General features: G+C 42.4%; 4 protein-coding genes and 1 long non-coding RNA gene across 5 annotated transcripts; 2 read left to right on the top strand and 3 right to left on the bottom strand.

Annotated features, from left to right (window-relative positions):
* Positions 1 to 1443: 1443 nt before the first annotated feature.
* On the bottom strand, positions 1444 to 60697 carry LOC137344426 (adenosine receptor A1-like). Its single transcript, XM_068007387.1, has 2 exons — positions 59293 to 60697; positions 1444 to 3366 (listed from the first exon to the last, which is right to left on the bottom strand). The coding sequence occupies exons 1-2, from the start codon at positions 59652 to 59654 to the stop codon at positions 2706 to 2708; spliced, it is 1023 nt and encodes a 340-aa protein (XP_067863488.1). The 5' UTR covers positions 59655 to 60697; the 3' UTR covers positions 1444 to 2705.
* A 369940-nt stretch (positions 60698 to 430637) lies between these two features.
* myog (myogenin) lies at positions 430638 to 435096 on the top strand. The gene is made up of 3 exons (XM_068007386.1): positions 430638 to 431235; positions 432294 to 432393; positions 434735 to 435096. Exons 1-3 carry the CDS (start codon positions 430720 to 430722, stop codon positions 434863 to 434865), a joined length of 747 nt encoding a protein of 248 aa, XP_067863487.1. The 5' UTR covers positions 430638 to 430719; the 3' UTR covers positions 434866 to 435096.
* Positions 435097 to 481257: 46161 nt separating this feature from the next.
* Positions 481258 to 1041391, bottom strand: ppfia4 (PTPRF interacting protein alpha 4). Its single transcript, XM_068007385.1, has 29 exons — positions 1040936 to 1041391; positions 641391 to 641492; positions 635713 to 635877; positions 630408 to 630482; positions 581183 to 581299; positions 562977 to 563198; positions 560837 to 560983; positions 558439 to 558573; positions 552147 to 552230; positions 548497 to 548628; positions 542917 to 542979; positions 540601 to 540692; positions 538053 to 538194; positions 530764 to 530990; positions 530184 to 530424; positions 528486 to 528515; positions 524517 to 524656; positions 521924 to 522096; positions 516658 to 516751; positions 511113 to 511194; positions 507823 to 508023; positions 505000 to 505062; positions 501657 to 501683; positions 499827 to 500002; positions 497765 to 497862; positions 495072 to 495247; positions 494896 to 494964; positions 488003 to 488177; positions 481258 to 481521 (listed from the first exon to the last, which is right to left on the bottom strand). The coding sequence occupies exons 1-29, from the start codon at positions 1041173 to 1041175 to the stop codon at positions 481472 to 481474; spliced, it is 3738 nt and encodes a 1245-aa protein (XP_067863486.1). The 5' UTR covers positions 1041176 to 1041391; the 3' UTR covers positions 481258 to 481471.
* A 19881-nt stretch (positions 1041392 to 1061272) lies between these two features.
* Positions 1061273 to 1082481, top strand: tmem183a (transmembrane protein 183A). The gene is made up of 8 exons (XM_068007383.1): positions 1061273 to 1061457; positions 1064995 to 1065084; positions 1067329 to 1067496; positions 1068247 to 1068403; positions 1071456 to 1071636; positions 1074816 to 1074896; positions 1075987 to 1076142; positions 1077778 to 1082481. Exons 1-8 carry the CDS (start codon positions 1061397 to 1061399, stop codon positions 1077961 to 1077963), a joined length of 1080 nt encoding a protein of 359 aa, XP_067863484.1. The 5' UTR covers positions 1061273 to 1061396; the 3' UTR covers positions 1077964 to 1082481.
* LOC137344423 (uncharacterized) lies at positions 1067285 to 1117409 on the bottom strand. Its single transcript, XR_010968353.1, has 4 exons — positions 1117258 to 1117409; positions 1093374 to 1093501; positions 1091676 to 1091740; positions 1067285 to 1067466 (listed from the first exon to the last, which is right to left on the bottom strand). It is a non-coding gene; the product is annotated as an uncharacterized lncRNA (long non-coding RNA).
* Between the last annotated feature and the right edge of the window lie 2126 nt (positions 1117410 to 1119535).

Raw genomic sequence — 1119535 nt, 5'->3', positions numbered from 1 at the left:
AGTATCCATTCCAATCCAATAGTAATAAAGTGCATTTAGAAAGTATATTGACACATAAAGTAGATTTGCCATCTTGCCTGGAAGGCATGTCATGGCAATGATTCTATTCCTAACCTGTACAGACTAATTGGTTTATCAATTAAAAAATGATAAAATTACTAGAATGTTTATTTTTTTTATTGAACTGTTAAAGATTACTTAAAATAAGTAATTCCTCACTAGAATACTCCCTGAAGCACCTTGACCTCTAAATGTGTATTCCTAATGATTTCGTTTGTAACAGTAAACTCCAAGCCCAGTGTTGCTCTCACCCAGCATCCACACATGCCCCCAGCCCAGCTCGAGTCACTGGATAATAACCAGATGTAGAAATTATGGCTGATTCTTCCTTTCTTTAACAGTGAAGTGCTGAAGCCAATTGTAGCACCCTTTCTGAGATCAGTTGAGATCAGCCAATGCAGCGCAGTCTCAGGATCACAACTGAAACTTTCTGGTCCGGATGGCTTACTTCTGGTTTCACTGGATTATCAGGGAGCTGTGTTTGTCTGTTAATGAATGCTTCAAAATGAATGTTATCCAGTGTTTAGTATCATCTATAACAAGGTCAAGATTAAAGCCAAATATTTAATGAGATAAAGAAAAAAAATAAACTAAACATAGTTCTCAGAAACTGATAGGGGATAAAAATAAATACCTAATGCATTAGGGAGTCAAGGAACTTTCATTCAGTTCTAAAACCGCCATTATGTCAAATAGAAGTGCTCTGATATGTGAAGAAAGTTTAAAATCACTCGATCAGCAGGAAAGTGTAATCTACCCTGGTTAATGTTATGAATAAATCAGGGGAAAGATACAATCACATAATGCATGAGAGCTTTGCTGTTAATCATAGTCTGTCTGCTGAAGTAACTGTTGCATTACAATAAAACTATTTATATCGACTCCACCATTACTGTCATTTGTTAACATTGGACGAGTATTACAATAATTAGTATGCAGTAGATGCCACTGAATGCAACACCTCCATTTGGTAGGTAAAACATTCCTTTATTGAACTGTTCCAGTTAATTGTAAACAATTTTACAACACCAAGTTATAGTCCAGCAATTTTATTTTAAATTCACAAGCTTTCGGAGGCTACCTCCTTCCTCAGGTGAACGATGTGGAAATTTCCACATTGTTGTAAAATTGTTTACAATTGTCAACCCCAGTCCATCACCGGCATCTCCACATCATGTTCCAGTTAAAGAAGGTAACTCCTGGGTGAGGGGTAACACTGATAACTACTTACCTATAGAACGCCTGCTGGTATCAACACTGAAAGCAACATATTCAGAGCTCCTACCAAATGCTCCTACTGGTGGGCATCGCTCCAGTATCTCCACTCTAGATGCAATGCCTGAGATGGAGCTCTATCATAAAGATTACACAAAGAACTGAAACTAAAAGAAAATGATTTAATGCCAAGGAGAAACTCAAGGTAAGTACGAGTTGGTGATGATACTAGGAGGAGCTCTACATATCACCGATAGTATCAGGATAAACAATATTGATAAGTAATATCAGAGATGACATTGGGAACAACTCTTGTGCATAAATATGAATCATTGATGGTATCGGGATGAACTGTGTGATGAAGTTATACATGGAAATGATTCAATTGTACCATTGGCTTACTGCATTTGAATGCAGTTAGAAGTTCAGATTAAATACAAAAGAACATCGCATACACCTTGCTTTTTACAAACTCTGTATTAAGCTGCATGAAATAAATTTATAGGCGATCAACACAGCTAATGTTCACCAATGTCTTAGTGCAAATTTTAGATGAATAATGATGATTTCTGTCTTCTAATTATCTGCTAAAGATTAAAATGTCCATTAAAAATACCACATCAATGGTTTTGATCATTTTCAACTAAATGTAAGGCCTGATGGCTATATCTTACAGAGTAATACAGCACAGTGAACCACTGTATCAGCAAAAGTACACTCATGATTTTATAAAATCCATTTGCTGGTAAAGCATATTGTCAGGCCCACGTTCCTTAAAATGATACACAGCAATGGTGTTAAGCAGCAATTATATTTTGTCTATTAAAATACATCAGTGTCTTGATTTGAATTGATTCCAGTCTGTTAAAATGATTGAATCCTTTAGGGGAAGTTCACTGTACACATGGAATAGACCATCTTGGCACTTTAGCAGTGATGTAGCTAAGGCAAGGATTCATACATTTGGGAGCAGTAACTCTGCTGGAAATTGTTTCCTTTTTGATATGATTGATGAAAAATGGGACCGGAAACCAAAGCCTCTCCCCACTGTGTATCACCTGCGGTCTTCCTTATCCTCTTCATTCAATCATTCAGGTATCTCAGTCTGCACTCACCCTGATGTTGATTCAATGTCTTTTTTTAAATCTGAGAATGTGTAAACATGACAAGGAGAGACAAAAAAGAGCAAACAGAGGATAAATAAAGAGCTTTAAAGGCTTTGCCAGATATGGTACAAATCCTGAAAAAACATTCTTTGCTAGGAGATCAGATGACAGCTGAGGATTTTTGTTTTGTCCATTTACCATTGCGACACACAATAGTTTAATCGTTACTCAACGAGTTCGATGGTAATGTAATAAAATCAGCACTGATAATAATCTTGCACTTGATTATACAGGCCAATTGCTTCGGGTTAAGAAGTAAATAAGTTACATAGTACTTTTCTGTTCTCTTATAGCTCTTAACTGTTCTCTGCTTAAATTATTTGAGTTGTGATTTTTATTACACCAAATGAACTGGCTCCAGATCTGGAGAAAAGTCACTCTGAACTTGTTTATCCTGAAGGCATACACTATGGGGTTTACAGCAGAGTTTGCATGCGTTAGAAAGATGGCGATGTAGATTCCTATAATTGGTTTGTTGCATGAAGGACAAAACAATGTGATGCAGTTGATGATATGCAGAGGAAGCCAACATATTGCAAATAAGAGCAACACTAGAGCCAGTGATTTGGCAAGTTTCAACTCCTTCCCAAAGTACCTGCTTGGATCTGCATTGTTGATTGACATCGCCTTTTGGTTCAGATGCTTCCGAATAAGATTAAATATTTCCACATAGATCACAAAGATTAGCACGAGAGGTGGTAGCACCCACCCAAAAAAGTTGAAGTAGACCATGTAGTTCATGCTGATTACAGTCTCAAACTGGCACACAATGATGTTGTCCACTTGACTCGAATTCACCCCATCTTGAGTCGCTGTATTGTAATTGTTCCATCCAAACATAGGGATCATGCCAACGATTATAGATATAACCCAGCACAGAATAACTGCAGTCCCAGCTCGCTTCTGCGTCACAATAGTCTTATAACTGTTGGAAAGAGTAGAAATGAAGCAAGAACACCAAGTTAGATCAACAACTCCATATTTAAGCTCACTGTAACAATTTTCCTTCTAAAATGATTTTACTATGATATCTAAGATGGCTCACAACGCCCGAGCTCCAATGTACAAGACCATGGACTGATAGGGCATAGCCCCACCATTCCTAGCCATCTCTTCATGAGGAGGTGCCAATCAGAAGCAAGTGCTTCCCCTCAGTAAGTGAGGGAAAACTGAAGGTCCAGTCACCTTTGGCTAATGTCAAACATCTTCTGGGAAGTCTCTGGCAAAGGGACTAGTGGAGAGGAACTATCGTGGGAAATAATTACAAGCATAAACCTTCATTTTGATCCAGAAATTACCAAAACTTCATTTGCCTTGCATGAACAGTAGCTATGCTATAGTTTTTAGCCTTTGAGATTCAAATCACTTTAAAATGGAGACCAAAGCAGCTCAATCAAACCCATGAGGTGGAGCAGAAGAAAAGCTCAGTTGATTGATAGAAAGTGATTAGTTTCGAAAAGCAGCTTGCCAATATACTTCTACCTTCACACAGCAGGAACAGGCTGTAGAGTATTTGTTCTGGATTCTAAATTGTTGTATCTATGAGAAACATGCATTTAAATAATAAACACTTAATTGATTGTTTAGGGTGCAAAATACAGAAATACTGTTAATATTATTGCTATGGAACACTGACATTTCAGTTTAACAGTGTTTTACGTGCTATAATGCTTGCTGTTACAAGTTCCTGGAAGTGGAATGTGTGGTATTGTAAGATTTCACAGCAGACTGGATATTTAGCTCAGGCAAGGCTACCACTCAGTAATAACAGAAAACATTGTTCACTGAATCAGACAGCATTGTTAACTGCAGTTGGCTGAATTCCAGACACTGTACAACACACATCATCTTGAAACACTTTATGAAATCTATTTGCCTTCAGCAACTCTCACTAATTTACATCCGTACGATAGCATCCACTCAGTACCACCCATTTATCAGCCTGGACAGAAGTCCAACAGTCCAGATTCCTCTGTGATGATGATGTCCAAGCTATGCCAATTTGCTATAGCCATTAGGGAGGTAAAAATTAGTTTGGGCAAGGAACACCTTTGTCCATTGTCTCAGAAACACAATACATGAGATGCAGACAGCATGGTGGTGGATACTGCTGTTGTATTATTTACCAGTTCACAAACAACACTTCAATGCTATAAAAGTATTGAATAAGGACTGTACCTGTCATGATTGTAGTTCTTTCATGGAATACAACTTAAGTGTATATATTTTAAAATGTCTTCATCCATTTGCATTTATTATTTAAATATGATAAGAAGCCCACAGATTTGAATTACATTTGCGGAATTTAAATGGCTTACAAGGATAACTCAATAGGGTCTGATATCCGTAAACTTTTCATTTTGGATACCTGACACTATCCAGTACTGGGATTGCTGCCAGACTCTGGATACCAGGCATCCCTCACAAGGTCAGACAGTCCAACTGAGAATAGCAAGCTGCACAACCCGCTATTGTTAGCAGGCTTGAGCATCAGCCAGCACTGGGTCTCAAACACATAACCACAGATGTTAAATGAACTATGCCACAGTAATGATGCCATTTTAATCTTAATACAAATGACTCATGACATCAGAAAAAAATCTCACCAACTTTCTCCGCTTCCCATCTCTCCTGAAGACATTGATTTATTTCCCTGATACAGTTCTACAGGCACCAGGTACTTGTCAATACTTCGCTCAAATGATCATTATTCTTGACAGTGAGTATGCCACAAAGTATACTATATAATAATGCTTCCTCAGCAATGTGCTCACCTTCTAATTGGTTAAAATGCCAGTAGTGCTTTGACGATAGCTCAGTGAGTAGCTAAGTCCTGCAGACCAGAGAGGTCCTGAGATTGAGTTATTGAGGTTGATCTGTTGAGTTAGCAGATCTCACCGGGGCTGGTGAAATAATTGGCCTGAAAACTCCTGGAAATCAGTCAGTAGTTTCCATTCCTGATCATTACCCAGTTACCCCCACTGAAAGTGCATGTATGTGGATGTTGTCTAAGGATTGGATTGTATCCTATGCAGCCTGTTCAGTGCTCATTGACATGGTGTAGTCTGCAGCCCATTCAATGCTTATTAACATGGTATGGTCTACAGCCTACTCAGTGCTCATTGACATGATGTAGTCTACAGCCCATTCAGTGCTCATTGACAGGCTGTAGTCTACAGCCCATTCAGTGCTCATTGACTTGGTGTAGTCTACAGTCCATTCAGTGCTCATTGACAGGCTGTAGTCTACAGCCCATTCAGTGCTCATTGACAGGCTGTAGTCTACAGCCCATTCAGTGCTCATTGACAGGCTGTAGTCTACAGCCCATTCAGTGCTCATTGACTTGGTGTAGTCTACAGCCCATTCAGTACTCATTGACTTGGTGTAGTCTACAGCCTATTCAGTGCCCATTGACTTGGTGCAGTCTACAGCCCATTCAGTGCTCATTGACATGGTGTAGTCTACAGCCCATTCAGTGCTCATTGACAGGCTGTAGCTTACAGCCCATTCAGTATCTCAGCATCTACCCTGTCAAGACCTCTAAGAATGAGACTGTTTCCCATGAGAGTCTAGAAATAGGGGGCATAGTCTCAGGATAAGGGCACTTAGGACTGAGATGAGGACAAATTTCTTCACTCAGAGGGTGGTGAATCTGTGGAATTCTCTACCCCAGAGGGCTGTGGCTGCTCAGTCGTTGAGTATATTCAAGGCTGAAATTGATAGATTTTTGGACTCTAGGGGAATCAAAGGATATGAGGATCGGGCGGGAAAGTGGCGTTGAGGCTGAAGATCAGCCATGATCTTATTGAATGTGGAACAGGCTCGAGGGGCCGTATGGCCTATTCCTGCTCCTATTTTTTATGTTCTTATAATTGAAGGGACCGAGTTTGCCAACAATACAAAGCTAGGTGGGAAAGTAAGCTGTGAGAAGGAACACAAAAAGACTGCAAATGGATATAGACAGGTTAAGTGAGTGGGCAAGAAGATGGCAGATGGAATATAATGTAAGGAAATGCGAGGTTATTCACGTTAGTAGGAAGAATAGAAAAACAGAATATTTTTTAAATGGTGAGAAACTATTAAATGTTGGTGTTCAGAGAGATTTGGGTGTCCTTGTACACGAAACACAGAAAGTTAACTTGCAGGTACAGCAAGCAAATGGTATGTTGGCTTTTATTACAATGGGATTGGAGTACAAGAGTAAGGAAGTCTTGCTACAATTGTACAGGACTTTGGTGAGACCACACCTGGGGTACTGTATATAGTTTTCATCTCCTTACCTGAGGAAGGATATACTTGCCTGAGAGGCGGTGCAGCGAAGGTTCACTAGATTGATTCCTGGGGTGAGAGGGTTGTCCTTTGAGGAGAGATTGAGTAGAATGGGCCTATACTCTCTGGAGTTTAGAAGAATGAAAGGTGATCTCATTGAAACGAATAAAATTCTTAGACGAACATTTGGGATTATCAGCAGAGCAGTGGATAACGTATACCAATTCTTTGGGCGCAACCATGGCCATTGGCTGGTATATTCTAATGTAGCAAGCAGAGATGGACAGGTTATTCCTCGTATGGAGAGGGCAGGTAAGGTGAACGGCAATGCAGCAGGTACTATCCTAGTTAGTGCATCATAGACAAGCAGTACATGAAGAGTCCCAGGCTCACCAGGGAGGCTAGAGTAAGATGTGCAGTCAATTTGAATGTTCCGTTACAGAATAGAGCAGAAGGGTGTGAGCAAGGAGGCCAGGGCAACCTGGAGCTAGAAGGCAGCGAGAAGGGAGAATAGGGGCTAGGGGGAGAGTGAGTAGGAAAGCTGGGGCTCACTGGGGTTAGTAAGCAATGTTGAATGAAGTGCCAGAAGCCAACTAAGAGCAGGATCTGGGGCTAGGGATTAGTGACAACAGAGGCAAGGAGAAGGGGCCTGGAATTATGGGGAGCAGTTGCAGCAAGCCTGAAGCTGGAGTGTGGGGCTGCACAGAGGTTTAGTGGGGCAAGCTGCTGAGGAATGGGACCAAAAGGAGGAAGGAATGGGGAACTATCATGACGTTTGAACGCCCCAGAATATTTTTTAGCAAATGAAACCAACCAATTCGAATCTTACTTGTCCCTGGTTCCATGGTTCTGAGGTTGATCGGTTGAAGAGCCAGGCTCAAAGGACATTGATTTCTGGGGACTGAGTCGTCAAGGTTCTGGAACCTGATTGGTTAAAAAGGCAGCGGTCTCTGGTTTTGGGATTTGATTGGTCTCAAGGAGTCTACAATCATTTACTTTTACATTCTTAAAGACACAACTTTTTAATAATACAGATAGATTAAATACATAAAATGAAGAAACTCTAAAAAGGATGCTGTGCTTGTCTATAAAATGTAATGTTACACTTTACATCTGATAGAACAAATACATAACTATTTGCAGGGGGGATTTTGACTATCGTGTCTGTTAAAAATGGGAAATGGAAACGGTTGTAATATCCATTGTTTTTATTGCAATATCTCATGCAAATAACTGAAATATATTCTTGATGCAATACTGTATCTTGACATAAACTGCATTATCATATCAAAAAAATAGCTTAAATAAAGTCCGTTTCTACATTACGAACAAATTTTTCTGTGGATGAAATAGTTGCTTCAATCAGCACTGTAGCATTTTATAAATCTGTGTTAAAGGAAAAAAAGTGCCAGGTACACGTCATTAAACAACATCGAGGACCAGCACAAATCAACAGTGACCTTAACTCCACACATCTCACCCACACCGGCACTCTCACTCAGGATCTCTAAAATTCTGTACAGCTGCAGTCTATTCCCACTTCCTTACACATCTGAGCTCCAATAACAATTAATTTGATGCACAATTATACCAACACAAACAAATGAACATTGGGGCTATTACTGCTGTTAATTTAACATTACCTGAGTAGCTAATGTTATTACGGGGTGATTGATGCAGAACTGAAATGTTACTAATTAATTTATATCTGAAAGAAATGTCTCAGACCGAGAATATTTTGTATAACCTACGCTCAGGGTTAATTCCAAGTTAATTCCTTATTCATTTTAGAAGCAATTCAAGACTGTTACAGACACAAATGTACACAGGAAAAAACAGCAGGGATCAGACTCACTCAGAAAATAAATCTCATGTTAATTTCTATGAATTTCTGGCAATTTATGCTCTGAATATTTCGATCCAGGTACACTCCAAATGCATAGAGGCTAGATATAATAGAAGTGTTAGTGTATTCCATAAATGTTCAATGGCCAACTTGACTACAAAGCCATGGTGAAATGTTTGCTCTTGGGTTCTGTCAACAGGTCCCAAGTTGAGCTTTTAGGCAATCGATAGCTTCCTGCTGCACATTCTGTTTGTACCAGGAAAGTATTGACAAACCTGAGCAGTTGTCTGTAATTTATCAGGGAGCGTTCCTTTTTGCAGTGTTGTGTGCAACCTAGTGAATTGATCAGGTTTACTGAGTTTCCATGGCAAGTTGTTAGGTTGGCTCTAGACCTGCACATTTAAGTTACTTCAATGGGTTTCGGGGCCATTTTCATTACATATATTGATATTGAAATTAAACTATATTTAAGCATCTGCAGTGGGTTCAGCATTTGAATTGAATTTACAAAAGTGCTTTGCAGTTTAATAAAGGGGTTATCAGTCCCAAATTTTAGAACTTGGAGACTGTAGTTGTCTTGCGAAATTATTTTTCACGTGTGCGCAGCTCTGTGTACATCAGTGATGGGGAACTTTTGACACCAGTATGAGCGTCACAGACTTCCCAGTGAGATGTGGCAAAGGCTGGATGTAGGGTAGAGCATTGTTAACATTTCGGGTTTTGCCTGCTGTATTCTTTTGGGTGCAGCAGTGCTAGACACTCCTGTAAGTGGTCTGAATGTTTTACATTTTAAAGCGTGCCTGTCCAATATCTAACTATACAATAAGTGTAACAATAGTATCCCCTTGTAATCTGAACTGGATATTCATGTCTCTCGCACATGTGTATCTTCAATGTCTTTGAAATCAGACCAAGCAAACACTTGGTGAGCAGAGGCCAGATACGAATGATCAAAATGCTTTATTTCACAGCACGTTAACATATGGAACAATAGTTATGATCGGATGAAAATGCTCTGCTTCCCCACATCAGTGAGTCATTTTACTTGACTTAAATAAAATAACTTCTAACTACCCACTTCTAAGTTTCTTGCAGGTGTCTGTTTCAAATACCTGACTGACTGTGTCTCTGTCTCTGTTTGTGCATCTCCCTCTGTTCACAGCCAGAAAGGAATCAGAGACTTTCCAACGCAAAGGGTGTGAGGTGGACAATTTGAGGGCGGCTATGGATGGGCCACCATGCTGCATGACTTCCTGACAGAGCTGAGGTTGGGCACTGCTGAGCTCATTTACAATGGAGCACTCCATGGTTGAGGTTCTAAGCTCAGGCATCAATTTTCTCAGGAGTGCTTGAAAACATTAAACTCCAATCTACAGAAGACTGTATCCTTTGAATTAACCAGGTTGGGTAACCAGCACCAGGGGAATGGCAGGAATTGGCATGATAATACAATATCCTCTCAGGCTAATGGTGCATTCCTAGCTCCCTACCACCCCACTCAAATAACTACAAGAGAGTTTTCCAATGTGCAGGTCCTGGCAGCCATTGCATCTGTAGATCTTTAATTGCAGGGTCATCTTTAGCCCCAGCAGGAGGAGAGACTCGACCACCTCCATCCCTTGCAGCAAACAATGAAACCCATTAGTTATCCACCACACTTCCTCCTCCCTCTAGGAGATCACTTAGAAGGAGCACAAGGTTATGAAGTAGACATGGTGTAGCTATATACACCATTAACCACCCTCCCCCCCTCCACAGCTCCCCTGCTCCCAGTCCAGTCATAAAATTTCCTGGGAGAGGCCTCCAGAACTTGTCCATTTGAAGGATTGTGTGGAATCAACACCAGCTGCCTTTCCTCTCCTAGTTGATGTTTCATTAGTGTCCTTTACAGGGGAAAATTGTGAAGGACGCAACGCCCAACAATATTCTTAGTGCTCTGGATTGGCCTACACTGTGAAACTTCTCTGATCGGTCTAAGCAGCTGAATCACTGCTTGAAGGTGCCAAAGGTGTGTTTCATTATGAGTTTGGTGGATATGTGTGTAGCATGATACATCTTCTGCTCTCTTCTCATTGGATATTGCAGGGGTGTTTTGATCCATGCTGCACAGTGTATCTCTAATCCCCCAAAAGCCATCATTGGGCTCTTCCTGGTCATTCAATTAAGGTTGGCATGGTTGACTACTGCAGAATGAATGAATCGTGGGAACTAGCTGGGAAATGTGGACAGATCTACATGATTCTGTTCCTGTGGTCACAGACAACCTGTACAGTGATGGAATGGTAGCATTTTCTAATCATGAGTGGCATTGCGTTTGATCTGGGGGCATGTATGGCTACAATTTGGCTACAAAACCTGGAAGGGTAATAAACAGTGAGGAGGATAGTGATAGATTTCAAGAGGATATACACAGGCTGGCGGCATGGGCGGACACGTGGGAGATGAAATCTAACGCAGAAAAATGCAAAGTGATACATTTCGGTCGGAAGAATGAAGAGAGGCAATATAAACTAGAGGGCACAAATCCATAAGGGGTACAGGAACAGAGAGATATAGGGGTATATGTGCACAAATCGTTAAAGGTGGCAGGGCAGGTTGAGAAAGTGGTTAAAAAAGCAAATGGGATCCTGGGCTTTATAAATAGAGGCATAGAGTACAAAGTATGGAAGTCATGATGAATCTTTATAAATCACTGGTTCGACCACAACCTGGAGTATTGTGTCCAGTTCTGGGCATCGCACTTTGGGAAAAATGTGAAGGCCTTAGAGAGGGTGCAGAAGAGATTTACTAGAATGATTCCAGGGACGAGTAGCTTTAGTTACGTGGATAGACTGGAGAAGCTGGGTTGTTCTCCTTGGAACAGAGACGGTTGCAAGGAGATTTGATAGAGGTATTCAAAATCATGAAGGGTTTAGACAGACTCTCTCTAGATAGAGAGAAACTGTTCTCATTGGCGGAAGGGTCAAGAACCAGAGGACACTGATTTAAGGTGACTGGCAAAAGAACCAAAGGTGACATGAAGAAAAACTTTTTTACACAGCAAGTGGTTAGGATCTGGAATGCACTGCCCAAGGGGGTGGTGGAGGTAGATTCAATCATGGCCTTCAAAAGGGAACTGGATAAGCCTCAGAGCTCAGTGTGCAGCCATGATGCACACCCTCTGCTTGGAACCTGAGCACATGAAAGGAAAAAATTTGTAGGGCTACGGGGATAGGGCGGGGAGTGGGACTAGCTGGATTGCTCTTGCATAGAGCCAGCGCAGACTCGATGGGCTGAATGGCCTCCTTCCATGCTGTAACCTTTCTATGATTCTACTTGCAGTCAATGATGGCCTCTTCATGTGGGCATCCTGCCAGACAGTAGAAATGGAAGCAGCTTTCTTGCTGTTGGCTGCTGACATATAGCAGGATGACATCTCTGGCCTTAGGAAACAATGGGGGCAATTTTAAACTAAGCTACCCCTCGGGAAATTGATGGGATCGGGTGCAACACTGGCTTTACACCCCGCCCGATTTAACTCTCCATTAAAGACAATAGAAAGTAATATTGGGTGGGGGGTAAAACCTGCCTCCCACCCGATCCTGTGGGTTTCCCGCCTGGCAAGTTAGGTTAAAATGACCCCCATTGTTTCAGTTATCTGCTTGAGACAATTGTGAACTGAAGGTTGGGAGATGTGACTGAGATCTCCCATACTTGGCTGGAAGGAACCTGTCACATTAATTTACCTGTAACATAGATGGCCACTTACAGAACCGCTCCTGTGCTGGAACTGACTGCAGGAGTCTGCAGAGTTGAGTGATAGCTTTCTTCAGGAATCAAAGTCTGCATTGCCAAGTCTGTTCAGATATGTTAATATATAAGACTCTGTCCATGCATAAATGAGTGTCAGCAGGGACTGTGTAAGATACAATCTCACTTATCTTTCATGTCTTCTCTAAACTTATGACCTCCTCCTTCATAAAATGCAATTAGTAAGGTATGCCCACAGGAATACCCATACCTGAAAGGTAGACATCGTCTAACAGCTATGGATTTGGGAAGGTATCAGGAGATGTACAACTAATTCCAGTAACTTCTGTTGTGCTACAAGATGAAAATTGTGCAGGAACAGCTGAAACACCATGCTCCTTTGAAAACAAGGACCCAACCCAGCACAGCATAACTGAAATCAGCACTCAGCCCATGAGGCACTGCTCCTGCCTCCCAAGCACATTATTGAGAAGCCCCTCATTTAATGGAAATTGCTGGATGCAGTGAGCATTGTGCACATTCAGTGCTCAGGTTCCAAGCAGAGGGTGTGCATCATGGCTGCACACTGAGCTCTGCGGCAGGCACGGGGCTCCATTCCCAATGTTAAGGTCCCCGCACCCAATGCGCATTGGCACCCAACATCCTGTTAGTGGCCCTACTCTATCAATGCTAAACAGATACACATAAAATTGTCTCCTTAATTTCCTGTGATTATTTTCCGCCAATCGTTTCTATACCTCTGAATCCTTGAGCCGATTCACTTGTGCACAGAGGTGCTCATTACAGCAAAATTCATAATAAATCCAGGTTGGAATAAAAGATTGTGAAGTAATTTAATTAGGCATGACTATCAGGGATAAAGGTTTGGTTAAATTTGACTAAAGGTAAACTCTCTTAAATTGACAAATCTTCTTTTCACAGTGAACTATGATCACTTTAAATTGGCCACGTCTTTAGCCTACATTTTCCAATTAGTGTTATCTCAGTAACCCATTAATTTTAAATCGGTTACTGCTTGTGTTAAAATAATGTCAATGTGTTTTTGTCTCTAATGCAGTGATACTTATATATAAACAATTGATTTCATGAAAGGAATGTGGGTGGGAAGATGTACATAATCCAATACCTGGGATTAATCAATGTGCCATACTCGACAGCTCGTCAACATCTTCCTGTATAATTGTAAACAATTTTACAACACCAAGTTATAGTCCAGCAATTTTATTTTAAATTCACAAGCTTTCGGAGATTTTCTCCTTCCTCAGGCAAATGTTTCAAGATCTCCTTGAAGCCTACGCATTTATACATATTGAACAATAATACATGGTGTTTACAGACTGCCCCTGCAACTGCCCGTTGCCAAGGCAATCACCGTGTTCAGACAGAGAGGTGTTACCTGCAGAACCTCCGAATACACATTCAACAAAAAAACAAACAGGGAAAAAAAAACAGAGAAAAAAAAAAACACAGAGAGAGGCAGAAACATCCGGAAGGCAGAGAGAGCCAGCAAATGACCCATTATATTAAAAACAGATAACATTTGTTCGCTGGTGGGGTAACGTGTAGCGTGACATGAACCCAAGATCCCGGTTGAGGCCGTCCTCATGGGTGCGGAACTTGGCTATCAATTTCTGCTCGACGATTTTGCGTTGTCGTGTGTCTCGAAGGCCGCCTTGGAGTACGCTTACCCGAAGGTCGGTGGATGAATGTCCATGACTGCTGAAGTGTTCCCCGACTGGGAGGGAACCCTCCTGTTTGGCGATTGTTGCGCGGTGTCCGTTCATCCGTTGTCGCAGCGTCTGCATGGTCTCGCCAATGTACCATGCTCTGGGGCATCCTTTCCTGCAACGTATGAGGTAGACAACGTTGGCTGAGTCACAGGAGTATGAACCATGCACCTGGTGGGTGGTGTCATCTCGTGTGATGGTGGTATCTGTGTCGATGATCTGGCATGTCTTGCAGAGGTTACCGTGGCAGGGTTGTGTGGCGTCGTGGACGCTGTTCTCTTGAAAGCTAGGTAGTTTGCTGCGAACGATGGTCTGTTTGAGGTTGGGTGGCTGTTTAAAGGCGAGTAGTGGAGGTGTGGGGATGGCCATAGCGAGGTGTTTGTCCTCATTGATGACATGTTGAAGGCTGCGGAGAACATGGCGTAGTTTCTCCGCTCCGGGGAAGTACTGGACGACAAAGGGTACTCTGTTGGTTGCGTCCCGTGTTAGTCTCCTGAGGAGGTCTATGCGATTTTTTGCTGTGGCCCGTCGGAACTGTCGATCGATGAGTCGAGCGTCATATCCCGTTCTTACTAGGGCGTCTTTCAGCGTCTGTAGGTGTCCATCGCGTTCCTCCTCGTTCCACCGCGATGGACACCTACAGACGCTGAAAGACGCCCTAGTAAGAACGGGATATGACGCTCGACTCATCGATCGACAGTTCCGACGGGCCACAGCAAAAAATCGCATAGACCTCCTCAGGAGACTAACACGGGACGCAACCAACAGAGTACCCTTTGTCGTCCAGTACTTCCCCGGAGCGGAGAAACTACGCCATGTTCTCCGCAGCCTTCAACATGTCATCAATGAGGACAAACACCTCGCTATGGCCATCCCCACACCTCCACTACTCGCCTTTAAACAGCCACCCAACCTCAAACAGACCATCGTTCGCAGCAAACTACCTAGCTTTCAAGAGAACAGCGTCCACGACGCCACACAACCCTGCCACGGTAACCTCTGCAAGACATGCCAGATCATCGACACAGATACCACCATCACACGAGATGACACCACCCACCAGGTGCATGGTTCATACTCCTGTGACTCAGCCAACGTTGTCTACCTCATACGTTGCAGGAAAGGATGCCCCAGAGCATGGTACATTGGCGAGACCATGCAGACGCTGCGACAACGGATGAACGGACACCGCGCAACAATCGCCAAACAGGAGGGTTCCCTCCCAGTCGGGGAACACTTCAGCAGTCATGGACATTCATCCACCGACCTTCGGGTAAGCGTACTCCAAGGCGGCCTTCGAGACACACGACAACGCAAAATCGTCGAGCAGAAATTGATAGCCAAGTTCCGCACCCATGAGGACGGCCTCAACCGGGATCTTGGGTTCATGTCACGCTACACGTTACCCCACCAGCGAACAAATGTTATCTGTTTTTAATATAATGGGTCATTTGCTGGCTCTCTCTGCCTTCCGGATGTTTCTGCCTCTCTCTGTGTTTTTTTTTTTCTCTGTTTTTTTTTCCCTGTTTGTTTTTTTGTTGAATGTGTATTCGGAGGTTCTGCAGGTAACACCTCTCTGTCTGAACACGGTGATTGCCTTGGCAACGGGCAGTTGCAGGGGCAGTCTGTAAACACCATGTATTATTGTTCAATATGTATAAATGCGTAGGCTTCAAGGAGATCTTGAAACATTTGCCTGAGGAAGGAGAAAATCTCCGAAAGCTTGTGAATTTAAAATAAAATTGCTGGACTATAACTTGGTGTTGTAAAATTGTTTACAATTGTCAACCCCAGTCCATCACCGGCATCTCCACATCACATCTTCCTGTATAGTACAGCACTTTAGTCAATGGTCTGATGGAGAAGAATTCTGACACTGCCTGGTAATATGCACTTAAATCCTCAGCAAAATCAGAGTACTGGTGTAGCCTGGTACAGATGCAATCAGGGAATATGACTGCCTGATTAATAATCCAGTGAGCTGTTGTGCTATCGGGAAGTTGGTCAAGTTCCAGAATGGGACCCAACAAGTGGAAAATTTCCAGTTACTCATATTGTATATTTACTTATTCCAATGGCTGCTGAAGATTTAATTTTAACTAGGGGCACGGACAAACTTTCATTCTCTTGAAGCTTTAGTGACAGGAATTTTAAAGAATGCTGATCCTTTAATCGTCTTATTATAACATCAGAACATTAGTTCCATATTTATTCATCCCAGTTTGCAGTATTTTAGCTCTACCCGCTGATAATCCTTGTTCTATGAACAGCCAGATGCTGATTCAACACAGTAAGGTTCACTTTACATAAATTAACCTAACTTGCGATCCCTGAATTTTAATTTTTTTTAAAAACATATATAAAGAAAAAAAGCTATATTACAACACTGTCCACACACATTCTCCATTTTCACCTTCTTTACTATTGCTCAGGGATATTGACTCATCATAAATTTGCCTGATTTGGTTAAATTGATTCATTTTATTTAAATAATTTATAGATAATTGCTGGCAGCTACGTTTTGAATTTTTCAAAGTTTACTGTGATTCGGTTATAATATTTGGGATGCCGTACATGACAAGCTTTAGAAAGCCTGCTACGAATCATCCAATTGCATCTTTAATTTATTTTAGAACATGTACAATAAAAATTTCAGCCACCATTTCTGGTATCGTGGCCCTCTGCATTGATGTATCATATCAATTAAAGTCAAAATCAAATTACATTACACACCACTAAGCATCTCATCCAATGCACTCAATGCTCTGGTGAGGTAACATGAGCAATCGCCCAGCAATGAGACCACAGATCTTCAGGCTATATTATCCATGGAAGCCATGCATGCTGGTCGCCTTCTACATGAACAATGCTTGGTTTAATACTTCTTTGACCCTGTATTTTTGACTCACATTTGTTAAAATATCCATGTGAGTGTGGCAACATTGATTACAAATACAGGAAGGAAACACAAAGCCAGGAGACGGCATTCATAATCTGATCCAATCCCCTAATTGAATATTGTATGTATAGAGAAAAGGCAAATAGCAAACGAAAGCTACTTTTATATTGGTCTTTGATCACCAGCTCCCATGACCCGGGTCTCACAAAGCCAGTGTAAAAATAAACCTACTGGATTTTTAAGACCTGCAGGCAAGAAGACTGATTTTCTTTCCGGGTTTTCCTGACTGCTGAGGATCTTTCTGCTCTGGTGACAGCGGTGCGCTTTGGTGGTGATGTCACGAAATGTCATACCGTGGCCACGCCCCTCTGCTGCTGTTCTCTCTGGACTGACGTCGTCATGCACGATCATGACATCACTACGCCGCGCACGCACACTGGCCAGAATGTCTCGAGCAGTCAGCACCTGTGTGGAATGTGGTCCCCTTACAGTGCAGCCGACTGATAGGAACATCAGCTGCATATTACAAAGATAAATGCAGGAGAGTGTTACAGTTGGCTCACTCTGTCAAAACCTGGACTGCAATAAAAATGCAGCTTAAATTTACAAGAATAGGGATGGGGAATAGAGCAGTGGAGGAGTATTTTCTTCAGGTAAGCCTACATAGTGATTGATACAAAGCAATAAACAATGTTTTGTTGTATAATTGTTTGAGATTCACTATGTACAATGTATAATGTATTTATTCAAACCCCAGTAAAATTTGAATTCACAAGAGTACAAGATTTTCTTTCCTAAATTGGCCTGGGTTTTTATCTGGTTTTTCGCCTCTCCCAGGAGAGGGTGGGGTACGGATGTATTTATGATGTGATGGTGGATGGACAAGAGGGTCTTTTCCTGTCCGTCATTGTTCATATGTTCGTATATAAGTAAAGATGAGGGAAGCTATTCAATCTGTCCAGGAAAAGAATCCCCATTATGTTAAGCTTGACATGAGGAAGAGAAAGTGGTCGATAAATATAGGATTATTTTTAGATGAAACACGGCTAGGACAAGTGATTTGGCACAACACAAAATCTCATGACAATCCCTCAAATTTCTGCATTCACTGCTTGAGAGGCAATTTTCTGCCCAAGTACCACAATTTTCCATAAAAAATCCCAGAGGCTGGTAAAATTATGGCTTGAGAATGAATCTGAGCAATAACAAGTCACTTACACTGAACAATATGTCTTTGCCTTTTTGACTGCCAGAGCTCAAAGTTCTCCAATTAAACCCATTTAAAAGATGTAAGGCTGATGAGAGAGAAGTAAAAGGAGTGAAGGATTTGCCTGAATGAAAAAAAACAGGCTTGGACCCTACCCTTCTTTTTAACAACCTTTTTTATTTATGGTGCTGCTCGTTTCATTGCAGCTTGATCTCATTACTGTTGCACCGAAGCCCATCAGAACCATTTAGAAACTCACCCAGGTATTAGATTGTGTTATCACCAACTGAACTATAAAATTCTGACTAATGTGCACAATGTAAGGAAACAGCAACTCAAGCAAAGAACAATATATTCCCTTCACTCTAACTGTTGATCTATAACTTATCCTTATTTGTATTATAACCTAGTTCTCATTAAATGGAAAACAGGCACAAACACAGCTTCTGCTAAGATCTTTATTTTGTCCCTGTTAAGGTGAGATATATTAGTGTTGGGATGCAGATCATTTCAGACACTCATCAGCAGCACTGCCAGGTCAGGTATACAAAGAACCTCCTATCGCACCAATTTACCATTACTGTTTGTATTGTTGGCCTATACCCGTCACTACTGGACTGAGACTGCCTAAACTCCTTACACCCAACAGGCAGAAAGACATTCTTCCCATCAGCCTGGGATGGATTACAATCCCTGGCCCTGAGGTGAAATTCCAGTATCGAACCCAACGCACCATCTTTTTCACTTAATTATTTAAGTGCTGCATCTCCTAGGAATACTAATACTATAATTTGTTAAAACATAGGCAGCAGGATAAGGAAGCAGCTCTTTGACGTGCCAAAGAGTTGTGCCACAGGCTGGTAACATGTAGGATTACAACTATAATTCCTTAAGTAGCAGATTATTCCATAAATTAATAATTCAAACCAGTTACACCTAAAGGCTGGCATCAGGCTGGCTGAGGGAGATGTCGAGCTGGGGCAAAGTGTTTCTCCAAAGGGAGTGAGGAAAAATCTGATAAATAATGTTATAATGTGCCTAACATGGGCTACTTACAGAATATAGCATTTGGTAGAGGCTTGGGTGCAGGTAATCTGTTTGGCCTACTGTGAAACACAGACTACGATAAAACAGGGATGAACAAAATAAAGACTTGTAGCTCTAAACACAGAATTTTTTCTTATTTAAGTCCTGGCACTAACTCTAATGAGGAACACAAGGGTCATAAGTGAGTACAGCCAATGTTATACTGTTGACTTCTGATATTTCTGCACTGTTAAAAGAAAAAACAAACTTGCATTTATATAGCGCCTTTCATGACTTCAGGACATCCCAGAGCACTTCATAGCCAATGAATTACTTTTGAAGTGTAGCCTACATTTTGTTGTAATGTAGGAACCGCGGCAGCCAATGTGGACATCTTACTGGGATCCAGTTTGTCTATTCCCTTGAAGATCTTAAATACCTCAATAAAGGTCACCTCCCAGCTGCTTTTTTGTCTAAATATTCCCAGTAACTTTAGTCTTTACCCATAGCTCAGGTGCACAATCCCCTTTATCAATTTTTATTCTCCCACTACTTCCATTCTCTAGCTTCATGGCTTTGCATTTATCCATATTAAATAACATCTCCCACTTTTTGGCCCTGATCTGTCGCGATCCCTCTGCAATTGGCCTGCTTATTACCTTTTATTTACATTCCCTCCAAATTTGGTATCAGCAGCAAACTTAGAAAACTTTGTTACTGTCCCTTCCTCCAAATCATTAATATGCATTGGAAACACAATGGGGCCAGAAATAATCCCTGCTATATCCTGCTAGTCACCTCTTTTCAGTTAGAGAATGGTTGCTTTTGAACTCCCCTGACTCAACCGGTTTGTTGCCATTTCAAAAGCTTTGATCCTACTCCGTGTCTTCTACTTTGTAAAAGGATTGATCTTGCGTGGAGCCAGTGCAGACTCGATGGGCCGAATGGCCTCCTTCCATGCTATAACCTTTCTTTGATTCTATGATTCTAAAGTAATTTTCTATGTGGTGCTTTATCAAGGCTTTAGGTATACTAAATGATTTTATGATTCTATAATAAATCTATTGCGTTCCACTTGTCCACTACGATATGTCCTCAGGCAAAATATACCACCTGTAAAACCAAGTTGACGACTGTTTCTTACTTTATGTTTTTCAAGATGCTTCACTAGCAGGCAAACACACTGCCTGATGTATTATTTAGCTACACAGACCAAAAAAACCCCATTTGATTCCTGGCTGCAGAGGTCACAATTCAACTCAGAATCCATTGACTAGGGAGGGGAACAATCAGCCAGGGCTCCTGTCCCTGATAGCTATTCAGTGATAGCTGCTGCAAAGTGCAGATGGGAGGCACAAATAAAAGTAGTATTTAAAATTATTTTTTGAAGAGAAAAGGCATAGAATAGAGAAATTAAGTTACAATGTTAAAAATAGAAAGAAGAACAGGGAAAGGGAACGAGATAGAGAGAAAAGGGAAAGTTCGTCCAAGCAGAAAGTGTTAAGGCTTTAACATTTTTATTTAAAATATTTCTAGTGTTTAGCTTAGTTACATAGCAGTATTATTACAACAGTAAAGCCTGCCCTGACACCTGAGGAGCTTTATTACTGTAATATCAATGTAACGCAATAACCTGTTTGAGTCATGGCAGTAAGTTTGTGTCTCAGAGGCCAACACTATCCCCTTTCCCAACTGTTTGTTCAAACTGAACCTGATTGTATGCAGTCTCGGTGTCCTATTTAACCCTGAGTTGAGCTACAAACCCCACCTCTGCTCCATCACGAAGAGTGGCTCTTTCCACCTCTACATCATTGCCCATCTATGTTCCAACTCACCCCATCGTTCCTAAAATTCTCATCAATGCCTTTGTCACCTCACAGTGTGATTTCCTCTTTGTGCTCCTGAGCTCAACCCTACACATCCTTTAACTCATCCAAAGCTTGTATCTTAACCTGTACTATCTCCTGTACATCTGCCATGCCTATCCTCATGGACCTCTAACCCCCTTCCGCCCTGGATTATATAGTTTAAAATCTTCATTCGCATTTTCCCGCATGACTTTGCTCCACCCGACCTCTGCAATCTCCTCCAGATCAATATCCAGCACCCACCCTCTATTCTCCACAGCATGTGTCCTCCTCAGTCCCCTCCACTGTCAGGGGGGTATGGTTCCACAGGTATTGGCCACTCCCTGGTATTTCTTCTGAGTGAGCCTTGAGTGTTAATCCATTGCGGGGGGCATCACAGCTAAACTCAATTCTGTCCTAACTTGATGTTTACAATGATCGCTGGATAGTGATGTGGAGTGCGAACCCTACGTGATTTCTCTGCTCTCTGACCCTGACTCGCTGAAGCTAATTGGAGCACCTGTACTGCTGCCCCAACCAAGGGCAGCTGATTCAGCAAAGTCCAGGGATTGAACATGGGGCCTTCCTGATCTATATGGCCCATCTACTCCCTTTTAACTGGCTGAACAGTCACTGAAACCCTTTGACAAGACCCTTAGAATATAAGAATTGCTAGATGAGAAAAGACCAAGGTCCATCTAGTTCGCCTCCTACCATCCTAAAAGTTGCATGATACAATGATAATGGAATTGTTGACTAATCATAGCAATCAATCATTATCATTTAGTCTACAACAAACCCAGAAATGACAGGAGGGAAACCGCTAGTGGTGGAAAGCTTTGGAAACCATGGGCTCGATTTTCAAACGCCCGAGCCGGCGGGTTCATGGCGGGGAGGCTCCGAAAATCAGGGATTCCCGGGGCGGCTCCAACCCGCCCACTTCCGGGTTCCCCAGTGACGCGCTTACATGCGGGCGCATCCCCCGCATGCGGGACTCCCGCCGGCAAATAAAGCCGGCGGGATGCCACTTAAGGTAATTATTTTGATACTTCAGGTTGTTAGCAGACCTGATTGACATGATATTTTAGGAGGGGTGGGATTTTCATCTCAAATGGGACTCTTTTCCGTTCTGGGGGAAACACTCCCGGTTGAAATGGACATGTTGCAGCCATCAGCCTGTGGCAGCTGCAAAGGTCCATTTGACAGGTGGGGGGGAGACTCTCACTCATTGCAGGAGGCCACTCTGTCACTTTGGACGAAGTTTGGCCTCCACCACACTCCTCCTAACAATAAAATTCACAAACTTGCACACTTACCCCGGTGTCCAGACACATGTACCTAGCTTGCGGACCCCGTTAAACGTACATCTTCCGGATGGGAGCCGCCTTAGCTGCAGTCATGACCTCCTCGGAGGACGAACAACATCACCAGCCTCGCCAGCCAATGCCGTCCACCTCTGACACATGGAGCTCCACAACACAGTACTGTGACACATCCACCTGCATAGCAGGAGGGAGGGCAACCGCAGAGAGAGATGAGCCACAGGGTCTACAGACCGAGGCTCAGATTCCTGGACCTCTTTGAGCAGCAGTACATACGGAGGCTCAGAGTCACTCAACATGTAGTCGTGGACATCTGCAGCCTCCTTCATGCCAAGCTGCTCCCGGCTGGCCCGAGCACCATCTTCTTACCTGTCGCTGTCAAAGTCACCACTGCCCTCAACAACTTCTCCTCCGCATCCCTCCAGGGTGCCACTGGGGACATCGCCGACGTCTCTCAGTCGTCTGCACAAAAGAGCCCTGCAAATACACCTACACCCACTCTGCAGTGACACAATGGGTGGCATCAGTTGTGGGTCTTCATAGTGATCCTCAGGAAAGGGCATTATTGAACAAACCAGACAAGATTCGCAAAGACGTGGCAGTAGTGGTGACAATATAATATGTAATGTGAGTTGATCAGAAATCAAATATAAGTAAAAACCAATACAAACCCTCAAACACCCTTGTGCATCCCCTTCATGCTCACGACACGTTTGCCTTACGCTTCCTACTACACATATGTGATGCATGCCCTGTGGCTGCAGCACAGGTAGTGGCAGGTTGAGTGAGGCTGACCGTGAAAGAGATGCATGAGAGGATGAGTATGAGATAGAGCCATGAGATTGTATGAGGATTGGGTTGAGTGGTAGTGGTGGGATGAGTACTGGCGAGGTGAGTAAGTGCATGTAAGATGAGGATGAGCTTTGAGTGGGTGTGAGGAGTGATGTGATAGAGTAGTGTTGGCAGTGCAGAAGGAGATGTGGGGTGGGGGCAGTGATGTGGCAGACGGAGTGTAGGGGAATGAGTAAGTGCACTCACTTCGGCTGACCTACTTAGATCATTGAAGCGCCTCCTGCACTGTATGCAGGTGCGCGATATGTTGGTGGTGCTGGTGACCTCCTCTGCCACCACGAGCCAGGCCTTCTTGGTGGCAGAGGCAGGCCACTTTCTCCAGCCCGCCGGGGAGAAGATCTCTGTCCTCCCCCTCCTCCTCACCCCATCCAATAAGACCTGGAGTGAGGCATCATTAAACCTGGGAGCAGCCTTCCCCCTGGGCTGCTCCATGCTGTAATTTTGGCTCCTTTCTGCAGCATCAGTCAGTGGAGGACTGCCCCTTTAAATAGGGCTCCTCCAGCTGACAGCCTTTGAAGTGCCTGTGCAGTGCGAAACCCGGAAGCAAAGGTAAGTACCTTCAATCAAGCTGCGATTGCATGCGGAGCACCCCGACTTCACCGGGCGCGACCCCCCGCTGCCAACCCACCTCCCTCCTAATATCGGGCCCCATATGTCTAAGTCACCTGATCCTCCCAAGCATGCTACACTTACCACGTCATGTCTCAAATTGTTTACTATACTATATACCAAAATATACCAAAATATTATTTTCTGAAAGAAATCTAACTAATTTGCATTTGAATGAATCAATACTAATTGCTTCCACCATCTCCCTAGCGAGTCTGTTCCACAGATTGACTTAAGGGAATTGTAGGAAAGAAAGATACACTACAGGGTAAATTTTCTGGTTTTGCACTTCCAGCACAGACAATCGCATGTTAGGAACACATATCGGAATATTGGGTGTGGAGAATTGTGAATCCGTTAAAGAACCTGCCTGATTTTATCCAATGGATGAGAAATTGGGCAGGCTACATAACGGACACACAATTCTCGGTGCCCAATATTCGGATAAGTGCTCCTGGTGGGCAATGCTGTGATCTGGGAATGCAAAAGCAGAAAATTTATCCTTTACTGTACTTGTTAAAAATTTCTCAAGTTATTATAAACCTCCAAAATCTGAATTTATAAATAACTCTGAATTTCGCAGCAGTTGGCTGTTTGCTCCAAGGCTGTAGTATACCATAGGTTCAAACTGCATGACTTGTGAGGTCAGCTGAGCTTTTCAGTATTTGACCTGACAGAATGAGGACCCAGTGTTACTTGCAGTACGCAAGGCACGTACACACAGCTTGACATAACCAACTGAAAATGATTGGTGGTCTAAATGCCGATGCCAAGCATTGTGTGCTAGACTTATGGGTGTGTAGGGAGGCTAACATATTCTGTGATTGTTAATGGATCAGGTCTTATTGTCAGCAGGTAATAATATTTTACTGCCATCTGTGTATCTGCCTACATAACGCTTGTTATAGATTAGACTATGCAAATTAGCAATAAGCAGTGTTTTGACGGTGTTTATTCCACAAAACACCGCCACTGCCAGTGGGGAGCCTGACTGAGCAAATAAGTAGGGGCTTTGTTCCAACAACAACTTGCATTTATATAACGTCTTTAGTTCCTATGAGTTCCTATGTCTTTAACGCAGCAAAACATCCCAAGGTGCTTCAGAGGAGCATAATCAGACACAATCAGACTCTGAGCCAAAGCAGGAGATATTAGGACAGGTGACCAAAAGCTTGGTCAAAAAGGTAGGTTTTAAGGAGTGTCTTAAAGGAGCGTGGTGGAGAGGCAGAGAGGTTTAGGGGGGAATACCAGAGGTTAGAGCCTCGAGAGCTGAATGCACAGCTGCCAATGGTATGGTGAATGAAGTTGGGCATGCACAAGAGGCCAGAATTGGAAGAACTCAGAGTTCTCGGAGAGTTGTAGGGCTGGAGGAAGTTACAGAGATAGGGAGTGGCGAGGCCATGGAGGGATTTGATGAGGATGAGCACAACAAGGGAGATTTTTTGTTGGAACTGCTCTCAAATCCAGCTACAATATGTGGCCTTTCCCCCAGGGACAAGTTTCCAGTTGTAACCGAGAGTTGACCAGCTTTTTAAACTGTATGGAAATAATGTCAATCTTTAGATGATCTTACATCCCTTGGGTTTTAAAAACTATAAATTTGGGAAGACAATCTGTCCCATTAATTCACCCTGGTTAGCCCATTCTACTCTTTGGCAATAAACAATTGTCAAGAGCAGTGGTGTCACCAAATAAATCACACCAGCTGGTGACCACCATTATCTCCATTAAAATTCAGTCTAAACTCAGGAGTATCCAGGGAAATATTCATTTGGATAAAGTAAAACACTGGAACATTTATTCCACTATAGAAATGTTACTGTATTATTTGAGGAGTTAAGTTCTGGCAGGGTGACTGGCTGCACAGTGTAATGGCAGTCAGATATTTCACAGAGCACAGTACAATGGAGAGACTGTTGTTACTTTTATTACTACTGGATCAAAGGTTTGGATTGACTGGGGACTTCAAAGGCCTGAGTTAGAGTTAGAAGATCTTCTCAGTTGCAAGGCTTGCTCAGTGGTAATTGTAGGTTCTGCCTCAGCGTTACTTATACTTCTTTGGAGCTGCAGGATTTCTTGGAAGCTCGCTGCTGTAATAATGGTGGAAGAAGGAATAAGCATTCCTCTCATTTTGTTGATTTAATCATGCTATCCATGTTTATACATGTTACACACAGATATGATCTAACAAGAGAAAATTTGTTAAGGAACATTCATTTGAACAACTGTTACAGCAACTTACATTTATATAGCACCTTTAACATAGAAAAATGTCTCACTGTGCTTCACAGAGGCAAAATCAAAAAAATGGACGCAGAGTTAAAGAAGGAGATATTAGGAGAGGTGATGAAAAGCCTGGTCACAGGGGCAAGTTATAAGGAAGACCTAAAAGGAGGAGAAGGAAACGGAGAGGCCGAGGGGTTTTGGGAGGGAATTCTAGATTGTGGGTCTTAGGCAGTGAATGCACGACCACCAATGGTGGGATGAAGGGAACAAAAATACAAATGCGCATTGTGAAGAGGTAAGTACTAAAATTAAGCAGCTACATGGAATTGCAGTTATCATATTTGTCCTATTGCCCTGCACATCAACTTCAACGTTATTGCCTTTGTTTCCGAACAACCCCAGCATTTCCGATTTATCCACGTAACTGAAGTCCTTCATCCCTGGAACCAGTCTAGTAAAACTCTTCTGCACCCTCTCTAAGGCCTTACATCCTTCCTGAAGTGCAGTGCCCAGAATTGGACACAATGCTCTAGTTTGGCCGAACCAGTGTTATATAAAGGTTCATCATGACTTCCTTGCTTTTGTACTCTATGCCTCTATTTATAAAGCCCAGGATCCTGTATGCTTTTTCAACTGCTTTCTCAGCCTGCCCTGCCATCTTCAACGATTTGTGCACATATACCCCCAGATCTCTCTGTTCCTATACCCCTTTTAGTTTATATTGCCTCTCTTCGTTCTATCAAAATGTATCACTTCGCACTTTTCTGCGTTAAATTTCATCTGCCACGTGTCCGCCCAATCCACCAGCCTGTCTATGTCCTCTTGAGGTCTATCACTATTCTCCTCACTGTTCACTACAGTTCCAAGTTTTGTGTCATCTGCAAATTTAGAAATTGTGCTCTATACACACAAGTCCAGGTCATTAATACATATAAAAAAAAGCAGTGGCTCTATTACTTACCCCTGGGGAACACCACTGTACACCTCCCTCCAGTCTGAAAAACTACAGTTCACCACTACTGTCTGTTTCCTGTCACTTAGCCAATTTTGTATCCATGCTGCCACTGCCCCTTTTATTCCAAGGGCTTCAACTTTGATGACAAGCCTATTATGTGGCATTTTATCAAACGCCTTTTGGAAGTCCATATACACCACATCAACCGTATTGTCCTCATCAAAAAACTCAATCTGTATTTGTAGCTGCCTCCCTTCAGCCCACCACTGGCGCTCATGCCTTCACTGCCTTGGCCCCACACTCTGGAATTCTGTCACTAAACCCCTCTGCCTGTTCACTTCCTTCTTTTAACCCACCTCTTTGACCAAACTTTTTTTTATCACCCTTCCTAATATCTCCTCCTTGGGCTCGGTGTGCACTTTTTGGATTATGCCTTTGTGAAGCGCCTTGGGATATTTCTCTACATTAAAGGCACTATATAAAGGCAAGTTGTTTTTGTTATTACTTTGGTGGGCCAGATCCTATTGCACTATTTAAAGAACTGAAAGTTCTTCCAGTGTCCTGGCCAACATTTATCTCTTAACTAAAACCATCAAAAACATCATATTATTGCTGTTTGTGAGATCTTGCTATGCACAAAACAGCTACCATATTTGCCATAATAGTGACATGCTATAAAGTGATGTAATGTATATGAGGTGCTTTGACATGTTTCTGAGGTATGGGAATGTAAATTATGCAGGTCTTTCACGCCCTCCCCCCACCCCATTCTTTCATCATCCAACATCAATGTGAAATGGAAATCTAGTTAATCTGCTAATCTGACCTCATTCCAAATAAAATCAAAGTTTGTACAGGTTTACAAACTGGAAGCTTTTGACCTGCTGGCTCTGGGATGATGGTGTGTTCCAAGAATCTGTAAGATAATGCTGGAGGATGTTGTGATTTAAATTAGGTTTAAAAGGATCTTAAACCTACCTGGAATTAATTTAAATGGGCCGGATTTTGCTGCAAGCAGCGAACGAATGGAGCCCACCGTTCATTAGACTTGCACTTTCCCGTCGACTGTCGATGAGCTTTTGCCCGGCAATTTCCTCTAAATTAGGGATCCAAAAAGCACGGCACCCTCTACAGGGCATCTGGACCTGTGTGAATGGGGCAAGCAGCTGTGTATCTCCTTAACCAATCAGACTGAAGCACCGTTAATAAACCCTGCAGAGTCTGAACCAGGAAGTGTAAGTTAGAATAGTGAATTCAGTGTCAAATCAGGTGCAGAAAGCAAAATAAAGATAGATTGAATTAAGCGACAGAGATAAAAGAGAAAGAAAAAGTAAAAAAATAAAAATTTATTAACTTTTTTTTAAAATGTCCAACAACAATTAAAATCTGAAGGAATGAGACTCCACACTTGTTAAAGTTAATTTTCAGTACCAGAGAGGTTGTTTGGCAGTCATTAAGGCTTACCATGCAGTTAAAAGGGTACTTACATCAGAATGGACAAGACTTTTGCTGGCGGGATTAGTCCGTATCTACAACATCAGTGCAGGAACTTCATGCTGTTCCATTCATTTGAATGGGGAGCCAGACAGCGAGATGCCATTTTCGCAGAGCTTACGGAGGAGGATAACATCTCGTACAGCAACTTCCAGATTTCCACGTTTAACTGCGCATGTGCGCTTGCCGGAATTTGCTGTACGATTTGCACAGAAATAAGGGTGACCGCTGTTAGCCTCATCGTTATTCTTACAGCAAAATTCGACCCATTGTTTACAGAATGCAGGCACTTTCACCAACATTCTTAAAATATTTAAAATCTAACCACAAATGTGTAGAGCTGAATCCTGGGCAGCAGGATTGTTATTCCAGCCAGGCAGTATAAGGAAGGCACTACCTGCCTGGAGTCCAATACTGCAGCTGCAATGTACATGCAGCTTTATACAGGCAGACAAGGGAGTACAAAGTTTCAAATGTTGATGGCCATTTCAATTACATTTTGTCCGTCCATGCCTTCAGCTGCCTAGGCCTAAATTCTGGAACTCCCTCCCTAAACCTGTTTCGGTTTGAACTCTGCACCTGAAACAAATGGTGGAATATGGGATTAGAGTAGACAGGGCTGATGGCCGGCGCGGACACGATGGGCCGAAGGGCCTCTATCCGTGCTGTATAACTCTATGACTCTGTGACTCTATGACTCTAAACTGATAAATATTGGACCACCAGCAGACTGGGACCGGTAGCATTGTGATCATTTGAGTGTCTAGAGATTATGGTAAAGAACTACTATGAAACTATGGGAGAACTAGCCTAAGGAATGTGACAGTCTCTTACATTATTTACTTACCTTACAATAGACGGTGTTGGCTAGTTTGGGACAAGACTTCTACTTGTATGCAATAGCCTGGCACAATTTATACTGATCTATCTGTAATGTATAATGGGAGCGGCGAATATGCTTAATTTTTTTCACTAACACGAAGCTCCTAAGCCTTGCAAAACACTGGTCTGCGAGTGAAAGATCTCCCTGTTTGCCACTTCTTTGTGAGCTATTGTTTACATTGGATGTTCATTTTCGTGACAAACTACTTAAGCATTTCATTTTGTCTGATTCACTTGCATCAATAGGCAACACATACATATATGGATATTTCACAGAGATTGAATTATCCCCTGCCCACTGGAAAACTTTTATCACAAGCGTAGAACGTGGAGTTTAGATGGGCCGATAAACATTGAGAACTAGACAGAAAGGCAGCCAAATAGTCCTATATGAGCACGATATGTTTGAGAAATTGCTGTTGACTATTCTGTAGTATTTACATTCATAGTGAATTGCACAGGACAGAACTTGCTGACCTTGCTATGAACTGGCAGCGTGTTCCTGCTTTAAGACTGAGGAAGACAACCTGCCATCTTTGCCTGGTCTGGCCTATATGTGACTCCAGTCCCACACCATTGTGGTTGACTCTTAACTGTCGTCTGAAGTGGCCCAGCAAACCACTCAGTTGTATCAAAACCGGCAACTACGGATTAATAATAAATGCCGACCTTGCCAGCGACGCCCACATCCCATGAATGGATAAAAACCACCCATGCTCCAAGAACAGTATCTTATCTTTCTGCTGGGCATTCTACAGCCCTCTGGTCTGAACAGTGGCCATGAATTTCCGCAGGGCGTTGTCCCAATTTCCTGTGGCAAGTTTGGCGGAAGATCGGCAGAACTCTGAGAGAAACATTTATACCATTCAACCAGGGGTTCTACTGATCTTCCACTAAAATTATAGTAGCAGATCGGGAAAACCCCTGCAGAAATTTAACACCATTAACTTTAGAAACTTCAGACCTCAGCTATATCCTCCATTATTTTTACAGCAGGGGTGCTTGTGATGTGAGATGGTTTTGTTGGGTGTCCGCGGGCAGGTTGAAATCTGGAGTGGAGACCCTTCGTCAGAACTCAGCACTTGCTGGTGGAGAGGGGGGGTTGGAGTCGTTTTTTTCTTCCTTTTCATAAGACTGGCGGACCCACTGCGTTTTGCCATCATTTTCTGTTTAATTTCAGATCTGCTGAATTTCCGGCTTGCTTTCTTCTTGCTTCCTCCATTGCCACATCTTTATGTTCTCACCTTTTATTTGTGAGGGCCTTTCTTGTATATTTACACCCTGCACTATTTTCACATTCTGTCATCCTTTGTCTGCCCATTACCTCACTGATGGTCTTTTATTATCATCTAAAACTTTTCTATTAAGCAGTTCGAAGTTCATTAAACTCATTAATGCCTGCGTGATTCATGTATCTGTTCATTCTCCTCCTCCCACTTTTCTCTCTATTTTTTCCAACATTACTATAATGCCTGCTTATCTTTTCCTAATCCTCAGTTCTGATGAAGGGTACATTGCTGAAGTGTCACTTCCCTGTCATTTCTCTTTATAGACACTCATTAACTTGCTGTTTATTTCCAGCATTTTCAGACACTGTTAAGCCAGACCTTGTCTCTGTAGGACATCCAGCACAATGAAACAGTAACAGAAGTTTCCGATTGGAATTCAAATCCTTCTGAGAACTGTACAAGCACCATCAACTTAAAATATCCTGCAATTGAAGGTTACTGAGTTAGCACATGGAAAGTAATCATATGTTTTAACAGGCGAGCTCTAGGATTTATTTGTAACAATACTTGCAAGATGGCAAATATTTAATAAAATAAAGAGGATATTATTCGCAGTCCTAATCTGTAACTGTGGGGCAAAAACAAATTCTGGAAATAACATTTACACATTTTTCCAATTAAAAAAAATTAATTAGTTTGAGGGTGCAGTTTCACATTAAGTTAAGATGGCAATGCAACTCATGAGAATACTGAGTGCATTAAATCTTCCCTTAAAGTGCAGTATAAATCCAGCCTGGCCTATATATTTTTTTTTCTGAAAGGTTAGTGATTAAAGGATGATGCATATCTGCACCGTCTCCTCTGTAATTACCATTATCATTGATATTTCTCATTCTAGACCATAAGAGTAAACATTGAATAGTTACTGTATGGTGACTTTATTTATAAATATACAGGAAATTTAATTGTATTGCAGTTCTGTACTTCTCAAAATTTTACTCTGAAAATAAAATTTGATTCGGCTATGTCCTCAATCCAAGATTAATCTTTCTTCAGATGAAATATCAACACCAGCAGAAGGTCACTGTATTAAGCAAAGGAGATTATTACATCAGACCTCTGAGCATGAATACTGTCATTAATAGATGCCCACTTGAATCCACATTAATACTGTGCACCATCACACTTGAGGATGTCTATTGGACGGTACAGGAAAATCATTTCATCTTTCAGCTACTTTTCTTCCAGGGGCAAAAGAGAAAGAAGCAACTGGAGAGATATACTTCTAAATTTGAAGAAGAGCACAGGGAATGTCTGTTAGATCCCCTGTTACCAGCTTACCATAAGGAGTACAGAGTCTGATGTGATCTGTAGCCCAAAGTGACAGCCTCGGCCCACATACCATGATTAATGGGATTACTGTTATACAAAATGGATACACGTGGCAGAAGGAATAGTGAAGACTGAACCAATAGTATGTCGTGGACAAATTGTATTTTCTGGATGCAACTGAATTCCCTTGGCTACCAAGTTGATACCTTATCCCATTTCCTTTTAGTTTGACATGTAAAAATGCACAGGAGGTTGACGTAGTCAGAGCAATAAAGTGACTAGGTTATTTTGTTTTTTTTGCAAAGTTGTACCCATCTCTAAAATAGGCAGTAGAACCAAGGAGACGCGGAAAGAAATTAACTAAAATGTAAAGTTTTTCTTTTTAAAGAGAAAAAAGGGATGAGGGAATATTAGCCATGAGGATCTTGAAATTTTTGGTTAAACCTCTCTGTTAAAATAGCAAATGAACTTCATACAAACTTCACAGTAAACAGTGGCACACTAATATCACACAGCACGGTTTCAAGTGAAGTTAAAATAACTGGAGAAGAGAGAATGGGACTAAAGAGAGCGGTATATTTTACTAATCCTTTACTAAATAGGATAGGTTAATGACAGTGTAGTAAATGATTCTTCAAAACTACATGTTGAGCAAATATACAGGGTGAGAAGAAGTAAATGTGTCAGCCATGGCTCAGTGGTAGCACACTTGTTGCTGAGTCAGAAGATTGTGGGTTCAAGCCCCACTCCAGAGACTTGAGCACATAATCTAGGCTGACACCCCAGTGCAATGCTTAGGTAGAGCTGTACTGTCGGAGGTGCCGTCTTTCAGATGAACTGCTAAACCGTGACCCTGTCTGCCCTCTCAGGTGTATGTAAAAGATCCAATGGCAATATTCGAAGAAGAGCAGAGGAGTTCACCCCAGTGTCCTGGCCAATATTTATCCCTCAACTAACGTTAATGGAACAGATTATCTGGTCAACATAGAATCATAGAAAATTTATGGCACAGAAGGAGGCCGTACGGCCCATCGTGTCTGTGCCGGCCGAGAATGAGCCACCCAGCCTAATCCCACTTTCCATTACTTAGTCTGTAGTCTTGTAGGTCATGGCACTTCAGGTGCACATCCAGGTACTTTTTAAATGAGTTGAGGGTTTCTGCCTCTACCACCCTTTCAAGCAGTGAGTTCCAGGCCCCTACCACCCTCTGGGGAAAATATTTTTCCTCAGCTCCCCTCTAATCCTTCTACCACTCACTTTAAATCTATGCCCCCTGGTTTTGGACCTCTCTGCTAAGGGAAATAGGTCCTTCTTATCTACTCTATCTAGGCCCCTCATAATTTTGTACACCACAATTAAATCACCCCTCAGCCTCCACTGTTCCAAAGAGAACAAACTCAGCCTATCCAATCTTTCCTCATAACTAAAATTCTCCAGTCCTGGCAACATCCTCATAAATCTCCTCTGTACCCTCTCTAGTGCAATTACATCCTTCCTGTAATGTGGTGACCAGAACAGTACGCAGTACTCAAGCTGTGGCCTAACCAGTGTTTTATACAGTTCCAGCATAACCTCCCTGCTCTTATATTCTATGCCTCAGCTAATAAAGGAAAGTATTCCATACGCCTTCATAACCACCTTATCTACCTGTCCTGCTACTTTCAGGGATCTGTGGACATGCACTTCCTCTACACCTCTCAGTATCCTCCCATTTATTGTGTATTCCCTTGCCTTGTTTGCCCTCTCCAAATGCATTACCTCACATTTCTCCGGATTGAATTCCATTGGGCACATTTCTCCCCACCTGACCAGTCCATCGATATCTTCCTGCAGTCTACAGCTTTCTTCCTCACTATCAACCACACGGCCAATTTTTGTATCATCTGCAAACTTCTTAATCATGCCCCCTACATTTAAGTCTAAATCATTAATATATATCACAAAAAGCAAGGGACCTAGTACTGAGCCCTGCGGAACTCCACTGGAAACAGCCTTCCAGTCTGAAAAACACCATTACCCTTGCTTCCTGCCACTGAGCCAATTTTGGATCCAACTTGCCTCTCTCCCTTGGATCCCATGGGCTTGTACATTTGTGACCAGTCTGCCATGCTGGGCCTAGTCAAGAACCTTGCTAAAATCCATGTAGACTACATCAAATGCATTACCCTCATCAGCGCTCTTGTTACTTCCTCAAAAAACTCAATCAAGTTAGTCAGACATGACCTTCCCTTAACAAATCCATGCTGACTGTCCTTGATTACTCCGTGCTTTTCTAAGTGACGATTTATCCTGTCCCTCAGAATTGATTCCAATAATTTGCCCACCACCAAGGTTAGACTGACTGGCCTGTAATTACTCGGTCTATCCCTTGCTCCCTTTTTAAACAATGGTACAACGTTAGCAGTCCTCCAATCCTCCAGCACCATGCCTGTATCCAGTGATCGGAAAATAATGATCATAGCCTCACTATTTCCTCCCTTGCTTCTTTTAACAGCCTGGGATACATTTCATCCGGCCCTGGTGATTTACCTACTTTCAAAGATGCTAAACCCCTTAATACTTCCTCTCTCACTAAATTTATCCCATCCAATATTTCACACTCCTCCTCCTTAACTACAATATCTGTATTGTCCCTCTCTTTTGTGAAGATAGACGCAAAGTATTCATTAAGAGCCATACCAACATCTTCCGCCTCCACACAAAGGTTATATTTTTGGTCTCTAATAGGCCCTACTCTTTCCTTAGTTATCCTCTTGTTCTTAATATATTTGTGAAACATCTTTGGGTTTACCTTGATTTTACTTGCCAATATTTTTTCATGCCCTCTCTTTGCTTTCCTAATTTCCTTTTTAATTTCACCCCTGCACTTTCCATACTCCTCTAGGTTTTCTGTAGTATTTCGTTCTCGGTGTCTGAAAACAAGCTTTCCTTTTCTGCCTGTATGCTCCTTGACATCCAGGGGGCTCTAGATTTGGCAGCCCCACCCTTTTTTTTGTGGGAACATGTTTACTCTGAACCCCTTGAATCTCCCCCTTGAATGCCTCCCACTGCTCTGACATTGATTTACCTTCAAGTAACTGTTTCCAGTCCACTTTTACTAAATCATTTCTTAGCTTAGTAAAATTGGCCTTTCCCCAATTGAGAACTTTAACTCCTGTTCTATCTTTGTCCTTTTCCATAACTATGTTAAAAATAACTGAATTATGATCACTACCACCAAAATGCTCTCCCACTGATATTCCATCCACCTGTCCAGCCTCATTTCCGAAAACTAAATCCAGAACTGCCCCCTCTCTTGTTGGGCTTGCTACATACTGGCTAAAATAGTTCTCCTGAATGCAATTTTAAGAATTTTGCACCCTCTATACCCTTCACACTGTTTGTGTCCCAGTTAATATTAGGTTAGTTGAAATCCCCTACCATTACTGCCCTACTGTTTTTGCACATCTCAGAAATTTGCCCACATATTTGCTCTTCTATCTCCATCTGACTGTTTGGGGGTCTATAGTACACTCCCAGTAGTGTGACTGCCCCTTTTTTGTTCCTTAGCTCAACCCATGTGGCCTCATTTGATGATCCTTCTAACATATCATCCCTCCTCACAACTATAATTGTTTCTTTAACCAAAATTGCCACCCCCCCTCCTTTTTTATCCCCTCTCTTTCTCGACTGAAAACCCCGTAACCAGGAATGTTGAGCTGCCATTCCTGCCCCTGTTTAAGCCATGTTTCTGTAATAGCTAAGCTATCGTACTGCCACATGTCTATCTGTGCCCTCAGCTCATCTGCTTTATTCACTATACTTCTTGCATTGAGGTATATATCATCAAGCACTGCCAAACTCTCTTGCTGTTTATTTCGAACCTTAGTTTCCTCTGCCTTCCTAAGTCACTTACTAATTTTCTGCCTTCTATCTCCAGTTCTGATTCTGTCCCATCTGAATCTACACTCAGGTTCCCATCCCCCTGCCAAGCTAGTTTAAATCCCCCCCAACAGCACTAGCAAACCTCCTCGCTAGGATATTGGTCCTGGCCTTGTTGAGGTGCAACCCATCAGGCTTGTACAGGTCCCACCTCCCCCAGAACCAGTCCCAATGCCCCAGGAATCTAAAGCCCTCCCTCCTGCACCATCTCCCCAGCCACACATTCATCTGCTCTATCCTCCTATTTCTATACTCACTAGCACATGGCACTGGGAGTAATCTGGAGATGACTATCTTTGGGGTCTGGCTTCTTAATCTCTTTCCTAACTCCTTAAAATCTTCCTGCAGGACCTCATCCCTCTTTCTACCTATGTCATTGGTACTGATATGGACCATGACCTCTGGCTGCTCCCCCTCCCCTTCCAAAATGTTCTGCAGCCGCTCAGTGACATCCTTGACCCTGGCACCAGGGAGGCAACATATGTGCGGCATTATCTGGGGCACCTATCATTATCTCATTGCAGTTTGTGGGAATTTGCTGTGTGCAAATTTGCTGCTGCGTTTCCTACATTACAACAGTGATGAACACTTCAAAAGTACTTCATTGCCGTTAAAGCGGTTTGGGACTTCCTGAGGCTGTGAAAGGTGCTATATAAATGCAGGTTCTTTCTTTCTTTCCCTGGCTCAGAAAGAACATGGCTTATTACTGGAGGCTGATACATCAACAGAAATTAGATTTACCAGCCTTCAGATCATATCATAGAGCCTTACAGCACAGAAGGAGGCCATCCAGCCCATCATGCCTGTGCAGGGTCTTTGAAAGAGCTATCCAATTAGTCCCACTCCCCTGCTCTTTCCCCATAGCCCTGCAATTTTCTCCCTTTCAAGGATTTATCCAATTTCCTTTTGAAAGTTACTGTTGAATCTGCTTCCAACTACCCTTTCAGGGTACTCCAGATCATAATAACTTGTTGCGTTAAAGAATGTCTCCTCATGTCACCCCAGGCTCTTTTGCCAATTAGCTTAAATCTGTGTCCTCTAGTTCCCGACCGTTCTGCCAATCGAAACAGTTTCTCATTATTTACTCTATCAAAATCCTTCATGATTTTGAACACCTCTATCAAATCTCCCCTTAATCTTCTCTGTCCTAAGGAGAACAACCCCAGCTTCTCTAGCCTCTCCACATAACTGAAGTCCCTCATTCCTGGCACCATTCTAGTAAATCTCCTCAGCAACCTCTCAAAGTCCTTGACATCCTTCCTCGAGAATGGTGCTCAGAATTGAAAATAATACTCCAGCTGAGGCCTAATCAGTGATTTATAAAGGTTTAGCATAACTTCCTTGCTTTTGTACTTATGCCTCTATTTATAAAGCCAAGGATCCCGTATGCTTTTTTAACAGCCTTTTCAACTCGTCCTGCCACCTTCAAAGATTTCTGTATGCAAACCCCCAGGTGTCTCTGCACCCCCTTTAAAATTGTCCCATTTAGTAGATATCACCTCTCCTCACGTCGCACTTCTCTGCATTAAATTTCATCTGCCGTTTGTCTTCCCAATGAGTGCAAGTGGTTGGTTATTTTTCTTTAAAATTAGGATTTGCCCCCTTACATGAGGGCAGAGGAGAAGCTTGACAGGGGTCTTTAGGAGGGTGTCTAGGTACCCCTTGTCCCCTCGACAGCAAGCAGTCACCAAATTTTCCTGCTGCATGGTGCAAACCGGTACTGGAGATGTACCCAGAATGACAAGGCCACCACCAACCCCCTGCAAGTGAGATCCCAGCACTCTGACTGGTTGAGCACTGGAGGACACCAGCCGGTGCGATCCCCGCAGTTACACTGGGATTGCAACCCATGGATTCTCAGGGACGGTTATTTTTTAATTATAATGTTAACTACAGATTTCCTGTTCACAAGGGAAAGGACAGCATTAAGATAAAAAAAACTAGAGATACAAAAACTGTTAAAATAGTCTAGATATGAGAAATAGGAAAATTGCACATGTCACTCCGCTTTTTAAGAAAGGAGAGAGAGGGAAACCGGGGAATTATAGACCAGTTAGCCTAACATCTGTTGTGGGGAAAATGCTGGAGTCTATAATTAAGGATAGGGTGACTGAACACCTCGAGAATTTTCAGTTAATCAGAGAGAGCCGGCATGGATTTGTAAAAGTTAGGTCGTGCCTGACAAACCTGATTGAATTTTTTGAAGCGGTGACTAAAGTAGTGGACAGGGGAATGTCAATGGATGTTATTTATATGGACTTCCAGAAGGCATTTGATAAGGTCCCACATAAGAGACTGTTAGCTAAGATAGAAGCCCATGGAATCGAGGGAAAAGTACGGACTTGGTTAGGAAGTTGGCTGAGCGAAAGGCAACAGAGAGTAGGGATAATGGGTAGGTACTCACATTGGCAGGATGTGACTAGTGGAGTCCCACAGGGATCTGTCTTGGGGCCTCAATTATTCACAATATTTATTAACGACTTAGATGAAGGCATGGAAAGTCTCATATCTAAGCTTGCCGATGACACAAAGATTGGTGGCATTGTAAGCAGTGTAGATGAAAACATAAAATTACAAAGCGATATTAATAGATTAGGTGAATGGGCAAAACTGTGGCAAATGAAATTCAATGTGGACAAATGTGAGGTCATCCACTTTGGACCAAAAAAGGATAGAACAGGGTACTTTCTAAATGGTAAAAAGTTAAAAACAGTGGATGTCCAAAGGGACTTAGGGGTTCAGATACATAGATCATTGAAGTGTCATGAAGAGGTGCAGAAAATAATCAAGAAGGCAAATGGAATGCTGGCCTTTATATCTAGAGGACCAGAGTACAAGGGGGCAGAAGTTATGCTGCAGCTATACAATACCCTGGTTAGACCGCACCTGGAGCAGTTCTGGGCACCGCACCTTCGGAAGGACATAATGGCCTTGGAGGGAGTGCAGCGTAGGTTTACTAGAATGATCCCCGGACTTCAAGGGTTAAGTTACGAGGAGAGATTACACAAATTGGGGTTGTATTCTCTGGAGTTTTTAAGGTTAAGGGGTGATCTGATCGAAGTTTATAAGATATTAAGGGGAACAGATAGGATGGATAGAGAGAAACTATTTCTGCTGGTTGAGGATTTTAGGAGTAGGGGGCACAGTCTAAAAGTTAGAGCCAGACCTTTCAGGAGCGAGATTAGAAAACATTTCTACACACAAAGGGTGGTAGAAGTTTGGAACTCTCTTCCGCAAACGGCAATTGATACTAGCTCAATTGCTAATTTTAAATCTGAGATAGATAGCTTTTTGGCAACCAAAGGTATTAAGGGATATGGGCCAAAGGCAGGTATATGGAGTTAGATCACAGATCAGCCATGATCTTATCAAATGGCGGAGCAGGCACGAGGGGCTGAATGGCCGACTCCTGTTCCTATGTTCCTATCAGAATAGATTACATTTTCTTCCACCTTCACTAAGCTGTAACTAGTTTATAATGACAATTCAATACAAGTGAGTAAATTTTAACCCCACGAATGGGTGGGTTGGGAGCGGATGGGAAGGTAAAAATTGTAAAAATGTAAAACCCGACCCCAACCCGCCCACTTCCGATTTTAATGGAGGCGGGTCGAGGGGGCGGGCAACCAACCCGTTCTCAGGAGGCGGGTCTGTCAGTGAAATCTTTTAGGGAGGCTTCCATTTTGACAGGTCTTTTTTTAACTCCTGGGGGCCGGGATTTCCGGACCTTCTGCTTTATGCCATGTAAGAGGAGGTGAAAAGGCCCAGCTCAGCAGGTAAGTGCCTTTATTGCACATCTTGTGGGTCAGGAGGAGCAGGAGTGTTTCCTCCAGGCCCAGCAAGCCTACCGGCCGCGATCCCACACACACAATCGGCCAACCTCCATCCCCCTCCCACGATCTCCGCCCCCTCCCATGTCCGACCCCCACCACAATCCTCCAGCCCCCCCACGATCTCCGAACCCTTCCATGATCTCCAAATTCCTCTACAATCTCTGAACCCCCCTCACGATGACCGCCCCCCCACGATCTCCGACACCCCACAATGATGACTGCCCCTCACCACGGTTTCCGACACCCCGAAACAATCTCCGACACCCCCTCACGATCTCTGATCCCCCTACGAACTCTGAACCCTCCTGATGACTTACACCCCCCCACGATCTCTGACCCCCCATGACTGAGCTCCTGATGACCCCCCCAATGACCGCTGACCCCGATGGTTCCCTCCAATGACCGACCCCTCGATGACCCCCGAACCCACCCCCCCCCCCGATGACTGAACCCCTGATGATTGACCCCCCCATCGATGACCCCCGACCCCCTCCCCATCTAAGACTTACCTGCTGGCATCCACTCCCTGGCTGTTCTCTCGTCCGACTGACAGCCAGCCTATCAATCTGGCTGGCCTGTCGGGCGGGAAACCTACAGAAAAAAAATGAACGACGTCCTTACGTCAAAATTGTATGGACGTCCGGGAAACCCATACTTCCAGGTCTCCCGTCAGGAATTTCCCCCCACCCCGCCCTCTTCCCGGCTCCCTGTTAAAATTTACCCCAAGGAGTTTTAACACAGGGAAATTTACGCCACTGTTTCACCGTTTTAAAGTTAATGAAATGACTATGAAGTTTCTGAATAAGGAGACTTTAGGACTATCTTAAAAGCTTCATTCTTTATCTAAAGCCTTGTATATTACAAATGGACTTTCAAAGCTTCCATCTCTAATCTTTAGCTGGTCACTTTGCTACAGAGAATCTGTATCTTGCAGACTAGATAACAGCATTATAAAAATAGATCACAGCACATACAGTGTGCATTTGTTTGTGGTTACTACTGTGATGTATGGTTAGTGATACCAGAGATAGTGGAGGTCAGATTGAGGACACTGCAGTTTTACAATTATCCATTTGATGGGAGTTACTAATAGTATGGAGGGAGAATTTACTTGGAGTTCTCCCACTCTTCTTGCCTAACTCTAGCAGAAACCTGGAGATACTATATCATATCCTCTGTAGTTACTAATGCTTCTAGCTCCCAAGTTTTGTTTTGAATGCATTGTGCATTCACATACATATCACGCAATCCTGACTCTAGTGTTAACCTTTATTCTTTTTCTTGGTTATCTCATTTAAGTTTTTTTACATTCCTCGTCCCTTCTACAACAGTGTTTCTTTTTATCTCTCATTACCTCATAGCCAGTATCTTTCCCTTTCTCCTCTGAGAGTATTTTCTCATTATTTCAGCTAATGATCAGCAAGAGTGACACAGATTGCAAACCAGTTTAAACATGTGGAGATGTATTTATTTTTACGGAGTGACTATTGACACCAGTGTGTCAGCCATTGAGTTTGAGGTGTGGCGGGTTTTGAGAATCTCCGAACTCATGACCGAAACTGCAGCATGCAGATTCTCCCGTGTACAGCAGGATTATTTCTCTTAACTCCGAAAATTAAAAGTCCAGCTCTCAGCACTGCTCATTATTCAAATGCCAGCCTTGTTTCAACAGTTTCTGTTGCCTAGAATATTAATCGCTGTCCTGTAATCTCATGACCGAAACTACAGCAAAGTCTCCCGAGTACGGCAGGATTACTTCTTCAGCAAAATACAGTGAGTGAGGATAGTTACATAATACAAATTATGTGCATAAAATTAATCCCAGTCACTTACAGCAGTGCGGTCTCCAGGTGTGATTGATGGGGGAGTTACCCAATCATCTCCACTCTGGCCAGGACTTGTGGTGTCACTATATACAGCCATGATTGAATCTGCCTCCACCACCCCCTCAGACAGTGCATTCCAGATCATGACCACTCGCTGTGTAAAACGGTTTTTCCTCATGTCACCTTTGGTGCCTTTGCCAATCACCTTAAATCTATGTCCTCTAGTTCTTGATGCCAATGGGAACAGTTTCTCTCTGTCTACTCTATATAGACTCTTCATGATTTTGAATACCTCTATCAAATCTCCTCGCAACCGTCTCTGTTCCAAGGAGAACAACCACAGCTTCTCCAGTCTATCCACGTAACTAAAGTCCCTCATCCCTGGAATCATTCCAGTAAATCTCTTTTGCACCCTCTCTAAGGCCTTCACATCTTTCCTAAAGTGCGGTGCCCAGAACTGGACGCAATACTCCAGTTGTGGCCAAATCAGTGTTTTATCATGACTTCCATACTTTTGTACTCTATGCCACTATTTATAATGCTCAGGATCCCGGATGCTTTTTTAACTGCTTTCTCAACCTGCCCTGCCACCTTCAATGATTTGTGCACATATACCCCCAGATCTCTCTGTTCCTCTACTCCTTTTAGAATTGTGCCCTCTAGTTTACATTGCCTCTCCTCGTTCTTCCTACCGAAATGTATCACTTCGCATTTCTCCGCGTTAAATTTAATCTGCCACCAGCCTGTCTATATCCTCTTGAAGTCCATCACTATCCTCTTCACTGTTCACTACCCTTCCAAGTTTTATGTCATCTGCAAATTTTGAAATTCTGTCCTGTACACCCAAGTCCAAGTCATTAATATATATCATGAAAAGCAGTGGTCCCAGCACCAACCCCACCAACCATTGATTCTCCAATCAATCCACACTCGTCCAAGTGGCTGTTAATTCTAGCCCGGATTATCGTTTCTAAAAGTTTTCCCACCACCGAGGTTAAACTGACTAGCCTATAGTTGCTGGGTTAATCCTTACACCCTTTTTTGAACAAGGGTGTAACATTTGCAATTTAAACAATGATAAAAAACCCAATTTAGCAACCAAAAATACCTCAGTTCCCCTTTTAAGATGTCAGTTCCTGGAAGGCAACAACATTTCTGACCTTTTATGGGTGGGCTATGCGCACTAGGAGATCCCCTTGCAAACAACAGAATTTATGCATTTAAATATAATTAAAATAAGAGTAGCTGTTTCAGACACAATTGACTCTTGATTAATATGTGGAGATGCCGGTGATGGACTGGGGTTGACAATTGTAAACAATTTTACAACACCAAGTTATAGTCCAGCAATTTTATTTTAAATTCACAAGCTTTCGGAGATTTTCTCCTTCCTCAGGCAAATGTTTCAAGATCTCCTTGAAGCCTACGCATTTATACATGTATAAATGCGTAGGCTTCAAGGAGATCTTGAAACATTTGCCTGAGGAAGGAGAAAATCTCCGAAAGCTTGTGAATTTAAAATAAAATTGCTGGACTATAACTTGGTGTTGTAAAATTGTTTACACTTGATTAATATGTGTTACAACGAAGCTTTCGAATGCCTAAAAAGCCAGCTGGAAATTAGCGCACTGCTCAAGTCATGCAGGGATGTGGCAAAATGAATCCCCACCCAATTTCCTAGCCCAACATGCCTGCTCATTATCGGAACAGAAATTCTACCCAGTAGGAAATAGGTGATGACTGGGAGTGTGTTAAAAGCTTGTGGTAGCCTTGTGGGCTTCAGATGAATTCCAATTCAATGAGTAAGGCCACTCTGTTCAGGTTAACTCACCCAGCTTGAAAAACTCCATCACACCTTCCAACTGTCTCTTAAATGACTCCACTGTTTTTGCTTCCCCTTCCCTATTCGGAAATCTATTCCAGAGTGGTTATGATCTGGAATGCACTGCCTGAGGGGGTGGTGGAAGCAGATTCAATCATAGACTTCAAAAGGGAACTGGATAAGTACTTGAAAGGAAAACATTTGCAGGGCTACGGGGGAGTGGGACTAGCTGGATTGCTCTTGCATTGAGCCAACACGAATTTGATGGGCCGTGCTGTAACCTTTCTTTGATTCTATTAGTGCTGATAATACTTTCCACCAAGGATTTCCTGACAACAGTCCTAAATTTGCCTTTCACCAGTTAATGGTCCTAATGTCAATATTTACCTTGAAGTAGTGTCTCAAATGTACTGGCCAATATTTTAACATTGAAAGCAAATCATTTTCAGATCTAAATTTTCACCCACTTTTAACGTGTTTAAACAACTTAAATAAATTTAGTCAGCATCCAGCACAACTACTTTGGATAATTTTAATATAGCTCATGAATGTGATTAATTTCCTGTGAATACAAATGAACCTTTTGGTGTTTAAACGTGGACAGTTAATATTAGGAACCTTTTACAGAAATCAGCCAATTCAAAGAGGATCAACTTTAACAGCCCTTGTGTTCTTTATCTGTCATTCCATTAGATTTTTTAAAAAAAATTATTGTTTAAATGGTGAGTGCTGAAGATATCATGAAAGTGGATGGCTTGGGGGATCGATTGGACTTCGTGACATAACGGAACTAAATGGATATACACATAGCTGAAGCTGAAAGAAATAAGAGAGCGATATTACTGAATGATGTTTATTCAGCTCCTTTGTGCTGTCAAAATTAGTAAATCTTCTAAGTCAGTATCTCAATGATTTTGCTCAAAGAAAATCAGAGGAAATTGAGAATGATCAAGCAGGAATTTGAAGCCAGTTATGATTCTTTGTAACCAACTGGTTTTAAAATGGATCCTGATGCTAAAACTCCCTCTTCAAATCGTTAAAAATCACTTTCTGAGCTAATTTATTTTGACGTTAGCATAACTCACTGTCACTGATGGGATATCTGCTCTGTATTTCTGGTTGATCGTCAAAGGCCATTAATGTGAAAGAAAACTCGCTGGATGCCACTTACAATCCTGGGAGCTTTCAATTTATGTTCAGGTCAGTAAAATGTCTGGTGTCAGAAGTTGGAGGACAGGTCCCTCGCCTAAAAAGGCAGGTGCCATTTTGTGACTTCCATCTGGGTTTTTTTTTTGCTGGGCCAAATGGCCTAGTCATGTTCTATGTTGCTATTACTTTTTCTCCTTGGTTTGAGGTGAACCAATCCCAAGAATTTGAAGTGCATGCCACAAGGAGTGTTGCAATGGAACTTTGAGAATATTACCCGCACAAAATATTTGTAAAATGTCACCATTCATACCAACTGACAAAACTCGGAAAAGCTGGCCAACAGCTTAAAAAAAAACTGACATAGCCCAAAAAGCAAATCAGCCCCGAATAAAGTGGTATGACAAAGGCCACCAGTTCAAGGCTAAATTCCATTTTATTACAATGGATTTCAGGATTTTTATTAGTGTGTTGGGATCATATTCCACAGTTCCACTTGTTTTTCTGTAAAAACTGAAATCCAATGGCCTCATGTCGGACTTACAAAAAATAGGCGATACAATGAGAGTGCGGAGGGATGTGAACTTATCATGACTTAAGTTGCAGCTATCCCAATGTTCCATCAGTCTTTTTGTAGAGAATAAAAAACTGAAGTGCACAAAATTGTAATTTTTGCAGTGGTGGATTTAAAAACTTTGGAAGAGGGAAGTGAATTCTGCTGGAACAGAATTTATTTCCTGGGGGTCTGGAGCACATCACCCCAGGAAAGTTTTATTTTTGACACTTTTGTGTTGCATTTTCCAGAATTATGAGGTGTATTGTAATTCAGCATTTGAAGCCAATAATTATTTATTATGGAATGCTTATATTTTATTAAAATAAGAGTAGCTGTTTCATGTCACAGTTGACTCTTGCTCACCAAACTACGTAATTGAGATTATTAAATAAAGCTAAATATGGCAGTATTTTTTAATCTTTACTTACAAAGCCAGACTGACACAATATTCAATATTTAGCTTTGATAGTGGTTGGTAAATGCTATATTACAGAATAGAGGTGTTCATTTGTTTATTGTTTCAGAAACTTAAAGAAAATGCCAACCAAATCTGTCGATATCAATGCTTGCAACAGTCCAACTAGCAAATTATACAAACCTGCCTTTCAGTGCCTTTTCTCAGATCACATCAAATGAAGAGGTGCTATAGTAGCCTATTAGGGTGGGCTTTAAATGGACAACACACCAGCATTATTGAGACAGGTTCGATAATCTATAATCTAATCATTCATAAAAAAGGACACAATAATGCCTCATATTTCTGCTGTAAAACCCACTACTTCAGTTAACCTTCTTTTATCTCTCCCAATTAAAGACTGTTCAAAATCTTTTAATGAACAAAATTTTTGAAAAAAAATGGTTGCTATAACCAATGAGTACATTCTTTCAATCAAAATCATGCAATGTAATTTCACTGAGTGCACTGTCATTAGGCAAAATATTCGTATTATTTTGTAAACAAATAGCAGTTAGTTCTTGATGAGAAAATATGACTGTATCACTAGTACGCAATATAAATTGACATCCCTCTCTGATTTGACATTCCTCTTAAAGGCCCTGAATTTCCTCTTTGGGCGCAATCAGCAATTGGGCGCAAATTGCACTGGTTGTGTTTTATTGCGAGTTTCCGTTAAAATGCATTAACATAATCACAATCGTAAAATCTTCCATGAATCAGTGCAATCTGGCAGCTTAACAGAGCGCAATCATTTTTTTTGCAATCAAAAATATTCATGAGAATGGTGACCTGGTGCAGTTTTATTAATATAGCTAAAAATGGGTATATCACAAACAGCAAGCATTTTAATAAGAGTGTCCAGTCCTCCACCTGTGAGTAACCTGATTTTAAATCACTGAAAATGTCTTAAAAAAACTATACATTTACTACTTTCATTGATGTACACTAGCCAATTTCTTAGTATATAAAATATTATTAATATTTAAAAATGTTTAAAACGTGCCTAATAGTGCCTGTGCCCCTAAGAAAACTAGCTTAATTTTAATATCCTCCTCGAACGGCCACAGGCGGGCACAATCATTGGAAACTCGCCATCCTCTGTGTTTCGATCGGGGCCGGCTTCAGCGCAATTTCTTTTGAGCCAGCGCAAAACACAGCGGAAACTCAAATTACATTGCAGTAAATCCAAATGTTTTGTGATGTTTTTCGCTGATTCAGCCGGATTGCATTGAAAAAGCCAGCGCAATCTAGTGGCAACTCAGGGCCAAAGTGTTTATTTGACATTAATATGCCATGCATTATTGATTATACTGCATGCTGATCGGGCCGTTGCAAGAGTTCCTCATTCTGATTGTGTGCTAATACTTTGAATATGTTGGGTTTTTGCTTGAGTATTTGTATTTCCCAACAGGAGAATTGAAACCTTGTCTTCCAGAGGTAGCAAAGAAAATTCACGTGTAGTTGAATATCTGTGGAGTTAAATGTATACATGAAGATATTGTTTCATCTTTGGTTTCCAAATGCTGTGCAATTCTGGACAGATTCGATTGCAACTACAAAGAGAGCAAACAATCTATGAAAGAGTGATCTATAAGTGCTGTAATGTCACAAGGAAAATTTCAAGAGATCAAACTAAGACTTATTTCCACTCTGTTTGAACTTTGTTACAGAATAAATAAATATATGGGCTGTCTATTCATCTTGTTCTTGTCCCAGAATCAAAGTGAATTCTGGAAAATAGCTGGAATTTCCCTTATCCTTTTTATTTGGCTCTGTGGAAAGTTAAAAGAAACTTGAACTCATTCCATGTGAACTTGATTATTCGTTATTGAGAGTGCACCATTCCTATATTTTAAAATGTGAATATTTTCAGTGACTCCTGATCTCTTTGGAGATAAAAGAAATTTCCTCATTTCAATGTTGAACCACACTATCTGCCATGTGCAATCATTGTTGCTCTTGGAAATGCTAAGAGACCACTGACAGTGATGATAATCTGCTGTGATTTTAGGTATTGTTTTGTTTTTAAATATGGCCCGTTAGACCTGCGTTGTAATTTTTTTAAAACGAGATACTGATAGTAACTGTAAATGATAATTACATGACTTTTAGTTTTAGACTTGCTGGAGTAAATACAGGATTATCCCCTTTTTTTAATTCGTTCATTGGATGTGGGCGTCGCTGGCGAGGCCGGCATTTATTGCCCATCCCTAATTGCCCTTGAGAAGGTGGTGGTGAGCCGCCTTCTTGAACCGCTGCAGTCCGTGTGGCGATGGTTCTCCCACAGTGCTGTTAGGGAGTTCCAGGATTTTGACCCAGCGACGATGAAGGAATGGTGATATATTTCCAAGTCGGGATGGTGTGTGACTTGGAGGGGAACGTGCAGGTGGTGTTGTTCCCATGTACCTGCTGCTCTTGTCCTTCTAAGTGGTAGAGGTTTTGGAGGTGCTGTCGAAGAAGCCTTGGTGAGTTGCTGCAGTGCATCCTGTGGATGGTACACACCGCAGCCACTGAGCCCCGGCGGTGAAGGGAGTGAATGTTTAGGGTGGTGGATGGGGTGCCAATCAAGCAGGCTGCTTTGTCCTGGATGGTGTCGAGCTTCTTGAGAGTTGTTGGAGCTACACTCATCCAAGCAAGTGGAGAGTATTCCATCACACTCTTGACTTGTGCCTTGTAGATGGTGGAAAGGCTTTGGGGAGTCAGGAGGTGATATGTAAATGTATTATTGGGTAATTAGATGCTCATGTTGTGCAGCATTAGCCAGTGGGTACGTTTAACAGAGATACTAGTTGGCAGCACTGCCTATAGTGGCCAGGTAAATTTGTGTTGAGTGGGGGAAGGAGGAGGTTAGTGCACACACTCCTAAACACATGGATACAATCACTAGTAAACACTTATGTTGCATGCTGAGCATAATTTCATTAGACAGAACAAAAGATATTGGTGGATAAAATTGGTCTTTGCCAATGTCTGGTGAGGCCACACCTGGAGTACTGTGCACAGCTTTGGTCTCCTTATCTAAGGAAGGATTTACTTGCCTTAGTGGGGGTGCAACAAAGGTTCACTAGATTGATTCCTGGAATGAAAGGATTGTCCTATGAGGAGAGATTCAGTAGAATGAGCCTATATTAGCACTGTGGGAGAACCTTCACCACAAGGACTGCAGCGGTTCAAGAAGGCAGCTCACCACCACCTTCTCAAGGGCAATTAGGGATGGGCAATAAATGCCGGCCTCGCCAGCGACACCCACATCCCATGAGCGAATAAAAAAAAATATTCTCTGGAGTTTAAGAGAATGAGAGGAGATCTCATTGAAATGTTAGAGGGTTCGACAGGGTAGATGCTGAGTGGCTTTTTCCCCTGGCTGGAGAGTCTAGAACTAGGGGCATAGTCTCAAGATAAGGGGGTGGCCATTTAGGACCGAGATGAGGAAAAATGTCTTCACTCAGAAGGTTGTGAATCTTTGGAATTCTCTACCCTAGAGGGCTGTGGATGTTCAGTCATTGAGCATATTTAAGATTGAGATCGATGGGTATTTGGACTCTAACGGAATTAAGAGATATGGGAATAGGGCAGGGAAGTGGAGTTGAGATGGAAGATCAGCCATGATCTTATTGAATGGCAGAGCAGGCTCGGGGTGGAGGGGTCGGGGGGGGGGGGGGGTGGGTGGCGGGCATATGGCCTACTCCTGCTCCTAGTTCTTATGTTCTTATGTCAATGGAAAAGAAAATCGAGCACAGTGTAAGACAGGCTGGTGATTCACTATGAGCTCATTTTGTGCTACTGGTGAAGACCAATTTCACTTCCATTATCTTTAAAGCAGAAACTGTACCTCGGCCACATATAGTGGAAAAGTGCTGAACTGGAAGGAGAGATGATCAGAGATGCACTCCAACCAGTTACATATCTCCCAGCAATCGATTTTCAATAGGTGGCCTAGAGGCTGGTTGCATGCCTCTACTTTCAGAAGGTTTGCAGTATGATAGGCCCAGTTAGGGAAATAAGGGAGACCTAAAACTTGAAAGAATTCTTACAATTTCTGTTTTCACAGGACTAATTTCAATCATCAGATCTGGCTCTGCAAGATCAGACTTAACTGGTACCATCACACTCCTCTATTCAAATTTAATAAAAAGGCAAAAACTAAAACCACACACCATAACAACAAAATAGCCTCTGGATTGCCCATACCCTGACTACCGCTATACTGTCTGAATCACGACAGGCAACTATGCAACACTACACATACAATCAAGTTATATCCTCCATTGCTTTCATTTTTCTGCCTTTACATCAGAATTTTTGAAATTTTAAGTTTATTCTAACTGGTCTCTGTTCCGTCCTAAAGCCTCTGCTCTGTTCCCATTCCTGCTCCTGCACCTCCTACTCCTGGACCTGAGGGCAGGGCCACCCAGTCACCAATCTCAGCACTGCATCTGTTGTGCTTCAGAGCCCAGCCCACTACTCCTCTACCTCAGCATCTGGCCTTCCATTCCCCCACCTCAGCATCATCTTGCTTACCACCCTCTGGCCACATGCTCCCCAGATGCAGCAGTGTACCTGCTTCTCCTCTCACCTGATTCTTCTATACTCCCAGCAACTCTTTGTAAAACACTGCTTGTGAGACATCAAGTTGCACATTACTTCAGAGACCTCAGTGAGGAGACAGTTGTAAATCAAACAACTAATGGGCATGAACTAAAATCCCACAATTTTTATTTTTACAACCACAAGATAAACTCAGGGAGTCCATTCAATCAGCTTAGCTCATTCATCCAAGCCAAAAAACTTACAGTCCCTCAATCCAGTTGAGTCTTAAATTAAGCTAAGATTTTTGCCTCTACTACCCTTCCCCAGGAAACCATTCTAGGTGTTTATCACTTCTTTGTATAAGAGAAGTTTTCCCTGATATTAGTCCTTTCATCTACTGTCCTGAATTACCTGGAACTAGTACTCTAGGTTTATCTTTTCTATACCATGTAATTTTTATATATAGACTATTAAATAACCCTCTGCATAAAAAACCCTCCCAACCTCTCCCTTTGTTCTTTTGATGATTATCTTAAATGTATGCCCTTTGTGTATTGACTTATCAATCAGTGAAAACAGTTTTTCTGATTTACCTTATCAAAGCCCCTCATTATATGGAACAGCCATGATCTTGTTGAATGGCGGAGCAGGTTCGAGGGGCTGGATGGCCTACTCCTACTCCTATTTTTTATGTTCTTATATACTTAAAACCTCCATTAGAACTCCTCTTAAGCTTCTTTGCTCTAATGAAATGAGCTCAAGTTTCTCTCATCTCTCCTTATAACTAAAGCCTCCCACCCCTCGTATAAATTAATGAATCTCTTCTGTACGCTCTCCATGACCTTGAAGATCATTAAACACAACTTTCTATTGTCTATCCTTTAACCAACTTCCTATCCACAATCCCACATTCCCTTTAATACTGCGTGCCTTAATTTCATATGCATTTTATCGAACGCCTTTTAAAAATCCATACACAACATCCATACATTTTCTTTATCAATTCAATATTGTAATTCATTACATTTTCAGAAAGTGAAGTCAAGTTTATACATTGCAAAGTAGAAAAACAGGTCTCTATATTACATATACCATAGCGGCAATATAAAAAGGTCCCACCATGCTTGGCAGCATTACTCGCGGTATACTTCATGATCTTTCATCCACACATGGAAGTTGTGGTTTCTGCACAGGGAGTACCTGGGGCGGGGTTGGGGGGGGAAGGGGAGGGGGTGGGGATGGGGTGCGGTGCGAGTTAAGGAAACATTACTCCTGCCCTGGCTCCTTGCTTTATGTTCGACCTACATAGCAAGGCTGGAATGGGAAGGGGCCATGGATCAGACCCTGGGAAGTCAGGAGGAAGATAAGGCTGCAAGCTGGGGGATAGGTCAGGCTAAGGCCAGGTGACAGGAATTCAGGGGCTATGGGAAAGATGCAGGTATGATGGGACTAGGGTTGGAAGCATGCAGGGTTGAGACTGTGGGCAGATGGGAGCAGAGAAACTGGGTTTAGGGGCTGTATTAAATGGGAGAGAAGGGGTGGGAAGTCTATTGGTAGTGATGTGGACCTCCTCTGCATAGGGAGCCTCAGTTGACGACAAACTGTGGAGTAGAAGGGTGCTCTCTGTTAGCATGGAGGTTTACCCAGGATCCAGGCTGCCAATGAGGCCCTGTTATAGTGACTGTATCTTGGAAAGTATTTTTTTTTGCTGCAGTGTGATTGGATAGAATGTTTGACAGAAACAAATACATGAGCCAAGCAGAAGGCATAGTACTGAGAAAATTTCACCCAGGAAAAGGTCAGTGCATGGATGAAGTTGAGCGAGTCCTAGGAGCCTTAGTATGCTCGACACTTGACATGTTCAACCAAAGCAGAGCAGCAACCAACAATGCCAATAGAATGTTGAACTATATAGCAAAATTAATAGACTCTAAGTCAGAGGAAGTGGTGATCAAACTGCACACTTGTCTGCTCAAACGGTATCTTGAATCCAGTTCTAGTCACCAAGACAAAAGGAAGACTGAGGATGATTCCTAGCATTCGAGGGCTTGAGATGAGGAGAGACTGGAGAAACTTGAAGTTTTCAGCCTAGACAGGAGGCATCTGAGAGCTGATCTTAGAGAAGTATATAAGAGATAAATGGTGTGGAAAAGGTAGTCTGGAGTATTACTTTAAAATAAATTTCCAGAGGAGGCCAAGGGACTTAGGTTCAAACTAGTAAAAAGCAAATTTAGGATTGATATCAGGAAGTTCTTCTTTACACAAAGGGTAATCAACACATGAATAGATTCCCAGATACGGTAGTGGAGGCAAAAATCCTGGAATTATTTAAGAAACAATTAGATGCTGGAATGGAGGGTCTTTAGGATCGTTCTGGATGGATGAACTTAGATGGGCTGAATGGCCTCGCTCATTGTAATTATCTTGTGATTTGTTATCTCATAGTAACTGTAGCTCACAAACAATATTGCTGCTCACCAGCAAATTTACTAACTTGGTTTTAAAAAAAACTGAGGATTTAACTGTGCAAACTACTGCTGTTATAGCTCCAAAAAAAACTTTTATAAAGTGAAGCAAAAAATACTGGAAAATATGAATGTGAAAGTCAGGCTGACATTTATATCTCTGACTTCCAGGAATTACAGTTTTTTATTATTCTTTATCTCTACATGTTATATTTATGTTTGTTCATTATGCTTCAGCATCTCTTAAATAATTAGCTTGTTATAAAGAATAACTTTGTCATTAAATCACTGCACAATATTGTTGACCTGACAACCCTTCTCATGAACCAGAGTCTACTCCATCACATCTATTTATTCTAATGATATCATCCTACCGGAATTAAATGATAAGGCAAAGATAAGACAGGAAGAGTATGGCCAAAGTGAACATGTGGCTATTTTCGTTGGGAAGTGGTGTCCGTAGTCTGGGAACAAAACATGGTAGAAATCAAAGTGTCCACAATTAAAAGCCAGACAGTGGTGTACATTAAGGTGGGTAACCGCTCATAGTGACTGCAAATAACTGTAACAGAAAGGAAGTGGACAGTCGAAGCATAGGCCGCACTGGCATGTGCCTACCTGCCTGTCTCCAGTTATACCCCCTTGGGCTGAATGTGTAATGACAAATGTACGTAACGCAATGTGATGTATCTGAAAGCTGTAATGACTGCAATGAGGCACCTTAGGGTGTCATGAACTGTATGTACAATGTATGGTGCATAACTGTATTGATTGTACTGTATGTACTGTTGCAAATTGTATGACCTGTATTGTATTGTTTGAAGTGTGACTTGAATTGTATTGTATCTACCTTTATAAATTTTATGAAACCTGCCTGTCTCCAGTTAAAGTCTTAGTGTGTCAATTGTCCACGTAACTTTTCATGAGAGGTTCAGTTCAAAAGTTGTTGAAATGGACTTCTAAAGATTCAGCAATCCTTATTGTTTTGAAACAGTTTATATAGCACATCGAGTATTGTATTGCGAGTTTCCCTTTATGTGTTTCACTTCTACGTAATAAATCTGCTGGTAACTACATTCAACTATTGGTTTGGCTTGAACACAACAGTCTGACAATGTGATAATTTTCCACCTTTCAAAGTGGAAAAAATCATGGTAGGCAGCCCACATGATCTCTGGTGCACATCCCATAGGAAAAGGGAATTTCTTAGTCCTGTGGCTTTTTATCCCATTCACATCACACGTAAGGTGCAAGTTTCAGTTAATAGGATGTGCAGGATGACTAATGAAAACTGCTTTTTTGCTGGGAGAAAGCAACAGCTACGTTAAAACAGATTTTTTTGCCTTTGCTTTTTCCAAATCAAAGCGACACAAGAATCTCAGGCTGAGTGTATAAAATACCGTGCTATTTTTGCATTCAAATACTGCTGGCGTCACTATCATGACATTAATATCATTGATTACTGTCATAAAATTCAGCCCACAATCCTCCTAATTGAAAACTGTTTTAGATTTGTAACATGACTCTTAGGTCCACTGGCATTCCGCTATTAAATATGAAGGATCTCTGATCAACGTGTAGTGTCTGGCAGTATGACAATTTACTTTTCTCAAGTGCTAAATAAACACTTGGGTCACATCCATCAGGTAATTGTTCTGACTAAATAAACAAGGAAAACACGTTCTAAAATTTCAGGAAACATCATAGCTTATGACTTATTTGATGACAGGAAAGAATATACTGGCCAGTCAAGAACCAACTGCACTTCTATCATTGATTTTATAAAGGGGGTAGTTTTCTCAGTACACGCTGAAATCAAGGCTAGCCCGCCCATGATTTTTTGATATGTGGTGGCAACATGTGAGGTTCCTTGCCACGAATGCGTACTCATAACATTCAGAATATAAACTGCATTTATCAATACATTTTTTGGGGGATCATTTATTCTTCATAAACTTGGCTACAGTGGTCATTATCTGGCCATTGACTGTTTAATTCAACACAATAGCGGGGAAAGAGCTTCAGATTCCACTACGCTTGCTTCTTTTTTTGGATATTTTGTGGTTTCATTAAGGTTTGACTGGGAGGCCATTGTAACAGCAGATGACTCCTGAATGTGACCCTGTTGGTTGATGGGAGCACAGAAAACCTTTCTATGAATAGCACGTTAATGGAGAAGAAACTAATGGTGACATTGTTAATTAATTAGTACATCTTCCCCTACAGTAATCAAGAACTTGTTTTTGGTGAATGGAATTTTCTATTGCTAAACCACAGGTAAATACCTCTAGTGCTACATGGCGTCATTACCTTTGGGACATTGGTCTACTGGGAATAGTTCACATTGATTAGACCGGACTTACATTAAGCAGATATGAATAAAAAGAACATCTTATTATTGACTGCATCACACAAAATGTTCATTTATTTGCAAAGGTACAGTTTCTCCAAATTGGTTAAAATGCCTTGTGCCCTTTGTAGCAAAGAGTTTCAGCACCCCATTATAAATGTTGAAACTTGGCATCATCTTTATGCTGATATAAAGTGACTAACGTGTCTAGGTACTATAATTGCAGTGCTCACGTACTTTCACCTGTAATCCTCACCATATCTATATTATTTCTTTCTGCTACTGTGCTTACTTTTGTGGAGGCAGATGTGTGAATTTACATTCACAAAATGAACACAAACCTTTTTACCACCATCTATGTTATTTAAACTAAACTCTCATCCTCGTATTCAAATCCCTCCATGGCCTCGCCCCTCCCTATCTCTGTAACCTACTCCAGCCCTACAACCCTATGAGAACTCTGCGTTCCTCCAGTTCTGCCCTCTTGTTCATTCCCCACTTCCTTCACCCCACCATTGTCAGCCATGCCTTCAGCTGTATAAGCCCTAAGCTCTGGAATTCCCTCCCTAAATCTCTCCGCTTCACTTTCCTCCTTTAAGATCCTGCTTAAAACCTACATCTTTCACCTGTCCTAATGTCTCTTTCTTTGGATCAGTGTTTATTTTTGACTGATTATGCTCCTGTGAAGTGCCTTGGGATGTTTTATTACATTAAAGGCATTATATAAATGCAAGTTGTTGTTGTAAATCTTTGAGTTGTACCACATTAAAAAAATACTTTATTATTTGCTCATCATGGTGAAAGATGTTATTGCTGAAGATTGGAACATTTTTCACCCACTTGCCTGCATGAGTGCAGCTCCAACAACACTCAAGAAGCTCGACACCATCCAGGACAAAGCAGCCCGCTTGATTGGCACCCCATCCACTACCCTAAACATTCACTCCCTTCACCACCGGCGCACAGTGGCTGCAGTGTGTACCATTCACAGGATGCACTGCAGCAACTCGCCAAGGCTTCTTCGACAGCACCTCCCAAACCCGCGGCCTCTACCACCTAGAAGGACAAGAGCAGCAGGCACATGGGAACAACACCACCTGCACGTTCCCCTCCAAGTCACACACCATCCCGACTTGGAAATATATCACCGTTCCTTCATCGTCGCTGGGTCAAAATCCTGGAACTCCCTTCCTAACAGCACTGTGGGAGAACCTTCACCACATGGACTGCAGCGGTTCAAGAAGGCAGCTCACCACCACCTTCTCAAGGGCAATTAGGGATGGGCAATAAATGCCGGCCTTGCTAGCGACGCCCACATACCATGAACGAATAAAAAAAAAGTTGCACCCAGTGTCATTATCAGGGACTCCAGTTTAGCTATGACATGGATTAGATCCAGCTTAAAACATCCTTTGTACTGCTCTTCAATGTGCTTCATCTCTAACCCCAAGAGACCACCCATACCGCACCGGTGAACAATTCTATCTGTAGTGCAAGCCACCTTTATGATCTCTGCGTGCAACTAGTTTAGTACCAATTAGTATAAAATCATGGGCATCTTGTGTTGTGAGCTCACAACCACTATGAGTTGAATCAGAACTGTCAGAATTGATTTCAATTATGACTTTAACAGCTGCCAGGAAAAATAAAACTTTCAATACATCAACCTTGGATTGATATCAGACATGAAAGAATGATGTTCAATCCTATTGGAACAGCTACTCCCCTATCTTTTAAAAATTCATTAAAAAAACTCCGAAGAGATCACTTTGATTCAGGTCATGTGTCAAGATCAAACCGAAGCACGAAGAAAAAGATAGCATGTATACATCACATTTCTGTCCATCACACTGAATACATTGTAAATAAATAGAGATGATGTACCTTATCTATCTATATATTGCATATTAAGAATTCTACACCTGTATGTACTTGCAGTCAGTTTTTTCCATCATGAATTTTTATGTCCACATCTATAATCGAAACTGTCAATGTAAACTTGAAGAGCTCTCAGTATATCCTCTCCCCACTGGAGGTAGCGCCAATTGTGGTAGGAGGATATAATTACAACCTAACAGATTTACATAGGCAGTTTCCATTATAAAGAGGATGAAGGGAGTTTATCACAGAAATATTAAAAGAACAGAATATATGGGTATAAAATTGGGATTGAATTATGCCTGTGCACCCTGGTTCAATTATCCCATGGCTCTAACCCTATTTTACCTGAAGATTGCACTTGGTTTTGACTTACCATGTGTAATGCCAAAGGAGATTTACTAGTATAATACATTAAAAATCTTACATCTGCACGTACTTCCTGTTTCAACTTTTACCATTATAAATTCCTATGTCCACATTTATAATGGAAACTGCCTATGTAAACTTATCACGTTGTAATTATACTCTGATACAGTATTCATCCAACGGTTGCACCCGACCACATACCACACGAGTAGCAAAGCTACAAGAGCTTTATATGGAATTGAGATAGAGGATCAGCCATGATCATATTGAATGGTGGAGCAGGCTCAAAGGGCCAAATGGACCACTCCTGCTCCTATTTTCTATTTTTCTATCTTTCTATAGTTTTGCTTGTGTGTGTGGGAGGAAGGGGTGTGTGTGTCCCATGGATGTTCCACTTGTATCACAGGCAAATACATCACACGTTAACTGTTGTTAAAGTTTGGAATAGCCTGGAAAATAGAAATAAATGTGATATATAATATTTGAAGAAATGATCTTCTGTAAATTACTAGTGATAACTATAGTGTAGTATAAAGTACAGTTAGATACATAGAACCATAATAACTAATGCCATATAAATTAATATCTCCAAGAGGAATGCATATGGAAAGATTTTGACAACCACTTCTTGCTTGCAAACAATGAGATGTGATGATAAATTAATATTTAAACCATCTCTGTGGTTAATGCAAGAATGTTTGACTATTCTCATTCTCTGGGCATAAAGACTTTTGGAAAAGGCATACATTGATCATTCCAAGAATGGACATTTTCAAAAGTAGCTCACTGTCTGATGAAAGGAAATAATTTCTAAAGCTTGGTTATAACCCAATAAATCCTTTTAAGTTACTAAGGGGACAATCACTTTTTATGATTATTTACACTTCTGTTATGTAGTTCACAGATTGACCACTTTCAAGAGAAGCCAAGCGTGCAATGAAGGGCTTGGTTGAGAATCAAATATTTCACATTTACTTAGATGACAGATTGCTGTATAGAACAGACTGTGGATGACCACAGGGTCAGTTCCACTAGCAGGCCCCTTGGAGAAAAAACACTGCAGATTTAGTGGAAAATCAACATCTTTAAACAATGCCTCATTCTAAATGTTTTCCTTATCGCTGTCTCCAAATTACACGCTCACATTTGAATCTTTCCCAGCTCCATGCTATTCTCAATCTTTTCGGGCAGTGAGGCTTCTGTCAATGTTACAATGTGCGGCAAGGCAGGAAGAAAACATTCTGGAGCAAGATGGGTACTGCTGGCAAAACCCAGCCACCCCCACAGAAACGTGGTGCATTGTTTCAGCAATTGTAACAAGCTGATCTGAGAGCCGTTACAACTCACCCATTGGGAACAACTGAGATTTGGATGTTAACTCAGGCTGAGATTTAACCCCAAGGTTTTAGCATCGCAATCCAGTCGCGCACTCTATAGGAACTACCGGGATGTCTTAGTGAAGTGCTCTGAAGTCACCTTTCAGTGTTCACAAACATAAGAAAATATGGAATGAGAAGAGGCCAGCCGCCCCACAATGACCACGTACAGTTTACCGCATAACGGACTCGCAAAATTTCTCCCCCGACCCTGAAAGGTAATGGAATTAAACCGGCTCGTTATCTAATCCAATAATCGGCATTATACAACTTTGTTTCCCTACTCTTTTGACAGAACGGATCTCCACAGTCCAGTGGTGTTCCCTGGGGTATCTCATACATTTGTGTGTCTAACAGAATCTGCATTTAAAATAGATTGAAGTGTGAGATTTATTAGTAGGTTAAAATGAGTACCCGGGACATACACTTTCATAGAATAAATACTATTTATGAGAAGTGACTAAAAATGAACAGAGACACAGTACAAACAATATCCCACCATGGCGATAAGGCAATACTGGCGATTTTTCACTATTGCAGGACTGTGCTGCACATTTATGACTGAGTGTCGGTAACACGGTCACCAGCACCACGGCACGTTTAAGATTGCTTCCCAAAGGAAACCTACCGCGAGTGTTAAAAAGGCCGAGTCCAGCCCTATTTGGGTTCTGCCAGGTTAAGATGCCCTTGCAGTAAACGGGTGAATGGCACATCTCAGTCCGGCGGGTATGTAATTCTATCTTACCTACCGGTCGATGGCTCCCAGTTGTACACGAGCAGTTTACACAGGCTCCTTCACTCAGTTCTTTTTTTAAGAAAAAAAGAAATGTCACAGGAAGGTGAACGTTACCTGGTCGGGATCCTGACTCGAAGGTACCGATCTATAGCGATGGCCAGAAGCGCAAGGATAGAGCTTTGGGTCAGAACCAAGACGGTGCAGGAGAAGAGCAGGCAGCTGTAGAAATGGGTCTGGAGCCCAATGCTGATGGTGATGGCCAAGGGGATGACCAGAGAGCCCACGGCGATGTCAGCCAGGGCCAGGGAGACGATGAAGCAGAAGGTCGTGTCCCGGAGAGCCCGGTTGATCTTGACTGCCCAGCAGACCAGCACATTGCCCAGGACAGAAGCCACCGCGATCAGCATCTCAACCCCGATGTAGATCGCCAGGGAGGGGGAGATGGTCCCAGCCCCATCCTCCCGAGGAGCCGTCATCCTGAATCTGTCCCCAGTCCTGCGCTGGATGAAGAGGCACCAAGCTCTAAATGTCTTTGGCCAAGTGTCACTGGAGGAGGTGGTTCTGCGCTGTCAGCACTGAGTTCCCCCTGGGGCACAGCTCGGCTTTAAGGAACCCAGTTACCGTCCGGTCTCCTGCATCCTCCTCTGGTCACCGGCGGAGGATGGATCACCCGCACACTCTGCCTCTGCCTTGCGGAGCGAAGAATGGCACTGACACCTCGCACTATAAGCGGGTCCTGTTAACTGGCCAGATCTCAGCTCCCAGCTCCACACTGACGAGATCTAAGGAAGACTCCCACCCATCTCTCACCAGCCAGCCGCAGCGGGTCTTTTCTGAAATTTCTCAGCCTTTTCACAAAAGATTTTTTTAGCCAACATCTTCCATTTTATCGCACGTTTACGATTCAAAATCTTTACTGCAGGAAAACCATTCTCCTGCAACCACTGCCCGCAGAGAGCGATTCCTTCCCAGTCTGTTCAGTTTAGCTCAAGCCGGTGTGCATGTGTGTGTGTTTGGCTTTGTGTGTGTGAGCGTCTGTTTCTCTGTGTCTTTGGTTTTGTGAGTGTGTGCTCGTGTGTCTGTGGTTTTATGAGTGTGTTTGTGTGTGTCTGTGTCTTAATGTGTGTGTCTGGTTTTGTGTGTGTGTGTGTGTGTAAGTCTTTGGTTTTGAGAATGTGTGTTTGATTTTGTGTGTCTTTGGTTTTGAGAGTGTATGTTTGGTTTGTGAGTATGTATTTGGTTTTGAGAGTGTGTGTTTGTGTGTTTGGTTTGTGAGTATGTATTTGGTTTTGTGAGTGTGTGTTTGTGTGTTTGGTTTGTGAGTATGTATTTGGTTTTGTGTTTGTGTGTTTGGTTTGTGAGTATGTATTTGGTTTTGTGAGTGTGTGTTTGGGTTTGTGTGTTTGTGTGGCGATTTAAAGGCAGCAATGCTCACACTTCAATCCCAGAGAAACCAGCCAAGCGAAGGTGGCACCGAGGTGGACGCTGTCCTGTCAGGAAACTCAAGGTTAGAGGAGTGCTCGGCACTTGTCCAGATCCAAATGCCTGAGGCGCTGATTGGTCTTTATTGCAGTAGCTACAATCTACAATCTAGAACTAACCCGTACCAGTGCTGTAACCACTCATTCCTCGAAACGATGGGAAATAGAAATCCAGCATGAGAGTACGAAGAAAGGGTTTGTTTAACTGGCAATGGGTTTACGTAGTTACATATTTTGAATAGTGTGTGTGGAGATGTAAAATTATAGCGATACACTGTCGAAACTTAGGTTTAACCCTTATTCACTATATTTGCATGTTTTAAAACGTAACTTTCCCTTCTATTTATTCATAATGATAATTATAAATACAATTAAAGACATTATAGAACGCAATAATGTCATTGAAAAGTTATAAATTCTGAATAAACTAATAATAGTTGGACACGGATATAATAGAATGACTACTCCTTACTCCTCATTCGGGCATTAGTCGGGATAATTAGTTACTGTATGATAATATATTACAAAAGGAAACGAAACGTGAAACTGCTTTATAAGTCAGAACTTTAATCTAATATTTTACAGTAAAAAGAAATGGGGACATGGTGCAATGGGTTAGAAGAGCTTAGATTGATGGGATGAAAAGTTCCATCTGTCCATTAGTTGTACGGCTTCATTGTAAACTGAATCTCAATCAGATATTAACGAGCATAAAGCGATATAGCACAAAAAAAACTTCCGACAAATGAGCAACCTCATTTAAATTGTCCATTAATAGTTGATTGATGGGTGCTCCGGGAAACAGGAATTTCACAAATGCAACATTGGTGCAGCAGATGGAGCTATTCTGTTGAAGGCAGAGGTTGGAGCTCTCACCTTCATCTGACCCATGCTGCTGTACTTGATCCTGACACTGAATACGATAAGTGGAACTGGTACTACAGACAAGCAGAAAAAATACTCTCCCCATCTCCCCCTCTCCCCACCACTTAGAGAAACAAGAAATTCATATGTCATCAAACTGTTTAATCTAAAATATTGTTGCCGTGCAGCATCTTCCCACTTTTCGTAGCCAACCAAACACATGGTTTACTCTCCTGATAACAGATGGTGGTTTTTATTTAATGTTTCCTTGTGCCAGCCTATGACACAGCACAAAAACAGACAAATAGACTTAAAACGATCCAAGGAGCTAAACATTTAAATTATTCTACAACAACTGATACAAATATCATATTGCACACCAGTTAAAGGGGGTGGGGAATTTCCATTACCAGGAAAGCTTGCAGGCAGTCTGGGACAGGGCACCATTATACCTTCCACGGATGTGTCATCGAAATCATCTTCTCCTTAGTGCAGTTGAGGGAAGTGTACAATTCACACATTTCCCTGTACTGAATCTCTAGCCCTTTCTCTTTTTTTTATTCATTCATGTGGGCGTCGCTGGCAAGGCCAGCATTTATTGCCCATCTCTTCCCCCCTCTCCAAAAAAATTAAATCTTGGAAATGGACGACACCAGGTTTCCACAGTGAAGTTGTTTTAGTCTATGTGACTATGAGGCATTGCAACAGTTTGAATTTCTTTTAAAATTGATAGATAATGTGTTTTTTTCTGCTATGTTTTCCCTTGGTGTCCTTTGGGATTGCACTAAAGAATTTATTGTTTTAATTTTTTCAGACTGGAATTTTTAAGATAAGATTGTTTTCCATTTAACCAAATCAGTGGTGGAGGGAGGGTACAATTTTGCTTATCTGTCTGTGGATGCCCTTGCTGGGACTAGAACATTTTCCACTTTTTGTGTACAGTGTCATTATATATGTAAATTCAGTCAAAATGAAGGGCAATTATAGCTGCAGTTTTACTGCCACTTTTGTGTTGATCCAAACTTGATTTAGGTGCACAGTGACACAATCGTGTCTGTACAACTCAAGGGTGTTGTCCAGATCTGACGCTGGAGTTTATAGGAAGATGTGAACAGGAGTAGGTTGTTCAGCCTGTTCCGCCATTCAATTAGATCATGGCTGATCTTTACCTCGACTTTATTTACCTGCCTTTGCTGCATATCTCTTGATACCCTTATCTAACAAAAATCTATCACTCTCAGTCTGGAAAGCTTCAATTGACCCAGCATCCACAGCCTTTTGGGGAAGAGATTTGCAGATTTCTACTACATTTTGTGTGAAGAAGTGTTTCATGACTTTTGGCTTTACAAAGCCAAACATTGTGTGACCCTCTTCAGGAGGTTAATCACGTCATTTGGACTTTGCACTGGATGTAGTGTAACTCAAGTCTGATGTGAAACCAGATTTTAAAAAGTGCTCGGGTTAGTGCGTTGGATCTCCTGGGTATTTTATATACTCAGTCTTGAGTCCTTTTAATGAGAGTTCGGTGCTGCCTCTCCACTATGCTAACATTAAAAATGGCTACCAGGAGAGGGGGGATCTGCACATGCAGGCAAGTTGTCCTCTGGTGGGCAGAGTGCAAATCACAACCTACCATAGCTCAGGTGAGTTGTGTAGTATAACTGCAGTAAACCTCTCCACCTACCTCTCCTCCTTTAAGCTCCTTAAAAGCTACCTCTTTGACCAAGCTTTTGATCACCTGTCATAATGTCCCCTTCTTTGGCTTGGTGTCAATTTTCATCTGATTATGTTCCCTTGAAATGCCTTGGGACATTTTACTACATTAAAGGCACTATATAAATGCCAGTTGTCATTGCTCATGAGGTAGATTTTAAGAATTACTGGTCCCAATGCAGAGCTTCACGCAACATGACTGCATACTTGGAATTCAAGCATGAAATTCTGTGCAGCCCGTATGTTTTTCCAGTTGAACTCAATATCAGAATTCCTGATATGCATTCCTATAATCTGACACTCTATGCCAGGAGCATTCATGTTTGAAATCTACCCTAAGTCTAAGTAAAGACGATACAACAAATCTGAATTTCTATTTCAGTATAAGTTTGTGGTGCTGCCGTTCTGCTGTCCTAATGTTAGCAACGCAAAGCGGCAGCACTTGCTCTCGTAACATTAAAAGGACTCAATACTGTACAGACCTGGAGTTTCCTCCACATTTGCGTCCAGACACACACGTAATTTAGACGCAAAACTTATACAAGGCTTAAAAGATCGTGGAATTTTGGGCATAAGTGAGTTACTAAAATACGCCCAGTTCTCCTTGATCCTTCAAACCTTCCGACTGAACGAATCTCCGCCCACAAAAATTGGCCACGCCCCCAAGTCTCAAATGTGAGTCTCCTCCAATTGTACTTGCTTGGGGGGTCTCTCAATATTACGGGCAAATTTTCAAGCACTGCAGGAAATAAAGTCATTTTTCCGGTCATTTAATTGCAATTTTTTGAGAGTTTTAAAAAATATATCCTCACTGAGACCTGCTCTGTATTTTCTGTTTCTTATAATGGATTTTTATGGCAAAGTATAAGTCACATTAAAAATTGAAAAGTTTCCCCGACTGCAGGTCATTAAACATGCTGTGCCTGATCTTCATGAATAATTATTAAATGAGTTGATACTTAAATTCTAAGATTCAAAGAAGAAATATACTGGTGTGGGATTGATGTTTCCTTGGGCCTTGATTGTTTCCGCTGATCTCCGCTGATTTCTGCCCATGTACTCCCATTTTAAGTATGGGCCTATTCTAATGAGATCGGGAGGATACTTGGGCGTAATTTGACATCGGCAACATGGGCGCAGCTTTGAGCGGAATTTTGGGTTGCGCCCATGGAGGAAACTTCAGGCCCAACTACATAAAATACCCAAGATATCTGACAAACTAATCCAAGCACTTTTTAATCCTGGTTTCACATTGGACTTGAGTTACACTACATTCAGTGCAGAGTCCAAATGATGTGAGATAAGCTCCTGGAGAGGATCACACAATGTTTGAATTTCTATCTAAGTATAAGTTCACCTTGTACCATTTGCCATGCATTAAGGGAGCATTGCTGTTACACTAGGGGTACTTGGCTGACAGACGGGAATAACCTGTTCTGAAATGCTGAGGCTGGTGCTGTAGCTGCTGCAGCAAAATGTTGCTTTTCTTTCAGATTGCTTTTGATTAAAGTTCTAACATTTCTAGTAGCAGACATTATCAGAAATGGGATAGTATTAATAAATCATTGGCTATGTCATTGGTCACTCACTTCTTTACAAACCCTATAAAGTGCCTTCTAAGGTGCTTTATAGTTTTATTTCCCCCTTTCTCTCCTCTTCTGGGGGTGCTGACTCATGTTGGGGTATTTTACAATGGGGCAAGCAGCCCACTGGTACCGCTCCCAAGTACCGATTCTTCATTTGTGAGCCTAAATAGTGAGTGGCAGCAGGCTATTTGGCTATAGGGTGCATCACAGCCAGGCCTGAGCCTATTCTTCACTCGACGTTCGCATATGTACTTTCCAGCAGGGTTCTCTGCTCAGCAATCAGAAGCTGGAAACCTGGATGCTTTTCCTTTCCCCAATGTGAGAGCATTTGGAGGCCAATTAGAGACTGAGACCAATTGGAGCATTCTTTGTGGCACCTGCTGAGATCAGTTAACTCTGTACCAGGCTGATGATCAAACCTGGGGCTTTACTGGATGGTGCCCCTTTAATAAATCACTTAAACACCACTCAATGGGTAACATGGTCAAATCACATTCAATGCTGACTACTCATGCATTACATCTATTGACTTATAGAAAGAAAGAAAGACTTGCATTTATATAGCACATTTCATAACTTCAGGACATCCCAAAGCGCTTTACAGCCAATGAAGTACTTTTTGAAGTACTTTTGAAGTCACTGTTATACTGTAGGAAACACGGCAGCCAATTTGGGCACAGCAAGCTCCCACAAACAGCAATGCTATAATGACCAGATAATCTGTTTTTGTGGTTTTAGTTGGGGGATAAATGTTGGCCAAGACACCAGAGAACTCCCCTGCTCTTCGTCAAATAGTGCCATGGCCTCATTTATATCTACCTGAGAGGGCAGATGGAGCCTCAGTTTAATGTCTCATTTGAAAGATGGCACCTCCAACAGTGTAGCAGTCCCTCAGTACTGCACAGAAATATCAGCATGAATTATGTGCTGAAGACTCTGAAGTAGGGCTTGAACCCATGACTTTCTAACTCAGAGGTGAGAGTGCTACCACTGAGCCATGACTAACACCTCAAATAAACCCTTACTAGTATTTGAACATTTATTAACAATATAAACATACCTCAGGGAAAGTGAGGTTTAACTTTTTCCCCTCATGTATTACTTGGTGTGAATACAGTGCTTAAGAATGTGAAAGTAATGTATAAATTATCAAGTTATGCTGCCTTTTGATAAGTTTTAGTTGACGTAACAACACTTAGCAAAAAACATTGTTTAAATCAAAATGCAGATTCAGCTGGTGTGGTGTTTAAACCGGTGACGACAATGTAACAGAAATAACATTTTGAGCTTCAAGGCCCTACAGTGCTGTTATCAGAGAACTCAGAAGATTTGAAGGTCTGCTCAGTCTTTTGAATCGAAATTGATGGAAAATGTATGAGCATAACTTAAGCAAGCACAGTAAGTACAGAGCAGTGAGATTAGAGCTGGGGGCAGAGACCAGAGCCAGGACCGCTTCTGTCCAATGGGTGTGCAAGTAGACTGGGTTTGGCTTCAAAGGCAAACTTTAACCTTTGAGGTGTAACATAACTCATGAAGGGCTCCTCTGATGAATCATTGAGTATTTGGTTTGATACTGAGCTGTATAAATCAGGAAGATCCCAGATCTGATCCTTAATTAGTTGGTTTCAGCCAGAACAGCAATTGGGGCACTACAATTGGCCTGGGTTAAGGAAAGGGAGTGAGGGAAAGCAGCTAAAGTGTAGCAGTCAGGTGTGCACTAATATTACATATTGGGGCCAATAATATGATGAAAGACAGTCCGTGTCATTGGGCACAAGAGGCACGAGGCCTATAATATGCCCAATGTGCCTAGCAATCCATAATGTAGCCCATCAGTATGTAACATGTTAGGAGCTGTGCACAAATTGTCAACAAGGCTCATTAAGACCCCCAAAATTGTGCAAGTTGGGGGCATCCCCATAATGTGGCTGAAATTATTGGAACAGGTGATCTGGGTTGGCCGATGTGGAGTTACATTTTTTTTGATCCTGTCTGGTCCTCTTCTTGACATAGAGTCGCCCTTCCTTATTACCTCAGGATTCCTGGCCTTCTCCAGCCAATCCTGTAAGGGAACTTAAATCCCCAGTGGCTGGAATTGCAAGTAAATGGCAACAATGAACAGGCAGCCAGCAGCCCTTCCTTTTCAGCCTCTGATCCCCATGACGCTCCCAGTCTTTCATGTGCTTTGGCCAGAAGCATCACTGAAGTATTTAAATTAACCAATGCCGCACTATCATGCAAGATCAGTTTACTTCGGCACACTGAACGCTTCAGGTACAGCGATCCCAGTGTCACTGCACCAGGCCTGCATTATCACCACCATTAACTCTCAATTAACCAAAGGGGAGATGTGTCCTCCTACCCTAAAGTGTTTTCTGAACTGATAAGAAAGTTATTCTACTCATGTAGATTGTCAACCAGCTGCTCTTTCATTACCTGTTGATGGCGACCTACAGCATCTTGACATAGGATCAGTCAGCCCACTGTACACATCACATTGTTGTCATTTTCACATTTCAATGGAAATGGTTAATGTACGGGATTGCTAAGATTGCCCATGTGTGGAGGGGGCTCCGAGCCAGTGAAAAGCAAAGGGCTTTCTGTTACATGATAACAGCACTCAAAACGTTATTTCTGTTACATTGTCGTCACCGGTTTAAACACCACACCAGCTGAATCTGTATTTTGATTTAAACAATGTTTTTTGCTAAGTGTTGTTACGTCAACTAAAACTTATCAAAAGGCAGCATAACTTGATAATTTATACATTACTTTCACATTCTTAAGCACTGTATTCATACCAAGTAATACATGAGGGGAAAAAGTTAAACCTCACTTTCCCTGAGGTATATTTATATTGTTAATAAATGTTCAAATACTAGTAAGGGTTTATTTGAGGTGTCAGCCATGGCTCAGTGGTAGCACTCTCACCTCTGAGTCAGAAAGTCATGGGTTCAAGCCCTACTTCAGAGTCTTCAATTCACATGTTGCAGTGTGAAGTAATCCAACGGTGGAATTGCTGGTACCAAATGCATACTGCTTTAGTGCTCACCTTCGTAGCTGGGTACCCTGGTTGGCATCAGGGGATTCAGGCTGGACACTCCCACGAGGGCAGGCCCTGCAGAATAAACTTGTTTAGCCATGACGTACATGGCTTATGCCTGATGACATCCTTGAAAGGAGCCAGGGTTGCGGTTCTGGTCACTCTTCAATGACCACTGCTGGAAAGTACACATGTTGGCATCAAAAGAGGACAGGATCAGACTTGTGCTTGGCCCCTTTTGAGGAATAGCTTGCTGACACTCATGTGCACACATAAAGAACCACACCCTAACATGAGTTGATACAGTCAGGACAGGCAAGAAAATTAGCAAGTAAAAAAATCAATAACCGATGAAGGCATAGATATAACTTTAACCAAAACACATTTTGACTGGTTTGTCGTGTACATAATATATTGTTTCATTTAGTTTTTCATTGAATAGAGAATTCAAACTAAATTTACAACATATGTCTTAATCTTCAAACTATGAAGGTAAAATATCTATCAAATTTAGTTGGAGCGATGCAGTGATTACAAGAGGAGCTTGACTCAAATAAACCTGTCAGTGAACCAATTAGTTTAATAAAGAGTGCTTTCTAAGATCTCATAGTAAAATCAAAGGAATTGTGCAACAGGACAAAAAGAGCATTATATAACATGATTAAAATGCTTGGGGGAAAGAATAAGTGTTATTAGTATCATTCAAAAGGAATTCACTCATAATTCCTGAGAAGGACAAACAAGATCATCATGTGTTGATATAATGTACAATGGGTGCACTAGCCATCTTTGGAATGTTTGTAGGTTGAAAGTTTGCCAACATATCAAGCTGATGCAATTTGCAATTAAGTGCAATGGTTTTATATATTTAAATAGCCTTAGATAAATAAATACTATAGTTACAATAGGAAAAAAATAAAATTCTAAGATTATAGCAGGCAATATTTAGAATTAAATTAAATTAATTCAATTTCCAAACAATCAAATTCACAATAGGCATATTGAATGACAAAAATTGAGGTGGTATGGTTCAAAAATGGAAAGCTAAATAAATGTGAATTCTATAATTATGTAAAAGAAGTATTTCAGTGACTTAATCACCGTATCCCAACATTAAGTATGTGAAATCCAGCTTATCTGATTCAATAGCTCAAATCAGGAAATTAAATCAAACAGTCGGCACCATGTTTTCGACAAGTGCTATGTAATGAATATTGATTTGGGCCCCAATATTCCTCTTTGTGGTGCCTGGGAAGTGCTTAGTTCCCAGACACAAAGGAAAGGAAAAAAAGAGGGAGACCCATATCACCAGTCTCTTCCCTCTTTATGTAGAGCCCTGGGATTTTCAAAGCTTCCCCAGTTAGGCAGGCCTGAGCCTACACCGAGAACAGGCAAAGGATGCAGTGAGGCCAAGGAAGACTGAGAAGGTAAAGCCTACCTTCTACCTGGCATTAGAGAACAGCTGCTAAGTCCCCAAGGTCGGGGGCAGTCCCGCAGCTACAGGCTTCTCACTTCATGTTGGTGCACTGTGCTTGTCCGGTTATCCAGGCAAAGGAGGAAAGGAGGAATATTGGGGCCTTTATTTCTTTTTAAACCAGTTTTGATTTTTTCAGATCAACAACTCAAATCATGTTATTGAAGTTGATCTAAACAGAAAACTCCATAACACTCCTGCACATAACTGTCCAGAAATGCTGGCTAATTGCTGACCTTCATGGCACAAGTGTTGAAGCATCATTTACCATTTTTCACATCTTAATTTACCACCAACAATAAGTTAAGCATTTCAATGGAATTTTAGCTGTAATCATGCAAAATATAGGGTAAATTATACACCGACCATTGTGGACAGTGGGACCTCGCACACAGACATCGCGAGGCAGAAGATTTGGCTCCCGACCTCACATGATCAATTCCTGGGGTGGCCTGATTTTCTGACAGGTGATTTGGAACAAAAAATAATGAGGCTGCAATACTAGCATGCATGGCTTCATTTCTAAATTTTAAGGTCCCTTTTTAAAATTGGGGCATCAAGTTTAGGTCTTTGGGTGAGTCTCCACCCATAGCAACAGCCTTGCTCATAAAAGCTGGACCTTTTATAGGCAGAAGGTAGATTTAAAAAAAAAATCCTTGCATTTCTCTTCATTATTTGCTGCATTTTGCTCCGTGCATTACCTGATTTTGCTGGGTAGGCCTCCACTTTTGCTAATACTTTTCTTCATTATTCTAGATTGCTGCTGGCTTTGATGCTGTACCTTACAAAGGGGTGAGGGTGGGGATTCCAAACATGCTACATAATTGAGATGAGGAAGGGGGCTTCATGAAGGATTAACAATTGCAAGTGCAGTGACCCCTAGGCATTTTAGCCACACCCATCACTACCCAGTTCAGGTGGCATCTGACTAAAGAGACTTCATTATGCACATCAGTGCATGTTATTGATGAAGCAGCCATGGTGCCTCCGCTGTGCAGCATTTCATGAGGCCCACATTATTTTGAAGGGGAAGAATCACTGGGTGAATGGGTCATTGGAGAACTGGGCTATCCTCTGCAACCATGGTTGACACGCCCATTATGAAACCCCCTAACAGACCTTTGCCCTGGAGGCCTCTGCGCCTATTTGCTGTTCTTTGGCTGCTCCCTCCGCCTTCAAGAAAAATGTGTCATGAAGCTTAGGGTCAATGAAACAGTGGTTTGCAAAAGGGAAATGGCTGTATATAATGCTTGATATGGTACCTCCCAGAGAAGGAGGCAGTTCCCAACTGAGGTTTATGCAATGGTCGATGGGTGCCACAAGACATGTGCACAAAACTGAGAAGCACATTCATCTTCACCTTGCCCCTGATACCAATACACTTGGTCCTCATTTGCACCAAGGAAGCGGGAGATGGTTGACTGCATTGATTTGGTTTGCAGTCTCCCTCCTTGGAGCTGACAACTATGCTTTTACTATTCTGTGGCCTTCATCTCCAAATAGGTCCACCTTACCTATAGTGCACCTTTTGCAGTATGACCTTCAGCATCAAAGGGTACAGTGTTGCCTACATTTCTTCACTGTGACATTGGGAACAATTAGTCCACTTTTCTGCCATCATCCAACCTCCTTTTTGTTGTGAGTTCAAGAGCTTTTGCCTTTCCAGGTTTTATGCTCCTCAGCCAAGTGTGCTACAGACGAAGCTCTCTGGCCATACTTGGCCTGTGCCTGTAGCCTATTGAAATTAAAGGTTGGCCCCAGACTGCAATATTTGTCTATAATATATTAAAAATCTTGCAGCTGCACAACTTGACTTCCTGTTGTCATACTTTAGTTTCAAGTTTTTCCCATTATAAATTCCTATATGCAACATTGAAATGCTTATCAAAGTCACAAATGATATCCTATGTGACTTGACCATGATAAACTATCCCTCCTCGCCCTTGTCAACCTGTCTGCAGCCTTTGACATTGTTGACACACCATCTTCCTCCTCTGACGCTATATAAATGCATGTTGTTGTTATTATAATGGGTGTTGCCTATGTAAATTTATCACCCTGCAACTGCACAATCTGACCACCAGATTCCCACAAATTGTGTCACTTGTGTTTTGTTGACAGTTGGAAAAGGCCAATGGTAATTGTTGACTCCTATGAGACAGACGTTCCAATTTCTAACACCCATGAGACAGAGAGAGAAAGAGACAAAGAGAAAGGCATAAATGGAATGAAAGACGGACAGACAGTTTATTTCCTCAATCTAATTTGATTTAAAAAAACAAGTAGAATTTGAAATTCCCTCTGAGGGAAACAGATAGGAAGGGAAGATATGAGGGAAACAGATCGATGGTGAGGGAGCCTCTGGCCACTTGCCACATGCCCTTGGGAGATTCAGTGGGGGTGAATGAAGGGTGAGATGAGTGACAGCAGAGCGAGGGGTGGGGGGGGGGGGATCTGTAGGGGTTGATGGGAAGTTCAAAGCGGAAGAGATGGGAGTTGTGAATGCAATGAGGGGGTGGTAGGTAGGAAGGGGAAGGGATAGTGGGAAGATGAATGAGCTGGGGACATGATGGGAATAAGGGATTGGGGGAAAGGACGAGCAATTGCGGGAGGAGATGGGAAGGGTGCTGCTGAAGACCATATTACCTGCAGCCCCCACCCCAAAAGCAGCCTGCTGGACCTGGTGGCTCCTTCCTCCAAGATGCCACCTACTGCCTTCCACCCAAAAAGGAAATAAGAAAAAAAAAGGAGAGAAACAAAAAAAGAAAAGTCAAGGGGAGAGATTTTTACTATTCAGATACCAGTAACTAGCTAACCATTACAAGACCATAAAGGTAATTTTTCCAAGTACGAGCCAGTGATGAGGAAATTTGTCCTTGGAAAATTACCTTGAATAATTCTACAAGGAAGCACAAGTGCTTTGACAACTGTATACTTATGGGATTATATACTATAAATATGAATTGCCCTTGTGCCAGGTTAAAGCAAATTGTTCTCTTTTTATAGAGCTTCATGGTTGTTCATTCAACAGAACACATTGTAACAAAGATTCATCCTTTAAAAATAAAAGCTCATTATCTCCAAAGAGGTGAGTACAGCAGATGGTTGTGAATGTTGAAGATACTGCCAGCAGTGAGATGGCCAGGTGGAAACCACTGGCAGCAGATAAGTGAGAGTTTAATTTTAATTGCAAACTGAGAATGGAGGAAGTACATTGCAGAAACCCCATGGGTGAAGCAACTCACAAAATCTTGTTACGCTGCTCCTTAAGCATTGCTCAGATCCACAGTGAAGGGTTTGTTGTAATTGTTTGATATACTGAGCAGAATCAGACTATGGAACACTACATTGCAAAGTCCTTTGACATTTATGTCAGGAAAGAAATAAAAGGTTAGGAAGACAATGAGATCCTCTACCATTGCCTTTCATTGATTTTGCAGCACTCCCCTTAAATGTCCTGTACAATGTATATGTGACCACAACTCACTAAGTACAGACTGGCTCAGTGGTAGCACACTTGTTTGAATCAGAAGAGTGTGGGTTCAAGCCCCACTCCAGAAATTTACACACGTGATCTAGGCAGACACTTCAGTGCAGTACTGAGGGAATGCTGCACTATTGGATGGTGCTGTCTTTCAGATGAAACTTTAAACCAAAATCCCATCTGCCTTCTCAGGTGGATCCCATGGCACTATTTGAAGGACAGCTGGGGGGAGTATTGCCTATGTCCTGGCCAACACTTATTCCACAACCAACATCACTAAAATAGATAAACTGATCACTTATTTCATTGCTGTTTGTGGGTCTTGCTGTGTGCAAATTGGCCGCTACATTAAAACAGTGACTTCCATTCAAAAGTACTTCAGTGGCTGTGAAGTGCATTTGGGAAGTCCTGAGGAGGTTAAAGTCCCTATATAAATGCAAATTCTTTCTTTAACATTTTAGATTATGCATTGCTGGAGACTGATATTTGTACTTAGTCATATCTTTACCTTGTTCTGGCTTTTTAAAAATCCTGTTCTTCAAACTCTTCAGAACTCTGTCATGGTCTCATTTAGTATTGTCTACTGTCCCTCATTCAGTCACGCACCTGACATCTTTCCCTCCTTTTCTGTCCTAACATCTAGGTTTGTCTCTTATGTCCTTCTGCTATTAGCCAGTCTCCGTCCTTGACTCTCTATGCAGCTTCCGAGCATAAGCTGTCAAATAAAAATTGATGGTTTATCTAACTCAAGGCTCATCTTCAGTGAGGGCATGACCCCTTCCACTTCATAGCTTGTCCAAAACCACAACAATCATTGCTACACGTCATCTGTAACCGAGAGAGTAGGAAACCTACTAATCTATAGAGTTCTGCAGTGCTGTTTCTTCCTGTCTGTTGTTTACTCAGATGATATGGACCTTTCCCCAAAGTGTTCGAAAAGAGTGGAAACCCATTATGATACCCTCAGGGTGTAATGGGTTTCCATTATTTTCCAACACCAGCACCTTGAAGTAGTGCCACTTATTCAGCAACAGGAAATGGTTCTTTATCTTTACTTCAGTTTATCCTGTTTTCTTTTATTCATTCATGGGATGTGGGCATCGCTGGCAAGGCCAGCATTTATTGCCCATCCCTGATTGCCCTTGAGATGGTGCTGGTGAGCGGCCTTCTTGAACTGCTGCAGTCCGTGTGGTGAAGGTTCTCCACAGTGCTGTTAGGAAGGGAGTTCCAGGATTTTGACCCAGCGACGATGAAGGAACGGCGATATATTTCCAAGTCAGGATGGTGTGTGACTTGGAGGAGAACGTGCAGGTAGTGGTGTTCCCATGTGCCTGCTGCCCTTGTCCTTCTAGGTGGTAGAGGTTGTGGGTTTGCAAGGTGCTGTCAAAGAAGCCATGGTGAGTTGATGCAGTGCATCTTGTAGATGGTACACACTGCAGCCACAGTGCGCCGTTGGTGGAGGGAGTGAATGTTTAAGGTGGTGGATGGGGTGCCAATTAAGCGAGCTTCTTGAGTGGCATTGGAGGTGCACTCATCCAGGCAAGTGGAGAGTATTCCATCACACTCCTGACTTGTGCCTTGTAAATGGTGGAAAGGCTTTGGGGAGTCAGGAGGTGAGTCACTCACCACAGAATACCCAGCTTCTGACCTGCTTTTGTAGCCACAGTATTTATGTGGCTGGTCCAGTTAAGTTTCTGGTCAATGCTGACCCACAGCATGTTGATGGTGGGGGATTTGGCGATAGTAATGCCGTTGAATGTCAAACGGAGGTGGATAGACTCTCTCTTGTTGGAGATGGTCATTGCCTGGCACTTGTCTGGCGCTAATGTTATTTGCCACTTATCAGCCCAAGCCTGGATGTTGTTCAGGTCTTGATGCATGCGGGCGTGGACTGCTTCATTATCTGAGGGGTTGCGAATGGAACTGAACATTGTGCAAACATCAGCGAAATCCCCACTTCTGACCTTATGATGGAGGGAAGGTCATTGCTGAAGATGTTTGGGCTTAGTACACTGCCCTGAGGAACTCCTGCAGCGATGTCCTGGGGCTGAAATGATTGGCCTCCAACAACCATGGCCATCTTCCTTTGTGCTAGGTATGACTCCAGCCACTGGAGAGTTTTCCCCCTGATTCCAATTGGCTCCTTGATGCCACACTCGGTCAAAAGCTGCCTTGATGTCAAGGGCAGTCACTCTCACCTCACCTCTGAAATTTAGCTCTTTTGTCCATGTTTGGACCAAGGTTTTAATGAGGACTGGAGCCAAGTGGTCCTGGTGGAACCCACTCAGTTTCAAGCTACGTGGAAGGGTAAAATTCATGTTAGACCTTGGCCGCAAATCCAGTTTGAGGTCATCAAAGTGATCCCTTGTTTTCCTAAGCTCCAGGGATATATTGCAGAAAATCTTCATTTAGATCCTTGATATGAATGTCTGGAACACAGAACTACTTACGTCGTGCGAGTGGTGTCGAAGTGATCTTTCAGTTTTTCACTAACAGCAATTCTGTGGACAATTCCAATGTGAGAGTTATGGGCTATTTCAGGAAATGACATTTGATGTGCCTGAGCATACTGAACTCTCTTAAGAGCGCAACCCAGACAGTTACAGTCTGACTTGCTCTTTGAGGATTTCAGAGATGGTAATAATGTGAAGGATTCACCTTGACATCGGAATAGGAGTAGGCCATTTAGCCCCTCGAGCACGTTCCACCTTTCAATAAGATTATGGCTGATTTATGACCTAACTCCATATACCCACCTTAGCTCCATATCCCGTAATATCTTTCGTTAACAAAAATCTATTAAACTCAGATTTAAAATTAACATTGAGCTAGCATCAACTGCCGTTTGCGGAAGAGAATTCCAAACTTCCACCATCCTTTGCGTGTGGAAGCGTTTCATAACTTCATTTCTGAAAGTCCTGGCTCTAATTTTTAGGCTATGTCCCCGAGTCCTACACTCCCCAACCAGCGGAAATAGTTTCTCTCTATCTACCCTATCAGTTCCTCTTAATATCTTGAATACTTCAATCAAATCACCCCATAATCTTCTAAATTCCAGGGAATACAACCCTAGTTATGGACTCTCTCTTCGTATTTTAACCCTTGGAGTCCAGGTATCAATCGAGTAAATCTATGCTGCAATCCCGCCCAGTCCAATATATCCTTCCTAAGGTGCGGTGCCCAGAACTGAACACAGTACTCCAGGTCTGGTCTAATCAGGGCTTTGTATAGCTGTGACATAACTTCTACCCCCTTGTAATCTAGTCCTCTAGATATACAGGCCAGCATTCCATTAGCCTTTTTGATTATTTTCTGTACCTGTCCATTATAATTTCAATGATTTATGTACATGGACCCCTAAGTCTCTTTCAACCTCCACTGTTTTGAGCTTTTCACCATTTAGATAGCACTCTGACCTATCCGTTTTAGGTCCAAAGTGGATGATCTCACGTTTGCCTACATTGAAATGTATTTGCCACAGTTCCATCCATTCACTTAACCGATTAATATCTCTCTGTAATTTTATGCTTCCAGCTACACTGCTTACAACGCTGCTTATCTTTGTGTCATCGGCAAACTTGGATATGTGGCTCTCTATCCCATCACCTAAGTCGTTAATAAATACAGTGAATAATTAAGGCCCCAACACAGATCCCTGACATTCTGCCAATTTGAGTACTTGCCCATTATCCCTACCCTCTGTCTCCTACCACTCAGCCAATTTCCTAACCAGGTCAATAATTTGCCCTCAATTCCATGAGCTTCAACTTCAGCTATCAGTCTCCTATGAGGAACTTTATCGAATTCCTTCTGGAAGTCTATATAAACAACATCCATAGACATTCCCCTGTCCACTACTTTATCACCTCTTCAAAAAATCCAATCAGGTTTGTCAGACATGATCTACCCTTTACACATGCATGCTGGCTCTTTCTGTTCAGCTGAAAATTTTCAAGGTGTTCAGTCACTCTATCCTTAATTCTAGTCTAGTAATTTCCCAACATGTTTGGCGAACTGGTCTACAATTCTCTGGTTTCCCGCTCTCATCTTTCTTAAATAGCAGAGTGACATGTTCAATTTTCCAATTCAAAGGAACTTTGGAAGATTATAGAAAGGCTCCTGAAATGTTCTCACCTACTTCCCTTAAAACCCTGGGATGGAAACCATCTGGTCCTGTGGATTTGTCACTCTTTAGTGCCATTATTTTCTTCATTGACATTTTTGGAAAACCACCTTTATATTATCATTTCACATCCACTGATTGTAGAATTATATACAAATGGGCTGTGAATTTTGTCTGGGTTATAATGTAATTGATGCTCTCATACCACATAGCTGGAACTGGAAAATTAAATGTGCAATTGGACTCCAAAAAACGGAGTACACAGAGCCTGTGGAAAAAGGTGGCAAAAACTCTTCTGAAAGACAGTAGATGGGCCAGGAATTCTTCTCTGGAAAGTTGTCAGATTACTAGCTTTACCTTGTGCACAACCCATCTCTAGCTGTGGTGGGAGATTTCACGTTGTCACTGGTTGCAAAAATTGGGGGAAAAAATCCGTCCCTCAATATGACATCATTCATCGTGATCAACACATAGATACTAAATGACTTTATTCTCCCTATACTTAACTACTGCAGAGCTGATTTCGTTCTGATATGAAAATTGCTTTACTATACTAGCATTTTCTGAAGTTGGAGTTAACAGCTTAAATCACCATGGCCACAAGGAGACACATGTGTTTGTGTAGCATGACGACAGCATTTTATTCAACCACTCCTGTCTAAGATATTTACGAGTACACTTATGAGTACCCTTGCATTGACTGGTTTAGTTACACATTAACTAAAGGTAGAAAGTGTATCAACAGAATAAATAAGTCCCATGAAAAGTTGTTTCTTTCTATATGATCCCTTAATAAAAAATAGTTACAAAGCAACTTGCTCCAAGTAAAAAGACATACTGACAACTGTTGCATAAGGGTACGGTAGCATAGTGGTTATGTTACTGGCCTAGTAATCCAGAGACCTGGACTAATAATCCAGAGTCATGAGTTAAAATCCTGCCATGGCAGCTGGGGAATTTAAATTCAATTAATTAAATAAAGTCTGGAATTAAAATACTAGTATCAGTAATGGTGGTCCATGAAACTACCGGATTTGTCGTAAAAACCCACCTGGTTCACTAATGTCCTTTAGGGAAGGAAACCTGCTGTCCTTACCCGGTCTGGCCTATATGTGACTCCAGACCCACAGCAATGTGGTTGATTCTTAATGGCCTATTAGCAAGCCACTCAGTTGCAAAATCTTGCTCAAAAAACTGGACGGACCACTAGGCACCGGACACGACAAAGGCAAACCAAGCCCAGTCGACCCTGCAAAGTCCTCCTCACTAACATCTGGGGACTTGTGCCAAAATTGAGATAGCTGTCCCACAGACAAGTCAAGCAACAGTCTGACATAGCCATACTCTCAGAATCTTACCTTTCAGCCAACGTCCCAGACTCTTCCATCACCATCCCTGGGTATGTTCTGTCCCACCGGCAGGACAGACCCACCAGAGGTGGCGGTACAGTGATATATATAGCCAGGAGGGAGTGGCCCTGGGAGTCCCCAACATTGACTCTGGACCCCATGAAATCTCATGGCATCAGGTCAAACATGGGCAAGGAAACCACCTATCACCCTCCCTCAGCTGATGAATCAGTCCTCCTCCATGTTGAACACCACTTGGAGGAAGCACTGATGGTAGCAAGGGCACAGAATGTACTCTGGGTGGGGGACTTCAATGTCCGTCACCAAGAGTGGCTCGCTAGCACCACTGCTGGCCTGCTAGACTGGGCCTGCGGCAGGTGGTGAGCGAACCAACACGAGGGAAAAACTTACTTGACCTCGTCCTCACCAATCTACCTGTCGCAGATGCATCTGTCCATGACAGCATTTGTAGGAGTGATCACCGCACAGTCCTCGTGGAGACCAAGTCCTGTCTTCGCACTGAGGACACCATCCAACGTGTTGTGTGGCACTACCACTGTGCTAAATGGGATAGATTCAGAACAGATCTAGCAGCTCAAAACTGGGCATCCATGAGGCGCCGTGGGCCATCAGCAGCAGCAGAATTGTATTCCAAACAACAATCTGTAACCTCATGGCCCGGCATATTCCTCACTCTACCTTTACCAACAAGCCAGGGGATCAACCCTGGTTCAATGAGGAGTGTAGAAGAGCATGCCAGGAGCAGCACCAGGCGTACCTAAAAATGAGGTGCCAACCTGGTGAAGCTACAACTCAGGACTACATGCATGCTAAACAGCGGAAGCAACATGCCATAGACACAGCTAAGCAATTCCACAACCAACGGAACAGATCAAAGCTCTGCAGTCCTGCCACATCCAGTCGTGAATGGTGGTGGACAATTAAACAACTAATGGGAGGAGGAGGCTCTGTAAACATCCCCATCCTCAACGATGGCAGAGTCCAGCATGTGAGTGCAAAAGACAAGGCTGAAGCGTTTGCAACCATCTTCAGCCAGAAGTGCCCAGTGGATGATCCATCTCGGGCTCCTCCCGATATCCGCACCCATCACAGAAGCCAGTCTTCGGAAAATTTGATTCCTCCACCTGTTATCAAGAAATGGCTCAGTGCACTGGATACAGTAAAGGCTATGGGCCCCGACAACATCCCGGCTGTAGTGCTGAAGACTTAACACTCAAGAAGCTCGACACCATCCTGGACATAGCAGCCTGCTTGATTGGCACCCCATCTACCACCCTAAACATTCACTCCCTCCACCACCAGCGCACAGTGGCTACAGTGTGTACCATCCAAAGGATGCACTGCAGCAACTCGCCAAGGCTTCTTCAACAGCACCTCCCAAACCCCTCTACCACCTAGAAGGACAAGGGCACCAGGCATATGGGAACAACACCACCTGCACGTTCCCCTCCAAGTCACACACCATCCCAACTTGGAAATATATCGCCATTCCTTCATCGTCGCTGGATTAAAATCCTGGAACTCCCTTCCTAACAGCACTGTGGGAGAACCTTCACCACACGGACTGCAGCGGTTCAAGAGGGCGGCTCATCATCACCTTCTCAAGGACAATTAGGGATAGTCATTAAATGCTGGCCTTGCCAGCAATGCCCACATCCCATGAACAAATAAAAAAAAGTACTGGCTACTTTAATACTGCAAATGCAGCCACTTGCATTGTCTTTTTAGGGAAAATGGACTGAAAAGCATTTTATTGAGCTGAGGCATGACTTTAAACCAACAAACTGGTTAGTTTGCATGCAATACATGAATGAATAGAATACAGTTTTCACAGCGAGAATTGATAATTTTGTATGCTCCTCAGATGATGAAAAAATGCAACCTTACTGACTCCCGAGGTGTAGAACCACTTCAAGCAAAACTATTCCAAAGTTAGCTGGTCAGGGATTTCTATTACTGACTGCTAAGGTTCTTTCATCCACTTTGTTTCTGAGATAAAGAGGAAGAAAGAGGGAAACTTCTCTATTGCCTGTGCTGGGATCTACATGGTTGGCAGTTCAACCCACGAGCTGTCAATCACCAAGGGATACATATTGAGTTCATCTTTAGAACTGTGGGCAAACAACACATCTCTCATTCTTTAATTAACTTGCAATAGCTAGCTGTCAACATTTATTGAAAACAATCTTTGCTGATAACCTAAGAAGCTTTTCCATGTCTAGTTATTTCAACTGATTAATTTCCTGGGGTCTTTTCATTATTTAAAATCCCCAGAAACTTACATAAGTGAACAGCATTGATGCTGACATATCTCAGCTGTAATTCCTTCTTTGGGAGACTAATTAACACTTCAACTTACCATTGCAACCTACCTAGTTTTATTCCCTTCCGGCTTTACGTTGAGCTGAATTTCACATTACAAAACTATTATAAATTTAATAGTCTAGTTTCAAGACCAAATTGCTACATGGTGCAGGGAATTCCTTATTTTGTGTGATTCTTGGACGCTGGACGAATAGTCAAGCAAAGAAAGTCACCCTCACTCACGATAGTTTCATTAATCAAAAGTAATTATTTAATGATGTTATCATTCATATGAGCATTCATGAAGCAAAATCAAACCATACATATGACTTTCCTCTATAAAATCCCATTATACACTTAATAATTTGCAACATTATTATGCAATGACTTAACAATTCATACACACATCAGGCAAATCATTAATACATATATAATCTTTAAACCAAGGATTTTGCTCATTGGGTCTGAAGGTTAATCAACTCTTCAGTAACCGAGGTACTCTTCTTCTTGTGCGATGTTCAACTGCAGTGTGTGTTCCTTGTGACTGCTGGGTGGTGAAGAGAAGAGACTTCTTCTCTCAAAGTCTTTTTATGTTGTTTTTTTACCAATAGGACGTAGGATTGGGGAGGGTCATTCTTTTTTCCAATCGTTCCCTGTTGCTATGTCTCAATCATTAACATACTTCAATGATAGACAGTTTAGGGTTTGAACATGTGACTGGAGACCCTTTGATATAGAAAAGACCATGTACTCGAACAATGGGTTCGAAAAGACGCCTTTACTGTCTGTTTATGGCCTTTCATGTAGAGATAGCCCTTTACATTTTTATGCCCAGGCATTCCTAATGGTCCTTACGTCTCCAATTTTGATTGCTTCATTGGCTTCAAATCTATCCTTATACCATTTGACCATATGCTGGATGCAATACTATTTGAACAGATTACCAGATAAGAATGAGAGGCCCATGCTTTTTTGTACACCTATCATTACTTTCCTGATCCAAAGTCTTTGATGTATGCCCTTGTTGCCTTTTCTTACATTACCCGCTTGCTGCGTTGAAAAGCTTGTGCTTCCAAAACCCTCTGTGTTTTGAAAGCCTGACAATGCTTTAAGCTCAATATTATCCATCTAGTTTATTTATTTTATAATCTAGATATCTATCCGCAGTACAATGTCTTCGATCCCGAAACTCATATTTCTCCAATGCCATCAGCGTCAGTGAGGGATAAACAGGATTTGCGAGGACACAGTTTACCACATTACTGTGTTTACTGTGTTTAAAAGGGGCAGAGTTAACCCTCTCCTTCAAATGTCTTTTGTTAAAGGGGTTTTGAACCCCACAAGGGATAATGGGAAAGTGAAAAGCAATGTAGCAGTGAGCTGAGAGACCAGTTTGGATGCCGTTAGAAAAAAACATTTCTGCGATAGAGCAACTGTACAGAAATTCTCCCTGGAAATGTTGACATTCCACATTAGTAGCTTTACCCTGTACCGAACTGAATCGGGAATATTTAATGCTGATACCAAGTGCCAAAATTAGGGAAGAAAAAATCCATCTTAGTCTTATGACAACTAAAAAAAAAGGACAAGTTGGGGGTAATTTTAACCCCCAAGAACGGGTGGATTGGGGGCTGGTGGGAGGTTAATGTAACAGCTTTTTGGAGCTGGACCACCTCCCAGCTCCAACGCGCCTACTTCCAGGTTTAATCCAGGCGTGTTAGAAATGCAGCGTGTGCAACAGATACCCAGAATTCCTGCCAGCACTTAAAGCCAGTGGGCCGATATTTAAAGGGCCAATTCAGGTACTTGAAAGACTTAAGGTAATTAACTTTTTGTGGATTCTGCAACAGAATGGAATTTAACTTCTCCTGAACGTGTCTCCTGTGTCTTCTGAAACATGCTGTAGAAATGGAGGTGAGTTGCAGCCGAAGCTCATTTGGCCCTTTAAAGCAGTGATTGACACTCCTCGATAAAAGGTCAGGTATTGCAACTGGGCTCTCAGTTCCCTCAGACAAACCTTTAGCTGAGAGTTCTTTGTGGTTAGACTGAGATTTTTTCGTTGAGACTGAGAATTCTTGTGTTCACACAAATTTACCTACATTTTGGAGCCCCTCAAACTGACAACATCGGGATGGGGGGGTGCAATAGATCTATTCCACAGTACATCTGAGGAGGAGGCACATAACCATTCCCAGCAGGCACGTCGTGCAGTTCTGGGATCTGCAGGTGCACAAGACAAAGGTGCGCAACAAGGACCTGGAGAAGAGCAAAGAGGGAACCAACGGAGGGGCCGAGGTCGCAGGAGGCACTACCCACGTGAGAGGGTCTCCAGGTAGAGGCTAAGCTTCCTGGACTTCTCTGAGAAGTAGTGCCTACAAAGAGTACGATTGAGTTGGCAGGTGGTTGCAGACATCTGCACACTCCTTCATGAAGAGCTGCTCAGGGTTGGGCCTGGTGACCACGTATTGCCCGTTGGCAGTTAAAGTCACCACTGCCCTCAATTTCTTTGTCTCCTTCGAGGGCACCACCGGTGACATCTCCAGGGTGTCTCAGTCGTTTGCACACAAGCGTATATGACAGGTCACGGGTGGCTTGTTTGCCAGAGCACCCGACTAAGTCAACTTCTCCCTCGACGACATCAGCCAGACTGAGAGGGCAGTAGGTTTCAACTCTCTGGCTGGCTTCCCATGGGTGCAGGGTGCAATTGATTGCACACATGTATCAATTTGAGGACTTCCACATGAGCCAGGACTGTTCATAAACCGGAAAGGACATCATTCCATCAATGCACAGCTGGTGTGCGGCCACCGAAGGAGATTTCTGCAGATGTGTGCCAGACTCCCTGGCAGCTGCCATGGTTCTTACATTTTGCGCGAGTCCAACATCCCGGACCTCTTCCACACAAGACAGAATTAAGGGCTGGCTCCTCGGAGACAAGGCTCGTAACACCTATGAGAAATCCCACGAAGCACAGCAGCGATACAATCAGAACTACATCACCACCAGGTCTGTCATTGAGCAAGCCATAGGAATGCTGAAGATGCGCTTCAGGTGCCTGGATGAATCTGGGGGTGCCCTTCAGCACTCGCCAGCTAGGGTGTGCAGAATAATCATCGTGTCTTGCTACCTGCACAACATCGCTCAGCAGAGAGGGTTACAGATGGAGGAGGTCGAATGCACTCATGAAGCATCCTCAACATTGAAGAGGATGAGGAGGAGGAAAATGAAGATGGAGAACCCATCGCCAGAGTAGCGGCACACATAGCTGCCCATGATGCCAGGGATTCCCTCATCTCTAACAGGTTCTCATAATGAGATCTGCAAATTGAAGACTTTGAAATACCCAGGCCGCCTGGATCAATCACCACCACCACCACCACCACCAGCAACACCCCCACCCATCCTTCGTCTGCACAAACCTGTCCGTCAACCAATGCTCCATCTGCACCTGTGCAGGGGCAAACTTGGCCGTCGAGAGAGAAGGCAGCATTGTGGGTACTTGTTGGGGGAGGGCAACAGATGTGAGGTGGTAGTGCTTTGAGTGGAGTCCCCATTTCCATGTCCCTTTTGCCATCATCCCTCTCCCGGGCTAGCGCAATATCGCTCCCACCACTCTGCTGGCCAGGGGAATGTGCGGGTGGTGGTGTTCCCAAGCGCCTGCTACCCTTGTCCTCCTAGGTGGTGGAGGTCACAAGTTTGGGAAGTGTCTCCTCTGCATCTGTCAAGGAGTCTATTTGTGGTGGCCCGCCTCCTGTTCTACTCCTCTGCATTCTCCTCTACAAGGGGAGAAAGAACAGATCTGTGAGTGACTGAAGGTGAAGCCTTCACCCAGTAGATGCATTACTTTGGGTGAGGCTGACAATGAAACTGATGCATCAGATGATGACTATCAGACAGATGCATCACACTGCAACAGGATTGGGGTGAGTGGCAGTGGTGGGTTCATGAATGGGGAGGTGAGGAAGTGCATAGAAAGTGAAGGTAAGTTGATATGAAACTTAAGTGGGTGTGAGGAGTGATGTATTGGAGTAGGCTTGGCAAGACCAAGTGAGAGAGGTTGGTGGGGGGGCTCTTTTCACAGGATGTGGGTGAATCAGCAAATGTAGTCACATTTCCAGACCTAGTTAGGTCATTAAACCGCCTCCTGCATTGAACCCAGGACCTGGGCACTGTGCTGCTGCTGCTCAGTTCTTCTGTCACCTCCAGCCACGCCGCTTTAGTGGCAGAAGCAGGTCTCTTCCTCCTGTCAGCTGGGTACAGGACGTCCCTCCTGCTTCTCACACCAGCCAGTAGCACCTAATGGGAAGCGTCGCTGAACCTGGGTGCTGCCTTTGCTCTGCGTTATTCCATTTTCCTTGTTCCTCCTTTCTCCTTCAAAATCCATTTTAGCATTGGCCTTTTAAATGCTCCAGTTCACAGCACGTCCTGCCCGCTGCGCAGCTTGGAGACGCGAAACCCGGAAGTAAAATTAAATGCCTTCGATTGAGTTGCGATCACTCAATCCGATGCACTAAAATTATTTCCGAGTTTTGCACACGACTATTTACCCACCCGCTGAGTTCCCGCCGCCATGCTAAAATCATGCCTGATGTATCAGAAAAAATGACAAGTGCCTAACAACTTTGACAGATATGTTGCCTAAGTCTCTATGGCCTTTGGGATGCAGACAGGTATTATTGGCAGTTGATTGAAAATGGAGAGCAAAGAAGAATAGTAACCAAGTCAAAAAGAAGCACAAATGTGAAGGAGACCAAATAGTAAGGCATGTGTGAAATGCACAGGGGGAAACGAGGGCGAGAGAAAGAAAGCAATGAGAAATGAAAGAGAACCAATCTAGAAGCCAGAGTTGAGAGAGAGCAAAGATGAGCAGAAATAAAAGAAAAACATTTTTTGTTGGCTTGTACTATATTTTCCTGTATTTTTAATGGTAGTCACTCTAGGCTTGGTTCAGTGTTTTGTATCCTTGATTTATTCTAATATGGTCTGTATCTGAAGGACCCTGTCAGTAATCTTGTGCCACATTTGTAGTATAAAAATAGTCTCATGAATATGTATCAGACTCCTGAAGAGATTATAACTACTAGATACACCTTACTGCATTTAGAAGTGATTTCAAGGAGTGCTCATGTTAGCATCAACCTATCATTTTTGAAAATCCCTATTGTTAAATGTCCATTAGCTATGTTTTTTTTCCAATATATGTGGAAACATAAAACATTATTTCAGCTCGTGTATTCAAACTAAGCTGAAAGACTGTGGTTAAGTTATATTTTTTAACTTGTTGGGTGAAAAACTCCTATGGTCTTGATGATGGTTGGCAGAAGTCATTGATATGGTCTTCTGTGGCATAGAAGTAAGGTACTACTCTTCTTTGGTTCATTTGAAAGTCCTATAATTGCATTTGTCCAGATGGCCCAACACATTGATGCACCAACATGCTTGGCCAAAGTGCCAAAACATGTGTTTCCACCCACAATATTCACTCTGTCAGTTCTCAATGTCAGCTGAGCCATCAGTGAGAGAAAGGGGAAGGTAAGGCACTTCCCACAAGCTGGGAAATAAATCATCGGATTACCTTGAGGAATCTTTGTATATTTTCCTTTGGCAAGTTATAGTCTCCATTAGCTAAAGCCTGGGATCTGGTTGCTGACAGTTCCTATGCTGAAGAATGGCCATGAGTGAAATCTGAAGAGGATAAAACTAATAACAGCCAAAGTAGGAAAAGAATGAGCAATGGAAGATCTCAATTTTTATCTGCTTAACTAATCCAGTTAAATATTTACTCAGCCACTATTAATGTGCATTGGTGCCACTCTGTAATCTTAGTACTTTGATATTGTGACTAAGGTACTTCACGGACAGTGTAATTGCTGTACAATAATATAGAGACTTGGAATTACAGCCCAGTGTAATCCTTCCTGCCTCTCTTACTTGGACAATGTTTTCACAAAAATGAATCAAAATGTAACTATGAAAGGAAGATGAAGGGATTTTAAAAAGTGTTTCCGTCATTTTGTCTCCCTACAAATTAAAACTTCAGAAATCTTTGGTGAAGTGCAGTAAAATTGCCAAAGGTTGTCAAATGCCGTGATGTAATTAGTTCAGGCAATGCAAATGTTTGGATGCTATGTTAATTCGTTGAATCAGTCAGAAGAAATTGTTTCAATTTGTTGCCTTGGTCATCTATTGAATTGATTAATGACAAAACAACTGACTTTCTACAAAAAGCAGCCTTGAAAAACTTAACACACTGAGATCAGATGGTGAAAATATGTCAAATTTGCTTTAGCACCAATCAGTCTCCCCCAGTCACCTGGTGGGTAAAAGTATCACCCAGCATGCTACCGAGCAACACTGATCATTACCAAGTTCTGTCCTCAGACTTTGCTGAGTCCGCTGGTGTTAGTTGGGGCAGCAGTTAGGAATTGAACTCAAGGGCCTCATTTTAGCATCTGCTATCGGGTGCGTTCCTGGCGGGGGGGGGGCTCCAAAAATCGGGAAATCCCGGAGCGGGTTCGGAGCCTGGCTCCAACCCGCCCACTTCCGGGTTCCCCACTGACGCGCTGGCGCGCGTGCGCAGCCCCCGCAGGTGGGAATCCCGCAGGCAATTAAAGCCAGCAGGATGCCACTTGAAAGTATTTATGTTGCTTGTTCAGGTCATTTACAGACCTGATTGAGCTGTTTTATTAGGAGGGGTGGGATTTTACACTGAACTGAGACTGTTTCCCATACTGGGGGAAACACTCCCAGTTCAAACGGAGGTGTTGCAGCCAGCAGCCTGTGGCAGCTGCAAAGGTGCATTCGACAGGTGGCCACTCCATCACATTGGACAAAGTTTGGCCTCCACCACCCTCCTCCTAACAAGAAAATTCACCGACCTGGAACCGCAACCCCGGTGTGAGGACACACTTACCTACCTTGCAGACCCCCTCAGATGCACATCTTCCGGATGGGGGCCGCCGTAGCTGCTGTCATGACCTCCTCGGAGGGCGAACAGCATCACCAGCCTCGCCGTCCACGCTGTCCACCTCTGACATGTGGAGCTCCACAACACAGTGCTGTGACACATCCACCTGTACAGCAGGAGGGAGGGCAACCGCAGAGAGAGATGCATCGCAGAGGGCACTACCCTCGCCACAGGGTCCACAGACCAAGGCTCAGCTTCCTGGACCTCTCTGAGCTCATGCTCACGACACGTTTGCCTTACGCTGCCTACTGCACATATATGATGCATGCCCTGTGGCTGCAGCACAGGTAGTGGCAGGTTGAGTGAGGCTGACTGTGAAAGAGATGCACGAGAGGGTGAGAATGAGATAGAGCCATGAGATTATATGAGGATTGGGTTGAGTGGTAGTGGCGGGATGAGTACTGGCGAGGTGAGTAAGTGCAGGTAAGATGAGGATGAGGTTTGAGTGGGTATGAGGGGTGATGTGACAGAGTAGTGTTGGCAGTGCAGAAGGAGATGTGGGGTGGGGGCGGTGATGTGGCAGATGGAGTGTAGGGGAATGAGTAAGTGTACTCACTTTGGCTGACCTACTGAGGTCATTGGAGCGCCTCCTGCACTGTATGCAGGTGGGCGATATGTTGGTGGTGCTGGTGACCTCCTCTGCCACCTCGAGCCAGGCCTTCCTGGTGGCAGAGGCAGGCCGCTTCCTCCCGCCCGCCAGGGGGAAGATCTCTGTCCTCCCCCTCCTCCTCACCCCATCTAATGATACCTGGAGTGAGGCATCATTAAACCTGGGAGCAGCCTTCCCCCTGGGCTGCTCCATGCTGTAATTTTTTCTATTTGTTGCAGCATCTGTCAGTGGAGGACTGCCCCTTTAAATAGAGCTCCTCCAGCTGACAGAGCTTACTGCGCATGCGCAGCCCGCCCGACGCGCAGATCAGCATTGGGGAACCCGGAAGACCAGGTAAGTGGATCCAATTGGGCTACGATCGCGCGGGGGGCAGACTAATTTCAGCAGGCGCGTTACCCACGCGCCCAATAGCTCCCCCGCCGCGAACCCGCAGCCCTGGTAACATCGAGCCCCATGTCTCTGGGCTAGGGAGGGGTTTCCTGCTCCTGATTGTAATTCAGTGATCTCTACATAAAAATGAGCATATATGGATGTCAGGTAAGGAATGCTCGGCTGTGATGACTTCCATGGTAGAGTAGCCTGCTGGCACTTAACCATCTTAGACCAAACATGAAGAATGGGCATTTGGTCATGGCCCTGGAGGACTGTCTGCACCAGTGAAGCTGTCAGGAGAGGAGAACAAAAAGGGAAACATTTGGAAAAAAAATAAGTGAGCCAGCATAGATAGGTAAGGGACAACTGGACAAGGTATGATTTCAATTGAGATAAAAACAGAATATGCTGGAAACACTCAGCCGTTCTGTGGAGGGAACAGGCAAGTTGATATTTTAAATATTGTTCATCCATAATATCTTACAATCTTGACAACGGGTCCGCACGTCCAAAATATCAACTTGCCTGTTCCCTCCACAGATGCTGCCTGAACGGCTGAGTGTTTCCAGCATATTCTGTTTTTATCTCAATTGAAATCATACCTTGTCCAGTTCTCCCTTACCTATCTATGTCTTCAAACAATGTCCTAACTGGCTTCTCTAGAACAAAACTCCTTTGATGGTTCAACGACAAAGGCATTGAATTTAGTCTACTTGCCCCAGTCTGTAGACTCACATGTATTAGCATTTCAAAGAGAGACAGCCACCATGCAAACTTTGGCCTAATTAGTTTCTGTGTCCTTGCAGCGATACTAACAAAGCAATGTAGCTGCCTCTCATTAAAATTGTGGGTGTATCTGGACAGTTTTTCGTATTGGCTGTTCACATCTCACAGAGCCAAAGGACTCTTATTCAGCTGCAGTTAGCTGAAGCCAATTTGAAATCATATTCACCATGTTTGCCTGAAGTCACATGAAGATATAATTCAAAAAGTTCTCCATTTAATGCAGGATGGAAACTGCTTTTGTCACAGAGAGGGGGAGGGGAAATTCAGATCTAAATGTATTATCTCATTATTTTACTTTGTCTATCAGGTATCATTTTTAGATTATTTTATGCTAAACGACCTCAAGTTATGTGGCTTAATTCTCCTATGTAAATAATCTCCAGGGATCAACGTGTGATCCTCAAATATCTAACACAACAGTGGCTAGCACTTTTCTGCACTTAAGTTCTTTAGAAACAATGGGCTCGATTTTACCGGCGGGTTTCCTGTGCGTTTCCAGCGGGGGGGCCCCGAAAATCCCGATATCCAGGCACGTGACAGGATCGCGCCACGATCCCGCCCACTTCCGGGTTCCCCGATGACGTGCGGGGGTGCGTGCGTAGCCCCCGCTGGTGGGAATCCCGCAGGCAATTAAAGCCAGTGGGATGCCACTTGAGTGTATTTATTTTGCTTGTTCAGGTCATTAATTGACCTGATTAAGGGACTGTGTGTGATTTTGGAGAAACATGGGACTGTTTCACACACTGGGGGAAACAGTCCTAGTTGAACTGGACGTGTTGCAGCCGTCAGCCTGTGGCAGCTGCAAAGGTCCATTTGACAGGTGGGGGGGGGAGGAGACCCTCAGCCATTGCAGGAGGCCGCTCTGTCACTTGGGACAAAGTATGGCCTCCACCACCCCCCTCCTGACGGTCAAAGTCACCAACCTGCACACTCACCCCGGGTTCCGGAGACATGTGCCTACCTTGCGGACCCCCTCAGATGTACATATTGCGGATGGGGGCCGCCGTAGCTGCAGTCATGACCTCCTCGGAGGGCGAACAGCATCACCAGCCTCACCATCCACGCCGTCCACCTCTGACACGTGGAGCTCCACAACAGAGTGCTGTGACACATCCACCTGTACAGCAGGAGGGAGGGCTACCGCAAAGAGAGACGCAGCGCAGAGGGCACTACCCTCGCCACAGGGTCCACAGACCAAGGCGCAGCTCCCCGGACCTCTCCGAGCAGCAGTGCACACGGAGGCGCAGATTCACTCGACATGTAGTCGTGGACATCTGCAGCCTCTTTCATGCCGAGCTGCTCCTGGCTGGCCCCAGCACCATCTGCTTACCTGTCGCTGCCAAAGTCACCACTGCCCTCCACAACTTCTCCACCGCATCCTTCCAGGGTGCAGCCGGGTACACCGCCGATGTCTCTCAGTCGTCTGCGCGGAAGAGCCCTGCAAATACACCTGCACCTACTCTGCAGTAACACAATGGGTGGCATCAGTGGTGGGTCCTCATAGTGATACCCAGGAGCGGGCATTATTGCACAAAACAGACGGGATTCGCGGAGACATGGCAGTGGTGGTGCCAATATAATGTGTGATGTGAGTTGTTCTGAAATTCAATATAGGTAACACCCATGACAAATCCTCAAACACCCTTGTGCACCCCCTTCATGCTCACGACACGTTTGCCTTACGCTGCCTACTGCACATATGTGATGCATGCCCTGTGGCTGCAGCACAGGTGGTGGCAGGTTGAGTGAGGCTGGCTGTGAGGGAGATGCACGAGAGGGTGAGTATGGGATAGAGCCATGAGATTAGATGAGGATTGGGTTGCGTGTTAGTGGCGGGGTGAGTACTGGCGAGGTGAGTAGGTGCGGTAAGATGAGGATGGGGTTTGAGTGGGTGTGAGGGATGATGTGACAGAGTAGTGTTGGCGGTGCCGAAGGAGATGTGGGGTGGGGGCAGTGTTGTGGCAGACGGAGTGTAGGGGAAAGACTACGTGTTCTCACTGTGGCTGACCTACTGCGGTCATTGGAGCGCCTCCTGTACTGTATGCAGGTGGGTGATATGTTGGTGGTGCAGGTGACCTCCTCTGCCACCTCGAGCCAGGCCTTCCTGGTGGCAGAGGCAGGCCGCTTCCTCCCGCCCGCCGGGTGGAAGAGCTCTGTCCTCCCTCCCTCCTCACCCATCTGATGATACCCGGGGTGAGGCATCATTAAACTGGGAGCAGCCTTCCCCCTATTGGTTGCAGCATCTGTCAGTGGAGGACTGCCCCTTTAACGAGAGAGCCTCCAGCTGACAGATCGTACTGCGCATGCGCAGCCTGCCCGACGCGCAGACCAGCAGCGCGGAGCCCGGAAGAGCAGGTAAATGGATCTAATTAGTGGTTTGCCTGCTACGATCGCGCGGGCAACCCACTAATTTCACTGAGCATGTTGACCACGCTCCCGAAACCCAACCCGCCGGAAACCCGCAGGCCTGGTAAAATCGAGCCCAATGCATCAACGTGCAGATTGTAAATGTGTAATCTGTGCTTTTGGCTATTCAGAGAGAACACGTTCTAAACTATACAGATGTAAAGAATCTTACAACACCAGGTTATAATCCAACAATTTTAATGGACTATAACCTGGTGTTGTAAGATTCTTTACATTTGTCAACCCCAGTCCATCACCGGCATCTCCACATCATAAAATATACAGAACATTGCTTTAAAAATCTGATAATATACAACCTTTATTAGTATAATATTCACACCTGCAAATCAGTCAAATTGTGCCCATAGCCCTGCAACCCTCCGAGATATCTGAGCTCCTCCAATTCTGGCCTCGTGCGCATCCCCGATTTGTATCGCTCCACCATTGGCAGTCGTGGCTTCAGATGCCTCGGCCCTAAGCTCTGAAATTCTCTCCCTAAACCTCTCCACCTCTCTACATCTCTGTCCTCCTCCAAAAATCTTCTATAGACATATAAATAGTAAACGGGTAGTAAGAGGAGAGGTGGGGCCGATTACGGACCAAAAAGGAGATCGACGCATGGAGGCAGAGGGCATGGCTGAGTACTTTACATCTGTCTTTACCAAGGAAGAAGATGCTGCCAAAGTCACAGTAAAAGAGGAGGTAGTTGAGATATTGGATGGGCTAAAAATTGATAAAGAGGAGGTACTAGAAAGGCAGGCTGTACTTAAAATAGATAAGTCATAAGATGGGATGCATCCTAGGTTGCTGAGGGAAGTAAGAGTGGAAATTGCAGAGGTGCTGGCCATAATCTTCCAATCCTCCTTAGATATGGGGATGGTGCCAGAGGACTGGAGAATTGCAAATGTTACAGCCTTGTTCAAAAAAGGGTATAAAGATAAATCTGGCAACAAAGGCCAGTGAGTTTAACCTCAGTAGTGGAGAAGCTTTTAGAAACGATAATCTAGGACAAAATTAACAGTCACTTAGACAAGTGTGGATTAATAAAGGAAAGCCAGCATGGATTTGTCAAGGCAAACCGTGTTTAACTAACTTGATGTTTTTTTTGATAAGGTAACAGAGAGGGTTGATAAGGGCAATGCGGTTGATGTGTATATGGACTTTCAAAAGGCGTTTGATGAAATGCCACATAATAGGCTTGTCAGCAAAATTGAAGCCCATGGAATAAAAGGGGCAGTGGCAGCATGGATACGAAATTGGCTAAGTGACAGGAAACAGAGAGTAGTGGTGAACAGTTATTTTTCGGACTGGAGGAAGGTGTACAGTGGTGTTCCCCAGGGGTCGGTACTAGGACCACCACTTTTTTTGATATATAATCATGACTTGGACTTAGGTGTACAGGGCACAATTTCAAAATTTGCAGATGACACAAAACCTGGAAGTGTAGTTAACAGTGAGGACGATAGTAATAGACTTCAAGAGGACATAGACAGGCTGGTGGAATGGGTGGACACATGGCAGATAAAATTTAACGCAGAGAAGTGTGAAGTAATACATTTTGGCAGGAAGAATGAGGAGAGGCAATATAAAATAAATGGTACAATTCTAAAGTGGGTGCAGGAACAGAGAGATCTGGGGGTATATGTGCACAAATCTTTGAAGGTGGCAGGACAGGTTGAGAAAGCGGTTAAAAAAGCATACAGAATCCTGGGCTTTATAAATAGAGGCATAGAATACAAAAGCAAGGAAGTTATGTTGAACCTTTATAAAACACTGGTTCAGCCACAGCTGGAGTATTGTGTCCAATTCTGGGCACCGCACTTTAGGAAGGATGTGAAGGCCTTAGAGGCGGTACAGAAGAGATTTACAAGAATGGTTCCAGGGATGAGGGATTTCAGTTACGTGGATAGACTGGAGAAGCTGGGGTTGTTCTTCTTAGAGCAGAGAAGGTTAAGAGGAGATTTGATAGAAATGTTCAAAATCATGAAGGGATTAGATAAAGTAAATAAAGAGAAACTGTTCCCATTGGCAGAAGAGTTGAGAACCAGAGGGCACAGATTTAAGGTGATTGGCAAAAGAAACAAAGGCGACATGAGGAAAAACTTTTTTACACAGCGAGATCTGGAATGTGCTGCCTGAAAGGGTGGTGGAAGCAGATTCAATCGTGGCTTTCAAAAAGGAATTGGATAAATAATAATTGGATAAAGGGAAAAAATATGCAGGACTATGGGGAAAGAGTGGGGGAATGGAACAAACTGGATTGCTCTTAAAAAAGCCTGCACGGGCTCAATGGGCCGAATGATCTCCTTCTGTCCTGTAACCATTCTATGTTTCTAAGATGCTCCTTAAAACCTACCTCCCTGACCTCACCTGTCCTAATATCTCCTTATGTGGCTTGGTGTCAAATTTTGTCTGATAACGCTCCTGTGAAGCACCTTGGGACATTTTACCACATTAAAGGCGCTTTATAAATGCAAGTTGTTGTTATATTGTGTTTACAGAATGCTGATAGATTCTAAATATACACATCATTGCAAAATCACAGTTTCTTTCAAGAAACAGGTTCATTACTTCAGCATAGGAGTTCATTTAAGGTTTAATAAAACCCTGTCTCACAGATTCCATCTGTTTCTTCAATGGTTCCAAGGTGTTTGCCTCCATTACTGTATCCAAATGTCCAAGTGTAGTCTGTCCATATGCGGACCATGATGAAGTTTGACCAAAGCATGATAGTCACGTGTTTGACACTTTGATTGTGTTGGTAAAACTGTTAGCAAGCGAATCACAATATGTAGCAATTTTCTGTGAACAGATCCTGATTAAAATGAACTGCTCCTTTAAATCAACCTGAGATTTTCCTCAACCTGTCATTTGCACACTGGAAAACAAATGTCTACAAAAGTAAAATAACATTTTATTAAAACAAGAACATATGAAAATGATGGACAGGAAAAGACCCACTGGTCCATCCAGCCTATCCCACACAATTGTGATGCCTACAGTATCACAATATATGGACTCCCCACCCCACCCGGAAGCCATGTGATCTCCTGGGAGGGGCAAAAAGACAGAAAAAAAACCAAGGCCAATTAAAAAAAAAACTGGAGTATTCTTCACCGACCTCCTTAGGTGATTGAATCGAGTCCAGGAGATCCCATTGGCCCTGATTTACGATACAGGATACCAACCTCTTGTACAAGGTGATCTTCGCTCCAGTCAAAAATAGGCATAAGACCCAATTTGCATCAATTCATGAGGCTCCCGTCTGAGTCAGGTGGACACCTCAGCCGCCCAAGATAACACTGGAGTGAATATGGGGGCAATAAGTCCAACACTATGAGTTTACCATCACTGATTTTCACATTAGTCTACACTTATATTGTCCCATGCAGCTTTGTGACAATTATATCATCGTGCTCAATCATTGGTAATTTGTTATTCTCCTTGTTGAGCAAAGGTGCAAAAAATATTGGAAAAGATGCACACCTAACAATAAAATGACAAAAAGAACTTCCATAAATGGAAATGTGAAACAAGAAGAGAAAATGCTGGAAATACACAGCATCTGTAAAGGGAAAAGACAGGTTATGAAGTTTCAGGTGTGTACTGTTCATCAGAATATTCTGATGAAGGGTATACACCCAAAATATCATAACTTGCCTTCTCCTTACAGATGCTGGCTAAGCACGAGTCTAGGCTAGGCACATGTCAGGAGTGTGATGGAATACTCTCCACTTGCTTGGATGAGTGCAGCTCCAACAACACTCAAGAAGCTCGACACCATCCAGGACAAAGCAGCCTGCTTGATTGGCACCCCATCCACAACCCTAAACATTCACTCCCTTCACCACCCGCGCACAGTAGCTGCAGTGTGTACCATCCACAGGATGCACTGCAGCAACTCGCCAAGGCTTCTTCGACAGCACCTCCCAAACCGACAACCTCTACCACCTAGAAGGACAAGGGCAGCAGGCACATGGGAACACCACTACCTGCATATTCCCCTCCAAGTCACACACCATCCCGACTTGGAAATATATCGCCGTTCCTTCATCGTCGCTGGGTCAAAATCCTGGAACTCCCTTCCTAACAGCACTGTGGGAGAACCTTCATCACACAGACTGCAGTGGTTCAAGAAGGCAGCTCATCACCACCTTCTCAAGGGCAATTAGGGATGGGCAATAAATGCTGGCCTTGCCAGCGACGCCCACATCCCATGAACGAATTTTAAAAAACCTGGTTTGTATTTCCAACATTTTCTGCAAATAAAATGATGTGAACTAATTTAATAGCTCCTTTTCCTTGTTAGTAATGTGTTTTTTTGGGGGTAGGGAATGTAGAAAATGAAAGCTTTTATTCCTCCCCTGGAATTTTATCCCCCTCAACTCCTGAGGCACCGTGACCAAAATTCCTGGGGACTCACTGTGCTGCTGGAGGTGCAGTGGAGGATTTCTGCCTGCTGGTCTGGCCTGGCCCTCACCCCATCCCTAGTCTAGGGGTCATGGTCATTTACACAGAGGGGACAACGCCCTTGCCATTCCTAGCATAGGGGTCCGCCTGTGGTGGGTGGGGGGAGGGGGGCCGGACTTTCTCTGTGGCATCTTGCTGCTCTGTTGTGGGTGGGGGTGGGGGGCCATTTTGGTCAAAGCAGGAATTGAAAACAAATTAAAGTTGCAGCTTTCCTAACAGCAGTCAATTGCAGAACGAGCACACCACTATGTCAATCACACACGGTACATTGTAATACAAACACACTTGGCGGTCTTGCAACCAATATTATAACATCTGTTCCTCCTCTGTTTTTGCAGGCCTAGAAAAGCAGCCTGCCCGGCAACATCCATACCAATTATTGCATTCAACAACACAGCTACACCCGTCCTGGGAGCTGTAGATAATGAGCAAGAAGAGGAATCTCTTACATACTAAACTGCAACAGAAATTCTCTTCTGCCTGTCAAATTTTGGATACCCCATTAATGTTTAAACTCTGGCTAATTAAACTATGGTGATTTTATTTGTAGATTTCTGTCAGAAAAATATCAAAGACTCCAAACTCACAGAGGTGGTAGTTACCTTTAATTGTTGAGCTGTCGAAAATAAGCTTTGTTTTACATAAATTCATTGAGGCAGTTTTTGTTTCCAGTGCGTATCGGGCGCGTAAAGGCTGGGATGTCTGCTCCGTCCGCCTGATGCAGTCGGTGGGACACCCAGACAATTTTCATGGTCGGGCCTCATTTAGATTAAGCTGCCAGCACTAATCACGCTCCTTATAGGCAGCTCGCCGATTGGGAGGATGGGAAATCTGGCATTGGGGGGTTGTAATTAAAGGCAGCCTGCAGCCCTTTAAAGGGGAAGTTTTCAATGGTAGTCACTGGAGAGCGAGTTATTGAATCATCAGGCAGCATGACTTCAACCAGGGCCCCTTGATTCTCCGACGCAGCCCTGGAGATGCTGTTAGAGTAGATGAACGACAGGAAGAAGGTCCTTTTCCCCTCCAATGGGCGAAGGGCGCCCCGTCAAATTAACCAGCAGCAATGGAGAGAGGCGGCTGAGTAGGTCAATGCCAGCAACGTTGTTACAAGGACCTGGCTGCAGTGCAGGAAGAAATTTATCATGTTGTCATCTCTCAGGATGACAGTGTACCTAGACACTGCCACCCCACAAGCAATACCTGCCCTGGTGCCAAAAAGCCTGCTGTGCCACACTGCCCCTGTAGAGGGCAAGTTTCTAGAGTCTGCAACTGGGCCCTCTCAGGCCTGAGCTCCTAAAAGTCACCGACCACAAGCATCTCAAGAGCCCTTGACTGAACCACAGCAGCTTTACACCTCCAATGCTGAAGCCACTGGGGGAGCAACTCATAGGAGTATTCAAGTAGGTAAGAGAGCACTTAAGACAGCCGCTAGGGGCTCACACCAGTGTGATAGTTAGTGTGTAACCATTTGTGTAAGCCAGGAAAATTATCAACATTTTTGAAATCTTTGCGTGCAGAGAGTGCTCCTGTCGCTGCTGGTGACAATGTTAGTTGACATGAATATCATATAGGTCTTCAGATGCATGCAGTTTATTCAAAGGATGGAAGGACTGAGAGAGACATTTGACATGAATTAATGCAGGGGAGCAGAAAATGTTCAGCTGAAGCCCTCTTCAATGAGCTGCTGTTGAAGAGCTCTGGCTACAGACAACTGTTGGCTGCCTCCCACTTCCTCAACATTCTCTGTGTCATCAGTGCCGTCTCCCTCATCTTGCTGAAGACCTTTGTCCAATGGTGGCTCCATGTTTCGGCTCCGTTGCACAGCTAAGTTACGCAGCATACAGCAAAACCAACTCTTTGTGAGCTGTATTGCAGGAAGCCACCAGACCTGTCCAGGCAGCGGAATTGTTGCTTAATGGTCTGCTTGATGAGAGCTCTAATTGACCCACGGATCTGATTATAGCATTGTTCGGCTATTGAGCGTGGGTTCCTGAAAAGGGTCATAAGCCAAGTGAGCAGAGGATAGCCCCTGTTACTAATCAGCCATCCACTCATTTGCTGTGCAGGGATAAACAGTGGGGGGATGGAGGATTGCTGCAATATAATAGCATCATGGCAGCTGCCGGGCATGGTTCACTGCTGGTTCACACCAGTTGGAGTCTCTTGGCCAATATTTATCCCTCAACCAACACCACTAAAACAGTTTATCTGGGCATTATCACATTGCTGTTTGTGGGACCTTGCTTTGTGCAAATTGGCTGCTGTGTTTCCTACATTTCAACAGTGACTACACTTCATAAGTACTTTATTGGCTGTAAAGCGCTTTGGGTGGTCCTGAGGTCATGAAAGGTGCTATATAAATGCAAATCTTTCTTTTCTTTTTATACTTCACTTCTCTTTTTTCTGACCTCTAACCTTTCTTGCTTAGTAACCAAACCAAGTAGTTTGAAGAGTAAACCCATTGTTCACTGAGCTAAGTGCAAGGACCTGAACAGTTTTCTATTGCCCTGTTACCACTCAAGAAGGAACTATCATCTGCTGAGCATTTTGAAATGAAATTGCTTGATGCTAGAAACACATTCTGAAATTTATGAATTTAGACAGGAGATGAGCTTGACCTCCAGGGTTCCTTAGCTGAGAGCATGGATGTGACTTTGAATGTTTGCAGGAAGTTAAAGTACAATAACATCTTCTTGAGCAAGAATTGGAATGGCAGCTAAATTTACCCATTGAGAGGAATGATTGAAAAAAAGGTTTTAGAGAGGGTCCAGTAGAGATTTACTAGAATGATTCCAGGGATGAGGGACTTTATTTACTTGGATAGACTGGAGAAGTTGGGGTTGTTCTCCTTGGAACAGAGAAAGGACGGGGGAGTGGGACTTGCTGGATTGCTCTTGCATAGAGCCGGTGCGGACTTGATGGGCTGAATGGCCTCCTTCCGTGCTGTAACCTTTCCATGATTCTATGATTAAGAGAGTTACTGCTTATGACCACAGAAAAATTTGCTCTTAGACACAGCATATATTTGAATCGTGATGAGAAAATTTAAATTAGCAACAGCTCTGGAATTAACAGCAGATCTAAATCACTTCAGTGTCATTCTGAGTAGGTTCCTTTGTGAGCTATGATTGAACAAATAGTGCTTTGCAAATTCAACTATTCAATTTGTCTGATTGGAATACATGTGTGCCAACTGAGAAAACAAGTAAAAACTTACCAACACCTTCGAAAACATTAATAACTCAAACAGTCCTGGATATAGGCATTTGACACTGAGACCTAGAAATTGCATCACTCAGTGCGGCACTGCGCAGACACCTAAGGGCCCAAAATGGCGGTCAGGAAACGCACACACACTCCCAGCCAGAAGTGCATCAACCGCTATATCGGGTAAGGACAAACAAGAGGCGTCCTTTACCCACACCTGAAGGTGCTAGGCCCTTTGCATACACAAATATGAGGCCTAACGCATGCTTGAAGTCCCTTCTCAAAGATTGGTTTGCCCTGAGGCAGCCAGTACCATCAGCTACACTCAGGGAAACCAGCCATAGAGATCGTCTGCAACAAAGAAGGTACATAACGTACATGAACATGGAGCTGGGAGGAGCATGAGTGTTCCCCCTCACTCCCCCCCCCGCCAACACCTCCCGACTCCACATTTAATCACCACCGCTCCTGACCCACGATCCTCATCCCCATCCGCCATCCTCCCTCAACCTCCTATCATGGACCCCCACCCCTGGCCTCCTATCCCAACCCCCGATCGCAGACCCCCCCCCCCACCCCAGCCTCCTGTCCCGATCCCCAATCGCGGAACCCCCGGCCTCCTCTCCCAATCCGCGATCTCCTATGCTCCGTCCCCCGGCCCCCACAACTCCCCCGACACTGCCCGCAGCACTGACCCCTGCATTGTTTTGCCACCTCATCCCCGACCTGGCCCTCCCCAGACCCACATATGAGGGCTGCTGTGACTCTAGCAGCACGCCCTCCCCCCTCCCCACCGCCGATTGTTCTCCAGCAGGATGTTTTTCAGCCTCACTCGCTCTATTACAATAAGGTTCCATTTCCTTGCCCGAGGGTTTGTTGGACATCAAATCCACAGCATGACCAGGCAAAATGTTAGTGGATGGTATGGCTTGGGCAGACATCCATGTGTGAGGGCGTTTAAAAGCCCCACAGATTTAAAAGATAAATGTTTCTTTTGGCTGTATGTGGGTCATCTGATTCTTTTTTGCACCAGTTTATTGTTAAATTATTTACTTTCACCTTGTTCCATTTCCTGGAACCAATGGGTTTGCCAGTGGGAAACCTCTGAGCTGATATCTTTTGGAAAAAGAGGACGACCTATGGAAAGGTGTCAGGCGGGTCAGACTGCCTGAGGTGTTCTATGCCCTCCTGCCAGCACCCGCAGAGATGAAGTTACCACTGAGAAAGCTGATGGTGTCCGAACATATGGAAATATCTAACATTCATTATGATGGATTATTCGTCAAAAGCCATTCCATCTTTCATTTCTTCCTTCCTGGGTATTTTGCTCCCTCCCTCCAATCCATGCCGCAACCCACTATTACTTCTCTTCCTTTCTACTCTCCTACTACCATTTGAGGTTTGAGTCCCCCTTGAATAGGCCCTCAGCTCCCCTCTGTGCCTCTCTTGGCATTCTCCTGAAGGCCCCATTGAGGATCCTGTCGCTCCCTCCTTACGAGTAGCAACCCCCAACTGCTCCATCCTCCTCTTTTGCCAATCTTCCTGGCTAGCATACCCGCTGAGGGCCAACCTCCTTCCTATCCTGCTAATGCCCTCTTGGTTTGGGCTGTTGTGCCTAAGGCATTTTGTTAAATACAAAGAGGAGAAGCTTCCCAGCTAAAAAAAAGTCATCAGCAGGAACCTCTTCTCTTCAGTGTCCACTCTCTGCTTTCAATCCTCTCTCTCTCTCTTACCTGTGTAGTTGTATCAAGTATTTTCTGCATATGATGGCACTAGGTCTGAGGATGTGCAATATATTTATTTGACCGAATAACAAACATGTCCTGCAGTCTGTCTGAATTAATTTGGGAGGAGAGGATTATGGTCAGAATTTAACAAGGCCTGCCCTGTGTGTATTGAGAGTGTGTCTGTGTCACACATAAACTGTGGCAAATAGAAAATCAGATTAGAAAAGAAGAGCATTCAGCATATTGATTTCACCCACTTCAAGCCATCGAGTTAAAGATACAGCTTGGTGACCATTATCAGTTTAAAGTGAAATGCCCCTATAACTGGGATAAAGAGCATAATGCAACTGATTGTCTCACATAATTGACTGGTGCGTTTGTGGTCGAAGTCCTGTGTGGATAGAATGGATCCTCATCCTTTATGCTGCTGTCAGTGAACCAGTAACGAGACCACTGTAAACAGTTGCCTCTCCCCAGGTACTGTCCCCCACCCTCCACATCAGCAGCAATGAACAGAGGGTTTAAGTGTTACATCACTCCATCATTAGCCCACAGACTCTGTTCCCTGCCTCCAATTTGTGTTGTCATCTATTGATTTTTGCCAGCCCTTTTTTTTGTCCTTACAGCCTTTAGAAACAGTGTAATATCCCTTACAGCCTCTAGAAAGGCAGGAAACTATTTTTATCCCCACATGTGGCCAGTTGCCTTTCAGTGGCTCCCAATGGAAAGCCAATCCAAGCTGAGAGCTTGACTTGAACAATAAAACTTCGATAACCTGAAAGATGCAATGAGTTTGGCTGTTTCCAATGTCTGTAAGTTGTCTCTAACTAGGTTTGTATAATCTATTATATTTAATTTAAAAGGCATTTTCCACATGTTATGATGCATTGGAATCTTCCCATGTGCAATAAAACATTGAGATTAGCAGCCACTACAGTATCCCTGGTGTTGTCTCATCAGCTTCAACTGAACACATTGCCTAATTTAGCTTTATATTCCACGGTCACTGGTTCAAAATTATATTATCATGAGGGAAGTTAATATCTCAGTTTTCACTAAAAGTCACATTACCAAGAAACCTTCATCTTCAGAATGCATACTAGGTACAACCTGTAGTTATTTTGATTAGAAATGAAAGCTTATTGAGCACAAATTCATTTCTCTGATACAACAAATATATCTGATAAAGTAATCTAATCACTCTCCACAGAGACATTATGCAATAGAACCATGAGAAGGTGTTTCTCTTTGACAACAGAATAGGCCATTTTGAGGTGTTTTATTAAGCACTCACTGGCACTGTAAGGGACCAATGTTTCTCTTTTTTGAACACTGGCCAATGATAGATTTGTCAAATTTTTATTTTGCGTTTGTATGAAGTCAGAGAGTTAAATATTTACACAGGCTTTTTGACTCAACGGTGAAACAATTGATATTTGTTTCTCAAACAGTCCTTTGTTTTTCATTTAACTTCCCATTTAGGAGATTTCAAGCCGACATTGAGAGAGAGGCTGGAATTAGCTGACATGCACAATACTGAGCATTAAACTGGCCTTCATACTTGTGATAAATTGTTTTAAAAAATCTGAATTATATTCAGATCAATTATCTTGGGTATAAACAGGGAACATAGGGCAGAAGAAAAGCAGAATGTCAGATTGTTAGTACTTGGGTTCACCCTCACGCTACCATTTGGATAAGTTCTTAGATGAGCCAAATGAGAATAGATACATTGTGCAGGTCCCACAAACAGAAATGTGATAATGATAACAGATAATCTGTTTTAGTGATGTTAGTTGAGGGATAAATATTGGCCAGGACACTGGGTTGATCTCCGCTGCTCTTCTTCAAAATGGGATAGAAACATAGAAACGTAGAAAATAGGAGTAAGGGTGGGCCATTTGGCCCTTCTGGCCTGCTCCACCATTCAAAATAATCATGGCTGAACGTTTAACTCATTACCATGTTCCCGCTTTTTCCCCATATCCCTTCAGCATTAAGAAATATATCTATCTCCTTCTTGAATATATCTAATGACTTGGCTTCCACTGCCTTCTGTGGTAGAGAATTCCACAGATTCACCACCCTGTGAGTGAAGAAATTTCTTCTCATCTCGGTTCTAAATGGTGTTGACCGGAAGTCACCGGTTACGATTATTGGCTAAGCACACAGGGAAGAGTCAATTCTCTCTTAATTCTCAATTCACTTTATTAACGTTATTAGATCATGTACATACCGTTTATACGTCTGGTTAGATATAGGCATGCAGTTTACAGCAGGTTATACAGTTCTATACTCAAACTAGGATTTTAAACGCACACCCACTAGGTTTCTCTGACTAACACTCCCTGAGTGGTCACAGAATAGAAAGGATATTATATTACCCGGAAAGGAGAGCTGACGCTGGCCAGGCGTTTGGTTCTCTCTCTCTTGACGTAGTCTCTACGTCCCTGACATAGGGTCCCCACTTCCGCGATGGTTAGTCTCCGGAGTCTTCGCACACAAACTGGCACCAAGCCTGCAATTCTTCAGTTTTAACTTCAAGCCTGTCTTTTCGAATGATGCTGTCTTCTCCGGTTGGCTAAAAGTTCCTCGAGTGGTCAGTGTCATCCCCTGATTGGCTCTGTTCCAAGGGGCTAGGTAGCATCACCTCATTACTCCTTTTCTAAATAAGGACTGGTGTCTCATCAGAGTTCCTTTGTCCCTTAGAAGCGGAACTAATTCAAACCGGTTTCAGCCAGCTCAGACCAGTGACTGAACTCCAGGTCACTTCAGTTCAAAAGTTAGTGTCTTTGTTAGCAATTCGAATAAAACTCAGTAGTTTTCTGCAGCCCCTGGCCAACAATGGTATATCCCGTATCCTGAGACTATGACCCCTGGTTCTGGACTCCCCAGCCATCGGGAACATCCTCCCTGCATCGAGTCTGTCTAGTCCTGTAAGAATTTTATATGTTTCGATGAGATCACCTCTCATTCTTCTAAACTCGAGTGAATATAGGCCTAGTCGACCCAATCTCTCCTCATACGTCAGTCCTGCCATCCCAGGAATCAGTCTGGTAAACCTTTGTTGCACTCCCTCCATGGCAAGGACATCCTTCCTCAGATAAGGAGACCAAAACTGCACACAATACTCCAGAAGTGGTCTCACCAAGGCACTGTACAACTGCAGTAAAACATCCCTGTTCCTGTACTCAAATCCTCTTGCAATGAAGGCCAACATACCATTTGCCTTCCTAACTGCTTGCTGTACCTGTATGCTAGCTTTCAGCGACTGGTGTACAAGGACACCCAGGTCTCGTTGCACCTCCCCTTTTCCCAATCTGTCACCATTCAGATAAGAACGACTTTCTGTTTTTACAACCAAAGTCGATAACCTCACATTTCTCCACGTTATACTGCATCTGCCATGTTCTTGCCCGCTCACCCAACCTGTCTAAATCAAATTGGAGCCTCTTTGCATCCTCCTCACAGCTCACATTCCACCCCAACTTTGCGTCATCTGCAAACTTCGAAATGTTACATTCCGTTCCCTCATCCAAATCATTGATATATATTGTGAATAGCTGGGGCCCAAGCACTGACCCCTGTGGTACCCCACTAGTCACTGCCTGCCACCCGGAAAAAGACTCGTTTATTCCTACTCTCCGTTTCATGTCTGTCAAACAATTCTCAATCCATGCCAGTATATTCCCCCCAATCCCATGTGCTTTAATTTTGCACACTAACCTCTTGTGTGGGACCTTATCAAAAGCCTTCTGAAAATCCAAGTACAGCACATCCACTGGTTCTCCCCTATCTATTCTACTAGTTACCTCCTTAAAAAAATTCCAGTAGATTTGTTAAGCATGATTTCCCTTTCATAAATCCATGCTGACTTTGTCCAATCCTGTTAATGCCTTCCAAGTGTTCTGTCATCATATCTTTTATAATAGACTCAAGCATTTTCCCCACTACTGATGTTAGGCTAACTGGTCTGTAATTCCTTGTTTTTTCTCTCCCTCCTTTTTAAAATAGTGGGGTTATATTTGCCACCCTCCAATCTGTTCCAGAGTCTATACAATTTTGAAAGATGATCACCAATGCATCCACTATTTCCAGGGCCACTTCCTTTATTACTCTGGGATGTAGATTATCAGGCCCTGGAGATTTGTCAGCCTTTAGCCCCATTAATTTCCCAAGCACTATTTTTTTACTAATACTGATTTCCTTCAGTTCCTCCCTTTCACTAGACCCTTGGTTCCCTAACATTTCCGGGAGATTATTTGTGTCCTCCTTTGTGAAGACAGAATCAAAGTATGTGTTTAATTGTTCTATTTCTTTGTTCCCCATTATAATTTCCCCCATTTCTCATTGTAAGGGACCTACATTTGTCTTCACTGATCTTTTTCTCTTGACATATTTACAGAAGCTTTTACAGTCAATTTTTATGTTCCCGACTGGTTTACTCTCATACTCTATTTTTCCCCTCTTAATCAATCTCTTTGTTCCCCTTTGCTGAATTCTAAACTGCTCCCAATCCTCAGGCTTGCTGCTTTTTCTGGCAATTTTATATGTCTCCTCTTTGGATCTAATTCTATCCCTAATTTCTTTTGTAAGCCACAGTTGAGCCACCTTTTCTCTTTTATTTTTGCACCAGACAGGAATGAATAATTGTTGTAATTCCTGCACACATTCTTTAAATATTGGCCATTGCCTATCCACCGTCATCCCTTTTAGTAAAGTTCCCCAATCTATCATAGCCAACTCGCACCTCATACTTTTGTAATTTCCTTTATTGACATTCAGGACCCTAGTTTCAGATTCAACTACTTCACTCTCCATCTTAATGAGGAATTCTATCATGTTATGGTCGCTCATCCCTAAGGGACCCCACACAACAAGATTGTTAATTAATCCTTTCTCATTGCACAATACCCAGTCTAGGATTGCCTGTTCTCTAGTTGGTTCCTCAACGTATTGGTCTAGAAAACCATCACGTGCACACTCGAGGAATTCCTTCCCCACAGTATTATTGCTAATTTGGTTTGACCAATCGATATGTAAATTAAAGTCTCCCACGATTATAGTTGTACCCTTCTTGCATGCGTCTTTAATTTCCTGTTTAATGCCCTCCTCTACATCTCCACTACTGTTTGGGGACCTATAGACAACCCCCACCAACGTTTTCTACCCCTTGTGTTTCTTAGCTCCACCCATACAGATTCCACAGTGATTTTCCGAGCCAATATCCTTCCTCACTATTGCATTGATTTCCTCCTTTACTAGCAACGCTACCCCACCTCCTTTCACTTTTTGCCTGTCCTTCCTAATTATTGAATACCCCTGGATATTCAGTTCCCATCCTTGGTCACCCTGCAGTCATGTCTCCGTCATCGCAACTATATCATACCTGTTAATATCTATCTGCGCTGTTAATTCATCTAGCTTATTGCGAATGCTCCACGCATTAAGACACAATGCCTTTAGACTTGTCCTTTTAAGATTACTAGTCATCTTAGTTTTATTTTGCACTATGGCCCTATTTGTTTTTCACCCTTGTTCTCTCTGCCTTCCACTATTGCTTCTTCCCTTTCTGTCTTTTGTTTCTATTCTTGTTTCCCCCTCCTCTGTCTCCCTGCTCAGGTTCCCATCCCCCTGCCATTATAGTTTAAACCTTCCCCAAGAGCACTAGCAAACACCCCCACGTGGACATTGGTCCCGGTCCTGTTCAGGTGTAACCCATCCCGCTTGTACAAGTCCCACCTTCCCCAGAACTGGTCCCAATGTCCCAGGAATCTAAATCCCTCCCTGCTACACCATCCCTGCAGCCACGCATTCATCTGGTCTATTCTCCTGTTCCTATACTTACTAGCATGTGGCACTGGTAGTAATCCTGAGATCACTACCTCTGAGGTTCTGCTTTTTAATTTATCTCCTAATTCCTTAAATTCACCTTGCAGGACCTCATCCCTTTTTTTATCGATGTCATTGGTACCGATATGGACCATGACTACTGGCTGTTCACCCTCCCCCTCCAGAATGCCCTGCAGCCACTCTGTGACATCCTTGACCCTAGCACCAGGGAGGCAACATACCATCCTGGAGTCACTTCCAAGTCCACCTCAGTTTAATGTCTGATCGGAAAGACAGCATCTCTGACAGTGCAATGCTCCCTCAGTACTGCATTGCAGGGTCAGCCTAGATTTTGTGCAATGAGCAGTGCAATGGTTCAATGAAGAGTGTAGAAGAGCATGCCAGGAGCAGCACCAGGCATACCTAAAAATGAGGTGCCAACCTGGTGAAGCTACAACTCAGGACTACATGCATGCTGAACAGCGGAAGCAACAAGCCATAGACAGAGCGAAGTGATTCCACAACCAACGGATCAGATCAAAGCTCTGCATTCCTGCCACATCCAGTCGTGAATGGTGGTGGACAATTAAACAACTAACTGGAGGAGGAGGCTCTGTAAACATCCCCATCCTCAATGATGGTGGAGTCCAGCACGTAAGTGCAAAAGACAAGGCTGAAGTGTTTGCAACAGTCTTTAGCCAGAAGTGCCAAGTGGATGATCCCTCTCGGCCTCCACCATCACAGAAGCCAGTCTTCAGCCAATTCGATTCACTCCACGTGATATCAAGAAACGGCTGAGTGCACTGGATACAGCAAAGGCTATTGGCCCCGACAACATCCCAGCTGTAGTGCTGAAGACTTGTGCTCCAGAACTAGCTGCGCCTCTAGCCAAGCTGTTCCAGTACAGCTACAACACTGGCATCTACCCGACAATGTGGAAAATTGCCCTGGTATGTCCTGTCCACAAAAAGCAGGACAAATCCAATCCGGCCAATTACCGCCCCATCAGTCTACTCTCAATCATCAGCAAAGTGATGGAAGGTGTTGTCGACAGTGCTATCAAACGACACTTATTCACCAATAACCTGCTCACCGATGCTCAGTTTGGGTTCCGCCAGGACCACTCGGCTCCAGACCTCATTACAGCCTTGGTCCAAACATGGACAAAAGAACTGAATTCCAGAGGTGAGGTGAGAGTGACTGCCCTTGACATCAAGGCAGCATTTGACCGAGTGTGGCACCAAGGAGCCCTAGTAAAATTGAAGTCAATGGGAATCAGGGGGAAAACTCTCCAGTGGCTGGAGTCATACCTAGCACAAAGGAAGTTAGTAATGGTTGTTGGTGGCCAATCATCTCAACCACAGGACATTCATGCAGGAGTTCCTCAGGGCAATGTCCTAGGCCCAACCATCTTCAGCTGCTTCATCAATGACCTTCCCTCCATCATAAGGTCAGAAATGGGGATGTTCGCTGATGATTGCACAGTGTTCAGTTGCATTCGCAACCCCTTAAATAATGAAGCAGTCCGAGCCCGCATGCAGCAAGACCTGGATAACATCCAGGCTTGGGCTTATAAGTGGCAAGTAACATTCGCTCCAGACAAGTGCCAGGCAATGACTATCTCCAACAAGAGAGAGTCTAACCACCTCCCCTTGACATTCAACAGCATTACCATCGCCGAATCCCCCACCATCAAAATCCTGGGGGTCACCATTGACCAGAAACTTAACTGGACCAGCCATATAAATACTGTGGCTTCGAGAGCAGGTCAGAGGCTGGGTATTCTGCGGCGAGTGACTCACCTCCTGACTCCCCAAAGACTTTCCACCATCTACAAGGCAAAAGTCAGGAGTGTGATGGAATACTCTCCACTTGCCTGGATGAGTGCAGCTCCAACAACACTCAAGAAGCTCGACACCATCTAGGACAAAGCAGCCCGTTTGATTGGCACCCCTTCCACCACCCTAAACATTCACTCCCTTCACCACCGGCGCACTGTGGCTGCAGTGTGCACCATCCACAGGATGCACTGCAGCAACTCGCCAAGGCTTCTTCGACAGCACCTCCCAAACCCGCGACCTCTACCACCTTGAAGGACAAGAGCAGCAGGCACATGGGAACAACACCACCTGCACGTTCCCCTCCAAGTCACACACCATCGTCGCTGGGTCAAAATCCTGGAACTCCCTTCCTAACAGCACTGTGGGAGAACCTTTAGCACACGGACTGCAGTGGTTCAAGAAGGCGGCTCACCACCACCTTCTCAAGGGCAATTAGGGATGGGCAATAAATGCTGGCCTTGCCAGCGACGCCCACATCCCATGAACGAATAAAAAAAAACTCTCTGGAGTGGGGCTTGAACCCACAACCTTTTGTCACAGAGGAACGAATGCTACCAACTGAGCCTTGCTGGCACCTCTGCTCCTTTTACATCAGTCACAGGACAAGAGAGTTTCAAAATTGTTGGATCAGTTTATTTAGTTGTGTCCAAGAAACATTGAAGGGTGGAACCAAGCAGCATTCAAACATAATCATACCGTGTGACTTGGTCAGTTATGTATATGAAGAGCAATTCCTTTTGAATTGAGCTGATGGTTTTTTAAATCCAATAAGCTCCGGTGACTCTTGGATGAAAATTTAAAATAGTTTGAATTATTCCAAGCATTGAGCCAATTGGAACCTTCGGAGAGATAGATCAGGCCAGTTCGCTCCTGCACTTGGAAAAATTACAAGAAAAGACAAAGTTAACTGCAAAATAATAGCCTAGCATATAGATTATGACCATCTATTATTTTAGTTTGAAGAAATGATTCATATAACAACTATTGTAAATGTATATTATTGTCATATATTCAATTGTTCATCTTTTGTTTAATAAATTTGCTTGTTCGCTAAAGTCTAAAAAACAAGGTTTATATTGTAATGCCATCGCCCTTTTTGAAGGCACAGGACAGATCTCGTAACTAAACGAATTTACGGAATGGTTGTCTGGTTTTTATCTTGGGCTGACTATCAGAAACAAACTGCATATCAGGGCCAGTGAAGATACGCGAGACCATAGAGAACTAAGACTCACCTATGAGAGTAATCCAAAATACAGAAGCTGATACATCTGGAGATGTGAAGGGGCATAAAAGAGTCAAAAAGATAACAACTTTGTAGCATAGAACAGATGAAAGGGGATGAACCAAGCAGAGCTGAGACACTTTGGGCTCGATTTTCGCACCCCCGATTGGGTGCGTTCGTGGCGGGGGGGCTGCGAAAATCGAGGATTCCCGGGGCCGGTCTGGAGCCCGGCTCCAACCCGCCCACTTCCGGGTTCCCCAGTGACGCGCTGACATGCGCGCGCAGCCCCCGCATGTGGGACTCCCGCCGGCAATTAAAGCTGGCGGGGTGCCACTTAAAGTACTCATTAAGGTATTTCAGGTCATTTAGAGACCTGATTAACATGATATTTTAGGAGGGGTGGGATTTTCCAAACAACTGGGACTGTTTCCCGTACTGGGGGAAACACTCCCAGTTCAAATGGACGTGTTGCAGCCGTCAGCCTGTGGCAGCTGCAAAGGTCCATTTGACAGGTGGGTGGGGGAGACCCTCACTCATTGCAGAAGGCCACTCTGTCACTTTGGACAAAGTTTGGCCTTCACCACCCTCCTCCTAACAATAAAATTCACCAACTTGCACACTTACCCCGGTGTCCAGAGACATGTACCTACCTTGCGGACCCCCTCAGATGTACATCTTCCAGATGGGGGCCGCCGTAGATACAGTTATGACCTCCTCGGAGGACGAACAGCATCACTAACGTCGCCGGCCACGCCGTCCACCTCTGACACATGGAGCCCCACAACATAGTGCTGTGACACATCCACCTGCACAGCAGGAGGGAGGGCAATAGCAGAGAGAGATGCGTCACAGAAGGCACTACCCTCGCCACAGGGTCCACAGACCGAGGCTTAGCTTCCTGGACCTCTCTGAGCAGCAGTGCACACGGAGGCTCAGAGTCACTCGACATGTATTCGTGGACATCTGCAGCCTCCTTCATGCCAAGCTGCTCCCGGCTGGCCCGAGCACCATCTTCTTACCTGTCGCTGTCAAAGTCACCACTGCCCTCAACAACTTCTCCTCTGCATCCTTCCAGGGTGCCACCGGAGATATCGCAGACGTCTGCACAAAAGAGCCCTGCAAATACACCTACACCCACTCTGCAGTGACACAATGGGTGTCATCAGTTGTGGGTCTTCATAGTGATCCTCAGGAAAGGGCATTATTGCACAAACCAGACAAGATTCGCAAAGATGTGGCAGTAGCGGTGACAATATAATATGTTATGTGAGTTGATCAGAAATTAAATATAAGTAAAAACCATGACAAACACCCTTTTGCATCCCCTTAATGCTCACAACACGTTTGCCTTATGCTTCCAACTGCACATATGTGATGCATGCCCTGTGGCTGCAGCACAGGTAGTGGCAGGTTGAGTGAGGCTGACTGTGAAAGAGATGCACGAGAGGGTGAGTATGAGATAGAGCCATGAGATTGTATGAGGATTGGGTTGAGTGGTAGTGGCGGGATGAGCACTGGCGAGGTGAGTAAGTGCAGGTAAGATGAGGATGAGGTTTGAGTGGGTGTGAGGGGTGATGTGACAGAGTAGTGTTGGCAGTGCAGAAGGAGATGTGGGGTGGGGATGGTGATGTGGCAGATGGAGTGTAGGGGAATGAGTGAGTGTACTCACTTTGGCTGACCCACTTAGGTCATTGCAGCGCCTCCTGCACTGTATGCAGGTGCGCGATATGTTGGTGGTGCAGGTGACCTCCTCTGCCACCTCGAGCCAGGCCTTCTTGGTGGCAGAGGCAGGCCGCTTCCTCCCACCCGCCGGGGGGGAGATCTCTGTCCTCCCCTTCCTCCTCACCCCATCCCGTAGGACCTGGAGTGAGGCATCATTAAACCTGGGAGCAGCCTTCGCCCTGGGCTGCTCCATGCTGTAATTTTTCCTATTTTCTGCAGCATCAGTCAGTGGAGGACTGTCCCTTTAAATAGGGCTCCTCCAGCTGACAGCCTATGCTGCGCATGCGCAGTCTGCCCGCTGTGCAGCTTTCCAGCGGGAAACCCGGAAGCAAAGGTAAGTGGTTCCAATTAGCCTGCGATTCCGTGCGGAGCACCCCGATTTCACCCCCCGCTGGGAACCCGCCGCCCTGCTAATATCGGGCCCTTCATCAGGGAAGGAGAATTCGACAGAGAAACTGTGGGCTAAACTCACATACCTATAGAAGATGACTAGAAACAAGATTCACCAAAGGCCATGCAGTTGTTTGGCAGCTTTTTGGATTACCAATGAAGTATGGGAATCTAAGGAAGGATAACATAAAATTCTGGTGCAGAAATATTTTACTTTTAATGCAAATTCTTCCACCCACGTAATTTTGAAGAAAATAGAGTTGAGATGACAACTGCACAAAGGAAACATAACCCACTGATCTAGGGGTAAAAACAGACAGTGCTTTATGTCTCAACATAACTGAATTGGATGCCATAACATTAAGGTTATGCTGGTCCAGCTTTCTCACTCCTTGTTGCACCCCAACAAGGAAAAGAAGATTTAATCCAGATGAAATCAATCATGGTCATTTTCCTCCTGCTTGTTTACTGACCTATCAGTGGTTTTGAATATTAGCATAACCCCATACCATTTGAAAATAAGAACACGGTATGGAATATAACCTCCAGGTTAGTTAATTCAAATGTCATTACAGAATATACACAGGAGATCAAATACCAAGGACATCATATCCATTCAGGTGGCCAAGAAAATTGCCTGTCTTTATTGTTGGCATCAGCACTCAGTCATTGTTTTTACTTGCTTGCCCAGCTGAAGAATTACAATGAATTGGGGAACCCTGCTGCACAAAGGTTCCTGCAGCTATTTTTATTGACTGTATTGCATGTGGAGCAATATTTGATGGTGTTGCCAAAGTCTGTTAGATTTTGAAGCCTTACGCTATGGTTTGTAACCTGGATGTGATGAAGGTTCATCACAAATAAGGTGAGTGATTTGTCACAGGAAAGCTCAACAATGAGTTAATATCTACAGGAGGGGATATTAGTGGGCATCATGGGAAAACAAACAAATGACATTCACCATGAAGAATAGTGGAATTTATTTTGTTGAGGGAGAGGTTCCCTGTCTTTAAAATGTTTTTTCTGTTTTTCTCCTTTCTTGGTTCTTCCTACATCACACAAATATCCTTGCCCAAAAAAGCAAGCATATAATCGACTCCCAGGATTCTACTAAATGCTCACCTGAGAATGTCTACTCGGGGGTATATAATATTAGCCTGAATGACTCTCCCTTTGATTGTCCCTTCCCAAGAAAACATGGTTGAGATCCAGAACTCCACTGTGGTAAATACCATGTATGAAAATATATGGAAATGCATTTTTTTGGTTATTCATTTTTTAAACTACATGTTCATCAAGAAACATTCTTGTAAAATTTTAATCGTCCTACATTTATTTGCAAAACAGCAAATGAAAAACTGTGGCCAAGGGTGTACAGAGTTGGATATTCTAGTTAATGGTCAATTATTAACTCAACTCTTAGAGTGAGGCTGCAGTTACCGACCAACTGCATTTCCGAGAGAATGTTTATTTCAGTCAGAATGAATTGTATGAGAAATTGCATTACTTGACCACTGAAAATGTAATTTCTCCCCAATAAAGGATCATTGCCTTCGAAAGGGCCATTTTACTGTCTCAATTGAATTTTATAATGATTCATTTTGACCTTTTTTAATTAAATGGGAGATATTCAATGCTGTAACATGCTGCTAGGGTCCTTGGCCATTCCAGACCTACACATCTTGATCAATGGCAGCTTCCATATCCAATTACATCAGAAGATATATTTATACCAGATTTCCCTATATTTCATCTCAGTCCCTCCACTGCAGTAAAGTCCCACATTAAAGTGCTATTTTTTCAGTCGTCTCATTGCACAGCACATTCCACTCAGTTACAGGGTGGTAAGGCACGAGTCCACTGCTATGTTCAGCCACGATTATTCACAGCATACAACCAGGTGAACATGGGAAATGTAAAGTAGGAATGAGCTACTTCCAAATGGCAGGAATGGGAAATTAGATAGAGTGAACCTGGGCAGTCCACACAGCTCCCAATGGATGAATCAAGAATGCCCTTATCAAAGCCTGAGAGCTGGTTGCTTTTCCAGATGAATGTGAATACAAGGGGACAATAATACAATTGTCGTGTGGAAATTGGACCTATTCTGCAAAGCTAAGCTATGGGAGAGCAGTTGTGAATTGGTGGAGCACACACTGAACCCAATTCCTACTGGGATGCAATTTTGCAGGCTATTGTATTTTGTGTGCTTGTATGTACTACATGCCTTAGCCTGATTAAGGCCCCAGATCTGAGACAATATTTAAATGAATGCCTGGCACAATTATGTGGGATTGGGCCCATTTGCTCTTTGATCCTTCAGCGTACATTTGGAATGGAAGCACAAGAAGCATTATGGGTGGATGAAGCTCCTAGAGGTTCAAATATGTTTTTTTTTAAATGTTTACATATATCTTTTTATTAATGTGTTGTTTCAATAGAGAATTTTTTCATATTTCTGAAATTCTTCATTTTTTGGGTAACATTTTTTGTGGCCTTTTTTAAGTTCTTAAGGTAACTTTGCTTTTAAAGTGCCTCAAATACAGTATTTCATGGTTGAGGTGATACAAGATGGAAGGAAGCATCCCAGAGAGATCAGCAGGCACCAGGCCATATCTGTACACCTTCTGACAAAGGCAGAAGACAACTGCTCAGCTTCCTTAGGGTTAGCAGGGAGTCGGTTGTAAAGCTTTACCATATGCAGCAAGGACGCCTGCAATCAAGTTGCGACATAGGAAAGGAATTGCTAGTGGTTGATAAGGTCATCATTGCCCTCAATTGTTATGCCTGGAGCTCATTCCCAGTTAGTACCGCAAAATCAGCTAATGGGTAAAGTTATAATTAAAAGAAAATGGTGCTGATTCTGGAGTCCAGGAGCAGTAACAGTGGGACTGTTTTTCCTCGCATGCTACTAGTGCAGAGCTCACACATGATTCAGACAAGTGACTTACACATCAGTCAGCAAGGTCAGCACTTTCAGATCCTTTCCCACTAAATAATATAACATGGCTGCCCAATGTTACTGCACTGTCATCGTACTCAAAACACAGGAGATGATTGAACGCTGCCATATGCCCAAAGTGAAGCCCATCCTGTCACCATGTTTGTGTTACAATGGTTTGATATGTGAAACCCTTGGAAGATACGAGTACAACAAGGATTTCAGTCGTAGCTTGAATGTGTGCCCGACTGAGTTATGAGTTTCCCTGAGATGCAATAAAAGATCTGTAAGGTTGTAGTTTAGGTGAACAATAAATGTAAATTGGTTGACAGGAAACATTTTCATGACAGCAATAAATGTAGAATCGGTTGACAGGAAACATTTTCATGACAGCAATTTTGGCCAACTATGCAGTACTTAATATATTGGGTAGTCTTACCTTGCCAGGTTCATTAAAGTATCTGTTCCTGCAGTTCGTATACACAGCATTGAGACTGGCTGCCATCTCTGGCTGAGTATGGTGGATGACCAGCTTGTGAAGAGGATACATTGGAGTGCCAATCAGGTCAAATTCTCCTTAGCACCCATTTATTTGGCAGAACATCCAGTACACCAACCATCACACAGGACTGGGGGCTGTGCGACTGTGCCACTGCCTCCATTTAATGTTTGTAAACAATTTTACAACACCAAGTTATAGTCCAGCAATTTTATTTTAAATTCACAAGCTTTCTGAGGCTACCTCCTTCCTCAGGTGAACGATGTGGAATGTGTTGACATTAGGTTTGCCTTCCCTTGCCTTTTGCCTAACATTTCCTTCCCCTCCATACAGCCTTTGGAAAGGCCAAAAACATTTACAGATTATTTTCAACCTTTCTAAAGGCTGAAGGAATTGTTGCCTCCCTTACCCATGTGGCCACTTGCCTTTCAGTGGTTATATCCTTTCAAATTTTCCAGATTTCCCACTACCTCCAACACCGTGCTCCATTTGCCTGGGCCAGTGTGTGCAGGGAGTCTATTTATAATTTAAATTATATGGCCTTGCTAACTCGGGTGAGGTCCAGTCAGTGCACTAGTATCAAGTGGGGAAGAGCAGTCTCACCTCTACTCTAGACTCTGACTCAGGGATCAGCACCATTTTCTTTTAATTATAAATTTATCCATCATGTAATCTTGGGGAAAAACAGAGCTGTGATCCCATTGGCACAAAATAAACTATCAAACATAACGAATTGACCTAAGGATAAAAACATACAGAGTTTTATGTTTCAACATAACAGAATTCGGTGCTATAACGTTATGCTGGTCCAACTCGATCACACCGTGTCACAAAGCAAAATGGAAAAAAATAGATTAAATGCAGAAGGAATCAATCATAGTTCAATAAACAATCAGGAGGAAAATGACTATCAGTGGCCTTGAACAATAGCGTAGCCCCTAACCACTTGAAAATAATAGCAAAGCGAGGAATTTAATCTCCGGGTTAGTTCATCCAAATATCATTATAGACTATACGCAGGAGATCAAATACCAAAGACATCATATCCATTCAAGTGGCCAAGAAAATTGCCTGTCTTTATTGCTGGCATCAGGACTCAGCCATTGTTTTTACTTGCTTGCCCAGCTGAAGAATTACAATGAATCAGTGGGGAACCTTGCTGCATAAAGGTTCTTGCAGCTATTTTTATTGACTGTATTGCATGTGGAGCACTATTTGATGGTGTTGCCAAAGCCTGTTAGATACTGAAACGTTCCCTTATGGTTTGTAACCTGGATGAGATGAAGGTTCATCACAAATAAGGCCAGTAATTTGTCACCAGAAATTCACCAAAAAACAATCGGACCATTGAGTTTAAAATAGGGAAAAAAAACTAGCACAAAAGAAACTACAAACATAACCCATTGACCTAAGGATAAAAACATATCGTGCTTTATGTCTCAACATAACAGAATTCAGTGCTATGAGATTAAGGTTATGCTGGTCCAGTTCAACCAAAAATAGAAACAAAAATTTAACCCAGAAAGAACAGCTGTAGCACATTGGTAAGACTGAATTATATCAGTTCTAGCATATCGGTAATACTGTATTGATAGCAGGGACCTGATCAGCTGTAGCACCAACAGTGCTGTACTGTATCAGCTGTACCACACTGATAGCAGCATCCTGTATCAGTTGTAGCCCGAAGGTGGTAATGTGCTGTATCAGCTGTCGCATACCAATACTACTGTACAATAGCTGCTGTAGCACTGTACTGTATCAGCCGTAGCACCATCAGTGCCAAACTGTATTGGCTGTAGAACACCATAGCCAGGTCCTGTATCACAGCAAGTTGAATTTATAAAGCACCTTTAATGTAGAAAACATATCTGAAGGTGTTTCACAGAGGTGTAAGGAAATATTAGACACTGAGCCAAAGAAGGAGATATGAGGAGTGACCAAAAGCTTGGTCAATAAGTTGGGTCAGCGAGGACAGGGTTGATAGGTGAGCAGGACATGGTGCGGGATAGGACATGGGTAGCAGAGTTCTGGATGAGCTGAAGTCTACGGAGGGTGGAAGGTGGGAGGCCAGGAGAGCATTGGACTAGTTGAGTCAGGAGGTGACAAAGGCACAGAGACGGTTTCAGCAGCAGATGCCCTGACACAAGGGCGGAGGCAGGTGATGTTATGAAGGTGGAAATAGGTAGTCAATGTGATGGAGAGGACGTGGGGTTGGAAACTCAGCTAAGGGTTGAATAGAATGCTGAGGTTGCAAACAGTCTGGTTCAGCCTGAGATAGTGGGCCGGGCAGGGGAATGGAACCGATTGCAACGATAAAGAGTTTGTGGAGGGGGCTGAAGACGATGCTTTCGGTCTTCCCAATGTTTAGCTAGGAAAAGCTGTGGCGCATCCAAGACTGGATTTCGATCAGCAGTCTGACAACATAGAGGCAATGTAGGGGTGGTGAGAGATGGTGGAGAAGTAGAGCTGGATGTCTGCAACAAAAATGTATATCTGCAGATAATGTCATCAAGGGACAGTATGTAGATAAAGAAAAGATCCTTGGGGGACTCCAGAGATAACAAGTCATTGCTGGAGATGCTCTGGCGACAATCGGATGGATAAAAGTGGGACCAAGCGAGGACAGTCCCCTCAGCTGGACAAGAGGAGAGAGGTTAGAGGAGGAAGGTGTGGTTAGCTGTGTCAAGAACTGCTTAGAGGTGAAGGAGGATGAGAAGGGATAATGCAGCATGGTCACGGTCACAGAGGATGACTTTGGTTAGGGCTTAATTGGTGCTGTGGCCGGGCTGAAACCTGATTGGAAAGATTCAAAAAGGGAATTGTAGGAAAGGTGGGCATAGAATTGGAAGGCAACACATGTTCAAGAACTTTGGAGAGGATAAGGAGATTGGCAATGGGGTGGGGATTTGCGTGGACAGAGGATGGGTTTTTTGAGGAGGGAGGTGCCAACAGCAGTTTTGAAAGGGAGGGGGACAGTACCTGAGGATAGGGAACCGTTTACTATGTCAGCCAGCAAGAGGTCAGGAAAGGAAATTGGGAGGTCAGCATATTAGTGGGAACGGGGTCAAGGGAGCAGGTAGTGGGACTGATGGAAAAGATGAGCTGGAAGAGAGCATGAGGGGAGATGGAAGAGAAACATGAAAGAGCTGTGGGTTCAGTGTTAGGGTAGGGGGGATCTTGTTTGGAGAGGATTGGCTGTGTGAGCAAAGAGAATGGGGGGATAGCAGAGACAGCTGAATGGATATTCACAACGTTAGTGACAAAGAAGTCCATGAGCTCCTCGCACTTGTTGAAAATTAGATGGTGGATGAGAGGAGGGGGGGGACTTGTGGCGGGGGATGGGGGGGGGAAGATAGTTAGGGGCTGTTTCGTTGTGGAGAAAAGAAGCCATGGGGTTACGTTCTCCAGAATGATCCTGGAGTCTTGGATGGTATTAGCAGAGGAGAGTGAGGCCCGATAGGAGTCCAGTCTGCACCCCTTGGACTTGAGGGAGCAAAGATGGGGAACATACCAGGGGAAACAACTAGGATGGGACAGAGATTTTTTTCCAGGGGTGTTTGCAGAATGAAGAGGGGCTATAAGGGGATAGGGGATGTGGAAGGTGAGGGATACAAGGAAATGATTGGAGATGACCTTGTCATTGATTGAGACCATAGAAGTAGAGAGGTCGCAGGAGATGGCAAGATTGTCCAATTGGCATTCCTTTAATGCCAGTGTTAACCCTTTTAAAATAAATGGGCAAACATCGGCACTAAAATAACGTTGATTGGAAAATCCAGGCTGATAGCTTCTGAGTAATACTGGTGTAACTGTAATGCCCAGTGCAGTATCCAGTTGTTCAGTATTATGCAAGACAAGCCTGAGTAAAAATTTCACTTACTATATACACAGATGTTTACCAAAGTGTGAAGGTTTGGGGTGTATACAATTCTGAACAATGAAACTGCATCCCCACAATGTTTGTCTTGAAATCCATTTCATTTACCAAAATAATTATCAGAAGAAACGTCAGCTCACAATGGTCTTCAATTGAGATGACCTTATCTGAAATCCAAATTAGTTTATTAGGTTCAATTGCTGGCAGTTATCTTTACAGCTATCAGTGATATAGCCATACATTCTTTGGTACATAATGATCTTACGGTTTAAACACACTGATGAACAGAACTATATTTATGTTCTTTTCATGAATGGGCATAGTGTGTATGCATGGAAGGAAAGAGGTTGCAGTTCAGAGAAAGGGGAACCTAAACGTGCATGACATACATTCAAAGGTAAATTTACCAAGTCCCCCCATGCCACAAATATGCAATGGCAGCAGGCCTGTGATTTTCTGATGCAGGGCGCTGCATTCGAGGTACCTCATCATGGGCAAGGACTGAGAAAATTTGCACTTTAATGATAAAATCCAGTCTGCATGTCGAACAAGATTATGTTGGTTCACTATTTTGTCTGTATGACTGCCAACTTTCAGCAGATGGGAAGGGCTGGATGGCTGAGTGGATTCGAACTTTTAACCTTTATCCCCTGGGTTCGTGATAGCTCATACAGATGACATCAACATCTCCTCTACTGTAAGAGGAAATTCCCACTGTGTGTAGATCTGTGGCACAAAACTGCTTATAATTCAACTAAATTGTCAATTTCACAAAGTTTCCACATGGATGGCTTTTGAATAATATGAGAATGGAAGGAACCTGTGCAGTAGGGGGTACTCCCCTCAGCCTCAGCATAAGGCAGAATTGTTGGAGCAAGGAGACAGATTTACTGCGTCTCTAACTTGTATATTAAACTCAGACCTGTGAATTCTCGATATTGACAGATGGTGCAAAGAATGGAAAATGTTTCTGTTCCTCAGTACAGACGTTCCTCATCTTGATGAACACACACACAAAAAAAAAATCAATTTGTATTTTATACACAGAAGGGACGGAGTGATTGAAATCACGGACACTATTATAAATGTGCACTTCCAATATGGAGCCTCACCCAGTAGGAGTCCATATTGGAAACCGTGAATGTGCTCCCCCACGATTTTCCATATAAAAAACTTTAGGGAACACACCCATCATTTCTCCATCTATCTCACCGGCGGGCACCAGCAGTGCGATATTATGGAATATTAACTTCTTTATCTTCGGGCGCTGATCTGACTCCAGAACGTGTGTGAGAAGTCCCCAGGATTCACTTCATGAACCAGAATTCCAGTGCAGTGTCAAATTGGGTTTACAAAATCCTCATATACTCAATATTGGAACAGAAGCACTAGTTCTTTTTTTGAAGAGATTGAGAGTGAAACACAAAATGTAGCAGCGTAGTTAATAGCTGACTGGGGGCCATCTGACAGGTTCACTCACACTAACCATTGCTTTTGTGGAGCTGGAAGTCTCACACGTAGCTGGTATTGATATTCTCATTAGTGACTGACGCGAAGACAGGCTCTAGTTAGTTTTCATGGTTACAGGATCAAGAGCACGATGGCTTCCTTGTGCTCATATGCATTACATAGAGTCCATGTGGATTTTAACAGTTTCACATTGAAATTACAGTTTAAGGGTAGAATATGAAAGCCTTTCAGTATTGTACCATTATTAACACCATGGCTGTACAAGGCCTTGGTACAGCTGCACTTGGAGTATTGCATCCAATTTTGGTTCATAAACATGGCATGGATATCGAGGTCCTGAGGAAGTACAGAGCAGAGCAAACAAAATAATATTCAGTCTTTGGTCTCTTAGATATTGGGATAGGCTGGATAACTTGGGATTATTTTCATTGGAGAAATGTAGGCTAAGAGGAAGTATGATTGAGGTTTTTAGACTGATGAAGGAAATAGATTCTGTCCAGTTCGATGGTTTGGAATGGGAGAATGAGGGGGCATGCATATGAAATACATAGACAATGGGCTCAATATTAACCCCTCCACAATGGGCGGGTGGAGGTCGCAGTGGTGGGGTGGGGGGGGGCGGTTAAACCCTAAAAAATGCGAATCACGACCCCAACCCAATGTGTACACGTCTGCCGCCATTATTACAGTGGCGGATTGCGAGGCGTGCAAGTGTCCTGTCTTGAAGAGGTGGGACACTTCATTAACATATTTAAATCAGGCTCCCACAGTGCAGTTGGGAGCCTGATTTAAATTTAACTGCTGCCGGCCGGATTTACCAAGGCTCGGGAAACCCAGCGGCGGAATGGAGGTGGGAACTGCCAGCTCCAGAAGGTAAGTGCTTTTTATAGCACCTGTCGTGGGCCAGGAGGAGCTGGAGTGCTTCCCCCTGGCCCTTCAAGGAAGCCTTCGGTCTCCGTTCTGCCAATCGTGGCCTCACTCTAACCCATGCCCCGATCATGACTGACCCCCCCAACCCCCCAGCAAGCCCCGATCTTCAGCCTGCCCACCTCCCAACTGCCAGGGACCGTTTCTTCCAGCACGAAGAAACAACACAATCAGTGACTGTTCGACAAATCACCTAATGGTTAAAGACAAAAGAACAGTTACCCCAACACCCGGCATTTGTGCAGGACGGGTCCCAGCTGCTGGAATCCTTCACACTGAATGTAGCGGTTCTGTAAATTGAGGTGTTTTATTGCATCAGAGTCCAATGGCGTAAGACAGCACCGCACAGTCAATCGTGTCAGCCGCAAATCCTGAAAATGAAGCGCTCCCACAGATCCCACTGTGGCCCGAGCCAGTCCTTTATTCTAAGGTAGTGCAATGTGTTCAGGAGGTCCCTTCTACCAGTTTCACTCTCCGTGTTTCCAATCTGGCCTCCAACCTTCTCCTTCACCCAGTCAATCACTCGGCAGGGGGCAGGTTTTTCCATCCAGCAGCTGGCCAGCTTATCAATTTGGCCGGCTGCCAGGCGGGAAACAGAAGAAAAAAGTTATAATGAGGCCCCGCCGTTAAATTTGGCAGGACCTCCGCGTCCCTGGCCTTGCCAAGTTCTTCGGTCGCTTTCGGCCTCCCACGTTCCCTCCCCGCCAATATTGGGGCCAATGCGTTAGGTGAGATGTTAGGAAGTATTTCGGTTCACAGAGAGCATTGCCTGCAGGACAGATTACCAAAGTTCATGGTGAGGATGGATTTCCTGCAGTCCTTCAAAAGTTGTAAAGGATAAATTGCAAGGGTATCTATGAGTAGAAGGATTTATGAGTTACTGCTTTCTTGGTTATCTTAATGGGTCGAAGACAAATTTCCCTGAGTTATTTACTAAATTGGCCTGAGGCGATTGCCTCTCCCAGGAGATTACAAGACCGAAGGGTGAGTAAATGGTGTGTGTGGCTGCACCATGTCTGGATGGGGAAAGCCTGATGGACCAGATGGTCATTTCTGGCCCTATTCATGTGCGTGTTTGTATGATATTGACTGAGAAGGGTGTTAGTACGATAGAGTGTACCTTTTCTAACTGAAAGATATAAGGGATGCACAGTCAGTTTTAAATTCTTGGTTATAAAATGTTGTGATTTTCATAACAGCAAAATATGGCAGCTGGGATTTTCTGCCTCAACATCCTGACGTACTCTGGAGCGCATATATGGAAATTACACGTACCCGACCCAAGATTTTCTGACCATTAGAATTAACAGTCAGAAATTCACTGAGAGAACATGTGAAATTTCCTGACATCTGCTTCCAGCATGCACCAGGAGGACTGAGGTGGAACGTTCCAGCTGGGATTTTCCTTGTTTCGGTACTTTTTTTCTTAAAGAGGGAGCCTTGCTGGACCGATTACTGTAATATCACACAGTTAGAAGGAATCATGATTACATTCAGACTCTTTTTAAGTGAATTTTTTTCTTTAGATTGTGTGTTCTAATAACAGTACCTGGGGAACTGGCTTGGTGGAGTTACCGAGCCCCAACAGTGTGAGTGAATTGATTTAACGGCAGTCAAATACAGCTATTAATCTTGGGTATCTCAGCGCTCATGCTATTTCAACTCAGCATGTCAATTATGGCTGCAGCTATTGTTTCCAGACTGGTGTCTTTGAGGTATGATATGCAGCCAGCAGATAGGGGTTGTACTGCGCATCTGTCCAGGTTGCAGTAAGGACAGTTAAGCTCTGTTCATGTGTGTTTAGACACCTGTAGACAGCTCTACTCCCCAGGCTACTATTTCTTAATGTTAACAGTGCACAGGTAAGAGTCCTGTTCTCTCGTAACAATAAAAAGATTCGATACAAAGTTTTATATATTCACAGGAGATTGCTCAGGCACTAAAGTGCGAACACGCAGCTTTGCAACAGGCTGGAATTATACTGCAATAGCTGTAAAGCCAAACTGAGACAGGTTCCTGACAGTGGAGAGGGCAGTTCTTACACGCCATGAGTTCAGGCATCAGATCAGGATCTGATACCTGAGTTATACTGCCAGTTTTGCACTGAGGCGCACCTGAAACCACTCACAACAACACAAAGGTGACAGTATAACTGCAGTCTTAGCTTCCTTGTTCTCCAGCTCAATAAATCATCCAAATCAGGCCTTTGAATGATAATAACATTTACTGCTAAAACAATAGAACAAAAAGCAGCAGAGATAAGCAGAAAAGGATGTCACAATCCATTGTAATCCTTTGTTTCATTTTTAATGGAACATTGAAGCAGAGACAAAAGCAGAAAATTCTTTAAATTCATAGCAGATACTTTCTTCAGTCCTGACCTAGGAACGTTAACTGCTCCTTTTTCTTTACAAATGCTGATGGGCCTGTTGTGTACTTCCAGCATTTTTTGTTTGCATTTCAGTTTTTCAGCATTTGCCATTTTTTTCAACTCTACTGATGCTGAGCGTCATTAATGTCCTCTTAATGGCATTTTTAATTTACTATTAATTTTTCTCACTTTTATTTTCTTTCTTATGACGGTAGATTTTTTTTTTGTAAGTAGCTTAATTCAGTTCAGTCTTAGCAGTTCAAACACAATGTTGGTACACTGTACTTGGAAAAAGGAATTAAAAAATAAATGAGGTTTGCTATAAAATAAAAAAGACTTACATCAGGTACAAACTTGAATCAAAACACTGCAGGGAGTGGAGGTACCGGTCGATAAACACCATGAAAACAGTCAAGCTGAGCAATGAACAATACAGTAAGAAAGGTTGGTCAAGAAACTAAACAGATATGATAGTGATTTAAGTGCAGCTGTCTTCCAAATTTTAGGAACTAAAGCCCTCAGCGACTGGTCTCTGGTGAATGGCTTCGCTCTAATTTTAAGATTGTGCCTCCTTGATCTGGATTCCCCCATCAGAGGAAATATCTCCTCTGTATCTACCCTATCGAATTTTTTTGTCATTTTAAACACCTTGTTTAGATCACCCCTCAACCTTCTAAACTCAAGGGAATACAAGCCAAGTTTATGCAACCTGGCCTCATAATTTAGCCCTTTAAGCCCCAGTATCGTTCAGGTGAACCTGCGTTGCACCCCCTCCAAGGCCAATATATCCTTCCTGAGGTGTGGTGCCCAGAACTGAATGCAGTACTCCAGATAGAGTCTGACCAAGGCTCTGTACAACTGAAGCATCACTTCCTCCCCTTTGTATTCCAGCTCCCTTGACATAAAGGCTAAAACTCCATCAACCTTTTTGATTACTTTATGCACCTGTCCACTAACTTTTAGTAATCTGTGGACTTGGGCATGCAAATCTCTTTGCTCCTCCACAGTTCCAAGTTTCTCACCATTAAGAAAATATTCTGATTTGTCTTTCTAGGATACAAGGTAGATGACCTCACACTTCCGCGTGTTGCAATCCATCAGGCACAGTTTTACCCACTCACTTAATCTGTTTATGTTCCTTCATAACTTCCTGCTTCCATCCACACAACTTACTTTGCCTTATAATTTAGTGTAATTGAGTGTCACATAAAAACTCTATAGACTCTGGAACAGTTCCTACAGATTGGAGGGTGGCAAATGTAACCCCACTATTTAAAAAAGGGAGAGAAAAAACAGGGAATTACAGACCAGTTAGCCTAACATCAGTAGTGGGGAAAATGCTTGAGTCTATTATAAAAGATGTGATAACAGGACACTTGGAAGGCATTAATGGGATTGGACAAAGTCAGCAAGGGTTTATGAAAGGGAAATCGTGCTTAACAAATCTACTGGAGTTTTTTGAGGATGTAACTAGTAGAATAGATAGGGGAGAACCAATGGATGTGGTGTATTTGGATTTTCAGGAGGCTTTTGATAAGGTCCCACACAAGAAGTTAGCTTGCAAAATTAAAGCACATGGGATTTGGGGGAATATGCTGGCATGGATTGAGAATTGGTTGACAGACAGGAAACAGAGAGTAGGAATAAACGGGTCTTTTTCCAGGTAGCAGGCAGTGACTAGTGGGGTACCGCAGGGATCAGTGCTTGGGCCCCAGCTATTCACAATATATATCAATGATTTGGATGAGGGAACTAAATGTAACATTTCCAAGTTTGCAGACGACACAAAGCTGGGGTGGAATGTGAGCTGTGAGGAGGATGCAAAGAGGCTCCAATGTGATTTAGACAAGTTGAGTGAGTGGGCAAAAACATGGCAGATGCAGTATAACGTGGATAAATGTGAGGTTATCCACTTTGATTGTAAAAACAGAAAGACAGATTATTATCTGAATGGTGATAGATTGGGAAAAGGGGAGGTGCAACGAGACCTGGGTATCCTTGTACACCAGTCGCTGAAAGTGAGCATTCAGGTGCAGCAAGCAGTTAGGAAGGCGAATGGTATGTTGGCCTTCATTGCAAGAGGATTCGAGTACAGGAACAGGGATGTCTTACTGCAGTTGTACAGGGCCTTGGTGAGACCATATCTGGAGTATTGTGTGCAGTTTTGGTCTCCTTATCTGAGGAAGGATGTCCTTGCCACGGAGGGAGTGCAACGAAGGTTTACCAGATTGATTCCTGGGATGGCAGGACTGATGTATGAGGAGAGATTGGGTCGACTAGGCCTATATTCACTAGAGTTTAGAAGAATGAGAGGTGATCTCATCGAAAAATATAAAATTCTAACAGGACTAGACAGACTAGATGCACGGAGAATATTCCCGATGGCTGGGGAGTCCAGAAGCAGGGGTCACAGTCTCAGGATACGGGGTATGCCATTTAGAACTGAGATGAGGAGAAATTTCTTCGCTCAGAGGGTCGTGAACCTGTGGAATTCTCTACCACAAAAGGCAGTGGAGGCCAAGTCATTAGATATACTCAAGAAGGAGATAGATATATTTCTTAATGCTAAAGGGATCAAGAGATATGGGGAAAAAGCGGGAACAGGGTACTGAGTTAGACGATCAGCCATGATCATTTTGAATGGTGGAGCAGGCCCAAACGGCAGAATGGCCTACTCTTGCTCCTATTTTCTATGTTTCTATGTTTTCTATGTTTCTATCTGCAAATTTAGATGGACAACTCTCCATTCTTTCATCCAAGCCATTGAAATATGTGGTGAAAAGCTGAGGCCTCAATAAAGATTTCTGGGGAACACTACTTTTCACTTCCAGCCAATCAGAGAACATTCCTTTTATCCCTACTCCATCTCCTATCTCCCAATCAATTAGAAACCCACGTCACAAGGTTACTTTGCAATTCCATAAGGTTTTACTTTGCTAATAATTTGCGGAACTTTATCAAACGCCTTCTGAAAGTGCATATAGACCATATCCAGACACTTCCCTGTGCACCATGCTAGTGACCTCCTTAAAAAAATTCAACATGGCCTACCCTTCACAAATCGATTCTGACTCTCTTTGATCAGCTCATACTTGTTTAACTGCTCAGTAACTCTGTCCCTGATGATAGTTTCAGCAACTTTCCCAAAACTGACATTAAACTGACAGATCTGTAGTTACCAGGCTCCTCCCTCCCTTCTTAAATAATGGAGTGACATTTGCAATTTTCAAATCCAAAGGCACAATTCCTTGAATCTAAAGAGCTGTGGAAAATTATGACTAACGCATCTGCAATTTCCTCAGCTATTTTCAAAAAGCATTTGATAAAGTCCAGCATTGTAGGCTTATCATCAAGATTGCGGCTCATGGAATAAAGGGAGCACTAGTAACATGGATACAGAATTGGCTAATTGACAAGAAACAGAGAGTAGTGGTGAACGGTTGTTTTTTGGACTGGAGGGAGGCGTACAGTGGTGTTCCCCAGGGGTCGGTGCTGGGACCACTGCTTTTCTTGATATATATTAATGATTTGGACTTTGGTGTACAGAGCACAATTTCCAAATTTGAAGATGACACAAAACCTGGAAGGGTAGTAAACAGTGAGGAGGATCGTGATAGAGTTCAAGAGGATATAGACAGGCTGGTGGCATGGGCAGACACGTGGCCGATGAAATTTAACGCAGAAAAATGCAAAGTGATACATTTCGGTAGGAAGAACGAGGAGAGACAATAGAAACTAGAGGGCACAGCTCTTAAAAGGGGTACAGGAACAGAGAGGTCTGGGGATATATGTGCACAAATCTTTGAAGGTGGCAGGGCAGGTTGAGAAAGTGGTTAAAAAAGCATTTGGGATCCTGAGCTTTATTAATAGAGGCATAGAGTACAAAAGTATGGAAGTCATGATGAACTTTTATAAAACACTGGTTTGGCCACAACTGGAGTATTGCGTCCCGTTCTGGGCACTGCACTTTAGGAAAGATGTGAAGGCCTTAGAGAGGGTGCAGAAGAGATTTACTAGAATGATTCCAGGGATGAGGGACTTCAGTTACGGGGATAGACTGGAGAAGCTGGAGTTATTCTCCTTGGAACAGAGACGGTTGCGAGGAGATTTGATAGAGGTATTCAAAATCATGAAGGGTCTAGACAGAGTAGATGGAGAGAAACTGTTCCCATTGATGGAAGGGTCAAGAACCAGTGGACATAGATTTAAGGTGATTAGTAAAGGAACCAAAGGTGACATGAGGAAAATCTTTTTGACATAGCGAGTGGTTGGGATCTGGAATGCACTGCCTAAGGGGGTGGTGGAGGCAGATTCAATCATGGCCTTGAAAAGGAAACTGGATAAGTACTTGAAAGGAAAAAATTTGCAGGGCTACGGAGATAGGGTGGGGGAGTGGGACTAGCTGGATTGCTCTTGCATAGAGCCGGCGCGGACTCGATGGGCCAAATGGCCTCCTTCCGTGCTGTAACCTATGATTCTATTCTATTTCTTTTAATGCTCTGTAGTGGAAGCCATCAGCTCCCAGAGGTATTAGCTCCCAGAGATTTGTTTATCTTAGGCCCCATTATTTTCTGCGTTACCAACTCAAGTACTGGCATGAGATGCAAAAGCTGGAATTATCAATCCAATAAAAACACAATGGGGTAGAGTTTCCGCTTTTGGCGCAATCGGGAAATTGCGCCCAAAATGCGCTGAAATTGTGCTGGTTAGGTTACAGTTCAAGTTTCCGATAAAATTCATTTTCATAATCACAAACGTAAAATCTTCAATGAACCAGCGCCATCGGTCAACGTAATAGAACATAATCATTCTTTTTCCTTTCCATTAAAAAGTATTCCTTGTTGTATTTAAAAGTAATGACCTGGTGCAGTTTTATTAATACAGCTGAAAACAGGTTTATCAATAAAAATAAGCATTTTTCATAAGTGTCCAGTCTACCACCTGTGAGTAATTTGATTTAACATCACTGAAAACGACTTTAAAAAAACTATACTGAACCATTCAATAGTTTCATTGGTGTACACTAGTTTCTTAATAAATTGGATATTTTTTGATATGAAAAAGCTTTTAAAACATGCTTACAAGTGTCTATGTGGGTAAAAAAATGAGCGAAATTTGAAGAGCCTTCCTGAACCAGCACAATCAGTGGAATCTCGCAATCTTGACTTGGGGGCGTGGCCAGTATTGTGGGCGGGGCCTGATCCGGGCAAATTGAATCTTAAACCAGTGTAAAAAATCATGGAAAACACAAGTGGCTTTGGGCATAACTCACTACATTTAAAATTCCCCAATCTTTTGCACTGGTCCGGCCGATTTCGCCCAGATTATGATGATATTACTAGCGGAAACAAATGTAAACTCTACCACTATTTATTGAAATTGTAAATATAAAAAGTTAATATTCCCATTTCGTGTTGTTTCTTGGCTGTAGTTAATAAATCTTGAGAAAAAAATAAATCTAATCCAACCTGCTGTAAGTAAAAACACAATGCCATATGGTTCATGTCAATCTTGCCAAGTTTGGAATCCGTACAACTTTAAAATCCAGAAACTAAACAGGTCTGCTTTTCCAGTGCTCTGTCATTGTAACATTTAAACACAGTCAAATCCACAGATATGTAAAACTAAATTAAGGATATTTTCCACATGTTCGTCTAATTTTCTCCTGATTTAGTAGCGGAATTATAAAGACTCCTGTTACACAGAAGTCAGAATACATATAATTTGCTATCTGCCCCAATGCATTGCAAATTCCACTGTGTATACAAGTCTGGTTATACTAACAAGTCTGGTTTAATGGTCTTTAATTATTTTCTATTTTAGTTTGACTGTGATGTGTGGATAGGATGAGATGAAGTAAGGTGGGAGGAGGCGCTTGTGGAGAATAAACGGCATAGACCTGTGGAGCCGAATGGCCTGTTTCCGTGATTCCGGGCCGGAAATTGCTCCGAGTGGCGAACGAGCAGTGGTCACCGCTCATTAGATTTAAATTCACCCACTAAGTCACCACGTTCTTTTTGGCAGCAACTTCCTTGAACTGCGAGTTCAAATAACATCAGCGTTTTTTCCCGGGCTGTGTGAGTGGCGATAGGATCGCTAAGGCCCCTCAACCAATCAGCTTGAAGCAAGCCACGTTGTGAGAACCAGGAAGTTCATTCACAAACAGGGCAGTCTAAAAACCCAGATGTGCCCGATAAGGTATTATAAAATGACAGAGAAATTTAAATAAAGAGAGGATAAGATTAAAAGACTCAGATAAAAGAGACAGAAGGAAAAAGTAAAAAATAATTTTTTTAATTGTTTAATTAATTTTTTTTTAAGTGTCCAAAAACTATTAAAATCAGAAGTAATGAGACTTCGCATTTTTAAAAGTTAATTTTCAGTGGCAGAGAGGTTGTTTGGCAGTCATTAAGACTTACCACGCTGTTAAAACTTAGTTTAGACCTGAAATAACTGAGTGTACTTGTTTTGTGGTGAGATTAGTTAATTTCCAGTTGGGTAGGAGAGCAAGTTGGCGCTGGTCCATTGATTCCATTGATTGCAGCCGGTGAGGTCCCTTTAAGGCGAAGCTGTCACATCACCAGTGAACCAGGAAGAGCAAGTTCCGGATTTCCACGTTTAACTGCGCATGTTCAATGGCCGGAACTTGCTTTTCGATTTCGCCCTTAATAATGGTAAGTGCTGTTAGGCTCACATTTATTTTAAAAGCAATTTCCAGCCCTATGTAATACTGGGACAGAAATTACTCACGTGAACACTGTTCCTCAATGGTGTCCTCAGTCTCTGCTGGCGAATCGAAAGAGCAACTTCACGCATTTGCACATGCGCACTAAAACCCGGAAATCGTGAACTTGCTCCTATTGGTTCACCAGTGATTTGACAGCTGTGAGTTAAAGGGGAATCCCACGCTATAATAATTGAAATCACTGAAAAATCATAAACTTGCCCATCTGCCCAGCTGGAACGTATCTACTTACACCATCAAAAGGTACGCTGAAAAATACCAGGTCTACACTGCTTTTTAAAAGCGTAATGATTCTTAATGACTGCCAAACAACTAAAAATTACATTTAAAAAATGTGGGGTCTCATATTACTCCTCATTATAATATTTTTTGGTCATTAAAATTTTTTTAATTTTTTTTTAAAAAGTTACATTTTTAATTTATTTTTCTCTTCAGTCCCTTTAATTAAATTACTTCTTTGGCTTTTTATTAAAAATACTTAACAGTTTTATTTACAATTGCTTGCAGAATATTACTTTAAATGAATGAACTTTGCTTGCCTGCTTGTGGGCGTGACTTCCCTTCATGACAGATTTTGTGGGCGTGTCTTCCGTTCTCACAGATATTTCCCATGCAAATCAACTCACGCTGTTCAGAGGCTGGGGTTGATGTTGCACATTTTTTGAAAACTTCCAAATCACGCAAGTCTACGCCACAGAGCTCGCAGTGAGTAAATTGGTACATTTAATTCGCAGGACTGCTGCGAACATTGCCATGCTGCTCTGAGCAAGTTCCAGCTCACTATGTAATACTAGTTAATAGTTAACACACTGTAACGAGTCCAGTGACTAGGTGACTACTGGTAGTGGTTAGAAATGATCCAAACTATCTCCAAGCTACCTCAGGCTGTTTTTTTAGATGCAATTGCCATTGTGACACTTCATCAAACACATATTTGAACTTTATAGTCAACTGGCCACTTTCAATAAAGACACTTACGTGCAACATGTTAGATTTTTAGAAATTGCCTTACATATGATCATTCTTCGAAGCACAAATCTTCTATATGCTGTGGTAAAGGCACAAAATCCCAGCAGTTTTCTTTGTAAATTTATGGAGTGCTTCTCTGTATTTTGCTGGACAATAGGGGGGTAAAATTCAACTCGGCGGGGGCACAAAACGGGCGTTAACAAATCGGCCACCCATTATACACGGGCTTCAAAGGAAAGGAAAATCGGTTGAGATTCTTCATATTTTCCAAGCGGAATCATTCTAACAAGTATGCATGTTTCTTTCGGCACTGATCCAATGCATTTAGGTCTCTTGGGAAAATATTTTGCCAATAGCTTGTTCTGCAGGGAGAAACAAGCCACTTCATTTTGGTAATGTTGCACTTAGATTGACGTTAGACTTGTTTGATTAGGACTCTAGTAGGAATGCATGCTGGTGGCTTAAATTTTTGAATCATAAAAGCTGTAGTTTCCCACGAAAGAAAATAAATGATTAATTTCTGGAAAAACTATGTGTTAAAATTGAAGCCAAGTATATACACATTAATCATTCGCTGGTCAGTATTTCGTGGGTGTTACAGTTATTCTTTTTGGTCCAAGAAAATAATGGACCAATGTATTCCAATCTTTTTGCAATGATTCTGTTGTGTTTGTGTGTGACAACCCACTATAATTATTTTATATTCTTTATGAAGCCTTTGGGCAATGACAACATTGTAATTACTGTATTTGGATGATGTCAAAGACTATTTGTAGCTATGTTTTTAGAATACTTTGTTTATTTTATTCATATAATCTTGTGCTTGACTGGCACAGAGAGATTGTCCCCATCACTTGCCCACTATTCGTCTACAGAAGTTTCCTATGGCTGCAAAAAAAAGGAAATATACAGAAAGACCATACACAAATGGTTCACATACACAAATCTTCGAAAGTGGCAGGGCAAATTAATAAACCTGTTAAAAAAGCATATGGGATCCTTGGATTTATAAATAGTGGCATTGAGTACAAAAGCAAGGAAGTTATGCTAAACCTTTATAAATCACTGGTTATCCCTCAGCTACAGTATTCTGTCCAATTTTGGGCACCATACTTTAGAAAGGACGTCAAGGCCTTGGAAAGGGTGCCAGAGGAGATTTACTAGAATAGTACCAGGGATGAGGGGTTTCGGTTATCTGGAGAAACAAGAAAATCTGGGACTGTTCTCCTTGGAGCAGAGAAGGTTAAGGGAGGATTTAATAGAGGTATTCAAAATTATGAGAGGTTTTGATAGACTAGATACGGAGAAACTGTTTCCACCGGCAAGAGGATTGGTTACCAGAGGACACAGATTTAAAATAACTGGCAGAAAAGCCAAGGGGTGAGATGAGGAGGATTTTTTTCTAAACTCAGCAAGTTTTTATAATCTGGAATGCACTGCCTGAAAAGGTGGTGGAAGCAGATTCAATAGTAACTTTCAAAAGGGAATTGGATCTCTAATTAAAAAGGAAAACATTGCAGGGCTATGAGGAAAGAGCAAGGGATTGAGGCTAATTGGATAGCTCTTTCAGAAAGCCAGCATAGGTATGATGGGCTGAATGGGCTTCATCTGTACTGTATGATTCTATGACTATATACACTCAATATAGTGCTGCAGACAATTGGATCTGTCCTATGTTATTCTACATGTCTACAGCGATGAGCCTCAGGATAAAAATATACAAAGAATATTGGATGCATTTTCTTCTTATTGATCATGTTGAAACAAACTTGGCAGATGCCTTTCTACTACCTAATATTCTTAAAAATGGAAAATCAATATGTTAGTTACCAGAGGCTATACTATTTCTTGTGAAGTTGATCCATGACCTGCCATCAAACAACTGATGAAACAAAATAATTATTTGAGCATTATGCTTTTAATCACTGAATTTGTGACAGTTCTAACGTAACTCAATTTCTGTACTGATTTTATGCTAAACATCTAGTTATTAAAAGCTACGGTAATAGAAGATAAACTTAGAACTTTACCACAAGAGTAATTTCAGGGGCATTACGGTTATTACCAGCCTTTGGATCACGACTGAGTTCAGTAAAGTGAAGAATGATATGAGACCTTGTAGAGTTCGGAATAGCCTAGTAAATGACAAAATTACATTATTACTATTATCATCATCAATTTCAGAGCTGGATTGCAATTTCTACTGCTCTGTTAGTGCCCTGCTATTTTGGGTAGAGCCTTCACATGTGTACTGTGTCAGCGCCCTTGGAACACATTGCTGGCTGTTGTCCACACAACTCGGCTTTGTCTTCACCATTTAGTTGATTTATCCCTTAACTTTAACAATGGATCACCTGCTGTCAACGATGTGTTAGATTATCATTGCTAAATTAATGTGTCTATGGTTAAATTAATTATTAGCTCTGAACAGTCACATTAATGGCTTGGCCAAGACATTTTTCAGCCACATGATTTTTTTTTAAACACTGGATAATGCGTGAGTAACAGCAAGGATAGGAATATATCAGAAAACTGTCAGGGGTTAAAGGAGGACCATTGCTTTTTCATTTTCACTTCAATGATTACTTTGTTGCTGCATCTCCAGCACAATTTTGCAAGTTAATGCTTGGGATGTGGAGCTTTGCTTCTTGCAAGTGCAGGTTGAGAAATCTGCCGCATAGACGAGCCTGATGCGGTGGGCTGCATTTTGCGACAAAGAAATGTTTTGGCATTTTGGAGGCAGGCTTTATTAAGGCTCCAATTTTGATCCAAATCAGGCCTCCTCAGGATTCTGTGGCTTTCTCACTGCCTCCTCACCAGCAGAGTTGCTCAGCCATTTGAAATGGGTTTAGTAGTGTTTGGATGGCCTGAACTGTGGGAGTAAGCTTCTTAAAGGCGAGTATCCCTTTTTTGGATGCCAAATTGTTTTTTTTAAAATGCATTATATTGCTCTAGCTGCATTTTTACCACTGCAATAAGTTTTGTTGCTGTTTAGGTCAGTTTATTATTTTACATAGTAAGTATTTTATTTCTAAATCTCTTTCTTATCACAATCTTGCTTACAGCTCCTACTTCACTTACAGCAATTGAAGTAACCAGGATGGGAATTCCTTTGAGGTTCAAATAACACTCTAGATTTGGAGAAGGAAGAGTTTCTGAGAGGACAAGACATGTGCAACTGTACCTCATAGACACCAGTCCTCACCCCAGATTCATATATACTGGCCCAGATAAATCCTTCCTGGACCTGTGTTTAGCACTCCACTTCACAAAGGACACTGCCACATAGCTATGCCATCTTTCAGAGGTTGACCTGCTGACCACTTGTGTCACAAGGATGGCTCTTCCCATGGACATGACTTAACTTTAGTGCCACCACATTCTTCTAAGCCATTATTGGTGGCTTATTCCAAAACAGTCAATCAGCTATTCATAGATGCATCAAGTAAGAGACAGAGGCATTACGTTCATCATTTCCCCTATGGAACACGGATATCAGCTCAACGTGGTGCAGGACATTTCTTGGTTCCCACGAGTACAGTCACTCATGCAATATAAACTGTTGAGCCTGGCTGCAACCTCTTGACAAGGCATAGTGCACTGCTATCATCTGGGTGTGTAAATTATGGCAATCCTCCTTGCACCCATCTCATGCCGCCTGCTCACTTTCCTTGCTATCAACTGCAGGTTGGTGCTGTGCCTTTCAAGCATTTACCCACAGGTTCTGTTTCCTGCCTCCACATTGGGTTTGTCTTCACTTGATTTTTGCCTGATGCTTCATCCACTCCCCCTCCTTAAGTCTTTAAATGTCCACTTCCCTTTAAATTTGACCAGATTTTGCATATCCCCAATAAGCTAACTGCTAAGGCAAAGCCAAACTAATTGCATCGCCCTCGTTAGGTGCTTTTTTTTTTATTATTCAGTCATGCAGTTATGACAGTGTCGAGAGTCGCTGGTGTAGAGTAACAGAAATTGTATATAGAAACATAGAAAATAGGAGCAGGAGTAGGCCATTCGGCCCTTCAAGCCTGCTCCGCCATTCAATATCATCATGGCTGATCCCCTATCTCAATACCATATTCCCGCTCTCTCCCCATACCCCTTGATGCCTTTTGAGTCTAGAAATCTATCTAGTTCCTTCTTAAATATATTCAGTGATTTGGCCTCCACAGCCTTCTGTGGTAGAGAATTCCACAGGTTCACCACCCTCTAAGTGAAGAAATTTCTCCTCATCTCAGTCCTAAATGTCCTAACCCATATCCTGAGACTGTGACCCCTCGTTCTGGACCCCCTACCAGGGGAAACATCCTCCCTGCATTCAGTCTGTCTCGCCCTGTCAGAACTTTATACGTTTCAAAGAGATCCCCTCTCATTCTTCTAAACTCGAGTGAATACAGGACGAGTCAACCCAATCTCTCCTCATACGACACTCCTGCCATCCCAGGAATCAGTCTGGTGAACCTTCGCTGCACTCCCTCTATGACAAGTATATCCATTCTTAGGTAAGGAGTCCCAGGTGCTAGGATCAAGGATGTCACGGAGTGGCTGCAGGGCATTCTGGAGGGGGAGGGCAAACAGCCAGTAGTCGTGGTCCATATAGGTAAAAAAAAAAGGGATGAAGTCCTGCAAGGTGAATTTAAGGAATTAGGAGATAAATTAAAAAGCAGGACCTCAAAGGTAGTGATCTCAGGATTACTACCAGTGCCACGTGTTAGTGAGTATAGGAACAGGAGAATAGACCAGATGAATGCGTGGCTGCAGGGATGATGTAGGAGGGAGGGATTTAGATTCCTGGGACATTGGGACCGGTTCTGGGGAAGGTGGGACATGTACAAGTGGGACGGGTTACACCCAAGCAGGACCGGGACCGATGTCCTCGCGGGGGTGTTTGCTAGTGCTGTTGGGGAAGGTTTAAACTAGAATGGCAGGGGGATGGGAACCTGAGCAGGGAGACAGAGGAGGGGGAAACAAGAATAGAAACAAAAGACAGAAAGGGAAGAAGCAATAGTAGAAGGCAGAGAAAACAAGGGCGAAAAACAAATAGGGCCATAATGCAAAATAAAACTAAGATGACTAGCAATCTGAAAAAGACAAGTCTAAAGGCATTGTGTCTTAATGCGCGGAGCATTCGCAATAAGCTAGATGAATTAACAGCGCAGATAGATATTAACGGTCACGATATAGTTGCGATTACTGAGACATGACTGCAGGGTGACCAAGGATGGGAACTGAACATCCGGGGGTATTCAATAATTAGGAAGGACAGGCAAAAAGGGAAAGGAGGTGGGGTAGCGTTGCTAGTAAAGGAGGAAATCAATGCAATAGTGAGGAAGGAAATTGACTCAGAAAATCACAAAATGGAATATGAATGGGTGGAGCTAAGAAACACCAAGGGGCAGAAAACATTGGTGGGGGTTGTCTATAGGCCCCCAAACAGCATTGGAGATGTAAGGGAGGGCATTAAACAGGAAATTAGAGATGCATGCAAGAAGGGTACAACTTCATGGGTGACTTCAATCTACTTATAAATTGGTCAAACCAAATTAGCAATAATACTATGTGGGAGGAATTCCTGGAGTGTGTGCGTGATGGTTTTCTAGACCAATACGTTGAGGAACCAACTGGAGAACAGGCGATCCTAGACTGGGTATTGTGCAATGAGAAAGGATTAATTAACAATCTTGTTGTGTGGGGTCCTTCAGGGAAGAGCGACCATAACATGATAGAATTTCTCATTAAGATGGAGAGTGAAGTAGTTGAATCTGAAACTAGGGTCCTGAATCTAAATAAAGTAAATTACAAAAGTATGAGGTGCGAGTTGACTAGGATAGATTGGGGAACTTTACTAAAATGGATGACGGTGGATAGGCAATGGCTAATATTTAAAGAACGTGTGCAGGAATTACAACAATTATTCATTCCTGTCTGGCACAAAAATAAAACAGGAAAGGTGGCTCAACCGTGGCTTACAAAAGAAATTAGGGATGGTATTAGATCCAAAGAGGAGACATATAAAATTGCCAGAAAAAGCGGCAAGCCTGAGGATTGGGAGCAGTTCAGAATTAGGGGGGATAGAATATAAAAACAGGGAGGTATTGCTGCAGCTATATAAGGTATTGATGAGACCGCACCTAGAATACTGCATACAGTTTTGGTCTCCATACTTAAGAAAAGACATACTTGCTCTCGAGGCAGTACAAAGAAGGTTCACTCAGTTAATCCCGGGGATGAGGGGGTGGACATATGAGGAGAGGTTGAGTAGATTGGGACTCTACTTATTGGAGTTCAGAAGAATGAGAGGCGATCTTATTGAAACATATAAGATTGTGAAGGGGCTTGATCGGGTGGATGCGGTAAGGATGTTCCCAAGGATGGGTGAAACTAGAACTAGGGGGCATAATCTTAGAATAAGGGGCTGCTCTTTCAAAACTGAGATGAGGAGAAACTTCTTCACTCAGAGGGTAGTCGGTCTGTGGAATTTGCTGCCCCAGGAATCTACATCATTAAATAAATTTAAAACAGAAATAGACAGTTTCCTAGAAGCAAAGGGAATTAGGGGTTACGGGGAGCGGGCAGGAAATTGGACATGAATTTAGATTTGAGGTTAGGATCAGATCAGCCATGATCTTATTGAATGGCGGAGCAGGCTCGAGGGGCCGATTGGCCTACTCCTGCTCCTATTTCTTATGTTCTTATGTAATTCAGCAAAGGAAGACAAAGAGATTGATTAAGAGGGGAAAAATAGAGTAAGAGAGTAAACCAGCAGGGAACATAAAAACTGACTGTAAAATCTTCTGTAAATATGTCAAGAGAAAAAGATCAGTGAAGACAAATGTAGGTCCCTTACATTCAGAAATGGGGGAAATTATAATGGGGAACAAAGAAATGGCAGAACAATTAAACACATACTTTGTTTCTGACTTCACAAAGGAGGACACAAATAACCTCCCAGAAATGTTAGGGAACCAAGGGTCTAGTGAGAGGGAGGAACTGAAGGAAACCAGTATTAGTAAAAAAAATAGTGCTAGGGAAATTAATGGGGCTAAAGGCTCACAAATCTCCAGTGCCTGATAATCTACACCCCAGAGTACTAAAGGACGTGGCCCAGGAAATAGTGGATGCATTGGTGATCGTCTTCCAAAATTCTATAGATTATGGAACAGTTCCTACAGATTGGAGGGTGGCAAATGTAACCCCACTATTTAAAAAAGGAGGGAGAGAAAAAGCAGGGAATTACAGACATGTTAGCCTTACATCAATAGTGGAGAAAATGTTAGAGTCTATTATAAAAGATGTGATAACAGAACACTTGGAAGGCATTAACGGGATTGGACAAAGTCAGCATGAGTTTATGAAAGGGAAATCATGCTTAACAAATCTACTGGAGTTTTTTGAGGATGTAACTAGTAGAATAGATAGGGGAGAACCAGTGGATGTGGTGTATTTGGATTTTCAGAAGGCTTTTGATAAGGTCCCACACAAGAGGTTAGTGTGCAAAATGAAAGCACATGGGATTGGGGGGAATATATTGGCATGGATTGAGAATTGGTTGACAGACATGAAACAGAGAGTGGAATAAACGGGTTTTTTTCCAGGTGGCAGGCAGTGACTAGTGGGGTACCGCAGGGATCAGTGCTTGGGCCCCAGCTATTCACAGTATATAACAATGATTTGGATGAGGGAACTAAATGTAACATTTCAAAGTTTGCAGATGACACAAAGCTGGGGTGGAATGTGAGCTGTGAGAAGGATGCAAAGAGGCTCCAATGTGATTTAGACAAGTTGGGTGAGTGGGCAAGAACATGGCAGATGCAGTATAACGTGGATAAATGTGAGGTTATCCACTTTGATTGTAAAAACAGAAAGGCAGATTATTACCTGAAAGGTGATAGATTGGGAAAAGGGGAGGTGCAATGAGACCTGGGTATCCTTGTACACCAGTCGCTGAAAGTGAGCATTCAGGTGCAGCAAGCAGTTAGGAAGGCGAATGGTATGTTGGCCTTCTTTGCAAGAGGATTTGAGTACAGGAGCAGGAATGTCTTACTGCAGTTATACAGGGCCTTGGTGAGACCATATCTGGAGTATTGTGTGAGTTTTTGTCTCCTTATCTGAGGAAGGATGTCCTTGCCATGCAGGGAATGCAACAAAGGTTTACCAGACTGATTCCTGGGGTGGCAGGACTGACGTATGAGGAGAGATTGGGTCGACTAGGCCTATATTCACTAGAATTTAGAAGAATGAGAGGTGATCTCACTGAAACATATAAAATGTTAATAGGACTAGACAGACTAGATGCAGGGAGGATGTTCTCAATGGCTGGGGAGTCCAGAACCAGGGGTCACAGTCTCAGGATACGGGGTATGCCATTTAGAACTGAGATGAGGAGAAATTTCTTCACTCAGAGGGTGGTGAACCTGTGGAATTCTCCACCACAGAAGGCAGTGGAGGCCAAGTCATTGGATGTATTCAAGAAGGAGATAGATATATTTCTTAATGCTAAAGGGATCAAGGGATATGGGGAAAAAGCGGGAATAGGGTACTGAGTTAGACGATCAGCCATGATCATTTTGAATAGCGGAGCAGGACCGAAGGGCCGAATGGCCTACTCTTGCTCCTATTTTCTATGTTTCTATGTTTCAAAACTGCACATAATACCCCAGGTGTGGTCTGACCAAGGCCCTGTATAACTGCAATAAGAGATCCTTGCTCCTGTACTCAAATCCTCTTGCAATGAAGGCCAACATACCACTTGCCTTCCGAACTGCTGGCTGCACATGCATGTTTGCTTTCAGTGACTGGTGTACAAGGACACCCAGGTTCCCTTTGTACATCAATATTTCCCAATCTATCACCATTTAAATAATACATTGCCTTTCTGTTTTCCCTTCTGAAGTGGATAACTTCACATTTATCCACATTATACTGCATCTGCCATGTATTTGCCCACTCACTCAACTTGTCTAAATCACCCTGAAGCCTCTTTGCATCCTCACAACTCACAATCCCATCTAGTTTTGTGTCATCAGTAAACTTGGAAATATTACATTTGGTTCCCTCATCCAAATCATTGATATATATTGTGAATAGCTGGGGCCCAAGCACTGATCCCTGAGGTACCCCACTAGACACTGCCTGCCGCCCCGAAAGAGAGCCATTTACTCCTACTCTCTGTTTCCTGTCTGTTAACCAATTTTCAATCCATGCCAGTATATTACCGCCAATCCCATGTGTTTTAATTTTGCACACTAACCTCTTACGTGGGACTTTATCAAAGGCTTTCTGAAAATTCAAATAAACCACATCCACTGGTTCTCCCTTATCTATTCCACCAGTTACATCCTCAAAACACTCCAGTAGGTTTGTCAAACATGATTTCCCTTTTATAAATCCATGTTGACTTTGTCTAATCCTGTTGATATTTTCTAAGTGTCCTGTTATCACATCCTTTATAATAGATCTAGCATTTTCCCTACTATTGATGTTAGGCTAACTGGTCCGTAGTTCCCTGTTTTCTCTCTCCCTCCTTTTTTTAAATAGTGGGGTTACATTTACAACCCTCCAATATGCAGGAATTGTTCCATAATCTATAGAATTTTGAAAGATGACAACTAATGCATCCACTATTTCCATGGCTACCTCTTTTCGTACTCTGGGATGCAGATTATCAGGCCCTGGGGATTTATTGGCTTTCAGTCCCATTAATTTCTCCAGCACTATTTTTTTACTAATACTAATTTCCTTTAATTCCTCCTTCTTACTAGTCCCTTGGTTCCCTAGCATTTCTGGAAGGTATTTGTGTCCTCTTCCGTGAAGACAGAAGCAAAATATTTGTTTAATTGCTCTGCCATTTCCTTGTCCCCCATTTCTATCTATATCTGGGGGGAGGGGGTTGCTGGACCCTAGCTTTAAACTAATATCTGAATGTGACTTTTTCTGCATATAATTCGCATCGTTCATCCTATGCATTGTGAATGAGGTCGTTAGTGATCACAGTGTGCCCATTTGCACCTTACTACAATCCAATTAGCAAATCAGAAACAGCACAGGGATTACAGACGACTTGAGCAATTGAAGACTGAAAGCCTCTGGTTTCCATGTTGTTCGTACAACTTCAATGGGAAGGGGGGTCTGGGGTGATTGTTCAATCTAAAGAAAGAAAGAAAGATTTGCACTCATATAGCACCTTTCACATCCTCAAGATGTCTCAAAGTGCTTTACAGCCAATGAAGTACTTTTGATGTGTAGTCACTGTTGCAGTATAGGAAATGTAGCAGTCAATTTGCACACAGCAAGCTCCCACAAACAGCAATGTAATAATGACCAGATAATCTGTTTTTGTGATGTTGGTCGAGGGATAAATATTGGCCAGGACACCGGGTAGAACTCCCCTGCTTTTATTTAAACAGTGTCATGGGATCTTTTACATCCACCTGAGAGGGCAGGGGGCCTCGGTTTAATATCCCATCTAGGAGATGGCACCTCTGACAGTGCAGCATTGCCTCAGTACTGCACTGGAGTGTCAGCCTAGATTATGTACTTAAGTCTCTGGAGTGGGATGTGAACCCATAAGCTTCTGACTCATAGGTGAGAGTGCTACCACTGAACCATGGCTGACCATCAGATCAATCTTTAAATATTATTTCAAGCACTTCAGAGCCTGAGTAGCATCACATCGCAGTGAGTTTTAACTTTGGCCGTTGGCCATGCCTCTCCTGATTAGTTGCCATGCTCGCTGCGCTTACTCTAATCAGTTCTCCATCAAATTTTGGCATAAATTCATCACTGGATGATTGGGGTGCACAACGGTCTAACTTATGGCGTTCATCACCAATATCGACATCACAGCTAGTTCAGGGCAATTGTGTTTACAAAGTCTTTTACATAAAGATAGTAAATCCAGTGTGACTTCTACTGGAATGATCACAGATTCTATTGATTAAATACATGATGAAAATGAAGGTGGAGGAACAGTGCATCTTTCTGTGCTTATACACATGAACTTTTAATTAAAAAGGCCACCAAAAAAACAAAATGATCTACATTAAGTAAAATTTAAGAAATTAGAAATTGTTCAATTTGGGTCACTTCTGGCTTTGCTGTGGTTGAGATATGAAGGGATCAGTTCTGATCAGTCAAGCTCATGTACAAGTGCCTAACATGCTTGGATTATAGTCCTGTGTATGCTATTTATTGCAGATGTAAACCTGTTTATAGTGTATGGGTTTACACCTGTGTAAAAATTGCACACACAGAAATATTGTACAAGGGCATTAAATGTTCATACTGATCAGAATTTCAACCTTGGTATGTCTGCAGAATCCTATAGCAATCTGTATTATGGGGCTAAAGAAGAGATGACCTATTCGTGTAACATAAAAAGATAAGCAGGAATTAATAAAATGACAATGATGTTTTCAGTGCAATGGTTGTATTTAGTTCACTAGTACAGGAAGGAAAGCTTAGCTTTTCAGCCTGTTTTGCAAATGCTTTTAAAGATATGGCAGATCAGATGGATTTGAGTATTGAGTATAAGGGATAATGCAGATTCGAGAATGTTACCAGACATTAACACATCATCATACACAAAAAGATTGAAGTGAGCTACATACTGAGAGACATTTGAAAGCGGAACAGACTGACTGGCTGTGCCTTTAAACTGAGCATGGGGGAAAAGAAGAGAAAGGCAAAGGAAGAAGAAAAAGAAGATGAGGAGGAGATAGAAGAACCATACGTTTGACCAGGACAATCAGTAGCTCATTATCCCACATGTCAGTGTAATTATTCAGACACTCTCCAGAAATATTTTCTCACGTCAGTGCAAAGGACCGCTTCCATAGGCAAGTACATGCTTTCTGCCACTCAAAACGTGACCTTATGCAGAAAGTAATTTGGGAGGTAGCATATCTGACTCCTGCAAGAGCAGTCATTTCCTGCTCCATAGACTCGAGCTCATCCAGAACTTTATTGCTTGTATCCTAACTCGCACCAAGTCTTGTTCACCCATCACCCCTGTGCTCGCTGACCTACATTGGCTCCCGGTCCAGCAACGCCTCGATTTTAAAATTCTCATCCTTGTCTTCAAATTCCTCTATGGCCTCGCCCCTCCCTATCTCAGTAACCTCCTCCAGCCCTACAACCCTCTGAGATCTCTGTGCTCCACCATTTTGGCCACTTGTGCATCCCCAATTTTCATTGCTCCACCATTGGTGGCCGTGCCTTCAGCTGGCTAGGCTCTAAGCTCTGGAAATTCCTCCCTAAACCTCTCCGCCTCTCTACCTCTCTGTCCTCCTTTAAGTCACTCCTTAAAACCTACCTCTTTGACCTAGCTTTTAGTCACCTGTTCTAATATTTATTTATGTGGCTGTGTCAAATTTTGCCCGATATTGCTAACGTGAAGTGCCTTGGGACATTTTACTATATTAAACGCGCTATATAAATGTAAGTTGTTGTTGTATTCACAATATTCCTTTAGTTACAAAACATTTAACTATGTAATTGTAATTGTGAAAATATATTCGATAATGTGGAGTATCTGGGGACTGTTCCGAGAGGGTTCATCAAAGATATTGGCCAAGATTTTGCTGAAAAAATATCGGCGTGTGAACGAGGCGCACCGTTATTAATGCACAAATCTACCAGCAACTTGTGGCAAGGAAGAGATGCCCCTTGAATTGCGAATCACCACAAGTTGCTGGCCGATTTGCGCAGCTCCACCGTTATCTTTGCGAAAATTGCATCTCGCCTTTAACCTCATCGTGAGTTTCATGAAGTTACTGCATTTGCACATTAATTGCCCATTAAACTCGCCACAGAAAGTTAAGTGTAGTAATTAACATTGTAAGTATCCTTTTAACGACGTGATAATTGTTAATGACTGCCAATCAACCTCTCTTGCCCAGAAAGTGAACAATTATACGTGTGGAGTCTCATTCCTTCAGGTTGTGAATTGCTGTGGGAGATTTTAAAAATGTCAGCATTTTAATTCTTACATTTTTTTTCTTACTTTTGCTATCTGTTTCATTTTTCTCTCTCTCTCTTAATCCAATCTTTCTTTCCTTCTCTTTATTTCTCTTTCTGTCCCTGATTTGACTTTGAATTCATCCACTCGAATTTGCCCTCCTTCTCAGTCCTTCCTCTGTTTATTTCTCAATCCATTAATCTCATTGGTTAAGGAGATACACTGTTTGTCCCATTGTTCACCAAGGTCCCAGATGCCCTATTGTCTTTGCTGTGATGTTATCAGCTCGCACTTCCAGCAACTTTGAGGGCAAAAATTTTTAAAACCTAAACGTGCACGAACAAGTTTAACTAAAAGGGCACACAGCGAGATGCCCCACTCCAGCAAAATCTGGACCATTAACAATATTGGACATGGGGCATTGAGTTGACCTCATTTGACAATGCATTGTATCAGAGTCAGAGCATTTGAGTTTCAGCAACATGCAGCGTTGTGTTAACCTTTGTAAGCACCACCATTTCCTGCAGTAAATCCTGAAATGAGACAAGTTACTAGGAAGTGTCTTCACTCATTCTCGGTCTATTGAAAACCTTACAGTGAATGAAAAGCTTCAGTCAGTTAATCCGTGACAACATAAAAGGGGATTATGTTAGACATGAGAAAATTCAGCATTATGCAAGAATATTAAGCAAAACTTTAAGTCATGTGTGTCACCAGAATTGGCTCATTGAGGAAATTTGTGTGATGCTATCTCCTAGTTGGATCTTGTGATAGGTAAGGAGAAATTGGCTCCCCAACAGACTGGAAATCCAGACATCCGGCCAGCTAGTGACAATGACAAATCCAAATTTCTTCCATATTAACTAGCATTTCTGCCTATTCTCTGGAAAGTCACTTGGCTTTCACAACTTGTTTCCTGTAAGTGGGTGTGCTCGAAGAGCAGTGCTGATCACTCCAGGCAATCCTCAATGGAGATTAATTTGAGTTCTCACAGCACTGGCTTCACCATCTTGAGATATCTTTATATACCGGTGTAAAAATATAAAAGCTTGTGGACAGTTTGCGTGTGTTGGCTTTACCACCTGAATAATATGATTGACAAGAAGAAGAAATATTTCCCCAAAAAGAAACACATACCATTTGAATTGTATCTATTTGTCTTAGATGATCTCTATCAGGAGTGCCTAACATGTGCTTTCTTTCAGCCTGCTCTCACTTCTCATCTTAAACACACAAAGCCAATTTCAACTGAGTCTCTGTCGCAGCCTTTTAAATTCCCCAGGCCTGGAGGACCAGAAGAAACTATCCTCTGATTGGTGACATTTAGATCAATCGGGAAACAACCTCTTTGAACCAATCGACTCTCCAGCCCAGGAGTTAAAGGAGCTGAAGCTGCAGGTTCCCAGTTTGAAGCTGGGGGTAGGGATGAGATGGATGGGAGTGAGGACAATTGGAAGATGGAGAGGTGGTGAATTTCTTGTGTATGTGGTCTTGGAATTTTTATGGTCTTGCTCATTTTTCACATGGGGGTCTGGTATTTTTGTGTATGGGGGTCACAATTCTTTGCCGTGGGGTCTGCCTCTTTAAGTGCATGGGCTTTTTACTTTTTTGTGTTGGGGGTCCATTTCCTCTACGTGCGGTGGTCTCAATTTGTGTGTGTGACTGGTGCCGCTTTTTTTGTGTATGGTTGGTCTCGCTTCCTTTTATTGTCAATGGGGTCTTGCAATTTTTGCGTCGGGGGGGGGAGGGTGTTTGAATTTTCTATTTATTGGGGCTCATATTTCTGTATTAAAGTGAGCTCAGACTATCTGAGATGTCGTCTCTACTTTGCAAACTGTGTGTGCCGATCATAAGTTTAAACGACTAAAAAAATCCAAAGAGTTGTAATATTTAAAAGATGCGCATTATCTCCATAAGCACATCACAAGTCTTGGGTCTGTTGTGATTCAATCTCGTTTAATATGGTGAGTTGGTATAAAGCAAAATGACACCGTCAGGAAATAACTATTGCTGATCTATTTTTCATGAGAGCAGCAGTAACTATCCCAAAAGTACAGTGTTATAGTCCTAATGAGGTTTGAACCAGCATTTATGAAAGTATTGATTTGGTTTGCTACAGTTAGTTGTAGCTTCATTAGTAATTTAGACATTGGTATATATTTAGGTTCCAGTAATTATTGTGTAGATGGTCTTGATGTCATTAAAGTGAAGACAAAAATAATGATGCAGATGCAAGGTAAGAGGAAAGAAGATTTATGAAGGTTATTAAAAAGCGATGAGGAAGGATTCAGTGGGAAAAAGCATTTGAAAATTAAACAGAAGCAAAATGGAATATTTTTCCTGTAAGGAAGAGAAGTAATGTAGCAAGACCTGGACTACGGTGACTCAATAAAGAGGTTAAGAGTAAAAATATATAAAAATTTTAAAAAGAATTATTTAACATTCTAATGGATTTCTGGTATTGTTTGGGATCCCAGGGAGAATTGCAATGGGTAGCATGGTCTGCTTCTGAGTTGGGGAACCTCACACAATGGGATCAGGTATAACGAGTAGCGCATAGTGGGGACACTGGGAATAGTGCACGGTGGGGAGGAAGGAGCACAGCACAGTGCAGCAGAGAAAGCACAGTGAAGGAGGAAGTCTTGTTTGTTGGGAAGGGGAGAGCAGAGCGGGGAGTTGGAATGCAGAGTGGAGCACAGCAGGGATTAAGTCATAGAGTCATAGAGTTATACAGCACGGATAGAGGCCCTTCGGCCCATCGTGTCCACGCCGGCCATCAAGCCCTGTCTACTCTAATCCCATATTCCAGCATTTGGTCCGTAGCCTTGTATGCTATGGCATTTCAAGTGCTCATCCAAATGCTTCTTGAATGTTGTGAGGGTTCCTGCCTCCACAACCCTTTCAGGCAGTGAGTTCCAGACTCCAACCACCCTCTGGGTGAAAAAGTTCTTTCTTAAATCCCCTCTAAACCTCCCGCCTTTTACCTTGAATCTATGTCCCCTTGTTATAGAACCCTCAACGAAGGGAAAAAGCTCCTTAGTATCCATCCTATCTGTGCCCCTCATAATTTTGTACACCTCAATCATGTCCCCCCTCAGCCTCCTCTGCTCCAAGGAAAACAAACCCAATCTTCCCAGTCTCTCTTCATAGCTGAAGCGCTCCAGCCCTGGTAACATCTGGTGAATCTCCTCTGCACCCTCTCCAAAGCGATCACATCCTTCCTGTAGTGTGGCGACCAGAACTGCACACAGTACTCCAGCTGTGGCCTAACCAGTGTTTTATACAGCTCCATCATAACCTCCTTGCTCTTATATTCTATGCCTTGGCTAATAAAGGCAAGTATCCCATATGCCTTCTTTACCACCTTATCTACCTGTTCCGCCGCCTTCAGGGATCTGTGAACTTGCACACCAAGATCCCTCTGACCCTCTGTCTTGCCTAGGGTCCTCCCATTCATTGTGTATTCCCTTGCCTTGTTAGTCCCTCCAAAGTGCATCACCTCGCACTTTTCCGGGTTAAATTCCATTTGCCACTGTTCCGCCCATCTGACCAACCCATCTATATCGTCCTGCAGACTGAGGCTATCCTCCTCGCTATTTACCACCCTACCAATTTTTGTATCATCAGCGAACTTACTGATCATACCTTTTACATTCATATCCAAGTCATTAATGTAGACCACAAACAGCAAGGGACCCAGCACCGATCCCTGTGGTACCCCACTGGCCACAGGCTTCCAGTCACAAAAACAACCTTCGACCATCACCCTCTGCCTTCTGCCACTAAGCCAGTTTTGTATCCAAAGTGCCAAGGCACCCTGGATTCCATGGGCTCGTACCTTCTTGACCAGTCTCCTGTGGGGGACTTTATCGAAGGCCTTACTGAAATCCATGTATACCACATCCACTGCGTTACCCTCATCCACACGCCCAGTCACCCCCTCAAAAAATTCAATCAAATTAGTCAGACATGATCTTCCTTTGACAAAGCCATGTTGACTATCCCTGATTAATCCTTGCTTCTCCAAGTGGAGACTAATTTTGTCCTTCAGAATTTTTTCCAATAATTTTTCTACCACTGATGTTAGGCTCACTGGCCTGTAGTTCCCCGGTTTTTCCCTACTCCCCTTCTTGAATAATGGTATTACATTAGCGGTTCTCCAGTCCCCTGGCACATCCCCTGTGGCCAGAGAGGTTCTGAATATATGTGTTAGAGCCCCCGCAATCCCCTCCTTTGCCTCACACAGTAGCCTGGGATACATTTCGTCCGGGCCTGGGGATTTATCCATTTTTAGGCCTGCTAAAACCGCCAATACCTCCTCCCGCTCGATGTTAATATGTTCGAGTATATCACAGTCCCCCTGCCGTATTTCTATGTCTACATCGTCCTTCTCCATAGTGAAAACAGATGCAAAAAATTCATTTAGAACCCCTCCTACACCTGCCAGCTCCACACACAGATTGCCATTTTTGTCCCTAATGGGCCCTATTTTTTCCCTAGTCATCCTCTTACCCTTAATATACTTATAACACATCTTAGGATTTTCCTTTATTTTGCTCGCCAGTGTTATTTCATGGCCCCTCCTTGATCTCCTAATTTCTTTTTTAAGTATCCCCCTGCACTTTTTGTACTCCTCTAGGGCTTCCTCCGTCTTTAGCCTTTTGTATCTGCCAAAAGCCCTCCTTTTTTTCCTAATCCATTCTCGTATATCCCCTTCAGGGATTAAACAGAATCACACAGAGTGAGAGGGGGGCTGCGAAGTAGAGCACAAGAGGGAGGGGAGGGAGCAGAGTACAGGATGAGTGAGTAAGTACCACACAGTGGAAGGGGAGAGGGAACATAGCACAGTGGAGGGGAGTGATGGTGAACAGAGCACAGCAAATGGAGAAATGGGGAGTAGAACACAACAGAGTGAGTGGTCATCCGGAAAGTAGAGCTCAGTGAAAGAGGGGCTGTAGAGTAGAGCGCAGTAATGGCAGAGACAGGGAGTAGAACACAGTGGGAAGGGGTGAGAAGCAGAGCACAGCAGAGGGAGGGGTAGCCAGGGAGCAGAGTATATTGGATTGAGGCAGAGAGAGCAGCACAGCAGGGGGAACCAGTTTTTCAGTAAAAATATGTAACAAATCTCCTGTAGAGTTGCTGAAAGTTGCAGCATGAGTCAGAAAGCAATCCTGGAACCAAACAACAGGAGTTGGTCAGTTTTCTGGGCAAGCAAACATTTTTTTTTGCAAATTATTTACATTTTCCAGATTTGTGATGTTATAAATTGTACTTGTTACCCTTGTGTAATTTTCTGCCTGAAGAAACCCAAAGACCATTCTAGTTATATGCATATATCTGCAATTATGCTGCCAATAAACCCAAAGCAATGAATGGTAAGGGGGGCAGCTGAATTAGAACAAGGCAAATGCAAGAGTCTAATTCATGATTTGAAGAGCTCCAACAAAATCTGGAGTTGTACCTGCAAAATACATAGGGAATCATGATATGTTAAAAAGAGTGAGAAAATATTCTGGATCAACATTCATCTAAGAGAAAGGGTACGTAAGAAGTCAGTGTTGTTTAACAAACAATGGTTCATGCCTCACAAATCTACTGGAATCCTTTCAGGAGGCAACTAAATTAGTGGATGTCAGTGGATCCATGCTCCCAATGGAGAACTGCATTCGAAGGGAGCATGGGTCGGAGAATTGGCACCACAGTGTTAAGGTCCTATCTCCGACCTTTGAATGTGGCTACCCGTGTAGGGTTGGTGAATTTATCCTATAACGTACCTGGATTTTCAGAAGGCAGTTGAAAAGTTCCAGTTGTTCCAGACCAGTGTAATTGTGAGACTGAACAAAGCCCAACCCCAAAGGAATACATGTATTGATGCCACTTAAAGCAGGAGCATCGCTAAAGGTTCTGGGAGGAATGGGCCTATCCAATCTGATACTAACAAAACCAAACACACCAACAAAAATTATCAAATGAAACGGTTGGAGCAAATCAAAACAAAGGTTCCTTGAGATGGAAGGCAGCCAGTGACTTTGCATGTTATGGGATTGATAGATGTCTGTTGACAAGGGTGGAAAGATAAAATGAGATGGCTGTGATTGCCAATCATTCATTTAAAGCATCCAGTTAATGTGAGATTTTTATTAATAAGACTGATTGAGACCCTTGGTTCATGTCAAGGACATTTGAAATTGAAAAACTTTGCAACTCATTGTAGGATCATGATCGGAATATTGTATGGTACTTTAGTTATATATCTTCAAAAGGACATTGGAGATGGTTCAGTTCTGAGGAAGGCTCTTACAGCCAACACATTAATCTGGCATTTCCCTTTACAGATTCTGATTGATCTGCTGTTTCAAATTTACCATTTAATAACATGCCAGAGCACAAATCCAAATAAACCAGCACCAGGGAACATGATGTAAATGTACAAACCAACAATGATTCACAAATAACCTTTGGACTCATAGAATCATAGAATCATAGAAGTTACAACATGGAAACAGGCCCTTCGGCCCAACATGTCCATGTCGCCCAGTTTATACCACTAAGCTAGTCCCAATTTTCTGCACTTGGCCCATGTGCCTCTATACCCATCTTACCCATGTAACTGTCCAAATGCTTTTTAAAAGACAAAATTGTACCCACCTCCAATACTGCCTCTGGCAGCTCGTTCCAGACACTCACCACCCTTTGAGTGAAAAAATTGCCCCTCTGGACCCTTTTGTATCTCTCCCCTCTCACCTTAAATCTATGCCCCCCTCGTTATAGACTCCCCTACCTTTGGGAAAAGATTTTGACTATCGACCTTATCTATGCCCCTCATTATTTTATAGACTTCTATAAGATCACCACTTAACCTCCTACTCTCCAGGGAAAAAAGTCCCAGTCTGTCTAACCTCTCCCTATAAGTCAAACCATCAAGTCCCGGTAGCATCCTAGTAAATCTTTTCTGCACTCTTTCTAGTTTAATAATATCCTTTCTATAATAGGGTGACCAGAACTGTACACAGTACTCCAAGTGTGGCCTCACCAATGCCCTGTACAACTTCAACAAGACATCCCAACTCCTGCATTCAATGTTCTGACCAATGAAACCAAGCATGCCGAATGCCGCCTTCACCACCCTATCCACCTGTGACTCCACTTTCAAGGAGCTATGAATCTGTACTCCTAGATCTCATTGTTCTATAACTCTCCCCAACACCCTACCATTAACGGAGTAGGTCCTGGCCCAATTCGATCTACCAAAATGCATCACCTCACATTTATCTAAATTAAACTCCATCTGCCATTCATGGGCCCACTGGCCCAATTTATCAAGATCCTGTTGCAATCCTAGATAACCTTCTTCACTGTCCACAATGCCACCAATCTTGGTGTCATCTGCAAACTTACTAACCATGCCTCCTAAATTCTCATCCAAATCATTAATATAAATAACAAATAACAGCGGACCCAGCACCGATCCCTGAGGCACACCGCTGGACACAGGCATCCAGTTTGAAAAACAACCCTCTACAACCACCCTCTGTCTTCTGTCGTCAAGCCAATTTTGTATCCAATTGGCTACCTCACCTTGGATCCCATGAGATTTAACTTTATGTAACAACCTACCATGCGGTACCTTGTCAAAGGCTTTGCTGAAGTCCATGTGGACCATGTCTACTGCACAGCCCTCATCTATCTGCTTGGTTACCCCTTCAAAAAACTCAATCAAATTCGTGAGACATGATTTTCCTCTCACAAAGCCAAGCTGACTGTTCCTAATTAGTCCCTGCCTCTCCAAATGCCTGTAGATCCTGTCCCTCAGAATACCCTCTAACAACTTACCCACTACAGATGTCAGGCTCACCGGTCTGTAGTTCCCAGGCTTTTCCCTGCCGCCTTTCTTAAACAAAGGCACAACATTTGCTACCCTCCAATCTTCAGGCACCTCACCTGTAGCGGTGGATGATTCAAATATCTCTGCTAGGGGACCCGCAATTTCCTCCCTAACCTCCCATAACGTCCTGGGATACATTACATCAGGTCCCGGAGATTTATCTACCTTGATACGCGTTAAGACTTCCAGCACCTCCCTCTCTGTAATATGTACACTCCTCAAGACATCACTATTTATTCCCCAAGTTCCCTAACATCCATGCCTTTCTCAACCTTAAATACCGATGTGAAATATTCATTCAGGATCTCACCCATCTCTTGTGGTTCCGCACATAGATGACCTTGTTGGCCCTACTCTCTCCCTAGTTACTCTTTTGCCCTTTATGTATTTGTAGAAGCTCTTTGGATTCTCCTTTGCCTTATCTGCCAAAGCAATCTCATGTCCCCTTTTTGCCCTCCTGATTTCTCTCTTAACTCTACTCCGGCAATCTCTATACTCTTCAAGGGATCCACTTGATCCCAGCTGCCTATGCATGTCATATGCCTCCTTCTTCTTTTTGACTAGGGCCTCAATCTCCCGAGTCATCCAAGGTTCCCTACTTCTACCAGCCTTGCCCTTCACTTTATAAGGAATGTACTTACCCTGAACCCTGGTTAACACACTTTTGAAAGCCTCCCACTTACCAGACGTCCCTTTGCCTGCCAACAGACTCTCCCAATCAACTTCTGAAAGTTCCTGTCTAATACCATCAAAATTGGCCTTTCCCCAATTTAGAATTTTAACTTTTGGGCCAAACCTATCCTTCCCCATAGCTATCTTAAAACTAATGGAATTATGATCACTGGTCCCAAAGTGATCCCTCACTAACACTTCTGTCACCTGCCCTTCCTTATTTCCCAAGAGGAGGTCAAGTTTTGCCCCCTCTCTAGTCGGGCCATCCACATACTGAATGAGAAATTCCTCCTGAATACACTCAACAAATTTCTCTCCATCCAAGCCCCTAATGCTATGGCTGTCCCAGTCAATGTTGGGAAAGTTAAAGTCCCCTACTATTACCACCCTATTTTTCTTCCAGCTGTCTGTAATCTCCTTACATATTTGCTCCTCAATTTCCCGTTGACTATTTGGGGGTCTGTAGTACAATCCTATCAAAGTGATCTCTCCCTTCTTATTTTTCAGTTCTACCCATATAGACTCAGTGGGCGAACCCTCGGATATATCCCCTCTCACTACTGCCGTGATGTTCTCCCTAGTCAAGAACGCAACTCCCCCTCCTCTCTTACCTCCTGCTCTATCTTTCCTATAGCATCTGTACCCTGGAACATTGAGCTGCCAGTCCTGCCCCTCCCTTAGCCATGTTTCAGTAATAGCTATAACATCCCAGTCCCATGTACCCATCCATGCCCTGAGTTCATCTGCCTTGCCCATCAGACTTCTTGCATTGAAATAAATGCAGTTTAATCTAGACTTCCCTTGGTCTTTGCCCTGCTTTCTCAGACCATCTGTCCGGTCATGTTCTGTACACTCTCCCTTACTGCCTTTTGTTTCTGTCACCACTTTATTTCCCACTGACTTCCTGCACCGGTTCCCATCCCCCTGCCACATTAGTTTAAACCCTCCCCAACAGCACTAGCAAACACTCCCCCTAGGACATTGGTTCCAGTCCTGCCCAGATGCAGACCGTCCAATTTGTACTGGTCCCACCTCCCCCAGAACCAGTTCCAATGGCCCAGGAATTTGAATCCCTCCCTCTTGCACCATCTCTCAAGCCACATATTCATCCCAGCTATCCTGTCATTCCTACTCTGACTAACCCGTGGCACTGGTAGAAATCCTGAGATTACTACCTTTGAGGTCCTACTCTTTAGTTTAACTCCTAACTCCCTAAATTCAGCTTGTAGGACCTCATCCTGTTTTTTACCTATGTCATTGGTGCCTATATGCACCACGACAACTGGCTGTTCACCCTCCCCCTCCAGAATGTCCTGCAGCCGCTCCGAGACATTCTTGAACCTTGCACCAGGGAGGCAACATACCATCCTGGAGTCTCGGTTGCGTCCGCAGAAACGCCTGTCTATTCCCCTTACAATCGAGTCCCCTATCACGATAGCTCTGCCACTCTTTTTCCTGCCCTCCTGTGCAGCAGAGCCAGCCACGGTGCCATGAACCTGGCCACTGCCACCTTCCCCTGGTGAGCCATCTCCCCCAACAGTATCCAAAACGGTATACCTGTTTTGGAGGGAGATGACCGCAGGGGACCCCTGCGCTGCCTTCCTACTCTTCCTCTGTCTGTTGGTCACCCATTCACTATCTCCCTCAGTAATTTTTATCTGCGGTGTGACCAACTCACTGAACGTGCTATCCACGACTTTCTCAGCATCGCGGATTTTTTTTTTTTATTCGTTCACGGGATGTGGGCGTCGCTGGCGAGGCCAGCATTTATTGCCCATCCCTAATTGCCCTCGAGAAGGTGGTGGTGAGCCGCCTTCTTGAACCGCTGCAGTCCGTGTGGTGACGGTTCTCCCACAGTGCTTTTAGGAAGGGAGTTCCAGGATTTTGACCCAGCGACAATGAAGGAACGGCGATATATTTCCAAGTCGGGATGGTGTGTGACTTGGAGGGGAACGTGCAGGTGGTGTTGTTCCCATGTGCCTGCTGCTCTTGTCCTTCTAGGTGGTAGAGGTCGCGGGTTTGGGAGGTGCTGTCGAAGAAGCCTTGGCGAGTTGCTGCAGTGCATCCTGTGGATGGTACACACTGCAGCCACAGTGCGCCGGTGGTGAAGGGAGTGAATGTTTAGTGTGGTGGATGGGGTGCCAATCAAGTGGGCTGCTTTATCTTGGATGGTGTCGAGCTTCTTGAGTGTTGTTGGAGCTGCACTCATCCAATCAAGTGGAGAGTATTCCATCACACTCCGGACTTGTGCCTTGTAGGTGGTGGAAAGGCTTTGGGGAGTCAGGAGGTGAGTCACTCGCCGCAGAATACCCAGCCTCTGACCTGCTCTCGTAGCCACAGTATTTATATGGCTGGTCCAGTTAAGTTTCTGGTCAATGGTGACCCCCAGGATGTTGATGGTGGGGGATTCAGTGATGGTAATGCCGTTGAATGTCAGGGGGAGGTGGTTAGACTCTCGCTTGTTGGAGATGGTCATTGCCTGGCACTTATCTGGCGCGAATGTTACTTGCCACTTATGAGCCCAAGCCTGGATGTTGTCCAGGTCTTGCTGCATGCGGGCTCGGACTGCTTCATTATCTGAGGGGTTGCGAATGGAACTGAACACTGTGCAGTCATCAGCGAAGATCCCCATTTCTGACCTTATGATGGAGGGAAGGTCATTGATGAAGCAGCTGAAGATGGTTGGGCCTAGGACACTGCCCTGAGGAACTCCTGCAGCAATGTCCTGGGGCTGAGATGATTGGCCTCCAACAACCACTGCCATCTTCCTTTGTGCTAGGTATGACTCCAGCCACTGGAGAGTTTTCCCCCTGATTCTCATTGACTTCAATTTTACTAGGGCTCCTTGGTGCCACACTCGGTCAAATGCTGCCTTGATGTCAAGGGCAGTCACTCTCACCTCACCTCTGGAATTCAGCTCTTTTGTCCATGTTTGGACCAACGCTGTAATGAGGTCTGGAGCCGAGTGGTCCTGGCGGAACCCAAACTGAGCATCGGTGAGCAGGTTATTGGTGAGTAAGTGCCGCTTGATAGCATTGTCGATGACACCTTCCATCACTTTGCTGATGATTGAGAGTAGACTGATGGGACGGTAATTGGCCGGATTGGATTTGTCCTGCTTTTTGTGGACAGGAAATACCTGGGCAATTTTCCACATTGTCGGGTAGATGCCAGTGTTGTAGCTGTACTGGAACAGCTTCGCTAGAGGCGCGGCTAGTTCTGGAGCACAAGTCTTCAGCACTACAGCTGGGATGTTGTCGGGGCCCATAGCCTTTGCTGTATCCAGTGCACTCAGCCGTTTCTTGATATCACGTGGAGTGAATCGAATTGGCCGAAGACTGGCTTCTGTGATGGTGGGGATATCGGGAGGAGGCCGAGATGGATCATCCACTCGGCACTTCTGGCTGAAGATGCTCCAAAGTGAGTCCATCCGCAGCTCCAGAGCCGTCAAGCGGTCAAACAGTAGCTGCAGCTGGACACACTTCCCGCAGGTGAAGGAATCAGGGATACAGGAAGGATCCCTGAATTCCCACATCCCACAAGAGGAACATGACACGGCTGGGGGATCTCCTGCCAAGACTTAACCCTTAAGTTAGCTTAACAACAACCACAATGTCAAGAGAAAAAAAAGGAAAGAAAAACTACTTACCACTCCCTTTAAGGAGTTTACTCCTTTAAATTGTTCTTAATTTAGAGAATGTTAATTGTAAACAATTTTACAACACCAAGTTATAGTCCAGCAATTTTATTTTAAATTCACAAGCTTTCGGAGGCTTCCTCCTTCGTCAGGTAAATGTTTACCTGACGAAGGAGGAAGCCTCCGAAAGCTTGTGAATTTAAAATAAAATTGCTGGACTATAACTTGGTGTTGTAAAATTGTTTACAATTGTCAACCCCAGTCCATCACCGGCATCTCCACATAGAGAATGTTAACTACACAAGGGACCTTGATTTTCTAAAAAAAAACGCTACTTGCTATAAGACCTGCAGACCTTCCCTTTCTTTTTACTTTAGTTACTGTAGATAAGTAGAAATACTCACCTGAACCTCCTCACCAATCAGGTGCCTCCCCTGTGTCGCGTACCGATCTGATTCCTGATGTCACTTCGAACTCGGTCGCAGCTCCCTCTGCTCCGATCCGCTCCTCTCAGCTGTTCTCAGCGCTCTGAAATCCCACCTTTTATCGGACGCTCCCTCCACTCGGCTCGGCTCCTCTCAGCTGTTCTCAGCGCTCTGAAATCCCGCCTTTTATCGGACGCTCCCTCCGCTCGGCTCGGCTCCTCACAGTAATCATATCTTAGCACAGAGTCACTATTCATTGTATCATATATAAGGGGTGATGAGAGTATGCCCATTGTATGCCCTTATAAGGGGGTTGAAATATCCTCAGGAATTATTTCAAGTTCAGGGATCTGGTAGGCCCCACTTCCACCAACCAGCAGGCTGTACATCTGCTTTCTCTTGACATACAGGCTCCAGGCTGGGGGTGAGGAAATTGCCAACCCAGATTTTGGAAATTAACCCTTCTATCAGACCCCTGCTCTTCACTCTCAGTTCCCTGTCTGTGGTTAATGAACTGCATATTTCTCAAACTGACTTTTAAAACAAAGGAGTAAAATTTTCCGCATGGATTCTCTGAATCTAGCACCGTGACTTCAACTGCGGATTGGCCGAAACCCTGGAGAAACGGCAGAAACAGTTGTGTCTCTTGGGTTTCTACCAATCTTCTGCCAAAGTTACTTTTGGAGATCAGGAGAAGCTCCATGGAAATTTTCCCCAAACTTTTGAATATCCCGTCAATAAATGGTTGTTGAACAATTTATTCATAACTTGTAGGCTTCTTTAGTTGTAGATATGTTCCTTCCAACTGCATTAAAGTGCTAAGAAAAGGAACACGGTTTCCCTTCTCAAACCCAGAGTCAGCACTGAGTACTGATATAATGATACAGCACAGAAGGAGGCCAGTCAGCCCATCGTACCTGTGCTGGCTTTTTGAAAGAGCTATCCAATCAGTCCCACTCCCCTGCTCTTTCCCCATAGCCCTGCAAATTTCTCCTTTTCAAGTATATATCCAATTACCTTTTGAAAGTTACTATTGAATCTGCTTCCACCACCTTTTCAGGCTGTGTATTCCAGATTGTAACAACTCGCTTTGCAAAATTCTCCTGATTTCCCCTAGATTTTTTTGCCAATTATCTTAAATCTGTGTCCTCTGGTTACCGACCCTCCTGCCAGTGGAAACAATTTCTCCCTATCTACTCCATCAAAACCCCTCATAATTCAAAAAGGGATCTGCGATAGCACAGCAAAATGGAGAGGGAAGCCTTCTCTATTCTCCTGCAGCACTTTTTAATCCCAACCTCAGAAGTACAACCCCTGTTACATGTTCAATTTTTCAAACCAGCCATCATTATAGTACCTCCAAGCAAGATTGCTAATTTATGGCAAAAGTGTGCCAAACTGTGGGTAGTTTTGTACTACTTGGTATAAATAAGATGGACAGACTAATCAGGTTCAAAACAAATAAATCCCTACAGATAGATAGCATATAACCCAGAGCGCTGAAAGAGACTAGGGAAGAGATTTGTGAGGCACTGATCAGCATAATGAGGGTGTCAATAGACACTGGGGATGCACCAGAAGATTGGAAACAGGCTAATGTGGTGCCAGTATTCAAAAAGGGTGACAAAACAGACACAGACAACTACAGACCCATTAGTCTTATGTCCATTCCGTGTGAAAGAATTAATGGGACTGATTGTAGGAGTAAACTTGAGTATAACCTGTACAATAATAAACTAGTTCGCAGCAGTCAGCATGGATTCAGAAAATGAAGATCCCTTCTGACCAACCTCCTCAACTTCTTTAAGGAAGTGACATCCCACGACAACGGTGGCAAGCCCTGTAACAAGGTGGATCTCGACTTCTAAAAGCCTTTTGACAAAGTTCCATGTGAAAGGCTGTAGGAATTCAGGGTAATACCTGGGAATGGATAAGAAACTGGTTGAATGTTCGGAAACAATTGGGGGGTTAAATTGGATAAGGCCAATTATTGGGCGTAGATAGCGCGATCCGCTATTAACCCGCACTCGATGGCCCCTGTGCAGGCAGGACAAGATATTTGCCCTGCCTGTGGACTTACCTTCAAGCGGCATTGAAAACTGGGCCTTACACGACGATTCAAGTAAATGCGCAGTTTCCGCCAGCAGGGGGATCCCCAATCTCTTAAATGGAGATGTCCCTTATAATCTCTTAAAGGTAGCTGGTACCTGTTATTTACTAAAAATAACAGTCTGCTGTTTGCATGGAGCCTGAACGGAGATCAGTCATCATACACGTATAACACAGATGCAGGTCCTGTCCCTATGTTTACACACTGATGAGTTATGTTAAAACATTGAATAAAGGTTGTGCACTACTAAATCCCACATCCTCTAATCTGCATACCAGATCTCACCAATCTGCTGATCTGAGTTTGTACCAGGCCTGCAACAGTGCGTGCACCAAGGTTCTCTGCTGATGCACTAGAGGCCTTGGTGCAAGAGGTGGACAGAAGGAGGGTCATCCTATATCTAAGGGGGGGAGCAAGAGGCCCTCCAGACATATGTCCAAAAGACAGTAGGAAACAGTGGGGGACGATGCCACTGCCAGGCGCAAGCATCATGAACATGGATGCAGTGCAGGAGAAAGTTTAATGCTTTGACACAAGTGGTAAAGGTGAGTGAGGTCAACTGTCAAATGGCGTCGCCTATCAACTGCACCATGCTCGACATCCCCCATCATCCACATACCAACAAACTCTTTCCATCAGTACTCAACTCTTCCAATCAGATGCTTCCTCTCACCCCTACACATTACCACTGTTGCAAGCCGCCCACCCACAACTCACAGGCCATATACACGAGCAGCTATTCAACCATGACAGACACATCACCCAAACACACGTCCTGCTTTCTTGCGGGAGAAGGTGGCACATAACAGGAGGCAGCAAGTGGCAGAGGAATTTAGCCCCTCGATCCTGTTCCGCCATTCATTGAGATCATGGTGGACCTGTGACCTAACTCCATATACCCGCCTTAACCCCATATCCCTTAACACCCTTGGTTCACAGAAATCTATCAATCTCAGATTTAGAATTCACAATTGAACTCGCATCAGCTGCTGTTTGCAGAAGAGTGTTCCAAACTTCTCCCACCCTTTGTGTGTAGAAGCGTTTCCTAACTTCACTCCCGCATGTCCTGGATCTAAATGTTAGGCTATGTCCCCGTGACCTAGTATTCAAGTATAGGAGACCTCCAAAAACAGTTACCAATGCATCAGAAGCCAGAAGCAATAATCCAGTCACTAACCTGTAAATCCAGCATGGTCCCTTTAAATAGCGCGAGTGGGGGTTCCTCCAGGCACTCTAAAACATGTTCAGATGGGTGTGGTTAAGATTGTGCATTGAGTTGAGCGTTAAGTCCCAAAATGGTGTCTATCAATTTAAATCAGCATTGCACCGAGATTGTATCCATTTTCTCCTTACTTTACTTGCTGCCGGCGTTAGGTATTTGCGCATGCACCACTACCTATACCAAGATGGCGTCCGACACATGTCACGCTAGAAACATGCGTGCGCAGCCAAGATGCCATCTTGGCACTTCAAGAGGTTGTGTAGCGCCAAAACAACAGGTGCTACTTGGCCCAATTTCAAGCCCAATAAGTACTCGTTAGAGTAGGGGGGAAATACTGACTGGGGTCCCTCAGGGCTCAGTTCTGGGCCAACTATTGTTTCCAATTTACATAAATGATCTGGATTCAGAAACATAATGCAAAGGTCAATCCCCAATCCAGTCATGTTAGGAACATAGGAACAGGAATAGGCCATTCGGCCCCTCGAGCCTGCTCCGCCATTTGATAAGATCATGGCTGATCTGTGATCTAACTCCATATACCTGCCTTTGGCCCATATCCCTTAATAATTTTGGTTGCCAAAAAGCTATCTATCTCAGATTTAAATTTAGCAATTTAGCTAGTATCAATTGCCGTTTGCGGAAGAGAGTTCCAAACTTCTACAACCCTTTGTGTGGAGAAATGTTTTCTAATCTCGCTCCTGAAAGGTCTGGTTCTAATTTTTAGACTGTGCCCCCTACTCCTAAAATCCCCAACCAGCAGAAATAGTTTCTATCCACCCCATCTGTTCCCCTTAATATCTTATAAACTTCGATCAGATCACCCCTTAACCTTCGAAACTCTAGAGAATACAACCCCAATTTGTGTAATCTCTCCTCGTAACTTAACCCTTGAAGTCCGGGTATCATTCTAGTAAACCTACACTGCACTCCCTCCAAGGCCAATATGTCCTTCCGAAGGTGCGGTGCCCAGAACTGCTCACAGTACTCCAGGTGCGGTCTAACCAGGGTTTTGTATAGCTGCAGCATAACTTCTGCCCCCTTGTACTCTGGTCCTCTAGATATAAAGGCCAACATTCCATTTGCCTTCTTGATTATTTTCTTCACCTGTTCATAACACTTCAATTATCTATGTACCTGAACCCCTAAGTCCCTTTGGACATCCACTGTTTTTAACTTTTTACCATTTAGAAAGTACCCTGTTCTATCCTTTTTTGATCCAAAGTGGATGACCTCACATTTGTCTACATTGAATTTCATTTGCCACAGTTTTGCCCATTCACCTAATCTATCAATATCGCTTTGTAATTTTATGTTTTCATCTACACTGCTTACAATGCCACCAATCTTTGTAAGGAATCTTACAACACCAGGTTATAGTCCAACAGTTTTATTTGAAAATCACAAGCTTTCGGAGATTATCTCCTTCGTCAGGTGAGTGAGTGAAAGGTTCTCAAATCGCATATCTTATATTAGGCTGGGACACGATCACACCAATCAAAGGTGTCGTTGGTGTTCAGACAGGTTACCTTTGATTGGTGTGATCGTGTCCCAGCCTAATATAAGATATGCGATTTGAGAACCTTTCACTCACTCACCTGACGAAGGAGATAATCTCCGAAAGCTTGTGATTTTCAAATAAAACTGTTGGACTATAACCTGGTGTTGTAAGATTCCTTACATTTGTCCACCCCAGTCCATCACCGGCATCTCCACATCATGACCAATCTTTGTGTCATCGGCAAATTTAGATATGAGACTTTCTATGCCTTCATCTCAGTCGTTAATAAATATTGTGAATAATTGAGGCACCAAGACAGATCCCTGCGGGACTCCACTAGTCACATCCTGCCAATGTGAGTACCTACCCATTATCCCTACTCTCTGTCGCCTTTCTCTCAGCCAACTTCCTAACCAAGTCCGTACTTTTCCCTCGATTCCATGGGCTTCTATCTTAGCTAACAGTCTCTTATGGAGACCTTATCAAATGCCTTCTGGAAGTCCATATAAATAACATCCATTGACATTCCCCTGTCCACTTTAGTCACCTCTTCAAAAAATTCAATCAGGTTTGTCAGGCACGACCTACCTTTCACAAATCCATGCTGGCTCTCTCTGATTAACTGAAAATTCTCGAGGTGTTCAGTCACCCTATCCTTAATTATAGACTCCAGCATTTTCCCCACAAGCATTCCCATTATAACATCGTGGAGTGTCATTTCCAGGCTTAAAAAAAAAACCATATCACCCTCAACCACTCCCTCAGTCACATCTTAAAAAAGATCCAATAAATCTGTTGGGCATGACCAGCTTTTCGTGAATCAATATTGAATTTGATTTATTTGATGTAAATTGTCTCAAATATTCTTGAATTGTTCCCTTTATGATAGATTGCAGTAACTTTCCCACAGTCAATCATTTCCTGCATCACGCACCTGACCTTTGTTTCCCCCAAAGACTGCAATTATGTGAGCTATTATTCAATACACGGGTACGGTAGCAGAGTGGTTATGTTACTGGACTAGTAACCCAGAGGCGTGGACTAATAATCCGAGAGTCATGAGTTCAAATCCTGCCACAGCAGCTGGGGAATTTAAATTCATTTAATTAAATAAAAATTTAGAATTAAAAACACCAGTATTAGTAATGGTGGCCATGAAACTACCAGATTGTCATAAAAACCCATCTGGTTCACTAATGCTCTTTAGGAAAGGAAACCTCCCGTCCTTACCCGGTCTGGCCGATATGTGACTCCAGACCCACAGCAATGTGGTTGATTCTCAATTGCCCTCTGAAATGGCCTAGCAAGCCACGCAGTTGCAAAATCTCACTAAAAAAGTCATAATAAGAATAAAACCGGACGGACCACCCGGCATCAGACCACTAGGCACCGGACACGACAAAGCAAACCAAGCCCAGTCGACCCTGCAAAGTCCTCCTTACTAACATCTGGGGACTTGTGCCAAAATTGGGAGAGCTGTCCCACAGACAAGTCAAGCAACAGCCCGACGTAGTCATACTCAGAATCATACCTTTCAGCCAACGTACCAGACTCCTCCATCACCATCCCTGGGTATGTCCTGTCCCATCGGCAGGACAGACCCACCAGAGGTGGCGGTACAGTGGTATACAGTCAGGAGGGAGTGGCCCTGGGAGTCCTCAACATTGACTCTGGACCCCTTGAAATCTCATGGCATCAGCCCAAACATGGGCAAGGAAACCTCCTGCTGATTACCACCTACCGCCCTCCCTCAGCTAATGAATCAGTCCCCCTCCATGTTTTTGAGCACCACTTGGAGGAAGCACTGAGGGTAGCAAGGGCACAGAATGTACTCTGGGTGGGGGACTTCAATGCCCATCACCAAGAGTGGCTCAGTAGCACCACAGCTGGCCGAGTCCTGAAAGACATAGCTGCCAAGACTGGGCCTGCGGCTGGTGGTGAGCGAACCAACACGAGGGAAAAACTTACTTGACCTCGTCCTCACCAATCTACCTGTCGCAGATGTGTCTGTCCATGACAGTATTGGTTGGAGTGACCACCGCACAGTCCTTGTGGAGACGACGTCCCGTCTTCGCACTGAGGATACCATCCAACGTGTTGTGTGGCAGCTCAAAACTGGACATCCATGAGGCACTGTGGGCCATCAGCAGCAGCAGAATTGTATTCCAGCGCAATCTGTAACCTCATGGCCCGCCATATTCCTCACTCTACCATTACCAACAAGCCAGGGGACCAACCCTGGTTCAATGAGGAGTGTAGAAGAGCATGCCAGGAGCAGCACCAGGCGTACCTAAAAATGAGGTGCCAACCTGGTGAAGCTACAACTCAGGACTGCATGCATGCTGAACAGCGGAAGCAACATGCTCTAGACAGAGCTAAGCGATTCCACAACCAATGGATCGGATCAAAGCTCTGCAGTCCTGCCACATCCAGTCGTGAATGGTGGTGGACAAGTAAACAACTAACAGGAGGAGGAGGCTCTGCAAACATCCCCATCCTCAATGATGGCGGAGTTCAGCACGTGAGTGCAAAAGACAAGGCTGAAGCGTTTGCAACCATCTTCAGCCAGAAGTGCCGAGTGGATGATCCATCTCGGCCTCCTCCCGATATCCCCACCATCACAGAAGCCAGTCTTCAGCCAATTCGATTCACTCCACGTGAAATCAAGAAACGGCTGAGTGCACTGGCTATAACAAAGGCTATGGGCCCCGAAAACATCCCGGCTGTGGTGCTGAAGCCTTGTGCTCCAGAACTAGCCGCGCCTCTAGCCAAGCTGTTCCAGTACAGCTACAACACTGGCATCTACTCGACAATGCGGAAAATTGCCCAGCTATGTCCTGTCCACAAAAAGCAGGACAAATCCAATCCGGCCAATTACCGACCCATCAGTCTACTCTCAATCATCAGCAAAGTGATGGAAGGTGTCGTCGACAGTGCTATCGAGCGGCACTTAATCACCAATAACCTGCTCACCGATGCTCAGTTTGGGTTCCGCCAGGACCACTCGGCTCCAGACCTCATTACAGCCTAGGTCCAAACATGGACAAAAGAGCTGAATTCCAGAGGTGAGGTGAGTGTGACTGCCCTTGACATCAAGGCAGCATTTGACCGAGTGTGGCACCAAGGAGCCCTAGTAAAATTGAAGTAAATGGGAATCAGGGGGAAAACTCTCCAGTGGCTGGAGTCATACCTAGCACAAAGGAAGATGGTAGTGGTTGTTGGAGGCCAATCATCTCAGCCCCAGGACATTGCTGCAGGAGTTCCTCAGGGCAGTGTCCTAGGCCCAACCATCTTCAGCTGCTTCATCAATGACCTTCCCTCCATCATAAGGTCAGAAATGGGGATGTTCGCATTGTGTTCAGTTCCATTCGCAACCCCTCAAATAATGAAGCAGTCCGTGCCCTCATGCAGCAACACTGTACAACATCCAGGCTTGGGCTTATAAGTGGCAAGTAACATTCGCACCAGACAAGTGCCAGGCAATGACCATCTCCAACAAGAGAGAATCTAACCATCTCCCCTTGACATTCAATGGTATTACCATCACCGAATCCCCCACCATCAACATCCTGCGGGTCACCATTGACCAGAAACTTAACTGGACCAGCCATATAAATACTGTGGCTACGAGAGCAGGTCAGAGGCTGGGTATTCTGTGGCGAGTGACTCACCTCCTGACTCCCCAAAGCCTTTCCACCATCTACAAGGCACAAGTCAGGAGTGTGATGGAATACTCTCCACGTGCCTGGATGAGTGCAGCTCCAACAACACTCAAGAAGCTCGACACCATCCAGGACAAAGCAACCCGCTTGATTGGCACCCCTTCCACCACCCTAAACATTCACTCCCTTCATCACCGGCGCACTGTGGCTGCAGTGTGTACCATCCATAGGATGCACTGCAGCAACTCGCCAAGGCTTCTTCGACAGCACCTCCCAAACCTGCGACCTCTACCACCTAGAAGGACAAAAGCAGCAGGCACATGGGAACAACAACACCTGAATGTTCCCTCCAAGTCACACACCATCCCGACTTGCAAATATATCGCTGTTCCTTCATCGTCGCTGGGTCAAAATCCTGGAACTCCCTTCCTAACAGCACTGTGGGAGAACCGTCACCACACGGACTGCAGCAGTTCCACAAGGCGGCTCACCACCACCTTCTCAAGGGCAATTAGTGATGGGCAATAAATGCTGGCTTCTCCAACGACGCCCACATCCCATGAACAAATAAAAAAAAAAATTTTCAGTTACCACTTATGGTTCATAACATTTACACAAAAGTTAATTCTGGGGCATCCTGTAGGGAGCTTCGTTCAGAAGCAGCACAGAATGGAGAATTGGCGCTACAGTATTGTAGCCCTCTATTTGACCCATGCTCCCCTCAAGCTTGGGTCCCCATTGGGAGCACTGAATTTACCCTCGTACCACTTCTTCCACTGTCATTTCTTTCAGTACATTCAACAAGGGATGAGGTCCAAAAGAAAAAGAAAGAAAAGAAAGAAAAGCTTGCATTTATATTGCACCTTTCACCACCTCTGGACGTCCCAAAGTGTTTACAGCTATTGAAGTACTTTTGAAGTGTCGTCCCTGACGTAATATAGAAAACACGACAGCAAGGTCCCACAAACAGCAATGTGATAATGACCAGATAATCATTATCACATTCGTTGAGGGACAAACATTAGCCAGGACACCGGGGAGAACGCCTCTGCTCTTCTTCAAATAATGCAGTGGGATCTTTTGTGTCCACCTGAAAGGGCAGACGGGGGCCTTGGTTTAACGCCTCATTCAAAAGATGGCACCTCTGACAGTACAATACTCCCTCAGTTCTGCAGTAAATTGTCAGCCTAGATTTTGTGCGCAAGTCTCTGGGGTGGGAACTGAACACACAATGGCTACCATGGCTTTTTGAATTGAAAAGGAATTTCAAACTCAAAAGGAGCCAAGTTCATGCTGCCGGAATTTGTAAATGCCCAAATTCTGCATAATTCAAATCATTTTGGTGGCATAAAAGCGAAGATGCACAAAGAAGCCTTCTACATGCTACCATTTTCCCTAACCCACTGTAAATATCCCTGCTGCCCTGACTAGTAATGACTCAGAAAACTTATCTGTGGTAGCCACATGTTTTACATTACAACTTTCTTTCTATTACTATTTCTCCTCTTACCTTCACTCTCCTGAAAGTGGCCACTCATATTGGTTCCACATGCACATACTGTCCTGCATGCTCAGTATCACACCATTGCAAATAGCCTCAGGGCTGTTACTGCTGAGTTAAATGTATACAGGCAGAAAAGATATATATAAAAAAAAATCCCTACTGCACAGATGGTTAGCGCCCAGGAACCCACCATGAGTTTCTCGGTGAGGAGGAGAGAAAATTGGGGCGAGGGAAAAAGAAAAGATGTAAAATGAGACTAATTACAGTTAGGAAAAATGTATACTCAAGACATAAAAGTCAAATCTTTCACGTATCATTTTGGTAGATTAAAAATCACCATTAGTATCTAGGTAATGCGTGAATTTGTTTCAAATGCTGCAATTTGTAACCTAATGTGAATTCCATCCTGTGATTGAGCACCTGTGAATCAAGCTTGATAAAATCTCCCACTTCAGACGTATTTGCTGTGTCATGGAAAATCACAATTTAGGTTTGAGGCGTTGCAGAAATGTTGTGCAAAAAATGTTGTGCACAGGTCAGTTATTTCCTTGTAAAGAATAATTAACTCTTTCAATTACTTTTCACATTTGGAAAAACTATTTAAGTTGCTCTATCAATTCTGATAGGAATCCTCAGTGAATTGCATTACCCTTTGAGTCAGAGTTTCTCTTGTATTTTCAAAACACACCCATTTTTTGACACATGGGTGTATTTTCCTAATGCTGCCCTGCAATCTTGCTGCAATCTTCCACTGAACTAGTGATAGGAAGTTGGGTATACCCGTAGCTTAAATTATTACATGCCTGTGCCTCACTGCACTCTCAGTGTAACTACATTTCATAAGCCTACAATTCAGAGCCACTTTTTTGAGTTGCCAGCTTTTCTGAAGCTGTTGGTCAGGTTTTGCAAGTTCTCTGCACTGACCTGGAAACACTGATGCAAACAATAGGTGCAAAAATTAAATGTGCCCTCACCTACAGTGAATTTCCTGCTTTGGTGAGTACAAATTCACTGAAAACACTTTTAACAAAATGCAATGTTAAGCCACAGTAGCTGCTCCAGAATTCTGAAGCAACTCCAGCATCTAGTATAAAATTTAGGTTCTCTCAGGAGATTTTGAGGCACAGACAGGCAGTAGCTCAATCGGTAAGCATATTCCTCATTTAAATTCAGCAAATGTGTCCCAAAGGGAAATCAGACTTCAATGAAGATCATTAGGGACCAAAAGTAACCAACAGATGGCTGATTTGCTTTTAGATCACTGAGATATGTAAAAGAGATACATTGAGGGGACTTTAATCATATTTTTAAACTACCACTTAGGATGGCTTTTTTCATTTTGATTTTGTTTTTGTAATTTTAAAAGCATTAGGAAACAAAGTCATGTCTGCCACTTTTGGGGTCATTTAAGGTAATTTGAGGTTAAAATATCAACAGACTCACTGGCCCCGACATTAATGCGAAGACGGGATCTGAGTGGGAGGAGGGCGATAGCGGTCGACAAATGCGCAAGATCGTAGGACACGTGAAAATGTCCATTTTCAACAGGGATGCCTCATTATCATTTCACTTCTGGGTTTCGCGTCCCCACTGTGGGCCCACATGACGCAATTTCATCTCGACTATTTAAAGGCCCACTTCATAGGTGCAATTTGGAGGAGTTGTGTGGATTGTATTAAGTGAAATGCTTGTTGCAATATGGAATCAGGGAGGGCAAAGGCTGTGCCCCGATTTAATGAAGCATCCCTGGAAATACTGCGGGTTGCAATAAGGGCTAGGAAGGAGATGCTCTTCCCTAGCAATGGCAAAAAAAAAATCCACTGCCACAACAAAGGCTGCTGGAGGTGGCCCAAGAGGTGAGCAGCAGGAGTGTGGACATGAGGATGTGGATCCAGTGGAGGAAGTGTTTCAATGACCTAACCAGGTGAGCAAAGTTGCAGGTTCACCTACATCATGTAGTGCACCCCCTCTCACACTGTCTTGTCAATCGTACTTTATTCACATCATTCCGCACATCCATTTAAGTTTCAGCGGCACCCATCGTTGCGTTTCAATACACTTCCTCACCTCCCCCTTCCTCCATCCACCACTACCACTCATCCCAATCCATTTTTAACGTGATCCCACCTCAAGTCAACTCTCCCAATTCTCAACACACATCCTCAAATGCATGCCAGTGACACTCGTGATGCATCTGCCGGATAGTCACCCTCACCAAATGCACTGCATCCATCGGATGCACACGTGGTCTGTCGTGCCCCCTTGCAGAGGAAAAGAGCACACAATGCAAGGGAGAGGGTGAGGACCGGAGGCGAACCCCCAAAGATCGTGGAGCTTACAAATGCCGAGCAGGAGGCTTTGGAGATAAGCGGCATGTCAGCCTCGCTGAGCATCGGAGATGGCGAGACTCAGACTTCTTTGCTGAAGACTGAAAGAATTAATCTCTCCGACCCACATCTCCTGCAAGACTAAGTCACCTTGACTTGAATTCAGCGCTGAATGAAATTTGATCACTTCAATCATGCGCATTTCAACAGTTGTACATTCCCATGACTAAATCATATCCGTCTCTTCTCTGCTCTAGGGCCATCACGTGAAGAACAGCAGCCCCCTGCCCTTCGCAGACGATGATTCCTCAGAGGAGCTGATTCCTCCTGAGGGCGCACCGTCACAGGACACGTGCTTACCAGGCACCAGCGCAGATACGGGCACTTCGGTGGGTCCAGATGTCAGTTGGTTAATCACACGGCACAAGTGAGCACGAGCAGAGAGTGGTGGTGGGGACAGCAGTGGAGAGACCGCAGTGGAGGGCGCACTCCTCTCCAAGCTCTGCTCAGCTGGACAGAGATGCTGAACCCCAGGGACCATCAAGGAAAAGGAGAATGATGGAGGGTCTGCAGCAACTGTGCGAGGTATCGGCAGATCTGCCAGACACACTTTCCACAATAGGATGGAGGAGTCCAGCTCAAACATTTGTGGATTGATGTTGCAGGCCTTACGAGGACGTCTTCCATTGTGGCCTCCTCCGTGGAACTTGAATCGCAGCTCACCAATCAGTCCCTGCAGGCCCCGACGGCGGCCCTGAAAACTATGGATGCCAACATTTCTGCTGCTTTTAACAGGGCGACAGATTCAATAGCCTTGGACTTGCAAGGCGTCACTGATCTGCTCCAAGTTGCTCCCCCACAGAGTGGTGGGAGTGATGTGCCATCAGGAGAGGGATGATGGTGACAGAGGAGATGAAACTGGAAACTCCTCTCAAAGCGTTTCCATGTCTCACCCGTTGTTCCCCCTCAACCAGTACCCGTCATGCTGCCTCCTCTCCCGCTGGCCGAGTCTGGTGCAGGTGCAGGTGGAGCAGTCTTTGACGGGACACTCACGGGCTCCAAGACCCAGAGGTCGTCAGCCGCAAGCATCTCAGAGGTCAGAGCAGAGATCTGAGCAGCCTGTTATTACCTCTGCTGAAGCCATAGGGATTGTACCACGTAGTAGTGCTAGGGAACGAAAAATAAAAGCTTTGTAGTTTACCGAGGGTGTGCACATGGGTGTATTTGAAAATGTTTTCTTACTATTTTTAATTTACTAACTCACATATATTACTCAAATTTATTAATTTTTACCACTTTCCTGTGTCACCAATTCTTACATGGTCATTGCCAACTCAGGTTTTCAGTTGTTTGATGCTGAATGCAAAGATATGAATTGACTGAGACCAATTGGTGCATGTGAAACTAATGGATGGTTGGTTTTTGGACTGCTTGTATAAGTGGTGGGGGGAGGGGAGGCAGGGGATGTGATAGTTACTTTGGTCCGGTGTGAGTGACTAATTGAACCTTCGCGCTATTGGGGCATCCCTGGCATCCCGAGCAGCAATGTGTTCGGCAGGTTGGGGGCCCCATCTTCATCTTCCTCCTCCTCATTCTATTTTCCATCAGGTGAGGAGTGCTGAGCGGCTTGTTCCCCCTGCACCTCTAGTCCTCGCTGCTGCGCTATGTTGTGCAAAATGCAGCTCACATCGATTATCCTGGAGACCCTCGCTGGTGAGCACTGAAGGGCACCTCCAGACCTGTCCAGGCACCTGAAGCGCATCTTGAGCATGCCGATGGCTTGCCTGATAACACGTCTGGTTGTCATATGGCTTGCGTTGTAGCACTCCTGGTGTTCATCGGTGGGGTACCTCAGAGGTGTTATCAGCCAGGTTTGAAGGGGGTATCCGTTGTTGCCTAGCAACCACCCCTTAAGGATAGGTCCAGGTCTGAATAGGTCGGGGATGTTAGACTGTCGCAGTACGAAAGCATCATGGCAGCTCCCAGGGAATCTGGTGCAGACCTGCAAGAACCTTTTCTTATGGTTTCACACCAGCTGAACTTTGATGGAATGAAATCCTTTGCGGTTGACGAATGCTCCTGGTTGATCTGGTGTTCCTCAGATTGCCATGTGTGCAGTCAATCGCACCCTGTACCTGTGGGAAGCCAGCAAGTGACGCGAATCTGAGTGCCCACTCATACTGACTATCATCATCACAGGGGAAGTTTACATACCTCCCAGCCCTGGCAAATGATCCATCCATCACCTGCCTTATGCATTTATTTGCAGCCGACTGTGAGACCCTCGCTATGTCTCCGGTGGCACCCTGGAAGGAACCAGTGGTAAAGAAATTGAGGACAGTGGTGACTTTCACAGCCACTGGTAATGCGTGTCCACCAGGTCCATCAAGCAACAGGTCTTCTTCTAGAAGGCCGCAGATGCCTGCGACCACCTGATGTGACAATCTCAGCCTTTATAAACACTGCTCTTCCGAGAGGTCATGAACGCTGAGCCTCTGTCTGTAGACCCTGTTAGGTGGGTAATGCCTCCTGCGACCTCGACCCCTCTGTTGCTCCCTTCTCTGTTGTCCACCTGCAGTTCCCTCCTCAGCACGACCTTGCAGCTAATGATGATGCTGATTGGACTTCAGATGAGGAAGACAATCAAAAAGCAGCCATGGCGCTGTGTGAACACCTCCAAACTCTACAAACGCATCTCTCACAACAAGTACATTCACCAAACCGTTTCCCAGAGGGTACTGAGAAAGTAGCTGTGAGCACTGAACCTTTATTCAGATCAAGCCTCGTGACCTTTAACCATCCCAATAAAGTGCCGCTCAATCTTGTTTCACTGTCGAATTTCCCGAACCCCGGGAAACCCATGCAGGAGGAGTTAATTTCAAATCGCTAGCAAAATCACATGACAGGAGCCTCATTTTAATATGCTAATGACAGACCCGCCTCTCCAGAGCAGGGTGCAGACGCCCCGATATCCGCTGTGGTAAAACGGAAACAGGTGTTTGCGCAGTGGGTTAGGGTCGCATTTCGCGAATTTAACGATTTAACAACCCCCCCTCCCCTATCCCTTTCCCGCCCATCATTGTGGGGGGGGGGGGGTTAATATCGAGGCCACTGACGTTATTTGATCACTCAACATTTATAAAGAGAACATACAATTTAACATTTTGGGTGTATACCCTTCATCAAAATTGAAGATCAGTCTTACACCTGCAACATTAACCTGTCCTTTCCTTATGTTGGCTGACCTGCTGTCTATTTCCACCATCTCCTGTTTTCATTTCAGATTTCTGGCATTCAGAGTTTTTTTTTTCTTTTTTGCATTTAACACAAGTCACATGTTACTGAGCTGTCTAGGAGACACTGCAGGAGGTGAAAGAGCACACCTGTACTCCAGGATTGATAAACAAGATATTGGGCCTGGCACATCGAAAAAGAGAATTATTTCTTTTGGTTTACAAGTAAAAAGGTAATTCGATTTTCTTTTATAGTTTTTGTTTATCTCTATAATTCGACATTGCTTCTACCACTAATAGGTGTGCTCAAAAGGATTCAACCTTTAGGTTTGTTCCTGCATCTAAAACGTTTTGTGTGCAGTTGACTGTCACCTTCACATTGACATGCAATGGCTTCGACTGTGCATCTATGCAAAAGTGGAAGAGTAACTTCAGAGTTAGATCCCGGGCCCTGGGTTGTCTGCACACCAAACAGTTAATAAACAGATGTTGCTCAAAATTGGCTTGCTAAAGGCAACTTGAAAGGCATTTGAACTATGGTTCGCATGTCAAATAATGAAGCGGGCAACAAACACAGAGCAAGATTTGGTTACAAATGCCCCCTAAAGGTTGACAGGCACTATTTAAAAGGACTCTGCAATATTAATGATTCTTTTGAGAAATTATCAGAATAAAGTCAGTGCTAAACATGTGTCCTAATTGAATATGCATAAGGATTAACTTGTCTTTGTTAAATCCTGTGTCATCCTATTTAGGAATATAGAGGATTGAAAACACAATTGCAGTCTCTCTGACCAACCCCAGAGCTCAAAATCAAAATATACATTTCACTAATATTTCTCAATTAATATTTGCACCAAGTGCCATTCCAAAGCTCTCTTAAAATTGATGATGTTGTCAGCCTCTGTGAGCAGTTAATTCCAAACATTCAGCACCATCTGTGTGAAATCGCTTTATCTGATGAGTCCATTCACCTTCCCTCTTTCAATGTTAATTGAACAGTCTACAACATACAAGGGTACTACCAATAGTAACCTATCTTTTCAACTTTATAACCGTCTCACATGATGAAAAGCATCAAACCAAGAGAAGAATGACATTCAGGGCTAGGGATGGCAGATTCTGTATATATTATTTTTCTTTGTTTGCAGCAGTTTCAGATGAATAAATTACAGATAAGAATCTCCAAGAATCAACCAGTGAAGCAAGTTATAACAACATAAGAAATCGGAGCAGGACTAGGCCAATCGGCCCCTCGAGCCTGCTCCGCCATTCAATAAGATCATGGCTGATCTGATCCTAACCTCAAATCTAAATTCATGTCCAATTTCCTGCCCGCTCCCCGTAACCCCTAACCCCTATATCTCAGAGTTACTCCAAATTAATTGCTGCACTGACTATTGTCAACAGTAATATATTCCTGATAAAATAAATTATAAATCGGGACAGATAGGTCCTCATGGTGGAAAATTTATTCTAATAATTTACTTCATTTTCTAATTAATATATTACTTTGAGTGTGTGTGCCCTCCTTTAATCCCCAAACTCACTGGTTATCTCTGGGTCATTCACCTTCTATCTTTAACTGGCAAGATGACCAACTGTTTCTCAACCCATCCCTCCAATGGCTGTCTTGGCTTGGTGCCAACATGGTCTGGTAAAGACGTTTCCACTGATTTTTCCCTCAGTTTGCAGGAAGATGTTTTACTGGTATCTGTACAGCCCAGCTGCAATTGGGAATATGGTGAAATGAATCATCAAACTTCCGCTCCCCCATTCCATGGGCACAATTTTAAAACGGAGCCGGGAAGGGGGCTTTTATTTTTTCTTGTCAGTTTCCTGTCCGACTGACCGGCTGGTCTCAGTCGGACGGGAGACCAGCCAGGGAGAGGATGTCTTCAGGTAAGTCTGCAGGTAAGTTTTTGTTTGCATGGATGGCGGTGGGGGGGGGGGGGGGAGGGCATGGGTGGGCACAGGCAGGCACAGGTGGGCATAGGTTGGCGGGTCATGAGGGATCGGGGGTCGGCGATCATTGAGGGGGAGGGCCAGGGGTCAGAGGTTCGGAGTTGGGGGGGAGGTTCGGGATCAGGGGTGGAAGGATCGGAGTGGGGAGGGAGGATCGGGATCGGGATCTGGAGTCGGGGTCGGGGTGTCCACAATCGGAGGTCGGGGGTCCGCGACCAGGGGTCAGGGGTCCACGATCGGGGAGGATCGGGGGGGTCAAGGGTCCACGATCGCGGTTGAGGGGTCCACGATCGGGGGACAGGGGTCTGCGATTGTTGAGGGGTCAGTGCAGGTAGGCTTGTTGGGCCTGATGAAGCACTCCTGCTCCTCCGGGCCCACAAGCTGTGCCTTTCTAGGCACTTACCTGTTAGCATAGGGCCTTCTTGCCTCCTTTCACGAGGCATAAAACAGAAGGCCCAGGAATCCTAGCCCCCCGGGTTGAAATCAGCAATTGGAGAAAAATGGAGGCCTGAAGCCTCCTTGAAAGGTTTTAAGGCCCGACACTCCTCCTGGGACCGGGTTGGTCGCCTGCCCCTCGTCCCGCCCCAGTGAACCGTAAATGGACGGGTTGGAATCGGGTTGAGGACGGGTGTGAAACGGTGGCAATTTTCAATGCCCCCTCCCCAACCCACCCGCTTTTTACTCTGAAAATTGAGCCCAATGTGTCTGTTATGTGTCCAGTTTAAATTGACGTAAAATATTGTTATAAATCATAACTTATTATTGTAACACATTCAGTGGAGTTACAGAGCTGGTAGCTGCGTGTTTTAAAGCTGCGATTGTTGTCGCATCCTAATTAAACCATCGTGTTTTTAGTGGTAGAGGGTCAAAGAGTATTGTGACATTTGAAATGATATATTAAGCAGTGATTGATGACTGGAAACAAAGAAGGTTATTGACAGAAATCTATTACGTTGTCATGCTCTGACCTTTTCTATTTAGCTGCAATTTATAGCTGTAATTTGACCCATGAGGAAAGATTGATTAGAATGGGCCCATATTCTCTGGAGTTTAGTAGAATGAGAGGCGATCTCATTGAAACATATAAAATTCTTAGAGAGCTTGACAGGATAGATGCTGAGAGGCTGTTTCCCCTGGCTGAAGAGTCTAGAACTAGGGGGTCATAGTCTCAAGATAAAGAGTCGGCCATTTAGGACCGAGATAAGGAAAAATTTCTTCACTCAGAGGGTTGCGAATCTTTGGAATTCTATACCCCAGAGGGCTGTGGGTGCTCAGTCGTTGAGCATTTCAAGACTGAGATCGATAGTTTTTGGACACTAAGGGAATCAAGGGATATGGGGATGGGAATCAAGGGCTGGAAAGTGGAGTTGAGGCAGAAGATCAGCCATGATCTTATTGAGTGGCGGAGCAGGCTCGAGGGGCCATAAGGCCCACTCCTGCTCCTATTTCTTATGTTCTTACTCGATCCTGGAGCCAAGAGCTCCTGCTGAAAACAGCTGGGACCTTTATGAATATATGAAAACTGGGGTCAAATTACATAGTTACGACCTTCGATGCCATTTTCCTCTCTACCCACTATATTATTACTCCTGCCCATGAAACATGGTTTGTAGAAGTTTGGATGCAGCCATTTTGAGCATACATTAAAGGGATCCTTAGCTGTAGTCAGGGAAAACTGGAAGCAGGTTTAGCACTATTTTTTTTAATTGCAGGTGCTTGCAGATTTTGAGCCTTAAATACTTCCATTTTTAACTTCTTTGCTGCTGTAGGTGCTTCAGAAATTTTGCTTGCTGCTCAAAACTGTCATTTCCTTTCATTCCCAACACTTCTACCCCTGCCCTTTAAGGTACTGCTATAGGCCCTTCAAAATCGTCTGCCCTGCCAGATTTCCCACCCCTAGTTCGGTGAGCTACCTCGAAGGACTGTGTTTTGCAATGGCAATTTGCCGAATTAATGTAAATGAGTCTCGGCCATGAAAATGGCACGGGCCCCTAACCAACTCTTTCAGACGGGCCTCCTACTTATATTCTAGTGAATCAAGATTTAAAATACACATCACTGTTGTTGTATTGAGTTCAGTTTATAAATGACCACTGGCTTAAGGAAGAAAGTAAAAACATTTTTAAAGATCTTAGATTTCTCATGGTTCTCTGCTGTAGCTATTGTACAGAGCGGCATGTCAATAAAGTAAACTCCAATGTATAACAGCAGTCCTTAACTTTTTAGCCCATGAGCGAAGCTGAGCTTGATACAAATGTAACTCGTACTAATGGAATTAAACTAGTTAGGAGGACCATGTCACAGCAAATTATTAGCAACAAATTGTATATTAAAGTGAGATAAATACAAAATCAACTATCACTCTGTGCTTCCCAAAAGAAATCCTTGACATATGTCTTTATGTCGGGACAATCGATTTTTTTATAACTTCTTGTCTTCTTGTGAACAAGGGTTTCTTGTCAGAAGGTCGACAATAAATCACATCAAATGTTTCAAGAATCTCCATTTTGAAATGTAATTAACAAAATCAATATTATCTGGTCTGTGTGATAGTGCTTGTTTCAGCATCACAACCTGTGAGCTTAAAATTCCATGGACTTGATCGCAGTCTGTGGTGAAAATAACGACAAAGCGGGAATAATGAGGCATTAATGTTCAATGTAGCTTCTGACTGTTCTTAATTGAAATGGCAGTGAACATCAAATTAGTGAGCACCTATTTTTAATATAGGTCCTGTATTACCACTACAGATGCTGGAAAATCATTCCTCCATAACGTTCTCTTGCTTTCTTTTCCATTCCAGGAGCAATTGTCACAAATCCTACAGTTAGGCAGCCTGAGAAGTGAGAAGAAAACAAAGACAGAAAGAGGAAAGAAAAAGCACAAAAGAAGAGAAAGACATGGTAGAGAGAAGAGAATTATTTCACTGACCATCCCTACAGCCACTTTGATGGATGCAGCTTGCAATGTTGATCCATGGCTGGGAATTTCCTTGGAGCTGCTTCTGTTCTGCTGCCGTAACTTTGCTGGAAGTGCAGCGGAAACCAACGGTGGCTGGTGACCTTTTTAAACAGATGAGGCAGAAGCTATACATGGCCACAAAAATTAAGATGACAAAATTGGATCTTCAGCCACTTGCTAATCTGCCACCTATGATGTACCCAACCGGTATATTCACTGAATGATACATTTTCAGTTGCAGCAAATTATTCTGTTCCCTGAAGGTACTCACAAGGCATTAATAGAGCAGAACTGAGCAGAAAATCTGTCCTACTACCTGGAAGCACTGAGTTACTGCAGCCCTTTTGAGGTGCTTTCCCGATGTAACAATTGACTCTGTTCAGTTCTTAAAAAGCCAGTTGGACTTAGATCCTGAGGACTGATGTAGGAACTAAAGACTGTTTCTAAAGTACTTTAGACCTGACGGTTGGTCATAGCTGTCCTCAGTTAATGCTGGCTTGGAAAATCTTACCTCACTGACTGTAAGAAGCAATGGGTAGCACCAACCTTTTCTTGTTCGATATTCTAGTGTGTCCAAACAGAGAGCTGAATACTTTTGCACATAAAATTATTTAAATATATTTTTTTTGCACTAGGATTGGGTTCTTCACTGAATATACTACTGAAAGGAAGGCTCTCCCATAATGAAGGGAAGAAGATTTGAGATTGATGCAACAGGAGTAGCCTTGAAACAGTTGCATTGGTTAGTTAGAAAGTTTGTGATTTGTCCTCATTATTTGTTTCTCAAAGTGTGGAGAGAGGAGGATTTGTTGGTTTGAGCTAATTTCTTCTTTTATTTTCTTCATCTGTCACTGCTAAAATATGTGATGAGAACCTTTTCTATTTTGCTCTCTTCTGGAAGCAGTGCCAAAGTAAGCTCTCACACCAACCAAAGCAGCCTCGTCCTCTCGAACCACTATGTTGACTTAATGGACTTTGGACCGATCAGAGATGCTTCGCTGTTGCACCAGACGTGGCTCAGATAGGTCCAACATCCGCTTATAACACCTGGCGGGGATTCAAAAATCCAGCACTGTGCTGAGATCGCCCTATAATACACATCCTCTGACTATGCAAGGTTGCATCGGTGCCTCTTGTACTTGTTTAGGCAGTTGCAGGCACCAGTGTCTTTTGACAATATTATAGCAGTTTGTACCAGTGCAGCCAGATCTTTGCCTGAATTGATATCTGCACTGATCTGCCATTTGAAATTAAAGAGTTTCGAACCCCACCACCACCACCCCGCCCCAATTGCTGGGTGGAGGTGAGTGGGCCAGGAATTGGGGGCATGGGACATGAATCTCCGAAGGGAGGGCTATAAGACCATAAGAGATAAGAGCAGGAGTAGGCCATTCGGCCCCTCGAGCCTGCTTCGCCATTCAATGAGATCATGGCTGATCTGATTTTTACCTCAACTCCACTTTCCCGTCTTTTCCCCATGTCTTTTGACTCCCTTGCTGATCAAAAATTTGTCTAACTCAGCCTTGAATGTATTCAATGACTCAGCCTCCACAACTTTTTGGGGTAAAGAATTCCAAAGATTCACGGCCCTTTGGGAGAAGAAATTCCTCCTCATTTCCATCTTAAATGGGTGACCCCTTAGTCTGAGACTATGCCCCCTAGTTTTAGATTCCCCCATGAGGGATAACATCCTCTCAGCGTCTACCCTACCGAGTCCCCTCAGAATCTTGTATGTTTCAATAAGATCTCCTCTCATTCTTCTAAACTCCAATGAGTATAGACCCAACCTGTTCAATCTTTCCTCATAAGACAACCCTTCCATACCTGGAATCAACCTAGTGAACCTTCTCTGAACTGCCTCCAATGCAAGTATGTCCTTCCTTAAATAAGGGCACCAGAACTGTACACATTACTCTAGGTGTGGTCTCACCAGCACCCTGTACAGTTGTAGCATAACTTCCCTGCTTTTATACTCCATCTCCCTGAAATTAAGGCCAATATTCCATTTGCCTTCCGGATTACCTGCTGCACCTGTACGTGTACGCTGTACTTTTTGTGTTTCATGTACGAGGACACCCAGATCCCTCTGTACTGCAGCATTTTGTGGCATTTCTCCATTCAAATAATATTTTGCTTTTTTATTTTTCCTCCCAAAGTGGATGACTTCACATTTTCCCACATTATATTCCATCTGCCAAATTTTTGCCCATTCACTTAACCTGTCAATATCCCTTTGCAGACACTTTGTGTCCTCATCGCAACTTGCTTTTCCACCTATCTTTGTATCATCAGCAAATTTGGTCACAAGACACTCTGTTCCTTCATCCAAGTCATTGATATATATTGTAAATAGTTGAGGCCCCAGCACTGAGCCCTGAGACACCCCACTAATTACAGATTGCCATTTTGAAAATGACCCTTTTATCCCGACTCTTGTTTTCTGTTAGTTAGCCAATCCTCTATCCATGCCTGTATATTACCCCCAACACCATGAGCTCTTATCTTGTGCAGTAATCTTTTATGTGGCACCTTATCGAATGCCGTTTGGAAATCCAAATATACTGTATCCGTTGGTTCCCCTTTATCCACCCTGCACGTTACTTCCTCAAAGAACTCTAATAAATTTGTCAGACACGATTTCCCCTTCATAAAACCATGTTGACTCTCCTTGATTGTATTATGAGTCTCCAAATGTCCTGCTACCACTTCCTTAATAATGGATTCTAGCATTTTCCCAATGACAGATGTTAGGCTGACTGGTCTATAGTTACCTGCTTTCTGTCTCACTCCCTTCTTGAACAGGGGTGTTACGTTTGCGGTTTTCCAATCCGCTGGGACCTTTCCAGAATCTAGTGAATTCTGGAAGATTACAACCAATGCATCCACTATCTCTGTAGCCATTTCCTTTAAGACCCTCGGATGAAAGCCATCAGGTCCAGGGGACTTGTCAGCCTTTAGACCCATTAGTTTACCTAATACTTTTTCTCTGGTGACAGTGATTGTTTTTAGTTCCTCCCTCCCCTTTGCCCCTTGATTTTCTACTATTATTGATATATTAATAGTGTCTTCTACTGTAAAGACAGATACAAAATATCTGTTCAATTCCTCTGCCATTTCCTTGTTTTCCATAATTATTTCCCCAGTCTCATCCTCTAAGGGACCAATGTTTACTTTAGCTATCCTTTTCCTTTTTATATACTTGTAGAAGCTTTTACTGTCAGTTTTTATATTTCTTGCTAGTTTACTCTCATAATTTATCTTCTCCCTCTTTATTATTCTTTTAGTCATCCTTTGCTGGTTTTTAAAGTTTTCCCAATCTTCAGGCTTACCAGTAATCTTTGCCATGATACCATCCTGGACTTCCTTAGTTAGCCATGGCTGGTTCACCCTTTTTGTGGAGTCTTTCCTCCTCCCAGGGATATATTTTAGTTGCGAGTCATAAAATATCTTTTTAAATGTTTGCCACTGCTTATCCACCATCATACCATCTAATCTGTTAACTAGTCCACTTTAGCCAATTCCGCACTCATTCCTTTATAATTGCCCTTATTTAAGTTTAATACAATAGTTTCAGACCCAAGATCCTTGCTCTCAAACTGGATGTGAAATTCTATCATGTTATGATCACTGCTTCCCAAGGGATCCTTTACTTTGAGATCATTAATTAATCCTGTTTCGTTACCCATTACCAGATCCAAAATGGCCTGTTCCCTGGTTGGTTCCCCGACGTATTGGTCAAAGAAATAATCCCTAATACACTCTATGAACTTCTCCTCAGGGCTATTTTTGCCAATTTGATTTGTCCAATCTATGTGAAAGTTAAAATCGCCCATGATTATTGCATTACCTTTTTTAAAAAAAAACCTTATTTCCTGATTAATATTTTGCCCTACAGCGTAGCTACTGTTGGGGGGCCTATATACTACTCCCACCAGTGATTTCTTTCCCTTGCTATTTCTTACCTCCACCCAAATTGATTTGACATCTTGATCTTCTGAGCCAAGATCATTTCTCACTATTATACCAATATCATCTTTTATTAACAGAGCTACCCCACCACCTTTACCTTTTTTCCTATCCTTCCAAAATGTTAAATAACCCTGAATATTTAGCTCCCAACCTTGGTCACCTTGCAACCACGTCTCTGTAATGGCCACAAGATCATACCCATTTGTTTCTATTTGTGCCGTCAATTCATCTTTCTTATTACGAATGCTGCGCACATTCAGATAAATAACCTTTAATTTTCTACAAATAAAAGTTTGGGAACCTCTTTTCTAGACCAACATAAATTGAAACCATTTATAATGTTGGCTGCAAGAATCACCTTTGAACTGTGCATGCTTTGCCATATCTTGGGTGGTCTTGAATCCGAATGCATGCCAGTGAGTGAGCTGGGTGATAAGACACAAGAGCAGGATGGCACTCGCCTGCGTTCGAGGGAGGCCTCTGTCTTCACCCTCCCCCACTTCTTCTGTGCTTTCATAGCTAATCAGGTTGAATAATCAGGCTTCTTCAGGTTAGTAAATGTTTGAAATTTCTGGACCCTCCTCCAGTTCAGGTCAGTCCCCTTTTATAATGTGCCATCTTTTCTTCCAAGCAGAGAGATAATCGTGAGATGTTGCAAGTTTAAAGAGCACACATAAAGTTGCACAAATGCCCTTCATGCAGCCCATCATTAGTGACAGTAAATGAACATGAATCATGCCACTTCCTTGGCAAAATATCTGTCCTGTTAGCACCCTCAGCTTCTGTCTCCCTTGTGCAGACACCATAGTCTCCCTCTGCTGTAGGCTGGGCTTTCTTTCTTTGGAAACAAATATACATACCAAAACACCCAAGGAGTTCTAAAAAAAATGTTTCTCTGACAATGGAACAGACACAAATGATAACAACAGGAGAAAAATGACTGTGGATCCCTACTGTATCTCTTACACAGTATAATAAGGAAATCATCTCTTAAAGGGACAGGCACTTCTGCCCTCTCTTCCTCCCCCCTGACATACAACTAACTCATGGTGGATGGAATGCTCAATAAGAACAGAATATAATTCTTACACAGTTCTGAAACACAGCTTGGAAAATACCGTATTTTCAAGACTGAAAGTATGTCGCAGTAACAAATTAATTATTTCTTACAGAAACATCCTAAATGCCTGTCACCAGCGTACCTGCAAGAGTTTCAATTTGAAATGACGTGCTGTGCTTGCAGGTATGCTTTAACTGAAGTAACAAATTACTTTATAGACACTATGAATGGCACAAATTGCTTGATTTTCAACTCAAGACAAAATCTACAGTGTAGGTCACTTTTGACAATGGCTTCTATTGAGAGAAGATGTTTGCTATATTTTTCATATTTCCAGATGGCTGCCTTTTTCAAAATGTAAGGCCTATGTTATCTTGTGAGCCAATACTTTCTCATGAATGTTAATTAAATACCCTCATTGACAATATTAATTTGGTTATGCTGCTTAATCAAGCACAATTGCTTACACAGCTGAGTTGAAGTAAACTATGTTATTCATTTTAATGAGACGCAATTTGTTAAATCAGAATGATCTGTCAGTGTCCAACCAAACTAACAAATAGTTTTACAATAGCTGTAGTTTGCAAATTATCTGATAAATGTTGCAATTTTATTTATAATTAAAAATTTTTAAAAGTGAATAGCCCGATGAGTTTTAACATAATCAACAGAACTATATCTCTTGGGATCTTAAGCAGTGTGTAGCTGACAGTCTTTCTGTTGAAATATTGCAGCAATACTACCCAGAATTAAAAGACTGTTAGCAAAACAGTACATTGTTTTACGTGTTAAAATCAGACATTTGCCCCCATGTCTAAAACTATTGGGGTAATTTTAACTTCAATGAAAAGTAAAATCAAGCAAGGTGTAAAACAGGCAGCCGACCCGATCTCGTCAGTTTGCCGCCGGGTGGGTTTGGCTAAAATAGTTCCCTATATTTTTCCCTCTTGAAAATGGTTTGTCCCTTTGTACACTCTTCAACAAGATGGATGCAAGATAAAAACACCAAAGGCTAGAAATACACAACAGGTCCATCAGCATCTGAAAAGAGAAAGACAGGTTTAATTTTCAGATAGACATCCTTCAACAGGTCTGGAAAAGGAAGGCAGGAGACCTCCTTTATAGGACAAGAATGAGAACTTGCATTTTCATAGAACCCTCAATGTAATAAAATGTCCCAAGACAGTTCGCTTAGCAAAGAACGAACCAAGAAGTAGTAGAAGAATTGGGAGAGTTAACCAAATGTACAGCTAGAAGGAAAAGCATTGATAAGTTTTCGAAGGCTGTGAGAGAAGTAGTAAGGTGAAGAGATGTAGGAACAGAGTTCCAGAAGCATTAGGACTGCAAGCTCTGCCACTGAGTGAGGACCACCCCCTCCCACAACTTACCTTGCTGGCGCTGTTGAGACCATGGTCTCAAAATTACGGGGGCCTCTTCACTGTCGGAAGGTGCAGCCGACCGGCACGCTATGCCTATCGGTCTCCCAAAAGTCAAAATCAAGCCTCAGGTCTCTGATATGCCCGAATATTTAGCCCTGGAGACATGCCATTTATCTCACACTGATATTCTTAGAGATTATACAGATTGCAAGTGCTTTCTGCTGCCTGGGCCCTAAGCTCTGGAATTCCCTCCCAAAACCACTCCGCCTCTCTACCTCTCTCTTCTCCTTTAAGTCACTCCTTAAAGCCTACCTCTTTGACGAAACATTTGGTCACCTGCCCTAATATTTTTTTTTATTCGTTCATGGGATGTGGGCGTCGCTGGCGAGGCCGGCATTTATTGCCCATCCCTAATTGCCTTTGAGAGGGTGGTGTTGAGCCACCTTCTTGAACCGCTGCAGTCCGTGTGGTGAAGGTTCTCTCACATTCCTTTTAGGAAGGGAGTTCCAGGATTTTGACCCAGTGACGATGAAGGAATGGCGATATATTTCCAAGTCGGGATGGTGTGTGACTTGGAGGGGAACGTGCAGGTGGTGTTGTTCCCATGTATCTGCTCCTCTTGTCCTTCTAGATGGTAGAGGTCGCAGGTTTGGGAGGTGCTGTCGAAGAAGCCTTGGTGAGTTGCTGCAGTGCATCCTGTGGATGGTACACACTGCAGCCACTGTGTGCCGGTGGTGAAGGGAGTGAATGTTTAGGGTGGTGTCTGGGGTGCCAATCAAGCGGGCTGCTTTGTCCTGGATGGTGTCAAGCTTCTTGAGTGTTGTTGGAGTTGCACTCCAGGCAAGTGGAGAGTATTCCATCACACTCCTGACTTGTGCCTTGTAGATGGTGGAAAGGCTTTGGGGAGTCAAGAGGTGAGTCACTCACCACAGAATACCCAGCCTCTGACCTGCTCTTATAGCCACAGTATTTATATGGCTGGTCGAGTTAAGTTTCTGGTCAATGGTGACCCCCAGGATGTTGATGGTAGGGGATTCGGCGATGGTAATGCCATTGAATGTCAAGGGGAGGTGGTTAGACTCTCTCTTGTTGGAGATGGTTATTGCCTGGCACTTGTCTGGCACGAATGTTACTTGCCACTTATGAGCCCAAGCCTGGATATTGTCCAAGTCTTGCTGCATGCGGGCTCAGACTGCTTCATTATTTGAGGGGTTGCGAATGGAACTGAACACTGTGCAATCATTAGCGAACATCCCCATTTCTGACCTTATGATGGAGGGAAGGTCATTGATGAAGCAGCTGAAGATGGTTGGGCCTAGGACACTGCCCTGAGGAACTCCTGCAGCAATGCCCTGGGGCTGAGATATTGGCCTCCAACAACCACTACCATCTTTATTTGTGCTAGGTATGACTCCAGCCACTGGAGAGTTTTCCCCGATTCCCAATGACTTCAATTTTACGAGGGCTCCTTGGTGCCACACTCAGTCAAATGTTGCCTTGATGTCAAGGGCAGTCACTCTCACCTCACCTCTGGAATTCAGCTCTTTTGTCCATGTTTGGACCAAGGCTGTAATGAGGTCTGGAGCCGAGTGGTCTCCTTAAAAGCACTATATAAATGCAAGTTGATGTTCTGGTATGTGAGCTGATGCTTCTAAAAACTGTATTAACTTCACTAAAGTTCGGAGTAATTTTGTATCCCGATTTCATTGCAAACTAGAATTTTGGGAAGTTCTTCTGTAACTGTATGTTCTTCCTCAAGTGAATGTTGATTAGTCTTTTCTTGGTGAATGCTAAAAACAATCTATTTCACGTGGAGGGGACATGTTTCAGGTCTTTAAAATAATGGGAGTCGTGGATACTATTGACGCAAGCAGTTAATTTAACTTAGATTGTGATCACGTAACTAGAGAAAATGAGTGGAAAATTAAGAATTGCAAACAAGTCTAAGGTATACAAAATATTTTTTTTCCACATAATAATGGATATGTAGAATAGAGTCTTAGCAAAAGCACTTAATGTTATGTCAACTGGAAAAAGAAACTGGATAAATATCTGGATGAGAATAGTTTTGTAGAGTATAGTAAGTACAAAGTGAGATGTTCAAATCGATGACAGAATATAACAGTCTCTGTGGTGCTGGGGCTATGGATATTTCACTTGTGGAAAGCAGTGTGTCAGAGTTGAACAGTATGAGTTCTGCTGTTGTATTAATATGTGGGTTGGGCCAATATTTTGCAGTGATTTATTTCTGTAGAGTTATACCTGTCTTTGGTTTTCTGTTTCAGGAGATTGAGTGGGTTGAGTCGAGTCCATGACAGGGAAATTTTAGATGGTTTGTGAAATTGGCCACCTCCGTTCGATACTTTTTATTAATGTAATGCCCACAGTGAGGCCGTACTAACCACAAAAGTACGGCCCACAGAAAGAGGAAGAATTGCTTCAGGTTGGTCCACATGCTTATTCCTCAGCATGTGGACCAACCTGTCACAAAGGGGTTGATTTAAGAGCTGGATCATTTGGAACTAATTCCAACATAAAATCTGGCCTTGGCAGAGAAGTTGTGCTTGTGATTCCTATCACTTTCAGGCCTGAAGCCTTATATGTGATCATTGCAAAAGGAAATATTGATATATTTCAGTTGAATATTCTTCAGTAGATCACGGTCTTAATGCAATCTTGTTCTGAAGGGTTTGTTTTCTTGCTTCCATAAATCATTCAAAGACAAATACATACTAGATGATGACCATTATAACAGAGATGCATCTCACAGGTCCAGAAAATCTTATTTGCCAGGACTTGCATTTGAACTCCCTACATACTCACTCTTAGTAGACTGCTGCTCTAGATACCAAAGTTTAAAGGAGTCCTCAAACAGATTTGTCTGAAATTGCATTGCTTTATTGTGAGGAAAGAGTTAGAGCGTAGCTATGTCTCGTAACTGCATGTTGCAGCGTTTACCTGTTTACTGTATGTTGTCTTCATCAACAATCTGAGTGCTGTTGTTCTATTTATTGATAGCATCACTCCCTACAGAGTGGTCAATTTTGCACCATGTAGACAGGGTTAAAAAGATGAAACTGAACAATGGGCGGATTAATGGTGTGATTTTATTCAGTAACGACAAATTCTAAAATTGACTTTGATGTTGCCCACCCAGTCATTTCCTTTAGGGTAAAATTTATGACGGAAATGTTCCTTGCACAGAGCTTTACACATCAGGAATGCAAATCAGAAATTCATGCGTGGAGGTCAGCCTGCCCGATTTGCATCTCACACGATCTTCTGCATATTGTAGTTAAGGAAGTTCTACATCTGGAATACTAAAACATTAATTTGCCCCTATAATGTACCAAACCCTAACATTCAGTTCTTGGCTTGGTAATCGTCTCCAAACAACCTGATATTTTGGCCTACAGCGCTACAGAAAAAGAGAGGCATTGCCAAAAATCAAATCAAAACAGCAAGTGCTCATTAATTATGAAATAGAAGAGCCGTTCTTTGTGCCCTGAGTAGACGAATAATGAAAATATTTAATTCTCCAGCTTAATCACATCACACACTAAGGTTTTTGATAAATAATTGTTTGTGCTGATAGAATGGCTAATAATTTTTTTAAAACCTAAATCTGCAAAATATTGCACTGCCTTAATTTATGGAATAATTCCTTAGGATGATTTTTCAAATATAGATATCTTTGCACATGTTTAAAGGCTCTTACAATTTCTTTGTAACTTGCATAGAAATTAAACCAGATGTGGCTGTAGTTCAAATTACACAGTATAAAAGTTCTGCCGTTGATTCAGTCAATGAAGCCTGACACCCATCATTGTACGCTGTGACACGATGCAAAAGAAATCTCAATTCATGACGGACTACAGTTTTATAAAGAGTTAAGAGTTGCTGAGGGGAGAAAAAGTGCTTGGGACAAAAGGGGAGATCAAGCCTTAGCAATATGGGAAATGCGGGAGTTCCATTTGAGACTGCAATTGAAGAAAGAAAGACTTGCATTTCTATAACGCTTTTCACAAGCTCAGGATGTCCCAAAGCGCTTTACAGCCAATTAAATACTTTTTGAAGTGTAGTCACTGTTGTAATGTAGGACACGCGGCAGCCAATTTGCGCACAGCAAGCTCCCACAAACAGCAATGGGATTATCTGTTTGAGATGTTGGTTGAGGGATAAATATTGGCCAGGACAGCAGAGAGATCTCCCCTGCTGTTTTCAAAATAGTGCCATGGAATCTTTTACGTCTGCCTGAGGGGGCAGACTCAATTTAACGTCTCATCCATTAATTGCAGGTATATGTCCACACAGGTTTGTAAGACATCTGCAAAGTAGCTAGGTGGAGCAAGGAACATAGGAATTGCTAGGTGTAAAAAGAAAAAGACCAAGGTCCATCTAGTTTGCCTTCCACCATCCTGATAGTCACATGATTCAATGATGAATGGATTTGTTGACTAATCATAATAATCAATCTCTAACAATTAGCCTACAACAGGCTCAGACAGGATGCAAGGAAAACCCCAGAGGTGGAGAGCTTTGGAAACCATAGGTCCAAAGTCACCTCTTTCTCCCAAGTGAAGGATTTTTAAAAGAAGTGTTAAACTGACGGTTCAAGAAGGCATGTAGGAAGGTTTATAGAATCATAGAAACTTATGGCACAGAAGGAGGCCATTTGGCCCATCGTGTCTGTGCCGGCTCAAAAAGAGCTATCCAGCCTAATCCCACTTTCCAGCTCTTGGTCCGTAGCCTCGTAGTTTACGGCAGTTCAAGTGCATATCCAAGTACTTTTAAAATGCTATGACGGTTTCTGCCTCTACCACCCTTTCAGACAGTGAGTTCCAACTCCCCTCTAATCCTCCTACCAATTACTTTAAATCTATGCCCCCTCATTATTGACCTCTCTGCTAAGGGAAATAGGTCCTTCCTATCCATTCTATCTAGGCCCCTCATCATTTTATATACCTCAATTAAATCTCCCCTCAGCCTCCTCTGTTCCAAAGAAAACAACCCCAGTCTATCCAATTTATCTTCATAGCTAAAATTCTCCAGTCCTGGCAATATCCTCGTAAATCTCCTCTGTACCTTCTCTAGTGCAATCAGATCTTTCCTGTAATATGGTGACCAGAACTGTACGCAGTACTCTATCTGTGGCCTAACTAGTGTTTCTTTACAGTTCTAGCATAACCTCCCTGCTCTTATATTCTATGCCTCGGTTACGAAAGGAGAGTATCCTGTATGCCTTCTTAAACACCTTTTCTACCTGTCCTGCTACCTTCAGGGATCTGTGGACATGCACTCCAAGATCCCTCTGTACTTCTACACTTCTCAGAATCCTACCATTTATCGTGTATTCCCTTACTTCAATGAATTGAATTCCATTTGCCACTTTTCTGTCCACCTGACCAGTCCATTGATAACTTCCTGCAGTCTACAGCTTTCTTCCTCACTATTAACCTAACGGACAATTTTTGTATCATCTGCAAACTTCTTAATCATGCCCCCTACATTTAAGTCTAAATCATTGATATATATCACAAAAAACAAGGGACCTAGTACTGAGCCCTGTGGAACCCCACTGGTAACAATCTACCAAACACCCGTCGACCATTACTCTTTGCTTCCTGCCACTGAGTCAATTCTGGATTCAATTTGCCACTTTCCTTTGGATCCCATAGGCTTTTACTTTTCTGACCAGTCTGCCATGTGGGACCTTGTCAAAAGCCTTGCTAAAATCCATGTAGACTACATCAAATGTGCTACCCTCATCGACCCTCCATGTTACGTCCTCAAAAAATTCAATCCAGTTAGTCAGACACAACCTTTCCTTAACAAATCCATGCCTTTCTAAATGACGATTAGTACTGTCCCTCATAATTGTTTCCAATAATTTGCCCACTACCCAAGGTTAGGCTGACTGGCCTGTAATTACTCGGACTATCCCTTTCTCCCTTTTTAAACAACGGTACAATGTTAGCAGTCCTCCAAATTCACCAAATTGACTAAATCCTCCAAGTTGGCCAAATTCAAAAAGTGTTATGCAGACTGTCTGGAAGGCTACAGATAAGGAGGCCTTGAGAGACTGTGGGAAACTATTGTAAACACCAGGTGCTGTTTGGTAGCACAGTCTGTGTAACCATATACTATATCCCAAAATATACTTTTTCGAAAGAAAGAAAGTAAAGCAACACCTTTACTTGACATTTGATCTTGCTGTGAGCAATGGTTTGCAATTTGTCAGGCCATACCCATTTTTCAAGATGTACCTACAAATTACCTGGGCAATTGAAATGTGGTATGTGAAATATAATAATTACAAAGCAAATAACTTACCTGTCATAGTCATTGTTCTTCAAATAAAAGTGTATGCCACGATATATACTCTGACCCTGTTACCCAGCTTTATGAGACTCCTGTTAGGATGGCAGATCCAGTGTGGTTCTTTACCTTTTCCTTTGTGAACAAAAAAGGGCCCTTTGGTTAGATTATATGTTAAACATTTAATTTCCCTGAAATAATTCCCTTTCTAGGTAAGAAGATATTAATTTCCTTGTGGTCACTTGCTAACCGCATATACAGCCTCCAGTCATTGAAAATAATAGGTAGTCACCAAGTGGTAATCTTATAAAGTGCAGGGAAGGGAGATTCATATAGGTTGTGTTTGCAAGGTTAATATAAGCTGTGTTTGGGAAGTTCATAACGGCTGTGTTTGCCATCCATTCACAGTGAAGAGACAGAAAACATAAGCCTGTTCTATGCTTACATCTAAAAACTATCATACAGGGATTAGAGTCATTCTCACTTGAACAACTGACTCTCAGGACATGGAGTACAGCTTCACTGTAGGACTGACAACTACTGCACCTCAAGGAGAGTGAACCAACTTTTTCAAACCTCAGGAAACATTTTGTTACAAGTTCCCCGCCTCCAAACTGTCACCTCCTGCGCCCCCCTCCCCAAGGTCCTATCCTTGGCTCCTCCTCTTACTCTTCCACATGCTTCCCCTCGGCAAAACAGAGAGTAGGAGTTAAAGGTAGTTACTCAGGCAGGTGGACAGCTCCATCATCTGTACCAGCTCCTGTCGTTCCCCTGTTAATGTGTCCCGGCATGGCTGAAGATCTGTATGAGAAGAGTCCACAGCAATGTTGAAGCCTTGTGTGATGGCTGTGTCAAGCTAATTAATGAACATGGCGATTCACTGAATGGGCCATTCTGCCTCCAATTACTTTTCCCAGCAAGCTAAAGCAGATCTTCAAGGGCAGCCAGCAGCCCTTTAAGAGCTGCTGGTGCAGGACATACCACCCCTAACCTTAGCGTGGCCCCAGCAAGTTATACACTAAATTCCGGGAGTGCCACTAAAATATTCCGATTAGCCGAGTTCACCTAATCGAGCATGGTCGGCCTCTTGTCCCCAATGTACACAGAGCAAGAAATATGCAGTGATTCTAGTGCCAATGTGGTGGGCTGGGCCACACTATCAGCCCCTATGATGTTAGCAAACATTATACCACTGGATTGAAATCATTTATTTGGCCTCCTACATATTAGAAAGTTAATCTATAACTAGAAATATAGAAAAAGTTGCCAACTTTTCGATAACAATCCCTCCATAGAATTACAGTATCAGGGATAGGAATGGACAGCTTGTGTTCCTAATGAGATGTCATCAGGTGGCTGTCAATGCTGGCTGTGTTAGCATACATCTGCATTAAGCAGAAATAGAACATGTTATTATCAAGTCCTAACCATCAGTTTCCATACCCATCTCTGGAGCAAAGGTGTTATTACTCCATAACAAACTTGAAAGTTATCTATGGCAATTAAAATGTGATTTAATCAAATATATGTGTAACATCTGTTACATTTACAGCATGTTGATTTATTAATCATATTAACATTAAACATAATAGAATCAGTGGCAGAGGTTCAATTAATCAGCTCTTTATTTTTTCGATACAATATACAGTTCACAGTAAAAAGAGAGTTTCTATTAAATCCAAATGCTTAAGTGCCTTTGCAGGACAGTTTCAGAGAGATATGTATTTTCTGCACTTACAAAGGCCACGGAGGCATAATTTTAGATGTTTCATGGGTAATTTTATCACAGGGCAGAGTGCTGTATCGATGTTCATGTCCAACAATATAGACTAGTGGTTTCAGATTTTTTAATATAGAAACATTTATATAGCACCTTTAATGTAGTAAATCATCCCAAGGGACTTTACAGGAGCGTTATCAGACAAAATCTGACACCAAGCCACATAAGGAGATATTAGGACAGGTGACCAAAAGCTTGGTCAACATTGTAGGTTTCAATGAGCATCTTAAAGGAGGAGAGAGAGGTAGAGAGGTGGAAAAGTTAGGCTGCTGAAGGCACGACCGCCAATGGTAGAGCAATGAAAATCAGGGTTGCGCAAGAGGCCAGAATTGAAGGAGCGCAGAGATCTCGAAGGGTTGTAGGGCTGAAGGAGGTTACAGAGATAGGGAAGGGTGAGTCCATTGAGGGATTTGAAAACATGATGAGAATTTTAAAATTGAGGGGTTATGGGACCGGGAGCCAATGAGGATCAGCGAGCACAGGGGTGATGGGTGGACGGGTCTTGGTGTGAGTTAGGATACGGGTAGCAGAGTTTTGGATGAGCTCAAGATTATGGAGGGTGCAAGTTGGGAGACTGGCCAGGAGAGCATTGGAATACAAAAGCGAAATAATGAGGATAGGAACATAGTAACATAGGAACAGGAGTAGGCCATTCAGCCCCTTGAGCCCGCTCCGCCATTTGATAAGATCATGGCTCATCTGTGATCTAACTCCATATACCTGCCTTTGGCCCATATCCCTTAATACCTTTGGTTGCCAAAAAGCTATCTATCTCAGATTTAAAATTAGCAATTGAGCTAGTATCAATTGCCGTTTGCGGAAGAGATTTCCAAACTTGTACCACCCTTTGTGTGTAGAAGTGTTTTCTAATCTCACTCCTGAAAGGTCTGGCTCTAATTTTTAGACTGTGCCCCCTAGTCCTAGAATCCCCAACCAGCGAAAATAGTTTCTCTCTATCCACCCTATCCGTTCCCCTTAATATCTTATAAACTTCGATCAGATCACCCCTTAACCTTCGAAACTCCAGAGAATACAACCCCAATTTGTGTAATCTCTCCTCGTAACTTAACCCTTGAAGTCCGGGTATCATTCTAGTAAACCTACGCTGCACTCCCTCCAAGGCCAATATGTCCTTCCGAAGGTGCGGTGCCCTGAACTGCTCACAGTACTCCAGGTGCAGTCTAACCAGGGTTTTGTATAGCTGCAGCATAACTTCTACCCCCTTGTACTCTAATCCTCTAGATATAAAGGCCAGCATTCCATTAGCCTTACTGATTATTTTCTGCACCTGTTCATGACACTTCAGGGATGCTGGAAATCTGAAATAAATACAGAAAATGCTGGAAATACTCAGTAGGTCAGGCAGCATCTGTGGAGAGAGAAACAGGGTTCATGTTTCAGGTCGGTGACCTTTCGTCAGAACTGGAAGAAGTTAGAGATTTAATAGTTTGTAAGCAAATACAGAACTAGGGAAAGAAGTGGAGGCAGGGTGGGGATGTTAGGAGAGGAAAGAACAAAAAGGAAGGTCTGTGATATGGTGGAGGGCAGGACTCATTAAATGGCAAAAGGGATGATGGTGCAAGGCAAGCAGGGTGGTAATGGGACACGTAAAGAAACAAAAGATGGGTCTAAAGTGTTCTAAAAGGCAACAGCAGAACCATTACTAGCACCTGCTATCCGAAAAAATGGGGACGGTGCTTATGATCTGAAGTTGCTGAATCCGGAAGGCTGTAAAGTATCAAATTGAAAGGTGAGGTGCTGTTCCTCGAGCTTACGTTGAGCTTCATTGGAACAGTGTAAGAGGCTAAGGATAGAGACGTCAGAATGGGATTGGGACAGAGAATTAAAATGACAAGCGACCAGAAGCTTAGGGTCACGCTTGCAGACTGAATGGAAGTATTCAGCAAAGCGATCATCCAATCTGCATTTGGTCTCCCCAGTGTAGAGGAGACCGCATTGTGAGCAGCGAATACAGTGTACTAAATTGAAAGTAAATCGCTGTTTCCCCGGAAGGAGTGTTTGGGGCCCTGGACAGTGGGAAGGGAGGAGGTGAAAGGGAAGGTGTTGCATCTCCCGGGGTTGCATGGGAAGGTGACTTGGGGAGGAGAGCGGGTGTTGGGGATGATGAAAGTGTGGACCAGGGTGTCGCGAAGGGAACGGTCCCTTCAGAATGCTGAATGGGGGGAGGAGGGGAAGATGTGTTTGGTGGTGGGATCACACTGGAGGTGGCAAAAATGGTGGAGGATGATCTATTGAATGCAGAGGCAGGTGGGGTGGAAGGTGAGGACAAGGGGGACCCTACCATGGTTCTGGGAGAGAGGGGAAGGTGTGAGGGCAGAAGCGCAGGAAATGGGACGGACATGGTCAAGGGCCCTGTCAACCACAGTGGAGGGGAGTCCTCGGCTGAGGAAAAAGGAAGATATATCAGAAGCAACAGTGTGGAAGGTGGGATTGTCAGAACAGATGCAACAGAGGCGGAGAAATTGCGAGAATGGAATATAGTTCTTACAGCAAGTGGAGTGGGAGGAAGTATAATCAATTTGGCTGTGGGATTCGGTGGGCTTATCGTAGATATTGGTGGACAGCCCAATGCCAGAAATTGAGATAGAGAAGTCAAGGAAGAGAAGTGAAGAGTCAGAGATGGACCATGTGAAGCGAGGGAGGGGTGGAAATTGAAAGCAAAGTTGATTAAATTTTCCAGTTAGGGACAAGAGCAGGAAACGGCACTGATACAGCCACAATGTACCGGAAAAAGAGGTGAGAGGGGACCTGTGTAGGACTGGAACAAAGAATATTTCACATACCCCACAAAAAGGCAGGCATAGCTAGGACCCATACATGTTCCCATAACAACACCTTTTATTTGGAAGAAGTGGGTAGAGTCAAAGGGAAAGCTGTTCAATGTAAGTACAAGTTCAGCCAGGCGAAGGAGAGTGGTACTGGATGGGGACTGGTTGGACCTCTGTTCAAGGAAGAAGTGGAGGACTGGCAGGCCGTCCTGGTGGGGGATGGAGTTGTAGAGGGACTGGGCGTCCATGGTGAAAAGTAGATGGCTAAGGCCATCGTAGAGATGGTTAGAGCATTGGAATAGTCGAGTCTCGAGGTAACAAAGGCATGGATAAGGGTTTCAGCAGCAGATGGGCTGAGTCAAGGGCGGAAGTAGGCGATGTTGCGGAGAAACTATCACGGTAATAACGTGTAATTAACTGAATTAATCTAAAGACCTTAGCCATCAGTTCGGTTCCGATTATTTTCGCAAAGGAAACCAAAGGTATCTCCTGCTGAGCCACAGGTCAAAGCCCCCCAAAAGTTTTCCCTGAGTAGATACTAAAACTTGTAAACCAATGGACAGCAGTCGCATCATGTGAACCATCTAAAGTCAAATTTCTGAGGTGCAATAAACAGGAAGTCATATTTTACTTTGATAAGTGTCTGCAAGAGTTTTTACAAATTACTTTTCAGCATCCTCTTTGTGCAATGATAAATTTAAACAATGGTAAATAGTCTGCTGAAATTGTCATTGGAACCAGAGGAGAGATGAGGTGAATTTTTTTATGAGTTTTTATGATCGGGAATGCACTGCCTGAAAGGGTGGTGGAAGCAGATCCAATAATAACTTTCAAAAGGGAATTGGATATATAGTTGAAAAGTAATAATTTGCAAGGCTGTTGGAAACGATCCGGATAGTGGGACTAATTGGACAGCTCTTTCAAAGAGCCGGCATAGGCACGATGGGCCAAATGGTCTCCTTCTATACTGTAAGATTCTATGAATTGCAATTTTTGTATAAACTAGCCCAGTTGGATTAATTTAAAGTAGAAGGGTTTCAATCTTTGCCTCCGGTATCTTTGCTATAGTTTTTAAATCACTGCTTAACAATTGCGAACGTGTGAGCAATGACGGACAGGAAAAGACTCTCTGGTCCATCCACACAATTGTGATACCTTGTGTATCTCTCACTTGAAGGAATTCAGCGAATCGGCATCCACTGCACAAGCCAGCAGCCTGTTCCAGAGGTCCACTATTCCTTGGGAAAAGAACCACCTCCTGACATCTAACCTAACTTAAAATTGTGACCTGTGGTCCTCCCTAACCTATTAAATTGGAACAATCGGTCAACTCAAGCACAATCTATTCCCTTCATCTTATAAACCTCAATCAGATCATCCCTCAGTCTATGTTTCCCTAAAGTGTAGAATCCCAGAACTTAGCCTGTCTTGACAACTAAGATGCTTCAAACTGGGAATTAATCTAGTGGCCCTCCTCTGCACCCTTTCCAAAACCTCAATATTACTCACCATGGGAGGAGATCAAACTGGACACAGTATTCCAACTGAGGCCTGACTAAAGTCTTATACAAAGACAAAATAGTATGCTTTGTCTTATAGTCAATTGTCCTATAAATGTGCCCCAATACCCTATTTGCTCTAGCTATCGCTTCACGACATTGCTCATGAACCTTTAGAGACCAATGCACTAGAATGCCCAGATCTCTTTCTTTCTCCACCTGCTTCAATGCTTTTCTCTGAAGGGTGTATGTATGTTCAGCATTCACCCTGCCCACGTGCATAACACTGCACTTTTCCAAGTTAAATATCATTTGCCAGTCACAAGCCCAATCCCCCAACACATCAAGATCCACCTGAAGCAGTCGATCACAGTGCAGCTAATGTTAAAGATTCCTCAAGCCACATGTGTGAGGTTCCCATGCAAGGCACTGACACTCTGCAGTCTGCCTTGGACACTCGCACAAATCTTAGTATCATCTGCAAACTTGAGTCTTGAGAGCAGCGGATTTTATCCAATTTGCATAAAACTCCACATTAAATTAATCTAAATTTGGAATTGTTCCCTTTGAATCTAGAAACTACCATCTTGTGAATGAGCAAGCTTAACTTCAACCATCTGCTCATAGAAATTGAATTGAAAGCAGACAGTCATCTATTAATGTATCAAAATAAATTGACTAATGCACACATAATAGCACAAATCATAAAATGGGTAATTAAGATTCCCCCGGGTTGTTTAGCCACTGGGTGGCTGAGTCATACAGACCAGAATGGCCCCAACTCAATTCCCCAAGGTCATCTCGCACTTATCTGCAGCTGAAGATGACTGGATTCCTGATCTCCAGGGCCCAGCATTTAAAAGAAAGATGTTTTTAGAGCATGACAAATTGTTGAGTGTCATTGAGGGACATGGCTAGCTACGTCCATCGCATGGCATCCTATTAAAGATTCCTCAACCCACATGTGTTAGGCTCTCATGCAAGGCATTGACACTTCGCAGTCTGCCTTGGTGCGTATGGCACCTCCAGGGATATTTGCAGTGCAGCTCCTCACAGTATAAACTGTTATGCCAGTCTTTGCTTCTCTCATGACTGCTCAGACTGCTGCCATACAGATCGAGGGTTGCAACATCACCTCCTCCTTGGGCAAGTCAACTTGGCCAAATGGAAAGAGCCATTGATAGGGACTTCACCAATGTTATTGGTACCATGGGGCCTGCTCACCTACAGATTAGCAGGCACGGAGGACAGGGGCAGGATAACATTAAAACAACAAATCAACGTCATTCTGCCACATCCCTCCAGTGACTTCCCACGTGCCAGAAAGTGACCTTAGCCAGGCTGCCGCTGTGGCTGCTGAAGTGCAATAGCCTGAAGCAGAACGATCTATGGGCCATGTTCACAGAGATTGACAGCCACCTCAATCTCAGCAGTCACTTACTGGCACTCAGCTGCCAACCTCCTCACAGGCTCCAGCAACAGGGACTGCACTGAGAAGATTACATTCTGCAGTACAACACACAAACTATTGGGAGGGGAGGCACTGTGGTAGCAAGGCCTAGATTCAGATACAACACAAATGTTGGGAAATAAAATGCATTGCCACTTGAGTTGCAGATCTACAGACAGTTTCATTTTTGTGGCTGGCAAAACATGTACAGCATCTGGCTGGCAAATGAGTGCATTGACAATGTGAATGCTGAAGATTGTAATTTATTGAAGGGCATGGGGAAGATGCAGGGAGGACTGGCTGTGGGAAGCATTGAAAGGGTGGTTATGAGATAAAGGTCTGGAGACTGGCTCTAGCAGCTGCCAAACGGACTTATGCTGTTGCATCCTTTGCTTCCTCAGGATTCTCAGTAACATCTTCCATCTGCTTATTAGTGAGACCTTGCATCAGAAGAGACATGCGCCATGGTAGCAGTGGGTGTCCTTGGTCTTCCAAGTCTTATCTGTTTTTTCTGGCTCTCCTAGATCACATGGTTTCATAGAAACATAGAAACATAGAAAATAGGAGCAGGAGTAGGCCATTCAGCCCTTCGAGCCTGCTCCGCCATTCAATATGATCATGGCTGATCCTCTATCTCAATACCATATGCCCGCTCTCTCCCCATACCCCTTGATGCCTTTTGTGTCTTTGGCCTCCACAGCCTTCTGTGGTAGAGAATTCCACAGGTTCACCACCCTCTGAGTAAAGAAATTTCTCCTCATCTCAGTCCTAAATGTCCTACCCATATCCTGAGACTGTGACCCCTCATTCTGACCCCCAAGCCAGGGGAAACATCCCCCCTGCATCCAGTCTGTCTAGCCCTGTCAGAATTTCATATGTTTCAATCAGTTCCCCTCTCATTCTTCTAAACTCGAGCGAATACAGGCCGAGTCGAACCAATCTCTCCTCGTATGACTGTCCTGCCATCCCAGGGATCAGTCTGGTGAACCTTCGCTGCACTCCCTTTATAGCAAGTATATCCTTTCTTAGTAAGGAGACTAAAACTGCACACAATACTCCAGGTGTGGTCCCACCAAGGCCCTGCACAACCGCAGCAAGACATTCAAGTGAGGTGTGGAGTCTATATATTGTGATGCACAAGGCATCGCAATTGTGTGTGACTGGCTGGATGGACCAGAGAGTCTTTCCCTGTCCATCATTGTTCGTATGTTCGTAGGATGTAGCCCTTGACTTATTGCATGTCAGCAAATGATGGGGATTACTGTAAGAATGAATGTATCAGAACTGCTGCTGATGAAGTACGCTTTCACCTGCAGTATCCTGTGCAGGTGAACACACATAAGCTGCACACTGATGGAGGAAAAGATCTTCCACTTCATGTATGGAACAAAAGAACAAAGGAAAAGGAGTAGGCCATTCAACCCCTCGAGTCTGTTCCACCATTCAATTAGATCACGGCTGATCTGTTTCTTAACTCCATCAACCTGCCTTGGTTCCGTGACCCTTAATACCGTTTCTCAACAAAAAACTATCAATGGGACTTGCTCATTTCAATCCTGCAACTGAACCTCACATGTAAAGGGGTTGGAGACCCAGCTTTAAAAATCCTCTGTCTAACCCACCAGAGTTACCTACAGACGCTGAAAGACACCCTAGTAAGAACGGGATATGACGCTCGACTCATCGATCGACAGTTCCAACGGGCCACAGCAAAAAATCGCATAGACCTCCTCAGGAGACTAACACGGGACGCAACCAACAGAGTACCCTTTGTCGTCCAGTACTTCCCCGGAGCGGAGAAACTACGCCATGTTCTCCGCAGCCTTCAACATGTCATCAATGACGACGAACACCTCGCTATGGCCATCCCCACACCTCCACTACTCGCCTTTAAACAGCCACCCAACCTCAAACAGACCATCGTTCGCAGCAAATTACCTAGCTTTCAAGAGAACAGCGTCCACGACACCACACAACCCTGCCACGGTAACCTCTGCAAGACATGCCAGATCATCGACACAGATACCCCCATCACACGAGAGGACACCACCCACCAGGTGCATGGTTCATACTCCTGTGACTCGGCCAACGTTGTCTACCTCATACGTTGCAGGAAAGGATGCCCCAGAGCATGGTACATTGGCGAGACCATGCAGACGCTGCGACAACGGATGAACGGACACCACGCAACAATCGCCAAACAGGAGGGTTCCCTCCCAGTCGGGGAACACTTCAGCAGTCATGGACATTCATCCACCGACCTTCGGGTAAGCGTACTCCAAGGCGGCCTTCGAGACACACGACAACGCAAAATCGTTGAGCAGAAATTGATAGCCAAGTTCCGCACCCATGAGGACGGCCTCAACCAGGATCTTGGGTTCATGTCACGCTACACGTTACCCCACCAGCGAACAAATGTTATCTGTTTTTAATATAATGGGTCAGTTGCTGTCTTTTCTATGTTTCTACCTCTCTATCTCTGTTTTTTTTTTGGTGATTTGTATATTCTGAGACCTTGCAGGTAACACCTGTCTGTCTGCACACTGATTGCCTTGGCAACGGGCAGTTGAAAAAACTGTCTGTAATCACCAAGCATTGTTCTGTGAATTATAAATGCGATTTCATTTCGAGGATTTCATTTCCACATCGTTCACCTGAGGAAGGAGGAAGCCTCCGAAAGCTTGTGAATTTAAAATAAAATTGCTGGACTATAACTTGGTGTTGTAAAATTGTTTACAATAGTCAACCCCAGTCCATCACCGGCATCTCCACATCATAACCCACCAGAAACTTTTGTATATGAGGCAATAGGCTAAGAAAAATCAGCCCATTATCTCTAGACGGTTTTACATTTTGGCAATCCTCTGAACCGAGACTAATTCTCTTTTAAAGATACAACAAAACCAATTTTTAATTCACGTTACTCTGTGTATCTAAAATCATATAAAAGGGATATAATCCAGAAATTCTCCAGATTGAGGCATAACCAAACTCTGTCTCCATTACAACCACAACTTATCTCCTGGGGCACTCTGCTGCCCAGCACACCTCCCCACCCTCCATCTCTCCACTTGGCTCGGGAAGGTGTGTGTGAGACTTCAGGAAAGAAAATAAAGGGAAAATAGTTCAATCATTTTAATTTTATAAAAACTATAGAAAATAAACATTACAAACAATAAACATGTCAAAACAAAAATAGGAACTGAATTAGATTTGGGGACATAGGACTTTACAAAAAGTTGCCCTCAATGTTTAAATCCTTTTATTTTCTAGTTACAAACCTCAAGTTAATTAAATATAGTTAGAGGTGATCATGATCACATGGTGACCAAATCAACATTAGACATTGAGTTTGCATACATACACCAGTTGTCCCATATTGGTGAGTAATACTGGTAACCTCATTCATCTGAAGTCGAGATAACTGGCACGACATACCATTGTTTTCATTATCTTCATTTGCATGACCCGACTTGATGTACAGGGTAGGGAAGATAAGAGCTGGTAGTAGTTCTCTATAGCATTGCAGACACAGCATCAAATAAAAAATGTCTTTGTAAGTTCTGAAACACTATTGGCAGCACGAGATATGGTCTTTGAAGTAAATTGGCAACTGCGGATGTTTAGCATGGGTTTCTCAAGCAAACAACATTCACTCTAAAAGACTGACATAAATAAACACCATACTTGACAACTGGTGCGTCAGGACACCTCATCTTGTCTCAACAATGGACTGTTATGAATATCTTTTTTTAAACTTTTACCATCCAATTTTCTTGCCTGCCCTCTTGAAGGTGTTGGCTCCTTGCTGGTTCCATGCGCACTGGCGGCCCTCCACTTCAACCAAGTGTCTGATTTTCATGTGTGAGCCTGTACAGTGAGTGTCAAAAAGCAATAAAACTGCAGGAGACATCACCTTTGAGTCTGATCCTGTCTTCACCTGATCACACACGTGCACTTTCCAGAAGGGGTCACTGGACAGTACTCAAGAGCTGGTATCCTGGCTGATGTTTTCCATTTCCCTAACCCAGGGGTGCTATGGTCAATGGTTATGCTCCATCTGCAGCTCTGGTTGAGATCAGCTATCTTGAGACAGGGAATTGAACCTGGGACATCCTTGTCTGTCTGGCTCAGTAGCACACTGGGACTGCACTGAATCACTAGACTCAGTGAAGATAACACAAGGCAAAGTTTGCATTGTTGCATCTGCCAAACCATAAGTTAGCAGAACAGCCACAAAAGTGGATCTTAAGCTGCAGGTTTACGTTCACAAGGCCTATTCCTGGCTGCTTGAAGAACTGAGTCAGTGGTGAACAGTCTCCAATATGACAATTCCCCATAAAATGAGCTTTACTCCCACGAGTGTGATCTGAGGTACGATTTCACAGGTCAACAAAAAACAGCAAACGTACCAACTGGCTCGCTTACCATTCTGCTCGTGTGAAAATGTTTACATAGAAGCAAAATGACATGTCGTGCAGTGCGTCATTTGTTTAATGTGCTGTGAGAATGTTAGCTTGTTTGAACAGGCATTTCAGTATTTGTGTGCTAAACGGATTTGGTTTTAGAACAAGAATCTAGGGCTAAAGGAGCTTTACTTAAAAATAAATAAAAATATATGTACCATAAAAATGTGAATCTTAGCTTATCTGTATTTGTGTACCCTATGGATGTCAAATAAACAGCATATTTACAAGTTGCCTACAGACTACCTTCATTTCAGAGGTGATAATCCTATGAAATTTGATTTTTTTTTCCACAAGAAGGATATAAAATAAATCTTTAATATGGTGACCTCCATTCTATTGATACAATCCACATATTCCCCTGTGTCTGATGTTAATTCTTCCTTCACTGGCAACAGAAATAGGAGTGTAGGCTACTAAATAATACCTGCACCAACACCATGTAACCTAGAGTCTTGTTAGTTTGCATGGTCCTGCTGTGGCTCAAGGGTTATAGCCTAAAGAACAATATATTATTCCATAAACATGAACAATAAGCAACAGTGTCTTTGTACAAGGTAAGAAGATAAGAACATAAAAAACAGGAGTAGGAGTAGGCCATATGGTCCCTCGAGCCTGCTCTGCCATTCAATAAGATCATGGCTGATCTTCAACCTCAATTCCACTTTCCCGCCCGATCCCCATATCCCTTGTTTCCTCTAGAGTCCAAATATCTATCCATCTCAGCCTTGAATATATTCAATGATTTAGCATCCACAGCCCTCTGGGATAGAGAATTCCAAAGATTCACAACCCTTTGCATGAAGAAATTCCTCCTCATCTCGGCCTTGAATAGCCGACACCATATCCTGCGATTATACCTAGTTCTAGTCTCTCTAGCCAGGGGAAACAGCCTCTCAGCATCTACCCTGCCAAGCCCCTTCATAATCTTATATGTTTCAATGAAATCACCTCTCATTCTTCTAAACTCCCGGGAGTACAGGCCCATTCTACTCAATTGTACTTAAAAAAAAGTAAAAATATATGTACCATAAAAATGTGAATCTTAGCTTATCTGTATTTGTGTACTATATGGATGTCAAATAAACAGCATATTCATAAGTTGCCTGTAGACTGCCTTCATTTCAGAGGTGCCAAGTAAAATATGTCCAGTTGCTGAATTATTCTAACTTCATATTTCTGTTCAGTATAGAGCTTTTTGCTTATACTATACCGCCTCGTCCATTCCACCCCCTCTCCCCATTAAATCCCTATTGTTTCCATCCAGTCCCATCTTCCCTCTTTCAGGCAGAAAGGTGCAGCACACTGACATCAATATGGCCACAGTCAATGCTATCCCATTATGAACTGATGGATCAGGTCTTTTTCACCTCATTGAGTTGCATCTGCTGTGCTGAAGTACCTGATCCAGCTCTGGTGAAATGTGTCAATCAAAAGTTTCAATGATATTTGAAGCTGGCATTTGAACTTTGTCCCAGAGCAGAAGTCTATCATTTGCATGCAAGAGCAAAGTTTTTGTACTGCAGCTGGCATATTGCAGTCCACATTTTGTTGCAGCTGGCATATTCCAGTCCACATTTTGGAAACTTCGGTATGTTTCAATTGATTGTTGTGACAGATGCAGTCGGGGAGGTGATTAATACAAGAAGTCTTCAGAAAGACTGCGAGCTAAGAGCAAATGGCTAAGGTTGGTTGGAACAAACATGAACTGGAATCAAACCCTGAATTACAGATATAACAGTAAAAAAGCCTTACATTTATATACGTCATTACCATGTTTGTTGAACACCTAAAATTAATTATCTTGGAGTGTAGCAACTGTTGTTATGCAGACAAATACAAAGATCACAAAGTAGATTGAGCCCAACTAGTTCATCTTTCCATAGAAAATTAGGTTCCACCAAGATAGCATTACATTGTCTCTTGAATAATTCCATTTTTTTTGCCTCCAGTACCTTACCCAAAAACAATTCCAGGCTTCCTGACATCAGTGTTGTATGGATACACACCAGAAATGGGGGGTGGGGGCGGGATCGCAGGGAGGGCAGGGGAGAGGGGGAAGTTTTGCTCCAATCTCACTTCATGCTCCAATTACATTCTACTGATGCTTGTGTCACATTGGTAGTGAAAGGGGCTGTTTATAATAGGTTGAGTAATAGTATTCAGACCCTTAAAAGAGAATTTGACATTTCCAATTACAGGGGCTAAATTGCTGGTTAGTTGAGATTATGACGTGTCATGGGCAACAAGTCTCCTGGAGCTTACTTGATTGCCTTTGAGAGTCTGAGAGGAATTTCCTAAAGTTCATCCTGAATTGGCTGAAGGCTGTTTCTCTGGGTTTTTTTTGCTTTTTCCAGGAGACAGCGTTGCTAGGGAGTGGGATGGTGCTTGAGTTTCTACGGTTAACTGGATGTGGCAGGCTTGATGGCCTATTCTCGCCCCTCTTTTTGTGTGTTAATGTGAGGGAACTACAAAGATACCAGAAAAGAAGGAGAAAGAAATAATATGCATTTATATAATGTCTTTCATGACCTCAGGATGTCCAAAAGTGCTTCATGGCTAATTAAGAATTTTTGAAGTGCAGTCACTGCTGTTTTGTCGCAAAAACAGCTACCACTTTGCTTACAGCAAGAACCCACAAACAATAAGATAAGTGACCAGTTAACTTGTTTTGGAGGTGTTGGTTGATGGATGAATGTTGGCCAGGATACCATGAAAGCTCCTCTGCTCTTCTTTGAAAAAGTGCACTAGGATCTTTGATGTCCACTTAAACATAGTCCTCAGCTGCCTGTTTAACATCTCTGGAGGACAGCATCTCCAACAATGCTGCACTCACTTAGTACTGCATTTAAGTGCCAGCCTAGATTACAAAGGAACAGGAGTAGGTTATTCAGACCCTTGAGCCTGTTCCGCTGTTCAATTTTATCTTGGCCGGTCTGTATCATAACTCCATTTACCTGCCTGTTCCATATCCCTTAATACCTTTGCCTAACAAAAATCTATCAATCTCAGTTTTGAAATTTTCAGTTGACCTAGCCTCAATAGCCTTTGGAGGGAGAGATTACGTCCTCAAGTTCTAGATGAACCCACAACCACCCGACTCAGGGGCAAGAACCTATCACTGAGCCAAGCTGAGTGAAGGTTATATGGGACTATTCAGGATCAGAAAAGGCTATTACAGTCCATGAGGCTGATCCCAGAGGGTTAAGTCCATACCACTTTGACTTAGGCTTGATATTCATTTTGTAAGTGAGTTTATACATTACTCTGAGCGGCATGCAAATATATCTTCTGTCGAGCAAAATTACTGTGGCAGACAACAAGACCGTAACTGCCCTGGTATTTCAAAATTTGGCTGTTCCACAGAACGACCATCTCCAAAACCTCCTAATACTTACCAATGTCCCTATAAATAATGTTCTAACAGCAAACTGGGATTTCAGATCAAAGACAGTAATGGTTATGTTTCCAGTCAGTGTACTGTGTCTGACACAGTGATGCATGGACATAAATGGAATAGCTCATGTAATGGAAGAACAAAGTAGCTTGAAGAAATTCCCCTTGAGTATACATTTTTGCGAGACTGGTTACAACAACTACAGCAATTGCTTCGTACTGAGTAAACATGATGATAAATGTGTATCTAACCAGCAGTTCTGAACAGAGCCCGTAAGCATGTGACTTTTAAGTGCTAGGGAGAGGTGGACGTGAGCTGGTCGTGAGCTGGTCTTCTAGTGATTGCGTGCAGTGTATGGCTTTAATTTAACAGCTAGGAAAGCAAGGTGTGTAATTTGTTTTGTGCTTACCAGCTCAGCTCTTTTTGCAGCTGCAGAGGAAACATTAAGTTAAAGGGAATATGTTGCACTTAAAAGCACTCTGAATCCTCACTTGTCCCATTAACCAGTTGCAACTGAAATGCTCCTGGTGTTTCACAAGTCCCAAACTGCTTAATTATCATTAGAATTCCTAAATCATATTCTCTTCCATTTAAAAGGGTGCTACTATTATCACTGTTAAATGGTCTTCAGTCACTTTACTGTGTTCGTCAGCAGACAGGTTAATTTCAACAACAACTTGCATTTATATAGCGGCTTTAATGTAGTAAAACGTCCCAAGGCGCTTCACGGAAGCATTACCAAACAAAATTTGACACTGAGCTACATAAGGAAATATTAGGACAGATGGGTCACCGAGGTAGGTTTTAAGGAGCATCTTAAAGGAGGAGAGAGATGGAGAGTTTTATGGAAGGAATTCCAGAGCTTTGGGCCAAAGTAGCTGAAGGCACGGCCGCCAATGGTGGAGTGATGAAAATTGGGGATGCGCCAGATGCCAGAATTGGAGGAGCGCAGAGATCTCAGAGGGCTGTCGGGCTGGAGGAGGTTACAAAGATAGATAGGAGCAGGGCCATGGAGGGATATGAAAACAAGGATGAGAATTTTAAAATCGAGACGTTGCCGGATCAGGAGCCAGTGAATACTCTGTGACATTAATACGCCTTTACACATTTTTCTGCCCCTTCTTCCAATCGTATCTCCTCCTCTGGTGCCTGTGCCCAAGTGGTCATTATTCATATGCAAGTCCGGAGAATGACTGTCAGCAGATTATTAGCCAAGCCCATTTCTTTCCTCACCTGATATCCGTGCATGCAGTGATTGGACAGCAATCAACCCAATGTTTCCCCTTGATCATCCAGAGCTGCTGAAGTCAATTGTACCATTCCTAGTGCTGCCTTGGCTGAAATCACCAAATTCAGCACAGGCCAGAGTCTGAACCTCACACCTTTCCAGTGTACATGGTTCAATTCCAGGCCTGGCAGTGCTTTTACTAACTGAACTATTCGAACAGCTTTTTCTTTTTTATTTATGAAGGTGTGTACCCTTCTGTATTTTAAAGTCTCTCAGGTCATCAAATTCAATTTGATTTGCTTTCGATTTTAAGAGCAAATTGAGCTAAATGAGTTTTTATTTGCAGTTGTAAAACCCAAGGGGAAAACCTTGAATTGAATCAGGTCGAATGTTCCTGCCACTCTCCACAATTATATTAGCTTTAAAGCTCAGGTTGCTCCTGACTGGTCCAGGAACCTGGGTTGGCCTGAGAAATTCTTACTAAGGTAAAACTTCATGAAAGGGCATAGAAATCAGCACAATTTCAATAGGGACTGTTTGTTTCAATAGGCACCATCAGTAAGTTTTAAGAACCAACTTTTGGAGCTAAAATCCACCAGAAAGCATCAGCAGCTTCTTCAGATATATATAGATTTATTGTTATAAGAGCTTAATGTTAGCGTCTGTTCTGTCTGGTTTGTTTTAACCTTGAAAGACTGTTTCCTCAGTATCTAATTGGTAAAATAACACGAGGTAAAAATGAGCATATTAATAGGAAGAAAATTGGTGCCCTTAACACCTGCCATTTGTCTCTGTTGTCAATACCTCCAGAAGGAAAGCAACTATAACAATACAATGGCACATTTAATACATTATAAATTTTAAATAATTTCAGTACAAAATTAATCACTGTAGGGCAGCCTATTACATATCACATATTTATTTCTTGATGAAGAAAATTGTAAAAAGCTTCTCCCACAAGAGCCCCCCCCCCCCCAAAAGATAAACTAGTTACCTCAGCGAGCATGGTAAAAGATGCATAGTGTGAGTGCCACAGAAACAATTACTGTAGAATCAGAGAATCTTATTTTTAAATTGCCCGGCCTCCCTAGACATAGAGGGCATGATTTTAGCACCCGCGATCGGGTGCATTCCTGGCGGGGGGGGCTCTGAAAATCAGGGATTCCCGGGGCGGGTCGGGAGCCCGGCTCCAACCCGCCCATTTCCGGATTTCCCACAGACGCGCTGACATGCGCGCGCAGCCCCCGCATGTGGGACTCCCGCCGGCAATTAAAGCTGACGGGGTGCCACTTAAGCTATTTATCTAGGTATTTCAGGTCATTTACAGACCTGATTAACGAGATATTTTAGGAGGGTTGGGATTCTACAAACAACTGAGACTGTTTCCCGTACTGGGGGAAACACTCCCAGTTCAAATGAACGTGTTGCAGCTATCAGCCTGTGGCAGCTGCAAAGGTCCATTTGACAGGTGGGGGAGGGGGTAGACCCTCACTCATTGCAGGAGGCCAGTCTGTCACTTTGGACAAAGTTTGGCCTCCACCACCCTCCTCCTAACAACAAAATTCACCAACTTGCACACTTACCCCGGGGTCCAGACACATGTACCTACCTTGCGGACCCCCTCAGATGTACATCTTCCAGATGGGGGCCGCCATAGCTGCAGTCATGACCTCCTCGGAGGGCGAACAGCATCACCAGCCTCGCCAGCCACGCCGTCCACCTCTGACACATGGAGCTCCACAACACAGTGCTGTGACACATCCACCTGTACAGCAGGAGGGAGGGCAACGGCAGAGAGAGATGCGTCGCAGAGGGCACTACCCTCGCCACAGGGTCCACAGACCGAGGCTCAGCTTCCTGGACCTCTCTGAGCAGCAGTGCACACGGAGGCTCAGAGTCACTCGACATGTAGTCGTGGACATCTGCAGCCTCCTTCATGCCGAGCTGCTCCCGGCTGGCCCGAGCACCATCTTCTTACCTGTCGCTGTCAAAGTCACCACTGCCCTCAACAACTTCTCCTCCGCATCCTTCCAGGGTGCCACCAGGGACATCGCCGATGTCTCTCAGTCGTCTGCACAAAAGAGCTCTGCAAATACACCTACACCCACTCTGCAGTGACACAATGGGTGGCATCAGTTGTGGGTCTTCATTGTGATCCTCAGGAAAGGGCATTATTGCACAAACCAGACAAGATTCGCAAAGACGTGGCAGTAGTGGTGACAATATAATGTGATGTGAGTTGCTCAGAAATTAAATATAAGTAAAAACCCATGACAAACCCTCGAACACCCTTGTGCATCCCCTTCATGCTCACAACACGTTTGCCTTACGCTGCCTACTGCACATATGTGATGCATGCCCTATGGCTGCAGCACAGGTAGTAGCAGGTTGAGTGAGGCTGACCGTGAAAGAGATGCATGAGAGGGTGAGTATGAGATAGAGCCATGAGATTGTATGAGGATTGGGTTGAGTGGTAGTGGCGGGATGAGTACTGGCGAGGTGAGTAAGTGCAGGTAAGATGAGGATGAGGTTTGAGTGGGTGTGAGGGGTGATGTGACAGAGTAGTGTTGGCAGAAGGAGAAGTGGGGTGGGGGCGGTGATGTGGCAGACTCACTTTGGCTGACCTACTTAGGTCATTGCAGTGCCTCCTGCACTGTATGCAGGTGGCGATATGTTGGTGGTGCAGGCCTACCTCTGCCACCCCGAGCCAGGCCTTCTTGGTGGCAGAGGCAGGCCGCCACCTCCCACCCATCGGGGGGGAAGATCTCTGTCCTCCACCTCCTCCTCACCCCATCCAATGATACCTGGAGTGAGGCATCATTAACCTGGGAGCAGCCTTCCCTCTGGGCTGTTCCATGCTGTAATTTTTCCTATTTTTTGCAGCATCAGTCAGTGGAAGACTGCCCCTTTAAATAGAGCTCCTCCAGCTGACAGACCTTACTGCGCATGCGCAGTCCACCCGACGCGCAGCTCAGCAGCGGGGAACCCGGAACAAGAGGTAAGTGGATCCAATTAGCCTGCGATTGCGCGCGGGGCAGACTGATTTCCCCGGGCACGTTACCCACGTGCCCAATCGCTCCCCCGCCGCGAACCCGCCGCCCTGGTAATATCGGGCCCAGAATGATATCTTAGAATGTTACACCACCAAAACAAGCTGTTCATCCCACCAAGTCTGTGCCAGTATTTTCCTCCACATAAGCCATTGAGTCTAAACCCACTCTTTTGCTTGCTCCCCATATCCTTTAATATTCCTCTTTTTCAAGTAATGATCGACTTTCCCTTTTAAAAGTAAGTATGGACTCTGTAGCAAAGAGTTCCACATGCTATTCTCATACTCTCTCGGCCCTTCTTATTCCGTTTTGTTGGATCTCCTCTGTACTTTCTGTATTCAGCCTGGTTTTCTACTGTATTATGAACCTTACGTTTGTCATAAGCCTCCTTTTTCTGTTTCATTTTAATCTCAAATCTTTAGTCATCCAGGGAGCTCTAGCTTTGAATGCCCTTCCTTTCCCCCTCGTAGGATGTGTCTACTCTACGTGAATCAACTCCTACTTGAAGGCCTCCCATTGTTCAATTACTGTTTTGCCTACCAATTTTTGATTCCAATCCACCTGGGCAAGATCCTTTTTTTAATTCACTGAAATTTGCCCTCCTCCAGTTAAGCATTTTCACATTTGATTGTTCCTTGTCCTTTTCCATAAGTATTCTAAACTTAATGATATTATGATCACTGTTCCCCAAATGCTCCCTCACTGAAACATGCTCCACCTGCTCCACTTCATTTCCCAGAACTAGATCTAGCACTGTTTTCTTCCTGGTTGGGCTGGAAACACATTGTTCCAGAAAGTTCTCTTGAACACATTTCAGGAATTCCTCCCCCTCTTTGCCCTTTACATTATTACTATCCCAGTCTATATTGGGATAATTGAAGTCCCCCAGTATCACTACTCTATAGTTCTTGCATCTTTCTGTAATTTGTCTGCAAATGTTATCCTCTATCTCTTTCCCACTATTTGGTGGCCTATAGTATACACCCAGTAACGTAATAGCTCCTCTATTGTTCCTTAATTCTAACCAAATGGATCTGTCTTTGACCCCTCAACTACATCTTCCCTTTCCAGTGCTATAATAGTTTCTCTGATCAATACTGCCACCAACCCCCTCCTTTCTTTCCTTCTTTATCTTTCCTGAATACCTTGTATTCAGGAATATTAAGTACCCAACCCCCTTGTCTCAGGCGGGAGGCCACTTGTAATATGCAAATTGGGATCCCATGGTATACATAGGGCCCTGATTGCAATTTTGAGGTACAAATGGGAGGATCATGTAACACGCACACTTGACCCATTTGTACCGGTGTTGAGTGGCCTTAAAAGGTCTTAAAGGGACCGCTGGAGGCCGCTCAGAAAATGGCTGAAGTTTCATTTTAACTCTTTTGTTTTTTGGAACCAGGGACTATTGGTCCGCTCGAGACACCCCCCAGGCTCTGACTGTTGGCCGACTCAGTGTGGCAGCCAGCCGATCTCCCGCACGCCCCAACTGGCGAGTTGCCGCGGAATGCTGGTTTGGTGCCCACAGCTCGCCGGCTGCAGGTAAATGAAGCCCGGGCTTCAAAATGGCACCGGCTTCACCGCGATAGCAACAGGCAGGCCACGGGCAGGCGCCTCAAGTTAAAGTCACCCCCAGTGGAACTGTAGTTCTTAATTCTATTTGTTCATATGAGCGTTTTCTTGAGCAGCTTTTGTCTATTGCCTAAATCAGAAAAGTATCTTGGGACCACTTCAGGTAGATTTATCAAAGAGGAGGTACAGAGATCTCGGAGTGCAATATTATAGTTCCAGCACTGGGTTACTGGAAACATAGCTCATCACTATCAGTGATCACAAGTCTTGTTTTTTTTTAAACAATTCGGGTTGCTTCTCTCAACTAAAACATTGTTTTAATCTATGTGTTCCCACCCAAATGTAAAGTTGTCCACTATAAATAGCTCAATAGTTAATCATCCCAAAGGTGATCACAGCTGATGCTAATAAGCTCCCACAGTCTATGTGAACCCACAACGACAATCTGACTGGGAGAAAAGCAGACGGACAAGAAAAAAACTTACACAAACAAATTTAGAAATTAAGATTTTTAAAAAGCTCAGAATAACATCAAGAGCAAAATGTGCCTGCAAAAATTCCTTTGGTCACCATATGTAGCAACACCATAAATAAACTTGTGAAGATTTCCTCTATTCATTATTTCTGTCACATTCCATGAGGAATAGTAAATAGATGAAATCTTCACAACCCTATTTATATATCACTACAATAAGCAACCAGAGGAATTCTTACACCATGACTTAAATCACTGTCAAATTGTGGGTTCAAAATCTCAAAACACAATTCAGTCTAAGGGTAAATTGACACTATCACTGTAGCATCAGTTGTAGTGTAAATCCAGAGTCAAGGCCCAATCCGAATCTGCAGCAAAGTGGAGTGAGACTCCATCAATGGCACAGTGTAAATGCAGCCGAAACATGATCTGAGTTGCTCTCACAGTAAGCAATTCCTATCCAGGCTCACTGTATCTCTTTTGCTATCATTAACAGTGTTCTGTTATTTATTATTTTGTATACATTCTCTTCTTTTTAGAGGACACCAGCCACACAGTGAGGGAAAGTAAAGATATAAGGTTATTATAATCGACTGAGAATAAATAAACAGTCAAATTAACCATGTGCATTTCTAGTTGATCATTTCTTTATTTCATTCTCATCTTATTGTATATTATGCTTGCTTTTGAAAACACTCGAATGGTTCAACTCGATCTATCTCTCCCCCTATATAATTATTAGTTTTGTGTCTGTAGGAATGTTTGATTTCCAAGTCTTTTTAATCAAGTGAACCCACCAGAACCAGAAATTACTATATTATCAACCAATCAGCTCTCAGAACCAGAAATCAATCTTAATCAACCCGAAATGAGACTACAGGTATGGTGCTGAGATCTCACATAAAAGCTTCAATAACGTTCTACCAAAAAGATTTTCTGTGACAGTCCCCCCAAACTCTGCCCGGCCCCATCCATGCCTCCAAGCCCCGATGCCGCAACCCCGTCACTCTAAGCTCAACTGCTACTCAGCTAACTTCTTGCAGGGTACCAATGCCTGGCTACAGGCTGTGCACTTTATCATTCTCTGCAACTCTCTGCTCCACTCCCTGTCGCTCTCTGTGACACTAAGCCCTGCTTTCCCCACTTCCTGCCTCCAAAGCTCACTCTCTGCTGCTCTCTATGACACTAGGCTCTGCTTCTCCCACTTCTTGCCTCCAAAGCTCTGTCCTTACACCTCTCTGCAGCTTCAGGCCTCTATACCCATCTTCAGGCCCCACGTCTTGTCCCAGACTTCCCTACCTCTGCACATAAGGTGCATGGGATCCACTTATGGGAGCAACTGATGTTATTGAACCCGAGAAGGTCAGACCCACATTTGTAACAGATAGACTATCTGCAATATTTTCTTCATTAAAACAACTGGATAAAAGTAACATTTTGTTGTGCTTATTAAAAGTTTTGATATGTGTCAGTCACACTTCAAACATTGCAATTTGCATAAATCAACAACTCATAACCAAATATACTTTTTAAAAAACCTGTAAAAAGGAGAAACAAATCCAGTTAGTAAACTCTAACTGAATTCAGGAGCTGAATATTTTCTTCAATCAGAGCTGGTAACTTTACACAGACAGACCAGCTAAACATAACACTACAGCAGAAAATAATACCCTCAGTATTACACTCACGTCTTTTTTAAATAGTACGTCCTCTGATTTACCATGAGCAATGCCAGTGGAGATCTGCTAATTACCATAGAACAAGGAAAGGCAGGAAGCAGGTTATTATTGCTGAACAATCCCCGACCTGACTTGCTCACCACTTCTCTGAGAAAGTTGGTAATTTCCCACCATCAGTGGTGGGGGAGTAACCACTCCTGTCAGACTCATGTATTAACAGCCGCATCACTGCCATAAACTGAAATTACTGCTGGTCACAATGATCTCTTATCCCAAACGCTTTAGTGCACACATCTACTTCCTGATCATATACCACTGTCACATTGCCAAGACAAAAGACAATTTCATTTGGAGCCTGCTGCAACTCTTATCTCCAGTCAGTTCAGTATTGAATGTGGTTGTGAAGCAATCTGCAGTGCCAGACCAGACAGAGTACTTGCCTCAAAACTTTGGGTTTAGTCCAATACACTCAGAGGTTCATTAATTTCTTACAGATATGCAAGCATTTGGTGTGCTATAACAAAGTGCAATGAATGTCCAAACACTTAGTATAAAATGTAACATAATAAGTACCAAGCTTCACAAGGTTTACAACAGTGCCAGAAGCCTTAAAGTATGCTGCTGTTCGCACTGTGTGATAAGCCCTATAAATGCACTGCATTCATGCTGTAGGAGCTGAAGTCATCTAGTATTCGTGATGTTGGATTAGAAGGTATATTGAACTGGTTTGTAGATTTACTTACAGAATGAATTCATAGACAATCCCGTTTTCTAGCATACTTTCACTTCAGCTACTTTGAGTTCTTTCTTTCTTCTGACTGAACTGAGTGCTGGAGAGAGGAGCAAGTTATTCTGCAACAAAGAAACACTGGGCAAAATAAAACACTGTCAAGACAGGAGTGCAGTCACTGAATCCCCGATTCACATTCTGATGGAAGTTCACAGCAAACAGGAACGTCCCATCTTACGAAATCAGAATTCCAAATTCTTCTCCGTTATCTCTTCCAACCTATAAATAGTTACGCATTTAACCCCTTCATAACAAGTTCTGAACCCTAGTTTACACTGGTATATTAAGTTTATTGTATGTTCATTAAATCCCGTGCTACATTCATGCGCTCTGCACACTGTTAAGGGTCGATTTCAACATTCACATTTTTTAAGTGTTGTTAGGGCACAGTTGTTACCATGAGTGAGATCTGGCTTCAAGAGGGATAATTCTGCTTTTCTCCAGTTTTTCATATTTAAAAATGCTCTTTGTCAGAATTTCAATGGGGCTCAATGGCCAGAATCCTGAATGAGTACAGACAAAAATCTAATTTTAATTGTGGAACTACCTGGTACAATCTCCAATGTTTATCTTTGACCTGAGCTCCCCAGCCAACTCCCTTCTGCCCAGAGTTTACCTTTCTCAAAGCCAACAGGTTTAACACAAGGGATGGATTTATCTCTTTGTGTATTTGTATCATTGAAATTTTCAATTACCAAAACCTACTGGCCTTCTGTGGATTGAACTCCAAACAGATATTACCCTCGAGCAGTTTGGGACTGAAAATCAGAATGTGCACAGACAAGTTGCGGCTGCCTCTGTGCAGAATCATAGACATGCCGACATACATTCCCATATAATGAAAAATAGAATGTTAGCTATTTGTTTTTTGATTGCAAGCAATAAAATATAGAACAAGTGAAAAGAAAGAATTTGCATTTATAGACCCTCTTATCACTTCTCTTAGAAATATTGACTACAACGCATTACTTGGAGAGACAGTGACTACTAATGTAATAGCTGTGGGATTAGTTACAGCAAACAAAAGATGGGACAGGGCAAATTTCCTGCAATTGAACAACAGGTGCTTTCTAGTTCTGAGAGCTCTATCAGTGATACTCTGACTGATTAATAAAAAATGCACATGAACAGGGTTTGCTGATCCTTTTTTTCGCCTTGTGTAGAAGTAGATGCTGTTCTCTGTTCAGTAACAAACCATCAAAGCATGGTTGAGATCAGAGAATTTCAGCTTGAGGGGAATCGTAATAGTGAGACCATGTCATCCTACTCAGTACTGCAACTCTGATGGGCTGCACCATCGTGCTACTCTTCAATAAACACAATTATACAGAGACTCACCAACAGGAGCTTTGGCTGGCTTGATCTAAACCCCCACAATCCAGCCTATTGTAAAAGTTAGGTGAACTCAATCTGCTCAGTAATATTTTTATTATTGCCAAGTCTGGACTGATTCCACATGGGCCCTACTCCGTAACAGATGGATTCACACAGAACACAAATTACTGGCACAACAGCACTTTATAAATCTAGCAGAGAAGGGTCTCAATCCCTTAGATGACTATTTCTCATTTCCACCATATCAAAACACTTCTTGTAGCAGGTGTGAGAATATAATTAAATTGCACCACATTTGCTATTCCCATTCAGCAATGTAATTGCTTCACTTTTCCAAATAAACCCCTCTGTCATTTGAAGCATCCCATATTTATAGGGGGAAATATATTCTCTTCAACACCACCCAGTCCCAATGTTATAAAGCAAAATACATAGGGAGATAACTCTCATATCTAGGATACAGGAAATATATGATGATGTTCTGTATTGTCAGCTTACCTGCATTATAATTGAATGGCATGTTATATTGGACAGTCATTTCATGAGACCGAGTTATAATCATTATTGATTTTCTCACAGCAACCTACAAGTGGAATTCTGCTGGAATCTTTGATAGGACTATTATTTTCCACCTCTTTGTTTTACAACATGCTGCCAAACAGTTTCTCACAACCCATGCTTAAACAATAAACCCATTTACCAGCAGGAGGAACAGTCTCGTAACACTTTAAAAAGAGTTAAGGCAGTGGTTACTACGTGCTTGTCAAATAACCTCATTGGCCACTCTCTGCCCATTTGAGAGTGAAACCCCTTTCCTTTTATGTTGCCCAATTACTGCAAGCACTTTGGATCTGAAGTTGTGGAGGTTTCAAGAATGGATCTCACCAATAATACCCTGAATAAACTTTAAGTAGCTAAAAGGATTATGAGCCATTGCCCCTTTCTGCCTACTTTCCTACATCTTGAAATTAATGCTGGATGCTGTGGTGCCCCTAAGATCAGTTCAGGAATTATATATACTAACTGTGTTGTACAATACACTATGTTGTATTGAACTCTATTGTGTAATTACTGGAAGTTACATAATTAATAATTCAACACAGTACAAATTTTAAAACATTCTAATCATCTGCTTCATTTTCAATTAATTTCACAACTGACATTTATACAACACCTTTAACAAAGTAAAATTTCCCATGCTTCACAAAGGAGAAATGGACAGTAAGCAGCAATATTACAGTTAACAGAAGTGGCCAAAAGTGCAATCAAAATGATAGGTTTTGAGGAGGCTTTTAAAGAAAGAGAGAGAAGTGAAACATTGGAGGGGTTTAGGGAGGAAATTCTGGAGAGTAAGGCTGAAGTGGTTGAAGGTCCTGCCATCAATGGTAGAGTGAAGAAATGGTGGGACACACACGCAGGCAGAGTCAGAGGACTAAAGGGTGTGGGCTGGAACACAGGGCTGAAAGAGGTTACAAAGCTAGGAAGGGACTTGGCAACGGAGAGATTTATAAATAACAATGAGGATTTTGAATTTAGTAAATTGAGGGATAGAAAGCCAATTGAGTTTAGCAACGTAAGGGGTGGTGGGTGAGTAGGATTTGGTACCAGACAAGAGGGGACAGAATTTGAAACAGTTGGAGTTTGTGTATGATGGAGCTTGGGAGGCCTTTGGGCATTGGAAAAATTGGGAAGATTTTCCTGTTTCTGCATATGGGTGCAGTGGGCAGCACATAAGAGGAAAATCAAGCAAGAAGGATCACACATCCAAAAGGGAGCTCACCCAATTTTCCAGCTACTTAAACGAATGGATAGGAAATCAGGGGAGGGGGTTCCTTATGGGCATGTGCTACTCTCAGCCCATTTTCCTTGTGCAGGCAATCTAATACACCCAGAGACAGGAAAGTCTGCCTAATTGAGTCTGGAGGTAATGAAAGTATGGATACGGGTCTTAAGCACCTGTGGGGATAAGGAAAGGATGAATCAAACAATGCTAAGGAGGAGCAAGTGGATAGTCTTACTGATGGATAGGATCTGGAATTTGAAGCTCAGTTCACAGTAGAATAGGATGCAGAGGTTACAAACTACATTATTCAGCTGGAAAGGGAGCAGGCAGGGAAAGAGTGAGATTGGTGAGGGGGTGGATGGGGGGAGGTGGAATCAGGAGCAAGGATACATAGTTTTTGGCAGGAGCTGAAAAGAATGACATTGATCTTCCCAGTGTTTAATTTGAGGAAGTCCTTGCTTATTCAGCATTTGATGCAGGACAAGCAATATGACAACATCGAGATGGTTGGGGAGCACTCTGAGACAATAGCATAAAAGTGAAATCAGAGAAGCAATCCGTATGGGGCTTTGGAGGGTGTTCGACCATGATCACTTTAAAGGACAGGCTGTCATGGTGAAAGAGGATGAGATGCTCAAACAAGCAGAAGGTGCCAGAGACGTAGGGGAAAGAGAATTAGATGAGGCCTAATATTTGGAGAGGTTAGGTGGCGGATGTGTTAGAACATGTAACCATGTGGATTGTCTTTAGTGAGAATGGGGTCACCATCGATGTGCCAGGTTTTAGTAAGGCCCAGGAAGTCAACTGACTCATCCAGCTGTGAGGCTATGTACGGAGAGGATCTTGTTCACAAGGGAATGAACATTCTGGAGGGTGCAAGAAGTGGAGGGAAATTGAAGAAGTGCATATACAAAAAAAACATGAATATCCAGTCCAGAACTCAAAGGGATGCTACTGTTACATTTCTGGATTATGTTGCTGTACAAGTAAATACTGGGCAGTGTGAGTCAACTCCCATAAAAGTAAGATGCTCAGAATGCTTGTGGGAGTGACTGATGCCACTAATCCCACGAAAGTGCCTATAGCAGACCTGAATTTGTAACACTGAGCTTAGGTCCAGAATGACAGCATGCAAGAGCACACAGCGATAGAAACTTATATGATTATAAATACAAAATACAGAAGAAATTAAGCCAGGTTGTGGGAGACGTTAATGGGGGCTTGGAAAATGTGGCAGTTGGGAATCCAGGGCTGGTGGAGTGTCCAGGGCTTCCTAAGGTTAGGTCAGTGTGGCAATGATAGACCACAACCTGGATTTCTGATTACATATGGTAGGCCTGATCACAGTAGTGGTCCTGGGTCTGACCAGTGGATGGTGATCAATGGGAGATCCGAGGCTGCCCACTGGTCCAAGGCTGGCAGAAAGTCAATGTTTAAGGCAGTCCACTGGGGATGATCCATGACAATCTGTGAGTGATAAGCACTTGTCATATCTGGCAAGCAGTGATATGGGCCTTTTTCTATCTTCACTCCCACCATCAGTTGAACCTTTAGTGCTAAACTCTTAGAAGGAGATTTGCAAGCTTTAATCATTGAACATGGCCCAAAGGCTAATCGGCTGTCCAGAAGTTGCCTGTTGATCAGGGGCCACGGCATCGCAACCACTTCTTGCCCATCTCATACAGCTTCCTCAGTAAACCGAACAAGCTGCAGGTCTCCTCCAAGACCTCTGCCAATACTCCTTTATAGCCAGTCGTTGGGAGAGGTGCATAAGAGGTTGCCAGGGCAACTGGCCCACCAAGTTCTGTTCCTTTTCTGTTGAAGTACACAGCTTCAGATAACTGCCTTCTCATAGGGCCATGCTTAAAATTGGGAAACTAGCAGAGGGGAGAAGTGGTTGGGGTGTGGGGAGCGGGAACTTGCGTCTTGAGCTGTCTCCCACCACTTAGCGGCATGACACATTGGAATCCAATGTGCTCTACCGACCTATGGGAAGTCAAAAAATGGTGTTGCACTCTAACAATGTTTTGAGGCATTTAGCCTCATTCGTTTCCTCGTTGACTGGCACTCAGCCGCAAATTGATTATAACTGTTCAAACAGTGGCACTTCATTTTTCATGGGGTAGAGAAGACCGTTGCTAAAGGCTTCTGGAAGGTAAAGTCAACAGATCATAAGTAGATCTACTTTTATGTAATAATAAAGCTCATAGTATCCATTAGTCATTTTATTAGTCTAAAGAGTAGCTTGACTCAAGCAAATAGTTTAGAAAATATAAATACCGAGTCTATCAAAATTTCAGTTCGATAGCGATATCCTCAGGGAATTGCAATCAGCTCAGCTGCAAATTAAATGTATTGAAAAAATAATTTTGTGCACTGAGATGTATTGCAGTAGACTTAATTTGATTTTCCATCTTCTGTTGTTCTCTACTTGCCACATGTGTTGTTATACAAATGAAGCATTACAGTGATATAAAAGATTATTTTGAGGGCTATTTTTAGAACATCTAGAGCCTTTTTTTTCAAGGTCATGTTTTCCTTTTCCCTCTTCTTCTGACCCCTATATCAGGCATCATTTCAAACAGAAGAACCAATTTCCTGCTCCCAGGTCACTGTCCCAAAGACACCTAGGGCTGTGGTTGGATGCATTCCAGGAGGTTTCATCACATGTCCTCCCGCCTCCATCCGCCCTCCCCAGTCAAACAGCCTTTTTTCCCCATCTCCAATCCTTTTATAACGAATATACAAAAATCATAGAATTATAGAAAGGTTACAGCATGGAAGGAGGCCATTCAGTCCATCGAGTCCGTGCTGGCTCTATGCAAGAGAAATCGAGGTAGTCCCACTCCCCCGCCCTATCCCCGTAGCCCTGCAAATTTTTTCCTTTCAAGTACTTATCCAGTTCCCTTTTGAAAACCATGATTGAATCTGCCTCCACCACCCCCTCGGGCAGTGCATTCCAGATCCTAACCACTCACTGTGTAAAAAAGTTTTTCCTCATATAACCTTTGGTTCTTTTGCCAATCACCTTAAATCTATGCCCTCTAGCTCTTGACCCTTCCATCAATGGGAACAGTTACTCTCCATCTACTCTGTCTGGACCCTTCATGATTTTGAATATCTCTATCAAATCTCCTCTCAACCTTCTCTGCTCCAAGGAGAACAACCCCAGCTTCTCCAGTCTATCCACGTAACTAAAGTCCATCATCCCTGGAATCATTCTAGTAAATCTCTTCTGCATTCTCTCTAAGGCCTTCACATCTTTCCTAAAGTGCGGTACCCAGAACTGGACACAATACTCCGGTCGTGACCAAACCAGTATTTTATAAACTTCCTTATTTTTGTACTCTATGCCTCTATGTATAAAACACAGAATCCTGTATGCTTTTTTAACCACTTTCTCAACCTGCCCTACATACATATACCCCAGAACTCTCTGTTCCTGTATCCTTGTTTAGAATTGTGCCCTTTAGTTTATATTACCTCTCCTCATTCTTCCTACTGAAATGTATCACCTCGCATTTTTCTGCGTTAAATTTCATCTGCCACATGTCCACCCATGCCACCAGCCTGTCTATATCCTCTTGAAGTTTATCACTATCCTCCTCACTGATCACTACACTTCCAAGTTTTGTGTCATCTGCTAATTTGGAAATTGTGCCCTGTACACCCAAGTCCAAGTCATTAATATATATCAAGAAAAGCAGTGGTCCTAGTACTGACCCCTGGGGAACACCACTGTACACCTCCCTCCAGTCCGAAAAACAACCGTTTACTGTTACTCTCTGTTTCCTGTCACTGAGCCAATTCTGTACCCATGCTGCTACTGCTCCCTTTATTCCATGGGTTCAATCTTGATGACAAGCCTATTTTGCGGCACTTTATCAAACGCCTTTTGAAAGTCCATTTACACCACACAATTGCATTGCCCTCATCTACCCTCTCTGTTACCTCATCAAACACTCTATCAAGTTAGTTAAACACAATTTGCCTTTAACAAATCTTTGCTGACTTTCCCTAATCAATCCACTCTTGCCCAAGTGACTGCTAATTCTATCCCGGATTATCATTTCTAAAAGTTTCCCCACCACCGAGGTTAAACTGACTGGCCTATAGTTGCAGGGTTTATCCTTATACCCTTTTTTGAACAAGGGTGCAACATTTGCAATTCTCCAGTCCTCTGGCACCACCCCCGTATCTAAGGATGTTTGGAAGATTATGGCCAGTACCTCCGCAATTTCCACCCTTACTTCCCTCAGTAACCTAGGATGCATCCCATCCAAACCGGGTGACTTATCTACTTTAGAAAGACGCCCTAGTAAGAACGGGATATGACGCTCGACTCATCGATCGACAGTTCCGACGGGCCACAGCGAAAAATCGCATAGACCTCCTCAGAAGACTAACACGGGACGCAACCAACAGAGTACCCTACGTCGTCCAGTACTTCCCCGGAGCGGAGAAACTACGCCATGTTCTCCGCAACCTTCAACATATCATCAATGACGACGAACACCTCGCTATGGCCATCCCCACACCTCCACCACTCGCCTTTAAACAGCCACCCAACCTCAAACAGACCATCGTTCGCAGCAAATTACCCAGCTTTCAGGAGAACAGCGTCCACGACACCACACAACCCTGCCACGGCAACCTCTGCAAGACATGCCAGATCATCGACACATATACCACCATCACACGAGAGGACACCACCCACCAGGTGCATGGTTCATACTCCTGTGATTCGGCCAACGTTGTCTACCTCATACGTTGCAGGAAAGGATGCCCCAGAGCATGGTACATTGGCGAGACCATGCAGACGTTGCGACAACGGATGAACGGACACCGCGCAACAATCGCCAGACAGGAGGGTTCCCTCCCAGTCGGGGAACACTTCAGCAGTCAAGGACATTCAGCCACCGACCTTCAGGTAAGCGTACTCCAAGGCGGCCTTCGAGACACACGACAACGCAAAATCGTCGAGCAGAAATTGATAGCCAAGTTCCGCACCTATGAGGACGGCCTCAACCGGGATCTTGGGTTCATGTCACGCTACACGTAACCCCACCAGCGAACAAATGTTATCTGTTTTCAATATAACGGGTTATTTGCTGTCTTTTCTATGTTCCTGCCTCTCTCTCTGTTTTTTTTTTGGTGGTTTGTATATTCGGTGGCCTTTTAGGTAACACCTCTCTGTCTGCACACTGTGATTGCCTTGGCAACGGGCAGTTGGAAAGACTACTATCTGTAATCACCAGGTATTGTTCTGTGATTTATAAATGCGAAGGCTTCGAGGATTTCATTTCCACATTCACCTGAGGAAGGAGGAAGCCTCCGAAAGCTTGTGAATTTCAAATAAAATTGTTGGACTATAACTTGGTGTTGTAAAATTGTGTACAATTATCTACTTTAAGTTCAGCTAGCCTTTCTAGTACCTCTTCTTTATTCATTTTTAGCTCATCCAGTATCCAGTTCAAACAAAATAAAAAAACATATTTTTTAATGCTCCTATGCTTATTCTCCCGGGTTACTCGCAGGAGATGAATCTTTAATTGCTGGAGACTCCAGGGCAATCCTGGAGGGTTGGCAACCCTAAGGACACAGCCACGACAAAGAACTGCACATTTGAATCTAGTTGTAATGTTCAGGTTTAATCACACTGTATTGTCATGCAGAACAACTGCAGATAATTTTGAAAGGTAGAAGTTCTCTGTGATGAGAATGCATTGACAACAAAAATAGAAAACAGATAACTGAATGTACTGGAATTAAAACTTCCAGTCACCTACATGCATTAAGTTCTCTGGCAGATCCATAACAGCTAAATAGATATTCAAGCTGAGCTTCAACATCCATCCACTACAAAGATTTTGAGCCAATTGATAAAACACTGAAGCAAGCTAGCTGGGCTGTCCAACTTAAACCACTTTTACATTAGGTATTGCTATTTAAAGTTACTTAAAAAAGGAATCTGTTTATATCGATTCCTCATGACTGTACTCTTAAAAATGTACGTGATTTAGTTTTTCTCTATTTTAGGTTTTATGGATCGAATAAGTGGCCCAACTGCTCTTGCCTCTTTTCCTGATTGAGCTGCAGTGAGAGATTGCATGTTTGAGCTGATCATGTCTCTCACTGTAATGCAACCTGCCTGGCGAACGGGGTCATGCTGCTGGTGCAGTGACAATGTGCAGCTGTAGACTGCTCAGTGCAATTGTCTTCAAACGGTGCCCTCAGCAGGACAGCAGGGCTGCTGCTCTGTTTACACATAATTAGTTTTATTCATCAGACTGTTGTCGACAAAGTAACATCAACAAACTCCAGTCCCCAATAACAAATACGAGCATAATTTGGAAAAATGCATATGCAATTATATATACATAGGCATAATGCACACACATACATATATATGGAAAATTAGTGCTTTATATATATTTAATATTTTCGCTCATGAGTGTTGTAATTAAAACATTTTAAGAGATCCCTGAAAGATTGTAGGTCAAACTACATCTAAGATCCAGAGAATTTAATACAGCCAAGAATGGATGTGGATTTAACACAGCTTACTTATTCAAGGTCATTTTAGGAATTCTCTCTCCTGACATGGAGCTTTGCCCATCAGGAGCACGAACAAGGAATTCAGTCACAGAGGTCAATGGCTGGCCACAGGATTTTCCATTCAGGAATTTTAATTTCAATTTATAGATTTGCACCTTTACACCAGTTTCAATTTCAGATTGTATTAATGGGTTTAGTTTCCTTTAACAGCGCACTGATTAATAAGTTTGCATAAAATTCCTTTGTGTACTCATTTATTGCAGTCATTAACCCATTTAAAACAAACTGCTTAATGATTGCACCAAAATAGGACACAAAACAACATTACATGAAAGCATTAGCCAGTGCAATGCTAGAGGAAATTAAACTCTCTCTGTGGGAAGATACAAATAAAATGTCACTCTGATAATGCTTAACAGAAGGTTATTCGGTAATATATTCCTTTATTCCCTCCATTTTCTTGGATCTATCCAGGACATATACCTTCCCCAGCCAAGAGGGCAGGGGACCTGCTTCTGCCAGATCCCACTATGAGACTGGCATCCAGGAGCTGTTTGGAGCAGTCCGCAGTGACTTGCTGTGGATGGAAATACCTTTACCTCCTCACAACAGCACAAGTAAGATGAGGGATTAAGTGGGCATGATTTTAATAAGGCAGCGGGATGGCAGCAGGGGGGGCGGGGGTGGGGGTGGGTGTCAATGGGCGCATGGCAAACACGAATAATAAAAGCTTACCGTTCCCCACACGATCGCGACTTAATTGGTGGCCATTAATCTTGTTTCCAGGTTTGCCGTCTGAAAGTTGCGCAGCGGGCGGACTGCGCACCCACATGACAGGCTGTCAGCTGGAGCGTCTGGATTTAAAGGGCCATTGCTCCAATGGATTTTGCTGGAGCAAACAGCAAGAAGACACAATGGAGCAGCACAGGGGCAAGGCTGCTCCAAGATTCAGCGCTGCCTCACTTGCTGGCTGGGGTGAGGAGGAGGAGGGAACTATTTTACCCGGTCGACAGGAGGAAGTACCCTGCCTCTGCCACCGAGAAGGCCGAGCTTGAGGTGGCAGAGGAGGTCACCAGCAGGAGCAACATCTCCCGCACTTGGGTCCAGTGCAGGAAGCGTTTCAATGACCTAACTAGGTCAGCAAAAGTGCATACGCTTAATGACTCTCCTACATTCTGTGTTACACATCACCCGAGCTCCCCCCCAACTCGTTCTGCACTGCCAAGACTACTCCATCACATCACTCCTCACACCCACTTACGGCTAATCCTCAAGTTACCTTCACTTCCCGAGCACTTCCTCACCTCCCCATTTGTGACTCCACTACTACCACTCACCCCAATCCTGATCCAATGTGATGTCTCTGTCTCATACTCACCCTCTGATGCACCTCTTTCACGATCAGCCTCACCCAAAGCAATGAATTCATCGGCTGACCACTTCACCCTCACTCACTCACATGTCTGTACTTTCTCCCCTTCTTGGAGAAGAGAGCACAAAATGCATGCAAGAGGGTGAGGGCTAGAGGGGGGGGCCACAACAAATAGTGATCCTCACAGATGCGGAGCAGGAGACGCTGCAGATCAGCCGCACCCTCGAGTGCCTGTCCCTCGGGGACGTCGAGACTGGCACCACATAAACATCTGGTGACACAACTTTAACATTCATCACACACAATAGGAATTGATTTTAACAATGATTGGCATGTTGAACATCTCAAAATGCTCATTGCAACATGGCACATCTGTGATGATGCTTAATATTGTTTTCCGCTCTCTTACAGGCCCTTCAACGACCACAATGACAGCAGAGGGCGATTCCTCAGAGGAGCTCTCATCCTCTGATGGCGCACCGTCACATCTTAATGAGCCAACCACCAGCGCAGATACTCACAACTCGGTGGGTCCTAGTAGTCAGTTAGTTGGGTTGGCACCTGATGAGTCACCACATACAAGTGAGCAAGAGCAGACACTGGTGGCAGGGGCAGCTGTGGTGAGTCCGCGTCGGAGGGCGCACTCCTCTCCAGGCTCTGCTCAGCTGGATGCAAATGCTGAACCCCGGGGGGTCATCCTTTAAAAGGAGAATGATTGAGGGACAGCAGCACATTTGCGAAGTACTGGAACAGGTGCCATGCACACTCTCCACAAAAGCGTAGAGGATGGAGGAGTCCAACTCCTGCATTTGTGGAATGGTGGCACAGGTACGTGAGGGAATCTCTGAGATAGTGTCACAGGGATGTGAGTACCTAGGAACATAGGAACATAGGAACAGGAGTAGGCCATTCAGCCCCTCGTGCCTGCTCCGCCATTTGATAAGATCATAGCTGATCTGTGATCTAACTCCATATAGCTGCCTTTGGCCCATATCCCTTAATACCTTTGGTTGCCAAAAAGCTATCTATCTCAGATTTAAATTTAGCAATTGAGCTAGTATTAATTGCCATTTGCGGAAGAGAGTTCCAAACTTCTACCACCCTTTGTGTGTAGAAATGTTTTCTAATCTCGCTCCTGAAAGGTCTGGCTCTAATATTAAGACTGTGCCCCCTACTCCTAAAATCCTCAACCAGCAGAAATAGTTTCTCTCTATCCACCCTATTCGTTCCCCTTAATATCTTATAAACTTCGATCAGGTCACCCCTTAACCTTCGAAACTCTAGAGAATACAACCCCAATTTGTGTAATCTCTCCTCGTAACTTAACCCTTGAAGTCCAGGTATCATTCTAGTAAACCTACACTGCACTCCAAGGCCAATATGTCCTTCCGAAGGTGCGATGCCCAGAACTGCTCACAGTACTCCAGGTGCGGTCTAACCAGGGTTTTGTATAGCTGCCACATAACTTCTGCCCCCTTGTACTCTGGTCCTCTAGATATAAAGGCCAGCATTCCATTTGCCTTCTTGATTATTTTCTGCACCTGTTCATGACACAGCAATGATCTATGTACCTGAACCCCTAAGTCTCTTTGGACACCCACTGTTTTTAACATTTTACCATTTAGAAAGTACCCTGTTCTATCCTTTTTTGATCCAAAGTGGATGACCTCACATTTGTCTACATTGAATTCCATTTGCCACAGTTTTGCCCATTCACCTAATCTATCAATATCGCTTTGTAATTTTATGTTTTCATCTACACTGCTTACAATGCCACCAATCTTTGTGTCATCGGCAAACTTAAATATGAGACTTTCTATGCTTTCATCTAAGTCGTTAATAAATATTGTGAATAATTGAGGCCCCAAGACAGATCCCTGCTGGACTCCACTAGTTACATCCTGCCAATGTGAGTACCTACCCATTATCCCTACTCTCTGTCGCCTTTCGCTCAGCCAACTTCCTAACCAAGTCTGTACTTTTCCCTCGATTCCATGGGCTTCTATCTTAGCTAACAGTCTCTTATGTGGGACCTTATCAAATGCCTTCTGGAAGTCCATATAAATAACATCCATTGACATTCCCCTGTCCACTTTAGTCACCTCTTCAAAAAATTCAATCAGGTTTGTCAGGCACGACCTACCTTTCACAAATCCATGCTGGCTCTCTCTGATTAACTGAAAATTCTCGAGGTGTTCAGTCACCCTATCCTTAATTATAGACTCCAGCATTTTCCCCACAACAGATGTTAGGCTAACTGGTCTATAATTCCCCGGTTTCCCTCTCTCTCCTTTCTTAAAAAGCGGAGTGACATGTGCAATTTTCCAATCGAGAGGGACAGTTCCTGAATCTAGAGAACTTTGAAAGATTATAGTTAGGGCATCCGCAATGTTCTCACCTACTTCCTTTAAAACCCTGGGATGGAAACCATCTGGTCCTGGGGATTTGTCACTCTTTAGTGCTATGATAGTGTCTGAGATAGTGTCGCAGTTAAGTGTGGGAATGTCTGCAATGGAGAGAAGGCTAGCCTCCACTGAGCTTCAAGTATGGCTCACAAATGAGTCCATTCAAGTCCTGACAACAGCCATTCGGACCCTGTTGCCCCTCTCTCAACCAGTACCCACAATGCTGCCTCCTCTCCAGGTGGTCGAGTCTGCGCCTGCACAGGTGCACGAGGAGCAGTCTTTAGTGGGCTCCAAAACCCAAAGGGTGTTGGCCGAAAGCATCTAAGCAGTCCAGCCATGGTCATGAGCAACCTGCCACTGCTTCTGCTGCAGCCACAGGGGATGCACCGCATAGAACTAGTAGGATGAGAAAGACTAACGATTTGCAATCATGAAGGGTATGCACATAGAAACATAGAAACTAGGAGCAGGAGTAGGCCATTCGACCCTTCGAGCCTGCTCCGCCATTCAATATGATCATGGCTGATCCTCTATCTCAAGACCATATTCCCGCTCTCTCCACATACCCCTCGATGCCTTTTGTGTCTAGAAATCCATCTAGCTCCTTCTTAAATATATTCAGTGACTTGGCCTCCACAGCCTTCTGTGGTAGAGAATTCCACAGGTTCACCACCTGAAGAAATCTCTCTTCATCTCTGTACTAAATGTTTTGCCCCGTATCCTGAGACTGTGACCCCTCATTCTGGACTCCCCCCCCCACCCCCCCCAGCCAGGGGAAACATCCTCCCTGCATCCAGTCTGTCTAGCCCTGTCAGAATTTTATACGTTTCAATGAGATCCCCTCTCATTCTTCTAAACTCGAGTGAATACAGGCCTAGTCGACCCAATCTCTCCTTATACGATTTCCTGCCATCCCAGGAATCAGTCTGGTGAATCTTCGCTGCACTCCCTTTATGGCAAGTATATCCTTTCTTAGGTAAGGAGACCAAAACTGCACACAATACTCCAGGTATGGTCTCACCAAGGCCCTGTATAACTGCAGTAAGACATCCTTGCTCCTGTACTCAAATCCTCTTGAAATGAAGGCCAACATACCATTTGCCTTCCTAACTGCTTGCTGCACCTGCATGTTTGCTTTCAGTGACTGGTGCACAAGGACACCCAGGTTCCTTTGTACATCAACATTCCCCAATCTATCACCATTTAAATAATACTCTGCCTTTCTGTTTTTCCCTCCGAAGTGGATAACTTCACATTTATCCACATTATACTGCATCTGCCATGTATTTGCCCACTCACTCAACTTGTCTAAATCACCGTGAAGCCCCTTTGCATCCTCCTCACAACTCACGATCCCACCTAGTTTTGTGTTGTCAGCAAACTTGGAAATATTACATTTGGTTCCCTCATCCAAATCATTGACATATGTATTGTGAATAGCCTGGGCCCAAGCACCGATCCATGCGGTACCCCACTAGTCACTGCCTGCCACCCCGAAAAAGACCCATTTATTCCTACTCTCTGTTTTCTGTCTGTTAACCAATTTTCAATCCATGCCAGTATATTACCACCAATCCCATGTGCTTTAATTTTGCACACTAACCTCTTATGTGGGACTTTATCAAAGGCCTTCTGAAAATCCAAATAAACCACATCCACTGGTTCACCCTTATCTATTCCACCAGTTACATCCTCAAAAAACTTCAGTAGGTTTGTCAAACATGATTTCCCTTTCATGAGTTCATGATGACTTTGTCTAATCCCGTTGATATTTTCTAAGTGTCCTGTTATCATATCCTTTATAATAGACTCTAGCATTTTCCCTACTACTGATGTTAGGCTAACCGACCTGTAGTTCCCTGTTTTCTCTCTCCCTCCTTTTTTAAATAGCAGGGTTACATTTGCCACCCTCCAATCTGCAGGAACTGTTCCATAATCTATAGAATTTTGGAAGATGATAACTAATGCATCCATTATTTCCATGGCTACCTCTTAGTACTCTGGGATGCAGATTATCAGTCCCATTAATTTCTCCAGCACTATTTTTTTACTAATACTAATTTCCTTTAATTCCTCCTTCTCACTGGTCCCTTGGTCCCTAGCATTTCTGGGAAGTTATTTGTGTCCTCTTCTGTGAAGACAGAACCAAAGTATTTGTTTAATTGCTCTGCCATTTCCTTGTTCCCCATTATAAATTCTCCTATTTCTGACTGTAAGGGACCTACATTTGTCTTCACTAATCTTTTTCTTTTTACATACGTGTAGAAACTTTTACAGTCCACTTTTATGTCCCTTGCAAGTTTACTCTCATACTCTATTTTTCCCCTCTTAGTCAATCTCTTGGTTCTTTTTTGCTGAATTCTAAACTGCTCCCAATCCTCAGGCTTGCTACTTTTTCTGGTAACTTTATATGACTCCTCTTTGGATCTAATACTGTCCTTAATTTCTTTTGTTAGCCATGGTTGGGCCACTTTTTCTTTTGTGATTTTGCGCCAGAAAGGAATGTATAACTGTTGCAATTCATGCATTCGTTCCTTAAATGTTAGCCATTGCCTATCCATCGTCATGCCTTTTAATGAAGCTTCCCAATCTATCATAGCCAACTCACTCCTCATACCTTCGTAGTTCATGCACAATGGTGTCTGACAGACTGTCATGTTTTTCATTTATATCTGGTTTTTGTTCAAGTCACATTAAATGTTATCATTCTCACCATTACTGCCACATCTTGCCCATTCTTGGCTGCCTTTTGTGATAGCGCCCTTTCACGTGCTTCATCATGAAAGGTGACACTTGATGCCACCCAGTGAGTGACTGTACAGTAGGTCAGTGGGTGTATGTGTAGTTGCAGGACTATTTTGTACAGGCGGGGGGTGGGGGGGGGCGGCTGATGTTGGCACTGCTCTTTCCAGGAGGACTGGACTATTCTCACTTTGTGACTTTATGAGCACTGTTTACATATGAGTGACTCCCTGGCCTCACGAGCAGCCAGGTGAGCCGCTGCTCTACGCATGGTTTGTCCTCCTCCTCCTCCTTAATGTTCATTGCAGATATGGATGGTGGGAGAGGGGATGGGGCCTCATCAACTGGTACCCCTCTCTGTTGCGCCATGTTGTGCGGGACACAACACACTACTATAATGCGACCACTCTCGCTGGTGCATATTGAAGCATTCCCCCAGAACGATCGAGGCACCGAAATCACATCTACAACAGTCCTATCACATGTTCAATGACTGATCTGGTGGCGATGTGGCTGTCGTTGTATCGACGCTGTTGCTCGCTGATGGGGTCCCTCAGAGGTGTCATCAGCCACGTGTGCAGGGGGTATCCCTAGTTCCCGAGGAGCCAGCCCTTAAAGCTATTTGGTGCGTGGAAGAGGTCCAGGATGTTGGATTCCTTCAGAATGAAGGAATCAAGGCAGCTGCCAGGGAATCTCACACACAGGAAGAAATCTTTTGCGGTGGTCACAAACGAGCTGAGCGTTGATCGAGTGAAACCCCTTTCTGTTGATGAACAGTCCTGGCTCATGTGGAGGTGCTCGGATTGCTATATGCGTGCAGTGGATTGCACCCTGTGTATGTGGGAAGCCAGCCGCAGAGTGGATTCCCACTTCCCTCTCCGTCTGGCTGAGGTCGTCCATGGGGAAGTTGACGTATTGCGAGGCCCTGCGAAACAAACAGTTGGTGACTTGCCTTACGCACTTGTGGGCAGACAACTGAGAGACCCTGGCGATGTCACCGGTGGCACCCTGGAATGATCCGGAGGTGAAGAAGTTGAGGGCAGTGGTCATTTTTTAACATGAGATGCCTCCAGGGCCAGTCGGGAGCAGCTTGGCATGAAGGAGGCTGCAGATGTCTGCGACCACCTGGCTACTCACTCTCAGCCTCCCTATACACTGTTCCTCAGAGAGGTCCAGGAAGCTGATCCTCGATCTGTAGACCCTCTGACAAGGGTAGTGCCTCCTGCGACCTCGGGTCCTCTTTTGTTCCCCTCCGTGCTCTTGTGCATCACTGTGTTGTTGAGCTACAAGTTGTGGAAGTGCACGCCGTGCCTGGCGAGGATGGTGATGTTCCACGACCTCGGATGTACTGGTGAATGCTGCCATCGTGAGAGGGTCCAAAAAGTTGATAAATATGTGTAAACAGAACAATTCTGAGTGGAAACCAACAATTTTCAGTCTAAACACAAAGATCTCCCAGCCAAAAGTTTGTCTGTGGGAACTGGGTGCCCTGCTGCAATAACTCACCTTTTATCCCCATCTGTCAACAGGGATTTAAATGTCCAAATGGCTGCCGGCTGAAACCCGACTACTTTCCAATGCCGTGTTTCACACAGGACGGGAAACACGTTGAGGCAGCGTTAAAATCGCTTGCCTTCATTGTTAATTGAATTTATGTACATTCCAAGTACTTTAAGCACTTGATTTACTGCTTTAAAAATTCATTCCGGGTTCGGGAACGGCGCACGCACCCAGGTGATGCTGAGTCGTGCGCTTTCTCCAGCGGGTCGGAGTCGGGATTCCTGCTCGCTCCAAAAAAAAATCCAGATTTTCTTTGCCCCTCCCCCCACCCCCACCCAACGCACCTGCAGATTTCTTTTAAAGTCGTGCCCAGTGTGTGTGGAAATTATGGGAATGATCCCACATTATCCCACTTTTTAATTAAAGAGGTCTTGGCATCTCCAGCATGTTTCGTCACCTGTAACTATCACAAAATAACTTTGAATTTATTACAATGCAAATTCCCTCTTTGGTGCTTTGCTGTAATAGCATCCTGCAGTACCTTCAGCCACCTCGGCCCCTCGCTCTGGAATTCCCTGCCTAAGCCCCTCCACCTTTAAGACCATCCTTAAAACCAACCTCTTTGACCAAGCTTTTGGTTACTTCTCCTAATGTCTCCTTCTTTCACTCATTGTCCATTTATTTCTGATTACACCTTTGTGAAGTGCCTCGGAACACTTTTCTACGTGAAAGGTGCAAGTTGTTGTTGCTATTGTTGCATGAGCACAATGCTATTTTCCAGACAGGTCTGTTAGCCTATGGTTCATGGGCACGACCGTGTAGATTGTGCCTGATTTACATTCATTGTTGTTACTAGCTAAGTGGGTTTACAAGGGCCTCCAGAAGTGTTTTCATAAAATACATTAACCTAATCTAGTTAGTATTTAACAATTTCAAACCTTTTTGCTGCTGGTCTTCACAATGCCACAGGGACACTGAACAGATGCATGCTGTCAGTAAAGGAATACATAATGTTACTGCTGCCCGGGAAAGAAGACAAAGGAGCAGGATGCATCTTTTATTGTTGGTTTATCAGACATACAGGTATTCTCTGGCTATTGGTAAAAGAGAAGTCAGAAAGATGTGTGGCAATGTTACATTGTATAAAATGTTCTTGGGGAGCCGTACTCAAGCAGAGACAGATCTCTGCTCCTGTCGTCATTCCAATCACTGACCAAATCCCATTGTGGAAAAGTTGGGGGGTGGGTAAAAAACTTTGGTTGGACTTATTCCTGGAGGTTTCATCACATGACCTCCCGTCTGCAACTGCCCAGCCCAGTCAAACAGCCTTTGTTCAAAGAAAATGGAAAAAAAAACAATTTTTTAATGCCCCTGTCATTTTTCTCCTGGGTTGCGTGCAGCAGTGACCAGGAGATGAATCTTTAATTCCTGGAAACTCCAGAACAATTCTGGTGAATTGGCAACCCTAGGGAACAAAGTTCCAGGCTTTTAGTTTAACTGTTGCCTGACCCATGAAAATGTGAGTCTCCAATGCTGTCGTGCCATGGAGCTCAGGTCAGTTTATATTGAAGAGTTCCATCAGCTGCAGGAGTACCATGTGTATGACATCCATGCGCTCCATTGATATAAAATTGCCTGCAGATTCACACAAAGTGGTTCCACATTATTGAAAGGCTGTTGGTGTTCCAGATTCAGAGCAACAGTAGCAACAGTGAAGCAACTTTAAAGTCACATTCCTGTTTGGGGGAAGGTCTGTGCAGTTTAGCAATGTAAATTGCTAGCCTGTATGGGTAAGGCTTAGCAATGGGTCTTGCTGTCTCATTTACATTACAGCACCACGTCTGAAGGCAAGGTTGCTGGCAGCAGCAGCACTGTAATATAAACAGGTATGCAAATAAATTACAGTTCATCTACCTGCTAAAGTAAATGATTATAAATCACAGTCATTAGTTAGGCAGTCTCACCTGTAATTGCGAAGTTAATAAGGGCACCAGCATCAGTACAGAGATGGGCGCTAATCCCAATGTCTGAGCTCACTTGAACACTTAGGGTTCAGCCAAACTGAACCAAATCCAACCTTCGACTGGTTTGCCAGAAATTTGCTCATTCTCCCGGCGCAGGAACGAAAATAGAAACACGACAAGCGTGTTTTTCCCATTACTGACATTATGTTTAACTTTGTGAACACTGACACCTCCTATCTTCAAGCCTTGGGTTCAAATTCAACCCAAATAAATGGGATAAAAGTCCTGATTTTCTCACAAGCCCCTTCCAGGCAACAATGAACTTTGGCAATTACAATCCAAGTCTACAGCAAAAAGAAATTGCCTCTAATTTAATAGAAACAGAATAGCTGATGTGGGAAATGGAAAAATAAAATCAGTGTTGCAATTGAGTACAGGGAGCTTCATTCTGCAGGTGTTTATGTTATGCCTGATCTGGGAGGCCTTGATGCTGACTCCAGGGGATGTTCCAAGGTTTTGCTTGCTGCTAGAGCATATCAGAAAATCACAGCACATTTACCCATAATTTTACAAAATGCACGGGTGGCAGGTGAGGCATTTCACATGAACGAGGACTTGAAAAATCTGCCCTCAAGTTCACAAAAGTACAAAACTGTTTAATTTCCTATCACTGACATCCCTCACCTTGGGGAATGCAAAACTGCAGTGTCTTCCCTACATCGGTGCTGTAGCTAATTTAATTCACATGACTGACAGTAAGAGGCAAAATCAAATTTTAGATCTAAATCAGCGTTAATAGTGGAAAAATAAAAATCAGACCCTTGCTGACCTTGTAGTCCCACCATCTTAGAAACAGTCTCTCTCCTTCCCCAACAAACCAGGGTTTACTCCTGCTGATCACAAGCCTTGAAGATTGTAGAAACCTACAACTAACTCATGTCCTTCAGGTTTGACAGAATCAGGGAGATTCATGCATGTTGGCCTTGCAGCCCGTGTCATCCAACTACAAACGTGCATTTCATGTAAATCACATCCTGCAAGTCTGAACTATAACTGACAGATAGTTAGCTCCATTTCTTGGCAGTTTGCAAAGAGCAGCAAGTATGTACAGCAGACCTATGGGCGGCAGTTTCCAGAGGTTAAGCGTATGATTAGAAAAACACACTTTAAGGGGGTGTGACGTGACACAGACACTATTATTTGGGAGTGGGATTTAAGTAAACCTTATGAGTGTTAGCTGTTTCAAAGTAACAGGAACAAACATCAAGGCATCAAGGGAAATGGGGATAGTGCAGGAAAATGGCGTTGAGGTAGAAGATCACCATGATCTTGTTGAATGGTGGAGCAGGCTCGAGGGGCCGGATGGCCTACTCCTGCTCCTATTTCTTATGTTCTTACGTACACCCATATATAAATTTCTCAGGGCAGGCATCGACTCCCTTTCCATTACCAGAGATGCTAACCTAGAAAATTAGCAGAGAAAACGATCAACAGATTCAAAAACCTGAAACAGCCTCCCCGAAAAGCTCTGAACGTCGGCCTATGACAAGTAGTTACTCTGAGAGTGCAGTGAGGCAAGGACTTCTAACTTAAACTGCAAGTATAACCAACATTCCATCACTTGTATTGCAGAGGAGAAAATGAGAGTGCTTACAGCAGTGGCAGATTTAGAAATTTCTGAAGGAGATTGCAAGCAGCGAAAATGCAAGATTTATTCTTTAGGAAGAACCCGAGAAAATTTGATTTTGTCAATTGATTTGTGGCATTTTCCAGTCTATTGCGCATGTAGGAACATGCTGGCCATTTCAATGACAGCATAAAACATGTGTTATCATCATTTTAGAAGCAGCAAATAATTAGAAGCAAAACATTATTGAGTGCAGGCATAGTAGAATTATATAGGATGAATAAGGCACACATTCATATTTATTGCAATCATTGGAATGAATGCAAATGAAGTGATAATTCAGCATACCGTTAAGTCCCAATTGCTAACGGTTCAACGTAGTCTAACCGTGCGACTTTCTGCCTTCAGTCACAATTTAATAGGACAACTTCACAAACCCAAACAAGTAAAATCATTTGTACAAAACATATATTCTCTGGGTGAACTATTTTATTGCTCACTGCATAATTATTAGACTAATTTTTTGTTGAAAAAAATTCTCATGATAGCTGAAGCTTTAACAAAAGCCCCTGTTGTGTAAATCTTGACAGAACCATCACATCCCAAATGTGCAAGAAATCAAAAGCGTTTTAAAATAAATTTTAAAATGTTTTTTTATTGTAGAACATATGCCATAAGCATACTGTAGGTGATAATACATCAAGGATTGTGCTATCGAATTGCATATAATTATATCAGCAATTTAATTTCTTCACACCACATGACCACCTGCTGCTTCTGACTGCAACTAAATGGCATTAAATGTTTTTCATTTGGGATTTTACTGTAAAACAATGCTGCTGGTGAAAGGCAGGAGGTTAAAACTATAACAGTTTACTAGATCTTCATTTGGCTCCCAAATGATACATGTTATTCTTTCAGATCTCCACACATGAGCAGACATGAACTATGATTTTGCTTCCTTGTCATTCTGTTTCCTTGGGATTAAAATCAATAGTTATCCCACTCATTTCATTTTGTACTAAAATTGATTTCTGGTTAGGAGTTCAGTGACCTCTCTTTACTCCTCAGGTCTGGAACCTCCAAGTTTGAAGATGGGTGTCTTGGATCTGGATCCGTGCTGAGTTTGAAGCCTGAATGCAAAGTGGATGCTAAGTCCAAACACTGAAGTCAGTGCAATATGCCAATAGTAGCTGTATACGAGCAAGGGCCACACAGATTGCAAATGTATTCAGACCTGTGAAGCCATGTACAATTTTTTAATGAGTAAAACAAATCAAAATAGACCACAATTTTAAAACAAAATAAGTGATGGGCTGCTGCTAATTTTGCCTGTTCCTGGCTTCCACTTTGAAAAATTAAAATTATAATTTTGAACTCAGAATATCTTGAATTGATATCTTTAAAGGCGAGAGTGGACTCCTGGAGCACAGCCTGAGCGCCTGAGTCGGGGACAGGGTATGACACTATATGTCCGATTTTTTTGACCCGTCCTCCTGACACATGAGGCACCACTCTCAAAGCACAGCCTCACTGGCCTTAAATGTTAGCAGGTGTGCTGCATCAATAGCAATTTGCCCACGTGTTGGCTTGCAAAAATCAGTCTTTTAAATAAAGCTACTTTTAAATTGTTTAAACAATGTTGTTTTTTATTTATATTTTACATTGTTCAAACGCTGAAAAAAATAACTTTATTGAAATGATTATAGTGAACTTCCAACCCAACGTGACACTGAAGTGTCAATTCAGATTTTAAATTTAATTCGGCTGTTTTGAAATAAAACGTTATTGTTCTGAGGCTAGTTGAAAACGCTGTCCATGACATGTAAATGTCACTATATAAAATTCTACAAATAATATTGACTTACCAAATCATTTAATTAAACAGCTAGCATTGCTTCAGAATGTTATGTGGGCCACCAAACTTAATGACTATGACTTTGAACATAATAGAATACGGGCGATGAGAATAATATTTCATGGAGTTGCTTCAACTGAAGTGCAAAGGAATAAGTAACTCTCATGTTGCCAAGCAACTCTGGCTTTTCTTTCGCTCCACCACAGTCTTTGACTCCTCCCTGTTCCACCAAGTGTGGAACCACGTGACACAGCAATGCATAAGAGCACGTTAAAAATGGAGCCAAGATGGCTCATGGGTTGGCTCCATGCAATGTAGGATCCTAAAAGTTTGAATGGAAACTGCTTGGATCCAGTTCCACGCTGATTTTGGAACTTGAGCACAGACACTGAGTCCGAATGCTTACTGAGCACGTAAAAAGCAAACAGTTGGCATGAAAGCATTACCAAGTTCAGATAGACACAGTTGGACACAACAAAAGCAGTCAGGATAACTTGCTACATGCTGGAAGCAATCTCGACTGCACTTAATTAGATGTGCTTCAGCAGATTCCTCTCTGCAAAAGATTGAGCAAGGCAACTTGAACCAAATAAACTTGCCAAACACTTTTGTTGCATCCACAGCGACATCTAAAGTTACTGACCAATAAAAGCTGTATTAATCTCCCCTTCCAGAAGACCATAACGTAACAAATTTAAATACTTCTGCTTACTCCAATTCCCAGCAAGCTTTTGTCACATTAACAATTACAAATATATCCATTTCATCATATCATAGTATCATAATAGGTGCGGCACAGGAGGAGGCCATTTGGCCCATTGTGCCTGTGCCGACTCTTTGAAAGAGCTATCCAATTAGTCCCATTCCCCTGCTCTTTCCCCATAGCCCTGTATTTATGTTCCCCTTCAAATATTTATCCAATTCCCTTTTAAAAGTTACTATTGAATCTGCTTCCATCACTCTTTCAGACAATGTATGCCAGATCATTTCAACTCGCTGCATAAAAAGTGTTTCCTCATGTCGCCTCTGGCCCTCTTGCCGATCACCTTAAATCTGTGTCCTCTGGTTACCGACCCTTCTGCCACTGGAAACAGTTTCTCCTTATTTACCCTATCAAAACCGTTCATGATTGTGAACACCTCTATCAAATCTCCTCTTAACCTTCTCTGTTCAAAGGAGGACAACCCCAGCTTCTCCAGTCTGTCCACATAACTGAAGTCCCTCATCCCTGGTACCATTCTAGTTACTCTATTCTGCACCCTCTCTAAGGCCTTCGCATCCTTCCTAAAGTGTGGTACCCTGAATTGAACACTCAACTCCAGCTGAGGCATAAACAGTGTTTTATAAAGGTTTAGCATAGCTTCCTTGCTTTTGTATTCTATGTCTCTATTATTAAAGCCAAGGATCGCATATGCTTTTTTTTTTTTTAGAAACAGCCTTCTCAACTTGTCCTGCCACCTTCAAAGATTTGTGTATGTGGACCTCCAGGTCTCTCTGTTCCTGCACCCCCCTTTAAAATTGTACCATTTAGTTTATATTGCCTCTCCTCATTCTTCCTACCAAAATGCATCACTTCATATTTCTCTGCATCAAATTTCATCTGCCATGTGTCTGCCCATTTTACCAGTCTGTCTATGTCCTCCTGAAGTCTGTTTCTATCCACCACATTGTTTACTACATTTCCGAGTTTCGTGTCATCTGCAAACTTTGAAATTATACCCTCTATAACCTAAGTCCAGGTCATTAATATATATCAAAAAGAGTAGTGGACCTAATACTGACCCCTGAAGAACACCACTGTATATTTCCCTCCAGAATGAAAAACAACCGTTCACCACTACACTCTGCTTTCTGTCCTTAGCTAATTTTGTATCCGTGCTGCCGCTACCCCTTTAATCCCATGGGCTTTAATTTTGCTAACAAGTCTATTATGTGGTACTTTATCAAATGCCTTTTGAAAGTTCACATACATAACATCAACTACACTACCCCCATCAAACTTCTCCGTTACTTCATCAAAGAACTCAATCAAATTAGTCAAACATGATTTTCCTTTAACAAATCTGTGCTGACTTTCATTTATTAGCCCATATTTTTCCAAGTGCTAATTGATTTTGTCCCAGATTATTGTCTCTAAAAGTTTCCCCACCACTGACGTTAGGCTGACTGGCCTGTAATTGTTGGGTTTTTCCCTCTCCCCTTTTTTGCAATCCTCCAGTCCTCTGGCACCATCCCCGTATCTAAAGAGGATTGGAAAATTGTGGCCAGAGCCTCTGCAATTTCCACCCTTACTTCCCTCAGTAACCTAGGATGCATCCCATCCGGACCGGGTGACTTTTCTACTTTGAGTAGTGCCAATCTTTTAAGTACTATTTTTATCCTATCCAATATTGCTACTATCTCCTCCTTTACTGCTACAATGGCAGCATTCTCTTCTCTAGTGAATACAGTTGCAAAGTATTCATTTAGTACCTCAGCCATGCCCTCTGCCTCCACAAGAAGATCTCCTTTTTTGTCCCTAATCAGTCCTACCCTTCCTTTGACTAGCTTTTTACATGTTTATAAAAGAGTTTTGAGTTCCCTTTTATATTAGTCGTTAATCTATTCTCATATCCTCTCTTTGCCCCTCTTATTCCCTTTTTTAGATCTCCTCTGTACTTTCTGTATTCAGCCTGGTTCTCTGTATTATGAACCTTACATTTGTCATAAGCCTCCTTTTTCTGTTTCATTTTAATCTCTATATCTTTAGTCATCCAGGGGGCTCTAGCTTTAGATGCCCTTCCTTTCCCCTCCAAGGGATGTATCTACTCTGTACCCGAACCAATTCCTACTTGAAGGCCTCCCATCGTTCAATTATTGTTTTGCCTACCAATTTTTGATTCAAATCCACCTGGGTAAGATTCTTTTTTAACTCACTGAAATTTGCCCTTCTCCAGTTAAGCATTTTTACATTTGATTGTTCCTTGTCCTTTTCCATAAGTATTCTAAACCTAATGATATTATGATCACTGTTCCCCAAATGCTCCCTCACTGAAACATGCTCCACCTGCCCCACTTCATTCCCCAGAACTAGATCCAGCACTGTTTCCTTCCTGGGCTGGAAACACACTGTTCCAGAAAGTTCTCTTGAACACATTTCAGGAATTCCTCCCCCTCTTTGCCCTTTACACTGTTACTGTCCCAGTCTATATTGGGATAAGGCATTTGATAAAGTACCACATAATAGACTTGTTAGCAAAATTAAAGCCCATGGGATTAAAGGGGTAGCGGCAGCACAGATACAAAATTGGCTAAGGGACAGAAAGCAGAGTGTAGTGGTGAACGGTTGTTTTTCAGTCTGGAGGGGAATATACAGTGTTGTTCTTCAGGGGTCAGTATTAGGACCACTACTCTATAGTTCTTGCATCTTTCGGTAATTTGCGTGCAAATTTTCTCCTCTATCTCCTTCCCACTATTTGGTGGCCATTTATTTATTGATGTGGGAAAAGCTGCAGACCTGTTCAAATTCACACCGTGTTAATTCAGACCTGGTTTAGCATTGACTATATACATCAGAGCAACATGTCACTTTTCCCAAACCCATATCCATTTGCAACATTATAGTTCGAAACATCGTAACTTTGCCACACTCCAAATTAACACAGGACCACATCACAACTCAATGCAGCCGGCACCAACTTGCAATCCTGGACGTTAAAGCCAACGTGGATTTTAACCCAAAAATCCCCAAAATATGGCCATCATTTCTCATATGTATATCATTCACTGTTTTTTTCCTATCTATCTTACTTACTTGCTGTTGTTGACTGGAGAAAGCTGAAGAAATCGAGCATCAAAAGGAATGTAAATAAGATCCACTCTGTTTTTATTTCATGATTACTCACATTGCAGGGACAGGATTGATACTCGCTACAACACGTAAAGTTGGGCTAATTGCTCCTAAGCCACATATTTTTCTTGTAATCTAGATTCTGTAGGCATGTTGTGAAGAGTGCTTACAGACAATGTGGAGTCATTAAGTACAGTAAGTGAAACCAAAACTACTTTAGACACTCCATTTATTTCATACTTCACGTAACATTAAACGTGAGATCCTGGAAATTTTACACAATTGGTTTAGGGAGAAAAATAGGGAATTTTGTTTTTTGAAATTTTTCAACAAAGTTATCAGATCCACTAATTCACTCACATCTCATCCTGTTATGTGCCACAATAATCAATTCAGCTGTAAAAGATACTGTACATAACTAGTTCATCTATCTTGTTTGACCCCATTATGCAAATGTCACTACATTATTTAAGATAGGAGGGAGGGAGAAACGAGAAAACGAAAGGCCTGTCAGTTTATCGCCAGTTGTGGGGAAGTTACTGGGATCTATCATCAGGGACAGAGTGACTGAGCATATGAACAAGTGTGAGCTGGTCAAAGAGAGTCAACGTGGATTTGCGAAGGACATGTCGGGCCTGATTTTAAAAGTGGGGTGGGTACGGTTCGCGCGAGCCCCTAAGCAGGCCGCGAGCCAGGGCAGTCCTGGTACTTGGAGGCCTGGCTGATCTTATTGGCCAGGCCTTATTTGAATAAATTTTCCCAGATTCCCGCCCGAACTTGGCCAGATCCACCACTTGGCCAGCGGGCGGGAGCTGGAGGAGGTTGGCGGCAGGAGGCGGCAGCCAGGGACCCGAGGGAACGGTCCCCGGCAGTCAGCTAAGGATGCTGTGGAGGCGACCTGGGTGTGGGGGGCTCTGGCAGCTATCGGGGGTGAGGAGGGGGGGCCTCTGGCCGTGATCGGGAGAAGGGGGAGCAGTCAGGGACAAGGGTGGCCCAAAGCTTCCTTGTGAGGCCTGGAAGAGCACTCCTGGAAGAGACTAGGCCACATCTGGCCCACGATCCCCCATCCGACAAGTTTGGCCTTATGGGGAAGCTGTCACTGCTCAGGCAGTCAACTAAAATCGCAGATCAGGTCCCGATTACAGCTCGCCTGCTCAACAGAGCAGGTTAAGATCTGCACACGGCAGGAAGGCAGCGGGATCAGAAAGGGTAAGTGACTGGTCTCATTTTAACTATCCCCCCAACCCAGTTTCCGTCAGGCGGGGGGAATTAAATTCGGGCCTGTCAGGTCTGACTAACCTAGTTGAATTTTTTTTAAGGAGGCCACAAACAAGGTGGACAAGTGAGCGTCAATGGATGTTGTCTATATGGACGTTGTCTACATGGACTTCCAGAAGGCATTTGGATTAGACAAGGCATCTTCACAAGAGATCATTAGCAAAAATGAGAACACGTGGAATTGGAGATAACCTTGGGACATGGGCTGATAATTGGATGGGATGTAGGAGACGGAGAGTCGGGATAAAGGGAATGCACTCTGATTGGCAGAGTGATGAGTGGTGTTCCCCAGGGATCTGAACTGGAGCCTCAGATTTTCACCATATATATCAATGACTTGAATGAAGGAATTGAGCACTGTATATCCATGTTTGCAAATGGCACTAAGTTAGGAGGAACAGAAAGTTGTGTAGATGAGAGCAGGAATGGGATATAGACAGATTAAGTGAGTAGGCAAAACTGTGGCAGATGGAGCTCAATGTGGAGAAGTGTGAGGTCATCCACTTTGGATCCAATAAAGACAAATCAGAATATTTTCTTAATGGCGAGAAACTAGAAATTGTGGAGGAGCAAAGGGATTTGGGTGTCCAGGTACATAAATCACTAAAAGCTAGTGCATAGGTCCAAAAAGTAATCAAAAAGGCTAATGGAATGTTGACCCTTATCTCAAGGGGGCTGGAATACAAAGTGGAGGAAGTTATCCTTCAGTTGTACAGAGCCTTGGTCAGATCCCATCTGGAGTATTGCATTCAGTTCTGGGCACCACACTTTAGGAAGGATATATTGGCCTTGGAGGGGTTGCAGTGCAGATTCACCAAAATGAGACCAGGGCTTAAAGGGTTAAATTATGAAGCCAGGTTAGATAAACTTGGCTTCAAATCCCTTGAGTTTGAAGGTTGAGGAGTGATCTACATAAGGTGTTTAAAATGACAAAAGGATTTGATAGGGTAGATACAGAGAAGCTATTTCCTCTGGTGGGGAATCCAGAACATGGGGGCACAATCTTAAAATTAGAGCTAGGCCATTCAGGAGTGAAATCAGGAAGCACCTTTTCACACAAAGGATAGCGGGAATGTAGAATTCTCTCCCCCAAAAGGCGATGGATGCTGGGTCAGTTGAAATTTTTAAGAAACGTGATTCAGGAACCCCAGCTTATTTTATGGGTTCATTTCTTCTTTGGACAAATACCTTGACATTTTGTTTAACAACATAAATATCCCACAGAGCAACATTTCCTCTGTGTCCACTCATCGTCCCTGGGACATTGCGATTTTTTCTCCTGTGGAATACGATACAGAATTTCACACGGTGACACAGAAGTTGGCCACTGTCTTGACTCAGTCAAAAAGAAAGCCTCCAAATTAAAAAGAAAACACAGTTTTCACTGTCCTCAACTGGAGCAACGGAAAATGTCTGGTCATGGTTTGATGTTTAGTGGCAGCTGTTGGGTATCACTAACCTATGCACAGTTCATCAGGGTATGGAGCACTAGCTGCTATATTACCATCTATTAACATATGCTATTATCCATGGGAATATCAGAGGATAGATTAAATGCATCGTGTCCTTGAGCTTGATATTCACATGCACCTTGATGCGTCCATCATTTTCAATAGGAAAATCAAGCCCCACAGCTAGCCTTGGAGTGCTGGTAACCACCTAACAGGTACAGAATCCTGGCCCAACGGCAATAATCAGTAAATCGCTTCAACTGCTAAAAATTAAAAATTAAAATAATGACTTCTATTGTAACAACATAATTGAATAAAATGCAGTTTCAGAATGCGCAAGCTACCAATAAGCCAATAATCTGTGATTGTTTGGTTTTTGCTATTACTTCAGAGTCAGAATGTAAAAATAACAATGAGATCTGGGCACCTTTTGTAGAAAATAATGTGGAAAAACAATGAATTTACATCGCAGCCATTCAGAAAAACAAATCATCATGGAGGAGTATACCGGACCGTCACAGTAATATTAACAAGCTCTGTATAGACTCACTTATTGCCTCTCCAACACTCGTATTTTAAATTGCTGCAGAGCTTAGAGTATTTGTTGCCCAATTTAAATAAAAAGGCCCTTTGTGTAGAACTCTAATTTCTGTATTCACTGCAACGTCAATCAAAGGGCAACAATCTTCCTACCTCTGTGCATTTTTAATATATTTTAAACCTGCGTGCTGGGGTTATCTACTGAACCCTGTATAAACTAAACCACTGTCCACCCTTCCCGACATCTCTCTTACTAATTCCTCACATCCATGAAGAAAACAGGCTTTCTTATAAAATATTGATAGATACCCAGCTCCTTGCGTTCAACAGACATGTCTACTGGGTCTGTCAAAAATATCAATCAATAACTATGAAAGCTAAATGGATGTCTCTGAGGGGTGACATTAAAACTCCCTCTCTAAACCAAGAAGCATTAATAAAGGCGTTCTACAATCAAGAGCAAATCAGAAGCCATAATCCTTAATTTCTGAGAAAATGGTAATTATCTATCAATAATTTCTTTGGAAGCACATTCATTAAGAGCTGAACCTGCTTGTATGTGCTTGAGATCTGGAAGTATCATAATTATTAAATACAAAAACACAAGCTACTTCACATGGCAAAATCAAAGGCAATAACAAAGAGAGAGGAGAGAGAGGTCTGGGCCAGTTTATTTTTAACACGAGTCCTTTTTGTCTTTGTCACGTTTCCTGATAAACCTGTAAAGCATTTGATCTCATCATTGCAGTTATTTGAAAAAGAGATTTTTAGCTTTATTTTCTGAATGCCTGTTTGTTGCACGTACAGAAATTGTAGGAAACATTTGGAAATAAAATTAAAATAAGGTACACAAGTTATTAAGGAAAATTTACACATCAAATGTGAAGCTTCAGCATCTCTCCAGTCTGAAAGATTACCCTTTATTGTGGAAAGCTTTATAGGGTGCAGTTGGGAGGGGAGCGAGCTTAGCCCACTCCTGCTCCTGCTCCTGCTCCTCCCGGCTCCAGAACAAGGTAAGTAAAAAAAATTAAAACTTACCTTTCCAATGGCAGCCTCCAGTGATCTGTGTAAGCATCATTGGTTTGGCTGCCAAGCACCTGAGAATACTGACTCAGAATGCACACTGCATGCTGCAGTGAGTCACTGACACATTTTGCAAAGGTGCCTCAAACAGGTTTTAAGCCCCCTATTTGCATATGCACAGGGACAAATACCTGTTTCAGGCACAGACCTGGACGGCTACACAGAAGCTTTACCAATATTGTGGGCTGTGCGTTTCCGGTGTCGAATTTTACGCCTGTTAAATGGGCGTGGCACCATCAAATTTCTAGACCTATATTTTTAGTTTTTAATAGTTATAAAATGTTATGGGAGCTTTTTGGGAGCAAAAACAAAGAATGGGAGTATAAGTTTATTACAAAATGCTGTAGGATGTGGAAGAATAGAGAAAGCTCAGAGTGCAGTTACATAGTTCCCTGAAAGTGCTAGTTCAGGCAAACAAAACCCTAAATGAGGCCACTGGTATTTTGGGTTTTATAAATAGGGGCATGGAGTGAAGAGACATTGATAAATTTGTACAAGGGAATGGTTAAACCATAGTTAAAGTGCCCCATTATAGAAAGAACATTAGAATCATAGACAGCCTAAAGCATAAACATGGGGACTATTCCATTATAGCAGAGAAGGTTAAGAAAGGTTTTAATGGAATTTTAAATTATGAAGGATTTTGATAGAATGAATCTATAAAGAATATGGCCTCGATTTTAACTCCTGAGCAGGAATGCTGGGAGGTGAGCAGTGGGCCAATCTGGCATCAGTAGCGGGGAGGCGTGGTTGATTTTAATGCCCAGGCCTCATTAACTTGCCAACTTCCTGTCCAAAGCAGCCTGGAATATGTCAGGAAACAGCTGCCCAGGAGTTAAAATCAGGAGCCAATTCGATTCACTCCATGTGAAATCAAGAAACGGCTGAGTGCATACAGCAAAGGCTATGGGCCCCGACAACATCCCGGCTGTAGTGCTGAAAACTTGTGCTCCAGAACTAGCTGCGCCTCTAGCCAAACTGTTCCAGTTCAGCTGCAACATTGGCATCGACCCGACAATGTGGAAAATTGCCCAGGTATGTCCTGTCCACAAAAAGCAGGACAAATCCAATCCGGCCAATTACCGCCCCATCAGTCTACTCTCAATCTTCAGCAAAGTGACGGAAGGTTTCGTCGACAGTGCTATCAGGCGGCACTTACTCACCAATAACCTGCTCACCAATGCTCAGTTTGGGTTCCGCCAGGATCACTCGGCTCCAGACCTCATTACAGCCTTGGTCCAAACATGGACAAAAGAGCTGAATTCCAGAGGTGAGGTGAGAGTGACTGCCCTTGACATCAAGGCAGCGTTTGACCGAGTGTGGCACCAAGGAGCCCTCGTAAAATTGAAGTCAATGGGAATCAGGGGGAAAACTCTCCAGTGGCTGGAGTCATACCTAGCACAAAGGAAGATGGTAGTGGTTGTTGGAGGCCAATCATCTCAGCCCCAGGACATTGCTGCAGGAGTTCCTTAGGGCAGTGTCCTAGGCCCAACCATCTTCAGCTGCTTCTTCAATGACCTTCCCTCCATCATAAGGTCAGAAATGGGGATGTTCGCTGATGATTGTACAGTGTTCAGTTCCATTCGCAACTCCTCAGATAATGAAGCAGTCCGTGCCCGCATGCAGCAAGACCTGGACAACATCCAGGCTTGGGCTGATAAGTGACAAGTAACATTCGCGCCAGATAAGTGCCAGGCAATGACCATCTCCAACAAGAGACAGTCTAACCACCTCCCCTTGACATTCAACAGCATTAGCATCGCCGAATCCCCCACCATCAACATCCTGGGGGTTACCATTGACCAGAAACTGAACTGGACCAGCCACATAAATACTGTGGCTAGAAGAGCAGGTCAGAGGCTGGGTATTCTGTGGTGAGTGACTCACCTCCTGACTGCCCAAAGCCTTTCCACCATCTACAAGGCACAAGTCAGGAGTGTGATGACATACTCTCCACTTGCCTGGATGAGTGCAGCTCCAACAATACTCAAGAAGCTTGACACCATGCAGGACAAAGCAGCCCGCTTGATTGGCACCCCATCCACCACCCTAAACATTCACTCCCTTCACCACCGACGCACTGTGGCTGCAGTGTGTACCTCTACAAGATGCACTGCAACAGCTCGCCAGGGCTTCTTCGACAGCACCTCCCAAACCCGCGACCTCTACCACCTAGAAGGACAAGGGCAGCAGGCACATGGGAACAACACCACCTGCACATTCCCCTCCAAGTCACACACCATCCCGACTTCGAAATATATCGCCGTTCCTTCATTGTCGCTGGGTCAAAATCCTGGAACTCCCTTCCTAACAGCACTGTGGGAGAACCTTCACCACACGGACTGCAGTGGTTCAAGTAGGCGGCTCACCACCACCTTCTCAAGGGCAATCAGGGATGGGCAATAAATGATGGCCTCGCCTCCGACTACCATATCCCATGAACAAATTTTTTTAAAAGGTAGGAGGCCACGGGGCAATGGTCAAGGTGATGCTCCCAAAGTGGAATCCTGGTCAGAGGAGGTGGGGCAGCCTGGGACACTCCTGCTCCTCATGACCCACAAGGAAACAATTTTTTAAAAACTTATCTTGCTGGGCCTCTTCTGGCCCTGCCTGCAGTTCCCAGCAGGTTTGGACTGGCAGGGAAGCCACCAGTGCGCCACCGCTCAGACCTCAGGTTAAAATAGTAGATTGGGCCCCACTGATGTCATCAGAGCCTGATCTGTATATTTAAAGAGGACCCCGCCGGCTTGGGATGGGTATCCTTCCTGCCTGCGATTTAAAATCGCAGTCAGCCCGATCTGGGCGTGAAAGGAATGGCTAAGTCCTTTGTTCTATTTTAACTGCCTCCCCATCTGGTTTCTGCCAGAAAGTGGGAATTAAAATTGATCTCTATTTCTCTGGTTGGGGAGTCAGTGACTAGGAGTCATCAATTTAAAACATTCACTAAGAGAGTGAGGAGAGAGGTTAAGAGAAATTTCTTTATGCATTCCATTGTTACAGTATAGAATACTTCGGGAGAACAAGTAATTGACCTTTGCATCTTTTAAGGGACAAATGGATAAACATTTGAAACAGGGGAAGGTACAAGGTTGTAGGGAGAGAACAGGGTGGTGGAATTAGTTTTGAATTTTTCTAGCAAAGAGCCAGCTCAGACATGATGGGAGAAATGGCCTCCTACAGTGTTATAAGCTTCTACGGTCCATGCTGGTGCTATGCATTAAAATATTGTCTTTTACGTCAACTTGAATCCAGGCCAGGCTGACGGAATGAAAGTCTCCTCTCCCTGATGGGTGCAAAATTCCTATATGAAATGCACATGGACAGTCTCAATCCAGTTCTTAGTAGATGTGAGTCCACAACACCATACTGGCATTGATGACTACAAATTGTCTCCCCCACACAGCAACATACCCACTGACCATGAAGGGGAAAAACCTCAACTAACATGGCCACTAGAATGCAGGGTCTGCCCTCCCCACCCTGTAACAGATTCGGACGTGACACCAAATGATAATTAATGTCATTTATTAATAGTTAAATCAAACATGTAAAAGTCTCAAATATTAGACAACAAAAATCAAAACAATATTCCCCCATTTGATCTCTGGACAGAGTTTGAAATTAAGTTGGCGATGTGGTCTTTTCAAGTTTTCTGTTTTCTGACAGTAAGGTTGACTTCTGATAGTCAGGTGTCCTTTTGACAGCCGTGCTGACTTCAGGCAGCTAGTTGGTCTTCTGACAACTGGGTTGGCTTCACTGATGCCTCTGCCCTGAGCTCTAAAGATGTTGGGTTTTTATGTCTCCCCGGGCAGGAAACTCACACCATGTATGGAACAACATTCATAAGACCCTTATAGATTAACAATCTTGTTTTTCAAAGAGTTCAAGATGGTCAGTTGGTTTTAACATTGCTCATCTAACCACAAGATTCTTTGCAAGGTTGTGTTTCAATGGCCAATTTGTTTGACTGCACTCGTCTAGCTATCTCGTCATTGTCCTGGTCTTATCGCTATCTTTGGATTATCGTTACACTTTTTGGGTCATTGTTCCTCTTTGACCACAAAAAAAGCTGCCTTGCCTCACAATGAGGATGACGGGTCAGTCACTAGTCAAAGGTTAACAGTTTACAATTCAGCAAAATAAGCCGCACACTCAGCAAAATACACAGCACAGCCTGCAGAGCATGATGGTTAGTAGCATTAAGAAAAATATGTCAATTTTTTCCTACTTCCAATATTCTTAAAACCCCACCCCCTGCCCACCCAGTCCCCAGACCTAACTAATCCCCAGAAACCAAGACCAAACAAACTGCCTCAACCCTCAGACCTGATTTGCTCACATGCAAGCACAGTCATGCCGAGAAGCCTGGATATATCAATGCACTGCTCCTGCAAGCACCGTGTAATTAAAGTGTACAATGCCTTCAAAAAATATATATCTGAATGTACATTTTTGAGAATGAAAAGAGAGAGAATTAGCACTCAGAGAGGTCATAAGGGTGGTTGGTAGTGGAGGAGCAAAATTCATATTGGGGCAATTGTATGTTGCTACTCCCAGTTACGGTAGGGTGGACAGCACTCTCACCCGCACTATACCTGACTTGAGAGCAACTGATACACACAAAGATAATGAACAGTGGAAAAAGTGTTTCACTCCAGCACAGCTATCTTCCACATTGAGACACACACAAAACACACACAAAATTTTTTTTAAAGCATGAAAGCCCGAGGTACATTTCCATCTTTACCGCCTGGACATTAAGTATTGCCGAGGCGGAGCGCAGAAAGAAAATTGTAGTGGGTAGCATCACATTCCGTTAATCTATCCCTCTGTATCAAAATGTATTGAGTCAGTGAGTATTAAATGTAAAATAAAGTTGCAGTTTTTAAATTTAAATTTCAAGTACTAAAAGTCTTTTTCAGGTTTTAAAATATGCATCATTTTTATGTCTAAGAATTAGTTTCTATAAACTTGCAAGAATTTAATGGAGTTGTCGAGAGTACTGGAAGGATTTTCAACCCACAGAAGAAGCTGTTTCCAGTGGCAGAAGTGTCGGTAACCAGAGGGCACAGATTTAATGGGCAGAAATCGCTCCCAAAATAATGAAGGAGCTCAACAGCGCTCTCCTTTGTTAGTGGCGAAAATTGAAGGAGCAAGTTCCAGCGTTCGCACATGCACAGTGAAACACGGAACTCACTCCTAGTGGCTCGCCGACGATATGACAGCTTCGAATTAAAGGGACATAACACACTGTAATCAGAGAAATCGTTGAAAAAGTACAAACTTGCTTGTTTGCCCAGCTGGAAAGTAACTAATTACACCATTAAACAGATACGCTTAAAAACACAGGTCTAAACTATGTTTTAACAGTGAGGTAAGTCTTAATGACTGCCAAACAACTAAAAATTAACTTTTAAAAATGTGGAGTCTCATATTACTCCTTATTTTAATAGCTTTTGGTCATTAAAATAAAATTACATTTAAAAATTAAACTTTTTTTTTACTTTCTCCTTCTGTCTCTTTTATTTTATTCAATTATTTCTTTGGCTTTTTATAAAAAAAACGTAAAATTTTTATTTACAACTAGATACAGAATCCTAACTTTCAATGAATGAAGTCTGCTTGCCTGCTTGAGCAATACAGGTTGAATCTGTGGGCTTGACTTCTCTTCCTGACAGATTTTGTGGGCGTGTCTTCCCCTCACAGACTTTTCCAGCCCTGGCAAATTCGCTGCTCAAAGGTTGGGTTGATCGCGTGCAATTTTTTTAAAGTTCAAATTCGACGCCACAGAGCCCGCAGTAAGTAATTTTGTTAATTTAATTCACAGGAGCAGCAGTGACCATTGCCTCACCGCTCCGAACAATTTCTGGCCCAATGTAAGAACATAAGAACATAAGAAATAGGAGCTGGAGGAGGCCGTCCGGCCCCTCGAGTCTGCTCCACCATTCAACAAGATCATGGCTGATCATCTACCTCAATGCCATTTTCCTTCACGATCCCCATATCTCATGATGCCTTTAATATCTAGAAATCTATCGATCTCTGTTTTGAAGGTACTCAATGACTGAGCCTCCACAGCCCTCTGTGGCAGAGAATTCCAAAGATTACCACCCTCTGAGTGAAGAAATTTCTCTTCATCTCATTCCTAAATGGCTGACCCCTTATTCTGAGACTGTGATCCCTGGTTCTAGACTCCCCAGCCAGGGGAAACATCCTCCTTGCATCTACCCTGTTGACCCCTGTAAGAATTTTGAATGTTTCAATGAAATTGGCAAAAGAACCAGAAGTGACATGAAGAAAAAAATGTTTACGCAGCAAGTTGTTATGATCTGGAATGCACTGCCTGAAAGGGTGGTGGAAGCAGATTCAATAATAACTTTCAAAAGGGAATTGATAAATACTTGAAGGGGAAAAGTTTGCAGGGCTATGGGGAAGGAGCAGGGGCATGGGACTAATTGGATAGCTCTTTCAAAGAGCTGACACAGGCATGATGGGCCAAATGGCCTGTATCATTGTATGATTCTATATTGTGATATGGTAGCACAGCCACCAGACACCCTATGGTAGGATCCATTCTTTATGGGGAAGCCTAGCTAATAAGAGTCAGCAAGTTATTTGATCATGGGGGCCTTCTCAGCCTAGCTCTATTGCGTCCTTACCCCATTCCACATGTGTACTTTATAGCTCTAATCACTGTATACCAAGCGACAGAAATTGTGATGAATTTTCTCTTCCTTAGCTCAGGCGTTCTGAGGCCAATTATTGAACCCTGATTGGTGCCCTTGCTACAATCAGCTAATTAACACAGAAGAGCAATCAAACATGGGACCTTCCTGCTCCTGAGCAGTGAAATTATGTTCAATTATTGAACCAACTGACCGTAGTCAGGGGATCTTTCATTTATACATAATGCCATTCATTAAAACTTGTGTTGTCATACCCCCCACCCCCTCACACCCCATCACCTTGATTTCTGTTGTTAATGCACTGAAAAAATTATTAACTTGTAACAGCCCTTAAATTAGTATATTCATTGATAGGCCAAATTCTTTGGGAACAAATAATGTGTTGGAGAAAATCCCAGTGCAACTTCACTAATGCATGAAGTGAGTACGCCAAGAACCTGTTAAAGGTCAGATATCATTCATGTTTTGACATGAGTAATGTCTGGGCAAGTTTGTTACTATTAGCAATAATGTATAAATGAGAATACCTGTACCAGCAACAAGCCTGGAGGCAATATAAAGGCATTGTCACTTAGCAAGGACATCATCTCTTCAAACTATAGGGGAAATCTTCTACTTTCCGTGCAGTGACACCGCACCTGGAAGTCCATGAGTGCGTCTCGCTTTGTAGGCTCATGGGGGGAGTGCCCGGTATTTTTCAAGGTCCTCTAATTTTACTAATTCGGCAATACTGACTGGTCCATGCATTATGAGCATGGAGACCAGGAGGGAAGAGACAAGATCTGACACAGTTGGAGAAAAGAGCAGGTGCTGTGCCTTAAAGAGGCATCTGCACTTTCTGTGCTTTGCTATTGCTAGTGTGTTTGGATATAGGTTTCACTGGTGTATCAGAGATGGTTGAGCAGAGCACAAGGGCCCAGGGCAATGGAAGGCCTGCTCCTTTTGCAGAGATAATGCTGTGATATGTGAAGCAAGGAATGGTTGCCATCTTTAGTTTGGACTGACACCCTCCGCAGAACAGAGCTGTCGGGGCAGAGTGGGAAGAGGTGGCAGAGCAGGCAAACGCAGTTTGTGAGGTGATGAGCTCCATGGCTCAGATGCAAAAGAAGTTTAACACATTGAAGACGTTTGCCAAGCTAAGTGTTTGCTAAAAGTGTTTGTTCCCATTTGTATGAAATGGCATGACAGCAATACACACCTTCCCCTGAGGATGTATCCTCACAGGGGATGCTTGCTGATCATTTGTTAATGCTCCAGTCTTTCGCAAACAAATTCAGGGCAGCCCATATTCATTCATTGACACACCTTCTAAATTCCACGCAAACATTTTATTGATGGTACCGCATTATCAGAATAAGTAGGTCCAGAAAAGAATCCACTGACATCCGCCTGCACATTGCATTTTGTTGCATTCTCGTTTTGGGAGGCAGAGTGACCAATTTCATATGGCAGGGCTCATGAGACATTCACCACTTCATCAGTCTCTTTATAATTGTAGAAAAAGAAAGCACACAACAGAAAGAAGAGGCAAGCAACTAGCGGTGGTACCTCCAACTTGAAGACTCTAGCCCACCTGGAAGAAATTATCCTCAGGATCTTAAGTCTCAATTCTATAAAACCCATTGGAGAAGATCAGATATGCGCTGACCTGCATCAGACTAGTAGTACCTGTCATTGCTTATTTTCCTCCCTCCATGAATTAGTAACACACTCAGGCATCCTATCAATAAAAAACTTAGCAGGTACCAGAATATCATAGCACAGCATGTGCTGGCAAGTGGCACTTGTTGCAAGGAGTGTATTGCTGTAGGTTCTCTCAAGAACGTCAGAACTGATACAATAGAGACCTTGGGCACCAATACCTGTGAGCCTGTTCTATTTTGATCAACCAAACTGGAGTATTGTCTGGACAGTATCCTGACATGGGGCTTCCACAACATCCATCATTGGAGCCCTGTGGGCTGCTCCTACACAGATTGCAGGACATGTTGAAGGAGCTCCCAGTAGCATGGGCATGGCAGGAGTAGGCACAGGTGAGGAGCTACCTCTCAAGATGGTTTTACATCCATGCCACCCAGTCATCCCATCAAATGACCCAGATAGTACCAGAAAGAGGCCAGGCCCCAGGCAGACACCACAATAGCAGATGTAGTGCCAGCAGTTCCAGGGCCATCCTATGTCCCAACATAAGGGTGCAGAGCCATCACCATCCCAGAAATCACACAGGGGCAGGCAACCCCCAGCTATCTCACTTCCTTCTCCCACCAGGTAGCATCCAGAAGGAGCACTAGATGAAACAATAGGATACACTCTCCATACACAGGCACAAAAGGGAAGAACTGGGATAAGAGGCATTAAAAGCACAGCAAACACTATTGCACCAATAAATCTTTGGGAACAGATTTGGACTTTGTGCAGAGAGTTTTTTTGTACTGGGTTATGTTTCTGAACCAGTAGATGAATGGATGTGTGTCATTGCGCGTGAGGTGCAATACAAGGTTTGGTGCATCAGTTTATTGGGAAGACGATACAGGATAGGTTGTGCTGAGTGATTGCTTCTTCAGAAACTGTTCTTGGATTTGCCTCAGTGAAGTTGGCAACTCTTTAGCCTCTGGATCATTCTCACCCTGTTTACTAGGCCTTCCTAATCCCCTCCTTTCACCTGTTTCATGATTGCTCCTCTTCTGACAGTATCATTATGCAGCATTTAGCCCACTATAACATTTTGAACAGTAGATATCACAGCCTGGAATTTTCTCCATGGGCGCAACCCGGAAGTTGCACCCGAAATTGCGCCTGAAGATGTGCCCATTTTGCCAATGACAAGTTACGCCCAAGTATCCTCCCAAACTCATTAGAATAAGCCCAAAAGTAAAATGGGTGGAAATCAGTGTAAACAATTGGAGCCCAAGGAAGCCCCGAACCTGAACCAGTATATTTCTTCTATGAGTATTAAAATTTAAGTTTCAACTCATTTAACCATCAATCATGAACATTCGACACAGCATGTTTAAGAACTTGCAATAGGGGAAGCTTTTCAATTTTTCTTGTGACTTATACTTATGCCATAAAAATACCTTAAAGGAAACAGGTAATACAGAGCTTGTCTCAGTGAGGATAACTTTTTAAAAAATTGCTCAAAAAATTGCAGTTAAAAGACTAGAAAAATGATTTTGCTTTCTGCTGCGCCTGAAAATCTGGTCGCAATGTTGAGAGGACCCCGAACAAACATAATTGGTGGATACTCGTATTTGAGATTCAGGGGTGTGGCCAGTTTTGTGGGCGGAGATTCATTCAAACAGAGGGTTTGAAGGACGGACGCAAAAGATCGAGGAGACTTGGTTGTATTGTAGTTATGCACGTAACTCACTTATGCCCAAAATTCCGCAATCTTTTAAGTCACGTAATTTGTTTGCGCTCAGATTACGCGTGTATCTGGGCGCAAATCCGAAGGAACCTCCAAGCAGACCAGAATCTCTCCAGACAGCAGAATTTTTGTTTCAGTGTACCTTTCATATGTTCCATTTGGAGGTATGTGCCTCATTATATTTTCTTTCTGCTATAGTTTATGAATTTTGCATTGTTACCATCAGCCACAGCTCGAGAAGGTAGCCCTGGTCACTTAGGATCCATCTATCTAGAGAGGAAATTCCATGAAATAATGTTGGGACTGTTGACTGATGTAGATAAATGAACCACGGCAATTTTCAGGATACCTGGTGTACCTATATGATGTAGTTCTGACAGTCACATACAACCTAGACACGAGTTGAACTGAACCTCTTTCTATTCATAAATGTCATAGCATTGGCAAAAGAAGCTTGTATGCCTATAGCAGTTCCATTGACGAGATCCAGTGGTTCCACTGATGAGACCCAGCGGTTCCACTGACAAGATCCAGCAGTTCCATTGACGAGATCCAGCAGTTCCATTGACGAGATCCAGCGGTTCCATTGAGGAGACCCAGCAGTTCCATTGACGAGATCCAGCGGTTCCATTGAGGAGATCCAGCAGTTCCACTGACGAGATCCAGCGGTTCCACCGACGAGATCCAGCAGTTCCACCGACGAGATCCAGCAGTTCCATTGACGAGATCCAGCAGTTCCATTGACGAGATCCAGCGGTTCCATTGACGAGATCCAGCGGTTCCACTGATGAGAAACCAGACACTTTTAAAAGTGAAGAGGCTTGTTTTTGCTTCTGGCACTTCCTTTTGAAGTGTAATAAAGTCCTTCACCCTGGCAAAGGATGTATCAATGACCTGATGCCTACAGCAGTGCACTGCAGACCTGCTGATCAGGCAAGTGCACCATGAGGAGGCTTGAAATGTCCAGTCACAGAAGTTACAGAAAATGGTGACTTTTACAGCCCCTGGCTGAGCTTCTCCAGACCAGGATGAGATTTAGAGTTCTGACTACAGATGGCACAATTCTGAAACTGCCTCCCTGGTGAAGCATAAGTGGCAGAGTTCCTTGGAATTACCCAAGACACTGTGGCATTGTCTGCTTCCTTGGGTCGGAGTAGGTCCACTCAGCCCGCCCCAGACGCAGGTGCTCCTGCCTCTGATAACTCCTCCTCCTCTAACTCCCAGAGGGCAAGAGAATTCCCGAAAAAATGTCCCTCCAATCTAATCGGGGAACAATTCTGCTGAACAATAATCGGTATCAAATAAAAAGGATAAATCAAAGGTAAACGGCAAAAAATGGACTTAAAAAGGAGCAAACCCAAATGAAAGCAGCTAAAATAAAACAACTTCACTGTCCCTTGCAAAAACCGAGTAACATACACCTTTAAGAACCTAGGTGCTGAAGACCAGGAGGTCAGTTTGGAAGTGCACCCATTTTATACAGGCACACAGCAATCAATGAAATAGATCTTTAGATCCGACTACAGGAAAATGTAAGGGGAGACAATCCACCTTATTTTAGGTTCTTTTTAGATATTTAAAGAGGTTACCTTATTCCAATAGCATGAGTCTCCTGAGGCCCTCCCCAGTGCTGCCCGTCACAAAGTACCAGGCAACGTGCATTCACAGCACATTTTTACACTCAGCAGCCAATTTCACACCCCCCCCCCCTCCCACTACTGGCACACAAGAGGGTCATCTTAAAATTCCCATTCAATTCCTACCAGCTGCTACATTGTCTTATGTCAAGCATGATGGCAGATGCCACGCGGCACGTCAAAGGTTAAGCCATAGGTTGGTAGAGTGTAATTGTGATGCACAGGGTGTAGTATCATGGTGAAGTATTGCTGATCCAAATGCCAACTTCTTCATTGCAGCGAGCAATGTATCATCAAGGTTGAACCAAAATGATGTAAATTCTGCAGTGAGTGTTTTATTCACCATACTTGCGTATGTCAAGGCAAAGAGGAGCTGTTATCGGTATTATTTCATAATGTAATTACTTGGCTGCACATTTTATCACCACCTATTTAATCAATGCTGGTGCATAAGGTAAAAGGCGCAACAAATAACTAACTTCACAGATGGTCAATTGCAGTTTGAAGGAGTGCTCCTTCATAGATCAGTTTTTTAGTCGTACTGAATGTTCATTCGGCTTCTCAGGACACACTGAACAAAAGTTTGAATTATCACAGAGGCATCGTGCTAATGAAAAGTGTTTGTAAACATCCAACACCTGAGATGCAATGACATCACTCAGATCAGCAACTGTGACCACAGCAAAACGTAAAGTGAAAATAATTTCAAAAATTAAAATGGATCCACCAACATATTCTAACTTTTATATAAGTTTGTTCTTCTTTCTTTCTTCAGTTCAAATTCTTCAGTTCTCACAAAGTCTTTCACCCATAACCCTAACTATCTCTCGATCTTCATTTCCAATGCACACCTGAAACATCAGAACCTGTCTTTTCTCTGCTGACTGACCGATTGTGTATTTCCAGCTTGTTCTATTCTTATTTCATATTTCCAGGATTTGCAGTTTTTCAAAATGCCAACCTCTTTTTTTCAAGATGCTGAGATACCTGTGGTTTTGTTCCCAAGACGGTACAATAATGCACCACCATTCCTGTCCCTCTTCCTCTCTTTCATTGATTGAGGCCCCCTGCTGTCTAAAAGGAGGCATCATAGAATCGGAGGCCCTGAAATTCCTAGCCCGAATCCGGAGACCCCATTCCAAATCCCAGGGATTTGGAAAAATGAAAAGGAAAAACTGCAAATCCTGGAAATCTTCAATAAAAACAGAACAAGCTGGAAATACACAATCGGGCAGACAGTTGTCCAAGTCTTCAACTTGTGTGTTGAGACACTGAAGCAAACCTAAATATTACAGAAATAAAGCTTCTCGTATCTTAGGAGTAGCTTTATTATTACAATATTAATCCAAAACTACAAAACACATCGACAATAACAATTTTTAAGACTTTAATTCCATTCACCCTCTTTTTGTAGTGTATTATTCAACTTTTATTTTTTTTCCTAACTAATCAATCTTTTCTGTATTTTGTTTTGTAACTTTAGCTCTGTGATTACTTTCTTCATTTGTCTGACTCTTTCCAACTATTTTGAAGCAATTTTTTTTTTCAAAAAAGGTTTTGATTGTCTAAAAGTTTCTTTTAGGCAATCTAAAGCTAGATGATTCATACGGTCCCATAGATCAACCCAGGACATATTGGTACTTGTCCAAATGGGAAGTGGCTGCTGACAGATAAATAAACTCACTGGCAGCCCAGAGAGCAATTGGATATCAGAATGTGCAAACTGGACCATTAGCTGTTTCCACACAAATATGGCCACTCTATCTTTATGTTTCTTTCTCAAAATCCATGAGGAGGATTCTTTCACTAATTATATTCAGCAGCACAATGTGTGGCAGTAATATTTTGTACAATGTCACATTAAAAAATGCCAATTCTATCTTCTCCGATCTATAGGATTTCAGCTCTGAGCTACTTGGTAGGGAGTAGATATGGGGAAATGTGCATGTCCAGAACTGCCAGTAACATTGGTCCAGAGTTTCCTGGAGCGGGGCATCTCATGAGGTGCCCCATTAGTTAGAGTGTTTTCCTCACATTCAGCACGAAAATTTTTCACGCTGCACATTGCCGGAAGTGCAAGCTGATAACGGGGCATCTGGGACCTTGGTGAACGATGGGACCAACGGTTTATCTCTTTAACCAATGAGTTTTAAGAATAGAGAAAGAAACAGAAACAGAAGGACAGAGTGGGAAATAGGCGAGTTTAATTCACCTTTACTGCGCAAATGCAGCAATTTCTTGAAACTCAAGGGGAGGTTGACGACGAGCTCCCGTTTTTGCGACGCTAATGGCAGAACGGCACAAATTGTCCAGCAATTTGTGGCGATTCGAAACTCACTGGGTGTCTCTTCCTTGCCACAAATTGCTGGATGATTTATACATTAATAACGGCGCAATAGACTCGCCGTTATTTTCCCAGCAAATTCTGGGCCAAACGGGGCAGAATCAACAGTGCTCGCCACTCCATAGATTTATACTAACCCACTAACTTACCAGGGTCTTTTCTTCGGGCACTTCCTCTAATAGGAAGCGGAGAAGAGCCCAGCGTCAGTTCAGGTGAAGCTAGGACCCTGGGAGAGCTGAGAGGATCACACTCTCCCCTCGACCAATCAGATCGCAGCGTTTTTGACAAGCTGCGAACCTCTCTCTGCCAACTTGGAACGTGAAAACCAGGAAGTGAAAGGTACAACATTAAAATCATTGTAAAAACAGTTATAGACAGTGAAAAGAGAGGGTAAGAAATAATTGAATTAAATAAAAGAGACAGAAGGGAAAAGTAAAAAAATAATTTTTTAATTTAAGAAAATGTTTTTTAATGACCAAAAACTATTAAAATAAGGAGTAATGAGAGTTTTTAGAAGTTAATTCTTAGTTGTTTGGCAGTCATTAAGACTTACCATGCTGTTAAAACTTAGTTTCGACCTGCTATATTTAAGTGTACCTGTTTTGTGGTGATTTAGTTACTTTCCAGCTGGGCAGATAAGCAAGTTGGCGCTTTTACAATGATTCCACTGATTGCACCCGGCGATATACCTTTAATTCGAAGCTGTCATATCACCGGCGAACCAGTAGATGCAAGTTCCGGATTTCCGCATTTCACTACGCATGTGCGAACACCGGAACTTGCTCATCCATTTTGCCACTTGAGCTCACTATTATTTCGCAAGCAATTTCTGCCCCATTACCACAGTATTTCAGAGACTAGTGGGACTAATTGGATAGCTCTTTCAAAGAGCCAGCACAGGCACGATGGGCCAAATGGCCTCCTTCGGTGCTGTACCATACTATAATACTATGACTTTGCTTTCTTAACTGTATGTTTTGTGTTTGGAGTGAGAAGCAGCATGTTTGAGCACTACTGATTGCTCAAGCACAGTTTCACAGACAAGATTCTCTGCACAACCAAGCTTCTGATATTAGCCTCACTTAAATGCAAAAGCACCAAGCGGAGCCCATTTTCTTCACGTACACATATGTCTTACCCTTGTACTTTTTCAGCGTCCCCCAACATCTCTCTTTACTTTGTATATGAATCTACTATGTCACTTTGTATCCACTTTGCACCCCAGCATAAAATGAGTATTTGAAGTGGTTTAAATTCTATAGTAATGGTCCTCGGGGTTACTTCAGAGATCAGGCAACAGCAATAAAAAAAATGGGAAGGTAGACCTCTGAGACTCAACAGTCAGCAGAGTTTTATTCTAGCCTAAAGCCAAAGCACAGGGTTGCTTTTTTATCTATGGTGGAAATGTTTAATGAATTAAAAAACATTTACTGCCACACTGCGCGCTTAAACACAGTGATCATAAGATGAAGGGGAAGAACATAAGAACATAAGAACATAAGAAATTGGAGCAGGAGTAGGCCAATCGGCCCCTCGAGCCTGCTCCGCCATTCAATAAGATCATGGCTGATCTGATCCCAACCACAAATCTAAAGAACACAAGAAGTCGGAGCAGGACCCGGCCACATAGCCCCTGGGCCCTCTCCGCCACCCACAGGGCATTGACCGATCCGAACTCAGCTTCATGTCCAATTTCCTGCCCGCTCCCCATAACCCCTAATTCCCTTTACTTCTAGGAAACTGTCTATTTCTGTTTTAAATTTATCTAATGATGTAGCTTCCACAGCTTCCTGGGGCAGCAAATTCCACAGACCTACCACCCTCTGAGTGAAGAAGTTTCTCCTCATCTCAGTTTTGAAAGAGCAGCCCCTTATTCTAAGATTATGCCCCCTAGTTCTAGTTTCACCCATCTTTGGGAACATCCTTACCGCATCCACCCGATCAAGCCCCTTCACAATCTTATATGTTTCAATAAGATCGCCTCTCATTCTTCTGAACTCCAATGAGTAGAGTCCCAATCTACTCAACCTCTCCTCATATGTCCGCCCCCTCATCCCCGGGATTAACCGAGTGAACCTTCTTTGTACTGCCTCGAGAGCAAGTATGTCTTTTCTTAAGTATGGAGACCAAAACTGTATGCAGTATTCCAGGTGCGGTCTCACCAATACCTTATATAACTGCAGCAATACCTCCTTGTTTTTATATTCTATCCCCCTAGCAATAAAAGCCAACATTCCGTTGGCTTTCTTGATCACCTGCTGCACCTGCATACCAACTTTTTGATTTTCTTGCACTAGGACCCCCAGATCCCTTTGTACTGCAGTACTTTCCAGTCTCTCGCCATTAAGAAAATAACTTGCTCTCTGATTTTTCCTGCCAAAGTACATAACCTCACATTTTCCAATATTATATTGCATCTGCCAAATCTCCGCCCACTCACCCAGCCTGTCTATATCCCCTTGCAGGTTTTTTATGTCCTCCTCACTCTCTACTTTCCCTCCCATCTTTGTATCATCTGCAAATTTTGATATGTTGCACTCGGTCCCCTCCTCCAAATCGTTAATATAGATTGTAAAGAGTTGGGGACCCAGCACCGACCCCTGTGGAACACCACTGGTTACTGGTTGCCAGTCCGAAAATGAACCATTTATCCCAACTCTCTGCTTCCTGTTCGATAACCAATCCTCCACCCATGCCAGAATATTACCCCCAATCCCGTGATTTTTTATCTTAAGTAATAATCTTTTATGTGGCACCTTGTCGAATGCCTTCTGGAAGTCTAAATACACTATGTCCACTGGTTCCCCTTTATCCACCCTATACGTTATATCCTCGAAGAACTCAAGCAAATTTGTCAGACATGACTTCCCCTTCATAAAGCCATGCTGACTTTGTCCTATTAAATTATGCTTATCTAAATGTTCCGTTACTGTCTCCTTAATAATAGACTCCAAAATTTTACCCACCACAGATGTTAAGCTAACTGGCCTATAATTTCCAGCCTTCTGCCTACTACCCTTTTTAAATAACGGTGTTACATTAGCAGTTTTCCAATCTGCCGGGACCTCTCCTGAGTCCAGGGAATTTTGGAAAACTATCACCAAAGCATCCACAATCCCTACTGCCACTTCCCTCAAGACCCTAGGATGGAAGCCATCAGGTCCAGGGGATTTATCCGCCTTGAGTCCCATTATTTTACTGAGTACCATCTCCTGAGTGATTTTAATCGTATTTAGCTCCTCCCCCCCGAGAGTCCCCTGTTTGTCCAGTGTTGGGATATTCTTAGTGTCCTCTACTGTAAAGACTGAAACAAAATATTTGTTCAGCATTTTTGCCATCTCCATGTTTCCCACCATTAATTTCCCGGTCTCATCCTCTAAGGGACCTATGTTTGCCTTAGCCACCCTTTTTCTTTTTATATAACTATAGAAACTCTTGCTATCTGTTTTTATATTTTTTGCTAATTTCTTTTCATAATCTAACTTCCCTTTCTTAATCAATCCTTTAGTTACTTTTTGCTGTCTTTTGAAGAATTCCCAATCTTCTATCCTCCCACTAAGTTTGGCTACCTTATATGTCCTTGTTTTTAGTCGGATACTATCCTTGATTTCTTTACTTAGCCACGGATGGCTGTCATTTCTTTTACACCCTTTTTTCCTCAGTGGAATATATTTATTTTGAAAGTTGTAAAATAACTCCCTAAATGAACACCACTGCTCATGTACCGTCTTACCCTTTAATCTATTTTCCCAGTCCACTTTAATCAATTCCGCTCTCATACCATCATAGTCTCCTTTATTCAAGCTCAGTACGCTTGTTTGAGAATCAACCTTCTCACCCTCTAATTGGATATGGAATTCAACCATGTTGTGGTCGCTCATTCCAAGGGGATCCTTAACTAGGACATTATTAATTAATCCTGACTCATTACACAGGACCAGGTCCAAGGTTGCCTGCCCCCTTGTAGGATCAGTTACATACTGCTCAAGAAATCCATCCCTGATGCATTCAATGAACTCGTCCTCAAGGCTGCTCTGCCCAATTTGATTTGTCCAGTTAATATGATAATTAAAATCCCCCATAATTATGGCTGTTCCCTTATTACATGCCCCGACTATCTCCTGATTAATACTTCTTCCAGCAGAGTTGCGACTATTAGGAGGCCTATATACTACGCCCACTAATGTTTTTTTTCCCTTATTATTCCTTATCTCCACCCAAACTGTTTCATTATCTTGATGCTTTGTCCCAATATCATTTCTCTGTATTACAGTGATTCCTTCCTTTATTAACATAGCCACCCCACCTCCCCTTCCTTCCTGCCTGTCCTTCCTGATTGTTAAATACCCTGGCATATTTAATTCCCAGTCGTTGTCACCCTGCAGCCATGTTTCTGTAATGGCCACAAGATCATACCCATACGTAGTTATTTGTGCCGTTAACTCGTCCATTTTATTACGAATGCTACGTGCATTCAGATAAAGAACTTTCAAATCTGTTTTGTGACGCTTAGTTCCTGCTTTTTCCTTTTTTAACACTTTACCTATTACTCCATACCTTCTGTCCCTTCCTGTTACGCTTTCCTCTCTCTCCCTGCTCAGGTTCCCAACCCCCTGCCACTTTAGTTTAAACCCTCCTCAACAGCACTAGCAAACACTCCTCCTAGGACAGCGGTCCCGGCCCTGCCCAGGTGCAGACCATCCGGTTTGTACTGGTCCCACCTCCCCCAGAACCGTTTCCAGTGTCCCAGGAATTTGAATCCCTCCCCCTTGCACCATTCCTCTAGCCACGTATTCATTTGAAATATCCTCCTATTTCTACTCTGACTAGCACGTGGCACTGGCAGCAATCCTGAGATTACTACCTTTGAGGTCCTATTTTTTAATTTACCTCCTAACTCCCTATATTCTGCTTTTAGGACCTCATCCCCTTTTTTACCTATATCGTTGGTGCCTATGTGCACCACGACAGCTGGCTGTTCGCCCTCCCCCTCCAAAATGTTCTGTAGCCGCTCCGAGACATCCTTGATCCTTGCACCAGGGAGGCAACACACCATCCTGGAGTCTCGGTTGCGGCCGCAGAAACGCCTGTCTATTCCCCTTACAATTGAGTCCCCTATCACTATAGCTCTGCCACTCTTTTTCCTCCCAGCCTGTGCAGCAGAGCTACCCGTGGTGCCAGGAAGTTGGCTGCTGCTGCCTTCCCCTGATAAGTCATCCCCCCCAACAGCATCCAAAGTGGCATATCTGTTTGAGAGGGGGATGGCCACAGGGGACCCCTGCACTACCTGCCTGCATCTCTTACTCTTCCTGGTGGTCACCCATTCACTTCCTGCCTGTATACCCTTTACCTGCGGTGTGACCAACTCGCTAAACGTGCTATCCACGAGTTTCTCTGCATCGCGGATGCTCCACAGTGAGTCCACCCGCAGCTCCAGCTCCGAGATACGATCGGTCAGTAGCTGCAGGTGGACACACTTCCCGCACACATGGTCGGCAGGGACACTGGTAGTGTCCATGACTTCCCACATCTTGCAGGAGGAGCATATCACGGGTGCGAGGTCTGCTGCCATGACTTGCCTTAGCTGAGTTACCCCTTTTAAATTACGTTGAAATTAGAAAATGTTAACTATACTAGGGACCTCGGTTCACTAAAAAAAAACACTATCTGCTATAAAACCTGCAGATCTTCCCTTTCTTATTACTTTACTTACAGTAAAATGGTAGAAATACTCACCTGAACCTACTCACCAATCAGCTGCCTCCCCTGTGCCGCGTCACTTTCTGACATGTGACGTCACCCCGAACTGCCGCTGGTCTCAGAGTCTCGCTCTCAGAGTAAGCTCTGGTCTCGCTCTCTCCGCGCTGTTTATATCCCCGCTCTGGTCTCACTCTCTCCGCGCTGTTTATATCCCCGCTCTGGTCTCGCTCTCTCCCGCCGCTCACCGACTGGACTCTCGCTCTCTCCGCGCTGTTTATATCTCCGCTCTGGTCTCGCTCTCTCCCGCCGCTCACCGACTGGACTCTCGCTCTCTCCGCGCTGTTTATATCTCCGCTCTGGTCTCGCTCTCTCCCGCCGCTCACCGACTGGACTCTCGCTCTCTCCGCGCTGTTTATATCTCCGCTCTGGTCTCGCTCTCTCCCGCCGCTCACCAACTGGACTCTCGCTCTCTCCGCGCTGTTTATATCTCCGCTCTGGTCTCGCTCTCTCCCGCCGCTCACCGACTGGACTCTCGCTCTCTCCGCGCTGTTTTTATCCCCGCTCTGGTCTCGCTCTTTACCGCCGCTCACCGACTGGACTCTCGCTCTCTCCACGCTGTTTTTATCCCCGCTCTGGTCTCGCTCTTTACCGCCGCTCACCGACTGGACTCTCGCTCTCTCCGCGCTGTTTATATCTCCGCTCTGGTCTCGCTCTTTACCGCCGCTCACCGACTGGTCTCTCGCTCTCTCCGCGCTGTTTTTATCCCCGCTCTGGTCTCGCTCTTCACCGCCGCTCACCGATCACTTAGGAGTTCTAAGTACAGTTTTGGAAGTGGTTTAATTGTATTCTCTATTTTCTCCATAAGTGCATCTTTTGTTATCTGCTGTTAAGTTAATATAATTGTGTTTTTTAATCATTTTGTATTGAAAATTATATATTTTCTTCCACTCTCATAGATTCCCTGTGATGTGCACCCATCTTGATAAGAGCAGAAAACTGCTCCTGAGCCTTTACTGAAACTTTATTTTGCTGGTCTCCAAGAACTTTAATAGCAGCGCAGTACATCACTCCCTGGCTTTGACATTCACTGCCTGCAGGAAGGTGTCTCGCCTCCGACCAGTATCTCCTGAAGGTGACTCATGCAAAATGGAACCTCACACGATGAGTCAGATAGGATAGCTAGGCAGAGATGGATTACATGGACTTAAAGTGATAAAAGATAAATCTAAGACATCAGAGGAGGAAAAAACAACACTTTATTTACTACAGGAGAATGAAATTTTTACCTACAAAATATGCATAATGGAAATGTCAATGTTGCATTTAATTATTAAATTCTTCAGCTATTCCTCCAGGTTTAAAAAAAAATTGTACCATTGAGTCACACAGTCATACACACAGAGTCACAGAGTGTCACTGACAGTCACACACACACACAGTCACACAGATACACACAGACACACAGGGCCCGATTTTACCAGGGGTGCGGGTTGGCAGCGGGTGGTCAGTCGGGCTCGAGGAAAACGCGCCGTGCGAATTGAGTGCATTGCGCGCGCGATCGCGGGATGATTGATGTAATTAGCCGGCAGTTACGGGTTCCGCGCTTCTCAGCTGCGTGCCGGCGGCCTGCGCATGCGCATTGACGTCTGAGCGATGGTGGAGCTCTATTTAAAGGGGCAGTCCACCAAAGCCCCTCCAGCCACAAACTATACTCCATGAAGGATGGAGGAGCGCAGGGATAAGGCTGCTCCCCGTTTCACGGACCATGCCCTCCAGGTGCTGCTGGACGGGGTCCGCATGAGGAGGGAGACGCTGTTCCCCACGGATGGAAGGAGGTGCCCTGCCAGCGCCACCAAGAGGGCATGGGAGGAGGTGGCCGCTGAGGTCACAAGCAGGGGCAACACCACCCGCACTTGGATTCAGTGCCGCAAGAGATTCAATGACCTCACCAGGTCCGGGAAGGTGAGTACACTAACGCACTCTGCGTCACTCCGTCTTCCACATCACCTCAAACACCTCACAACCCCATCTCCACTGACAGCACTGCGCTCCCGCACCAATCCTCACAGCCACCCAACTATCATCCTCACAGTGCCTGCACGTACCCACCGTCCCTGTCCCCACTCGACCACTACTACACACCCCAATGCCCATACAATGGGATGGCCATGTGGCACACGCATCCTCCCATCCATCTGGCACACGCTCAACCCACTCACACCAATGCTTGAAGCGTCTCACATTGTAATCATCACTCAATAACGTTTTTGTGTTTTGCCCTCACAGGAGAAGAGGGCCAGGAACGCACGCGATAGGGCACGCACCGGAGGGGGCCCGCCACACGAGATGGCCCTGACAGACGCCGAGGTCGAGGCACTGGAGATCAGCCGCATGCTGCATTGCCTGTCGATGGCGGATGGCGAGTCTGGTTCTGGCAAAACGGCCGGTAAGGGAAAGCTGGCACTCATGACTCATGAGCGCGAATGATCTTAGCATCACATGGCATATGCCGCACCGCCACATTTGGTCACATGCCTGATATTGCCCTCTGTTCTCTTGCAGGACCGTCTGCGATCGACGTTTTGGTTCAGGGCGATTCCTCAGAGGACATGCCCGTCTCTGAGGGTGCATCGTCACACATGAGCCTTGCATCCACCAGCGCAGATACACACACCTCAGTGGGTCCCCCCCCCTCAGTTAGTTGGGATTGCACATGGTGAGTCACCGCGCACACTTGAGCATGAGCAGACCCTGGTGGCAGGGTCAGCCGCGGAGGGTCCGCGTCGGTGGGAGCACTCTTCTCCAGGCTCTGCTCAGCCGGACCCAGATGCTGAACCCAGGGGGCCACCAGTCAAAAGGAGAGTCGTCGAGGGGCACCAGCACATTGCTGAGGTACTGGGAGAGGTGCCACGCGCACTCTCCACAATCGCACGGAGGATGGAGGAGTCCAACTCCTGCATGAGGGGAATGGTGGCACAGGTGCAGGAGGGTATCGCCGAGATAGTGTCGCAGGGACGTGAAGGCATCTCTGAGATAGTGTCGCGGGTAGGTGTGGGAACGTCTGCGGTGGAGGACAGGCTAGCCTCCCTCGAGCGTCACGCACAGCTCACCAATGAGTCCATCCAGGCCCTCACAACGGCTGTTCGGATTCAGGGTGAGCAACGTTCTGCCGCCATCAACAGGTTGACAGATACATTGGCCTTGCAAGGTCTCACCCACGTCATCCAAACTGCCGTCCAGCAGGGTGGAAGGGGTGATGTGGGCCTTGGCCATGAGAGGGAAGATGGTGAACGGGGAAATGGAAGTGTGGACGCTACTCAAGGCGCCCCCACGTCTCACCCGTTGCCCCCCTCTCAGCCAGTGCCCGCAATAGTCCATCCTCTCCAGGTGGCCGAGTCTGCCCCTGCACAGGTGCAGGAGGAGCAGTCTGTGGAGGTGCCCTCACGGGCACCGAAACCCAGGGGGCGTCGGCCCAAAGCATCTACCAGGTCAGGGCATGAACAGGAGCAACCAGCCACCACCTCTGCTGGAGCCATAGGGGTAGCACCACGTAGGGGTACCCGGAAACGAAAGCCTAAAGTTCCGTGAGCACACAGGGATTGCACCAGGGTGTTTGTCCATTTGTTTTTTTTTAATTTCCACTCTTTGAATGTCAACACAAAATAAACTCACTTTTTCTCACCAATGCAGCCACCTCTTGTCCCTAATTCTGCGGCTTGTGCAATATGTCCCTTCCGTGCGCCTCATCATGACGACGACAACCCCGTCCCACCCATTGGGCATAATACAGTGGGTGCAGGTGTACAGGCACCACTCTTCTGTGGAGGGAGCCTCGTCTGTGCACGTTATGACATGTGAACGCCTCACACAGTGTGATGTTAGGAGAACCGTTGGCATATGAGTGCCTCCCTGGCCTGACGAGCACGCAGGTGAGCCGGTGTTCAGCCCATGGGTCGTTCCTCCTCCTCTCCCTCTTCCTCCTCCTCCTCTTCCTCCTCCTCCTCCTCCTCCTCCTCCTCCTCCTCATTTCGTCCTCAATGTGGGTGGCGGGTGTGCATGGGGCCTCCTCCAGCGGCACCCCTCTCTGTAGTGCCATGTTATGCAGGGCACAGCAGACAACTATAATTTGTCCCACTCGGAGTGGCGTGTATTGGAGCGCTCCCCCGGAACGATCAAGGCACCTGAAGCGCATCTTGAGCAGCCCTATAGCCTGCTCAATTGTAGACCTGGTAGCAATGTGGCTGTCATTATACCGAAGCTGCGGCTCGGTAATGGGGTTCCTCAGAGGTCCCGCTCCTCGAAATCGGGATTTTAGAGGCCCCCCCGCCGAGAACGCACCCGGGATCGGGTGCTAAAATCGGGCCCACAGATACACAGTCAAACACACACACACACACACAACAGATTGCCACTGTCCAGCAGTCACGTAAATAGATAACTCTTTTTTTTGCCAAATTGATTTTCTATTTTGTTCACCCTGCAGCCTTGGTTTCATACATTCTAAACGGCGCATCAATCATCAAAATTTCAGTTCTTTTAATGTTCCTGATTACTCTTTTAATCAATCAAATAGTCACAAATTTGTTAATTTTGACCCAAGTCTATGATTAACATTTGCAGCAATTTTCCTGCATTATCAGAGCCTGCAATTGAAGGTCTGGAATTTGACTGACAGATACATTGATTAATTATACGAATGTCAAGAAGGCGGTTGCTCATTTTCAGCTACAGTTATAGGACAGTTATACCGCTCGTTTTGTGTTGATGTACAGTGGTTTGGGCTTTGGGGAGATGCAAAGCTTTTGCTTTCTAATATAAGCAATGTTAGCTTTTCTAAACTTTAAAAAGAAACTTTATTTACTCGGTCTAAAGCAAAATACTGTGGATGCTGGAAATCTGAAATAAAAACAGAAAATGCTGGAGAAGCTCAGCAAGTCAGGCAGCATCAGTGGCGAAGGAAACAGAGTTAACATTTCAGGTCAAAGAACTTTCGTCAGAACTGGAAGATGTTAAAAGAGTTAAAGTTTTTGAACAAGTTCAGAGCCAGGGAAAGGGGGGAGGGAGGGGAGGGGAGGAAAGAACAAAAGGGAAGGTCTCTGATAGGGGGGAGGGCACAAGTGATTAAATGGCAAAAGGGATGATGGTGCAAGTTACTGGGTTTTTTCTGCCTCAGATTCCAGCACTCATTATGGAGGTGGAAGCAACATCCAAGAAATTGGCCTCCGATTAGCTAGCACTATAAAGATTGACGTGGATACAAACACAAATGCAGTTATTTTTGACATATTTTTTCAGGTCAAATGCCCAAGGGCTGCACCAGTTACCTCACCCCCTGTCTTCTGTACTTCTTACATATCTGGATGAGAGCTACAAAAAAGTTTGGCCATTTTTCAGGATTTTTTTCTCCTCAGCGATGGGTCTCTTGCACCATGTGTCCAGCCTCAACCAAAGGCTGCTAGGCAGTGCCTTGCTCCCTGGCACATCAATCTTGCCCTCTAACCCATCAGCTGCAGGTTCAGATGAGCCATTTTTGTCAACTTTCACATGCAATTTTCACTTCTACCTTGCTTTGCTTAATCACTTTTGTACTAGTTGCTGGAGCAGGTTTGAAGCTCAAGTAGCACAAGACCAGCTCCTGCAAGTGAACTAAAGTAAAATCCCAAAAATACAACTTCTGCAGATACTTCATATATTCAAGTTTCCACCTGTAGTTTAAATAAAATGCATGATGGGAGTAATGGGAGATCAATTCTATTCCAATCATCTGGCAGTGTTGGAACTTCTGGTTATGTTGTCCTGATACATGAAACAAAAATAATATTTTAAAGCCCTCCTTTTTGTAACTTCTGTATCAGGCCAAACATTATGAATTCTGACTAAAAGAAAAGATATCCCTGTAAAGGCTTATGAGTAAAAGAGGATTTACTATGCAATCAATGTTAAAGGCACCATGTGTAGCCTTAGATACGTAAACATATGACTGTACCAGACTCTCAAAGTTTCATAACGTCTGCTCATAATAAAGCTCTGAGTTGAAAGAAAATTTTACTATCCTCACCATCCTATGGCAAATAAATTCCATTGATCTTTCATGCAGTGCTAACATTGACATCTGTTCCACATAACTATCTTTACAGTGATAAAAAACCTGCTTAAACACCCTATTTACATTTCCCAAAGATTGACGTCCAGAGGAGAGGGGAGCAAGGGAGAAGAGGGGTGGGGAGTCAGAGTTATTTTTTACAGCATTCACTTACACTCTTTAGAAACAACATTATAGAGCACTTTAACTATCACAGAAGAAGATGAATATATCCCACCACCCATAGAATAAACACTGACTGTAAGGAAAAAAAAGAGAGAGAAACGGTGAGTGGAGGAAAAAGGATGTGAGATGCAGGCTGAGGAAGCAAAATGGCCAAGGGAGGGAGAAGCAGGAAGGGACTGCAAAATATATAGAGTCAGAAACCAAATCAGAAGATCTCAATGGCAAAATGGATCTTTGGAGGACAAAGGAATTAGACGCCAGTGACTAGAAAGCAGACAAATGGACAGGCGCAAGAAAAACAGCACCGAGAGACATCGGTTGGGTGGATTGACAGGAAAGAGATGACGGAGTGGCAACAGTGGAAATTAAGATGAATAATTTATAAACAACATAAATAATTTATAACAAGAATAATTTATAAACAACATAAATAATTTATAACAAGAATAATTCATAAACAACATAAACTTGTATACAACCCTAGTTAGGCCACATTTGGAGTACTGTGCACAGTTCTGGTTTCCATATTGTAAAAAGGATATTGGAGAAGGTGCAAAAAAGATTCAAAAGGCTGAACAGGCTGGGGCTCTTTTCTATAGAAAAGAGAAGGCTGAGGGGTGACCTGATAAAGGTCTTTAAGACAATGAAAGGGTTTGACAGGGTAGAGGTATGGAGTTCAAGAGAAACTTCTTTACTCAAAGAGTGGTAAGATGCGCTACCACGAGGAATAGTTGAGGCAAATAGCATAGATGCATTTAAGGGGAAGCTAGATAAGCACATGAGGGAGAAAGGAATAGAAGGGTATGCTGATAGGGTTAGATGAAGAGGGGTAAGAGGAGGCTCGTGCGGAGCATAAACGCCGGCGTAGATCAGTTGGGCCGAATGGCATGTTTCTGTGCTATAGACCCGATGTAATATAATCAGTGGACTATAATGAAGTTGAAGAAAAACAAATCACTGGGATTAGATGGCACAAGATCAGAAATGTTCAATACTCAACCATCACCAGTCATACGAATTAACATCAGCTCCAAACAAAACATGGCAGAAAAATAACCCAAAGGATTGGCAAAGAAGAATAGCTGCAAAGTAATTCAACAGAATGTGATAACTGGAGGGCAGTCACACTGAAAATAATTAAGAAGCTAGCAGACCCACTGTGGCACTGCTCATAGTGATTTGAAGGTTACGCTGTTGCAAATGGGAAGCTAGGACAGAGGAGGGGGAGGTGTGTACAATGCCACTGAAAGGATTTGGAAAGATCAGCATAGGATCTGCTTCAAGACATCGAGGGAAATTTTTTTTCATTTGGATCCTGGGGAATCATTTTCCTCATGTTTGTGCCCATTAACACTTGCATCTAAGGAGAAGGAAAAATGATTGGAGACCTGTTATGCCAGGTCCGTGACCAAGTAATACATGGGGCTCGATTATTGCACCCGCGATCGGGTGCGTTCCTGGCGGGGGGGCTGTGAAAATCGGGGATTCCCGGGGCGGGGCGGGAGAGCAGCTCCAACCCTCCCCATTTCCGGGTTCCCCACTGACGTGCTGACATGCGCACGCAGCCCCCGCATGTGGGACTCCCGCCGGCAATTAAAGCCAGCGAGGTGCCACTTAAAGTATTTATCTAGGTATTTCAGGTCGTTTAGAGACCTGATTAACATGATATTTTAGGAGGGGTGGGATTTTGCAAACAACTGGGACTGTTTCCCATACTGGGGGAAACACTCCCAGTTCAAATGGACGTGTTGCAGCTATCAGCCTGTGGCAGCTGCAAAGGTCCATTTGACAGGTGTGGGGGGGGGAGACCCTCACTCATTGCAGGAGGCCACTCTGTCATTTTGGACAAAGTTTGGCCTCCACCACCCTCCTCCTAACAATACAATTCACCAACTTGCACACTTACCCCGGGGTCCAGAGACATGTACCTACCTTGCGGACCCCCTCAGATGTGCATCTTCCGGATGGGGGCCGCCATAGCTGCAGTCATGACCTCCTCGCAGGGTGAACAACATCACCAGCCTCGCCGGCCACGCTGTCCACCTCTGACACGTGGAGCTCCACAACACAGTGCTGTGACACATCCACCTGCACAGCAGGAGGGAGGGCAACGGCAGAGAGAGATGCGTCGCAGAGGGCACTACCCTCGCCACAGGGTCCACAGACCGAGGCTCAGTTTCCTGGACCTCTCTGTGCAGCAGTGCACACGGAGGCTCAGAGTCACTCGACATGTAGTCGTGGACATCTGTAGCCTCCTTCATGCCGAGCTGCTCCCGGCTGGCCCGAGCACCATCTTCTTACCTGTCGCTGTCAAAGTCACCACTGCCCTCAACAACTTCTCCTCCGCATCCTTCCAGGGTGCAACCGGGGACATCGCCGATGTCTCTCAGTCGTCTGCACAAAAGAGCTCTGCAAATACACAATGGGTGGCATCAGTTGTGGGTCTTCATGGTGATCCTCAGGAAAGGGCATTATTGCACAAACCAGACAAGATTCGCAAAGACATGGCAGGAGTGATGCCAATATAATATGTAATGTGAGTTGATCAGAAATTAAATATAAGTAAAAACCATGACAAACCCTCAAACATCCTTGTGCATCCCCTTCATGCTCACGACACGTTTGCCTTACGCTTCCTACTGCACATATATGATGCATGCCCTGTGGCTGCAGCACAGGTGGTGGCAGGTTGAGTGAGGCTGACCGTGAAAGAGATGCATGAGAGGGTGAGTATGAGATAGAGCCATGAGATTGTATGAGGATTGGGTTGAGTGGTAGTGGCGGGATGAGTACTGGCGAGGTGAGTAAGTGCAGGTAAGATGAGGATGAGCTTTGAGTGGGTGTGAGGAGTGATGTGACAGAGTAGTGTTGGCAGTGCAGAAGGAGATGTGGGGTGGGGGCGGTGAAGTGGCAGACGGAGTGTAGGGGAATGAGTAAGTGTACTCACTTTGGCTGACCTACTTAGGTCATTGCAGTGCCTCCTGCACTGTATGCAGGTGGGCGATATGTTGGTGGTGCAGATGACCTCCTCTGCCACCTCGAGCCAGGCCTTCTTGGTGGCAGAGGCAGGCCGCTTCCTGCCGCCCGCCGGGGGGAAGATCTCTGTCCTCCCCCTCCTCCTCACCCCATCCAATGATACCTGGAGTGAGGCATCATTAAACCTGGGAGCAGCCTTCCCCCTGGGCTGCTCCATGCTGTAATTTTTCCTATTTCCTGCAGCATCAGTCAGTGGAGGACTGCCCCTTTAAATAGAGCTCCTCCAGCTGACAGACCTTACTGCGCATGCGCAGCCCGCCCGCCGCGCAGCTCAGCAGCGGGGAACCCGGAACAACAGGTAAGTGGATCCAATCAGCCTGCGATTGCGCGCGGGGCAGACTGATTTCACCAGGCGCGTTACCCACGCGCCAAATCGACCCCCCGCCGCGAAGGTAATATCGGGCCCATGATGTGCATTTCCAGTCACGTCAAAGATGGGCTGGAAGCTCAGTGCTGAAGTTTGCGGAGCCAATAAAAATTTGCATATGATGCAAAGTGATGTGTTTACGGAATCCATATCATTCTCCTGTGTTTGTACCATGCAGGGACCATGTGTTAAACGCATCCACATAATGGAAAAAAAGGGCATATGACCGATTACAGGTTGATAACACAAATGAGAATCAGACAGAATATAGAAAGTTCAGAGGGGAAGTGAAAAAGGAAATAAGAGGGGCAAGAAAGAGTATGAGAATAGACTGGCGGCCAACATAAAAGGGAATCCAACAGTTTTCTACAGGCATGTAAACAGTGAACAGGTAGTAAGAGGAGGGGTGGGGCCAATTAGGGACCATAAAGGAGATCTACTCATGGGGGCAGAGGGGATGACTGAGGTACTAAATCAGTACTTTGCATCTGTCTTTACCAAGGAAGAAGATGCTGCCAGAGTCTCAGTAAAGGAAGGTCTAGTTGAGATACTGCAATGGCTAAAATTGATAAAGAAGAGGTACTTGAAAGGCTACCTGTACTTAAAGTAGATAAGTCACCTGGTCCAGATGGGATGCATCCTAGGTTGCTGACGGAAGTAAGGGTGAAAATTGCAGAGGTACTGGCCATAATCTTCCAAACGTCCATAGATATGGAGGTGGTGCCGGAGGACTGGAGAATTGCAAATGTTACACCCTTGTTCAAAAAAGGGTGTAAAGATAAACCCAGCAACTATAGGCCAGTCAGTTTAACCTCAGTGGTGGGGGAGCTTTTAGAAACGATAATCCGGGACGGATTTATCAGTCACTTGGATGAGTGTGGATTGATTAGGGAAAGCCAGCATAGATTTGTTAAAGGCAAATCGTATTTAACGAACCTGATAGAGTTTTTTGATTAGGTAACAGGGAGGGTAGATGAGGGCAATGCAGTTGATGTGGTGTATAAGGACTTTCAAAAGGCATTTGATAAAATTCTGCACGGTAGGCTTATCATCAAGATTGTGGCCCATGGAATAAAAGGGGCAGTAGCAACATGGATACAGAATTGGCTAAGGGATAGGAAATAGAGAGTAGTGGTGAACGGTTGTTTTTCGAACTGGAGGGAGGTATTCGCCAGGGGTCGCTGCTGGGAACACTGCTTTTCTTGATATAATGTGGAGATGCCAGTGATGGACTGGGGTGGACAAATGTACGGAGTCTTACAACACCAGGTTATAGTCCAACTGCTTTATTTGAAATCACAAGCTTTCGGAGCTTTCCTCCTCCGTCAGGTGAGGACAAAGGAGCAAAGCTCCGAAAGCTTGTGATTTCAAATAATGCTGTTGGACTATAACCTGGTGTTGTACGACTCTGTACATTTCTTGATATATAATTAATGACTTGGACTTGGGTGTACAGGGCACAATTTCAAAATTTGCAGGTGACTCAAAACTTGGAAGGGTAGTAAACAGTGAGGAGGCTAGTGATAGAGTTCAAGAGGACATAGACGGACTGGTGGCATGGGCGGACACGTGTCAAATGAAATTTAACGCAGAAAAATGCGAAGAGATACATTTTGCTGGAAGAACAAGGAGAGGCAATATTAACTAGAGGGCACAATTCTAAAATGGGTACAGGAATAGAGAGATCTGGGGGTATATGTGCACAAATCGTTGAAGGTGGCAGGGCAGGTTGAGAAAATGGATAAAGAAGCATACGGGATCCTGGGCTTTATAAATAGGGGCATACAGTGCAAAAGTATGGAAGTCATGATGAACCTTTATAAAACACCGGTTCGGCCACAACTGGAGTATTGTGTCCAGTTCTGGGCAGCGCACTTCAGAAAAAATGTGAAGGCCTTAGAGAGGGTGCAGAAGAGATTTGCTAGCATGATTCCAGGGATAGACTGGAGAAGCTGGGATTGTTCTCCTTGGAACAGAGACGGTTGAGAGGAGATTTGATAGAGGTATTCAAAATTATGAAGGGTCTAGACAGGGTAGATAGCTGAAGCTGTTCCCATTGGTGGAAGGGTCAAGAACCAGAGGACATAGATTTAAGGTGATTGGCAAAAGAACCAAAGGTAATATGAGGAAAAACTTTTTTACACAGTGAGTGGTTAGAATCGGGAATGCACTGTCCGAGGGGGTGCTGGAGGCAGATTCAATCATGGCCTTCAAAAGGGAACTGGATAAGTACTTGAAAGGAAAAAATTTGCAGGTCTACGGGGAAAGGGCGGGGGAGCGGGACTAGCTGGACTGCTGTTGCATTGAGCCGGCGTGGACTTGATGGGCCAAATGGCCTTCTTCTGTCCTGTAGCCTTTCTATGATTCTATAATTCTATGAAGTGGGCATGGTCAAAATGGAACTCTTTTGGAGAAAGGGAAAATCAGGAGTTATGTTTCCTCACTGTAATTATTTTTGAAACTGCTAATCAATTTGACAGTTTTTGGTCATAAACTTTATCCTTCAGTGCAAGGCATTTTGTTGAGTGAGTGGGAGGTCCATTTATCGCAATGGGTCTTCCCTCTGGGTCTTATTATATTTGGTGCGACTTGGAAGAGGAGGAGGAGGAACTCCTGGATGCCAGAGAAAGAAGACAACATTAGAGAAGGAGGCCACATGCCCGCAGGCACCCGGCCAACTGGAATAAATTGTACCCCAATAGAATCTTTTGGGTTTTTTTTTAACAAGGGAGCAATACAAACATACGAATTAAGAGCAGGAGTAGGCCATTCGGCCCCTCGAGCCTGTTCTTCCATTTGATAAGATCATAGCCCCCTCATCCCAGGAATCAGTCGAGTGAACCTTCTCTGAACTGCCTCTAGAGCAATTATGTCCTTTCTTAAATAAGGAGACTAAAACTGCACATAGTATTCTAGATGTGGTCTCACCAATGCCCTGTACAACTACAGCAAAACATCTCTACTTTTACATTCCATTCCCCTTGCAATAAATGACAACATTCCATTTGCCTTCCTAATCGCTTGCTGTACCTGCACACTAACTTTCTTTGATTCATGTACTAGGACACCCAGATTTCTCTGTACCTCAGAGTTCTGCAATCTCTCTCCATTTAAATAACATACTGCTTTACTATTCCTCCTGCCAAAATGGACAAGTTCACATTTTCCCACATTATAATCCACCTGCCAAATTTTTGTCTACTCACTTAACCTATCTATATCCCTTTGCAGACTCCTTATGTCCTCTTCACAACTTACTTTCCTGCCTACCTTTGTGTCATCAGCAAATTTAGCAACCATACATTCGGTACCTTCATCCAAGTCATTGTTACAGATTGTAAATAATGGAGGCCCCAGCACTGATCCCTGTGGCACTCCACTCATTTATGCCTACTCTCTGTTTCCTGTTAGCTAACCAATCGTTTATCCATGCTAATATGTTACCCCCTACACCATGAGCTCTTATTTTGTGTAGTAGCCTTTGATGTTGCACCTTGTCAAATGCCTACTGGAAATCCAAGTACACCACATCCATAGGATCCCCTTTATCCACCTTGTTTGTTACTTCCTCAAAGAACTCTAATAAATTAGTCAAACACGATTTCTCTTTCACAAAGCCATGTTGACTCTGCCTGATTGTATTGAGATTTTCTAAGTGCCCTGCTATAACCTCCTTAATGATAGATTCTAGCATTTTCCCTATGACAGATGTTAAGCTTTCTCAGGCTCAGATTCATCAGGGAGCCAGCGCATCACTGAATTGTGTAACTTGCTGCAAAAGATATTTGCACTCGAGCAGCAGGGCAAACGTCGAGCTGGCAATAGTAGTGAAGGCAGCAGCCGCCTTGAAATGATTCTCCTCAGGCTCTTTCCAGGGGAGTCTGTGGGGATATCAGTCAACCTGCAGCACACTGCAGTAAAACAGCTGACTGATGCATTCTATGCCTGAGTCAACAATCTCATCATTTTCTCCAAGGGCAAGAAGAGCAATGGGAAACAACACAAGGGTTTCTCCGAATTATAGATTTCCTCAAAGCTCAGGGTGTCATCGATGAGATGCATTTATCTATCAGTAGCAGCGCCCCATACAAAGCATTCCATTCAGTCAATGCTGTGTGTGACCATCAGTGCAGAATTATGTATGTGAATGCCCACTTCTCTGGCAGCAGTCATGATACCTTCACTTTATGCCAGTCCACCATGCCCCCATAGTCAGTGGTTGGCAGCTGGGTAACTGCTGCCTTTGCTCATGACCATTCTGCGACGACCTTTTAATCTAGCAGAAAAATACAATGAAGTGCATGTCTCTACGAAATACATTATCAAGAACAACATGGCATGTTAATGTAACGTTTCCAATAACTTGTTTGGGGAGGGGCATTCTTCATTACAATCCAAACAGTATCAAAGATTATTGTGATTTGCTGCATTCTTTCATAGCCTGGTTATTCAAAAGTGCATCCACATGGAGTCCTCAGAGCAAAAACCCTCTGATGAACCAGGGTGTGGAGCCTGAAGAATCAGAGGATGCGACAGATCAAACTCCTTCAACATCTGCAAGTGGCATTCGGCAGACATTAGTACAGAATTAATTTTCGAAAGCATCCCTTGAATCCTTCTGCTGGCATTCACTGCGTCCACCACCTCATGCCAAGCTAGTTGACTTCTGCCTTCCTCATTCTGCTACCACCCTGAGGGAAAAGAGCTTCCCTCCTCAGCTGCACCCGCTGCAACATTATGTCAGAGCATTCCTCATCGAACCTGCATTTCCTTCCGTTGACCTTGCTGGCCGGTTCCTGCACCTTTACACTCAATTATGACAGGCACAATTGAAAGAAAAAGCAGTAGATCTTAAAGGCTGAATAAATTCCCACGCCTACTGTTGCACTGCCAATGCCTGGATGGATGGCGTTCCTCCCCAGAGCACGATCATGGTTTACAAATTACCTGAACCCAGAAACATGGGTGGGTTAAAGGCACTTGAGTCAGGCAGATTGCTCATCTGTCCAACAGACACTCAGGGAAGAATAGGAGGGGCATAGTGTGTTACTTACCCATTAAATTTGTTCCCCTCGCATACCACAGTTACATAAATAAATCTGTGCATCTGCCTTGAACTGTCTTATATTCCAGAGTAATTTAATAATTAAGCCCCCCCAGCAAATTAGCACAGAATTCGAGTACAACCTGAGTGAAGTGAGCTAATTCCCTTTTGCCAGTGTTACCAAAGATGGAGTCAGACATTGTAACAACTAATTTAATCCATATCTACATTAACACACCAATATCCTCATAAGATAAAGTAGCAATATCACAACAGGCATTTAGTTAGGTCTGCAGTTACAGCAGCGTATTATTGAACATTTAGTTATGGTAGTCGTTTGCTTAGGCTTGAGCTTACAGCAGATATTTTGCTAACCAATTAGTTTACAGCGAAAATTACTTTACACATTTTGTTTACAATCAGCAATTGTATTAGGCAGTTCTGATGAAAGGTCATCAACCTGAAACTTTAACTCTGTTTCTCTCTCCACAGATGCTGCCTGACCTGCTGAGTGTTTCCAGTATTTTATGTTTTTATTTTATTATTGTATTCGGCATTTAGGCAACAGGACATCACAAGCATAATATATCCTGGCTGTCACTGGGTTATACTTAAAGCCTATCCAGTAATGCAAAGTTCAAGGTTTCTTACTGTTCATTTATCATCTGGTCCTTCAATAAATTGTTATCGTGGTCCCATCAGTTGACTTTCTTCCAGAAGCTTGCTTTGCTTTATTGTGTGTAGCTATCTCCCATCTCCCTCACTCATCATTTTCTCATCCTGGCTTAGCTAAACAGCCGATATGCTTTTTTTGATACTGTTGCACTATGCCTAAATCTCATAACAAGCTCATAGGCATGAGAGGTGTTGGAGAATGATGTGGGTTGACTGTGCCGATGGGTGCACAGATCTGCAAGGGCAGAACTGTCTGGAGTACAAGAACAAACCAGCACAAAGGAGATGTGGAAACAGAATGACAATGAAAAAAATAACAAAAGCCACTATTATTCTGCCCATCACACCAGTGTTTGACTGTGATGCATTGTCCCAAGGATGCTGTCGAACCTGTTTCATAGAAAGGTTACTTGCATTGAACTAGAAAGGAAAAGGCAAGCAAGTAGTGCTCTCAGTGAATAGAAAGCAGATAGAATGTGAATGGCTTTTTCCATGCTGGCTGTTATCACTATCACTGAATGTCATTGAGTTCAACCCAAACAGACACGTGGTTGCTGAAGCAGCTTCAAGTATGCACCTGAAGGCAATGTAAGTATGGGAGCTAAATTGGGCCACGTAGCACCCAGTGTGTAGGCGCTATGCAGACTCCTAAGCCCCAAAAATGATGTCCGAGACTCCGGTGTGATGTGTGCAGGGGCCCATCTTGGTAAAGGTGACTGTGCATGCACACCTAACAAACGCCGGCAACATGTAAAGTAGGGAGTGTGCAACGCTGATTTAAAGGGGCAGATGCAACTTTGGAATTCCACGCTCCAGCCAATACACTGTATAACCTTGCAGAGCTGAACAGGTCGTAAACATCAAGAAGGACCCTCCTACACCCCCACCAGCACTCTTTAAAGGGATCATGCAGGAGTTACAGGTTAGTTGCTGAATTATTACTTCTGACTGCTGATGCATTTGTACCTGTTTTTGGCAGTCTCCTACATTTGAATACTAGGACTAGGGGACATAGCCTAAAAATTAGAGCCTGGACTTTCAGGAGTGAAGTTAGGAAACACTTCTACACGCAAAGGGCGGTAGAAGTTTGGAACTCTATTCCACAAACGGGAGTTGATGCAAGCTCAATTGTTCATTTTAAATCTGAGATTGATAGATTTTTATTAACCAAAGATATCAAGGAATATGGGACTAAGGCGGGTATATGCAGTCAGGTCACAGATCAGCCATTGAATGGTGGAACAGGCTCGAGGGGCTAAATGGCCCACTCCTGTTCCCATGTTCCTATAATAAAGTTTCAATACTCTACAGGGAGTGGGCTGGCTAGCTGACAGGCAACAGCAAGGGCACTGGCAGAGTGGCAGGGGTGGGACAGGAATGCTGTCATCCTGAGAGAGGACAGCAGGTTCATGTTCCACGGAGCCACTGCCACTTGCTGCCTCCTGTTGCACCACCTTCTCCTGCAAGACAACAGGACTTGTGTCGGTGAGTGTCCTGCACGATATTTGGATGATGTGGCTGTCATGGTTGAATAGCTGCCAGTGTGTGTGACCTGTGAGTTGTGGGTGTACGGCTTGCAACAGCGGTAATGTGTGAGGGTGAGATGAAGTATGATTGGAAAAGTTCACACCGATTGAAAGAGTTTGTTGCTAGGTGGGTGCTGGGGGGTGTAGTGCATGGAGCAATGGATGTGGCTAGTAGTGCAGTTGTAGGATATACCACTTGATAGTTGACCTCACTCACCTTGACCACTCGTGTCAAAGCGAACTTCTTCCTGCACTGCATCCATATTCGTGGTGCTACGCTCCTGGCATTGACTTTGTCCCCTATTGCCTCTCACTGCCTCAGAAGCATATGTCTGGAGGGCCTCTTGCCCCCCCCCCCCCCCCCCACTGCGGATATAGGATGCCCCTCCCTCTGTCCACCTCTTGCACCAAGGAGGCCTCCAGTGCATCATCCGAGAACCTTGGTGCACACTCTCTCGCAGGCCCGGTACAAACTCAGATCGGCAGATTGGCGGGGTCTGGCGTGCAGATTGGAGGATGTGGGATGTAGTTGTGAGCAACCTTTATTCAATAATTTAACATGACTCAACAGTTTGTAAACATAAGGACGGGACCTGCATCTGTGTTTTACGTGTGCGATTTCTGATCTCTGTTCAGACACCGTGCAGACCCGTATCTCATCAAGTTGTTGCTTAATAAAAATTCCAGAGTTCCCATCATCACCACGCTGCACTATATTGCAGCACAGATTCACTTCCCAATTAACTTCCACCACTTCCTGCAGCCACAATGCACCTTCCCTTTAAGCGGTGCAAGCCACTCCCGCTATCTGGGACCTCTGCTGGTGAGCAGCCATTCAACAGCGCAGGTAGCGCTAGCTGCACGCAGCAATCATAGAAATCATCAGGCAACACGAATGTTACATGCTGCCTGCATCTCAACGACCGGGTGTGAGTTAATCCCAGCGCCCGTTTTTGGGGGTTATCCAATAAAACCACCATGTCTCAAATGCCAAGCTATTACCTATTTTTAAATTGGTAGGTGCTTTTCCGAAAGGCTTGGCATTAGAACTACTCAAAGGCACTACGCATGATTGAGAATATTAAACAGCAGGAAAATTATTTCACCATACCTGTACAATATTTACAAATTAGTTTTTATATTATGTGGCTTGATAAACTTACTGGGATTTGTTTTATAATTACAGTCCTGAACCCATGTTTTATATTATATCATATATATATATATATATATATATATATATCATTCCAGCAGTAAATTGATAATAGGCTATTTGCAAAAGTCACAGATACATATACACCTGGCCAGTTTAGTGAAAAGATATTGGCCTAAAAATTCGATCATGCCTGAAATGGGGCCGGGGTTCACAATTCACGCACCTGTTTGCCTGGTCCCAGCCAGCACATGAAATTGGTGCTGGGACCTCAATATAATGTGGCAGGCGTGCAGCCAGAATTCCTGATGAAGCAGCGTCACTTATTCTGACCGCAGCAAGCATCAGCTCAGAAACGGGCACCACATATACTTCAGAGGGTGGGCTAGAGGAGGGGTCTTCACATGGTGGATCACCAGACACAAGTGCAGGAGCTAGAGCATGGGGATTGGACGCCACACGTGCCAGCTCACCGGAGGGTGAGATCGCATACTAGCTCTGCTGCGGAGGACTCAGATGCTGACCTCGAGGGCTTAGGCTACCATAGAAGGCTGATGTGCATACACCAGGAATTAACTACTAGGTCCATTGGGCTTGTGCACAATCGCTCTGAGCATGGAGCAGTCCTGCTCCAACTCATGTTGGGGCTTCACACAGAGCGTAGAGACCATGCTGTCTAACATGAAGCGAGTGGTCAGCTCCATGAACAGGACAGTGGCACCCACCATGATGGTGGGAGACATAAAGGTCCTAGAAAAGGTTCAGAGATGGGCCACTAGATTAATAACTAGCTATCACGATAGGCTCAGCGAGCTGGGTCTTTTTATGCAAGAAAAACGCAGACTTCGGGAGTCTTGATTGAGGTATTTAAATTGATGAAGGGTCTAGATTGTGCACATGTGGACAGATTATTTAAATTTGATAAGTCAGGGAGAATAAGCTACGTAAGCATAGAACTAAGTTAGATGTCAGGAGGTTTTTCTTTTCCCAGAAGATCATCGACCTTTGGAATAGGTTGTCAGCTTGTGCAGTGGATGCAGATTCATTGCAAATATTCAAAATGGACCAGGACGAGCTCTTGAAGGAGGCTGATATCGCTGCATATAAAAGATGGGCAGAATGTTGAGCAATGTACCTAATGGTCACCTGGACCATCTCCTGGAACTTGTTTTTGATCAATTTCTGGGGCAGGGTGGGGGGGGGAGGAGTTCAAAGATGAATTTCTCAGAATTTTTTTTCCCCTGAATTGGTCTGGAATTGTTTCATTAAATCTTTTTTTTTTGGCTTGCCCAGGAGATTACATGGCCGTGGGTGGGTGAGGATTATTGAGGTCATGTTGCCTAGTTGCAATATGGCTGAATGGTAACAGACTTGATGGACTAGCTGATCTTATGAAAAAGACAGACAGAATACGTTAATAGGAAGAGCCGTTATATAAGCAAAAACAACAGCTACATCCCTCAAACAGCAATAAGATGAATGACCAGTAAATCTGTTTTTGCCAATGGTTGAAAGAGCAATGTTGGTTTGAACCCACAACCTTAAAATTCAAAGGCAAGAGTGCTACCAACTAAGCCAGACAGAATCCTAATAATTCATCTAGCAATGAGAAAATAGCAACCAAGCATGATGCACCCGTAGCAATAGTACTCCTGGGAGATTTCCGATTAGACAGGGCAATTTTCATCTTCAAAGAGCTAATATTTTACATTTATTTCCCTTTTTACTGTAGAAAACAGCAACCATTGCCTCTTCAGCTTATGTAGCACAGATGAAAATAGCTGATAAGGGAATGAGTCAAAGTAAATTGTGGCTCTGTACAATTCACGTATGTTACTGCTCTGATAATCGAAAGTTTTCCATTTGTTAAACTTACGAATGCCAGTCTGACTTGCAATAAAATACAAGGATTAATTTTTTGATTCGACTTCACAGCAAAGGAAAGCTACTCAAAATCCTCATTAATGATCTTAGTGAACAGAAATCAGCTTTTTTCTCACATGCTGCTAATATTCATTAACATATTTTTGGAAGGGGAGAAAATCCCTAATCAGTGCTAAGAAAAGGTGAGTACTTGTCAGTGCAATTAGCAAGAAATTATGATCCTTTATATCATCAGTTTTATCCAAGTATGGATTTTTCCACAACACCTTTTGCATTAAACAAGGCAAGAGTATCAGGTTTTCACTATGAATAGGAGACAATTTCATTGGCCCAAAATTTACCGCGAAAGTAACTGTGAGGCTAACAATACTCACCATTATTTATGCGCAAATCAGACAGAAACTTCCAATGAGCGCACATGTGCAGTTACATGCGAATATCCCGAAGTTGCTGTCCAAGATGTGTTGCGCCTCCATCAGCTTCATGAAAATGGCATCTCGCCATCTGACTCACCATTCAAATACATTGAATGGCATGAAGTTCCTGTACTTATGTGGTAGATACTGACCAAACTCGCCACAAAGTTAGGGCTTGTCCATTCCAGTCGAAGTACCATTTTAACGATATGGTAACTCTTAATTACCGCCAAACAACCTCTCTGACATTGAAAATTAACTCTTACAAGTGTGGCGTCTCATTCCTTCAACTTTTAGTTGTTGTTGGAGATTTTTTAAAAATCTAGAATTTCTTTTTAAAATTTTTTCTTTGTCGCTTTTATCTCTCTCTCTTAATCCAATCTTTCTTTCCCTCTCTTTACTTCATTTTCTCTGTACCTGACTTGACATTGAATTCACTATTCTCATTTGCACTTCCTGGTTCAGACTCTGCGCTGTTCATTAATGATTCTTCAATCTGATTGTTTAGGGAGATACACAGTTGCTTGCCTTGTTCATGCAGGTCCCAGACGCCCCGTTTGGATTTGTAACTTACAGCAACTTTCAGCACAAAAGCTCAAGGAAAGCTCACGTGCTATGGGCACGTGTAAGTCTAACAAACAGGTGATGCTGGCCCAATATAACAGGGGTGCCATTCCATATAGCTATAGGATAAATAAATTGAGCTAAATTTCACTATAAGGCAGATTCCTTGTATCTGAGTTCACTGGAGTTAGGTGTAAATTGATCTCTCTGCTGCTATGTACTTTCGCCTCTTATTGCTTAGGTTAAATTAAAAAAGGAACTAAAGATTAATTATGTCAAACCTAACATTTGATACTATTTGATTGAAAAGAAATTGCACGTTGTTTTTGTTAGATTTCAATGGATAAGAAAGAACATCACTGATTACTATCTGATGAATTCAATAGATAGGCACCTAAAAAAGTGCTGCCACTCTCTCTAATATACAATCTGGTTTGGTGTGACACAGGCTCTCTCCAGCTGAATATCCCTGTACTTATCATTACTGATCAAAGCAGAGGTCACAATAATGACATTTAATTTGAAGTCGCACACAGGGATATGCTGCTATCTTGCATCCAGATTCAATTTAATTTATGTACAACTCGGCTTACTTGATGACCTCCATAATACTCTGGAGGATAAAACACAATATTCATTTAAATGTCTAGCATCTAAATTTTGCTCTGTGTTTTTTTTAGATTTACTCTTATTATGGAGACTGATTGCAATCAAATTTTACATTCTACTGTAAATGACTCATACTCTGGGCTTCATACTCTGGGCTCTAAAAGGTACATAATAAAAAACAATTTGAAACAAAAATATTTTAAGAAAGCAAAATACTGCAGATGCTGGAAACCTGAAATAAAAATAGATTGGGCTACTTTATTACACTTAAATCACAAGTTAGCCCAGTATTAACAGGTTATACATACGATTCCTCACCTGCTGAGATCCTGATCTAGCTGTATCCAATAAACGCAGCCACGATTTAACGTCACATGGAGTGAACCAAATTGGCTGCACACTGGTATCTATGATGGTGGGGACCTCGGGAGGAGGTCGAGTAGGATCATCCATGTGGCTGGACACTTGCACACACTTCAGTCTCGTCTCTTGCATTCACGTGCTGGCCTCCACCATGGTTGAGGACATGCTTCAGCTCATGAAGTCTCCCGCTGCTGTTGGTTGCACAGTTGTTGACTGCATGTGGTAGGGCGACAGAGCTTTTGTGGGAAAGCTTAGCTCTGTCTATAGCCTGCTGCTTTTGGTGTTCAGCCAATCTCGTTCTAAGGTATGCCTGGTGCTGCTCCTCGCATGCCCCTCTGCACAACACATTGAACCAGGGTTAGTTTCCTGGATTGATGGTGATCGATGAGTAAGGGATGTGCTGGGCCACGAGGTTACAAACTATGGTTGTACACAATTCTGCTGCTCCTGGTGGTCTACAGCTCCTCATGGATGCCCAGTTTTGGGCTACTAGATATTTCCTAAATCTGTCTCACTTAGCATGTTGATAGTGCCACACTACATGATTGAGGATGCCTTCATGGTGGAGATGAGACTTTGGCCCCGATTTTAACTCTGGATGGGTTTTGGGCAGGTAGGTAGTGGGGTTAGCACAAAATTCACCCACTGTTGCAGAAAATAGTCCTGGAATATTTTAACCCCCAGTCCTCAGTAGAATCTCTCTGACGAATTTCCCATCGGATTCGTTGACCCACCATTGGGCCCAATAAATTTTAGGGAAACCAGCTCCACCTACCTCCCTTCTCACCACTTCGCACAATCCCTCATCTCTGGAAATGCATCAAGTTTTCCTTTTTTATACTATCCATTTCATTAGCCTTCCCTGATATTATAATCTGGGTGAAAAAAACATTTGATGACTTCCTTTCTTACTCCTAACTTCCCATCCCTGGTATAATAATCTCTGAGTTTAACCAGGCTTCTGTTATTCCTATTGCATCATACTTTTTCTTCAACACACATTTCCAATTCCACATATGTGTTGTATATGCTCTCAACGTTAGTGTAACCAATACAGAGCTTTTCTCCTTTCTTTTATAATCCTTTTTTAACATTTATTATAAACTCTTCCTCTGGTGATCCAGCCATTCTCCCCTCAGTATCACCATCATCCCCCCTGCCAATGCATTAGTATGAAAAATTGACCAAGTCATTTTCTGCATTGTTGGCTAGTCCACTGAGTTGAAATGCAGCCTATCATGGTTGTGCCATCCCCCTTAGCTTACCTGAAAAATAACCTGTTTTCTATAAATCCAGAGTCTTCCGACAGGCACCATCTGACCAACCATTTACTTAGGAACTCATTATCCTTGAACCTCTTTATTAGAAACTGAAATAAGAATATTTGACAAAATAAATAAGGAAAGTATGTTCTGCATCACACTGGATATATCCATCCAACATTATTAGTTTTCATTACAATTCATGCTGTCTTTTTTGTATAAGGCAGCAGGAAGCTCCAGTTAAATTCATTTCAACTCATTCATTTTCACCAACATGGTCCCAAGAGGATCATTTCATTCACGCTCCACTGCCAGGCTGTTTATTGGTGTATTCCTCTCTGCTATTTTTTCATGCATGCTGTTTCTAAGCCCCTGCCTATTGTGTTAAGACTTTCTTGGCCACAATTACTGATTGACAAATGATTGGATTCAGAAGTAATAGCAGGAGATAAAAATGTATTGAATCCTACTGTGTGACAAAATTAAGTCAAATTACAATGTATTTTGACACATCAAGGATTGATTGAAAGTCTTCCTGATTAAGATTAATTCTTGTGATCTAAGATGATAGCTTTGTTGATGTGGTAAGAAAATGTACCTACTCACTGTGTGATAAATCGATGCTCCAGGAGTCAGATCCCAACCAAAGTGAAACCTCAAACTGACCTGAAAGGGCAACATCCGGTTCATTTTTGATTATGCTTAGTTCAGTTGTGAGTGGTCCACTCCTTTAAAATGCTGGCATGCGCACAGTGCCAAACTATTCAGCATGCAGCATGGGGACAGAATAATCTCAATGGGCTCGATTTTCGCACCCGCGATCGGGTGTGTTCGTGGCGGTGGGGCTGCGAAAATCCGGGATTCCCGGGGCGGGTCCGGAGCCCGGCTTCAACCCGCCCCATTTCCGGGTTCCCCAGTGACGCGCTCACATGCGCGCGCAGCCCCCGCATGTGGGGCTCCCGCCGGCAATTAAAGCCAGCGGGTTGCCACTTAAAGTACTTAAACAAGTACTTCAGGTTGTTTACAGACCTGATTGACCTGATATTTTAGGAGGGATCGGATTTTGCAATTAACTGATACTGTTTCCCGTACTGGGGGAAACACTCCCAGTTCAAATAGACGTGTTGCAGCCACCAGCTTGTGGCAGCTGCAAAGGTCCATTTGACAGATTAGGGGGGAGACCCTCAATCATTGCAGGAGGCCACTCTGTCACTTTGGACAAAGTTTGGCCTCCACCACACTCCTCCTAACAATCAAATGCATAAACTTTCACACTTACCCCGGTGTCCAGACACATTTACCTACCTTGCATACCCGCCCAAATGTACATCTTCCGGATGGGAGCCGTCGTAGCTGCAGTCAAGACCTCCTCGGAGGGCGAACAGCATCACCAGCCTCGCCGGCCACGCCGTCCACCTCTGACATGTGGAACTCCACAACACAGTGCTGTGACACATCCACCTGCACAGCAGGAGGGAGGGCAACCGCAGAGAGAAATGCTTCGCAGAAGGCACTACCCTTGCCACAGGGTCTACAGACCGAGGCTCAGCTTCCGTGGACATGTAGTCGTGGATATCTGTAGCCTCCTTCATGCCGAGCTGCTCCCGGCTGGCCCGAGCACCATCTTCTTACCTGTCGCTGTCAAAGTCACCACTGCCCTCAACAACTTCTCCTCCGCATCCTTCCAGGGTGCCACCGGGGACATCGCCGACGTCTCTCAGTCGTCTGCACAAAAGAGCCCTGCAAATACACCTACACCCACTCTGCAGTGACACAATGGGTGGCATCAGTTGTGGGTCTTCATAGCGATCCTCAGGAAAGGGCATTATTGCACAAACCAGACAAGATTCGCAAAGACGTGACAGTAGTGGTGACAATATAATATGTTATGTGAATTGATCAGAAATTAAATATAGGTAAACACCATGACTAACCCCCAAACACCCTTCATGCTCACAACATGTTTGCCTTACGCTTCCTACTGCACATATGTGATGCATGCACTGTGGCTGCAGCACAGGTAGTGGCAGGTTGAGTGAGGCTGACCGTGAAAGAGATGCATGAGAGGGTGAGTATGAGATAGAGCCATGAGATTGTATGAGGATTGGGTTGAGTGGTAGTGGCGGGATGAGTACTGGCGAGGTGAGTAAGTGCAGGTAAGATGAGGATGAGCTTTGATTGGGTGTGAGGGATGATGTGATAGAATAGTGTTAGCAGTGCAGAAGGAGATGTGGGGTGGGGGCGGTGATGTGGCAGACGGAGTGTAGGGGAATGAGTAAGTGTACTCAATTCGGCTGACCTACTTAGGTGATTGAAGCGTCTCCTGCACTGTATGCAGGTGCGCGATATGTTGGTGGTGCAGGTGACCTCCTCTGCCACCTCGAGCCAGGCCTTCTTGGTGGCAGAGGCAGGCCGCTTCCTGCCGCCCTCCGGGGGGAAGATCTCTGTCCTCCCCCTCCTCCTCACCCCATCCAATGATACCTGGAGTGAGGCATCATTAAACCTGGGAGCAGCCTACCCCCTGGGCTGCTCCATGCTGTAATTTTTCCTATTTTCTACAGCATCAGCCAGTGGAGGACTGCCCCTTTAAATAGGGCTCCTCCAGCTGACAGACCTTGCTGCGCATGCGCAGTCTTTCCACCGCGCAGCTTACCAGTGGGAAACCCGGAAGCACAGGTAAGTGGATCCAATTATCCTATAATTGCGTGCGGAGCATCCCGATTTCACAGGGCGCGTTACCCTCGCCCCCAGTCGACCCCCCGCTGAGAACCCGCCGCCCTGCTAATATCAAGCCCAATATATGAATCACAAACCAAACCGAGCAGAAATCCAAGTGCAATAAAATTGCATAATGAAGCTGAACTCTTTGGAGAAAACTGGCATTCAGCTGACATTTTCCTCGAGCCAACAGCTTTACTAGATGTGGGTTTAAACCATTTCTAAATCAAATGTTAATTGGAAATAGTTGGGCTCCTGTTCAAATAATTGAAAATAATTGTTCACACCAACATCTACATGGTCTCACGTGTATGTCTGTGCACATATTTGTTCTTCTGTTTGTCTGATGAAAGTGAAATAACTGAAGAACAGCGCACATGTATTCACCAAATGTACAAACACGTAAAGCTCCCTGGAGGATACTCTACATTTCACTATATGTTACATCTGGTCGTATAACTTTGTTGCAAGCACAGTCATGGGGCCTGACTTTGACAAACTGCCCAATCTATTTTATGGAAAGTTGCAGCTTAAGCTGACTCGAGAAGAGTGTCGTTTTCTGGTGTGCATTTAGCACGTACTTTTTGGAAGCAATTAGAGTGCGCAGCACAGTTCGGAGCTGTGTGAAATTGGATATTGAAATGTGAAGTTGTCCACAAGAAGGTTGTTGAACTGCTGTAAATGACATCAGGAATTGGGGCTAAAATTACAGAGAAGAGCAGCAGCAATGGAAGGGGAGAGATTGATCATTTGTAAACCAGCAGAATAAAACTGAAGAACATGGTTTCCCCGAGATAAAATATATATTTTTTCTTTCCATCAGGTGAGATAATGTGGGGAAAGGCCTGCCAATTCTATATAAGTTTATGTAGCTCATGCTATTAGTAACACCAATATTCAGTCATATTGCGCTGCCAGTGAGAATCCAAAGGGAAATAATTGGTCTAACTGTGCAGCCTGGAAATGAAACACAGTCCAAATACAGCTTTAAACCAGTTTACTTTTTAAAGAGACAATGGGTGTAATTTTGACATTGTACGATAGTGTAAAACGAATGATAGCGAATCAGCAGCCCGTTTTAAATCTCTCCTGATTGAAGTCAATGGAAATAAAAATCAGGAAAGATATAAAACAGATTGCTGATTTACTATCATCCATTTTACACTATGGCACAAAGTCAAAATCACCCCAATGTCGCTATATCTTCAAGATGCTGAAGCCTGTTTATACACAGAAGACGACACAATGAGATAATCATATCCCTGCATCCTGCTGTTGCAAAAACTTGCAGTATTAAACTAAGATTAAAAAAAGAAAACCAAATAGCAGAAATTTCCACGGCAGTTTACATGGTGTCTGCTGCAGCATGAACTCACTGTGGTGACCATCATCCTGGAGGGATCTATAGTAGAGCTGTGGGAGCAGATTACTCCAGGAACAATGGCCACATACAGCTGAAAATGTGTCTTCATTTCTACATTGAAAACTCCCATCCATCAATTTTGTTTCCCTGACTTGGAAAACACAAAAGTCAAATTCACATTATTCACATTATTCATCCACTATATATTCTTAAACTTTCTAAATAAGGTAACAAAATGTTCCTGTTTCAAAGTGTATTTATGCATTTGATAATTAAAATGTTTCTACAAATTCATATCATTGTTGAAGGTTTCTGTTATATTTGTTGTACAAATTTGAATAAGGCAGCCACTCACAATGTCTAGTCTGTGGTTACATCAAAGTTTTGTGACCGTCTTTCGGATGAGACATTAAATCAAGGTCCCTTCTGCACTCTCAGGTGGATGTCCCATGGCACTATTTCGAAGAAGAGCAAGGGAGTTCTCCCGGGGTCCTGGCCAATATTTATCCCTCAACTAACATCACCAAAACTGATTATCTGGTCATTATCTCATTGCTGTTTGTGGGATCTTGCTGTGCATAAATTGGCTGTCGTGTTTTCTACAATACAGCAGTGACTATGCTTCAAAAGTACTTCATTGGCTGTAAAGCGCTTTCGGATATCTTGAGCTCGTAAAAGGCACTACATAAATTCAAGTCTTTCTTTCTTTCAGATGTAACATGTAATGAAATGTAGACAATCCTCCAGGGAGCTTTACATGTCTATGTTTGGTGAACATGTGTGCAGCTAGTCTTTCTCTTTCATTAGACAAACAGAAGAACAGACATGTACACAGACGTACACATGGGGCCATCACAACAATTTCATTGCCCTTTCATAGAAAACAGTGGATGAAAGTATAGAGAACCCTTTCCAAAAACATGCTCCATTCTCATCTGTTTCAATCCATCATTAGTTGCTATGAATACCCAACTCTTCAATCTGCCACTAACCCATTTGTGATTGTCTCAGCCACTCATTAAATTGGGAATCATTTCTTTTTCTGCAGATCTTTATAGCAGTGATTTATTTTCAATCCAATTCATTTCCTAACATTTATGTTCCTACTTTTGATGGATTTGAAAAATGATTTAGGATGCATCATTACTTTAAAGGTGTTATAAGAGTGTAAGTTGGTATTGTTTTTATTCCACTTTGGTCAAAAAGGAAGCCAGGCCTGAAGGTAACGAAAACCAGGATGAGGGTTTCAGCAGCAGTGGAGAGTGTGGAGGTGGAAAATAGACAGTCTTGGCTATAGATAAGATATGGGGTTTAAAGTGGAGAGTGTGGAGGTGGAAAATGCTACATAGGTGAAAATAGACAGTCTTGGCTATAGATAAGATATGGGGTTTAAAGCTCCAATCAAGTTGAGGATAGGGTGAGCATTGATAGGCCTGACAGTCTTTTTCTCACCTTTCTTTCTGTATGTTCTTAAGTAAACAGGACACCGTCATTAATGACCAGGAAGTCAAGAGCACCATGATTAGTTGCACTAACCTCCATGTTTGATTCTTCAATCGTCCCATCAGTCTACTCTCAATCATCAGCAAAGTGATGGAAGTTGTCGTTGACAGTGCTATCAAGCGGCACTTACTCACCAATAACCTGCTCACCGATGCTCAGTTTGGATTCCGCCAGGGCCACTCGGCTCCAGACCTCATTGCAGCCTTGGTCCAAACATGGACAAAGGAGCTGAATTCCAGAGGTGAGGTGAGAGTGACTGCCCTTGACATCAAGGCAGCATTTGACCGAGTATGGCACCAAGGAGCCCTAGAAAAATTGAAGTCAATGGGAATCGGGGGAAAACTCTCCAGTGGCTGAAGTCATACTTAGCACAAAAGGAAGATGGTAGTGGTTGTTGGAGGCCAATCATCTAAACCCCAGGACATTACTGCAGGAGTTCCTCAGGGCAGTGTCCTAGGCCCAACCATCTTCAGCTGCTTCATCAATGACCTTCCCTCCATCATAAAGTCAGAAATGGGGATATTCGCTGATGATTGCACAGTGTTCAGTTCCATTCACAACCCCTCAGATAATGAAGCAGTCTGTGCCCGCATGCAGCAAGACCTGGACAACATCCAGGCTTGGGCTGATAAGTGACAAGTAACATTCGCGCCAGACAAGTGCCAGGCAATAACCATCTCCAACAAGAGAGAGTCTAACCACCTCCCCTTGACATTCAACGGCATTACCATCGCCGAATCCCCCACCATCAACATCCTGGGGGTCACCATTGACCAGAAACTTAACTGGACCAGCCACATAAATACAGTGGCTACAAAAGCAGGTCAGAGGCTGAGTATTCTGTGGCGAGTGACTCACTTCCTGACTCCCCAAAGACTTTCCACCATCTACAAGGCACAAGTCAGGAGTGTGATGGAATACTCTCCACTTGCCTGGATGAGTGCAGCTCCAACAACACTCAAGAAGCTTGACACCATCCAGGACAAAGCAGCCCGCTTGATTGGCACCCCATCTACCACCCTAAAAATTCACTCCCTTCACCACCGGCGCACCGTTGCTGCAGTGTATACCATAAACAGGATGCACTGCAGCAACTCACCAAGGCTTCTTCGACAGCACCTCCCAAACCCGCAACCTCTACCACTTAGAAGGACAAGGGCAGCAGGCACATGGGAACACCACCACCTGCACGTTCCCCTCCAAGTCACACACCATCCCGACTTGGAAATATATCGCCGCTGAGTCAAAATCCTGGAACTCCCTTCCTAACAGCACTGTGGGAGAACCTTCACCACATGGACTGCAGCGGTTCAAGAGCCTAGTTCACCACCACCTTCTCAAGGGCAATTAGGGATGGGCAATAAATGCTGGCCTTGCCAGCGACACCCACATCCCATGAACGAATAAAAAAAAATCTGCACTCCCATCGAGCAAGATTCTGTGCCAGGAGCACAGCTTCCAGAAAACTTACTCCAAGGAGTAAGTTTGCAGCTTCAGGGTGAGTTTGGGGCTTCATTTAATCCCTATCTCTTTAAACAACACAATTCTCAACCACACCTCTCCTGTTGCCTCCCTTTGCACTTTGGACCTTGCATATTTCCAACAAGACAGGGAATGGGACTATTTCTACAGGTTGTGGTTGAATTTTTCCATCAAATACAGGATGAACATTGCGTTATAGCACTACCGTTCAAAAGATGGATTGCAATAATGTCTTAAACTGCAAGAGCAAAGTTTGAAAAATTCCCAATCATCAGAAACTAGAGATTAAATCTTGGGTTCAAACTGAGCTCCAGCAATGTGTAAGATTTTTGAGGGGTTTCTATCATTATTCAAGTCTTGGGTTTCTGCAGTTATCTGAGTTCTGGATTTCTACAGTAACCTGAAGGACTTTGTACAGTAATGAAGTTTGAGTTTTCATAGTTATGAGTTTTGGGTTGCTATAGCAATCCAAACTTTGAAACTGTTAACCCTTGAACATCCTCAAGGCACTTACTTTAGTACTAGCATGGTATTGATTTCAGGAAATCACATAATGTGCTACTTGATAAGGACAGAAGCATTGTATCATCTAATGCACAACATATATCTGCTGCTAAAGTGCGTAACTTTGTGTGTCCGTTTAAAGCCATAAAGTCTAATCGCTGTGTCTTCCTGGATCAGAGGTTGATTGTTCTTAGCAGATTCACAGATCTCTCATTTGGATTGCTTATTTTAGGAAGTGCTCCAAGGCAATGAAAAGTTCTCTAAAATGAATTCGAGACCTAAGATACATCAGTAGGTTTATAAAGAAATAAATGGAAGTACATTATAGGACATGCAAAACAGAGTGAACATAATATTAATTCATTAAAGCCTTCATTTAGTTGATTCCAAGTTTTAGGGTGCTTCGCAATATATGTGTGTGTTCCATAGTTAATTTTCTCAGATTTTTTTGACCTTCTAGCCCCGATTTTAACCTAACCCACCCAGTGGGAATGGGCTACCCACCATATTGGTGAAGACAGAAAAAGAGACTTCCAGGGCCCGCACCTGAACCAAACATTAGACCCTTTACTTATGTAAATAGGGAGTCTAACGCCTGTTGGAGGCCCCCTATGCAAAATTGGGCTGACCTGAACGTAGCCAGCATCATATCGGCTGTGTTCAGGAAAACATTGTCCACATGTGGCCTAACCAGCGGTCCTTAAAAGGACAACTATAAAGTTAAGTTTTCTTAAAAGATGTTTACCTGAATGTGGAGCCGGGAAGTGCAGAAGTGCTCCTCCCGGTTCCGCTGCAATGCGGAAGACTATTGCCAGCCTTCGACCGGTTCCCTCCCCCTATTCCAGGACTTACTCGAGGGCTGATGCCAGAGATGCAGTGGCCCGAAACTGAAATCCTCTTCGCCGGCGAGCTACCTGAGGACACCAGCTGCCGTTTCCCAAATCAAATTCGCAAACAATTCTGAGAACGTTCAACTAACAATTGACAAGATTTTGAAATTCAACTGGGCTGTCACCAGCTACTGCAAATATTGAATCGCTGTCCTATTAAATCATAGGTTGCATTTGATCTACAATGTCAGTCTGTTGTAATAACCCTGCCCCTTGTATGATTATTGATGACTTTAACAAAAAATGTGAAGCACACACACAGAATGATTGCCAGGAATAAATGTCAAGTTTAATCATGTTTCTCAGCCATCTCTTCACAAATCCGTTTTTGATTATTTGACCCAGATAAAGATAGGGATACTTGTACAATCGGCATTCCTGATGCCAATCGCTTCCTTAGTGTTATAATGAATTTCTGTCTCTGTAATTGGTGTTCAACCAAAAACTACTGCGGTAGATTGCACAGATAGGCCACGATATTTACGGGGAGGCGGGGAGGGAGCGGAGGCATCTGTCATTGGCCGGGAAACCTGGAAATGCCAGGAAGGGGGCGGTCCTGCTGAATTTAACAGCAGGACCTCATTAGAATTTTTTTACTCTGGGTAAACAGCAAGACACACAAACAACTCATGTCACTCTCAATAATATTGTCAAACTCATCTGTGTCGGTGTGAGGTAACAACTGCACAAATGGTCAGAAAAATACAGGAACTGCAGGTACTGATTAACATGATTGCTTCTTGTGCTCATCGACGATTTCCAAGAATGGTCATCCTGTTGTCATTTAATACCACTTTTGTGTTGTTGGCCTAAACTCACTAAAACCTGGTTGAGACCACCCAAACTCATTTCATCTGAGAGTCCATCAGCCAGCAGAGATAATCTTTATCCATCAGGACTCGGATTTAAAAGCCTGAAGCAACGTAAAAGTGGCAGTCACTTTCTGGAGGCACAGCAAGTAAGCTTTTTTTAATTCATTCTTGGGATATAGGCATCACTAGCAAGGCCAGCATTTGTTGCCCATCCCTAGTTGCCCTTGAGAAGGTGGTGATGAGGCACCTTCTTGAACCGCTGCAGTCCGAGTTGTGAAGGTTCTCCCACAGTGCTGTTATGGAGGGAGTTCCAGGCTATTGACCCAGCGGTGATGAAGAAACAGCGATATATTTCCAAGTCAGGATAGTGTGTGACTTGGAGGGGAACTTGGAGGCAATGGTTTTCCCATGCACCTGCTATAAGTAGTATGTTTTAAACTCCAGCTTCTGACATAAGTGTTCAACTACAGTGATTTCTCACCAAGGGATTGCTTTTGTTTTTCCCATGCTGCGTATTATCGATGTGGTCAAAAGCATGCTGACAATCAGAAAGACCCTCACACTGGCAGTTTAAAATGTGGCTCAAAAGCTTCCCACAACAGAAAATAAAATCTCAAAAGATGCAAGAAAACACGAGATATGGGCAAAAGTATTCAATGCTGTAAATGTTTCACTTCCCCTGGCTGAGTCAGATCCTGAGAAGGATGTGCCTCATTTATCTGTGTATAATGCTGGAAACATGGACTCCTTAAGTCATCCAACTCATTTGGATGTGCATTGGTGAAAGGACGAGTGTAGCAAATGGCACCTTGCACCCAGAACAGAAACTTCAAGCGAATGAAAAATGGGTGGAATAATGGTGGAATCAGACCCTGCCGTGGAATAATGGTGGAATCAGACCCTGCCATGGAATAATGGTGGAATCAGAACCTGCCATAGAATAATGGTGGAAACAGACCCTGCCATGGAATAATGGTGGAAACAGACCCTGCCATGGAATAATGGTGGAATCAGACCCTGCCATGGAATAATGGTGGAATCAGAACCTGCCATAGAATAATGGTGGAAACAGACCCTGCCATGGAATAATGGTGGAAACAGACCCTGCCATGGAATAATGGTGGAATCAGAACCTGCCATGGAATAATGGTGGAATCAGACCCTGCCATGGAATAATGGTGCCAGGGTAAAGGGTATCGCAGAACAACTAGAAAGGAACATGGAAAGGGAGAGGGAAGATCCATTTGCCATGGTCCATGTCAGGACCAGTGACATAGAGAAGAATAGGGAGGCAGTCCTGCTCACGGAGTATCAGAAGCTACGAACTAAATTAAAAAGCAGGACCCCATCAGTAGTAATCTCAGGATTACGACTCAAGCCATGCACTAATTCACACAGAGATGGTCAGATCAGGAAGGTGAATGCGTGGCTGAAAGAGTGGTGTGAGAATGAGGGGTTCTATTGCATGGGACACTGGCACTTACTGGGACTGAAGGGAGCTATACCGATGGGACGGGCTCCACCTGAACCAGAATGGGAACAGAATCCTGGCAGAAAAGATAAATAGAGGTGTGGATAAGACTTATGACATATTTAGAAAGGATAGGGAATGAAGAGAGGGGTGAGGTAGCTGTACTAATTAGAGAAAACATAATGGCAGTAGAAAAAAGGGACATATCTAACATTACGATAGAAACAGAATCCATATGGCTTGAGATAAAGGATAAGACGGGATCAATCATGCTAATAGGGGTATTCTACAGACCACCTAGTAGTGGAAGGGAAGTGGAAGAAGAAATATGTAGGCAAATCTGGAAAATGAACCAGAGCAGGTAGAAACAGTAAGCACTAGGGGAACATCTAGGCAATAACGATCACAACATAATGAGGTTTAAGATAATGATTGAGAAAGACAAGGGAGACAAAGGCCAAATTAATAGATTAGAAAAAAGTTAATTTTGAGGGGATGAAAATGGAATGAAGGAAGGCAAACTGGAAAATAATATTGGCAAACAAAGAGATAGAACAGCAGTGGGAAATATTTTAAAAGGTTATCAATAGAGTTCAGGAGAAATATATTCCGCTAAAAAACAAGAACAAAGTAGCCAATAATGAAACACCATGAATGAGTAAAGAGATAAGGGAAAAATTGAAACTAAAGAGAAAGGCATGCACTAAGTACATGGGCAATAATGGAAAGGATGACAAAAGGGAATACAAAGAGGTTAGGAAAGAACTCAAGAAAAACAATTAGAAAGGCAAAGAGAAACTACACCATTCAATGATCAAAGAATATAAAAGGAAATACTAAAATATTCTACAGACACATAAATAACAAAAGGAAAATCAGGGTAGGGATAGGCCACTAAGGGATACACATGATAAACTCACAGGTAGGGTTGCCAAGTCTCCTGGAATCGGCAATTGATCTCCCGGACATTGCTGCTGGCAAACTGGGAGAAAAGTACTTTGTACATGTGGTTCGCATCTCTGTAGTCCGCACTCTCCATCCCTGACATATTCACATGGAGGTGTGGTGTATAGCACAGCGCCATATTTGATGCAGGCAGTAGGGTTCGTTTCTAGCCCTGCGATCATTTACTGATTGTGGGGCAGTCCAGAACGAGAGGGCATAACCTTAAAATTAGAGCTAGGCTGTTCAGGATTGATGTCAGGAAGTACTTCTTCACACAAAGGGTAGTGGAAATCTGGAACTCTCTCCCCAAAAAGCTGTTGAGGCTGGGAGTCCATCAGCTTGACAAAAGAGACCCTGACTGGCCGGCACCTGACCTGACATCATCGGCTTGCTGAAACAATGGCAAGACATTTAACCTCATCAAGAGGAGATGGCTAGTGATGCTAACGACATGGGACAATGGCAAGATACATAATCTCATCAATATAGATGGGCTCTTATCTCTCTGGGAGAAGGCGGCCCGGCCATTCCCAGTCGTCTCAAACAAAGCGTGAGTGGTGAGTCTACAATGCACATCTTCCCAGCTAATCACCTTAATGTACTGAGTGTCTGTGGCTATCCCCAGTAAATGTCCCTAATACAGGCTTATAATTTGTACAATATGTGTGGTCACATGCTAAATGTATTTCATGATGCATACATTGCGTAAAAACAATTCTTTGATATTTGTTACACTTTTAGCACCCACCTGCATAATCTAATATCAGTATGTTTCCAGCCCAAAGAGGAATGAGGCATTGCTGGATCTGGTTGTGAGGAATGAAGTGGGTCAAGTGGAGCAAGTGTCAGTGGGGGAACATTTAGGGAACAGTGATCATAGTTTCATAAGGTTTAGATTAGTTATGGAAAAGGACAAGAAGCAATCTAGAGTAAAAATACTTAATTGGAGGAGGGCCCACTGAGAACGGATCTGGCCTGGGTAAATTGGAATCAAAGATTGGCACGCAAAACTGTAATCAAACAACGGGCGGCCTTTAAAGAGAAGGTGGTTCAGGCACAGTCTAGGTACATACTCACGAGGGGGAAAGGTAGGGCAAGCAAAGTTCCCTGGATGATGAAAGAGATAGAGAGTAAGATGAAGCAGAAAAAAGGGGCATATGACTGATGTCAGGTTGATAATACAAGTGAGAACCAGGCTGAATATAGAAAGTACAGAGGGGAAGTAAAAATGGAAATAAGAGGGGCAAAGAGAGAGTATGAGAATAGATTGGCGGCCAACATAAAAGGGAATCCAAAAGTTTTCTATAGGCATACAAAGATTAAATGGGTAGTTAAAGGAGCGGTGGGGCTGATTAGGGACCAAGAAGGAGATCTATGCATGGAGGCAGAAGGCATGGCTGAGGTACTAAATGAGTACTTTGCATCAGTCTTTATCAAAGAAGAAGATGCTGCCAAAGTCACAGTAAAACAGGATGTAGTTGAGATACTGGATGGGTTAAAATTTGTTAAAGAGGAGGTACTAGAAAGGCTGGCTGTACTTAAAGTAGATAAGTCACCTGGTCTAGATGGGACGCATCCCAGGTTGCTGACGGAAGTAAGGGTGGAAATTGCAGAGGTGCTGGCCATAACCTTCCAATCATTCTTAGATGTAGAGGTGGTGCCAAAGGACTGGAGAAATGCAAATGTTACACCCTTGTTCAAAAAAGGGTCTAATGGTAAACCCTGTAACTACAGGACAATCAGTTTAACCTCGGTGGTGGGGAAACTTTTAGAAACAATAATCTGGGACAAAATTAGTAGTCACTTGGACAAGTGTGGATTAATAAAGGAAAGCCAGCACGGATTTGTTAAAGGCAAATCGTGTTTAACTAACTAGATTGAATTTTTTGATGAGGTAACAGAAAGGGTTGATGAGGGCAACGCGGTTGATGTTGTGTATTTGGACTTTCAAAGGGGGTTTGATGAAGTGCCACATAATAGGCTTGTCAGCAAAATTGAAACCCATGGAATAAAAGGGGCAGTGGCGGCATGAACATGAAATTGGATAAGTGACAGGAAACAGAGAGTAGTGGTGAACGGTTATTTTTCGGACTGGAGGAAGGTATACAGTGGTATTCCCCAGGGGTCGGTACTAGGACCACTGCTTTTTTGATATATATTAATGACTTGGACTTTGGTGTACAGGGCACAATTTCAAAATTTGCAGATGACACAAAACTTGGAAGTGTTGTAAACAGTGAGGAGGATAGTAATAGACTTCAAGAGGACATAGACAGGCTGGTGGAATGGGCGGACTCATGGCAGATGAAATTTAACGCAGAGAAGTGCAAAGTGATACATTTTAGCAGGAAGAAGGAAGAGAGGCAATATAAACTAAAGGGGACAATTCTAAAGGGGGTGCAGGAACAGAGAGACCTAGGGGTATATGTGCACAAATCTTTGAAGGTTGAGAAAGTGGTTAAAAAAGCATACGGGATCCTGGGCTTTATAAATAGAGGCATAGAGTACAAAAGCAAGGAAGTTATGTTGAACCTTTATAAAACACTGGTTCAGCCACAGCTGGAGTATTGTGTCCAATTCTGGGCCCTGCACTTTAAGAAGGATGTGAAGGCCTTAGAGAGGGTGCAGAAAAGATTTACTGGAATGGTTCCAGGGATGAGGGACTTCAGTTACATGGATAGACTTGAGAAGCTGGGGTTGTTCTCCTTAGAGCAGAGAAGGTTAAGAGGACATTTGATAGAAGTGTTCAAAATTGTGAAAGGTTTAGATAAAGTAAATAAAGAGAAACTGTTCCCATTGGTGGAAGGATCCAGAACCAGAGGACACAGATTTAAGGTGATTAGCAAAAGAACATGAGGAAAATCTTTTTACGCAGCGAGTAGCTATGATCTGTAATGCGCTGCCTGAAAGAGTGGTGGATGCAGATTCAATCATGGCTTTCAAAAAGGAATTGGATAAATACTTAAAGGTAAAAAATTTGCAGGGCTACGGGGAAAGAGCGGGGGAATGGGACTAACTGGTTTGCTCTTACAAAGAGCCGGTATGGGCTCGATGGGCTGAATGGCCTCTTTCTGTGTTATAACCATTCTATGATTCTATGATTAACATTCTAAATGAGTAAGCATTTAATACCTATCATGAAATGTCACTGTTTTCTTCATCTATATTGATTATTAAACAATACTAGCGTATTGATCTTGAGCAAAAGCTCTGTGCATCATAATTACCAAGAAAAGTAGGACAGGATCAAAATGAAATCATTGAGATAAATTATCTGGGGACTGTTCAATTCCTGATATGACAAAATCATTCAAATTTAGAATGGTCCTCTATTCAAATACATCTCATTTAATCTTTAAAATGTCTTAACTTCAAATCAGAAAAAATATAATTATATATAATATAGCAATGGGATTATAACAGAAGGCATGACTGACTTGTTAACAGAAGATAATGCTGTTTGGTATAATGCCGCCAGTGAAATAGCTTTACTAGGTATCATAATTATGTCCCATGGGGTCAAATAATGTTTTGACTGCTGTCACAGAGGGAGCTTCAGTTTATAGCACAAACTGGGAAATTGTTATTCCCTGGCAGCATGCCTGCAGTACAGCCCTGCCATTACCACTCTATCTCCCATGTACAACTGTCATTCGTAACACAAAAATCCAGAACTGCCATAAAACACAATACCACAATTAAAGTATCACCTGCACCCATGTTGCATGATTCTGCTTTTGACAACTGTATTCATTAGTCTTTTCTGTTTTATTCTTTTTTTTTTGCATGTGATAATGTCCTTTAACAGGCATTCTCTTGATTATTTTTTTCAATTGTTTTAATCCTTTTCTCCTAATAGAGAAGCAGGAAATGGTACATGGTTAGAGGGGAAGGCAAAGTGGGAAAAGCGCATGAGTAGTGGGGAGGACCACGAGTTGGCAGAAGATGCTGAGGTTGCTGGGGAAGGTAAGGGGTACGATTGCACACGGAGGCAAGGAGGCAACAAAAACAGGACAGGGAGCTCGGGAAGGCAAAGGGCTGGGTGAAGGTGCACAGATAACAGGGGGTGACGAGGAGGCTGGAAAAGACATTAGGAAAAAAATTAAGGTAATTTGGAATACTGTAATTATTTCCCCTTTCAGTGTTAAATGGAGTAAAATTTCTTTTGTAAAAAAACTAGGGAATAATTTGTCAGCATTTAAACCTGCATCTTAACACATTGTTTTAGATATCATTGAAATACACCTCTGTAACATCACCCGCCTCCACCTCCACCCCTGCCTCAGCCCATCTTCCACTGAAACCCTCATCCATGCCTTTGCTACCTTCAATGCTTTCCTTGCCACCTCCCATTCTCCACCTTTCATAACCTTCAGCTCATCTAAAACTCTGCTATCTGTATTCTATCCGGCACCAAGTCCCATTCACCCATCACCCCTTTCCTTGCTGACCTACACTGGCTCTTGCTCTCTCAAATTTAAATTTTTCATCCTTGTGTTGAAATCCATTCATAGCCTTGCCCTCCCCATCTCTGTAATGTCCTTCAGTCCTACAACTCCTCCTGACTTCTCCGTTCCTATAACTTCTGCATCTTATCCATTCCCCTCTCCCTTCGGCCCTCCTTTGGCAGCCAGATCTCCAGCTGCCTGGGCCCCACACTCTGAAATTCCCTCCCTAAATCTCTCCGCCTCTCCATCTCTTTCTCATCCTCCTTTAAGACTCTCCGTAAAACCCACCACTTAGACCAACTTTTTAGGCATCCCTCCTAATATCTCCTTCTTTGGCACTGCACTCATTTTATCCCTTACACCTCTGTGAAGCACCTTGGGAAATGTTTCTACATTAAAGGTGCCATATAAATTGGTGATTGTGGTGGTGGTGGTTATTGCTGTAAGGAATGTCACTGTTTTAATTTAAGCCATTACAATGGGTTAATGCTAAAGGGATCAAGGGATATGGGGAAAAAGCGGGAACAGAGTAATGAGTTAGACGATCAGCCATGATCATTTTGAATGGCTTTTGGCCCGAAGGGCCGAATGGCCTACCCTTGCTCCTCTTTTCGATGTTTCTATGTTAATAAATGACAGCCAGCATGGATTTGTTAAAGGCATATCCTGTTTGACTAACTTGATTGAGTTCTTTGATGAAGAAACGGAGAGGGTTGATGAGGGTAGCGCGGTTGATGTTGTGTATACGGACTTTCAAAATGCATTTGATAAAGTACCAGATAATAGACTTGTAAGCAAAATTGAAGCCCATGGGATTAAAGGGACTGTGGCAGCATGGGTACAAAATTGGTTAAGGGACAGAAAGCAGAGAGTAGTGGTGAACGGTAGTTTTTAAGACTGGAGGGAAGTGCGCAGTGCTGTCCCCCAAGGGTCGGTATTAGGACCACTGCTCTTTTTGATATGTATTAATGACCTGGACTTGGGTGTACAGGGCATAATTTCAAAGTTTACAGATGATACAAAACCCAGAAATGTAGTAAACAGTGACGAGGATAGTAACAGACTTCAGGATGACATAGACAGACTGGTGAAGTGGGCAGACACATGGCCAATGAAATTTAACACAGAGAAGTGTGAAGTGATGCATTTTGGTAAGAAGAATGAGGAGAGGCAATTTAAATGCTACAAATGTAAATGGGGTGCAGGAACAGAGACCTTGGGGTGTATGTACACAAATCTTTGAAGGTGGCAGGACAAGTTGAGATGGCTGTTAAAAAAGTATATGGGATCCTTGGCTTAGTAAACAGAGGCATAGAGTAGAAAAGCAAGAACGTTATGCTAAACCTTTATAAATCACTGGTTAGGCCCCATCTGGAGTATTCTGAACACCACACTTTAGAAAGGATGCCAAGGCCTTACAGAGGGTGCAGAGGAGATTTACTAGAATGGTACCAGGGATGAGGGACTTCAGTTATGTAGAGAGACTAGAGAAGCTGGGATTTTTCTCCTTGGAGCAGAGAAGGTTAAGAGGAGATTTAATAGAGGTGTTCAAAATCATGAAGGGTTTTGATAGAGTAAATAAGAAAAAATTGTTTCCACTGGCAGAAGGGTCAGTAACCAGAGGACACAGATTTAAGGTAAATGGCAAAAGAATTAGAGACGAGATGAGGAGAATTTTTTTTATGTAGCGAGTTGTTATGATCTGGAATGTACTGCCTGAAAGGGTGGTGGAAGCAGATTCAATAGTAACTTTCAAACAGGAATTGGATAAATACTTGAAGAGGAAGTATTTGCATGGCTATGGGGAAAGGGCAGGAGAGTGGGACTAATTGGATAGATTTTTCAAAGAGCCAGAACAGGCACGATGGGCTGAATCACCTCCTTCGGTGCTGTATCATTCTATGGTTCTATAATTCCGGGTTTTCACATAACCGTTTTCTCTCTCGATGGTTCCACATTGGTTCCCGTAAACAGACTTTGTTGCCTACAAAATGAAAGCTGTTCTTGTTCTGCAATCAACCCTTGGAAAGTTGTGTGATCCAAGGAGTAACTATTTACTCTACTTGCAGTAATATAATTACTGGATTCAATACAATCTTATGCTATACTATCAAACTAATTTCAGAGTGGAAGACATCAGACCAAATTTTGAAGACTGAAACAATTAATATTTATTTATATCTAAGTAGAAATCTGATCTATGACCCTATTTAAGGTCCTCTAGTTTGGTTTCATTCAACCCATAGCCCCAATATCCTATGACTGTGGCGTATACCTCTCCTTGCCTTCCCTGAAATCTCTGTGGACTTCAATAGAATTGGCTGTTCCATTCTTTCCTCCATTGTCCACCTCTACCCCACTGCCTTCTCCTGGTTCCGTTCCTACCTGCCCAAATGCAGCCAACAACTATACAGCACTTCTAATATAGCAGAATGTCAAACCCAAGCAGGACTAGAAGAAATTATGGGATGTGATCAAAGGTGCAGTTGAGCAAGTTTCAAGGAGGTTTTTGAAAGTGGGGAGAGATGCAGCAAGATGTCAGGATTTAGGGAGAGAATTCCAGAGTTTTGCGGCAAGACGGATGAAGGCCATTCATCTGACATTGTAACTCTCCCCCTCACTGTCAGTAACATGGCCTTCAGCCACCACTATCTCTGCTGTCAGAAATGTTCTTGCGAAACGTCTTCGCCTTTGCCATCTCTTTCCCCTTCTTCAAAGGGCTCCTCATAACGTATAACTGTGAGGAGAGGGTTAATTCTTTATATTAACTTTTAGCGTTTGCCTGTTAAGTAAGTTTCTGTTAGAAGGCTAGAGATGTTAGTTTCAGTTTCATTTCCAGTGAAATGAAAAGCAAAGACAGTGTTTGAGGTGATAAGGAGATTCAGCAGAGGCCACAAACTGGCTTTGTTTGCTCAGCCTTGAGGGGGACCATAGATCTCTCAGCAGTGAGATATCTATGGACGTGTTTTCACCATCAAGTCAAGAAGCAAGAGATTTAGGTAGTGATTCCTCCGAGGACAGTGGTGTAACTTCCCTTTAGAGAACCTTGTTCTCTGTAACTGTCTCTAGTTGAATGACTTAATTAACAGTTCAGTCAAGGTGAATGCCTGGGGAGTGATTCTTGTTAAAACTAAAGTTATTAAAGCTAATGCTTTGGAACATGTGATGCACAGCAGGGTGGAAAGAAAGGTTTAAAAGGTGGGTGTTAGAACAGATTCTTCAGAATTCGACAAGGCCTGTTCAGCTATTAACCCTTCGAGCTCGAGAACTGTTACGTGTGAATTCTCCAGTAATTTGTACCGTAAGTGCGTTAAGTATATGTGTAATTATTAGTAGCAGTTATCATTGTATTGTTAATTCCTATGAAAGCAAATAAATGCCATTGAACCCTAATATCGTGAGGAATTACTTATAAGTGAGAACATCCTTTCCCTAACACAACTATATCTTCACTAACTTTCTACTGGACCCAGCTCAATGATCATCACTCCCACTGTACAGTGCCAGGGAGCTTTAGTTGCATGAAAGGTGCTATATAAATGTAAATTGTTCTTGAAATTGCAAGAACTTCTAAACAAACTCTTTCTTTTAACTTCTTTTGAAGTTGATATTTTTCAGATCAAAGCAACAATATTATACAAAAATCTACAATTTAACATTGAATATAACCTTATTTGAGTATAGAGATAGATCTGATCAGAAATAACAATTAATTTGAGCCTGCAAGGTTTCACTCAATTCACAAGTTTCCAGGCAAACAGCCCTTTTAACTAAGATATGTCCACACATCCATTATGGACAGCTGCTCATACGCAAACATCCTGTTATTTATTTCAATGTGGCCATGAGCAATGTAAAATTAGCAAACTAAGCTGATTTGGGATCAAAATATATCATCTACTTCTTTAATTAAAAATGAAGCTAAGCAAAATTCAAAACTTATAACATCAGCTTCAAATGTGAAGAGATGTCACTTGATTGATTTTACCTGTTTCATGCAGACATTGTCATGTACAAAACCATTTCACTTTCTCTGCAGACGAAATAAAAAGGCCAGACAGATTTTTTACAATTACAATCTCTCCATATTGAATGAATTCACTCAGGAAGGAAACGGCAGTCCATTAATAATTCAAGAATTGCTTCTTGAAGCAAATCCCCTCCCCCCACCACCCCCCACAAGGAAACCACCTCCCAGGAGAAGAAAGAAAGTGAATTAAGTGAACATTTCAGACAAACAAGGTCAGTGACCATCAGTTGGACCACTAATGGGCTCGTCAAGACAACTGAACCCTAGAGACGAAAAACAAAAAAAATGCTTCAACCCATAAATCCACATAGCTCCCAGCACATGCAATGAATGTGTCAATGTACACCTCGAACATAGCTTCTTAAAACATGTACGTCTGAAAATACTATTTGAAAGGTATAATGGTGTTAAAATTAAGACTCATCTCCTCCAATATGACAGTAAATAAGCAATAGTGAACATTTAAAGAAATATTTCATAATTCTCAACAAATATACATTCCATTGAGAAATAAAAACTCCACGGTTAGCTATAGAAGTTAAGGGTAGTATTAGATTAAAAGAAGAGGCGTATAATGTTGCCAAGAAGAGTAGTAAGCCTGAGGATTGGGAGAGTTTTAGAAACCAGCAAAGGACGACCAAAAAATTGATAAAGAGAAAGAAAATAGAATGAGAGTAAACTAGCAAGAAATATAAAAACATTTTGTAAGAGTTTCTACAAGTACGTAAAAAAGAAGAGAGCAGCGAAAGTAAATGTGGGTCCCTTAGAGGCTGAGACAGGAGAAATTATAATGGGGAATATGGAAATGGCAGAGACGTTAAACAAATATTTTGTGTCTGTCTTCACAGTAGAAGACACAAAAAACATACCAGAAATAGTGGGGAACCAAAGGTCTAATGAAAGTAAGGAACTTAAAATAATTAATATTAGTAAAGAAAAAGTACTGGAGAAATTAATGGGACTAAAAGCCAACAAATCCCCTGGACCTGATTGTCTACATCCTAGGGTTCTAAAAGAGGTAGCTACAGAGATAGTTAATGCATTGGTTGTGATCTTCCAAAATTCACTAGATTGTAGAACGGTCCCAGTGGATTGGAAGGTAGCAAATGTAACACCACTATTCAAGAAAGGAGGGAGAGAGAAAACAGGGAACTACGGGCCAGTTAGCCTAACATCAATAGCCGGGAAAATGCTGGAATCCATTAATAAGGATGTGCTAACGGGGCACTTAGAAAATCATAATATGATTAGGCAGAGTCAACATAGCTTTATGAAAGGGAAATCGTGTTTGACAAATCTATTAGAGTTTTTTGAGGATGTCACTAGCAGGGTAGGTAAACAGGAGCCTGTGGATGTAGTATATTAGGATTTTCAAAAGGCATTCAATAAGGTGCCACACAAAAGGTTGTTTCAGAAGATAAGGGCTCATGGGGTTGGGGGTAATATATTAACATGGATAGAGGATTGGTTAATGGAGAGAAAACAGAGACTAGGAATAAGCGAGTCATTTTTAGGTTGGCAGGCTGTAACTAGTGGGGTGCCGCAAGGATCAGTGCTTGGGCCTCAGCTATTTACAATCAATATTAATGACTTAAATGAAGGGACCGAGTGCAATGTATCCAAGTTTGCTGACAATACAAAGCTATGTGGGAAAGTAAGCTGTGAGGAGGACACAGAAGAGTCTGCAAAGGGATATAGACAGGTTAAGTGAGTGGGCAAGAAGGTGGCAGGTGGAGTATAATGTGAGGTTATTCACTTTAGTAGGAAGAATAGAAAAACAGAATATTTTTTAAATGGTGAGAAATTATTAAATATTGGTGTTCAGAGGGATTTGGGTGTCCTTGTACATGAAGCACAGAAAGTTAACGTGCAGGTATAGCAAGCAATTAGGGAAGCAAATGGTATGTTGGCCTTTACTGCAAGGGGGTTGGAGTACAAGAGCAAGGACGTCTTGCTGCAATTGTACAGGGCTTTGGTGATACCACACCTGGAGTACTGTGTACAGTTTTGGTCTCCTTACCTAAGGAAGGATATACTTGCCTTAGAGGCAGTGCAACGAAGGTTCACTAGATTGATTCCTGGGAGGGTTGACCTATGAGGAAAGGTTGAGGAGAATGGGCCTAGAAGAATAAGATGTGATCTCATTGCAACATATAAGATTCTGAGAGGGCTTGAAAGGGGAGATGCTGAGAGGCAGTTGCCCGTGGCTGGAGAGTCTAGAATTAGGGTGCATAGTCTCAGGATAAGGGGGTCAGCTATTTAGGACTGAGATGAGGAGAAATTTCTTTACTCAGAGGGTTGTGAACCTTTGGAATTCTCTACCCCAGAGAGCTGTGGATGCTGAGTTGTTGAGTATATTCAAGGCTGAGATCAATGGGTTTTTGGACACTAAGGGAATCAAGGGATATGGGGATCAGGCGAGAAAGTGGAGCTGAGGTAGATGATCAGCCATGATCTTATTGAATGGCAGACCAGGCTCGAGGAGCTGTATGGCCTACTCCTGTTCCTATTTCTTATGTTCTTATATTCATCTACTTAATTTTAGAAACTGCCCATTCGCACAATCCTCGCATAGCCTCAGTTGAAGCAGCACATTTAACAACACCGTCACCAATTCTTGTTCAAGCCAACTTCGCTTTCTGACCTCTCAGTAACAACTCATTCAGTCAACGCCTCACTCAATCAGCCTCCCACAACTCAAAATAATTTCACAGCACTGCTTACAGCAAAAGTCACTGACTCCTTCTCACAACTGTAAAGATTCTTGGATGGAATATTAGGTTCATATTGCAATGTTATCTTAACATCTCAATCACATTTGCCAGTCGAATAGTTTTGTAACTCAAGTCAGTGCTTCATGTGTGGCTAAGGAACTGCACAAAATCATGAGTTGCAGACTTCTACCATAGTGGGATTATTAGAGCATGAACTATTTAATTTTCCTATAAGGAATCCATCTGCAAGCATTTGAAAGGAAGTAACTATTAATTTGTGAATTCAAGTTTTTTGTTACTTAACTGTGCCTGTTCTCACAAATGGCTGTTCGCTTTATTGGGCGCAGAATGGGGAAGACAGCAGGAGAATCTTTGTCCTGCTGCATTTTATCCTCTGCATTTGGAAAGAAAAAGGATCTACAAATCCAAAACTTCTGCAATTCTTTAAGTTTGATGTACCTCGATTGATGCAGAGCTGGGATTAGTGTATCTGGTGAAGGTGTTAGAACTGAAGTAGGGATGGTGGAGAAAAGAGGCCTTTTATTTGACTTTCTCGTTTTACTATAGTTTCAGCTTGGGGCAGTCGGTAGCACTCTTGCCTGAGAGTTCAAATCCACTTCAAGGTTTGAGCACATAGTCCAGACTGGCACTTCAGTTCAGTACAGAGGGAGTGCTGCATTGACAGAGCGGCTGAATTTCAGATAAAACATTAAACTGAGGCGGTCTGCTTGTTTGTATGGTTTAGGCGCTATTTAGAAATGAGCAGGGAGTTCTCCTAACATCGAACCTACATCTGGCCTGTACAACTTAAAATTGTGACCCCTGGTCCTCCTGAATCTATTTGGAACAAACTGTCAACTTGAGCACAATCTATTCCTTTCATTATCTTATAAACCTCAATCAGATCACCCCTATGTCTACGGTTCTCTAAAGTGTAGAGTTCCAGCTGTTTTAGCATATCTTGATAACTAAGATGTTTTAAGCTGGGAATTAGTCTAGTGGCCTCCTATGCACCCTTTCCAAAGCCTCAATCTCACCCACCATGTGAGGGGATCAAAACTGGACAGGGTATTCCAACTGAGGCCCGATCAAGGTCTTGTACAAGGACAAAATAGTATGCTTTATCTTATAGTTAATTGCCCTATAAATGCACCCCAATACCCCATTTGCTCTTGCTATTGCTTCGTGGCATTGCTCATGAACCTTTAGAGATCTATGCACTAGAACGCCCAGATCTTTCTTTCTCCACCTGCTTTAATGCTTTTCGCTGAAGGATGTATGTATGTTGAGCATTTGCCCTGCCCACATGCATGACACTGCACTTCCCCAAATTAAATATCATTTGCCAGTCACGAGCCCAATCCCCCAACACATCAAGATCCGCCTGAAGCAGTTGAACATCGTTTACAATCCTGACACTCGCACGGATCTTGGTATCATCTGGAAATTTGCAGATCATGCCTCCAACACCTACATCTAGATCATTAATATAAATAGTAAAGAGCAACGGTCCCAACACCGATCCCTGCAGGACACCACTGGTGACCGGTCTCCAAACAGATCCAGATCCATCTATAACTACTTTCTGCCTACGGCCTTTCAGCTAGTTCACAATCCAGATCAATATATTACCACTTCATAGAATCATAGAAAGGTTACATTTATACCAGAGGCTTCGATCTTGTAGAGAAGCCTCTTGTGCAGTACGTTATCAAAAGCTTTTTGGACGTCTAAGTAGACAATGTCTACTGGGCTTCCCTCATCCACCATCTTGGTGACTTCTTCAAAAAAGATAATCAAATTTGTTAGACATGACCTCCGTTTTTTGAAGCCATGTTGGGTCTCCCTAATATGTCCCTCCCTATTCAATAAATCATGTATTACATTCCTAATGATACCCTCAAGCACCGTATTATTGATGTCTAATAATTACCCGGGTCTATATTGTCTCCTTTTTTAAAGATGGGGACTACATTAGCCCCCTTCCAGTCTAGGGGAACTGTCCCAGAGTGCAATGAGCTATTAAAAATATGGGCAAGGGGCTCACACAACACATGTCTCCTTGAGGACCCTCGGTTGGATATCATCCAGCCCAGCTGCTCTATCTATTTTCAGGTTCTTAATTCTATCTAAAATAATACGTTCATCTATGTTAATACTACTAGTTTTATTATTAAGATCATTAAATTGTAACAGTCGAGCATCGTCTTCAAGAGCAAAGACCGATTCAAAGACCTCATTTAGTATTTCCACCATGCCCAGTGAGTTCTTTGTAATCTGCCCTTGAGCATCCTTCAATGGCCCAGTACAGTCTTTGACAGTTCTCTGACTCTTCACATAACTGAAAAAGCTTTTCCCATTACTTCCACAATTGTTTACAATCCTCTTTTCCATTATTCTTTTAGCTAATCTCATAGCAGCCTTCATTTTCTTTAGCTATTCGTTGTACTTAATTCCATTTAGTTGAGTATTAGATGCCTTAAGTTTGTAGAAACATTTTTGTTTACATCTTATTTTTCTTTGTACATGACCAGTCAGCTTGGCTTGACCTTGGCTTTTTCTTACCACACTCCCTTTGTTTGACTTTGGGTACATATTTGTCTTCCAGATGTTTTATCTTGTTCTTAAAAACCTTCCATTTGTATTCTATATCGGTCTCATCACCACCCACTAGGGTTAGCCAATTAAACTGTTCCAAATCGTCTGCCATTTTAGCAATGTTTGCCTTTCTGAAATCTCGGGCATGATTATAATCCCGAAGAATGGGTGAGTTGGGGGCGGGGAGACAATAAAAATTGTTAAAGTTTGGAGTGGGAATGAGTCCTAGCTTCAACATGATGAAAAATGAGTTTCACCCAGATGTCTCTGGGTACGCATGCACACACTTCGGAAAGCCAGAAGTCCCATCGGCAATTAAAACTGGCGGGTGACATTTAAAGGGGGAATTAACATAGTTGAACTAGTTAAATCAATTAAATTTGTGGGGACTGAGGCAGACAAATGATTTTAACTCTGCCTGAACATGTCTCCCGTGGCCTCTGAAACACACCATGGAAAGCGAGGCGAGTTGTAGCCGGCAGCCATTTGGACATTTAAACCAGTGATAGACAAATGGGGATAAAAGGTGAGTTTTTGCAGCAGGGCAAGCAGTTCTCTCAGACAAACGTTTGATTGGGAGTTCTTAGTGTTTAGACTCAGATTTCTTTGTTTACACTCAGAACTCTTCTGTTCAGAAATATTTGCTTGCATTTTGGATCCCCTCAAACTGACACCATCAGGATGGGGGGAAGCAATGGATGTATTCAACACTACATCTGAGGAGGATGCAGGGTGTGCAGTTATGGGAGTTGCAGCTCCACAAGGCAGGTGCGCTACAGGGACCTGCAGAAGAGCAGGGAGGGGAACAACGGAGGGCCCGACGTCGCAGGAGGCACTACCCTCATGAGAGGGTCGGCAGGCAGAGGCTGAGCTTTCTGGATCTCTCTGAGGAGCAGTGCCTACAAAGGCTAAGATTGAGTGGCCAGATGGTCGCAAACATCTGCAGGCTCCTTCATGCAGAGCTGCTCCCGACTGGGCCTGGTGGTCATGCATTGCCCGTCGCAATTAAAGTCACCAATGCCCTCAACTTCTTCGCCTCCGGATCCTTCCAGGGCGCCACCAGTGACATCACCAGGATCTCTCAGTTGTCCGCACATAAGTGTATACGACAGGTCACGGTGACTGGTTTGCCAGGGCATCCGACTACGTCAACTTCCCCATCGACGACATCAGTCAGACTGAGAGGACAGTGGGTTTCCACTCTCTGACTGGCTTCCCACAGGTACAGGGCATAATTGATTGCATACACATAGCAAGCCGAGCACCTCCACATGAGCCAGGAATGTTCATCAACAGAAAAGGATATCACTCCATCAACGCGCAGCTGGTTTGCAACCACTGGAAGAGGTTTCTGCAGGCGTGTGCCAAATTCCCAGGCAGCTGTCATGATTCCTTCATTCTGTGCGAATCCAACATCCTGACCCTCTCCCACGTACAAGACACACTTAAGGGCTGGCTCCTTGAAGACAAGTGATACCCCATGCAGACATGGCTCATGACATCTGTGAGGAACCCCTCCAGCAAAGCACTGCAACAGTACAACAATGGTCACAGCAACACCAGCTCCGTCATAGAGCAAGCCATAGGAATGCTGAAGATGAACTTCTGGTGCCTGGATCAATCTGGAGGAGCCCTTCAGTATGAACCGGTGAAGGTGTGTAGATTAATAGTCGTGTGTTGCCTCCTGCTTAACATCGCTCAATAGAGAGGGTTACCAGTGGATGAGGTCCCATGTGCTCCAGAAGCAGCCGCATCTACCATCAACATTGAAGAAGATGACGAGGAGGATGAAGATGGGCGAACCATTGGTAGAGCAGCATCTCACCTGGCTGTTCGTCATGCCAGGGAGTCACTCATATTTGATAGATTCTCATAGGGAGATCTGCAAAGTGACTACAGCCAAGAACTCAGACCACCTGTAAGGACCACCACAACCACAAACCCCCACCCCCCCTCCCCCGCCCCCAGGTTGCATGAAACATTCATACAACGACACATACACCCATTGCAAATATACCCAATGGGTGGCAATAAGTCTCACCATTCATGAGCAACCACATGTAAGGGCGCTTTCACAAAAGGGACTGAAGAATGGGCAAGACGTGGCAGTGGTGGTGAGAATCATAACATTTAATGTGAATTTAACATAAACCAAATATAAATGAAAAACATGACAGTCTGTCAGACACCTTTGTGCCTGCCCTTGGTGATTACAAAACCTTCGACTGCCTCTTCCTACAGCTTCTACGTGGTGCATCCCCTGTGGCTGCAACAGAGGTAGTGGCAGGTTGCTCAGATTCATGCCCGGACTGCTTAGATGCTTTCAGCCCACGATCTCTAGGTTTTGGAGCCTGTGAAGGCCCCTCCAAAGACTGTTCCACCTGCACCTGTGCAGGGGCAGACTCGGCCATCTGGGGAGGAGACAGCATTGCGGCTACCGCTTAAAGAGGGGCAACGGGTGAAAGGTGGAAGCGCTTTGAGTGGTGCGCCCACTTCAATGTCCCCTTTCACCATCATCCCTCTCCTGGGTCAGGGCCACATCACTCCTACCACTCTGGTGGACAACAGCTTGGAGGACATGTGTGATGACTTGTAAGGCCAGTGCTAATGTATCTGTCTGCTTGTCTAGGGCAGTAGAATGTAGTTCGCCCTGAGTCCGCACAGCCATTGCCAGGGCCTGAATGGACTCATTTGTGAGCCGTGCTTGAAGCTCATGGAGGCTAGCCTTCTCTCCATCGCAGACATTCCTGCACTTACCTGCGCCACCAGTCCACTAGCGATGGCGTTGGGCTCCTCCATCCTCTCGGCTAGTGTGGAGAGTGTGCATGGCACATTTTCCACTCCCTCGCAAAATTGCTCCTGTACCTCTATCATTCTCCTTCTCAAGGATGGCCTCCGGGGTTCAGCATCTGTGCCAAGCTGAGCAGAGCTTGGAGGGGAGTGCGTCCTCCGATGCAGACTCTCCATCACTGCTAAGATGTGACAGTGCACCCTCAGAGGCAGGGAGCTCCTCTGAGGAATCGCCCTCGACCACGTCATCAGTCCGTGACGCCCCGGAAGAGAACATACAGCAATATTAATAATCATCACAGAAGTAATGTTGCAATGAGCATACTGAGATGTGCAACAGGTCAATCATTGATAACATCAGTCCATGTTGTGTGTGAGGGATGTTAAAGTTCTGTCACCAGACGTTTGCGTGGTGCCAGTCTCGGCATCCCCTACGGCCAGGCACTGCACTGCCCGGCTTATCTCCAACGCCTCCTCCTCCACGTCTGTGAGGGCCACTATTTGTGGAGGCCCCCCTCCAGTCCTCGCCCTCTCCCTTGCATTTTGCGTTCTCTTCTCCTACAAGGGGAGAAAGTATAGACATGCGAGTGAATGAGTGAGGGTGAAGTGGTCACCCAATGGATGCATTGCTTTGAGTCAGGATGACAATGAAGCAGATGCATCAGAGGGTGACTATCAGACAGACTGATCACATTGGATCAGGATTGGGAGTGAGACGTGAGTGCACAAATTGGGGGGGGTGAAGAAGTGCACAGAAAGTGAAGGTGACTTGACACTGAGCCTTAAGTGGGTGTGAGGAGTGATGTGATGGAGTCTTCATGGGCAGTGTTGGAGGGGGGGGTAATGTTCACCACAGAATACAGGTCATTCAGTAACTGTACTCATTTTTCCTGACCTGGTTAGGTCATTAAATTTCTTTCTATAGTGCTACCATGACCGGGACACCGTGCTCCTGCTGCTGACCTGTTCTGCCACCTCCAGCCATGCCTTCTTTGTGACAGACCCAGGTTTCTTCCTCCTGTCTGGTGGATAAAGCACCTCCCTCCTGCTTCTCACTGCGCCCAGCAATGTCTCCAGGGTGGTGGGGAACCTAGGTGCTGGCTTGGTTCTGGAACGTTGCATAGTCATTGTAGCCTCAATTCTTCTACAAAATGCATTGTTGCAGTGGCCTTTAAGTGGTGGGCTTTAAACGCACGTTGCGAGAGTGCAGTTCACCTGCTGCGCAGTTTGAGGACGCGAAACCCGGAAGTTGAGTTAAGTGGCTTCAATTGAGTCGCGATCACTTGGGAAACTGCATGATTTTTTCTCCGGGTTTCCCACCCCCCACTGCTGAGATCCCACCGCCATATTAAAACCCCCCAGCCCCTAGTACAAGTTATATCTTTGGTTCTACCAAAATGTTGTGGTCATTATTGTGAGAAGAACCCCAGGTGATGTTCTTGTTATAACCGTGCAGGGTGGATATGGGCTATCCCAAATCAAAGTGTGCAGTAAGCGAATTCTACTGTGCAGTGAATGAGCTGGTAGAGATGTGGTTTGTGGTCTAGTTTTATTACCTTCCACAATGTTATAAATAAGCTCTCAGAATTTGATTTGTTATATATATTGTACATACACAAGTCTTTTGAAGATGGCAGGACAAGCTGAGAAGGCTGTTAAAAAGGCATACGGGATCTTTGGCTTTACAAATAGAAGCATAGAGTAAAAAGCAAGGAAATTATGCCAAACCTTTATAAATCACCGGTTAGGCCTCAGCTGGAGTATTGTGTCCAATTCTGGACACCACAATGTAGGAAGGATGTCAAGGCCTTAGAAAGGGTGCAGAGGAGATTTACTAGAATGGTACCAGAAATGAAAGATGCAAGAAACTGGTATTGTTCTCCTCAGGGGAGATTTTATAGAGGTGTTCAAAATCATGAATGGTTTTGAAAGAGCAAATAAGGAGAAACTGTTTCCAGTGGCACAAAGGTCGGTAAGCAGAGAACGCAGATTTAAGGAAATTGGCAAAAGAACCAGAAGCGACGTGAGGAAAAAATAAATTGCGCTGCGAGTTGTAATGATCTGGAATTCACTGCCTGAAAGGGCGGTGGAAGCAGATTCAATAATAACTTTCAAAAGGGAATTGGATAAATACTTGAAGGGGAAAAATTTACAGGGTTGTGGGGAAAGAGCAGTGGGTCTGATTGGATAGCTATGGGCATGATGGGCAAAATGGCCTCCTTCTGTGCTGTATGATTCTGTGATTCTATTAAAGTATATTCCCAGTGGCTACAGCTTGGGAGGTGGAAGGCTGCTGAGCTCCTATTGAGGACATTTAGATTGCTGTGGTGGGTGATCTCGAGCAGCTCTGGGCCTTGAGGGCCCGGCTGCAGACAGGAGCATCTCGGCATGGGCCAGGTCAGTCTGGCCCAGCTGACACTAACAAGGCCACAAGGTGGAGAGGGTGGTGGGGGAACAGGCAGTCTCCTGGGGCTGCACCAGCTCTGCACGAGAACAGAGTACAGGAATGACGTGACGCTCTGGAAGCCCCCGTCAACAGTGGCTCCCAAAGCCAAGATGGCAGCCGTTTGAGCTTTCGTGGCATGAGAGCTGTCAGCAGAGGCTGCATGCCGGTGGGCATCACTATCGTGTTGATGGAGCTGACTGCTCGATCCATGTCGGAGAAAATGATCTCCATGCTCTGCGCTAAGCCTTGACACAAGTTGGAGCTGGACTTCTCCACGCTCTGTGACATTGTGCGCAAGCTCGCAGGCAGGCTGCCCAGTGCACTGAGCATTTTCTGGTATATGCCCATCAGCTTTCTTCGGAAGGCTGGACCCTCAAAGTCAGCATCCAAATCCTCTGCAGCAGAACTAGTATGTGATCTCACCCTCTGGCGAGCTGGCACCTATTGCGTCCTCACTCCGTGCCCTAGTTCTCGCACACTTGTGTCCGGTGATGCATCACGTGAAGGCCCTTCGTCTAGCCTGGCCTCTAATGTGCGTGTGGTGCCAATGTGTGAGCTGGAGCTTGCGAGGGTGAGATCAAGCGACTCTTCAGGAAGGCTGACCACCTCTCCCTCCGCTAGCAGAGGGCTGTCCACATTTTCAGCACCTGAAATGAAAGAGAGGGGCAAGGGCTAGCTTTTAGTGTGAAGGGAGAGCAGAGAGCGAGAGGTGTCTGATGAAAGCATCTGCAGCTTGTTATATGGAGTGTGTAGGGGAGATAAAGGAAAAAGGGGTGAAGAAACCCAGTCACACGGTCATGAATCTGACTCTGCCTGTGATGGCCAGCATGTTTTCTTCGAGGGGGGGGGCGTTGAGGGTGTGCAGGAGAGCCCGGCCTCCTCCAGTGACTGTTTCCTGTCTGGAGTTGTGGAAGAAAGAAGGCCATGTGTTGGTGACAGTCTTGTGAGGTGTTTAGAGAATCTGCCCATCATGGTGGAATCGCTGGAATGCAGTGGGTAAGACATGAGGTGTGGGGAAGTAAAGGTTACAATCGTGGTGAGTGTGTGAGTAGGATGAGAAGGAGGTGTAAGGAAGTGTGGTGCAGTGATTGAAAGTGAGTGAAGGGAAGCAAAGGAGGGAAGTATTGTGAAGTATTATGAGGCTGGGGGTGGTGGAGGTGTGAGCAAAGAGTAATAGAGCAGTATTGTTACCTTAACAACTCTGATCATGTCACTGAACTTCTTTCCACTTTGCAGCTATATCCTTTGAGCTAAGTTCCTGGCATTCACTTACTCTGTGATATCTTCCCACTGCCGGCGGATGTGTTGCCCCCTAGGGGGAGGAGGCTCTCCCTCCTCTTGTCCACTGCCTGTACTAGGACCTCCAAGGTAGCATCAGAGAACCTTGGTGCCCTCTCAGCACTTGCTGTAGCCATTTCTGTATTGAAGAGTTCTTCCCAGGTGACTGCAGCCAGAGTGCATCTGCCCTTTAAGAGGTGCTGGCTGCCTTTAAGTGGCATCAGAAACTCCTGATATCCCCCCCCTCCTCCCCCAAATCAGTGTGTAGCCAATAAATAGCTCGGGCCCCCTCCTGAATGATGATAATGAGCAGTCAGCACGAATATTACGTGCTGCCTGGAACAACACTAACAGGCGTGTGCAGTGGCGCCCTGCCCTCTGCGAGCCCCTTTTTGGGCACGGTCACATTTCTAGGCCTTGGATTCTGGTGTAGAACTGATACTGCAGTCCTTAAAAAGTGCAAGTGCCCTTGCTTCCTCAGATGGGCTAAACTATAGCGACAGCTCATGTGGATAGGCACTCACCTGGATTTCAATATGATTTCCCAGTCAGCTTCAAACATAAGTTATTTCCATTGCTACGGTGAAACCAGTAACAACTATGACCTTCTGTCTTCATTCCAGGTCACAAAATACATTTGGCAAAAGGTCGAGTCATTCATTCCATTCGATTTTACGGTTCAGCAGATTAGAAGAATGGGAGTTTTCATAAAATGACGTACTCAAATGCAGAATGCTTCCTTTCTTGCAACTAATGCTGCTTTGCTTATGAGCATTTCAGCACCTTATATGGATGATTTAAAAAAATAAAGTCACTGTGTGCCTTCCACCCACTTTCCATTTGTTTATGCAATACCTGTAGCTTTCACATGTGACCTCTAAGTGTGACCTTGTATGATATGCTGATGCAAATGCACTGAATTGACAATTAATATGGCTTTTGCACCTCTAAATGAATGACGTTAGAGAAAAATACAGGAAACTTTATCAAGACATCTCAGGAAGAGGTCCAAAAAGCAAATCATAAAGAGAATTAATATTTAATATGGATCCCTTAAAGTGAGGGACATTAAGACATGGATGAGCCAAAATTTCAAATTTAATGTTGGCAAAACTGAAGCCATCCTCTGGCTCCTGCCAACACCTACATGTTTCTGACCTTGACCCCTTCAACATCCCTGGCTGCCACTTCAGACTAAGCCTGGAGGTTACAAATCTTAGCGTACTTCCCGAGTTCAGCTTTCTCCCCCAAATCTATTCCATTATCAAGACAATTTTCTTCCAACTCTGCAGCATGGTCTGCCTCTGAGCCCAGTTCTTCCCCCTACCTCTTCAGTGAGGGACTGCTGCATTCTCAGAGGTGCCATCTTTCAAATGACTTGTTTAGCAGAGCCCCTATCTATAAACGATTATAGCATAATGCAAAGAAGAGCACGGAGTTCCCCCAGATATCAAACTGTATATATTTTGCTTGATATCTAAGTAAAGACTAAGCACATTTAACAATTATTTGGCAAGTAAGTGACTAATGCTTGCATCACAATAAATAACAATATAAGCTTGCATTTATGTAGCGCCTTTAACGTGGAAAAATGTCCCAAGATGCTTCACATAGGCATAATCAGACAAAAACTGGATGACGAGCCAAAGGGGGAGATATTAGGATCGACCAAAAGCTCGATCAATGAGTGGATTTTAAGGAGGGTCTTAAAGGAAGAGAGAGATGGAGAGGCGGCGAGATTTATGAAGGGAATTACAGAGTGTGGGGCCCAGATGGCTGAAGGTACAGCAGCATGTAAATGGAAAAGACGAGGGGATCGAGGATAAATCCTTGGGGGACTTTGGAGGTATGGGACAAGAAGAGACGTCATTGCTGGAGATGCTCTGACTAAAATCAGATAGCTAAAAGTAGAACCAAGCCAGGGCAGTCTCACTGGATAATGGAAGAGAGTTGCTGGAGGAGCATGGTGTGGCCCATGTGTGAAAGGCTACACAGAGGTCGAGACGTATGAGGAGAGATTGTGCACCACGGTCACAGTCAACGTCACAGAGATTATTATTCATTTGTGACTTTGAGTAGGTCGATTTTGGTGCTGTGGCAAGGGAGGAAACCTGGTTGGAGAGATTCAAACATGGAATTGCAGGAAAGGTGGCCATGGATTTGGGAGGCAACAACACATTCAAGGACTTGAGACAAAAAGGAGGTTCGAGGTGGGGCAATAGTTTGCAAAGACAGAAGGGTCAAGGGCAGGTTTTTTGAGGAGTGGGTGCTAACAGCAGTATTGAAAGAGAGGGGACCAATAGGTGAGGAGAGGAGAACATTTACAATGCCAGCCAGGAAGGGAGTCAAGAAGGAAAGTTGGGTGGTCAGCAGTTTAGTGGGAATGGGGTCAAGGAAGTAGGAGGCAAGTCTCATGGACAAGGTAAGCTTGGAGAGGGCATGACAGGAGAAAGGAGTGAAATTAGAGAAATGTGGCTTCAGGGCTAGGGCAGGGGGTGGGGGGGGCTTGGTAGGAAAGGGGAAGGAGGGAGAAGCAGTAGAGTAGATGCATGAGCTCCTCCCACGTTGTTGGAGGTGAGGGTGGAGGGGGTGGAGGAGAGGAGTTTAAGGAGATGGTTGGTAGTGAAGAAAAGAAGCAAGAGACTATCTTTGCTCACCAGGATGATCATGGAGAGTAGAGGACAGTGAGGCTCAATAGCAGATTTGGTGATGTTTGGCTAAATCAACTGGGCACGAGATACGCTTAAATCTGCATTCCTTGGACATGAGGGAGTGAACATGGGGGCCAAACTAGGGGAATGACCAGGATGGGACAGAGTAAAGATTTTACTGGGGACAAGGGCATCAAAAGTGGAGGAGAGGGAGCGGTTGAGCAGATTGACAGCATCAGAAATATGGTGGCGAATGGAGGGTCAAAGGCTAGACAGTTGGCAGCGTGGTGTAATTGTGAGTGACTTGGGCGAAGAGTGGTGGACTCAGAAGGAAATGGGATTGGAAAGGAGTAGGGGGATGTATATGACGAGGAATATAAGTGAATGGTCTGAGATGGCCTTGTCTGTGATTGAGACTATCAGAGTAGACGTCATCATATAATTCAATAGTTTCAACTTCAGGAAACCATTGTAAAACTTCCTTGTTACACACTGCAGCAAAAATAATTAATTCTATTCCAATTCTTTGCCCTCCCTGATGATAAAAATTGTATCCTTTAAGAAACAAAATTTGATCTGGTTTTAAAGCCAGTATGATGGATGGTAACAGCTCTAAAATCCTTGGTCCTGTACAAGAATTATTTAGTTGGTACAATTGGAAACCTACACTGAAAAATGATAATCATATGATGGATTATCACTTTATTCCCCATTTAACAACATCAGCCATTAGTAACCAACACCCAACCTTAGAGATACACAAGATCTAGAATTAATTCAACAATTAAATCATGTCAGGACAATCCTTACTGGGAAAATTATCAGTCAATTTCAAAAGATTAGCTCAAGAACCAAGATAAATGTATCATTGCAGCATAGTCATAAATTCACCATGTTTCTATATTTATTATGCCCCTTTGCTTCATTTAATGAAAACAATGCAAGCATGATTAAATATAAGCGAAGCAATTTTATTTGTGGACCATTTACTCTGGATGACAGAAAATGCAAGAGAGCTAATCCTTAAGCAGCAAAGGATGATGAACGTTCAGATAAAGCACTACATTACATCTTTTAAGGGAAAATTGGATACATTTTTGAAGCAGAGAAAGACACAGGGCTATGTGAGAGAGTGGGCCAGTGGGGTTAGCTTTGGAATGCTCTTGCAAACAACAAGCACAAACACAATGGACCAAATGGCTTTTATGGCTCTGTGGTACTATGTATGATGACTAGATTAAACAAGGCTTTCATTTACCAAGATGTTTCAGCTGGCACACTTACCCTTTGTATTGTATCCCATTGCACTGAGGCCATTCCCCAAAGAGGGCAAGTAATTTGTTCTCAAGTCTCTTTGTACTTCTCTGTAAGTAGCCACTAGATGATGAGTAGCTTGGGCTGAGATAACCTTCAATTTAACAATCATTCTGTGATGCTCCCTGCTTCAAACTGCACAAAAATGATAGGGAACTCATATGTGAGGAATCAAGGGCAAACCCAATGTTTTACAGCTGTGTAAGAAAGCTCGTTAATACACCAAGGGCTGTACAAATCATCCTCACATTGGACTTCTATTTCTCGCAACCATTTTCATTTTGGTAGAGTAGGATTGAGTCGTTCATATTACCATCATCCATCACTCGCTTGATTTTATACAAGATGAATGTCTTTAGACATCTCATTGCAGCATTCCACTTAATATTTGTAGCGGCATGCAAGCTGACCTTTCAGCATTCACATCATTCCCCCCTTACCCACAATAAAGCAAAGGATATTAACCAACAAATCAGTTTACTAAAATTGCAATGGTACCAAGAATAAAATTAAACTGTCAAGTAAAGTAGCAAGAAGGAAATCGTGCAATGCACGTTGAGTAATTAACAATGTGTGACAGGCATGTCACTAACTTCAGTTTAATACAATTGGGTCTCTGAAGTATTCAATATTGTCACAACTGATGTTATCAAATTAGAACCTGAATATTTGGAAGTATAGCTCAGATTCAGATAAAAATGAAACTAATACTCCAGACCCAATGACTTCATTAAGGATTGATCCATCAGGGAATATTACCTCCAAGCAGAACCAAAGTCTCTCAAATCAAGCAGATAAGGACAGTTTACAATTTTTTTGACTGATAAATTGATTGATTCATGTCAGAAAAATTGGGAATTCCACAACATCACTAGGACCTGCAGCAATAAGGTTGCCCAACTTGTTGAAAATATCCTATGTACCGTTGTAATTTTTCTGAGCTAATTATAGTTTAATTCAATTGGTTTAAAGTAATATATGAATAATCTTGGGGGAAATGGAATATTAGATGAAGACATGAAGCCTAGGCCCTGAGAAATAACTGTGGAGAATTTAACACTACAAGTGAAAGGAAGTGACTGCAGAGAATACTGAGTGGTTACCAACTTGACGCTGTATATTAGAGAGAAAATTAAAACGAACCAAAATACAATCTCGAGCAAGATACAAGGCTATCTCCTGTCCAAGAAAAATGCCAAGATGTTACTCCTTTGCTTTAGGCTTAGTTAGGAATTTTGTTTTTCCCAAAATAGAAACAAATGGTGTAATGATTCGACCGTTGATTGCTAAGGATGCTCAGGACATGAAAAGGTTTTACTTTCAGCTTTGATTCCCATATATAGAATGGCTAATCTCAGTGGACCTAGAGGTGTGAAGCACAATGAAGCTTTGCCTCAAAATCCACCTCAAAAAATTTTTAAGTAATAGTTTGATGTGGAAACAATTGCTCCTAAACAGACCCAAAATAAAGCTTTGTGTTTCTTTTTGCTGGCCCACGTCACTGAACGTACAACAATCTATCTTTGCTTTGACATCTTGAAAGTATGCAAATTAGATAGGTAGATATACAAATGAGCCTGCAAGGTGCTACAGAAATATTAATTCTCGCCGCTTGCATGCAAAGAGCTGCTTTGTGATGCAGGGTGACTGAAATTCTATGTATTGTAGATAGCTTCAAAGAGCTCTTAAGAAATTTTCTATTAAACATCGAAAGAATTGGAAAACAAGACCGTATTCCAATTATATATCCCCTTATTCAGAATGACATCTCTCCATTTAAAGCTAGAATTCATAATAGATTTGGGAAAATGTGTGCAATCTGTGTCTATAGGTAATTTTTAAATTAAAATAATTCACAGTATTAATAATGAGTTGCTGTTCTGCAGATGCCAGTTAAGTCACTGAAGCTTTCCCCTGCAGGCATCAAAGTCAACCTCAAGTTCACAGTTGTCAAGCACCGACAGTTGGTTACAGCAACAATATTTTAAACCAGACCTTCAGGGGCACATTCCTTGACAAGGCAGAGGGCATGGCTGAAGTATTACATGAGTACATCGCATCCGTCTTCACTAAAGAGGATGCTGCCATTGTAGCAGTAAAGGAGGAGGTAGTAGCGATATTGGAAAGGATAAAAATAGATAAAGAGGAGGTACTTAAAAGATTGGCAGTGCTCAATGTAGAAAAGTCACCTCGTCCAGTTAGGATATATCCTAGGTTACTGAAGGAAGTAAGGGTGGAAATTGCGGAGGGTCTGGCCACAATCTTCCAATCTTCCTTAGATATGGGAACGGTGCCGGAGGACTGAAGGATTGAAAATTACACACCCCTGTTCAAAAAAGGAGAGAGGGATAAACCCGGCAATTACAGGCCAGTCAGCCTAACGTCGGTGGCGGGGAAACTTTTAGAGACAATAATCCGGGTCAAAATTAATTGACTCTTGGAAAAGTATGAGCTAATAAATGAAAGTCAGCACAAACTTGTTAAAGGAAAATCGTGTTTGACTAACTTGATTGAGTTCTTTGGTGAAGTAACAGAGAGGGTTGATGAGGGTAGTGCAGATGATGTGTATACAGACTTTCAAAAGGCATTTGATAAATTACCACATTGCAACAATTTCAGACCCGCCCCCAACACGCCCATTTCCAGTTTTCACCGGGATGGGACGAGGGGTGGGCGACCAACCCGTTCTCAAGAGGCAGGTTGGTCATTAAAACCTTTCAAGGAGGCTGTGGGCCTCCACTTTGAAAGGTTTTGTGATTTTAGCCTCTGGAGGCCAGGATTCCCGGGACTTCCCCTTCACGCCACACGAGAGGAGGCAAGAAGGCTCGAAATTGCAGGTAAGTGCCTTTCTGGCACAGCTTGTAAGCTTGGAGGAGCAGGAGTGCTTCCCCCAGGCCCAACAAGCCTACCTGCAACAACCCCCCCAACGATCGTGACCCTCCTCCCCAACGATTGCAACAACCCCCCCAATGATCGTGACCTTCCTCCCCAACGATTGCAACAACCCCCCCAACGATCGTGACCTTCCTCCCCAACAATTGCAACAACCCCCCCAACGATCGTGACCCTCCTCCCCAACGATTGCAACAACCCCCCCAATGATCGTGACCTTCCTCCCCAACGATTGCAACAACCCCCCCAATGATCGTGACCCTCCTCCCCAACGATCGCAACAACCCCCCCAACGATCGTGACCCTCCTCCCCAACGATCGCAACAACCCCCCCCAACGATCGGGATCCCCCCCACAACGATCATAACCACCACCCCCCACAATCGATTGCGGACCCTCCCCCAATGACGACAGACCCCCCCCACGATGATTGCTGACCCCCGCGATGACCCCCTACCCCCACTCTCACTCCATTGGTGACTGACCCTCCAATGATTGACACCCGATTCTCCCCCCCCAATGGCTGACTCCCCCATTGACTGACCTCCCCCCCCAATAACTGACTCCCCCGGTGACTAACCTCCCCACCCACCCCAATGACTGACTCCCCCCATGATCCCATGCCCACCCATGACCCCCCACCCCCCCATCTATACAATCAAAGTCTTACCTGAAGACTTACCTTTTCTCATCCTCTTCCTTGCTCTGCTCCCGTCCGACTGAGGCCAGCCTGTCAATCAGGCCGGCCAGTCAGACGGCAAACCGACAAAAAAAAAGACGTCCTTATGTGAAAATCGTAAGTAAGTCCGGAAAACTCGTACTTCCGGGTTTCCTGTCCATGATTCGACCCTTCCCCTCCCGCCCTCTTCTCGGCTCTGGGTCAAAATCTTGGCCATGATTTCCAAACACAATAAACAAAGATGGAACTGGATGGTATTTTCAATGATGCTTGCCTTATCCTTAAACCACCATGCTTATATACCACTCTTGTCTTAAGGATTTGTTTTTAAATCATTTTCTAATCTATAATGACCTTGTCAGCAATCTGAATGGCCCATAGTGACTATAGCTAAAATTCATTCAGCACTGATGTGTGAAATTCATTGAGTTTTTGCTCAAGGAGAAGATGAACATACAAACATAAGAAATTGAGGGGGCAGGAAAAGACCAGCTGGTCCATCAAGCCTGCACCACACCATGATGGCCAGAGCACCATGATGAAACACTTCTTCCCTCCAACCCCCAACCCCTCGTCCCTCTTCCCCGCAGCCATGTAATCTCCTGATTTTTGTAAATCAATGCACACCATCATTTGGACCTGATGGCTTACATCCTAGGGTCTTAAGGGAAGTGGCAGTGGGGATTGTGGATGCTTTGGTAATAATTTTCCAAAATTCTCTGGACTCGGCAAAGGTCCCGGCAGATTGGAAAACTGCTAATGTAACACCCTTATTTAAAAAGGGTAGTAGGCAGAAGGCTGGAAATTATAGACCAGTTAGCCTAACATCCGTGGTGGGTAAAATTTTGGAGTCTATTATTAAGGAGACAGTAGCAGAACATTTGGATAAACATAATTTAATAGGACAAAGTCAGCATGGCTTTACAAAGGGGAAGTCATGTCTGACAAATTTGCTTGAGTTCTTTGAGGACATAACGTACAGGGTGGATAAAGGGGAACCAGTGGACGTAGTGTATTTAGACTTCCAGAAGGCATTCGACAAGGTGCCACATAAAAGATTATTGCTCAAGATAAAGAATCACTGGATTGGGAGTAATATTCTGGCATGGGTGGAGGATTGGTTATCTAACAGGAATCAGAGAGTTGGGATAAATGGTTCATTCTCGGACTGGCAACCAGTAGCCAGTGGTGTTCCGCAGGGGTCGGTGCTGGGTCCCCAACTCTTTACAATCTATATTAACGATTTGGAGGAGGGGACCGAGTGTAACGTATCAAAGTTTGCAGATGATACAAAGATGGGAGGGAAAGTAGAGAGTGAGGAGGACACAAAAAAACCTACAAGGGGATATAGACAGGCTGGGTGAGTGGGCGGAGATTTGGCAGATGCAATACAATATTGGAAAATGTGAGGCTATGCACTTTGGCAGGAAAAATCAGAGAGCAAGTTATTATCTTGATGGCAAGAGACTGGAAAGTACTGCAGTACAAAGGGATCTGGGGGTCCTAGTGCAAGAAAATCAAAAAATTAGTATGCAGGTGCAGCAGGTGATCAAGAAGGCCAACGGAATGTTGGTGTTTATTGCTAGGGGGATAGAATATAAAAACAGGGAGGTATTGCTGCAGTTATATAAGGTATTGGTGAGACTGCACCTGGAATACTGCATACAGTTTTGGTCTCCATACTTAAGAAAAGATATACTTGCTCTCGAGGCAGTACAAAGAAGGTTCACTCGGTTAATCCCAGGGATGAGGGGGCGGACATATGAGGAGAGGTTGAGTAGATTGGGACTCTACTCATTGGAGTTCAGAAGAATGAGAGGCGATCTTATTGAAACATATAAGATTGTGAAGGGGCTTGATCGGGTGGATGCGGTAAGGATGTTCCCAAGGATGGGTGAAACTAGAACTAGGGGGCATAATCTTAGAATAAGGGGCTGCTCCTTCAAAACTGAGATGAGGAGAAACTTCTTCACTCAGAGGGTGGTAGGTCTGTGGAATTTGCTGCCCCAGGAAGCTGTGGAAGCTACATCATTGAATAAATTTAAAACAGAAATAGACAGTTTCCTAGAAGTAAAGGGAATTAGGGGTTACAGGGAGCGGGCAGGAAATTGGACATGAATATAGATTTGAGGTTCGGATCAGATCAGCCATGATCTTATTAAATGGCGGAGCAGGCTCGAGGGGCCGATTGGCCTACTCCTGCTCCTATTTCTTATGTTCTGTTCTTTTTTATGGGACTCTGATATAAACAGCGTGCAGATAAAGCTCCATTTTGATTAACATTCTCTGGGTCAGAGTGCTTTACATCTTCAAAGACACAGGAGAATCATTGCACTGTGCATAAATTACTCATGTAGAGTTATAGCTGTTATTTGTTGATGAAAAGAATTCACAGATGAAAACCTATATTTATGTTTGAATACACTCTACTTCAGAAAGGAATATCAGGCAACTCTTATTTGTCTGAACATATCATAGCTGTGCGCCATTTTGTAAATGAAATTTTAATATGTTAATGAGGCTGCGTGCCTCAGATTTTAGCAGCCATTTGGATTTAATGACTGTGGGCCAGGATTCCCCGGATCCCACAGGTAGGTGCTTTTCCAGCACTGCTTGTGGGCCAGGAGGAGCAAGAGTGCTTCTGCCACCATTGGTTGCTTGTCTCCTTTGTTTCTCAGTGACCAGAACTGCATACAGTGCTCAGTCTGTTGGATCATGACTTCCTCTGGCTTGTATTCAATGGTTCTGGCTATGTAGTTCAACTTTCTGTTTTCTTTGCTGCTGCTCTGTACTGGTTGGATATGCTGAGCGTCGAGCCGACTTAGACCCCCAGCTAATTCAACACCATTCACAGAGTATATAGATGTTACCTATTTTTCCTTCCTCTGTGCAATAATTTGCACTTGTCTTCATTAAATTTCAACTGCCATTGTTCTGCCCACATACATATTTTGTCAACTTATTGTAATTTCTGAGCTGTGACTTCCAATTCCACTATCCCTCTTAGTTTGGTATCATCTGCAAATTTGACCAATTTGCATTGACTTTCTGATTCCAGGTCATTTATGTAAATTGGAAACAGTAGTGATCCCATTCAGTATTCCCCCTCCCCACTCCACCGGTTATAACTCCTCCAATGTGTACTAGTTCTTTAATAACCAATTTAAAGGAAAATACTGCAGATACTGGAAATCTGAAATAAAAACAGGAAATGCTGGAAACATTCAGCAGGTCAGGCAGCATCTGCAGAGAGGGAAACAAGGTTAACTTTTCAGGTCGGTGTCCTTTAATCAGAACCGGGAGATGTTACAGATGAACAGTTTATAAAGAGGAACAGAGCGAGGGAAAAGGGGGCAAGGAGGAAAAAAGAACGCTCCGTGTATAGGTGGAGGACACAAAATGATTAAAAGACAGAAGCATGCTTCCCTCTTCCTCTGCTATTCTGCTGGAACCATTTACACATCGTCCAAGTCTTGGATACATCTTTTATTTCTTTAATTTCTCTCCTCATTGCCTCCTTGTGTCACATCACAATCACTTCTAACAAAAGATCATCAACTTCAAACATTAACCTTACCTTATTCTTTCCACAGAGCCCATCTCACTTTCAGTGTGTTTCCAGTATTTTCTGAATTAGTTATTTTCTGCCCTTCAGCCAGTTTCTTATCTATTTAACTAATAGCTTATTAGCTATCTATTTAACTAAAAGAGTTTGACTAATAGCTTTTTACTTGGAACTTTGTCAAACGCCTTTTGGAAATCAAATGGTATAGATGGATAACTATTTTGGGCACCGAATTAGATTGCAGGATTTTCCGTAAAAGGAGCTAAAATGTTTTTTGCTTTTGCTAAACCTCGGTCGAGGGCATAAAGCCCAACATGTAGGACACCAACAAGAGTAAGGTAGAAGATAAGGTAAACCAAAAAGTAATGGTTAAGTGATGTCAAGCTTGGATTTAAAATCTTATAAATTGTAGGAGGGAGGGGCACAGAGAGATAAGGACCAGTTTTGAGTTGTTAGGAAAAAAAACTTATTTAGAACAGGAGACTTCAGGACTTTCAACATAGTCAAGATTGCAAGGAGTGTAGGATGGGTTATCTGCAGCTTGGGAGGGAAAGGAAGAAATGTTCAGAGGACCAATTAACATGGTAATATCAATAGAAAAAGAGAGACAAGAAAGCTTGCGATGGAGAAAGAGGGGATTTGGAGGCCAGAGGTGAGAGAAGAATTGCCTGTCAGATGATGTACTTTTCCTTGAGTCCTGTCCATGAATATAAGAAAGCTGTTGGATGAGCATTCCCTACAGACGAGCAAGATTTAAGTCTTCGACACTGAGTTAAGACTTATCAAAATGTTTGGCAGCAACGAAACCAAGCTTGTTAGAGGCAGCTTTGCCAGTGGAGTTCTGTTTAAGGTCAGAGGAGAATGTCAATAATTGCAGAAAGATTGATGATGAAATCCAAGGTAAGGCATAGTAGGTGAGACTTCTGTGATCTGAATTAAAATTTAATGGTGATGGTTTGGACAAGATAACCGCAATTAAAATTTCTTTATTGCCTACTAGATCACTTTATTGGCTCAGACACATTCGATTACATCTTACCAGTAACGACACATTTGAGTTTAACTGACCAATGCAATTTTACACTCAGTTGAGAAAACAATAATTCAGTACCAGCTCCTGCAAAAACAAAAAAAAAATTTCAACTTCATAAAAAATGTGATCTGTAAAGGTGAACTTTGGCCAGGATGAAAGTAATTCGGGAAACCTCCTTTGGACATGAAGCGTAATAAAATCTGAAGGAAGCTCAGCTTGGAAATATCGGCATCACATGCTGTTCATCTTTACTCACTCCTTTTTTATGTGCCTCAAGCTTTATCATCTCAATTTTCAGTCAAATGCATTTTGGAAAATTGCATTTGTGCTGTAAAATGCTGCAAAAATAGTTACAATCACACTTGTGGTAACACCAGGAGCACAGTGGACAATACTTAAGTTTCCATTAGCACAGGCAGCACACACCTCTGAAATAGCTGCTATACTGAGATGTTACATCAATGAACAGTGAATAGTAGTTCTCCCAGCACTAGTACAATCTGTCCTCTCTGTTACTGTTCTGATGCATCTCAATAAGCTCTCCTTAGGTGGAGTATAGCTGAGTAAATCGTCCTTCCCAGTCCATCTATTATAGCATGAATGCAATATAATTTAATAATGTAGTTAGAGAACTGTGATTTTAGCATCTTATCACTATAAATGGACTTATCGTATCCAAGTTCTTCTCAAGCAGGATCCTGTAACAGAGTCAAGAATTAAATATAACTTCTAATTACATCAGAGCTATCAATGCTAAGAGGGGCGAAGAGATGATGTTGAGAGGGGCATTTATGATTAAAAATCCATTTAGAAAATGGAGATGTTGAGGGTCAAGTCCACTAAGACTCAGGTGTCTCTCAGCTTTATCCTTAGCTATTTCAACATCATTCATGGAGTACATGTGTCCAATATTTTTCTTTCCCACTTGAATTTGCACACCAAGATCCCTCTGACCCTAATGGTACTACATTAGCGGTTCTCCAGTCCTCTGGCACATCCCACAGGGGATGTGCCAGAGGACTGGAGAACCGCTAATGTAGTACCATTATTCAAGAAGGGGAGTAGGGAAAAACCGGGGAACTACAGGCCAGTGAGCCTAACATCAGTGGTAGAAAAATTATTGGAAAAAATTCTGAAGGACAAAATTAGTCTCCACTTGGAGAAGCAAGGATTAATCAGGGATAGTCAACATGGCTTTGTCAAGGGAAGATCATGTCTGACTAATTTGATTGAATTTTTTGAGGGGATGACTAGGCGTGTGGATGAGGGTAACGCAGTGGATGTGGTATACATGGATTTCAGTAAGGCCTTCGATAAAGTCCCCCACAGGAGACTGGTCAAGAAGGTACGAGCCCATGGAATCCAGGGTGCCTTGGCACTTTGGATACAAAACTGGCTTAGTGGCAGAAGGCAGAGGGTGATGGTCGAAGGTTGTTTTTGTGACTGGAAACCTGTGGCCAGTGGGGTACCACAGGGATCGGTGCTGGGTCCCTTGCTGTTTGTGGTCTACATTAATGACTTGGATATGAATGTAAAAGGTATGATCAGTAAGTTCGCTGATGATACAAAAATTGGTAGGGTGGTAAATAGCGAGGAGGATAGCCTCAGTCTGCAGGACGATATAGATGGGTTGGTCAGATGGGCGGAACAGTGGCAAATGGAATTTAACCCGGAAAAGTGCGAGGTGATGCACTTTGGAGGGACTAACAAGGCAAGGGAATACACAATGAATGGGAGGACCCTAGGCAAGACAGAGGGTCAGAGGGATCTTGGTGTGCAAGTTCACAGATCCCTGAAGGCGGCGGAACAGGTAGATAAGGTGGTAAAGAAGGCATATGGGATACTTGCCTTTATTAGCCGAGGCATAGAATATAAGAGCAAGGAGGTTATGATGGAGCTGTATAAAACACTGGTTAGGCCACAGCTGGAGTACTGTGTGCAGTTCTGGTCGCCACACTACAGGAAGGATGTGATCGCTTTGGAGAGGGTGCAGAGGAGATTCACCAGGATGTTACCAGGGCTGGAGCGCTTCAGCTATGAAGAGAGACTGGGAAGATTGGGTTTGTTTTCCTTGGAGCAGAGGAGGCTGAGGGGGGACATGATTGAGGTGTACAAAATTATGAGGGGCACAGATAGGATGGATACTAAGGAGCTTTTTCCCTTCGTTGAGGGTTCTATAACAAGGGGACATAGATTCAAGGTAAAAGGTGGGAGGTTTAGAGGGGATTTGAGAAAGAACTTTTTCACCCAGAGGGTGGTTGGAGTCTGGAACTCACTGCCTGAAAGGGTTGTGGAGGCAGGAACCCTCACAACATTCAAGAAGCATTTGGATGAGCACTTGAAATGCCATAGCATACAAGGCTACGGACCAAATGCTGGAATATGGGATTAGAGTAGACAGGGCTTGATGGCCGGCGTGGACACGATGGGCCGAAGGGCCTCTATCCGTGCTGTATAACTCTATGACTCTATGACTTGCCTGCATTAAATTTCATCTTCAAGCTCGGTCAATGCAATATGTAGCTTATTTGCAGTTTCGGTACAGCAGGAGGGTAGTCATTGTCTTATTTTTGTCTTAGAACTGCACAGCACAAACTAAAAGCAGACCATCAACTTCATGTAGATAAGGAAGGAGCAGCCTTTTGTTGAATTGCTCAACTGTTTGCTGCCATCAAGTGGTAAAGTTTAATAACAATTATAAAACAAAAATGAAACCCTTTTGGTGCTGACTTTTTACCCTATCGCACTTTACAGTGTACTTCATTTTAAGATGACTACAGAATTCAGTGCATCTAATGAGGAATGTAGCTATAATGATACTTCAACATTACAAACTGGTGAGGGTTGACAAAGATAGTCATTTTATCCTTTACTGTTTGAACTGTAGCATAAACCACAAGAGTTTGACATCAAGCGAGGTGAATCTTTTGCAATTCATCTCCAATTTTGTCCCCTTGCCCACCTCTCCTGAAAAGGTACAGTTCCACCCATAGCCCTCTCATATTTCTTCCAGTTGGCCGCTCTCTTCATGAGTGAGCCTAGACCTTAAGCAGGTTATTCAACCATGGCAGTATCACGTCCACTTCATCTCCTCACCTGACATCCACATTTATGCAGAACTATTCCTTTGTGCATGTGAACTGTGCACTTTACACTGGAATTTATTCAGGCTAGAATTCACTCAGCATTGCAAAGTATAGTTGGCCAGCACAGAATCCAACACAAGTCACGTCCCCTGAAGTCGTCGCACTAGCTGCCATTATAATTATTTGATTATCGGTTCATCGGTGCACAGCTCAAACTGCTGCTAAATCTTGTAAACCAATCTACCTGCATGATGCATGTTCATTTATTGTCAAACAGGCTGAGTTGCTGGAGGTTGGCTGGGGTGGGGGGATGTGGGGTGGGGGGGGGGGGTCGAGAGAAGGACAATGGCAGCTATACGTCATTGTTGTTGCAACCTCAGCTTCCAACCTCTCAAAGACTACTTGCCTGCTTGCAGTACAAGATGGTACATGATAAAAATGAGGTGGTCCCAACTACTAGAAGGTGGCAACCTGGACATTACTGGGTGCAAGACCATTGAAAGAACAGAGGAGCATGAAGCTGAAGACTTTCCTAAACTCAGGGCTGGTACCATTAATTGTCACAACACATGGGCATACACCCAAATTTAACAGCATCGCAAAGTATATTGCATTGTGAGGACTTCTTGAAGGTGTTTCTTTGCAACAGCACTTCAACATCTAGTCCCTTCTGGTTTTGTCGGTCTGGAAGAACAACCTGACACCATAGCCAGAGTCCCCAAGCAAGCCAATGTGTCACATTTACAGACACCATAGAGGGTATAGATAGTGCGCTTCTGGAAATAACACAGGTGAGGAGGAGCAGGTCGTGGTGGCAGCAGTTGAAATTGGCATCTGCTGCCCAGAGGACCAGTCCTGTTGCAATACCCAGAAATTTGGATTTCACAGGGCCTGTTTGTAAAAGATTATTGTCTGAGTAGTGAGAGTAGACCTTCCTGAAGCAGATGGCACAGTTCTGTAACTATCCCACTACAAAGCTTTAATCTGCAGAGGCAATGCTCTTCAGTTAAGAGCAGGAGTGTGTCAAATCGCAGCTCGGTCAGTAGCACTTTCACCTCTGAGTCAGAAGGTTGTGGGTTCAAGTCCCACTCCAGAGACTTGAGCACAAGATCTAGGCTGACACTCCAGTGCTGTACTGAGGGTGTGATGCACTGTTACGGTGGCGTCTTTCAAATGAGATGGTAAACCAAGGCCCGATCTGCCCTGTCAGGTGGACATAAAAGATCCCGTGGCACTATTTCGAAGAAGAGCAGGGGAGTTCTCCCTGGTGTCTTGGTCAAATATTTATCCCTCAATCAACATCAGTAAAACAGATTATCTGGTCATTATCACACTGTTGTTTGTGGGACCTTGCTGTGTGCAAATTGGCTGCCGTGTTTCCTACATTACAACAATGACTACACTTCAAAAGTACTTCATTGGCTGTAAAGCACTTTGGGTCGTCCTGAGGTATGAAAGACGCTATATAAATGTAAATGCTTTCTTTTCTTTTGGGTACGGCTGAGCCTGCAGAAGTAATGAATAGTATAGTAGCTGGTCTAGGCAGTAAATCTTTAATGCAATCTAACATTTCTGGCAGTCCTTCTCTGATCCTCCGTATCCTCCTGCACTAAGTCAAGCACCAGGGAGCACTGTAAATAATCCCCATTCTAGTGAACTTTTTATCAGTAGAAACTTAAGTGAGACAGCAGTTTCCTGCAGAATCCTGACCGGTGAAGAATTGGTTCAGCTGCAACCATTTTATACAGGCAGCAGGAGCACATCGCACTGCGATGGGTGAAGACAGAAATTATGCCAGAAACAATTGGTAGAACAAAACTCATGCGTGAATTAAGTGCACAGACAAATCTTTTACCAACTATTTCTAGGCTATCGCCCCAACTGGGCCAACTTATTTTGGTGAATTTGACAGGGTTAGCAGAGAACCAACTAAGGAACAGGCTATTTTAGATTCAGTATTGTGTAATGAGACAGGGTTAATTAATAATCGTATAGTTAAGGATCCTCTGAGGGAAGAGTGATCATAATATGATAGAATTTCATATTGAGTTTGAGAGTGATATAGTTAAGTCCAAAACGAGGGTCTTAAATTTAAACAAAGCCAATCACGTAATTATGAGGAATGAGTTGGCTAAGGTAGATTGGGAAATTAGATTAAAAGATATGACGGTAGATAAGCAATGGCAAAGATTTAAAGAAATAATTCATGATTCTCAACAAATATACATTCCCTTGAGGAATAAAAACTCTACAGGAAAAGTGATCCAATCATGGTTAACTAGAGAAGTTAAGGATAGTACTAGATTAAAAGAAGAGGCTTCCATTGTTGCCAAAAAGAGTAGTAGGCCTGCGGATTGGGAGGGTTCTAGAAATCAGCAAAGGATGACCAAGAAATCGATTGAGAGGGAAAAAATTGAATATGAGAATAAACTAGCAAGAAATATAAGAACAGATTGTAAGAGCTTCTACAAGTACGTAAAAAGGAAGAGAGTAGCGAAAGTAAACGTGGGTCCCCTAGAGGCAGAGGCAGGAGAAATTATAATGGGGAATAAGGAAATGGCAGAGCTGTTAAACAAATATTTTGTATCTGTCTTCACAGTAGAAGACACAAAAATCATATCGGAAATAATGGGAAACCAAAGGTCTAATGAGAGTGAGGAACTTAAAGTAATTAAGATTAGTAAAGAACAAGTACTGGAGAAATTAATGGGACTAAAAGCCGACAAATTCTCTGGACTGATGGCCGACATCCTAGGGTTTTAAAAGAGGTGGCTGCAGAGATAGTGGATGCATTGGTTTTGATTTTCCAGAATTCCCGAGATTCTAGAACGGTTCTCATGGATTGGACGGTAGCAAATGTAACCCCACTATTCAAGAAAGAAGGGAGAAACAGGGAACTAAAGGCCAGTTAGCCTGACATCAGTAGTAGGAAAAATGCTAGAATCCATTATTAAAGACGTAGTAACAGGGCACTTAGAAAATCATAATAAGGCAGAACTTGCTCCCAAAATAACGGAGAGCTCAACAGTGCTCTCCGTTTTTAATGGAGAATCGAAGCAGCAAGTTCCTGAGTTTGCAAATGTGCACTAAAATGAGGAAATCATGAACTTGCTTTTATTGATTCACCGGCAATTTGACAGCTTCGAATTAAAGGGCCATCACACACTGTAATCATTGAAATCTCACAAACTTGCTCATCCACCCAGCTGAAAAGTAACTAATTACGCCACCAAAGAGCTACATTTAAAAATACCAACTCTAAACTAAGTTTTAAGTTAGTGTTAATGACTGCCAAACAACTAAAAATTAAATTTAAAAAATGTGGAATCTCATAATACTCCTTATTTTAATGGTTTTTGGTCAATAAATTTTTTTTTTTAAATTTAGAAATTAATATTTTTTTACTTTTCTTTCTGTCTCTTTAATTTAATTCAAATATTTATTTGGCTTTTTATTAAAAGAATTTAACATTTTTATTTCCAATGACTTCCAGAATACTAACTTTAAATGAATGAAGTCTGCTTGTCTGCTTGTGGGCATTACTTCTCTTCCTGACAGATTTTGTGGGCGTGTCTTCTTTTCTCACAGACCGTTCCATGCGCGTCAACTTACGCTGCTCAGAGGCTGGGTTGATAGCGTACAAATTTTTAAAAGTTCAAAATCAGGCAATTCGACGCCACAAAGCCCGCAGTAAGTACATTCATTAATCTAATTTGCAGGAGCTGCGGCGAGCGTTGTCACACCGCTCTGCACAAGTTGAGGGGTTGCGAATGGAACTGAACACTGAGCAGTCATCAGCGAACATCCCCATTTCTGACCTTATGATGGAGGGAAGGTCATTGATGAAGCAGCTGAAGATGGTTGGGCCTAGGACACTGCCCTGGGGAACTCCTGCAGCAATGTCCTGGGCCTGAGATGATTGGCCTCCAACAACCACTACAATCTTCCTTTGTGCTAGGTATGACTCCAGCCACTGGAGAGTTTTCCCCCTGATTCCCATTGACTTCAATTTTACTAGGGCTCCTTGGTGCCACAAGTGCTATCAAGCGGCACTTACTCACCAATAACCTGCTCACCGATGCTCAGTTTGGCTTCCGCCAGGACCACTCGGCTCCAGACCTCATTACAGCCTTGGTCCAAACATGGACAAAAGAGCTCAATTCCAGAGGTGAGGTGAGAGTGACTGCCCTTGACATCGAGGCAGCATTTGACCGAGTGTGGCACCAAGGAGCCCTAGAAAAATTGAAGTAAATGGGAATCAGGAGGCCAATCATCTCAGGCCCAGGACATTGCTGCAGGAGTTCCTCAGGGCAGTGTCCTAGGCCCAACCATCTTCAGCTGCTTCATCAATGACCTTCCCTCCATCATAAGGTCAGAAATGGGGATGTTCGCTGATGACTGCTCAGTGTTCAGTTCCATTCGCAACCCCTCAAATAATGATTTTATTTTAAATTCACAAGCTTTCGGAGATTTTCTCCTTCCTCAGGCAAATGTTTCAAGATCTCCTTGAAGCCTACGCATTTATACATATTGAACAATAATACACGGTGTTTACAGACTGCCCCTGCAACTGCCCGTTGCCAAGGCAATCACCGTGTTCAGACAGAGAGGTGTTACCTGCAGAACCTCCGAATACACATTCAACAAAAAAACAAACAGGGAAAAAAAACAGAGAAAAAAAAAACACAGAGAGAGGCAGAAACATCCGGAAGGCAGAGAGAGCCAGCAAATGACCCATTATATTAAAAACAGATAACATTTGTTCGCTGGTGGGGTAACGTGTAGCGTGACATGAACCCAAGATCCCGGTTGAGGCCGTCCTCATGGGTGCGGAACTTGGCTATCAATTTCTGCTCGACGATTTTGCGTTGTCGTGTGTCTCGAAGGCCGCCTTGGAGTACGCTTACCCGAAGGTCGGTGGATGAATGTCCATGACTGCTGAAGTGTTCCCCGACTGGGAGGGAACCCTCCTGTTTGGCGATTGTTGCGCGGTGTCCGTTCATCCGTTGTCGCAGCGTCTGCATGGTCTCGCCAATGTACCATGCTCTGGGGCATCCTTTCCTGCAACGTATGAGGTAGACAACGTTGGCTGAGTCACAGGAGTATGAACCATGCACCTGGTGGGTGGTGTCATCTCGTGTGATGACCATCACACGAGATGACACCACCCACCAGGTGCATGGTTCATACTCCTGTGACTCAGCCAACGTTGTCTACCTCATACGTTGCAGGAAAGGATGCCCCAGAGCATGGTACATTGGCGAGACCATGCAGACGCTGCGACAACGGATGAACGGACACCGCGCAACAATCGCCAAACAGGAGGGTTCCCTCCCAGTCGGGGAACACTTCAGCAGTCATGGACATTCATCCACCGACCTTCGGGTAAGCGTACTCCAAGGCGGCCTTCGAGACACACGACAACGCAAAATCGTCGAGCAGAAATTGATAGCCAAGTTCCGCACCCATGAGGACGGCCTCAACCGGGATCTTGGGTTCATGTCACGCTACACGTTACCCCACCAGCGAACAAATGTTATCTGTTTTTAATATAATGGGTCATTTGCTGGCTCTCTCTGCCTTCCGGATGTTTCTGCCTCTCTCTGTGTTTTTTTTTTCTCTGTTTTTTTTCCCTGTTTGTTTTTTTGTTGAATGTGTATTCGGAGGTTCTGCAGGTAACACCTCTCTGTCTGAACACGGTGATTGCCTTGGCAACGGGCAGTTGCAGGGGCAGTCTGTAAACACCGTGTATTATTGTTCAATATGTATAAATGCGTAGGCTTCAAGGAGATCTTGAAACATTTGCCTGAGGAAGGAGAAAATCTCCGAAAGCTTGTGAATTTAAAATAAAATTGCTGGACTATAACTTGGTGTTGTAAAATTGTTTACAATTGTCAACCCCAGTCCATCACCGGCATCTCCACATCTCAAATAATGAAGCAGTCCGAGCCCGCATGCAGCAAGACCTGGACAACATCCAGGCTTGGGCTCATAAGTGGCAAGTAACATTCACGCCAGATAAATGCCAGGCAATGACCATCTCCAACAAGAGAGAGTCTAACCACCTCCCCTTGACATTCAACGGCATTACCATCGCCGAATCCCCCACCATCAACATCCTGGGGGTCACCATCGACCAGAAACTTAACTGGACCAGCCATATAAATACTGTGGCTACGAGAGCAGGTCAGGGGCTGGGTATTCTGTGGCGAGTGACTCACCTCCTGACTCCCCAAAGCCTTTCCACCATCTACAAGGCACAAGTCAGGAGTGTGATGGAATACTCTCCACTTGCCTGGATGAATGCAGCTACAACAACACTCAAGAAGCTCGACACCATCCGAGATAAAGCAGCCCGCTTGATTGGCACCCCATCCACCACCCTAAACATTCACTCCCTTCACCACCGGCGCACTGTGGCTGCAGTGTGTACAATCCACAGGATGCACTGCAGCAACTCGCCAAGGCTTCTTCGACAGCACCTCCCAAACCCGCGACCTCTACCACCTAGAAGGACAAGAGCAGCAGGCACATGGGAACAACAACACCTGCACGTTCCCCTCCAAGTCACACACCATCCTGACTTGGAAATATATCGCCGTTCCTTCATTGTCGCTGGGTCAAAATCCTGGAACTCCCTTCCTAATAGCACTGTGGGAGAACCGTCACCACACGGACTGCAGCGGTTCAAGAAGGCGGCTCACCACCACCTTCTCGAGGGCAATTAGGGATGGGCAATAAATGCTGGCCTCGCCAGCGACGCCCACATCCCGTGAACGAATAAAAAAAAAGTTCTGGCCCGATACGGTTAGGCAGAGTCAACATGGTTTTATGAAAGAGAAATTGTGTTTGTCAAATCTATTAGAGTTTTTTGAGGATGTAACTAACAGGGTAAATAAGAGGGAACCAGTGGATGTAGTATATTTGGATTTTCAAAAGGCATTTGATAAGTTGCCACACAAAAGGTTGTTAGTAAAGATTAAGGTTCATGGGGTTGGGGATAATATATTAGCATGGATTGAGGATTGGTTAACCGACAGAAAACAGACAGTAGGAATAAACGGGTCATTTTCGGGTTGGCAGGTTGTAACTAGTGGGGTGCCGCTTCCTGGATTGATTCCTGGGATGAGAGGGTTGTCTTATGAGGAGAGATTGAGTAGAATGGGCCTATATTCTCTGGAGATTAGAAGAATGAGAGGTGATCTCACTGAAACATATAAAATTCTTAGAGGGCTTGACAGTGTTGATGCTGAGAGGCTGTTGCCCCTGGCTGGAGAATCTAGAACTAGGGGTCATAATCTCAAGATAAGGGGTTGGCCATTTAGGACTGAGATGAGGAAAAATTTCTTCACTCAGAGAATTGTGAATCTTTGGAATTCTCTACCCCATAGGGCTGTGGATGCTCAGTCGTTGAGTATATTCAAGATTGACATTGAGAGATTTTTGAACACTAAGGGAATCAAGGGATTTGGGGATACGTCTGGAAAGTAGAAGATCAGCCATGATCTTATTGAATAGGCTCGAGGGGCCATATGTCCTACTCCTGCTCCTATTTCTTATGTTCTTATAATGTTGGATCGAGAAATTCAATTTGCTCTACGATTAAAGTGCTCATCAACAATTTGCTGGATAGGCACGATCGGGCCCTTGTTGAGTGCATTGCCCATTCCAGTGATGTCTTTCTCAGAACATGTCTTCAATCCTTATTTTAAATTATCAAGAATTCCTAGAGTAAATGCCAGAAGTTTGTTTCATCTTGTCTGCACTGAGATAATTTCTCAATGAATTATTTAATACACAAGTTCTGAGTCCCAGATCCCCTGACACAAACAGACCAACAACTGCAGCTCAGCAGTGACTCCTTTCAGACCGCACTACAAAACAAATTATGTTCAGAATGATCTGCACCTCTTGGCTGGGATATAAACTAGAAGACTTTAATTACATGCCACACTTCAGTATTACTGTCATGAATTCAGATCATCACTTTCAAAGCATTTGAAATTGCCAATTTCCGCTTTAAGTGATTCAGCGGACCGTAAAAGTCCTTCAGTTTGCAAAGTTCCCTAGTTTTCTCTTGTTTTCTTGCTGTAAACCAATATCACACCTCATTATTATGAAATTTTTCTTTTCTATTTCTTTACTAATTTTCTCTCCTGTCTGCTTCTCCTGTTGACTTTGCGCTGGGTATTGTTTCCTAGGCACCAGGTCCTAGCAATTGCCTCACCCAAAACATCATTATTTATATGTATATATTGACAGTGAGTGTTGGCAAGGTATTCAACTGCAGGACTATCATACCTGAGCCTGATCCTGACCTCACCTGCTGTCCACATGCGTGCGTTTTCAGCAGGGGTCATTGGATAGCGATCTAGGGGTGCTACATTTTACCTCTGGCTGCTGTCTCCCTCCCTAGCCCAAATTAAAGGACTCCCTATTGCCATCTCGCTGAAAGCAGCAAACTAAACATAGACGAGGGGTCAAACCTGAGGCATTCTGGTGTGTATAGTTCAGCTATTCAATAAATAAAGTCACCAATCAATCTAGGGAGCCTTAAAAATATTTGCACCACAACACGTCAACATAAGAGAGAGAGGTACCCAGTCTTCAATACAACAGCACTAAGTTCCCAATGTTGAGGAAGACCTGTGCAGAAATCTTGTTAGGAATATAAAAAAACAGAGACTGTCATCCTCACACTGTGGCCTACACTCTAGTCGCCACATTAGAGGAGCACTCAAAAGAGCCCTAGAGACAAGTTGACTGCTCACTCTTCATGAATGATCCATAGAAACTAGGTTAGAGTGAACATGAATCAATAACTCCCCTCACAAATGACATGGTTAATAAGGATGAAAGTGTCCTGACAGAGGGCCTCTACCTGACGTGTTAACCCACCTTCTGTTCTTGGAGAAGCTGACAAAACTCTCTGCATGTTTCCAACACCACAGCCTTTTAAAAGCATTAAATTGATATCCAACCCATTGGACCATCAGGAAGCACAACTTGTAAGACCTTCCAAAGAATCCATCGGCATCACAGCTTTTCTTTAAAAAGAAAAAAATACACTAGCATTTCTAGAGCATGCATCAACAGAAATGTAGAAAACAAATTTTGTTGTGAAGGAAACCTGCAGATTACATTCATAAATTTGAAGTACGGATTCAACAAAGATTAAACTCTTCTCCCTGGAATATTTTTTCCCTTAGTATTGAAACCGTTGAAGTGTTCTGAATTGTGGGCCAGCAGTGTCCTGCTACCTTACCCTTAGGAGGTTTCCACGTAGTCTGTCAGTCCCTTGCGGCATATTTAATAAGATTAAGTCTTGCGTTCTACCATCCTAAAGGCTGCACAAATAGTCAAATGTCTCCTTGGTTGTGAGGGGGTCCAAAACTAGGGGCCATAAATATAAGATAGTCACCAATAAATCCAATAAGGAATTCAGGAGAAACTCAGAGAGTGATTAGAATGTGGAACCTGCTACCACAAGTAGTTGAGGCGAATAGCATAGATACATTTAAGGGGAAGCTAGATAAGTATATGAGGGAGAAATGAATAGAAGGATATGTTGATAGGATGAGATGAAGAAAGGTGGGAGGAGGCTCATGTGGAGCATAAACACCAGCATAGACCTGTTGGGCAGAATGGCCTGTTTCTGTGCTGTAAATTGTATGTAATTTTAATAATAATGTGCATAACAGACAAAATGTCCAAGGTTTCAGTAGATCACTAATTTTATTACAATGTGCTTTCATTTTAATGAAATCCTTCATTAGTAATTTCATAAATTCATATAGGATTTGGTATAAACTATTGGCTCTACTATTCTCATGGTCGCAGTATCCCGTCTGCTGTCTTAAAACAACTTTATCTTTACTGCAATGTCCATACATTAAATTATAAAATATTCCTTTTATTGATAGTCATTAAATCGACTACTTCTGGTTAATTGTATACTGGGATTCTGGCCCTTATCTCCAGTGCAGGATGGGCCCTGAACTTATTTATTATAAATGGAACGAAGTTGAACAACACAAAAGAAATTTATTGCTACACATTAAAAGCAGGTGAAGCTCTGTACAGAAGCACTGCCAACATTTGCCATTCTCTCATGAGTCACATAAATTATTTTTCTAATGCTGACAACTCATGAAGAAAGTTTTAATGTATGATTCATACAGTGAATTTAAATGTACCTTGATATACGTTTAGATTTCCCACATGAAACTGCAAGTATTATAAACGTCCACAAATTCAGGGCTTGCAAGTGAACCAAGCATGAGCAACGACAACACTGATATAGCCCAGGGCACACAGCATGCTTTGAAACACCATGCGAGTGCGACATGAGCTTCATTGGGCCAAATAGCCATTTTTCTTCCCTGGCGCTTCCCATCTTATGAAGTAATCTTGACAACTCATAACCAAACCTGTTTCAGCAGGTTCATTCAATACACAATTAAGCAAGGTCATTTGTATCGCATAACCACAGTAGAAGAGGCTACACATTCCTGTAATGTCGCAGTGCGCATACCTCAGCCCACTGCAGTGTCCACCAAATGTCATTCTGCAAAGCCCAAGAGGAGAACTGGGATGGCAAGGGACAATTAATGGTGCACACTACACAAAGGAAGGATAGTACAAGTTATGAACGTTCATGATAGGTGGTCACACGTTAATGATCTGCTGGCCAACAACCAGCATTGGGTTTAGTACGGAAAGTGGAAGAAATTAACAAGGATGTGTTTGGTGATTGGTGGGGGGGTGGACTACAAAAGTGTGAGCCTGTAAAGATTGTACTTAAGGATGATGCTACCCTTTCGAGGGTGATACACCTTAAGAGTTACATTCTCTATTACCTAAAGTAGAAGAGGAACTAAAATGAAACAAGCTGTCACCACCGAGGAATTTACTGAACCTACAGAAAGGTGTGCGGCAATTATGGCCAATGTAAAAAAAAATGGCACAGTCCATTCTGTGTGGACCTGAAAAGAATTAATAAATCTGTGAAACAAATCATTCTTCCACCCCATCCCCACACTGCCCTAACATCATGCCTCAGCCGCAACTTCAGAACACCTCCTGAACCTTTTCCCAACCTCAATGGCTGAGATTGTCACATAGTGTCAAATTAGCTACAGGCTCACTTGTAACAGAGACTGTCCAAACTCATTTCACATAGGAGCCTTACAGGCAGCAGACAGAAGAGACTTTCATCCCATCAATCTGTGCTGGGTTTGAACCTAGATCCCAAAGGTGAAAGGCCAGTGGTCTAATTCACAGCACCACCCTGAGGTGAAAGTGCAGTGACTAAACCATTGCGTCGCCCAAAGGTGAACGAAGAGTGTTTAAAGAATTACACCACCCGATTCCCCAACCATTTCATTTTTAAAAAGGAGATTCCTTCCGAAATACAGATTGCTCCTTTTTTTAATTGCTCCAATTATCTGATGGATATTACACAACCTTAGATGGAAAATTATATTTTTTAAAGTAAAAATTAAATATGACTGGTACTGGAGTTACCAGCAAACCATCTGATAGGCAGTTCATCCAGTGTTAAGCCACACCCCTGCACAGATCTTAGTGATCAGCACTGATATTGCAGCCAGGCCCTCATTCATCTAAATTAACCTGATAAACCGATTCAAAAAAGGTCAAGTGCAAGCAGTTTCTATTTTTCTACTGGGGCTATCGATCGCAGTAAAACAGTATTTTATTAACCCATTGGCCACCAGCAGCCTTGCAGAATTTTCTACTGTCTGATTGGAGATTTCTTCTAAAATAATTTCAGTTCCCACACCGTGATTCTGAACCCTATTTTTACACTAATAATACCGTTCAGATATTAGTAGATTGCTGTATTATTCTTATACTACTTTAATGATTTAAAAAATGAAATGGTTTATAAAATCTTAGCATTTTACAGCACAGAAGGAGGCCATTCAGCCCATTGTGCTTGTGCTGGCTCCCTGAAAGAGCCTTCCACTTAGTCCCATTCCCCTGCCTTTTCCCATACCCTTGTAAGTTTTTCTTTTTCAAATATTTGTCTACTTCAATGTTAAAAGTTATTTAGGATTCTGCTTCCACCATTATTTCTGGTAGGACATTCCATGTCCTAATAACCCTCTGCATAAAAAAATCTTCTAAGTCCTTGCTTTATTCTCTTGCTGCCGTTTTTAAATATATGTCCTCTGGCTACCAATTCATTAAACAGCAGAAAGAGTTTTTTCCCAATTTGCTTTATCAAAACCTCTCATAATTTTGAATGCCTTTATCAGATTTCCTCTTATTTGTTCTAATGAAAAGAGCTCCAGTTTCTCTAGTCTCTCCTCATAACTAAAGCCTCCCATCTCAGGTATCATCTTAGTGAATCTCTTCTGCACCCTCACCATGACCTTGACATCCTTCCAGAAGTACAGCATCCAAAACTGGACACAATCTACTAACTGCAGGCTAACCAATTATTTGTATAGGTTTAGCAATATCTCCTTGCTTTTGTACTCTATCCTTCTGTTTATTAAACTTGAAATCCCGTATGCTGTTTAAAAAGGCAGCCTTAATCAACTTGCCTTCCCGCTTTTAAAGATTTGTATATCGGAACCCCTAAATTGTTCTGCTGCTCTACTTTTCAAATTTACCATTCAGTGTATATATCTTCTCCTTATGCTGCCTCCCAAAATGTATCACCTCACAATTCTTAACATTAAATTTAATCTGACATCTTTCTGCCCAGTCTAGAACCCATCTATCGTCTCTTGATGTCCTCTGACCTCTTCACAATTAACCATATGTGCCTTTTGGTATTTGATTTAATGTTCCTTTATCTGTTGTATGATTGTCATGTTCTGCAGTTTGTTCACTGATATTGATGGTGATGCTTATTTCACAAGCAAAGGTCGCTGATAATTCAGGAGTAACTTACATCTTGCTTCCAAACTACCAGAGCTATTTGCGTTATTGCTACACTCACTTCCATGAAGATTGTGCAGATTCTCATGTGCCACAAATGCTTTGTTTTCTTCGTCTTAGCTTAGTGGGAAGGACATCAAAGTTAATCTTGAAACTAGGTTCTGACTTGCAGTTGGGAGGCAAACTCTCAATCTCACCAATGTCATCAGGAGGAAGCAATGGACAGAAACCAGGCAAACCCCTGAGTGAAGGTCAGGGGATCACTGGTCACCCCAGAAAAGTGACCTCTGGGAATTGGGTTCAAAAAATTACCCAATTTAAGAGCTCAAAAAATAAAAAGCACAGACGTTTGAAGAGCTACTGAGGAGAGCCGGTGACTTCAATAACACTCATTTTGGGAGAATGTCGCTGCATGCAGTACTAAAATATCAGAGATCTACAAATCATTAGGGGGACCACTCCCCAATATTACCTGGAAAGGAGGGTTTTAATCCACTATCTAAAAGGGGACGCTCTGTGGCCATCCTCTGTTAGATCAGTTACTTGGGTGCCTGACCCAGTCACGGGATGCAAAGGCAAGGGTGTGATTAGTGGTAAACACCCATTCTTCTACACGAGTGCGAGCATCAGAATGGTTGAAGGGCAGGTTGTGGCAATTCTACACAAAATTCTTACTCCCAGGCTGTGTCTGCCCAGAAAGCATAAAACACGAGAAACATGGAAGACAAAAGGGACTCTCAGATACCCTTTATAAGAGTTGGGATTATGTGATAATTCATTAGGATGTCCTTGGATGTCATTGGAATTAAAGATTGGCAAGCAAAACTGTAATTGGACAATGGGCGGCCTTTAAGGAGGAGATGGTTCAGGTACAGTCTAGGTACATTCCCATGAGGGGGAAAGGTAGGGCAACTAAAGACAGTGCTCCCTGGATGACAAAAGAGATAGAGGGTAAGATGAAGCAGAAAAAAGGGGTGTATAACAGATGTCAGGTTGATAACACAAGTGAGAACTAGACTGACTATAGAAAGTTCAGAGAGGAAGTGAAAAAGGAAATAAGAGGGGCAAAGAGAGAGTGTGAGAATATACTGGTGGCTAAAATAAAAGGGAGTCCAAAAGTCTTCTATTGGCATGAAAACAGTAAACAGGTAGTAAGAGGAGGGGTGGGGCCGATTAGGGACCATAAAGGAGATCTACTCATGGAGGCAGAGGGCATGGCCGAGGTACTAAATAAATACTTTGCATCTGTCTTTACCAAGGAAGAAGATGCTGCCACAGTCTCAGTAAAGGAAGATGTGGTTGAGATACTGGATGGGCTAAAAATTGATAAAGAGGAGGTACTAGAAAGGCTAGCTGTACTTAAAGTAGATAAGTTACCCAGTCCGGATGGGGTGCATCCCAGGTTGCTGAGGGAAGTAAGGGTGGAAATTGCAGAGGTACTGGCCATAACCTTCCAAATATCCTTAGATATGGTGATGGTGCCAGAGAACTGGAAAATTGCAAATGTTACACCATTGTTCAATAAATGGTGTAAGGATAAACCCAGCAACTATAGTCCAGCCAGGTTAACCTTGGTGGTGGGGAAACTTTTAGAAATGATAATGCGGGACAGAATTAGCAGTCACTTGGACAAGTGTGGATTGATTAGGGAAAGCCAGCATGGATTTGTTAAAGGCAAATCATGTTTGTTTAACTAACTTGATAGAATTTTTTGATGAGGTAACAGAGAGAGTAGATGAGGGCAATGCGGTTGGTGTGGTGTGTATGGACTTTCAAAAGGTGTTTGATAAAGTGCTGCATAATAGACTTGTCATCAAGATTGAAGCCCATGGAATAAAGGGAGCAGCAGCAGCATGGATATAGAATTGGCTAAGTAACAGGAAGCAGAGAGTAGTGGTGAATGGTTGTTTTTCGGACTGGAGGGAGGTGTACAGTGGTGTTCCCCAGGGATCGGTACTAGGACCACTGCTTTTCTTGATATATATTAATGACTTGGACTTGGGTGTACAGGGCACAATTTCCAAATTACAGATGACACAAAACTTGGAAGTGTAGTGAACAGTGAGGAGGATAAAGATAGACTTCAAGAAGATATAGACAGGCTGGTGGCATGGGTGGACACGTGGCAGATGAAATTTAATACAGAAAAATGCGAAGTGATACATTTCGGTAGGAAGAATGAGTTGAGGCAATATAAACTAGAGGGCACAATTCTAAAAGAGGTACAGGAACAGAGAGACCTGGGGGAATATGTGCATGAATTGTTGAAGGTGGCAGGGCAGGTTGAGAAAGTGGTTAAAAAAGCATACGGGATTCTGGGCTTTATAAATAGAGGCATAGAGTACAAAAGCAAGGAAGTCATGATGAACATTTTTAAAACACTGGTTCGACCACAACTGGAGTATTGTGTCCAGTTCTGGGCCCTGCACTTTAGGAAAGATGTGAAAGCCTTAGAGAGGGTGCAGCAAATATTTACAAGAATGTTTCCAGGGATGAGGTACTTTAATTACATGGACAGACTGGAGAAGCTGGGGTTGTTCTCCTTGGAACCGAGATGGTTGAGAGGAGATTTGATGGAGGTATTTAAAATCATGAAGGGTCTAGACAGAGTAGATAGAGAGAAACTGTTCCCATTGGAGGAAGGGTCAAGAATCAGAGGACATAGATTTAAGGTGGTTGGCAAAACAACCAAAGGTGACATGAGGAAATACTTTTTTACGCAGCAATTGGCTAGGGTCTAGAAATCACTGGCAGGGGGGTGGTGGAGGCAGATTCAATCGTGGCTTTCAAAAGGGAACTGGATAAATACTTAAAAGGAAAACATTTGCAGGGCTACAGGGATAGGGCGGGAGAGTGGGACTAGCTGGATTGCTGTTGCATAGAGCCGGCATGGACTCAATGGGCCGAATGGCCTCCTTTTGTGCTGTAACCTTTCTATGATTCCCTTTAATTAGTTCTTGCTAGTTACATTCAATCAGTGCAGTCCTGAGAAGACCAACATTTTGTGACTGTTGATAGCAGTGATCCATAATACAGGAGAGAGAGAGATACACTGTTTTCATTCCTGGCTGGACATTGATCAGGAGCCAGGATTCATTTCAAAACCAGTGCCATCTGAATTAGTTTTGTTCAAGCTTAACTAAGTAGAAAAGCACATCAAGTATAAGATTAGGAAATTTATCATAACTCCTGAGCGGCAACCAGCAACTAGATCTACCTCAACCTTGACTCCACCTGATACACTATATTGTTGATGAGATGCATTAGGAACACACACTGGGTGCATTTGCTCTCATGAAAAGCAATTTTCTCTGAATTGTGCAGCAGTTTTTCTCTATGAGGTTCGATGTAACATAACTTGAGGGAGACATAAGGAAGTCACTACATTTCCTTCTCTTACAGGCCCTTTTTCTATAAGGATAACACAACTTGAGCCTTGATCTATTGTTTATATAATTTTATGGGCATCTGAAAAACATCTGTTCTGTTTCTACCATGTTTCGCAAATTAGTCTTGAAAGCAATTATTCCATGAGATGGGTCAATCACAAATTTAAGGACTGAGTGCACAAAGGTGTTCCCATCAATGCTAGTTTTAGAACACGTCCTCTTACTTTATTACTTTGGTTTAGCTTTATAAAAAAAAAAATCGCACTTTATTTTAAAGTGACCCCATCATCAAGGTAGCCCATTTCAGTACTTTGTTCTCACATTGAAAAGGTTATGGCTTTGTTATACTAGAATATAAACTGGTGGACTTACGCTTCCAGTGGTGCAAGTACAACATAAAATCCCAAAGTGTGCGGCAAAATCCAGAGCACCCCAAAGGCATGACCCTTCCAGGGTGGTGATCTGGTGGGTGGATTGATTTTGTGTCAGGTCTAGTGCAACACAAAGACACAATGCCCCAAAATCAAACACACAAAGTCACCATTTATACATACCTACTGATGTAAGTCTGAGGTACCAGTGCATAGGTATAATGTGTGGGTTGTTGGGTTATTCTGGCTGCACACTCTAAGCACTCCAAGTTCCCCTGAAACCCGGACAGGCATGTATAGAATGTACAATTCAGCATGTACAGTCAATTCACGAGTAGTGTTCCAAGATTCAGCATGTACAGTCAATTTACCAGTAGTGTTCCAACAAATTTCAGAGGAAGCAGCAATGTCAATTGTGTGACTGGCATGACCAAGAAAATATTGTTCAATCTGTAAGTGGTTTTCTCGGGCGTACCGAAAACACACCTCTTACCAGAAGTTCTGGAACGATAGGGATTATAAGGACAGATCAGACTCGGACACACGTTTTCAGGCTCAACTGTATTATGTTTAACAAGATTAACAATGACACTTGTAAACAGTACAAACCGTACAACCCTACCGTGCTAAATTACCGTGCCTAATAAGAGAAAGCCCCCCCATGAAATAAACTAACACAGGACCCCCCCAGCACTAAAACCCTCCAAGGTTTGGTTGGGACTTACAATCACCCCCTCAAACAGCTAAGTGGTCTTGTGGATGTGTAGGCGTAGGAAATATGCTCACCCCGATTGCCCGTTGTCTTGCTTGCAGCTTCTTCCTGCACCTCTCGCTCCTGGTTCCGTACTGCCGACGCAGTTCCAGTTTGAGTCGAGGTCCGTTGATGAGGGATGAAGAGCAGCGCTCAGCTTCTGGCGGTGTTCCGTTGAATCGAGCCGAGCCCCACTCAGGAGACTCGCTGTATATTGATGCCGAGGAGCAGAGAAAAAAAGCAGAGAGCAGAGCCCAGCAGATCCAACATTGATCAATGTATTGACTCAGGTGACCTGTCTGGACCCCCCCCCCCACCCCATGGCCCGGAGTGACTCATAACCTTTGAAATCTTTGTGAAAAATGCTATTTCATTATCCCACTCCCAGGCCTTGTACTTGGAGAGACAATGGGTGCTGATTACGGGGTGTCAGTCGTTTCCTGAGTTGATGGACCCCATTAGCAGGTAATGGGTTTTGATCTCAAACTGATCTTGCTTAACTGGCTTCTCTCCTGGAAGACAATGGCCCGGCCATCTCCTGCCTTCCACCAGGAGAATGAGTGTCTCTGAGCTACCTCTCGGGCTATTGTTTCCAGTAATCATGTTAAATGGTGATGACGTCAATCGGCCAGGGTTCCCTTCCACCCAGGCTGTCAGTGTGAGATGTCCGTTTGCATATGAATGCACCTTAGTCAGTTTAGCCTGGCTCGAAACTCCTGCCAGTCAATCCTGTTCTCTAAGCCACTCCCACAAGCTTGCCAAACAGTACAGTTCTTTCTTGGGAGTATTGGGTTTAAAATCTGATTCATAAAAATGGCCAGAACGCTGGTGCTACAATCAGGACCTGGTACTTGGAGTTTGGTACACCAACAGTATCAGATATATTTTCCTATATTCCCATTGATAGTCATGGATGTGTCATAATATTCAATAAGATATTCAGTTCCAGTTGCATCTGCATTGATACAGAGTGCATTCTGGGAAGCCATTGTATTACACTTACCAAATACCATCTCAGTGACAAACACCAATTACTCAACAGTTAAAACATTCACTATTGTTTGCCTCCATGGAAGCATTATCCCCACAGTTCCACACAAACGTAACATATCAAATGCATACTTTAAAAACTGTTACATTAAATGCATATTTAACAAGTTTTAAACAGTGAATAAATGATATAGACACAATAGCATTGGTCTCCCATGGTATACAGCTTTTTTACCTCTGTAACTAAATGATTACAAGTGGTCATTACATAGATTAAATTCTGTATTCCCTGCTGATTTCCTCCACTTAATAAAAACATTGAAAATGGATCATGTTATCATTCCACTCCCCAACCCATCTTTTCCCCCCCTTTTTCTGTTTCCTTTCTCTCCTGAATTCACGAACTCGTGCTGGGGAATGGTTCCATGGGCACCAACCACCCTTCAGTACCTTGCCCTAACTGGCCACTCTTCATGTGTGCGCCTAGATAGTGAGTGTCAACAGACTGTAGTCCAAACGTAGGCCAAATCCTGCCTTCACCCAAAGTCCACACTTGCATCCTTCCCAGCAGAAGTCACTGGATATGATCAGGAGTCAAAACCCAGGTTTATTCTTCAACTGCCTAGCTTAGGTTTGAGGTCAAGAGAACAGATTTAGCTCCTTCAGCTTCTCCACAACTCACTGACTCAAAAGCCAAACATCATTGTTGTCGCCCCCCTTTTTTTAAACAACCTTTTTCACTGCCCAGATATATTTTTGTAATTGGACACAGATCTCACAGTCATACCAATGCCTAATGGAGATTTGTCATTTATCTGGACTTGTGTACTCTGAATCCAGAAGCAGATCCCAAACCTAATTAACACTTACACCCACCGCCATGCAATGTGATGAGATTTTCAACATTCCATTACATACAAATATTTCTCCTAATCCACCTTACTTACAATATACCTTTCATCTTACAATTACGTTTGTTATTATTAGCACAAATGTGCATAAGGTCACATTGTTTTCAATGTTATTAGTTTTTGGTTCTTAAAAATACATATTTCGGTAATAATGCACAACATTGTTCTAACTCAATTTTTCAAACAATAATATAGAATGAATGAGACAATCTGAGGAACTCATCTGAATGTTTGCTAAGCCCTCCATTTTAACCTACAGCTCAAGTGAAGGGATCAGGCTACTGCGAGTGCATTACTCTGTTGGTAGCCCATGACAAGCAGTCTGGGCCTTGTATTCTAGTTCCTGAAGGAAGAGAGCTGCAAAGCTAAAAATAAATGTAATTGAGCAGTCAAATCCAATCCATTACTATAACAACTTACTCCCACCTACTTCACCCCGAGGGCTATTGAAATCTTCATCTACGCTCCATCATCTCAAGACTTGAGTTTTTTCAATGCCTTCTCTGCCAACCTCCCTAACTCCACCCGATTCATCAGCTTGGCTCAGTGGTAGCATTCTTGCTGTTGAGTCAGAAAGTCATGAGTTTAAGCTTGAACACACAGGCCTGCGACAGGTCCATATCCCCAAGGAAGGTGTCTTCACAGTTTGAGTACCCCAAGTATAACTAATTCATTATTCAATTTATAACTTCAACTTTAACCATTGATTTCTTGTGAGGGACCTTATCAAATTCTTTCTGAAAGTCAAGATAAAGACTATCAATCACCTTACGAACATACAGAAATGGCGGGCAGGAAAAGACCAGCTGGTCCATCAAGCCTGCCCCACACTCCGGACAGCTGGAGCATCGTGACTAGACCCTTACTAACCCGCCACAGGTATGTAATCTCCTGGGAGAGACTAAAAACCAGGATAACCAGGGCCAATAAGGGGAAATAATTCTGGAAAATTCCTCTTTAACCCCCTCAGGCGATCTAAACCAGTCCAGGAAGTCACATTGACTGTGCGTAATCTGTTAATCCACTTACCTTCTATATGATGCGATCTCTGCCCCAGCCAAGAACTGTTCCATCTACCTCTTGAAGACTTGTGTGAGTCAACACAGGTCACACAAGCCGGCAATGCATTCCAGAGACTCACTACTTTCTGGGAAAAGAAGAACCGGCTAACATCTAGCCTATTCCTGCTTCTGCATAGTTTAAACACATGCCCCCTGGTCCTCTCCAATCTGTCAAACTGAAATAATCTATCACAAGGCATGCAATCCAGCCCTTTCATTATTTTATAAGCCTCTATCAGGTTTTCTCTAAGTCTACGCTGCTCTAATTATCATCATATATCAACTCGCTATACCTCCAAAAAGTTTCACTAAGTTTGTTGGACACGATCTTGTTTTTTCATAAGCCCAAAATGAATTTCTTCTTATATGAGACTCCAATATTTTTCAATTGCCCAATGTGTAGCTTTTAATTGCTTTACTGTGAATCACTGAGTCAGTTGCCTCCAAGAATGAATTAGATTAAACATTATTGATGTTGTCACTTATGTATAAATGTCAGTTGGGGCTCTATTCATGTGCAGACAGATGCTGCAGTAACAGATAGAGTCACTGCCCAGCAGTTTGGCTCTTTGTGTGCTAATCACTGTTTATTTAAGGAGTGGTATCAGTTTGTAATAAAATCTTGCAAGACGGAAACCATATTGGATCAATTCAATGTCATCTTCTCTAGTAATTGTTAGGGGTCTCCCGTAATTTAAAAATGCATTTTAAACAGTTTCAAATATGCAATTTACATCTCTGTTTGAAATAGTACAGACAATTGCAGAGAATCACTGGGGTCGCCATGTCTGCTAAAATTCTGCATTTCCCTAAATGTGCAGTTTCTGCTTTGCAAGGGCTTAAATCAGAAATACAAAACCTTGCCTTTCTCATCCTTCACAAGGAATGCATATGTGGCAAACAATGCTACATGTGAAGAAGTGAAAAGGGAGGAAGATTCTACATGACTCACTTGAGGTGTCTGCTAATCTCACCTATTGTGTGTTCTTTGTACTCACTCTGTGATGTTAGTGATTTTCACAGTTCTCCACATAAGGAAACAAATTGGAATAGAATTTACACCAACTAACCTTGCTGCCAGATGCCCAGATGTTCCATATTTGAAGGCTATACCAGGCAGCCAAAGTACAGCTCCACCACAAGTATTGCTGTTGGTCTCCACACTGAAAATTTAACAGACCCAGATCTACAATCCTTCTTCAGTTGTTACACTCCAGTTGTTTTGGGTAGGTCATCTATCCAACCAGGGAAACCCATGGGGAAGGAAGGAAAATGGGAAGGAAGAAGGGAGGAAAGAAAGAAGGAAGGAAAGACGTTAACATACTACGTTCACTTGAACTATAGAAAATAGCCAACAATGCAATTACAGATCCTGTCCTACTAAACTTCCGTTATGTTTGGAGAGAACATTTAAGCTGTATAATGCTAGGCTGCAGTATTGGCAGTTAGAGGTTTACCTTATCTTGCCTTCAGCTGCCTAAGCCCCGGGCTCTGGAATTCCCTCCCTAAACCTCTCTGCCTCTCTTCCTCTCTCTCCTCCTTTAAGTTGCTCCTTAAAACCTACATCATGAAGTAGTTAAATTTAAACTGCCCGCGCACCTTCCATCTTCTAAACTTTAGCTCATATCCAACAGTCCTAGAATTTCTGACAATCTCAACAAGTTGTTGTTCATTGTTGAGATTGTCAAAAATTCTAGGACTGTTGGACATGAGCTAAAGTTTAGAAGATGGAAGATGCGCAGACAGTTTAAATTTAACTACTTCATGTGGAGAGCACAGAATGTGTGCAGCAGAATGCTCAGGGAGGCAAACAGTGTAGAAAAATTGAAGGGAGAATTGGCTAGATAATTGAGGGATAAGAGCCAATAGTTTCTGGGACTGGCCAGGTGGACGAGAAAAGCAAAAATACTGGAAATACACTGCAGATCAACCAGTATCTGTAAAGAGAAAAGATGAGTTAACATTATAGATCTAATCCTTCATCAGAACATTTTTTATGTCTAGTGCCATATGTCTAGTGCTATGTGAATAGGATGTTGATGGCCAGACATTAAAGGTTTGACATGTGAAGCATTTGTGTCCAACAATGACCATTTCATGGATTATTTATCTCAACATACATTTATTAATTTGCACTCAATTCTTAAAGGTTCATTTTCAATGTCTTAATGTCATGTGAGCAGTGCACAGGTTATAAAAACAGACATTTTGGAGCAAATGCATCTCCTCATATTGGGGAAATACCATTGCACGTAGAAAGTTGCTGCACAAAGTAGGATTTTTTAATAAGGGGTTTCAAACCAAGTTCTCTTTTTTTAAGTGAGATATGTTGCCCAAATATTTTTACCAAATAGGTACTGCAATTTATGTTGACCCTCAATATGGCAACTCAATTGCATCAATCTGGTGCATTCCTGCAAAAAGAAAATGAAGAATACTTGTGCAAACAACTGAAGGCATGGAAACAATACACAAGGGGCTGGGTGGTACAGCGAGTTACAGCAGTGCCAATTCACCTCTGAGGGTAAAGTTCAAATCCAGCTAATTGGATGAAAGTCACCTTTCTCTATAAAGGTCCAAAGTGAATAGGGAAAGCCAGCTTCCAGTTTCCAATGGGCACAGGTCCACAGGACAAACGTGCCCATAATTCACTATTAATTGGTACTAAATTGGCAATCTCACTTAGTGAGGCCTCGATGGCCACTTTGGAAAGTGGAAATGTCACTTTGGTACTGTACAGGCATGTTGATCTGTGAGTTGAGCTAAATACATAAAGTTGGATCAGGACAGATAGAGCTTGTTGTGTGTCGTGCCTGTGTTATATCTGACATGGCTGCGTGTAATGCTGACACTGGGCACCGAAAATGAAAGCGTTCTATTCTCCAGCAGTGATATCGCTGACCCTTGTTGAAATGAAAAGAACTCTAACCCCTCTTTTTTTAAGAGTATAAACTTAAATAGTTTTACTGTAGAACTCACAATAAACATGTGCAGTGTTATTGTAATCCATAGTATGTGAACATTGCATTGTATGGATCATGGGGAGGGTGGTTGATTTTAATCCAATAATCTCATTGAAATTCACTTGTAGGATGTGGCTGATCTGTGGTATGAAGCACTTCCATTTTACACAGGCCTTTTTTCAGCTCCCTAATACCTCAGAGAAATTTCAGGATCACCATGAATAGTACATAAGCTGCAACCATCATTTATCAGTAAACTAAAAGCTGTGTTCAGAATCACTGCCACACAACGAGGAAATGGAGTTTCCTCACTTTTTCTGCTGACCTTGAAATTGGAAAGTTTCACTGCAAACAAAACAGTGAAATAAAAACAGCAAAATGCTGTAAATATATGACAGGCCTGTCAGCATCTGAAAGAGAAAAGATTGGTTATTGTTTTAAGTGGGGATCCTTCATCAGAATGTTAATCTGCCTTTCTTGTGAAAGGTGCTGATAGAGCTGCCGTGCACATCCAGAACTGCCTGTTTTTATTTCAGATTTCCAGCATTAATAGTCTCTCTCCTAAATGAAATATTTGGCTGCAGTACTCTGGCTCTCCACTGTGTGGCACTCCATAGTCATTTATAGGAGGTACACAGAGAGCCCAATTAGCTGCTTCATTCCTCAGAAATTGGTTTTATTTTTCTTTTAAAGTCTCTGACGGTAGCAATAAAAATGATGCATCACAACCTTTTCTGAGCTTTTTGTACACTTCTCTTTAAATCGCAAATAATTTTTTTTTAAAGTGTGATGTTAAAAGGGCAAAGCTTCAGCAAATATGGAGCAATATGTTCTTTTAGTGGTTTATGAACATCACTTCAACTGTGAAATCTCCATTTTTATTCTTTATGCACTCAAATGTTCATTGTTTTCCACTTTTCTTCTGGTTGTGCAATGATTTGTGTTAACAACAGTTAGGGCATAGCTCCACTGATGCCTCAGTTTGTAAAGTCAGAATAAAACTGAGTCATACAGACCAAGAGGTCCCACCGATACCTGGTCTGTGAATGTTGATACATTTAAGGGGAAGCTAGATAGGAGGGAGAAAGGAATAGAAGGATATGCTGATTGGATTAGATGAAGTCGGGTGGGAGGAGGCTCATGGGGATCATAAACACCGGCATGGACCAGCTGTGCTGTAAATTCTGGGTAATGTTAGGATAAACATAGGAACACCACAGTTGACTTCAATGCTCCAGGGTTCTTCCTCCAGATCGTTGCCCAGTTACCTCTGTTTGAACATGTATGTGTGTGAATATCAGGTAAGTACGGAATCAGGCATGGTTGTATTGTCACCATGATTAATAGCCTTTCAAAACCCAAAGTCCAGGCAGTGCACATGAAGAATGGTCACTTGAGCAAGGTACTGGAGGATAAGCAATGGCCATGGAACTGTACCCCAGCGGGAATCAATGGCTTTAGGAGAGAGGGGAGAAAATTAGCACTAAAGAATCAAAATCTAATAAAAATAAAGCTGATAAAGACATGGAAAATCTCCATTGCATCACCTGACTGAACTAATTGTAATAGGAAGTGGGAAAGTAATCACTGCACTGTATAAACTACATAATATGTCTGTCTATTTATATAATTAAAAGTCTTGGGGTGTTTAATCTATATGCCAAGCCCAGGTGCCACATCCATGGTAATTTAAATGTAGATATAGCATCATTCTAATTGGCCTGAATTATCACTAGCTGTTCAGTTAACCATGTTGATTTGTTCAAATATTCGACTGTCACAAAACAGGTAGGAAAAGCTACCCTCAATCAGGAGCCAACAATCCCCACATAACCAACCAATCAAATGCCTCACAACATTTTTTTCATATGGGTTGAGTTTGATTCCTTACAAAGCCCACTTTCTACAGCGAAAAATAACATCATAAATCCATTTAAAAATTAGACCATTCCGAAAAAAACACTAAGCCCGTCCATAGTCGGTCATTGTATGTTCAGACGACCTCCAAGAAGTTGCCCTCACAAAGGTCTATTTCTCTCTCTGGGACCTGAGGCTGAAGACTGCTCTACGAAGTTTGCATTGTGTACCTGGGTCTTAACTAATTAAAGACGCTCAACCAGGTCGCAGAGACCTCCCAGAATGCACCAAAGTCACTCTGTAAATGTTGCACTGATGGACTACAACTCCCAGAATGCACCAATGTCACCACTTCCAACATGCTTGGAGTACTGCGCACACTTCTGGTCTCCAGATCACAAAAAGGAGATAGAGGCACTGGAGAAGGCACAAAAAAGATTTACAAGGATGACACCAGAACTGAGAGGTTATTCCTATCAGGAAAGATTGAACAGGCTGGGGCTCTTTTCTCTAGAAAAGAGAAGGCTGAGGGGTGACCTGACAGAGATCCTTAAGATTATGAAAGAGTTTGATAGGGTAGACGTAGAGAAGATGTTTCCTCTTGTGGGGGAGACCAAAAGGAGAAACTTCTTTACCCAGAGAGTGGTTAGAATGTGGAACGCGCTACCACAAGGAGTAGTTGAGGTGACTAGCATAGATGACTAGATGACTAGCATGATAACTAGATAAACACATGAGGGGACAGGAATAGAACGATATGTTGATAGGGTTAAATGAAGAGGGTTGGGAGGAGGCTTGTATGGAGCATAAACATTGGCATGGACCAGTTGGGCTGAATGGCCTGTTTCTGTGCTGTAAATTCTATGTAATTCTGTTACCCTGGTAGATTGCAGCTAAACATTGCCATCTTGTACTGGGTCCATTAGTGAACAGGGAGGGTGGGATCACAAACAGGAAGTCAGACCCACTGTCAATCATAACAAAAATTCTACTGTTTTAATGACACATCCCAATTCTCTGATTGGACAAATAATGTTGGGGCCAATGTCTGTTAAGTCGCTGTGATGTGTTTACTACGGGCAGAATGTAGACCTCCTGTAGATTCTGTGCAAACTGGCTGCTTGATTTGTTCAAAAATTCGTCAAGATAATTGTTCAGCAAATAAGGAAAAGTCTCGCAGTCCAACCAGATGTTCACAGGAAGGCGGAGAGCTATTCAATTTACAATCTGCTGACGCAGCGGGGATGCAATTCAATGACAGCAGACTATTGCTGTGTTTTAAATCTTATGAATGGTGGATGGCTTTATATTAATGATGAGAAATACCTGTTTGAGATTGTTGTGTCCCCATTGCAACTTCAAAGTGTCGAGGGGTGGGCGAAGGGGGATATAATTGATACCTGCCTACATCAGATCTTTATTTCTTCTGGTTTCATGTTGCTCACGGTGAGTTGAGCAATTAACGCTGAATCCCGGTAAATCATTTATTGGAGAATACATGGGATGCCCATCACATTCACCGTAGAAAGGTAGAAAATAACACATCGCCAACCAATGCATGAAGGCTAAAGTTTTTGGTCAGACTTTATTTACAGCTGAAAAGTACAGAAGCAAAAAGACATTGCAAGATAAGAATATGCTGCAATAAACAACCTTAAACAATGTAAGAGCGATCTATCCGTCTAAATACAAGAAAAGACAAAATCTTTGCAGTTTTTCTCAGCAAATCCTTGCAAGTACAATGTGTGGTGGTGTGACATGAGAAACGAGTGCTACATCTAGGTGACAAGAGAACTAAAGACCCTGAGAGGATCTATGGGTTATAAAGTTGTCTTGTGTCTGATGTAAAAGCAGACTCTTAAAAATTTGCCCTTATAAACATACTTCATGGCAAACCAGGCATTAATGGTCCAGGAAACGAGTTTCATCTCAATAGAAATCGCACCTTCCTCATTATACTTAGTAATAATTGCAAAATGTAAATCTGTCTGAGTAGCTGGAACTGAACTATTGGCCCAAAATTTGCTGGAGTGGGGCATCTCACAACATGCCCTATTAATTAGACTTGTTCCTGCACCTTTCAGCTCAAAAGATTTTTGCCCACACAGTTGTTTGAAGGGCGAGCTGATAAGGAAAAGTAAAAAAAAATGTGAAAATTTTAAATCCTGACATTTAAAAAATCTCCAACAACAACAACTTACATTTATATTGTACCTTTAGAGTTGTAAAACGTCCCAAGGCGCTTCACAGGAGCGATTTTCAAACTAAATTTGACACTGAGCCACATAAGGAGATAATAGGACACTTGACTAAAAGCTTGGTCAAAGAGGTAGGTTTTAAGAAGCGTCTTAAAGAAGGAGAGAGAGGTAGAGAGGTGGAGAGGGGTAGGGAGGGAATTCCAGAGCTTAGGGCCTAGGCAGCTGAAGTCACTGCCGCCAATGGCAGAACTTTTAAAAGCGGGGATGCGCAAGAGGGAAAAATTGGAGGAGCGCAGGGATCGCGGAGGGTTGCAGGGCTGGAGGAGGTTACAGAGATAAGGAGGGGCGAGGCCATGGAGGGATTTGAAAACAAGGATGAGAATTTTAAAATTGAGGTGTTCCCGGACCGGGAGCCAATGTAGGTCAGCGAGCACAGAGGTGATGGGTGAACGGGACTTGGTGCGAGTTAGGATACAGGCAGCAGAGTTTTGGATGAGCTTAAGGTTTATGGAGGGTGGAAGATGGGAGGCTAGCCAGGAGAGCACTGGAACAGTCAAGTCTAGAGGTAACAAAGGCATTAATACCTGGAGGAATGAGACTCTGCACTTGTAATAGTTAATTTTCAGTGCCAGAGAGGTTGATTGGCAGTATATAACACTTATCACATCGTTAAAAGGGTACTTAGACTTGAAGTGACAAGACTTAACTTTCTGTGGCGAGTTTAGTTTGTATCTACTACACAAATACAGCAACTTCACACCATTCAATGCATTTCAATGGGGCAATGTGATGTCCATGAGGGAATGCGGTGTACATAAGAGAATGTGATGTCCGTATAAGACAGAAATTTGTATTTTGTCACAAAATGCTCGACTTTCCACCTGAGTACAAATGGGTAGAAAATCGAACCTGTGCCGACGGGAGGAAATCTTTCCCACAGTTTCTTAATATCATGAAGTGAATGACTGAATGGATGGAGAGAATTTCTCAGGGCTGGACCAGCGAGAAGAGAACTGGGAGAAATGATTATCTGCTGAAGAAACCTCAACTTATGCAAAAAGGAAGCATTTGCCAGGATGTTTAAGGCATTAAATCAACCTCTCAACCTGCTGTTCAAAAACTTACTTAACCTTTGTCTCATCAGATATGTAAGTATTGAATCAGTTTTGTAACTCACTGCCAGCTATCCATTATATTGTGGTATAATATAATATAACATAACATAAATATAATTATATTAAATAAGTAGCATATATTATAATTGTGTTTCAGTAGGATTGCTCTGACATTCAATGGTCTAATGTAAATCAGCAAGAAATGCTTTGGCCCCGATATTTACGGGAAGGTGGGGAAGGAGTGGGGGAGCGCAGTAGCGGGGAGGGGGGGGAGCCTGGAAATCCCGGGGACACGGAGGTCTTGCCGAATTTAACGACAGGACCTCATTATCATTTTTTTCTTCCGTTTCTCGCCCGGCAACCGGCCAGATTGACAGGCTGCCAGGCGGGAAAGCCTGCGGCAGGAGGCCGCAGCCAGGGACCTTCGGGGACAGTCCCTGGCAATCGGGAAAGATCGGGGCTTGGTGCTGAGGTGGGGGTCAGAGACCTGCAATCGGAAGGGAGGGAAAGATCGGGGGTTGGTGCTGAGGTGGGGGTCAGAGACCTGCAATCGGAAGGGAGGGAAAGATCGGGGGTTGGTGCTGAGGTGGGGGTCAGAGACCTGCAATCGGAAGGGAGGGAAAGATCGGGGGTTGGTGCTGAGGTGGGGGTCAGAGACCTGCAATCGGAAGGGAGGGAAAGATCGGGGGTTGCCGATCGCAGCAGTTGGAAGAGGCTGTGATCGGCAGGAGAGAGGTTGAAGGATTGCTTGAGGGGCCAGGGGGAGCACTCCAGGCCCACAAGGAATGCTCTAAAAAGCACTCACCTTCTGCAGCCAGCTACTACCTTCTTCCTTTCGCTGCCGAGTTTCCCAAGACCTGGGAAACCCAACTGCACTGTGGGCGCCTGATTTAAATATTATAATGAAGTGCCTGCCTCTCCAAGACTGGACACTCGCACGGCTTGCATCCCGCCGCTGTAAAAATGGTGGCAGGCGTGGACGCGGCAGGTTGGGGACGCATTCCCCGATTATTAAAACCCCCCGACCCTCTCCCCCCCCCCCAGGGGGGATAATATCCACCCCTTCATTTTAAATATTAAAATAAAACATATTCTTAAATGCACCAAAATGTATTAAACATAGGGCCCCATTTTAAAGGAAAGAGTTATAAAGGATTATTATTACCCTTTCTGCTTTTAATACTGTTCGTTTATTTCTTGAATATTTTTACATAAACTGATGACATCACTGGGAGAACTGGTGGGAGAAATTACATTGTTATGAAGCTCATCAGTGTTTGTTAATTCAGCTGGATCAGCAACACTTCCCAGGAAGTTCCCAATGAGGACATCAGCATTACTGTTCACATGTTTTTTAAAGAACGGTCCCAATGATGAGACTGTGAGTGATGATTAATGATAGCTTTTTTCACAGTCCAATCTGGATACTTAATTTTTTGCGAAGCAATAAATCTTAAATATCGATGAAATAACAAGTTGCTTCTTGTATAACCGTGTGTTACAAATCTCAGTTAGGTTCCTGGTTGTGTCACATGTGCAAACTACCTGCATCTTTTAAGGGATTTTCCAACTGATTAGCCAAAGGACTACTAGGTGGTCTCAGGAATGAAAAGCTCTCAGTAAAATAACACCATAAGTGGCTCACTCTCCCCGTCATCTGCTGTTTGAGAGTATTCTGTAATAACCACAAGAAAGAATTGGATGGGTGAACATGCTGAAAATACAACTTTCTACAAATTGCTCTTGCATTTTGCTCAGTTACTGTGTGCTTAGGATGACAGCCCTTTATTAAGACAAGCAGATCACAATATTTGCAAGAATACATTCTCATGCTATTAGTTGGAACTGTGTTTCTATTACACAAAGTGATTCACAGATAATTTTAATACTTTTCTCCCCCCTTGAGAAATTCAGGAATAAAAAATGTTGTAACTAATTTCAAAAAGAGCCAAATTGAAGGGAAGGAAGCTACCTGTGCACTGGTAGTAAATCACTGGTATTAACGATTAATAAACAATGGGCAAGACCGAGCAGCCTCAGTCAATCTGATGAGGCCTTTATGTTGAGTGGGTGGATGTGTTGCAATGTCTCATATACAAGAGACTTTAGATTTAGTCACCTTGTATGGCCATGACTGATTGGAATAAACATAAAGATATGCAAGTTAAATTGGGACTTAATATGGAGTTAATTCTTCCAATTAAAACTGCCTACGTTACGTAATCTTCAAACTGTCGACATTATGTAAGAGATAAGCAATTTCCTCCGGTTTGACCCAGCGATTTGTTAACCGCTCAGGAGCTTGCAGCAAGTGAGAATCCTTGATGGAACTATGCAGAGCCCAACCCTGCCTCACACAGCCATTAAGCCCCAGCAGTTGCTTGTTAGTCATATGACCTCATTGTTTCGGAGCTTCAGTAATGAGTAAACCATATGTCCCTGCTGCCTGCTTATAGTGAATGGCTGACGTTTTTCGCATTCTCAAAATTAAAGGCATGCTTTTCTCATCTTCTCTATTAAGATTATAATTCTGGACTACTTCCCTCTCAGTCCATTCATTTCTGAATGTTCTTTCCAATTTTCAAAGATTCTTTGCACTATCTACGCAAAATTAATTGTTTTTAATATTTGCAATCTTCTGTAGATATGACGATTATGAAAGGACAAATATTTCTTAAATTTCAATACTCGTTGGATAAATATTTAATAGAGGAATTGCATCCAGTAGGTGCTCAATAAGTCATCGTTGCAAGGATCAGGGAACTCTACAACCACACTTAGCTGGGATGAAGTTAGGACCAGATGGGAATGTTTCCTGCGTCTTTTTTCATTTTGAACTGTTTGTACGATACTGAATCATCATTTCTGATGAATATGAATGAGCACAGTATAATTGCAAGCAGAAAGATTTGATTTGAAAGAAAGAGAAACTGTAATTAGTCGTGTCAAAGATTCGAATTTAATTGAGATGTATGGAAATGTTATTTAAGTTCATTATATGTGTGGTTTTAGAAAGAACGACTATGTTTGCAGGTGGAAGACAAAGGTGTTGGGAGGTGAGGAGATTTGGCAATAAACCAGCAATTAGCAGAGAAATGTTGAATTTATTTGGGACTTTCTAACAATCTGTTGTTGTCATGTTTTGTTTACAAGTTTTCTGGGACCCCAACCAATAAGATAAGATCTCACACTGTGAATGGACCATTTCCATAAAAACTCCGCAGGGGTAATTGGCTTTCCGCGCACCATGTAGGGTTATTTCCGAGGCCAATCTTGAATAAGGCCAGTAGGTGCAGCTCTTAAATCATTTGACTGCTTGACAATTGCATGTTTTGAGTTTACAACTTTAATTGTGTCAAGTTTCCTTGGCTTGGTACAATACCCTTGTTTGGCACAGTTATATTTGGAAGCCCATTAGATATCCTCTCACGGCATTTTTCGGAGTAGATATGTGTGTATCGATGTTCAGCAGTCTAAAATCAAACAAACTCCAACTCCAAAACAGGCCATTTTTAATGTTATTTTGTGAAGCACTGAATATGATGTCTGCCTCTTTAAAACTCACATTGAAGAGGCAGTGGGAACATAATGTTAGATGGAGATCCTGGAGGGTTGCTTGATTGCCTTGGGCCAGGCAAGAATTTCCACAGAGTTTTCTCTCCTTTGAAGTCTTCCTCAAGAAATGAAACAAACATGGGTTGTGTGGTGGCTCAATGCTTTGAACGTCTGGCAGCTTGTGGCAGGAATTGATAGGATATGGATCTGGATGTGTGGTTTGCCATATGGTGAGTTCCTGATCTCAAGAGTCCCACAGTTGGAGTCACCAAGCTGAAGTCAATGATTTTACCTCAAGGAGGAAGAGGGATCAGGGCTTTTGTCATCCTAGGTTAATCTGGAGCATCTTGGAAGACATGATATTTTCCTGTAACAGCAAGTAAGATAACTTACATAGAATTACGTAGAATGTACAGCACAGAAATAGGCCATTCAGCCCAACAGGTCCATGTCAGTGTTTATGCTCCACACGAGCCTCCTCCCATCCATCTTCATCTAACCCTATCAACATATCCTTCTATCCTTTCTCCTTCGTGTAATTATCTAGCTTACCCTTAAATTCATCTATGCTAGTCGCCTCAACTACTCCTTACGGTAGCGAGTTCCACGTTCTCACCACTTTCTGGGTAAAGAAGTTTCTCCTGAATTCCCTATTGGATTTATTAGTGACTATCTTATATTTATGGCCCATAGTTCTGGTCTCCCCCGCAAGTAGAAACATTTTTTCTACTTCTACTCTTTTAAACCCTTTCATAATCTTAAAGACCTCTTTCAGGTAACCTCTCAGTCTTCTCTTTTCTAGAGAAAAAAGCCCCAGCCTGTTCAATCTTTCCTGACAGGTATAACCTTTCAGTTCTGGTATCATCCTAATAAATCTTTTTTGCACTTTCTTCAGTGCCTCTATATCCTTTTTATAATATGGAGACTGAACTGTGCACAGTACTCCAAGTGTGGTCTAACCAAGGTTCTATACAAGTTTAACATAACGTCTCTGCTTTTCAATTCTATCCCCCTAGGAATGAACTCCAGTGCTTTGTTTGCTTTTTTTGTGGCTCTATTAACCTGCGTCGTTACTTTTAATGGTTTGTTGTATCTGTACCCCCCCACCCCGATCCCTCTGCTCCTGTACCCCATTTAGACTCTTATTTTCCAAGGCATATGTGGCCTCCATATTCTTCCTACCAAAATCTACCACCTCACACTTATCTATATTGAAATTCATTTGCCAATCACCCGTCCATTCTGCATGTTTACCAATGTCTACCTGAATTTTGTTGCAGTTCTCCTCAGTTTTAACTAGAACCCCAAATAGGTGTGGACCGCAAATTTGGAAATTGCACTTCCAATTCCAGAGTCCAAATTGTTTGTGTAAATGGTGAACAACAGTGATCCCAGCACCGATCCTTGTGGAACACCACTTCCCACCTTCCACCAGTCTGAGTAACTACCTTTAATCCCTACTCTCTGTTTTTTGTTTTGTATCCAGCTTGCTATCCATTCTGCTACTTGTCCCCTGACTCCACAAGCTCTGACCTTAGTCATGAGTCTGCTATGCGGTACCTTATCGGAGGTCTTTTGGAAATCTAAATATATTTTATCTACTACATTATCCTTGTCTACCCTTTCTGTTACTTCTACAAATAATTCAATAAGATTGATGAAGCATAACCTTTCGCCTTTGAAATCCGTGCTGACTATTCTTTATTATATTTTCGGTTTCTAGATGTTTTTCTATTACATCTTTGAGTAAAGATTCCATTATCTTTCCGACCACCGACATCAAGCTAATTAGTCTATAGTTCCCTCAACTGGTTCTATCTCCCTTTTTAAATATAGGAATCACATTAGCTGTGTGCTTAATATAATTTCTGAATTATAAAATTAAAATGTGAGTTGGAGCTAACGACCTGTCAATGTCTGCAAAGACAGCCCCACAGGCAAAAACAAAAACAAAAGAGAGTAAAGTGAACACAAGTAAACATAAGCAATTACTGGGGTAGAAATCCGTCTTGGGCGGATGGTACTAAACCGAGGGTATCACCATCAGTCACCTGTTATACGCCCATTGAAGTGAATGGAACTGAATACAGGCGGGAGTATAATGGGCAGATGTGATACCGTCCAAGATAATTTTCTACCCCATAATGTTAATTATAAAGAACATTACACTCCAAACTATGTTGCATGTTAGTGACATATCTCGGGGCTGGGCTACTTTTCATAAACTGCTTAAGCTTCACTTTGATCCCTTATATAAAAACTTCACATTGCGTATTAATCTAAACATTAAATAACCAAATCTTAAAATATGTACAATTATTTCTCAGGGCTTTGCCTGCTTTATTACAAAGAATATTCTAACTGCTAGAGAAGGGCTAGTGAGAAAGCTGATGAACTCTACGATATAAATCATAGCTGCCTCATGCTCTCGTAATTAGTTTAGTTCCCTATATTTTGTAAGTAAATTTGATTATTTTTGCAATCCAATCTCTGATCTGTGTTTAATTTTTCCCATCTATCAAATTGGAAGTGTAGCGCTCGACTATATTAAATCCAGTAGCAATCCTGCAATTGGAATAATTACTAATCTCTGGATCCACAGAGGAGCGAGAAACAAAAAGGCACAGATTTCAAATCATAAAGACACGGCCCACTCACAGAAACTGTCATTAGTCATTGAACAGGAAAACAGTGCATAAGAGCCATAACATAGACCAAGATGTAAAATGGGAGCATCCAATATCACCATCATGTACAGCACAGCCTTCATATTAACCAGTCCTGTCACTAAATATTCCAGGCTGGTCCATACCTTCCATGCTAACGGATCAATGAGAGTCAGCTTGCTGCAGTTCATACTGTACACCATCTGTGTGGTCTGATGAGCACTGTTTTGTTGACTCTCAGAACACCACGGGCTTCTAATGTACCAGAGACATGTGATAGTGCCCAGTGGAGGCAGAGAAACTCAGCTCCAAATGCTTGTAACTCTTTTTAGCACTGAACATCTTTTTGGGGGCTCGAGATCTCTACACTCTTCAACATCTGCAAAGTTTACTTTTGTAACTGTCCCATTAACATGTAAAAGAAATCAAAGAACCAATCCCCAAAACTGAATCTTGTAAAAGGTTTAAATGCTGTAGAAGTGCTGCTGCTTTCAAATGCAACTAAAAAAATATATGTAAGACATTAAGGAGTGTAATACATTATCATATCTTCACATAGGACAGGCGACCTAAAGTTTGGTCAAAGATGGATTTTAAAGAGAGTCTGAAAGGTGGAGTGGCAGAGGAGTTCAGGGAGGGAATTCCAGAGCGCAGTGGCTGAATGCACACCCGCCAATGGTGAGATGAAGAGAAGGAGGAAGGCACAAGAGGCCAACGTCAGAGGAACAGAGAGTTCTGGGGGTGTTATAGGGCTGGAAGTGGAGATGGAACTAGGGAGGGGTGAGGCCATCAATGGATTTAAACATGAGGATGAAACTTTTAAATTTGAGGCATTGGGGGACGAGGAGCCAATTCAGATCAGCAAGGAAGGATGGGTTAGTGGAAGTTGATGCAGGGTAGGATAGGATAGGGGCAGCAGAGTTTTTGATTTGCTGAAGTTTATGGAGGGTGGAGGGTGGGATGGCAGCCAGGAGAGCATTACAATAGTCAAGTCTGGGGATGACAAAAGCATGAATGAGAGTTTCAGCAGCAGATGGTCTGAAGCAGGGACGGAGGCAGGCGATGTTAAGGAGGTGGAAGTAAGCAGTTTTTGTAATGGAGAGGATATGTGGTCGGTAGCTTAGCTTGGGGTTGAGTATGATGCCGAAGTTCCAAACAATCTGGTTCAACCTAAGACAGTGGACAGGATGGGTGACTGAATCAGTGCCAAGGGTGCAGAGTTTGTGGGCCGAAGACGATGGTTTCGGTGTTTCCAATGTTTAACTGCAGGAAATTGCAGCACATCGAAGTCTAAGGGCACGATTTTGAAAGAAATCGGCGGGTGTGTTGGGGGCAGGGGGCAAATAAAATTGTGTTTTTGAGGAGTGGGCAGGAATCCCGGCTCCAACACGCCGAAGAACGCACACGGCCCAGAGTCATATTTAAAGCAGCAATTCAAGTACTTAAAGTAGTTAAAAAATCCATAAATGCAATTAATTATGAAGGCAAGCGATTTCATCACTACCTTAATGTATTTCCCGTGCTGTGTGATGCACACCATGGGAAAGTCGGCAGGTTGCAGCCGGCAGGACATTTAAATCCCTGTTTGACAGATGGGGATAAAAGGTGAGTTATTGCAGCAAGGCACTCAGTTCTCTCAAACAAACTTTTGGCTGTTTAGACTGAAAATTCTTGGTTTCCACTCGGAGTTGTTCTGTTTACACATATTTACCAACTGTTAGGACCCCCTCAAAATGACACCATCAGAATGGGGGGCACGATGGCTGCATTCACCAGTACATCTGAGGTTGTGGAACATCACCATCCTCGCCAGGCATGGCGTGCACTTCCACAACTTGTAGCTCCACAACACAGTGCCATGCCACAGGCACTTGCACAAGAGCACGGAGGGGAACAAAAGAGGGACCGATGTCGCAGGAGGCACTACCCTCATCAGAGGGTCCACAAACCGAGGCTCAGCTTCCTGGACCTCTCTGAGGAGCAGTGCATACAGAGGCTGAGAGCGAGTCGCCAGGTGATCGCAGACATCTGCAGCCACCTTCATGCCGAGCTGCTCCCGACTGGCCCTGGAAGCATCTCATGTTAAAGTGACTACTGCCCTCAACTTCATCACCTCCAGGGTCTCCCAGTCGTATGCCCACAAGTGCATAAGGCAGGTTACCGACAGTTTATTTCGCAGGGCCTCGCAACTTCCCCATGGTCGACCTCAGCCAGACGGAGAGGGCAGTAGGATTCCACTCTGTGGCTGGCTGCACGCGTACAGGGTGCAATCGATTGCACGTATATAGCAATCCGAGTACCTCCACACGAGCCAGGACTGTTCATCAACAGAAAGGGTTATCACTCCATCAACGCTCAGCTCGTTTGTGACCACCGCAAAAGATTTCTTCATGTATGTGCGAGATTCCCTGGCAGCTGCCCTGATCCATTCATTCTGAGAGAATCCAACATCCCGGAAAGAGCAGCGCCAATGCCAGCTGCCAGCCCCCCTGCCCCCTCCCCCCCCAACGCCACCGCCTGCACAAAAACCGTCCTGCAACTACACATACACCCATTGTAAATTCACCCACTGGGTGGCATCAAGTCTCACCTTTCGTGATGAAGCACATGAAAGGGCGCTATCACAAGAGGCAGTCAAGAATGGGCAAGACGTGGCAGTAGTGGTGAGAATGATAATATTTAATGTGACTTTAACAAAAAAACAAATATAAATGAAAAAAGTGACAGTCTGTCAGACACCCTTGTGCATAACCTTCGTGATCACAAAAACTTAGCCTTTCTCTTCCTACTACTTCTACCTGGTGCATCCCCCGTAGCTGCAGCAGAGGTAGTGGCAGGTTGCTCATGTTCATGCCCCGACTGCTTAGATGCTTTTGGCCTATGCCCTCTGAGTTTCGGAGCCCGTGAAGGCCCCGCCAAAGACTGCTCCACCTGCACCTGTGCAGGGGCAGACTCGGCCACCTGGAGAGGAGGCAGCATTGTGGGTACTGGTTGAGAGGGGGGCAACGGGTGAGACGTGGGAGCGCTTTGAGTGGCGTCCCCACTTCCATGTCCCTTTTCGCCATCATCCCTCTCCTGGACCAGGCCCACATCATTCCTACCACCCTGCTGGATAACAGTTTGGAGGACATGTATGATGCCTTGGCAGTTGTAAAGTTTCTGGCAGCAGAATGTTGTTCATCCTGAGTCCGAACGGCCATTGTCAGGGCCTGAATGGACTCATTTGTGAGCTGTACTTGAAGCTCAATAGAGGCTAGCCTTCTCTCCATCGCAGACATTCCCGCACTTACCTACAACACTATCTCAGTTATTTCCGCAGTAATGTGCGACACCATCTCAGACATTTTAGCAGTTATGTGCGACACTATCTCATATAGTTCCTCATGTCCCTGTGACACTATCTGAGAGATTCCCTCACGTACCTGTGCCACCATTCCATGAATGCAGGAGGTGGACTTCTCGATCCTCTGGGCTATTGTGGAGAGTGTGTGTGGCACCTGTTCCAGTACCTCGCAAGTGTGCTGTTGTCCCTCAATCATTCTCCTTTAAAAGGACGATCCCCGGGGTTCAGCGTCTGCGTCCAGCTGAGCAAAGCCTGGAGAGGAGTGCTCCCACCGACACGGACTCTCCACAGCTGCCCCTGCCACCAGTGTCTGCTCGTGCTAACTTGTGTGTGGTGACTCACCAGGTGCCAACCAAACTAACTGACTACTAGGACCCACCGAGGTTTGAGTATCTGCGCTGGTGGATGGCTCGCTAAGATGTGACGGTGCACCATCAGAGGCTGGGAGCTCCTCTGAGAAATCGTCCTCTCCCGCCATTGCGGTCGCTGAAGGGCCTGTAAGAGAACAAAAGGCAATATTAAGCATCATCACAGATATGTCATGTTGCGATGAGCATACTGAGGTGCTCAACATGCCAATCATTGTTAACATCAATTCATGTTGTGTGTGATGAATGTTAAAGTTGCGTTACCAGATGTTTGTGGGGTGCCAGTCTCGGCGTGCCCGATGGACAGGCACTCGAGGGTGCCGCTGATCTCCAGGGCCTCCTGCTCCGCCTCTGTGAGGATCACTGTTTGTTGCAGCCCCCTCCGGTCCTTGCCCTCTCGTGTGCATTTTAGGCTCTCTTCTACTAGAAGGGGAGAAAGTCAGATGTGTGAGTGAGTGAGGGTGCAGTGGTCAGCCAATGAATTCATTGCTTTGGGTGAAGTTGACAGTGAAAGAGGTGCATCAGAGGGTGAGTATGAGACAGAGACATCACATTGGATCAGGATTGGGGTGAGTGGTAGTGGTGGGATCACAAATGGGGAGGTGAGGAAGTGCTCGGGAAATGAAGGTAAATTGAGGATGAGCCTTAAGTGTGTGTAAGGAGTGATGTGATGGAGTAGTCTTGGCAGTGCCGAGTGATGTGAGGTGGCGGTGGGGGGTAGGGTTGATGTGCAACACGGAATGCAGGAGAATGAGTAAGTGTACTCACTTTTGCTGACCGAGTTAGGTCATTGAAATGCTTCCTGCACTGGACCCAGGTGCAGCAGATGTTGCTCCTGCTGGTCACCTCCTCTGCCACCTCGAGCCAGGCCTTCTTGGTGGCAGAGGCAGGGCACTTCCTCCTGTCGGCCGGGTACAATAGTTCCCTCCTCCTCCTCACCCCGGCCAGCAGCACCTCAAGTGAGGAGTCCCTGAATCTTGGAGCAGCCTTGCCCCTGTGCTGCTCCATTGGGTCTTCTTGCTCTTTGCTCCAGCAAAATCCATTGGAGCAATGGCCCTTTAAATGTAGACACTGCAGCTGACCGCCTGTCTCACGGGTGCGCAGTCCGCCCGCTGCGCTGCTTTCGGGCGGCAAACCTAAAAACAAGATTAATGGCCACCAATTAAGTCGCGATCACGTGGGAAACGGTAAGTTTTTATAATGCACATTTCCTGCGTGCCCATTGGCCATCACACCGCCTTATTAAAATCGTGCCCTATATGTTAAACATGCAGTCTGACAGCACAGAGGCAGTTGAGGGGTCAAGAGAATTGGAGGAGGGCTGAGTGATGTCAGCGTACATGTGGAACCCAACTTCATGTCTTCGGAGATGTCGTAAGGAGCAGAATGTAGATGATGAAGGAAGTGGACCCAAGTAGATGCTTGGGGGGTCTCTAGAGGTAATGGTGTGGGCAAGATGAGAAGACATTGCCAAAGATGAACTGGGTAGGATCACGTAGGTAAGAGTGGAACCAAGTAAGGAGAGTCCCATTGAGCTGTACGATGGAGGAGAGGCGTTGGAGGAGAATGGTGGAATAGACCATGTGAGAAACTACACACAGGCCAAGAAGGACGAGGAGAGATGGTGCCCCATGGTCACACTCACTGATGATGTTATTTGTGACTTTGATTAGGGCCACTTTCATGCTACAGCAGCGGTGAAAACCTGATTGGAAAGATTCAAACATGGAGTTGCGGGAAAGATGGTCATGGATTTGAGAGGCAACAACATGTTCAAGAAACAAAGATTAGAGATGAGGCAGTAGTTTTCAAAGACAGAGGGATTGAGGGTGGGTTTCAGAGCAAATTGTGATGACAAATGTTTTGAAAGAGTCTGTACCTGAGGAGAGGGAGCCATTTACAATGTCAGCTGGCATGAAGGCCAGAAAGGAAAGTTGGAAGGTGAGCAGTTTAATGAGAATAGGGTCAAAGGAGCAGGAGGTGAGTCGCACAGACAAATCAAACACAGAGAAGGCATGAGGGAAGATAGGAGTAAAACTACAGAAAGACACGGGGTCAGGGCTGGGATGGGGGGAGGTTTGGTATGGTGGGCAAAGGGAAGAGAGGGGAAGCAGCAAAGGTAGCTGATGGCCTTAATCTTACTAATAAAGAAGTCCAGGAGTTCCTCACACTTTGTTGGAGGTAAGGGTGGAGAAGGCAGGGGAGAGAGTTTTAAAGAGATAGTCAATAGTGGAGAAAGGAAGTCGGGGGTTATCTTTTTTCTCCAGGATGATCCTGGTGAAGTGGGCTCAAATGTGTGCAGTATAAGTTTGATTATTGTACAGTCTAGGAGGAAGGTTCAAACTGTGAGCAACATGAGGTCCAGGACTCTGCAAATCCAGTCTTTGAAGCCGAGGCAACTCAACGCAGCCCGAAAGAGTGGGAGGATAAGGGGCGCGGTCGGAGGCGAGTCAGTACATGGCCCGAGAGAGCGGGAGGGGGGGAATAAGAGGAGTGGTCGGAGGTGTGGGTCGGAGGTGTGGGTCGGAGGTGTGGGTCGGAGGCACGGGTCGGAGGCGTGGGTCGGAGGTGTGGGTCGGAGGCACGGGTCGGAGGCGTGGGTCGGAGGCGCGGGTCGGAGGCGCGGGTCGGAGGCGTGGGTCGGAGGCGTGGGTCGGAGGCGTGGGTCGGAGGTGTGGGTCGGAGGCACGGGTCGGAGGCGTGGGTCGGAGGCGTGGGTCGGAGGCACGGGTCGGAGGCGTGGGTCGGAGGTGCGGGTCGGAGGCGCGGGTCGGAGGTGTGGGTCGGAGGTGTGGGTCGGAGGTGTGGGTCGGAGGTGTGGGTCGGAGGTGTGGGTCGGAGGCGTGGGTCGGAGGTGTGGGTCGGAGGCGCGGGTCGGAGGCGCGGGTCGGAGGTGCGGGTCGGAGGCGCGGGTCGGAGGCGCGGGTCGGAGGCGTGGGTCGGAGGTGTGGGTCGGAGGCGCGGGTCGGAGGCGTGGGTCGGAGGTGTGGGTCGGAGGCACGGGTCGGAGGCGCGGGTCGGAGGCGTGGGTCGGAGGCACGGGTCAGAGGTGTGGGTCGGAGGCACGGGTCGGAGGTGTGGGTCGGAGGCACGGGTCAGAGGTGTGGGTCGGAGGCACGGGTCAGAGGTGTGGGTCGGAGGCACGGGTCAGAGGTGTGGGTCGGAGGTGTGGGTCGGAGGCACGGGTCGGAGGCGCGGGTCAGAGGCGTGGGTCGGAGGCACGGGTCAGAGGTGTGGGTCGGAGGCACGGGTCAGAGGTGCGGGTCGGAGGCACGGGTCGGAGGTGTGGGTCGGAGGCACGGGTCAGAGGTGTGGGTCGGAGGCACGGGTCAGAGGTGCGGGTCGGAGGCACGGGTCGGAGGCGCGGGTCGGAGGCACGGGTCGGAGGCACGGGTCGGAGGCATGGGTCAGAGGTGCGGGTCGGAGGCACGGGTCAGAGGTGCGGGTCGGAGGCACGGGTCGGAGGCGTGGGTCAGAGGTGCGGGTCGGAGGCGCGGGTCAGAGGTGCGGGTCGGAGGCACGGGTCGGAGGCACGGGTCGGAGGCGCGGGTCAGAGGCGCGGGTCGGAGGTCCGGGTCAGAGGTGCGGGTCGGAGGCGCGGGTCGGAGGCGTGGGTCGGAGGTGCGGGTCGGAGGCGCGGGTCAGAGGCGCGGGTCAGAGGCGCGGGTCGGAGGCGCGGGTCGGAGGCGCGGGTCGGAGGCGCGGGTCGGAGGTGCGGGTCGGAGGCGCGGGTCGGAGGCGTGGGTCGGAGGTGCGGGTCGGAGGCGCGGGTCGGAGGCGCGGGTCGGAGGTCCGGGTCGGAGGTGCGGGTCGGAGGTCCGGGTCAGAGGTGCGGGTCGGAGGCGTGGGTCGGAGGCGCGGGTCGGAGGCGCGGGTCGGAGGCGCGGGTCAGAGGTGCGGGTCAGAGGTCCGGGTCGGAGGTCCGGGTCGGAGGTGTGGGTCGGAGGCGCGGGTCAGAGGTCCGGGTCGGAGGCGCGGGTCAGAGGTGCGGGTCGGAGGTGCGGGTCGGAGGCACGGGTCGGAGGCGCGGGTCAGAGGTCCGGGTCGGAGGTCCGGGTCGGAGGCACGGGTCGGAGGCACGGGTCGGAGGCACGGGTCGGAGGCACGGGTCAGAGGTGAGTCAGCACACAGCAAGTCAACTCATCACAGGCAGGAATTGATAAAGTGACATCACACATCAGCAGGTAGGCGATTGGTTGGTGAGCATCACTTTTCTTTCTCTCCAGCTTAGAGCAGGGATTTAACTAAGTGCTTAAAACAATACTTTAAACTTGATAAATTAATTAGTCAATAAAACTAAGAATAGTGACTGATTTAAAAACTCAAATAAAGTAAATAAATAAATTCTTGGTGGACAAGGAATGTGTCATAACTGCAGCTTGTGGGAGTTTGTGGAGAACAGCGTGATCCCAGGCAACCACATCTGCAGTAAGTGTCTGCAACTCGAGGAACTTCGGCTCAGAGTTGTTGAGCTGGAGTCCGAGCTGCAGACATTGTGAGGCATCTGGGAGGGGGAGAGTTACCTGGACACTTTGATCCAGGAGGCAGTCACACCCCTTAGATTAGGTAGTGGTTTAGATTCATTCAATGGTCAGGGACAGGAGGGTGTGACTGCAAGTCAGGCAGGTATGGAGACGCAGGGTGTAGTGATGGAGGAGCCTCGGCCCTTGACCTTGTTGAACAGGTTTGAGGTACTTGCTACCTGAATGGATCAGAGCAAGGACTGCAGGGAAGATGGGCAAACTGACCATGGCACCGTGGTACAGGAGGCCATTCAAGTGGGGGGAGTGAAAAGGAATGTGCTAGTGGTAGGGGATAGTTAGTCTGGGGTTTAGATACTGTTCTCTGCAGCCGCGACCGAGAGTCCCGAAGGCTGTGTTGCCTGCCCGACGGCAGGATTAAGGATATCTCCTCACGGCTGGAAAAGTACTTGGAGGATCCAGTTGTTGTGGTCCACGTAGGGACCAACGACATAGGTAGAACTAGGAATGAGGTTCTGCTAAGACAGTTTGAGGAGCTAGGGTCTAAATTAATAAGCAGAATCTCAAAGGTAATAATCTCTGGATTACTACCCGAGCCACATGCAAATTGGCATAGGGACAAACAGATCAGAGAGGTAAATGCGTGGCTCAAGGAGTGGTGTGGGAGACAGGGGTTTTGATTCATGGGGCACTGGCACCAGTACTGGGGATAGAGCAGTTCCAATGGGATGGGGTCCACTTAAACTGGGCTGGGACCAGGGTTCTGGTGAATTGAATAATTGGGCTGCAGATTGGGCTTTAAACTAAAAAGGTGAGGGGGGGGGGGAAGGGTCAGGTGAAAGGAAATTTAGAAATCGAATGAGAAAAGTTAAGACAATAGAACAATGTAGTGACTTGGGTAAAGATAAGCAGATATGCATGGAGCATTCATAACAAGATAGATGAATTAATTACACAGAGATAAATTGGTTTGACTTAATAGCCATTACAGAGACGTGGATGCAAAATGACCAAGGTTGGGTATCTAAATATTCCAGGGTACATGACATTTAGAAAAGACAGGCAGAATGGAAAATGAGGTGGTGTAGCCCGAATAATAAAGGATGACATAAGAACAGTAGTGAGAAAGGATCTTGGCTCGGGGGATCAGGAAGTAGAATCAGTATGGGTGGAAATAAGAAATCACAAGGGGCAGAAAACACCGAAAGGAGTAGATTATAGGCCCCCTAATAGTAGCTATACTGTTGGACAGAGTATTAATCATGAAATAATAGGAGTATGTAACAAAGGTAATGCAGTAATCATGGGGGACTTTAATCTGCATATGGACTGGACAAATCAAATTGGCAAAGGTAGTTTGGAAGACGAGTTCATAGAATGTATTCGAGACAGTTTCCTAGAGCAATACATTATGGAAACAACCAGGGAACAGGCTATTTTAGATCTTGTATTGTGTAATGAGATAGGGTTAATTAGTAATCTCACAGTAAAAGTACCTCTGGGGAAGAGCGATCATAATATGATAGAATTTCACATTGAGTTTGAAAGTAACATACTTAAGTCAGAAACTAGAGTCTTAAACTTAAATAAAGCCAATTACATAGGTATGAGGGGTGAGTTGTCAAAGGTAGATTGGAAAATTAAATTAAAGGATTTGACAGTTGAAAAGCAATGGTAAACATTTAAAGAAATATTTAAATATTCTCAACAAATATACATTCCATTGAGAAATAAAAATTTGACGGGAAGATTGATCCACCCGTGGCTAACTAAAGAAGTTAAAGAGAGTATTAGATTGAAAGAAGAGGCCTATAATGTTGCCAAGAGTAATAACTCTAGGGATTGGGAGAGTTTTAGAAACCTGCAAAGGACGACCAAAAAATTGACAAAAAGGGAGAAAATAGAATATGAAAGTAAACTAGTAAGAAAAAGAAAAATGGATTGTAAGAGCTTCTACAAGTATGTAAAAAGTAAACGTTGGTCCCTTAGAGGTTGAGACAAGAGAAATTATAATGGGGAATCAGGAAATAACAGATGCGTTAAACAAATATTTTGTATCTGTCTTCACAGTAGAAGACACAAAAGGCATACCAAAAATAGTGGGGAAGCAAGGGGTAAATGAGAGTGAGGAACATAAAACAATTACTATCACTAGAGAAAAAGTACTGGACAAACTAAGGGGACTAAAAGCCAACAAATCCCCTGGACCTGATGGCCTACATCCAAGGGTTCTAAAAGAGGTGGCTGCAGAGAAAGTGGATGCATTGGTTATGATCTTCAACATTCTCTAGATTTTGGAACAGTCCCCGTGGATTAGAAGGTAGCAAATGTTACCCCACTATTCAAGAAGGGAGGGAGAGAGAAAACAGGGAACTACAGGTCAGTTAGTCTGACATCGGTCATCGGGAAAATGCTGGAATCCATTATTAAGGATGTGGTAACAGGGCACTTAGAAAATCATAATATGATTAGGCAGAGTCAATATGGCTTTATGAAAGGGAAATCATGTTTGACAAATTTATTAGAGTTTTTTGAGAATGTAACATTATCAGGATAGATAAAGAAGAACCAGTGGATGTAGTATATTTGGATTTTCAAAAGGCATTCGGTAAGATGCCACATAAAAGATTGTTACACAAGGTAAGGGCTCATGGGGTTGGGGGTAATATATTAGCATGGATAGAGGATTGATTAAAGGACAGAAAACAGAGTAGGGATAAACGGGTCATTCTCAGGTTGGCAGGCTGTAACTAATGGGGTGCCGCAAGGATCGGTGCTTGGACCTCAGCTGTTTACAATCTACGTTAATGATTTAGATGAAGGGACTGAGTGTAATGTATCCAAGTTTGCTGACGATACAAAGCTAGGTGGGAAAGTAAGCTGTGAGGACCACACAAAGAGTCTGCAAAGGGATATAAACAGGTTAAGTGAGTGGGCAAGAAGGTGGCAGATGGATTATAATGTGGGGAAATGTGAGGTTATTCACTTTAGTAGGAAGAATAGAAAAACAAAATAGTTTTTAAATGGTGAGAAACTATTAAATGATGTTCAGAGACACTTGGGTGTCCTTGTACAAGCAACATAAAAGGTTAGTATGCAGGTACAGCAAGCAATTAAGAAGGCAAATGGTATGTTAGCCTTTATTGCAAGTGGGTTGGAGTACAAGAGTAAGGAAGTCTTACTACAGTTGTACAGGGCTTTAGTGAGACATCACCTGGAGTACTGCATACAGTTTTGGTCTCCTTATCTAAGGAAGGATATACTTGCCTTAGAGGCGGTGCAACGAAGGTTCATTAGATTCATTCCTGGGATGAGAGGGTTGTCCTATGAAGAGAGGTTGAGTAGAATGGGCCTATACTCTCTGGGGTTTAGAAGAATGAGAGGAGATCTCATTAAAACATGTAAGATTCTGAGGGGATTTGACAGGGTAGATGCTGAGAGATTGTTTCCCCTGACTAGAGAGTCTAGAACTAGGGGGCATAATTGCCGGAAACGGGGTCGGCCATTCAAGACTGAGATGAGGAGGAATTTCTTCACACAGAGGGTTGTGAATCTTTGGAATTCTCTACCCCAGAGGGCTGTGGATGCTGAGTAATTGACTATATTCAAGGCTGAGATGGATAGATTTTTGGACTCTAGGGGTATCAAGGGATATGGTGATCGGGCGGGAAAGTGGAGTTGAGGTCGAAGATCAGCCGTGATCTGATTGAATGGCGGAACAGGCTTGAGGGGCCATATGGCCTACTCCTGCTCCTATTTCTTATGTTCTTATGTTCTAATCCTATTTATGCTTAGATTTCTTACTCACTGGTTTGTTCTATTTAAACTTTATGTGCACTTCCAAAAATACTTATTTTCTGAAATATTTTCCTGTCATGCTTGAATTTTAATCTTTCTTACGCTGGGTCTCTTAAGTGACTGCTGTGGTATTATTGAATTGATTATACTCTGATTATTACCTCTGATTGGCTGAGTTGGCTATGTAATCCATTCCACCCTTGGACCTCCCAGCAGCAACTCCCAGATCCTTTGCGACCCTCCCCCACATTTGCCACCTGCACTCCATTCACATTACTGTTACCCCACCATCACCCACTCCGCTTACTAATTCCCTTCCCTCCTGACTGTTACCCCACCATCTCCCAATCGATTGCCACCGTGGCCACCACCTCCTGCCTTGAAGCTGCCTATCCACCGGTCAGCAGCTGACACTGGCGGGGGAAGATAACGGCAGATGAAAGAGGTTGGAGGAGAAAATGTGACCGGGTGCGGAGATCTCGGGCCTGCCAGTCTTGGGTCACAAGGTGAGACTGGAGTTGAGTGGATACATGAGACTAATGGAGGGGAATTTATTCTCCATCTTCCCCCGACCCCCACCCTATGCTACCACATACCAGCTTCCCCCACCCAGTGGCTACCAATTCCCACAGATGGGGAGTAATTAAAAATGGATGGGGATGTGGCAGAACATTGTGAGTGTGGAATGAACTGGAGATTTTACTATATGTGAAGAAGGTCATGTGAGAAACACAGGTAGATAAACTTCCAGTTAAAAACTGTTGAGGTCATAAGGAAACAATCATATCCAGAATGACCCAACAGCAAAAGTTACCAATTTAAAAAATGGTGAACAATGAAATGGCTCAAAATAATTTTTGAAAATTTTTTTCAGTTCTTATATTCCTTTCTTCACTATGCTGAGCACTTATGCCAGAAATAATTTTATAGCATAATAAAAACATTTTAAAAATACACATTTTCCAGCAAATTAAATCTAAAGGCCTAGATGTTCCTTTGGAATTATGTGAGGAAGGCAGCATAACACCACCGGACTACAATAAAAAAAATTCCCAAGTCACTTTACCAACTTTGCACTTTCCTTCACCACCTCTGGGATTTCCTGTCAAAAGTGACAGAGAAATAGAATATATCCGTCCAAATATGGGCGGGTGTATTCGAATGCGATGCAAATTAGAGAAATATGTCATATGAGATTATTTCCATCATTTGTGCCCTCGCAATGTTTAATGGAAGAAATTTCACAAAACGTTTTATTACTTCTACACTGCCCAGGAGGCCACCTTGAGCTCTGGCAGACCTCAGAGGCCTGCCGCAGCCAATCTCTGCCCCCTCATTTTATAGACCCTCCCCCCCCCCCACCACAGGTGCATTCTCCGGTGAAGGCCCGGGAAACTGCCATTATTATTTAAACAATCCTTAAGCTGAAAGATCAGCCAGGGTCCGGGGAATGCTATTGGAGTGATGGGAGTTCAGCAGGCATAACAGATGCATAGAATATCTAGGCTTAAATCTCCAACTGATAGTTGAACTAAGTGAAGTCCTGACACAATCACATACCAGGCCTTTGGACCACACTGGCATGCAATTTATGAGTGTGCTCTGTCAGAGATCTTAGCTGCTGAAGCCTATTCAATTCCAAATTTTAAAACAAAATTGTCCAAGTTTAATGCCAAGGGTGATAAACGAATCATTTGCAACCATATTTATTTATAATGTATAAGAAGATATGATGATTGATGAATGGTAATAATGATTGGCAAGTTATGCATGTAGGGCGTTTTTACCATGCCAGCTTTATCTCATGTCAAAGCAATTGATTGAATACTTTAGATCTGTTCTACCATATAGTGTGCCAGCGGATGGCACTTACACCAGAGCACTGAAGCACCACACCATAGAAGCTAATAGTGAAATCTGTCCTGGGCTCAGTCCAATAGAATACACAAGGCATGATAGACATGCAGGAAATATACTTGAGATGCTTTAAACAAAACATTTCTCATTAAACCTTCTAATATTTACGCCCAGATATACCCGTAATTTAGGGGCAAAGAAATTACATGACTTAAAAGATCATGGAAATTTTGGACATATGTGAGTTACGCGCATAACTCCAATACGCCCCAGTCTCCTCGATCTTTTACATCTGTCCATCAAACCCTCTGTCCGAGCGAATCTCCACCCACAAAACTGGCCACGCCCCCGACTCGCAAATGCAAGTATCCTCCAATTGCACTTGTCCAGGGGTCTCTCAATATCGTGACCAGATTTTCAGTCGCAGCAGAAAACAAAATCATTTTCCTGGTCTTTTAATCACAATATTTAGAGCGTTTTTAAAAAAAATTATCCTAACTGAGACCTGTATTATCTGTTTCTTTTAGTGCATCTTTATGACATAAGTATAAGTCACCTCAAAAATTAAAAAGCTTCCCTAAAAGCAGGTTATTAAACATGCTGTGCCTGATGTTCATGAATGATGGTGAAATGAGTTGAAACTTAAATTTTGAGATTCAAAGAAGAAATATACTAGTGTGGGTTTGGCGTTTCCTTGGGCCCCGATTGTTTATGCTGATTTACGCCCATTTTAAGTTTGGGCGTATTCTAATGAGATTGGGAGGATACATGGGTGTAATTTGACATCGTCAAAATGGATGCAGCTTCCGGCGCATTTTCGGGTGCGATTTCCGGGTTGCACCCACGGAGGAAACTCCAGGCCAATTTGATTACTCCAATCTCTCAGTAACCTTCTATCCACGTGCTTTGAATCAATCGCAGGTGAAAGCAGAAAAGCAAGCTTTGGTTTGTATTGCTTTACTTTCCTCCTGAGATATTGGATGGATCACAACAATGTTTTATTTAAGGCCAAGTTCTAAAATAAAATTGAATATTTTCCGACAACCCTCCCCACAGAGTGTACAGTTGCAGTGATTCCAGGAGCATTCACGGGGCTAAATATAACCATCACAGGCTTGGGCAAGTTTTAGTGTTTGTAGTCAGCAGCTGGCTATAATAAGTCCATGAATGTGAGCATACCATCAGTGCTCATCACCCTCTACCAAAAATATTCTACAAGAGGGCAGCCTATTCATATTTTGCATTGTACCGTCAACTCGAGGCTCAGACGGATCGAATGTGCTTTCTGATTATTTATTAAAAGGCAAGGCCGGATAGTTCAATTTTGTTGAGCACAAGACACAGGTAGGGTTGCCAAGTCTCCCAGAATTGGAAATCGATCTCCCGGGCACTGCTGCTGGCAAACCAGGAGAAAAGTATTTTGTATGCCCGGTTCACACCTCCATAGTCCGTTCTCTTCATTCCTGCCTTATTCGTATGGAAGTGTGGTGTGCAGCAGTGATGTAAACAGTAGGGTTTGTTTCTAGCCCTGCCCATCATTTACTGGGGCAGTCCAGAACTAGGGGGCATAACCTTAAAATTAGAGCTAGGCGGGTCAGGGGTGATGACAGGAAGCACTTCTTCACACAAAGAGTTCTGGAAATCTGGAACTCTGTCTCCCAAAAAGCTGTTGAGGCTAAGTCAATTGAAAATTTAAAAACTGAGATTGATAGATTTTTGTTAGGTAAGGGTTACAGAACCAAGGCGGGTAGATGGAGTTAAGATACAGATCAGCCATGATCTAATTGTATGGCGGAACAGGCTTGAGGGGCTGAATGGCCTATTCCTGTTCTTATGTTTCTATGTTCCTCCATGCAGGTTAAATGTCAAATGTAAGGAGTCGTACAACACCAGGTTATAGTCCAACAGCTTTATTTAAAATCACAAGCTTTCGGAGGCTTCCTCCTTCGTCAGGTGAATGACCTCCTTCGTCAGGTGAGTCACCTGACGAAGGAGGAAGCCTCCGAAAGCTTGTGATTTTAAATAAAGCTGTTGGACTATAACCTGGTGTTGTAAGACTCCTTACATTTGTCCACCCCAGTCCATCACCGGCATCTCCACATCATGGTTAAATGTCAGTCATTGTTAGTGGTGAGTTAAGTGTTCCTCTTTTGTGCAGCATTTTAAAGTTAGTCACAGATTAACAAAGACAGACACGGTCATTAGATACAGAGGTTCGTTACAGAGCAATTAGCAGTCATTTCAGATCTGGTCATTTTAGAGTGGTGTGAATGAAAGTTATTGGGCCATTATTTGCTGTCAAAATAACGGTGAGGCTAACGGCACTCGCTGTTATTCATGCGCAAATGTTACAGCAACTTCAGGCGGGGGGGCAGCTGCGCCGTTAAACTCAAATATCCAAAAGTTGCTGTCCTAGTTGAGCGGATCCGCCATTATCTTCGTGAAAACGGCATCTCGCTGTCTGCCTCACCGTTGAAATGCATTGAATGGCATGAAGTTGCTGTATTTGCACGGTAGATACGAACTAAATGCGCCACGGAAAGCTAAATCTTGGCCATTTCAGTCTAAGTACCCTTATAACGATGTGCTAAATGTTCATTACTGCCAGTCAACCTCTCTGACACCAAAAATTAACTATTACAAGTGTGGAATCTCATTCCTTCAGGTATTAATTGTTGTTGAGATTTTAAAAATATAACATTTTTAAAACATTTTTAAACTCTTCTTTCTTTTCTTTCTCTTTCTGTATCTGATTTGACATTGAATTCATCCACTCTAATTTACACTTCCTTCTCAGTCATTGCGCTATTAATTTCACAGTCCTTCAATATGATTGATTAAGGAGATACATAGTTGCTTGCCCTGTTCCCCCAGGTCCCAGATGTTCTGTTGCCCTCGCTGTGCCATTATCAGCTCGCACTTTCAGCAACTTGCCATGCAAAAAATTTAAAAACCTAAACATGCAAGGGCAAGTCTAACTAACAGCAGACGCTGTTTGATGCCCTGCCATAGCAAAATCTGGGCCATTAAGCTAGTTTTAGGTCCTCTGCTGCTAAATTTTGAGTTTTTACATAGAACATTATGCAATATGGTTCATTTTAAACACTTTTATATAGAGTCACTTTTGAATTTTCAACTGACCAGCCAGAAACTTCCCCAAAAGTTATCTCAACTGTCACTCCTGCACATCCAGACCCCCACCGTCCCAGTTAACAAAGACACTCTATCCCCTCCGTACCCCTTCACAAACACTGTAGCCCATCCAACTCCCCACCAAATCACAGAGCACACTCCTCTCCAACCTTCCCAAACCATACTGGTAATTTTCTCTCCCTCCCCTCTCAATTCAACCTGGCACTTCCCCCTGTCCAACTCAATTAAACATTTACTTTTTTTCCACTCTCCCAGTTCAAACTGCCACTCTTTCTCTCTCTTTGCCTTCCTTCAAAATTCATGCTGGCACTCTTTCCTGCTGCCATCACCCTCCCTCCCCACATTCTCTCAGTTAATGCTGGCCATCTCCTTCTGCCCTACCCCAGAGTATTGCTCCTGGCTTCCCAGTCCTCTCCATTACCATCTAATTCCCCTCTCCTCTCTATTGCCATCCATCACCCTCCCTTTCATTGTCATCCATTTTCCCTTCTACTGTCATCCATTTGCCTCCTTCAATTGCCATCAGCTCCTCCCCCCACCCCACTATCCCCTCTGAAGAAGCTGCCATTTACCAACAAAATGGAGTCTTTAATTCAAAATGGAATCCAAATAAAACTTCACCTAGCATAGCTTCTCTAAGACATCCCTTGTACCCAGCATTGTTGTGGTACAGATGGAGAAAAAGCATCATAATTTTTCCACTCTCAATTCCACAGGATTTTCTGATAGCGGCAAAAAGGGGCATGGATTCAGCATTACGAGATCCCACTGCAAATTCTGCCTCTGCCCGCCGGAAAACAGTGGCTTTACACCTTCAGAGACGTGGAATTTTGTCCCGAGGTCTACTCACGGAACCACTGAACTGGAAAATGTCTCTGTTTTTAAACCTGTTGTTTCTTTTGATGTCAGGATTTCAGGTATTTCATCCTATTTGATTAGTAGAGCAGGTGGCTTTTGAATGCATGTGGATGAGCTCCTGGACAAAGATGGGAAGTGACTTCCAATCCAATTCCCAACCAGATATGTATCCAACTCTTTTTTTAAAAAACATTTTTCTCCCAACCTTTCAATTTAAAAATCTCCTTCTGTTTAGCTCTCTCAGGCCCATGATCATCACTTTCCTGCTATAGGGATGGGTTTGCAAGTCTTTGTCAAGTCTGTTCTACAGCCTATCACTCAGAAGTGTTTGAGAAGGCCCAAGATGAGTTGCATTTTGATATAATTCCAGCCCTCACCCCCCTTATTGGAAATGCTGTCCTCCATTTGGTGTCTTCCTGAGATTAAGAACTCAGGATGTACGGAATTTTTTTAAACAAATACTGGATGCAGAATTTCACAGTAATAAGATGCAGATTGTTTATTGATAAGCCTGCATATTTACATCACAAGGCATTTGGGATTAATGGGCTGGGTCTTTTTACTCTCGAAAAGCATAGACTTTGAGGTGGGGGGGTGGAGATTTGATTGAGGCCTTTAAAATAATGAAGAGACTGGGTTGTATCCATGTGGATAGACTATTTGAATTAGAAAGCTTAGGAAGAACTGTGGACATGCATATAAGAGTAGAACTAGGTCAGATGTCAGGAGGTTTCTCGTTTTGCCGAGGGTCATAGAATCATAGAAAGTTACGGTACAGAAGGAGGCCATTCGGCCCACCGTGTCCATGCCAGCTGAAAAAGAGCTATCCAGCTTAATCCCACTTTCCACCACTTGGTCCGTAGCCCTGTAGGTTACAGCACTTCAAGTGCATATCCAAGTACTTTTTAAATGAGTTGAGGGTTTCTGCCTCTACCACCCTCTCAGGCAGTGAGCTCCAGACCCCTACCACCCTCTGGGTGAAAAAAATTCTCCTCAGCTCCCCTCTAATCCTTCTACCAATTACTTTAAATCTATGCCCCTGGTCACTGATCCCTCTGCTAAGGTGAATAGGTCCTCCCTATCCACTTATCTAGTCCCATCATAATTTTATATACCTCAATTAAATCTCCCCTCAGCCTCTTTTGTTCCAAAGAAAACAACCCCAACCTATCCAATCTTTTCTCATAACCAGCCCTGGAAACATCCTCGTAAATCTCCTCTGTACCCTCTCTAGTGCAATCACATCTTTCCTGTAATGTGATGACCAGAACTGTACGCAGTACTCAAGCTGTGGCCTAACCAATGTTTTATACAGTTCTAGCATGACCTCCCTGCTCTTATATTCTATGTCTCGGCTAATAAAGGAAAGTATCTTGCAAAGGTGGTTTTTAACCACCTTTTCTACCTGTCCTGCTACCTTCAGGGATCTGTGGACTTGCATTCCAAGGTCCCTTTGATCCTCTACACCTCTCAGTATCCTCCCATTTATTGTGTAATCCCTTGCCTTGTTTGCTCTCCCCAAATGCATTCCCTTACACTTGTTTGGATTGAATTCCATTTGACACTTTTCTGCCCACCTGATCAGTCCATTGATATCTTCCTGCAGTCTACAGCTTTCCTCCTCACTATCAACCACACGGCCAATTTTTGTATCGTCTGCAAACTTCTTGGTCAAGCCCCCCACATTCAAGTCCAAATCATTAATATATACCGTAAAAAGCAAGGGACCTCGTACTGAGCCCTGCGGAACCCCACTGGAAACAGCCCTCCAGTCGCAAGAACACCCGTCAACCATTACCCTTTGCTTCCTGCCACTGAGCCAATTTTGGATCCAACTAGCCACTCTCCCTTGGATCCTATGGGCTTTTACTTTTTTGACCAGTCTGGCATGTGAGACCTTGTCAAAAGCCTTGTTAAAATCCATATACACTACATCAAATGCGTTACCTTCATCAACCCTCCTTGTTACCTCCTCAGAAAATTCAATCAAGTTAGTCAGACACGACCTTCCCTTAACAAATCCATGCTGACTGTCCTTGATTACTCCGTGCCTTTCTAAATGACTATTTATGCTGTCCCTCAGAATTGATTCCAATAATTTGTCCACCACAGAGGTTAGACTGACTGGGCTATAATTACTCGGTCTATCTCTTTCTCCCTTTTTAAATAACGGTACAACGTTTGCAGTCCTCCAATCCTCCGGCACCTGTAGCCAGGGAGGATCGGAAAATGATGGTCAGAGCCTCCGTTATTTCCTCCCTTGCTTCTCTTAACAGCCTGGGATACATTTCATTCGGGCCTGGCGATTTATCTACTTTCAAAGATGCTAAACCCCTTAATACTTCCTCTCTCACTATGTTTATCCCATCCAATATTTCACACTCCTCCTCCCCCTTAAATACAATCTCTGCATCGTCCCCCTCTTTGGTGAAGACAGACGCAAAGTATTCATTAAGAACCATACCCACATCTTCTGCCTCCACACATAGGTTACCTTTTTGGTCACTAATAGGCCCTACTCTTCCTTAATTATCCTTTTGCTCTTTATGTATTTATAAAACATTTTTGGGTTTTCCTTAATTTTACTTGCTAGTATTTTTTCATGCCCTCTCTTTGCTTTCCTAATTTCTTTTTTAATTTCACCCCTGCATTTTCTCTACTCCTCTAGGCTTTCTGTAGTATTCAGCTCTCGGTGTCTGACACAAGCTTCCCATTTTTGCCTTATCTTACCCTGTATGCTCCTTGTCATTCCAGGGGGCTCTAGATTTGGCAGTCCCACCCTTTTTCTTTGTGGGAACATCTTTACTCTGAACTCATTGAAACTCCCCCTTGAATGCCTCCCACTGCTCTGACACTGATTTACCTTCAAGTAGCTGTTTCCAGTCCAATTTTGGTAAATCACTTCTCAGCTTAGTAAAATTGGCCTTTCCCCAATTTAAAACTGTTCTATCTCTGTCCTTTTCCATAACTATGCTAAATCTAACTGAATTATGATCACTACCACCAAAATGCTCTCTCACTAATACTCTTCCATCTGCCCAGCCTCATTCCCTAAAATTAAATCCAGAACTGCACCCCACCACCGCCCCCCACCCCACCCACCCCCGCCCCCCCCCCCGCCCCCCCCCCCCCCAACTCTTATTGGGCTTGCGATGTATTGGCTAAAAATGTTCTCCTGAATGCAATTGAAGAATCCTGCACCCTCTACACTTTTTGCACTGATTGTATCCCAGTTAATATTCGGGTAGTTGAAATCACCTATTATTACTGCCCTATTGTTTTTCCACTTCTCAGAAATTTGCCTACATATTTGCTCTGCTATCTCCCTCTGACTGTTTGGGGGTCTATAATACACTCCCAGAAGTGTGACTGCCCCTATTTTTGTTCTTCAGCACAACCCATATGGCCTCATTTGATGATCCTTCTAACATATCATTCCTCCTCACAGACGTAATTGTTTCTTTAATCAATATTGCCACCCCCCTCCTTTTTATCCCCTCTCTATCTTGTCTGAAAACCCTGTAACCAGGAATGTTAAGCTTCCACTCCTGCCCCTGTTTAAGACATGTTTCAGTAATAGCTAAGATATCATACTTCCACGTAGCTATCTGTGCCCTCAGCTCATCTGCTTTATTCCCTATACTCCTTGTACTGAGGTATATACCATTAAGCACTACCAAACTCCTTTGTTGTCTAATTTCTAACCTTTGTTTCCTCTGCCTTCCAAACTCACTTACTAATTTTCTGCCTTCCATTTCCAACTCTGCTTCTCTCCCTTATGAATCGACGCTCAGGTTCCCATCCCCCTGCCAAGCTAGTTTAAACCCTCCCCAACAGCACTAGCAAACCTCCCCTCAAGGATATTGATCCCGGCCCTGTTGAGGGGCAACCCGCCCAGCTTGTATAGGTCCCACCTCCCCCAGAACCCTTACATCGACCTTTGCTGGCTTGTGCAGTGAATGCAATTCAAAAGGGAGCTCTGCCAGATCCTGACTATGACTGATATCTGCATTAAAAAAGGGTAGGTGGGGTACTGGGTGCTGGGTCTCGTGGTCAGCATGATCTCCTGGAACTCATTTTGATTGGCTTTAGTGGGGTCGAAGATGAATTTTCTAGATTATTTTTCCTTGAACTGGCCTGGGGTTTTTTTTCTCTTTTCTTTTGCCTCTCCCAGGAGATTACATGGCCTGTGGTGGGTGGTGGTATCAGGGACCCTGACGCCCAGTTGCACTATGACTATATAGTACAAGCTCGAAGAAGCAGCTAGTCTTTTCTTGTCCATCATTTTTGTATGTTTGTAATATGCTTCTATCAATGGCATCCAAAATACTGAGCACTGACAACCCCTGTCAAAAGCAACTAATGTGATAACATCCTCCCACATACATACACAGACCATACAAAGTATGTTATAAAAAAAATACAAGGCACAGAGGAGCAGGCCGAAGGCTGTTACATGATCTCATTGTGCTAGTCATGAGTATAAACTGAATATGTGCTTTCTGTGATGCTTTATAGCTTTATTTAAACGGTTAGATTATTGCTTTGTAATGTGCCCTCTGGTGTCCAGTATCCTGTTATCTTCTTCAGTCTTCCACTAACCAATATTTATAATCACTATATATTTAAACAATACCTAGGTTATAAGCGACAGTCTCACTGTCATTTCTATTAAAAATCAAAGTGTTACAAAGAGTTAGCATTTTTAACACCCTTAATTTTGTTTCTATTTCAGTCAATTTTTTTTATTTTTGTAATTAAATATTGGGTACTGATGACATTGAATGAACTTGCTTGAAAAAATAGGTACAGAGACCAGCAACATTAAAGAGAAGAATTAACATACACGATTGAAATTACATGATCTCTGAAGCCCACCCACCAGTCCTCGAGCTAATGACTAAATCTCTGCTAATATCAGTTCAGCTGTTTCACACCAGTCATACTCAGTGACTCCTGAGGCCACTGTCAGTGATGTCAGCAACACAGACAGTTTAAACAGACTTAACAGCAACAGAAAGACATAAAAGGAAGTTGATGTCAATGATTCATTTCTGTAACATCACTTTTCTTGGTAAAGTCAGGTATATTGTTGCCTAGACTGTTTCTTTAAAGGGGCACTGCATACATAAAAAAAAACATTTGTCAAAGCTTTCTCCATTGGTTATACACACACTTGTTATGTTCTAAATCATGTTGAAACACATCACTGTGTCACATACGTGTGATGTAATGACTAAAATGATGCAGGGCTCTTCTGGATTTTCTCTTCTCCAGAAAAACAAAAAAGATTGCCGAACACTTCCTGAAGATGGTGCCCCTTTAAAACAATTTCAGTGCATTTTTTTTCAATGTTCCAGCCATGTTTTAACCTTGCTACTTTCCCTAAGAGTTCAGGTTTTTCTGCTTTGGATAGGCATTGAATCCCACCACAATGAATGACTAGTTAATCATTGCGATTCAAACTGTTGCCAACTCCTGCGAGTGCCGACTCTCCTCGTGTGCATCTGTTGCCTGTTGGGTGATTTTTATGTGCCATGTGTGTCTGGGCGACATACTGCACCTGTGTTGGCTGTTCAGCAGATGAAGACCTTCTGATATAACCCTATGTAAGAAGTTTGGTTGCCCTGTATGTCAACAGGATTGTCTGCAGCTGTTCAAAAATTCACTAAAACTAACAGGAGATTGGGGTGGGGTTATTTTCCTCCTTTTCTGTGAGATTCTGAATATATTTGGGTATAAAATGGTGTTTCCTGTTTTAGATTCACATTTGCTTTATTAAAATTAGAAAATGGAATATAAGAGCTACAGATGAATCCTTGAGGCAATAAAGAAAGTCATATCTTGTGTCCTTGCATTCAATAGTCATACCAAGGGTCCTATTTTATTATATTTTGCCACTTATTAGTATAAATGGCAGTTTATGACACTGCAAAAATAGCACCTTTATATATTAGTACCAATTCTGGTTGGTATTACCTCCCTCTGCCTTTCCTTTCCCCTACAATCTACAGGCTTTTTAAACCCAAGCTTGGTGTTGCATAATCACTGCCTTTTAATTTATCTCATTTTCTCTCCTACCCTTTTTAACCTTAACCCTTCACCTAAGGTTTAAAATTGATGAGACTGGACCAGTCACTTTCCAACTATGGTAAGCTGATACAACCCTCCTGTTTACAGGTGATATCACGATTCTTACATTCATCTCTGCACCTTCACTCCTCCTTTCTCTGCTTTTCAGCTGGTCCTCTGCAGCAATTTATAATTTTCTCTGGTTGAAGTTCAAGAAACCAACCATGGTGAATGAAGAGTTAACTTAAATAAAGCATTGTACCAGCCCTAAACTATGAAGTTTCCCCTCTGCATTTGATTTGTGTTGTCAATAACGTTAAAAGAATATTGCTGGTTTGAGTTCCGAAATCAATATCCAGTCACCCTTAGAGGAACATGTGCCAACATGATTAATGCCTGATGTTCAACATCACTACCATGGTGAAATGTGACCTTATTTAAAAGGGCTCCTGACCTTGAACAGCAAGTGGCCAACTACCCAAAGTCACAGTTTTCTAACATTGAAGAATACCAGTTCCATAAAGTAATAAAGCTGACAAGATAGTTCCTTCATTCGCAATACTACAAAAAAAACTTGAATTTACATATGTGTTGATCATGATGGTGGCTTTAGGAATAGGAAGTGACATGAACGTTATGGTATCTGCATTTCGATGCGACTTTGCCGCCACAAAGAAAAATAAATCAATAAAATACAGATTTTGTGCCAATGGCTGAAAAGCATGCCAAAGTTGCTTGAACTTGTACCAAATATTTAACATTACTGTCTCCGCATGATAAAATGGAAACCATAGTCTTTTGTGTTAATATCTGGCTGCCAACTGTACTTTTATTTTAATAAAACACAAAACATCATTTCTGAATCTGCAGTAACATTTTGAGTATGCTTAACTGAAGCAAAGTGGATTGTTTTGGTTCTATGTGAATAAGAAGCCCAAAAAGGCTGAATAACAGAATGAGCCATTAAGTTGCCCTCTGCTCCTCTATCATCCTATCTGTGGCCTGCACTACTCCCAGAATCCAATTATCAGCCTTGGATCCTTTTCCATTACCAAGTGTTGCATCAATTACTAATCCAAGTTTTGAGAATGAATCATACTGTGACTGGGGTGCTTCTGAGCAAGCATCCAACATACGGTTAGTCAGACATCCACATATCCTAGTGGTGTAATTGGGTCTTCTGTCTCAGCTTCCTTTAGGGAGAAAAGTCTCTGCATGTACTAGTCATCTTCCAAAGTTCACCTCTGTCTGCAGAAAGGGTTGTGCAAGTACCATCAGGTGAGCACATGGTCAGCTTTATTACTCTTGTTCCATGTGACATGCCTGGCATCCATTTGTTGTTCCCCCTCTTCTTCCAAACACCTCAGGTAGAGATTTCCACTGGGAAATGGATTAGGACCAGTAATGGCAGTGGGGCAAAACAAATGACAACAATTGGCACGAGGGTTTAAACATTTTTTTAAAATGGAGTGCAATGAATACTCATCACTTGCCTGAATGACTGAAATACACACCCTCTAATATTACGGTGTCCTTTCCGTCATCTTCCGTATATCTACTGCCACCTAGCAACCTTGGAGACCCATGTGATTGACAGCAAACAACCTGCATGCCAGACCATTGGGAAATGGCATGCAGGATGTTCCCATCTCCAAATGAAGCACCCATCTCTTTGAGGTGGGCATTTTCACCGCTGCTTGTCCCTGTGGCTCCAGAAACTACAACAGGGCACAAAGTGAGTGGAGTTTCAGCGGAATGAAATTCTCACCCATTTTCCATTCTCAGCCACCTGAATTACATTGGTAGAACAGAGTAAAAGTCAGGGTTTCCAGTTCAATCTTTGACTAATCCTTGATCTAAATTAGAGACATGGCTATCTCAGTCTGCAAACCTTGCTTCTGTTTCATCTCAATTCACGACTCCTTGTTACCTCAGTCCAAAAAGACAAAGTTTCCAAAGACCTCAATATTACCCTCAATGTAACACAACACATCATAGATTCCAATCTTGGAAGAAACCTCTGATTGATAAGAGCTAAGGGAAGAGACCCACAATAACAGTACAGTTTGTATTAGGCAGAAAACGATTATTGAAAGTAATGTGATAGCTCAGTGAGTAAAAGCACCTCAGAGTGACGGGTTGAGCTGTACAGACCAGGAGTGTCCCAGGTTTAACCCTGCTTCATGCTGAGTTAGCCAAATCTTAACTGCGGCAGCAATAGAGGCACTGCAAGTCATATCAAGGTTCCCAAGCTAGGGAAGAAAAAAAAATGGACAGGTTTCTACTTCTGATTGCCATCCAATGACTCCTACTGGAAGTACAGGTGCTAATGGCAGGTGAGAAGAGGATCAGACTTGCCTGTGACACATACTTGAATAGCCCATGACTCTCTCTTGGTTCACTCACATTTGAAAGCTGGACATGTACGTTATAACATTTGGCCTTTTAATTTAGGCAGATAAACTAAAGCTTCTCATATTATCCAGTTGATTAAAGAATGTGATGTACAATGAAACATGATAGATGGTAGAAATGAATGACAGGCACACTATGCTCAAGATTCGGGTCAACATTAATCAGTCATAGCAACATACACCCTGCAACTAGCAGCTGTCGGCCTGTCGCAGGAAATCAAACAGGGATCACTGAAGTGTCATATCACATCTCATAACAGTCCAGGGTCTGAGAGACCCCTAACAATTACATCCCAAATAAATATTAACGCGGTACCTTTTACACTTATTTTTTTCTCAGTATATCCTGTTCAAGGTAGGACTTAACCAAAAACACCCTTAATTACTTGAATGTCCCCTGTTTGCAGCACTGATTGACAAAATTCCCTCTTTACATGGATCAATGGTCCAAGTGTTTTCTATGCTCAAACGAAATTGGCTTAATTTGACATCAGATAATCTTAATAAAATACTGCACTGATGTATACAAGGATATGATAATGTTAAATTTTTCAAACAACTGATGTAACATGGAGATCTAAAGCATGTAAATCTATAGCCCCGATTTTAACTCAGGCAGGAATAGGGCAGGCAGGGTCCTAGACAAGCAGCAAACAGCCCTTACCCCGGCAGCGTAAGCCCAGGCAATTTTAACTCCAGGGCCTCATTTGCATGCTCCAGCCAGTTGCCTGCCCAAAACCGGTGGCGAGCAGCAGCTGGGCAACACGATGGAGCAGAAGGCCGCTAGCGGGGACTGAAGGACCAGTCCCTAGAACTCAGGTAAGTCGTGGGGAGGGCATTTCAGGAGGGCTTCACAGTCAGGGAGGGGGGAGAGTCCCGGGGAGGAGAGGCCTAAATTTTCCTGGTGGGTCCTGGAGAAGCACGCCTGCAACTCCTGGCCCCACAAGGAAAGTAAAGAAGAATTTAAAAACCTACCTCTTTGGGATTCTTCTGACCCTGACTCTTCTTCCCATTAGCTTCACCTGGTGGGAAAGCCTCAATGGCTTCCCCACTCAGGCCACTGGTTAAAATAGCAGTCAGGCCTCAATGATGTCATCGTAGCCCAATCTGCATATTTAAAGATGGGCCCCTCTGGTTTCTGGCAGGTCTCCTTACAGACTGCAGGAAGGGAATGGGATGTCAGTGGATAAGTCTCCTGGGTGATTTTAACTGTCCGCTCACCTAGTTTCCGCCGGGCAGACAGGGTTAAAATCGCCCTTTATAAATATAATGCTGATGGGGAAGAATTTTATTCCCCAGCACTAACATCCCTCACTTTAATGAGTAATATATTTGCAAGTAAAGTTACTTTTTGTCAAACAATGATGATGTCACATTTTGTGGACTTTGCCTGGTAGAATACTTTCTGATGGTCTGGATTCCACTTTAGAGAATCAAAGCAATTGTGAAGTCCAAAGTCCGGGTTGGAAATTGACAGCGGCCTATTCAAGCTCTACTCTGGGTGTTTGTGCTAATAATTCACTCATGTTGCCATAGTTTATATATTTGCAAATTAACATATTGACAAATAATGTATCATATTGATAATAACTAAAGACTAAAATTTGTAAATTATATAACAGCACAATGCAGCAAAATTATTTTCTAATGTGTGTCCATGTAAATTACATTTTAGCGCATCATCTGTGCTAAATATTCTCTTGGGAGTTCTGAACAACAAAAGAATCTCATCTACACTACATCAAAGTGTACTTGGTATCTTTTTGCCACTTTTTGTCTTGCCCCTAGATTATGTTTGGGACATAAGGTAGCTGCACTTACATAAGTCTACAGTCACATGTTGCGAAATTTAAAATCCAACTTTTTATTTCTGTTTCATACACTTGAGATTTGATTTAAACTGTTAATAATCCAAACAGGTCTGTAACTTTTCTAAATAGTTTATTACCTTCTCTCGCTTATTACCTGTGGCAACAATTTTCACTGGAACCTTTCTAAGGAAAAAAAATTCAATCACATGAGGCAGGGATTGGATATCCTACGCAGCAGCCCTTCAAACAGAGGCAATACACTGAAAGTGCAAAGAGGGCTGCCCACTTTGCTCTAATGTTGCACTGGTCTGTGTGGTACAGTAACATGAGATGGATTATTTGTTAAACTTCCAGGGCTTTAGCCTCCAACTTCAACTTGACACCACTTGTTCAGTAGCTTGAGTGCTGTGACAGCTGGGAAAATCCCCGGTATTTTGCTTGTGAAACTGATTTTTAAATCATCAATTTCTTTTTAATAAGCTTAAGAGTAATGTTGTTTATATTACACATAGATTCAAAGTCCAGTGAGGTGCAAAGGTAACAAGATCTTATTCATCACTTGTGCAATGCACTCCAGTCAGGCACAGAGGCCCCAATATTCACAGGGAGGCGGAGAGGGAGCGGGGGAGGCCGAAAACGGCCAAAGAACCCGGCAAAGCTGGACAGGCGGAGGTCCTGCCGAATGTAACGGCAGGACCTCATTATCATTTTTTTTCTTCCGTTTCCCGCCCAGCAGCTGGACAAATTGACAGCCTGGCCGCTGTCGGGCGGGAAAATCCATGGCAGGAGACCGCAGCTAGGGACCCTTGGTGACGGTCCTCTCCACGGCAGGACACTCGGACACCACGAAACCCGCCACCGGAAAGACGGCAACAGGCACGTACATAGCGGGTTGGCGTTGCATTACCCGTTTTTTCAATTTTAAACCAGCACCCCACCCCACCCCGGACCCTCTCCCGTCCGTCGTGGGGAGGGTTAATATCGAGGCCAGAATTGCTTTAAGAGATTTTCCATTTTTTGATTGATTTTCTGATTCATGTCTAAATCATTCATTTAGGGTTCCCCCAATGACTCGAAATATTAATCTAAAAAAATGGCCGAACTATACAGAGCAACAAGGCCCCAGCTGTGTGCTGAGCTATCACATCTCAACTGGTGGTGACAGTCGCAGCTTCAGCCCCCACCCCCTGGGTTAGTGAGGAGAAATCAGCCAGGTTCTCCCTCCTGATCGCTACCCAGTCACTCCTGAGTATGTGGATGTCGGGTGAGGATAGGATCAAGCTCCCATCATCAAATAGGCCACAGGCACTCACCGTCAAGGATCATGCGTGAATAAAGACCACCGTGGTGAGGTGTCAGAGGCCTATGAGCGTCCATGGCATAAGGATGCCTTCAGGAGCAGTGGGCAGAAGAAAATAAAAATAGCTCATTAATATTTAACAAATCATGCCATATATTAATTTTTTAATGTATTTGTTCATGGGATGTGGGCGTCGCTGGCAAGGCCAGCATTTATTGCCCATCCCTAATTGCCTTTGAGAAGGTGGTGGTGAGCCGCCTTCTTGAACCGCTGCAGTCTGTGTGGTGAAGGTTCTCCCACAGTGCTGTTAGGTAGGGAGTTCCAGGATTTTGACCCAGCGACGATGAAGGAACGGCGATATATTTCCAAGTCGAGTTGGTGTGTGACTTGGAGGGGAACGTGCAGGTGATCTTTTTCAATAATGTTTTCCATGTGCCTGCTGCCCTTGTCCTTCTAGGTGGTAGAGGTCGCAGGTTTGGGAGGTGCTGTCAAAGAAGCCTTGGCGAGTTGCCAAGAGATGTCATGTTAAAAACTTTAAGCAATCTTTCCAATGGACCAGTAAGTATATGGGTGTGGTACTGAGTCATACAGAGCAAGAAGGTCCCAGGTTCATTCCCTGATCTGTGCTAAGTTATCTGCTCTCAACCGAGATGGCAATAGAGATACTACAATTGGACTCAGCAGCCCTTGCCTAGGAAGAGGAAAATTCAGACAGACTCCTGTTCCTCATCTATATCCAGTGACTCCCCCCTCCCCCATGCTTAAAAATGCATGTGTACAGACGATACACCCTGTGGGGTGAGGACAGGATTAGGATCAGCTGTGAAACCCAATATTGAATTGACTCCTGAGAGTCAAGCTTGGATTTTCCAATCAGGTGTCCCTTTGCAGGAATAAATCAGGTGAAACCAATTGGAAAATTGGGTGGAAATCTATTTTCTGGCCTTCCGTCCACTTTTACACACACCCTATTTTCTGCCGTGATTTCCAGCCGTGACAGGACACGCCCGTCCGTTTTTGGATAGTTCCATGCAAATGAGATGAATGTGACATCATGGCGGCATGTGCCCCATTTTTCCATCATTTCCTCCTCACTTGCTCTATTTCCTCTTCTAACCCATACATAACGGCTGCCCAGGGTTGCTGGACACTCTGGATAACACAGAAGAGAACTTAAAGACCTGAGCATCAATGTTTATAGCAGCAACTGTAATGCTTTCTCCTGACTCGTTCTTGGAGGGGGGTTTTTATGTTCTATTAGCACCAACCTTGAGCGCTGTATTTGTTCCATTTTTGCTGTGGGGCAGCCATTTTCCCCTCCATCATTTCAGACAGGGCACAATAGGGTTCCCACTGAGATTCACCTATATCTTTGTTTTTTGAAAGAACAGCGAAGGCAGGCCATGGGATGCCAGGCTGGTCTGGCAGCACTGGTGACCCACAGCATCCACACTACATAGGAATATGCAGGCAGCAGAGCATATCCCTGTAAATGGCAAAGCAGCAGTGCTTGGGGAAGCTTTGCTTTACAAAGAAAGCTGTTACTGGGTTATGCCACATGCTGCAATGAGATCTTTGACTTACAAGAGCAAGTTTCTGGGTGCCTTCGGGGGATCAAGGCTGCTGTCACAATTCATGGTACCTGTTCACTATCCCAGGACATGAGTTGAGTACCAGTATAGTGAGGTCCATTCATCTAACCAGGGTAATAATTGAGCACACCATTGGCATGTTGAAGGTGCGCTTCAGGTACTTGGATTGATCTGGGAGTGCCCTGCAATATACTCCAGCTAGGGACTCAAGAATCATGGAGGTCTGCTGCATGCTAGACAACTTTGCCTTACAAAGAGGCCTTGTCACAGGCAGCAAGAGGGTCAGCAAGTGGAGCAACAGCAGCCTAAAGAGGATGTGGAGGAAAACCCATTGTCACCTCAAAAGACATTGCTCCAGTCTCATACAGGAAAACTTCTTGACTTCCACACCTGCCTACTGTATTAACATATTCTCTACATCTTGCCCCTTCCCTCCACAATTATCTAATCATCGACAAATCCCCTCTTTGTGCACAACAGCTCACCAAATTCCCATTTATAACCATCTGAGGACAGCAACTCCTAAATCTTTTCAAGTACAATTTCTGTATGCACAGCTTCAATGCAACTATCATTTTAGTGAGAAATCATATTGGGTGCATCTAGTATTTATTACCACGGTGCTTCCCATTGGTGCCTATGTGGCTATCTCATTGGCATGAAGAATGTAAAGCCGGTGGTTTTGTGGCCATCATATAACAGAAAAAGAAAATAAATTAAAAAGGTGAAGATTTCATGCTATTGCAAAGCTGTCCGATGCCGATTAAAGATTCATAAAGCACTAGGTTCAGATGGAATGCACATGAGACTACCAAATGGCAGGAGGCATCAAACATAGGTACCATAGTTAAAAAAAAATTGCACAGCTCCTTGGTTGCAGAGTGGAAAATAAGTAATATGAGTCCAATCTTCAGAAAAGGTCAAAGGCACGGTCCTGGGAATTATAAGCTGGTTAGTTTGACACTTGTACTGTAGAAAATATTATAGTCAGTCATAAAGGAGGCAATTCAGGAGCATATTTGAAAATTAAATTTGATATATCAAAGCCAACAAGGTTCATGAAAAAGCCACGTTGTGCCAGATAAGTTTATTGGAACTGTTTGAGGATATAAATTTACAGAGGATGAGAATAATTTGAATGATTCTATACATCTTGACTTTCACAAACACTGGATAAAGTCCCTCACTAGAGACGTATAGTTAAAATAATAGCTCAAGTTCTAAATTGGAGAATAAATTGGCTGGAGAATAGGAAGCAGAGATGGTTTCCACCATAATCGTTGTGAAGGAGCATCAGGGACAAGCAGCTTTTTTTATATTAAGAAATCTTAGTGAAAGGCCAAAGGCCCATAGTTCAGGATGTTACTAAGGTTGAAAAGAATGGGAAAGCAACTGATTAAATCAAGTATAATAATCAGGTGTCTGAAAAGAACTGAAGGTGAGTCCTCACCCAAAATGTTACCTTGCCCATTCTCACCACACCTGCTGTGTGTTTCTGCAATTTTTGTTTCTGTTTCAGGTTTCCAGTAACCTACAGTATTTTGTTTTTTAGTGGTAATTAGGTGACAGGCTTGTGGGAGTTGAAGTGGGCAGTGACGGTTTGAGATGTCCTTCCAGTTCTTGTCTCTCTGGGTACTTCCAGTATTGTTTCTTCACTTTCTTGCAAGATTTCCGAAGTTGGCTTTTTTCCATTGCCTGGTGTATCTCACAATATTATGAAGAGACTTTTTCACACCTAGTTCTGCATATTTCCTGGCGTACATTGCCAGATCAGCTCATTGCTAGTGTAGTTAATTTTATCCTTGATCTTGTTAATGAGCCATCTTAGTTTGCCAACCCTGCCTCCCGACAGCCTTGTAGTCTCAATAAAATCTTCCCAGATTACAGTTGGGGAAACTGGTCTTTTTAAGGGGAGGAATAGTCTTGGAGTTTGCTTTAGTACTAGGGTTAGGGTCAATTTATTTCATGGAGTTTATTTTGAGGATGAATGCTTTGTCCTCAATGGATACACTGGAGTGAGAGGGAGGGTATATTATAGGTGCAAATATGTTTCATGATAATAGACTTGCTGCCACCTCAGTGGTTTTGCTGTTGCTTTCCCTTACTGTTGGCCGTGTTGCTGATACTCCCCAGGGTCAAAGTTTGAAGGGGTGGGGGTGGGGGTCAAAAGTCATAGGCAGGGCCAATCATTTCATGGGCAAGTCAAGGATACAGAAGCAGTGGTTGTGGGCAATGACCACTGTTTTTCTTTTAATATATTCTACCTTAATCACTGAAGGTTGTGTGCTTTACTAGCTGAGAGGTTGCAGGAGGAAGGGAAGGCAGAGGGAAGTCAGAATTTTCATAGTCTTCAGATCTTGGGAAAGAATGAGTTAGAGAAGGAGACAGTCGCAATTTCAACAGAGAGAATGCAGGAAGGAGGGTGAGAATGCAATGGCTCCAAAGACCCAAGAACTATTGATCCGGCCATAAATGTCAGGATCAGACCACTGGTGTCCTCTGGCAATGACCCCACCAAAGTAAGCAGGGTCAGGGGAGGGTTACCTAATTTTCATAAATCAGGCAGGCACCTGCCAGCGGGGAGAGGAGGGTGCCGGGTCATGAAGAGGTGCACCCCCCCACCCCCCCAGAAACCTAGATACACAAGAAGAATTCAAGTCTTGGACAGTCTTGTTGAGAGTTAAGAATTATTGAAGGAAGAAGGGACTTAAGAGGTTTAAGTGCACAATCAGGAGCAAGAACCGTGGCTGATTTTATTCCTGCTTAATCCATGTGCTGAGGGCAAGTGCAGCACTCCTACTACCAACACAAGCTGAGACCAGCTAACTTAGCACCAACTACAGATTGAACTTGGGACCTTTATTGTCTATGTGGTTTTGTTACTCAATTGGATAAGTTTGTTGAGCCATTGAACAAGTCTGAATACAAGTTTAAGGAAGTGATGTTCGTATTTTGCAAAGCATTGGTGAGATCATCTGTGAAGTACTGGATCCAAGTTTAGTCACTGTATTTATAAAGAGACATTCAAGTATTATTATGGATTCAAAGAAGGGAGGGAAATGATTCTGGGTCTTAAATTATTACATTCTAAGGAGAGGCTTAGAAACTTGGATTGTCATAGTGAACGTCAATCAGGTTTTTAAAAATGACAAAAGAAATCAATGTTAGAGAACATCTTATTGGAAAACATACTTGTATAGACCCAGAAGAGGATCAGGAAACTTCGATATTGGCTTAGAAGATCATAAATTAAATGTAATTGAAGATATAGAATCATAGAATCATAGAAAATAGGAGAAAGAGTAGGCCGTTTAGCCCTTTGGGCCTGCTCCGCCATTCAAAATGATCATGGCTGATCGTCTAACTCAGTACCCTGTTTCCCGCATTTTCCCCATATCCCTTGATTCCTTTAGCATTAAGAAATATATCTATCTCCTTCTTGAATATATTTAATGACTTGGCCTTCACTGCCTTCTGTGGTAGAAAATTCCACAGGTTCACCACCCTCTGAGTGAAGAAATTTCTCCTCATCTCAGTTCTAAATGGCATACCCCGTATCCTGAGACTGTGACCCCAGTTCTGGACTCCCCATCCATCGGGAACATCCTCCCTGCATCTAGTCTGTCTAGTCCTGTTAGAATTTTATATGTTTCAATGAGATCACCTCTCATTCTTTTAAACTCGAGTGAATATAGGCCGAGTCGACTCAATCTCTCCTCATACGTTAGTCCTGCCATCCCAGGAATCAGTCTGGTAAACTTTCGTTGCACTCCCTCCATGGCAAGGACATCCTTCCTCAGATAAGACCAAAACTGCACACAATACTCCAGATATGGCCTCACCAAGGCCCTGTACAACTGCAGTAAGACATTCCTGCACCATTCACCTTCCTAACTGCTTGCTGCACCTGAATGCTCGCTTTCAGCGATTGGTGTACAAGGACACCCAGGTCTCGTTGCACCTCCCCTTTTCCCAATCTATCACCATTTAGATAATAATCTGCCTTTCTGTTTTTACAACCGAAGTGGATAACCTCACATTTATCCATGTTATGCTGCATCTGCCATGTTCTTGCCCACTCACCCAACTTGTCTAAATCACATTGGAGCCTCTTTGCATCCTCCTCGCAGCTCACATTCCACCCCAGCTTTGTGTCGTCTGCAAACTTGGAAATGTTACATTCAGTTCCCTCATTCAAATCATTGATATATATTGTGAATAGCTGGGGCCCAAGCACTGATCCCTGCTGTACTCCACTAGTCACTGCCTGCCACCCGGAAAAAGCCCCATTTATTCCTACTCTCTGCTTCCTGTCTGTCAACCAATTCTCAATCCATGCCAGTATATTCCCCCCAATCCCATGTGCTTTAATTTTGCACACTAAGCGCTTCTGTGGGACCTTATCAAAAGCCTTCTGAAAATCCAAGTACACCACATCCACTGGTTCTCCCCTATCTATTCTACTAGTTACCTCCTCAAAAAACTCCAGTAGATTTGTTAAGCATGATTTCCCTTTCATAAATCCATGCTGACTTTGTCCAATCTCGTTAATGCCTTCCAAGTGTTCTGTTATCATATTCTTTATAATAGACTCAAGCATTTTCCCCACTCTGATGTTAGGCTAACTGGTCTGTAATTCCATGTTTTTTTCTCTCCCTGCTTTTTTAAATAGTGGGGTTACATTTGCCACCCTCCAATCTGTAGGAACTGTTCCAGAGTCTACAGAATTTTGGAAGATGATCACCAATGCATCCATTATTTCCAGGGCCACTTCCTTTGGTACTCTGGGATGTAGATTATCAGGTCCTGGGGATTTGTCAGCCTTTAGCCCCATTAATTTCCCAAGCACTATTTTTTTACTAATACTGATTTCCTTCAGTTCCTCCCTCTCACTAAACCCTTGGTTCCCTAACATTTCCAGGAGATTATTTGTGTCCTCCTTTGTGAAGACAGAATCAAAGTATGTGTTTAATTGTTCTGCGATTTCTTTGTTCCCCATTATAATTTCCCCCATTTCTGACTGTAAGGGACCTACATTTGTCTTCACTAATCTTTTTCTCTTGACATATTTATAGAAGCTTTTACAGTCAGTTTTTATGTTCCCTGCTGGTTTACTCTCATACTCTATTTTTCCCCTCTTAATCAATCTCTTTGTTCTCCTTTGCTGAATTCTAAACTGCTCCCAATCCTCAGGCTTGCCACTTTTCCCGGCAATTTTATATGTCTCCTCTTTGAATTTAATTCTATCCCTAATTTCTTTTGTAAGCCACGGTTGAGCCACCTTTCCTGTTTTATTTTTGCACCAGACAGGAATGAATAATTGTTGTAATTCCTGCACACGTTCTTTAAATATTAGCCATTGCCTATCCACCGTCATCCCTTTTAGTAAAGTTCCCCAATCTATCTTAGCCAACTCACACCTCATACTTTCGTAATTTCCTTTATTTAGATTCAGGACCCTAGTTTCGGATTCAACGACTTCACTCTCCATCTTAATGAGGAATTCTATCATGTTATGGTCGCTCTTCCCTAAGGGACCCCGCACAACAAGATTGTTAATTAATCCTTTCTCATTGCACAATACCCAGTCTAGGATCGCCTGTTCTCTAGTTGGTTCCTAAACATATTGGTCTAGAAATCCATCACGTACACTCTCCAGGAATTCCTCCCCCACAATATTATTGCTAATTTGGTTTGACCAATCTATATGCAAATTAAAGTCTCCCATGATTATAGGTGTACCCTTCTTGCATACGTCTCTAATTTCCTGTTTAATGCCCTCCCCTACATCTCCACTACTGTTTGGGGGCCTATAGACAACCCCCACCAATGTTTTCTGCCCCTTGGTGTTTCTTAGCTCCACCCATACAGATTCCACATCGTGATTTTCTGAGCCAATATCCTTCCTATTGCATTGATTTCCTCAATACTAACAATGCTACCCCACCTCCTTTCCCTTTTTGCCTGTCCTTCCTAAATATTGAATACCCCTGGATGTTCAATTCCCATCCTTGGTCACCCTGCAGCCATGTCTCCGTAATCACAACTATTTCATACCCGTTAATATCTATCTGCGCTGATAATTCATCTACCTTATTGCTAATGCTCCACACATTAAGACTTGCCTTTTTAAGATTGCTAGTCATCTTAGTATTATTTTGCACTATGGCCCTATTTGTTTTTTACCCTTTTTCTCTCTGCCTTCCACTATTGCTTCTTCCCTTTCTGTCTTTTGTTTCTATCCTTGTTTCCCCCTCCTCTGACTCCCCGCTCAGGTTCCCATCCCCCTGCCATTCTAGTTTAAACCTTCCCCAACAGCACTAGCAAACACCCCCGCGAGGACATTGGTCCCGGTCCTGCTCGGGTGTAACCCATCACGCTTGTACAGGTCCCATCTTCCCCAGAACCGGTCCCAATGTCCCAGGAATCTAAATCCCTCCCTCCTACACCATTCCTGCAGCCACACATTCATCTGGTCTATTCTCCTGTTCCTATACTCACTAGCACGTGACACTGGTAGTAATCCTGAGATCACTACCTTTGAGATCCTGCTTTTTAATTTATCTCCTAACTCCTTAAATTCACCTTGCAAGACCTCATCCCTTTTTTTTACCTATGTCGTTGGTACCAATATGGACCTTGACTACTGGCTGTTCACCCTCCCCCTCCAGAATGCCCTGCAGCCGCTCCATGACATTTTTGACCCTAGCACCAGGGAGGCAACATACCATCCTGGAGCCACGTTTGCGACCACAGAAACGCCTATCTGTTCCCCTTACAATTGAATCCCCTATCACTATAGCCCTGCCACTCTTATTCCTCCCCTTCTGTGCAGCAGAGCTACCCGTGGTGCCCGAACTTGGCGCTTGCTGCTTTCCCCTGATAAGCCATCTCCCATATAACTTTGTCAGACTTGTAAATTTATGGAATAAACTACACAACTACGGAACTAGGCATTTACAAATGAAATGTTAGCACTCTGAATTTAACAGAGTAGAGTAGAGGGATATGTGATTGACAATTAAATAGGAGAGAGATAAAATAGCAATGAGTGTCCATCACAAATTTAAGGTCTTCTCTTAGATAGTCTTTTGCTAGTCACTCCCATTATCAGTCTAGGCAACTTACCCTTGTGATAGCCCAACCCAAGGATGTAACAATAGTATCCACTCATGATCCGAACTTTCCAATGCAAAGGGTGTGAAATATCTATCAATTGCTAAGACATGGTAATCAATTCCATGAGGAATCAGCATCAAAGCTCAGCTCATCAGCATTTTAACTACCCATTGTCTCAGTGCCTTTTTTAATTTGTATAAATATAGTTTGTTTCAAAACCTTAACATTTAAAGGTAACTTTTTTTTAATCAAACACTTCCCATAGAAAAATGGTCCCAAAAAAATTGCAAAGCATTACAGTGTCCAAAACATACACCTATACCATAGGCCAGTCTGGGTGGGGCGAATGTCCTTTCTTTTCTCCTGCTTTCTTATGTTCTCACATGAAAATATTACTCAAACCTATATAGGTTAAGGAATAAATTGAATGCTTCATTTACATGTTGTAGAAAACTTCCCTAAACTTCGAAATAAATTTAAAGGTCGTGGTTGATAATGTGACGGCCCTTCCTCTCCCTCCCCACACTGGCATATATTTGGGTACCCTCCCCCCCCAATAATTAGTTATGCCGGGGCCTGTTTCCTTAGGTCCCAGATGGCGGCCGGCTCCCACCTCAATTCCTGTTCCCTTACGCCAGCCTTGACATCATTCCTGTCGGCTTCGAGTGAGACGCCGGTTTCAAATATGGCCCTTCAGTTAAAATCAGCCGGGCCTCCATGTCCCCGGGCTCCCCAAGTTTGCTGCCCACTTCAGAGCTCTTGCATACCGTATCCACACCCTCCATTAAAATCAGGGCCTATATCTGGGCAGAGGAAACATGTATACTATTGAGTGATCACTGGAGGCAACAGAGTTTGAACATAATGGTAGCAAAATTAATTTTAACCTCATTCCACTAGGAATGCAGAAGAAGATTTGTGCGCAGGCATCTGAAAATCTAATGCTTTCAACCATACTATCAATAAGCAGTGGATGTGTTGAAGTAAATTGCAATATTCTGCTGCTGGCTGTGTTCCCAGTGCAGTGTTGTGAAAATTAAACAGCTTTGTTTTCATGAAGAACAGAGCCTGAGTTAATCTGACAACACCATGCCATATCTTTATTGTGTTTCAGTATGGACTTATTGAACGCAAATGCATTGATTTTTTTTTCTACATTATCCACTCAGGGAACCTGACTCTGTCCATTTTCTCTATCCAGGTGTATTTTTCCTCACCATTATGTTGGGCTGTGAGCTGAAGGCACAGCAACGAAGGCTAAATGGATATTACCAGTCTAGTTAGAGCCTCCAAATCCTGGGAATTTAAGTAGGCTGATTAATCTGAGAGGACTGACCATGTCCAGTGCCCAGAAATACAGCTGATTATTGTTTTCTTTAAGAGTTTAATGAAGGAATTTGTTAACATTCAATAATGGCCAGAGAGACTATAGATGCTGACTGCTGTTATCTGAATCAGATATTCACACTGGGCTTTGCAATCTCTCAAGCCTTATTTCAAAGAAACAAATGTTCATCCTGAATTAACTCATAATTCACAAGCTACATGGCAAGATATTAAATAACCCTGAAAGATAAGATAATAGGCGATCACACATCGGAAGTGTTGCTTAAAAACAATTTTTCAGAATTTAACACCGGGATCTTTTTGTACATGAAACAAAGAATCTGCAATGGAATCTGCTCATTCTGACGTTGGAACCCCACAATCCCTCAAATCAACCTTCATGCGAGCATTGGACCAATTTAAATATGCAAAGTAAGGGTCCTGCACCTGTTTCAGGGCCTTTCTGCAAAGTTTGTGAAAAACTAGGTGGAGCACATGCCATGCAATCTCTGATTAGTTTTTCCACTTCTACAGCGGCCTGGCCAGCCAACCTTAAAGGGACCACTGGAGGCCGCCAAAGAAATGGTCGGGAAAGTTTTCCTTTTTACTTCTCCTCCTGTGGAGCCGGGAGGAACAGGAGTGTTCCTGCCGGATCCACAGCACTACCGTGAGTCGCTGCCAGCCCACGCTGGCCCCCTTCCTCCTCCCCTCCCCCCCTTCCTCCCCCACCCCCCCGGACTTACTTAAGGGCCGCTGCCAACGAGGCAAGCGATCCAATTTCAATTCCTGCCATTGGGAGAGCTGTCTCTGGAAGGCATGACAGGCACAGGCAGCTTGCCTCTATTATTAAAGTAAGGCCCAATTTCGGGTGAGCCTCGGGCCTCCAGCTACTGTTGAAATAGGCATATTTCGGGCCTGAAAGCAGACCTAAAACAATTTCTACCCCAGTGCTTCCTGGTGATTAAACAGAAGAGGAGTTTATTTTTCTAACAAAAGAAAAACAGGCTGAATATAGAAAGTACAGAGGAGAAGTGAAAAAGAAAATAAGAGGGGCAAAGTGAGAGTATGAGAATAGATTGGCAGCTAACATAAAAGGGAATCCAAAAATCTTCTACAGGCATATAAATAGTAAATGGGTAGTAAGAGGAGGATCTGATTAGGGACCAAAAAAGGAGATCTACACATAGATGCAGAGGGCATGGTTGAGGTACTAAATGAGTACTTTGCATCTGTCTTTACCAAGGAAGAAGATACTGCCAAAGTCACAATAAAAGAGGAAGTAGTTGGATGAGCTAAAAATTGATAACGAGGAGGTACTAGAAAGGCTGCCTGTACTTAAAGGAGATAAGTCACCCGGTCCGGATGGGATGCATCCCAGGTTGCTGAGGGACGTAATGGAGAGGTGCTGGCCATAATCTTCCAATCCTCCTTAGATACAGGGGTAGTGCCAGAGGACTGGAGAATTGCAAATATTACACCCTTGTTCAAAAAAGACCAGTCAGTTTAACGTTGGTAGGTGGGGAAGCTTTTAGAAACAATAATCTGGGACAAAATTAATAGTCACTTGAACAAGTTTGGATTAGTAAAGGAAAGTCAGCACGGATTTGTTAAAGGCAAATCGTGTTTAACTAACTTGATTGAGTTTTTTGATGAGGTAACAGAGAGGGTTGATGAGGGCAATGCGGTTGACGTGGTGTATATGGATAAAGTGCCTCATAATAGGCTTGTCAGCAAAATTGAAGCCCATGGAATAAAAGGGGCAGTGACAGCATGGAAATGAAATTGGCTAAGTGACAGGAGACAGAGAGTAGTGATGAACAGTTGATTTTCGGACTGGAGGAATGGTGTTCCCCAGGGGTCGGTACAAGGACCACTGCTTCTTTTGATATATATTACGACATGGACTTGGGAATACAGGGCAAAATTTCAAAATTTGCCGATGACACAAAACTTGGAAGTGTAATAAACAGTGAGAAGGATAATGACAGACTTCAAGAGGATATAGGCAGAATGGAGGGACACGTGGCAGATGAAATTTAATGCAGAGAGGTGCAAAGTGATACATTTTGGCAGGAAGAATGAGGAGAGGCAATATAAACTAAATGGTAAAATTCTAAAGGGGGTGCAGCAACAGAGAGGCCTGGGTATGTGTGCACAAATCTTTGAAGGTGGCAGGACAGGTTGAGAAAGTGGTTAAAAAAGTACACGGAATCCTGAGCTTTATAAATAGAGGCATAGAGTACAAAAGCAAGGAAGTTATGTTGAACCTTTATAAAACACTGGTTTGGCCACAACTGGAGTAATGAGGGTGATTTTAAACCCCAAGAACGGGTGGGTTGGGGACGGGTGGGAGTTGAAAATAGTTGTTTTTTGGGTCATGATACAACCCGGCTTTATTTCCAGGCTTAACGTCGGAAGTACAGACTTCCCACTGGGAACGCAAAGTCCGAAAATTTTGCAGTTGCGACCCAAAAAAAAACTATTTTCAACTCCCACCTGCCCCCAACCCACCCGTTCTTGGGGTTTAAAATCACCCCCATTGTGTCCAATTCTGGGCACCGCACTTTAGGAAGGATGTAAAGGCCTTAGAGAAGGTACAGTAAAGATTTACTAGGATGGTTCCAGAGGTGAGGGGCTTCAGTTACGTGGATAGACTGGAGAAGCTGGGGTTGTTCTCCTTAGAGCAGAGAAGCTTGAGAGGAGATTTGATAGAAGTGCTCAAAATCATGAAGGGTTGAGATAAAGTAAGTAAGGAGAAACTGTTCCCATTGGTGGAAGGGTCAAGAACCAGAGGACATAGATTTAAGATGATTGGCAAAAGAACCAAAGGCGACATGAGGAAAAACTTTTTTTTACACAGCGAGTAGTTATGATCTGGAATGCGCTGCCTGAAAGGGTGGTGGATACAGATTCAATCATGACTTTCAAAAAGGAATTGGATAAATACTTGAAGGGAAAAAATTTGCAGGGCTACGAGGAAAGAGCAAGAGAATGGAACTAACTGGATTGCTCTTACAGAGAGCTGACATGGGCTCAATGGGCCAAATGGCCTCCTTCTGTGCTGCAAGCATTCTATGCTTCTATGATTCATTCTATGCAATAGACGTTTAGACACTCACAGTTCTGGAATTCTCTGTAATTTCAGCGAGCACTGCGACACCATCATTATTTGGTGACAAAAGACTGTTACTGGCCGGTCTCAGTGAGAGCAAAACATTCACTTTAAAACTTGTTCTTACTTTATAGACAAAAGCACAAAAATCAATCAGTGCTAAGAGTGAGATGTTGAAGGAGTGCGATGTGTATTGGAATAAAAGTTTAATAACTTTACGATTCAATATTGTACACATTCCATGATAGCAGTCTGAGATTGCAAAGGACTAGAAAAGTGAAATGTAGGACTTTATTGATAAAGAAACAGAACATCCGTATGCAACTGGTAAATCAGTGTGATTCTATCAGTGTGATTCTATCACCAGCTTGACTTTCTACCCATCTTAATAAGTAGATATAAAAAGAAAAAGTGCTGGAAATACACAGCAAATCCATCAGCATCTGAAAAGAGATTTCAAATGTAGACCTTTCATCAAAATTGGAAAAGTAGGAGAGCTCTAATACATAAAAGTCTTGTAAATGACTCCTGTCTTCCTTTTCCAGTCTGACAATTTGTCATACACCTAGAACATTAACATGTCTTTTCTCTTTTCAGGTGTTGATGGACCAGTTGTATATTTCTAGCATTTTCTGTTTTTTTATTTTCAGCCTTTCTTTCTCGCTCTCAATGGGTACATAACTTAAAAATACTATCAGCCATCTATTTATTTAATAACCGATTGCCTAAATATTAATTCAGTGATTCAACTATGAAAAATCCAAAGCATGCTATTACTATCATTGAAATCACAGGGGCCACATGCTGGGACACAAGACATGGCATTGTTAAAACTTGGTAATCTAACCCAACAATTTCCTTAAAAAGGTCTTTAGAGTTTCTCCCTGATGAAATCATTAATGCTCAGAGTTCAATTGCTTGCACGCTCCGAGTGCCAAAGTGCATATGGCTTTCTAAATCTCTTCATAGGAGCTGAGATCTCATCAAAAGATTAATTCGCTATCAGAGTAAAAGTTTAGAAGCACTGGTCAGAAAGAACTAAGAGTGTCTCACTGAAGGCAGCACCTGTCCCAAGGAACAAATACAGAAGCTCATTCTGGTAGTTAGTAAGTGGAGAAACTGTTATTATTCTAGGCATTAGGCGCAAAGTAAGATATGGAAGCAATGCATTCCTTGGCTAATGTGGCCACGTTCTAGACATTTCTTCACAATAAGTTATTCAGTGCACAGCTGCTCGAAGTCTGCTGCTGTATATCACTGGCAGAGATTTAAATGGGGCATTTAAAGAGCCAGCAACAACATGAACTCAGAACATTATACCTGCTCATCAAAATAAGTTTCTTGGTGTAGTAAATTATTCATTCTTGAATAACTCACCGCTCAGGTGCATAATGATAGCAGCTCCATTCGTGATCTGAAACATACCAATACTGGAAAGTAGGTTGTTTTTTAGCCATTCTTTGCTCTCCCTGGGAAAGGTTTACATTAAGGTGAATTGTTTATTGCGGGGATCTTGGTCACCCAGTGAGAGGATGGAGCTAACAGCTTAGCACTGAATGGCTTGGTTTTAAAGATTTGGGCGCTGAAATTGGAGACTGAAAACAGGTGACTGTGAATCGGTAGCCCGTTTTACACCCTGCTGATTCTCTTTTCCATTGAAGTCATTCGCAATCCACGACCGCCCATTTTGAACTACCATCCAAGACCAATTTCACCCTCGTAAAGTCACGTTATAAGATCATTTCAAACACAACAATATTTAGATTATTTTTCCTACACCTATAAACCATTTTAATTTTTTTGTTTGTTTTAATTTGTTAAATTAGCCGCATGCAGCAGAGCCTAACACTTGTTGACTCCAGGCCTAAAGCCACATAAATAATCTGTGGACCATGGAAAAATAAATTGTACTTGCCCTGAGCACATGCTGGAAATGATTATTTTCTGAATGGGTCAGCTATCTGGTACAAGTTGTGTATTTTCTCCGCTCGTCTCCTGTCTTTAGCTGGGTTTGGAGATCAGATAGCAGAGACACCCTCAGATACCGCACACAAATGGCTATTCATTATGAATCAACGCAGTGAATATTAGCCAGCTATTTAAACATGGGGGCATATCTGAGGAACCCAATCCTACACCCGCATATCCCAGCAGGAGTAACCTAGTTAGAGGTCAGGAACGAGAACCTGGCTAATTAGATAAAGGGCTAGAGGGAATCATGTCCAAATTTGCAGACAATATTAAAACAGAAGGCACACTAAATAATTCCAAGGACCAAAAACACATGCTATAGAACATTAATGAGATGGTGGAATGGTCAAAAAAGTGGCAAATGGAATTCAATGTCACTAAATGTGAAGTGGTACATTTTGGTTTAAAAAAGTAATACTTTGAATGGGGTAAAGTTGGGGGATGTGGAAGAGCAGAGAGATTTACGTTTCAGGTTCACAAAACATTAAAGGCAGCGCCTCAAGTGGATAAGGCCATAAAATGCTAATGGAATTCTGAGTTTTATTGCAAGAGGTATAGAATATAAAAATCGAGATATAATAGTGAATCTGTATAAAACCTTAGTTAGACAACAGGTAGAGTATTGTGTGCAATTCTGGGCTCCACATGATAGGAAGCATGTTAAGACAATAAAGAGGGTGCTGCGCAGATTCCTGAGGATGCTGCCTGGTATGAGGAAATCCAAACAAAAAGGAAGACTTGAAAAACTGGGTCTGCTTTCATTAGAATAGAGGAGACTAAGGGCTGATTTGTTAAAGGTGTTTAACATTATGAAGGGATGGGACAGAGCAGATAGAAACAGACTGTTTCTGACAGTTGAGGGGTCTTGGCTGAGGGGACATAGGTATGATTAAGTGCAAGAGATTTACGACAGAGAGCAGGAGAAACTTTCTTACACAGAGGGTTGTGAGGCTGTGGAATGTACTATCGGAGTTAGTGATTGAAGCAGATACTATTTCAACATTTAACATTTAAGATAGGTTAGATAGGTGGTTGATGGAAAGGGGAATAAAGGGATATGGGAACATGGCAGGCCCATAAGATTATGACTACTGCTCATGTGGAGGATGAACATTATTGGGGACTGGTTCGGTCAAGCAGCCTGTTTCCATGTTGTAATTTCTATTAAATGCTAGGCAATTTTGGCAATACAGGCCAATTGCAGAGCGGCTGTTACCACTCTGACTGACTGAGATCAGCTAACGTGACACAGACCAGAAATCATATCTGAGACCTTCCGATTCTGTGTTACTCAGTTCCACAGTGGACAGTGAATTTACCAGCCGAGACATGAAGGGGAGCCACCTGGGAAGATTTTAATTGGAATTCCTCGGTCAAGTTGAGAAGGATTGATAACAGAATAGGAGATCCAAAACTGACACTGGAATACACTGTCTAAAACTGCTTCACATGCTATTGGAAGAGAATTGACAACATTTTAAAAAGATTTTCAAGTCACATTTAGGCGTGAACTTTCCATGCTGCCAGCAAGGCCTCACACACGACCAGTGAATATCGGAGAAATACAGGCATGCTGCCCAGTTTTTGTCAATTGAAACCAATGGATGGAAAAATCTGGGCCGCACACCTGCCATTTTCCATTATGTGCTGGCTGCCTGTGAGGCTCTGCTGTTGGGACAGGGTGTCAGAAAATTGACCCTATGGTATGCTGCAAAACTGCACCCGATTGAATTGTAACCAAAATATTATGCAACATAGCAAAAAAGGCAGACGATAATTAAAATTGCACAATTCCAATATAGCGTGTTTTAGTTAACAAACCCAAAGGAGTTAGGAGGATTGTTGCATTGAATTTTGAAAGGGACTTTTTTCACAGGATGGAATATTCTTGAATATGCCCGTCACACAGATAAATACAAAGTGTTCCTAATTTCAGTGCTTTGTAGAATACACCACTGAAGTTCCTAGAGCTTTGGAAACGAAGATGGAAGATAGGGAAAATAAACGTCAATTGAGTCATACAGACCAAGAAAGTTCCAGGTTCAATCCCCAGCCTGTACCAAGTTAACTGATCTCCTGAAATGCAGGAGGGGATCTTAAAGTGCCTCAGGCCTCCAGCTTAGAGAGAAGAAAACTGGCCAGGGTCCCATTCCTGATTCTGTCCAGTGGCCTCTGCTGGGAGTGCACGTGTGTAGACATTAGGTGAGCACAGGGTCAGACTCAGCTATGATATCCCCTGTGATCAAATAGCCTGCTGGCGCCCAGGTTCAAGGCTCATGCATTAACATCGGTGACTTTGGCAAGGTACTGGAGTGTGACGGCCAATAGAATCATGTGCCAGCAAAGAGTCAATGCTTTCAAGGGGGGAAGAAAATTTAGGAACAGCAAAGTGCAACAGAATGTTGAGATACTTTGTAATCAGAGCCTCACATTTTATTGTGACTGGCTACTAAACTTTCTAAACTTTCTGGGTACACACTGGGCTATAAATTGGGCCATGTAGCGTCCATTTTGTAGGCACATGTGGTCTCCTAAGGATCCAAAATGGCATCCGGAATGAGCGCACATCACATGCGCCAGACGCCATCTTGGTAAAGGCATTTTCGCACGCACAGATAACGAACTCTGGCAGCGCGTAAAGTAAGGAGAATATACGTTAGATCAGTGAGCAACGCTGATTTAAAGGGACAGATACGATTTTGGAACTCAATGCTCCAGCCAACAGTCTTAACCTCGCACAGCTGAACAGGTTGTAAACAGTATGGAGGACCCCCCCCCCACCGCCACCAGCGTTATTTAAAGGGACCATGCAGGATTTACAGGTTAGTTGTGGATTATTGCTTCTGGCCGCTGATGCATTTGTATCTGTTTTTGGAGGTCTCCTATACTTGAACACTGGGACTAGGGGACATAGCCTAAAAATTAGAGCCAGGACTTGCAGGAGTGAAATTAGGAAATGCTTCCACACACAAAGGGTGGTAGAAGTTTGGAACGCTCATCTGCAAATGGCAGTTGATGCTAGCTCAATTGTTCATTTTAAATCTGAGATTGATAGATTTTTGTTAACCAAAGGTATTAAGGGATATGGGGCTAAGGCGGATATATGGAGTTAGGTCCAGATCAACCATGATCTCATTGAATGGCGAAACAGCTTGAGGGGCTAAATGGCCTACTCCTGTTCCTATCTTCCTATGTTCCTATAATAAAGTTTCAATACGCTACAGGGAGTGGGCTGGCTAGCTGACAGGCAACAGCAAGGGCACTGGCAGAGTGGCAGAGGTGGGACAGGAATGATGTCATCCTGAGAGAGGACAGCAGGTTCATGTTCCATGGAGCCATTGCCACTTGCTGCCTCCTGTTATGCACCACCTTCTCCTGCATGAAAGCGAGACATGTGTCGATGAATATCCTGCAGGATGTTTGGGTGATGTGCCTGTCATGGTTGAATAGCTGCCAGTATGTGTGACCTATGAGTTGTGGGTGTGCGGCTTGGAACAGTGGTAATGTGTGAGGTTGAGAGGAAGCATTTGATTGGAAGAGTTGAGTACTGATTGAAAGAGTTTGTTGGTATGTGGGTGATGGGGGGGTGTAGTGTTTGGAGCAGTGGATGCAGTTGGTGGTGCAGTTGGTAGGAGATCCACTTAGCAGTTAACCTCTCTCACCTTGACCACTCGTGTCAAAGCATTGAACTTCTTCCTACACTGCATCCATGTTCATGATGCAATGTGCCTGGCATTGACTTTGTCCCCTACTGCCTCTTGAGCATATGACTGGAGGGCCCCTTGTCCCCTTGCGGATATAGGATGTCCCTCCTTCTGTCCACCCCTTGCACCAAGGCTCTAGTGCATCAGCAGAGAACCTTGGTGCACGCTCTCTCGCAGGTCTGGTACAAACTTAGATCAGCAAATTGGTGAGGTCTGGCGTGCAGATTGGAGGATGTGGGATTTAGTAGTGTGCAACCTTTATTCAATGTTTTAACATAATTCAACAGTTTGTAAAAATAGGGACGGGACCTGCATCTGTATTTTACGTGTGCGATGTCTAATCTCCATTCAGACTCCATGAGGACCCATACCTTATATTTTGCAAATAAGAGATGCAGGCTGCCTTTAAGTGGTACAGGCTGCCTTTAAGTGGTGCTAGGCACTCACGCGCTATCAGGGCCCCCCCTGCTGATGAGCAGCCACTCAACAGTGGAACTAGGCTTGGCTGCTTGCAGATATCAGATAAATGATCAGGCAGCACGAGTCTCACATATTGCCTGCATCTCAATGACCGGGCGCGGGTTAATCACGCACTGTGACCCCCCCGCCCCGGATTCGGGGGTTATTGAATTTAACCCCCTTTGTATCAAAAGATATAATCAGCGATTACTATCAAAACATCTCCATGGTTCCCAATGTCAATCATTTCACAGTTATTCCTATTGTACACATTTTCAATGTACTGACCAAATCCCAGTCATTCCCACTGTACAGAGTTCCATTGTGTACCAACCAAATCCCAGTCATTCTCACTGTACTGAGATCCAATGTACAAACCAAATCCCAGTCATTCCCATTGTGCAGAGTTCCAATATACTGACCACTTTGCAGTCATTCCTACATTTCTGTACAGAAATAGCATGACATTTAAAAACAAAATTCTAGTCCAAGCACTATTGGCTGCACTATTCTTAGTGGTCAGTGCAGTAAGTACAGCCCACCTCGAAAGAGCAGCACATTTTAGAATCTAGTTGTGTTTGTTAAAGTGTATGCTTTCTTTAGTAGTTGCTAGTTTTCTTTACATTGAATTATTGTGTGTTACAAAGGTTAATTGTTAAAATCAGGGGTTTAGAGAATGACGCACCACACGTTATCCTGATCCTAGCACGAGAAGTTTCAAAAAAACAAATGTTTGTATCCAGCCAGGATTAAAATATGTACACGTGCCTGTGTGTACACAGAAGTACAGAGAATAGTCTTCCATCTCACTGTAAGATACAGCGCATAATGCTCAAAAACAGTCATAAATCACAGCTTGCTTTTGCTAATAGCCAAACACTTTGTGATCAATAGTGTGGATACAATAGCATAGTGGTTATGTTACTGGACTAATTATCCAGAGGCCAGGACTAATAATCTGGAGAACATGAGTTCAAATCTCCACCATGGCCGTTTGAGAATTTTAATTCAGTTTAGAAAATCTGGACATAAAAAGCCGGTTTGTTGTAAAACCCAAGTACTTCACTACTGTCCTCTAAGGAATAACCCGGCCTATATGTGACTCTAGTCCCACATCAACTCTTGACTCTTAACTGCCCTCTGAAGTGCCTAGCAAGCTCCTCAGTGTATCAAACCACTACAAAGATTAATTGCAGCGGTTCAGGAAGAAGGCTCACCACAACCTCCTCAAGGGAAACTAGGAATGGGAAATAAATGCTGGTGTTGCCAGCGACACCCACATCCCGAGAATCAACTAAAAAAACTTGTCTGGTGATGCCACTACGATCATTTAACAGGACATTCAGGTTAATGAGCAATGTTTAAAACTTTTGACCAAAAAATACCAACAATAGTTCATTGAGAACAGTTTCACAGAACTTTGAGCAAGGCTGCATTAACACATGGACCAATGAGACTCCTGCAAGGGTTGCCATGAACACAGCTCACCACAAACTTAAACTTAAACTGCCTGCTGGTTACTTTCATTGCAATGTACGGCAGGCAGTGTTTGGAATTTGAGCGCTTGTGGGGACTGATTGTGGTCGTGCCTGTGCTGTGCAGCCTGTATGTGGCCCCAGCGATGGGAGGACATGATGGAAGAAGCCTGTGAGTTGTCAGGGTCTCACAGCAGGGCAGGAAGATTCAGTGGAAGAACTTCTAGAAGCCACAGGAGTTCTTCACGAGATTGGAAATTTTAATTTTTAGCATTTTATTTCATGTTTGTATTTTAATAGATGGAGTGACAGTTGTGCAGAGAGTGGGGGGCGCAAATTACATTACAGCGAATTACATAGAATATACAGCACAGAAACAGGCCATTTGGCCCAACAGGTCCAACAGGTCCATGCTGGTGTTTATGCTTCACATGAGCTTCCTCCCTCCCTACTTTATCAAACCCTATTAGTATATCCTTCTATTCCTTTTTCCCACATGTGTTTATCCAGCTTTCCTTAAATGCATCTATGCTAGTCACCTCAACTACTGGTAGTGAGTTCCACATTCTAACCACTCTCTGCATAAAGAAGTTTCTCCTGAATTCCCTAATGAATTTATTAGTGACTATCTTATATTTATAGCCCCTAGTTCTGGCCTGCCCCGCAAGTTTAAACATTGTCTCTACATCTACCCTATCAAACCCTTTCATAATCTTAAAGACCTCTATCAGGTCAACCGTCAGTCTTCTCTTTTTCTAGAGAAAAGAGCCCCAGTCTGTTCAACCTTTCCTGATCGATATAACCTCTCAGTTCTGTTATCATCCTAGTGAATCTTTTTTTGCACCTTCTCTAGTGCCTCCAAATCCTTTTTATAATATGGAGACCAGAATTGTTCACTGTACTCCAAGTGTGGTCTAACCAGGGTTCTATAAAAGTTTATTTAAATTCTCAGGTTTTCAAATCTATCCCTCTAGAAAGGGCCCAACACCCCAAGAATTCTTAATGCAGATTTAGCTTTGAGTTTGGATGAAACTGAGCCTGTTCAAATGAAACTTACACAAAAAGTTTCCGAGATGGTTTTGCATTATTTCTGGTATTTATTTTAATGGAGTAAATTATCCAGTGGCAGAGACGGTTTATTCAGGACTCAATTAAAGCTGCAGTTATATTTGCCTCCACAACAATAGTGCAACAGTGACTGCACTTCAAAGTACTTCATTGGTAGGACGATATTTTGCGATATCCTAAGGATGTGATCAGGCCCTATATATATGCAACTTCTATCTTTATTACAGCTACTAATCTGAGACTGGTATCCACTGACTGAAATGGGCATTAGCCGACATATACTGCAGGCAAACCTCGGTCTGACCATCACTGAGGTGCAGTGACAACGGAACTCAGGGCATGAGCAGAGCACCAAGGCGGGTAGATAGAGTTAAGATACAGATCAGCCATGATCTAATTAAATGACGGAACAGGCTCAAGGGGCTGAATGGCCTACTCCTATTTTCCTATGTTCCTCCATTCAGATGAGAATCTGACACCAGACTTATACTGCCACTTTTGTGTCACTTCTCACAGTTGAGTATATTGATAGAGGACTGGTAACTATTCGTGATTTGCTCTCAGCCGATGTGTGGCAGGGAGATTCAGGAAGGGAATAAAAGGAAGCACGTTAGTATAAAAAAAGAGAAACAAAGCCGACAAATTGAAATATTTTATAAAACGATGTAGCAGTGCACCACTACGAGATGTTAGCATGCAATGATACCTGATGCTTTCGGAATGCAAATCCAGCATACTTCGAGTAGTGGCTGTGTATTACTTTACAGCTACAACACATCCCAGAAACACTTTAGATTCCTTTAACAGCATATCACAGCTATTAATTTATATGGAACTTAATACTGAAACATACAAACTGCATAATAATGTGCCCATTAATCATTTAGTCCAAAGCAAGTTGGATGGTCAGTCATTTTTATGGTAGTGTGATGTGCTGTAGTTATATATCACATTATAGATAATTGGGTTTTTTTCCCATTGTATCACTATAATCTTGACATCACAGAAATTGAATGAAAAAGAACATAAAAAAGGAATAAAAGTCCATCCTATCCATCAAACAGTTCCTTCCATGGAACAAGTAAAATCTACTCTATCACGAATGGTACCCAAATAAAGAATTCTAGCAGATCTCCTGTGGTGTTGCTCATGGTCAGTCAAAGGTTATATTGTTTAAAGTGGGTCCTGGTTACTGGGGTATGGGAGTGGGGAAAAGTTGTGCATCTCCACAGAAAATATTTGGAAAGATGTAAGAAATCTGTTCAGTTTTTTCTTGATTGTTTCCTAGAAAATAAATAGCGTTTTCATTAAGCAAGTAGAAAAACAAATTAATTTGTTTCTCTAACATATTGGCCCAGAATTTGCTGCAGCCGGTCAATGAACAACACCCCGTTAGTTAGACTTGTCCTTGCCCGTTTAATGTTGACAATATTTTGCACTGGAAGTTGCTGGAGGTGGAAGAGGGAAACAGCGCGGCGCCCTCTACAGGGCATCTGGGATCTGTGTGAACAACTGTGTATCTCCTTAACCAATCAGAATGAAGGGTTGCGAAATGAACAGCGCAGAGTCTGAATCAGGAAGTGTAAGTTAGAATAGTGAATTCAATGTCAAATAAGGTCCAGAAATTGAAATATAGAGAGGGAAAGAAAGATTGGATTAAGAGAGAGAGAAAAAAGAGACAGAAAGAAAAAGTAAAAAAAAGTTTAATTTAATTTCTTAAAAAATCTCCAACAACAATTAAAACCTAACAGAATGTATGGAATGCTTGTAATAGTTAATTTTCAGTGCCAGAGAGATTGTTTGGCAATAATTAACACATCATCACGTTAAAAAGGGTACTTAGGCTGAACTGGACAAGCCCTAACTTTCTGTGGCGAGTTTAGTTTGTATCCACCATGCAAGTACAGGACCTACACACTGTTCAATGTATTTGAATGGTGAGTCAGACAGTGAGATGCCGTTTTCGGGAAGCGAACGGCGGAGCGGCACATCTCGGACAGCAACTTCCGAATTTTCCCGTTTGCCCTCGCCTGAAGTTGCTGTGTGATTTGCACATAAATAACGGCAAGTGCCGTTAAACTCACTGTTATTTCGACAGCAAATTCTGGGCCATCAAATTTACATAAATAAATAAAGCTGGTCTTCTCTCACAGGTTGAAGCAGCTCTTGATGTAGGATATCAAATGGGTGCGCATTTTTATGGTGAGTGACAAGATTATAAAACTTAAGAAAATAAGCTAATTTGCAACTCTCTTTCTTTACTAAATATCTTAGCAACAGTACCTAATAGAAGTTACAACATGGAAACAGGCCCTTCGGCCCAACATGTCCATGTCGCCCAGTTTATACCACTAAGCTAGTCCCAATTGCCTGCACTTGGCCCATATCCCTCTATACCCATCTTAACCATGTAACTGTCCAAATGCTTTTTAAAAGACAAAATTGTACCCGCCTCTACTACTGCCTCTGGCAGCTCATTCCAGACACTCACCACCCTTTGAGTGAAAAAATTGCCCCTCTGGACCCTTTTGTATCTCTCCCCTCTCACCTTAAATCTATGCCCCCTCGTTATAGACTCCCCTACCTTTGGGAAAAGATTTTGACTGTCGACCTTATCTATAGAATCATAGAATACTGTAATGCCACTAGAATGCTCCAACTAAACCCCTCAGTCTTGTTGCTTCTCTCCCCACCTTTAAAAGCCTCCTTAAAACCTACTTTTTCATCTATTCCTTTGGTCACCTCCCCTATCTCTTCTCCTTTCAATCTCTGTTCCCACTTCTGTGAAACATTTCGGGGCCTTTTATTGGATTAAAGGCACTGTATAATGCAAGTCATTTTTGTTGTTGCAATTTTAGGCAAGTCAATTTTGAGCCAATCAAGTGCAAGTGTTACAGGTACTTTGCATTTCAAGTGTAACATGTGATATGTGATGGACAAAAATTCTATAAATATATTAATAGATATACAGGGCATACAATTACCCTGTAACATAGTGTGAAATGAAATTTAATATCAATCCACTATGAATCTTGGAGTGCAATATGGCTTCAGTATGAATCGTGTGATGACATGACTGGCGCCTGCTGACCATTGAAATGGATTTACTATCCCTGTAGTGAATGATAAGATTGGCCAGCCCTATTTAGCCCTATTTAGTAAAAAGCTGTAAAAAGTGACTCTCTCTCTATTTCACACAGGTATTTCAAGGTAGTAACACATCTTAATATTCAGTAGCAAATCACTCAGGATTGTGTTTTACAACATCGTCTGAATTCAGTGGTGTATTACTGTTTGTAACTTGCCCTAGTCTGTTTCTTATTTTTTATACATTTGACAGATGTCTGGGAATAAGTAGAAGGAAGCAATCTAATCAAGGCACCTGGATAGTAACACAAGTCGTGCTGGAGCCATTTGCAACTATCAGTCAGTATATACTCACAGTAACAGAGGTATCTTAGCCTTGACAAATAATGGGCCAAATCTTGCAGGAAAAATACCGCCTTGTTAACAACACACGCCATTATTAATGCGCAAATCGGCCAGGAAGTTCAGAGGATTAAAAAATATGCCGTGAGTTGCGAATCTCCAGAACTGGCTGGTCGCTCTGCCAATTGCCTTGTAGAAAAGGCATCTCGCTCTTAGCCTCCGTTATTTTTAAGAACTTGCTGGATTTGTACATTAATTGCCCATTAAACTCACCGCAGAAAGTTTGGGCTGGTGATTAAGAGTACCCTTTTAACAGTGTGATAATTTTGAGCTGAAGTGTGCAAGAAAACGTCTAACCAGCATGATACGCCGCGAGATGCCCCATTCCAGCAAGACTTGGCCCAATATTGTATATCCATGTAAACGCAGCCTAATGTTATTGCATGATATTCTGACTTATTATATGGCCACTGGCTACAGTGCACAACAACATGGTAATATGCCACATTTGCCTGCATAAAGACAGTTACTACATTTCAAAAGTAATTAATTGGCTGTGAAGCACTTTGGGACATCCTGAGGATATGAAAGGCACTATAAAAATGCAAATTATTTCTTTACATGAACTTTACATATAAACTTTAAACTGAAATAGTCAATGGAATTCAATTAATAACCATTACCTGGGAGAAAATGGTCCTCTTATTGCCGTTAATTGATATCAGTGAATGCTTTTTAAAAGTGTATAGTGTTTACACCAGACACATAAATTAGAGATGGAAGGCTTAGATTTTTCCCTATGGCAGGGTTCCTGCAAGAAGTGTCAAGGCAGGACTTCCACCCAGCCATCTCCTCCCTCATGACCCCAGCAGATTTTCCAAGATTAGGCTTATTAGCATGATGATGATGAACTTCCAGCTTTATTTCTGCTGCCGGTTCACCAGCATTAGGTAAAGGGGGAGTGTTGCCTGTCGCAATGAGCATGACCAACAGTGATGACTACAGGACTTGTTAAAACTCCCTTGCTAACCATTAGATAAGATGCCCTTTAATTATTGAATCCCCCTTCTGCCATAGCAACACTGGATACCGAGCACCTAAAGCTGTTTCTGACACCCAATGTTACCAAGGCATGAATGAACAAAAATACATCAGATTAAGCAATGCCACCATTAGCCTGTCATCTGCATTTGCCGGTCATATTCAGCATTGACTGTCATCTCCAAAGGAAAATCCCAGAAGTGGCAATGGAGCCTGGACAAAGGTCCCTAGCTGGATAAATAATGCATGGATAAAACTGAATCATGTAATGAGTGCAATCTAAATTTATATTTAGCAAAGATAGAAGCCCATGGAACTGAGGGAAAAGTACGGACTTGGTTAGGAAGTTGGCTGAGTGAAAGGCGACAGAGAGTAGGGATAATGGGTAGGTACTCACATTGGCAGGATGTGACTAGTGGAGTCCCGCAGGGATCTGTCTTGGTGCCTCAATTATTCACAATATTTATTAACGACTTAGATGAAAGCATAGAAAGTCTCATATCTAAGTTTGCCGATGACACAAAGATTGGTGGCATTGTAAGCAATGTAGATGAAAACATAAAATTACAAAAGGATATTGATAGATTAGGTGAATGGGCAAAACTGTGGCAAATGGAATTCAATGTAGACAAATGTGAGGTCATCCACTTTGGATCAAAAAGGATAGAACAGGGTGCTTTCTAAATGGTAAAAAGTTAAAACCAGTGGATGTCCAAAGGGACTTAGGGGTTCAGGTACATAGATCATTGAAGCGTCGTGAACTGGTGCAGAAAATAATCAAGAAGGCTAACGGAATGCTGGCCTTTATATCTAGAGGACTAGAGTACAAGGGGGCAGAAGTTATTCTGCAGCTATACAAAACCCTGGTTAGACCGCACCTGGAGTACTGTGAGCAGTTCTGGGCTCCGCACCTTCGGAAGGACATATTGGCCTTGGAGGGAGTGCAGCGTAGGCTTACTAGAATGATACCTGGACTTCAAGGGTTAAGTTACGAGGAGAGATTACACAAATTGGGGTTGTATTCTCTAGAGTTTAGAAGGTTAAGGGGTGATCTGATCGAAGTTTATAAGATATTAAGGGGAACAGACAGGGTGGATAGAGAGAAACTATTTCCACTGGTTGGGGATTCTAGGAGTCGGGGGCACAGTCTAAAAATTAGAGCCAGACCTTTCAGGAGTGAGATTAGAAAACATTTCTACACACAAAAGGTGGTAGAAGTTTGGAACTCTCTTCCACAAACGGCAATTGATGCTAGCTCAATTGCTAAATTTAAATCTGAGATAGATAGCTTTTTGGCAACCAAAGGTATTAAGGGATATGGGCCAAAGGCAGGTATATGGAGTTAGATCACAGTTCAGCCATGATCTTATCAAATGCCGCTGCAGGCACGAGGGGCTGAATGGCCTACTCCTGTTCCTATGATCCTATGTTTCTATATCCTTGCAGGAGTAATGGCAAGGTTCGATGTTTTTTATTCCGTTGGTGATTTGTAAGGCAGACCAGTGCAAGTACAGTCAGGATACTAATTAAAAAACATTTGCCTGGTTGACTATGGTGGGTCAGGACATAAGCTCTCCAATTTGTTCATTAAAAGGACTTCAAAGATTCATTCACCTTAAATCAAAACAAGTGTAGCTTATAATAATACCTCCGTTTATATAGTGCTTTATCATACAGAAACATCTAAAACACTTTACACTCATAGAACGCCCAAGTCAACGCTTTAAATCTATTTATCTGTACAAATGTTTTGACAATATCTATTACATTTCAACGGGTCTAAAGTATATAAAAAAGATAAAGATAGGTAATCATTTCAGAATGTGTTTTTTTCTTACCTGGAACTGGAAATTTACAAACATCTTCCAATTTGGCAATTCCACTCATGAATAGCAACTAAACTCTGACTGACCTCACGATGTGCTTAATTACAGGATTTAGACATTGTGATCTTAAGGGGACAGGCCATTTTAAACACAGTTCCACCTTAGCAGCAGTATATTACATTACAACACTCCTGTCAATATAAAACAATGTATCATCCAATTTACCACGTACACCATCATGAAAATCTGTTAGGAAAATAATCTTACTCAGAAGAAGAAAACAATAGTAATCTATGAAGATATATATTGCAGGACATGGCATTGTTTTGAGAAAAAGGTGCTTAGCAAACTTGCCTTTTTGGGAACTGGCATTCATTACTTCAGTGCTGATGTGATGCAATGCTATGTAGCAACAAGATTTAAATGATTGCACTGTCTTTGTAAACAAACTAAAATGGTTTCCCAAAGACACTTGTAAAGATTTTCTCATGAGAAGGGGCTCCTTTGAAAGATACACTCTCAAAAAGTTTTCAGTTCGGATTAAAATAGTTTAGTTCTGGTAAAAATAACTCTTTATAAATTGTAAGTAGTTGTACTTATACAGTGCCTTCGCCTCACATACAATGAATTACTTTGAAGGACATTGACTGTTGTCATGTAGGCGAACTCAATGGTATAGAAGGAATAACTCAAAACAAATGGATTTGACTAACAATTTTTAGTCATTTACAAAGTGACCTTGTGAAATCTGTCCCTCTCCTGTGAGTAAAGTACAGGTTTAGTGTTGTCAGATGGTTTGTAAAGCACACACGTTGTGTTAAGGGCAGCGCCTGCTCAAAGCCCAGTAATAGGGGACTCTCTGTTGGCAGGAGCTGACTCTGTCTGACTGATTCCAACACGTTTATCATTAATAATCGGCACAATGGAGGCTTTGTGTTATTTTAACATTCGCCATCATCCATCACTGTTTAACTTGACACCAGGCATCACAGGGATCTAATCCTCGGGCAGGAATGAATCGTAAAGGGTTTGAAAAAAATAAATAGTTCTTGATTGGTGCGTATGAAGACCATCCAGGGCACGGCAGTAATGTGGAAACTTGATGCCAGCTCCGGAATAGTTGGGGGCTTTCTGTGAAAGTTTACAAGGTGTAAAAGCTGTCGGTGAAAGTGAAAACGGGTTCGGGCTGACCTTTCGCTGCCCGTGTCCAGAGACACAAACACACACACGGTGTGTCCAAAATGTCAAAGCACATCAACACTGTGAGAGCATTTCAAACATCACCGCATCGGGTCTGAACTATTCTATCAAGTTATCCCTTACATTGCCCCAATTATATGGATGTCACGAAATCCATCTCCAAGTCAAGGGTGATATTATAAGTGAACTTTAAAACGGTGATAATCCAGTTATAGTGGACAAAATACGGTGAAGTTTGCTGCAGATTATTTCTGAAAGGAACTTTAAAACGACAAATACCAGTTCTTTTCCCCATTAAATAAATATTGTCTATTATTATTTCCGGGAGTTAAATATTTCCATATTGAGATAAAACAATGAGTTCAGGCTCTCCCACCTGACTGTAGCAGCTCCTCGGTCTGACAGGAGCTACTGATTCAGGAATAACAGGCGCTTGGTTCATTAGTCCATGTGGAAACTTTCATACACTCTAAGCAGATTTGCTATTTTATTCACCATTTACCACTAAGAAATGCTCAGCGAGCTTCCAAACTTGCCCCAGCGGGTTGAATGATTATATATTTTAGAAAACTAAGACTTTTTTTATTCATTCGGATCATAACTTTCAGTGAGTTCGTCACCGCTATCAGCACTCCTGGGAATAGGTGAAATCAGATTGAAGTTTTGATGCACGTCAACAGCTAAGAGTTGGATTGGATTTCTGCGCTTTCTATATATATCCCGGTGATTTCATGCCAGCGGAGACTTTAAATGCCACCTAACAGTTGGCGTTGACATACTCTTCTGCAGTTGGTGCTTGAGATAACTCGAGACTAAAAAGTCCCATTGATAATGGAGCTCTACGAAACCAACCCTTACTACTTTGCAGACCAACGCTTTTTCGACAACGAAAATCTGTTCGCCTCCCGTTTGCAGGGGTTTGAGCAGCCCGTGTACCAGGAGCGGCTGGGGACTGGTTTGTGCACCGATGTCAGGTCGTTGGAAGCCGGCTTGGAGGAGCACGTGTACCCGGTCTCGGAGCTCCAACAACAGCAACATCAACAGCAGCAGCAGCAGCAGCACTGCCCTGGCCAGTGCTTGCTATGGGCGTGCAAAACCTGTAAGAGGAAATCGGTGACCTTGGACAGGAGAAAGGCGGCTACCCTGAGGGAGAAGAGGAGGCTGAAGAAAGTGAACGAGGCTTTCGAGGCTCTGAAGCGCAGTACTTTGCTGAACCCCAACCAGAGATTGCCCAAAGTGGAGATCCTCCGCAGCGCCATCCAATACATCGAGAGGCTCCAGGCTCTGCTTGGCACCTTAAACCAGCAGGACAAACTGCACTACAGTGGCAGCAACACACGTCAAGGGGCAAGTATCCCGTGCACAGCACGAGGGATGTCCCCAAATAGCCCAGACCAGACACCACAACAACCAGGATAGTCAACCTCACAACCCTGGAGTCCTGACCAGAGCAAACCCATCAGCTGATGGAGTGGATATTGGGTTAACGGTTTGGGCTGAGTTGCTATTTCCTCTTCATCGCCCAGCTTTGCTCTGGCACCGTCTCCAGGATTGTAAAATTGCCCTTTTTAAAAAAAAAAGTTTGCATCTTGTTGGTCGTTGTGATTGTTTTACTGGCAAACCGTATTTTTTTAGAGTTAGAAAGAAAGACTTGTATTATTATAGCGCCTTTCACGACCTCGGGACGTCCCAAAGCACTTTACAACAAATTAAGTACTTTTTTGAAGTACTGTCACTGTTGTAATGTAGGAAATCCTGCTCAGGACGTTCAGGAGGGTTTAATACCTGCAGACCGGATATTAGTAGTAAACCACTCAGACCCTTAGCTCTGTGACATTAAAAAGTGACATTAATATTAGCATCAGTGATTTTGTGTAGAAATATCTGGAAAGGTTCGTTGATGGTTTTAGTCGAGATTGAATTTTAAATTTTTACTCCAATGGATTGAAATTAAATATTTTAAAACGACAATGGGACAAAAAACACTAATTTGAAAAAAAGCTCAAAGTGACGGCTCTGTCTCATGGGACAGGCAATTTAACTTAAATAAGTTAATGCACATAACTTAGAATGAATGGCTATCTGTAAATTGACACTAAATGTGCTAGTGATTCTGATGGATGCAGCAGTGAAAAGTCAAGAGAACCACTTCACAGGCGAGGCTACAAACAGGACTTGAGTAAAAGTTGGTGTGATTTTATCATAACTTGTACAAAAGACCTTACAGGGGAACAGTTACTTTGAGAAGTTTTTTTAAAAATCTGTTGAGAGAAAATAATAAACTTGAAATATTGTCACTCTACACGTAAAAAGAGTGCAGTTTCAAAGGCAGTTTGACTTTTACTATAAATACTCTCTGTAAATGCCTTCCATTACTGTAATTTTTTCCATTACTGTAATTGTAGATCGGCGTTCCCAGCGAGTGTGGATCAAACAGCGCCTCCTGCAGCCCCGAGTGGAGCAGCTCCTCTGATCACTGCAACACTCCGTGCAACAATCCGAGGGGTAGGTACACAGGCTATTTTATAGAGATCGGTGGGGAATTCTTTTATTTCCGCTGCGAGGAATCATATCACTTTCAGTAGCACCGAGCGAGTTATGGTGAACCTCCAAGATGGAAATGAAAACCTTGATATCCATGAATTATTCTGTTTATATATATATTCATTTAGTTAAACATAAAAATTAATATTTACTGTTCTTGAGAATGGGAATAAATTATACAGGGACTTGGACCTATAATTTGCATTTCACATTTGGAGCTAACGTGCGTGATAGGAGGTACATTTTTACCCAATGACCCGCCGTCTTACTATCTTGGCCAATGCGTTGTAATGTTGTGCTTTTAATTCTTCACACGACAGCCACCTTGCCATAATAGTTTCTTTTAAAAAATGGACAGACACGCACTTTGCATAAAAACTATGCGTGAAAGACAAGGACAAACCTCGTGTAAAGGATCCACCCTGGTCAGCCAGGAACAAAGCACAATCCAGTTTATAGATTTCTGCATAGATTTCATCAATATTCTTTGGCCAGCCCATCAGGAAGAACACTTCAGTAGGCAGGAAACTGAGCCACTCTTCCCCCACCAGATATCGTTGCCTGACACAGCCACCTAGCTCAGACTATTAAAATTAACCCTCTCAAACTTTGACCTTAAGTCCAACATCTGAATATCAGGTCGCTCAGGATAGCACAAGTTAACAACAACACAAGCAGGTTTGCCTCGAGAAAATTCAACTTTTACACAGATTGTGTTTTTTTAAACAGAGATGTGCTGTTCTTGTTTATATAGGTTTGTCATATTTTGTAAGAATTTTATTTGCATTATAAAAAAAATGTGTCTAATCCCCCACTGTTACTCACAACAACTTGCATTTACCTTTAAACAATGAACGATCCCATGGCAGTTCACAAGAAATAAAACTGAATAATTGAGAGAAGAGTTGGGGATATGAACAATGGAAGGGATAGGTTCCAAGGAGAATTTTGAAGGTGGTAGGAGATGTAATGAAGTGGAACAGAACTCCAGGGTGCAGGAGCATAATGACTAAATCTCTGCCATTGATGGTGGAGCAGAGGAAGAGGGAAACGCTTCCTATGGCTTGCAAAAAGCCATAGTCAGAAGAGCAGAGTGTGAGAGCTGGGTGTAGGGTTGGAGGAGCTTGCAGAGGTAAGGTGGAGCAAGGCATTGAGGGATTTGTAAACAAGGACAAAGATGTTGAAAGCAATGTGCTGAAGGATGGGATCCAGTGGAGGATGATAAGCAAACAGAATTTAGTATGAGATGGGATGCGAGCAGTGGAGTACTGAACACGTTGAAGTCTGTGTAGGCTGGAGTTTGGGAGGCAGTCAAGGAGATCATTGCAAAGGTTGAGCCTGGAGATGATGAAAGTGTGGAGGTGATGAAAGTGTGGAGGAGGATATCAGTGGCACTCGACATGGGGTGAACAATATTCTCGTGGTGGCAACAGGCACTCTTGGTGATGGACTGGACGTGGGGTTTGAAACTCAGCTCAAGTGAATAGGGTACTGAAGTTGTGCACCGTGCTGTCAGGTTCGGACAGAGTAAGCAGTCAGGAAAGGGGATAGAATGGGAGGTACAATGGTTTTGGTGGGAGCTGAAAACGATAGCTTTGGTCTTCGCAGTATTGAGCTGGAGCAACATTCAGCCAGGCAGCTGGACAGCACAGGAACAGTCATGGAGTCAAGGATGGTAGTGGAGGGCAGCAGCTGGGTATCATCAGTATATATATGGAAACTGAGCCATGCTTATAGACCATGCTGCTGACAGGCAGCATGCAGATGAGGAATAAGAGGAGGCCGAGGATGGAACCTTGGGAACGGGAGGCAAAGCCATTGCTGGAGATGCATTGGCTATGTTAGAATCAGTAGAAATGGAACCATGAAATAGCGGTGCCACAGGGGTGGACCATAGAGGAGAGGCAGTGGAGAAAGATATGATGATCAACCATACCAAAGGCCACAGAGAGGTCAAGGAATGCGAGAAGAGATAATGCAGACCAGTCAATCATAAAGATTATCATTGGAACCAATTAAGATTCATTGTTGTGATTTGAGCATCAAACCCACAGAGGACATCTTTTCCAATATTCATGTGTGGGCAGGAGCAAAATCTCAGACCTTTGTAGATACATCATTTGTCCCATGTCTGACAGCATTTCATGAGAGAAGGAAATGGCTATCTTCCAACAGGCAACAAATGTATATCACCTTCTAAATGCCAGAATTCAACACCAATCTTTCTGAGATATAAAATTTCAGATTATTAACAGACAAATGTAATAAGTGTCATTGGTTCATTATCTATGTTCCCTTTTAGATCACATACTATCTGGGAATAAGGTCCAGTCTTCTGGAGGCACCAGCTTGCGCTCTCTCTCCTCCATAGTGGACAGTATCACACCAGAGGATTCGCCAACCAGCTATTTGGAGGACAACACCCCAAACTGACCTACAGCAGATGCTCTTTCCACGCATCTTTTTATAATAGGAAGCTTTTTTTATTTTTATACATTTTTGGTGTGTGTTGTGCATAAGGTTTGATACTGTTTGTTGACTCAAAAGGGTTGTTTTATTAGAAAAAATATCATTCCTAATTCTTAAACTGTTTAAAATGGCCAATCCTTTTTATAAAGCTTTATGACCAATGTGTGCTTTTGTAACTAAAGAGTCAGAAGTCACCGATGTAAATATAAATTTCTCCTTTTTACTGTTCATTTGTTTTGAGTGAGTTTGTTATTTGGATTTTTGCTAAATTATTTTGCTTTTTACAATAAAGTTATTGTTATAAAATATTTTAACTGTTGCATTAATGGGAGAAACTATGTAAAGGAATTTATTGACTCATTTTCTAGTCAGTTTCTGTATGACTTGTACGGATGGGGAGAGGGATAATTATCGTTCTTTTTTGTAATGCCCACCCTAAAAAACAGAAACTTATTTAAAACAAATATCAAAATATACATCAAGTTCTTCTCTATCTAGCCACAAAACAGCATTTCACTTTACGTCCAATTGACCCTGAGATGAGCTTCCGACCACATATCTGCTGCATCACCAAGATCACCTATTTCCACCTACGAATCATCGCCCGTCTCTGCCCTTGCCTCAGCTCATCTGTCGCTGAAACCCTCATCCGTGTCATTGTTACCTCTAGAATTGACTATTCCAATGCTCTCCTGGCCGGCTTCCCATCTTCCACCCTCCATAAGCTAGAGCTCATCCAAAACTCTGCTGCCTGTATCCTAACTCGTACCAAGTCCCGTTCACCCATCAACCCAGTGCTTGCTGACCTACATTGGCTCCCGGTCCAGGAACGCCTCGATTTTAAAATTCTCATTCTTGGCCTCCGTGGCCTAACCCCTCCCTATCTCTGTAACCTCCTCCAGCCCTACAATCCACCGGGATCTCTGCGCTCCTCCAATTCTTGCCTCTTGCGCATCCCTGTTTTTAATTGCTCCGCCATTGGCGGCCATGCCTTCAGCTGCCTAAGTCCTAAGCTCTGGAATTCCCTCCCTACTCCTCTCTGCCTCTCTACATCTCAGTCCTCCTTCAAGATGCTCCTTAAAACCAACCTTTTTGACCAAGCTTTTGGTCACCTGTCCTAATATCTCCTTATGTGGCTCGCTGTCAAATTTTGTTTGATAACACTCCTGTGAAGTTCTACCATGTTAAAGGTGCTATATAAGTGCAAGTTGTTGTTGTCATTGTACTGTTGCTGTCTTTCCTTCTACAAGCCATCTGATAACACTACTCAGATCACCTTGTGGAACTAAACCCAAATACTTATTGCAACATAACATGTTGAGGCCTGCATGATGCCTCTTTATGTTGACCATCACTTGAATTGTACATTCCTCCTAAAGTTATTGTTGCACACTGTGTACATAGTACTTTGTTTTAATAAGCGTGTTCGAGGGAGGCCGCAATAACTTCTAAAGCCACACTTCTGCGCAATGCACTTTTATCATTAAGATCTTCTTAATAGAAACAAACTAAATTTAAAATAATATTTGCTTAATCAAACCCTGGAACCTGTGAAAAGTCAGATTTAGATTTCAATTCAATGCTACCAGTCTGTTTTTTCACTGATTTTAATAACAACTCTGTGCGTATTTAAATTTTAAATGTGCAGATTCCCTAAATCATCCATGTTGAAATCAAAACTCATTGTTTACCAGGCTCATTTGTCCAACTCATTATGCACCAGGCCGTAAAAGCTTCTTACCTCCTTCATGTCTTTCTCTCCTCCTACAATCTCCAGGCTTTTAAAACCAAATCTTAGTCTTAAGTAATCACTACTCCCTGGTTTCCCTCATATGTTCTCTTGGTGGTATCGTCACGATCGGCCTTGGCCCAGACTTTGGTTTCCTCAATTTTAAAAAAGAGGTACAGTATTATCACCAGTATTAGGAGTTAGTAGGTCTCTTCTCAATAAACAAATACTTCAGTTATTTGGAGTGCACAAAGAGTAATATAGCATGAGGTCACATAGTAACTTGAGAGTAGGTCTGTTGTATTCTGTTAATGATCACAACATCACTACACAGCAATTCAGTTTGAAAGTAACAGCACTGAAACAATAGCAGCAATATTTTGCCATCACAGCCCTGTAAAACCCTTAGTGGCATTCAGCACTTTACTTTTGAATTCCATTTGATTTCTCTTGTTCTCACTGATTGTGAGATTATCTCTATAATTTTAGATCTAGTTTATTTATTTTATTAGTGGATAAGGTAACTCGATGGATGAGTTCCATCACCGCTTGATGCTTATCTACAGAGTTCTTCAATATAAAAAAAAACCTGTTTTTCAGTTTTGCTGAAATCTTTGTTTACAGTGATCCCCCATGGAGTCCTTCACCACACGGACTGCAACGGTTCAAGAAGGCGGCTCACCACCACCTTCTCAAGGGCGATTAGGGATGGGCAATAAATGCTGGCCTTGCCAGCGACGCCCACATCCCATGAACGAATAAAAAAAAAAGTCCTGTAAACCTCCACCTCAGCCAACCTGTGGGGCATGGTGTCAGCCAGACGATACAAAAGAAAATGCCAATATTGATTTCAGTGTTGTTTCTTCTTTTAGCATCAAAATAAAGACTACATTTTGTTAAAATTGGATAGCCATGTGATGAAGGAAAGAATCCGAGAGCCTGGTCTTTAGTTGCTTCCAAGCCTTTATTCACAGAGTTTCCTCTTGCACACCCCCACTCACCCGAGCTAAGTTCTCCTATAAAAAGGATCTGAGAGTCCGCAAAGGATACCCACCACCTGAATACAATTCACCCCAATTGACACAAATCATACAATTAACACATTTCAAAGTAGCAATGTTACCTTTGTAAGGAGCAGGGTACTTTATTGATACACAAGGAAGGGTGCAGTCCCATGGACAATAATAGCATCACTGGTCACATCTAAATATTTTTTCATTCGAACTGAAAAAGACAGATAGCTGAAAACCACATTGAAAAAGCATGTCTTTCAGCCAAAAGTATTGAACATTCCTCACACAGTTAAGATTTTGGAAAGGAGTATTCTGGAAGATGTAATAAAGTACTATAATCACTCCTGTGAAGCGCCTTGGGACATTTTATTATGTTAAAGGCACTACATAAATACAAATTGTTGTTATCTCTTCCAAGAAATGTGATGGCCTAAAAACTGCCAAATTGGTGACTCCAGTCCTTTAAAATCTATGAATGCCAGTACTGTGGGAGCAGTGGCAGCAGCTGTTGCTCCAATGTCACAGAAGTATGTGTTGGTTAGCTGACCCGAGATCACGGGGACTGAAGCAGGACAGAGACCGAGGCCTCTTTATGGATTTGCGGGAGATCTGATTGTTTAAAGTGAATTCTTTTAAAAGTAAAGTACTTAAATCTCCTTACAACAAAACCACAGTCTCTGCATATCAGCAGAATATGGAAATACCAAGTTTCCAGTTCTGAAGAAAGGCTACATTGAATCGTCAGTCATTTTGTTTAAAACAGATGATGATGGACCTGCTGCATATTTCCAGCAGTTTCAGTTTTATCATATTTTTAGCATTTGCAGTTTTTTTCTGTACATATAAAAGTATCATATTGCTAAGTGTGTGTTATGTTTGGGGGAGATGTTTAAAATTCTACAATTACAAAATATTATATTAATGTTTTTATGAACTTTTATGAAAGCAACTCCAAGTCATGCAAAGTACTTCCTCCTTCACTGATTCCACCAAACAATAGCTTGCATTTATATAGCATCTATAATGTAGAAACACATCCCAAGATGCTTTACAGAAGCATAATCAAACAAAAATGGATGTTGAGCCAAAGAACGAGATATTAGGAGAGGTGACCAAAAACTTCATCAAAGATCTAGGTTTTATGGAAGGTTTTAAAGGAGGAGAGGGAGAGGTGGATGGGTTTAGTGAGGGACATACAGAGCGTAGAATTTAGATGGCTGAAAGCACTGCTGCCAATGGTGGCTGATGGGTGGGGGCTGCACAAAAGACCAGAGTCAGATGAGTTTTTGATGGGGGTTTGTCAGGCTGGACGACATTACTGAGAAAGGGGCAAAGCCATGAATGGATTTAAACACAAAGGTGACATTTTTAAATTGGAGGTGTTGGGGGACCAGGAGACAATGTGGGCCAACATGGACTGGGGTGATAGTTGAGCAGAACTTAATACAGGATAGGATACAGGCAGCAGAGTTTTGAATGAGCTGAAGCAAACATAGGGTGGCAGTTGGGAGGCCTGCCAAGAGAGAACGTGAACAGTTGCGTCTGGAGGTGACAAAGGCATGGATGAGGGTTTCAGCAGCAGATGGGCTGAAGCAGAAGTGGAGCAGGAGATGTCACAGTGGTGGAAGTAGGCAATCTTTCTGATAAAGACTATAGTCTGGTACAGCCAGAGTTAATGGCCAGTGGGGGATGGGTAGCGGGGGAGGGGATTGATGGAATCGATGGTGAGGGTATGGTGTTTGTGGCAGAGGTAATCGCCAAAGAGATGTGTTACAAATTTCAGGCCTGCCTTAGATATTCTCTCAGGTTCAGTGGTGTTGTCATTTCCTTAAGTGGTCTCATGTCTTAGGTTCAGGAGCGTGCCCATACGACCAAATATCTAATCATAGGATGGTGTAACCCAGGGGCATAACAATGGCACCCCCTTCTGATCTGAACTGGATACTATGTCTTTCACACATGTCATCATGTGAACTTCTCCATCTTTAAGCAGGAGGACTGAAAACCCTTTGGTGAGATGTGGTTGAATATGAATTGTGAAGCTGCTTTATTTTACAGACAGCAAGTGAACATACAGAGTGATAGTTATAATCAAAACTGACTTACTTCACTTAGTTTTGAACCCTTCCTCTTGAATAAGAAAAGGAATAACCAGACCACACTATCCTAAGTTAGTGAGCTAACCTAAAACGTTCTGGTCTGCTCTCTGATTCTGACCAGCTTTGAGCACAACATAGGTGAGTTATCCCTCACCAGGCTGGGCTCCTTCCCAGACGTAACTGGACTGACTGACCTTGAACATGACATTGTCTCCTTTTTTTATATCACTTCTGACCACAGGACATAGGACTATCAACAACAACAGCAACAACTTGCATTTATATAGTGCCTTTAACATAGTAAAATGTCTCAAGGCGCCACACAGGAATATTATCAAACAAAATTTGACACCAAGCCACATAAGGAGATATTAGGAAAGGTGACCAAAAGCTTGGTCAAAGAGGTAGGTTTTAAGGAGCATCTTAAAGGAGGAGAGAGAGGTAGACAGGCGGAGAGGTTCAAAGAAGGAATTCCAGAGCTTAGGGCCTAGGCAGCTTAAGGCATGGCCACCAACGGTGCAGCAATTAAAATCAGGGACGCACAAGAGGCAAGAATAGGAGGAGTGCAGACATCCAGTTGGGTTGTAGGGCTGGAAGAGGTTACAGAGATAGGGAGGAACAAGGCCATGGAGGGATTTGAAAACAAGGATAAGAATTTTAAAATCAAGGCATTCCCAGACTGGGAGCTATTGTAGGTCAGCAAGAACAAGGGTGATGGGAGAATGGGACTTGGTGCGAGTTAGGATACAGGCAGCAGCGTTTTGGATGAGCTCAAGTTTATGGAGGGTGGAAGATGGGAGAACATTGGGATAGTCGAGTCTAGAGGTGATAAAAGCATTAATGAGGATTTCAGCAGCAGATGAGCTGAGGCAGGGGCGGAGATGGGCGATATTAGAGGTGGAAGTAGGCGGTCTTGGTGACGGAGCGGATATGGGGTCGGAAGCTCATCTCAGGGTCAAATAGGAGGCCAAGGTTGCGAACGGTCTGGTTTAGCCTCAGACGGTGGCCAGGGAGACGAATGGAGTCGGTGGCTAGGGAACGGAGTTTGCAGTGGGAACCAAAGACAATGGCTTCGGTCTTCCCAATATTTAGTTGGAGGAAATTTTTGCTCATCCAATACTGTATGTCGGACAAGCAGTGTGACAAATAAAAGACAATGGAGGGGTCGAGAGAGGTGTTAGTGAGGTAGAGCTGGGTGTTGTCAGCGTTCATATGGAATCTGATGTGTTTTCGGATGATGTCGCCAAGGGGCAGCATGTAGATGAGAAATAGGAGAGGGCCAAGGATAGATCCTTGGGGGACTCCAGAGGTAACGGTGCGGGAGCGGGAAAAGAAGTCATTGCAGGTGATTCTCTGGCTATGATTGATTAGATAAAAATGGAACCAGGAACATAGGACATAGGAAGATAGGAACAGGAGTAGGCCATTTAGCGCTCGAGCCTGTTCCGCCATTCAATGAGGTCATGGCTGATCTGTGACCTAACTCCATATACCCGCCTTAGCCCCATATCCCTTTATACCTTTGGTTAACAAAAATCTATCAATCTCAGATTTAAAACGAACAATTGAGCTAGCATCAACTGCCTTTCGCGGATGAGAATTCCAAACTTCTTTGTCTGTAGAAGTGTTTCCTAACTTCACTCCTGAAAGTCCTGGCTCTAATTTTTAGGCTATGTCCCCCAGTCCTAGACTCCCCAATCAGCGGAAATAGTTTCTCTCTATCTACCCTATCAGTTTCCCTAAATACCTTGAAAACTTCGATCAAATCACCCCTTAATCTTCTAAATTCCAGGGAATACAACTCTAGTTTGTGTAATCTCTCCTCGTAATTTAACCCTTAGAGTCCAGGTTTCATTCTAGTAAATCTACGCTGCATTCCCTTCAAAGCCAATATATCCTTCCTAAGGTGCGGTGGACAGAACTGAACACAGTACTCCAGATGTGGTCTAACCAGGGCTTTGTATAGATGTAGCATAACTTCTACCTCCTTGTGTTCTAGTCCTCTAGATATAAAGGGCAGCATTCCATTAGCCTTTTTGATTATTTTCTGTACCTGTCCATGACATTTTAATGATTCATGTACATGGACCCCTAAATCTCTTTGGATCTCCACTGTTTCGAACTTTTCACCATTTAGAAAGTACTCTGATCTATCGTTTTTAGGTCCAAAGTGGATGACCTCATACTTGCCTACATTGAAATCCATCTGCTACAGTTTCGCCCATTCACTTAATCTATTAATATCTTTCTGTAATTTTATGCTTCCAGCTACACTGCTTACAACGCTGCTTATCTTTGTGTCATCGGCAAACTTGGGTGTGTGGCTTTCTGTCCCATCATCTAAGTCGTTAATAAATACAGCGAATAGTTGAGGTCCCAACACAGATCCCTGTGGGACACCACAACTCACATCCTGCCAATTTGAATAACTGCCCATTATCCCTACATCCTGTCTCCTGCCGCTCAGCTAATTTCCTAACCAGGTCAATAATTTGCCCTCAATTCCATGAGCTTCAAATTTAGCTAACAGTCTTTTATAAGGGACTTTATCGAATGCCTTCTGGAAGTCGATATAAACAACATCCATAGACATTTCCCCTGTCCACTACTTTAGTCACCTCTTCAAAAAATTCAATAAAGTTCGTCAGGCATGACCTACCCTTTACAAATCCATGCTGGCTCTCTCTGATCAGCTGAAAATTTTCAAGGTGTTCAGTCACCCTATCTTAATTCTAGTCTAGTAATTTCCTGACAACAGATGTTAGGCTAACTGGTTTATAATTCCCTGGTTTCCCTCTCTCACCTTTCTTAAATAGCGGAGTGACATGTGCAATTTTCCAATCTAAAGGAACGGTTCCTGAACTGAGAGAGCTTTGGAAAATTATAGTTGGGGCTTCTGCAATGTTCTCACCTACTTCTTTTAAAACCCTGGGATGGAAACCATCTGGTCCTGGGGATTTGACACTCTTTAGTGGCATTATTTTCATCATTACTGTTAATTTGCTTGCTTTAATTATGGTGGGTCCTTGTTCCTGATTCAAAATTAGTTTCCTTGGGGCGTCCAGCATGCTATCCTCTTCCTCTGTTGTAAATACTGATGCAAAGTAATTATTTAACATGTCCGCCATTTCCTTATTTTCATTTACAATATCTACATTATCAGTTTTTAAGGGGCCCACATTGCTCTTGACCACCCTCTTTTTCCTAATATAATTGTAAAAATGTTTTGTGTTGATTTTGATATCCCTTGCAAGTTTCTTTTCATACTCCCTTTTTGTAGCTCTTACTATCTGTTTTGTCACCCTTTGCTGTTCTTTGTATCTCTCCCTATCGCCATGATCTGTGCTATTTTTTGCATCTTTTATATGCTTTTTCTTTTAGTTTTATGTTGTCCCTTACCTCTTTTGACGTTCATGGCTGTTTTTCTTGGCAAGTGGAGCTCTTGCCCCTTAGAGGAATTCTTTTTTGAACACCTCCCACTGATCTTCTGTCATTTTACCCATTAACAGATTTGTCCAGTTTACTGTGGACAGTCTCTGTCTCATCCCATTGAAGTCAGCCTTACCTAAATTTAGAATCTTAGTAGCTGTTAGAGTTTCTCCCTTTCAAACATGAACTCGATCATATTATGATCGCTATTAGATAAATATTCACGCAGTTAGGCTGTTAACTAAATCTGGCTCATTACTCATTATTAAGTCTAATATGGCCTGCTCCCTTTTTGGTTCTAAGACATATTGTTGCAGAAAACTGTCCTGAATGATTTAGACTTAAATGTAGGGGGCATGATTAAGAAGTTTGCAGATGATACAAAAATTGGCCGTGTTGTTGATAGTGAGGAGGAAAGCTGTAGACTGCTGGAAGATATCAATGGACTGGTCAGGTGGGCAGAAAAGTGGCAAATGGAATTCAATCCGGAGAAGTGTGAAGTAATGCATTTGAGGAGCAAACAAGGCAAGGGAACACACAATAAATGGGAGGATACTGAGAGGTGTAGAGGAACAGAGGGACATTGGAATGCATATCCACAGATCCCTGAAGGTAGCAGGACAGTTAGATAAGGTGGTTAAGAAGGCAAACAGGATACTTTCCTTTATTAGCTGAGGCACAGAATATAAGAACAGGGAGGTTATGCTAGAACTGTATAAAACACCAGCTAGGCCACAGCTAGAGTACTGTGTACAGTTCTGGTCACCACATTACAGGAAATATGTGATTGCACTACAGAGGAGATTTACAAGGATGTTGCCAGAGCTGGAAAATTTTATCTATGAGAAAAGATTGGTTAGGCTGGGGTTGTTTTCTTTGGAACAGAGAAGGCTGAGGGGAGATTTAATTGTGGTGTATAAAATTATGAGGGGCCTAGATAGAGTGGATGGGAAGGACCGATTTCCCTTAGCAGAGAAATCAATAACCAGGAAGCATAGATTAAAAGTGATTGGTAGAAGAATTAGAGGGGAGTTGAGGAGAATTTTTTTCACCCAGTGGGGTCTGGAGCTCACTGCCTGAAAGGGTGGTAGAGGCAGAAACCCTCATCACATTTAAAGGGTACTTGGATATGCACTTGAGGTGCCGTAACCTACAAGGCTACGGACCAAGAGCTGGAAAGTGGGTTTAGACTGGATAGCTCTTTTTCAGCCGGCACTGACACGATCTGCCAAAGGGCCTCCTTCTGTGCCGTAACTTTCTCTGATTCTATGAACAAACTCAAGAAATTCACTACCTTTCTGACATGAGCTCGTCTGCTTATCCCAATCAATATGAAAGTTAAAATCCCCCATTAAAACCACGCTGCCTTTGCTACATGCTTGTCTAATCTCTGCATTTATACATTCTGCCACTTCACAGCTGTTACCAGGGGGCCTATGCACAACTCCCAATACAGTCTTAAATCCTTTTCTATTTCTTAATTGTACCCATAAAGTCTCCACTGGCTGCTTACCGCTTATTATATCCTCTCTTATCATTGAAGTAATTTCATTCTTAATCACTAAGACTACTCCTCCCCCTCTACCAGTTTCACTATCCTTCATGTAGGCTTTATAACCTGGTATATTCAATTCCCAGCTCTAACCATCTTGCCATGTCTCTGTAATGGCTGCCATTTCGTATGCGGTCCCTCCCAGCTGGACGATGGAGGAGAGGCATTGGAGGAGGATGGTGTGGTCAAACATGTCAAAGGCTATAGACATGTCGAGAAGGATGAGGATGGATAGTTTACCACAGTTGCAGTCACATAGGATGTCATTTGTGATAAGGGCCATATCAGTACGGTGGCAGGGGACGAAACCTGATTGGAGGGATTTAAACATGGAGTTGCGAGAAAGATGGGCATGGATTTGGGAGGCGACAACACGTTCAAGGACTTTGGTGAGGAAAGGGAGGTTGGAGATGGGGCGGTGGTTAGCAAGGACAGAGGGGTCAAGGGTGGGTTCAGCAATTTGCCAATAGGACTGTCAGTAATAGTAGTTACACCCCCTACCCACTACCACCAAAAGAGCATTCTCAGCAAACAGCACAGCTGGGCTCAAATGAAGAAGTCATCCTGACAATAGTAGGTATGGATGCTAACAGGAAGCCCAAGACAAGATTGAAATTAACCATTGTTCCTAGTCATTGTGTAAACAGATCTTCATTAGCCTGGCTCATTAACACACAAACTCTTCTTTTTCTCAGCATATTACTGTAAGGAGAATTCTAAACCTGTATGGACCATTTTAATTTACAAGTGACCCTAAGCTTCCGGTCGCTTGCCATTTTAATTTGCCATCCCACTCTGACCTCTCGGCCTCTTACACTGTTCCAATGAAGCGCAACGGATGCTTGAGGAACAGCATCTCATCTTTTGATTACGCACTTTACAACCTTCCGGAATCAACACTGATTTCAATAACTTCAGATCATAACCACTGCTTCCATTTTTTTCAGACAGCAGGTGCTGGTAATGGTTCTGCTCTTGCCATTTACAGCTCCTCTAGACCCATCTTTTGTTTCTTTACTTGTCCCATTACCACCTTCCTCCTTTTGCACCATCATCCCTTTTATCATTTTGTCACTCCTGCCCTCCACCCTAACAGAGACCTTCCCTTTTGTTCTTTCCTCCCCTTCCTCCACCACCCCCCCCCACCTTTCCCTGGCTCTGTACTTGCTTAAAACCTGTTAAATCTTCAACATCTTCCAGTTCTGACAAAGATTCTTCGACCTGAAACATTAACTCTGTTTCTTTCTCCACAGATGCTGCCTGACTTGCTGAGTATTTTCTGCATTTTCTGTTAATTTAAATCACATCACTTAAATGAAACTAATTTCCAAATCATTTCTGTGGAAAAATGGTCAAAAAAATCCTAAATCTGTTTTAGGAAAGATGTGAAGGCCTCAGAGAGGGTGCAGAAGAGATTTACTAGATTGGTTCCAGGGACGAGGGACTTTAGTTACGTGGATAGGCTGGAGAAGCTGGGGTTGTTCTCCTTGGAACAAAGATGGTTGAGAGGAGATTTGATAGAGGTATTTAAAATTATGAAGGGTCTAGAAGAGTAAATAGAGAGAAACTGCTCCCATTGGCAGAATCGTCAAGAACCAGAGGACATAGATTTAAGATGAATGGCAAAAGAACTAAAGGCGACATGAGGAAAAACTTTTTACGCAGGGAGTGGTTAGGATCTGGAATGCACTGCCAGAAGGAGTGGCTTTCAAAAGAGAATTGGATAAGTACTTGAAGGGAAAAAAATTGCAGGGCTACGGGGAAAGCGCGGGGAAATGGGACTAACTGGATTGCTCTTACAGACAGCCGGCACAGACTCGGCAGGCCGAATGGCCCCCTTCCATGCTGCATCCACTCTACGATTCTGTGATTCTACATATGTCCATCAGTGAGCAGCTCCATTAAATCGGTGTGGATGATTCCTGTCTGTACTACCTTTGCTAACAGTTTTTTTTTAAATGATTTCAATGGAACAAAGTAAATATTCTCTATTCAAGATAAATTCCAGGAAAATTAGCCAAAAAGAATATTGCCGATACCAAAACCCTTTGCTACCCTGAGCATAACGTAACGGTCACATGTTTTGCCGACAAAACCCTTCCAATTTGCAGTCGTTTCTTTTTATCTCTAAATCTCATTAACAAACTGGGTCAGTGATACTGCAGTATGAGGTACACGCAGCCTCCAGAAACTGTGCACCTGAAAGAGCGGCTGGTTCATATCGACGTGCTTTCTCATCCCTTGATATGACGCTGGGGATGGAGCTGTCCTTAAATCCTATGCATTGGAGGAGACTTACAAATGATGTGTAGTAGTCTGGATTCCCCAGAAGCAGAATCCTAAATCACCGGCAAAAGGGTGCGCAGAAATCTCTGCCCCTGAGACTCATGTTGTTGCAGATCTGCGACAGTTACCAGACCATGGGTGATTATAATTGGCATCACTGGCTCAGTTTTATTTTGTTATCGGATTACACTTTAATTGTTGCAGAAAGAATGGGGGGAAAGAAAAACAAAACCAATTAATGATGATCACGGGAACACTCGCATCACTCAATCATTAACCTGTGATGATATTGTACTGTAACTGATTGTTGCATTGTTTCAGGAAAATTGTACACTAGGTATGATATTTAACTAACTTCTATGGAATATGTACCCGGTTTGTTAAATGCAACTTTTATTTCCACTTGCATCTTAGATTAACAAACGATGATTAAAGCTTAGCGCCAATAATTTGTTAAAAGACACAAGATTTCTACAGTCCTAGTGATAAGATTTATTGCGCTAATCAAATCATTTTGACAGATAGTCCTGTCCCATTTGAATCCATGGGTTGTCGGTGCAGAAAGTGGCTGTATCAGATCTGTGTAAACTTGGGTCCATTTTGAGATCTACGTCCATCTTTATGTCATCTCCAACTTCAACTCCATCTCAATATCCAAGTCAACTCTGCCTCTGGGTCCAAGTCAACTCCAGCTCTCCTGGCACTTCATGTTCATTTCCAAGTCAGTACCAACATCTATATCCATTTGTGGTCATCTACACTCCATCTGCAGGTCCAAATTCATCCCCAGATCTGCTGCACTAGCTGATCTTAAGGGGCAACTCCCTTCCGGGCTTCAAACTCCGGGACCTGGATTTCTTTGTTGCATAATGGGGCTATAGGTGAATTGATAAATATAATGCAAATGCAACAAATGAAACATAGCATTTGATATTTTGCCATTTTTAATATATTCTGAATAGTTGGGGCAGTTGCATCACTTTTATTTATGCATCTGGGAGACAACACAAAAATACAGTAGGAAAAGGATTAACATAAAGGAGGGAAATCCTGGAAGAACTGTACCATTATCAAAGTTTGAGAGGGGGCTCTAAATAAAAGTCTTAAATTTAATCATGCTTAATTAGCAGGACCTTTTAATAACACTTGGTACTATTGTAGAGATATATTGTGAAGAAGGAATTAAGCAAATAAATTTAATATTTTCTTGAAATTTATAGGGGAAATTTTCAACTTTACCTGGATAGTAACCTAGCAATCTGTTGTGCCAGGTTACCACCCAGGCAGTGAAATTGAAAATTAGCCCCTATACATTTTGATCTTCACAAAAAGAAAAAAATATTGACATGCATTTATATCGCAACTTTCATGACCTCAGGACCTCTCAAAGCGTTTACAGCCAATAAAAAACTTTTGAAGTGTAGTCACTGTTGTAATACAAGAAACGCAGCAGCTAATTTACACACAGCAAGGTCTCACAAACAGCATTGTGATAATGACCATATAATCTGTTCTAGTGGTGATGGTTAATAAGAATCAATACCCTAAAATCATGTTACACTCAGTTGATTCAGTATTGAAGGGAAGAACTGCTCTGTTCAATCTCTCACCACAAAACTTTAAGAGGATTTGTCATTTACTTTACTTTGATCAAAACACTTCTATACTTCTAACTATGATGGAAATATAGAAGCAACTGTAAAGAGTTATATTAATGTTTAAAATTGTTAATTTTAGGGAGTTTTACGCTAGTTATACTATTTCAGTTTAGTGTCAACGTCCATCTGTAAGTGCACCTTTTGTCCCCTACAAACTCAAGTGTGTCCTAATCTGACCACTATCTAGGTAAATGTAACGAGTCCCAGGAATCAAATGGAGAACCCTTGTCACTGTATTCTAGTTTACAAGAATATATCATGAGCTGCTATATGATCTCCTAATCTTCAGTAGGCAGATGGACATACATTTTATCAAACTGAAGCTCAAGCTATAAACCAACAGAAGAATTTATTCAATATTAAACAGGTAAAAGAACAGCATTCTGTACAAGCAATACATTCACATTAGTTACAACCTTTACTATTCTCCTTGAAATGTCAAAACAACAAACACACACCTGATGCACTACCTCAACATAAAATTGATCTTTAAAATAAAGCTTACTTTTTAAATGGCAAAATAAACTGCCACTGATCTAGCCCGGTCTCCCTACTGGCTTCAGAATGACTGACAACTCGAATAAAATCAAGCGTAGATACATAAATCAACATCCTTTGAAGATAGATTGAATCAAAGAAGGTTAGACAGCTGTATCTCTTTTAATTACAAGAGGTTAACAGCCCTTCACACTTTATCAATTACATAGGACATTTGCCCACACACTTACATCTGACATTTACAGAAAGTTCAAAGACACTCTCTCAACTGGTCTGTATCTGACCACTATGTCAAGCTAACCAAATTAAATATAGAGTGGAATGGCTTGATTTATTGATCCATGTTAAAAATGTTGAATAACCTGTTAGATAGGTCCCCATTCATGTATAATGACACGATTGAAAACATTCAGACCAAGGTCTTCCTGAACATTATACATCTCCACTTTGTCCTGAGTTGCAAAAAATAGCCACACTGTAATGGTACTCCAGACAATTTGCAGAAACAGCAAGCAGTGACTGACCTTCATGTGCTATGTTCAACAAGAAAAAAATCTGAAAAATAATCTAACAAGACAAAAATACTTTTTTTTGTCACAGGTGTGTCTACAATTGTAAGAAAAGCTGTAATGTATAACACAGATCAGGTAAATGTAGATTTTAATGTTGTGCATCAGCTGTGGCTTTTTGATTCCTGAGAAAATGATTAGTTTTGAAATCAATCTGCTTATTAGACATTGTGGCTGGCAGTGTTGGTCTGGCATTGTTGAACACTTGTGTTGCTGAATAAAAGTAGTTGTTTTAACTGGTTGAATCCATGCCTAATTGAGATAGAGATAGAGATAGAAAGGTAGATGTGTCAGTGTAGAAAAAAATGAAGGTAACAAACAGATGCAGAAACATGGCCCAAAAAATCCCTGTGGAAATGTCCAGTTGTGGACAATGACCATGATTTCAAATACTTGCCTACATGAAGAAAACTGCCCAAGGACATTTTAATGGAGTGAGGAGTGGTCTCTGGCAGAAGGAGGAATTTAATTTACTAACTCTATGTGTGTTTTGAATGATCAGGATGGAGGTTTTATGCACAAGGCTGACTGTAATTGGTCACAAATGTAAACACTGAACAGTAACATTGGGTATTTCCCAGTTAAAATATTGATGGAAATGTTGATGAAGAAGATTAGAAGAGCTCTTACAATAAAAAGTAACAAACGTTCACAGTAAAGCTTGATGGACTCTGTCCTTATAACCATGAATGTCTCAGTTAAGGTACCATGACTTTCCATGTCATATGACTGTTCACATATTGTGGAGCTTTTTTAATCAGTTCTGTAGGTTTGGGAATGGGACTAAAATAAAATAAATGTAAGATTGTCTATGTCCCTTGAAGAGAGATGACTGGAGATTGAACAGTGTCCGTGTATTTTTAACGTGTTAGGAACTTACTAAACACTAATGGATGTCCAAGGATTGGAGGAGAAAGCCCGGCTGATGTGGATAAGCATACCCCTCAGCAGCCAGAGTTTGCGATGCATGCTTGCCGTGCTACATTTTCTTTAATTGGACTGGAAATTATTTTCCATGCCGATCTGCAGAACCACTGGAGAGCCTGTTGAGATGCAGAGAATGTTCTTACCAGACGGCAGGTGGGCCCCGTATGGAAGGGTATCATGCCCTCCCTTCAGACAGCAGTCAGTCTCCGCTGAACCTGTCGAGTCCACAACAGTCAAACTTTCACCAGGGATAGAAGCAGATCTGCCACCTTGAAGAAGAGAAAGTTGAGTCAACCGAGTTTCTGAAACCTTGAAACAACTCCAGACACGACTTAACCAAAATGCAAGTAGGTGCATAGAGGGCTTCCAATATCTACTGCAGGAAAATCAGGAGAAATAGTCTGTTTAATAATTAAAGAGTCATTGTGGATTTTAACTCCAGTTATAATTCTGCATTGACAGGAAGGTATGCTGGTATTAATAAAGATAAGTTGCATGAAGGATGAACTAAAATGTTTATTTCTTCCAGCATGGTGGATAGTGAATGTCTGTTCATTGGTTAAGGAACTGTAAATAAAGGGGAACCAATGGATGTAGTATATTTGGATTTTCAAAAGGCATTCAATAAGGTGCCACATAAAAGGTTGTTACACAAGGTAAGGGCTCACGGGGTTGGGGGTAATATATTAGCATGGATAGAGGATTGGTTAAAGGACAGAAAGCAGAGTAGGGGTAAACGGGTCATTCTCAGGTTGGCAGTCAGTAACTAGTGGGGTGCCTCAAGAAGCATGGCTTGGGCCTCAGCTGTTTACAATCTATATTAATGACTTAGATGAAGGGACCAAGTGTAATGTATCCAAGTGTGCTGATGATACAAAGCCAGGTGGGAGAGTAAGCTGTGAGGAGACACAAAGAGTCTGCAAAGGGATATAGACAGATTAAGTGAGTGGACAAAAAGGTGGCAGGTGGATATAATGTGGGGAAATGTGAGGTTATTCACTTTGGTAGGAAGAACAGAAAAACAGAATATTGTTTAAATGGTGAGCAACTATTAAATGTTGGTGCTCAGAGAGACTTGGGTGTCCTCGTACAAGGAACACAAAAAGTTCATATGCAGATATAGCAGGCAATTAGGAAAGCAAATGGCATATTGGCCTTTATTGCAAGGGGGTTGGAGTACAAGAGTAAGGAAGTCTTACTACAGTTGTACAGGGCTTTAGTGAGACCTCACCTGGAGTACTGCGTACAATTTTGGTCACCTTATCTAAGGAAGGATATATTTGGCTTGGAGGCAGCACAATGAAGGTTCACTAGATTAATTCCTGGGATGAGAGGGTTGACCTATGAGGAGAGGTTGAGTAGAATGGGCCTATACTCTCTGGAGTTTAGAAGAATGAGAGGTGATCTCATTGAAACATATAAGATTATGAGGGAGCTTGACGGTAGATGCTGAGAGATTGTTTCCCCTGGCGAGAGAGTCGAGAACTAGGGGGCATAGTCACAGGATAAGGGGTCGGCCATTCAAGACTGAGATGAGGAGGAATTTCTTCATGCAGAGGTTGTAAATCTTTGGAACTCTGTACCCCAGAAGGCTGTGGATGCTGAGTCATTGAATATATTCAAGGCTGATATGGATAGATTTTTGGACTCTAGGGGCATCAAGGGGTATGGGGATCGGGCGGGAAAGTGGAGTTGAGGTCGAAGATCAGCCGTGATCTGGTTGAATGGCAGAACAGGCTTGAGGGGCCGTATGACCTACTTCTGCTCCTATTTCTTATATTCTTATGTCTCAAAAATTGTCCATCTCTCCAAATGTACAGCGTTCAAAGGTGGGTCTCAGTCTCCAAGTTAAAGAAACTTTGTAGCAATTCAGTACATGGTTGGAGCATAAGACACAAGAAAGTTCAATGACTCAAAATTATGCGAAGTGTGGCCAATATTACATTCTTTCACCCCTCGAATATTTCCTGCTTGTAACCCGACCTCTCTCCTTCTGTAGCTAATACCTAACTCCACATCCTCATCACCTTTAGATTTGATTTTTCAAATACCCTTCTTGTGACTCTCCCCTTTACCACCCTTCATGAGCTCCAGTTAATCCAGAAATCTGTGGCCCAAATTCCCAATTTTACAAAGTCCCTACACTTCCAAAGCTCATTGGCTTCTATCTTCCAGCACACCAAATTCAAGGTCATCATTTACAAATCCCGCCATGGTCTCATGGTCATAACTTTAATGTGCCCTACTGATTGAAGCATACATAAAAGTTTGTCAAACACATAATAGAAAAATATCAATGGAGAATTCATGAGCCCTTAGTTGAGTTCATGAGCAGGATGACTCCACTTCTTCCTTACAGTATCAGTGGACTGTTGCACATATGCCTTGACTTCCCATTAAATTTTAAACAATTTTGTCTTAAGTTTAAGAGGTTGGTTGGGGGGGGGAGGGGCGGTGGGAACAAATTTTCTCATAGAAACCCTAAATAGGATAGAACCTCAACCTCCCACCAAACAATTGAAATGCTGCATGTCTAGGGTAGCAGAGAGAACTTTTGGGACAACTCCTAAATTGACTTGACATCTCATTATTATGAGTGGTATCAATGATGATGGGATGTCAAGTGCATTTAGAAGCTGCACCCCCAGTATAGTGCAGGCCAGGAAAGTACCAATCTCAGTCAGCCAGCAAAGCCGTTTGATACAATAATTGTCCTCAGCACCCATGGGCTAGTGAAGAGAAACACCAGATAGGTTACTGCTCCTGATCACTGCCGACTGATCCTTGCTGAAAAGTAGGTGCATGTGTGGATATCGGGTGAGGACGGGATTGGGCTTGAATGTGAACCCTTCCTTAGTCAAATGGCCTGACGACACTAGCTGTTCAGGTTCACATATGACAAATAACTACACAGGAATGGACCGGTGGCTGTGGAGCTGTCCGAGCAAGAGTCAGCACTTTCAGTGTAGAAGGGAAGAAAGCACAGTGCTGGTGTTATAATTAAGTTTTCTGATATGCTGATGATAAAATGATTACAACTGCTGTAGAACATGAAGCATGGAATAAGAGAATGTTTGAGTTTCTCTCTGCTTTCCTATCTCTCCCCCAGGTAACTATTATTCAGGTTACGCCTTAACTAAGAGTATCACCAAGGTATTCAACGGAGCAGCATTACAGTTGAGCCTAATGTTCACACACTTTTAGTAGGGACTGTTGAATCGTGATCAGGAGTGAGATTCCTTGCTAAGTTGTCAAGGAGTGCTCAAGGCAATTGTACCAACTCGACCAGGAACAGTTAACTCAAAACAGACCAGGGATTGAATCTGAGACCTTCCTATAAATTAGAGGACACAATTCTAAAAGGGGTACAGGAAGAGAGATCTGGGGGTATATGTGCACAGATCATTGACGGTGGCAGGGCAGGTTGAGAAAGTGGTTAAAAAAAGCATACAGGATCCTGGGCTTTATAAATAGAGGCATAGAGTACAAAAGTAAGGAAGTTATGATGAACCTTTATAAAACACTGGTTCGACTACAACTGGAGTATTGTGTTCAGTTCTGGGCACTGCACTTTAGGAAAGATATGAAAGCCTTATAGAGGGTGCAGAAGAGATTTACCAGAATGATTCCCGGGATGGGGGACTTTAGTATCTAGTATCAGTAATGGGGCCACGAAGCTACCGGATTGTCGTAAAAACCCATTTGGTTCACGAATGTCCTTTAGGGAAGGAAACCTGCCGTCCTTACACAGTCCGGCCTATATGTGACTCCAGACCCACAGCAATGTGGTTGATTCTTAATTGCCCTCTGAAATGGCCTAGCAAGCCACTCAGTTGTACAATCTCACTACAAATAGTCATAATAAAAATAAAACCAGACGGACCACCCGGCATCGGACCACTAGGCACCGGACATGACAAAGGCAAACCAAGTCCAGTCAACCCTGCAAAGTCCTCCTCACTAACATCTGGGGACTTGTGCCAAAATTGGGAGAGCTGTCCAACAGACTAGTCAAGCAACAGCCTGGCATAGCCATACTCACAGAATCATACCTTTCAGCCATAGTCCCAGACTCTTCCATCACCATCCCTGGGTATGTCCTGTCCCACTAGTAGGACAAACACACCAGAGGTGGCGGCACAGTGGTATACAGTCAGGAGGGATTGGCCCTGGGAGTCCTCAACATTGACTCTGGACCCCATGAAATCTCATGGCATCAGGTCAAACATGGGCAAGGAAACCTCCTGCTGATTACCACCTACCGCCCTCCCTCAGCTGATGAATCAGTCCTCCTCCATGTTGAGCACCATTTGGAGGAAGCAATGAGAGCAGCAAGGGCACAGAATGTACTCTGGGTGGGAGACTTCAAAGTCTAACACCAAGATTGGCTCGGTAGCACCACTGCTGACCGAGCTGGCCGAGTCCTGAAGGACATAGCTGCCAGACTGTGCCTGCGGCGGGTGGTGAGCGAACCAACACGAGCGAGAAACCTACTTCACCTCGTCTTCACCAATCTACCTGTCGCAGGTGCATCAGTCCATGACAGTATTGGTAGGAGTGACCACCGCACAGTTCTCGTGGAGACGCAGTCCCGTCTTCGCACTGAGGATACCATCCAACGTGTTGTGTGGCACTACCACCATGCTAAATGAGATAGATTCAGAACGGATCTAGCAGCTCAAAATTGGGCATTCATGAGGCGCTGTGGGCCATCAGCAGCAGCAGAATTGTATTCCAGCACAATCTGTAACCTCATGGCCCGGCATATTCCTCACTCTACAATTACCAACAAGCCAGGAGATCAACCCTGGTTCAATGAGGAGTGTAGAAGAGCATGCCAGGAGCAGCACCAGGCGTACCTAAAAATGAGGTGCCAACCTGGTGAAGCTACAACACAGGGCTACATGCATGCCAAACAGTGGAAGCAACATGGAGCTAAGCGATTCCACAACCAACGGATCAGATCAAAGCTCTGCAGTCCTGCCACATCCAGTCGTGCATGGTGGTGGACAATTAAACAACTAACGGGAGGAGGAGGCTCTGTGAACATCCCCACCCTCAATGATGGCGGAGTCCAGCACGTGAGTGCAAAAGGTAAGGCTGAAGCGTTTGCCACCATCTTCAGCCAGAAGTGCCGATTGGACAATCCATCTCGGCCTCCTCCCAATATCCCCACCATCACAGAAGCCAGTCTTCAGCCAATTTAATTCACTCCACGTGATATCAAGAAACGGCTGACTGCACTGGATACAGCAAAGGCTATGGGCCCCGACAACATCCCGGCTGTAGTGCTGAAGACTTGTGCTCCAGAACTAGCTGCGCCTCTAGGCAAGCTGTTCCACTACAGCTACAACACTGGCATCTACCCGGCAATGTCGAAAATTGCCCAGGTATGTCCTGTCCACAAAAAGCAGGACAAATCCAATCCGGCCAATTACCGCCCCTTCAGTCTACTCTCAATCATCAGCAAAGTGATGGAAGGGGTCATCGACAGTGCTATCAAGCAGCACTTACTCACCAATAACCTGATCACCGATGCTCAGTTTGGGTTCTGCCAGGACCACTCGGCTCCAGACCTCATTACAACCTTGGTCCAAACATGGACAAAAGAGCTGAATTCCAGAGGTGAGGTGAGAGTGACTGTCCTTGACATCAAGGCAGCATTTGACCAAGTGTGGCACCAAGGAGCCCCAGTAAAATTGAAATCAATGGGAATCAGGGGCGAAAACTCTCCAGTGGCTGGAGTCATACTTAGCATAAAGGAAGATGGTAGTTGGAGACCAATCATCTCAGCCCTAGGACATTGCTGCAAGAGTTCCTAGGCCCAACCATCTTCAGCTGCTTCATCAATGACCTTCCCTGCATCATAAGATCTGAAATGGGGATGTTCGCTGATGATTGCAGTGTTGAGTTCCAGTCGCAACCCCCCAAATAATGAAGCAGTCCGTGCCCGCATGCAGCAAGACTTGGACAACATCTAGGCTTGGGCTGATAAGTGGCAAGTAAGATTTGCACCAGACAAGTGCGAGGCAATGACCATCTCCAACAAAAGAGAGTCTAACCACCTCCCCTTGACATTCAATGGCATTACCATCACCAAATCCCCTACCAACATCCTTGGGGTCACCGCTGACCAGAAACTTAACTCGACCAGCCACATAAATACTGTGGTGACAAGAGCAGGTCAGAGGCTGGGTATTCTGTGGCGAGTGACTCACCTCCTGACTCCCCAAAGCCTTTCCACCATCTACAAGGCACAAGGCAGGAGTGTGATGGAATACTCTTCACTTGCCTGGATGAGTGCAGCTCCAACAACACTCAAGAAGCTCGACACCATCCAGGACAAGGCAGCCTGCTTGATTGGCACCCCATCCACCACCCTAAACATTCACTCCCTTCACCACTGGCGCACTATGGCTGCAGTGTGTACCATCCACAGGATGCATTGCAGCAACTCGGCAAGGCTTCTTCGACAGCACCTCCCAAACCCGCGACCTCTACCACCTAGAAGGACAAGGGCAGCAGGCACATGGGAACAACACCACCGGCACGTTCCCCTCCAAGTCACACACCATTCCGACTTGGAAATATATTGTCGTTCCTTCATCATCGCTGGGTCAAAATCCTGGAACTCCCTTCCTAACAGCACTGTGGGAGAACCTTCACCACATGGACTGCAGTGATTCAAGGCGGCGGCTCACCACCACCTTCTCAAGGGCAACTAGGGATGGGCAATAAATGCTGGCCTTGCCAGTGATGCCCACATCCCATGAACAAATAAAAAATGTTACGTGGACAGACTGGAGAAGCTGGGATTGTTCTCCTTGGAACAGAGATGGTTGCAAGGAGATTTGATGGAGGTATTCAAAATCATGAAGGGTCTAGACAGAGTAGATTGAGAGAAACTGTTCTCATTGGCAGAAGGGTCAAGAACCAGAGGGCATAGATTTAAGGTGATTGGCAAAAGCACCGTGGAAAAGATACAGCGTAGAAGGGGGCCATTCGGCCATCGTGTCCGCGCCGGCTCGAAGAACAACCAGGTGCCAATTCTAATCCCACTTTCCAGCACCCGGTCCGTAGCCCTGCAGCTTACAGCACTTTAGGTGCAGGTCCAAGTACTTTTTAAAAGAGTTGAGGGTCCCTGCCTCTACCACCAATTCTGGCATGAAATTCCATTCACCCACCACCCTCTGGGTAAAAAGGATTTTCCTCATGTCCCCTCTAATCCTTCCGCCAGTCAGCTTAAATCTATGTCCTCTAGCTCTTGACCTCTCCGCAAGGGAAACAGATACTTCCTGCATACTCTATCTGGGTCCCTCATAATTTTGTACACCTCAATCAAGTCACCCCTCAGCCTCCTCTGCTCCAAGGAAAACAACCCCAGCCTATCCAATCTCTCCTCGTAGCTGCAATTTTCAAACCCTGGCAACATTCTTGTAAATCTTCTCTGCACTCTCTCCAGAACAATTACGTTCTTCCTGTAATGTGGTGACCAGAACTGCGCACATTACTCCAGCTGTGGCCTTACCAGCATTTTATACAGTTCCATCATTACATCCCTGCTTTTGTATTCTATACCTCGGCTAATGACGGACAGCATTCTGTCTGCCTTCTTCGCAACCTTATCTGCCTGTATTGCCACCTTCAGGGACCTGTGCACATGCACTCCAAGGTCTCTCACTTCCTCTACCCCCTCAATGTATTCCGTTTACTGCGTATTCCCTTTTACTGTTTGCCCTCCCTAAGTGCATTACCTCACACTTCTCCGAGTTGAACTCCATTTGCCACTTTTCCACCCACTCCACCAACCCATTGATATCTTCTTGGAATCTACAGCTATCCTCTTCACTATCAAATGAACAGCCAATTTTTGTGTCGTCTGCAAATTTGCCAATCATGCCCCCTACATTCAAGTCCAAATCATTAATATATACCACAAACAGCAAGGGACCCAACACTGAGCCCTGTGGCACACCACTGGAAACGGATTTCCATTCGCAAAGACACCCACCAACTTTTATCCTTTGTTTCCTGTTAGAGCCAATTTTGGATCCAATTCGCTACATTTCCCTGTATCCCATGGGCTTTTACCTTTCTGACCAGCCTGCCATGTGGGACCTTGTCAAATGCCTTACTAAAATCCATGTGGACAACATCCACTGCACTACCCTCATCAATCCTCCTTGTCACTTCCTCAAAGAATTTAATCAGATTTGTAAGGCATGACATTCCCTGAACAAATCCATGCTGACTATCCCTGATTAAACCATGCCTTACCAAGTGACAGTTTATCCTATCTCTCAGTATTGATTCTAATAGTTTGCCCACCACCGAGGTAAAACTGACTGGCCTATAATTGTCTGGCCTTTCCCTCATACCCTTTTTAAACGATGGTACTATGTTTGCATTAAGGTGACATGAGGAAAATTTTTTTCACACAGTGAGTGATTAGGGTTTGGAATGCACTGCCCGAGCGACTGGGGGCAGATTCAATCAGGGCCTTCAAAAGGGAACTGGATAAGTACTTGAAAGTAAAAAATGTGCAGGGCTACGGGGATAGGACGGAGGAGTGGGACTAGCTGGATTGCATTTGCATAGAACCAGCGCAGACTCGATGGGCTGAATGGCTTCCTTCCATTCTGTAACCTTTCTATGAATCTATGATTCCTGGTTAGTTTAGGTAAGGGGGCCATCAGGAGAGCAGTTACATAAATTTTCAAGTATCAGGTGTACGTTTGCATAAAAGTTTGACTTTAAACTAACTCTGCAGCTATTGTCTTGAAGATATTAATGATAACCTTTTTTGAAATATTCATTTTATCTCATCATTGGGAATGTTTTAAAGACACAGTTGTGCAATTAATGCCTTTTATGTACCCAGAAGTTAATTAAACTCAAGATAGACTGGGATGGTCTCGTAAATCATTGTATGAGCAGGATGTATTACAACTGAATCAATGATATATACATTCAAAATACAATAAGCTTCATAAACTTCCTGGACGCTTTGCAGAGCTATCTGACATTGATTCTCATCCTGGTTTTCAAATCCCTCCAAGGCCTCACCCCTCTCTATCTCTGTAACCTCCTCCAGCCCTACAAGCCTTCGAGATCTCTGCATTCCTCCAATTCTTGCATGTGGCGCATCCCCGATTTTAATCGCTCCATCATTGGCGGCCATCCCTTCAGCTGCCTAGGCCCTCAGCTTTGGAATTCCCTCCCTAAACCTCTCTGGCCCTCTACCTCTCTCTCCTCCTTTAAGACACTCCTTAAAACATACGTCTTTGACCAAGCTTTTGGTCCCCTGTCCTAGTATCTCCTTATGTGGTTCGGTGTCAAATTTTGTTTGATAATCGCTCCTGTGAAGTGCCTTGGGACGTTTTACTTTGTTAAAGGTGTTTTAAAAATGCAAGTTGTTGTTGTTGATTGAAATATTTATGGAGCGGATATTTCTCACCCCTGCCCTCTAAACATTTACATTTCTAACTTTTGGGGGACAGCTGTAGATCCTGGCATGAACAGAGTCCTCGTCTGAGCAGGGCAGTTAAAGATCCAGGCAGGAGCAAAGGAATGTAAACAGGGTCCTGGCTGGAACCCAGACTGCAGCCACTGGTAGCTGCAGTGTAACTGCCCCCTACGAGAGTCTGAGGAAGGCTCATGTGTAAAAGAGAAATGTCACAAAAGTACAGTTGTAAACAATTTTACAACACCAAGTTATAGTCCGACAATTTTATTTGAAAATCACAAGCTTTCGGAGGCTTCCTCCTTCCTCAGGTGAATGAAGGAGGAAGCCTCCGAAAGCTTGTGATTTTCAAATAAAATTGTTGGACTATAACTTGGTGTTGTAAAATTGTTTACAATTGTCAACCCCAGTCCATCACCGGCATCTCCACATCACAAAAGTACAGCAGAGGGTGCTCTTGAGTTTAAATTAACCGCACACTTTAAAGCTGGAGCTTGTTATTTTTCTGCTGTCGAGGTTAGGTTCTGTGCAATTGCACGGGGCCTAAAGCCTATCAGGGGCCCCGATCAGATCCCATCCCAGTAACCAGTCACCGCTGGTCAGTCTAACCAGGCTGAGCTCATGGCCTGTGCTCATTTTCCGCACAGTTGGGTCAGTATAGGTCTGCCCCATCATCGGTGAAATCAGGGGATGGGGGGAAGAGGGAGGGCTGTTAGGGCCATGTAACCCAGGCACTGGCACACTGGCACTGGCACAGTCACATCCCACGAGCGGCTCCAGTCCCCAAACTCAGCCCGTGCACAGGTACCTCACAAGACAAATGATATCATAGGTCAGAAAAGTCAGATTTTTGAGCTAATCAAACCAAATCTTTAAAGTTAAACTCTAAATTGAAATTGATCTATTCGTGATTCTAACAAATTTAATCAGAAAAGCAGGTGTCAAAGAAAGATGTTGGGATAGAAACTGGACCTCATTGTGCCCGTTTTACAGGCGTAAAACAGGTGCAATGAGGCCCAAATTTGGGGACCAACGTCCTGCATTCCAAGAACGCCTGAAAATACAACCGACCATCTGAAATTGGGTCGGGCTATTTTTCATGTGTCCCTGCTGGCAACCAAAAACGGGCATGCAGCCCCTGACATATGCAAATGAGAGGCCTAGCACCTGGTCCGCTCAGGATTCTTCAGCAAACACTGCGGCCTAAGCAGCAGCCTCCAACTAAAGGTATGTTCTTATTCATAAAAATTATTTGAATTACCTTCCTATGGAGTCAGGAGAAGCAAAAGTGGTCCTCCTGGCTCCACAGCACTCCTGACAGCCACCGACCACAATCAGCAGCCCCCTCCCGCCCACCAACTCCAGAAACTAACTGATAAAATTCATCTTTTGAAATGGGCAAGCTATCTGTGGAATCGTGACGGGCACTGGTAGCTAATCTAAATTATCGAAATGAGACCCGAGGCACAATTTCGAGTCGACCAGCTGCAGCGCGCTATTTGAAAACGGACCCAGACGAATTTCTATCCCGTTGACTCAGAATCTTGCTGAGACACTCTCATTTGTATATATTAATATAATTTTTTCCTCCTTTTAATGTATAAACCCAGACAGACCATAGAATCATAGAAGTTTCCAGTGCAGAGGAGGCCATTCGCCAGCTCTTTGCTGGAGCAATCCAAAAACTAAGCCCACTGCTCTGTAATCAACCCATGGCCCTCGATCTTCCTGTGCTTCAAATTTTTGTCGACTTTTTCCTTAAAAGATGCAGTAGTCCATTCTTCAATCACTCCCTGTGGCAAAGCATTCCATGCACCAACATCCTTCTGTGGAAAGAAGTTTCTCTTAACCTCTCTTCTCAATCTCTCAGACCCGTCATTAGTGACACCCCAACCAGAGGGAATAGTTTTTCCCTAATCACTATGAAAACCCTTCATAATTTTAAAAACTTCCATTAAATATCCTCTTAGCCTTCTCTGCTCCAGTGGAAATAGTCCTCATATCTCCAGTCCCTCCTCATAACTATAGTTGCCTATCCCTGTCATCATCCTGGTGATTCTATATTGTTTGCCCTCTATGGCTTTAATGTTCTTTCTATAATGGGACGCCCAAAAGTACTCTGTGGCTTAACAGTTTTTTTAAAATAAATTTATCATTATTTCTTTACTCTATGCCCCTATGTATAAAATCCAAAATGCCATTGGCCTTTCTTCGTGCTCTATCTACCCACACTTTCAGGGAATTATGTATTGGAACCCTTGGGTCTCTGATCATCTGCACCCTTCAGCATCTTTCCACTGAGTGTACACTCCTATTCCTTTTTCTCGTACCTCACACATATCCATATTAAATTGCATGTTCAATCAGTTTTCCTATTCTACTAACATTTTCATGTCTTTCATATTCCTCCCTGCTGTTTACCAAACCTCCTACTTTTGTGTTGTCTTAAAATTTCAAGATAGTATGGTCAAATCCAAATCATCTATATATACCAAGAACAAAAGTAGACCCAGCACTCATTCCTGAAGTACACCACTTCCTTCTCCAATCCAAGCAACACCCATTTATCCTAACTGTTTCCTGTATGTCAACCAATTTTCTATCCATGCTGCATCTAACGAGCCTCTTAAAGCATACATTTGATTTTTCGAACAAGCCTCTTGTGAGGCATCTTATCGAATGCCTTCTGAAGATCCATATACACCACATCCACTGCATTCCATTTATCTTTTCAGACAGGACTGACCTTTACCAATCATAGTATCATAATAGATACAACGCAGGAGGAGGCCATTCATCCCGTCGTGCTTGTGTCGGCTCTTTGAAAGAGCTATCCAATTAATCCCAGTCCCCTGATCTTTCCCCAAAGCCCTGTAATTTTTTTTCCCTTCAAATATTTATCCAATTCCCTTTTGAAAGTTACTATTGAATCTGCTTCCACCACCCTTTCAGCCAGTACATTCCAGATCTGTGCTGGTTGCCCTTGATTAACCCATGCATTTCTAAATGCTCTCTAATTTTATTTCAAATTCTAGGTTCTAAGAGTTTGCCAACTGATATTACACAAACTGGTCTATAGTTTCCCAACTTCTTGAACAAAGGTGTTACATTGCCCCAGTCTAATGGCAGAAATTTGCATATTTAAGGAGGCTTGAAGAATTGCAGCCAGAATCTCTATTATCTTTTCTCTTACTTGCCATAAGAATCCAGTGATTCGCCCAGAACCAATTCTTTTCTACTGTTAGCTCTGACAATTGTTTCAGATCCTCCTCTAGTAAACCTTCTGCCATCATCTGTGAAAACCAATGCAAAATATTTATTTAGCATCTCCGCCATACCTTCATCCTCCACAATCCTTTCTCCTTTACCCCTGAGCGGTCCTACCCTTTCTTTAACTATTATTTTGCTTCTTATATGCTTGCAAAAACCCTTGGTATTTCCTTTTATATTATCTGCTGGCCTTTTCTCATATTCCCATTTTGCTCTTCCAATCTCAATTTTCACTTCCCGACTACCTGTTCTATTTTCCCCATGATTCTCTTTAGACTGAGGCATTGGAGCACTGACTGGTCATCCAACAGGACAAAGCAGTAAAGATGAAGGGAGAAATGCTCACTTATCCATCAGTTTTTAGTTCTGACAAAGGTTTATACACGTAACATTGACCTGTCCTTTCTTTTACAGATACTGACTGACCTGCTGTGTATTTCCAGCATTTTCAGTTTTTGTTGAAAAGGAAGAGAGAACCTGCCATTGGAGGAAATAACTGTGTTGGGGGTGGGGCAGGAAGGGGTCTGTCGTTGTGAGGAGTCAGAGGCTCAAACATTTCAAGGAACTGCCCAAAATTATTTAAAATGTTAACTGGGCTTCCAGTATTAGTGAATACTTTGTGATACAGTAACAGCAGTCTAGACCTTGTATTTGTGTCAAAGGCACATTATTCAAAAGCACCATGAGTAGGAATGTGTGACAATAATACTTCTCCAAATAGAAAAAAAAAGTCTAGAATTCCCCATCAATAGTGAGGTTGTATACTTACAGCCACCAACCCTGGGAGAACTTGAACACCTCTCCAAATTAAATCTGGGATGCTGAGTGTTGCACCACATTTCTGAGTTATGATTTTCACACATATGAAATGATGGTCTTGTGTGCAGTGAAATTGCTCATCACACCCACAGAATAAATGCAGGATTGTCACTGCTCCTTTATAACTTAAGTTGAATATCTCCTGCTATATTGATATCGATATTGCTGGTCACAAGATGGCAAAACCCTCCAATTGATGTTGGACTTCACATTGAACTATCTGGATATTTCCACCTGCATCTTTTCCACAGCAGAAAATCTTCCCAATGTTGCATTTACTTTTGTTTACCACTGTCACTAGACTTGCAATACTGCAGCAGGTTTCTAGTGCGCTTCTCTCCAATTATTGGATAATGAGTGCACAAACTGTTCCCTCTTTATTGTTTTGGCATTTTACGTAAAATGGGTCTGTCCCATGGAAATGTGCTGCTCTGATAATCACAGCCAGTCTTGTTGTAAATTGAACTCGCTCATTCATTGTATTATAAATTGCTCCGAAAACAAGAAATTCTTACTGTGAATGTACTTACCCGTGGACATATTGCGAATCATTTATCTTTGTGTTTAGACAATAGTCAAGATATTCTTAAGATGAATGTGTTTGGTGGGAACAATTTAGATAGATTTTGCTCAATATCCATGTTCCAAGGCATAAAAATGAAAAACAATATTGAGGTGTAATTTTATATGTAACTGTAGAACAGTGGTGCTCTTAATAGTGCCCAAGGAACACTTACAGCCCACTCTCCCTCACTTGTGGCCTTTGGCGGGCCTGCTGTTCCATGTGCCTGTCGGCTGTAAATCGCATCCCAATAAGCTGGGATATGAGAGTGAGGGAAAATTATTAAGTGATCCAAAGGGAAAAGTTAATAAGCACACGGAGGTTTGTGTGAGGGGCCTCAGAGAAAATCAGTGCCAAGGATTGTGGCCCTCAGCATTAAACAGTAACATTTTAGGTAGTAAAAGATTTCTTTTGTTAATTTGACTTAGTTTTATTATGAATCTAAACAGCACACTTAATGACAGACAAGTGGTTTCAGTCTAGACTGTCTTGGCAGCTGCAGTACTATGGGTGTATAAAATGAACAGGTGACCATTGCAAATTAATTCAGAATGAGCAGTGTCCTAAGGATCCAACTGTAACTCCATTTACTCAGTTTTGACTCTACTAAAGAAAAATCTGGATGTATCGTACGAATCCAGTTGTGGCTCAATGTATTTTGTGCAAATCTTGCTTCTAACGGCGAGAATGATAAAGTAAACAAGGCACTGTATTTTGTTGAAAGGTATTCATTGCTACAAAATTTGACCTTTCTTTTGAGTAGAGAATGAATTTTATGCTCAAGGTGAGGGATGTTAGTTTGAGGAATGGAATGTTCATCTACTTTTGGCACCTAATGTCATCATCAAATATTCCCCAGCCAGCTACAGCCAGTGTCAGGCTCCGAATAAAACTCCCTTTGCTCAGCACCAACAAAAAGTACCTTAGTCCTCAGAAGAGCCAACCCACTGGACCAAATATGCCTGTTGTCACCCTAAGACTACCGGTCAGTGATGACTTATGGGCACTTTTACACCATAGACTCACATACAAGATTGGTAAGCCTGTTTTGTTTAGAAGTCTCTCAGAACTATTAATCTAAGATGGATTCAAGGCCAGACCCCTGGGGTTAAAGGACAGTGTTTTGACCTGATGAATCAGCTTGTCCTATTAAAAAAAAGTTAAGCAATGCTGTTGTATCGGCTACTGCTCTGAGCAGAGCAGCACTGGACTGCTGTCCAAAACAGAATATCCACCATGAAATCAGTATGTGCATTTTAATGTTCCAGTCTAATATCTCTGACAGGTTGCTGTCTTCAAACGTTCCTTTGCTCTCAGCACCACAGCAACCTTCACTGAAGGACCTTTTGCAAAAAGGTGGGTCTCGATCTAAAATGAATATGCACAGGCTAATTTAAACTCATTTATGGGCTTTCTTTATTCAATAAATACAGCAATGGAATTCAAGCACAACAGCTGCAGCTGTATAAGGATCTGGGAGCAGCAGGGTAATCTTTCTGACTCTGACTGCTGTCTCAATATCAACATCACTCACATCTCAAACAGTAATTACCAGCCCTTGGCAGACTCTATCTGCCTATTTGCCCTCAACTTCTGACAGACTTGACTCTTAGTGGCCCATCTGACTGTTTTTATCCTTGACAAGATATTTTCCAGGTCTGCTTCAGGTCCTAAGCTGCTCTCAGATACATGTCTATGCTTCTGACCATCCAGCTAATTAAGGTGAGAGATTTTTCACATGGAAAAATCATAACCTCAGCCAGGTCATCAAAGGAGGAGGTAGAGACAGCTCATCACTGAAGAATATTGAAAACAAATCCTTTAACAAGCATTAGGCCCCTAATTCACATCTTCAAGGGGCCTAATGCCTGTTTTAGGCATCTGCCCAGGACGCCTAAAAAATGGGCCTCATGAATTTAGCAGTGGGACCAAAGTCTGCACAGATTGGGTGCAGGCCGTCCCACTGCTAAATTGGTATGCTTTGTGCCCGTTTTACACCCAAAAAACGGGTGCAATGCACACCAATTTCTACCTCAATGTCTACTGGGATACCCTCATCCGCTAACCTAGTAAACTTCTTCAAAAGATTCTAGCAAATTAGTAACACATGACCTTTTCCAGAAGCCGTGTTGAGTGTCTCTGAAGACTCCTTTTCTATCCAGGTGATCATAAGGAGCACCTCATGGTCCCTTCAAGCATCTTAATTATAAGTGGCATCAGACTAATGGGCCTATAGTTCCCTGGATCTGACTTGCCACCCTTTTTGAAAATAAGAACTACTCGAGCACCCTTCCAAACCAAGGGAACAATCCTAGACTCTAATGAATTGTTCATGTACAATAACTTAGTTTGCTCTTGTTTCAAAAGTTATGTGTTCCCATTGACAAATTTCAACAATAGTTCTTCACAAATCAGAAAAACGCACACTCTGAATCCTGATCGTTAACAGCAAAATCACGAGACAGCATTACCTCAAAATCTCGAACAATGGCAGGCCAACCAGAGGCCCTAAGTTTGAATAGAAATGAAATTTTACAACCCTCATTGGTATGGTTCACTTATTCTTGTGCAGCCACTACATATTGAACAAAGGAAAGCAATGAAAAAATGATCTGGACCATTAGTGTAGTGGTTATGGCATGGACGAACAATATCCAAAGGTATTCAGTTTGAAATCCATTTGAATAAATCTGGTAACCTGTGGGGTAGCATCAGAAAAAATGACCATGAAAGCTGCTGGATTATCATAAAAATATCAACTGGTTCACTAATGTCCTTCAGGGAAGGAATCCTGCCAACCCTATCCAGCCTGGCCTACTTATGACTTAATCCACACTGCATGTTTGACCTTCCATTCCCTCTGAAGTGGCCTAGGAATCCACTCAGTTGCACAAACGATCACAAAGAATCACCTTCTCAAGGAAAACTAAAGATAGGCAATAAATGCAGCATGGCCAACATCCGTCACATCCCAAGGACAAAATAAATCAATCTGCAGAGGGAAGCAGACACAATGGTTAGCCAATTACAGAAGAGTATTAATGATAGTGACTGTGGAGCAGACCCACCTCTCAGTTGAAGAAGGGTCTAGGAGAAGAAAAGCATCAAGTTAAAGCTTAAAGCACTGTTTTTGGACAGACCTGTAATTCTTCCACTCCCACGTCAGGACAATTTGCCGAGGAGGTTTTCAATCATCACACATCCATAACAGCATTGCTATTAGCTAGTAATGCATAGGCTTTTGTTGTAAACCATTTTCCCAAAAGTTTCCCCCTGAAATTCCATAAAACATAAAAAAACAAAACTTAGACTAAACTACAACATTTCAAGCTAACTATTAAATATGAATTAAAAACAGAAAATGCTGGAAATACTCAACGAGTCAGGCAGCATCTGTGGAGAAAGAAACAGAGTTAATGGGCTCGATTTTAGCGTCGGGTTTCCTGTGCGTTATCGGCAGGGCGGGCTCCAAAATGTCAATTTCCACGTGCGGGAGCGGATCGCGGCGAGATCCCGGCCACTTCCGGGTGCCGCGCTGACGTGCGGGGCTGCGTGCGCAGACCCCGCTGGTGGGAATCCCGCAGGCACTTAAAGCCAGCGGGGTTCCACGTGAGTGTACTTACCTTGCTTGTTGAGGTCAGTTAATGAGCTGAATCAGCTGTCAAAACAGGAAGTGTGGGATTTTACCTTCAAGGCAGAGTGTTCCACACACTGGGGGAAACAGTCTCCCTTCAACCGGTCGTGTTCCAGCCAGCAGCCTGTGGCAGCTGCCAAGGTGCACTCCACAGCGGGTGGGAGAGCCCTCACCCACGCAGGAGGCCACCGCGTCACATAGGGCAACCCCTGCCCCCCACCACCCCCCGCCAAGCCAGAGGACAGACCGACGTGAAACCGCAGCCCCAGTGCGAGGAACCACCTACCTACCCTGCACAACCCCTCAGACCAACACCTGCCAGATGGGTGGTGCGTTGACATCCTCGGAGGACGAACAGCATGACCAGCCCCAGCAGCCTCGCAGTCCACGCCGTCCGCCTCGGAGACGTGGAGCCCCCCAACACGGTGCTGTGGCACACCCACCTGCACAGCAGGAGGGAGGGCAACCGCAGAGAGAGATGCATCGCAGGAGGCATTACCCTCCGCACAGGGTGTACAGACCGAGGCTCAGCTTCATGGACCTCTCCGAGGAGCAGTGCATACGTCGGCTCAGAGTCAATCGCCAGGTAGTCGCCGACATCTGCAGCCTCCTTAACGACGAGCTGCTCCCTGATGGACCAAGCAGCATCTTCTTACCTGTCGCCGTCAAAGTCACCACTGCCCTCAACTTCTTCGCATCCGGATCCTTCCAGGGTGCCACCGGGGACATCACCGGGGTCTGTCAGTCCTCTGCACACAAGTGCATAAGGCAGGTCACCGATGGGTTGTTCCGCAGGGCCTCGCACTACATCAACTTTGCCATGGACGAGCGCAGCCAGATGGAGAGGGCGGTTGGATTCCATGCCATGGCTGGCTTCCCACGGGTACAGGGTGTAATCGACTGCACCCACATCACAATACGGGCACCTCCGCATGAGCCAGGGCTGTTCATCAACAGGAAGGGGTATCACTCCATGAACGCCCAGCTCATCTGTGACCACCGCCAGAGATTCCTACACGTGTGCGCCAGATACCCTGGCAGCTGCTACGATGCCTTCGTCCTCAGGGAGTCCACCGTCCCGCCCATCCTCCACGCACCCAACGCCGGCAACGGCTGGCTCCTCGGCGACAAGGGGTATCCCCTCCACACGTGGCTCATGACGCCTCTGAGGAACCCCATCACCGAGCCGGAGCGTCGGTACAATGACAGCCACACTGCTACCAGGTCTACAATTGAGCAGACCATAGGGCTGCTCAAGATGCGCTTCAGGTGCCTTGATCGTTCTGGGGGAGCGCTGCAATACACACCATTCAGAGTGGGACGAATCATAGTTGTCTGCTGTGCCCTGCACAACATGGCCCAACAGAGAGGGGTGCCGCTGGAGGAGGCCCCATCCACACCCGCCACCCACATTGCGGACAGCGATGAGGACGAGGAGGAGGAGGAGGAGGAGGGGGAGGAGGAGGACGCGCCAGAGGATGGTGGACGACCCATGCGCCGAACCACGACTCACCGAGATGGTCGCCGGGCCATGGAGGCACTCATATGTCAACGGTTCTCCTCGAGTCAGACATTGCGAGGCATTCGCATCTCCTCACCTGCACATGCGAGGGTCCATACCAGCCCCCTCCACCGAAGAGTGTTGCCAGTACTCCTGCACCCACAGCAGTGTGCCCAATGGGCGGCAGCAGGTGTTCGCCGTCATGATGGGCTGCACGGAACGCACCTATTGCACAGGCCGCGGAAGAATGGACGAGAGGTGGCAGGAGTGGTGAGAACGATAGTGTTTAATATGTACAATGTGAAATACTATAAACAAAACGTGTACAAATTAACAGACACCCTGGTGCATTCCCTTTGTGCTTACAACGCCTTTGGAGTTTTTCTCCGGGTACCCCTACGTGGTGCTACCCCTGTGGCTCCAGCAGAGGTAGTTGCAGGTTGCTCCTGTTCTCGCCCTGACCGGGTAGATGCTTTGGGCGGACGGCCCCTGGGTTTCGGTGCCCGTGAGGGCACCTCCACAGACTGCTCCTCCTGCACCGGGGCAGGGGCAGACTCGGCCACCTGGAGAGGAGGCACCATTACGGGTACTAGTTGAGAGGGGGGCAACGGGTGGGACGTGGGGGCGCCTTGAGAAGCGTCCCCGCTTCCATGTCCCCGGTCACCATCATCCCTCTCGTGGCCTTGGCCCACATCACCCCTTCCACCCTGCTGGACGGCAGTTTGGATGGCATGTGTGAGGCCTTGCAACGCCACCCCTAGTGTATCCGTCAGCCTGTTTATGGCGGCAGAATGTTGCTCACCCTGAATCCGTACAGACGTTGTCAGGGCCTGCAAGGACTCGATGTGGAGCTGTGTGTGACGCTCGAGGGAGGCCAGCCTGTCCTCCACCGCAGACAGTCCCGCACCTACCCGCGACACTGTGTCGCCGGTACCCTTCTGTGCCTGCACCACCAATGCCCGCATGCAGGAGTTGGACTCCTCCATCACCTGCGCAATTGTGGACAATGCGCGCGGCACCACTCCCAGTACCTCGGCAATTAGCTGGTGGCCCTCGACGACTCTCCTTTTCACTGGTGGCCCCCTGGGTTCAGCATCTGGGTCCGGCTGAGCAGAGCCTGGAGATGAGTGCTCCCACCGACGTGGACCCTCCGCGGCTGCCCCTGCCACCAGGGTCTGCTCATGCTCACTCGTGCGCGGTGAATCACCAAGTGCTACCCCAACTAGTTGGCGAGGGGGACCCACCGAGGTGCGTGTCTCTGCGCTGGTGGATGGTTGGCTCAGATGTGATGATGCACCCTCAGAGACCGCCATGTCCTCTGAGGAATCGCCCTCCTCAATCACAGCGCTCGCAGACGGCCCTGCAAGAGAACAGAGGGCACTATGAGGCATGTGCACCAACGTTACGGTGCGCCTGATGGCAGGTGATGATACGGTCACTCGCGATCATGAGTGTTGAGTGTCAGCTTTCCCTTACCGGCCGTTTCTGCAGCGACACACTCGCCATCGGCGACAGACAGGCAATGTGGCGTGCGGGCGAGGTCGAGCGCCTCCACCTCTGCGTCTGTCAGGTCGACCACGTGCGGCGGGCCACCTCCGGTGCGTGCCCTTTCCCTGTTGTTCTTGCTTCTCTTCTCCTGTCAAGGCAAAACACAGATTCGTGAGTGGGTGCGTATTGCATAGTGACACGCATCGAGCATCGGTGTGGGTGGGTTGAGCGTGGGGCAGATGGATGGGAGGATGTGTGTGCCACATGCCCATCCCATTGCATGGGGATTGGGGTGTGTGGTAGTGTTCGGGTGGGGACAGGGATGGTGGGTACTTGCGGGCACGGCGAGGATGGTGAGTGAGTGGCTGTGAGGATTGCTGCTGGAGCGCTGTGGTGGCTCTGCAGGAGGGGTTGTGATCTGTTTGGCGTGATGGTGGGGACGGGTTGTGGGAGGGTGCGTTGGTGTACTCACCTTGCCGGACCTAGTGAGGTCATTGAACCGCTTGCGGCACTGCTCCCATGTCCTGGGGGTGTTGGCCCTGCTGCTGACCTCCACCGCCACCTCTGCCCATGCCTTCCTGGTGGCGGCGGCAGGGCACTTGCGTCCGTCCGCAGGGAACAGCGTGTCACTCCTCCTCCTCACGCCCTCCAGCATCAGCTGCAGCGCGAGGTCCAAAAAACGTGGCGCAGCCTTTCCCCTGGGTTGAGCCATCATGTCTTGCCTACTGATTGCAGCAGGAGGGGCTTTGGGAGACTGCCCCTTTAAGTGGAGCTCCTACATCGTGTCGACGGTAGTGCGCATGCGCAGCCGGCCGGCACACAGCTGGGGAGCGGAGAACCCGGAAGCAGGGCTTAATCAGTTCAATTATCCCTCGATCGCGCGGGGGGCGCACGCAATTAGCCGTCCGCGTTTTCCACGCTCCCGGAGGACCACCCGCTGGGAACCCGCAGGCCTGCTAAAATCGAGCCCAATGTTTCAGGTCGATGACCTTTCGACAGAACTGGAAGAAGTTGAAGATTAAACAGTTTTTAAGTATAGAGCCAGGGAAATGGGGGAGTGGAGGAAACAAAAGGGAAGGTCTCTGATAGGGTGGAGGGCAGGAGTGATTAAATGACAAAAGGGATGATGGTGTAAGGCAAGGAGGGTGGTAATGGGACAAATAAAGAAACAAAAGATGGGTCTAGAGGAGCTGTAAATGGCAACAGCAGAACCATTACCAGCACCTGCTGTCTGAAAAAATGGGAGTGGTGATTATGACCTGATTTTATTGAAATTAATGTTGAGTCTAGAAGATTGTAAAGTGCCTAATCGAAAGATGAGGTGCTGTTCCACGAGCTTCTGTTGACCTTCATTGGAACAGTGTAAGAGGCCGAGGACGGAGAGGTCAGAGTGAGAATGGGACGGGGAATTAAAATGGCAAGCGACCCGCAGGGTCACGCTTATGGACTGAGTGGAGGTGTTCAGCAAAGCGATCACCCAATCTGCCTTTGGTCTCCCCAAAGTAGAGGAGACCGCTGTTTCCCTGGAAGGAGTGTTTGGGGCCCTGGACGGTGGGAAGGGAAGAGGTGGGCCCCAAACACTCCTTCCAGGTGAAACATTGATGTACTTGTACTTCTTTCAATTTAGTATACTGTATTCGCTGCTCACAATGCGGTCTCCTCTGGGTGAATGGATTAGATGCTGGGCAGAGCTGTAATATTATGGCTTGAGTTCTGAGAGTTGCTTTGCTGCTGCTAATGTTCCAAAAAAAAATTTATGTCTCCATATTATATCAGAAGTAAATGAAACAATGGATCTATATCTTAAACTTCAGACTTTTAGTGTCCATTTTACATTTTAGAAATTTCTGCACAGCCCACTCAAAAATTGCACTCTTCGGTCCAGGAGCGACAGGGTGACAACCATATCTTGCAGCCAGATAGTGGTTTCAGTGAGATGAACCCAACTGGCAGTTGGGATGATCCAATGTATTGGTGTGCTAACACACACTATCACAGTGCTGTTGCAGATTTCTTACTGCAATTCCCCACATGCTGAGTTCCTGGTTTCAGCTGAACCATCAGAGGGAGGTGCCGACCCAACGTGAGCCTCACAAAGAGAAAAGAGGGAGAATCATTGATTCCTGCTGGAAATTGTTCATGTCTGTGTTGGATAAAAATAGGATAGGGTTTCCCAGTGATGTTCTCCTTGGTTGAACGGCCTTGCCAATATTCACTGCTTAGGATAACACTTGAAGAATGGTGAATTGTGTGCAGTATCAGAGGACAGGTTGGTCCATGTAACCAAATCCAAGGAAGAAGTCAATGCTTTCAGAAGAGGAGAAGAAAAAAACCTGGCCCCATAACAATATGCTGGTTGGGTCAGGATTTCTACAAACTCTGGATTAAAAAAAAGCCAAGAAAGAAAATGAATGAAGGATAAAAAGGACCCCTGGTTCCAAGTCTGCAATTCCATGGTTTGACTGAAAGAATGTAACTATATACAAAATAAAAGGATGAAACAGAACACAAACATTTTTACTACTTTTTATTGGCAGTGGAAAATAATTGTTTCAGTTCTAGTGTCCACTGAAACCAGGCAACAAATAATACTGTGACAAAAGAAACAAAAGATTTGGATATATTATACAAAACAAGAGCATTTCAAGTGCAAAGACCACAATATTGTGCTCTCAGTTGGTTACTGAAACTTGCAAACAATGATATTTTATTTCTGTAAGCAACAGAAAGGAAGACCACACTGTCAGATGCAGATGAACATGTCTTTCCAAGTGTGTGCCCACTCAGCTTAAAACATCCAGGTCAATCGCTCAGCTAACTATTAAACTTGCTTGAAATTAGAATAGTCTTTTGCCCTCAAATTCCATAAACATTTACATTTCATAAAATGATGCAGGAATTATTCAAGGTGCACAGTGCTGAATTGTGCAGAACAGCGCACCATCAAAACACAATATTAATTGCTCCCCATTATCATTGATACTGGATGAAATGTGGAACACGAGAGGACAGGCTGGACATCTTGGGTGGTTGTCTTAAATATAAATACATATATATATATATATCTCTCTCAGTAAGATGATAATGAAATGTACAGTGATGCTAAAGATACACAACTATTCTGTTTACCAAAAGAATTGGATATTTATTTTTAAAACAGGATTAATGTCTAAGACTGCTCATGAAGTTGAAGGTTTTAAGATGCTCCAAAACGAACAGCACTGTACTGTACAAATTAGATATTATTTGCACTTACCAGCACATATTCGGCTGGAATGTGCTGTAAAAATAACAGTGAGGCTAACAGCACTCATCGTTATCCACTTGCAAATTGGACGGTAACTTCTGTGGCCGCACTTGTGCAGCTAAACACAGAAATCCAAAAGTTGCTGTACCGGATGCCCTGCTCTTCCGCAGGTTGCGTGAAAACGGCATCTCGCCGGCTATTTTCCCCATTCAAATGTATTGAACAGAGTGAAGTTCACGTACTGACTTCTGAGATGCAGACTAAACTCTCCAACAAAAGTTAAATCAAGTCATTTCAAGTCTAAGTACCATTTTAACAGCGTTGTTAGTTTCTGGCACTGAAAATTAACTTTTACAAATGTGGCGTCTCATTCCTTCAGCTTTTAATTGTTGTTGGACATTTTTAAAAAATGTAAATAAAAATATTTTCTCTTGATTTTTCTGTCTCCTTTAACTCTGTCTCTTAATCCAATATTTCTTTCCCTCTCTGTATTTTGCTTACTGTACCTGATTTGACATTGAATTCACTATTCTAATGACACTTCCTGATTTAGTCTGTGCTGCTCGTTAACGATGCTACAATCTGATTGATTAAGGAGATACACAGCTGCTTGCCCTGTTCACACAGGTCCCAGATGCCCTGTCGAGGGCACCGTGCTTTTTGGATCCCTAATTTAGAGGAACTTGCCGTGCAAAAGCTCACCAGCTTCATATCCTTTTTGGAGCACAATGTGAGTCCACTGTTAATTTTTGGAGGTTATGAAATTCATAAAATTGAGTGACTTCAATTTTTGAATGACTATCAGTGAATAATTTTACCTGTAACTCAAGTATTATACATAATAATGAGCTCTCAAAATCACTCTGGCCCGAACCAAAAATGTTCTGTATAAAAACCCTTTTGATTCACTGCACGTATAAGTTGACTGTTAGATCTACACTGTCAAACCCAACTCATCGTCCTTTTTGGACCATAATACAAGCCGACTGTTAATTAAGATTGAATTCTTTGCTCTCCTTCTAACAGTTGTTAAATTGTGTGAATTGGGTCTTCATGGCTATCAGCATTAGATAGCTCAGAGATCACATCAGCAAAATATAACAAGTTGGCTATTGTACTAATAATGCTCAAATGTTGATGTTAAAGACGTTTGATCCAATATTTAAAACACTTGTGTGTTGAACAGAAACTGTCATCTGGTGAGTGTCCAGCAGTTCACCAGGTTTCAACACAAATGTTTTGCTGAAGACCATGACTCATAGATCACCTCCTCATGTTCAGTATTTGCAAAACTTTCATCCCAACATTCATTACATCTGCGCTGAAAGATGTTCAAGTGTTCATTAAACCAACATCCTCCCCAGCTCACTCACTCCCCAACATGACTTCTGTTGCAGTATAAATAAACCCCACCAGAAACTGCTGGTTAAGGGGCTTTTAACTGAGTTTTCACAGCTAGTCATTCCTGGCTGTTTACCTCAAAATTTAACGCAGTAGACAGTGCTATTCTAAATGAAGCGCTAAAGATTTAATTGGTGTCGATGAGCACCATTTGGGTCATTCCAGCTATTACTACTCATGTTACAAAAACTATAGATTACAAATTTACCCACTTTACAAATGAATTTCCCCAAAACCTAAAATAAGCTAAACGGCAGGAGACTTATAGGTTAAGCGCCCTGCTCGGATCTTTATTTGAAACTTGCAAGGCACATCCCATATTGCATATTTGTCAACCCACTTCAAGAAAGTGCAATACAAATACACAAGGAGGAAGGTGTGGCAGCAAAGTGCTGAAAATATATTAACAACGCACAACACCAGAGCAGCAGGAAGCTGTCATACCTGCAAGATAAGTGGCTTTGGAAACATGCACACAAAAGACATGTGTGTGTTGTGGGTTAACAAAACTGTATAAAATTAGGTCCTTCCTGCCAAGCCATCAAGAGCCCAGTCACACTGCGATTTACAGGGGTCATACTGGGGGGGGGGGGGTGGGGGGCGTTTCAGGCAAGTGAAGCTCTTGGGAGATTAGACAAGTTCAGCCACACTGGTAGTTGGGATAAGTTCATGCTGCAGCAGCTGCTTTATTTTTGTAGTGCGGGCTTTTGCTTTTTAAAAAAAAAAATGCTTTTTATTCTGGCTGACATGACCAAGTATTTCATGATATTGTGTCACCAGCTTCATCACCACATGCTCTTCAGACAACAGTACCCCTTAAATAAAATGTTGGCACTGTCTTTATTAGATCCAACAAGCTGTATTTAGCCCCCCTCAAAAATAAATCTGTGTATTACAGTGCAACATTGTGAACCGTCAATGTTACGTATGCACCAACATTTATGTTCACTGTTGTAGCACAATCCGAGGAAAATCTCTAAAGATTCTTGGTAATTCTCCAGGTTAAACCCACAGATCACCTCTACATGTTCAATTCCTTTTAAAGTGCATTTATATTTGAAAGGCTTATGCGGAGCCCAAAGACCCTTCCCATTTTATTCTGTATATGTTGAATAGTTTGGGTGACATAGCAAAAGGGGATCTCCTTAAAAAGCATCCAGATTGGTGTGACGGGCTACGCTTTTTAAAAAAAATGTTGCTTCCCAGTAGTTGTTACAATAAAATGTCAGTTTCTAAACATACCTATCCTGTTGACACTAATAAAATGGATGATCTCCAATTAGATCCCCTTGATTTATTTCAACCCCACCTCACCCATTGAACCCTGCCCTAATGAAATGGATGAACGGACACCGCGCAACAATCGCCAAACAGGAGGGTTCCCTCCCAGTCGGGGAACACTTCAGCAGTCATGGACATTCATCCACCGACCTTCGGGTAAGCATACTCCAAGGCGGCCTTCGAGACACACGACAACGCAAAATCGTCGAGCAGAAATTGATAGCCAAGTTCCGCACCCATGAGGACGGCCTCAACCGGGATCTTGGGTTCATGTCACGCTACACGTTACCCCACCAGCGAACACATGTTATCTGTTTTTAATATAACGGGTCAGTTGCTGTCTTTTCTATGTTTCTACCTCTCTATCTCTTTTTTTTTGTTTGTTGTTTTTTTTTTGTGATTTGTATATTCTGAGACCTTGCAGGTAACACCTGTCTGTCTGCACACTGATTGCCTTGGCAACGGGCAGTTGAAAAAACTGTCTGTAATCACCAAGCATTGTTCTGTGAATTATAAATGCGATTTCATTTCGAGGATTTCATTTCGACATCGTTCACCTGAGGAAGGAGGAAGCCTCCGAAAGCTTGTGAATTTAAAATAAAATTGCTGGACTATAACTTGGTGTTGTAAAATTGTTTACAATTGTCAACCCCAGTCCATCAGCATCTCCACATAATGAAATGGAGGCTGTATATGGCTCCAGTGATGAATTTCATAGATACAGATGTTTTAAATTGTAATATTTACAAATTTAAAAAACATGGGTCTGATTAACAGATAAGTTATTTTCTTAGAGATCAAATTGCATTAAAGGTCAACTACTTATGGTGAATTCATTTTGACGGCTGTCCACTATTTCTGCTTTGCTAAATATAAAAGGGGCAAGGTGAGATCTGTTATCCAAGCTTTGTATCATCACCACAGCACACTCAAAAGACATGTTCATCGCCAAAAACCAGGCAATAAGTAACAGAAAGCTGTACAGTCTAACGACATTAGAGTTGACAGTTATCATTCACCATTTTGTCAGTTTATGTACATTAATTTTTTTTCTTTGAATTAGAACATTTGGTAAAATGACAATTACCATATGACAAGGCAAACTTGGCGAGAATAAATGAAAGTGCAAAACCAAGGACTGAGTACAATATCACTGCCTGAAAGAGAAAAAAAATAAAGGAGAGGTTTTAAAACACAATGCCCACAAGCATTTGAAGAGCTGGGGATTTTGTTTTTTACAGAGATGAAAGAAAGGTGCTTCACTTTTTCAATTTTTACTTGATTAAATATGGTCATAATTTAAAGGTAGATGGAGGAGTACAGACCTAGTTCACGTTATAAAATGTGCTCTGCGTATCAAAGAGATTTTAAACTGTGCTTACGGAATTTTAGTGAATAAGTGTGTGCGTGGAGGTGAGCGGTGGCTTTAAGTAGAACAGAATTGGACTTTGAAGCAACAGTATTAGTCCCTCTCCATTTTAGTTGGATAATTTAACTGCTTTCAAAACTCTAATCAATATACTTCCTGAGCCGCTTCTTCACAATCTGCTTATTTGAAAAATACGTATTAGAACATAAAGTATAGCAAAAAGATTCTTTCAAAAAAAAGTCAATAAAAACAATTGGATGAATTGAACTGCATTGCCACAAGTATCCTTTAAACACAAATCAACTAATGTGGCTGCAGGTAAAAACAAGTATCAAGAAAACTCAGTGCACTGTGTTGACAATAGACTTCACTATCCTGTACACAGACATTTCTCAGATACCATCCGTGCCTTCAGAGGGGAAAAGTGTATACATTATTCGTTCAACACAACTTTAAAAAAGGATTTTTTAAAAAACAATTGCAGTTAAAATATTTTATTAATACCTTTGGAAATCTAGCCACTTGATGAATTATTTTGATTATGAAATATGGAGGAAAAAAACACAGCTGCTCAATATGTATGCCTTTCCATGATTAGACCAAGTTATTTTCATGCATTTTTTTTTAATTAAGCATGCTTTGTTCCAAAGGTGGTACAAGCTAAGAAGGGAAGTGGGGACTGGTTTTAAATTTATTAGGCAGAAGAAAATTGGATTTAGAAGATGCTGATGGCATTGTCCAAATTTATTGGACAAATTCAATAAAATTTTGGGTGACAAAAACGCAGCGGTGATTAAAATAAGTATTTATGATTCCCGATTCTTTTTGGGCTTTACAAGAGCAGCTCAGTGTCACTTCCTCCTGCGGTCCTATTCACTCGCTGCCGTTACACAATGCTGAACTCAATAAATAAGATTTGCGGAGAAATCGTTAGCACTTTTTTTGTGGCACTTGGGAATTAAAATGCTATACTGAGCATATTTAATTATTGTATTTAAAAAACGGTCCATGTTCAAGAATCATTTTGACCCCTCCCCACAAAATGCTGAATTAAAACCATGCACCTTTCATTGGCTTAGAAGGACTAAGTATCAATTTATTAAAAATTAATTTTATAAAACATGATTAACATTCTGCCAATTCTCTTACAAGTTATCAATGTTCAATAATTTTTGAGGGATAGTCACACAGACTCGAGGAGCAGAAAGTGCCAGTGCTTAGCCACAAAGAGAGAATCGTTACTTTAACACACTTTAAAGGGAACCTGGCTGAATTTCTCAGGAAATATCTGGATAAGCTGAAGTAAGCATTAGTTTCGTACTAACTTTATGAAATCAGTTCCTATGTGTCAGGTACACTGGGCATGGCTGCTTTAACAGCAGGCATCGGCTGCACAACATTTATCTTAAGTTGCTATTAGATTGTCACGTTCATTTAAAAATAGGGAAAAAGACAAAATGCCCTGATTCTTTTTTTAGAAGCCATATTTAAAAGTGGGGAATCATAACAAGAAATACCTTGTTTAAACATTACAAGACATCTTTCGATAAAATACTAATAATTTTCTTTTATCCCTATAACTTACAGAATATTTGAAGAAGGTTTTACATTAGAAACCACTCATTTCAAAATATTGTGAATTGTTCAGTTAACATCGGTGTTTACTACTTTATCTGAAATCAGAATGGTCAGCACTTAAAGTTAAACCTTTTGGATGCTGTGCTGCTTTGCAACTTCATATAAATGGAAGTAATATTTATACTGTATATAATTTTTAAAAATATCCTTCATAACCAGGTCTGTACGTTATAGCGATGAAAGGGGCTAATGAGGAACAGAGGAAAGTGTTCTGATATGCATTTTAGGAAAGTGAACTGAAGCAATGTACAGGATATGATGTGCAAGATTCAGGGATTCATTAGGCAAAGATAAAGAAAACAAACCCTATGTGTAAACACGAGGCCGATTTAAAAACCTATTGCAGTATTACTAGGAGTCAGTATATCGTTTTAAAAACGTTCAGTGGAGCAAGAGCTTCTGGGAGCTGGGAGCTGCCATCAAACAAAGAATCAATGCTTATGCACACAGGAGGAGTCTGTTTGATATCTGTAGTTTCTACAACAACCTAAAAATAATAATAATTCAAGCTACCCAGTCATACGTTATGCTACAATTTACATGGCAGACAAATAATTGCACACTTCATTCGTTGAAAACGAACAATTTCTCATCAAATGGAACAGGAGATGGTATGTTCTTGAAAGATATCGGCAAGATAAAAATGGCAGCAACATCAATGATTAAGACAGCATTTAGGTTAAATCTACATACTTCAAATTCCATTAAATGATCTAAAAAAAATGCTGTTACAGTCAGCCATATTTATATACATTCACATAAAAAAACTTGCGTTACTTCATGGCCATACGTTTACATACAGCAGGTATGATACACTTGAGAAAAATTACTACAACCAATAAAACCACAACGATACTTGAGGTTAAAAGTTGACGGAACTTACTACTGACTACCAGAACAATATTACAGTAAAACATCTCGAAAATGGAGCCCTAGAATTCTCTACCAGCTTTGTAAAGGATAATCCCGTAAAGGAAGTCATTACCAGATAAATAAAATTATAGTGTAAGATTTTTTCTGAACTGAAGTAAACTATTGCCCATTTATATTCAATGTACATTCGAACCATCTGTGCCTTTCTAATTATTGTGCAGCAGCGTTTGACCTCCATTGTTGATCTCACAGAGATGTAGTGGATTATTCCCGAAAGGCAGCGAGCATGTGTCCATATAGGTAGTGGGAATGCACTGGAAGAGACAAATTGCAATCATTAATTATATTTTTTCCTCGCCAGCTTTCTCCCCTCCTGTCCTGAAGGTGTTGACTCTTACTGGGGTAAAGAAAGAAAAAAGACCTCCACGGCCTCAGGACGTCCCAAAGCACTTTACAGCCAATTAAGTACTTTTGACGTGTAGTCACTGTTGTAATGTAGGAAAACGCAACAGCCAATTTGCGCACAGTAAGCTCCCACAAACAGAAATGTGATAATGACCACATAATCTGTTTTAGTAATGTTAGTTGAGAAATACATATTGGCCAAGACACCAGGAAGAACTTCCCTGCTCTTCTTTGAAATAGTGCCATGGGACCTTTTACGTTCCCCTGAGGAGGCAGACGAAGCCTCGGTTTAACGTCTCATCTGAAAGACATCACCCCTGACAGTGCAGCACTCCCTCAGTGCTGCACTGAAGTGTCAGCCTAGATTTTGTGCTCAAGTCTCTAGAGTGGGACTTGAACCCTCTGACTCAAGAGGCATGAGTCCTAACAAATGAACCACAGCTGACACGTACAGTTCCATAGGCACTAGCAGTCCTCCGGTGCTGTGGCCAAGAGGCCATTCTTCACATGTTAGCTAGACATGAAAACAGTAGCAGCATATTCAACTGTGGCAGGCATCACATCTAGTGCAATTCTGTCTTCACCTGACCTCCATGCACTCATGCTTTGCAGTGGGTGAGTCACTGGATAACTATCAGAGGCAAGAACCGTGGCTATTTTTATTTTCTCTCCCCAACCTAGGGGCACTGAGGCATCTGTAATGCCCCAACTGCTGCTCCAGCTGACTCACCAAAGATCAGAGTTACATTTTTTTAAGGTAGCAGAGTTAAGCTTTGTTGCAGTTGAGATCACAGTGTAGTTGTTATTACGGTTCTTCATAGGTATTATACAACACACAAGACATCTCAGCTTTTTTTTTGAAAAAAAGTGAAGCTAGGGTAGAGTTGGTTTATATTTTAAACCTGAACTTTTACATTGAAGTCAGTACTTATAAGCAAGCTCTGAATGCTCACTTCACCATTTACTGGCGGAGTTGCTTTTTACAGATATCTGCCACAGACCTGTACTCTGCAGGTGCTATTATCCTTCATGGTGAAAGAAATGCAGTTTTCTACAGGTGACCAGATTTCAAATTTGTTAAACTGGAAAATTCAATTTTTCTAAAAAATTAGAAAGGGAGGTGTAAAAAATAGAAAATCATTTTCAAAACTAGTTCAAAGAGCAGTTAGGTGGGTCTTTTACTTCCTTGAAAATCAGTCCAAAGATTTATGGGTTAATTTATGGGTAGTGGGGTGATCGGTGCACATAAACTCATCTTAAGATAACTTCAGACACTGTGCCAGAACAAAGAGGAAAGAGGAAAGAGTCTGTAATCCTTACTGAGAGAGCTGGAGTAACAGTACATGCTATTCGTTGGTTATTTTGAAAGTTATTCAGTAGAATCCGTGACCTGTTGCGATCCAGAACATATTTTTTTCCAACTGAGTGTGCTAATTCAGCTCCATCACACTGAATAACTCATCCTAGTCACTTCCCCAGATGATGTCATTTGCATTATTTAAACTGAAGGAAAATTTAAAAAAAGATATGTTGGCAATCTCAGATTTTAATTACCCAATTTTTTTTAAAAAAAAGCTTTGTTCTTCATTTCAAACTTTTTAAAATTACATACGGACAATGTAAAGGGGTAAAAAAAAAACACACTTTCAAAGTTGGAATCAGACAGCTCTGGGACAAGCTCATAAAACTCATCATTTTGGCATTTTCAGCTTGAAAAATGAGAATGTCTTCCTTTTGGAACCAGAATTCAGCCACAACATTCATCAGAAACAACTGCATGTCCTTGGCAATATCCCAAAATCAAGCAATCCATAGCTCCAATTTGCTTTCTATTCCCAAGGCTTTTAGTCTAGAATGACACTACCAAATTCAGTCAAGCTCTGTGTTACCAACTAACTGGGAATTAGATTACAGACTTCATTCACTGTACTTAATCTCCTTCAGAAAAACTGAATGCTAAGAGACCAACAATGGGCTAGAATGATATCTGCTCTCCGTGGCTGAAGTCTGCACCCAAATGTCAGAGAATTTTAAGCTGTGAAAACCAGGATGAATGCAGTAGGGGATGGGAGAAAACCTTTAGCTGTATTCCAGAGATCAGAAATTTGATTTTTGTGCATGGGAGCCACCAAACATAAAAAATCATTCCAAGATTTCAAGAAGATTTAGTGTTAACACACTGAAACGTTTGAGATTACAGCAGTCATAAAAATTGGATTTGGTCATTGACAACGATGTTTTTCTAGCAGCCATGAAAAATGTCTATGAATGTAGTCTGTAGAACAGTAAACCCTTCTGAGGAATGTTACAGTGTATATTATATTTACTATATTGTTCGTCATGACTGCACAATGTCAGGTTACTCTCAAGTACAATGTTCTTACACACAGACACTATAAAGGATGAACTATTTTATCCATTGCCCTTGAAAAATTGGACATTCTCAACTTGTTGACTGGGACATGACAGCATTGTTGCGAGGCAATGCTGGTTTAGCAATTGACATCATTCACTGAGCTCAGTCGTGAGAATAGGCCGGTTCATCATGGGAAATGGCCACAACACTCAATATATTCCTCACAAGGCCTTTTCTTCAAGGCTCCAATTTTCCACTTATACATTGCATGTGAAGGAAGAATTATGCCCCAGAGTCCAGACTGGCATTCATTTGAAGGGCTCATTGATTACTTTACTGATCAGATCACCTTGTCTAATAATCGGAGACTCCTGCAAATTTTGCTAGCAGTTTATGTTTTAAATTTTAAAAAAGTCTGACATTTAGTGATAAGATTATCTATAAATGATAATTTATATTTTGCAGCTTAATTTTTTTTTGAGAAGGCTGTTGACAACTTAGCCCAAGGAATGTTTTTATCATCCACAAGTTGGTAACATTCATATAGAAAAGTTGCAGACTGATCCTTGAATCAGGAACATGAAAGTTGCAAGTTGTCAGGACTAAAATTCTTAATATCATGAATATATAGCAATTCCTGGTTATTATTGTGTCCTTCCATGTGTACTGTACTCCAGTGACAGACTGACTCTGTTCTATCCATATAGCCATGAAAGTCAAAGTAAAAGTTTCATACTCACCGGTAATCACTGCTGACTCCGACTGATCTGGATGTCAGCAGGAATATGTGCGTACTGTTGATGTGTCTAACCTCTGAGTCCCTGATGTACCAACTGTGTTCCAGTCATGACAAATGGCAAAAAACACACACAACATGCAGTAAGTACAGCAAGTCATTCCTGCAGATTAGCACAAACATAGAAAGCCAAGCTTCAAACAAGCGCTCTACAGTTACTTTCTAATGCCCATTTTCTTCCTTCGCAGGGCTGCTCAGTGTCCAAGCTTTGTCCTGCAATAGGGAAGGGGTGAAACAGGGCAGACTGGGCTGCATGGTCACCTTTCTTACTTCTTTCCCCATCTCCCCTCAATACTATCATGCATTTCAACATCCAGTAGCACAGTGGAAAATCAAAAAAACAACATTCCGCTGGCTGGGGGCTCAGTGTTTAATTATTCACAACCAGCCCCTCCACATTAGCATTTAAATAGACAATGTTGTAAACATCCGGAGGTCTGAGAAATCATGCACAATTCTTAGACTAGAGAGGACGTAGACTTGCGCCAATATCTTTCTCAGGCTAGCTGTTGGAAAGTAGAAGCAGGGTTGCTCAGCCTCCAATTTTTCCTCCTTTCACAGTAAGGAAGTGTTTAGCATCATTGTCTCAGCAACTCCTCCTAACATGATGGTCAAGATCAGAAACTCCACTTGTGGGTAGTGTGTGAGCAAATGTCATCTGTCACTACTTTACTCAGCTGGTTTTACAAGAACAACGTGCATTTATATAGTGCCTTTAACCTATTATAACATCCCAAGGCGCTTCACAGGAGCATAATCAGACATAAATTGACACTGAGCCAAAGGAGGAGATATTAGAATAGATGACTAAAAACTTAGTAGGTTTTAAGGAGAGTCTTAAAAGAGAAGAGAGGCAGAGAGGTTTGGGGAGGGAATTCCAGAGCTTAGGGCCGAGGGAGCTGAAGGTACGGCCGCCAATGGAGGGGAAAAGGAAATCGGGGATGCACAAGTATCTAGAGATGGAGGAACGCAGAGTTCTCGGAGGGTTGTAAGGCTGGAGGAGGTTACAGAGATAGGGAGGGGTGAGGCCATGGAGGGATTTGAACAAGGGGATGAGAATTTTAAAATCGAGACATTGGTGGATCGGGAACCAATGTAGGTCATCAAGCATAAAGGTGATAAGTGAACGGGACTTGGTGTGGGTTAGAAGAATTTTGGATGAACTCAAGCTTTTACAGGGTGGAGGATGGGAGGCTGGCTAGGAGAGCATTGGAATAGTTGATTTTGGAGGTAATAAAAGCATGGATGAGGGTCACAGCTGCAGATATGCTGAGACAGGGGTGGAGACAGGCGATGTTATGTAGGTGATAGTATGTGATCTTTGTGGCGGAGAGGAAATGGGGTCAGAAGCTGATGCTCAGGGTCCAATAAGACATCAAAGCTGCGAACAGTCCAGTTCAGCCTGAGACAGTGGCCAAGGAGGGGGCTGGAATTGGTGGCAGGGGAACGGAGTGGGCGGCGGGGGCTGAAGAAGATGGCTTCAGTCTTCCCGATGTTTAATTGGAGAAAATTTCTGCTCATCCAGTACTGGATATCGGGCATGCAGTCTGACATTACAGAGGCAGTGGGAGGCGTCAAGTGAGTTGGTGGTGAGGTAGAACGTACATGTAGAACCTGATGTCATGTCTTCGGATGATTTTACCGAGGTTTTAATACCTTCCTGCAGATCTAGATTTAAAAGGAGCCACATTCCAGATCAGTACAGCTGGAAGAGTCACTAATAAGGACATTCCACCAGCAACAATCCAATGATTAAAAATAATATATTCTTAAAAAATGAATATCCAGCAAATTACCTCACCAGGGTCTGGCAATTTTCTTCCCTCCTGAAGGCATCATTTGCTGGGGTACAGTTCCATGGGTGCCAGTTGTCCTGTGGCAGCTCACCTTAGTGGCTATTCTTCATATCTGAGCCTAGAAGGTGAGTGTTGACAGGCTATTTGACCACAGGAGCGCTTGCAGCCAGACCTGATCCTGTTCTCATCTGACATCTACAACTGTGCAACTGCAGCAGTGGTTGCAGGAACCTTGGCCTAATTTGCCTTGCCTAACCCAGGGCGCAGGCTTGACCTTATTAGTGACTCTTCCAGTAGTACTGATCTGGAATGTGGCTCCTTTAAATCTAGATCCGCAGGAAGGTATTAAAATCTTGGTAACATCATCCGAAGATGATGTACATTCTACCTCACCACCAACTCACTTGACCCCTCCCACAGCCTGAGATCAGTTAACTCAGCACAGACTGGGGATCTCTGGCTCTGCTACTCCAGGCCTTAACCAGCTGAAGCACAGAGAATGAAGAGTCAGTATTTTAACATGGGCAGGTTCAGTGGACCACAGCTCTACCTTGCTGCCAATCTGCAGCTTGATGTATTTATACAGACTGCAGCGGGACCGTGACAGATATAAAAGCTCACCATCCTGATTAGCACTCTAGCATACCTGCACAGAGGTGGGATTAACTAGGTTACATGTGCGCTGGAGAAAACAACAAAAAGCATTAAAACTGATCCCCAGTGAATTATTTCAGGAACCCTGAAGACTGCTTCAATGGAGTAAAATGGATTTCTTTTTCTAATTCCCCTGGAAACTAAACTAGGAACGACAGACACTCTTTAACAAAAAATGATGGAGAGCGCTCCATTAATTTTTTATATTTCAGAATTTCATTAATAATTCATGTGCTCCAATAAAAAATCCCCCCCGCTCTTTCCCCCCTTTGAATTAGCTATAAATCACCCTGGGTAGTTGTACATGTTGCATTGTTTGAAATGTTAATTCATGGCATGTAACTGGGCTCAGATACGACAGTCTTGTTGGGATTGCTAATTAGTGCATACGACTTTAACATTAAAATAGAGGTTTTATACTTTTGTCTCCAATGATACTGATCCTTACAAACACTGGTTGTTTTACTTCTCACTTGTATTTTGAGCCTGATAAATGCTCCAATTAGCACTGCGAAAGTCTGGGTCCTATCCTGTTTCATGCACTTCAAATGTTATGTTACTGCAACACAGCCAATAGACAGTTACATTTATGAAGGATAAATAGAGATGCTCCAAAGCTAGCTGTGACCTCCGCTTTCACTACACCATTGTATGGAACTGATTCCTCAGCACATACCCAGTTACATTTTGTTCACACCGTGAATCAATGATTCTAAATTTGCACATTGGTAATTCGGATAATTGGATCGACGGTGGCTGAGAGTCTGAAAGAGGTTGATTTCATTTACCTTCTGGTTGAATTTTCTTCGGCTGTACTGATGGAGCAGGGGCAGACATTGCTGTAACCCTGAACCCTGCGGGTAGTGTTTCTGTAGACCCAGCCATCATGGCGATACCATGGACCTCTCGTGGCCGAAAGCGCTTTCGCCATGATGGTGCACGCCTGAAACTTTTGTCATCACCCTGTAATACCAGAAGGAATAAAACTATGGCGCTACTTGAAATTGAGAGATTTAATAGTTGGATTACTCAATGATTTTCAACAGTTAACATAAAAGAAGTTTTGTTATGTTGGCATTTTAACACCCACAGAGAACGCTTTATTTCCAGTCACCTTTTAGGAATTCTGAATCAATAATGCACACAAGGTCACTAGAGTTAAATGGACTTTTAACTTTGGACTCTATCATATCATCTCCTCCCTGTCTTCTGTTTTTGACCAGGATATATAATCTTTGCCATGCCTAAGCAACCTGAATTACCTGTGTGTCCATTTGTGTGCATATTTTGGCTGCCACTTTGGCCTAGAGCCCATTCCTTCTATCTCCCTTTTCTTGGCCCCTCCTGGGCCCTTCATTCCTATCTCCTCCCTTCCTATCACCTAGCCATGCCACTTTTTATTTTTTTCCCGCTTTGGCACTTTACCCACCCAATTCCTACCCCAACGCATCACTATTTCTCTACCTTCCTACTCTCTTGCTTCCGTCCCAAGCTTGAATGCCTCTTGGACAAGCCCACGGTTATCCTATGTTCCTCTCCTGGCATTCTCTGAAGGGCTCATCAAGACATCAGTTCAGCTGCCTCTGCTGCTTTTCCCTCTTGTCCTTGTCGACTAAGCCAAACCTCCCTCGAGGCTATCCACTGCCATAGCGATGAATCTGCTTCTATCTCTAGTTGCTCTCCTATTTTCCCTCATGCCTTCTCCAAGCTCTTGACCTCATTCCCACTAAACTGCTGAACACCCAACTTCCCTTCCTGGCCCCCATGTTAGTTGATATTATTAACGGTTCCCTCTCCTCAGGTACTGTCCCCCTCCCCTTCAAAAGTGTCATCATCACCATCCACTCAAACACAACAACCTTGACTCCTTTGTCCTTGCAAACCACAGTGCCATTTCCAATCTCCCTTTCCTTTCCAAAGTCTTTGAACATGTTGTTGATTCCCAAGTCTGTGCTCATCGTTCCCACAATCTCAAGTTTGAATCTCTCCAATCAGCTTTCCCCCGCCTCCCCACCCCCCCGTCACAGGACTGAAAAGGCCCTAACCGTGTCTGTAACCCATCCTCTGTGACTGTAACCATGGTGCACTAACGCTCCTCAACCCACAGCCTTTAACATGGTCGACCACACTATCCTCCTCCAATACCCTCTCCTCTGGTGTCCAGCTAAGTGGGAATGCCCTGGCTTGTTTCCATTCTTACCTAACCAGTTGTAGCCAGAGTGTCTCCAGCAATGGCTGCTCTTCCTGCCCCTGTACCTCTGGAGTCCCTCATTAACCCCCTCCCCTTTCTCAGCTACATGCTGCCCTTTGGCGATGTCATCTGAAGACATGAGATCAGCTTCCACATGTATGCTGATGACATCTAGCTCTACCCCTCTGCCACCAGTCTCGACCCCTCCACTACTTCTGTGTTGTCAGACTGCTTGTCCAACATCACAGCTTGGATGAGCCAGAATTTTCTCCAGCTAAACTCTGGGAAGACCGAAGCCATTGACTTCAGCTCTCACCAGAAACTCAATACCCTTACCACCGATTCCATCCCCCTCCCAGGCCAATGTGTCTACTTGAACCGGACTGTTCACAACTTTGGTGTCCTACCTGATCCCGAGCTGAGCTTACGACCCCATATCCTCTCCAAGTCCGTCTACTTCCATCGCTCACCTACGCTCCTCTCAGCCCATTTGTTGCTGAAAACTCTCATGCATGCCTTTGCCGGCTCCGGACGTGACAATTCCAATGTTCTCTCTTGGTTGGCCTCCCATCATCCACCCTCCATAAACTTCAGCTCATCCAAAACTCTGTTGCCCGTATCGTATCCTGCAACAAGTTCTGCTCATGTATCATCCATCACTCCTGTCCTTGCTGACCTACATTGGCTCCCAGTCTCCCAACGCCTTCAATTGAAAATTCTCAGCCTCACGTTTAATTCCCTTCATGACCTTGCCACTCCCTTTGTTCGTAACTTCCTCTAGCCCTACAACCCCCCCAAAATTCTACGTTCCCTTAATGCTGGCCTCTTGTGAATCTCCCGTCCCTTTGCCCCACCTTGCCTTGAACTGTCTAGGCTCTAAGCTTTGGAATACCCTCAATACCCTTTTCACCTCGCTTTCCTCCTTTAAAGACCCTCCTTTAAAACCACTTCTTTGATTAAGCTTTTAGTCACCCCTCCTAATATCTCCTTCTTTACCTCGGCGTACATTTTTGTTTGATTATGCTTCTGTGATGCGCCATGGCATGTTTTTCTACATTGTAGGTACTATATAAATAGATTCAGAACAGATCTAGCAGCTCAAAATTGGGCATCCATGAGGCGCTGTGGGCCATCAGCAGCAGCAGAATTGTATTCCAGCACAATCTGTAACCTCATGGCCCGGCATATTCCTCACTCTACCATTACCAACAAGCCAGGGGATCAACACTGGTTCAATGAGGAGTGTAGAAGAGCATGCCAGGAGCAGCACCAGGCGTACCTAAAAATGAGGTGCCAACCTGGTGAAGCTACAACTCAGAACTACATGCATGCTATAGACAGAGCTAAGCGATTCCACAACCAACGGATCAGATCAAAGCTCTGCAGTCCTGCCACATCCAGTCGTGATTGGTGGTGGACAATTAAACAACTGACGGGAGGAGGAGGCTCTGTAAACATCCCCATTCTCAATAATGGCGGAGTCCAGCATGTGAGTGCAAAAGACAAAGCTGAAGCGTTTGCAACCATCTTCAGCCAGAAGTGCCGAGTGGATGATCCATCTCGGCTGCCTCCCAATATCCCCACCACCACAGAAGCCAGTCTTCAGCCAATTCGATTCACTCCACGTGATATCAAGAAATGGCTGAGTGCACTGGATACAGCAAAGGCTATGGGCCACGACAACATCCCGGCTGTAGTGCTGAAGTCTTGTGCTCCAGAACTAGCTGCGCCTCTAGCCAAGCTGTTCCAGTACAGCTACAACACTGGCATCTACCCAACAATGTGGAAAATTGCCCAGGTATGTCCTGTCCACAAAAAGCAGGACAAATCCAATCTGGCCAATTACCGCCCCATCAGTCTACTCTCAATCATCAGCAAAGAGATGGAAGGTGTCATCGACAGTGCTATCAAGCGGCACTTACTCACCAATAACCTGCTCACCGATGCTCAGTTTGGGTTCCGCCAGGACCACTCGGCTCCAGACCTCATTACAGCCTTGGTCCGAACATGGACAAAAGAGCTAAATTCCAGAAGTGAGGTGAGAATGACTGCCCTTTACATCAAGGCAGCATTTGACAGAGTGTGGCACCAAGGAGCCCTAGTAAAATTGAAATCAATGGGAATCGGGGGAAAACTCTCCAGTGGCTGGAGTCATACCTAGCACAAAGATGGTAGTGGTTGTTGGAGGCCAATCATCTCAGCCCCAGGACATTGCTGCAGGAGTTCCTCAAGGCAGTGTCCTAGGCCCAACCATCTTCAGCTGCTTCATCAATGACCTTCCCTCCATCATAAGGTCAGAAATGGGGATGTTCGCTGAAGATTGCACAGTGTTCAGTTCCATTCGCAACCCCTCAGATAATGAAGCAGTCCAAGCCCGCATGCAGCAAGACCTGGACAACATCCAGGCTTGGGCTCATAAGTGGCAAGTAACATTCGCGCCAGACAAGTGCCAGGCAATGACCATCTCCATCAAGAGAGAGTCTAACCACCTCCCCTTGACATTCAACGGCATTACCATCGCCGAATCCCCCACCATCAACATCTCGGGGGTCACCATTGACCAGAATCTTAACTGGACCAGCCATATAAATACTGTAGCGACAAGAGCAGGTCAGAGGCTGGGTATTCTGTGGCAAGTGACTCACCTCCTGACTCCCCAAAGCCTTTCCACCATCTACAAGGCACAAGTCAGGAGTGTGATGGAATACTCTCCACTTGCCTGGATGAGTGCAGCTCCAACAACACTCAAGAAGCTCGACACCATTCAGGACAAAGCAGCCCGCTTGATTGGCACCCCATCCACTACCCTAAACATTCACTCCCTTCACCACCGGCGCACAGTGGCTGCAGTATGTACCATCCACAGGATGCACTGCAGCAACTCGCCAAGGCTTCTTCGACAGCACCTCCCAAACCTGCGACCTCTACCACCTAGAAAGGACAAGAGCAGCAGGTACATGGGAACACCACCACCTGCATGTTCCCCTCCAAGTCACACACCATCCCGACTTGGAAATATATTGCCGTTCCTTCATCGTCGCTGGGTCAAAATCCTGGAACGCCCTTCCTAACAGCACTGTGGGAGAACCGTCACCACACGGAATGCAGCGGTTCAAGAAGGCGGCTCACCACCACCTTCTCAAGGACAATTAGATATGGGCAATAAACGCCGGCCTCGCCAGCGACACCCACATCCCATGAACGAATAAAAAAAAATGCAAATTGTTGTTGTTGTCCAGATTACTGTTTCACCTGCAGCTATTAGTAATTTATCCGGGCAAGTATCTAGTGATAGAAGTTCTATTTATCAACTATAAGATCGCAACATGCAAATACGCTGTTGTAAAGACAAAGTAGAGAAGCGTCACCATATGGGGCCTGGTCAAGGTTTCAGCCTATCCTGCTCAAAGTTCTAAACTCTAGTAACCCGGTCAGATGACAGCAGTTAAACAATGAATTTCTTCTGAGAACTTTAGAATATTCATTGCAATCTCAATGTCAGCATGTTTGACAGGAGATCCTCTCATGTGGGATGTTGAGATAAAAAGCTGAACTTAGAATATGTCCTTCAGAAGATTAAATCGGTTTTTCAAATGACAAGTAGAAACTGGAAACTCACTATGGATCAATTCTTATCCATCCCTTTAAGAGCTGATCATAAGCTGAAGTTTGTTTATACAGATCCACCTACAGTTGATCGAATAATTAAAACTACTGGAGTAATTAGAGCAAAGAGCTGTCGCAGTTTGGTTTAATTTGTACCTCAGTTCAGTTTTGCTTCCAGATGATTCAAAATTCATGTCCTCCATATCTGCAGCGTAAAATTGTTATAGACAAGTCAAAATGGAAGTGATTCCTCCCCCATGCTCCTCACTTACTCTAAGGGGTGTGAATAGTTACCAGTGACATTTTAGCTTTTGTCTTATTAACTCAACGGAAGCGCACCAGCATGAGACTGCTAACCCCTAATCTACTAGGGAGGCAGGTAGGTGCCCTCATGATGTTGATGTGTTTCTCTGATCCTAATAGAATAGTGGGGAGGCGACCTCTCTCTTCACTAGACAGACAGGAACCATACTGAAGAACCATCACAAAACTTCTGTCCCCTGTGTTTCCCCCCACTCCTCCTATTATTCCTACTGGAATAACTGAGATCCAACAGGCTATCCACCACCACATTCACCTAATCCTTTAGTCAGCTATACTTGGTCTCAAAATACATTGGAGAACCCTTTAAATGTTCACCTGGATTGTTAGAACTGAGGGTTAAATTTAACAAAAGCATTTTGATACAAGGATGAGTTGGTTCACTGATAGGGTTAGTACACTACCACCACCACTATAACAACTTGCATCTATATAGTGCTTTTAATGTAGTAAACTTACCTCAGTGCTCTGCAGAAAAGTAACAGATGCTGAGCAGGAGTAGAACATAAGGCAGGTGATCAAAGGAATGGTTGAAGCGATATGTTTTGAGGATACATTTGAAGATTGGAAGAGAGGTTGTAAGCCAGAGGGGTTTACAAAGAAAGGGCCAATAAATGAGAGGCTCTGCCACCAAAGGGGGAGGGGAGGTGGAGGGGCATTGGAAGATGCACAGAGGGCCAGAGTCAGATGACCGGAGGGCATGTGCTGGAGAAGGCTGCTAAGTAAAGTAGGCCAAGGCTATGGACATGGAGGGATTTGTAAATGAAGATGAATCATACAGTACAAAAGGCGTCCATTTGGCCCATGGTGCCTGTACCAGCTCTCTGAAAGTTATCTATTTGGTCCCATTCCTTAACCTTTCCCGATTCTCATTTAAATTTAACTTTTTCAGATGGAGGACTTTGAATTCAGTGTGATTGAAGGAATGGGGCAATAGTTAGCGGGATTTAGTGCAAGATAGTATGCAGATGTTGGAGTTTAACAAGTTGGATCTGATGTAGGTTAAAGATTGGGAGTGACACAGATGAAGGAAGGGTTGTCAGTGAGTGATGTTGTGGAGGTGGCAATGAGCAGTCTTGGTGCTGGATAGGACTGGGCTCAGTTTGAGTGAGTAGCTTGGAGGGGGAAGCAGCTGGGACTAGGATTCAGAGATTTTGGTGGGAGTCAAACAGAATGGCTTGAGTGCAGGTTGGGCAGATAAGTCATTGAAGGAGATGTGCTGGTTTTGTTAGGTATAGCTCAGAGTGGAATCAAGTGAGGGCAGTGCCAGGAAGGAAAGTCAGTGGAAGAGGATGGAATAATTGACTGTGTCAAATGTTACAAAGAGGTTGAGGAGGATGAGGAGGGATAATACAACATGGCATCCAAACCCAACCCATTCTGATGGGTCAAAAGATTCCCCCCTCTCCCTTTCCAGATGTGCAAGTCCTAAATGAATTAAGCCTGAATACCATGAATCCAGCTCCTGGCTTATGAGGGGCCACAACTCAAAATATGTAAACATGGCCAAGATGGTACCTAATTCTCCCTTAGTGAAAGTATGGATGAATGCCTAATACTCACATCATCCAGCTTCCGCTCAGTTCCTAAGGCCAACAGGTTGTTGAATTCACGCTCCAAGACCTGTCTTGCCTATAAGAAAGTCATAGTTAAAATCCATTTTTAACTGTAGCAAATCTGATATAATTATTTGGAAATAAAATAGATGCAGGAAACAGAGACATGGATATAGAGCTTACTTGAGTATTTTGTGTGGGAATTTGTAACAATAATGCTAAACTGTTGTAATCAAAATTTTCATCCAGGGATACCAAGGATCCATGTACCCCACTTTCGACTATGTTGTTTGCATACTCCCGAAGTCCGATAGACTGCACCCAGTGAATGACTTGATCGTTTGTCCACACCAACACATCTAGGCGAGAGTCAAATACAGATTAATATTTCACAGCAAAGAAATGTTATTTGTACCAATTGGTTTTTTTTTAATAATGAATGACTTCAATTCTGGGAAAAAAAACAATGCTTCTTATACATCTGTGTATTCAGCACAGCAGAGAACCTCCGCACGATATACAGTGATTGGCGGTTCTGAAGACTGTTTCTAAAAGATTCAGGAGTTCAGCATGCTCTTTAGGATTTATGGTTCAGTGATGCAACAGTACAAATCAGATGGGACAGTAGACATAGCTCAGTATACTAATTACTCCAATTACACTGGGATTCCATAAAGAGGGTTTAGTTATGTAAAACGTTAAGCATATGAATTACTGAAATAGAAAGAGAGCCCAGCTGCAGCACAAATCATCTTGACATGTATTTAAAAAAATCTTTTCTATTAAGATTTTCTTTTATAAATTATTTTCCTCCCCACAGAAACCTACCATTTCAGGTCTCCATGAATAATCAAGATGTGGAGATGCCGGTGATGGACTGGGGTTGACAAATGTAAGGAATCTTACAACACCAGGTTATAGTCCAACAGTTTTATTTGAAAATCACAAGCTTTCGGAGGCTTTCTCCTTCGTCAGATGAGTGTCGGATTCCTTGAAAATTACCGCATATATAGTCACAGAACAATGCCTGGTGATTACATATAATCTTTCCAACTGCCTGTTATCAAGGCAATCAAAGGAATTGAATAGTGTTCAGACAGAAAAACATTAGAGACCAGACTACTGAATATACAAACGGCCAGAACCAAAGACAGGGAGGGAGAGAGAGAGTAATGCGGTAATTTTCAAGGAATCCGACACTCACCTCACGAAGGAGAAAGCCTCCGAAAGCTTGTGATTTTCAAATAAAACTGTTGGACTATAACCTAGTGTTGTAAGATTCCTTACATGAATAATCAGGGCAGCTGAACCCACTGCAGATGCTAGATGGCTCAGTACACTGAATCAGTATCAAAGCTAGCTGTAGGTGCTTCACCCAACAGTTCACCTTGTGACAATAGCCTACATCTAAGCCATTAAAGACCCAAAATGGCTCATCTCCATGTGAAGCAAAAACACTAAGTTGAAGGTTTCTGCTGCGAGATAGGAAATAGACTCATTATTTTTTTAAATACACATGAGGGGCACTTTATGCTGAAAGTACTGCTACAAAGGCTATAGTTCCATAATGTTTCCGTAAGCAGTTGGCTTGGCCAATACTGCAAATGATCACTATGACCAACTGATCAGTATATTATTAAGAAGTGTTCTTTTATGTGTACTGCTGCACTAACAGCTGATTAAAAGGCTACTCAGAACATTAATGCTATAAGAATGTTAGTGCTTATAACAAGGTTAGTATTTTTATTTTGTTCCAGGATTCTGAATGGAGCACTGCTCAGCTGTGTAAAGTGCTAAGCAGTGCAGTCATTCTCAGGATTCTCTACAATTGATCAGTTAACCCTAGTTAAGAACAATTACCAGACCATTACTAATGTTTTTACCCATTCATATCCTAGATTGTGTAGATTAACAATGTTACGACTGAGGCAATTGTCTTTCAGGGGAACTGGTGCTAAAGGGATCGCTAAAGTGATGGAAGTGTACTGATCATACAAACAATTGCATTCATACCGTATAAGCTGGGTTGTGATTTCAGAAAGCAGATTTTGATCTTCATAAGTATGTGATCACGATAAGTAGTGATCAATATAACATGGTGTGTGTGTTTGTGCGAGAGAGAGAGATAGCATGCACCGTATGTCACACTTTGTTACAGATACAAACAAATCTTCAAAATCAAGAAAAAGCTTAATGCTGGGTGTATCTGACTGAAGCTAAAACTGATACAATGTTAAATTTTCTGACCAAACAACTAAAGTTTAGATGACCTGTGACTCTATCCTTCACAACAATTGGACCATTTTGCCTTGAAGGGACACATCTTCACCTTAGCAAACTTATTAAAAACTTACAATGTTGCTATATCACTGCCTGTCAGACACTATCAGAGTGAGGGAGGGAGAGGGAAGGGAATGTAGTGACACTATACCCCAAAATGATTCACTTGAGTGAGATCCTTAGATTTGCCAGAGAGAGAGAATCCATCAGTCTGGTCCAGATTCAAACAGTCACCCAGACAGAATAGAGGAGCTTCATCAGCACCAGATGGGGTACTGTGCTGAGCAGTTCTTTTTCAAAGATAAAACATTAACACTGCCTGATCCACCCAACTTCACTTGTAAGAACTGCTGGCCGACGATTGAGTAGCACTGTGACATTCTGTACTACGGACAATCTGAATCTCCTGATTAAAACGGGATTTGTCCCAGTCATAATGTGAAAGGGGGCAGGAAAGAATATGGAAATAAACTGCTGCATGCATTTGTACAAACAAGATAGTAAAAATTACACTGGCATTTTAATAGTTTTTTTTAAGTACAATTTTGGATTTGAACAGAGAAACTGAATAGCAACAGTATTTCTTTCAAACTAACCTTTAATTTCAAGTTGGCTTTCTTCTCTCCTCCGCTCTAGATCCTTCCTATCATAGTTCAATCTCTTCAAACACATGATGCCGTAATGTAAACTTGTGCTGGAAACAAGACAGGTTTCATTCAGTGCAACTTATCAAAAGCCCTTTGACTACTCGTGTGTCAGTTTCAGCTCAGTGGCAGCACTCTTGCCTTTGAGTCAGAAGGTTGTGGGTTCAAGCCCCACTTCAGAGACTGGAGCACAAAATCTAGGCTTACACTTCAGCACATTACTGAGGAAGTGCTGCACAGTCTAAGATGTCATCTTTCAGATGAGATGTTAAGCTGTGGCCCTGTCTTGCCCTCTCAGGTAGACGTAAAAGATTCCATGACACTATTCAAAGAAGAGCAGGGGAGTTCTCCTGGTGTCCTCCCCAATGCGATTGTTTGGTAATTTATCTCACTTTTGTTAGTGGAACCTTGCTATGTGCAAATCGGCTGTCTCATTTCCCTACATCTCAAAAGTATTTCATTGGCTGTGAAGCGCTTTGGGACATCCTGAAGTCATGAAAGGTAAAATATAAATGCAAATTATTTTTTTCTTTACTGGGATAAATTTATTTTAGGTATCAAAGCTCACAAATCAGTTGATTCAAAAATAAACGTTTTATGAAACATCTATTCAAATGCACAAACACCATATGTAGTTGATATGATGTGGAGATGCCGGTGATGGACTGGGGTGGACAAATGTAAGGAATCTTACAACACCAGGTTATAGTCCAACAGTTTTATTTGAAAATCACAAGCTTTCGGAGGCGAAGGAGAAAGGAGAAAGCCTCCGAAAGCTTGTGATTTTCAAATAAAACTGTTGGACTATAACCTGGTGTTGTAAGATTCCTTACATATATAGTTGATAAACAACATTAGATTGGACACAGCCTCTTCAGCCATAATACAGACCTAAAGCTAGTATACTGTTTGTAACCGCATAATGACGTGAAAAAGGGTCCAAATTACTACAAGTTCTAGAAATCTGCTATTGTTATTGTGTAGCACAATAATCTGAATTATAAATAAAGTGACTCACTGCCTCCACAATGAGGCACAGGATTACACGGATAATGCTAATATAGAAAACACTCTAGTGGGAATCCCGGCATATTTATTAGCATAATTGGTTAGCCCTGTATTGGTCAGAGAAGGCAAGTAGTGGATTTTTTAAGGCACTTTAATATACCATGGTCTCTACTTTAACATGCACTGCTCACAGTTCCCTTATTAAACTTCCCCTCCCCTTTCAAAATGCTTCTTGTACAGCTCTATAGGGATTATTATTACTAGATTTTAAAAATTGGAGAAAGGTTTTGTTTTAGTCTTTAACTGTTGTCTTCCAATCTATTTTAATATAAATGACATTATGCTTCCAGCTCATCTTGTTTCCCCTTCTTCCAGCCTATTAAGAGTGATGATGCTTTGAGTAGCACTGTGACTGGAACCACCCTAAATTGGTGATTAACTTTACACAATTGGGAACAATCTAGGGAATTGTGAGGGAATTGTGGATGAAAGATGAGTTCCCAACCACGAGAATTGAGTGGCACTTACAGCATAGTTACAATAAAAAAAACATTATCCCCAGTTAGGTACTAATTTTCATGGTGGCCTCTTCAATTAAACTGTTCATAATCTAGTAGACACGTGAAAAGCTCTGCTTTACTTGGCTGGAGAGCGATACAGAGTCAGGAATATAACTCAGATCTGCAGGCCCCACCTCACTCAAACCAGTACCTGTGATACTACAGTGCCAGAATGGAAAACTGGAATACCTTGTAAGTCAATTGGGAGAGAAATATATACAGCCTTTTATTATACAGAGGGATTCAAACAGAAAAGAGAGAAATGGCACATATGTGTAGATCCGAGTTCTGAACAAAACTAAAGAGATATAAGCCTTTTTACAAGATCTTTCTGCTGTTGCACATTCTAACTTGCTGACGACACTACAGCTTAGCCAGTTCACGCAAATGAATGGCTCCCTCTAATGGATATATTTGCAATCATACGGTAAAAGACAACAGCTCACCGATGAAAGCTGTCAACCATTTTCAGATGCATTCGCAGATCTTTCTTGGTCAGGTGGTCAAGCATTCGAGCATCCACCAGGCACTCCATGAAGTAGCTGCGATACTGGGGCAGTCCAAGGCTGGGAAGCCATTCGTTACCAATCCACTCATGGTTCATGTCTCCATAAGCCAAAGTCTGGTGAGGAACACAGATGAAGTCATTTCTAATAGAAACATACTGGGCTTTTCTTATGAGAACAGAAGCTGACCTCCCTCAATCACTTACATACTGGAATTCATATTAAAAACTGTTGGAAGTAATATATAAACAGAGTAACCAGATCAAGGAAGGACTGGGAAGGATTCTAGTTCACGTATCCATTTACATAAAAGTTTTGGAAGTGTCCACCAACCACCAGATATCACATTTTGTATAAAATGTCAACAGATCACAATTCAACAATCTTGGGGAAAGAAAAGTTTACAAAGAGAAAGAAACCCTGTTAGCTCCTGCTGTTGAAATGACCTGCAGGTATCAAGCATTTGCCAATGCAGAGAAACTTCCAACAATAATAATTAGCTTCTAATTGGCCTCAGGACATATGTAGACCACCTCCACAGGAAGTATCTAAGCAGTGGTTTTAAAACCACATGCCAAATGAGTGGTTAAATATTACAACCATGCTCCAGACCATCTGTGAACAACACCACTGGAGATCAGCCTTTTTTTTAAGAATATAAATGGATGCCAATTGATAAATTTAATGAAACCGACAAGCAAAGACTTCTGGTAAAACAGAAAAATCTGCAGCACTGACATCACTAATTTGTGTGGAGTAACTGCTTTTAGCTTTTATTATTTTGGACAAAAGTCAAAAAATAAAAATGATTGTATCAAGCAGGCAGGACATGAGGCTGACTGCAAACGTGCAAATTCAGTTTGAAAGCCAGATTGTGACAGCTGTCCTTATCCTTTTGGATTTCCTCCAAGAGTTTAAAGCAGCATTTCATTAATGTGAATGGATAAAGTATTTGAAGCCCTGAAGCTGCAGCTAAGATATTACGGCAGCAGTTATAAGGCACTGTAATCTCAGTGCACATGGCGCTACCACATATCAAGCAAAACACATTGGTAACCGACCCCACTGCAGAATATTGCTTCACATTTCCATTTACAAACCTGGTAAGACAATACATAAATCACTTTTCAGAACAACATTCCTTTCACAATTAAGCTGCGTTTTAATGTATTTTCCCCACCTCTCTTGAAGGTGCTGACTCTCCCTGAAGTACGTCTCCATAGATGCCAGCTAGACTACAATTACCCAAGTGCCCATTCTTCATATTTAAGCTTTGACACCAAGTGTCAGCAAGATGTTTAATTGCTCATTTTTTCACCAGAGGTGCAATATTTCATGTTTGTCAGCGTTACAATTTAATTTACCTGCAGAAACTATGAATAAACTTATAAGTGACTTCAGAACACAGTTCCTGTGTTTCCCTACATGTTAGCTGAATACAATTTTATTATGAAAATTAACTAAATGTGAGTTCCCCCAGATGATTCTTGTGGCTAAGGGCTCCACTTGTTTTAATACTTTAAGACCAGTAGGTCTTGGGTTTTATTTCAGGGCAATGGCTGCAAGGTGCTGTTGAAGAGGTAGGTATTAAGGGGGATCTTGCAGGTGGGGAGAAACTTTAGAATATTGAAGGGATTTGGAAAGGGAGTTCCAGAGTGTGGGGACAAGATGGCTGCCACCAATGGTAGACATCTTGGAAAGATTTACTTAACACACATTATAATCATTGCAAGTCAAATTCAAACATATCTGAATGTATGGTACACTCACCTGAGCCCAACTGCCCTCCTCACTCTCCTAACAGGTTAGCAAGTTAGTAAAAGCATTAACAGAAAAGAAGAAATGAAAAAACACTCAGATTAGTTCAATCAATATACCTAAATTCCTGGGGGAGAACATTATTTTACCTCAACAATATTTTTGGCAAAATAGAACACAAGGTAGATGTAGACAGTAAGCCTCAGTAATTCAAGCCATTGAAATACCATTACAGTAAGGGAACAAGGTCTGTGAACAGGAAGAGCAGCAACAGGGTAAACTGCTGTACAAAGATTGTTATAATGTTTCCATTATCTTGGTCTCTTTGGCAATCAAAAATATAATCGGACAAGAAAACTGCATCTCGTCCAGGCAGGCATGCTTGACTATATTTCAATGAAAGAAATACCGTCAAACTAATCACTGGAAAAATAAGAATTCCTCCCCCAGTTGGACAACGGGGCAAGTAGTTAAGAGTGAGCAATGCATAGCACATTGGTTAACTTATAAACCATAGAAATAGGGAAGGTGACTGCATGGACATACAATACGAATGATCTTAAAAAACCCATGTGATTTTGCCACATTTATGTTATGGGTTATACTCTAAATTATGTGGAGGATAAGGAATATCTTAAAAGAATCAAAATCACTTACCTGTACAAAATATCAAACAGGACACACTCTAACATTAATTGTTAAGATGTAACTTTAGTATCTCAGGGGGAATCGTAGAAGGGGTTCACTTTAGTACAGATGGTCCTGGTCAAACTTCAGCCCCAGAACATGTTATTTAGTTGTTTATTCTAGTTGCTATGCTGCATTAAGTCTATTACTGTTAAGAGTCATGGACTATGTAATCAGAAGCCTGATTTACTTTGGACACGAGAACCTCTTCAAAATAGATGAGGCCTATATTGTCTGAATATGTTGAATGACTTATTAGAGATTTGACAGGAAACTTTGTGATGGGCACTCGCATCAAGCTCCTGTCAGCATTATTTTAAGTCGGGTATTAACTAGTTTATTTTACAATATCACCCACTGGAAAATGTACCCTTCAATTCCTTTGTCTACAACACTTATTTACTGGAAATTACTGAGCCTGAAAACAAGTACGATGAATATACATAACAAAATCTAAAACTGCTTACCATCACAATAAAACAAATTACAAGATGAAACAACAAAGTACTACATAACAGGTGCGCATAAACCTATATGCTAGACTGCTCATGGTGAAAAGCTCCACTTCCATCCCATTTAAAACAAAAATCTTTCTACTTCAATAGGAACAACTTGAAGAAATCTCAAACTTCACAATGATTTTATTAATCATTTATTTGTGCTCATTAAGGTGAGAGATATCAATGATAGGGGATAAAACACTTTTCTACTTTTTTTTTTCCTTCCAAATTAGGCCCCCCTTTTATAAGAAGGGGGAGTATGGGGTGTGCTTACAAACTAAAAACCCAAAGAAACCAAAACCAATTTTTCAAATTAAAACTTTATTCGCCTCGTCCAGGATGCACTCCAGCCCCTGCGGTGCCCACCGGTCGCGGAAAGCCTCAAGCGTACCGGCAGACACCGCGTGCTCCCTCTCCAGGGCCACCCGGGCGCGGAGCAACCCGCGAAAGAGAGGCAGACAGGCCGAGCGCCCGCCCCCACGGACCGTGAGCATCCTAGACCTGTGGATAGCCACCTTGGACAGGCCCAGGAGCAGGCCCACGAGGACGTCCACCGACCTGCCCGCCCCCCTCCTCACCGGGCGGCCAAAGATCAGGAGCGTGGGACTGAAGTGCAGCCAGAACTTGAGGAGCAGCCCCTCCAAATAATGGAACAGGGGCTGCAGTCTCGCACACCCAGTGTACAAATGAAAAACGGACTCCTCCAGGCCGCAGAAAATGCAAGCGGCCTGGGTGTCCGTAAAATGGTGTAGCCGCCTATTGCACGGGACTGCTCCGTGCAACACCCTCCACCCCAGATCCCCAAAGTAACACGGGAGGACCCCCGTATAGAGAGCCTCCCACTGGGGACCCCCGTCTCCGCCGGACGGCAGGGTGGCACGCCAGGGCGTGTCCGGGCGAGAGACGAGGGCGAGGAAGTGGATGGTGTGCAGGAGCAGCCCGTACAGGAAATCCCTCCGCGCGGTGTGAAACGGCATGGAGGGAATTTCCGAGAGACGGCTCAAGTTGTGAGGCGCGGCCCTCCGAGGGAGGTTCTGGGGTTTGGCGCCGATTTTCTACTTGTTACTCAATTGTGTCAGAATTAAGCACTCCTAAGTCAAGAAAAGCATGGGTTAGATACAGAGTAAAGACCCTTGTACTGTGGTTCAACAACACACTTTAACCCCAACCTCATAAGAGCATCTCCAGTGTGACAATCCCATTTCCCTTACTTCCCCTCCTTGACTAACAGTCAACTAGCTGGCTGTTTAGTGCACAATTATGGGCAGTTTGATTAAGACTGCCAAAAATCACCCTTACATCTGGCAGATTGATGAGATTTTCAACACATCACTCAGGGCTGGATTCAATCCTAATTTCCAGGATCTCACCTGACAGGATGAGATCAAATGACTAAAGGACCTTCTTCATCCAAACCTAACCGGTGAAGTGAAAGAGATGGTGTTCCAAACCACTGTGCCACCAAGTCTCTTAGCCTTCAAAACAACTTAACACAAATAAGTTAACTAGTTGAAGTCTTCAGTGTTACACACTATTCATGTAATTTTATTTGTCACTGAACTGGGGAAATAATTGACCCTTTCACCTGTGTTTGTGCAGACATTTTTATTTATTTCTCTGCATCTTTTAGGTTACCCCTGCACCATTCCATGACGATAGATAAGTGACTTCCCCTCTGGCTTCTGCCAACACAACTCTTGAATCAATGGCTGATGATCCTTTTAATTTTCTCTCTCTCCCTGTGGGATAAGCATCTGGCCTTCACTCACCAATAAAAGGAATCACAGCTACAAACCAGTGACCTAACACTAACACACCATTTTGCCGGGCCTTTTTAAGTCAATTGAATTGCACTCGATCTGTGGTGCTGCCATATTTCTAAAATTCTCTCCGCTCCCACTTCTGATTTCAGGAGTTCCGATTCCCAGAATACCTCACAAATGCAAATCTAGATACAGGTTCAATCAACCGAGCAAGAATTTGCCTCATCGTAAAGCAGTTAAAATATACGTCGAATACAAGTACTTATTCCTTGTGGGTGACAAACATCAGTTGATGTTTACAAATAGATAAAAGATGAGAGTTTGAAAAAGGTCAAATGAAAATAATGACCAAAGAATCACAGTTCTTGAATACAGTGCAACAAAGTTGGACAGGGAAAGACTAACCGTTTTTGCTGAAGCCGCCATGTTTTCCATTTCCTCATGAGTCACCCAGACATTTCCAGAGGACTATGTGCAAGGCCCAAACAGCATAAGGACAGTCCAGTAAGCAGTGTTAGAGGAGAAAAGTATTACACAAAGGGAAGAATTGAAGCAAGAGATAGTTCATTAAAAACACAATTTCCATGCATAGTCGCTGCCGGAATAAATGCCACAAAACTGCACAGGTAAAGAATTTCGAAGTCTCATTCACACATTTCCTTCAAACATAAATAGACCCCACTGTGTTTTCCTTCTGCAATGAGAAGGCAGAACAGTTTCAGCTGCAGACTTTCAACACGAAGACTCCTTCGTGACCCATTAGCAGAAGATGCACTTTCACAGATCAGGAATGGTGCACCCAGTTCCCACTCCTCCTTCCCCAAAGGACTGCTCCATATGCAAGAAGCATTCCATCCCAAAAGCCTGGCTGGAACCTCCCAAAAGTAATTCACTAAGGTTAGGGGTTACTGAGGTTTGTATTTACACTCAGGCTAACCCGAGTGAGAAAATCTCAATCAACTACATGAGCCAACAAAACATACAGAAACAACTAGAAAAAAGTATGCATTTTCTGCATTGAAAGGAGAGGGAAACTTGAATACAAGGATAAAGTCTTAAAACCATCAATCCCAGGATAGTGGCAGCTGTTTTTTCACAAAATCATTTTTAAACAATCCCATTCCCCTCTGTTGAACCCTGAATATCTGAGTGGATACTCTGTAATATCAACCGAGGGGCCTCTCTTTCAAGGATGTCTTTTTCTTATTGCTATCCATATCTCCAGTCTGTTTCTAGATCAAGCGCAAGCTGCCATTCTCCCCCTCCACATTCAGCTTTCACTAATGTTTTAGGAACATGTTGGAAATGATTCTTTAAAAAAAAATCTATCTACACGGGGCACAACCCTCCTTTAAATGGAACCACATTGTTAAACATCATTTTCACTTTGTATGTCTAGTTTTCAGGTAATAAATAATTGAGAAAATCGATAAAAGAAACAACAGCAGTTTTCCCCAGTGATTTTCAACTATGGCACATAATAGTTCAGAAATTCCTCTCCTTTCACTGACATACTTCCAGAAAGGACTTTCAGTGATTTTGCACATGATGACAGGCTTTGGTAAGTGCAGTCCCACGGCACATGGCTGTATTATTTGTGCATCTGTGTTTTGCAGCAACGACAGGTCCAAAGGATGAACCTTTTATGGCCATGTCCTTCAGAACTCACAGCTCTATTAGAACTTGTACTGGACAACAATTCTGATACATTGTGAAATGAGTTTACTGATGATTTTAAGGCAGTTTTAGTCAAACACATCATTTATCCACTCTCCATATCATCCACCAAACAGTCCATTCCAGAAGCAATAGGGCAAGTAATAGGGTGTATAAGTGAGAAAACTGGTACAGGTCGCCATAACCATCTCATTACAGTAAAGTGGTGGGGAGGAGTTTAAAATTGCCGTTCTACCTGCACTATCTGAATGGGCAATACAGCAGGATGAACTTATTTGTATTGGATTTTGATATAGAAGGGCATAAAGTACTTGAATACATATTAAGTAGAAGCACATCAAACACCTGCATGTATTATAAATACAATATGATGTCTGAATCCTTCAATCGTAAACTACAAGTGTTATGCGGCACTTTATAACCTTCTTCCCAAGATGAGTTTGCAGCTTTCAAAGCACTCCAGTGATTCTGTCCTTCAATATAACTGCAAACTTCAATTGCGTTGGGGGGGTGTTATTCAGTTTTATTATTTTCATCTTTTGTACACAAATAATGTGATCACCATTATAAATTAATACTGTTTTATTTAAATATGCTATTGAGGGTGAAACAACTACATTAATATTTCATTAAAATATTTTGAATATAAAGTTCAAGTATCTCAAAGAATTAAAGTCACTCACTGCATCAATATATGCATTTAATAATTATTAATTTCTATATAATTGTAGCCCTACTGCTTCTGGAATGGACTGTTTGGTGGATGATATGGAGAGTGCACAAATGATGTGTTTGACTAAAACTGCCTTAAAATCATCAGTGAACTCATTTCACAATGTATCAGAATCAGTTGTTATCTCATTAGCATTTACTGTTTTTTTCCCTGCTGTGATTGACTACAAAGTTCACTATTGAAATATCTGATATATATATATTAGAACTCCCATTTATTTACAAATATCACATGATGAAAGAATTCATGAATCTAACCAACAGTGAACCTGAAGGTGTGTGGTGCTATGGTGTTCACCATAGATTTACCTTCACTGATCAACCAACATACCCCCTTCCCTCACCATCACGATCTCAGTGCAATCTTTCTTATTCATCACTGCCAAGTAATAGGGTGTATGTTGAGAAAACTGGTGCAGGTCACCAAAAACATCTCCACATCAGCAGAGCATGCTGCAATCCAATCATGTAAGTGGCCAATTATCAGGAATAATTCCAATAAAGATTGGCATCTTAAGAGTTTTGATGAAAGTAATTGGGAAGCTGTGGAATTCTATTTACAGGTTAAATTAGCACACAATTACCTGCCAATAGTTACATTTATTAACTTCCAATCTGGAGTTGGAAAACTTAAACTGATTAAAGCACTCAGGTGTTGCTCTTCCTCTTTATGCCAGCACTGAACATTTTTGATAGGATGCTACCTTCCCCATTTAGGTATGGAATATGCAGGATATTTTAAACTCACCCTGTTCCATATGCTTCCAAGTATTTGCACAATAGACTGTCAAACAATTTCAAAACACACCATTAACTTACCGTTCTTGATGTAGGTGGTGCTGATGGACTTGTTAATGACACCATTTCCTGTATTGCCAGTCGGAGCTTCAATCGATGAAGGGGATTGCTGATTCCAATTTCCCTCTGTATCTCTGTGTCAGACAAGGCAGACATGATAGCACCACTCTTCACGTTGGCTCGACAGGCTGCAACGTACCAGGCTGGCATTCCCACCCACAGCTGTATAATGTTACAGCAAACATGGAAAATGAACATTATTTCCTGCTTTTATATGCTGGACACCTTTCCTTCTAAAACAAAATGTGCTCTATTTTATTGCAGCCCCACTGCATTGGAAACTTAAAATACCATTGCTGTTTGGGGAAGAGGAGAGGTTAACCTTCGGTGGACTATGCGTAGTAAATATTGTAGTAAACCTACATACCCTGAAACTCCAACTCAAAATAGTCATCAGATGGTATGACAATGCTTTGCAATCACCTTCCTGTTAATTGGGGTCTGGGAAGGAACTAAATATGCAGAAATGCCATCCGAGTGTAATTTTACGTGCATCAATTCACCCATGGCAAACTAAATGAGGGTAGATTTTTACGAATTTGCACTCTCAGTGAGACCAAGGGGTCGATTTTGCAATGATGGCGGGTTGGCAGCAGGGGGTGAAGGTGCGCGTGGCAAACCTGCATGAACAAAACTTACTGCTTTCGACGCGATCGCATGTTGAATGCTGATGATTCACCTGCTCTCTGGGTTTCCCGCCCGGCAGCCAGCCTGATTGACAGGCCGGCTGCCGTCAGGAGCTGCAACACGAGGGGGGGGGGGGGGGGAGGGGGGGGGGGAAGAAAGAGAGCGAGCGAGACGTCATCCGGCGCTGGAATTGAAGATCTGGGTTGGTGGGGGGGGGGGGTGGGGGGAAGAGTGGAAGATTCAGGGGGAGAATGGAAGATCGGGGAGGGCAAGGGGAAGATTGGGGAGGGCGAGGGTAAGATCAGGGAGGGTGAGGGGAAGATCGGGAGGACATGGGGGGGGGGGGTGAAGAGGGGGAGATCGGAGAGGGAGACCATTGGACATCGGAGCAGGGGGCAAAGGTAGGTTCGTTTTGTGTTTTAACTTCCTTCTATGGTGTTTTATGTAATTTATTTAGTTTCTTTATCCCTGATCTGGCCCTCAGTTTCACCAGGCGTGAATCAGAAGCGGTGGGCAAGCCACCCAGGTAAGTTAAAAATCGTTACAATTCCTTCATCTGTCACAGGTAAAGTGCCTCAAGTATTTCAATGAGATACATTTGGCTCTTCAACTGTCATTCCGCCAGCTTTAATTGCCTGCGGTACTTCCGGTTTCGGGTTGCCTGCAAGCACAGACGTGGGTCCCTGGGAAACTTGGAAGTCGGCGGTTTGGAGCCGGCTTCCGAACCCGAACGGGATTTCTGCGATTTTCGGAGCCCCCCCGCCCCCAATGCACCCGTCTTTGCCCCCCAAAATTGAGCCCCAAATATCAGAGAGTTCACCTACCCTACAAACAGCAGAAGAAAAGGACAAGCTTCTCAGAAAAGAAGTCAGCTATCTCAGCCTACTTCAGAGTAGACAGGAGATATAGGGGCACCCGATTCATAAATAAAAAGTTTGCCAAAGATTTTGTTTTTGTTTTCATGCAAACGTTCTGACCTGAGTGATATCAAAGCAAACCAGCAAATGGCTTGGGGGGTGGCATCATCTAGTCAAAAATGGTGCACAGCTTCTCTGATTCTGCTACCGTAAAAAATTAACAAAAAGGTTCAGCAAATACTTTTTCATGCCGACTTCATCTCTCCAACAACATAAAGCAGGCAGTTTGAGGCCTGAAAATCCCACATTATGAAAGTGGAGTACTTGCTGCAGCTTTAAAATGCCTTGTTTGAAAAAAAACTCAAACATCAATTCGCATTTACAAGGCACCTTTAACATAGTAAAGCACTCCAAGGTGCACAGAGACATATGGAAAATGAGCACTGAGCCAAAGAAGAGATTCGATGGGTTGATCAAAGCTTGGTCAGAGAGGTGGGTTTTAAAGAGAATCTTAAAGAAGGCGAGGAAAGTGGAGGGGCTTAAGCAGGAGAATTCCAGTGAGTGGGACTGAGATGAGTGATGACACAGCTATCAATGGTGGGTTAAAGAGAGGGGTGGCACAAAAGGCTGGAATCAGAAGAACAGAGTTTGGGTGAGTTATAAGGCTGGGAGGGGCAAGGCCACGGAGGGATTTAAATACAAGAATAAAAAAAAATAATTTGAGGCATTGTAGGTCAGAGAAGATGCAGGCGATAAGTGAGCAGGACGCTATGCAGAATAGGATACCTGCAGCAGAGTTATGTACAAGCTGCAGTTTATGGAGGGTGGAGGATGGGAGGCTAGCAAGGAGAAAATCTAAGTAATTGAGCCTAGAAGTAACAAAGTCATGTGTGATGATTTCAGCGGTGGATAGGCTGAGATAGGGTTGGAAACGGGTGATGTTCAAGAGGTAGAAGTAGGTGGTCTTTGTGATGGAAAGGATATAGGCTCAGAAACTGAGCTCGGGGCCAAAGAGGAAGCAGAGGATGCGAACAATATGACTCAGTCTAAGACAGTGGCTACGGATGGGGATAGAGTCACTGGCGGGAGAGCGGAGTTTGTGGTGGGGACTGAAGGTGACAGCTTTGGTCTTCCCAATGTTTAGCTGGAGTAAGTTAAGACTCATTCAAAACTGGATGTTGGACAAGCAGTCTGATAGTATAGAGGTAGTGGAGGGATAGAGAAAGATGGTGGAAAGGTAAAGGTGGTGGAAAGTAAAACTGGGTGTCATTGGTACATATGTGGAAGCAGCCCCTATGTCTGCAGATGATGCCACCCAGGAGCAGCATACAAATGAGGACGAGGAAGCAGCCAAGGATAGATTCCTGGGGGACTGACTGGGGGTGGGAAGAGAAGCCATTGCTATAGATGTTCAGGCCACAATTGATTAGTTGACAAAACAATAATATCTTACAGTGGTTTAGAAAACAATACCAGACTAAACAATTTTTTTTGTTTCTTGCACCTTTCTAAATTAAATATAATTTTCAGGTCTTTGTTCACAGTCTTAACTAGAAAGTGCAGTCTAGGAAAAATTGCATTTCCAATTATCTAAAGATCCAGTAAATTGTACTTCATATTTAGTTTGAATTATCAGAGTAAAATTTGAGTCTAGGAAAACAGGGGTTGAGAGCTGGGTAATAAAAATGGAGCAGCAACACATCTGTGTTCACAATTTTAATGGTCGTATGTCTTAATTCCAAAGCTGACAGCTCTACAGGCATTTACCTCAAGCCACGATACTACTGTTGGTCCATCCCATTGTGCAAATGGCATACCTTTCCTCCGAGCATCCTCCAGCAGCTCATGCCTAGAAGACAATTACAATTAAGATCAGCTTATTGTGTTCCTTTGACTAATGCCTCACCAAAAGCGAAGTGTTGGATTCAATTCAGGTTGGAACCTCTGATCCGGTTGCAAAAGTATTTACTAACTCCTCTAAAGGGAGGAAAGTTCAGTTTTGATTTTTGCACTATCCTTTCAAAAGCCTGGAAACCCAAATGAATCAAATTTTTAAAGGATTCACTTCGGTTACATCACATAGATCAGACTGTCCATTTCATTTTTACATTTCTAGCCTTCTACACAGAAAAAATATTGCACTTCAATTCTCTCATCATTTTGTTTCTTTGTGAGAACTGCTCAAAGGAAGTCTAATCGGTTTGGAAAGGGTTAACAAGGCTTATCTCACCGTCGTCCGTTCCATCTTGAATCAGTTGATGTATCTGGTAACAAACCTATCCCTCCACCTATCCCTATTCCCATGTTTAACCTTTTACATTGGGCCAGACTGTCGGTCAGTTGGAACACAGTAACATTTTGCACAGCCCACAAACCCAATAGGGCGGAATGAGCATGGTGCTACTATTTATAAATAATAGGTCACTTCTCAAGAAAAAAATTGACAGGTTGCAATTTAATCTCAATATTACCTGCTGTGATAATGATCATCGACTACAAATAAGAACACATGGCCCTAAAATGTGAAATGTTATTTCTGATTGAAACTACAAGGAATTTTGTAAATGCGAGAACCTATCAAAGGGGTAATGCTAACTCAAGTCTGTTTTCAAAAAAATGCACATTAGTGCAACAAACAAATATACAAGCTTAAATTATGTTCTATTTTTACTTATTACAAACAAGAAACTCAATTCTGATCCAAACTTAAGAACTGCGAACAACAGCCCAGAATATTTAGGAATATTCCACTGGAATGGAGATTGGAGATAAAACTCAAATCTTGAAACATCAGTTAAAAATCCAGGATTTTATTTAAATCTATCATTGTGTGTAATGGCAGCCTGCAAATTCACCTGTGTCGCAAACAGTCTGAGGCGGAGCTTGCTGCACAAGTTATATTTTGTATGTAAAAGAGATTTGAGCAATGTGGAATCAGGTTTTGGCAGCCTGCCTCTTCAAACTGTCTAACGCTGCAGGTGTAGGATTTGAAATTTTAGGATATTTCAGGAGTGTGATTCTGTCAGTCTTACTCTGTAATATAGGCCAAAAAATTCACAAATCCCTCTAGTCAGTGTTTTGATGATGTTCTCTTGCTTGAAAATATACTTCAGGTTCAAAAAAGTACATTTGTATACCATGGTAGTACAAGATATTGATAAGCCAAACATAGATTCGATGTTACTCTCAAGTTAAAAGTCAAGCAAGCGTTAGAGGGCATGCAGTGCAGTATTGAGGAAAGGAGATGATTTTGTTGTGGAAAACCAAAACCAAAGTACTAATAAAAAATTAAAACAGATTAGAGTACATGGAAAGGACAATTCTGTGAGATGAGTTAAGACATGCTTCTAGAAAAGCTGGTAGTACTGTAGGCAAGTCAACAGATCTCCCTTATCCAGGGCTGATTCATACTAGAACTGGATGTGTTGCCAAGTTACTGATGAAAGGTCCCACTTGAAATGTTAGCCCATCTTTTCTCTTTTCAAATGTTGATGGACCTGCTGTGTTTTCATTAGGTTTGAAAATTACTGACTTACAAGAATTGAAGGCTGGAGTAAAATACTCTGAATGAATTTTGGCCTTGCACAAATTCATAGGCCATTTTATCCTGGGATAAAAGGACATGTAGGTTGCATTAAAGAAAATACAAGTCATTTTGGACACCTAACCCATTGAGGTTAAATAGGTGCAACAAATACTCTGTGGCATAATATGTAGCACAATGCACACAGGTGGTGCATTAACATGAAACAGAATCATGACGCATGTATGGAAGTGCATGGAATTGGCTCCGCACAGTCAGTGGGCCAAGGCTGGAGGATTTTAATGTCAGCAGGTCCCAAAGGCCAAACAAATCTGGGTTTGCATTATCAATGGCAACCTGTAGTCTGGGCCATTTATATTCGTGAGTGCCCTCAATGGCCCTTCCTCAAGATACAAATTAAGATACTGCTATAGTTCTCTACAAATCTCACTCCTAGGGACCTAATAAAAATGGTTCATATTATCAAAGGATATTTCGGCATCACAGGATGTTAGAACAACAGTAACAACTGCAGTTAATTTAACGGTAAATTCCCAATTTTTATTATGTCCTTGGGGAAAGATAATGGCCCAGATATTGCTCAAAAAATAATGGTGAACTGAACAGAGCTCACCGTTATTTCAGGGAAAATGGAAGAGCAAGTTCTGAAGAGCGCACATGCACAGTCAAACGTGGAAATCCAGAAATTGCTCTTCCTGATTCCCTGCTGATCTGAAAGCTTCGCAGTAAAGAGCGCTCACCGGCTGGAATGAATAGACCAGCATGAACTTGCTCTCCTGCCCAGCTGGAAGCTAACTAATCTCTCCAGAAAAAAGCTACGCTGAGTTATATCAGGTCTAAACTAACTTTTAACAGCATGGTAAGTATTAATGGCTGCTGAACAATCTCTCTGGTACTGAAAATTAATTTTTAAAAATGTGGAGTCTCATTCCTCCCGGTTTTAATAGTTTATGCACATTTAAAAAAAACTTATAAATTTAAAATTTTTTTTTTTTTACTTTGTCTTTCTGTCTCTTTTATCTCTCTCTTAATCTTACCCTCTCTTTATTTCACTTTCTCTAACTGATTTTATAATGAATTTACTAATCTATCAGACACTTCTTGGTTCTTAGTCTGCACAGCTTGTCTATGATGCTTCAAGCTAATTGGTTGAAGGGACAGAGAGATCCTTTCCCTGCTCACACAGCTCAGAGAAGCCCGGGAAAGAACACTACATGTGTTTAAGCTCGCCATTGAAGGAAGTTGCCGCCGAAAAGCCCGCGGATGCTTAGTGGGTGAGATTTAAATCTAATGAGCGACGGGCACTGTTGTTTTGCCGTTCAGAGCAATTTCCTGGCTGGTTAAGCACTTCAAAACAGAGGGAGCAAGTCACACCCAGCTTGGAAGCAAGTTACTCTGAGCTACGTTCTTTGTCAGTGAAAGATACCTGACACATGGAAAGACTCATAGTAACCTACAGAGGGGATGAAAAAATAACTCATTGGCCCGCAAATTGCTCTAAGGGGCGAACGAACAGCACTCGCCGCTCCATAGATTTATACTCACCCACTAACTTACCGCGGTCTTTACTGCGGGCACTTCCCCTAATAGGAAGCGGAGAAGAGCCCAGCGTTAGTTCCAGCGAAGTCAGGGCCCATGGAAGAAGCGAGAGGATCGATCTCTCCCCTCGGCCAATCAGATTGCAGCATCCTTGAAAAGCAACGAAGAGTCAAAACCTTGAAGTGCAAGCTGCAATGTAAAAACCAGGAAGTGAAAACTACAACAATAAAATCATGTGTAAGAACAGTTATAGACAGCGAAAAAAAGAGGGTAAGAAATAAGCGAATTAAATAAAAGAGACAGAAGGAAAAAGTTGATTTTTTAAAATTTAATTTTTTTTTAGTGACCAAAATCTATTAAAATAAGGAGTAATGAGACTCCACGTTTTTAAAAGTTAATTTTTAGTTGTTTGGCAGTCATAAAGACTTAGCATGCTGTTAAACCTTAGTTTAGACCTGGTATATTTAAGTGTACCTGATTTGTGATATTAGTTAGTTTCCAGCTAGACAGAAAAGCAAGTTGGTGCTGGTCCGTTGATTCTGCTGATTGCAGATGGCAATATCCCTTTAAGGCGAACCTGTCAGATCGCTGGTGAACCAGGAAGAGCAAGTTCCGGATTTCCGTGTTTGTCTGTGCATGTGCGAATGCTGGAACTTGCTTTTTCATTTGACCGCTAACAATGGTGAGCACTGTTGAACTCACCATTCTTTTTAAAGCAATTTCAGGCCATTACATCATTGGCTGATGACTAAATGCAAAGAAAGCAGATTTTGAGTGCAGATTTTGTGCTTATTTAGTGAGATTCACCCAACAGGACCTAGGTTTTGATTTCTAAGGCACACTGAAATCTTTCAGAGAAACGGTAGACCAGCTTGTTAACAATCAATAAAAATCACACTTCAAAAAAAAACTAAAGTGTAACAATCAGAGGCCATGAGGGAGAGGAAGAAAAATGCAACTAACACAAAGGGCACTCAGTGAACAGAACTTACCCAGAACTGTTCATAAGTGGATGAAAGAATAAATGGAGAGAAATAGAGAAAATAAAACTACATGCGTGTTGCTAGCTGGCATTAACAAACAATACTTATGTAAAATAAAGTAAAAGGACGACTGCAAAATCATGAACATAAATAATGCCTTATGGTTGGATTGGAACAAAACATTAAAACATCAAAACATCAGAATCTCTATCATTCTGTTCAATGTTTTCTGATGAAGTCCAGTGGACTATATTTTTCTTAGTCACAGAGTGGTCAAAGACACTTGAGGAGCTACCTCAGTGATCATGTAATAAACCAAATACCAGGCTACAGTTTAAGATATACTGGCAGAATTAAACTGTTTTGGGTTTAACTTTTTAAGGGCGGCGGTTCTCCTGTGGGTCCCTTTAAGTGCTAGTCAATAAGGAACCACATTAGAATAAGAAATTGTTACACTTGAGTCTGCCTTTCAGCAGAGTTCCTCTGATGCTTTGAAAATAGAACAAAAGAACCAATAAAAAGTTACAACTATCTTCATTTACTGAAACATTCAAGATACTTGACCAAAGCTTTAAAAAAAGACATAATTAGTTAAAGAAAGCTGGAGTTCTAGGACTTGGGGCATTGCACTATTGAAGTTTCTTCGTTGTATCACAGAGTGGAAGAAAAGTTTCACACCCAGGGTTCCACATATGGTGGGTTCCCAGTCTTGGTCAGCTCATCATAGGCAAGGTGCCTAGTGGAAGTGAGGTAGTTTCACACTAGGGAGAAAGGGAAGAGCGAAGGGTAAAAGCATCTCCTAGCACCAGGCTACATGAAGGTACTGGCAGGCTCCAGACACTAGATTACAGAGAAACATTGGTAGAGCCATGTCATCAGGTTAAAAAGCATTGGCAGAGTCTTGGCACTACGTTATAAAGGGGCATTAGGACCCAAGCATTATGTTGCAGAGGGGTACTGACAGATCCCTGGTACCAGGCTACAAAGGGGCACTGATAAAACTGTGGCACAGAGTTATAGAGGCACTTACAGAACCCTCATATCATAGTACAGATACATTTGATTGTCTAACAACCCTACTAGATGTGGAATAGCAGGTGATGCAATGGGATCAAGGGGAGGGGGTATGAATGCTAGAGCAGGTATTGCTTTTCTTCCATTGAAAAAAATAAATATTATTCAAGTAGTATTGAAAACAACCACATGATAAGGACTCTTACATGTTTTTAAAATGACTAAAACATACTTTTTCTTTAGCCTTCGGTCCCTCTCTGCTTGTGTTCCAAGTTTTCCCAGAGTAAGGGAGTCCTGGATGCCCATTTCTGCATCCAACATGCCACCTAGTTAACAATAAATGAACACTGAGAAAAAGCACTGATCTTATTTTTACTTTAATCAAAATTCCAATAGTTAAAAATGGATGAAAGTTGGATTCCGACATCTACTGATGGATTAAAGCAAAGATGTCACTGCAAGCAAACATACGATATAACAGAAGCAATAGGACTGCGGTGGTACAAGATATTGATGTGCCAATGCCTTGTCGATAGGATGTGGATTCATGCTTACAACGCTCCAGTTGGCACAGTCCCCATCTCAGCCATGCTGTCAGTACAAGGTGCTGACTGGAGGTCAGGGATGGGGGGGGGGGAGGTGGAAGTGGCCCATGCCATTCTTACGCATCTCCTAGTAGAAGTCTCAGGAGTGTCATTGGCAGAGATCTGGCAGCAGGTTGGCTGCTTTTCTTCTTATTTGGGGTATGTTGTGAATGGGGGGAAGTGAGAGGAAGAGAAAGACCTACAAAAGGGAGAAAAAAATCTTCTAGGGTCCCAAAAAAAACCAAAAGTAAACAATTCTTGTCAGGTTAACCAGAGAATTTTCCCATATATAGTTTCATAGTATGATACAGCACAGGAGGCGGTCATTTGGCCCACCGTGCCTGCGCCGGCTCTTTGAAAGAGCTATCCAAATAGTCCCACTCCCCTGCTTTTTCCCTATTGCGCTGTAAATTTTTCCCCTTCAAGTATTTATCTAATTCCCTTTTGAAAGTTATTAAATCTGCTTCCACCATCCTTTCATGCAGTGCATTCCAGATCATAACTCGCTGCATAAAAAATGTTTCCTCATGTTGCCTCTGGTTCTTTTGCCGATCTTAAATCTGTCCCCTCTGGTTACCGACCCTTCTGTCACTGGAAACAGTTTCTCCTTATTTATTCTATCAAAACCGTTCATGATTTTGAACACCTCTATCAAATCTCATCTTGACCTTCTCTGCTCCAAGGAGAACAACCTCAGCTTCTCCACATAACTGAAATCCCTCATCCCTGGTACCATTCTAATAAATCTATTCTACACCCCCTTTACGGCCTTGACATCCTTCCTAAAGTGCGGTGCCCAGAATTGAACACAATACTCCAGCTGAGGCCTAACCAGTATTTTATAAAAGGTTTAGTATAACTTCCTTGCTTTTGTACTCTATGCCTCTATTAATAAAGCAAAGGATCCAAATGCTTTTGAGACTTGTCCTGCCACCTTCAAAGATTTGTGTACTCTTTGCCGTTTCTGAAAATAGAAGTGGTGCTACAGTGTAAAAGACATGTAAAATTTAGTGTATTGGTCATACCAGGGAAATTTTGTCTACTTTATCTATTTTGTCTCTCTGTTCCTGCACCCCCTTTAAAATTGTACCATTTAGTTTATATTCCCTCTCCTCATTCTTCCTACCAGAATGTATCACTTCCCACTTCTCTGCATTAAATTTCATCTGCCATGTCTCTGCCCATTTCATGAGTCTGTCTATGTCCTCCTTAAGTCTGTTATTATCCTCCACATTGCTTACTACATTTCCGAGTTTCATGTCATCTGCAAACCTATGCAAAATTATACTCTGTATACCCATGTCCCGGTCATTAATATATATCAAAAAGTCCTCATACCGACCCCTGGGGAACACCACTGTATAATTCCCTCCAGTCTGAAAAACAACCGTTCACCACTATTCTGTTTTTTCTCCCTTAGCCAATTTTGTATCCACACTGCCACTGTCCCTTCAATCTCATGGGCTTTAATTTTGCTAACAAGTCTATTATGTGATAATTTATCAAATGCCTGTTGAAAGTCCACATACACAACATCAACCCCCTCCATTACTTCATCAAAGAACTCAATTAAGTTAGTCAAACACAATTTTCCTTTAACAAATCCATGCTGACTTTCATTTATCAGTCCATACTTTTCCAAGTGCCAATTAATGTTTTCCCAGATTATTGTCTCTATAAGATTCCCCACCAGTTAGGCTGACTGGCAGGTGTTGGGTTTATCCCTCTCCACTTTTTTGGACAGGGGTGTAACATTTGCAGTCCTCCAGTCCTCTGGCACCGTCCCCATATCTAAGGAGGATTGGAAGATTGTGGCCAGAGCCTCCGCAATTTCTACCCTTACTTTCCTCAGTAACCTAGGATGCATCCCATCTGGACCAGATGACTTTTCAACTTTGAGTACTGTGAACCTTTTAAGTATCTTCTCTTAATCTATTTTTATCCTATCCAATATTGCTACTACCTCCTCCTTTACTGTTACATTGGCAGCATTCTCTTCTCTAGTGAAGACCATACCCTCTGCCTCCACAAGATCATCTTTTTTGTCCCGAATCAGTCCCACCCTTCCTTTGACTACCCTTTCACTATTTATATATTTATAGAATTCTTTTGGGTTCCCTTTTATGTTAGCTGCTAATCTATTCTCATACTCTCTCTTCGCCCCTCTTATTCCCTTTTTTAGATCGCCTCTATACTTTCTGTATTCAGCTTGGTTCTCTACTGTATTATGAACTTTACATTTGTCAGAAGCCTCCTTTTTCTGTTTCATTTTAATCCCTATATCTTTAGTTATCCAGGGAGCTCCCTTGTGGGAATGTGTCTACTTAGTACTTGAACCATCTCCTCCCTGAAGGCCCCCCATTGTTCAATTACTGTTTTGCCTGCTAATTTTTGATTCCAATCCACCTGGACAAGATCCATTTTTAACTCACTGAAATTAGCCCTCCTCCAGTTAAGTATTTTTACAGTAAAACTGACCCCTTCCTGAGCCTTGTTAGCCCCCCGAGTACCTGTGAAATAAGCACTCCCATCCCAATTGTCAAAACAAGGATTTTAACGGTAGCAGTGAAAGATATCTTAGATTCTTGTACTATTCTATTACATTTCCATATATCTTGTCCAAAACAAGTATCCAAATATATCATTTAACTAGTTAAAACCACCCCTCTCCCCCTCACACACACCATATAATTTAAATTGTTACTACTTACCAAAATATCCATATCCTATGAGAAGGGAGAAGAAAACAATATGTAGATTTACTCGTATGCAAAATATACAGCTATTTTTAAAATGCCCTTTTAAATGTTACATCTTTATTCTCGCGCTCAAATGTATTGCCTGGTGCACTCGAGGTACAGCATAATGACTAGATAATACTGCAGGTCACAGCACCACAGGTAAGATTGTTTTCCTCTTTCCAATTTCCCCTCCGATTTCCTTTCCCCACTGCTACTCTCTTGAATGCTGCGACTCATTAATGGCATATATTAGTACCATCACCAAGTATGAGTCTGGACAGTGAGGATTGGTGACCTATTCAACTAAGAAAGGCATCACAGCTTAACCCAAATACACCCTCACCAGATGTCCACGCATGGTGGTCCAATGGTGGTCACTGAATTGTGATCAGGAGTGGAAGTCCTGATAGGTTTTTTTCTCCTCCCCAGTTTAAGGAAGCAGAAATCATTTGTAGCTCCAGACCATCACCTGGGCTGAGATCAGCTAATTCAGCACAGACAGAATTGAACTGGAGACCTCCCTGCTCTGTATCGCTTAGAATCACAACAGGCAAGCAACCAAGACGGGCAGCACCAGAACAATGTAAACTATTGGTATTCAGTGTATTGTGTATTTGTCAGTGACTGATGTCAGTGTAGATACACAAAGAACACATTACACCAACCTATACATATTGGCAATCATGCCAGCTTGTACATGTGGCAACACTTCTTGAACAAAATTAAAATTGCAGGGAAGGAAGGGCATTTAGACTGTTCCAAATTACAAAACTGGTCAGATTTGTATCAAACTATTTGTCAGGCTATTTAACAGTTTACACAGTGAAATGGGAAGGGAGCCTGTAACTCACTATGGCACTGAATTAAATGGCAGTGTTTTTTTTACATATAGTAAAACTACTGATTTTCTGACAGTTTTAACCCTAAAAACTTTGCATGCGAAACCTGAGACTTTATTAAACAAATGGCACTAAAAGGAGCAAAGTCAACTTAAATATAACACCCACCCCCTCCAAAAACACAGTCAAAGTTTGTCCTCATGGAGCCCAGAACAGGTGCAGTAAAACACAAATGTCACACACACCATGAGGGGCAAAGGTTACAATTGAGAGCAGCTTAAGATGAATAAACTGAAAGGTCACAGTTGTCAGATTCCAATAACTGTAAGTATTCCATCGGGCCAGTTACAATTCCCACTTCAATACTCCTTGAGCTCCGCATGTTCCCTCCTCCCCCACATCGCAGTGCCCTGACTTTAGTCCAGCAAATTAGTTTTAATTTCAGAATATACGTCACCAAAAGTGAAACTAATCAGATGAACAATGGAGTTGCTGACATGGTCAGCATTTTGAGTATTTCTGTAATTTTGTTTTCAAAGGCCCAAAGCAAAAATCAGAGGAAATTTCAGCACCATGAAGCAACACCAGGAGAAATACAAATTCTTAATGGACTGTTGGAAAAATGAAGTGGAGATGGTTTGTTTTGCAATTCTGGCACAACAAATAAATTAGACAATTACACGGTCTATAATCGTGCGGTCCACTGTGTGCCATCAGCAATCATTTCATTTGTGGCTGTGTGAGTAGAGGTGCGTCTTCTAGAGGTTTTCCATTTCCATTCTTAAGAAGTTATTTCATTCTCCCTCCATCTCCTGGTGGTACTTGGAAATTATTATTTGGGGTTTCTAGCCTGTCCGTGTTAATTACTTATGAAAACAGGCTTGATACTATGACACTATGGCCCCATGTTAACAGATGAACTCAAAAGATAGAATCTCATTTAATTTACTATTTTTCCACCAATTTTCTCCCCCCTTCTATTTATTGATGTATCGTTCCCTGGGTGCCAGTTGTACTTTGCCCAGATGCCCAATATTCACGTGTGTGCCTTGACAGTGAGTGTCGGCAGGCTTTTGGACTGCAGGGGGGAGCCTGATATCATACTTACACTTTGAGCAGGAGCAGGAACCCTGGCTGATTTCCCCTACCCCAATCCAAGGACTCTGAGGCTAGTTGAACACCGCTACCATCTCCCTGGCTAAGAGCAGCTAATTCAGCACTGACCTGTAATCAGATTGGCACTTCCTGGTCCATATGACTCAGTTACTCACTGAATAAACTCGCCAAGCCCTCAGGGAGATTTAATTCACTTTTTTAAAACCAGCCGTACGTACCGTGTATTGACGCCATTTCCTTGCCGAGCTGGCCCAGCCGTCCCTTCTCCTTCTTGCCAAACAGGCGGCCGATGGATGATTTGATGCCCTTCTTCTTTGAGGCTTTATGCAGCGAGTCCTGGCTGCTGTTGTTGCTGCTGGGATTGCTAGCCAGCTCCTCTGCAGTCAACATGCTAAAAAGCAACCATCACAACAGTAATCATAAACGAAGCAAGATAATCCCAAGAGGACACGTAAGACAACTGAGAGGAGTCCGCTTATACCGCGGTCAATTGTCAATAATCTGCTTCCACCTTCAATAAATTCTGTATCCAAAAGCTTACCGTCAAGCATTGTTAATTCTGTTTGTAAGATACTTTATCATAATCTGGACTACTATTAAAACAGAAGGGATTTTAAAACTACCTATGTCTTTATGAGGCCAGTTAATATGGTAGGTACCGGTCTCAGTTCATGTAATAAGTAATGCAGAGTCAACACCGCAACCCAGGAAGTATATATTGGCCTTGGTGGGGGTGTAGCGCAGATTCACCAGAATCATACCAGGGCTAAAAGGGTTAAATTATAAGGACACGTTGCATAGACTGGGCCTGTATTCCCTGCAGTATAGAAGATTAAGGGGTGATCTAATTGAGGTGTTTAAGATGATTAAAGAATTTGATAGGGTGGATAGAGAGAAACTATTTCCTCTGGTGGGGGAGTCGAGAGCAAGGGGGCATAACCTAGGCTGTTCAGGGGTAATGTCGGGAAGCCTGGAACTCCCTACCTAACAGCACTGTGGGAGAACCTTCACCACACGGACTGCAGCAGTTCAAAGTGGCGGCTCACCACCACCTTCTCAAGGGTAATTAGGGATGGGCAATAAATGCTGGCCTTGCCAGCGTTGCCCACATCCCAAGAATGAATAAAAAAAAAACACTTCTACACACACAGGGTAGTGGAAATCTGGAACTCTCTTCCTCCAAAAAGCTGTTGAGGCTAAGTCAATTGAAAATGTAAAAATTGAGATTGATAGATATATGTTAGGTAAGGGTATAAAGGGATATGGAACCAAGGCAGGTAAATGCAGTTGAGGTACAGATCAGCCATGATCTATTGAATGGTGAAACAGGTTTGATGGGATGAATGGCCTACTCCTGTTCCTATGTAACAAACTAAATTCCATTGCCAGTTCTCATATCATTCTCTGCCCAGCAGCAATGAAGCTGGGCAGACTGATACTTGACCAAATCCTAATGCTCTCCCATCCAGAGAGAGGAAAGAGGCATGAAATTCAAATCTCTGCAATCTGGATAGGAATGGCTGCTAAATTTGTCAGGTTTTGGCAAGAGACACAGTGACTTCAAACCTCTGCAGTCCAGATTCGCTGCTAGGAATTAAACCACGACTGTAGGGCAAGAGGGCACAGGTACAAACAAGTGAAAGGTCAATTTAGGATTGATGTCAGGAAGTTCTTCACGCACAAAAGAGATCAATACATAGAATGGACTCCCAGATAGTTGGAAGTAAAAACCCTGGAATCATTTAGTAGTTGGACACTGCAAGTTCCTTCTGGGTGGATGAGCTGAGATGGGCTCATCTTTTCTTATCCATATTATCCACCTTGTGAAGTACAACGTGATGCTGTCCATGTGCTTGGCTGCACCTTACAACAAACATTGGGCAAATGGGACAAATTAGGTCGACATGGTTATGTCTGCTGTCGGAGGCTTGCACCGCAACTGGTGTAAAGTTGACCCCGAAGGTAGTCTCACACTTATATTGAGTGCAGTCCGCAACCAGATGGCTGGCCCGACTCCCCGGTTAAACTACCAGTTTTGCAACAATGTGCACTGAGAACTGCTTCACATCGACACCAAAGCGGTAGACAACTGGCCCATATCAGAATCAACTTTTGCTCCTCACAGTACTAGGCTACCACCTTGAAATTCAATTAGCAGCCTCAAAATGACATTTTCAAAAGGCCTACCAACTTTATACTTGATAACTTGTTATGGATTGAATTTCCTGCTTATTGTCTTTTTGCCACTCCAAACACGAAATTAATATCTAGTGCAAATACTAAGGCACTCCTTACTTCGCATCCTTCCTGAAATGCTGATTTTAAAACATATTTACAGTGCAAATGAGTCATAGAGATAGACTGTGACAAACTGTTAAAAAGATCATTTTAGAATTCAGAGGCACTTCCTGGGACTAACTGGAGGAGGAAATTATTCCCAGTTCTCACACCTGAATAAATTACGCAAATGAGATATTTTTGATAACGAAAAAAAATAATTTAACAGTCTGAGGTACAGATAGAGGAAGCAGAAATGAGGTTATCTTTGAACCCAAGTGTGGCTCACTTAGGTACTCATGTCACATGGGACAAATTAAGTATTGGGATTGTGCGTTCCATATCTATCGCACTGTGCTGTAACAGGTTACATTTCTCATACAACACCTGGATACCTCACCATAATGACATGGCTGATGTTGTAACTCTGGGGAAATCAGAGACATAAATTTACATGCCACCAATTTCTGGGACTGTTGTGCACCACAGAATTCATTTAACATTTTTTTTCAAACTAAAAATGAGTCTCCTTACCCTCGACCTTCTTCTTGACTAGTTGACTGGAGTGAGTGTGCCAGCTTTTCCAGCCTCATGGTCCTCGGTGAGGAAGGAGGGGACGTTTCACATTTGATTGTGGTTTTATCTTCACGGTTGTCATCCCGTGTCACTGGAGACTTAAGCACATGTTGAAAGGTGAAATGAGTGTAGTTGCAGAATTGCTGTCCTGAAGACACAGTCTAATAATCCAACAGCAACAATATATCATATGAGTGAAATCATGTTTGACAAATTTATTTGAGGATGTACCCAGCAGGGTTGATAAAGGGGAACCAGTGGATGTAGTACATTTGGATTTTCAAAAGGCATTCGATAAGATGCCACATAAAAGGTTGTTACACAGGGTAAGGGCTCATGGGGTTGGGGGTTAAATATTAGCACGGATAGAGTATTGGCTAAAGGACAGAAAACAGAGAGTAGGGATAAACGGGTCATTCTCAGGTTGCCAGTCAGTAACTAGTGGGGGGCCGCAAGGATCGGTGATTGGGCCTCAGCTATTTACAATATATATTAATGATTTAGATGAAGGGACTGAGTGTAATGTATCCAAGTTTGCTGATGATACAAAGCCAGGTGGGAAAGCAAGCTGTGAGGAGGACACAAAGAGTCTGCAAAGGGATATAGACAGGTTAAGTAAGTGGACAAGAAGGTGGCAGATGGAGTATAATGTGGGGAAATGTGAAGTTATTCACTTTGATAGGAAGAATAGAAAAACAGAATATTGTTTAAATGGTGAAAAACTATGAAATGTTAGTGCTCAGAGAGACTTGGGTGTCCTCGTACAAGGAACACAAGAAGTTAGTATGCAGGTACAACAGGCAATTAGGAAAGCAAATGGCATGTTGGCCTTTATTGCAAAAGGGTTGGAGTACAAGAGTAAAGAAACCTTACTACAGTTGTACAGGGCTTTGGTGAGACCTCACCTGGAGTACTGCATGCAGTTTTGGTCTCCTTATCTAAGGAAGGATATACTTGCCTTGGAGGCGGTGCAATGAAGGTTCACTAGATTAATTCCTGGGATGAGAGGTTGTCCTATGAAGAGAGGTTGAGTAGAATGGGCCTATACTCTCTGGAGTTTAGAAGAATGAGAGGTGATCTCATTGAAACATATAAGATTATGAGGGGGCTTGACAGGGTAGATGCTGAGAGATTGTTTTCCCTGGCTAGATAGTCTAGAACTAGGGGGCATAGTCTCAGGATAAGGGGTTGGCCATTCAAGACTGAGATGAGGAGGAATTTCTTCACGAATAGGGTTGTGAATCTTTGGAATTCTGTACCCCAGAGGGCTGTGGATGCTGAGTCATTGAATATATTCAAGGTTGAGATAGATAAGATTTTTGGACTTTTGGAATCAAGGGATATGGGGATTGGGCGGGAAAGTGGAGTTGAGGTCAAAGATCAGCCATGATCTGATTAAATGGTTGAGCACGTTCGAGGGGCTGGATGGCCTACTCCTCTTCCTATTTCTTATGTTCTTAATAGGCAAATTACAGAACTTTTAATACAAACAGTCCTGTCTTATCTTCTTCCAACACACAATACCAAACCCTGTGATGCTGTGATAACTGTGGAAGTTAAGAGCTTACAACAACTTGCATTTATATCACGCCTTTAACAACACCCCAAGGTTCTTCACAGAGTAGTAGTTGAAGACTTAGGACAGATGCTTGAAAGGACAGTTTCTGTGGAGGTGGGAGAAAAGTGTCAAAGCGGAAGCATTTAGGGAGAGAATTCCAAAGAGTAGGGTGCACACAACTGAAGGCTTTGCCATGAATGGTTGAATGAAGATGGGATGCCCTGGGACTGGAGGACAAAATAGCACAGGCTGGCGTAGTGCTGGAAGTGCTTGCAGAGGCGAGGCTAAAGATGGATTTGTGTGGGAATGTGGCTTTTGAAATTGGAATTTGAGGAGTTGGGGGACAGGGACTCACTGGAGGTCAGTAAAGACAGGAGCGGTGCACAAGCCAACTAAGTGTGGGATAGGAAACAGACAGTGGAGTTTTGAATAAATTGGAGTTTGTGTTGAGTGGAGCTTGGGAGACCAGTGAGGAAGCATGGAGATAATGAAAATTTGGATAATTGTTTCAATGGTGGTGGAGTCAGGTAAAGGGAAAAGTGGATGATGCAAGGTTGCACTATGTCCAGTTCAGCCTGAGCAAAGAACATACTGTAAACTACAATTTAAACATTCAGATAGAAAGAAATCTGAGGTTAAAAACAGAAAATTTTACAAATGCACAGTAAGTCGGCATCTGAAATGTTAAATGTTTTGGATGGAACTCCATCAGGCGTATATGCTTGACCAATTGTTAGTCTGATACCTGCAACTTTTATACAGCCAGCTAAATATTTGCAACCATGAATAGTTCATATCCATACATTGGTAGATTACAAATGCCTGCATGAAGGTGCAGCTAACAGGAGATTTCATGACACCTATCCCGCGTAGACTATTTTGTACTGTGGCCAGAAACTATTTCCTAAGGTAACATGTTTGTGTTTTGTCATTCCGTGTAAAATCTAACAAATTTATACAAGGGATCCAGAGATACTGTTTAAACAGAACCAGTAGTCAACTGTAATATTAACGTGATGTCGAGGTCAGTGAAGCTCACGGGTTAAGGATGAGTTTCCAGTGCAAGAATTTCCAAGTCAAGTTGGCTGTGTGCACAAAAAGAAAAAGTGCGAATTTCGATGGGATCTTCATTGAGTTTGTTTAATACGCATTTATTATTAGATCAAGGTGGAATGCAAAATTCCAACTATTCAAAATAACTAATATATATCAAAAGGTAGAAACAATGAAAAAAAACTTGATGTAAGGAGGTTCCCCAGAGGCATCAGCCTCCCTTCAGGCCCATTGCCTCTAGATCTCTAGCAGGACTAAGGAGAAGTTTAGGTGACCAGGCATGGGTTTTATTAGAGGACACTCAATCACAGAAACTATCTTTAGTTAACAGCCTTCCTTTCATTCTCCTATTTTTTCATCCCATAAAAAGGACTCATAGGGACCAGACAGGGAATGAGAAATAGCAGGAAAGACTGAGGTGTAGTCAGCTTAGCCCCAAACTATGCAAGACAGTGAACTATGAGGACACGATTACTAGACACACCAACCAAACCCTGACCTCTTCTTCAACTACCCTGATCCACTGGTCAGTCTGATATTCTGTCAAATGTGTCCAGTGATCTTTCCCCCTCAACTTGACACCAACCTGCAAACACCAAAGAAAAACAGAAGTGATTTTGGGAACCAGTATAGCTAGAAAAGGAAGCACCTTGCCAAGTCTGACAATTCTTGCCTCCCATCAATTCAACAATCAGGCCACTGAATGGGAAGAGCAAGTCTCTTATGTTGCTCTCTTGAACCTCCTGGTGGCTCGGGACAGATTGGCACTGACAAAAGATTGCCACGGAGAAGGGAAGGTTAATGAAAAGGACAAAAATAAAGAGAACAGAAATAGAGAGAGAAAAAAAAAATATTCCTATCCTGAATCCAGCATAAAGCAGGCACAGGCATTATATGGTGTGGGACTGAGCCAAACCGATCAGCAAGATCCCAAGTCTGACCCGAGTTAACTAATCTCAGCCAGCATGGCTGTGAGGCACTGCAATTGGCTTCAGGGTCCTCAGCCTAAGGAGAAGTGGAAATGTCAGCCCTGTTTCTCACAACCAGTTGTTAGCCATTGACCCTCCTGGAATGTATGGTGTTGGTTGAGGACAGCATCAGGCTTCTATAGTCAAATATCCTTCATTGTCTTAAGCTCATACATGAAGAATGGCTGCTTGGGTGAGGTACTAAATGGTTGCCAGTTCCTGCAGAACTGTACCTTAGCATGAGTCACCAGGAGATGAGTACACAAATGTAAGGAGGAAATAAATTGTGAGGGAAAATGTATTTTAAAAATACCAATTCCAATAAGCAAGCCCATCAGTTCTAATTACCTTCCGACGGTGCTTCCTTAAGTCGCTAGGCTGAACATCGGTCGCAGGAAAAAGAGAAAGACAATCAATGAGGTAAGAGATCAAAATCACACAAGTGCATCAGGTCAGAATGAACATTATAGGCATTGACTTGAGGGGAGCAGTGCAATGTACCCCCAATCTGAGGGGTTGCTGGCAGCAGGACAGAGGTAACATCGGGGAGAGTGAGGCTATTGGGGGACTCAGTTACGAGGGTAGCACATACACATTAAAATCAGCTAATTCAGATTTCTTTCAATCTGCAAAGTTGCCCCATCAATCAGTGTTGCTCCCTCAAATTTTCAGTCAAGTCAGTACTTATCCTGAGCATTCAACTTTTAGCCCAACAGCATAAAACATTAGATAAGAAAGGCAAGGATTGAAGTTCAAAACATTTGGTACCTACATGTTCAGCAGGTCTATTTGAAAACTGCTTGCTGAGGGCTTTATTTCAAATCATCAGTCACGTGTTACTTCTAACTTTTGTGTTTTATTGGGATGGAACTGTCATAATTTTGTTTAAACAGTGAGTGCTAATCACATCACCAAGGAAACTGACTTGGACATATTAGAAAGTCCAATGATGGGAAAGTTGAGGCTGATGCATTCTAGATTAATGAATCTTCTTACTGGCGATAGTTCAGCTCCTTCATAAGATGCTACCCTCAGTAATCACAGTCTCAGGAAATGGGGTAGGCCATTTAGAACTGAGATGAGGAGAAATTTCTTCACTCAGAGGGTGGTGAACCTGTGGAATTCTCTACCACAGAAGGCAGTGGAGGCCAAGTCATTAGATATATTCAAGAAGGATAGCTATAGTTCTTAATGCTAAAGGGATCAAGGGGTATGGGGATAAAACGGGAACAGGGTACTGAGTTAGACGAACAGCCATGATCATTTTGAATGGCGGAGCGGGCCCGAAGGGCCGAATGGCCTACTCTTGCTCCTATTTTCCATGTTTCTATCCTTCAAATGCATTTTCCTTGAGTTACTCAGCGTTATTTTAAAAAAGATATTCAACGTATCAGCGCAAGTGGCTAATGTCAAAACTGGTGGACACTCAAATACAGTACTTGAAGTGCTTGATAAATGAATATTGGCTCCTCTATTGCCAACATAACCTTCTCTGCTGTGGTGAGCAGTGCACAGCAACAAGGTACAGGAGTTGATGCTGAGCAATAAATAAGCACAGGATGCAAAAGAATGCTTTCCTTATAATCAGTGTACACTGTACATCCCTAACAATTAGGTTACCTACTAAAAATATACTGTTCAAAACATTTAGATATTAGGTGCTTATGATCTAAAATATTTGATAGAAATCTGTACTTCATCACAATCTTAATATTAACTTCCTGTTATGGTTGCATCAAGATGGTGAATAAGAGGTAGCAATTTTTCCAATTCCAGATTCATTTCTAAAATAGGAACGAGAAAGACACTTACACCTTTGTCCCTCCATCTGGCACCCACATCATGATTTCACACTGAAGTGGCTTGCTTCATTATTTGGATTAGACTTTCTGCATATAGCAAGAATACTTGAAAGTATAGATTTGACCCTTGCAGGCACCCATACAATATTCACCTCCAGTTCGGTATGGTTTCGAGCTGACTTGTTTGTTTCTGCACCCATCCTTGAAACGCAACTCTCCCTTTCTCATTCAGTACAGCACTCACCAGCGTCATGATGCCCATACGGTCCAGGTCATGGGCAGAACTGCGTGGAGTAAGTTTGGGTGTGGAGCGCCCGCTGACAGGTGGAGAAGAACTGGCGAGAGATAAGGCTGTAAGGGAGGTTGGAATGGAGGTCCCTGTTCGAATACGGGTTAAATTTAGCCCATCCATGCTTCCACTTCCCACACGGCTCTGAATCTCTTCAGCTCGTTGCTCAGTGGACTCCTTCTCCTCTTGGATCATCCTGGCATGGAAAAGACTTGGTCAAAATAGTCTTACAAGGTCAATGATTATTTAAATATTATACAATTATTTACAAAACCTCGCAATAATAAATTGGATAAGCTACTTAGATTCCAATTAAAATATGAATTCATGTAACTAGGATCTTGTTATATCAGTATATCAACCTTATGTACATGGCAAAAGTAATAATGTACAAACTAGCTCATAAAACAAATCGAAAGAAGTATTTCTGATGCAGAGCATGTCACCACTTCATGAAAACAGTAGCTTATTGTTGTACCACAAAGCCATCCCCGCAATAACTTTGAGAGATTTCCATTCTCAGTATCTGCCTTGCCTGATTTCTTTGTTGATGGCGTCAAGTTGTTCCTGCAGCATCATGGCTAGAGTCTGAGCGTCTGAGTGTCCGCTGGGCGAAAGCAGGTCTGCTGAATTGAAGATCGTCTCTCCATCCTCGTCATCAATGTCAGACATTTCTGTGTCACTTTCAAAGGCGTGTGTCACACTGGCCAGAACGTTTGCTTGCGGAGTGCACTCCCAGTCCTGCTCGTTTAGAGTTTGAACCTGGATAGGCATAACTATAGCGGTCAGTCACCGAGTATCACCACTTAGTGTAATTCTGCAATTATTATGCAACATGGCTATCCTGTTCTATGATGTCCCAAGGTTTAGATTTATGCCCACAATGCCCAACATTTAACATAAGAACATAAGAAATAGGAGCAGGAGTAGGCCAATCGGCCCCTCGAGCTGCTCCGCCATTCAATAAGATCATGGCTGATCTGATCCTAACCTCAAATCTAAATTCATGTCCAATTTCCTGCCCGCTCCCCGTAACCCCTAATTCCCTTTACTTCTAGGAAACTGTCTATTTCTGTTTTAAATTTATTTAATGATGTAGCTTCCACAGCTTCCTGGGGCAGCAAATTCCACAGACCTACTACCCTCTGAGTGAAGAAGTTTCTCCTCATCTCAGTTTTGAAAGAGCAGCCCCTTAAGGACTTGGTTTTGGCCATGCTGTTAGGGGGAATTATAGAGCTAGCAGGAGTGGTGTTCAAATTTGCAGAAAATAGTAAAATGGGAGGCACAGAAAATGATTCTGAGGATTAAAGGGACCTCCACGGGGATAAGTTGTGGAATAGGCAAAAAAAAGTGTCAGATGAAATTTAATGTCAGTAAGTATGAGGTGGTACATTTTGTTAAAAAAAAGTAATACTTATACAACAAACGGTAGAACATAGGAACATAGGATATAGGAACATAGGAACAGGAGTAGGCCATTCAGCCCCTCGTGCCTGCTCCGCCATTTGATAAGATCATGGCTGATCTGTGATCTAACTCCATATACCTGCCTTTGGCCCATATCCCTTAATACCTTTGGTTGCCAAAAAGCTATCTATCTCAGATTTAAATTTAGCAATTGAGCTAGTATCAATTTCCGTTTGCGGAAGAGAGTTCCAAACTTCTACCACCCTTTGTGTGTACAAATGTTTTCTAATCTCGCTCCTGAAATGTCTGGCTCTAATTTTTAGACTGTGCCCATACTCCTAGAATCCCCAATCAGCGGAAATAGTTTCTCTCTATCCACCCTATCCGTTCCCCTTAATATCTTATAAACTTCGATCAGATCACCCCTTAAACCTTCGAAACTCGAGAGAATACAACCCCAATTTGTGTAATCTCTCCTCGTAACTTAACCCTTGAAACCCGGAAGATTGGGTGATGTGGAAGAAGAGAGGGATTTGAGGGTTCAGATTCACAAAACACGAAAAGCAGCACCTCAGGTGAATAAGGCCATAAGAAAAGCTAATGGAATACTGGGTTTTATGGTAAGAGATATAGAATATAAAATCGAGATGTGATGGTGAATCTATATAAAACTTCAGTAAGACTACAGTTGCAGTACTGTGTGCAGTTTTGGGATCTGCACTATAGGAAGGATATTGAGGCAATAGAAAAGGTACATGCACAGATTCACTAGGATACTGCCTGGTATAAGGAAACACAAATACAAAGAAAGACTTGAAAAATTGTGGCTGTTTTTGTTAGAACAGAGGAGATTATAGAATGCTTTGACAGAAGCATTTAAAATTACGAAGGGGCATTGTGGATAGAAACAGACTTCCCAGTGGATCAGTGGGAATGAGAGAACTTAGATACAAGATTAAATCTAAGTGATTTAAGACAGAGATCAGGAGACATCTTTTTACACAGAGGGTTGTGAGGCTGTGGAATGCACAGAGTTAGTGATTGAACCAGAGACCATTTCAACATTTAATAAGTTATATAGGTGGATGAAGGAAAGAGGGATAAAGGAATATGGGAACAAAGCAGGCACATGTTTAGGACTGTGCTTGTATGGAGGATAAACGTGGACTGGTTGGGCCAAACAGCCTGTTGCTGTGTTGTAATTTCTATGCAATTCCATGTAAAATACAGTGTTAGAAGCTAGGCGCTTCCTTAAAAGGAAGGAAAAGCCATCCAGGATTTCCTTACACATGGTCTAGTTTACAACACTGGCAGAGGCCTGGCATATAGTTGTCTGCCTGAACCCTTTCTCCCAGGAATACTACAGAGGCTAAAGTGGAAAAATAAAATGGAACATATAAAACATAAAGTTAATTATAAATTTGAGGAAATAAATCAAGAAAGATTTCAACCAGGTCTCAGCAAAAGCAGATAGTCACTGACACAATCCTGTAAGAGAAATGCCCTAAGAATTGCTGTAAATGTGTCCTCAGTAGTCAGACTGAATGCTCGGAAAGGAATGAGCCAATACTAATTAAACCATAAAAGCTGGTAAAAACAAAACATTCTTTAATAGTAACAGAGCACAAGCCATCAAGACCAAAGGCCTGTAGATGACTTGTTAAGGGGGACATAAAGATGTCCTGCTTTATCTGGACCTATGTTAGCAAAGACCTAAGAAGCTAGGGAGTAAGTTCCTAGGTGCCGGTGGTGCTTCATTGGTTTGGAGATCAATCAGGGGTATCAACCGGTCTATGTGAGGTGACACCAGAAGGTCTGAACTCTTCTCTCACATGTCACGCAGGTTGGGCATCAGAATTAAGGAGGTTTCTTTGGAAATTAAGGATAAATAAACAGTCCTCATTTTAGTCCTTCTTGTAGTTGTCGTTCTGGTAGAAGGTGTCTAGTAAATGTAGAAGGGTGTCTCTGTAAAACCAGAATGTGAATCTCTGACAGAGAGAATGGTTACAGAACTTAAGATTGTACCGTTATACCACCTTGTGCAAGTCTGTCACATAGATGTACAAGTTTCCCTGAGATCAAGGGAAGTGAGATATAAGCCAGCTAGTCCAGATACAGCTACCAGCACTGAAGGTGAATTTACCCAGGAGGAAAGATTCTTTACTATGTAAGAGGCTAGAGATCTTCCGAACACAAGTCTTTATTTGAACACATTAGAAAACAGCAGTATTTACCACCTGAGATAGAGAGGGAATTTATTTATACTGAAACAAAAATGTGTTCTAAAGTGACTACTCTAATGTAATACAAGTCCTTCGGGTATCATATTGAGGCTTAGCACAAAATGTTGCTAAGTAAACTGAAAAGCTTTCTGTAGATTTCTATTTACAAGAGAGAAGCAGGAATTATGTGAAAACATTGAAGAAAAGCATATGGATTAGTTTTTGCTGCACTAACAAGCTTCTGACTGCAGCGCACTCTTGCCGGGCCACTGGTTCTTTGTTGCTCCCTCTCTAATAGAGAAAAACAAACTACAGAACTTTATTACGACATGTTGAGTCACCAAGGGGTGTTTCCACATATGTGCTGCTGATTGAAGTCCCTCATCCTGGTATGTGCTGCTGACTGGCTTAGAGAAGTACTGGCAAAGGCTTGGGAGGAATGGATCACCAACCTGATCTCAGACTAGTGGAATAAAATAAAATACATCTATCAGGAGGGGGGAAATGAAGAGGCAGAAATTAATCCTCATTTGCCATCAAGGTCTCAATCCCAAACCTGTTACAACAAAAGGCATATGTACAACAAAAAATATATTAGCAAAAACTCACATTTATTGAAATTCATTGAAAAGCAGGGATTTAAAAGAGGAAAAATATGTATATCAAACATGAGATAGTTTAAAACATACCTCTTATTTAAGGCAATGATTTCAAGACAAATGTTTATTAACAAAGCTAAGGTTAGAAATAAAATGCATCATTATAAAATAAGATGACATTTGAGGAATACCTCATTTTCTTATGCAAATAATGTTAAAATTACAATTACATATATACCTGCAAAAGGTAATGGTCACTAATTTATTTGTATATAGAATTTTAAAGAATATCTTTCATTTGAACTTTCATTGGAAGTTATGGCAGACCTTTATAAATCACTAGTTAGACTTCAGCCAGAGTATGTATTCAATTCTGGGGACCACACTTTAGGAAGGATATCAAGGCCTTGGAGAGGGTGCAGAAGAGATTTACCAGAATGGTACCAGGATGAGGGACTTCAATCATTAGGAGAGACTAGAGAAGCTGGGAATGTTCTCCTTAGAACAGAGAAGGTTAAGGGGGGATTTGATAGAGGTGTTCAAAATTATTAAGGGCTTTGATGGAGTAGATGGGGAGAAATTGTTTCAAGTGGCAGGAGGGTCAGTAACCAGAGGGCACAGATTTAAGATAATTGGCAAAAAGTCCAGGGGTGAAATGAGGAGAATTTTTTTATGCAGCGAGTTGTTATGATCTGGAATGCACTATCTGAAAAGGTGGTGGAAGCAGATACAATAGTAACTTTCAAAAGTTAATTGGATAAATACTTGAAAAAGAGAAATTTGCTAGGCTATGGGGAAAGCACAGGGAGTGGGACTAATTGGAGAGCTCTTTCAAAGAGCTGGCACAGACATGATTGGTCGAATGGCTTCCTTCTGTGCTGTATGATTCTGTGATTCTATGAACATTGCCCTCAGTTCAGATATATTACACCAGTCTGTACTTGCTGCCAGCAAACACTAGCTCAGACTCACCTGTGCAGAATCACCCAGTTATCACATTCTCTGTCATCTCCATTCTCATCAGAATTTAACTGGATCAGGCCAGCCTTTTGAAAAAAAGTAACAATGAAAGCCCTTGTCCCACTGGGATAAGGAAGCTGCCTGAAGTTGGGATGCTGAATTGGGCTTGGGTTCCAATTGTGTGCTGGGCTGAAGTAACACCAAAACTCCAAGACCTGAACACAATCTAAGCTGATATTCCCGTCCATTACCATTGGAGTGCTACATTGTCGGAGGTGCCATCTTTCAGATTAGATGTTAAACCTGTTCAAGTGGTTCAGGGGGATGTTAAAGATTCCATGGCACTATCTACAGAACAGCAGTTTTCTCAAGATCCTGGCCAACATTCTTCCTTCAGCCAACAAAACCAAAAACAATTCATTGAATTGTTCATTTCACTGCTGCGTGTTGTATGATCTTGTTGCGTACTGAATTATACCACGTTTGCATATATAAGCAACTGCATTTCAAAAGTAATTCATTAGATGTGAAATGCTTTGATGCATTTCTGTGACCCAGAAAGCAGGACACCTAATATTCTGTAGCATTTCAAGGCCAAGTTCTACAGCAAGAGAATATAGATTGTGAGGTGCCTCTTCCTAGGATTGGGGGACATATCAAATATTGTATAATCAGTGCTTTCTGTTTAGAAAACCTATGCATTTTAAACTTACGCATCTTAAAGTTTAAAAGCATTTACTTTGATTGGGGGGAAAGGGAGGTAGAGGAGGAGTGAGTGGAATTCTTTGAAATAACCACCGCCTTATTTATTACCTCATTCAAATATTTGAGGATTCTCACATGTATATCACTTGATCCAGCTGCTCTAGAGACACTCAATTCCTTGAGATTCTTCCTAACACATACTTTACTGATATCTCTATAGGTTAAAAAGTTCTGAGACACATGAATGGATCCAGAATTTCTGTACAACTTTCAACTATGAGAACTGAGATGGGGAATTAATTTCAAGAACTTTGTTTCATGATTTGCTATAATATTTTTCTATCCAACTTCACCCTTAAAGGACATATCTGGCTTTCAACACATCCTCTGCTACTTAATAGCTAAGTTCCCCATCTGGTTAAGTGCAGACTAATGTACGTATGTAGGGTCCCCAGTTATTGATAAATGGAACTCATTTTTTTGTGCACAATTTAAATAACCACTTATTGATGTCAGCTATTCTGCTCATTTTTTATTTGTCCTAGAAAACACTGGGAAGAACCCCATTTGCAACTTAAGAACATAAGAAATAGGAGCAGGAGTAGGCCAATCGGCCCCTCGAGCCTGCTCCGCTATTCAATAAGATCATGGCTGATCTGATCCTAACCTCAAATCTAAAGAACACAAGAAGTAGGAGCAGGACCCGGCTACTCAGCCCCTGGGCCTGCTCCGCCACCCACAGGGCCTTGACCGATCCGAACTCAGCTTCATGTCCAATTTCCTGCCCGCTCCCCGTAACCCCTAATTCCCTTTACTTCTAGGAAACTCTATTTCTGTTTTCAATTTATTTAATGATGTAGCTTCCACAGCTTCCTGGGGCAGCAAATTCCACAGACCTACTACCCTCTGAGTGAAGAAGTTTCTCCTCATCTCAGTTTTGAAAGAGCAGCCCCTTATTCTAAGATAATGCCCCCTAGTTCTAGTTTCACCTATCCTTGGGAACATCCTTACCGCATCCACCCGATCAAGCCCCTTCACAATCTTATATGTTTCAATAAGATCGCCTCTCATTCTTCTGAACTCCAATGAGTGGAGTCCCAATCTACTCAACCTCTCCTCATATGTCCACCCCCTCATCCCCGGGATTAACCGAGTGAACCTTCTTTGTACTGCCTCGAGAGCAAGTATGTCTTTTCTTAAGTATGGAGACCAAAACTGTATGCAGTATGTAAATATTTCTTTTTTATTTAGTACTTCAAACCTCTACTCCTGTTGTAATTTTTTCCCCCAGAAATAATATCACCATCTCCCTCACCCCAAATTAACTCGCCAGCCCTTGTTTCTATGTTCCATATTCTCACTCTTATGTTCTTTGCACAAGTCACTTCCCACATATCTTACCGCTGAGACTCCAATTACCATAGTATGTTTAGCTGCACCATCAATTCCAACTCCTGAACTGCTGCAACCCCTCCCTAAACCCCAATTTATTTATGTCACTTACCTCGCCCTTACTTTGATATCACTCTGCACACATGCAAGAATTTCACCGTGTTTATATAGAGAAGAGCTCAGTGACATTATCAGCAACATGGTGATGCAACAGTGCAGCCCATTGCTTTTCATGGTGCCAGTTCATGAACTTTATCCTTGTTTTAATGGTAAAAAGATCTCACTACAACAGGTACAGCAGCTGCTGCAGCACACACCTGCCATCACAGCTAAGATGCCAGCACTGCAACGGCCTTTTTTAGACCGAGTCATTCCTGGATATTCCAGAAACTGGCTCAGCCTGAAAATTCCATAAACCGGAAACACTGGCTCCTTAAATGAAAAGATGGACAGAAAAACAGGAACTTCAATGAAAAAAAGAACCAGTGAAAGTTCTACCAATCTGCGCAATCATTGCTCAGAACAAGACATCTCCGTACCTCAGTAGGTTCATCCCGCAGAGAAGTGAAGCGCCCTTTCTGACCTCGCCGTAACACTGTTGGTGTCCCGTAGTGTTCAGACGGTGTGTCTACAACAGAACTAAGCGGGTACCTCAGATCTGTTGCACTGCCCAAGTGAGAACTGCAAGAAAGTGTTCAATTACTATTTCTAAATTATCTGTTTCAACTCCTTTAAACATGTTTCCAAGAATGTGTTTTCATTTCAGTCTCATGAGCACAAGTGGCCAAGCATCTGCCTCTCACCTGGAAGCCTATTTCTCAAATCTCTAACTTCAAACAGTTGTGTTTCATTGATTCAGAAATAAGTTTGCTAGAGGGAGTATCCTACTCTTTCTGATGCTTCATAATTCCTTGTACTCTGCCCTCCCCCAAAGACCATTCTAACTTCTGCTCTAATGTCTTGAGCAGTGGAGCTGGGGACATAGACTCTATCAACTGGACCATTTGAACTTCCAGCTGGAATGGAAGCTGAAATCTGGCCATTCCGCTGGAGGGGGTCAGTGTTTGATGCCTCAAATCTGCTTCACCTCCTCTCTGCAATCATGGAGTGGTCACAGTGGCAACTGTCAATGAATCTGAGGCTCAGATTAGTTTACCCTTCCAGTTGGGGAGGGGTCTCCGTGAAAAGTGGGATACGAAATAAAATTTGGCCACTGTCAAGTAATTATCTTCATTCAGAACTCACAATCCTCTTCCACTGACAACTGTTGATAGGTCGCAATAAAACCAAGTTCTGCCAGCCTTCATCTAATTTCCAGTGAATGTTAATCTGTGGCATGAAATTTCAGCACAAACTCTACTTAATTTTACACCTACAATTCTGGGAAATGTTGTATCCTAAATACGGAAAAAAAACATTCACATTTCTGCATCTCATGTGTATTCAAATATGGAAGAGGCACTTCATTTTTCTACTGATGGTTTAGCCAATATGTAACTGAACCATAGAGAACAGGAAGATCCAAGGTTCTACCCCTGGTCTGTGTTAGGCAGTGGTGGTAAGGGCACTGCAGTTGTTTTCAGAGCCCCTGGGTTAGCAAGGGGAAAACAGGACATAGCCTGGCTCCTGATCACTAGTGTGCATATGCGAACATTGCATGAGGATAGGATTGGACTCAGGTCTGATAGAATAGTCTGCCGACAGACAACATCAAGGCTAACAAATGAACAATAGCCAATCGACCGAGGTCTTGGAAGATAACCAGCATCTGTGGTATTGTGCCTAGGAAGGCATCAACACCTTCAGGAACGGAGGGGTGAAATTTTGGTAGAAAGAGTTTTAAATGAAAAATATATATTTTCTTTGCGTTTGATAGCAGTGAGTTAAAAGATGTAATGCAAACAAGCGGTTCTGATACCATAAGCAGTGAAGCTTGAGAAGCTCATGATCAGTAACAAAAACTTTAATGCAACACTGCTCATCCCTAAAGATTTAAGGACTGGAATTACGTGTAGGTCAGACTGGGTAGGAGTGGCTCCCTGAAGAATATTAGTGAACTGGTTGGATATTGCAGTTCACAATAATCTGGCAGCTTTCATGGTCTTTTCTGGTACCAGCCCATAATTTACCAGATTTATTAAATTCAATTTTAAAACTTGCCATGGTGGGATTTGAACTCAGGTCCTCTGGTTGCTAGGCTACCATTCAGTAGAGCCTGTGTGATGCAAGTGAAAGGGTTAAAAAATAAATCTAGAGTTACGTAGGAACTATATGGCTAGAGGCCGTGAAAGGGCCATGCAACCATGTGGTCCAGAGCCAGTCAAGGGCCCTAGGGAGTGTCAAATATCCGTAACTCGCCACCGCTGGCAGCGTTGGTCAGTCCAGGCAGGCTGAGCTCTCAGCCTAAGGTACTCTTTCTGCACAACTGGTCTGTATGGATCTTGTACAGTGACTGTTTGAGGTTGGATGGAGAAGAGATTGCAGCAGCCATGTAAAGGAAACATCACCTTGTGTGTAGCTCATAGACACAGCTTAGACATAGTTCCTACATTACAACAGTGACTACACTTCAAAAGTACTTCATTTGCTGTAAGGTAAAAATATGAAATTCACCTCTTTCTAATTCTTTTGTTTAGAAACATTTCTCATGCACAATGAGTATGCCCCATGAATATACCTATTTTCACCATCCATTTGTATTCTACCCTAGCCCTGTTATGAGGACACTGTCCTTCTTCTGAACTATTTGTTTTCTGTTGCTGTGTTGTTTCGTAATGATGAAAGACGATCTTGTGAGTTTCTTTCCAATCCTCTGTACTAGGTGTCCGATAAACTTTCGGTCTGTTTTTTTTAAATGCAATGAACTGGACTCTACTGGTCACCAAAAGAACTTGAAAGTACTTCACTGCTGTGTATAAAGTAGAACATCTCATAGATATTAACAATGGAAATGGCAACTTCTGGCAATAAAAATTAAGGAACAAGTTTTCTCGTGCAGGAAGATCCCACTTACTCTTAAAAGGAACTAACTAAACCAACAGCAACATGACTTTCTCAAGATCAAGATTCAAATGTTTGTGTAATTACCGTGGATGCACACTTTCGACAAATGCCCCTGTCCTTAATTTCAGCTGTTCCACTTCTGTCCTTAACTTTCCTATTTCGTTTGCCAGTCTCTCCTGCAAAGAAAGAAAAACAGCACACATTCCGAGTCGAGTATTTACTGAGACAGTGCAACCAAAGGCACCCTGTGCCACGAAGATAGAACCTTCATTCCAATCAACTAACTTTTCAATACTTCCTGTCATTTTAACACATCCTCGAGTTTCAATGATCAAGGTGTACCTGTAAGAGGTGATTGGATATCTGGAACGGCTCATGTCTGAACTTTGTTAACAAATGAAAACAGCATGAAAGAGAGTGACAGTTATTCTTCTTATGCTCCCAATGTTAATCATTTAAAGGATGAGTTGCATGTAAAAATAAAAGCCCCCAGCCTGCAAGGAGAAAGGATCGAATTCAGGACCATGCCCCCTACCCTGGAGACCAGACATATTATTCAGGGCATCAGTAGCTGATGTTAGTGAAGTTGTTCTTATGAAAAGGGAGATACTGATTTTAATCCTTGATGCCCAGTACCATCCCGGTGGGTTAATATTCATACATAAAACAGTTTGCAATCAACAAAACCACGCTACTTTTGCTGAAACCACTCTGCTTCAGATGCCTTGTGATAGCTGAACTATTCTGCAGGGAAAGCATAGAAATTAGGCAACATTAGCTGTAATGGTGCAGCTGGCATTGGTTTATGAGAAGCGGCGTTTCAATGAACTGCTGCGAACAGATGAAAGATAAGGATATAAACATGCTGCCACTGGGAAATGCTGAGAAAGAAAGTAGAGATGGTAGAAACATGACCACACTGAACAATGAAAATGGGGAGGTGAAAAATAAAGACACTGCAAATGGCAGCCACATGCAATTTGTAACGGGGTTCAGACTGCCAGCTCAAACATTAGGGTGCTTGGAGTCAGCTCAAGTGTCAGACTCCATAGATATGTACAGAAATGTAGAAAAATGTACATAGTGTGCCTTTCTCAACACTTCCGTCATGACAATCCCCCAGCGAATTCATGAGATCCACCGACCACTCAATATGTGCCAGAGTGAGCTAGCACAGCACTGCACATGTGCAGAACTAAACTATGTGCAAACATGGGATGTTTTCCTTAAAATGACTTCTTAAAGTAGTCATGTAACTAAGCTTGACTCTGCCAAGATTCAGATTATCCAAGTTTGCCTGAATTGTCCCAGTTTGGATTGTGTTATCCGAGTCAGTACAAAGGGGACTGCACTGTGAATATGAGCCTGTTGTTTTCTCAGTGCAGTCAGTATGCAATTACAAACCAATCTGTAACTAAAAACCAAAAGCACCTCTAGGCTTCTAGAATGCATTTACTTTGTCAGCAGAATAAAAGTTAATAGGTTTTGAGACCCTGTCATGTATTTCAATGCTGTTTTAATATGCAGACAATGCAAATATTTAAAACAAGAGTTTTAACACCTTGTCAAACAAAAACTACACATGTCCAGAAAGTCACATTATTTCATCCTATCCAGTTGGATTACAAGGGGAATTATTTTACAAAGAAATGTACAGCAACAGATTTCAAATAGGTTTCTAAAGAGCTTGTGAAAGTAATGCTCAATTTAAATTGTTGAACCAGTTCCAGGAGCTGCTAGTGTTGTGCATTAACCCTATTTAGACTGATCTTAGGCAGGCGCAGTTGCTCCATGGTTATGATTGTAACTTTATGATTCTGACCACAGATCCAATATCCAGGAAATGCCTTACTGGTCAGCGTTTGTGTGGCTGCTCTGGTGGCCAGTGTTTGTGTGGCCTCACTGGTGGCCAGTGTTTGTGTGGCCGCACTGGTGGCCAGTGTTTGTGTGGCCGCACTGGTGGCCAGTGTTTGTGTGGCCGCACTGGCGGACAGCGTTTGTGTGGCCGCACTGGCGGACAGCGTTTGTGTGGCCGCACTGGCGGACAGCGTTTGTGTGGCCGCACTGGCGGACAGCGTTTGTATGGCCGGACTGGTGGTCAGCGTTTGTGTTTACTGGTGGAAGGCAAAGGGAGGGAATAAAACAACCTGTCATGGTGAAGCTCTAAGCTTCCACAGATATATATGTGACCTTGTTTATATTAAGGGGGCATGGGAGGAGGCTTATGTGGAGCATAAACACCAGAATGGCTGTAAATTCTATATAATTCTATGTAATATTACAACTCTACCTCAATAACAAAATATATTGAAAACAAGAGGCAAGCATCGAGCAGGGTAAGAACTACGATATCACAACCTGACATATCACTACTGCCCAAAGAGTCACCGACACCTGTACCTTGTCCTGATGATATTCCTCAAGTTGTTTTCTGGTATTTTCCACTTCTTGTATTAATGTATTCTGGGAGGGGAAAAAAAGTGGAGAAAAGAATTTAAGAGATGGTGGTTTACTATCAACGCAGTTATTTTAGATTACTTGAAATGCCCTTTTAACTGGAGAGGTGATATTCTGGGAGGATGAAATCAAACGGACCAAAGAGCCTCCTCTGTCCAAACACAACATGTAAATAGCAATATACGCTGGAATATCAGGGAGTGCGATCAATACACTGAAAATAATAGAAACACATATGTATATATTTGGATCAGGACGGTTTTAAGTTTTAACCTTAGAGAAAGAGAATCATGCTTAATAATGCAGGATCACCCCTGCCCGAGCCCCAAATGTTCTCCGATTTCTCTATCTCCCTCATGCCCTCTTTGAGTTCATCTTGTCAATGAGACTCCACAGCGGTTTAAGAAACTGCTTGTTCGACATCCATTCCTGGATGAGCCGCAATTTCCTAAAGTTAAATATTGGGAACACTGAAGCCATCTTCTTCAGCCACTGCCTCAAACTCAGTACCCTCGCCACCAATTCCATTCCCCTCAGGTTGAATCAGACTTTTCACAACCTTGGCATCCTACTTGACCTGAGCTAAGTTGCCGACCCCATATCCTCTCCTTCATAAAGACTGCCTACTTCCAGTTCATAACGTCGTTCATCTCTGCCCTGCCTCAGCTCATCTGCGCTGAAACCTTCATCACTTCCAGACTCGACTAATCCAATTGTCTCCAATGCCGAGCTCCCATCCTCCACCCTCCATAAACCGCAGCACATCCAAATCTCTGCTGCACATATCCTATCCCTCACCCACTCGCCCATCACCCCTGTGCTCGCTGACTTATGTGGGCTCCTGGTCCCCCAACACCTCAAATTTAAAATTCTCATCCTCATGTTCAAATCCCTTCTTTGCCATGCCTTTCCCTATCTCTGCAACCTTCTCCAGCCCTACAACCCACTCAGAACTCTGTGTTCCTCCAACACTGGCCTCTTGTGCATCCTGAAATCCCTTTGCTCCCACCACTGGCCTTAAGCCGTCTAAGCCCTTAAGCTTTGAAATTCCCTCCCCACATCTTTCCACCACTCTCTCCTCCATTAAGACCCTCCTTGAAACCCACCCCTTTGACCAAGCTTTTAGTCACCCTTCCTGATAACTTCTTCTTTGATTCCATGTTGATTTATGCCTGATTACGCTTATGTGAAGCAACGTGGGATGTTTTTCTATGTTAAAGGCCTGTTGTAGTATGTATGTGTGCACAGTACTGCCAAACTAGAGGAGCAGCCTAGATGATTGAAGAGTAGGGCCAAAGGTCGAGTCTTTCAGTCATCCAGACAATACTAAATTTGACAAGACAATATGAAGAACATATTGCTGCCATTCAATTGCACTTCAAACATTCTTACATTTCACTTCCCTTTTATTAACCAACTAAGGCTATCTCCCATGGCATTTCATACGGGTAGTCAAGGTCAATTCAATTTTTTTTTAAGGTTAAGCAGGGTTAGAAACCAAGATGGGGAAAGGGGAGTGGTGGGGAAGGGAGATGAGGAAGCAAATAAGATGGGGAGGGTATGAGTGGGGGAGAGGAAGTAGGGACGGGGAAGAGGGAGGCGATGCGGAGTGAAAAGAAGAGCAGGGAGGATGGGGAGGGGCAGAGAAGGATGGGGAGAAGACAGTGGGAGGTGAATCAGGAAGGAGAGTGGAAAGGAAAGTGAATGGATATAGAGGGTCATTTTTGAGTTGGCAGGTTGTAACTAGTGGGGTGCTGCAAGGATCAGTGTTTAGGCCTCAGCTGTTTACAATCTATATCAATGACTTAGATGAGGGGACTGAGTGTAATGTATCCAAGTTTGCCGACGATACAAAGCTAGGTGGAAAAGTAAACTGTGAGGAGAACGCAAAGAGGTTGCCAAAGGGATACAGACAGATTAAATGAGTGGGCGCGAAGGGGCAAATGCAGTATAACGTGGGGAAATGTGAAATTATTCACTTTGGTAGGAAGAATAGAAAAGCAGAATATTTTTAAAAGGTGAGAGACTAAGAAATGTTGGTATTCAGAGAGACTTGGATGTCCTTGTACATGAATCACAGAACGTTAGCATGCAGGTACAGCAAGCAATTAGGGAGGCAAATGGTATGATATACTCCAACCCCCTTGCAATAAAGGCTAAGAGTAAGGAGGTCTTGCTGCAATTATATAGGACTCTGGTGAGATCACATCTGGAGTACTGTGTCTCCTTACCTATGGAAAGATATACTTGTCTTGGAGGCAGTGCAACGAAGGTTGACTAGATTGATTCCTGGGACGAGAGGATTGTCCTGTGACGAGAGATTAAGTAAAGTAGGCCAAATTCTCTGGAGTTTAGAAGAACGAGAGGTGATCTCATTGAAACGTAAAAAATTGAGGTCCGAAATTCCTATTCGTTGTGGGGGGGAGGCGCGGAGATCCAAATTTTTGCTCCGTGTGGAGTTGTGATTGAGGATGAATTCTTGCTCAATTGGGGTGAATGTTCCCTTATTGCTCAATGGTGGGAGGGAGATTTGGGCTAAAATCTTGTTTAGTGAGATTGGCTTGTTTGGCAGGCATCATGTGCAATTAGGCACGACCCCATTTAAATCATTTGGTCAGGTATCATAATGCTGCCAGTGTCACCTGCGGATGCAATAATTTTAAAATCTTAAGACCACTCAGCATTTTTACCTGATTACAGATTACACTTTCTGCCCTTATTGTAACCCATTGGGAACCAAGAATTTGTCAATTACAAACAGGACTGTCATTTACTGAATTTTTCATCAGATTATATATAACTCGATTGAGCAGCACAATGCTTTACTGTATTACTGTTTTGTTATCATAATGTTGCAACATGACTATTTCTTTCAAATGGAAAATAAACAGTGGTTCTAGGAAGAAGTTAAAGTCCATGTTGCCCTAGAAACAGGCTAAATACGAGATGTGTGAAGATGGCCCTACAATTCTGTTTTTAGCACTCCTCCACAAGTCTGAATTTAGAGATGATTAAGAATCACGAATGTAATCAGTTTGGATTGTCTAAATATACATTGTTTACACTGATGCTTAATATAGTCTTTTGTATGTCATGAAACTGCCCCATTTATACTGTGTGGAATACCAGAAGCCAAGGATGCTTATTTTTTGGAATTCTTTAGGGAGGCAACTAAATGAGTGGATATAATTTGCTTGACTTTTCAAAAGGCTTTTCATAAAGCTCCACATGTGAGTATTAAAGGATGATAAACCAATAAAATTAACAGAGCATTAGCCAGCTGGACTGTGAACTGGCTTGATAAAAAGAAACAGAAGGCAGCGGTAATAGGAAAAATGAACAGCTAAGCTGGGGAGGGAGTGACTAATGACTATTACAGTTCCACAGTGGTCTTGTTCACTATTCATAAATGATTTGGATGACAATACCTCTTTCAATATAAAGTATGCTAATGATACCAACTCTATGGCTAGGTGACAAGGAAGGTGATCAGCATTCCAAGAAACCTGGATCAATGAAGCACATGGGCCATGGAATGAAAGATAGAATTTAACTTTAAATACAAGTTAATAAAACCTGGAATGGGAAACATTCAGCATTCTGGGCCCAAGGTAGCCCACACTACCTGTTGATCCCCTATTTTAAAAAAACACCAAATTCCTTCCCATACCACCCTGAAGGAAAAAACAAGCAATGCCATCAATATTTTTATAACCTTCAATCCCCCTTCTCAGCAGTTATCTATCTAGCTCCCTTTTAAAGGTGTTAATTGGCCTTGCATCGATGGACCTTCGCTCAGAGCCTATTGCACATACCTGCTATCCTGAAAAGATTTTTTTCTAATCTCTAATCTTGCTCAAGGCTTATGAATTTTGTACATGTTTTCTCTCATCTGATCTATGCTCACTGATCAAGTTAAATAGCTTGCTTACTTCAACCCTGTTTTACCTTTTATTATTTTGAAAGACTGTTTCATGTTTACTCTTTACTCTTTGCTCATCTCTGAACTCTTTCATATGTATCTCTATCCTTTTTGAGGTAAGGTGACCAAAACTGCACAGCATACTCCAGAACTGGTCTCACCATTGCTCGGTACTGTATCAATAATACATGTTCTACCTTCTAATCCGATTGGGTCTAGCTTACAGACATCAAGAGAGTGTTCTAGAGACGGTAAGAAGGGATGAAGCAGATGGCACCCATTAACTAAAATAGATGCCGTCCAATGTAAATAATTACTAGAAAATTAAACAGTTCAGATTTTTTCTGGAACAATTTTCAGTTTTCAAACTCAGATTTTAATATTAAAAAGTCTATTGTGATCTAGGAACTGTCATGCAGCTGCAGTATCTCAATATACCACTAGATGCCATGTGTCACTACTGCTGCCGGGATGGGAAGTGATCTGTTCAAACAAATGATGAAAAATGTTTCTGACATAATGATGAAAACAGATGCCTGTCAAATAAACCATCTAAGCTTTCATTACAAAACCTTTTAAAGCACGAGGTCCTGACTTCATGGTGTAGATTCACAATGGCATTCCCCATGCAATAAAGAGTTGTGTTCCTGCTGCTATGGATGACATCTTGGTCAACCTAAATGTTATTACTCAGTGCTTATGATACTACAATGCTAAACCTGTATGATGCTGCCCTTGGCCACATCAAATGTGGTTTGCTAACTATATAGAGCTGGGGGAGCAGGGCTCAGAATACACATACACATCATAGCAAGCTCATCATCAATCAATCTATCTAATCTTCAGTATTCTGTCAGTCATTATACTACATACAATGTTTAATGCCAAATCTTTGCACAAATGGCATTAATTCATGTCATTTGTTTTGCCTGCATTTATTTGTTTCCAGTGCTAAAATAGTATTATTTGCATCAGGCAGTGCATGTTCCAGGCTTTCAAACTGCAATCTCCCCAAAATCATGGAATAATAGAATAATAGAAATTTACGGCACAGAAGGTGGCCATTCCATCTTGTCTGTGCCGGTCGAAAAAGAGCTATACAGCCTAATCCCACTTTCCAGCTCTTGGTCCGTAGCCTTGTAGGTTACGGAACTTCAAGTGCACGTCGAAGTACTTTTTAAATGCGATGAGGGATTCTGCCTCCACCACCCTTTCAGGCAGTGAGTTTCAGACCTCCACCACCCTCTAGGTGAAAAAAATTCTCCTCAACTCCCCTCAAATCCTTCTACCAATTACTTTAAATCTATGCCCCCTAGTTATTGACCCCTCTGCTAAGGGAAAATGATCCACATCTCCTTACAAGGAGATAAAAATTGCTCCGTGTATTGAAATCATCGCAAGGGATAATACGAGTGTGATGTGGTGGGTTTTTTTTGTTTTATATTTACATCAACTTTGGTGTTCAACTTAGTGCACGGAGCAATTTTCAAAATGCAGGCCTTCTTGCGGATCACATGATCCATTTCCGACCCTGATTGTAGAACAATGCTTCATTTACCAGGCACCCAACACTGGGCATATAAAGTACCATCTCCACGTACTTTCTCTTCAAGGGCAGCCATTCGTTCCTTCAGGTGGAGCTGGAGCCTTTCGTTTGATTCTGACAGCAGTCGGTCCACGGTGTCCGACAGACGTTTATTATGTTCTTCGTTCATCTTTTCTCGTTGGCGAGCCTGCCGTCATTAATGGAGGTACAGTTAATTATATGCAAAAAAACCCCCAGAAAGTATACATACTTTTCTTTCAGCCAACAGCTCAGATATTTCCTCATGGAACCAACAGGATTTTTGCAACAATCTGGCAGCTTTCTTGGTCATTTTCTCTGGTGCCAGCCCACAAATTACCAGATTTATTGAATTCAATTTCACAATTTACCATGCTGAGCCCACACTTCTAGGTAGTTAGTCCAATACCATAACAACTAGGCTACTGTACTCTTGATATAAACACGATAATAATGTTACTGCAAAGTCAAGGGTAGCTTTATTACTGCAATTTTAACCCGAGTACTAACAAATACAATTTTAATAAAATTAAAAATTAATTCTGCTCATCCTGTCACCCATATTTACTCTATTCTCTCTCATTTTCCTTACACTTCAATTTTACTTTTATCATATTATTGTAACCTGTTCTATATTATTAACCCACAGTAGCTATAATACCTCTTTTCTTTTGTCTTCTACTTGGCTGCCTCTTTCCATTTTGGATGTGGGAGCAAGTTTAAAAAGTTTGGCTTGCGCATTACGAAAACAGACTTTAAAAGTTGACTTTTGAGCAGATCCGAAGCCCAGACACTGAAAGTTGACATGGTTACATCATGGAGGTGATTTCAAAGCATTCAAGAGTCTTTAACATAAGTACACTTGTCAACAGCCCTCACAGCCCAGGTGAGTAATGCAGTTTGTGGACCATGGCGTTTTCCCCAAAAGTTGAATTTTCTTTAAAGTGGGAAGTACTAACACCTATGGCTAAATTCACTTCTGAAAAATGCTAAACTCAATAGTTTTCTCACAAACTGAGCTTTGGAGAGAGCCCAACTTGTAACATATTATTTTTGAACTACACTGATAATGGCCCATTGCCTCTATCTGTCTAGTAACTCCATCGTAAACAGTTTTCTGACCAAACAGGGTCAGGAATAGGACACGCTATTTGCAGTAGAGTGAAACCCTGCAATTGTGAGTCTAAGGAACTCAGTGCGTGATCTTAACAGTTTTGCTTCCTTTTATACCAAATGTGTGCAATACTGTGTATTTTTTTTAAAAATGTAATGTTAATCAAATATTTGTGATATTAACTAATATGATCAATGTTAACATATCCTCAACAGTGGTTTGGGATCTGTATCCCAACTGGGCCTATTTTTGCAGAGAAATCTGTTCACAATGAAGTTGACATATCAGCAGAAAAGTGGCAAAATGTTATTACCCCACGTGGTGAAAACAGAGCATTGCAAGCTCACTTTATCCACAGTACAGCTCTACCCCACTGAGAGACAATGCAAAAAATATGGTTCAACAGTAAATCATGGAAGTGTTCACAATACTCCATCTGCAGCCTAAGATGTTGTACAAGTTCAGCATTTGTACTCTATGCCTCTGGATATAAAACTAAGGATTCCATTGAGCTTTTTTATGGCCTTATTTGCTTGCACTGCTGCCTTTAATGACCTATATATCTGCACACCTAGGTCCCTCTACTCCAATTAAGATATCCTTTCCCTACTCTGACTTCCAAAATTCATTATGTCACACTTCTCCACATCAAACTGCACCTTTTCCACATCAAACGAAACACAGAAAGTTAACGTACAGGTACAAGCAAGCAATTAGGAAGGCAAATGGTATGTTGGCCTTTATTGCAAAGAGGTTGGAGTACAAGAGTAAGGATGTCTTGCTGCATCTGTGCAGGGCTTTGGTGAAACCACACCTGGAGTACCTAAGGAAGATATACTTGTCTTAGAGGCAGTGCAATAAAGGTTCACTACATTGATTCCTGGGATGAGAGGATTGTCCTCTGACAAGAGATTGAATAGAATGGGCCTATATTCTCTGGAGTTCAGAAGAATGAGAGGTGATCTCACAGAAACGTATAAGATTCTGAGAGGGCTTGACAGGGTAGATGCTGAGAGGCTGTTTCCCCTGGCTGGAGAGTCTAGAACTAGGGGGCATAGTCTCAGGATAAGGGATCAGCCATTTAGGACTGAGATGAGGAGGATTGTGAATCTTTGGAATTCTCTACCCCAGATGGCTGTGGATGCTCAGTCATTCAATATATTCAAGGCTGAGATCGATAGATTTTTGGACTCTAAGGGAATCAAGGGATATGAAGTCAAGGTCGAAAATCAGCCATGATCTTATTGAATGGCGAAGCAGGCTCGAACGGCCGTATTGCTTACTCCTGCTCCTATTTCTTATGCTCTTATGTTTCCATCTGCCCATTCTGCTAATCAACCTTGTCCTCCTGCAGTCTTTCACAATCTTCATGACAATTTGTTACATCCAACATTCCATTTGGTGTCATCAGCAAGTTTCTATATTGCCCTTTCAATTCCTAAGTTCAGATCTTTTATGTATATGTAGTAAATAAGAGTTGTCCCAGCACATATACCTATGGAATACCACGCACCACATCTTTCAATCTGAGAAACTTCCTTTTACACCTATTCTTTGCTTAGGTATGTCTCATTTCAGGGTACTAGTTCCATCATTGAAAAGCAATCCTCCAACCGTTGCTCTCTGGAACTCTTTTCCTAAACTATTTCTTCGACCTATCTCTATCCCTCCCTCAAAAGACTCCTAAAAGAATATCTATTTTGATGTTATCTTTAGTCCCCTCCAAATTCCTTCATCTCCTTCTTAGTGTCCACTATTTCATCCCCTAGCTCTCTCTCCACAAAGCTTTGAGATGAAGAGAATTGTATAAATACAAATTAATGTGGATGAAGACATCTGGACCATAACTCTCAGAATGATCATCATTTATGGTAATAACAACCTGGTTAGTTGTCTTTTTCATACAGAGGCTGCCCAGTGTTCCAGTCTACATAATGGTGAAATTCTTGCTTACTTTATTTACTCTGCTGTTCAATTTTTGTAAGCCTCCATCAGTATGATTCATCACAGCAATGTTATCCACAGCTTTTAGGTTGCAGATTGCCTGTCAATATTATTTTTGCTCCCCTCTTTCCTTTGCAGAACTAGATACCATCAAAAACCATTTTCTCAAGGTATAGGTTTGACAAAGGTACAGCAAACTGCCCTGCTTGCGACCAACCTTGTGCCAAATATTGCAGACCGTGTTGACTTACAAGTTGTTCTATCAAGCTCACCAATGTGCCCTTATGTTTCATGTGACCCCAGTATTACCTACATACCATTTTGCAAGACTGTCAAGAACCTTCATGTCTTCAAAAGAAGCTCCAATCAATATCCACATGATTATCTTCTGTAACAGTACATCTTCAAGTAGGAAACCTGCCTTTATGTTTAATGGATCAGTATATTTATTCTACAATCTATCACAATCCACACAATGGAAATGAGCATTAAAAAACTGACATATGTAGGCAGCCAAGTAATTAACACATGAGAAGGTATCATACTTTCAATCCAAATTTCCTCAAGGGCATTGTCAGCTAAAACAGCAGATGCCATTTTTCCTCTGTTAATAACAATATACAACTTACCCTTCCAAGCTCTTGATTTTTTTCTTCCAGCTGGCTCTCCAGTTGTCTTAAGCGCTCTTCTATGCTCCCATGCCTTTCTTCTGCCTAACAGAAAGGGAGGTGAGAGGTTATTCTTCATTCATAAGGTTGTCTTACCTGGTCAGAGACACCTGAGGCGAAGTGCGTAGAGATTGGAGGTGCTCCATGACCTTGATTGAAATTAGGCTCAAGACATCACTGCCGAAGCAAAGCCTAGTAACTGTACTCAAGAAAAATATTTTCATAAATTCCAGGGTTTTAGAACAAATTACAAAAGACACATCTTCAAATTATTTAGCATTTCTAAATTTTGCTCGATATTGAGAACAATTTTGTCACTCCAAGCTGCACAGTAACAGAACCTGGATAACCTCTGCTATCCTTCAACACCATGGGGGTGATTTTAAACCCCAAGAATGGGTGGGTTGGGGGTGGGTGGGAGTTGAAAATAATTGTTTTTTCGGGTCGCAACCGCAACATTTTTGGACTTTGCATTCCCAGTGGGAAGCCTGTACTTTTACGCGCTGACGTTAAACCCGGAAATAAAGTCGGGTTGCGGTCGTGACCCAAAAAACAACTATTTTCAACTCCCACCCGCCCCCAACCTACCCGTTCTTGGGGTTTAAAATCACCACCTATTTGTTCAATTGAATATTTATTTGACTTAAAAGTGAGTCAATATTGTTGGAGGAAAGAGAGGAAAACTGGCTCTATAATCTTATCCTGTATCTACTCACTTTGAAGGTTACTAATGTATAAGATGTTCTCCTACTCTTCAGCTAAATTAGTGATTTGTTTTCAAAACAGCTTCAAATTACCCACTCTCTGAGGAGCTGCTTCAAACAGCAGGTTTCCATCAATGCAGGAAACTCGATTAACTGCACTGCAGAGTATGGAGCAGGACCTGGTGCTGTGTAACTGAAAGTGAGAGTTTGGTGTTGTGAAAAGTGCTGTGGGAATGGTGCTGGGACTTGCTCTATGTTCAGCTTCCACGTGCGCTGGAGCAAGGTTCACTACTGTACTTGGGAACACAGGAATTGCTAGACAAAAAAGACCAAGGTCCACCTTGTTCGTCTTCTACCATCCAGGTCGTCGTATGATACAAAGATAACGGAGTTGTTGACTACAACAGACCCAGACATGAGGCAAGGGAAATCCCTAGTGGTGAAAAGCTTTGGGAACCAAGGTCCAAAGTCAACTGTTTCTCCTCCCCTCCCCCCTTACCATTTTAAAGTCTCAAAATATTCATTTTCTGTATCCCTAAATATTATTTTTTGAAAGAAATCTATCTAATTTGCATTTGAATGAATCAATACTATCTGCTTCCACCATCTCCCTGGGGAGGCTATTCCATAGATATACCACTGGCTCACTGAAATAATGTTTCCACAGATTGGTTTTGAATTTCCCTCCTTTCAAATGCAGGTCATGTCCTCTGGTTCTACCGTTCTGGACAAGGTGAAACAGCTTGTCATGGTCTCCATTATCTAGTCCCATTAGAATCCTGAAAACAGCAATCATATCACTTCTCAACCTTCTCTTTTCCAATGAGAATATGCTCAATTTGTGTAATCACTTGTCACAATCCAATCCCTTCAATTATTCTGGTTGCCTATTCTGTATTCTCTCAATAGCTGCAATAATCTTTCTGTACTGTATTTGCAATGTTGTGATAAACACAAAGCCCAGCACAGCATCTGAAGTGCATTAGTCAGACTGCACTGGGAGTGCAGTGAGCAGAAGCTGAACAAAGTGAGACCCTGCTACAGCGGAAGCACAATCAGCAAGTACAGTGAGGATAAGATAATTCCCAGTCTTCCTTCTTTTTTGTTTCCTTTTGTTTTCAAACAGCATTGCTGTAGAAGAGAAAGAAGGGATACTTGAAGGAGCATTTTCTGTACAAAGTGCTCCCCCGCCTACAACACTTAGATTTTATACTTGCATATTTAAGACATCCCTCCACTTTAACCACAAACAGTGATATCACTTTCCCATCTTATAATCAAGTATATAAAGTAATTCTATTTTTGTCAGAAAAGAGAAATTAGCAAGTGATGTTATTTAGAAGCATTTGAGAAAAGACTGCTATCTTTGCAAACCCAAAACCAGACAGGAGGCAGAGCAAGACTGCAATCATGGCTTAACGTTGCAAGTTTTCTTTGCTGATGAAAACTGATCAAGAGCCTTAAGAACAATAATTAATATCTCCACGTCATGAGACCCAGAAACAAGTGGAAAAAATTGACTTTTAGTTTAACAACCAGACTGTTAATCCTCACTCAAAACTAGACCCTCAAGGTCTAACACCAGGCAGGTGATGACCCTGCAGTGAGTATGTGGATCTAGATGTCAATTAGTCAGTGATTCTTCACATCATCTAGTACCCAACCTCTAAAGATGCAATTCAAGATTCAGAGTTCCTTAAAGACAGTATCAAAAAAATAGATGTATCTGAAAACTGGAACAGAGAAACACTTTCCAAACAAAAGCTTAAATTAGCCAACTGCGATCACTTAGAACTGCTGTAGAGAGAGCCAACTGGCTATTAATTACATACAACAGATATCAACAGTAACAATCAGGTACCTGTTTACATTAAACAAGCACAAAGGTTTGTACTGGGATCCATCCATGATTTAGTTTAACTAGAATTCTTCCTGGAATGAGATAATTAAAAAAAACACACAACTCTGCATAGTTCTGTCCACTCCTTCCTCAAAATATAAAATTTTCCCCCTCTCTCTATTAACTTCTTAGCATGCAGCAACTTAGCTATTTAATGTCACTGGCTCCTGTAGAATAATAACGACTGCAGCCATTACTGGTCATTTGGGAGAAACGGTCCATAAACTCCCTCATCCTTTTGGGTGACAAGACATTTTTGCGATTAAAATTTAGAGTAATTACATCCAACTCAAAATCACACTTCAGATTTGTAATAGTTTCTGCAGCAGTTGCTGAAACCCCTGCTGTCTTCCCAACAGATTCTGCACTACCTTAAACATGCACATCATTTGCATTTAATCCCATGAGCTGACCTATAGCGAAGCCCAAAATAAAGCAAAAAAAAGTAGTAAGAAATGACATTCCCAACCCCAAAGTCTTTGGAATAGAAAGGAAAAAAAGGCTGCAAATGCTGGAAATCTGAAATAAAAACAGAAAATGCAAGAAACGCTCAGCAGGTCAGTCAGCATCTGTGGAGAGAAGAGCTGAGTTAACAGATCAGGTGTAGACTCTTTGTCAAAATGTTAACTTGTCTTTATCTCCACAGAGGAAACACTCAGCAGGTGAGTCAGTATAAGTCTGTGGATGTCATCAAATATTTAGCACAGATTTAACCCAAAAACTGACCAGCACCAATACCTTTTAAATGCAGAAAGAAAATGAAGCAAATTAATTGTGGTGCTGGCACTTAAGGCTGATTTATGAAAGCTGAGCAAATCAATTTCTGTGATAAAGATAGAAGTCTTTACTCTGGTTAAATAAAGGATCTATACTGTAATGGCTTAGATAGGGCATGCCAGGATTAAAAGGATTTACTAGAAGCATACAATCTTACAGCACAGAGGGAGGCCATCCGGCCCATCACGTCTGTGCCGGCTTATTGAAAGAACTAGCCAACTTCTGATACTGTTACAAGAATTTAATTAATGTTCACCTAACACCAACTGATGAGGCATCAGCACAAAAGCAGTAAGTATCTCAACTTTGGAATTCTATTGAGCACTTTGGGGCTGAGTGTGAAGCCTCTTGCTCTGGAAACAATCAACATATTAAAAATGGAAGCTTCTGTGCACTTTTTCTTTTACAAAGGTGTTTCCTGTCAATGAATGTGCAACAAAAGTAGAATGCAAATAAAATTTAAATGATATAAATAATAGAGCAGCTGAACTTCACCAACATGCTTAACATAAAAATGTTTCACAGATTTTATGCTCTGCAACGATTCAAAATATTTATAATTAATAACAGAGGTCTTTGAAAAGCTGTCAACTTTTAAACACTGAATAATCTGTGAATTTAACATGGCTTGGGGCTGTATTTATCCTCTCAGATGCTGTTGGATTGCTGGAATTTTATTAATATTCAATTCTCAGGATGTGGGCGTCACTGGCAAGGCTGACATTTATTTCCCAACCCAAGTTGCCCTTGAGAAGGTGGTGGTGGTGAGCCAACTTCTTGAAACGCTGTAGTCCGTGTGGTGAAGGTGCTCCCACAACACTGTTAGGTAGGGAGTTCCAGGATTTTGACCTAGCGATAATGAAAGAACAGCGATATACGTCCAAGTCAGGATGGTGAGTGACTTGGAGGGGAACTTGGAGGCAATGGTGTTCCGATGCACCTGCTGCCCTTGTCCTTCGAGATAGAGGAGGTTGAGGGTTGGGAGGAGCTGTCGAAGAAGTCTTGGCAAGTTGCTGCAGTGGATCCTATAGATAGTACACCCTGCAGATGAGTTTACTCATTTGCAGGTACTACTTCCTGGCTGTGACACAATTTTTGTTTCAAAGACTGACCTGGTGCTGTGACTACCCAACCTTTATGTACTAGGCTCTGTGTGGCTGGAAAACCAGCCAACACAGAGCCTAGTACATAAAGGTTGGGTAGTCACATAACCAGATGATGGGGTCAGGAGGAAAAAAGTGGCAAGGAAAAAAAATATTTTAAATTTAAAGTAGTAGGACAAAAAGGGTTTGAATATGTAGAATAGGAGCTGAATAAAAAGGAGAGAAGAAAATTGAAGTTACATAAAAAAGAATGAAGTGGGGAAAAGGAAGAGGAGAGAATAGGAGAAAAGAAAGTGAGCACAGGTAAAATGTAACTTGTTTCATTTTTATGTAAAATTTGGTCGTGTTTAATTTAGTTTTAGGTTAATATTACAAGAAGAAAACAATTTTTGAAGCCTGAGTAATTTTATTACTGTAATATTGTTTACTGCAGTGTTACAGTATTTATAGCTGTTTATGACTCTCTCACGGATAAAGGAACTTACTGACCTTCTCCATGACACATGGTTTATGGCTGCCTCTCTAATACTTGCTCCGTACCGTTACACTACAAATGACAGCTTTTTCACTCATACAGAAATGATCTAATCCATCCTTTAGATAAAATAAATTATACGGTGGTCACAGACATTCAAGGAACATAAACAGTAGTAGACAACTTGCCTGTATCGTACTTGGGAAGGAAGGGCAGACAGTTCAACCGTAGAGCAGCAAAATAATGACAGAACTATTGCCTTAATGTTAACAACTGGAGCTCAATAGTGAATTTAGCACATGAACCACCCCCTGCAGGTTTCAGGCACTTGCATTGTGAGCTAAGTGGAAGTTGACAAGCACTTGTTAAGAGTAATATCTGTGTCATATCTATGTAGAGACGACTGGAAAAGTTAAGAGGAAATGCAGGGTGTTTCTTCTGAAAATGTTTATAACCTTGTCTGCGTGGAAATGAAGGTCTCATGCACAAGGGCATTGCTGGAACTTTTTTTAATCCACTTAGTGCATCGTGTAGTTGTAAACTTGTGCCAAGTTCCAAATGATACCAGCTTAGTACTTCAATTGGTTAAATCAGATCTTTATTGGTTTTAACTGGAATTGTGAGCAAAATCCAGAGATGTGACAAATTATCATTGAAAAGTGTTAACCACCTAAATGAAGGCCCTTGGTAAAATGTCACCGTAAAGGTGCCACATGTTAGATGCTACATCTTCAATAGTGTAGAGATATCCTCAACCATTATTAAATGGTTGAGGATATCTCTACACTACATTTACACTACTCTACATTTCCACATTCACCTGAGGAAGGAGGAAGCCTCCGATAGCTTGTGGATTTTAAAATAAAATTGTTGGACTATAACTTGGTGTTGTAAAATTGTTTACCATTATTAAATGGACAGTTTAAAGCTAATCAGAACAAAAGTGTTTTAAAGAATTGATTGAAATGAAGCTTCACAGCTGTGTCAACTGTGACATGTGTGACAAATCGTGAATTAGTTGAGCTTCTCAACTTCAGATGAGAGACCATATACCACAGCCAGAGCTGTGCATTCTCTTTATATCTCAAGAGTGTTCTTTCTGTAACTTGTATGTTAAAATACTCAACTGTGTCACTAGATATTTGTACCACAGGTCCAAAAACAAGAACCACAAACTCAAAAATCTTTTGAAAGAGGGATAGGAAATGAGCAGCTGAATCAAGTTGCTAACAGGATGCTTTAAAAGACTTAATTCTGAGATTTCCCTTCTTTTTTGTACACTGATAGCACACACCTTTGTCAGGGCTGCGACTCGCTGGGCAAGTTCAGCCTCCACCTCAGGCAAGGTCTCGGCCTTCCTCATCGTCTGTTGCAGCTTTTGCTCGGCCAGCTCCAGCAGTTCCTGGATATGTCGACTCTTCTCTTCACTCTTTGTAAAAGAGAACAGCAGAAGTTTGTAAATGCATTAGTACTGCAATAACATTCATTCCGCTGACAGATGTTCCAACACTTTGCATCCCTTTCTGCAAAACTGGAGGAAGTACTGAGTAACAAAACACAGCCCACATTCTGCACCGTCAACCTCCTGAGTGAGTCTCTTAAAATGAGTCTCGAGGCCATTAAGGATTTGCGTCAGTCCACTCTGAACTGATTCATTTTATTTTTTTAAAATTGCAGTACGAGTGTTCAAGACTATTCCACTATATAAAGAGGGTGCCGTTTAGGTTCAGATGGGTCTCCTTCAATATCGTGCATAAAACTAAAACAAGTGTTTTTTGTTCAATTATATCTTATACCATTTATTCTTTATTTCTTCTCCCTCGGGCTCCCTACAACATGCATCACTCCTCCAATGAGGCCATGACCAGGAACTTCCTCTTCAGCACTTGCCAATGTCTCTATTTAATCATATGTGGTGACATGCCAGAATCTGGTCTCAGTGACTCCGATTTTCCCTTTGACCGCAAGAGAAGCACCTGGCCTTCACCTGTGCTTCAACATCTGGTTTAGATGTAGATCTTGGAGTAAGAGTAATTAAGAGAGTAAACTCGCACTACCACATGGTGCGTTAAACCAGCATGGTCCACCTCCAGCCCTCTGATCCCACCCCTTTTCATTCCATATAAAGATGGAAGCAAAAAAATGACATCTCAAATTACAGGCCCTGTAACTCATCACTTGCATTTTAAACAACATGAGTGAGAATTGAATATAAGCAAAAAAAGGGAAAACTTGTGGTATTTATATACAATTAGCATTTATTCTGTATTTGCATTTCATCACCATTAATAGATGAAGACCATATGAATTTAAGTTAGTCAATTCATTTATTATACATTGAGAAACAGTAAGCACTAAATCCTGTAGTATGACTTCATGTTATTAAATTCTGCATTTTGTCCACTCAGTTGTAATGGAAATTACATTCTAAATGACGGTGATAGAGCTTAGAACTGTGCAGCTACATAAGAACACTTCATGTTTACTCTTTCATCTAAAATTAGCAGAGAGGAAAATATATCAAAGTTGGAAATGATTATAACAGTGCAGACCTATTCTGCCACTTTGTTCCCCATCTATGGTTTGATGTCCCAGTTCTTTTCAATAAAAGCCTATAATTTTTGACCTAGAGATGTCATGTTTGTTGTGGGGCCAGTTCTTAGAGATCCACTCAACACCATTAAAACTACTTTCCAGGAGAAGGCAGAAAGGGAGTATAGGAGCAGAAATAAGCCAGCATCAGAGGTCCACCCATAGACAGACTAGAACAATGGCCCAAATCAGAAGATGACGAAGAGGTAGGGCTTCCTCATCCCTAGCTGAACACCAGGGACCACTGCTTCACCCCAAACACAAATCATACCCAGAACAATCACATCAAAAACCTCATGTACCAATGTATTCATTTTGTAAACACCATGCAATCAAAATATACAATGGTTCAGAAAATATTTTTGTCAATATATAAAAAAAACAAAAAATAAGCAGTGGGATATGGGAACTAAGTGATGTTTGGAAAATCCAAGTCCCATCACGGGTTGAATTATGTGTCATTTACTCACCATGCCCAAGTTGTCTGCCTTATTCATCATGCAGATTTGTGTGGAACAGCGCAGATGTGTGTTTTTTTTAAGTTAAAAGTGCTGCTGACAAGTCAGTCTGGTACCCTAGGGTGCTAGTGCACTAATTCGCTGTGGTACAACATAGGTTTACATCAGTGATTTACCATGTAGTGCTTTTCCCATCTTAGCCAGGCTATTGGGGGAGGCGTGTGCATTTTTCCACAGAGGAGCAGAGTTAGCCCAACCCACCTATGTGTAAAAGCTGTCAAGCAAGTCACCTCCCCTCTTTGTATTGGAACAGTGCAAGAGGTGGAACAGCATATAAAATAGGAACAAGACAAAAAAAAAATTCAAAGACTGGTTGTGACATCCAATGACCTTAGATTATGTGACTACCTCCCAGTTACATCTGTAAATGAACCATAATCTCTTAGAGTGCATGTGTATTATAACATCACCATCAACTTAGCAAACCATTTTCATCCACATAGCAATCCTTGAACGCTTCAGAGAAAACATGAAAAACGGTGGGAGTGACTGTCATTTTATTGTTACCTGTTGGAAATGGACAAGCCAAATAAAGAGTTTCAATAGCCACATTAATTATTTTATCAACTAAAAACATTTTACCTGGCGGTGCAGAGAATCCTTATTTGCAAGCTCATTTTCAAGTTTGTCATTAAGGTCATGTAATGACGTGGACTCTCTTTGTGCAGCTAGGTAACGCTTTTCAAGTGTCGTAATCCTCTCCTCCATGTCATCCTTCTGTGCCATTGCCTAAAGCCAACAAAAGAGTTAACTGTAATACTAGGAAACAACAGAGCTCTACCAGATATCAGCCTTGGCTTAGTGTTAGCACTCTCGCCTCAAGCCAGAAGGTTGTGGGTTTAAGACTCATTCCAGAGACTTGAGCAGGTAATCAAGGCTGACCAGTGCAGTACTGAGGGAGCGCTACACCATCTGAGGTGCCATCTTTCGGATGAGTCGTTAAACTGAGGCCCCATCAGGTGGACGTAAAAGCTCCCAAGGCAACATTTGAAGATCATCAGGGGAGTTCTCCCAGTGTCCTCACCAACATTTATCCCTCAATCAAAACCAGTAAAAACAAATTAACTGGTCATTTATCTCTTTGGTCTTTGTGAGACCTTGCAACATGTTTGTCTACGTAACAACAGTAAATGCACTTTAAAAAAAAGTACTTCATTGGCTGTGAAGCACTTTGGAACATTGAGATCATGCATTTCTCTACCAGGGCTAGTACTGTGATTCAGAATCAACAAAGCTCCCTAAAAACACCTGAATTGTTCAACTGACCACTTTTGTTATTTTTGTTCTGTGGTGAGGATGAGAAAATGAAATCTAGATGCTTAAGCACACCAACACCATTTATATTATATTATGCCCTCTTCATCCAGATTAGACAGTTCAACTAACCTCAGAACCAGTTTGTTCTTGTTTCCTATATTGGGAGCTTTCTATGGTTGGAGTTCCACAGCACCAACAGCATTTTTGGGAGGATTTTCCTACTTGATGGTCGAGATTGCGGGTCACATCTCTAACAACACTTCAATACCTGTGTTTTTTGCTTTAACCCTGGTATTCGAATGGTGGGTATATGTCTGACACAGACAGTCAAACAACTAGTACATGTTTTGACCATACTGACACTCAGCTTTGAGCATGACCAGAGCTGAAAAGCTATGATGCAGATAGAAATTGGGTTTTATTCAGATTTCCCCATGAGGGGAAACTTTCCGCTGTGCTGTGTCGCAAAATTGTAAATAGATTTAAGAAGAAAGTGCTTATGATTTCTCTACACCTAGAGCACAGAGGAAGTCTTGCCCCATGACAAGTTCCCAATCTTGACTTGGTGGCCACGAATTCAACCCAGATGTCATAGGTGATCAAACAGAGGGTCTTTGAGATGATGGAATAATTGTTAGCAAGTCCTCTCAGCTGCTCTCATGCATTCAGCAGTGCCTGGTTATAGAGTGGCTTTAGCAGAGGCCAGGCAGTAGGGTATCTTCCTGTTCCCATGGCAGAGCAGTGGTGTGCCGTAAGGAGAATAAACAGAAAGGAAGGAAAAACAAGGAGCAAGAAAAATCTGAGTTACTGAGCTCATCCCTCCAGGGTTATGAAGTGTAAGGTCATGGGGTCTCGGTCCCTCTCTCTATTCGCCTCACTAAGAATGCCAAATTTCAAATTGGACCATAAAATTCTTCCCCACAGAAAGGGAGAGTCAACTTTTGCCACTTTCCCACATATTATATTGCTCTGTTCAGAACAACATTAATAGACTCCTGACATCAAGCCTGTCACTCTTTTGGTCTGGGAATGGTGTGTCTCACCAAAAGGAGGTGAAAAAAAATAATTGGAAAAGTTGGGGGAAGTAAAATGCAGAATACCTTTGAGCATTTGGTAATCAATGGCAGCAACATTAACCACATAGTTATATGAAATCAAAGATACATACGGGACAAACATCTACTAAACCTAACATTTGGATCATATTAGTACGAGGGAAAAACTCTCAATCATAAATTGTTGCACTTTTCACAAATAACTTTATGATGTCTAATAGCTTCACAATGAAGAATCTTGACAGTCAAAAGAGAGGAACAAGCAGGCCAATTAAAAAAAATGCAAACAGTTGGGAAATCTTGTTAATATATCAGATCCAAATATTTTCCATTCTATAATGAAGAGAAAAAGACCAGAATATATTTAGATTGTTAGCATTTTAAACTATTTGAACTGGGTCATATCTCACCTCCCTGATGTCTCTCTGGTACCTGTTGTTCATCTCCTCCGATCTGATCAGATCTTTCCTGGCTGTGTCCAGGTCTTCCTCCAGCTCTGCCACTCGCGCCGATAATGTGGACAGACGCTCTTTCATCTGCGTCACCTCAAAATTTTGTTTTTCCAGTAATTCCTGCAACTCCACAACCCGACTAACTTCATCGTTTGGATCAATGGAACCATTTGAAAGCCTCTGCAAAGTTAATCACAAAACAGCAGGCTTTATGTACATGGTGTTCTACATGTATTCAAAATAGGGGCCATGATAATTAAGAGATATCACTTTGCACAACCAATAAAATCAGTTTCCCATTGAAAGGTGCTTCCAATGATCAACTTGGAGGCATATTTAAATGGTCTTTATTGACGAGTGGGCTCCCAATACAGGTTCAAATACAAATAGATCTACACTGGTAGACATATAAATTATTATTGTAAAGGGCTAATAAACAGAACAAAATAAACAAAATAAAGAGTGAACATTTAAATTTTTCCCATTCCTTTCGTAATTCTTTGTCCTACATAGTTCTGCACAACTCAAATGACACAATCACAAGAGATAATATGGGGATATATTATTTGTCAGCCCCTTATAAACAGCACAGTCTGAAGTCACCAAGACATCACTCAACATCAAAATGTACCAATCTGATCAGTAATTTACTGACCGTCCTATTCTGTGATAGAATAGTCAATTGTTGAACTTGCAAGAAAAGAACTCGGAGAAACATAACCAAATTTGTGAGATTATTTTTTGATAAATATAAATCTTAAACGTCTCACCAGAGGGCTTATGGTAAATGTTCCTGGCTACTGAAAGATACTCTGTTACATTTTAAAGCAAGTTCTAGTGCATTGTGTTTGGGTATCCAATGTACATGGCCTGTGGCAGACTGAGTGAATGGACCATTTGTGCCTGTTCTGTAAAAGGCCAACAAAACGATTTAGCTCCTCCTGCCCGTTAGGGATGTTCTTCAGCCAGTGCAGATGAAAGGTGTGTTGTCATTTAAATGCAGATGGCTTCTCACAAAGCTAACCTGGCCAGAACATCCTTTCCAAATCGGAAAAGGTTCCATGCAGACTGACAGAGCCATTAATGTGCACATACAATTCCCCACTAATGGCGAACCCACCCTACAGATTCAGGACACTGGAAAATCATGATTACTAAACCACTTCCATTGGATGGCTTTTTTTTTTATTCGTTCATGGGATGTGGGCGGCGCTGGCAAGGCCAGCATTTATTGCCCATCCCTAATTGCCCTTGAGAAGGTGGTTGTGAGCCGTCTTCTTGAACCGCTGCAGTCCGTGTGGTGAAGGTTCTCCCACAGTGCTGTTAGGAAGGGAGTTCCAGGATATTGACCCAGCGACGATGAAGGAACAGCGATATATTTCCAAGTCGGGATGATGTGTGACTTGGAGGGGAAAGTGCAGGTGGTGTTGTTCCCATGTGCCTGCCGCCCTTGTCCTTCTAGGTGGTAGAGGTCGCGGGTTTGGGAGGTGCGGTCGAAGAAGCCTTGGCAAGTTGCTGCAGTGCATCCTGTGGATGGTACACGCTGCAGCCACTGTGCGCCCGTGGTGAAGGGAGTGAATGTTTAGGGTGGTGGATGGGGTGCCAATCAAGCGGGCTGCTTTGTCCTGGATGGTGTCAAGCTTCTTGAATGTTGTTGGAGCTGCACTCATCCAGGCAAGTGGAGAGTATTTCATCACACTCCTGACTTGTGCCTTGTAGATGGTGGAGAGGCTATGGAGAGTCAGGAGGTGAGTCACTCGCCGCAGAATACCCAGCCTCTGACCTGCTCTTGTAGCCACAGTATTTATGTGGCTGGTCCAGTTAAGTTTCTGGTCAATGGTGACCCCCAGGATGTTGATGGTGCGGGATTCGGCGATGTTAATGCCGTTGAATGTCAAGGGGAGGTGTTTAGACTCTCTCTTCTTGGAGATGGTCATTGCCTGGCACTTGTCTGGCGCAAATGTTACTTGCCACTTATCAGCCCAAGCCTGGATGTTGTCCAGGTCTTGCTGCACGCGGGCACGGACTGCTTCATTATCTGAGGAGTTGCGAATGGAACTGAACATACACGGGGTCTATAAATGTGGCACTGCTCGGGGGGTGAGAGCTGTTTTGCTCGGAATGCTGTTTTCAAGTCTAGTGGCTGCCAGGTAACCAGTGGAGTTTCTCAATAATTTTTCTGAGCGGAGTTAGTATAGACATTCTTATAAGTAGCTTTAAAGTGCTGCTAAATGAGAAACCCAGGAGAAGAACCAAAGGTCTTGGTGTAGAACACCGCCAAGGTTGATAAAAAGTTAGAGAGCAGTTGAGATAAATCAAGGATTACTTGTGAGACGGGGCCAAACTCAGGTGTGAAATGGCTGAGGAGTTATCTGTGCACATGGATCTAGATCCCACTGATGGCACAGAGAATTCTTGGCTTCAAGGGACTGAATAAATCACTTAAACTAGTGTAATTCAATAACCATGATTTTATTTAAAAACTAATAGGCAGATGTTAAGGAGTTATGAAAGAGATTAACAAGCAGGACCTCAAAAGGTAGTAATCTCCGGATTACTCCCAGTACCACGCGCTAGCGAGTATAGAGATAGGAGGATAGAGCAAATGGATGTGTGGCTGGAGAGATGGTGCAGGAGGGAGGGCTTTAGATTCCTGGGGACCAGTTCTGGGGGAGGTGGGACTTGTACAGATTGGATGGGTTGCACTTCAACAGAGCTTGGACCAATGTCCTCGCAGGGAGGTTCACTAGTGCTGTGTGGGGGAGGGGGAGGTTTAAACTAATTTGGCAGGGGGATGGGCACCAGGATGTCGCATTGGAAAGGAGAAACAAGGTGCACAAAGGATTGGGAGAGAAAAATAGCACTAAAATGAGAAATAGTACAGTATTAGGTGGGATCAGACTAAGATAGAGTACAAGAAAGTCTAAGATTGGTTTATAGTGCTTGTGTGTAAACGCACGAAGTGTGGTAAACAAGGTTGAAGAACTGCAGGCTCAAATAGCCACATGGGAATATGACATGGTGGCGATAACGGAGACCTGGCTCAAAAAAGGGCAGGATTGGGTACTAAATATTCCTGGATACAAGGTGTTCAGGAAAGATAGGGAAGGAAAGAAAGGAGAATATTGCAGTGCTGGAGAGAAAGGATGTCAAAGACAGAATCTATTTGCTTAGAGTTAAGAAACAATAGAGGTGCCATTACACTAGTGGGTGTATTCTATAGGCCACCAACTGGTGGGAAGGATAGAGGAGCAAATTTGCTCCACTAGTGATAACGGGGGACTTCAACTATCCTTATATATTCTGATAGTAATAATATAAGGGGCAAAGAGGGGGAGGAATTTTTGAAGTGTGTTCAGGAGAACTTTCTTGATCAGTACGTTTCCAGCCCAACGAGGGAGGAGGCATTGCTGGATCTGGTTCTGGGGAATGAGGTGGGCCAAGCGGAGCAAGTGTCAGTGGGGGAACATTTAGGGAACAGTGATCATAGTATCATAAGGTTTAGAAAAGCTATGAAAAAGGACATCGACCACTCTAAAGTAAAAATACTCAATTGGTGGAGGGCCAATTTCAGTAGGATGAAAACAGATCTGGCTCAGGTAAATTGGAATCAAAGATCGGTAGGCACAACTGTAATCGAACAATGGGCAGCCTTTAAGGAGGAGGTGGTTTGGGTACAGTCTAGGTACATTCCCATGAGGGAGTAAGCCAGAGCTCCCTGGATGACAAAAGAGATGGAGAGTAAGATGAAGCAGAAAAAAGGGGCGTACGACAGATGTCAGGTTGATAAGACAAGTGAGAACCAGGCTGAATATAGAAAGTTCAGAGAGGAAGTGAAATAAGAGGGGCAAAGAGTAAGTATGAGAATAGACAGGCAGCCATCATAAAAGGGAATCCAAAAATCTACTATAGGCATGAAATCAGTAAACGGGTAGTAAGAGGAGGGGTGGGACCGGTTAGGGACCAAAAAGGAGATCTATGCATGAAGTGCAGAGGGGGTGGCTGAGATATTAAATGAGTACTTTGCATCCGTCTTTACCAAGGAAGAAGATGCTGCCAGAGTCTCAGTAAAGGAAGATGTAGTTGAGATACTGGAAGGACTAAAAATTGAGAAAGAGGAGGTAATAGAAAGGCTAGCTGTACTTAAAGTAGATAAGTCACCCAGTCAGGATAGAATGCATCCTAGGTTGCTGAGGGAAGTAAGGGTGGAAATTGCAGATGTACTGACCATAATCTTCCAAATATCTTTAGATACAGGGGTGGTGTCAGAGGAGAGGAGAATTGCAAATGTTACTCCTTTTTTCAAAAAAGGGTGCAAGGATAAACACAGCAACTACAGGCCAGTCAGTTTAACCTCGGTGGTGGGGAAACCAAGAGAAACGATAATCCGAGACAAAATTAGCAGTCACTTGGACAAGTGTGGATTGATTAGGGAAAGCCAGCACGGATTTGTTAAAGGCAAATCGTGTTTAACTAACTTGATAAGAGTTTTTTGATGAGGTAACAGAGAGAGTCGATGAGGACAGTGCAGTTGATGTGGTGTATATGGACTTTGAAAAGGTGTTTGATGAAGTGCCGCACAATAGGCTTGTGTTGGCCAGAGGCTGCAGAAACCTATTGAGGTTGATTCGAATTGCAAACAAAGACACTGACCTTTTGAACTGAGGTGACCTGGAGTTCAGTCACTGGTCTGAACTGGCCAGAACCGGTTTGAATTCGTTCCGCTTCTTACAGGGACAAAGGAACTGTGATGCTACCTAGGCCCTTGGAACAGAGCCAATCAGGGGATGACATCGATCACTCCAGCAACTTTGAGCCAACCAGAGAAGACAGCATCATTCGAAAAGACAGGCTTGGAGTTAAAACTGAAGAATTGCTGGCTTGGTCCCAGTGTGTCTTTGTTTGTGAGGGAGACTCCGGAGACAACCATTGTGGAAGTGAGAACCCTACGTCCGGGACGTAGAGACTACGTCAGGGACGTAGAGACGACGTTGGGAGTGAGAAAGAGAATTGCTTGGCCAGCAGTATCTCTCCTTTCCGGGTAATATAATATCCTTTCTATTCTGTGACACTCAGGGAGTGTTATCAGAGAAACCTAGTGGGTGTGCGTTTAAATCCTGACACTCAGGGAGTGTTATCAGAGAAACCTAGTGGGTGTGCGTTTAAATCCTAGTTTGAGTATAAAACTGTATAACCTGCTGGAAACTACATGCCTATATCTAACTAGACGTATAAGCGGTATGTACATGATCTAATAATGTTAATAAAGAGAATTGAGAATTAAGAGAGAATTGACTCTTCCTCTGTGTACTCAGCCAAAACCGTTAAACGGTGACTTCCGGTCAACACTTGTCATCAAGAGTGAAGCCCATGGAATAAAGGGAGCAGTAGCAGCATGGATACAGAATTGGAAACAGTGAGTAGTGGTGAACGGTTGGTTTTCATACTGGAGGGAGGTGTATAGTGGTCTTCCCCGGAGGTCAGTACTAGAAACACTGCTTTTCTTAATATATATTAATAACTTGGACTTGGGTGTACAGGGCATAATTTCCAAATTTGCAGATGACACACAACTTGGTAGTGTAGTGAACACTGAGGAGGTTAGTGATAGACTTCAAGAGTACATAGACTGGCTGGTGGCATGGGTGGACGCATAGCAGATGAAATAAAAATGCGAAGTAATACATTTCGGTAGGAAGAATGAGGAGAGGCAATATAAACTGAAGGGCACAATTCTAAAAGGGGTACAGGAACAGAGAGATCTGGGGGTATATGTACACAAATCATTGAAGGTGGCAGGGCAGGTTGAGAAAGCAGTTAAAATAGCATACGGGATCCTGCGCTTTATAAATAGATGTAAGGAATCTTACAACACCAGGTCCAACTGTTTTATTTGAAAATCACAAGCTTTCGGAGGCTTTCTCCTTCGTCAGGTGAGCGAGTGTGGGATTCCATGGAAGGTTACCGCATTTGTAGTCAGAGAACAATACCTGGTGATTACAGATAATCTTTCCAACTGCCCGTTGTCAAGGCAATCAAAGTGTTCAGACAGAGTGATGTTACCTACAGGACCACCGAATATACAAACGGCCAGAACAAAAGACAGACAGAGAGAGAGAGAGAAACATCCGAAAGGAAGAGAAAGACAGAGAATGACCCGTTGTATTAAAAACAGATAACTTTTTTTCGCTGGTGGGGTTACGTGTAGCGTGACATGAACCCAAGATCCCGGTTGAGGCCGTCCTCATGGGTGCGGAACTTGGCTATCAATTTCTGTTCGACGATTTTGCGTTGTCGTGTGTCTCGAAGGCCGCCTTGGAGAACACTTACCCGAAGATCGGTGGCTGAATGTCCTTGACTGCTGAAGTGTTCCCCGACTGGGAGGGAACCCTCCTGTCTGGCGATTGTTGCGCGGTGTCCGTTCATCCGTTGTCGCAGTGTCTGCATGGTCTCGCCAATGTACCATGCTCCGGGGCATCCTTTCCTGCAACGTATGAGGTAGACAACGTTGGCCGAGTCACAGGAGTATGAACTATGTACCTGGTGGGTGGTGTCCTCTTGTGTGATGGTGGTGTCTGTGTCGATGATCTGGCATGTCTTGCAGAGGTTGCCGTGGCAGGGTTGTGTGGTGTCGTGGACGCTGTTCTCCTGAAAGCTGGGTAATTTGCTGCGAACGATGGTCTGTTTGAGGTTGGGTGGCTGTTCGAAGGCGAGTAGTGGAGGTGTAGGGATGGCCTTAGCGAGGTGTTCGTCGTCATCGATGACATGTTGAAGGCTGCGGAGAACATGGCGTAGTTTCTCCACTCCGGGGAAGTACTGGACGACGAAGGGTACTCTGTTGGCTGCGTCCCGTGTTAGTCTTCTGAGGAGATCTATGCGATTTTTCGCTGTGGCCCGTCGGAAATGTCGATCGACGAGTCGAGCGTCATATCCCGTTCTTACGAGGGCGTCTTTCAGCGTCTGTAGGTGTCCATCGCGTTCCTCTTCGTCTGAACAGATCCTGTGTATTCGCAGGGCCTGTCCATGGGGATGGCCTCTTTGACATGGTTAGGGTGGGAGCTGGAAATGTGGAGCATCGTGAGGGTGTCCGTGGGCTTGCGGTAGAGTGAGGTGCTGAGGTGCCCGTCTTTGATGGAGATTCGTGTGTCCAAGAAAGAAACCGATTCTGAGGAGTAGTCCATGGTGAGTTTGATGGTGGGATGGAACTTGTTGATGTTATCGTGTAGTCTCTTCAGTGATTCTTCGCCATGGGTCCATAGAAAGAAAATGTCGTCGATGTATCTGGTGTATAGCGTTGGTTGGAGGTCCTGTGCAGTGAAGAAGTCCTGCTCGAACTTGTGCATGAAAATGTTGGCGTATTGGGGTGCGAATTTGGTCCCCATGGCTGTTCCGTGTGTTTGGGTAAAGAACTGGTTGTCGAAGGTGAAGACATTGTGATCCAGGATGAAGCGGATGAGTTGTAGGATGGCGTCTGGGGATTGGCTGTTGTTGGTGTTGAGTACTGATGCTGTTGCAGCGATGCCGTCATCGTAGGGGATACTGGTGTAGAGTGCCGAGACGTCCATCGTGGTGAGAAGTGTTCCTGGTTCAACTGGTCCGTGGGTGCTGAGTTTTTGTAAGAAGTCTGTTGTGTCACGACAGAAGCTGGGGGTTCCCTGTATGATCGGTTTCAGGATGCCCTCAAGATATCCAGAGGGGTTCTCACACAGGGTTCCGTTGCCTGATACGATAGGACATCCGGGTGTGTTGGCTTTGTGTATCTTTGGGAGGCAGTAGAAGTCTCCCACACGGGGAGTACGTGGGATGAGAGTGCGTAGGATGCTTTGAAGGTCTGGATCGAAGGTCTTGATCGGTTTGTTGAGCTGGTGGGTGTGTTCCTTAGTCGGATCTGCGGGTAACCGTCTGTAGTGTTCCTGGTTGTCCAGTTGTCGGTATGCTTCTTTGCAATAGTCCGTTCTGTTCTGTATGACGATGGCTCCTCCTTTGTCCGCTGGTTTGATGATGATGTTGCGGTTGGTCTTGAGAGCGTTGATGGCGTTGCGTTGTGCTCGGGTGACATTCTGGACTGTCTTGTGAGTGCAGCTGATGAATCTGGCATTGACGCATTTCCTGACAGCTTGAGCATACATGTCAAGCTTAGGGCAGCGACCCTCCGGAGGAGTCCAGTTTGACTCTTTCTTCTTCGGTTGCTGTCTGCTGTTCCGGATCGTTGATTGTCTCATTGGGTTCGCTGCTGAAATCTTGGGATTTGTGGAAGAATTCCCGGAGTCTCATTCTCCTGGTGAATTCCTCTGTGTCCGCCGCGAGACCAATGGGGTCCACTTTGGTGGTGGGGCAGAAATTGAGCCCTCGGCTGAGAACTTCGATTTCATCTGGTTGAAGGGTGTGGTCGGATAAATTGACGATAGACTTCCCTGTGGTTGCAACCGTGGTACCGGGGGAGGCTTGGTTGATGCTGGTGGTGATGCCGAGTTTCTCAAGCTTCCTGCTCTTGGTTTTCATGTAGGCGGCGTAGTTCCGTTGCCTCGTCTGTTTGGCGGTGTCTCGTAGCTGGTCTGCTGTGTCCTGAGTACAGGTTGAGAGTATGGACTCTATCTTGGTATCGAGGTTGCGGCGTCGTTGTGGATTTTAATACAACGGGTCATTCTCTGTCTTTCTCTTCCTTTCGGATGTTTCTCTCTCTCTGTCTGTCTTTTGTTCTGGCCGTTTGTATATTCGGTGATCCTGTAGGTAACATCACTCTGTCTGAACACTTTGATTGCTTTGACAACGGGCAGTTGGAAAGATTATCTGTAATCACCAGGTATTGTCCTCTGACTATAAATGCGGTAACCTTCCATGGAATCCCACACTCGCTCACCTGACAAAGGAGAAAGCCTCCAAAAACTTGTGATTTTCAAATAAAACAGTTGGACTATAACCTGGTGTTGTATGATTCCTTACATTTGTCAACCCCAGTCCATCACAGGCATCTCCACATCATTTATAAATAGAGGCATAGAGTACAAAAGCAAGGAAGTCATGATGAACCTTTATAAAACACTGGAGTACTGTGGAGCCATAACTGGAGTAGTGTGTCCAGTTTTGGGCACCGCACTTTAGGAAAGGTGTGAAGGCCTTGGAGAGGGTGCAGAAGAGATTTACTAGAATGATTCCAGGAATGAGGGACTTTAGTTACATGGTTGGACTGGAGACGCTGGGGTTGTTCTCCTTGGAACAGAGAAGGTTGAGAGGAGATTTGATAGAGGTATTCAAAATCATGAAGGGTCTAGACAGAGTAGATAGAGAGAAACTGTTCCATTGGCGGAAAGATCAAGAACCAGAGGACATAGATTTAAGGTGATTGGCAAAAGAACCAAAGGTGACATGAGGAAAACCTTTTTTTACACTGTGAGTGGTTAGGATCTGGAATGCGTGCCTGAGGGGGTGGTGGAGGCAGTGCATTCCAGATCCTGTCATGGCTTTCAAAATGGAGTTGGACAAGTACTTGAAAGGAAAGGATTTGCAGCGTTACTGGACTAGCTGGATTGCTCTTGCAGAGACTCGATGGGCTGAATGGCCTCCTTCCATGTTGTAATCTTTCTATGATTCTATAATATATTTTTTTACCAGATAATATTTGTTTAATTAAACACCTTTCTCCAGATTGCTTGCTAACATTTTATCATTTATGAAAATTAGTTTTCAAGAACTAAAAGTACAAAGAGTCCAAAATGGATCAATAGCAAATATGCCACATACATAGACTTCTTATAGCATCACTGCAGAAAGAATTGATGAGGCTACTTTACATTTAATTTGAAAATTGTACTATGAGCAATTTGCACTTTTCAAATATCATTTGATCTATAGATAAAAGGCAGATTTTTAGATCGATAACAGTCAAATAGGAATTGATTAAGCAATAAAGTTAGGATGAAGTGCTAATTAGAGATAGCTTTAAAGAAAGGAATGCAAAATCTGACTACTTACAGCCACTCACAGTTCAAACAACAGGCTTATTCTAACCCTCACAGGCTATACAATTAGTATATAAATAGATCTCTGAATGACAAAAGGTGAAAATGATGCATGCAATATGAGAAGATCTTTACTTTGCACAGAGTTGATGTTAATTAAGATAAAAGCACAGCATTCTAACTTCGTAATGGCTAATTACTGTGAAGAACATTTCTGGAAGTTTTGTTCCACACTCTTTAACAATCTATTTTAGCCAGTTAATTGTATGAAGGTTTCATTTATAGTCAAATTAACATGAAGTATATAAAAAAAATGGAATCATCATTGTTCAGGTAGATGGATCTGTAGTGGATAGGTTCTTTCCCTAACTTTTCTCTGTGTTTCTTGATCATTACTTCTGCACCTTGGGATGTTAAAGACACTATATAAATGCAACAACCAACAACAATTTGAATTTATATAGTGCCTTTAATGTAGTAAAACATCCAAAGGCACATTTACAGGAGCGTTATCAAACAAAATTTGACACCGAGCCACATGAGGAGACATTAGGACATGTGACCAAAAGCTTGGTCAAAGAGGTAGGTTGTAAGGAGCATCTTAAAGGCGGACAGAGAGGTAGAGAGGCAGAGAGGGAATTTCAGAGCTTAGGGCCTAGGCAGCTGAAGGCACGGCCGCCAATGGTGGAGCTTTTAAAATCAGGGATGTACAAGAGGCAAGAATTGGAGGAGCACAGAGATCTCGGAGGATTATAGAACTGGAGGAGGTTATGGAGATAGGGAGGGGTGAGGCCGTGGAGGGATTTGAAAACAAGGATGAGACTTTTAAAATTGAGGCATTCCGGACCGGGAGCCAATGTAGGTCAGCGAGCACGGGTGATGGGTGAACGGGACTTGGTGCAAGTTTGGATATGGGCAACAGAGTTTTGGATGAGCTCAAGTTTCTAAAGGAAAAGAACATAACCAAAATTAGCAATCTCAACATTTGTAGAAACCCTGATATCCTGGGAAAGGTGAACTCATTGGATCTGCCCTCCAAAAATGCTGTACAAGATTTTATCGTAATGGAGTTCTGGGCTTGTTCCTTTAACCAGGAGTGAGGGCCTAAAGTAGTAAATTTTGGGGGAAGGAGACCTGTCGTGCAGCTTTAGAAAGGAGATCTGAAGAGCTGGAAATTTAGTAACTTACTTTTATGTAGTGCCTTACCACATCTCTCAGGATGCTCAAAGGGCTTTATATTAAATGAATTACTTTTAAAGTGCAATCACTTATGATGGCAAAGACGGCAGCCATTTTTGTGCACAGCAGGGTTGCACAAGCAGAAAGGTGAATGGCCAGTTTCTCTATTTTAGGTGGTTTTGGCCAAGGGAGGAATGTTGACCAGGATATCAGGAGAATTCCCAGCTCTTCTTTGAATAGTGTCATGGAATCTTTTACATCCACCTGAAGCACTGGAACATGAAGCCAGGGCCTCTGTTTACTACCTCATTCAAAGGACAGCAGCTCCAACAATGCAGCCAAGTGTTAGTCCAAATGATGTGCTCAAATCCAGCGTTGAACATGAACCTACATCCTGTGGACTCACAGCTGGGGGCTAAAGTATTTCCTTGGGGACTGCCTAAAAATGCAATAACTGAACTCATGCATCACTGATATTAAGTGAATTTTGCTAACTACTGAGGAAGACTTGGTATGTTCCTATATATGCGTTACTTTTTTTTGGAGGGCAGTAAATTTTTGTGCTTATCAAGGTGAAGAATTTTAGTGCTAGGGAATGAATACTTTTCAACCAATGTCAGCATCGAACAGTCTCAGGTCAGATACTGCACAGTGAAAGGCAAAGTGACATTTTCTCAACAATGTGTCTCAATCAGAACTTTGAACAAGTATCACTGTGAATTTTTTCATTGTTAGACCCGGACTAAGATTAGCATCAATGAGGGGTGAGTTGTGCACATTAAAATGCGATGGATCCATGTATTCAAAATGATTTTGTTTAGAGCCCCTAGAGGTGGCAGAGGAAAGAGACTTTCACCCCATCATCCACACTGTATCCAAATTCAGCTTCCAAAGATTAAAGTACAGTGTTCAAACCAACTTGGCCTCTCAGTTCCCAGAAAGCCATTTTGATCTTCATTCTGGCGTCATCCTCCAACAGACAGATACATTTGGTGGAATCTGTGTCACACTACTGGAGCAGTATCATTGAATTTTACAGTCCATCGTGTCTGTGCCAGCTCTTTGCATGAGCAATCCAACCCTAATCTCACTGGCCTAGTCTCTCACTATAGCATAAATATTGATCTAATTTTCCCATAAGATACTATGATCTCTACCTCAATCACTCCCTGTGGCAAAGCATTTAGTCAATGCTCCTTGCATAAAAAATTCTCATATCCTCTCTCTTCACTGTCTCAGTGACAATTTTAAATTGATGACCCCTCATCACAGACGTCCCAACATGGGGAAAGTCTTTCCCTATTCATTCTATTAAAATCCTCTGCAATTTCAAAAACCTCAATTAAACTTCCTCTTAATATTTTCCTCTCCAGAGCAAATAGTCCCAATACCTCCGGTCTCTCCTCACAACTATAGTTTCCCATCCTGGCAGTATCCCAGTGAATATACTATGAAAACTCTACTACCTTAATGTCTTTTCTATAATGGAGTGTCCAAAACTGCACATAGTATTCTAAATGTGGCCTCATCAATGTTGTATAATATGTAATTCTGATAGAGTGGAACAATTTCAAAACAAAATAATTGATTCCCATCAAAATATTTCCCTTCATCAGGAGCTGAAAGTGAAGTCAATGACATGAATTAAATTAAAAGCAGAACAAATTAAACAGAGCAGAGACCAGAGTGAAAAGAAAAGCCAATTGTAGGATGACACACTGCAGAAAGTCAAATGGAACAAGTTATGTGTGACACTTCATGGAAGTGCACGAAAATCTGCAGGAAGAACTGAAAACATTTTCAATGCTCAGAATGTTTCTGGAACTTGAACACGCTGCATGGTTTGCTTTATTGTGAACATCACTGAATACATCATGAGAAAGATTGTAATCTCCTGGCTGCCTCTGCAATGCAGCTGACCAGGAAACACTCAGCACTGCGGGTGAATTTGCTCATCGAGGCAATGTTGGGCTGTGAGGTCAATGACTAAAATTCAGCTCTTCTGAGTTTGAAAACACTTGATCACATGAAAGATTGACCTAATCATGCCTGTGAAGTCAGAATCCAGGGATTTGATTAGATGGGAAACCGACCTTCAAGCAAGTGGGAAGCCAGTAAAAATCCACTATATATATAAAAAAATTGCCCCCCACTTTCAAAATGGACGCTGGTAGTAGGGAAGCAGAAAAATAAAGTTAGATGAAAGCTTTTAAACTTCATACAAAATGCGGATGGTATAGAAATTTACTAAAAAAAGTAAAATTAAAGTTAAAGTTAAAATAAAAAGGAGAGAATGGAGAAGAGAAAAATTGAAGGAAATCTAAAAGGTAAAGCATTGAAAATACTTATTTATGATGTAAAATTTTGCATTAGGTATTTAGTTTAATATTATTATGGTGAGAGTTGTTTGAGTCGTTTTAGTACCATAACATTAATATTTATTTCAGTGTCAAGATGTACAGGTTGAATACTTTTAACAAAAAAGACAGTTAGCTTAGGGAGGCAGGAGTCTCGCTGAACTATCCAGGAACTAAAGCTTTTAAAACTTTTAATAAATATCATAAATCAGCATATCACTAGAAGTTATTAGTTTTTTTCAATCTCTCGAAATGCTAATAATCCATTGATATGCACACTGGCAATAGATTTCCTTGATTTATGGAAAAGCAGCACTCAGATTTTCAATGTAATTGACTAGTAATTTTATTACAACAGGAGTGTGTTCCATTTACTTACAGGGTAAATGAATTAAAATCATTGACTGTCGAGTTTCACCAGATGCAAGCTCCACAGAATGAAGGCCATCCTTGCAATGTTCTGACACTTTGGGCCCGATATTACCATTGGGCTTGCGGCGGGGGGGTCGATTGGGCGCGTGGGTAACGCGTCTGGTGAAATCAGTCTGCTCCGCGCGCAATCGCAGGCTGATTGGATCCACTTACCTGTTGTTCCGAGGTTCCCCGCTGCTGAGCTGCGCGGCGGGCGGGCTGCGCATGCGCAGTAAGGTCTGTCAGCTGGAGGAGCTCTATTTAAAGGGGCAGTCCCTCCACTGACTGATGCTGCAACAAACAGGAAAAATTACAGCATGGAGTAGCCCAGGGGGAAGGCTGCTCCCAGGTTAATGATGCCTCAATCCAGCTCTTATTGGATGGGGTGAGGAGGAGGGGGAGGACAGAGATCTTCCCCCTGGCGGGTGGGAGGAAGCGGCCTGCCTCTGCCACCAAGAAGGCCTGGCTCGAGGTGGCAGAGGAGGTCACCTGCACCACCAACATATCGCCCACCTGCATACAGGAGGGCGCGGCAATGACCTAAGTAGGTCAGCCGAAGTGAGTACACTTACTCATTCCCCTACACTCCATCTGCCACATCACCGCCCCCACCCCACATCTCCTTCTGCACTGCCAACACTACTCTGTCACATCACTCCTCACACCCACTCAAACCTCATCCTCATCTTACCTGCACTTACTCACCTCGCCAGTACTCATCCCGCCACTACCACTCAACCCAATCCTCATACAATCTCGTGGCTCTATCTCATACTCATCCTCTCATGCATCTCTTTCACAGTCAGCCTCACGCAACCTGCCACCACCTGTGCTGCAGCCACAGGGCATGCATCACATATGTGCAGTAAGAAGCGTAAGGCAAACATGTCGTGAGCATGAAGGGGATGCACAAGGGTGTTTGAGGGTTTGTCATGGTTTTTACTTATATTTAATTTCTGAGCAACTCACATTACATATTATATTGGCACCACTACTGCCACGTCTTTGCGAATCTTGTCTGGTTTGTGCAATAATGCCCTTTCCTGAGGATCACAATGAAGACCCACAACTGATGCCACCCATCGTGTCACTGCAGAGTGGGTGTAGGTGTATTTGCAGGGCTCTTTTGTGCAGACGACTGAGAGACGTCGGCGATGTCCCCGGTGGCACCCTGGAAGGATGTGGAGGAGAAGTTGTTGAGGGCAGTGGTGACTTTGACAGCGACAGGTAAGAAGATGGTGCTCGGGCCAGCCGGGAGCAGCTCGGCATGAAGGAGGCTGCAGATGTCCACGACTACATGTCGAATGACTCTGAGCCTCCGTGTGCACGGCTGCTCAGAAAGGTCCAGGAAGCTGAGCCTCGGTCTGTGGACCCTGTGGCGAGGGTAGTACCCTCTGCGATGCATCTCTCTCTGCGGTTGCCCTCCCTCCTGCTGTGCAGGTGGATGCCTCACAGCACTGTGTTGTGGAGCTCCATGTGTCAGAGGTGGACAGCGTGGCCGGCAAGGCTGGTGATGCTGTTCGCCCTCTGAGGGGGTCATGACTGCAGCTACGGTGGCCCCCATCGGAAGATGTACATCTGAGAGGGTCCGCAAGTTAGGCACATGTGTCGGGACATCTGCAGCCTCCTTCATGCCGAGCTGCTAAGTGTAAGTGTACAAGTTGGTGAATTTGATTGTCAGGAGGAGGGTGGTGGAGGCCAAACTTTATCCAAAGTGACAGAGTGGCCTCCTGCAATGAGTGAGGGTCTCCCCCCCGCAACCTGTCAAATGACCTTTGCAACTGCCACAGGCTGATGGCTGCAACACGTCCATTTCAACTGGGAGTGTTTCCCCCAGTACGGGAAACAGTCCCAGTTGTTTGCAAAATCTCACCCCTCCTAAAATATTATGGTAAGCAGGTCTCTAAATGACCTGAAATACCTAAATAAATACCGAAAGTGGCACCCCGCCGGCTTTAATTGCCGACGGGAGTTCCACATGTGGGGGCTGCACGTGCATGTGAGCGCGTCAGTGGGAAACCCAGAAGTGGGTGAGTTGGAGCCGGGCTCCCGACCCGACCCGGGAATCGCCGATTTTCGTAGCCCCCCCGCCACCAAGGCACCCGATCGCGGGTGCTAAAATCGGGCCCTTTGTAACAACTAACATGTCTCGATTTTACTCCTTGCAGCATCAAACAGACCGTGCATAGAGTTGTATGCAAATCTATTATAATGAAATAGCAACAGAAAATGTTGTAAATACACTGCACATCTGTTAGCATCTGAAAAGGAGAAGGAGAATTTAACATTTCAGTGGCTCTTTGTAACAATCCTGTCCTACCTGAACCCCTAGCCCTTCTTCTGTTTCACATCTAATGGCGTTCTGTGTATTTCCAGCAGACTTTATTTTTCAGATTTCAAACACTGACTTTTCTTTTTTTTGTCCAATTATATTCAGCTCTATTCTTCCTGACCGATTGCATAACAAGAGTTCCACTGGATCGCATAAAAACAGCAACATTCAAACAGATGAAAATGTTAGTGCTGTCTTGGGACATTGAGATAAAATGCATCAGTCCATTTATCTTGTTGTAATAAGATGTAACTGATGATGTTAAACTTCATTTCCCACCTACACTATCCAAACAGATATATGGTTCAGTTCTTTTCTAATGTGGTTGGTTTGGTAAGAATATTATTGCATTATGTATCATGTAAAAATAGCAAGGGTTGTATATACACACACACACACACACACACACACACACACACACACACAAAGATAATTTGAATGAACCATCTGCTATTGTCTTAAAATTCTGGTGGTGATTAGTCTACCAATCAATTTATTTTGCATGTGAGCAATTGCACGAATTTTCAGCCAAGTTCCTCTTGCATATTGGGGGAGGGGAGAATACATTGCTTGACATGAAATTATTGAGAATCCCATTTGCCTAATCTTGCTGTTGAGTATCTTATTACCTCCCATCCACAGGAAGCTTTGTTGCCATCTTAAACTGGGAGGATAAAATGAGGTATTTGATCTGCTGCCTCAATCTCCATGCTAATGAACTGGCATGACAAATGAATGACCGCAAAGGAGGAAAGTTATAAATTGGGAATGATTTGGAAACAAAGTGAGTACTGTGCTATAATCCTTTTCCTTCTGTTATAAAATCTCCACACTTTCAACTCAACATAAGCCGAATACAGATCAGCCATGATCTAATTGAATGGTGGAACAGGCTCGAGGGGGTGAACAGCCTACTCCTGTTCCTATGTTCCTCTGATGACCTCTGACAAAACCAGCTTTCAAATGAAAAATATTTGTCCTTTTGGAAAAGCAGTCTTGAATAATCTTGTTTTTGTCATTTTAGCATTGAGACACAAGAAAGAGACACAGGTAGAAAGGATTATCAGTAGATATCACCTTTTCATACAAAGGGTATAATATTTAACTATAGGATAATATATAGATGGCATTGTAATGTGGACTTTTATTTCACAAATGGAAAGACAAATGAGTGCCACATTCACAAGTGAGTTATTCAGGTCATTTCATTAATTGAGTAGATGGAGATGTTGCTCTGCTAGCCATACATTTTACTACATGGCTTTTTACTTTAATTAATCCGAAAATGTTCCATTCTACATGTTATTAAATTAATTATAGCTGAAATGATTATTGCTAATATAAAGTCATTTAATATAACTGATGCTGTTGGCTCCTCTCAGTCTGAATCTTGAAATACAGTTTTCAATACTAACTAAAGCTGGGCTTTTTGGTTTTGATGGGATTGCTCTCAAATTTCTTCACAATAATCAGACAGCTCAATTCCATTTTAAAAAAAGTTTCCCTTTCCTGGGGCTTGATTCAACAAGAATATTAATGATGTCATCCATTCTTTGGCAAGTTGACTGTAGTGTGGAGGAAAAATTGTATTATTGTGCATTGTGAGTTTTCATTCACTTGGGCATTTCTTCAAAAGGGACAGAAAGTTCTGATTTCCTTTGTGAAATTCAACTTTTTCTTAAAAACCGACATAATACAAAACAAACCTAAACATTTTCTGCACTGCTGCAGTGATCAACACTACTGAAATGCTGAAAATACCTCAAAAGACCTCTGTACTAAATTGTGAACATTACTAACTGTTATTTTCGTAAGTACTCTGGAGAAACAAGAGTCAACAGCACACTGCTTGTATTCTTGTAAAAAAGATGAAGATTGTAGATTGCACCCAAGTTACTATTGGCACAAACTGCTAAAGCTATTTACCTTCCACGTTGTCTTCTGCGCAGATTCTGTGCTGTCTGAGATTTGTAATTCCTCTAGACCCTCGACAGCTGCTGCTTTTCTCTGCGTGTGTGCAGCCTGTTGCCTCAATACCGTCATCTGTAAACAGAAACGTGCAATGAGAACCTTGCAGCAACAACAACAACTTGCATTTATATAACACCTTTAACATAACAATCCTGTGAAGCACCTTGGAATGCTATCAAACAAATTTCTGACACCAAGCCACATAAGGAGATATTTGGACAGATGACCAAAAGCTTGGTCAAAGAGGTAGGTTTTAAGAACCGTCTTAAAGGAGGAGAGAGGTGGAGAGGCAGAGATGTTTTGGGAGGGAACTCCAGAGCTTAGGGCCTAGGCAGCTGAAGGCACAGCTGCAATGTTGGAGCGATAAAAATCGGGGATGCGCAAGAGGCCAGAACTGGAGGAGCGCAGAGATCGCAGAGGTTGTAGGCCTGGAGGAGGTTACAGAGATAGGATTGGGTGAGACAATGGAGGGATTTGAAAACAAGGATGATAATTTTAAAATAGAAGCATTGCCAGACGAGGAACCAATGCAGGTTAGCGAGCACAGGGATGATGGGTGAATGCGACTTCGTGCGCGTTAGGATATGGGCAGCAGAGTTTTGGATGAGCTCAAGTTTATGGAGAGTGTAAGGTGGGAGGCCAGCCAGGAGAGCATTGGAACAATCAAGTCTAGAGGTAACAAAGGCATGGACGAGGGATCAGCAGCAGATGAGCTGAGGCAGGGGTGGAGGTGGTCGATGTTACGGAAGTGGAAGCGGTCTTGGTGATGGAGTGGATATAGGGTCGGAAGCTTAGCTCAGGGTCAAATAGGACGCCAAGGTTGTGAAAGGTCTGGTTCAATGTACAAAATGCAATTAACAGTGTATACACAATACAAATCTCATGATGCACCATTTGTTGACACTAAACTGCAATGTGTACTTATAACTGAGCTGGGAAGATGCAGCAAGTCAGTTACAGTATAAGGGTTCAGATAATATTAAACTACAAATAATGATAACAATGGAGCCAAAAAGACATCAAGTGAGGCATGCTCAGGGCAGGATGGGGAAGGAAAGATAGAGCCAGGACAGTCAGAACACAATCAAGAGACCAGGAGAGGAAAAGGTTCTTGTCTTTTTGGCTCCACTGAGGTCATTATTTGCAGAGTAGTAACAGGGTCAAAATACCATAATAATAAATATTAAAAAATAAAATTGGGTTCCAAATTTTCTGCCAGACGCAGGGGAAATGAGAGCGGTGTAATTAGTTTTTGAGGGAGATTAAGTAGATACCCACTCCAGGTTGTCTCTGGGCTTTCCTTTTGTGCTGCAATGCTCTCCAGAATTAGCACCTCCCACACCTCCTTATGCTATGAGAAAAAAATACAGTCGAAGGAAAGAGATGAAGAAGGTGAGTTTCATGTATCATCGTTGAAAGTTTTTGTCTTTTCTTCTTTTGGGTATAAAATCATGACAAAATCCAAGTACAGCGCTGCTACAATGCTCACTTATCGGCACTCCAGGTACCACTCACCCACACTAACCATCATGATTTAAACTGAGAGTCAGCATTTCAATCCATGTGTCAGCTTGTTTATGCTTCACTGGAAAAATCATCTCATTTTTCCCCCACTGTGATTGGACGTTGTCAGTATTACCTAATTGGATAATTTGGAGGGCAGGACTGGAGGCTGTCAGAACCAATCAGATCAGTTGGAAGGGAGGCTAATACCAATAGAACTAGATTGGTTGGAGGGAAGAATTAGAGGTTGCCAATAACAGATAGGAGTTTCTCCTACTGTTTATTGCGCACAAACTTGAGGCAGAGAAGTTTTGAGATGAGTTGATGGTTTCTGAGAGTCACACTTACAGGTGCATTTATTTAGAGTTTGTCTTCAAATAAATGTCTTCATTTTAAATGGGTTAATGCCTTTGTTAACAGCAGAGGAATGTTATACAAACACATTTGGAGTGTGTCTTTGTTATCAGCGACTGTAATTTGCACTCTCATGTTTTAAGGTTTTAAAAAATGTTTTAAATGCGGGCAGATCAGCATAGAAAAGAAGAAAAGGTTCTAACACTTTGCTTTGATGATATTGACTCATTCTTGTCCCTCTTGAAGCTACTTAAAATAAAATTGTTCTGCAAGCTGCAGCAAAAGCACAAGCTGAACTCAAACCTTTGGTATGAGCTTCCTGACCTGGACTCCCTGGCGTTGCCTGCCGTTAAAGTGCATTTCTTTATAATTTACTTACCTATGTTTGAGCCAGTACAGATTCACACATACAAATTGGTGTTGATCGAGAGGGAAAAATAAGCAACTGTCTCTCCAATTAGTGTTTCATTGGGAAAATGCATTAAAAGGTGTAAACGATTAGCAGTAATAGTCACAAGAATACAAAGGACAAGCAGGAAGAGAAATAGACTCCAAAATTCCAGTCTGTAGCATATACCAAAAAAAAATATTGTAAAATGAGGTTATTTAAAACTATTTCAATTGTCTTCATTTCTCATGCCCAAAGATGAACATTATCACATGGTATTCTTCCACAGATATTCTGTTCCCTAGGCAACTACTATTTATGGGCAACTTTTAACGTTAAGCACTTGAAGATCTCCTATGTCATTGCTCACTGTGAGTCAGTGGATATGACAGGATGCAAGTGTGACGCTTGTAGGAAGTGCACACTATATACAAGTTTCTTAATATATTACAAACAGATCTCCTGTGGTGTTATTCACAGTGAATTGGAGGATATACAGGGGGTGGGGGGAAGAGGGATGAAGTCACTCCTGCTCTGCATCTCTGCCATTGCCTTACTCCCATAATCTTCCCTATCCTTCACATTGCTCTCCTTCGCAGCACAGCCTCATTCCCATTGTGTCCCCTTATCAATAATCACCACCCCTCCATATCCCTCTCTGTGTCTGATGACTTCTCCTCCTCAGACAATATTATCCTGCGTATTAGGTAACAGGTGAAAAATTGACCAGGCTACACGACCACCAGTTCCAAGACAAGAAGTTTACAAATGCTCCATTCAAACCTCCAATCACCGGACTGCAATAGTGCTGGGACCAGTGTTCTGGCAAACCGAATAACTAGGGCGGTAGAGAAGGCGTTAAACTAAATAGAGAAGGGGAGGTCTCAGGTGGGGTGAAGTTTAGATTGATAAAGAGAAAAGACAAGGAAGTAGTACAGGAAAGTGATGGGGGTAATGATAAACAGAGTGTGTCAGGAAGGGACAGAGCATACAAACATAATAGTGCACTAGCAAATGGGGCCGGGATAGGAAAGAATGGTAAAAAGACAAAATTAAAGGTTCTTTATCTGAATGCACGCAGCATTCGTAATAAGACAGATGAATTGACGGCACAAATAGAAACAAATGGGTATGATCTCGTGGCCATTACAGAGATGCGGTTGCAAGGTGACCAAGGTTGGGAGCCAAATATTCAGGGTTATTTAACATTTCAGAAGGATAGGAAAAAAGGTAAAGGTGGTCGGGTAGCTCTGTTAATAAAAGATGAAATTGGTATAATAGTAGAAATGATCTTGGCTCAGAAGATCAAGATGTCAAATCAATTTGGGTGGAGGTAATAAATAGCAAGGGAAAGAAATCACTGGTGGGAGTAGTATATAGGCCCCCTAACAGTTGCTACACTGTAGGGCAAAATATAAAATCAGGAAATAAGGGGGGCTTGTAAAAATGCTAATGCAATAATCATGGGCGATTTTAATTTTCACATAGATTGGACAAATCAAATTGGCAAAAATAGACCTGAGGAGGAGTTCATAGAGTGTATTAGGGACTGTTTCTTAGTCCATACGTTGTGGAACCAACCATGGAACAAGCCATTTTGGATCTGGTAATGGGTAACGAAACAGGGTTAATTAATGATCTCAAAGTAAAGGGTCCCTTGGGAATAAGTGATCATAACATGATAGAATTTCACATCCAGTTTGAGAGCGAGGATCTTGGTTCTGAAACTACTGTATTAAACTTAAATAAAGGCAATTATAAAGGAATGAGGGTGGAATTGGCTAAAGTGGGCTGGGTAAACAGATTAGATGGTATGATGGTGGATAAGCAGTGGCAAACATTTAAAAAAGATATTTTATGACTCGCAACAAAAATTTATCCCTGTTAGGAGGAAAGACTCCACAAAAAGGGTGAACCAACCATGGCGAACTAAGGAAGTCAAGGATGGTATCAGGTTAGAAGAAAAAGCATACAACATGGCAAAGATTACCGGTAAGCCCGAAGATTGGGAAAACTTTAAAAACCAGCAAAGGATGACTAAAAGAATAATAAAGAGGGAGAAAATAAACCATGAGAGTAAACTAGCAAGAAATATAAAAACTGACAGTAAAAGCTTCTACAAGTATATAAAAAGGAAGAGGGTAGCTAAAGTAAACATTGGTCCCTTAGAGGATGAGACTGGGGAAATAATTATGGAAAACAAGGAAATGGCAGAAGAATTGAACAGATATTTTGGATCTGTTTTCACAGTAGCAGACACTAATAACATACCAAAAATAGTAGAAAATCAAGGGGCAAAAGGGAGGGAGGAACTAAAAACAATCACTATCACTAGAGAAAAGTAGTAGGTAAACTAATGGGTCTAAAGGCTGACAAGTCCCCTGGACCTGATGGCTTGCATCAGAGGGTCTTAAAGGAAGTAGCTACATAGATAGTGGATGCATTGATTGTAATCTTCCAGAATTCACTAGATTCTGGAAAGGTCCCAGCGGACTGGAAAACCGCAAACGTAACACCCCTATTCAAGAAGGGAGTGAGACAGAAAGCAGGTAACTATAGACCAGTTAGCCTAACATCTGTCATTAGGAAAATGCTAGAATCCATTATTAAGTAGTAGCAAGACATTTGGAGACTCATAATACAATCAAGGAGAGTCAACATGATTTTATGAAGGGGAATTCACATCTGACAAATTTATTAGAGTTCTTTGAGGAAGTAACGGGCAGGATGGATAAAGGGGAACCAATGGATGCAGTATATTTGGATTTCCAAAAGGCATTCGATAAGGTGCCACATAAAAGATTACTGCACAAGATAAGAGTTCATGGTGTTGGGGGTAATATACAGGCATGGAAAGAGGATTGGCTAATTAACAGAAAACAAAGAATCGAGATAAAAGGGTCATTTTTAAAATGGCAATCTGTAACTAGTGGGGTGCTGCAGGGCTCAGTGCTGGGGCCTCAACTATTTACAATATATATCAATGACATTGGATGAAGGAACAGAGTGTCTTGTGGCCAAATTTGCTGATGATACAAAGATAAGTGGAAAAGCAAGTTGCGGTGAGGACACAAAGTGTCTGCAAAGGGATATTGACAGGTTAAGTAAACGGGCAAAAAATTGGCAGATGGAATATAATGTGGGAAAATGTGAAGTCATCCACTTTGGGAGGAAAAATAAAAAAGCAAAATAGTATTTGAATGGAGAAATACTACAAAATGGACAGAGGGATCTGGGTGTCCTCGTACATGAAACACAAAAAGTCAACATACAGGTGCAGCAGGTAATCCGGAAGGCAAACAGAATATTGGCCTTTATTTCTAGGGGTATGGAGTATAAAAGGCAGGGAAGTCATGCTACAACTGTACAGGGTGCTGGTGAGACCACACCTGGAGTACTGCGTACAGTTCTGGTGCCCTTATTTAAGGAAGGACATACTTGCATTGGAGGCAGTTCACAGAAGGTTCACTAAGTTGATTCCGGGTATGGAAGGGTTGCCTTATGAGGAAAGATTGAACAGGTTGGGTCTATACTCATTGGAGTTTAGAAGAATGAGAGGAGACCTTATTGAAACATACAAGATTCTGAGGGGACTCGGTAGGGTAGATGCTGAGAGGATGTTACCCCTCATGGGGGAATCTAAAACTAGGGGGCATAGTCTCAGAATAAGGGGTCGTCCGTTTAAGACGGAAATGAGGAGGAATTTCTTCTCCCAGAGGGCCATGACTCTTTGGAATTCTTTACCCCAAAAAGCTGTGGAGGCTGAGTCATTGAATACATTCAAGGCTGAGTTAGACAAATTTTTGATCAGCAAGGGAGTCAAAGGATATGGGGAAAGGGTGGGAAAGTGGAGTTGAGGTAAAAATCAGATCACCCATGATCGCATTAAATGGCGGAGCAGGCTCGAGGGGCCAAATGACCTACTCCTGCTCCTATCTCTTATGGTCTTACTATGAGACTTTGTTATTGATCATTTGATATGAATAATATTCTAAACAAAGAAAACCTTGTTTAAGCAAACAGGGATTCATTCTAAAATCTTTCAATCAACTGCTAGTCCTTCCCTGGCTCAAACACCCCTCCCAATTATCTTCCTTAGTGATGATATCAACACTAACCATCAGAAAAAAAACATAGGAGTAGCATACTGAACTGAACACATGACACGGAACAGAAACCCAAGACAGGCAACGGCAAACCCAAGACAGGCAACGGCAAACCCAAGACAGGCAACGGCAAACCCAAGACAGGCAACGGCAAACCCAAGACAGGCAACGGCAAACCCAAGACAGGCAACGGCAAACCCAAGACAGGCAACAGCAAACCCAGACATGGAACAGCAAACCAAGGCACGGAACAGCAAACCAAGGCACGGAACAGCAAACCAAGGCACGGAACAGCAAACCAAGGCACGGAACAGCAAACCAAGGCACGGAACAGCAAACCAAGGCACGGAACAGCAAACCAAGGCACGGAACAGCAAACCAAGGCACGGAACAGCAAACCAAGGCACGGAACAGCAAACCAAGGCACGGAACAGCAAACCAAAGCTAAAACCTAATTCTATATTTTTCTAACAACTATTTCTCTTTCTCACCTGAACATGGTTGCTGAGGCATAATCTCACAAGCACCAGATGCCCTCATCCAAATGTCTGTTCTTTGCTTGCAAGTTTTGACAATGAATATTGGCAGCCTACTTGAAGACAAGAGGTATCGCACCCAGGCCCAATCCTATTCTCACCAGATACTGACCGATGCACAATTCCAGCAATAGCCAGTGGCTAGCAATCCAGAGCTGGAACCTGACTGAATTTCCCCTAACAATCCTAGGGTCTTGAGGCCAATTTCAGTATCCACATTGCAGTCCTGACTGAAATCAGAAAATTATTTCCAACTATTCTTTCTATGGCCTCTTGGAGTCAGACTGCCAATTTAATGCAGAATAGGGAGCATGTTAGTACTACAGATCCATACCCACATTTGGATTGAGATATATACTTGAAAAGGAGAAATTTGCAGGGCTATGGGCAAAGAGCAGGGGAGTGGTATAGCTCTTTCAAAGAGCCTGCACAGACACGATGGGCCAGCCAATTGGTTGTATGAATCTATGATTCCATGTAGGACCCTTACTCTTTTGGAAAGTTTGTAACAGAACCCCTTTTTTTAAAAAAACATCATATGTCAAAATCTAAATTAGAAGATTTTTTTCTTATTCTATTACTAAACCACTCTTCCAGTGTCATTTTAATATCCTGTCTAGACTTCGCATCACTGTGAAATCCATTCCATTGCTGCTCAATCTAAATATTCTTTTTCAGAACTAAAAGTAATCCTGAAGCAGCAATGCAGCCCAAGGTGGTGCTTGTAATAATTTATAATGGTAGGTAATGATTATATGATTTACGCTCAGGACTAGTTATTAATCAAAACCGTTTCAGTCAGAAATTAATTTTAACCTAAACGAGGGAAGTGGCTGCCCAGTGTTTTATCATGAGCAAAGGATCTTTGCGAAGCCTTGGGTGGAGTTAGAAGATTGCTGGAGTGCATCTGAGAATTGCTAAAGGGGGAGAAGCAGTGTTTGACCACAGATTAACTCAATGAAGTGGTGTCAGAAGGTTTATACACAAATAATTCAATGATTTGACGTCCTGTGTGGTATACACGCAATGATTCTACACAGCATCAGATGCTGCATGACAATGAGCAATACCACCAGAGGTCCAGTGTTACACCAACTCCAACACTTGCAGCTTAACAGCAGCAAAGAGTCAATTTATTCTCCATCTTATTTCCTGCCCCCCTGCCCCGGTTACCTGTTATTCCTCAACCAAGAGAGTGGGCAGGTTGCTGCCAGCTACCAATCTCTCAGCCACTGGTAGCTTTCCATGCAGAGAATCACTGGTAACAAACTGCAACCCAACACTATGTTGGAGTGAGTCGGTTACCCCAATCCAGTGTGGCAACATGGTGTTATCTGTTTGTTTAAAGCCCTTTCAAATATACGACAAAAAACAGCAAATCAGCTGGGAGTGAATATAATAGAGTCCCAAATATCTACTGCACCATAAGTAATGAAAAAGATCGGTTACATGTTGCTCAGAAACATTCCTTGCCCCTCCCCACCCCTCAAAGCTATATTGAAGCCATGAAGTTCCAGCATGCAGCTCCCTTGATTGTCCATTTGGTAAGAGCATTGTTGTATGCAATTGAATCATACAGGTCAGAAAGGTTCCAGTCTCGAACTTCAATCGAAGCTGAGTCAGCAAATAGCCAGGGTTGTCGTAGGGGCTCAGTTGGGATGTCTGCCATGTTTAAAGAGCCTGTTGGTTCTCGCATGAAGAATGATCATTTGGGCAAGATACTGGACGGTACCCAGTGCTTGTGGAACCATTCCCAACAAAAATCAGCACCCTGATAGGCCGAATTCTTTTTTAAAGCACATCTCTGGTATATGAACTATATCTAGACTCCTTCAGTGCCATATTATGAGTATTGTAAACAATTTTACAACACCAAGTTATAGTCCAGCAATTTTATTTTAAATTCACAAGCTTTCGGAGATTTTCTCCTTCCTCAGGAGAAAATCTCCGAAAGCTTGTGAATTTAAAATAAAATTGCTGGACTATAACTTGGTGTTGTAAAATTGTTTACAATTGTCAACCCCAGTCCATCACCGGCATCTCCACATCATATTATGAGTAAACCTTCAGTAGCGATAAATCAGTAAGAAGGTATAGGTAAAATTGTACCATATGAAAATATAGGTGGATAATAGCATCGCCAGCCCAGTACTAGAAAAGTAGTGCTGTTTCAGCACTAACTTGCTCAACAAATATGTTGAATAATGGTCCCCTAGATTTTAGTGTTCATTGCAAAAGTAAATACACTGTCAAAATGTTCTATTTATGCACTTTGATGACCATTGTAATGGGCTGAAGGTGAATGAACATTAAAACTGAAGCAATTAAAACTTCTCATCCTGTAACAGCCCATCTGTTCTCCTCTAAAACTATTTTAGTAAAATAAAACAAAATGGTTCTGGTTGACCAAAAATGCCTTTTGTTATTCATTAACGAACACCCTTATTAAAGTCAGAAAGCATTCTGTCCATTACTTTCAAGCTCATTTACACCGTAATGTGACAAGTTTATGTTAATTTTGGCCTAATTGATGCAGACACCATTTGTCCTCACTACATACTGCTGGCATAATGCATTACTTTTTAAATTGTTGAGAAATGTTAATAAATATTAAATCGTTATATATTAGAAAAACCTGATTACGATTAACTTTTCTTTAGTGTCGCAGTCTTTTCTGGTTGAAGTCATATGATTCAAACTATGATCTCCCTTGAGATTTATTTAAGTACAACATTTTACATTCAGAAATCTACCATATTTCATGATTTTTGTCGTGGACATAAAGCTTGATTGTGGTATCAGGTCAGTTAGCAGGAACAGGAACTCGTACTTTCATTCTGTTCGAGCAAAAGTTCAACTACAATGAACTGTGTCACTACTTTAAGGCTTAATTATCTTTAGTAGACAGATGTTTATCTGTAAACCACTTGACACACTGTGTGTACATACACATTAGGCCATGCAGTGCCATAGTCTTTTCTGATTTTTAATGTATATAAAACACTGAATTTCTGGAATGCTTTCAATTGGAATGAGATTACTTCTATGCATTTTATTCATTTTGGGATCAGCCTCTCGAGGTATAATCATCAGAAAATTCTTGCTTCATCTCAAGCCTGTATCACATCTCTGATCAACCACTAAACTGAATACATGCCTTCCTCATACGATTTTTCCTTTCTTATCTCAACATGGGCTTCACTGTGTTTCTCACCTTTACCAAGAAACTGATGGATGTCATCAAAAGCAATTCTTTTTCATTAGGAACAACTAAAAGACCAACAGTGACCAAATCACCACAAGCTGATAGAGACAAAATTGGACAGTGCAATTGGTTTGTTATTTTCAGCACAAAGAAGTTAAGTCAATAACTCTGCTGAATGATGATCCACAGCATTTCACATTTATTTCTACTCAATAAGGAGAGTAAATCTCTTCAGTTATAAACATTCAACTTCTTGGCTTAGTAATCATATTTCAAATACACTACAGCAAACAGCAACAAGATATGAGCAAAAACTGGGAACACAGAAAGAAACCTTCAGCATTATACAATAACCAAAGCATTCTACAATGATAAGGTAAACAAGGAAAACTATTCCCATTGGCTAGTGAATCGGTAACTAGAGAGCATAAATTTAAGAAAGTCATCAAAAACACAAAGAGGGAGGTTCAGAGAAATTATTCTATCCAGAGGGTTGTTCGTACATGCAAAGCTATATCAGAAACTATTATGGAAGCAGAATTGATAATAGCTTTTAAAAGGGAAATGGATAAGTATTTAATTTTTTTTTAAAAAGGGGTATGGGGACAGCACAGTGAAATGGGACCAAGTGGATAACTCTTTCAGGGAGCTGTCACAGGTGCTATGAGCTAATTGATCTCCTTCTGAGCTGTAAAACTCACAATTCTTTGACAACCTCCTCAGTAATGGGATAATATAGCCCTGTTTCCATGCCTCGGAGAAAACCCACTGATTGATCCATGCAGTTGAAACCATTTAAAGTTGATGGATCTAATTAGAAAAGGCAACTCTATCTTCTCCAAAGCTGAATATTATGATTAGGCCAGGACCATAGGAATTGTTCACTCTTCAGCTAAAGTTTCATATTTAAGTCAGAATATTGAAGTGTAGCTGCAGCAGCCCTTGGGTTTCTGTTAACAACACTATTTCTCCTGATCTGGAACAATCTCTGCAATTGTCATCAGCTGGAACAATAATCTATCCCTGTACATTTCAGTTTGGCTCAGTTCATAGCACTCTCATCTGAGTTACAAAGTTGTAGGTTCAAGATTTCAGAACATAATCAATGCTGAAGACTGCTGTCCAATGCTGAGGGAATGCTGTATTGTCGGAGGTGTCATCTTTCGAATGACATGTTAGAACAGGTAGATGTAACCTTGGTTTGATAGTTCAAGTAAACATTAAAGATTTCCCCCGCACTATTTCAAAAATAGAATTCTCCCGCAGTCCTGACCCAGCCTTCCTCCTTCAGCCAACACCATCAAAAACACATTAACTGGTGATTCATCTCATTGCTGTTTGTGGCAGTTTTCTGTGCACAAAATTGCTGTTGCATTTACCCACTAACAGTAACCATTCAATCCCTTTCACAGATCTTCAAAATGACATTTTGTGTACAGATGACACCCATGTCAGAACTGAAGAATAGCAGCCAGTGCCATGTTATTACTACACAATTTCTTACATGTTACAGCCATTGTGTCTGAATCAGCCAAGTGAGATGTTAACAGTACGAGGGAGGTGGAAGTTGCAGTTTCTTATGTATATTTTGCTCCAGACTAGGTTTCACAACTTGTAAGGGATGTTCCTCTTGGCTCAATAATCAGTGAGCACATAGTTATCTACATCACTGCCTGTACATCTACATATATTAACATTTCAAAAAAGCTGTTCCTGTCATTAAAGGATCTAACAATTGGCTTCTGAACACAAGTGATTGACATTCTCCCATAGACATCTCACTTTCTACTCCACTTCCCATGTCTCTTTCAAAATCTTCATTATTGCTCTTGCGACTTCCTCACTGAAATCATTTCTCTATTCATGCCAATTAGCCTTTGCACTCAGTGAGTCCTCATCCTTAATGACCTCAATCAATAACTATATTGCCCTGCTCCCTTTCTTACTCCTCCAACTCTCTGTCCTCAATCAATCTCGCTCTGCACATTAATCGCCAACCCCCCCCCAACTCACACCCACAATTACCCTCTTGACATTGCCATCACGAAAGGCTTCGCTGCACCTGAGGTCTTCATCAGTAACAAAGATATCTGTGGTATCATCTTCTACTTAACCATCCATATCTCCTGGCCACCACCAATCCCTATTCCTTAATCTTCAACGTCCTTATTCTCATCAGATGCCTCATGTGTTCCAACCTATTATGCCACTTGATACAATATTCACCTTTGCAATCTTAAATCCAAAGGCTATATGCTTGAGTATACATGCCTGACTTGGTCATCCAACACCAAGATCTGGATTAACCACTTCAGGCAGCACCATCTCTCCCTTTCAGCAGCTAATCCTCCACCGACTATAGAATCATCTTGGTGGAAAAGAACAACTGCAAACTCATCCTCACCACAAAGGGCCTCCCTTCTACCTCTCTGTTGCACTCCCCCACCCCATCCTGACCTCTCACACCAAGTGTGAGGAGCTGGTGGACTTCTGTCTCCAAAATGGAGGATATCCACTGAGATGCCTCAGCTTCACCCTGCTACATCCCAGCCACCAACTGGAATTTTGCATCAATCTTTCCCCTCATCAGACCTATCTCTTCCATGAGATCCACCAATAGTTCCCTTGACTCTCTCCTCACCCAGCTCCTGATTTCTCAACTACCTCTCCTCAGCCCAATGGTCAACAGCAACTGCTCCCTGTCCTCTGGCATTGTTTCCCTCTCTAACTTCACAACACCTCTCTACAGTTCTTGAATGTATCAAATGCCACCCAACTCCATCCTCATCCCTCGATCTACCCTTATTTTACTTTAATCCCATCAATCTACCCACAGCACCATTTACATTAGGTGATAAATACTGTGTGACAGTGCCAACTCCATTGCCCTCAACTGTCTTTCCTCTGTAATCCATCTCACTGCACTGCTCCATCATGGTTCTGTCTCTATTTGTCCCAAAGTACGAGGTACATTTCCTGAAAAAGATTCTCCTCCCATGCCCCCCTCCAATGTGCCCCAAGACTCCATTCTTTGACCCCTCCTATTCTCCATGTGCTACCTCTCCACAAAGTTATTCACAAACATGTAGTCAGCTTCCATATGTATACCAGTGAGACATAGCTTTATCCCTCTGCCACCATTCTAGAAACCATAGCCGTTCTGTTGTCGAACTTGAAGTCATGAACGAACTGGAATATTCTGAAGCCATTCTGTTCAGCCTTAATTAGAAACCCATCATCTTATCCCTAGAATCTAACCCCTTCCAGATTAGGCCGAAACAGATAGTACATAAGCTAGGTGTCCTATACGACTCTGACCTCAGCTTCAAAATTCACACCCAGCCAATCATTAAGACTGCCTACTTCTATCTCCATAATTTTGCCTGCTGCCGCCTCTGTCTCACCCTCAATGTCATTAAAACCCTTATACACATCTTCGTCATCTCCAGGTTTGACTTCTCCAATACTTTCCTTACTGAGGCTCCCAAGTTCTAGCCTACATAAATTCCAACTCATTCACAACTCCACTGCATTTTATCTGATACTAAGTCCCACTCATTTATCATCTCCATCCACACCTGCACCACATCCTTCAATGCACAAATTTCAAAATCCTCACCTTTGTTTATAAACTTTCTCAACCCTCTCTCAGCTTTAACCCTCCTCTCTTCTGATGATTGCCTAGTGTTCACTTTCACTTCTTTCCATCAGTGACAAAGCCTTCATTCATCACACCTCTGCACTCTGGAATTCCTTTCTGCCTCATCATCTCTCTCCCTACTTTCAGAAAGCCTCCTCAAAACTTACCCACTCTATTGCCCCTACTATCAACTTCCCTAACCCTCCTTCCAAATACCTGCTCAGTGTTTGATCCCCTTTTGTAAAAGACCCTGGGTTTTTTATTAAGTTGAAGTGCAAGCTGTTGTATATATTTATCTATGAAATACAACATGTCAGAGGTGAATATCGTAGCTGATAGATTTGGGTAGCTATCCTGGAGATTTTGCTCAGTTATCTTTGCAGGACAGGAAGACAGTTGATGGTTATCTTTTCAATAATTTATACTGGTGGTTATTCTCCTATCTCCTAAATAAGTTAAGAAGAGTCCATGTGCAAACAATCCACTGGAAAGAGCAAGTTTGGTTCGCCTTTTCTTGTTGTATACTTTCTTACATTGTTAATGCTTAACCCTAAAATTCTGAAGTGCATATTGTCTTTTCCTTCGATCCGAAATTTCATGTAGCCACAGCAGCAACTTTTTCAACCAAACTACTTTTGCATAAAAATATTTTTTGTTCAATGTTTTCTATTGTATTTTTAGATTGAATTCCTGAATTACTAAACTGAAACAAGGTTCACAAATCGGCTAATTTCACTTGAAGTTTACAGATATTCTGGCCCATGTGCAATATTTCTTGGCAGGTTTATGAAGCATTTATCTAGGTTCAACTATAGCTGGGAGATTTTCTTCAACCTATTTGTCCTTTTGTTCCCCTTGAAATATTCTTCATATACCTTTGAAGAAATATGGGGGAAGTCTATTTCACATTACACTTATCACTATTTGGTGCACAGCTGGAGATCATTTACATTAGAGTTTAAGGCTAAGCAGTTTGACAGTTTTCATTAAGACAAAAATCTCTACAAATGTTTCATACCTGATGTGGCACAATTCTACTCTTTTACATCTCTCTGTCCCAGCTATTTTATTGCTTTGTTGGTTATGATGAAACATAGCATTAGACACAATATGAAACTATTTCTGAAAATACATGCACCAAGCCAAGAATCTTAAAATAACAATTTTATTCAGCTCCACCACTCCATCATTATTGCACTCCTCCTTATTAGGGGTAGGTTTTAAATATGATTTGACTGTCAGAGATACAACTTCTCTCGAAAAGAGAAGGCTGAAGGGTAACCTAATAGAGGTCCTTAAAATTATGAAGGGATTTGATTGGGTAGATGTAGAGAAGATGTTTCCACTTGTGGGGGAGTCCAAAACAAGGGGTCACAAATATAAGATAGTCACTAATAAATCCAATAAGGAATTCAGGAGAAACTTCTTTTCCCAGGGAGTGGTTAGAATGTGGGACTTGCTATCTCATGGAGTAGTTGAGGCGAGTAGCATAGATACATTTAAGGGGAAGCTAGATAAGTACATGAGGGAGAAAGGAATACAAGGCTATGTTGATAGGGTTAGATGAAGTAAGGTGGGAGGAGGCTCATGTGGAGCATAAACACCAGCACAGACCAGTTGGGACGAATGGCCTGTTTCTGTGCTGTAAATTCTGTGTAATTCTAACTGCATTGACAATATGACTTTCTCCATGTGACACTCATATTAGTCATAAGCATCAGTTTGGTTCAGTAGTTGCACTCTCACCTCAATCAGAAACAAAAAATAAAAACTGCCTAAAGACTAGAAAAAGGGATGAGAGCAAAGTCCAGGTCATCAATAGTGTTAAAAGGTAATATAAATACTTCAAGTTCAGAAAAAATATAGGAGCTAATAACAAAATATCAAAATACAACAGAAGCAATGTGATAAGTTACAACATACGTTAAAAACATCGGGGCATAAAGGCAGGACAGGGTTCTAAACACTAATGCACGAAGCATAAGAAATAAAACAAGTGAATTAGAAGTGCAAATTCAGCTAAAAGGGTATGATGTAGTGGCCATCATTGAGACCTGACTACAAGCTGGGCACGACTGGGAGATAAATATTCCAGGTTATAAGGTCTTTAGAAAGGACAGGGAGATTGGAAAAGGAGAAATAGCAATAATGATACAGGACACTATTACAGTATTAATAGGAGAGTCTGAAGGTAAGGAGAACAGACCCGAAGGAGTTCGGGGGCAAAGCGCTGAAGAGAATAAAGAGCGACGCCTTGGGAGTAGGCCTCAATCGGAGAGCCTGAAGGTAAGGAGAGCGGACCTGAAGGAGTTTGGGGGCGGAACGTTGGAGAGAATAAAGAGCAAGGGGCTTCAGGGAGCGAGGTAAGAAAACCTAAAAGACCCATCAAATGCACATTTGTGCCATGTGGGAACACCAGGACGCTTCCCGTGTCCTGGACAAACAAAGGTGCAAGAAGCGTCGTCAGCTGGAGGTGCTCGAGCTCCGGATTTTGGAGCTCGAGCAGCAGCTGGCGTTACTACAGTGCATCCTCAAGGCTGAGAGCTACATGGATAGCACGTTTCTGGGGTGTGGTCACTCCACAGCTGAAGAGAGTGCAGGCAAAGAGGGACTTGTGTGAGTGCCAGACCGACAAGGAGGGCCAGGCAGGTAGTGCAGGAGTCCCCCGAGGGCATCTCTATCTACTCTGTCTAGACCCTTCATGATTTTGAATACCTCTATCAAATCGTAACCATCTCTGTTCCAAGGAGAACAACCCCAGCTTCTCCAGTCTATCCACGTAACTAAAGCCCCTCATCCTTGGAATCATTCTAGTAAATCTCTTCTGCACCCTCTCTAAGGTCTTCACATCTTTCCTGAAGAGCGGTGCCCAGAACTGGACACAATACTCCAGTTGTGGCCGAAACAATGTTTTATAAAGGTTCATCATGACTTCCATGCTTTTGTACTCTATGCCTCTATTTATAAAGCCCAGGATCCCGTATGCTTTTTTAACTAATTTCTCAACCTCCCCTTCCACCTTCAATGATTTGTGCACATATACCCCCAGATCTCTCTGTTCCACTACCCCTTTTAGAGCTGTACCCTCTAATTGATATTGCCTCTCCTTGTTCTTCCTACCGAAATGTATCACTTTGTATTTTTCTGCGTTAAATTTCATCTGCCACTTGTCCCCCCATGCCACCAGCCTGTCTATATCCTCTTGAAGTCTATCACTATCCTCCTCACTGTTTATTACCCTTCCAAGTTTTGTGTCATCCACAAATTTTGAAATTGTGCCCTGTACACCCAAGTCCAAGTCATTAATATATATCATGAAAAGCAGTGGTCCCAGCACTGACCCCTGGGGAACACCACTGCACACCTCCCTCCAGTCCGAAAAACAACCGTTCACCACTACCCTCTGTTTCCTGTCACTTAGCCAATTCTGTATCCATGTTCCTACTTCCCCCTTTATTCCATGGATCATAATCTTGATGATAAGCCTACCGTTTGGCACTTTATCAAACGCCTTTTGAAAGTCCATATACACCACATCAACCGCATTGTCCTCATCTACCCTCTCTGTTATCTCATCAAAAAACTCTATCAAGTTAGTTAAACACGATTTGACTTTAACAATTCTGTGCTGGCTTTCCCTAATCAATCCACCCTCGTCCAAGTGACTGTTAACTCTGTCCCGGATTATCGTTTCTAAAAGCTTCCCCACCACTGAGATTAAACTGACTGGCCTATGGTTGCTGGCTTTATCCTTATGCCCTTTTTTGAACAAGGGTGTAACATTTGCAATTCTCTAGTCCTCTGGCACTACCCCAGTATCTATGGATGTTTGGAAGATTATGGCCAGTCCGGGAGAACTTTCATGACCAGTACGTTTCCGGCACAATGAGGGAGGAGGCATTGCTGGATCTGGTTCTGGGAAATGAGGCGGGTCAAGTGCAACAAGTGTCAGTGGGGGAACATTTAGGGAACAGCCATCATAGTATCATAATGTTTAGATTAGCTATGGAAAAGGATAAGGACCACTCTAAAGTAAAAATACCCAATTGGAGGAGGGCCAATTTCAATGGGATGAGAACGGATTGGCCCGGGTAAGTTGGTATCAAAGATTGGCAGGCAAAATTGTAATTGAACAATGGGCGGCCTTTAAGAGGAATTGGTTCGGTACAGTCTAGATACATTCCCATGAGGGAGAAAGGTAGGGCAACTAAAGCCAGACCTCCCTGGATGACAAAAGAGATAGAGGGTAAGATGAAGCAGAAAAAAGGGGCGTATAACAAATGTCAGGTTGATAATTCAAGTGAGAACCAGGCTGAATATAGAAAATTCAGAGGGGAAATGAAAAAGAAAATTAGAGTGGCACAGTGTTCAGTTCCATTCGCAACCCCTCAGATAATGAAGCAGTCCGTGCCTGCATGCAGCAAACCTGGACAACATCCAGGCTTGGGCTGATAAGTGGCAAGTAACATTCACGCCTGACAGGTGCCCAGCAATGACCACATCCAACAAGAGAGAGTCTAACCACCTCCCCTTGACATTCAATGGCATTACCATCGCCAAAAACTCCACCATCAACATCCTGGGGGTCACCATTGACCAGAAACTTAACTCGACCAGCCACATAAATATTGTCAGAGGCTGGGTATTCTGCGGCGAGTGACTCACCTCCTGACTCCCCAAAGCCTTTCCACCATCTACAAGGCACAAGTCAGCAGTGTGATGGAATACTCTCCACTTGTCTGGATGAGTGCAGCTCCAACAACACTCAAGAAGCTCGACACCATCCAGGACAAAGCAGCCTGCTTGATTGGCACCCCATCCACCACCCTAAACATTCACTCCCTTCATCACCGGCGCACCGTGGCTGCAGTGTGTGCCATCTACATGATGCGCTGCAGCAACTCGCCAAGGCTTCTTCGACAGCACCTCCCAAACCCGCGACCTGTACCACCTAGAAGGACAAGGGCAGCAGGCAACATGGGAACACCACCACCTGCACGTTCCCCTCCAAGTCACACACCATCCCGGCTTGGAAATATATCACCGTTCCTTCAAATTCGCTGGGTCAAAATCCTGGAACTCCCTACCTAACAGCACTGTGGGAGAACCTTCACCACACGGACTGCAGCGGTTCAAGAAGGCGGCTCACCACCACCTTCTCACGGGCAATTCGGAATGAGCAATAAATGCTGACATTGCCAGTGACTCCCACATCCCATGAATGAATAAAAAAAGAGTATGAGTATAGACTGGTGGCTAACATAAAAGGGAATCTAAAAGTCTACTATAGGTATATAAACAGTAAACAGGTAGTAAGAGGAAGGGTGGGACCGATTAGGGACCAAAAAGGCGATCGACGCATGAAGGTGGAAGGGATGGCTGAGGTACTAAATGAGTACTTCGCATCTGTCTTTACCAAAGAAGAAGATGCTGCCAAAGTCACAGTAAAAGTGGAGGTAGTTGAGATACTGGACGGGCTAAAATTTGATAAAGAGAAAGTACTAGAAAGGCTAGCTGTACTTAAAGTAGATAAGTCAGAAGATTGGTCAGACTATAAAAAACAGCAAAGAATGACTAAAAGAATAATAAGGAGGGAGAAATTAGACTATGAGAGAAAGCTAGCTAGAAATATAAAAACAGATAGTAAGAGTTTCTACAGGTATTTAAAACGGAAAAGAGTAAGTAAAGTGAGCGTTGATCTTCTAGAGTGAGTCTGGGGAACTAATAATGGAAAATAAGGAAATGGCGGAGGAATTGAACAGATATTTTGCGTCCGTCTTCACTGTAGAGGATACAAATAACATGCCAGAAATAATTGTGAATCAAGAGGTGAAAGGGAGGGAGGAACTTAAAACATTTACAACCAGAGAAAGGGTTCTGAAAAAAATATTAGAACTAAAAGCTGACAAGTCCCCAGGTCCTGACTGACTTCATCCCGGATCTTAAAAGAAGTGGCTGCAGAGATAGTAGATGCATTGGTATTAATTTTCCAAAATTCCCTAGATTCTGGAAGGGTCCCATCAGATTGGAAAATAGCAAAGGAAGGAGGGAGACAGAAAGCAGGAATCTACAGGCCAGTTAGCTTAACATCTGTCATAGGGAAAATGCTAGAATCTATTATTAAGGAGGTTATAGCAGGGCACTTAGAAAATCTCAATGCAATCAGGCAGAGTCAACCCGGCTTTGTGAAAGGGAAATCATGTTTGACTAATTTATTAGAGTTCTTTGAGGAACTTACAAACAATATGGATAAAGGGTATCCTGTGCGTGTGGTGTACTTGGATTTCCAGAAGGCTTTTGCCAAGGTGCCACATCAAAGGCTACGACACAAAATAAGAGCTCATGGTGTAGGGGGTAACATATTAGCATGGATAAAGGATTGGTTAGCTGACAGGAAACAGAGAGTAGGCATAAATGGGTCATTTTCAGGTTGGCAAGATGTAACAAGTAGAGTGCCACAGGGATCAGTGCTTGGGCCTCAACTAGTTACAATCTATATCAATGACTTGGATGAAGGGACCAAATGTATGGTTGCTAAATTTGCTGATGACACAAAGGTAGGTAGGAAAGTAAGTTATGAAGAGGACATAAGGAGTTCTGCAAAGGGATATAGATAGGTTAAGTGAGTGGGCAAAAATTTGGCAGATGGAGTATAATGTGGAAAAATGTGAACTTGTCCACTTTGGCAGGAGGAATAATAAAGCAGCATATTATTTAAATGGAGAGAGATTGCAGAACTCTAAGGTACAGAGGGATCTGGGTGTCCTCGTACATGAATCACAAAAAGTTAGTTTGCAGGTACAGCAAGCGATTAGGAAGGCAAATGGAATGTTGTCATTTATTGCATGGGGAATGGAATATAAAAGTAGAGATGTTTTGCTACAGTTGTACAGGGCATTGGTGAGACCTCATCTCGAATACTGTGTGCAGTTTTGGTCTCTTTATTTAAGAAAGGACATAATTGCTTTGGAGGCAGTTCAGAGAAGGTTCACTCGACTGATTCCTGGGATGAGGGGGTTATCTTATGAGGAAAGGTTGGACAAGTTGGGCCTGTATACACTGGAGTTTAGAAGAATGAGAGGTGTTCTTATTGAAACATATAAGATCCTGAGGGGACTAGAAAGGGTAGATGCTGAGGGGATGTTTCCCCTTGTGGGAGAGACTAGAACTAGGAGCCACAGTTTAAAAATAAGGGGTTTCCCATTTAAGATGAGGAGAAATTTTTTCTCTCAGAGGGTCGTGAGTCTGTGGAATTCCCTTTCCCAGAGAGCGGTGGAGGCAGGGTCATTGAATATTTTTAAGGCTGAGTTAGATAGATTCCTGATTAACAAGGGAGTCAAAGGTTATAGTGGGTAGTTGGGAAAGTAGGGTTGAGGTCACAATCAGATCCGTCATGATCTTATCAAATGGCAAAGCAGGCTCGAGGGGCCGAATTGCCTACTCCTGCTCTTAATTTGTACGTTTGTATGTTCGTAAGTCACCCGGTCCGGATGGGATGCATCCTCGGTTGCTAAGGGAATTAAGGCTGGAAATTGTGGAGGTACTGGCAATAATCTTCCAATCATCCTTAGATACGGGGTGGTGCCAGAGGACTGGAGAATTGCAAATGTTACATCCTTGTTCAGTTTTACCTTGGTAGTGGGGAAACTTTTAGAAACGATAATCTGGGACAAAATTAACAGTCACTTGGACAAGTGTGGATTAATTAAGGAAAGCCAGCAAAGGCAAATCGTGTTTAACCAACTTGATTGAGTTTTTTGATGAGGTAACAGAGATGGTCGATGAGGTCAATGCGGTTGATGTGGTGTATATGGACTTCTAAAAGCCGTTTGATAAAGTGCCACATAATAGGCTTGTCATCAAAGTTGGAGTCCATGGAATAAAAGGGGCAGTGGCAGCATGGATACGAAATTGACTAAGCGACAGGAAACAGAGAGTAGTGGTGAACGGTTGTTATTCAGACTGGAGGGAGGTATACAGTGGTGTTCCCCTTGGGTCGGTACTAGGACCATTGCTTTTTTTGATACATATTAATGACTTGAACTTGGGAGTACATGGTACAATTTCCAAATATGCAGATGGCACAAAACTTGGAAGGGTAGTGAACAATGAGGAGGATAGTGATCGACTTCAAGAGGACATAGATAGGCTGGTGGAATGTGCGGACACGTGGCAGATGAAATTTATGCAGAAAAGTGTGAAGTGATACATTTCGGTAGGAAGAACAAGGAGAGGCAATATAAACTGAAGGGTACATTTCTAAAAGGTGTGCAGGAACAGAGAGATCTGGGGGTATATGTGCACAAATCGTTGAAGATGGCCGGGCAGGTTGAGAAAGCCGTTAAGAAAGCATATGTGATCCTGGGCTTTAAAATAGAGGCATAGGGTACAAAAACAAGGAGGTCATAATGACCTTTTGTAAAACACTGGTTCGGCCATAACTGGAGTATTGTGTCCAGTTCTGGGCACCGTGCTTTAGGAAGGATGTGAAGGCTTTAGAGAGGGTGCAGAAGAGATTTACTAGAATGATTCCAGGGATGAGGGATTTCAGATACGAGGATAGACTGGAAAAGCTGGGGTTGTTCTCCTTAGAGGAGAGAAGGTTGAGAGGAGATTTGATAGAGGTATTCAAAATCATTAAGGGTCTAGACAGAGTAGATAGAGAGAAACTATTCCTATTGGCAGAAGGTTCAATAACCAGAGGACATAGATTTAAGGTAATTGGCAAAAGAACCAAAGGTGGCACGAGAAAAAACATTTTTACACAACGAGTGGTTATGATCTGGAATGCACTGCCCAAGAGGGTGGAGGAGGCAGATTCAATCGTGACTTTCAAAAGGGAATTGGATAAGTACTTGAAGGGAAAAAATTTGCAGGGCTATGGGGAATGGGCGGGGGAATGGGACTAGCTGGATTGCTCTTGCAATGAGCCGGCATGGACTCAGCAGGCCAAATGGCCTCCTTCTGTGCTGTAACCATTCTATGATTGGAAAGAGGGGATATCAGTAAGGTTGAGCAGGCAATAGAAACAGTGTGGGTGGAATTGAGGATTAGAAAAGAATGCAAGACTTTGGTGGGAGTTGTTTATAGACCTTCAAATAGCAGTGATGAAGTAGCAGGATACATAAACGCAGAGATCAGAGAAGCTTGTTGCAAAAACAAAGTAGTTATAATGGGAGACTTGAATTTTCACATAGACTTGGAGAAGCAGAACAGCTTGAGTCCCAAAGGCAGCAAATTTCTGGAGTGCATTTGGAACAGTTTTCTGGAACAATAAGTTCTTGAACCAACAAGAGAACAGGCTATCTTAGATTTAATAATGAGTAATGAACCTGAATTAGTCAATAATCTAACGGGAAGGGAACACTTAGCTAACTGTGACCATAATATGACAGAATTCGATATTAGGCTTGAGAGGGAGAAGGGTGAGTCACGAACCAAGGTTTTAAAGTTTGGTACGGCTGACTTTGGAGGGATGAGGCAGAAATTGACCACAACAGATTGGGCAGAACTATTAACGGATAAAACTACAGATGAACAGTGTTTAAAACAGTATTTAGTAGAATACAAGACCTGTACATATCCCTGAAGGGCAAGTGCTCGACTTGTATAATTAGCAATCTTGGTCAACAAGGGAAGTGAGAGATAGTAGAAGACTAAAAGAAAGGGCTTATACGAAGGCAAAGAACAGTAGAGATCCCGTGGATTGGGAGAGATATAAAGAACAGCAAAAGGAAACAAACAAAATGGTATGAGCCACAAAAAGGGAATGCGAGAAAAAGCTTGCGAGGGATATCAAGGACAACACTAAACATTTTTACAAATATATTAAGAGAAAGAAGGTGTCTAAAAGTAACGTGGGCCTCTTAATGACAGATGCAGGTGATATTGTGATTGGAAATCAGGAAATGGCAGACTTGCTAAATAGCTACATTGTATCGATCTTCACAACAGAGGATGAGGACAAAATACCAGAGATAAAAGGAAAACTAAAATAAATCAAGGGGAGGAACTAACTAGATACAATACTAGTTAAAAAATGGTGATGGAGAAAGTGATCTTATAAAAGATAGATAAATCTCCAAGACCCAATGGTTTCCACCCCAGGGTATTAAAAGAAGTAGGTGAGGAAATTGTTGATGTGTTAGTCATGATCTTCCAAAACACTCTCGCTTCAGGAATTATCCCCTTGGATTGGAAAATTGCCAATGTCACTCCACTATTTAAGAAAGGTAAGAGAGATAAAATAGGAAATTACAGACCTGTTAGTCTAACATCAGTTGTGGGGAAGTTACTAGAATGTGTTACTAGGGAACAAAATGACTAGGCATTTGGACAAATATGAGCCGATCAGAGAGGACCCGCATGGATTTGTAAAGGGTATGTCATGTCTAACGAACCTAGTTGAATTTTTTGAGGAGGTAAATAACATGGTAGAAAAGGGACTGTCAATGGATATTATTTATATGGACTTCCAGAAGGCATTCGAAAAGGTTCCACATAAGAGACTGTTAACAAAAATGAGAGCGCATGGAATTGGAGGCAACTTATTGGCTTTGATAGGAGGAAGGAGACAGAGAGTAGGAATAATGGATATGGACTCAAATTGGCAGGATGTGACTCGTGGTGTCCCCCAGGGATCTTTACTGGGGCCACAGCTTTTCACTATATTTATAAATGACTTGAATGAAGGAATAGAGAGCCATATATCTAAGTTTGCTGACCACACTAAGTTAGGTGGCACAGTAGATAGTGTAGATGGGAGCAGAAAGTTGCAAATGGACATTTAGGGATGGGCAATAAATGCTGGCCTCGTCAGCGATGCTCATAACCCATGAACGAATAAAAATAAAGTGAGTGGGGAAAACTGCGGCAGATGGAGTTCAATGTGGGAAAGTGTGGGGTCATCCACTTTGGACCTAAGAAAGATAGATCAGAGTATTTTCTAAATGGTGAGAAGCTGGGAACTGTGGATGAGCAGAGAGATTTAGGGGTCCAATACAGAAATCACTAAAAGCTAGTGGACAGGTACAAAAAAATAATTTAAAAGGCTAATGGAATGTTGGTCTTTATCTCAAGAGGGCTTGAAGTTATGTTATATTTATATAAAACTCTGTTTCAATCCCATTTAGAGTACTGTGTTCAGTTCTGGGCACTGAACCTCAGGAAGGATATATTGGCCTGGAGGGGGTGCAAAGCAGACTCACCAGAACGATACCGGGCCTAAAAGGGTTAAGTTACGAGGACAGGTTACATAAACAAGGCTTGTATTCCCTTGAATATAGAAGATTAAGGGGTGATCTAATTGAAGTGTTTAAGATGATTAAAGGATTTGATAGGGTAAATAGAGAGAAACTATTTCCTCTGGTGGGAGAGTCCAGAACAAGGGAATATAATCTTAAAATTAGGGCTAAGCTGTTCAGGGGTGATGTCAGAAAACACTTCTTCATGCAAAGGGTAGTAGAAATCTGGATCTCTCCCCAAAAAGCTGTTTGAGGCTGGGGGTCAATTGAAAATTTCAAAACTGAAATTGATAGATTTTTGTTAGGCAAAGGTATTAAGGGTTACAGAACCAAGGCGGGTAAATGGAGTTAAGATACAGATCAGCCATGATCTAATTGAATGGTGGAACAGGCTCAAGGGACTGAATGGCCTACTCCTGTTTCTATGTTCCTTCCTATGTTCCTCGAAGGTTGTGGGTTGATGCCCCATTCCAGGACTTGAGTACGTAATCTAGGCTAACACTTCAGTACAGTGTTGAAGCAGTGCTACATTATCAGAAGCACCATCTTTCAGAGGAGACATTATGCTGATGCATCATCTACATCAGTGGACAGAGATCCTAAGATACTATTTGAAGTAGTACAGGGAGTTCTCCTGCAGTCCTGGCCAATATTCATCTCTGAATCAACATCACCAAAATAGATTAACTGGTCATTTATCTCAGTCTGTTTGTGGGGCCTTACTGTGCACCTTGGGTTGCCACATTTGCCTGCAAAACAACATGTCCTGTTTTGGGACATAAGGTGTTATATAAATGCAAGTTGTTTCTTTCTTTACTCTCTGGGCTTAGTCATGCCAGACAATCTCTGTTATGCCATTCTGCTATTCCAGCCTCAGCAAAAGTAATATCTGTAGTGCAGCAATGTCTGTCTTTATCCGCTAGTCCATCACTCTGACTAATGCAACTTCTGCCATGCCTAAAATTTAATTAAAACCTGTAACAGGTGCAAAAGGCAGGCTGTGCCATTCTTCCATGTGAATTAACAAATTCTGTTCAGTTGTTCTCTTCCATGCTTTGCTCCAAGCACTTCTATTTAATTTCATGCAGTATTATAATGCTTTGATCTCCTGAGGTGAGTTCAGCCACTTATGCATAACATTCTGTGAAGATGCATTATTCATTTTGTGTCTTTCGCTGTCATGTTGAGTTGTTTTATTCGTCTATCTGTAGTTCATCGGGGCATTCCTTACTCTGCTGATGGAACCACGTTCTCTTCAGCTATCGTCACTGTCTTCAGTCTCTAATTAAGTTGTTCCTTTGCAAGAAATAACCTTGAAAAGGTGCTGGATGGTCATCTAAGTTAAAACTCCATAGAAATTCTTCATGCCCACATGTTCAAACTGTTTGTAAATCTTGCAGCTATTAAATGTCATTTCTACCCATCCCACATATCAATTTCATGTTAAAACTCAGCTTACTGATTCGTCGGTCTGAAAGAACAAGCTCCTTTACGAAAACTTTGACCAATGAAAAATAAAAATCAATTTTTGTGTTAGTCCAACCTATCCTATGGCCCATAGAAAAACATACAGGCCCCTGTGATGGTTCAGATGATTGTAACTGAGCCATACATCCCAGGTTCCAGTCCTGGTTTCTGTTGATTAGCTGATCTCAGCCAGGGCAGTAGTCATGTACCAATGGATTAGGAAGGGAGAAAACACCAACATTTTCACTCCTGATTTTTTTTATTCGTTCATGGGATGTGGGCGTCACTGGCAAGGTCAGCATTTATTGCCCATCCCTAATTGCCTTTGAGAAGGTGGTGGTGAGCCGCCTTCTTGAACCGCTGCAGTCCATGTGGTGAAGGTTCTCCCACAGTGCTGTTAGGTAGGGAGTTCCAGGATTTTGACCCAACGAATTTGAAGGAAGGACAGTATATTTCCAAGTCAAGATGGTGTGTGACTTGGAGGGGAACGTACAGGTGGTGTTGTTCCCATGTCCCTGCTGCCCTTGTCCTCTAGGTGGTAGAGGTCGCGGGTTTGGGAGGTGCTGTCGAAGAAGCCTTGGGGAATTGCTGCAGTGCATCATGTAGATGGTATACACTGCAGCCACGGTGCGCTGGTGGTGGAGGGAATGAATGTTTAAGGTGGTGGATGGGGTGCCAACCAAACAGGCTGCTAGTTCTGGAGCACAAATCTTCAGCATTACGACCGGGGTTGTTGGGGGCCATAGCCTTTGCTGTATCCAGTGCACTCAGCTGTTTCTTGATATCACGTGGAGTGAATCGAATTGGCTGAAGACTGGCTTCTGTGATGGTGGGGATCTTGGGAGGAGGCTGAGACGGGTCATCCACTCGGCACTTCTGGCCGAAGGTAGTTTTCCAGCAATCGTTACTGGAAGCACAAATGCGTGGATAAAAAAGGGGGAGAAACTAATATATAGAGGGGGTGAAAACTAATGAAAGAGGAGAATTTGAGAAAGCGGGAAGAAACTGATAAAGGGGGTGGGGCAAACTGCTAGATAAAGAGGAGAAAAATAAATCTCAATTTTGAAGTTGCTCCTCACACTCATTCTAAATATTACTATTCCTGCTACTCAGCGCACTCATTTTACAGCTCTCATTATAATAGTCTGTCTATTATACATCCCTGCGTTATAAGCTTCTTATTTATAAGGAGTATAATTCCTTCCTCCTAGCAGTGGGGCTTTGGCAGCAAAAGAAAATAGATTCACGTGCTGACAAAATTATTTGATTCAAAACTGCAATTTCAAAAACATGTTTCTCTTTATTTTGGTCTCCCAATTCATAACCAAGAGGGCAAGCATCTGACTTGGTCAAGTACCTGTCCAAGGTGCTCTGTAACAAACTGCCAGGTCTATCAACCCTGCCCACTTGGTGGAAGTCTCACCCAGGAGATGGTGATCTCTTTCTCCCACCCCCCCTCAGGTTTGCATTCTTATGCATGTCTGCCCTGTGTCTGTAATTCTTGACATTTCTCTTGCTGTTTTTCTAGATTTCTTTCTTTCTTAATGGGCTGCGGAAATTGCAAGTGTGCTTTTCCTGCTTTCTGTCATTGGAAAACGAGAGAATTTAACGAACACGGATACCAACATTCAGAGAGATTCAGAAAACACAAGGGCTATAATTTTAATTAATGACTTTTATCATCACTATGAATGGTGGAAGAAATGCCCGAGAAGCTGTGTCTTGCTTTGACTTACCGTCCAGCAAGAGAAAGCAGAAGAAAATAACTGCAGTTCCCACAGCCAGCTAAGTTATGAAAAGAAAAAGAGGAAGGGCAAGATAAAGAGATGAACACATTATTGGTATTTGGCGATCCCCTGAAGCCCATGTGATAGACTCTGCTTCCCACTATTAACCAATGCTTTGCGTTCATTCCTCCTTTCATCAGTGCTCTTCATTCTTTTCCCAGAGAAGGGTATTCTCATTCTTCTGCAATATTTATTCTATGTTCCTATGTTTATGCTAAACTATAAAAAATATTTTGTATATGTGGGGAGAGAGAAAAAGAGCAGAATACACTTTTTTTTGGTTTGATTGTGCTTATTTAATGCTGAGTAAACAGAAGTACCAGGATAGCACTGTCTCCTTAGTGTGACTGCTTTACACATATCAATAAATGAAGAACTAAAGTGACCTTTACTCTCTAATTTGCAATAGTAAATATGTCAAAAAATTACAGCAACCAATGAGTTCAGAATTCGTGGAAAAGACATGGAAATAGAAGGTCTCCTGTTGCATTGCTCATGAACAGTCTGGAATATAGGCCAAGGGGTGGAGTAGTCAGGTGGGCAACACAAAACATAACAATGCAGTCGAGCAGTTGAGCTAAATTGGAGCTGGGGCAAAGCGAGAGGTCTGAGCTAAAGCAGGGATGCAGCAGGGTCCATTTCTTATTATGTGGCAACTGGGGGTAGCAATTCTGGGGCAGATGGATTCTGGTCACTGGTGGTGGAGATGGAAGCATTCTCGCAACGGCGACAAGGAGCAGAGTTCGTTAGAGCTTCAAGATTGGTTCTGCATATGGCATGTTTAAACCATTATTGTTTATTATGCGGCCTTCAACAACTTTCGGATCTGCCTTAGATATTCTATTGGGTAAAATATTGTTGGTTACTGTAAGCAGTCTGAGCCTTTTACATTCAGGAGTGTGCCATTACTGCCCAATATCTAATTACGATAGCATAACCCAGGCATGTAACCATAGGACACCCTTGTGATCAGAACTGAATTGTGTGCCCTTCACATGTGCCTTCATGTGCTCCTCTTCAATCTTTTCGAAGACAGGCGGAAATACTTGGTAAGACAAGGCGAGATATGAATTATTAAGCCCACTTTATTTCATAGAGAACAAGTAAATTACAGAGTAACAGTCAAAACAAATTCTACTTCTCTCTTCAATTAAAGGAAGAAAAAAAAACGTGCACACATTCATGGCCTGACTTACTTGTTTTTGGAATTACTTTCTTTTCCAGACTACTAATTGCAAAAGCTTACCTCCTGTGTTTTAACTTCCAGCTCCAGATCTACACCTTCAGTCTCTTGTTTAAAACTTCACTGTTCATGTGTCCCTTTGTCCTTTTTCTCTGCAGCCAGGAGGAAGGCTGTGAAGCTGACTTCCTCCCTGGTCAGGAATTTGTCAGCAGATCTGTCAATAAAACCAGCTGCCTCTCCTTCCCCCTTGGGGTGCAGGTTTAAAGGGAACATTTCCTACTGCTCTAAAAAATGAGTAAGGACAATCCTGGATAATGGGCCTGCGATGAGACACTTGATTCTCACTGGAATAAACTGTGAGCTGTAACATTCCACAAACTGATCTATCAGGCTTCAATACACATCCTCGATACCTGCAGACAGTGGCTTTTTAAAAATCTGTGTGAATTCACTTTGTTTTAAAATGCAACATTTAAACATAACACAATTTCAAAATCTTTTCCATGAAGAAAAAAAGATCAAAAATCCCAAAACAGGACCCCCTGTATATAGTTAGTTACATTTTCCCCGCAAAATGATCTGAGTTCAGAAGTTCATGCTGTGCTCAGTTTTGTTTTTTTTAATTTAAAAAATTTTTTTTTTTCAATAGCTAACAATAGCTTTGCCAGGTTTTAGCACTGTCACGGCCTTTTCTTTAAACTGTTGAGGAGTGGTAGGGCTGACAAACATCAATATCTTACTGTCTATTATTAAAAAAAATATCTTGGTTATGCATCCTCCATCGTCTAAACAGTCAATGAATTCAGCCTGAAGTTGAATTCTGGGAGTTGACGTTGGTGCATTCCTGTGAACTGTATAATGCTACTTGGTTGAACCTCTTCAAAAAGATTAAGGACAACTGAGGCAGTGATGAAGAGCTCAAACCAAGGTGCCTACAAGAGGGGCAGGTCACTAGAGAAGAATGTTACTGGAGGGATTCAACAGGACAGCAACTGTATTGATCAGATTAATGATTTCATTGTGAACAATGTGCTTATGATGTTACAAATCTTATTCTTTGGCTCCATGTCCTCGGGTTACAACAAAACACTCCAACCAAAAGAGAAAGCTATTTAGACAGGGTCTCATTTTCACAATCACATACTTCAAGGATCAGGATTTTATTTTTTATGTCAATTTTTGCCGACTGGCAAAAATATTCTTGCCACATTTGCTATTAATAAACTGAACAAATTGGGACAGCATCACAGCAATGGCTGCCAGTAACTTTGGAAAGACTAATTCAGATCTATTGAAATGAGCAAAAAGGTGTTTCTAAAACATTCAGCCACATTTTTGTGTATCCCAGTGTGTTGAGAGCCTAGGGAGGAAATTTGTGAGACAATAACAATCATTATGATGGAGTCAATAGGAGGTACCAATGTATCAAAAAGGGTGACAAAATAGACAAGGGCAAATACATACTGATAAGTCATATTTCAATTCAATGTAAAAACTGATTATCAGAAATTAAATTTAGGATTGTCTGTAGAACAACAGCTTTAGACAGGCAAGATCCTGCCTGACCAACCTCCTTGATTTCTTTGAGGAAGTGACAACCTATCTTGAATGTGGTTAAACTTCAAAAAAGTATTTGATAGAAGTTGCACACAAAAGGTTATTAGTTAAAATCAAAGCTGCAGAGATTCAGTGTAAAACTTGGTACTGGATAAAAAATTGACTGGAGTAGAAAACTATGGGTACTTGTTAGAGGAGCAACGTCAGGGTGAGAGGATGGGGAAGGATGGAGTGGAGTGGCCCAGACCTCAGTATTGGCACCACTACTGTTCCTAATTTTTAATCAACATCTTGGATTCAGGAACTCAATACAAATTTATCACATATGCAGATGATACCAAAGTAGGAAGGGCAGTGCAATCAGAGGTGGCAGTTCAGTGATTACAGAATGAACTAAACAAAATGCAAACGAGTCGAAGAATGGCAGATGAAATTTGATGCAGATGAATGTAAAATGCTGCACATGGGAAGGAAAAAAGGGCAAGATATATGCCCCATGAAACTGAGGGAGACTTGGGCGTCTTTGTAGACTCGATGCTCAACATGTCCAACCAATGCAGTGTGGCAATCAACAAAGCCAACAGAATATTGAATTACATATCCAAAACACTAGAAGTCAGAAATTGTCATCAAACTGCCGAGTGCTCTGGTCAGACCACACCTTGAGTACTGTGTCCAGTTCAGGTTGTCGAGAAAGGAAGGAGACAGTCAAGCGCTGGAAGCAGTGCAGAAAAGAGCCACAAGGCTGATCCCTAATGTCAGGAGCCTCAATTGTGATCACAGTCTGGAGAGACTTGGTTTTTTTCAGCCTGAAAAAAAGACATCTGAGAGGTGGATCTTAAGAGGTAATTAAGACAGTAAACACTATGGAAACAATTAATCCGGAATACTGTTTTAATTTAACCTGTGAGAGTTGGATAAGGTTCAAACTAGTAAAATTAGGACTGATTATCAGCAAGTTCTTCTTCACGCGGAGAGTAATCAACACTTGGAATGGGCATCCAGGCAGAGTGATGGGGGCAAAGACCCTAGAATCATTTAAGAAACAATTAGATGCAGCAATGGGAGTGGTTGGTTCTACATGGATGAATCAAAATGGACTGAACAGCCTTGCTCATCGGTAAGTATCTTGTAAAAACAAAAAAAAATCTTCAACTCCTAATTTTTAAAACAGAAAGCAGGTGACATGGTGGTCTGGAGTGTTAGGACACAAGTTCAAGCAGTTCTCCGAAGGGTGACTTTAGCAATGCTGCCAATGTGTGCAAGAAAAGGGGAATTTTTACATTCCTCAGCAACAATCTCTTCTCACTAAGCACAAAGGACAGCAAAAAAAAAAGCCATCCCTGATACCTTCCTATGGCACTACCTCACAATTGTCAGTCTTGGGACATTGCATGGTTGACCGCTAAGCTTTATTTAATGAGATCTGCATATTTATTGTGAAGAAATTGCTTTTCTTGACAATATCGACAGAAATCAAATGACACATGTAACGCCAGATGAACAAGGCACAAACACCTTGGAACCAGCAGATTGGCATGAAGTAACCTCCTGAGCCACTTCTTTAGATCTTAGCCCTTATTAATTTTTCCACTTGAAATATTCAGTACAGTGATGGCACTGGAATCAAGTAGGACTTCTGTGAACTGATGAAAGGGCCTTGTCTCAATGGAAATGCTGGCAGATGTCAGAGAAGATCTGCGTGTTTATAGATAATGAAGTTAATTCATCCACTGTGGCATAGGAGATTTCAAGGGATAAGTTGTTGGCTGGTGCATATGCTACTCATCAGAATCTAATCTCCTCACAGCAACCATAATTCCAAAGAGCTCCATCTCAAAGGACAATTTTTTTTTTTAGGTTCTGAGCAGTATTTTCTCTTCCTCATCTGAATCTTGCTTGCTTCCCTATAAGCTTTTTAGCGATCCAAATGCTAAATTAAAAATATTGCATTAAGAAAATGGTCTTCGGTGAGTCCTGCTAGAATTACCCTTAGGTCCTTCCTCCATCTCCATCTTTAACAACAATGATGGCAGAGAATAGCTTAAGACTTCTATGTGATTGCAACTTTCATTACTCTGAACAAGCACAATAGTAGAATATTCTTTAAAAGAAAATTAAGATAATTTATACAAGTACGATTGTGAAGATGAAGTGTTGCACAAGATGGAATAAGAAAGAAGGAAAGTGGTTTGTAATCCCATTGATGGGATTGGGTGCTACTGGACTTCAATAGTTTGTTAATTTTCAGCAGCAACCCATAAAAGTCCCAACAGTTTATTTTTCTTTAATTGGGAACACTTAATTTTACAGATAAAATAATCCACCAACCTTAGAGTTTAACCAAGAGACAAGTTGTTTTTTGGTAGTGGAAGAAGAGGAAGCAATACAAAAGAAAAAGAAAACTATAAATAATACTGATCTTTTATGGAGAGTTGAGGGATCATGTTACAAGCTCTCTCCCTCCTCCCACTCCCAGTAAATCCTTCGATTTACATTACTAAACTGTAGTGAAGTTGAATGTGCAGGTTATAATAATGGATTGAAAACAGCTAGTGAAAGAATATAACTAAGCACCAAACAAAAATCAAACTGCATCATTTATCAATTACACTAAGAAAGGTGAATACTTATTTCATTTGCAGCTCACTGAACCATTTAACATGATTTTACCAACTCAAAGTAGAACAGCTATCGACTTCTTTCACCTTACTTCACTTCTTCCATTAGTTCTGAGTTATAGAGCAGTTTCCAAAAATGCTTTATATACATCATTATGAATGAGAAAATGGGCTACTTCAGACTCCTGTTATTTTACAATTTTTTTTTAATATTCATTCTCAGGATGTGGGAGTCACCGCCAAGGATGGCATTTATTGATCATCTTTAGATGTCCTGAGAAGATGAGGTGAGTCAGCGATTTGATACAACTGAGTGGCTTGCTAGGACAGTTAACCACGATTGGTCTGGGACTGGAGTCACAAATAGGCCAGGCTGGATAAAGATGGCAGGTTTTCTTTCCTAAAGGGCATTAGTCAACCAGTTGGGGTTTTTAAACAACAGTTTTATGGTCACTTTTACTGATACCAGCTTTTTATTTCTGGTTTTAAAAAAAACTGGATTCAAATTCTCAAACTGCCATGGTAGGATTTGAACTCCTGCTCTCTGGATTATTAATCCAGACCTCTGGATTACCAGTCCAGTAACATGATCACTACACTATTGGACTCATTATGTGAAATGCACTCAGTGAAAAGTTATTATATTAGGAAAACAGCCCAGGATGTTTGCAGGAAAAGAAACCAGGCTAAAAAACAGTTCATGAGTTCCAGTAACAGACTAGAATGTAATTATCCAAACCATACTTTAACTTTGTGTTTATATCTGTCCATGAACAATGCCATAGGAGATTAATTAGAATATTAGTGAGACCAACTCATTAACTTGCTCATGCAATATTTGAGGGGAAGGAGTCCCCGTTTCGTTACGAGTAACAAAATCAAAAACCAGCTCTTTATAAGCGCATTTCCAATTTTGTTACACATAGCACACAAAGAAAATCTTTCCCTATGACCATATTAGACTTGTTCCACTGGATTACTGCCTTGTGACTCATTGGCACCCACCTCGTATCCTGAACACGTACAACATACCTTATCACTATTACATTATCAACGTTTGGAAAATATGCTTTGGAAATATGGATAAGAATTGTCCTCTGGACCCATGTAATCAATAGAATTGCCTTGAGTGACTAATGACGGATTACAAATAGTTAGATGATTAGTAATGCTGGTGTTAGCTCATTGGCCAGAATCTTGACCTAAATATATAAGGTTATTATCTTGACCTAAATATATAAGATCAACAATGCAAGAATGAACTGCTGGTGTGTGAACAGTGCCGGCACAGCAGCCAGTCTGATTGTTTGTTGCTGACTTTGCTGTGCCTCTTGCAGCATAGTGAAATGGGCCTCTTGAGATGGTAGTCTGCACCACCAAAAGCATTGCCAACAGAGTATGGACCACCATCAGTGGCAGGGCTGTAATGCAAATGTGGCATATAAACAATTTTTTAAATGTTAATCTTTGTAGATGAATGATCTAAGATAATTACCTAACATTCACCTCTATTTTTCAACACTGTGGAAAACATCTCCTAACCCAACAAGATTACATTTCTGGATACAGAGAAAACCTTAATATTTCAGTCCAACGGATTAAATTGACAAGAAGGTTACAGCAGCATTTTGTATTATTTAAACCTTCAAACAGTCACATGATTTTAAATCAGAACACCAGAATTTATTTTTTATTACAATGGAGTTACATCATCATTTGTTTAATTTTTATTTGAGTTTCTCATTTATATTAACCTTCATTATCTGTAGCCTATCAACTGGCTGGAATGTTCTCATAATCTGCACATGGAGATGGCACAGAGACCAGAGCAACATGGATTGCTTAAAATTCTTCAATCAGCTCAGAATGTTAGCTTTAAATTGAGGAGATCTAAAAGCCCTTTATTTTCAGTAATTGAGTCAAAATTTGAATAAAAGAACTCAAAAGTGCTTGTTGAGATCTTACGTGGCTCTGAAAGAGATTGAAATAATAACAAAGAACAAGTTAAATCAAAAATGTTCTTTCTGACCAATGGCGCAAATCATTATTCCTCAAAATACATCTTTAGGCTTTTAAAAAGTTGCTTTCGTATCTACTGGATCGACTCAGCGTCTGTTCTGGCTGAGACAACAGGCAGCCAACTGTGAGCGTTTCTGTGCCTCAATCAATGCCTGCATGTGGCCAGCCAGAAATGGATACTGTGGTGCGCATCCTCGATTTTCATCGCCCCACCACGGGCAGCGGCATCTTCAGCTGCCTAGGACCTAAGCTCTCGAATTCCCTCCCTAAACCTCTCTACCTGACAACAGAAACAACTTGCATTTATATAGCGCCTTTACATCCCAAGGCACTTCACAGGAACGTTACCAGACAAAATTTGACTTACAGCCACATAAAGAGATATTAGCACAGGTGACCAAAAGCTTAGTCAAAGAGGTAGGTTTTAAGGGGCGACTTAAAGGATGAGAGTTAGTGAGGTGGAGCGGTTTAGGAAGGGAATTCCAGAGCTTAGGGCCTAGGCAGCTGAAGGCACGGCCGCCGATGTTTGTGCGATGGAAATCGAGGATGTGCACCACAGTATCCATCTCCAATGATAACGGACCCACAAAGAAATTGGTATCAGGAACTGTGATAGTTAGAGGTCACTGCAAGTTAACTATAATTATCTTGTTTGCAAATGCGGTGATGCAACGCTTATGTTTATAAATGGAAGAGTTGTCTTCCAAAGTAGCAACCCTTTTATATCACATATTTCCAAATGTGGCACTTCAGTCTGTAAATAGAATCTGTGGTGAAAGTCTGATAATGTGCTGTCACCACAGCTGTCTCCTCTTAGTCGGGTATCCGCATTGCGCTTTGCAAAACAGACTTGACAGCTCGAAGGTGATATTGCTTTCGAAAATCTTTTATTTCAAAGTTTCCAAAAATACTCAGTGCAAACATTTTGGGAGGTGGAAACTTAGCATGAGTGGCCAGCATCCTCCTCTGGTGATACAGGCTGTACATCTTTTTGAACCTCATTAACATCTCCAATAGAAACCATACTTAGGGATTCAAGGATTTTAAGGCCTCTGAAAAGTCGTGTGGGCGGGTTTTGCTCATGGCAAATCACCCTCAGATTAGTCATTCGCAGGGAACTAAGCTGCTTTTCAAGGTTATATTGGCCTGAAGAATTTCTGCAGTTAAAGTTAAATTGGAAGATTGCCTGAGAATTATCATAGATAGATACACATTCAGAAATGATGCAGTGAAGGAAAAATCTTATGTTTAAAATGATACCCTGCAGTGCATCATCACTGAATGCTCATTCACAAGCTGAACAGTTCATTTTGTTTATTGGAGGGGGGGCAGGGAGGATATCATTTTATCAAAGTACAGTATGATTTTGTTTAATTTTGCACCTTACAATTCAAAATTCAGCCATCAACGCAAGACTTGGTCGTATCACACAGTGCTGACATAACCCGTTAATTTTTAATGAAGAAGTGATTTTGGTTCTGCATTAACACAAACCATATTGCATAATTTAGGAGCAAAGTTGGCCAACTCAAACTTAGGCAAATACTGAGAAACCACCTCGAAAAGGTAGCCTCATTCTCCTTCAGTTTCACACTGCAACTGTTGCAAGGCTTACCTTAGAAGTTTCAAAGTTAATCTGTTTAATGTTAGCATACAGACAAGTGGTTTTTCAGCTCTTCACTGTCATTTAACCCACATCTCGTTGCTGGTGAATGGAGGTGCATGCATGCAAGCAGCTGTGTCGTCCTTGGGCAGAAAGCAATGCGAACCTGGAAGTATAACTCTCATCTGCCAGTCCCTCACACTCAAATTTTTGGTCTCAAAGCAGCAGCTGAAGAATTAATTGCAGCCTTATGCATTTATCATAAATACAGCTGCAAAATATTAATCCACTACACTTTTTGTCCAACGCTAACACAATCTCATTGAGCACCCCGGTGATAGGCTGGAGACACAGGAAAGGGAATGTCTGACTTACAGAACAGAAGCCAGAAGTGAGGGGGACCTGCAGGAAGCAGTTAGTGCAGGCAACACTGAGGTAACTACTTTGAACAATACCTTTCAGCTCTTCTAAACTAAGTGTATTGGGCCCATTGTCAACAACAATTAAAAACTGAACACACAGAAACTGTTACATTTCCTGTTACAATGGGGCAGTTGTTGCTTGCAAGATAATGGTGAGCTTAACAGCGCTTACCGTTGTTAGTGGCAAAATGGAGCAGCAAGTTCCGGCGTTTGCTCATACGCAGTGAAACGCGGAAATCCAGAACCTGCACCTACAGGCTCGCCGGCAATATGACAGCTTTGAATTAAAGACATATTGCCTGCTGCAGTCAGAGAAATCATTGAAAAAGCAGCAACTTGCTCATCTACCCAGCTGGAAAATAATTAATATCGTCATGAAACAGGTACACTTAAAAATACCAGGCTTAAACTAAGTTTTAACAGCATGATAAGTCTTAATGACTACCAAACAACTAAAAATTAACTTTTAAAAATGTGCAGTCTCAGTTCTCCTTATTTTAATAGTCTTTGGTCATTAAAAAGCTTTATTTAAAATTTAAAAATTTAGAATTTTTTTTTACTTTTCCCTTTTGTCTCTTCTATTTAATTAAATTATTTCTTAACCTCTCTTTGTTTCGCTGTCTATAACTGTTTTTACAATGATTTTAATGTTATACTTTTCACTTCCTGGTTTTCACGTTGGAAGCCTGTCGAAACATTTTCGCAGCTTGTCAAAATTGCTGCGATCTGATTGGTGGAGGGGAGAGTGCCTGCCTCTTGCTGCTCCCCCAGGTCCTAGCTTCACTTGAACTGACACTGGGCTCTTCTCCGTTTCCTATTCGAGGAAGCGCCCAAAATAAAGTTAGTGGGTTAGTATAAATCTATGGAGCGGCGAGCACTGTTGGTTCGCTGCTCCGAGCAATTTCTGCCCCATTGTTTGTGTATCAAATGTTGCTGAGAAAAAGCCTACCATATGACAGCCATCAAAGCAATATTGAGGCTACTTCAGTTGAGAAAATTGGATTGACCGAACTAAAACATTTCTAGCTGCCTTTGATATAACAGACATCAGACAGGCTCATGCTGTTACATTATGGAGGGGAAGGAGTCTCTGATTTATTTTTAAAACAGAGATAGAAATCGGAGAGCTGAATGACGCTTGATGTAGCTGTTCAAAAGCTCAATGAGTATTTGATGCCAAAGAACAAGTCAATATGAAGTGAATATGTTCTGACAGGCCTAACCAAAACCTGTTGCGATGCTAGAAATGTGGACATGCACCATGAGACTCTACTATCAAGGTCAGTCTTACTGGACTTCAGCAGAGCCTTTGAAATGGCCCAATTCCAAGTGTCAGACATTAAACAAACACCAGCAAAGCAGGTGATGCTAATGATGCCAGGACTGTGAACAGACAAAATCGGCAGGACAATGAGAACAAAAAAAGCCACAGAAACACATGCCATAAACTGCAAAGTTATTGACACAGAGGAGGATGGAACAGTACCTCATTTTTGGATGAGACACAATGCAAACTTTCAGCCTCAACATTAAGTTCAACAACTTCTGTTTTTATTTCAGATTTCCAGCATCCACAGTATTCTGTTTTTGAGGATAGGGAACATGTCTGACCAAAGGTAAATCCTGCATATCACATGGCAACCAATATCATTTTGCAAGAGATCGCCACTTTTTTTTTAACTCATTCAAGGGATCTGGGTGTCGCTGGCAAGGCCAGCATTTATTGCCCATCCCTAATTGTCCTTGAGAAGGTGGTGGTGAGCTGCCTTCCTGAGCCGCTGCAGTCCATGTGGTGAAGGATCTCCCACAGTGCTGTTAGGCATGGAGTTCCAGGATTTTGACCCAGCGACGTTGAAGGAACGGCAATATATTTCGAAGTCAAAATGGTATGTGACTTGAAGGGGAACGTGCAGGTGGTAGTGTTCCCATGTGCCTACTGCCCTTGTCCTTCTAGGTGGTAGAGGTCACGAGTTTGGGAGGTGCTGTCGACAAAGCCTTCACGAGTAGATGCAGTGCATCTTGTAGATGGTGTACTCTGCAGCCACTGTACCGGAGGTGGAGAAAGTGAATGTTTAAGATGTTGGATGGGGTGCCAACTAAACAGGCTGCTTTGTCCTGGATGGTGTCGAGCTTCTTGAGTGTTGTTGGAGCTGCATTCATCCAGGCAAATGGAGAGTATTCCATCACACTCCTGACTTGTGCCTTGTAGATGGTGGAAAGGCTTTGGGGCGTCAGGAGATGAGTCACTCGCCACAGAATACCCAGCCTCTGACCTGCTCTTGTAGCCACAGTATTTATGTGGCTGGTTCAGTTTAGTTTCTGGTCAATGGTGACCCCCAGGATGGTGATGGTAGGGGATTTGACGATGGTAATGCCATTGAATGTCAAGGGGAGGTGATTAGACTCTCCCTTGTTGGAGATGGTCGTTGCCTGGCACTCGTCTGGCACAAACGTTACTTGCCACTTATCAGCCCAAGCCTGGATGTTGTCCAGATCTTGCTACACGCGGGCACAGGCTGCTTCATTATCTGAGGGGTTGCAAATGGAACTGAACACTGTGCAATCATCAGTGAACATCCCCACTTCTGACCTGACTTAAGTCACCGTACAATGCCAGAAAACACACCATAGCTCAAACTCTTAATACAAGGCACTCAAACTAAAGTACAGTCAGTCAATGAAGCAACCAAAATGCGCAATACAGACAAAAATAGAAACTTATAGCATAAGGGCAAGAGGCACAGCTGGAATTCACTCAAGTAAAAGCACACAGGGCAGATTCAGAGAGATTACAAGAGATTTTAATGAAAAGATCATATTTTTAATCTTAAAACCTATGCTAAAGGAAGCCACTGCAGGTAAATTAGCAAATTTCAAAAACAAGAATGAAATCTGTCCTTTCCAAAAGCAAGATGGATTAAAAGGAAAAACATGCACTGGAAAAGAAAGTTTCTGAGATGGAGGAAGAGCTAAAAGATGTGTCCCAGACAGCTGGATTCAGGATGAAATACTCTATCAAGAATAGCTACAGTGACCGAGTTGAACCATTTTCTACATATACAGGAAAAACTGACCATCATCCCTCAGTAAACCTGTGTAGGAAGTTCAACGAGACCAAAAATTATGCAACCTTGCAACACTTGATCCAGGATTTCAGAACAGGTTAAATAGCTGACATTACTAAGTCGGGTCCAAGCAACTCAAGCCTCGATACTGTGCTCCGAAATAATTTTTCAACCCCTTTGATGATGTTAATGCTAACCCAAATGGCGAGATCATTCTGCAAGACACAACACTCAGATCATCCCATAAACTACAGACCATTGCCTGAACATTAGCCCACAAAAGGACACAACAAGGTGTCTTTAAATTGTTATGTTTTCTGGACATAGACATAGACAAATGTGTGGAAACCACATTGCCCATGAACAATACTCAACCTCTGCAGGTCAGAATTACCTGACAAATCTCGACAAAAATGACACTTGACTTTTGCGGCAAATTTCCCTCTGGAGATTATCTAATGATAATTGTTGAATTCTCCTGGTATCGAGTTGTAGACATCACAAAATCTTCAGCAACAAGCAGAGTTAGACAAAATGTTTTCCTGTTTGGTAATCCCTGAAGTGATGAAAACTGCTCAGTGCTCAACCTTCAATGGCAACAACTTCAAAAGCTTTGCACATTACTACTTCTTCTGATATCGAAGGGTTAGCCCTCATTGGACGAAAGCCAATTCGGAGAGTCAGTGCTCAGAGGAAACGCTACAGAAAACTAGCTTCACTGTACCCATCAGAAGAACTCAGTAAGTTCCTGCATAGCTACAGAGCAACACCCACAATCCACAGGTAAGTTACCTGTAGATTTTAGCTTAAAACTCTGAACCAGGCTCCCAACTTTCTCCAATACAAATCCCTGACACTATTCTTCATAAAATAGACCAAAAAGCAAACTGACAATATAAACATACGCTGATCAACATTCCTGAAGTATGCCATCAAAAATTGACAACGGTTGCCCAGTTTTGCTTCGCCAGTGACCAACAAACTATCACGATCATTTAATCCTGAACCATGCAGTGTGATTAATGTCAGAATGTCCATAATTACTGTTCAGTGACAAGGACATGCTATCACAAAGAATTTATCACACTTCTAGCTCCTCAAAAACCAGAGACAGCTTCCATTTACTTCAAGTGGAGAGGAAGAGAAAGACAATAAATCAATCAGTTACCATAGTAAGAAAGATTACAATTACAGAAACCACCACAAGAACGCCCAAGATGCTAAAACATAATAGGCAATCACCATGGTATCGCTAAGCAGCGATATTCAGCACAGCCACACTGGGTCCATATCAAAATAACAGTTATGAGGTGCAGTCACTTGCAGTAACTTCCGCAGTTACTGCAAGTGACTACGCCTCATAACTGTTATTTTGCTATGGACCCAGTGTGGCTGTGCTGAATATTGCTGCTTAGACATTATAAAGTAATGCCACTTTTCATGACATAACATTGATGATACTTGAGCTGCTTTGCATCTGGTATTAACACAAATTCATCAAGGACCCCAGTTGAAGTCCACTCCAGACTGTTTAAATGTTATAAATTAGAAAATATGCAGCATTATTTGGAATTATGTAAAGTACTGTCGTGTATATCCTTTGCTGGAACGCTAATACTTTTATTTGAAGCTGAGATTTATTTCATAATTAAGGGTATGGGCACTCCCCTGGAGCTGCAGAGGCAGTTAGACTCGATTCAGACAAGCAGGACAATATCTGCTGCAAATATAAAGTAAGCTGAACTATTAAAATAGTGGGCGGTCTGAGACTTTTGATAGAGAATGAAGAACTCAAATTACCATGTTCTACCCCAGGCCCCTTCTGCCCCTCAATCCCATCCTCTTATCACTCTTTAGATTAGCCCCCATCTCCTTTGTATCATTAGACTGATAATCTCCTGGAGAAAACCCACCCTTGACCTGCCCATGCTTCCGTCCCCACCCCATCCAGTTCCTGACCACTCAACTAGCTTTTCTTGCCTTTAGAGCTCTTGCAGACATGATAAATAGCCTTTTCTACACAGGCACCATTCTCCTCCAATTCAAAACTATTGTCATCATTCCCCTCCCTCTCAAACAGCCAACTCTCAATCAAATCTACCCTCCCAATTAGCACCCCACATCAAACCTCCCATTCCTCTCCAAGGTCCTTGAATACATCGCCAATCTTGTCTATGCTTTTGACTTCTCCAAAGCCCTCCTCGCTGACCACCCAAACTTGGCCCTACACAAATGCCAACTCATCTAAAACTCTGTTGCCCACATTCAGTCTCGTTGTTCATCACCCCTATCCTTAGCCATCTCCAATTGCCTGTCCCCAATGCACCATTCTTGTTATGAATCCCTCTATGGCCTTGTCCACCTCTTTAACTCTGGAAAAGGTCCCTGTCTGCATCATTCAGTCCTCCAATTCTGGTTGCCTTGCTATTCCATTCACCCTTCCCTTCGGCACTAGTGACGTACTGCTCAGCCTGACTATCTAAAACTCCCTCCCTAAACCCCTCCATCTTGCTACCTATCTCTATGAAATTAAATGTCTCTTTTTGATCATGGTTTTGGTCACCCCTCCTAACTCTTCCATTGTTGCTTAGTTTCTATTTCTCCTTTGTGAAGTACCTTAGCACATTCTACTACATTAAAGGTTCTGTACAAATATAAGTTGCTGTTTTAAGAGCTGAGGTTTTGGCAGTAATCCAGCTTCTCTCTGCTTTGCCAAATGGAAATCATTGAAATGGAATGGATCCCTTTTCTGCATCATTCCTGCAGCCAGATCAGATAGTACAAGATTATAAAAATATTTAATCGACAATATATATTGTGAAACACGGTCACCTCCCACAAAATTCCATCTCCATCTAGCAAAACATAGATACATTCAGCTAGTAGATTGTTACAGGAATCTGTTAGGAGTACTGCTGGTGCAAGATACAAGTTATTGTTTTAATGCAGAAATGAGACTATCTCCCTTTTCACATGAACACAACTTATGGCATCACGAAACAGTAAGGGTTCCTCTTATGCTAGAATCTGACAACAACCCACGTTTTGTTATTAACTTAAGCAAAGGATCAATGGTTTATAATTTGACCTTGAAGCATGTTTTTGATCTGAAGGAAGAGGAGGAGGAAAGGCTCCTGCTGCTCACTGCAAATCCTACTGCTTTCCAATGAAAAATCTGAATGTTTTAGTCTTCAGGTTATTTTAAGCTCCATTATTTCAGTTGTTAGCTCTTCTCTTTTTAATTCCCTCATGCCATGGAAGACCCTCTGGCCAAGAGAGAAGTCAGGTGTTCTGCTCCCAGGTCCCTGGCAACACCACCACTATGTGTCTAGATGGTCCCCTAGTGCAAACAACTATGTTACTTGCTCTCACTGGGGGAGTAGCCAGCCTGTATACTCTGCATTCTCTAGTGGATTGGCCAAGACTGGGAACAAAACTGAATGCCAGTAGAAACAGTGAACACAGTGCAGTGAACAGTGAAACCTGCACCAGACTATTCAATTCTACAGCTTTTCACTACATCAATGTACACAACCGGGCTGTCTGCATAATCAATTTATTTACTGCATTTATGCTGGATCTTTGAAGTTTATCTTTCTTAGAACTAGACTAACATTTACTCCTGGAAAACCTTGATTAACACTTAATCTGTTCTACAAACACGTTTTTCACAAAGTCCTGATTCTTCTCTATTCATCTCCATTTCTTTTCTTGAGTCCACACAAACAATATCATCATAGTTGTAAGTGAACATTATCTATTTATAAGCAACTAAAAATTTGCAAGTCTATTGTGCTCCAAGAATAGGTAAACATTGTAATCACAACAGGAGGTAAATTCAGATGAATGAGACCAGCGAACTGATCCTTCAAAAGAAGCCAATGGTCATCCCTGTCACAGCATTAGCTGAATTATTTCAGAGTTTTTGGCTCCATTAACCTACCTGGGAGAGCATTCCAGGTATAAATCACTCTTTGTGTGAAGAAATGCTTCCTAACTTGCCTTTTACAAGATTGTCCCACAATCATTGGTTTAATTTGAAACAATGCTCAGGAATAACCTTTTCTATCCCACTTAATATGTTATATACTTTTATAAGGCCCCCTCTCATTCATCTCCTTTCAAGTTAAGAGCCTTCCCTCACAACTCAGTCCTCTCACACTCGAGGCTGGCCTTCTCTGCACCAATTCCAGGGACTGGCCATTCCCTTATGGTTGTGTGACCAGAATTGAATATAATATTCAAGGTGTGGTCTGGCTGAAGCACTTTGCAGCTTCAGCATGACCACCTCAGACTGGCATAGTATTGGTAAGGCAATTAGTTCTGCTTGCCTTGCTGATTACTGCTCTGCAGTGACTGGAGAATCCTTTTCTATATGAAGAGCTAGGTGAACATCTACTTATGCTTTATCAAAAAAAGAGACAAGTGAAATGTAAATGAAGCCTCAATAACTTCACTTAAAGCAATCTCCAGCCACCTTATCAAAGCATCTCATTCAAATGACTGCCATTTACTGATCAAAATTATACTGTGTGTCTGAAGTTGAAAATGAAAAATTAAAACAGTAAAATTAAGGGGACCTTGGTATTTTGCAGCATGTTGATGAGGTGAGTAAGTTATTTTGTCCCCTTTATTCTGCAAAACTGCTTCTAAATATACAACTATATACAATTTGTCCCATATGGATTCTCGACTCTGGAGGGAAAGTCGTACATAGTATATCGAAGTAATGGAGCCAGTGATCTCTCCTTGCATCATATTTTCTCAATTTCCAATCACAATGCTCTGTGTTGTCATCAATAGAAACTCTCTGCTTATCAGGCTGACTGACAACAGGCACTGAAAACACAAGAGATCAAGAGTCAGCGGTAGGAATGATTGGTATTACACAGCTCCCAGCTCTGGCTATCAGCTTCCAGTGGAGGAACTAACCACTGCAAAGCAGATGTTTCAAAAAATAAAAGCATGCCTTTTCAGCAGGATATTGATGCTTTCCTGATGTTCAAAAATACTTCAATTTAACAATTCACAAAACTGTGTTTGAGTTTGTACCTAGTTCAACAATTCCTTTACATTCTCGATAGATGGGGTTTTTACCGGTCAAAACAATGATTTATCAGCTTTGTAAATTATTGTGACAACCTTGGATAGTTACTGACATTCTGAGACTATGATTATTGGAATTGCTCAGATCTTTGCCAGTAGAGTTTTCCCTCCTCCACCCATCTGAAGCTATTAGGTTGGGTTTTGCTGTGAAAATAATGCATGGGCTAACAGCGCTCACCGTTATTTCTGTGCAAATAGGACAGCAACTACTGGCAACCACACATGCGCAGTCAAATGCAAAAATCCAGAAATTGCTGTATCAGATCCGACCCTCCTCCAAAAGCTGGCTGACTCCCCATTCAAATGAATGGAACGGCATGAAGTTCCTGCACTGACCTGATGCATACGAACTAATCTCGCCAAAAAAAGGTACGTCAAGTCATTTCAAGTCTAAGCACCATTTAAACTGCATGGTAAGTCTTAATGACTGCCAAACAACCTCTCTGGCATTGAAAATTAACTTTTACAAGTGTGGAGTTTCATTCCTTCAGATTTTAATTGTTGTTGGACATTTAAAAAAAGTTGAATTTTTTTATTTTTTAAACTTTTTCTTTCTGTCTCTTTTATCTGTCTCTTAATTCAATATTTCTTACCCTCTATATTTCACTTTCTGTACCTGATTTGACATTGAATTCACTATTCTAACTTACACTTCCTGGTTCAGACTCTGCGCTGCTCATTAACGATGCTTTAACCTGATTGGTTAAGGAGATACACAGTTGCTTGCCCATTCACACAGTTCCCAGATGCCCTGTAGAGGGCACCGCGTTGGACTGAGCGCCTCATGAGAGGGAACTTACCGTGCAAAACCCCATGAAAAGTCCATGGACAAGTGCAAGTTTAACGAATGCAAAATCCAGCCCATTGACTCCTTTACTGGGGTGCAATTCCATAGATATTTAATTTAATCGCATTCTGTAGTAGGGTAGGTCAAGGCATCTTACATGCTTGAATTCCTGCTAGCTAGTGAAATAGGAGTTAAAACATAGTTCAATCTTTCATCCCATTCAGAACTAGGAAACTCTGAATTGAATAACTCCACAAAGATCAACAGGATCTGGTGCTCATCTTGTAATTATGGATTTAACATGATATATTGTATGGAGAGTATATGCAGTTTCCCTATAACGTGGTGAAATAAAACCCAATATGATGCTAATTCAGTTGCTGTCCACCATGACACCCATCAATGGCATAGGAAAAAAAACCTCTAAAAAAATGGCTCCAAACTTGTATATATAAAAATATCATTGAAGGCTTCAGTATGTTTCAAAGACATAAACTATCGAGGGATTCAGATGATATTAATAAACCAATTGAGCTTCACATTCTCAGGTTATATCCCCTGAATACTTCTTCATGCCTATCAACAGACTCCAGTCCATGGATTAAACTATCTCAATCTATGCACTAAATTAATACTTCCCTTTTATCCTCACAATAGGATTTTCATATCATGCCACTATGGAAGGAACTGGGACATGGACCATGTTTGGCTTTCCAGCACCAGCAGTAGAAGTTTGTTAATTCTGTGGACAGCACACAAGCCCCAAACCAATGCTGTTGGCCTCACTATTTTGAAACTGTACAGATGGGATACTCATACTATAGAGTAGGTTTTTTTAAATTCTAAAATGTAATCATCTTCAACACTGGAAGAATAGCTGCTTTTAATAACTTACCACTTTTTATTGGAATTTGTCTCAGTACTAAAGGGTGGAAGAGTAGAGAAAATACAACAGTCCCTCTAGACTCGTGTAAAATAAGCCCATTTTGCATAGTGCTACACCATGAAATTAGTTGTTATACTAACTGTTAACAGTGGTGCTGGGTGCAATTATTTCACGACACTCAAAAGTGCAGACTGGAGCCACAATGCTGCATTTTGTTCTTTGCACAGAAGCAAACTGTGATGGTAACCTTCGGCCACCAATTTCAATACAGTATGAAGCCAAAACTCGTATTTATATCTTTTGAATAGTACAGCTATAGTTGTTCTTTGTTGGGACAGGCAAGAGCTCCATTATATATACATGCTCAACTTGTTCTAAATAATCTTTTTGTATTGAAATTTGTAAATCATGCAAGTAGGGTTGCAATCTTTAGACATATCCAAACTGATCAGGTGGCAGGATGTAGGGGAGATGAAGGGGCAGAGCATTGGGTGAAAATGGAAGCATTGCTCAGGTTCTGATGCTTGCTCTGATGCTGGTGAAAATTTAACAGCTTTAATAATTACTGCCTCCACAACAAGGGACACCAAAGTAAATGAAAAAAGAAAAAGTGAACTTTTATTTTGAAATGCCTGTACAGTCCATGCAAAAGATGGACAAAATGGCAACCCTATATGCATGTGAAAGCTGGGACATTTTATTTCAGCTTAAAGCGCTGTAAATTGCATTTGTTGCACTAACCGTATGGGGGTAAAGTTTCCGCTTTGGGCGCAATCGTGAATTGGGTGCAATTTGCACTCGAAAAATGCGCCGGCTAGGTTACAGCTTGAGTTTCCGCTAAAATGTATTTGCATAATCACAGATGTAAAATCTTCCATGAGCCAGCGCAATCCAGCAGCTTAACAGAGCATAATCGTTCTGTTTTCTTTGCAATAAAAAATATTTATTGATGTATTTAAGAAGTATTTAAGAGTGGTGACCTGGTGCAGTTTTATTACAGCTGAAAATGGGCTTATCACAAAAAATAAGAATTTTTAAGAAGAGTGTCTAGTCCTCCGCCTGTGAGTAACCTGATTTTAAAATCACTGAAAATGATTTAAAAAAATTATACTGAACAATTTACTACTTTCGTTGGTGTACACTAGTCAGTTTCTTAGTAAATTAAATATTTTTTAATATGTAAAAACGATTAAAACGTGCCTACACGCCTAAGAAACCGAGCTTAATTTGAAGACTCTCTTCGAACGGCCGCAATCGGTGGAAACTCGCCATCCTCGTTATTTCGATCGGGATGGGGGTGGGTGGGTGGGCAGTTTCATGGGCAGGTCTGGATTCGGTGCAATGATTTTTCAACTAGCACAAAAGATTGCAGAAACTCTAATTACACCCAGCGTAAATAGAAATTCCTCAAAGTTTAGCGCTGGTTCGGCCAGATTGTGCTGATAAATCCAGTGCAATCTAGCGGATACTCTATCCCATGGTGTTTGAGTTTATATACCAGGGGAGGGTTAATTCAATCTCTTTATACAAAACTGCATTGTTTCAAACAAAATGAATACACAGAAAGTTGTTTGGAGTAAATAATCTATCTGTAGGTTCCATTTGATTTAGAGTGAAAAGGAAGTATGCAGCACAAAGGTCAGTATTTTCCAAACTAAAGGGTGCAGAAATCAAACAACCTTGCAAAAATTTACAGTCCTACCTCCTGATTGGCTGAAGACAGTTGTTCTTCCAGCGCTGATACCCTCTCCAGTGCAACTCGGAGACGCTCACGAACCTTGAGGAATTAAAAATAGGAAATGCGCTTTGTGATTCACCATTTTAGGTTAGATTAATAAAACTGAACACAGGGAAAGAGAGTTGCGACTAGAGCAGCACAGTGCAGGAGCAACATGGTGCACTAAGATGCAGGTTCACACCCACAACCATCCAGTATAGCAAATTACCTATCTTAGCCATGCTGTCGTGAGGAGCTATGGAGGGAGTGGGGGGGGGGACCCCCAGCAGTCAGACATTAAGCTGCACAGATGTAGGAACAGCACACTGTAAGGGTGAGTTATATTGCACACTACAATGAGAGACCAGTTCATTTTCAAGTGCACAATGGTTGCATAGATCTGATGTGTACTGTCACTCACAGGAATCACCAATGAAATCCTACCTAAGTGGGTTTCCAGTCTCTGAATGGGTGCACATCTGATGTCAATATGTTGCTGCACTATAGGACAAATAGCAGCATGACACAGCATGTCTGATACAAGTCCGACCCCAATATCCCAAATCATGGGAAACTCCAGTTGCATTGCTGCCATGAATCTGAATTTCAACCTGAGAACTTTACTCCTTGTGCTGAAGTGTGCAACAAAGTCAATCTGACTCCAGAGATATATGCTTCTCCATAAAGCAGAAACTGCTTTGCAGTAATCTAAATGTGGCAGAATAATTGTACACAGAACTCACTATGATGCTGGGAGACCAGGAAGGAGGCACAGGGAAAAAAAAACAATGTGCTCATCTTTTATGTGACACTCTGAATGGTTTTCTTATTAAACTGTCAGCGTGGCAGCACCACACATTTCAAAGGGGCAGTCGATAAAGGCTCAAGACAATGAAAGCTTTTGGGATAATTCAAATACCATAAATCTCGATAAGAGTATGAACCCTGAATACATCTCAAGAGATAAAAGGATCACCAGGAAAGCAAGTGATGAATTTAAAGTAACCCCTAAAATGCAGTAAAGAAAGATCAGTTAGATTCACATATTCAGGAAATAAAGCAATCTCCCATTTAGCACGCTGTTGGTTGTTCAGCTCATCAATAAACTGATCGGTACCATTAATTAAAATGGATACTAAGTATCAATTGCTTTAAAATAAAATACTGTGACAAGCAGCAACAAACAGGCCTGTTCTCAAATCGTGCTGTGCTCTCAAGCTCCGTGGTGATTCTTCAGGAAGCTCCATGTGATACTAACAGATTATCCCTAAACTTTCTCAGATCTAATGAAAAAAGCCCTAACCTCAAGTCTCTCGTCACAACTGTAATCACTCATATCTGGAAGCACCCCATGCTTCCATTGCTTTTATATCCTTCCTATAATCAAGGTGGCCAAAACTGTACGCAATAGTCCAACAGTGGCCTAAGATTAACATTGCCTCTTCGATGTTGTATTCTATGCCTCTAGATTCAGAATCAAGATTTCAGTTTGTCTTTTTTTTTTTACAGCTGTATCGATTTGCACTGTCACTTTGAATGATCTATTCATCTCCACACCAAGGTCCCTCTGTTCTTCTACCCCTTGAAAATATTACCATTTAAGTTGTATTTCCTTTGACTATTATTACTTCTAAAATATATTATTTCACATTTTCCTATTTTGAATCACATCTGCTCCATCTCCATCCAAAAGTCAAACTGTTGGAATGGCCTGTATAAGAAACAGTTATCTACTTTTTAATCCAGTGTATTAAAAGATCACATCAGTTTTCATTAAAGAGAATACTCAAATCAGTCCAAAGCCAATTTCAAATAGAAATGTTGCCTCAGAGAAACTGGTCTGTTGGGAATGGATAGACGTTGAAGGGTGTGGATGAATCTGGAAGTTCAAATACATAATTGCCTGAAAGTGCTGGGACACGTAGATAAAACCATTTTAAAAAACCAACAATATTTGGGTTTTATAAATCGAGATATAGGGCAGGATTTTAAACGGGAAAAACGGGTGGGATTGGGGCGGGATGGGGAATTGAAAATTGCAACAATTTCAGACCCGCCCATTTCTGGTTTTCACTGGGGCAGGACGAGGGGCGGGCAACCAACCCACTCGCAGGTTGCTCATTAACACCTTTCAAGGAGGCTGCGTGCCTCCATTTTTTCAGGTTTTGCAATTTCAACCTCTGGGGGCGGGATTCCCGGGCCTTCCCCATCATGCCGCATGAGAGGAGGCGAGAAGGCCTGAAACTGCACGTAAGTGTCTTTATAGCACTGCTTGGGCCCGGAGGAGCAGGAGTGCTTCCTCCAGGCTCAATAAGTCTCCCAGCAGCGAACACCACCCGCCCCTCCAATGATCGCAAACGCCCCCCCACCCCCACCAATGATCGTGGACCCCTCTCAACGATCGCGACCCCTGATCCCGACACCCCCCCCCCGTGACTGACACCCGATCGCCCCCTCCGTTGACTGACCTCCGATGACTGACTCCCCCCCGACCGATGCCTCCATGCCCACTCATGCACCCCCCCCACCCCCGCACCATTCGATACAATCTAAGACTTACCTGAACACTTACCTGTTCTCTTCCTTGACTGAGACCAGCCTGTCAATCAGGCCGGCCTGTCAGATGGGAAACTGGCAAAAAAAGAAAGACGTCCTTATGTCAAAATCAGAAGGACGTCCGGGAAACCCGTACTTCCAGGTTCCCCGTCTGTGATTCAACCCCACCCCATCCCCTTCCCGGCTCTGGGCTAAAATCCTGGCCATACAGTATAAGAGCAAAGAGATCATGATAAATCTCTGCAAAACATTGGAGTACTGTGTGCAGGTTCAGGTACCTCATTATAGACATTAAAGCTATAGAATTTGAACAGCAAAGATTTACCAGAATGATGCGGAGAGTGGGAAACTATAGTTAAGAGACAAGACTTGAGGTACTAGGACTATTTTCATTGGAGCGAAGAAGACCAAGGAGATTTAACAGAGGTTTAAGTTTAAATTACAAAAAGGTTTTAATAAAGTGAATAGGAAAAGACTATTTTCCTCTGGTTGGGGAGTCAGGTAATGAGGGGTCAACAATTTAAAAATATCACGAGGGGAGAGGGTTTAAGAGAAATGTCGTTACATAGGGCATGCAAATCTCTGCAACAGGGAACAGATGAAGCAGAGACCATTGTACTATTAAAAGGGAAAACTGGATATTTTATTTGAAACCAGAGGGCTATCGGGAGAGAGCATAGAAGTGGCATTAGTTTTGGATTGCTCTAGCACAAACTTAATGGGCCAAATGACTTCTTTATGTGCCGTGAACTGTGATGGAAGCAAAGTTATTTCATTGATTCAAGTAAAAATACACTTTTTTTTTTACAAACAAGGTTTCCAGTGCAAGACATCTGAAATCCAGCAGGGTAATCTTTCAAACCAGAGAAAAGAAAGCAGTGTCCTAGGTTTATACTGACCTCTGTGCAAATTTCTGCTTATCAAATGTACTGTCTTTAATTGAATTTACAGATGAATAATTCAAACCTCTACATATAAACTTCAATTTAAGACTGTTATTTCTCACATCTTGTCAGTAGAATCTGAACCAGTCACCTTCCTGGAATTCCCTCCCTTAACCTCTCCGCCTCTCTCCTCCTTTAAGATGCTCCTTAAAACCTACCTCTTTGACCAAGCTTTTGGTTCCCTGTCCCAATAGCGCCTTATGTGGCTTGGCGCTAAATTTAATTTGATACTGTTACTGTGAAGAGCCTTGGGATGTTTTACTACGTTAAAGGTGCTTTATAAATGCAAGTTGTTGTAGTAGGAGTAGCTGACTTTGGTTTGACTCACATTCCCAATAAATTTGGTGGAATTCCTCACAAAGCCAATTTATAAGGTTTGCAATCTATCTTTATCAGGAATTAGTCACAGGGCAGGTTGGGTGGAAAACCAAAATCGCAACTGGGGGCTGTCAACCAGAGATTTTGATGGTCAGTCACAATTCTAGTCTGTAGTGAGTGAGTGGCAGCAGTAATTAAAGAGCCATCACCCAAATTATTTCAATTGCACTTTATAGTTCTAGAACTAAATCACTTTTTAAGAGGAGTTTCCCAGTAAGCCTATCATTATGATTATTTGAAAATGGAGGCAATCTGAGGAATTGGTTATTAAATCCCATTATTCTAGGCGAAATACTTAGAGCAACAATTCTTCTTTTATGCAGCACTGTTGATTCTCATTCATATGCACAGAAGTACCACAACAGAGTACAGTATTCCCATGACTGCAACATTCATGTCGGAAGCAAAATGGATTAACAGCTTATCACACATAATGAAAATTGCAGCAAAGAAATAAACACAATGCCACTTGGCATCTGTCAAATAACAAATATTCAATTTACAAGTCTTCATAATTGCAGTAATGTCTTCAGAGCTACAAGCAAAGCTTTTCACATTTAAGGAGAAGGTTAGGTGAACCCATCTCTCAGCATTTGGGTATGGTAGCATTGTGGTTATGTTACTGGACTAGTAATCCAAAAGCCTGGACTAATAACCGGGAGACATGAGTTCAAATCGCACCATGGCAGCTAGGGAATTTAAATTCAGTTAATTAAATAAAATCTGGAATAAAAAAAGCTAGTATCAGTAATGGTAAGCATGAAACTACCGGATTGTTGTAAAAACCCATCTGGTTCACTGAAGTCCTTTAGGGAAGGAAACATACCATCCTTATTTGGTCTGGCCTATATGTGACTCCAGACCCACAGCAATGTGGTTGATTCTTAACTGCCCTCTGAAATGGCCTAAGCAAACCACTCAGTTGTACAATCCCGCCACAAAAACCACACGGACTGTAGCGGTTCAAGGCGGCGGCTCACCACCACCTTCTCAGGGCAATTAGGGATGGGAAATAAATGATGGCCTTAACAGCGACGCCCACATTCAATTAATAAAAAAATTGAGCAGATTTGGTGAAAAATCACATCCAGCGACAGTCAATCGCATTGTGACTTTAATGGTCAGTCACAATTCCAGTTCGAGTCCACAGTAAATGGGTAACAGCAATTTACTTCATCAAAGTACTCAAAGAACAATCACCCAAAGTATTTTAAATACAGTTTTTCATTTCTATACCTAATTCACTTTTCTTAAATTCAAGAGTTCCCCAGCAGATCTCTGATCATGATTCTAAAGAATTGGAGGCAATCTGACCTTGCTATTTATCATATATTTTGAGTGAGTTCACAAAGGCACAAATGTGATTCTCAGTCACAAGTCTTTGTTCTCTGTCCCACCAATTACCTTCTCACCTTTTCATCCAAAGCTTTATGATGTTCAAATAATGATTTCAGTGCCTTCAAAACCTCCACTTCACTGGAAACTCCTGATGGAGATTGCGATTGTCGCTTAACCACAGTCATTCGCAGCGATCGTTCATGTCTCGACACAAGGCACTCCAGATGTTCAAGTAATAGCTGTTGAAATGTCATGTTGGTTGTTAGTTTGTTGGGCTTTACTTCAATACTTCAATATTTTCTCAGTCATCAAAAACAAAGCAGTTCCACATTTACAATTAACAGCTCCAAACTTTCCAATGTGTGCTGCTAGAGGGGCACTGGACATCCTTTTCATGTGTATTAGGGGATGATTTTGAATGAATGTATTGATGATGGGTCTCATGGTCAAGCCAAGCCACTTCACTGTGGGCTACAGCCACCAATGGAAATCTCTATTTGGCACCCAACTAATCTTTTTACTGTGCTTCAATGTCTCTCAGCCTTTTTGTGTCAGGTGCTACGTTTTCATGCTCCACCTGGATGGAGATATTACGGATAATAGCCCAATCAGAATTAATCCTGATTGTCTGCCTTAACTGTTCACCTCCAGCCCTATAACCCTTCTGCACTCCTCCAATTCTGGCCTCTTGTGCATCCCCAATTTCCTTCACTCCACCATTGGTGACCATGCCTTCAGCTGCCTAGCCCTAAGCTCTGGAATTCTCTCCCTAAACCCCTCTCTCCTCCTTTAAGTCGCTCCTTAAAACCTACTTCTTTGACCAAGCTTTTGCTCACCCCTAATATCTCTTCATGTGGCTCAAATTTCGACTGATGATGCATCTGTGAAGCGCCTTGAGACATTTTACTACGTTAAAGGCGCTATATAAATGCAAGTTGCTGTTTTTGTTAACTGAGCCAAGTTCATGTTGATCGGGTATCCTTTCCTTTGTTACACAGGGGATATCCTGGTTTAATGTAAGTCAGTCCAATTTGTAGTTTTTTATCATGGGGAGATGCCTTACTTTTCCCCCCTACTCACCCCCAGTCATAGAAGGGTTTGGTCAGGTTTGTCTGTCTTTTTTGTGTGATTATGGTATCTATTCTCCCCATTTTATTTAGCAGCTGCTCTGTTCCTTCTTTTGCTCTCTGATCCTTTCCTGAGTTTCATATCACTTTCTCACTGCTGCTGTGCTCCACAGTATCCCATATCTCCCAGAGTGATCCAGATTGATTCTAGGGATACCTTGGTAACTATCGGTATGTTGACTCCCAATTGTTGAAGATGAGACTCTTTGTTTGAATGAGAGTTGTTTGTTTATACATGGTTGGATTTTTGCCATTTGTTATTGCTTAATTTGTACAAAACAAGTTGCTTTAAAAAGGACATTATTTAGATATAATTGCTCATCACCTCTTAGAGCAACATTAGGAAAAATGCAGGAACGCAAGAGTAGCACATCTGATATTGGACAAAGCAGCTGAAAAACATCATGCCATAGACTTATCATCAAAAGCAAAGGGACAGTAAACAAAAGAGGACAGAGAGAAAGAGAGAGAGAATGAGAGCACAGACAGAACAGAGTTATCAAGATGGAATGCTAGAGAATAGAAAGAATAGCAGGAAGCTAGAAGGACATCACTTCTGTGGATCCATTCCAGAGTACACTTTACCCTCATGGACAAATAAACTGATTAAACTGTCTTTCAATCACTTTTTCTCTTTTAATCCTGATCAAGCCTGGACTTCTCAGTCTGTTTCCAATTTAATATCTCTAACATACAGTATAATCATCCAGCTCTTGATATAGTGAAATGTATTGTGATGAACCAACTTATAAATGAACTGCACTGTGCAAGAATTTATTTTTTGGAAAACAAGGCTGGTAAATATTGAGAGAGTAGCATTGATATCTGGTTTAACTGCACTGCTGACAAGATAGGATAAAAAGGAGAGTGAAGGAAATGGCTTTAACAGTTAGTTGAAGAGTAGTGGAAGGTGAAATGGAGTTCACTGAGAATTGGGGTGAACAGTCATGTTACAGTACACAAGTGTTTCAATACACTGCACCAGGGAATGGCAGGATGGGCATCTGTGCCCATGACTGCCGCAATACATCAAGCGGTTGATATCGGCTTTCATCTCAGTAAAAAGTCTTCACCAGGGTCTGGGGGGAGGGGAGGGGAGTGGAGAAGGAAAAAAATGGAGATTGACTCACTGTTAAGTTAGTCTAACACATCCAGCAGCCGAGTCAGAAATAATAAGGTCTAAGGCACGGCAGTTGGTGGCAGGCCTTCCCCTTTGACTGGGAATTAGCCCAGGGAGAGCTGAAGAGAGAAGGAAAATGAACATAAAAATTTTAAATGGCCAAAACTAAAAGCTTAGTTTTTCTTTTAAGGGATGGAAAGCGTAACTAAGTAGGAGATAGAAAGGTAAGTAGCTTCTTCCCAGGATAGGGAAGAAGCAGCTTTAATCAAAGGCATTGTGAAAAAAAAAATCTAGCCATTTTGTAGAAAGGATCAATGTAATGAGTGAAGTTGGCTATTTCTACACTAATTAATGGATCATAAGAAATTTAGCACTGGAAGCTGAAAGTGGCAGTTGGAAGTGAGGTATAACTGGCTGAATGAAAACATAATTAAAGCTGGGGGATGAAGTCAGTTTTGTACAACAGGGTGTGAAGATTGTAAAAGGAAGAGAAGAGATTAAATAAAGCTTAGCGGCTTTTGCTAATGTCTAAGCATTTGACAGTTTTAAAGAGTTAAATTATCTTAGATGAAGCAAAATCTGACTGAATTTGGACAGAAGACAGAAAAACCAAACTGTCCTTGCTCCTTCCTTGAAGGCAATATAGTTTTTGTTTGTGATTGGTTAGAATGGCTTGACAACAACAGCAAGTTTATATTTTTATATAAAAGGTGGTAAAAAGCGAAGAACAGCCCACACAAAATAAAAGGGGAGAAGCTGGGGAAACATTTTAAAAAGATGCAGGAGGTCCAAAATTAAAAATAGAAATGCTGGAAATACACAACAGGCCAGTCAGCCTTGGAGAAACACATTTTTTGTTCTAATTCCTTTTTTCCTCCCATTTTCTGACGTGGATTTGTGCTACACTTCTCACCAGCTTGCTTTTTTACACATGCTTTTGTTCTTTAGCTGTGGCACAGTGGTGGCACTCGAGCCTGAGTCAGAGGTTTTGGGTTCAAGCCCCACTCCACAGACTTGAGCATATAATCTAGGCTGACACTCCAGTATTGAGGGAGTGCTGCATTGTCGGAGGTGCCGTCTTTTGGATGACATGTTAAAACGAGGCTCTGTCTGCCCTCTGAGGTGACGTAAAAAATTCCATGGCACTATTTCGAAGAGCAGGAGAGTTCTCCCTGGTGTCCCGGCCAATCCCTCAACCAGCATCACTAAAATAATGGATTATTTGGTCATTATCTCATTGCTGTTTGTGGGATCTTGCAAATTGGCTGCTGCATTTCCCTACATTATACTTCAAAAGTACTTCATTGGCTGTAAAGTGCTTTGGGACACCCTGAGGTCATGAAAGGCACTATATAAATGCAAGTCTTTCTTTTATTTCCATTAAATGGTCTTTTATATCACTCAACAGGTCTCTGTTTTTCAATTAAAGTTTGCAGGTCATTCCACCCAGTGACCTCTTTTCTGTGATTGGGGATTATCTTGCCCCAATCTGGTGTTTTTTTCTCTTCCACCCTAAAAAGGGCTTTATCTTTCATTTCTCATGGCTCAGAAGGGACCTTAAACTTGAAACGTTAACCTGTCGTTTCTTTTTAGAAGACACTCCTGGACCTGCTGCGTATTTCCAGCATTTTTTGTTTTTGTTTCTGATTTTCAGCATTTACGTTTTTTTCCTTTTTTTTTTGGGAAGAGGGCATACTTGATTCATCACTTATTAATTAGCCCAAGGTAGAGAAAATGTCAAGTTTAGAGAGCATCAGGGTGTCAGTAACCAAACTGTGAATAGATTCAACATCATGTTATCGGCCACAAAAAATAATAAAATTAATGCAGTCGAATTCAGAACAGTTGATTTTAAGGTAATGGGTGAAAAACTGGGAGAATAATTTAAAAATATATATTGAAAGAGGTCACTAATCAAGGACATTTAACAATATATTACAACCAGTATCGGTGAGTTACTATCAAAACCTAGAGCTGACTATTAAATGGGGTTCCCAGATTGCTGTGTTGCACAAAATCTGACCAGATGGAGGAACAAAGAGCTACTTTTTGATCTTCAGAGTCATCACTGACGCTGTATTTGAGATCAAGAAAGAAAGCATTAGTTTATACAACAACATGCTGAGGCATTTTCAGGCAAAGTTCCTAAACTTTGAAAGTCCCTAGCTTTGAAAGGTCACCTGACACTCATCCAGTTTGGTTGCCAGGGTCAGATCGTGGCATAGTATAAACTTTTCCAAAGCATTTAAAAAGATGTTTTGTAATAGCATTTCAACCGATAGGTCAGTGGGTAAATTCACTGCCCAGTGTGATACTGAACCATGCAGACGAGGAATGTTTGGAGTTTAATCTTCAGTGTGTGTAAACGAAGCTGACCTCAAGCTGAGGAGGCAATAGGAGCCGGAGAGGAAAACACCAATGGCTCTGTTCTTGAGAAGTATCCTAAGCCTGCTGGAAGGTACAACGTTGAGTGAAGACAGTATCGGGATTGGCTGTGATGGTCTCCCTCCCAAGTCAAATTTTTTGTGGACTCACATCAAGAATGATTGCTTGGTGGAGACATCTCGAGGGTTATTGGCATCCACAGAACTTTACCACAACATGAAACAGGTTCATCAGCAAAAGAGAGGGGGAAGTGGTGGAAACTTTAGAGGACACAGCTATACTGCACCACAGAGCTTCGGAACACAACACAATATATCATGCACCAAATGCCTGATCCCTGTTGCTCTGGGAGGTACTGAATGCAGTGCAGAAACTTACATACTGGGAGAGAAGGAAAAATCAGTGGGAGCAGCCTCTACTGCCCTGCTCAACTCCTAAATCCTGGTTTCATAGCAGGGGAGGGGGAAAAAATACCTCAATAAAATACATTTATAACAGCAGCCGTAATCAGCCATGTACATATTACATAGGCTAACATAGAATTTACAGCACAGAAACACGTGATTTGGCCCAACTGGTCTCTGCCGGTATTTATGCTCCTTATGAGCCTCCTCCCACCCCTCTTCATCTAGCCCTATCAGCATATCCTTCTATTCCTTTCTCCCTCATGTGTTTCTCTAGCTTCCCCTTAAATGCTTCTATGCTGTTCACCTCAACTATTCCTTGAGGTAGCGAATCCACATTCTAACCACTTCTTGGGTAAAGAAATTTCTCCTGAATTCCCTATTGGATTTATTAGTGACTATCTTATATATGGCCTCTAGTTTTGGTCTCCCCCACAAGTAGAAACATACTCTCTACATCTATTTTACCAAACCCTTTCATAATCTTAAAGACCTCTATCAGGTCATCCCTCAACCATCTCTTTTCCAGAAAAAAGAGCCCCAGCCTGTTCAACCTTTCCTGATAGGTATCAACCATTTCATCACCAGTGACATAATGCTGTACTTCTCTCTGCACAGACTTGCTGTTTGAAACTACTATCAATGTCCTTTTCAAGTTGAGCCTCGTAACAGTGATCACTTCAACTCATCCTGTGAAATGGGATTGGTCTACTCACTCTGGTATTGTTCCTCTCTGCTTTCAGTTCAGAGATCTCCTCCTCTTTCTCCAAAAGTTGTTCCCTGCAGGCATTCAATTCCTTCGTTAGTGCGGCAAACTCCTGCAAAATGAACAGAAGATTGGTTGGTAATCAGGTTAGTAATAATTCAATACAATACATTCAAGCATTTAATGACAATTGAAAATATATGTTGGACTGAGGAATTATCTGATCCAGGAGAAGTACTGTAAACTTGCTCGTCCTATCTTAGTCTTTAGAAGTGTCCAAACAGATCATTTTAACAACTAAGAGTTGAATGCCCCAAAGTTGTCATGGAAAAATGAAGACTGCTGCTTTTTCCAACAAAACCCCTCCCCCCACCCCGACAATTATCAATACTTTCCTGTTTTCGCAGTTGAAAACCAATTTAGGAACAGCTAGCTTCCATTCCCAGATTACTGACCTCAGTTCTTCAACATTAGTAACATGGAAACCATATACCAGCAACCAAGGAGTTAAAACCTGGCGACGAGTAAGAGTGCACCAGTACTCAAGAGTGCACGTGACTGCATAAGTACATGTGAAGGGAGTGTAAAAATAGACACTTCCATACAAGTGTACAAGGAAGACTTAAAAAAAATTGGCTTCTTTCATTCCTGCTTATGTGTCTGAAAATAAAGTTTAGTGAAAACTGTTAGGACTGCAACCCTAAAAGAAAGCTTCTATGAAAGTTGGAGCTGAAAAGGTGTAAATTTATTTTCTACAATTGTATTTTACAGTTTAACACCATTAGAATAAATTAATATTACTAACTGCAATAATACAAAACCTGCACTGTTTTCACAGTCAATCTCTGTACTATGTGTACTTTTAAATCATGACAGCTAATAGGTGACCTTTTAAAATCAAATGCTCAAAAAGAAAAAGAATCTTTGTTTGATGCCAAAGTTCAGTTGCTGTTCCATAGACCATAAGAGATAGGAGCAGGAGTAGGCCATTCGGCCCCTCGAGCCTGCTCTGCCATTCAATGAGATCATGGCTGATCTGATTTTTACCTCAACTCCACTTTCCTGCCTTTTCCCCATATCCTTTGACTCCCTTGCTGATCAAAAATTTGTCTAACTCAGCCTTAAATGTATTCAATGACTCAGCCTCCACAGCCTTCTGGGGTAAAGAATTCCAAAGAGTCATGGCCCTCTGGGAGAAGAAGTTCCTCCTCATTTCCGTCCTAAACAGGCGACCCCTTATTCTGAGACTATGCCCCCAAGTTTTAGATTCCCCCATGAGGGGTAACATCCTCTCAGCATCTACCCTATCGAGAATCCTTAGAATCTTGTATGTTTCAATAAGGTCTCCTCTCATTCTTCTAAACTCCAATGAGTATAGACGCAACTTGTTCAATCTTTCCTCATAAGGCAACCCTTCCATACCCGGAATCAACCTAGTGAACCTTCTCTGAACTGCCTCTAATGCAAGTATGTCCTTCCTTAAATAAGGGCATCAGAACTGTACGCAGTACTCCAGGTGTGGTCTCACCAACACCCTGTACAGTTGTAGCATGACTTCCCTGCTTTTATACTCCATCCCCCTAGAAATAAAGGCCAATATTCCGTTTGTCTTCCGGATTACCTGCTGCACCTGTATGTTGACTTTTTGTGCGACATTTTTCAACGAACTGTTCCAGTTTATGATGTTATAAATTGACACAAGGGGCAGCCATGGGAATCAACACAGCTTGCTGGAGATCTCAGAGCACTTCACACACAGCAGAAAAAAATATGGACATTGAGCAGGAGGAAAGAAAAGGAATTGGGGATGGGGTTGAAAGAACAGATAAAAAGAAAGGTATATTTTTGTGGAAGGGCTATGAAAGCACAGGAAGGTTGTAAGGTGGGACAGAGTTCCAGAATATGGAGCTGGGGGACGGTAACAGAAAGAGTACCCACCAATGATGGTGTGAACAGGACAGGGAAGAAGTTGATCAGTGACAGAGGAGTGAAGTACGTGAGTTGGAATGCAAGACTGCAGGAGACCCCAGAGGTATAGAAAACTTGTCAAGATAAGGATAAGGATTTTGAAATTGATTTGAAGGTGCACAGGGAGACAATGGAATTAGGGGATTTTGAACAGGTAATAACATGGGCAATGACAGTCTATATGAGTTGCAACTTATGTATAGTGGAAGTGGAGAGGCTGGCTAGGACAGCACTGAAGTTGAGCCTCAAGGTGATAAAGACATTGATTAGACTTTCAGCAGCAATGAAGGAGAGACAGGGGCAGGTTGTTAAAATTTGATAGCCATGTGGTGAAGGATAGAATACTAGAGCCTGGTCTTTAGTTGCTTCCAAGCCTTTATTCACAGAGATTCCCCTTACACAATCACTATACACTAGCTAAGCTCTCTTATAAAAAGGATATGATAACCCCAAATGAAACTCACCACCTGAATACAACTAACTCTAATTGATATAAATCATACAACAAACACAGGTGATGTTTCCAAAGTGGAAGAAGTCATGGTGATGGAATGAATGTTGGAAAGAAACTCATTTCAAGATCAGGTGAAAAGTGCACCATTTGATGCTGAGCTATGTTTACTAATAGACACCTAGGTTCAATCTCTGCTCTACGTTGACTTAGCATGTCTTGGGTCAACAGTAGGGATACAACAGTTGGGATAAGTGTCCTCAGGCTAGAGGAGAGGCGAGAGATAAAGAGGGTCTCTGCAAAGCGATGGGAGAATCAGAAAGGATTCCCAATTTTGATTACGATCCAGTGACCCCTGATGGAAAGTGTGAGTGATGAGAAGAGTTTTAGTTTTGGCTGCCATGCCTTCTCCAGTTCAAACAGCCCGCTGGCACTCACTATCTGAGCCCAAATATGAAGAATGGCCATGCAGACCAGAAAGTTCCAGCACCCATGGAACCAATCCTCCTGCATAAATCACCATCTTCAAGAGAAAACATGACAAAATTAGGGAGGGCAAAACAAAACACAAAACCAGCCCAATTCGGCAGGTATCTTTAATAGAACCCTCTGTCAAACCAGCAACCCAATATACCTGAATAGAAGTTAGTATAGACCCTCAAAACATAATCCAATAGATTTAATAAACCAAGCCTCTCACAGACTTTGAGTGGGTTAACTTCACATTAAAACAAAACAGCAGAGAGAGATAACACAAAGAGCATTATAAATCTACAGCAAGGCAGACAAAAAGCAACTAAATTAACAAAAGTGAAATGGAAAGTTATTAATAAATGTCAAAACATACAACAAAATTGTGACAATCTTGTATGGAGCCAAAAATGCCAAGACCCATGAGAAACATGTCTGCAATTATGCCAAAGGGTTAAACAACTCTTCTTCCAGCAAGATTAATTGTTAAAGACTTGCAGTCACTACCATCAAGAACTAAAGGATTCTAGACAATACAAATTCCAGAATGTGAAGAATGGCCCTGACAACTGTCTCCAAGGACATTGTTTTCATTCTGAAAAGTTATTGCTGTAGAATCTGGAGAATACAATGACAAGTTCTAGGCCAGCTTCATATCCGACAGCTCCAGTTACAACAGAGCTGTCTGAAGATGGTGACAATGTTTCACCGAACTGACCCAGTTGCCTTGGTTTTAGTTGAAGGATGTGTTAATGCTGAAGGAACTGAAGCACAAAGCCACAGTATTGTGAACTTTGAATTCTCAATTCTGGTTCCGCTGCACAGTTAAGGAAGGAATTTCACATGGAGATGGGTCAAAAGAATCAGCGGGATTCAGTCACCCAACACAGGATAGTTTCCGAATTTTAATTCAAAGACATTAATCCATGTAAAACATTCTACTGCATGCAATCTCACTGAACAGTTCTATGAGGAATGTTGAAATAAAAACAAAGCAAAAATAAATGGAAATAATTTTCCTTAACGAGAAATGTTTTCCAAACAGTTCCAGAAAAGCAGCACACGGGGAACTAAATGCCAATGACTGACAAACTATTTGTATCTCCTACTGTACAATATTAGAAAATATTAGACAAGGAAGGTTATTCTGAGATCATCCATCAGGAAAAAAAACCTACAGTCCCCCTACCACAGCGGCTAATGACTACGGTCTTCACCTCCTTTACCCCATCCAAAACTCAACCACAGAGGAGAAATTAACACCCAAGAACGGGTGGGTTGGGGACAGGTGGGAAGTTAAAACAAGCAACCCGGCTCCAATGCACCATTTCCGGGTTTAACGGAGGCACGTTTGGCTGCGTGCGAGTAATCTACTTGCCGGAGGCGGGTGGATAATTCGTGTAAGCGGGCGGGCAGGTACTTATCACAGCAATTAACCTTTTTATCACTTTAATTAGATGATTTTAAATTGAATTTAACGCCTCTATCACGGGTATCCCGGGCCACGGGAATCACGGCAGATGAAAGGTGGCTCGGTCTATGAGGTAAGGCTTTTACTGCACTGCTTGTAGATCAGGAGGAGTAGGAGTGCTTCCCTACTGCTCACCAAGCTTACCTTTTAAACACCCCACAATTGACCGATCCTCCCCCCAACCCCTCGCGATCGCCCTCCCTCCATCCAAACCCCGAAGACTTCGATCTCTCCCCAGCTGCTTTCCCGCCCGACAGGCAATCTGGATACGTGTCGAGCACAAAACTTATTGAAAAGATTTTAACGACATCCGACCATCAAAATCGTTACGACGTGCAGGAAACCCTGCCCCCTGCGCTCTTCCCGACTCCGAGTTAATATCTAGGCCACGTGTAGGCAGGTTTCTTTTCCTGAAGGACTTTAGTGAACTAGTCAGGTTTGTACAATAAAATGGCAGCTTTCATGATTATTCTTTTATGGTTCTAGCCCTTCAATTACCAGATTTATTAAATTTAATTTCACAACCTGCCATGGTGGGATTTGAAGTCACCACTATGTCCAGTATTATAACCTCTAGGCTACCATACCGTAAATCCGTACATAAAACAACAGGCACACAATATGGGAGCACCCAGAGAAACATGGAAATGTGACCTGCTTCTGTATCCAATGACCAGAAGGTCTTCGGTGGCCCCAGGGACAGTCTGAAGAAGAGGTGAGATTTTTTTTTAATGTTTCAATCACCCACTAGAATGTTCAGGTCAAATCAGGACCTTCTGGTTGATATCTATCTGCAGCCTGGAGGTCCTAGTTTGAGGTCTGACATGCAGCTGCACTTCATTTTCTAGTCCCTTCCAGTAATGCTAGGCCCTGCCAGGGATCGGGACTGTGCCAGAGATACAGGCAATCCTGGCCAGGACTGCTCCTGACCTGTGTTGGGACAGGAAAATCTGCCCTACGCTGTCTGCACAGATGAAACCAAACACGAGAGGTACGCCAGACTAGATCATTAAACATAAGAGGCACACCGGACTATACCAGCTCACTGAGTAGCACTTTGGTGAAAGTCACAATCTTAAGCCGACCATCCCTTTGAATCCCAGCTCCCACAACCAGTGGGCTGTAAACAGAGGGTCAGACACACATGAAGCTGCATGTCTGCTAAGGACCACGTGAGGCGGAGGTGCACGATCGCTGGACTGAAGGTTGTATTACAAGCATCACTTCACTGGATTAACATGCAGACATAGAGCTCATCAAAAAAGAGGCATTCCAGAATAAACCAAAGTCAAAAACACAAGAAGCACATCAGAGTAGACAAACATCAAACGCAAAAGGCATGTCAAAGTTGACTAAACCCAAGAGGCACATCAGACTGGACCAAAATAAAAACACATGAAGAACATCAGAGTAAACCAACATCAAACAGGAGAGGTGCAGAGTAGGCCCACGTGTATACAAGCTGCAAGAACAAAAGCCTACACGATTCTCATATCACTGACAGGCTAATGGATGTACAATTGAATTTTTAAAAAGTTTGTTCCATCAACCAAGCGCACCATCATTTCTGAACGGGAGATAGCCAAGGTCTTTCACAAACATCCAATAAAATCCCACACACACCTGAACTGTGCAGGTGAATGTCACAGAGAATCAGAACACCAAGATGATTGCGCATTTCACAGCAAACAGCTCATTTTTTTTGAGACCTCAAGATCCGATTCGGAAGTTTATTGACCACTTGTCAAGTGTTTCTCTGGTCTGTGGGGGAAGGTGGCATCTTACTTCAGAAAAAATGATAGTGTATTTACCTCATCAATTGGATGCTAAAAACAAACAACCCTCAGTCCAAAAACAATCAAGGTTCAGGTGAATAAATCCAGCACTAGACTGCCACAAATCAGGCTGCCCAAGTAACAATGTTGGGCAGACACTATCCGCGTCACTCAGACACGTGGCAACCAGACACAAGTAGTGGCCCCAGAATAGTTGCTTTCCTCAGTATCTTGGGAAACAAAGGCATGTGTCATTAGGAGGGGAACAAAAGGAATTGAAAATAAAGGCAATAAGAGGGGGACTAAGTACAGATTTGTGATCACATCCATGTTACATTTAAGTAAATGGGTAGTAAGTGGGGTGGGACCGATTAGGGACCAAAAAGATCTATGCATGGAGGCAAAGGGCATGGCTGAGGTACTAAATGAGTACTTCTACTACAGAGGACAGGAGAATGCAAATGTTACACCCTTGTTCAAAAAAGGGTGTAAGGATAAACCCAGCAACTACAGGTCAGTCAGTTTAACCTCAGTGGTGGGGAAACTGTTAGAAACGATAATCAGGGACAAAATTAAAAGTCGCTTGGACGAGTGGGGATTAATTAAGGAAAGCCAGCATGGATTTGTTAAAAGCAAATAGTGTTTAACTAACTTGATTGAGTTTTTTGATGTAGTAACAGAGAGGGTCGATGAGGGCAATGTGGTTGATGTGGTGTACATGGACTTCCAAAAGGCGTTTGATAAAGTGCTGCATAATAGGCTTGTCATCAAAGTTGAAGCCCATGGAATAAAAGGGGCAGTGGCAGCATGGATACGAAATTGGCTAAGTGACAGGAAACAGAGAGTAGTGGTGAACAGTTGTTTTTCAGACTGGGGTGAGGTATACAATGGTGTTCCCCAGGGGTCAGTACTAGGACCACTTCTTTTTTTGATATATATTAATGACTTGGACTTGGGAGTACAGGGCACAATTTCCCAAATTAGCAGATGACACAAAACTTGGAAGGGTAGTGAACAATAAGGAGGATAGTGATAGACTTCAAGAGGACATAGACAGGCTGGTGGAATGGGCGGACACGTGGCAGATGAAATTTGACGCAGAAAAATGTGATGTGATACATTTTGGTTGGAAGAACTAGGAGAGGCAATATAAACTAAAAGGTACAATTCTAAAAGGGGTGCAGGAACAGAGAGATCTAGGGTTACATATGCACAAATCGTTGAAGGTGGCAGGGCAGGATGAGAAAGCAGTTAAAAAAGCATATGGATTCCTGGGCTTTATAAATAGAGGCATAGAGTACAAAAGCAAGGAAATCATGATGAACCTTTATAAAATGCTGATTCGGCCACAACTGGAGTATTGTGTCCAGTTCTGGGCACTGCACTTTAGGAAGGATGTGAAGGCCTTGGAGAGGGTGCAGACGAGGTTTACTAGAATGGTTCCAGGGATGAGGGATTTCAGTTTTGTGGATAGACTAGAGAAGCTGGAGTTGTTCTCCTTAGAGCAGAGAAGGTTGAGAGGGATTCAAAATCATGAAAGGTCCAGACAGAGTAAGAGAGAGAACCTGTTCCCATTGGCGGAAGGGTCAAGAACCAGAGGACATAGATTTAAGGTGATTGGCAAAAGAGCCAAAGGCGGCATGAGGAAAACTTTTTTTACACAGTGAGTGGTTAGGATCTGGAATGCACTGCCCGAGGGGGTGGTGGAGGCAGATTCAATCGTGGCTTTCAAAAGGGAGTTGTATAAGTACTTGAAGGGAAAACATTTGCAGGGCTATGGGGAAAAGGTGGGAGAGTGGGACTAGCTGGATTGCTCTTGCAGAGAGCCAGCATGGACTCAATGGGCTGAATGGCCTCCTTCCATGCTGTAACCATTCTATGATTCTATGATTGAATGCTCTTATTGCAATATTAATATGAATTGGTCTACCCCCATACACAGGTACAATTGTAAATGTTTAAAGTAGTACAGTGTTCTGTAGACAGCTGTGAGATGGAGGGGTCAGTCCCCAGCACAGCAAGGGGGCTTTACCATCTGCTCTGACGTTAATCCATGACATTGTCATGTACCCATATTTTCATTTCATCTTTCCCTGTTTTCCTAAAGACGCTGATTATTGCTGCGATACAGTTCCCTGCATGTTGCAAATCCTCCAGTGTCCTGTCCAAGTATCCATCTTTATCATTGAGAAAATAGGGAGCATCTGTAGGCTATATGGCTGGAGGCAACACAACCAAAACCAATTCTGTCCTGATCCATGGCCGACAAACAAGCAATCCTAGCTCAAGGACAACATAGCACCCCTATTGCAATACCAGGAACACAATAAATCCACTTATTACATATATTGCTTTTTTTTTGCAGAGTATGATTTATTTGGTGCACTTAACTTTCCCATTCTCTCACCTTTCCTCCATTATCTCTCAATGGGAGCATGCATAGTAATATGATTATCTGAGGCATACACCATGGTCTGTTTTCAGGAAGCATTCCTTGCAATTTGGCACACTGGAGACCAGAATTTTGCTGCAACCACATTTCAGTTTAAAATTTCCTGGACAAGCCTCATCTCCTGCAATTGTACTTATTGAGGGCGAGTACTGAATGTGAGGACAACAGCGGTCAATATTGATTTGTGGAAACCAATCTAATAGTGTATAGGAGTTAATATGTACACACAGATTGCAACCATAAATGCTAGGAAGGCAGACAAACCTCAAATCGATGGATTTAAATAAGACTTTGATATACACTGGAGGCAGGCAAAACAGAATAATTAGTAAGGAAATATTGGATCACCAAGTGCACAGAAAGAGTGAAACCAAGAATGTCACAAATGGCTTATAAAAAGGTCTTACTAATTGTAGAATAAAAACTGAATATTTGTCCTCAATTGTATGTTTTGTTTCTATCACAAAAGAATTTAAATATGTGGAGGAAATTCATAGGAATTTGTGTGGCAGGATTTTTATTTTCACAAGCAAAGCCGCATAACCCTTAATTTTGAAGACTGCCAGCAGGTCATCACTTAACCTTCTCAACTCCACTGAGAAGAATCCTTACTTCTCAAGTAACAATGCTGCCAGCTTCCAAAATATAGCTCATGCACAGCCAGTGACAAGCTCAAAGTAAACTTGTCAATGTGCCAGCGACAGTTGTTGGGAAGACCCAGTTAAAAAAAAACCTTCCCACCACTGGTCTTAACGAATCCAGCAAGTTTACTTGGGGTTGCTACTGGCTGCTCAAGATGCACACATCAGAAGCCAATGGTATTTAATCCCAACACAAAAGCAGCTTAAAAAATAAGATCAAAAAACAGTTTAATGGAACTAATTTCTTCCTTGAAAAGGAGGACTGGGTGGGGAAGTGAGTTTGACACTAACCTTTCAGACCAAGGTTTGAATCCACCCCAGACTTATTAGGTGAAAGTCTTTCCACACATGAAACGAGATTAGGCAGTCACAATCCAAAATGCCTCTAATTTGACACTAATTGGCAATCTCGTTGACAGGTCACAGGATAACTAGTGAAATAAGTAGGGTTGTTTTTTGGAGGCTTGGATTGAGGCATATTATTGAGGCAAAGAAGAGGAGGCTTTACTTTTTGATTGACCATGCTATCTGCAACCTGGAATTACGTGGAGGGCAGAGTGCTCAAAATTAAAAATGTTACATTCCCCAGCTCTAATAGCCTTTGCCCCAAATTAAAATAAATGGGAATATTCACATTTAAACTGAAGTAGCTGCAGGTTTAAAGGCCAAGGCTTTGTTTCAGATCGTAACTTGAGTGATTTGAAAAATCCTACATTGGTGAATTGTGTGCACGAGTGGGAGTGAGTGAGTGAGTGAACACATATTTGGGCACAGGGAGAGGGAAACAGCAGAAAAAAGCCAGAATGTGGCTCAAATACAGATTCATCGCTGTAAATTACAGATATAAGTCCATGAGTGAAATGTACTTTATATATTGTGGAAATATGATTTTAAAGGAGGATACAAATAATGAATGTGTGAAAAGTATAACAAATTAATGTCTTAAAATTCTAAATTGAGAAAAATTGGCTCCTTGACCTACCTGAGGCTTTATTTACATTTCCAAGTAAATATTTCTTTAAAACAATCTCATGTAATTACAGTGGTGTCATTTAGCATTCATTTAGGGACCATGAGGCCTAGTGGTTTTGCTTTCAAAATGGATCTCAAAGAAATACAACGATAATAACCAGGAATAGAGGTGAGATAAAGCTTGAGAAACATTTAGTAGGACTTCCTTAGAGTGAACTTTGGATTTACAGAAATGAGGTGAGGCAGCCTCAATCCAAATCATAGTTGGCATGAGCACACATTTATACAGAAAAAAATTGAAGTCCCAATTAATTTCCTGCAACACTGAACAGCAAAACACACTTATTACTGCAAAGTTATTGGTGGGTTTAAGTGAAAACCTGAGTGGAGACTTTTTATTTTTGAGCCCAACGGCAGTGGAATTCACCTCATTATTAACAGAAACATCCCATTTTGGTGCCCTCTGTGTACACTGACTGTCTCGAAATTATGATTTCTAAGCACTGGCTTCATTGCAGCTGTATAAAACAATCAGTGTCACAGTCACGATTTTTCTGCAAGATATACAATCACTTTCAGCTTGACTTGGCAACCTGAAAGGAGAGTTCAGCGGCATCTCTCAAATAAAGCCCTTTGAAGCTTGAGCAGCAGTCTTGAACTGAGCTTTCTTCAGACCGTCATTCAGTCAGCTGGCTTCAAATGCAGGGAAATATTGTGGCAACCCAAACGTCACCATCAACAGTGTCCACCAGGTTATAAACTGTTCTCATGTAGAAAAAGTTGCAGCCAGCCTGACACTACAAATTTCATTTCGCTGCAATGTTTTGGTACAACCTTTTGCTGAAAATTTGACCCCAAAAACAACCGATGTTGGGTGTTTCTGGGAAAGGTGGGAGGGGACATGGGTTGGGAGCTTCTATTGCAACACAGTGCTGATGGAACAGTCTGCAAACTTTTCTCTTCTCGGGCTGCCAGATTCTATACCACTTTGCCAACTTTTCAAGTTCAGGCCTACCTTATCCCATACTGCCTCAGTTGTTCATACATTCTCTGTGTTTCTTAAATGCCTTCAATTTCCTGTATTATACTTCCTTCTATCCTCTGATGTTAATATCACTTCAATCAATAATTTGTCTGTTATCTTCACCGAACTTGAGTGTTTCCCACACCTTCTGTGCTTGTTTCATATTTTCAGTTTTCTGCTTTATGTTCTAATCTTGATGAAATAAAAAATCCTTGCCCCAGATCTTGGAAATTGAAGAAGTTTGAAAAGAAGAGTTTGAAGGAGAAATAAGTCTGTACATGGAAATATCATGTTGTGGTCAACTCCAGTTGAGAAAAGTCCAACAGCTATCCTGCTAGTTTGAAGATATATTGTTTAATATTGTTTAAAGACGTGTTGTATAATAGTAAAGTACAGTCAGGAGGGAGTGGCCCTGGGAGTCCTCAACATTGACTCTGGACCCCATGAAATCTCATGGCATCAGGTCAAACATGGGCAAGGAAACCTCCTGCTGATTACCACCTACCGCCCTCCCTCAACTGATGAATCAGTCCTCCTCCATGTTGAACACCATTTGGAGGGAGCACTGAGGGTAGCAAGGGCACAAAATGTACTCTGGGTGGGGGACTTCAATGTCCATCACCAAGAGTGGCTCGGTAGCACCACTACTGACCAAGCTGGCTGAGTCCTGAAGGACATAGCTGCCAGACTGGGCCTACGGCAGGTGGTGAGCAAACCAACACAAGGGAAAAACTTACTTGACCTCGTCCTCACCAATCTGCTGGTCGCAAATGCATCTGTCCATGATAGTATTGGTAGGAGTGACCACCGCACAGTCCTCGTGGAGACGAAGTCCCGTCTTCGCACTGCGGATACCATCCAACGTGTTGTGTGGCACTACCACCGTGCTAAATGGGATAGATTCAGAACAGATCTAGCAGCTCAAAACTGGGCATCCATGAGGCGCTGTGGGCCATCAGCAGCAGCAAAATTATATTCCAGCACAATCTGTAACCTCATAGCCCGGCATATTCCTCACTCTACCATTACCAACAAGCCAGGGGATCAACCCTGGTTCAATGAAGAGTGTAGAAGAGCATGCCAGGAGCAGCACCAGGCGGATCGAAATATGAGGTGCCAACCTGGTGAAGCTACAACTCAGGACGACATGCATGCTAAACAGCTATAGACAGAGCTAAGCGATTCCACAACCAATGGATCAGATCAAAGCTCTGCAGTCCTGCCATATCCAGTCGTGAATGGTGATGAACAATTAAACAACTGGGTGGATGCGGTAAGGATGTTCCCAAGGATGGGTGAAACTAGAACTAGGAGGCATAATCTTAGAATAAGGGGCTGCTCTTTCAAAACTGAGATGAGGAGAAACTTCTTCACTCAGAGGGTAGTGGGTCTGTGGAATTTGCTGCCCCAGGAAGCTGTGGAAGCTACATCATTAAATAAATTTAAAACAGAAATAGACAGTTTCCTAGAAGTAAACGGAATTAGTGGTTATGGGGAGCGGGCAGGAAATTGGACATGAATTTAGATTTGAGGTTAGGATCAGATCAGCCATGATCTTATTGAATGGCAGAGCAGGCTCGAAGGGCCGATTGGCCTACTCCTGCTCCTATTTCTTATGTTCTTATGTAACTAACGGGAGGAGGAGGCTCTGTAAACATCCCCATTCTCAATGATGGCGGAGTCCAGAACGTGAGTGCAAAAGACAAGGCTGAAGTGTTTGCAACCATCTTCAGCCAGAAGTGCCGAGTGGATGATCCATCTCGGCCTCCTCCCAATATCCTCACCATCATAGAAGCCAGTCTTCAGCCAATTCGATTCACTCCACGTGATATCAAGAAACGGCTGAGTGCACTGGATACAGCAAGGGCTATGGGCCCTGACAACATCCCGGCTGCAGTGCTGAAGACTTGTGCTCCAGAACTAGCTGCGCCTCTAGCCCAGCTGCTCCAGTACAGCTACAACACTGGCATCTACCCGACAATGTGGAAAATTGCCCAGGGTATGTCCTGTCCACAAAAAGCAGGACAAATACAATTCGGCCAATTACCGCCCCATCAGTCTACTCTCAATCATCAGCAAAGTGATGGAAGGTGTCGTCGACAGTGCTATCAAGCGGCACTTACTCACCAATAACCTGCTCACCGATGCTCAGTTTGGGTTCCGCCAGGACCACTCGGCTCCAGACCTCATTACAGCCTTGGTCCAAACATGGACAAAAGAGCTGAATTCCAGAGGTGAGGTGAGAGTGACTGCCCTTGACATCAAGGCAGCATTTGACAGAGTGTGGCACCAAGGAGCCCTAGTAAAATTGAAGTCAATGGGAATCAGGGGGAAAACTCTCCAGTGGCTGGAGTCATACCTAGCACAAAGGAAGATGGTAGTGGTTGTTGGAGGCCAATCATCTCAGCCCCAGGACATTGCTGCAGCAGTTCCTCAGGGCAGTATCCTAGGCCCAACCATCTTCAGCTGCTTCATCAATGACCTTCCCTCAATCATACGGTCAGAAATGGGGATGTTGACTGATGATTGCACAGTGTTCAGTTCCATTCGCAACCCATCAAATAATGAAGCAGTCCGAGCCCTCATGCAGCAAGACCCGGACAACATCCAGGCTTGGGCTGATAAGTGGCAAGTAACATCCGCGCCAGACAAGTGCCAGGCAATGACCATCTCCAACAAGAGAGAGTCTAACCACCTCTCTGACATTCAATGGCATTACCATCGCCGAATCTCCCACCATCAACATCCTGGGGGTCACCACTGACCAGAAACTTAACTGGACCAGCCATATTAATACTGTGGCTATAAGAGCAGGTCAGAGGCTGGGTATTCTGCGGCGAGTGACTCACCTCCTGACTCCCCAAAGCCTTTCCACCATCGACAAGGCACAAGTCAGGAGTGTGATGGAATACTCTCGACTTGCCTGGATGAGTGCAGCTCCAACAACACTCAAGAAGCTCGACACCATCCAGGACAAAGCAGCCTGCTTGATTGGCACCCCATCCACCACCCTAAACATTCACTCCCTTCACCACCGGCGCACAGTGGCTGCAGTGTGTACCATCCACAGGATGCACTGCAGCAACTTGCCAAGGCTTCTTCGACAGCACCTCCCATTCCTGCAACCTCTACCATCTAGAAGGACATGGGTAGCAGGCACATGGGATCACCACCTGCACGTTCCCCTCCAAGTCACACACCATCCTGACTTGGAAATATATCGCCGTTCCTTCATCGTCGCTGGGTCAAAATCCTGGAACTCCCTTCCTAACAGCACTGTGGGAGAACCTTCAGCACACGGACTGCAGCGGTTCAAGAAGGCAGCTCACCACCACCTTCTCAAGGGCAATTAGGGATGGGCAATAAATGCTGGCCTTACCAGCGACGCCCACATCCCATGAACAAATAATTTTTTTAAAATTCAAGATGCTAGTTTGAAGTTAGAACACTGCAGACAAACTAGGAAAGAAGGCAACTACAGACAAATTACTTGAGACGTATCCCAGATGTTAGAAGAAATGCACTGCAGGGGAAGACAGATTGCTGACCAAAGCGGTTGCATGTTTATAAACACCATTCAAGATGTGGACTTAAGCAGAAAGAGCACAATTTCTACCTGTTACTTTGCTACATAAATTGAAAAATTCTAACTATGCCAAGCAATTCAAAGCCAAACATTAACATGCTATGCTGTTAAGCCCACCTCAGGCTGTGATACTGTTATTTTGAACTTAGTTTTTCTATGTTAAGCACAGCTAGTGTGTTTTGTTATTTCAAAGTCAAGTACTGCTCTGTACCTGATGCTTACATTGGCCTTCATCTTATTCTTGACTAAATACATGTAGCGCAACAAAGCAATTATTTGTTTACGTCAAACGATCTTCATTGGCCCTGAATTTACTGTCAAAATAATGGTGAGGATAACGGCGCTCACCGTTATTTATGCGCAAACCACACAGCAACTTCAGACGAGGGCAGATGCGAGGTTAAACACAAAAACCCAAAAGTTGCAGTCCGAGATGCACTGCTCCGCCGTTAGCTTCTGGAAAACAGCATCTCGTCGTCTGACTCACCATTCAAATACATTGAACGGCGTGAAGTTCCTGTACTTGGATGGTAGATACGAACTAAACTCGCCACAAAAAGTTAGGGCTCGTCCATTTCAGTCTAAGTACCCTTTTTAACAGCGTGATATGTGTTAATTACTGCCAAACGACCTCTCTAGCACTGAAAATTAACTATTAAAAATGTGAAGTCTCATTCCTTCAGCTTTTAATTGTTGTTAGAGGTTTTAAAAAATTTTTAAAAAAACTTTTGCTTTGTCTCTTTTTTTCTCTCTCTTAATCCAATCTTTCTTTCCCTCTCTTTCTATACCTGATTTGACACTGAATTCACTATTCTAACTTACACTTCCTGGTTCAGACTCTGCGTTTTTCTTTTCACAATCCTTCAATCTGATTGGTTCAGGAGATACACAGTTGCTTGCCCTGTTCACACAGATCCCAGATACCCTGTCGAGTGCACCATGCCGTTTCCATCTGCCCTTACAGCAACTTTCCATGCAAGATCTCATGGAAATTAAACAAGCAAGGGCAAGTCTAACTAACGGCCGGTGCCATTCATTGACCAGCTACAGCAAATTCAGACCCAATATCTTTGGGGTGAACTCAAAATGAAGTCGATTTAACCAGTGCTATGTTTGGCTCCTACTGATGACCAGACTGTGGCCAGAACATTGAATTGAGCTGCCTTATGTCGAACATCCCAAGAGGCAAATTAGGCATTGCACATAAAAGCCCTGGAAGCAAACCTAACTCCTAAGCCACTATTTCTACATTTGCCAGTTTTGTATATTTTTTGTAACAGCTTTAGTTTTTAAAAAAAACATAAATCTTTGAATCAAATTTATACCCTAACAAAAATCTTCTATTAAAACATCCTCTCCTCCCGCCTTTCAAACATGTTCAGTATATGTACCCCATTGCTGCAAGAATTTCAATTATAGCAATCGAATGACTGTCACTCATCAACATGTCCCTTGTTGACATTTTATTGAAAATGAGAATGTTTCGTTCTGAAAATCTTTTCAAGTCTTGAGAATCTGCTCAGGTTACCAAGTCTTGAAATGGACCATGCAACACCACTCGCACCCAGCAACTGCAACTGAAGATAGAAATATGACTGACAGCGCACGGTTGCCAAGCATCTGCTTTTTGAGCAGACAATCGGGTATTTTTGGCATCTGTGGCGTGGTGATTCCGCAAACACATTTCCGGCTCTGGCTGATCCCACTGGCTAAAGCTTAGTGGTTCGTTCGTCTCGATAGACAGTGGGAATGAGCCAAAGCCGGAAAGATGTTTCAGGAACCACCACGCGAAGAGAACGAAATGAGGTTGGCAGTTATGTGAAAGTGTCAGTTGCTATTCAGTTATGTGCCTCCATTCGACCCTCTAATATTCAACTGGTTCCATCTTTATTTTACCTTGGTCGCACTGCACTTTCTTTAAAAAACATAATGGGTCGGATTTTGCTGGAGCGGGGCATCTCACGGCATGCCCTGTTAGCTGGTTATTCCTGCACCTTTCAGCTCAAAATATTTTTGCCCACAAAGTTGCTGGAAGTGCGAGCTGATAACAGCGTAGCGAGGGAAACAGGGCACCTGGGACTTTGGTGAACAATGGGACCAACAGTGTTTGTCCTTAACCAATGAGATTTAAGGATTGAGAAATGACTGAGGAGGGTGAATTCGGGTGGGTAAAGTCAATGTCAAATCAGGTACAGAAAGAGGGAAAGAAAGATTGGATTAAAGAGAGAAAAAAGCGGCAGAAAGTAAAAAATAAGAATTTTTTTTAAAATTCAACATTTTTAAAATCTCCAACAACAATTCACGACCTGAAGGAATAAGACTCCACACTGCCGCTTTTGCGAAGCTAACGGCAGAGCGGCACAGAACGGCAATTTGTGGCAATTCACAATTTACGAGGTATCTCTTCCTCACCACAAGTTGCTGGCTGATCTGTACATTAATAACGGTGTGTGTCACTAACACGTCATTATTTTTTCAGCAAATTCTGCGCCGATAGCTTCCAATTTATCCAAAACCCAGTTTCCAAATTGCAGTATTTGGAGGACAGGGAGGTGGATGATGCGTATGTATGTACGAGCAAACCACCCACCTCAACAACAGCACTGATTCAAAAAGTGAATCACTGAGCTTCATACAGAATAGCAAATGTGTTCTTCAGTTGCCTAGCACTTCTAAAGACTCTTCCTGTTCAGATGCAATGTCACTTCATCCACAACAAGCAGCAGCTCACATCACATCGTGCTTCAGTACTTTGCTCTGTTCCTGCACATACTTACGGTGTTCAGTGTCAAAACAGTGCTTGTTCCTCATGGCAAGCAATAATTAATGAGCTCATATATCCAAGATTGTCTCTCCTTCTCTCTGGAAAACCTGAGATCCAACCTTTAAAAGCTGAGTATTATTTTAGTTGAAAATTGATCATAAACATCCTAAGGTTCTAAAATAACATCACATACCCCCTGCTAATACCAGTAGTGAGTGTGGAAGCACAATGTTTTAGGACTGGAGGCAAGTGAAGCTGCAATAAAGTTAATTAGATCATAGGTTTTATAAATGGGGGTGTAGAAGACCAAAACAGAGATATTGCTGAAGATACATAAATCATTGTAGGCCACAATTAGAATGCTGAGTCCAGTTTTGGGCTTCCAACTTTAGAAAGGATAAAGAAATTCACGATGATAAAAGGGATGAGAGGCTTTAGTTATAAGGAGAAACTACAGAAATTGGAGCTCTTTTTTCATTGGTATGGAGTAGATGGAGATCTGAGGGATATGTTCAAAATTACATTGCATTTTGGTTAGCTAAATGGAGGGAAAAAAATATTTCCACTGCTTCATAAGAAGGCATACATTTATCAAAAGAAGCAATTAGGAGAATTATTTTTGTTTACACAGAGTATTATTAGAACATGGAACACCGTACCAGAAACAAGGTGAAAACGGAATCCATAATGACTTTTGAAAGGGAAGTGGATAAATATTTGAAGAAGAAAATATTTAAAGGCTATAGTGCAAAGTCAGGGGAATGGGTCTTAATGGATAGCAATGGGCCGAATGCCCACTTTCGATGCTGTAAAATTCTATGATTTGACAATACTCTCACACATCAGTTGTCCTCCAATCAGCCTTCCACTAGAACACTACAGAAACAGTTGCATTCCTTCAACCACTGACAATGAACAAGAAAAATCTTTGTTGCTGGTCAGATGCAAACCTTCAAGGGAAGCTGCTGCTGGGATATGCAGATTAGCTCCATGTACAAGGACATTTTGCTTCTCTGTACATGTATATGAGCATTTTTTTTAAACTAGAGGCTTACTTGAGTCCAGAATGATGAGAATTGGACCAAATTCACATAATTACAAATTAATTCAAATGGACTGACTGATTGTCGAATGTGGAATTCTTTTCATCACTTGTCCTTCTTAAGACAGACTATAAAAAAAAATTTTACAACTGCTTTTTCCAGTACTTTCATATTCCTTCAGCAATTGAATTTTTCAGAGCAGCCATCGCAAGTGCTCCCTTTGCATCTCATTAGTTGGGAGCGATTCTCTTTAGTCCAGTTTATCATATCTGATAGCTGCACCTGTTGTGATTTCATAGTTGTCAACCAACTGCCTTTCACATGGACTGTCAGCATTTCTAGTGGCTGTTTGCATGACAGGTTAATATTCAGCTGTTTTGGGACTCGGGGAAGTTTCCGGAAGCCGTCACGCATCACCTCTTCCAGCACTGTGCAATGGCTTATGGGCCGACCATGTGAAGCCCCCAAAAATTGTTCATCAACTGTCAAGGCAGTTGCTGTGACCCTAAATGGTACTTAAAAGAACAATTCCAGACTTCAGATTGAACTAAGTGATGAAGAATCTCAAGATGTGAACTAAGTGACAGATAATTTGAGATTATGGCATCCCTCCCCAGGATTGGAAAAGCTTCTTCCTCACAGCAAGTGAGGAGTCTCCAGTTCAGGAGCCCACCACCTGCCATTGATCTCCATACATGCCAACCGTCCATTTTTTTTTTACATCGGCGATTAGCATTTGGAGACTTTGTCTGCATTTGTAGCCTGAAATCAGTGGAATTCGAACCTCACTCCCCATCCTGCTCCTCCTGAGTGGAGTGGCTAACGCACCCAACCCTGCCTCTGTGTGCTTCCAATGCTAACGGCCCAAACTGCCACATCTGCTTATTGTATAACTCTTGTTCTTGTAAGAGTTCCCGCCTCGACTATACAGAGCTGACTACAAATTACTTTTGGTTTCAAATGGTAGTACACTGCACAAGACACCGCCTTTCACCCCAACACAGAAATGAATTTTGCATCATCAACCTACACTTTCTTTCAAAAATTTCTAAATCCACTACTGAAAAAAATAGATTTTTATGTACCTCAGTTTTTCTCCCTATAATACAACTGATTGAATACTGAATACAACTGCAGCTGATGTTGATAAGTTTGTGTCCCACTGCACTCCCATTATAACTTCTTTATGTACGTCATAAGTGAGGCCATTGGGTTTCAGTTTTCGCAGAAAAACAAACCAGATTGCAGAATGTGATACGTAATTGCCAACAAAAATCTTGAAATCTAATGTAATAAAAAGATATTTAATTTATTCCGTCACCTTGAAGCAGTGACCTTGGTCATTTGCCTTTTCAGGGTGTTTTTTGGCTCTACATTGTTTGAGGTTTCAGCTGTTTTTGACCTTGTTAGTTTTTTTTTTGTAGCTGTGTGTCAGTTTTTACAAATTTTGTCTGTTGGCATACACAAGTGAGTTATTACCCAGTAAATGGCATGATACAGCAATTATAACAATTTATATTTATATGGTGCTCTTAGCATTGGAAAGATGTCCCACAGTGCTTTACAGAACTGACAAATGAAAATGGACACCGAGTGGGAAGAATAGGTAAAATGGATGAGGGAACAGACACAAAAAAAAGTCACTGAAAAGGTTTTAGTATGATTTTGAAAGCAGGGAGGGAGGAGGAAAGGCAAAAGGGATTTTGGGAGGGAGTTCCAAATAGCTGCACAAACTGGCAAAAAGAACATTGGTGAAGTGTAGAGGATGGGGAATGAGGAGTAGATTATCAGAGGAGCAAAGGCTGACATCATATTGAAGGAGGTCACTGAGATTCAGTGGTGCAAGGCCTTGGAGGTTTCTAAATTCTGAAATTGATTCATTGGGACACAGGGAGCAACAGAGCCTGGCAAGGACCAGAGTAATGGAAGTGGATGGTTTCAGCAGAGCAAAAGCACAAATTCTGGCCAAATTTGCAGGCTGTGGAGGAGGCCCAGCCAGGAGAGCATTTGAAAAGCCTATCCTCGATAGGCACAAATTAGGCAGTGGTAAGGGAGAAGGAGTGGGTAGAGAAAAGTAATGTATTGTGGTGGAATAATGTGGATATGGAGAAGAAAATGCAGCTTTAGATCAAGTGGCATGAGAACAATCCTCAACAGCGAGTATAAAATGAGGTTGTAGTTAGCAGAAGCTCATGGGAGTTTATAGGGCCAAAGAAGATGCTTTCTATTTTCAAAAATCAATTTGGGACAAATTTTGACATTCAAGAATCTCGGTCAAATAGACAATTGGAGAGATAGGCAACTGCCTTCAAAAAAAGGATAAGACAGGAAGATAAAGCTGAATATCTTTCACATACATATGGAACCTGGTCTTGTACTACAGGGGGATGTTATCAGGGGGAAAACAAAAGACAAGGAAAAAGATGGGTCCGATTTGGAGCCCAGGGGCTGGTGGGGGAGCATAGGCAGTTACAGAAGGAGAAACCATTTGAGGAGATGTAATGACGACACTGGGACAGGTAAGAATGGAACCAAGAGAGCAATGCCATAACGATGGATTATCAAGGAGAGGAAGATAGCACGGTCAACAGCATCAAAAGCAGAAAAAAAACCTAAGAGGATGAGGATGGCTAGTTGACTCGATCATAGTCACAGAGGATATAATTTACCAGTGATAAAAGCAACTTCTGTACTGTGGGCAGGTTGCAGGTCTCAAACAAGATGTCTAGCAGTAAATGCTATAGACAGAAGGAGACAAGGAAGAAGGAGGATGAAAGGTACACTAAAGAAACACTAAGGTGGTTCAGGTGCATAAAGAGCAGTATGTTCAACACCGGTCCATACTATAGCCTTCAAAGAACTGTCTGTCAAATGCTCTCATTTGAAATTAACGTCTTTCTCTTAGACCAGTGGATAGTGGACTGTCACACAACAGCAAGAACTCAAGTTTTGTCTCATGTTAGTCAAAAATTTCAACTAGAACTAATGAGTCAGCAGTAGCTGATATCATTGCACTCTTCTTCGTGAAACTGTTTGTGTGGCAACACGAGAGATTCATCTGAAAGTAAATGCAGAAGACTACAAACCAGAAAAGAAAACCTGGTCATATTCAGATATAAAACATTTGTTAATGTGGTTATATACAGGAAGCATACTACTACACAATAATTACGTTTTTCAGTTGTTTTATTTTCAGTTAGGAGGTGGGGAGGTCATAATTTCTTAACAGGAATGGGTTCGAATTATTATTTTGAATGGGGGGGTGCTGGGTGGGGGGATCATGGTGCCCATAAGGTTTATCTCTATTCTGAGATGTATTTCAAAGGTTTCTTGGCAGCACAAACTACAGCCTGTTTCAAACATAATTGACATTGAACAGAGAAGTCGAGCATTCCTGTCGCACATGGTCAAACTCAAAGTACCAACAAGAGCAGAAGACAAGATCCAAGACGCTACATCTTGCTAGCTGCACTCATCAATCAACCTATGTATCATTCAAAATCTAGACAAGCCACTCCATTCTTAGATCCAGTCACTAGAATGAAGAAAAGCAGGCTTGCGTTCCTTTTATTTAGTATTTTCCCCACTGATGTTTTCTGCCCTTGTTTAGTCTCTTGATTTGAGAGAATATAGTGGTGAGGTCCATTCCTTCTTCCAAGTCCATCTTAGCATAGGGCTGTGGCTGTCTGTACAGGAGACAACTAGGACAATAGTTTCGTAAAGGACCACAAGTGCCTGGTGAGTTTTTCCTCCAACTTGAGATAATCTTCTGCTGCTCTGCAAAGCCCAGAGGTAGGCATCCTCTAAGAATCTGCAGTAACAGAATGTGGATTTGTAATGAAGCTCCAGCTGCCATTTGTTGTAACCTTAATAGCCTGATGTGAAATTAATGACCAAGGTGAACATTTGCGTCTCAACTTTTGACAGCCTTCAAGTTCAGGAATTTGAGAAAATGCACCTTTTAACGACTGTTGGGTTCACGCTTTGCGATGCTGTATAGAATCATACAGCACAGGAGGCCGCCATTCTGCCCATCGTGCTTGTGCCAGCTCTTTGAAAGAACTATCCATTAGTCCCACTCCCCTGCTCTTTCCCCATAGCCCTGCAAATTTCTCCTTTTCAAATATATATCCAATTCCCTTTTGAAAGTTACTACTGAATTTGCTTCCATCACCCTTTCAGGCCGTGCATGCCAGATCATAACAACTTGCTGCATAAAAAAAATTCTCATCTCCCCTCTGGTTTTTTGGCAATTACCTTAAATCTGTGTCCACTGGTTACTGACCCTCCTGCCAGTGGAAACAGTTCCTCCTTATTATCCTCAATCAAAACCCCTCATAATTTTGAACACTTCTATTAAATCTCCTTTTAAACTTCTCTGCTCCAAGGAGAACAATCCCAGCTTCTCCAGTCTCTCCACATAATGGAAGTCCCTCATCCCTGGTACCATAGAATACGGACAGATCTCAACAAGGGATCCTACATGTACCAATAACCGTACTTTCCCCTCTCACCCTCCCACCAAAAAAGAGAAAAACATACCACTGAACATCAGAAAGCATAGCATGAGAAAAAACAGAAACATTTCAACTTTATGGAGGTTTTTTTCAAAATTATATGGGGTTTTAATAGAGCAGATAGGGAGAAACTGTTTCAACTGGTAGGAGGGTTGGTAACCAGAGAACACAGATTTAAGGTAATTGGCAAAAGAACCAGAGGGGAGATGAGGAGAAATATTTTTATGCAGCAAGTGATGATGATCTGGAATGCACTGCCTGAAAGGGTGGTTGAAGCATTTTCAATAGTAACTTTCAAAAGGGAATTGGATAAATACTTAAAAAGGAAAAATTTGCAGGGCAGTGGAGGAAGAGGTGAGTGGGACTAATTGGATAACTCCTTCAAAGAGCCGGCACAGGCATGATGGGCTGCATGGCCTCCCTCTGTGCTGTACAATTCTATACAACAGTTCATGTCATTAAGCCATTTCTTTCACTGATCATTTTTAAGCCACATGTGGGGTCAGATGTTCTCCCTCCATCCCAAACAGTCAAGATCAGCTTTTGTTCTGCTGTAAATTCAAATATTTTCCACATAGCAGAGTGGCTGTGATTCTAAATGCAGATATTAGATGCCTGTCCTTTCACCACGAAGGCAGGAAACTTGCAGTATCACATGGAATATGACACTGCACATGAATGGCATGGAGAGGTGCAGCAGATGTGCTCTTAATCGACGTCAACATTTCAGATTTCTACAACTGAACTCAAAATATCCCAGCTCAAGTCTTTGAGTTTACTTTTGTCTAACAATATGGTACAGCCAGAGACAACTGCAACAGGAAGGGGTGTCTCAGCAATTTGGCCATTGTGCCTCCTGAGAGCGCAAAAAATTGTACTGGAGCTACAAATGGGGCAAGTATTAGACCTTGCATCAGTTATTGCATGCTCCAGCAACCTTGGTTTGCACTTAATACTGTACCTACAAATAGTACTGTCAAGTGTTAGTTCTAAGGATAGTAGGAGAACTTATTGCAGTCGGAATACTGTTGATAGTACAGTCCTGAAGCTCATTTCATTTGGCAAGATTTCTGATGGTACTCATTGTTTAGTCAGTGATCACCATTAAATGGGGACTTTACAGGCAGGCTCACTTTCAGGAACAGCCTGCTCCAAAAATCTTCACAATCATCCCAACCCACTGGAAGCTGTGGGAGGAAGTCAACATTCTTGAAATTCAAATTTTCTCATGCAGAATTGGAGCTTTTAAAAAAAAAGTTAAAATTGCGATCAGGTATTTGAATGTCAGAGCATATCATTAGCGGGAGGATACTCCCATTTCATGGCTGGCAGGGCGTCCCCGCCTCGCTGCAGGGCACCCTCTTCCCACCTCGCGGCAGGGCGCTCCCATTTCTGCACAAATTCTGCACATCTAGTCAGATGTCACACGGCATAGTGCTGGACAATAATGAAAGAGGGTATTGAAGGATTTAGACGTTTGAATATATCCATTTTATAAATGATGAAAGTTATACTGATGTAAACAACACAACATTCGTCAAATATTATGACGTACATGAAACATTTCAATGGTAAGCCATGTCAATTGAGTTGCGACCGGTGTCCTAAATACAGGAATATTTTCTGATCAGTAACTCTATCAAACAAAAGAAACTAGAAGAATGCATGTAGAAAATGAAATAATAAAGTGCATGATTTGATTAAATATATTGCCCAAATATAAAGAAAGGTTTACTGGCTAAAAGCTAATCATCCAGTAAAGTCCATCTCATTCAAAGTGCCAAACCATTTATTGATTTACATCCTAGTTTTGAAATATGAAGTTTAAAAGAATTACAATATTTCTTGCTTTCTAAAAATAGCTCCACTGCTGGTTCTAAAAAAAACTTGCATTGCCAGAGTCATCTAATATACTTGACATGTCGTGTTAACAGTAAATTAAATTGTTCTTTACTGCACCTATTATTTCCACCCATTTTTTGAATCTTCCAGTTGTGAAGGGGGCTGGCCAAACCTACTCCATAAAGAACAATGATACTTCATCAAACCACTAGGAATTACATGCTTAAGGACATAATATGTTCTATTTTATTTCAGACTTCCAGCAGTAGGAACTTTTTCTTCATTTCATCAGTACATCTTTCGGATGAGACGTTAAACCAATGCCCCGGCTACCTGTTCAGGTGGGTGCATAAGATCCCATGGCACCATTCAAAGGACAAGGCATTCTCAGTGTTCTGGCCAACAATGCTCCTTCAACCAACACTACCAAAAGCAGATAATCTGGTCATCCATCTCATTTTCTGTTTATGGGATTTTGATGTGCGCATTTGCTTACATAACAGCAGCAATTGCCCTTGGGGAAAAAAAAAGACTTGAGACATGAAGCACTTTTGGACATCCTGGGAACATGATCAGGTGCTATCTAACTGCAAGCCTTCATTTTTTTCTCAGTAATTGCCAATTTCATACTTTAGTAATTTGGGAGGAGGGGAATTCTCCCCTTGCGTGCATTCTCCAATGAGACAAATTGTTCTTTACTGCACCTTTCAAAATAAAACAAAAAGAAAAGGCCCCTGTGTATTGTTACATCATTGTTAGCAACATGCAAACAAAATCAGGCTACAGTTGCAATACTCTGGGCAATTTTGGGTACCCGTTACAGAAAGGATAAAGTGCAACTTAGATTTACTAAAATGGGAGCAGACACGAGAAGATATAGTTTTGATGAAAGGCTTTTAAACTAGGGCAGGATTCAGTGGAGGTGAGACAGTTGAGGCAAACGGTTAACATTTCACAGAAGTGTTCAAAATTATGAAGCAGTTTGAAAGGGCAAATAGTGAAAGATTAAGGGTGAAAGTTTCTTCCGTTGAATCCCTCCCCCCCCCCACCACCACCAGTGAACCGGCCCCCCATGACAAACTCCCTCGCACCCCGGTTGGTGAATTGGTAACAAGGGGCCATAAACTTAGGATGAATACTATATGTACAAAAGGAAAGGTAAGAAGAAATGTTTCCATGTTAAAGATTAGTAGGATAGTAGGATATGGGATACATTACCACACGTAGCTAATGAAGGCAAGTTACTTATAATATTGGGCAGAGATGTAGACAAGTACTAGAAGAATATTAAAGCAGATGAAGAAAATGCAGAGAAATGGGATTAGAGTCGGGAGCACTGGTGTGAAGCTGGCAGGAACATGATGGGTCAACAACCTCATTCTGGGCTGAAATTTCTATGATTCTATGAGGTGTCTGGATCACATAAAGCCTAAGATTTCATTCTAATAATTTCAAGTTTATCCTCAGAATTTTTTTTTTACAAGAAAGATTTTACTAATTATTTTAACAGTGATCTGTCTTTTTTTCCTCACTGAAATGATAGATACTCTGCACTGAAAAGGTGATGCCATCACAGTCTCTTATCGTCCAAGGCACCACGTTTATAAACAGAAAAGATTGTAATTATGTCATTGTATGTGCCAGTACAAATTATATTCATCTCAAGTTTAATAATCACACACACACAAAAGCCACATTGTAAAAGTTCACTCTGCAGCAAGGTCTCTCCAGCAGCCAATATGGCAGTGCAGCAGAGGCGTTCAGAAACAGAATTTCAGGAACTCATCTTTAAACTGCAAGATGGAGCCCCACCAGTTAAAGTTAATGTAGAATTCCATTCAGAGTCTTTTCAAACACAAACTTAGTATTCCAGGCTTAAAAGCGTTATACAGCAGCTCAACATCTCATTACTAATTTACGTAACTGGGGCAGGGGAAGGCAATGGAAGGTTCTTTCATGCCCATACAGCATTTCCAAACAAGTAATTTCTAATCTCAAAGATATTCAATTTTTCATGCCACATAAGGTCCCAGGGGAGCAGTATCTAACTGTACGTGTTCATAGGTCTTGGCCTGATATGAGCACTGCATGATCACCACAAATGACTGTGTCCAATCAAAATCACTACATTCACACTCCATCCTGTGCTAATTACATAGGATTATAACTTTTCCATCACTGCCAATTGGTAAAATATCTACCCTATATTAAATAAAGATAAGTTACCTCTCAGGGCCACATAAGGACTTCAGCTTGTTCAGTATTCTGTGACTGCAAAGAGAGCCTGGCTCCCCAAATAAATAAATAAAATTTCAATTAATGGCAACAATGTGATCTCAAGGCCAACTTTTCTGAGGTTTCCCCAGAGAGGTCAGAGTCATCGGTTGAGCAGTTGCATCCCAACCCTATAAAGAAGGTTCTGACATCATGCAAAAACCTGCAGCAGTTCACTTGAGGGTAGGGGGGAACTGAAGAACATGTATTCAAACTTTCCATTTTTTGCTCCTGACTTTCATCCCAACGTTAGCCAAATTCTCAATTTTTTCCACTTTTATCATCTCTGGAGCCTGCAAGGTTATTACTTCAGTGGGAAAGGCAACATCATCATTTGGCTCCACATTAACATGGCAGTTATACCTACTGTGGGTATGAGATACTGATATCTGAAACATGGTAGTCTAGTTGGAGGGAATCTAACCTAAGGCAGTCTCGTAACAGAGGAAACATTTGTTTTCCAGGCTAGTCCAGTGTCAATTTGTAAGCCAGAGGTACATTAACTTTTTTGTTGATGGCCACGAGCCTCAACAGAGATTTGTTCAAGGGCTGTTCTCTTGCAGTGAACTAATTCCATCGGCTTATTTGCAGTTTTTAAAAAATGTTCTTTCTTTCCCCCATTGACAGCTCGAATGAGGCCCACAGGCTGTGAAGTGGTTATTCAGGCTATATGATCAGTTCCACAGGTACATTGCCTTTTTCTTTGTTATCGTGGTACGTGAGAATCTAATCCCTCGTCGTGTGGAGAATGTATCCCAGTTTTGTTATTTGTACAGTAAGAGTAATGTGCTTGTGGCTTGATGCAATTTGTGCACCAGAAGGGTTGGAACTTTAGTTTTGCAAATATTCACATTTTGCAGGTTTTGAATGCTAATAAACAGGAATACTTATTCCTACTGCAATCATCCACAGACCTCAAGAATACTACTCATTTAGCTGCCAGCAACTGCAGAAACAGTAATTCTACTTCACAACAGCCACATTTTCCTGATGATAAATGGAAATATTCAAAACTAATTTGCATGTTGTCCTTGACACTGTATCATTATATTTAGAGGAATGCCTATTCACCCAAGAGGTACATTATTCTGTCTGCCAAACACAAAGTATTGAGCAAATTGTTGAATGGCCCATCAGGACCAGCTATTGCAAGCATTATCCTACATCTTACAGCAGCTCTATCACAAGGCAAGTGCCAATATCATACATCATAAGCAGCTGGAGACATTGGCATGCCACTGGTTGCTACAGCACAGGTCGATCTATCCTTGCCATGAGCAATTAAGTGAAACTTTGAGCAGTGCATCAAAAAAAAAAGTAGCTCTAAAGGGGAGCAATGTTGATAGATAATAATGTGAATTTAGCAGGATTCGACACCCTTAGCTCCAACCGTACTTTATAGGGTATTTCCTCTGTGGTCCAAGACAAACAAACAGTCGTTGAAGATTCTTTAATACACACTGAAAACTCTTAATGTATTTACAGTATCACTCTCACCACACACTGCAGACTTGGACAAAAAAATGTAGAATTTGTAAGGCTATGTTGTGGAATGAGAATAATCTACACACCATCATTGAACAATGTGGGTAAAGGACAGGACCAAGAATTAAACTGTACAGTCCGACAAGCTCCTGGCCAGCAGTCCCAGTACAAACCTCAGATAAGCAGATAAGAACTTCATGGATTAATCTTTTCTGCATATTGTCAAACTGTTACAAATTAATAAAGGGAAATTTAGAGATTTCACACAACACAAATGTAATGGAAGAACAGAGAGAGAATAATATGAAGGATTTATCTTTACAGTGTACTTTCTGGGATTAAAGTAACAACAGCTTTAGTCCTTAGAATGATTCCACAGATTCGTCCTGTAGCTTTGGGGAGGTCCAGAAGAGACGGATCATGAAGTATAACCCTGAATCATTTTCACACTGCAGAGTACAACCTTTAATATCAAGTTTGATAGATTCAGCAAAGATCATTTATCTGATATCATTGTTAATGAAATCTTCCTGTGCTGTACTTTGCAGTTTGCGTCTCGATACACACTAACATATTATGCAAATGCTGCAGCAAGGCAAACTTGTCATACAGCGCATAAATCCGTTATTAACTGTTTTCTACCTTTCAGAGAGGTTATGAAGATTACAAAAGGGAAAATGACCATTAATTCACAGAATAAGCCACAATGTGGTAAACATTTACTTCTTTGGCAAAATAACAAAATGTACTAAAATGTAAAGACTAATATGCTCCAATACAAAAAGAGAGATGCCGCTAATTAAGGAGGGGATAAGCAGACTGATGTGGCTCAGGAATCTGGCGACCAGGGTCCCCATAATACCTATTAAGGCTTTGTGAAGATGTCTCAAAACATTCACGGTTCATTGCAAAAGGAAGGTGGTTCATACTCATACAGCAGCAGTATGCATGAACGTTATGTAATTACCAAAATTATTGTGCAATGTAATTCCACTACAGTATAAGTCAGTTAATTGGAGCAACGGCAGAAAATAAAGGCACTCAATTTGAAGATACATATCGAGAATTTAGTGTTCATGCAAAATAAACTGAATGGTGCCAACCACATAACTTGAACTCCACACGAGCATGTGAGTGACGAGAGTCAAGGCACGAGTTCTCCACCTCCCATACTCTGCATGATATTATTCAAAACATTTGATCCGATTTTTTAAAATGAAGAATTTAAAATAATGATTGTGTCACATCACGTGAAGCATCCAATACTAGCATAGACTTAATTAGACTTTTTAAAAATTGTATAAATCATAAACATTAAAATAACAATCGCAAATTGGAACACTAATGCAATGCATCACTGCAGGGGGTACAAATTGATTTCCCACGCCACAGATATCTTGTTATGGTGAGATGCTTTACCACATGATAAGGGAAAAATCAGGTGCAGAATCATTCCCAGGCCACTTCCAAGCCTCTTCAGCAGCTGGGTCCTAAGTGGCATTGGCAAAAAAATGGGAACAAACCACCTGCATTATTCCTGCTTGTCCTCCACAGCAGAGAGGTTAGCAGATTGGTGAGAAAATTGATGCACTTACTAACTCACAAATTGCAATAAAAATATACGGTGTGATGAAAATTTCAATCACGTCTATCCTGATGGTTTGGAAATGAGACAGGATTAATTAGTAATCTTATAGCTAAGGATCATAATATGATAGAATTTCACATTGAATTTGTGAATGAAGTAGTTAAGTCTGAAACTAAGGTCTTAAATTTAAACAAAGCCAATTACCTAGGTATGAGGGCGAGTTGGCTAAAGTAGATTGGGAAATTAGTTTAAAAGATATGACGGTAGATATGAAATGGCAAACATTTAAAGAAACAATTCATAATTTTCAACGAATGTACATTCCCTTGAGGAATAAAAACTCCATGGGAAAAATGATCCAACCATGGCTAACTAGAGAAGTTAAGGGTAGTATTAGATTAAAAGAGGCTTATAATGCTGCCAAGAAGAGTAGTAAGCCTGAGGATTGGGAGGGTTTCAGAAATCAGCAAAGGATGACCAAGAAATTGATAAAGAGGGAGAAAATTGAATATGAGAGTAAACTAGCAAAAAATATAAAAACAGATTGTAAGAGCTTCTACAAGCATGTAAAAAGGAAGGGATTAACAAAAGTAAACATGGGTCCCTTAGAGGCAGAGATAGGAGAATTTATAATGAGGAATAAGGAAATGGCAGAGCTATTAAACAAATACTTTGTATCTATCTTCACAGTAGAAGACACAATAAACATACTAGAAATAGTGGGAAACCAAGGGTCTAATGAGAGTGAGGAACTTAAAGTAATTAAGATTAGTAAAGAAAAAGTACTGGAGAAATTAATGGGACTAAAACCCAACAAATCCCCTGGATCTGATGACCTACATCCTTGGGTTTTAAAAGAGGTGGCTGCAGAGATGGTGGATGCATTGGTTTTAATCTTCCAGAATTCCTGAGATTCTAGAACGATCCCCGTGGATTGGAAAGTAGCAAATATAACCCCGCTATTCAAAAAAGGAGGGAGAGAAAACAGGGAACTATAGGCCAGTTAGCCTGACATCAGTAGTAGGGAAAATGTTAGAATCTATTACTAAGGACATGGTAACAGGGCACTTAGAAAATCATAATACGATTAAGCAGAGTCAACACGGTTTTAGGGAAGGGAAATCATGTTTGACAAGTCTAGTAGAGTTTATTAAGAGTGTAACTAGCAGGGTAGATAAGGGGGAACCAGTGGATATAGTATATTTGGATTTTCAAAAGGCATTCGATAAGGTGCCACACAAGAGGTTGTTACAAAAGATTAGGGCTCCTGGGATTGGGGATAATATATTAGCATGGATTGAGGATTAGTTAACGGACAGAAAACAGAGAGTAGGAATAAACGAATCATTTTTGGGTTGGTGTGTTGTAACTAGTGAGGTGTCGCAAGGATCAGTGCTTGGGCCTCAGCTGTTTACAATACATATCAAAGACTTAGATGAAGGGACCGAGTGTAATGTATCCAAGTTTGCTGATGATACAAAGCTAGGTGGGAAAGTAAGCTGTGAGGAGGACACAGAGTCTGCAAAGGGATATAGACAGGTTAAGTAAATGGGCAAGAAGGTAGCAGATGGAGTATAATGTGGGAAAATGTGAAATTATCCACTTTGGTAGGAAGAATGGAGAAGCAGAATATTTTTTAAAAGGTGAGAGGCAAAGAAATGCTGGTAGTCAGAGGGATTTGGGTGTCCTTGTACACAAATCACAGAAAGTTTACATGCAGGTACAGCAAGCAATTAGGAAGGCAAATGGTACATTAGCGTTTACTGCAAGGGGATTGGAGTATAACAGTAAGGAGGTCTTGCTGCAATTATATAGGGCTATGGTGAGACTACATTTGGAGTACTGTGTAGAGTTTTGGTCTCCTTACCTAAAGAAGGATATACTTGCCTTGAGGGGTTGCAACGAAGGTTTACTAGAATGATTCCTGGGATGAGAGGGTTGTCTTATGAGGAGAGATCGAGTAGAATGAGCCTATATTCTCTGGAGTTTAGAAGTATGAGAGGTGATCTCATTGAAAAGTATAAAATTCTTAGCGGGCTTGACAGGGTAGATGCTGAGTGGCTGTTTCCCCTGGCCAGAGAGTCTAGAGCTGGGGGTCATAGTCTCATGATAAGGGGTCGGCCATTTAGGACCAAGATGAGGAAAAATGTCTTCACTCAGAGGATTGTGAGTCTTTGGAATTCTCTATCCCAGAGGGCTGTGGATGCTCAGTCATTGAGTATATTCAAAACTGAGATCGATAGATTTTTGCACACTAAGGGAATTAAGGGATATGGGGATAGGGCGGAAAAGTGGAGTTGAGGTAGAAGATCAGCCATGATCTTATTGAATGGCAGAGCAGGCTCGAGGGGCCATATGGCCCACTCCTGCTCTTCTATCTTATGTTCTTATGAAATGATTGCAGCAGCAGCTCAGTGGAGGTACAAACCACTGACTTAACAACCAGTCTAATTTAAATAGGGGTTTGATTTAAATTCATTGGGGAGCAATTAAAATCTAAGAAAATTCCTTTTATTGAAGAACACTTACAATTAAATCATGATTCCTATCTGGCAGCAAAGGCACCGGTGGTCACTCATCAGTATTTGAAAGGTATTGTGAGAATACAGAACAATTTCGTGGTTATTAAATTTATTTGCATTTGTGTTTAAGTATACTATTCAGCTTGTTCAGTAAAGATGACGATTTGTTAATCTAAACTACATCAACCTGAACAAGCCCTTTGGCATATCCATGAATTTTGTTTCCAGCAATGAAACAGGTGACAGCAAATCAGGCCATCAGAACTGGACATCCCTGAACATCTATATTATCATACTATGAATCATGTGCCTGACAGCTCAGCACAATAAACATATCACCAGCAAGACTGTTTCAGACTATCCTACAATATATTTCCATATTAAAATCAAGAATTAAAAATATTTACAGTTCACATAATAGCTGAGTTTGGCACTATGGTTGACCTGCATAAAAATCTTGTACATATTTCATTGCAATAATGTTCTCTTGCTTCGAGGGGGATATATGATTAAATTACACTTTCAAGGTCACTTCCATGGCACCTTCACCCTTATCTGAAAGACCTCTTCTCTTGAATGCAAACTGAGGCTGTTCCAATAACAGTGCCCCAGATAGTCCATGATCTATCACGGGGCCACTGAATTCCCATACATCAGAACATAAAAAATGATCTTTTGCCAAGAAGTTCAGCCTTGATTAAACAAGCAGCCTTGAATTCCAACTAAAGCCTCCATTGCATGCTACAGTGTGCACAGTGATGAGTTAAAAATGAGGCACAGTCTATTGTTTCAAGTGCATATCAACACCAATGCACTGTATTTCAAGACAACATTTACATATTCCTTCCATGACTGAAGTCCTGCTTGAAATTATGATTTTTTTTAAAAATAAAGAGACCAAGATGAAGGCCAAGGACCACAATGAACAACATTGCTAAAGTTCAAAAAAGAGTGAAAAAGAAGACAATGCAAATCAAGCAGAAGCAATGAGATGTCACCGAACTTGGGTCTTAAAAGTTTACAAATTATAGAAGGAAGGAAAACTGAGGAAAGTAAGCAGTTCCATTCTGAAGTCCTGGAAAGAACGAGTGAGAGTAGGAAACCATAGAATGACTTTTGATTTTAATGTATTGCGGACATAAGGAGGAGGAAGAACACAAGGGTGGAATATTTGGAAATTAGAAGGAACAAGAAAGGAAAGTTTAGAGAAGGACTGATCGGATTAACATTCCTAGATCATATGATTGAGAAAGACAAGAAGGGATGCAACAAAAATCTTTAGTTTCATAAATTTCTACATTTTATTGTAGCTCTGATCTACTTCCTGTTTGGCATGTTGGAATTCTGGAGGGGTATCAAGGTGGAAGTGGCCTTGCAGTCAGGACAAGTCTTCGGTTAGGAAAGTTCCAGCCCCCACCCCACCCCCCCTCTAAAAAGGTTCAATTTCTCACTTGCATTTCTGCTGCACAAATACATTTTGCCCTTAAATTCTAATTCTAACTCCAACACCAATCTAGTTTTCTACAGTTATCTTCAGCTTGCTGAACCACCATATGGCTCAAGTTATTGAGCTTGTGAGTCCGAAGCAGAAGGATGGGCAGTGAGTTTCAGGAGCTTCCAGCCAACAGATGAAGCCTTAATGAGTGGTAAAATATCCCAGCATGGGAGAAGGAACTGACAGGACTAGTATTGTTTGTTTGAAATAAAGTCATTTCGTCTTGTGCACTCAAGAAACTATATGTGTGGGCACCTTGGATATAGAATGGCTTTACAATACAGACTATACTGAATTATATCAACAGTATCCCAGGTGCAAAACAATGTGGAAAATATCGCAAACTACCAAGGACAATAGCTACAACAGTTATGTCATTGGTGGTATCAACACTGATGAAAATAAGTTGTTGAAATCCATCTGACAACTACAACCTGACAAACTGATACCCAAATAATACATTATTGAGTACCAGAAGCTTAGGATCTTACAGCGCAGAGGGAGGCCATTCGGCCCATTGTGCCTATGCCGGATCTTTGAAAGAGCTATTAGACCCACTCTTTCTCCGTGGTCCTGTAAATTGTTCCTTTTCAAGTATGTATCCAATTCCCTTTTGAAAGTTGCTCTTGAATCTGTTTCCACCCTTCAGGCAGTGCATTCCAGATCATAACTTGCTGCATAAAAAAAATGTCTCCTTATCACCCCTCTGGTTCTTTCGCCAATTATCTTAAATCTGTCCCCTCTGGTTACCAACCCACCAGCCAGTGGAAACGGTTTCTCCTATTTACTCTATATCAAAACCCCTCATAATTTTGAAAACCTCTTATTAAATTTCCCCTTATGCTTCTGTTACAATGATTCCAAAATTGGAATTCAAATACATTGAAAATGAGTGGTATTTGTATCCGTCATGACAATGTCTTTTATCCATATTGAGACAGATGTTAATATGCAAAGAAATGCTGAAATATAACTTTTGAAATAGACACAGCGAATTCTTTTCTACTTGCTCGATACTGAAGTTTCCTTTCAATTATTCCACTTTTCATGTTAGAACTTGGGAACGGTCTTCAATGAAAATATGGTTTTATTGCTATATGCATAGCCTTTGGGAAGAAAAAAAGGTCAGTGTGCTGATAAAAAAGACGAAGACAAATAGATTGATATGACTCTAACATGTCTATAAAAACAATGTGAAAAGGTAATATGTTAACGTTTATAAATATACAAATCACCGTATATCTAAACTGCAAAATCATGAAGTATTGATGTTGAAGTATGTACCCCCTAAAATTGTGTCTAAAAGATACATGAGTCACATTTGCAATGAATATTTAAACTATACCGTTGTAAATGAACACAGCAACTTACAGCTTCAGCTGCCCATATTCACTGCATACTGGAATTATTCAGCAGGATGTGGCAGTACCAAACACATTCCTGCTGTAACTCTTCTTCTCCCAAAATTGCCTCAAGATGTAATACTTGCTTGTTTGTGCTGTGCTTCCTGAGCCCTCCATCTCTCTATGAAGGTGCAGCCAGCTTGATGATTTAGATTTCACTGCTGCTTGTTCCAATATAGATTTTTTGAATAAATACACACACACACACACACACACACACACACAGCCTTGGGGGCAAAGCATTTTTTTCCCAAAGGAGATGTGTTGGATACCATCAAACAAATAGGGCACTGAAGATAAATTAAGGAGCACTATATTGCAAATATTCAGAAATGAGCCCTGTGCAACAGTATGTATATTTTAAATCACGATTCACACATTTATTCTGCAACTTCTGGAACAATCATAAGGGGCTCGAATTTAGCAGGCCTGCGGGTTCCCAGCGGGTGGTCCTCCGGGAGCGTGGAAAACGCGGACGGCTAATCGTGTGCGTCCCCCACGCGATCGCGGGATAATTGGACCGATTAAGCCCTGCTTCCGGGTTCTGCGCTCCCCAGCTGCGTGCCGGCCGGCTGCGCATGCGCAGTACCGTCGACGCGATGTAGGAGCTCCAGTTAAAGGGGCAGTCTCCCAAAGCCCCTCCTGCTACAAGCAAGCGGTTTGAGACGATGGCTCAGCAAAGGGGAAAGGCTGCGCCCCGTTTTTCAGATCTGGCACTGCAGCTGATGCTGGAGGGCGTGAGGAGGAGGAGGGAAACACTCTTCCCAGAAGATGGACGCAAGTTCCCTGCCGCCGCAACCAGGAAGGCATGGGCAGAGGTGGCGGCGGAGGTGAGCAGCAGGGGCAACACCCCAAGGACTTGGGAGCAGTGCCGCAAGCGCTTCAATGACCTGACTAGGTCTGGCAAGGTGAGTACACCAACGCACCCTCCCACATCCCGTCCCCACCATCACGCCAAGCAGATCACAACCCCCTCCTGCACAGCCACCACTGCGCTCCATCAGCAATCCTCACAGCCACTCATTCACCATCCTCGCCGTGCACGCAAGTACCCACCGTCCCTGACCCCACCCGAACACTACCACACACCCCAATCCCCATGCAATGGGATGGGCACATGGCCGACGCTTCCTCCCATCCATTCCGCGCCACGCTCAACCCAACCACACCGATGCTCGATGCGTCTCACGATGCAAGACGCACCCACTCACACATCTGTGTTTTGCCTTCACAGGAGAAGAGAAGCAAGAACAATAGGGAAAGGGCACGCACCGGAGGTGGGCCGCCGCAAGTGGTGGAGCTCACCGACGCAGAGGTGGAGGCGCTCGACCTCGCCCGCACGCGACATTGCCTGTCGGTGGCCGATGGCGAGTGTGTCGCTGCCGAAACGGCCGGTAAGGGAAAGCTGACACTCAACACCCATGATCACGAGTTACCGTCTCATCACCTGCCATCAGGCGCACTGTCAAGTTGGTCCACATGCCTCAAAGTGCCCTCTGTTCTCTTGCAGGTCCGTCTTTGGGTGAAGCGATCGTGGAGGGCGATTCCTCAGAGGACATGGCGGTCTCTGAGGGTGCATCGTCACATCAGAGCCAACCATCCACCAGCGCAGAGACACGCACCTCGGTGGGTCCCCCTCGCCAACTAGTTGGGGTAGCACTTGGTGAGTCACCGCGCACGATTGAGCATGAGCAGACCCTGGTGGCAGGGGCAGCCGCGGAGGGTCCGCGACGGAGGGAGCACTCATCTCCAGGCTCTGCTCAGCCGGACCCAGATGCTGAACCCAGGGGGCCACCAGTGAAAAGGAGAGTCGTCGAGGGCCACCAGCTAATTGCTGAGGTACTGGCAGAGGTGCCGCGCGCATTGTCCACAATAGCGCAGGCGATGGAGGAGTCCACCTCCTGCATGTGGGCATTGGTGGCGCAGGCACAGGAGGGTACCGGCGACACAGTGTCGCAGGTAGGTGCGGGACTGTCTGCGGTGGAGGACAGGCGGCCTCCCTCGAGCGTCACGCACAGCTCCAGATCGAGTCCATGCAGGCCCTGACAACGTCTGTACGGATTCAGGGTGAGCAACATTCCGACGCCACCAACAGGCTGAGGGATACACTAGGGGTGGCCTTGCAAGGCCTCACACATGCCATCCAAACTGCCGTCCAGCAGGGCGGAAGGGGTGATGTGGGCCGAGGCCAAGAGAGGGATGATGGTGACCGGGGACATGGAAGTGGGGACGCCTCTCAAGGCGTCCCCACGTCCCACCCGTCGCCCACCTCTCAACCAGTACCCGCAATGGTGCCTCCTCTCCAGGTGGCCGAGTCTGCCCCTGCCCCGGTGCAGGAGGAGCAGTCTGTGGAGGTCCCGTCACGGGCACCGAAACCCAGGGGCCGTCCGCCAAAAGCATCTACCCGGTCAAGGCAAGAAGACAAGCAACCTGCCACTACCTCTGCTGGAGCCACAGGGGTAGCACCACGTAGGGGTTCCCGGAAAAGAATTGCAAAGGCCTTATAATCACAAAGGGAATACACCAGGGTGTTTATTATTTTGTACTTTTTTTCTTATATAATGTCACATTCGAGATATTAAATAGTCTATTCTCACCACTCCTGCCACCTCTCGTCCATTCTTCTGCGGCTTGTGCAATAGTTGCGTTCCGTGGAGGCCATCATGACGGCGAACACCTGCTGCCACCCATTGGGCACACTGCTGTGGGTGCAGGATTACTGGCAGCACTCTTCAGTGGAGGGGGCTGGTATGGCCGCTCGCATGTGCAGGTGAGGAGATGCGAGCGCCTCGCAGTGTCTGACTCTAGGAGAACCGTTGACGTATGAGTGCCTCCCTGGCCCGGCGACCATCCCGGTGAGTCGCGGCTCGGCGCATGGGTCGTCCAACATCCTCTGGCGCGTCCTCCTCCTCCACCGCCTCCTCCTCCTCCTCCTCCTCCTCCTCCTCGCCCTCGCCTTCCTCAATGTGGGTGGCGGGTGTGGATGGGGCCTCCTCCAGCGGCACCCCTCTCTGTTGGGCCATGTTGTGCAGGGCACAGCAGACAACTATGATTCGTCCCAATCTGAATGGTGTGTATTGCAGCGCTCCCCCAGAACGATCAAGGCACCTGAAGCGCATCTTGAGAAGCCCTATGGTCTGCTCAATTGTAGACCTGGTAGCAGTGTGGCTGTCATTGTACCGACGCTCCGGCTCGGTGATGGGGTTCCTCAGAGGTGTCATGAGCCACGTGTGGAGGGGATACCCCTTGTCGCCGAGGAGCCAGCCGTTGCCGGCATTGGGTGCCTGCAGGATGGCCGGGACGGCGGACTCCCTGAGGACGAAGGCATCGTGGCAGCTGCCGGGGTATCTGGCGCACACGTGTAGGAATCTCTGGCGGTGGTCACAGATGAGCTGGGCGTTCATGGAGTGATACCCCTTCCTGTTGATGAACAGCCCTGGCTCATGCGGAGGCGCCCGTATTGCGATGTGGGTGCAGTCGATTACACCCTGCACCCGTGGGAAGCCGGCCATGGCATGGAATCCAACCGCCCTCTCCATCTGGCTGCGCTCGTCCATGGCGAAGTTGATGTAGTGGGAGGCCCTGCGGAACAACCCATCGGTGACCTGCCTTATGCACTTGTGTGCAGAGGACTGACAGACCCCGGTGATGTCCCCGGTGGCACCCTGGAAGGAACCGGATGCGAAGAAGTTGAGGGCAGTGGTGACTTTGACGGCGACAGGTAAGAAGATGCTGCTTGGTCCATCAGGGAGCAGCTCGTCGTTAAGGAGGCTGCAGATGTCGGCGACTACCTTGCGATTGACTCTGAGCCTCCGTATGCACTGCTCCTCGGAGAGGTCCATGAAGCTGAGCCTCGCTCTGTACACCCTGTGCGGAGGGTAGTGCCTCCTGCGAGGCATCTCTCTCTGCGGTTGCCCTCCCTCCTGCTGTGCAGGTGGGTGTGCCGCAGCACCGTGTTGGGGGGCCCCACCTCTCCGAGGCGGACGGCGTGGACTGCGAGGCTGCTGGGGCTGGTCATCCTGTTCGTCCTCCGACGATGTCAACGCACCACCCATCTGGCAGGTGTTGGTCTGAGGGGTTGTGCAGGGTAGGTGGGTGGGTCCTCGCACTGGGGCTGCGGTTTCGTGTCGGTCTGTCCTCTGGCTTGGCGGGGGGTGGTGGAGGGCAGGGGTTGCCCTATGTGACGCGGTGGCCTCCTGCGTGGGTGAGGGCTCTCCCCCGTGGAGCGCACCTTGGCACCTGCCAAAGGCTGCTGGCTGCAACACGCCTGGTTTGAAAGGTACTGTTTCCCCCAGTGTGGGAAACTGACTGCCTTGAACCTAAAATCCCACACTTCCTCTTTTGACAGCTGCTTCAGCTCATTAACTGACCACAACGAGCAAGTTAAGTACTCTCAAGTGGAACCCCGCTGGCTTTAATTGCCTGCGGGATTCCCACCAGCGGGGCTTGCGCGCGCAGCCCCGCACGTCCGCGCGGTACCCGGAAGTGGCTGGGATTTCGTCGCGATCCGGTCACGTGACCGGATATCGGGATTTTCGGGGCCAACCCGCTGGAAACCCGCCGGAAACGCGATCGCAAAATCGAGCCCAAGCAGTTCAAACCAACATGCTCTTTAGCTACTAATAATGAATGGCTAGCTGCATATTCTTACTGAAAATTTATATAAATGGGGTTATACAGTCTTTTGCAGTCAGGTATAGAATAGACTCTTCAGAAATATGAGCAGATTCAAAATCACTAGCACACTCTTAGATGATTCATGACAGTGGTACTTTGGCATGTAATGGGTTGGTGGTTACATTTCTGTCTTTTGGATGAGTTTATTTGTAATATTTGCCCAAAGTAGCATGGGCACTATGATAGTTGTGCATTAACTATAGAACACAGCACAGTGGTTCCAATTGGGGGGATTTATATGGTGTTTGCAATTTGTCATTCTATTGTTCCCTGTCATGGGCAAAAAAGAGAATCAGATAAAACCTGCCTTAACTCAGTTAGGTGTGTGCAGTGGACTTCTGGATTTAGAAAGATTCATGGCCATTACGTCATTTGGAGATTGTTGGTTTTCTCTCAATAATTGCCATTCCCCTCCCCTACCCCCAAATTTGTGGGGCCCCAATTCCATGCTTACTTCTATAGCTGGGAGGGTGGAAAGACTGATGCAAATTTCTTTTCAACTGCCTTCAGTGGTGCTCCACAATCACAGCTGGTTGTAGACAAATATACTTTTGCTATGTGGGGTTCTCTCTCGATTCCCTGTCTCCTTTGAAGTGGCCTATGGTGATGCTCCATTTGCTGTAGACAATTGGCTGAACAGCCAAAAAGAGCAGAAAATGAGGCCTTGCTGGGATTTGAACCTCTGGTTTCAGTATCCAATGCTCATCAGATGATCTACAAGTTCGCTAAACTTCACCTAAAAGTAAGACCCTCTTTATTGAAAATGCTGGGCAACATTTTTCTAGCTTGGACAGAGGGATAGAATTGCTGGCATAGATTTCAATCCCCAGGTCTTTGTTGGGAAAGTTTCTGGAGTTGTACTTCTCCCTTTACATCCCCCAGCCCCCCCACCACAGAAGCAACATTTCATTTCAAGTAAAACATCACAGCAAAACTCAAGCCTCAACAGTCTTGCTTATTGCCCTTTGAGGTCAGGCACGAGAGACCTCTGCCCACTGAAACACAATTACCAGATAATTTAAAAACGAATTTGAAGTGAAGTAATTGCGCAGCAGGCAGTCATCAGACAGATTACAGCTGAACAGTTTAATATTGTTACTGTTCAGCAGAAGAGAAAGTAAAACCCAGCCCCATAAAAACTACACAGCAAACCATTTGGAAAATTACTGGCCAGTATTTGTTTGGTGTCTCATTTTTTTATAGGACAGCAGTCATTCTCTCTGTGATACTCCTACTTGAGAACTACAGCTTTCACTGCCGTAAGACAGCCATTCTTTACATTTACTCTTTTATGGCAGCTGCGTACTCCATTCTTCATTCTTAATGTGGATATCAATCATTGTTTGTAGGACAGCACTGAACTTAAAAACCTGGAATTAATGGATATAAAGACCAGAAATCTATAATTGAGTGCACTAGAGAATGATAGCATGGCCTTTTAAATGGCAGTAATAAAAAAGACTATGTCTGCCTCAGTCTTGCTACGGAGCAACTTTTTGCTTATGAGAAAAGGGGAACTCAGAAAATCAAACAATCCACTAGAGAGTAAAAAGAAGCAAATATTGGATTCGGTGGGGGGAGGGGGCAGGAGGGAATCAAAGTGTTCATATTGTTATTCCTGCCACCCAAATTAGAAGCTTCATTAAAAATAACCTTTTGGAAGTTTGTCAAATGTTAATTTTAAATCCTATAGTTGAACTCAATTCAAGCCTAAAGGGTTGCAAGATGGAGCCCCATAGCTATCACTGACTTGAACTTGTTTGCATCAGTTGGGCAAGTTTGGTCAGCTCTCAGGTGGGCATGAGTCCCAAATTGAATTTTCAACCTCAAAAGACTAAACTGGGTTTTTCCAAGTCTATTGATGTCAGGCATTTGGCAGAATTATGCTTTTTCAGCTGATGTGACCATTCCCCTGGTGGTCTGAATGTGTTTGAGGGGATCATGTGTTCAATTATTGATAGGTGAGTGGGAATGCATATTATTTTCTATGGTGGTCCAGAGGGAGTGCAGTCCAATGACAATGCACTGCTTCCACTTCTTTGTGGTGTAATGACAGAACTGCTTTAGGCCTGTATAATGGACATTCTGAAACACTCTCTCGTGGAAACAGAATAGCACTGGCAAAACAATGTTGCGTCTTGAGGAGAGAAGAACTATCATCAGTTGGCTTGTCCTCCTTGAACTGTGCCTCCTACTTGTCAATTACAAAGCAACACTGGACCTGATAACCTATCAACCATCCCTGCTAACAACAAATAGCTGGTTTGGTAGACCTGTGCATAGCTGCAATACAATCTCAGTTTAAGTGATTATCAATTTCCTCAAACTTAGCTCGCAGTTTATGAAATCATCTAAATTCTATTAATTGTGTTATAGCCTAGTAACATTATCTATGATGGCTATTGTCGGGATTAGAAAATGTCACCAGTCTGAGGTCCACAACCTGCTTTTGTTGTGGTTGAAATTGTACAATACGTTTGTGTAAAAATTTACTGGATTTATGAAATAAACTGAAATGCTGCAATTCTTATTTTTACTACTAAGAACTCCAGTGTTTGCTTAGTACACCAGGTTTTACAGTGACGAGAACTTCTTTATCCACATTCAACATACTCTCTTGTAAAACACCTGGGTGGCATATTGTTTTGTCCCCAGCAGGTCCTGAATCAGTTTCCTCATTCATTTTTCCCTACATGAGGGTTTTCAGTAAACCAAATTTACCCAGCAACAGATTTTGAAAAGGACTTTTTCATGGCCAATGTTCACAAGAGATACACTAGTTATATTTAGGGTACAAATTGGAGCGCCATTTCAGAATTAACTTCTCACAACTCCTGGTACAATTTGTGCTGCCTAGAATGTACCAGGGCATAATAAGATGATCTGTGCTGGTCTATTAGTGCTGGAAATATTTGTTGGTGCTGCCTCCAGAACAGAGTTGGGTCTCCAATCTTTGGTAACTTCCTACGTGTCAGTGCAAGAAAGAGACACTCAATCAAATGGGAAAGACAATTAAATTTTAAATCTAAGACTTTGAGAGATTGTAACTATCAGAAAAGACTGAACAGGCTGGAGCTCTTTTCTCTCGAAGGAAAGGGGTGACCTAATAGAGGTCTTTAAAATTATGAAGGGTTTGATAGGGTAGACGTAGAGAGGATGTTTCCACATGTAGGGGAGTCTAAAACTAGGGGTCATAAATATAAGACAGTCATAAATAAATCCAATAAGGAATTCAGGAGAAACATCTTTACCCAGACAGTGGTTAGAATGTGGAACTTGCTATCACAAGGAGTATTGAGACAAATAGAAGGGAATGCTAATAGGGTTGGATGAAGTAGGGTGGGAGGAGGCTTGTGTGGAGCTAAACACTGGCACAGACCAGTTGGGCTGAATAGCCTATTTCTGTGTTGTAAATTCCATGTAATTTCTTTATTACTCATCCACAAGAGCAGACGCTCAATTGATTACACTGGACCACACTAAGAGAAACGAGACTAGAAACAGAGTAGTTTTGTAACCCTGTCTCTAAAACAGCAGGTTCATTGATCAACATGTTTAATTGAAAATGACTGAATCAGTGGTAGAGAGGGGGAAAAATTCTATATGAGGAGGGCTTTTTTTTTACAACAAAAACATTATTTAGGAAGTGATAGTCCAATGGTTTGTTAAAGTAAATTGTGTTTTAGGAATAATCATTAAATTAAAAAACTAGGAGTATGAAATATTTGGCACCAAGATTGGCGAGTATAATTTAAATCTGTCACCACTTCTATACCAATGTGTTGGAGGAAGAGGGCTGAGCATGTGATGCATCTTCAACACAGGAAAATAAACAGTCACTGGTAATGACACTTAAAAATCTGAATCAATATTAAATAAACTTGTGGGAAAGGTTTCTCGTTAAGTATAGTTTCAGTTTAATGGAATACAAGGTTAAAACATAGGAAATGTAGAACATTCCTCCATCCATTTTCCTCTGAGCATGCACTCCTTACACGATTGAGCTAATTACCAATGTAACCATGACCAGCTTCTTCTAAATCTAATCAATGACTTTGCATCAGTATAATATACTAAATAATTTATCTTTCACATTGGGCTACACAGGTCCCTTGCCCTGCCTGTTGCAAATTATGCGGTCCAATGACACTGATTATTTTGTGTGTTCCACCAATGTATGCCACTGATTATATAAACTTCTGCTGATTGAAGTGAATGTGTGGGAGATACATAGCTGGCTGGGCTAGACCACGGAGCTATTAGATAAATTAATGACTAAGTGAAGTGTGCATTCGCTGCCTTCAGCCTTGGACATGAAAAAGGCAGAGGAGTTTCCAAACGGGTAACACGCCCCCGAAGCGTGTGTAAAGACTTTGAGACAGCTTTGATTTTCTTTTCGCTTCTAAAGGTTGTAGATAGAGTATACGTTCTTTTGAAGAGTCCCAGCCAGAATATTAACAAGCTTTTCCTTTTCAGATGTTCACTGACCTGTTATGCAGTTCCAGCACTCTACATTTTATTTCATACCAACACATGGTGCCTGGTTTACCTTCAAGCATGAAGTCTCACAAAGTTTGCAAGCTCTAAGTTCACTGAATACCTTGGATAAAATCAGTTGTTCAGTGAGTTGAGTTGAGGTTGTTGTACAATTGCACTGTATTAATGTCACTGTTCTTTGGCGACAAGTGGCCTCTTGCACCTTTGTAAAATCTATTGTTAAGGCATATCAGATCTCTATGGAAGTCAAATTAGATAGGCAAAGCCCAAGCAGATAGCAGCATAAACCAGAATACTAGATGATGCCCTCTAGGAAGAGCTGCATTAGAACTGTACCTTGGCGTTATTCCAGTACAGTAAATATCAAGATCAGTTGCCTTCTGAAACAGCCAAAGCATAACATTTCAACTAAATTCTTATCACATAATACTAACCCTGAATAATGACCCACAATTTCACATGGCTGACGAAACCAAAAGTCAAAAGAAATCCATTTTCCAGATTCCAAGAAAAATGGTCCATCCTTCAGACTGCTATCTCTAAACAAATGTTTCCCATGCTGGGGTTGTAATCATTCATTTTCCATTAAGAGTATACAATACACTTTCCAGAACTGTCAAGGTTTACAAAATCATGGAGAGCCACCATGTACTCACAGTTAATGAAACATGTCTTCATGTATTCGCACTGAATCTTTCGACAATCCCCATGGATGCAAGTGCGCCCACACAAATGGGACAATGATTTGAAATGTATAGCTTTGAAACCAATTATTTCAAACCAGTGGGTAATAATTGACCATTTTTCCATCTCCATTCAAAACAGCAAGGGTGCTTGAGAAAATCAGAAATGTATTAATTCAACACTGCCTTTGCAATAATAGCACTACATTCAGCATGGCATACAGCCAGATAGCTCCTTATCACAACTTTATTCACAGACTAGATACACATTTTTGGAAAAAAAACAATGAAGCATAGAAATTGCTGGTCAAGAAATACTAAAATCTCACCCATTTGAGAAATTACAGATTCAAATGCTGTTTTATTTCACTCTTTAAAAATTCAAACTTTTATGATCATTTGTGCTGACACCGGAATAAAAGGATAGAAATTAATGGCATTAGGGTAATCTTCAAACTAGCAACAAACTGCAAACCATGTTTAGCGCAGTATCTGTGCAACCAGCAGGAACTGGTTTTTATGTTTCAAGATCAGAACACTTCGTTTTTGAAGTTGGCCATCTGAGAAAATAGCTAAACAGCAGCACTGGTTTAAAAACAATCTACTGTATAGTGACACAGTATTTCCAAGGGAACATCCTCCATGCCAACCTCCCTCTGCGATATTCTAATTTCTCCCCATTCCCTAGGTCAAGGGCACTGGGACCAATTGCAATTCTTTTGGGGTTTTTTCCAATCCCATGAAATTGTGGGTTATTTTAGAGATTTGTATTATAGTGTCTGGAAATCTGGCTGAGACCCTTGATTCGGAACAGAGCAGAATCAAACCTGGGACCTTCTTGCTTAGCACAGTTCAGTACCATACCAAGATTTACCTACAAGGACATGGGAGGGAGCCATTTCCATTTTCTCAATAATAAAATGTAGTTTCCCCATCAGCTGCTTAGTGAATATTTACTGGGGAACTCATTTAACCACTGCCAGAAGTTTTAAAACAACAAATATGGGAGGGATGCAAGGAGCCAAGTCCTTTACACTACAGATACTTCCCCTTTAATAAGCCATCTCTCACTTCCCATTCGCATTCATGGAATTACCATTGTGCAAACTACATACAAACAGAAGAACTGACCCCAAAATGACTCTCAAGAAAAATACCAAGTAATCATAAAATCATGATATTTATCATTGCCATCTACAGATTATGGCATTTACTTAGGCACTAAATTTTGAGTGCCAGTATTTTATGAAGGAGAAATTAAAACCCAACATTTGATCCTTAGGATCTTTAAGAGAAGATGAATTTTCAGTGTAATGCTCAATTAAGCTTTCTTTCGTATTAAAAATTCAATTAAGATTCCCCCCTAAAAAGAGTTTACTAATGGTATACTTCAAAGTACCATAACTTCACAAGATAATTGTTAGAACAGATTTGGAAAGCATTGAAATTCTTTAGATAAGAGAAATAAAAATATATAAGGAGGGAGAGAAGTAGGAGGATGAGAAATGATGGTCTGATTCAAAATAACCCAAAAGTCAGTCTAAGTACACAGGTTTATTAAAAGTTAAGCTACTCAGCAGACCCACTATACTGTATAAGCACTTAAACCTGGAAGATATGGGATGAGTGAGCACTTTATTAAACATTGCTTGGTGACCACAACCTCAACACACTTCAAAGTTATTGAATACCAACAAAGAAAAGATGAACTAGCAATTGCAACAAAACATCATTCCATGTTGATTTTGAAATGTATTCACACTAGCAAATGACACTTAGGCAGCAATTTGGACAAATGCTGCAGACAAGTTATTGAACTGACACAGTTCTATTCACTGAACAAGTCAGCCAGCCTCATTTTATGCAACTGATTATGCAAATAAGACTTGATTGATCTTCACCTCCCCTCCACATAACACAGCAACATGGTAGGAATGTCATTGTGTGAAACCATTTACGTTCAGTTTCTGTGTGTAACAACAGTGCGGGGTTTTACTTCACCATGAGATATTTTGTTCTTTTCCCCTTAATGATGTAAGCTACCTTGAATCCACAACTGAGTTTGTCTTCTTATTACGCCCTTCAGTCAAAATGTCTCAAATGAGTGGCAACAGACCTGTTGTGTAGGAGAATAGTCAACATCAATGGACAACAGAAGGCAGTGAGTGGCTCTGGCAAGCAATAGAACAGGAACCATTGCCCACCGGCGTCAGAAAACACAAGCTACAGATTACCATAAAGTGATCCATTGACCAATGATAAACATAGCTTAACACAAGAAATATTGAATACAGTTTTAGAACTGTAAGATAAACCACTGACCTCAACTGAAATAAATATTTATATATAAAAATAAATGGTCGTGCATCTAACACATGTCCATTATACTCCACGTGCACACTTTGCTAGATGCAAAGCAATCTAGAGAAAAGGCCAGTAATTTTATCCCGAGTTCTTCTAACCTGGGCCCTGAAATTTACAAGGAAGTTGCTGACCTCATCATGTTTCCAAGCAGCCACAATTAGCTTGATTCACACAGGGAGTACTTGGAGCAGTGGCCTTAAGTGCCAGATTAGGCTAGCAGCTAAACATCAAGTTATGTTTCTGACCCCAGGCTGCCTGTGATCAATGCCTCTATAGACCTGTTAATACTATATTATTTTTACCATTTTACTACTTCAGAATGCTTGCTGGATAATGGAGCTTGACTCTTTTGCACAGAAGAGTTGAAGATGATGAAGGTTCAATTTTGAAAGCATCTAGGATCTTTTCTTCAACCCTCAGACTGGAGCCTAATCCCCTACTGTTGAAGTCATACTTATAAAGCCGATTTCACACCAATTCCAAGCTCTAATTTTGCTCACGTGGATTTTTACAGGCCAGGCCAATTACGCCAGCTGCTGACACTGGTACTGTCAGGATACTGATGGAGCTTCATCAAACACTGCCTTGTGGCATCATGTGCTGGACATCCCACTGGTAATTTTAGTTATCAAAAGAGTGGCTCACTAGAGTCTGTAATGATCTCTGAACATGTAAGTTAACTGTGTGGTACAAAAGCTGTTCAGAGATCCCAGCCCAGCAGCTACATTACTGCTGGCAAATCTTCAATCTATTTGAAGACCACAACTTATAGGTGGCCTCTTTTGGAAGTATTCCAATAAGCTAAGGAAGGCATCTCGACTCTACAGTGTACTTTTGGGATTGGTTTTACGAAGACAGCAGCAGAATGCCATTCTCTGAAGTGTTATCTACCAGCGATATAACCTCTGAGTTTTAGCCACAAACAAAGTGACACAGCCAGTAGAACGAAGCAAAAATTCTTTGGAACAGCCACTATGTTGCACCTCATTATAAGTCAGCATTAAAATCAAAGAAAATAAAGTTTAATTTTTCTGAAGAGGGCTTTAAAAATAAAAAGAATGGATTTAATCAGCAGCGGCCCTCCAGAAACAAATCCTGACAGACAAGATCAAAGCAGCCTACTTGTACAGTGATCACAGTAAAGCTGCTCTCAGCCTAGCTTTGAACTCACATTCAGCCCTAGAGGACAATGGTTCGGTTTAAACATTGAAAGCAGATAGATGTCAGGTAAATAAACATTGAAAAGGATGTGATGGCTAACCAAAGCCTTTGGAGATCCTCTTTATCGTCAAGAAAGCTGAAGAATCTTGTAAAGCAAAGAAACAAATTGATGAAAAAGAACATGCTTCAAGAAATCAGACAACAATGTCACTCAAAGTCACTTGGAAATTTTCACAAGTTGTAAGAAAAAGAAAGAACTTATGTTTATATAGTGCCTTTCACAACCTCGGAACATCCCCAAATCGCTTTACAGCCAATTAAGTACTTTTGAAGTGTAGTCACTGTTGTAATGTAGGAAATGCAGCAGCCAATTTGTGCACAGCAAAGTCCCACAAACAGCAATGAGACAATAACAAAATAATCTTTTTTTTAAGTGGTGTTGGTTGAGAGGTAAATACTGGGGAAAACTCCCTTGCTCTTATTCTAAATAGTGCCATGGGGTCTTTTACCTCGGTTTCACGTCTCATCGGAAAGACAGCACCTCCGACAATGCAGTACTCCCTCAGTACTGTACTGGAGTATATCAGCCTAGATTTTGTGCTCAAGTCTCCGGAGTGGAACTTGAACCCACAATTTTGTGACTCAGAAGCAAGAGTGCTAACACTAAGCCAAAGTGAGAGTGACTGAAAGGACAAGTATAAAACCAAGTGCTCTATAAAAAAAATTGAACTGTATCTGTACAGAAATCCTCAAACTATCTTTCTCTGCCACTCTCAAGCACCACTTGTCCAAAAACAAAAAATAGTAAGTACCTGGGCTTTGATACTTGTGTTTTTTTAATACAAAGAACAATGCAATAAGGACATGTCTGCAAAGGTCATAACATTTACCAGAAATAAACATTTTCATTTTATAAACTTAGACATCTAATTGTTGGTCCGAGAAGAATGAGGAGCCATTACAAGTATATGTTATAACTGATAAACAAGTTGCACTGCAGGAAGTTCCAGATGCCTTGTTTTAAGTATGTTGGTAAATAAAAATGAAAGGGAAGCTCAAGCACTATCCTTACCTCTCTTCTTGCCCTCAATGTACACAGTGAAATGTGTCCTTAAGAGGTACTCTCTCCACTAAAAAAAGTGTCTGAGCACACATAAAAAATGGCAGGTTTGACAAAATTGACATTGGATATGTTAGCAAACAAAAATAATTTCCCATTTGTTTTTCCATGAAGACCACATTTCCACAGTATACTTGAAAAAAAACTTGAACTCCATCCCAAAGGTAGAGCTACATATTGTAGGGACATCAGACACTGGCTACATTGAGCACAGTGGAAATCAGGATCAGCCCTGACAGCAACAAATTAAACAGCACCAAACTGGGAAATAAAAATTAACTGGGAAACTCCATAGCACATATTGTAAATAATGAACATGTGACATGATTTCAAGGCTACAATCTGTCAGATAACAGTAACTGCTCTGTTTATTATATCATCCGAATCCAATAAAATTAATCATCCTTACAATAACTGCAATCTACCTGCTGTTCCCCATGAAATATTAGATTGGTATACAACTTCCAGTATCATGTACTGAGCATTTCTGACATGTAGACAGGTCATGTTTTGTATATTAAGATCAATGCGTTTTGGTTAGATTACAAATAGTCACTGTCCTGTTTAAAAAAAAAGCAACTACTCTTTGGGAAAAGAGAAAGAAAATCCTTCACTATGATCAGATCATAAATACATTATTCCAACGCCTCTAGGTGCCTGGAGAGGATGTGCCAAAAGGAACTTCTTGCATCATTCCAGTCCATCTGCTCTTCAAACAGAGTTCCATGGTGAAACCCAAGAGATGCGGCCATAGGAGAAGCCAATGTATGAGAGTAAACACGGACAAGACTTTATGTTGGGGGTTGGCACCAAATTGTCACAATAACACAATAAACTTAACCAGCTTCTCATGTAATAGAAAATATTAGAGCTCAAACTGCTGTGCTAAACTATGATATAAGTAATATTCTTCAGCAGTAGTTCTTTTCCTTTTCTCACCATCTACCAAAACAATCTGGTCGAACTATCTCTATTTAAATGGCATTGGTTAGATTTGCTGATTTCAATAAGGGAGATTCAAAAAGTGATCAGGATCAAGCAGATTCAAATATTTTTTTGAAATAATGCCAGGAACACATTCAAATAAATCACTCAAGATGCTTGTATTAAAACTGAATGGCTTGGCTCCTCTATCAGGCATCAGACACATAAAAAAACTAAAATCTATAACAAAGGTATCAAGTTCTGCTCGGATATGATTTCTGTCAGTGAAGATTCTTTTATCCCTTCTATGTCATGACAGAATTAAAGGGTTTGATACCATGCTAAATCTTTTTAAAAAAATGCTGAATGCAGAAACAAAAAAAAAAAGACCTTTTAAGTTGCTAGAAGCAGAAGAATACTAGGAATGAATGACACAGGAGTAGTCAGAAGCCTGAACAGTCTCTGAAGATAGTCAGCAGTGTATCTGCCAGAAGACAAAGATTCTGGTCCAATTAGAATCAGGATTTTTTTTTCTTGTATATTTCAAAAGCTTCTTTTTAAATCTCTGAAAACTAGACAAGTACCCTCGATCCTCCATCGTACCAATAACCTTGTTTGACAGACAACCTCAGCATCTGTTCATTTCCTCCCTTCAACTCAAACACACCCCACCCTCCACACGCTTGCAAGTCACAGCCAAGGAGGGGAGGGGAGACAAAAACATATTCCCTGGTGTTCTATAAAGTTTTCCTGCTTTGACTTTAATATCCATGTTTCAAGCCTCTAACTCCAAAATCTGAGTGTTCATCCCTAGTCCTCAGGGCATACACCTGGAGGAAACTGTAACATAATTTTTAATTAAGAAACCTATGTGAAATATCAACGTGCATTGAATAGGACATTATTCAGATTGAAAAAAAGGAGATAAGAGAAAGTACATCAGGAGGTACAGACAAGGTGACAGCAGACTTACATTTTAGAAGCCGGTGGGTGGTGTCTACAATTAAACGCAGGTGTAACCACCACAACCTGCAGCAAAACAGCAGATACAAAGTTTTCAAACTGCAACAGCAAGCAAGAATGCCAAGAAAATCTGCTTATTCTCATTTCATCAGGTAGAAGAGGGATTGGTATTTTAACACATCAAGTTAAACTGCAACACTGACTCCCTAAACAGGAATACATCAGAAAACACCTACTCCTATTGTGGGCTGCTTCACATTAACACACTTGCAGATGGATGAAGTACAAGTGTGACTGGTCCGTGGGAAGGTGCCCTATGCTATTTTCAGCGCCATTTGGGAAATAGTACTTCTTGTGTAAAACAAACTCGATACAGGAAGAGGACCGGTCCCAGCTGCTGCATTATTCTTTTTGATCTTTCATCACATAAATATTGAAAATCAGGACTTAAAAATTCCTTACTTCACAGCAGATCCCACTAAAGCTGTGCAGATGTTCAGCAATCTGTAGCCTCATTTTAAAAATCATGTTTCATTAAAAGAATTTCTCATCAAAAGTCATTCTTCATGAAAAATACAGGGGCAACGTTCATAAAGCATATGGTGTTTACTGTTTAGCTGTTAAACACTTTTGCCTTTCTACGTTTTAACATTTGACGCTAACAGCAACCCGTTGGGTTGCCCAGTGTTCATCCATAAGGAGAAAGAGACGGGTGAGGCAGTTAACACTTGTTATGCCATCCACCTTAGAGAACTATGTTTTTTTTTAAAAAAGAGCTTTTAAAATTCTGTTCTATAATGATTTAACATTAACATTTCAAAATGCCTCAACTTGGAAAGGAGCATTTGGGTTCAAATAATAAAGCCTGTTTTGTTAAACATCCATTCATGTTAACAGGTTAACATCAACTGGAATGAGGAAGAGCATCATTCTTGGCATATCAATTTTAATGCACAATGACCTTTCGGTGGCAGGACAGTGCAAATTTAGCCAGTGTGGTGTTTGGCAAACAAATGAGAATAAAAGGTTTGCCAAATACTGTTCCAGGGGAGTGGTACCCCTTTAAAGGCGAAGTATATCCTACTGAGTTATCCATATCCTGTCAACATTATCAATGCAGATAGAAGTAAATTAACTGATGTTTTTCTATTGCCCTTTTAGTGTTGAAATGATGCCGAGAGACAGCCAGGGGGAAAACATTTTGTACAAAATTTCCCTGCATGTGACATCAAGAAGCCCCACGCCAGTAACAATTCAAGTGGGCATTGCTGCCTCAGTTCAAAACTCCTATTCATGGATTCACATGAGGCGGGGGAGGGGAAAGAGAATAAAGTTAGACACACCAATATAGATATCTCACTTAGTAACTCAGGATCATGGGACAATTTGGTAGAATACAGGTCCCCTTTACATTGCCAAACCACTGAGTTAAAAATCACAGATCTGATGTAATTTACTGATCCACATATATTGACAATCAATTCTTCACCTCCATAGAATTTATATAACTTCTGGGAGGTCCCTACTCCCTTGGATGGCCAGCTTTTCCCATTAAATATGAAGATAGACTGCTAAAAGCATAGATCATGTCAGCATATTCCAACACAACAATCTCCAAAAATCAAATTGCCACTCAAATAATTCTACTTACAACAAAGCTGGTACTTACCAACTGCATCATAGCGCTCAATTCACACACTTATAGCGACAGGTTCAGGTTCCAGTGCTGGTGAGCATTTAAGTTCACTGTACAGTTTGTGCCAGTCCACATCCAGCGGAGAATCTCCTGCAAAGGCTTCTCTTCCCACTCCCACACTGTTCCTGGCCCCCTCCTATTTCTCATCTACACGCTACCCCTCGGCGACATCCCGACAACACAGTCAGGTTTCACATGTACACTGACGACACCCAGCTCTACCTCACCACCACATCTGTCGACCTCTCCTCTACCTCAGTGGTGTCAGGCTGCAGTATTGGATGAGCAGAAATTTCTTCCAATTAAATAATAGGAAGACCGAAGCCATTGTCTCTGGCCCCTGCCACAAACTCCGTCCCCGAGCTATCGATTCCATCCCCCTCCCTCGAGACTGTCTCAGGCTGAACCGGACTGTTCACAACCTCGGTGCCCTATTTGACCCTGAGCTGAGCTGAGCTTCTGACCCCGTATCCTCTCCATCACCAAAACCACCTACTTCCATCTCTGTAATATTGCACATCTCCGCTCCTCAGCTCATCTACTGCTGAAACCCTCATCCATGGTTTTGTTAGCTCCAGACTTAACTATTCCAATGCTGTCCTGGCCGGCTTCCCATCTTCCACCCTCCATTCCATCCAAACCTTTGCTGCCCATATCCCAACTCACACCAAATCCCATTCTCCCAGTCCAGCAATAACTCAAATTTCAAATTTTCATCCTTTTGTTTAAATCGCTCCATGTCCTCTTCCCTCCCTACCTCGGTAACCTTCTCCAGCCCTAAAAACCCTCCAAGATCTCACGCTCCTCCAATTCTGGCCTCTAGAGCATCCCCGATTTCCTTCGCCCCACTATTGGCGGCCGTGCCTTTAGCTGACTCAGCCATAAACACTCGAATTCCCTCCCTAAATCTCTCTGCCTCTAACACACTTCTTAATGCCTACCTCTTTGACCAAGCTTTGGTCACCTGTTTCCTTCTCGGTGTCAGTTTTTGTCTGATTATGCTCCTGTGAAGCACCTTGGGATGTTTTACTTTGGGATGTTAAAGGCGCTATATAAATACAAGTTGTTGTACGCCAGGCAATGCAAGGAGCATGGTATGCCAAAACATGGCTCAAATAGTTTCACCTCCATCAAATCCTTGAAATAGCTCCATAGAATAGCACTTCCCAACTCGTGAGGAGAATTGGCATGTTTCATCGTGCAACCATTGAACCTCTCAGCTGAGCAGTGAGGTCAAAGTTAGGAATTAGAATCGCTCTTCATTCATCCTAGCGGCACATAGTGTTGGAAACCAATTTTAAAATCCACTGTACAAATCAATGTTATTTTACAGTCACGCTCCTTTATTTGGAAACGCATAAGAACATGCATAAAGGTGCATAGAACTGTACAAGTTTACAGCACAGGAGATCATTCAGCCCATCATGTCTGTCGGCATTTTGCGAGAGCAATCCAAAATTACTTAAGATGATAATAAATAGGAGCAGGAGCAGACCTTTCTGCCCCTTGAACCTGCTCCGCCATTCAATCAGATCTTCAGCCTCAACTCCACTTTCCTGCCCAATCCCCATAGAATCCAAAAATCTATATATCTTAGCCTTGAATATACTCAACAACTCAGCATCCACAGCCCTCTGGGGTATGGAATTCCAATGATTCACGACCCTCTGAGTGAAGGAATTTCTCCTCATCTCAGTCCTAAGTGGTCAACTCTTTATCCTGCGATTATGCCCTCTAGTTCTAGACTCTCCAGGCATGGGAAACAACCTCTCTGCATCTACCCTGTCAAACCCCCTCAGAATCTTATGAGATCATCTCTCATTTTTCTAAACTCCAGAGAGTATAGGCCCATCCGACTCAACTTTTCCTCATAAGACAACCCTCTCATCCCAGGAATTAAGCTAGTGAACCTTAGTTGCATCACCTCTAAGGCAAGTATATCCTTCCTTAGATAAGGAGACCAAAACTGTACACAGTACCCCAGGTGTGATCTCACTAAAGCCCTGTACAATTGTAGTAAGACTTCCTTACTCTTGTACTCCAACCCCCTTGCAATAAAGGCCAACATGCCATTTGCTTTCCTAACTGCCTGCTCTACCTGCATGCTAACTTTTTGTGTTTCTTGTGCCAGGACATCCAAGTCTCTCTTGACACCATTTAAAAAATATTCTGATTTTCTATTCTTCCCACTAAAGTGAATAAACTCACATTTCCCCACATTATACTCCATCTGCCACCTTCTTGCCCATTCACTTAACCTGACCCTTTGGAGACTCTTTGGGCCCGATATTAGGAGGGAGGCGGTTTGCCAGCGGGGGTCGACTGGGCGCGTGGGTAACGCGCCCAGTGAAATCGGTGGGTTCCACACGCTATTGTAACTAAATAGAAGCCACTTACCTTGGCTTCCGGGTTGCGCGCTGGAAAGCTGCGCAGTGGGCGGACTGCGCACCCGCATCATAGGCTGTCAGCTGGAGGAGCCCTATTTAAAAGGGCAGTCCTCCATTGACTGATGCTGCAGAAAGGAGCCAAAATTACAGCATGGAGCAGCCCAGGAGGAAGGCTGCTCCCAGGTTTAATGATGCCTCACTCCAGGTCCTACAGGATGGGGTGAGGAGGAGGGGGAAGACAGAGATCTTCTCCCCGGCGGACGGAAGGAAGTGGCCTGTCTTTGCCACCACGAAGGCCTGGCTCGAGGTGGCAGAGGAGGTCACCAGCACCAACGTATCACGCACCTGCATACAGTGCAGGAGGCGCTTCAATGACCTAAGTAGGTCAGCCGAAGTGAGTACACTTACTCATTCCCTTACACTCCGTCTGCCACATCACCGCCCCCACCCAACATCTCCTTCTGCACTGCCAACACTACTCCATCACATCACTCCTCACACCCACTCAAAGCTCATCCTCATCTTACCTGCACTTACTCACCTCACCAGTACTCATCCCACCACTACCACTCAACCCAATCCTCATACAATCTCATGGCTCTGTCTCATACTCACCCTCTCATGCATCTCTTTCACGGTCAGCCTCACCCAACCTGCTACTACCTGTGCTGCAGCCACAGGGCATGCATCACGTATGTGTAGTAGGAAGCGTAAGGCAAATGTGTCGTGAGCATGAAGGGGATGCACAAGGGTGTTTGAGGGTTTGTCATGGTTTTTACTTATATTTGATTTCTGATCAACTCACATTACAAATTATATTATCACCACTACTGCCACGTCTTGGCCATTCTTGACTGGCTTGTGCAATAATGCCCTTTCATGAGGTTCTCCATGGACACCCTTGATGCCACCCATTGGGTCACCCTACAGGGGTGTCTGTGTAGTTGCACGACTACTTTGTGCAGGTGCCTATCGCGCAGCACTGTGTTGTGTAGCTCCACGTGGAGGAGGTGGACAGCATGCCTGGCAAGGCTGGTGATGTTGCTCGTCCTCCAATGGGGTGATGAATGCAGCAAAGGACCACCCCCCATCCTGACACTGTGAGTGTGAGGGGGACCACAAAGTAGGTAAATGTGTTGGGACAGCAGAATTTAGGGTATGATTTAATAATTTGTAGTGTGGGGACAACGGTGTGGCAGGCAAAACTTTGTCTGAGGTGACAGAGTGCCCTGCTGCAATGAATAAGAACATAAGAAATAGGAGCAGTAGTAGGCCAATCGGCCCCTCGAGCCTGCTCCGCCATTCAATAAGATCATGGCTGATCTGATCCTAACCTCAAATCTAAATTCATGTCCAATTTCCTGCCCACTCCCCGTAACCCCTAATTCCCTTTACTTCTAGGAAACTGTCTATTTCTGTTTTAAATTTATTTAATGATGTAGTTTCCACAGCTTCCTGGGGCAGCAAATTCCACAGATCTACTACCCTCTGAGTGAAGAAGTTTCTCCTCATCTCAGTTTTGAAAGAGCAGCCCCTTATTCTAAGATTATGCCCCCTAGTTCTAGTTTCACCCATCCTTGGGAACATCCTTACCGCATCCACCCGATCAAGCCCCTTCACAATCTTATATGTTTCAATAAGATCGCCTCTCATTCTTCTGAACTCCAATGAGTAGAGTCCCAATCTACTCAACCTCTCCTCATATGTCCACCCCCTCATCCCCGGGATTAACCGAGTGAACCTTCTTTGTACTGCCTTGAGAGCAAGTATGTCTTTTCTTAAGTATGGACACCAAAGCTGTATGCAGTATTCCAGGTGCGGTCTCACCAATACCTTATATAACTGCAGCAATACCTCCCTGTTTTTATATTCTATCCCCCGAGCAATAAAAGCCAACATTCCATTGGCCTTCTTGATCACCTGCTGCACCTGCATACTAACTTTCTGAGTTTCTTGCACAAGGACCCCCAGATCCCTTTGTACTGCAGTACTTTCCAGTTTCTCGCCATTAAGATAATAACTTGCTCTCTGGTTTTTCCTGCCAAAGTGCATAACCTCACATTTTCCAATATTGTATTGCAAATGCCAAATCTCCGCCCACTCACCCAGCCTGTCTATATCCCCTTGTAGGTTTTTTATGTCCTCCTCACTCTCTACTTTCCCTCCCATCTTTGTATCATCTGCAAACTTTGATATGTTATACTCGGTCCCCTCCTCCAAATCGTTAATATAGATTGTAAAGAGTTGGGGACCCAGCACCGACTCCTGCGGAACACCACTGTTTACTGGTTGCCAGTCCGAGAATGAACCATTTATCCCAACTCTCTGCTTCCTGTTAGATAACCAATCCTCCACCCATGCCAGAATATTACCCCCAATCCAGTGATTCTTTATCTTGAGCAATAATCTTTTATGTGGCACCTTGTTGAATGCCTTCTGGAAGTCTAAATACACTACGTCCACTGGTTCCCCTTTATCCACCCTGTACTCAAGCAAATTTGTCAGACATGACTTCCCCTTCGTAAATCCATGCTGACTTTGTCCTATTAAATGATGTTTATCCAAATGTTCTGCTACTGTCTCCTTAATAATAGACTCCAAAATTTTACCCACCACAGATGTTAGGCTAACTGGTCTATAATTTCCAGCCTTCTGCCTACTACCCTTTTTAAATAAGGGTGTTACATTAGCAGTTTTCCAATCTGCCGGGACCTTTGCCGAGTCCAGAGAATTTTGGAAAATTATTACCAAAGCATCCACAATCCTACTGCCACTTCCATCAAGACCCTAGGATGTAAGCCATCAGGTCCAGGGGATTTATCTGCCTTGAGTCCCATTAATTTACTGAGTACCAATTCCTTAGTGATTTTAATCGTATTTAGCTCCTCCCCCCCTACAGCCCCCTGTTTGTCCAGTGTTGGGATATTCTTAGTGTCCTCTACCGTAAAGACTGAAACAAAATATTTGTTCAGCATTTTTGCCATCTCCATGTTTCCCACCATTAATTTCCCGGTCTCATCCTCTAAGGGACCTATGTTTGCCTTAGCCACCCTTTTTCTTTTTATATAACTGTAGAAACTCTTGCTATCTGTTTTTATATTTTTTGCTAATTTATTTTCATAATCTATCTTCCCTTTCTTAATCAATCCTTTAGTTACTTTTTGCTGTCTTTTGAAGACTTCCCAATCTTCTATCCTCCCACAAAGTTTGGCTACCTTATATGTCCTTGTTTTTAGTCTGATACTATCCTTAATGTCTTTACTTAACCACGGATGGCTGTCATTTCTTTTTCACCCTTTTTTCCTCAGTGGAATGAGGGTTTACCCCGCACCTGTTAAATGGACCTTTGCAGCTGCCGCTGGCTGCTGGCTGAAACATGTCTGTTTGAACAGGGAAAATCCGAATCCTCCTAAAATCTCCAATGACGTCTGTAAACAACCTCAAGTGCCCAGATAATGATCTTAAGTGGAATCCCGCTGGATTTGATTGCCGGTGGGAGTCCCGCAGGCGGGGGCTGCGTGCGCACCGATTCACGTCATTGGGGAACCCGGAAGTGAGTGGGTTGGAGCCGGGCTCCAGACATCCCCAATTTTAGGAGACCCCCGCCACGAACGCACCCGCTTGGCCATTCGAAAATTGACCCCTTTGTGTCCTCCTCACAGCTTACTTTCCCACCTAGCTTTGTATCGTCAGCAAACTTGGATACATTACACTCGGTCCCTTCATCCAAGTCATTAATATAGATTGTAAATAATCTCACTATCCCTCCAGAGCCCCATATTTTTATCTGCTTCAAATATTTACTCAATTTGCAATGGTCTCTGCCTCAGTGAGCCATAGACTGGATTTTGCACCCAGTTAATCACCTCAAAATTTTGGTGGCAATACTTTTTTCAGTAGATAACTTTCCATACTGTGGTTTTTCAACAACCTCTGACCACACAGGTTTCAAAGCCATTTACAATTGACCCAGGTATCTGTGTTTAAGAGTGAAATATCAACCAATGTACTCTTATTCACGGAAGCAGTGTAATAAAGTTGGGTCAAAGGTGAACTAGACAGGCACGAATATGCTAAATAGGACAGTAGCAAAATTGATTTTGGTCACTCTCCACTGAAAAACTAATCGACTAATAATAGGCTGTGTGACAGTATGTCCTCAGCGGGGTACTAATACCTAAATACTGTTCAGTGATGGAAGGGGGGGGGAGGGGGAGAATCACACAGAAATTATGTTTGGATGAGTAATACCCCAATACTATGACAGGTACTCAAATTCTTTTACATGAACAATTAAGGCTGGTCTTTTATCAATGAGATTCCTATCTTCAGTAGAAATTTCAAATTGTGAGAACTGCAAGATTTCCCACCACTCGAGCACGATTACCAAAGCACATGATTGGGCATTTAGTATAAGTTGCTTTATTCAGGAATTCACGAGCATCACTTGATGATTTCAATCAATACTTATCCCTAGCCCTTCAGTCCCATTCATAACCAGACAGGCATTTAGTTTTTCTCAAAGGAGTTGGCCAATACAGTATTTCACTGCTTTTGCTAAGAGTCTGCTCCACATACCTACCACTCAATGTGAAAACAATTTCCTTCCAATCTCATCAGATGGGGAAATCACATTAAACTGGCTTGGAATGTCACTGCTGCAGTGGGACATCACTTGTCAAAATCTGACTTATTCTCATAGTTCTTTGGACATGACCCACTCATTGAGTGAGATGTGATGGATCATTCCTTATAGAAAAGAATAAATGGTTGCAGATGAAAAACTGATTTTCCTTTGCCTTGCCCAGGGCTAACTGTGTACAATGAATGGTGGATGCTAAATCATTTTATGAGGAGGATTACCCAACTCCAGGAAACTTATTGGCATTGCCAGCCACCACTATCATATTTGGGGTAGCCTTTTTCTTTTTTGTGGTCAAAGTGAGGGATGCCTGTGCTGGGTAATAGTGCCTTAAAGGGAAAGTGTTCCAAATGCCAGCGGTAAGCACTCCCAGGTCATGTATAGCATAGCCAGATGCACAGCAAAGCTCGCTCCACTCTGCACCCTCTCCTGCACCAATGTGGCATTTTTTCTAGTTCTCACCAACCATCCTTAGGCCTTCCTGACCGACAATGTCCAGTTAGGCCACCCAAGGTCATTTCACATAGGACCCCTAACAGCAGGCAGAGGAGACTTTCGTCCCATCAAAGGTGAAAGGTCACAACCAGTTTCCCTCATTGGAGGTTGTTGTGTAGAAGGATATCAAGTTACAGTTTCCAGCCGATGTTCTAGATTAGTGTTCTTTTGATAAACACCATTAATGAAATTGAATAATTTCTCCTCCCCTTTGTATTCCACACACGCTGCATCGTCTGACCAAGGGAAAGGGTACATTTCTGGTCCACGGCCAAAGTCATCTAATAAGCAATGTTTGGAGACATGCCACAGTGGTCCGGGTGGTGAGGGGGGGGTGCAGCATTTGAACTCTTAATCAACACTTCTCTGTAACACAAAAGACACTGCACTGCCTGGGGGAAAGCAGGCACAAAGCCCAAGCTGTACTGCCTCTTATGTTTAAAAAAAATCATTATGGGGAGAACTCAACTTTAATCAGTGAAACCAGAGGACCACATTTCACAACTGCAAAAAAAAAATCTACAGGAGACACCTTGTAGATTTACTTCATGGCATTTAACGTTTTGTTTTAACATTTTTTCTAAACTTCCAAAAGAGCAGTAAACAACAATGGTCCAGAATTTGCTGTCAAAATAACGGTGAGGCTAACGGCGCTCACCATTATTTCTGCGCAAATGCAACGCAACTTCAGGCGAGGGCAGAGGTGGGGTTAAACGCGGAAAGCTAGAAGTTGCTGTCTGAGATGCGCCGCTCCGCCATTAGCTTCGCAAAAATGGCTTCTCGCTGTCTGATTCACCATTCAAATATATTGTACATGCATGATAGATATGAACTGAACTCACCACAGAAAGTTAGGGCTTGTCCATTTCAGTATAAGTACCCATTTTAATGCCGTGATAGGTATTAATTACTGCCAACCAACCCCTCTGGCACTGAAAATTAACTATTTCAAGCGTGGAATCTCATTCCTTCAGCTTTTAATTATCGTTGGAGATTTTTTTTAAATTAGGGGTCATAGTTTCAAGATAAGGGGTCGGCCATTTAGGACTGAGATGAGGAAAAATTTCTTCACTCAGAGGGTTGTGAATCTTCAGAATTCTCTACCCCAGAGGGCTGTGGATGCTCAGTCCTTGAGTACATTCAAGGCTGAGATCGATAAGATTTTTCGATACTAAGGGAATAAAGGGATATGGGGATAGGGCAGGAAAGTGGAGTTGAGATAGAAGATCAGCCATGATCTTGTTGAATGGTAGAGCAGGTTTGAGGAGCCATATGGCCTACTCCTGCTCCTATTTCTATGTTCTTAACTTTTTCTTACTCTCTTTTTTCTCTCTCTCTTAGTCCAATCTTTCTTTCCCTCTCTTTATTTCTCTTTCTATACCTGATTTGACATCGAATTCACTATTCTAACTTACACTTCCTTGTTCAGACTTCGCACTGTTCATTTAACAATCCTTCAATCTGATTGGTTAAGGAGATACACAGTTGCTTGCCCTGTTTACTCAGATCCCAGTTGCCCCGTAGAAGGCACTATGCCGTTTCCATCTCCCATTTACAGTAACTTTCTGTGCAAGATCTTATGGAAATTAAACAGGCAATGGCAAGCCTAATTAATGGCGGTCGCCATTTGTTGTCCAGCTGCAGCAAATTCTGGGCCATAATCTAATTAAAAATTTTGATTCTGTCCTCATATTGCTCAAGGTATAAATAGAACCTCAGGTAACAACAACAATTTGCATTTATATAGCGGCTTTAATGCAGTAAAACATCCTGAGGCGCTTCACAGGAATGACTTTCAAACAAAACTTAGGGCCTAAGCAGCTGAAGGCACGGCCACCAATGGTGGAGCTAAGCAAATGTTTGCAATGAAGAAACAAATCATTGATATGGCCCCTGCCATCGCTCATTGTAAATTTGAATTCTGTCAATAAACAGTCTGGATGACCTTGGCACTGGGTGAGGATTCAATTCAAGGTGTTTCAGGTCCTCTTAAAGAGTCCAGACCTTGTACTGAAACTCACCATCTTAGTCATCTGTAATTGCACCGAGATCCACAAAGCTCTCCACTCATGAGGATGCAGTATGTGTAGAATGGGCCGAGTTCTGGCATCTCAAGCACATGCCAACTTGACATTTATATTAAATTGACTTCTCTGATTCAGTCTGCAGGAAAATATTTCACAGCATAAAGGACTTAAGACATTGTACAGAAACACAAGCATGCTTGCCAATGAGGAAATGCTCTTTATATAACAGTATGCTCATTTCAGCAGAAGTTTTAGTGTTCAAAACGTAACTGAGAAAAAAGTTCCATCAAGCACCAATGATTCCACTTCCTTCATCAGAGCTTCAGAAATAGCCTTTATTCTTCTCATCTGTGGCTGGAGTGGCCTTGATCGTATCTACCCTGTTTACAAACTTCAATTCTCACCCTTTCTCCTTACAGAAGAAAAAAATTACATTTACATTTATATAGCATGTTTTATCTCCTCAGGAGGTCCCAAAGCAACTCACAGGCAATGAGTTGCTTTTGAGATATGGTCACCATTGTTATGTAAGCAAACGTGGCAGCCAATTTGTGCACAGCAAGGTCCCACCGACAACAAATGCAATAAGTGACTTGTTAATCTGTACTGATGGTGTCAGTTGAGGTATGAATGTTGACCAGGACAACAGGAGAACTCCCTGATCATTTATGAACTGTGCCACAGGATCCTTTACATCCATCTGAATGGGCAGACAGAGCCTCAGTTCAACATCTCATCTGTAAGACGGCAACAATGCTGCATCCCTCAATACTACACCGAAGGATCAACCTAGATTATGTGCTCAAGTCCTGGAGTGGGGCTTGAAGGGGTGAGGCTGCTACCAACTGAGTCTCTCTAGATCCATCACATCATCTTCCACCATTTGTGCTATCTAAAACATGACCTTAGTTGCAAGCATGTCTTACCCACCCCCTCTTCTTGCCAAGAGAACCATCACAGCAACACCTCCTGTCACTCTTCTGTAACTCCACTCCTTTCTGCTTTTCTCCAGGCATTTTACTTTGCAACTACAGCAGATGCAACATCTGCCCATTCATGTTTCCCCACACTGTCGCTAAGACCTCAAGCATACTTTCCATGTGACACAGTAGATTACATGCAATTCCTCTAATCTAGGATCTTATATTCACTGCTCATGATTCATGTTGCACCTCAGGCTTACATCCCCCCTCCTTTTTTAAAAAAAATCAGCTGCCTGTTTACCTGCATCCTGATTATTTTCCACTTTGTAACTTTGTGGAGAGCAGTCTCCATTTTGACCCTGGGTATTTTTAAAACATATAAAATAAAGGCAGAAATTTCTGATTTGTCACCCTGAGTCGCCCCTATATTGGATAGAGCAAATGCAGCTTTGCCGTACATGTCCACCTGCATAATCCTGACTTCCCTTTGGCTAGCTTCCTCTGCACTTCCTCGCATTCTCATTACAAACATTTTGCCTTTCGTTTCCTATACTGTTCCAATGAAGCTCAACACAAACTTAAAAAAAAGGACCTTTTCCTCCTCCCTGGACATTCAGCTCTCCGGACTTCATTTTTAGAGTTGCGCCGTCTCCACAATTTTCCTGAATTGTTAATGTGCATTGCTTGACTTGAGAGGGATGATTTGGATGCATGTATTGTGGGACCTTGCTGCGCACACATTGGCTGCCGCAATTCCCTAAATTACAACAGTGACTACACTTCAAAAGTACTTAATTGGCTGTGAAATATTTTGGGATATCGTGAGGTGATGAAAGGCGCTATTCGAAGCGGATCGTTTTGTGTTCTGTGGTGACAAAGCACATAGGAAAGCTATTGTAAATTTTCATTGACGGTTGGCATTGCCCTTGCATGTTGGAGCCAAATTTGATTTGTGCTTTATCCGTCAATGCTTTGTCACACGCTTGTCTTAGATGATCTTGTTGCCATATACATCAATTTGTACTTGTTTCCAGCCATTAAAATCTATTTCCAGCCTACAAGATCCATTAACTGCCTCTTATTGAAGGTAGTTGGTAAATTTGAACTCCTGACTTCTAAGTTTTGTTCTCCCCTCCCTTCATTGTTTTGCTCAGTCATCCAAAAAGGGCTTTTCTTACCTCACTATACCAGTTATGAAGAAGGATCTTACCTTAAACAGGAACACATTTAAAAAAAAATGACTGACCTGCTATACCTATTACTTCATAATGTGAATTATGTAGGTTGATAAACTTCAGTTGAAGCAGAAAGCAAATAGCAAGTAGTCACCTTTCTGTTTAAGATATATGCAACAAAAGAGAGACAGAACATGTTGATTAAGAGAATGTTCAAAACTATCTCCATGAGAATCACATGCATTCAGCATTCCCCAGGGCAGAATATTTTTGACCACTGATTTAACAAAATTGAACGTAACCCGTGTTAAGCAATTGGAACAACTTTTTATTTTGGGGGGGGGGGGCGGGGGAAGATGGTGGTAGTACTTCTTAAAACCAAGCTTTCTCTTTGGGGACATACTTTCAATCACTGTTAAAGCATTATTGGATCACTGTCATGGTGCGTATCGCTGTTAAAACTTGGTAAAATACCGTGCAAGATACTTCACCAGAACAGAATATCTCTGAACTGTCAAGCACTAAATGCAACACACATATCACTCAAGCCAGCTCCGTAGTGCAGGATGATAACTTTCATTTTCTTGATGCTTTCTCTCTATGTCCAAAGTGGATTCACACAGCAACTATTACTGTAAATCCAGTAGCAGGTGCCAACCTGACACTGCAACAAAGCCGAGAAAGACTACCTGGGGGAGGACGTCTCACTCCAATTCACTTCAAAGTCCATTTGGACCTTGGCACCAGATTTACACTCTTAAGTTCATGCAGAAGATGGAACTGGTTTAATGACAGTTTTGGTAACCAAAGGACTAATTTGAATTTCAAAAAAAAAGCCAACAGTTAGGAATGGACAATCCCCAATTATATATATGCATACAATTAGATCAACATCCAATAGCCAAAACCACCAAATTTATGCTTTTCTTCTCAGACGTTAAAGAAGGAACAATAAATAAAGGGACTGATTTTCTTCTCTCACCACAAGCATCATTTATACCAATAATGCAAAATGTGGTTCAGATTGTAAGTACTGTACCAGTAGCTAGCATTTAATGCTTTATTCCCTCCTAGCACTAGCAGTGGGAAGAACGATGTTCATTAGCTCAGGGCAGTACCAATCTCGATCTTGGAGGAGGCAAGTCTATAAAAAAAGATAATTTTCATGCTCTCATCAGTGCAACTGTTAATATCAAAAAAGCCATTGCTTTTCCATGTTCCATTAAAAAATGTACCCATGTTCCGAATCAAAAACGAGACCCCTGTCCCCAACGCAACAGAAGTACTGCCACCTATGGATGTCTTTTTAAAAATATTAGCAAAAACTGATGAAGAAAATATACATTTTGCAAAGAATGTCAAGTCACCTTGGGCGACAGTCACTGCAGTTAATCCTCCCAGGCACTCCATCCCATATAGTAACTAAAGTGGTATTAATAGCCACTATTTCCATTGGACTTTCCATTCTGATCTTCATGGCACTGTACACCACAGGAGAACATGGACTTGATGCTTGGCCCAAGATATCATCCTCCTTGCCATACTTACATTTTTCTAGTACAATTTTTGGAAATAAGAGTGATTTAGGATTAGCATCAGTTTCGTAATAAACTATAACCAGACTTTTAGTGCACCATTACACATTCTTTCACTTGCATTCACTACACTCTGAAAGTCTTGGAATTATGCTGCAAACATTCATCACTCTCTTTGTCAGTTCAGTGAGGTGCTAAGAAAATTAACAGTCCTGTCCCTATGCACACAGAATAAGTACCTCTACTGTATTCTTGACATTGACAATATTTTTTAAATTGGGTTAAATATTTACTTCCTCCCCACGTCTATTGAACTGATTTGCACAGAACTTTTCCTAAATCTTCTAGAATCAAATACTTAAATCAATCTGCATGTCTTACTTATGCCAATGTTATCATAAGGTATTATGCAAAATAAATTGGCAATTTCTTTCTGAAACAGCTGAAATAACTTCAATCATCCGGAAACACAAGTGTTGCATTAAATTAACAATAATTTGCCAATTTAAATACTTTGATTAGGTTTGCTTTTGTGGCTAAATACATATTAAGCCATCAACTGAGCAATAAATGATCAGTCCTGTGGTTTCTGAGCACAGTTTGAAATTGTCTTTGGTTGCCAGGCTAAACCTCTATGTGACTTAGTAGCAAAGGCAATAGCTTTTACTTTCTCTTTCACACTTTTATTTTTTAGAATTGGTAACAACTTGCAACCAAATCATTTCAGTGCAAGGAGGCCCCGTCAGTACTTTTGGAAGGAGAGAGACTTGTTATAGAATCATAGAATGATACAGCACAGAAGGTGGCCATTTGGCCCATCATGCCTGTGCAGGCTTTTTGAAAAAGCTATCCAATTACCCACTGCCCTGCTCTTTCCTCATAGCCCTGCAAATTTTTCCCCTTCAAGTATTTATCCAATTCCCTTTTGAAAGTTACTACTAAATCTGCTTCTACCAACCTTTCAGGCAATGCATTCCAGATCATAACAACTCGCTGCATAAACATTTTTTTCCTCATGTCGCCTCTGGTTCTTTTGCCAATTACCTTAAATCTGTGTCCTCTGGTTACTGAGTCTTCTGCTACTGGAAACTATTTCTCTTTATTTACTCTATCAAAGCTGTTCATGATTTTGAACACCTCTATCAAATCTCCCCTTAATCTTCTCTGCTTTAGGGAGAACAATCCCAGCTTGTCGAGGCTCTCCACGTAACTGAAGTCTTTCATCCCTGTTCCCAGAAATGGTCACAATACTCCAGCTGTGGCCTAACCAGTGTTTTATAAAGGTTTAGCATAACTTCCTTGCTTTTGTACTTTATATCTCTATTTATAAAGCCATGGGATCTCGTATGCCTTTTTAACAGCCTTCTCAACTTGTCCTGCCACCTTCAAAGACTTGTGTATTTACACCCCCAGATCTCGCTGTTCCTGCACCCCCTTTAAAACTATAGCATTTCGTTTATATTGCCTCCCCTCATTCTTCCTACCAAAATGAATCACTTCACACTTCTCCGTGTTAAATTTTATCTGCCTACACTTTCGAGTTTCGTGTCATCTGCAATCTTTGAAATTATGCCCTGTATAGCCAAAACAGCAGTGCTCCCAACACCATTCCTTGAGAGACACCACTTCACACTTCCCTCTAGTCTGAAAAACAACCATTCACTACTACTCTTCGCTTTCTGTTCCATAGCCAATTTCGTATCCACACAGCCACTGCCCCTTTAATCCCATGGGCTTCAATTTAGCTAACAAGTCTATTACGTGGTACTTTATCAAACAATTTTTGAAAGTCCATATACACAACATCAACCGCACTACCCTCATGTAGTTGTTGATGGATTAGAGCACAAAGGACATTCTTAAAGACAGCTAGAACTTCCCACAGCAGCCAACACCACAGATCCCCTGTCTGTAAATTCTTAGTGCTATGGACATATAATCTATGGGCAAAAAGCATGCACCATAAGACTTATAAAAGGGAAAAGGACTAAAACAGATGAACAAGGAACCTTCTATGGATAGAAAAGAACCTGAAGGCTTAAATTTCTAACTCAAATGTAATGTGGATACTTTAAAAAATGCTTCAAACACTGGACATGTACAGTAATACAGGGATCAACAACTTTCTAAAATACACTACAATGTATATGTAGCACAATGCTAAACATGTCATCTCACAATGAGGAATGTATAGCACACTCTAATCTTAAAAACAAACTGATACCATTATAGTTTACATGATTCTAATTATCATCACTTCTTAATTCGCTATCCTTTGTATCCTTCCATCTACATCTCATTGCTTCCTATAGTGCTTAGCATGTCTGCCATGTAAAAGTTCCCTATTGTAAAGACTGAGCCACTAGACCATAGTATGGCCAATAATACAATCACAATGGTTTGTATCATCATCAGAATTCCTTGATTACTCTCATGTAACTCATGGTAATCTATAAGTCATAGGATTTCATATAGTAATATATCTTAAAAATATAGAAAACAAAAAGACCATTCAACCCATCCAGCTCACTGTCACTCTGTTCCTACATCAAGACCCAATCTCTTTACTGAACCAGAAGTTTATTCAATTTCCTTTTATTGGTTCAATGAAAGTCATTATTTCCTGTACCAAGTGGCGAGCTAGTCCATAAGTCAACATCGGTTACGCAGAATTAATCTTTATGCAAAGTTCATTTTGGGACTTCCTCAATTTAAAAATCACATTCCTGGGTTTTTCCAATCATGTTTTACACACACCTCTTTACATCTGCTTTTTCTATTACTTCATTATTTTAAAAATTTCAGCCACATCCCTCCCTAATCATCTTTTTTGAAGTGAGATGACAATAAACTTCCTTAGCTTCAATTCACAACTGTATGATCTAAAATCTATAATAATCTTTGTTGCTAATTTTATGAATCCTTTGCAATTTCTAAGATGTAATACCATCTGAACTCAGTATGCCATATGTGCTCTTAAAAAAGTCAGCAACACAGTGTTCTATGAATCTGCACCTATATCATCCATATCCCCATGTAAGGGTTGCCACACACTGTGTTGATACTTTCAAAGGTTAACTATTGCGCTTAAATAATTTCTGTGACTCACCTTCCAAGAAGGGTGTCCCATCACATTCACTATTTTTATATTTTATATTTTTTGCTGTCCGTGCATTCATCTGCCCAGTTTTAAGTCTCTCTGGAATTCTCAATATTGTCACTTTCTCACATAACCTATCAGAGATTACGTACTTACCACATCTCCATCACGCTATTTATAAATATTGTCAACTGAATCATTGGCCATAGCTGTCCAATATCAACTTCTACCACTAGGCTCCTACTATTCATCTGATTTACAGCATCCTCCTGTATTCTCTCCCCTATCCCCAACAAGTTCTTATTTTAGATGTCTATCATCTGCCATGTTACTTTTATCCACTAATTCGACTATTTAGTTTATCCACTAATAGGTGGTAAGAATGTGGAATGCCCTACCACAAAGAGTAGTCGAGGAAAACAGCATGGATGCATTTAAAGGGAAGATAGATAAGCACATGAGGGAGAAAGGAATAGAAGGGTATCCTGAAAGGGTTAGATGAAGTAGGGAGGAGGCTCTTATGGAGCATAAACACCGGCTTAGACCAGTTGGGCCAAATGGCCTGTTTCTGTGCTGTGGTTTCAATGTAACTCTATGTAACTGTTGTAACTTCGAATAAACTAGTGGATGATCTCCTGTGCCATTCTCATAGTAGGTCAAATGATATGCGGTTTCATAATGAAAGGAACATTATACCACATAAGATACAATATATTACATGAGGAAAGTCCTTACATCTTGGTAGCCCTCCCTTAATAGGAATAAAGATACTGCCTTGAGGAAAGTTGTCCAGTAGCAAGGTGGAGTTGTATATAATCTAGCCTGTTCCTGTAAGACGGACAAATGTAACCAAAGCAGAACAGGAAATCTAAACCATCTGCACAACTCCTCTCAGTGAAGAAGTACTGTAAATAGGCACATCTTGGGGCCAATTAGAGGCTCATTGTTGTTGCTGAGGGATGTTTGTCTGTTAAAGAAAACTCTTGAAGCAGCAGTGCTTCCCTCCTGCTGAGACACAGCACAAAGGAATAGCTCATTGGCTTTCTAACCCTCTGGATTGGCAGTTGCTTGTAAATCCTCAGCTCCTACCCTTCAAAAAAGGCCAGTTCAGATCTCATCAGGAACTAGCAAAAAAAATTCTTGGCTTTCTTTCTCTCGTCTTTTTAAGACTGCACAGTTGTGATTTCTTGTTGCTTTATGAGTAAGATATTTGAGTCGATTAAACACAAATGTAACATATACTTTGTATGCATAACGCATCTCAAGTGTAACTGACACACTTTTTTACCCCAGCTATTATCTAATTTTCCCTGTAATGCTTTCCACTCATGTTCCTTTATTAATCCCATTTACCACTTTGTTGTGATTTGATAATGGCTCTTTAGTTGAGTATCCAGGAAAAAGTCAATATACCTTTTCGAAAAATGTCAGTTCCTCTTCTGGTTGACATAATAATTATCATGACTATTTCAGTAAGTCTTAAAATCCCTTTAATTAACAACACTATTTCTTATGGTGAAAAATCTTGCAAAAAATTAAATTTCTGCCAACTTTTTCCTCACCCACTGTCTTATCCTTCTTACCTTTAAGGGGTCCCACTTGTTCTTTAATTGTTTGCTTACATTGAACACATACATGGAATCTAAAACCCTGGTCCAGCAAAGTCTCGATTTTAAAATTCTTATCCTTGTTTTCAAATTCCTCCGTGGCCTCACCCCTCCCTATCTCTGTTACCTCCTCCAGCCCTACAACCCTCCGAGATCTCTGCGTTCCTCCAATCTGGCCTCTTGCGCAACCCTGATTTTCACCATTGACGGCCGTGCCTTCAGCTGCCTAGGCTGTAAGTTCTGGAATTCCCTCCCTAAATTTCTCTGCCTTTCTACCTCTCTCTCCTCCTTTAATATGCTCCTGAAAACCTCTTTGACCAAGCTTTAGGTCGCCTCTCCTAATGTCTCCTTATGTGGCTTGGTGTCAAATTTTGTTTGATAACATTCCTGTGAAGCGCCTTAGAACATTTTACTATGTTAAAGGCGCTAAATAAATGCTAGTTATTATTGTTAAAACATTGTCGCAGCAAGAAGAAATTTGTTTAAAATACGATCTTGCTACGCTGATCCCAAGTCAAAAAAATTAGAGGTTGAAAATAATCAGCTCCTATTCAAACTACTTATGTGTATATTCAACTAAACTTCGCTGGAGACACCATCATCTACTGGTAAGGCAGATCTGAATGGCAATGATACCCTTCATTTCCATTTATCATGATAACCAGGGTAATTATTATGTCAACCAGAAAAGACATTTTTGTAAAAGGTACATTGAATTTTTCCTGGATACTCAACTAAACAGCCATTATCGCTCCATGACAAAGTGGCAGTGGGGTTTAATAAAGGAACATGAGTGGGAAGTGTCACAGGCAAAATGCGATAAATGCTGAGGTAAAAAAGAATAATAGTTATAAAAATTCTGCTCATGCAGTTAGAAAAGCATTGAGATATCTAAATTAAATACAATGGAACCTCATTACTGTCAGGTCTATTATGGGGACTGGGGTAGTGGAGAAGGTTATCAGGTAAACCTTTTAAACCCAGGACCCAAAGATGAATCCTACCCTGACTGATGGGGTAAAGGTCTTCTTCCTCTAGCAGCTGTGAGGCTGTGAGGGAGCATGGGCCCACAACACAAAACTGACCCCAATTTCACATCAGTTTGCACTAAATTGGTAATCTCACTCAAAGATGGCTGCTGTGGGAACATAAAACGATACATTTGCAGAGTGTCCACTTCAAAGGGTGAGGTTGAATACAAGAAATTTCACTCCATACCGCGTGTGAATGCTTGATGCTTACATAGGGGCCTGAAATGGAAAATATTCAGTTCAGCACTACTTTTTATATTTTCTTCTGACAGATAATGATTCCCTATGAAGCAGCCTGTTGTCAACATGTGGACAGGCCCACCCACATCTTTATATTAAATATTATGCGCTCAGCGGCTTCATGGTTATTTTTACTGGAGAACAGATACAGGTTGATAATCTCTATGTAATTGAGTGGTCAGGAACTGGGATGGGAGAGGATTGAGGGAGCAGGTGGTAGGTTTTATGGATGAAATGAGCACATTGAGGATTGAAGGGAGATGGAGGAGAAACAGCAGAGATGAGGAGTGAGGGTAAGTGGAGAACAGGAGGTAAAGCTGGATATTAAGGAGAGAACAGAAATTGAGAGATAAGCTAAAGAGGCAGCAGCAGCTGTGTCGATGTCCTTGATCTTGAAAACAAAGTATTCCAAGATAACATGTGTAGGGACAACGGCCAAATTGACGATGGCGCGAAGAGGAGATTAAGGACTACGGGCAAAGTTGTTGGCCATCAATTCACTGCAATTACACTGTCAGGTTCATCCTCACCCCCAAATGTCATGACCAGCACCACCTAAACTAAAATATTTCAGAAAATAATCTAAATTTGGCGCAAACTGCTAATCTCTCTCAAAAGAATGGTTTATTATGAGAAACAAAAAATTCTGATTGATGGGGTCTAGTTTACTTTTCTGAGGCTGCAGTCGAAGGCATTGTTGAAGTAGAAAGGGAAAGCTTCACCCTCCATCTACCACTTACTGCAAAAGTGGGAGAAGCTCGATACTGGTACTCTGTGCTGAAAAAGGAGGAAAATAATTCCATTCCTAACACTGATACTGAATTCTCCCAGCAAAAGAAAATAGATCTAACAGTGCTTCGCAATTATTTTTTTTGAAGGGGGCAGGGGAGGTACGTCCCAAGGTGAGAGGTCATAGTAATCATGGCAGATCAAATGAGGATTAGAGCAAGTACACTGCCTGCTCAGATGTTTCAAACAGTGAAACTTATTATTACATTTCTTAATGAAATCTTCAAAAATGTCTTAAATCCCATCTTCACTTTTTCCCACTCTACATGCCTTTGGTTAGTGTATAAAACTGAGCATGTGATTTAGTTTTGATGTTTTACAACCAGCTGGTAGGAAATACCCAATTATATCCTGGGCAGATTTGCCTCCTGTTTATCAGTTATTCACCCTGTGAGTGGGAGGGGAGTGGTGGCAGAGGCGTAAGGAGGGCCACGATGGGGGCTGGGGGGGGGGAACACAAGGAGGGACGGAGAGGGAAAAACACTGAGCATTAAAGAAATTTCAAAGCACGAGGGTGATAAGATGTTGAAAAAGTATCTGCTACTTGCGCAGTCAGTTCATTTTGGAGCTAGATGAACTATATTAGTTATCTGGTTGCTGAAACAGTAGCATAGTGTATTAAAAACAACTTAGATTTTGATTAATGCAATAACTTGGGCAGTAAATCAGCAAACATATAATGCCTGTGATGCCAAACTAACCAAGCACACTTTCATGAAAGAAATCAAGCAGTTACTATGAAATTCAATATTTTTCTGTCTCATTGCCCTCTCAAATTCTCATCAATATAACCCATGTGCATGCAAGGAAAGGAATAGACTAAAATTTAAAATTTAAGCAAACAATGGCATTTCGAAATAAACAGTTAACTAAAGAGCTAGATTTCTGTGCTTTGGTTACCCACCAAGCACAAGCTTAGCAATCAAGTGGAAATGGCAGCGTGGATTCACTCTTCCAGTTGGGATTACTTTAAATTACCACTGCCTATGGTGCAAAGGGTAAATTGGTCCACAATGACATTTTCAGGTTCAACTACAAAGCTAAACATGAGAAATATTAGTAACAGGAAAAGACAATCGGATCTTGCCCGGTTAGTTAAGACTCTTTTCTGAAAAAATATTTTGCGCCGTAACATGCTGGAAGTGCAAGCTGATAACGATGTGGCGAGGGCAACCGGGCATCTGGGACCTCAGTGAATGGTGGGATCAACAGTCTATCTCTTTAAGCAATGAGATTTAAGGATTGAGAAAGAAACAGAGGAATGACTGAGAAGGAGGATGAATTAGAGAGAATGAATTAGAGTCAAATCAGGTTCGAAAAGAGAAATAGAGAGGGAGAGAAAGATAGGAGTAAGAGAGATAGGCATAAAGGAGACAGAAAAGAAAAAGAAAAAAAAAAAAAAATCGAAATTTTTAAAATCTCAAACAATTGACTACATGCAGGAATGAGATTGAACGCTTTAAATTGTTCCCATTCTGGGCCATTGATTGGCATTGCATTAACAATTATCACGTTGTTGAAAAGGTACTTAATTACCAGAATTAACTTTGTGGCGTGTTTATTGGGCAATTAATATGCAAATCCAGCAAGTCCTTAAAAATAACGGGGAGGCTAATGGCGAGGTGGCGTTTGTGCGAAGCAAATGGCAGAGTGGCGTATATCAACTAGCAAGTTCAGAAGATTCACAACTCACAGTGTTTCTCTTAATTCCCTGAACTTGTTGGCCGATTTGCGCATTAATAACGGCACAAGCTGTTATTTTTCCAGCAAGATCCAGCCCAATGAGACCCACCAAGCCTGCTGCTTTCTACGAGATTACTCCCACCTACCTACATTCTCACCATATTCCTCAATCTTTTCTCTCTGCAGATATCCATCTAATTGTCTCTTGTACCCAATTATATTCTCTACTTCAAGGTCCTTCCCAAGTAATTTATTCCACAAGCTCTTTGACCTTCGTGAACAATTTGCTTAGGTCAATTTTGTCAATTCACTTTGCAATTTGGATTATTTTAAATTCAGTCACCTCCAAACAAAACCAGCCTAATTTCCTGATAACCAAAATCATCTTCAGTGTTCCCTGCTGGCCTCGCTTAAGGGCATCAATACCCTTCCCATATGATTTGAGGACACAAAGGCTATGGACAGAACAGCATCCTTTTCCATCTTTTCCTGTGTTTATACAGAAGCGCGCGCACTTCAGATGCTTTAGTGTTGAGGTGGGGTGGAGCTTTTCTGGTGAACTGGACAGGAGTTGCAGCAAGAAAAATGGCAAAGGATATACTGAAACTCATCAACTTGAATCTACCAATTGGTCAAAAGAGGCTTTACTTCTACCGTAACATTTCCAAACACATTCAAATCTTCAACTTGATAACGACACATTTATATTAAACAAAATGGTGTTTTTAAATATTTCATTGGGAGTTCTTTGTTGCAACTTGATAAGAGGCCAAACTCAACTTCACACACATCCCCCTAAATAATGGAAACTGCCTGGCTGCCGCTCTGCCTTGTTGAGAGCTAAGGCAAAGTTCTACGAAATTCAAATATTTCCAGCAAAGCTATTATTGTATATAATTACATGAAAGCCTTAATTCCCTTATAATCCAGCTTTAGAACCACAAAAATAATTCTCTCATTACACCTTCCTGTGAAATTAGTCTGCGATAATGATATCACCTTAACTTCTCAGTTTTTCTGCTTTTCCTATTTCAGGCGCTCTTTAACTCTCATCAGCAATAGTTTATATGCCAGGCTGTAGTAAATATTGTGTAACTAATTATCAATGGCTCTGGGTGGTGCAATGCATTGGAGCACATCCATGCTGTGTCATTAAATAGTGTGTCAATGGTCTGGTCCTTCAGTCTACTGATTTCTTGATCTCATCTTTCTCACTTTGGGGAACCTGGCAGGCCCTTCAGAGTAGCATTGAAAGAGGCCAAGAAAGATTTAATCCACTTCATTGGCTGTGGTTGGCGCTTAGCAAAGGGAGACTACTGAACACAAACACACACAGGAAAAATAAAGAGAATGTGAGAAATGCAAGTTAATCAGGATCTGAAAGAGAAGGATGGATTAATATTTTTGGTGTGACCCACTCCACCAAAACATTAACTTGTTTTTCTTTTTTCAGAAGCTGCTGTGTATTTCCAGTTTTTATTTTGGATTTCATTTTTCTGTGGCTTTTCTTTTTACCTCCCAAGAGAAAGAAAAAATAGTTCATCAAAAAAAATCATTTGTCAGTAAAGTGAAGATTGTGTCTGTAATTTACTTTTTGGGTTCGAAGATACACTTACATCAATCTAGGTCACTTGAAACAAAATCACAGTCTTATGACCCAGACAAATCATCCGTTAGCTTTATAGCTGGAGCACTGTCTTTGATTATTAGAACTGTGGCGATGACTGGCAACAAAAGGTTTAATATATTTTTAAAAATTGCAATGTTGTGACAATTTCTGCCACTTCAGTGTTAATGACCTGGGGCACTGACCACAGTACTGATTGCTGACTCTCACAAATACTACTAATTAACAGGAATGAAGTGTGGAGTTAATCTTCAATGTGGTTTTAGAGAGTGAAGGAGTTTGTAAACATAAACTGATGAGCTAATATGTTTTGCTTTTTTAGATGTATACTAATATACTGTATTTAATATAAAGTCCATTTGCATGCGAAATTACACAGTCAATGGAAAGGAAATTAGTAACAAGAGCAGTGTGGAAGAGGATAAGAAATATTGAAACATCATTTAATTTGTGCAATTGAGCTCAAGCAGTGCAGTGAAGAATATTTGCTCAATAAATGTTTTAGTAGATAGCCATATGGCTTCACCAGGCGATGTGAAGAAGTAAATTCAATCCTATGTTCATTTGTTTCGGAACATGGATCTTCCATTTGATTTGGATAATAGGTCCTTTACTGCTCTACTTCATTAGGATGTGCACTGGCTTTTTGCATTTTGTGCGTAACAGATCTTGTTCAATACCATAAAGCCTTTAAAAGTAATTTTGTTCCCCTCAACACTGAATACATAAATAAAATGTATTGTGTGCAAAAACAAAATATGTATTGTGGAAAAAAAATGATCTTTCTTATTGTCAATTGAACTTTCTTCGGTATTTTAATGCACCCATCATGAAAACACACCTGCACCCTTCAACATGGCAGCTAAAGAGTCAACTGGTCTCGGACACAGAAAAAAAGTGACATTGTCAGTTTAAATGAGCTGTCCATTCTACTACAGATGTGTTATTTTTGCTTTGTTAGCTACTTATGCATTTCCAAAAAAACTTTTATACATTTGCAATCTTAACTGAACTTTGAGATGTGATCAGAATGCAATCAGGGGTTAAGAAATGTCTGTCTCAGGGCAGTCTATGTGTTTCCTTGCCTTCGGTAAAGTTTCTACAGACTATTCCATCTGTCCTTTAAAATCAGCCATCACTGCCTCCTGCATTAGATTTACTATTCACAAATGTATCTATCAGTAAACAACTTGTGTAGATGTTGATACCAAGCTCTGTCTAAATTCCTATTTTGAACGAGGAAACAGGTATAACTACTCTTGCAAGACAAGCAAAATTTCCTTCTTGGATGGGCAATTTTATGTACCACCCATCTTCTGAGGCTAATGAAACAAGAGACATTAAAAAGTAATTACCATGGTTCTGAACATCTGCAGTTATTATCCAACAAATCTCCAAACCTTATCAAGATGGAAAACTATTAATGATCAAGCAATGCATTTATTTAAAGCAGACAAAAATTAGTATCTATGCTTTCACATTTACCTCCTTTTTATTGGTCGCATTTTATCCCACGTGCTAAAACAAAATTAAGTACTATAAATTTGGGACTTAAACAGACTTACAAATGATGTGAAACTGAAAAGACTATTGAGCTTCTGGTAAGCCTTCAGTCGGCTGCCTTCATCCCGTCTATTACTAATTAACATTTACTAATTATCAGTACGATGTACAATCAGGCTCTCATTTACTCTGATTTCTCCCATGTTACAATCTTGTGACAACAGAAATGTGCAATATTTTACCACTGTACAAGCAAGTTTCTCAACAGCCAGTTTAAGTTCTAATATTGGTCTTCTATATGGCACGGTTATGTGAGGAATTTATGAGACAAGCTTTTAAATCAGAATGACTCCAGTCATTCATTATAATTGATGACACTGCCATTCCTTCATTTGAATGTATTTTGCACCTTTTCTGATTTACCTTTACCCATGGCATCGTTCTGTTTTTTTTAAATAAATAAAATGTGACTGACATCTTGCTATGATCAGGGAAATGTTGGGAGAGGTCTGGGAACACTGGGCCGTTTTGGTGGGTTTTGTTGCAAATCTTCATGGTGTAGAAACCATGAGACGAGAATCAGCCTCTGATCCAGACCAGTAATTCCCTCAAGCCAAAGTTGGAGGATAAATTCTCTCAACATACAGGAGGCATGTGTGGAGACAATGAAAATCAGCACAATCCTCAGGTCAGCACCCAAAAGAGTAATTCCACTTCTATTTTGCCACTTTGTTCCCAATTGCCTAGTATGTTACGACCTCACTCCAGTCTCCAGTTTCTCCACTTGGCTGGATTACCTCTTCCTTGAAGAGGCCATTCTCATACAAATTCTGTGGCTTATCTTATGACAGGAAACTTGATGACTTAGCTGACTGGGACAGAATTTGCAAAGCTGTGGGAAGATGCCAGTAGAAACATGGCAGTTTCCCTGGGAGGGAGGGAGGGAGGGAGGGAGGGAGGAAAAACCTGGTGATAAAGTCAGGCTGGAGACGTAGGAATGCTGTAAGATGCACTAAGACCAAAATACATTTAATAGCATCAAGTACCATATACCTATAGATACCAATACATTTCATCTTGTTCTAACAACTAGTTTCAACATCAGAAGATAATGTAGATCAGCTCATCATATGCTTCTCAGTCAAAAGAAGCGGGATCATAATTTCACGCATCACAACAGAGGCTTGTGGAAGAGAAGTTTGCAGTACACATATTTGAATATAGATATCAGCTGCGGGGCAGGGACTGAACATTTACTTTGGAATTTTCCAAGCAGTTCACCCTCATCTTCACTCAGTGGATGTATTATTATTGTTAGAGCTAATCTAAAATGTACTATATGTCGCAAAAGTAAATTGTGTTTTTTTTTTGTCAGTGACCCACAATTATAGCAGTCATGTAGGTCACAAGCCCAATCTCTTGTAAAGTGCATTTTATTACTGGAGCATAGAAATGCAATGCACATCTCTATCATCTGACGGCTGCAACACAAATCAATTGTCATTCCCGATGGGCCTATTTCAATAATATTTTCAGCTTTGAAGTAATTGAAATTTTGAAATCACTAAATTTGCGTGAAAGATAACTGTGATGAATGGTTCTTGTTTTACTGACTGCACTTTCGTTTTACATCTGACGCCTCCCTAACTGCAGGTAAGCAAAACGGAATACAGGAAACAATGTTCCATTTGATTAGGCTTTACCCTCATTTTAAAATATAATTATTACATTACAGATTACACAGCTATTGGGCATATCAGACCGATTAAATTCAAAAATCTGCTGTAATCGTGTAGAAAAATTACAAATACCTTTGTTTAATAAAAATTATGACCTGACAATGCAAAAATACAGTCAGAAACTTAAATATTAACTAGTTGATTTCCCAGGTGCTATTAAACATAACTTAAATAAATTAAAAATAAATTGTTCCCTATATTATTTGCATTTTGTTTATTCTCCAGATCAATTCTTTATCAAAATGTATTTTTTCTTCTAATATTCGGCTTGCAATCCTCAGTTTATCTTTGTATTCAAAGCAATCATCCTTCTTTCATGATTTCTTGTATTGCTTTAAAGTATGTTGACTTTTATCTTGGTATTTAATAATCTGCTCATATGTATTTAAATTATGCACTTACCCCTTACAGAATAAACTGTGATTAAATCTGAGTCTTTTTCTTTATTAAAGCAATCCACCGTGTTTTTGAAAAAGAACAGGAACTGGGAAGGAAGTGAACAGTCGAGTATGTAAGTTGTGGGGGTCAGGGTGGAGCAAAGAGAAACCAGAGAAGCCTGAAGCAGGAGCAGGGATAGAAAGAGGCACAGAATTGAAGGCAATGGAGGGAAAGGCTGATATCAGGAGAGAGACATGCAGGAGTAAATGGCTTATGTGAGGAATTAGAGCAGAATGAACATGTTCTACAATTTAGAAGAGCAGGCGTAGGATAGGCAGTGAGTGAGGACAGGCATGATGCTGGGAGGGAGCAGCAGGTACAGGCCTTAGGATTACTGCAGAATAGGAAGGAGAAAGCATGAAAGTCCAGGCCACATGATTACTTCTAAAAGATGTAATCTGATTGTTTGCTTGTGTCACATCAACTTCACAGTACAATTGCACTCATTGCAACTAAGATCAAAACATCCAGTGGCTCACAGGAGTTGTACTGTGATTTTTTTTGACTCACATTGGGCTGGGTTGTGAAATACCGAATAGGGTGTACGAGAGGTCAGGGACGCTCACAAAACCTGTCATGGTAAATTGCACCATGCATTGGAGGAAAGAGAGAGAGAACATGTGTTCTTAAAGCAATTGGAAAATGGGATGGGCAAGTTTACGTGTAAATTGTTGCTGTTTAGTGAATGCTGAATTTTTTATATTTAGGATGGCAGTAATTTCAGTTTTAGAGTGGAGTGGTTGGAGAATTGTCATGGCAGCGATATCCTGGAAAAGTGTTTTGAGGAATCTGATTGCATAGAATTTTTGATGGAATGTGATTGGGTAGAAATATTTTTCAGTAGAACCTGGCTGGAGAGAAAATTTAACATTAGTTTCATGTAATTGGTGAGTAATGAAAATAGAAAATAATCAATTCGAAATGAGTAAAAACACAGAAACGTAAACACTTAACCAATAAGGAAGAAGAAAACTGAACACAATGGGAGAAATCCTCCTGGAAAAATACCGCCTTGTTAACGACGCATGCCATTATTAATGCGCAAATCGGTCAGCAAGTTCAGGGAAAGAGATATGACATGAGTTTCAAATCTCCAAAACTTGCTGGTCGATTTAGGCTGCTCTGCCGTTTGTCTCGCACAAACGGCATCTCGCCCTTAGGCTCCCCATTATTTTTAAGAACTTGCTGGATTTGCACATTAATTGCCCATTAAACTCATGGAAGGAAATTAGGACTCATAATTAACAGTGAGTACCCTTTTAACGACATGATAATTGTTAATGCAATGCCAATCAATTTCTCTGGCCCAGAAAGGGAACAATTTAAACTGTTGAGTTTCTCATTCCTGCATGTAGTAAATTCTTAGTGATTTTAAAAATGTAACATTTTTAATTTTTAAAATGTTTTTCTTACTTTTCTTTTGTCTCTTTTTTCTCTCTTGTAATCCAATGTTTCTTCCCCTCTCTTTATTGCTCTCTGTACCTGATTTGACTCTAATTCACCCTCCTTCTCCATAGTTCCTGTTTCTCAATCCTTAAACCTTATTAGTTAAGGAAATACACTGTTGGTCCCGTCATTCACTAAGGTTCCAGATGCCCCGTTGCCCTCACCGCACCGTTATCAGCTCGCACTTGTAGAAGTTACAGCGCAAATTATATTCAAGCTGAAGGAAGCAGGAAAAAGTCTTACTAACAGCAAGACTTGGCCCAATGTAAACAACAGACATAAGAGACAATAAACTTAAAGGGTGATAGTTCCACTTCAGCAGCAGAATAATGCATTGTGCATTATACACTTTCCTCAGGATCAGCATGCTGTATTGGGATCTTCATTCGAGCATCCCTCTCATTCAGTCCTGACTTGTATCACAAATAAGTACCACATTGTGCAACAGGAAATTGCAGCTATTTTGAAGAAATCTCTGGTCCACAATTCCAAATAGAACAGGCTAAAAGCAAATTTTAAAAAGAGCAAGTACTGCAGAGGGCAAGATCTTAGGGGAGCCATGGAAATTAAAACAAGCTAGAGAATGCAGGGAGTCCAGCGGCCACAAGTTAAATCTTGTCAAGTAGCTGGTAGCTGGTGATTTCCACTTATCTTATACTTTGTGTGTGAACTCCATAGTGTTTTGCATAGCTCAATAAAATTTTTGCTTTTAAATTATTCAACTTGTGCAGGTCATTGGCAATATGATAGCCCTGAAATTCCACGGGGGTTCTGTCAGTCTCTTGTTGTAACTTGGGCAGTGCAACAAAGGTTTACTAGATTGATTCCTGGGATGAAAGGGTTGTCCTATGAGGAAAGATTGAGTAGAAAAGGCCTATACTCTCCGGAGTTTAAAAGAATGAGAGGTGATCTCATTGAAACATTTTAGATTCTAAGAGGGCTTGACAAGATAGATGCTGAGAGGCTGTTTCCCCTAGCTGGAGAGTCTAGAACTAGAGGACATAGTCTCAGGATAAGGGGTTGGACATTTAGGACTGAGATGAGGAGGAATTTCTTCACTCAGAGGGTCGTGAATATTTGGAATTCTCCACCCAGAGGACTGTGGATGCTCAGTGGTTGAGTATTTTCAAGACTGAGATCGATAAATTTTTGAACTCTAAGGGAATCGAGGGCTATGGGGATCGGGCGGGAAAGTGGAGTTGAGGTCGAAGATCAGCATGATCTTAATGAATGGCGGAGCAGGCTCAAGGGGCTGTATGGCCTACTCCTGCTCCTAATTCTTATGTAACTCCAGTAGGAGATCGGTATAACCGCCAGGAAAATGGCAGATACCCAGTTGCATCAAGTCTCCGCCATTTGCTGGAGTTCCCTCAGTACCTTGCAAGGGGTGGAACTTTTGTCCATCCCTCACAAAGCAAATGATAACCCGGTGTGGGGTGGGGGGAGGTTGGGAACTTCCCAGGTCAAGAATTCCTGCTCCTCAGGCTCACTCGGGACCCAGCATTTTAATGGCGACCAGCGCATCGAGTGAGGGGAGACTTAGCAGCCTCCACAAGGAAATATGTGGGCTCCACCAGTCACCGGTGTGGTTCAGGCTAGGCAGCAGTCTGGGTTCCCAAAGGCTCAAACTTTTTTTTGGAAAAATCTTGGCTGATCTCACCTGCTTGTTCAGGGGGCAGATAGGATGATTGCTGGGCAACCACCCCACCCCACTCCACCCCAAGGTTATACCAATGCTACAGTTACCATGAGCAGAAGGTAGGCAGGCATCAGAGATGCGTTTTCTGTGCTGCTTGCACCTGCCTATCCCATGCTAATGGCTACCCTCCCACTGACCCCACAAACTCTGGCAGGTGCAGTGATGGAAGGCACAATCTCAGCACAGCCACTGCATCCAAGGAATTTCAGGACTCACTTCTCTGATGAGAAAAACAAGCTCTAGAATTTATCCAAACAAACCTAATATGTGCATAAATTGCGGAATAAGTAAATGTTAATGCAATAATCTTTTCCCCCAGTAAGTTACAAGAACGGACATTATGTTAAACATTGCATCAATGTGCACTGAATGGAGGGGACGGGGGGAGAGAAGAGAGAACACTTTGGAAAAAGGGGATATATGAAAGCCAACTTTATTTAAATGGTCATTTGCCAATCAAGGGGAGATAAAAACAAACCATTCATACATACGCTGATTAAATGTGGATGGGAGGTGGGGGTGGGGTGGAGGGAAGGAGTGTTTAGCAATGATGCTCTCACCATCATGGTGTGGGGCAGGCTTGATGGACCAGCTGGTCTTTTCCTGCCCATCAATTTTGTAAGTATGTTTGTATGTTCACATGGACTTAAAAAGAACCTTCAAGCTCACCCAGCAAACATCCAGTACCACACCCAAGATGCCATTCTTCATGTCTGAGACCAGGGAGTGTCAGCAGGACATTCAACGCTGAAGACATCAGAGCTAAACCCGATGCTGTTTTCGCCTGATGTCCTCTATCCAGCAGACATCACCAGATAATGATCAGCAACACGAATTACACTTTTCCCTAACTTGGGAATGCCCCAAACAATAATATGCTAGAAATCCACCTTGGCTTAAAGTCAGCAAACCCAGCACAGGCCAGGGATTAAAGCTATGAGCCCTTGGTCTATTTAGCTCAGCAATGCAACACAATGCATTAATCAACTGAGCCATCAGGGCACTCTAATGGTCCTGCTTTTTTGTGGCTCATTTTATCATTTCTCTATTCCCATCAGGAGTTCTACTTTTTCCTTTCCTCCCCAGTTCATCATTAATTTCTTCGTAATTAATTTTCTCAATCTCTTATCATGTAACGTACATCTGTCCAATCCATTAACTGTACTGGCAAAGGGAAAACAAAATCATTTCTCTTTCCCTGAACCTCACTGATGACATTGTCTTCTTCATTCTCATAGAGATGTAGCTTTGTAATCTTTGACCCAATTTCCAGCATTTCTTTTTCACAAAAAAATGTCATCTGTTCCATTACTGGGATTATCTGCTGTTACTTTGTCTAGGATCTGCATGAAAAGAGTCTGCATGTCAAACAATGTTGTTGGCTCTAGCAGGGGGAAAAAAAACATTTCAACAGACTCGCACCTAGCAGGCGCTGAGCGCACAATTAGCTGCCCTACATCGTGAACAGATGCCATTCACCACATTAAACACAAAATACTCAGAAACAGAACTCTTCCTATTCATGATCAAGAAAAAGCAAGTCATATCCAGCCTGTTATGTGTGTTAAACAATGGGTTTGAATGGATAAATGAGCTTTCTTTTAAGATGTTACTAACTGTACAACCCACGTCAGCTGTAGCATCTCCAACAGGTGAGCAAACCTATATTGTGGCCAATTATACCTGCTGAGTCATCCATGCCAATTGTCATCATAATTAATGACACCAAGCACACCCGCTGTGCTCACTGTACTGATTCTACTAACATGGCCAACTTTGCGAGCTCTGCACAATGTGACAAGTTGGAGCTATATAAGAAAACATATAGAAACTAGGCATTTCAATAAATCTGTGGCCCAGTGCTAGTAAGGAAAGTTACAACATCCTGCAGTTCTACGGAATGCAAAATCTTCAGGAGTGTTAACTGCACTTTGGTGATCCTTTCTTTCTCAGACACTATATACTGTTTCTACCCCAAACTGGCCTTAAGTGGTCTGTTTACCAAGAAAAAGTCTCTCTACTTAGTGAAAATGGCACTAAGAAAATTGCATTTGTTACAACTGAAAAAGGCTTTTAGATTACAGTTTATCAGGTATAACATTGAAAGTTACAAAATTTTGGTACAAGTTTAGGGTCTTACTTTAGATATTGTCTTGAGTAGTAGTGCTAGTCATTCCCATAAGCAGTCGGATCATTTTAGGTTCTGGGATATGCCCGTGCTGCCGAATACCTAACTTATATAACAGCGTAACCTAGGCGTGTACGAGCACCTCCTTGTGATCTGAACCAGATATTCGTGTCTTTCGCATCTTTTGAATCTTTTTGAAGGCTGGGCCAGATACAAAACATTGGGCTGCTTTATTTTACATAGTTATGATTGCACTTACTTTATTCAATCAGTATAACTTGTCTTCAGGTAATACAAAATAATGAACACGCTGCATTTTCCCAGATCAATGGGTCATCTTGCTTGACTTAAACAAAATAACTACTAACTAGCCTACTCTATTCCAACCTTTTGAGCCCTACAAAACGTTGCCTCAGAGCGTTCTATTTTTAAAAAAACTGACCAACCCTAAACATGGGGTTTTCTCTCCTTTCTGTTATTTCTGGCCCCAGGAAGTGGAATCACACCAGACAACCAGATTAGGTGGGTGTGAATGAGACCAAAATATCCAAATTAACTTTCATTGTCTGGAGCACATTGGTTGAGACACTCCACCTGAACCCTAATCTACATCTCCCAGTCCTGCGTATTTAAAGCTAAGAATTAACTCAGTAGAAGCATTTTTAATGTCAGTAAGGTCCTCTTGGGGAGGCAGAGTCAGAAATACTGAAATGTCACACTAGTGTGTGCCCACACAGCCTTTTGTCATGATTTTTGTCACACTTTTATCTCAATACTTAACATTGAAATTTGCAACATAAACAGTGAGAATGGAAATCTTGCATGTAAACAGCTGCCTGTAACAATGTCATTGCATGCTCTGGTGGGTAGGTGATGCGGTGGAGTAATTTTTCTGAAGTCTCTCTCCCAACTCCATCACCATCACTTTATATATATACAAAATTATATTCATCAACTGATTGTGGATGACATCACATGCAATTTATTATATAATAAAAAATTAAAGGCAATTAGAAAGCGGAGCACAAACCCAAGTGTAGCGAGTAGCACAAACACTCTTTCACCTTATTGTATTGCTTTAAACGATATGGTGTGATACTAATTGCCGTAAAATGAAAAAGGATAGAGAGGTACAACTTTAGAATAGGGCATTGTCTGAATTTAAGACCAAAACATCATAGTGCACACACCACAGTAGTGTGTCATCATGTTAAGCAGTCAAATAGTAAAAGTCAAAGTCACATCCAGGTTCACAAGTCGTAAACATTTGCATTAAAGGACAAGTAATGTATCGGATTGATTTCAATCAAATTTAAAAAGGGATCAAAATCCTGGCAGACTTGTAACTGGAGCATAAAGTAAAACTGTCCGTCACAATCCAGGGATTTACAGATGACGGAGAACTGCATGCTCTCACGTGGCAAAATCTAGTTCATGACTTGCATGAAGTAAAAAAATCCTATGCTAAGCGTAATTTACTAGTCTTATGCATAAATTAGATGATTCAACAATTAATCCCACTGCGCTTCTTTTACTTAATCTCTGTGCATGCAAAGAGATTCTGTTACTATCACTTCATCAACAAGGCATTTACTGACTCCATATTGCCTACTATTTGTCGGGTAGCCTGTGCTGTTCTTGAACTAGGGGGCATAGTCTCAGGATAAGGGGTCAGCCATTTATGACGGAGGAGGAGAAATTTCTTCACTCAGACGGTTGTGAATCTTTGGAATTCTCTACCCCAGAGGGCTGTGGATGCTCAGTTGTTGAGAATGTTCAAGACTGGAATTGATAGATTTTTGGACTCGAAGGGAACCAAGGGATATGGGGATCGGGCGGGAAAGTGGAGTTGAGGTCGAAGATCAGCCATGATCTTTATTGAATGGCGGAGCAGGTTCGAAGGGCCATATGGCCTAGTCCTGCTCCTATATCTTATGTTCTTATCCCATGCCCAAAATATGGATCAGTCACCTTACGGCCAAGGTCCTTCAAAGGCACTTCCAAGCCAGACCCTCTGATTGTTTCTCCCTGTGGAGAAACACAGTTTCTCTGCTCAAAGGGCCCCCCGTTACAATGATATGACGAAGATCAGGATATGGGGGAGGGGAGGAATTGCATGTGCGTGCACGTACAAGTGCACATAGACACGAGAGATGATTAATATCTTACCACCATGTCATCACAACCCTTGTCATTTGTTCTTTGCATTGATCACATGGATCATGATTGAACCATGACCATAACATCAATACCACATGTACTAAAATGCAAACTGGATCAGAAATCCCTTAGAAAAGATGTATACTATATTTTTATAAACAAAGACGGGAAGAGAAATTGTGATGCACAAAAACATAGAACAGTAGTTTAAGATAGGAATAAGAAAAGGGCATTTTTAAAAAAAAAGTTTTTCAAAATCATATGTACAGCTGCATCCGTAATATTTCCATTAAAATGCTGCACTTTTACTGCCTTTCTCTCAATCTCAGTGGTTCAGTGTGCAATTTCAATCGTCGAAATACACGAACCACTCAGAAATTTACCCAGTGTAATTCTTCATCTTAAAAGCTGATGCGAAAATGGCTGCTGTATCGGTAACTATTTGAAGTTTGAAATAACTTGTTTCTCCATCTATCGAATGTGTACACTTTCAGATGTGTAATGGATGGCTCAGCAAGGTACAAGGTCAAGGCTCTAAACAGCAAAACAATTATTGTTCATCTGGCACCTTCCTCTTCTCTCATCTGCCAAGGCTGCAGGGAGAGATTATCTTGCATACACTCAGTTATTCTGGCACAACTGTTCTAGTGGAGGATATTAAAAAGTAATACTTGTACTTATGTCACAACTCATCAAAACAGCTCAACGCTTTTCACACAACGAACCACATTGGAGATTTATGTGGACAAATATGGCAGCCATTTTCCACCAGCAGTTTCACAAATCATGATGAGATGACCTGTTAATCTTTTTTTGATGGTGTCTTTTGAGGGACTGAAAGAACCTGAGGGAAGCCCCTCCTTTTCTTCAAATAAGGATATAAGCTTTACCGTTACCTTGATAGGCAGATTCACACCCATTCTCAATACCAAACTGGACTTTGATTATGCACATGTCCTGGTGTTTTAATCATAATTTATGATTAGTATAAAATTCTATCTTAATCAAACAAACTGGCAGTATTTGCCAACATCCTTCTTGTAGTCAGACTATTTTTGTGATCTTATATTCAATAATTGAGGAGAAAAGCTCCATCTGCAACAATAAAATATTTTGCCTGTAAAAGTGACAACATATCAAAGCAGAAAGAGAGAAAGGTGCTATAAGATGTTCAAGTAGAAGAGAAATAACATGAACAGATCAAGCAGCAACTGCTTAAAAGGAATAAAAGGAGAAAGAACAGAAGATTTCGCACTTATGTAGCACCTTGCACGACCTCTGGATGTCCCAAAGCGCTTCCCAGACAATCAAGCACTTTTTGGAGCATGGTCACTGTTGCAATGTATGGAAACAAGGCAGCACTGCAAAGTTCCTCACACAGTTATGAGATAAATGACCAATTAAACAGTTTAGGGGGGAAATGAGGAGGAATTCTTTATGCAGCGAGTTGTTACAATCTGGAATACACTACCTGAAAAGGTGGTGGAAGCAGATTCAATATTAACTTTCAAAAGGGAATTGGATATATACTTGAAAAGGAGAAATTTTCAGGGCTACGGGGAAAGAACAGGGGAGTGGGACTATTGGGATGACTCTTTCAAAGAGTCGGCACAGGCTCAATGGGCCGAATGGCCTCCTGTGCTGTATGATTCTATGATGTTGGTTGAGGGATAAATGTTCGTCAGGATACCAAAACAACCGATGCGCTTCTTTGAATAATCCCATTGGATCTTCTACGTCCCCCAAGAGGGAAGACGGGACCTCAGTTTAACGTCTCATCTGAAAGATGGCACCTCCAACAGTGCAGCACACCCTCAGTACTGACGAGCGGCAAGTCCTACCACTGAGTTACGGCGGGCACCTTGAGAAAAGGAAAGAAATCAAACAAAAGCGTGCTCCTTTTTTAAACATGTGGATAGATCTTTTATGCATTTGCAAGTTAATTCATTAGTATTCTGATTTTTTTTATAAACAGTTATACCTATCCGCTTTACTGAGCCAAAAATTGCATGTAAAACGTAAACATATAACAAAACATGATTCATGAAAATCTCATCCCATCCATTACATACTTCAGGGATGGGAAGTAATGGGTAGCTTTCAACGCCTTCCCCTCACTGTGAAAATATCCTGTGTTAAGAGCTGTACTTCTCCACAATGTAGCATCAGAGGGCTCAGAGGAATGACTGAGGATTGTACAGGTGAATGAGCTACAGGCACTGACTACTTTCTGAAATGAGCTTCCTTCTTTAAGCTGCTTTGCTTTGGGACCGGCTGAGCCATATCCAACTGTATTTCAGTGGAAAAGGCAGATTTACTCTTTTTAGTGCAACGCATGACATCCCTAGAAGGTAAAAACAGGGATTGGTGGCAATATTTAAATCCAAATACCATTAGTTTAAATTCGGCTATCAATACCCCACTGTTGAATGTGTGATTACTGCAGGTGCAGTGGTCCCTTCCGTAAGCAACATTTTTGTAGCATGCTTAATGGGGACTGATATGGTGGCACAAAACTCCTGCATCTCTGCAGGAAGTACCAATTATTGTTGCTTTCATTCTGCCTGCAAAAAATCCCCGGCAATAAACAGGCAAATATAGAAAGAGGCAATCGCAGGAGTTACACAAACAGCACACAAATTTTCCTCAGAGACAAATTTGAGGTGAACTATTTTCCAATAAAATCCTTATGAAACAAGTTGAGTCTTTATATAACACTGTTGCTGCAGCAGTTTAATGGAAGTGATGATTTAATGGCCATTTCACAACAGCTAACAACATTTGCATCTGCTGTGAAATAATCAAACATGCAAAATAAAATGAAGACAAATGGGAATTCATAAGAAACCAGCATTTTCATACACCAGAAGATTTGAGATTATGGATAAAAATGGCAAAAAAGCAGGAAGGGACAGGTAATTGACATTAAGTGGCAGCCACAGTGCATTTATTTGTTCAATTTGTCTTCATGAATTTCTGGTGAAGTTCCTGCAGTGCATCTGCAAGTTGCCAATTACATTCATCTCATCCTTGTTGACAGCGTCACTGCTGGACTTAATAAAATGTGAGTGTGCAGAAGGCAATTCCCTGTCGGTTCAATATTTCAGGGCCTTCTGATGAAGAGCACAAAATATTGTCAGGGACAGCAGCAATAAAGGCCCTTCTTTGATTTCCAACCTAACGTGCCTCCTGCCAAACTCAACTATTAAGACTGGCCATCTACACTACTGCATCAACAGCACTACACACTAGATTCACAGTGCCAAAAAATGCAGTACTGCTTATTTGGAGACTAACAATTGTAGATTTATTGAATTTTGTTGTAACACTGAAATGTCAACTTTATTGTGGTGCCTACAGTCTGCCTGTTCCTGAGGCCTCCTGATCACAGCCATGAGCATTCTCTGTAAACAGCAAGCAGAGCCATTACTCTGATCTCAATTTATGTTTCCTGGGCAACAAAATTTTATTTCCATGGTTGAGAGCCACCATGAAAGAGTGCTCTCATTTTCTTGGGCTAATGTGAAGTCCAAAGGAAAGGCTGAATAGATGCCAATATATAGCATTGTGAACCCATACTGTCATGATGCATGTCTACACATGCCTCCTTTACATGACCAACCATAGCCAAGCTATATACAGACCACAGCCCAGCTCTTACCCATCATTAGATAGCCAAAAAATATCATGGTATACCTGACACATCAGTGCTGTCACTAGGATCTTAGTACAGGAACTATTTTTAAAAAACTAATTCTTGAGATGTGGCAGCAGTCAGCCAGGCCAAGAATTGCTAAATCTTACCAAATGAGCTTAATAACCATCAAGACTGATGACCTGGAATGTCAGTGCAATCTTTTTACTGCGAGATCTATCAGTCCATCCCATTTGATTTCTGTTTCCTGTAAACATTCAAAGATGGATCAAGAGAAGAACATTTGAAATACACAACAAAGAATGGTTTTGTCACACCTCAGCAATTAGTTGCTGATCTTTGAGGCACAGAGTAGTTCAGATAAATTTAATGTGGTTAAAAATGTCATGCTCAATTAGCACCCGGTGGACACACACTGGGCATTCTTTCTGGAGCTGGCCTTTACTGTATGAAAATGCAGAAAGAAACCATCCGAGCACTCTGTAGCCCAATATGTTCAAAGAAAAAACACCTGACATTTACATGGCACGTCTTAGAAACATTTCTAAGCACTTCACTGTCATGTCAGAGAATGCTGTAGCCTTTTCACACAAAGTCCCAAAAACACCAATAAGATGAATGACCAGTTAATCTATTTTGTTGCTTAAAGGATAATTGATGGCCAGAACTCCCTGCTATCCCTCAAACGGTGCCACAGGATTTTTAATATCCAACCGAACTACAGGAACAGTTTGATGTCTCATCCGAAGGAAGACAACTCCCACATTGCAGCAATCCCTCAGTACTGCATTGATGTATCAGCCTAGATTGTGTGCTATCGTCCTGGAAGGGGGCCTGAACCCAATTACCAGAGGATTTTATAAGGTTATTTGTTACTTTTTTGGGGTAAGGAAATGAATGAAAAGTTACCATTCGTTGCCTAGGTTTTAGTTTCTCTTAAAATTCCATTCTCGCAAGGCTCCTCGATGCAGTTTGGTCCTATAAAGGATTTTGGTTGCTATCAGCGCTGTGACAATTTAATTACAGGCTGCTGCCTCAGCCTAGAATTTCAAATTATGACTGGGTCATTATAGTAATTCTGTTATTCTAAGTATATAATTTTCTTTGGTGCATTTTTAAAGTGTTGATTTAATCTATAAAAACAAACATTAAAGCCTGTGATGGCAGCAAGAGGAAGAGAGAGGAGTAGTGATGGGTTGGGGCAGCGACTGCGGAGGAGGGCAAAGCACCCAAAAGGAGAAATGAAAGGCAGTATGACTGGGTGATAGGAAGGGGAGGAGACAAGATAGGAGGAACCCTCTTGGCCCCAACTCCACTCCTTCATTGCTCAACATTTCCATCACCACTCTCGACCCCTCCACTGCCTCTGTACTATCAGACTGCTTGTCTGACATCCAATCTTGAATGAGTTGCAATTTCTTCCAGTTAAACATTGGGAAGACTGATGCTATTGCTTTTGGTACCCACCACAAACCCCGTACCCTTGCCGCCAATTCCATCCCCCACCCGGTCATTGTCTCAGGTTGAATCCGATTGTCCACAATCTCGGCATCCTATTCAATCCCGAGTTGAGCTTCTGAACTCATATCCTCTCTACCACTAAGGCTGCCTATGAACATCGTCCACCTCCATCCCTGCCTCAGCCCAGCTATTGGTGAAACCATCATTCATGCCCTTGTCACCTATAGACTCAACAATTTCAATGCTCTTCTGACCAGCCTCCCAACCTCCACATTCTGAAAAAATGTCAGCTCATCCAAAACTCAGCTGCCCATATTCTATCCCACAATAAGCCTCACCCACCCATTACTCCTACCCTTGCTGAGCTACATTGGCTCCTGGTCCCCCAATGTCTCCAATTTAAAATTTTCTTGCTGGGTGTTTAAATCTCTTCACGGCCTTGCTCCTCCCTGTTTCAGTAACCTCCTCCAGCCCCACAACCCCCTCAGAACTCCACGCTCCTCTGACCTCTTGTATATTCCCTCCTCCCTTACTCTTATTATGACACCGCAGTCTCTCTCCTTTCTATCCCACAGACAAGAATTGCTACATTGGCCAACATTACATAAGCATTCCACTTGACATCAACAGCAAGAACGGCCAGAGGCTGAGAGCACACCTCCCTGCACAGTAGTTATGAGAGAAATAGAGTTATGCAGTCTCATTTCCAGCTGTTAATTCTAAATTAAATAATAAAGCCCAAACGACAATAAGAATACTTTGATATTTTAAACAGGGTAGACACTTCTATATGTAGATACAGGATAAGTGATGGTGTCAGTGAGTTCAACAACCCAGCAACTCAATTGAGAGTTTCAGAGGATATCATATACCGTGAATGAAGTGCTGGATCACAGTGTAAGCTAGCAACTGTTTTATAATACAGTTGAATCCAACTATAGTGACTGATTTGGCCAATAGCCCAATAGGCAGGAGAGTCCGAGAGGTGAGTACAGTATAAAAGGACAGACCTAGAGCGGGAGGAGAGTCTGAGAGTCTAAGGCAAGTCATGGCAGCACAGCTCGCACCCGTGATATGCTCCTCCTGCACTATGTGGGAAGTCATGGACACTACCAGTGTCCCTGGCGACCATGTGTGCAGGAAGTGTGTCCAGCTGCAGCTACTGGCTAACCGTCTTTCGGAGCTGGAGCTGCGGGTGGATTCACTGTGGAGCATCCGCGATGCTGAGACTATCGTGGATAGCACGTTCAGTGAGGTGGTCACACCGCAGGTAAAGATTACGCAGGCAGAAAGGAAATGGGTGACCGCCAGGCAGAGTAAAAGGACTAGGCAGATAGAGCAGGATTCCCCTGGGGCCATCTCCCTCTCAAACAGATATTCTGCTTTAGATACTGTTGGGGGAGATGGCTTATCAGGCGAAAGCAGCAAGAGCCAGGTTCGGGGCACCACGGGTGGCTCTGCTGCACAGGAGGGGAGGAAGAAGAGTGGCAGGGCTATAGTGATAGGGGATTCAATTGTAAGGGGAACAGATAGGCATTTCTGCGGCCGCAAACGTGACTCCAAGATGGTATGTTGCCTCCCTGGTGCTAGGGTCAAGGATGTCACCGAGCGGCTGCAGGGCATTCTGGAGGGTGAGGGTGAACAGCCAGTAGTCGTGGTCCATATTGGAACCAACGACATAGGTAAAAAAAGGGATGAGGTCCTGCAAGGTGAATATAAGGAGTTAGGAGATAAATTAAAAAGCAGGACTTCAAAGTTAGTGAACTCAGGATAACTACCGGTGCCACGTGCTAGTGAGTATAGGAACAGGAGAATAGACAGGATGAATGCGTGGCTGCAGGGATGGTGTAGGAGGGAGGGATTTAGATTCCTGGTACATTGGGACCGGTTCTGCGGAAGGTGGGACCTGTACAAGCGTGACGGGTTACACCCGAGCAGGACCGGGACCAATGTCCTCGCGGGGGTGTTTGCTAGTGCTGTTGGGGAAGGTTTAAACTAGAGTGGCAGCGGGATGGGAACCTGAGCGGGGAGTCAGAAGAGAATAAAGTTGAGAGCAGCAAGAGAGGGGAAGACCCAGGGAAAATCTACAATACAAATAGTACAAACAGTTGTTCAAGAACAAGTGAAAGGGAAAAGCGTAGAGCAGCAGAAAGTGTACTTTAGGCACGACAGATAAAATAAAAACTAGAAGGCGCAAGGCAATTAACCCAGCATCAAAGCTGTGGCAGGGGGTTGGGAACCTGAGCAGGGAGACAGAGGAAAGCGTGTCAGGAAGGGACAGAAGGTATGGAGTAAAAGGTAAAGTGTTAAAAAAGGAAAAAGCAGGAACTAAGTGTCACAAAACATATTTGAAAGTTCTTTATCTGAATGCACGTAGCATTTGTAACAAAATGGACGAGTTAACGGCACAAATAACTACGTATGGGTATGATCTTGTGGCCATTACAGAAACATGGCTGCGGGTGACAACGACTGGGAATTAAATATGCCAGGGTATTTAACAATCAGGAAGGACAGGCAGGAAGGAAGGGGAGGTGGGGTGGCTATGTTAATAAAGGAAGGAATCACTGTAATACAGAGAAATGATATTGGGACAAAAGATCAGGACAATGAAACAGTTTGGGTAGAGATAAGGAATAATAAGGGGAAAAAAACACTAGTGGGCGTAGTATATAGGCCTCCTAATAGTTGCAACTCTGCTGGAAGAAGTATGAATCAGAAAATAGTCGGGGCATGTAATAAGGGAACAGCTATAATTATGGGGGATTTTAAATATCATATTAACTGGACAAATCAAATTGGGCAGGGCAGCCTTGAGGAAGAGTTTATTGAGTGTATTAGGGATGGATTTCTTGAGCAGTATGTAACTGATCCTACAAGGGGGCAGGCAACCTTGGACCTCGTCCTGTGTAATGAGCCAGGATTAATTAATAATGTCCTAGTTAAGGATCCCCTTGGAATGAGTGACCATAACATGGTTACATTCCATATCCAATTAGAGGGTAAGAAGGTTCGTTCTCAAACAAGCGTACTGAGCTTGAATAAAGGAGACTATGATGGTATGAGAGCGTAATTGATTAAAGTGGTCTGGGAAAATAGATTAAAGGGTAAGACGGTACATGAGCAGTGGTGTTCATTTAAGGAGTTATTTTGCAACTTTCAAAAAATATATATTCCACTGAGGAAAAAAGGGTGTAAAAGAAATGACAGCCATCCGTGGCTAAGTAAAGAAATCAAGGATAGTATCCGACTAAAAACAAGGACATATAAGGTAGCCAAACTTAGTGGGAGGATAGAAGATTGGGAATTCTTCAAAAGACTGCAAAAAGTAACTAAAGGATTGATTAAGAAAGGGAAGATAGATTATGAAAATAAATTAGCAAAAAATATAAAAACAGATAGCAAGAGTTTCTATAGTTATATAAAAAGAAAAAGGGTGGCTAAGGCAAACGTAGGTCCCTTGGAGGATGAGACCGGGAAATTAATGGTGGGAAACATGGAGATGGCAAAAATGCTGAACAAATATTTTGTTTCAGTCTTTACGGAAGAGGACACTAAGAATATCCCAACACTGGACAAACAGGGGGCTCTAGGGGGGAGGAGCTTAATACGATTAAAATCACTAAGGAATTGGTACTCAGTAAATTAATGGGACTCAAGGCGGATAAATCCCCTGGACCTGATGGCTTACATCCTAGGGTCTTAAGGGAAGTGGCAGTAGGGATTGTGGATGCTTTGGTAATAATTTTCCAAAATTCTTTGCACTCGGCAAAGGTCCCGGCAGATTGGAAAACTGCTAATGTAACACCCTTATTTAAAAAGGGTAGTAGGCAGAAGGCTGGAAATTATAGACCAGTTAGCCTAACATCTGTGGTGGGTAAAATTTTGGAGTCTATTATTAAGAGACATTTGGATAAACATAATTTAATAGGACAAAGTCAGCATGGCTTTATGAAGGGGAAGTCATGTCTGAAAAAATTTGCTTGAGTTCTTTGAGGACATAACGTACAGGGTGGATAAAGGGGAACCAGTGGACGTAGTGTATTTAGACTTCCAGAAGGCATTCGACAAGGTGCCACATAAAAGATTATTGCTCAAGATAAAGAATCACTGGATTGGGGGGAATATTCTGGCATGGGTGGAGGATTGGTTATCTAACAGGAAGCAGAGAGTTGGGATAAATGGTTCATTCTCGGACTGGCAACCAGTAACCAGTGGTGTTCCGCAGGGGTCGGTGCTGGGTCCCCAACTCTTTACAATCTATATTAATGATTTGGAGGAGGGGATCGAGCGTAACATATCAAAGTTTGCAGATGATACAAAGATGGGAGGGAAAGTAGAGAGTGAGGAGGACATAAAACACCTCCAAGGGGATATAGACAGGCTGGGTGAGTGGGCGGAGATTTGGCAGATGCAATACAATATTGGAAAATGTGAGGTTATGCACTTTGGCAGGAAAAATCAGAGAGCAAGTTATTATCTTAATGGCGAGAAACTGGAAAGTACTGCAGTACAAAGGGATCTGGGGGTCCTAGTGCAAGAAAATCAAAAAGTTAGTATGCAGGTGCAGCAGGTGATCGAGAAGGCCAACGGAATGTTGGCGTTTATTGCTCGGGGGGTAGAATATAAAAACAGGGAGGTATTGCTGCAGTTATATATGGTATTGATGAGACCGCACCTGGAATACTGCATACGGTTTTGGTGTCCATACTTAAGAAAAGACATACTTGCTCTCAAGGCAGTAAAAAGAAGGTTCACTCGGTTAATCCCGGGGATGAGGGGGTGGACATATGAGGAGAGGTTGAGTAGATTGGGACTCTACTCATTGGAGTTCAGAAGAATGAGAGGCGATCTTATTGAAACATATAAGATTGTGAAGGGGCTTGATCGGGTGGATGCGGTAAGGATGTTCCCAAGGATGGGTGAAACTGGAACTAGGGGGCATAATCTTAGAATAAGGGGCTGCTCTTTCAAAACTGAGATGAGGAGAAACTTCTTCACTCAGAGGGTAGTAGGTCTGTGGAATTTGCTGCCCCAGGAAGCTGTGGAAGCTACATCATTAAATAAATTTAAAACAGAAATAGACAGTTTCCTCGAAGTAAAGGGAATTTGGGGTTACGGAGAGCGGGCAGGAAATTGGACATGAATTTAGATTTGAGGTTAGGATCAGATCAGCCATGATCTTATTGAATGGCGGAGCAGGCTCGAGGGGCCGATTGGCCTACTCCTGCTCCTATTTCTTATGTTCTTATGATCACTATAACTAATGGATCATTATATCAGTAAAAATCCCTATGATTCACAATACGCACACTGTCGAACTGCACTGAACAGTTGTTCAACCTCTCACCCATGTGCTGCTCAGAATGTTACAATCTGTATTTTGTTCTTAGGTTTTGTTTTGAGGTTAGCTGAATGAATGTCTGACACACAGGAAAACCAACATGGAGTACACACACCCCATTTACCCAAGTCCAGAGAGCTTCGGTGAAAGATGATACAGCTGAGACTTTGGGCACTATAAGTACGCACAGGATACTATTGGAGTTTAACCACCTGAAACTACTTAGCCCCCAGTAATAGGTCTATCCTTCCAGGTCCCATTAATGAGCCAAGCTAGCGGGTAATCACCTGTGCCTTGGAGTATACGTGGACCTACCTTGCTCAAGTTTTGGATTAGAGACAGTTGACTCAGTTCTGAACTTCAACAGCCAGGTGAGTTATCTTGGAGCCAGCTTGACCTAATAAAAAAAAATACCCTGCTTACCTCCACCACCACTCTATCAAGAAGAGTAGTCATGAGATGACCATTAGACAATTGGCAAGTATGGGTTTCAGCCCTTACTAGGCAGACAGCAGGTAGCGGTAGATCCTCACAAGTGGCACTATGAGCAGCACAACTAAATGTGAGTGCATTGCTAACATCATTGTTGTCAATGGCGTGAACATCCACTGCACCCCATTGAATTATGTTTTTACTAGTTACGAGGTGTAGAGCTTGAGCTTTAACTGTTTAAACTCCCTAGAACCCAATCAGGGTAGGTGCTCAATCCTCTTAGACCGAGCTTCCAGGTAATGGCTTTCAACAGCTGTTGTACCAATCTCAGCTATACAATGGACATCTTCCTTTAGCATTATGGGAAGGATTTATGTAGGACAGCTTATAACTGCTGCCACCTTTATGTGCTAGATATTGAAGTCCAACATCGTGTACCAGGCTTACTCATCATCAACTGCTTAATCTAGATTCTCTGATGAGGGGCTTTGGCAAAACAACACACCCACCCTGGGGTTGGCTGTTCTACCAGGATACTCAGTGAAGGTTGATGCAAGATTGAGCCATCCCTCCCTGCAACTGTTTCCCCTCTTTGCTGCAGATCCATCTCACAGATTTATGCCTCAGAGTTCAACCATGGAGGAGAACTTTTGCACCTTGTCTACACCGCAAGCTTAATCAGCTTTAGGACTTTGTCATACTTCTCAATAGAGTCCCACAGAACTATGTCCAGGCTAAAGTTGGCATCCACCAAGACCTCCAGGAATCAATATCAATCAACAATTGGGACAGAAGTCCTTGTGTCTTCGCAGTATATAGTCAGTCATCCTCAGGATCTTTGACAGTTAACTACTTAAGGACAATTTGATCCAGGAGGCAGTCACGCCCCTTAGACTAAATACTGTAGAATTGGCACGTGGTCAGGGACAAGAGGGTGTGACTGCGAGTGAGACAGGTATGGGGATCCAGGAGATAGCATTGCAGGAGCCTCAGCCTCCACACTTGTCCAATAGATATGAGGTTCTTGCAGCCCTTGTGGACGTGTGCAGGGACTGCAGGGAGGATGAGCAAACTGGCCACGGCACCGTGGTTCAGGGGGCCATTCAAACGGGAGGAGTAAAAAGATGTGGTTGTAGTGGGCGGCAGTATAGTTAGAGGATAGATACTGTTCTCTGCAGCCAAGAGCGAGAGTCCCGAAGGATGTGTTGCCTACCCGGTGCCAGGGTTAAGGACATCTCCTCAGGGCTGGAGAGAAACTTGGAGTGGGAGGGGGAGGATCCAGTTGTCGTGGTCCACGTAGGTACCAGCGACATAGGTAGGACAAAGAAAGAGGTTCTGCTGAGGGAGTTTGAGGAGCTAGGGACTAAATAAAAAGCAGAACCACCAAGGTGATAATCTCCAGATTATTACCTGAGCCACGAGCAAATTGGCACAGGGTAAATCAGATCAGAGAGATGAATGTGTGGTTCAAAGGTTGGTGTGGGAAAAGTGGGTTTCGATTCATAGGGCACTGGCACCAGTACTGGGGAAAGAGGGAACTGTTCCGTTGGGATGGGCTTCACCTGAACCATGCTGGGACCAGTGTTCTGGCAAACCGAATAACTACGGCGGTAAAGAAGGCTTTAAACTAAATAGGGGGGGGGGGCTCAGGTGGGGCGAAGTTTAGATTGATAAAGAGAAAAGACAAGGAAGTAGCACAGGAAAGTGATGGGGGTAATGATAAACAGAGTGTGTCAGGAAGGGACAGAGCGTACAAACATAAGAGTGCATTAGCAAATGGGGCCGGGATAGGAAAGACTGGTAAAAAGACAAACTTAAAGGTTCTTTATCTGAATGTGCGCAGCATTCGTAATAAGATAGATGAATTGACAGCACAAATAGAAACAAATGGGTATGATCTCGTGGCCATTACAGAGACGTGGTTGCAAGGTGACCAAGGTTGGGAGCTAAATATTCAGGGTTATTTAACATTTCGGAAGGATAGGGAGAAAAGGTAAAGGTGGTCGGGTAGCTCTGTTAATAAAGGATGAAATTGGTATAATAGTGATAAATGATCTTGGCTCAGAAGATCAAGATGTCGAATCAATTTGGGTGGAGGTAAGAAATAGCAAGGGAAAGAAATCACTGGTGGGAGTAGTATATAGGCCCCCCAACAGTAGCTACGCTGTAGGGCAAAATATTAATCAGGAAATAAGGGGTGCTCGTAAAAAAGCTAATGCAATAATCATGGGCGATTTTAACTTTCACACAGATTGGACAAATCAAAGTGGCAAAAATAGCCCTGAGGAGAAGTTCATAGAGTGTATTAGGGATTGTTTCTTAGACCAATACGTTGGGGAACCAACAAGGGAACAGACCATTTTGGATCTGGTAATGGGTAATGAAACAGGATTAATTAATGATCTCAAAGTAAAGGATCCCTTGGGAAGCAGTGATCATAACATGATAGAATTTCACATCCAGTTTGAGAGCGAGGATCTTGGGTCTGAAACTACTGTGTTAAACTTAAATAAGGGCAATTATAAAGGAATGAGGGCGGAATTGGCTGAAGTGGACTGGGTAAACAGATTAGATGGTATGATGGTGGATAAGCAGTGGCAAACATTTATTTTATGACTCGCAACAAAAAGATATCGCTGTTAGGAGGAAAGACTCCACAAAAAGGGTGAACCAACCATGGCTAACTAAGGAAGTCAAGGATGGTATCAGGTTAAAAGAAAAAGCATACAACCTGGCAAAGATTACAGGTGAGCCCGAAGACTAGGAAAACTTTAAAAACCAGCAAAGGATGACTAAAAGAATAATAAAGAGGGAGAAAATAAATTATGAGAGTAAACTAGCAAGAAATATAAAAACTGACAGTAAAAGCTTCTACAAGTATATAAAAAGGAAGAGGGTAGCTAAAGTAAACATTGGTCCCTTAGAGGATGAGACTGGGGAAATAATTATGGAAAACAAGGAAATGGCAGAGGAATAGAACAGATATTTTGGATCTGTCTTCACAGTAGAAGACGCTAATAATATACCAAAAATAGTAGAAAATCAAGGGGCAAAGGGGAGGGAGGAACTAAAAACAATCACTGTCACCAGAGAAAAAGTATTAGGTAAACTAATGGGTCTAAAGGCTGACAAGTCCCCTGGACCTGATGGCTTGCATCCGAGGGTCTTAAAGGAAGTGGCTACAGAGATAGTGGATGCATTGGTTGTAATCTTCCAGAATTCACTAGATTCTGGAAAAGTCCCAGCGGATTGGAAAACTGCAAACGTAACACCCCTATTCAAGAAGGGAGTGAGACAGAAAGCAGGTAACTATGGACCAGTAAGCCTAACATCTGTCATTGGGAAAATGCGAGAATCCATTATTAAGGAAGTAGTAGCAGGACATTTGGAGACTCATAATAAAACCATGTTGACTCTCCTTGATTGTATGAAGGGGAAATAGTGTCTGACAAATTTATTAGAGTTCTTTGAGGAAGTAACAGGCAGGGTGGATAAAGGGGAACCAACGGATGCAGTATATTTGGATTTCCAAAAGGCATTCGATGAGGTGCAACATAAAAGATTACTGCACAAGAGCTCATGGTGTTGGGGGCAATATACTGGCATGGATAGAGGATTGGCTAACTAACAGAAAACAAGAGTCGGGATAAAAGGATCATTTTCAAAATGGCAATCTGTAACTAGTGGGGTGCCGCAGGGCTCAGTGCTGGGGCCTCAACTATTTGCAATATATATCAATGACTTGGATGAAGGAACAGAGTGTCTTGTGGCCAAATTTGCTGATGATACAAAGATAGGTGGAAAAGCAAGTTGCGATGAGGACACAAAGGGCTTGAATTTAGCAGGCCTGCGGGTTCCCAGCGGGTGGTCCTCCGGGAGCGTGGTCAACACGCTCGGCGAAATTAGTGGGTTGCCCGCGCGATCGTAGCAGGCAATCCACTAATAGGAATCAATTACCTGCTCCTCCGGGGTCCACGGCGCTGGCCTGCGCGTCGGTCGGGCTGCGCATGCGCAGTACGATCTGTCAGCTGGAGGCTCTTTAGTTAAAGGGGCAGTCCTCCACTGACAGATGCTGCAACCAATGGAACAAATTGCAGCATGGAGCAGCTCAGGGGGAAGGCTGCTCCCAGTTTAATGATGCCTCACCCCAGGTATCATCAGATGGGGTGAGGAGGAGGGGGAGGACACAGATCTTCCACCCGGCGGGCGGGAGGAAGCGGCCTGCCTCTGCCACCAAGAAGGCCTGGCTCGAGGTGGCAGAGGGGGGTCAACTGCGCCACCAACATATGGCTCACCTGCATACAGTGCAGGAGGCGCTCCAATGACCGCAGTAGGTCAGCCGCAGTGAGAACACGAAGTCTTTCCCCTACACTCCGTCTGCCACAACACTGCCCCCACCCCACATCTCCTTCGGCACCGCCAACACTACTCTGTCACATCACCCTTCATACCCACTCAAACCCCATCCTCATCTTACCTCCACCTACTCACCTCGCCAGTACTCATCCTGCCACTAACACGCAACCCAATCCTCATACAATCTCATTGCTCCATCCCATACTCACCCTCTCGTGTATCTCCCTCACGGCCAGCCTCACTCAACCTGCCACCACCTGTGCTGCAGCCACAGGGCATGCATCACATATGTGCAGTAGGCAGCGTAAGGCAAACGTGTCGTGAGCATGAAGTGGGTGCACAAGGGTGTCTGAGGGTTTGTCATGGGTGTTACCTATATTGAATTTCAGAGCAACAAACAGCACACATTATATTGACACCACCACTGCCATGTCTCCGTGAATCCTGGCCGTTGTGTCCAATAATGCCCGCTCCTGGGAATCACTATGAGGACCCACCACTGATGCCACCCATCGTGTTACTGCAGAGTAGGTGCAGGTGTATTTGCAGGGCTCGTCCGCGCAGACGACTGAGAGACATCGGCGGTGTAGCCGGCTGCACCCTGGAAGGATGCGGAGGAGAAGGTGTGGAGGGCAGTGGTGACTTTGACAGCGACAGGTAAGCAGTTGGTGCTGGGGCCAGCCAGGAGCAGCTCGGCATGAAAGAGGCTGCAGATCTCCACGACTACATGTCGAGCGAATCTGCGCCTCCCTGTGCACTGCTGCTCGGAGAGGTCCGGGGAGCTGCGCCTCGGTCTGTGGACCCTGTGGCGAGGGTAGTGCCCTCTGCGATGCGTCTCTCTCTGCGGTAGCCCTCCCTCCTGCTGTGCAGGTGGGCGTGCAACAACACCGTGTTGGGGGGATCCACGTCTCTGCGGCGGACGGCGTGGACTGCGAGGCTGCTGGGGCTGGTCATGCTCTTCGTCCTCCGAGGGTGTCCACACACCACCCATCTGGCAGGTGTTGGTCTGAGGGGTTGTGCAGGGTAGGTGGGTGGTTCCTCGGACTGGGGCTGCGGTTTCGTGTCGGTCTGTCCTCTGGCTTGGCGGGGGGTGATGGGGGGCAGGGGTTGCCCTATGTGACGCGGTGGCCTCCTGCGTGGGTGAGGGCTGTCCCCCGTGGAGTGCACCTTGGCACCTGCCACAGGCTGCTGGATGCAACACGCCTGGTTGGAGAGAGACTGTTTCCCCCAGTGTGTGAAGCTCACTGCCTTGAACCTAAAATCCCACACTTCCTCTTTTGACAGCTGATTCAGCTCATTAACTGACCTCAACAAGCAAGGTAAGTACACTCAAGTGGAACCCCGCTGGCTTTAATTGCCTGCGGGATTTCCACCAGCGGGCCTTGCGCGCGCAGCCCCGCACATCAGCGCGGTACCCGGAAGTGGCCGGGATTTCGTCGCGATCCGGTCACGTGACCGGATATCGGGATTTTCCGGGCACCCCCGCTGGAAACCCGCCGGAAACCCGACGCCAAAATCGAGCCCAAAGTGTCTGCAAAGGGATACTGACAGGTTAAGCGAATGGGCAAAAATTTGGCAGATGGAATAAAATGTGGGAAAATGTGAAGTCATCCACTTTGGAAGGAAAAATAAAAAAGCAAAATATTATCTGAATGGAGAAATATTACAAAATGCTGCAGTACAGAGGGATCTGGGTGTCCTCGTACATGAAACACAAAAAGTCAACATACAGGTGCAGCAGGTAATCCGGAAGGCAAACGGAATATTGGCCTTTACTTCTAGGAGGATGGAGTATAAAAGCAGGGAAGTCATGCTACAACTGTACAGGGTGCTGGTGAGACCACACCTGGAGTACTGCGTACAGTTCTGGTGCCCTTATTTAAGGAAGGACATACTTGCATTGGAGGCAGAACAGAGAAAGTTCACTCGGTTGATTCCGGGTATGGAAGGGTTGTCTTATGAGGAAAGATTGAACAAGTTAGGTCTATACTCATTGGAGTTTAGAAGAATGAGAGGAGACCTTATTGAAACATACAAGATTCTGAGGTGACTCGATAGGGTAAATGCTGAGAGGATGTTACCCCTGAGAGAATCTAAAACATCCAGCATAGTCTCAGAATAAGGGGTCGCCCATTTAAGACGGAAATGAGGAGGAATTTCTTCTCCCAGAGGGTCGTGAATATTTGGAATTGTTTACTCCAAAAAGCTGTGGAGGCTGAGTCATTGAATACATTCAAGGCTGAGTTCGACACATTTTTGATCAGCAAGGGAGTCAAAGGATATGGGGAAAGGGCAGGAAAGTGGATTTGAGGTAAAAATCAGATCAGCCATGATCTCATTGAATGGCGGAGCAAGCTCGAGGGGCCGAATGGCCTACTCCTGCTCCTATCTCTTAGGGTCTTATGGTCTAATTAATAGCCTATTATGTTAGTAATGTCATTATCCATTTGAATGCTCGATCACTGAACCTTTCTTCAGAACTGAAAATAAAGATGAACAAGCAATTGTTACATGACATGAAAATTATTTCAGCAAGGCAGTTAAAAGATATTAAAATACAACAGAATGCATAAATAGCTACAATGGTGAGAAACCTACCCAAGGAATAAAGCAAGAAAATGGGGGAAATTAGCAAACAAAATACAGAAGGCTTGCCAATGTGGGTGTAAAATGAACTGAAACACTGGAAACATAGAGGGTACAGAAGTGCTGCAAGGGGAGAGAAAAGGCCAACACCAAGGGCGCAGACCAGGAGAAAGATAAGACACTGTTCCAGAAGCTTGCAGTGAGCTTTGTTCGAACAGTGTAGGAACCCAGAAGTGCAGAGGTTGGAATGGGAGGGAGTTGAAGCGGTGAACTATCGGGAGCTCAGTCAGACTTACTTCAGATAGTGTCAGAAGGGTTGTTCATTTGGAAAACAGGTTTTAATTGCTTTAGGTGACTGGTCACCATCAAAGTAATCAGTATTACAGGACTCCGCTACATCTATATTCAGTTATTTTGTTAATTTGTTCTGTTACATAGAATTGCATGGAGTCTACAGCACAGAAACAGGCTATTCGACCCAGCTGGTCTACGCCGGCATTTATGCTCCACATGAGCCTCCTCCCACCCTTCTTCATCTAACCCTATCCTTCTATTCCTTTCTCCCTCATGTGCTTATCTCGCTACCCCTTAAATACATCTATGCTAGTCACATCAACTATTCCCTGGTGGTAATAAAAACAGAAAATGCTGGAAATACACAGCAAGTCAGGCAACATCTGTGGAGAAAGAAACAGAGTTAACGTTTCAAATCGATGACCTTTCATCAGAACTGGTGAAAGGTCATCGACCTGAAGCATTAACTCAGTTTTTTTCTCCACAGATGCTGCCTGACTTGATGTGTATTTCCAGCATTTTCTGTTTTTAGTTCAGATTTCCAGCATCCGCAGTATTTTGCTTTTTATTCCTTGTGGTAGCGAGTTCCACATTCTTACCACTCTTTGGGTAAAGAAATTTCTCCTGAATTCCCTATGGGATTTATTGGTGACTATTTTTATATTTATGGCATCTACTTTTGGTTGCTCCCATATTTCACTTTCACGTTCGATCTGCCACATGTACCTGCGTTACAAATAACGAGAAAAGGGCAGGGCTATTTTTGAAAGAGGATTCTAGGTTATTCACCATATTTAGATTTAGGCTTCATAACCTGCTTCACTGTATAATACAACACACTGTCCAAATGAGTCCACAAAGTAAACTCAATCACCACCAAACTTTGCAAATTTGAGCAAGCAATGAATCCACTGTTAAAAAGATTTTTAAAAATAATCATTTGAAGTACAGACTTTCAATTTTATTCAGGGACGTATGCCCCTCACTCCCACTGTTAATAAAGAACTTGTCTGCTGCTATCACCGTTTTACCAGTGGCCGGAACCTCAACTCCGTCAACAGTGCAGTAAAGGAAACCAGGTGGTGCTGCTGCAAATTGCAACTTAAAACAGTTCTTCTGTTATTCCTGTTGTGGAGACTTCACTTGAACATAAGTAGGATGATTCCCACAGTGTCAGAACCCAGCACAGGTACAATTCTTGAAGCAGTTCTCCAACATAAAACCACAATCAGACATCCTCCCAAGAGGCCCAGCCAGGTGGCCTGCAGTGGTCCTTTCCAGTCCCATACGTTCCTATGTTGCTATGAACTTTGGCAACTGAATATATTGTTAAAGTTTTGGATTTTGTGCATTGGGCTTTACATAAAGGGCCTAACAGCTGTCGGATTTTTGAAAGTATTCCGTTAGGTCAAGAGTTGCTATGAGGCTTTTAAGGTGCTTTCAATTGAAGAAAGATAGCAAAAGCTTCTATTTTGTGCCCCTTGATAGCACAGAACTGCAGACTCAGATTGTACTAAGCATATATTACCAGAAGTCAGCCCTCACCGCGAGGCTAAAAGCAGAAGACTAGAAATAACAAACACGCCAGTAGCAAACAGCACATCACCGCCAGAGAAAGCACGAGGCGTGAGCAGGGAAACAGATATGCTTTGACAGCACAGATTTTATCTGTGAAAAAAACCTTGAAAATTTATTGCACTCGTACATTTCAATCTAGATACAGTGGAAATTCATTATCTTAGAAACTCTCCTTTCAACAAATTTAGTTCCCTGGTTCAGAACAGAAATTCGAGAACCTGAAATGCCCATGAACAAACTTACCTGATTAATGCAGCAATGTTATAAAGGTGGAAGAGCAGTAACCTTAAGAGTGAAACGGGTACAAGTCATTCTGCTTAACATCAGCTTATTGTGTTTTCTTTTCTGAATAATTTTGTTTAAATGCTGAGTGTTGTTGATAACGCTAAGTGAACTGTCTGGGAGTTACTGGACCTGATGCTCTGAAGAAGCTGAATCCATGTGCCATAATAATAAAAATAATAATAATGAGAAAAAGAGATGTGGAGGAACAAGATCGAGGATCAGGTTCGAGAGGAAAAAATGGAAAGGTCAGAGCACAGGACAGAAGGGTCGAACAAAATAGAGTATACCACAGATACACATACCAAAGGGCATATCCTTTAACAAGCTCATTGCTGCCCCATAATACTGCATCATCCTGTTTGCTATTGCTACAATTCTTGTTCAGTGTTATTTTCTTTTGTTACAGATCAGGAACTTCAAATTTCCTGAAAGGCAATCAAACTGCAGCTGAAGTCTCCACTCATCCAACTTACTTACCATTCATGCAAAGCGTGAATTGAATGGACTTCACGAGGTACAGTAACGAAGGCAAAAGCCTTGGAGACATTTAAAAGACATTGGAAAGATGAGCTACAATAGGCTGAAAGGCCCAAATTATCTTGCATGATGTAATTGATGATTTTACTCAGTATGCTGGAAACTCTCAAACTGGTCTAGTCTAGTACCAGTCTGGAGCCTGGGTGGGGGAGGGGGAAGGGGTTAGAGATGAAGAAGGGACAATATGAGGGGGGGGGTGAGGGAGGAGAGAGTGAGGAGGAATATTACTATCCTATATCATTACAGTAACTGGAAAGAATCAACTGTGTCAGGTTTAGCATTCCAGCTGATGCTTTCTTCTGCAGTTCTTCAAGTGATCTGCTGCTGCAATTATATTTGCATAATGCTCAGATTGAACAGGCAAATTGGATCATTCTTTGTAGCTCAAGGAGTTGAAGAAGATACCACATATATTAGTTAAGTGCACAACTGGATTGAACCAGTTCTCAGACATTGCGTAGGTTGTATTTTTGAAGCATTACTGAAGAAGTAACTGGGTAGAAAAGAAACTAGATCATGTTGTGAATTGTCATTGAAACTGCCAAACTTCACTTCAACATGGTACCCTTTTTTAAAAAAAAAGTCCAACCTTATTTGTCCATAATGTTTTGATGAAGTGTTTCCTTTTTTTGCTCTATGTGAATTGAACAATTTGGTTTTGAGCTTCATCTTACAAATTTTAGGAAAAAAAGCTTTCGACATGAAGTGCAATCTTAATATAACCCTCGATGCAGAGTTACCCCAGCTGCAAGTTCAACCATGGAAAGTTCAAACTAAACAGCACTACGTGTCACTTCAGCATGTGTGTAAATTTTCATTTCTGCTACTTTCTGTTAGGTTTACAATACACAGGAAAAAATTCCTTCAACTGTTGAGACAAAATTCTCTTTCATTTATAATGCATGTGATGGGAATTCTATTTTTTTTGTTGAGGGGCCAACTTTTAATATTCATATTCTGATATCTTTCAACCATTGTGAAGTGCCCACCAGCTCCACATATCTGGAACACAAGTGCCTTTGTACTCCAACTCAATCCTGCAGCCATTATTCTACGCTTATGGAACTGTTGGTAAAAAAAAATCCTTGTTTTTCAGTAATTTTTCACTAATGAGCCAACAATTATAAAACTCATGTTCCAGCCGAACAGGAAGTATTAGTTAAAACACCTTAAGTAATAGGCAAAATTAACTCTCAAAGCACTGCCAATGAACTTACTCATTTGGATACATTGATGAGTTTACTTGTCTGGGCACTCTTGTATTGTGCAGGTCCACGAGTTTCAGTGATAAAAAGAAAAACTTGAATTTATACAGCGTCTTTCACAACCTCAGGACGTCGCAAAGTGCTTTACAGCCAGTGAAGTACTTTTGAAGTGCAGTCAACGTTGTAATGTAGGAAACGCAGCCAATTTGCGCACTGCAAGGTCCCACAAACAGCAATGTGGTAATGACCAGATAATCTGTTTGTGATGTTGGTTGAGGGATAAATATTGGCCAGGATACCAGGTATAACACCCCAGCTCTTCTTCAAAATAGTGCCATGGGATCTTTAATGTCCACCTGAGGGAAGATGGCGCCTCAGTTTAACGTCTCATTTAAAAGACGGCACCTCCAACAGTGCAGCACACCCTCAGTATTGCACTAGAGCGTCAGCCTAGATTTTGTGCTCTAGTCTCTGGAGTAAGCACTCCCTGGTCTTTACATCAAAAAACTGTAAAGTCAATCTTCACAATCAAGGTTTCCATTTCCTAGACAAACAGCCTTTAAACCTTGATTTCAGCCAAGGAAAACCTTTCTTTTTTTAAAAAAAAACAAATTCTCCACCTCCAAAATGTTTAGTGAGAGCAAGTAGCCAGAAAAAGGTCAAGTAAAAGATTTTGAAGGTAACAAAACAAACTAGAAATGATTAAAATAGGAAGGTAAAAGCAGACAGTTGGACAATCATAGTAAAGTTTTCAAATATTTATTTTTATGTAACATTGCGCGTTAGGTGTTTAACGTAGTAATTTATGGTTGACACTACAGTAATAAAGCTATTCCAGATGTTGTAATAGCTTTATTACTAGGAGGTTTAATACAGCATCACAATTGTGAGCTGAAAACAAACGGTACCAGTCAGCCCGGGGAGACAGATGTTTCCCTGAACCGGTTGGCAGTCTCAATTTTTTTTTAAAATCTGTCTTTAGTGTATAATCATAATCAAGAAATGCACAAAACATTCTCAAAAAGATCACTGCAGTTGTATCTTATCTTTTATGGGCAAATCACTCAATGTGAAGGGCTGAAGATATATCTCCCAGAGGTTGCAAAAAAGCAGCAGTGCTAACGACTGATACATCTTTCCAAAAACCAAGATTTACAAAGGTTTCATTTTTTGTGCTAGTCAAGTAATAATTTTGACTGATCCACTTACCACTGGAGCACATCACCTTTCTGAACAGCAACTGCAAACACTGCCTATAGCCTGTGATTAAATACTGGAGCTCATCAGCTGATGTATTTAAAGGATATCTGCCCCAGAGGTCATCTGCTGCTTCAATTTCATTGATCCCCTTGTTTGCTTGAACATTAGAAAGTCCGTGTCCGAGAATTATGTATTTGGACATCCTAGCGCTCTCAATTCTAATGGACATTGAAGCAATATAGGTTGGCTATTGATTGACATGCAGAGGGGTATAGATGGATAGAAAATGCTACATCTTTCACTTCCAGTGAACCTTCATAAAATGATGGTTAATGGTATAAAATGTTAAGAAGTATTTATTGAAAATTACACCAGAGAGGATAGCTGGGGGCATAGGCCCAGAGGCAAATTCCAATTTACACAATTTAGCTTTTAAAATTCAGCTGGGCTTTTGAAAGTCTATCCTGCCAAAGGATGAGACACATTGGGCTCAATTTTGAAATGGTGGCGGGTTGGCAGCTGGGGGGGGGGGGTGGGGTGGGGGTGGGAGGTGAAGATGCGCGTGGCAAACCCGAACAAAAATAACTTAACTTTTAGGACGCGATTGCGATGTAATTGATGGTGATTAAAGTTCTTTCCAGGTTTCGTGCCCGGCAGCCAGCCTGATTGATAGGCTGGCTGCCGACAGGAACTGCAACGCCGAGGTGGGGAGGAGAGAAAGAGAGACAACGAGATGTCATCCGGCTCTGGAACAGAGAGTGGAGGACTCTGAAGGTTGGGGAGGGGAAGTGGAAGATCGGGAGGGAGAGTGGAAGGTCGGGAGGGAGAGTGGAAGGTCGGGGGGGGAGGGGGAGGGGGAAGGTCGTGGGGGGGAGGGGAAGGTCGTGGGGGGGAGGGGGAAGGTCGTGGGGGGAGGGGGAAGGTCGTGGGGGGAGGGGGAAGGTCATGGGGGAGGGGGAAGATCCGGAGGGAGAGTGGAAGGTCGGGGGGGGAAGAGGGGAAGATCGGGGGAGTGGAGGAGCTCGGGGGGGGGAGAAGGGGAGATCGGAGAGGGACATCGGGGGGGAGAGGGACATCGGGGGGGGAGAGGGACATCGGGGGGGGAGGGGGACATCGGAGAGGGAGACATCGGACATCGGAGCAGGGGGGAAAGGTAGGTTTATTTTGTTTTTTTAACTTTGTGCAATGGTTTTTTTATTTAATTTATTTTGTTTATTTTTGCCTGGCTTCACCAGGCATGAGGGGCCAGATTTCACCAGGCGTGACTCGGAAGCCATGGGTAAGCCACCCAGGTAAGTTTAAAATCGTTTCAACTATCTACTATGTCAGAAATAAAGTACCTTAAGTACCTCAATGAGGTACGTTTGGTTCTTTAACTATCATCCCGCCGGCTTTAATTGCCGGCAGGACTCCGGATTCATGAAGCGCGCGCACACACAGGCGCGTCTGTGGGGAACTTGGAAGTCAGCAAGTTGGAGCCAGCTTCCGAACCTGCTCGGGAATTTCGCCATTTTCGCAGCCCCCCACCTCACCCCGCCCCCAATGCACCCGCAATTTTATTTTAAGATTGAGCCCATTGACTGAGATTGGGTAAGCAAAGGAGAAATGGCTTGCATTTATATAGTGCCTTATGTCCTCCACACATCCAAAACACTTTGCAACCAATGAAATACTTATTTTTGTGAAGTACAAGCAAGGATAGGCAAACCTGGTAGTTAATGTGCACACATTAAAGAGAGACAATGGAAGAATATGGATCTCTGTAGGACTTAATTTATGCTTCTGCCCCTGATATGACTGAAATCCCAAAATGACACTGTACATTCCTCATGACAATACTGTACTTGGAGTGCTGGCTGAGCCCTACATTGTGGAGCAATGCGAATATCAAAATTGACCAGTTGACAGTTTAGTTAAAATCATGGATAAAGGCAGCAATTAAAACTTAGAAATTATTTTTGAGCAAAAAGCCCTGTGGTCCAACAGAGCTGGAAAGCTTTATATTAAAAAAACACCCGAGAACTGTGATCTCCCAGCTGTTTAACCAGCAAATAATTCCCAGCATTTCTCTTTGGAAAATGACCCACTAGATCCAACAAATGCAAGAAATTACTCTCTGGATCTAAAAAAATGCAAGAACTTGTAATAACACTGGGATATATACCCTGACAAGAATATTTATCAAGGGTACCAGACAAATCCTTAACCCTTCACCTTAAATCCTTGTCAAGGAACCTTCTGGGTTTACTACTGTTTATGGCGAGGAGTAAATGATGCCCAAATTTGGCTCGTGCTGTCTTACATCAACCAGTGTGGATCATATTCGCATCACCACCAACCAATCTCCCATTGGGACCCACATAAGCCACTGAAAGAAGTCAGAGAACAAAGTCATGAACTAATCATTTTCTTATGCTTCCTTAAATCGGTTTCTCTCTCAAGATATGCTGCCTGATCTGCTGAATGTTTCCAGCATTTTCTGTTTTTTAAATTTATGATACATTTAAAGCAATTTTTAGTGCATTTCTCCTATAAGCTTGTGCGAAAGCATTCTTTTGCTACATGAAATCTTCCCCCGTGTATCCAATAGGTGCAAGAAAATGACCTGGGGATACAGTGATATCAGAAATTAAACTGCGCTCTTGATACAATCCGTTTTGGAGACCTAGGACAATGTAGCATTTCATTAATACCTTCTGTTTTATCTCCAAATAAATCACTAGGATACACCACTTCTGTTTGATCCCACAGATGCTTGCTCAATGCCAGAGAGAAAAAAAATCAAACATTTTCTTTGGTGTGAATCTGATGGGATTTGACCATTTTTTAGTGGTAAATAATTACCTGTTTAAAAAACATGCACCAGTGAGTTAAGGCCCAAATTTGTGACCTTAGTCAAATTAGACTGCTGTTTGATCTCCATGGATATCCCAAGCAGTGTATTACTAAGACCAGCATTAGCTGATCTCTATTACCATTAATGGTCAATATAATCTTTCACCTATCTCATGCTGAAGGTGTTCATTTCCATCACTGCCAGTCAGTCAATCAGTGAATTTTGCAGCACATCTTCATTGAGTGAATCAAGACTATTTTCACTACAGAGACACAGATGGAACCGTTGAGCATTTAATAAATGACAGCACTCTCTGAATAAATAAAGAATAATGGATGCTCTGGAGGGAATAATAAGATTAAATCAATCCAGGGATTTTGATGACATCACGCAACAAGATTTCCGAGCTCGAGCAATTTATGAAAAAAAATTAGCAGATATCCTAAGATTCAATTACATTTTTCAATTCCCTCCATCACATTTGTGCTTTATAAACTGTAAACCATTTTTTTTTTAAAAGTCTCTGCATCTTATTCATAGGCTCACCTGACGAAGGAGATAATCTCCAAAAGCTTGTGATTTTCAAATAAAATTGTTGGACTATAACCTGGTGTTGTAAGATTCTTTACAATTCTTATTCATAGAATCATACAGCATAGAAGGAGGCCGTTCAGTAAATCGTGCCAGTGCTGGCTCTTTGAAAGAGCTGTCCAATTAGTCTTACTCCCCTGTTCTTTTCCTATCGCCCTGCAAATTTTTCCTTTTCAAGTATATATTAAATTCCCTTTTGAAAGTTATCACTGAATCTACTTCCACCACCCTTTCAGGCAGTGAATTCCAGATCATAACTAGCTGCGTAAAAAAAATTCTCATCTCCTCCCAGTTCTTTTGCCAACTATTTTAAATCTGTGCCCTCTGGTATTGTTATAGTTGCACTGCAAAGTACTATGCGATTTTTTAAACTTTATTTTATTTTCATAGGGTATTTAAGTTTCTTTCCTCTAATTTTGTATTTTTCAGCTGGGAAAGCCCTGCCGTTACTGCTGTCTCCGTCAAGAGAAAACATCTGCAAATTCCACAGCCAAGTGGGCTATGAAGAGATAAAGACAAATATAGAAAACCAAGAGTTGAGAAAGGGAGAAAGATGAGGAAAAGAGGTGAGGATACATTCATGCCACTAGGTGGCCTTTGTGACAGAAACAGCTTGCCATTTTTAACCATGTTTGCATTCTAGGCAATGGTTCAGGCTTTTCACATCTAGGAGTTGATCAATATTGGTAGTTCTAGGTGTCTGAAAAAGGATTAATACTGGAGGTGTATTGTAGCAAATATAATTTCACAGGCCAACAGCATAAGAGGAGATATGGAGATCCTGCAGTGGTTCAGGGAGTTTATCCAGTTACATCCCAGCTCCAAACTGCAGTGTTAGTGGAGTTCTCAGATCTGAGATGAGACAGCGGGTAAGGGCCACTAGCTTCACTGAATTCTAGAGGGGGAAGCCAGACAGGGTTTCTGATCCTAATTACTATCCAATGATCCCTACTGGAAACATGAAGGAAAAACAGGATCAAGCTCAGCTGTAGTGCACAGTGTTGGGGAGTGGTGAAGATAATGCTTGAAATTATTGCTCATATGTAATATGGGAAACCAATAGAATGAATTAATAGAAAAGTGCCTTTGATCACTAATTCGTCAAATCAACAATCCTCGTCATTTTCAAATAAATTATTTTCTTTGTCTCAAAATGCATAAGGTCACTGATTTTCTTTATGTGGTGTATGACAGCCCCTCTTCAATACCTTGTGCTATGTTTGATTGGCTTGTGACCACTCAGCACACCAGGAAACTGTTTTGTTCTGCTTTTTGCAGAATATGATTGTTAATATTCACACAAATGTTCATTAATCAGTGAATCAACAGCTCTCAATATTTTATCTCTCACTTATGTCTCAGGGTATTCATTATGATTGTAGTGCTATAAATTCTCTCTTCCTTCCCCCCAAGAAATAGGTTGCTTCAATTAGTGGTATTAATTGGCAACACAATCCTATCACCAACTTCAAGAGTAGTCACACTGAATGGCAGCAACTACACACATCTCCTCAATGTGAGATATTGAAACAGTGATTTACAGCACAGTTGGGTTGCGTTTCATGAATGAAGAAAGTTAACACCATTTCCCACTGTGTTATAGGGAGTTAATTATAGAGTGGTTGTTGTATAAGTTGATGATACTCATGGATTCTTTTCCATGATGAAGGCTGATGTAGAAAGTTGCTTCACTGCAGTAACATCCACCGGGAACGACTGAACTTCCTTAAAGTTCTCCCAGCCTGACCAATGTACATGTATTGATCTCCAGCTAGCCTAGTGGTCAAATTTCACTGTAGCAGATAAAGGTGCAATGTGGTGAATTGAAACATCCCAAGGTAAACTACACTTCCAAAGCAGAATAAAATCAAGGAAAACTCCTGATGTTATAAAGGATACTGATGCTTTTGAACAGTGCTTTTGGCATCAGTGCAGCATCCTCTCGGGAACCAATCTAACTCCAAAAGTGTGGTCCAATGTGGGCAAATACCCATCGGCATACTATTAGAGAGACATCCTGAAAGATGCACAGTGCAAGCAGTGTGAAAGCAGTTGTTTAGTTGTTTAAAGTGCCATGATGTTAATTTTTGACGGTGAAAACTCTTGGCAGCCTGGACTACTACTATTCAGTTTTGCGACAGTTGTCCCCTCTGCTTTCCTGGAGGCCTCAACTCCTACTGGGGGGGTGGGGGTAAGTTTCTTCAGATGCCTGCAGTCCTCTTCTACAACAACAACAACAACAACAACATAGTACCTTTAACATTATAAAACGTTTCAAGGCGCTTTACAGGAGTGTCATCAAACAAAATTTGACACCGAGCCATGTAGAGAGATATTAGGACAACTGACCAAAAGATAAGTCAAAAAGGTAGGTTTTAAGGAGCAACTGAAAAGGGGAGAGGGGTGGAGAGGTTTAGGGAGGGAATTCCAGAGCTTAGAGCCTAGGCAACTGAAGGCACGGCCGCCAATGGTGAAGCGATGAAAATCAGGGTTGCGCAAGAGGCCAGAATTGGAGGAGCACAAAGATCTCAGATGATTGTAGGGCTGTGGTCTAATTAGTGTTTTATACAGTTCTAATACAGATCTAATATCAGAGGTCAGATCAAAGTGTCCATTTGGGCTACATGTGTCATAGCATTGGGAGAGATACAAATAACTACTTGTACTAGAAACATTATAACAGAATTAATTACCTATTGAAATGAAACGGAAACATTACTTGAAGATGACTTCTGTTCAGACCTCTTCCAGAGGTAGCTCTCCCTGGTATAACATTTATTACAGTGGCCTGTGGCAATAAGCAGTTACATGGTTTACAAATATGGAATACAATCAGGTATGCCCCTGGAATTACCTTAACTCTATACACGCCCTTGCATAGAAATACATAGAAGTTACAACATGGAAACAGGCTAATCAGCCCATGTCAGCATTTACCCTCCATGTGAGAAAATAGTCCTAATCACAGATACCCACCCTATTCCCCTATTCCTTCATCCACCTATCCAATTTAATCTTGAATGTTATCATAGTTTCTGCCTCAACCACTAAACCTGGAAATAAATTCCACAGCCTCATATTTCTCTTAATAGACCTGTACTTTTTTTTACACAGAAGCTAGGTTAACAGCCAAGGCCCAACGTGGTTCCAATTGGACTAAGTCGGGTAGTCAGTACGTTAACATAAGATAGTCCATTCAGATCACTTCACATTTGTAATTGTGTTTGGCAATTAAGCTTTCTGAACAGCCTTTGTACAGACTTGCTGTTCATTATCTCTCCCATTTCTCTTGAATTTCTATCCACTTGGGGAACAGATAAAGAACACAATAAAACTGGACTTGTTCTGTTTTTGCAGTGTTCTGTGCATCATACTCTGATAAAAACCTGATGGCTAAAAACCTGTACGGAGGAGGAAAGAGACCTTATGAGCAGTGGTGCCTTAACTTCAAGAGCCTAAAAGCTCTGCTCAAATCAATTCTTCAGAGTCCCATTTCTCCATTTAATGTAAGGCTTCCAAAAATATCATGAAACGCACAGTGCTACAGAGTCTTGCACTTCAGGGCTCTTGTTCCTCTGCAGAATAAATCTAGACAGACACCCAGGGATTACATTCACTTTAATCTTGCATGGAACAAGATTAACATAGGAGAGGAACTTCACTCAACCCGCAGTAGCACTTCCATCTCACAGCTACACACTCAAATGAAACATTTACTGTTGCTAACATTGATTTTTTTCAGCACTGAGTACTGGATAAGACCATGTTTTATCCAGTTTACTTTCTCCAATTAGCAATCACCAATTCTATCTCCTCGGATAAGCTGCTGCCTGGTCATTTATAGGGACAAAACATGACACATTTGAGTTAAAGCAGCTATGCACCAACAATTAAAACCATAATCATCATAGATTGACTATCTTTCATTGACTTGTTATGTACTGCTGCATCATGATTTGCAAGCCGTGGATGCTGTGTGCCAATTCAAGGATTAGCTCAGCCATCTTTCGATGGCATCTCATCCATCAAGGATCCCATTACTCCCTCCTCCAGATGCTCATCTGCCCAAAGCCAGGTTACTTGACTGCCACCTGGCACTCTGTACTGACTGGTTATTACCATCTACTATCATCATGGTAGCAGGCTTTAACACCTGACCTGGCCACTAAATCCACATACTTATGTTATTTGATGTTGAGATGCTCGCTGTGAGTATCTATTGTTTTATTTATAATAGCTTCTTATTGGCCCGATTTCTCCCAACACTGTAGGTCACATTTTGGAATCAGACCTCGAAACAGTCAAGTTATTCCACCATTCATTTCATGTGGCACTATTCTGAAATAGACTTTGATTTTTAAGTTACAGGAAGAATGGATCTTGATGAGTTGGCCGGGAAGTCCAATTTTAGCACTTCTGATAACAAGCCACTAGGGTGGCTCAATTCTTAACTCTGAGCCAGAGAAGCTGCATGTTTGAATCCCAGGAATCCTTGTTGCATAAACTGGTGAATTCCTCTGCCAGGTGTTTTGTTGGCTGTCCTTCAGTTAGCTCTCTGCAGTGTCGCATCAAAGTGAGGCATGCTAGTAAGTTACAGAGCAGCATCAGTGATGGTCTTGATGTCTCTGAGCTAAAACCATCTTGTCCCTTTGTTGAAGGAGATTGGTGGCCAAGGGTAGGGAGAAAATTTGTATTTAAATGTGCCTTTTTTTGGATAAGTGAGATTTTAAAATATTTAACAGCCATGAACTTTGCTGTCAGCTTAGAAGAAACACTAAACCAGGCTATACATGAAGAAAATTGGTGGAGAGCAATGGAAGGTTTGCTATCTGTAGTGCACTTTAGCTTTTTTATAAAATCACAGTAGTGTCAACCCCTATAAATAGAATGAAATATCTTGAATACAATTAAGCTGTTGAAAAAATGCTAGCAATAGATTTGATTCTTGGACTGACGGGGAACTGTTGTAAGAGCTCTCGGGATCCTTAATTATCTGCACCAGAGCTACCACTGTGAAGCCCAGTAAATCAGTCAGCGAACAAAATAATTTAAACACACCAATAATTTAGAAACAGGCACAGGCTCAAAAGCTGTACATTTATCTCGGTTTTAGCACTCAGCTACGCTTCATATGAGATCAGTGACCAACACGCTGAAACTCAGGATAATTCCGCATACCTTCTTCCTATTGCCCAATTTGGCACCTTGGTAAAATAGAATTTCAGGGATCAATTATTCATCGATAAAGAACAGATACATTCATGGTTGTATTGAAGTCCCAAAATCAGGCATCAGTCTTTACAAGTTTGAAAACACAGCCCAAGCTGCACAACACAAACTGATTGCTCTTCATCATAAGTCAATTGACAATCCACTCATTAAAATAACAAGTTTGACTAACAGGTAAGGGCAAGCTCTACATAAATTACTTTTATGTTTATATCCTGGGGCAATATAATTACATTTGTTTCCCTAATTGCTGCACATAAAAGTGAACATGATCGTACAAACAGTAAGAAAATGATGACTGACTGCTGGTAGACCCAGAGGATTAGACTCTGCACATGGGCTTGAGATGATACTAAGCTGCAATTAAAAAATCAGTTTGGACTGGACTGGATATTCCATCTCCATCAATAGCTTTAAAAGAACTTAGACTATTGTGAAGGTCCAATGAACATGGTTTCTGATACACTAAATGCATCCTTTATAGATGTGTATTCAGCAGGACCAACATTTATTTTTTATACAGCCCAACCATATCAGTCCTACTTTTTTCTCTTTCTAAGGTGTTCGTGAATTTTCTGCTCAAGGTGTGGATGGTAATGTTTGGGAATGGAACACTTTTCATTCAGACAACCAGTGGCAGCATCAAACACTGCTCTCACTAAATTCAGTACCCAAAACAATTACACACCCATTCTGCAAATCTCTGTGGAATGTAGATACAACATCCTCACAGTCATGCCTTATTATTGGAACAAATCAGTGACTCCTCCTGAACACAGCTGTTTTTCAGTTTCAGTGTCTCTGAGGAAAAGAATCAAAATTTATAAACTTAAGAATTATTCAACACTGTGACACTTAACAAATATATGTGAAGCAGCAGAACAATGTGTTGGGGAGGTACAGAATCCTTCCAAGTCTGGAGAAAACCTAATAAACCATTTTGAAAGTCATTCAGCTGACAAGCTGGTATTCATGGATGGGTAAGCAAAAGGGGGGACAGCTCCCAGCATCCCTTTCAAAGAGAACCAACATCACAAGAGATAAGGCACTGATGAATCCAATAAAATGACCTATTTTTCTTTGAGTTGAGGTTGCAGATTACACATTTGCCCATGAACATTAGACAGCGTCAGTAAACAATCCCCTTTTGTGCCACAATTCTATCCATCTAGGTCAGAAAGAATATAAAAATCACACCATTCAAACTGGGGACAACCACATCAATTAAAATGAATGGAAGCTTCTTTCACAAACTCATTCTCGAGCCTTGAATAAAAAGCCACTCTAATTGTAATGGTGGCCAATTTGGAACAATTTGATGTGCTCAGAAGAGACCCTCCTGAGACCAGACCAGGACAAGGTTCTCATTAGTGTCAGATCAGTATATGTGACCAGTATTGAGGAGTCACAGAAGAAAGCAACTATCTTTCCATCAACCCTACTCTTACTCATTGCTGTTTTCTGAACTCAGTTAACTGCCATTACCTTCTTAATGCACATGGCTGCAATCCGGAATCTTCACCCACCACAGAACAATCACTGACAGCTATTCTGATTTAAGCTTTTTCTCGTGTTGCTGGCAACCTTCTCTATAGTAACTCAGAGCATAAATCTCTGGGCAATAACACTCATAAATGTGGCCCAATAAAACGTGTGTGTAAAACACCAGTATGCTGCAATAGGATTGTTTACAACTCTTTTCAAAATGTCCTTCAGTCAGATTGAAAGAGGCTCTTAAATGAATTGGAAACTATAATAATTTTCTGATTTTTTTTTTACAGAATTAACACAAAAACAAGCCATTTGGCCCAATTGATCTGTACCAGTGTTCGTGCTCCACATGAACCACCTCCCACCCTACTTCATCTAAATCTATCAGCACATCCTTATAAGATTTTAGCTCTTAATGGAGCTAAAATATTTGTTGGTTATACAGTATTACCATGGACAATTGATAGAATTAAGAGGCATATACCACAACATTTCCTGGAGGACTATAGGCAAAGCCAAGAGAGGCCCATGCTGAGCTTTCCAATGTTTAGAATTAAGGGAGACATTCCAGCTGGACAGGAAAGGTTTTAAACATCGTCATGGGCCGTGATAGTCACGGTGTGACCATCTTATTCTGCACTGTCCAATTTATAGCAGATTGCAAGTATATTACTATCTGTTCTTGAAAAGTCTGTACACTTGACAGAAAGACATCTTGTCAGGGGTATATTGCTGTTACTTACACCAGAGATGTTCATCCTGCAACCCATGGCCCACATCGCCAATTTAGCTCACAGAGCCCAGGCAACTCAGTTCTATTTGCACACATATTTCTTATTAAAACTATAAGAGTTTACAGGGCAGAAGGAGGTTATTCAGCCCATCACGTCTGTGCTGGCTCTTTGCTAGAGCAATTCAGAATGAATCCAACAGTCCCATGCTCTCCCTATAGCCATTTATTTTTCTTACCTTCAAATATTTATCCACTTTTCCCTTAAAAGATACAATGTTCTCTACCTCAACCACTCCCTGTGGTGAAGCATTCCATGCTCCAACAACCCACTGCATAAAGACATTTCTCCTCACCTCTCTTCTCGTGCTCTTAATGATAATTTTAAATTGATGACCCTTCGTCAACAACTCCCCAACTGGAGGAAATATCTTAAATACCATTCATCCTGTCAAAACCTTGATTAAATCTCTTCTTAGCCTTCTCTACTCCAGTGGAAATAGTCCCAAGTCCTTCCTCATAACTCTAGTCTCCTATCCCTGGTCATCATCTGATTATATTTTTATTTACTACTTTTGTCTTTTTTGAATTTTGTGGGCCTCAAGGTTTGAAAAGAGCCAAGTGCCATTCCCTCATTGATGGATAAATCCTAAATCACCAAGATCCATTGGTGTCAGGAATTTGAAATATATGCAAATTAATGGGAAAATAGATTTAAACTTTATAATGAGATTCTGAAGTTCCACAGTACATACCTATATGGCACACAAAAAACTTGGACACCTTGATTTAAAGTTCTAGCCAGCTACCAGAATTGCTAACCTCTTCATTCTTCCCAATGGGACAGTGGCCATTTTAGATCCCAGAGACCATAACGCGCAGCAACGGTTGGCAGACAGTCATCAGCCACTGCTAAATTCCAGTTTATCATAAATTTCGCATTGTTTCCAAGTTTTTAATGCGTGGCTGAAGTTGCGCAAAAAATCTGGTTCTACACCAGTCTTCTTCTAAAAGCACAAATTGTCTCTTCTGCTCATCATGCCTGACATAACCTAACACCTCTCCATCAATAATCTTATGCAGATTTCTTCCACCTCCCCTTCCGCGCCAATTTAATATTTTGTTTGGTACACAAAGCAGCAAGACAGAAGCAGTAATGCCAGCAGATTCTCATGGATCTGATTCTGCCAGTGGCTGGATGCACAGAAATAACCTGCAGAATGTGCACTTGGATGTCTGTTGGTGGATAATGCAGAGTTCTGCCACAATGTGATGCATGTATCAACAAGCTTGGCTCACAACATTGATCATATCTGTGTCCTGTATACAAGAGTTTCAGGTGCTGACACTGGGGGAATGTTCTAAGGTCTTGGAATGTAAAGCTTTGCTTGCATTCCATGTCGACTCCCAAACTAACACACACCTTGCAGCTCCCAAGCTCACACACCATAAACTGGCTTACAGGATGAGCAGACGAACGCTCCTAAATCTCTTCTGATGCTGCTCCTGACCCTTAGATTTTCCTCCTTGCTTATCTTTTTTCTTTCCACTTTCAAATGCATTTCTATTTTTCCCCTTGCAGACTGCTCACATCCATGCAACCTCTTCAGGCCGAGTTACAACAGTCCAGACCACACAATGATTAACCCCATCAGAAAGGTCGGGGGGGGCGTAATTTACACTGGACAAGCTCATTCTTTCACCCTTGTCAATTAAAGAAAGGACAGCCCAAATCTTCTCTGTTGTTCCATCGGATAGCTAAACTGAAAACTAAGCAAATGAAATGACTAATTAGCCATCTTCGCATTCCAAATTGTGATGTTCCTGTTGTGAGTTTAGCCAGTCTGATGTATCAGAGTATCCATGATGTGGAGATGCCGGTGATGGACTGGAGTTGACAAATGTAAAGAATCTTACAACACCAGGTTATAGTCCAACGTTTCTCTGACTATAAATGCGAAACATTCAAGGATTCCCACACTCACCTGACGAAGGAGATAATCTCCGAAAGCTTGTGATTTTCAAATAAAATTGTTGGACTATAACCTGGTGTTGTAAGATTCTTTACATGTATCAGAGTATCACACTCTTACAGCTTGGGCTGTCTCCCAACACTTGCACTTGTGTTCATGGTTAGATCGCAGTTTCCGTAACAGAATAAATCCCTCGTGAACTAAAATGTGCATTCTTATTCTCCACCGTGCACAGGTTAGCAAACCCAATAGCACTCTCGTTTATGTCACATGTTTAGAAATGGCCACATTTACTTGGAGTTGTCCATTTAATCCACTACCACATAGGCCACTGCTAAAGAATTCTCTTAAAGGTATAGGCCAGGTAAATAGCTAGAAGTCACAACCATGTTCCAGTTCCCAAATTACAACAGCAGTGCCATTGGGAGATCCACTAGTCACAAACAAAGAAATCTCCCCCAACCTTTTCAGCATTTCAGAATTTCTTCATTTCCACTCACTTTTCCTGCATCAGCCAACAGAAGGATTCAGCTGAAGGAACACGGGCAGGGTTTTTGCTACTGTGTGATCTCAGTTGGGTACAACAAAAACTTGCATTTATATAGCGCATTTAATGTAGTAAAATGTCCCAAGGCGCATTATCAAACAAAATATGACACTGAGCCACATAAGGTTTAAAGGATCACCTTAAAGAGAGAGAATTAGAGAGGCAGAGGGGTTTAGGGCGGGAATTCCAGAGCTTAGGGTCTCGGCAGCTGAAGGCAAGACCACCACAAGTGGAGCGATGAAAATCGGGGTTGAAGAAGAGGCCAGAATTCAGTTGAAACAAAAATTACAGCAACGACACTGTGAAAGATTCTTCACTGAGGGAAGTGTACTGAGACCTTTAGAGGATGCGATGAAGTTCTATGCAAGTGCAAGTACATTTTGTTGTTTCACTGTATATTACACTTGGGGCATTAGATAAAGGGTACACAGTCACTGTTCGTCAATTTATACAACATGCCCTTGAGGAGCTTACAGACCTCAGTAACACATTACTTGTATTTTAGATTTTTGGCTCACTTCTTGCATACGATTGAAAATGGTGGAGCTTAGATATTCATGAATGAAAAGCAAAAAAAACTGCAGAAATCCAAAAGAAAAAAGAACACAGAAAATGCTCAGGTCAGCCAGCATCATCGGAACATTAGGAACACAAGTAGGCCATTCAGCCCCTCCAGCCTGCTCCGCCATTCAATTAGATCATGTCTGATCTGCACCTCAACTCCATTTACCGGTCTTTGCTCCATATTCCTTGATACCCTTGCCTAACAAAAATGTATCTATCTCAGTCTTGAATGCTCCAATTGACCCAGCACCCACTGCCTTTTGGGGGAAGAGAATACCAGATTTCTACTACCCAATGTGTGAATAAGTGCTTCCTGATTTCACTCCTGAATGACCTAGCTCTAATATTATTATGTCCCGTTGTTCTTGATTGCCCCACCAGAGGAAATAGTATCTCTGTATCTACCCTATCAAATCCTTCTAACATTTTATACTCCTCGATCAGATTACCCCTTAATCTTCTGTACTCAAGGAAATACAAGCCAAGTTTATGCAACCTGTCCTCATAATTTAACCCTTTTAGCTCCGGTATAATTCTAGTGAATCTGCAATGCACTCCCACCGCCCCCCAAGGCCAATATATCCTTCCTATATCCTTTCTGAGGTGGGGTGCCCAATCCTGAACAAAGTACTTCAGATGGGGTCTGACCAACGCTCTATGACTGAAGCATAACTTCTTCCCCTTTGTATTCCAGTCTCTTTGAGATAAAGGCCAACATTTCATTACCATTTATGACTGCGTTGTATATCTGTCCATTAGCTTTTAATGATTTGCGTACTTGGACACAAAAATCTTTGTGCTCCTCTACAGTTCCTATTTTCTGACCATTTAGAAAATACTCCGATTTGTCTTTCGTGGATCTGAAGTGGATGACCTCACATTTGCCCACCATAGATTTGCCCATTCACTCATTCTGTCTATGTCGCTTTGCAACTTCCTGCTCCCATCTGCATTACTTAATGTCCCTTCTAACTAAGTGTCATCTGAAAACTTGGATCAGTGGACAGAACAGAATAATTAACGTTTTGGATGTGGACCCTTCATCAATTTGAACATATGGGACAAAAAGGTAACCAACAAGAGGGTACAGGGCATTTTGAGTATCTGTCCATAGTTATGGGGTCATCATTTGCTGTGGCAGGGCATCTAACGGTGTCTGTCGTTAGTTGGAGTTGCCCTTTAGCCCGTTTAGGTTTTTAGATTTTTTTGCACAGCGAGGGAAACAGGGCATCTAGGACATAGTAAGAAACGAACAGGTGTAAGCCATTTAGCCCCTCGAGCCTGTTCCGCCATTCAATGAGATCATGGCTGATCTGTGACCTAACTCTATATACCTGCCCTAGCCCCATATCCCTTAATGCCTTTGGTTAACAATAATCTATCAATCTCAGATTTAAAATTAACAATTGAGCTAGCATCAACTGCCATTTGCGGAAGAGAGTTCCAAACCTCTACCACCCTTTGCATGTAGAAGTGTTTCCTAACTTCACTCCTGAAAGTCCCGGCTCTAATTTTTAGGCTATGTCCCCTACTCCTGGACTCCCCAACCAGCAGAAACAGCCTCTCTCTATCTACCCTTAATGTCTTGAAAACCTCGATCAAATCACCTCCCAAACCCCCCCAGCTTGTGTAATCTCTCCTCGTAATTTAACCCTTGGAGTCCAGGTACCATTCTAGCAAATCTACACGTGGGGCATGAGTGAACAGGACAAGCAACTGTGTACCTCCTTAACCAATCAGATTAAAGGATTGTGAAATTAACAGTGCAAGGACTGAGAAGGAAGTGTAAATTCGAGTGGGTGAATTCAACGTTAAATCAGGTAGGGAAAGAGAGGGAAAGAACAATTGAATTGAGAGAGAAAAAGAGACAAAAGAAAAGTAAGAAAAAAATGTAAAAATTAAATTTTTTAAAAAAGTCTGGAACAATATTTACTATTTTTTTTAAATGTTTTAATTTTTAATTTTTTAAAAATCTCCAACAATAATTAAAAGCTGAAGGAATGAGACTCTACACTTGTAATAGTTAATTTTCAGTGCCAAAGGGGTTCACTGGCAGTAATTAACACTTACCACATCATTAAAAGGGTACTTAAACTGAAATGGACAAATCTTAACTTTCTGTGGTGAGTTTACTGCTCAAATACAGCAACTTCACGCCATTCAATGCATTTGAATGGTGAGTCAGGCAGCGAGATGCTGTTTTCGCTAAGCTAACGGCAGAGCGGCGCATCTCGGACAGCAACTTTTGGGCATTCGCGTTTAAGCGCGCATCTACCCCTCGCCTGAAGTTGCTTAGCTTTTACGCATAAATAAGTGCGACGCCATTAGCCTCACCGTTATTTTGACTGCAAATTCTAGCCTAAGGTATTTACAGGGGTCTACATACTGCCCAGTATATAGCTAGCAGTCTATTTACCAGTAATGTGCAGCTAGAAAACATTCAGAACTTATATTACCCATCACCTGAGCACTGTAGCATTTGAAAACACACATCAGCTTCATGATAATATTCCATTTCAGACACAAAGCATCAGGGTGTGGTTGGGGGGTGGGCACAAGATGAATGTGGACTTTTTTTTAATATTAAACTATCTCAAAGGAATTTTTTGAATCGTTTCACTGAAAAAAAACGATACAAGGCGCTCACTCCACAGTATACTTTTTTTTACTTCAGTGAATTTGACACCACAACCCAGGAATCACACAGAAATGTCAGCCTCATACCCTGGTTGCATTTTTGCCACTTGAAAGACCCATAAAATAATTAATGATTTATATAGTACAGCTCGACAGACCAGAACTGTAGTACAACATATAGAAAATGTTCAGATGCAGTCCATGCCAATATTGTTTGAAGTCTTATCAACGATACAAAATTAGTAATTCTACACCAAATGATATAGAACCATTGTATAAGTAACTAACAGCAGCAGTGAAGGTCTGATTTGCATAATGGCATTCATGATTTCACTGTTTGTCAAAGATGGGGAGCTGAGACCTCACCACAGGATCCTGACTGCAGTATACACTTCAGACCAACAATCCCCTCAGGCGGTGGCTTATTAATCATACACTGATCTTGTTCAGTATTTTAACTACTGTTAAGGACAAACAGAATTAATCTGCAGTCGTCCGTGAAAGGAACTGAATGCAATGAGGAGGGACAATACGCGGTGAAGTTCACAGGCCTCCACAGAACCAATGTTGTCAGCAGGCAAAGGAGAATTTTGTTCCAAGAGTCTGATTTGAACCTGGGTACCAGAGGTGAAAGGCCAGTAACCAACCCTCTGAACCACACTGCTAATTTTTGCTTTGTGCTATTATTCTTCTTAAATTGCAACAAAGATTAAAATACGTCAAAGGAGCAAATCTCTATACACATGACTGGATCACTGATCATGCAATCATTTATAGACATAGACTGAGGCAGCCTGCTGTAAAATTGTAAGGCACAGCTTGCAGCTATGTTCACAAACACTCAACACAATTGCAACTTGCGTGTTACAGAACGTCACTACATCACTCATGGGTGGCACCATTCTACGTCAGGCTTACATCCACATGTCTCAAATTGCTGAGACGATGATTGCGAGATACACTTCAGGAAAGTAATCAACTTGCAAGCCACTTGAGGTAGGATTGGGCATGCCATTGTTACATAGCAGGATACCAGAGTGCTTATTAATACTCTCGAGGACCAGAAATATTTTGCCTCCTGTTCTACAAATTAAACAACCCAAGTGCTGATTTGAAGTGCACCTTTTCAACATACTTCAGGTTGAGATTTATACCACAGCAGTTTGACAAAGAAAATTAACACCACACATTGCAGTTACTGGGGCCTTTGTAAACCAAATGGAAAATGTAAAGGGAATAGTTGCCACTTATCATATCACATTAGACAAATCCAGATAGAACGATCCAGCAGCTAAATGGGGGCAGGGGAGGGCGGTGGTAGTTCAAAAGGTTCTTAAGAAACTTCAACTCCCTCCAAAAAAACACCTTCTAAAAATAAATCTTTTTGAGCGTTTCTTTCAAGGGCAAAATGTGAAAGCGTTAGTAACAAAGCATTACTGGTTAATGCGAAGAATCATACAGCACAGAAGGAGGCCATTTGGCCCATGGTGCCTGCACTGGCTCTTGGAAAGATATCCAATTCCTCCTCTGCTCTTTCCCCAGAGCCCTGCAAATTTTTCCTTTTCAAGTATTTATCCAATTCCTTTTTGAAAGTCACTATTGAATCTGCATCCACCACCCTTTCAGTATATATAATTTATGTAAATAGAATTAAAAATATAACAAAACAGCAAACACAGCATAATGCTATAGATCTGAACCCTTTTATCAACATTTTGAATTGCATGTGGGTAGGAATTTGTAGTCCATGCAAATTGAAGGCACTCACTCACCAGAGCCACGTTACTAGCCTGCCTCATGACAGTAGCCTGAATGGTCTGACAAATCATAACCGAAATCAAAAACATTTTTCCGCACAACATTTTTCTTTAACAATTGGTGCACAAACTCTATGGGATAAGGGAGACATAAAAGGGTGGATTTGAGCTAACAGGCGGTTGGCCGGCAGAGTGGGTGTGTCACTCATCCGATGCCACAGGCGGAAGGCCCGGTCCTTTGAAGGCCGGGCATTACTAACATGCCACTGGCGAGCTGCATGCCCCTATCCGGCTGGCAGGAACGTAGGTCCGGGAGGGTTGTGCTCTCAGGGGGAGGAGGGGGAAGGGCCCAGGGTAGCAAGGGCCCGCAGAAGGACTCCTGCTCCTCCTGTCCCCACAAAAATTATTTTATCACTTAACTTTTTGGGCCTCTTATGCGTCGCCAGGTTTTATTGAGCGGAGCATCCACAACACACACTCAGCTCACTCAAATTGCACTGGGGTCCTATGTACATCCTAGAACCCCAATTTGCATGGATTAATAAGGCTCCCATTGGATTTAGGGGAGCATCTTAGCCGCCGAGCGGAAGGCCCCGGGAAAAATGACAGCAGAGCAGGAATGTGGCAGTGTCCGCTGCCTCCATTTTAACTCTGCTACCACCTCATTTCCATTGGACAGGAGGAGTTAAAATCTCCCCTGAAGGAAGTAAATTAGTCCCTTTCAGAGCACAAAAATATCCTACAAGTGGAATTCAGTTTTCAGCAGCCTGCTTGCTTCAATCTAGGTCAGTTTACAATCAGACAAGACCCAAATTTGAAAACGTGTTTCACAGCGTCAGTTTTTCAAGTTCCAACCCGTTACTACAAAACTGTAATTATCCCTGGAATGGCTTTATGTCAAACTCTGTGTATGGACATCAGACACAACCTCAGCAGGAGCAGACTACACAGCCATCTGGAAAGGTTCATAATAACGAGCCTTACCAACAGTCAGAAATGAACTGAAGATGGTCAACAAGACCTTTCAAAACTACAGTCCTCCCTTGTTAGAGTTGTCAAAATTTGTATCATCAAATATGCAACAGTTGGTTACGTTTACTTCACTATAGACTATTATATTCATCAAGTATTAGTTTACACCCGTTAAACAAAGGACATTTTACTGTATCCTATGGCATCTCTTTAAACAAGTTCAATTAAAACCTGCCCCCCAAACAACTCCAGCAATAAAATACTGTTAAAAAATGGTGGTGCAGTATATTGGCCATCCTAACACACTTGGTCATGAAGTGGCAGGACTCAGATGTGTGGCCGTGATTCTCCACGCTATAAGTTTCCTCAGTTGTACCGTCAGTTGCTTCCCCACATAAGTGATAGGGACAAAAAAAAAATTAGAGTTTTCATATCTCAATTCAGCACTGTAATGAAACCAACAATCCTCCAATACTCACTTCAATCACCTACAGGAGCATCTTTTGAAGTCAACATTGCATCAATGCAGGAAAATGCCCCAATCCCTCCTCGAGAAAGAAGTCTAAGTTCAACCAGAGTGTAACCTCTTCTGATTTATTCTATGGCTTAAAAATAAATTGGGATGAACTTTACCAAATCATGAACACCCAAGAACCCTAGAGCATTTTTCTTTTTGCGACTAGTCAGCCTAAATGATAATAAAAACATTATGAGCAACAGAGATACTGTTGACTCTGATCTTCTCACTTAAACATGTGCCATGTGGCACCATACGTTCAAAGATGATAAATTCTCGTAACACGAGGCAAGGTGATTGCTGGATTAACAAGTACAGTTAACATTCAACCACTAATCTTGAAGGATACATTTTCCAGTTACTTCACCCCATGCATAAATTCCAGATCAGTAGGTGATGCTTGTTGCATATGGAAACAAACTGAGACCTTCTGTTTCTTAACATACATCAGTGACAAGTCAGCAGGACCGAGCAAGGGTTTCATCCTGGTAAAAAATGACACTATTAACTGTTTATTTACTGGCACTCCAATACGGTCCAGTCATCATCACCTATGACTAACTCACTGAAGCCATCATCAATCAATTGGTAATCACTAAAACTATAGGCAATCAGAAATGGTCAATACCATTCCATAAGTCAGTGAAGACCAACAACACCACTACAGTGGTGACAATTTTGAAGCCACTTCTGCCCACTGTAACAGCATACAGATGATAGAGTATCCTTATTATACAAGTAATGGTGTTACTGATAATACAATTGATTTATTCTCATATTATTGACCATTTCCAGCACCATGGGTTCATTCCCATTTATCACTTCACACGGGGTGGTAATATTCATCTCAAGGCAAGTAATGCCCAGAGTACTATTCAAAATGATTGCTGCATTATACATCATAGTGACTGCCACAAATCCAAAAGTTTGGAAAACATAAATAACTTTTGTATAAATACATGTATAACCTCTTGCATGTATACATGTATAACTCTCATGAGAGTTTCACAGGCTAAACCATATACTTCCACAAAAATGAACACAGGGAGTCATTCATTCTTTGCATTGCCCACATACCTTGTAATAGAATCAATTCCAAAACCATGCACAGAACTCCAGTTAGCAGAGATCAGTGAATGCATCATGTCTCCATTTCAATGCCACTATATTACGGAGTGCTCAAGCTCAATGGAGACACACAGTAATTGGGCAGTGCGGGCAAGCCAGTCCAAAGTGTATTTTTTAAAAAACATTATTCATAAGCAAAAAGCATTCATTTTGCATATCTAAAATATTTCAGTACTTTTGAATCACTGGTGGGGGATCATTCTCCAGGAGGTTGTGATCATCATTTGTCATTCACTGATCATACAGCACTTTGTAGGGAGAGATTTAATGCTGGAAAAAGGTCACTCTTAAAATGAACCCTGACAAACATAATCAGTACTTGAAATTAGTTTTAGGATATTAAAAGATACCACCGGTATCCAATTTCTGCAGCAGTAGTTCCACTAATTACAGTAGGGTGGCGGAGGCTGCTACAGAACAGATAGTAATATCTGTAACTAACCAGTATGACTAATGAGTTTCATTTGATACACTCACACTTATCTAATAACTCCACAGAGTAGGTGGAACCCCCAAGTCAACTATTACAAGAGCTGTTCAAACAGCCTACTCATGTATAAAAAATAATTGCTAATTGTGAAAATAACTATGACAAATGAAACATCATGAACTCAACACAACTCCTCTTCCCACCTTCATTCTATAATATCTAAAGGTCTCAAATTCCTCAACACTCAACAGCTACTGATTAATTATCCACAGGTGGAAAAAGACAAATAACTGTTTTGTATTGGGTTTGTCAATCGCTGAATGAAGTTTAAGAACTTGCATTTTAAAGTTCAAAGTGTCTTTTTATTTGCTGTGCATAACTGATCAGCAGTAGGCTGGATAAATCTAGATCTGATCCTAACCCTCATCGAACTGAAGCCTGCTCTAACAATGATCATTCCCTTTCATTTCCATGCTTTAGGAGGTTTGATGAAGGTTCATCTCTGGTCCGTGGCAGATTACGCAATAAAGGGTATGTGCATAAAGTTCTATTCTACCAAGCCAGTTAGCTGAACAAACAGAATGGTTTTAATTCATTCAGCACAATGGACAGCTCATGGAAAACTCTAAATGCATTCACTGCAGCTACTGGCCTAAGACTGGTAACCGTAGCTCAGGTTCCAATCAGGCAAAACCCTGTTTGCACAGCTTGACTTCTGCCTGGCTGCAACTTTAGAGGAAGCTCTGCACATGCCTAGATACATGCATGCACAGAACTTTACACGTTTAGTGTGGGGACAAGATTCTCCACTCTAAACATTTAAATTATGGTCAGATAGCTGTACCAAGTGCCCAACTTGTCAAACCTGGTTGACACCGCAGTAGATTTAAACCCCATGTGATGTTGAACTAAGGGGGTTTGAGACTACCCTTTCCAGGGAGTGTCGTTTTGCTTCACTCTGGAGTCAGGTCAGATCATGAATCTGGATGTGCACCGCCAGTTTAGCATTTGCTATAAAGCTGAAATTACTTCACACTGACACTAGACTGGCACCTAACATATCCAAAAGGAAATCGCCACATTACCAATTCACCCGGCAATAAGGGCTTGGCACCAAGGTACAGGAAAATAGCCTAGGAAAATCTTGAACATATACTTCAGTGGCACTGAGAGCTGGATAGGTTAAGAGCTTTTTCTTGTTTCCAGCTTTGTACATTCACAAATCTCACATCACAAAGCAATTCTTGAATGGTCAAAACAGAATTTCAGATAATTTATTCAATCTGACATCCCACAGACAGCATTTCAATAACTGCCATTCTTATTGCCAGTCTCTTCGCTAAACATCTGGAAGCAGCTATGGCTATGTAAGTCAGCCCAATACATTTCATCACAGTTTACATTCATAGTGTCCTGTGACCTGTGATTTTACATTTAAAAACACCGTGGGCCAATTGGGAGAAATTATAAAGACTCTAAATTATTTTCATGCTTCAGTCTTCTTTGGATCACATGTTTTTTTTGCCAGGATTAATCCATTCTACAACTTGCACCTCAACTATATGCATTTTTAAAAAATATAACAGCTTCTAACTGAAGGATTCATGCTCTAACTTTTTTTCCTAGTGTATGCTCTAAACTCTTCTGTCACTGTCTGCAACCACCTGGCTGATACAACATGCCATTCCAATTGTATTCCTGCGCTCTGTTACTACTATGGGTTATAGATAACCATCAGCATTGAAGTTCAATGTATAACTGAAGTACTTGCTGTTCAAATGATCTCAAAAAATGTATACTACTCAATATGAAACATCTTGTAGCCTTACAGAGACTCCACTTCTCTCACTGACTGCTCCAGTAATGGGGCACTTGCATTGCATTGGAGCTCCACTCACTTCAGCAGAAGCCTGGGACTTCAGACCAGCCTAAATCACTCCTGACTTAGTCTGACTGCAGATTCAGCTGGTAGAGACCCTCACAGACTCAGATGGTTCCAAACAGTCTATTACGCAGGCCCAGAGGGCAGGCTCCCATTGAACTGAATGGATATAAATGAATCTGAATCATTCTTTTAATGTGCTTCACAGAAGAAGCTGTGGAGGCAAACAGAGACCCCAAATAGTAGCTTCACCCCCCCACCCGCACCCCAAAAAAAGATATTTCATACCAAGTTTTATATATATCTTTCTGACTATACTTGAGACAGATGATCCCTTAGGATTTCATTCCCCTTTAAGAAAACACTGCAGAATCTCAAACATAATTGCAGAATTACTGAGTGAGTCATGGTACAGTAATTTTAGGCTCATTATTTCTACTCCATACAGAGCTCTGCATATTTTGTCAACTTAACTGCGTAAGTGTAGGATAACAACTTTAGAAAAAGAGTACTCCAAGTGTGAAGGCACCGTTCACTGCTTTTCAATACAAAGATATACAATTGATGAGTTTAGCTAGGAGCTCAGAGAATCTTCAGTCACATAGAATGAAGACACAAAAACTAGGCTTATAGCAACTGCAGTAAAACCATGGTTCTAAACTGCCTAAAGCTACGTATCTGTTACTGCAGTGTTGCAAGATTACTGGAAGCATTTTGTACTTGCTCTTCCAACAATCCTGTCTGGTCTCTTCTTACTAAAGCACATTTTATCTTGTCCAGTTCAAATCCTTAATGGAATATATTTTATATGCATTTTGTATTGAAAATTACATGCAACATCGATTACAATATGATATATGGTCTATCAACAAACATTCCAACCATGCATTGAGCGAGCTATGACACAGCTTTACACAAATAGCCACTGAAGTCAGGTCAGTCAGAACATTTAAGCTGGAATTAAATATTTGAAGAGAAATGATACAGGGTAAAGGGAAAGAAACAAAACAAGGATAGAAAGCTCTGGTGGGGAAGTTCGCATCAGCATGGGTGCAACGAGCTCAACAGCTTCTTTCTGTTCTATGGTTTTATGCCAATATCCCTTTACATGAAAAAATCCTTCCAACACACTTTTAAACTTCTAGTACAAATCTTGAATTTATGCCCTAGATAGCAATTCACCAGCCCATTGAAATAATCTTTCACTATTTTCCCTTGTAGCCTCTTTATTGTTGAGCACATAGATCCCCCTTAACCTTCTCTGCTCCACTAAATATAAGGAATCTTACAACACCAGGTTATAGTCCAACAAATTTATTTTAAAATCACAAGCTTTCGGAGATTATCTCCTTCGTCAGATGATTGAATGAAAAGGTTCTCAAATCGCATATCTTATACGATGTTGGGACAGCATCACACCAATCAAAAGGTGTCGTTGTTATTCAAACAGGCCAGTCACGGAGAACAGCACGTCCCAGTACACTCGATATACATTGTGTCTTTTACACAGGCAGGCAGAAAGAAACTCAAAATGGCAGAGAGAGAGAGAGAGAGAATTTTAAAAAACATATAAATTTTTTCCCCCTTTTTGCTGGTGGGGTTACGTGTAGCGCGACATGAACCCAAGATCCCGGTTGAGGCCGTCCTCATGGGTGCGGAACTTGGCCATCAACTTCTGCTCGACGATTTTGCGTTGTCGTGTGTCTCGAAGGCCGCCTTGGAGAACGCTTACCCGAAGATCGGTGGCTGAATGTCCTTGACTGCTAAAGTGTTCCCCGACTGGGAGGGAACCCTCCTGTTTGGCGATTGTTGCGCGGTGTCCGTTCATCCGTTGTCGCAGCGTCTGCATGGTCTCGCCAATGTACCATGCTCCGGGGCATCCTTTCCTGCAACGTATGAGGTAAACAACGTTGGCCGAGTCACAGGAGTATGAACCATGTACCTGGTGGGTGGTGTCCTCTCGTGTGATGGTGGTATCCGTGTCGATGATCTGGCATGTCTTGCAGAGGTTGCCGTGGCAGGGTTGTGTGGTGTCGTGGACGCTGTTCTCCTGAAAACTGGGTAACTTGCTGCGAACGATGGTCTGTTTGAGGTTGGGTGGCTGTTTAAAGGCGAGCAGTGGAGGCGTGGGGATGGCCTTAGCGAGGTGTTCGTCGTCATCGATGACATGTTGAAGGCTGCGGAGAACATGGTGTAGTTTCTCCGCTCCAGGGAAGTACTGGACGACGAAGGGTACTCTGTTGGTTGCGTCCCGTGTTTGTCTTCTGAGGAGGTCTATGCGATTCTTCGCTGTGGCCCGTCGGAACTGTCGATCGACAAGTCGAGCGTCATATCCCGTTCTTACGAGGGCGTCTTTCAGCGTCTGTAGGTGTCCATCGCGTTCCTCCTCGTCTGAGCAGATCCTGTGTATTCGTAGGGCCTGTCCATAGGGGATGGCCTCTTTGACGTGGTTGGGGTGGAAGCTGGAAAAGTGGAGCATCGTGAGGTTGTCCGTGGGCTTGCGGTAGAGTGAGGTGCTGAGGTGCCCGTCTTTGATGGAGATTTGTGTGTCCAAGAAAGAAACCGATTCTGAGGAGTAGTCCATGGTGAGTTTGATGGTGGGATGGAACTTGTTGATGTTATCGTGTAGTCTCTTCAGTGATTCTTCGCCGTGGGTCCATAGGAAGAAAATGTCGTCGATGTATCTGGTGTATAGCGTTGGTTGGAGGTCCTGTGCAGTGAAGAAGTCGTGCTCGAACTTGTGCATGAAAATGTTGGCGTATTGGGGTGCGAATTTGGTCCCCATGGCTGTTCCGTGTGTTTGGGTAAAGAACTGGTTATTGAAGGTGAAGACATTGTGATCCAGGATGAAGCGGATGAGTTGTAGGATGGCGTCTGGAGATTGGCTGTTGTTGGTGTTGAGTACTGAGGCTGTTGCAGCGATGCCGTCATCGTGGGGGATACTGGTGTATCACTAAATATAGCCAAAGGTGTTTGCTGTTGTTTTTTTTTATGTCTCTCGCCATAACTATATCCCCTCACCCCGACAGCATATCTACGTTCCACCTTTTCCAAGACTCCATTATAATTCCTATTAAATTGTACACGGTACTCTATCATAATCTAACCAGTGTCATGTATGGCTGCTATCAGAAGGTGCCAATAAAATTCAGTGCATCAGCACTTACTGCCGTTGCATGCATGCTTTTAGAATTCATCTGAACTCCGCTTTCTTCATTCTATATCTGTGCTGCTAATTTTCAAACTCTGTCTTCCTGAAAGAGAAATGTAATTACCTTCTCAATAAGCTAAATATTTAATAATCTTCAAATGCCCGAAAGATTCATTGAAAGAAAATTCCAGCAACACTGGTCGATGGGCATTATCATCAAACTACATCTCATCATACCAGGCCGACAAATCTTGATTGTTCAAACTACTGCATTCATAAAAATAAGTCACCATTAAGTATTAAAGCAGGCTGTTCCTTATTTCTGCCACATTCAAGTTACAGAAGGTAGATGGGTTAACTGGGACTGTTGATATGTCACTGTGGTCGCCTGGAGCTTGCTTGTTTGCTTTCGGGGGTCACAGAGGAATTTCCCAGAGTATTCTCCTAAATTGGCCTACGGTTTTCCCCCCTTTCCCAAGAGAATGCATGACTGTGGGGGGAAGGGAGAAGGGCAGAAGGGGGATTAATAGTGCATGTAGATTGCACGATATCAGGCTAGGACAGGCTCAATGAGCCAGCTGGTCTTTTCTTGCCCTTCTTCATATGCTTTGTATGTTTCCCATTCACACAATGCAAGGTTTTTGAACTTACAACTCCAAGGGACCTAAGTAAAAGTAAGTTGCGGCCAGTAACAAGAAAAACCATCAGTAAAGCATCCAAAGACTGCTCCTTCGAACCCAATTGCGGCAGTTTGGGGGCAATGCCAGGAACTCTATGTTACTCCTGTAGAATTGGTTTTATGATATTAGTGTAGTGAAACTGGAGCTCACACTGTGCTATAAATAGAACCATATGATTACACTCCAATTAGCAGCTAGAATCATCCTTTAATCACATCATCTCTTGTGGCAGGCATTCTTCTCAAATCTCTCTGTACAGTATTATATAATGGTTACCATTACATTTTAACATGATATTTAAAATGGCAGCTTCACGGTACAAATGTTTAAGTTGATATCTCTCTCTTACAAAGTATCCTATGTAGTTGCTATTTCATCTGAGTCTCGGAGCAAGACTAAAGCAAGGTATTAAACCATCTCCTTCCTTCCAGCCTAAGTCCTTAGCTGGGCTTCCTCCACTTTCATTTTTTCTCCGGTTTAATTTCCTCCCTCCCTGAAATGGTTAGCTCCTTATGGAGTACGGTTCCACAGACACCATCCAGTACTTCATCCAAGTGCCCATTATTCATGTGCAGCAGGTGCCCGCATCACAATTGCGCCCTATCTTCATCAGACATCCACATGCATGTACTTCCAGCAGGATGTTGCAAATACAAATTAAAAGTTGGAATCCCGGATGATTTTCCCCTCGATAATCCAGAAGGCTGAGGCCAAGTGCAGCACCCTTACCAAGGCCAAATATCTCCTCATACACCGTTGATCTCTTCTGGGACTTCTTTGGTCTGATAGTTCAGCTACTCATCAGATGAATTAATTTTAGTCACTGGAGGAGTCTCTTCACTTTCTAGTAGATCTTTACTATCAAATATGAAATAATCTTCAAAAGAGTTGCATTTGGTATTTCAGAGACAACAAGATGCAGTCAATTATAATTGCTCCTCGGGTACTTCATTGTTTGTGTTCTCAGTATTTAGTTGAACTGACATCAATTGAAAACACTTGCATTGATGTTTCTAATTGTTTTAACCTTACTGTCCATTGATCTATCGGTCTCGTTGTATATTTTGTGACATGATCTTGTGAACAAGGCCCTACCGACTCTGGTTTTCACCAGACAGTACTTCAATCCTAGCACTAAAAATATTCACGCAGTTGTGCAAGCCCAACGAGTAGGCTGAGGTGACACATTGTTCAACAAGGAAAAACTTTCACTCTGTGAAATGTTCTTTTTAATGTTCGGAAGTGAACATAATTAAAATATTGCAATTTTTGCATTAAGTTGCAAATGATGACACCAGACATGGAAAAAGGGAATCGAGAGCGAGTGTGTGTGTGTGTGTGTGTGTATAAGAGAGTGTGTGTGTGTGAGGGAGTGAAAGAGTGCGAGAGTGAGTGTATGAGTGCGAGTGCAATAGAGAGCAAGAGTGAGTAAGGTGCCATAAAAGTGGTGTCCGTGCACTGTGTAAATAATTGTGGATTGTCATTTAGCTTGAATGCACCTTTCTTTTTAAATCCTTTGCTCGCTTCCTTGAGTTTTTGTCATGTTCAAATTAATTTTTTTTTAAACTCAATTTATTTGTAGGGCTCAGTATTTTCCCCCACTGATTTTCTCCCATTTTTGCACGAAAATTAAAACCTGTTAAAATTGGGTTTTTAAATTGGCAACAAAAACAGAATTTGATAATTCTGAGTAACCTTCCAAATAATGTTTGACTGGAGTTGCCTGGGACCATGAATAAAGATATTTACATCACAACAAAAAAATGGACTGTTGTGTTAAGAAAGATTGGCTCCTTTGGAGTGAAGTTTATAAATTACACTTTATTGTGCTGGCTGACTGCAGTTGCCTTCAATTCCATTAAAGAAAGCAGATTGTCCCACAGTGAGCTATTTCAGTGATTGAGAAGACTGCTGTTTAATGTCAAAATATTGCACTGTTCATAAAACTTCTATAAAATCTAACTGTTCAGAATGGGATTCGGACTTTTTAAAATATTAGATTTGAGACTACATTCAGCCACAATGGATCCACAAATAAAACTAGAGGCTCTTTCATGATTTAATAGTCACACATTTTCAAAAAGAAATTAATTTTTGTGCAATTTTGCCAGTTTTTTTAATGAAAACTCTTAATAGGAATACCACAAAGTCAAATAGATTTGAAGAGAACTGCCTTTTGCCAATCCTATACAGTGTAACATTGATTACAAGGACTAATTATGTGCAACAGGTGTTCCTTTGGATTAACTTTGTTATGTGTTGTCACTGACAGCTGGTGGTTTGACTGGGGTTGGACAGTTTATGAATTGCAGACTAAGGAGTAATATACGGTGAAAGGGAATGAGAAGGAAAGGTCCAGAGCAAAGACTGAAAGAGAGTAAGAGGCAAAGGAATAAAGTCAATTAAGAAGATAAACAGAGAAGCAATGAAATAGGGAGGGACTGAGGTAGGGAACAAAGTTCTGAAGTAACAGATTGAACGGCAAGGGGATATAAAGCCAAAGGGAACAGATGCTGAAAGAGAAAGAGAATAAAACTTTGCATTGATGCAAACTGCAGTCCAATTTGAGCATGACGTCATGAAAAACATACTTAGATAAGAGTTGCGCGATTCTCCAAAGAAGTAATCTCACACTGCTTGGAATTTATACCAGCTGCGCATCTCCAGCCTAGTGCGAAGAAACATTTTAAAAATTCCCAGGAGGTCAATTGGTTATGTTCAATATTTGGTCTCACCTGAGCGCCAAGTGGGAAAAAGTGAGAAGCATATATCTTTTAAAAGTGATTTTTGGTGTTAATATGATTTTCAATGGGTTCTGGAAATTTCCCTTGCCCTTTCTCTGTACAGGAGTGTGTATTTTTCTAGCTGTCACAATTAGGGATCATTGGCTATTGGACTTGGGAGATTTTTTTAAAACTACAACAGGATTCCAATATCAAGTCAGATTTGGATTTAAGGATTAATTCACAAAGATACAATGTCCTGGTTGTTTTAAACTTGGGGAAATGCTAAAGCCTCTTAGACAAGCAGGTATGTTAATGAGGTACTCATTGCGTCTGCTATCGAGAGTGACTTGGAACCAGGGGTAATTTGTTATTTTGTTTCAGACTTCTAGTCGGCCATTCACACAAGAAGGTACTATTCTTGCATACGCAGCATGGGCTGTCTGCTAAGAATTCTATCCTATTCTATCCTACTGACCAAATCCTGAACATGAGGGATTAAAGGTCAAGTCTGCCTCTCCCAACTTCCTGTGGACACAGAGATGAAAAGATCAAGGACCCATATATTCAAAGTCAGTTGGTGACGTTGGCTGAGAGAAGAGTTTTTGTTTATAATAGACCTGTCTGAGTCTAGCATAAGCCTCAGTCTGGTTCAATGCTAAGATTGACCAAAAGCCAGTATATTTAGCCAACTAATCAACTAATTGGGTCAGGGTGGATTGCTTTATTATTTTTCTTTATTTATGAGTAGGGCCCAAAGATAAATTTAAGTATTTGAATTTACGAAACATGTGAAACGTATGAAAAAAAAGGGCAGAGAATGTCCAGCTGACCAATCAAGTCTATCCCATTTAGTCATGTTGCAATTAGGCAACACAACCCCCAGTGCGCCCCACTTAGCCCTGTAATCTCCTGGAAGAGACAAAGAAACAGATTAAATAAACTGGTCAGCCAATTCAGGGAAAAAGAATTCTGGGAAATTCCACTCCGACCCCCGAAAGTGATAAAGAGCATGTTCCAAGAGATAACAGTGACCATGAGGTACATCAGCCAACATCCCACCTATCTTGTGTGCACAATGATAACAGCATCAGCCAGGAACTTGGCCAGTTTCATTTTGAATATTTACAGTGAATCTGCACCCGCTGGCAATTTGTTTAAAGATCACTGTGAAAAGAAACTAGGCATCTAGCCTAGTTCTATGCTTATGTAACTTATACACATGTTCCCTCATTCTCCCTAACTTATCTAATTCAAATAACCTGTCCACGTGTACAATGTCAAGTCTCTATTATTTTAAATATTTCAATCAAGTCTACACTTTTACAGAGAAAAAAGACCAAGCTCCCCGAACCCATCGTAAAAACAAAGGGTTCTTAAACTAGGTATTAATCCAATGGCCCTCCTCTGAACCTTTTCAAGTGTCTCTGTACCTCCCATCATGTGAGCGGACCACAACTGAACAATTTGTAGTAACTTGTTATTCTGTACGCTCACTTGCTGACTGTAAATTAAAGCAGCTCAACAATTTCTATCTGGCTCCATCTCAATATACTGTTAATCAGTCTGACTACTCCAAGATTGGAGAAAAGTACGTGACAGCACATCGAAAGGTCACAATATCCAGTTCAGATAACAAGGGGGTTCCCCATTGTTACACCTCCTGATTCTCACTATCGCATAACTAGATATTAGGCAGTATGAGCAAACTCCTGAACTTAGGCGACAGAGAGTCCACTTACAGGAGTGACCAGCACTGTTGAATCCAAGGGGATATCTAAGGTAGGCCCGAAATTTGTAACACTAACTTTAGTGAGGTAATAGTGCAGGAACTGCTGCTGGAAGCAAGAGTCAGCACCACCTTGAGTTCAACCTGGAAGAAATTAACTGCTGTTCAAACCCCAGTCTATACTGACTTAGCTAATCTTACCCAGAACTACAACAGGGATACAATTGGCCTCCATTTCTTAGGCTAAGGAGTTCCAAATCAGCTTGAATCCCTACTCCTGATACCCATCAAGTGACTTCTATTGCGCTTGATATTGAGATATTTTATAGTTACACCTGAACACTTTGCAACATTAGCATATATAATTGTTGGCGTTACCTTCTTTTCCTTCAGCAGAAGTCTTCAGGGCCTCATGAGAGGAGAGGTTAGGCAATGTTTAGATCATAGGCTTTCACACTGGTATTCCTGGATCTTTGAGTGTCGGTAAGGGGATCCCATGGGGTCCCCAAGTTCATCAGATTTCTGCATTTTGTGTTTGTTTACTTACTAGCATGATATATCTGTTGCCGTATACAAATATTAAATACTAATACAATCATAGCAGTTTTATCCTTTGGGCAGCTGCCATTCTTTTTAGTTAGGGCAGGGAGTGTGTCAATAATTTCACAGCATCCTCACACACAAAAAAGTTTGAAAACAACTGGTTTAGGGAACAATTTCTTTTCATTTAAATTGGCCTTCAATTTGCACCCACCCTCTCCCAAATGATGCTATCTCGTGTTGAGGTGCAGTTTCACAAATATTGCCCACCCTCCAGCACCTCAAACAAATAGCCATTTTTCAAGCGCAAGTTCAGACAAGAAAAGTTGGCAGGCGATACGAGTGCGAAGGACAGCGCAAGCTAGATCAACCGCATCTTTACCCAACATACACTTTACAGCAGCTGTCACTTGTTTGGCATCAGGAGTGGGAATCCAAGCTGATTTTGCCCCTCCCTAGCCCAGGGGCATAGAGGCCAAATGTTGTGCCCCAATTGCCAACCTGGTTAAGATAAGCCAGGTCAGTGTAGACTGGAGTTCAAACTTGAGAACTTCCTCATCCATAGGACGCAGTGGCACTGTAGAGTCAGTGCACTTACCAGCCGAGTCTCGTCATAAAAAATGGCAGATTACATCAACTGATTAAACAAAGTACTGAAGAAAAGTAAGTTCCTAAGTACTGCATCAAAGCACCAACAGTTAGCACGAAACAGGCAGCTGACATAGGCAGCTTCTATTCTTAGCTCTTGTACTAAACTTGGTTTATCACTTTGTCACCTCTCGTGAAATAAAGCTGCCATGAGCTTTGCACATCTTACAACAGCTCTAACCAAATAAAACCTGAAGAAACTGCATCACAAATACCCAAAACCAGAATACGATTAATACATGCACCATTTAGCTACCCCATTGTACTGTTCTCTGTATAAAATGCTGTGATTCTTATCAGATTATTACCCATAATACCTTGTGCACTGTGGTTACTAATTATTTTAACTAAGCAGCTCTCATCGTGGCATAACCAGTCTGCAAATGCATCACATCCAGCTAAATAGATACGGTAGACAAACAGCATATTTACAAAAATGGCCTTAAAAGACCATCCAGCTCATTAAACATCCTATTCTAAACGTGGAGCAACCATTCAGGGTTGACAGACCTCCTAACCATGCAACCTCCTGGCAGAGGCAAAAAAGAAAATACCTCTGGCCAATTGTGGAAATCTCTGGGAAATTCCTCCCCGACTCCTTAAGGCAAATCAAGCAAAGCTCCAGGCAACTGAGGTCCCCATAAATCCTCAATCTCAAGTACTAGCAACTTAGACTCCATAACTGGAAATATCCACTTCACTCAGGAACCTGTTAAGTTCCCTTTTGAAGGACAGCAGTGAATCCATATCCACCAGGTTGAGACAGTTTGCTGTAGAGAACAATGAATTTGTGCAAAAGAATACTTCTGGCATCTAGCCTAATGTTTTGCCTATGTATTTTGTATGCAGCCCTCTACTTTTACTATCCTTATCCATCCAGACCGAGTCCGATCCCTTCTTCATTTTAAAAACCTCTACCATATCCCCTTTAAGCTTTTGTTTCACCAAAGTAAAGAGCCTTAGCTCATGGAACCTATCCAAATAACTAAGAGTCCTGAGGCAAATTATCATTCTGCAATCCTCCTCTGCACCTTCTCCAGAGTCTCAATGTGCAGGAACCAAAACTGGACATAGATCTCCAAGCATGGATACCAAAGCCTTATACATTCCAAGTATAATGTTCTTTTATACTTGATGGCACAACCAAAAATATGGCAGCAGACAACAGCTGGAGTTTAAAACATATGCATTCCTGTACTGGTCTAATTCTTCAACTGGAAGAAGACTTTTCTGACCCATTGAGAAGGGAGTGGAGGAGGGAAATAAAATCTACAATATAGACGAGGGGTAGGAATTTCCACGAGGATTCTCCTGATCTCCCACCATAACATTGTTTCTGCCGATCTTCTGCCACAGACTAGTCAAGCAACAGCCTGACATAATCATACCTTTCAGCCAACGTCCCAGACTCTTCCATCACCATCCCTGGGTATGTCCTGTCCCACCGGCAGGACAGACCCACCAGAGGTGGTGGTACAGTGATATACAGTCAGGAGGGAGTGGCCCTGGGAGTCCTCAACATTGACTCTGGACCCCATGAAATCTCATGGCATCAGGTCAAACATGGGCAAGGAAACCTCCTGCTGATTATCACCTACCGCCCTCCCTCAACTGATGAATCAGTCCTCCTCCATGTTGAACACCATTTGGAGGAAGCACTGAGGGTAGCAAGGGCACAGAATGTACTCTGGGTGGGGGGCTTCAATGTCCATCACCAAGAGTGGCTCGGTAGCACCACTACTGACCGAGCTGGCAGAGTCCTGAAGGACATAGCTGCTAGACTGGGCCTGCGGCAGGTGGTGAGCGAACCAACACGAGGGAAAAACTTACTTGACCTCGTCCTCACCAATCTACCTGTCGCAAATGCATCTGTCCATGACAGTATTGGTAGGAGTGACCACCGCACAGTCCTCGTGGAGATGAAGTCCCGTCTTCGCACTGAGGACACCATCCAACGTGTTGTGTGGCACGACCACCGTGCTAAATGGGATAGATTCAGAACAGATCTAGCAGCTCAAAACTGGGCATCCATGAGGCGCTGTGGGCCATCAGCAGCAGAATTGTATTCCACCACAATCTGTAACCTCATGGCCCGGCATATTCCTCACTCGACCATTACCAACAAGCCAGGGGATCAACCCTGGTTCAATGAGGAGTGTAGAAGAGCATGCCAGAAGCAGCACCAGGTGTACCTAAAAATGAGGTGCCAACCTGGTGAAGCTACAACTCAGGACGACATGCATGCTAAACAGCGGAAGCAACATGCTATAGACAGAGCTAAGCGATTCCACAACCAACGGATCAGATCAAAGCTCTGCAGTCCTGCCACATCCAGTCGTGAATGGTGGTGGACAATTAAACAACTAACGGGAGGAGGAGGCTCTGTAAACATCCCCATCCTCAATGATGGCGGAGTCCAGCACGTGAGTGCAAAAGATAAGGCTGAAGCGTTTGCAACCATCTTCAGCCAGAAGTGCCGAGTGGATGATCCATCTCCGCCTCCTCCCGATATCCCCACCATCACGGAAGCCAGTCTTCGGCCAATTCGATTCACTCCACGTGATATCAAGAAACGGCTGAGTGCACTGGATACAGCAAAGGCTATGGGCCCCGACAACATCCCAGCTGTAGTGCTGAAGACTTGTGCTCCAGAACTAGCTGCGCCTCTAGCCAAGCTGTTCCAGTACAGCTACAACACTGGCATCTACCCGACAATGTGGAAAATTGCCCAGGTATGTCCTGTCCACAAAAAGCAGGATAAATCCAATCCGGCCAATTACCGCCCCATCAGTCTACTCTCAATCATCAGCAAAGTGATGGAAGGTGTCGTCGACAGCGCTATCAAGCGGCACTTACTCACCAATAACCTGCTCACCGATGCTCAGTTTGGGTTCCGCCAGGACCACTCGGATCCAGACCTCATTACAGCCTTGGTCCAAACATGGACAAAAGAGCTGAATTCCAGAGGTGAGGTGAGAGTGACTGCCCTTGATATCAAGACAGCATTTGACCGAGTGTGGCACCAAGGAGCTCTAGTAAAAATGAAGTCAATGGGAATCAGGGGGAAAACTCTCCAGTGGCTGGAGTCATACCTAGCACAAAGGAAGATGGTAGTGGTTGTTGGAGGCCAATCATCTCAGCCCCAGGACATTGCTGCAGGAGTTCCTCAGGGCAGTGTCCTAGGCCCAACCATCTTCAGCTGCTTCATCAATGACCTTCCCTCCATCATAAGGTCAGAAATGGGGATGTTCGCTGATGACTGCACAGTGTTCAGTTCCATTCGCAACCCCTCAAATAATGAAGCAGTCCGAGCCCGCATGCAGCAAGACCTGGACAACATCCAGGATTGGGCTCATAAGTGGCAAGTAACATTCGCGCCAGATAAGTGCCAGGCAATGACCATCTCCAACAAGAGAGAGTCTAACCACCTCCCCTTGACATTCAACGGCATTACCATCGCCGAATCCCCCACCATCAACATCCTGCGGGTCACCATTGACCAGAAACTTAACTGGACCAGCCATATAAATACTGTGGCTACGAGAGCAGGTCAGAGGCTGGGTATTCTGCGGCGAGTGACTCACCTCCTGACTCCCCAAAGCCTTTCCACCATCTACAAGGCACAAGTCAGGAGTGTGATGGAATACTCTCCACTTGCTTGGATGAGTGCAGCTCCAACAACACTCAAGAAGCTCGACACCATCCAAGACAAAGCAGCCCGCTTGATTGGCACCCCATCCACCACACTAAACATTCACTCCCTTCACCACCGGCGCACTGTGGCTGCAGTGTGTACCATCCACAGGATGCACTGCAGCAACTCGCCAAGGCTTCTTCGACAGCACCTCCCAAACACGCGACCTCTACCACCTAAAAGGACAAGAGCAGCAGGCACATGGGAACAACACCACCTGCACGTTCCCCTCCAAGTCACACACCATCCCGACTTGGAAATATATCGCCGTTCCTTCATTGTCGCTGGGTCAAAATCCTGGAACTCCCTTCCTAACAGCACTGTGGGAGAACCGTCACCACACGGACTGCAGCGGTTCAAGAAGGCGGCTCACCACCACCTTCTCGAGGGCAATTAGGGATGGGCAATAAATGCTGGCCTCGCCAGCGACGCCCACATCCCGTGAACGAATAAAAAAAAAATTACTTCACCAGAATAATGAGCAGATCTGTGTGCAACAAAGGTGATATGATATTGGTGATTTCACCAATCTTAGCTGCCCTGCAAAACAATTGGTCATAAAATGAGAGAAAAAAAGTGCATTAATTTACAACATGGTACAAATGTACCTTGGCAACTCTCACGTCAGAATTCAAGCAGCTGGCTATCCTGAACCCTCTTTCAATGCTGCTACAAGGCACCTTTAGAAGGTATCCAACCAATCAAGCCAACCAGCAGTACCTACGTGCACTGTCACTTTGGGGCAGGAGCAGTTTGGGGGGAGGGAAGGGAAAGGGGGGAGTAATGTTGCCAGATTCACTGGTGGAATTTTTTTTTTTAAAAACCCGCAGCTGACAGCCACGTAACCCTTAAATATAACAATAGACACCCCAGCCTTGCATAGAATTTACAGCACAGAAACAGGCCATTCAGTTCATCTGGTCTATGCCAGTGTTTATGCTCCACAAGAGCCTCCTCCCACCCTATCAGCATATCCTTCTATTCCTTTCTCCCTCGTGCACTTATCTAGTTTCCCCTTGCATTCATCATCTTATTACTAGGGTCAAAGAAAATCTACAGGACAAACTCTAACAAAAGAAATCTTTAAACATACAGTAGAAGTACAGAAAAGCACAAGGAGGAAATTGCAATCTTAAAATTCTTCAGTCTGAGCAGAATCCTTAATAGCACTGCTTCAGTAACAATAACTTTTTTTAAAAAAAGGTCCCAGACAATATTTTCTCCACGTATCTTTTTGATTTGGCAAATGATATTTTCAGCCATCTTGAAAATGAAGATCAAACAGAACACGTTTTTAAAAATACAGGTGAAAGGTCAAAGTCCACACTGCAAAATGTCACAAAGGTTGAAAAAAGTCACGCAGAGCAGAAGGTAAATCAGTACGTCGTGATTGGGTGACGACAAGCTTGGGTACCAAAAGCCTGCTGATTGCAGGAGGAAAGGAAGACCGAGGGAGGTAAGAAGTTCCATCATTTTAAGATCCTGGATAAAGTGTGACAAGACCTAATTTAAATTTATTTTCAATTTCAATGCTATTTCAATTGTTATTTAGCTGCAAACTGAGGGATTCTGTGACAACGGTGACATCCTTGGGGTCTGCAGAAACACGAAGAACGTCTCCATTTTCTTTCGCTGTCCCCACTTCCCATTGTCACCTTCACATGCGCTGATGCATCCCAATATAAATGCACTGTGCTGAACCGTATAAAAAAATCTCAACATCACAGTGACTCTTGAAGAAACCCCTCAGCTCAGCTGCATGCTGCTCCCATACAACTCTGTTTAATGAGGAAGATATTATTAATAATTCATGTATTTCTGCCTCATGTTCAACAACACTAAACCCTGTGGGGGAGCCTGCTCAAACACAAATAAAATTCTTCTCTAGAGCTGTAATAGGGATTCATCCTATCTTCTGGAATGTTCCCTTTAGTCCAATGTAATGGAGCATCTCAAGTCCAGAATTATAAATCTCAGCAATTATTTTGCAGATTCCAGCCATCAATTTAAGGCACTACATTTATTCAGAAACCTGTTTTATTTAATAGGTTCTGAACACAGACAAAATTAACCTTGGTTTATTACTTGGCAGTAACCTCAGCAATGAAAAAAGTGAAAATTACTGCATGGGATCTCTTTAAACTTTGAAGGAGAAAACAACATGACTCAATATCAATACAAATTAGCCCTTGGCAGACTGCAACATTACTAATCTGGTCATTCTTTCCGGGTCTAGATTTAATATTCAGTATTTAAAGAGGACAGAGAATCGTTTTTGCAGATGTTGTGCATAGAATAATGGAGCAGTCATCATATCAAGAAGTTTAGATTTGATCACAAACATTAAAAGTGAAGCTTGAGCTGTTCATAACAATGATCTAAACCTTCAAGTTACACCACAACCCCAAAATCATTCAAAACTTCTTTTTATTACACAGACTAAGAAGTCCATAGAATGATATTATGCAGCTTCAGTCCTTTTTGGTTGATGTTTGCTTTGGCAGACCACAGCCAATAAATAAACATCATGTGAATATGAAAAGATTAACACCAGAGGATCAACGATTGCCAGGTAATTTCTACCAGTTCTGAGAGATAATCAACAATTCCTTATTGGGACGCATTGTAATCAATATACACACTGTGCAATAGAAAAAAAGTACCAGTTCTCTTTATACATTCAAGGGGCCACACCAAATAAATTCTCATCAGGATTCATCTTATTAACTGAGCTCCCTTCTTCCATCCACCTCCAGGACTATGGAAAGGTAGACCATCTTTCAGTCATGAATATTCAATACTGGATACCACCCAGGAGAAACCCATGTCATCTATTATGGATGAGGAAATATTCAATCCTCCAGCCCATCACATACGTAAGTCTATATGGTGACTTTGTCCAATTTGGTTTGTGTTCGAAGGCAGCAGGGCAGTCCAATGTTCCAACACACTCTACCTCAGTGATCCCAAAAATCAATGTTTTGCTATGAAAAATGTCTTACCGGACAACACAATTCCCATTCAGCGTGGCCTTTCAAACTGGAAATAGTTTAATCCAAAGAGGGTTCTCTTTGGAAAGCTTTGCATTAATATTGTATTTTTCCTCCCATTCTCTAATTGTTCTGAACTGCTGTTTGAGTAATAGAATTTGCCTCAGTCTGTTTTATCAACAATCACGCTCACTGAAGAAGTAACCGACTGGATAGATAAAGGGAATGTCGGGTATATGGGTTTTCAGAAGGCATTCGATAAGGAATCTCAAGAGGCTTTTTAAAAAGATTCATGTATATAGTACCAAAGAAAATGTAGCAGCATGGATCGAAAGTTGGATGACAGACAAGAATCAGCGTTTGGGTAAATGGGTGTTCCTCAGATTGGAGAAGGATTCGAAGTGGTGTTCCCCATGGATCAGTGCTAGGTCCATTTTTGCTCTTGATATATCAAGACGATTTGGACTTGGGTAAAGGGAACATGATTTTGAAATGTGCTGATGAAACAGAAGTAGGAGATTTGGCAAACGCTGAGGGACCATAAAAGACTTCAGATAAGGCAGATAGGCTAGAAGAATGGGCAGATAAATGGAAGGTGCAATTTAATGTTGATATATTATATCAACAATATCTCCTTCTTTGGCTTGGTGTCAATGTTGGTCTGATTACTCTCCCGTGAAATGTCTTGGAACATTTTCCTATGTTAAAGGTGCAGTATAAATGCAAGTTGTTGTTGATAACTGTGAAGCGCTACATTTCAGGAGGAAAAAATAAGGAACAGAAGTATTTTTTTTATTCATTCACGGGATGTGGCCGTCGCTGGCAAGGCCAGCATTTATTGCCTATCCCTGGTTGTCCTTGAGAAGGGGATGGTGAGCTGCCTTCTTGAACCGCTGCAGTCTGTGTGGTGGAGATACTCCCACAGTGCTGTTAGGTAAGGAGTTCCAGGATTTTGACCCAGCAACGATGAAAGAACGGCGATATATTTCCAAGTCGGGATGGTGTGTGACTTGGAGGGGAATGTGCAGGTGGTGATGTTCATATATGCCTGCTGCCCTTGTCCTTCTAGGTGGTAGAGGTCGCGACTTTGTGAGGTGCTGCCAAAGAAGCCTTGGCAAGTTGCTGCAGTGCATCGTGTAGATGGTACACACTGCAGCCAGGGTGCGCCGGTGGTAGAGGGAGTGAATGTTTAAGGTTGTGGATGGGGTGCCAATCAAGCGGGCTGCTTTGTCCTGGATGCTGTCGAGCTTCTTGAGTGTTGTTGGAGCTGCACTCATCCAAGCAAGTGGAGAGTATTCCATCATACTCCTGACTTGTGCATTGTAGATGGTGGAAAGGCTTTGGGGAGTCAGGAGGTGAGTCACTTGCCACAGAATACCCAGCCTCTGACCTGCTCTTGTAGCCACAGTATTTATATGGCTGGTCCAGTTAAGTTTCTGGTCAATGGTGACCCCAGGATGTTGATGATGGGGGATTCGGTGATGATAAAGCCATTAAATGTCAAGGGGAGGTGGTTAAACTCTCTCTTGTTAGAGATGGACATTGCCTGGCACGAATGTTACTTGCCACTTATCAGCCCAAACCTGGATGTTGTCCAGGTCTTGCTGCGTGCGGGCATGGACTGCTTCATTATCTGAGGAGTTGCGAATGGAACTGAACACTGTGCAATCAGTGAACATCCCCACTTCTGACCTTATGATGGAGAGAAGGTCATTGATGAAGCAGCTGAAGGTGATTGGGCCTAGGACACTGCCCTGAGGAACTCCTGCAGCAATGTCCTGGGGTTGAGATGATTGGCCTCCAACAACCACTACCATCTTCCTTTGTGCTAGGTATGACTCCAACCACTGGAGAGTTTTCCCCTGATTCCCATTGACTTCAATTTTACTGGGGCTCCTTGATGCCACACTCAGTCAAATGTTGCCTTGATGTCAAGGGCAGTCGCTCGCACCTCACGTCTGGAATTCAGCTCTTTTGTCCATGTTTGGACCAAGGTTGTAATAAGGTCTGGAACCGAGTCATCCTGGCAGAACCCAAACTGAGCATCGGTGAGCAGGTTATTGGTGAGTAAGTGCTGCTTGATAGCACTGTCGACGACACCTTCCATCACTTTGCCAATGATTGAGAGTAGACAGATGGAGCGGTTATTGGCCAGATTGGATTTGTCCTGCTGTTTGTGGACAAGACATACCTAGGCGATTTTCCACTTTGTCGGGTGGATACTTATGTTGTAGCTGTACTGGAACAGCTTGGCTAGAGGCACGGCTAGTTCTGGAGCACAGGTCATCAGCACTATAGCCGGGATGTTGTCGGGGCCCATAACCTTGGCTATATCCAGTGCACTCAGCTGTTTCTTGATATCACATGGAGTGAATTGAATTGGCTGAATACTGGCTTCTGCAATTGTGGGGATCTCGGGAGGAGGCCGAGAGAGATCATCCACTCGGCACTTCTGGCCGAAGATGGTTGCAAACACTTCAACCTTATCCTTTGCACTCACGTGCTGGGCTCCGCCATCATTGAGGATGGGGATGTTCACAGAGCCTCCTCCTCCCATTAGTTGTTTAATTGTCCACCACCGTTCACAACTGGATGTGGCAGGACTGCAGAGCTTTGATCTGATCAGTTGGTTGTGGGATTGCTTAGCTCTGTCTATAGTATGCTGCTTCCGCTGTTTAGCATGCATGTAGTCCTGTGTTGTAGCTTCACCAGGTGGGCATCTCATCTTTAGGTTCGCCTGGTGCTGGTCCTAGTCCTGGCATGCTCTCCTACACTCCTCATTGAACCAGGGTTGATCCCCTGGCTTGTTGGTAATGGTAGAGTGAGGAATATGCCGGGCCATGAGGTTACAGATTATGGTGGAATACAATTCTGCTGCTGCTAACTCACAGCACCTCATGGATGCCCAGTTTTGAGCTGCTAGATCTGTTCTGAATCCATCCCATTTAGCACGTTGGTAGTGCCACACAACATGATGGACGGTGTCAAAACGGGACTTCATCTCCACAAGGTCTGTGGTCACTCCTACCAATACTATCATGAACAGATGCATCTGCGACAGGTAGATTGGTGAGGATGAGGTCAAGTCGGTTTTTCCCTTGTGTTGGTTCTATCACCACTGATGTCCATCAGGACTCGGCCAGTAGTGGTGCTACCAAGCCACTTTTGGTGATGGACATTGAAGTCCCCCACCCAGAGTACATTCTGTGCCCTTGCTACCCTCAGTGCTTCTCCACGTTGAGCACCACTTGGAGGGAGGACTGATTCATCAGCTGAAAGAGGGCAGCAGGCAGAATCAGCAGGAGGTTTCCTTGCCCATATTTGACCAGATGCCATGAGACTTCATGGTGTTCGGAGTCAATGTTGAGGAGTCCCAGGACCACTCCCTTCTGACTGTATACCACTGTGCCGCCACCTCTGGTGGGTCTATCCTGCCCTTGGGACAGGACTTACCAAGGGATGGTGTTGGAGAAGTCTGGGACATTGGCTAAATGGTATGATTGTGAGTATGGCTAGGTGAGGCTGTTGCTTGACTAGTCTGTGGGGCAGCTCTCCCAGTTTTGACACACGTCCCCAGATGTTAGTGAGGAGGACTTTGCAGGGTTGACTGGGCTTGGTTTGCTTTTGCCTTTGTCGTGTCCGGTGCCGAGTGGTCCGATGGCAGATGGTGCGTCTGGTTTTATTCTTCCTATGGCTTTCTGGAGCGGGACTGTACAACTGAGTGGCTTGCTAGGCCATTTCAGAAGGCAATTAAGAATCAACCAAATTTCTGTGGATCTAGAGTACACATTCGATGGAAAGACATTGATTGTGTAGATCAACAAAGAGATCAGGGATTCAAATCATGATTCCCTGAAAATGCAAGTACAGGTGGATAGAGCAAAGAAAGGAAGTCAACAGCATTTTATAGAAGGAAAAAAAGGAAATGTAGCAAAGAATGAACTTGCATTTACATCACACATTTCACACCTCAAGAAGCCCCAAAGCACTTTACAGCTAGTCAAATACTTTGTAAGTGCAATCACTGTTATGTAGGTGAATGCAGCAGCCAACTTGCAAACAGCAATGAAATAAACGTCCAGCTCATCTATTTTGGTGGTGTTGATTGAAGAATAACTCGCCCGATCTTCAAAGTGCCATGGGATCTTTTACTTCCACCTGAGCATAAACAGGACCTCTGTTAAATGTCTCATCTGAAAGACAGCACCTCTAATAATGCAATACTCTCACAATAAGAACTAAAGTGTCAGCTTGGTGTAAATGCTCAACTCCTGGAGTGGGATTCGAACACGCAACCTTCTGATTCAGAGGTGAAAGTGCTACCACTGAGCCAAGCTGACGTGAGGCAGAGAGTACAAGAGTAAAGAAGTAATTACTAATCTGTACAAAACTTTGGTTAAGACCAATAATAAAGGAATGTGTGTAGTTTTGGGTGCCCCATTATATAAAGGACATTAAAGGCATAGAGAGCATACAGCATAGATTAACTAAGATGATGCCAGGGATGGGAAATTTGAGACACTAAAACCATTTCTATTGAAGCAGAGAACACGAAGAGATTTAATAGAAGTTTTTAAAATTACTAAGAGTTCTGATAGAGTAGTGGAGCACTACTTCCTCTGGTGGTGGAGTCAGTGACAAGGGGGGTCATGAATTTAAAATTGCAACTGAGATTAAGCAGAGGGCTTAAAAGAAATATCTTCATGCGAAATGTTGTTCGAGCATGGATACTTCACCACAGGGAATGGTTGAGGCAGAGACAATTTCACCTTTTCAGGAAATAATGAATAAATATTTGGAGCACAAGAAGATGCAGCTGTCAGGGGAGAGTGTGGGGTAGTGGGATTAGTTTTGGATTGCCCTAGCAAAGAGCTGGCACAGACATGATGGACCAGAAGGTCTACTTCTGTGCTGTAAACTTTTATGTTCTATCCAGACTCACCCCTAATCAAGTCCCCATTTTCAGCCTAGGGTACATTGTTGTACAAGTTGCACTTGGCAGTATGGATACATGAAAGGATTTCACATTGGAAAGTAGTTTAAATTCAGAGTAAAAGTGTTCACAGTAGAAGACAAAAAATATACTGGAAATAGTGGGGAACCAAGGGTCTAAGGATGGCGAGGAACTCAAAGTAATTAAGAATGGTGAAGAAAAAGTACTGGAGAAATTAATGGGACTAAAAACCGACAAATCCCCTGGACCGGATGGCCTACACTCTAGGGTTTTAAAAGAGATGGCTGCAGAGATGGTGGATGCATTGGTTTTGATCTTCCAGAATTCCCTAGATTCTGGAAAGCTCCCTGTTGATTTGGAAGGTAGAAAATATAACCCCACTGTTCAAAAAAGGAGGGAGAGAGAAAACAGGGAACAATCGGACAGTTAGCCTGATATCAGTAGTACGGAAAATGCTAGAATCTATTATTAAGGACGTAGTAACGGGGCACTTAGAAATTCATACGATTACACCGAGTCGACACGGTTTTATAAAAAGGGAAATAGTGTTTGACAAATCTATTAGAGTTCTTTGGGGGTGTAACTAGCAGGGTCGATAAGGGAGAACCAGTGGATGTACCATATTTGGATTTTCAAAAGGCATTCGATAAGGTGTAACATGAGGTTGTTAGAGATGAAAGAGGTGTCTTCCAGTGGGTATGAAGCTGAGTGGTAAAGTGCAGGCTTGGCAGGTCTGAGGCCTCCAGTTCAATCCCCAGCATCTCCAAGCACTTTATATTTTTATGCACGCTGAGTATATTTAAGGCCGAGATAGATAGATTTTTGGACTCTAGGGGAATCATGGGATATGGGGATCAGGCTGGAAAGTGGCATTGAGGTCGAAGATCAGCCATGATCTTACTGAATGGCGGAGCAGGCTTGAGGGGCCACACGGCCTACTCCTGCTCTTAATTCTTATGTTATACAAGATTAGGGCTCATGGGATTGGGGGTAATATATTAGCACGGACTGAGGATTAGTAAACGGACAGAAAACAGAGTTCATTTTCCGCAGGTTATAACGAGTGGGGTGCCGCAAGGATCAGTGCTTGGGCCTCAGCTGTTTACAATATATATCAGTGACTTAGATGAGGGGACCGAGTGTAATGTATCCAAGTTTTCTGACGATACAAAGCTAGATAGGAAAGTAAGCTGTGAGAAGGACGTAAATAGGCTGCAAAGGGATATGGACAGATTAAGTGAGTGGGCGAGAAGGTGGCAGATGGAGTATAATGTGGGGAAATGTAAAATTATGCAATTTGTTTAATAGAAAAGCAGAATATTTTTTAAAAGGTGAGAGACTAAGAAATGTTGGTAGTCAGAGGGATTTGGGTGTCCTTGTGCACGAATTACAAAAAGTTAACATGCAAGCAATTCGGAAGGCAAATGGTATGTTAGCCTTTATTGCAAGGGGGTTGGAGCAAAGAGTAACAAAGTCTTGCTGCAATTATATGGGGCTCAGGTAAGACCACACCTGGAGGACTGTGTACAGTTTTGGTCTCCTTACCTACAGAAGGATATACTTGCCTTAGAAGGAATGCAACAAAGGTTCACTAAATTGTTTCCTGGGATGAGAGGGTTGTCCTATGAGGAGATTGAGCAGAATGGGCCTTTATTCTCTGGAGTTTAGAAGAATGAAAGGTGATCTCATTGAAACGTATAACATTTGTAGAGGGCTTGACAGGGTAGATGCTGAGAGGATGATTTCCCTTAGCTGGAGAGTCTAAAACTAGGGGTCATAGCCTCAATATAAAGGGGTCAGCCATTTAGGACCGAGATGAGGAAAAATTTCTTCACTCAGAGGGTTGTGAATCTTCAGAATTCTCCACCCTGTGGATGCTTAGCCGTTGAGTATATTCAATACTGAGCTCGAAATATGTAAGTAAATTATACTTTTACTGTTAAAGTCCTTAATCAAAGGTCACAAGGTGGTTTGTTCCAAAGTATAATAGCTTTATTAAGAAGTTGTGACAAGTAACAAAGATGTTAAAATACAAAAGTACAATCAGGAATGCAAGTGAAATTAATACACCCTGACAAAGTTGATCACATAACAAGGACCTTGAAGTGCACTATCAAGAGTCCTAATTAATGGGTAGTCCAGACGTGACCCAAGAACTTTCTGATCAGTACCAAAAAGCATCCAACTTTTTTACGTTTTAAATACAATTAACTCTGTATGAACTTCCCATCAATCATCCTCTCTGTCTCAAAAGGGCTATCAATCTTTACTCCCTTATGCATACAACAGGTGGTACTAACAACCCTCTTGATTAGTGGCCTTCAGGATGGTACTAACTCCACCTTCAAGGAAATCAGAACAAGGCTAGGGATACCTCCCTTTCCAACTGATAACTACGGATGACGCCAAACGTTTAATTGCCCAAGGACGCCTTCTCTTCCATAAGGTCATAGAAAGCTTGTTTGGACAGACAGAACGCGTTTGTTCACAGCAAAGCTGCACAGCACAGCAACGATGATGTTTTTTCCTTTGCTTTCTTCTTGGTCTTGTCTAAGATCACCTCGAGTTATAATAGATTTTTGGACACTAATGGAATCAAGAGATATGGGGATCGGGCAGGAAAGTGGAGTTGAGGTGGATGATCAGCCATGATCTTATTGAATGGCGGAGCAGGCACGAGGGGCCGTATGGCCTACTCCTGCTTCCTATGTTCTTAAATGCTCCAGATTAAAAAATGCCTAGTCAATTATGATCAGTTGTTGTGAAACTGATGCTTATACACAAAAGGAGTTTAAATGAAAGTAATGCTTCAGCCAAAAAAATTTGAATTAAAAAGCAAGGGTAAAAATAGGGCCTTGATTTGGGCCAAGTCTGGATCTTCTACAAAAAAGTTAAATGGATAAAGAATATTGATTTAAACACCCTGGGAGTGCAGCAATAAGATACTTAACACAATTGTCATTATGGTTTTGCATGCCAGCACTAATTGACATTTCAATCAGACAGTCCTCGTATAATATGATTCATCATCTCACAGCCAGGAGGTGGAAGAGCTAATGAAGAGGGAATACAGACAGTGCCATTGTGTGTACCTCTCACCAGCTGAGCAGTGAGTGGGACTGCTGGCTAATTCAACGAGGCTTCAATTCATTTTCTCTGCTTAGGGCGGTACATCTGAAGTTAGAGGCCATGGGTCATACCAGAAGTAAAGGAATTGGCAAAAGAAAGACAAAGGGAGAAAATAAAATATATTGTGTTGAGCTCCAGTGAATTTAATTTTTCTTAAATAAAAAGTTAACACATCCCAGCCCATCAACTGTTTTTGTATTTTTTTTATTTAATAACAGCTTTGATCAAATGCACCCCAGAAGCTATGGTGCCTGTGGTCAATACAGGCAAGAGTGGAACACAAGATTGTTGAATCATTGCTACAATATGCAACTCTACTCCTGCAGAGCAAAGCCTCCAAGCTGTGCATACTAAAACAAAACTATAGTGTTCCAGAAATCTGGTAATTTGTGGACTAGCGCCAATAGAAATAAACATGAAAGCGTCCAGACTGCCATAAAATCCCAACTGGTTCAATGCTGTCCTGATGGGAAGAAAGCCTGGCACCCCAACCCAGTCGGGCCGACGTATGACTCCAATCTCATGCTAGTTGACTAGTATTGTCCCCTTGAGTGGCCAACCAAGTCACTCATTTGGAAACAATCATTACCAAATTCAAAAATATGGGGGAAAAAATTGAACCTATTGGCAATAATCCAGGAATCATATCCAGACAAGACCTGGGCAATCTCAGTCCAGTCGAGCCTGTAAAGTCCACCACACTAACATTTCTGCCTGTGGGTCTGTCGTGACCTTACTGGAAGTCAACCATGACAAGTTTTGGTGCTTGTCCCTAGGAAATGTGTCACAAGATTATCTCTATTCCTCACAATATTTTCTTGAAATGACATACAATCACACAGCTATCCATCAGGGGTACTTTAAATGAAATCTGATTTCTTATGCCCTGCATAATACAATGAGCCTTAAATGGCAATGCAATTATATTCCACTGGGCAGCCACTGTCACAAGTTTCATGCAAGATCTGCAGTGCTGAGATAAGTGGATCCATATCCATCTCAAGAATGCATCCCAATTTGTTCTCAATTGGTTAAGTGCTCGAGTTAAGGTCCAAGTCACTTTGTGCATTTTCACCATTTTCTTCCACTTTAAGATTAGTGCCAAGAAAAAGTGACGAGACTGAAAGGAATCCGATATTGCTTCAAACTACTAAGAAGGAACATGGACTTGTGTTACTCTCATGGCCTCGATACAACTCCAACACATTCTATGGTTTATGTATAGTTGTCTGAACAGCCTCAATTTTGAGCCTCAGGTCGATCTGTCTGACTAGAAAGGCAATTCCCAAAGTCCAAGATCGCTCAGTCTAAGTAAATTTGAAATTTCTGATTGGGGATGGATAGATATAGTACAAAATTCAACTTCAGTTTCCAAAGGTCTTGTGGACCAGTGAACATTCTGTAACAATCTAAAGGTTGCAGGTTGTGGAAGCAAAAATGCTAATTACTTCAGTTTTCTGCTGGGTGAGACTGTCCTATGGAATTTTCTTAGTTTTACCAGCAGAAAACAGCCAATTAGGACTCGTCTGCAGTGAGGCTTATTTCACACACATCAAGAGACTGGTTATTTAACGGTCAAGGATATTAATCCAGTTCTGATGATCAGGAAACTGTAAGAGGTTAAGCAGAGCAGCACATTTGTGCAGCCCAATTCAGTGTCATAGCCACTTCAGATTTATCGATCAATGGAATTGGATGGGCATTTGCTCATGTGTGTAACCAACTTGGTTTTATAATCAGAAGCAAATTTTAAACTGCAATTCACGTTTTAAAACTTGCCACTTCTGCTGGTTTAGTTTATATTGAAAATTAGACTTGAATTAATTTCTTGGTTAGTTTCTTGTATTTCTAATAACTTAAACAACCAAACCTTGGGAGTTTTGGTTTCCTGTGAGGGAGGATGAAATGGAGAAACTGAGCATTTGAACAATTTACGGCTAAATTGTTTCACGTTTTTTGTTGCAGCACTGCTCAGCCACCGACCTTTGGGTAAGCATACTCCAAGGCGGCCTTCGAGACACACAACGCAAAATCGTCGAGCAGAAATTGATAGCCAAGTTCCGCACCCATGAGGACGGCCTCAACCGGGATCTTGGGTTCATGTCACGCGACACGTAACCCCACCAGCGAACATATGTTATCTGTTTTTAATATAACGGGTCATTTGCTGTCTTTTCTATGTTTGTGCCTCTCTCTCTCTTTTTTTTTGGTGGTTTGTACATTCGGTGGCCTTTTAGGTAACTCCTCTCTGTCTGCACACTGTGATTGCCGTGGCAACGGGCAGTTGGAAAGACTATCTGTAATCACCAGGCATTGTTCTGTGATTTATAAATGCAAAGGGTTCGAGGATTTCATTTCCACAACATTCACCTGAGGAAGGAGGAAGCCTCCGAAAGCTTGTGAATTTCAAATAAAATTGTTGGACTATAACTTGGTGTTGTAAAATTGTTTACAATTGTCAACCCCAGTCCATCACCGGCATCTCCACATCACAGCTGATTAAAGGGCAGGTGAGTGTAAACAGTTGTTCAGTCTCCAGTGGAGCTCACACACCTACTAAGTCTTCTCCCAGCATTCACAATACAAAACTATTTCATTTAAAACTGCAGCAAAATATACATTGAATAGACACTCCGCCAAAGAGTTTAGCCCCTCTGAATTAGTGCCAGCTTAATGGATGAGTTAATTCCTAAGAGGCTGTTTTAATTTCCCCCAGGGGAAAACTACCAGGTTTTTCTCCAAAAGCTCATTAAAAAGGATTTAACAAGCATGAAACAGCAGAGTTTAAAAAAAAATTCTGCTGGAAATTTCAGTCCATTTTTAAAGGGGTGGCAAATAGGCAGCGAGTGGCACAGGAAATTTTTAGAACTGGCAAGTTTCAGCTTATCTCCCGGTTTTAACATCCATCTCTGCTTTTGCCATTAGACAGGAGTGAGAAAAATCCCCAATCTGCATTGTATATCAGCACACTTCGCCACATAGGCTGCAAGTATATGGGTTTGTGTCTGTGTTTCCCCACTTGGCAAATTCGTTATCTCAGACAATGCCAAATGTAAGATCAGCAAAATGGCTCCTTATTCAGATGAACATCAGCACTTGCTTGGAAACACTGGGCTTGTGTCAATTATGGTATTATAGATCATATATCTGTATTATTCATAATGAGGTATAATTTCCCTTTCTGTGTGGCAACTTGTCAACTTTTTGAAAGGACCTACAATTATCAGTCCCTTGTATTAAGACTCTTTATAATATTAATCAGGATTAGAATAATCACAGCCTAATTATCAGCATCACAAAACCACAGACACATCACGACTGCACAAGACTACCATGAATGCAGTGCCATCTAGGCGATTCCCCTTTCACTAAAACAGAATGTCACTTAACCGATTAACTCACTTAACAACCCTTCACACAATTCCTTAATTTTGAGCAATCCCTACTTTAAAAAGGTTGAAGTTTCATTTATGTTTTCTGGAACAAATGCATCTATACCGGGATCAGCATTGAGGAGGGAACACTTCAATTTGAACCTTGGTGCTGGGGCCATTGAGATTTTTTCAGTAACATCCACAATCTATAACCTACATCTTCAGGTAACCCAATTATTTTCAATGAGGTTTATAACCATCTTTGGATCTCGTTCCCAGCAAAAATTCTCAATATGTTCAACAATCAAGCGTTCCCTCCCAAGTCCCCAGTTTTATTTTTCTTATTTCAATGACCAACCAACATCATGAGTTCTGAAGTTAGGGTAAAAATTTCAGCAAAAACAAACTTACAGGCTACATGATTGATAACACCGACGTTCTCCCTACTCCCTACTCCCGAACCCCCCCCCCCACCAAAAGCCAAAGGAAAAGTCTCTTGCAGATACGCCACAACATAAGTGCAACACCTCTTCGGTATGGTTCCACCATCAACAAAGAAATCATTGGCAAATCTCCCTGAAGTTCACACTGTAAAGGGCCTCTATTATCAGCCACTTAGATTTGCATCAGATTGGATTGTTGCATAGCGTTTTTTGCCCAGTGCCATTTATTCCTCCTTCAATCTCACACCAAAAAATAATCCCTATGTAGTACTGGTCCCGACTATACATGTTTTTCTAACGGCCTTGATTTTAGTGGTTTAAAGAATTAGAATGTTAAGAATTTTAATTGAATATGTAACTGAAAAGAAACCATGGCAAATTAACTGCACCCTTGTTCATGTGTCTCTTCAGAGATTATGTTTTTTTATTGTCTAATCTTAGTGCTTTTTTAAAAAAATATTGAATTGTTCCAAAATTACATCAATTCTACTTAATTTGGGAAGTATTTTTTCCACAGAACTCTGATTTTTTTTTAATACAGTGGATGCAACTAAATCAAAAAGTTACTTCAGAAAAAATGGTCACTCCCAACAGTAAATTATGAAATAAAAATCATACTGCACTCAGTTAACATCAGTTTCACTCTTCTAAAACTCTTGCATGGGTTCACCTCTGCAGTCTAAATCCCTTTAGCTGGGTTCAGACCAGGAGCAAAGACAATTAAAAGGATTTAATCCTCAGGCCATTTCGTACCAGCATTACACCGATTACAGGCCCAAAACACATTGCAGGCACCACTAAATACTGTGCTAGCCTTGCAGAAAGCGTCGAGGGCAACAAAGATGTTGGTGTGTATGGATGGAACATTAGCATCCTGCCAGTGCTGGGTACAAGCACAGCTGAATTTAGAGTTTGATAAGTTTTCAGACCACTGACAGTCCCAACAGTACCATATCAATCATTCCAGGAGCATATAAACATGCCCTCAGTTCACACTCCGCTTCCTTTGCAAATCATCTTTGGTACAATCACCACTTCTAAGAACCTACAAGTAATATTTTTGTTGTTAATTATGTACCCCATAATTGTCAGTTACACAAGTTTCTCAATTTTCCTCTCGATTTAGTCAGATCTTAAAACTAAACCTGCAAACGACTGCAGTAATTTATAGGGTTACGTCCTCGAAAGAGGTTTTTCAGATCAAACAATTGTTTTAACAATTTGTAGACGCTCCCTAGTTTAAGCTCGCTGTTGGATGAAATGGAAGCATCTCCGCTCTGTAAATCACAGCCGAAGCAATGCTGCCACCAGACCCACTTCAACGCTGAACTGCAGGCGCTTCCAGTCTCTCTCCTTACAGCACGAGCGAGACTCCTCTGGAGGGCTTATATGGGGACTTCAAAAACAAAGGCAAAAAATACACAAGAACAAAACTTGTAGATAAAGGGAGCAATAGAAAAGAAGAGAAAAAAAATGAAAGAGAAGGATCACTTGAAGCAACGGTGAAATTATTCCTGTTACTAAAAATATATTTAGCAACTCTTCTTACTTTGTACCACATCCAATCTAATCTAAATCACATGGCCTCTAAATATATTGTTTTCTGACAGCCTAAAAATCAACAAATGAGTTGGAATAACCTTTGTGCCAAACAGATTGATTTTAAGGCATTTTAAAATTCTCGAACCATCCTCAACTTACAGCACTCTCTGTACACCTCCTCAGTGGCTTTTATTTAGATTATAGAAATTATACTTAGTTTATTATCATTCATCTGTGGAACTCCTACTGTCGCAGATCTCATAGATTTGGTGCTACGACTCACTAGTTTTAACTCCGTGCCACCTCTGACTGGGTTTGAATTAGTTGTGTTATATTCTGCTTTACAAAACCTTCTGTAAGTATAAAACTGCCTCTGCGACAATCATTTCTACAGTTGCAAAATAATGATAATCTCGCACTGGCCTTCTGTAATAGCCTTATAAACAAGGAAAGATTCATCTATTGGGAATTACTCAGAAGAAAAACTGCACATAGCCAATTTTATTTCCAAAGCTACAGCACCCAAGTCTGCAATGTATCAAGAAACCCATGATCAAGAGCCTTTCTAACCAAGCACTTCATCTGATATCTTTTCTGTACTAAAACCCCACTTCGCTCAAGAAGTACAATATGGTTTACCTGATACGTGCTAAAGCGGATTCCATTCTGCAGCTGAATCTTTATGGAGTTAGTCCCTGAGTTCATGTCGCAAAAAATCATACTCAGGCACCACAGTGATCAACAAATCCACAAACGGTAGAGAGTTGCAAAGCTTAAATCCTTCCTGCGTAGTACTTGTGGGGGATCTCACAGAAACTGCTCTGTATTCTCCAACTTGGAGCAGTGTAATCAAGGGAAATTTGAACTCCCACAAGCGTGGGTTAGCTTTAGCTGCAGCCAGCCAATAAGCTGCCTTGTCACTGAAGAACAGTCCCTCACTGAATGGACGGGTGATGTAAAACATGAGGAAATTATAGCTGGGACAGAGATCATGAGAGAGCATGTCACATTGAGGCATTCAGAGCGTGCAGGAGCTGCCCATCTGCTCCCTCTGATAATCACATGCCTTCAGAACAGCCAGGTGACTGATTACACCCCCATGTCAGAAGCCAAGCCGCCCCAACAGCCAGCGTGGGCTCAGGCGAGTATAGCAGCAGACGGTACTTCAGGACTGCCGATCCTGCCTATCCAACACATCTACAACCGGTGCACCGAGCACGACAGCTCTCAATAATCGGGGCTCTAATTAAACCCGGGACGGGCAGAGTGACAGCTGATTTCAAATGTAATCGTCAAGCTCTCTCTGTTGAACTGCTTCCATTATGCTGCGAATTTTACAGGATCACGTTGACACTGAAACACATCGCTCTGGCTGCCACACATCAGATCACAGGTTTAAAGATCCAAACAGGCTTAGCTGAAAGAGCAGATTTCAATATTTTTACAGAGGCATTAGTGCCTCACCCACAGGAGCAACCACACTGCATAGGTTACACGTAAATTTGTGACACCAAAAAAATATACGCACCGTGCTAAATTAAAATGTATAATAAACCATTGAATAAGCAAGTCACACCAGCCGCTTTATCCCCTCAACAAAGGCACAGTTAATGGTCCCCAGGTACTGAAGCAGCTCTATGTTTTATTACATGTAGAAGGGTCTTTCTTCACAGAAAAAAGCACAAGATTACTGCAGGCTAAAACTATGACTGATGTATCCTTACAGCTCTTGAATATTTAGTTCTCTTAAGAGAGAACCAAACTGGAAAGTTTGCTTTCAAATCCAGTGACATAGCAAACCTCTTTCGTCAAGGCTGAGAACAGAATGCAGTGCAATTCTTTTAGTGTTCCTGCAGAGCGAGAATGCTTTCAGCTGAGCAGCTATTGTTTACATCAAAATGTGGGTCAGGCATGACTTGGGTCTGCAGCAGTCGTGGGCTCTGAATTTGTTGCTGGGCCAATTTGCCTTAACCCAAACCTCAAACAGGACATGTGCAGTATATCCAGCTTATAATGCAATTTACTTGCTAGCAATATAACATGAAGCAAGAAACAATGTGTATTTAATATAATTTTATTTGCATCCCATATGAGTATCAATATTTGCTCATTTAACATCTTTAATAGGGTTACGCAGATGACTAACAGTCACCTAATATAATTCAAAACAGCAACCATAAGAGGAATCTAAATTTGTATTCTTTTTTGTCTGAAGATTATGAACAAGTTTATTATTAACTCTGTACTTCAATAGTTCATTTTTAAGCTACATTTCATTAGCATTCTCCATGTTTGTTGTTATCCATTAAATGTATGCTGTAAAATTCTCCATCTGTTACCATGCAGCATGAATGTGTAGTAATTTAACCATTTCACTGATAACTGTCAAAGACAACCTAACTTTATCTGACAGGACTGAGCTGCTAATTTATAATTCACACAAGTTTAAACCATAAAATCCGTGAACAGCTAGCAGTTATTTATTTATCTCTAACATTTATTTAAAGTCTGCATCGCGGTTCAGGAAGCTGTTAATGGTCAGTTTGTTATTCACTCAAATAATAGCCAGACATATCTGAATTTATTACCTGTAGTATCCCCAGCACCTGCAATGTCAGAATGCTGCACCACTGACCACAGTTCTAATCCAAGTCTCAACTAACAACCAAGCTCTGACTTATTCCATATTTTGGAATACCCAATACAGTATTCCCAGAGTTGACTGTGAATAGGAAGGGGAAAGTGGCCTGGGAAAGAAAGCTTTCTTTCCTCATACTTCATGAATTGGCCAGGGCTTTTCACAACTCAAGGCGGCAGACAGGTTGCACCGTAACAGAGCTGGGTCCAATGTCCTCGTGGGGAGGTTCACTAGTGCTGTGGGGGAGGGTTTAAACTAATTTGGCAGGGGGTGGGCACCAGGATGTCGCATTAGAAAGGAGAAACAAGGTGCACAAAGTGTTGAGAGACACATAGCACAAAAGAAATAGTACAGTATTAGGTGGGTTCGGACTAAAAGAATACGAGAAGGTCGAAAGATAGGTTTAGAGTGCATGTGTGTAAACGCACGAAGCGTGGTAAATAAGGTTGATGAGCTGCAGGCAGAAATAGCCACATGGGAATATGATGTAGTGGCGATAACAGAGACCTAGCTCAGAAGAGAACAGGATTGGGTACTAAATATTCCTGGATACAAGGTGTTCAGGAAAGATAGGGAAGGAAGAAAAGGAGAGGGGGCGGGGGGGTGGTGGCAGTGTTGATTAAGGAGAATATTGCAGTGCTGAAGAGAAACGATGTCCTTGAGGGCTCAAGGACAGAATCTATTTGGTTAGAGTTAAGAAACAATAGAGATGGCATTACACTGTTGGGTGTATTCTACAGGCCACCAACTAGTGGGAAATATATAGAGGAGCAAATTTGTAGGGAAATTACAGAGAGGTGCAAGAACTATAGAGAAGTGATAATGGGGGACTTCAACTATCCTAATATAGACTGGGATAGTAATAGTGTAAAGGGCAAAGAGGGGAAGGAATTTCTGAAGTGTGTTCAAGAGAACTTTCTTGATCAGTATGTTTCCAGCCCAGCAAGGAAGGAGGCATTGCTGGATCTGGTTCTGGGGAATGAGGTGGGTCAAGTCGAGCAAGTGTCAGTGGGGGAACATTTAGGGAACAGTGAACCTAGTATCATACGGTTTAGATTAGTTATGGAAAAGAACAAGGAGCAATCTAGAATAAAAATACTTAATTGGAAGAGGGACAATTTTAGTGGGTTGAGAACGGATCTGGCCTGCGTAAATTGGAATCAAAAAGATTGGCAGGCAAAACTGTAATCGAACAACGGGCGGCCTTTAACGAGGAGATGGTTTGGGTAAAGTCTAGGTACATTCCCACGAGGGGGAAAGGTAGGGCAACTAAAGCCAGAGCACCCTGGATGACGAAAAAGAGAAAGTAAGATGAAGCACAAAAAGGGGGCTTATAACAGATGTCAGATTGATAATACAAGTGAGAACCAGGCTGAATATAGAAAGTATAGAGAAATGAAAAAGGAAATAAGAGGGGTGAAAAGAGAGTCTGAGAATAGACTGGCAGCTAACATAAAAGTCTTCTATAGGCATATAAATAGTAAATGGGTAGTAAGAGGAGAGGTCGGGCTGATTAGGGACCAAAAAGGAGGTCTACGCATGGCTGAGGTACTAAATAAGTACTTCGCATCTGTCTTTACTGATGAAGATGCTGCCAAAGTCACAGTATAAGAGGAGGTAGATGAGATACTAGATGGGCTAAAAATTGATAAAAAGGAGGTACTAGAAAGCCTGGCTGTACTTAAAGTAGGTAAGTCACCCTGTCCGGATGGGATGTATCCGAGGTTGCTGAGGAAAGAAAGGGTGGAAATTGCAGAGGCGCTGGCCATAATCTTCTAATCCTCCTTAGATATGGGGGCGGTGCCAGAGGACTGGAGAATTGCAAATGTTACACTCTTGTTCAAAAAAGGGTGTAAGGATAAACCCAGCATCTACAGGCCAGTCAGTTTAACCTCGGTGGTGGGAAGCTTTTAAAAACGATAATCTGCGACAAAATTAAGTCACTTGGACAAGTGTGAATTAATAAAGGAACGCCAGCACGGATTTGTTAAAGGCAAATAGTGTTTAACTAACTTGATTGAGTTTTTTGATGAGGTAACAGAGAGGGTCGATGAGAGCAAGGCAGTTGATGTGTATATAGACTTTCAAAAAGCATTTGATAAAGTGCCACGTAATAGACTTGTCAACAAAATTGAAGCCTATGGAATAAAAGCGGCAGTGGCAGCATGGATACGAAATTGGCCAAGTGATAGAACAGAGAGTAGTGGTGAACGGTTGTTTTTCAGACTGGAGGAAGGTGTATACTGGTGTTCCCCAGGGTTCGGTACTAGGACCACTGCTTTTCTTGAAATATATTAATGACTTGGATTACAGGGCACAATTTCAAAATCTGAAGATGACAAAACTTGGAAGTGTAGTAAACAGTCAGGAGGATAGTAATAGACTTCAAGAGGACATAGGCAGGCTGGTGGCTTGGGCAGACACATGGCAGATGAAATTTAACGTAGAGAAGTGCGAAGTGATACATTTTGGCAGAAAGAATTAGGAGAGGCAATATAAACTAAATGGCACAATTATAAAGGGGGTGCAGGAACAGAGAGACCTGGGGGTATATGTGCACCAATCTTTGAAGGTGGCAGGACAGGTTAAGAATGCGGTTTAAAAAAAAGCATACAGGATCCTGGGCTTTATAAATAGAGGTATAGAGTACAAAAGCAAGGAATTTGTGTTGAACCTTTATTAAACATTGGTTCGGCCACAACTGGAGTATTGTGTCCAATTCTGGGCACCGCACTTTAGGAAGGACGTGAAGGCCTTAGAGAGGCTGCAGAAAAGATTTACTAGAATGGTTCCAGGGATGAGGGATTTCAGATACGTGGATAGACTGGAGAAGCTAGGGTTGTTCCCTTCAGAGCAGAGACGGTTGAGAGGAAATTTGATAGAGGTGTTTAAAATCATGAAGGGTTTAGATAAAGTAAATACAGAGAAACTGTTCCCATTGGCTGAAGGGTCAAGAACCAGAGGACACAGGGCTAAGGGGATTGGCAAAAGAACCAAAGGAGACACGAGGAAAAACTGTTTTTTTTAAACGCAGCAAGTAGTTATGATCTGGAATGCGCTGCCTGAAAGGGTGGTGGAAGCAGATTCAATCATGGCTTTCGAAAAGGAATTGGATAAATACTTGAAGGGAAAAAATTTGCAGGGCTACGGGGAAAGAGCTGGGGACTGGGACTAACTGGATTGCTCTTACGAAGAGCCAGATTGGCTGAATGGCCTCCTTCTGTGCTGTAACCATTCTATGATTGTATGAAGATTGTCAGCCACTTAGTGTCAACGTCTCCAGATCAGGAACATTCTAATAATGTACAGATGAAGTCAGTGATAACGTTTGGCCACAGAAAATAACTAAGTGGCCAGTGGAAAAATTAACATTAATGACTACCAATAAAACAATTTATTCATGGTGGAGAGGTATTGTAGCCTCAGAGGATTAGAAAGAATATTCTAGACACTGTGTGCTGAATTTACTGGTAATCAACTACAGATTATTTCTCAAAATTTACAGAAATTATGTTGTAACCATTAACCCTCCTTACATGATCATGCATCAGCATGGAGCACCTAGACCATCACTGTTAGCACAGAAAGACAAAAAAAAAAATCCCACATGACACTGAAAACATAGATTACAAACAGTAGATAACAAGGAGCAATTTCAGGGCTGCAATCTAGTTTAGACAAAGCTTACAAACCACGAACTTCGTATTCCCACTTAACATCATCGTCTGAAACTTAAGTTAAGTCCTTGTACTGTAATTGCTCCCAAGTAGCCAGAACTTTCAGCACAGGTTGGTCCTCACAGGTATCTGGCACTCCCAGCTTAGTCACAGTCCCTATCCCACTCTCCCCCAATAACAACTTGCATTTATATAGTGCCTTTAACGTAGTAAAAGCATCCCAAGGCATTTCACAGCAGCATTCAGACAAAATTCGACACTGAGCCACATAGAGATATTAGGTCAGGTGACCAAAAACTTGGTCAAAGAGGTAGGTTTTAAGGAGTGACTTAAAGGAGGCAAAAGAGGTAGAGAGGCAGAGAGGTTTAGGGAAGGAATTCCTGAGCTTAGGGCCTAGGCAGCTGAAGACACGACCGCCAATGGTGGAGCGATTAAAAATAGGGATGCGCGAGAGGCCAGAATTGGAGGAGTGCAGAGATCTCAGAGGGTTGTAGGGCTGGAAGAGGTTACAGAGATAGGGAGGGGCGAGGCCATGGAAGGATCTGAAAGCAAGGATGGGAATTTTAAAATCGAGGCGTTGCCGAACCAGGAGCCAGTGTAGGTCAGCGAGCAGAGGGGTGATGGGCGAACGGGACTTGGTGTGAGTTAGGATATGGGCAGTAGAGTTTTGGATGAGCTCAAGTTTACATGGGGTGGAAGCTGGGAGGCTGGCCAGGAGAACATTGGAATAATCGAGTTTAGAGTTAACAAAGGCATGGATGAAGTTTTCAGCAGCAGAAACCACCTCCACTATCAATCGTGCTCTGTTCATAAGCACAGTGCAGTTGGTATCCGAATTGTCTGCTGAATTTCACTCAAAAACTTCAGATGGTTTACCTCAATTTGCTATTTTTAATTGTATGTGGGGAATAAAGCTTTAACGCTTGGAGTGCAGGTTTTCATGATATTAAGTAAAACTGTTCACAGTGATAAGTTTCCACAGATAAAGAATTTGACTTTTTAGGTTTCACTATCAATATATGACAGTGAATTAGAGGCAACCCACCATCACAAATAACCTGGTAACATCATGAAATCCATATTCCTCATAATATCATAAGATCTGCCATAATACAAGTGGATAACCGAAGAATGAGATTGAGGGTTATTAAGGACAGATGATGAAATTTTCTATGAATCCAATCTGGCTTGGGCAGTGAAAATAACTCCTGTGGAATTCAACTGGTCAGGGTTGAATAAGAGATTTTTTGTGTGTTCTATCTGCCATCCTGGAATTTTCATGCACAATAAGGACACTGTCTACCTATTTACTGAAATTAATTACAAGATTTACTCATGGATATTCACCTCCCTTGCAAGAATATCTAATCAAGAGATATTCATGATACTGCAAACTGTACATGATTTGCTAGGCAGGGTAAACCCGATGGACCAAATGGTCTTTCCCACTCTGTGCATCGCTATAAATGCTGTCACCTCTCACTGAATTTAAGATAGTAATCCCATCCATAGAATCATAGAAAGGTTACAGCACGGAAGGAGGCCTTTCGGCCCATCGAGCACACGCTGGCTCTATGCAAGAGCAATCCAGTTAGTCCCACTCCCCCGCCCTTTCCCTGTAGCCCTGCAAATTTTTTTGTTTCAAGTACTTATCCAGTTCCCCTTTGAAGGCCATGATTGAATCTGCCTCTATCACCCCCTTGGGCAGTGCATTCCAGATCCTAACCACTCGCTGTGTGAAAAAGATTTTTCTCATCTCACCTTTAGTTCTTCTGCCAATCACCTTAAATCTATGTCCTCTGGTCCTTGACCCTTCCGCCAATAGGAATAGTTTCTCTCTATCTGGATCCTTCATAATTTTGAATACCTCTATCAAATCTCCTCACAACCGTCTCTGTTCCAAGGAGAACAACCCCAGCTTCTCCAGTCTATCCACGTAACTAAAGTTCCTCATCCCTGGAATGATTCTAGCAAATCACCTCTGCACCCTCTCCAAGGCCCCCACATATTTCCTGAAGTGCAGTGCCCAGAACTGGACACAATACTCCAGTTGTGGCCGAGCCAGTGTTTTATAAAGGTTCATCATGACTTCCATACTTTTGTACTCTAAGCCTCTATTTATAAAGCCCAGGATCCCTTATTCTTTTGTAACCATTTTCTCAACCTGCCCTGCCACCTTCAACGATTTGTGCATATAAAGCCCCAGATCTCTCTGTTCTTGTACCTTGAGTGCATTTAAGTGTTTAGACAGTGGGGATTCTGCCATCTGGGCATTCTACGTTTTGACTGTTGGGAGAAGAGCTCTGTACATGTATTTAGTCTCACGTGCAGAGGTGTCTTCAGGGCCACAGAATTGGAGTTCTAGCCAGGTCATGCAAGCATTGTTAGAATTGTGCCCTGTAGTTTATATTGCCTCTCCTCGTTCTTCCTACCAAAATGTATCACTTTGCATTTTTCTGAGTTACATTTCATCTGCCACGTGTCCGCCCATGCCACCAGCCTGTCTAAATCCTCTTGAAGTCTATCACTATCCTCCTCACTGTTTACTACCCTTCCAAGTTTTGTGTCACCTGCAAATTTTGAAATTGTGCCCTGTACACCCAAGTCCAAATCATTAATATACATCAAGGAAAACAGTGGTCCCAGCTTGACCCCTGGGGAACATCACTGTACACCTCCCTCTAGTCCGAAAAACAACCGTTCACCACTACTCTCTGTTTCCTGACCCGTAGCCAATTCTGTATCCATGTTGCTACTGCCCCCTTTTGGATTCACTAATCGCTCAGTTATAAAACTATCACTACTACAAAGATACTGGAGTTTGGTTCCCTAGAGCAGGCTGCGTCAAAATAAAAAAAACAAGAAATCAGATGGATGAAGGAGTGGGAATCAAGAATGGAGCAGGGAAGAAGTAGTAAGCCAGTGTTAGAGAGGTGGACTGTTTGTGCAGGAATGAATGAGTAGAGATCACTGAGGTAGGGTGGGGCAAAGGAGGGATTTGAAGGCGAGGACGTGAGAGCTGACTGCATGCTTCTAAAGCAGGAAGTAGACAGCAAGATCAGTCATTTTCCCAATGTGTTCAAGCTTATTGCCTGCATCGAAGATCTAATGGGAACAAGGGTATTCAAAGAAGCAGCAAGGCAGGTGTGGAGGAAATTGTCAGAAGTATCAAGGTAGTCACAGGTGGTAAACCAGAGTCATGGGTGGTCAAAGTAATCTGTGACGGATGTCAGTGGTGGACCCAGTGGGGGTCAGGGAATCATGACAGCCCCATCTCCAAATCATTGAGAGGTCAGCCATTGTGGCTTTGGAGATCCACCTCCATTTTGCTCACAGGAGCCTCAATCACCCACCTTCGGCCTGCAAATCAGTATGCTTCCCCCTCAGTCGTCAGACAAGGTAAGTCAGCATTCTCCAGTTCAGAGACAAATCTCGAGTTCAACCCCCTCCAGGTCGGCCAGACGTAGCTCTTTGACTGAGTGGTACAGGAGATTTTTCTTTTTCCCCAGTGCGGAAGATGCTGACAGAGGGGGAGCGGTATGTCAGCAGAATCCCAGGACTGGCAGCACCAGTTTGTAATTTTCTAAAGAGATCACGGCAAACATGAAATTTGTTGTTTGCTAATTGGTGCCTAGAAGTGTATCTATTCATCCGTCTCACCCTCTGCCTTAATGTCTCACTCCTCTCTCAGGTGAACCATTACGAAATGTAAACATTTTAATCACCAACAAAATCCAGGCTCTCTGTTTGGTTTCAAAATTCAACTCATTTATATGTGTATTTTTAAAAAATTTATAAAAGAACTTAAATTAGAATGAGGAAAAACACTGTCCATCTCTCTCAGATCAATATGCTTTCTGCACATGCTCAGACTGCAGGATTTACCTTAAACTAACATTGTCGCTGTGCAAAAAAACATATCAAGGCTTTTGGGAGAGGCTAAGGCCTTCAAGTAAAAACGTAGAAGATAATTCAATTGAAGAATTTTAGAATATTGCTGTGAAATGTATAGTTTTTTTTTGTTTAAACACTTATTAAACTTGGATATATACTTGAAAAGGAAAAAAAATGCAGGGCAACAGGGAATGAGGCCATTGAGTAGCTCTTTCATAGAGCTGGCATAGGCACAATGGGACAAATGGCTTCCTTCTGTGCTGTAAGATTCTATGATTTTAGAAATTAGAAATTTTAGTTACTGAGGCGAAAAAATGGTAGATGAGAAATTTTCAGAGTAGCCAGTGCCTGTAATTGGCAACAAGAATCACTTAAGAAAGGGATTTCTCCATCATAAACGTGGACATCAGAATTTATAAAGGAAAAAGTTGACAAAAAAGTGTGACAACAGGAAGTCATCTCTATGTTGTTACTTGTGTGCTCGTTTCTGCTTCTTGTTCCCTTTCTTTTCCCTTGTTTTTCTGTGCACTTTTGTTTCTCTTTTCTTTGGAGCAAGGTGCACAGAGGCAGAAATATACTTGATTCAGATACCTTGACTGTTTCTGCAGCATCCCATAGACAGCTGCTCCTGCCTCCCTTCTCTCCCCAACCTAGAAGGCTCCCTGCATCAAATTCTAGCAGGTTTAATTTTAAATTAAATACTGAGGTGACTAAAAAATTAATTTAAAATTTTAAACTCAATTGAAGAAAACAGTGAAGGTGGCCAACCATACAGTGGAAGTGCTGGGAATTTGGCAGTGGAACCCATCTGTTTAATTATGCTGGCTGGACTCCACAGACATCTGAAATGTCCCAAGTCTGAGGTGACTTCCTGTTCAATTTGAATGCCCTGCAGCCAATTCTGAAATGGCCAATTTGATCTAGAACAGCAGGAGTTGAGGAGAAATTTCAAATAAAGGTGAGATATTGGGCCTATGGGGCTGGCACAACCAGTGGGGTGACTGAAATCAGACCCAAACCTGGTGAATCCAGGGGAGCAAGAACTCGCAGGGATGGGGGCAGGAACTTAAAAGGGAAGTGGCAGACGCAGCAGGGGCCAAGGCTTTGCAGAAAATATCAGGCAGGAGTAAAAAAATACATTAAAAAATATTCAATTGAAATAGTTTCCAACTGGAATCCAATGCTGCCAGTCAGGTGGGACATATCCAGGGCAGGACTGGGTGTAGCCAGCAGGGATGGACAAACTGGGACAGGGCAGGGCTGACTAATACAGCAAGACACCAATTGAGAGCCATAAAATATATAAAACATTAAAGTATTAAAAATAATTATCATTTAAAAAGAAACACAGCACCATTTCCCATTGGGAGGCCTGAAGCAGTGGTTGTGGTGAGGAGAAAGAGGAAAAATTCAGGTCCACTCATTGCAACAAAGCTGAAACTGCTATATAAAAAAAATCATTTAAATTTAAAAATAAAAACACTCAAGCTCACACAGCAGATGGAGCTGTACAGAAACTTTGGCCCAGGACCAGCAGGCTCCATAGCATCACGTGGTGCTGTTAAACTACATCTGAAAAACAACCAAATAGGTTTTGCAAAATACATGGAGAGAAGCATAAAATTGCGCCATCTGCTTAGTCATACTGGGTAAACCACTGCTGGTAAAAGTTCACTGACATGGTCAATGAAACAAAGTATACATTTTAAGTTATTCTTCAAAATAACTGAAAAAGTTAAATGACGTGTTTTGACTAGCGGTCAAATTACACAAGGACAAGGTGTAGGGAAGCATGTTGGGATAGTTTGGAGGAGGGACATTTACACTAAGATTACAAATGCACAGCACATGAAAAAACTTGCCGCGTATCTCGCACTGAAAGGTTGTATTGATGAGCTAATCACTGCAAACAATCCATACGCAACTGATATTTTTTTCTTTCAATATCTGGCGACAAGACTGCTCAGAAATGCACGTACATGCTTCTCATTAAATTTCAAATCAGTTGAAAATGTCTCCTGCACTCAGTGGGATACTACAATAACTAGGGGATACTGGTAATGAAACAATCACAAACACTCTTGCAGACTCTGCAAAGTAGCTCATCACAATTTACAGTAATTAGATACAAATTTCCATGACTATTTCTCTGTCATTCTCAGTCCTCCACTATAGTCTAATCACCCATGGTTCTTCTCCCCAGTTTTCAACCTCTCCTATCTATACTGCATTGTATAAGATGCGTCCATGGAGTCTTCCCCACCTTAGCCCAGTATATTTTTGCTCTTCAGCTGTGCTTCTGGTATTTCTAACGTAGACACATCACAGAAACCTCTTTTCAAATAGTGTTTATGTACTTAATCGCTAATATCTTTTACAGTTGACCTCCGTAAGCAAAAGGTAATCGAAATGTTTTGTCTCAGACATGGAATGCTGTGAGTTCTATTTGCTTTTGCATGGCAGGCTAGGTTGCTTACTGGTAACAGCACTGCCGAATGGAATTGAACAGGTTCATGACTAAGGTACCTTGCATTGGGAGCCCGGAGGGCTAACAAGCAGATAGGGACATATGTTGTGTGTGAGAGAGAGAGAAAAAAAGAACATGGGGGGGATAAGAGCCAGGATGCTATTGGTCACCTCCTGATGCTTAACATAGTAGCTTGGTCACCTTGATCTAGTTACATCACCTATTGCTTCTATTACCCATCTTCTCAGCCAGTGAATATTGTGCTGGGGGAGGGACATGAATAAGAGGAAAATAAATGATAATGACACCCAGATACTCAGTCAGTTGTGGAGCTAATTAATACAATATATGTTTGTATTATTTAGATATTCAATTTTCAATAAAGCATTAATAAGCATTTTGATGACACAAAGGAAAACACAAACGAAGGATTGGCCATTCAGCGCATCAAGCCCACTCCTTTTACAGAGCATCTACTGTCTGTATTCTCTCTCAGGACCTCAGAATTGTAGAAGTTATCTTCTGCATTCTTCCCTTTCTCCTGCAATCTTCAGGCATTGAAAGCCCCAGCTGAAGTCACCAAATCATTATTTCCTTATTTACCACTTATGTTTGTCTTACCCTTTATTCAATCTTGGTGGTTTCCTGCAAAATCAGCTCTGGCTCCTCAGCTTAGTTTTTGAATGAAGGACATCTTTAGCATTGTACTGTCCAAGGTTCTGATCATATGACATGAAAGGAATCTGACACCAAAGTCACCACTATCCACATAACATTATAAATATTACTGTACGGCTGTGAATTCAACAGTGATCAAATCTTGGTGGTTGAAATAATCAACTAACATTACCTGAATGCCCAGCTGGCTTACTGTCCTGTAACCCATCTATACCTATCCATTTGTTTTGAACACATACAATCTTTGTCATTTCTTATTTTCTTTAAGAACATGTTATTTAATGCACATTGAATGCTATTAGAGAAATCAGGCATTTCACAGGAAAGCATTACCACAATTCTTTGTCACATATTCACCCAATAATTTTGTCATTACATGACAAGAGAAGGACATTACAAAGTCATTCTGCACATAGCATAAATTCACAAGCAAATGAGAAACAACAACTTGCATTTATATGGTGCGTTTAACATGGGAAAATGTCCCATGGCACTTGTAATCAAACAAGTATTGACACGGAGCCAAAGAAGTAGATATTAGGAGGGGTGTCAAAAGCTTGGTCGAAGAGGTAGGTTTTAAGGAGGGTCTTAAAAGGAGAGAGGTGGAGAGGCAGAGACATTTAAGGTGGCAATTCCAGAGCTTAGGGCCTTGACAGCTGAGGCACAGCCATCAGTGGTGGGGCAAAAAGAATGGGGATACATAAGAGGACAGTGTTGGAGGAACACTGAATTCTTGGAGGATTGTAGGGCTTGAGGAAGTTACAGAGATAGGGAGGGGTAAGGCCATGACAATTGTTACTGCCTAGGTTCTGATGACATTATGAACCACAAAAGTAAACCTTGAGCAGTTTATATGGTATTATGGCCACCCACACAGTTAGTTTCTTTCCCCACAGTTGTTAAGCTTAATTAGTTGAGTATGAGTTGCAATCAGGCATAGTTGGTGAACAGATGTCAATATACCACAGCAAGGTTTGCAATGAAGGTAGTATGCACCTTGTTCAATACTGTTAATCAACTGCGTCAAACTGCTCCCATCACCAGTTACAGACCTGGATCCACCAGTACAAATGTTAAATGACCAGGACCTTGAGAAAGTTTCATAACACCACGCAGCTTCATACCATGTGACAGGAAAATTGTGTTTTCCTGGGAAAATAGGTTGTCCACTCCGGTGACAGGAGTGGTCCAACTGAAAAAATACAGAAAAAAATATATTTTTAAGTAAATGTGGAATGTTGCTTCTGCTCTCATCATAGCAAGAACTGAGACAATAATGGCTGCACATTCTTAGCGAGCAAGGGAGGGCAAAAGGGCAAGTGTAATACTCTCACTCGTCTACTCATCACTCCTTGGCCTAGAGAAAGACTCAGCAAGTGGGACCAATTGCATTATAACATCCTCAACTCAAGAATTGAAGAAGGATTCTTTTTTTTAAAAAAATGAGGACACGTTAAGATATCGATTGAAAAGGGTACAGGGCTCCTGTCAGTGTTTCCATGGTAGCATCAGCTGGTGCATGGATTAAAATCAGCACTGCTGCCGGCTCCTTCCGCCTCTAACACCACCGGCTCCTAACTTTTGCTGCTCATACAAGAGATTGAATGCCGCTGAACACAAAATCAAGAATTCTCACCTGCACCTTATGTGAACTGGGGAGGGGGCAGAAAGAGTACCAGCTCTAAGTGGGAGGGGGAAAGGGAAAGAAGTGTGCTGAAACTGGAGGGGGAAGAGAGGGTGAAGAGTCCTCAAACTGAAGAGGGAGAAGAGTGCCAACATGAACAGAGGGTAGATGGATAGAGGATTGTAGGAGGTTGTTTGTGTGTGTGTGAGTGAGTGAGTGAGTGAGTGAGTGAGTGAGTGAGTGAGTGAGTGAGTGAAAGAGTGTGTGTGTGAGAGAGAGAGAGTGAGTGAGAAAACGAACTGAGGTTGGGGATGAAGTGTTGAAGGGGAGAATGTCTCTAAACAAGGGAAGATGACTGGAGGGGTAGAGTGACTCAATTGGGAGGTGTTGGAGAGGGAGACTGTCTTTAAATTGGGTGGGGATAGAGTTAGCTGGAGGGAAAAAGTGCCACTGTGAACTTGGTGGCGGGGGGGCGGGGAGGCGGGGAGGCGGGGGAAGAGAATAAAAGGATTACAATCAGTGTGTCTGTAAACTATAGGTGAGATGGTGGGAGAAGTGCTTCAGTAAAGTGGGCAGGAGAATGTGTACTATTCAGGTAGTCTTTGGGGGAGTGATGGTCTGCTAAAAACCCAACTATTTTCTCATTTTTGTCAAGATTTTTTTTTTAAATCGATCAATTGTCAAGCTAAAAAAGTGTTCAAAATTAACCAGAATGCTCAATGTAAAAATTCAAAATTTTCTGGAGCAATTGCTCCCAGATCCCATGGAATGACACCACTAGTTGGCACACTAGGTAGGGACAGCATTTGATAGGTGTGTGCATAATTCTAAATTTTCTGTCCACAGCCATGGTCAGAATGACCCCATGGTTAATAAAACCCAGATCCAATCTCTAATTTACTAGTAGATTTAGTTTTTAATTTTTTAACAAAGTCCCTAATGAAAAACAGTGTAGTTTCCAATAAGACTAAGGAAATATCCCAATTGAAATTTATTTAACTCAGTGGTAATGCTTCACCGCTGAATCAGAAGGTTGTGGGTTCAAGCCCCAATGCAGGACTTGAGCAAATAATCTAGGCTGACACTTCAGCGCAGTACTGAGGGAGCACTGTGTTATCAGAGGTGGGTCATTTGGATAAGATGTTAAACCGAGGCCCCGTCTGCCTGTGCGGATGGGCATAAAAGACCCCATTGAAGTATTCAAAGAAGAATAGGGATTTCTTCCAGTAATATTCCCTCAACCGCCACTGCCATAAACAGATTAACCAGTCATTATCTCATTGCTATTTGTGGGACCTTGCTGTACGCAAATTGGCTGCCATGTTTGTCTACAAACAACAGTAACAACATTTCAAAAAATTAATTCATTTTGAGAGCCTTATGCTGGTATCATTTGCACTCTGTGCATTTTTTAAAAATTTTATTTGAAAAAACCATAAGGAATTAAGCAGGTTAAGGAGAGGCCAAATCATTATTGCCAGTAATTCCTTTTTAGTTAAATGTAGCCATGCTGCCAGTCAGCAGGTAACCATGTAAAAGCATTCAACTCCTTAAAATCCTCAATTACTATGTAAAACCACTACAATACATTGCAAAGCTGATAAATTGGTCAATCTGTAAACACCTACGGTAAAAGAAATGAAAAGGCTAGTTTGAAAGCTACTGAGTAGGCAAATTGTCCAAAAGGTAAAATGCTATGTGATTTTGAACCTATTGCTGCTACACTACTGATAAGCCTACAGGCTGGATAAGGTGGGGAACTGACTGATTGACCGCTGGCCCAGGGCATGAAGCTCAGCATGCAACAAGTCAGCTGCCAGGAATAAATGAGTATAAATAAAAGGCCAGACAACAAATCAATAATCCAGTCCTGCAAATAGACAGAAGATAGAACACAGAGAAGTGCTCCATTTAAATGATGGTCTCCAACATCGACCTACAACTCTCAACACTTGAAAGCTGCTCACTTGCTTGAGATGTGAATGTCACATCAGTTGCTCAGGGCTGCAAATTCTCCATGTCAGGCAATGCTCTTCATTAAATGAAATGTTCTGCTTCATCTTCCTCAAATTACTCCCACTCAGAGTTTTCTCCCCAATAGCTTTGTGCTGCACAGCAATTCTCAGTCCTGTTTTACAAGCCCAGTCCACTAGGTTAAGGCAGGACAACATGTGTTCTGCGTAAAATTATGGGGGATTTTTCGACAGTGTTGGCCCTGCTTACAGCTCTTAATTTTCCTCAAATTCATAGGCCAATCAAATACTGCTAAAAAAAAAATCTCTAAACACAAATCAATCTTACCATACACATACTTCACCTAATCAACTAGAACAAATGGTTATTTCGTTGCTCCAGTCAATGAGCTTCACAAAAGGCAGCTGTTGAAGCACAAATACTTTTGATAACGAGTGGAAAACATCAACTTCAGAAACAATAGCTTTGAATATATGTTGATTAGCTTTCCAATTTTGTCTCATGACAGTACGAATTGCTCAATTGTAGGGCACTTCTCTGCGGCAGCTGTAGAGCACTAAAGTCCCAGTGGGGCCCAAGCCCAAATCCTTGCCTCTGATATTTAAATCTCCTTCCCCTCACTTGGGAAATGCTGCCAGTCGTCTTCTGGCAGCAGAAGTTTGGTGGTGGCTTTGTTTTTGGGCAAGGTGGTGAAGAAATCACAGGACCAGCAACTGTGCACCTCTAGTTGATCAGGGCATTACACGGACAGTAACCATGGAGATGTCCATGCCCTACACTAATCCACTACAGTGGAGGGAGGCAGTGATGCTGGCCCTAAAAGAAAATGTGGGGGAGAAAGAAAATGCAGAACTAATGTAATACTTGAAGGGAAGGGACGCCACCAGAGAGTACTTTCGAAATGAAGAATACATTCTTTTAATAGAAGATAATGAGAAACATACCTCAAATTTATTTGACTTTTTTTTTAAACTGTCAACTTTCGAGTCAGTATGGAGACCCACAGGTAGGGTCTCGGTCTCTCTTAGGCCACTCTGGTGGTCAGTTATGAGGAACATTACTGTGTGTCCCTAAACAGCTCTAGAAGAGCAGACAACAAATTCAGTTTGTAGTTTTTCTGGAGGACAGGAGTCACCAGTGCTCTCTAGCAGAGTTGAAATTCCATTCCCTGCAATTTGAAACAGACCCCCTCTAAGACAATGCCCATAAGTGATATCTCCATATTGGCCTGGGGGAAGGAGACCATTACAAGTTTCAGGTACAGTGGTGCTGGATCATTCCCTTAAGTGGTCCAAGTGTCTTACATCCAGGAGTACACATGTACTGCTCAATATCTAATGATATGATAGCATAACCTAGGAATATAATAATAGGATTCCCTTGTGATCAAAACCTGATATTTTGCCCCCATGTGAGCTTCTCCAACCTTTCAGTAAGAGGACAAAAATACATAAGACAGAAGAATCTGAAGAATGGGGGGGGGGGGGCGGGGGGGCGGCGGTGGGAGAGACAAGAAGGGGCGAACGGAGAGGGAGTCATTGGAGCAGGTTGGAAAGGTAGTTGATTTTGTGCTTTAACTTCATGCAATGGTTTTTTTAATTTAATTTATTTCGTTTCTTTTCGCCTGATCCGGCCTTTCATGCCTGGTGAAACCAGGCGTGAATCAGAAGCCATGGGAAAGCTGTCCAGGTAAGTTAAAAATCATTCTAACTACGTTATCTGTCACCAGTGCCTTAAGTACCTCAATGCGGTACATTTAGCTCTTTAACTATCTTCCCACCGGCTTTAATTGCTGGCGGGACTTCCAGATTCACGACGTCCATGGGAAACTCTGAGGTTGGCAGGTTGGAGCCAGGCTCCAAACCCGAACAGGATTTCCCCGGTTTTCAGAGCCCCTGCCCCCAATGCACCCACAATTTCCCAGGAAAATCAAGCTCTTTGCCTCAGTTTGAAATAGACTGTAAGCCACAACATTCCATAAAGTGGCTCATCTAACTACAATATCCTAACTCGCACCAAGTCCCATTCACCCATCAACCTGTGTTTGCTGATTTACATTGGCGCCCGGTCCACCAACTCCTCAATTTTAAAAGTCTTATCCTCCGTGGTCTCACCTCTCCCTAAGCCCTACAACCCTCCGAGAACTCTGCATTCCTCCAACACTGGCCTCACATGCATCCCCCCTCATTCCCTTCGCCCCCACCATTGGTGGCCGTGACTTCAGCTATCTAGACCCTAAACTCACCAAACCTTTTCTCCTCTCTACCTCTCCTACTTTAAGATGCTGCTTAAAACCTACCTCTTTGACCAAACATTTGGTCACCTGTCCTAATATCTCCTTATGTGGCTCGGTGTCGATTTTTGTCTGAATACGCTCCTCTGAAGTACCTTGGGACGTTTTACCAGGTTAAAGGCACTATATAAATGCAAGTTGTTGTTGTCATGCACATCTTCACTGCCTGGCCTATTAACAAATAAACACTATCTCAGTAGCTACAGCCTGTGACTTTTTCAACTTGTGCAAAATCGTGGGTTTTAAAACACAGCACTTAAACATAACTCATTCCCAAATCCTTTACTAAGAAAGAAAATCAAAAATCCCCAAAAAGTCAGATCAATCACTGCCCTGTATAAAGTCTCCCTCATTTCCTAATAGTAGACACATGCATGCATACTGCAGCAGAGAACTGGGCCCAGCAACTACCCGTAACTTTTTATTGCAGTAAACTTGAACAAAGTAGAACACCCATTCACTTGGGTTTTAAGAATGAAAATTCTCAAACATCCTCCCTCATCCACAGTGTGCAATGCGAAAAATGCAATTCAATCCCTCCAGAACTAATTGAATTATTCTTCCCTCCTCAATATTCATGTCTATGGTGGCCAAGGAATGCAACATCACATTTTTCACATACACTCAGAACTATCAAGCTGTGAATTTGGGCCCAGAGACACATGACGCAGCTGGCCTGTCGGGTGGCACAGGTGAGGGGGGGAGAGGCTGTATTGTGAATACCACTGGGGTAGTTAGTTAAGAGAAAAGGGTTGGTAAAGGTGGGTTTTACAGCCAGTCACAATGGGGATGATTTTTTTTCCCCATTATGCATGATGAAATCTTCCTCTCTATTTTTACTCCCAATGGCGTTTAACAATAAAATGCCAGCTTTCAATTTAACACGAATAAATTCATAACTTATGCTGGTTAACCAGCTGATGGGTATTGATAGCTGAAACCACATGACACTCTGTGTGGGGTAAGTTGTGAGTTGATGCCCGTAAGCTCTGGCCGTGAATGGTTTCTAAACCATGACTAGTTTCAAAGAGCTGCTTCAACATTCGCCTGAACATCTGAAGGACTCCTAACCAGCATTACAAAGGAATCAGTTCCAAATTTACTGAGAGAGAACAAGTCCATCTCTAACGTTCAATTTCAGAACTCCTGACAGTGTTGGGCAGGAGGAGAGGAGTCTTCTGATACAAGATGGGGTTTTTGCACACTGATACAAAGTGTACAACAGAGCTTCAGTGTTATTCCTGAACAATAAGAAAATTGTAGCTGAAATATGTAGAAGTCTTTTTCATTGTAACACACTGGATATTGCAAGCAAGTATTTTGAAGTAATAAGCTGGGGAGGGGAGATCTAGAGGTTTCCCAGAGTGTACTTTTTCTTTTCATGGCCTACTTTAAGCTGTAGTATAGAACTGTTCAGGGTCAAATCTTTTTAAAGTGCCTTCCACGCACACCATCCCCAGGCCACCACCCCAATCAAGGGAGTAAGTACATTTTCCTCCTTTCACAAACTTCAGCAAAAAAATAAACGCCCATAAAACTGGGAAACATCACTTTACACTTGTGTCGCGCCTTTTTGTTAAAATTAGCAATGAGGTGGCAGAGTAGGTCACAGGGCCATCCTTCCATCGCTGGAAGTCAGTTCCAGCCCTACATCTGCTTTGTATCAGCATCATGGCGCTGTTTGCTGACACGCAATCTATGATTCCAATTACCATGTGTTATACTGAGAATGTGTGTGATTACATTACACAGTTTCAAGACATTTGATATTCTAAACAATATGAAAGAAGCTTCAGTGATGGTTAGAGATTGTTACAATCAATGCACACAAACAAATCATTTCTTGGAATATCCAGTTTTACCATCCTTGCGGTTTCTAATATTTTCCACATACATTTTTGCCTTTGGGTTCATGACTTCCTTTGAGGCACATGCATTCACATCACATAGAGTGAAGGCTTTTTCCATTTCAAGGTATCACACACGTATTGTATCTGTGCTATAAAGTATCTCACATTTAATCTGAAGTGTGTAAGATTGGAAAAGTTACTGACCAAAGAATAAGCAAATCAATCAGTACTCACTAAATTATATCACCCTCCTCCCACTTCTGTACGTTTATGAATTCATTACCAAGACACACTACTCTATTACAGTAATAGTGAGCAGATCTTGCTGTGCATTTGAAGTATTTAATGTGGCTTGAACACCTTTATACAGTGGTTGCTGCTAGTTGTTCACTGGTCCAATAAAACCAGTATTTTTGAATCCTTAACCCTTGATGTGGTCAGATTGCAAGCTTCAGGGCCAAAGAGTCTCGGTTTTGTTACTGCATCTCAACTTTCAATATTAATGAGGCTGATGTAATTCCAATAACTGCAGAAGTTTGCTCTTGAACTAAACAAACCCAAATTGTACTGGCATTTGAGACAGGTTTCAAATCAGAAACCAATATCCAAATCTACTCTTAAAGAAACAAATTGCAACCTCTGTGTCACTGGTGATGTGTTCAGCTTAACACCCTGCAAACTCATTCTCCACAGACGCCATTTAAAAATGGAGGCTTTTTATGTGCTGTATATAGACCAACTGGGCTCATTTGTAAATACTTTAATTCCTTCGGATATGTGGATGTTGGGGGAAGGAGACAGCTACCATATAAATGTTGGTGAGTGAGCTCTCTTTTTTAAATTAGTTTCCAACTCCCTCACCATTTTTAGACTGTTGGCTTGTTGCCTTGCATTCTACTGCACACAAAAGAATCCCAAGACTACACTTTCAAAATGTAGAGAATGCCCACAATGAATGTTATAAATTTGTATAAAATATTTCCACACAGCTATTCTCAAATCCCTTCATTTACACAGAACTACTTTCAGCCATCTGTGGTGTATTCCTATTGAGACCTGCATTGCAGGATGTGTAACTGAGCGTTAATCATGCCATCACCACAGGCCCACTCCTAAGCAGCTGAACGACCATCTTCCAGTCTTAAATACGCAACTCTTTCTGAAATTACAATTCTCTGAAACCTACAATGTTGAATTCAAGGGGGAAAATCCAAGTCTTTAATTAAAACTTTATTTAAACATGATTTGAAAATCTCAGTTTTAATGTTATGTAGATCAACTTAATATACATCAAATGCTCATCAGTTCAGTTTTACTGAGTTAGCAGTAAGAGACATCCCTTCAAATACAACCCTTCTCCAGATTTTGTCTAATATGGATAACAGGAATCCACTGATTAGATTGTATCCCAAATACACTCCCCAAATTCAGGATTTACAACATACACAGTTCTATCAGACTTTTTGAGTTGTCCCACTAACAAATCAGAGTTGGCATCTTGTTTTACCACTGCTAACCATGACTGGCAGCACAACCAAGCTTTTATCGCTATGGCTTTGCATCCTTCAATGGGGAGACTTTTTTAAAAAAAAAGATGAAGCGTTAGTTCATGATTACAAAATAGGGTTGTCTGCAAAGGAGAATGCTTAGGTGACAAACAACACACTTGATTTTCCTGTTTATGACAGAGCTTTGAGTACCTTAAGGAAAAGACGAGACTCACTGCATACTGTCCCACAACTCAGGCTCATTATAATGTATTCAAATATACACTACATGCTGTACTTTCTTATAAGAACATAAAGCACAGAAGAAAAGGTCACTTGGCTCGTTAAGTCCACTCCTTCCACAGACCATGTATGATCTACCCCATCACAGACTCCACCCAACCCATTTAATCTCCTAAAGAATAATTCTATAGACCTAATTCCAGATCCCCAAAAGTAATCAAGCAAAACTCTGGACTATTCATCCAATTCCAACATTCAACCATGGCCTGATGCTCCCACCCCCACTCCCTCCCCTCCCCACCCCAACCTCTCCCAGCAACAGACGTCATTCATATCCCATGGAGTATTTCATCAACTCAGTCGATACCAATGATCTCAAATTCCAATTTTTTCCAGCTTCTTTCTCAAGTGGAGAAGCCAACTTTTTTTAAAATTCGTTCATGGGATGTGGGCGTCGCTGGCGAGGCCAGCATTTATTGCCCATCCTTAATTGCCCGAGAAGGTGGTGGTGAGCCGCCTTCTTGAACCGCTGCAGTCAGTGTGGTGAAGATTCACCCACAGTGCTGTTAGGAAGGGAGTTCCAGGATTTTGACCCAGCGACGATATATTTCCAAGTCGGGATAGTGTGTAACTTGGAGGGGAATGTGCAGGTCGTGTTGTTCCCATGTGCCTGCTACTCTTGTCTTTCTAGGTTGTAGAGGTCGCGGGTTTGGGAGGTGCTGTCGAAGAAGCCGTGGTGAGTTGCTGCAGTGCATCCTGTGGATGGTACACACTACAGCCACTGTGCGCCGGTGGTGAAGGGAGTGAATGTTTAGGGTGGTGGATGGGGTACCAATCAAGCGGGCTGCTTTGTCCTGGATGGTGTCGAGCTTCTTGAGTGTTGTTGGAGCTGCACTCATCCAGACAAGTGGAGAGTATTCCATCACACTCCTGACTTGTGCCTTGTAGATGGTGGAAAGGCTTGGGGGAGTCAGGAGGTGAGTCACTCGCCGCAGAATACCCAGCCTCTGACCTACTTTTGCTGTTCAATTACAAAAATAACTGGATTTGCAGGTGTGTAGCACTGCATAACTGTGCAGTTCTGTACACTCATCTTTTCAACCCTTTCACCCACATTGTTTATAATTGATATTAACCTTTCCAAGAGCAGCTTAACAGCCCTTAGAAGCAAGTTAAACCACCGACAGCCAACTAGAAGCACTGAGTGTAAGAAAATGAGCAATGAAAGCAAGTCAGTCAGTCATTCAGTCTCTGGTTTCTGATGAAGTCATAAACCTCAAGAGTGAATGACATTCTAAAATAGTTAAGCTTGGTTTTTGTGATTAATTATGTACACCACAACTTAATTGTAGAATTGTATCTCATTGACAGTCATCTATAATTGTACAAGTTCTCCAGGCATGCACAGCAATGGAAGTGCCTATTCTGCAGATACATATATTTAATTGTGAGTGTTCAACAATAGATTCTTGACAAAGTCCAAAGAAATATGAATGTTTGCTCTTGGCAGCACCTTTAAACTAGAAAGCCATATTTTTCCTGAATGATTTTAACAGCCTCCATTTCAACACCATTAAAGTACATGAATCTTCTCAGCCAGATTTATTACTTGCAAGGTAACCTTAAAATTAGGAATATACATCAATGCTCAGTTCATTTAAAAGGATGCATTAAAATGACCGATATAGCACATGAAACAGGGCCTGTACTATACAGATCAAGCACAATGAACTCCAGCATCAAGCTGTGAAACGTATTGCTCTGCTATCTGAATCAATCACTGGCATGGAGCTTGAAAAATAAACACCAAGTACTGAGTTTCCAATCTACAAAGCTTTCTCACTACTGATTGCTGGTGACCTTTAGAAATCATCTCATGCACAGAATATTCAACATAAATTGCAGTATTAACTTTCTCGTAATTGGTTGCAATGTTCAGGGGTTCAGAAGTGAGTGCAGATCAGTTCTCTGGTTCATCGCCAGATTCCTCTCCATTCTCTCACATGCTGACAGCCACAACTGACAAGTTAATAAAACAAATTGAGAGAACGGAAGAGCAGGATTCAGAACAGTCATCAGCTTCTGGGCTGATGATCAAACTTAATTGCTCAGGCAATTACTGTCCAAAATTCTGATCAACAATCATTTTAAACTAATAATTTCCTCCTCTATCATGAAGGAAGGTGTACTGGTGGTTTAAAACTCTTCATTTTGCACAAAATGAATGCTAGCAGCAGCCTTGTATATGTGCGTTTTTCTGACGAATCTCTTAAAAGATGTCCTGGTGCATCAACAATCAAGGTACTGATGTCATTCTTCCTACATATCTAGCCTTTCTTAAAAACTGTTTTAGACCATTTTTTTGTGTGTAAGTCTACTGTGTGTTTATTTTACTGCAGCAATATAGGTCAATTTTCCCCTCTCTAACCCAGAGGTCAATTGGAATGCCCCTACTTCAACTAACTAAGCACAGACCAGGATTCGAACCTGGGACCTTACTGATCTTGCGACTCGATTACTCACCAACATAACCAGCTGAGCTTTCAGCGAACCCTTACTTTCATGTTTATCTATCACAACAATTATAGTATAATTGGGCAATCCTCAGCATCAGGACAGCACCATGATGATGATGAACGTATGTTCAAATCCAGCCCAGACTGATAGGATTCAACTTTGACCAGTCTTAACCCACTTCTTACTGGATAAAAATGCCCCTAAATCTGCATGGACTTGCATTCTCACTTGGAATGGCTGACATGATTTCTAAACACTATCAGGTTTCATTCCTCTGGACTAACACCCCTCATCTTGACCAACACAAGGTTCACAGTAAAAAAGATTAAAAGTTCTTCTTTTATATATAAAGGAGTTGTAATCTCAAAGTAGAGCTAAAAATTGTTTTCAAACATAGGTTAAATTGAATAATAGCAATGACAGACTTATAATACTTATAGGCAAATAGGGCATGCAATTAAAAATTCTAGAATCAATGCAATGAGTGAAACAGGGATTCACAATCATAGGGCTAATATCGATTCCATGGTGATCCAATATATTTCCACATCTGAAATTGAGCCAAGGGGGACCAGGAACAGTCAAGGTTCTATTTGTGGGCCATGCTGAATTCCCTGAACTCACCCAGAGAAGCTGTAGGCCCAATAGAATTACCCTCTGGAGAAGGGAAAAGAAAACAGATTTTCCAATCCTGATCAATATTCAGAGGTCCCTGCTGGAACAGATGCAAGTTGGGACATCAGGGGAGGATAGGTTTGGTCTTGGTTGTAATGATCTCTATAGGGCAGCCAGACAACACTCAATGTTATAGGTTCACATGAAGAATGCTCAATTTGGCAAGTTAGACAGGGCAGCAGGTATCCATGGAATTATACCCCAAGTATTAATCAGCATCTGGACAAGAAAAATAAAATGGAAAAAAATGCTTGATTTTGCCAACATCTTAAAAAAACTGGTGTTACCACAGCACCAGCCACATGATGCACATACCTTGCACTCTTATGTCACCACTGTCAATGCTGACCCATCACCTCCATCTATATGCTGTTTGACATACAAATGTTTGAGGCCTTCCCAACCCTTCTGGATTCTAGGTTTTAACCAGCTGCCAGCCAACTATCACCCTGAATATAGAGTGTTGACAGAATGATCTGAAAGTAAATCCCTGGTAATACTGCAGTGAGGACATTAGAATGGAAGGCAGTTAATATGTTGCTTTGATGCAACAGTCATCATTTCAGAGGCATAGAACCCTCATAACTTTAAGGTCAGAATCTATCATTTCTGACCTTGGAAATCATAGTGCACCTGCTATATACTTAAAAAAGGGATTTAGATTACAGTTTTTGTAAGCTCACTCCCAGAAACAACTGTGGGATTTTGTATTTATCAGAAAGTAGGAGAGCACAATCACGCTTACTGTCAAACATAATAAGAGCACTTCTCTGTTGAGTGCCTAAACGTCGGCACAGCTGTATTAATGCCATGTCACTATTTTCAAAAAGGGAACAAAAAGCAGAGGCTTTCCATTTGAATGAACCTTTCAACATCAGTGAGGGAAATGAATTGGAAATTGTACAAGCCAAGATTTTCTGACGTTCTGGTTGACGTTACTGCTGGCACACAAAACGCATCTAATTCTAATCCCATTTATAGACGGTACTGCAGATTTGTGTGCTGTGCCAATATGGAAGTCATGGGGACTGGGAGTTGCCATCAAATTAGTGCAGGAGATGCAACCAATATTGAATTTTGTTTTTAATGCCAAATGGATCTTGGGTCGTATGATTGGTGCCACCTCTAAGGTTTAACCACCTTATGATCCTTAGTGCGTTCCCCCCTCCTTAAATACACATCCTAAGCACCCAATTCCCAACAGCGTGAGGGGGGATTCTGAATCATTTTCACGCCACCTTATGCTTTCCTGCTAAGATTTAATGAAGGGAGAGAAGACATGCAGGAGAGGCAGCTTACAAGATTCACAGAACCTTATGTGGATGGTTTAAAGGGAAAATTTGCAGGGCTATGGAGAAAAACAGGGGAGTGGGACGAATTGGATAGTTCTTTCAAAGAGCCAGCACAGGTACAAATGGGCCCAATTGCCTCATTCTGTGCTTTAAGGTTCTATAATTACTTCCTTCTAGCCAACATCCACACACGTGCACTTCCAGCAGGCTAGCAATCAGACGTGGGATCACTGGCTGATTATTCCCCAACCTCGGGACAATTGGAGTGTATCTACAACCACCCAGCTGAGATCGGCTAACTCAGCACAGACGAATGAAACGTGGACCTTCCTGGTCTGCAAGTCTCACTCAGTAAACACAGTAAGGCATTGGGAAACCGCCAAAACTTATCTGGAAACCTAATTTCAACACAATATCATTTCTATCCAGTTACTTGTGAAATTGATTGAGATGGGCAAAAGTTGCTTGCATTTAGTCTTAATATAAAGCCATTAATGAGTATGTAAGGGACATTTCTCCCACTGGTGGAGGGCCTATCAAAACGTACAGTGGCAATGCTCCATCAGCTGATAGTCCATTGTTCTGGTGCTACGAGGCTTGTGATGAACACAGTCTCTCCGTTTTGGGCAAGGAAAGTGACAGACCTCCAACCCACTGCACGATTCTTCCTTAATTGTTGGACAATAGTGTTGACAAGACCAAAGTGACCCATCAACCCCCACCACTGATATTTTTCATTTGCTGATTACTGGCACGATTACAGCTCAGACCCTGCACAATGAACAGATCTCCAGACCTGCAGTGGCAATGGTTTCTGAATCAATGACAAAGAAAATTAGCAATTCACCACAGAAGGCTTGTTTGGCAGCCATTAACTCTCCCACCCCCTTCCCCCATGATACCAAATTACATGCGAGGAGAAAATTAGGATTTTTAGGCAGAAACAGATTTGCTGTCAAAGCCACTAACACCCATCAAGAGCAAAACTGCTCGAACTTAATAATAATTACCAGATGCCAGTACATTGCAATATGCAACAAGACTGTGCATCTGGGGCTCAGCCGAGTGTAATAAAGCAAGATTTACACCAACAGGGTCAGCAGCTGCAAGCCCCGTTCATTATACAGGCTTTACGCTGCAGTGCATATATAGGTCACAACATAGCCGTACTCTCATTTGTTAATACAATTTTTAATAGGTGTTTACAGGCAATATATAAAGCTTTGTTTGCAATTAGGTGTCTTAGTTATTTTGTTGTCAAACTTATAACTAAATAAGTATTTGTTTTCCCACACTAACAAACAATGGCTACAGGCAGAATTGCACTGAGTAGATGTTTAGATGGGGTGTTCAATGGTAAAGGCAATGAGATTATTCATAGCCCAGTAATTATAAAGGTTGCAAGATCGCTTCACATGCAAGGCTCCAAATTAATACAGGTCCAACATACTTATCAGCACATCAGTGATTGGGGGGGGGGGGGGGGGGGGGGGGGAGGAGGGGGGTCCACGCACACATACACACAAAGTTTCTTCCGCAGGCCTTTTGGAACCATTCCTAAATACTGTTATTGAAAAAGTCAGCCATCACTTGTCACTTTGGGAGAGCAGTGCACGGCAGGGGAAGAGAGGCTAGGGGACATAGAGTACAAAACGAGGGAGAAGGAAAGAGATTAACATAAATGAAAATGGAAAAAAGGGGAGAGAAAGAGAAAAATGGAGAAAGACAGAGGAAAAAAAGATACGTTAATTCTACTTGACCGTCCCCTCCGGCCTTTTAGACGGACTCAGCTTGACGCATTCAACTACATTTGTTTGTAGTGCAGCTGAAAATCCTAGGGAGCCGCTCGGTTTTGTTTTTAGAGCAGACCCCTGAATACAATTCAAAGCTGGACACAGGGGACCTGCCGTTAGCAGCACTTAAACAACCAATTCATCAGATTACTACTTTTATTCTATCCACGAAGTAAAATTCACAGCTAGTTCACCTTTACAGGCATCAGCACTTCCTTCACAACTGCAAAATTATTTTGTTTGGGAGGGTGAGGGAGAGAACAATTTTAACCCTTAGTGCTCCAAACACCGTTGGCAAGCAGTGAGCACGATTAAGAAAGACTTAGGGGAAAACAGACAGGTTAGTGGAACGGACAGCAAGGTAGCAAATGCAATTTAATGCGGATAAATGTGAGGTGATCCATTTCTTGTTTATCCTTGCAAAATGTGAATAGGCACCTCAATGGAAAGACACTGAAGGCGTTGATGAAGAGAGATTCAAATACATAATTCTCTTAAATGCGGTAGATAAAGCCCTAAAATAAGCTAATAGCATTTTGAGTTTTATAAATATGAGCACAGAATACAAGAATAAATTTATGTTTGTACAAAACATTGGCTAGGCCATGGTTAGAGTATGTGCAGTTTGAGACACCCCATTATAGAGAGGACATAGAGCCATAGGGAGCGTACAGAATAGTTTCACCAGGATGATGCCGGGGATCGGATACTCGAATGGGAGAGACGTGAAATACTGCCACTTATTTCCACTGGGGCAGAGAAGGCTTAGACAAGATTTTTAAAAGGTTTTTTAAAAATATGAAGGGTTCTCATCAAGTGAATAGGGAAAAACTATTTCCCTTAGTTGGGGAGTTAGTGACAAAGGGTTGTCAATTTATAATTGCCAGTAAGCGAGGGCAAAGACATGGACTTCTCCCTTTTGTTCTGTTCTTGTCCCCTTTTCTCTGGCTCTGTACTTGTTTAAAAGCTGTTCATCTCTAACATCTTCCAGTTCTGATGAAAGGTCATCGAATGAAACATTAACTCTGTTTCTCTTTCCACAGATGCTGCCTTACCTGCATTTTCTGTGTTTATTTGAGATTAGGAGATATTTCTTTATGCAAATTGAATTTCAATACTGAGATTGATAGCTTTTTTGTTCCAGTACAGCTATAACACTGGCATCTACCCGACAATGTGGAAAATTGCCCAGGTATGTCCTGTCCACAAAAAGCAGGACAAATCCAATCCGGCCGATTACCGCCCCATCAGTCTACTCTCAATCATCAGCAAAGTGATGGAAGATGTCGTCGACAGTGCTATCAAGCGGCACTTACTCACCAATAGCCCGCTCACCGATGTTTAGTTTGGGTTCCGCCAGGACCACTTGGCTCCAGATCTCATTACAGCCTTAGGAACATAGGAACAGGAGTAGGCCATTCAGCCCCTCGTGCCTGCTCCGCCATATGATAAGATCATGGCTGATCTGTGATCTAACTCCATAAACCTGCCTTTGGCCCATATCCCTTAATACCTTTGGTTGCCAAAAAGCTATCTATCTCAGATTTAAATTTAGCAATTGAGCTAGCATCAGTTGCCGTTTGCGGAAGAGAGTTCCAAACTTCTACCACCCTTTGTGTGTAGAAATGTTTTCTAATCTCACTCCTGAAAGGTCTGGCTCTAATTTTTAGACGGTGCCCCCTACTCCTAGAATCTCCAACCAGCGGAAATAGTTTCTCTATAGACCCTATCCGTTCCCCTTAATATCTTGAACCATATGTTCAAGAATAAATTCAAATCCCCACATATTTTATAAAGCACTTTCGTATTTCATCTGATAGTTCTATAAATTGCACTTAGTCATTAAAACAGTAAACTGGTCAATGAGAAACAGAAGAATAACTGATCCCTTACGTAGATTCTATATTGATATACATATATATCTATTGATGTTAAAAATCTTCCAACATCATGCGCCTGTCAACGCTTTCTATTAAAATTTGAGTAACTTGTTGCTGATGGCGTTTCATCATCACTCGGGTACCAGAATTCTCACCGCTTCCAAGACTTTATTTTTGAAAAATGATGGCACTTGGGCAACAAATTCTTCCATCCAGAGTAAGCAGAGATTGAAGGAAATCATAACCACATGTCGGACTTTCTCGAACCACTTGCCCCAGATCTGAGCATTTTATCTGATCAAGGTGGAAGTTTTAGTGTATTTGCGCAAGTAATAAAACTATTGCTTACATTGGGGATGGGTTCTTTCATGGTCATGCATTAATTCATGACTGATCTTTCACGCATCAGTTTGTTTTACTCCATTCCTTACTCCCCCAAAACACAGATGGGAGCAAAAGAAACAAACCCATTTAGGAAAAAAAAGAGAAAATAAAGCCAGTGGGGAAGGAGAATGAAGACTGGCAGAGAAGGGAATCTGAAGATAAGCATTGGTGTCTGCGCCCTTAAATTCAATCGCAATACACAAGGGGACAGTTTTCACGTGCAGGTAGCAGGTGGGTCGAGCACATCACCACCCAGAGGAGTCAGCGAGGACCCTAGAGTGTTTCTGGGTGGCCCCCTTGTTAACTTGTGCTAGGCAAGCAGCCATTGCCACAAGCACTCCTCTTAATCAGCTCACTGATTTGGAGGCACGAAATTGGCCATCGTAGCCCCTTCTTCAAGACTTGCATTCATATAGCGCCTTTCACGACCTCAGGACTATACAAAGTGCTTTATGGCCAAGGAAGTACTTTTGAAGTGTAGTCACTGTTGTAATGTAGGAAACGCAGCAGCCAATTTTGCGTACTGCAAGGTCCCACAAACAGCAATGTGATAATGACCAGATAATCTGTTTTAGTGATGCTGGTTGAGGGAGAAATATTGGCCAAGACACGAGGGAGAACTCCCCTGCTCATCTTCAAAATAGTGCCATGGGATCTCTTACGTCCACCCGAGGGGGCAGACAGGGCCTCCGTTTATAGTCTCATCCAAAAGACGACACCTCCGACAATGGAGCACTCCCTCAACACTGCACAGGAGTGTCAGCCTTTGTGCTCAAGTCTCTAGCTTCAGGGAGCTGGCACAGTCTGAGAATGTGTGGAGTTTCCCCATCATGCATTAGTAGGGCCCTGTCAATGCGAGTGGCAGACTGACTCACAAGAGTGCATCTTAAAGTGTAAAAGGACTTTTGAGATTCTCCAATTTATTTGAAAACAATTTGTAGAATGAATTTTTCTGGTAAAATTTCACATTTTATCAATTGTTTTTTTTTAAGCTCAGATACCAAAAGTCAGTTGGTTGACCAGCAAAAGAGAGGGAGTCAGACAAAGACTTCCTAATTTGAGATTTTCTGTTTTTCCAAAATAAAAAGCAAATGCATTGAATTTTGAAACATAAATGCTTTACAAAAAGTATTTTTTGATAATTAGAAAACAAAACCTTCTAATTAATGAAAGCTGTAAGATTGTGTGTGAGAGAGATAAAGAGAGACCGTTTTTAGCACTGCTCACACTTCAGTATTGTATTCGCTGAATATATGCATGCTGTCGGCAAAAACAGTATTGGCACAAAGTGTGGTATTACAATGAGCTTCAATCCCCGTGGGATCCAAGCTGACTGTTCAGTGACATTGAGTGGATCCCGATAGCCAATATAGGGGACAGGGAGTGGGTTGACTCACATAATCTGAGGCCCTCGTAACTCCTCAGTATAGCCAAATTCCGGCTCCCTACCCTTTGCTCCCAAACCCTTGGATCTACACCCCAGTGTTTCCTGATTCCAGGACATCCCCCAGTGCTCCCAGTCTCCAGGACTTGATTTTTGTAATGTGATTGTGATTTTTTTTTAAAACAGATGACCTGACAGATGAGCAAATGTATCATCTAATAATTCCTTTAGCTTAGTTTGAAACATATCCAAAAGGTCAAAATTCATTATGCTTACCAAATACTGTAACCTCAGTGGCAGAATAAGGGGGTGTGGCTACACCTCCTTCATCAAGTGACGCTTGCTGCTCTCATTGAGGAGCTCTGCACCGTCGTGTCGACAGCCTGAGCTCTCTATTCTGTTCAGTTCCAGGACACTTCTCGCCTCAGTCCAACATCAAAGCACAAGACACCGGTGGTAGAAGTGTAGAGGCCCATTTCTGACCCAGCTTCTCAACGACTTTGCTGCTGGGAGAAACCGTAGAATTTGAGGGCTGTTTCCACACTGGGCCTGTCCAACCAAACACTGCTTCATCGGTGCACAAACCACTGTAAATCTCTTCCTGCAGTGCTATTGCCTGCCACAACTATAAGCAAAGATCGAACAGGCTGGGGCTCTTTTCACTAGAAAAGAGAAGGCTGAGGGGTGACCTAATAGAGGTCTTTAAAATTATGAAGGGGTTTGATAGGGTGGACGTAGAATTGTTGTTTCCAATTGTGGGGGAATCCAAAACCAGAGATCATAAATATAAGATAGTCACTAATAAATCCAATAAGGAATTCAGGAGAAACTTCCGTACCCAGGGTGTGGATATGTGGAACTTGCTACCACATGGAGCAGTTGAGGTGAGTAGCACAAATGCATATGAGGGGAAGCTAGCTAAGTACATGGTAAGTATCTTTTCGACAAGAGCAAGGAATAGGATATGCCAATAGGGTTAGATGAAGTAGGGTAGGAGGAGGCTCGTGTGGAGCATATACACCGGCATAGACCAGTTGGGCCAAATAGCCTGTATCTGTGCTGTAAATTCTATGTAATTCTACATAAATTAGTTGTGCATATGAATATTATGACAATTGCTTTTGTTTCTGTAACCCTTAAAAAAGAAAATGAAGAATCACACTGTGGTATATTTCCACTGCTGCCAGTGATTTGTGTTTTGTTTTATAACCACAGAAAAGGATTTATTAAGGATCAATGAAGACTAAAAACCTAGACTACGAAATTCCAGGGGCTGGAGAGGACTGTTGCCTGATTTCAGCCTGAGACACCCAAAATTTGAGGTGGAACTCTGGTTACACCGGGATTCTGCCCCATTTAGATCAGTCCTTTAAATTTGTGAATTATGCATTGGACAGTGTTATATAAGTAAAAATCCACCGCTATTTATAGGTGGCACGTCATCATATCAATGCACAGAATTGTTAAATCAATGTAATGAGTTCATTAAAAACTCCCTCTGGATTACTGAAGGTGTGAATCATTAAAGAGACTGAGCTCTGCCAGATAGTTTGAAAATTGTTGCTGTGTAATTTCAAAATGTGCGACTTTCCCTTTCCAAGAAGAACTGAACACTGCAGCCTGCAGTCACACTGCAGCTACCAATCCGAGATGGCCAATGAACAATTGCCAGCACCTTGCTTGACTGCAGAACGACCTGAATCTGCCCAGGCCCACAGTGCAGCAACTCAACCACACGCACAGAGTTCTGCACCGCAGCAACTGTTCTAACATTAGGAGATCAGTGAGAGTGTCCACTTTGCCCAAAAATTAGAAGATTCCACAAAAGTTTTAACAGTTCCCAGGGCAGCCAGTGGTCCAACGCAAATCCTAAAAAAGTGAGGTTTTTCATTGGACTGGAGTTCTACAGGAAATGGTGCGAGGTGGTCTCTCGAAGGAATTCTCATAACAGCTTGGCTTTAGTGCACTTAGGCGTCAGATCAGGGCCGAGATATGTCACCATATCACGTTGATACACGACCAAAACTGCTGCACATCGATGCAGAAGTGCTGCATAATTTTGTATAGTTCATTTCAAATAGGTTAGGGAGGTCACAATCTTAAGTAATGCAAGGCCAGGACAAGGTTAGATGTCAGGAGGTGGTTCTTTTCCAGACAATAGTGGACTGTTACCGACTCATGAAGTGAATACTGAGTCATTGAGTTCCTTCAAACAAGAGCTGGACTAGTTTCCAACTGGAGCTGAAATTACCTCGTACAAAAGGTAGGTACTGTATCATGTTAAATTAGGGCCTGAGCGGTCCCCTGGAGTAGTTTTAATCACTTAATTGGCCTGGGATTTTTAAAATCGGGTTTTTCACCTCTTCCAGGAGATCACATGGTTTCAGGTGGGGTGGGGTGTGTATATATCGTGGTGCACAAGGCATCGCAGTTGCATAGGACAGGCCGGATGAACCAGAGGGTCCTTTCCTGTCAGTCACTGTCATTTGCTTATATATTTACAGCTTTTAATTTATAATTTGAAATGTGACATTTTTTTGTTACAGAACACCACAGAGCGCTGAGAGGAGCAGATCGGAGCAGAGGGAGCATCGCATAAAAAGGCGGGATTTCAGAGCGCTGAGAACAGCTGAGAGGAGCGGATCGGAGCAGAGGGAGCATCGCATAAAAAGGCGGGATTTCAGAGCACTGAGAACAGCTGAGAGGAGCGGATCGGAGCAGAGGGAGCTGCGACGGAGTTCGAAGTAACGTCAGGAATCAGAAAGGGACGCAACACAGGGGAGGCACCTGATTGGTGAGTAGGTTCAGGTGAGTATTTCTACTTATCGACAGTAACTAAAGTAAAAAGAAAGGTAAGTTCTGCAGGTCTTATAGCAAGTAGCGTTTTTTTAGTGAATCAAGGTCCCTAGTGTAGTTAACATTCTCTAAATTAAGAATAATTTAAAGGAGTAAACTCCTTAAAGGGAGTGGTAAGTAGTTTTTCTTTCCTTTTTTTTTCTCTTGACATTGTAGTTGTTGTTAAGCTAACTTAAGGGTTAAGTCATGGCAGGAGATCCCAGAGCCGTGTCATGTTCCTCTTGTGGGATGTGGGAATTCAGGGATCCTTCCTGTGTCCCTGATTCCTTCACCTGCGGGAAGTGTGTCCAGCTGCAGCTACTGTTTGACCGCTTGACGGCTCTGGAGCTGCGGATGGACTCACTTTGGAGCATCCGCGATGCTGAGAAAGTCGTGGATAGCACGTTCAGTGAGTTGTTCACACCACAGATAAAAATTACTGAGGGAGATAGTGAATGGGTGACCAACAGACAGAGGAAGAGTAGGAAGGCAGTGCAGGGGTCCCCTGCGGTCATCTCCCTCCAAAACAGGTATACCGTTTTGGATACTGTTGGGGGAGATGGCTCACCAGGGGGAGATGGCAGTGGCCAGGTTCATGGCACCGTAGCTGGCTCTGCTGCACAGGAGGGCAGGAAAAAGAGTGGCAGAGCTATAGTGATAGGGGACTCGATTGTAAGGGGAATAGACAGGCGTTTCTGCAGACGCAACCGAGACTCCAGGATGGTATGTTGCCTCCCTGGTGCAAGGGTCAGGGATATCTCGGAGCGGCTGCAGGACATTCTGGAGGGGGAGGGTGAACAGCCAGTTGTCGTGGTGCATATAAGCACCAACGATATAGGTAAAAAACAGGATGAGGTCCTACAAACTGAAATTAGGGAGTTAGGATTAAACTGAAGAGTAGGACCTCAAAGGTAGTAATCTCAGGATTGCTACCAGTGCCACGGGCTAGTCAGAGTAGGAATGACAGGATAGCTAGGATGAATACATGGCTTGAGAGATGGTGCAAGAGGGAGGGATTCAAATTCCTGGGCCATTGGAACCGGTTCTGGGGGAGGTGGGACCAGTACAAATTGGACGGTCTGCATCTGGGCAGGACTGGAACCAATGTCCTAGGGGGAGTGTTTGCTAGTGCTGTTGGGGAGGGTTTAAACTAATGTGGCAGGGGGATGGGAACCGATGCAGGAAGTCAGTGGGAAGTAAAGTGGTGACAGAAACAAAAGGCAGAAAGGGAGAGTGTACAGAACATGACCGGACAGATGGTCTGAGAAAGCAGGGCAAAGACCAAGGGAAGTCTAGATTAAACTGCATTTATTTCAATGCAAGAAGTCTGATGGGCAAGGCAGATGAACTCAGGGCATGGATGGGTACATGGGACTGGGATGTTATAGCTATTACTGAAACATGGCTAAGGGAGGGGCAGGACTGGCAGCTCAATGTTCCAGGGTACAGATGCTATAGGAAAGATAGAGCAGGAGGTAAGAGAGGAGGAGGAGTTGCGTTTTTGATTAGGGAGAACATCATGGCAGTAGTGAGAGGGAATATATCCGAGGGTTCGCCCACTGAGTCTATATGGGTAGAACTGAAAAATAAAAAGGGAGAGATCACTTTGATAGGATTGTACTACAGACCCCCAAATAGTCAACGGGAAATTGAGGAGCAAATATGTAAGGAGATTACAGACAGCTGCAAGAAAAATAGGGTGGTAATAGTAGGGGACTTTAACTTTCCCAACATTGACTGGGACAGCCATAGCATTAGGGGCTTGGATGGAGAGAAATTTGTTGAGTGTATTCAGGAGGAATTTCTCATTCAGTATGTGGATGGCCCGACTAGAGAGGGGGCAAAACTTGACCTCCTCTTGGGAAATAAGGGCAGGTGACAGAAGTGTTAGTGAGGGATCACTTTGGGACCAGTGATCATAATTCCATTAGTTTTAAGATAGCTATGGAGAATGATAGGTCTGGCCCAAAAGTTAAAATTCTAAATTGGGGAAAGGCCAATTTTGATGGTATTGGACAGGAACTTTCAGAAGTTGATTGGGAGAGTCTGTTGGCAGGCAAAGGGACGTCTGGTAAGTGGGAGGCTTTCAAAAGTGTGTTAACCAGGGTTCAGGGTAAGCACATTCCTTATAAAGTGAAGGGCAAGGCTGGTAGAAGTAGGGAACCTTGGATGACTCGGGGGATTGAGGCCCTAGTCAAAAAGAAGAAGGAGGCATATGACATGCATAGGCAGCTGGGATCAAGTGGATCCCTTGAAGAGTATAGAGATTGCCGGAGTCAAGTTGAGAGAGAAATCAGGAGGGCAAAAAGGGGACATGAGATTGCTTTGGCAGATAAGGCAAAGGAGAATCCAAAGAACTTCTACAAATACATAAAGGGCAAAAGAGTAACTAGGGAGAGAGTAGGGCCTCTTAAGGATCAACAAGGTCATCTATGTGCGGAACCACAAGAGATGGGTGAGGTCCTGAATGAATATTTCACATCGGTATTTACGGTTGAGAAAGGCATGGATGTTAGGGAACTTGGGGAAATAAAGAGTGATGTCTTGAGGAGTGTACATATTACAGAGAGGGAGGTGCTGGAAGTCTTAATGCGCATCAAGGTAGATAAATCTCCGGGACCTGATGAAATGTATCCCAGGACGTTATGGGAGGTTAGGGAGGAAATTGCGGGTCCCCTAGCAGAGATATTTGAATCATCCACCGCTACAGGTGAGGTGCCTGAAGATTGGAGGGTAGCAAATGTTGTGCCTTTGTTTAAGAAGGGCGGCAGGGAAAAGCCTGGGAACTACAGACACCGCGGTGAGCCTGACATCTGTAGTGGGTAAGTTGTTAGAGGGTATTCTGAGGGACAGGATCTACAGGCATTTGGAGAGGCAGGGACTGATTAGGAACAGTCAGCATGGTTTTGTGAGAGGAAAATCATGTCTCACGAATTTGATTGAGTTTTTTGAAGGGGTAACCAAGAAGATAGATGAGGGCTGTGCAGTAGACGTGGTCTACATGCACTTCAGCAAAGCCTTTGACAAGGTACCGCATGGTAGGTTGTTACATAAGGTTAAATCTCACGGGATCAAAGGTGAGGTAGCCAATTGGATACAAAATTGGCTTGACGACAGAAGACAGAGGGTGGTTGTAGAGGGTTGTTTTTCAAACTGGAGGCCTGTGTCCAGCGGTGTGCCTCAGGGATCGGTGCTGGGTCCGCTGTTATTTGTTATTTATATTAATGATTTGGATGAGATGGTGGCATTGTGGACAGTGAAGAAGGTTATCTAGGATTGCAACGGGATCTTGATAAATTGAGCCAGTGGGCCGATGAATGGCAGATGGAGTTTAATTTAGATAAATGTGAGGTGATGCATTTTGGTAGATCGAATCGGGCCAGGACCTACTCCGTTAATGGTAGGGCGTTGGGGAGAGTTATAGAACAAAGAGATCTAGGAGTACAGGTTCATAGCTCCTTGAAAGTGGAGTCACAGGTGGATAGGGTGGTGAAGGCGGCATTCGGCATGCTTGGTTTCATTGGTCAGAACATTGAATACAGGAGTTGGGGTGTCTTGTTGAAGTTGTGCAAGACATTAGTAAGGCCACACTTGGAATACTGTGTACAGTTCTGGTCACCCTATTATAGAAAGGATATTATTAAACTAGAAAGAGTGCAGAAAAGATTTACTAGGATGCTACCGGGACTTGATGGTTTGACTTATAGGGAGAGGTTGGATAGACTGAGACTTTTTTCCCTGGAGAGTAGGAGGTTGAGGGGTGATCTTATACAAGTCTATAAAATAATGAGGGGCATCGATAAGGAAGATAGTCAAAATCTTTTCCCAAAGGTAGGGGAGTCTATAACGAGGGGGCATAGATTTAAGGTGAGAGGGGAGAGATACAAAAGGGTCCAGAGGGGCAATTTTTTCACTCAAAGGGTGGTGAGTGTCTGGAACGAGCTGCCAGAGGCAGTAGTAGAGGCGGGTACAATTTTGTCTTTTAAAAAGCATTTGGACAGTTACATGGGTCTGATGGGTATAGAGGGATATGGGCCAAGTGCAGGCAATTGGGACTAGCTTAGTGGTATAAACTGGGCGACATGGACATGTTGGGCCGAAGGGCCTGTTTCCATGTTGTAACTTCTATGATTCTATAACACTAATGTACTAGCCAGTGGACATAAAACTGCTGTTACACTGTTGACCTCACTTGCTTTGGAAATTTGTTGCAAATATCACACACTGATTGTATGTGTGATCCTCTTCGTGGGTTGGGACTCAAAAATCTGGGAGTGCTCAATGCTATCACTAAGTGCTTAAAATGGAGAAGTATTCCATTGCCCAACATCAACAATCCACTAAATTAACAACCAAAAAAGCCAACTGCCCATGAGCTAGAATGGCAAATTGGAAAGTTTTAGAATAAAGAGTAAAAATGTTTTAAATGTGAAGATTCCTCCACCTACATCAGTGACATTTGTTTCCTGCACCATCGATCATTGTGGCTTGAGATTGCCAAATAGTGTTTGATTAGTGGTAGTTTTATGCAGTCGACTAACATCCAATGGACACAGACTGCCTAAAATCACTTAATTTGGACCCTTTCAGCTGGTTGAGATGGAATTGCATTGTGTTACCTTCATGAGATAACCAGTCCCACAGTGCAGTTGGTTTGAGGCTCGAGATTTAATTAAAGTAGGTTACTTCCACTTACTCTCCCTACTCTTCCTGACATAGCACCTTACACCCACTTTTAATGATTTTTGTTCTTCCATATTTTAATCTGAAGAAACTGTACATCAAACATTAATCGATCGCTTCTCTTCACAAATGCTACCTGACCAATTGTGTATTCCAGTAATTAACATTCTTAGAAAATGTCAGTTGTACACTTCTGCCTTCAGACTAAAATTTGGTAGATTTTATTCATCAATAAAAAGCATTATTTGTTAAACATATAACTGCTTAAAGCAGATATAGTGGATAGGGCAAGAATTTTGTCTTCACCCCCGTAGATCCTCTGAAAGATGACAAAGTTCATTCATTTAGGCTTTAATGGTTCCAACTGGAGAACGCTGTACATCAGTGTATATAGTTATATGATAATAGTTTTCCTTTTTTTAAAAATTCATTCATGGGATGTGGGCGTCGCTGGCGAGGCCGGCATTTATTGCCCATCCCTAATTGCCCTTGAGAAGGTGGTGATGAGCCACCTTCTTGAACCGCTGCAGTCTGTGTGGTGAAGGTTCTCTCACAGTGCTGTTGGGAAGGGAGTTCCAGGATTTTGACCCAGCGACGATGAAGGAACGGCGATATATTTCCAGGGCAGCTCATGTATGTTTACTTATCCTATTAATTGAAGAGGGTAATTCTGTGATTATTTCGATTCATTGAAGTAGATTGTTCATGTAAATTCTGTCAGACTGGAAATCATCTCCAATGTTCAAAGTCTAAGAAACCAATGTTGCACATTTCATTTAATCAGTGCTTACTGAACAAATGTTCATACTTGACATCCTATTAATGCAGCAGTAACCAGGAGTCACGCAATGTTATCACGTTACAGTGGGCTGCACACCAAAGCGGCCACCTCAATCGTCAAAGTCCACTTGCTTCTTAAAGGGCTACAACACAGATTATTAAAGGGCTCTCTTCCTTCCCGCATCACATCAGCAATTACTATATTTAGCCATCAAAACCAAATGACAACAGACTGAAGCATTGAGCTGAAGCCTGCAAAGCTTGTTCAAGTAGGACTTATTTTGCTTCAATAAAGAATTACGCAGGTGGGAATAGTGCGATTATCACACTGCTCGTTTCCCCACAGTGCAAAAACATTACAAGATTATTTTTTGGCTGAGATTAAGCTGGAGACCAATTAAATCTGCAATAATTAGACTGAATGTTCTCGTAATATTGTTAAATGCTGCAAAGAAAAATAGCTGTGGCTAAAGTCAGAAAGTGTTTAAATGGCACATTAGAAGTGAGTTTCATTTAATATCGGATATCTGGTACAACAATTCCATAATTTCACTTTATTTGCAGACAGCTGTAACTTCAAAAATAAACAAACGTACTTTTCATGTAGCAGCTTTCACATCCTCACAATGTCCCAAAGCACTTCACAACTAATCAAGTACTTTTGAAGTGTTGTCACTGTTGTGTAGAAAAAAGCAGCAGCCAATTTGCACACAGCAAGGTCCCAGCAATGATATGAATAACCAGATATCTATTTTAGCGGTGTTGGTTGGGGGGGGTAAGTGTTGGTCAGGCCATCGGGAGAACTCTGCTCTTCTTTGAATAGTGTGATGGGATCTTTTACGTCCACCTAAGGTGTGAACAGGGCCTTGGTTTAACTTCTCCTCCCAACTTGGCACCTCCGACAATGCTGTGCTCTCTCAGTAGTGCCCGCATGTATCAGCCTAGATTGTGCACATAAGTCAGTGGAATGAGTCTTGAACTAACCAGCTTCTGGCAGAGGTGAGAGTCCTACCACTGAGCTATGGATATGACCGTGGTTCTCTCAGGCACACCCCAATCTATGCTAAGTATTTCACGCCAACAACAGCTACATACGACAACTTTAACTGGCCTTTTCCCCAGTCTAGCTGGCAGTCAGCTCACTACCTCATTGCAATGGCCACTGAAGGCAAAGAACTTGCCATGTGGGCCCAGAGAACCGACTCGATCCCACGCTGTGCCACAAAATGCTTCATTCCCGTTGCACTGTGCCATCATAGATGGCTCCTCGGGAATGTTCTTTCTTTACATTTTCATCCATTTATTATTTCTATTATCTGGCATCCAGTGAACAGTAGAAGTCACTAACATTGTGCACAATCCAAACTATTCACTTAACATATTTCTGAGCATTAAGTAGAGTTACAAGTTGGGGAGATCCTTCCAGATTGAAAACAAGTTAATGTGGCACCCATTTTCAAAAGGATGACAAAATGAAGTTAACTACAGACTCAATCTCACATCAATGCCATGTAAAATAGTGGAATCTATTGAATAAAAGTGATTGTCTGCATAATGAGAATTTAGTAAATAGCAGCTAACATGAATTCAGATTTTGGAGTGGGAGGGGGGGTGGGGGAAGAGGAGAAAGGAGAAGAAAATCCTGTCCGACCAACCTATAGAATCATAGAGCACAGGAGGCCATTCAGCCCATTGTGCCGGCTTTGAATGAGCTATCCAATGAGTCCCACTCCTCTGTTCTTTCCCCATAGCCCTCCTTGACTTTTTTTTTGTTGTTGAGTAAGTGACAACCAGTCTGTGGAAAGCTCTATGACAGTGTATCCACACTTTTAAACACCTTCGATCGAGTTCCACACCAAAGACTACTTCTTGAGCTTAAAAGCACAAGGGAGTTTGTATTAAAACCTGGGAGTAAATAAAAAATTAAGACACAGGTGAGGAAGCAGTGGGTACTTGCCAGGGGAGTGATGTTAAGGGGAGGGGGAAGTGCTGAATGAAGTATCTCAGTGATTGGTTTAGGATCCTCAATGTTTCTGATTACAAAACGAGTCCGACAAAATGCAGAGATCAGCGACGGATGAAATTTAATGCTGACATGCCAGTGTAAAATATTGCAGATAGGGAAACAAATGGACGACCCAAGTATTCCATGAATGGTGTTTTAATAGCTCAGTGAAGTTTAGAGAGATCAAGGAACGTTACTGAACCAGTCACTCAGCATGTCCCATAATTGCAGAGCGACAATCAGAGAGAATGCTGTTCCAGATAATGAAATCAGTGGAATACAAGCCAAAGGAAATAATCCTTAAATTGTACACCGATCTGGTCACACCACACCTTAAGTGTTGTGCCCAGTCCTCGTTACGAATGCACAAGGCAATGTTTGAGCCTTGGAACAACTGCAGAGAAGAGCCACTGGGCTGACCTTTAACGTCACAGAACTGCACTATGAATAAAGACTGGAGAAACAGATTACTTTGTGGAAAAGAAACAGAAAAAACTTAAATGTGAAACACAAATTCAAATTAAAACAGGGAGCCACAGATTCAAATTAGCAAGAAGCACAAATCTGGACTATCGGGAAGTTCTTGTCCACACAAGAACGAGCAGTGCATGAATTGGAGGTCCAGGCAAGGCCGTGGTGGGGAAATCCCTGGAATCACTTGCTGGATGCTGAGATGGGGGTAGGACTGGAGGCCATGCCTGTAGGGATGAACTAGGATGGGCTGAACGGCCTTCCTCCATCCATCCTCCTGTCCCGTGACTTTAGTTGCAGCTGATTCCACAAGTCACAAAGCGAAATGTTTTGTTAGATCAATTTATTTAAAGCTGCAGAACCCCACAGTAATGCTAATTCTGAAATGCTCCCCAATACCAAAAATAATTATGTGATGGATGCAAAAATAACGAGACAGATACGTTAAACAAATATTTTGTGTCTGTCTTCACAGTAGAAGACACAAAAAAATACCAGAAATAGTGGGGAACCAAGGGTCTGAGAGTGAGGAACTTAAAGTAATTAACATCAGTAGAGAAAAAGTACTTGAGAAACTAATGGGACTAAAAGCTGACAAAGCCCCTGGACCTGATGGCCGACATCCAAGGGTTCTAAAAGAGGTGGCTGCAGAGATAGTGGATGCATTGGTTATGATCGTCCAAAATTCCTAGATTCTAGGACCGTCCCAGCGGACTGGAAGGTAGCAAATGTGACCCTGCTATTCAAGGAAGGAGGGAGAGGGAAAACAGGGAACTACCGGCCAGTTAGCCTGACATCAGTCGTCGGGAAAATGCTGGATTCCATTATTAAGGAAGTGGTAACAGGGCACTTAGAAAATCATAATATGATTAGGCAGAGTCAACATGGTTTTATAAAAGGGAAATCGTGTTTAACAAATCTATTAGATTTTGAGGATGTAACTAGCAGGGTAGATAAAGGGGAACCAGTGGATGTCGTATATTTGGATTTTCAAAGGGCATTCGATAAAGGTGCCACTTAAAAAGGTTGTTACACAAAATAACGGCTCATGGGGTTGGGGGTAACATATTAGCATGGATAGAGGATTGGTTAATGGACAGAAAACAGAGAGTAGAGATAAACAGGTCATTTTCAGGCTGGCAGGCTGTAACTAGTGGGGTGCAGCAAGCATTGGAGCTTGGGCCTCAGCTATCTACAATCTATATTAATTACTTGGATGAAGGGACCGAGCGTAATGTATCCAAGTTTGCTGATGATACAAAGCTAGGTGGGAAATTAAGCTGTGAGGAGGACACAGAGTCTGCAAAAGGATATAGACAGGTTAAGTGAGTGGGCAAGAAGGTGGCAGATGGAGTATAATGTGGGAAAATGTGAGGTTATTCATGTTGGTAATTAGAATAGAAAAACAGAATATTTTTTAAATGGTGAGAAACTATTAAATGTTGGTGTTCAGAGAGACTTGGGTGTCCTTGTACAAGAAACACAAAAAGTTAGCATGCAGGTACAGCAAGCAATTAGGAAAGCAAATGGAATGTTGGCCTTTACTGCAAGGGGGTTGGAGTATAAAAGTAAGGAAGTCTTACTACAATTGTACAGGGCTTTGGTGAGACCGCACCTGGAGTACTGTGTACAGTTTTGGTCTCCTTATCTAAGGAAGGATATACTTGCCTTAGAGACGGTGCGACAAAGGTTCACTATATTAATTCCTGGGATGAGAGGATTGTCCTATGAGGCGAGGGTGAGTGGAATGGGCCTATACTCTGGAGTTTAGAAGAATGAGAGGTGATCTAATTGAAACATATAAAATTATGAGGGGGCTTGACAGGGTAGAGGCTGAGAGTCTAGAACTAGGGGGCATAGTTGCAGGATAAGGGGGTCGGCCATTTAAGACTGAGATGAGGAGGCATTTCTTCACTCAGAGGGTTGTGAATCTTTGGAATTCTCTACCCCAGAGGGCTGTGGATGCTGAGTCATTGAATATATTCAAGGCTAAGACAGATTTCTGGACTCTAAGGGAATCAAGGGGTATGGGGATCGGGCAGGAAAGTGGAGTTGAGGTCGAAGATCAGCCATGATCTGATTGAATGGTGGAGCAGGCTCGAGGGGCCTACTCATGCTCCTATTTCTTATGTTCTTATGTAACCTTCTCATCTATCTTGTATTATCAGTTTGCGTCGACACCCACCAATTAACAAAGAGGCTGTGACGAGGACACCAAACCAGTGTGACGAGGACACCAAACCAGTGTGACGAGGACACCAAACCAGCTCCAACTGCTTTTTAGGTTAATTCTAATAGAGCCACGATCCTGTATTTAAATAAACTCACAGCAGATTTCAAACCCTCCAGCACTAGCTACTGGTCAAATCACAAACAGGCCAAAAAAGGAAAAGACAAATGACTTATTGTAATTATGAATGAAAAACATCTTCAGAGTCAATCTGCACATGCTCTAAACACAAATTGGATTTTGTTCCCTTTTAATTCCTGCTCCTGAAGAGGATTTTTTTTCTGCCTGGATAACAAATACCTTAAACCTAAGAGATATTCCTGTTATCTCTGGAAAAGAAATTCCTCCACATAAAAAAAAAACTCAGTAATAATTAAGCTATATTTGTCTGTTCTTGAGAGGGAAAAAAAACGAACTCCAGGCCGACAGAAAGTACACGAGAAAATAGAATACGAACCTAAAAACGATAGGTGCTCCTGATAATCGATTCCAAAAATAATACTCTTCCTGCTCCCTCCCCCCACCAAATTAGAGTGCCATCTAGACACATGCACTTGCCCATTATCCTTATAAAGCTCTAGTGTTATGGTGAGGAGAGGTTACTGTCATGTGAAAAAGCTTTCTCATTCAAATGGTACAAATCCTGAATACAGACTTACTACTGCCATGAAAGGAGTATTGAATCTGCGAAGCCTCCAGGTAAATCTGCAACATTCAAAGCCCGGTATGAAATGATTCATTCACAAAGCATCAATGCTGATATTCCTCCATAGTTTTGATATTGTTCCAAAATCAGTTCCACATTGGTGGACACTACCTTCATACTATTGACTCTGGTTTTTAGCAGCTGAACAAGAGGTCATTGGCATCCTCGTCCCGACTGCCAGTTTGGGAATTTGCCGATGCAAATAGCCCTCACACAGAAAAGCAACACAATAAGGCACGCAACCACTTTGGGGATGGGGGTGGAAGAAGAAATGTGCCCCTCTCCATCACCAACCCCCACTCCCAATTTTTTTGCTATGGGTTATGCCCCCCCCCCTCCCTCCTGCTCTAAATCACAGAACAATAAAGAATCCAGGAGAAGCTTCTTTACCCAGAAAGTGGTTAGAATGTGGAATTTGCTACCACATGGAGTAGTTGAGGTGATTAGCATAGATGCTTTTAAGGAGAAGCTACATAAGTACATGAGGGAGAAAGGAATAGAAGGATATGCAGATAGGGTTCGATGAAGTAGGGTGGGAGGAGGCTCGGGTGGAGCATAAACACCAGAGACCAGCTGGGCCGAATGGCCTGTTTCTGTGCTGTAAATTCTATGTAACTGCCGAATGTCTCGCCAGCTCTTCATGCTTCAGTTGAGTATCTGACCACGGGTGACTAATTTAAAGTGAAGTGCAACAATGCTGGTCTATCAGACAGGTTACAGGAACAGATTCATGTTACATTTATAGTACACATTGGTACTTCAATCCCATTCCTGGTAAAATCACCCTATTTATACTGCCCTGTTAGCCCTGTTTCACAAATAGAAGGAAGAGGTGAGCAAAACACACAGCAACCGTCAGCCACACTGCTCCTCAACCCCTCCTTATACAGTAGGGTTTTTTTTAAAAAAAGGAAAGGCCATGGCTCCTCGAGAAAATATGACGCAAAACAAGGTGCTGAACAGATTGTTTTTTTTTAAATAATGACCTGGCAACCATTGTGCACATACGTCACACTTTTACACATGCAGAGTTCAGCTTTCTTTTACATCTTCACACCACAGTAGGGTGAGAGACAGCTCCACAGGCTACACCATCAGGAAGAAGCACGAGAACTCAAGACTGGCAGCTGTCATCCACTCCGCTACAATTTATAGCAGCGAGAAAACCAAGTCAAGGTCACTGTTTCTGCTGAGTTCTTGCAATGCCCAAGAATTGGGTTTCATTGAATCATCATATTACATGGGAAATGGGACCCAGAATCAACCACTGATTCAGCTCCTGTTTCCATTCGAAATGAGGTGTTTACTTGTCAATAACCTTTAAAACGGCAGGTTTGTACAACTCCAACATTTGGGATGTCAGGTGCCCATTAGGATTGGGATCAGAACCTCCAGATTCATTGCATGATCGTCACTGGGTCAAAATCCTGGAATTCCACAACACCATCATGGGGGCACCATCAGCACAAGGACTGCAGCAGTTCAAGGAGAAGGCCCACCACCAGCTTCGCAGGGCAACTAGGGCCAATAAATATGGGTTTTGCCAGCGTCACCCACACTGAAAGAAGAAATTAGAAGGGAAGCCAGCAGACAAAATAAAATCCACACAGTCCCTTCGCTTTAAAAAAAACTCACAAAAATAAGGTTGGTACCCACACCCATGCCAAGAGAAAGCAAAGAACTCAGCAATGTTCCGGAAGCCATGAGAAAGACAAAGAAGGGTTAAACTGTACAAAGTTGATGACCATTAAGATCACTTGCATAACAGTCTCTGGTGCCCTCTGCTGAATCCATGTTGCAAATACAACAGACCCAAGGAAACAGAAGCAGCTGCTCATCCTTTAAGTACAATTAGTTTGCATTTTGCAACAAGTTACATTTCTAACTGGTTAAAAGTAAAAATCCATTTGTAAATACAATAACCTTTTCAAAAACACCACAAAAGTACTTTTCAGATATCAATTTGAAATTACCAGCAGTAATTCACAAACACAGCCAGCTTTCTGGAAACAGTCAGTGAGCTGGCTGATTAATAATTAATTGCTAATTACTGGTTAAGTCATTTGGCCCAATGCTAAGAAAGTACCAGCACTGGTGTTGCTTAAATTAATTACTAGGAAGTGCAATACCTACAAAACAAGTGAAAATTTGTATTTTTAAAAAATTTGATCTATGTTATGAAAGTATCCTGATTACAATGTTTCTCCATGAAGTTTTCAATCAATCAGCCTTTTCACACAAGCAGATGCACTGGAGTCATGCAGAGCAGGGCAACCACTGCCTTAACACTGGTGTAAATGGGGTCAGTCCATTTGGATGCTGATTGTAGATCTATACCAATCTCTACCTTACATTTAGAAACATATTACAGGCTGGAGGGACACACACACACACACACACACACACACACAGTCCATCATTTCCACCGACGTTAGTGTATTTGTTATTCTGTCTGCCCATCCCTGCACCTCCAATCCTTCAGTCTTTACTTTGCATTTGATTATTCATGGTTTGCTGCAACTCTTCCCTCCGTCATGTGTGGATCCAGATAGTGAGAGTTGACAGACTATTTGATGACAGAGGCGTTCACAGCCAAGCCCTATAAAACTTGATCATCAGGCAACAGATTACTTTTTAAAGGATGGCAACACTGTCCATGAGTGATTCTGCCAGAGACTCCAAGCCTCAAACACCTCATCCTAGATCTCTGCGCTCCTCCAATTCTGGTCTCTTGCGCATCCCCGATTTTAATCACTCCACCATTGGCGGCCATGCCTCAAGTTGCCTCGGCCCTCAGTTCTGGAATTCCCTCCGTAAACCTCTCTGTCATCTCTCCCTCCTCCCCCCACCCCCCCAACACTCCTTAAAACCTACCTCTTTGACCAAGCTTTTGGTCAGCTGTCCTAATATCTCATGTGGCTCGGTGTCAAATTTTGTTTGATAACGCTCCGGTGAAGCACCTTGGGACAATTTACTACATTAAAGGCGCTATATAAATGCAAGTTGTTGTTGAAGATGCAATCTGCAGCCTGGTCTAAGATTACAAATGTACTGAGGAGATCCTTCAACAGGCTTCTTTCAAGAGCTCTTCCCCAGGGGTTCCTGTGCTGAAAAAGACTTTTACAGAACAAGCATCAAATTTATTACAGAAATGACGTAGAAGGAAAATGTAAAGGAATTGTGCGGACGGCAGAAGCCTTGTGAGATTGAGCATGAAAGCACATTGCTTTTTTTTTGGGGGGGGGTGGGGGGGGAGGTGCTAGGAGGGCAAGCGTTCAAGAAATAAGGTAATTTGTGAAAGGTTTTCAACTTACAATTTACATTTTTTTTTTAAATCAGAACACACAGCTGAAGGTAGCACTCTCTTTCCAAAATTCTACACAGAGAACTGGATAATTTGATCTTTCCTCGGTGAAAACCATTAACTGCTTGTTGTACATTTGTGCCCCCTGCTGGTCAATCTCCATCTCTGCAGTCCTCTTTAAAAAAAAGTTTTCTAAGTACAAACATTTTATCCATCTTTACAATTACCTCGGATTCACTATTTAAGAGAGAATTCATATGTAACAAATATACAGGTACACACTTTTTTTTTTAATATTCATGTGGCAATAACACCATGAGTAACACTAAGATGCTGTGTCACAAATTGCATCCACAACTGTGGTCTGTGGTGAGTTTCAACCAGTGCAACATCAGGGAGCTGCAACTGGCTTTGCCATCCCTGGGCCAGGGAGGGGTGAGACTTTCTGGGACGTGTCACTCGGATTGGTTAACAATGTAGGGAGACCTCCTTTTGAAATTAAGATATAAAAATAGAGCATTCTGCACCCCTCAAGCAGTCAGCAGTCGACAATCTGTGGTAATCTTTGTTGAATAGTAAAGTCTGTAGTGGTGTCCCTCTTCGTCTTTGTAGATGTAACAGTCGCTCTGTTAGTTTGCTTAAGTTCTCTTTGTTCTGCGAGAACCTGTACCTAACAGACACAGAAAGGTTAGGACAGGGAGTAAAATACCAAGTCAGCTTGTGACATAGTACTAGCCAGTTACAGGCAGAAAAAGACACTAAACTTCAAGGGTCAGGGATCAGAGAAAGGCAAGAGTGAAGCCAGCTCAGGGATCGTCAATCGTGCGCAAGGTGGGTTCAGCCAGAACCGAAGATCCAAGTGGAACAGATAACCTCGCTGCCAAAAGGGAGCTCATTGACTCAACTCTCCGGAAGCTAATACCTGCATCTCAGGGAAGGAAGGAGATTGATTCAACCACGTGTAAGCTGTGAAATGTTGCTAACCACCAGTATCTAGATGATAATCTATCAAATAAACTGTCAGTTATTTTGGGGATTAACTCTAAAATAACCTCACAATCTGATCACTGCTATAATTAATACTCAGCATCCGTTGATGATTTATAGCGCAACAGTGAACAGCCTGCATAACTTCGACTGCTCATTTTGTTGTAACTCTGTCCATTGATGATTTGCAATTTAGACTGCTAGATAATAGATATGAATAGACGTAGTCAGTTAAGTTTGTGTACCCAACTTTAACCTTAAGTTGTGATTTTGTAACCAATGAACAGTCTTATACTGCATGACTAGTTGTCTTTGGTAATTCATTCAGTAGATTGTAGGTATCCCAATCGAGGGTTTAACTAAAGCTTAAATTCATTCTGCACTGGGAGAGTGTAAGGACCATTGGGTGAGCTGACCCAGGCACCACTCACTCCTAAGGCCTCCGCAGGGAAGAATACGACAGGTAACAGCAGCAAGTGACAAAATGGCCTACTGCAGTTTTGTGGAGAGCCTTCAAACTTACATGAACTTTCTATAAGCCCAAGTCCCATCCCACACTTGAATATTGCTCCCATATCTAGTAAGCTCTCCAAGAACCTCTCAAATTTCTAGACAGGATACAGGAGCAAGCTTTTCATCTGGTTGGCGATCCTACTTTTAAAAACTTTTCTTCGGCCAGTGAACTGCTATTCCTCGGAATTTAGACCATGACTTTAACCAAAAAATGAATGGCCGGGCAGGAATTGCACAATTTCTATGATTTACATCAAGTCACAGACAAATATTCGTCAAATAACCACATTCCCGGTAGCCCAGTAATGATTAGAACAACAGCTCCCTTCCTAACTGCATAGCAACCTTTAATCTATTCAACTAATTTCAAAGACTATCCAAAATAGCTCGTTGTGACTGGATTTACCTGTAGCTGTCGCGACAAAGGGTTGTTAGTCCTTCAACAATAACTTCCACATGATTCGGGCTCGAGTGGTTATTCAACAAATTTATTATGGACTTATAACAGAATTGCACGACAGCAGTCTTCAACATTACATTAAATGACAAGTAGTTCATACAACCCAGACTCAAGGTGACTCGACCTCCATGGGCTGCCTTTCTGGGCTGTGGACTTCCAACTGTCCCGAGAGCTCTAGCTTTTTGGGAGGGAGCATGCCCTACCTTTAAACTATTTGTAAACAATTTTACAACACCAAGTTATAGTCCAGCAATTTTATTTTAAATTCACAAGCTTTCGGAGACTTCCTCCTTCCTCATTTACCTGAGGAAGGAGGAAGTCTCCGAAAGCTTGTGAATTTAAAATAAAATTGCTGGACTATAACTTGGTGTTGTAAAATTGTTTACAATTGTCAACCCCAGTCCATCACCGGCATCTCCACATCATTTAAACTATTTGGCTGCTTTGTTCTGCATATATGCATCTCGGGCCTTATCTTCTAGCTGTTAATTATCCCGCTGTGCTGACGCCATGCTAACAACTCAAGATGAGCTGTTTTACGTAGCGTCACTAGTCACCTTGACCTTCATCTCTGTTTTCAAGCTGTCTGTTCCTAAGAATGCAAAGGCTCTTATCATCTGTGTTTCATGGCATTGTGTTCTGTTATTCCAGAGATGAGCGCCCCCACGAACACCACCTTCTTGCTAAATGCCTGGACGCCATGCGAGACAAGACGCTTGACCATGCTAGTTTTAAACTATATTCTTACACTTGTCAAATGGTAAATTATAAGTCCATGCAACAGATACAACCACGACACCACAAGATAGTCACAGGTGAGGAAGGCTGGTCGCCCCTTCTAAATTCATCCATCCAGAAAGATCTTAACGTCCCCCAATGGCTGAATTCAATTGATTTTTCAACGATTCAAAGGTTTTTGCCTCTATCTCAAAGTTTATCCCACACGTTGATCGCTCCTGGTATGAGGAATTTCTTATCAATCTTAACATTACCATTCACTATTTGACCCTGCCTCCCCTTGTCCTCTCAATTTAATTTAAAGTTCATATTCTGGATTTATCTTTTCCATTTCTTGAATTATCTTGTATACCTCTATAAAATCACATCTCAGACACCTCCTCTATAGGCTGATAAGCCCAAGTTTTTCTAGTCTTTCCTCATAACACAGACCCGTGTGGTTCTTCTCTGCACTGCATCCAGTGCTTGAATGTCTCCCTTATATCTTGGCCACCAGAACTGGATGAGATACTCAAGAGGTGATCTGCCCAGAGCACTGCAGTTTCATCTCGACTTCCTGACTTGCATTCTACTGTTTAGTCTGTATAGTTCAACATCTTAATGGCTTTAATGATTGCTGCTCTGCATTGGTTGGACATGTTTAGTGTTAAATCTACCATGACTCCTGGTCTCTTTCAGCTGCTTCTTCAGCACCATTCATGGAGTACGTGTTGTCTATTTTTCCCTTCGCAGTATGTAGCCATCGTTCTGCTCACATACATAAATTTTGTCCAATTCACTCATTCATCCATGCCTTTGTTACCTCTAGACTGGACTATTCCAATGCTCTCCTGGCTGGCCTCACACCTTGCACCCACCGTAAATTTGAGCTCATTGAAAACTCTGCTGCCCGTATCCTAACTCGCACCAAGTCCCATTCACCCATCACCCCTGTGTTCGCTGACCAACATTGGCTCCTGGTTTGGCCACACCTCGATTTTAAAATTCTCATCCTTGCTTTCAAATCCCTCCGTGGCCTCGCCCCTCCCTATCTCTGTAACCTCCTCCAGTCCTACAACTCTCCAAGATCTCTGCGCTCCTCCAATTCTGGTCTCATGTGCATCCTGATTTTAATTGCTCCAGCATTGGCAGTTGTGCTTTCAGCTGCCTACGCCTTAAGCTCTGGAATTGCCTCTCTACCTCCAGAAGCCACTCATTAAAACCTGCCTCTTTGACCAAGCTTTTGGTCACCTGTCCCAATATCGCCTTAGTGTCAAATTTTGTTTGATAACACGTCTGTGAAGTGCCTTGGGATGTTTTACTACATTGGAGGCGCTATATAAATACAAGTAGTTGTTTAATTTCTGAGCTAACTCTTCAAATTTCACTGCCTGTCCTACTTTTGAGTTTCATTAATAACCTTGTGCGTGCCGTTTGGAAATCTATGCTGCATGACTTTCCACAGTCCACTTGGAATATCACTTCCCCAAAGTCATTGAGGTGTTGATCAAACAGCATCATCTCCTTCTGAATCCCCGATGACTGATGTTTAATAGATTATTTTTGTACAGATAATCAAATTGATTCCAATAATTATTTTACACAGAATGGAATTGAGCCTAATGGATCTGGAGTTGCCTGTGTCCGATTTGTCACTCTGCTTGAACCTGGATGCTAAACTGGGCTGTTTCCAATCTACATGTACCTCCCCAGTATTCACTGGCTCCCTCACAAAGGTAGTCAGTGCCTCACAAATCTTCTCCCTAGTCTCTCTCAACCCTCTGGGATAATTACCATTTATCCCTAGTGATATATTTGTTTGGTGTCCTTTTAGCCTGTCTAGAATTTTCATCTTATTCATTTTGATCATCAATGAGAGACCATGCAACTGATGAGGTACAGCCACAGCATCAAACCAGTTTAAGACAACTGAAGCACTTATGCTAGGTAATCTAATTCACAAACATATTTTGAAAATTATGAAATTGTAAAGATCTGTTGTTGTAACTGCAGGATAAGGCCTAATGATCAATTATAAAATCTTTTTTTTGGGGGGGGGGGGTGCAGAAAGAGGTAGAATGGCAAAGAATTCTACTTCATTTTCAGTTCCAGGTCTCCACATCAGAAACCACTCCCTAAATCAATAGGGTTAGCAGGCAACTTGCTCCTCAGACCCTTCCAATGTCCCTCTATCACCAGCCAGTGGAAGGCTGTAAAGTGAGTTACCTTCAAATTGTACTTCCCTCTGCTTCCTCCCTGCCCTGATTGGAGTATAAGCAACTTGAAATATCACATATCCAGTCAGTCTGTGCCTTGGAGCAAAACATCTTAAAATTGGGTTCATGACAGAAGCAGGATAAACAGGGAATGGAAGCCTGGCACAGAAACTATAAATCCAGATCAAACTAAACTGTGACAGTAGGACAAGAACACAGTTTTAAACCAGCATCTGGTAACTGAGGACTGATTTGGGAAATTGCTGTTCAGACAGAGTTAAGTAGAATGGACTGCCAGGTATGGTAGGACACAACGAGAGTAATTTAAGAAACAGTTGGACTATGATGGGAGGACATTTTGGAAAGATCTTCCTCATCCGTATCGATCTTATGACTGCAAGGCAGGAAGCTTTTATTTGGAGTCTGACTAATTTGATTGAATTTTTTGAGGGGGTGACTGGGCGTGTGGATGAGGGTAACGCAGTGGATGTGGTATACATGGATTTCAGTAAGGCCTTCGATAAAGTCCCCCACAGGAGACTGGTCAAGAAGGTACGAGCCCATGGAATCCAGGGTGCCTTGGCACTTTGGATACAAAACTGGCTTAGTGGCAGAAGGCAGAGGGTGATGGTCGAAGGTTGTTTTTGTGACTGGAAGCCTGTGGCCAGTGGGGTACCACAGGGATCGGTACTGGGTCCCTTGCTGTTTGTGGTCTACATTAATGACTTGGATATGAATGTAAAAGGTATGATCAGTAAGTTCGCTGATGATACGAAAATTGGTAGGGTGGTAAATAGCGAGGAGGATAGCCTCAGTCTGCAGGACGATATAGATGGGTTGGTCAGATGGGCGGAACAGTGGCAAATGGAATTTAACCCGGAAAAGTGCGAGGTGATGCACTTTGGAGGGACTAACAAGGCAAGGGAATACACAATGAATGGGAGGACCCTAGGCAAGACAGAGGGTCAGAGGGATCTTGGTGTGCAAGTTCACAGATCCCTGAAGGCGGCGGAACAGGTAGATAAGGTGGTAAAGAAGGCATATGGGATACTTGCCTTTATTAGCCGAGGCATAGAATATAAGAGCAAGGAGGTTATGATGGAGCTGTATAAAACACTGGTTAGGCCACAGCTGGAGTACTGTGTGCAGTTCTGGTCGCCACACTACAGGAAGGATGTGATCGCTTTGGAGAGGGTGCAGAGGAGATTCACCAGGATGTTACCAGGGCTGGAGCGCTTCAGCTATGAAGAGAGACTGGGAAGATTGGGTTTGTTTTCCTTGGAGCAGAGGAGGCTGAGGGGGGACATGATTGAGGTGTACAAAATTATGAGGGGCACAGATAGGATGGATACTAAGGAGCTTTTTCCCTTCGTTGAGGGTTCTATAACAAGGGGACATAGATTCAAGGTAAAAGGCGGGAGGTTTAGAGGGGATTTGAGAAAGAACTTTTTCACCCAGAGGGTGGTTGGAGTCTGGAACTCACTGCCTGAAAGGGTTGTGGAGGCAGGAACCCTCACAACATTCAAGAAGCATTTGGATGAGCACTTGAAATGCCATAGCATACAAGGCTACGGACCAAATGCTGGAATATGGGATTAGAGTAGACAGGGCTGATGGCCGGCGCGGACACGATGGGCCGAAGGGCCTCTATCCGTGCTGTATAACTCTATGACTCTATGAGATTCCAGCAGTTGTGAACCATAATAGATTAGATCACAGCCTAGACATTGCTCTGATAGGATCTGCAAAATATCTATTAATCTTATTATTTCATAATATGGCTCCTTGCAACATATAAAGCTACATAGTCAGTGCAATTTCATCAATTGATGACAGCTCATAACCAGGTGAATTCTTCCAAGGTTTAGTATACAATGGATATCACAGCACAATGCAGCACACAGAGCTGAGTCTGTAAACCAGAATGTGTCGAATTTCACTTCAGTCAAATATCCCAGAGCTGCACTTCAATTAAACAGGTTGTCAGTCAGACACCTTTGAAATGATGATGCGTAAAGCATCAACATGAACAGTTGATTCCTGTAACAAGAGCCTTATAATCAACCCAATTAACTACAACAATTCAAATGTTTTACAAAGGCTTAGGAAGGATTCCCAGATGATGTTAAGATTTCATTCAATGATCCCATTCAGAGCCCACTTTACACTGCACTGTACCATAAGTATCAGTGAAAGTTAAGAGGCTGCTGTATGAAGGAGACATCGTGTTGCAGGAAAAACACTGGGACCTCTGTTTTAACTGAAGTGTTTGCAAAGGCTACCTGCAGTGACATTAATTAGGAGGATTACTCGCCCCAGTAATCCCACTTCCCCAAAAGAAAGGTCTCATCTAGCCACACACAGTAAATCAACAGTTTAGATAGTGCATGCACCTCTCTGCTGAAGGCAGTGGCCTTCACAGCAAATATTCCAGCTACCTGCCCCTCAACAGCATTATAAAAAGAGCCCTGAACCAAGGCTATAAAACACATACTTGTACAAGCACAATTTTTAACCATCATGGTCACTTCCCTCCCAATGGCTGCCTTGCTCTCAGACAGCCTATAATATCCAAGATATTACCACAGTAACGTTTATCTCACCATTAGTTCCTCTGCTCAACAGTGCTGGCAACTTCTTTCCTCACATTAACTGTGACATGACTTAATATTTACAACAGTAACATTTATTTATCACCTAGAGTTGGAATTAATGACAAAGGCAGTCATTCCTTTTCAGTTTTAACAAAAACCAACAGAATTTCTACTCAATGCCTCCCCCATCGACAAAGATTGGGAAATCCAGGATGGAAGCCAACATATCAACAGTTGGTTAATAGCCCAGCCCTGGGAAATGACAGCAATTCAATAGATGGTACATAATACCATCTAGGAAGTAGCTTAATTTAAAAACCCATTCTGAAACTACAACATTCATTATTGTCTAGTTTTATATTAAAAAAATGGAAATTAGGAATTGCCTCAGTGGTTACTCGATATCTTCGGTCTCCTGAGAGGATGTGGATTGAAAAGCCCATTTTCTCCCTGCCTGGGTTCTCCCTGTGCCACCCACTGTTCCTAGAGGAGAGAACAAAACAAACAGAACATGCTCCCAAGCATTCATAACGTCACGCCAAAACTGGCTATGCAAGCACAGTCTGACTTGCCTGTAATTTTCCCTCCATGTGGATAGCATCTATGTTCTGCTCAGTATCTTCCCACAGCAGCATGGCCAAGATCAGGAACTCAGCACAGAGGATCGCATGCACAAACACGTCACTCCCGCCAATGTGGAGCGCAGTCTCTAAATCCTGAAGGGAATGGATTCATAAGGATGAGTCAAGCTTTTGCTTGGAATTAGGCATCTTTTCGGTGGCATGTGAATCAGAGGGAAGGCTGAATTTGTAGGAGGCATGTTCGGTGGGCAAGCAAAGTGAAGGCTCTCATCAAAGTGGCACTCTCATCAGCAGTTCACAAATGTAACAAAAATATCTTTTCAAATTGTCTGTAAAACGCTTGTTTGCCAACACAATTGCCATTTACTGGATTGCCACCACTTCCCAAGGTTGGACGGGAGTCTAGATTGGAATGGACTGACACTCCATTATGACTCAAGTTCTGATGGTGGCTTTACTGCTGATCAAAATTAAGTGAACACCTTAGTAAGTTTAAAAATTAATAGTTCCAGATCATGAGACAAGAAAAAAATGGATTTCAACTTGTTAAAAAAAAGGGACCACATGCCCGGTTCCATTTTACAAATTTTCAGCTTAGACCAACAACTGATACTGATGTACCTCCCCACATGAAGTAGTGGAAAATAGAGGAGAAAGGGGTAGAAAAGCTTGCTGCCAGATTCCGGCTCCTGCAAACGTCACTAGAAACCTTCCTCTCCCAACCACCCCTAACCCTCCACTTTCCCGCCAAGCAGGGAACTCAGCCACCCAACTTCAAGAAAGAGGAGAGGAGGGGGGGCACAGGGTCAGAAAGAAATGTAGCAGTGTATGATGTAGCAGCTGTTGTAAGCCCGCAAAAGGCCTTGTTAGAGGGAGAGGGCTTACAGGTGGGCACCACTCCCTCTCTTCTGTCTCCAATACCTGGTCTTGAAGGGCCTGCAACTCAGTAAAAGCCTTTATATTAAATTCTTGAAAAAAAATCTTCAGCGCACTTCTGCCCTCTTTAACTGAGTCTCCTGCTCTTTCTGGCACTGTGTTGGATGTCCCGCTGGGTTTTACTCCCCAGCAATGGTGGCGAAGCCCCTGGGAGCCCACCCTGCACTGGTGATGAGGCCCCTCCCCCAGGAAGGTGGGTTGTGGTCACGGTGGTGTTTGAGCAGCAGCCAGAAGTACCACCCCAATCCATTTCTGGTGGCAAATCTCCCATAGAGGATAATACAGCCCTATACCTAAGCTGCCCTGAAGTACAATGTTCCTCTGACTTACTTATTCTTAACAAATGTGCACAGCTTACACTTGATGCAAAATCTCATTAAACAAATACAACAATGGATGGATCTGAATGAGTTAAGACTTAAGCACAGGAGACATCAGGTAGGGTGTCATCTGCAATATTATACCATGAATCGCAACTCAATCAGCCCTATCTGGCGCCTCAACGAAGTGCAGTTGCTGAAGAACTTGTAACCAATGACATCACCGAAGAAGCAATTTACAGCAGAGTTGCGATGTCGCTGATGTAACAATCTGCTGCCAAGGGAACTGTCAGCACAGGGCACCTTCATATATTAGTGACAGTCTGTCACCACACAGCGAGGATATCATCAGTGCTTCCAACAGGAAAAGGGGCTCAGCATTTCCCTCTGTCATTAATCAGCACAACACCGTTGCATTTACTGCAAAAGGTCAGGAAAAACCTGCCAACATCTTCTCTGCATGCAACATGACTCCATTTCCCCTTGAAAATCAAGAGTCTCATCCCAGCTGCAGGGAAACTTGCCAGTTGCGCAGAGTCAATTTTAAATCCAGCTGAAAGAAAAAGGATACACGCTCAACTGGCACCAGTTAATTAATGCATTTCCTCATTGCGTTCAGTCTCACACTTGAGCAGTTCTACACAATATATGTAATCCTGCACAAAATTTTTAAAAATTTATAAAATATTTTGTTACAAGTTTTATCCACTTTGTCTCTACTTCTCCCCTGAAGCCAGTGATTTCTGCTCAAGTCCAACTCCACAGGCACCAGGTGACCTTCTGATATTTTGCTCAAAATGGTCTTTCTTCACATGACTATTGCTCTGGGGCTGGTAGGGGACAAGAAGTGGGAGGGGCGGGGGCTTCATAAAAGGTCCCCAACTCTGATCTCTATCCAAGGATTCCTCTGAAAAGTGCACGTGTTTTAACATCAGGTGAGGGCAGGATCAAATCCAGTTGCAGTGCCTCCCACAGTCAAACAACAGCTGGTGAGTCCTGTCAATTTATTTGACCGTGGAGGGCATCACAAATGAGCCTAACCCTGACCTCTCCCGACGTTCACACATGTACACTTACCAGCAGAGGACATTGAACAGCTTTCAGAAGCAGGAAGCACAGGTTGGCCTTCCCTTCCCCAGCGGTGGTGCAGCCAATTATAGCCATCCCTGGTGCCACAGTGGGTGAGATTCAGCTAACTCAACACAGACTGGGAATTAAAATCTTGGGTCCTCTGCACGGCTGAGTTACAAACTGGATTTATCAACTGTACCATCAACTGAGCAAAAAGGTTCTTTCTGGATCGTACAGACCGCAAGGGCCCAAGATCATTTCCTGGTCTGTGCTAAGTTAGCTGAACTCACCTGGGTCTGCAGCTGTGGCACGACTATTGCTCTGGGGCTGGAAGGGGACAAGAGGAGGGCGGGTTGTCAAGATTCCCAACTCTGACCTCTATCCAGGGACTCCTCAGAACAGTGCACATGTTTTAACATCAGGTAAGGGCAGGATCAAATCCAGTTGCAGTGCCTCCCACAGTCGAGGAACAAAAAACACCACTCTCATCTAGGGTCACAAGTGGAGAATGGCCACTTGATTGAAGTGGGCTTCTCATGTCCCGAGAACTAAGTGCTAAAAGAATTTAACAGCTTCAGGAGAGGAAGGGGGAAAACAATCGAAAATAGGCTCTTTGTCTACTTATTAATGCAATGACCTCTTGTGGACCAGGGCGACTGTTTTGGGTTGCATTCTATTCATTTTATTACATCAGTTGCTTAGTGACACCAAATACCCATTGCCCCAGCCCAGAAATCTTCAGCACTAATTGAGCTAATGTGTTTTTTTGAACCACGTTCAGTCCATCAGCAAGAGACTGAGATAGGAACTGTCAGAGGAACACTAGCTGCTAGCCTGAGAGCACATTACCATGGCAACTGGCATCCAGCCAATGATGTCATTTTTTTTGCCATAAAAATTCTTAATCCAAATTCCTGTCTGTCTCAGCGATTTCACTGATGTGTGGGAATTGCATCCCATCAGTGTCCAGTCAGCATTCCCTGCCATGCAATGAATGGAGCAGTACACGACACTGCACACTCCTGTGTATTATTTAAAGCTGCAAGTCTTGAGGATAAGCAACATCAACTCGCAAAATTATGTTGTCTGGGATGTGCTGCATCACATATGAATTCAGAATTTTAAAATTCTGTCACTCAATTTTTGTCTCATTACCTCTGTAAGGCACCTTGGGACATGTTGGTACATTACAAGCATATTATAAATGCATGTTGTTGTATTAGAGACGCAGTATGAATTAAAACTGAATTTTTTTTCATATTAACAGAATACTCAAGAAGCGATGGAAAATACAGGAGGTTCCAGTCCCATTATGACATAATAAAAGCAAATCAGGCAGGGATGTCCTGCCAAAACAGCACCTCACGCCTCATAATGGTCAACCCAAAATAAAATGCATGAATCTGGTAGCAGGCATCTGTCCACTGTCCAGACCGTAAATCTGGCCATACAAAAAGAGGGGGAAAAAAACTTTTTAAAAAAGTAAAATCTTGTAGTACTTAATTTCACCCACAAGAGGTTGTTAAAACATTATGATAGTCCCCCAGCAGCCTCATTACTGTACAAATCATACCATAAGTCAGCCTAGATGTCATAATAATGGGACTGGAACCTTTTGTATGTTCCATCTCCATTGTTTAAGTATTCTGCTCATATTAAAACTTAAATTTTGTCCCAAGGCAATTTCCAGAGGTAATCAAACAAAAACTGACACTGAGCCAAAGGAGGAGATATTAGGAGGGGTGACCAAAAGCTTGGCCAAAGAAGTGGGTTTTAAGGAAAGTCTTAAAGTGGTGGGGCAAAGGTTATTGGGGGGGGGGTTGCATTGGAGGAGGGGGGGGTTGCATTGGAGGAATGGAGATATCTGGGGAGTTGGGGTAGTTGTAGGGTTGGTGAGCATGGAGGGAGATTTAAGGCTCATCAGGAGTTTACTCAGACAACCTCCCACTAGCAGCCATCTTGAAAATATATCCAGGGGGTAAATTAAATCTGGGTGCGCACTGCCCATGATTTACCACCGGCTATTTATTATTGGTGGCCAATGCATACTCTAATTTCTGATCTCTGCTGCAGGCAAGTGAGGCTCATTTCTGGGAGCGCAGACTTGTAAAAGTCACAATCCCCACCGCAGTGCAAGTGCAGTACTCTGAGTTTCTCTGCCCAAAACACCAACTACTGCTCCGAATTCCTCCAAGAAATTCTGATGGAAAGTAGATGTGTGTTGAAAATGGGCGAGGGCAGGATAACATCTGGGGACTTGTGCCAAAATTGGGAGAGCTGTCCCACTGACTAGTCAAGCAACAGCCTGACATAGCCATACTCACAGAATCATATCTTTCAGCCAACGTCCCAGACTCTTCCATCACCATCCCTGGGTATGTCCTGTCCCACCGGCAGGACAGACCCACCAGAGGTGGCGGTACAGTGATATACAGTCAGGAGGGAGTGGCCCTGGGAGTCCTCAACATTGACTCTGGACCGTATGAAATCTCATGGCATCAGGTCAAACATGGGCACGGAAACCTCCTGCTGATTACCACCTACCGTCCTCCCTCAGCTGATGAATCAGTCCTCCTCCATGTTGAGCACGACTTGGAGGAAGCACTGAGGGTGGCAAGGGCACAAAATGTACTCTGGGTGGGGGACTTCAATGTCCATCACCAAGAGTGGCTCGGTAGCACCACTACTGACCGAGCTGGCCGAGTCCTGAAGGACACAGCTGCTAGACTGGGCCAGCGGCAGGTGGTGAGCGAACCAACACGAGGGAAAAACTTACTTGACCTCGTCCTCACAAAATCTACCTGTCGCAAATGCATCTGTCCATGACAGTATTGGTGGGAGTGACCACCGCACAGTCTTCGTGGAGATGAAGTCCCGTCTTCGCACTGAGGACACCATCCAACGTGTTGTGTGGCACTACCACCGTGCTAAATGGGATAGATTCAGAATGGATCTAGCAGCTCAAAACTGGGCATCCATGAGGCGCTGTGGGCCATCAGCAGCAGCAGAATTGTATTCCAGCACAATCTGTAACCTCATGGCCCGGCATATTCCTCACTCTACCATTACCAACAAGCCAGGGGATCAACCCTGGTTCAATGAGGAGTGTAGAAGAGCATGCCAGGAGCAGCACCAGGCGTACCTAAAAATGAGGTGCCAACCTGGTGAAGCTACAACTCAGGACTACATGCATGCTAAACAGCGGAAGCAGCATGCTATAGACAGAGCTAAGCGATTCCACAACCAACGGATCAGATCAAAGCTCTGCAGTCCTGCCACATCCAGTCGTGAATGGTGGTGGACAATTAAACAACTAACGGGAGGAGGAGGCTCTGCAAACATCCCCATTCTCAATGATGGCGGAGTCCAGCACGTGAGTGCAAAAGACAAGGCTGAATCATTTGCAACCATCTTCAGCCAGAAGTGCCGAGTGGATGATCCATCTCAGCCTCCTCCCGATATCCCCACCATCACGGAAGCCAGTCTTCGGCCAATTCGATTCACTCCACGTGATATCAACAAACGGCTGAGTGCACTGGATACAGCAAAGGCTATGGGCCCCGACAACATCCCAGCTGTAGTGCTGAAGACTTGTGCTCCAGAACTAGCTACGCCTCTAGCCAAGCTGTTCCAGTACAGCTACAACACTGGCATCCACCCGACAATGTGGAAAATTGCCCAGGTATGTCCTGTCCACAAAAAGCAGGACAAATCCAATCCGGCCAATTACCGCCCCATCAGTCTATTCTCAATCATCAGCAAAATGATGGAAGGTGTCGTCGACAGTGCTATCAAGCGGCACTTACTCACCAATAACCTGCTCACCGATGCTCAGTTTGGGTTCCGCCAGGACCACTCGGCTCCAGACCTCATTACAGCCTTGGTCCAAACATGGACAAAAGAGCTGAATTCCAGAGGTGAGGTGAGAGTGACTGCCCTTGACATCAAGGCAACATTTGACCGAGTGTGGCACCAAGGAGCCCCAGTAAAATTGAAGTCAATGGGAATCAGGGGGAAAACTCTCCAGTGGCTGGAGTCATAACTGGCACAAAGGAAGATGGTAGTGGTTGTTGGAGGCCAATCATCTCAGCCCCAGGGCATTGCTGCAGGAGTTCCTCAGGGCAGTGTCCTAGGCCCAACCATCTTCAGCTGCTTCATCAATGACCTTCCCTCCATCATAAGGTCAGAAATGGGGATGTTCGCTGATGACTGCACAGTGTTCAGTTCCATTCGCAACCCCTCAGATAATGAAGCAGTCTGAGCCCGCATGCAGCAAGACCTGGACAACATCCAGGCTTGGGCTCATAAGTGGCAAGTAACATTCGCGCCAGATAAGTGCCAGGCAATGACCATCTCCAACAAGAGAGAGTCTAACCACCTCCCCTTGACATTCAACGGCATTACCATCGCCGAATCCCCCACCATCAACATCCTGGGGGGTCACCATTGACCAGAAACTTAACTGGACCAGCCATATAAATACTGTGGCTACAAGAGCAGGTCAGAGGCTGGGTATTCTGCGGCGAGTGACTCACCTCCTGACTCCCCAAAGCCTTTCCATCATCTACAAGGCACAAGTCAGGAGTGTGATGGAATACTCTCCACTTGCCTGGATGTGTGCAGCTCCAACAACACTCAAGAAGCTCGACACCATCCAAGATAAAGCAGCCCGCTTGATTGGCACCCCATCCACCACCCTAAACATTCACTCCCTTCACCACCGGCGCACTGTGGCTGCAGTGTGCACCATCCACAGGATGCACTGCAGCAACTCGCCAAGGCTTCTTTGACAGCACCTCCCAAACCCGCGACCTCTACCACCTGGAAGGACAAGAGCAGCAGGCGCATGGGAACAACACCACCTGCACGTTCCCCTCCAAGTCACACACCATCCCGACTTGGAAATATATCGCCGTTCCTTCATTGTCGCTGGGTCAAAATCCTGGAACTCCCTTCCTAACAGCACTGTGGGAGAACCGTCACCACACGGACTGCAGCGGTTCAAGGCGGCGGCTCACCACCACCTTCTTGAGGGCAATTAGGGATGGGCAATAAATGCCGGCCTTGCCAGCGACGCCCACATCCCGTGAACGAATAAAAAAGGTTACGGCTATGTGTCCCCATGATCAAACAGTCCCCTGACAATGTCTAGGCTCACCCATATAGACTGGAAGCTTGGATAAGGTGCCAGAACTGAATCCCAACCACCGAACGAATATTAGCCAAAAAATAAATAAATTGAAGTCCTGAAAACACACCCTTAAAAATTTTAAATGTTTAGTAAGCAGGCTGGTGCTGCAATCCGTAGCTCTACACTCTTCGCTGTCAAGTTATAAAGAGTGGGTTCCATAGAATGGAAGTGCTTTTCACTCCTCAAACCAAAGACCAGATCAATGTGCATGACAACCATCTGTGTTTGACATGCACAAACAGCATTTTGAGGGCCTGGTCTGTTATGTGGGGACACAAATCAGCACAGACACACCCCTCTACTGGGTTCTTCCCTCTTGGGATAGAGCGATAAGAAAGCAGATACGGTCAACCTGGGGGGGGGGGGAGGGGGCGGGGGGAGGGGGTGCAGGGAGGGAGTGAAAGAAAAAGCAAAGTGTAGGTGCAGACTGGGGAAAAGTGGGGCAATGTGAACTGAGAGGGTGGAGGAGGCAGTCGTCATCAACTAGTCAGGAGAGAGAGAAATTGGAGAGAGACAAATGCCAGGTTCAAAAAGAAACCTGACCAACAGCATCGAAAAATTCACCTCTAAAACCTAATGCAATAAAGGCCCATTTTATAAACCTACAACATGTGAAAACAATTAGTTAGATACACTTTATAACAAGCTATAGGGAGACTGAACACTTGTATTTGGAGGAGAAAACAAAAACATGTACATGAAAATCTGAAGGGACAATCCAAATGTTGGAGGCACAAAATTTATGGTGCACTTTTATGCAGTGGAGACAAGGGGCATGCTCCCCTAGAAAGTTTCACAATTTTACATAAAAATTATGCGTAATGGACAATTTCAAGCACTTCCATAATTCACAATTAATAGATTTTTAATGTAATAAAAATATGACATTTGCATTTTCCACACACCAAGCAGATAATCACTCCCTTAAAAAATTACCTCACCTCAATAGTCACTATCCCATAAACAGCCCCCTCCCCAACCTCACAGTCCACAAAGGCTCTCAATCCTCTTCACACCCAGTTCACAAATAATTGCATTCCATCCAACTACCCTAAGCCATTCCCACCTTCTTGTGCAGCAGCCAGAATACCTTCCACTAACGACCGGCCTTGGACAGGAGTGCCACTGAGGGGAGGGGGCCCCCAGTCCATTGTGATTTTTGTCAGCAAATGCTCGCCCTCAAAATACTGACATGAATGCTAAGCCATTACATCATCTTTCTCCAGTCAAATTAAAATTGAATTTTTTTAAAATCCAACATCAGGAGTCAATTGAAGAGATAACTCCAGGCTGCACAGTACAGAAGAAAATGGAATGTATGTAAGGATGAGGAAAGAAAACATTATCCGGTTTTTAAAAAGTCCTCAAGGAGTAAGAAGAGAAAATTAGTGATCATTTGATTGATATTTTTCAGAGCGCCATAAATACTGGAGAAGGACCTGAGCACAGGAAGATAGCAAATGTAGTTCTAATGTTCAAAAAAAGGGAGCAAGGCATGAATCTTGCAATTAAGACCACTTAGCCTAACATGCAGAGTGGGGGAAAAAAATTCATGAGGGCATTCCACAGGATGCGATAATCAAACATTTAAGAGCACAGCATCAGAGAGAGCACTCAGAGTGGTTTTAGAATTAATGAGTCATGCCTTGCAAAACTACTGGAATTCCTTGAGGGGGTAACTAAGCTAGTGGATGAGGGTAATCTGGTAGCTATAGCTTTCCTGGATTTTCAAAAGGCATTCAACAAAACTCCTTGTGTGAAACGAGTGGGGAAGGTTATGGTTCATGGAACAGATGACAAATTATCTGGGTGTATTGAGAATTGGTTCAACAACAGAAGGCAGAGGGTGGTGATAAATGATAAATGCTGTGTTACGAAAAAAGTAATCTGTGGCATTTCACATGGTCCTGGCGACAATATTAGTGAATGATATGTTTATCGTAATCGTATTAAATTTGATGATGCAATGCTGTGAGCAGGTAATAAGCAGAAAGGAGTTGATTATCTTGAGAAACTTAAGCCAATTTTGTAAATAGGTTGAAATATGGCAGATAAATTTTAATGTAGATAAATGTAGGTTATGCACAATTTGACAGGTAAAAGTAACTATGTGCAGGAGATGAAAGGCCACTGATAGAGACTGAAAAGCAATAAGATTTGGGAACAATTATTGATCATACCCCCAAAGTATCTGGTCAGTGTCGTGCAATTATCAATAAGGCAAATTGGGCAATGGGATGCATCTGGAGGGCATTGAATTAGTAACATTACACATACAATGATGAGACTAGTTCACCAGTAAGTTTGGGTGACCCGACCTCAAAAAAGAAATGGGTGCATTCGAAAGGGTTCAGAGAAGAGTAACCAGGATGACTCCACATCTTAAAGGTCCAAGTTATGCAGAAAGGCTCAAGGCATAAAACCTATTTTCACTCAGGAAAAATGATACATATCTTTTAATAATGAAAGGTGTAAGTAGCTTGCTTCCTGCTACCTTAACTTGAACAATGGCCTGAGGATGAGAAGACACAAATACCATATTCACAACTAAGGTTGGAGATTGGAAAAGTGACTTTTTTCCTCTCGCAGGATAGTGGATATTTGGGACAGATTCTCAGTGATCGCTAAAAAGGTTATGAAAGCGTTAGCAATAATACTGCTTGATTTTTTTTTTCCAAAGGGTTCATTAGATGGTTGGGGTGGGCAGTCATCTCCATAATAGACAAGCTTTGCACTAATTTTATCTAAATGGGGCAGACATGTTGGACTGAACATCCTTTTCTCTCTCTGGACTAAACGTATGCAAAAAGGAATCCTAATGCTGCATCAGATATATGGATGAGCAAGTGAACTGGAGAAATTTACTGTTGAAGTATTAAAGGTTTTAAAAGGGGATACCATCTTTGGGAAGAAGTCTTTTTAAATAAATACAAAGTTGAAATATATATATGATGGCATAAATCACACTTTAAAAAAAAAAATCACTGCTTCATCTGCATGTGGTATCAGAGACAAAATACACAGCTTGTCTTTCTCCCCATGCTCACTAAATGTTTGTTCCTGAATACAGCATCTCCAAGATGTGCAGTAGCACAAATACATCACCACAAAATCAGACTAGTTCCTCACAGAGAATGTACAGATTCTTAAAAAAAATTAAGATTGTTAAGGGAGATGTGTTTTTCCTGCGTGACACTTTTGGGCACAGTTAGTTGACTCAAATTTTAAATATTTATCCTTGAGAAAATGGAATGCTGGACCCTGACTACCTCTCTCATCACCAAGGTTTTTTCCAGTAACAAACCCTTTTTTTGTCCAAAAATCAGAGGATAAAATGGGTGCATTGAGCAACACCATGTCCCAGATCTAGCTACCTTACACAGCAGGGATACAAATATAATATGTATTATAGGTCTTGTTGTCTCCCCTCTTCAATTGGCTTCAAGCCATGGAGAAGACTCTCCTTCTCCTTGTGTTGCTCCCCACCGCCACAATTTGGTTGCACCTATGGAAATCATGTCCCCCAACAGAAAGCCTGCAAGAATGTAGCAGTGCTTGTTAGCAGCTCATGCCAACTAGCCTGTAGCAACAAATCAAAAGAAAAATCGCCCCAATAAAAGCTTAAGTGACATCATTGGCAGGTTGATAAGGGCAGCGTTGAATGCTTTCGCATTCATAAAACTAAATTGGTAACAGCCAAGTGAAATGAATAGTGATTGCCTTTCACAAACTGGCCGACAGCCCATTCACCTGCTCTGGCTGGGAAAGGCATACGAAAACGAGCATCGGGCCAGGCCAAAAGTAGTAAAATGGGGAAGTTGGCAATTAACAAGATTGTCTTCTGCTCATGACTATAGTGCCAACGAAAGAAGTCTGGCAGCTTCTGGTGGATATTAGAGATTGCAGTATGTTGAAAATGTCCCCAAGGTACCCATGTTATACACTGCAATAGCAGTTTGTAACTGAACTTACTTTTCAGCAACTGGAGAGAATGATAAAGAGAAGCTGTTACTCTATTCCCACTGACACCTCTAACCAGGGTGGGCACACTTCACTCTGTTGGAGCAAAAGTAACACTTTTATATTTTGTAACCGTACCGACAGCTGCAACTTGCTCAAGTCACCAGTCCATCCTTGATCATAAATGACCCAAAGCACGCGCACACGGTATCTGTGTGTATCTCTCGTTTTGTCTATATTTGTGTGTATCTGTGTGTGTCTGTGTTTTATCCATTGTTTTCTTCCTCTGTCTCTCTCCCTCTGCATATCCGTGGTTTGTTCTCCACCTCATTTCCACCCCCCCCACCCACCTTTTGTGTGTGCTTGTGGTGTCTGTCTCTCTGTGCCCGTGATGCTCTCACTGTGTGTCCTGGGCAATCATGGCTCTCTGGTCCATCTGCCCTTGTGTATATCTGCGCTCTTTGTCTGTGATTTTCCCTATGATTCTCTGTCTCGACCCATGTATCTGTAGTTCATTTTCCCTCGATTCCTGTGGCTCCCTCTCTCTATCTGTGGCTTTCTCTGTCTGCCAATCTGTGTATTTGTCGCCATCTCCACCAGTCTGTCTGTGTGTACGTGATTTCCCTCTTTACTCCATAGCAAAACTCAATTCAGGCTTAAGAAATGGAGGCAGACAGATATCCTTTATGACTTACCATTAGTTAGGTGCCATTCAACACTTCTTAGGGACAATTTACATGGGGTAATTACAGATTACTATTGTTACGAGGTTAGTGATTTGCAGACCCGAGGAAATCTGAATTTTTCATCAGTTGGACAGACACTGGGTCTACATGGTTAAAATGGATGCAGGCTTTGAACTGAAACTTGTAGAGTGTAAAATCAATTCATTTTAATTAATTATTGAACATTTTTGTATTCAGTGGGGTGGGTCAGGCTGCAGATAATACAACTTTTTTTCCCCTATTAATAAACTTTATTCATAAACAAAGAAAAATAATATACGAAACAATATCCAAAAGACATCCTATACATTGTAAAGGTCCGATAACATTTACTGACACTAAACAGTGGCAGTATCACACACTGACATGCTAGTTATAGCTGGGGACAGGTGCTGAATAAAGTGGTGCGTGGTAGGGCAAGAATTAGCCAAACTTTTTTAAAAATCTTCCCCAGTGATGAGGTGCTGCCTCCTTCTGTGCGATTTCAATGCCCCAGCACAATTATCAAAAAATATCGAATTAGCACCTAAAGCTGTAATTTTAATGTAAACTAGTTACATTTTTAAAAAACTGAAAATCACAAATTAATACCAATTTGTGGTAGGATTCCCACTTGTCAAATCTTTTTATCAAAGTCCAACTTTAATCAACTTTCAAAACTCCGCATACAGCCTGCTGTACAGCTAACACTTATCTGTTTTATTTATCAAATTTGAGCTGAGCATATTTGAATAAACCAAAGTACTCTGGATATAAAAAACAAAATGAAGTACTGCTATCTACAGACACCAACATGGGAAGGCCCTGGCTCCTCCACCCAATGGGGACGAAGACTAGTCATGTCACGTCCATTGCTAAGCCAGGTATGATTAATTAACTGCTGTCTCCAGTTCCATACCCAACTAATGAGCTTCTTTATGTAGGGAAAGTGTTTCATTGAAACACCTGTGTAAATTATTAAATATAGGTTACTCCTATATTAAGTTTAACTTAAGCACGATGTTCAAAAATACAAACTTCACATTATTCATTTCTAAGACACCAGCTTCCCAGGAAGAGCACAGTGTTACCTTAAAATGTGATTTTTCTCAACCCATTGTTCATTCCACTCTCAGTGATCAGTGCCCTTATATCATTTTGCTCTGCACTGCTCCCTCGTTCACTACTTTTAATGAATCTGAATTTGCAGAAGGAAGTGTGTTGCCAGTATATTCATGACAGAAGAGAAAAGGCGGATTTGCTCAATCAGTACACCCAAATAAAGCTGTGCATTCAGCCGAACATGGAGTTTACCCACTATCGTAAGTCTGGTAAGGTTTAGAATAAATCACTGCCCTTTGTTTTACAGTTCACTGGACTTAAAAGTAGGTGGCATGAGCACAATGCTTTGTCCTACCCCACCCCCACTATTAACAAGACTTTCAGTTAACAGTGGAAATATTAATTCCTGATGAGCATTTTTCCTTTTTTGGGGATGGGGTGAATTAAACTGCTCTCATAGAAAGGATAACCAGTATTGGTTTTTATTTCATCACTCAAACACAATGACAGACTCCGGTGTCACTGGCACAGTACAGGTAAATGGAATAGCAGGTCCCTCGAGTCTTGCTTAAAATCAAACAGCGGCTCTAAGCAGTAATTAACATCATCGTGAACATGCAACTTCATCATGCAGTAGTTAGAAGACTGCAGCTGCCCAGTAACAGGCAGAATTAATTTTTAAACTTTGTTAATAATGCAGTGGGTGGAGACTGCAAAGTGCCTCCCAGTGAACATGTTACATACCGTCAGCACTGGAGAAATGAGATCACTTATAGAAATAACATGCCATCCTCATTTTTTATTTACTGTGCTATTTTTAAGTACTGAACTACTCATGCAGACTGCATGGTGATTGGTGTGTATGACTTCATTGTGTGCAGAAGCAGATGGTGTACAATAACCCGGATCTCTCTGTGGTGCCACCGGTGAAACTTTGCATTTACTGGATCCCACACTGTCACCAGCCACAACTGGAATTATTCCACTTAAAGTTTCCCCATTTCAGAACCTACATCTCGTGCTCATAATTATATTGAACAGATATCCTGCTGTCAAAGATGTCATTACATGACAAGTGCCATAATGATTGAGAGTTTCATGCTGTTTAGAAAAATGCAGACCCAGGTTATACTGCCAGTTCTCTAGCCTGGGAAAATTGAGCCCTGCAAACAGGGCATCTGACTGCTGGTTAAAATTTAATACTGAAGAGCCAATAACTTACATTCCTACAGCTCTCCTCACTTACAGGAAGACCTTGGTTTACCCCTTTGGCATTCATGCTGAGTGTTCACATTGAGGGGACACAACAGTAAACAGTGAACAGGAGTGGTAAAGGTGAAAAGATGACAGTTAGGGTGGTGGGCTGAAGAGAGCTTTAAGAAATGGGGAGGGGGAGGCAGAGGGAACTAGACAAGGTCTTAGTGAGAACAGGAGCATTATGGCTGAACGTAATGGAGTGGAAAAGGACAAGCATGGCACTTTGAGAGAGAATGGTGTGTGCTGCAAGGCTGGAGGACATTAAGGGAGGGTGAGGCAAGACCATGAAGGGGTTTAAAACGAGGACAAGAATTTTGAAATTAACACGTTGGGGGCACAGGGAGCAAGTGGAGCTTGGAGAAGACAGGAATGACGGGGGTGCCTGATTTTGGGCACGCTGAGCATGAGGACTACAGTGATCTGAACGAGTACTTGTTGAAAGTAGGGTAGAGGTTAACTCGGAGTGGTCTAGAAAAGTTGAGCTTAAGGAGAAAAGAGCACGGACTAAGATTTTGTCAGCTGTGTTGGGGAGAGGAAGGGAGGGAGAAATAAGGCACCAGCAGGCAACATTGTGGAGACGGAAGACAGCAGTCTTGGTGATGAAGCAGATGAGAGAGGGGCGGGGGGGGGGGGGGGGGGGGGGGGGGGCGGGGACCGGAGGAAGCACAGCTGGAGGTCGATCAGTATTCCAAGACTCGGCACTGCCTGACTCAGCCTGAGGTGGCAGCTGGGGTGATTGATGGAGTCAGTGCCAGAGGGATGGTCGACACTTCTAATATTAAAACAAAATTCATAAAGTTCTCAGGGTATCCAACTGATAGTCTGGGAACCTTCAGACTTCACTCTACACTGGTTGCAGCTATAATGTAGCAGTCAGAGTACAATATTTCCATCAGGTAGTCTCAAACTTCTGACCTAATATCATTCAGGTCACACTTCAGTTGTGCTACACAATTTTTGTTGATACAAAGCTAAAACCGTTTCACATTGACCCAAAATGCAAACTATAACTGCTCCTGACATGGACAGCATCACATAATGCTACCAGCTTAGCTTCATCTTAAATTACATTAAACTACTTTCTCTGCCCCTATTCCACTATAAAGGCATTGCTATTTTAAAAGTTGCTGTAAGGGCAAGACTGAATTAGTCAGAAGACCCATGAAGAAATCGGAGATGATAAACTGTAAATTTCAGACACATAATTGATGGAGCATTTTCACAGGATCAAATGATTTATGGAAGGGCTAAAGACCACCTTATGTTTTAAGCAAAGTTTCTAATCAAGAATAACCAGACTATTATCAAGCTGCATTTTCATTTTGTCTTTTTAAGTCCTGGCTTTCAAAACAAATTGTGACAATGGGGAGCCTGTGCAGACATCTTGACATTCACTTTTGATATTTAGCTACACAATAATGCAGAGTATCAAGAGCACAAACGACACTTACGGCGCAGATACAGCAAGCCCAACAAGGTCATCAGAAGCAGTAGAGGCCAGAGGGGTTGAATGGTCTACTCCTGTTCCTATGTTTTAAGGAAGATCTTAAAAGGAGAGGGAGGTGGGTAATGTTAGAGGTGAAACTGGATGTCTGTGATGTAGAGGATTATCATGTCGGAAGCTCGGCTCGGGGTCAAATAGGACATAGGCTTTGTGAACAGTATGATTCAACCCGAGACAGTGGCTGGGGAAGGAGATGGAATCAGTGGCGAACGTACACATTGTGTGGCGGGGACTGAAAACAATGGCTTCGGTCTTCTCGACATTTAACGGGAGGAAATTGCAGCTTGTCCAAAACTGATGTTAGACAAGCAGCCTGACAACAGAGGCAATGGAAGGGTCGAGAAGGTGGTGGCGGCAAGGTAAAACTGGATGTTGTCAGCGTACATATGGAAGCTGATTCCAGATGCTAGAATTTACTGTAGCAGGGCATCTAAAGGCGTCTTTTGCCCACAAAGTTGCTGAAAGTGCGAGCTAATGTTGGAGCAGTGAGGGAAACAGGTCATCTGGGACCTGAGTGAAAAGGGCAACCAATAGGGTATCTCATCAACCAAAGAGATTTAAGGATTGGGAAATAAACACAGGAAGGACTGAGAAGGAGGGTCAATTAAAGGAGGTGAATTCAATGTCAAATCAGGTACCAAAAGAGAAAGAGAGAGAGAGAAAGAACGATTGGATTAAGAGAAAAAGAGAGACAGAAAGGAAAAAAATGTTTCAATTTAAAATTTGACATTTTAAAATCTCCGAAAAATTCAAAACCTAAAGGAATGAGACGCCACACTTGCAATAGTTAATTTTTGACGCCAGAGCAGTCGATTGGCAATCAACACTTGTCATGTCATTAAAACGGTACTTAGGCTTGTAATAACAAGACTTAACTTTCCGTGCAGCGTTAAATGGGCAATTCATTATTGGGCAAATACACTAAGTTCCTAAAAAAATGCGCCATTTTCACAAAGCCAACAGCGGAGTGGCGCAATTCAGACAGCAACTTTTAGATATTCACATTTAACTGCGCATCTGCTTCTCGCCTGAAATTGCTATACCATTTACCCATTATTTTGACAGCAAATTCTGACCCCATGTCTTCAGGGCCAGATGTCGCCAAGGGGCATCTAATTGGCTAACTAACAAAAGAGAGTCTGGATAAAAGGGTCATTTTCAAAATAGCAATCTGTAACTAGTGGGGTGCCACAGGGATCAGTGCTGGGGCCTCAACTGTTTACAATATATATCAATGACTTGGATGAAGGAACAGTGTGTCTTGTGGCCAAATTTGCTGATGATACAAAGATAGGTGGAAAAGCAAGTTGCGATGAGGACACAAAGTGTCTGCAAAGGGATACTGACAGGTTAAGCAAATGGGCAAAAATTTGGCAGATGGAATATAATGTGGGAAAATGTGAAGTCATCCACTTTGGGAGGAAAAATAAAAAAGCAAAATATTATTTGAATGAAGAAATACTACAAAATGCTGCGGTACAGAGGGATCTTGGTGTCCTCGTACATGAAACACAAAAAGTCAACATACAAGTGCAGCAGGTAATCCGGAAGGCAAACGGAATATTGGCCTTTATTTCTAGGGGGATGGAGTATGAAAGCAGGGAAGTCATGCTACAAATGTACAGGATGCTGGTGAGACCACACCTGGAGTACTGAGTACAGTTCTGGTGCCCTGATTTAAGGAAGGACATACTTGCATTGGAGGTAGTTCAGAGAAGGTTCACTAGGTTGATTCTGGGTATGGAAGGGTTGTCTTATGAGGAAAGATTGAACAGGTTGGGTCTGTACTCATTGGAGTTTAGAAGAATGAGAGGAGATCTTATTGAAACATACAAGATTCTGAGGGGACTCGATTAGGGCAGATGCTGGGAGGATGTTACCCCTCATGGGGGTATCTAAAACTAGGGGGAATAGTCTCAGAATAAGGGGTCGCCCATTTAAGACGGGAATGAGGAGGAATTTCTTCTCCCAGAGGGTCGTGAATCTTTGGAGTTCTTCACCCCAAAAAGCTGTGGAGGCTGAGTCATTGAGTCAGACAAATTTTTGATCAGCAAGGGAGTCAAAGGATATAGGGAAACAGCGGGAAAGTGGAGTTGAGGTAAAAATCAGATCATCCATGATCTCATTAAATGGCGGAGCAGGCTCGAGGGGCCGAATGGCCTACTCCTGCTCCGATATCTTATGGGCATCATGTAAATGAGGAAGAGGGAGCGGGCCATGGATCGAACTTTGGGAGAATCCACAGGCAACGTGCGGGAGCAGGAACAGACGCGATTGCTGTAAACACTCTGGCTACAATAGAATAGTAGAACTAAGTGAGGGTTGTCCCACCGAATGGGAGAACAGAGGCAAGGCACTGGGGAGGACGGTGTGATTGACCGTGTAAGAGGCAGCAGACAGGCTATGGAGGATGAGGAGAGATGGTGCACCACAATCACAGAGGATGCCATTTGTAACTTTGGTGACTGATTAACATGAGTGCATAGTTAACAGAAATTACATTTTACTGCCTTAAAGGGACACAGCTCCACTGTAGCAGTATGGAGAGGAGCGAGGACATGAAGGAATTTAAACACAAGGGGCCTGATTTTAGCAGGCCTGCGGGTTTCCGGCGGGTTGGGTTTCGGGTGCGTGGCCTCCGCGCCCGGTGAAATTAGTGGGTTGCCCGCGCGATCGTAGCAGGCAATCCACTAATTGGAATCACTTACCTGCTCCTCCGGGGTCTGCGCTGCTGGTCTGCGCGTCGGGCGGGCTGCGCATGCGCAGTACGATCTGTCAGCTGGAGGCTCTCTAGTTAAAGGGGCAGTCCTCCACTGACAGATGCTGCAACCAATGGAACAAATTACAGCATGGAGCAGCCCAGGGGGAAGGCTGCTCCCAGTTTAATGATGCCTCACCCCAGGTATCATCAGATGGGGTGAGGAGGAGGGGGAGGACAGAGATCTTCCACCCGGCGGGCGGGAGGAAGCGGCCTGCCTCTGCCACCAAGAAGGCCTGGCTCGAGGTGGCAGAGGGGGCCACCTGCGCCACCAACATATCGCCCACCTGCATACAATGCAGGAGGCGCTCCAATGACCGCAGTAGGTCAGCCACAGTGAGAACACGTAGTCTTTCCCCCACACTCCGTCTGCCACAACACTGCCCCCACCCCACATCTCCTTCGGCACCGCCAACACTACTCGGTCACATCACCCCTCATACCCACTCAAACCCCATCCTCATCTTACCTGCACCTACTCACCTCGCCAGTACTCACCCCGCCACTAACACGCAACCCAATCCTCATACAATCTCATGGCTCTATCCCATACTCACCCTCTCATACATCTCCCTCACAGCCAGCCTCACTCAACCTGCCACCACCTGTGCTGCAGCCACAGGGCATGCATCACATATGTGCAGTAGGCAGCGGAAGGCAAACGTGTCGTGAGCATGAAGGGGATGCACAAGGGTGTCTGAGGGTTTGCCATGGGTGTTACCTATATTGAATTTCAGAGCAACAAACATCACACATTATATTGGCACCACCACTGCCATGTCTCCGCGAATCCTGTCTGTTGTGTCCAATAATGCCCGCTCCTGGGAATCACTATGAGGACCCACCACTGATGCCACCCATTGTGTTACTGCAGAGTAGGTGCAGGTGTATTTGCAGGGCTCTTCCGCGCAGACGACTGAGAGACATCGGCGGTGTACCCGGCTGCACCCTGGAAGGGTGCAGAGGAGAAGTTGCGGAGGGCAGTGGTGACTTTGGCAGTGACAGGTAAGCAGATGGTGCTGGGGCCAGCCAGGAGCAGCTCGGCATGAAAGAGCCTGCAGATCTCCACGACTACATGTCAAGTGAATCTGCGCCTCCGCGTGCACTGCTGCTCGGAGAGGTCCGGGGAGCTGCGCCTCGGCCTGTGGACCCTGTGGCGAGGGTAGTGCCCTCTGCGACGCATCTCTCTCTGCGGTTGCCCTCCCTCCTGCTGTGCAGGTGGGCGTGCAACAGCACCGTGTTGGGGGGCTCCACGTCTCTGCGGCGGACGGCGTGGACTGCGAGGCTGCTGGGGCTGGTCATGCTGTTCGTCCTCCGAGGGTGTCCACACACCACCCATCTGGCAGGTGTTGGTCTGAGGGGTTGTGCAGGGTAGGTGGGTGGTTCCTCGGACTGGGGCTGCGGTTTCGCGTCGGTCTGGCCTCTGGCTTGGCGGGGGGTGGTGGGGGGCAGGGGTTGCCCTATGTGACGCGGTGGCCTCCTGCGTGGGTGAGGGCTCTCCCCCCCCGTGGAGTGCACCTTGGCAGCTGCCACAGGCTGCTGGCTGCAACACGCCTGCTTGGAGGGAAACTGTTTCCCCCAGTGTGTGAAACAATCTGCGTTGAAGGTAAAATCCCACACTTCCTGTTTTGACAGCTGATTCAGCTCATTTAATGACCTCAACAAGCAAGGTAAGTACACTCAAGTGGAACCCCACTGGCTTTAATTGCCTGCGGGATTCCCACCAGCGGGGGCGGCGCACGCAGCCCCGCACGTCATCGGGGAACCCGGAAGTGGTCGGGATCGTGGCGCGATCCGGTCACGTGACTGGATATCGGGATTTTCGGGGCCCCCCCCGCTGGAAACCCACAGGAAACCCGACGGTAAAATCGAGCCCATGGATATCAAGTGCAAGGGAAAGGCACATTGTCCTTCAGGGATTGGGAGGGAAATTGACTGGAGCAATTTTGGGACAAAATATCCCAGAAGGGGGAAAGTAAATATAGTTAATTAAAAAGTAGAATTAGAATAATACCCAAGTCTACTAAACTATAGGAGCACCACCTACAGACTTCGCAGGTGATTACAATGTAATCGATAGGTGTGGAAACTTAAAATTGAAAATTTCATTGGGGACTGTTTACACGGGGGAGGACACGATAGACAAATTGGAATGTGTGTGAGAGTGCATATGTGCGTTTGATCTTGGTGCTGTCGGTAGCGCCTTCGCTTCCAAGTCAAAAGGTCATGGGTTCAAGCCCAACTCCAGGACACGAGCCCATAATCTAGGGGCTGACACTTATCACGTTTTGTTATTGGTAGAGAGATAGTAGCATGCCTGCATCAGGAGCCACTTCCATAGAATGTCCACATACTGAGCTCTGGGAAGACTTCCTTCAATTACTTATTCCTCTTCAGTTGAATATACATACTCCTTGGAAAATAAGAGTCTAAATGGGGCAGAGGAATCTGGAGGTACAGATACACAAATCACTAAAAGTAGTGACATGGTTTAATAAGGCCATAAAAAAGCAAACTATGCAGAGGGGTTCATTTCTAGAGGGATAGAATTGAAAAGCAGAGAAGTTATGTTAAACTTGTATAGACCACACTTAGAATACTGTGAACAATTCTGGTCTCCATATTATAAAAAGGATATAGGGGCACTGGAGAAGGTGCAAAAAGATTTACTCGGATGATACCAGAATTGAGATTAGACCCATCAGAAAAGATTGAACAGGTTGAGGCTCTTTTCTCCAGAAAAAAGATTGAGGAGTGACCTGATCAAGGTCTTTAAGATTATGAAAGGGTTTGATCGGGTGGACGTGAAGATGTTTCTACTTGTGGGGGAGACCAGAACTAGGGGCCATAAATACAAGATAGTCATTAATAAATCCCATTCGGAATTCAGGAGAAACTTCTTTACCCAGAGAGTGGTTAGAATGTGGAATTTGATGCAAGGAGTAGTTGAGGCGACTAGCATAGATGTACCTATGGGAAGCTAGATAAACACATGATGGAGAAAGGAATAGAAGGATATGCTGATAGGGTTAGATGAAGTAGGGTGAGAGGAGGCTTGCGTGGAGCATAAACACTTGCATGGTCCTGTTGGGCCGAAAGGCCTGTTTCTGTGCTGTATAGTCTATGTAAATTGGGTACAACACCTCTGAAGTACTTCCTCATAAAATAGCAATCCATTTTAAAGTAAGCTACCTGGTTTGGGAGGAAAGATCGTTATCACGCTCCTCATGGAAACAATATAGTGGACATAAGCAAGCTAATTTCAGCTTGAATGATGATGTTGGCCCCATTAGCCCATCAGAGAATAGCTGAATGACATCCAAATCAGTAAACTGGTATCCCTACCTCCAAACCTAGCTGCAGGGGAGTTGATGAGGTGGTCCCACTAGGTGGCTACCTAAAAATCTTGTCTTTGAAAAATAATTAACAAATGTTGTGGAGTTTATGTGTTCCAAACATCAAAGTAATCATCACAGTGGAAGAGTGAACCACAAAACAAGAGCACGACTAGCTCCAAAGTGATTACACAGCTCAGTCTGGAGCTGAAGGTAAACTGCCAAAAATAACTGGCTTACCAAAAGGAAATCTTACAACAAAGTCATGTTCTTTCTTCCCTTATAAATCAGAAATGTCAAAGAACAATTAAAGCTCACTAATTTATGAAACTAATTTGGCTTTTACACTTAGTTTTAATTTCTGAATGTTATTCTTGGATTCTGAGGGGAAAATAATTTTTTTCCCCAATCTAACAACACAATTATGTACCATTCTCTTGCTGGTGCAAAGTGGTTTCAGCCGCACATCAACTCAAGACAGGTCCTGATCTGAAACGCAAGCCAACTGTTGCGAGACCACCTCGGGAAACTGCCTCATGCCATTTCAGCTTGACAGCGTGTCAAGTAGAGCTCCAGTATAGTGTGAAGCCAGGTTTAAGAAGTGCTCAGGCATTCCACTGAATCCCCCATGATACTTCTTAAATTTACTGCAGAATCCTGGAGGGAAAAGAAAATGCCTGGAAGCATTTACACCTACCAAAGAGAAAAGAAAATCTAACAGTACCTGTGGTGCACTATAATGAGGATAACAAAATGGAGCACAAGGCTCGAGAATAGCAAGGGGCCTCATACAGACCATCAAACAATCGGAGAAGCTTATCAACGCCCTCTGAAACACCACACCTTTCGTCATTGTAACACACTCCAACTCATTATTCTATGCACATGCAGGTGGAGTTCATGGAAGAGTTTTATTTTATTTTCCATGTGTTGTGGCTGCTTGGTGGCAGCGTTGCTCAGTATCTCTCACGCTTCGGATCTCGGAGTCAGAAAATTATGGGTTCAAGCCCCACACCAGGACTTGGGCACATAATCTAAGCTGACATCAGTGCAGTTCTGAGGGAGTGCTGTATGGGAAGCTAACTCATGTGCCTGTGTGTGTGGTTCAAATGAATGTTAAAGATCACATGATACTATTCAAAGTAACAGGAAACTCCCCGAGTGTCTGAGTAAACATTCCGATCGCAACTATCACCACCAAAAACAAATTAAATGGTCTTTCATTTGTCCGCCGCTTGTAGGATTTAATGCACAAAATGGTTGCTGTATTTGCTTGCATATCAGTTATTGCACATCAAAGATTTTCCCCTGTATGCGAAGATGCTTAGGATATTTATTGAGACATAATAATGTGAATATAAATATTTTGGATTTTATGTGCTAATATTCAGGTCGTGGAGACAATTTGAAACAAAGTACATTGTACTACACTGTCAAATGTATCAGGTTTTATTCCACAGACAGCCTCTGTACATCCAAGAGGCTGTATCTTGCAACAATATGCACCAATATAATTCAGAAGGGCTTTAGTCAGCCAGCTTCAGACTGATTTGGAGCAAGCGTGCATCAATGTTTTTTTTTGCAGCACAGGTGATACGAAAGTTAAGGTAAAGGCTCCATTCTATGCATTAAGGTCAATACAAATCTAAATCATGCTGATTATTTTAATTTTTCTTTCTGGTAAACTGCAACAGGCCTTAAATCGGCTCCACTGCACTTGGAGCCAGAAACACTAATGAGCTCACAATTGTAGTCAAGACTGGTCAATGATGCAGCATCTGTCTCCAATTTCCACAACAGTAACCAAAACATGCCAGTTGGAAGACCTCAATCACCCATTTGCTGTATGCATGTGCTATCTCAGATTAGTTTCAAATTCCTAGTCTTCAGTATGTTCAGCACATGCAAACACAGTAATTAATGTTACACCGCTCAGCAGCTGCATCTCAGCCAACATTACAAACCCGCCAAACCGTTTCAGCTTCAGACCACACGGCACGGCTGTTAGTCACAAGAAATGGCATTTCCATAGCAACAGGAGAGAAAAACAAATTCGTCCACATTTCGTAACACTGCAGTGCTCCTAAATTGGCAGAATTGTTAACTGTAATTTTGCCAACAAGCTGCCAATTTAAAATACATTGAAGAAATTGGAGTCAATCAGTACTTGATTATCATTCAAACTTGTGATCATCACTTCCTCAATCAGGCCATCATCACACATTAACTGCACTGGTCAATGCCAGTGTTGCAACACCCACTAGCAGTAAATATTGTTTTTGTGGTAATGGCTATTTATTTATTAGTTGCTTTTATAAAAAAAGGTAAGATAGTAATCAGATTTTTTCAACAAATATACATTGGTCTTGATTGATTTTTTTTTAAGTGAGTTGGACATTTGAATCAATTAGCATACTGTGTGTCCAGACACTGCTGGATGCAAAACTTTTAAATACAGAGAAGTGGACTTCAAGCAAAGTTATCGCCTTGCCATTTCATCAGCCTGGCCACTTTCAATATGGGCAGGGGGGTTGGGAGGGAGACAGCAAATGGCAGCTGCACCTTCTTACCCATCTTCGCTGTGATCCACTTGCTCAAAGGGCACCAAGAGACAGGAAACCCTCACTATCACCCTAAATAACCTGAAGGGAAACAAGACTAACTGGGTTGGAGAAGCAGCCTTTACAACTGGAGCAATAATTGTTAAAATAAATAATTTTGAAGTACACTCCAGAGCAATATGGGGAGCACCCACATTTAAAACATGAAACACAAAGCAAGAATGCTCCTTTAGAAGAGATGGTTATCATCTTAATGATTCTGCACATTGCATACTCCAGGCTGCACATTCAAACCATCAACAGCATTCAAAGGGAAAAAGTCTGGAGCACACTCGCTTCCCACGAACTTGAGTCATCCAAGAAAAGCAAAGGGCAATAACCAAATAGTCCAACGGGAATGTTTGCCCATGGTCCCCAGTTTCTCAGATGGTGTGAAATGTCAAACTTCATCACTCTGTTTCTATTGTAACCCTTTGGCCTTTATCAAGCTTCCAAAAGAAAAAAAAGAGGTAAGAATGCATTTCCTGTGCAAGAGTAAAGGGCAAACAACCACCAGTAATGCAAACAAAGGGAACCAGGGCTGAAAAAAAAAGGTGTTGAAATATTCTGATTTTTTTTTTAAATGAAAAAGCTGAAGACTGCATTTTTGTTGGTTTTCACTCATGGCAACGCTGTACAATTACTCATGAACTCAATGTGTCATGTGCTTTCAATTCTCAATCAGCCAGAGGTGCTTCTTTATTTGCTCTGCTCCCTCTGCTCCGCAGGAGTGCCAGGAATGGCCTGAAGCAAGTTCAGCAGAAATGGATGACTCAACCTTCCTTTAAATATCGAAAACTACATAGCTTTTGCAGCTAATGCAGGAGATTAAATAGACACGTGGGTATGTTGAAAAAGCACCTCTTTTGATCTTTAAATGATGCATTTGTTTTAATAAACATACTTTCAGTACCTGGCCTCAGGAGATGGCTGTATATTGTAGAATTGAACAGATGGAAAGTGGCAATTACTCAGTCTTCGAATTTCACTGCACAATAAGTCATTCACTGCAACTATTACACATCTGAAAATGGTCAACCAAAAATCAGCCTAACAATGCGGCCAGAAAAACCACGATGTACAGATGTACTCCCTCAGTTGTGCACAAGTACCATTCACATGTGCGAGTGCTATCAAAACCATTGTACGAAGTTCAGACCAACCAGATTCTGGAGAGATCAAGTGATTGTGACCGAGGTGCATTAGCACTCCTCATCCCCTTTGCTGCCGTCGATACAGTCAACCACAACAATTCTTCTCCAACGCCTCTCACCCATTCTCCAGCTCAGTGGGACTGCACGCGCCTGATTCCACTCTTAACTTTCCAACCCCCAGTACATTAAGTTAAAATGCTCATGCTCATATTTCTCCATGATACACTACCCTGCTGCTGAAAACTCCTCCCTCCCATACCATTGGTTCTTGTGCATCACCCCTTCCTCCATCCCACTTGGAGGCAGAGGCTTTAAGCCGTGCTCTCTGAAACTCCTACCTTGTATCTCTTCACTTCTACTCCTCTCTCCTTGAAAAACTCTCAAAATCCATCTTTACATTCAAGCTTCCAGTCACCCCACCTAAACTCTCCCCAGCTTGGCATTCTGTCCCTCTTTCAGTCTAGAGACATTTTGTATGTTAAAGATGTTATATAAATGCAAGTAATAGTTGTATCCAACTTTACACCCGGTGTCCTCGTCTCTCTCTCCTCCCCCCTCCCCAATACAAGTGAAAGAAAGTTGTATAAACCTATAGTTTAAATTTTGAGCCTGTGTAGCTATTTGTTTTCACATATCATAGGTTACAGTCAGTCCATTGCTGAGTTGTCAGCTTTTTGGGGACCAGTTCAGCTTTTGCTAAGTTTTCTAGATTTGCATGTATATGAAATGAGCCTGGATTTCAACACAGGAGAAAAAATGCACAGGATGAGAAATTGGGAGTTTGGGAGGAAACACGAGAAAAGTTCAGAGAAGCAATGACTACAGCAGCATTGATGAAATAAAAACAAGACAGACTGTGTTGGGGTGAGAGGGGCAGAGGGATTTCAGAAATATTGATTGAGGTTGGACGTTAGAAGAGAGAGAGTTATCAGACAGTTCTGGGCTGTTACACAAAAGACACCTGATGACATGTGACAAGGTTTTGTATTTTACAGAGATAAAGTAGTTTATATGTGCAGCGCAATTGAAATATTCGTGGATTGTAGAAAGTACAACTTATTACGCTTCAAATGAATGTCTAGAATTTTCCTAAAAATACATTCTTCTGTATATTGCTGACAAGTCCCAGCAATTTTATATATATATATGCTAGTAGTGATTCAACTATCTGCCCACTCATCTGTCCAATAATGAACGGTGATGTATTAGGTGAGATACGGATTTTTCATCACCTGTCTCCAACAGGTCTTGAACTTGTATTGAGATTATAGCACAAGGCTGGTAATTCAGAATACTGTAAGATTTGGGACAATAAAATATTCATGTGCTTGAACACATTTTAGATCAATGTGGAGCCTGTCCCAAACAGAGTGCACTTTCAATTCCTTAGGGAAACCAGAATTGATGCAAACAGAAAATACTCTCAAACAATGCCAATTGACCCTGCTGCTCAACTCCAACGACTCTCCTCCCCAGAATGTCAACAACAAAAAAAATAGAACCTCATTTCCCCCTCATGGATAGAACATGCTGACACCATGCTGTGTAATAGTGAACCAATACATTTATAATTACATCGTTTCACACCTCAGTAATCAAAGACAAATGCAGCAACATTAAAAAGGTCTTGCCCACCAAGAATTTCAATGCATTATTAATGAGAAATGGGTACGATGCTTTTATGAACAATGTGCCTTTTTAGGAACATTCGCCCAGAGCAAATGTTAAAAATGTACTCCACAGGTTTTGTTTTTCTCTTCAATGTGATGACACATACCTGAAATCCAATGGAACACACAACGGACACAGGAAGCAGTTCAGTTTCCAGACCAGCCAGACAGAAGCAGAGAAGGAGAAAAAAAAAACAAATTAGTGCCCCATGGTCAAATGCAGTATTTTTTAAAAAAATGCTGCATGCAACTTAAAATCAATCTATTCATGTAAATGTTCTCCACTACCTCCTTGGTTGTCCAAACTTTAGAAGGACAAAAAAATGTCAGCCTCCAAGAAATGTTTTCCTCAACTAGCGCACTGAAGCACCTCACAGTGCTGAGCAAACCATTCTCCTCACTCCCCATTCTCATGACACTGATAGGCCTTTAGCTCGCCTTCTGCCATCAAAAACTCCACAAATTCCAGCTTTTGAATAGTTAAGGGATGATGTTGTGCAGTTCCCATAGAATGGGATGAATGGTGGTTCAGCAGCAAAAAAGACAGACTTGCATTTATATAGCGTTTTTCACAACCTCAGAAGGTCCCAAAGCACATTACAGCCAATTAAGTGCTCTTTGAAGTGTAGTCACTGTTGGAATGTAGGAAACGTGGCATCCAATTTGCACACAGCAAGGTCCCACAAACAGCAATGTGATAATCACCAGATAATCTGTTTTAACGATGTTGGTTGAGGGATAAATATTGACCAGGGAGAACTCCCCTGCTCTTCTTCGAAATAGTGCACACGATGGGATCTTTTATGTCTAACTGCGGGGGAAGACAAGTGCCTCAGTTTAACGTCTCATCCGAAAGACGGCACCTCTGACAGTGCAGCACTCCCTCAGTACTGCACCGGAGTGTCAGCCTAGATTTTGTGCCCAAATCCTTGAAGTGGTTCTTGAACCCACAACCTCCAATGTGGGGAGATTCATGTACAGTGGTCACACCTGGGCACACCCTGATCTTCTGCACATATCAGGATTCCAATGCACATCAAAAATGTCATTACTATTTTCTTTTTGCTACAACAGACAGCATTATGACTAAATAGAAGTAAACCTTTGAGAAGACAGCATAAGACCGTGTTGAATTTTTGGTACCTATGTGCAAGTTGCAGGACTGCAATCTCTCAACCATGAAACTGTTATAAAATGTCTACCAAGCCTTGAAGATTGAATTCCAGCCTTCAACTCATTGCTAGTGTATCTGTTCTTTAATACAGTAAATAATTTAAGTTTTTTTTTGTAAATAGCTTCTCTCACAACTGGTATGTGCTGAGTATTACGCACCGTTGTGATGTGGGGCGATGTGAACACAAGACGAAAATGACAACGTTTTGACTCATCAAGCCTGTACCCTTCCTGGACTGCAGGCAATTCACCGTTGTGGATCTTAGCAATCCACTCCATCGCCTGGAGGAAGCAGACCGAAAACTTGGACATGTCCCCCCAACCTCTAAAACAAATATCACCGCCTATTCATGGGTTCAACTTGAAAGTTTGCAACATTGCAGGGTAAGTACAAATCTATTTACCTAGTTCATTCCTTTTCCAGTTGAAGTTATTACATTCTCAGAAACACAGGGAACTGCAAGGTCTTTATTGTAATCATGGACTTTCCTGATCCTACATTGATGAAGACCTTTGTTTTCCATGAGTGTGCAGCCTGGCCAATTGCATAATTACCTGTTAACATGCTAATGCCTAATGCGCCCAACAAGGATTTGACTGAAGTATAGTTTTATTATGGGGAATATTAGTGTTTTGGGCTACCACTTGCTTTGCACTCTCATAAGTAGGGTTTACTGCTGAGGAAAACAGACTGAATGCTCATCCCTTCCTGGATGATCAAACAGAATATGAAGCACCTCAAGAGTACAGGATTGATGAAAGAAAATCCAGTGTTTGAGAGGGATTGGTGGAAAAAAAAGGGCGCCTCTCTTCCTGTTCATTCAGAACTAAATCCCTTCTGACGTCAAGAAACATTGTAAAGTTATCCTGGAGGTTACAGGGCCAATCTGGGGCAGAACAAGGATTTCCCCATTCTCCCACCCCCCACCATTTTTTTCCTTTATCCTTTCTTGAGTTTTTTCACCTGTTGCTTTACAGCAAATGGAGAATGCAGGAGTAAAAAGGTGGAATTTTATTTGAATGTTTATGTTGAAGTTAGTGATGCTGATATGCATATTGGAATGGGATATCTGGCAATATTTGACTATTTTTGTACTTTGCAGTTCAATCTGGAATAAAATTGAACTTGTATTTTTCTTTTTAAAACATGACTCAGAATATTGAATACGATTTACGGCATCAACATTTCAAATGCATTTTATATTCACATTCGACCACACAATGCAATATTAAAATCAATAATCAAAAGCCTACCAATTTTAACATTTCAGCTAATTATTGCAATAACTGTTCTAATGGCTGTACTCTCCTGCGGTGACAGGTCGCATTAGAAGTGTAATCAATTGATGTTAATTGTTCACTTACAGGAAAGAGAAACAAAGATTTGCAGTTATATAGCACCTCATCACTTCTCAAGTGTGTAGTCTGTATATAAAATTTAGGTTTTTATTTCAGCACAGAAAGGCCACATGCGGATTTAGCAGCCTAACCTTGCACACGCTCCCACATGTGCCATCCTTATGCTCTCCCACCAATGCATACACCCACTTTCTTCCACTTTTTTTTTTAAAAACAACTTGTATTTGTAACTCCAACTAAATATTGGGAAGACCGACGCCAGTGTCTTTGGTCCCTGCTGCAAACTCCGTTCCCTAGCCACTGACTCAAACTCTCTCCCTGGCAACTGTCTGAGGTTGAACCTTGGCGTCCTATTTGACCGAGATGAGCTTCCAACCACATATCCGCTCCATCACCAAGACCGCCTACTTCACTTCCGTAACATCGCCCGTCTCCACCCCTGCCTCAGCTCATCTGCTGCTGAAACCCTCATCCATGCCTTTGTTACCTCCAGACTGGACTCATCCAATGTTCTCCTGGCTGGCCTCCCATCTTCCATCCTCCATAAACTTGAGCTTATCCAAAGCTCGGCTGCCCATATCCTAACTTGCACCAAGTCCCGTTCTCCCATCACCCCCGTGCTCGCTGACCTACATTGGCTCCCGGTCCACCTCGATTTTAAAATTCTCATCCTTGTTTTCAACTCCCTCCGTGGCGTCGCCCCTCCCTATCTCTGTAACCTCCCACAACCCTCAGAGATCTCTGCGCTCCTCCAATTCTTGCCTCTTGCGCATCCCCGATTTTAATTGTTCCATCATTGGCGGCCATGCCTTAAACTGCCGAGGTCCCAAGCTCTGGAATTCCCTCCCTAAACATTTCCGCCTCTCCACCTCTCTCTCCTCCTTTAAGACACTCCTTAAAATCTACCTCACTTGTCCTAATACCTCCTTATGTGGCTCGGTGTCAAATTTTGTTTGATAGTGCTTCTGTGAAGCACTTTGGGATGTTTTACTACGTTGAAGGTGCTATATAAATGTGAGTTGTTGTATAGTGCCTTTAATGTAGATAAACAACACTTCACAGAGATGCAGCCAGACAAAAAATGGCAAAATACAATTTCCATATTGATCACTGGGAAGAGGATCTGCAGGAACATAATGACTCACAAAAGCAGTTATCATTGAGAATTCTTCCTTCTGATACAGAATACAAAAGGAAGGAGGGGATCATGGCATCATCAAAGTGTGGAATAAATTGATAAGGATAGTAAGTTGTAAAACTCTGCTTCAAATAGAGGCTGAGTCATGGGTTAATGTCAGATCAACCCATATTTCTGAACTCAGAAGAGGTATGGAAAGCTATATCTGCTGCACTGGAAATGTGGCCATATCTATGATCATCTAGCATTAAGCACATCCTGCTCACATATTAAATTTGTTAGCATGACTTCTGCTGGAAGCTAAAAATACATCTGCCTCTTCATAGTAGTCATGCCTAATGGGCATGCCTCAGGACAGGTATGATAGAGGCCATGATTTAACACTCAATTCTCCTGGTCATTACACTGACAATGTACTGAAACCTCTTAGAATTCATCCTATTGCAGGACGGTGACATTTTCCATTTCCCCATCATCTGTCGACATTAGCTTCCAGATTTATTGCCAATTACAACCAAATTAAAATCACTTTTCGCCTAACTGGAAGGGTGTGTTACTCAATCACATGACCTGCTGCCTCCAACTGCCTCGCCCCCACGCTTCCGCCATTGGTCGCTAACATGTCCATCCTCAACGCGGGCCGCTTTCCCACGCCAATTGGAAAGCGAAACGACTCAGTCAAGAATCATCCAATTGGGCAGTCAGTCAAACAGCCTTTTATCCCATCTCCAACATTTTTATAACTAATAAACATGCCCCTATGATTTTTCTCCCAGGTTGCTTGCAACAGGGTCCTAGCGATTAATCTTCAATTAGTGTAGACTCCAGGCCAATCCTGGAGGGTTGGCAACCCTAATTCCAAACAGATGTACAGAACTGGCACTTTCTTTGCAGATTTATAGTCTGAGCACTGTATGTGTATTAAGAAACAAATATATATAAAAAGGAGGACTGCTAACATTGTACCATTGTTTAAAAAAAGGGAGCAAGGGATAGACAGAGTAATTACAGGTCAGTCAGTCTAACCTTGGTGGTGGGCAAATTATTGGAATCAATTCTGAGGGACAGGATAAACCATCACTTAGAAAGGCACGGAGTAATCAAGAACAGTCAGCATGGATTTGTTAAGGGAAGGTCGTATCTGACTAACTTGATTGAATTTTTTGAGGGGGTAACAAGGAGGGTCGATGAGGGAAGTGCATTTGATGTAGTGTACATGGATTTTAGCAAGGCTTTTGACAAGGCCCCACATGCAGACTGGTCAAAAAAGTACAAGTCCATGGGATCCAAGGGAGAGTGGCAAGTTGGATCCAAAACTGGCTCAGTGGCAGGAAGCAAAGGGTAATGGTCAAAGGGTGTTTTTGTGACTGGAAGGCTGTTTCCAGTGGGGTTCCACAGGGCTCAGTACTAAGTCCCTTGCTTTTTGTGATATATATTAATGATTTGGACTTAAATGTGGGGGGAGGGGGGGGGTCATGATTAAGAAGTTTGCAGATGATACAAAAATTGGCCGTGTGGTTGATATTGAGGAGGAAAGCTGTAGACCGTATGAAGATATCAATGGACCAGTCAGGTGGGCAGAAAAGTGGCAAATGGAATTTAATCTGGAGAAGTGTGAAGGAATGCATTTGGGGAAGGCAAACAAGGCAAGGGAGTACATAATAAATGGAAGGATACTGAAAGGTGTAGAGGAAGTGAGGGACCTTGGAGTGCATGTCCACAGATCACTGAAGGTAGCAGGACAGGTAGATAAGGTATTTAAGAAGGCATACGGAATAGTTTCCTTTATTAACCGAGGCATTGCATATAAGAGCAGGGAGGTTATGCTGGAACTGTATAAAACACTGGTTCAGCCACAGCTTGAGTACTGTGTAACATTCTGGTCACCACATTACAGGAAGGATGTAATTGCTACCAAAGAGTACAGAGGAGATTTACGAGGATGTTGACAGAACTGGAGAATTTTAGCTATGAGGAAAGACTGGATATGCCGGGGTTGTTTTCTTTGGAACAGAGGAGGCTGAGGGGTGATTTAATTGAGGTGTACAAAATTATGAGGGGCCTAGATAGAGTGGCTAAGAAGGACCTATTTCCCTTAGCGGAGAGGTCAATAACCAGGGGGCATAAATTTAAAGTGAGTGGTAGAAGGATTAGAGGGGAGCTAAGGAAAAATGTTTTCACCCAGAGGGTGGTGGGGGTCTGGAACTGACTGCCTGAAAGGGTGGTAGAGGCAGAAACCCTCAACTCATTTAAAAAGTACCTGGATGTGTACTTGAAGTCCCATGGCCTACAAGGCTACGGACCAAGTGTGGAAAGTGGGATTAGGTTGGTGGCTCATTTTTGGCCGGTGCAGACACAATGGGCCGAATGGCCTCCTTCTGTGTCGTAAATTTTCTATGATTCTCTATGAAAATAAAAATATATATTTAAAAAAGCATGGACCAACGCCTGAAGTGTATGCATAGAAGAGTTCACATGAATGAAAATTCCAGCTCAAACTCCATTTGTTCAACAAAGTTAATCACATCCAAAAAGACGACTTGCATCCCATGTCAGCCAACTTTTAAATCAAATGCAGGATCTGAATTAAGAGGGTATCGATATAATGTTCAACCACACCCATCTTGAATCCAGGAGTAAGCTTTACGTTTATGTAGCAATTATCAAAATCACTGTTATGTAGACAGTCTCATCTGCTCAGAAAGAAGGGCACTAAAATAGCTACTGGGGCCCTGAACATACAACAATACGATACCGCACATCTCACATGCAACACCATTCCTCCATACAGTTCAATTTCTTATCTGAGCAACACTAGAAGGAAAATGCCAGGTAAAGTCTATAGTGTCTCCCAGCTGCAAAACAGGTAGTAAAGGACAGTCAAAAAACAAAAGTGGTCACGAGTGCACGAACTGCACACTTTCCAGAATCGAACTGAGGAGGAGGAAAGGTTATCTTCATTCTACATCCTGTAAATAGAATACTTCAATATAGTTTCTCAAAAGCTAGAGCAGACAGGTTACCTGCTTCTATGTCTCAAATGTTTAGTAATTAAATGCTTGAAGTGCAGGAGTGGCCTGGTATGACATTCTTCAAGTTCCTACCATTCTTCCTCCATCTGCTTACCATCTTGCCCATATAATATGGCTGACGGGGAAAACACACTATACTACTGGGCCGCTTCTATGAGGGACATGTTTCTATTAGTATGTCCACCATGCTTCAATTACAATGCTGATTCAAGCAAAACTGAAGGAATGTTGACAATCATTTGAAATAAATTCTAAGACTGACTTGACAAGAATCCTGATCATTCCTGCTTCTATTGTCTTTTCAACTTATTGATGAACAAGATACAAATAAAAGTCATTTCAAACATTGCAGCCAATGATAAATGAATATTGGTCAAACAGATTAGCCCAAATTTTGTGTTTAAATCCCTTTAAAATGGTGAAATTGAATTTCCTGAATGGACATTTGTTTTCTTGACGCTGGCACTTTACTCAAAATGGTGCTGGAATCCTGGTAGTGGCGAGATTTTATTGCTCCAAGCTCAGTTCAAACATGGTGGCCAGATGATTGAATAGACAAATCTAAATCGTTTGTAGTCAGAACAAAACTGCAACTGTTTAAATGACTGTTAGGATGCTTTTCAGTTAAGGATTGTGTTTCAAAGAAATTAACAGAAGGGATTTGATTGGAACCACGGACAAGATAATTAACCGCAGCAGCAGTCATTTCTGACTTGATCACGATCTTAAAAGTTATTTAAGGATTTTTTTTTTAAAAAGAGAAAAGTAGCTTGAGTTACATTGAGCACGCCAGTTTATTAATGCCAGCTCTAAAACATTCCTTTTTAATTTTTGGAAAAGGCTTCGGATCTTAGGACTGATTACAATGTACAGCATGCATTTGGATGTTCTAATTCGGTCTGAAAATCTTGGGCCGGATCTTGCTGGAGTGAGGCATCTCGTGGCATGCCCCGTTAATTAGACTTTTTTCTACATCCATCAGCTCAGAAATGTTTTGCGCCGTACCTTGCCGGAAGTGCAAGCAGTGTGACGAGGGCAACGAGGCATCAGGGACCTTAGCCAATGGCAAGACCAATGGTCTAGCTCCTTAACCAGTGAGATTTAAGGACTGAGAAAGAGGAACAACTAAGGAGGGTGATTTAGAGTCAAATCAGATACAGAAAGAGGAGAGGGAAAGAAAAATTGGATTGAGAGAAAAAAGGACAAAGGAAAAAGAAAATTTTAAAATCTAAAATTTGAAATTTTTTAAATCTCCAACAGCAATTTACAACAGTTTAAATTGTTCAATTTCTGGGCCAGAGAGGCTGATTGGCACTGCATTAACAATTATCACCTCATTATAAAGATCCTTACGCTGTTAATTACCAGACTTAACTTTCTGTGGCAAGTTTAATGGCTAATGAATGTGCAAATCCAACAAGTTCTTTCAAATAACAGTGAGGCTAAGGGCGAGATACCAATTGTGCGAAGCAAATGCAGAATGGTGTAAATTGACCAGCCGGTTCTGGAGATTCGCAACTCTCAGTGTATTTCTTAATCCCCTGAACTTGCTGGCCGATTTGCGCATTAATAACAGCATGCATCATTAAACATGACGTTATTTTTCCAGCAAGATCCGGCCCCTTCTGGCATTACGTGTGAGTGGGAAATTACTTCGGCTAATGTAATGCAGTCCATAGACTTATATATCCAAAGAGACAAATCGTTTTGCTGAGCAGTGCGCATAAAGCACATTAACGTCATTGATTCCATGTAATGTATTTGCACCGTAAGGGTCATTCAGCCAACTGCTGTATGTGTGCTGCTTCTGATTAGCCACCATCCTCGCTCAGGTATGTTCTAATTAGAAAGGTAGGAAAATATGGACTAAGTTATCAATATCGAGATAAGCAGACTAGATGGTGAAATCTACTGTCCACGTCATCCATCTAGCCGTTGCAGGAAAATCTGGACCTATATAATGTCAAAATATAGAAATTTCTCATAACATGAAAATTGAGATCAACAACACACACACACCAGCTCAAACTTAGAAATGCCATTCTTGTACAATTATAAAAGAAACCTCAAATTTAGACAGAAATCTGTGTGCTTCAGAATCATATTTTGCTGCATATTAATATTGCTCAACACAGTTTACAACCTGAAAATTCAAATTATTAGGACACGTGTCAATTTTTATTTTAGGTAAATCAACTTCAATCTTTACTGGGCGATTTAAAACTATAGGAGGAAGATGCTTGCAGCAGTGACAATGGTAGGAGTGGTCTGAACACTGATTTCTTTGGAGAGAGCAAGAAACTCCCACTGTACTGAATCTAAACCCACAATGCAATGTTGAACTCCACAGCAGATATTTTCCCACAGGCAAGATAATAAAATGCGACACAAGAGTATTGAGCTTGAGGAGTGAAGGAAGAAATAAGTTTGCATTAAAATAATTGGGACTGGTGGAATGCAGGATGGGTCTTCTGGCTAAAAATGATCAAAGCCACACTTTGCACTTGTCTGCAATGCGTAATGCACAAAAGAAAAAAATTGACCCATTACTCAGGGGGTGGACACAAATACAAAGGACCAATATGTATTTGTTGCTCCATGCATCTAGGACATGCCGATCATACTTGTTTTATTCACTCCTAGCCAAAATGAACATCACAAACTAAAACAGTAAAAGTGAAACTCAAACTGTAGGTTGTTTCTATATTAATAAATTGCACACTTGTTGAATCCAAAATTTCAACTGCATCACAAATGGATGGAAATGAATTAAGATACAAGTGATGGTCTTCTAGTGCTTGCCCCAAGCACTGGTGTGCTTTTCAGTCTTAAGTAAATTATTTTGGAATCTGAAGCTACAAAAAGTTACATTTTTAAACCCAAGTACACTGCAGGTTGAATTGTGCGCATTACCATGGGGCTGGTTCCAAGTTGCATCCCTTCCAAACATGGACCCAATTTGAAATAAATGTGCAACGGAGCACAAATAGAAGGCATAAAAAAAATCAAATGCTGAAAATCATAAAGAGTCTGATGAATCCTCCCACTTGAAATATTAACTTAATTTTTTTCTTTCCAACAAACACTGATGCACTATATTTCGAACACAAGATCATGTGTTTGTTTTTTTTTTAAGAACTTCTCCCGTCTTTGTAACTGATCAGGAGAAAATCCACAATCAATAAGAGGGGCAAGAAGTTTTCTGCAATATTTGGGCCACCAATATTTTTGAAGAGTAGAAGTTTTAGTCTGAAGAACTCAGAATTGGAGAATTTCAACACAAACTTCCAAAACCTTGTGCTTCTCCTGTTGACTCTACCACGGAGAGATTTTTACAAATGATGCCGAGCATTGCAACATTCCCCTCATTTAATGTTACTGTCAAACTGAGTAAGCAAGAATACAGCTCAAGTTACTTTTCCTTTCAAACTGTTGATCTGGTAAAAGCAGCAATTCCCGAATCTAGCAGGAGCAACACCATCTACTTATGTACACAAATAAACTGGGAAAGAAAAGCTGGCAAAAAGGGTAGTGCACAAACAATGAGAAACATTCAAACAGGAGATGATTAGGGTACAGACGAGACATTCACACAAGTAGTAAAGGTGGTACAGCAAAAGCTAAGCTCTTTAGACAGAGAGAAATTAAAATTATGAGATTTAAAAATAGTATATGACAAATCTAGGGTTATTACAAAAGAAAAATCAAGCCAAATATAGAAAACAAAGGGGAAGCAAAAAGATTCAAAAGGCAAAAGGATAGTATGAAAAAAAGCTGGCAAGTTAAATAAAGGGACATAATGAAGGATGAAAGAATGGCGGAGATACCAAATGAGTACTTTGCATTGATAATCAATCAGAGGAGTGCTGCAATGGGAATGAAAGGGTATGAGAGGAAGTGGTGGGACAATTAGATTGGATAATAGATGAAGTAGTATTACTGGAAAAAAAATGATGGAAAATGCACTGGGCCTTGATGGCATGTATCGTAAAATGCTGAGGGAGGTAAAAAAGTAAAAAGAGGCTCGGACCACAATATTTCAAACATCCCTGACAATAGAAGCTGTGGCAGAGGAATGGAGGATTGTCAAACACCTCTGTTCAGAAATTGAGAAAAGGGACAATCCAGGAATTATAGAAAATTCAATTTAACATCAGTAGTGGGTAACAGGTAGAGGCCATTATACAGGATAAAATTAATACTCACCCGAGATGACATGGAAGAAATAAGGACAGCCAACACAAATTTGTAAAAAGCAAGTAGTGGCTGACAAATTTAAGAGTCCTTAAAAGGAAATAATGGATTGTATTGATGAAGAAAATGCCATGGATGTAATGTACATGGATTTTCAAAAAGGCATTTGATAAGGTACCACATAGGAGGCTTATTGATAACATTAGGCACATTATACCCTCCCATCAGATTACACAGTAGGGAGCATGGTTAACTGTGAAGAGGACTGTAAGTGACTTCAAGAGGGCATAAATACATAAGTAGATTGGGCAGATTCAGAACACATGAAACTTAAGCCAGAGAAGTCCAAAGCAATTCATTTTGGGAGGATAAAGGAGAGGACATAGACAATAAATGGTAAAACTTCAAAAGGAAGAGAGGAGGATCATGACTTAGGATTCAAATACACAAATCTATAAAAGTGTCAGACCAAGTTGATAAAGCTGTTTTTCTAAAAAGCATATGGGATCCTAGGTTTTATAACTAGAGAGAGTTCAAAAGCAAAGTAGTACTGCTAAATACATATAAATCATTGGTTAGGTCATGATTAGAATATTAAGTCCAGTACTGGCCACCTTAGTTTAGGAAATATGTCACGGCCATGGAGAGGGAGCTGAGGAGTTTCAGTATGATGTCAGGGATGAGGCACTTCAGTTATGAGGAGAGGCTAGGGAAACTTGGGCTATTTTTATTAGAAAAAGGCTAAAAGGAGATCTGATAGAGATGGTCAAAATTTCATAAGTCAAGGTAGGAGCAACTATTTCACTGGTTGGTGAGTTTGCAACTAGAGTGCATAAATTTAAGATTACCACCGAAGGAACAAAGGGAGAGGGTAGCATAGTTCTTTGTTATATTACACATAGAATTCTTAGAATATGGAATGTCCTAGCTAAAACAATGATGGAAACAGAACCCATAATAAACTTTTAAAGAGGCAAGTTAGTAAATACTTGACAGCTCTTTAGGAGAGTTGACACAGGACCGAAGGGCCAATTATATTTTCTGTGGTGTAAAATTTGATGATTTTATGCCTTACTATTGAAAATGAGATACATTTGACATCATAATGGGTGTCCAGCAGAGACTGGTTCCAAAGAAGGGAGTGCTTCACACTTTTTTTTAAAAACTACTTCTTGCCCGTTTTATGGTGAATATTTATATGCAGCTTAGGGTAGTCTAACATTCAATTCTCGGGTAGTATGAAATGGGCAAGAGTTAGAAAAATTATCAGTAGGTAATTTGGCACTAACTAGAAAGGAGGGACCCTACTGGAAACATTATTTTTTTCCAGTCATTTTCCAGACCCTGAATTGTGAAAATCATAACTTCCCAATTCTGATTGAATCCCAACAAGTGTTTAATAATGTATTCACCAGCATTGTAAGCTTAAAACACAGATCGCGCCACATTTGTATGATGGTCTGCTGGCTAACCAACATGCGTGCCACGGAATGGCAAACAATAAGCTTATACTTGCAATCTGTGTGTTACATTTAACAAAATTGTAAACCCATTTATAAAGAACAGGGTTTCCCATTTTGTTACATAGTGCACATCCCACTTTTGGTTGGACCAGACTGAGGTAGCAACGTGGGTGGCACTTGTGCAAATCCCACTCTGCAGCACTGGTAGAAACCTGGAATCATATCACCTGTTCCATCCCTTTCCTCTCAATCTGCAAATGATGCAGTGAGGACCGCTAGAAAGGGGCAAAGAGAGAAAGAGCAAACGAGAATCATTTTACAAAATGAAGGAAAGTAAATTCAAGTAGCTGAGTGCGTGAAATTTTTCTGTCAGCCTTCAGCCTTGGTGCAATTTGTGTTTACCTGAGGAAGGAGGAAGCCTCCGAAAGCTTGTGAATTTAAAATAAAATTGCTGGACTATAACTTGGTGTTGTAAAATTGTTTACAATTGTCAACCCCAGTCCATCACCGGCATCTCCACATCACATACATTAAAGTTAACATGAATGTTTTATAGGAATATCCAATTATTGATTGGTGCCAAAGCACATACAAAATCAAGCTGAAGTAGATGCTTAGTGATTTCAACAGTTAAATGACTCCACATTACCAGATTTCCTTCTATGTCATGAGTGCAGACTAAACTTGCTCTTTTGAAATAATGTATACCTAGGGGATAATGGTAGTTGCAATGGATTGGCACACCTTCCTGTCATGATTGGGATCTTAACTCAAATCAAGGGGGAAAAAATGCTAGTATGAAAGTCTCCTTTCTCTCACTCTCAGCTGTAAGGATCTTAAATTACTTTGGGCAATCTTAAACCATTTCTTAGTGGGGAAGAGCCCATGTCACAAAACCACCTATATTGGCAGACAAGCTACAAGATTGGTGATAGGAAAAATGTAAAAATACACATTCGTAAAGTAGGGGGTGCTTGTCTGAGAGTGTAATTAATGCTCATTTTTGGGGTAGGGCTAAGCACTTTATTCAGCACATAGACCGTGTAGTATATGACCCAGTAGTTGGCAATGGTAACACTGGTAACTATGTCCTAGCACTGATGTTCCTCACCTTGCTAAGCATTAAATCTTGGCAAAAAAAAATGCAATAGAAGCGAAAGGAATACCATACCATAATATGGAGCCCAAAGAATATATGTAAAAATGAGTATAGATTAGAGTTGTGAAAGAGTTAAGATTTATTTCAGTGTAATGTTGCCCAGTTCCATTTTGTTAATTAGAAAGATCCCACAATGGAGGCAGCAGAGGTCATATCAACCTCCATGGGAGACAGAGTTAATGTGTAACTACCAGGAAAACTGGTAATTTAAAATTGAAAGACTGATTGGAAGCTCAATAACTACAATGTAAAGCAGTGGACTCTGAAGTCTGGAGTTTGAATCACCAACATTAATGGACGTTCATGCTAGCCATTCCCTTGGAAATATGTTTGCCAGTCTTCGACCAGGTCTTATGCTGAAAGTCATCCGTTCATGCATCCTTCAAGATACAGGTTAGGAAAGATCATCTCTGGAGATGCCAAAGATTGAGCCATTTCACTGAGGACAGTATGGATGCAGAGAAACAACTTGGAGAAAAATTAATGCTAACTAAATTCAGAGACCTACACGATGACACTAATTTTCCAGGTATGTTCAGGAATGCAGGTTTTAGTCAGTCTTACAAAAAATAAACAATACATGAAGAGTGAAAGCGAAGGTTCTCTCATCAAATATTATTGTACTCAAGTATACAAAATTAACTGGTGGCGATTGCACAAACTGGGTGAGGATTTGGGACCTAGTAAACTTCCATCCTTGAAACTAATGCTGCATTTACCTTCCTGGTTTGTTACTGACAAGGTCTCAAATAGCACTGCCCGACGACAACATAAATTAAAATGCAGACTCCCTGCTAGAAATTCGGCGTACTTGTATGCCAGCGAAGCCTGTGAGGAATCTCCCCTTTTACAATGAGGAAAGTTCAGCCGCCAACCAAACAGTCGCAAGCTATGACTTAAATTTAACCAGTTATTTTAAAGCAGGACCAGCTGTTGCAGGATCAAGATAAACTGAGCAGTTTCTAAAACGCTCAACTGATGTTACACATTTGTTCGCTGAAGGAGTTCTGCAATATAAATGTACTAAAAGTAAAACTTGTTGCCTTTACTATATTGCAATGTTCGAAATGTAGCTGGGTGCTGCACACGTTCATTACTCTTAAATTCCAACTGAAATGGTTATTTTGTTCCCTACCAGAAATATGCGCAGGAGGTAATCTACAAACAACAATCTGTAGGATCAAATGGGCTGCAACGGAGGACATGAAAGGATTTAAATACTCTGCATCAGCACTGGAAGAGTACAAGTTTGTTTCAAATAATCGTTCATTTTAGGTTCTTTCATTGGTTGATATTATAATTAAGCTACACTGTACACTGTTACTATGCAGGTATAAGATCTTCAAAGCACAATGCCACATGGAGTTGAAAAGTTAACATACAAGCACTGGCCAACAGCTTCAAAAAATAGTAACAAACAGCCCTGATGCGAAAACAGTAGTTACACTGAAAGTGCAGTTGGAAATGGATTTCATGTTATTTAAGAAAAGTGGGAGAGAAACCAGAAAATTATAGAACTGTTGGTCCAACATCTGTTGTGGGGAAGTTATTTAGGACAGAGTACTTAAGAGAAATTGAGCTGATTAGAGAGATAGCCGACATGGATTTGTAATGGGTAGGTCATGCCCAATGAACCTAATTGAATTTTGCGGAATTAACTCAAGTAGTAGACAAGGGAAGGCCTATGGATGTAGTTTATAAGGATTTCCAAAAGGCACACGATAAGGTTCCACCTAAAAGAGACAGTTAGCTAAAATTAAATTTCATGGAATTGAAGACAAATTACTGACCTGGTTAGGCAGTAGAAAACAGAGTAGGGATAACGAGCAGGTACTCTAATTGGAAGAAAGTGACAAGTGGTGTCCCACAAGGATCTGTGCTGGGGCCTCAACTATTCACTATATTTATTAATGACTTTGGTAACACAAGAGAACCATATATCCAAGTTTGCCGATGACAAAGATTGGTGGCATAGTAAGTAGTATAGACGGGAGCATAAAATGTCAGAGACATTGACAGATAGAGTGGGCAAAACTTTGGCAGATAGATTTCATATCAAGTGTGTGAGGTCATCCATTTTGGACGAGAAAAGGATGGTGAAATGCGAGAAACAGTGGAGGTCCATGCGCACAGATCATTAAAATGTAGTGGTCAGGTACAAAAAATAATCAAAAAGACTAATGGAATGTTAGCCTTTATATCCAGATGGCCAGAATATAAAGGGGAGGAGGTTTTGCTACAGCTGATTAGATCACATCTGGAATAGTGTGCGCAGTTCTGGACACCGCACCTTAGAAAGGCTTAATTAATAATTTTTAAATCGGAGATCAATCGACTTTTGCTCGCCAAGAGTATTAAGGGATATGGAGTCAAGGCAGATAAATGAAGTTAGGATACAGGTCAGCCTTGATCTCAGTGAATGGCAGAACAGGCTCAAGGAGCTGAATGGCCTACTCCTGTTCCCATCTGTATCTAACACTACATCACTTGTATTACATGTGGAAAAAAACCCGCAAAAGTATAGTTTGCAGCAGTGATGAATGTAGAGATTTATGAAGGGGATATGGGCAATAACGGCCTTGAGATTTGCTAGGAGGCTGGGGGGCCTCCTCCCAGGAGTGTTTAATTTTTGACATTTGCTTGGTGCATTTTACAGCATTTTTGAAATTAAAATACTTCTGCCTAACAACTTGTATTTATATAGCACCTTATAACATAGTAAAACATCCCAAGACGCTTTACTGGAGCATTATCAGCAAAATTTGACACCGAGCCACAGAGATATTAGGGCAGGTGGCCAAAAGCTTGTTCGAAGAGGTAGGTTTTAAGAAGCGACTTAGAGAGAGTGGTTGAGAAGTTTAGGGAAGGAATTCCAGAGCTTAAGGCCTAGGCAGCTGAAGGCACAGCCGTCAATGGTGGAGCAAAGGAAATTGGGAATACGCAAGAGGCCAGAATTGGAGGAGCGCAAAGATTTCTGAGGGTTGTAGGGCTGGAGGAGGTTACAAGCTAAAAACAACGCCTCTCAGTGTTACAGACTCAGTACTTCGCTCCTCCATGACTCCAATCCACCAATTATAGGAAAAACATAGTTTAGTAGCACACATGCATTAAAACAGCGTCATGGTGAGTTATGAGGCAGCTCCGCAGAGTGCGTCAAGTTTGAATGGGATGTTAGCAGTTCCGTTCATTTTTAGTCATAAGTGAGGACAAGCAGACATTGAGCCCAAACCCAGATGATGGTTGTTTTGCACACAGATTAGTTCAGACAATTACACTATGTCAGGCATTCATCAATAAAATGCCAAGCAGTGATTAATATGGAGGTCATTACAATCAACATTTACTATAACTTTATAAACCTATAGGAGATGACCTCGATAAATGAGGGGCATGTGGACTTTGAGCTCTAAAGAATCCTTGGCCTTCAACAAGAAAAAAAACCTAAGTTCCTTTGAAGTGAATGACACGTCATTTCTCCAGTGACGTGCAAGGGTAAATTTGGGTGCATTTTTTTGGATAAGGGGATGATTATTGATAACAGCAATCATTCATTTTAAAGCCATAGCCTGCTCATCATGTATATGTACCTGACAATACAACCTAGATGATTTTGGCAAAGTAACCAGAAAACAAAACCAGTCACTTTTGTACTTCAGACAAATCCAACATCAGAAACGCCAATTAAACAAAACTACAATATCCGATAACCCATTAATAGCTGCCTTCAGTCTATATTCTCTCCTGCTTCTTTCTATTGATGCACAACCCCCACTCCCTTCCATATGCAAACATCTTGTCTAGGGATGTGCGCCAAGTCCTGTATCCAAATTACACAAGTGATAAAGTCCAGAATCATTTCCGGCTCGTGTCTTCAGACCTTCGGGAGACAAAACAAAAAAAATATTTGGACTTTGTTTTAGTTTGGTAGAGGTTCCTTTAATTCAATCACAATACATGAGTATATAAAAACCAGCTGCATTTGAAATCCATGTTCCCAGCCTTAAATCGATACATATATTGCAAGGACAGTCTGGTCTGGTTTTGTAACAAAAAGGCTGGAGGAATGAGCCAAGCCACATTCAAACACATACTGTGTAATTTTGTCAGTTATGTGTACAATTGGCAGTTAAACTTGAATGTTGCCATCAACGGAAAACCTGGAAGCTCTGACCACTATATCCAAGAGTATTTAAGAGCTGGAACTGTTCCCAATTGGATTTGAGTTGAGACAAGCTGGCTGGAACCCTCGGTGAATGATAACTTGAACCAATTTAGCTCCCATAGTTGGAACAAGAAGGAAAGGGTACTGCACGGAGAAAGGTCAACTTCAAAACAATGACTTAGCATATAGATTGTGAGCATTTGTTATTTTCTTTCCGAGGTACCCTTTAAGATTGGGATCTGCCCAACTTTTGGGGATGTGATGGTCTGGTTAGTCTGATGAAAATCCAGTTTGTTTTTTCTTTTCAGGATTAAAAATCTATCAACTGTTAAGTATAGAAATGCTGAACATTAACCAGAATGTGTCATTTATAATATAAAAACTTCTAGGAACATAGGAACAGGAGAAGGCCATTCAGACCCTTGAGCCTGTTCTGCAATTCAATTAGATCATAGCAGATCTGTATCTTAACTCCATAACCCTGAATACCCTTGCCTAACAAAAATCGATCAACCTTAGTTTTGAAACCGTCAACTGACCTAGCCTCAACAGCTTTTTGGTGGGGAGTTTACCAGATTTCCACTACCCTTTTCCAACACCTTAGAAATGTATCAATTTTAAGCCTTCAGCATTTGAAATTCCCCTTCAGGCTTTCAGTGCTTGCATTTTATATTGCTCCAATGCAAACAAAGAAAAGTTGGCTACGCCAACAGCTTAAGTTACAAAGCTTTGGATGACTAAGTTTTTGCTCTTATAGGCTTATAATTAGGGCCATTCTTTAGTTGTCAGCTGTTTGGGGCTATGTCAACTTTTATTGAACTGGTCAGCTTAGATTGGCATGTATGCAATAGATAGTATCTTCAACAAAGTCAGAGTGATATGCTTACTATCTGAGCACGTTTCCTTTAAAATGACAAACCATAAATAGAATAAGATTCAAACCCGTAAATAATTGTTCAGATAAGATAAACTGCCTTGCATCTCAGGCCCATAACTTATACATGAATGTCAGGTGCTAAGCCAAGAATCTCAGTTTCCTATTGAAGTGAGACAAAAGTCTTAAATTTTTCTTTTGTTCCCATCAAAGTCACTTGTCAAATGAAACACTAACATTAATTTACATGATCTACATGTCAGCTTAAAGCAGATTTTTAAATGAAGCTGCAGCTTTTTATTGTCCTCCTCTCCATGACCCCATATAAGATTTCAGCATGCAGAAAATCTACAGCACAGTTAGCAACTATTACCTTCATTCTTATAGCAAATTAAATTCAAGAGGGGTGATTTTAAACCCCAAGAACGGGTGGGTGGCAGTTGAAAACAGTAGTTTTATTTGGGTCGCAACCGCAAATTTTTCGGACTTTGCATTCCCAGTGGGAAGCCTGTATTTTACTCGCAGACATTAAATCCGGAAATAAAGCCGGGTTGCGGTTGCGACCCAAAAAACAACTATTTTCAACTCACACCCACCCCCAACCCACCCGCTCTTGGGGTTTAAAATCACCCCCAAGATGTTTATGCCACAGGGAATTGAAAGCTACTTTGAGCCGCTATTCAGTGAATGCTGTGCTAATTCATCAAGGAAAGGCCAACTTAAACACTAAATAATTCTTAAAGAATTACATCCTTTCTAGCAACACCACCAGTTGCATGTTTATTCATAAACACTCGTACAAAAACAATGGCCCAGAATCTGCTGCCAAAATAATGACAAGCTTAATGCACAGGGCTGATATTAATGCGTAAATCAGCCAGCAACTTGTGGCGAGGAAGATATACAACAACAACTTGCATTTATATAGTGCCTTTAACATAGTAAAGTGACACAAGGTGCTTCACAGCAGCATCAGCAAACAAAATTTGAAACCAAGCCACATAAGGAGATATCAGGATAGGTGAAAGTTTTAACGTGCGTCTGAAAGGAGGAGGGGTTTAGGGAAGGAATTCCAGAGCTTTGGGCCAAGGCAGCCGAAGGCACAGCCGCCAATGATGCAGTGATGAAAACTAGGGATGCACAAGTGGCTGGATGAGGTTACAGAGATAGGGAGGGGTGAAGTCATGGAGGGATTTGAAAACAAGGATGAGAATTCTAAAAAAAAAAATCGAGGCGTTGTCGGACCGAGAGCCAATGTAGGTCAGTGAGCACAGGGGTGATGGGTGAATGCGACCTGGTGCGAAATAGGATATGGGCAGCGTATGAGGAGATTTATGTTCCTGCAATGCCACTTCTAAGATTCAAGCAAGAGCCCATGAAGAGATCATAGAATCATAGAAGTTACAACGTGGAAACAGGCCCTTCGGCCCAACATGTCCATGTCGCCCAGTTTATACCACTAAGCTAGTCCCAATTTCCTGCACTTGGCCCATATCCCTCGATACCCATCTTACCCATGTAACTGTCCAAATGCTTTTTAAAAGACAAAATTGTACCCGCCTCTACTACTGCCTCTGGCAGCTCGTTCCAGACACTCACCACCCTTTGAGTGAAAAAATTGCCCCTCTGGACCCTTTTGTATCTCTCCCCTCTCACCTTAAATCTATGTCCCCTCGTTATAGACTCCCCTATCTTTGGGAAAAGATTTTGACTATCTACCTTATCTATGCCCCTCATTATTTTATAGACTTCCATAAGATCACCCCTTAACCTCCTACTCTCCAGGGAAAAAAGTCCCAGTCTGTCTAACCTCTCCCTGTAAGTCAAACCATCAAGTCCCGGTAGCATCCTAGTAAATCTTTTCTGCACTCTTTCTAGTTTAATAATATCCTTTCTATAATAGGGTGACCAGAACTGTACACAGTACTCCAAGTGTGGCCTCACCAATGCCCTGTACAACTTCAACAAGACATCCCAACTCCTGCATTCAATGTTCTGACCAATGAAACCAAGCATGCCGAATGCCTTCTTCACCACCCTATCCACCTGTGACTCCACTTTCAAGGAGCTATGAACCTGTACTCCTAGATCTCTTTGTTCTATAACTCTCCCCAACGCCCTACCATTAACGGAGTAGGTCCTGGCCCGATTCGATCTACCAAAATGCATCACCTCACATTTATCTAAATTAAACTCCATCTGCCATTCATCGGCCCACTGGCCCAATTTATCAAGATCCCGTTGCAATCCCAGATAACCTTCTTCACTGTCCACAATGCCACCAATCTTGGTGTCATCTGCAAACTTACTAACCATGCCTCCTAAATTCTCATCCAAATCATTAATATAAATAACAAATAACAGCGGACCCAGCACCGATCCCTGAGGCACACCGCTGGACACAGGCATCCAGTTTGAAAAACAACCCTCTACAACCACCCTCTGTCTTCTGTCGTCAAGCCAATTTTGTATCCAATTGGCTACCTCACCTTGGATCCCATGAGATTTAACCTTATGTAACAACCTACCATGCGGTACCTTGTCAAAGGCTTTGCTGAAGTCCATGTAGACCACGTCTACTGCACAGCCCTCATCTATCTTCTTGGTTACCCCTTCAAAAAACTCAATCAAATTCGTGAGACATGATTTTCCTCTCACAAAACCATGCTGACTGTTCCTAATTCGTCCCTGCCTCTCCAAATGCCTGTAGATCCTGTCCCTCAGAATACCCTCTAACAACTTACCCACTACAGATGTCAGGCTCACCGGTCTGTAGTTCCCTGCCGCCCTTCTTAAACAAAGGCACAACATTTGCTACCCTCCAATCTTCAGGCACCTCACCTGTAGCGGTGGATGATTCAAATATCTCTGCTAGGGGACCCGCAATTTCCTCCCTAACCTCCCATAACGTCCTGGGATACATTTCATCAGGTCCCGGAGATTTATCTACCTTGATGCGCGTTAAGACTTCCAGCACCTCCCTCTCTGTAATATGTACACTCCTCAAGACATCACTATTTATTTCCCCAAGTTCCCTAACATCCATGCCTTTCTCAACCGTAAATACCGATGTGAAATATTCATTCAGGATCTCACCCATCTCTCGTGGTTCCGCACATAGATGACCTTGTTGATCCTTACATATAATTTTAAATGAAACAGCTAAAACTAAAATGCTGAAATAACCTGTAATTAGCATAGATTCTTTAATCCTAGGTAACGTCTTTAAAAGAATTTAGTAAGAATGTTTTGTTGAGATAAGCTGCTCATGGTCGACCAGCCTTATCTTAATCACTATAGCTTAGGACAATACCTGTCTCAAAGAAATTAGCCTGTTGATGATTAACTCGTGACTAATCGGCCTCATCTCCTTCCAGTCTAAACTCATCCAGCTGACAATAACCAATCAACCTTATCCTTGACCTTGTTTTGTTGAAAAAACAATGTCACATTTTGAGGCTCCAAGTGCAAGGGTCAGGCTTTTACCGATTGCAAGATCAGTCTAAGTACAGGTGATTGTAAGAGGTCATTAGGACAGGAAGAAGCTACAAAGAAGTAAATAACCGAGCAGGTCAAGCATCTCGACTCAGAAGAGAACGGGGTAATTTTGTTCTGTTCTTATAACTATGGCTTTTGCGTTGTAATTGTTTTAATTTGATCACCTCAAGAACTCTTCACCACCCACAAGGTGTCAGGGTCGGATTTATTACACACTCCACCTCTCCGGCCCAGAAAGGGAACAATTTAAACTGTGGAGACTCATTCCTACGGGTAGTAAATTATTGTTCGAGACTTCTTAAAAATTTTAATTTTTACATTTTTTTTCCTTTCGTCTTTTTTTCCTCTCTCAATCAAATCTTTCTTTCCCTCTCTATTTCTCTTTCTGCACCTGATTTGACTAATTTGCCTATTATAATTTACCATCCTTCACCATCGTTCCTCTGTTTATTTCTCAATCCTTAAATCTCATTGGTTCAGGGATAGACTATTGTTCACCAAGGTCCCAGATGTCCCGTTGCCCTCACCATGCCATTAACAGCTCGCACTTCCAGCAACTTACAGGGCAAAAAGATTTAGAGCTGAAGGGGGAGGGATAAAGTTTAACTAACCGGGCATGCCGCAAGATACCCCGCTCCAGCAAATTTTGGGCCAATATTAGTTCTTTATACTGCACTATTTGGAGCTTGCGTACAAACCTGTGTCTTTCCGACTCTGCAGTATATGCAGTTTAGGTTTTGCATCTTAAGCACAATTATAATCAAGTACAGAAACTCACTTTAATGGAAACATGCGTAAACTACAAATTTCTCTGTATATGTCATGAAATGAAACCCAAATCACTGCTTACTCAAATCATTTAATACAGTACCACTTCTGTCCAATCAAGTGAATTGCTCATGGACATCACTGTTAACTAAAAGAAAAACAGTAAGTAATAATATTCCTCATTATACAAACTCAGTCTGGAAGATGTTGCAAAATATATTGGCCCAGAATATGTTGTAACCGGTCTAAGAACGGCACCCGCCGTTAGTTAGACTTGTCCTTGCCCATTTAATTTCCATGAGATTTTGCACTGGAAGTTGCCTAAATGAGATGGAAATGATGCGGCACCCTCTACAGGGCATCTGCGATCTGAGTGAACAAAGACGACAACTTGCATTTATATAGCACCTTTAACGTAATAAAACGTCCCAAGGTACTTCACAGGAGTGATTTTCAATCAAAATTTGACACCAAGCCACATAAGGAGATATCAGGACAGGTGTCCAAAAGCTTGGTTAAAGAAGTAGTTTTTAGGGAGCATCTTCAAAGGAGAGAGGTAGAGAGGCGGAGAGATTTAGGGAGGGAATTCCAGAGCATAAGGGCCAAGCAGCTGAAGGCACGGCTGCCAATGGTAGAGCGATTAAAATCAGGGGTGCGCAAAAGGCAAGAATAGCAGGAGCACAGAGATCTTGGAGGGTTGGGGCTGGAGGAGGTTACAGAGATAGGGAGGGGCGAGGCCATGGAGGGATTTGAAAAAAAAAGAATGAGAATTTTAAAATCAAGGCACTCTCGGACCGGGAGCCAATGTATCTCAGCAAGCACAGGGGTGATGGGTGAACAGGACTTGGTACGAGTTAGGATACGGACAGCGGAGTTTTGGATGAGCTCAACTTTATCGAGGGTGGAAGATGGGAGGCTGGCCAGGAGAGCATTGGATTAGTCAAGTCTAGAAGTAATGGCATGAATGAGGGTTTCAGCAGCAGATGAGCTGAGGCAGGTTATGGAGGTGGAAGTAGGCAGTCTTGGTGATGGATCAGATATGGTTGGAAGCTCATCTCAGGGTTAAAAATAGGACAGTTCAGCCTCAGATAGTGGCCAGGGAGAGGGATGGACTCGAGCAACTGTGAATCTCCTTAACCAATCAGATTGAAGGATTGTTAAATGAACAGCAGAGAGTCTGAACAAAAAAATGTAAGTTAGACTGGTGAATTCAATGTCAAATCAGGTACAGAAAAAGAAATAGAGGGAAAGAAAAATTGGATTGAGAGAGAGAAAAAAATCGAGACAAAGAAAAAGTAATTTTTTTTAAATTTACATTTATATAGCACCTTTAACGTAATAAAATGTCCCAAGGTGCTTCACAGGAGCAATTTTCAATCAAAATCTGACACCAAGCCACATAAGGAGATATCAGGAATGAGAGCCCACAATTGTAATAATTAATTTTCACTGCTAGAGGGGTTGACTGGGCAGTAATTAACAATTATCACACCATTAAAAAAAAGTACATAGACTGAAATGGACCAGCCTTAACTTTCTGTGGTGAGTTTAGTTCGTATCTACCGTGCAAGTACAATGTATTTGAACAATGAGTCATTCAGCGAGATGCCGTTTTCGCAAAGTTAACGGCGGAGCTGTGCATCTCTGACAGCAACTTCTGAATTTGAGTTTAACTGCTCATCTGCCCTCACCTGAAGTTGCTGTGCGATTTGCGCATAATGGTGAGCGCCTTTAGCCTCACCGTTATTTTGACAGCAAATTCTGGGCCAATAATTTTAACAGTCAAAATAACAAACCACTTCAAATTTGCTCTCATGCTTCATGATGTGATCTCAATCTAATGATGCACATCACTTTTGAACACATTACAGACTGTCCTATCCAATACACAGCACCAGATGTTGGGCAAGGAGGCTTTATACCTTAATTAATAAATTACGGCATGGACATCAATATTAAGAAATGGGAGACACTGATCTTCAAGGTTCAGCATTTTGATCTTTAATCCCACAACCAAGGTTGCATTGCAGCTTTTTCCATTATTCTTATGGGAGTCTGTCACAGTAAGAATTGCCACAGAAGCAAGTTACAGTAATTGTTTTTCAATTATTTTCAACTGATTTATCCCATTGATAACAATGGAGGTGCCCAACAATCTATGCAAGCAACAGTACTATTTCTACACAAACTGGATGAGATGGTCTCTTCATTTCTAAAGACAAGGTGAGATGGTCCTCTACTGAAGATGATAGAGGACATAAGCAGCCAGAAAAAAAAAGCAAGTCAAACATTGTTTTAAAAAAAAAAGCCAGCAGCAATTAAATCAACTGGCATAGGATCTGAGATCCCAGAATCATCTATTTTTTCATGCAGTCAGTTGGCCCATTAACTGACCACTACCTCCACAAAACAATGGAACCTAGAATGGACTTTCTACACAAGAAACTTTGGCTGTTGAGTTTAAGTATTGAGTACCCGGATGATGAATTGTATTCCGTTTTGTGTATGGTCTGGTCAGGAAAAAAACACACAATAATTCAGTCTTAGAAATGAAAATGAAGAGTGGAAAATTTGATGTTACCATGAAATTGCTTTATTTGGAAACAAAAAGAAAAATTGAGTAGTTAGTAGTAGATAAAGGAGGTATATTATCCAGTTAGAAAACAGTGTGTTTGTTTATCAAATAAAAAACAAGAAATGAACTGATTTGGACATTCTATGTGAACCTCATTAAAAGGACTGACCCACCTCCAAAATGGACTGCTGATTCCCCCCTCCTTCCCTTCTGAATTTGGGGGAGGATATGGGATAATTCTCATCCTCAGATTCTGTATCCACCAACTCAACCACAGCAGCATTCAATAATCCAGGAGACATTTTCTGCAAACAGCTGAGGGATCATATTGTGACCAGACACCCTAACATTATGTTGAGTAAATGAACTGGAAACTGAGGTCAACAGAAATGCTCATTGCAGATGCAAACTTAATTTGAATAAAACTCGGCACATTTATGATCAATGGGTAGCCAAGTTCAATTTACTGTAATTTTATATGGGCATGAAACCACAGACAGGTTTCCGGAGTGTCCCTATCGCCTCATTAAAAGATTGTTTCTGAATCTTGTGTTTAAGAAACAGATCACAAGTCTGTTTCTTGTGCAATATCCACTCCATTGTAAAAACTGACAGGGCAGCTGGATTTCTAAAAGCAGGCAACAGGTCTTTACAGCAAAATTGGCCCATCACCTCATCTTAGTTAATCCTTTTCACATCGATGGTTACTTCACTAAACGTAGAGAGCTCAATGCCATCACTACCACTATTTACTCTTGTAGCCAAGGTGGAATTATCTGATGTACCAATCCAGCTTCAAATTTAGTATATCGGAGCCAAGGTCCAAGGACTTCACACCAATGTACTGGTAGCTACATTATTCATCACCTCAGTTGAAATGCATAGATATTCCACCAATTGTTTATCAGTGCTCATCACTGGTGATGACTCTCTGATCCATTAAACTCTTAGGATTCAGGAAATGAGCTATTGTTACACTAATGCGCACGACTAAAGTCAATAACTGGACAATCCCAGTTTCCTTCCACACCAACTGACTCAGCCAATACAGATGATCTTGATTTCAACTGTTAACAGGCTTGTTTGTGGTTCTTTTGTAAAACTCTAGGATCAAAAGTAAAAGAAAGAAAATGAGAATTGTCAAGAAGCATTGCTTCATGATGGAACTCAATCTGTTTCCTTTCTAAAAGCCTCCTTCCCCACCCACTTAAGGATTTTCCAGGAAGTCTTAAATAATACAACCCGATATCAACCCAAGGCAGAGACACTAGAGACACCACAGAACCAACTTGTGTCCACAGACCACTGGAACTTTTAAGGTTTATTCCTACTTACAACAGGAGCTCATATACAACACAGCCAAAAGAAAAGGATTGATGAGAGGTGGCCTGAGAATGATAGGCAAGACCCAAGAAAGAAACACCTGCACATACATTGGAACATGAAGAGTTGAGGATGAGAAGAGATCTGTGTTTTTACAGGAATAAGCAAACAAAAATATTTCATAAACATAGCATGCAGAGGAGATTTACCAGTGATGAGGGACTTCAGTTATGCAAAGAGACTACAGAAGCTGGGATTGTTCTACTTAGAGCAGAGAAGGTTAAGGGGAGACTTAATAAAGGTGTTTTGATGAGTAGATAGGGAGAAACTGCCTGAATGGGTGGTGGAAGCATATTCAATAATAACTTTCAAAAGGGAATTGGATATATACACTTGAAAAGGAAAAAATTGCAGGACTATGGGGAAAGACAGAGGAGTGAGACTAATTGGATAGTTCTTTCAAAGAGCTGGCACAGGCACGTTGAGCGGAATGGCCTCCTTCTGTATGATTCCATGAAAAAGCCACTCAGTCCATCTAAGCTCATTCCCCTAGTACCTTCATTTTACCATTACAGTATACAATTATCATAACGATTTTGCCTTTCCTGATAGATTATCCCAACTGTTTAACATGGAGTAAAGACTTTTTCCTGAGTTGTATATCTTTTTAATAAAAAGATTTACATTTCAATAATTTCCAATGATGTCCTCTGGTGCAACTTTCCTGGTGTACTTTGAAGCAATATGTGTCTTAGCTACACAATTTAATGTCCTATATATGTTGATGAGATGCCCCCAACCCCAATAGCCATCTTTCCAGACAGCAAAGCTGAAGCTTCTGAGCTTCCCCCACAGTTTAACCGCTCCCTTTTTGCGTGGGATCAGTCTTGTTGCCTTTCTCTGTACTCTTTCCAGTTCATGTATTCTTATTTGTATGGTGAAAACCCAAATTGAACAGTTCTTGAAGGGTGCATTCACATTTAACTGGAGCATGGGTTTTGCTGTGCATAGATGCTGCAATTACAATGCCAATGCAGCTTGAATCCAGAATCAGGGCTCAAGCTGACACTTTTTTTTTATTCGTTCACGGGATGTGGGCGTCGCTGGCGAGGCCAGCATTTATTGCCCATCCCTAATTGCCCTCGAGAAGGTGGTGGTGAGCCGCCTTCTTGAACCGCTGCAGTCCGTGTGGTGACGGTTCTCCCACAGTGCTGTTAGGAATGGAGTTCCAGGATTTTGACCCAGCGACAATGAAGGAACGCCGATATATTTCCAAGTCGGGATGGTGTGTGACTTGGAGGGGAACGTGCAGGTGGTGGTGTTCCCATGTGCCTGCTGCTCTTGTCCTTCTCGGTGGTAGAGGTCGTGGGTTTGGGAGGTGCTGTCGAAGAAGCCTTGGCGAGTTGCTGCAGTGCATCCAGTGGATGGTACACACTGCAGCCACAGTGCGCCGGTGGTGAAGGGAGTGAATGTTTAGTGTGGTGGATGGGGTGCCAATCAAGCAGGCTGCTTTATCTTGGATGGTGTCGAGCTTCTTGAGTGTTGTTGGAGCTGCACTCATCCAAGCAAGTGGAGAGTATTCCATCACACTCCTGACTTGTGCCTTGTAGATGGTGGAAAGGCTTTGGGGAGTCAGGAGGTGAGTCACTCACCGCAGAATATCCAGCCTCTGACCTGCTCTCGTAGCCACAGTATTTATATGGCTGGTCCAGTTAAGTTTCTGGTCAATGGTGACCCCCAGGATGTTGATGGTGGGGGATTCGGTGATGGTAATGCCGTTGAATGTCAGGGGGAGGTGGTTAGACTCTCTCTTGTTGGAGATGGTCATTGCCTGGCACTTATCTGGCGCAAATGTTACTTGCCACTTATGAGCCCAAGCCTGGATGTTGTCCAGGTCTTGCTGCATGCGGGCTCGGACTGCTTCATTATTTGAGGGGTTGCGAATGGAACTGAACACTGTGCAGTCATCAGCGAACATCCCCATTTCTGACCTTATGATGGAGGGAAGGTCATTGATGAAGTAGCTGAAGATGGTTGGGCCTAGGACACTGCCTTGAGGAACTCCTGCAGCAATGTCCTGGGGCTGAGATGATTGGCCTCCAACAACCACTACCATCTTCCTTTGCAGCAGAAAGGAGTAAAACTCCCTGGAGGACAGAGTCTCATTCCACTTGGCTTCCAAGTCAGTTTGGGCCTTAAAACCCAATTTACACACCACAATTTCAGTGTTCCTGTGAAGCCAAAAACGCTTTGCACAGATAATAAACTCGTAGTGTGCTACAGTATTGCAAAGCCGAGCATAACTTCTGTTGACCCTTGTACTCTATACTGCCCTGGCTTTATATTCTGGCATTCTAGCTTTCTCAATTGCTTCCCACGTTATCTAAACACCAAGTCCAGTGTCTACTATTCCTCCCAGCTCCAGTTCCAAGTCGCTCTTTGTTAATTCAGTTCATTGGTTACTTAAGAGCCACATTTCAACAATGTGTACTACTTCACATGTATCACAATAAAATTTAATTTGCCACTTGTCTGCCTAATTGTATAATCAATCTGAATCTTCTTGCAAATCTACTGCTTTCTCCGTATTACTGTTAACTAAGCTTACTTGCCCCTTCCAAGCTACCAATATTGAGGGTGGTTCAGGGTATACGAGTGAAGAACTTAGAAATTTTGATTCATAGATCAGTTCTTTATACTCTTCAAGAAAGTAACCTCTAACCAGGTGCAGTGGTGAAAGGAATGGTGAAAGGAATGAAGAGGAATGCTTCTGTTGGAGGTTTTGATGCATCTCAAATATACCCTCACTTTTTTTTCTCTCACCCTCACTGTTAGTTACAACGATTAATTAAAAGCATATGGATAGTCAGTTGTTATACAAGCTATATTAAGCAACAGTTTTTTCCAGCATGGTGAGGCTTTGTGGTTTACATTACCAGATTTACCCTTGGTTTGTGAACAATGAACTTCTGGATTTAAAAAAAGATAAATAAATCTGCAGACTATAATTACCAGTCAGTCGTTCTGTTATGGGCAATGGTGCAAAGTACTTACCATTTTCTTTTATTTTCAATTGAAAAATTTGGTTATACTGGTCTTTGAAAAGCCCAATAAAAGCCGTGCCACGAACCATTAACACATTCTCAAACCCTCTAGGTCAAACACTCAATATCGACACAAATATCAAAATTCACAATAATTAGGTTTTTTTTAAAACTTTAATAAGATCAGACATTTATTTTTAAGTCACGAAATAAAAGCTCATCCAGCTGAAAGTTAATTAGAATAAAGCAAAATGCCAAAAGGTGGCAGGGAGACATGAGATGTATCATAGTAGGTACAGCACAGGAGGCGGCCACACGGCCCATCAAGCCCGTGCCAGCTCTATACACGAGCAACCCAGCTAGTCCCCCACCCTATCCCCGTAGCCCTGCAAATTTTTTACTTTCAAGTACTTATCCAGATCCCTTTTGAAGGCCATGACTGAATCTGCCTCCACCCACCTTCCAGATCCTAATCACTCGCTATGTAAAAAAGATTTTCCTCATTAATCCCATTCCCCTCTTTCCCCATAGCCCTGTGAATTTTTTCCCCTTCAAGTATTTATCTAAGTCCCTTTTGAAAGTTACTACTGAATCTGCTTCCATCACCCTTTCAGGCAGTGCATTCCAGATCATTACAACTCGCTGCGTAAAAGAATGTTTCCTCATGTCGCCTCTGGCTCTTTTGCTGATCAAATCTGTCCCATTTGGCTACCGACCCTTCTGCCACTGGAAACAATTTCTCCTTATTCATTCTATCAAAACCATTCATGATTTTGAGCACCTCTATCAAATCTCCTCTTAACCTTTTCTCCTGAGAACCCGAGCTTCTCCAGTCTCACCACATAACTGAAGTCCCTCATCCCTGGTAACATTCCAGTAAATCTCTTCTGCACCCTCTCGAAGGCCTTGACATCCTTCCTAAAGTGTGGTGCTCAGAGTTGAACACAACACTCCAGCTGAGGCCTAACCAGTATTTTATAAAAGGTTTAGCATAACTTCCTTGCTTTTGTACTCTATGCCTCTATTAATAAAGCCCAGGATCCCATATGCTTTTTTTTTATAAAACAGCCTTCTCAACTGATCCTACCACCTTCAAAGATTTGTGTATGTGCACCCCCAGGTCTCTCTGTTCCTGCACCCCCCTTTAAAATTGTACCATTTAGTTTATATTGCCACTCCTCATTCTTCCCACCAAAATGTATCACTTCACACTTCTCTGCATTAAATTTCTTCTGCCATGTGTCTGCCCATTTCACAATTCTGTCCATGTCCTCCTGAAGTCTGTTACTACCCTCCACATTGTTTACTACATTTCCAAGTTTCATGTCATCTGCAAACTTTGAAATTATACGTTCTAAATCCAAGTCCAAGTCATCAATATATATCAAAGAGAGCAGTGGTCCCAATATTGACCCCAGGAAACACTACTGTATACTTCCCTCCAATCTAAAAAACAACCGTTCACCACTTTTCTCGGCATTGTGTCTCTTAGCCAATTTTGTATCCACGCTGCCACTGTCCCTTTAATCTCATGGGCTTTAATTTTGCTTACAAGTGGTACTTTATTAAATACCTTTTGAAAGTTCATATACACATCAACCGCACTACCCTCATCAACTCTCTCCATTACTTCATCAAACAACTCAATCAAGTTAGTCAAACACAATTTTCCTTTAACATTTATTAGCCCATACTTTTCCAAGTGCAATTAATTTTGTCTCTGATTATTGTCTCTAAGAAGTTCCCCACCACCAGCTTAGGGCTGACTGGCCTGTAATTGCCGGGTTTATCCCCTTCTTTTTTTTTGAACAGGTGTGTAACATTTGCATTCCTCTGGCATTGTCCCCATATCTATCCCCCTTACTTCCCTCAGTAACCTTGGATGCATTCCATCTGGACCAGGTAACTTTTCTACTTCGAGTACTGATAATCTTTTAAAGTACTTTCTCTACCTATTTTTATCCTATCCACTATCACTACTACTACAATGGCAGCATCCTCTTCTCTAGTGAAGACAGATGTGAAGTATTCATTTAGTACCTCAGCCATTCTCTCTGCCTCCACAAGATGATCTTTTTTGTCCCTAAAAAGTCCTCCTCCAGTTTAGTATTTTCATATTTGATTGTTCCTTGTCCAATTCAATAATTATTCTAAACCTAATGATATGATCACTGTTCCCCGAATGCTCCCCCACTGAAACATGCTCCACACCTGCCCCATTTCATTCCCCAGAACTAGATCCAGCACTGTTTCCTTCTTGGTTGGGTTGGAAACACACTGTTCCAGAAAGTTCTCTTACACACATTTAAGGAATTTCTCCCCCTCTTTGCCCTTTACACTGTTACTGTCCCAGTCTATATTGGGATAATTGAAGTCCCCCAGTATCAATACTCTATAGTTCTTGCATCTTTCTGTAATTTGCCTGCAAATGTTCTCCTCTATCTCCTTCACAATATTTGGTGGCCTAGAGTATACACCCAGTAGCGTAATAACTCCTCTACTGTTCCTTAATTCTAACTAGATGGATCTGTCTTTTAACCCTCAACTACATCATCCCTTTCCAGTGCTATAATAGTTTATTTGATCAATACTGCCATCCCCTCCTTTCCTTCCTTCCCTATCCTTCCTGAATACCTGTAGCCAGGAATATTAAGTACCTAATCCTCCCCTTCTTTGAGCCAGGTCTCTGTTATTGCCACTATATCATAGTCCCATGTAACGACTTGAGCCTGCAGCTCACCAACCTTATTTACCACACTACATGCGTTTACGCGTGACCCAGAAACAGTGGAAATTTCTTAACTTTATAGCAACACCTGAGCCCCATCTCCAATATTAATAACATTTCCCACAGTGGCAGTCAGAATACAAATCCAGAGAGACATTTTGAAGCGGAAACACTCAGGAAAGGTGAGTCATGCTGTCGGGTTCTGGCTCCCCACATGCATGCTAATTATGTAGTACACACCACACTAAAAAGGAACGGAACATTACTCAGCCCCTGAAAACCATGCCCCTCCCAATGTTTCATGCACTAGTGGTATTTGATCATTTTGTCTACCTATATTCCAGCAGAACTAAAACAGATAGTGTATTTTTTAAAGTAATAATTTACTCAGTTTTTGGCCTTGTATTCTGGTAAAATCCAGTTTGCAACACTATAGGGCATTAATATTTTCTCCTGTTTCTTTCACAAATTTTCTACCTTTCTCTCCTGAAGGTATTACTGAGATACAATTCCACAGGTTCCAGTCACCCTCCAATATTGCACCCAATTTCCATTATTTGTGTATGAAATTTGATGATTGGCATTATCAGGCCATTCTACCATGGGGACATCATAGCCCACCCCAACATTGCCATCCCACAAAGTGTGCTTTCCAGCACGAGGCACTAGGTAATTATCAGGTGCGGGAAACCCCATTCGATCTTCCTCTCACAGGACATTGAGGCCAACCCAGCTAACTCAGCACAGACTCGGGATTGAACTTTGCATTGCAAGAGCTGTACATTTTACAACAGTTCAACTCATCATCACAGTTGATTGCTCACACAGGATTGTGTAGGCAGATTAATGACTAATCTAGTTAACAGGATCAAAACATTGCACCAACAAGAACATGCTCTGATCCAGATGTGTCCACCTGCACCTGGTCGACATTACAGTCATTCTCACTCCAGCAGCAGCTTCACATTACCAAGCAGCTCTCAACAGCACTAGATTCAGACCAATATGACATTTGCTTCAAATTATTTTACATAATATTCACAAGACCATACTGCATGCAATATGGAACAGCTTGCAGCTTAATTGATTTCACAAAAAAAGCTGAGCGCCAGCAGATCTCCTGTAGCATTGTTCATGTTGAGTTGAAGAATATGCTGTTTGATAAGGGTGTAATTTCACATTGGGCATAACATTAGGGCCACTGATATTCTCAATATTCTCAGGCTTTGGGCATCGAATTCTACGACGCTGTTCATTATTCTGTGAAATGCATAAATGAGTAGCCTTTAATGTATACATTTCCTCAGCTATATATTTAATTTTTATCCTCATCATTTTTAAAGATAAGGATACACATCAAGATGGCAGTGAGGGGAGGAGGACTTGGCACCTGCAGCACTAGTCTGTAAGTTTAAGATATCTCTGCATACAGTGAATTTAGCATTTTACAGTTGGTTCCTGGATATATGTAGGTCTCTTTCTCTTCTGTCACTAATTAGAATTTCTAACCAACAAACACAGATGATGATCAAAGCCATTGTTTGCCAGAAAAGCTTTCAAAAATCATTTGGGGGGGGGGGTGGGGGGTGGGAAGGAAAGAGAGGGCGAGGAAACATGTTTGGTTTTCTCTCCCTCTCAGCTAGATATGCTTTTAAAGTAAAAAAAAGCTTTTATTTAGTTTAGTTGAAAATCTGCTCAGATTCATTGTCTAGTTTATATTCATATCATTTTAACAAGATAGAAAACGCACACACACCACACACACAGTGTAACATTCAATATAAACTTCACCCTAATAAAATTGAAATTTTTCTTCTAGCTTTTCTTGCAATAATTTTGATATTGTTGAGGATGGAGAAACACAGATATAGTTGAGCTAACTGATTCATCTTAGCAAATTGCTCAGATGCTCAAACTGCAGAATCTGTCTTCAATTAACAGAGTCAAGGTCCTTCCAGTAAAAACTTTAATGAGGTGTTAAAAGACAACTTAATGGGCAAATTTAATCATGTTATTGTGAAAAATGTAACTATGATGGTTTTTTTTGTTTACAACTATTTTGAACACGGAAATTTCAGTTGCTGAGAAAAATGGACAGTTGTGTTTACAGAAGCGTTTTAGTGATTCTATTGGTTCACCTTTTTTTCTCTTTGTAGATTCTCCTGACTGTACAGTCAAAAGTCCCTAGTAGTTTCTCATATGCAGTATTCTAGCTGCTTCCTTGTTTGGATTCATACATTCCTACCACTTCAGTTCTGATTTTCTGCTGTTTAACATTGAGCCAATCCACAAAATGTGCTTGCAAAAGTGCGTCAAACAGGAAGTGCATGCTTGTTGCTGTAGTATTACCAGCATATCTCCCAATGCATTGCTGATGGTCAGAGGATACGCTCTCAGTCTCTTCTATGACCCAATCTTATTACATACACTGCTTGCTTGCAGGTATGGTCAGCTTCATTTATTGTATCAAATGGCAATTAAACATAAGATGCCCTCACAGCTGGAATGGAAAGGTTCACACAACTTATGTAGATGTGCTGGGTATATTTGACACTTGAAGTATGCAGCTGCAGGGTAATTGTGTAAATTGCTTGTCATCAAGCTGCCATCTTGAAACTATCTCTGCTGACATAAAAGAACACTAATTGCTTGGTTTGGTTAAGGGAGGGGGAGAAAGAGGACATATGGGACAGTTCACCTCAAACAATCTAAACTTGAAGTAGCTCCACTCTTACATTGTACTGCATGCAACCACTGCCTAAGCACTTAAACAGTGCAGGACTTAGTCACTGTCTCAAATATGCCTGATGAATGTTCTCATTTAAAAAGGAACTTCAGGAAAACCACTCAGCCTCATCATTGAGCTAGGACACTGTCCCCCATCTGTGTGTCATCCCCACCTTGAACTTTCTAACAAAGGTATTTTTAAAAAGCTATATTCAGAGTTTTAACATTTTGAATTTGAATTTAATTTCAGCAGACCCATAATAGGAAGCATAATACTGGCCAGTGAATGGCAACTAGAAAAGATAATTTAGAAAATGATTGGTATTTCCCTTTATGTAAAACACTCAATAAGTGAAGCACAGTTTAACACAGCACGGACTGCATATTTATCAAGTCTGTTCTCTTGTTAAACACCTGATAAATGCAGACACTATTTCTAATCTTCAAAGAAGGCAAGCTATCCAAGCTGTCCCCCTCTATCCAACAAGTACTTATACATGTGGCAGAAAAGAGTTGCCGGAAAACTATGTCAGTTTCGTACAGTGCAGAGACTGCAATGCCACTTAGGAGTTCAGGATCATCTCTCCTGAAGGATGGTCGACTTGACAGCAAAATCAAGTCTGAGGCATGTGACCAAGAACCAGGAGTCACTGGAGAGCTTGTGTAATTTGACATGCTCCGTAGCAACAGGAGACACTATTGTGGCACTGTAATTTCAGTGCATTGGTATTCTTGTCCTAAATCTGCATGTCCAACACTTGGGTCCATGCTGTGCTGCAGCACAATTGTGAAAAAGTCTAGTGAAACTGCAGCATCTTATACAACACTGAGCAGTTCTACTGAATGCAAGAAACAGAATTAATATAATGATACTCCTGAGGATTCTATGCAGTTTTGGCTCAAGCATGGCACTAATTGTCTGATTTTCCTTGGAATATAGGTTTATCGTTAATAAACCATGAATAAGGGCAACCCATTAAACACTGGGGAAAACGCTACCATTAAGAGGTTTACACACAATATCAGTTATAAATAAATACTGTAATAAGGGCAAGGAACAGGAGAGCTTTGAACACTCAGTTTAAAGACTAAATACAGATCTGGTTCTCTCAAGATACGCAAGAGTCAGGAAATTAAGCCAAAAGATCTCCTCTCACTGATGACTGATCAGTGCCATAGGAACAGGAGGAGGTCATTCAGCCCCTCGAGCCCGTTGCATCATTCAATATCATGGCTGATTTGTACCTTAACTCCATTTACCCGCCTTTGATCCATATCCCATAATACCCTTACCTAACAAAAATCTATCAATCTCAGTCTTGAAAATTGACCCAACTTTCAGACTTTTGGGGGAAGAGAATTCGAGATTTCCACTACCCTTTGTGAAAAAGTGCTTTCTGATTTCATTCCTAGCTCTTACGATTGTGCCTCCTTGTTCTGGATTCACCCACCAGAGGAAATAATTACACTGTATCTACTCTATTGAATCCTTTTATCATTTTAAACACCTCAATTAGATTAGTCCTTAACCTAAATTCAAGGGAAAATAAGCCAAATTTAAGCAATTTGTCCTCATAATTTAGCCCTTTTTTTAAGCCCCTGTATCATTCTGATGAATCTGTGCTATAGCCGCTCCAAGGCCAATATATTCTTTCCAAGTTTGCAGAGGACAGGGGCATAGTAAGTTTGGTAGATGGAAGCTGGAAGTTACAAAGGGATATAGACAGATTAGGTGATTATGTGGTCATCCAATTTGGATCCAAGAAAGACAAATCAGAATTTTTTTTTTAAAATGGTGAGGGATTAGGAGCTGCAGAGGAGCGAAGGGATTTGGATGTCCGTGTACACAAATCATTGAAAGCTGGTGAACAGGTTCAAAAGGCTGATGGAATGTTGGCCTTTACCTGGAAGCTGGAATACAAAGAGGAGGAAATTATGCTTCAGTTGTATGGAGCCTTGGTCAGGTCCCTATCTAGAGTACTGCGTTCAGCGAGTTGCAGTCTAATAACGTCAGACCAATTTACTGTATTGGTCCATAGAACAAAATTAGTTATCTTAGCAGCAATCCTCTGAGGAGGAAAGCATTGCAGTCACATTTGTTTGAGGAGGGAGAAAGAAAAAGTGGAAATGAAAGAAGACGTACAGTGCAGTGAAGTAGAATAGAACAGGAGCACCTCAACAATCACAACCCTGTCATTCTTCAGCTTCAAGTACTAGTACGACTGTCACAAAAGGATCAATTAGGACTTCACTTCCCCCAGCATAAACCCAAATTATTCTTAAACAGCCCTATGCAGCATAATGGTGAAGAGCACTGCAATATTTGTGTTTAGTTAAATCTTCCAACTTCCCCCTCCCAGCGAACAGACACAAGATCTTCACAGCACTGCAGGGAGAAACAGGAATAGAAGAGCAAATATGGGCAGCATGTACTATAGCAAGGGCAGAAGCAGAAGGCACAGTGAAGAGTGGGATTAAGACACTGCTCATTTTTAAAATTGGGAGGTGAAAATACATTGTTAAGGTAGACTTGCTACAATGAAACATGGGACTCTAAGGTTACCTGGCTCAAAGAAGCCCGTTCACAACGAATCAATGCACAGCATTTCAAAGTAATCTTAAGTGAGAGAGAAAAAAAAATCAGAGGTCTGAGTTTTAAGATGATGCAGCATGCAAGAGACACCAGTTTAGGCTGCTTGATTTCTGACTGCAGCTGTACCATTTGGAGCAGGCAATGGCCAGAGGTTCTATGGAGGTAATCTTTACTTTTGGTGGTGCGGAAAACAGGAGATAGCGGACCGGTTGCCCGATCCTGCATTCCGTCCGATTATCCTACCCATTAACATCAATGCAAAGGAAAATCAGGCTAGGGAGAGTAATGATGGGTGGCTGATCCACCAACACACACGTTCCACCCTGCCAAAAGTGAAAATTATCCTCTGTACTTCCCTTTAGGGAGGAAAAACAGGAGGGGGTTACTCATAGACTTGTCCTGTGTATTCTGCCTGTGACTAGCTCCCATTGGCGATTCCCTAAAAGCAGCTGTGGCTGCCTCTTCTCTTGGCATGTAGAGGGCACAACGAACAAGGAAAGAACTACATCATCAAAATTAAACAGTTTCCATTTTCACAAGCTATGCACTAAAACTAAAATCTCTTCCAATCGTTTAATCAGTTTCATCTAGACACCCTCACAGTTTTCTCAGACTTTTATGCAGCTACATTCCCGAGCTGTTAAGGGCAGACGCGGCGTGAAACAGACAAGCTCAAAAAATTTTAATGAAGCTCTCGAGACTCTCTCCAAGGAATGCAGGCAGTGAAGATTCTCAAAATTGACTCAGAGCGGTAGTGTAATTGGTGAGAACCAGAGGTTTCTAAACTTTCCTTTTAAATACCAGTGTAAGTCAGTAATTATTAGACACTGAAAACAGAGGGGGTTGGGGAGGGTGGACATATTTGCCAGCGATTTCTATATATTTTCTATTTGAAGGAACCATCCATTCGTTAGTGCAGTTGTCATTTTTTCTCCCCTCCTCTCCTGAAAGCAATGACTGTGTGGTTGATCAAAGCAGCTCTCTCAGGAAGTTAATTCTTCACGTGAGGAGTGGAGCAAGTTGTTCCACTATGATGTGAGGAAGGACTTACCACAGCCAAGCCCGAGTCATACGTGGAATTTTCAGATGTCACTGAACAGAAATCAGTCGATTTTTCCTCCTCGCAAACCCAAGGTTCCTGATGTCTATGGGAGGACACTAACCACCCGTACTGAGATCAGCTAACTTTGCAAGGAGTAGGGGTTGAACCTTCCTGGTCTGAACAGTTCAGTTCCATACCAGTGATTTATCCACTAAACCCAGTTCTCAATATTGAAGAAGGAGGTGAAGTTTCAAAGTACCCGTCATGTTTTAGGATTTCTGACTGCCTCCACAGTGGGGGGGCATGGGGGGGGGGCAGCAAAAGTGTAATATGCATAAAAATGCTACCATTTAAATAAATGTAACTTGCAAGGGGTTAAATTCAGCAGGGTGGGAAAACATTCAGATCGGGAATTTGAACCAGCATACTGGAGACAAGGAGAGACAGTGTGACATTCCATTGGAGACCCCATTTATGGAGAGCAGGATAAACCATCTTTTCACCTTAAACACATGACAGATGCATTGAGTGAAAGCCCAAACTGTACCATCACCTGCTGACCATTTGGAGCTTAGGAATTTAACTGCATGCAAGTCTATTTGGGTGCATTATGCTGTTTGCAACAGAGTAGGACCCAAGAATAAGATAATTTTTTTAAATAAATCAGATGGCAAAGAAAAAAAGGGGGATGGTGGGGGGGGGGGGGGGGGAAGGAAAGAGAGCAGATTCTCAGAGAATCTCAGCGTCCATTTTGAAATGGTTGGATACATTGTGGTAAGCACTGAAGTTCCATTTCCAGCTTTATTAAATGATAAAGATAGAAGAGGTCAGGGCAAGAGCGGCAGACCTCCTCAGATGGATGAGTGAGAAAAGAGGGCAAATCAGCAGATGGCAATGAGAAAATGAGGAAAGTAAAGCAACTAGCAATACTTTCAACAGGTGAAGGAAGTTACATTTCCCAGAAGCTCTTACACTTTTGACCATGTCTAAACATGGCATGGGCACACTCAATTACTGCAATGTCCCTTGGACTGACAGCTCAAAAACGATTCATTTTCAGTATCAATTATAACACGAAGAATCATCAACCGACTGCCAAGATCAGAGAATAGGGTTTTCTAGATTTAAATACTAGCTTTTCACTGGAGTTAGAAAACTCCACTGCTGTTTGTGGACAAACTGAATCCTTACACAAGATAAGGGCTCATGGGGTTGTGGGTAATATATTAGCAGATAGAGGATTCATTAACAGACAGAAAACAGAGAGTAGGAATAAACGGGTCATTTTCAGGTTGGCAGGCTGTTACTAGTGGGTTGCCGCAAGGATCAGTGCTGGGGCCTCAGCTATTTACAATCTATTAATGACTTAGATGAAGAGACCGAGTGCAATGTATCCAAGTTTGCTGACGATACAAAGCTAGGTGGGAAACTAAGCTGTGAGGAGGACACAGAGTCTGCAAAGGGATAGAGACAGGTTAAGTGAGTGGGCAAGAAGATGGCAGATGGAGTATAATGTGGGGAATTGTGACGTTATTCACTTTGGTGGGAAGAATAGAAAAACAGAATATTTTTTAAATGGTGAGAAACTATGAAATGTTGATGTTCAGAGAGATTTTAGTGTCCTTGTCCACGAAACACAGAGTTAACATGTAGGTACAGCAAGCAATTAGGAAGCCAAATTGGATGTTTATTGCAAGGGGGTTGGAGTACAAGAGTAAGGAAGTCTTGCTGCAGTTGTACAGGGCTTTGGTGAGACCACACCTGGGCTACTGTGTACAGTTTTGGTCTCCTTACCTAAGGACGGATATACTTACTTTAAGAGGTAGTGCAACAAAGATTGATTCCTGGGCTGAGAGGGTTGTCCTATGAGGAAAGATTGTGTAGAATGGACCCATATTCTCTGGAGTTTAGAAGAATGAGGTGACGTCATTGAAACATATAAAATTGTTAGAGAGCTTGACAGGGTAGATGTGGCGAGTCTGTTTACCCTGGCTGGAGAGTCAAGAACTAGGGGGGCATAATCTCAGGATAAGGGGTGGGCAATTTAGGACTGAGATGTTGAGGAATTTCTTCGCTCAGAGGGTGGTGAATCTTTGGAATTCTCTATCCCACATAGCTGTGAATGCTCAGTCGTTGAGTATATTCAAGACTGAGATCGATAGATTTTTGGACTCCAAAGGAATTAAGGGATATGGGGATCAAGCAGGAAAGTGGAGTTGAGGTAGATCATCAGCTATGATCTTTCTGAATAGCGGAGCAGGCTCAAGAAGCCATATGGCCTACTCCTGCTCCGATTTCTTACGTTCTTATGTTCTTGAAATAAGGAACTTTGGGCAATTAATTTGCCAATTCCCACATATCTGTAATGATCAGGTCTGGCCTGATGCTGTGTGCAAGGCTCCTTCCCAACCTACATTCCCATAAACTCTTGTTATGCTTTACATATTTTCTGAGTATAAGCAAATTTCCAACAATTTTGGATTGCTTCTACTCAGTGATCTTCAAAGACCTCATTGCCTGTGAATTCAACTCACTCTGGTGCAACGTTGGCAGTGCTTCTCAAAGTGACCCACGAAACAATAAGCACTTGTACCTTTTCAGTATATTGCACATCACTGAATAAATTACAGATTCAAGCAATTACAAAAATTCTAATGATGGGTCTTGAACTAAAATATTACTGTCTTTTCTCTTCAAGCTGTTGATGGTCTGTGCATTTCCAGTATTCATAGTTTTTCTTTACATCTCTATTGTTGAATTACTGATGAGTCCAGGTTGACATATGCTGATCCAAAAACCAATGACAGTCACTGCATATTCACCCCAAGTCATTCTACAAAAAAGGAGCGATTCCGTGATCCAGCACACCCAGCGGGCAAGCATCACTTGTGGGGAGCACAAATATCACAGATACGTAGCCCGTAATTCCAACTGAAACCAGACTGCACACCCACAATCCCCCATGATACTCTCCCTACCATGCTGTTCCCTCCACAAGTGCCAGATCGCAGAATTTACCCTGTAACATCTGGAATTAAACCACACCACTATCTTTAAAATATTATCTAAAATCTCACTCCACTACCCAACTACAATGCCCGAGAATCACCGAACTGTCTCCTCGTCAATTCTCTACAATCTATTTCCTTCCAAACAGTTGAATTTCAGCAAATTACCAGGCACTTCAGTTTCACAAACTGGTTTCCCATCTGTGTATCCCACAGCACTACAGTTATATAAAACCAATACTGTGCCAGTCACATAGTACTTTCTCTAAAAAGACACTATTTAAGTGTAATCTATTGAAGGTATTTTTCCTGGAAGGTTACTTGCCTCTTAAGATCAGGTTTTCTTATTAAATACACATATATTTGGCCTATTGAGGTCCAACTGCTGGCTGATAAATGCTCAAAATCACATTTTTTTGCATAAACTTCTGTACTGATTGTTCCAATCCAAGATTCAAGAAAATTACATACAAATAAGAAAATTCTAGATATAACAACTTCAGTGTTCAAATCATGGCAGACCATCTTCAGTAATACTTCAATTATCTTACAGGGATCATTATGTAACCTAGCTGATTTCTAATCGCTGTTTTTTTTAATACTTCCCAGCATATATTTAGCTCCTGACCGCCTGCTACTCTTCCTAATTTCTAAAGAGTCTGCAAGCCAATGTACAGATACTGAAGGTATGCAAAAAAAGACAGGCTTGCATTTATATAGCGCGTTGACGACCTCAGGACTTCCTAAAGCACTTCACAGCCAATGAAGTACTTTGTAGTGTAGTCACTTTCACAGCAAGGTCTCACAAACAACAATGAAATAAATAACCACATAATCTATTTGTGATGTTGGGTGGGGGATAAATATTGGCTAGGACACCAGAAAAACTCTCCTGCTCTTTTAAATAGTGCTTTAGGATTTTTTTTTTTTAAAAACAGGTAGACAAGGCCTCAGTTTAAAGTCTCGTTGAAAGATAGCACCTCTGACAGTACAGCATTCCCACAGTAAAAGAAAAAAGACTTGCATTTATATAGCACCTTTCACAATCTCAGGACGTCCCAAAGTGCTTTACAGCCAATTAAGTACTTCTGAAGCGTAGTCACTGTTGTGAAGTAGGAAATGCGGCAGCCAATTTGCAAACAGCAAGATTCCACAAACAGAAATGTGATAAATGACCAGATAATTTTTGGTGATGTTGGTTGAGGGATGAACATTGGCCAGGACACGGGAGAACTCCCGTTCTTCTTCAAAATAGTGTCATGGGATCTTTTGCGTCTACTTGAGGGGACAGCTTAATATCTCATCCGAAAGATGGCACCTCCGACAGTGCAGCACTGGAGTGTCAGCCTGGATTATGTGCTCAAGTGGGGCATGAACCCACGACCTTCTGGCTCAAAGACAAGCATGCTACCACTAAGCCGAGGCTGACACCTTAAGATTCCCAACTGCGATCTCCCACAGGACAAAAATGCACCAGGTTTTTTTTTGTATTAAATGGTCTGAAGTCTTTTTAGCCAGTTAGATCACTGTGTGCGGTTTTGAAAACTCCATTACCAAAAGGACACTAAAGCCACAGCAAAGTTGCACAAGGACGATATGATGGATGAGAAGCTATAGTTATCAGAAGCGCAAAATACTATTTCCAATGCAGTCGGTGAAGTTAAGAGGAGATTTACTGGTGGGGGGGTTTAAAATTATCATGGGTTTTGATAAGAATGAGTAGGAAAGACTATTCCCTCCACTTTGAGAGATAGTGATGAGTTCAAAATTTTAAAAATTGTTACAACAGTGAGGAGAGGGATTAGGAGAAATTTCTTTTATGCACAGAATTGCTGGAGTACAGAATGCTTCACCACGGGGAGCAGTTGAGACCAAAACCATTGCAAATTTTAAAGGAACAGGATATAAACCTTTGAAGCAGACGAAGATACAGGGCTATGGGGAGTCAGCAGCTCGGTGGGATTAGTTTTGGATTGCTCTAGCAAAGAGTTGACCAACACAATGGGACTAATGGCCTTCTATGCTGTAAATTTGTCACCCCTTTTATTCCCATTTACTCATAACAGCTTTGCTGCTTTTCCCTGTCCTTTATGTATTTGAGTTGCATTTGTAAAATTGTGATGTCTTTCAAAAAAAAAACTAAGAAACGATACAACCATACGGTGAAAAAGGTGCTGCAGCAAGCTTTACAAGATACAAGGGATCTGGGAGTAATGCTTTGGAAAAACAATGAAATATTTTGGGACTCATTTAATCCATGGAAAACTGAGGCAGCGCATAGCCAAGCAGTCAGGTGCACCTTTTACACCTGCATTATCACTGCAATGTAATAACAGGGCCCAACTTTCCAACCTGCCTGCATGATGTACAGAATAAGTAGCACCAATACTCAGTTGTCTGTGAGGGAAGCCACACAACATTGTAGGGGAGCATAGTTGATGGAAATCTGCCTTCCCAACAGCAAAACAGCAGTTGTCTTGAAGTATGGAGAAAATGAGCTGAATACTTAGCACTCACCTCACAATATAGATTGCAGGCAAGCAGCATGAGGCAAGAACGTAAATGGAGCAGAAACAAGGGAACAAACCAAAGCAGGAAAAATACAGAATTTGTGTGTGTTTAAAAATCTAATCTCAACTGAATTGAAGATTAATAGGCCCAAGTTATAGAAAACATTTGGAGGAATAGCATTTTTTTCAAAGTGGATGTGAGGCATGAATAACAGGTTCAATTCAGCGTTATAGTTTTCTTTGATGCTGAAAGAGATCTTGGCATCTAATCTTGCCTGCACGGGACTTCTTACATTGAATATTGAGTGTACGGTCATTGATTATTACACCTGCTTCAAGCATGTACATCTATTGTTAATGTAAGTTTTATTGATTAGTATTTCAGCACTAAATTATAATCTACTAACAGCAGCTTTGTGTCAGCTACAGATGGAAAAACTACAGCAAGATCTGGATGCAGCTAAGTTAAACGTCCCCATAATTGGGTAACATAAGCATAATTTAATAGCCTCGCCATTTCTATCACAGTTAGAGATATATAATAGATTACTTCAGGTCACACAGCTTCATTTACTATGAATATGAACACATTTGTCCTTCAGCCTGACCAGACATTTTCCCTGCTGTGACCAATGAAGTGCAAAATTATCACACCATCTGCTAGCCACTGCATTCTCGTGGAAGCCCCAATACTAACTCTTCCTTTGTTGGTCTGTTATAATTATAGCACAAGGCAGGTAGTTTGAAACCAGTGCCAAGGTCATGTGTACAGCTGTCTGCCATACAAGGACAGCCCTGGAACAGTTACACATTTAGCAAAGCCCCAGACAGCCACTATTGCAGGCCTCTTCTGCAAAAAGAGTAAATTGGCCCCATGCTATTTCTTTCAAGCACCACTTCTTTGAATCTATCATTTCAAGTTGGAGCAAATATAAATGCAAATTTCCTTTCGCCTCCCATTTTATTTTGTTATAAACAGACCAAGACCTATTTAGTTTGTAGAGCTGAAGCGTTAGAGAATAATGAAAAAAAATTCACTTTGACATCACTGTTTGACCCTCAATATCACAATTTTAAACCAGTGCCATCAATCTATATATACCATTATAAACAGCAGGGCGGGCGGGGGAATAACACAAGGAAACTAAAAGGCACAGTAAAAAGGAAAAGGCTGAGACTAAGTAACAACATATAGAAGCCAGCATTAAAGCTCCCAAAACTAGTCTTAATTTAAAATTAAACTGAGCTTCTCCAGTTCTGTAACATCCCAAACCAGTTGCTGCACGTGTGTGGGTTCACATCACAGTTCCACATCTCTTTTGATCGAGTAGGAGGATAATAAATTAACTCCTCCTTATCTAGATTACTTATTTTGTTTTCCTTGAGCAGTCGCGCAGCATGGAATCAAGTGTGGCTGGTTTCAAGAATGAGACAGACAATCTGCCACATGAGCCATTTGAAGGAAAACCACACAATGATTTTTTGGGACAATCTATGCAGAAGCGCTGCGTCAATCTTGGGGGAGAGAGAGAGAGAAAGCGGGGACTGCTTTGGTTCTGTAGCAGCAGCAGAAACTTGACTGGAGATATTCGATTAGGGAGCTGTGGGAAAGATGGGCACGGATTTGCACAGCTGAAAACAAAAAGAAAATACCACCAGATCAAATTTTAGTCTTTTGAGTCCACTTACACGAGTTCTAATGCACTTGTTCATTTTGCTACAATCCGCTGGTTATATCTGGCAGTCCAAACAAGCAATTTACATCAAATATTCATCATCTTGTTTAAATGGATTACTGTTTTTTTTTCCCAGAATTTTACAGAGCAGCATTAAGGAAGGAATGATATTGCGTGACACAGCACAAATTCTGCTGTTATTTCCTCCCAATACTTCGGAGGAATGCAGCATCATGTAGTGTTGTCATGGCAGGCAAACCACCTTTGAAATAACAGAATAGCTTCAGCAGTTCCTGTATCAGTTAGGGATATACGGACTTGACTGCATTCAAGGGAATATCTGTCCAATTCAAATCTTAGAATACCCGCACAAATCAACGGTAAGGGCAAAACACAAAAACCATCAACGAGCCAAAAGCATACGAATTCCAAAACTACACAGTCAGACTTTAAAAAGAAAACGAAGAACTGGAACTTGATTTACCACTGTTCATCCTGATCGAAAAAACAACCTTGGTTTAAAGCCCAACAACTGTTACAAGCAAACTCTATGGTGCTGCAGTCATCCTGGCAGCTTACAAATTTAATTTTAAATGTGCATCAAAGCAAAAAAATGGTAGTATAACAGAGCAGATGACAATCCCTGTAGTGCAAGATCCCCTCGGGGAGGCTGTTCCAATCCAGTTTGAGTTTGCACAGAATGCAGTGCAATTCCACTGGAGCGAAATGCATTGAAAGAACTAGAGGATGAAGTTAACAAGTGAAGCTACTATACAGGACAATCAAAATAATGGCTCAGAAATTGCTTTGAGCAGCGAATCAACAGTGCTCGTCGCTCCATAGATTTATAGGGACATAGGAACATGAGTAGGCCATTTAGCTCCTCGAGCCTGTTCCACCATTCAATGAGATCATGGCTGATCTGTGAGCTAACTCCATATATTCGCCGTAGCCCCATATCCCTTAATACCTTCGATTAACAAAAATCCATCAATCTCTGATTTATAATGAACAATTGAGCTAGTGTCAACTGCCGTTTGCAGAAGAGCGTTACAAACTTCTACCACCCTTTGCGTGTGGAAGTGTTTCCTAACTTCATTCCTGAAAGTCCTGGCTCTAATTTTTAGGCTATGTCCCCCAGTACTAGACTCTCCAGCCAGCGGAAATAGTTCTTCTCTATCTACCCTATCAGTTCCCCTAAATATCTTGAAAATTTCAATCAAATCATCCCTTAATCTTCTAAATTCTAGGAAATACAACCCTAGTTTGTGGAATCTCTCCTCGTAATTTAACCCTTGGAGTCCAAATATCATTCTAGTAGATCTACACTGCACTCCTTCCAAGGCCAATATATCCTTCTTAAGGTGCAGTGCCCAGAGCTGAACACAGTACTACAGGTGTGGTCCAACCAGGAATTTGTATAGCTGTAGCATAACTTCTACCCCCTTGTATTCTAGTCCTCTAGATATAAAGGCCAGCATTCCATAGCCTTTTTGATTATTTTCTGTACATGTCCATGATGTTTTCATGATCTATGTACTCTTGGCCCTTGTTTTCTTTGGACCTTTTCATCATTTAGAAAATACTTTGATCTATCCTTTTTAGGTCCAAAGTGGATGAGCTCATACTTGCCTACACTGAAATCCATTTGCCACAGTTTTGCCCATTCACATCTCTTAATTTTATGCTTCCTTCGACACTGCTCTCAACGCTGCCTATCTTTATGTCATTGGCAAATTTGGATACGTACCGCTCGATCCAGTCATCTAAGTCGTTAATAAATACAGTGAATAGTTGAGGCCCCAACACAGATCCCTGTGGGACACCACTAGTCACATCCTGCCAATTTGAGTGCCTGCTTATTATCCCTACTCCGTCTCCTGCCGCTCAGCCAATTTCCTAACCAGATCAATAACTTGCCCTCAATTCCATGAGCTTTAACTTTAGCTAACTGTCTCTTACGAGAGAGTTTATCAAATGCTTCCTGGAAGTCTATATAAACAACATCCATAGATATTTCCCCTGTCCACTACTTTACTCATCTCTTCAAAATATTCAATCAGGTTCGTCAGGCATGACCGACCCTTTACAAATCCATGCTGGCTGTCTCTGACCAGCTGAAAATTGTCATGGTGTTCAGTCACTCTATCCTTAATTATAGGCTCTAGTAATTTCCGTACAGATATTAGGCTAACTGGTCTGGAGATGATTCCCTGGTTTCCCTCTCACCTTTCTTATATATCAGAGTAACATGTGCAATTTTCCAATCTAAAAGGAACAGTTCCTGAACCAAGAGAACTTTGGACAATTATAGTTCGGGTTTCTGCAACGTTTTCGCCTACGTCTTTTAAAACCGTGGGATGGAAACCATCTGGTCCTGGGGATTTGTCACTCTTCAATGCCATTATTTTCTTCATTACGATTAAATTTGCTTACTTTAATTATGGTGAGTCCCCATCCCTGATTCAAAATTAGTTTCATTGGTGCGTCTGGCATGCTACCCTCTTCCTCCATTGTAAATACTGACGTAAAGTAATTATTTAACATGTCCACCATTTCCTTATTTTCATTTACAATATCAGCATCATTAGTTTTTAAGGGGGCCACATTGCTCAAACACCCTCTTTTTCCTAATATAATTGTAAAGATTTTTCGTGTTTATTTTGATATCCCTTGCAAGTTTCTTTTTAAACTCCCTTTTTGTAGCTCTTACTATCTGTTTTATCACCCTTTGCTGTTCTTTGTATGTCTCCCAGCCACCAGGATCTGGGCTATTTATTGCAATTTTATATGCCCACTAACTTACTGTGGTCTTTACTGGGTGCACCTCCTCGAACAGGAAGCGGAGAAGAGCCCAGCGTTAGCTCCAGCGAAGCTAGGCCCCATGGGAGAAGCAAGAGGATCACTCTCTCCCCTCAACCAATCAGGTTGCAGCATTTTTGACAAGCTACAAACAGTTACTGCATGCTGGAATGTAAAATCCAGGAAGTGAAAGGTGTAATACTAAAATCATTTGTTAAAACAGTTATGGACAGCAAAAAAAAAACAAATTAAAAAGACAGACAGAATAAAAAAAATGTTTTAATTTTTTTTTAAATTTCAATGACCAAAACCTATGGAGTATCAAGACTCAACATTTTTAAAAAGTTAATGACTGCCAAACAACTAAAAATTAAGACGTTTACAACTTAGTTTAGACCTGGTATTTTTAAGCATACCTGTTTTGTGGCAATGTTATTTACTTTCCAGCTGGGCAGAAGAGCAAATTGGCGCTGGTCCGTTGATTCTGTTGATTGCAGCCGGCGATATTCCTTTAATGCGAGGCTGTCATATCGCCAGCGAACCAGGAGGAGCAAGTTCCGGATTTCAGTGTTTCACTGCGCGTGTGCGAACGCCGGAACTTGCTCCTCGATTTCGCCACTAACAACGGTGAGCTTTTTTTAAACAATTTCCGAGCTAATAAATAAAACTGTCTGGACAGAAAAACACATGGATCCTTATTAGTAAAGAAAGAAAGATAGCACCTTTCATGACCACAGGACCTCACGAAGTGCTTTACAGCCAATGAAGTGCTTTTGAAGAGTAGTCACTGTTGTAATGCTGGAAACGTGGCAGCCAATTTGCACACAGCAAGGTGCCACAAACAGCAATGAGATAAATAACCAGATAGTCTGTTTTTAAGTGATGCTGGTTGAAGGATAAATAATGGCCAGGACACCAGGGAGAACTTCCCTGCTCTTCGTCAAAATAGTGCCATGGGATCTTTTACGTCCAGCCGAGGGGCCTCTGTTTAACTACACCTGACCTGATGGCTTACATCCTAGGGTCTTGAGGGAAGTGGCAGTAGGGATTGTGGATGCTTTGGTAATAATTTTACAAAATTCTCTAGACTCGGCAAAGGTCTCGGCAGATTGGAAAACTGCTAATGTAACACCCTTATTTAAAAAGGGTAGTAGGCAGAAGGCTGGAAATTATAGACCAGTTAGCCTAACATCTGTGGTGGGTAAAATTTTGGAGTCTATTATTAAGGAGACAGTAGCGGAACATTTGGATAAACATAATTTAATAGGACAAAGTCAGCATGGATTTACGAAGGGGAAGTCATGTCTGACAAATTTGCTTGAGTTCTTTGAGGACATAACGTACAGGGTGGATAAAGGGGAACCAGTGGACGTAGTGTATTTAGACTTCCAGAAGGCATTCGACAAGGTGCCACATAAAAGATTATTGCTCAAGATAAAGAATCACTGGATTGGGGGTAATATTCTGGCATGGGTGGAGGATTGGTTATCTAACAGGAAGCAGAGAGTTGGGATAAATGGTTCATTCTCGGACTGGCAACCAGTAGCCAGTGTTGTTCCGCAGGGGTCGGTGCTGGGTCCCCAACTCTTTACAATCTATATTAACGATTTGGAGGAGGGGACCGTGTGTAACATATCAAAGTTTGCAGATGATACAAAGATGGGAGGGAAAGTAGAGAGTAAGGAGGACATAAAAAACCTACAAGGGGATATAGACAGGCTGGGTGAGTGGGCGGAGATTTGGCAGATGCAATACAATATTGGACAATGTGAGGTTATGCACTTTGGCAGGAAAAATCAGAGAGCAAGTTATTATCTTAATGGCGAGAAACTGGAAAGTACTGCAGTACAAAGGGATCTGGGGGTCCTTGTGCAAGAAGATCAAAAAGTTAGTATGCAGGTGCAGCAGGTGATTGAGAAGGCCAACGGAATGTTGGCGTTTATTGCTCGGGGGATAGAACATAAAAACAGGGAGGTATTGCTGCAGTTATATAAGGTATTGGTGAGACCACACCTGGAATACTGCATACAGTTTTGGTGTCCATACTTAAGAAAAGACATACTTGCTCTCGAGGCAGTACAAAGAAGGTTCACTCGGTTAATCCCGGGGATGAGGGGGCGGACATATGAGGAGAGGTTGAGTAGATTGGGACTCTACTCATTGGAGTTCAGAAGAATGAGAGGCGATCTTATTGAAACATATAAGATTGTGAAGGGGCTTGATCAGGTGGATATGGTAAAGATGTTTCCAAGGATGGGTGAAACTAGAACGAGGGGGCATAATCTTAGAATAAGGGGCTGCTCCTTCAAAACTGAGATGAGGAGAAACTTCTTCACTCAGAGGGTAGTAGGTCTGTGGAATTTGCTGACCCAGGAAGCTGTGGAAGCTACATCATTAAATAAATTTAAAACAGAAATAGACAGTTTCCTAGAAGTAAAGGGAATTAGGGGTTACGGGGAGCGGGCAGGAAATTGGACATGAATTTAAATTTGAGGTTAGGATCAGATCAGCCATGATCTTATTGAATGGTGGAGCAGGCTCAAGGGGCCGATTGGCCTACTCCTGCTCCTATTTCTTATGTTCTTATGTACACATTCTAAAGACGGCACCTCCCTCAGAACTGCACTGGGAGTGTCAGCCTAGATTTTGTGCTGAAGTTTCGGAAGTGGATCTTGAACCCACAGCCTTCTGACTTAGAGGCGCGAGTGCTACCAACTGAGCCACGACTATCACTTAGTAATTGTATGAAGGAATCTCACACGCTATACTGACAGTTCAAAACCTACAGCTGACAACTCACATCATGAAAGGAAGGCAAAAACCTAACAGCAATATCCACTCATTCACATATTGCTAGAACTGCAGTAACTGTCATTTAACTCAGGCCTCAATGAAGAAAGGTCGACCTCTGCAGCACTTCTGTGAAGAATAAATTGTGAGCCTCAGATGACAACAACAATTAAATGCATTGAACACGATCATCTTCCTGAAAAGCAAGAGAATCAATTTATAACAGTTGGCAGGGATGTTTCTCTCCAAAAGCGGGTACGGTAGCATAGTGGTTATGTTACTGGACTAGTAATCCAGAGGCCTGGACTATAATCCAGAGTCATGAGTTCAAATCCCGCCATGGCAGCTGGCGAATTTAAATTCAATTAATTAATTAAATAAAAATCTGGAATTAAAATACTAGTATCAGTAATGATGGCCATGAAACTACCGGATTGTCGTAAAAACCCATCTGGTTCACTAATGTCCTTTAGGGAAGGAAACCTGCCATCCTTACCCAGTCCGGACGAGATGTGACTCCAGACCCACAGCAATGTGGTTGATTCTTAATTGCCCTCTGAAATGGACTAGCAAGCCACTCAGTTGTAAAATCTCGCTACGAGAAGTCATAATAAGGATAAAACCGGACGGACCACTCGGCACCGGACACGACAACGGCAAAACACCAAGCCCAGTCGACCCTGCAAGGTCCTCCTTACTAACATCTGGGGACTTGTGCCAAAATTGGGAGAGCTGTCCCACAGACTGGTCAAGCAACAGCCTGACATAGCCATGCTCACAGAATCATACCTTTCAGCCAACGTCCCAGACTCTTCCATCACCATCCCTGGGTATGTCCTGTCCCACCGGCAGGACAGACCCACCAGAGGTGGCGGTACAGTGATATACAGTCAGGAGGGAGTAGCCCTGGGAGTCCTCAACATTGACTCTGGACCCCATGAAATCTCATGGCATCAGGTCAAACATGGGCAAGGAAACCTCCTGCTGATTACCACCTACCGTCCTCCCTCAGCTGATGAATCAGTCCTCCTCCATGTTGAACACCACTTGGAGGAAGCACTGAGGGTAGCAAGGGCACAGAATGTACTCTGGGTCGCAAATGCATCTGTCCATGACAGTATTGGTAGGAGTGACCACCGCACAGTCCTCGTGGAGACCAAGTCCTGTCTTCGCACTGAGGACACCATCCAACGTGTTGTGTGGCACCACCACCGTGCTAAATGGGATAGATTCAGAAAGGATCAAGCAGCTCAAAACTGGGCATCCATGAGGCGCTGTGGGCCATCAGCAGCAGCAGAATTGTATTCCAGCACAATCTGTAACCTCATGGCCCGGCATATTCCTCACTCTACCATTACCAAGCCAGGGGATCAACCCTGGTTCAATGAGGAGTGTAGAAGAGCATGCCAGGAGCAGCACCAGGCGTACCTAAAAATGAGGTGCCAACCTGGTGAAGCTACAACTCAGGACTACATGCATGCTGAACAGCGGAAGCAACTTGCTATAGACAGAGCTAAGCGATTCCACAACCAATGGATCTCAGATCAAAGCTCTGCAGTCCTGCCACATCCAGTCGTGAATGGTGGTGGACAATTAAACAACTGACTGGAGGAGGAGGCTCTGCAAACATCCCCATCCTCAATGATGGCGGAGTCCAGCACGTGAGTGCAAAAGACAAGGCTGAAGCGTTTGCAACCATCTTCAGCCAGAAGTGCCGAGTGGATGATCCATCTCGGCCTCCTCCCGATATCCCCACCATCACAGAAGCCAGTCTTCGGCCAATTCGATTCACTCCACGTGATATCAAGAAACGGCTGAGTGCACTGGATACAGCAAAGGCTATGGGCCCCGACAACATCCCAGCTGTAGTGCTGAAGACTTGTGCTCCAGAACTAGCTGCGCCTCAAGGCAAGCTGTTCCAGTACAGCTACAACACTGGCATCTACCTGACAATGTGGAACATTGCCCAGGTATGTCCTGTCCACAAAAAGCAGGACAAATCCAATCCGGCCAATTACCGCCCCATCAGTCTACTCTCAATCATCAGCAAAGTGATCGAAGGTGTCATCGACAGTGCTATCAAGCGGCACTTACTCACCAATAACCTGCTCACCGATGCTCAGTTTGGGTTCCACCAGGACCACTCGGCTCCAGACCTCATTACAGCATTGGTCCAAACATGGACAAAAGAGCTGAATTCCAGAGGTGAGGTGAGAGTGACTGCCCTTGACATCAAGGCAGCATTTGACCGAGTGTGGCACCAAGGAGCCCCAGTAAAATTGAAGTCAATGGGAATCAGGGGGAAAACTCTCCAGTGGCTGGAGTCATACCTAGCACAAAGGAAGATGGTAGTGGTTGTTGGAGGCCAATCATCTCAGCCCCAGGACATTGCTGCAGGAGTTCCTCAGGGCAGTGTCCTAGGCCCAACCATCTTCAGCTGCTTCATCAATGACCTTCCCTCCATCATAAGGTCAGAAATGGGGATGTTCGCTGATGACTGCACAGTGTTCAGTTCCATTCGCAACCCCTCAGATAATGAAGCAATCCGAGCCCGCATGCAGCAAGACCTGGACAACATCCAGGCTTGGGCTCATAAGTGGCAAGTAACATTCGCGCCAGATAAGTGCCATGCAATGACCATCTCCAACAAGAGAGAGTCTAACCACCTCCCCCTGACATTCAACGGCATTACCATCACCGAATCCCCCACCATCAACATCCTGGGGGTCACCATTGACCAGAAACTTAACTGGACCAGCCATATTAATACTGTGGCTACAAGAGCAGGTCAGAGGCTGGGTATTCTGCGGCGAGTGACTCACCTCCTGACTCCCCAAAGCCTTTCCATCATCTACAAGGCACAAGTCAGGAGTGTGATGGAATACTCTCCACTTGCTTGGATGAGTGCAGCTCCAACAACACTCAAGAAGCTCGACACCATCCAAGATAAAGCAGCCCGCTTGATTGGCATCCCATCCACCACACTAAACATTCACTCCCTTCACCACCGGCGCACTGTGGCTGCAGTGTGTACCATCCACAGGATGTACAGCAGCAACTCGCCAAGGCTTCTTCGACAGCACCTCCCAAACCCGCGACCTCTACCACCGAGAAGGACAAGAGCAGCAGGCACATGGGAACAACACCACCTGCACATTCCCCTCCAAGTCACACACCATCCCGACTTGGAAATATATCGCCGTTCCTTCATTGTCGCTGGGTCAAAATCCTGGAACTCCCTTCCTAACAGCACTGTGGGAGAACCGTCACCACACGGACTGCAGCGGTTCAAGAAGGCGGCTCACCACCACCTTCTCGAGGGCAATTAGGGATGGGCAATAAATGCTGGCCTTGCCAGCGACGCCCACATCCCGTGAACGAATAAAAAAAGAGGTGCACGCGTTGTGTTTCTTTTTAAAATGAAGTATCTTTGATTTTTGAAGCAGCTGAACTGTGCAAAGAATTATTTCAACTGGACTGGTTAAAAGTTTGTTCCCATCAACAAGTTAGAAATTCAGTACAGATGGTTTCAAGACAGCTGTATAAATTCGAGACTCCAGTTTACATTCAAAGCTGAACTGCTCAACAGCTTTAGATCCAGACACTAAAGTGATCCATGTGTGTATATTACAGTTGTTTCCTTAAATTGAGGATCAGCAGCTCCACTGTATATCACTGAGTGTTCCCCACAAGCATTAAATTGTGAGGTAAATACATCATTATTTAGGCAGTCATCCAATCCCTCAAATATAATGCTCTAACTGACTAGTTAATTATGTGGAGAACAAATGAAAACAGAGTTAGGGAAAACTCGACAAGGAAAATACTTTTGGACAAATCAATACTTCTGGAACTTTAAAAAAAATCTTGCATTTATATAGCATCACGTAACGTCTCAGGATGTCCTGATGAATTACTTTTGAACTGCAGTCACTGTTATATAAGCAAACACAGCAGCCAATTCATGCAGAGCAAGGTCTCACAAACAGTAAAATGAGATCAAAGACCAGTCAAGTTGCTTTTGGCGGTGTTGTGTGAGTGAAGAATATTGACCTAAACACCAGGTGAACTACCTGATCTTATCTGAACAGTTCCATGGCCACCTGGTTCAAGGGAATGCATCCACTTGTGGATTTTCCCAGAAAGAAAAGGTTGCAAAGACCACTGCGATAAGGAGGAATAATTGAAAGAATGAATTATACTGCTTTAGGAGTTCCGTCACTGTGTCTTATATGATCAGCACAACACTGTGTTTCTATATCTATCCTTTAAGGCCTGCAGGTATAAAATCTAAAGTACACGTGTCCCCTCCCCTTTAATAATACACACCACTGTGGCGTTGCTCATCCGCAGGAGATGGGCAAGTTGGTGGAAAGCAACTTCCTGAGGTGTTCAGAAGAACTTTCTTGACCAGTACGTTTCCGGATATCCTCAAAGAATATGGGGAAAGGGCGGGAAAGTGGAATTGAGGTACAAATCGAATCAGCCATGATCCCATTAAATGGCGGATCAGGCTCGAGGGGCCAAATGGCCTACTCCCATCTCTTATGGTCTTATGGCCCAATGCCGGAAGGAGACATTGCTGGACCTGTTTCTGGGAAATGAGGCAGGCCAAGTGGAGCATGTGTCAGTGGGGGAACATTTAGGGAACAGCGATCATAGTATCATAAGGTTTAGAATAGCTATGGAAAAGGACATGGACCACTCTAAAGTAAATATACTCAATTGGAGGAGGGCCAATTCCAAGAAAGAAACCGATTCTGAGTCGGTTTCTTTCTTGGACACACGAATCTCCATCAAAGACGGGCACCTCAGCACCTCACTCTACCGCAAGCCCACGGACAACCTCACGATGCTCCACTTTTCCAGCTCCCACCCTAACCACGTCAAAGAGGCCATCCCCTATGGACAGGCCCTGTGAATACACAGGATCTGCTCAGGCGAGGAGGAACGCGATGGACACCTACAGACGCTGAAAGACGCCCTCGTAAGAACGGGATATGACGCTCGACTCGTCGATCGACAGTTCCGACGGGCCACAGCGAAAAATCGCATAGAACTCCTCAGAAGACTAACACGGGACGCAACCAACAGAGTACCCTTCGTCGTCCAGTACTTCCCCGGAGCGGAGAAACTACACCATGTTCTCCGCAGCCTTCAACATGTCATCGATGACGACGAACACCTCGCTAAGGCCATCCCCACGCCTCCACTACTCGCCTTCAAACAGCCACCCAACCTCAAACAGACCATCGTTCGCAGCAAATTACCCAGCTTTCAGGAGAACATCGTCCACGACACCACACAACCCTGCCACGGCAACCTCTGCAAGACATGCCAGATCATCGACACAGACACCACCATCACACGAGAGGACACCACCCACCAGGTACATGGTTCATACTCCTGTGACTCGGCCAACGTTGTCTACCTCATACGTTGCAGGAAAGGATGCCCCGGAGCATGGTACATTGGCGAGACCATGCAGACACTGCGACAACGGATGAACGGACACCGCGCAACAATCGCCAGACAGAAGGGTTCCCTCCCAGTCGGGGAACACTTCAGCAGTCAAGGACATTCAGCCACCGATCTTCGGGTAAGCGTTCTCCAAGGCGGCCTTCGAGACACACGACAACGCAAAATCGTCGAGCAGAAATTGATAGCCAAGTTCCGCACCCATGAGGACGGCCTCAACCGGGATCTTGGGTTCATGTCACGCTACACGTAACCCCACCAGCGAATAAAAGTTATCTGTTTTTAATTCAACGGGTCATTTGCTGTCTTTCTCTTCCTTTCGGATGTTTCTCCCTCTCTCTCTGTGTTTTGTGTTCTGGCCGTTTGTATATTCGGTGGTCCTGTAGGTAACACCTCTCTCTCTGAACACTTTGATTGCCTTGACAACGTGCAGTTGGAAAGATTATCTGTAATCACCAGGTATTGTTCTCTGAATATAAATGCGAAACATTCAAGGATTTCCTGACATTCACCTGACGAAGGAGGAAGCCTCCGAAAGCTTGTGATTTTCAAATAAAATTATTGGACTATAACTTGGTGTTGTAAGATTGTTTACATAATCTTCCAGACATTCTTAAGATACAAGGGTAGTGCCAAAAGACTGAAGAACTGCAAATGTTTACACCCTTATTTTGAACAAGGGTGTAAGATAAAGCCAGCAACCATAGGCCAGTCAGTTTAACCTCGGTGGTGGGGAAACTTTTAGAAACGATAATTTGGGACCGAATTAGCAGTCACTTGGACAAGTGTGGATTGATTCGGGAAAGCCAGCACGGATTTGTTAAAGGCAAATAGTGTTTAACAAACTTGATAAAGTTTTTTGATAAGGTAACAGAGGGTCGATGAAGGCAATGTGAGGTAACATAAACTAGAGGGCACAATTCTAAAAGGGGCACAGCAAGAGACATCTGGGGGTATATGTGCACAAATCGTTGAAAGTGGCAGGGCAGGTTGAAAAAGCAGTTAAAAAAGCACATAGGATCCTGGGCTTTATAAATAGAGGCATAGGGTACAAAAGCAAGGGAATCATGATGAACCTTTATTAAACACTGGTTCGACCACAACTGGAGTAGAGTGTCCAGTTCTGGGCACCGCACTTTAGGAATGATGTCATGGCCTTAGAGAGGGTGCAGAAGAGATTTACTAGAATGATTCCAGGGATGAGGGACTTTAGTTATGTGGATAGACTGGAGAAGCTGGGGTTGTTCTCCTTGGAACAGAGAAGGTTGAGGGGAGATTTAATAGAGGCATTTAAAATCATGAAGGGTCTTGACAGAGTAGATAGAGAGAAACTGTTCCCATTGGAGGAAGGGTCAAGAACCAGAGGATATAGATTCAAGGTGATTGGCAAAAGAACCAAAGGTTATATATGAGGAAAAACTTTTTTTTTAAACACAGCGAATGGTTGGGATCTGGAATGCACTGCCAGAGGGGTGGTGGAGGGAGTTGCAATCGTGGCTTTCAAAAGGGAACTGAATAAGTACTTGAAAGGAAAAAACTTGCAGGGCCACAGGGATAGGACAGGGGAGTGAGACTAGCTGGATTGCTCTTGCATCGAGCCGGCACGGACTCGATGGGCTGAATGGACCTCCTTCCATGCTGTAACTTATGATTTTATGATAACTGATTATGCACCAGTACATTGGAATCATAGTTTCTATATGTTCTCAATTTCTGTATTTAACAATGCAGTATCAACTATTCTGCCTTCAGTTTTAGTCTACTGATGGTCCCAAACAGCTCACTGGGCTAAGTACCTGGGCCCATTGTCCTGTTGACAAGCTTCCTATTCCATCAAGGAGGTAGTAACTGTGATGGTACCGTGAAGATAGGCTGCAGTACACCTACTGAAATATTGTTTAGTTCTCAGCAACTAGGTCACCAACAAAAATAAAATGGGTCATCTCACTGGGTGCCATGACGTAACCAAGATACTAATCAATGTTTTCATATTCCCCTTTAAACTTTCAGATGAATACTCTTCACCATGCATAACCTTACTTAAGCCAACTCTTTGTGCTGTCCATAATAACTTTGCAAATTTTGCTGGCTGCCCAATTTGTAGTTTAGCAGATGACACTGGAGGCACTCAGAGTGCCCATCATGGGAAGGACTGGGCCAGTAGCCCATTTGCAGCCCCTGCTGATCCTCACCCTACATCTATCGAAGCAAATCCTATACATAAAGTTGATAAGTGCTGAATTGAAGTTCACTTGCAGTAGCAGTGCAGACAAAAGCGCAGTGATATTAGTTTCTTATGGCAGCAGTGACCAGAATAAAAATTCCTCAAATAATCCAGCAAGCCCCTTATGTTCAAGGTAAAAGTATTGCTCAATATATTTTGAATAATCAAAAATAATTAGCAAGTATTACAATTACATGCTCAGATGTTTAGAAGAACAATTTCTGGCTTAGATATATATTTTGAAAACATTGTTAACCAGCAACTGCTGCCAAATTGATATATCTGGGATCCACTGTCTTATTGTAAACGTAAAACCATTTACATGCAGCCTACACCAAAACTGATTTTATTCCAGTTTTTTCTAGAGTAGGATACAAGTCATCTAGTTTTGTGGCAGTTTTACTGATGCATTGAATCTGACAGGTGAATCAATTCCATGATCCGGTCATTTATTTATAAGTAGAACATCAATTTAAAAGTAAGACTTCAGAACAAGTGTGTTCATTTGATGTGATAAAAAAAGACTTGAGCGCATCTTGGAATACTCTGCAAGAAATGCTCAGGCATCATGAAATCAAGCCAACATCTGTATATACACAAATATAACCAATGACAGAATATAAAGGAAATCTTCCTGCTGTTAGAACTGATATGTACTGAATGTTCTATGAATTTCTGAATATTGGGTCAGATGCAGACTTGCCTTTAGGGGATACTGTAATTCTGAAGGAAGACTATGATGCACTTGCTCCTCGACCCTGTCAATTCTGCTGCTCTCATGCCCTTCACCCCTTCTACCTACCCACCCCCCTTCTATCCTCTATTCCCAGACACTCTCCCCTCTTCCCCCATCTCCTCTCTATCTCCCAGTTCTGCTATGGATGCCCTGCCTCTACCTCCTATAATCCCCTCCTGACACCATACTGATGTCGTTGGTTGCAGCTGCTTCCTCTAGGCTCCAGCACCACATATGCCCTTTGATGGCCTCCACACCCCCCACTATTCCTCCTCCCAGACCTCTTCCCCTGGCCTTAACCCTGCTTTGCTTTCTCCCTCCCTACCCCTGGCCTCCAGCATTGCAGTCCTCCTTGACCCTGGTCCAATTATGCATGGATCTTCAGCCCCACTTATCTTGAAAACCCATTTGGTCTTGGCATTGGAATTTATAATGGAAGCATGAAAATAAGGACTGAATGTATGACTTTAAAATGGAGACTGAATTGTGTTTTTGCACTGCGGTCTACGTATGCACACCCTGATCTCCCAGTCTCTAAACCAGCTTCACCTGTCCTACTTGGTCATCACTCCCTGAGCTCCAGCTGTTTTCATGCCCTCCTGCCCTTCCACCTCCCCACCCACCTTCTATCCTCACTATTCCCAAACTCTCACCTCTCTTCCCCTTGTACCACTCCCCTCTCTTTTCCCCCTCTGCTATAGATGCCCTGCCTCTTCCTCCAATCATCCCCTCATCTCTATTTCCCCCCCACCCTCACCTCCACCTAATAGTGATATCATTGCATGCAGCTGCTTCCAACGAGTCGTATGCTAAAATTCTTGTATCAATGCCCACTTCATGCCAACTTTACCCATTATAAACTATGTCCACATTTAAAAATGGAAACTGCTTATGTAAGCTTGTCACATTATAAGCATACCTGCAATACTGCTACTGAAGGTAAAGCCTAACTACAGAATGACAAGTTGCTATTACAAATGTGGATAAAGGAATAAATCATGAAAATAGAGAAGCAAAGGCATCGGACTTTAAAATGTGAACTGAATGATGTCTGCACGCCCTGGTCCAGCTATCGCCCGGCCTTCAAACCCACTTCACCTGAAGTCTACACTTGGTCTCGACACCTCAGGAGCAACACTTTGGGCAACTAACTAATATTGTTGACACACACAAACGAGGTCACAACTCCTTCCTGCTTACCACTTTTCTGCTCGGCATTGGGCAAGAGAGAATTCTAAAATAATTATACTCTCTGCTTTCAAAAGTAGATCACAAAGTTATATAAAAAAACAATTTTCTTCATACTCAACTGAATTAAACAACCCAATAACGTAAGAATTTAGTAAGTAAAATAACTACAATGTTAAGGATCTGGTTTGAAATCAAAACTTAGAAATGCGTTTGGTTGTGGGCGACTGAATCAAGGGGGTATGTGGACAAAAATACGAAGCAAAAAAAACTATCTGTCCTCCAGTCACTGCCAAATATCACTCATAATAGTCAAAATAACTCCCACAGCAGTCAAAAGAATTCAGATAAAATCGCTTTCCCAGCAGGTTACTCGAAGAATAAGAAACATTTTTGATATCAGAATAAATTGGCGATGCCACATTATAGAATTTCATTTATCTTGTCATTTTTTTAAAAAAATGACTTCTCAGGATGTGGCTGTTGCTGGCAAGGCCAGCATTTATTGTCCATCCCTAGTTGCCCTTGAGATGGTGGTGATTGGCCTTTTTCTTGAACCGCTGCAGTCCATATCGTGAAGGTACTCCTAAAGTGCAATTTAGGTAGGGAGTTCCAAGATTTTGACCCAGCGACACTGAAGGAACAGCGATATGTTCAAGTTTTCCATTCATATATAACCTCTGTGTAACTTTTCCGAAATATCAGTTTTAAGTGAATTTTTTTAAAACCATAAGTCACCTACTGACTTAAATTTGGAGGCCTGAAAGCTTGCTGAGTTCAAGGGCATAGATGCCTCTATAAAAAATGATTACAGTCACACACACACTACCCAGAGAATGCCAATTCAAAAGGCAGATAATCAAATACCCTGAACTAGGCCCAGCTCCATGCACAGCGGGGAAGTGAGATAACGAAAAAAAATAAAACTTTTGCAGGATAAATGCAAATGTAGTACTCAGTGTACATCAGGCTCCTAAATCAGGACATAATTTTTTTTTTAAAAAGAAAAATAAATATATCTTTTGCTTTGTGTATAAATGAAGTGCAAAACTGTGTGGTTCAGGAAACACTTGGTCCTACCCATAAAACTAAGAATCTGAAACACTTTGCTGCTCTTCCACCCTTGGTTATAAACAGCAAGCTATTCTACTGCCATCTGCTATGTGAATGATGCGTATTCAGTTTTCACCAGAGCCCTGCAGCTCAAAACCATGTGATGTCATTGCCTATTATAGGAAGATCACATCATCCCTTTACAGAACGTTTTCTCGTACAGCAGATACAAAACTATCCTCCAGTCTGCACAGTGTATGCTGTGCATTTCTACTGCATGCAGGAATACATTCAGTTAGACAGAACTTCTATTAAACAAGGGAGTTGGGGGCCAAGGTTACTCCACATATTTTGAACAGCACAGGCACCCCAAGAACTTTGGGCTTGATACAGAATGGTCAACTTCACTTCAGAAGAAGCGTGCATCAGGGTCAACAGTGAAGGCTTCTTAGAATAAAAGCGTCAAAAGTCTCAAACTCGTTCACTTTTTGGCTACAAAAAGCTCCACTGAAACATTTAGATATTCTTTCAGTTAGACATGTACCTCGAAAGGTGAATAGTGAGAGTTCAAATTCCACTTCAATAATTGAAAAAGGTCCTTTTTATAGACCCTTCTATAAAAGGATATCAAATCAGCAATGCTGCACTTCCTTACCAGCAGATGAACACTACTGAACACCGCTGGTGGCACACCAACTCGAAGAAAGAATAGTTGGATCTTTCCTGCATTACAACTGTGACTACACTGCAAAAGTACTTCATTGTTTCTAAAGCTCTTTGGGACGTCCCGAGGTCGTGAAAGGAGCTATATAAATGCATGTCTTTCTTTTGGCGTGAGCAGAGTTAACATTTTGTTTATATTTGTAATTTGTCTAGTCAAACTAATGTAGTCATCTGGCAGCAAAATAACTCTCAGATATTGAGAAATTAAGTTTCTTTCACTACTAGTAATTAGCTGCTGATGCACTTTGGTCACTTGTGTCACTGTACATTACTTACAGTGCTGTGATTTACAAAAAGGAAAGTCGGAGATTTATGAACAACCTTCCAGAACACCACTTACAGCCAATCCTTTAACACTACTGGCTTTATAATCGAGGCATAGGGTGCAAAAGCAAGGAATTTATGCTAAACCTTTGGAACTCACTGGTTAGGCCTCAGCTGCAGTGTTGTGCCCAATTCCGGGCACCACACTTTAGGAAGGATGTCAAAGCCTTGAAGAAGGTGCAGAGGAGATTTACTGGAATGGTACTAGGGATGAGGGACTTCAGTTATGTGGAGAGACTGGAGAAGCTGGGATTGTTCTCCTTACAACAGAGAAGGTTAAAGGGAGATTTAATACAACTGGTCAAGATCATGAATGGTTTTGATATAGTAAGTAAAGAGAAACTGTTTCCATTAGCAGAGGGTTGGTAACCAGAGGACACAGATTTAATGTAATTGGCAAAAGAGCCTGGGGTGAGAAGAATAGACATTTTTTTTAAAACGTAGTGAGTTATCATGATCTAGAGTACACTGCCTGAAAGGGTGGTAGCAGATTCAATAGTAACTTTCAAAAGGGAATTGGATAAATACTTGAAGGGGAGAAAATTATAGGACTATGGAGAAAGAATAGGGGACTGAGACTAATTGGATAGCTCTTTCAAAGAGCCGGCACAGGCTGATGGGCTGAATGGCCTCCTCCTGTGCTGTAAAATTCTATGATTCTATGGTTACAGCATTGAGCTCCAAATATTCTGAGCATCCAACATGAATAAAAATACAATCAATTCTGGCTTCCACTGCCAACCAGAACTTAATCCATTAACTGGGTGTGTTACTTGCTTTAAATTGAGCTGTAACATATTATCTGAAAGTCATCCTTCCACTTTGTTGACTGCACTCATTTCCAGAACACTGGGTAAAACTACATGAATACAATAAGTTCAACTTAGACACCAGTTAAAAATAAGGTGGTCAAGTGTTGAGAAATAGAGTGCTTTTTATATTTCCAAATTCATTTCTCAACACTGTCATCTTGAAAAATGTTACATTTACAGTTCACATTTACAACACCAGGTTCAGGAAATCAGTGTAGTTTAGACAAAGTTAAGGAATGAGGGAGTTTCACAAAGTAGGATTAAAGGCTGGACAGCAATAATTGCATTGCAACTTATGCTACCACTTTGCCGTATACTGTTAACTATTAAGCATCAGATAAGCTACAGCTCAGATCAAAGCAATGATGAGCATTTTCTTAGTACATCAATCTGAAATTTGCTTAACAAAAGCTCATTGACCTTTTCTGTACCATCAAAAGTTGCTGAATCTTCTTTGAGGCTTTTAAATAACTCAATATTTTATATCTGAATAGTACTTCCTTGCCAAGAAACTATTTTACAATGGGAAAATAGATGGTTAAAAACAGTAAAAGGCCAATTTTTCAGAGTCTATGTCATGAAGATACACATAATAGATGTTCTGTAAACTCGGGTTTTGCTAAGGTTGTTCATATTGGCCATGAAGCCACTAAGTAAACATTTAGATCTACACAGCAACAGCATCAAAACTTCAATTTAAAAATCTAAATCCTGTAAATTTGTCACTTCACTGATTTCAGCACTGCAAGTGGTTACCTAAAAAGTAACTCATGGGACCTGGATGTCAATACTATAGCCATTCAACAAAAAACTTTAAAATTACAGCTGGGGAATCCACCTCTGCCCAGATAGCCCTTTAGCTACTGCTACACCACATTACATAATGGTCACTCTGCATTCCTATCTGGCTCATTATTCTGCAAAAGCCATGCTGTAATCTATATCACTGCTTGCTTCTACTGTACAAATAATTTCACACAATGAGATTTTAGCCAGGTGGGGGGTAAAATGTCAGAACAGAACTACTTCAAGCTGTTACATATTTACATCTTCTTGAATACAAATCAAAAATGAAGATAAACTGGACCAAGTCCATTAAATCAATTTAAGAAAACAATTTTCAAACCATTGAATTTCTGAAGTCATTTTTCTCTTCCACTGCAATGAAATGGTCAAAGATGTTTAGATAGACCTAGATTCTTTGTATGACATATTTACATCAGAACTGCACTAAGGCAATTAACAGTTATTCCACTCCAAAAGTAATTCATTGTGTGAAGTGATGACAAATTTCAATTGCATAATAAAGTGGCAAGTTTTTATTTTTATTCAGTATTTAATTTTTCAATTCTAATTTGATCTCATGGCGTTGTATAAAGGGGATGTGAGTAGCTGTTACTGTGTTTTTCCACCCACCCACATTTTTAATGTCTGTCATGGGGTTGATGTCCTCTCTCAGGAGGAATCTTAAGAGAACAATTCTCCATTTCCCCCAGTATGGCGTCTGTTTTGGTTACAATTTGCACTACATTAGGTAATTTACCCTCAATTCTGAACTGGTATTTTTAAACAAACTTCTCCCACACTGAATGTTATTAATCCTGATCTCCTACTCAGACCTGGAAGCAGTGATGACATTGGTGGAATCCATGTACATCTTACTGGTCTGTATTCTCCATGAACTAGCATCAACTCCCAGTGACTCTGGAAGTCCACTTAGTACTAACTGAAGAAAAGCAGTCCCAAATGTGATTGATGTTGCTTATATCACTCATCTCTTCCACCTTGACACATTTAGAATGATTTGGCTAATGAGACATCTGCTACTGGTCTCCTATTGCAGGTCTTCAGACAGTCTTGCCACAGCTCAACGCAGAATGCTTTCTTAGAATCATAAAATGTTACAGCAACAGGAAGAGGCCATTAGGCATGTCACAACTGTGTCTGTGTTTTTCTCCACATAAACTCCCTAGTCTAATCTAATCTCACCCTTATCGACCTCCTTTTGAATCAACTATTTAAAAGCATTTATGGACCCTGCTCAAAAACAGATTCTCCATAACATCCCAGTTTTTGCATATTCCAGGTCAAAATGCTCCTTCTCCTCTCGTTGGTAAATGTCCTTTGCAGGCTGGTCACAGTCCAGGAAAAGTGAATTTCTTCTACACCCGATACAGCATTCCCTCTCAGTCACACATCTTATCTCAGACAGAAGCTACAGTCGTCCTGAACAGATCCTAGGACAGGATCATGACAAATTTATTATTTAGAACCTGAAAACTAGCCTGATCAGGAAATGACTTTGAGCTATTAATTTACTGGAAAGTATGTGTTGTCGGAAGCTGCCTGGGGGGAGGGGGGCTGGTGCTGGGGAAAGAAGAGATAATATCCAAACATCAGCCATTAGATTTTAATTTTAGTCTTGAATTCTTTCTTTGCTTCAGTGAAGGCTGTCTCCCCAATTTCAATCAGATCAATGTGTTTGGCCACACCCACCCTTCCACTAGTTAATTGAGTGTAAAAGGTAGTTTCCTACAGAATTAGACAGTTATTTGAAAATGTGAATTTATGACATAAAAAGGTATGAGACCAATTAGCAGGATGAAAAAGATCACACATGGGATCCTCTAGGGAATGAGATGCACTTTTGTCCTATCTAGCCTCCTTCAATAATACTTCTGATTCCTCAAGACAGAAACTAAATTAACTTTCTTGTTAGCTTGGCCCTGGCACCAAGATTCCAGATTTATTCAAGGTCTTGTAACTCGGTCAATTCTTTACAAATACATCAAGTAGAGAAATCCATGATTCAGATCCATGATATCCTTTCTCACCTCATGCCAGACAGATTCCACACACACATCCCATTTGAAAGTTTAGTTGGAGAGAATGTCCCTCATAAAGATGGCTCAGAATATATGCTTATCCGCAGGTCAACATCAGAGTTCTGCTTGGATCGAGTCAGTACAGTGTTTTTTGTTCTTGGGATGTGCTGACAAGGCCGCATTTATTGCCCATCCGAAGTTACCCCAAGAAGGTGGTAGTGGGTGTTCTCCATGAACTGCTGCACTTCTTGTGGTGATGTACCTTGGTGGTCACTTATTTCCAACAACTCGTTTTTGATAGTCTTCGGGAAAGGAGAGGAATTTGCCAGAATTCTTTTTTCCCTGAATTGGCCTAGGGTCTTTTTTTTTAAATCTGGTTTTTGCTTCTCACAGGAGATTACATGGTTGTTGGTGCATGGGGAGCATTGAGGGTTATGATGCTCAGTTGCAACCTGACTGAATGGGACAGGTTCGATGGACCAGTGGTCTTTGTCTTTTTTGTTTACTCCTACATAATTCATGACTTTGGTTAGGGACATTTTCATGCCATTACAGGGGATGAAACTTGATTGGAGATATTCAAATAGTGTGCTGCTGCAAAGACGGGCACTGATTTGGAAGGTGACATCACATTCAAGGACTTGAGAGGCAAGGGACAACAGAGGGGTCAAGGGCAGAGTCTATTGCAGAGAAGGATGACAACAGCGGTTTTGACAGGGAGGGGACCAGTACTTGTGGAGCAAGAACAGTTTACAATGTCTAGGATGAGGCCCAAGAGAGGAAATTAAATAGTCAGTAATTTCAGATTTATTGAATTTTATAAGCTAGAAAAAGAAATCTGATTATTTTTTTTCAAAAATGACAGAATCCATCAATAAGATGTCACTATGTAGACACAGCAATGACCAACATCTACACTGGGACTCCTCAAAACTTTTTGAAAGGAGAAATCAACTTTCAAGTCTTGGTTTTAAAATGTGATGTCATAAAGTTGATGCACAGTTTTGAAGTCTTTATGTCAGAGGATGATAAGCAGTTTGGGTTTCAGAAGGCTGCACACAAGCCAGATATTTAAGAAACCTCAGTGTCATTAGTGTAAAATTATTGAAAATTAAGGTTACGGCATTAAAAACCCAAAGTTTTTAATCTTCATCAATATGGAATAATCTTGGGCCAATGTTCTGGCTATATGCTTTTTATAAAAAAAAAACTAACTTTAAAAAAAAAGCACATTTTCCTTAAGCCTTTGTTTGGATGACCAAAGAAAACTGAAAAACAATTCTCAACTGATGCAATCCACTCCTTTCTTGTGCCCAGGCAAAGAATTAGGTTGCCATCCTGGTCCAGTGATCTCTTACAGTCTAATCAGTAGATCAATGGCAAACAGTGATGTGACAGAAGTAATGGAATTCAAATCCAGCAGTAAAAGACAAGATGAACGGCAATGGTTTCCATTTTAAGGTCCAGAACAATAAATTCCTCCTGCTTTTGTGATAGCTCTCGGATTGTTATACCGAAAAGGATTTTTCTTTTTATAAACCAGCTGGGTCAAAAGAAAATTTTGCTTTGTCCTTGTATAAAATTAACAAAATGCAGCTCCACTCGACTTCCAAATCAATTATTACACTACAATCAGAGTTGCTGCCATAATTTCAAGCAAATCAATGACCTCAACAGGATGGCACATTCTGAGCACCCCCCACACCCCCAGGATAGATATACAGTTTCATTACTGGATAGTAATAAAGTAGCTGGTCATCGAGCCTATCCCATCCATGCAGGCATGCAATCTCCTAGGAGAGGCAAGAATACAAGAGAAACCATTATGCCAATTTAGGAAATAGCTCCAGAGAACTTTCTCTCCAACCTCCAAAAGCAATCCAACAAGCTCCAGGAGACCATAGTGACCGAGTAAAATAATCTCCCCTCCCCTCATGGAATCATAGAGCGGTTACAGCACCAAAGGAGGCCATTCTACCCATCGAGTAACTTATTCCAGTGGTCAATTACTCTGCAAAAAGTACCCCCTTGCATCTAACCTTGTTCTCTGCTTACATAGTTACCAGGAGACACTTAGAGAGCTGATGCTAAGGGCCCATAAGCTAGCTATCAATCTAGTGGGTCTCCTCAACTTTTTCTGGGGTCTCTGCATCCACCATTTTCATTGCAGAACATCTGAACAGTTAATCGTGATTGCTCTCCTGCCTCATTTTTCATCCCCCTTCGAGAAATTGCTCCACTCTCCTCCTGAAGGCATTGGATCCTTACAGGGGCAGAGTTCCACAGATGTCCTTATCACCATTTGTTTGTGAGCATCATAGCCAAGCCTGAGCCTGTCCTCATCAGACATCCTCACACATGCAAATCCAAGGGTTACTAGTCAGCTCTCAAAAATGGAAGCCAGAACCTTTCATGCCAATAATAGCATTGTTACCGCCATCCTGGCTGCAATCCGCTAAGACAGACCGGAAGTTGAACTTGAACTTGAAAAATGTCTGTATGGTTTAGTTACTCGTGGAAGAAACTCCCTGACCCATCAGATTTCTTTTCAAATGCTCTCCCATGCTCCAATTCCCAAAACCTCAATTGCTGCACCCAAAAGATGTTCTTTCTTACTTACAAAAAAGGTTTTCACAGCATTTGAAATACTTAACATCATGAAAACTGTTCAAAATAGAAACATGTCATGAATTATCCATTATGTTTTTATAAAATATAGGGGGTAGAGTTTCCGCTTTGGGCGCAAATGGGAAATTGCACCCAAAATGCGCTGGTTAGGCTAAACTCAAATTTCCGCTTAAATTCATTTGCGTAATCTCAAACGTAAAATGTTCAATGAACCAGCGCAATCGGGCAGCATAATAGAACATAATCGTTTCTTCTTTTTTCTTTCCATTAAAAAGTATTCCTTGACGTAGTGTGAAATAGAGTAAGAAATAGTAAGGTATTAGGTGGGATCAGACTAAGATTACAAGAAGGTCTAAGATAGGTTGATAGTGTATGTTTGTGCAAACGCACGAAGCTTGGTAAGCTGCAAGCTCAAATAGCCACATGGGAATACTATGTTGTGACGATAACAGAAACCTGGCTCAAAAAACGGCAGGATTGGGTACTAAATAATCCTGGATACAAAGTGTTCAGGAAAGATAGGGATAGAAAGGAAGGGGGGGGGGCAGTGGCAGTATTGATTAAGGAGAATATTGCAGAGCTGGGAGAGAGAGGATGTCCTGGAGGGGTCAAGGACAGAATTTATTTGGTTAGAGTTAAGAAATGAGAGGTGCCATTGCACTTCTGGGTGTATTCTATAGGCCACCAACTGGTGGGAAGGACACAGAGGAGCAAATTTGCAGGGAAATTACAGTGGGGTGCAAGAGCTATAGAGTAGTAATAATGGGGGACTTCAACTATCCTAATATAGACTGGGATAGTAATAGTGTAAAGGGCAGAGAGGGGGAGGAATTTCTGAAGTGTGTTCAGGAGAACTTTCTCGATCAGTACGTTGCCAGCCCAACAAGGAAGGAGGCATTGCTGGATCTGGTTCTGGGAAATGAGGTGGGTCAAGTGTCGGTAGGGGAACATTTAGGGAACAGTGATCATAGTACAATAAGATTTAGATTAGGTATGGAACAGCACAAGGAGCAATCTAGAGCAAAAATATTTAATTGGAGGAGGCCCAATTTCAGAGGGTTGAGAACAGATCTGGCCCAGATAAACTGGAGTGAAAGATTGGCAGGCAAAACTATAATCGAACAATGGGCGGCCTTTAAAGAAGAGATGGTTTGGATACAGTCTAGGTACATTCCCAAGAGCGGGAAAGGTAGGGCAACCAAAGCCAGAGCTCCCTGGATGACGAAAGAGAGTAAGGTGAAGCAGAAAAAGGGGGTGTTTGACAGATGTCAGGTTGATAATACAAGTGAGAACCAGGCTGAATATAGAAAGTTCAGAGAGGAAGTGAAAAAGGAAATAAGAGGGTCAAAGAGTATGAGAATAGACTGATGGCAAATATAAAAGGGAATCCAAAAGTCTTCTGTAGGCATATAAATAGTAAACAGGTAGTAAGGAGGGGTGGGGCCAATTAGGGACAAAAAAAAGAGACCTACTCGTGGAGGCAGAGGGCATGGCTGAGGTACTAAATGAGTACTTTGCATCAGTCTTTACCAAGGAAGAAGATGCTGCCAACGTCACAGTAAAAGGAAGTAGTTGAGATAATGGATTGGCTAAAAATTGATAGAGGAGGTACTAGAAAGCCTGGCTGTACTTAAAGTAGATAAGTCACCCAGTCCGGATGAGATGAATCCTAGGTTGCTGAGGGAAGTAAGGGTGGAAATTGCGGCGGTACTGGCCATAATCTTCCCATCATTCTTAGATATGGGGTGGTGCCAGAGGACTGGAGAATTGTAAATGTTATAGTCTTGTTCAAAAAAGGGTGTAAGGATGAACCCGGCAACTACAGGCTGGTCAGTTTAACCTCGATGGTGGGGAAACTTTTAGCAACAATAATCCGTGACAAAATTAACAGTTACTTGTACAAGTGTGGATTAATTAAGGAAAGCCAGCACGGATTTGTTAACGGCAAATTGTATTTAACTAACTTGATAGGGTCTTTTGATGAGGTATCACAGTGGATTGATGAGGGCAATACGGTTGATGTGGTGTATATGGACTTCCAAAACACACTTGGTAAAGTGCCACATAATAGGTTTGTCAGCAAAGTTAAAGCCCATGGAATAAAATGGGTCAGCGGTAGTATGGATACGAAATTGGCGAAGTAACAGGAAGGAAAGATAGAGAGCAATGGTGAATGGTTGTTTTTCAGACTGGAGAGAGATATATACAGTGGTGTACCCCTGATGTTGATATTAGGACCACTGCTTTTCTTGATATATATTAATGACTTAGACTTGGGTGTACACGGCACAATTTCAAGATTTGCAGATGACACAAAACTTGGAAGTGTAGTGAACAGTGAGGAGGATAGTGACAGACTTCAAGAGTACATGGACAAGCTGGTGGATTGGGCAGACACATGGCAGATGAAATTTAATGCAGAGAAGTGCGAAGTGATACATTCTGGTAGGAAGAACTATAAACTAAAGGGTACAATTCCAAAGCAGGTGCAGGAACAGAGAGACCTGAGGGTATAAGTGCACAAATCGCTGAAGGTAGCAGGGCAGGTTCAGAAAGCGGTTAAAAAAGCATACGGGATCCTGGGCTTTATAAACAGAGGTATAGAGTACAAAAGTAAGGAAGTTATGACGAACCTTTATAAAAACACTCAACAAGTACTTGAGGGAAAAAAATTTGCAGGGCTACGGGGAAAGGGCGGGACTAGTTGGACTGCTCTTGCAGAGAGCCGGCACGGGCTTGACAGGCCGAATGTCCTCCTTCTGTGCTGTAACGATTCTAAGTGGTAACCTGGTGCAGTTTTATTAATACAGCTGATAACGGGTTTATACATTTTTACTAAGAGTGTCCAGTCCTCCACCTGTGTGTAACCGGATTTAAAAATCATTGAAAATGACTTTAAAAATTATACTGAACCATTTAATAGTTTCATTGGTGTACACTAGACAGTTTCTTAGTGAATTAAATACTTGTTGATATGAAACAACTTTTAAAACGTGCCTACTAGTGCATGTGCACCTAAGAAAATGAGCGTTATTTGAAGAGCCTTCCCTAACCAGCACAAATCGGCGGAATCTCGCAATTTCGATCTGGGGACATGGCCAGTTTTGTGGGCAGGGCCTGATCCAGGCAAATTGAATCTTAAACCAGCATAAAAGATTGCGGGAAAACACCAACGCAAGTGACTTTGGGCGTAACTCACTTACTTTTAAAATTTCACAATATTTTGCACTGATTTGGCCGATTTCGCCAGCATTGCGCTAATATTACTGGCGGAAACACTGATTTAATTTTCTGCTGTAAGTACTTCAGTTCCCAAAGATCCAAAAACAGTTAAACTTGTGTTTCTACCTAGTCGTATTACTTGTTTGTTCTTAAAATAAGTTGCGCCAAAAGATCCCTAGGTTCCAGAGTTAACTCTCGTCAACATACCCAAGCAAAAAAGCTGGGCAATTACTCAATGCTGTTAGTACATTCTCAGTGCTCCCCATGCAATGTTCGGTACAAATAGACAGCATTGGAATGTATAGGAGTTTAGATAATAAAACCTCATGATACTTTCTATGCACTGATTGCTATTAGCAAAAAAGAAACCTAGTACCAACTTCAGCTACTGATAAGCAAGCATGACTTTCAAAATCTGACATAACCTCAAGAGCTTTTCCAGAAGCCACTTAACCTTCATTATTGTACTCCTTTCAGTATATTCTCTCCAAATGGCTTATGCGGTCTAAGTGAAACACTTCCAAAAGCATGGCCTCATATGATGTTCCAACTTCTGACGCTGGATTGCTCCTAATGTTTGAAGTATGTTCCATCATTTGTCTTCGATGAGAGCACTCTCAAGTCTTTTACAATGCTGTCTGTATTGTTATTCTCCATATTTTAAAATAAAACACTGCAACATCTTATACAGGGATTTTTTCTTTAATGTCATTAGCTCAGCAAATATGCACTAGTTTAAAATTCTTTAATGATACGATATAATCAATCAGTGCCTTTTTAAAATAAAGGACAGGACTTATACTGCTAAGCTACCACATTACACAATTATTAGGACTTTTCAAATTATTTTGTACACCACTTTGCATTTAAAATCAAGGGCAGCCTTCAATGCTTACATAAGGAATCTTACAACACCAGGTTATAGTCCAACTGTTTTATTTGAAAATCACAAGCTTTCGGAGGCTTTCTCCTTCGTCAGGTGAGCAAGTGTGAGATTCCATGGAAGATTACCGTATTTATATTCAGAGAACAATACCTGGTGATTACAGATAATCTTTCCAACTGCCCGTTGTCAAGGCAATCAAAGTGTTCAGACAGAGTGATGTTACCTACAGGACCACCGAATACACAAACAGCCAGAACAAAAAAGACAGAGAGAGAAACATCCGAAAGGAAGAGAAAGACAGAGAATGACCCGTTGTGTTAAAAACAGATAACTTTTTTTCGCTGGCGGGGTTATGTGTAGCGTGACATGAACCCAAGATCCCGGTTGAGGCCGTCCTCATGGGTGCGGAACTTGGCTATCAATTTCTGTTCGACGATTTTGCGTTGTCGTGTGTCTCGAAGGCCGCCTTGGAGTACGCTTATCCGAAGGTCGGTGGCTGAATGTCCTTGACTGCTGAAGTGTTCCCCGACTGGGAGGGAACCCTCCTGTCTGGCGATTGTTGCGCGGTGTCCGTTCATCCGTTGTCGCAGTGTCTGCATGGTCTCGCCAATGTACCATGCTCCGGGGCATCCTTTCCTGCAACGTATGAGGTAGACAACGTTGGCCGAGTCACAGGAGTATGAACCATGTACCTGGTGGGTGGTGTCCTCTCGTGTGATGGTGGTGTCTGTGTCGATGATCTGGCATGTCTTGCAGAGGTTGCCGTGGCAGGGTTGTGTGGTGTCGTGGACGCTGTTCTCCTGAAAGCTGGGTAATTTGCTATGAACGATGGTCTGTTTGAGGTTGGATGGCTGTTTGAAGGCGAGTAGTGGAGGTGTGGGGATGGCCTTAGCGAGGTGTTCGTCGTCATCGATGACATGTTGAAGGCTGCGGAGAAGCCATCAAGCTCACCATGGACTACTCCTCAGAATCGGTTTCTTTCTTGGACACACGAATCTCCATCAAACACAGGCACCTCAACACCTCACTCTACCGCAAGCCCACGGACAACCTCACGATGCTCCACTTTTCCAGCTCCCACCCTAACCACGTCAAAGAGGCCATCCCCTATGGACAGGCCCTGCGAATACACAGGATCTGCTCAGACAAGAAGGAACGCGATGGACACCTACAGACGCTGAAAGACGCCCTCGTAAGAACGGGATATGACGCTCGACTCGTCGATCGACAGTTCCGACAGGCCACAGCGAAAAATCGCATAGACCTCCTCAGAAGACTAACATGGGACGCAACCAACAGAGTACCCTTCGTCGTCCAGTACTTCCCCGGAGCAGAGAAACTACGCCATGTTCTCCGCAGCCTTCAACATGTCATCGATGACGACGAACACCTCACTAAGGCCATCCCCACGCCTCCACTACTCGCCTTCAAACAGCCACCCAACCTCAAACAGACCATCGTTCGCAGCAAATTACCCAGCTTTCAGGAGAACAGCGTCCACGACACCACACAACCCTGCCACGGCAACCTCTGCAAGACATGCCAGATCATCGACACAGGAACCACCATCACACGAGAGGACACCACCCACCAGGTACATGGTTCATACTCCTGTGACTCGGCCAACGTTGTCTACCTCATACGTTGCAGGAAAGGATGCCCCGGAGCATGGTACATTGGCGAGACCATGCAGACACTGCGACAACGGATGAACGGACACCGCGCAACAATCGCCAGACAGGAGGGTTCCCTCCCAGTCGGGGAACACTTCAGCAGTCAAGGACATTCAGCCTCCGATCTTCGGGTAAGCGTTCTCCAAGGCGGCCTTCGAGACACACGATAACGCAAAATCGTTGAGCAGAAATTGATAGCCAAGTTCCGCACCCATGAGGACGGCCTCAACCAGGATCTTGGGTTCATGTCACGCTACACGTAACCCCATCAGCGAAAAAAAGTTATCTGTTTTTAACACAACGGGTCATTCTCTGTCTTTCTCTTCCTTTCGGATGTTTCTCTCTCTCTCTGTCTTTTTTGTTCTGGCCGTTTGTGTATTCGGTGGTCCTGTAGGTAACATCACTCTGTCTGAACACTTTGCCTTGACAACGGGCAGTTGGAAAGATTATCTGTAATCACCAGGTATTGTTCTCTGAATATAAATACGGTAATCTTCCATGGAATCCCACACTTGCTCACCTGACGAAGGAGAAAGCCTCCGAAAGCTTGTGATTTTCAAATAAAACAGTTGGACTATAACCTGGTGTTGTAAGATTCCTTACATTTGTCAACCCCAGTCCATCACCGGCATATCCACTTCAATGCTTACAATAGTTATCAATGCAACTCACAAGACAGTGAATGGAGATTTCATCGACCAAGCCTTAAAATGTAACGAGGATTAGTCGAAGGTCATATTCTCAGCTTTACCAAGAAAGGGATGCCTAAGCAATGCACTAGTACCAGGTTACTCTTCTGATGAAATGGAAGCAGCCATGGAAAATCTTTGATCAGAATAAATTTGACCTTAACAGTTTCAGTATGTACTGTGCTGAAGGTTTGTACGCTGACACTCACAGCAAAAATGCTCAGTGCTTCTCGATAAATACCAAAGTTCATGGTACTGTAAAAAAAGTCAGGCTATTAGCATACCACACATCTTCTACAAAGGACTGCATGAAGCATATTTTTTAAAAAAAACAAAAACGTAATTCAATGGCAATTGCATTATTTTCAGATTTTTCCCAAATCACTGACAATGAAGTGATGTTACCCTGATTAAAATTTAAAGTGGATTCTCTGATATTCTTGCTCCGATCATCCACAAGAAATTTTCAGACAAAACTGTGTGCAAGATGCAGCCTCGCTTTAGTCTGTCAATCTTCACCTAACTCAATCTTCAAGCCCAAATTCAATTCATGTTGTTTAGATTACACATTTTTATTCCAGTGCTTAGATTAATGCTGTATCACACATGCAGCACCAAAATTTGGAGACTCCATAATCCATCAGGACGCTCCAAATGGTAGATAATGGAGGCTCAACCGTATCTCATTTGTCTGCAAGCCACAGCCTACTGCAAATTACTTGACTGATGTATACAGGATCATCAATTTGAACATTTCAACTTTTAAACACTTCTTGACTCCCCTATGCAAGAGACAAAAACAAATGGTAACAGTGATATTTATTAACTGATCTCTTCAAATCTTCACTATTTTACAATGCTTCATAGGAATATAACAAACAGGAATAGGCCATTCAGCCCCTCAAGACTACTCCACCATTCAATTAGATCATGGCTGATCTGTATCTCAACTCCATTTACCTGCCTTTGCTCCATATCCCTCAATACCCTTACATAACAAAAGTCTACCAACCCCAGTCTTGAAAGCTCTAATTCACTCACCCAGTTCTGCTCAACCAAGCCATTAAGGCCCAGAATTTCTCAGCTGAATGGGAAGTACAACACTCACTGTAAATAATAGTTTTTCTGTGCAGGTCTATTCTATTCAGCAGATCCCTGTTTTTAACACACAATATCAAATCCCATATGTCATCTTCATTTTCACATTCAAAGCCATTCACTTGAGAGTTTGAAGGAAAAAACTGAATGGCTATTGATGGATTTTCATGATTAAAGCATTTCACAAGATGCAACAAGCACTATATAATAGTTCACACCAATGTGCTCATTCATATTTCATACGTGCATTACAAGGGAGCTGGATGTCATTTGTAATTATTCTCTTCTGTACCCATCTAAGTTATATGAAAAATTGCCACTGATGGTGGTCCACAACCAAAATGTACAAGAGCCAGTGTGTAAGGACATGGCCATCCAAGGTATAAAGGTCACATTCTGGAATATTTTTGGTGCCATTTCACCTGCTCCTCTTCTGAACTTCAGTATTCCATGCTGCCAGAACAAATAAATGCATCTCTCTCTCGCCCTTATACAATGATGATTTCACTTCAAGGCCATTTAAGATCCATCATCTGTCCTCATTTCGACAATGATTTGTTAATTGATGCACAGTTGGTCTTTGACACTCACTCTCCGATGTAGTTCATCAAATACCTTACAGCAGCTTTTATATTTCTCATTTAGTAGAGGTGAAAAGAAAAACTGCAGATGCTGGAAGTTTGAAATAAAGTAATGAGAAGAGTCCATCTAGAAACATAAATGTATCTGGTCTCCTGCAGATGACCAACCTGCTGTGCTTTTAATATCTGCCATTATTACGCAAATTACAACAGTATTTAGCATGAAACCAGCATCAGAAACTGAACAAATCAAGTTACATTGCTCTGATCAGAGGATTAGACAAACTGCCAAAATGTCACTGGACCATAGTATAGCTAGAGCTTAAAAACATGGATTTGAAGCTATAATTATACAGCACACTACAGAAAAGTTACCATTTCACTCTCTTTTTCACATTTCTATTTATTTTAATGGACTGAACTGCAACTGATTTTCCAAAGACAACTCATACGGATTCACAAGTCACACCCACATATTTACCATTAATTAAAATGTTCAAATTCTTGTTATTTTACTCCAGCTTGTACTTTTATCATTAGATCATGTTCATTATCCAACTGTGCAGATGACATCAACATATTTAGGCGCACAGAACATTTATGATTAGAATGTCCTTGGTGGACAATATGGTGTCCACAATCATATTCAACCTGTCAGATTCCTATTCAAGAAGCAGCAAAATAGAGAAAAGGGCTGATGCTGCAATGGAAGGTTCTTGCTTATTGGGTTAAGTGTGGGAAAACTTATGCAACAAGCAATAATTCTAATTGAGGTCAATAGTCTGTGGAGAATGTTCACTGTCAGGCTGATTCTTCTTCAAACTACTAGTGCACCCCAGGTATTAGAATCAATTACAACCCAATATAAAAAGTTAAGAAAACCACAGCAAGGAATTTTTTTAAAAACATGGACCAAGATATTTTGCAACAAATATTACAGTTAATGGCACAACTTTATACTCCATCAACTTGACACCTCTCATTTAAAAGCAAGTACTTTAATATCTTCACTGAAAGGATTACATGGATTCCTAATTATGTATGAGACTCACTGTTGTATACAGAATTATAAAGATAGCAAAAACAACAATAGCACAATTAGGGGGCTTACACAACTTGAGTCATTTGTGTCATTGGATTGTGCCACTCACTATGCAACTCCATCCTACATTCAAAAACCTAGAATTGTGTTTTTATTAATGAATTTCAACATTACTTGCAACTAACCAGTGCTTAAACTTTTCTCTAGTGCACACACTGGAGGTCTGCATATCAATTAAATTCCGAAGCAGGTGAGTAATCACGATTAAAAGTTGAGGAAAAGTCAAATTTATTCAAATTTTGGTATTTTTCCTTTCCCCACCCCAGGAAAAAAAAATGAACACTGTCGTGCGCCACAGTGGAATTTATTCATCCAGACTGATGGAATGCAAATCTCCTCTTCTCACCAGTTACAAGGGTCCTTATGAAATGAGTTTGGCAGTTCAATCAGGCCTGCCTAGGCTTTTGGTCACGCCACAAACTGCTCACAGTTGGCAGAGTAGTATTTAAATTGGCATTCAAGCTCAAGAGAGACTAGAAGACCAGCTGGTCCAAAAAGTCCAAGGGTTGCAATGTGCAGTATGAAGTGTTCTTGAGGTTAAGGCACAGTAGAGGGAGCTCTTCACTGTGCCCATCCCATGATGTACCTGATCTGGGAGTGCCTGCGGCTGAAGGCGAGTGCCAAAAATGACAACGTCTTCCATTTCCCAGCACTGACATCCTCATCTTAAATCAGTACAAAGTAACATTTGGAAACTGAATTCCTGTTCTTGAAGCAGTTTGTTTTGCTACAAACATTTTTTCAACTTTGATTTTATGTGAGATGACTACAATCATGGCGGCTGTTGCTGCAGAAAATGAAGCTGCCCTGAGATAACCATTCCAGATTAGGTTGTTTGCCCACCACTGGTACATGTGAAAGGACTTCAGCTGGACAGCAGTTCCTGCCAACCAGATATAAGGATCAAAAGGGGAGAGGGGCAAAAAAAGACAATTTGTGCTTGCAGCTGCTCTAAACGACAGGTTTTCATTTCTCCCTTAAATCTTAGAAATTAGATCAGAAATTGAAATTGAGATTCGGGTTAAAATATGGTCACCACACAAGTTCCACTGCATTTTTAACTGTTCAGTTAGAAACAAAATGTATTTTTGTGCCATCTGAAACACCCAAATTCACAGGAGCAATGGTGCTAATATAATTTACAACCATTCCTGAAAGGCTGACTCACACTTGGAAAGCTAAACACAAAGTGATTACAAGGCACAGCTGACAGCTCAACAAGCACAGCTGCAGTAAATATTCTAACTTATATGATTATTTGCCTTGATCCTTAGCCAGACACAGCAGCATTGCACCTTATTTACCAATTGCAATTTTAAATGCATTCACCTAAAAACTCATTTGTTTAAAGTAATAACACCAAACTTAAGTGGACACTTAACAATTAATTAAATGTCTGGACTACTTTTCTGATCCACCAAAGTATGTTGCATTCAAAGTACATACTGCATGAGATCTTAGGAAAGAAATTCCGACACTCACCAACAAGCTCACTGATTTCAATCATAAAACTGATTGTTTGACAAAAATGCATCGGCTTTGTGCCGAGACCAATAAATCTACAGAAAACGTTCCTGAAAACGGAGTTCCTTTACTTTTTTAAAAAAAATCATTGATACTCAAAAGTCAATGCAGCAGACCAGACAGTGCAAAAGATATTTTCTTACATCAGGATCAGTATAGGAACGCACCCATATTTCCTGTTGTCTTAAAACAACTTTGATTCTATTCCATTCAATCTCCAAGTTGCACTTCATAAACAAATGAAATACCAGCAATTTCATGCGGTCTGATCGAGAAGTTTTATATTCATTTATTAAAGGTGGTTGGAGTACAAGAGTAGGGAAGTCTTACTACAATTGTACAGGGCTTTACTGAGACCACACCTGCAGTACTGCGTACAGTTTTGGTCTCCTTATCGAAGAAAGGATATAGAGGCGGTGCAACGAAGGTTCATTAGATTCATTCCTGGGATGAGGGGGTCGTCCTATGAAGAGAGGTTGAGTAGAATGGGCCTATACTCTGGAGCTTAGAAGAATAAGAGGTGATCTCATTGAAACATAAAAGATCAAGGGGCTTGACAGGGTAGATGCTGAGAGATTGTTTCCCCTGGTGAGAGAGTCTAGAACTATGGGGCATAATTGCTGGATACAGGGACAGCCATTCAAGACTGAGATGAGGAGGAATTTCTTCACGCAGAAGGTTGTGAATCTTTGGAATTCTCTACCCCAAAGGGCTGTGAATGCAGAGTCATTGAATATATTCAAGCCTGTGAAGAATACATTTTTAGACTCTAGAGGAATCAAGGGATATGGGGATCAAGCGGGAAAGTGGAGTTGAGGTCGAAGATCAGCCATGATCCGACAGCTGAGAGGAGCTGTTCGGAGCAGAGGGAGCATCACATAAAAAGGCGGGATTTCAGAGCGCTGAGAACAGCTGAGAGGAGCGGATCGGAGCAGAGGGAGCATCGCATAAAAAGGCGGGATTTCAGAGCGCTGAGAACAGCTGAGAGGAGCGGATCGGAGCAGAGGGAGCTGCGACGGAGTCCGAAGTGACGTCAGGAATCAGAAAGGGACGCGACACAGGGGAGGCACCTGATTGGTGAGTAGGTTCAGGTGAGTATTTCTACTTATCTACAGTAACGAAAGTAAAAAGAAAGGTAAGTTCTGCAGGTCTTATAGCAAGTAGCGTTTTTTTTAGTGAATCAAGGTCCCTAGTGTAGTTAACATTCTCTAAATTAAGAATAATTTAAAGGAGTAAACTCCTTAAAGGGAGTGGTAAGTAGTTTTTCTTTCCTTTTTTTTTCTCTTGACATTGCAGTTGTTGTTAAGCTAACTTAAGGGTTAAGTCATGGCAGGAGATCCCAGAGCCGTGTCATGTTCCTCTTGTGGGATGTGGGAATTCAGGGATCCTTCCTGTGTCCCTGATTCCTTCACCTGCGGGAAGTGTGTCCAGCTGCAGCTACTGTTTGACCGCTTGACGGCTCTAGAGCTGCGGATGGACTCACTTTGGAGCATCCGCGATGCTGAGAAAGTCGTGGATAGCACGTTCAGTGAGTTGGTCACACCACAGATAAAAATTACTGAGGGAGATAGTGAATGGGTGACCAACAGAGTAGGAAGGCAGTGCAGGGGTCCCCTGCGGTCATCTCCCTCCAAAACAGGTATACCGTTTTGGATACTGTTGGGGGAGATGGCTCACCAGGGGAAGGTGGCAGTGGCCAGGTTCATAGCACCGTGGCTGGCTCTGCTGCACAGGAGGGCAGGAAAAAGAGTGGCAGAGCTATAGTGATAGGGGATTCGATTGTAAGGGGAATAAGACAGGCGTTTCTGCGGACGCAACCGAGACTCCAGGATGGTATGTTGCCTCCCTGGTGCAAGGGTCAGGGATATCTCGGAGCGGCTGCAGGACATTCTGGAGGGGGAGGGTGAACAGCCAGTTGTCGTGCTGCATATAAGCACCAACGATATAGGTAAAAAACAGGATGAGGTCCTACAAGCTGAATTTAGGGAGTTAGGAGTTAAACTAAAGAGTAGGACCTCAAAGGTAGTAATCTCAGGATTGCTACCAGTGCCATGGGCTAGTCAGAGTAGGAATGACAGGATAGCTAGGATGAATACGTGGCTTGAGAGATGGTGCAAGAGGGAGGGATTCAAATTCCTGGGCCATTGGAACCGGTTCTGGGGGAGGTGGGACCAGTACAAATTGGACGGTCTGCATCTGGGCAGGACTGGAACCAATGTCCTAGGGGGAGTGTTTGCTAGTGCTGTTGGGGAGGGTTTAAACTAATGTGGCAGGGGGATGGGAACCGATGCAGGAAGTCAGTGGGAAGTAAAGTGGTGACAGAAACAAAAGGCAGTAAGGGAGAGTGTACAGAACATGACCGGACAGATGGTCTGAGAAAGCAGGGCAAAGACCAAGGGAAGTCTAGATTAAACTGCATTTATTTCAATGCAAGAAGTCTGATGGGCAAGGCAGATGAACTCAGGGCATGGATGGGTACATGGGACTGGGATGTTATAGCTATTACTGAAACATGGCTAAGGGAGGGGCAGGACTGGCAGCTCAATGTTCCAGGGTACAGATGCTATAGGAAAGATAGAGCAGGAGGTAAGAGAGGAGGAGGAGTTGCGTTCTTGATTAGGGAGAACATCACGGCAGTAGTGAGAGGGGATATATCCGAGGGTTCGCCCACTGAGTCTATATGGGTAGAACTGAAAAATAAGAAGGGAGAGATCACTTTGATAGGATTGTACTACAGACCCCCAAATAGTCAACGGGAAATTGAGGAGCAAATATGTAAGGAGATTACAGACAGCTGCAAGAAAAATAGGGTGGTAATAGTAGGGGACTTTAACTTTCCCAACATTGACTGGGACAGCCATAGCATTAGGGGCTTGGATGGAGAGAAATTTGTTGAGTGTATTCAGGAGGAATTTCTCATTCAGTATGTGGATGGCCTGACGAGAGAGGGGGCAAAACTTGACCTCCTCTTGGGAAATAAGGAAGGGCAGGTGACAGAAGTGTTAGTGAGGGATCACTTTGGGACCAGTGATCATAATTCCATTAGTTTTAAGACAGCTATGGAGAATGATAGGTCTGGCCCAAAAGTTAAAATTCTAAATTGGGGAAAGGCCAATTTTGATGGTATTAGACAGGAACTTTCAGAAGTTGATTAGGAGAGTCTGTTGGCAGGCAAAGGGACGTCTGATAAGTGGGAGGCTTTCAAAAGTGTGTTATCCAGGGTTCAGGGTAAGCACATTCCTTATAAAGTGAAGGGCAAGGCTGGTAGAAGTAGGGAACCTTGGATGACTCGGGAGATTGAGGCCCCAGTCAAAAAGAAGGAGACATATGACATGCATAGACAGCTGGGATCAAGTGGATCCCTTGAAGAGTATCGAGATTGCCAGAGTAGAGTTAAGAGAGAAATCAGGAGGGCAAAAAGGGGATATGAGATTGCTTTGGCAGATAAGGCAAAGGAGAATCCAAAGAGCTTCTACAAATACATAAAGGGCAAAAGAGTAACTAGGGAGAGAGTAGGGCCTCTTAAGGATCAACAAGGTCATCTATGTGCAGAACCACGAGAGATGGGTGAGATCCTGAATGAATATTTCACATCGGTATTTACGGTTGAGAAAGGCATGGATGTTAGGGAACTTGGGGAAATAAATAGTGATGTCTTGAGGAGTGTACATATTACAGAGAGGGAGGTGCTGGAAGTCTTAACGCGCATCAAGGTAGATAAATCTCCGGGACCTGATGAAATGTATCCCAGGACGTTATGGGAGGTTAGGGAGGAAATTGCGGGTCCCCTAGCAGAGATATTTGAATCATCCACCGCTACAGGTGAGGTGCCTGAAGATTGGAGGGTAGCAAATGTTGTGCCTTTGTTTCAGAAGGGTGGCAGGGAAAAGCCTGGGAACTACAGACTGGTGAGCCTGACATCTGTAGTGGGTAAGTTGTTAGAGGGTATTCTGAGGGACAGGATCTACAGGCATTTGGAGAGGCAGGGACTGATTAGGAACAGTCAGCATGGTTTTGTGAGAGGAAAATCATGTCTCACGAATTTGATTGAGTTTTTTGAAGGGGTAACCAAGAAGATAGATGAGGGCTGTGCAGTAGACGTGGTCTACATGGACTTCAGCAAAGCCTTTGACAAGGTACCGCATGGTAGGTTGTTACATAAGGTTAAATCTCACGGGATACAAGGTGAGGTAGCCAATTGGATACAAAATTGGCTTGACGACAGAAGACAGAGGGTGGTTGTAGAGGGTTGTTTTTCAAACTGGAGGCCTGTGTCCAGCGGTGTGCCTCAGGGATCGGTGCTGGGTCTGCTGTTATTTGTTATTTATATTAATGATTTGGATGAGAATTTAGGAGGCATGGTTAGTAAGTTTGCAGATGACACCAAGATTGGTGGCATTGTGGACAGTGAAGAAGGTTATCTAGGATTGCAACGGGATCTTGGTAAATTCGGCCAGTGGGCCGATGAATGGCAGATGGAGTTTAATTTAGATAAATGTGAGGTGACGCATTTTGGTAGATCGAATCGGGCCAGGACCTACTCCGTTAATGGTAGGGCGTTGGGGAGAGTTATAGAACAAAGAGATCTAGGAGTACAGATTCATAGCTCCTTGAAAGTGGAGTCACAGGTGGATAGGGTGGTGAAGGCGGCATTCGGCATGCTTGGTTTCATTGGTCAGAGTCATGTGGCCTTACTAATGTCTTGTACAACTTCAACAAGACAGGAGTTGGGATGTCTTGTTGAAGTTGTACAAGACATTAGTAAGGCCACACTTGGAATACAGTGTACAGTTCTGGTCACCCTATTATAGAAAGGATATTATTAAACTAGAAAAAGAGTGCAGAAAAGATTTACTGGGATGCTACCGGGACTTGATGGTTTGACTTATAGGGAGAGGTTAGACAGACTGGGACTTTTTTCCCTGGAGAGTAGGAGGTTAAGGGGTGATCTTATGGAAGTCTATAAAATAATGAGGGGCATAGATAAGGTAGATAGTCAAAATCTTTTCCCAAAGGTAGGGGAGTCTATAACGAGGGGACATAGATTTAAGGTGAGAGGGGAGAGATACAAAAGGGTCCAGAGGGGCAATTTTTTCACTCAAAGGGTGGTGAGTGTCTGGAACGAGCTGCCAGAGGCAGTAGTAGAGGCGGGTACAATTTTGTCTTTTAAAAAGCATTTGGACAGTTACATGGGTAAGATGGGTATCGAGGGATATGGGCCAAGTGCAGGCAATTGGGACTAGCTTAGTGGTATAAACTGGGCGACATGGACATGTTGGGCCGAAGGGCCTGTTTCCATGTTGTAACTTCTATGATTCTATGAATGGCGGAGCAGGCTCGAGGGGTCGTATGGCCTACTCCTGCTCTTATTTCTTATGTCCTTAAATGCGCAGCAGAAATTCTGCCAAGTACTGGAAACGTGCAGCAGGTCCAGCAGCATCAGAAATGTGCAAATATAGTGTAACAATTTTGGGTTTAAACCCTTTGTCAGTTCCGATGACGGGTTTGCACCTAACACGTGAATCCAACTTTTCTCTTTCAGCTGCCAATATTGTGTATTTGTTTTTATTTGGGTTTCCACAGTTATTAGTACTCAAAAAGGGGAAAAAAAACCTTTTATAGCACATTGAACTGAAGTCTACTTTCCCCACAAAGTCCACGTGTCACACATGATAAACCTGGACACATCTGGAACCATAATTATCCAACTATAAAATAAATCTAATTTTGGAGAGAGACCCTCTTCATTGTCTTAGTAATATTGACCAACATTCCCTTGAATTCAGTACGTTTTCAGCTGGTTCCACTTACTTCAACAAAATCCGATCATAGAATCAGAGCGGCTGCAGCATGGGAGGCGACCATTCGGCCCATCGAGCCTGTGCCGGTTCTTTGTAAGTGCAATCCTGCTTGTCCCATTCTCCATAGACCCGCAATTTTTTTCCCTTCAAGTATTTATCCAATTCCTTTTTGAAAGCCATGATAAGGCACTAGAAGCAGATTCATTCAGGCAGTGCATTCACAGCTATGTAACCTTAATGATTATGAAGACTGGCACATTATTTAAATAGTTGAGATATTTCTAACCAAACAGTCTCGTAGAACTACTCATAAGTAGCACATTATTGCAGTTTTCCTTCTGCATCAGTTCCCTCTCCTTTCCTCTTTTCCTATTTCATGCTGCATGCTAGGATTTTGCTTGGGAGGCAAGGACACCAGTCTATAGACACAGCCAACTCTACTTCTCGATGAACTTGTTAGCAAGCTTTCTGGATGGGAATGCACCCTCACAAAACTAAGAATCTGGGTGACCCAACTCTCTTCTACACAACATATTATCTCTTGAAGACTTGAGTTGTGGTTGCGCAATAACTACAAGATATCTTGCCCTCAGAACAACAAACTTCTGAATACTGTAAACTACAACATAGTGACATACTGTGTTAATTTTGAAAAACTACCACTCGTCGAACCAAGTTTCTGTAAAAAGCAAAATGTTAATTTGAAAATATTGGGTATCCAGCAGGTTTGACACAGCAATCCATTTCATGGGTTTTCAAAAACAAAGATTGTGAAAAGCAACATAATTCTTGGTCATTAATCATAAATGGTGCTGGCTGAAGTGTGGTTCCAACAGTCATTCATAAAATAGCACAAATTTTTACTGCCAATTTTATTAAAATTTGACACTAATTAATTATCTATGCAACTACAATATCCTCACTCGGAAAAGACAATTCCCCAATTTGTCAAGATGAAATTCTAACAGCTTATACCTGCATTGCGTTTAAACATGGACTCAATTTTTTTCCCCCGCATATCATGAATTTTTTTTGCAATTTGTACTGCGGCTGCCTGTTTGAGTTTCAGCTGGAGAGTACTAAGTGTATACTGTCCCAGGAGAGTTTGGTGCATGTTTATACACAATAGTCAAGCTCCTTTTCAAATTGTTCAGATGTTACATTTAAGACGCCTGCAAGCTCAACATTTAATTTAGGTAAGTTCACAATGTCCAGGAGGTCCACTGAGCACTGTTAAAAAAGCAGTTTTGAACCAACCAGCGTCAAACCTGAACAGTGCGAAACAACCGCTTCCAGGGGTCGCATCGGCTTTCTCTGGAGTCAGGTCAGGGCCCTCGTCCGGATTTGTATTGTAACTTCAGTGTCTGAGGAAACCACTTTGCAGCAATGCTAAAATTGCAATATAAATGCATCATTATTAAACCAATACACATTCAACAGCCAAGATAGGATTCTTTCCATTCAATATAACCAAGGCAGGAAGGGAGAGGAAACAAGACAAGGCACTGATACAGGACCTATCCCAGAGGAAAATCTGATTGCCGTCCATACTGATTAAAAACTCATTAGTCCGACCGCTTACGGTGGCTAACAGAGGTCAGATTTTGACATCAAAATGGATCTGACCTACATTTCCACGATAAAATCTAAGTATTCAGATTCCTAAATATAAGCTCCATCAAAGCAAAATATATATTCAAGAGCAAGAATTTTACAAGATCACATTATAGATTTCACGCTAACCTCATCATGCCTTTATCACCACCAGACTCCATTTTCCATTCCAATGTTCTCTTACCAACCGCCCATCATCTACTCTCTGTAAACTTAAGCTCATCCAAAACTTTGCTGCCCATGTCAAGTCCTGATTACCCATCACCCCGTCCTTGCTAACCCACAACGGCTCCTAGTCTCTCAACACCTCAAACTCAAATTCTCATCCTTGCGTTCAAATTTTATGGCCTTGCATTTCTCTATTTCTATAACCTCCTCCAGCTCTACCTACCTACCCACCCAGCACCAAATTCTGTTCCTAACTCCGGCTCTTGTGCATCCCCCTTCCCTTCACCCAACGATTGGCAACCATTTCACCAACGTCACATGTACTGGAATTTCATCAACCCTCCCCTAAATGCCTTTGCATCTCCATCTCCTCCTTTCATAACCTGCTTAATACCCACCTCTTCGATCAAGCTTTTAGTCACCCCTCCTAATAGCTCCTTCTTTGGCATAGCATCTATTTATTTCTGATTATACCTCTGTGAAGCACCTTGGAACGTTTTTCTACATTAAGGGCACTATATCAATACAGTTGTTGTCCATTACAGATATCGATATCTTCGTATCATAGTAGGTGCAGCACAAGAGAATGCCATTCGGCCCATTGTGCCTGCTCTTTGAGAGAGCCATCCACAATTAGTCCCATTCGCCTGCTCTTTTCCCATAGCCCTGTAAATGTTTTCCCCTTCAAGTATTTATCCAATTCCCATTTGAAAGTTACTATTGAATCTGCTTCCATCAACCTTTCTGCAACGCATTCCAGATCATTACAACTTGCTGCATAAAATAATGTTTCCTCATGTCACCTCTGGCTCTTTTGCCGATCACCTTAAATCTGTGTCCTCTGGTTACAGACCCTTCTGCCACTGGAAGCAATTTCTGTTTATTTACTCTATCAAAACCATTCATGATTTTGAACACCTCCATCAAATCTCCCTTTAACCTTCTCTGTTCTAACCCAGCTTCTCCAGTCTCTCCACATGACTGAAGTCCCTCATCGCTGGTACCATTCTAGTAAATCACTTCTGTACCCTCTCTGAGGCCTTTACGTCCTTCCTAAAGTGTGGTGCTGAGAACTGAATACTCCAGGTGAGGCCTAACCAGTGTTTTATAAAGGTTTAGCATAACTTCCTTGCTTTTGTACTCTATGCCTCTATTAATAAAGCCCAAGATCCCATATGATTTTTCTGAACAGCCTTCTCAACTTATCCTGCCACCTTCAAAGATTTGTGTATGTGCATCCCCAAGGTATAACTGTTCCTGCACCCACTTTAAAACTGTTCCATTTAGTTTATATTGCCTCTCCTCATTCTTCCTATCAAAATGCATCATTTCACACCTCTCCGCGTTAAATTTCATCGACGTGTCTGCCCATTTCACCATTCTGTCTATGTCCTCCTGAAGTCTGTTATTATCCTCCACATTGTATATTACATTTCCAAGTTTCGTGTTATCTGCAAACTTTGAAATTATACTCACTATACCCAAGTCCAGGTCATTAATATATATCAAAATATCTACCTACCTACTGGGATAGAAAGAGATCGAGATGTAGTAATGGATGTATAGTAGATCTATTATGTTTTATTTTTATATTAAAATATATATCTTTATCTTTCCACATATTCAGGACATCCTAAATCACTTGACAAAGATATACTTTTGAACTGTAGTCACTGTTTTGTAAGCATACACAGCAGCCAATTTGCATGGAAAGTGACATAAATGACCAGATAAACTATTTTTAGTGTTTGAGGGATAAATGGCAGCTAAGACATTGAGCGAACTTCCCTGCTGCTCTTCATTTAGTGCCATGGGATCTTTAATGTCCTTCTTGAGCAAGTAGATGGCTCCTTTATTTAATGTCTTATCTGAAAGACAGGCCTCCAAAAGTACAATGCTGCATCTAAGTGTCAGCCTAGTTTGTGTGTTCATTTAAAGCACGGCTTGGACCCACAATCCTCCACTGAGCGAAGGCTGAAACAAAATAGTAATTTTTTTTCCATTTGAAGAACTTGTCCAGGAGGCAAGAATTGTCCAGAACAGGCTCCAGATCAACCGACCAGTGAGGTCAGAGCAGTGGTTGCAAAAAGAGGGGCCGAGAGCAGGAAAAAGACAAGGGAAGCTTCAGAATAGAGTAGGGCCCAACAGATGGCAGAGATAGGGAGCTGAATGGGAAAAACAGGGGAAAGCCAGATTAGAGCGAGGCTCAGCAGGAGGGATGCCAATGGCACAGCAATACATTCAGGAGATCTGCCAGTGGGTGAACAAAGAGGGAGTAGAGCAGGACTGTTAAGAGCCACCGAAACTGTCTCATACTTGCTTAACAAAGTTTAAAAATTAGTTTATTTTTTTTTAAATAAAAACTTGCAAGTTAAAGTTACATACTTATCTTCTGGAAGCTTCTTTAGGAGCTGGAGAACCAGTTGAGATATTTGGTTCACTGTCATCCGGTGGCCAGATTCACAATTACAATGTGACAAGTTTACTTAAGGCTTTTCCATTATAAATATAAATATAGGAATTTATGAGTAAAAGTGTCACAATAAACAGGACACCATGAAGCAAGGTTTTTTAAAAAAGTCAGGAAGTGCACGCAGAAGCAAGGTTTTTAAGATATGGATATAGGTTCTGTGAAAGGAGAATTCTCAGATATGGATAGTACAAACAAAATAAGGTATGATGTGCATGCTTAAAAGGTTAAACAATTTTAAGCAACATTTCCATGTACAAAATGCAATAAAATATAGAAAATGCTGGAAATATGAAGCAGGTCTATCAGCATCTGAAGGCTAGTCAACAGTTTACATATAGATTTTCTGTCAGAGCTCATAATAGTTCTTACTCCATGCCCTAGAACCGTACAATTTTACAGCATATAGGCCATTGAGCCGTTCACTTTTGTGCCAGCTCTTTACTATAACAAACCAAAACTAACACCATCGCCCTGGTCTCTCCCCATTGCTCTGTAGTTTCCTCTGTTTCAAATGTTTACCAACTCTTAAGATGCAAAAGTCTCCACCTCATATACTCCAGCTACTCTCCATATCAAGAACTTTCTTCTAACCTCTCGGACAATTTTAAATTGAAGTCAATGGGAATCAGGGGAAAACTCCAGTGGCTGGAGTCATACCTTGCACAAAGGAAGATGGTAGTGGTTGTTGGAGGCCAATCATCTCAGCCCCAGGACATTGTTGCAGGAGTTCCTCAGGGCAGTGTCGTCCTAGGCCCAACCATCTTCAGCTGCATCATCAATGACCTTCCCTCCATCATAAGGTCAGAAATGGGGATGTTCGCTGATGATTGCACAGTGTTCAGTTCCATTCGCAACCCCTCAAATAATGAAGCAGTCCGAGTCCGCATGCAACAAGACCTGGACAACATCCAGGCTTGGGCTCATAAGTGGCAAGTAACATTCGCGCCAGACAAGTGCCAGGCAATGACCATCTCCAACAAGAGAGAGCCTAACCACCTCCCCTTGACATTCAACGGCATTACCATCGCCGACATCCCCAACCATCAACATCCTGGGGGTCACCATTGACCAGAAACTTAACTGGACCAGCCACATAAATACTGTGGCTACAAGAGCAGGTCAGAGGCTGGGTATTCTGCGGCGAGTGACTCACCTCCTGACTCCCCAAAGCCTTTCAACCATCTACAAGGCACAAGTCAGCAGTGTGAAGGAATACTCTCCACTTGCCTGGATGAGTGCAGCTCCAACAACACTCAAGAAGCTCGACACCATCCAGGACAAAGCAGCCCGCTTGATTGACACCCCATCCACCACCCTAAACATTCACTCCCTTCACCACCGGCGCACAGTGGCTGCAGTGTGTACCATCCACAGGATGCACTGCAGCAACTCGCCAAGGCTTCTTCGACAGCACCTCCCAAACCCGCGACCCCTACCACCTAGAAGGACAAGAGCAGCAGCTACATGGGAACACCACCACCTGCACGTTCCCCTCCAAGTCACACACCATCCCGACTTAGAAATATATCGCTGTTCCTTCATCGTCGCTGGGTCAAAATCCTGGAACTCCCTTCCTAACAGCACTGTGGGAGAAGCTTCACCACACGGACTGCAGCGGTTCAAGAAGGCGGCTCACCACCACCTTCTCAAGGGCAATTAGAGATGGGCAATAAATACCGGCCTTGCCAGCAACACCCACATCCCATGAACGAACTAAAAAAAAAACCTGGTCACTGCTCCCTAACTGGAGGAAATCATCTTTCCCTGTTCACCCTATCAAAAAACCTTATTTTTTAAAATCTTCACCAAATCTCCTCTTGGCCTTCTCTACTCTAGTGGAAATAGTCCCAGCATCTCACATCTGAGAACTATAGTTTTTTATCCCTCGCATCAATCTGATCAGTCTACCCTGTACATTTGCTATGTCTTTAATGTCTTAGCTATAAAGTAGTCCTCAAAATTGCAGAGTACTCCAGCTATGGCCTAACCATTGCCTTATACAAATTTATGAAACTTTGCACTTGTACTTTATAAAACACAAAATGCTACTTTTAAGTATAAAATTTGCACCATAGGTTGTTTCTTCCTCCACATCCGTCAGCAATTTTACACTGTGTTTCTATTTCCATTCCTTGTTTACTCCCAAAATGCATTACCTCACACTTCACTGCATGAAATTGCATCTGCCAACTGTTCCTCAACCCTTTCCTAAGACTATCCATTAACTCTAACCCTCTAACAAGTCCCTTGAGACACCTTATTAAACACCTTCTGAACATCCATATGCACTACATCACTTTCTATAAACAATTAACCACATCTTCAAAAAAATTCTCAAATTTGTCTAACACAGGTTACCTTCAACAAAATCATGTTGGCTGTCTTTGATTAACCAATGCATAAATAAATACTTACCAATTTGACCTCCCATTATGAATGTTAAGATTTTCCCCACATTGACATTAGAATAAATGGTGCCTGCCTAATCACCCGCTTTCTTGTCATCTTCCTTTTTGAACAGAGGTGTTACATTGGCTACCCTCCAGTCCCCTAGCACAATTTGCATATCGAAGGAGAAGTGAAAATTTGTTAAAGGGTATGCTATCTTGTCTCTGACCACCTTCAACAGCTCTGGTTACATACCGTTTGGACCCAGTGACTTATCTAATTTTGGTTCTGCTGCTTTTTTCAGAACCAGCTGCTTTTTTAAACTGTTATCGCTAACAATTTTTCCAGATCCTAATAGAATACCTACATTCTCACTTCATTTGTAAACACCAATGTAAAATATTCTAATATCTCTTCCATATCTTGATCCTCCACAAGATGATTCCTTTCTTCATCCTAGAGTGCTTCTATCATCTATCTATTTTACTTTTTACATGCTTACAAAAGTCCTTATTTCGTTTTACATTATCTGCTAGCCTTTTTTATATTCACTTCTGGCTCTTTTAAAATCTACCTTTTCACTTCCCTACGACACATCTTCAGTATTGTTAGCCTTAGTTTTATCATAAGGCATCCCTCTAATGTTTCAGGTTAATCTCTATTTATCCGCAGAAATCTATCTTTTGATGTACCCACTTTTTGTCTTCTAGGAATATATCCATTTCGTACTCCAGCTATCTCATATTTGAAGATTCCCCACTGATGATCCACTGTCCTGCTCGTTAACTGCTAGTCAATTTGGGCAAGATCCCTGCTTTTGTCATTGAACTTTGACTATTTCCAGTCCAGCATCTTTATATTTGCCAATTCATTATCCTTTCCTGTTTTCACAATGAACCCAACAATGTCATGGTCATGATTTCCCAATTGTTCTCTTACTGTCACATCAGTTATTTGTCCCACTTCATTTCCCAGAACTAAATTAAGCAATGCTTCTTCATTTGTTGGACTAGAAACAATGATCTAGGAAGAAGTCTTGGATGCCTGTTCCTATTAAAAAGCATTACCTTTATCCTAGTCTATCTTCAGATAAATAAGTTCATTCAATATTATTGCCTTGCTGTTCTTACATTTCTCTGAATTATCTACAAATCTCCCCCTTTACCTTATCTCCGCTGTTTGGTGGTCTGTGACACAGAGAACTGCACCATTTCCCTTCATATTACTTAACCCAATTCAAATATGTTCTATCTTAACAGAACCTGCTAGAACATCCTTACAGTCTAGTGCTGTGATAGTATTAAGAATCAAATACCCATTCCTTTTCTCACTCTCCTGAAAAGGAGATAGCCAGGAATATTAAATTCTCAGTCCTGTCCACAGCTAAGCCCAACCCTATATAGATACTTTACCATACCCCTTCATAGTCACTTCCTCTTCTAACTCTACAAAATTGTTTTGAAAGCTTTGTGCATTCACATATTTAAACTACTCAACCTTGACTCTTTCTTTGTTGTAATCTTATCCTTCAGTTTCTCCTCCTCCTGCTCTCTATTACTATACTATTTTGTAAGGAATCTTACAACACCAGGTTATAGTCCAACAATTTTATTTTAAAATCACAAGCTTCGGAGATTATCTCCTTCATCAGATGAGTGATGTATTGACCCTTGTGTTTTCCTTTCTACTTCCTCATTTTGTTTTTACCCTCATTTTTCTATTTAGAGATGCTGATTGACATGATGTCCAGTTACAGAAAGTTCTGTTTTTCTTTCACATTTTCCAACATTTGGAGTTTAGAATTATACAGCACAGGAGGCGGCCATTTGGCCAATCATACCTGTGCCAGCTCTTTGAAAAAAAAGTCCCACTCCCCTGTTTTTTTCCCCCCATAGCCCTGCAAATTTTTCCTTTTCAAGTAGTACATAAAGCACTCTCATTACATACAAGAACATTTTACAGTGGCTAAGTAAATTTGCCGGTGCTCTGTTTTAAATCAATGTAATTTAAGATATTTGAAAACAGCATGAAGCTTCAGTTTCTGCACTTCTAGCTGCAAGAGTCTCTTCAGTTCAATTGCACAGACCATTATTGATAAAATATCTTTAACATTCAACAATGAAAAATGCCATTTATTTGTTCAAATGACTGAAAACTGAAGATAAACAAGTGTAAACAAGATGATAAATCTGGATTTACATTTCTTCAACAGCATGATTATTTCACTCTTATATCTGATACATATATAAAGCACCCTGTTTTAGTGACCTTTCCAATTGTTGTGCTTGTGGCAGAACAGTGTGTTTCTAACACCATGCTGAATGAACTTTGATACAAAAATTCTCCGAAGATACAGCAGCAATACTGCAGTACTATGTCTGGGATGCACGACAGGAAAGTACTAACCTTTTTAAGATGACAGGCAGATATGTCAAATTTTCTTCCAAACCCAAGAGTTAGGTAATTCCCAAAACAAATAAACAATGGGTTTTTTTTTACCAAAAATCCACCTTGAGCAATTTAGTGACGCATTAGAAAGTTAGAAGAGTGACCACATTGTTCCCTTAACTGTAAAGCGCTGTGACACTGCTTGTACAAAGTATTCAGGGTTCCACAAAATCAATTCTATAGCAGGAAAAAAAATTATAGAATGTCAAATGTTTACATCTGTAAGATAGTTTGTTTTAAAGTGGCTTTATATTTGAAACTGACTCCAGCATTCAAACCATAACTTTAAAAATGGCAAAAATCATTGTTCAAAGGGCATCCAGCAAACAAAAAACCAAGCGCCCTCTGTCTACTTATTGAAGCAGACAATATTTACTCATACTTTAAACAACCAAATTTTTTTTTAAATCTGCATAGCATCCTGTATAAGAGAATTAAAAGCATCATTATGCAACTTTCAATGGAAAGTTCAATTTTGCAACACACACACACTTGCTAATTCTGACATGCTACTATGTTTAGTATACCTTGGTTATTCATTTTCCTTAACCAAGAATTAACGGAGAAGAGTTTTGTTTTCTTCTTATCTCTGTACAACAAGCTACACCTTTATGTTTGGTGAATTAGGGTTGGGCTGATGGGCAAGAGAGTTCTACCTGTCATTCATTCTATTCACTCCACAACAGAATATAGAGCACAAAATATATTTAGTGCGATTGAACGCTTTTTTCAGTTTTTAAGTCGATGAAGATTCAAAACTCACTAGCACCAAAGAGAAGCGTTTCATTTTTCACAGCCAATGCAAGATTAAGATTAATTCTATAGCCACTGTTCTGCTGAAATTTATACATTTTAAATAAAACCATTTTGGAACCACGAGATAGGAAGAATGATTGTAGACCAAGTATTTATCAAGAAGTTCGAGAAGAGAAAACCTACAGGAGAGAAATTTATAAACTTTTCAGAGCCCTGAGTTTTGTACACAGCAACTTTCCACCATTTTGTGGAATGCATACAATATAATATTGACTAAAACCAGAAAAGTGTGTTGCAAGAAAAATGGTCCTGTTGTCACTAACAAATACAATTCCTCAATAATTAGAATTCATCAAGGCAGGAAAGGAAGGTACTGGCGTGACTAGACTCCATTGCGATTAAGAAAGATTCTTGCTCAATACTTTGTATATTTTATGATATGTTAGTTATATTTTCAGTTTTTTCTACTTTCTTCATTCCTTAGTCTTTATTGCAGTACAGTTGCTAGCCATTCAACATTTAGGCATCTATTATTGTTATTCTTTACAGGTTTGACTGTAAATATTAAGTAAGTCTATAAATGGTTGTATGTGGAAGGTCTGAGCTCCTGTGCTGCCAAAAACTAAAGCGAGCAATGTATTAACAGTTTGTAGTAATGAAGTTCTATTGTATTTAGTTTTAATTTTGGGCAGAAACAGTTTGACAGGAAACTGAATTTTCTCTGTCATCTCAAACCTTTTGCAACATAAACATTACATTTTTGAATACTGCATCGAGATTGATGACTCGACATCAAAAATATGAAAACAATTATGGGCTGGATGGCTGTTCTAGAATTTTGCTTAATTTCTCTGGGTGGGGTAGGGGAGGATAAGACAGGAGAAACATTGCAGATCCTTTCCTTTAAATACTGCACAAGTTATGTCGAGCATTATGGAACAGGTGTTGCAATGTTGATGAAAGCAACAGGCTTAATGGGCCCAATGACCTTTTCTTATTTCATACATCACAGTTTGATTCGCTGTCTCCCCCCACCCCCCCACCCCACGGAAAGGAAACAAACATGCACTCACATTTAAACTAAGGAAAAGGATAAACGTCTTATTACAAGTCTTAAAACCAGAGGCAAATTGTTTTTGGTCTGGGGTGGGGGACCTTTTACTTTGAGCAACCGACCAGTTAGTAAAACATTTGTACCCGTGCAATAGAAACCGGTCATGACGACATCATGTGTACGGAGGGAAAAATATCCTATTATAGCAACAGACAATGATTCGGACTTGCATCGTTATTTCATCGGTGATCTATATTGATGTGCAATCTACCCAAAGCTAATTTGAAAAGGTAGTTCATTTTTACTGTGCATGACAGTTAGAAGGTTCTAAAACAAACACTTTGAATTTGTCCTCCATTTATGCCTAAACTCCCACTGAACAGGTTACTTGCCTCACTAGGTTTTCATCACAGGCATCAAAACCAGCTTTTTGTACCATCATCCACTTCAATGTGAATATGAAGTACGATGCTGTAATTTACTATACCACTGGTGAGTAATTTTCCTGCTGCATATCGTACTTACAGTATGACAGTTCTGGGTCACTGCAGCTTTGATAACACCCAATGGTGTCATTATGGGAAAAAAAATCCCACTTATATTTGATTTGTGTCTCCACAGTGATAAAGATAAATTATCCACACTGTTGTAAAATATTTGAAGTTATTAACAGGTGGTCCAATGAAACTGTATGCACCATTTATACTGGAACTCTTTTGAACTCTGGATGCTGGGAGTGTTTGCTTGCAGTATTGGACAGCATACAAAGGTTAATCCTTACTTTCTGTGATAACTATCTTTTGAGATTTTATTGTCCACCACAGCAAGTGGACAAAAACTTGGTTAAACATTTCACTCAAAAGGGTAGTTCTTCCAATGAGTACACTAACCCTGTAACACTGAACTAGAGTTAATACTGGAATCTACTATCAGCGACAGAGTGATTGAATACTTGGACAAGTATCAGCTGAGCAAAGAGAGTCAGTATGGATGTGTGACGGCTAGGTTATGTCCGATTAATCTAGTTGGGTTTTTTTTTGAGGAGGTCACTAGCATGATGAATAGGGGAGGGAATGGTCTCTATATGGACTTCCAGAAGGTATGTGACAAGGTTATTAGAGATTTTTAGCAAAAATTAGAGCGCATGGAATTGGAGGTAACTTTGTCACATGAGTTGGTAATTCGTTGGGAGGTAATAGAGTAGGGATTAAGGGAACATTCTCCGATTGGCAGGATATGTCAAGTGGTATTTCCCAGGGATCCGTACGGGGGCCTCATCTTTTCACCATATATATTCATGACTTGGATGAACAAATAGAGAGTTGTATATCCAAGTTTTCAGATAACACTAAGTTAGGAGGCACAGTAAGCTGTGTGGAAGGGAGCAGGAAGTTACAAAGGAACATACAGACAAATTGGAATATTTTCTTAATGGCGAGAGCTGTGGAGAAGCAAAGCGATTTAGGTGTCTCTACACAAATCACTAAAAGCTTGCCCACAGATACAAAAAGTGATCAAAAAGGGCTAATGGAATGTTGGCCTTTATCTCAAGGGGGTTAGAATACAAATGTGAGAAAGTGATGCTTCAGTTGTGCAAAGCCTTGGTCAGATCCCATCTGGAACACTGCATTCAGTTCTGGGCACCGAACCTCAGGAAAGATATAGTGGCCTTGGAAGGGATACAGCGCAGATTCACTAGACTGATACCAGGGTTTCAAAGATTAAATTATGAGGACAGATTGCATAAACTTGGCATGTATTTCCTTGCGTTTAGATGGTTGAAGGGTAATTAAACGAAGTGTTTAAATTGATAAAAGGCATTCAATAGAGTAGATACAGAGAAACTAATTCCTCTGGTGGGGAAATCCAGAACAAGAGGTCATAATCTTAAAATTAGAGCTGGGCCATTCAAGGGTGAAATCAGGAAGCACTTTTTCCACACAATGGGTAGTGGGAATCTGGAATTCACTCCCTAAACGGCTGTGGATGCTAGGTCAATTGAAATTGAAGACTATCAATAGATCTTTAAGGTATGGGTATCAAGGGGTCCAGAAAATGAAGTTGATGTACAGATCACAGCACAGAAAAAGTCCATTCAGCCCATTGTGCCTATGCCAGCTCACTGAAAGATAACGAATTATTCCCACTCGCCTGTTCTTTTCCTTCAGTCCTGCAATTTTTTGCTTTTCAAGTATATATCCAATTCCCTTCTGAAAATTTTTGAATCTGCTTCCACCACACTCAGGCAGTGTATTCCAGATCTTAACTTGTTGCATAAAAAAAATTTTCATCTCTGCTCTGGTTGTTTTGCTAATCTGTGTCCTCTGATTACCGACTCACCTGCCACTGAAAACAATTTCTCTTCATTTACTCTATCAAAACTGGTCATGATTTTGAACAACTCTATTAGATCTCCCCGTAACCTTTTCTGCTCCAGGAAGAACAATCCCAGCTTTGCTAGTCTCTCCACATCGCTGGTATCATTCTAGTAAATCTCCTCTGCAAGCCTTGACATCCTTCCTGAAGTCCGGTGCTCAGAATTGGACAGAATACTCCAGCTGAGGCCTAACCAGTGATTTATAAAGGTTTAGCATAATTTCCTTGCTTTTGTACTCTATGCCTCGGTTTATAAATCCACGGATCCCTTGCGCCTTTTTAACAGCTTTATCAACTTGACCTGCCACCTTCAAAGATTTGCGCTTGAGAGCCCTCAGGTCTTTTGTTCCTGCAACCCTTGTAAAATTGTACCATTTAGTTTATATTGCCTCTCCTCATTCTTCGTTCTAAAATGCATCACATCATACTTCGCTGCATTAAATTCTTCCTGCCGTGTGTCTGCACGTTTCAACAGTCTGTCTATGTCCTCCTGAAGTCTGCTATTATCCTCCTCACTGCTTACTACATTTCCAACTTTTGTCTCATCTGCAAACTTTGAAATTATGCCACCTATATCCACGTGCAGGTCATTAACATATCAAAAAGAGCAGTGCTCCTAATACCAATCCCTGGGGGACACCACTATAAACTTCCATGATATATATATCGAATTGAATGGCAAAACAGGCTTGAGAGGCTGAATGGCCTATCCTTGTTCCTTATGCAACACCAAAAATGACTACAATCTGGCCAGCATGCAACATCTCCAATGGCTTCTCCTCACACACCATATAATGTTTGCCCAAAGGCTCAATCCTCAGTTCCCTCTGCCAGATCTATGTAATCCCTTGGCGACATCATCCATAAACACGGGGTCAGCTTCCATAAGAATGCTTATGACACCAACTTCACCTCTCCACCATAACCCTCAGCTTCACAACTACCACGGTCTAAAGGCCAGTCAGATATCAAGCCCTGGATGCGGTGGAACTTTTTCCAACTCAGCATAGGCAAGATAGAAGCCACCTTGTGCAGCTCCTGACAAAAATCTTGCATGTCAGATGTCCATTCCATTCCCCTCTTGCCAGCTATTTGCTTAGCCTGAACCAGATATGGCATAACCTCAGTATGCCATGTTCAACTGAGAGCTAAGCTTCGAAGCCACATCCAATCCATCTTCCAGATTGTTTTCATCCATCTTGTTTATGTCCAACTACCTATAATCCAGTCCCACTGACATACCGATCCATGCATTTGTTAACTGAAAGTTTAAATTTCTCCAATACTCTCTTTGCCAGCCTCCCAATCTCCACGTAATTCAGAATTCTGCATCTAGTATCCTATCCCATGCTGAGTCTCACACACCTGTCCTGGCCCACCTCCACATAGCCCCATATCCCCTAGCATATAAATTTCAAATCTCTTATTCTCAAACCTCCTGGCCTCACTCCATCCCATTTTTGCAATCTACATCCTAAATCCCATTACACATCCTCCACTCTTCCAGCTCTAGTCTGTGCCCAAACCCTCATTGGCAGACCTTCAGCCACCATGTGCCTGCACTCTAGAATGCATCTCAACACCTTTACCCTCCCACCTTCAAAGCCTACCTCTGACTGCATCGTCAGTCCTGTAACTTATTCGCCCACTTCCTACTCCTCACGACATGTATTACATGAAAGGCTCTATACAAATCTAAGCAGTTGTGGCCAAATCAGGAGCAACATTTAAGGATGTCAGGAGTATATTTTCAATATGCAGAGAATTGCTTGGAAAATATGCTTTCGACTGAAATGCATTCTGTTGGGCATCTCTGACAGCTTACAAGCAAACCACTCAGAACCGGGCTTCATTGGGAGACTCGTCACCATGGCAACAGGGATGCAGTAACTCTGCTGAACTCCAATTTCATTGCTAGAACCAACTGATTTCAACCAGATTTCACCCCCCCCCACCTCCTCTATTAACAATCCTAAACATTTCAAACACTGAAGAGCCACCTAACCTGAATCAGCAACAATCAATAAGAAATTTAAAAAGGAGAAAAAAAGCCCATGACTCCAACGTGTCACCGGGGAAAAGGACAACGCAACCATTACCTGCTGGAGCGTTGAATGGATTCACTTCAGACTAGCAGACCCAAGCACAAATGTAGACGTGACAGAGGGTCACACTGTACAGAACATAGATGGCATGCATGTTTAGAAAAAGAAATTCAGCACCCTGGAAATTACAGTAAAGTGCCTGGAAGTTTGCAGTGATGATCATAGAATCATAGAATCATAGAAGTTACAACATGGAAACAGGCCCTTCGGCCCAACATGTCCATGTCGCCCAGTTTATGGAGAAAATTTTATTGCCAAAAAATGTATGAAGGCTTTGCAAAGAATATAGAATTCACCATCAAACTGCTTTCCTGGTTTGTTAAACCCTTAGGGCTATTCTAACAATGAATTCAACAGAGTAATCAGATTCCATCATTTCAGACAGAACAACTCTACCAGTGTCAAACCCACTTGAAAGCCTAATTTTTCCCCTCAAGTTCAGAAGCTGAATTTCACTCGGAAAGTTTTCATTTGTACCAAAATAGACCTGCCACATGTAGATAACCAAGAATGGATTCTAATAGCCACTCTGCCTGATGGAAACATGAGCAAGTCATTCTCAACTCGAAAATGAGAGCGGCAGGAATCATGCACTGAAATGGAGATCTGTATCATGTCAGGCACTCAAACTGGACAACTTTAGCTCAACCTCGACAAACACATGGAAGTACAAGGCCAAGTACAGCCCTTTTCCGACTCATTTTGGAAGATGAAAGGACTTTTTAAAAAAAGTATCAAGTAAATTTATTTGAAGCACATCAACTTTTTTTCTCAAAAAGCCTAAAGAAATAAAACAATTCTTCCAGCAAATGTTCAAACTATAGCCGTAACTGCCACAGAATTTCAAATGCCTTTCAACCTATCGGAAAGAGAACTTTTTCCTCAAGCAATGTTCAATCAATCTGTTCTTTAATTCCTGCCCTTTTTTTGTTACATCATTAGAATATTAAGCGAGGGGGGCGGGGTGAGGTAACATACAAGACCATTCCTTGGTAGAGTAGTATCAGCTAGTACTTCTTTCTCATTGATTTTTTTTTTAAGCAAAGGAATCACATCCCAGTTCATTCTCATTACTACCTTCATGAAAAAAAAATGCCCATGAATTACAAATCACTGCCTAATCCCATGGTCACCCCATTGCTGGATTTGGGTATTGTGTTGAGAAAATTGACCAATTCACATCTTGCACTCTTGCTTAATAATCAAGTACACACATCCTCAATAGAATGGAAGAGAATCCAGAATAAAACTAGCGGCCCTTCACAACTGTCTTGCATGTTGGGAGAATAATGCTCTTGATGTTATACCATCTTTACTGCATCATTGAACTAATTTGGTTTAAGGGTCAAAGATGGTCATTTATCTCCGATTTATACTGTGACTGTGTATATTGTCAACTTTACGGTCAGAGGGCATAGTTGTAATTTCCCACTTTCCTGTGGGAAAGTATGGATTCCACCATCAAAAGAGAAACATGTGATTCGAGGAGAACGTAGAGATGGCCTCTGTATATTCAATCCAGCTAGAGGAAATGATGCTGGTTAGGTGTAGGCGAACAAGAAATTAAAGCTAGTGTCTTGGAATGGGAGAGTTATCAATAACCTGGCCAAAAGCAGTAAAATTCTGCAGAAGCAAAATTATACGGTTAGTACAATATTGTCTTACATGTTCTGGTGTACTTGCTCTCTCATCCCCTCCCCCCCAAAACAGGCCTGGGGAAAGAAGCTAGGAGAGGTTAGATTGTTAAAAAGGAAGCAAATCTCCCATTAACAGACCTCTTCGCCTTTTATAACCCACAGTGCTAACGAGGACACGATACCAAATTAAATCAAGGATACACCAATTTGTAGTTTTGTACCAATTACAAGTTGATACAAATCTTGGGGAAAAACAAATATAATTCAAAATTCAACAATGCACAAGAGCCACTGAAAAAAATTAAACACTCATCTGAAGATATATATTTTTAAACTTATTTTTAAAGTATAAATTCTTCAGAACACTGAATTTATTTTAATATTTTAATACATTGCTTCAATTTAGCTGTATTTGGAAAGCTGCAATGTTCGTATGAATGACTTAAATTTTTAGCATTGTTTTAATGCTGTGGGACATGATCACTATCAGAGGTTCACGGCAATGCACCTCAATGTTGACTGGCCACCTGGTTAGAATAACTAAACAAAGACTAGGCACGGTCCTTCAGGGGGAAAGGAGGGGAAGTAGTCATTGTCGACGGCTCTTGTTGCATCTCCCAGCTTCCAACTGGACAGCCACCAATAACCCAGCCAAAAATCCTCAGTTTCTGGCAAGCGACACTTACCAGAAGCCTGCAAATGTCTCACCTCTACAATTGCATTGCTGAGGAATCGCGGAGCTGACATGGAATGAAGAAATGTAATTAATTTTGTTTTTTTTTAATTTTACTTTCAAAAATTAAGAAGGTATTTCCAGCCAGTTCCTTCTGCAGTGATATTTGGCTCTCAAAGGATCATTTTCCAAAACAACTGACCTTTTTTAATAAAAAATAATCATATGTTCTACACTGTAATCCACAATTACAGCAGGGAACTAATTCCCTAGTTTGAAAAGGATGCTGCCGATAATAGCGCAATGATGGTTAATATGGTTTATATAATATTCGTATGTCCATTATTTTAGAAGATTTAACTCATTTTTGGCTCAAAAAGCAGAATTACAAGAGTCTCCATAATGCCAGACATCGATTGCCTTCAGTGCTTTTATTCCCTTAAGTCATTTCTTAATCCACCACAATTGCATTTTTGCATACCTTAGATTTTTTTCTCTCCAATCAAAGTGAAGAAATGTTGGGTATAACCTGCACCTTAAGTTGTGACAAGCCAAACCCCACTGCAATCTAACTCCTTGTCTTCACATACCAAGGCCTATATTTAGGGACATTTTTGACTGGTGCTTTTTTTTTGGTTTTGATGGTTTTCCAGATTGGTATGCATACTAGTGCAACAGCCACCTCCCTGGCCTGTGTAATGACCATGACTTCTTACAGGATTACCAATCTCTAATTGCTATATTCAATTACCAATTGGAGTTGCACAAGAAATGGGCAGTCCATGAAAGAAAACAAGTGGAACCAAATCACAAGAATCCTGCTACAGTTTGGACAAAGGCAGCAAGCTAGTTTTTTTTCTGATTAATTTAATCCCCTATGCTACACAGGAAACTATGTTACCAAGTACTCAGCAAAACTCAACTTTACTTCTTTTAGCCTAGATTATCTAATTTGACAAATTATCTGTGTGACTCCAGCACCAGTCACGAAAAATTCAATATCTTCCAATGATGGCACTTCAGGCACATATCTTGTTTACTGTACCAAATATATGCCACCTATATACCAATTTTAAAATTTGACATTTTTAAAATCTCCCTGAAAAATTCAAAACCTGAAGGAATGAGACTCCACACTAAGTTAATTTTCAGTGCCAGAGAGATTAATTGGCAGTCATTGACACTTATCACAGTTAATAAAAGTGCTTACGAACTAAACTCGCCGCAGGTATGTAGGGCTAATAATTACAAGCGTATCTACTGCGCAAATATAGCAACTTCATGACATTCAATGCATGTCAACGGTTAGGCAAACAGCAAAATGCTGTTCTCAAGAAGCTAATGGCATTGCAACACAACGCGGACAGCAACTTTCAGATATTCGCGTTTAACCACGCATCTACTCCAAGTCTGAAGTTGTTGCACTATTTATGCATAAATAAAGGTGAGCACCATTAGCCTCACTGTTATTTTCAAAGCAAAATCTGGCGTATTGTTTTTAAATGAATCAGCCCTTGACAATAGGTTTGCCAAAAAATATTCAGACTCAATAAAAATGTAGCGGTCAATTTAAACTGTTGTAGCCAAATTAGGTGGAACACGACCAAAAACTGAGCCAAGGAAACAACAATGATGACGGTCAATATATTTAGGTTCTCTCAAAATTCAGGCACACAGTTCACCATAAATAGCTGTGTAATTCAATCCTACAAACATTTTGCCAAAAACATTTATCAAAATGTGCTTCAAATTGAAGACAGATAGTATTCTAAACTAAAAGCTGCAATGAAATCCACCTCTGCAGACATTCCTTGCCCCCCGTGGCTATCCATCGCCAGTTCCAAACATAAATTGCTGAAACAAATTGATGTGACTTTAAAAGGCTTTGTTGTACTTAACGTTATTTTAAATTGCACAGTTTAAAAAAAATAAATCTAAAAAATTAGTCATGTGAACTGACAAAGATTGCAAAACATTTTGAACCAAATTGCTTGGTGTGGTCCTGAGGTCATTCTGGGCTTTTAACAATAGACATCAACAGTAAACATATTTTGACTCATTATAAATCTGTTGGACCAATGTCTAAATTTTTCTTTTAATTCAAGCAAAAAAGCATAAATTTAGTTCAAACAAGAATTCACTGCACTCTAGAGCCTCAATTTTTCAGCTCACCTATTCGAGAAAATATTTATTATCGCCAAAAAAATTTCAATATGCTACAAATACCACAGAAGTCTAATAAAACATCCTGACAAGTTTACATTTCCACGATACAGCTGCTGCTATAGGACATGTTTTTAGAAAACAAGGGTGTCAGGGCTGTAATGTGTCCCTGCAACGATATTGGATATAAAGCTGATTTCCTCCTCGTTGTCAATTGAGTGCATTTTCTAAATTGAAAATCCATTAATACTTCACCCTACGCAATTGTACACAAGGTGTGAAGACAACTGAAGCACTGCTATTTTTCACAGATGCTACATCTTCCCCAGTTCATTTGCTGGATCTTGGTTACTTTTAAGTGATAAATGCATCACATTCCCACACAAACAGCATGGCAACATCTTGTAGTTATAGACATTAACCAAAAAACTGTACTCTACATTTTCACATTTTTGGATGCAGTCCAATTCATCAACAACTTGCATTTATACAGCACCTTTAACTTAGTAAAATTCCCAAAGCACTTCATAGGAGGGTTATCAAACAAAATTTGACAGCGAGCACATAAGGAGATATTAGGACAGGTGACCAAAAGCTTGGTCAAAAAGGTAGGTTTTAAGGAGCGTCTTAAAAGGAGGGGGGGGGGTAAGAGAGGTGGAGGGGTTTAGGGAGAGAATTCCAGAGCTTAGGGCTTAGGCAGCTGAAGGCACGGCCATCAATGGTGGAGCAATTAAAATCAGGGATGCGCAAGAATAGGAGGAGTGCAGAGATATAGGACAGTTGTAGGGCTGGAGAAAGTTACAGAGATAGGGAGGGATGAGGCAATAAAGGGATTTGAAAACATGGATGAGAATTTTAAAATCAATGAGCTCCCTGACCCCAATGTAGGTCAGAAAGCACATGGGTGATGGGCGAACGGGACTTGATGCAAGTTAGGAAATTGGCAGCAGAGTTTTGGATGAGCTCAAGTTTATGGAGGGTGGAAGAGGGAGGCCAGCCAGGAGGGCAACGGAATAGTTGCGTCTAGAGGTAACAAAGACGTGGATGAGGGTTTCAACAGCAGATGAGCTGAGGCAGCGACGGAGGCAGGTGATGACACGGAGGTGGGAGTAGGCAGTCTTGGCGATGGAGCAGATGCGGACGGAAGCTCATCTCAGGGTCAAATCGGATGCCAAGGCTGGGAATGGTCTGGTTCAGCCTCAGACAGTGGCCAGGGAGAGGGATGGAGTTGGAGGCTAGGAGCAGAGTTTGCGGCGGGGACCAAAGACAATGGCTTCGGTCTTCCCAATATTTAGTTGGGAGGAAATTTTTGCTCATCCAGTACTGGGTGTCGGACAAGCAGTGTGACAAATGAGAGACAGAGGAGGTTCTCGAGAGAGAGGTGATAGTGAGGTAGAGCTGGGTGTCGTCAGCGTATATTTTGGAACCAGACGTTGTGCTTTCGGATGATGTCACTGAGGGGTAGCATGTAAATGAGAAATAGGAGCGGGCCAAGGATAGATCCTTGGGGGGCTCCAGAGGTAACGGTGCGGAAGAGGGAAGAGAAGCCATTGCAGCTGATTCTTTGGCTACGACTAGATAGATAAGAATGGAACCAGGTGAGCGCAATCCCACCCAGCTGAACAACGGAGGAGAGGCGTTGGAGGAGGATGGTGTGGTCAACCATATCAAAAGCTGCAGAAAGGTCGAGAAGGATGAGAAGGGATAATTTACCACGGTGACAGTCACATAGGAGATCATGTGACTTTGATAAGGGCCGTTTCAGTACTGTTGCAGGGGCGGAAACCCGATTGAAGGGGATTCAAACAGTGCTGCGGGAAAGATGGGCATGGATTTTGGAGGCAACAACACATTCAAGGACTTGAGATGAATGGGAGGTTAGAGATAGGGTGGTAGTTTGCAAGCGCAGAGGAGTAAAGTATGTTTTTTTTGAGGAAGGGGGTGATGATGGCAGATTTGAAGGGGAGAGGGAACAGTATCTGAAGAGTGGAAACCTATCAATATCAGCTAAGGTGGGGGCTAGGAAGGGAAGTTTGGTGAGAATAGGGTTGAGGAAGCAGGAGCTGGGTCTCATGGTCAAGATGAGCTCAGAGGGGGCATGAGAGGAAATAGCAGTGAAACTAGAGAAAGATGAGAGTTCAGGGCTAGGGCAAAGGGGACCTCAGGGGAAGTTTGGCTTGGTGGGCTAGGGAAGCAGCAAAGGCAGCTGAACAGATGGTCTCAATCTTAGTGACAAAAGTCCACAAGCTCCTCGCATTTGTTGTTGGAGGAGGCAGGGGCAAAGGGTTTAAAGAAGACTGTTTGTAGTGGAGAAGAAAAGCCCGGGGGTTATCTTTGCATTCCAGGATGATCCTGGAATAGTGAGCAGTTTTCACAGAGGAGAGCAGGACCTGATAATGCTTTATGTTGTCCAGCCAGATTTGGCGATGAATGGCTAAACCAGTTGTCCGCCATGAACTTTCAAGTCAGCATTCCTTGGACTTGAGAGCAGAGATGAGGGCCATATGACCAGGGCGAGAGAGAATATAATGGTTTTAATGGGGACAAGGGCATCAAAAGGTGGAGGTGAGGGTGTGATTGAGCAGTTGCAGAAATGTTGTGGCAAATGGAGGGCCAAAGGCTAGACAGTTGGGAATTTGAAGGTGCAGTTATAAGTGGCGGGGGCGGGGAAAAGGAGAAAAAAAAAAGTTTTTTCCAGGGGCGGACACAGAAGGAAGCGATCAGAGATGGCCTTATCCGTGATTGACACGATGGGAGTAAAGGCCACATGAGATGGCAAACTCGAGGAGGTGGCTGTGAATATGGGTAGGGGACACTGTTCCCTATAAGCTGCGCCCGTGCGCGGCTGTGCCACAGTCTGTTGTGTGCCGTGGACTTCCTCATTCCATCCGCACTGCCTCGGCGCCTATGTGTTCTGTTATTGCTCTCAACACATCTTTTGACTTTTGCAGACTTGGGACCCAACATACGGTTTACCAGAAACCTCTCCTATCTAATTGAGAGGCTTTTCTTCTTTTTTTTTAATATAAGCACAAAGTCCTCTACCATTCGGAAGGACGCGATATTGCTTTATTCAATGTGCAGTCCTGAGGAGTCCCAGCTGGAAGGGTTTCTGCACACTCTGAATTAAGTTAAAATGGAGGCTGCAAACAGCGGTGAGAAGCCAAAAGACTGAGTTGGAATCAATGCAAATCAAGCGAAGGGTCTTCGGTGACCCAGGGCGGACTGCGTACTACACAGCAGCACAGCGGTAATAGCCAGGAGGTCCAAGTCTGCACATAATGGGAAAATTCTATGTCTGATTTTTTAAAATCAAATAAAATATTAAACAATTTCAGCTGTGAGAGAGAGGCTGTGCTCTGTATTTCTGCATAAAGCCACGAGCTAATTCGTGCTCCACTCCAGAACGATAGCCCAGGCACACGCTTGTTGGCCTAGTTCCAGCTCCGAAACCCCCCTGCCAATCTCTTCCGCTGCTGCAAAGCTGCTGATTAAAAGGGGCAGTGCTCACAGAGCTGCGCACGTGCAAATCTCTACAAACAAAAAACGCCTCTCTTTAAAAAGGTACAACATCTCCTTTTAATACTCCTTTTTAAAGCTGTCTAACAACTTGAGTGATTTCGCTTTTTCTCGCTCAAGAAGCAATGTATTTAAGGATTCCCGCAATAGCATTTTTGAATAACGATAGGGGTGTTGGAATGTATTATCAGGACCACTGATTTACAGTAAGTTATATACTGTTTTATTACTTGGGACTCACAAGAACATAAGAAATAGCAGGAGTGGGCAAATGGCCCTTCGAGCCTGCTCCGCCATTCAATAAGATCACGGCTGATCTTCTACCTCAACTCCACTTTCCCACTCGATCCCCGTATCACTCGATTCCCTTAGTGGCCAAAGATCTATCGATCTCAGTCTTGAATATACTCAACGGCTGAGCATCCACATTCACAGAGAACTCCAAAGATTCACAATCCTGAGTGAAGAAATTTTTCCTCATCTCGGTCCTAAATGGCCGACCCCTTATCTTGAGACTATGCCCCCTAGTTCTAGACTCTTCAACCAGTGGAATATAGCCTCTCAGCACCTGCCTTGTCAAACCCTCTAAGAATTTTATATGTTTCAGTGAGATCACCTCTCATTCTTCTAAACTCCAGAGAATATAGCCCTATTCTACTCAATCTCTCCTCAAAAGGACAACCCTCTCATCCCAGGAATCAATCTAGTGAACCTTCGTTGCACCCCCTCTAAAGCAAGTATATCCTTCCTTAGGTAAGGAGATCAAAACTGTACAAAGTACTCCAGGTGTGGTCTCACCATAGCCCTATATAATTGCAGCAAGACTGTGCTCTTATACTCCCATCCCCCTTTGCAATAAAGGTTAACATATCATTTGTCTTCCTAATTGCTTGTTGTACCTGCGTATTAACTTTATGATTCACATACAAGAACACCTAAATTCCTCTGACTACCAACATTTCTTAGTGTCTCACCTTTTAAAAAAATATTCTGCTTTTCTATTTTTTCTACCAAAGTGGATAATTTCATGTTTCAAGCTTCAGGTGATGATTGTGAGCATGGCTTCAGCCTTATGAATAATAAAAACGAAATTATGAAACGGTTTGAAAGAAAATCACCTTTATGTGCTTATGCGGATCAAATCTCATCTGTCAAGTGGTAAGGAAGTAAACCTGGACAAAATATATAAATGCTGGGAGAGAGGAAGAGACAGAAGAGAAAAGCATCCAAACTAGAGAGACAGTCACCATCTTCTTTTCCATCATCTGGCCTGTCATCTACAGACTCTGGGTCTCAATCGGGATGTCCCCTTTCCTCTGGTGGCAGTGTTTACTTCTGAAATTTCCATCACAAGTTTTGTTTCGTTAAAAATCTGTGACAGCTCACCATGTTACAATTATCCATTACGTTGTACATTTGTTCTGTTTGTTACATATCCTGAATAATGTTTTCTAAAAAGATCTTCTATTCAAAGTTGTGATTTTTTTTTTAAAACAGTGGCACGTACAGCTTTATATCGGTGCACAAAGCCAAATTCATTCCGCACATGGCCGAAAAAGATTAGAGGGAACAGTGGTAGGGGAGTTTATATGGAGGGAGAGATTAAGGGAGGACAGGAGGGCAATGAACTCAGAGGAGTGAGAGCATGATGAGTTGAGATGGAGGCTGAAATCACCGAGGATGAGAAGTCGCTCAGTGCAGAGGCTGAGGGAGATATCTTGGAGAGAAACTTGGCACGGTATTTGGGTGGGTGGTAGAGAATGAGATTTTTAAAAGAAGCGAGAGGGGTGAAACAAAGCGAGATGCTCACCTTGGTGCCAGGGGAGTAGAGAGACAGAACAAAGTGAGATTTGGTGATGAGGGCCACATCGCCACCATGGCGGTCTGGGCGGGGCAATTGATGGAAGATATAGCCAGGTGGGGAGGCTTCATTAAGTGGGAAAGTAACATCACCCGTCAGCCAGGTTTCCGTCAAGGCCGTGATGTCAATGCAATCATCCACAATAAGCTCATTGATGGCAAGGGCCTAGTTCACAAATGGAGAGAGATGCAGAGGGGAGTGGTGCTAATTGATCGGCTGGCAGAGTCCACGTGGTCAGCGTTGGGAGGGGTGAATGGGATGGAAAGGAGATTGGCAAGATTAGCCCCCAGCGGGCAAGTTGGGCAGGAAAGTCGGATAGAGAGTAGGATGGGGCAGTTGGGGTTGCTGCTTGTAAGGAGGCAGCGACGAGTGCCTCGATAGGCCCTTCGGAGGATTATTTATTCGTTCATGGGATGTGGGCGTCACTGGCAAGGCCGGCATTTATTGCCCATCCCTAATTGCCCTTGAGAAGGTGGTGGTGAGCGGCCTTCTTGAACCGCTGCAGTCCATGTGGTGATGGTTCTCCCACAGTGCTGTTAGGATGCCAAGAAAGGGGGATGCAAAGAGAGGCACAGAGGGAAGCTGTAGGCTCATCTAAGAGGGGGTCAAGCCCGAGACTTGCATGAGAGTAGGAAGGTCGAGGAGTGCTGATGGGTTGGGGGTAGGGATTTGGGGAGGTAGAGTACCCAAGAGGGGAGAAATGAAAGGAGGCATGACGACAGGAAAGAGGGCCTAGGAGGCTAAAAAGAAAAAAGATGGAATAGAAGCAATGGGTTAGGGACGGAGCAGCAACCAAAACACGAATGGGCACAGGGAAACTCAAGTTACATAGGCATGGTTACAGAGCAAGATTGAGATAGGTATATCCTGGTTATAAACAGGGAAGAGAGCACAGACAATGGGAGGGAGTCCACAGTTAAAGTCAAAGTCAGAGGTCCCATGGAGGGATAAAGTTGACGTAGATAGGGATGGAGTATCGACGAACTGGTCTCCAGGTTCGGAGACAGATGTGGAGGGCGAGTGAGGTCAGAAGCTATTTGAAGGGTAGAGTATCAGAGGATGCACTGCTGGAGGTATTTCCGTGAGAATGAAGAGCCAGAAGGTGTGCACAATCTATCGTGAGACAGAAAAACGGTGGCGAAGTTGGAGGTCACTGAAGGATCCAGCAGTGGAGAAATGGACTACGACCAGAGTGAATTTCTGGCTAGGAGCCACACTGTAGCAAATAAAGCTGAAAAACCAGCAAGGGCAGTCATAAGCTCAGCAGGCAACAGCAGCAGTGGGTGATGGGCTGTAGGCTACACAAAGTTACCTTAAAACTTAAGCAATTGAACAGCAGATCAGAGTTAAAGCAGCTGTGTCTTACAGTGTAGTCCAGTGCAGTAGTGTAGTCTTGACGACAGAGAAGTCCAGGAATTTGGAAGCCAAATTTGAGTAAAGTGTTCGCTGATGAAAACAAAGAGCAGGCATGGTCGGGGGGGGGGGGGGGGCAGGGCGGGGGGGGGGGGGGGGGGGAGGGGGGATGGGCAGCGGGCCCAGATAACTTGCAGCTTGAATTTGTAGTTAATTCAATACATCGGCTACTACTGAAATATAAATTGCAATTTCCATGTACTTCTGTCTCCCTTACTCGCCTCATCTATTTACAAACATATATTCCGGAAGCAATTCTGGACCCCCTGCTTTTTAAAACAGTAGAAGGACTGGCTATACCATGTCATTGTCTAGGTTGCAACCTTTGTGCTGCCAGGCCCATTCAATAACCTTTTAAAAAAAATTACAGAACCCTATTGGAAGTGATAAATGCTCCACAGATGTCTTATTTCCTCACTTCATCTTTGCGTGTTGGAAATGTTAAAACCCAGGAATGTGAATAGGGAGGTGGGAAGAATACAATTAGATTTTTCTATCAAATTTTTTTAAAATAATAGTTCCAAATTTACCAACTAGACCACAGTATTAAATGAACACACCCTGGTGCATAAAACTCTAACATACCAAACCACTTCCAACAGATTCGCTGTGCAGACAATTTCTAATCCAAGTTTAACAGAATGTCAGCAATTAGATGGAGAGGCAGGATGACGAGAGATCTGCTCCATGCAGATCTACTTGGTTTATTAGATTAGAGCACTTCAGTTCTTCTTCCATTAAATGACATTTGCTGGGATCTTCAGCATCACATTTTAAATGATGGATTTGTAACTAAAACAGAAAATTACCACAGAAATCACACCCAAGAGACAGTGCTTCATGAAAAAGTTTTCAATGTAGAACTTACCTTACCTATGGATCAAGCCACAACACTTTAGAAGTAATTCACTGGCTGTTACATTATCCACTTCGAATGTCACTTCTTCAAAGATAGTTGTTCAATCCATTGAGACCAACCCCCTCATGGTCATCAACGTTTCATAAATTGCACCCATTAAACTCATCCTCAGTTTGAACCTGTTTGCATCCTTGGGATTTAATTTCTTCTCTTATGATTCTCTCATCATTAAAACACTGGAAGAATTTCTTGAATATTACATGTAGCCTGAACCTTCCCCACCACAGTTCCTGTATTTTCCCCAATGGTTTCCTTTAGGTTTCTCCTTGCAGGTTTTACTGAGGTTATTTTTATTGATTTCACTCAGTTGTGTCTTAATCCATTTGAGAACTTTTGTTCAGTCTGTGTTGAATAGTCCCTAATATCTATTTATCTTGCATGCTCAGTAATGTATCTACAAAAGGTTTCAATTTGATCTCAACTAAAGTTTTTCAACTATTAATGCCATTTGTCACATTCAAGCAAAAAGTTCCATTGCACTGAATGATATCCTTTTCTCCAATTTCTCATCCAAGCAGAAAAATTTTTTTAAAAATTAAATCCTGATCCAAGCATAACATTTTCTCTATCTTGTTTTAAAGCTCTGCACACACACTTAATGGGTCACATTTCACTGGGAAACAGACACATTTTACACCTTTATTCACTTAGATGAAAACTGACTGAACATAATTTATTTAAGTAAATGATTCAGTAGGCACAGGTGAACACACTACAAAAAATGAGCGAGAAAAAATTACGATTGACCTTGCATGCTTGAAACAAATGCTAGAGAGAGGAAATCTCTAAAATTACATGAGTGGAGTCAAGCCATCAACTGTTGGATTGTTTTACCAAAAGTAGTACAGGTACAAAGAAATTATTAGGGGTCCTGGAGAAGGGTTGCCTCACAATGTAATGCTTTGAATATCATCGACAGCTACAGGTGAGGTGCCTGAAGATTGGAGGGTAGCAAATGTTGTGCCTTTGTTTAAGAAGGGCGGCAGGGAAAAGCCTGGGAACTACAGACACCGCGGTGAGCCTGACATCTGTAGTGGGTAAGTTGTTAGAGGGTATTCTGAGGGACAGGATCTACAGGCATTTGGAGAGGCAGGGACTGATTAGGAACAGTCAGCATGGTTTTGTGAGAGGAAAATCATGTCTCACGAATTTGATTGAGTTTTTTGATGGGGTAACCAAGAAGATAGATGAGGGCTGTGCAGTAGACGTGGTCTACATGGACTTCAGCAAAGTCTTTGACAAGGTACCGCATGGTAGGTTGTTACATAAGGTTAAATCTCACGGGATCCAAGGTGAGGTAGCCAATTGGATACAAAATTGGATTGACGACAGAAGACAGAGGGTGGTTGTAGAGGGTTGTTTTTCAAACTGGAGGCCTGTGACCAGCGGTGTGCCTCAGGGATCGGTGCTGGGTCCGCTGTTATTTGTTATTTATATTAATGATTTGGATGAGAATTTAGGAGGCATGGTTAGTAAGTTTGCAGATGACACCAAGATTGGTGGCATTGTGGACAGTGAAGAAGGTTATCTAGGATTGCAACGGGATCTTGATAAATTGGGCCAGTGGGCCAATGAATGGCAGATGGAGTTTAATTTAGATAAATGTGAGGTGATGCATTTTGGTAGATCGAATCGGGCCAGGACCTACTCCGTTAATGGTAGGGCGTTGGGGAGAGTTATAGAACAAAGATCTGGGAGTACAGGTTCATAGCTCCTTGAAAGTGGAGTCACAGGTGGATAGGGTGGTGAAGAAGGCATTCAGCATGCTTGGTTTCATTGGTCAGAACATTGAATACAGGAGTTGGGATGTCTTGTTGAAGTTGTACAAGACATTAGTAAGGCCACACTTGGAATACTGTGTACAGTTCTGGTCACCCTATTATAGAAAGGATATTATTAAACTAGAAAGAGTGCAGAAAGGATTTACAAGGATGCTACCGGGACTTGATGGTTTGACTTATAGGGAGAGGTTGGATAGACTGAGACTTTTTTCCCCTGGAGAGTAGGAGGTTAAGGGGTGATCTTATAGAAGTCTATAAAATAATGAGGGGCATAGATAAGGTAGATAGTCAAAATCTTTTCCCAAAGGTAGGGGAGTCTATAACGAGGGGGCATAGATTTAAGGTGAGAGGGGAGAGATACAAAAGGGTCCAGAGGGGCAATTTTTTCACTCAAAGGGTGGTGAGTGTCTGGAACGAGCTGCCAGAGGCAGTAGTAGAGGCGGGTACAATTTTGTCTTTTAAAAAGCATTTGGACAGTTACATGGGTAAGATGGGTATAGAGGGATATGGGCCAAGTGCAGGCAATTGGGACTAGCTTAGTGGTATAAACTGGGTGACATGGACATGTTGGGCTGAAGGGCCTGTTTCCATGTTGTAAACTTCTATGATTCTAAGTTGTATAGAGTATGGAAATTGGGTGTGTGTGTGAGAGACGTTTAATTTTTTTCTTTTTAGAAGAGTTCCCAATTGATATGCACCACCTGAATAAAATTAACACTAATTGATATAAATCACAGATACAATTAATTAGGTACAAACATGTGCAAATTGGCTATTGGGAGTTTATGCAAGTCCTGAACCAAGCTTAAAATTTCTTGGCTAAAAAATTCTGCACTTGTTAATTCAACTGTAATGTGATGCCATCTAAAAGCACAGGAGTAGGTACTTCTTTGGATTATTAAACTGCAAAGTTCAGCTGACAACTAACTTTTGTTTCCTGGCCTAGGACCACAAATGTGTAAGGGGTGGGGAAAAATTACAATCACTGCAATAACAGCTACAAAATTGAGGTTCTGCCTAGTTGATCATTCTTAACATTCCTGCTTTATACCCACCTTAGTAACCAACATCCATACTGGGCTCTAAAAGTCCAGAAAGTGTCCATCTATAACGCGGCCCCAGTTCGTTAACTCAATATCAAAACAATGTCACTACATCACAAACTGATCAGTAGCCAACCAGTTCTGGAAAAAAGCTCAAAAAATGAGCAAAATGCTCAGCAGACCCAAGGAAACTTGTGAAACTGAACTTCAAAAAAACATAGCTGATGCCATTGAATATGGACTCCTCCATATAAAGTAAAATTTCTCCATCTGCTGTTTCTCCTGAGCAAATGCCGTTAAAAGTATGTGTAATTATTTGTATATATGAATAACATGAAAGCTGCCAAAACATCATCCCACCTTTAGGAGCAGTTTTTTTTTACATTAGAAGATGCAAGGGTTTAGAACTGATAATTGGGCATCTTTTACTTATGCTAATAATGGATAAGAAAGGATTGCACAATGTGATATGCACAATGAAACTTTGCTGACTAGAGCTAGATGAAATGACCAAAAGTTCCTCGTCTTCCATAAAGCTGTTACGCCAATGGATCAGTAGCAGTTTGCTCTATTATAGCATCCCATTAGAAGCAGCGTTCTCAATCTAAATTCTCATTAACCAGCAGCCTTTCTATTAAAAAAAATTAGAAGGAACTTGTTGCACAGGATTACTAAGATAATGAATACACTGCTATTCAATGTAATGTATACATGATCTGTACATCTTGCACAAAAAAATCATTTTTGTTCAATAAAAGCCTAAAACATATTGCAGGATGTTGACAGCAACAGCCTTGCAGGAGATAGGAGAAATACATAGATAAATGCCTACTTCAGTAACCATCCACTTGGTGGAATAAGCTGGACAGGGCAAATGGTTTCTCCCATTCCAAAAGGTTCGTTTATTCTGAATAAAACTGGAGAAAAGCAGGAAAGGCCAAACCACTTAACTTAAAAATTCCCATCAACACATGTTTTTGGTTTGGACTTATCAGAACATAGGTTCATGGTACGAACAGTCTCTTTGAAAACCAAGAGTGTACACCATAGGCTACGTAGCCCAAGGATAACAATCACCCTCTGTAGCAGTAACTCTGCACACTGTAATTTGCATACTGTTCTCAATGTGTCTCCTGCCAATCAGAAAATAGGAAATAATACCACATGCTAAAATTATTGATTTGTGCAATTGTAAATAAATTTAATTATAGAAGAAAAGATATTAGGCAACTACTATGTGGCACAACAAATGTGAGAAAGATCTAGCAAGTCCACAGGAAGTTAATTTACTATTCAGTCCAAAACTTCCTCCAGGTTTTTCTAGTTTCTTGAAATTGAAGTTTCTTGGAATGAAGTCCATCAGTCGTCTCTTGGTAAACAAAATGAAATTTTGAGCTGGGCCTTTCAGGCTGAAGTGGAATACATAAAACTCCACAAGCATTTGGGGTTTATGTACCTGAATCAACTACTCTGCCAGAATTAAAACCCAGCAGCCAGGCCTGAGATTTATGCACTGTATTTCTTTCAAAGCAAAAAGCTTTTCCTTGGCAACCAACTTCATTAAGCTTAGAGTTTACACAGTTGATAAGCTCGTTTGTTGACCACTTGACATAGGCCACATCAAACACAGGAAATCATAAAACAATTTGCTATTTTTTTTGGAAGCCAAATTTGTACATCATACCAATTGTAAACCACATCTCTGACTGGGAACGGCTGGCTGCTGAACACATAGCAGCATTTAAAAATATACTGTCCCCAAAGAATGCCTTTATCTTATCTAATCTTTGATCAAACAATTCTATGGATGCCAGACAATTTATCACCATGTAGCTATTTCAGATCTTAGCAAAGTGAATGGAACCCATATTAGATCAGGGTTGGTCCTGCTTTTCAAATATTTACATGATCCTATCATTTTTGGCATGAGGACCAATAAATTGTATAGTGATGTATGCAAACTACAAGGTGGCACGAATTTGAATATTTAAATTCCTATGGCATGTGATAAGCAACTGAATAACACAAGTTGTGCTGTATTAGCTCAAATACTCTGTCTTAGATTACAAAGTGCATCCAAACTGTTACGCCAGTGACAGCTTATTGCTATTAAAAAATACTGGAAATCTGATCGTTGAAGTTCTTCAGATGAAAATGCTGGAAAACTAAGATCCTGAAATAAATAGCAAGCACTCTATTGGCCTTGGCTCAGTACTAGCACGATCAGTTCTGAATCATAAGGTTCTGGGTCGAACTCCCACTCCAGTGCAGATAATCGAGGCCAACAATGAGGGAGTGCTGCACCGTTGGAGGTGCCGCCCTTCAGATGACACGTTAAACTGAGGCTCCATCTTCCCTCAGGTGAGCATAAAGATTCCCATGGCACTATTTCGAAGAAGAGCTGGGGAATTTGCCCCAGTATCCTGGCCAACATTTATCCCTCAACCAACATCACTAAAACAGATTATCTGGTCATTAGCTCATTGCTGTTTGTAGGACCTTGTTATGTGCACATTGGTTGCCATGTTTCCCTACATTACAACAGTGACTACACTTCAAAAGTACTTAATTGGTTGTAAAGTGCTTTGGAACACCGAGGTCGTGAAAGACGCTATATAAATGCAAGTTCTTTCATTTCTTTCTTTAAAGTGCAAGCCTGCGACAGCTATGTGGTCTCAAAAAGGCATAAACAGTATTCTTTATTATTTATCTGCAGAAGTTTTCCACTTTTGCACCTACTATAAGGTCAGAGAAATGAAATAAGCTTTGCTGTACTTCAATGTTTGCATATGAACAGTCACAAGATGTAAACACTGAAAAGGGGATATTTAGAATTTTATTTTAAACACATACAAATCCAAAGAAAACCAGCAAAGTCACAGCCTGCTTCCAATTTACTCTTTACGCCATCATTGTTCAAGGAAACAGCTGTGTGATCCAAGAAGCACTTCTGCACAGCCCCTCAAATCACATCTCAGGGCATTCGCTTCTTTTCACGCTTGATAGTGAAGATGTTGCAGGTGCTGTAGAGAGCAGCTAGTAAGTACGATACTGTACATGTACCTCAGGGGTGGGGGAAAGGAGAATGCAAGAGAATTATTATTAAAAGGACGTCTTTAGAAAACAGTTGTGCTCTGTATACCGATAACAGCCAGTCCCCAAGCAAATACATATCTTTCAAACCTGGGATAAAAATTGCCACTTTCCAAAAAAGCTGAGTTACTTTTCAGGTCGGACAATCTGAAAAATAAAACCAACTCATCAACTTGCAAGCAAGAGGCGTTTTCATCCCTCCTCTTTTTACTACTTTGTACCTTTGTTTTTACATTCCTGGTTTACCTAATCCTTTATGGACTGCACTTGTAACACTACCGCAGTGACTGGGTTTTCTGAAATTGAACTCTCAATAGCCAGTGCTCCAGATGCTGCAATCAAGTGGTCAAGATCCATGCAGCAGTGGTTACTGATCAGATTTATTCTTAATGCTTCATCATAATTAGATTTATTAAAGACTTTTATTTAGAACAGAATTATAATTACTTATTTGAAAGGAATGTATAAAACTTGAACATTGCTGGTAAATCATCGCAGTCTTTTATTCAGTATACTTTTGTAAATCAAACATCTCTTACAAGCTACTTTGTAAAAAAGATTTTTACAAACAGAATACAACAAATTTAAATTCCTTGCATCATAATTCTATTCCTGTTTCATTTGTGCTCTGCTTTAATAAATGCTGATCATGGGACCAAATGCAGGGCTGCACATCAGCTTTGCATCAGAGTGTGATTAGAACACAGTTGAGCAGAGGTTTGTAATAAGAAGCAGTTAATCTAGAATGCTGATATGCAAAATATACAACTTATATATGGCACTATTACAAATACCATACGTACAAAAATACAGAAAAAAATAACCTTCTCAAGGGCAACTAGGGACAGGCAACAAATTCTGGCCTTACTGGCACCCCCCATATCCAGAGAATGAATAAAAAGTGGACAGCATACAAGTATTAAAGATATGAAAAGACACTGACCAAGCAACAGCAATACAGTCAGTATCTCTAACCAAAGTGAAAGTGTAGCGAGAATTCATAGCACCATTGGTGGCAAAGATCACAGAAACAAAGACGATAAAAAAAATGGCTTGAAATAAACTGTCTGCATAAGATTCTCGATACCATTAGAGCCAGAATGGGAAAATATGCAACAGCTTGGAACAAAGCAGGACACAGAGGGAGTGATCACCAAATGGATATTATACGGTTAACATTTAACTAGATGAATGCTGAGCATTACCTTACAAACATGCCAAGTGTTTGATTACAGTGCATTTGATAAAGTACCACATAACAGACTAATTCAGAAAATAGAAGCAAATGGGGTTAACAGGATGGTGCTAACTTGGGTACGTAATGGCTAAGGGATGGGAGGCAGAGATCAGTGGTGAACATACGTTTTTCTGACTGGAGAGAAGTATGCAATGGGGTCCCCCAGGAATTATTAGGGCCATTGCTTTTCTTGTTATATTTAAATGACCTGGGCTTGGGTATAAGGAGTACAATTTTGGAATTTGTGGATAATACAAAACTTGGCACGGTATTATATAGTGAGGAGGATAGTAGCAGAATTCAGGAGGACATAGACACATTAGTGAAATAAGCAGACACATGACAGATGCAATTAAATGCAGATAAGTGTGAAGTGATGCACTTTGGAAGGGACAACTTGGAGAGGCAGTATAATCTAAATAGTGCTATTTGGAGGGGGCTGCAAGAGCAGACAGGCCTGGTGATGCATAGTCACAAATCTTTGAAGGTGGCAGGGCAAGTTGATAAGGCAGTTAGGAAAACATACAGGATACTTGGCTTTGTAGATATTGGCATTGAATACAAAAAGGAAATCATAATAAACCTTTACAAATCACTGGTTAGGCCTCAGCTAGAGTATTGTGTCCATTTCTGGGCACCACACTTCAGGAAGAATGTCAAGGTCTTGCGGAGGGTACAGAGGAGGTTTACCAGGATGATACCAGGGATGAGGGACTTCAGTTATGTGGAGAGATTGGAGAAGCTGGGATTGTTCTCCTTAGAGCACAGAAGGTTAAGGGGAGACCGAATAGTGATATTCAAAATAACGAAGGGTTTTGTTGGAGAAAATAGGAAGAAACTGTTTCCTCTGGCAAGTGGGTCAGTAATCAGAGGTCATAGATTTAAAATAATTGGCAAAACTAAAGGGGAAATGTGGAGAAATGTTTTCACAGATAGTTAAGTTCTGGAACACACTACCTGAAAGGGTGGTGGAAACAGATTCCGTTGGAACTTTCAAAACGCAATTGGACATATACTTAGGGAACATCCATGTTCTTTTATCAACTGGGGGTCCTGCTCCACATTGAGTGAGTTGAACATTGGGCTCATAATTTAAATCTGTAATTGGTCTACCATTTCCAGCTTGATTACACAGCAGACATATAATTGGGTGCTATGAAACTTCTGAGCAAATAATGTAGTACATGCAGAACGCTAGTATGTGGAACTGTGACACCTGAATTTAGGAGGAGGCATGAAAGCCAAGTGTTAAACCACAGGAAAGGAGGGGGAATAAGTAAAAATGAGGGGAAGTGTCTTGCTGGGACATTTTCATGAACTTCCTTGAAGCCGATTACAGGGCAACTAGGTAGGACCAGGTTATGCACTCAACATCTTATCTGTAGAACGATATTTGGAGATTGGGAAGAAGAAAAATAGGGTAAAGGACATAGTTTCTTTCGAAGCATAAAATATTCAAGGTTTATTTACCCCCCCCGCCACCAAAATTTTGTTCAACAGAACTGAAGTATTTTTCCCCTGCAACAAACTAATACTGGGTTAAGTCTTTGCATTGGAGTGGACAGCAACATATCAGCAAGCTCAGCTACTGAAGGCCTATGTGAATTCAGCTTGATGGAAACCAGCTTGAGGAATGAGGCCATCGTGTTTCATGTAGCCATTGTATAGGTTTATTGTTGAACTTGCTTAACCACCACCTTTTAAAAACTGTTAATTTCTGTCTTAAAATCACTTTCTACTTTATAAAAAAATGTAAACATAGAAAGTCCACTCTCTTGTTGCATTAGTTATATCTAAGTTTTCACAGTTCTGTAAACAAGGAATGCAATTTTTCCAAAAAATTGCTAGTCATAGCAAACAGTTATTTTATATTGATTTTATTTGTTGTAAAATGATTCACCTGGAAATGTCACAATATGTACCTCAGTGAAATCAAGAGCAAGACAAAATGAGAAAAAGGGCATATATCCTCAAAATAAAAATCTATTATCTGTAATTCTTTACATCAGTGTCCAAATCTTCCTTGCCATGGATATTTTGCATTCTTTATTTACCCCATGAACTTCCTAGTTTTATTTTCACTTCCTTCTCTTACCCCTGCCTCTCCTTCACTCTTTCTATGCCTTCCTTCATAGAGTCTTAGTTCTTCATTGTTAATTCTGCCTTTTTCATACATGGTTTCAGGGATGAGAGAACTGATCAATAAAGGTTGTCCTACAATTTAAAACAAAATTAAATGTGGATAATATATGGTACACCAAATTTCTAAGAAAAATACCGTGGACTAATATCCGGCCATTAGGATATTTCAAATATGCAAGGATTAAAACATGAACATAACATACTTAACCAAAATAATCCCGATTAGTAATGACAAGAAGCACTGGTGTTTGATTTTGTTTTTAATCAAGGCCGTATAAAATGTCATCCAATATTTTCCAGTTGTAGCATGGACATGCTTATTACGGCGCAAACCAACTCGAAACCAACACAGGTGTTGTCAAGTACATAAAAGATGCAGTGACGTTATATTGCAGATAGAGGTCAGATGAGATACCAGGTGGTATATGAGACAGAATTGAAGATACCAGGGATGAGAGGTTTTAGTCGTATGGAAAGCCTAAAGAAACTGGGGTTCTTTTAATTAGAAAAGAAGTTAAAATGAGTTCTAATAGTGATGTTCAATATTGTGAGCTTATAACTGAGAAAAACTATATCCAATTACTTACTTGGTAACTCAAGAGCATTAATTTATCACCAAATCCATGATATCTTTTAACATCAAGGCAGCATTTGACCAAGTGTGGCACCAAGGAGCCCTAGTAAAATTGAAGTCAATGGGAATCAGGAGGAAAACTCTCCAGTGGCTGGAGTCAAACCTAGCACAAAGGAAGATGGTAGTGGTTGTGGGAGGCCAATCATCTCAGCCCCAGGGCATTGCTTCAGGAGTTCCTCAGGGCAGTGTCCTAGGCCCAACCATCTTCAGCTGCTTCATCAATGACCTTCCCTCCATCATAAGGTCAGAAATGGGGATGTTGCACAGCATTCAGTTCCATTCGCAACTCCTCAGATAATGAAGCAATCCGTGCCTGCATGCAGCAAGACCTGGACAACATCCAGGCTTGGGCTCATAAGTGGCAAGTAACATTCGCGCCAGACAAGTGCCAGGCAATGACCATCTCCAACAAGAGAGGGTCTAACCACCTCCCCTTGACATTCAACGGCATTACCATCGCCAAATCCCCCACAATCAACATCCTGGGGGGTCACCATTGACCAGAAACTTAATTGGACCAGCCACATAAATACTGTGGCTACAAGAGCAGGTCAGAGGCTGGGTATTCTGTGGCAAGTGACTCACCTCCTGGCTCCCCAAAGCCTTTCCACCACTACAAGGCACAAGTCAGGAATGTGATGGAATACTCTCCACTTGCCTGGATGAGTGCAGTTCCAACAACACTCAAGTAGCTCAACACCATCCAGGACAAAGCAGCCCGCTTGATTGGCATCCCATCCACCGCCCGAAACATTCACTCCCTTCACCACCGGCGCACAGAGGCTGCAGTGTGTACCATCCACAGGCTTCTTTGACAGCACCTCCCAAACCCGCGACCTCTACCACCTAAAAGGACAAGTGTAAACAATTTTACAACACCAAGTTATAGTCCAGCAATTTTATTTGAAATTCACAAGCTTTCGGAGGCTTCCTCCTTCCTCAGGTGAATGTGGAAATGAAATCCTCGAACCCTTCGCATTTATAAATCACAGAACAATACTTGGTGATTACAGACAGTGTTTTCAACTGCCCGTTGCCAAGGCAATCAGTGTGCAGACAGACATGGGTTACCTACAGATCCCCCGAATATACAAACCACCAAAAAAAAGAGGCAGAAACATCGAAAAGACAGCAAATGACCCGTTGTATTAAAAACAGATAACATTTGTTCGCTGGTGGGGTAACGTGTAGCGTGACATGAACCCAAGATCCCGGTTGAGGCCGTCCTCATGGGTGCGGAACTTGGCTATCAATTTCTGCTCGACGATTTTGCGTTGTCATGTGTCTCGAAGGCCGCCTTGGAGTATGCTTACCCGAAGGTCGGTGGCTGAATGTCCTTGACTGATGAAGTGTTCCCCGACTGGGAGGGAGCCCTCCTGTCTGGCGATTATTGCGCGGTGTCCGTTCATCCGTTCTCGCAGTGTCTGCATGGTCTCGCCAATGTACCATGCTCTGGGGCATCCTTTCCTGCAACGTATGAGGTAGACAACGTTGGCCGAGTCACAGGAGTATGAACCACGTACCTGGTGGGTGGTGTCCTCTCGTGTGATGGTGGTATCTGTGTCGATGATCTGGCATGTCTTGCAGAGGTTGCCGTGGCAGGGTTGTGTGGGGTTGTGGACGCTGTTCTCTTGAAAGCTAGGTAATTTGCTGCGAACGATGGTCTGTTTGAGGTTGGGTGACTGTTTAAAGGCGAGTAGTGGAGGTGTGGGGATGGCCATAGCGAGGTGTTTCTCCGCTCCGGGGAAGTACTGGACGACAAAGGGTACTCTGTTGGTTGCATCCCGTGTTGGTCTCCTGAGGAGGTCTATGCGATTTTTCGCTGTAGCCCGTCGGAACTGTCAATCGATGAGTCGAGCGTCATATCCCGTTCTTACTGGTGCGTCTTTCAGCGTCTGTATGTGTCCATCGCGTTCCTCCTCGTCTGAGCAGACCCTGTGTACTCGCAGGGCCTGTCCATAGGGGATGGCCTCTTTGACGTGGTTAGGGTGGAAGCTGGAAAAGTGGAGCATCGTGAGGTTGTCTGTGGGCTTGCGGTAGAGTGAGATGCTGAGGTGCCCGTCTTTGATGGAGATTTGTGTGTCCAAGAAAGAAACTGATTCTGAGGAGTAGTCCATGGTGAGCTTGATGGTGGGATGGAACTTGATGTTATCGTGTAGGACAAGGGCAGCAGGCACATGGGAACAACACCACCTGCACGTTCCCCTCCAAGTCACACACCATCCCGACTTGGAAATATATCGCCGTTCCTTCATAGTCGCTAGGTCAAAATCCTGGAACTCCCTTCTTAACAGCACAGTGGGAGAACCTTCACCACACGGATTGCAGCGGTTCAAGAAGGCGGCTCACCACCACCTTCTCAAGGGCAATTAGGGATGGGCAATAAATGCTGGCCTCGCCAGCGACGCCCATATCCCATGAACGAATAAAAAAATCTTTTGAAAGGGAAGTGGATAAATATCTTAAAGACTTCTTTTTAAAAAGGGTATGAGGAAAAGGCAACTTAGTCAGAAGCTCTTTCAGAAAGCCAGCATTTGCACAATGGTTTGTCTGGCCTCCCCTCCTTCTGTCCTGTAAAATGCAACCAAAATATTCACTTCTCACACTTGAAAATGTGAAGAACACAACAGTCATTGCTCCGATGTCAGCAGAGACTCACATTTTTTTTTGAGTCTTCTAGCCTCTTGATCTGTTTTGGCTCGTAAACATTGATAGGCAGCTAACTTAGTGTGTTGAATGTCATGACATCAATAGCTGCCAGATGGAAACATCTGGATTGAAACAGACCTGCAATGGTATATCATACTGCGCACACATGCAGAAAATAGGTCTATTCCATAGTCCTATTGGGCATCATATGGACAGAATAAACAGGAGAGCACAGTACCAAGATGCCAGTACAGCACCACTGACCACGCGCAGAAATGCCTAAAGAAGATACTTAATAGGCGAGTATTGTTTTTTTAAAAGCATCATTACTGCCTTTATGTATTGACCGTACAATGAAGTCCATGTGCTCTCAGAAGTTTGTCCTGTGTACTCTTTTAAGCTATGCACCTTTGCTGCCAAAAAGCTAGTTCATTTCCAAGCCACTGCCATTGCTGCTGTTAGGCCAGCTGCCAGTGGCATAGTGAGGACATCTGTCCGATTTTCCTCTCCATTCAAAGATGTCTTGCAACTCTCTACACAACTCAGCGGATATCAAAAATTGAGTGTAGAGGGAGAATCAAGCATTCTTTTCTCCCCACTTCAAGATGCTGCACCAAACGAAGGCAGCAAATCTTGAGGAACTTACTGAAACAACAGTTCTGGTGACATCATATAAATAGTAAAATATATTGATGCATAGGGATTGCTAGTCAAAAAAAGGTCCATCTAGTTCACCTTCTACCATCCTGGTAGTCGCATGATACAATAATAACGGAGTTGTTGACTAATTAATTTATAGAGTTTGATTGCTATGATTAGTCTACAACATACCTAGAAATGGCATGAGAAAACCCCCAGTGGAGTGCTTTGGGAACCATAGGCCCAAAGTCACACGTTTCCTCCGAAGCAGGGTATATGGTCTGGACCAATTGGGGCCGTGGGTTTTTGGTCAGTGTGTGTTTTTAAATCAAGCACATACATAGATGCATACACTTGAGGTGGCTATTGAGGATACTTCAATTCTTCTTTTTGTTGGTGCCAAGTGAAACAACAGAACAGAAAACAACTAAGGCCAGAACAATCCATGCTGTTGATACATGATTCGGTCTTCACCGGGATAGAATAATTGTCACCATCAGACTCTTTGAGTGATTATCTACAGTTGACTATCAAAAAAAATAAATTTAACTTGAATGCAATTTAGGTTTTTATTCCACTTGCTGCTGTCACTAAAAGTCACCAACTTTCACAAAGTATTCCATTGCAAACTTACAATTATCAAAGAACTCAGACAGTTTGAAAGGTAAAAAGAAAGCTGAATTTGAGTTTCTTTTCTACTTCAATCATGACAAGGTCATAACAGCCATCAACTATACACAAAAACATTCTAACTTGGGTCAGATGTGATAGCCTTGTATTATACCACTCTTTGCATCCCAAAACAAAATCGCAATTACATCCATTTTATTCACTTGATTTTCATTGATCTCATGCTAGAAAAACTTGGCATCATTATATGCAATTAGAGTCAATCATTAGACAGTTATTACAGCAACATGAGAAAATATAGATTATAATATGCATGAACTCAACATTTGCACATGCAACAGCAGAATTTCAACCCTTGCGTACACAATGAAAGCACAACCACATATGATCATCTTGCATACAACTTACATACACAATTATATGACCATGAACTACAAAAATAAAAAAGCAAGGGCAGCATTGCATTTTTAAATATAGAAAACTCAGGCCTGGATGGTGTAGTAGGTTGGACACTTAATTTTTCACCTCTGGGACTTGGGAACAAACACAGCCCAGAATGATGGTATCGAAGTCTCCTCTATATGCTGTAAGGATCAGCTATTTCAACACCAGTCATGGAGTACGTGTGTCACCCATTAAACTTAATTTTCCGTTGTTCGGCCCGCTCACATATTTTGTTTAACTCATTCTGTAATTTCTGGGCTGCCTCCTTTGATTCCACTGCACCTCCGAATTTGGAATTGTATGCAGATTTGATAATTTGCATTGGGTTTCTGAATCTAAGTCACTGATCTGAATCAGAAACAGCAATGGTCCCAATATTGAGTCAAGACATCATCCACCACCACCACCTCCCCCCCCCCCCACAATACACCCCACCACCATTAGCCCTCTAAGCAACATCCATTGTTTTCTACTATGGACAATTTCTTGTTCTTCTGCATTGAATCTGCAAGGTTTAAGCTTAATTAGTAATGTTATGAGGCTAGATCTATTTTGCCCTTATTTTTCTGGTTGTAATATGGCATGGGTTGTCATGGCGCATTTTAACTCTTAAAATTCCATAGGAAAAGAATGAAAACCAACTCCATGATGCAAAAAACACAAAAAAAACAAATTAATCCACAGCATTCAGAAATTCCCAGTACCCAAGGCTCAGGTGAACTTTCCAACTCAAGCCAAGCATTCCAGGCGGAAGAGCAAGTCAACGTGGGGAAACTTATTGCATTTTTTTTTAGGAAAATTGATTATGTTGTGTTATTTCTAGCTGTATACATGGACCAGAAGCAATTTTATTAGCCAGTTTTGCAGGACTAGCTGGCTCATGAATGCAAGCTTTTAAAAAAAATTAAGATCTTGGATCACTACAACAGGAAACAATGGGTCAGATGCAGTTAATACCAGAAATCACAAAAGATCATTGATGTTGCTTGCAGACAATGACCTTCCTCCATCATAAACTCATGTTTGAAGCTGTTTACTGACGATTCTACAGTCTTCAGTTCTAGTCACAACTCCTCTGATAGACAACATCCAGACTTGGGCTAACAAATATCAGGTAACATTCATGCCACAAGTGCCAATTAATGACCATCTCCAAGAAGTAAAGGCCCAACCATTCTGCCCTGATCCACAACCGCACCAACATCACCAAGTTTTCTCTCCATTATACACCTCAGGTTTTGGGAGGGGGGGGGGCGGTGGGGGACACCATTGACTCGATCAGTCGTAACAACAATGTTGCTACAAGAGCAAGATAATGGCTGGGTACTCTGCAATGAGTGGCTCACCACCAGATCCCTCTTTTCCATCTACAAAGCTCCAGCCACAAGTGTGATTCAATACTTTCCACTCACATGGATGGGTGTACCTGCAATACTCAAAAAGCTCACCATTTAGGACAGAGCAGGCTGCTAGATTGGGACCCTTACCACGAGCCTCACTATTCATCCCCTTGACCACCAATGTAATGTGGCTGCAGTATATGCTATTACAGCATGCACTGCAACAAATCATCACGTTTACTTCAACACTACCTCTACCACCAAAACTAAGAGCAGCAAGATCATGGAAAATTTCCCTGCAAGTTACGCACCATCCTGACTTGAACACATATTGCCATCCCTTCATTGTTGCTGGATAAAAATCCTGGAATTCCCTACCAATCGCCAATCACCACAAGGACTGTAGTGGTTCAACAAGGTCTACCACCACCTTCTCAGGGCAACCTGAGGTGAGCAATAAATGTGACCTTACCAGCATCCTGAAGTAAAAAAGTAAACTTCATAATCAGCTGGTAATATCAGAAGGTAACCCACTCCTTGACTAATTGGTGCTTGGAATTTTCCAAAGCAGTCTGGAGCCATCCCTTTCAAAACAAAAAGTTAACTGTTTTGCAGCACACAGCCAATGAAAATCCCCAAGTGCCTTATGTTTCCTCTCACAGCCGCACTCACAAGACAGTCCAGAATGTCACCCGAGCACAACGCAACGCCATCGACGCTCTCAAGACCAACCGCAACATTGTCATCAAACCAGCGGACAAAGGAGGAGCCATCGTCATACAGAACAGAACGGACTATTGCAAAGAAGCATACCGACAACTGGACAACCAGGAACACTACAGACGGTTACCCGCAGATCCGACCAAAGAACACACCCGCCAGCTCAACAAACTGATCAAGACCTTCGATCCAGACCTTCAAAGCATCCTACACGCTCTCATCCCGCGTGGGAGACTTCTACTGCCTCCCAAAGATACACAAAGCCAACACACCCGGACGTCCTATCGTATCAGGCAACGGAACCCTGTGTGAGAACCTCGCTGGATACATCGAGGGCATCCTGAAACCCATCGTACAGGGAACACCCAGCTTCTGTCGCGACACTACAGACTTCCTACAAAAACTCAGCAACCACGGACCAGTTGAACCAGGAACACTTCTCACCACGATGGACGTCTCAGCACTCAAAACCAGTATCCCCCACGATGACGGCATCGCTGCGACAGCCTTAATACTCAACACCAACGACAGCCAATCTCCAAACACCATCCTACAACTCATCCGCTTCATCCTGGATCACAATGTCTTCACCTTCGACAACCAGTTCTTTACCCAAACACACGGAACAGCCATGGGGACCAAATTCGCACCCCAATACGCCAACATTTTCATGCACAAGTTCGAGCTGGACTTCTTCACTGCACAGGGCCTCCAACCAACACTATACACCAGATACATCGACGACATTTTCTTCCTATGGACCCACGGCGAAGAATCACTGAAGAGACTACACGATAACATCAAGTTCCATCCCACCATCAAACTCACCATGGACTACTCCTCAGAATCAGTTTCTTTCTTGGACACACGAATCTCCATCGAAGACGGGCACCTCAGCACTTCACTCTACCGCAAGCCCACGGACAACCTCATGATGCTCCACTTTTCCAGCTTCCACCCTAACCACGTCAAAGAGGTCATCCCCTATGGACAGGCCCTGCGAATACACAGGATCTGCTCAGATGAGGAGGAACGCAATGGACACCTACAGACGCTGAAAGACGCCCTCGTAAGAACGGGATATGACGCTCGACTCGTCGATCGACAGTTCTGACGGGCCACAGCAAAAAATCGCATAGACCTCCTCAGAAGACAAACACGGGACACAACCAACAGAGTACCCTTCGTCATCCAGTACTTCCCCGGCGCGGAGAAACTACGCCATGTTCTTCGCAGCCTTCAACATGTCATCGATGATGACGAACACCTCACTAAGGCCATCCCCACGCCTCCACTACTCGCCTTGAAACAGCCACCCAACCTCAAACAGACCATCGTTTGCAGCAAATTACCCAGCTTTCAGGAGAACAGCGTCCACGACACCACACAACCCTGCCACGGCAACCTCTGCAAGACATGCCAGATCATCGACACAGATACCACCATCACACGAGAGGACACCACCCACCAGGTACATGGTTCATACTCCCGTGACTCGGCCAACGTTGTCTACCTCATACGTTGCAGGAAAGGATGCCCCGGAGCATGGTACATCGGCGAGACCATGCAGACACTGTGACAACGGATGAACGGACACCGCGCAACAATCGCCAGGCAGGAGGGTTCCCTCCCAGTCGGGGAACACTTCAGCAGTCAGGGACATTCAGCCTCCGATCTTCGGGTAAGCGTTCTCCAAGGCGGCCTTCGAGACACACGACAACGCAAAATCGTCGAGCAGAAATTGATAGCCAAGTTCCGCACCCATGAGGACAGCCTCAACCGGGATCTTGGGTTCATGTCACGCTACATGTAACCCCACCTGACGTAGAGTCATCCAGACTCAAGTCGTAGTTGGCTTGTTCTCCATACACAGATGCGGCCGGACCTGCTGCGATTTCCAGCAAAAAAAAGTTATCTGTTTTTAATACAAACCCCAGCATCTGCTACATTTGACCCCTTGTGACCCCACCTCAGTATTCTTGGATGTAATGTTTCCCTGACTAACCTGTTTGAACACCATTCACTCCTTTGATTGCTGAGATTATCTCTCTGCCGAGGTGTGATAAAGGGCAGTTAGAAAGATTATCTGTAATCACCAGGCATTGTTCTCTGACTATATATGCTGTGCCTTTATGCATCTCTTCACTTCACCTGACGAAGGAGCAAAGCTCCGAAAGCTTGTGATTTCAAACAAAGCTGTTGGACTACAACCTGGTGTTGTGCGACTCCTTACATTTGTCCACCCCAGTCCATCACCGGCATCTCCACATCATGGTGGCTTCTTCCCACACTTACTTTGTAAACTCACCAACCACTATATGTGTAGTATCATCCCATTATTTGTGCAACGCTGAGACCACAGACTTGCGTCATTAAGCAAATGAAGGTTCAGTCATTCATTGGTACAAAACATTTCCATTGCATTTCTAAAAACAGAAATCAAGAAACCAGCGCGAAGCACAAGTGATCAGGGCAAGTGCTGCATGGTCAGATTCAAATTAAGGCTCCTACTAATCTGTCTCAACAATGTACCTAAGCTTCAATTTCATAAGAGGTCAGCCACCACACTGAACATCTCTGTACAACCTCTGAATGAGACTGCCTACTTAGTGCAGAATCAAGCAGAGTTTAGTACCACGGGAAAAAGCCGAGATAGAATTCCTCTTTAAGTCGTGGCTCAATTTCTCCAACACTCCCACAGATAGCCTTCCCAATTCTATCCTACACAAATTATAACTTACGCAAGACAAGTAATACCTTATTACTCTCAAACTTCCCAAATCCTAACACTCAAACTTCGCATACACCATCGCCCCATCCTTGCCTATCTGCACTAATTCCTTATCCCTCCCAGCACATAAGCTTTAAAACCCTTAACTTAATCTTCGAATCCCTCCGTGCCTTTGGTCACCCTATTTCTACAATCTTCGTCAGCCCTACATTCCAGTTCTTACCCTCCGCATTCGACTCAAGTTTAGTGTGGGCTTTTCCCTCTCCTACAGTTGTTGGCAGAGCCTTCAGCCATCATGCCACCTGCACTCGAATTCTTCCCAGAATATGCCTTGTTCATACTTTCCCCTCCGCCTCTTTAAAAAAAGTATTCAATTTTTGGTTCCAACTATTTTGGTGTACATTCAAATGACTAGATTTTTGCACAATTCCCAGTTAACAGGGAACAGAAAGGCAATCAACTTCAGTAACTTATTCAAGCTGAAAACCCAGTTAAAATTAAAAACCTGCAAGTTGACAACACAAGTTAACCAATTATATAAAAAAAATTAGCATCAGGCTTGCTACTAAAATATCTTTAAAAAACTAAAGGCGGACCTAAACTAGCCATTCTTACTCTAGACACTCAGATGTAACAATCCTTTATAAATTTAAAGCTCACTTTTAAAAAAAAAGATTTATTGTTCTTTCAATTGGAAACGAATATTAAAGATGGCAACAAAACAAAATTCACCTTTGCTTAAGAATCTTGGGTGTAAAATGATTCTGTGCAATCAAAGCTTTGTATTCGTTTACTTCATGACATCACTGATGCTACCCGCACTTAACTTAGAGCACAGCATCTCTACTGATATTCCACGAAATGATTTGGGGCTGATAAGTGGACTTCATGCTGATCATTCCAGAATTGCAAGCTCCAATACTATAAGCTGTAACGATGACAGCAACAGTGTCTTTAATGCAATTTGTTAGATCTTTTACTGCAAAGCTGTTAATGTCCTTCACCTCATGGAGATGCGCCCACACCATGCATAAAATCAAAGATGGAACAGGAAAGCAACATGATCCCAGTTCTTCATCCATACCATTCTTGAACCAGTTGCTCAATGATGTGCAAGAGTGGCACTAAGTGGATTGCTTTAAATTTCACTTCCTCTGACAGAGTATCTGCTTGGCACCATTCCCTCCAATTCCATCCTGATTTGGGCCAACCTCCCACAAGGCAAAATACAAGAGGCAAATTTGTGTCCTTCCAATCCATTCAACACACTATGATACCAACTGTTCACTTTCACATTTACTTTTTAAAGCATCCCTTACTTATTTGTTCTTCACTTCTTGATATATAACTTGTACAAACATTGGTTCGGTCTGCAGTTCCAGGCAACTCATTATAGGAAGGATATGAAAGTCATGAAAAGGGTACATGAAATATTTTTCGTAACTCTAGCCTCTCATTCTTGGTATTAAACAGTAGAATGATAGTAGCCTCTCGTTGGCACTGATATGAAAAAGGACTCAAAACAATTGAAACTTTAACAGAAATGGTTAAGAAGGAAGATAAGAGGGTTGCCTATAAAAGGTTTTGAAAGGGTCAACAATGATAGATGGTTTCTGCTGGTGGGTGAATCGGAAACAAAGGGTCAAAATTGAAGATGATCACTAACAAAAGGTTAGAAGAAATCTTTTTGCAGAGGGTCGTAAATGTTTTACCACAGTTGTCTATTGAAACAATAACATAATTTGAAAGGGAATTGGGTAAATTTTGAGACAGAAGAATACAAAAGGGTTTGGGGAAAGAGCAGGCACATCAGATTAGAGTAGGTTTAGTTACAGAGCTAGGACTGGCTCGGTCAAATGGCCTCCTCCATATGCAGGAATGTTACGTCAATCTCTAGGACACTGTCTAATGGCTGAGATTAATTCTCCACTTTTGGTTTGGATCACCAGTGCAGACATTCAAGGCAACCATTAGGCCATTTAAGCAAGAGTCTGTCCAGTTCTCAATTTGCCCACTTCTAACTTATTTCATAGAATCCTGCAATTTTACAGCACAGGAGGTGGCCATTTGGCCTAGCGCATATGTGCTAGCTTTGAAAAAGCACTATCCATCTAGTCCCATTCCCCTGCACTTTTCTTATACCTTTTACACACACACACAAAACGCAGGGCACCATAGTAGCAGCAATTATCAAATCGCTCTTTATCAAGACTCAGGTTGAAGAAACTAGATAACCAAGAAAAATGTTTGGGTTGCTGCCTACTAAACATATTTTTATTTCCTCCTCTCTAGAAAATCATTGTATTGCATGTGGAACCTTGACTTTTTATTCAGAATAGAGGGCATTTGCTAAAGAAAAAAAAATTATGCTGGATAGGGGCAGCACGTATTAGTGGGGCCAGGCCATGAAAATCTGAGCAAGTCAAGGAAACGCCAGAATGGGGCCATGGCTGAACAGGAGCAGACAAATGTCTCGATGGGACTGTGACAAATCTATCAGCTGGCAAGGAAATCTTTGTAAGGTCCATCTCAAGTCTCTGAATGGGGCAGGAAATCTCATATCAGGGCCGGTGCACAGAGAAGTCAGGCCAGGAAGAGTCAGCATGTGGGTGGCCTGCCAGTAAAGAATGGGGTAAGTGAAAAGCATCAAATGAAGAATGAAGAGCAGCAAATAGAGCTTATGGTTTCTGGGTGCATTATCAGCAATTCAGAATTGAGGCAGAGATTTCTTCATCTGGGTGAATAAGAACATGAAATTAAACTGTTTAAAAGATCAAAATAATTTCACAACTGCACAGGCTGCAGCTGTGGGGAAGTTATGATCAGCATGCTCTACAGCTCCATCTGATGGTACAGCTGCACCTGGTGTTGACAGCTTATTCATCAGATTAACATCGGAATTCCTATTAAAGCACCGCCTACAGGCATCACAAGGAATCAGAATTGAGCATTTTAATATTGCAAATCCCATACAAAATGTTTACATAGCAATTTTTGTTGGAGTGCCTGACCCACATAATTTTCATATATTATAGAGAGATTATGGATTCTGCTTCCACCACAGTTTCTGTTGAGGCATTTAATGTCCCAACAATCCTCTTAAAAAAAAATTCTCCTAACTTCTCCTTTCATTCTTTTGGTGATCTCAAGTTTATGCCCTTTACTCCCCAACTCAACCTTACCTTCTATCTCAAAATGAATTTGTTATATACCAGATAGAGGGTGGGAAGGGAAAATCCAAGTGCAAGTCAAAAGTCAAAGTCAAAAAGTGAGAGAAAAAGACCAGCAGGACATGTGGGGACAGTAATCCAAATAAGAAATCTGTACATAAATGCACTTAGCATAAGAAATAAAACAAATGAGTTAGAAGCACAAATTCAGCTTGAATGGTATGATGTAGCAGCTATTACAAAGACCTAACTACACACTGAACATACTGGAAGCTAAATATTCTAGGCTGCAGGATCTTTAAAAAGGACAGGGAATATGGGAATGAAGGGGTATCAATATTAATAAAAGACAGAATTACAGCAGTGGAAAGAAGGGATTTCAGGAAGGGTGATCAGGCAGAGGAAACAGTATGGGTAGAGTTAAGGAACTGCAAATGATACAAGACTCTGGTAGGAGTTGTCTACTGACCTCCTGATAGTAGTGGGGATGTATAAATATGAAGATCAGGGAAGCAAGTAGCATTAGAACAGATAAGGAAACAGGTCATACTAGACTTTGTGATGAGCAACGAACAATCTAACGGTAAGGAAACATCTTGAGAATAGTGGCCATAATATGACTGAATTTGATATTAAGTTTGTGAGAGCAGTGAGCATCACAAACCAGGGTTTTAAAATTTAAAGGAAGGCAAACTTTGAAAGGATGAAAAATGAATTGACTGCAGTAAATTGGGCTGAACTGTTAATGGGTAAACCTTCAAGCAAAATGTGGGAAGTATTCAAAAAAGTATTGGTACGGTACAAAACTAGTACATACCCCTAAAATGGCAAAGACTTCATTTGTGTAGTTAAGCAACTATGATCAACAAATAAAGTCAGTCAATATCAAGGTAAAAAGATGGCTACACAAATGCAAAGAAAAGTGGAATCCAGCAGACAGAGAGCTTTAAAAAGCAACAAAGGGATGCAAAGAAAGTAATAGGTGCAGAAAAGGAATATGAAAGAAGACTTGCAAGGGATATCAAAGCTCATAGCCAAACCATTTATAAATATATTGAGAGAGTGGTAAAGGCAGCTGCAGAAGAGATTATAACGGGCAGTAAGGAAATAGCAGATGTTAAATGAATGCTTTGTATCCATTTTCAATGGGAAAAAAAGATAAAATACTAGCAGTACAAGGGTACCCAAAAATAAGTCAAAGGGACGGACATATTGGTTTTAATAGAAGTAAATAATGGCAATGGAGAAAATAATGGGGTTTAAGATAGACAAATCTCCAGGACCTGATGGTTTCCACCCCAGGGGATTAAAATAGGTGAGGAAATCGCAGATGCATTATTCATAATTTTCCAAAACACCCTACATTCAGGAACTCTGCCTTTAGATTGGAGAATTACACTCCATTATTCAAGAAAGGAGGGTGGGAGAATTCAGGAAGTTTTCAACCCATCAGTTTAGTACCAGTTGTAGGGAAGTTACAGAAATCTATCAGCAGGGACAAAGCAACTGAACATTTAGACAAGTATCAGCTGATCGAAGAGTCAGCATGGATTTGTGAAAGGTAGATCACGTCTGATTAATCTAGTTGAATTTTTTGAGGAGGTCACCAACATGGTATCAGGGAGCATCTACAGATGTTGTCTTTATGGACCTCCAGAAGGCCTGAGATTATTCACAAAAATGAAAGAGCTTGGAATTGGAGGTAACCTCGTGACGTGGGTTGGCAATTGGCTGAGACGCAGAAGACAGAAATTCGGAATGAAGGGAACATACGGGCAGGATTTGGCAAGTGGTGTTGCCCAGGAATCTGCACTGGGACCCCAGCTTTTCATTGTATATATCAATGACTTGGATGAAGAGAGAGAACTGTCTAAGTTTGTAGATGATACTAAGTTAGGCAGCACAGTAAGTTGTGTAGATGGGAACAGGAAGTTACAAAAGGACATAGATTAAATGAGTGAGCAAAACAATGGGACATAGAGTTCAATGTGGGGAAGTGCAAGGTCATCCACTTTGGATCCAATAAAGACAAAAATCGGAATATTTTCTAATTGGTGAGGAACTAGAAACCGTGGAAAAACAAAGAGATTTGGGTGTCCAGGTGCACAAATCATAAAGGCTAGTGCATGGGAACAAATAGCAATCAAAAAGGCTAATGGAATGTTGGCCTTTATCTCAAAAGGGTTGGAATACAAAAGTGAGGAAGTGAAACCTCAGTTGTACAGAGCCTTGGTCAGACCCCATCTGGAGCACTGTTCGATTCTGGGCATCGTGCCTCAGCAAAGATATACTAGCCTTGGAGGGGATACAGCACAGATTCACCTGAATGCCGTCGGGGCTTAAAGAGTTAAATTATGAGGACAAGTTACAAACATTATCCTAGGTTGCTGAGGGAAGTAAGGATGGCTCGAGCCACAATCTTCCAATCCTCCGTAGATATGGGAGTGGTGCCAGAAGACTGGAAGATTGCAAATGTTACACCCCTGTTCAAAAAAGGGAAGAGATAAACCCAGCAACTATAGGCCAGTCAGCCTGACTGCAGTGGTGGGGGAACTTTTAGAGACAATGATCCAGGACAAAATTAATTGGCACGTGGAAAAATATGGGTTAATAAATGAAAGCCAACACAGGTTTGAAGAGATTTTTTTTAGACTGGAGGGAAGTATACAGTGGTGTCTCCCAGGGTCGGTATTAGGACCACTGCTAATTTTGATATATATTAATGACCTGGACTTGGGTATACAGGGCATAACTTCAAAGTGTGCAGATGACACGAAACTCTGAAATGTAGTAAACAACGTGGGAGGATAGAAAAGGCCTCCTGTAATGACCAACTTACAACACCACCCCCCGCCCCCCACAGCTTACCACCACTGCTACATGCAGTTCTTATAACCTATCAACCAGAAATAGCCTCACTATCATCCAAAAAATTAGAGATAAAATTAGCTACATTGTTAAACTAACTTAACAGTAATCAAGACCACTGATTTAATTTCCATGCAAATATGTACATAATCATACAAGTCTGAAAATATCACAACACTTCTACAATACTCTAATAAAATTATAATTTGACTTATTCAATCACCATGAATAGATGGCCCTGATAATCTACTGCTCGTTGCATTACATAAAACAGCATATCCTCCGCATCACTGGTGAGAAACATCATAGGAGATCCATTATATATACACGCAGCTCACAGTCTTTATCCAAGATTACTTCACCCATGTTAGCCAATTGCCTGCACACACCTTGTGAAGGTAGTTAACGTGTTTGACTCTAGCATAACTCCTGAATTGCTCTGAATTCAGCTGAATGGTAGAGTCTGTTCAACTGAGGGAAAGCCAAAGGAGGATAGAGAAAACAAGTAAAAATTAATTCCTTCATCCATCTTCCACCCACAGTATTCAGCTCCCACCTAACAGTTCAACTAAAAACAGATGAAGGTAAACATATAATTGGCACATTCAAGTATCAACTACTGGCAAAATTCAATTCCAAACCCAGCCAATAAAGAAATAATTCAACTGCTCTTGGATGCCAGACACACTAAAACCATTTAATTCACAAATGGTTCATTATATGCAAGAATATAGCAGCCAACAGTTAGAAATTGGGTCAATTTGAATTCCATAGTTAGAATCCATTGGGAAAACTACTAAATGCACATAGTAAAAAACAGTTTGATCAATTTTGTTTTAAAATAATTTATTCTTGTAATCACGACACACTCAGACAATGAAGTGATCCAAGCATGCAGTAACATCTTTCCAAAAGATAGAGTTTTCTTTTAAACATATATCTTTGCACCAAAACTTACTGCAAGTTTTAAAATTTGCTTCCCTTCCATTCTCTCAAATTCTGTGATAAAAGATTTGGGAGATACTCAGTAAAACAATTAGCACAAATTGCCTTGCCACAGCAACTATAACTACTTAACGGTAATACATTTAAAAGGTAACAGACACCTTGGAGCCACAATGCAGACATTAATCAGATACACAAAAAAATGCCAATCCATTAATGTTTGCATATTATCAAGTGCAGACATTCTACTGAGGTTCTTATTAGCACTATTCGGTAGCCCTAAATTAAAACAATAGCTAGAAATGTCAAGTTGTGCATTTTCCCCAAGTTAATATTCATTTTATAATGTGTACCTTATATGAACCTAACAGGCCACCCTAAGAGCTCAAGACACAGTTTATGAAAATGTATGTCTGCAATTTCCACATTCTGGAACAGACATTATAGGATGCATGTGTAAATTAACATCTAGAATTGGAACAATGCACTAAAAAAAAATACAGTATTATCAGGACTTATTAAAAGAAAGGCCTGTTCTAAATTCGAGATTCCATGCACTCGAGGTGTCCAAGCTTTCTGGATAAGGACAGAATCAGGTTCAGGGTCAGCAAAATGATATCTCCCTCACCCCTCTCCAAATCAGTAGCCTGCTGACATTCACTATTTAGGCACATATATAAAGCATGTCCACTTGAAAGGGATACCAAAGGGTTGTAGTACCTTAAAAAAAGTGAACAGGAAAAAACAAAAAAGTGAGTTGTCTTACTCTCTCTGTTGGGCAGGATACAAATGTCCAATGTAAGAAACTAATAGGAAGTTTCAAGCCAGTTCTCTTTGGCTGCAGATTCTCAGCTCAGAAACTGTCCCTAACTGGCAATCTCACCTAGAAAAGAAACGATGGTTGATGCTCAAAGTGGAAACACACACTTGTGCAGGGTGGGGGTGATCTTCAGAGGTATGAATCAGTGCACAAGAAATTTTATTTTGTGTCTGTTTGTGCTTAGTGCTGACAGTAAATACCAAAAAGTGTTGCATTCACCAGTTTGGGTACTCTTCACCCTGATCAACATAAAAAAATGGAACTTTACTGCTAGTACTCCTCTTCAAAAATCAAACCAGAACTCCTTTTCTTGTTCATCCTTTTGTATTTTAGAGTCATAGAGTCATAGAGTTATACAGCACGGATAGAGGCCCTTCGGCCCATCGTGTCCACGCCGGCCATCAAGCCTACGGACCAAATGCATATTATCAAGTGCAGACATAATATGCATTTGGTCCGTAGCCTTGTATGCTATGGCATTTCAAGTGTTCATCCAAATGCTTCTTGAATGTTGTGAGGGTTCCTGCCTCCACAACCCTTTCAGGCAGTGAGTTCCAGACTCCAACCACCCTCTGGGTGAAAAAGTTCTTTCTCAAATCCCCTCTAAACCTCCCGCCTTTTACCTTGAATCTATGTCCCTTTGTTATAGAACCCTCAACGAAGGGAAAAAGCTCCTTAGTATCCATCCTATCTGTGCCCCTCATAATTTTGTACACCTCAATCATGTCCCCCCTCAGCCTCCTCTGCTCCAAGGAAAACAAACCCAATCTTCCCAGTCTCTCTTCATAGCTGAAGCGCTCCAGCCCTGGTAACATCCTGGTGAATCTCCTCTGCACCCTCTCCAAAGCGATCCTGTAGTGTGGCGACCAGAACTGCACACAGTACTCCAGCTGTGGCCTAACCAGTGTTTTATACAGCTCCATCATAACCTCCTTGCTCTTATATTCTATGCCTCGGCTAATAAAGGCAAGTATCCCATATGCCTTCTTTACCACCTTATCTACCTGTTCCGCCGCCTTCAGGGATCTGTGAACTTGCACACCAAGATCCCTCTGACCCTCTGTCTTGCCTTGGGTCCTCCCATTCATTGTGTATTCCCTTGCCTTGTTAGTCCCTCCAAAGTGCATCACCTCGCACTTTTCCGGGTTAAATTCCATTTGCCACTGTTCCGCCCATCTGACCAACCCATCTATATCGTCCTGCAGACTGAGGCTATCCTCCTCGCTATTTACCACCCTACCAATTTTCGTATCATCAGCGAACTTACTGATCATACCTTTTACATTCATATCCAAGTCATTAATGTAGACCACAAACAGCAAGGGACCCAGCACCGATCCCTGTGGTACCCCACTGGCCACAGGCTTCCAGTCACAAAAACAACCTTCGACCATCACCCTCTGCCTTCTGCCACTAAGCCAGTTTTGTATCCAAAGTGTCAAGGCACCCTGGATTCCATGGGCTCGTACCTTCTTGACCAGTCTCCTGTGGGGGACTTTATCGAAGGCCTTACTGAAATCCATGTATACCACATCCACTACGTTACCCTCATCCACGCGCCTAGTCACCCCCTCAAAAAATTCAATCAAATTAGTCAGACATGATCTTCCCTTGACAAAGCCATGTTGACTATCCCTGATTAATCCTTGCTTCTCCAAGTGGAGACTAATTTTGTCCTTCAGAATTTTTTCCAATAATTTTCCTACCACTGATGTTAGGCTCACTGGCCTGTAGTTCCCCGGTTTTTCCCTACTCCCCTTCTTGAATAATGGTACTACATTAGCGGTTCTCCAGTCCTCTGGCACATCCCCTGTGGCCAGAGAGGTTCTGAATATGTGTGTGAGAGCCCCCGCAATCTCCTCCTTTGCCTCACACAGTAGCCTGGGATACATTTCGTCCGGGCCTGGGGATTTATCCATTTTTAGGCCTGCTAAATAGGCCTGCTAAAACCGCCAATACCTCCTCCCGCTCGATGTTCATATGTTCGAGTATATCACAGTCCCCCTGCCGTATTTCTATGTCTACATCGTCCTTCTCCATAGTGAAAACAAATGCAAAAAATTCATTTAGAACCCCTCCTACATCTGCCGGCTCCACACACAGATTGCCATTTTTGTCCCTAATGGGCCCTATTTTTTCCCTAGTCATCCTCTTACCCTTAATATACTTATAAAACATCTTAGGATTTTCCTTTATTTTGCTCACCAGTGTTATTTCATGGTCCCTCCTTGATCTCCTAATTTCTTTTTTAAGTATCCCCCTGCACTTTTTGTACTCCTCTAGGGCTTCCTCCGTCTTTAGCCTTTTGTATCTGCCAAAAGCCCTCCTTTTTTTCCTAATCCATTCCCGTATATCCCCTGACATCCAAGGTTCCCTGGAGTTCTTGGAACCACCCTTGACCTTTACGGGAACATGTTGCCATTGTATGGTCTCAATCTCCCTTCTGAAAGACTCCCATTGCTCCGATGCGGATTTTCCTACAAGCAGCTGATCCCAGTCCATTTTGGCCAGATCCTGCCTTATCCTATTAAAATCGGCCTTCCCCCAATTTAGAACCTTTATTTCCGGCCCCTCCCTGTCCTTTTCCATGACCACCTTAAATCTCACCGAATTATGGTCACTGTCACCAAAGTGCTCACCGACTAGCACTTCTTCCACTTGGCCGGCCACATTCCCTAGAATTAGGTCCAGTACCGCCCCCTCTCTTGTAGTACTTTCTACATGCTGGCTCAATAAGCTCTCCTGGATGCACGTTAAGAATTTTGTACCCTCTAAGCCTTTTACACTCTGAGTATCCCAGTTAATTTTGGGGAAGTTGAAATCCCCCACTATTATTACCCTATTATTTGCACAATTTTCTGAGATTTGCCTACATATCTGTTCCTCTATCTCCCCCTGACTGTTTGGGGGCCTATAGTACACTCCCATCAAAGTGCTTGCCCCCTTTTTGTTTTTAAGCTCCACCCATATGGCCTCATTAGAGGAACCTGCTAATATATCATCCCTCCTTATGGCAGTAATTGATTCTTTAATTAATATTGCGACCCCCCCTCCTCTTATACCTCCCCCTCTGTCTCGCCTGAAGATTCTGTACCCCATTTTAACTATCACTTCAGTCTGAATGAAGCGTACAGATGACATCAGAGGGCGAAAGTGACAAGCAACAGTTCTGAGCCATTTGGATGAGAGAACTAACTTCAACACAGATGTCACAACACCCACTGAAGCACCTTAAATTAATGACTATCTCTGAATGTTATCTCTGCTCTCTCTCACTAGGGCTCTATAATTTCTCTAGGACAGTTTCCCCATAAACCAAAAAAAATCTTCATGTAAATCAATTGTTTACAACCTTTAGATTTGATAAGTCTTGAAACAGAATTTAACATCCATTTTAAACTGATCCAATTATTTTAATACTGGAAATGTTACACAAGATAATTTTACCTCATGTCAATTACATTTTTTTCTAAAACACTGCAGTAATTTTACTATCCATTGCATTACACATGATGTTGAACTAGATGCCCATTTCAGCACTGTACAATTTATCGGATGACAACTAGTATGTGAACTATTAGTACAAAAAAAAGTAACAGAAATTTGCTGCAACATATTGGACCAGATCTTGCTGGAGCAGGGCATCTCACGGCATACACCATTAGTTAAACATTTTCCTGCACCCTTCAGCTCAAAATTTTTTTGCGCCGTAACTTGCTGGAAGTACGAGCTTATAACGGCGCGAAAGGGCAACGGAGTCTCAGTGTACAGTGGGACCAACAGTGTACCTCCTTAACTAATGAGATTTAAAGATCGAGAAAGAAACAGCAACAACAGAGAAGGAGGGTGAATTAGAGTGAAATCAAATACACAGAGAGAAATAAAAGAGACAAAGGAAAAGAAAGAAAAACATTTAAAATCCCCCACAATTTACTACATGCAGGAATGGGATTGAATAGTTTAAACTGTTCCCTTTCTGGGCCAGAGAGGTTGATTGGCATCACATTAACAATTGTCATGTCATTAAAAAGGTACTTGCGCTGTTAAGTTCAAGCCCTAACTTTCTGCTACAAGTTTAATGGACAAGTTCTTTAAAATAATGTGGAGGATAAGGGCAAGGTGCCGCTTTTGTGAAGCAAATGGCGGAGTGGAGCAAATCGACCAGCAAATTCAGGAGATTCAGAACTCACGGCATCTCTCTCAATCCCCTGAACTTCCTGGCCAATTTGCGCATTAATAATGGCGTGCATCATTAACACGCCATTATTTTTCCAGCAAGGTTTGGCACATTACTTCATTCTCTCCTTGCACGTGTGGAAGATAGGAATTCCTCACTTAATTACCTGGCCAGATTTTACTGGGCTTCCCTATCTAATGACCTTAACTGATAGAAAAAATGTCTAAAAAGCTAACACCAAAATTGTAAGTTTTCAGTGTTTGTACTAGATTCCTCTACAGCGAGTCTCTCCTCTAGAAATGGAAATAAATCTTAGTTCGCCTAGACCAGGGCTAACAATTACCTTTAACATAAACTGGCAGAGATATAGGATTCCTATTGCCTCTTGTTAATCTCGAAGGTGGGAAACATTACAGTAGACTCACTTCATACAGGCTAAAACTACTGAAGAAATGTATTTACAATGAGGTGTTTGCAGAAGTAGAGATGTAGACAGATACTATACAGCATAACAACTAATTTACAATAGATACAACTAGAATAACTGTTTAAACAGCTCATTCTCCCAGCTCCTTCTGGCAAATTCTTGAAATGGCAACGTTTCCACCCATAATACATAACCACCCTCTTTGAGAATTTGACGTATCTGAATGTATATAGGCCACTGCACCAGAACTCCTAACTACAGCAATTAGCTTTGTGGTGCATTTTAGATTTACACCTATATACTCCTACCACAAGTTCGAAAGCAGAAACGATGTACCATTTGACATCGTACCTGTAACTATACACTGGATACACACAATGAAAGTGCATTAAATGCCTTAGTACTAAGTGACAGTACCAGTCGCTCTGCGCATCTTTCTTTTCCCTGTCTAATGGTTTACTAACAATTGGAAAACTCTGAAGAACCTGATCAAGTCATCTTTGAAAAATTTTGGAATTGTTAGATTTAACAAAGTAATTATATAATGAATCAAGGCCCAAATCCACTGGACTCATTTACTGATCTCATGATCAACACATCTCCTTCCTCCATTTCTAGTGTCTGTGCTTTTTCTGCTGCCTTATACAGCTTTTTTTTTGGTCACGTCTCCAGTTTAAACAAATCTCACCTTCCTTTGCCTGTTCATGCTGTAATGTTCTTTCCTTTGCTGCTTAGTCAGTTCACGATCAATTTCTGATACTGTGCTTGTAGTACCACATTCTGCTTTAGACATACAATTGAGTTTAATATTTTTTCTAGCCTGTTTGGCTGGGTGCATGAAATTTACATCCCCACTGTAGCTGCCATTAATTATTATACTTCGAGCTACAGCAACCCTAGCCTCAGTCTTATACTCTCACATTCTTGGACCCCTAATACTTATCTTTGTCACTGAAGGCTGAATTTATCTAAAGCTCTCGTCACAAACCTATCACCCTTACTGACTGTCACTGGCTCCCTGTCCCTAGTCTAACAATTTTAAAATCTTCAGTTTAATTTAAATTCCTCTATGCTCTCCCCTATCTCTAATCCTCTCAGGCCCATCTTCGCAGCCCAATCCACTATAATCTACGTCTGCATCCCTCCCTTCCCCTCGAGCTACCAAGGTCTTTCGAACTGTCTTCCCTAAATTACTGAGTTTAGCAAACTTCTTCGGCTTGACACTTCATTCCCTTCCTTCAAAAGCCTCCTCAAAACCTCATACTTTTCCTTTGGTCAACTTCCAGAACTTTTCTACAATTCATGATCGGTGTTTTTTTTTTATTCGTTCATGGGATGGGGGCGTCGCTGGCAAGACCTGCATTTATTGCCCATCTCTAATTGCCCTTGAGAAGGTGGTGGTGAGCCGCCTTCTTGAACCGCTGCAGTCAGTGTGGTGAAGGTTCTCCCACAGTGCTGTTCGGAAAGGAGTTCCAGGATTTTGACCCAGTGACGATGAAGGAACGGCGATATATTTCCAAGTCGGGATGGTGTGTGACTTGGAGGGGAACGTGCAGGTGGTGTTGTTCCCATGTACCTGCTGCTCTTGTCCTTCTAGGTGGTAGAGGGTTTTGGAGATGCTGTCGAAGAAACCTTGGCGAATTGCTGCAGTGCATCCTGTGGATGGTACACACTGCAGTCACTGTGTGCCAGTGGTGAAGGGAGTGAATGTTTAGGGTGGTGGATGGGGTGCCAATCAAGTGGGCTGCTTTGTGCTGGATGGTGTCGAGCTTTTTGAGTGTTGTTGGAACTGCACTCATCCAAGCAAGTGGAGAGTGTTTCATCACACTCCTGACTTGTGCCTTGTAGATGGTGGAAAGGCTTTGGGGAGTCAGGTGGTGAGTTACTTGCCGCAGAATACCCAGCCTCTGACCTGGTGTCCACTGCACCTTCCTTGGGATGTTTTATTTATACGAAAAGGCACAACATAAATATGCTAAGTTCTCAAACTTTAAAAAATGAAGTTGGAGTATAATTTGCTAATCATGTCTTTGTTCTGGATATAATATATTCAGTGACTCACATATGGTAATATAATGGGCACAGAAATTCCTAGAGCTAAGCAATGATTTCTTGTCAAACTTGCAATGTCACATTAATAAAAAGTGAGACAGCAGAAGTATACTTTTAATAAACAGAAGTAGACTCTCCTTTCCAAGCTATATTGTTAACAAACAATCTCCTTATAGGATAGATCTGTAATTTTATTACTCTCCTCCTCCAGTATAAATGGAAACCTGCCATTTTGAAACTCCTCTCAGCTTCAAGGAGAAATTTTATTGAGCATCCTTCTGACCAGCACACTTTCAGGCCATGTTTTGAGGCATCTGAGCTGGATGTTTATTATTGATCAGTCGTACATATTTGTGGCTCACATACATTCCAACTCGCATTTAAGACTGAGAAAAGAGCACCCATCTATAGAACTCCCTACTGAAATGCTCACTGGTGTTCCCACAAGTGCCACCAACGCAGTTCCCTGCTGAGGGAAGACCTGACCTTTCAGGTCGCCACTGGGGAAGGGTGGGGGATGGTGAAAATACTTTAAACACTAATTATTTCACACCAGCTCAGAGATGCAACATGATGTAATTTGGAGGGGCAGGAAAATATATCAGAGGGACTTTTTCCCCCCTCACACTTCCCTTCTGCTTGAATCCTTCCTCATACTTATGACAGCATCAGCGCTAACACTTGCTGCACACGTGAGAATAGGTCTAAAACAGCATGCGACACAAACAGGTAAAAAATAATTTAGTAGAACTAATATCTAGAAGCACAAATAATAGTTCTAAAATCATTCAACTGCGCTTGTGTTTTTTTGGCATCTTATCAAGGCTGTGTTCTCTTTCCCAGACGTAAATGGACTGCAACAACTTCATATATAATTCTGACTTTTCAGACATCTTTGCTTTACTTTGTTGCTGTCAGAACCTACACCTAAAAGATCATTGCTCATGTTTTAATCCACGACATTTGACATCAGGTGCATTGAAGCAGCAACAGAAAATCATTTAAACTAGATAGGTTTGGGGTGGGGAAAAAGAGAGCGAGAGAACGCGCGAGAGAACTGGCAGGAAACGGGATCCAGGACGAAACAGATCCTAAAGATAGAAGGCAGTCAATAAGTAGGTATGGACACAAATACTCAAAACACATGAACCAGAGACCACAATTAGGTGGACAGTTGAGGAATGAAAGCAGAAACAAATCTACAATACAATGTATATATGTGAACGAGAAGCATTAGAAATAAGATGCCGGAACTGGAAATTATTGTGACAGTAGAGAAGTATGATGTGTTGGGAACATGAGAAACTTGGCTAAATCCAGAGGGTGAAAAGGAATATAAAATTCAGGAGTAATTTTCAAGAATGGACAAAAAATGGTTGGCCGGTTTCCAATCTATTGGTATCTCCAGTGTCCATTGACACCCTTAATTAGTCAATGCCACACAAATCTCTTCCTTTGACTGTCAACATTCTAGGGTAAATACCATCCCTCCCTGGGTACTTACTTGTATTGAGTCCATTTAGCCTTACTAGGACTTTTATCTTATTTATATCAAAGTAATTGATATTACTCGAGGTATCTTTGGGGAAGTTATGTTGCTCATGTTTTCCCTTGTAAATTCTGAAAGACTACATCCTCCAAGATTTTTTACTATTTTGTGCTACAATTTTGAGTCCAGTTCTAAAATCAAGAGATGAGGGAAAAAACAAAATCAGCATTTCATTTGCAAGACACTGAATGGGCTCATAGGTGCAGCAGACACTGTATTCATCTGAAATCTGTGTCCTAGAGCCTTGAAAACATTTTGCATTTTCTATATTAAATTTTTATTGCCCTAGTATTGTGTAATTAGTTTCATTGTATTGTAGGTTTTCCCCTCAGTTGTCTTTGCTGCTCCATATGGTACAAGCTACCATCAGGGACTCATTGTGAACATGGTGTTCCATCTCAAAACAATGCCCTAATAAAATTTTGCTTTTAATAAACCAATCCATTACAAAAAGAATCTCAAAGAAAAAAAAGTCACAATTTTATTAAAGCAACATTAAAAATAAAGCTATTATGCAGTCTGTTGACATATTAGGCTCCATCCCTATCTGGAACTGCACAGGAAACATTTCATTAAGAATACATATAAATATGACACTGCAGTATGATCAATATGATGGCCCTTGGTCACCTTAGTATTAATAGATACACTAATAACCACTTCAAAATTTAGATGAAAACAAGTACGATTTTAATAGCGAGCTCCACACTACAACTGCAAAATCTAAATGTAAATTTGGGAGAAACAAAACCAATGATTTACAGTCTTCACAAATAAATCTGTTCTCGTTTTAAGATTCAGCCCCCTGGTGGTGTGTGGACATACTGCGGGCAGGTATTTAACAGTTTAAAAACCGTTACGTCTCCTCCGCTCACTTATTTACCTGAAGGCAGGTGCATAAAACATTAAACCGCGTTCAGAGTTTCCTACATCTTTAAGGGTTTCAAAAAAAAACAGGTTCTCTTACACAATTCTCCTAAAAACCGTTCCTCCATTTACCAAAATATGTCCGAGTATTAAAAAGGTGTACAATCACTGCTTTAATATATTGAACATTGTCGATAATTACCCATATTAATCACTGATAGCCCCATATTGATCACAGCCTATGTGCTGCAACATATCATTTAAGCGTTATATAATTATGAGGCAATGCACAAATAACAAAAGAATTCCCTTGCGATCCCAGCACCCAGTTTCAATCCCCAGCGAACATTTTGAGTAACAGAACTCTGCAATTTCTCCGCTTTTTAAAAAGATTTTGGGGTGGTTGTTTTTTTTTTAAAAAAAATGCATGCAGCACCAGTGCACCGACCATTACCTGAGGTAAAGCTGAATTCAACTGGCGCTGCAGCAGATCTCTCTCGTGGGCCACCTCTTGCATCTTCTCCTGAGTGACGGACAAAGTTTCCTGCGTCTCCCGCAGGGTCTCCATCAGCTTGTCACGCTCGTCCAGCATGTTCACCATCAGCTGCTCGAAATTGGCGTCCTCCGACCCGTTCTGCGAGCCCCTCTGGTTGAGGGTATCCTCGCTGATCGTGGGCATCACCTCGCACATCATCCTCCCGACTCGAAAACCAACAACAAGGTTTCTTTAAAAAAAACACATATATATATATATATATATAAACTCACACTCCGGCGGCGGCTCTACATGAATCCAGCCGCCTGCTGCTGCTGCTTCCCCCACCTCACAAGCCAACCCTCAAGGCCGGTGAGGAAGCGCCGCTCCCAGTCACTCCGGTAACCGGGACTCAGCACTCGTGCTCTTGCAGTTTTCTGCCGGCACCAACTGCCACTGCGCATGCGCCTCTCTTCGCTCCACCTCGCCGGTGCGTCACCACCGAGTTGTTCTGCGCATGCTCGAGCCTGTCCTCCCTTGTCCACTCTGCAAGTACCTGGGTAGGCCTTTTCCCATTGACCTGTAGGGGTGATACAGTGTCACCAAATGGAAGCATAAGATCAATGTGGCAAGTGTCCTTAGAGGGCACCATTAATATAATAAATAAACAAAAAAAAAAAATCCTGTTAAATTATATTATTGTCATCGACGTCCACAATACATTCTATACCCTGTGGTGCCCACCGGCCGCGGAAGGCCCCTCAAGCGTACCAATGAACAGTGCGTGCTCCCCCTCCAAGGCCAGCCGGGTACAGACAATGCCATGGAAGAGAGGCAGGCAGCCAGAGCAACCCCCTCCCCCCCCAACTCCCCTGCCCCAGCCTCCATGGGCTCTGCCCATCTCGGATTTGCAAATTGCCATTTCAGAACCTGGGTAAGGTACAGTGAGTCCTCAGAAATTGTATTTTTTTTAAGAAGTGACAGAACCAATTACTTATTTGGGTTTAAAACTATACCTTGTTTTCAAAATGAACACAGCTCCATTTGTTTAAATTTGCCATACTCGTTGAAGAGGCACAAACACCCACAAAGTGTTGGTAGTGATTTCAAGAATAGTTCTGGGTATGGTTGCCAATTCTAATTGGAGGTATTCCTGGAAGGCTGATCACATGAGGTCTACAAATGTTACTGCATTCACCTTATAACGGTTGGGTCCCCTGTAGTTAAGTATCTTTGCTCGTGGTTTCGCCCCAGCTGGTGTGAAACCACGAGCAAAGATACTTAACTATAGGGGACCCAACCTTTATAAAGTGAATGCAATAACATTTGCAGACCTCACATGATCAGCCTTCCAGAAGAAATTCCAAAAACCAAGAGGCCACCCACGAGCAGGCAAAGAAGGGAAACCGAGGGCGGGGAAGAGGGAAAATCAAAGGTGCGGGAGGGATACACTAACTCACTGATTGTCTATATGTAACTGGTAATAATAGGTGTAACGGCCCAATACCCGACTTGTAACTAGTAGTAACCTTATAACCCACTGATATTCACCTTGTAACTACAGCCAGAATCCCCTTGCACAGTACAAGTTGCGGTCAGACTCCCCATTCGATGCCACTTTTAACAGGCCCCATCTCTCTCCCTTGCTCCTTGGACTCTGATTTGGACTCAGGTTCTGTGTGATGGTGACAACTCTGAACTGGAAGCCTCAGTCAGAGCCGATCTGTACTTGGACTTCAGCCATCAACACCGCCCGCCACAGATTGACCTGAACCAAACTAAGGGATCGCACAAAGGACAGTGGGTTCAATGTTTGGGGCACTTTTCACAGGGTATATCGTCATAGAGTCAGCTCAGCACCAACATTTCTAACCCACTCTTGGTTCAGACTCAAGAAAAGAGAGTTTTCATCAAATGATAGAAATAGCAGTACCAGGAAGCCATTCAGCCTCAAGTGCCTGGGCGCACTCCCACTCACCACGTTGCTGCTGCTGCTGCTATTGGCTCTGCAGGAAATACTGGGTCCCACACCCATCCTATTCCCCAATCTCCCTCTATTCCCCCTACTCAACCCCCAAATCTCCCAACACCCAGTCCCCAGCCTTCCTCTCTCCACCGCCCCCAGCTCTAATCGTCTGATCCCCATTTTCCCTTTCTACCCCAAGCCCCCATCCCCGACCTCCATTCTCAGTCTCCCATTCCCAAGCTCCCATCCCCGACCCAGTCCACTGTCATTCTCTCCCGCCACTTTGAACCCCAATCCCTTGACCAATGGTTGTGTCCTGCGCGATACAGACCACAGCAGACCCTGGAGTCCCAGGGATCTTTAGGGGAGATTTATTTATTTTTATAAGTGAGGGCACAGATTTTTTTTCTTTATTGAAATTTAATAATCTTTTGTTTTTTAAGAAGTATCCCTGGGAAAAGCAACAAGGAATGAGGTATATGCTATAATATCATGACATATGTTACTCAGGAAGAAACACAAAAGAATTCAAGGATCTCAGCCTAAACCTGAGCTGCCCTTATAACCACAACATGCGGTGTACCAGCCAAGAACATACCTGGAATAAAGTAAGAAACCTTTTCATATAGATTGTTGAGCATCAGCTTAGAAGATCCACTAGTGTTTTAAAAATGTGTTGAAGTTTTTTTTAATATATTGTAGATCATGAGCAGCCCGAAAGTAAATGACGTTTTGTACCATTTCCAGGTCATTACTGAGTTTATGTCACTTGTAAGAAAAATCTCATAATTTTCTCACGACTATGTTGCATATGAATTATGTGCCATTTACACAGTTGATGTAAACTCAGTAATGTGTCAGTTCTGGGGTAATTGCTTCTCTGTATAAAATATCTATAATAATTTATGTGAATCAGTTGAAAATGCAATATGATTCATTGTGTTTTATTGGATTATATAACTAACAGGACTGATCCAAAGTAGTTTATTACAATTGTACCTATCGTGCTGTTGTATGAATAATGGATCTCAATGTTCAAATTAATTTTGAAAATGGATATTGTACACACGACTTGCCACAGTACATGCCACACGTTATAAATTGTTATGTGGCCTTAGACAACTATTCTTTTATTTTTTAAAAGCACTAGTTGGTCCCAATGTTGAAGCCCACAGAGAAAATACATTTTTTAAATCTAAATCTTTCAAAACTATTTTGTGGCTTTCCTATTTTTATGTTACTTTAAATGTTATTTTCAGATTATTTATTTGTATTATTCTTTTGTTCACATGTACTTTTGTCTTGCTTAATTTCTGCTGTTCGTTTTACAATTTTTTTTGTGAAAAGCAACTTGTGTTGCTTGTTTTAAATCATTGTTATTTTGCTTCCTAGTTCAGATTACTTTTTTTTGCTTTTTATTTTAATTTGTTTCTTTTTTTATTTGACACTGCACTTGGAGATGCTTTTAACACATAGTTCCTGTGAGAATGATGTGGAGATGCCGGTGATGGACTGGGGTTGACAATTGTAAACAATTTTACAACACCAAGTTATAGTCCAGCAATTTTATTTTAAATTCACAAGCTTTCGGAGGCTACCTCCTTCCACATCGTTCACCTGAGGAAGGAGGTAGCCTCCGAAAGCTTGTGAATTTAAAATAAAATTGCTGGACTATAACTTGGTGTTGTAAAATTGTTTACAATTTCCTGTGAGAAGAAAGAGAAAGTTCCCAAGGCTGCTGTGGAGTAAGCGATCGCTACAGGGATATTTGAAAATACCATGTCTCGGCCAGATAAGGATCCTCTGCAGCTATAGCTCCTGGTTCTTTTTGATGATGACTATTGACAGGAGAGCTAATATCTGCTTCAAAAGGTTGGAAGCTGAGAATGTGAGATTCTGAGGGGCAATGAGGTCACCAAACAGCACTTGGGTTTCAAATGCACAAAATATTGGGATCCTAAGCTTAAGACCCAAACTCCAGGAATAGAGCAAAAAGAAAGCCCGAGGCCGCTGAGAGAGTGGAAGCCTTTAAGGGGAAAGTTGTTGAAAGGGATTTGTAAAATAGGGTGAGTGGGATAAGTAAGTTTAGAGGTAAAGTTTGTGATTTTTTTCAGAATTTTTTATGAGTTTATTATGTTAAAAATGTTTACAGATACATAGTGCAGTGGGTGAGGAACAAACCCACTGCTGAGAAGATTTTGAACAAAAAAGTTGGGGGATTTAATTGGTTGCTTTTTTGGTGGTTGCTCGTTATCACTAGTTACTTTTTACTGAATGGATTTTAATAAAGAGATAATAAATGTTTTTTAACAATAGTGAAAATAAGGAATTTTCTTTTTACAAGTAGCAGCTTTCGATTGGTGTTTTATAGTGAATATAGTACATTAGATCCAATCAACATATTTCACACCCTATGGCCATTTTGGACACTTTTCCATGCCCTACAGTCAATTGCCAAAAGCAAAGCTCTTAGTTATGTACATTTTTATAGATCTGAAATTTGCAAACACATAAATGTATCCAATAGACTTACCAGCAGGTCTTGTTTATTTAAATCACCATGTCTTGTAATTGCCCATGGAAAACTGGAGATAACAGAAGACAAGGTGGTGGATTTTGAATTTTGGACACCCATCTGGTGGTGAAGAGGTGGCTGCTATTTTTAGTCCCCGGCCTCATTTACATCAGACCAGTGAGCTGCGGGGCACCAAATGGGCATCCAGATGCAGCTCACTGGATTAAGGCTGGCCAATATTGGGCCTCCCCGGCCATCAGCAAGGTAAATGTGAGGGGGGAACCACAGGGCACTCCCGCTTCTCCTGGCATTAATAATTATTTCAAATTTACCTTTGCTGGGCCTCTTCTCCTCTATCGCCTGCGGAACTGATCAGAGAGTGCACAGCGCAGACTCCGTCAGCTCTCTCCTAAAATGGCAATTGGGGTCCTATGTAGATTTGCATATTAAAAGGGGCCTACCACCTAAAACATGCAAGAGCTTCGAGCGCCCAGTGGTAGGCCTCTTTCAAAATGGCAGGGGGTGGGGGAGATCGTCGGGTTTAACAGGGTGGTAAGGCTACCGGTCACAAGGGGTATTTCCCTGCTACCTCCCATTACTTGCACAATAAAGAAAAGTCAAAATGAAGGGGACTGGACGTCAATACCTTGAGCCAGACAAGCACTTCACCTATTAATGGGAAGGTGCAATTTTCCTGTCATCTTCTATCTGTTTAAAACCTTTTCATTCCATTTCCAAGCCAATAGTCAATGTTTAATAATCATGAATTTTAGGAATTTGGCTCACTTGCTGTGATTTTTTTTTAAAAGAAGTGTTAACACGAAAATAAGTAATTTCTATTTTTATCTGCTTTTTACTGAACTGTATATATGCGTATCTCCTATGGCATTTCTAACGGTGAGCCAGATGTTTTATAAGAACAGGGATCTTTTGCCAAGGACACTGACTTATCAGCACTGGGAGTGGCCCTGGGATCTGGGAGGGGACCATCAATCTGGCAGTACTGTAATAGGGTCTCAGGATCCAGCAGTATCTTCAATGGGGGACCCAGGGGCACCTAAGAAGGATATTCCTAGGAACACTGGAACAGATCCTGAGATCAGGGCCCAAATCATTACGAGTTGCTGCCTGTCAGCCTCCTTCCCGACCCTCCACAGCCGCTTTGCACCCTCAGGTAGCCCCACAACCATTTTCCTCATCATCAACTAGTTACTGTCTTAATGTTGCTGTCTTAAAGCATTCAAATGCAAATTTTCTGCTTCTTAGAATTAATGGACAGAAAATCACAGGTATGGGGTCCACAGTTTCCTCATGTGCACTCTCAGTGTAGACCAGGAGAAATTTAGTGCATTATTGGCAAGTTTTTTGACGTTTACTAAACATAAATTTCCAAAAAAGAAAAATTACTTCATAAAATGCTTAAAAGTTCATTGTTTATGCAGTTTCTGAGTTTTATATAAAAATAAATTCCATAAGCCTCAAAAATGTTTCAAAACAGACACATTTGTTAAACTGAATATACACAAACAAAAGAGATGATTAACTAAATACATTCTTTATAAACAATCTTTTCATTTTCTATTCTAACCGTCAACAAAAAAATAATGAAAATAGCCTTCCTGTTGACATGTTTTATCTCTCAAAGTTGTTTGTCTGTGAGGATTTCACAAAAAGAAAAGCAAAATCGTTGATATGTTTCAATAAACTCATTGTTTGCCTGAAATAAAAAAGTTGAGAATTCTCCAGTTTCTGTCAATGTTTTTATGGAAAGCAAAGAAACTCTGAAATCCTCACAGGATGAGGGAACAAACCTTTCTAGCTTTCAACTCAAAGCCCATGTTTTTGAGACAGGCTTAAACATTGAAGCTATTCAATGAGCAATAATTTTATTGCAAAATATGTAATTTGTTTTGTTCTTAAATGATATTTTGGACATTTTAAATTTCAGCTATTGAGGAAACAATAGGGAACAAAAGAAATGTTGAAAAATCATTTTGAGTGATTTTACTGGTTGATCAACAGACCCTGATGGTAAAAGTTGACATACAAAAATCAAATGAGAATATGAACATAGGAACTTACAGTGGGAAAAGCTGACAAAAAAAGTGTGACCAAAAAACATGACAACAGGAGGTAAAGTTCGTGGACACGCAATGTGTGCCAATGTAATATTTTTTACACAAACACGCACGCTCACTTTAAGCTGAAAATTTACCAGGAAAAGAAACTCGTTTACTCAAAGCTTTTAACTTCAATTGGTAGAGTGATGGATTGTGCCAATGATGCCCTACACTGCTACTTCCCAGTCCTAGTCGTGATATCGGGTGAGATACCAAATGGTCCTTCTCCCCTGGGGGACAGAAAAGTCAGTGACTGTAATTCCAAAATGTTCCTACACACTTCTAACATCTCATTACACAGTAGCATTTGCAAAGGCCTCTGAGCTTATTGGCTGGGTTATCCTCTTGTAGCAAAAGGGAGGTTGCAAGAGAGAACTAAGTATTTTTAGTAATTATGAGCCATCTAAAAGTGTGTAAAAGGGATGGAATGTGGTGTTAAAGTTATTAAGGGTTCCCTCTAGCGTATAGATTTTTCAAAAACATATTGAAATTGTAATTTCTTACAGCCAAGTATCCAAAAAATGTATCTTTTATTTTTATTGCCTGTCATCTGTGAAATTATACATTAGTTTATAAACTTGCTGAAATTTATGACTTCCTGATTATGTAAGTAGTAATGGGCATGCAGGAATGTGGTAATTTGTAATTTGTAATTTAGGACAAGAAGACATTGAGACTTGCTGAATTACAATGACCCTGAGGCAATTTACTTAAGTTGCAGGCTGGTATGTAGAAAGATTTGTTTGATAAATGTGGTGATAGATGTTTAATAACCTGGTATGTTTTTCAGAAATTAGCAGTAATAATGCTAGTATAAGCAGACTTGTAATCTAGCACCACAGCCTGAAATCCTACTGTACTGCCAGAGACACTCATCCCTAAAACAGGCTTACGGTGTAGGTGTTGTCAATTCAAACTATACAGAGGCATCACCATGGGAATAAAGGCACTCTGATATAACATTTATGCTGCAAAAAAAAATTCTGCAACACATAACTTGCATCCCAAATTTAGTAACTTCCCACAGTGGGAACTTATATTAGAAATATATGAAAACAAGGACAGAATGTACAAAATGGGGACTGCATTGCATCTGCTCGTCCTGGTCAAATTATCCCCCACCCTCCAGCGCCATTTCACCTGAAGACGACACTTGGGGCTCGATATTAGGAGGGCTGTGGGTTTGCGGCGGGGGGCGACTGGGCGCGTGGGTAACGCGCCTGGTGAAATCAGTCTGCCCCGCGCGTAATCGCAGGCTGATTGGATCCACTTACCTGGTCTTCCGGGTTCCCCGCTGCTGAGCTGTGCGTCGGGTGGACTGCGCATGCGCAGTAAGGTCTGTCAGCTGGAGGAGCTCTATTTAAAGGGTCAGTCCTCCACTGACTGATGCTGCTACAAATAGGAAAAATTACAGCATAGGGCAGCCCTGGGGGAAGGCTGCTCCCAGGTTTAATGATGCCTCACTCCAGGTATCATTGGATGGGGTGAGGAGGAGGAGGGGGAGGACAGAGATCTTCCCCCCGGTGGGCAGGAGGAAGTGGCCTGCCTCTGCCACCAAGAAGGCCTGGCTTGAGGTGGCAGAGGAGGTCACCTGCACCACCAACATATTACGCACCTGCATACAGTGCAGGAGGCACTGCAATGACCTAAGTAGGTCAGCCAAAGTGAGTACACTTACTCATTCCCCTACACTCCATCTGCCACATCACCGCCCCCACCCTACATCTCCTTCTGCCAACACTACTCTGTCACATCACTCCTCACACCCACTCAAACCTCATCCTCATCTTACCTGCACTTACTCACCTCGCCAGTACTCATCCCGCCACTACCACTCAACCCAATCCTCATACAATCTCATGGCTCTGTCTCACACTCACCCTCTCATGCATCGCTTTCACGGCCAGCCTCACTCAACCTGCCACTACCTGTGCTGCAGCCACAGGGCATGCATCACATATGTGCAGTAGGAAGCATAAGGCAAATGTGTTGTGAGCATGAAGGGGATGCACAAGGGTGTTTGAGGGTTTGTCATGGTTTTTACTTATATTGAATTTCTGACCAACTCACATCACATATTATATTGGCACCACTACTGCCACGTCTTTGCGAATCTTGTCTGATTTGTGCAATAATGCCCTTTCCTGAGGATCACAATGAAGACCCACACCTGATGCCACCCATTGTGTCACTGCAGAGTGGGTGTAGGTGTATTTGCAGGGCTCTTTTGTGCAGACGACTGAGAGACGTTGGCGATGTCCCCGGTGGCACCCTGGAAGGATGCGGAGGAGAAGTTGTTGAGGGCAGTGGTGACTTTGACAGCGACAGGTAAGAAGATGGTGCTCGGGCCAGCCGGGAGCAGCTCGGCATGAAGGAGGCTGCAGATGTCCACGACTACATGTCGAGTGACTCTGAGCCTCCATGTGCACTGCTGCTCAGAGAGGTCCAGGAAGCTGAGCCTCGGTCTGTGGACCCTATGGCGAGGGTAATGCCCTCTGCGAAGCATCTCTCTCTGCGGTTCCCCTCCCTCCTGCTGTGGATGTGTCACAGCACTGTGTTGTGGAGCTCCATGTGTCAGAGGTGGACAGCCTGACCGGCGAGGCTGGTGATGCTGTTCGCCCTCCGAGGAGGTCATGACTGCAGCTACGGCGGCCCCCATCCAGAAGATGTACATCTGAGGGGGTCCGCAAGGTAGGTACATGTGTCTGGACCCCGGGGTAAGTGTGCAAGTTGGTGAATTTTGTTGTTAGGAGGAGGGTGGTGGAGGCCAAACTTTGTCCAAAGTGACAGAGTGGCCTCCTGCAATGAGTGAGGGCCTCCCCCCGCCACCTGTCAAATGGACCTTTGCAGCTGCCACAGGCTGATGGCTGCAACACGTCCATTTCAACTGGGACTGTTTCCCCCAGTACGGGAAACAGTCCCAGTTGTTTCTAAAACCCCACCCCTCCTGAAATATTCCCTTAATCAGGTCTGTTAACGACCTGAAATAGCAGAATAAATACTGTCAAGTGGCTCCCCGCCGGCTTTAATTGCCTGCGGGAGTCTCACATGCGGGGGCTGCCCCCGCACGTCAGCGCGTCTGTGGGGAACCCGGAAGTGGGCGGGTTAGAGCTGGGCTCCCAACCCGCTCTGGGATTCCCCGATTTTCAGAGCCCCCCCCGCCAGGAACGCACCCGATAGCAGGTGCTAATATCGGGCCCTTGGTCTTGATTCCTATGTGCAACACCATGGGCAATGGACGATATCTATAATACATTAAAACATTTACCTCTGAATGGTCTACTTCCTACGTCTGAGCACACTTCTTGCATGCACCACATGACTTCCTGTTGTCACATTTTTGTCACACTTTTTGTGTCAACTTTTACCATCATAATTTCCTATGTCCACATTTGTTAATGGACTTTGCTTATGTAAATTTGTCACGCTGATTCCACAGTCACAAGTGATTGTAAAACAGCTTTCTGACCTGTCTGTCAACTTCATTTTTTTAAAGTGATTTTTCTCCTCAGCTAAGTGGCCACTAAACTTCACGTAAAACCCACCGTTTTGTCTGAATAGCGGGACCTGGTCAGGCCTGCTTTTCCTCTCTTCCACTGCCATGGCTCCTTCTTTTGGCCTTATCTGCCTCTCTCCCCTTTAAATGTGCTCCAACCCACTATTTTAACCATCTCCACCCATAGCTTGCTCAAAGCCGGGAGACTTCCCACTCATGGCCCAGACTTGGCTACCCACCTGCCCCCTGGGGTGATGATTTATGAACATCCCCCTTTCCCCCATGGACTTTAAGAATTAACATTTGTGATCAGTCAGCCCGTTCTGGGCTATGGGCTGTAGCCGCTAACCAATGCCTCTGGCCTGCTAGTTTGCTTCTTCCTTCACTTCAGTCTACTTCTCTACCCCACAGCTCCCCCACCCACCCCCAACTTTGCTGCACAGGAACATAGTCTCAGACTCCATAAGCCACCCTCAAGGAACCTGTGAACGGCAATTAAAACTGAAGGGCACAACTGTTTTTGTAAAGAAATTAGACTGAGTTACAGTAAAGAAAGAATTAACTAACATGTATAGAACCCTTGCCATGTCCTCAGGACATTCTGTGGAGATGCCGGTGATGGACTGGGGTGGACAAATGTAAGGAATCTTACAACACCAGGTTATAGTCCAACATTCCAAAGAGCTTTACGGCCGGTGGATTACTTTTGAAATGCGATCACTATTATTACACAGGCAAACATAACAGACAATTTGTGCACAACAAAGTCCCACAATCAGCAAATGAATGAATGGTCAGGTCATTTGTTTTTAGTGGTATTGATTGAAGGAAGAATGTTTGCCAGGACACCAGGAGAAATTCCTGCTCTTCTTTAAATAGTACTATGGGATCTTTTATGTCCAACTAAGCAACTAGAAGGGCTGTTGGCTCAACATTTAATCTAATTACAGGAACCAATAATAATGCAGCACTCCCTCAGGACTGCACTCAAGTATCAGCTTAGGTTATGTGCGAAAGCCTGTACTGGGTCTTGAATCCACAACCTTCTGACTCAGATGTAAGAGTGCTACCAACTGAGCCAAACTGACACTCATTTGACATTATCTCTAACACAGCAAATGGAAAATATCATAGAGAATTGTTATGACCTGCAATTTCAATTCCATAATCTGAACCAATTCTGATTCCACAATAAAGGAACAATCTCTTTTATTCATTCTACTTCATCTTTCCAACGTGCATCAATCCTCCTGCAACCTCTCACCTCCATTCTATATTTATTCGATGGTAAGATTGATTCCTTTCTATGTTGTCTGACACTGGTGCTGATTAAGCACTTGGTAATACAGAAAGCAGTCACATCTTTTGGTATTTTTTTCCTGTGCAGTCAATAAACAGATGATGCATTAAGTTTTTCATTCATCACTGTCACTGTGAGAGTGTCATCAAAGTTGTCATCTTCATTATTACAGTCTATGCAATGGGACAGTTTTTGTAAAGATCAGATTTGCTTTGTGGCATTTGCAACTGCCAGTTATGCAGTGATTATTTTATATGATGAACAACAATTATTTTTATGATGAATATGTGCTAAGCACCTTGAGGATATTGAGAGAATAATTCTTTGAAATCAATGGTATTTTTCCTTCAGGACCTTCGTATCACTTATCTTATGGTGATGAAATATTAATAGGTAAAGAAGTAGATTATTTTGAGATAAAAGTTAGTTTGATTGCAATGTATGTGATCAGACAGAAGGTTGTTGATAGCTTATCATAGGAAATTCTGTAAATCAAGCCTTCAGTAATTCTGACAATATCTTGGCATTTGATGGTTAATACTAACCATCTACAAAAGCAAGATCTTGCAAAGTATAAGGGCATTTTAAAGAGGTTTCATTTAATATTTTTGGATACCAACTATCACAGAGAAATGTACGGCTTTGACACCCTACAGCAGGCAGCCGCAATTGCATCTTTATGGAGATCAGGAATGTAAGAGATTCCACAAGCATTCACTACTACAGCAACATCCCAATGACACATAGGTAAGATACTCGAAAGGATCATAAGAGATGCTCTATATGACTACCTAAATAGAGAAGGAGTCAGCAGGGAAGTTCAACACAAGAAGGTCGTGTCTTACCAATTTGAACAAATGTTTTGAAGAAGTCATTAGGTTAGTGGATGGACCTGGATTTTCAGAATACCTTTGATAAGGTACCTCACAATAGATTACAAGAATAGATAGAATCTATAGATGGAATCTTGTGGAATTAGTGGGAAGCTGCTACAGCAGATTAAGAATTGGGTACATATCGTAGGCAGAGGGTTATTAGCAATGACTATGGATCTGCATGGAAGCTGGTTTCCAGTAGTGTCCCAAAGGGATCGTTGATAGAGTCTGGGCTTTTTACTACCTTTATTAATGACCTAGATGTAAGTGTTAGGGGTATGATCCTCATGTTTGCAGATGATACAAAGATTTGTGCAAAGCTGCAAGTTGATCTTGATGTGTTGGGGGAATGCCTGCATTTGGAAAATGGTATTTGACTTAGACAAGTGCAGTGTTATGTACCTGGGCAGGGCCAACGCTACAACTTACAGGGAACAGAACTGAAGCCTGTACAGAAAAAAAAATCTTGGTGTCTTGGTTCATAATGTCTAAGGGTTCACAACCAATGCCATGAAAATATAACTGAAGCAAATATGGTACTGGGCTGCATTCACAGGATTATTCAATATAAAACGATACATACCATTTTGTCCTTAGTTAGGCCTCATTTAGAACACTGTGTCCAGTTTTGGTCCCCTCACATGGTTGGGGGTATTGAGGCTTTGGAAAATGTTCAGAGGAGGGTCACAAGATTGATTCCCAGTTTAAAACACCTTAGCTACCCAGATAGTTTAAAAAGCTGGGTCTGTATTCTTTACAGAAGCGAAGACTTGGGGGTAATTTGATTGAGGTCTATTCCCCCTTCTCTTGATGGCACTGCCAAGACGAAGCTGGCAACTTCCCTTCTATACCTCTTCTGAGTGCCCACTCTTTATGTGTGAGTCTATTCAGGGAGTATTAGCAGGTAACTCAACTATGGGACAGCAAGTATCAGTAGGTAATTTACCTGTGGGGCAAAACAGCCAAACTCGATCATGTGCTCACATAATGTCCGCATACATATACTTTCCAGCAGGGATCATGGGCTATTGATCAGCAGTGGCAATCTTGGCGGATTATATCCCTCCCTAGTCCAGAAGTTCTGAGGCAGCTCGGAATTCTGGCCACATTCTATACCAGCTTGCCTTTATGGCTCAGTAGTACACTGGGCAATGTACTTACCAACTGAGTCATCAATAAAGCCTGTGGACAACCTTTGAGGAAGCGTTTCTTCCAGAATTCGAAAAGGTATTTGTACTGCCCGTTGCATGCCAGAAAGTTTTTTTTCTACAAGTACACAGGTCTTTGGACTAACGTAAGTGTCTCCTGTAAAGAGTATCATTAGAGTATCATTCAACAGCATCATTAATTATGTTTGTGCTGGGGTAACATCATAAGACTGAAGCAATGGCACAATATTATTTCAGCCAAAACTGTATTAATTTACAACAACAAAATGCTACCAAGGGTTGTTAATCCTTCTTAATAATAACTCTGGTAAATTAATCACTCAACATTGGACATGCAGACATTGTCACAGAGCACAGCAGAAAACCTCACTTTGCTAAAGAACTCTTCAAATTTCACACTGTTGGCTAAATTATTTAAATTATCTTCTGTGTCATAGAGCTTTTCCATGTCAGCAATCATAATGTTGCAAATCCATTGTCTTTAAGAGTTTTTAATCTGTAGTACCCAAGCAAGATTTATGAGACTTGCATAGCCATCAAAGTATTTGAATGTCATCAAAATCAATGCAGAGTGTCAATATTGCGTGCCAATTTGTTTACGCAGATTCCTGCAAACCACTTACAGGTTCAGCTGCCAAATGCAATCTTTTTTATTTCAAATGAACCAGACATTTCTATTTTAATGTGTTGAAGCACCTAACAGTATTGTGAAGGCTGTGCAGAGAAAGCAGAAAATTATGTCTTTACTGTGCTTTGTATAGATGATTGCCCTTGAGTGATATTTTGAAGCTTTCTGCTGCGATAACTCAATTTAATTTTGCACCTTTGTAATTTATATTTCTTTGACTGCTGTGTCAGTTTGTTGATAACCATGATAATTTTTAAGGCATAAACATAAAAGTCCTCAAAGAAAGGTTCAATTTCATGAACATCTCCACATATCTGTAATCTACAAAGCAACAAAGATGCATATCCATTCTGACATCTGTAACTATCAAAACTTGTTTTGCACCTTTGCCCACAAAAGAAGTGTTCCATATTGTGTTCAAGGGTTTAGACTGTCTCCACAGACTGTGTATCAGGAGAATATATAACACAAACGTTTGTTAAAATCTTGAATCTCATTCATTATATGAAAATCTAGAAAACATTTCGGATTTTAAATTAATTTAGCTCTTATTTACATAGTTTGTAGGAATATTTTATGTCAGGCCACACTTTCTTTGTTTTTGTTACCTCCAGACTCGACTATTCCAATGATGTCCTGGCTGGCCACCCATCTTTCGCCCTCCATAAACTTGAGCTTATCCAAAACTCTGCTGCCTGTATTCTAACTTACACCTAATCCCATTCACCTATCACTCGCTGACCTACATTAGCTCCCGGTCCATCAATGCATTGATTTAAAAATTATCATCCTCATGTTCAAATCTCTCCATGGCCTTGTCCTTCCCTACCTCTGTAACTTCCTCCAGCCCTATAGCACTCCAAGAACTCTGCTTTCCTCCAATTCTGGCCTCTTGTGCATCCCTCACTTCTTTTGCCCCACCATTGGCAGCCGTGCTTACAGCCGACTAGGCCCTGAGCCCCGGAATTCCCTCCCCAAGCTTCTCCACCTCTCCTCCTTTAAGACGCTCCTTAAAAAACCTACCTCTTTGATCAAGCTTTTAGTCACCCATTGTAATATCTCCTTCTTTGGCTCCGTGTCAATTTCTGTCTGATTTTGCCCTTGTGAAATGTCTTGGGTCGTTTTATGTTCAGAATACGGAGGGAATTCCCTCTCAAACCCAAAACATTTCAAGAGTTTTGATCGCAAGTACATTTTCAAGCTTCAAGTGAAATAAGAGCTGAGAAAATGCTATTTTGTTCTTATTAGGCTTCCACCAAAAACAGTTCCTATATTGATTAGCTCCTTTACAAAAGAGCTGGATAAATTTATGGTTATGAATTGGATTGAAAGATATGGAGATATGGACAGAGATTATCAAATATTCCATGGAGCACAGTGGTTCTTTAGCTCATAAGAAATATATGGGCAGAAAATCTACAGGTCTTGATCCCACTAGTTATGCCAGAATCATGCGCACCTCCAGTTTCATGGTAAGCAGGAGGGTACCTCATTAGCATGGAACTGGCAGGTGCAAGAGGCACATCAGCTGCATATCTGACGCCTGTCTGCCTCATGCAACCAGAAATCCGGCATCTACTTGCCATGCGAGAGATGTTTTCCCACCTCCCCCACTGCCCCCTCACCCCCCCGCCCCCTCACCTCCCCCCCCCCAACCCTGACCATGTCCTCCTTGGGCCCCCGTGTAAGGTGTCCAATTTTTATTTAGAAAAATAAATAAATTGGGTATTTCTTCAGATCAATGCATTCGGCATACCAGCCTTCCCCAATACCCCAGGTACCTATCATGTTTAATAGGCAGCAGCTCCTTGCAGCTCCTTGGAGTCAGTGTCCTGGGCTTCAGCCCCCACATAACATTTGGACTATAGGAACATAGGAACAGGAGTAGGCCATTCAGACCCTCGTGCCTGCTCTGCCATTTGATAAGATCATGGCTGATCTGTGATCTAGCTCCATATACCTGCCTTAATACCTTTGGTTGCCAAAAAGCTACCTATCTCAGATTTAAATTTAGCAATTGAGCTACTATCAATTGCCGTTTGCGGAAGAGAGTTCCAAACTTCTACAACCCTTTGTGTGTAGAAATGTTTTCTAATCTCATTCCTGAAAGATCTGGCTCTAATTTTTAGACTGTGCCCCCTACTCCTAAAATCCCCAACCAGCAGAAATAATTTCTCTCTATCCACCCTATCTGTTCCCCTTAATATCTTATAAACTTCGATCAGATCACCCCTTAACCTTCGAAACTCTAGAGAATACAACCCCAATTTTGTAATATCTCCTCGTAACTTAACCCCTGAAGTCTGGGTATCATTCTAGTAAACCTACGCTGCACTCCCTCCAAGGCCAATATGTCCTTCCGAAGGTGCGGTGCCCAGAACTGCTCACAGTACTCCAGTTGCGGTCTAACCAGGGTTTTGTATAGCTGCAGCATAACCTCTGCCCCCTTGTACTCTAGTGCTCTAGATATAAAGGCCAGCATTCCATTTGCCTTCTTGATTATTTTCTGCACCTGTTCATGACACTTCAATGATCTATGTACCTGAACCCCTAAGTCCCTTTGGACAGCTACTGTTTTTAACATTTTACCATTTAGAAAGTACCCTGTTCTATCCTTTTTTGATCCAAAGTGGATGACCTCACATTTGTCTACATTGAATTCCATTTGCCACAGTTTTGCCCATTCACCTAATCTATCAATATCGCTTTGTAATTTTATGTTTTCATCTACACTGCTTACAATGCCACCAATCTTTGTGTCATCGGCAAACTTAGATATGAGACTTTCTATGCCTTCATCTAAGTCGTTAATAAATATTGTGAATAATTGATGCCCCAAGACAGATCCCTGCAGGACTCCACTAGTCACATCCTGCCAATGTGAGTAACTACCCATTATCCCTACTCTCTGTCGCCTTGTAAGGGATGGGCAGAGATCCCGCATTTTACAAGCCAAGCTGGAAATTCACAGAAATGGCAAAGTTATGGTGAGAAGCTAGCAGAATTCCCAAAGAATTTTGGCCCCATATCGGTGTGAAGCAACTAGCTAAGCTAAATGGTATGATTGATGGATATGCTGGAGTTCTATCTGATTATCTTTGGGGACCAGAGAGTATTTACACTAACTTTCAAATAAGTGGGATAGAGTTCATGATTGGGTAGATTGTACATGATCAATGAACCTTTTCTTAATGTTGTTTTTTATGTGCAAATTACGTGGAAAAGATTCATGTTCAGAAACCAATGAGTCAGTAGCTAAAGTCTGAAACGCTAAACAGTAGGTTTACTACACTAGAGATCATTATCAATTAAAAGTCATCACTTACTTTGAACACTAATTCCTTGAGTTTTGTCAGTCACTAAAAGAAATATTGGCGATATGTTATTGGCAAAGTTAATAATGTTAAAACAAACTGGAAGGTGCTCAATGTGACAGCTCTAGGAAGTTCAGCTTTGACCCTTGATCACTGGAAAATACTTCTTATCATAGTATTATGCAGACAAATTTATTGCTATTTCTTTCTCAGATAACATTGGAAGAACAATTAAATGGTTCAGACTCACTGAAATACCAATAGGTTTTCGAGGAGGGGAACTCTGCACATTGCATTAACCAAAAGCTGTGTTGCCATATTGGTGAATATTGTTCAAAATGTGATACAATTCTACAGACAAAGAGACAAAACTGAGGGATATATCAGAATCCTCAGACTAGTCTAAATGTTTTCATATCCTACCATTTACAGTTTTAAAAAGTTTTTGTGCTGTAAAATTTACAATGAAGAGACTGAAAAAATCCTCCTCGATCCATAATGTGATTCTAAGTTCTTTTCAAAATGTCTTATCCCATTCTTTATTTATGATCTCTCTCCTTTACTTCTCCACATGCAGCTTTCTTCTTTTCAGAATATGAACACCAATCTGCTCCGAGTTCTGTTAATGACATTCTTGAAGCAATCACTGGAGGTGTCCAAGAACAGTTAAAAGTTATTCACATCTCTCCATTTACACACACATTTTTTGATCGCGTGGTCAAGATTAGGAACTCACTGTGTGCAGAATATGTGAGCCTATGTCCAAACCATCTTCACGACTGAAAAGCATGTGCTTCTAACGTCTATCCAATAGAATATATAAAGAACTTGCACTTATAAAATGCCTTTCACAACCTCAGGTTGTCCCAAAGTGCTTCACAGCCAATGAAGTATCTGTTGCAATGTCGGTGAATGTTGCAATCAATTTGTGCACAGTAATGTTCCACAAATAGCAAAATAATGACCAAATAATCTGTTTTTAGTAGTGTTTGTTGAGGGATGACCATTGGCTCGTACAATAGAAGCACTCCCCTGGCCTTCTTTAAATAGTACCATGGGGCCTTTTACAACTATTTGAGAGGGCAGACAGGGCCTTGGTTTAATGTCTAATTAAAGATGGCACATCGGACAAAGCAGCATTTCCTCAGTTATTGTACTGCAGTGTCAGCCCAGATTATGTGCTCACGTTTCTGGAATGGGGCTTGAACCCACAATCTTCTGACTCAGAGGAAAGAGTGGTGGATTCCACTCTGGGAGGGAGTATTCAATTTGATTAAAACCTCACACTGGAATCAGGCTTTTTAAATAGTGTGCTGCAGAGAAAGTCAGGCAGCAGGAGGGTGCAAGTAGGATGGTGTACAGGAGAGAGAATTTAGAAAATTAGTTTTAAGTCGAGCAAGACTGAAGTGGGGTAGCATAGTGTGTGCATTGTTTTTATATTATTACCACAAGTTGTATTGATGGAAAGAAGTGAATCTGATTGTAACTGTTGCTCTGAATGTTCTCTCTATGCAAAATAAAGCGGCTTAACTGTTCATATTAAGTCTCATTTCAAATGTAAGTGTTTGCTTTGTCTGTCTGCAGAGACATTGATGAAATACACATGTGAAAGACATGAGTATCCAGTCCAGATTACAAGGGCATGTTATTGTTATATCTCTAGGTTATACTATGGCACAAGTAAATATAAGGCAGTGAGTCAACTCTCAGACCACTTAAGGGAGTGACTGAAGCTCTGAACCCGAGGAGGTATCAGCAGGTCCACATTCATAACAATTGGTGTTAAAACCTGGGATACTGAATTGCACTGATGATGAAGGCAATTGAAAACATTAAACATTTAAAAGTGAACAGAACAGAAAAAGTTGTGTCTACAAAATGATGAAATCAAAAGAAGTAAAACTCGAGTTAGCAAGGCTAACAACTGAAGAGAATGAGAGGAGACCTTCTTGTGGGTCTAAGATACCAAGCAGATTGGAAAAGATAAATCTGAGCCATGTTTCAGTTAAAAATCTTGATTGCAGGACAAGGGGCACAGCACAAACTGGTAGAAAGCAAGTGCAGACCTGATTCGAGAAAGCACTTGTTCACACACAGTGTTCAATACCTGGAATGACCTTCTGGTGGAGCCACAGACTTTCAAATCATTCAAGGAGTAGTTAGATGCTGTAGTGGTGAGGAGATATCTATGACAGGATAAGGTGCCTCGGCCCTAAGCTCTGGAATTTCCTCCCTAAACCTCTCTTCCTCTCCTCCTTTAAGATGTTCCTTAAAACCGACATCTTTGACCAAGCTTTTGGTCACCTGTCCTAATATCTCCTCACGGGGCTTGGTGTCCAAATTTTGTCCGATAATCGCTCGTGCGTTGCGGCGTGGGATGTTTTACTACGTTAAAGGCACTATATAAATGCAAGTTGTTGTTTGGCATTTTGTCCTCTCTTATGTGTACTTTGTGAAACCTAAGTTATTTGTAAGGAGTCGCACAACACCAGGTTATAGTCCAACAGCTTTATTTGAAATCACAAGCTTTCGGAGATTTGCTCCTTCGTCACCTGACGAAGAAGCAAAGCTCCGAAAGCTTGTGATTTCAAATAAAGCTGTTGGACTATAACCTGGTGTTGTGCGACCCCTTACATTTGTCCACCCCAGTCCATCACCGGCATCGCCACATCATAAGTTATTTGGAGTGGGATGGGCTCATCTTGATTTGAAAAGTACATTTTAATGTACGTCACTCATAAAATGTGTTCAGGGTGCCATATATGTAAACTTTTTTTTTGTACGATAATCTAACTCTTGACAATGTCCAGAGCTCTGATCATTATAAATCCTGTGTCTTTAAAGGGGAACAGTTGCGATGACGTCACGGAGTCCTGCGCATGCGGCGTGCCGAGGGCGCGGGTGCTGCCGGGACGTTTACTTCCAATATGGCTGAAGATCCCGGGGGAGTGTCTCTTATTCACCGAATCATTTTCTCTTTTCTTTTCGTTTTTCCTGCTGGTTTCGCAACATGGAAGGACTCTCGATAGCGTGTTTCGGTCTCGTGTTGTTGTCGCAATGCCAAAGAAAGGGAACAGAAAACGGTTGAAATATCGAGGGAACATTTCTTCTGAAACAGGTATAAGAGCAGGAGAGAGAATTGAATCGGCGCGCCCACGCACCCTAACCTGCTACCGGAAGGCCCGCCCAGCGCCTCGCTCTGATTGGTTTGTTTTCGGCTCGAGCTGTCCAATACGTCTAATGATTGGGCCATGGAGCTGTCAGTCCTGGAGCTGAGAGCCGTTATCAAGTTAGGTCGCGCTAGGTCAGTCCATTTGTCATAAATGCAGACAGGATTCGGCGCCCGCCGACACAGCTCGGCTGGGTTGTTTCGAGCAGATTTCTGTATTGCTTGTTATGTATTTCTCTATATACGTGTTGCTTTCCCTGGAAACAGCCACATTCCAACCCATAACACTGGTGTATTCTGTAAAATAGTAGGGTGTGAACAGTAGGACCAATTTGAATACACTTGGCACATAAGAACATAACAACTAGGAGCAGGGGTAGGCCATCCGCCATTCAGTAAGATCAGGGCTGATCATCTGCCTCAACTCCACTTTCCCGCCTGATTCCCCATATCCCTTGATTCCTTTAGAGTCCAAAAATCTATCAACTCAACAACTGAGCATCCACAGCCGTCTGGGGTAGAGAATTCCAAAGATTCACAACCCTCAGTGAAGAAATTTTTCCTCATCTCGGACCTAAATGGCTGACTCCTTATCCTGAGCCTATGGACCCTAGTTCTACACACTCCTGCCAGGGGAAACGGCCTCGCAGCATCTACCCCGTAAAGCCCTTTCAGAATCTTATGTTTCAATGAGATCACCTCTCATTTTTCTAAACTCCAGAGAATAAAGGCCCATTCTACTCAATCTCTCCTCATAGGACAACCCTTTCATCTTAGGAATCAGTCTAGTAAACCTTCGTTTACTAAGGCAAGTATATCCTTCCTTTGGTTAGGAGATCAAAACTGTATGCAATACTCCAGGTACGGTCTCACAAAGGCCCTATATAATTGTAGCAAGACTTCCTTACTCTTCTGCTCCAGCCCCCTTGCAATAAAGGTTAACATACCATTTGCTTTCCTAATTGCTTGCTGTACCTGCATGTTAACTTACTATGATTTGTGTGTAAGGACACTCAAATCCCTCTGAATACCAACATTTACTGGTCTCTTACCTTTTAAAAAAAATTCTGCTTTTCTATTCTTCCTACCAAAGTGCATAATTTCACATTTCCTCACATTATACTCCATCTGCCACCTTCTTGCCCACTCACTTAACCTATCCATCTCCCATTGTAGCTTCTTTGCGTCCTCCTCACAACTTACTTTCCTACCTAGCTTTCTATCGTCAGCAAACTTGGATACATTGCACTCGGTCCCCTCATCTAAGTCATTGATATATATTGTAAACAACTGAGGCCCAAGCACTGATCCTTGCAGCAACCCACTAGTTACAATCTGCCAACCCGAAAATGACCCATTTATTCCTGCTCTTCGTTTTCTGTCTGACAGCCAATCCTCAATCCATGCTAATATATTACCCCCAATCCCCTGAGCCCTAATCTTGTATAACAGCCTTTTGTGTGGCACTTTATCGAATGCCTTTTAAAAATCCAAATATACTACATCCACTGGTTCCCCCTTATCTACCCTGCTAGTTACATCCTCAAAAAAACACTAATAGATTTGTCAAACATGAGAGAGATACTCTGAAGTGCAGCTGCACGGCTGATACCATCTGGTTGCAGCAAAGTACAAATGAAATACTGTGCACAAAGTGATCTGTTGGGGGGCGGGGGTGGTCACTGCCTCACTTTCCTCGCATTAAGCAACTTGAGCTCTGCTGCCTGTATCCTAACTTGCACCCAGTCCCGATCACCCATCACCCCAGTGGTCGCTGAACTTTATTGGCTCCCAGTCTGGCAACGCCTCGATTTTAAAATTCTCATCTGTTTTTTCAAATCTCTCCATGGCCTCGCCCCTCCCTATCTCTAACTTCCTCCAGCTCCAACCCTCTGAAATCTCTGCACTCCTCCAATTCTGGCCTCTTGTGCATCCCTGGTTTTCATTGCTCCACCATTGGTGGCCATGGCTTCAGCTGCCTAGGCCCTAAACTCTGGAATTTCCTCCCTAAACCCCTCTACCTCTTCTAAGATGTTCCTTAAAACCTGTCGCTTTGATCAAGCTTTTGGTCACCTGTCCTAATATCTCCTTATGAGGCTCGGTGTCAAATTTTGTCTAGTAATGCTCCTGTGAAGCGCCTTGCGACTTTTTACTATGTTAAAGGTACTATATAAATGCAAGTTGTTCGGCATTTTGTGTAGGATTACCCCGGCCACCAGCACCCTTTTTGGGCAGGTCCAAGGTGGAGCAATGTTGCGATCATGGTTGCTTGTTGATGAAAATTAATAATTTAATGCTGCAACATCGTGAGACACAAGTAAGATCAAAAGGTAGACCTTTATTTTGCCAATCAGACTTTTGGCGTCCAGTTTACATATCAATTTCTAAACTGGGGTCCAAAACCAAATAACTTTATGCAGCTATTTGTCTTATGGTCTTAAATGACATTGATGGCACATACTGTACTGCTGCTGTGGTGTTTCTTGTATTTCACCTGTGGGGGAAAAACCACTGCTGTGCTGTACTCAAAAATGTGCTTTATCTTCAAACTACAAAGGAACACCCCTTTCCTGCATTGATTGTATTCAGTAGATAGGTGATTTAGACACTATGCTTGAATAGATGGATAGCATGCTTCTTGCACATTGTTCATATTTTTAACTTTAAAGTAAATCTGTCCATTAATAGCTATTAAAAATGTAAATGCTAATGTCATGGAAAATGGTTTGGAGGAGCTGCGTAGTTGATGAGTGCTGAATTGTCAATGATGGACTGATTTAATAACTTCACTGCAAATAATTCAGTTCCTTTTCCTGTTGTGGTTAATCCCAACAAACCAATTGTTCTTAATGATGCCTTTGGTACTCCATGGTGTTTTTATCCATCTTTATGAAAGGAATACCAATGGTAAGAACATTATCTCTCCATTTTGGCTCTTAGAGTTCCTTAACCTGGATTAGATGTAGGCATACTATTAATTCTCCTGAAAAGGGCAGGGGGTTGGGCTGTAAATCCTATCTTGAACATGGCTATCCAAAGGATTGGATGGTTGAAAGAATTAGCATTGCTCTTTTTGCTTCTGGGACCTGTTCAAATTCAGTCCAGGCTCATTGGGATGATGGTGCTTTCTGTTGAATGTAAAGGTCCTGTGTGAAATGAACTTGGGAAGTCTCAGTCCAATGCCGAATGCTTGTATCATGAAGAAAACAGACGTATGGTGTAGACTGTGAAAAAGAACCAGATATGTTGTGACTTGGGAAAATGCAGTGGGATTTTTTCTTGACTTGCTGTTTCTTTGTATAGTAGAGAAGATTGATTTTGTTAAGCTTCCACATACGTTATGCTGTGTAACAAACTCAGATGAGAGCCTCCAATCATGCCTTTAAAATCATAACTGTGTTGGCTGCAAATAGTATTTGATTTCATTTTTTAAATTTCACAAATCCGTTTACTGCTGTTTAAATGTTTAACTTTTGTTTTTTCCAGTTACTGTGGCTGATTATGCCGATTCAGACCCAGCTATAGTGAAGACGGGTAGAGTGAAAAAAGCTGTAGCAAATGCAATTCAGAAAGAAGGTTGGTTTGTGAATATTTTTCAAAATACTATTTAAGATTTTGTCCTGCTTTTAACTTCTCTTTTTGATCCATAGTTTTAGCTTTCCAACCAGGCATTCTGCCACTTATTATTAAACTTCTATCTTGTTAGAGTAACTTTATTCACTAGGTTTAAGTCCTAAAAACTGCAAGCAGGTTAGCTGCATGATTGTTGACATTTATCCCTTTTATACACTTCATGTTGCAGAACTAGTCCAATACCAGGATCAGGTATAGAGAGAAGAAAGGCCTTTCCTTTTTTTCCCTCAAATTATTGAAATGCCTGTTTATCTTTTAGTGTTCAGTTCGAATGAAGAATACACACAAAGAACATCACAACCTAGAAAGAACTTGTGTTTTTATAGCACCCCAAAACGCTTCACAGCCAAAGAAGCATTTTTGAAATGTAGTCACTGTTGTAATGTAAGGAAACATGGCAGCCAAATAACAGCATGGGGGAGGGTCTTAGGCTCTCTCACCCAATACCTAAGTGGTCTGTAATGCATATCTTCAATTCTTCCATTGTCCATATGCAACCTGTAACCAAGTGATCCATGCATACACAGTGAAAGAAAGAATTTGCATTTATATAGTGCCTTTCATGAACCTCAGGGTGTCCCAAAGCGCATTACAGCCAATTAAGTACTTTTGCAGTTGAGTCACTGTTGTAATATAGGAAACGCGGCAGCCAATTTGCAGGTAGCAAGGTCCCACAAACTGCAATGTGACAATGACCAGATAATTTGTTTTAGTAATGTTGGCTGAGGGATCTTTTACATCCACCTGAGAGGACAGAAGGGGCCTGGGTTTAACGTCTCATTCGAAGGAGAATGGAAGGATTAAAGCAAACATAAAGATGACAAACCTAGTTTCATAGATTGTGCTTATGCAATGAAAGTGAACAGATTATCTTGAGGGAGAGGAGGCAGTGTTTGTACATTTGTGATCCAAGAGCAGAGAGATATTCAATAAAATATTGCATGAACATAAAGTTAGTGATCCCAAAAGGCAAATTATCCTTATCTGGATAATCCCACAAGCTTCTTGCCAGATATACATGTCCTACCAGTTAAAAAGACATGGCTGTCGTGCCTTTCAGTTAACTGCAAGTCTTTGGTTTCCTTTGATAAGCAGTCTTCCATTATGAAGTGATAGTTGAAAGCTCCTGTCAGAGTCCAGTTTATGGTTATTGCTTTAGACTCATTTGTAGATCAGAACTCATAGTACAAGATGACTAAAAGGCCCTTTGGACTTGGGGACCTTGATGCTGACTGTACCCTTGATAGCAAAAACGTTTCCTGATCTGTTGTAAACCTCCTCATAAGTTCCTGTATTGCAGTTGGTGAATATTTTACCAGATGTAACTTGTAGTGAAGAGTTGGCTTACAAAGGAATCATTCAGGATTTCCTTTATAAGTAGGATTGACTCTGGAGCTAAACCTGGCACTGATATCCATTTCCCCATGTCTCTATAAATACAAACATACAAGATTGGAAGACAAATGTTAATCAGAACTTTTCTTTGCTGCAGTGGTACATAAAATCCAGCTGCTTTCTCACTGTAAAGTGAATATGTAAAATTTCTGTTAACTGAAAATATGCATTACAGTGTATTACAATACACAAATTTACAGGGTTTCTTTAAATGTATTTTTGCTTGTCATTCTGGTAACTAGTTATTGTGGAACTTTGCATCATAAATGGAGATAGGATTTATGTGCATTAAATCAGCCAATTCCGGAGGATTTATATAATTGATGCTATTGGTTGATTCCTATATATAATTATGCATATTTAAACTGGTATCAATTTTCCTTGGGAAAATGTGCTTTAATGTTATGTAATATCCTTAATTCGCCATGTACAGTGCACCCAACTCTGCCACCACCAGTGACAGTCCCGTAACTGCTGGAATTTTAACACCTCTGGTGTTGTACTTTCAAGACGTGCTTTCTGGACTGAACCCAAAATAAGGGAGGGGAATATCTGGAATTGTACTGCTGGGTACTTTTCACAGTTATGTGGATATAGCATGAAAATTTGGCATTTTGTCTTTACATGTCACTGAAATCTTAGTGATACCACTAACTTTAACCCTGTCACTTGTACCTTCTAAAACATATTTCAAATAATAGAATGCAATTAGTTGTTGTAAACCCTTGGGAATTACAAATCAGTACAGTTTAATGATGAACAAACACTGATGATTTAGTGGTTTTATTTTAGTAAAGTTGCTGTGTGGATTGGAAGCGTCTCAAGTCCCTGTAACAGAAGAGGCTCTTTCCTCTGTTCCTGAGGATCATTTGGACCGTGACAGCAGTGATGAAGTAGATGTTGATGGCCACTCTAATGAGTTGAAGGCTTCTAGGAAAAAGAAAAGCAAGAGACAGCAAGGTAAGTCTACAACAGAGCAATTGTAAATGTGGCTGGAAATTTGCCCTAGAACTTTTTTCAATCAAAGTTAACTTTTTTGCCTTTTTTTTAAACTTGTAGTCTTGAGATTATATGCTGAATGCATATAATGTATTGCTGTTCAAAATTAATTGTTAGCTTGACTGACCAAAGTGCACTCTGCAGTATTCTGTACATTGCATGAATTATATTTACTTTTGTACTTGGCCTTCCTCCAAATCCCAACTGTGTTATACAAAGGCTGAAAGCTGACAGTACAATCAAGGATTCATGGCATTGGGAGGATATGGATGATCCAATCACAAAAGCAGAGCTTGTGCATTTGATGCAATTATAAGGTCCCAGCATCCTTGGAAATTCTCAAATGCTACAATCTATATCTATCTCTAATACTCTATTACTATAAAAACTGTGTGCAGTACATTTCCTGTCCATCAGACTTATCGCACACTTCAAGTGTCATGCTTAAATTTCTGTCATACTTCAGAAAAAGTATTGAGGAATAAAAGTGGTCCGTTGGCACAGGAGCCAAAACGTCTAACCTCTGAGTGACTACCAGTTACAATCGTCAGGGTTGTGACCTGCAGCCTGAAAAGCAATTAAATTCTGATTATATGTGTCCTTATCGCAAGAACATTTTGTAGTGTGACCTGGTGTACCACCCCATTGCTATGATACTGAGTAACATATACAAGTTTCTACTTGCTGGTGTTTTTCCCCCTTCCCCAATAGAGAATGCAGAGGACTGTGGAGAACAGTATCCTATAGATATTTGGTTGTTTCTGGCATCCTACATACGACCTGAGGATATTTGCAAATTTGCTCTAATTTGTAAAAATGCCTGGACTGTTACCTGTACTGCTGCTTTTTGGACCAGATTATACAGGAGGTGAGGTGCTTTCATTACTTTTTATTCTGTAAACTGTTGTTAGCTGTAGAGACTGATTCTGAAGTTGTTATTGTTAACATTTCTCAAAGTTTACAGGGACAGTAAGGGACATGAGGATTTGCTTTTTGTAAATGGATTTGCACACCATTTCTGAACAACAAACGTACCCATTCAGCAAAAGTCTGTTGAGAAACAAATGAAGTGGAACTTTCAAGTGCAATTGCAAATTGACTACTTTAGTTCATTTTTGCATATCAAGTACTTGAGAATTTAGTTTGGAATCATCAGGGCAACTACGGCGAATGTTGCAGTGATGCCCAGTTCTGCTCCTCCACCACTTCCCTAGACCCCTCCACAACTGCTTCTTTACTTCCAGGCTGCCTGTCAGATATTAAGTTGTCTGAGCCAAAATTTCTTTGAATTGCATATTGGGAAGACTGAAGCTATTGTCTTCATCCCCCACCCGAAACTCTGCTCACTTGCCACCAGCTCCATCCCTTTCATGGCTGCACACTCGGGTTGAACCAAACTGTGCGAAACTGCAGCTCTGGTTCCTTTGATCCAGAGATGAGTTTCAAATCCTGTATGCTATTCATCATCAAAACTGTTTATTACCACCTTTGCCTGTCTCCACCCAACCCATTTGTCACCTCTAGACTCAATTTCTCCAATGTCCTACTTGCCGCCCACCACTCTGCACAAATTCCAACTCATTCAAAATCCCACCATCTGCATCCTGTTGAGCACTAGCTGCCACATGACCGTCACTTCTGTCCTCACTGACCTACCCTGGTCCTTGTTCCTCCAACGCTCAAAATTTAAAATCTCTCCGTTCTCATCCCACCCTACCCCTGCAGCCTTCTCCAGTCCTGCATGCCCTCCATTTTCGTACTTCAGTGCGTCCCTGATGCATTTCTCTCATCCACATTCAGTGGCAGAACCTATAATTGTTTTAGCCCTTCTCTTTGCAACTGGTTCCCTAAACTCCTGTTCCACTTTAGTTCTCTCGCTGCTTTTAAAAGCACTCTGAAAATCTGTACCCTGGATCACCTTTCAACTGCCCCACAAAAGCTCAGTATCTTCTTCTTTTCCTCCGTGGAATATTTTGGGATTTTTTTACATTTTTTTTACAACAAATATAGTTTTTTTTACAATAAATACAAGTTTTCTGTTGAACTGAATAAAACTGCCAACTTGGACGCTTGCATCATCTTAGTGTACAGTAGGGATACAGAAGAGAGACATTAGAGACAGTTCCATGATATGGAGTAGAGGGTACATAAACCATGCCAAAAAAAAACTGGAATCCTTTTTGTGGTTTCTTTCTCTCTGCCCTCAGGTGATGATTATCCCTATGATTAGTTGACCAGAACTGAACATAGTACTGCAAGGCTGGAAATGCTCTGCTGCAAATTGAGACAAAGCTCTTTTTGCGGTATTAGAATAATTCCTATCTTGTATATATTTAACTATTCTTATCAGGGTTAACAAATCAAATTATGAATATTTGGTAATGTACATCTTTTGATATGCATACAAACTGGTTGATTCTGTGCCAGATTGCTCTGATCTTCCCAGAACAGTGATTTTGTTGTGTGTGCTTGCAGCTTGGAATTTCATAAAAAACCCACCACCCCAAATGTACTTTTAATTCTGTACTGATTATTTGTAGTACAATCTTCATCCAGTTCTTTATTGAAGCATACTGGCTAAATTGTCTGAGACTCCAAAACTGAATGTGTTCACCCAGCTTAGACCAGGGTTTCTAGGTTAACCGTCTAGTGTGCTCATTAGTATTTCAAAGTTCCACAGCTCCCACTGATTGTAGTATCATGGGGTTTTTCATTGCATTTTGCTCTCTTAAAGCCAGTGCTCCTTAAACTGAGGTAAATAAGCTAACATGGGCATTTTTCCAATGTAGAGTGGGCCAGAAATTTAAACCCTTGCCTGCCAGAAGGAGAGGCAAAAGATTTTTCAATGAATTGTCAGCAGTGGTAGTTAGGGCATTTGAATCTATTCATCAGCATTAACTATTGATTAGATTACTTCTACTTTTACATTATTATCCCTTTAAACATCGACTAGACATTGTGTCTGGTAGTCACTCATTTCTGCCACCAATTGAATTCATTTTGACTGACAAGCTAATTTTCTGTTGGATAACCAACAATTGAATTTGATGGCCATTACCTACATGTGCAATAGGTAATGGCCATGTGCTTTCATTATATCTGACAATTTTAAGCATTGGGAGTGAATACTAAATCATTGGTATTTGGGATTTCTGTGCAATAGTTAAAAGTAAATAATATTCAGTCGTTTTTTTACATATAATTCAGACATAAGCAGGAATTTGCTTGGTGCAATTCTTGGATAGTTAGTTTTGGTTTGGTTATGGAAATATGGTTAAATGCTACTTCAGTCATCCTAAAGTATTAACCTGAATAGTAGCTGGATTGTACTATACAGTGAAAGCTGTAAATTATGGATGACTTAGGGACTGGCATGAATGGTCCCTTTTTTTGCAGGTGTCCTTATTTTCAAAATGGTCATTGTATGTACTTTTTAAAAAAAAAAGTTCAGTAGAATGGAGAGTTCTTTACCCAGCAGCCATAGTGGCAGACAAACTGCTATATCCCTGGGATAGAGCCGCGCAAGCATTCAATCCCAGAGATAAAGCGGTTTCTCTGCTGCTGTGGATTCTGGGTAAAGAGTTCCCCATTCCACAAAAGCCGTTTCCTTCATATAACCCACTGCCACCTTGCGCTGACCTGCGCATCCTGTCTTTTAAGTTGTAAAAGGGCTTGGTGCATTGAAGGCTGTCTGTGGTTTGAGTGCCTCGTGTATATTTTACCATGTAAGTTATTTGGGTTGCTCAGTAAGTGTCCATTTTTTTGCAGATGTCTGTTTTTTGAGTGTCCATTTATACAGGTTTCACTATATATGTACATCAAGAATCTATACTATATTGCTTTTAATATGTGAATCAATCTTGAAGTCATGTTTGCTGTGCTTTTCACTTAACTGATGCATAAATTTGCTGAATATATAGGTACTACCGTTCAGATGTGTACTTGCCTGTACGTTTGCAACGTGAGGTCATAGGAAAGTTGAGTTCGCTGCGTGCCTGTGTGATTCGTTCTTTGTACCACATGTATGAGCCATTTCGTTCTCGTCTATCAGAAAAACCTGTAATTCCTGAATCTACTCCAAACACTTTACAGAACTGCAGTGTAAGTGGAAACTTAATCCTCTGATATTTACCATTGTTTGGAACAGTGAATTCTGATTAAACAAATGAAAAATCTTTAATTTTGATAAGCAACCCCAAGTTTACTCTTGATATGGTTAACGTTACACTAATATATTGTGAAATGCAAATTTCCCAGTTTTCATGATGTCTGTAGTTACAGTTCATGCTAGGGTACTAAACCTTTCAGGGGCTGCACTTATGGAGGCACCAGCATTACTACTTGTATGTAGCCAGAGCTCCCTGGATGACAAAAGAGATGGTGAGGAAGATGAAACAGAAAAAAGGGGCGTATGGCAGATGTCAGGTTGATAACATAAGTGAGAACCAGGCAGAATTTAGAAAGTTCAGAGGGGACATGAAAAAGGAAATGAGAGGGGCAAAGAGAGAGTGAGAATAGACTGGCGGCCAACATAAAAGGGAATCCAAAAGTCTTCTACAGGTATGTAAACAGAGGGGTAGGGCCGATTGGGGACCATAAAGGAGATCTGCTCATGGAGGCAGAGGGGATGGCCAAGGTACTAAATGAGTACTTTGCAATTGTCTTTACCAAGTAAGAAGATGCTGCCAGAGTCTCAGTAAAGGAAGATATAGTTGAGATACCGAATGGGCTAAATATTGAGAAAGAAGAGGTACTAGAAAGGCTAGCTGTACTTAAAGTAGATAAGTCACCCGGTCCGGATGGGATGCATCCTAGGTTGCTGAGGGAAGTAAAGGTGGAAATTGCAGAGGTACTGGCCATAATCTTCCAAACATCCGTAGATACGGGGATGGTGCTAGAGGACTGGAGAATTGCAAATGTTACACCCTTGTTCAAAAAAGGGTATAAGGATAAACCCAGCAGCTATGGGCCAGTCAGTTTAACCTCAGTGGTGGGGGAACTTTTAGAAATGATAATCCAGGACAGAATGAACAGTCACTTGGATGAGGGTGGCTTGATTAGGGAAAGCCAGCACGGATTTGTTAAAGGCAAATCGTGTTTAACTAACTTGATGAGAGTTTTTTGATGAGGTAACACAAAGGGTAGATGAGGGCAATGCAGTTGATGTGTATATGGACTTTCAAAAGGCATTTGATAAGCTTACCATGTGGCACTTTATCATCAAGATTGTGGCCCATGGAATAAAGGGGGCAGTAGCAACATGGATACAGAATTGACTAAGTGACAGGAAACAGAGAGTAGTGGTGAATAGTTGTTTTTCAGACTGGAGGGAGGTGTGCTGTGGTGGTCTCCAGAGATCAATGCTGGGACCACTGCTTTTCTTGATATATATTAATGATTTGGACTTGGGTGTACAGGGCACAATTTCAAAATTTGCAGACGACAAAAACTTGGAAGTGTAGTAAACAGTGAGGAGGATAGTGATAGGCTTCAAGAGGATATAGACAGGCTGGTGGCATGGGCGAACACGTGGCAGATGAAATTTAACACAGAAAAATGTGAAGTGATACATTTCTGTAGGAAGAATGAGGCGAGACAATATAAACTAGAGGGCACAATTCTAAACGGATACAGGAACAGAGCGATATGGGGGTATATGTGCACAAATCATTGAAGGTGGCAGGGCAGGTTGGGGTATTGTTTCCAGTTCTGGGAACTGCATTTTAGGAAAGATGTGAAGGTCTTAGAGGGTGCAGAAGAGATTTATGAGAATGATTCCAGGGATGAGGGACTTTAGTTACGTGGATAGACCGGAGAGGCTGGGGTTGTTCTCCTTGGAACAGAGATGGTTGCGAAGAGATTTGATGGAGGTATTCAAAATCATGAAGGGCCTAGACAGAGTAGATAGTGAGAAACTGTTCCCATTGGCGGAAGGGTCAAGGTCCAGAGGACATTGGTTTAAGGTGATTGGCAAAAGAACCAAAGGTGATGTGAAGAAAAACTTTTTTACACAGCGAATGGTTAGGATCAGGAATGCACTGCCCGAGGGGGTGGTGGAGGCAGATTCAATCATGACCTTCAAAAGGGAACGGGATAAATACTTAAAAGGAAAAAAATTGCAGGTCAACGGGGATAGGGCGGGGGAGTGGGACTAGCTGGATTGTTCTTGCATAGAGCCGGCGCGGACTCGGTGGACTGAATGGCCTCCTTCCTTTCTGTGTGTCCGTGGATTGCTGTTTTGATGGGGAATGAAATACCATTTTATTTTCGCATCTTGTTTCAGACTGAGGTGTGTCTGCAGAGCTGCATTGGTCTCTTCAGTGTAGCTCCATAGATGATAGTTTTGCATATGTACATGAGTGGGTCAAAGTGTCTATCTTTTTCTCTGCTTTCTATGATGTAGCTGAAGTTGGGAATTCATGGCTCATTGCAGTTGCAAACCCACGTTTTGCCAATTTGTGGCCAACATTCTTGAGTTTGGTGTGGCCTAAAATGGCACTGTTTTGTTTGTGGAAACTTAATTAGTAAAAGTTAACACACTAGAAAGGTTACCAATGAATTAAAATGGCATGTGGTAATTTTTTTAATATAATGTTTGCAACTACAAAAAAATTCTTGAGTGGATTATAGATTGAGTTGTATACCCCATACTAAGCATAAGAATCTGATATGCCTGAAGCGCTTTGAGCGTTGCATTTAAAACTTTCACTGGATCATGCTCCTACTGATGCAGTTAGCACTGAGCTTTGACGATTCAAATGAATTAGCTCTGTTTTGAAACGTACCTTTTTAAATTACATCTTCCTGTATCTTGCATTCACAGAATGACACATGGATATGTCTGTTTTATAACAAAAGGTTTGTTGAAACTTAATTAAAATGTGCTGAAGTAGGTTTGTTTTAAAGCGACTTTTCGGATTCTTAGTGCAGGGCCAATCCTTAGTAAAAGGGGTAAAATGAAATTATGCTTGTGCTTATACTGACTGGTTACTAACATTTGCTTGCTAGTTCACAAAAACTGCAAGGACATGTGCAAATTTATCTTTAAGCCCGATATATCTTTTTAATGGTTTTAATTACGCTGTGTTTGATAGATTTTGTTAACTAAAAACATGGTGAATTTGTGTTTTTGCACACTACTATGCAGTTATTGAAGTAATTTCTCATTATTTACTGTTCCTCTTTTCTGTGAAATTGGGACAGTACAAGCTTTCTGAATGTAACTAATATATGAATCTGAACATTTGACCATTAAGCAAAATCATATCTTCTGTTTCTAGTGCTTGCTCTTCTGGTGCAAGAAAGGAAGTGGAAATAGATCAGACCAAAGATGGGAGTTCAACTACAAATTCAAAAAGCAGGTGTGCAGTTGAAGTTGAATTCACACTTTTCTCCACCTTCAAATTAATGAAAAATCTGATCTTTTTGTGGCATGGTCCCAGAAATTTGGGACATCACTGAGTGGTAGGATGTAAGTTTGTTTACAAGTTCCCCACAAATTAAGTTCCTAATTGCAGCTAAATTGCTGTTAGGAAGTGCCAACTTGCTTCCTATAGAGAACAAGTTTGCTTCTGTTAGGCCGATGCTGATTGCAGCATATTTGTAGTTAAACTATAAACAGAAGAAATACGAACAGCAGTAAAATGCACATTTTAGGGGTAGGTGAGCTGGTCAATGAGGATAGGAAGAGTCGAAGTTGAATCATGAAAGTAACAGAGTTCTAGGCCAAACAGAAGCTCACCAAAGCAGGAAAGTTACTCCATCTAGTTCTCTCGCTTAACTTTCTAGCTTCTGATCTCATTCTCTCTTTGGTAGACTGTCCTCTGTATGCACCCTGGACTTTGTTTTATTAACTCCAAATAGACATTTTAAGTACTTTATCCAGCTCCCCAATGGCTCAACAGATTTAGACAGTGAGTAGCTGAGCCCTATATACTAAGAAGGTCCCAGGTTTGATTTCCCCAGTCATGAGTTAGCCGATCTCCGCTGGATTCCCATTTCTGATCACTATCCAGCAACCCCTGCTAGAAGTTCACATGTTAAGATGTTGGGTGAAGACAAGATTGAGCTCAGCTGTAATATCCCCCCTAAATAATAGCCTGTAAAATGTTCATCGTCAAGGCTCATGCATGAATAATGGACATTTGGACAAGTTACTGGAAGGTGACTTGTACCTGTGGATCTCTAATGTAGCAAGGTGTTCACACCTTCAGAAGGAGCAAGAGAAATTTGACAAAAGAATTAAATATTTAATGACCAGTAAGCTTTGTCAGAGCAATAGCCTAATTCCTGGTTAAACTCTTAGAAAAGTTTTGCATTTGTTTTATGTTCCAAGATTTGCCATCAGACTTTTGTTTGCCTTATTACAATAGATTAGTCACGGTTTGCAATGGAAACAATTTGGTTTTAAATTGCTCAGTGTGTGTATATGTCACAATTTGTATCCTTCAGTCTCCCAGGTTGAAGAATGGCTGTCAAAATGGACTTCAATTTCCCAGACAGTATGCACAGGTGCACAAGAACCCTGACCAAGACTGCTACTTGTTGCAGATCACCACTCTCAACTTCATCTTCACACCTGTGGTTATGGGCATGACTCTAGCATTGGTAAGAGCAAATCTGAATGTTCCAAAGATCGATTCCAAAGCTAAATAGTGTACATGATCTATAAGTGTTTTGTATTGAGACTTGGTTTTGTTTCCTCTGTCTGTCTCCTGTTAAATTACCCAGTGAAGAAAATTAATCAAGAAATGAAAAATGGAAGGAAGATTATTTCATTGGCTACAAATTCAGGGATGGCTTGGGGAAGGGAAATAAAGACTCTGGGGAAAATGGCCATTTTTCAAGTAAGAGCTTGTCCTTTTTAATCATCTAGTCCAAGTCTTTGTAGCTCAAGTGCTATTAAAGATGTTGATCTATGTTTTCTCAGGGTTATGGAATAACTGGAAAAATTTCAAATTCCTGTAGTTCACTTAATAGTAGAAGAACAAATTGTACACATGGAGCTGAAAATTATTGGCTCATTCTAATCTTTAAAGATTTTGACTACTGTGATTTTTTTCATAGTTTGAGTTCTCTCTTTGCACTGCATTTCTTAAATGTAAAAATGCATTCTTATACAAAGGATAACCTGTCAAAATGGATTCTGTAACTGCATATTGGGAGAATGCTTCTATTCTTTCAACTCTGCTCTGCACAAGGGTCATAAAAACATATTTAATTGCTAACAGAGATGTCACGAAAACTAGTCACCAAACACACCCAAATGCTAGAAACAATTAATGTGCGTCACTAGGCTCTTAATCAACAACATATGTAATTGGGATAGCCCCAGAATCCAGAGTACTTGTTAGACACTGTACCATCCACATGCTTTTGTGCATGTGTTATGGGACTTTGCTGTTCACTGTGTGAATAAAATACCTGTCTCCCAGTCTGGCTTCTTAAAGGTGTGACTATTTCAGAGTTTCATGAATATAAGAATCGGACACTTTAGACACTCCAGTTAGTTATGGTTTTGATCTAGTCGCAACAGAAATAAGCTGCAGCTCTGTAGTTAAGAGTGCCTGCATAATTTTGAGATAGAATAACTGGTTGGGATCAGATTGCTACAAAGAAAGTGAATCATAGGAGTTCGGTTGACTGGTTTGTCTGTTTAACCCTTTCATGAAGTGGTTCAAGGCTGCTGTTCTGTTTAAACTGACTTAAACTTGGCTATTAGTTTGTTTCTGTAAAATGATTATCTGTGAATAAACCTGTTTGGTATTTTAGTCTGTTACAAAAAAGTCTGGCGTTACTGATAGTTATCGTCTTTTGAATTATTATGGGCATAGTGGAAATCCTCAATGTGATCAGTTGAACAGGTTCATTGTTTGTCCAGGGCACGGCTACCCCAGATTATTTGTACGTACTTCAGTTCATGAGAGGCACAGGCTTTTATTGGAGATTACATTTGTGTTGAGCATGAGAAAAAATATTTGTGGAAGCCCAAACCTCAACAATTGATTTTTGTTTTGCTCGTGTTGCTTCTGAAATTATTTTACACCAAAACCCATATTTATCAGAATCTATTGAAACACTGTTCCTTGTTATTTAGTTTCTTGCAAGTTGTATAGGTGTTTTTCTTGCATTACAACAGTGACTATACTTCAAAGGTACTTAATTGCTGTAAAGCACTTTAGGATGTCCTGAGATCGTGAAAAGTGCTATATAAATGCAAGTCCTTTCCTTTCTCTTTTACAGTTTACAATAAATGTGAGCACTGATATGAGGCACCACCGTGTCAGGATGCTGTTTCAAGATTCCCCGCTTCCACATGGGAAGAAGCCAAAAAAGGACCAAGGACTCCAGGTTATCTTGGACCCTGTGCATAGTGTACGTTTACTCGACTGGTGGCACCCACAGTATCCCTATTCTGCCAGCATTTAAAACAATTTTCCTTTGAACAACTTAATGTGAAGCTGCTGGACAAAAATTGGACACTGGAAAGTGCATTGCATGGTAGATGTGGAAAATTAGTTCAGTTTTTAGAGCAGTGGAATTTAGAATTTTCAGATTCATATGTTTCTGTTGTGTTGAAGATAGAATTAGCAGTGGAAGTACAAAAAATGAGGGCTGAATGGTTAACACTATTTGGAGCCCCAGATCTGAGAAACATGGAAAACTAATCTTGTGTCTGTGGAAGTAATTTATATAAGGCAGTGCTCAACTTTACACATCTCTTGTTATTTTATACTTCTAATAATTTTGCAGAATGTTTGAGATGTGGTGTAGACCAGTTTTAGAATGTATGAAATTGTTTCTCAAACACTTGCAGTGACGTATAATGGGTAGGACAATTGCTTACATACAGTACCCCCTGTTTATTTGGTCTTAATGGCAACCAATATAAAATATCCTCTTTGTAATATGTTTCCACTAAAGACTGTTACAAAACAGGTTTACAGCACTACCTAGAAATAGTGTTTTATTGCTGCTGAAGACATTAAATCGTGCTCAGGTAAAAGTCACAAAAGTGTCTGATGATCATCATGAATCACAAGAAAAGTTAGTGGCTGCAGTTAACTTATTCCCTAGAAAACCTTTGCATGGAACATTGTGTTTTGAAATTCAGTTTTAATTCTAAAAAGTCAGAAATGAAGTAAAAAAAACTTAAGTCCTAGCCTACGTTTTGTGTAATTTGGGGATGGGGTCTTGATTGCCAGATTACTCCTGGGGTAGAGACATCAATTTAGTCGTCATCAAGCTTAGAAATGAGCCAGGGATTCTGAATTGTTAGGGGGCGATCTTGAACATTACCTGCTCAGTATGTCTGGGCCATTATTTTCCTAACTTTGCATGATGCACAATGGAGTGAAGTCTGTGGAAATCCATCAGCATTTTATTTGTCACAAATGATAGGACTATTTTTCGAAGTACCGTATTATCACATTTTTGTGGGTGGTGGGGTGGGGTGGGGGGGTGGCGGTGGAAGAGACAAAATGTTCCTTGACCCTCCCTCAAAAGGAAGTTAAATTTAAATGTTTGATTTGTGCTCTCCCAAGTCAGGAATTACAGTGAGTGGTTGGTGTGCACAGAGTATGAGAAATGCTGATTTTTATGCGATCTTAAACAAAAAAAGGCTAATCTTGTAAGTTGCAAATCTTGTTTCAATTGCAAACTTGTTGCTTGATGCAGTTCAGTTTTTGAACATGAAGAACTGTTCTTCAGCTTGATTTTGTATGATAGTTTCAATTTGTCTTCACTTATTAAACCTGCCTGAGTCCTATAAAGACCAAAATATAGTGAGAGGTTGAACATTCTGTTCATCTATCCTGGAATGTTGTCTGATATGCTACTTTTAAATTAAGTTAAATTTAAAAAAAATTAAATCTCAAGTCAAACATTACGTCCCAAGGAGGATAGAATACTGTATAAGTGGAATTGGACAATTCACAGGTACTTTAATTGAATACGATGTGGTGGATGCAGATAAGTCTAGTGTTTCAGGTTGAGAAATTTGAATATGTCAGGACATTGTTGTTCTGTAGCAATACTGATTTATACACAGAACAATTGCAGCTTGTTTAGGTTTAATAGCACAAATGTTTCAGCACAGCCTGAAGTTTGCAGAGTAATGTTTTTTCAGAATAGACACTTAAACCAAGATGTGAAAATGATAAGAGTAGAAGTATTTTGAGTTTCTTTGTCATTGGTGTTGTCGTCTATGTACTTCAAAAGCTATGTTTCTCATTAAATATGTATACATACAGCATGTTAAAAGACAATTTTGATTTGTGGACAGTTTACAGATGCAACGGTCCCAAAGCAGCATGGAATGTGCACAAAATTCGGACTTGTATTTACTGCTGTGCTTCAGAAATATGCAGATTTTCTAGGTTTAGGAGAAACCATTTGGCCACTGCTGGTATTTTACCTCCAGATTTGAAATTGCTGCACTAAGCCTCGAATTGTGATGACTTGGTTCAGATTCCCCCTTCTGATACAATAGCTAATTTATCTATACACGTATTCAAATGAAAAGCTCTTGAATAGGAAAGAAAATAAGTGACAATTTGATTTTTAATACTGTATTCCTTTGAGCATAACTGGTAAATTTAAATGTGTGCAATTTTCAGCTGAGAGAGATTAAATATTTGCAGACCGAAACTGCCTAACTTAATACTGTTGAAATCCTAGTGAATGTGAATTTCCTGCAAACAGTGTAATTCCTGTATTAAATTTTCTTCTATGTTTGCTAAAAACCAAAATTGTTTTTTGGTGAAATGTGATTGATTACTCACTAATGCAGTTATTGTACAGAAAGGAGCAGGGTACAAGTTCCAAATAATTTGGAGAAACGTAACTTGCAAACATTTAGGTTTTCTTTTGTTAGAAGTGAAGCTGATGATATTCCTGGAGTGTTTAACATTGTGTGAGCTGGGTTCCCAAGTACAGCACTATGTCCAGGATATTCCAGCAAGTTCTCTGGATAATGTATTTCACGCAGAGCTTATTTCCTTCAAGAAACCTCCTTGATGAGATGCCCTTTTAATATAAACTTTATTTTGCAAAGCCAATTTTTGCAGTTCAAACAAAAAGGCAGTCAAATATTTAACAATTAGCAATCAAAAGATTTTTCTTAAGGGTATGATTATACACTGGCTTACAAATGGGTGGTGTATTTTTTTAAAATATAGCAGTTACAAGAGGACTCATTGTTAGCATAGTTGTATATATTTGGACAGTAGTTCTCCATGGTTCAGGCAGCCATTGTGGCATAATCTGAGGTGGAGATACAGTCACTGGTGCAGATACAAATTAAAAGTTTTTTTCAATCTCTTTTTAAAACAAAAGAAAGAAAAAAATCCTTTGCTGTGGTGAAAAACTGAAGTGGTAACCAGATGGGTTTCTTCTCAGCAAACACTATGTACTGCTGGTTAAGTGTATGGTACTGTAGTGCTGCAGTGATGAGCCAGATGTCCCTTGTGCTATATGCAGTGACTTCTGGACAGAAGTAAAATTAATGGTTCATCGGTTTATGTGCTGAGTAGCCAAATCTAACAAGTAATGCATCTTAAATGTTGCAACGGAAACAATTTGCTTTTTAAGTTTGAATTTTACATTTTTAATTTTCTGTGAACCAGCATTCCAGTTTTTGTTGTTGTGACATTTGAGTTGAGACTTGCCCGTTATGTAACAGAAAAGCTCTCGTTCATTTTAGTTGAGGCAGGAGCCATTGGAGGAAAGTAATGAAGTATCACCGTCAAATATAACTGTAAATAGAATAGTTGGGAAGTTGTTTTTAATACCCATGCCCATTTAAAATTGAGACTTGCACACTTGTGGAAATTGATGTCCTATATTGATGAGTAAATTTATTTGTCTATTGAGATTGAATATGTAATAAGTACCTCTGAGTGGCAGAACCAAGTGTGGATTTGTTCATATAAAATACCAGTGGAACCAGAAATCGCACCGCTATTGAACATACACCACTAATGCAGCAAGACCTACTCATAGCAAGGCAGAGATATATGGTAAGCTGTTCAATTTTATTCAAGCAATATATTGCAATTGCACTGTTAAATATCACTCAAATCCATTGGAATAAATCATGGCTACTTCAACTGGACTATGTAAGCAAATGTTCAACTTGATGTAGGTTGACAACTGGTGAGCACGCTTTCCTGTGTTTATTTCTTAGATTTGTTTCTTTGATAATGAGATTCCATTGTCCAATTTAAAACAAAATGTAAAACATAAAAATTGAAATTTTACACAAGTTGAAATTGATGTGCAAAACTAAAATCATTTTTCAGATGGAATAGATTTAATTTTTACGTTGCTGTTTCATGAGCTGAATAAAGTTTGCGTAAGACAGTCTGAGGTTGTGAATTGTTTTGTCTTTGCTACAAGATGTATCAACGGATCTCTGAGTTGAGCATCATGCAACAGCTTCATCAGGAAAGGGTCCTGTTTCCTCACTGAAGAAACCTGGTTGACAAATTTCAGGACCAACAGCCATTACAGAAAAATCTAATGAAGTTCTTCACTATTGAATTTTATTTAAATGAGGAATTTTTCATTTTATTTTTAATTGTGAAGGAAGAGAATGGATGTTTGTTTTCAAATGAAAATGGGAGATAGAATTCAATGTTACAAAACACGGAAGAAACATTTGAACAATCAACTTCGCATAATTTCTATTACTGTTATAAGTATGAACACACCACGACAGGTGTGACCTCCATGTCCACCGTAAACTTGTGGATGTCTTCGTACAGTAGGTTACAAAGAATAAACAGTTTATAATCAGTTACTAATATTGATCACTAGGTGGCAGTCTGTTACTGTTTCAAATATCTTGCCTTCCTGGCTCAGATTATACAGTATTACTGAATTTACATATGTTCAATTTTATAACTGCTCCATTAAAAGAATACGGGCGATAGCTCATAAATAAAAGATTGTTGTGTGTCTTATAAACAAATCAAACAGACTACATAACTAGCAACTGCACAAATTCAGAGTCTGAAGTCTGAAATGTATTATCCTGATACCCAAGGGGTGAACTTATTTGTACTATTGAAAAATATTTGGAAGTTTTTTATTCTTGAATTTATTCAAAGTTCCCTGATGGCTCAGCAAGTTTATTCAATGAATGACTAAGCCCTTAAAATCATTAACATCCAAAGTTTGATCCCATGGTCAGTGCTGTTAGTTGATCTCAGGTGGGTGGCAAGATCAAGGCACTCCAATTGACTTCAAACGCTCCTGGTTTAAGGGAGGGAAAATTGGTTAGGGTCCCTGCTCTAATTGCTATCCAGTATATCCTACTGGAAGTATACATGTAGACATTGGTAAGGGCAAGGTTGGCCCTGGCAGACTCTTGCAATAAAGGTTTATGTCTGACTGTAGCCAGTTGGTTAGGATACTAGAGGGCAGTTGGCACTGTGGAACTGTGCTCCAAAAAGGTGTTGACACCTTCAGGAGAGGGGAGGAGAACCTCGGTGAGAAAAAGGCACGGCAAATTTATTTACAAGAAAGATGTTATTTTCAGTGTGGCTATTTGTTTTGAGGATCCAAAATATGATCTGAACCATCTTGCAGCTAAGGGGGATGTGGGTCGGCTTTCCAAACTGTTCTTGGGATTATTTGCGAACCATATAATCAGAAGTGAGGGAAATGAATGCATTGGAAAACGTGTTTATGAAGTTTTAGTTAAAGTATCGCATCCTCACATCAACTGGCACCAATCAATGTCCCACTTAGTGTAAACTACACTTTCTACTCTGAGTGTTGTGCATTTTATTCTTAGCACAACACTATATAATATGAAATGATAATGTTTTGAAGTTCCAGTTTGGTAATTCCTTTTGTGAGCTTTCTTGAGATTCTGTGTTGCCTATTTTTAATCAGCCAAAGGAGTTTGTAATCAGTTCTGACCTGTAATCTTGACTTCTGAATAAAGTAATTCTTTGTACCCCACTGTTTTCTACTTCATTTTAATAGATTTTATTTAAACTTACTACTTTGAAGATTGTATCTCAAATTTCCCGCTATGAGGAAATACAAATGCAAAGACTTAAAAAATTGTGTCTTTTTCATTAAAATAATACAGATTATAGGGCGATATAAATTTTTTATAAATCTATAAACAGCAAAAGGGTAGTCCAAGAAAGGGTGGGGCCGAGTAGGGACAAAGATCATCATCTTGTGGAGGCAGAAGGCATGGCTGAGGTACTAAATGAATACTTCACATCGGTCTTCACTCGTGAAGAGGATGCTGCCAGTGTAGCAGTAAAGGAGCAGGTAGGAGTGATATCGGATAGGATAAAAATACAGAAAGAGGAGGTACTTAAAATTTTGGCAGTGCTCGCAAAATAGAAAAATCACCCGCTGCAGATGGGATGTATCCTAGGTTACGGAGGGAATAAAGGATAGAAATTGCAGAGGCTCTGGCCAGAATCTTCCAGTCCTCCTTAGATGGGGGGGGTGCCCAAGGATTGGAGGATTGCAAATGTCACATCCCTGTTCAAAAAAGGGGAGAGGGATAAACCCGTCAATTACAGGCCAGTCAGTCTAATATCAGTGGTGGGGAACTTTTAGAGACAACAATCCAGGTCAAAATTAATCGGTACATGGAAAAGTATTGGGCTAATAAATGAAATTCAGCACAGATTTGTTAAAGGGAAATCATGTTTGACTAACTTGATTGAGTTCTTTGATGAAGTAATGGAGAGGGTTGATGCTAATGCAGTTGATGTTGCATATATGGACTTTCAAAAGGCATTTGATAAAGTATTGCATAATAGACTTGTAAGCAAAATTAAAGCCCATGGGATTAAAGGGACAGTGGCAGCGTGGATACAAAATTGGCTCAGGGACAGAAAGCAGAGAGTAGTGGTGAATGGTTGTTTTTCAGACTGGAGGGAAGTATACAGTGGTGTTCCCAGGGGCTGGTATCAGGACCATTGCTCTTTTTGATATAAATGACCTGGACTTGAGTATACAGGGAACAATTTCCAAGTTTGCAGATGACACAAAACTCAGCAATGTAGTAAACAATATGGATGTTAGTAACAGACTTCAGGAGGACATAGATAGACTGGTAAAATAGGCAGACACATGGCAGATGAAACTTAACGCAGAGAAGTGTAAAGTGATGCATTTTGGTAGGAAGAATGCAGAGAGGCAATTATAAACTAAATGGTACAATTTTAAAGGGGGTGCAGGAAGAGAGAGATCTGGAGGTGTATGTGCACAACTCTTTGAAGATGGCAGGACAAGTTGAGATGGCTTTTTTAAAAAAGAAACATGGGATCCTTGGTTTAATTAATAGAGGCATAGAGTACAAAAGCAAGGAAGTTATGCTAAATCTTTATAAAACACTGTTTAGGCCTCAGCTGGAGTATTGTGTTCAATTCTGTGCACCACATTTTAGGAAGGATGTCAAGGCCTTCGAGAAGGTGCAGAAGAGATTCACTAGAATGGGATTTTAGTTATGTGGAGAGACTGGAGAAGCTGGGGTTGTTCTCCTTAGAGCAGAGAAGGTTAGGAGGAGATTTGATAGAGGTGTTCAAAATCATGACTGGTTTTGATAGAGTAAATAAGGAGAAATTGTTTCCAGTGGCAGAAGGGTCAGCAACCAAAGGTCACAGATTTAAGGTGATTGACAAAAGAACCAGAGGTAACATGAGGAAACATTTTTTTTGCAGAGAGTTATGATCTGGAATGCACTGCCTGAAAGGGTGGCGGAAGCAGATTCAATAATAACTTTCAAAAGGGAATTGGATAAATATTTGAAGGAAAAAAAATTACAGGGCCATGGGGAAAGAGCAAGGGAGTGGAACTAATTGGAAAGCTTTCAAAGAGCCGGCACAGGCATGATGGGCTGAATGGCCTCCTTCTGTTCTGTAACATACTATGATAAAAGTATTTAAAACTATGAAAGGAATGGGATAGAGTAGATAACTGTTTCCAGTAGTTGAGGGGTCTAGAACGAGGGACCATAGATACAAAATTAAATGTAAGAGGTTTAGAACTTCTTCAGACAGAGTTGTGAGGCTGTGGAATTCACTTCCAGCATTAATGGTTGAGGCAGAAATGATGTCAACATTCAAGATTCAGATTGGATAGGTGGATGAAGAAATAGAGGTTGGATGGATATAGATGGGTTAATGTGATTAGAACTTATGTATTTGCATGCTGGGTCGGTGTAAACAGAGAGAACTGGAGTAGGCCATTTGGCTCATCAAGCCTGTTTTGTCATTTTATTAGCCGAGGCTGCTCTTTTTATTACTCTCAGTTCCCTCCCTGCCCTTTATCTAAATCCCGTAATAACCTTACTCCCAAATATGTGTTGACCAACCCCTTTTAACAGTTCAATTAGTGCTGTATTTATGGCTTACTGGGCAGTGTATTCCACATCCTCATAATTTTTGTGTGAAGAGGTTTTCTGGGATTCACTTTTCATGCCTTGGCTCTAATTTTGACATTGTTCCCCAATCTGGATTCCTGCAAGAGGGAAGAGTTGTTCCCTATCTTGTCAATTCCTTTGTTATTTTTGTTACAGCTTGCTACTTATTCTCCATCTCTAGGGTATATAATGCAGCAAGACGCAATGTGCTGAAATTTTTGTAAAACTAAAGTACACAGCTGAAAAATACTTACAAATCTGTTAAGTTTGAATTTGTGGAGAACACTGTTCAGTATATGGGGGGGGGGGGGGAAAGTGAACCAAGTAAGCCTATGTACTGCTGAAAAATGTATTTAATTTTAAGCTAGTTTCTTATAAACTTGAGAGCTACTGCTAACAATTCCCACTAATACAGTTTTGAGTGTTAGTCTAAGGAAACCAGACAGCTACTGCTCATACATGAGGTGATAGTGAAATACAACTTTGAATCGGATTGAATGTCCAATAATGTTGCTTATGTAATTGTTCTTTAAAAGGTTCTCTTTCAGGGGATACTGTCTTCAATGTTGTAGAGAAAAAAACTGGAGCAAATGTCTGTTCTTCTGATAGTGCGTGCAAGTGACATAACTCACTACTACATGAATTGTGCTGAGTATTTGCCATGCTTCACTTCATATGCTTTGAAGAAGCCTCTGTTCGTTACTGGAATGTATAACAGAGGAACAAAAAATAAGAAATGAGGATCACATTTGAAGTCTTAACTCCAGAACTAAGAGGATAAAGTTCCTCAGGGAAAATACAGAGAGCCTTTTTTTTCCCCTGTGACTACAATCCATGAAATTGCATTCTCAGAAATCAAATTTCAAAGCCACGTTTCTTGCAATGTTGTTAAGAGGGTCATTAATTCCTAAGAAAAGTGTGCGTTCTGTTTTTCATAAAGTTGAGCAGAGAGGAAGTGATCAAAACAGACATCCCCTGAAATGGCTGCAAATGTAAAAATGAAACAATGTGCAAAAAAAAAGGAAACAAAGCAGCAAGAGGGATGGAGAAAACAAATGGAATAATGAAAGAAAAATAGCAATAAAATGACTAAAAGCAAACCATATCAGCAATAGTACAAGATCAAATTAATTAACTACGTGAATGGCAAAAATGGATTAAAAAGTTTTGGTATCTGGTCTGTCTACATCTGTGTCATTTATATCACTACAACTATACACTCTCATAATTAATTTTCTTAAAGGAGTGCAGTACCATCAGACCTTCCAATACTTGCTCTTGAGTGTTTTAAAATGATTACCACTTTATTTTTTTTAGTTTTAAAAAAAACCTTGCTGTACTTTCCAGGACGTGAGTGCTGTGAGCAGGCAGTTTAATTCAGTGCTGTCTGTTTTCATTCATTTTAAAAGATTGTGCTGGCTACATCTTTATGTTTCTAATGTTCATTTTTTCTTTCTTCTTTCTTTCCCCAATGTTTTAGAATTTACTGTTCCCCTTCTATGTACCAGTGGACCATTTTGCAGCTGAAACAATGAGCAGAAAGTATGCTGCCAGGACTTTATCAATGTTGCTCTTACCAGCCAGAAATAGAATGAAGATTTCCATTACTTGTCTTCTGTATTTTCCTTCTTTCCTGGTAGGAGCTTGTTATGAGAGGGAGAGAATTGCAGATCTAACATCCTCAATGCGACAGGGTCTTATAATACTGAGTAAACAGCATATAACATTACAAGGCCCATTTGTAACTCTTTCAGATTTCCTTTATTGACTTTTTGTACTGTTTGCATCACTGGTGCAACCACTGCCTGCTATGATGGGAGAGTTCTGGCCAACATTTAGCATGAGTTTGTAAATTTTTCACACCCCCTGCTCTTTATAAATCCTAGCTCCACTCCTGCTCTCTTTAAAGTCCTTCTCCTCCTGTTCTCTTTGTAGTCCTGTTTCCTAGCTGACTGAGAGGCTGGTCCAGCTCCCTCACCTTCCCTACGTTGCTGGAAAAGTATGTGGGGGGTGGGGGGGAAAGCTACAAAGTGAGGGTGAAAATTAAAATGAAGACATAAAATAAGGGAACTGCAAGAAACAGAAATGGAGGAGAGAGAGACACACAGGTAGGAGAGATAAAACACAAAAGAGGAGAAACAAGCAAAGCAGTAAAGAGAATACAAGTGAAGGAATGGAGACACCTGAGGTAGCAGAGAGAGGCATTTCTATCAGACTTTGCTATCATTATCCTTAGCTAAAGGGACTGAGTTTTTTGGTGGCGCCCAACCTGAAAAGATTTGAGAACCACTGAATCAGATAGCGTTGTACAAATTTATTGTCAGTAATGAAAATTAGCTTGAGTGCATGTACGTGGGTGGCTGCCAGTGCCCCTGCTGTTAATTTGCATGCAGCTTTCTTTGGATTAGATTCATTCCACAACACACAGCTACTAAATCAGAGAAATTCACTGGAAAAGGGAGAGTTTAAACATTCCTGTGCTACTACTGCAGCTCTCTCACTAGCCAGCAGTGTCACTCCAGGACAGATTTAGTTCAGTATAAAATAAGAGCTATCAGTGAAATCAACAGGGATTACTGTGCAAGGGAAAAGAGAGCTAGAACTGCATTGTGTACAGTAGTGGAAGGCTTAACGAGTCAGTAAAACAGCATAAGCCTAGAAATTCCTGTTTGTGATAGTGCACAGATGTTTTATCTATCCCATGTGGTATTCCCTATTTTAAATTCCATACTGTGTGGTGTCATTTTTCTGATGTCTTCTGAGCAACCAGCAAACTTAAAATCTAGCTTCTTTTACACTCGCTTTAAATAATGATCAACTACAAGGACTTTCAAAATGTACTTAGTTTAATGGGAATGGGGTCAAGGAAGCAGGAGGTGGGATGAGCTCAGAGAGGCCATGAGGGGAGGTAGGAGAGAAGCTGGAGAGAGAACTGGGTTCAGGGATAGGATTGGGGGTGTCTGAAGGAAGGTTCCAGTGGTGTGCCACGGGGCTCAGTGTTGGGTCCCTTGCTGTTTGTGGTATATATTAATGATTTGGACTTGAATGTAGGGGGCATGATTGGCAAATTTGCAGACAACACAAAAATTGGCCGTGTAGTTAGTGAAGAGGATAGCTGTGGACTCCAAGAAGATATCAATGGGTTGGTGGAGTGGGCGGAAAAGTGGCAAATGGAGTTCAACCCGGAGAAGTGTGAGGTAATGCACTTAGGGAGGGCAAACAGTAAAACGGAATACGCAGTAAATGGGAATATATTGAGAGGGGTAGAGGAAGGGAGAGACCTTGGAGTGCATGTGCACAGGTTCCTGAAGGTGGCAGTACAGATAGATAAGGTTGTGAAGAAGGCATACAGAATGCTCTCCGTTATTAGCTGAGGTATAGAATACAAAAGCAGGAATGTAATGATAGAACTGTATAAAATGCTGGTAAGGCTGCAGCTGGAGTCTTGTGCGCAGTTCTGGTCACCACATTACAGGAAGGATGTAATTGCTCTGGAGAGAGTAAAGAGAAGATTTACAAGAATGTTGCCAGGGTTTGAAAATTGCAGCTATGAGGAGAGATTGGATAGGCTGGGGTTGTTTTCCTTGGAGCAGAGAAGACTGAGGGGTGACTTGATTGAGGTGTACAAAATTATGAGGGGCCCAGATAGAGTAGACAGGAAGTACCTGTTTCCCCTAGCGGAGAGTTCAAGAACTAGAGGACATAGATTTAAGCTGATTGGCGGAACGATTAGAGGGGACATGAGGAAAAACTTTTTCACCCAGAGGGTGGTGGGTGTATGGAATTTGTTGCCCGAATTGGTGGGAGAGGCAGGGACCCTTAACTATTTTAAAAAGTACCTGGACCTGCACCTAAAGTGCTGTAAGCTGCAGGGCTACAGACCGGGTGCTGGAAGGTGGGATTAGAATGGGCACCTGGTTGTTCTTCAAGCCGGCGCGGACACGATGGGCCGAATGGCCCCCTTCTGCGCTGTATCTTTTCTATGGTTCTATGGTTTGGCTTGATGGGCAATGGGAAGGGATGGAAGCAGTGGAACAGATAGTCTTAGTCTTAGTGACAACAAAATCCATGAGCTTGGCGCACTTGTTCAAGGTGAAGGTGGAAAGGGCAGAGCAGAGAGCTTTCAGGAGACAATTAGTAGTGGAGAAAAGAAGCCAAGGGTTATCTTTGTTCTCCAGGATGATCCTGGAGTAGTTGCTGGTTTTGGCAGAAGAGAGAGAGGGCCAGTAGCACTTGATGTGGTCCAGCCAGATCTAATGATAGATGCTAATCAAGTTGTGTGCCAGATATGCTGAAGTCTGTGTTCCTTGAACTTGAGGGAACAAGGTTGGGGACCATGCCAGGAGAAATTACCAGGATAGAATAGAGTATTGTTGGGGACAAGGGCATCAAAGTGGAGGTGAGGGAGTGCTTGAGCAAATTGGTGGTTGCAGATGTTTTGTGGCGAATGAAGGGCCAAAGGTAAGCAGCTGGGAGTTTGAAAATGCAGTAGTAAGTGACTTGGGGAGATTTTTATTCCAGGGGTGGATGAAGAAGTGATGTTGGAAGGGGGTATGGGGATGCGGGTGGTGAGGGACACAAGGAAGTGGTTGGAGATGGCCTTGTCTGTGATCAAGACCATGGGAATAGAGAGGCCATGGGAGATGGCAAGGTCAAAGGAGTGATCTTGAATACGGGTAGGAGGGTTCATATAGAGGGAGAGGTTTAGGGAGAACAGGAGGGCAGTGAATTCAGAGGCGAGAGGGCAAAGAAAGCTGAGATGGAGGTTGAAAGCACCGAGGATGAGGGTCAGTCAGTGCAGAAGCTGAGTGGAAAGGAGGGAGGATATCTCAGAGAGAAACTGAGTGGGGCTTGGGAGGACAGTGAACAACCAGTTTAGGATGCAGCCTAGATGCAAGTTGTAATTTTTTCTGCTGGGGCCTCAAATTTGGTGGGAGGAGATGACGAATATGATCAAGTGCTTTAAGAGATAGGGTAAGAAAATATGTTCATATGAGAAAAAGAAGAAAAAAAGCAAAGTGCAAAGACACCAGGAACTGATTAAGGAGGTTAATTGCTTACATAATAATAGTGACTACACTTCGAAGGTAACTCATTGGTTGTAAAGTGCCTTAGGATGTCCTGAGGATGTAATGTGCGCTGTATAAATGCAAGTTCTTTTTTTATAAAGGCTGATTAGAATTATTTTAATACAAAGAATCAAAATGTAGAGAGCAATGGGAGTTATGTAAAATCCAGTTGAGGATAACAAAATGACCATTTAAAGAAGCAATATGAAGGAGAGCAATTGTCAGTAGCACAAGGAAGCAAAAGATTTTTTGTCGGCTGTGTCGGCCAAAAGTGATTTAAAAAAAAAACAAGGGGTGAGTAAGATACAAAATATCATACAGTATTAGGAGATTCCAGCTGTTTTAAACTCATGCTTCTCATTGAGTTTCACAAATCTCTTAACATATGAAGAAGCCAATGTTATATTATGCAGAAACTCCAGGAATTAAATGTCTGCAAGATACTGAGACCAGACGAGCAAGACCCTCAAGGAAATGCAGGAGTGGTATTTGCCTTGTGACGGGCCCTATGTAAAGCTTTGGTTTGGCATCCATACATTTTACCAGGCAAGGATACTAAATACCACCTACTTAATCTGGTGTCAATTCCGCACATGTATGATCGTGAAAAGGCATATTTGGAATAGGTAACATAAAAATAGTTGGCAAAATTATCAGGATTCAGCGATTACCATTGTGTAGGTGTCCTTTCACTGGATCTGCTCAGGGCCCATGCAATTGCGTGGGTTGCACGGTCCTAGGAAATGAGTGAAGACATTGGTAAGATTCTTAATGTTTGTGGAAACTCCACAAATGCAGAAGCTGTATCCCAGGACAATTACTGGACGATAGTGACTGTTACCATGATATTCTACAAAGGATTGGGATATGAATCAAGGAGCTATAGGCCATTTATGTTAACATTAATAATGGAGAGAATGAATAAAGCATTTTTCAAGAAGATATCAGTATTATGAAGAGCAATAAGGTTATACTTAACGAATCTACTGGAACTCTGAAAAATTCCACAGCTACCTGGTGGGTATGTTAGTTGGAATTTCAGAAGCCATTTGATAAAGTAGTGTACACGAGGCTTTCAATATAGGTCATCGAATTAACCACAAATTAGCCAACTATATTGAAAACTGGCTTAATATTAGAGATAATGATAATTGGAAAAAGCTCTACAAGATGGCAGTGACTACTGAAGTTCTCCCTGAGTCTCTTCTGACTCCTCTACAGTTCACTCTAATCTTAAACAATATGAAGGAGGATATAAATGCTGGTAGTATCGGGGATTAGACATTACATGCAGAGTGTGAGAGGTGAGGTAATTTCTGAGGAAACCCTCAGTCACATTGATGTATCCATATCCTCCCTGACTCATTGTGATTAAGGGTTTCCTTCAGGATTACCCCACTTCACACACTCCAAGTGTGGTTGCCTAATTCCTGCTACTGACATCTTCGGTCACCCTTCACCATTCCCTGACCATGCCTATGTGTAAGGCTTATAGAGGGGGGAACATTCAAAGGGAAAAAGAGGAAAATTCATACGGAAAGCAAGATAGAGAGATGTACAGAGAGGGAGCATGTGAGAGGCAAACAGAGTGAGTAGGAGACACTCAGAACAGGGAGAATGTAGAGGAAAGGAGACTTACAGAAAAGAGAGAAAAAAATTAGAAAAAACATTAGAGACCGATGCAAAGATGGCAACAAAGGGTATATGAGATCCACACAGAGAGAGAAAAAGAGAGTCAGATAGAAAGTGTGGGAACCAAACCTACTGACAGAGATAAAAACATGAAGAATTAGTGAGTTAGTCAAACAGAGAAACAGTTACAGGAAAAGAGAGACACACCATTTTGTTAACTTTGTGCCTCAGGTGAGCACCACAGGACTGGCATATGGTCAATGATGTTTGACCAAAGGTAATGTTACATTTCATAGAGATGTAACTGACCCATAGTATAAAGTTGTGTGGCTTCATAAAAATTAAATATCCAGAATAAGCTAGATGGCAGAGGAGACTAGAAAACAAAGCCAGAGTAAAGGAAATTGTTTGAAAGACACACACCGGCCAATTTATTACCACAACAGCTGCTGCTACCACAACAACAGCAATATGAAGATGGCAGAGTTTGAGTGAATTTAATCATGAGGAACTTTATGATATCATAACATTGGGAATCTAGCATTAAATTGTCCACCTTAATGATTATCCAGGTAATCATTAACACATGGATTCATATATGTCTGCCCATTACTTATAGATATCTAAATTAAAGTTAGCATTGCTCTGTTTGCTGAGAGAAATGACAAAATTACTATAAAGCAATAAAGTATCTTAAAATATCAGAAATGACAAGGTTATAGGAACAGTGAACGTACCTTCTTGAGGCTTGGAGCTTTTTTGTTGAAAATGGATGAAGAACATTGGATGATAACGCTGCAGAAAGTCTTCTACCCTCTCCTTGCTGTGGTTGGAATTCCGTGTGAGTACATGTCTGCCTGTAAGACTTTAATGAAATAAGCATCATTTGTAGGTATATTTATGCACAGGGAGTTCGGAGACATACCAGCTTTGGATGACATCATTGCATTCCTGATCGTGTCTGGTGCCACAAATTGATTCGTTTTTATATTTGTTTTTAAAGCTAAACTTAAAAGCATGAAAATGACATTGAAGTTGTTGCACTTTATAGATAGTATCGACTGCAAAGTGGACTGCAGAGCAAATGCACCAACTTTACAGCAGGCGTTTAGGGGTAAACACTTTCTACTCTTCGAGGCATTGACCCCAGAGTAAACTCAGCATTATGGGGACGCTGCCCCTTTAAAGCCATTTAAAGCTTTTCGGATAAAATTAAATCCGTCACACAAAAAATCTTTCATACAAATGGGTAGAATTATAACGTTAAATAAACTGTATCAATCAAACGGTCCCGATTAAACTAAGATCATTCTATAAATCTATCCGATATATTTTCGATTCAAGTGACTAGTGGTGATGCTGTAGCGGGGAACTTGTGTTTAAAAAAAATTATGAAGCTTTTGAAGTGATTTTGGAATGAATTACACATGCATTTCAGTTTTACTATTTTGCTTAAAATATTATAAGGAAACACATAACTATTCCAGTATTATAATGTTAAAAATGAGAGGATTGTATCATTGACTCTTTGATTGTGTAATGTATTGAGAACTTTTTTTCACTGTGTCCCCTCCGGTCATGTCATCTAAAAGTAGTGATGCCTTCAAAATGGTTTTAACTGCTGCACTACATCAAAGATAGATCATATCAAAAGTAGTTTTCATCAAAGACAAATTCACCCAAAAACATTATTAAAATTCATATTTGTACCAGTAGCTATCAAGGATAAAGAGCCGAATGTGACAATGGCAAATACCATTTATTTTACTTGGAACAGACTTCAAAGTTTTAAAAAATTATTCCAAGGTATACTGGTTAAACTGTATTCTATAAAATATCAGGTTGCAACATATCACAGGCTGTAATCTAAGGCTGGATAAAAGCCTTCATTGTATTATACCCCATTGTTATTTTTCATACTAATATTTTAATGACAAAATACATTCATGAGATTTTTGCACTTATCAAAACCATTGGTAACCTTGACAACAGAAAAAGCATAAAAAATAGTTCTTACAGACTTGCATTTATATTGTGCCTTATATCTCTTAGAAACATCTCAGTACTTCAGATGAAGTTCAATGACTGTTGTTCTCCAGGCAAACATGGCAACCATTTTCTTTTTTAGGATATCAAGATCCCAAAAATTTGACAAATAACCCAACTAATATATTTTTTTGCTGGTAGAAGGAATAATTTTGGTCAGGACAGGAGAAGAATTCTTGCTAATCTTCAGATAGTGTCATGTGATCTTCACATCCACCTGAACTATTAATACAGGCTAATGAGGCTGGGTTTAATGTTTCATCCAAAGGAATGTGCCTTTGACAATGCCATTCTCCCTCAGTAGTACACAGGCTTTTTGCCTAAATTCTGTGCTCAAATCCCTGGTATTGGGCTTGAATCCACAGCCTTAAATAATCTAACAAAGATTTTTTAAAATCTGAATTGTAAATGTTTATCTGTAATAAAGTGAGTTATGCTAATTACAGTGTTAATTTGTATATCTTTTTTTACTTTTCAGCAAACATTGTGACCTTCTTATTGTTCTGGCAAAGAAACTGCATGATATCCAAATCAAGCACTTATTACCTGATGGCAATTTCAGTCGCGGACACTCTGGTGCTTATTCTAATTGTAATAATTGAGCTAGTCCTCAGATTCCACACACTTGAACCATTTTGGGCCAGAGATCCATGGTGTACTATCAGGGACATTTTTAATTATGGGGCGTACAATGCTTCTGTCTGGCTTGTGGTGACCTTCACAGTTGAACGTTTCATTGCCATAAGTAGTTTTAGACTCAAAATTAAAATATGCACCTCGAGATGTGCCATCATGATTATAACTCTCACTTATGTCTTAAGTTATTTGCTTGCTATTCCTTACTTTTGGACTAATCACTCTCAACCTAGACTTATTCCTACCAATGTTACCGAGACACGCAAAATTCTATACATATGCGTTTACAAACGAAATATCTCACATTTCTTTGTTCATGGCTTGGTGTGGTTTCAAACAATTTTAGATTATATTATTCCGTTTATAATTATTTTCACACTGAATGGTTTGACACTTAGGCTGATTGTGCAGAGCAATAAGGTGCACCACTCTTGTGAAGTGAAGGGAATGGGCAACTCAGCAAGTTCTCTCCATTTCAGGGCTCAGAAAAGAAAATCCATTGTCCTCCTAATCACAGTTTCAATGAGTTTTGCTCTCTTATGTGCTATGAGACTGGCCACTCAGCTTATCCTCCGTTTAGCATACTATGATATTGACCGGGCAGACTACTCGCACACCATCAATGTGGTTGCTGATATTGGGTCTATGCTTGATTTGACCAATATGGCCATTAACATGTATTTGTACGCATGCACACAATCCAAATTTCGGAAAGAGCTAATATATTGTGTTAAAGCCGTGCTATGCCCTTGCAGACACTGCAAGCAAATGTATGCAGACTCCCCAACTGCCATCTATCAGCTGTAACAGCATGGACAAGACATTGGAAAGTGTAATTCATTCCAATGGAATACCGAACCTTGCATTTATGCCCCATCTGGAAACTGAAAAAAATTACTGCATCCAACGAAGTTGCAAAGCTGTGCATTTGCTTCAACATGTATTATGATGATATAAGCCTGAACTTCCTATCTTGGAATGTTTAGGGTTGGGGATTAAGATTTGAGGTTGGTAGCAAAGCATATTCAAGAGCATTTGAAAATATATTGTTACAGCATATCTTGTAGGGGACAATCTGTCCTTCTCAATAGCCACTTCTAACCAGGCTTGATAATAATGATCAAGAGTAGGAATTTTAACTGATTTTTTCTTCCAAACCCAGTAGTGCTGATGCCAAGTGTAGCACTCTACTACTGCCCTCATTGAGATCAACTAACTCAGCACAGATTGGTGGTCGTACCCAGGACCTCCCTGGTCAGTATGGCTCAGCTAGTCACTAGATGAGCTTGAGGAATCAATAGGAGAGCCCAGCCAAACACATTCAACTGGAAAACACAAATCCGTCAGGTGATCATTACTGGGTCCATTTTTGCTGCTTTAGAAATTCAAATAAATGTGCGAAACTTTGCAAAAATGTCAGCGTAATAAACACAGAAGAGTTTTGTCACCTTTCAGGATACATTTTGTTTTTATAACTAGTATATTTACACTGAGGCCACATTTCACTGTGTTATTCCTTAGCCCTGGGTTCTATTGAAAATTATTTTTTAAAGTCAGTTACTATAATACTGCATACCATTACATTGAGCTGTACTAGCAGTAGCATAGTATGTGTAATAGCAATAGTGTATGTAGTAATAGTACAGTGCCCATAATAATGGAATACAAGAAACAAATTGCATATTAAAGAGGAAAGCAAGTCTAAGGAGTTTTTAAAATTCAAGATACTAACACTTTTTATAGTGAAAAATGTTATAATCATAAAAATCCTTTTTTCCAAAAAATAGTCAAACAGGAATTTCATGATTGTATTATTTTTCAGGATAAAATAGGCAAATGCGTTGAATTAAAAAAAGAGCCTTGCTTTCCTCTTTAAGTAATAGTACAGTCCATTAGCAGCATTATCTTACATGTAGACTACTAATACTGTGCGTTTTTATGAGGATGTACAAGCAGTTTGATGTTATTTATTTTAACACAGTCTCTTTCAACTTGAAAAGTAATTTAAATCTAAGCAGTGATGAATGCAGCTCTTTTGTGCTTAATTTTACATATGGCCTAAATCTCATGACTTTTTTATATGACTTTGATTGTCAAAAAGGTTGCTGTGTAAGTTTAGTAATATTCTGTAAGAGCCAGTCAATGTAGACTAGCAAAAGGCCATTTCCTTGAAAACCGAGTGAAGTCCTTTTACTAGCAGTAAGAATTCATTGTTTGACAGTAATTGTATTACTATGGAACATTCTGTACAAAGGGAGAATTCCTCACACTGTGTCTTTCATCTGTAACCTTTAATTCTTTAAGCACTGTGCGTGTGTGTAACAAGGTTACCAAAGAACAAATTTGCTGCAATGAGATTAAATGTCTTTATCACAAGCGTCTTTCAATTGATCGTGACTAACACATAATAAGTGCGCTAAATTCTGCTAAGCACTTCTTCATGTCCTTTTATTTTTGTTACAAGGCATAAGTGCCCTTTGGTGAATGTCATTGTGCATCAAAGTCAGCAGCGCACGGACTGCCACTGGGTGTGTTGGCAGCTGCGCAAACGGTGCCTAAAAATTGAATTGAAATTGGACGAACAGCATTTTTTAAAAAACAACAGAAATGCAACTGTGACAAGGCTGTAGTCTCATACTGGAATTCAGACCATAGTTATAAACTACGGGAGCTTCACATTTTATGTCTTATTATGTCACCTGAACCCACTGATTATCATTCAGGAGCTACATTTTCAGCTATTGCAAAATCCAGACGCATCTTCAGCATTCGCCCAATACAAAGACATGCCCCTGAACCCGACCAGTTTTCCAGCCTTGGAGTTATTTAAATGATTTCGTCAGGATCCCCAGCCTTTGTGGGGAAGTCCATCTGTTGAGGGAAGAAGGGAGCGATTGGTTGCGGCAAGTCTAAGAGTAGCCTGGCCAGCGGCCTCTTTGCTGCTGGTTCATTTTTTAGCAACATTTTTTTAAAATCAACTCCTAATCAATAGCTCCATTTAAATTTTAAGTATCCACTTTCATTCCCCAGAGTAATGTTGGGTACCAAGAATGAACAGATATAACTTGCACCCAGCATTGCTATAGTAAAATGATGGAAAAATATGTTGGATTACATATTTCCGTCATTTGAGTACCATAACAATATGCCTGTCTTTTGTATGCCATCTGTCACTGGCTGGAAATCAGGCCATAAAAATGGGCGGCAACCTGGCAGGACAGGTCCCTCACTCATTTCCTGCCCGCCTGCCTCAGTTCTGCCAAAATAAAAGACATCCGTGTTACTTGCCTCAAATGCTTCTTGTGGTAGCAAGTGCCACATGGAGTAGTTGAGGTGAATAGCATAGATGCCTTAAGGGGAAGCTAGCTAAGTACATGAGGGAGAGAGGAGTAGAAGGATATGCAGATAGGGTTAGATGAAGTAGTGCGGGAGGAGGCTCCTGTGGAGCATGAACACCGGCATTGATCAGTTGGGTCGAATGGCCTGTTTCTGTGCTGTAAATTCTATGTAACATACAGTATTCTGAATATTCTCATTGATCTTATGTTGACTAATATTTGGGACTGGTACCTAATTAAATTTAGGTACTGACATTTTGTGCAATCCATCATAACTCCATATAAGCATTTACACCACATTACACTGATTCAAGAGTAACATGTTTTGTACAGATTCTTGATTATTGGATTAATAGTTTATAGTACAGTCTAAATGGTTGACTGTAAAATATTTTAATGGACAATCGAAGAAATTCAGATAAAGCTCAACTTAGGATAAACATATAAATGATTCCGCTCAAACCAACAACTAATGGCGGTAACATGTTTTGAGTAGTTTCCAGTAGCTAGATTTTCTCTATTATTTTAGAGCTTCATGATGAACTGCGCAACCAGGACAGAGACATTTTTATAACATCCATATATCTAAAGTGAACTGAGGTTTGCTTGGTAGGAAGCCAAAACCATACAAAGTCAGATATAGTTGAGTTCAGTACTTCCCTAAACTGTGTGTACATGTCTGTGCGTATGCGTTTGTCTGTGTGTGTGTGAGATGAAGAGAAGGAAGGCAAATCCCACTAGAAGCTGACTGAGTGCTTGAGGATTGAAAACTGTCCAGTGCCGAACCTAGGGCCTCGAGGGATGCACTTTACAGCTTTATAGTTGTGATTGACAGCCTTTAAGATCCTAAAATGAATGGATGAAAGATTATTCGCTAATCAACTGGAAATACATTTGACTTTATATTTTGATGTTAAATGAACTATAATAAGGCTCCTAGCTCCTTAGCAGCCAGCAGCTTTTGACATTCTCCTAGCATAGAGCTGCCGACTGTGTCTCAACCTCTAGCAAAAAGTCTATGTTTTACATGTCAACCCTATTCTGTGTATGCAGCAATGTGGAAAACAATTTCAATCATATGGAATGACCTAAGGTTTGCTACAGATTATATTTGAAATTGGTTTTCGCTCCATTGCACAGTCTGATTGTAACAAGTAAATGGACAGAATTATAAAGGATTGTAGAAAGTAAATAAACTACGAAGAAGTCATTAATTCCCACCTCACTGTGGACTAGGCCATTTACTACTGGTTACTGAAGAGGCCTAGAGGCAAAAACATATTCAGTTCCCCTCATAAAATTCCTCACTGTAATTGAAACTTGGTTCCTAAATTATAAATTACCATTTCCCTAGCATTCCCATAACTCTGCCATTGCACGGTACCTGATTGTGCCATTAAAATCCACCTCCAATGAAAAGTTTATTTTTAATTAAAGGACTCAAATATAATTTTGATTTATTTGATTAAAGGTCCTGTTTTAAACAATCTAGAGTTTATGTTGATTATTTTTATTCCCAGCACAACATAGACTATCCAGCTCAATGACAGCAGCTATTCGCTGCCACCGATATTTGTTTCATTGCACAGACTTTAGAAACTATACAATAGACTGTGGGAAATAGTTATGAATTCTAAGAAATCATAAAATAAATTAAACACCCGTGTTTTATGTCTTGTAAGTAAAAATACAGAACTGGACAAAGTATGTATAATCAAGCAATTCAAGTGACATTATACAACTAGAATAACACATTTTCGCCCAGAAATTGCTTAAAAAAGAACGGTAAGCTCATCAGCGCTCACTATTGCTAGTGGCGAAATCGAGGAGCAAGTTCTGGCGGACGCACACGCGCAGTGAAACACAGAAATCCAGAACTTGCTCCTCCTGGTTCGCCGGCGATCTGACAGCCTCGCATTAACGGGATATCGCCGGCTGCAATCAACAGAATCAACGGACCAGCGCTAACTTGCTCTTCTGCCCGGCTGGAAAGTAACTTATATTGCCACACAACAGCTACTCTTAAAAATACCAGATCTAAACTAAGTTTTAACAGTGCGGTAAGTCTTAATGACTGCCAAACAACTAAAGGTTAACTTTAAAAAATGTGGAGTCTCATATTACTCCTTATTTTAATAGTTTTTGGTCATTAAAAAAATTCCTTCTTTCTCTCTTATTTAATTCGATTATTTCTTATCCTGTCTTTTTTTTGCTGTCAGTAACTGTTTTTACAAATGATTTTAGTGTTGTACCTTTCACTTCCTGGATTTTACGTTCCAGCATGCAGTAACTGTTTGTAGCTCGTCAAAAATGCTGCAATCAGATTGGTCAAGGGGAGAGAGTGATCATCCCGCTTCTCCCATGAGTCCTTTGCTGGAGCTAACGCTGGGCTCTTCTCCACTTCCTATTAGAGGAGGTGCACCCAGTAAAGACCACAGTAAGTTAGTGGGTTAGTATAAATCCATGGAGCAGCGAGCACTGTTGTTTTTTTTTTATTCGTTCATGGGATGTGGGCATCGCTGGCAAGGCCGGCATTTATTGCCCATCCCTAATTGCCCTCGAGAAGGTGGTGGTGAGCCGCCTTCTTGAACCGCTGCAGTCAGTGTGGTGACGGTTCTCCCACAGTGCTGTTAGGAAGGGAGTTCCAAGACTTTGACCCAGCGATGATGAAGGAACGGCGATATATTTCCAAGTCGGGATGGTGTGTGACTTGGAGGGGAACGTGCAGATGGTGTTGTTCCCATGTGCCTGCTGCTCTTGTCCTTCTAGGTGGTAGAGGTCGCGGGTTTGGGAGGTGCTGTCGAAGAAGCCTTGGCGAGTTGCTGCAGTGCATCCTGTGGATGGTACACACTGCAGCCACTGTGCGCCGGTGGTGAAAGGAATGAATGTTTAGGGTGGTGGATGGGGTGCCAATCAAGTGGGCTGCTTTGTCCTGGATGGTGTCGAGCTTCTTGAGCGTTGTTGGAGCTGCACTCATCTAGGCAAGTGGAGAGTATTCCATCACACTCCTGACTTGTGCCTTGTAGATGATGGAAAGGCTTTGGGGAGTCAGGAGGTGAGTCACTCGCCTCCTGACTTGCTGCTCGGAGTAATTTCTGGGCCATTATAACATATAAAACTCTCAGTTCATATATAATTTTTGACTGACTAGAAACTATGGATGAAATATATAGATAAAATGAAAAACTGAATGCTTGAAATCAAAATAAAAAAAGATGCTAGAAATGCACAGGAGGTTTGTCGGCTTCTGGCAAGAGAAAAGATGGTTTAACATTTTATGTTGTGATCTTTTTGTCAGAACTGATGAAGGAAAATTGGACGATCCCTTTACAGGAATGATCAAAACAAAGAGGGGAATAGGATAACAGGTAAATGACAAAAGTACAGAAATGCAAACTATTATCACAAGGAGGCAGCTAATCGGTTAAATAGCCATTAACACATTTTTTAAAAGCTGCAAAGAGCTGAAATGTAGTGGGTGACATACAAAAAAAGTCCTCAGTTAGGCTGCCAAAAGGGAACATTTTTTCCTCTATTCATTAGTTTTAGTGAAAAAGTAGAAATGAGTAAAAGTGGTATAATTTTAGAGCTAAGGACTTATTAGTTCATGTTTAGCACTGCTCTCAGGATTTCTACCCATTAAACCATGGATGAATGAACACCATGGGTTTGAGTTTCATTTAATGAATGGGAAAACTTTTCAAGTATTACCGCAACAGTGACAGACGTGAATAGTCCAGTAACAGTGGTGGTGGGGGGAAGGAGTTCAAGTGATTCCAATGAAATTTGCGTTGGAACACTCAGCACTTTCTGTTACTAGCTCAGTTTCCGTATGCTAGATTGAGGCTGAGGCACAACACCCTACTGTGATACCGTCACATATATCTGAGCTTCCAATGGAGGCCAATACAGGCAGGAGGACAGGAAAACCAGTAGAGGGATGCCAGGCAGTTCAGGCTGCACCAGATGTGTTCTGCGCTCATCTGTCAATACCATCACATCCGCATTTATGGACGGTGGAGCGCATACTTCATTTTGGCAAAGGATTAGTGTATCAGATGTGGACACAAGAGCTGAATGCCAGAGGAAAGGTGAGAGTTGCTGCCCTCAACATTAAACTAGCATTCGACCGAGTATGACACCAAGGAACCCTAGAAAAACTGAGGTACTGGGGTCAAGGGGAAAACACTCCTGCGGCTGTCCGAGGCAAATCAACGCAGCCTCAGGACATCATTGCAGGAGTTTGTCAGGATAGCATCTTCGACCCAAATATCATTAGCTGCTTCATCAATAATTTTCCTTCCATTATAAGGTCGGGAGTGGGGCTGTTTGCTGATGATTCCACAGTGTTCAACTCCATTCACAACACCTCCCATAATGAGGCTGCCCCTGCCAGCCTAGACAACGTCCAGGCTTGAGCTGGAAAATGGAAGGTAACATTCGCACCACATTAGTGCCAGGTAATCACTATCTCCAATAAGAGAAAATAAAACCACTCCCCCCACCCCCTCCCAACCTTTAACAGCAACACTCATGCCGAATCTCCCACCATCAACATCCTGTGGGTCATCAGACCAGAAATGCATACTGTCCATGCAAAACACAGACGGTTGGCAACTATGCGAGTGGTTATTTTTAATGTGTGATCTTCAACAATGAGCGTTGGACAAACCATAATACTGGATGGATCTTTGGAAGTACTTGAATGTGTCCTGTTTTCAGTGGTACCGCATGAAAGAAGGCATGTCAGCGTGATCAACATCTAGCACAGTCTGACTGGCCACACCTGCCAAGATGTCATCAACCACATCTGCAGATATTGTCGCTCCCACCTGGTAGTGATCTTGGAAAACTGTCTTCACAGGCTGTGAGTCAGATGCAGAGCTATGCCATCTGCTGAAACAACACCCGCAGCTAGTGTACAGCATAGTGCTTGTACAGCCAGTGATATCAATGCTCTTCAACTGCTGCCTCCACCTCCTTCCAGGCATGCTGCCTTACTGAGCTTTGGGCATGCTATCATCAACTGGCAAACAGGCCATTCTCCTCACAACAGCTCATGCTACACGACCTCCACTTCAGCAGCCTTCAAACAGTGGGTCGCATGCTGGGTGGCTCTTTCACTTGCATTCAGACTCTACGTTATATATCCTCTATGTTAATTTTACCTATCACTTCTTAGCCCTTTTCCCCGTACAGGCTTGGAAAAGGATGAGAATAGATTGAAATACCTCCAGCTTTTTTAAAGACTGTTAGAATCGTTGTCAGATTACTGCTTATGAGGGGTCCAAATAAGACTGAACTGCCTAAAAATTTCAGAGACTGTATACAGCAAAACAGTCAGAGAAATTGATGGATGAGAAACACTACGGGGTCAATTTTCGAATGGCCGAGCGGGTGCGTACATGGCGGGGGGCTCCTAAAATTGGGGATTCCCGGAGCGGGTCCGGAGCCCGGCTCCAACCCGCCCACTTCCGGGTTCCCCAATGACGCAAATCGGTGCGCGTGCAGCCCCCGCATGCGGGACTCCCACCGGCAATCAAAGCCAGCGGGATCCCACTTAAGATCATTATCTGGGCACTTGAGGTCGTTTACTGACCTCATTAGTTGGAGATTTTAGGAGGGTTCGGATTTTGGACTACCCGGAGCGTGTCTCCCATGCTGGGGGAAACACTCCCTGTTCAAACAGACGTGTTGCAGCCAGCAGCCAGTGGCAGCTGCAAAGGTCCATTTAACAGGTTGGGGGTAAACCCTCATTCATTGCAGCAGGGCACTCTGTCACCTCAGACAAAGTTTTGCCTGCCACACCGTTGTCTCCACACTCCAAATTATTAAATCATACCCTAAACTCTGCTGTGCAAACACATTTACCTATTTTGTGGTCCCCCTCACACTCACGGTGTCAGGATGGGGGGGGTCCATTGCTGCATTCATCACTCCATTGGAGGACGATCAATATCACCAGCCTCGCCAGGCACGCCGTCCACCTCCTCCACGTGGAGCTACACAACACAGTGCTGCGCAACAGGCACCTGCACAAAGTAGTCGTGCAACTACACATACACCCACTGTAGGGTGACCCAATGGGTGGCATCAAGGGTGTTCATGGAGAACCTCATGAAAGGGCATTATTGCACAAGCCAGTCAAGAATGGACACGACGTGGCAGTAGTGGTGACAATATAATTTGTAATGTGAGTTCATCAGAAATCAAATATGAATAAAAACTATGACAAACCCTCAAACACCCTTGTGCATCCCCTTCATGCTCACAACACATTTGCCTTACGCTTTTTACTACACATATGTGATGCATGCCCTGTGGCTACAGCACAGGTAGTGGCAGGTTGGGTGAGGCTGACTGTGAAAGAGATGCATCAGAGAGTGAGTATGAGATAGAGCCATTGTATGAGGATTGGGTTGAGTGGTAGTGGCGGGATGAGTACTGGCGAGGTGAGTAAGTGCAGGTAAGATGAGGATGAGCTTTAAGTGGGTATGAGGGGTGATGTGATAGAATAGTTTTGGCAGTGCAGAAGGAGATGTGAGGTGGGGGCAGTGATGTGGCAGACGGAGTGTAGAGGAATGAGTAAGTGTACTCACTTCGGCTGACCTACTTAGGTCATTGAAGCGCCTCTTGCACTGTATGCAGGTGCGTGATATGTTGGTGGTGCTGGTGACCTCCTTTGCCACCTCGAGCCAGGCCTTCATGGTGGCAAAGGCAGGCCACTTCCTCCCATCCGCCGGGGAGAAAATCTCTGTCCTTCCCCTCCTCCTCACCCCATCCCGTAGGACCTGGAGTGAGGCATCATTAAACCTGGGAGCAGCCTTCCCCCTGGGCTGCTCCATGCTGTAATTTTGGCTCCTTTCTGCAGCATCAGTCAGTGGAGGACTGCCCCTTTAAATAGGGCTCCTCCAGCTGATAGCCTATGATGCGGGTGCGCAGTCCGCCCACTGTGCAGCTTTCCAGCGCGAAACTCAGAAGCCAAGGTAAGGGCCTTCAATTAGGCTGCGATCGTGTGCGGAGCAGCCCTAATTCACTGGGCGCGTTAACCACGCGCCCAGTCGACCCCCCGCTGCCAACCCGCCTCCCTCCTAATATCGGGCCCTATGTCTCAGTTGAGAGACCAAGAGGTGACCTGACAAAGAACTACTCAGAGAGAGCACAACATAAATATATACCCAGAGAGCAAACAGGTAAAGAAAGGGGGAAAATGAAAAGGAGCAGAATAAATAACAAGGCAGATCATTAATCTATTTTTTGAAAGAATAAAATGATAACTTGATTCAAGTTAAGAAGCTTACAGAAATTCATGCATGGAACTCTTTCGATTTATGGCTTGATCAAAAGACCTATGTGAATCCAGAAGCTTGTGCAATTCAAATCTACAACTCTAATCAAATGAAAGCTTTTATGTATGTATATTATCTGGAATATTTTGCTTGTAGACCCAGATGATAAACCAAGTAATCGAGAAGGCAAGCTGACTAAGAGTGAATGGTTTCGATTCACAATCACCTTTAAATGGCAGAAGATAATTCTTATGGAAGATTAAACATAATCAAAATATTCAGGCTCACACTGGAGGAAATAATAATCTAAGTTTTACACCTATAATGGGGAAAGTAAAGGTAGGTGACTGGATGAAATACTCTTCAGCCAATTATCATGCAACCAAATGTAAAATCAAGGCTTTCTCTGCAGGTTGAATCTTTGTCTTCCTTTCTTTCTAATTAATTTACCGCTCTCTGTCCTGATTTTATTCTTTCGCCCTCTTGTTGAGTGTCCTCAGGTTATACAGTGGTGGTGAAGGTGACTTAGTCTCTGACCTTTACCAATGTACCTCCTCAGTTTATCACCAGAGAGTGTGTGAGAGGGGCGTCAGGGTCACTCTTCATTTATTTGGTTTCCTTATCACTTTGCACCTGTTTGGCACCTCCCACTTGTGGCATTTTTCTTTCTGATGTCCCTAATCGTTTCTGATGTCAATCATAGTCAGCAACAATAAATAAAGCTCCAGAATTTATTTAAACACATGTACTTTGGATTTTACCAGGAACTTCATCCTCATTAAAAACAATGGATTCTCCCATCAGTGATATGTGGGGTGAAATGATGTTGTGCGATAGTATTATATGAATGTTATATGAATAATTGCAAATGTTACACCACTGTTCAAAAAGGGGGAGAGGGAAAACCTGGCAATTACAAGCCAGTCAGCCTAACAGCGGCAGTGGGGAAACTTTTAGAGACAATAATCCTGGACAAAATTAATTGGCACTTGGAAAAATATGGGCTAATAAATGAAAGTCAGCACAGATTTGTTGAAAATCATGTTTAACTAACTTGATTGAGTTCTTTGATGAAGCAAGGCAGAGGGTTGATGAGGGTAGTGCGGTTGATGTTGTGTAGATGGACTTTCAAAAGGCATTTGATAAAGTACCACATAATAGGCTTGTTTGCAAAATTAAAGCCCATGAGATTAAAGGGACTGTGGCAGTGTGGATACAAAATTGTCTAAGGGACAGCAAGTAAAGAGTAGTGGTGAACAGTTGTTTTTCAGACTGGAGGGAAGTATACAGTGGTGTTCCCCATGGGTCAGTATTAGGACCACTGCTCTTTTTGATATATATTAATGACTTGGACTTGGGTACAAAGGATATAATTTCAAAGTTTGCAGATGACACGAGACTCGGAAATGTAGTAAACAATGTGGAGGATAGTAACAGACTTCAGGAGGACATGGACAGACTGGTGAAATGGACAGACACATGGCAGATGAAATTTAATGCAGAGAAGTGTGAAGTTATGCATTTCGGTGGGAAGAATGAGGAGAGGCAATATAAACTAAATGGTACAATTTTAAAGGGGGTGCAGGAACAGAGAGTCCCAGGGTACACAAATCTATGAAGGTGAGAGGGCTGTTAAAAAAGCAAATGGGATCCTGGGCTTTATTAATAGAGGCATAGAGTACAAAAGCAAAGAAGTTATGTTAAACCTTTATAAAACATTGGTTGGGCCTCAGCTAGACTATTGTGTTCAGTTCTGGGCACCACACTTTAGGAAGGATGTCAAGGCCTTAGAGAGGGTGCAGAAGAGATTAACTAGAATGGTACCAGGGATGAGGGACTTCAGTTATGTGGAGAGATTGGAGAAGCTCGGGCTGATCTACTTAGAACAGAGAAGGTTAAGGGGAGATTTGATAGAGGTGTTCAAGCTCATGAATGGTTTTGATAGAATAAATAAGGAGAAACTGTTTCCAGCGGCAGGAGGGTTGGTAACCAGAGGACACAGATTTAAGGTGATCAGCAAAAGAGCCAGAGACAACATGAGGAAACATATTTTTACGCAGCGAGTTGTAATGATCTGGAATGCACTGCCTGAAAGGGTGATGGAAGTAGATTCAATCTTAACTTTCAAAAGGGAATTAGATGAATACTTGAAGGGAAAAAAATTATACGGCTATGAGGAAAGAGCAGAGGAGTGGGACTAATTGTATCGGTCTTTCAAAGAGCCAGCACAGGCACGATGGGCCAAATGGCATCCTCCTATGCTGTACCTACTATGATACTATGAATATGCCATTACCTTCATATGAAGTTACACTATCTGTTATTTTAACAAAGGTGTTAACCCATTTATTACATACAGAATAAGGCTCTGAAAAACGGTTGCCAAAAATAAAAACGATAGAAAAGTAGTTGAAGCCAATTATCAACATTATTGTTGCGACTGAAAAAACTTGTTCATGCCATTTTAATTGGGTTTGTGTACAGATTAGTGTCAAAGAAGAGGAAATTCTTTCCCCTCCCCCAGAATACAAATAACAAGATTATCACTCAGCTTCTTTACGTACAGAACATTAAGAAATGTATTTTTGCATACTTCTCTAATTCAACATTATATCAGAAATTTGAATGGATTTTTTTATTGTAGATAGTAACACAGTAGAATAACTGTGTATATTTTGGAACGAACTCAAAAGACTTTGAGGTAACCTTTTCCAGCATGTGAGGAAACATTTCTCCTACCAGAGGAATGTGAAGAAAAAATAAAGAATATTTCATTGGTTACAAAACATTTGGGGCAAACGTATCTCTGTAACCTCCTCCAGCCCTACAATCTGCCCTGAACTGTCCATTCCTCCATATGTGGCCTCTTGTGCATGCTCGCCCCACCATTGGTAATCGACTTGAACTGTTTGGAATTCCCTCCCTAAACCTCTCCACCTCTTTAACTCTTTCTCCTCCTTTACGATCCTCCTTAAAACCCACCTCCTTGACCAAGCTTTTCGCCATCCCTTCTAATAGCTCCTTCTTTGGCTTGGCATCCTTTTTTGCAACTGTGGTTCTCGCCTCTGAGTCAGAAGGTTGTGTGTTCAAGTCCCATTTGTCGTCAATTTGACTCTTTGTTCGAAACTGACACCATAATGGTTAATAGCCATATGACTTTATTTAGCACAAACGAGAATCAATATATTTAAGCAGTAGTTTACAAAGCACAATTGAGAATTATATTACCCCATTGTCCTTTGGGTAGAAGCCGCAACCTCGTTCACCGTTCCTTCATTTACATACTCTTGTTCTTGTTTACCCGCCTAACACTTTCTTTTCTGTCCTCTACACTTAACAAAGGCTCAGACTCCCCAGATATACCCCAAAAAATGGAACTGCGGCAAAATACATCCAATCAGGTATTTTCCAAAATACTCGCCTTAATTTACCAAATAATATAGACAACACGTATTTGTCCAGAAGAGACAATGCCTTGTGGCCACCCTTATCTCTCCTTATCCTTAGCACAATGTTCCTCAGTCTCTGCAGTTAATAAATCACCCTATAGGCCTCAGAGGTGACAGGAGTACTGGCTAACTTCAGCATTCCAGTATGTCTGAAGGAGTTGGGTACCGTTATGTTCCTTCCTTCGTTTGCGATGACAAAATTCTCATGGCTGTTAGCGCCTGCAGCTGCAGTAAGTTAATTTAAAAGCAATCTATGTTATGGTACAGTAGTTTCAGCTGAAGCTTTGACTATAACCCTTTCGAGCCTGGTTTCCCTAAATACCTTAACCTATATTTTCTTACACACTCCAGAGTCTTGAGCACAAAATCTAGGCTGACATTCCTATGCAGTACTGAGGGAGTGCTGCATTGTTGGAGGTGCCATTTTTCGGATGAGACGTTAAACCGAGGCCCCACCTGCCCTCTCAGGTGGAAGCAATAGATCCCATGGCACTATTTCGAAGAACAGCAGGGAAGTTCTCCCTGGTGTCATGGTCAATATTCATCCCTCAACCAACATCACTAAAAAAACAGATTATCTTATCATTATGCATTGCCGTTTGTGGGACCTTGCTGTGTGCACATTGGTTGCCGCATTTCCCTACACTACAACAGTGACTTAACTTCAAAAGTATTTTCTTGGATGTAAAGTGCTTTGGGACGTCCTGAGGTCGTGAAAGGTGTTATATAAATGCAAGTCTTTCTTTTTTAGAGACATTTTTGATGTCAAAGGTGCAATATAAAAGCAAATTGTTGTTGTTACTTTGGCAAATGCCATTTGCTCTGACACAGTCTTGTTTCCTATTCCAGTTTATGCTAAACATTGCATTTGTGTGTCTTGAAATGTTCTCTTACAAAATTATTACAGAGTAAACAATACCACCAGATACAGTGCAAGCCAATCAGTACAATGTTTAGGATCTGTGAGTGTATTTTGCCCTCCGCTATTCAATCCTGCCTGATATGAATTAAACTAATATGCACCTGATGTTAATACTAGTCTCTAAAAGAGCAGAAGATCCATTAACAAATAGACATACCCTGACAATGCAGGAATACATTAATTTCAGATTCATTGGCAATCTGTTGAGAAGTCTGGTAAATGGTTTACAATTGACAAAAATCACAGTCCAGTTTAGACTGAGTCCTAATGACATTAAGATCTATTCTGGCCTGGGCTTTGAAGATTCTCATGTCCAGAATGGATTATGAGCTACCTTCTCAGTCTGGAAAAATTGTAGAAGGTTCTTTCCAACCTTCCAATCCACTCAATCTGCCCTTTTGAACAAACAACAACTAACTGGGGCCATGTACCACTGGGACTTGAACAAGTCCCTTAAAGAATTGAAGCTGGAGGTTCAACTGCAAATGTATCCATTAAACAAACCAAGTTGCAGATGTGAGTTTGCAGGATATTGTGACTTAGATATTACCTTTCCATGCTGGCCCTTCCTGACAGCCAGGCTGACCTGATCAAGTCCTGACTTGAGCAGGTCATTAGAAGCCTGAATTTAAAGAATGTATAGATATTCTGTAAGGGTGACTCAGCAATTCGGACTTCTATTATGTTAACAGATTTAGGTTACTTGTGCTAACTAGTTTGATTACTGGTTGCTAGGTGAAATGGATTATCCTTCCTTTAAGCAACGTATTACTGAAGCAACATTTTGTCATTACAAAAAGCTGCTCAGTTGTGCTAGCATTCTACCTATCATTGGAGAATAGGAGAGCAATCCTTTTAGACTGAATCTGATGCTCTCTCAAAGAAAAAGGGAAAGTAAGTATGGAGTTTGTTTTTTTTTCCTTCCTAAATAGTTTTCTTCACTGAATTTTAGAAGAACAGGGTGTAAATGCTTTATATAAGAAAGGAACCAAATAATATATGTTCAGAAACCTATAGAAAGACCATCTCCAAAATATGTGATTAACTAAGTTGACACAATGCCCTGTGGTCACATTCTTTGGAGATACTGAGCTCCTCTGATAGTTTAGTTTGATAAATCCAGCATTTGATGTGGTTCTGATCAAAATAGACAAGATAATAATGGTCTGTGCTGAGTTAACTGATCTTAGTTGGGGCAATGATAGGAGTGATAAACCTGCCTTCAGGACCTATGGGTCAATGAAGGGAGTGTTCAGCTGGGGTTCACACTCTTGATCACTATCTATTGGCTCTTACTGGAAAGGGCATGGGTGTGAATACTTGAATAGGTTGCCAATACCCATTTTCTAAACTCTCACATTGGGTAAGGTAGTGAAGGGTTGCTGGCACTCCTGGAACTGTATTTCTGTACAATACAACAGCGACTACACTTCAAAAGTACTTCATTGACCGTGAATTTGGACATTCTGAGATCAAGATAAGCACTATATAAATGTAAGTTCTTTCTTTCTTTTCCATCATAAGTCCATTTAGAAAAGGAGGGTGGAAAACTGAAAAAACCCCGCATAGACTGGAATAAGATCAGTAATGAGGGAATATACATCAAGGATGGATGTAAACATTTTTTTTTCCTTTTAGGCTTCTTAACATTTAAGTGTCACCTTTAGAGAGCCAACAAATTGGGAAAACCAAACTCTAAATGCAGATGTGGACGTAATTTTCACTAAAGCTGAATTCCAATGGTCAATCCTAGTACTGAATGTCCTTATTTACTTACAAAGCACAATGCTGCCATTTAAGATCAGTACAGATATCTGCTGATAATGGCATCTATTTAATGAAAATGATTGAAAAAAGGAAAGTCTTGTCATCTAGATTGCATTCTCATGAAGGGGCTTCTAATGTTCAACTTTCATTTTACCGTGAAAGGAAATACATTTTAATCTGTATCAGAAACGTAAACATGGCGATAATACTTTAAATTATGGTGGATGACTGTATGTAGACAACAACGCTACAATAGTGGCCATATTGCCTACAAAACAGTCACTGCACTTCAAAAATAATTAATTCATAGAATCAAAGAAAGGTTACAGCACAGATGGAGGCCATTTGGCCTATCGAGTCTGTGCTGGCTCTATGTAAGAGCAATCTAGCTAGTCCCACTCCCCTGCCCTATCCCCGTAGCCCTGCAATTTTTTTTCCTTTCATGTACCTATCCTGTTCCCTTTTGAAAGCCACAATTGAATCTGCCTCCATCACCCCCTCGGGCAGTGCATTCTTGAAGTCTATCACTATCCTCCTCACTGATCACTACCCTTCCAAGTTTTGTGTCATCTGCAAATTTTGAAATTGTGTTCTGTACACCCAAGTCCAAGTCATTAATATATATCAAGAAATTGTGTGGTATTTCTTAAAGAAATGATGATATTCTTTACAAATGCAAATCTTTTATTTCTTACTGAATGTTGTTCAGTGGCATCACTCAGTTTGGCGTATTGGTCAACCACTGTCTGAACTGCTACACGGAGATCTACATAGAAGAGAGCCATGTTTCTGTCTGATTAAAAAACTGGGTGGTACACACACTGACATCACTGATGGTATGATTAGGCTGGGCAGTGATTACACACTTGTATGCTCTTCTGCTTATCAGTTCTGAATTAAAGCAACCCCAGAGTTGTACAAACACCAACATAATTAGTACATATTTACTTAAGTATGAATGATCTTTATTTTGTAATTGTGAATACTGCTCAAATTTCCTGTTGATTTCTAACTGTCTGCAAAACTCTTAAACAAAGGTTTCTAAGGACATATATTGCACTTTACGACTGAGATGTGCACAGCAACCTTTTCTAGTGCAGCATGGTGCTTTATCAGTCACAATAATTAAACAACAAATCTCTCATTAATCCAAATTGTAAAGAGATTAAAGTGTTACTTGTATTACTGGTTCGAATTGATCTGCTTTGGTTTTTCTAACGAGTTAGTCTAATGGGAATATTTTTCTGAACTATCTTCATTGTTTACTTTCGAGTTGGTCACCCTTGGATACACAGACAAACCAGAATTGAATGGACCAGCTTTTCGATATCCAGAATTGATGACTAGTTGCTAATTCTGCAGTTTCTATTGGAATGCGCTTTGTGGTTTTTATGAAGGAGATAATGTCAGTTAAATTACCAAAATGTCAAAGCATTTTGAAAGTCCTAATGAGAGCCGAGGAAAATGATAAAAGATTAAAATGTATTTATTGCACCAGAAACCACTTAAGATTAGCCCTGAGAAGATTATTTGAAAACTAGATAGATAAGTGGAAGGGAGCTAGACAGCTTCAATCTGATGCTTCCGATGACACATTATAGCAGCAAAGCTCAAGCAATTTACTAACATCATCTGAGTTTGAAGATTAGATTCTAACCTGTGTATTTAAATATTTCAGTCCCGGTTATAAATAGTCTGTAAACTGTCATTTACAAATCAGAATCAGTCTTGTTATACCCTGCAGTGAGGAAAGAAAGGAAAGAACTTGCATTTATGTAGTGCCTTTCACATCCTCAGGATGTCCCAAAGTGCATCATAGACAACAAAATGCTTTGAAACATAGGGGTGGGGGAGATTTTCAGACCGCCCGCTGGGCAGAAATGGGCGATAGCACCCCAAAAATGGTGGAGTATGAATTACCGCCCTAGTCCTGCCAATGGTGTGGCTGACACCATCTCCCCGAGGGCCTATCACTGTGCAGATGCGCTCACCTGAGCCAAGCAGTAGGCCCTTTAAATATGCAAATCAGTGTCTTATGACAGATAGTGAGTGGAACCCCGATTGTCATTTTAGGTCTCAACTGGGTGGAGCGTGTGCCGTGCAGCTTCAGCTGGCAGTCTAGCCAAAGAGGAGACCAGTTTTCATTTATTCTTGTGGGGTCAGGAGGAGCAGGCGTGTATCAGCAGTCATTCAGTCAATGGGGTGAGCTACTGAAAGGAAGAAGGGTAGCTTGAGATCACAGGACAGGACAGCAATGAGGCACAGGACTCTTGAAATACATTGAAATCCCCTCTAATACCTTGTCACTTATATAGTATGTTGCCAGGCTATTGAACTGGGAGAATGGAGAGTTGCAACAGACCCAAGTCTGAATCCGTCCTTATTTTGATGTTCATAGAAGTGTCAGATTGGCTCCGTTAGTAATATTTTGCTCCTAAGTCAGAAGGTTGTGAATTCAAGCCACATTCGAGAAACGAACATATTGGGGATGAAATTCTGTGACTTGAAAGCACTGTATTCTGAGTGGGCAAGGACAGAAATTGGGGCAGGCACCTGATTATGACAGGCTTTCACCCATCAGAATTTCCATTCTATTTGAGGGTAGGTGCATAATAAGCCCACCCACAAATGGAAGGGTGTATGCAAATCATTGCAATCAATAGTACAGCCTATTTAAAAACTGGCCTATTTATGAAAAAAGGGGGGATTTTAAAAAAAATCTTTGACCTTGCATCTTTATGCTGAGGCCAGGCCTCTGATATTAACTCTTGAAGTTGAATCAAACTCATTGGGCCCGATTTTAGCACCCGCTACCGAGTGCGTTCTCGGCGGGGGGGCCCCCGAAAATCCCGAAATCCAGGTGCGGGACCGGATCGCGCCTTGATCCCGCCCACTTCCGGGTTCCCCGATGACGCGCCGGCGTGCGCGCGCAGCCCCCGCTGGTGGGAATCCCGCAGGCAATTAAAGCCAGCGGGATGCCACTTGAGAGTATTTACTTTGCTTGTTCAGGTCATTAACTGACCTGATTAAGGGACTGTGTGTGATTTTGGATAAACATGGGACTGTTTCACACACTGGGGGAAATACTCCCAGTTGAAGTGGACGTGTTGCAGCCGTCAGCCTGTGGCAGCTGCAAAGGTCCATTTGACAGGTGGGGGGGGGGGAGACCCTCAGCCATTGCAGGAGGCCGCTCTGTCACTTGGGACAAAGTTTGGCCTCCACCACCCTCCTCCTGACGGTCGAAGTCACCAACCTGCACACTTACCCCGGGGTCCGGAGACATGTACCTACCTTGCGGACCCCCTCAGATGTACATCTTGCGGATGGGGGCCGCCGTAGCTGCAGTCATGACCTCCTCGGAGGGCGAGCAGCATCACCAGCCTCACCAGCCTCGCCATCCACGCCGTCCACCTCTGACACGTGGAGCTCCACAACAGAGTGCTGTGACACATCCACCTGTACAGCAGGAGGGGGGGCTACCGCAGAGAGAGATGCGTCGCAGAGGGCACTACCCTCGCCACACGTTCCACAGACCGAGGCTCAGCCTCCTGGACCTCTCTGAGCAGCAGTGCACACGGAGGCTCAGAGTCACTCGGCATGTAGCCGTGGACATCTGCAGCCTCTTTCAGGCCGAGCTGCTCCTGGCTGGCCCGTGCACCATCTTCCTACCTGTCGCTGTCAAAGTCACCACTGCCCTCCCGAACTTCTGCTCCACAGCCTTCCAGGCTGCAACCGGGGACATCCCCGATGTCTCTCAGTCGTCTGCGCAGAAGAGCCCTGCAAATACACCTACACCCACTCTGCAGTGACACACTGGGTGGCATCAGTGGTGGGTCCTCATAGGGATACCCAGGAAAGGGCATTATTGAACAAACTGAACAGGATTCGCGAAGACATGGCAGTAGTGGTGCCAATATAATGTGTGATGTGAGTTGTTCTGAAATTCAATAGAAGTAAGAACCATGACAAACCCTCAAACACCCTTGTGCATCCCCTTCATGCTCACGACATGTTTGCCTTACGCTGCCTACTGCACATATGTGATGCATGCCCTGTGGCTGCAGCACAGGTGGTGACAGGTTGAGTGAGGCTGGCCGTGAGAGAGATGCACGAGAGGGTGAGTATAGGATAGAGCCATGAGATTGTATGAGGATTGGGTTGCGTGTTAGTGGCGGGGTGAGTACTGGCGAGGTGAGTAGGTGCAGGTAAGATGAGGATGAGGTTTGAGTGGGTATGAGGGGTGATGTGACAGAGTAGTGTTGGTAGTGCCGAAGGAGATGTGGGGTGGGGGCAGTGTTGTGGCAGACGGAGTGTAGGGGAAAGACTACGTGTTCTCACTGTGGCTGACCTACTTAGGTCATTGGAGCGCCTCCTGCACTGTATGCAGGTGGGCGATATGTTGGTGGCGCTGGTGACCTCCTCTGCCACCTCGAGCCAGGCCTTCTTGGTGGCAGAGGCAGGCCACTTCCTCCCTCCTGCCGGGTGGAAGATCTCTGTCCTCCTCCTCCTCCTCACCCCATCTAATGATACCTGGGGTGAGGCATCATTAAACTGGGAGCAGCCTTCCGCCTGGGCTGCTCCATGCTGTAATTTTTGCTGTTTGTGGCAGCATCTGTCAGTGGAGGACTGCCCCTTTAAATAGAGCGCCTCCAGCTGACAGATCTTACTGCGCATGCGCAGCCCGCCCGACGCGCAGATCAGCAGCGGGGAACCCGGAGGAGCAGGTAAGTGAATCCAATTTGTGTGTTGCCTGCTACGATTGCGCGGGCAACCCACTAATTTCACCCGCCGAGAACCCGCACCCCTGGTAAAATCGGGCCCATTGTGTTTTAGTTGCAATTTAAATGTGTCAGTGATTAAACTCCTGGCAATATCCATGTTGTAAAGCATTTAATATTTGGGGGTAAATTTTAATCCCCAAGAATGGGTGGGTTGGGGACGGGTGGGGAGTAAAAATACTCATTTTTCAGAGTGGGACCGTATCCCAGCTCCAACACGCCTACTTCTGGGTTTAACCCAGGCAGGTTTGTCTGCCTGTGGAGAGCAGACAGCAGAAAGTCCCGCCCTCACTTAAATCCGGCAGGCCGATACTTAAAAGGGAAATGTACCTCATTGAGATACTTGAGGTACTTAATATTTTGTGTATTGGAATAATAAAATAAATTTAACCTTACCTGTTCGGGTTTCCCATCGCTTCCCATTCACGTCAGGTGAAAGCAGGCAGGAAGGGCCGGGTCCATGAGGTGAGTGCCTTTATTGTACTGCTTGTGGGCCTAGAGAAGCAGGAGTGCTTCATCCAGGCCCAACAAGCTGACCTGGCCGACAGGACCCCCGCAATCAGCCGATTTCCCCCCCCCCCCCGATGGTGGACTCCGTTCCCCCCTCCATGTGGACCCCACCTATCTCCGGCTCTTCACCCGACCCCCAGTGCCCTCTGATCTCTTCCTCAGCCCCCCAATCTCTTCATCAGTCCTCCCCCTCCCCCGATCTTCTCCCCGGTGCTCCCCCCTCCCCCGATCTTCTCCCCGCTCCCCCGATCTTCTCGTCAGCCTATGATCCCTCCCTCCCTCCCTTTGATCCCCGGCAGCGGTCTGCGCCAGCAGACCTTCCTGGCTGATAGCCAACCAGCCTGTCAATCAGTCTAGCTGCGGACGTGAAACCTGGAAGTGAAATTGATGGGCCTCATTAAGGTTTCGCACCAGGAAATCTTGCCCCTCCCCCCCCCCGCTCCCTTCCCGGCTCTCAGTTAAAATTTACCCCTTAATTTCACATTGACATCATTAATTAAATGTGGAACCTTATTTATTGCCTGTTTTTCATTGATTGATAAAACATTTTCCTGGTTCACCACCTGAGGGAGCTAGTGAATTGAATGTTCCAAATTAAGAGCAAAGGGTTGACCATAAAATCCCTCTCAGAGAAAAACATAAGCACACAACACACTTGTGAAATATTTTAGCATTTTAATATGGGCTATTTTAATTTAAAAGCTTTGTAGAGCAAGGCATTTACCAAACTGAAATTCCTAAAGCAAACCAAACAACTAAGGAGAACAAGAGTTTTACACCCAAGATACCTGATGCCTACACCATCAACCTTCTGCAGAGTTTATCACTTTAGCTATTGACAATGATTTGTTGAGCAAACACTACTTCACCCTCTGTATGATTCTTAAGTCTACAATGATTTAGGCACAAATTCACCATTCCCTGATGCACTGATTTATTTCTACTTGTTAGAATAAGATGCACAGTTCAGTAGTGTTCAAAATTGAATTTAAATGGGGCTGTGGTCTGAGCAGAGGGATTCCAGCATGGGAGTGGGTTGGGGGAGGGCAAGGGAGAGATGCTCTTGTGTGGGGTAGCATAAAGGCTGCAGCTATTGTCTCACCGGCACAAAATTTTGAACAGAAACATTTTTAAGGACAGAAAAAGGTTGCAGGCTGAAAAAGCCTGTCTCTTTTCGATAGCCCTCATCCCCACTTTCTCACTGCATCTCTCAGACCCTTCTTCAGAAGCACATCTGATTGCCCCTTGAACCAATTAATATCATTTGCTTCAAGGGCTGTCCTTCTAATTTGTTCAACGAGGCTATATTATCTTTTGCATACAAGTTCCCCTAATGATTTTGCATCTTATTCTTATTAATTCAGAATTGTTTCAAATGATAGGCACTGAAACATTGAGTTGCTGGAAGTACTTTTGTTTATTGAAGCCAGGTTTCAGTTCAAGTCCTAGTGCAAGCAGTTCCATGCGGTATACAAATGAACAGAATACAGTTTTCAGGGAAATTCAATCACTTTCTTACCACTTCTCATAACATGGAAAATACACAAACCCTTTGAAACGGGCATAGTTTCATTTTGTAAGTCGAAAATCTTGGAACTGTCTGGAATCCCTCTGCTCAGACCACAGCCCCATTTAAATTCAATTTTGAACACTACTGAACTGTGCATCTTATTCTAACAAGTAGATAGTTTATGTCTCACTGACTGTTATGGGCTCAATCTTCCTGCAGACTGACTTTTTCTGTACACAATGGGAAAGCCAGAAGCTTCTGCCCCTCCCCCAGGTTTCTGTTGCTGATTGTCTCACTTAGCCGCTAATTGAATGAGGAACCTCCTGCTCTCGTGTAGTTGTCAAAGAATCATAGAAGCTTACAGCACACAAGGAGGCCATTCGGCCCATCGTGCCTGTGCCGGCTCTTTGAAAGAGCTATCCAAATTAGTCCCACTCCCCTGCTCTTGCTCCAGAACCCTGCAGATTTCTCCTTTTCAAGTATTTATCCAGTTCCATTTTTAAAGTTACTATTGAATCTGCTTCCACCACTCTTTCAGGAGTCTTGGCAAGTGCATTACGTGTTTAGCAAAGATCTCTGCTGAAACCTCTGAACATAAAACTGTCAAACATCACAAGTGCATATATCTCTGGAATGTGCTAATGACTTCCTACT

Source organism: Heptranchias perlo, chromosome 27 (genome assembly GCF_035084215.1).
Source record: "Heptranchias perlo isolate sHepPer1 chromosome 27, sHepPer1.hap1, whole genome shotgun sequence".
In the NCBI taxonomy this organism is placed as follows: Eukaryota; Metazoa; Chordata; class Chondrichthyes; order Hexanchiformes; family Hexanchidae; genus Heptranchias; species Heptranchias perlo.
Note: the sequence above shows the minus strand (reverse complement) of the source record. Positions and strands in the feature narration are given on the sequence as shown.

What these genes read in the sequence shown, in the direction of transcription:
- LOC137344426 (XM_068007387.1), bottom strand. Translation starts at nt 59,654, where the DNA reads ATGACGGCTCCTCGGGAGGATGGGGCTGGGACCATCTCCCCCTCCCTG. An exon ending in CGAGTCAGGATCCCGACCAG is followed by an intron (nt 3,367 to 59,292) that starts GTAACGTTCACC and finishes TCTTTCCAACAG; the next exon opens with TTATAAGACTATTGTGACGC.
- myog (XM_068007386.1), top strand. Translation starts at nt 430,720, where the DNA reads ATGGAGCTCTACGAAACCAACCCTTACTACTTTGCAGACCAACGCTTT. An exon ending in GCAGCAACACACGTCAAGGG is followed by an intron (nt 431,236 to 432,293) that starts GCAAGTATCCCG and finishes CTGTAATTGTAG; the next exon opens with ATCGGCGTTCCCAGCGAGTG. An exon ending in TCCGTGCAACAATCCGAGGG is followed by an intron (nt 432,394 to 434,734) that starts GTAGGTACACAG and finishes GTTCCCTTTTAG; the next exon opens with ATCACATACTATCTGGGAAT.
- ppfia4 (XM_068007385.1), bottom strand. Translation starts at nt 1,041,175, where the DNA reads ATGATGTGCGAGGTGATGCCCACGATCAGCGAGGATACCCTCAACCAG. An exon ending in ATGGTTGACAGCTTTCATCG is followed by an intron (nt 497,863 to 499,826) that starts GTGAGCTGTTGT and finishes TCTTGTTTCCAG; the next exon opens with CACAAGTTTACATTACGGCA. An exon ending in CTGAGCGGAAGCTGGATGAT is followed by an intron (nt 488,178 to 494,895) that starts GTGAGTATTAGG and finishes CTGGTATTACAG; the next exon opens with GGTGATGACAAAAGTTTCAG.
- tmem183a (XM_068007383.1), top strand. Translation starts at nt 1,061,397, where the DNA reads ATGCCAAAGAAAGGGAACAGAAAACGGTTGAAATATCGAGGGAACATT. An exon ending in AAATGCAATTCAGAAAGAAG is followed by an intron (nt 1,065,085 to 1,067,328) that starts GTTGGTTTGTGA and finishes GTTTTATTTTAG; the next exon opens with TAAAGTTGCTGTGTGGATTG. An exon ending in ACTACAAATTCAAAAAGCAG is followed by an intron (nt 1,074,897 to 1,075,986) that starts GTGTGCAGTTGA and finishes TGTATCCTTCAG; the next exon opens with TCTCCCAGGTTGAAGAATGG.